The sequence below is a fragment of the Rhinolophus sinicus genome, linkage group LG03 (assembly GCF_036562045.2).
Source record: "Rhinolophus sinicus isolate RSC01 linkage group LG03, ASM3656204v1, whole genome shotgun sequence".
Lineage (NCBI taxonomy): Eukaryota > Metazoa > Chordata > Mammalia > Chiroptera > Rhinolophidae > Rhinolophus > Rhinolophus sinicus.
Genome location: NC_133753.1, coordinates 70,056,474 through 71,209,906, shown reverse-complemented (window position 1 = coordinate 71,209,906; position 1,153,433 = coordinate 70,056,474). Strand labels below are relative to the sequence as shown.

The 1,153,433-nt window shown below is 39.2% G+C and overlaps 22 protein-coding genes, 1 long non-coding RNA gene and 4 pseudogenes across 32 annotated transcripts; 15 read left to right on the top strand and 12 right to left on the bottom strand.

The window, feature by feature from the left end:
* The first annotated feature begins 23,343 nt into the window (after positions 1 to 23,343).
* LOC109439455 (olfactory receptor 4K2) lies at positions 23,344 to 31,723 on the top strand. The gene is made up of 2 exons (XM_019719769.2): positions 23,344 to 24,228; positions 31,631 to 31,723. The coding sequence occupies exons 1-2, from the start codon at positions 23,344 to 23,346 to the stop codon at positions 31,721 to 31,723; spliced, it is 978 nt and encodes a 325-aa protein (XP_019575328.2).
* Positions 31,724 to 40,253: 8,530 nt separating this feature from the next.
* Positions 40,254 to 41,213, top strand: LOC109439454 (olfactory receptor 4K2). Its single transcript, XM_019719768.2, has one exon. It carries the CDS (start codon positions 40,260 to 40,262, stop codon positions 41,211 to 41,213), a length of 954 nt encoding a protein of 317 aa, XP_019575327.2. The 5' UTR covers positions 40,254 to 40,259.
* Positions 41,214 to 58,819: 17,606 nt separating this feature from the next.
* On the top strand, positions 58,820 to 59,755 carry LOC109458878 (olfactory receptor 4K1). The gene has a single exon (XM_019752865.2). The coding sequence runs from the start codon at positions 58,820 to 58,822 to the stop codon at positions 59,753 to 59,755; it is 936 nt and encodes a 311-aa protein (XP_019608424.2).
* A 6,724-nt stretch (positions 59,756 to 66,479) lies between these two features.
* On the bottom strand, positions 66,480 to 67,412 carry LOC109458875 (olfactory receptor 4K14). Its single transcript, XM_019752862.2, has one exon. It carries the CDS (start codon positions 67,410 to 67,412, stop codon positions 66,480 to 66,482), a length of 933 nt encoding a protein of 310 aa, XP_019608421.2.
* Positions 67,413 to 82,112: 14,700 nt separating this feature from the next.
* On the top strand, positions 82,113 to 83,051 carry LOC109458876 (olfactory receptor 4L1). Its single transcript, XM_019752863.2, has one exon. The coding sequence runs from the start codon at positions 82,113 to 82,115 to the stop codon at positions 83,049 to 83,051; it is 939 nt and encodes a 312-aa protein (XP_019608422.2).
* A 12,530-nt stretch (positions 83,052 to 95,581) lies between these two features.
* On the top strand, positions 95,582 to 96,508 carry LOC109458877 (olfactory receptor 4N5). The gene has a single exon (XM_019752864.2). The coding sequence runs from the start codon at positions 95,582 to 95,584 to the stop codon at positions 96,506 to 96,508; it is 927 nt and encodes a 308-aa protein (XP_019608423.2).
* A 12,174-nt stretch (positions 96,509 to 108,682) lies between these two features.
* LOC109458873 (olfactory receptor 4F15) lies at positions 108,683 to 109,621 on the bottom strand. The gene is given in 1 exon segment (XM_019752860.2): positions 108,683 to 109,621. A coding segment is annotated over 1 exon segment (939 nt).
* A 27,687-nt stretch (positions 109,622 to 137,308) lies between these two features.
* On the top strand, positions 137,309 to 138,277 carry LOC109458874 (olfactory receptor 4F6). The gene has a single exon (XM_019752861.2). The coding sequence runs from the start codon at positions 137,339 to 137,341 to the stop codon at positions 138,275 to 138,277; it is 939 nt and encodes a 312-aa protein (XP_019608420.2). The 5' UTR covers positions 137,309 to 137,338.
* A 26,722-nt stretch (positions 138,278 to 164,999) lies between these two features.
* On the bottom strand, positions 165,000 to 165,947 carry LOC109458871 (olfactory receptor 4F15). The gene has a single exon (XM_019752857.2). The coding sequence runs from the start codon at positions 165,936 to 165,938 to the stop codon at positions 165,000 to 165,002; it is 939 nt and encodes a 312-aa protein (XP_019608416.1). The 5' UTR covers positions 165,939 to 165,947.
* Positions 165,948 to 183,614: 17,667 nt separating this feature from the next.
* On the bottom strand, positions 183,615 to 184,568 carry LOC109458872 (olfactory receptor 4F3/4F16/4F29). The gene has a single exon (XM_019752859.2). It carries the CDS (start codon positions 184,566 to 184,568, stop codon positions 183,615 to 183,617), a length of 954 nt encoding a protein of 317 aa, XP_019608418.2.
* Positions 184,569 to 194,092: 9,524 nt separating this feature from the next.
* Positions 194,093 to 195,034, bottom strand: LOC109458879 (olfactory receptor 4F15; annotated as a pseudogene).
* An 8,779-nt stretch (positions 195,035 to 203,813) lies between these two features.
* Positions 203,814 to 204,782, bottom strand: LOC109458870 (olfactory receptor 4F3/4F16/4F29). The gene has a single exon (XM_019752856.2). It carries the CDS (start codon positions 204,777 to 204,779, stop codon positions 203,814 to 203,816), a length of 966 nt encoding a protein of 321 aa, XP_019608415.1. The 5' UTR covers positions 204,780 to 204,782.
* Positions 204,783 to 221,039: 16,257 nt separating this feature from the next.
* On the bottom strand, positions 221,040 to 221,990 carry LOC109458869 (olfactory receptor 4F3/4F16/4F29). The gene has a single exon (XM_019752855.2). The coding sequence runs from the start codon at positions 221,988 to 221,990 to the stop codon at positions 221,040 to 221,042; it is 951 nt and encodes a 316-aa protein (XP_019608414.2).
* A 21,981-nt stretch (positions 221,991 to 243,971) lies between these two features.
* LOC109458868 (zinc finger protein 639) lies at positions 243,972 to 250,076 on the top strand (annotated as a pseudogene).
* On the top strand, positions 249,934 to 257,813 carry LPCAT4 (lysophosphatidylcholine acyltransferase 4). 2 transcript variants are annotated; one of them, XM_074327940.1, is made up of 14 exons: positions 249,934 to 250,249; positions 251,536 to 251,678; positions 252,014 to 252,234; positions 252,602 to 252,714; positions 252,837 to 252,897; positions 253,204 to 253,247; positions 253,439 to 253,473; positions 254,001 to 254,055; positions 254,179 to 254,261; positions 254,506 to 254,631; positions 254,986 to 255,118; positions 256,291 to 256,389; positions 256,717 to 256,873; positions 257,142 to 257,813. In XM_074327940.1, the coding sequence occupies exons 1-14, from the start codon at positions 250,136 to 250,138 to the stop codon at positions 257,294 to 257,296; spliced, it is 1,539 nt and encodes a 512-aa protein (XP_074184041.1). In that variant the 5' UTR covers positions 249,934 to 250,135; the 3' UTR covers positions 257,297 to 257,813. The 2 variants fall into 2 exon arrangements, with proteins under 2 accessions (XP_074184041.1, XP_019608437.2); XM_019752878.2 differs by having other exon boundaries at positions 253,189 to 253,247.
* Positions 257,814 to 258,238: 425 nt separating this feature from the next.
* Positions 258,239 to 270,271, bottom strand: NUTM1 (NUT midline carcinoma family member 1). Its single transcript, XM_019752877.2, has 8 exons — positions 270,169 to 270,271; positions 268,385 to 268,480; positions 265,965 to 266,670; positions 263,287 to 263,415; positions 262,035 to 262,174; positions 261,259 to 261,548; positions 260,866 to 260,982; positions 258,239 to 260,523 (listed from the first exon to the last, which is right to left on the bottom strand). Exons 2-8 carry the CDS (start codon positions 268,398 to 268,400, stop codon positions 258,565 to 258,567), a joined length of 3,357 nt encoding a protein of 1,118 aa, XP_019608436.2. The 5' UTR covers positions 268,401 to 268,480; positions 270,169 to 270,271; the 3' UTR covers positions 258,239 to 258,564.
* Positions 270,188 to 270,999, top strand: NOP10 (NOP10 ribonucleoprotein). The gene is made up of 2 exons (XM_019752879.2): positions 270,188 to 270,324; positions 270,624 to 270,999. The coding sequence occupies exons 1-2, from the start codon at positions 270,271 to 270,273 to the stop codon at positions 270,762 to 270,764; spliced, it is 195 nt and encodes a 64-aa protein (XP_019608438.1). The 5' UTR covers positions 270,188 to 270,270; the 3' UTR covers positions 270,765 to 270,999.
* A 3,122-nt stretch (positions 271,000 to 274,121) lies between these two features.
* Positions 274,122 to 358,401, top strand: SLC12A6 (solute carrier family 12 member 6). 3 transcript variants are annotated; one of them, XM_019752867.2, is made up of 25 exons: positions 274,122 to 275,755; positions 320,069 to 320,113; positions 333,345 to 333,439; positions 334,573 to 334,704; positions 335,702 to 335,848; positions 337,382 to 337,436; positions 337,933 to 338,063; positions 338,810 to 339,051; positions 341,016 to 341,230; positions 342,108 to 342,266; positions 342,446 to 342,544; positions 342,798 to 342,855; positions 344,739 to 344,913; positions 345,213 to 345,331; positions 346,510 to 346,608; positions 347,854 to 347,973; positions 348,743 to 348,847; positions 349,258 to 349,426; positions 350,872 to 351,067; positions 351,596 to 351,765; positions 352,293 to 352,424; positions 353,152 to 353,259; positions 353,468 to 353,652; positions 354,058 to 354,191; positions 355,354 to 358,401. In XM_019752867.2, exons 1-25 carry the CDS (start codon positions 275,485 to 275,487, stop codon positions 355,443 to 355,445), a joined length of 3,453 nt encoding a protein of 1,150 aa, XP_019608426.1. In that variant the 5' UTR covers positions 274,122 to 275,484; the 3' UTR covers positions 355,446 to 358,401. The 3 variants fall into 3 exon arrangements, with proteins under 3 accessions (XP_019608426.1, XP_019608427.1, XP_019608428.1); XM_019752869.2 differs by lacking the exon at positions 274,122 to 275,755 and adding an exon at positions 290,478 to 290,717; XM_019752868.2 differs by lacking the exon at positions 320,069 to 320,113.
* Positions 358,068 to 363,421, bottom strand: EMC4 (ER membrane protein complex subunit 4). Of its 3 annotated transcripts, XM_019752870.2 has the most exons (5): positions 363,228 to 363,418; positions 362,804 to 362,918; positions 359,351 to 359,504; positions 358,870 to 359,030; positions 358,068 to 358,648 (listed from the first exon to the last, which is right to left on the bottom strand). In XM_019752870.2, the coding sequence occupies exons 1-5, from the start codon at positions 363,311 to 363,313 to the stop codon at positions 358,613 to 358,615; spliced, it is 552 nt and encodes a 183-aa protein (XP_019608429.1). In that variant the 5' UTR covers positions 363,314 to 363,418; the 3' UTR covers positions 358,068 to 358,612. The 3 variants fall into 3 exon arrangements, with proteins under 3 accessions (XP_019608429.1, XP_019608430.2, XP_074184040.1); XM_019752871.2 differs by lacking the exon at positions 358,870 to 359,030 and having other exon boundaries at positions 363,228 to 363,421; XM_074327939.1 differs by lacking the exon at positions 363,228 to 363,418 and having other exon boundaries at positions 362,796 to 362,918.
* Positions 363,422 to 363,435: 14 nt separating this feature from the next.
* KATNBL1 (katanin regulatory subunit B1 like 1) lies at positions 363,436 to 441,844 on the top strand. 5 transcript variants are annotated; one of them, XM_074327938.1, is made up of 12 exons: positions 374,792 to 374,937; positions 380,778 to 380,937; positions 384,544 to 384,686; positions 399,826 to 399,956; positions 400,864 to 400,904; positions 402,192 to 402,471; positions 405,542 to 405,660; positions 406,373 to 406,423; positions 406,514 to 406,603; positions 406,944 to 407,033; positions 407,837 to 407,930; positions 413,609 to 415,064. In XM_074327938.1, exons 4-12 carry the CDS (start codon positions 399,840 to 399,842, stop codon positions 413,639 to 413,641), a joined length of 915 nt encoding a protein of 304 aa, XP_074184039.1. In that variant the 5' UTR covers positions 374,792 to 374,937; positions 380,778 to 380,937; positions 384,544 to 384,686; positions 399,826 to 399,839; the 3' UTR covers positions 413,642 to 415,064. The 5 variants fall into 5 exon arrangements, with proteins under 5 accessions (XP_019608442.1, XP_019608440.1, XP_074184038.1 ...); XM_019752883.2 differs by lacking the exons at positions 374,792 to 374,937; positions 380,778 to 380,937; positions 384,544 to 384,686 and adding exons at positions 363,436 to 363,504; positions 372,915 to 373,162; XM_074327937.1 differs by lacking the exons at positions 384,544 to 384,686; positions 413,609 to 415,064 and adding an exon at positions 441,242 to 441,844 and having other exon boundaries at positions 374,791 to 374,937.
* Positions 441,845 to 447,982: 6,138 nt separating this feature from the next.
* Positions 447,983 to 459,664, top strand: EMC7 (ER membrane protein complex subunit 7). Its single transcript, XM_019752884.2, has 5 exons — positions 447,983 to 448,284; positions 452,206 to 452,325; positions 455,835 to 455,973; positions 457,300 to 457,380; positions 459,200 to 459,664. Exons 1-5 carry the CDS (start codon positions 448,052 to 448,054, stop codon positions 459,350 to 459,352), a joined length of 726 nt encoding a protein of 241 aa, XP_019608443.2. The 5' UTR covers positions 447,983 to 448,051; the 3' UTR covers positions 459,353 to 459,664.
* A 3,257-nt stretch (positions 459,665 to 462,921) lies between these two features.
* LOC141570605 (uncharacterized) lies at positions 462,922 to 484,140 on the top strand. The gene is made up of 2 exons (XR_012494794.1): positions 462,922 to 466,305; positions 484,002 to 484,140. It is a non-coding gene; the product is annotated as an uncharacterized LOC141570605 (long non-coding RNA).
* CHRM5 (cholinergic receptor muscarinic 5) lies at positions 467,920 to 541,011 on the bottom strand. Its single transcript, XM_019752875.2, has 2 exons — positions 540,608 to 541,011; positions 467,920 to 475,623 (listed from the first exon to the last, which is right to left on the bottom strand). The coding sequence occupies exon 2, from the start codon at positions 475,541 to 475,543 to the stop codon at positions 473,945 to 473,947; it is 1,599 nt and encodes a 532-aa protein (XP_019608434.2). The 5' UTR covers positions 475,544 to 475,623; positions 540,608 to 541,011; the 3' UTR covers positions 467,920 to 473,944.
* AVEN (apoptosis and caspase activation inhibitor) lies at positions 489,043 to 631,604 on the top strand. Its single transcript, XM_019752876.2, has 7 exons — positions 489,043 to 489,049; positions 489,458 to 489,948; positions 520,998 to 521,172; positions 621,606 to 621,676; positions 627,155 to 627,250; positions 630,001 to 630,361; positions 631,118 to 631,604. Exons 1-7 carry the CDS (start codon positions 489,043 to 489,045, stop codon positions 631,231 to 631,233), a joined length of 1,317 nt encoding a protein of 438 aa, XP_019608435.2. The 3' UTR covers positions 631,234 to 631,604.
* Positions 525,911 to 527,166, bottom strand: LOC109458865 (lupus La protein; annotated as a pseudogene).
* A 7-nt stretch (positions 631,605 to 631,611) lies between the features above and the next one.
* Positions 631,612 to 1,109,414, bottom strand: RYR3 (ryanodine receptor 3). Its single transcript, XM_074327936.1, is given in 103 exon segments — positions 631,612 to 632,711; positions 633,563 to 633,614; positions 636,028 to 636,128; positions 636,567 to 636,631; positions 637,842 to 637,998; positions 639,271 to 639,405; positions 643,090 to 643,236; positions 643,557 to 643,617; positions 644,047 to 644,174; positions 644,646 to 644,688; positions 647,933 to 648,063; positions 650,954 to 651,154; positions 652,358 to 652,444; positions 653,398 to 653,569; positions 654,244 to 654,302; positions 656,209 to 657,539; positions 658,196 to 658,277; positions 660,029 to 660,133; positions 662,077 to 662,205; positions 663,507 to 663,595; positions 664,028 to 664,108; positions 664,533 to 664,550; positions 664,799 to 664,872; positions 667,016 to 667,092; positions 668,565 to 668,644; positions 668,795 to 668,894; positions 669,809 to 669,865; positions 670,853 to 670,904; positions 671,304 to 671,410; positions 673,048 to 673,144; positions 676,068 to 676,180; positions 676,647 to 676,778; positions 678,303 to 678,362; positions 678,658 to 678,828; positions 685,901 to 685,993; positions 686,100 to 686,187; positions 693,089 to 693,329; positions 695,499 to 695,819; positions 702,143 to 702,273; positions 709,766 to 709,847; positions 711,252 to 711,490; positions 713,359 to 713,419; positions 713,797 to 713,846; positions 716,514 to 716,635; positions 717,509 to 717,576; positions 718,122 to 718,237; positions 720,825 to 720,948; positions 721,063 to 721,138; positions 722,296 to 722,358; positions 722,544 to 722,690; positions 723,497 to 723,586; positions 727,217 to 727,295; positions 729,781 to 729,944; positions 731,157 to 731,297; positions 732,936 to 733,026; positions 736,527 to 736,747; positions 739,093 to 739,262; positions 747,248 to 747,368; positions 750,051 to 750,162; positions 751,455 to 751,635; positions 762,566 to 762,701; positions 765,643 to 765,746; positions 766,911 to 767,040; positions 768,576 to 768,690; positions 770,221 to 770,494; positions 786,174 to 786,311; positions 787,110 to 787,207; positions 788,191 to 788,396; positions 790,561 to 791,356; positions 792,803 to 793,029; positions 793,444 to 793,530; positions 799,661 to 799,826; positions 802,607 to 802,770; positions 804,350 to 804,386; positions 805,273 to 805,448; positions 807,092 to 807,300; positions 814,731 to 814,905; positions 815,490 to 815,695; positions 816,797 to 816,944; positions 818,318 to 818,477; positions 820,122 to 820,205; positions 821,387 to 821,490; positions 823,091 to 823,195; positions 826,892 to 827,108; positions 837,249 to 837,441; positions 846,707 to 846,948; positions 848,765 to 848,898; positions 854,628 to 854,746; positions 856,230 to 856,325; positions 858,380 to 858,515; positions 859,746 to 859,914; positions 869,182 to 869,303; positions 873,591 to 873,764; positions 884,822 to 884,978; positions 888,553 to 888,627; positions 893,404 to 893,497; positions 896,708 to 896,807; positions 898,118 to 898,230; positions 904,284 to 904,362; positions 906,625 to 906,699; positions 930,223 to 930,330; positions 961,955 to 962,074; positions 1,108,843 to 1,109,414. Coding segments are annotated over 103 exon segments (14,601 nt in total). The 5' UTR covers positions 1,108,894 to 1,109,414; the 3' UTR covers positions 631,612 to 632,615.
* LOC109458867 (ATP synthase F(0) complex subunit C2, mitochondrial) lies at positions 1,108,892 to 1,144,687 on the top strand (annotated as a pseudogene).
* The last annotated feature ends 8,746 nt before the right edge of the window (positions 1,144,688 to 1,153,433 follow it).

Here is a 1,153,433-nt window from a genome sequence, read left to right as displayed (position 1 = left end):
TTTTCTGCACAATTGTAGAGGTTTGCATGGAAATTGAATTGAGTGTTCCCTTCATACCACAGGTTAGTACAAGGGAGTATCCATGCATAAAAATTAAAATAAAAGGCTGTCAACTAAGAAATTGATATAAATGACAAAATGTTAATTCACTTAATACATAAAGAATGTTAATAAGTGAATATGAAATAGATACATACTTAGAAAGAAATATGGACAATTGAAATACTAGTCAATAACCAAAGGAAAAATGGAAAGTATTATAAACATCAAAATAACTTTATTCTCAAAAATCAACCATGAGAATAAAGACCATCTATTCTGGTCAGTTTGTAGAAGAATGTTGCTCATATATTATCACCAATAAGAAAAGCACAAAATAAAAATTTTACTTTTCTATGAGGCTATCAAAGAGTGGATGAAACAAGGAAGGCTTACCATATTGAACTCCAGAGAGAGAGAGACAGGCCTGTATAGTTGAGCAGAAATCTATCTGTGGGCAAGTATCTAGACTAGATCTAGGCAGATGGAGGGGTGATCTGCCATAGATTGAGATATTTTATAAGGATGAAAAAAAAAAACCAATGAACTTTTAATGATACATGGGATGTAGGCAGATTAGAATCTAAAAGAGGCTCCAAACACAAAAATAAATAGCTCACTTTTATAAATTTCTCCTCTACCCCCACAGACACCCATATCAATAATTTGCTCAGAAAAAGGGGCAGTGGAGTAAGAAAGGAAAATCAGAGGAAATTTTCACATTCTCAGACATTATTGTAGTGGTTGGATGTTGATGTCTACAGAGTTGAATCCTAAGGGAAACAAAACTGCCTGAAATGTGGCACAAACCCCTCCCAGCTGCAAATACCAACAAAATCAAAGGTATTTCTTTGGTGGCACTTGGCAGATGTTGGAGGTAAAACTAATCTGAGCTAAATTCAATACAATTAAAGATGATTCCAAGCCCCAGTTCAACTAGACCTTTGAAAAAATTTGAATGGTTAGATCCTCATTTTAATTTCTGGAAGGAGAAAAAGTGTTTAACTCTCTGAAAAACTAAGCAAAATAAAATTAAATATAATTCTTCATCCTCCACTAAATTTTTCAGAGTGTGAAGAATGTCATTTAAAAAACTGGAAGTTATGCCAAGAAAATAAGACAGAGAAGAATATCTCATAATTAATAGAAAAATATTGATAGACTATCAGTTGAAATATATGATGGAATTATCAGATTAACCATATGATGGAATTGTCAGACAAGGACTTTAGAAAACTATTATAAATATGTTTCATATGATAAATGGATAAGGAGATGAGGATTGTAGGAGAGAAGTGCAAACCCTAAATATAAATAGATATGCTGGAACTATAAAGAACAATATTTGAAATCAAAAGAAGTTTCTTAGATGAGCTGAACAGCATTTTGGACACTGGAAATAAAATGACTAATGACTGTGAAGATAAGTAATTTGAAATAATTCAAAGTAAAGGACAGAGTGAAAAAAATTTTAAAACACGAGTAGTGTTAGTACAATTTGGTGCAATATCAAATAGTTAAATATATATGTAACTGGGATTCCAGAAGAAGAGTACGGAGAGAATGGGACAAAAAACCTAAAGATAAAACTGCCAAGAATTTCCCAAATTTCATAAAATCATTAACCCGCATATCCAGGAAACTCCAAGCAGTAAATATACAAATAAGACCATGGTGTAACACGTGCTAATTGAATAGGAAAAAAAATGTGTGTAAATATGGAAAAACTCTATTTTTATATTTTCTTATTTACTTTAGAAGGTAATTAACTGCTTAAATAAAAACTAAAGTACTATTTGGCTTATAACTTATGTAGAAGTCAAATAGATAACAACAATAGCACAAAGGACTTAAAAGAGGATAAAAATTTATATTTTTGTAAAATACTTAACATACTTCATGAAGTATACTTGAATAATAACTTAAATTGACTGTGGTAAGTTAAAGATGAGTATTGTAATCACTAGAGTATCCACAAAAAATAATAGAAGGAGGTTTAGCGAAACAGCCTTTAAAGAGAAAACAACCATTTGGTGTAGGGCGAACCATTTCCTCAAAGGAAAGTGACCTAAATAGGACGTGAAAAGATGTATCATGAGCTTGGTACTTGTTGTTTATTCACCCTTACTCTGCTCAGCTAAAACAAAGATGAAGAACTTTTTGTTTTTCTATTGAAGATTATTAAAATAAAAAGTTAATTATGGATCAGAACAGTTAAATCCAACTTAATGTTGTTGTTTTTTTATATGTGGTTGCAATTTAAAGGCCTGAGAATCACAGGAGCTGATGGCATAAATTCCAGTTCAAGGGCCAGAGAAGAATGAGATGAAATGTTCCAGCTTAATCAGTGAACCAAGGAAGAAGGGGCAAATTCCTCCTTCCTCTGCCCTTTACAGGCCCTTAATAGATTGGATGATGCCACCCACATTGGGAAGGGCAATCTACTTTATTGAGTCCACCAATTCAAATACTAGTCTTATACCTACACTCTCACAGACACACTAGAAGTCAAGTATAATCTTGAGATCCCCATGGCCCGTTAAGTTGACACATAAAATTAACCATCACACATGGTATATCATTTTCCACCCTTAAACTGTGTCTTTATATTTAAAAACTGGCATCTTTTAAGCAGTATATACTTGGATCTTGCTTTTTTATACAATCTGAAAATCTCTTTTAATTGGCATGTTTGGTACATTTACATTTTACATAATTGTTCGTATGTAATTTTGTGTCCACAATTGGTATTTGTTTTCTATTTGTCCCATCTCTTCTTTGTTCCTTTGCACTCTCTTTCCTTCCTTCTTTTGGAATAGTTGAGTATTTTTTAATATTCCATTTTCTCCAAGAAGGATTATACCTTGAAATTCTTCATGTGCATTATTTTTATTCTCTGTGTATATGTCTTCATCTCCAGCAATATACTGAAAGGTACATATGCATTACTGACTGGGCCACATGCTTTCAGGGCCAGAACGATAGTGAAGCTAGCGTGGTGAGTATGGCACTTGCCTTGAGTGCAAAAATTTAAGGGACTGACCAAAAAACTTAGCAATAGAGATTAAATAATATTAATTTTAAAATTAATAATTTAAAATTTTTTAAATTATTAATTTACAAAAATAACTAATTTTAAAATTAATGATGTTAATTTTAAAATTAATTTTAAAAAGCCATATTGAAACCTGACGCAAAAGGAAACATTTGTCATGTTGATGTCTTTATTTTAAAAATCTGATATTTTGTTCATAATTTTTATATTAACTTTGAAGTGAAAAAATATTGCATTAAAATATTATTTATGTTGATTAAGATTTTTAGCACCCTGGTAAATTTTGCGCTTGAGATAAGTACCTCACTTGCCTCACCCACATCCTGGCCCTGCTTTAGATATGTATATATTCCCTTATAATTTAGCTACATATTTTTCTCTCTATTTTATTATAAGATATAAATAAACTTTTTCTTAACCTTCTATTTACATTTGACCAATAAATATGCTTTTAAATAGGGTTCTATTATCTCATTCACTGGTAGGGTTTTTGTATTAGAATTCAGAATTAACCCAGTGTGGCACATTTATCCCTTACACAATTCTGGCATTTTCCCTTGCCTAACTTGGTTGACATTCTAATAACTCCCTTTGGAAATATTCAGGAGTTTTGTGGTATTCTCAAATCTCCAAAGCACTTTCTCCATTGCATCATAGTTAGAGGAGATTTCAAGATCTAAGGTCCCCTATGTGAGAATAAATATTTGTGAACAATGACAAAAATGGTCAGTTCATGTTTCATCAGGATGAAAGGATGGCTACTTTCTGAGAGTTACATAACCTCTGGAGACTCCAATTTCCGGTGTGGGGGGGTATGTATTCATAAGAAGCAAAGAGAAGAAAGTAGAAAAAATATTGCCACTTTTCTACTGGTTCATCTGCTGTCTTGGAATGCAATGGAATAGAGGTCAGAGTTTCAGTAGGAATAGCCAGAGGCTCTGGTCTAAATATAGTGGAGTGGCACTCTCTACTCTCCCACAGTGGTGGACAAAAACTTTCGTTTTGTTACATAATTAAGTAAAATTATTAATAGCCTTCAGAGAGTTGATGTCTGGTGTTAAAACCAAGGAGCATACAAATGACAGATGTGTTTTATTTTTCTTATAAAGTACAGGTTAAAGGGAAAAAGGTGCATAAAGGGTAGGCTAAAGGCTCCAGAGAAAAGCTTAACAGATTTTATAATATTGCGGCCATACTCAACATGTTTGAGTTTCTTCTGTTGCTTATGGTTCTATTATTCATCAACATAGACTTTGACAGTTAGAGAGGAAGTTTTGAAACCGAGGAAACTTGATATACAAACAACTGACTGCATTGGCAATTTTATATCAGGGCTTTAATGCACCTCCACAATTGCTTCTCTCTATTAATTGCTCAGATGTATGCAGCTACCATTACCCAGGGTTTACCCTAAAGATATTGACATAGGATCCAGAGGGAAATGTGTCCATTCAACATTTATTTATTTATTTATTTATTTATTTATTCATTTATTAAATTTATTTTTTGACTACAGTTGACACACAATATTACATTAGTTTCAGGTGTACAGCATAGTGACTAGACATTTATATACCTTACAAAGTGGTCGCTCTATAAGACTAGTACCCATTTAACACTATACATAGTTATTACAATATTATTGACTATATTCCCTATGCTGTAACTTTACATCCCCATGACTATTTTTTTTAACTGGCAATTTGTACTTAATCCCTTTCACCTTTTTTACTCATCCCCTCAACGCCCCTCCCATCTGGCAACCATGTCCGTTTGTTCTCTGTATCTATGAGTTTCTGTCTGTTTTGTTTGTTCACTTATTTTGTTTTTTAGATTCAACATATAAGTTAAATCACATGATATTTGTCTTTCTCTGACTTATTTCACTTAGTATAATACCTTTTAGGTCCATCCATGTTGTTGCAAAAGGCAAGATTTCATTGTTTTTTTTATGGCTGAGTATATACCATTGTACGCGTACATATGTACCACTTCTTTATCCATTCGTCTATAGTAGATAATTAGATTGCTTCTTTATCTTGGCTATTGTCAATAATGCTACAATGAACATAGGGCTGCTCTCGTATATATCTTTTCAAATTAGTGTTTTGGATTTCTTCAGATAAATATCCAGAAGTGGAATTTCTGGGTCATAACGTAGTTCCATTTTTAATTTTTTGAGGAAACTCCACAATGTTTTCCATAGTGGCTGCACCAATTTGCAATCCCACTACCAGTGCATGAGGGTTCTCTTTTCCCCACATCCTCACCGATACTTGCTTGTTGATTTATTGATAATAGCCATGACAGGTGTAAGGTGATATCTCATTGAAGTTTTTATTTGCATTTCCCTGATGATTAGTGATGTAGAGCATCTTTTCATGTGTCAGCTTGCCATCTGTATGTCTTCTTTGGAGAAATGTCTAATACAGCTACCTCTTAACATCTAAATTTTTCAGATTTAACTTTAGTTTAAACATACTTGAACGAGTTACTTATTGTTACCATCATCACCTCATTTGATCCTCATCTATCACCCCTATTAAGTAGAAAGAGTCAACGCACATTTTTCTATTTGATTAATGAAAACTCAGACTTGTGAAAGCTAAGTGACTTTCCCAGGGTCATACAGTTAATGAATTGCTGAGCCAAGGCATTAGAATCAGATAAAACGATTCCAAACCAAGGATATTTCAAAAATTTGCTTTGAATACTTGCATTTTAAGGGAATTTAGAGGTAATTTACTCTAAATGTCCCATTTTATTGATGAGGGATTTTCCCGGCTGAAGATCTGCAAATTGGCTTAGTGCTTTATGTATCCATCATCAGCATCAGTATCAATTAAATATATGACCATGTTCTTCCAGTGTATGTAAAACTTGTTAATTTATGCTTAAATAGTTTACAAGCTTTAATCAATATGCTGAGAGACATTACACTCAATTTTTGGAAAATTTGTTGAATATATTAATTTCATTAGAATGATACCAATGATATTTACTTTCCTCAAAAAAAAGGGAAATCATCTCATTTTATTAGGTACATCTATGTGCAAAAAACATATATGAGGAAATGGGAAGTAATTAATGAGTGGTTACGGTTTGGTAAATTTCAAGAAGGATGCCATTTTAGAGAAAATGATTAGTACTGAAGAGAAAATTATACATTTTTATTTTGTAGACCAAATGTTTAGAATGGAAGATGGTGGGGAGCGCATACATTGCCATGTACGTGGGTCCTCCTTTGAGGTGAAGAACAAGGCCATGTCCACATGCACCACCCCATCATTGTTATATTTCTCATGCTTGGATCTGGCATCTTTATCTACATCACCCCTTCAGAGCCTTCCCAGATGACAAGGTGGTTTCTCTCTTCCACACAGTGATCTTTCCTTTGTTGAATCTTGTGATTTATACCCTTCGCAACTAAGAAGTAAAAGCTTCCACGAGAAGGCTGTTTAATAAGCACTTAGCCTCATAAAAGGGGGGGAGTAGAATATAAAAATCAAGCCTGGAGAATTTCATCTGAAATTAATTTATTCACTTCCAAAAAACGGCATTGATTGAGCATCTTCCATTTGTCAGGACTATTCTAGGCACTGGGAGAAAGAGTTATTAGTGAGACAGGTAAAGTCACTGCTCTCTTAAAGGGTACATCTGGTGGGAGTAGACAGCCATTAAGATAGAAAACAAATAATATGATTTCAGGAAGAGATATTGTCCTGAAAAAACTAAAAAGAAAAGCAAAATAATAGAGACAGTGTGAGGTGGGGGTAATCAGTTTCCTTTCAATCTTCAAGAAGGGCCTTCTTGAAGAGGTGATAGAATATTTTGGCTGATCTCTAGACAAACCGAAAGAGCCAACCATGCAAGCACCTGCAGGCAGAGCATTCCAGGCAGAGGGAAAAGGTAGTGCAAAAATCTGAAAACAGTAATGAACTAGGTATACTTGAGGAACACAACAAAGTTCAAATTGACTGGGATATAGTAAATGAATGTGAAACTGACTAAGAATTAAAGTTAGAGATACTGGTAGTGTCTCTACCAGTCTATGGTCTATGAAGTGAATATGGGTTTTGATTGTTTTGTAATTACAATAAGAAACCATTCTAACGTTTTAAGCAACAGAGTGATTACTCCAGTTTCAGAAATGACTTAGGTATGTACACCCAAGATTCTTGGCAAATATCAAAAGGTTGAAAAATATCATGAAGAGGGAAATATTATTATGCTTATAAGTATATTTTGAAAGAAAATTAAACTGCAGTTTCCCCCCCATAGACAGAGGAAGCGAAAAAAAATAAAATAAAAAGGCCTGGTCATTTTCATGTAAAAAGGTCATGGAAACATTTCATGTTCTTTTCTCCAGAACTTCATGATTATTTCTAGCAGATTTTTTTGACTTGTAGCTGTTTGTTGATCTTATCCCTGATTGATTTCACACTGAATATAAATTATAATAGTTGTTTGATGGACCAGTCAGGTGTCTGCTGCATTCTAGCTATTTGAAACACAAGATGATTTAATATAGACACTTATGTGCTTACAGAGCAGTTGAAAAACCTGGAAGAACTTACTATATAGTCTGGACATCCAGAGATGACTGCCAGAACAACACAGGAAACAGACTGTCAAGAGAGTTGTTTTGGCTACCACCTTTGCCATCTGTTTCAAAAATATTGCCACGCTAGCCGTAGAAGTAGGATCAAGATGACGATCCAGAACTACTGTGTACCCATCAGTTCTCTCCTAGCAAAACCAAGGCCTCTGCTGCTACCACCTAATGAGTGTATCCAAATCCGATTCTCTTAAGGCTATATTGAATGGGCAACATCTAAAATAAATCTCTGATCCAAAATGCAAGGGATTCATTTTTATATTTTATTTTTAAAAAATTAGTGTTTATGAACATAAATCATGTGCATGGTAAAAATATCCCGACTACAGAAAAAGTGTTTTTGGTTCTCAGATATCTCCTTTCCCATCCTCACTCTAAGCTTATCATCTTGTTTCCTATTTCACTGAGAAAATGGGCAGAAGAGAATTCCTCAGCTCCTGCCACTACATCTCCCCATACACCTGCATCTGGAGCCGTGTCCCTTTCCTCTCTCCTGAGACTGGCTGACCTGATAGTGCTCTGAAAAGGTTGGCGCTTCCATCTGTGCATCAGAATCCACCCCTCTTTTCTACTAAGAGCAATTACTCTGGTACTTCTCTTCCTCTCTTCTGCACCATTAACTTTTTCCCCCTATTGGATTTTGTCCCATAGCATATAACCACATTTTTTCATATTAAATCTCTGTCAACTTTCTTCCTCCACATATTATCTCATTTATCTCCTTCTCTTTATGGCAAAGCTCCACAAAAGTTGTTTATACTTAAACAAATGAATAGACTTTTAACAAATTAAAAGCAGTTTTAGTTTTATAGAAAAGTTAAGCAGAAAACACAGAGCTCCCCCTACACATACACACTTTCCCCTATTAGTATCTTGCATTAGTGTGGTACATTTGTTCCAATGATGAACTAACATTGATAGATTATTTTAAAATAAAGTCCATAATTTACATTAGAGTCCACACTTTGTGTACAGTTCTATGGAGTTTGTCAAAGGTATTTCATCTATCCACCATTACAATATCATACACACTAGTTTTACTGCTTTTAAAATCCCCTGTGTTCCACCTATTCATCTACCCTCAAGCCCCTGACAACCACCGAACTTTTTACTGTCTCTATAGTTTTGCCTTTTCCAGAATGTCATATGGTTGGAATTATACACTATGCAGCTGGCATGTTTATGCTCTCTGCTTCCAATTTCTTTCCTTTTCAACTCACCTAATCATGCCAATGAAACAGTTCTTGTCATTCATGATCACCAACGAATATCAATGATTCTTATTTAGGTCTCATCGTGTTTGATCTTTGAGCAGCATTTGATCTCTAAGCAGGTCTGCCTTCCCAAGACTCTCCACTTTCAGTCTTCCCTCCACCAAATCAGCTGTTCCCTTATTTCACTCTGAGAGTTTCTCCTTAGCTACCCAGCTCTCTTGGCTTTAAATTCCAACTATATGTTGATAATCTCTGTACATATCTTTCTCATGAACTCTAGGCTCCGATTCCCAGCAACGTATGTCAGTGCCACAGCTCTACTTTGATGTCATTGTGTGACCTTGTGCATAACTTCCCGGACTGACTCCTGATCTTCACCACACGCTTCTCCCCACCCCACAACCAATCTTAGTAAATTGTAATTCCAGTCTCCGGTCCAAAATTTTGGATTCATTTAAGAAATATTTTCTCTTATATCCTACATCCAATCTGTTAACAAGTCTGGATTAGCTCTGCCATCATAAAATTGCCAGATTAGATTATCTCTTCTTCAAATTCTACCATCAAAGCCCAAACCACCATCACCTCTGGCCTACATTATGGTTGGGGCCTCTTTACTGGTCTCAATTCTGTTCTTGTCCTGTTTTAGTTTATTCTCAGATAGCCATCCAGAATGATGTTGTTAAAATACAGTCACGTCATTTCCCTCCTCTTCTCAAAACCCTCAGTAACTTCCATCTTACTTAAAGTAAGGGCTAAAGCTTTCTTTGTTGTCTATAAAGGTCCATATGAGGTCAGACAATTAATTTCACGAATGCATCCTAGAAAAAGTGCTACATACCTCATTGCTGAATATCATTATTGTCACCTTCGAAGTACTCCCCTTGGGAAGCTATACACTGACACCAGTGCCTACTCCACCCTTCAAAGCAATTTTGGAACTCTTTCTCTGTAATGACCATTAGAACTCTCATAGTATTACCCTTGATGTCCTGAATGTCATCAAAATGTCTTCCTTTCAATATGTCCTTTTACGTAGGGTAAAGAAAGAAGTCATTGGGAGCCAGATCAGATGAATAGAGAGGGTGTTCCAATACAGTTGTTTGTTTACTGGCTAAAAACTCCCTCACAGACAGTGCCATGTGAGCGGGTACATTGTTGTGATGCAAGAGCCATGAATTGTTGCTGAAAAGTTCAGGATATTTTCGTCTAACTTTTTCACGCAGCCTTTTCAGCACTTCCAAATAGTAAACTTGGTTAACTGTTTGTCCAGTTGGTACAAATTCATAATGAATTATCCATCTGATATCAAAAAAGATTAGCAACATAGTTGCAACAAGTTTTCTAACTTAATTGCCAAACCTGATATAACCTTATTTATATGTCCCAACTTCTACCCCTTTCCTCTTCTTGACCTCTTATCCTTCTATATCCCCTCTCTCATTCTGTTCAGCCCTATTGACCTCTGATCCTAGAATATGCCAAGTTGCCTGTGCCCCTTCAAGGACTTTTGACTTGCTATTTCCTATGTCTGGAATGTCCTTTCCCAAGATATTGGCATGAGTCACTTCATAATCTCTTTCATTAAATGTCACCGTCCATGTGAGACCTTCTCTGACCACACTATTAAAATTTGCAATCCACTTCCACAATACTTCATATCCCCCTTCCCTACATTACTTTTGTCCATAGTATTCATCACCTATTAACATGACATATGTTCCACATACTTAATTTATTGCCTGCCTTTTTCCATTGTGGTATATAATACGAGGTCTGCCAATTAAGTTCGCGAACTTGCCACTGTGAGCTTACATTGGCAGCACTGTACAAACAGCTTGGTAAGGTTTCATAGCCTTGGTATGTATATCAGTGTCCCATGGCTGTGTTTGTGTCAATGTGTGGCAGTGTCTTGCTGAGTGGCATTCATTATTATTGTTGAGTGTTTTTGGGGGCCGTTGCTAGAATGTCTGAGCTTGAATTAGAGCTCGAACAAACACCAAATTTCTTGTTAAATTGGCAAGAGTGGATGTGAAATCAGAGACATGTTAGCCCAAGTTTATGGGGATAATGCCATAAAAGAAATGGCAATGTACAAATGGATTTAACGTTTTATTCTGAAGGAAGAGAACACATTACTGATGAAGAGGTCGATGGCCAGTAATGAGCAGAACTGATGAAAACATTGCAAAAGTTCATCGAATTGTGCATCAAAATCATCAACACCCTGTGAGAAGCATAGCAGACCAAACAAACATTGATAAAGAAACAGGAAAAACTTAACTGAAAATCTTGGCATGAGAAAGTTGTGTGCAAAAATGGTCCCGAAGGAAATCATTGATGAACAAAAGCAAAGGAGAGTCGAAGTTTGCCAAGACCTTTTGGAGAGGCGAGAGGATGTTTCGGGCATGTAACATGGGTGTACCAGTGTGACCCTGAAACAAAGTGTAAAAGTGCACAGTGGAAGTCAGCCAGTTCTCCACAACCAAAAAAGTTCCATCAGTCCAAAACAAGAGTCAAAATGATGTTGCTAACCTTTTTTGATATCAGAGGAATAATTCATTATGAATTTGTACCAACTGGACAAATGGTTAAACAAGTTTATTATTTGGAAGTGCTGAAAAGGCTGCATGAAAAAGTTAGACAACCTGAACTTTTCGCCAACAATTCATGGTTTTTGCATCACGTCAATGCACCAGCTCACACGGCACTGTCTGTGAGGGAGTTTTTAGCCAGTAAACAAATAACTGTATTGGAACACCCTCCCTACTCACCTGATCTGGCCCTCAATGGCTTCTTTCTTTACCCAAAGATAAAGGAAATATTGAAAGGAAGACATTTTGAAGACATTCAGGACATCAAGGGTAATACGATGACAGCTCTGATGGCCATTCCAGAAAAAGAGGTCCAAAATTGCTTTGAAGGGTGGACTAGGTGCTGGCATCAATGCATATCTTCTCAAGGGGAGTGCTTTGAAGATGACTCTAGTGATATTCAGCAATGAGGTATGTAGCACTTTTTCTAGGATGAGTTCGTGAACTCAATTGTCAGACCTCGTATATATCACATTGTGTGTTCACCACCCAGAGTCAGTTCTCCTTCCATCACCATATATTTTATCCCATTTACCCTCATCTACCATCCCCCTCTCCCCTTACCCTCTGGTAACCACTAAACTATTGTCTATGTCTATGAGTTTTTGTTTCTTTTTTTGTTTGTCTTGTTCCTTTGTTGCTTTCAGTTTTATATCCCACATATCAGTAAAATCACACGATTTCTTTTTGCCCATTTTAAATTGTGTTTGTTTTCTTATTGTTGAGTTTTAAGAGTTTCTCTATATATCTTGGGTTGAAGTTCTTTATTGAATAAATGTTTTGCAGATATTTAATCCTAGTCTGTGTCTTGTCTTTTTATTAACTTATTCACAGAACAGTAGTTTTTCAATTCAGTAAAATCATACTTACCATTTTTTTTCTTCATAGATCATGTTTTTGGTTCTAAGAACTTTAGTTTTGCACCTAAGAACTCATTGCCAAACATAAAGTCCCTTAAATTTCCTCCTATGTTTTTTCTAGAAGTTTCATAATTTTGCATTTTACATTTATACCTGTGATCCATCTGTTGCATAGACTATCCTTTCTTCACTTGCTCCTTTGTTGAAGATCATCGACTATATTTGTGTGGGTCTATTTTTAGGCTCTGTATCATGTTCCATGAATCCATGCATCTATTTTTTCATTAATATTATGTTGTCTTGATTTAAGCAGCTTCATAGTATGTTTTAAACTGGTTAGTGTGAGTCCTGTCATTTTGCTCTTTTTCAGGACTGTGTTGACTATTGCAGGATTTTTGCCTTTCCATATAAAGTGTGGAATTACTTTGTTGATATCTACAAAATCCTTCTTTCACTGTTAAGGACTCATGTGATTATATTGAGCCCACCAGGATAATCCTGGATTATCTCCGTATTCTAAGATTAGTTGATTAGTAATCTTAATTTTATCTGAAAACTCCCTTTTACTAATTAAGGTTATAATACTGTAAATATTATAATATTGTAAATTCTTACATTTTGGGAGTTTATATATTTTTAGTACTCTCAGTACCCTTACATTAATTTTTCAGTCATATCACATGCTTCTTTCATATTATTTAAATATTATGGTTTTATACATTTCTGCATAGTAAAAATATTATTTCTAATTTCTTTCTTTTTTTTTAAAAATTTCAGGACAGTGTAGATGCAAGACCACTGCACTGTACACCTGAAGCTGAAGCTGCATAATAATGAATGTCAACTATGGTTTATTTCGAATTTTTGTTTACTCTTACCTGATTGGTTTCTAGAAAACTTTTGAAAATTATTTTAAGTCATAAACTCACATAGAGTTCATTGGAATTTATGTGGTGAACAATATTGAGTTTCTCTATTCAATATCAGTATTTCAATTTATTCTTTTTTTTCCTTTTATAGAGTAACATAGTTTGTTGTCACATAGATACACCAGTTTTTACTCACATTATTCCCATTTTTATAACTCATTATTCATCTGAATAAGCTGTGTTTTTACTGTATACTTTAACATTGAATTGATATATAAGAAAGCCATTGATTTTGTTTGCTTATTTTGTAACTAGCCACTGTACTGAATTATCTGGTTTTGCTTTCTAAAAGTCTACTTCATAAGTTATCTTAAAGTAAAATTGATTTTGGTTGCTTTTGGTATGCAGGTTCTATGAATTTTAGCACATGTATCAATTCATGTGTCAGAGATACAGAACAGCTTCATAATGCCCCCCAAACTCCTTCATGCTCTCTCTTTCTGAATTATCTTGTATTTATGTTATTTTTCTGTTAACTCTCTTGCCTTTTTTATGGTAACTCTAGCAATAATGATATACACTTACATTTTGTTTTAAACCAGAGCAAGTACTTTAGATTTTTGGATTTACTAAATCTTTGTATTGTGTTGGTTGGTTATATTGTTGTTGTTTTATAACATTTTTTTATTAGTTTCAGGTGCACAAAACAATGTAATAGTTAAACATTTATCATTTATATCCCTCACACAGTTTCAACTCCCCTCCCCCATCCACTATCCATCTAACATCGCACACAACCATTACATTTCCACTGTCTCTACTCCTAATCCTGTACTCTGCTTCTTGTATATATATATATATATATATATATATATATATATATATATATATATATATATATATATATATAATTGTAGTTGACATTCATTATTGTTCAGCTTCAGCGTCAGGTGTACAGTGCAGTGATCAGGCATCTACATCATCCCTGAGGTGGTCTCCCTAATGTGACAAGTGTCCATCGGATAACCTACGAAATCTTTACAACATATTGATTACATTCCCCAAATTGACTTTCGCAACCCTGTGGCAATCTTGTGGTTACTGACTGTGCTTTCTAATCCCCTCACCTTCCCTCTTATCGCCACCCCCCCTCCCATCTAGCAACCCTCAGTTTTTCCTCTGTCTCTGAGACTGTTTCTGATTAGTTCACTCATTTATTCTTTTCTTTAGATTCCACATATAAGTGAGATCATATGGTATTTGTCTTTCTCTGTCTGACTTATTTCACTTAACATAATGTTCTCTAGGTCCATCCATGTTGTTGCATATGGTAAGATTTCTTTCTTCTTTATGGCTGCGTAATACTCCATTGTATAAATGTACCACAGCTTCTTAATCCAGTCATCTACCGATGGGCATTCCAGTTGTTTCCATGTCTTGGCTATTGTGTTTAGTGCTGCAAGAAACATAGCAGAGCATAAATTTTTTTGAATTAGTTTTGGATTTCTCCGGATAGATACCTAGGAGTGGAATTGCTGGATCATAAGGTAATTCCGTTTTCAGATTTTTGAGATACCTCCATACTGTTTTCCATAGTGGCTGCACCAATCTGCAATCCCAACAACAGTGCACAAGGGTTCCCTTTTCTCCACATCCTCACCAGCACTTGTTGTTTGTTGATTTATTGATGATAGCCATTTTGACTGGGGTGAGGTGATATCTCATGGTGGTTTTTATTTGCATTTCTCTAATGATTAGTGAGGTTGAGCATTTTTTCATATGTCTATTTGCCATCTGTATGTCCGTTTAGAAAAACATCCCTTCATGTCCTCTGCCCATTTTTTAATTGGGTTGTTTGTTTTTTTGGAGTGGAGTTGAGTGAGTTTTTTATAAATTTGTGATATTAACCCCTTATCGGATATATCATTGGCAAATATCTTCTCCCATTCAGTAGGATCCCTTTTTGTTTTATTGATGGTTCCCTTTGCTGTGAAAAATCTTTTAGGTTTGATGTAATCCCACATGTTTATTTTTTCTCTTACTTCCTTTGCGCAAGGGGATATATCAGTAAAAATCTTATTCCGGGTAATGTCTGTAAAGTTTCTTCCTATATCTTCTTGTAGGAATTTTATGGTTTCATATCTTACATTTAAGTCTTTAATCCATTTTGAATTTATTTTTGTATATGGTATAAGGACGTGGTCCAGCTTCATTTTTTTTTTGCATTTGTCTGTACAGATTTCCCAGCACCATTTATTGAATAGACTGTCTTTACCCCACTGTAAATTCTTGCTTCCATTGTCATAGATTAAATGACCATATAGGCATGGATTTATTTTTGGGCTCTCTATTCTGTTCCATTGGTCCATGTGTCTGTTTTTATGCCAGTACCATGCTGTTTTCATTACCGTAGCCTTGTAGTATAATTTGATGTCAGATATCATTATACCACCCACTTTGTTCTTATTTCTCAAGATTGCTGAGGCGATTCAGGGTCTTTTATGGTTCCATATAAATTTTAGGATTATATGTTCTATTTCTGTGAAAAACGTCGTTCGTAGTTTGATAGGAATTGCACTGAATCTGTATTTTGCCTTAGGCAGTATGGACATTTTAACTATAATAATTGTTCCTATCCATAAGCACGGTATATGTTTCCATCTATTTGTATCTTCTTTAATTTATCTCTTCAGTGTCTTATAATTTTCTGAGTACAGATCTTTTACTTCTTTGGTTAAATTTATTCCCAGGTGTTTTGTAGTCTTTGAACCAATTGTAAATGGGATTGTTTTCTTAATTTCTCCTTCCGATATTTTATTATTGGTATATACAAATGCAACTGATTTCCAAATATTAATTTTGTATCCTGCTACTTTACTAAATTCATTTATCAGCTCTAACAGTTTCTTGGTGGAGTCTTTAGGGTTCTCTGTATATAGTATCATGTATCTGCATATAATGACAATTTTACTTCCTCCTTACCAATTTGGATGCCTTTTATTTCTTTTTCTTGTCTGATTGCTGTGGCTAGAACTTCCAGCGCTGTGTTGAATAACAGTGGAGAAAGTGGACAACCTTGCCTTGTTCCTGATCTTAAGGGGAATGGTTTTAGCTTTTCCCCATTGAGTATGATGTTAGCTGTGGGTTTATCATATATGGCCTTTATTATGTTGAGATATGATCCCACTATTCCCACTTTTTTAAGGGTTTTTATCATAAATGGCTGCTGGATTTTGTCAAATACTTTTTCTGCATCTATTGATATGATCATGTGATTTTTATTTTTCATTTTGTTAATGTAGTGTATTACATTAATTGATTTGCAGATGTTGAACCACCCTTACATACCAGGAATGAATCTCACTTGATTATGGTGTATGATCTTTTCAATGTATTGCTGAATTCTGTTTGCTAATATTTTGTTGAGGATTTTTGCATCTATGTTCATTAGAGATATCGGCCTGTAGTTTTCTTTTTTCGTAGTGTCATTGTCTGATTTTGGGATCAGGGTGATAGTGACCTCATAAAAAGTGTTTGGGAGACTTCCCTCCTTCTGGATTTTGGAATAGCTTGAGGAGAATAGGTGATAATTCTTTTTTGAATGTTTCGTAAAATTCACCTGTAAAGCCATCTGGTCCAGGGCTTTTGTTTTTTGGGAGCTTGTTGATTACTGATACAATTTCCCTGGTGGTAATCAGTCTATTCAGGTTTTCCATTTCTTCTTGAGTTAGCCTTGGAAGGTTTTATGCTTCTAGAAAATTGTCCATTTCTTCCAGATTGTCTGATTTATTGGCATATAGTTAGTTGTTCATAGTAATTTCTTAAAATTTTTTGTATTTCTGTGGTATCTGTTGTCACGTCTCCTCTTTCATTTCTGATTTTGTTAATTTGGGTTCTCTCTTTTTTTTGATGAGTCTGGCTAAAGGTTTGTCGATTTTGTTTATCTTTTCTAAAAAACAACTCTTGGATTCATTGATCTTTTGTATTGTTTTTCTGGTTTCTATTTCATTTATTTCCACCCAGATCTTTATTATCTCCTTCCTTGTACTCCCTTTGGGCTTATTTTGTTGTTCTTTTTCCAGATCCCTTAAGTGTGAATATAAACTGTTGATTAGTGATTTTTCTTGTTTCTTTAGGTAAGCCTGCAATGCTATGAATTTCCCTCTTAGGAGTGCTTTCGCTGCATCCCATAGATTTTGGGTTGTCGTGCTTTCATTTTCATTTGTCTCGAGATATCTTTTGATTTCTTCCTTGATCTCATTGTTGACCCATTCATTATTTAGTAACATGTTATTCAGCCTCCATGAATGTGTGTGTCTTCCAGTTTTTTTTACCCTGTAGTTGATTTCTAATTTCATAGCACTGTGGTCAGAGAAGACAATTGATATGATTTCAATTTTCTTAAATTTATCAAGACTTGTTTTGTGGCCTAATATGTGGTCTATCTTGGAAAATGTTCCATGTGTGCTTGAGAAGAATGTGTATTCTACAGCTTTGGGGTGAAATGCTCTGAAAATATCGATTAAATCCAAGTGGTCCAATGTGTCACTTAAGGCCATTGTTTCCATATTGATTTTCTGTCTGGAAGACCTGTCCCTTGTTGTCAGAGGTGTGTTGAAGTCCGCTACTATGATAGTGTTACTGTTGATCTCTGTCTTTATGTCAGTCAATATCTGTTTTATGTATTTAGGTGCTCCTATGTTGGGTGCATAGATGTTTATTAGGGTTATGTCCTCTTGTCAGATCGATCCCTTTATTATTATATAGTGCCCATCTTTGTCTTTTAATATATTCTTCATTTTAAAGACTATTTTGTCAGATACAAGTATTGCAACTCCAGCTTTTTTCTCATTTCCATTTACTTACTCCAACCCTTCACTTTCAGCCTGTGTGTGTCTCTTGTATACAGCATATACAACAAGGGTCTTGCTTTCTTATCCACTCAGCCACCCTATGTCTTTTGATTGGAGCATTTAATCCATTTATGTTTAAAGTGATTATTGATAGGTACATAGTTATTGCCATTTTTTAAATGTGTAGTTAGATTATTTTCATCTTTCTTCTGTTTACAGAAGCCCTTTTAATATTTCCTGCAATGCTGGCTTGGTGGTAATAAATTCCTTTAGCTTATTCTTTTCTGGGAAGCTCTTTATCTCTCCTTCAATTTTAAATGATAGCCTTGCTGGATAAAGCAATCTAGGTTGTAGGCCTTTGTTTTCCATCACTTTGAGTATCTCCTGCCACTCCCTCCTGGCCTGCAATGTTTCTGTAGAAAAGTCATTTGATAGTCTTATAGGAGTTCCCTTGTATGTAACCCTCTGTCTTTCTCTTGCTGCTTTTAGGATTCTCTCTTTGTCTTTAACCTTTGCCATTTTAACTATAATGTGTCTTGGTGTGGACCTGTTTGGATTTATCCTGGTTGGAACTCTCTGCACTTCCTGGGCTTGTATGTCAGTTTCCTTCACCAGGTTAGGGAAGTTTATGGACATTATTACTTCAAATATGTTCTCGACCCCTTGCTCCCTCTCTTCACCTTCTGGTATTCCTATGATGCACATGTTGTTGCGCTTGATGTTATCCCAGAGGTCTCTTAAACCATCTTCATTGTTTTTTATTCTTTTTTCTTTTTGTTTTTCCATTTAGGTGATATCTGCTAACTTGTCTTCTAAGTCACTGATTCAATCCTCTGCTTCATCTAACCTGCTGGTAATTCCTTCAAGTGTGTTCTTTATTTCAGTTATTGTATTCTTTAGTTCTAACTGGTTGTTCATTATGATTTCTCTATCCTTCTTTATGTTGTCACTAAGTTCCTTAAACATTCTTATCATCAGTGTTCTGAACTCTATCTCTGATAGGTTGGTTACCTCTATTTCATTTGGTTCCATATCTGGAGGTTACTTCTGTTCTTTTATTTGGGACATGTTTCTTTGTGTCCCCATTTTGGCTGACTCTCTGTGTTTGCTTCGATGTATTAGGTAGATCCCCTAAGTTTTTGGTTTTTGCTGGGTTATCTTATGTAGTATGTGTCCTTTATATTTGACTTGCACCACTTCCTTCTTCTCCTGTGCGTGTGCTCCATAGGTGACTCTTGTGTTGTGTATATTGTCCTGTTAAAGTTGATCTTTAATTGCTTTTGGCTTGTTAGAGGTGGGCTTGACTCCTAGGCTGACTAGTTGTGAGACTTGGCTCTGCCCACAGTGGATATTCTGCTGCATGAGGGTTGACTGCTTAAATGAGGCTAGGATTTGTTTTTCATTATTCTTCTTCTTTTAAACCAGTTCCTTTCTTTTTCCTTAACAGATGAGAATTTAAAAAAAAAATTGGGTGGTGAATACACAATGTGATATATAGATGATGTATTACAGAATTGTACACTTGAAATCTATGTAAATTTACTAACCATTGTCACCCCAATAAACTTTAACTTAAAAAAAGAGAAAAAATTTAAAAACAAAGCTTCATGTTTTCTTATTTCAAAGCTGTAAAGAAACGTGGTCAGCTAGGGAAGATTTTCTTGGGCTCCATTGCTAGTCTTATGGAAATATAAGATAAGTATGATAATTGTAAAGAGTTCAAATCACTGAAATATTTGAGAAGAAAGTTGTGTTTGAAGAGCAAACCTGTACAGATAAGTGATTGGCCTTCAAGTAAATATGACAAAACTCAGTTATGGTTTCAGGTTGAGAATCCACATCTAGTATCTTCCTGGATTATGTGTCATGGACACTTCAAAAATAGTGTTAATAATTATAATCACCTCTGATATTCCTTGTACTATATTTTATTCAGCATTTTCTCTGTGCCAAGCATAATACTTAATGGTTTACATTTATTTGTATAATTTAATTCTTACACCATTAGTCTGGGGTACTTACACAGAAACTGTCTTCACTTCTTTTTTGGACTTTCCAACTTCCCCTTCCCCAGATTTCACCTACCTGTGGTGGCAATTATCATTACACCTATTAGCTTGTACTAATTTTGTAATTTAATATTTTTGAAGACTTTTATTAAAAATATAGCTAACATACAATATTATATTAGATTAAGGGGTCATAGTTGTTCAACATTCATATGCCTAAAGAAGTGATCACCATAAGTCCAGCAACCATTGGACACCGTACTATGCTACCACAATATTATTGACTATATTTTCCATGCTGTACATTATATCCCTATGACCTATTATTCTTTTTAATTAAAATTTATTGGGGTGACAATGGTTAGTAAAATTACAGGTTTCAAGTGTACAATCCTGTAATACATCATCTATATATCACATTTGTTTAATAACTGGAAATTTGGACCTCTTATTCTCCTTCACCTTTCTCCCCCTTTTTAATTTTTCAATTACAGTTGACATTCAATATTATTTTATATCAATTTCAGGTGTACAGCACAGTGGTTAGACATTTATATAATTTAAGAAGTGATCCCCTGATTAGTCTAGTACTCACCTGGCACTATACATACTTATTACCATATCATTGACTGTATTCCCCATGCTTTACTTCCCCATGACTATTTTGTAACTACCAATTTTAGCCTGTACAAATTTTTAATGTCCTGTAAAATACTTTAAAGCGTGATTCTTCCTTTACATGATTCTTTCAGTGAGCAAGAGTTTGCTGGTGACAAAGTGCCTTATCCTAAAAGAGTAACTTTTCAACTTTGGGGCATTGAACACTGGGGCAGAAAGGTGACATATTTCCATATTCAAGGGAGCAATTTTTTGCTCCTTAAATCACTGCTCAAAGCTCTCTTTCCCCTAAGTCAGTTCCAGTTGTGCCTTCTCTAATGAACACTATTTCATCATGAATGTGCATCTTCACTTTAAATAGTAAAGACACACCTTACAGTTCTTGTTGCAACTTTGGGAAAAGTCAGATCAGCGTTTTAATAACTCCCACTGCAAGCAGATTGTAGTGTCTAAACCATGAGCTCCTAAAATGTCACTGCTTTCAATACCAAGACTAGAGAAAATATATATCCGTACTCCAGACTTCTGATGCTTACTAAGGACCATGGTGATTTCAGTAGAAATGTGAATCTTTAAGAATACGGTGTTTTTGATTCCTGATGAATAACTGGTAGGTTAAAAGCTGGATATAATATAAGGGATCTTGAGAAGCAGTTGTAGTTTGTGTTCTTCAGGTAGCAATTTTTTTTTCATTTAATAATTGTATAAAGCAAAGAAAATAGAGGAGTGGTAAAGAAAAGACATATGTAATTTGAAGACATAAAGAAAAATGGTTCCATTAAATAGATATTAGAGAATCCCTTCTGGAGTTGACACGAGAAAAAAACTTGACAACTATTTATTCACTTACAATGAATACATAACATAGTTGTTATATATACTTGTAAATTAGGCATAATAGTTTCCATGTTCTCGTTAATAGTTACATTATTAAGTTAGGAAAATAGAAGAAATATTCAAATATGTGACAATTTTCAATGTATTTAGTATATTAAAGTGCTCAATTTTCATATGAAAAGAAGTAATTTAACTTCAAAAAAATGAAATTATTTTGGAAGCACACATCATTTTCTAAGTCCTTGAATTACTCAAACTAAGTTAGATAATTTTACTGCAATTATTATTGTTGTTATTTTTAATGAAATAAAACAAGCTGATTATTTTTTAACAGTATTCTTAAATTTGCATGTGAAACCTAGAGAGTTCTTGAATGTAACCCAACAAATAATCTTACTGCTTTATATAGACTATCTAATTTACTTCTCACAGGCAAAGAGGCTAAATCTTAGAGAGGCGACTGAGGTATCATCAAGATCACACAGCAGGTCAAGAACACCTTAACCCTCTTAACCACTTTGCCACAGTCCATTTTTAAGATTTCTGGAACATTGTTCTCTGACAAATTTTTAAAAATATTTATCAATATTAACAGAGCAATTTGAATATGTTAAAGTAAATGAGGATGGAGCCAGGTTTTCTTTCTTCGTGTGGGAAAACAGCAGGTCACTTAGATGAAAAACGTCATAGGAGATAGTTGTAGAACTTGGAATATGGTATAAATTGAAAAATGAGTCTGAGTCCTTAAAGTATCTTTCTTTTCTTCTTCCAATTGTTTCTTGTGTCACTTTGACATACCACCATCAATGTGGGTTTGTTTGTTTGCTTTGTTTTGTTTTGAGCATCTTATATTCTGATACTACAAGATACCCATCACTCATCTTGTATATTTCCTGGCCCAGTCCTGGAATCTATTTTTTTGCCCCCTAGTGTAAAAAAAAAACAAAACAAAAAACTGTGTTTGAGTAGCATGAGGAGAAATAAAGGAGGGATTTTTCTCTCTTGTTACAAAATATTTCTATGAGATTAAAAAGTAACAAAGTTAAGAATAACTCACAGGTTCCAGGTATACCTTTTGGTCATCAGTAGTTTCATGGAATTAGAAATTAATTCATAATTTATATATCAATAATAAAAAATAGTACTTATCAATACTGAAAAAACAATTGGAAAATGTCCAAGTCAAATGAGAATGGAACTGGATTTTTCTGTAACTAAGAAAATGGGAAGTTACTTAAATGAAAAGTCATTTATTACCCTTATAGGATACTAAATAGATGTTTTGATATCATTATGTTAAAGTGCTAGTTAAAGCCAGTCCTTAACAATGGTGATTTCAACATAATTGTATTTTTTTGGTTTTAATAGGAACCTTTGATATTTCAATCCTTATTTAAATTTTTATTTATCTGACTTATTAAGTAGAGTACACTACCTTAGCATAACCATCCTCTGTAAATAAGGATTATGTAACTCCTTAGTTAGTATTCAGAACAGGAATATTACTGTTGGGTGTAAAATGAATATAACTTCATATGTACTGATGCTGGTCAAAATCAAGACGTCCAAACTGAAGTGTTATTTGATAGCAATTGCTAAGTGGCTCCAAAAAGAAAAAACTTTACTGAGATAGTTATTAGTTGGATTTGTGGTAATCAATGTTCTAGTATATTATTAACTGATATCATAACACCTTCATATGTAATTATAGCATTCTCACACTTTCTAACCCTGTCATTTTGTTCCATTTTGTCATTAGAGCGAAGTCTGCAGATCCATGGAGGGCTTCAACCATTCCAGAGTGTCTGAATTTGTGTTGTTTGGACTTACTGATTCTCCTGAGCTCCAGATTTTCTTCTTTGTGATGTTTTCCATTTTCTATTTAATGACCATGTTTGGCAACTGCCTGATTTTGCTCACTGTCCTGTCCACCCCACACCTTCACTCCCCCATGTACTTCCTGCTCAGCAATCTGTCTCTCATTGACATGTGTCTGTCCTCCTTCGCCACTCCAAAAATGATCATGGACTTCTTTACTCAGCGCAAGACCATCTCCTTTGAGGGCTGCATTTCTCAGATCTTCTTTTTGCACCTCTTCACTGGAACGGAGATTGTACTGCTGATCTCCATGTCTTTTGACAGGTACATTGCCATATGCAAACCTCTCCATTATTCAACAATTATGAGCCAAAGAGTGTGTGTTGGGCTTGTGGTAACTTCTTGGACAGTGGGCTTCCTGCATACAATAAGCCAGTTAGCTTTTACTCTCTATTTACCCTTCTGTGGTCCCAATGTTGTAGATAGTTTCTTCTGTGACCTTCCTGTGGTCATCCAGCTGGCTTGTATAGATATATATGTTCTTGGAATCTTCATGATCTCAACCAGTGGAGTGATTGCTCTTATAAGTTTTCTGCTTTTGCTCACCTCCTACATCATTGTTCTTGTTGCTATCAAGGACCACTCCTCCTCAGGATCATCTAAGGCTTTTTCTACCTGCACTGCACATTTTATTGTCGTGTTAATGTTCTTTGGGCCCTGCATATTCATCTATGTGTGGCCTTTCACAAACTTCCTGGTGGACAAAGTTCTCTCTGTTTTCTATACCATCTTCACCCCCTTTCTGAATCCAATTATCTATACTTTGAGAAACCAAGAAATGAAGATAGCTGTGATGAAGAAACTAAGTAACCAATATTCAAATCTTGGGAAAACTACTCCAAGATATTCAGTGCAATGAATAAAGATTTCCTATCTGAGCTTTAGTATCAGATAGGAATATCTGCTCTTAGAGCAATAGAAAATTAAACTTAGAATCTGCCTTTCAAGTCATTTAGTCTAAATTCATGGGAAAAAAAAAAACCCAGGGTTGAGAGCTATGAAGAATGTTGCCTGAAAGTTAGTGCAGTGTTTGCAATCCTTTTGAGATTATGAATCCATTTGAAAATCTTTTGAAATCTATAGGTTATTTTCACAGAAAAATGCACATATCATCAAAATTGCGAACATAAACTCAGAGTTTCATAGACTCCGGAATCCTATAAACATATCTTAGATTAAGACTACTTACAGAAGCCTGAGATAAAATATTGTTCACTTGTCTTCTAATCCAAAACATTCCCACTCAGCTGCACAGTTTTGTGGTACTCTGATGGTATATATTTTTAGAACTTTAATTAAGAGTGTTGGGCATAACAGGTTTTTGTTCATAGCAGTAGAATATTTTTATGGATAAGTTGATACTGTGAAGAAATTCTTACAAATATTTTCAACAATCTTGATTCAGTGGTCCAATGAGTTCTGAGTCAACTTTTAATGAAGAAGAACAGTTTAGAAGATCTGAAATTTAACAATAATAGTTTCCTAATAGGTGTGCAGATTGTTATCACACTTGATAATTGATATAGCAAATAATTAATCAAATGAAAAATTTTAAAGTTTAAACCATAGAAAGTAAACTACTCAAATCTGATTGACTTTCAAAACATGGCTGAATATTATAGATATGATACATTCTTTTAATACTAAAACTAAATATTTGGAAAATTATTAACTATTAAATTTATGACAAGTTTTTCATTTCCAAATAAAATATTCTGAAATATTATTAGTCTTAGTATGAGTTTTTGGGTCTCATTTTCAAAATAGTATAACCTGTGGGAAGAAAAAATGAAAATAATTTAAGAAATATATATCATAATTCTCCCTAATTTGGTTTATTACTGATTATGTTAAATATATTTTTTTATTACATGGCAGTCTTTGGATAATGTTGTAAAAACTATGTATGGTGTCAGATGGGTACTAGGCCTATTGGGGGGACCACTTCATAAATTATATAAATGCCTAACCACTACACTTAACACCTGAAAGTAATATAAAAGAATATTGAATGTCAACTATAATTTAAAAAATATATGTATATATAATATATATTATGTATACTATATTATATATAGTATATATGTAATCTATACTATATATAATGTAATATATTATATATACATATATATTTAGCTATAGGATGTAAAATACACATTGGGAATATAGTCGATGGTATTGTAATAATTATGTTTGGTATCAGATTGGTAGTTGACCTGTTGGGGATATCACTTTGTGAGGGGTGTAAATATCTAATCATTATGCTGTTTTGTACACCTAAAACTAAATAATAATAATAATAATAACAATAGTCTTTGGAAATCAGTAGATTAATTGTTGTGACTATTTTATGTAAAGTGCACAGAATGGATTCTAAAAATGTCATTTCCTTTTTCCTTCCTACCCATGTAGACTTTCATCCAAAATGCATGTGATTTTTAAGTAGTATGCCTTTGAAGAATAATTTCATTCAAGTCAAACCACTAGCACACAAACTTTGATATTCTAGTTTAGGATGTCTTTAAGACTGTGATTTGTTAAGACGTGGCAGAAAAACAAACAGAACACTTTCTAGTTTTCCTTTGAAACATGGGAAGTGGAACACTACATTGGATTGCCTCATACTTTGATTTCTATGAATAGCAATACTGCTAGGCTGAATTAACTGAAGTACATGAAAAGAGTTCAGGAAACAATCTGTCATCATGGATTCAGTTTGTGAGTACTTTGAGGAAAAACACAAGCCCCTGCCTTGCAAAGACAGAAATGGCATTAATACATTCTAATATTTATCTTGGGCTTTATAGTCTCAACATGCTTCAGTACAAACAACCTCAGAATCAAATATATAATATCTGAAGTTAAATAATGTGCAGAAGTTTATGAAGAAATGTAGTGTTGCAGCTAGTTATAAAACCATATTTTTAATTTGAAATATTAGTTCATTTTTAGTTCTTTTGAAAATGTTTTTTTTTATTTTTTTTATTTATTTATTAAATTTATTGGGGTGACAATTGTTAGTAAAATTACATAGATTTCAGGTGTACAATTCTGTATTACATCATCTATAAATCCCATTGTGTGTTCATCACCCAGAGTCAAATGTATGTTTTTTATTTAAGTATAGTTGGTAGTACAATCTTATATTGGTTATATTAGTTTCAGGTGTACTATATAGTGATTTGACATTTTTATACCTTGCAATATAATCACCTCACTAATTCTAGTAATCATCGGTCATCATATAAACTTATCACAATATTATTGATTATATTCCCCTTCCCCTTTTGACCCATTCCCTACTCCTTCTCTTCTGGTAACCATCCCTTGGTCTCTATTTCTGAGTCTGTTTTTTGTTTGTTTTTAGATTCCACATGTAAGTGAACCATATAGGATTTGTCTTTCACTGCCGGATATTTTCACTTAACATAATACCCTTTAGATTCATGCATGTTATCCAAATGGCCAGATTTCATTTTCATTTTTTCATTGCTGCAAATATTCATATACACATACATATCACATTAAAAATTTTTTTTTTATTGGGGGACAATGTGTTTTTCCAGGACCCATTAGTTCCAAGTCAAGTCATTGTCTTCAATCTAGTCATGGAGGGCACAGCTCACTCAGCTCCAAGTCAAGTTGTTGTTTTCAATCTACTTTTGGAGGGTGCAGCTCCCTGGCCCATGTGGGAATCGAACCGGCGATTTGGGTGTTATGAGAGCACTGCACTCTAACCAACTGAGCCAACCGACCGCCCATATATCACATTTTTATGCATTCATCTATCGATGGACACCTAGGTTTCTTCCATATTGTAAAGAATGCTGCAATGAACATAGGGATGCATATATCTTTTGCAATTAGGGTTTTCATTTTCTTTGGATAAATACCCAGAAGTGGAATTGCTGGGCTGTATTGTATATCTATTTTTAGTTTTTTGAGGACTCTCCATACTGTTTTCTTCAAGGGTTGCACCAATTTGCAGTCCCACTAACAGTGCACAAGTGTTCCCTTTTCTCCTCATCCTCACCAACACGTTATTTGTTGACTTTTTGATAATAGCCATTCTGATTGTTGTGAGGTGGTATCTTGTTATGATTTTGATTTGCATTTCCCTGATGATTGGTGATGTTGTGCATCTTTTTGAATATCTGTTGGCCTTCTGTATGTCTTCTTTGGAGAAATGTGTTTTCATATTCTCTGCCCATTTTTCGATTGGATTGTTTATTATTTTTGTTATTAAGTTATATGAGTTTCTTACTGTGTGTCCCTGAAAATAAGACTGGGTCTTATGTTAATTTTTGCTCCAAAAGACACATTAGAGTTTATGTTAAGGGGATGTCATCATGAAAAATCATGCTAGGGCTTATTTTCTGGTTAGATCTTATTTTTGGGGAAACACAGTATATATTTTGTATATTAATTCTCTATTGGATATATCATTTTCGAATATATTCTTCTCTTCAATGGGTTGTATTTTTGTTTTGTTGAAGAAGCTTTTTAGTTTGATATAGTCCCATTTGTCTATTTTTGCTTTTGTTTCCCTTGCTCAAGGGGACATATTAAAAAATACATATTACTCAGACTAATGTCAAATAATTTTTACTTCCTTTCTTTTCTTCTAGGAGTTTTATGGTTTCAGGTCTTGCATTTAAGTTTTTAACCCATTTTGAGTTTATTCTTGTATATGTTATTAGCGAGTGGTTCAGGTTCATTTTTTTGCCTGTATCTGTCCAGTTTTCCCAACACCACTTGTAGAAGAGACTGTCATTACTCCAGTGTATATTTTCACCTCCTTTGTCATAAATTCGTTGACATTATAAGTGAAGATTTATTTATGGGTTCTCTATTCTGTTTTGTTGGTTTATGTGCCTGTTTTGATTATTACAGCCTTGTAGTATAGCTTGAGCTCAAGGAAAGTGATACTTCCAATTTTGTTCTTTCTCAAGATTGCTTTGGCTATTTGGGGTCTTTTGTCATATATAAATTTTAGGATTATTCGTTCATTTTTAATCAAATCATAAACTCTTCCTCCTTGCTTCAAAGTTAGTCAGACAAAAAAAAAATGTTAAGATGGAACTGTACTTTTGCCTTGCTCCCTTTCTTCAACAAATATTATAATTTTTGTTTTTAAATATAAACTAAGTTTCTAAAATTTCAATCTTTAGTTCAATAATTTGTTGAGCACCTACTCTATTTAAAGTGCTGGCTGGGTGTGGGAGATCCATTAAAGCACAAGATCTGTTTTTCTGTCTTTGAGGGACATATATTTAGCAATTAGATAGAATCAGTCTGTTGTAGATTGAATTACAGTCCCACCACTTTCTCGTGCAACCTTGAGCAAGTATTTTTAGTGTTTCTAAGTTGCAGTATCGTAACCTATAAAATGTGCACATAGTATTTAACCACTAGGGATGTTGTGAAAATTAAGCCAAAAAACATGTAACACAACTTACAGTACTTGGCACTCATTAAAAGTTAATGAATAGTAATAATATTATTGTTATTGTTGCTGTTGTGTTAAATATGTATAAAAGCATCGGGTTACTGAAATGGAAAATGGTGTGCTTGCTTGAACTTAAAGGACATGATCTTAAGATTGTAATAGGATCTGTCAATTTACCTAATATTAACTAATTTTGAAATGTTGTATTTGTGTCCCTTATTAATCTTTTGTGCATTTCTGTAGTTAATGCTGTCATTTGTATGCCTGTATTTTTCAAAAGAAGTATTACATTTTGGAGGTTTCTTACTCATTTTAAGTTAAAATCTATTCCAAGATTGTATGAAAGAGTGAAAATAATAAATACACAATGTTCAATAGGTCAGTGTCTTGTTTTATCACAATAATGTTTTAAAGTTACATAATTAAAAAGTGACCAAATATTATTTTCGTGTTTTGTCTCTCTTACCCATTTAAAATATAGTAGTGAAATGCTTTAAATTCTTATATAATTGGATTTATTAAAAATATTAACTGGGAAATGAATGGTGACAATTATGTATTCACTTTTTATTTGTTTATTTATATTAAATTTATTGGGGTGACACTGGTTAATAAAATTATATAGGTTTCAAGTGTACAATTCTATAATACATCTTCTATATATTGTGTTGTGTGTTCACCACCCAGAATCAGTTCTCCTTCCATCACCATATATTTCACCCTCTTTTACCTCCCTGCCTTACGCTCTGGTAACCACTAAACTATTTTCTGTGTCTATGAGTTTTTGCTTGTTCGTTTGTCTTGTTTGTTGCTTACAGTTTTATATCCCACATATTAGTGAAATCACGTGGTTCTCAACTTTTTCTGTCTTATTCCACTTAGCATGATAATCTCACGATCCACCCATGTTGTTGCAAATGGCTGAAATCTATTCATTTTATATAAACACGTTAATAGAAGTTTCAACTGTAGGCAGAAAAACATTCAAATTTATGAAAATATAAGAATTATTTATTTGGAGACATGGTAAAACTCTTGTACAGGAAATTATTAAAATTGGAACCATAAAAATAGCTTCAAGTCAGACATTTCATCTGGCTATGATATTCCTGAAGCTCTAGGATAAAGACCTAATCTCTACCTGGGCATTTCTGGTGGTAGAGCCCATTCCTAGGGAATCAGTTAAACCCAAACTGTGTCCTTATAACACACACTGATAACTAAACTTCCAAAGGGGTCTGTGGTATGTGCGTGTGTGTGTGTGTGTGTGTGTTTGTATGCATGTGCACACACGCACACACACACAACTGAGAACTCCTGGCGTAAGGATTGTGACTATCCCCATTGAAGCCAGATTGCCTGATCTGAATTCAGCTGTGCATCACTTACTATGCTTATGGTTTTGAGCAAGTTAATTAACCCCTCTATCCTAGTTTTTACATCATTCTTTTTTTTTAACTTTTCTTTTTTATTTGAATTTATTTTGAAAACTTTACCAAATCAGGATCATACCCAATTTTTGTTTTCGCTTTACATATTCTAGATTTTAGAAAAAATAAGTTTATTGGGGTGACATTGGTTAGTAAAATTATGTGTTTCAAATGTATGTTTCTATACTATGTCATCTATATATTGCACTGTCATCATTCTTTAAGCAGAGTTTGCAAGTCAACAGATTGCAATCTGCAAGTGTCGGCATTCCAAACATGTTTGTCTTTCCCTTAAAGGTTTATAAAGAAATCAAACTAATTAATAAAATTAGATAGTGGGGGATTTCACAAAAAAATAAAGCTTGATGGATTTTCTTAAAAGACAAAATAAACACAAACTTCCCAACATTGAGCCAGAATTCCAAGCTGTAGCTGAGTTTTTAGATTGGGCTAGTACCAGAGATCTCATCTCTGTTTTGCCTTGCACCAGACCACTCCATTCATGTGTATTACCCCAGTAGTTTGTGATCCTGAATTTAAAAACTTAAAATGTGTAATATGTCTTTTCCATCTCTATACGTATGACTGTCTTCCAGCTCTAACTCTCACTTTGATGTAACCACTCTTGCCCCCAACTATTGATGGCTCGCTCTTAACAAACAGCTCTTATTGAATCATCAGGGAACATTGATATTCCTACAAACTATTCCTATATGAAGATGTAAGTCAAATTAGGGTATAAAAATATGACATACTTCTGTCTTCTTTTCTTTAATGCCTCTCTCCTGTGTCCTGGTTCTCTTTCCTTGACTACATGCGAGTAGAAACCTGCTTTTAATCATTTGCATTTCACTATACATTGAAAAATTATGATAGCTCTTCCAAATGCATCTTTTTAAATTACATTTATTAGGGTGACATTGGGTTAATAAAATTATATAGGTTTTAAGGGTACAGTTCTATAATGCATCCTCTGTATATTGCACCAAGTGTATCTTTAACATAGGAGGATAGGATCAGCCTCTTGTTGGATTTGTTCAGTGTTAGTTAGTAGAGAAGAGATGACATTATTTTAAATAGGATTTTTCTGCCTTTGTCAAATAGATGGCACCTTATTCTCCTCTCTCAGGAAAGATAATCCAAGAAATGGATTTTGCCTCTTCTTACTTATCAGAAACTTGTCTGACCTTTAGAAAGAGAAATAATAAGACATTATCCTTACCCTTAAAGAAATTATACAAGATTATATATAATAAAAAAAGGTAATTACAGTGCAGTGTCATAAACTTCATGATGTAATTTTGCACACACTAATATGGAGACTTAGGAAAAGGCATGTCCTAACGTGGCTGCAGAGTCAGGGGCAGCATCTCAGAGGCAGTGCTGAATCTAAGACTTGAAAAGCCAAGTTGGGGGAAAGTACACTAGAGGGAAGGAACAGCATGGGCAAAAGCAGAGAATGATACAAATGCTTAGTGAACTCAGGAGTTTCATGTGGTTTACTATTTCTAGAGAACAAGGTGTTAAATCAGTAGTAGTGGTACACAAAAAAATCTGAAAACAGTTGTCCGTAAAGATGTGTGTGCTCCAATGTTCATTGCAGCTTTATTTACAGTGGCCAAGACATGTATACAGCCAAAGTGTCCGTCGACAGATGATCGGATAAAGAAGATACGGTATATATACACAATGGAATACTATTCTGCCATAAGAAAAGAAATAGTGCCATTTGTGACAACATGGGTGGATCTTCAGATTATTATGCTAAACAAAATAAGTCAGACAGAAAAAGTCGAGAACTATATGATTTCACTGATATGCGGTATATAAAACTGAAAACAACAAAAGAACAAGACAAATGAAGGAAAAAACTCATAGACACAGACAATAGTTTAGTGGTTACCAGAGGGTAAGTGGGGAGGAGGGTGGTAGATGAGGGTAAAGGGGATCAAATATATGGTGATAGAAAGAGAACTGACTCTGGGTGGTGAACACACAATGTGATATATAGATGATGTATTATAGAATTGTACACCGGAAATCTATGTGATTTTACTAACAATTGCCACCCCAATAAACTTTAATTTAAAAAAAATCAATAGTAGTGGAAACAGTGTCCTGAAAGAAAGTTTCCAGAGCATTGGATGCTAGATATAAATTGCAGAGATAGTAGCGAATCACTGAGTAACTGAGGATAGACGGTAAGCAACAGGCCAGCTTTTATCCAGCTCCTGTTTTGAGAACTTTCTACAGCTTTCTCAAGTGATTTGATGGAAGTTTTATCTGATTTATTTTTTTCTGTAGTGGATACAAGTATGCTAAGCATACAGTTTGCACTTTAAGACTACATTGGAGCTACAAGAGAACAACTTTCTCATTTCTTTTTGTCTCTTTCCATTCTCTCCTGTATAACCTTGAATATACATACTTAACCAGCATACTGAATCTTGGTGAGCTGACTTGCAACTGTTAGCCCAGCAGTTTCTGGAAATAGGGCTGCCTTTTGTTGCTTCTCTTCTTCTGCCAACATCTTGCACATTGAAACTATTTCCCAGAATCCTTTCTCCTCCCATACCCTAAAATGACCTTGTTGGCTTATTGATGTGCTCCCCTGATGGCATGTGGATGAATTTTTATTGGGGGATGACATAGTAGTTGGTGGAAGCCTTTATGTTAAGGTAACAAAGGTGACAGAGAATACCTGGGGGTGTGGGGAGGAGAAGGAAGGTTTACAGAAGAGACCTGGACATCCCTGGTGAGGCATGTACTACTCAGCACTTGTCTCTCCACGGGTGGAGTATTCTGATATGCTGCTGGTTTTGACTTTGCACATTCCCCTGTTCATGAAGATCATATATGTATTTATTCTCAAAGATTTATTACTAAAACCTTGTAATGTGACAAGCTCCATTTCTATGGATCACAGAAAACAGTACCAATGTGCTCATGGAATATGCAAAAACACATGATTACAATGTAACGTAGGACAGGAACCATCCGGATCCTGCTTACCGCCTCAGCCCCACTGTGCATCCCTCTCCCCCTTGAACAAGAATTTTCCTTTTCCTCCAGTGTGCTGGGCTCAGTTCTGTTGGGGACTTTGCACATGCTGTTTTACCGGCTTAAATTCTGATAGTGATACTACAATGTGTGTCATGGGGAGTAAAAGTGTGGCGTTTTTGTGTGCAACTGAAGTTGTTATTAGCTCAAAATAAACTGTTATAACAAAATAGACTGTTTTTTTTTCAAGCTTCGTGGTAACCTCAAAGAAAAAAAAAACCTATGCAGATACAAGAAAAGATGAAGAGAAAGGAATCAAAGCATAGCACTGCAAAGACTCATCAATCAAAGAGGAAGATGGCAAGCGAGGAAGAGAGTAACAAAACGACTCTACAGAACCACACTACTGACAGTTTCAGTTAGGCTAATAACTTGGAGGTGAAGGCATAGTATCATGAAATTAGGTTTATCTTTTACAGTGAACTGTTGGACTCGGTGTTAGGCTTCTCTATGGCAATGAGAATGAAAGATATGAGGCAGAAAGGGAGAAGACCCCATCAATGTAGGGCTTAGACTGGAGACAGCAATAGTCCTTTACTCAAGTTTCCTTAGGTTGGTGCTTATGCTAACTAGATTTTGCCTTTGGGGTGATTTCCCCATGTTGCTTTCCTAATACTTGGAACCTTATTTTAGAGCACATACTAATTTTCATATGATGGGACCCATGGCATTTATTTGGCTATATGCTAGCAATGTATGTGTTAGGATGCTAAACTGGAGCACAGAATTCATAGCCTGACATTAAAAATATGCAATATTTCTTACCCTGGTCAGCCAACCATGTGCTATTGATCAGAATGAAATACGAAAAACCCAACTTTGAAACTTAGTCTAATAAGATTGAGAAGGTAGGAGGACAGATTTAGAATATTCAGAGTCATAAATAAAGAAAAGGTTTTTAAATTATTTTTTCACTAACATTATTTCATTAGTAGATCTCCCCAGTTACTATTAAACACATTAGTAAATTGAACTGATTGCACTTCATCACAAGAAATATATTTAATAGTATACCTTTTCAACCCTACCAAAATCCAGTAACTTTTCAAACAATTTTAAACAAGTAACACAGTTGCAATTTACAGTTGTACAGTCAATATACAGACATAGAGACTACTGAGTCAATATATTAAGCTGCAATGAACTTTAATTTAAAAATAAATAAAAATATATATTAAGCTGTATATTGATTCCTTTAGATTTAAAGAAATATTTCCTCTCTCTCTTTCTCTCATATATATATATATATATATATATATATATATATATATATGGCTTCATATATATGAATATATGTATATATTGTATATATATCTCATACATGTATATATTTGTATATATGTGTGTGTGTGTATATATATATATATATATATATATATATATATATATATGTATATATTTAACACATTACTTGAAACTGAAGACTGGAGTGTTGTGGTAACTTCTCAAAACCCAGGATCTAGTAAGTGTCAGGGCTATGACTCAAACTAAAGTCTATTTGGCTCCAAACTGTATTCACTTTTCCCTTTGCCCTTCTGCAAAATGCTATAGTCCATGGATTCTCAGCTGAAAGAATGTGCATATACACAGATTCAATTTAGAGAACTGTGTCTATTGCTGTAAAGATTGAGATACTATACCTCTATCTTGCCATCCATCCATCCACTCATCCACTTATTCATCTATCTGCCCATCCATTTACCTAATGATTAATCTATCTTTCTATTCAACTCTTTACAATATATTTATTCATTACATATATACATCTATATATATATATTATATATATGTATGTATATTATGTATTATATATATAAAATCTGTCTTTATATAAACCCAGGCTAGCACAATATCATATAAACTTTGATAATGACAGACAATTGGATAATTATTTGTGCTTACAGGAGTTCACTGTTATGCTGTAATGCTGTAAACCTTTCTCCTATGTGTAGCTCTCAAAATGACAATGACCAAAATGCTCTTGAAGATAATCTAGACTTTGTTCAAGGGAGAGAGAGAGAGAGAGAGAGAGAGAGAACACTTTCTAGGCTAGACTCTGTCATTATATAGGTATATGAACTTGGGAAAGTCACTTTATTCCCTGGTTCTCAGTTTTATCATCTGTAAAATAACTAGATATTATTAGATGATTTTTATGTTCTAAAAACTCCAGTTATTAGCTATACCAAATATGTTGAAGGATCACACTTACATGGGTTCCTTAAGTCAAATACTGTGTTTAACCAGGGGAAAATGGCTCAGATCCCTTAGGACTTACTATATATAATATGGCTTTCGTTACAAAAATGATTCTCTAAACGTCATAGCACCAAAATAACTTGCTACTGCTTAGAAATAAACATATACCCATATTTGTAGGTGAATGACCTAGATTCTGCCTCTCATTAGCATGACATTGAAAAAGCTGCTGTGTCCTTGGTCTTAGTTTCATTTTCTATAGAATGGGACTATGGATGAGAATTATTGTACACAACTCTAGGATCCTTAGAATCTTTAATATAGATTACAAGAATATTTAATATAAGCTACAATAATTTTTCTGGAGTTTATTGTACTGCTTTAAAATTGTGAAATCTACTCTAGGGGACTTAAAGATTAAAGATAAATAAGCTGCATTCTTAATTTTATCAAAGATGGGTTGTAAAATTTTTTTCACATCATATTTATTTCATTTTTTAAATATTTATTGAATTTATTTGGGTGACACTGGATATTAAAATTATATAGGTTTTAAGTGTATAATTCTATAATACATCATCTGTATATTGCATTGTGTGTTCATCACCCAGAGTCAGTTCTCCTTCCATCACCATATATTTGATCCCTTTTACCCTCTTCTACCTACCCCCATCCCCATTTGCCCTCTGTTGTCTCTGTCTATGAGTTTTTGTTTCTTTGTTCGCCTTGTTCATTTGCTGCTTTCAGTTTTATATTTCACATATAAGTGAAGTCATATGGTTCTCAACTTTTTCTGTCTGACTTATTTTGTTTAGCACGATAATCTCAAGATCTATCCATGTTGTCACAAATGGCTGTATTTCATCTTTCTTATGGTCGTGTAATAATCTGTTGTATGTATGTACCACATCTTTTTATCCAGTCATCTGTTGAAGGATACTTTGGTTGTTTCCAGAAGTCCAATTTTTTCAAATTTTATTTTGTGACTCACATTTTATGTGTCCTAGCTAAAAATCAATCAATCCATCAATCAATCAATCATTGCTTAATCCAAGACCACATAGATTTTCCATTATACTTTCTTCTAGAAGTATTCAGCTTTAGGTCTTAGATTTTGAATCTATACACATTTTAAGTTGAATTGGTGTGAATTTGGACATTTTACTTCATTTTATATTCTCTGGAACAATTTTTGTACCATTAGGACTATTTGGTTTTTGAAGCTTTGTTAGAATTTCCCCGTGAGACCATCTGGGCATGAAGAATTTATGGATTTGTTCCTTGGTAACATCCTCTATTTCTTCTATGGTTTTTTTGAGCTTTATATCTCTATTGGAGCAATTTTGGTAAACTGTGATTTTCTTAAGAACATAGTTATTTCATCTAGAGTTTCAAAATTAGTTGCATAAAGTACTAAAGATCAGCTCTTTATAATTTTTAACGTTTCCTTTGTTTCACTAGTTGTTTCTCCTTTGTCAATTCTTATTTTGTGTTTTTGGTGGTTTTTTTCTCCCGTGACTAAGTTAGTTAGTGGAATAAAATTGGGCCCACTTCAAGGGGCAGTGGTGAATTTTTGGATCTAGGGCAGGAGTAGGAAGAGCAGTTCATAAATGACACTAATTCCTGAAATATACTTTATAAAGTTAAAAATTCATTCCAAAATTATATCTGGAATAATCTAACTCCAATTATGAAAGTAGTTGTGTGTTTTTATTACCACTAATTATAAATACAATGGTGAAAAATAAACTAATCAAGAATCTGATATCAACCAATAGAGAACTATCAAAGAAAAGTTGTATTTCTTTCATTTCAATTCAATTATTTCATATCTCTCATCTTCCTTCCTTCCTTCCTTCCTTTCTTTCTTTTTCAGTATTTTTTTCTGTCTTTTCTTTCATATAGTTTAAGGATATAAAGCCCAGGTATAGTTATTTTGGTCATTTATTTTGCTTGGTGTTCTGTGAGCTTTTTGGATTTGTAGTTTGGTATTTGGCATTAGGAAAAATAAGACATACCTAACTTTTCTTTATTTAGAATGTTTTCAAGGGGAGTGTCTGATTAATAGATACAGGCTTTCCTTTTGGGGTGATAAAAATATTCTGGAATTAGATGGTGGTAACATTTGCACAATGTTCTGAATGTACTAAATATCACTAATGGTAAATTTCACATTATGTGTATTTACCACAATAAAAAATAGTAAAAAGTGAAAAATATCCAAATACACATAAAAAAGAAAACGTGCCATCTTCTTCTCTGTTCTCACTCTCTGAGGTAAGAGAGTGAGATGTTTAACAGCATAGTCTGCTTTGTTATTGTTAGATACTACAAAATTAAGAACATATAATACACATTACTTATCAATTTTCTTTTGTTTGACAATACAATATGTACATATTTTTTAGGGCAGTATATTCAAATCAAACTATTTTTTACTACAGCTGCACTTTTTATTAATGTGTGGATATTCTGTAATTTATATTACGTCTTTACTGATAGGCCATCATATATTTTTTCTTATTATTCCCACAGTTTGCTCTGCTAAAATAAGTAACTTTGTAGATAGTTTCATGACACAGTGTTTTTTATTTCTATGAATTGATTCTTAAAAGAAAGATTTATTGGTCAAAGGACATTGAGAAAAAGTGTATTTTTAATTTTAGTAGTTAGTTTTAGGTTTTGGGGTTTGTTTTTAACAGCAATCCATATATTCATCAACAACAGAAGAGAATATCCCTTATTATTCTTTTAAATTTTGATCAATCTGATGGGCAAAAGTGGCATTGATTTTTATTATAATATGCAGTTCCTTGGCCATTAATGAGGTTAAATGTTTCTCATAGGTTATTAGGTACAATTTCTAGGAATTCTCTATTTAGTTTCTCTGGGTGGGTTTTGTGCTATTGAATCTTTTTTGTATCAATTTACAGGCATTCTTTACACATTAGAGATAGAAAACATTTTTGTCATATGTATTGCAATATTTCCTCACCTATTGTTTCCTTTTGATTTTGTGTATGATTTTTTTCCCTGCCAGGTCATCTTCATGACATTTCTCTTGCAAGAACACTTTCTTGATTAATTAAGCACATTATAAATTTTTCTTTATCTAAAATCCAGTTCACTCATTATCGCTGAGAATTGGTTGAACACTTGATTTATTTGGCTGAATTTTTTTAAGCAATTGTTTTGTTTATGTGTTCAATATCTCCAAAGAAACTATAAATTATTTGAAGCAGAAATGGATGTTTTTGGATTTTACAAGTATTCTCCCCTGCCTGCAGAACAAGAGTGCTTATTAAAATTTATTGAGTTGATAGTTCATGCTGCTTCTTAAATGATAGCTTTCCCAACTTTTGTTCCCTGAATCCCTCAGGTCCAGGTAAAAACAATCATTGTAAGTTCCCGTAAGTCTCTTGAAATATGTATCTTCCTGTTGTGAACCAAATAATACCATCTTTGTTGTTTAATAAATCCCACTGCAAGACTACTTCTTGGTCAATTCCCAAGTCCCTACCACATTCATTTTATCTACAGCTGCTAAACAATTAATGATTCAACTAGGTCATTTATTTATATTTGAAATTACCTCCTATATGCTCTCTGTCAGAGTCTACTTAATACTCTGAATTATCCAAAAGACTGATTCTACTATAGATCTGGTAAGCAAAAGTGTTTTACCAATAATTTCTATTGAAAGATTTTAAATGTCTGCCCTTCCTACTTCCATCTCCTAACCCCTATTCCATGGGGCTAAGATCAAAAAAATGATTTACACATGTTGGTATATATGAAGGGAGAATTCAGAGGGTGGGACTAAAGAGATTGATCTTTGAGCTCTTTCCCATAAAAATGATGTGATATATCCTTTCAGAGAGAAGGTTAATTTTTAAGTAATAGAATTATAAATATTTATAGGAGGAACAGACTTCTATTTTAACAAAAAAAAAGAAATTGAGAAGAAAAGAAGCTAAATGCCATTCCTTAGGCTGTATGGCTGGCTGTATTGTAGTAAACATGATAATAAATCATTTTTCTTCTACTGGATAAATATCAGCAAAACTAATTTTCTTTTTGTTTCTGATGGGTTTCAACCAGATAACTTTTATTGTGAATATGTTAATAAATCTTCTCTGGAAATGTATATGAGTTCTGCAACTGTTCATTGAAATCTTGCTATAATGTTGCTTAATAGCTCATGTCACTTATATGTGATATCATTTGTGTATATTCTTTCAGTAAGGTTATCCATATGGGTGAATTCTAAATGACTAAAGGGTGCAATACATCGTCCTTCCAGAGTTAGTGCTTACTTAATGTCAGCTATTATCTTTAGGATTATATAGACAGATGGATGGACAAATTTGTGGATAAGTAGATTTGTTCAGAATGACATAATTTCAGTTTGATTGCCTATTAATACCAGAAGGAAAGTGTTATTTTCAATATCTATGATGTACGTGGATTGCAGTATGATCTCTAATATCCTATAATTATCTTTCACACCAATATGCCAAATGAGGTTGGAAAGAATAGCAAAGATAAGTTTTCATAGATAAAACAAAGTCTATGAAAGTGAATTCTTAGAAAAATGGTGTTTTTTGCTTCAATAGAATTATTCTTTCACTTGCTTTTTCCTCCCTTAATACAGGATCCCATCTATCACTCAGGACAATGGATGTGGCCAATAAATCTACTGTTTCTGAATTTGTTTTGATGGGACTCTCTAATTCCTGGGAACTACAGATGTTTTTCTTCATAGTGTTTTCATTGTTTTATGCAGCAACAATTGTGGGTAATAGCCTCATAGCCATCACAGTTATAGCTGACTCTCACCTGCACTCACCTATGTATTTCTTGCTTACCAACCTTTCCATCATTGATATGTCTCTTGCTTCCTTTGCCACCCCCAAGATGATTACAGACTACCTCACTGGAAACAAAACCATCTCCTTTGCTGGTTGCATTACTCAGATATTTTTTCTACACCTTTTTACTGGTACGGAGATAATTTTACTTATGGTTATGTCCTTTGATAGGTATATTGCAATATGTAAGCCTCTCCGCTATGCTTCAATTATAAGTCCCCAGGTGTGCATTGCCCTCGTGGTGGCTTCCTGGGTTGTGGGAGTCATGCATTCAATGAGTCAGGTCATATTTGCTCTTACGTTACCATTCTGTGGTCCCAATGACATAGACAGCTTTTTCTGTGACCTTCCTGTGGTATTCCAGTTGGCTTGTGTGGAAACCTATGTCCTAGGTTTCTTTATGATCTCAACAAGTGGCATAATTGCTTTGTCCTGCTTTATTCTTTTATTCAGCTCTTATGTTGTCATCCTGGTTACTATCAAGAACCATTCTTCGAAAGGGTCATCTAAGGCCCTTTCTACCTGCACAGCTCATTTCATTGTTGTTTTCATGTTCTTTGGGCCCTGCATCTTTGTCTATATGTGGCCACTAAGCAGTTTTCTAGTGGACAAGATCCTGTCTGTGTTTTATATGATCTTTACTCCCATTATGAATCCAGTAATCTATACTTTGAGGAATCAAGAAGTGAAGACAGCCATGAGGAAACTGAAAAATAGGCTCCTAAATTCCAAGAAGGCAACTCCTTTGCATTATTTTTAGTTTTAACTTCTAGTTTTGACATTCTAAGCATTAAGTACCACCATTTTTGAGTACACAGCATTTGCTAGGCTCTCATTTCTGGAGTTCTTATAGCAAGTCGCAATGGTCAAAATTTGTAAAAATACAAGGTATGCTCATGTTAAAACTATTATCATGCATATGTTTGTATTATATTTTAAATTTCAGATGTTGACAGAAGCAATTTCGTCCAGAAGCAAAGAATATCTATAAAAATGCCAAGAGTGACTATTCTAGCTTGGAAACTTTATATTAATATTCTATTTATTAGACAAAGGAACAAAAATGAGAAGAGGAAGTACAGATTAAAGGAGAATTAGGAGATAGCATCAATACAACTTGCAACAGAGTTACTCAGAGAGTTGTCCCTAAAGTATGACAAATTAGTAAGATTTCTATATCTATAAGCCTTAGAAAGTCAGTACTGCTATCAGAGTAACCTATGACAGATAGGCAATGATTTCTACATACAACCCTGGATCATTCATACTTAACATTTAAACCAATTTGTGATCTCTTCTATTAAAGAAAACCCTGGATATACCGGAGGTGCCAAAAAAATGTATACAAGTGGACACTTTGGTCAACATTGCTCAAGCAGTATTTTGCCATAATCAGAAGTGTCTGGATGCTGATGGTAACCATTTTGAGCACCTCTTGTAATTGCAGAAGTCAAATGTGACTTGTATTTATCTTTTGTTATCGGTATATATTAAATATTACAATTTTAATAGTTGTTTTTTCTTAAAATGTGTATACATTCTTTTGGCACCCTCTATATTTCATTACAAATGTTGATGAGTTCCAAAGAAAATGCTGAAGTACCTAGAGAAATCTCCACCACTCACTTTTAGCTGGTAAGGGGAAAGAAATAAAGCTGTAACTCCTTCTGATAAGGCAGAATGAGTAAAGAGCCTGGAGAATTCAACAAATCAGACAATATTATGAAACAAGTTTTAAAGCAGTACAATTTGCTTCATACAGAAACTATGGCAGCTTAATGCCTGGGAAGTTGAACTAGAATTAAATTAAGAGATACAGTTTATGATAATATGTGAATTTATGGAAAGTCTATGCTTTCATTTAAAAGTATTATATTGCTTTACAATTTGGTTAAATTACTTTTTCCTTTTAGTATTTGGATGAAAAAATAAGAATTTTTTATTTATTGAATTTATTGGGGGTAACGTTTGTTAGTAAAATTATATAGGTTTCAAGTGTACATTTCTATCATACACTACCATATATTTGTTCCCGTTTTCCCTCTTCTACCCCCCCCCCCTTACCCTCTGGTACCCACTAAACTGTTGTCTGTGTCTACAAGTTTTTCTTTCTTTGTTTGTTTGTCTTGTTCCTTTGTTGCTTTCAGTTTTATATCCCACATATCAGTAAAGTCATATGGTTATTGACTTTTTCTGTCTGACTTATTTCGCTTAGCATAATAATCTCAAGATCCAATTTTGTGCTTAGTAATACACTGTCAATGTCCTAAGCATGTTTCTGTATACAAACAGGTGTCTTTTTTCACGTTTTAAAATAATACTGGGTTCAAGATTAGCTTTAAGATACACAAGGTATTACTACCACCTGCTGGTCTGTACTGCAATTGTAAGCATTGAAGTTCATGAGAAATAATTCTCCTGAATGCCTGCTTCACAAATCATCTACCTTAAATGATGGTAAAGAATTAACTGTTATTTGGAATTTACTAAATGATACTTATGAAATATGGGGTCCAGTATATTATCCACCTTGTATCCACAAGAGGAAAGATCTGTTTGCAATCATAGTATTTGATAAATATCAAATTGTTATTCTTTTATCGCGTTATTGAGTAGAGAAAACCAAGAATTATATATGCTCTAATTATCATTGATAAGGAAGAAGTTGAGAAAAGGAAATTCCTAACTTTTAATTTGAAGCCAAATGATAAGAAGAATGTGTTTTTTCTTCATCAGTGTGTGTGTGTTTTCTTCATTCATGTATTAAGCAAACAAGGGAACAATTTTACAGTTTAAAAGTTTGTGATACTGTATTTCAAAGCTAGTCATATTTGAAATTGTTGGATAAAATGTCTACAGTATTAACACAAAAACTAAAGCTGTTTATATTCTCAAAACGAGAGCATAATTCTGTTTGAAATAGTGATACAAATGGATCAATTTAGGTTGTGGTGTGAACTTTCTCTCTGTTTCAGTTACATGTGCAAATATGTTCGGGATCAAGAAACTCATTTATGTAGAAAATGTTTAGCTGGTGTATTAGAAATGCCCCCAAGTAATTTTTTCAACTAACGTATTTATTTGAACAGGAAATATTTTTTAAAAGAATTGTTTTTTGTAATATAAAACTGAGGAATCTTTTTAAAGGGATATCAGCAATCTTCAGTACTTGTATGGAGAATTCTAAAACTCAAGGACATTTATATGCCAAAACCCTCAAAGGTATAATTGATCAGCAGACAACTCTGTAAAGCAAGTCAATAATGAGATGAGTAGTTAGATTGACAGTAAGGCCCTGTAGCTGAGGATAAAAAGGCCCATAGGCAGCCTCTGGATGACTTCCATTTATAAAGGGAAGTACCCACTAGCTTCTCTGTTGGCTCATAATGGACAGTCAACATACAAGATATCGCTACATATTAAATAAACACCCAAATCTCAATTAGGAGCTATTGTATCACCATGTCATCTTAACATGCTGCTGATACTCTTTTACCAAGCATAATACAGTGACATGGCCATAGGCTCCTTAAACAGTGTAGTAAAGACCATGCCATTTGCCACCAGAGCATCCAAAGATAGAATAATATTTTGCAAAGCATGCTATATGAACAGAAACCAGCTAATACAAACATACCAGCTAATATAAACATGCCACGTCCAGAAAAGCTTTAAATGGTCTAAATTTCCAATTACACCATTGAAGGAGTATTGAGATATGGAGAATTTACGAGAAGACTATGTTGACAAGCAACTTCAGCTTCCTTTAGGTGTTTGAGGAACCATGAAGTGTGGCAATGCCAAACCTATGAGCTTCTAAAAGTTGTAAAAAACTGTCTTGTAAAATTAATTGATGTAGATGAAAAAAGCTATTAAAAATCAAGTGTAGATAAAAACAGAATATAAATTGTAACACATAGATGAAGGAATTCGGTAAATGTAATGGCAATAAAAAATATAAATGATGTGTACTTCCAAAAATGCTTGAGGAGAATTTCAAAATACTATACAGTGTAATGATAGTAGATTTACATTGAAGCCTAAGTTTCATACCTGCTCTTTTGCATAGGTTTCCTCCAAGGCTGTGGAATGGGCCCTAACAACCTTTTATTTATCTTTTTTTTCTTAAAGAAGTACCCTCAGAATCTATAAATTTTAGGTTCTGCAGAATTTCAACCCACCCTGAGTATAGGAGTAAAAGTCTTAGATTCAGGTATCTTTTTATCTGTGTTTAATTCCAGTTCTATCGTTTGTTCATGGTGTAAACTTGGGAAAATATTTAAAGTCTTAGTCTCAGTTTCTATGTCTGTAAAAGGAGATTATAATGATACGTATACCACAGAGTTCTTTAAGCATAAAGTTATCCATATAAAGTGTGTAATATATGTTCAGTAAATTTTAGTTGTTTTAATACCATTCTGACCAACTCCTCTGGATATCTTTGTTGAAGGGGTTTGGTAAGCTCCTGAGCTAACAATTGACTCATTTCATTTGAAAGGCAAATTTTTATTTTATAAATTTTGAATATTTGTTTCTGTATATATTTGCATAAAATTAGTGCATATAAGGATTAATTAGGAAAATTAAAAGTAACTTCTACTAGAAAACTACACTGATTCTTATATTAATTCAAGCTTCTAGAAACTTGTTTTTCTCACTTCTCATAGTTTCTATGAATCAAGAGAAATTCTAAATTATTGTTTTAATCAGTATGTGATCACTTCTTTACAAGTACTTATTAAATTGATTTATTAATTTTAGAATGGATTTTCACTAGTTTTTGTCAGAATAAAGATAATGATATTTGACGATCCATATTTTAAGGTGAAGACATAGGTAGATGCACAGATAAGTTAATAGTTAAGTTACTTAGATACCTAAGTACAATTTTATATGATATGAACATTGATAAGGGCCTGGAATAACGTGATTACTGGGCTCTGCTGCCAAACAAAGACATTCTTGGTAGATGCTATCATTTGAACATATTCAGACTTTTTATAAAAAGGTTTCCAAACTTTAAAAATTGTCAATGAAAAACTGTTTTTCAAATGAGCTTTTAGACAAAACAGTTAAAGCAAAGTTGACAAGAGAGCTGACATATTCATCTTCTCTCTCTGTGTATTCTCTGTTACAATTTCACATGGTGGTTTTTGGATGAATATATCAAGATTGAAAAAGAGAAAGGGACATATGATCTCACTTATATGCGGAATCTAAAGAAAAGAATAAGTGAATGAACTAATCAGAAACAGTTTTGGAAACATGGAGGAAAAACAGAGGGTTGCTAGAGGGGCGGGGGGGTGGGGATAAGGGGAAGGTGAGAGGTTTTGGGAACGTACAGAGGGATAGTGGATGGGGGGAGGGGGGTTCACACAGTGTGAGGGATATAAATGATAAACGTCTAAGTTTTGCTTTGTCTTGTGCACCTGAAACTAATTAAAAAAATAAATAAATAAATAAAAATAAAAAATAAAAAAAATTAATTAAAAAAAATAAATTAATTTAAAAAAAAAGAAAAAGAGAAAGGGAAACAGCTGTGAAAATCTAATTCACGTGAAATTCTTGCATGCACTCTGATTCCAGAGAAATCCACTGAATAATTTGAGAGTCTTGCAGTTTATATACTTCTATCATGATGACTAATTTTATAAAGATCAGGGTACTTTTTGTTGTAAATTATTTTTAATACTATTGATTATGTACCTGTAAGGTAAATATGTACAACTTATGCTGGAGTAAGAAGGATCAACATCCAAGTAAGATTGGAATTGTGACGTGGTTCGTGGGTTGATGTATTCTGTCTGTGAGGTTTCTGGTGTGACTTAATTAACATTTTATCTGTTTTATTTCTGATTTGTTATTGTTATTAAACAAACAAATCCCAGCATCTAGCATGTACTAAAATATCAGATTTGCATTTTAATTTTTCACTCCGGTAATTTACACTGCCAATATAGGGAGAAGATGTATACTTATTTACTTCTAACCAGTCCTGCATTATGCAGCAGAGAACTACCTGCCAGTTGAAAAGCAAATCTTAGGATGCTATGGGGCTTTATCAAAGACTGAGTTCCTGTTTTGATTACTGTAGCCTTGTAGTATAATTTGATGTCAGGTATCGTTATACCTCCCACTTTGTTCTTATTTCTCAAGATTGCTGAGGCTATCCGGGGCCTTTTATGGTTCCACATAAATTTTAGGATTATATGTTCTATTTCTGTGAAAAACATCGTTGGAAGTTTGATAGGAATTGCGTTGAATATGTATATTGTCTTAGGCAGTATGGATATTTTAACTATATTAATTCTTCCTATCCATGAACATGGGATGTGTTTCCATCTATTTGTATCTTCTTTCATTTCTTTCTTCAGTGTCTTATAATTTTCTGAGTACAGATCTTTTATTTCTTTTGTTAAATTTATTCCCAGGTATTTTATAGTCTTTGAAGCAATTGTAAGTGGGATTGCTTTTTTAATTTCTCCTTCTGATGTTTTATTATTGGTATATACAAATGCAACTGAGCCTACAGTAATCAAAACAGCATGGTACTGACATAAAAACATAGATCAATGGAACAGAATAGAGAGCCCAGAAATAAATCCATGCCTATATGGCCATTTAATCTATGACAATGGAAGCAAGAATTTACAGTGGAGTAAAGACAGTCTATTCAATAAATGGTGCTGGGAAACCTGGACAGACACATGCAAAAAAAATGAAGCTGGACCACCTCCTTACACCATATACAAAAATAAATTCAAAATGGATTAAAGACTTAAATGTAAGATCTGAAACCATAAAATTCCTAAAAGAAAATATGGGAAGAAACTTTACAGACATTACCCGGAGTAAGATTTTTACCAATATATCCCCGAGTGCAAAGGAAGTAAGAGAAAAAATAAACATGTGAGATTACATCAAACTAAAAAGATTTTTCACAGAAAAGGAAACCATCAATAAAACAAAAAGGGATCCTACTGAATGGGAAAAGATATTTGCCAAAGACATATCTGATAAGGGGTTAATATCACAAATTTATTTAAAAAACTCACTCAACTCCAAAAAAAAAACAAACAACCCAATTAAAAAATGTGCAGAGGACATGAAAAGACATTTTTCTAAAAAGGACATACAGATGGCAAACAGACATAAGAAAAAGTGCTCAACCTCATTAACCATCAGAGAAATGCAAATAAAAACCACAATGAGATACCACCTCACCCCAGTCAGAATGGCTATCATCAATAAATCAACAAACAACAAGTGCTGGTGAGGATGTAGAGAAAAGGGAACCCTTGTGCACTGTTGGTGAGATTGCAGATTGGTGCAGCCACTATGGGAAACAGTATGGAGGTATCTCAAAAATCTGAAAATGGAACTACCTTATGATCCAGCAATTCCACTCCTAGGTATCTATCCAGAGAAATCCAAAACTCTAATTTAAAAAAATTAATGCACTGCTATGTTTATTGCAGCACTATACACAACAGCCAAGACATGGAAACAACCAAAATGCCCATCAGAGGATGACTGGATTAAGATACTGTGGTACATTTATACAATGGAGTATTACACAGCCATAAAGAAGAAATAAATCTTACCATTTGCAGCAACATGAATGGACCTAGAGAACATTATGTTAAGTGAAATAAGTCAGACAGAGAAAGACAAATACCATATGATCTCACTTATATGTGGAATCTAAAGAAAATAATAAATTAATGAACTAATCAGAAACAGTCTCAGAGATATAGAGGAAAAACTGAAGGTTGCTAGATGTGAGGGGGGTGGGGATAAGGGAGAAGGTGAGGGGATTAGAAAGCACAGTCAATAACCACAATATTGCCACGGGGATACGAAAGTCAATTTGGGGAATGTAATCAATAATGTTGTAAAGATTTCGTAGGGTATCCGATGGACACTTGTCTCATTAGGGAGACCACGTCAGGGATGATGTAGATGCCTGATCACTGCACTGTACACCTAATGCTGAAGCTGAACAATAATGAATGTCAACTACAATTTTATATATATAATGTATATACTTACAAGAAGTGGAGTACAGCATTAGGAATAGAGACAGTGGAACTGTGATGGCTGTGTGCGATGTCAGAGGGATAGTGGATGGGGGAGGGAGGTTGACACAGTGTGAGGGATATAAATGATAAACATCTAAGTATTACTTTGTTTTGTGCATCTGAAACTAATAATAAAAAAAAGAAAAAGAAAAAAAAAAAAAAAGACTGAGTTCCTGGCCTTGGGTTATCAAGTAACTATGTAACTAGCACTGCTCATCATGAACTAAGTATTATCAAATTTAACAAGTAACGATTTCTAGCTGTCATTACAATAAGCCATCATGTACTGGAAGTGGTACATCTGGACCAGGCTGAAGCAGGTATAAAGGCGCAGGTAAGCAGTACAAACAGATAGTCCATATCCCCATACCACCTACTATTGTTGCATCAATACCTTTACTTCAGCTTAATGTTATGGCCACATGGGAGCCTTGCTATGGATAGCTCGATTCAATGTCATGGTGGAAGCCAAAAAAATGGGACTCCTGCTGCATTACAGCCCATGCAGATGACACTTATGGACACTGGTGAGGGAAAATTCTATTATTGGAAAGAGCCATAAACATTTCACTTAGTTATCAAATTTGGATGGAATATTGGTCATAAGTAAAAATAAATATGAATTTCTGGAAAGTGAAAAATGACTTTGCTGGTTTGTTAGTGGTCTTGAAAGATCAAAATTGGAATATCAGAGAAGAATGAGGATGGTCACAAAAGTGTTTGGATTTTTGTATCTCATATCAATGCCCAACTTAGACCAAAAGCATGGACTCCCTCTTATCAGGGTTGAGCTTGTAACTGGTACTTCTGCTCCTGAAGACTTGATCAGCAGAAGGGACTGATGCTGAGAACTTGATATGGTGCCATTCCCCAGAGAGACATTATCCATTCAGAGCAAGTCAATTACATCACACCCCTTCCTCTGTGCAGTGGGTAGTGATTAGTGATTGTCCTTATTGAAATTGACTCCTACTCCAGATATGGGTTTTCCTTCTCTGCCTGCAGTCCCTCTGCCAGGACTTTATGCCAGGGCTTACAGAGTGTTTGATTTATAGATATGGGATTCCATGAGGGTTGCCTCTGGATTTGCATCAAAATATTTATAGTGAGGAAGGTGTAACTAATGGATTTATAGTGAAGAGATGTGACAATAGGAACACCATCATGGCATCCACTTTTCTGGGAAGTTTCCAGACACAAAGAACTATGGAATGTCCTATTAAAGACTCAGCTAAGATGCTAGCATTGGGATTACACCCAACTTGGTTGAAATGGAGAACTCCAAGATGTAAAATATGCATTGAACCATGTAGTTCTGTGTTACCAATAGCTAAAATACACACATTCAGGAAATAGAAGATTGAGCCCTCTGTCCAAAATTCTCATTGACGCACTTGTGGAATTTGTACTTCCTGTCCCAGCAATTAGAGACTGTACTATGATTTTGCATATATTCTACTCATGTATATAGAACTTCTTGTTTCTATGGTTTGATATGTAATCCAGTTTTCAAAAGCGTTCAGCCAGGATCTCTTCAATTATTTCTTTAGCTTTGCTCTCTCTTCTGTGACTTCAATTATACATATATTAGTCTTTTTCATGGTGTTCCATATGTCTCTAATGCATGATTTTTCTTTCCCATTTTGCCAATTTAACTAACAATAAAAAAGCTTTATTTTTCAAATTTCTCTTTTTTGTTTGTTTTGTACTTCTTTAAATAAAATTGAAAATGCTTTATTAATCGAGCATTTTTTATCTTTTTTGAATTGAGAATATTGTTTTTTCTGCTTTAAATGTATTCAAACACATATGAAATGTGTATTTCTAATAAGACTGATTAGCAATGAATTTTTAATAATATGTTTCCCCTAAATCCACTCTAATTATTTTTTAAAGTTTATTTATTTTTATTTTTCAATTACATTTCACATACAACATTATATTAGTTTCAGGTATACAACATAGTGATTAGACAGTTAGATAACTTACAAGTGGTCACCCTGATAAATTTAGTATCTACCTGACACCATATATAGTTATGACAATATTATTGACTACATTCCCTATGTTGTACTTTACATCCCTGTGACTATTTTGTAAATTGCTAACTGGTACTTCTCCATCTTTTCTCACCCATTCCCCCAACCCTCCTTCCATCTGACAATCATCAATTTGTTCTCTTTACCTATGAGTTTGTTTCTGTTTTGTTTGTTCATTTATTTTGTTTTTCAGATTCCACATACAAATGAAACCATATGGCATTTGTCTTTCTCTGTCTGACTTACTTCACTTAGCATAATATGCTTTAGGTCCATCCGTGTTGTTGCAGATGGCAAGATTTCATTCTTTTTTATGGCCAAATAGTATTCCATTGTATATACTTTTTTAAAAAAAATCACTTTGTCTATCAATGGACACTTAGGATGCTTCCATATCTTGGCTATTGTAAATAATGCTGCAATGAACATAGCAGTGCATATGTCTTTTCAAATTAGTGTTTTGGATTTCTTTGGATAAATACCCAGAAAATGATTGTTCTACTTTCTATTTTTTGAGGAACCTCCATGTTGTTTTCCATGGTGGCTGCACCAAATTGCAATCCTAACAGTGCACGAGGATTCCCTTTTCTCCACATCCTCACCAACACTTGTTGTTTGTTGATTTATTGGGATAGTCATTCTGACAGGTTTGAGGTGACATCTTTTTGTGGTTTTAATTTGTATTTCCCTGATGATTAGTGGTGTTGAACATCTTTTCATATGTCTATTGGTCATCTGTATGTCCTCTTTGGAGAGATGTGTATTCAAGTCCTCTGCCTATTTTTTAAATTGGATTGTTTGTTTTTTTGGTGTTAAGTTATATGAGTTATTTCTGTATTTTGGATATTAACCCCTTATCATTTGGTGGCAAATATCTTCTTCCATTCAGTACATTACCTTTTCATTTTGTTGATGGTTTCCTTTACTGTGCAACTTTTTAGTTTGGTGTAGTCCCATTTGTTCATTTTTGCTTTTGTTTTCCTTGCAGAAAACATGTCCAAAAAAAATATTACTAAGAGTAATTAAAAAAGTTTACTGCCTATCTTTTCTTGTAGGAGTTTTATGGTTTGGGTCTTTTATTTAAGTCTTTAACTTATGTTCAGTTCATTCTTGCATATGGTGTAAGAAAGTGGTCTAGTTTCTTTGTTTTTGCATGTATCTGTCCAGTTTTTCCAACACCATTTATTGAAGAGACTGTTTTTACCCCGATTGTATATTCTTGCTTCGTTTGTCATAGATTAATTGACCACCTAGGTGTTGGTCATTTTGGGGCTCTCCATTCTGTTGTATTGATAAGTGTATGTTTTTATGCCAGTACCACTTTTTTTGTTTTTTGGTTTTTTTTAGTTTCAGGTGTCAAAGCAATGCAATAGACAGTTCACCCCTCACAAGGTGATAATCCCCTCTTCCCCAATCTATTGCCCCTCTGACATCGTATATATCTATTACAATTTCATTGACTCATTCCCTGTACTATATTCCATAACCCATGACTATATATATTAAAATATAGTTGACATATAATATTCAGCTTCAGCTTTAGGTGTACAGTGGAGTGGTCAAGCATCTATACCGTCCATGAAGTGGTCTCTCTAATAAGACATGTGCCCATTTGAGACCCAACAAAGTCTTTACAACATTATTGATTATATTCCCCAAACTGTCTTTCATATCCCCATGGCAATATTGTAGTTACCGATTTACCATTCTCTTTTGATTACTATAGCCTTGTCATATAGCTTGATATCAGGTAGCATGTTACCTGTAATTCTATTCTTCTTTCTCAAGATTCCTTTGGTTATTTGGGGTCCACATAAAGTTTAGGATTATTTGTTCTAGTTCTATGAAAAATACCATTGGTGTTTTCATGGGGATTACATTGAATCTGTGAATTACTTAGGGTAGTATGCACATTTTAACAATGTTAATTCTTCCTATCCATGAGCAAGGTATATCCTTGCATTTATTTGTGTTTTCTTCAATTTCTTTCTTCAGTATCTCATAATTTTTTGAATATAGGTTCTTTTACCTCCTTGGTTAAATTTATTCCTAGGTATTTTTTTTTTATGCAATTGTAAATGGAATTGTTTTCTTATTTTCTCTTGCTGATAGTTATCATTGGTGTAGAAAAATGTAACTGATTTCTGAATATTAATTTTGTCTCCTTTCATCTTACTAAATTTGTTTATTAGTTCTAATAGTTTTTTGGTGGAATCTTTATGGTTCTCTCTATAGAGTAACATGTCATCTGCCACCCTAATTATTTTGAACCTTTTTTAATCTGTAAGGTGAAGTGTTCTCGTTTTTGTTGTATAGTATTTCTGTTCCTTTGAACTACTTGTGTATGCCTTTGCTTATTTTTCTACTTCATTATTGAGATATCTTCATTTTCATTTCTAACAGTAGTTTGATTTATAAGGTATTAGTTTTTTATTGGTCAGAGGTTTGCACATATTTTCTGGTTTGGCATTTTTATTTAATGTTTAATGTGTTTTTTTCTTTGATATGCCAAATCTAAAAATATTATGCAGTAAATCAATCCTTAATGGCTTCAATGTCATGCTTTAAAAGAACTCTCTAACTCCAGGATCATAAAAAGTATTTCACCCATTTTTTTCTAGTACTCTTACAAATTTTTTAAATTAAATATATTGACCCACCTGAAACATATTATGCTATCAGAACCAGCATAAAGATAGAAATTCATATTTTCCCACCAATTCTACTTATTTGATAATCTGTATTTCCTTAAAATAAACAAGTCTACCATTACAAACTATAATATATATATATATATATATATATATATATATATATATATATTTGGTTTTACTACTGGATGCTTTCTGTCTCATTTACTGTTCTTTCTCTATATGTTTTTAAATATCAAAATATTTTAATTTTCAAGTTTCCCAATATATTTTATTTGATAGAGTTACTTCTGATTATTTTTCTCTTGAAAATATTTCCTGTCTATTTTCACACAATTGCTTTACCTAATAACCTTTATAGATGACATTAATAATGATTCTTTTTTTGCAAGCAAAAGAAACAATTCTGACCAACCTAAGCCTAAAGTAACTATTAGAAGCATTTTACATTACCTACATATTTGATGGTAAGTTTGGAGAAGCAGCCTCAGAAATGAACAAATATCATTAGAAGTTAGGCAGCATGAAACAAAAGAGAACATGTTTGTCTGGCAAAAACGACTGTTTATTGACACTGGGTCTTCCCTGAACCACTACTACTGAAATCCAACATTATGTTACTACTGTAATAGTTCTTTTAAACCATCCTTTACTCATTTTATATCTCCCTTAAGATTTAAAGTCCTGAGCAACATCATCCAATCATACATATAATATATGCCCACACTGTCTTCCAGGACTGGGGGGGAGCGTTACAGGTACCTTTGCTTCAACAAAAAAGGCTTACACATCTCATGACACAAACTCAGACTGTGAAGATGGAGATTCCCCCTAAACAAAAAAAAAAGATTTAAAATACTACAGTTATCAAACAGCTAACCCTCTAGATATAAATATATACCCAAGCATAATTTTGTCAATGTCTAATAATAATTCTGCTATTTTCTGAAGGAAGTTACGCTATATTTATATTATATTTGGAGTATAATTTAGAGTTTTATTTTTTGCAAAACTGAATCTAATTAATAAAAAATACATATCTCACTATATTTTCAGTCCTCTTTAATATGTTCATTATTTTAAAATTTTCATCCCATAAGACCTATATATTTATGATTAACTTATCCCAGATACTTTATATTTTATCTTATTTTGTTTCTATTGTGAATGGAAACTGTTCTTCCATTATATTTTCTTTGTAATTTATAAGGTTTTGCTCTTTAAAATGTATTATTTCTAATTTTTTGAAGACCACTTTTAATTGCAAATATTCATGATATAAAGGCATAGGGAATAAAAATTTTAAATAACTTTTTCTAAATTTAACATTATGTCTATAAGAAATATTAATATTTTCCATAGATTAATTAGACATTTAAAAAGTATATACAATATTATTGATTCAGCTTAAGTCCTTTTCATACAACTTTTGACCCTTTCCTTTATAGTATGCCTTCCTACACTGTTTAGAGTTTGTACTACTCCTCGGCATATTTTAAAACTTTTTTTTCATAAGTGTGTCTATACGTTTTTTTGGTTATAAAAATGTGCACATAATGTTAATGATTTTACCAATCTTTATTTTACCCCTTGACTTTATGTTTTCGATGTTAAACATATTCACATACAAAATATAATTTAATTATTTTAATCATGGAATGTATTTTATCACACTAAAATATTATGTTTCTTAACTTTCAGATTTATAGATACTTAGTTTCCCCCCACCCCTCCAGTATCTATCTCTTTCAATCAATGCTGCAATATGTGCCATTGGTATGTGACTATTTTACTAGGGGATATACATACACATACGTGGTAAGGAGTCTTGTTTTCAGTTTACTACTTTAAAGACTACCATTTAAGAATTACATCTACATCACAACACTTTGAAATCTAGAGAACTTATTCTATAAAATACAACTGATATATTTTGGGGGGAGAATACAAGATTTGTTACAGAGAAGAAATGAAAGCACCTTTAAATATTTGAGGAATGATTATGCCTAAGGGGGAATAAATTTGTTCTATTAAACTACAGGTAACAGAACCAGTTGAGCACCCTAACAATAGATTTCTCTGTCATGTGAAGTAGTGAGGTCCTTATGATTGGAGGTAAGCACCCTGAGGCTTTGATCATTTGTAAGCTTGTGTGATTATGTGTGTGTGATTGTTTTATTGACAGGAAGTTAGAGGTCAAAAAATTACCTTGCTGACTGGGAATTAATGAAAATGAAATAATTTTTTGCTTTCATATGTACCAACTAGTTGGTTAAAAAACTTTTTATTTTCTATTTCTATTTGTAAAATGTAATTACTCTCACCGCAGGATGACCTCAGATCTCTAAAGGGTGATTTCTCACTTCCCCAATGAAATCTTTTTCCTGGAATCAGGATGGAAGGCTTTATATTGCCTGACCTTTGGATACTGTATTTGTATGGTCACAGGCAAGAAGAGCAGAGCCCTCACTACCTTGAGCAGAAATTGAGGGGTTTGCACAGCTTAGTGCAGGGCCCAGGTAAAAATGCATCAAGAGGATATTGCAAATATTTTTGGTATGAAGGCACATAGCCATAAGTGGGAAGCTTAGAAACAGAAGGATATCAAATTTGGAGCAAACAAGGAAGAACTGAAGGACTGGAAAAAAGTATTAAAAGTGTAAGTGTTATACACACATTTGAACACATTGTTTGGACTGAACAAATAATTGGTAAATTGCCTTCTAGATGCAAAATTAGAAACCAGAAGATAGCAAAGGGAAAATTATTCTTTTCTCAGTCAAATCGGCAATGCCATCTGGAAGAGACAAATAGCTGTTCTCTTCTCTGTCTATATGACTCTCCCACTGCATTGGCTTAGCAAAACCCTGATGATAATAGGATCAGTATCTGATGAACAAAGGGAAGTATGCTGTAGCCATTATCTGTTCCTTCTCCGACCCTTTTATGCTTTCTGTTCAGAGACTACTTAGCCGTTTGTTAAACAAATATTTATTATTAAAATTTGCCTGGAATGAAGAAGGAGTAGCTAAACAAAGTAGAGTAATGTGCTGCTAGGTTTATTATAAGACAAAATAATGACAAGAAAAATCATGGCTGTTTATGGTTTGGGTGACTATCGACATACTTTTAGAGATGGATATTAACAAAACATCAATTTCCAAGTATCAAACTTGGTCTTATACCAGGAATAGAGAAATTCTCTTATGGTGTATTTTGTTATTTGAAAACACTTCTATCTCTGAGATACACTGACAATGAAAAAGTGAATGATTCATTAATAAAGAAGCTTCTGGATGCTCTGTGTATAGTCCAAGGATTTCTGAGTGACTTTTATAAATTACCTATGTTTCTGTAACATAACTGCCTCTGTACTTAGAATTTTAGAGATGAAAATAGCCTTGGAGATAATCTAGCTGTCTTCTAAGGTCAGTCACATGGCTAGTAAGTGGCAAATGTTATTTATCTTTACTAATGGGTACCTACCTTAATTATTAAGAATAAATAAGATGCAATATAATGTTGAACCCGGTCTGTTCAACTTAGATTAAGAAATCATTGAAAATTAGTGGGGAGAGAATTTTCTAGCTGTTTCCTATATTTTGAAAAATGAAGACTGACAAACCTTATCATTTATTACATATTGGAAAGATGGAATTGGTAGGAAATTTGGATATTTTCAGAAAATCATTTTTTCAAAGATAAGATAATCTGTAAAGAATGTATAATACCGTTAACTTTCTCTAACATGTTAAGCATTATGTTTCCTTCTCCTCCTCTTCCTCTTCCTTTTCTCTCTCTCTCTTTACCTCGCTCTCTTGCTCTCTCGCTCTCGCTCTCACTCTCTCCCTGCTCCTTTCTTTAATGTTATCCTACTAAGTTACCATAATATTTAGCAAGCTTTACACATGAATTCAATGCTATATGAAATCCCTCATAGAGTAAATTTTTTTTTTAATTAATATCTACCTCTTTAGGATCTTTTTTAGTCTTAGAAATGGGAATTTCTTTCCTTCCCAATGTTCATTTGCCTCCTCTCCTCTGTCCATGTAAATACATGATCAGACGTGCCAGGATTGGCCCGTCTTCCACATGGAGATGAGAGTCCTATGATGGACATTTGTCCTGAGGTCACTTCATGCCTCATTGATCTGTTTATATTCTTAAGTAACTTAAGTTTTGCATTCTTCTTAAAACTAAATATCATAACTCAAATGCAAAGATGGAAGCTCTTGAAAGGGTAGCATTTGTAAATAGTTTAAATATTTTTAATTGGTTAAATTATGGTTAACTGTAAATGTTTTGCTTTTAAATTTTGAAATATTTATTATATTAGTTATATCTAAATAACTTGGTCCTAATAAAACCCTGAGAATACAGGGTGCGTAACTTTAATCAGTATAAGGACAAATAAATACCTATCGTGTATTGCTGAGTACACAAGGCTAAAGCCAATAATGTTTCCAGAACCACTGGAGGTTGTAGGGTGTTTTTTTTCTGGAACCAAGTGGCCACATTGCACCCGATGTGTTAAGCAAAATGTCAAAAACCACTTAAGAGGCAATTTATACATTACTTAAGTTTTTTCATTTGAAAATCTATATGTGTTCAAAATGCACCATGTAAGAACTGTTTGTAAAAGGTATTACAGATTTTGATAAATCCAGGCATGTTAGGCATGTTTAGAAAGAGACAAAAGACAGAAGAAACTAAACTCACATTGGTGATTCATTCAAAATTGGTCCTCATGTGAAGCAAGTAAACTCTGATTAACTGATTATCTGTTTAAAGGATTTAAGAAATACTCTCAATCTTCAAATAAATTTCCAGAGTATCACCATTGCCTCTTCATTCCATAAAATGGCAAATTGCTTCTATTATGCTTCTAAAAACACCATCAAGCACTCTCTTATTCTCAATTTCAAGAATATTAACTGAGTCCACTTAGCCTTAAGTTCAAGGCTAATTGTATCCACCACTCCTAATCTACCGTTCTCAACCTCATTTTTATTGCGATTTAGCACACCCTCTCCTCTAGACAGGCCACTCAACTCACAGCTCCCTGAGTACATCTTTCATATTTTTTTCTTTGTATCTTTATCCTTATTCTCCCTTCCCGAAATAGCCGTTTCCTTCAGTTTTGGTTAGCAAGTTCCAAACTTTTAAAATTTTATTTATTTTTTTTAGTTCCAAACTTTTAAAAAGTTTTAGTTTAAAATAATATCTACTCCATGACACCTTACTTTATCACTTTGGCATAATTTTTTTCATCTTGTTAATATTTACAGTATTAATGTATCACTTATATTTGCTTGTTTCTGATTTTATATTTTTATTTTTAATATGTGTATCTTATGTTCCTAATTATGATAGGATCCATATCTAATCTTCTTTTTTTACATTTCTTCCAGTTTCCACAGTGACATAGGTGTTAAATATTACTAAATTGATTATTTATATGGTTTTATTAAATTAAATTGACTTTTAATTGAAAGCTTGTCATATTTCTTTTGTATGTATATTAGATATAGTGCCAATCATTGTGAATGATATTTTCCTGACTTTCTCTTATTTAGGTAACTGTACATTGGATACATGGCTCACACAAATGAATCAGTGGTGTCTGAGTTTGTGCTTCTGGGACTTTCTAATTCTTGGGAACTTCAGCTTTTCTTTTTCGCCATCTTCTCTATAGTGTACATGACGTCAGTGCTGGGCAACATCATGATTATTTTCATCATTTCCTCTGACTCCCATTTGAACTCACCTATGTACTTCCTGCTCAGTAACCTTTCTTTCATTGATATCTGCCAATCTAACTTTGCCACACCCAAGATGCTTGTGGACTTCTTTGTTGAGCACAAGACTATCTCCTTTGAGGGTTGCATGGCCCAGATATTCCTTCTTCATAGTTTTGTTGGGAGCGAGATGATGTTGCTTGTAGCTATGGCATATGACAGATTTATAGCCATCTGTAAGCCCCTACACTATAGCACAATTATGAATCAGAGACTATGTATAATCTTTGTGTTTATTTCCTGGGCTGTCGGTATTCTTCATTCTGTCAGCCACTTAGTTTTTACAGTGGATCTGCCATTCTGTGGCCCCAATGAGGTAGACAGCTTCTTTTGTGACCTTCCCCTGGTGATAGAGTTGGCTTGCATGGATACTTATGAAATGGAAATTATGACACTAACTAACAGTGGCCTGATATCACTGAGCTGTTTTCTGGCTTTAATTATTTCCTACACCATCATTTTGATCACTGTCCGGCGCCGGTCCTCTAGTGGGTCATCCAAAGCGCTTTTCACATTAACTGCCCACATCACAGTGGTAATTCTTTTCTTCGGGCCTTGCATTTATTTCTACATATGGCCTTTTAGCAGACTTCCTGTGGATAAGTTCCTTTCTGTGTTCTACACTGTTTGCACACCCCTGTTGAACCCCATCATCTACTCTCTGAGGAATGAAGATTTTAAATCAGCCATGCAAAAGTTGAGGAACCGTCATATGAGCTCCTGGAAAAACTAGGGATCACCACAAAGGAACGTAGTCCTGAATGAGAATAAAGAGCCTCCACTGAATCACAGCATCATGCCAATTATTTTTGCTAATGGTATGGCTTATTGAGTTATAGAATTGGGTTTTTGTCCTAAGTGCGAGGGAATTGTATAAAATCACGTCCTGGTTAATATTCAAATACAATTTTAACCAATTTTTCATTGCTTATAATTCAAAAGCACAATTTCTCTTTAAAATTTTAATAATTTAAAAAACATTTTGTAAAGAATAGAGATTCTAATCTTCATAAAATGTTATTTATGTTACTAAACTTGTGGTTCTCTTCAACTGAAGTGATATTTTTATACCTTGTAATCAAAATGTATAAGCAAATTGAATGTCTGATATCTTCATTCAACTTATTCATAACAAGATTTTCATATACTGACATTGTAGAGAAAATATTGTGTTTTAAAATATGGATTTTGCCTCATTAGTGCACATTTATTTTATCTTTTCCTTATGTATTGAATATTGGGATATTCATTGTTCATTTGGTTATATACAATTTTCTCTTTCTACTAGTATGTTCCAATAAAATTTTTCTGTGTTCTTCTATATTATTTGATATACATTTGTATTCATTAAAAACCTTTTCTAGATACTTTGTGCTATCAGCAGTATATTTTTCAAGTCTACTTATTTTTAAGTAGGATAAATTGATTATAATAGATTCTACATTATTCATAGAAAATTGCAAATGTTTTTAAAATTGTTTGCAAATATGGCCAGTATTGAATATTTAAGTTCAGATAAAAAGTTATTGCCATATATACCTAAAACATGCAAATGCACAAAGTGACAAAAAATTTTTTGCAACTGAAGATCAAATCTGAAATCTGTTTTTTCATATTTGTTGGAAAACAGAAGAAGGAAAGTAAAATTCATCTAACTCTAAGAATAAAAATAAAAAACTATTAATTCTTGTTTCATTTGCTAGTCAAAAGTTTTATTATGTACTTATTCCTGAGACTGGCATTATGAAAAAGTCCTCATAACAGATAGACTAAATGTATTCTAACATTGAAAAAAAAATTGCTTAACAGAAAATAGAAACCCTGCAATCTACTATGAAAACCTAAATGTTTATCAATGTAGACTCCTAAAATATTGTCATTTCTCAGGATTCAGTATTGTAAGTATATTTTAAGATATAAGTTAGTGGCTATGTGCATAGATATTAACTCTAAGTCCTAGTACAAGCTGAGTTTTAGATACAGACAGTCTTCTTGAACCATGCATGATACTACTTAGCTAAGATTTCTTGGAACTTAGACTTTTGGTTAACTTTATTTGTATAATGTCAAACATGACAATGACCTTTTATACTTGACTTTTATATATTTTTATACAATCCCAAAAACATTTCAAATATACAATAAACATTAAAGCAATCATGATATCGTTGCTAGCATTTTTTTCCCTTGTAACTCTGCTCTGCTGGTGAAAACAGAGAAGTGTTGATAGTACTCTTGAAAAATCAAGTCATTTCAGTGCTCTGATGCTCAGTAGTCTCATTCTGAGGGAGAGGAGGGGTAGGAGTGTAAGAGGGAAATGAAGGGGAGGGAGGGAGAGAAGAGGAGAAGAAGGAGGAAGGAAATGAGAATTTATGAGTGGCTATTTAATTTTGTCAGTTCTTCATAGTGCTAGCGATGCATTCTTCAACTTTCTAATTCTTCCTTTACCGTTGGTCCATTTGGGTTTTAGTGATCAGACATAGCCATAACCTGTCATATTAAGTTTGACAAAAAAAATCCAAAAGTCATGAAGTTAAAAAAAGTTAATAAATCTGACTACGTAGTTTTCCACATAGGTTTTGTTTTGTTTTAAAGCCTAAAATAAAGTCAAAAGAAAATCTAGGTGAAAAGCAGTATAATTATTTGGGTAATATATTTCATTTGGAAAGAGCTCTTTCAAGTCAATAAATAAATGCACAACAAGCCAGTAGAAAAATCAGCAAAGTATATGAATGGGCATATAGGTGTTATTAATGTAAAGCAAGTGACTCTTGAACATATGAATAAATGTTAAAATTAACATATAAGAAAATACAAGTACAGTGAGATTCCCTTGTTCACCTAGATTATTGACAAAGATCCAAAAGTCTGATAGTTTACTGTATTGATAAGGTTTTGATAAAACCTCAGATATTGTTATTAAATCTCTAAATTGGTACAATATATGAAGGAAATTTTTCAATATCATTAACATTTTAAAACCCTGAATTGGTAATTATACTTCTAGTGTTTTATCTTGCAGATATAGTCACACATATGTAAAACAAAATATATGCATAGTATTTACTGCAAACATTGCTTTTAAGAACAAACTATGGAAAAAATCTAAATATAAAAACCTAAATGTTTATCAGTGTAGACTCTCAAAATATATTATTGGTACATCCATAAAATAGAATGCTGTGCAGCTATGAAAAATAATTAGGAATCATCCGATGTTTTGATCAATTTACAAAGAAAAGAATTGTCCCAGATTAAGGGAGGGCTAGAGAACACTTAATCATGGAATTTCAGGGTAGGAAGTGTTGTTAGAGATAATTTAACACAGACTCCTCACTTTTCACTGAGAAAATTCAAGCCCAAAGAATATGATCTGCTGAAACATTTCAATGAATTAGTGACATAGGCAAGATTCATTTATACATCTCAGTTTTTCCTTCTACCAAGTTGCAGGGTTATAGAATTATAGACCTGTGTGTAGGTTGCTGTTTTAGTAGGTATTTCCCGAATATAGAGACTTTGATAGAAATGTTGAAGGTGAGGAGGTATTACTCGTATAATTATTAGAACCAGTGATTTTTCTAACTATAGTTAAGCTTTTCTGGAGAATAAATGTATTGTAATTTAACGATAGATTACCCTAGATATGGATGCTTTTGTATCTGCATAATAATTTAAAGATTTTTTCTTTCATAACACAATAAATTGATTTTTTATTTCATAGTCCAAACAAATGCACTCTCAATCACATCCTCTATATTGAGCAAAATAATGCTTTCTTTCTGATAACAGATTTAGAAAGAACCTAAACTAATAATGGTCACTTTTTGAGTGTCTTATAAGTGCCAAAGACTTTCAGTGTCAAATTTGACATTTTTCACAGCAGCATTTATGGTAGGTAACCTATCTTATCCCCATTTTATAGACGATGAAACTGAGTGGCTAAGAGAGAGTCAGTATTTTCATGACTGTTTGTCTAATAGCCATTTCCTATTCATTACAACACCACAAGTGAAAACAGGCTCAGAAGCTGAGACTTTGGTCTTTTCTCTTAATTTACTAAAGACTTACTCTGAGATCAACAAAATTGTAGCAGCAACTAGAAATCCGTAAGTCAGAAAAGGCCTCTAAAAAGCTAAGATAAATATCATAAAGTTTAACCATTAACTCCCATATTCTTTAGTCCAGAGAGTTAGGGATGGCTAGAATTTTCAGGTCAAAAAGCTGGGAAAAAAAGGATCAAATATATGGTGATGGAAGGAGAGCTGACTCTGGTTGGTGAACACACAATGTGATATTTAGATGATGTTCTACAAATTAATTTTTAAAAAGCAAACTAATAAGAAAAATGGGCAAAAATTCAATAAGGTATTTTACAAAAGAAGATATTCAAGTGCTCAATAGCTTATGAAAGTTTGCTTAATTTCATTAATAATGAGGGATATGAGCCTTGAAATTACAATGTGATACAAAGTATTACTGTCCTGGGTATTAATAAGAATGTGGAGCAACAGGAACTCTCATGCACTACTGCTGAGAGCATACATTTGGACAACCATTTTGGACAACTATTGGCCATATCTATAATAGTTGAATCTACACATACTCTATCACTCACTAATTCTACTAATTCTCTTCTAGTTGTATACCAACACATAAAACACAGATACTCACTAAAAGGCATGTACAGAAATGTTTACAGCAGTCCCATTTTAGTAGCACCATACTATACATAAGCCATATACCCACTAACAATAGAATGAACAAATAAATTGTAGTATATTAATAAAATCAAATGCTATATACCAAAGAAAATAAAAAAACTATAACTGTACACAAAAAATGTGTCAATATTGAGCAACAATCAGATAAAATTAATGCTTTATTATTCAATTTAAATAAATTTTAAAAATAGACAAACTTAATCAATTGTGTTAGAGGTCAGCATACTTGTTACTTTTCAGCCAATGCAGTCACTGGTAGAAAGATAAAACGGAAGGTGTATCTGGTGTGCTGGTAATATTTTTATCTTTTAAAAAGTATTTTATTTTATTTTTATTTATTAAATTTATTGGGGTGACATTGCTTAGTAAAATTATATAGGTTTCAAGTGCACATTTCTATCATACATCATCTATGTATTACATTGTGTGTTCACCACCCAGAGTCAGTTTCCTTCAACCACCATATATTTGACCTTTTTCCCCCTCTTTTACTACCCTCCCTCCCTCCTTAGCCTCTAGTAACCACTAAACTGTGGTCTGTGTCTGTAAGTTTTTGTTTGTGTGTCTTGTTCATGCTTTCAGTTTTATATCCCACATATGAGTGAAGCCATAAGGTTCTTGATGTTTTTCTGTCTGACTTATTTTGCTTAGCATGATAATCTCAAAATCCATCCACGTTGTCACCAATGGCAGTATTTCATCTTTCTTACGGCCAAGTAATATTCCATTGTGTATATATACCACATCTTCTTTAGCCAATCATCTATCGAAGGACACTTTGGTTGTTTCCATGTCTTGGCCACCATGAATAATACGGCAATGAACATCAGGGTACATATATCTTTATGGATAAATGTTTTCAGATTTTTGGGGGTAGATACCCTGGAGAGGGATTGCTGGGTCATATGGCAATTCTATTCTTAATATTTTGAGGAACCTCCATACTGTTTTCCATAGTGGTTATACCAATTTACATTCCCACCAGCAGTGTATGAGGGTCTCAATTACGTAGATTGTTTTTTTTGTTGTTGCTGAATTGTACAAGTTCTTTATATATTTTGGATATTAACCCTTTATCAAAGATGTTGTTTGCAAATATCTTCTCCCATTTGGTATGTTGCCTCTTTGTTTTGTTGATGCTTTCTTTTGCTCTGCAGAAGATTTTCAGTTTGATATAGTTCCATTTATTTATTTATCTATCTATCTATTTATTTATTTATTTATTTATTTATTTATTTTAAGGCTAGCTTCTTTTTCTTTTTTTTAAAGTTTATTGGGGTGACAATGGTTAGTAAAGTTACATAGGCTTCAAGTGTACAATTCTGTAACACATCATCTAATATATCACATTGTGTGTTCACCACCCAGAGTCAGTTCTTTTGCTTTTTCTTCTCTTGTCTGAAATAAAATTCATAAAATCCTCTCTGAATCCAAATCCACAAGCCTAGTACCTATCCTTTCTTCTATGCAATTTATTATTTCAGGTCTTGTGTTTAGGTCTTTGATTCATCTTGAATTAATTTGGATATATGGTGATAGATAGCAGTCTAGTTTTATTCTTTTGCATGTGTCTTTCCAATTCTCCCAGCACCATTTATTGAAGAGGATGTCTTTTCTCTATTGTATGTATTTGGCTCCTTTGTTGAAAATTATCTCCCTATATATGTGGGTTTATTTTTGGGTTTTCAGTTCTATTCCATTGGTCTGTGTGTCTGTTTTTCTGCCAATCTGATACCGTTTTGATTATTGCTGCTTTGTAGTATAAATTGAAGTTGGAGAATGTGATACCTCCAGCCTTGTTCATCCCTAGGATTGCTTTGGCTATTTGTGGTCTTTTGTGATTCCATACAAATCTGATGATTTTTTGTTCAACTTCCTTAAAAAATACCATTGGAATTTTTATAATGTTTATGATTATCTATTTAGGATCCAAAGGCATTTAAAAATGAAGTATAAGATCTGTGGTATTCAAACATACTTCCTGATAGATGATTCCACAAGGGACAGAATCAACTCAGTAAAATGCAGTGTTTGTTTAAAATGTACTCTGGGTGAAAATTTATTAATGTATTAATCCAATGTGTATGAAATAGTAACGCTATAGCTTATGCTTCTACCATGAAATATTTAGCTATAAAATATTTATTTTTTTCCATGTTAATTTAATATCACTGGCATGCATTTGTTTTTTAAATAAAAAGATTTAGTATAATGCATATTCACAAGAAATATACTTTTTAAATCAATAACATCTTGAAAGAGTGTTTTTTGTTTGTTTTTTCTCCTTTCAAAATCAGGACAAAGATTTACAGGACATTAGTTATGCTCAGGTTAGCTCCCCTGTGCCAAATGTCTCACATCTAAATGCCTACGAACTGACAGCCCTTACTGTGTTGGACTATAATTTAAAAATGGAAATTCATTTTTGATCAATTTTTAGATAAAATAAACTAGTAAGAGAAATCTGTTTTTTTAAAGAAATTCTTCCCAAAATGTATGTGTGAGTTGAATATATATAATAAAATTATATATATACATATATATATATATATATACAAACATTATATATGTCCATATATATAATTTTAGTTGAAATAAATTATTTCTCTATAATATAACACAATATAAATTATACCAATATGGTGATAGAATGAAATCTTTGAGCAGAGTCATATTAAATAAATGATACCTTCTGACTGTGTAAGGATATGTAGCACTGTGGAAAGCTGAAATTCAATGAAAAGTCACACGTTGGTTCCACAGTTTCTTCATAGATGCTTTCATCTCTTTATTTCTCAATGTGTAGATAAGGGGGTTCAAGAATGGAGTAAAAATGGTGTAAAACACAGAGAGGATCTTGTCTATGGAGAATCGACTGAAAGGCCACACATAGATGAAAATGCAGGGCCCAAAGAAGAGCGTGACAACCATGATATGTGCAGAGCAAGTAGAGAGTGCTTTGGCTACCCCACCAGCAGCATGCTGTCGGACAGTGATGAGGATAAGAGTGTAGGAGACCAAGAGGAGCAGAAAACAGCTCATGGAAAGCAACCCGCTGTCTGAGATCATAAGTATACCCAAGACATAGGTATCCATGCAGGCAAGCTTGATCACGAGAGGAAGGTCACAAAAGAAGCTCTCCACCTCATTGGGGCCACAATAAGGTAAATTCACAGTAAAGGCTACTTGACTGATGGAGTGTACAAAGCCAATGACCCATGAAACCAACACTAGCCTGATGCAAGTTTGCCAGTTCATCATGGTCATATAATGCAAGGGTTTGCATATGGCCACATATCTGTCATAAGCCATGGAAACCAGAAGTACCATCTCAGCCCCACCAATAAAGTGCAAGAAGAAGATTTGAGCCATACATCCTCCAAAGGAGATGAGCTTTCGATCACTAAGGAAGTCCCTGATCATCTTGGGGGTGGCAAATGAGACCAGCCATATGTCCAGGAAAGATAGATTCCCCAGCAGGAAGCACATGGGGGAAGAGTGCAAACAAGGGTCAGAAATTACAGTGACAACAATGATGACATTACCCAGCACAGTGGCCACATAGATCCCAGAAAAGAATATAAAGAAAAAATTTTGGAGATGCCGTGAAGTACAGAGTCCATGCAACACAAATTCTGACACCAAGGAATAATTCTGCAGGTCCATTATCTCAGATTTCAGATTTTGTTCCAAATCTACATAAAGAGATTTAAGTGTCAATTGCCAGGTACAAGAAAGTCATCAACTAAGTGTTATCTGAATATAATTTTTAATTTGTAAGAGATAATCTAAAATACAATACATGGAACATTAAAACCAAGTCCATACCAACATGAATATTTACTTTTTTCAGACTTCAGTGTTTCGTTAGAAGTAGTTGGATATCTGGGGAGACTCCAGAATAGGTGAGAGTTATGGGAACATTTTTTTTTCTCACTTCTCTAGTCTCTGTCCATGGGAAAATGTGTAACCAATCAAGTACAGAATGTGAACCAAAAGTCCTTAGGAGGGTTGAGAATATAAAGATTTTCTAAATGGTGTTATGTTCTCTCTATTTGTGCCAATATCATTGACCAATGGATGATTGTTTTTAAGTATCAGACCTAAAAATTTAAATTAAAGCTCAATTTAAAAAACAATGTCGTCGTGTAAAACAGACAATTGCATATACATTATCAGTCTCTCTCCTCCTTTCTCTCCATTTGCCCACACAAAAACACGACAAAATCTAGGAAAGGTATTTTGGTGTGTGGCTGTGTCTGCATATCTAAACACCAATCAATATAGCTTCTTCCTGATGCCAAGAGAAGTAGTAAATTTCATTCCTTGATGACAAAGTTAAAAGGAGAAAGATTGTTTTAAGCTAAAAAAAAAAAAGCATGTTCTGAGTATAAAACATATTTGGGATGATATATAAATATAATATAGCTCCCTAATAGTGAACTTAAGTTATGTATGTTGTTTAATAATCTGGTGGGAGTGGCATTATTGTGTTATATGTGAGCTATAAAATGGCATTTGTCATATTTTTTATTTCTACTAGGACTTCTCCAGGCAGTAGTCAGGCTATCTTCTTCCTTACTCACTTGCTTATTCACATATTCACTCATTCAGGCCATATCTATATAACACCAAGGCAGTTTTCCATCTCACTTAAGTCAGTATAAAAACCGATCAGTATAAAGGGAAATAAATCAATTAAACAAGGGTTTATATAATTTCTCTGATCTCACAATTTTTTATTATTGCTCTTGTCATTTATTTAATCAGTTGGTTTGAGATTAAAAAACCAATGATCTACTCATTTGTAGATTTGTTGTTTATAAGCTCACCACTTCTGAGAGGATTTTAGGGTGGCTTTCAATGAAAGAGATATTTTTCAGGACTTCTCAATAGGGAAAGAACATAAAATCTATGCAGTAATTTTGGCAGGAGTGCTTTCACAATTATTCATGAGTGACTGATAAATCCAGCATTTAATTTTAAAATGTAGCTCTGAGCCTCCAGAAGAAGTAGGATGGGATGCATAGGTTTCATTATTAGCTTATCATGAGAAATAAACTAGTACCTCACTCTCCTCTCTAAGAGGAAGATATTGTATAAACCTTTTTATAAGGGCATTGAGAAATATTCTTCATGAACAATTTCACAAAAGATGTAGTACTATCCTCCATGTGAGCTTTTATTGTGTTGAGACTTTATAAAACTGGAGAATATAACATGAAATAATGGTTTTGTAAGATTTTTATAGGGAACTAAATTAGCATACTTTAGATTTGAAATATTCTAATAATGTGAATACAATATGGTGATAGGTTTTTTTAAATCAATAGAAATAAATGTTTATTATATCTGTTTCAGTCCATTCAAAAAGCACCCACCACACCCAGGCTTTTGTCAGAATAGGACTCAAAATTCCTTTTGTTCATCTTGAGCTTTTATAAAAGCTTTGTATTAAAAGATATAATAGTAACGCTTTTTTGGTAATAGATGCTACCCCTCTTTGGACCAGGATTATGAATATGAAGTTAAACACCTCTGTGGATACAATGGATATAATCACAATCCAGGAACCTTTTGCAAGTTTAGTTATTATCCTGACACCCATCTTAGCATACGTATTACAGACTATAATGGCTGTACTTATACTGGTTTTTGTTCTCTTTATGACTATGAAAAATTTCAAATGTAAACGTAGAACAAAACTATGTTTAATTTAGTGTTTTATACAGATTAAGTGAATGGAAATTTGAAATAATCAAATGAAAACCTCAGGACACAAAAATAATAAAAAACATATAACTCGCTATTGAGTAAAAGATGTTCAAAGTGTAGATATTGGTGATGTTTGTACAACTCTGTAAATATACTAAAAAACATTGAATTGTACATTTAAAATGAGTGAACTTTAAGATATGTAAATTACATATCAATAAATCATTTTTAAAATGTATTTTAATGAAATAGAATAAAATAGACTTATATGAGCTGTAATTTCAAAGAACTCTGATTTGCAAAGGCGTTTTAAAGATTATTAAACAAATGTTGAATTTGCAATAAAAAAGAGGTTAATTTTGTATACCTACAAATACTACTTAAACAAATACAATAAAGATAAATTTAATTTTAACTGACAAGTTAATATCATTTACTTCAATAACTTATTGCACAGATCATAGAATAAATTAGTCTCTATTTGACTTGTATTTTCAGACACATACTCACTAACTACATAGCAAAATCTCTTTACTAACCTGGAGTTAAGATGCTCAGTGCTGACACTGCAGATCATTCAATTTGTATTTCAAATCTAATGTCCTTGAATAAAACCAGTGGAAACATGCATATTTTTATTCCAGGGAAGATTTAATCATCTCTTTCTCCTGCCTTTTAAAAAATAATTCAGGAAAAGCACCACTTTAACAAGCTAGAGAACTTCAAATTTGAGTCTTCCTTGAACTTCAGATATAAATATCTATATCCTTTCTGCTCTCAAATTAAGATGGGCCCTTAAAGATAGGCCATTCATGGCCAATTACCACAATTAAGGCTGGGGAGTAAACTGCATTCTAGTGGAAATTTTTGGTAATGAGTCATGTTCATTTCCCTAAGTGACAAAGGAAGAAAAATTTTAAAGACCTGTCAGATTATATAAACATACTTGAAATTATTTTAATAATTCAAGCAGAATATGTGTCATTATCCAGTTAATAGAGTATAAAATGTGCTTTTTCTTTTTTCATATACATAAATTATTTATTAAATTCATTGGAGTGACAATTGAGGTTAGCAAAATTATATAGATTTCATGTGTACGTTTCTATAATACATCATCTATATATCACATTGTGTGTTTGCTTTTTCTTTAAACAATCAAATTAACAAGTTACATTCTGAAAATATACCAACACTGCACATTGTTTAATGTAACTTTGATCAAGCATAACACTTTGCAGAAAGCTTATTTCTACCAGGAGCGTCAGGTTTATAGGTTTATATGTGCCAAGATATTTGCTTTCTCCAGATTCATATGGTCATGTATAATGAAATTTTCTGGTGTCTGGGTTACTTTGCACATCATTTATAATTGTCTACTTATTACCCACGATTAGTTGAAGTTAATTCAGGTCTTTTCTGCTAGTGGTCGTATGCTGATTAAAAATACCCTAGAATGTTCTGATGAATGATAATCACATTTCAATCCCATATTAGATATATAAGTACAACCCAATTTATAAGGGATTTTAATGCCAAGACATCATCTGAGGGTAGTAAAAAATCTCAAGTTTTACTTGGCATTAGATAATTGTGTTTCACTTAAAAGGAATCACAGAACCTTTCTAAGTTTCTGCTTCTCTATTTAAAACACACAGAATAATTGCTAAAGAAAGATTGCATAAGTATGCTATATGCATCAGTGTCATTTGTTTTTGATACAAAGTCATCATGTGGGTACAGATATATTATGTAAAGCCAAGAATTATAGAGAAGCTTGTGACAACCAACAGAAGTGAATACTTGATTTGGAGGTAGGGAAGGATTTACTAAATGTGATGATTAATTTTATGTGTCAACCTGGAGCTGTTTTTGGATGAGATTAACATTTAAATTGCTGAACTTTGACTAAAGCTGATTGCCCTCTATATCGTAGGTGGGCCTTATCTGATCAGGGTACGGCTTGAATAGAACAAAAAGACCAACGTTCCCAAGCAAGAAAAACATTCTCCAGTAGACTCCTTTGACTTCATCTGCACCATAAACTCTCCTGGGACTCAAGCCTGTCAGTCTAAACTGCAGATTCTGGACTTGTCAGCCTCCAAATCACATGAGACATTCCTTATAATCTCTCTCTCTCTCTTTCTGTGCAGCCCTAATTAATACACTAAAGTCAACAATAGAAGAATTCAGAAAGTGAAAAAATATATAGACAAAAATATTTTTAAAAAATACTTTAGAAAGCATCACATTAAAATTTAAATCCAGCTACAAACTGGTTAACTGTATTTCCAATGTTGTGACATGCAAAGTCACAACATTGTAGACTGCACTGTAGTTCTGTAGACTGTAACTGCTCAAAGCCTACTGGCCCAAGGGTCTGTGGGGACTGACATCCCGCCTATGCCTCAACCATCCAACAAACAATACATCCTGGCCAAGCCTGGATCTGCTAAAATGGAAGCACTTTTTTCCTAATCCATACAAAGTTCTATTATAGCCCTATGCTGATAAAGGCCTAAGATCCTCAATATAGAAAAAGTATTTACAAATCAATAAGAGAAGAAAACCTGAAGAGAAAAATGAGCAAAGAATATAAGAAAATTGTTTTTAAAAAGAAAGGAAATAACAGACCCATAAATATTTTAAAAATTACCTTAATAAACATCAAACAAATAAAAATTTACAATATATAATGTTATTCACATATCAAATTTAGAAAAAATGTATCAAATTCTTGGTCAGGTAGAATGAAAATGGATAATTTAATAATAAAAATAGCAATATAAATTTAAATAACTGACATATCTTGAGTGTTTCCTCTATGTCAATACTATTCTAAGTTGATTCTTTCAATTAATCATCACAGAAGCCTAGAGAAAGACACATCATTCTTACTTTACAAATGAGGGGACTGAGGCGTAAAGTGTTTAGTTAGGAACATGAATTTTCAGTAGCAGAGAAGAATTCATGGTGTTTTGTTAAGGACCAAAACAAGAGGACACCAAACTATACACATAGTATACGTTCTCAGGATGTACTAGTGAATAAAATAAATAAGAATTTCTTTCCTCATGGTACTTACATTCACACAGAAAACACAGACACATAAATACAAATGAATAATTTATGATAAAGGGTAAGGAAAAAAATCCAGCAGGGTAAGGGACATAGGGAATGCCTGAGATGGGGTTTTAGGTTGGGTTTTCTAAAATAAGATGTTAAGAATGGGCCCCAGCAATCCCTCTCCTGGGTATCTACCCAAAAAATCTGAAAACATTTAGAGATAAAAACACGTGTGCTCCAATGTTCATTGCAGCTTTGTTTACGGTGGCCAAGACATGGAAACAACCAAAATGTCCTTCGATAGATGAATGGATAAAGAAGTTGTGGTATATATACACCATGGAATACTATTCGGCAGTAAGAAAAGATGATATAGGAACATTTGTGACAACATGGATGGATCTTGAGAGAGTAATGCTGAGCGAAACAAGTCAGACAGAAAAAGCGGAGAACCATGTGATTTCACTGATATGTGGTATATAAACCAAAAACAACAAAAGAACAAGACAAACAAATGAGAAACAGAAACTCATAGACACAGACAATAGTTTAGTGGTTGCCAGAGGGTAAGGGGGGCGGGGGGTGGGGGATGGGAGATGAGGGTAAGGGGGATCGAATATATGGTGATGGAAGGAGAACTGACTCTGGGTGATGAACACACAATGGGATTTATAGATGATGTAATACAGAATTGTACACCTGAAATCTATGTAATTTTACTAACAATTGTCACCCCAATAAATTTAATTAAAAAAAATTAAAAAAAAAAAAAAAGAATGGGCCTCATTGAGGTGACTTTTAGTCAAAGGCTTAAAGGAGGAGATGGATTAGCCATGTGTATATCTGGGGAAAGGAAAATATAGGAAGAACAGTCAATAGAAAGGCAGTTAGGTGGGTGCTGCCTGATGTGGTCAAATAACTCCTGTGACTAAAGTGGCATAAAGTGAAAAGTAGTTGATGAGGTCACATAAATACTTGTGGGTGGTACGCAGATTATGTAGGTTTCTGTAACACATGATCGTTATCTTCTGAGTGAAATGGGGAGTAATTGGTGAGTTTTGAGTAGAGGAGTGGTAATATCTGACGTCTTTTAGAAAAGCTCTAACTGCTCTGTTGAAAAAGGCAAGAATGGAAACTAGGAGGCCAGACAAGTAGGAAGCTGACAATTTCAGGCCAATTGTGATGATGGCTCACACCAGGACCGTATACTACAAGTGAGTAGTAGTCAGGTTCTAGATATATTTTGAAATTAGGACCAAGAGGGTTTCCTGAAAATTGTCATGGATTGTGAGTGTCATAGAGGAGTCAAGCATGATTCCAAGTAGTGTAGCCTAAGAAACTAGAAGGATAAAGTTGCCATGAAATAAATCATAAACGCTATACTTGTAGATACTTGGGAGAAAAATCAAGAGGGTAATTTTGAACAGGTTAACTCTGAAATGCTAATTTTGAATCAAAATGGGGAAGCTGTATGGTCTCTTGGATATGTAAGTCTGGAGTTCAGGAGAGAAGTCTGGACAGTATATATAAATCTGGGACTTGCCCTAGTATAGCAGATTTTGTAAGTATCTTGCCCTTATCTTCGCAGCGTATAACATTTATTTACAAGTGTTCATTGAGTCCAAATGCCAGCACTTGCCATTCTTTACCAATTGGTTGAATCTGTTCTATCTTCATGTTAGGTAGGTAGAAAAAAAAGAGTCAGGGAATTAATGCCGCTGAAAGCAATCTTGAACCAATGCCAATCAATACCCCAGCTCCCTTTCTCCATAGGCTAGATAATTCTTAAATATATGTTTTATACTGTTTTCCAGAATTCCACAGTGGGATTGTTTCAGTTGCCTACAGTGGCACTGTTTATTGGCTTCTATTCCTCCTTTGTCTCACTTCTTCACTCCAACAGGAAACTACCAGATTTTCACAGACTCACTCTCCCCCAGTAAAACTGTTTGTATTCAAATCCTGATCTCACGGACTTCTGGATAAATGCAAACTAGCACAGTTATTATTAGAAGTGGTCCTATGGAACAAATGCTGAGATTGGGATTTTGAAATTGAATCACTCACAAAGCCAATGGCAACAGGCCCCATTGCTGGTGGTAAGTGATAACCTGTGGCATACAGTAATATCACAATTACCAAGACTTTTACCTGTGATGATTTAAGTTGATCTAGAGGTAGAGATTGTGCAATGATCTAGTCGGAATAAGAAAAATAAGACATTTATAGATGCTGTAATACAGAATTGTACACCTGAAATCTATGTAACTTTACTAACAATTGTCACCCCCATAAACTTTAATTTTTTAGAAAAGAAATGAAAAATAAGACATTGTTGCAAACCTCAATGAATAGCTTGGTTAGTGGCACTTCACAAAATGTAAACAAATATATGAACAAAAGATTAGACTTGGAATAGTGGTGCCCTGTAGCATGGATAATGGGTAAACAAAAAGGAGGTTATTAATTCTAACCAAGGGGATCAGGTTTAGGCAAAAGATAACATAGATAATTCTAATTATTAAGACTCATGTAAACAATTATGGCAGAGTTGACAATTCTACACATAACATGAACTCTTTGTCAGGTAAATCACAAAGTAAAAGAACAATGAGTAATCAGAACTGACAATAAGCTGGCTAAAAACATTCTAAATTATTAAGAAACATTACTTTATAATATAGATTTACTTCCATTATTAACAATGAACTTACCAATTTATAATGTACCTTGGTATATTAGCTAATGACTATGATTAGCACAACATTTAAAAAGTAAATACATAAAACAAAATAAATCTCTATAATTTTCTTTGTAATAGTAATAGTCACATGATAATCAATGGAAGGCTTCAAAATTTTCACTAAATGCAATAAAAAGTGTTTTTGAATGTTTTTTACTAACAGAAAAAGGACAAAAGTCACATTTCCATTGCGAAAATACTTGTTTCCTGCCACTGTAAAAATAGCTAAAATTAGCAATATGATAAATAAAACACATTCCGTATCAACAAATTATATTGAAAAGTATGTAGAAATCATTTCTGATTTGCAAGACAAGTGATAGAATAAATTATGTCTTGTGGGAAGAAGTTTTGCTTTATAGAGAGCATGGATGACTTTAATATTTGTATATCAAAAACTTTCATCAACTGTAATGACTCTTACAATAAAAATAATGTCTATGACAAAAATGAACATTAAGACATGGGTTAAGTGGTAAATTTGACTGGAATTAAATAAGGACTTAGTTGTAAGTGACAGGGATGTCAACCAATTTCAAATTGATTCATGAAATCTTTGTTGGCAAGTTATTAAAATAGATTTGAAGCCTGTGGTGCAAAGTACTATGTTTCCCCAAAAATAAGACCTATCCATACAATCAGCTCTAATGCGTCTTTTGGAGCAAAAATTAATATAAGACCTGGTCTTATATTACATTATATAAGACCTGATATTATAGTATATATATTATATTATATTACATTATATCATATCATATTATATTATATTAAAGAGCTGAAATTATATATTATACTATATTATATTATATATTCTTATATATATATTATAGACCGGGTCTTATATTAATTTTTGCTCCAAAAGTCTCATTAGAGTTGATTGTCTGGCTAGGTCTTATTTTCAGGGAAACATGGTACGCAGGATCATCCATAAGATTAATTTTTTAAAAGCCACACTTTTTAAAATAAGAATTTATTTTAATATTTTACAGTAAAAGTGATAATGCTTATGAAACTATTTTTTGCCATATAGAAAATCTCATACAGGGTACCTAAATAAAAAAAAAAAATATTACCCTTTTCATGAGCATAAAAGTGTTAGCTATTCCATTAATGTATAATATCACATTTTAAATTGTTTAATAAAATTTATTTTAACTTTATATTAAAAATTTCTACTTTCTGAATATGCTCATATTGTATATAATATATGCTTTTAGTAGTAAATTTATTGACATACATAGATCAATTTTTACATTGTAGAAATTGTCCAGAAAAGTTTGGAGATTATTAATTATATATAGAGATTATTAGTGAAATATAACAGTTTAGATTACTAATCTAAAAAAATTACCCACAAATTGCTAGATGGAATGTGAGAGGATAGCTTGGGAATAATGTGAGGGAAAGTAGGAGTCCATTAAATCAGATGTCTACACTTAGGATATCACGACCAATCAACCACACTCTCATGCTTATTTTAATCATGCTGGTGCTCAGGGACAACAATAGCATATCATAGGGCCACATACAAGTGTCATCGTCTCTCCTGGTCATGCTAGGGCAGCAGCCTCAGTGTTTTAACAACTCCCACTGAAATTTGGATTCCCAGAGCTCCAACAATCTGCCTCCAAAGTAGTTCATATCTTTATAAAAGAGGCAGAAAATAGCCTGCAAAATCTCAGAGAGTGAAAGGTAGATATTTAATATTAAACAATCCTGTGAACATATTGTTCCTCACATTGAGCCTGTAGAATAGGTAAGTGAAAATATTATAGAGAACTAATTCTTTAGAAGTTTTATATATACTGAAGATGATGTTTTAATTAATTTTGTGTTGGCTGGAAGGAAAAGGGTGTGGTTTTCAGACATCAGATCCTCTCTCACGGGGAGATCACACAAGTTTTTTGTTTTTTTATTAAAGTTTAGTGGGTTGACAATTGTTAGTAAAGTTACATAGTTTTCAGGTGTACAATTCTGCAATACATCATCTATATATCACATTGTGTGTTCACCACCCAGAGTTATTTCTCTTTCTATCACCATGTATTTGATCCCCCTTACCCTCATCAACTGCCCCACCGCCCCTACCCTCTGGTAACTGCTAAACTATTTCTACGTCTATGAGTTTTTGTTTCTTCATTTGTTTATCCTGTTCCTTTGTTGTTTTCAGTTTTATATACCACATATCAGTGAAATCATATGGTTCTTGACTTTTTCTGTCTGACTTATTTCGCTTAACATAATAATCTCAAGATCTATCCATGTTGTTGCAAATGGCACTATTTCATCTTGTCTTATGGCAGAATATTCCATTGTGTATATATATCACATCTTCTTTATCCATTCATCTATTGAAGGACACTTTGGTTGTTTCCATATCTTGGCCACTGTAAATAAAGCTGCAATGAACATCGGAGTACATATATCTTCACAGATAAATGTTTTCAGATTTTTTCGGTAGATACTCAGGAGAGGGATTGCTGGGTCATATGGTTAAAAAAGAAAAGTATAAGGCATGTGGAGCACCATACAAGTCCCAGGCTACCAACACACATTTCAAGATGAGAAGTAAAATTCTATGTTGTTTAAAAAAAAATGAAATTTTAAAACTAGATTAGATTGGATTTCCAGTATGTCATTAATTGTCTCGTAGTGAAATATATTTGAGTACAAGCAGTTAGATAGTACTAGAAAACTGTATTTAAAGACACAAATTAATGAAGATAATTTTGATTTAAGAATAAAAGCAAAATATATACAATGGTTTAAGCTTTACTGAATATAATTCACATACTATAAAATTCACTCATTTTTAAGTACACCTTTTAATGATTATTATTATATTTCTACAGTTATTCAACTATCAACACAATCTTTTTATTAAATTTATTGGGGTGAAATTGGTTAATAAAATTATATAGGTTTCAAGTGTACAATTCTGTAATACATCATCTATATATCACATTGTGTGTTCACCACTCAGAGTCAGCTCTCCTTCCGCCACCATATATTTGACTCCCTTTTCCCTCTTCTACCATCCCCTTCTCCTTCCTTGCCTTCTGGCAACTACTAAAGTGTTGTCTGTCTATGAGTTTTAGCTTGTTTGTTTGTCTCATTCGTTTGTTACTTTTTAAATCATTTTCATTGTCACAAAAAGAAAACTCATGTCCACTGGAACTGAGTCCCCAGCTCAGGGTGACCACAGATGTACTTTTTGTCTCTGAATTTGTGTTTCTAGATGCTTCATATAAACTTAGCATAATGTATTTGAGGTCCATCTGTACTTCAGCATAAGTATTTATAATTTTTGAAAAACATAAAATTGGTCAATTGAAATTGTTTTTCTTAAAATGCCTATGGTAAATACTTATTTGCATCAATTATTTTTATATTTAGTAATATGTATTGTATACACATGAGCAAAAGCAGAAATGTTCATATCCACCTACTTAAAACTAGTCTTGGCACATTCCTTTACTTAGAAATTTATATGGAGAATTCTCAGGATTGTAATCTTACAGGAATGACTCCAGTTCTATGCACACCCTCTCCGTGCTCATTCTGTGTCTGGCTAGGAGCTTATACATGTCCCAACTCACCTAATACTCACCACATCTCATTGGGGTGGTCCTGTCTCCAAGACTTGGGAAGAGTTACTTAATTATGTGGGTCTTGAGTTTTAATTTACTAAATAAAATGTGGAGAATAAATTATTACAAAGTTCCTTCCTAGCTCTAATATTATTATTACCCAAAATGCATCATAAATTAAGTAATTATAACATAATATGCAATTATTCAAGAGGAAGAAAATTTTCTTGACTACTAGAATTTTTGCTTAAGCTGTATGACAATTTCTTTCATTTACATTGCCTTTGTACACTCATGATATAAGAACAGGTATATTAAGTGTAGAACTAAAGAAATATTTTTAGAAATCTTGCTTGGGAAAGAAAAGAGAAGAATAAGAGAAACAAACTCCCAGAAGGTCATCAACATAAATGAATGCCAGGATTCCCTCTAAAATAAAATAAAAAGGCAAAATAAAAGTTTCTTAATCAATTTATACTTAATTGTAATAATTTCATATCCAAGTTTTTCTCTTGTTGTTGTATCATGGAGTATAAAATTCCATGTAGCAAAGGTATTTATTCCCAAATTACAGCTGGTATATTCATTCCATCTAATAATTATCAAACGTTGTCATTTTTCCAAAGTACGTCTAATTATTGCAATCACTGTCACAAAATTCTCAACAGCAAATTTCCTGCTCGCTCACATGATAATCATAAAATACCACCCTTCAAGGAAGGTGTGTTGTGGCGGCCGGCCTGTGCGTGCTGCTGCAGTCCCACGGCCCGTCATTCCACATCCATTCTGTGTACTCCTGAGGCTGACCCTACAGGAACCACATCATCTTCATCTTTATTTCCCCTAATTCATAGACATTATCTAGCTCTGAAGAATAGCTAAGATAGGAAAGCAATTGAGAGAATTAAGTTTGGACAGTAGTGATAGGATATTTGGCAAGAGCCTGAGTAGAAATGAAAACAAGGAGAGAATCTCAGGTCATTGGAGAAAAGAGAACAGACACTCTCTATGCATCTTCATATCTTAATTCAGTCCCTTTTCTAAATACACCACTCTTCTTATTCACTGCTCTGAATTCTTTTCTTCCTATAAATCCTCACACATTCTTTGAACCTGTCATTTTTGCTTACTGACTATGAGGATTGTTTTTACTTTTCAAGTGTTTTGAAGATAATAACAAGCAAGCCTAAAGCCATAAATGAAAGTGTCACTTGGAGTTGGTCTACATTCTTCTAAAATACTTACATGCTGCATACATCCTGTACTAAATTTAATATTTTCTTACATGGTTTATTGTTATTTTTTGTTTGATAATTATGTCGCTCTAGATCGTAAACTTTCTACACATAGGGCATTGATTAATACTGTAGAAAAATAGTGCAGTTAATTACAACATAAAGGGATTCCAACATACTTGTTAAATCAGATCTCCTAAGGAATTCACATTGAACATACAAATTGAATTAACACTTAATAAATCGACCATAAATATATATTCCTTTATATATATTCCTAAATATATAAATCGACCATAAATATATATTCCTTTTGGAGGCAATATGTATGGTGCATTATGGAGCCCAGATTCTGGTGTCAGACTGACTGGGCTTGATACCAACTTTGATCCTTCTTAGCTGTGTAACCATGAGTAAGTCATTAAATACTTCTATGCCATAGTTTCTTATAGGCAAAATGAGGATAATAACAATACTTGGGATTATGAGCATTAAATGTGCTAATGTGAAACATTTAGAACAGAGCTTAGCACATAGTAATTGTTACTAATCATTTTTTATCACACCAGATCCTATGAACAATGTCTAAAAAGCCAAGATGATTTAGTATGATATATTACAACCAAAGCAAAATCTGCATATTAGGATTGAATCATTTCCCTATTTATTTCTAAACCACCACATACATACATTTACACACAACATACATACACCTCACTGCGAGCAATGGTACTACAAGGATTAGAGAAAACAAGCTCAAAAAGATCTGAGGTTGAGCCCATATTTTTTGAAATTCTCAATACACTACACAACAGAAACTAAAAAGTAAAATTATTTTTTAAAGATTTTTATTAAAAAATAGCTAACATACAATATTATATTAGTTTCAGTTGCGCACCATAGTTATTCAACATTTATATACCTAAAGAAGTGATTACGCTGATAAGTCCATTAACCATTTGACACCACACCATGCCATCACAATATTATTGACTATTTTCCCTATGCTGTATGTGCATTACATCCTCATGACTTACTTATTTTATACCTGGAATTTTGAACCTTATTCCCCTTCACCTTTTTCCTCCTTTTAAAAATTTTTCAATTACAGTTGACATTCAATATTATTTTATATGAATTTCAGGTGTACAGCATAGTGGTTAGACAATTATATAATCTACAAAATGATCCTTCTGACTAGTTTAGTACCCACCTGGCACTACACATAGTTATTACCATAGATTGACTCTATTCCCTATGCTTTATTTCACATCTCCATGACTGATTTATAACTATCAATTTCTACTTCTAAATCCCTTCAACATTTTCACCCCAACTCCTAACCCCCTCCCAACTGGCAACCATCATCTTGTTCCCTGCATCTGTAAGTCTGTTTCTGTTTTGTTTGAAAAGCAAAATTATTTTTAATGAATTTGAAGACTCTCTTCAATGTATAAATTAGCCTCTAATCTTGTGTGTGTGTGCGTGTGTGTGTGCACTTGTTTGTTCATGTGTTTCAGAACCATAAAATGACCTTTGTAAATTCCTCAGAGATATAGGACAGTTTAACTCCCTCATCTTCCAAATCCTATTTTTCTTATATATTGTGATAACGTAATCTCCAAGAGTACAGAAAATAATAACAAAATAATAAAAAGGGAAACAAATACTACTTTAACTACTTACCTAATTTTTCTACATGAGCAAATTAGAGACAAAGTTAAGATCAATTCACAAAACAGTATTATGATAGAATAAAACAATAGAAAATAAAACTTCCACTCCTTCAAATGCTCTTTAATTACTGTATGAGTCTAATTATAAGAATATTGTTTCAAAGTAACATGACCCATAAAATAATCTCAAATTATAAACAATGATGTGCTGATATAGTTAAGATTATATGCTCTCATATCAACAACTATTATTCATTAAATAGAACTACATTGGTGTTAACTGTGCTTTTTTTTATTCCCTTTGTATAAAAGAAGTTTTGGGATTTTTCTGAGTTCAGTAAATGGATCTTAAGAATGGATCTGTAGTGACTGAGTTTATTTTACTAGGATTTTCTGGACAATGGAAACTTCAGATTTTCTTCTTTGTGACATTCTCCTTGGTCTACAGTGCTACTGTGTTGGGAAATATTCTCATTCTGGTCACGGTAACATTTAGCTCCATGCTTCGTTCTCCCATGTACTTCCTCCTTGGAAACCTCTCATTTTTAGACATGTGTCTCTCCAGTGTCACCACACCCAAGATGATCACAGACTTGCTCACTGAACACAAAACCATCTCCGTAGGAGGCTGCATGGCCCAGATGTTCTTTATGCACTTCTTTGGGGGTGCTGAGATGACTCTTTTGATCGCCATGGCCTTTGACAGATATGTAGCCATATGTAAGCCCCTGCACTACAGGACAATCATGAGCCGCAGGTTGCTGAATGGGCTTGTGATACTTTCATGGATAACTGGTGTTATACACACCACAAGCCAAATGGTATTAACAGTGGACTTGCCCTTCTGTGGTCCCAATGTCATAGACCACATATTTTGTGACCTTCCCCTTGTGATTAAGCTTGCTTGTATCGAAACATATACCTTGGAATTATTCATCATTTCTGACAGTGGGCTGCTGTCACTCATCTGTTTCATCCTCGTGCTTGTCTCCTACACGGTCATCCTGGTCACTGTACGGCAAAGATCATCAGCAGGGCTATCCAAGGCTCTGTCCACACTGTCCGCACACATCACTGTGGTCACCCTGTTCTTTGCACCTTGTATCTTTATCTATGCCTGGCCATTCAGTAGTTTTTCAGGCAATAAAATCTTTTCTGTATTTTATGCTGTGATCACACCCTTACTGAATCCTATTATTTACACACTGAGAAATCAGAAAATGCAAGGGGCCATGAGACAATTATGGTTCGTACATGTTGCCTCCACACAGAACTTTTAGATTTTAGCACTATATAATTAATACAACTTTCAAATACTAAGCTAACAGAATTTGAATAGATTATATATAATACATGGTTTCACTCTTATGTTAAAATCATAACCAGTGCAGAAAAAAATTAATAAAGTATTTTTAATTCATATAATGCTGTTATAGCCCATAATGAAAATTAGTGGCCTGTAGCCAAATTGACATATGAAGTCATTGAGTACTTTTACATAGACAATCAATATATATTTACTAGTGAAGAAATAAATATGAAAAACATGGTGAATACTATTAGAGATTATTTTAATAGATTTGGACTGTTAATGACATTTATAAACTTATGGTATCATTAAGTGAGGTACATCATGATTGAAATAATGTTAATAACAATAGGAAAAATATGATTGTAATCTGTTGAACCAATGAGACAAAAAATAAGAATAAATAATTAAATTTGACAGTATAGTGAATGTAAGATGCCAGAGTGAATGCATGATACCAGAGGGGGAAAAATACTGGAAGGACAATTTCAATAGAATTATAAAGAACAGCCTCGAAACCATATGCTGCCAGAAATATTATAAGTATGCAGAGTTGACTTTCAAACCTCCATAAATAAAAGTAGAAGCATACTTTTTGATTTTATGCAATATACCACGTAACTTTTTCTTTCCAAGTGCTTTATATAAAACTACAGTTAAATTTGCCTCTTTTAGGCTTGTAATCCTTACTTATAGATAAGGGTTACATATGTGTGTGTGTGTGTGTGTGTGTATATACATATACATATACATATACATATACATATACATATATATATATATATATATATATATATATATATATATATATATAATTTAGCAGTTATAAGCTAAATCTGATTAGCTTGTGAGTATTGAGGAGGGAAACAGTGTATGCTAAATTGGGAATCCCATATTCATTGTTAGTTAATCTTAAATATTGTCTCCCAATTTAAGGCAAAATATTTCTTGCATGCTCTAGGCAACAGCTTTGTAATTGATCCTAAACCACCACACAAATTCTTTCCTCCATTCAATGCATTCTCTACAAGCATCCAAGTGATGTCATTAAAATACAATTTAGTAACACAGAATAAACTGGGTGTCATAGAAAACCACAAAGAAGCTTAACCTCTTTATTTTAGCTCTTCTTCAGAAAAAATAAATATTATTGTTACCATTTCTTGAGCACCTACTATGTCTTGACAAGACTGCCAGTTTTGTAATGGAAATTATTATGCTGCTTTGAATTCTGTTGACAGAGAGATAAGATTTAGTATGGTATGAGTGTACAGATGAATTTTTGGATTCAATCGTTACGGTGTGAGCTGGAATTCAGACAGTCTAGCTTTGTCCAAATGTCAAAACTATAACATCTTGCACTGATATGTAGAAATGTTTGTATAAACTTTTGATATCTAAGAGTACATTCCTTGGATATCACAGTTATTTTGAGTACTGCCTAATTCTTATCAAGTAACAGATATTCCAGTGCAAGGTGATTTAGACTCCTCAGCCCAAAGAAGGGCATTTTCTAGCTATACTAAATAAAGTATAGACAAATCTGAAAAAACCACAGTTCTCAATGTTTCTTTCTTGAATAAAACTATTTTGTGGCATTAAGACTTAGGTTTGTATCCTTAACTGGTCTTCCAAAGCCTACATAAGATGGCCTGCCCTTGTAATCGTGCTCCAATCTACCCTTTCTCATTTGTTAGAAACACATTGACTTTCTTTCAAGTTCTCCAAAGTATCAGTATCTTTTTAACTTAGGACTATTTCCAGGCTGTTCCCTTCATCAGGATGATTTTCTATCACCTCTTCACCCAGCTAACTCTCTTTTAGAGTATAGGACCCAGATAAAATACTACATTTTAGAACACCTTTGTTATAGTCCTTGGCCAGTTTAGGTTTCTTTATTTTACTCATTTTCACCTTCTGCATAAATTATTGTAGTAATTATGTACTTGTGTAATTATAGGTTAATAACAGCTTTGTCTTTAGGCTATAAGTTCCATATATCTTTATTATCTGGCACACATATTGGTACACAGTAGTTTCTACATACTTATTGAAGGAATTTAATAAGATGAAATAACTATATTCTAGCAGAATATTACTCAATTGGACCTACAGCTAACAAATATGTGCCTCTATTGTGAGATACTATCTGTTAAAAAGATAAGAGTACATGATAGCATAAAGTGCTCATATATGTCAATAATTGAATTACAGATATTAGAGTCTTTTAATTAATTCAAGAGAATAAATACATGAAAAATTTAAGGCAAACGGAAGAGAAGAAAAAAGTTCAGAATATTTGCTGAAAGAAGTTATTTTAAACTCTATCTCTATGTAGTAAACAAAAAAGTCTCAGTCTTACATTATAGCACATCCTATTTTAAAGGAATCATCATCATTTATAAGGTGAAATATATATCCAGTGATGGATGAAATTATACTCCATTTGATAAAGCATTATGTAAGATTTTTGTGTCTAGTAATATAGCATACTCAAGAGTCTGAACCCCTCTGTTTACAAAACATCTTAAATTACTGGAATCACTTAAAACAACTTTTTAAGTCCATTAAAGATGTTAAAAGAAAGTAAAACATCATGGCTGAGGCCCAGTATGAAGTTTGAACTTCATTCCAGGAAGGTAAACCAGCACTGAACCATTGCCTACTCTGAGAACATCTACAGAATCCCATTGCCTAGAGATCCTACAAACCTGGGAGAGGAGTGCGGACTGGGCTTTGAGCCTGAACAGAGATGGAGATTCATGGGAGGCCATGCTGAGGGATCCAATTATGAATAAAAGAGAAAATCTAAAACAAAAATCTATCTCAAACTGTATTCTTGGTGAAGATGAAAATAAATGCTTTCCTAACAGGTTTTGGCTTGTCATCAGATTCTTTGTACATTCCATCACATCAAGGTGAGAATTTACTTTTTTAACTTGCTACTTAAGGGTGTAGGTTCAGGCATTTGGCAGAAGTAAACACAAATATTCACAAACTGAAAAAATGCTCCTTGAAAACACGCAACTCTGAACTCTCACATAAACGTTTTAAAAATAAAAACTTATAATAAAAAAAATCACAAGATAAACAAACAATAACCCAGCATAAATGAATCAGGAGAAAGTGAAGACAATGCACAGACGGAAGAGAATATTTAGAAATCATCTATCTGACAAGGGACTTAACTCATAAATAACTCTTACAATTCTAGAATAAAAAGGAAAATAACTCAATAAAAAAGGGGCAAAGGTTCTAAATAGAGGTTTCCAAAAAAGATATACAAATGGCCAATAAACACATAAAAAGATGCTCAACAGCATTAGTCACTAGGGAAATACAAATCAAAATCACAGTGAGATATCACTTCATACCCACTAGAATGAGTATAATAAAAAGACAGACAATAACAAGGAGCAACTGGAACCCTCATATATTACTGGTGGAAGGTAAATTGGTGCAGACTTTTTGGAGAGAATTTTAGCAGTTCCTCAAAATGTTAACTGTAGAATTACCAGGTGACCTACCAATTTCACTCCAAATATATACACAACAGAAATGAAAACACATGTCCACACAAGAATGGTTATAGCAGCTTTAATCATAATAGTCAAATAATTAAAACAACCCAAATGTTCATTAAGTAATTTGTTTTCAAAGAATTTACATTTGCTACAGATGGGTGGGAGCAGTTCTATGATAGGAGCACCATCTGTAAGGGAGAAATATTATTACTTTTGATTGGTTACAGGCAACAATTGTGAAAGTTCATGCATGTACAGAATGCAGTGCAATCCCGTGGTGGGCTACTAGGCAGCCTGGGTGTTGATTCAAAACTCCAACACATATTCAGGAATGTGAGCATTCTTTTGTCATCTGGCCCCCCAGCTATTAACTGTTCTCTTTCTCTTATTCTCCAGTGGCTGAAATTTAATTTAGAACATCTCAGAATTTGTTTCTTCTCAGTACGCTTCAAATATATGTTCAAAAGGGGGGGAAAATGTACATAAAAATTTACTTATATAGTCACAGTTTTGAAATTTACACAAGAAAGTAAGTTTCCTCTCTTGTAGCATTGGTTATGGATTTCTCTATGATGGGTAGATTTCTCACTGAATATAATATTTTACTTTTAAAAAGAATGTTTAACTATGAAGCATATTTCCTATGCAAAAATTAGATGTATGTTTAAAAGAGTATGGTTTTTTCCTATCACTGATCTCATCTTGTCTGAGTCATTTCTATGTTATTAAATTGCAATACTATTCATAGCTACTCCATCTAAAATCTTGAATTATTCCTGATTCCTCTTTTCAGACATATCTATCAGCAAGTCCAAATGTCTCTACCATCAAAATACATGTCAAGTTCTCTTTATTAGTTCTACTAGCACCTCCTTCTCCCACTCTCCCCCAGGCTAAGTTCCCAACACCACTTGTGCATGTTACTACAAAATCTCCAAACTGTTCCCCTTGTTTACACTTGCCTCCCTCAAATCCATTCTCCACACAGTAGCCAGAGTGACGTTCAGATTACAAAAGTCCCCATTATAATGACACACTTAGAACAATGATCAAAATGTCATATCCTGTGCAACATCTGCCTAGCTCTCTGATGTTGCTGGTACTTTTCCTCCATTTGCCCACCACCCTCTTCCCCACCATGGTCTCCTTTCTGTTCCTTAACACACCAGTTCATTCTTCTTCCATGGTCTTTGTTTTTGCTCTTCTTGTTGCCAGGATTGCCCTTCCCATGGTTACATTTTTGTAGTTATTCAGACCTCAGCTTAAATGTCACCTCCCCAGAAAGCACTTTTCTAATACTCAATCTAAAAGAATACCTTACTTGTCTCCATTCATTCTCCAGCATATCACTGTTACAGTTTCATTCTCTGACTTTTTTTTTCCCTATTTTCATTGCTCTTTGGCTGGCTCCCTCCACTAGAATGTCAAATCCCTCAGACCAAGAATCTTGGGTATCATAATCAGTGCTGAATTGCTCACCCACCTACACAATAAGCTTTCCAAATGAGACACTCAAAATGTTTTGTGAAATAAAAAAAATACATTTCCAACTTTTCAAATTGGGAACTGAGAAAATCTGTAACATAATCCCAAGAAACAACCATCATGGATGGAGCCAGGACTACAATCTTGTCTTTTAAGTTCTATTCTTATGGCATTTTCACCATTACTGGATGCCTTGTTTAATAAACTAGCACAGGTCAATCTGAGATACACTCATTAACACACACACATACACACACACACACACACACACACACACACACATACACACACTCCTTTTTAATGCTATTATGTTGCCAAGGATAAAAAAGATTTCTCAGCAGAGAGGAGAGGTCTGCTGTAGACTAGTAGTTAAGATTTCAGTATTACTTTTAGTCAGTTCTAAAGCATTGTAAATTCTGAGAAGTGAGATCCCTGGGAAGTCCATAATTATTATCAACTGGCCAAAAGATTCTCCAGATAATCCAAATAATTTCCAAATAATTATTTAAATATTTAAATATTATCTCCAGATAATTTCCTAAAGAAAACAGTTTATTTGGAAAAAGAAAAAGAAACAGAACCAAGGAGTGTGTGCACACTTGCTGGCCAGTCTTGGCCACCAGCCATCCTCATGGGAGGAAAAAAGGAGCCCAACATGGCTCCCCCCTTTATTTGCATCCCCCCCCCCCGCAGAAGTTACGATAGAGTTCAACAGGAAGTCAAGACTAGAGAGTTAACAAAGGGCCCAGCTCCACCCATAGTCCTCCCAGCTCTATCGTTAAGTATTTTAAGATGCCAGTTCACTTTTAACATTATATAAAAAACAAACACAAAATACAAAAGACTTTTCATTTCCAAAGGTCTCTCATATTTCCTTCCCCTCTCCTCTCTCTCTTCCCATTCCCCTTTTCTCCTTTCTCTGTATCTGTATGTGTGGTTTTGAGGTATGTGCATCTCTGTGGCTATAGTCTCTTCAACTTTTCTCTTATTTTTTTCCATGTGTGTCTTTCCATTTTCCCCCCTTTGTTCTCTCTTTTCCAATTATTTTATATTTCTTGCTTTCTGTCTTTCTGGGAATTTATCTTACAGATACACTTTCATACAAGCAAAATGACATATATTCAAAGTTATTTACTTGCAGCACAGATTTGTAGAAAAAAACTACAAATGACAGTTTCTCCATTTCTTGATCTCTTTCCTCCACTTTTCAACATCTCCCATGCCTCTCCATCTGAACAGGACATAGACTTGAATCAAAGTGTACTTGATTGCATATTGTGTTTCTTTTATAAATGTTGTTATTTTCATTTTAATGTGACTCAGATTTATCCCATCTTTCTTTTTAATGTATAACAAAATACTAAGTAAAATGGATTTTTTGTATGATTAAATATTTTTCTTTGTAATATTTTTTTAATTGAAAAAATAGAAAGGTCTTCATTTTGTTATAGCAGAACATAGGAACTACATGTTCAAAAAAAGTGAGTCGCTATGAAGATCACAACAGAGTAATTCTTCTTTTATTTGAGAGGGCACAGCACTAAAGGAACTAGTCTATAAAACACCAAGAAGTTCTCTAACTTAAGGATACTTATTCCTAAAAAATCTTTTTTGAGCATAATATATTCTCTCTCTACCTAGGTCTTCTGCCCAGAAATATGCAGATACTAACATACTTACCATTGACTTAACCTTACTACTTAACTACTTATTAACATCAATGCCTTCTCATCACTTACATGAATTGTTTAATAAGATCTAAAATAACCTCCCCAGGCTTAACTACTTTTGTTATGTTTACCAAATACATGTGCCATTCCATTATCACTGTTACTGATAAAATGTCAAATTCAAAATCTAACATGACCCAGTGGGTTCACATGTTTTGAATATTTAGTCCTTAAAATGTTTTTGTATTTTTCCTTTTCTAATTCTCGCTGACATTCTAATAATTAGCACTGGAAGTATTCTCTGCAGTCTTAAGGTTGCTGTAAAACCCCAAGGCATATTCCCTATTGCATCACAAATTAGTACAGTGAATTTCAGAATTATCAATATTCCACCATAAGAATATATATTTAAGAAAAAATCTGGAATAACCCATAATCTTCTTTTCATCAGAAGGAAGAGGATAACCAATTGTTTCAGAGTAGCATTGGACCCCTGACAAGATGAAATGTTGGGTCATTCTTTGTATTTAAAATTAAGAGGAAGAAGAAATTTTAAAAGAATCATACTATCTGTCTGGGACATCTGATGCCTTAAAATGAATGAGAATAGGACAATGCTGCAGAAACAGAGAAAGGGTAAGATTTAAACTCAGATATGTAAGATATATAGCATTTTCTGCCCAGTCCCTCAAATAGTCCTCCTATCACATCCTCCTGATGCTTAATATTATTTTAAAGAGGCTAAAACCTTAAATAGCATAATATAAAAAATGAAAATGCCAATAGCTTTGGAAGATTCATCATCTGGATTTAAATTTGGATATTATACATATAACTGATTTTTCCCCATGATAAGTCAGAAATAAAAAGGAGGAGGAAATCAGAAATCACAAGTCGGAAAGGGTAGGCTGAGTCTCAGAGAAAAACTTCACTGACTTCACAATGTTGCAAATCTTTTGGTTCACATACTCAGCTGGCATGAGTTTCTTCTCTTGCATACGGTCCTAGCATACACCAATATAAGGCTTAGAGTCAGGGATCTTAAAACAAGAAAGACTTACTTCACAAACCATACATGAGTTAAATCAGAAAAATTTGCATGGACCCTTCCTTGTACCTCCACACACTTTCACCCAGAAGTGACTCAGATTTAATGGTCACCACCAACCCCTGGGATTACTTCCAGGGCAATGACAAAAGATCTACTGACACAGTGTCTATGTATCATTTCTATTAGAATTTGTCCAATCATTGAATGTATTCTTCATTCAGTTTAAGTAGATATGAATTGACTGCTAATCATCTCATTTGAACTTTATATCAACCTGCAGAATAGAATGGATATATTATTTCTCCTTTATAGATTAAAAAAATCATATTTTAAAAGACTAAATAACTTGCTTAAGGTTATACAATTACTAAATTGCAGAAATAGTAACTTGAATAAGATAGAATAATTCCCAAACCAGGCTCTTTCTATAACATTCATGATATTGTTTAAAACCTTAGAATATTAATGGACAATAGAGATCTCCATCATATAATTTAACTGTCCCATTTATTTGATAAGTAATTGGCTGAAGGTTTGTGCTTGAATAAAGTTTTATATAATCCTCAACTTTAGCATCAATTAAATATTTTTGATGTTCTTCAACCTTATACACATTTTTCAAAATTTATAGAACTATGTAACAGTATACTTAATAACATAAAATATAGAATCAATACAGCACCAGAAACCACACTGTTATTTTCAGACTTTCATTAACTATATTCATCTCGGCAGGGGTGGTATTAAGGAGATTTATTTTAAAGCAGAAAGATAAGTCACTTCATTTTATCAGAATGAGTTATAAAGGACAAAATATGTGAGAGAATGTGAAATAACTGTGTGGTTGAGACTGAGCAAATTTCAAAGAGGATAATATTCAGGAGGAAGGCTTAGCACTGAAGAACAAGTTAAGCAATATCTATCTGTAGAAAACTTCATTGGAATGGAACACCTAGAAAGCACCTACAGTGTTCACTCCACTGGAATGAGAAAAACAGTCTATTGTCTCAGAATTAATGGAAAGACAGGCATTGAATATAATGAAGTAGAATACCTGTAGATAACAAAGTGAAAAATATTAAGACGGAAAGAATGTGGGCAAATGAGAGAAAGAAGAAAAAGAATGATAAGGAAGACAGCAATGGGGAAGGGAAACGATAAGGGAGAGAAATTGGAATCAAAATAAATGAACAAAAGAAGCTAAGTCAAAAGAACACGTAAGGTGATATGTAGATGATGTATTATAGAAATGTACACTTGAAACCTGTATAACTTTACAAACCATTGTCACCCCAACAAATTTAATTAAAAGAAAAAAGCCAGATACCCTTACATCAGTTGCACATATTTGAAATTCACTGGCTTGTGAAAAAAAAAAAGAAGAAGAAGAATTGAGAAAACGTTTCTGTAAATAGAATTAGTAGGAAGAGAATGGGAAAATACAAAAAATAAAAAAGTAAGGGGACACGAATGGGGAGAGATGAAATAATGAGATGCTGGGATGGTGATCAGGTCCCCAAACACGTGGCGTTAGGAGCTGGGCTGATAGGCATGCTCAGTGTTGCCAAATAGAACAAATGTTATTAACCAAATACGTGTTGTGTGTCTGCACTCTGCGAAAGGGGAGGGATATGGGCACCCTCTCTACCTGTGCAACTTTAGTGCCAAATGTGTCTTCATATCAATATAAGTGACAAGGAAGGTTAGAAATGAAAGCATTCAGGTTTCTACCTTAGCCTACACTGACAATACTTCTTTACCTTATCTTACTATGTAGAACAAAAAGCTTGTCCCTTTGAGAACTGTTGTTTTGGACTTCTTTTTTTTTTCCAGAACGTAGTTTGGTACAGAGTAATGTCCATCTGAGGCATATCTTTCTTCAGTCTCTGTGATGAGCACAATTTGAGAATCACCAGAACAGAAGATATGTAAATGTGAATAGGAGAAAAAAAGTGGATTAAAGACGTTAGTGGTATCGTATTCCATCCGTTACTAACAAGACATGGAATAGACATGGATGATAGAAAATAAAAGCAAAAGGAAAATGGAAGAAACTGTAACTCTCAAGAGTGCTTGCTGCCTGTGTCTGGAATTGTCAACCCAAAGAAGCATGAAATAACTGAGGACCTGGAATGCACCAAACATAAGAATAGGTAATGGGAGCTATTGATTTACTTCACTAAGAGCAGGTTTCTATAGAAACAGTGAGGAATGAATGTGGAGGTCAACAGGTAGGTGAGTGGGTAAAAGGCAGAAGGAAGCTCAGCTCCTAAACTAATTTGAAGATCACCAAAGATATTTTTTTCCTATTTCAATTTGCTTCAACTCACTATGTGTGTGTTTACACATGTGAATATGTATTTATATGCACAAATATGTGCCCATGTGTTATAAATTCCTGTTCCATAGTATTTGGCTGCTAGTTACAGATGTTACTAACCAAATAGAATAAATGTTTTGATGTTTCCTAATAGTGTGCCCTAAAACACCAGCGTATTGCTTAAATTTCCTATGAGTTCAGTATGGACTTTTTAAGTTTGATTTTTCTTTATTCTTTCCTTCTTTTCTCTCTTCCTAACTCCTCTTTCTAGGGATACTACCAATACTTTCTGTCGAATTTCAGTCTGGAATTTTTCCCTCTCCAGTCTTCCCTGCCACATTCAATAGCACTTAAAAAAAATTTTATTGAGATATAATCAACATATGATAAAACTTACCATTTAAAGTGTGTAATTCAATGGTTTTAAGTAAGAAATCTCATATGCATTAGCAGTCACTCCCAATCCTACCCCTAGTCCTAGGCAACCACTCTTCTATTTTCTGTCTCTATGGATTTGCCCTGTCTGGATATTATGCACACATTGAATTATACAATCTGTGGTCCTTTGCTACTGGCTTCATTCACATAGCATAACGTTTTTGAGGTTCATCCATGTTGTAGCACGTGTCAGTACTTCATTCCTTTTTTATTGCTAAATTGTATTACATTGTATCAATAACACTTTTGAAAAATAAGTATTGCATATAATTAAAAATCAAGGAAAATATTGTTATATGTTACATTATAGTATTTTGTTATAATTAGCAATCTTTAATTTTTTAAAGCACTCATTCCAACAGTCAAACATACACAGATATGACAATACCATATATGTGTGTTTATTTATAAAATGTTTCCACATTATAGTAATATAAAAATTTGAAAAAAAATCACAAATGTAAAAAGATTTTCATTTATAATAATATATAGAGAAGGTTCACTATTTTTATGCACCCTAACAAATTATCTTGTGAATCCTCTGGGGTGAACATACTCCCACTGAAGACCATTGTATAGCCTAAGCCTTAATTCTTAATGTCTCCAACATGAATAAAATTCATATTTAGACCAGATTATTGCCCAAAAAGGGGAAATATTTACATCAGCAATATTATGATTAATTATTTAAGTGCCTAAATAATAAATTAACACCAATTGATGAGACACTAATTAACAATTTCCTAATCAGTTTAAACTCAAGAATACACACATTTTTTCCTGTCACTCACTAATGAGAACAAAGAAAACCTATTGCAAATTTAAGAATCTTGACTGCAATTGTTTTCTTTTTCTCATCTGTCAGATGAGTAGATTAGACTATATGTTTTACATGGCCAGTTCCAGCCCTAGTATGCTTTGATTTTATTAGTTGAGATAATCCAAATATTTTATATATTCTCATAAATTCTATATCACATAAAAACATTTGTGGGAAGAATATCATTGGCTATCATTATGAGATCCAAGGAAGAATCAGATTATAAATATATGGTGAGTAAATAAGAATGGATTAGTAGTAATAAAGATTTCAGATGTAGCAATGGGATCCAACTAGGGGTATAACCAGGGTAATACCTATGAGTTAGGAGAAATGTAGGTCTCTTGAGATCCTGGTGGCCAGTTTGGAGGAAGGGTACACAAAGGTGCCAAAGCAGTACAAGGTGATGGGAACTAGTAGGCACAAATTGAGGAAACAAGGCATGTAGCTACAAGCCGGGCACTGGGTATTCTATAGGAACTGAAGGCAAGGAACACCTGCCAAACACTATGCTCTGTGGGAATGAAGAGAAGGGACTAAAACCCAGCAACTAATTTAAACATTAGAGACAGTGCCCCACCACTAACAATAGCAACAATGAAAATCAAATGAAACAAAAACTGACAATTTTGATAATGGTTTTGTTTTAATCAGGAAATTTCTAATATACTGTTTCCCCAAAAATAAGACCTAGCAGGACAATCAGCTCTAATGTGTCTTTTGGAGCAAAAATTAATATAAGACCCAGTATTATATTATATATATTATATTATATTATATTATATTATATTATATTATATTATATTATATTATATTATATTATATTATAGATCGGGTCTTATAATAAAATAAGACCAGGTCTTATATTAATTTTTGCTCCAAAAGACACATTAGAGCTGATTGCCCGGCTAGGTCTTATTTTCGGTACCTCTAACAAAGTAGCCCAGAGTCCTACAGGAGCACTTAAATGGGAAAAATAGGGTAGCTGTAAGAACAGTGTCGTATGGGAATTGGAAAATGAAGTGTAGAAAGATTAACTCAAAACATAGGATAGTTACGAGGTGTAAGTTGTTTTTAGCTAGGGAATGTTGGATGTGGCAAATGTTTTTATCCAGAGAAGAGCTATGGAACAGATAAAAAGGTGGTTATACAGATAATATTTTGCTCATTGTGATTCTGCAGACTGAGGAGTGATGGAGAGAGAAAACAACACAGTTGTGACAGAATTCATCCTCCTTGGTCTGACCCAGTCTCAAGATGCTCAACTCCTGGTCTTTGTGCTAGTCTTAATTTTCTACCTCATCATCCTCCCTGGAAATTTCCTCATCATTGTCACCATCAAATCAGACCCTGCCCTCACAGCCCCCCTGTACTTCTTTCTGGGCAACCTGGCCTTCCTGGATGCATCCTACTCCTTCATTGTGGCTCCCAGGATGCTGGTGGACTTCCTCTCTGAGAAGAAAGTGATCTCCTATAGAGACTGCATCACTCAGCTCTTTTTCTTGCACTTCCTTGGAGGTGGGGAAATGTTCCTTCTTGTTGTGATGGCCTTTGACCGCTACATCGCCATATGTCGTCCTTTGCACTATTCAACTGTCATGAACCTTAGAGCCTGCTATGCCCTGCTGTTGGCTGTGTGGCTTGGGGGCTTTGCTCATTCCATTGTACAGGTGGTCCTTATTCTCCACTTGCCCTTCTGTGGCCCAAACCAGCTGGATAACTTCTTCTGCGATGTGCCGCAGGTCATCAAGCTGGCCTGCACAGACACCTTTGTGGTGGAGCTTCTGATGGTCTCCAACAGTGGTCTGCTCACCCTCCTGTGCTTCCTGGGGCTTCTAGCCTCCTATTCAGTCATCGTCTGCCGTGTATGTGGGTCCTCCTCTGAGGGGAAGAACAAGGCTCTCTCCACATGCACCACACACATTATCATTGTGTTTCTCATGTTTGGACCTGCCATCTTCATCTACACTCGCCCCTTCAGAGCTTTCCCAGCTGACAAAGTGGTTTCTCTTTTTCACACAGTGATCTTTCCATTGATGAATCCTGTGATTTACACACTTCGCAACCAGGAGGTAAAAGCTTCCATGAGGAGATTATTGAGTCGGCACATGGTTTGCTGAACGGAATAGGAGAATGACAAAAGCAAGAAAGGAAAAGGGCCAGGTGGAATTAATTAAATTATTTATTCATTAATGCACTGAATCAGTCATTTAGCAAATACTGTATTTACTAACCCCTTCCAATTTTTAGGTACCATTCTTTTAGATGTATAAATGAGACAGGTAAGATTCCAGGCCTCCTGGAGTTACATTTAAAGAGATAGACAGGTTAAATTGAATTACTAAATTGAATTATTTAATTGAATAATTAAATTGAAAAAGAAAATACCATACTACCTGAAAAAGATATTGCCCTGAGGCAAATAAAAAATAACGTTATGGTAGAGTTTGACTAGGAGATAACAGTTACTTTATTTTTGATTGTTAGGCAAGATTTTGTTGAGTGGTGTTTAGCTGTTATCCAGATGACTTGAAAGAAATAATCATACAATTATCTGGGGATAGAAAATTTTAGGCAGAGAGGATGAGTAACACAAGGACACAAGATCTTATGGGCTTGGTATACTTGAAGACTATACAGCATAATGGGGTACCTGTAACATAGGTAATGAGTGGAAAAGTGGCAGGAATTGAAGTTGGATAGGTCGGTAGGGTCAAAATCTTGTGTTTTACGTGATGGCAAGTAGTTCAGTTATTCAAATTTCAAAGAGAGGCCATTAAACTTCATTAAGCAAGAATAACTAACATTTCCTTTGACTTAAGGCATGATACTAAAGATTCTGAATAAAGGACTATGTTAAAATATTATTAAATAGAAAAGTATCATGCTGTTAAGTACTTTTTATGGGCACTTAGAGACCTAGTTATTTTTTCCTAATTTGGTGGATGGAAAAAAAGAAAGCTGTTATATTCCATGGGAAACTGTCATGACACTATTTAACTTCATATTTTAAACTTTTTGAGAGTTTTGTGGTTATTCAAAATTGTCATTTTTTAAATCTTAGAGAAGAATTTTAATTCATTCAAAAATCTTTTTACACTAAATGTAATAATGACAGGTATTTGTGTGTCAGTAATTATTTGTCTATAGATAACTAAACCACTCTGGTTTTTTTTTTAAAATGGGGGTAAGATAAGGCATTAGGTGTTTACAAAGTCATGGAAAGGAGTGTAAGAGTAGCCTTTGATGTGGCAACTAGTAATAAATCCCAGAAAATTACCAACAAATTGGTGTATATATAGGGAATTTACTGTCTTTGTGGCATTTATGGAGCTAGGAAATACACAAATCATTTTTTTTAATGATTTTCTTTTTTTTAATTTATTTTTTTAATTTTTGGGGGTGACAATTGTTAGTAAAATTACATAGATTTCAGGTGTACAATTCTGTATTACATCATCTATAAATCCCATGTGTGTTCACCACCCAGAGTCAGTTCTCCTTCCATCACCATATATTTGATCCCCCTTATGCTCATCTCCCACCCCCATCCCCCTTACCCTCTGGTAACCACTAAACTATTGTCTGTGTCTATGAGTTTCTGTTTCTCATTTGTTTGTCTTGTTCTTTTGTTGTTTTTGGTTTATATACCACATATCAGTGAAATCACATGGTTCTCTGCTTTTTCTGTCTGACTTATTTCGCTCAGCATTACACTCTCAAGATCCATCCATGTTGTCACAAATGTTCCTATATCATCTTTTCTTACCGCCGAATAGTATTCCATTGTGTATATATACCACAACTTCTTTATCCATTCATCTATCGAAGGACATTTTGGTTGTTTCCATGTCTTGGCCACTGTAAACAAAGCTGCAATGAACATTGGAGCACACGTGTCTTTATGTATAAATGTTTTCAGAACAAATCATTTTTTGACTGCTGGTTCCAGGATCATAGCACTTGAAACATGGTTTATCATCAGGAAAATTCCAGAGCCACTCTAGTACTACTAGATATCCCCACACAAAACGGAAGCCTTATATTCTGTTGTCTCTATGCTCACTTCCATCATCTCTAAATTTAAGTTTTACATAAGTAAATCAGAAGTCCTGAGAATACATCAGGGTTCAGTTTTAATCTTGGACATCTATGGATGAACCATAGAGATAGAATTAGTCTTATGAAAGCTGCACATCAGCTTAAACCCAACAAAACACCGTTTGGATTAAAGCATGTTTCTCACGTTGACATTATTGATATTTGGGGCCATACAATTCATTGTTGTGGGGGTTTTTCCTGTATACTATATGTAGATTGCTCAGCAGCATTTCCACCTTCTATGTACTAGGTGCCAGTAGAATCTCCTCAGTGGTAACAACCAAAAGGATCCCTATATTTTGCCTAATATACTCTAGAGGGCAAATTTGCCCCAGCTGAGACACAGTGGATTAAGGGAATTAACCTACACTGTATTGATCTAGTAGTGAGATGGCTGAACCTTCTTTTGGGGAAGGCTACATAACTTAAAATTTTAAATTAAATATCCATAATTTAATAGAAAATCACTAGAAATACTAAAAGATAGAAATATGTTATCCAAAAATAAGAGCAAAAAGATAACTAAAGTATAAGCAGAAATTACCCAGACTATGAAAGTAAATAAAAATAACATTAAATTATAATGGCTAGTATGTTCAAAACAATAGAAGAACAGTAGTAAACAGGTTAAACAATAGAAAATTTGAACAGAGAATTGGAATCTATAAAAAGAATTAAAATGAAAATTCTAGAATTGAAAAAAATCTAAAATCAAAATTCATTAGATGAGTTTAAAATCCAAATAAATGTAGAAGACTAAAGAGTGAACTAGAATTTAAGTGAACATAAAACACTCAAATTGAAATGCAAATAGGCATAATGGAAAAAGACATTAGAGATATATGAGATAACAATGAAAATGTCTCACAGATTTGCAATTGAAGTCCACGTAGGATAGGGAAAAGGGAGAATGGGACAGATGCAATATTTGAAGAGATAATCACCAAGAACATTTACAAACTGATAAAAGACATCAATTCACATATTAAAAAACTCTGTGAACCACAAGAAGAATAAAGACCAATAAAAGACCCAAATCCATCAACATAAGAAAGATAAAAATAAAAGATAAAATCTTAGAAACATCTGGGGTGGGGAAACACATGTTGACTTGAAAGGAACAACTGCAGGACGGCAGCTTTTTTTAACACAGAAGTGTGGGAGCCAGAGGACAATGGCATGACATTTAATGTGCTGACAGAAAATAATACCAACCTAAAGCTCTATATGAGATTAAAACATATACTTTAAATGAAGGTAAAATAAAGACACTTTCAGAAAAAACAAAAATGGTGAATGTGTTGCCTAAGAAGTTGCACTAAATAAATATTAATAGCTGTTTTCCAGGTAAGAGAAAATAATCCTGGAGAGAAAGATTAATTTGAAAGAAAGAAAGAATAAAAAATAAGAACAAGTGGATTGTTAAATATGTTGATATATGTAAATAAGTATATACTTAATATTGACTGTAAAAAAATAGTAAGTCTTGTGGGGTTTGTCATATATGTATATATATACATATATGCACGATAATAGCAAAAAATAAAATATCATTTACATTTAATAAGATTACTATTGAGATGGTTGGATTAAAATTTGCTTTCTTGTGAAATATTTTATATTTATTTATTTTTCGCCATTCTTGCTGCTCTCTTTGGTTTAAGTGAAAAGGCAAGGCAATGGATTCTCTCCTAGAGCCTCTCCAGAAAAAAATGCAACTCAACCAACACTGTGAATTTAGCCCAGTGAGACTTGCATCAGACTTCTGACCTAACCAATTATAAAATGATAAATGTTTGCTATTTAAGTCACTAAGATTGTGGTAATTTTTCACAGCAATAGTAAATTAATATACCACTCTTTTGTTAAATAGTAACATTATTAACATAGCTTTTCTTTTTCTATCCTTTTGCTTTTAATCTATATGAGTTTTTATTTTTAATGGTAGGTTGTTGTCTGCAACATATATTTTATCTAATACAAAAATCTCTGTGTTTAATTAGGTTATTAGGCCTTTTACATATATCATGATTATGGATATGGTTTGGTGAAAACTGACATTCTTTCTATTTATATATGTTTTGTCTGTTTTTATCAATTTTGCCTTTTTTGGATACGTTAGTGTTATTTTATATTATTATTTATATTTATTATTTATTTAAACTTATTCATATTAATAACATTAGCTTGTTAGCTATATATTTTTCTTTTGTGATTGTTCTAGAGTTTTAAATACATACTTTATATTTTAACTTATCACAGTCTAACTTCTATGTTATATCTTTCCATATATAATATAACAAAGTTACAACAGTAAACTTCCATTGTATCAAATGATCTTGAGAATGTTCACACCTAGAAATCAACATATCAGACTAAGAAGTATTGATATGACACACTAAAGGGCACCACATATATTTGATGACATGTATTTGCCCAAAACATATTGCATAATCATTCTGTTCATTAATTTCACAGATGTTAACACATAACCATTTACTGTTCAAATTACTAGAGACAAATTAGAGAGCAAAATAAATATTCATGCCTTTGAGGATTTAGTAGGAAAAGACAGAAAATACTCAATATACGGTAATCAATAAACATAATAAATAAGCACATTCATTCTTCAAAGCTAATGATTGCAGTGGGAGAAAATAAAGAAATAGTAGAGCAAACTAAGAGTTATGGTGAGTACAGAGGGTCGGGCCAGTTGCAGTATTAAATTGAATGGTTGGTATAGGGAAAGAATTTTTAAGAATGTCATATTAAACAAAGACTTGAAGGAAATGAGGGAATTACACATAAGGACGACTGGGAGAATTAAATCCCAGTTAGAAGGACAACTGCTGCAAGGGTCATAAGGCAAGCACATGACTTGTACATTCAAGGAATATAAGATAAATAGAATAAAGTAAATGAAGCATAGAGCAGTAGTAAATTGGTCAAAGAAATAAAGAAGGACCAGGTCATGTAGGGCCTTATAGATATATACGAGGACTTTGACTTTAAATGGATCTCTTATAGGTATCCTCAAGCAGCATTTTAAATTTTCACTGTACTTGGCACTTGTGTGTGAGATACACACACACACACACACACACACACACACACGCGCGCGCACACACACGTACACTGTTTTCTTGGTATTCTTTGAATGAGTGGAACAAAGGCCAATAAGGCAACTGTCAATGGATCTCTTAGCACAATCCTGCATAATATTCTTTGGTCCACTCGTGTCTTCTACCTTATTTTTTTCTCCATCTTTCACAATATAGTGTCTAGGAGCACAGATTATCTGATTTAGGTTTGAATTCTACTTCTATCACGTAACAGCTTTGTGATATTAAGCAAGTTATTTGCACTCAACTAAAAGTAAAAATAAAATTAGTTTATAAGATAAATCACATGTGAATAAAATAAGATTATATATATTTGCTACTATTCTAAAATTCCACTTGTTTTCCATTTGTATGCATTTGAAGAAGATCTTAGATCTCATTTGTTATGAGGCTTCTCTGAGATGCAAATCCAAATTGTTCCCTCTTTAACTCTCTCACAGCACTGTATACATTTTATTCCACAGAAGTTATTTATAGCTTTCAATTGTTTGTTTATTTACTTAAGTATTTGTTTGATATCTTGTTCTCCCTCAAATTAAGTTCTAGTCTACGGTTTAGTCAATCTAGTATTCCATTAGTACACCACTGTCTTACACATTGCACGCAAATGACATAAACATTTGCTCTCAGTAACCTCAAAAATGTACATTTATGTTGATTTTTTCTCCTTCCCTCGCTCATCTCCTTTGGTCCCTCTCTACTACTTCCAGAGATCTCCTTCTCACATAAACTATTTACACACAGATTCTTAACTCAAGCTCCTCTTTGGAAGAAGGAAACTTAAATTAGACAGGAGCCCAGAGGTGGGAAAACCAAGGTGAAGTGCTGGTGGGAGAAAAAGCAATGTTTTATCACGCCTGAGAGAGAATGAGGGACCCATAGAAGCAACAACATTGGTCCCTTGGCCACGTAGCAGAGGCAAAGGCTGTCATTATTATGGATATTCCAGCTGGAAAAAAGCCAAGAGTGTATATCTGGTGTGATGAATGAACTAAATCTGGTACACTATTATCACTATTTTACAGATTATACATTCCTTTGCTTATCTGGGCTATTTTGCTTGGATACTGTCCAAGAATATACAAAAACAAGCACTGAATAAACAAAACAACACTATTATAAAACAAGGAATCCATTTTAGATACTAAAATATATGAGGCTCAGAGTTTGTAACTTGACTGAGTTCCCATACTTCATAACTAATAGAGCCAAGTTTCAGACTGTATCTGCCTGGGCTCTTCGGTTTACACCACTCACTGTCCTCTTCCATGCGCTGGGCTAAATGGGTTTTGCTATTTGAAATTACACTCCTTTACCCCAACATCTTTGCAGAATCTACCTATCATTCAAATTTGGTATATTCCATGCATGGCACTTTCACCAATCTGTCCTGTCCATGTTGATCCTTTAATCCTCTGAAGTTTGTAACCTTCAACTGTATACTAAATGTTGCTGTTCAGTGTTCTATTTATTAATCTTGACTTACCAACCTAATAGTACATTCTTTAAGGTAAAGGATCCGTGCGATATGTGTTTATATCTAGCAGTTCTTCTAAGACCTAGCGCTATATCAGCTTCTTCTTTGAGCAGGCTGCCAGAAGAAAGATGAGGAGCACCCAGCATCAAAGAAAACTTAGCTTTGAAAATGGCAGATTGAGGAAATCATACTGTCTACATCCCAAGGTTCCATAACTTCCTGGAAAGAAGTTGAATGTAGGGGTAAAAGAGTTTTTAGTAACACAGAAATTGTTATCTTTTAAGAGTCTAAGATCATCAAAATAGCACTGTTGAAAATGTGGGAAGAGGACTACATCCAATATTCCATCACTTAATTTTTCCCTCCTGATTTCCTTACACAACAATTTTTAGCTTACAGATGTCTTGCCTTTGTTTAAAATTATATCAATCAGGCTTAGGTTTTCTATCTTTTCTTCTCATGGTAATTGATTAGGGGCCTCATTTCCCAGAAGTTGCAGGAGTATATGAGCACAAATTTAAGGCCATTGAAATTCTCAATCTCCTTGATCATGAGAACATGGCAAGACCAAAAAAAACAAAAACAAACAAACAACAAATATGTTTGGTCTTTTTCAAATACTGGTGAAGAAAACAACTGAGACCCAGTTTAAGTTGCCTTAATAATGTCTAGTTTTCTTTCAAACAAGCAGTTGATATAAAAGAGAATGAAGCAAAAGAAAAGAATAAAGCTTTTAATTGCCTCCCTATTACCTTATGGAAGCCATCTGTAGTTAGGTGGTCAACACTAACTGAGAATTACGAGCAGTCTGCTAACCAGAAGTCTTCAGTGCCACTGGCCTATTACTGTTTACACTGTAAGTCTGGAAGAAGAGCCAGGCCAACCTATTCTTACAAAGGAAATTTCTCTTTGTGCAATAATTAATTAACTCCAAATTATAATTCTTATTTCATCAGTGGTCTTAGAGTAAGTAGCCCTTTCTAACATAACCACTATCCTGGTTTGAGCCATGGGTATTTACCATTCTTTCTCAACCAATTACTAACAACACCTATGGGATGTATATACTTTTTAAGTTGGCAACAACTCATTTCCATACATAATTACTTAAACTTTGCCTCTTTCCTCCACCTTGAACATTAATGAATAATATAAATCCCAGTAGGAATTGTTCAAGTTTTGATCTTATTGGATGGTGTGCATGTGTTTATTAACTCTCATATCTCAGCTTATGCTGTTGTGATTACTTTGCTTGGCAGTTACTCAAATTTTCATCATCATCTTCATGCACTGTAGCTGGCCACTGGCCAGGAAGCATTCCAGTACCTCCCTAGTCAGTTGTGAATATTGACACATGTCTCAGGATGATGATGTATGATTACAACAGTGCACCAGGAGTAACAGGCTCACATCAAGGACGATTCTTAAGTTCCGATAAGAATAAATCTTTTGCTACTATCTCTGGTGATGGTTGATGAGTGATTACAATACCTGCTAAGTGAGTTTATCAGTATAACCATGAGATACTGCTCTCATTCTCTATCGTGAAAATGGCAGTAACTATTAAATTGGGTCCATGACCAGAGAACATGTCCAGAGTCTCCCATCACTCAAGTCTAGTCAAATGTCTGTTTAGCAAAAGTTCTCTAACAATTAGAAGAGAAGGAAATGAACAACAAAAAGTCATCCTGCAGATATGCTGCATCATAGATACCCTTCCTTGATGAGGTTATGTGGACCCAGGGAATTGGGTAGCTTTTTCTGTGATACTCCATTGATGAAAAGCTAGCCTGCATGGACACCTATATTCTAGAAATGTTGATAAAATGCTAACAGTGGAGTACTGGCAACCATCTGCTTCATTATGTTGCTGATCTCTTGTTCTTACATTCTGTTTATTGTCAGCCTTCGCTCTAAGGATGGGCATCCAAGGCTCTCTCCACTTGCACTGCCCACATCGCAGTGGTGGTGTTATTCTTTGGACCTTGCATCATTATCTAGCTGTGGCCACTCAGCATCACCTCGGTAGTTTCTTGCTGTGTTTTATGTGGTCATCATGCCTCTCCTAAATCCAGCCATTTAAACTCTAAGAAACAAAGAGATTAAAACTGCCATTAAGAGACCATCATGTTAGCATATGGATTTCTATAGGTATTTCAGAGTCTTATATTATCAGAATGTCCACTGTAAGCTCCCTACATTAGCCACAACTGTCCTGTTACTTGGGACTGGGAAGCATTCCCCAATTCACATATGGAAATCATGTGTATTTCTAGATGTAAGTTTTGTGTCAACTCAATCATATTCCACAATTATATCATTAAATGAAAAATGATTTGGAATATGTGGCCAGTGTTTGTAACTATGATTTTGGTTGTGCCCAAGGAGGACTTGAAATTAGTAACAATGTTAATGTTACTTATTACTACTGGTGCTGCTATTTCAATACCCACCACTGCATCTTGAAATTTTCTATTATGCTAAGCATTTCCTTGAGAAAAACATTTCACATAGATCTTCTCTCAATTTTTGTCAATATGTCAGTACATTGAATATTGCTATCTTTGTTTTTACAAACGGATAAATTAGTCTCTCAGTTAACATTCTAGCTACCTACCTAACTGAAGAGGGAGTATAAAAGTAATCATTAAGCATTTCCTATCCCATCAGAGAAAAATTGAATCATAATTAGAATCTGCAGAGAGTGTCATTCCCTCACCTTCACGTTTTAGCCATTTCTGAAATAGTGTAATTGTCTTTAGAAGATATACATTAACTACAAAGATGGATGTATTAACAACCTTTGGAGATTTTGTTGCTTCTTTTTCTAATTATAAATGGGCTACGGGGGTTATTATCTATACCAATAAAAGCAGGGGGAAAGTGTTATGAAAGTGAGGCTGAAAGGTCTAATTTTAGAATAAACTATCCATTTAATTCACTGCAGTGTTCAGATGGCCTGCAAGCAACTAGATTATGTACAAAATTTGTGAATTATTCATTATTACATATAACAAAACTTTTAAGAATTCTTCCTTCACTGTACCTCAAAAAGATATACAAGTTTACATCTCTTATCTGAAATCCATGGAGCCACATAACTATAAATTTCATATTGCTTTTTAGAGATAACATGGTCCTGTGAACTTTGCAACATTCCCAATAGAGCAATAGAGTCTGAGGTATAAACCCTTAAATAAAATAATTACTATTTCTCTCTCTCTCTCTCTCTCTCTCTCTCTCTCTCTCTGTGTGTGTGTGTGTGTTCAGCCTGTTTTTAAGCCCACTGAAATTCATAATTTCACATATTTTCCTTTCAATTCTAAAATACCACTTGGTCTTTTCTTCACTATTCCATTTTTCTGTTGAAAATCTTCATTGTTTTTACCATGTTTCAACATTTTAATGTCTTTTTTAAATATATGAGTTATCTTACACTCTTGCTAATTTCAACAATTAAGCCATCTGTGGTTGGCTTTGATTAACTATTTTCCTCTTAATTATGAATCACATATTCCCGCTTCTTTGCATGTTTCATAATTATCTTATGTATTTTAGACATTGTGCACAAAAGATCATATAGCTCTGACATGATATATTCCTCCAGAAAATATTTACTCTTTCTTCTATGAGGCATAAAAGGTTAAGGCGTAATCACCCCAATGCAATCAAATACTGAGCCTATTTGAATTTAGATTGTAGTTTTGATAAGACTCAGTACACTTCTCGCTTGTACCTGCTCCTTGGACATATTTCTTCCAGGTTTTGATTATGATTCTAATGGATCTCTTTCTCCTCGGTCTGAAAGATTCCAGGTCATTCATTTTTGCCCTTCAGAATTTTTGAGTTTAGAACTTTAGTCTTCTTCTCCCTTTTGCTCGCTTCAGAAGTAAGGCAAATTGCTCAAACATAAATCTGCCTTTATATTTGTCCTTTTAATTTAATGTACCTAACAAGAATCCATTACAAATACAAATATTAGGCAATAAAACAATCATGAGAAAGAAAAATATAAAATATTACTGATTACATAATACAGAAAGAATTTTTTAATCACAAATACTGAAAATATGGAGTCCTTTCATAGTTTAGTAGTGATTTGGCTCAGTCTTCTAATTATCACAGTAAAATATAAGTTAAATTAGTTTCACAATTTCTACATATGGCATGTGCGTGCACACACACACACACACACACACACACACACACACACTTGGACCCATGTCTTGAGCAAGAAAAGAGTCAAACAAGTTACTAGAGAAAAATTGTTAGTAAACAATTCGGACAGAGTAGTTGTTGGATAATAATAGTAATATCAGCTATGAAATGATCAGATCAACATTTATTTGATGTTTAAAGAATTGATTGATTGAGGCATAGACACTGAGTGACAGTTTCAAAAATTATGAAATAAACAACAATATAAATTTCCCTGCCCTAGACCAACTGGAGATGACTTGAGTCGTTGGCATTGAGACAGGCAAGGGTAAGTGTAGTAGCCACAGGCCAAATACATGAAACAGGCTATCTCTGAAGCTCTCCCTCGTTTCCCTTCTACCTTATGACAATCTCCCCTTATTACACTACCTTATCTATCTTCTGTTTACTCCACTTATCCCACTCTGTTCCTTTTCCTTAAGATTCTTTTTCCTTTTCCTTAAGATTTTAAATCTTCTCTCACACATTCTTTTGTCTTTCAGAAAAAAATATAAATTTGATTATTCATATCCTAAATTTAAATCAGAGGAGAGTTGTGTATTTCATAGTTCCCTCAAAAGTTTGAGTATATTAGCTCTAAGTTAATTAATTAATTTATTTTTAAGATTTTATTGGGGAAGGGGAACAGGACTTTATTGGGGAACAGTGTGTACTTCCAGGCCTTTTTTCCAAGTCAAGTTGTTGTCCTTTCAATCTCAGTTGTGGAGGGTGCCATTCAGCTTCAAGTTGTTGTCCTTTCAGTCTTACTTGTGGAGGGCGCAGCTCAGCCCCAGGTCCAGTTGCCATTTCTAGTTGCAGGGGGCACAGCCCACCATCCCTTGCCAGAGTCGAACTGTCAATCCTGTGGTTGAGAGGACGCACTCCAACCAACTGAGCCATGCGGAAGCTCAGCAGCAGCTCAGCTCAAGGTGCCATGTTCAATCTTAGTTGCAGGGGGCGGAGTCCACCATCCCTAGTGGGACTCGAGGAGTTGAACCAGCAACCTTGTGGTTGAGAGCCCACTGGCCCAAGTGGGAATCGAACCGGCAGCCTTCGGAGTTAGGAGCATGGAGCTCTAACCGGCTGAGCCACCGGGCCAACCCTAAGTTAATTTATTTGAATCCAGCCAGTCTTATGTCTGAGGTCATACTTTCAGCAGATTCTAAGTCTATAATCTATGTTTTTTTCAGCAACTTCCCATAAACATTTTCTGGGACTTTAATTCAGATGCCAAACAACTTATTAAAATGAGTTAATGTGATTATTCAATGTAATTTCATAATCAATGATCTATTCTGATTATTATAAAATTGTGACTTTAGGAAAAACAGCCCCAAAGTTTTGTAATTATTTAAGCATTTGCATTACTTAAAGTTGTTTGAAACCTTGTGAGTTATTTAGGAGCTCTTTCTCAAATTCAGGAGTTGACTACTCAGTCTCCTCATTGCCATCTTCATATCCTTGTTCCTCAGTGTATAGATAATAGGATTCAGAATGGGTGTAATCATAACGTCCAAAAAGGCTAGAAACTTATCCACTGGCACTGTGGGAAATGGCCACATGTAAATGAAGATTCATGGTCCAAAAAACAAAACCACCACAGTGATGTGAGCAGACAGAGTAGACAGGGCCTTAGCCAAACCACCTGAAGAGCGTTTCCATACAGTGGCCAGGATGAAGACATAGGAGATAATCAACAAGAATAAGGTGACCATGGAAATGAACCCACTGTTGGCAGTAACCAGAAATTCCATTCTGTAGGTGTCTGTGCAAGCAAGTTTGATAAACCAAGGGAGGTCACAATAAAAGCTATCTATCTCATTAGGACCACAAAAAGGCAAATGGACAACAAAAGCTAACTGGGCCACTGAGTGAATGAGGCCTACAATCCAAGCACCAGAAAGAAACAAAATGCACACTTGTGGGCTCATTACAGTGAGGTAATGGAGGGGCTTACATATGGCCACATATCGGTCTAAGGCCATGGCAATGAGCAGCACCATCTCAGATCCACCCAGGATATGAAGGATGAATATCTGGGTGACACAGCCCTTGAAGGATATAGTTTTGTGCCCAGAGTACAAGTCAGAAATCATCTTAGGAACCGTTAAGGTAGAAAGACACAAATCAATAAATGAGAGGTTGGCTAAAAGGAAGTACATGGGGGAATGTAAATGAGGGTCAAAGGTCACTGTAAACATAACAAGGAGGTTTCCTAGAATAATTGTTACATAAAGCATTGTAGAGAAGGCAAGGAGAAAATGCTGCACTGTTCCATTGGTAGAAAGTCCCAGGAACACAAACTGAGACACTTCAGAGTAATTTGCTTTATTCATTATTTAGTGTTACCTGAAAGGAACACAAATAAAAATAATTATAAAGGAATACACCAGATGTTATTGTGTTTCAAATTCTGATATTAAAGAATATTCTTCACTCTCAGTCACAAAAGTTCTTTGAAAACTCACACAATAGTTTATCCATTTAACGAATATTCACTGAGCAGCTACCATGAAGCCTCCTATATACCCGCACTGTGCCACATTCTGGGATAAAACATACACCCTGTCTTTATGTAGTTTGTAGTCTAGTTGTGAAGCTAGACATTAAATAACTAATCATCTAACTAGGTGATTATAATGGTAGTAAGTTATTTGAAGAAAGGAACAAAGAGCTTTTGTGAACTATAAAAGCTCATAGCAGCGCCATCTGCCCTGGTCTGAAAGAAGATATTTGTGCTAAGATCTAAATGATGAGTAAGAGTTAAGTAAGTGAGAAAGGATAGGAAGAGTGATCTACCAAGGGGAAATGTGTGGGAAATATTCTAAAACATGAAGAAACAGAACAATTGGAATAAATAAAAAAAGACCAGTAAGGGTCCAATCAAGGTTGAATCATACATGGTATATAAAGAATTTGGTCTATATCTTAGAAGTAATAGAAAGCCATTGAGACAGACCAATGAAATAATCATATTGGTGCTTAAAAAGTTTACAGTAGTTGCAAAGTGAAGAATGTAATAGAGGGATTCAGAGAGAGAGCAATTAGGAGTCTATCAAAGGATCATATCAAATCAGTACAGAACGAATGAAATTTGTCAATAAATGGTGTTGACACAACTGACCAAACTTGGCAAAAATAAATTCAATTCCTTACCTTATATCAGTAACTGAATTTTTAGTGAATATTTAACTAAAAATAAAATAAACAAAATAGAAGAAAATATGGACTTATTTTAGATAATCCTTTGTATGAGAAGAATCTTTCTAAGCACATCCTAACATGTGCAAATCATGCAGAAAAAAACTGATACTTTCAGATTCAACATTTAAATCTTCTATATAAAATTTTTAAAAGAAAAAAATAAATGTTGGGAAAATAGTAGTTAAATATAATGATAAACCAAATTTAAAATGAACAAACACATAAAAACCTAGACAAATAAAAAATCTAAATAGTCAACATATAAAAAATAGTCAAACTCACTACTGGTCAAAGAAATGTAAATAAAACAATATGGAATTGCTATTTGTAGAAAACTATCAGAATTAAAAGTAAATAAATAATATGAATGAGGCTGTGAGAAAACAGACTCTTTTATACTCTGTAATTCAGACTACAAATTCATAGAATTTCTTCAGAACACAATTTCAAAATATATATCAAATATTTAAAAATTGCCATATAACTATAGACTCCCATTACAATAAATTTTTATTATGGTATACAAGTTAGCTAAAATATGAGCTATTGGGGCAAATGTTATATAATTATTTACAAAAAGGAAAAAATTAAAAATAACCTAAATTAAAATAATGAGGAATTAAGATACAACATAATAGTACATCCAACTGGGAAAGGCACTTAACCTTATATGTAAAAAATATCATGACTATGTTTATAATAAACCTTTAAAAAAAAGCATCTTATGAAAGAAAATGTATGCAAAAGACATTTTTAAAATTAATCCTAGAAAATAGAAATAAAGGATAAGCAACAGATTGCTCTTTGAGTGTATATATTTATCAGTTTGCACAATATGAAATTGGTATTTCAGTAGGTCACAAATAGTCAAATATCAATTTCATGAGTTCCAATAACATATTAATTTATTTTTTCTAAACTACTATACTTTTTCACAATCAAACATTATTGATGCTTATTCCACACCTGTATTGAATACATGGGTTCCCCACTGTTCCCCACTTGCACTGCCACCACCAAGCTTTCTTCCAGGTCCCACACCACTAACAACCATTCTTTCTCATGTCATCACCTCTCCCTAGGCCAAATCATTCCCAGGCTCCAGCTTGGGTGCCACCTGCACCACCTTGGCAGGAAAATAGCATATGCAAGTGGGAGCACCACAGACACTATATGTAGCCAAGAATAGACTTGGGAGCATCCAAGCCGTGCAGGAACAGGCATCCTGATGGTTATGGACATGGAGCAGGTATTGTAGCCAAAATGAAACCCTACAGGGGTGATGCTAGGAGCCCCCACCATATGGGCCCTGGATAGAGAATGTTATAGGCAATAAATGGAAAAAATAGAGCAGGATTTAATCAGAGAATGGGACAATCACTAAGATGAATGACAATGGATATGACTTGCAAGGAGCTGCCAGGTGTTTTTATATCTTGACCACAAAGTGTGTGGCTATTAAAAGATGCATATTCTGAAATGTAAAATGTACATGCAGAATAATCACAATTATAAAAGATAAAGAATTGTTTTAAAGACTCAGTGATAATAAAAGGAAATTACCAATCATTTTCACTAAGTAATGAAAATAAATGGGTGCTTTTGTTGTTTCTTCTCCTTTATTTTCCAAAATCCAGGATTTCTTAGTTTAATATCAGTTGACTTCAGTTGATAGAGTTCAGTAGGAGAAAAAAAAGTAATATTGTCATCAAGTAAGAGTATAGATGATTTATGCCAAAATATGTTAGTGTACTAACTCCAAAATAGGGAGTTTGATTAAAAAGAAAAACACTGACTCTGGGTGATGAACACACAATGGGATTTATAGATGATGTAATACAGAATTGTACACCTGAAATCTATGTAATTTTACTAACAATTGTCACCTCAATAAATTTAATTTAAAAAAAAAGAAAAACACACAAATATGTCACTTACAATTGAAAAAATGCAAATGACAAACTCATCTAAAGACATGCAATTATAAAGAAATGGCAATTTTAAAAAGCAGCTTTGGTTTATTTCAGCGTTTTTTCAAAAAAAATTTGATTGGGAAGACAGACAAAAAGAGAAAAAGAAAAGAGAGAGATTAATTCCATTGTGTTCAAAAGAATCTTTATGGTAGGAATTCTTATGCATTATTGGTGAGATTGGGAATTAGTAATATTTAATGGAATTCAAAACATTCAAATCTAAGCCATAACAAATGTCCCTGAGGCACCTAACCCTGAACAGAGGGTTAAATTCATGGACAAAGTATCATAACCAAAAAGAAATGCTACAGTTTAATTGCACAGCATTTATATATATATATATATATATATATATATATATATATATATATATATACACATATGTATATATATGTCCAGTACACTAGTATTCAATAGCAATAGCAAATAATTGTAAATAACCAAAATATAGTACAGAATTTTAAATCAAATTATTATGCAGCTACATCATAAAATACTATGCAGCTATTTAAAACAATGGTATAGATCAATATAACAGAGACCTAAAATGAAAAATAGTGCAGAATAGAATCAGTAGTACGATTCTGTGTGTATACACATCAAAACATCTTAAAGAACAAATGCCTAACTTTTAAGAATTATCAATATAGTCAAAGGTGATTGATTACACATGCTTTAACTTCCTAAAATCCTTATTTCTGCATTTTAGATGTCTTTTATAAAGCATCAACATTTGTTAATAAAAAATAGAAATTTTTGAATTTACAAGTGTGAAAATTCCAGATGTACAGAATGTTAAGTGAACAAATGAAACACAAATACAGAAAAAATGAAATAAAACTTTACAGGTAAGTAATCAACTCTTTTTATCAAAATCAAAACTATTAGTATAGCAAAAATTCTCATCAAGGGGTCCATTTTAAGGTACAACCTTTATATTTTTATACTATTTTTACCACCATCTTTTTCTGGAGGGGGGTGTGTGTGTGTGTGTGTGTAAGGATGGAGATTTTTAAAAAGAGGAAAAGGGAAAGAAGTAACAGAGACTAAATTTTAAAAATGGAGAAAAGAGAAATAGGCAATTTAGAGAGGAAAAGAAAAAGGAGAAGGCAGTCTCTGAGACTTACAATCCTGCTTAAACTCCTTCAATGAATTTCACTCCTTCACAAAGTTTAGACTCTTTCAAAGAGGTGATCTATCTATCCTCTGTCTATTCCTAGCCTCACATCTTGATTCTCCCCTATGCCCAAAGTATTCTCCAATTTTCTTGAACTACTTATATAACCCTGTTTTTTGTTTATGAATATTTGTTTGCTTGCTTGCTTGTTAAGACTGTACTGATAGATGTACACTTTTAATTCTGTTGACTACTTCTCACCTGTAATTCCTGCATCACTTCCGCAAGTACAGCTTCTTCTTTCTTCCAGCTGCAGGTGACCTTATTCCTTTATCGTCTCATACCATGTTGTATAAGCATAATGTTTATACTACTTTATGATTGATATTTGACCATCCTATATGTCATTCCTGCCACATCCATGAGTTCCCTAAGGACAGAGAGTATCTTGTTAAGAAATTCTGGCCCATGGTAAGTATTAAATAAATGTTTCTGAGTGCATGGATAGAGGGATGAATGGATGGATAATCTAAGGATAATAATTTCTTGGTATGTAATATATTATCCTATATTTTTGATCCTGTCCATAGAATGACCAGGTACATTGTCAATCAAAAAAAATTGTTTTAAGCATCTGGCAGGGTGAATGAATCCCTCACACTTCCCTTTCACTTGATCATAAGCCAATAAATTGAATCCAACCAAGTTTAAGGGAAAAGTTTAAGGTTCAAACGAAAAAAAAAGAATTGATAGAAGAGACTTCAGCTAGCACCATTTCCCACAAAATAACATGCAGAAGCAAGTTAGAAAACAGAGACCTACTAAGTGTGCAGCACTGTTCAAACCCACGGTGCTAAAGAAACTGCCTTCAGGGTCTACTGTCTAAATCCATGTCTTTGAGAGGCTAGGTTCATGCTGTTTCCTGAACATTGATGTTGACATTCCCTCCAGGAAACCCACTATCCAGGTGAGTTTATTATTTATTTATTGGCTAAATATTTATCTGACTAAATATTTATATCCTAATTTTACCTTAGGAAGCACACTACATTATGTTTCAGATTCCTCCACACAACTTTATTTGTCCATTCATCTCTGAACCCTATCCGTTCAGGGAACTTCCCAGACCTCGGATCCTAAAGCACTCCTCGCTGCAGCTCAGAGCTGCATTCCTTGCTTCTAATCAGTCTTCTGATTCTTATTAAAGGAAGCAGGAGCTGGAAGCGGCAGCAGCAGCAGAAGCTCTGAATGTTGTTGGCAATGTACCAGCCATGTCATGGTGATATTTCTCAGTCATCATCAACATACTAAGGACTTTCTTTTATCTTTTCAACTATCTCTAACCTGAACTGTGGATTTGTCTTCCATGTTCTCCTATTGATACCTACAATTTTCTCAGTGTATACCTCCTTGTAAATTATTTTTATTGTCAGCCATTTCTACCTGTGAAAAATTGCCTTTTTCCAATAAAAAATGAAACAGTCAAAAAGTAAACAGAATATTGTCACTGTCCAGCTATTTTATACTATTCATGAATTTCCTTCTAGTACTCTTGATTAGTTCAAAGCGATCAAAATGTTTATGAACACATGCACAACTTTTTGTCTTTCTCTAACTCCTTAGATGAGTCTTCCCTTCTTTATTATTCCTTATCTTTTTAATACAGGTTAGAAATAATTGAAATGAATATGACATTTTTCAACCTGCACTCCCCCTTAATTTCTAAAACTAATGTTGGCATGCTTATATTAATTGGTATTCATGGCATCTGACCAATAGAAACCGTCTCTTGGAAAAACTAAAACAAAAAATTTTTTTAAAACCACTTCCACAGAAAAAAAGCTTTGAAGTCATTGACAAATACATTCTTAGGGATTTTTATCTGATTGTTTGAATATTTGTAGAAGTATTTGTAAAGAGATTCCTTTTGAATAAATTCCCAATCACTAAAAACTCTGATCTACCCAATAATATACAAATGTTCATGACTTTGAAGAAATGTTATAAGAATGAAATAACTACTTATCAACATTTCTAATGCCAGTCCAATGCAAAAAAATCAAACTCTGAAAATTCTACAGTAAATATGCATGTTGGATTCATGTTTTGACCAGAGGAACCAGAGTTTCTCTTCACTCCTCTGATTAAGTCTGTCTAAAGCACGCTATCACAAAGGAACACAGTATGATCCTGGCAGTGAGGAAGCAGAATGACAGAAAGCCTCTCTCATTTTTGTTTTCTTCGCATTCCCCTACTGACTCCATTCTCAATGGCCCTGATTGCATCCAGCAAGATTCTGTGACCCACCAGACAAGTTTTATGCTTTCTATAAACCAATCCCTCCCTCTGTGAAAGTATAGATACTCCTCTAATAATTTTGAATGCACTGATTTGTTAACTTCAAATGACTTTCTCTATGCCTGAATAATGAAGCTTTTAAAGCACTGAAGTACAATTAACTAATCTAAAAAGTATATTTTATCAAGTGAGACTCATGTCGATAACACATTTTTATTTCCAGAGGAGTAGTCACTAAACTTGAAATGGCTGGTAGAATAATACCCCTCTTCATTCCATCCCATTCCTCTATTTGCTCATCCAACAGCATGAATACTGAAATATCTCTATCACCACACTTAGATTTTCCTTCAAGCATAATGTAATATATGAAGTCTGGAGTAGAAAATTCAGTACTCTGTGAAGTGCCCTTGAATAAATATCAATGACCAACAGAATTCATCCCAAAAGTATGAGATATGGAAGGAAAAATACAGCTCTGATCTTATGAGTTTTCAAAAACCAGCTAGGCATAGTCCAAAGCAGTGCACATAATAATCAACTATCCATATTATTCTAGTTCCTCCTGGAATATGCTATGATCCAGACACACAAAAAGTGTCTTCTCATAAATCAGAGCATAAACTGGACATACAGGACATCCCATGCAGCCTGAAACAAGTTTTAATTCTGCCCTGCTAAAAGTTAGCACCTAGGAGGTACTCAATAAATGTTTATTGAATTGATAGAGAGAAAAGCCATATAATTCTGAAATTTCAGCAGACTACCAATTTTAATTTTAGTTTATTCACTTACCTGATCACCTCCCCCAAAAAACTAGAAGAAGAAAGGGTATCAGCAAGCAGCATCTTCCGATAAGCCTGCATCATTTTAAAAATCTTTCCATTTTGATTCCCTGTTAGTATTATTGAGACATAGCTGGAGTGAGAGCTGCTCCAACACAAATGTTAGCTCTTAGTAACCACCAGATACTTTGGTGACTTAACAGTCCTCAATCCATTCATCTTGGGAATTCTACCTTCGAATCCCCATGGTCTGAAGAAAGATGGAATATTAGCAGTTTGGCACAAAGCAAAATTAAATTAAAGGAAAACAAGGAAATACTGGTATAACTAAGCACACCTGAGGAATCCTTTAAAGGAGAATCAGTATTTCCGGGCAGTAGAATGTCTGTAAGTCAAGTTTAAAACTAATATCAATGAACAGGGAATAACTATTAACAAATTAAATAAGCAGAGTTTAAAATTCTATGGTGGAGCATATTCACAATAAAAAGGCTTATGTGAGAAACTCCATGCTTGCATTCCCATTTTCATGAAGTTAAGTCTCAGGTAAAATAAGTAACTTGACCAATGCTGCCCTGTAGTTTGTGGAATCAAGACTCAAATCCACATCTGTCTAACTTCAGAAACCATAGAATTAACCACTACTATCTCCTACTATCTCCTTTTCATGTAATTGTTATAGCACATTAACAAGGTTTATGTGGTTTTTAAATTTCATAATCAATACGGCAAATATTTCACATCACAGTTATAACAAGGCAATGAGGTAAAAACATGAATATATACTTTTTACTTGATAGATTAAAAATGATAATTTACAGCACATGATTCATTTAACATTGGTAGCAGGACAGAGACAAGAACCCACATAACCCTGGGGTTCTGCCTCAATGCCACACATACTATATGCTTGGGATGCAGCTCAGAAAAGAAATCTAAACAAATACAAAACTCAGTCTCAAATGTCTTAATCACGGGCCTTCAAAGCTATAAGAATTCCTTTTAAACACATAGTTTCAACTGAAACAAATATGCAAACTTAAGTGTTGTGATTGAAGTTGATATTAATCATTTCCTGTTTACTAAATATTATGCCAAGTCCTTCATGAGCCTAATCCGGGGAGCTCAAAAATAGCTGAGAACTGCTGTGAGTTAATTGTTTAAAAATCTCACAGGTACAGAGAGGATACAAATTAAATGTGACTTTTAAAAAAATCATGCTTATACAAAGCAAATGACCAAATGAGTAATTAATAACAGAAATTAGTCCCTCAAAAAATAATTGAAATCTGTGTAAAAATATAATTAATTAAATTGTGATGAATGAAAGAACAGAGTATACATATATCAACTTTCGAGAAATTATTATTGTGGTTAGGGAATGAGCTTTCTGTTATTGGAAGAATTAAAGCAAAAATAAATAATCAATATGACAGAATTGCCATAGGATAAAATTATATTAGATAATTTCTGAAGTCTTTTCATTTAGAAAAGTTTATGAGTCATTATAACTTCCCCTTTTGAAGTCTAATTTGGAATACACATTAAATACTAAAGCAGTAGTTGAAAAGTAAAATAATATACTCATCTATTATTGTTGAGTATGTACAAAATACATGTCAACAATCACTGATTTAAATATTATTTGTCAAATTAACTGAATTGGCAGAGCCTTATAATCTGCGCATTCAACACTACAAGAAAAAAAGAAGTGGAAAATTTAGTGGATAAACCAATTATTTGATTTCCATGATATTAAACAGATGTTTTGCCTGAATGAATTAGTTGGTATCGGATTGTGAAAGAATCCCTAAACATAATACATAATGCATGCTTATGCCTTTTAGAGTGAGAAATGTTAAAGGATGATTACTACCAAATATCACTGTGGGAGTGGGAAACGTGGGTTCATTCTTTTAATCATTAATGTTTATTGACTACCTTCTGCTTGTTAACAAAAACAAAATGTTTTTGAGTGTTAAAATCTCATACCTGACTGTAGAAGAAAACTCTTTATGTGCCTTTATGATTTGAGGTCTTGACAATGTTGTCTGCTCAAAATTCTATTGCCTATTAAACTGAAAAGATGCCTGAAATTTCAATTGTAAAAGTAGCTTCTTTACATTATGATGTGAAGAATCCTGAGTTAAAATACAAATACATTACTTTAATGTATTTTTATATATTTATCTAGTTTATTCAACATTAACACACATATGGTAAAAGAATTTCAAGAAGTATGAGTATTAAATTCCCCTCTCCTTTCCCAACTTCCCAGAAGTAATCACCGTTAAACATTTTCTTTTGTGTCTTTTGAAAAGTTTTCTATGCATATATATCTCTTTTTTAAATACAAAAAGAATCTCACTATATAAACTGTAGAATTTATTTTAAGCAATTTTTCTAAAATCTAAGTCTTGTCAAGTTGGAAAACCAGGGAAGTGAGACACTAATCTCTAGAATTACTATAAAACACGATGTGAAACACTGCATGTTTGAACAGGCCTTCAAATCAGAGTGGGAACTGGACACAGGTATAAACAATTATTAAATGTAACGACTGAGAGATCCAAGATGGCAGAGTATATAAACACTGTGCCTGCTTCCTTTCATGAACACATTACAATTACAATTATAGAAAAATCAACCTGAAGAACCATCTGAAGTCTAGCCAAATAGAAGTCCTATAACTGAAAATATAAAGAAGCCACATCAAAACTGGTAGGCGGCACAGAGATGCAGAACAGGCCCCAAACCTCACTGTGGCAGATGAGAATCAGGAGGGATATCTCAGCCATGGAGATTTCCCCCCAAGGGATCCCAGCCTCCCACACCAGGCTCTCCATCCCAGAATACTGATGCCAGGAAGAGAAGCCCCACAATATCTGGCTGTGAAAAACAGTGGGGATTCCAACTGTTTGGGTGGGATGGAAAGCTGCAAGAAACCTAGACGTCCTCTTAAACAGCCCGTGCACAGACTTACTCATTCACAGGCACTCACCTTGGGCTCCAGTGGAGGGACGGTGACTTGAGGCGACTTGGAGACATACAGGGGGCAGACTGGTTTTCCCCGTGAAGGGTCCTTCTCCTGTGCAGCCAGCAGGCAGGCGCCATCTTTCCCATGTATGTTGAGCCCGCCCCCACAGGCCAAATCTGAATTTGATTGGCCTGGTGAGCTCTGTTGCTCCGCCCTGCTGACTCAGGTGGGACCCCTCCCCATCTAACTCACATACCACTAGAGGCACTTTCTTCACAAGCAAACAGCCCCTCCTACATTGCACCCTTTCTTGGGAAACTATTTGGAGTCCCTGGGCCCCAGGCAGGTGGCAATTAGCCTTGGTGTTCTGAGACTTTTGCTGAGTTGCGCCAGGTTCAGCCCTAGCACCAAAGCAGAGTCTACATTGACCACAACTCTTCCCACTCGAGTGACTCCCTGAGATCCTGCCTCACCCAACTTGTGTACCACACAAGGTGTATTTTTCCCACACAAGGCTTTGTCAGTAGCTGAACCGTAAAGGAACAGGCAGTTGGCCTCAGGCTTCTGGGTATTCTGGCATTTTGCAGAGTTACCCAGTCCTGGTACTGGAGGCAGCCATCCTTGGTTAGTAGGGTGGCCTCCCCCACGCAGTTCCAGGTTTAGTGCAGGCAGCGAACAACCTCAGATTGTTTTGTATATCCTACCAGGTATCCCCCCTGGCCAGTCACAGGCAGTGGCTGACCTGGGCCTGCACCGCAGCCCCTCCCAAGAGGCCCCAGAACCAACACACTTCAAAGTTGGCTTCAGACCATGGCAGAACACAGCCTAATTAGCCCCACAAGTGGCCCAGACAAAGGGTTGTCTCAACAGGCACCAGAGCCTGCTGGGGCAAATCCCACTCAGTGGGGTAAACCTCCCACACAGCAGCCCATAAGCTGTGGACATGGCCTAACCCCACAGCCAGTTAGCCTGAGGGTCAATCCCACCCACTGATGGGCCAATAGCAATCAAGATTCAACTATAACAGAAGAGCACACACAAGGAGCACCCAGCTCAGGTGACCAGGGAGACTCTGCCACTGGAGGGCCCCACAGGACACCTACTACATAAGGCTGAATAAAATTATATTGACACATTTACAATATCTTATTTCTAGTTTACTCCTATGAACAGAAGAAGAAAGTTGTGATTTCTTGGATCTGACCATACACCAATATCTAAAAATTAATGATAACATATCAATCTTTGTCTCTATGTCAATAAATTAAAAGGCTCCTGATAACAACATAACTGATCTAATAAAGATATATATATATATATATATATATATATATATATATATATATATATATATATATAATTGTAGTTATAGTTTTCAATTTCCTAAAGTATTGTAAAATAAGAAGTGCAAACTATCAAGAGATATTGCCCCAAATCAGATGATCATGGCAGCCTCACTCAGACATTCATGGAGACATATGATAGCTTCTTGGAATATTTTAAGAAAAAATTATCTCAGCTATGTTCACTGATATAAATCTTTAGTTTTAGGAGCCACCATTTATTCATAAGTGATTTGAAACCTGCATATAACTTCCTTTCATACCTCTCTATGGAAGGAGGATAACAACACTGCATCCTGATTGAGTTCTTGCTACACTATATAATTTGTACTGATAGACTACAAAATGAGATCCTACTGTCCATTTGGTTTCTAAACACATGAATTTCATTTAACTCATCTCAATTCAAAACAGTTCACTTCTAAGTGATCCATGTTTTAAAAAGAATCACAATGAAAAATCTTTAAAAACCATTTTGAACTGAATAATAATTAAAAAAAAAATACATACATAAGAACAAATGGAATGTGGGGATACTTGCAGGGATTTTATCATATATGTACATATTTTTTAAAAAGAAAGATGCATACCAATGATCCAACTATCCATCTCAAGAAAATTAATCTAAAGAAAGTAGAGGAATAAAATAATAAGAGCAAAAATTAGTAAAATTTTTAAAATGTTAAAATCCAAAGTATCAACAAAACCAAAGTTGATTACTTCACAAAACCAACAAAATTGACAATGCATTAGCAACACTGATCAAAAAGAGAAAAGGCACCAAAAACAACAAAAGAACAAGACAAACAAATGAGAAACAGAAACTCATAGACACAGATAATAGTTTAATGGTTACCAGAGGGTAAGGGGGGTGGGGGGTGGGAGATGAGGGTAAGGGGGATCAAATATATGGTGATGGAAGGAGAACTGACTCTGGGTGGTGAACACACAATGGGATTTATAGATGATGTAATACAGAATTGTACACCTGAAATCTATGTAATTTTACTAACAATTGTTACCCCAATAAATTTAAAAAATAAATTAAAAAGAAAAAAAAGAGAAAAGGCACAAATAACCAGTGCCAGGGAAAAAAAAGGAGACATCTCTACAGATGCTGCAGTCTAAAAATATTAAGATGATATTATGTACAACTTTATACAAATAAATTTTTAAATCACATGAAATGTGAAAATTCCTGTTAGAAAATAGCTACAATAAAGCAAGAATTTTTTTTCAGTTTTTTAAACATTGTTTTAGGTGTACAGTATAGTGGTTAGACAGTTATATAATTTAAGCAGTGATCTCTCAATTAGTCTAGTACCCACTGGGCACTATAAACAGATGTTTCGACATTATCGACTATATTCTCTGTGCTATACTTTACATCCCCATGATGATTTTGTAACTACCAATTTGAATTTCTTAACCCCTTCACTTTTTTCACCCAGCTCCCAAACTTCCTCCCTGGCAATCATCAGTTTGTTCTCTGTATCTATGAGTTTATTTCTATTTTGTTTGTTCATTTATTTTGTTCTTTCTTTATTTTTTTTTCCTGTGTCTTTTTTTTTAAATTTTATTTTATTAAATTTATTGGGGTGACAATTGTTAGTAAAATTACATAGATTTCAGGTGTACAATTCTGTATTACATCATCTATAAATCCCATTGTGTGTTCTTTAGATTCCACATATAAGTGAGATCATGACATTTATCTTTCTCAGTCTGACTTATTTCACTTAACATAATATCCTCTAGGTCCATCAATGTTGTCACAAATGGCAAGATTTCATTATTTTTTATTGCTGCATAATATTGCTATATATATATATATATACATATATATATATATATGTATATATTTCCATTATACATATTAAAAAGATGAGAGAAACACACACTCACATGGGCGTGGGCGGTCTAACAATTAAGTTCGCGAACTTCGTTGCAAAGATGTTGCTAACATTTTTATATCAGAGGGATTATTCATTATGAATTTGTACCAACTAGACAGTTAACCAAGTGTACTATTTGGAAGTGCTGAAAAGGCTGCATGAAAGTTAGATGACCTGAACTTTTCGCCAACGATTCATGGCTCTTGCATCATGACAATGCACCAGCTCACATGGCACTGTCTGTGAGGGAGTTCTTAGCCAGTAAACAAATAACTGTATTGGAACACCCTCCCTATTTACCTTATCTGCCCCCCAGTGACTTCTTTCTTTACCTGAAAACAAAGGAAATATTGAAAGGAAGACATTTTGATTACATTCAGGACATCACAGGTAATATGACGACAGCTCTTTTTCCAGAAAAAGAGTTCCAAAATTGCCTTGAAGGATGGACTAGGTGCAGGCATTGGGCATAGATTCCCAAGGGGAGTACTTTGAAGGTGGCTATAATGATATTCAGCAATGAGGTATATAGCACTTTTTCCAGGATGAGTTCGCGAACTTAATTGTCAGACCTTCATATGTTTTTTTTTTTTTTTTTTTTTTTTTTTTTTTTTTTTTTTTCGATTTGCTAGAATTTTATTTAGGATTTTTGCATCGGTATTCATTAGAGATATTGGTCTGTAGTTTTCTTTTTTTGTGCTGTCCTTACCAGGTTTTGGTATCAGGGTAATGTTGGCCTCATAAAATGAGTTAGGGAGTACTGTCTCTTCTTCAATTTTTTGGAAGAGTTTGTGCAGAATTGGTATTAGATCCTCTTTGAAGGTTTGGTAGAATTCACTAGTGAAGCCATCTGGTCCCGGACTTTTGCTTTTGGGAAGGTTTTGGATGACTGATTCAATTTTTACTGGTGATCGGTCTGTTTAGATTTTCCAGTTCTTCATGGTTCAGCCTTGGAAGGCTATATGTTTCTAAGAACTTGTCCATTTCTTCTAGGTTGTTGAATTTGGTGGCATATAGTCCTTCATAGTATTCTTGGATGATCCTTTGTATTTCTGTGGTGTCCGTGATAACTTCCCTTTTACTTTCTGATTTTGTTAATCAGTGTCTTCTCTTTTTTATCTTAGTAAGTCTAGCCAAGGGTTTGTCAATTTTGTTGAAAATTTCTACACTTCAAATTAAAAGCTTTATTGAACTTACACATAACTTTTTCATGTATTTGTTTCTACTGCTCTGTAAATAAAATCTGCTCAAATAAAAGAAAAGTAATGCTTGTGTTATTTTGTCCTGTGGTTTCCAGGAACCTTTCCAATAACATCTCTGGCTTCTGTATAAATAAATCAATAACATTTCTTTCTAATGCTTTGCTATTCACCTGGAAGGGAATTTCTTTTTTACTTAATCATTGCTAACTATACCCTCCATCAAATACTCTATGGGCTTCTGCAACACCACAGTAGTCTGGTTTTCCTCCTACCTCTTGGGAAATTCCTTCCCAGTATCAATTTCCTGAATTTCCATCATCTGCTCAACCACCAGACTGTGTTCCTCAGAATTCCATCTTTGCTCTGGTCTCACTCTATATTCTGTCCCTAGGTGGCATCCATTCCTATGGCTTTAATTACCATCTAAGAGTTAGGTGCTCTCAAAGCTAAGGTATTATTTTCTGAGTTCCTAATCCACAAATTGAACTGCCCACGTATTTGGATGTTTCACAGCCACCTCCCTCTCAACAAGCCTAAAACTCAACTAATCATCTTCTCCTCAAACCTGCTCTTTCAGAGTCCCCAGTCATAAAAAACGGCACAAATATTTACTCAGTTGATCAACCCAAACTCTTGGAGTAATAATGGACTCATCCTTTGCCCTGATCCCCAATATTCAATTAATCAGCAAGTCTTATTAATTTCACATTCTAAACACCCCTTATTTTCTTCTACAATATCACCATTCCTGTCTAAGGCTTCACACATCATTTTACAAATAGAATATTAAGTTACATATTCTTCCAACTTCAAATCTTGTTTGCCTTAATTCCTATTATCTACACTTCAGTAACAGAGAGTTTTAAAATATATAAATCTAAGCATGTGATTATTTTGCTTAAGACTCTTCACATACTGCTTGCCACTGCCCTTAAATTAAAATATAACTCCTTTTCAAGGCTTATCATGCCATCATGACCTGGTTCCCATCCCCCTCTCCAGCCTCACAGACAATCTCCTCTCTCCTTGCAATTCCAGAGCCAAATTTGTTTTCTTTTACTTGCCTGAAAACTCAAATTCTCTCATCTCTGAGGTTTTGCACTGGGTAATCATTCTGCCTGAAACATCTGACCTTCATGCTTTGCCTATTACCATGTATTCATTCTTCAAATCTGTTTCTACATCGTTTTACCAGAAAAGACTTCACAGAGCCTGGGTCCAGGAAAGTTCTTTCCATTGTATATTATTATAGCACTCCTATTACCACTTTGTAACATCAATCGCGCTCATAATTTCTTCTTCAGTGTATGTCTTCCTCATTACATTCTAAGTTCTAAGTGAGGAGGGACTGTGTCCTTCCTGTTTACAGCTATAGCATCAGTAACAACATTGTAGGAAATGCTCAATAAATATTTATCAGTAAAAATGATGGATCTTGAGATTATTATACGAAGTGAAAGAAGTCAGACAGAAAAAGTCGAGAACCATATGACTTCACTGATATGTGGGATATAAAACTGAAGGCAACAAAGGAACAAGACAAAGAAACAAAAACTCAGACACAGACAATAGTTTAGTCAACACCAGAGGGTAAGGGGGGAAAGGAGATGGTGGAAGAGGGTAAAAGGGGTCAAATACATGGTGATGGAAGAAGAACTTACTCTGGGTGGTGAACACATAATGTAATATATAGATGATGTATTTAAGTCCCCTAGTATAATTGTGTTTTGGTCAATTTCTCCCTTTAGTTCTGTTAGTAGTTGCTTGGTGTATTTCGGTGCTCCCTGATTGGGGGCATAAATATTGATGACTGTTATGTCTTCTTGTTGTACAGTCCCATTCACCATTATGAAATGTCCATCTCTGTCTCTTGTTATCTTTTTCACCTTGAAGTCTGTTTCATCTGATATCATTATGGCTACACCTGATTTTCTCTGGGTACCATTTGCTTGGAGTGTCAATTTCCACCCTTTCACTTTGAGTCTATGCTTGTCCTTGTAGCTGAGATGTGTCTCTTGGAGACAGCATATGGTTGGGTTTAGTTTTTTGATCCAATCTGCTACTCTGTGCCTTTTTATTGGTGAGTTCAGTCCATTTACATTTAGGGTGATTATTGATATGTGAGGATTTCCTGTCATTCTATCCTTAGTTTTCTGGTAAGGTTGTGTCTCCATTGTTTCTTTGCCTTTTGTTGTTGTCTATTATTTCTGTGTGGTGGTATTCTATGATGTTTCCCTCTGTTTCTTCTTTTATTTCAGTATATATTTCAATTCTGGATTTATTTTGAGTGGTTACCCTTAAGTTTATGTAAAAGAAAGTTTGATATTTAGAGTATTCCATTTTCTTCAGCACGCTTACTTTCTCCATTCCCATATTCGGTTCAGGCCTTTACTCTCCCCTTTTTGAGTTTTGTTTGCCACAAATTGTCCCTGTTGATGGTGGTCGAATAGCCTCCTTTAGTATTTCTTGTAGTGCAGGTCGTGTATTAGAAAATTCCCTCAGCTTCTGTATGTCTGGAAAGGTCTTTATTCCTCCTTCATATCTAAAGGATATCTTTGCTGGATATATTATTCTTGGCTCATGGTTTCTCTCTTTCAATAGTTTGAATATTTGGTTCCACTCCTCCTGGCTTGTAGAGTTTCTGCTGAAAAATCTGATGATAATCTAATGGGCTTTCCTTTGTAAGTTACCGTCTTCTTTTCCCTGGCTGCCTTGAGGATTCTTTCTTTGTCGTTGATTTTAGACAGCTTCAATACAATGTGCCTTGCAGAAGGTCTGTTGGGATTGAGGTAACTAGGTGTTCTATTTGCTTCTTGGATTCGAGGGTCCAGTTCTGTCCACAAATTTGGGAAGTTCTCATCGACAATTTGTTTGAATATATTCTCTGTTCCCTTCTCTCTTTCTTCTCCTTCTGGTATGCCCATTATTCTTATATTGCTCTTTCTGATGGAGTCAGAAAGTTCTTGTAGAGTTCTTTCATTTCTTTTAAGTCTCAAGTCTCTTTCTTCTTCAATTTGTGTCATTTCCAGGTTTCTATCTTCGATGTCACTGATTCTTTGCTCCATCTGGTCAACTCTACTACCTAAGCTGGTTATTTCATTCTTAATTTCTTCTATTGAGTTCTTAATCTCCAGAAATTCTATTTGGTTCTTTTTAAGATTTCAATCTCTTTCGTAAAATGCTCATGCTGTTCTTTGATTGAGTTTCTGAGTTCCTTTAACTGCCTATCTGTGTTTTCTTGTATCTCGTTGAGTTTTTCAGAACTGCAATCTTGAATTCTCTGTCATTTAAGTCACATATTTCTGTATCTTTAAGTGCCTTCTCTGGAGATTTTTCACTTTCTTTCTGAGCTATCTTGTTGCCTTGGTTATTCATGGCGATTACTGGTTTACTATTTCTCTTCCTAGACATCTACAGGAGTGACTTCTGCAACAGGTTGATAGAAAGCGGTCTTTCTTTTGTTTGCCAGTACTTGTTGGTAGAATGTTTTATTATTTCTCCAACTGCAACTTATTTTCTTCTCCCACACAGTAGTGCTATGTTTTCTCTGCACTATTCCAACTTCTCACACAATGGGGGATTCCCTGGGAGACGGGCTTCTCCTCTGTTAATAGTTCGTCTAGGTCACAGGCGCAGTGTCCCGGTGGGTATGCGGAGAGCTTTTGATGTTCAAAGCTCTTCCAGCTCCTGATTCAGAGCCCGTATATTTCAGCAGTTCTGTTTACTCCTGCAGGGATCCGCCCAGATAGGTGGGGTCAGGGGCGGGTGAGTTGTGAGAGGTGGCCCAGAGCAATGGCGGCGACCACCACCACAGCCGGTCCTGCTTCCACTGCTCTCTCCCTTTGCTGGAACTAGTTGGGCTGTGAATTTGTGTTTGCGGTCCACAGATCTCAAAACAGCAAATTTTCTGTTGTTTTGATCTGACACTGCTACTGTTTCGCTTCTAGCACCGGGCAGGTGGGGGCGGGGCGAGCTCTGGGAGGGGAGGGAGGGGGCGGCTAGTCTCAGTGCCTAAGGCTCCGTTCTCTTCTCGGCAGTGCGGGCTTAAACCACCGTTTTCAGCCTTTTTCCCTCAGTCTTTTCTCCGAGGTCTCTGCCGTGAGCGTTGGGTTCAGCCGTGTTATATGCTGTCCCCTCAGCCCTGTGGAGCCCTGGCGGAGCCCTAGCAGTCCGATCTCCCGTAGCTGCGGTAGTTCCGGGAAGCAGCGAGCGGCGCACTGAGCGAGGTCTGCGTCCTGCGCCCGCGCGGCTCCGTCTCCGCGCGCTTCTCCCTTTCCTCCTCCCTCCACTCGCGCGAATCTCCCACCTGTAGGTGATTTCAGTCGGTAGTGGGCCTCTTCGTGTTGCTTGTCTGCTGTGCAGGGAGTCCTTTGTGGAGTTTTTGTTGTTCGATTCTTTGTAAATTCCAGGGGAGCTTTACAGAGGCTCACCTCACTCCGCCATTTTTCCGGAAGACCTTCATATGTTAAGCCCTGAACTTAGACTTGACTTTATGTTGAGCTTTCTCAGTTTAGGATGCTGTTTTATTTTGTGTTTAGATTTGAGTGATTGTAGGTAGAAAAGAGAATTTCTTTAACACTATCAATACTTTAGATAAATATAGACCAGAGATTTTTGCGCTTTTCTCTGCCTCTCCATTATTCTAAAAAGGAAGACCCTTCAATATTCAATCATCATTGTATATTCTCAAAGGGGGGAAAAAGGCTTAGAAATAATAGCTTTTTCATAGGAGAATAATCACCCAACTCCTATTTTCCTCGAGTATGTTTTCCTGGTCAGGCAAAAGATCTACCTAACAGTTTATCTTTTTTGATAGTTTTAGATAAAGATAAAGCCAAAAATGATAAGGCATGTTCAATTTTATTGAAAATTTCTACACTTGAAATTAAAAGCTTTATTGAACTTACACATAACTTTTTCATGTATTTGTTTCTACTGCTCTGTAAATAAAATCTGCTCAAATAAAAGAAAAGTAATGCTTGTGTTATTTTGTCCTGTGGTTTCCAGGAACCTTTCCAATAACATCTCTGGCTTCTGTATAAATAAATCAATAACATTTCTTTCTAATGCTTTGCTATTCACCTGGAAGGGAATTTCTTTTTTACTTAATCATTGCTAACCATACCCTCCATCAAATACTCTATGGGCTTCTGCAACACCACAGTAGTCTGGTTTTCCTCCTACCTCTTGGGAAATTCCTTCCCAGTATCAATTTCCTGAATTTCCATCATCTGCTCAACCACCAGACTGTGTTCCTCAGAATTCCATCTTTGCTCTGGTCTCACTCTATATTCTGTCCCTAGGTGGCATCCATTCCTATGGCTTTAATTACCATCTAAGAGTTAGGTGCTCTCAAAGCTAAGGTATTATTTTCTGAGTTCCTAATCCACAAATTGAACTGCCCACGTATTTGGATGTTTCACAGCCACCTCCCTCTCAACAAGCCTAAAACTCAACTAATCATCTTCTCCTCAAACCTGCTCTTTCAGAGTCCCCAGTCATAAAAACGGCACAAATATTTACTCAGTTGATCAACCCAAACTCTTGGAGTAATAATGGACTCATCCTTTGCCCTGATCCCCAATATTCAATTAATCAGCAAGTCTTATTAATTTCACATTCTAAACACCCCTTATTTTCTTCTACAATATCACCATTCCTGTCTAAGGCTTCACACATCATTTTACAAATAGAATATTAAGTTACATATTCTTCCAACTTCAAATCTTGTTTGCCTTAATTCCTATTATCTACACTTCAGTAACAGAGAGTTTTAAAATATATAAATCTAAGCATGTGATTATTTTGCTTAAGACTCTTCACATACTACTTGCCACTGCCCTTAAATTAAAATATAACTCCTTTTCAAGGCTTATCATGCCATCATGACCTGGTTCCCATCCCCCTCTCCAGCCTCACAGACAATCTCCTCTCTCCTTGCAATTCCAGAGCCAAATTTGTTTTCTTTTACTTGCCTGAAAACTCAAATTCTCTCATCTCTGAGGTTTTGCACTGGGTAATCATTCTGCCTGAAACATCTGACCTTCATGCTTTGCCTATTACCATGTATTCATTCTTCAAATCTGTTTCTACATCGTTTTACCAGAAAAGACTTCACAGAGCCTGGGTCCAGGAAAGTTCTTTCCATTGTATATTATTATAGCACTCCTATTACCACTTTGTAACATCAATCGCTCATAATTTCTTCTTCAGTGTATGTCTTCCTCATTACATTCTAAGTTCTAAGTGAGGAGGGACTGTGTCCTTCCTGTTTACAGCTATAGCATCAGTAACAACATTGTAGGAAATGCTCAATAAATATTTATCAGTAAAAATGATGGATCTTGAGATTATTATACGAAGTGAAAGAAGTCAGACAGAAAAAGTCGAGAACCATATGACTTCACTGATATGTGGGATATAAAACTGAAGGCAACAAAGGAACAAGACAAAGAAACAAAAACTCAGACACAGACAATAGTTTAGTCAACACCAGAGGGTAAGGGGGGAAAGGAGATGGTGGAAGAGGGTAAAAGGGGTCAAATACATGGTGATGGAAGAAGAACTTACTCTGGGTGGTGAACACATAATGTAATATATAGATGATGTATTATAGAATTGTACACTTGAAACCTATGTGGTTTTGTTGACCATTGTCACCCAAAAAAATGTTAATAATAAATAAACAAATAAACCCAACAAAAAGTAAGAAATTAGCAATGGGTATAATTTATTGAATAGAATCTGAGCATTCTTTTTACATTCAATCAAAGGGATTAAAGAACTTCCCTTTTCTTTCTCCTTTTCTCTTCTCAATTAATTTTCCCTGCCTCTAATTAATTCTCTGTAATGAAATCTACTGATGGGTTCCTTTTGCAGGCTTGTGCCAATTCAAATCTTGAGCTAATCTCAGTTGAGGCAGCCTGAACATCACTGGTCTCAGCCCTCTCCGATATTCCTGGTCGCATGAATCCTACATTACAACTCCTGCTCCTCTGTTGGCCCAGGAGCCTTCTCCACTGTCAAACAAAACCATGATCCATGCCCCAGGACATAGGACTCAAATCACAGCACGCTCTGTGCCTACACTTGCCAACTCCCTGAGACTTTATTTCTGCCTCGATTCTCCTTCATTCATCTTAATATGCTGTTCTGCCTGGTACCCCAGTCTCCCAGTAGAACACATCAGGAGAGGGGCATACTGGCATGGTAGAATGACTTACGGGCTCCATACTGTTCGTTGTGTGGCAGAACAGCCCACTGGTGGGGGGAGTGGAGTTAAAGGAGAAATTTTCCTCTAATCTCAGAGCAGTTGTGCTTCTTCTAAGCAATAAGCAATTAAATTGTTTTACCTCATCGTATGTATACCACATTTCAAGTAACTGACCATGCATCCCTATTTGTTTTTTTAAATATTTCTGCCTGCATTATTCTCCAGTATTTATCCTTACTTATACATTTTTGGAATGTCACTATTTTTGAAAAATTAATTGGAGGCCAAACATCATTCTGCTGCTATTCTAGAAAATATGATTTTCCCTTGTTTCTGAACAAGAGATAAGGAAATACAGCTCTGAACAAATACAACTCAAAACAAAAATAGAGACTTGAAGCTTTAAGGACTCCATGATATCCTGGAGATCAGATTGTTTGTATCGCCACATCAAAGATAAATCCAGTCTTCTCCAGAGAGATCTACTAGGCTCATCTCATTAATTTGCTACAGGTCCTTTAAATGATTGTCTCCCTCTTAAATAAACAAGTTCCTGTTACAGACAACTCCAAATAACTTCCTACTCCAAATAACTTCCTACAGTTTTTTCTTTTATATTTGTACCTGTTTTTCCATGATTTCTTAAGAAATTGATCCAATAAAATATAAACTTGTCTTGTATCCAGGAAACTCACGAAGGATAAAGGTCAAACATATTCATCCCCAACGTTCAAGTTTGAGAGCACAGCTGGACATTCCCAGGTAAACATTTGCTATAATTGGTAACAGGAAACGATTTATTCTCCTGTTATCAGTGATAAGAATTATCTTAACATATGTGGGAGTTTAGATTTATTTCTTCAATTTTCATTCATGGTACTGTAGGTGAAGGTATGTCTGTCTACTCAGGATGTATTTTCACACCCTGATCTCAGTCATTCCATGTAATTCCTATGTCAAGATCACCCACCTCAAATAGGAATTATTTTATACTAACCAGCACATTACCTCAAAACCTTCCCTCTCTCCCTCTGTTTTATCACCAGGCAATTCTTTCAATATTTTTCTCTGGGGAAGTCAATGTGATTCAAAGATTTGGTCCTCAAGAGAAATTAATAATGGTCTGGGTATTGGTTGTCTCTATGGCAGCAGTGGGTCACTCTTTTGTGTAACTAATTATCTTCTTTCCCATTATGAAGAATCTTATATATAGCTTTGTCTTTCGGGGGGGGGGGGGGTGATTTTTTTACAGAAATGAAGACTAAGCTCTCTGAATTTCTCTTCTAAAAATGCACATCATATGACAGAACAGGAAGGTAGGAAAGATACTTTTAAATTACAAAACTGTCCCATGTCATGGGATGGTACAGAGAAGCTGGTGGCTAAAAGTCCTGAAACGGAAATGTTCAATGACTTGCCAGGGTGTTTGAAGAAATAGGAAAGGGATTGGGAAAAGTGGAATGGAAGACCAATTTTATTTTAAATGAATAAAGAACTCAAGGATGAATAGGGACCTTCCAATTAGGTTACAGTGAGCCTCTCAAATATAAATAATTCTTGCTTTTTTCATGACTTTCTCTATTAAACAGGTGCAGAGAACTATTGAGGAAGGCCATTGGGCTGGAAGCTAGGCTGACTTCTAGTTTTGATTCTGTGAATATATTGCTGTGAACACACTGGCTAGCCATTTCACCTCACTGGTTGTCTCTCTACCTGTAGATAGAATTAACTCTGAGGTAATCTCAAAATTCTTTCCCGCTTCTGTACAAACCTAAATTTTGATCATCTTTTTTGTTTAATATTTATCTACATTTTCTGTTTAAAAATATGTCTCCCCAGGCCCTGAATGACTGTTTAAATCTCTAATAAGAGAGATGGCAAACTCTATGGGAACCTGGCTTTTGAAGAAGTCCTGGGGGCTTCACAATGTCACCAGTGTTTCCTCAGAAGGCAGAGAAACCAAGTGTGTGGTGTTTCTCCAAACAAGTTCCTAAATCCAGATGTTTGTGACAGAAAGGGTGGGTGGGACTTTCTTCACTTGCCTAAGTGTGTGTGTGTGTGTGTGTTTGTGTGTGTGTGTGTGTGTGTATACTGGGTTATTAGAAAGTACAAGCTTGTGGAGAAGATATTATTAAATATTATTAAATTCATTTTCTCTATATATTTGGGAGGGCTACCTACTATTTTGTTTCTTATATAAATAACTAAGTACTTAATTCCAAAAAATTCATTCAACAAATGTTTCTTGAGCTTTTTCTAGGTGCAAGGCAGGTGATACAGGGTTGGACAAAGCAGAAAGGGTCTCCAAATCATGATTTTTAAAAATTTTACATTTATGAAAAGCTGTAAATATTAGAAGTGGGGTAAGTAAAATACTGTCTGGAAGCTAAAGGGATTTTTTAATCATTTACTTCCCAATATTTTAGAGATGACTCACCTAGCAGTTAGATGAACCACCATGTCCAACTACCCACTCCATTCTGCCAAACCCCACTGCCACATCCATTATTCATATGCTTAAAGTCTCCACTTTTCTTTATATCAGTGACTATTTTCGCTACAACTTTACTGTTACTTTTCACCCTTCCAATCAAAATATACCTACAGCAGTGAATGAAAACTCAAGTAAAATTCACGTTCATAGTGCACCAATGTGTGTTGGTTTAAACCACAACAGGCAACTTAAGCAAAGATGCCCAATGTTCCATCAATGCCTCTTTTCATCATCATTTTATCCTCCTCATTCCTCCTTTAGGATTCTTCTTCTTCTTTCTCCTGTTCCTCCTTTTATTCTCCTACTGTCTTTCCAATTCATCTTCATTCCTCCTCTGTCTTTAGGGCTTCCTTCCTGCCTATTCCTTAGACATGCTACTGAGTGCCTGTATCACACTGATTACACTCATAGTTCCACGTTTTGTACTGTGATTGTCTCATTTTAGAATGATTAAAGATTATAAATAGATTAAGTTACATGTTATAAATAGAATTTTTGAGACTTTAGGCTAATAGGTTCATGTATTGTGGGATTTTCCTCTTTAAAAAAACTCAATTATCACTCTAACTCCAATATATGCACCATTTCAGCAGTACTAACTTAATAGCAATAGGAATTTTCAAATCTGACAAATTAACTCAGCGACTTTAATTGCTTTTATAAAATGAAATACCCATTTTCATGATGAGAGTCCAAAGGTATTGGGTTTATATGTTTCATCTTCGTTTAATAGGTTAAAACAATTGATCTTACACAGTCAACATGATTATTCAGCTTCAACTTTATTTCTCCAAAGACACTGAATTGGACGGTGAGTTTAGGAAGTCAACAAACACTTTCTGCTTAGCAAATAAGACAGCATTACTATAAATCTTCCAGAGATGGCCTTATTAATTATAATGCTCACCAGATTAATTTCTCCTCCCAAATCCTTTGTCCTTACGGCCCTGTGACATGCATGATTTCAATATGGATGAGAAGTCCAGTGATAGTAGTATGAATGAACTGAAAATGGTAAAACATAGTTTTCAGAGAAAATGCTGGAAAGAGTATTCAGGAGAACATCTAGGTGACAGAAGGTAGAAGACGATGTAAAGATCTAGAGGCAACAAAAATAATTACATACTGTGAAATAAAAAAGGAATCAAATCTACTCATCTCCAGCTGCTATATTCTTCCCAAAGTATTATCTCTTCTAGTCCATTGCAATGTATTGCCTTTATTTATTTGACCATTTATTGTGTCTCTCAATATTTCCTTATAATTATCTCATGGTTATCAGAATTAATTCCAAATGATCAACCTTGATCAAAGTGAAGCAGGGGAAATGTTATGTCAGTTACCTGGATGAAATGCCCTAAGAAGTTTCAACTTCATAGTAGTTTTATACAAAGTCCAAGAAGTTTAATCAGGACTCTTTACTTATTTTGCTATATCCCCTCCTTAATAATTTCATATATGAATCAATTTCTGGCAGTTTATGAAAGTGGCTAATTGGATCAGAAAAGTACACATCCTTACTTCCTTAGTTTGCTTGTCTTCTAATAATTATGAGTCAGTCCTTGTTTTCAAACATTCTTAATAAACCATTCCTTCAACTCTCTGTACTCTTTTTTTAACTAAAAAAAATCTAATATAAATATAATATGCATATCAAAATGTATTTCAAAATCTAAAAGGAACCCAAAAAATATGAAAACATTTATGCATAAAGACACGTGTGCTCCAATGTTCATTGCAGCTTTATTTACAGTGGCCAACACATGGAAACAACCAAAATGTCCTTCGATAGATGAATGGATAAAGAAATTGTGGTATATGTACACAATGGAATACTATTCGGCGGTAAGAAAAGATGATATAGGAACATTTGTGACAACATGGATGGATCTTGAGATTATAATGCTAAGTGAAATAAGTCAGACAGAAAAAGCAGAGAGCCATATGATTTCACTGATATGTGGTATATAAACCAAAAACAACAAAAGAACAAGATAAACAAATGAGAAACAAAAACTCATAGACACAGACAACAGTTTAGTGGTTACCAGAGGGTAAGGGGGGTGGGGGGTGGTAGATGCGGGTAAAGGGGATCAAATATATGGCGATGGAAGGAGAACTGACTCTGGGTGGTGAACACACAATGGGATTTATAGATGATGTAATACAGAATTGTACACCTGAAATCTATGTAACTTTACTAACAATTGTCACCCCAATACACTTTAATTAAAAAAAAAAATCTAAAAGGAGATTTTTTTTAATGCTCTAAAATATCAAAGTCAACTACCTAATGGTAGTTTTAAATAGTTTAAAAATTTTGGACAGTGCAATTGATTAACTTTTATTGCACTTAATATTATAAAGAAAAATCTTTCTAATGCTATTATAAATCCTTCTATTAACATTTATTTTAATAACTGTATTACATTCCCTTATGTACATACATTATAATAAACTTCAACCTAAGGCTTGACATTTAAATTGTTCAAAGTTTTACCACTATAAAGTATGATGAACATTTTTGTGCCAAAAATTTTTTCTGTACAAACAGAATTTCATAAGGAGTATTATTGAACTAAATGGTGTGGATTCAAGATTCTTGATAAATTATTTCAAAATTTTTAAAACTATTTCAATCAGTCTATATTTCCTCCAGCAATGTATGATGGTGCCCAGTTCACTGAGACTTTGCCAGTGTTGATAATAATAGTTGTAAAAGTATTTTCTAATTTAATAGGAATATTATATTTTATCTTATTTCTTAGATTTCTAAGGAAGAAATACACACACACATACATATATAGATTATGTTTCTGAATTTTCTCTTCATTTACTTTGTCCATTTATCTATTAGGTCTTGGAGGTTTTATTGAACAGTTTGAACTCTTTTATATATATATATATATATATATATATATATATATATATATATATTATGAAGATATCAATCTTTAGTCTCTTACAGCATTTCAAATTCAAGTATGATTTATGTGTTGGTTTGGGGTAGAGTGTTTTTAAGCACATATAGTAATCAGCCTTCAATGGTGTTTTAACTGTTATTAGGCATTTTATACTCATTTCTAATTGTTATTTAATCTTATTTTCTTGATTATATTTTTTAAAGATTGTCTATTATTTATTTTTAAAAACCATTTTTATATGCTCATACACATTCTCCCAATTTTCTGGGATTTAATATTTATTTATTTTTGGTTTTAATATTTATTTTCTTTCACCTGAATTCTGAGTTTATTTTTTGCATTCTTTTCTAACTTCTTAAGTTGCCTGATTCATTCATGTATTTGAATAAATGAGAGCATTTACAACAATAGATTGCCTATGAGTGCAGCTTTGGTGATACTACAGGAATTTTTTTATACCCTGGGTTCCCATTATTTTATAAATAGTTTATTATCAATTAAATAAAACATTTGTTAATAACCAATTTTAAATTATCAACATTTAATACATTATTTTCAATACCTCAAAGTTGATTCCTTCTTTCTTTTCTTTCAGGTCACTTCAGAGTCTTCCCTTCTTTATGATTCAATGGACCAAATAAATGGCTCTGTGGTAACTGAGTTTGTGTTACTGGGACTTGCACAATCCTTGGGAATGCAGTTTTTTCTTTTTCTTTTCTTCTCTTTATTCTATGTGGGAATTATCCTGGGAAACCTCTTCATTGTGTTCACAGTAATTTTTGATTCTCACTTACACTTCCCCATGTATATTCTGTTGGCCAACCTATCACTCATTGACCTGGGCCTTTCATCTACCACAGTTCCTAGGATGATATCTGATCTTTTCAGTGACTGTAAAATCATTTCCTTCCACAATTGCATGATACAAATGTTCTTTATTCATGTCATGGGAGGGGTTGAAATGGTGCTGCTCATAGCCATGGCATATGACAGGTACACTGCAATCTGCAAGCCTCTCCACTATCTGACTATCATGAATCCCAAAGTGTGCATGCTTTTGGTAGTGGTTGCTTGGATCATTGGGGTGATTCATGCTGTGTCTCAGTTTCTTTTTGTCATCAATTTACCTTTCTGTGGCCCTAATAACATGGGGAGCTTTTATTGTGATTTTCCTAGGGTTATGAAACTTGCATGCATGGACACTTACAGACTAGAATTTGTGGTCACTGCCAACAGTGGCTTCATATCTGTGGGCACCTTCTTTTTCTTAATTGTGTCATACATCTTTATTCTGGTCACTGTCAGAAAACGTTCTTCAAACGATTTGTCCAAAGCCTTCTTCACTTTGTCAGCTCACGTCATGGTAGTGGTTTTGTTTTTTGTTCCATGCATGTTTCTCTATGTGTGGCCTTTCCCTACCAAGTCATTGGATAATTTTTTTTCCATTGTGGACTTTGTTGTTACTCCTATCTTAAACCCTGTCATCTACACTTTAAGGAACAGAGATATGAAAGCTGCAATGAGAAGACTGATTAGACAAGTTGTAAGTTCTAGGGAGATGGCATAACAGACTTCATTGATAAGAGCATAAGATTAATGTGTTGGACCAAAAGGGCCCTCATGATCACCATGAACACTACGGAATGTGTACAATTTCATTGTTGCTTTGGAAAACTTAGAAGTCCATAGGAAAAAAGGTATTGAATCAAAGAATTTCATTTTAAGATAGAGTTGCAACAATTTTTGTTAGTTATGAAAAATAGTGTTTTCTGTCCAACTCACAAACCTAAATTGTAGTTACCATCAATGACTACATTCAATTTTCATGTGGTTATTTTGTACCTATATATAAATAAAGATATGTACATATATATATGATTTCCCTTTATCAGTATGTTCTTACTGATAAAATGCATCACTGGAAACAAGTTAATATTTCTTATGGAAATTATGTGGATCCAATGGATAAAATATGAGTTTATATAAACCAGCAGACATTAAAATCAAGGAAGAAACAATTCTCATCCTAATTGTACTTTAAGTTAGATAAATAGAAAGGCAACTCTATATTAAAACTCTTAAGAATTATTTTCCGGTTTTGATTATTAATGGATTTCAGACAATGTTATTTTACAAATAGATTCTAATACTTTGCATTATGCAATATTTGTTCGTGTTCCATTTTTCTCAAGCAAGTTTCTGTTACATATGCAGGCTTCCTTAAAGCATCTCTTGATTTACTCCAAAAAGAGTATCTACAATTCTAAATATATTTGAATGGACTTATTACCTAAAGAAAGGTACCCACTCAGATCTCAGCTTATTTAATGTTGCTGTTCTTAAGCTAGGGTGCTTAGGACAAAGAAGATGATTGACATGTTTCAGGTAAAACCTGGAAAGTCTGGTGATCAAGGAACACAACTGAGAGATCACTTGGATGTATTTCAATGACTGATTGAATAAACACTAATTGTGGTGACACAGCTCATTTTAAACTTCTGCATAGTAATTAAACATGCCCAATGAAATGATAAATGATAAGAAGTGAGACTTTCTTATTATTGGTCAAAATATTTTTCCTATATTTTCTCCAAAATTGGTCATCAATGTTAAAAGCTATCACTTTTTTTATAATATCTAAGGCATTATTATTCATTGTCTTGTTAACCCATCTGTATTTTAATTTTACAACTTTATCTTATTTAATTGTTTTACTATGATTCTTAAAAATTTCACCTTTAGACTCAGTGAGGGAACAAAAATACCTAAGTGAACCAAGAGATTGTGACAATATCTCTTAACTCAAGAAGATTCTTTTGAGAATCTTCTTTTGAGACTGTAAGAGTTAATCTCAGTACTCAAAGTTCAGGCTAGTTATTTCCAGATCTCTTCACCCGCCTCTGGTCACTTTCATAAATGGCTGTTAATTAACCCAGTGATTTACTAAGGAGGACAATTGTTATACATTTTATTCGTTTGGAATTTTTATGTTTCAAGAGAATGTGCAAGTAAAAGAAAAATCTTCACTCTTATTTGTTCTGAAAATTGCTGTAGTATCTTCTAGTTATGAAAGAGGTTGATGGAATAATGAAAGTTAAATATATTAGCAGAACTAACCAATTTGTAGCATTTTATTGACAATGAGATGCTCCTATTAGTAAAAATAGATTTGGCTGTATCCAATTGTTTGTTTCTTCAGGAAAAATGGAAGGATCCTGTAAAGTCAGCATAAATACTTAGAAAAGTTACATGAATAATATTAGCAAGGATAACCCTTGTTGTGTTATACAGCTTAGTAAGTGTTATAACTGTCAAGTCTTTCTCCTGAATCTTCCAAGCTAATCTATTTTTCCTATTAGAGGGTCCTATTCCCCATATTCCCCAGAGCCAGACTTCTTACCCACCACTTTCCTTCCTTTGTGCAACCCCAGTGAAACCTGGCTTGGGACATTTCTTTCACATAAAGGTACAAATCATACTCAGAGTTGTAGGAATTTTTTGGAGAGCTTTTGATCCAGTGAACTCATTTTAAAAACAGGAAAACTAAATCCCAGAGATTTTTAATGACATGCCCAAGATTACACAATGAATTTGTGCTAGAACAAAAGTCTCCTGATTTTACTGTTTGAAACTTATAAAGAATTAAAGTGTTTTTCTTTAAAGAAAAGTAAAAGATGCGTAAGACACGTTAACAGTCTAATGGTTGGTTTTAAGCTTAATCTAGTGCATAGGGACAAATTTTCCTATTCAGTTGTAGCTGGCTCTTCATGGTTGTTACAACCAATGTGTAAGATTATGGAAAACTTCTTCAATAAACCTAAACTTAATGTTTAACTTAGAATTAATACAATTCTTCTAAAACTTCTTGAATCATTTTTGAAGAGTCAGAGATGAGCATTACAAAAACTATGGTGGTGAAGGGACCTCTATAACTGAGAATCCCGTATTATCCCTTTCTCCTCAGCAGCATATACTCAGAAAATGAGATGCCTTAACTAAGTGAATGATTAATTCCTTTTGGCAAAGAATGGCATGTCTGAATTCTTACTTGTTACTACAGTAGAAAATCTTTTTGCTGCAAATAAGAACCCTTTGGTCAACTGTCATCCTTGTATATTTCCTAAGGAAATATAACTGTCAAGTCAATTCTTCTATCTCAGTGAAATGAAATGGTTTCACATCAGTAAACATCTAAGGTCAACTCTAAATTGCATATGTTGATTCTAAAGAAACATCTCAACAAATCACTCATGTCAGAAATAATCTCACAATTGAAATCTCATTCTCCTGATTGTCAATGATTAGTATGATTATATGTATTACTATGACAAGCAAAAGGGAACTAAAACGAGTGTTCATGACTTTACTGTTAGACTTCTCTTTATACTTGAAAAAATTCAAGTTGCTAAATTTTTGTAAGACTGAAAAGTAATATGGAGCTTTAGTGTACAGGGCTAAGGAATGGGATTCAGGATAATGAAGAGAAAAGTATAATATCCAAGGGTTATGGAATAATTGTGATTAAGGAAGTAGTGAAAACAAATACTATTTATCATACTAAATATTAATGTCAACTTTTAAAGGTTTAAAAAAGAAACTTCTCTCATTATAGTTCTCCTCCTATCCCTATAACAACTCATAATCCATGAGCGCATTACCAGGAGTTACAGGAAGAATTATTCTGCCAACATAAAATTTGCCTTGTAGGCATTTTACACCCTTGGTATACAACAATAGCTCATAAGTAGTAAAAAGTATTTAGAGAGATTCAAGTATCTCAACGTATTGGCACAAAGTGTATCATTTCCATCCATCCATGTCATTTTCCATGGCTAGAATACACAGGCTTTGAAATAAAAAAGAGATGGGTTCAACTCTATTTACCCCTTACTAACCATGACTATGGGCACATTGTTAATTTTCCTAAGTTTCAGTTTTCACATGTGCAAAAGAAAGATAATAACACTTACACATATGGTTATTATGAGAGTTAATGAGATGATAGATGTAAATCAGATAAATGTTAGGTACTATTATAATTGTTCTATAAATTCTATATATCAACAAGCCAAAAGTGCTCAACCTTTATTTTATCCCAACATACTTGAGGGATATGACACATTGCAATCTTAACAGATGCTCCTTTGGGGGAAATTGTAGTTGTAAGTGGAAGTGTGTTTAGTTATGTGCAAGTGTGTACTCAATGTACACTCTACTATCCTAAGACATGCAAAAAATTAAGATAGAAATAGAGGAAAATATAGGTTGAAAAGAAGCTTGACAAGTGATTCTGATAAATAGCTCCTTTCTCCAGCAAGAATCACTGAACCAGGCTAAAATTGCAGATTAAATATTCTTAGTAGGAAAAGAAATGCTTTTCAAAGTGTGGCTTGAATTAACAGATAAGGAGAGTCATATGATAAGAGGGTTAAAATTATGTTTACTACCCCTCCACATAAAGAGAACAGAAACTCTATAAGTAGGTTAAGAACACATAAGAAAATTACTATATAACATGATTGTATCTCAAATCCATGAAAAGAGAAGGAACTATTATATAATGGTGGAATAACTGGATAGCAATATGAGAAAAGTATTGGAGCTACACCTCATGCCATATTCCCAGACAATTTCTAAATTAATTTCAGCATAAATAATTTTTTATTATACAAATATTAAAGAACACATGAGTTAATAATGTTTTTATAATCCATGAATATGATAAAGATTGATAATATTAATTACATGAAGTTAATTTTTTAAATGCATGATAAAATTATGAGAAATGTAAAAATGATAAATGAGAGACTAGGGGAAAGTATTTGCAACTCACATCACAAAGAATAATTGCTATAATATATAAAGAACTTTTTTTAAAAACCAACAAACATAGAAAAATAGGCAAAATATATGAATTTACAGTTGACATATAAGGAGATATAAATGATCCTTAAATACATGAAAACGTATGTAAGCTCTCTCATGTTAAGATATATGCAGAGTAAAACTAAGCTGAAATATCAGTTTTGACCTATAAGATATCAAATATCTGACTTTAATAATTCAGGTAAAGCTATACAGAAAGGAGCACTCATATGCATTGTTGATGAGAATACAAAATGGTATGATCCCTTAGCAATATCTACAAAAAGTGCCACACTACTAACTTTTGACCCAACAGTCCTAATTCTAACCGAAGAATTCATTTGCAAAAATGCAAAATAACTGCACAAGTTTATTTGTTGCACCATTGTTTTTAATAGCAAAAGAATGGAAAACACTCAATGACAGTAAGAACTGTGAAAATTATGTGCATAAATTATACATAAAAGAACATTAATCAACTATAAAAATGAATGAGGAATATCTCCAAATTCTACTCTAAAGGAATCTACTGGGTATAAGTTAAGTGAAAGCAGTAAGATGCAAATGAATGTCTCTAGGATGTTAGTTTTTGTATTAAAATGGTAATACATATATTAAATTTATATGTGTATATAATTTATAAATATATATTTTATAAATACTTATATAAATATACCTTAAATGGCAAACAAAGTTAAAAGATGTTTTCTTATGGAAAGAGGAGGAAACAGGTCAAGGTTCAGGCATAAACACTAGACTGACTCTGGGTGGTGAACATACAATGTGATATATAGATGATGTATTATAGAGTTGTACACTTGAAACTTATGTAGTTTTGTTGATAACTGTCACTCCAATAAATTTTAATAAAAGCACTAGACTTTTCTGAATAAATCTTATTTCATAGTCTTGACATTGAAGTCATGTAAATGTTTTTACCTAATTCAAAATAAAATTAAATTAGAAGAAAAATAGCAATCTCTAAAAATCAAGTTCAAACCAAAACAAGTGGTTTAATGGTATCTCTGTCCGTGTGTGTGTTAATTGTCTATAATATGGAAATAAGAAGGCCCTTTCTAACTATAATTCAGATTTTGCTTTTTGACTCAGGTGATTGTGATGGTTAATTTTATGTGACAACTTGCCTATGCCACGGTACCCAGGTACTTGGTCAAACATCAGTCTAGATGTTGCTCAGAAGGTATTTTATAGCTGAGAATAACATTTAAAAAAATAAATGAATTTAAATCAACATTTAAATACATTTTTAGTAAAGCAGACTATCATCTATAGTGTCAGTTGTCTTATCCAATCAATTGAAGGCCTTAAAACTGACTGACATCTCCCGAGGACGAGGAAATTCTGCCTGCACTCTGCCTTTGGACCCAAGTTGCAACCATCAATCCTTCCCTGGGTCTCCAGCCTGCCAGATTTTGTACTTGGCAGGCTCCTCAATTGTGAGAGCCAAGTCCCTAAAATAAACACACACAGACACAAAAGCACAGACATCTTATCAGTCTTTTTCTCTGAAGAATCCTGACTAATAGATAAATTTACCATATTTTATCTATTTTCTATTCCATTGATTTCTTCTCTTAACTAATATTTCTTTCCTTCTGTATATTTGAATTTAATTTGCTTGACTTTTTCTAGCTTCGTAAGTGAGAAACTTGGATAATTCATTTAAAATTATTTCTTTTCTAATTTCAAAGCAATAAATTTCTAAGTTATGCTTTACTTGCATAACAAATTGTGATATAATTTAGTTCAAAATACTTTCCAATCTCCCTTGCCAGTTCTTCCTTAAAAGTATTTAAAAACGTGACACTTAATTTTAATATTCTTGGGCTCTTCTACATATGTTATGGTGATGATTTCTAATTTAACTGCATCATGATCATTGAAGAAATACTTTGTTAAGGTTCAAATCTTGAAGATTTTTTAGATTAACTTTATAATCTATTTTAGTAAACATTACATGTGCTCTTAAAAGGAATATGTATTCTGCTGCTGTTGGGTATAGTATAATTGCCAACTAGGTCAAATTGATAGATATTATTGCTCAAATCACCTTTGTTTTTCTGAATTTTGTTTGGTTCTATCAATTACTAAAACAGAATTGTTAAACTATCTAATTATGATTGTGGTTCTGTCACATACGAAGGTCTGACAACTAAGTTCGCGAATTTGTTGCAACAATGTTGCTAACCTTTTTTTGATATCAGAGGGATTATTCATTATGAATTTGTAGCAACTGGACAAACAGTTAACCAAGGTTACTATTTGGAAGTGCTGAAAAGGCTGCATGAAAAAGTTAGATGACCTGAAATTTTCACCAACAATTCATGGTTCTTGCATCACAACAATGCACCTGCTCACACAGCACTGTCTGTGAGGGAGTTTTTAGCCAGTAAACAAATAACTGTGTTGGAACACCCTCCCTACTCACCTGATCTGGCCCCCAATGACTTCTTTCTTTACCCGAAGATAAAGGAAATATTGAAAGGAAGACATTTTGATGACATTCAAGACATCAAGGGTAGTACAATGACAGCTCTGATGGACACTCCAGAAAAAGAGTTCCAAAATTGCTTTGAAGGATGGACTAGGTGCTGGTGTTGGTATGTAGCTTCCGAAGGGGAGTAATTCGAAGGTGACCACAGTGATTTTCAGCAATGAGGTATGTAGCACTTTTTCTAGGCTGAGTTTATGAACTTAATTGTCCGACCTCATACGCACAAGAATTGATAACAGGTACTCCAACAAAATGTACAAGGTGTAAATTGGCATAGCCACTATGGAAAACAGACTGGAGGTTCCTCAAAAAATTAAGAATAGAATTACCATATGAGCCAGCAATCCCTCTTCTGGGTATCTACCCAAAAAATCTGAAAACATTTATCCATAAAGATATAAGTGCCCCTCTGTTCATTGCAGCATTATTCACAGTGCCCAAGACATGAAAACAACTAGTGTCCTTTCACAAATGATTGGATAAAGAAGATGTGGTACATATATGCAATGGAATATTACTTGGCCATAAGAAAGGATGAAATACTGCCATTTGTAACAATGTGGATGGATCTTGAGATTATTATGCTAAGCAAAATAAGCCAGACAAAAAAAGTCAAAACCATATGATTTCACTCATATGTGGGATATAAAATGGAAAGCAACAAACAAAAACTCATTGACACAAACAACAGTTTAGTGTTTACAGGGTAAGGGAGCGTAGGTATGGTAGTAAAGGGCAAAGAATGCCATATATGTAGTGATAGAAGAAGAACTGACTCTGGGTGGTGAAAACACAATGCAATATATAGAGGATGTATTGTAGAATTGTACAATTGAAACCTGTATAATTTTACTAACCAATGTCACCCCCACAAATATAATTTAAAATCAATTAAGCTATAAATTTGTTTTGTGTCCATTTCTGTATCATGTTTTATTTTGCAATTAAAAATAATAAATAAATAAAATTAAAGTCAAAGCATGGTGAACAAAAATGGCAGTACAAAACCTGCAACCTATAACCACTTTTGTCACTCTTCTCTGTAGGCCTACATTCAATTACCATTGATGGAAACCAATCTCATCAGTGCATGAATATTTTTAATACTGAAAGGCTCTGAACAGAGGAAAATGTGCTCCTCTGCCTCAGGGCATAAGGCAACTGCATCTTTAGGGAGTCAGAACAACTGAGAAAATTTCTGTGTGTTGCATAAATTCTCCCCTGTGCAAAGAGGTACACAAAATACTGCCATCATAAAGGCAGTTAATTAACAGCACTAATTGTGCTTGGGTAGTGACCAAGTGGAACTTCAGAGACTTGGTATTGCTAGCCAGAAATCAGTCTGCTATGGGAATTGTCTCCTAGAATCATTTTGGTTTTCCCAGGATAACAAAGGGGAAAAGAGGCTAATGGGTCACTTGGGGGTAGCATTTCTTTCTGTAAATCACCATTTACTTCCCCTACTAAGATTTTTTTTGACCATGAAGCCAAAAGACAGTCCTTGAATAACAAAGAAAATAGATAATAATTTAAATAACAGAGAGGGAAAATTGCATCAACAATTGAAGTATTACAATCTCCCTCAGCCTTCTTCTACAGTAAACTAAGAAGTTGGCAGATCAACCTTATTATATGTACACTAGCTTTGGGTCTAAGTTTGTAGTCACCCAAATAAAGCAAACTGTCACAGGCACTGTCAGCCATCTGAGCTAACATATTAAACACAGAATCATTGCTTAATGCCATAACATCATAAAATATGTTCAATCCAAAATTATACTCCTTCCATCTGGTCCAACACCCTTAGATACCATTCTCATACATATGATCCAGATTTCTGTTGATATAAATATGTAAAATCTTGCAATTCTTTTGGTATGTATTGCATCTTCTAATGCATCTCATTTGGTCCCTGACACATTGGAGCTTTCTGGGATGTGAGTCTGGTTATAGGACTAAGAGTAATGTGAAAAAATGGTAGCAGAAACTCAGGATTATCAGCAGTCCCCTGTACGGCGACCAGCTCAAGAGAGGTCATTACAGTTTCTTCAGATAATCAGAGACAAATCTCTTCAGATAAAGATGTTTCCAGCAGTAAAAAAGGATCAGAAAAATTCAGATAATTCAAGTTTCCTAGTTGTATTGGAATCTGCCAATATTCCCATTTTGATTTTCAAGGTTTTACCTCTTCCCAGTCAATCTCAGAACTTTAACACACAGTATGAGGCTGAGAACTCAATTTACCTTGTAATTCAGCCATCCACATATTAGAATTTTTACCCCCAGAAGACATAATCCAGCAGTTACAAAAGATAAAAGTTTATTTTAAGACAGTCATAGAGTCTTTCTGGTCTTTTACTTGATCTTGACATGGGAATTTGTACTGTCATGGTCTAGCTTTCATATCAGGGTAGTGCTGTCCTTGTAAAATGAGTTTGGGAGTATTCACTTCCCTTCAATATTTTTGGAAGAGTTTGAGAAGGATTGACATTAATTCTTCTTTAAATATTTTGTAGAAATTCCAGTGAAGCCATCTAATGCGGGGCGTTTCTTTGTTGGAAAGTTTTTGTTTATTTATTTATTTTATTTATTTTTTGATTACTAACTTAATCTTCTTACTCATTAGTGGTCTGTTCAGATTTTACATTTCTTTACAATTTAATCTTTGTAGGTCACATGTTTCTAAGACTTTGTCCATTTTTTCTAAGTTATCCGATCTGTTGGCATATAATTTTTCATAGCAATCATTATGATACTTTGTTTTCTGTTTTTACCATTTGTAATGTTTTCATTTATAATTTTATTTATTTCGGTCTTCTCTATTTATTAGTCTAGCAAAAGTTTTGTCCATTTTGTTTATTTTTTCAGCATACCAGCTCTTAAATTTTCTCAATCTTTTCTGTTGTTTTCTACTCTATATTTCATTTATTTTTACGCTAATTTTTGTTATTTCCTTTCTTCTGTTAGCTTTGGTCTTTGTATTTTTCTAGTTTCTTGAGGTGTAAAGTTAGGTTGTTAATTTGAGATCTTTTTTTAAGTTTATTGGGATGACAATTGTTAGTAAAGTTATATAGATTTCAGGTGTACAATTCTGTAATACATCATCTGTTCACCACCCCAAATCAGTTCTCTTTCCATCACCATATATTTGATCCCCTTTACCCTCACCTACCATCCACCTGCCCCCTTGCCCTCTGGTAACCACTAAACTATTGTCTGTGTTTATGAGTTTTTGTTTCTTCATTTGTTTGTTTTTTTCTTTTGTTGTTTTCAGTTTTATATACCACATATCAGTGAAATCATATGGTTTTCAACTTTTTCTGTCTGACTTATTTTGCTCAGCATAATAATCTCAAGATCCATCCATGTTGTATCTTATTTTTTCATAATGCAGTCATTTATTACTATAAACTTCCCTCTTAGAATTGCTTGTGTTGCATTCCATAAGTACTGGTATATTGTGTTTCTTTTTTCCATTTGCATTTTTGTAATTTATTATTTTATTTCCCTTTTGATTCATTGATTGTTCTATATGGTATTGTTTAATTTTCACATATTTGTGAATTTTCCAATTTTCCTTCAGTTATTGATTTCTAGTTTCATATTATTGTGGTCAGAAAATATTCTTGAAGTGATTTCAATCTTATCAAGTTTGTTAAGACTTGTTTTGGGGCTTTACATGTGATCTGTACTGTCTGTCCTTGAGAAGAATGTATTATTGTGCTACAGTTGGATGAAAATTTCTATATACGTCTTTTAGGTCCATTTGATCTATACTGTTGTTCAAATCCACTGTTTCTTTATTGACTTACATCTAATGATTTATCTATTGTTGAGAGTAAGGTATTGGATTCCCATACTATTATTGTATTGCTGTCTACTTCTTCCTTCTGTTCTGTCAATACATGCTTTGTACATTTGTGGTCTGATGTTGGGTGCATAAATATTTACAATTGTTATATCTTCTTAATTAATTGACCCCTTTATCATGATACAATGACTTTTTTGTCTTTTGTGACAATTTATTTTAAGTCTCCTTTGTCTAAGTTCCTGTGCTCTTTGGGTTACCATTTGCATGGACTATCATTTTCCATCCATTTACTTTCATTCTACATGTGTTCTTAAAGCTAAAGTGAGTCTCTTATAGGCGGCATATAATTGGATCATATTTTTTTATCCATTCAGTAATTAATTCTATATCTTTTAATTGGAAAATTTTAATCCTTTTACATTTAAAATAATTATAGGTAAGTGCAGACTTATTGGGGGTTTTTTGCTCATTGTTTTCTAACTGCTTTGTGTTTCCTTCATTCCTTTTATTCTCCCCCTGCTGTCTTCCTTTGTAATTTTTTTTTGTAGTGATATGCTTTAATTCCTTTCTCTTTATATGCTGAATATCTACTACAGGTTTTTTATTTGTGTTTACTATGAGGCTTTATTATAACACTTCTTATAATTATAACTGCCTATTTTAAGCTGATAACTTAATTTTGATCACAAACAAACATTTTACACTTTCACTTTTAGCTCCCCATCCACACATCACTTTATATTATTGATTTCATGATTTACATCTTTTGATTTTGTGGATATTAATGTGATTACTTTTATTACTTTTGTCTTTTAACTTTTTTCTTTATTTTTTCTTTTTAAAATTTTTTTTTTATTAGTTTCAGGTACACAAGACAAAGATGTCTTTTAACTTTTATTAAATGGTTGAAAGTGATTTATGCACCATCATTAAAATAGTAGCATATTATATATTGGGCTATATATTTACCTTTAATAGTGAGTTTTATACTTTAATTTTTTCATCCCATTAATTAGCATACTTTTGTTTCCATCTGAAGAACTCCCTTTCACATTTTTTATAAAGGGTGATGAACTCCCTCAACTTCTGTTTTTCTGGGAAAGTCTTCATCGCTCCACTTCTAAAGGACAGCTTTGCCAGGTATAGTATTCTTGTTTGGCAGTTTTTTCTCTTTCAGCACTTTGAATACATCATCCCACTCTCCTGGAACTGCAAGATTTCTTTTGAAAAATCCATTGACAGTTTTATGGTGGCTACTTTGTATAATATGAGTCACTTCTGTCTTGCTACTTTCAAAGTACTCTCTTTGTCTTTGACTTTTAATAATGTAGTTATAATGTGTCTGTATAAATCTCTTTAATTTCAACTTATTTAGAGTCCATTGGGCCTCATGATTCTGCATGTTGATTTTCTTCCCTAAATATGGGAAGTTTTTAGCCATTATTTCTTTAAAAGGCTTTATTTGCTTGATGGAGTCCCATACTTCCTGAGGCTTTAATCACTCTATTTCATTCTTTTATCTTTTTGCTCCTCTGACCATATAAATTCAAATAACCTGTCTTTAGGTTCATAGACTCTTTCTTTGGTCCAATCAAGTCTGCTTTTGAACCCCTCTAGTGAATTTTTTTAGTTCAGTTATTGGATTCTTCAGCTCCAGTATTTCTGTTTGGTTCTTTTTTCTATCATATCGATCTTCTTGTTGATACTCTCATTTTGTTCATATATTGTTTTCCTGATTTCATTTAGTTGCCTATCATGTTGTCCTGCAAGTCAAAGAGCTGTGTTTTTCATTTTTAAATAATTTTATTGGGGAATATTGGGGAACAGTGTGTTTCTCGAGGGCCCATCAGCTCCAAGTAGTTGTCCTTCAATCTACTTGTGGAGGGCGCAGCTCAGCTCCAAGTCCAGTTGCTGTTTTCAATCTTTAGTTGCAAGGGGGCACAGCCCACCATCCTATGCAGGGATTAAAACAGCAACCTTGTTGTTAAGAGCTCAGGTTTTAACCAACTGAGCCATCTGACTGCCCTTCTGGAAACTCATTGGCAGCTCATTGTCTTCAACCTAGTTGTGGAGGACATAACTCACTGGCCCATGTGGGAATCAAACCGGCAACCCTGTTGTTCAGAGCTCGCACTCTAACCAACTAAGCCATCCCCCTGTCCCTCAATGAGCTTTTTAAAGATAATTATTTTGAATTACTTGTCAGGCAATTTACAGATATCCATTTCTTTTTAATTAATTATTGGAGATTTGTTTTTCTTCTTGGATTGTATCATGTTTCATGATTCTTTATGCTCCTTGTAGATTTACTTTGTTGTCTGTGCATTTGAAGAAGCAGCTTCTTCCCCCAGTCTTTATGAACAGGTTTTGACTTGGAAAGACCATCACCAGTCAGCAGAGTTCAATATGAAACAACATAGAGGCCAGTCCCTCAGAGTGTGTGCTTTAAAGGCTGGGGACAAGGTCCTCTTCACTTCCTTTCATCCCTCCTGGAGGAAAAGTCTCAGTTTTGTGGTTTTTCCCCAGTGTCTCAGAACAGTACCAGCTGTAAGAGGATACCCATTCCTTTTCTTTATTGTTAGCTGACCCAGAAGACTGGGCTTTTCCAGTTTTTCGGCACTTAGTATGAGTGAGATAGAATATGGCTTCACAACAGGCACTCTGAATTTATGGGGATTAGGTCCCCTTTGCTTCCTTCTTGGAAAAAACAAATCCTCAGTTATGTTCTTATTCCCAATCTCACAGAGAAGTACCAGCTGTAAATGGAAGCCTTCTCCTTTCCCATGATCTCATCTATCCCAAGGGGCCAGGCTCTCCAGGTGATTCAGTGCTCAACACGAGGTGAGATTGGAACCTGCTGTCTTATGGGCCATAACACAAGTCTCCATAAATTTAAAAATATTTAAATAATACAAAGTAGATTATTGACTACAATGAAAATAAATTAGAATCAATTACAAAACGATATCTGGACATCTTCCATGGAAATAACTCATGTGTTAAAGAAATTAAGAGAAAAATTAGAAAGTATATTGAACTGAATGAATAGAAAACAAGATATATGAAAATTTGTGATGTAATTAGAGTAGTCCTTAAAGAGAAATAATAGAACTAAATGTCTGTATTAGAAAAGAAGAAAGATTTCAAATGAATGATTATCATTTCCATCTAAAGAAACTTTTTAAAAAGCAAATTAAAGACAAATAAAACAGAAGAATATAAATATAAACAATGAGAGCAGAAATTCTTGAAATAGAAAGCAGAAAAAAGAGAAAAATCAATGGAATGAAAACATGATTCTCTGAGAAAATCGAGAAAATTGAAAAACCTCTAGCCATGCTGATAAGATAAAAGACACAAACTACCAATACTCAGAATGAGAGAGAAGAAAATATTGCAGGCCTTAAAGATATTCTTAAAAATAATAAGGGAATATTGGAAACTACTTATTCCAATAAATTTGACAATGTAGATTAATGTATAAATTTCATGGAAGACAAAAACCACACACACACACACACACACAAAACAAAACCATCCAGTGGAATTATACCAATACTTCCACCTGAGAGATGGCCTGGTCCAAACTGACCATTATTCAGATGAAAAACCTGAGACTCGAAAATATTAATGGAATTGCTTATAGTCACACTAGTGCCAGAACGGGGGGACCAGAGCCCCGGTCTCTGTATTCCTGATCCAGAAATTACAGATCCTGTAGAAAATAACTGAAGAAGCAAGAGTGAAAAATCAAAATAAAAAATGTGATTTTTCTGAGTTAAAACTGACACCAAACAACAGCATGTATGCAAACTACCTATTATTTGCACTAAATTATTTTGCATGACAACTAAATAGAACCCAAAAAAGTGAACAATTAAATGTTAGAAGTAAACTGTACACAGAAATGAAATTATTCATTGCTGCCTTACGTTGAGTGTTCACTCTTCTTATTTTGGTGTTCATTGGAAGGACAAAACAGTGGTAAAATATTTGAAGGCATTTTTGTTATGGCACCATCATTTCTGCTTCTCTATATTTTACTCTCCTCAAAAGTCAATAAAAGTTCTCAATTATTTTATAAAGCTTTTCTTGACAGTTCCAGTTCTTAATGGTCAGAGGCTTTTTTTTCCCTAACTTCTGTATGTTACAAATTCAATAAATCATTAGAAAGACATAAACTGCACACATAATGGCTACAGTATAAAAGCAATATTCAATATATATCATATGAACAGTAGAGAAAATTATCTGTTGAATGTGTGAGAAAAACCAATAGAAGTTCAAACGAAGGACTAGTATTATCTAAAGAGGTCAAGGATTTCAGGTAGAGAATGAAATGAGATCTGTCCTTTTAAATAGCAGTGGTAAACACCTTGATCTGTAATTTGTAGACTCTTTTGCTATTAACATAATGCTTTAAATTTTTCATTTGTATATCACCCAAAGTTTAGAACTAGGTGTGGAAGTCAGTATATATTTTCAGAATGAAAGGTTGGTTAAAAACCCCTCCATACTTCAGAAGCCATGACTCCAGTGCTCTCCTCTCTCCATCATCTGTTCAGGTAGATTCCACATGCAAAGAGTTTGCTCATACTTTAATGTCATACCCAAAAAAAATTGTTGCCAAGACCAATGTCAAAGAACTTTGTTTCCCTCTGTTTTCTTTTAGTAGTTTTACAGTTTGTGATCTTACATTTAAGTTTTAATCCATTTTGGGTTAATTTTTGTGATGGTGTAAGATAAGAATCTAATTTCATTGTTTCTCCTTGGCTTCTTTTCCATGTAAATATACAGTTTTCCCAACACTATTTATTAAAGAGACTATGCTTTTCCTATTAAGTATTCTTTGCTCCCTGTCAAATACTAGCTGACTGTGTATGCGTGGGCTTATTTCTCGGCTCTTGATTCTGTTCTGTTGGTCAGTGTGTCTGTTTTATGTCAGTTCTATGCTATTTTGATTACATAGCTTTGTAATAAAGTTTGAAATAGAAAAATGTAATGTCTCCAGCTTTATTCTTCTTTCTCAGAATAGCTTTGGTTATTTAGGGGTCTTTTGTGGTTCCACAAAAACTTTAGGATTGTTTTTTTCTATTTCTGTGACGAATGCCATTGAAATTTTTATAGGGAATCCATTGAATCTGTAGATGGCTTTGGGTGATGTGCATATTTTTAAATATTTTCTTCCAATCCACAAACACAGAGTCTCTTTCCATTTATTTGTGTCTTCTTCAATTTCTTTCATCATTACCGTATATTTTTCAGTATTCAGATCTTTCACCTCCTTGGTTAAATTTATTTTTAAATATTTTATTCATTTTGATACTATTGTAAATGAGATTATTTTATTTCTTTTCAGATAGTTTGTTGTTAAGATATAGAAATGCAAGTGATTTTTGTATGTTGATTTTGTTTCCTGCTACTTTACTGAATTTGTTTATTAGTTCTAATACTTTTTTGGTGGAGTCTTTGGGATTTTATTTTTTTATTATTAATTAAAGTTTATTGGGGTGACAATTATTAGTAAAGTTACATAGGCTTCAGGTGTACAATTCTGTAATATATCATCTGTATATCACATTGTGTGTTCACTACCCAGAGTCAGTTTTCCTGCCATCACCATGTATTTGATCCGTTTTACCCTCATCTATGACCCCTCTCCTACCTTACCCTCCGATAACCACTAAACTGTTGTCTGTGTCTATTTATAAGATTAAATAATGTACAAACAGAAACAATTTAGTTATTTCTTTCCAATTAGGATGCTCTTTATTTCTTTTTTTTTGCCTAATTGCTCTGGTTAGGACTTCTAGTACTATATTGAACAGGAGTGGTAAGAGTGAGATTCCTTGTCTTATTCCTGATCTTAGAGAAAAAGTTTTCAAACTTTCACTATTGAGTATGATAGTCATTATGAATTTGGCATATGTGATTTTTATTATGTTCAGGTACATCCCTTCTATATCCAATTTGGTGAGAATATCATGAAAGGATGTTAAACTTTGTCAAATGCTTTTTCTGTATCTATTGAGATGATCATATGATTTTTATCTTTTATTTTATTAATGTGGTATATCACATTTATTGATTTACCTATGGGTATCAAATCATCACATTGTACCTTAAACTTATATATGTTACATATCAGTACTATCTCAATAAAACTGGAAAATACATATATAATCTGTTTTCTTAATTTTAAGTTCTATTTTACTGATGATTGTGAAAAGACTTATAAATGTAATCATTTAATGAGTTAACATGGCAACTATATTTTCAACAGAGAATTGCAGTTGTTCAATGAAGTTATACAAAATATATTTGTTATTAGAAGTACAATTTGTTCACTAAAGCTATAAAACTACTTACGACTACTCCTGTGATAAGAAAGCCCATTGCCATTAAGTTTTATAGATTTTCTTACTAGTCATAAGACTTTGGACTCTGAGTCTCCTATTCTCTTTGCAGCTCAACAAACTGCAATTCAATTCAATTCAAACACCAGAAAGCCTTTTTATTTCAGAATATGGTGTCTGCAACTCAGATAGCAGCTTTCAAAAGAGGACAATAGGACAGAATACTTTACCAGTGAATCATAGGTACACCAAAAACTTAAAGGTAGAATCTGTTCTTTGGGGTTTTCAGTGAGAGCTGCCAATTTCTAATTTGGGGTTTTCAGTGAGAGCAGCCAATTTCTAATTTGAGAGAGAGTCAATTTGTTTTGTTTTGTTCTTTTCTTTCCTGTAAATTTGCTGGAAATATTAATGAGATAAGGAAAAGGAAATTCATGTAATTACTGAGTAAGGACCCAAGGTCACGTAATGCTATGTAAAGCTGTACTTTTCCACTCATGAACTTTTATACAATCCTCAGTATCTAAACGCAGTTTTAGGAACTGAGAAAAGGAAATAAGAGCAATAAATTCTGAGGTGTAATAAATTCTTGGAAGCAAAACCAAATCACAAGAAATGGTCACACTGAACCATGTTGGTCACTCATGAAAAAAATCACAGAAATGGTGAAATGGACAAAAATCACCCCACTCTAATTTAACAAATGTTCTCTAAGCCATGCCTAATAAAAACCTCCACTAAAATTTGTTCAGGGAGTCACTACTGTAATAGTCTTAAAGCACTTGCTTTTGCTTCTAACTAGTCCCAATTTACATTCATTGGTGTGGTAAAATAAAAATTAAGAGACTGTAAAGGTGTTGAACGGAAATATTTTATTAAATCCAATCTAGCAACAGACTGAAAAATCAAAGATTGGTAGTTGGGAGAAAAAGTGGAGAAAAGGAGTAAGTTTGTTAATGCCAAAAGTCCACGATCTAACTCTGCCCCATCTGAGGGAAACAAAGTCTCTGACTTTTTGATTGGTTGGCAGTGTCCAGATGGATGGGATAAGTAAGCACTAACCCTCTGTGCTAGCTGTTGGTGGTATACTGCAGATGAGGTGCCAGAGTCTAGATTGTGTCACTCAGTCAGGTCTAAACAAGTGCCTGCAAGGCTAGTTTGCCAGGATAGAGAAGTTAAAAAATAATTTTCAGAAAGCTAAACTCATGATGCTCATATAAAATCATTAATTCATGAGGGAAATATAGTAAGATGTTAAAACCAGTTCAAATTGGGATTTGACTTACAGAGATGTATATTCTCTACTGGACCAAATGTATTTGCATTGCCATGAACAGAAATCATTTTCATTGCTCAAAAACATGTGCATTGTTATCAGTTTTCTACAATTCTATCTATAGGGTTTTAAATAGCCTAATCAAAGAATGTTCTACATTCCTGTAGAACAACATAATCCCAGAGGATCCCCTAAACAACGCCCAGCATTTCATTGAATGGGCACCCAATAATCTCTGTGCCAATTTCCAAATCATACTCAATTTTTCCTAACAGAAAATATTTCCCTGTTGCCTTGAGTAAGATCTGCTTAGACTGAGGTAGCAAAGCCAGTCTTTCCTCTAGTGCAGTCAAATGATGTTGAAAGGAGAGGAAAAATTCTTCTCTGAGGCTTCCATTGGCCAACTCAAGCTGCCTCACGGCGAAGAAATTGGTCTGCAAGAATACTGAAAGTACTGTCCCAAGGTGATTGGATTTGAGTGTGTTCTTCATGAAATAAAGTTGTAAATACTCAGTTGAATCCTAAGGCTGACACAGTGTGAAACAGGTTTCTCTATTTGACTCTGATATAAGAGATAAACAAAAGCATTGTCAACATGTTTTCTAGTGCTTTCACCTCAAACACTTCTTATACAAGCAGAAGTTGATTTTGAAGGGGAGGGAAAAGGTGGTCTCAGAAGATAAATGTTATAAAACATTTGTCAAGTCACAAATTCTTGAAAGGTGGACTTCTTTTGCTCCAAACATGGATACAATTATTCACAAAACAATCACATAAAATTGTCAGATTATCAAGAAAAAATAATCAAATCAAATTAAAAATCATTTAAAAACTACATATAGAGAGTACAAGAATCTTATCAAAAAACTGCAGAACAAATTATAAAAATGTATGTGGGAAAACAAAAGTTCCTGTATTTTTTTTCTTTCTTGCACTTTCTCTTACTAGAAGAAATAACTGAATTCTCTGTCTTTGAAGCTTGGTGTAGCCGTAGGAATAATTGTTTATAATAGCAATTTTCTCCCCTCTTCCTTTCCCACTAGCGCAGCGAATCACAGATAATAAATATCTTGCTTGAGGGTTATTCCTCCCATTTGTAACTAGTGACCTATAGGAAATTAAAACCCAGTAGGGGTACAGCTCAGTATACATGGCTGATACAGATAAAACACAAAAATGTGCTAAAAAGCCAAATAATATAGACAAACTTGTATTTAAATATTTTGAAAATATAGAAATAACTCACATGAGAGAGGACAAAAAGGGTAAAACTAAATTAGCAAATAAGTCATTATTTGGCTTCAAACCAGACAAGACTGATTTACAACATAAACTAACTTTCTCATTTTAGCTTTAAAATCAACAAAAATCCTCTTCTGGCAAAGGAAATTGGATAAATTCCAAGGCTATTGATGGGAAGTGGTAAGAATGGAGCTGAAAAATCTCTTTGGGGATTATATTTTTTCCTTTTTAGATGAGGACTATACCTTCAGGGAAAATACTAACTTATCTTTGAAAGATATTTACATGAATGCAACATAGCTGACTAGAATGTTTACATGAATTTGCCAGGTTTGTTTGTTTTTTTAAAAAGGCTGGATGACTTTTGTCATTCTAGGATAATGTATTTTGAGTATACTAGATATTAAAGTCCTTAAAACTAATTGAATTGCATTATCACAAATTGAGTTATTCATTTAAAATAATTAACTTGAGGGTTTTCAGTTTGTTGTATTAAAAGAAATAAAAATGTATTGAGTGCTAACTAATTTCAATAAAAGACAGAAGAACTCTTTTAACTCAAAAATGGACTCAAGATTTTTTCGTGTTAAGAAATCAAATAAAAATAAGAAACAAAGACTAATGTGCAGACACACACTAGGAGAAAGTGTCTAGCCTCCTTTCAATCTTGCTTTGAGGCTACTACCACTGTGGTTTCTGATCTGAGAGAATGAAGTAAATAGACACCCCCTGGCCTGCTATTTCTGCAGTAAAGATGAATTTTAAAATTCACATTACAAGTGTTAAAAATCTTCACATTTTAGAACTTTTTATAGTATTTTTGCTTATGACCAGAAACGAACAGTAGAATTTTTTTACATTCTCAGTTTAGGAATTTCCTAAATAAAATGTTCTAAAGCATTTATTAGTAAACATAAGGATTGTTATGCAGAAATATCCTACTCAAATAAAGAAATCTGCTATGATAATTAAACTGTATTGTTGACTTACTGCAGAAAGGGAGACCACCATTCCAAATTAGAGGAAGGGAGGTAATGCAGGCAAAGCGAGGTTCTGGGTGCAGAAAAAAGTGTTATGTGAATGACAAGATATTCCCTGGCTGTAGTTACACAATTGATGGAAATGGTTGTTTCGGTTCTCAGTCTTGCATAACTGATGACTACTCTGGCCAAACCAAAGGGTCAGAAAAAAAAGTAGTCTCATTCCTGATCTACATCATTGTCAGGATCTCTGATGCATTGTTGTCACAGAAACAATAGTTTGGAGTACAATTAGGGAATGATCTCCATGCTCCTTTTGTCAAATGATGAGTTAGTGAATCATGTCATATGACAGTGGTTGTATAACAGCATTTAAAACTTTGGAAATTACTTGCAGTTTCAATGCACAGAAATTCAGGAACATAATGATTAAGTATTACAGAATGTTTCAGTGACATAATTTAAAATTACTAACCTCAGGCTAAGGTAATGTGTCCCTGAATCTATTTACCTACTTTAGTGAGCCAGGTAAACCATCTTCTTCAATTTAGAGATTAATTGTTCTATCTGGCTCATATATTTACCCAAGTGTAGCAAAAAGTGCTGCAATAATACAGGCATAACTTACCTGGCTAGCTAATAGAAAATATAAAGCTATCTGTTTGTCTATTATCACATACCTAAAATGTTAATACTTATGTATTGAGTCTCAAGAGCTGTCAGAGTTATGTATAACTTTGGCTAAGGTTAATACAAATTTCTGATCACATTTTCCAATTTATAATCCCCGTATAGGAATCTCCATTTGGACAGTGCCAAAAAAAGTGAATCAGTGATTCCTTTGGGAAATTTCCAGGTTTTAGGTCAATTGCAAGTTTTTCTCGGGAGAATGAGAAAAAGATGGTCATACCTGTTGATGATAATACTGAGTGTAGTATTTGGCTACATCTGTTTGCAACAAAGTGGAGTCTTAACATCAGGTGATATTCTTAGATGCACAGATTGGCCTGTTGCTAACTCATAAGGAGAGAAACTGTGAGCAAGGGAAGTTCAAATATTTCTGAAAGTTTGGATAATTTCAACTTGAGAATTCCATTTGTCTTTTCTGCTAGAGGCCAGAAGGTTGGAGACGGTATGAATAACGGAGCTTTTGTGTAAGTGATAATACCTTGCAGAGCTCTTTAATGAGAGTTTCATGATTCCTCACGTGGGAAACATAAAACTGAGTAAAATTTTTCCAGTGTCAGAGCCATAGATCTGTAACAGAGTAAGACTTTGATCATTCTGAAAACAAGCGTACAAAAACAAAAATATATTCATATCCCATTGCAAGAACTAATAATAGGAAGTCAATTTGGAAGTATTCAAATGGGCTATGAGATTTTAGCTCCCACACTTGCCCAATTTTTAGCGGTTTACCAGGATTATATTGTTAGAAGACGGGCATATATTAAAGGTATTCTATGTGATTTTTCTAAAATTTTCCTGGCAGTATTCATTTAGAATTATAGTCAATTTATTCTTACAATGGTGGTTGAGTTCATGTAAAATCATAACAAGACTCTACTTAAAATCATCTTGGGCTACAAGACAGGGAATGCCAGAGATTATCTTTGTGTAATTTACATCTATATCATTTCCAATATTTTTTCTTTGATGTTCGAAACTAATTTTGACATTCTATAATGACTCCATCTTACTCCCAAGTTCTATTTGGAGACAGTAGCAAGTGGAAGCACCTTTGTAAGGGCCTTATAGTATTACTTCCTGCAATGGGACATTCTCATTTATACAAAAACTCCATTGTTCATACCATCTCCCGTCTTCTGGCTCAGTGGAAAAGAGAAATGTAATTCTCAAATTAAAATTAATCACACTTTCAAAACATTTGAACTTCCTTGGCTCATAGTCTTTCTCCTTATAAAGTAATTAATTGCAATGCTTTTTAATTTAACATGCTCCTTTAAATTTTACCTGGTGTGGAGACAATAAGGGAATTTGCAAATCCTTGATCAGAATGGATGAGGCTGGGCTCTAAAAATGTTAGCTCATACCAGCCTAAAGCATAATAATAATAAATACCATACATCAGAGACTCATACGTCCAGGTTACAAATAGTAATTTTAATTAAATGACTACTAAGAGATAAAAATAGAGGTGCCTAAACTACATCCACATCTAGGGATTTTCACAACATTCTTCTGTGACTTCTCCTTAATGTGCTTTTCCCCTTGACTTTGGAAGCCTATTAATCTAATCAATCAGTACCATGTAGATTTGTTCAGAACATAAGGTCAATTTGCCCTTTATTCCAAACTGTTGCTAAATCCACATGGAGGAAGTCTTTTTCTCATTTCATTTTTTTTCTCTCTTCCACTAACTTATGATGAAAATAGACTTTCTTTCTCCAAAGACCCAATTCACTAGGACTGCAAATTTCCAAAGTCAAGGGCAGCTTATAATATTTATATAGCATCTATCCAGAAGGCCTGGAACACTACTGTGCATACAGTAGACAGTTATCATTAAGAGGCACATAAACCAATTATATGAATTCTGCTATATTTTCCCATGTAAATATTATCATATTTGCCTACTTCATTAAAATGCTAAGAGAATTTTAACTTTCTTCTGCATGATTGGGTTTCAGTGCAATGTAGGACATTATTCGTGACAACTCCAGTTGGTCTCACTCGTATTTTCAACGATAACTACACACGGTTAAAACTGGACTCAACCAGTCCAAAGTGTATTTTCTTATGAATTATGCAGAGAATTAGCGATTCCCTTTGTAACCTCCATTTTTAAAGTGTACAGCAGTAGCATGTGAAAGCATCCTAGTATCTCCAATGGTAACAAACTCAGAGGTTGACCCAAACTCATTCAATGAATAAAGGATCTACAGACCACTAAGAAGATATACTTTCCTATCAGAGAGGATAACATGTATAATGATCTATAGGTTCACCAAAGACATACTAGGGAAAAGGCAATTTTTGAGACTAAAACTCATGGCTTAGAATTCTTTTAGAGGCCAAGTATGAAGGCAAATAATAACCACCAGGGATTATGATTTACATAGCCTAGCAAAATGCCTTTGTCAAGGTTCAACATCAAAAATCTGTGAAATGTACCAAAGTTTAAAATATGTTTCAAATGTATTTGACTATTTTAGTAGCTTCTTTCATTATTATATTATAACATTTATTATTAAAAATATTAAAATTACAGATAAATGCAAGAGGATAATAAAAGACCACTTATATCCCCCCAGGGAGAAATATCACTATTAACATGTTGGCTTATGTACATACATTATTTTAAAAACAGGTCAAATTTTAAATCTTGTTTTGTTATCTCTTTTTTCACTTACTACTCTGTCTTGAGCAACTTTCCATGTTAATTAATATTTAGTATATAATGGCTGAGCTCTATGCACATAATATAATTCTACTGTGTTCATAACATAATTTATTTCATTGGAAATTATTTTATCATCAATAAGGAATCGACATATTTATCATCAATATGGGGGCAGAGAATTGGCTCTAAATGAAGAAAGGTAAGCTAGGCCTGTCCAGTGATAAATAGTAAACAAATTTTGTAGGAAGAAAAATAATGTAATGGTTAAAAATCCAGCCTCTGAAACCAGACTGCCTAGATCTAAACTCAAATCTACCATTTACAAATATTAGACAAGTTATTTAACATCTCTGTTCCTCTACCTCCCAACTTGTAAAATGGGGTGATAATAATATCTGCTTCAAGGATTGCTATGAGGATTAAATGAGTTAATACAGGTAAAAAGCTAAGAGTAGTGCCTGGCACATAGTATGTACTTTGTAAATATTTACCATTATTATTTTTATCAATGACTGCAAAAGGAAGTAAACGATTAAATCTTCAGCTTGACAGGTGACACAAGGCAATGAAGGCACGTACCACAATACTGTGAAAAGATGATGGAGATACATCACAAGATATTTGTGTGGGGGTGGGGGAGTACAAAGTAGAAGGTAAGTTTAAAGTGCATTAGAAGATAAAACAAATTTTATTTTTAAGCTGATAGACTCCAAGCAAATGGTTACAATCCAGGAAAGGAACCCAGGCTAATTTTTTAATTGATAAAGCCTTTCAAATATCATCTCACTTAGTCATAACCATAAATCTGTGAGTTCTATTGCAGCCTTTGAAGAAACTGAAATTCAGAAAGTGACTTAGGTAAGATAACACAGCGTGTGAATTGGTGCTGTTAGAACCAGAATTTCTGAATTTTAACTGCAAATTTTGTGTGATGCTATACTGCACTTTATTTTAGACTCTTGTTTTAAAACAAAGATGTGATATTTGGGGAAATAGGCAGATCTGTATTTTATGCACCCTAAATCTGCCCTGCCTCCTGTTTTTGTAAATAAAGTTTTATTGGAACTCAGCAATGTATATTCATTTACGTGTTGTCTATGGCTATTTCAATACTTCTAGAGCAGAACTGAATGGTTGCAACAGAGATTACATAACCCACAAATCCAAAACTATTTACTATCTGGCCCTTTACAAAAAAGTTTGTCAACACCTCATCTACTTGATTGAAAAAGAAGTCGAGAACATTCTTCAACACATGGAACAAAGCATGAAAGCAAGATTTGTGAATTAGAATGTGTATGTAACCACAGATCCTAAAGATGATTGCTACATTTTACTCAACCAAAAGGTGAAATAAGAAAGCAGAACAGGAGAAAAAGGAGATGTGGGATACAAACAGATAATGAATTTTAACAAGTGTACCAATTACAGGGCAGTATAGCTTGAAAACAGTAATATGGTTCTCCTGAGAAACAAACTTATTTACATCATTATTTAATATGTGTGAAAGATATTATTGGCACGATTATTTGGGAACTGAAAAGTAAGGGTTAATATTATCTTGATTTTTATGCCTTTGACATAAAAGTCCCTCTTTCTTTTCAGGGAAGAACATCGCCCATTCTTCAGTGAGAACAAAATAGACTCAGCATGTGGTGGTGACGGTCCATGAACACTCAGTGATGTACAGCACAAAGACAATCCCAGTTCCAGTCTCCGATGACGATGTAAAAGGGTCCTAAACTCACCCTCTCCCACAAACATACAACAACTTCCTCTGAGAAAAACCTGAAACCTGCCTGAGTAACTCATACAGGTAGAGCCAAGGAGAGAAGGCCCACATCTAAGCAGGTAGGGGAGGCTGCATCACAATCGCACCGTACACCCCACAGCTGGCTCAGAGACCCACAGTCAGGAGGGAAATCAAAACAGGAGCTTCTCCTTGAGGTGCAAAGGGTTCAAACCCCACATCAGGCACCCCCAGCTTTTAAGACCCACACCTGAGAGACAAGCCCCTAAAACATCTAGCTTGAAAACCCACGGGGCTCATGTCCACGAGACCCTCAAGGCTATAACGATCTGAGAAATGGCTTTTCAAGGGCACGTGCACTGGAACTCACCTGCCCTTGGGCCCAGCGTGGCAGCAGTGATCAAGGGTTGTCCCGACTCGGTGTGAGAGAGGCTCCTTTGCTTTTTTGCTTGTCATAGAGCATTAGTCTGAGAGGCAGGCTTCAGGTCTGGCCACATGTCAGACGGACGTGCTCTCAGAACACAGGCAGGTGCCTGCCATCTTTGCGCTCTCTCTCAGTCTCACACAGCTCACAGTTATCGCCCAGACAGGCACTTGTATACTCGTCTGGAGCCCCGATTTTTGCAAAGGCCGCACAGAAGATGGCCTGGCACTGGTGGTCAGCGGGGCTTACGCTCATGGTCCTACAGGACTGTATATATTTGCCTACTTTTAAAGCTGCTACCTGAGGGTCTGAATCCCAATCATGGTGAATAAAGGTGCTTACTGAGATCTTTCCCTTTGGGACACTGACAGCTCCGGACACACCCTCAACTACTGGGAGCCATTAAAAATAAAACAAGCTGCTTGGAAATTACAGAGGTTTGAGAGAAAACCAAGAGCTAGGGTAGGGTCGAACAGTAAGGTTTATCTCTAAAATGAAGCAACTCCTTTAAGACTGGAGAGGTGGCTGTTTTACCTAATGCATGGAAGCCAACACAGAGTCAGCAAAATGAAGAAACAAAGGAATGTGTTTCAAACAAAAGAACAAGATAAGACCTCAGAGAAATGGTGCATTCTTCATGAGAAGTGGCTATGAGGGACAAAAAAATTGTAAATAGTCACTTGGAAATTTTGTGTTTCAATAAAGCCATTTATTGATTTTTTCTAAAACCTGTAAGCTTACTGAATACTCTCCTCATCGCCACTTTCATCTCTCTGTTCCTGAGCGTGTAAATGACTGGATTTAGAAACGGAGTTAAAACTGCATCAAATACGCCTAGAAATTTATCCAGATGTGTTGAAGAAGAGGGCCACATATAAAAAAAAATCAATGGACCAAAGAATAAAACCACGACAATAATATGAGCTGACAGTGTGGAAACAGCCTTGGATGAACCACCTGAGGAGTGTTTCTGTAGAGTGGCCATGATGAAGATGTAAGAGAGGATGAGCAAGGAGAAAGCACCCACGGAAATGAACCCACTATTAGCAGTGACCATGAACTCCAGTTTATAGGTATCTGTGCAAGCAAGTTTGATGAGCTGAGGTATGTCACAATAAAAGCTGTCTATTACATTAGGGCCACAGAAAGGCAAGTTTACCACAAATGCCAATTGGGCCAAAGAATGAATGAGACCAATGGTCCAGGCAACCACTAAAATCAAAATGCACATTCGTGGGCTCATGATAGTCAAGTAGTGGAGAGGCTTACATATGGCCACATATCTATCAAAGGCCATGGCAATGAGCAGCACCATCTCAGTGCCCCCAACAGCATGACTAAAGAAGATCTGAGCTATACAACCCCCAAAGGAGATGACCTTCCGCTTCCTGAAAAGATCACAAATCATCTTGGGTGCTGCAATGGAGCAAAATATCAGGTCAATTATGGAGAGATTGGCTAACAGAAAATACATGGGGGAATGTAAATAAGGATCGGAAGTCACAGTGACCACTATGAGGAGGTTTCCCATAATACTAAATACATAGAAGAGACAAGACAAGCAAAAAATAAGAAGCTGGATCTCCCAGGAACTGGAGAGTCCCAGGAACACAAACTCAGACACCACAGAGTAGTTGGCTCCATTCATTGGCTCATTTGGTAGGTGCACTCGCCTGTTACCTAAAGGAAGAAAATGACACTACTCAAATTAATACTATTATATTAATACCCTCTATGAAAAAGTATATAAATTTTGGAAGTCGAATATTACCTGAGCATTTCACAAAAATCAAATAACATCCTGTTGGCCACTATTGCTGTCATTACACATGAGGGTAACTAAGTTGTCAGGTGGTCTTGCTAGCACAAGGAACGGTGAGTGATCTAGTGGACTGGTAGCCATGGGTGCACCTGATGAAACCATAAACAAAGGGCATTCAATGTTAAATTTCTTTATCAGTATGATCAATGTTAGCTATCTTCTCCCTGGAGGAATAATAATCAATTTTATATACTAGATAGGCCAAAGAGGACTATTCTTTGACAAAGAGACTTATAAGATCCTGTGACTCTGATTTTTTATTCCTGAAGCCAGACATTACCCTTTTTATTTTATACTCCCCAAAATATGATTAATTCATTAATATCCAAATCAAATGGTAACTCATCTGCCTAACCTTCCTCATGACCTACCTATACATCCACATTTACTATTTAGAGTTGGTCACATGTCTTTTTCCTCCATATGATTGTAAACTGCTCAAGGTTATAAATCATCATGACTTTACATTTTTGTCCCCATATAGTACCTTGCAAATATTGGATAGTAAAAAAAAAGATTTTGAATAAATGAATGATTGGACTGAATTAGGTTCTATCTATTAATATTAACTCATTTCCTTCAAAAAACATTTATCAAGCACCTACTATGTACCAGGAAGTAGTCTAAGCACTAGGAATATAGCCAAGAACAAAATAGACAAAAGTCCCTATCCTCAGGCATTTACATTTTGGCAGAAAAAAGAGATGATTAAAAAAATAAATATTCAAAAAGATATATAGGGTTTCTGTCAATGATTTCACTATGGAGAAAAATTAAGCAAGAAAGGTGAATACAGTAGTATGGGTACTATTTTTATAAAATAGAATTGATGTGAAACTTCTTGCTGATAAGTTGACTGATCAGAAAGCTAAAGAAGGTGAATGAGCAAGCCATACATGTATTTGGGGGGCAATATTCCAGGCAGAGATAACAGCAAGAGTAAAAGCTCTGAGGTGTGAGCTGACTTGGTATGTTCAAAGAACTACAAGGAGACCAGAGAGGTCAACCATGAGTGTTTGGGGGATGGAGCAGGGGAAGTAGAGTGTATAGTAGGGCCTTATAAGCTGTAGGACTTTGGTTAGTATTCGAATGAGATAAGCAACTGGAGTTTAAACAGCGAAAGAACAAAATCTAGCCTACATTGTTAAAAGATCACTTCGAATGCTGCATCATTGAATACACGTTAGAGTCTCAAGGATAGAACCAGGGAGATTATTAGAAGCTATTGCAACAATCCAAGCAAGAGATGATGGTGTCTTAGATCAGATTGATAAAGATAGAGGTAATGAGAGGTGGTTATATACTGGATATACTGACATGATGCATGGTGAAATTTCCAGGGCTTATAAATAACCCTGGCCATTTAGAGATTATGAAATAGCGCATCTCATTTCAGAGTTTTCATATGAAAATAAAAATTATTAAAGGTACTAATAGAGTAAATATACATTTAGTCAACAAGTTTAATAAGGCCTCTAGAATAAGGAAGTATTTGAAGCTTTAAGAAGGGATAGTTTAGTGGTTACCAGAGGGTAAGGGGGGTGGGGGGTGGGAGATGAGGGTAAGGGGGATCAAATATATGGTGATGGAAGGAGAACTGACTCTGGGTGGTGAACACACAATGGGATTTATAGATGATGTAATACAGAATTGTACACCTGAAATCTATGTAATTTTACTAACAATTGTCACCCCAATAAATTTAAAAAATAAATTAAAAAAAAAAAAGAAGGGAGTCTGTGGGAAATAAAAAGGAGCGATCCCTTACACCTCAAGTAGAAAGACATGGAACTCACTAGCAAAATGATAGTACAGGCTACAAGGTTGCTATGACCCAGTAGGAATTTTTGAGTGAAGAGAACAAATGATTCTCTATTTAATTTTTTTAAAGCTAAGTCATGGACCTCTCGACACAATGTGACAAAGTTTTCAACCCAAAACACATCCAAAAATATAAAGAGCAAAATACTAGAGCTACAGAAAGGTCAGCTCCTACTTCCAGCCAGAGTAATCTCAACTCAGTTACTGTCAGTCCTGCATGTACCCAAAAGACAAAACGTGTCTCTGCTCTGGTTGGCTACACAGACCAATTTACCAAGGGCAGACCAAATTGCATTTGAACAAAGATTCAGATATAGCTCCTAGAGAATATATTAGCCACTCATACTACAACAGATAACCAATGGTACAGGGAAGTCATTCTTTTTTCTGTGTCATGTGCATTATTCTGCCAAGACATCTAGAACTGTGACAGAAGTCTGTGTGTACTCGACTGCACACCCCCAAAGATGAACATTGGAATATTACAGCTAAGTGTCAGTTGTACCTCTATTTAAGAAGTTTACTCTGCATCTCTAAAAAAAAGTGAGGCAGAGATAAAGTTAATCCTCCACAACCTCTCTTTTATAGGTATATAGCCAGGGTAAATTAAAAGTGACAAATATTTATCACTGAAAATAAAGAGCTAATAATTGTCAACACTATAGTAAAACTCTGCTGCAGTTGAAATCTACTGATTATCAGAAACCTCAACAAAAAGGAAATTACAAATTCCTCCCACTTCCACCCATGGCCAATAGGTAAAGAATTCCTATAATCAAAGTTTCATAGGACTGAATGAAGAGGAGGAAAGCATTTGAAGCAATATTCTAATGATTCCTCGAATTTTAGAATTAAAAATACATAAAGAACCATGACATTCCATCACCACTCTCCAAAACCTAAAGTAAGACATGCGTCAATCTAGAATTTAAGAAAAAACAATACTGGAGCATCAATAAATGAAATTATGTAAGCAAAGAAAGTATAACAATAAGAGGCCTATATTATGAGCAAATCAGTACAAACATCTCATACCTAGTTAAGATTTAATGGAATATTATTTATTTTAACCATTGCCAACCTCTGTTTGTTATATAAACTACTAAAGGGCTGTGCTTGAAAAACTACTAACATAGAAGTAATAATAACCTCAGTTAAAAGCCATCAAAATTTTTCATTAAAGCCCCCAAAAAAAACAATTTGGTGAGTTGATTACAAATTCCAATTCTTCACACCCTGATCTATACAATGGCTCATTTTTAATAGTTCAGTATTTAATAACTACTTTCTTAAAAAGAGCATTTATATTAAATATCTTTGCAAGTCATTTCAACAGAAACTGCATGGTAGAAAAACCAACATTAAACTCTAATTAGCTATCTGGCTGGACAGTTTATTTGAATGAGGATCTATCACATGGAATGCCAGAAGTCACTGTAGTACAAAAGAAGTCAATCATGAGTTATGATGAATAATTTCCTGAAATATATGATCTCCTTTCAGGATTGAACTAAGAATTATTTTGCAGAAGTATATTAGCAAAGATCAGAGGTGGGAGCAAAGACAGAATATATCCAAATATATCCCCAATATGTGCACCTTTATTATAAGACTTATAAAATGCAGGGAAATGTGCCCTTTACATGTCTCTCATTAAAACAGCATTCTTATCAAGGATATTTTATTTCCCTACAGGGTACATTTGACAATGTCTGGAAACATTTTTGGTTGTCACAACCAGGACAGGGGGTAGAGGAAGGAGCAGGGTTGTTACTGGCACTAGTAGGTGGAAGTCAGGGATACTGCTAAACATCTACAATGACCAGGATAACACTATAGCCCCCAACGACAAAGAATTACAACAGTGCCAAGGCTGAGAAGCCCTGCAGGGAAAAGTCAGTGTTTTATATTATTCTATTGTCCCAGGTTCCGGCACCACCCCCATCACATGGTATTAGTATGTGTTGGAGGGGTGAATGAGTAAGTGCCTCTACCTGGATGGATAGATGGATGGATGGATGGATGGATGGATGGATGGATGGATGGATGGATGGATGGATTAAAGGAGGGAAGGACGATGAACAAATGGACAGACAAAAGATGAATAAGAAAGGAGCAAAGGAAGAAAGATTTCTAAACAATTGCTAACTAGTCATTTTTAGAAACACGAGGAGCCAATAATAACCACACTTCATAAAAATGTAAATTTTGTGGAAGAATTCATTATTTCTACACACAAAAATGTTGGCTGTATATCTAATGTATTCCCTAATTTGGTAGGTAGCGTTAGAATTTTTCTTGGCACCCAAGCAATACATCTGGGAAATAGTATACTAATGTCCCCCCAATGGTTAGGTAATAAGAAATGACAAGTCTTTCACATCTTTGTGTAAATTATTTTTTCTGATCACTTTTTGAAAGCAGCAGCTAACCCAAATATAGGTGGTTAAGCAAATAGGAGTTTTGATAGTATAAAAAGCCAAATAGATTTGGAACATGAGGTACTGTCTAAGTATAATAAACCTACATGAGACACTTCAGAAGAAAGTATTGGACAAGGAAACAGGAAAAATGGGGAGTCTGGAATTGGGTTGGATAATCTATTAGGTTGGTGCCGAAGTAATTGCGATTTAAAAGGTTAAAAATAATTGCAAAAACCGCAATTACTTTTGCACCAACCTAATACAAAGGAAAAAAAGCAAAGGAAAGAACTGAGTACCAGAAGATATTAACATGTATATGCTTGTGTCCTCAGAGTTTCAAAAACAAACATTGTTCCTGGTTGAATACACAAAACTAGACGAAGGCATCCCAACTGCCCTGGAAAGTGTGATAGGAGCCAATTTTTGCTCTGAGAAAACTGAGTATGTTCTAAAAGAACACTGAATGTTTTGTTCTCCAGGACTTTCATCTACCACCATACTTTTCTCAATTAAAGATCATTAAAGTTACTCTTTAATATTAGCTCTAAACACCATCATTTCTTTTGTAGATTTACAAAATGGATTTAGTCAGTCTCCCAGAAGAGATTCTCATCCATTTTAAAGTTTACATTTGAAGAAAATAGAGAGAATTAGTGTCCTACTAATAAATCCACAGAAATAAACCAGTAAGTATGCAAGTAAATTTCTGGTCCAGCACATATAATAATACATCAGTAGCATATCTAAATCACAACTAAGACAAACTATCTGAAAATTGTGTATGTCTCTTGTTTGGTTAGTCCTATGTTTTATCAATTTCACAGTTCAAAACTTTTTCGCTGCTTCCAACTGAACTTTCTAGTTCTTTGTTTTAAGCCTGTATCTCCTTCTCTGTTGCTCTGTGAAAGTAAAATAAAGATGTTTTCAAGAACCCATTTAAATAAATCCTTATTGTACTTGAATTAAGTAACCAAATTAAGTTGTTCCTACCTTTCACTGTTCCTCTTACCATCAATTTTCATATGCATGGATTCCTAAATTTGTTACTGTCTCTGAACCTTATCTACATCTACTACTTGACATTGTGGTGGCCAAAATTAGAGATGGAGAAAACAACAACTATAGGTTATAGAACAAGGATTAATTCCCCTTTAATATCATTATAGCATTTTTTTTTAATATCACAGTCAAAAATGATGGCAGGTGTGTAATTAGACAAGCAGGTGGGGTCAGGTGCATTCTCAGGAAGAGTTTACCAGTTAATCCTTCTCCAAATTCTGTGTGCTTCATTTGATTTTAGTCCCCAAAAAATACCATGGAGAACTAGTCAAGTGGATTTCTTCCTTTTTAAAAAATTTTCTGTAAACACAGAAATAAAACAGAGTAGGTGGTCTTGACTTCTAATTTCTGTGGGTTATTAATTCCCTTCACTCCAATCAAAATGGTTAATGAAATAAAAAGTAAATAAATCCTTTTCTAAATTATCATTTGAACCCCTAAGTCCCTTCCTATGCTAATTACACTACATTGTACTGACGCTGACTCTCCTCCAAGCTTTTGTTTTACCCTGCAAACCTATGACACATTTCCTACCACCAAATAAAAGTCAGTCAGTTATTTGCATTTCTCCACAATCTATAGCCCCTCATATACTCCCTAAGGTGGAATGTGCCTTTCTCCCTACATTATAACCTATCTAACTACAATCAAAATTTTATTTGATGTTTGCAAATAGAGATTCTGCCGCTGAGACTATTTATTTTTCTGGAACTGAATTGAATATACCATGTCTATTTTTCTTTCCTGTTGTTATTTTGATTTTCCATCTTTCTACCTACCTGTTTCCAGTTGGTAACTGAGCTTCTGCTTGTAGCACTGCTATTATATAAAAAGCTGAAAGAATTTAAAAAGGTAATTAATTAACAGCACTGGAGAACAGTGACCAGATGCTGCTGCAGAAACCTGGATTTGCTAACTTAGCTCGTGTGGTCAGGGGAATTGTCCTTGGAACCCAGCTGGTTTGGTAAAAAAAAAAAAAACAGAAAGAAAAATCTTGTAATAAGTCACTGGAGAGGAAATAAGACAGAGACCAGCTGTTTTAAGAGCATCAACTTTGGCAATTTTACCTAACAATGCTGACTCACTCATTGGTAGTTTAAAATGAAATGGAATGCCTGGGGAGTGTAAAGACATTTAATCAAAACCATGTGGATTTTACCATAAATTTCAAAAAGCTTAAGCACACATAATGTTGAAGAGGCAAGGGAAGTTATTGAACTGCTTTCATATTAAAATGAAATGCCATGAAAGAGAGTAACAGAGTTGACTCTAGCTCATGTTGGGTGGTCAAGGTAACTGAGATCTGAAAGGGGGGGGGAGGGCATTGAGAATACTTCTAGCAGAAAGAACAGCAGACAAGGCCTGGTGCCTTTTTTACCTTTCAAAACATGCTCTCCTTTTCCAGAAGCTTCCCAGGATTAACCCCCAGTTCATATCAATTATTCTATATCTTTTTGGCACTTTCAGGAGCCCCATCCAGGCAAACCTAGCAAGAAAATATGCATAAAAATAAAATTAATAAAAGATTTACTTTTCATTTATAAAAGAATGATTCCCTTAAATATTCCCTTTTCAAATGGGACTCCCCCAGTACATACAAAACAATGTCCAGCAATGAGCAGACGGTTGAAAATCTCTGCTCTGAAAAACAGACACATAGACCAATGGAATAGAATTGAGAACCCAGAAATAAAACCACATAAATATGGACAGATAATTTTTGACAAAGAAGCAAAAAACATACAGTTGAGAAAAAAATACAGCCTTTCAATAAATGGTGCTGGCAGAATTGGAAAGCCACGTGCAAAAGGATGAAACTGGACTGCTACCTGTCACCAAAATTAATTCAAAATGGATCAAAGACTTAAGCATAAGACCTGAAACAATCAATCGCATAGAAGAAAACATAGGTATGAAACTGTGGGGACAGAGCCCCAGAGAGCAGTTTCCAGGCTCTCAGCCTCACGTGGAAGGGTGCTGGCTCGGGTAGTAGATGGCTGTCAGCTGTGGCTAATTGGCCATCAGCTGTAACCATTGAGCCATTGGCCACTAATATAACTGCCGCAGCTACATTGGGGAGTTGAGGAGAGTCAAGGGGAGTCAAGGAGGAGAGTCAGTCGGTTGGCAGAAAAGCGGACAGCAGGTCGCACGTCGTGTGAATCCAGCCTCCAGTGAGACTATAGTGGTATGACTCCCCTACCTATGGCTCCGTGGGTGTTCCTTTTTGGCCTCACCATATCCTGCGTTCTTATGTGGGGAGCGGGAGCAGAGACCCCACAGGCCGCCCTGCATGACAGAAACTTACAGACCTTGGGTTCAAAGAACATTTTATGAATTTGACTCCAAAGGCACAGGAAGTAAAAGCTAAAATAAATGAATGGGACTATATGAAACTTAAAAGCTTCTGCACAACAAAAGAAACCATCGATAAAATAAAGAGGCAACCAACTGAATGGGAGAAGATTTTTTGCAAACAGTGCCTCTGATAAGGGGTTAATATCCAAAATATACAAGGAACTCATGAAACTCAACAACAAAAAAACAAACAACCCAATTCAAAAATGGGCAGAGGACCTGAAGAGACATTCCTCCAAAGAGGACATACAAATGGCAAATAGACGTATGAAAAAATGCACAACATCACTAATCATCAGAGAAATGCAAATAAAAACCACAATGAGATATCACCTCACCCCAGTTAGAATGGCTATCATCAACAAGACAAATAGTAACAAGTGTTGGAGAGGCTGTGGAGAAAAAGGAACCCTCATACACTGTTGGTGGGAATGCAGACTGGTGCAGCTTCTATTACGAATAGAATTACATATGACCCAGCAATCCCTCTTCTGGGTATCTACCAAAAAAATCTGAAAACATTTATACATAAAGACAGGTGTGCTCCAGTGTTCATTGCAGCTTTATTTACGGTGGCTAAGACATGGAAACAAGCAAAATGTCCTTCGATAGATGAATGGATAAAGAAGTTGTGGTATATATACACAATGGAATACTATTCGGTGGTAAGAAAAGATGAAATGGGACCATTTGTGACAACATGGATGGATCTTGGGATTATAATGCTAAGTGAAATAAGTCAGACAGAAAAAGCAGAGAACCATATGATTTCACTGATATGTGGTATATAAACCAAAAACAACAAAAGAACAAGACAAACAAATGAGAAACAAAAACTCACAGACACAGACAATAGTTTAGTGGTTACCAGAGGGTAAGGGGGGTGGGGGGTGGGAGATGAGGGTAAGGGGGATCAAATATATGGTGATGGAAGGAGAACTGACTCTGGGTGGTGAACACACAATGGGATTTATAGATGATGTAATACAGAACTGTACACCCAAAATCTAAGTAACTTTCCTAAAAATTGTCACCCTGATAAACTTAAAAAAAAAAAAAAGAAAATCTCTGCTCTATCCTCTGCTCCTCTTTGTACTCCCATAGCACCTTGTGCATACTGTTATACTACATTACACTTACCTCGTGACACTGAAACCATTTCTCTTTCCATGTCCTATAGGACTGAAGCTCCTCACTGGCAGGAGCTTTTATATATATATAACTATATATGTTATATATATGTATATATATAGAGAGAGATATATATATATGTATCTATACATATATATATATATCATATATAGCTATATACATATATAGCCAAAAATATGTATACACATTTTAAGAAAGCAAAACTATTAAAATTGTAATAATATATGCTAGTAACAAAAGATGAATACAAGTCACATTTGACTTCTGCAATTACAAGAGGTGCCCAAAGTGGTTACCATCAGCATCCAGACACTTCTGATTATAGCTAACTACTGCTTGAGCAATATTGACCAAAGTGTCCACTTGTATTCATTTGTTTTGGCACCCCCGAAATATATATATATATATATATATATATATATATATATATATATATATATATATATATATCTCCAGTTCCTTGTACATTTTCTGGGACATAATAGATACTCAATAAATATTTGTTGAACTGAGCAAAACTGAGATATGAAGGATAAAATTAGACCAAAGCTAAAATATTAACTTTCTCAGGGTCTCCCCAAAGCCCATTCATGTCCATGACCCACAAACTTCCTTTCAAGTACCTATGAAGACAGAGAACATGAGCTTTAAGAAACAGAAGAAACAGGCCTATAATTAGTTAGCTCAGAAGTACATTATTCTTACCCCCAGAGTAGTCTGAAACAGAGCAATTTCAAACAATGTAATTATCTGTTTCATTTTAGCTGGGGAAAAAGTGTATAATCTATTAAAGTTAATAAAATCTTAATTTTTATTATGAACAAATTATTTATTTATTTATTTGTTAAATAACAGTTTTTCTCTTTTTGTCTTTTTTTTACTTTCAGGTGTACAAAACAATGTAATAGTTAGACATTTACACCCCTCACAAAGTGATAACCCTCATCCCCCAATCTATTACCCCTCTGACATCATATATAGCTGCTACAATTCCATTAACTCTATTCCCTATTCTGTGCTTCATATCCCATGACTATATATATGTATATATATGTAAAATTATAGTTGAAATTCAATATTATTCAGTTTTAGCTTAGCTTCAGAGGTATAGTGTAGTGGTCACGCATCTACACCATCCGTGAAGTGGTCTCCCTAATAAGACAAGTGCCCATCTGACACTCTACAAAATCAAAGAATAGATGAGAGTAAAGGGGATCAAATATATGGTGATGGAAAAAGAACTGACTCAGAGTGGTGAATACACAATGTGAGAAATAGATGATGTATTACAGAATTTTACATCTGAAATCTATGTAACTTTACTAACAATTGTCACCCCAATAAACTTAATTATGAATAAATAAATAAATAGATAGATAGATAAAATATTGGGGGGGGGAAGAATATACAAATAAATGGAAACACATACCATGCTCATGGATAGGAAGAATTAAAATAGTTAAGATGTCCGTACTACGTAAGACAATATATAGATTCAATGAAATTCCCATCAAACTACCAACGACATTTTTCACAGAAATAGAATACATAATCCTAAAATATATATGGAACCATAAAAGACACTGAGTGGCCACGGCAATCTTGAGAAATAAGAACAAAGTGGGAGGTATCATGCTACCTGACTTCAAATCCTACTACAAAGCTACAGTAATCAAAACAGTATGATACTGGCATAAAAACAGACACATAGATCAATGGAACAGAATAGAGAGCCTAGAAATAAATCCATTCCTATATAGTTATTTAATCTATGACAATGGAAGCAAGAACTTACATTGGGGTAAAGACAGTCTATTCGATAAATAGTGCTGGGAAAACTGGGCTGACATGTAAAAAAATGAAGCTGGACCACCTCCTTACACCATATATGAGAATCAATTCAAAATGGATTAAAGACTTAAATGTAAGATCCAAAAACATAAAACTCCTAGAAGAAAATATAGGAAGTAAATTTGTAGACATTACCCTGAGTATTATTTTTACTGATATGTCCCCTCAGGCAAGGGAAGTAAAAGAAAAAATAAACATGTGGGATTACATCAAACTAAAATGTTTTTTCACAGCAAACGAAACCATCAATAAAACAATAAGGCATCCTACATAATGGGAGATGATATTTGTCAATGATAAATAATTCTTAGTTATACAGAAAGCACATGAATCTATTCTCATTTTAAAAATTAGAGCATCACAAATTAAGCCAAAGACAGTATGATCATGACCTTAACCCAGAGCCCCTTCCCTCTTTTCTAGGAATAAACGTCATATAGTATATATTCTTCCAGACCTATTGAAAACTGTATATTTATATATGCTTATCCATGTAAATGCACATGTCTCTAGTTTATTTCTTTCCATTGTTTTACCCAGTTATTTCTGGGTATTAATCAAAGTCCAGACAGGAAGAGATGTCACATTCAAATGGGTGATCGAAGAAAGTTGATTGGAGGAATTATGTACAAAAGTTTGGGCAGGGTTACAAGTACCAACCAGAGACTGTAAAGAAACCCAGGGCTGGCAAGAGCAGTGAGCTCTTATCATCCGTGGGGATGACAAAGAAATAGGGTAAGAGTGATTTCTAGGGCCACAAATAAAAGCTGCATCTTTGGAAGAGGGTGACCCAACAGGAAGAGGAAAATAACACAACCTGCTTCTGCAGCTCATGACAGGCTTATAATGCCTCCTATAGTATAGCATGTCATCATCCCAAGATGTGGTGCCCCAATTAGCACTGTAACTGGACTTCTGCAGACCATTCCACTAATCCATCAAATCAGTCATTTGTAAGTTATGGATCACGGAGGTAGTAGACAGGTGAGTTTCATATATGCGTGAGTTCATTATTATACTTCATTCGTTGTAAAATGCGTCCCCTGGTCAGATGCAATGTTGTGCAGATAGCATGATAACCGATAAGGCATTCTAGAAATCCACAAATGACTGGGCTGACAAATATGTTGAGGTGTATTGCTCAGAGTTTGATCAGAGAAGTAGAACCAAACTGGGTGATTTAGAATAAGAGGTTTCTTATAGGGATTTGATTTTGTGCAATGATGGAAAATGTTAAGCAGTTGTGGGGACAGAGCCAGGAGTGCAGTTTCCAGGCTCTCGGCCTCACATTGAAAGGTGCTGGCTCAGGTAGTAAATGGCCATCAGCTATGATTGGATGACCATCAGCTGTGGCTAGTTGGCCGTCAGCTGTAACTAGTGAGCCATTGGCCGCTAATATAACTGCCGTGGCTACGCTAGCAGAAAATGCGGGCTAGCAAGAAGATGGTGGCTGAGCTAGCAAGCGGCGGAGAGAGGGTTGCAGATCGTGTGGCTCCTGTTTCTTGTTTCTCCAACCCAGCCGCCAGCGAGACTATAGTGGTATGACTCCCCTATCTATGGCTCCTTGGTGTTCCTTTTTGGCCTCACCATATCCTGTGTTTTTGTGTGGGGAGCGGGAGCTGAGACCCCACTGGACGCCTTGCATGACAAATGGTGCAGTGAGCAGGGTCCCCTGCATGACACATGGCACAGCAAGCAGGGTATGGTGCTGGCCAAAGCTCGCTGAAGGGCGGTGGAGCGGTTAGTACGTATGAACACTCAGTCTCAGGAGGACCAGGAGGAGCAGCTGCTGGAGAGCTGGACCCCTGTGGAGGAGTGGGAAGATGTGGATGGTTCCCCAACCAGCATAGGCCGAAGAAAGTGAAGGTCGTTGTGGCCCTGTGGGCAGGGAAGTACTTGCTGAGGCCCTCGCCCCCAGGTTTGGGAGGACTTGGAGCCCTTGCCCTGCCCTGCGGAGAGTGCACATGTCGTGACGCTAATGCGCAGCCCTGGTGGATGATTGTGGACTATGGGGAATGGGTTCCATCCCTAATTTAATGGACCGCTTGACTGTTTGCTTGGGAACCTGCGACCATGTAGTGGAACTGGCGGATGTTTGCTTTTGTGTCTTGACCAGCCGCGATCAAGAATATGTGAGAGGCCCTGGCTGTGCCCAGGAAGTCAGGCTGTGCCCAGAGAGAGTGGCAGTGCCCTGAGAAGCCCTGGCTGTGCCCAGAAAGCCCAGCTGTGCCCAGGAGAACTGGCTGTGTCCAGAGAGAGTGGCGGTGCCCTGAGAGCCCTGGCTGAGTCCAGGAAGTCTGGCTGTGCCCAGAAAGACTGGTGGTGCCCTGAGAAACCCTAGCTGTGTCCAGGAAGACTGGTGGTACCCTGAGGAACCCTGGCTGTGCCAAGAGAGCCTGGCTGTGTCCAGGATATTGCATTCACCTCCAGGCTCCTCGCACAGGGACCCTCGCAGAAGACGCTTGTCACATAGATTGGGAGGTGAGACCCTGTAGGGGTGGAGTGTGGGGACAGAGCCCCAGAGAGCAGTTTCCAGGCTCTCAGCCTCACGTAGAAAAGTGCTGGCTTGGGTAGTAGATGGCCGTCAGCTGTGGCTAGTTGGCTGTCAGCTGTAACCCTTGAGCCACTGGCCACTAATATAACTGCTGTGGCTACGCTAGCAAGCATGGATTGCAGCTAGCAAGTGAAGTTGGTTGGTTGGTTGGTTGATTGGCAGAGAAGCGGACAGCAGATTATGGCTACCAAGTGCGGTTAGCAAGCGGATTACATTGTGGATCATGTTGATCCTACTTCCTGTGTCTCGCCCGGTCACCAGCGAGACAGGGGTGCAGGAAGATCCCTCATTGGGGGTCTTCATTGGGCGGATATTTGCTTTTGTGTCTCAAACAGCCGCCATCAGAATGTGGTGGTATGACTCCCCTATCTGTGGCTCCGTTGTTGTGCCTTTTTGGCCTCACCATATCCTGCATTCTTGCGCGGGGAGCAGGAGCTGAAACCCTGCGTGACAGGTTGTTTTGTAGATTAGTTGTAATTTTGGTGTGGTTGTGAGAGAAGATAAACACAGTGTTTACCCACTGTGCCATCTTGGTTGTCTCACTGAAATCTTTGCTTTTACAAAAACAAATATTATTACAGATCTTCTTATATATACGTGCAATTTCTCTCAAAGGATATGTAATAAGAAGTGGAGTTTCTAGGAAATATTATGTGCACAGTTTCATTTTTAATATATACTGTTAAGTACTCCCATGACCCCATGGAAGTCCCATCATCACAATTGTTTAATTGGTCCACAGAAAGAATACTTTCAAATATTTAATCACATGAGATACTTACAAATTAGGGCAAAGGATAAATTACATTACCAGATGGACAGAGCTTATTGATGTCTTCCTTTCTGCTTGGTTGGTGGACTAATGATCAGTAACGAATGGAAATACCTGGTCAGAGGAGCACTGAGTGTCATCATTCTAGGGCTTGTAACTCTTATAAACCCAGGAACACCGCATCAACATGTGAGCCAATAAACCTACACTCTGCCACATCACTTGAACCTTGTTTCCAGATTCCAGGATTAGAATCTTTATGTCATAAAGCCAAGAAACTTTCCAGCCTTAGGTTTTACAAACTACATAGGATGTTCCATACAGCATCTGGGCTTTCAGCCCATTCTGTTCTTTGGCTATAAATCCCCATTTGATCTAATTGTACTGGGAATTGAGTTCTATACTGAGGTGTCCTACACCTGTTGCAATAGTTCCTAATTAAAATCAGTTTTTACCACTTATAAGTAAATGATCGTCAGGCTCTGTTTTTTCTTTGCATGTGTGTGTATGGTGGGCGGGAGGGGGGGCAAGTATTGTCAATGAAGTTGAACTTAGTTACTTTGGTTAAAGTCATAAAATGGGTGATTGAGACTGTAATAGAAGTAATCATAGTCAAAAAATTATGATTGACTACACAAGGTAATAGGATCTGGTTTTATTGAGAGGAAAAAAAGGGTAGAATTATCCCAAGATAAAATGTGTGGTTATTCCAGCATCTGAAAGAGGATAGTGAAAGATAAAACCAGTGGATATAAAAAGCTATATAAGGTTCAGGAAGCAAATGCTGTTTACCTTGGTTTTATATATATATAAATAAATTATATTTGTATTTGTATTTATTATATATATATATATATGAGTTTGAAAAGAAATAATGATACATGTTAATATCTTGGCAGTTTGCCCAGCTCAGTTTTGATGGGGTTCTTGTTGAGAACTTAGAAATGCTTTACCACAGAACACTATATTGAAGCAAGACTAAAATTTTATATAATCCCACTCATTTATTTTAGTTTTCACTTCCCTTGCATTTGAGGTCAAATTCATAAAATCCTCTTTGAACCCAAGGTCCATAAGTTTAGTACCTAAGGTTTCTTCTATGCAGTTTATTGTTTCATGTCTTATGTTTAGGTCTTTGATCCACTTTGAGTTAATTTTGGTACATGGTGACAGATTGCAATCTAGTTTCATTCTTTTGCACGTGGCTTTCCAGTTTTCCCAGCACCATTTATTGAAGAGGCTTTCTTTTCTCCATTGTATGTTTTTGGCTTCTTTGTCAAAAATTATCTGTCCATATTTATTTCTGGGTTTTCAATTCTACTCCATTGGTCTGTGTGTCTGTTTTTCTGCCAATCCCGTGCTGTTTTGATTATTGTTGCTCTGTAGTACAAGCTGAAGTCAGGGAGTGTGATACTCAGCATTATTCTTTTTGTTAGGATTGGTTTGGCTAATTGGAGTCTTTTGTGGTTCCCTACAAATCTGGTGATTTTTCTTCTATTTCTTTAAAAAATACCATTGGAGTTTTGATGGGGATTGCATTGAATCTATATATTGCTTTGGGTAATATGGCCATTTTAACTATGTTGATTCTTACAATCCATGAACATGAATGTCTTTCCAAGAAACCAGCAACAAAACAAAGAGGCAACCAACCGAATGGTAGAAGATGTTTGCAAACAATGTCTGCAATAAGGGGCTAATATCCAAAATATATAAGGAACTCACACAAATAAACAACAAAAAGACAAACAATCCAATTAAAAAAATGGGCAGAGGACATGAACAGAAACTTCTCCCAACAAGACATACAAACAGCTAACAGATATATGAAAAAATGGTCAACTTCACTAGCTATTAGGGAAATGCAAATCAAAACCACAATGAGATATCACCTCATACCTGTTAGAATGGCTATCATCAACAAGACAAATAATAACAAGTGTTGGAGAGGCTGTGGAGAAAAGGAACCCTCATACACTGTTGGTGGGAATGTAAATTGATACAGCTGCTCTGGAAAACAGTATGGAGGTTCCTCAAAAAATTAAGAATAGAATTCCCATATGATGCAGCAATCCCTCTCCTGGGTATCTACCCCAAAAATCTGAAAACATTTATCCGTAAAGATGTATGTAGTCTGATGTTCATTGCAGCATTATTTATGGTGTCCAAGACATGGAAACAACCAAAGTGTCCTTCGATAGATGATTGGATAAAGAAAATGTAATATATATATATGTATATGTATATGTATATGTATATCTATATCTATATCTATATCTATATCTATATCTATCTATATCTATATCTATATCTATATCTATATCTATATATATATATATGTATGTATGTATATACACAATAGAATACTATTCTGTGGTAAGAAAGATGAAATAGTACCATTTGTGACAACATGGATGGATCTTGAGATTATAATGCTAAGCGAAATAAGTCAGACAGAAATAGTCGAGAACCATATGACTTCACTCATATGTGAGTCTCAACAAAGGAACAAGATGAACAAGCAAAACTCAGAGCCACAGATAACAGTTTAGTGGTTACCAGAGAGTAAGGGGGGGGAGGAGGTAGTAGAAGACGATAAGGGGGGTCAAATGTATGGTGATGGAAGAACTGACTCTGGGAGGTGAACATATAATGCAATATATACATGATGTATTATAGAATTATACACTTGAAACCTATGTAGTTTTGTTGACCATTGTCACCCCAATAAATTTTAACTAAATAAAATACTGAACTTGGGTTTCTCTCTGTTAGAATAATATGAGAAATTTATCTTGATGTAATTATTCTCCTTTTGATTAATGGTAGTAAATATTATTCTTTACCTTCTGTGTAATCTTCTAAATTAGCAGAGATTTCTTTTAGCTTACAAAAATAACTTTTTGTGTCTTATGCTGACTTTATAGTCTCCATTATTTTAAAAATATAGTTAATTGCCTATAAAAGAGCTAAAGAGCCTTCTATTTATTTTAAATATATTTTCACTCTGATTAATAGGTAGCAATGCTACAACCACCCTTGTTCTCTACACTACTGTTACGGGTTGATTTGTGCCAACAAATAAATATGTTCAAATCCTAATGCCTAATGCCTATGAATGTGACCATATTTGGAAATAGGGTGTTTGCAGATATAGCCAATTTAAGATTAAGTTGTACTGAATTAGAATGGATTAGAAGACACTGATCAGCATCCTGATGGCCTTAAAAAAGCCTGCCCTCTTATGTGTTCCTAAAAATTACTTCATATAAATATTATTCCTTAGTAATTTAGGCTCAAGATTACTATAATCTCTGGTTTACAAATGCTTTATATGTAACTCTCTCATTTCAAAATTGAATGTCCCTCCCTTGTGAGTGAGAGACAGAATGGATTCAGTATCAGTGTGTATAATCAAATCAGTGTGTATAATCAAACAAGAGCTTCTCTCTGAGTTTGACCATCAATAATGAACATCATTAATCAATGAGGACTCCTCACAATACAGCCATCACTTAAGAGATCTTCCTGCAATTCACTAGCTGTCCACATACTCTCCTCATTGCCACCTTCATTTCTTGATTCCTGAATGTGTAAATGATCGCATTCAGGAAAGGAGTGAGAACTGCATCAAAGATTGCCAGAAACTTATCCAAGTGTGTGGAGGGAGATGGCCACACATAGACAAATATCAAAGGACCAAAGAACAGGACTACCACAGTGATGTGAGCTGACAGTGTGGACAGAGCCTTGGATGAACCATCTGAAGAGTATTTCTGAACAGTGAGAATGATGATGATATAGGAAATTATCAGTATGAAGAAGGAGCCAACAGAGATGAATCCACTGTTGGCTGTGACCATGAGCTCTAGTCGGTGGGTGTCTGTACAAGCAAGTTTGATGAACCGAGGAAGATCACAGTAAAAGCTGTCCAACACATTAGGACCACAAAAGGGTAAATTTACCACAAAAGCCAGTTGAACCATAGAGTGAATGAGGCCAGTCATCCAGGCAGCCACTAAAAAGAAGATGCACATTCTTGGGCTCATGATGGTCAGGTAGTGGAGAGGCTTACATATGGCAACATATCTATCAAAGGCCATGGAGATAAGCAGCACCACCTCCACACCACCAATAACATGGATAAAGAAGATTTGAGTGATGCAACCCCTAAAGGAGATGACTTTACGCTTTCTGAAAAGGTCATAAATCATCTTGGGGGAAGTGACAGAAGAAACTCCCAGGTCAATGAAGGAGAGATTGGCCAACAAAAAGTACATGGGGGAGTGTAAGTGAGGGTCAGAAGTCACCGTGAGCATAATGAGGGAGTTTCCCATTATGCTTGCCACATAAAATGTAGAGGAGACCACAAAGAGGAGAAATTGGATCTCCCAGGAATCAGTGAGTCCCAGGAACACAAACTCTGTCACTGCAGAGTGATTCGCTCCATCCATTGGCCTTGTCAACATTGCAACCTGAGAATGTAAATTATAATAATTATGTAATAAGTTAGGAGAGAGATCAAAGTTATGAAAGTCTTTCTCTAAACTGACCTGATATGCTCAGGGCCTCTGAAATGTTGTCACAGAGAAATTGGTAGCTTTCATATGGAGCTGTTCTCTACCACAAAGTTGTCTCTGCATTTAATACCCTCTGTTTCTTCCCAGAGTTCATCCCATGATATTACTCATGAGATACAAGATGTCAACATGAGTAACAGGAACTCAACTTCAAAGCTTTTGGTTTTTGCTTCAAAACAAATATCTGGCCCCAGTTACATAGAGCTAATCACTACTGCAATCCTTGCAAGCCTATAAACCTTCATCTGATGGACAGACACTTCTCCTCCCCAGTCCCCACCGCTGACGGTGTATTCATTTTAACTATTACTTAAATGTTTACCACATCTATGAAGTCTTGCTTTATTATTATAGTATTTATTGTTACTGGGATAACCACCAGGTTTTCTCTGCATTTAATACCCATCTACTTCCTCCCAGAGTAGATACTATGATGTTTTTCATGCGATACAGGATTGGTCAATGTGGGTAATAGGAATTCAACCCCAAATTATTTTGATTTTTGGTTCAAGACTAATATAGCCTGGCTCCAGTCACATAAAACTTTTGACCAATTCTCAACTATTCCATCCACTTGCAAGACCACAAGCTTTATTCTGGCAAACGGACCCTTCCTTCTGACTCCCTACCTCTGGAACATATTTATCTTCAAGTTTCGTTAACTTTGAACTTTATCCGTGAGGTCTGGCTTTATATTACCAGCATTTATTTTACTATCTCTTGTATTTTAGTAAACTGAGTGCAGTTTTTTTTTCAATTTTTTTTCTCTTTATTAAAATTTATTGGGGTGACATGGATTAGTAAAATTATGTAGGTTTCAAGTGTACATTTCTATAATACATCATCTATATATCACATTGTGTGTTCATCACCGAGAGTCAGTTCTCCTATCACCATATATTTAACCCCCTTTATCCTCTCCTACCACTCCCCCCTTATACTCTGGTAACCACAAAATTGTTGTCTGTGTCTATGAGTACAGTTTTAATTCACCAACCAGACTGTAAGCTTCTTGAAGGCAGACTTATTCATATTTGGATTCCCTGAAGCAATGAAAAAGTGGCCCACAGAGATGTACAGGTCCATGAATTTTCTCTTACCAGTTTGAATCATGTTAGGTGCATAAATTGAGAGTGTTTGGAAACTTCTCCAGCAATTTATATCACAGCAAAATCCAAGTTACGATTTTGTATTTACTGAAGTATCCGTCCATGAAGGATTGAGGCAAAAAAACTGGTTTTCACAAAAGATAATTTGAGAAGCACTCAACACATGATCTGAGAAGCTTAAAACTATGCAGGGAATCATGGTGTAGTGAAAAGCATTTTGTTCAAACTTCTGTGGAAGTACTTATTACATTAACTTATAATTTTAGTTTTATTTAGAGAAGAAACCATAGTACAGAGGAAAAAATATGGTCTTTGGATTCAGAAAACCAAGACCTATATTATGATTCAACCACTAACAAGATGATATTGGGCAAGTTATTTGACTTCTTGAATTTCAGCTTATCTATAAAATTGAAATTAATAATACTAACTTTGCAGAGTAGGTGGTAGGGATAAAAAAAATTAAAGTTTTGTAATCATGTATTTTGTATGTATGGATTAATATGTAAATATTTGGTAAACGTTCATTTTACTTCCCTTTCTTTCACTTGTTCATAATAGTGCTTATCACATGAGATAAATGAATAAAAAAGAAAATAAAATAGTATTGGTAAGCAGAGAGCATCAAAATCCCATATCTAAAAGACATTTCAATAACATATTATGATTAGATCCTTCTACATAATAATAGAAGATAATAACATTCATAGTCTTTAAGTGATCAAAATAAAAACCATCCTGTATAGATTATATACATTGGCTCTCAAAAAACACTATTTCTTTGTAGTACTTACTACAAATGTAATTCATTGATATTTTTGTTTGTTCTCTCTCCACATGTGACTGCAATGCCCATAAAATTAAGGAACATATCTGACTTGTTATCCAGTGTATCCCAAAACTTAGAATCACACCAGGTACATAATAAGGATATGTAAATATTTCAGGAAATAAATATATGCTAAAAAATAGAAGAGGATGTATTTGGATAATTAAAAATACGTGGAAATATGCCTAATTATATAATTAAGGAACATGGGTAAAGAGATTGCCCAGTTCCTAAGCAACAGAGAAAAATAGAAAATAGGGGATTATAAAAGTGAAGAAGAATTAAGGAAAAAGAAGAAATAAATGAGATTAAAAGGAAAACCTAAAAAGAATGAAGAAATTAGGAAAGTATATGTAATGACAGTAATGACAAAGAAAGGAAGAATAAAGTTTACCTTATTAAATAAAAGGTAGTTTACGAGGCATGGTTTGCATTATACACTTCAGAAATTCTATAATTGTAAACGAATTATAGTTTTATATCTTCAGGTGTCTTTTAAGTGCCAACACCCTTGGGAGAGTTTCTCAATAAGCCTTTATCACGCATGCACATATAGCTGTGAATTTATTTGCCTTTTGGCTCTCTAATCCCTACCAACTAGGTAAAAACCGGGAATTTTAGGAAAAGTGAATTTAAATCAGAAGGAGATATAAATATGGAAACTAGATATACTAAAAGTATGAAAATATATCCATTCAAATATCAGGGAATACAGAAACTTGAAAAGTTTGGGTCACCACAGTTTTAAAGTCACTTGAGACAGTCAGGATCCAAATCTCAGTCCAGAGCAAAAGTCATAGAGAGGTTTCTAGGTGGAAACACAAGGATATGATGTTTATTCACCTAAAAATCATCTGCCCATATGGAAAAAACTCCTGAATAATGATATTCTGAAATCATCTTCTCTTATAGATTGGCTATGCTTTTTAAATAACTTTTCTTGAACATTTAACTATATTCATAATTTTTTAACTAATTAAATATCCATGATGCAAGAGCAAGGTTTAATTCTTTGCCTTCTGTTTGATTAATCTTTTTCCTGATCCATATAGAATTGATTATTTCTCCAAACAGATTCCCAAACATTTGATCCTTTATAGATGAAGGAGATATTGGTAACCTCAGTCAAATAATACTCATCAAGTTCAAAGGGATCTACAGACAGCTGTTAGGTTTGAACAAGGTACTAATCTAAATTATTGTCCATATAAATGTCCTCCTCAATTTAAAAATATTACTGGTTTAACATCTCCCTCATCTCAAACTCTCTGTATTTTATCTTTCAAATTGTCTCAAAACCTTCCTTATACCCAAGTAAAATCCTGCCTTCTCTAATTTAAGACCTCTATTTTTACTTTTTCTAACTGTGGGAAAAATAAATAATTCTGTGTTCTTTTCAAAAAACCTTTTGTGTACATGAATGCAAAAATTAAGTCACCCCTTAGTCTTCTGTTTGTAAAATTCAACAAACTCAATACCTTTTACATTAACAATTAGAATCCCTTTCTCACTGACCCCCTTCCATCCAAAAAAATTCTCATTTGTCACCTTTCTTCATTCTACTTACTGCTTAGAGATAAAAGTAATACAAAACACTCTAATTCTAAACTACCTAACAGGCCAAGAAAACTAGTTCAATATCCTGGTTGTTTGTGGGTTGTTGTTGTATTTTAATTTTTCACATCATATTTTAAAGTGACATTACATTGGAAATTATTTATTCAGCTTTGGATTTTTTGGTCTCCATGTCTTTTATTTCTGTTCGGACGTCTATGATCTCCTTTTCCCTTTTGCAAATTTGACAAGTTCCTAATAAAATTTGCTTCCCTTTTCACAGATGATCAGTTTATCCTCATTTCTTTTGAAAAACCAACAGAAAGAAAAATCCAATTACACTTCATATATATATATATTTATGTGTGTGTGTCATCAATTTTTCTTGCCTGTTTATCAAGTGGCAGAGGGTGGAAATCATTCATTTAATCAGCACCAGGAATAGAGTGATTAATTGCACCCTATGCTGAATCCAAAATATTACAAAACTATTTGACTTTTTCTAATATCTTTGACATTCATTACTCTAGGTATAATGTGAGTCTAACTAAAAACCATGTCAGTTAACCTTTCCCAATATGTCAGTAAACTTTCACAATTATTCTTCTGTACTATTCAATTCCTTATCCTAGAAAATATCTACTTTGCTTTAGGATAGCACTCAAGCACTGAGGGTCTGGCTCATATTCATAGCAATTCCAAAGACAAAATTATATCTGGACTAAAGCCACTCTTTGCATTGTTAAATTTATTTCCATTTTTCCATTTTACCTGTATAAAGAGAACAGCATCTTCCAGGAGTCTAAGATTTCCCTGTGTTCTCCAACACAGAGTGTCATATAAAATCCTGCCATAAGAAGAAGTGAAGCTAATTACACTCAAGAGCACAGTGACCAAGTGATACTGCTAAAGCACAATAGCTTAGAAAGAGCTTATGGATCAAGGGACTTTGCCCCTAGAGAACTATTTGGTTTGACCAGAGAAACCAGAGGATCTAAAAGCTAATAATAAGACACCAGAGAGAAAGAGGGAAGCAAAAGTGGAATATCTTTGTTGAACAACGTTATGCTGTTTTGTGAGAAATGTTATAAATATTGGTAGCTACCCATTAGAACTAATCTCTGAAAATCGGTAAGTATTAATTCAAAAAATTAACTGTAATCATCTTGATCATCTCCCCAAATGCCAATGTGCATAATTTTAATATAGTTTAAATAGTCAAAAAATGTACACAAGACTTCATTTTTATAAAACTATATTCTGAGTAATTATGGATGTGCACAAAGATTTAGCCATGCAAAATTTCATTCCAGTGAATAGAGCTTAAAAATGAATTAAATGACTGAAATGTATATTGATGATAAATTAAAGAAATTATGATACATCCATACAGTCAAATTCCCTGAAGCCACTGAGAAGCAAGTTCAAACTCTATATAGTTAAAGACAACCATAACACACTGTTGAATGAAATTCTGGATAGCAAAATAGCATGCAAAGTAGTATGTTGCTGTGCATATAAATATATAGAGGGTGTCAAAAAATGTATACACATTTTAAGAAAGGAAAAAACTGTATTAAAATTGTAATACTCAATATATACCAATAACAAAAGATGAGTACAAGTCATACTTTTTTTGGCACCCCGGTATGTGTGTGTATGTGTGTGTCTGTATATATATATATATATACACACATATATACATATGTATATATGTGTATATACATATATATGTTTATATATGTGTGTATATATATATATATATATATATATATAAACTTTTTTCAATAACTACTACAGGCAGTGTATTGTTAGGTGAAAAAACAAGGATTTTTGGCTTTTACTTTTGTATACTTTATCAGCCAGGATCCTGCCAGGACAAAAAACATGGCATACTCAAATTAGACAACTGGAAAAGAGCTTACTTAGTAATGGCACACAGTCAGCTGGAAAAGGGTTGAGTGGAACTGGAGGGGCAAATGGAAGCTATTCTTTTCTCTCTGCATCCACTTTTGTCTTTTATACAAGAGACAAACAGGGCAGGAAAAACAATATTAGGATACAAGAAATCAAGCATTATAGAAGGATAATTAGCTATTATATCATTGCAGAGTGATTTAAACCCAAAATGTTAACTTCCACCAGTGTGCTTCATATGAATTACATAAAGAAAAAAGGGGCAAGACAATTAATATAAGACATAGCTATCATAATCCCAATTTGTATAGCTGATCATAAGGCCTATTTTGATAACAGAATTTCCCTCATTTCATCTTAGCTTCTATCAGTACTCAGGCTGGTCAACATACTACTAGTGGGATGAACAGAACTATTCCAATAGGTTATCAGTTTTGAGAAGACCCTTTGTTTAATGCAACGCCACTGATTTTCCATTGCCGAAAACTATTGGGCAATGGAGTACTGACAGTCACTCCAATAAAGCCCAAGTTCTGGGATTAATACTTCTTGTCCCTATTGTGGAATAGGAGCCAAATTTACCTCTGGTAATTGAGAACTGTCAACCCAACAAGCAGTATTTTCCTTAGACCCAAATAAGGGAATCCCCTGCCCTAGTCCCTACCCTACAGGAGACCCTAAATTGATCCCTTCCCAGTCATATGCCTTTCACCACAATGTGCCAATTTCAAGCAACCAAGGAGACTGTCCACCTGGAGCTTATGCCCATCCTCCTAGATCCAGTTCTGATCCCCAAAACCCAGGAATTTTTTTCCATATTTCTTTGGGAACTTCCCCAAGTCCACAAACCTGGCTTTCCAGATTTGGTATAGATATGTATAGCATATAATTATCAAATATATTTACCAACATAGAAGGATATACTGTACTCAAGATTTTGTTGCCTTGATTTATAACTTTCAGATGTGTGTGTGTGTGTGTGTGTGTGTGTGTGTGTGTGTGTAACTTATGGACCCTTGCCTCAGTTCCCACAAATGTCAGAGTCAGGTCCTTTCCTCTCTGCTGGTTCAGTGATATGAGGAGCCCAGAGTGGTCAAAGACCACCCTCAGCTGTGTTCCCTTTGGAAACATTTTTCACTGGGGCACTAGCCCTCTGAATCTCCTAAATCAAAATTCACAAAAATAATAGGAAGCATAAATTTCTCCAGCATATTTGGTCTTATTGTTAGAGTGACTTTTTCCACATTAGGTTCATATATTCCAGCTTTAACATAGATACATAGTCGGCCACTAGTTTAAGACATGCTCTGCATCAAATAGACAGCATCCTAAACTTGCAAGGTGTTCCCCTCCCACTTGGTATAAAAGCTGAGCATTCTCTAGGCCATTCCACTACTCTATCGAGCCAGTTGTTTCTGGGTGTTGGAGCACACGTAAGTCCAGTAAATGCCATGGGTGTAAGCTCCTGGTCACACTTCACTTCTATAAAACTATGTCAAATGCAGTATTGAATGTAACATCACAGCAACAGATAAGACAGTAAAGATATTCCATGAATCAATAAATGGTAGTGCTGGCAACACAGTGTGTGGGAAAGACAAAGCTGTTCTGTAAATAAATAAGTAAATAATGTACATTATATAAATATATTACATATATAAATATATTTATAGCTTATTTTATATCTTTATAGTAATATATATTTCAGACATTCACATATAATTGATATATATTTATAACATAATTTAAAAGTATTTATATTTATATATAAAATATATATTTATAAGATGTATTTATATATATAATATTTATCTCTATGAAGTGAGATTAGAGGTAGAGATCAATATCCCTGTACAGATAAGTATCTCCCCATTCCATAAAACAAGGGTTTATCTCTATTTCCTGTAACGAGGTAGACAGCTAGTTCTCTCAGAGCAGTGTGAGACACGGTACTATACAGGGTATTGTCCATTTACTTTTGGTTGTAGGCTTGGGCACTCGGAAGTGATGGCAGGCTGATCAGCCTTAGTGAGGGAAAATTAATGTTGTTGATTTTATGCAGAAATGTCTACTATGCTGCTATGGCCACTTTTAGTGCCAATTAAGCAGTTCTAGAACAGCTGGGAAAACAGGCTGACTGATATCCACAGGGGCAGGTCATTTTGTTCCAGTACAGTGAATAACTTCTAATGGGTTTTTATGTGGGCATGAATGTTGTCATTTTCTGTGTGTTAGACTGAGAAGTCCAGCTATAAACCTCTCCCCAGAACCCCAATGATTTTATCAGCTTATTCATTCTTGGGCCCTGAACAACTAAACAAATGAGAAGGCCTACCCACAAATTAGCAAGATTTGCGCCAAAAGCCGTCTTTCCTTCCAAAGGAAGTATACAACTAAAGGTATCCCCTGACATTCTTCCCATTAGAAGGGTTTTCCTTTACCACTATCCTTCAAGATAATCTCTGAGTAGAGTTTAATGCAATGACCATTTACTTACAGCTGATACCAGCATAACATGCATAACTATTCATAAACCAGGCTGTATTTTCTCCTCCATTTGGGGGTGATGGGGTCCCCATTTGTAGGGTAGACCAGGCCCATAAATAAGAATTGTTTTCAAGTAAATGAGTTATTCTAATATTATTTATTACCAGAGACTCATTATAGTGCAGGAGTTTAGATAACAGATTCTGGTTCCAAACTATAAGACTTTGAGTCCAGGCTTATTACTTAACAGACTTTGAGGACATTTATATCTTTGTGCTTCAGATCCCTCCTCTATGACATGGGGATAATGAGGGTATCTGCTTCATAAAATTCAGGGTAAAACACTTAGAACAATACCTAGACTTAGGCTGCACAATTTCTGGAAAAAGAAAACCTGTACACATATTTTATAAATATTTTATTTTTTATTTGTTGAAATATTTTAAATTTATTTTCATGGGAGAAACAACATTTTCAGCGTGACTTACTTAAGCAGAGTGCACAATTCATCAGTCATATTATTTCCCACACACAATTCAAGCTTACAAAATAGCATTTAATCAAAGGTCATTCTGAACACCACTGTAGACAAAAAAAACTACTATTAATTATGAATTTTAAACTCTTTTTTCATAATTAACACAATGGTTTAAAATTCTGCTTTGATAGGATCTGAATAATGAAATATATGGTAGTGGTGAAAATTAGGAAAGGATTTAAAAATAATAAAGAAGTGCTAAATGCTAATGACAATTTAGTAGGAAGAAGGAATACAACGAGAGGTATAAAGCTCTCTCTTTAAATAGACCTACAGGAAAAAGTTGAAAGATGAAATATTAGTAGAAACTGAAATTCAATATTGATTTGAAAGTGAAAGGGCACAGACCTAGCAACCAGAGGCATTGTTTCTGGTGCCTGGCCCTCTCTGGTGATTTCTGGCTGTGTGCCTTTGGGCAAATTGCAGTCACCCCTCAATTCCTGGGTTTTAGCATGTGCAACGAGGGGATTAGAACAAATGGTGGTGGTTATCCATTCTAGCTTTAAATTCAAAATTCTAACATAGGATTAACAATTTCCCATACTGACACAGGAGCCTAATAAGGAGGCAAAACATGTTAAAACTGGGGAAAGAAGAAGCAAACAGAATTAAAATCAAGATAGGTAGTAAATAGATTAAATATAATATAAATGCATATTCCATCTATCAATAGAATAATCTGTCCGATATAGGAAAAATATAAAATATTATTTTATCAATTACATGGCACTCTCTTAGACCATGTACAAGGACAAATCAAAGGACATATGATTTGGGTTTTCACACTTTGACATACAGAGTGTCAAAGAATAACATCATTTCTAATTTAATGATGAAATAGATAATATAATTGAATAGATATTAGATTTCTAGGCATATAACATGGCCTAAGTCTTGAGTATTTTTCTGAAATTGCATGTTTTCTCTGCAATGAGCATGATGGAGAATCTGTAGTTCTATGTCTTCAAAGCCAATTCGTTTATGAAATCTTCCTGTAATGTAGACGACGACTACAGTCTCTTTGTCGCCACTTTCATCTCTTTGTTCCTGAGTATATAGATGAATAGATTCAGAAACCAAGTGATAAATGCATCAAAAATAGCAAGATGTTTATCCAAGTGTGATATGTGCGAAGGCCATGTATAGAAAAACATCAGCAACCTAAAGAACAAAATCACCAAAGTGATAGGAGCTGACAAAGTCGGGAGGGCCTTGAATGAACCACCTGAAGAGTGTTTCCAAACAGTGAACAGAATGAAGATGTAGGTAATGACCAGCAAGACAAAGAATCCCACAGAAATGAGCCCATTATTGACAGTAACTATGAATCCAGTTCTTGGGCATTTATTCAGGCAAGTCTAAGGAGCCAGGGAAGGTCACAATAAAAACTGTCCAATACATTAGGGTCACAAAAGGCAAATCTACCAAAAATTAATTGAGCCAATGAACAGATAAAGCCAATGACCCAGGAAGTGACTAAAAAGTATAGACACATTCGTGGGCTCATATTGGTCAGGTAGTGGAGAGGCTGACATACGGCCGCATATCTGTCAAAGGCCATGGCAATGAGCAGCACCATCTCAGTGCCTCCAACATCATAACTGAAGGAGATCTGAGTACTATATCTGCAAAAGGAAATGGCTTTGTGCACCTTGAAAATATCATAAATCATTTCAGGGGCTGTGATCGAGCAAAAAAACATATCAATGACTTCGAGGTTAGCCAGGAGGAAATACATGGGGGAGTGCACACGAGTATCCAAGGTTACAGTGAACACAATGACAAGATTTCCCATCATGCTTGCCAAGTACAACAAAAAAGAGAAGACAAAAAGGAGAAGCTGAATCTCCCATGAATTGGTGACTCCCAGGAACACAAACTCTGATATTGTGGAGTGATTCATTCCATCCATTGCCTCAGACATCAGGATCAGTTTTCAAAAAGGAAGAAAGAAAATGGAAAAGAATGGCCTACACAAATATTAGCGTTCAAGAAATAAAGCCTCCAGTCCATGGAAGCAATCATAAGATTAACATCTCACACAGCCAAATAATCTTCATCACATTCACACTGGACTTCTACTTAGAGGAATCAGCTGGTTCCCAAATTACATTATGGTTTTCAAAACTACTGCTACTACTTTAATTCTATCTCTGAACCTGTTTCTCATCTGCTGTCTTCTAGTATTACATGGATATTTCCTATATCCTTCTGCTCAGTATGTTCTACTTCAATAACACATAAGTTCTCCTTCAAATACTTTTGACTATGACTTCTTATGAGTAATTATGATTTCAGCCATTCCTATGACCATCTAACAATTTTTCATGCACAGCGTACAGCTTCCAGAGTCTCTGTTCTGTTATTCATATTGCTCAATTAGATTTCAAAAGTTTTCTTCCTTTCAAGTTTCAAAAGTTCTGTCATTCTATTCTCCAACTCATAGAATCCAAATCTTAACGTCCAGCTCAAATGTGCCCCCATTTGTGAAATTTTCCAAATATGCCCACGTTTCTGTCCTCCCTCTGCACCATTAGCATTTATTTCACTCTGCCTCTCATGATTATATAAATTTCCATCTCTCCAATTAAAGTGTAGTTGGGTACAGGAAATACATCCGGTTCATATGTGTAACCCCCACCTCCATCACAATCACCAACAGTGACTAATACAACCAGTCATTTAATGAGTGCTTCACACTTGTTGAATGAAGGAAGCAAATAATAGTGATGAGTGAGTTATAGATATAAAAGTCAGAAAAAGTACTAAAGGATAGATGCCCATATGGAGAGGTAAAGACAAAATTACAGTTCTTTAGGGATAAAGAACTGTCAGAGATAAGCCATCGGTTCAATTTATTTCTGATTTAGTACAATATCCACATTTTATCAGTGCAATAATTATATAGGAAGCGGTATAGGAAGTGACCTGCTGATAATCACAAAGGTAATTGGTGGGAGAATTTATACTAGAATCAAAAACCCCTGACTCCCATTGAAAGCTTTTTTTGTTAAATAGCATTCAACCACAATAAAATGACAGGGATCCAGAATGAAGAGTGACCGCCAAGCTAGACATATTTAAAAACTACTGATTTGGAACTCTTATGCTAAATTTTCACCAAAAAGAGCCTAAGAAATAGAAAAGAGAGAATAAGATTACCACAAACAACTGTGTTTTCTAAAATGTAAAATACTGAATAAATGTGATGTGATTTTTAAAAGAAAAAAATTTTAATTTAAACTTTTTAAATTAACAATAAAAATGGCCAGCACAAGATCTACACAATTAAAAAAGAGAAATAAACATGAAAATAAATGGGAAGGAGAAAACTCCAGAAAAAATATTGCCACAGAGCAAATGAGAATCAGGACCAAATATTTCACCATGAATTTTTAAAACTTACAGAATTGATCAACTTTATAAAAAACACAGAGATTTAAAAGCTCAAAAAGATATACCAGAAAAGAGATTAAATATGAACAGACCTATCTCAAGAAAGAAATAGTAGAAAAAAATTGTTCATCACTAGTATTAAGGCAAAATTGGAAAGAGATCAGGGGAAAGCAGACACTGCTAAAACACAGTAAGAGAGCGATAAAAACGAGGATAAGAACCAAATGAGAGGAGATCCAAGATGGCAGAGCAAATAAACACTGTGCCTGCTTCCTTCCGTGAATGCATTAAAATTACAAATAAACTATAGAACAGTCAACCTGAAGAACCATTTGAAGTCTGGATGAACAAAAGTTTTATAACTAAGAATATAAAGAAGAAGCTACGTCAAAACTGGTAGGAGGGATGGAGACGTAGAACGGGCTAACCCCAAACCTCCATGTGGTGGTTGAGCCATATCAGCCACAGAGATTCCCCCTAGACAAGCAAGGGACTCCAGCCCCACACTGTCCTCCCCAGCTTCTCTGTTGGGAAGAGAAGCCCCCACAACATCTGGCTGTGAAAAACAGTGGGGATTCCAACAATCCGGTGGGATGGAAGGTGGCAGGAAACACAGGCATCCTCTTAAAACACCCGAGCACAGACTCTCTCACTCCCAGTCACTCACCTTGGGCTCCAGCAGAGGGACAGTAACTCGGGGGGTGTCAGAGACATATGAGGGCCAGACTGAGTTGTGTGTCTTCAGGATGAGGGCTGGAGAACAGTCAGCATTTTCCCTGTGAGAGGTCCTTCACCCATGCAGCTGGTGGGCTGGTGCCCTCTATCTTTTATTGAGCCCTTTCCCTATGCTTCCAGCCAAATCTGAATCTGATTGGTCTCGTGAGGTCTGAAGCTCTGCTCTGCTGATTCACTGGGACCCAACCCCACCCAATACTGTAGGCAATTTCTCCAGGAGCAGCTAGCCCCACCTGCATTGCACTATTTCTTGGAAAACTAACAGAGTACAACAGACACCAGGTGGGTGGCAACTGGCCTCAGTGTGCTCTGAGACTTTTGCTGAGCAGCTCCAGGCTCAGCACTGGCACCAAACCAGAATTTACATTAACCTGGAGACCACAGCTCTTCCCACTCTAGTGACTCCCTGAGATCCTGTCTCACCCAACTTCCATACCACATGAGCTTTATCAGTGGCTGAACCTAAAGGGAGCTAGCAGATGATATCAGGCCTCGGGGTGTCCTGGCACTTCGCAGAGCTACCCCAGTCCCATTACTGCTGGCAGACATCCTCAGTTCACAGCATGGACTCCAGGTTTAGCACAGGCAGTGAACAACTACAGATCACTTTGTAGTTCTTACCAGGTAGTTCCAGGTTGGTCACAGGCAGTTGGTGACCTGGACCTGCACTGGAGCCCCTCCCAAGAGGCCCCAGAACCAACATTCTTGGAGGTTGGCTTCAGACCACAGCAGAGCACCACCCAATTAGCCCCACAAGTGGCAATACAATGGGTGGGGCCAGAGCGCACTGGGGTGAATCCTACTCAGTGGGTTAAGCCCCTCACACAGCAGTCTGTAAGCTGTGCATGTGGCAAAACCCCACAGCCTATTAGCCCAAGGGTCAATCCCACCCACTGACATGCCAATAGCAACCAAGGCTCTACTATAACAGAAGGGCACACACAATCCATACAAGGGACACTCCTGAAGTGTCCAGTACAGCTGACCAGGAGACTGTGCCACTGGGCCACACAGAGTACCTACTACATAAAGCTAACAGGCCAAGACTGGGGGATGTAGTATATCTACCTAATACATAGAAATAAACAGAGAGGCAGCCAAAATGAGGAAACAAAGAAATGCATCCCAAATAAAAGAACAGGAGAATACTCCCAGAAAATAACTAAACAAAATGGAGGCAAGCAACCTACCGGATACAGAGTTCAAAACAATGATTATAAGGATGCTCAAGGAACTTAGTGAGAACTTCAATAAAGAGATAGCAAGCACAAAAAGGACATAGAAACCATACAAAAGAGCCAGTCAGAAGTGAAGAATACAATAACTGAAATGAAGAATGCACTAGAAGAAATTACCAGCAGACTAGATGAAGCAGAGGATTGAGTCAATGATTTGGAAGACAAGACAGCAGAAAACACCCAATCGGAACACCAAAAAGAAAAAAGAATCCAAAAAAATGAGTATAGTTTAAGAAACCTTTGGGACAACATCAAGCATAACAACATTCTCATCATAGAGATACCAGAAGGAGAAGAGAGAAAGCAAGAGATTGAGAACCTATTTGAAGAAATAATGACTGAAAAATTCCCTAACCTGGTGAAGGAAATAAATATACAAACCCAGACAGCACAGAGAGTCCCATATAAGATGAACCCAAACAGGCCCACACCAAGACACATTATTATTAGAATGACAAAGTTTAAAGACAAAGAGAGAATCCTAAAAGCAAGAGAAAGGCAACTATCAGGGAACTCCCTTATGACTTATAAGAGAACTCCCATAAGATTGTCAGCTGATTTCTCAACAGAAACTTTGCAGGCCAGAAGGGATTGACAAAAAATATTCAACGTGATGAAAACCAAGGACCTACAACCAAGGCTACTCTACCAAGAAAAGCTATCATTTAGAATTGAAGGACAAATAAAGAGCTTCACAGACAAGAAAAAGCTAAAGGAGTTCATCACCACCAAAACAGTATTACAAGGAATGTTACAGGGACTTCTTTAAATGGAAAAAAAAATAAAGATCAACATTACGAATAATAAAATGACAATAGCTACATATCTATCAACAATTACTTTCAATGTAAATAGATTAAAAGACATAAGAGGGCTAAATGGATAAGAAAACAAAACCCTTACATATGCTGCCTACAAGAGACTCACTTCAAATTGAAAGACACACACGGATGGAATGTAAAGGGATGGAAAAAGATATTTCATGAAAATGGAAATGAAAAATACTAAAAAACAAAAGCTGGCATGGCAATACTTATACCAGAAAAAATAGACTTTAAAACAAAGGCTGCAACAACAGAGGGAATGACCCAGTAATCCCCTTTCAGGGTATTTACCTGAAGAAACCCAAACACTACTTTGAGGGGATATGTGCATCCATATGTTCATTGCAGTATAGTTTACAATGGCCAAGATGTGGAGGCAGCCTGGGTCTCCATCGATGGATGAATAGATAAAGAGGAGGCGGTACATATGTATAATGGGATATTGCTCAGCCAGGGAAGGGAAGGGGTTGTCGCCATCTGCAATGGCATGGATAGATCTGGATGATATGGTACTGAATGGAGTGTCAGACAGAGAAAGACAGATGCAATGAGATTTTGCTTATATGTATGTGGAATCTAAAGAACAAAACAAACAAAACAGAAACAAACTCATAGATACAGAAAACATGATTTTCTTTTTTATAATTTTAATTTTTATTTTTAAATTAAAGTTTATTGGGGTGACAATGGTTAGTAAAGTTACATAGGTTTCAAATGTACAATTCTGTAATACATCATCTATATACATCACATTGTGTGTTCACCACCCAGAGTCAGGTTTCCTTCCATCACCACATATTTGATCCTTTTTATACTCATCTGCCATGCCCCTCCCCCTTACCCTCTGGTAACTGCTAAACTATTGTCTATGTCTATGAGTTTTTGTTTCTTTCTTTGTTTGTCTGGTTCCTTTGTTGTTTTTAGTTTTATATCCCACATATCAGTGAAATCATATAGTTCTCAACTTTTTCTGTCTGGGTTATTTCGCTTAGCATAATAATCTCAAGGTCCATCCATGTTGTCACCAATAGCATTATTTCATCTTTTCTTACAGCAGAATAGTGTTCCATTGTGTATATATACCACATCTTCTTTATCAAATCACCTATCGAAGGACACTTTGGTTGTTTCCATGTCTTGGCCACTGTAAATAAACCTGCAATGAACATCGGAGAACATATCTTTACAGATAAATGTTTTCAGATTTTTTGAGTAGATACCCAGGAGAGAGATTGTTGGCTCATATGGTAACTCTATTCTTAACTTTTTGAGGAACCTCCACACTGCCTTTCATAGCGGCTGCACCAATCTGCATTCTCACCAACGGTGTATGAGGGTTACTTCTCCACAGCCTCTCCAACACTTGTTATTATTTGTCTTGTTGATGATAGCCATTCTAACTGGCGTGAGGTGATATCTCATTGTGGTTTTTATTTGCATTTCTCTGATGATTAGTGATGTTGAGCATCTGTTTATATGTCTTTTGGCCATCTGTATGTTCTCTTTGGAGAAATGTCTATTCAGGTCCTCTGCCCATTTTTTAATTGGAATACAGAGAACATTTTGATAGTTGCCAGATAGCAGGTGGGTTGGGGATGATTGAAAAAAGGAGAAGGGATTAAGAAGTACAAATTTGTTGTTAAAAAGTAGTCATGGGAATGTAGGGTGTAGCATAAGGAATATAGTCATTAATACAGTCAATAATATTATTGGGTACTAGATTTGTTTGGGTGATAAATGGGAAGGGTTGGGGGCAGGACATAAAAAAATGAAGGGAGTAAGAAGTACTAACTGATAGTTACAAAGTAGTCATGGGGATGTAAAGTAAAGCATAGGCAATATACTCAGTAATATGGTAATACCTATGTATAGAGCCAGGTGAGTACTAGACTAGTCAGGGGTATCATTTCTTAGATTATACAAATGTCTAACCACTATGTTCTACACCTAAAATTAATAAAAAATAATATTGATGTCAACTGTAATTGAAAAATTAAAAAGGGGGAGAGAGGAGAAGAGGAGTAAGAGGTTCATATTTCCAGGTATAAAAAAATAAATCATGGGATATAATGTACAGCATGGGGAATATGGTCAATAATATTGTGATAGCGTAGTAGTGTCAGATGGTTGCTGGACTTACCACGGTGATCACTTCTTTAGGTATATAAATGTTGAATAACTGGTGTACACCTAAAACTAATATAAGGTATGTTAGCTATATTTTAATGAAAATCTTTAAAAAATTAAAAATGAACCAAATTAAATGGTAATGAATTCAAAGATTAAAAGATATAGGGAAAAGATGTAGATATAAAAGATTCAACATACACATAATCGAGGTCCCAAAGAGGAAAATATAATGGAACAAAACACATCTTTAAGGCTAACAATAAGAAGACTTTCCAGAAATAAAAGAAGATTTGACTTTCAGATTGAAAGAATAGCTCATCCAAAAAAAACAAAAACAGACAAAAAACTCTGAAACAAAGTGTTCTACACAAAATGTAACGTTTGACAAAATACAGCACGTTTTCTTGATGCAAACTCTTAGCAAACCAGGTGCCCTAAATTGTAAAAAGGTAGAAAGCTAGTAAGCTTTAAATTATAAACAAATCAAGGAAAATTTGTATACATACTGATTTGAATGAAAATGAAAACATTTAGATAACTGTCTAAATCTTTAAACAAAATCCTCTTCATTCGGGACCATTAGTAATATGAAACAAAAGCCTTAAGAATATGGTTACACTTTGCCCAGTAATTACATATCTAAGATTTTATTCTAAGAAAATAATCAGTAAAGTGCACAAAGTGCAAATGTCTAACCACTATGCTCTACACCTAAAATTAATTTAAAAAAATATTGATTGTCAACTGTAATTGAAAAATTAAAAAGGGGGAGAGAGGAGAAGGGGAGTAAGAGGTATTATAGCTTGCTTCCTGTCAGTAAAATTTTATGACAAACTCTATATACACCAAAGGAAAGCTGGTTTTAAAAACTGTGGTACAAACTTGCAGTTATAAAATAGATAAGTCCTGGGGATGTAATGTACGGCATGGTGACTATAATTAATACTGTATTTTATGTTTAAAAGTTGCTAAGAGAATAGATCTTAAAAGTTATCATAGGAAAAACATGTGTAACTGTGTAGTAGTGGATATTAACATGATTTTGTGGTGATCATTTCACAATATACACAAATATTGAATCATTATGTTGTAAACCTGAAACTAATATAATATATGTCAACTATATCTCAATTTAAAAAGTAGGATGACAAGATTTTTAATACATGAAGGCAAGAACTACAAAAGAGGAGTGACAACACATCTTTCGTCAAGCTTGTGAAGGTCTGATCTTTTACCTGAGGTTCACTGGCAAATCTGTGCAAGGGAGAAGGTAAAGACTTACATTCATTTCGGCTTTGAACATTATTCTTCCCATCCTTTACTAACAATCTATTGTTGCTGATGATCATTTGGATGCTCGTGGATGGCTGGCCAAGCTTCATAACAAGTTACCTAACCTACATGTGAATATAATAATGCTTTCACCCATTCATTTGGTACCTCAGAAAGAACAGTGAGACAGTCTTTGAATAGTTATTTATACTATTTTTGAACAGTATATTTATTTTTTAAAACAATTACATATACTATAGTTTATTACATGGAAAGTTTAATACACTTCTTCATTATAGCTTTATATCTCTTCATTTATACACAATTTTGTAATAAATTTTCTTTTGTAATGTCTACATTTCTTATTTGCTTTTTTAATTTGTTTATAAACCTAGTTCACATTTATTTATAAACCAGTGCCACCTCTTTTTGGCTTCAAAATATTAAATCTACTTATAATATTTTAATAGTCTCATAGTTTTCTTTGCCATATAAAAAAAAAGACTATTGTTTAGGAAGTAATTGGAGTAAAACATAATTACCATACACACCAAGTGGTGTAGGAATTTACATCTTCTCATCTCAGGCTTATCCCAAATTTCATCTTCCAATCCTAACTAAATCTAAAAAACTTAGTACTAACTAAATGAGTGTGGATGGGCAAATCCAGTTGGCAGAAGCCTCAAATTCTTAAAACTACCTAGGCAATTGTCTTCATTGTGTATATTCCTCCAGGTGTATAGACAATGAGAAACTCAGAAGGCATGAATATCAGTGCATATGTAGATTGAAAGAGGTCTTTGAGAATAATTACCAAAGATAAGAGTATACAACATTTTGTTTTAAAGGAAAATGTGCCCAGAATGTGAGATTTCTGCCTTCACAAAAGTTTTCAATAACAAACAAGAAGCACACTATATTCCAAGGCTGAATTTACTCCCCTCAATATTTTCAGGATCCTTAGAGCAAGGGTCCCTATGAAAAAGTGACCAGATCAAAACAGAGTCTTTGAGGAGAAATGTCACAGTGGATATTGAAATCAGTTACTAAACTGAAAGATTTGTGAAATTTGACTACAGAGATTAATTTCCAAAAATAATCAAGATCAATCTGAATTTCTTGGATTATGCATGAAGGAATGCTTCCTGAAACTTAAAACCTTACAAAGTAGTCTCTTCATTGCTACCTTCATCTCCTTATTTCTAAATGTATAGATAATAGGATTCATTAAAGGAGTGATAAGGGCATCAAAGATGGCTAAAAATTTATCTATGGGTAAGGTAGGGAATGGCCACACATAGACAATAATGCAAGGACCAAAGAAAAAGACCACCACAGTGATGTGAGCTGAGAGGGTAGAGAGGGCTTTGGATGAACCACCTGAGGAATGTTTTCGAACTGTGACCAGGATGAAGATGTAAGATACAATCAAAATAAAGAAGGTGCCCATGGAGATGAAACCACTGTTGGCAGTGACCAGAAACTCCAATCTATATGTGTCTGTACATGCAAGTTTGATGAACCGAGGAAAATCACAGTAGAAGCTATCCATTTTGTTGGGACCACAAAAGGGTAAGTGTACAACAAAAGCCAGTTGGGCCACAGAGTGAATGAATCCAATGGTCCAAGCAACAGCCAAAAGAGAAATGCACATTCTTAGGCTCATGATGGTCAGGTAGTAGAGGGGCTTACAGATAGCAATGTATCGGTCATAGGCCATGACTATAAGCAGCACCATCTCTGTACCCCCAACAGTGTGAATAAAGAACATCTGAGTTATGCACCCATTCAAGGAGATGACTTTATGTTTTCTGAAAAGGTCATAAACCATCTTTGGGGTTGCAATGTTGGAAACACCTGTGTCAATGAGGGAGAGATTTGCCAGCAAAAAGTACATCGGGGAATGCAAGTGATGGTCAAAGATGATTGTGAGCACAATGAGAAGGTTTCCTAGCATAGTGGCTATATAAAATATTGTGAAAAACAGAAAAAGAAGAATCTGAATCTCCCAGGAATTGGTGAGTCCCAGCAACAAAAATTCAGACACCACAGAGTAATTTCCTCCATCCATCAATTTTGTGTGCTAGGGTGACTCTGAAGTTACCTGAAAAGCATAAAAAAGAGGAAACAATTTTTAAGTTGAAAGGGAAGTCCTGGCTATGGAATTACACAAATGTCAAAAAGTAATCACCTTTGTCATTGTATACAGTTACTTCGAGTTCACGCAGTACAAGAATCGTAGAGCCAGCACCGGAAATTTTTCCACACATAGATGTTTGGTATCATTTAATCACGTGCCTCAAATCTAGTTTGCACTTTAGTGTATAATGAAGAAAAGAAAATGTAGGCAAAGGCACCTAAAAATTTAAGGAGGCGAACATCAGGAAATAGACTTATACTTCCTAATTTCCATGCTCAAATATGCCATAGAATGGCAATATGTGCAAAAAGGCACAGAGAACTGTCTGGAGATGTGTTCTATTTTATTCTTTTTAATGACTGCCTCGTATTTAGTGTCAGTAGACCATATTTTACTTACTAATTTCCCTATTATTAAGCATTTACCTTGATCCTAGTTTTTTGGACCCTACGGACAATACTGCAATAGCCTTATACATACATTCTTATGTATTAATGCTTTTCTTTCTGTGTCATGGATTCCCAGGAGTGGGATCACAAGGTCAAAGCACATATATTTTTAGTTTTAGTAGTTCTGCCTAATTGACTTCCCAAAAGGCTGTAAGAACACTTATTTCCACCAGACTAAATGTTAAGACTTTTTAAAATTGTTGCCAGTATATTGGGTGTAAAGTGATAGCTCATTGTTACTCTTATTTTCATCTCCCTGACAACCAATAAATTTGAACATGTATTCTTTTGCAGTTTGGATTTGCTCTTCTGTGAATTGCCTGTTCATGTCTTTTCTAATCTCCTACTGTGCTTTTTTAAATCAATTTGTAAGAGCTCTTTTTATATTATAGATATAGAGCTTAACTCAAGTTAAGTTCTTTTGCTATACTCAAGTTTTTAAGTGTTATATGATTAAATAGAGCTATTACTTATTTTATAGCTACTGGGTTTAGTCTTAGTTAAGACCACCCTTGCCCCTGGATCACGCATGTACACCCTTAGATTTTCTTCCAGTATTTTATTACTTTTTTGCATTTTATTTAGAACTGTGCTCTATTATTTTTGTATATTTTTTAAATATAAATCCACTTTTAATTTCTTCCAGGTGAATAAAATTGTAATGGCACTATGTGTTAAATGGCCCACTCTTGCCCTGCTAAATTTAACTACCATTTTTGCATTATGCTAAATTCCCAGATAGTTTGGGATCTGTTTCTGAATTCTTTATTCTGTTTCCACAGATATATTTGTCTATTTCTATAGAAATAACAGGGTATTTGACAAAAATAGCTTTATACTATGTCACTATATCTGATAAAGCAAGTCCTTCCTTCACTGTTCTTATTTTTCATACTTTCTTGGCACTTCTCGAGCATATATTATTCCATATAAACTTTAAGATCACTTGATCAAATCCCCCCAAAAAATTCCACTAGACTTCTAATTTGGATTGCGTTAAATTTACTAACTTTGAATGAAGTAGCATTGTTATGATGTGTCTCCCCATTCAAGAACATATCTATTGTTCAAACCTTGTTTCGTGGACTTTAATAAGATTTTGCCCTTTTTTTTATATATGTCCTATGCCTCTTTGTTTAAATTACTCTATACATTTTATAGTATTTTTTGGCATTATGAAAAGAATACCTTTTCTCATCTGCATTTCTAGATTCTTCTTGCTAGAATGGGAAATACTTATTTCTTTTTGCCTATTATACGTAGTCACCTTACTGCATTCTGTCTGTGTGTAATAGTTTTGTACTGAAATGTCTTGGGTTTTCTAGGTTCACAATAATGTCATCAGCAAAAAGAGATTAACTTTTTTCATGTTTAATTTTTGCTGGTTTAATTTAGACAGTATTCATTTCATCACCCCCCCTTATTAACACGAAGTCTTGCTATACTTTTCTATATTTTTCATAGTTCTTCACTCTATTTTAAAATAAGATGCCAACTATTTTGTCTACCAACATGTTTTACTTCCTTCCTGCTTTCCCTACATCAAATAAAATGAGATCTTCAAAATACATTTCTCCCCCTTTTTCTCACCTCCTCTCTCCATTTAAATTAAACCAGTTCCTTTTTATCTTTCTGGAACTTCTATTTGTCATGTTATACCTCCTGAATTTGTCCTCCCTATTTTGTTTCCCTTCATGATTTCCATCTCATTATCTTTATCCTATATATCCATTGCACCTAACCTTCAAGCCTCAAACTTGAATTTGAAGAATAACCATCCTCTGTTTAAACTCAGCTGAATTGATCAGTTCCAAGGAGTCTTGTTTATATTGCTCATGAATCCTTTTGCATGCTATTATTATTATTATTTATTGAAATTAGCATCTGCTGTATAAGTACTGATTGCACCACTGGATTAACCATTGTCACCCCAATAAATTAAAAAAACAATATTGAGTTTCTAAACTCATAAAAAAAATTAGCATCTGCTTCTTCCAGCAGCCCTGTATCCAACATCTGCCTAATATCATGTATACGTAATATGTGTTTTAAACATAGAAATTATAGTATCTGAGAGGAAGCTTCAGAAATCACCTATGTCAACCATCCAATTCCAAGATTCATTCAATATATCCAGTCTAATCTGATATTTTTTACTCCCTAATCTCTCCAGGGATGTAAATGCTATCTAATCTACAGTGTTAGGCTCCTTGTTGAATGTTTTTGGACTAATAACTTGACAATAGAAAAATGCCTAAAAATCTGTCAAACAAATATCATGGCATTGGGGTTTGAGGTAGACTGAAACTCTCAATAACAATGTTCTTATGTATTGCTTTGTGAGGAAGTGATTAAAGAAAAGCTGACATAAGAGTTTGATTTATTTTTTAAGGCTCCAGATTTAGAATTAATCTTATCCCAAATGCTTTCTTTCACAGTGAGCTGATTTTGAAGACAAGTGAAATTTTCTCTAAAAGATAACAAAGAACTAAAATTTAAAATAAAAATCCAATTAAGATGTATAAATTGCCAGTTATAAAAACAGTCACAAGGGTGTAAAGTACAGCCTTGTCAATAATATAGTCAATAATATTGTAATAACTATGTATGGTGTCAGATGGCTACTAGACTTATCCGGGGGGAATCACTTCATATGGTATATAAATGTCTGATCACTGTGTTGTACACTTGAAACTAATAAAATATTGTATGTCAACAGTAATTGAAAAATAAAAAACTATCGTCAACAAGACAAATAATAACGTGTTGGAGAGGCTGTGCAGAAGAAGGAGCCCTCACACACTGTTGGTGGGAATGCAGACTGGTGCAGCCGCTATGGAAGGCAGTGTGGAGGTTCCTCAAAAAATTACGAATAGAATTGCCATATGACTCAGCATTTCCTCTCCTGGGTATCTACCCAAAGAATCTGAAAACATTTATCCATAAAGATGTATGTACTCTGATGTTATTGCAGCATTATGTATGGTGGCCAAAACATAGAAACAACCGAAGTGTCCTTCGATAGATGATTGGATAAAGAAAATGTGATATACATACACAATGGAATACTACTCTGCCATAAGAAAAGATGAAATAATGCCATTGGCGACAACATGGATGGATCTTGAGATTATTATGCTAAGTGAAATAAATCAGACAGAAAAAGTTGAGAACCACATGACTTCATTCAAATGTGGGATATAAAACTGAAAATAACAAAGGAACAAGACAAACAAATGAAGAAACAAAAACTCATAGACACAGACAATAGTTTAGTGGTTACCAGAGGGTAAGGGGAGCAGGGGGTAGTACATGAGGGTAAAAGGGATCAAATATATGGTGATGGAAGGAGATGATGACTCTGGATGGTGAACACACAACATGACATCATGTTTCCTCGAAAATAAGACCTAGCCAGACCATCACCCCTAATGCATCTTTTGGAACAAAAATTAATATAATACCGGGTCTTAAATTAATTTTTGCTCCAAAAGACATATTAGAACTAGTGGTCCGGCTAGGTCTTATTTTTGGGGAAACACGGTATATAGCTGATGTGTTACAGAATTGTACACTTGAAACCTATGTAACTTTCTAACCATTGTCACCCCAATAAACTTTAACTTTTTAAAAAAGGACTCAAAGAGATTACATGAATGGCCCAATTTTGCATAGCTAAGTGTCAGTTTCAAACCCAATTCTTACAGTAGTATTAAAGATACAAGTGAATTTAAAAAATACCTGAAGAAAATGTTGAAATTTTAACAGTTGCTATCTTTCTATAAGGAGGCTATGGGTGATTTTTCTCTCCTCTTCACACTTTTACAAACATTTTATTTTGCACATGTATTTCTCTTTAAAGAAAACATATTAATTTAAAACATTAGATTAAAAAACAAGTTGACTTCAGAGTACAGGCTTTCTTCACTACACTACTCTGGAAGTCACTGACAACTTAAAGTCAAAAATAACTTCAAGGGCATGAGGAAGTAGATTTTACTACTAAGGTACTTAATAGAATTTCACAAAAGGCAAAGTGGGTCATTGGTGTCTACCACCCCATCTCCAGCTCTTTACTATCTCTTGTCATACTGCCTTCTACTCCTGCTCAATTATCTACTCCCCTCATACTGTCCTCTGGTTATCCAAAGACCTCAGCTATGTCATTCTTGCCCAGATATAGTCACTTCTAAATTCCTAGCCACCAGAATTATCCTTTCCAGACTCTTTCAAATTACACCATTTATGTACTGAGCCACTTCTACATGAGACGTTAGGAAGAAATCAATGCAGTTACCTGTGTTTATATAAATTCTTATAATATTTTAATTTTAGTTATATATGTCCCTAACTATGCCATGCTTCTAAACTATTCCAGGCTGCTATAACTCTCCCACTCTCAGCCTGCCCTCATTACACACCAGAAAGAAACATCAACAAATTGGCACTTAACTTCTGAAACAGTGCCTATACCTTACCTTAGCTTCCTATGGTGAAGTTTTCATATAAGAACTGTAGCTTACTGTAATCCACTGTCTTCTTCATCTGTGTTGAATCAAAAACAACACAGTTGAATCTTCTCTGAGCCCTAGAAATGACTCACACTCAAGAATGAAAATGTCATTAATCCTATTTGCAAAGAAAAGCAGTGAGAACCAGAAATCTCCCTTACCTGAGTTAGACCAAAAAGAATCTACTCGCCTCAGATGGGGGATCAATTTTCTCCAAATTTTGTAGGAAGATAGAAAGCTACCATTATATGAGATATATAATTTCTAAAGGAGAAAAATAAGAATTAGTTTGATGGATACTGAGAACCAAATAGCAGAAAATGGGAGTTTATAAAACACAGAAACTAAAAACATTACTTAGGAATTTATCTACCATGAAAAACTAAAAGGAAATACAGAGTAGGGGAATAGACGGGAATAAGAAATAGAAAAGATGAAAATATCATGCTGTTTCTTCCTCCTGGAGGATTTGCCCCCTATTCTGGGCCAAATCCCAGCCTTCATTCACAATCCAGTTTACTGTGGTCTCCTACAGAACCATCTTCCCCAATATTCTTAACAGCCAGAGCTCACTCATCTTGACACCCCTCTTCGTGCCTTGTTCAGAATATATATGTAGCAAATATGTCAAATAACAATTAAACTGTAGAATAAGTTAAGAATGGAAATAATTACTGGGCAATTTTTGGAGAGACACTGATGGATAGGGTGAATTAATGTCCCCAGTCTGCTAAACGATAAAACATTTGTTTTACATATGTTTTACATGATAGTAGTTGAAGTAGGAACATTTTTCTAGGTTCAGGGAAAAACAGCTTCACATTCTGACTGAGATTGTAACTTTTTCCAAAACAAAGAGCTTAATATTGTTTTTCTAAAGTAAAAAAGATTCTAATTAGCAACTTGAATATTGGTGACCAAATGATGGGGCTGAGTCTTGGGAATAGCCAGCCTTTCCTTGATTGGATTTTCTTGGGAATTATACCTCAGAGTCCACAGTGATTTCCACCCAGGGAATAAAAAGGACAAAAGTACAAAAGAAAGAAAAGTATCTTCAGGGTACCAGGTTTAGTGGTGGCTTAGACGAATGTACAGAAATATTTTGGCTTTAAAATGAGTCAATAGAAGTAACTGCCTGAGAAAATCCAACACTTTAGAATGTTTGAGATGCAGCTGGAAGGGGAAAGAGTATTACTCTACTCTAGTACTAACTAGAGATTTCATGGCAAAAATACTCTCTTCAAAGAGAACAAGGAGGTAACAGCAAATGAGAAACCACAAAATATAAAGTTATCTCTTACTTAAGCAATTTTGGCTTTATAGATGCTTTTCAGTCCCACAAGACCCAAAACCCAGGACCTTGACTATAGAAATTTTCCATCAGAGTGCTGTCAAGTTATAAAGTGTTAATTACTGGAGTATAAGAGAAATTGTTATGTCAGAAAGTTTTAAAACAAATACATGTTTTCCAGAAAAGCCTTCCTTGGCCACATTTAATAAAAAAAGTTCTTATATTTTTCTTTCATAATCCTATGATCCTTCTCTCTGCCTCTATTATTATCATCATTCTTCAGGTATTATTGCCTCATATTACTTACAAAGAATTACAATTGATCAGCTCCAAAACACTACCACACCCTGCTGTAACCTAATCTGTAAAGGCAAGCAAATAATGGTACACAATGCAGAACAAGTAGTCAATATTTAATAAATATTTGTTTTAAAATATGTTCAAACAACGTTTTCTGTTATCGTTTAGAATAATTTTCACAATCAATCAATGTATCCAAATGGTTCATCTGTCACAGACACAGCCTCTACCAATGAACAGCTGTTATAAGAATTCAATGAAGTAAAGCTCTTGTCTGAGCTCTCCATATTTGTAGAGAATATCAAAATGGACTTTAAAATCCATCTATGTGGCATCTATAAGACACATACTTAAAAATATAAAGATACAGAAAACGTGAACGTAAAATAATAAGAAAATTATATGCCAAAAAACCACACTCGCATGGCTATATTTATGTCAGACAACATAGTATGTTCAATCAAAAGACATTATTAGGGGCAGAAAGTGCTACTGCACTAAAAAAGGGTTCAATTCATCAGAAGTATTTTAAACTTGTATGAAATAATATAATAATTTTTAAATATATATAGCAAAAATTGATTAAATACAGCATTTTTCCAACACAATAGAAATCTTTAGTACATTTCTTATGCCATCTATTGGTCAAGTAGACAATAAAATAGCAATACTATGAATTTGAATAATTATGAACAATATTAACAATTGAATAAATAATTATGATCTAATTGAAATATGTGGAAGTCCATGCCCAACAATTAAAGAATACATAGTTTTTTCAAACACACATGGAGCAATTACAAAACTGACCAAGGAAGAGAATGTAAGTCTTACTATATTTCAAAGAATCAGTACCAGGTAGACTTGAATCTCTAACTACAACACTATCAAGTTATAAGTTTTAAAAGAGGTTTTTTCTAATTCTCATACATTTTCAAATTTTAAGCTTCTAAATAATATGTGTTTCAATGAATATTTGTGGAAATTTAAAAATACTTAGAACTAAACTTGTGGGGTATCAAAATCAACATGTACTTCAGTGGAAATGCATATATGAGAAAAGAAGAAAGTAAAAAAAAAAAATATCTAATTTTCCAACATAAGACATTAGAAATGAATACAATAAGTTCAGAGAAAATAGAATACAAAAGAGCAAAAATCAAAGATCCTGAAAATAAATATAAAATAAATAAGAACAACAAAACTAGAAGTTGGTTCTTTGAAAAGACTAATAACAAGACAATCCTCTTGTTAATTTGATCAAGTGAAACAAAATTATACATTTATATGTCCTCTTTGGAGAAAAGTCTGTTCAAGTCCTTTACCCATTTTTTAAATTCGATTATTTGGGGTTTTTTGCTATTGAGTTGTTTGAGTTTCTTATATATTTTGGAAATGAACCTCTTATCAGATATGTGTTTTGTAAATATTTTTTCCCATTCCATAGGTTGCCTTTTCTGTTGATTTTTTCCTTTGTTATGCCAAAGCTTTTTAGTTTGATGTAGTCCCACTTGCTTATTTTTGCTTTTGCTATCTGTGCTTTTGGTGCTATATCCAAGAAATCATTGCCAAGACCAATGTCAAGAAGATTTTCCCCCTATGTTTTTTCCTAGAAGTTTAATAGTTTCAGATTTACATTTAAGTCTTTATCCATTTTGAGTTGATATTTGTGTCTGGTGTAAGTTAGGGATCCAACTTCAATTTTTATGGTATGTTGACATTCAGTTTTCCCAGCACCATTTGTTAAAAAGACTATCCTTTCCCCAATGTGTGTTCTTGGCATTCTTATCAAAGACCAGTTGACCATATATACATGGATTTATTTCTGGGATCTCTATTCTGTTCCACTGATCTATATGTCTGTCTTTATGCCAGTACCATACTGTTTTAACCACTGTAGCTTTGTAATATAGTTTGAAATCTGGAAGTGTGATGCTTATAGCTTTGTTCTTCTTTCTTTTTTTTTTTTTTTTTTTTGAGTTTTTTTTTTTTTTTTTTTTTTTTTATTAAATTTATTGAGGTGACAGTTATTAGTAAAATTACATAGATTTCAGGTGTACAATTCTGTATTACATCATCTATAAATCCCGTTGTGTGTTCATCACCCAGAGTCAGTTCTCCTTCCATCACCATATATTCGATCCCCCTTACCCTCATCTCCCACCCCCCACCCCCCACCCCCCTTACCCTCTGGCAACCACCAAACCATTGTCTGTGTCTATGAGTTTCTGTTTCTCATTTGTTTGTCTTGTTCTTTTGTTGTTTTGGTTTATATACCACATATCAGTGAAATCACATGGTTCTCTGCTTTTTCTGTCTGACTTATTTCGCTCAGCATTACACTCTCAAGATCCATCCATGTTGTCACAAATGTTCCTATATCATCTTTTCTTACCACCGAATAGTATTCCATTGTGTATATATGCCACAACTTCTTCATCCATTCATCTATCGAAGGACATTTTGGTTGTTTCCATGTCTTGGCCACTGTAAACAAAGCTGGAATGAACATTGAGGCACACGTGTCTTTATCTCTAAATGTTTTCAGATTTTTTGGGTAGATACCCAGGAGAGGGATTGCTGGGTCATATGGCAATTCTATTCATAATTTTTTGAGGAACCTCCACACCGCCTTCCATAACGGCTGCACCAGTCTGCATTCCCACCAACAGTGTATGAGGGTTCCTTTTTCTCCACAGCCTCTCCAACATTTGTTACTATTTGTCTTGTTGATGATGGCCATTCTGACTGGGGTGAGGTGATATCTCATTGTGGTTTTGATTTGCATTTCTCTGATGATTAGTGATGTTGAGCATTTTTTCATATGTCTATTTGCCATTTGTATGTCCTCTTTGGAGAAATGTCTCTTCAAGTCCTCTGCCCATTTTTCAATTGGGTTGTTTGTTTTTTTGTTGTTGAGTTGCATGAGTTCCTTGTATATTCTGGATACTAGAGGCACTGTTTGCAAAAATCTTCTCCCATTCAGTTGGTGGCCTCTTTATTTTGTCAATGGTTTCTTTTGCTGTGCAGAAGCTTTTAAGTTTCATATAGTCCCATTTGTTTATTTTAGCTTTTACTTCCATTGCCTTTGGAGTCAAATTCATAAAATGCTCTTTGAACCCAAGGTCCATAAGTTTAGTACCTATGTTTCCTTCTATGCAGTTTATTGTGTCAGGTCTTATGCTTAAGTCTTTGATCCATTTTGAATTAATTTTGGTACATGGTGACAAATAGCAGTCCAGTTTCATTCTTTTGCACGTGGCTATCCAATTCTCCCAGCACCATTTATTGAAGAGGCTGTCTTTGCTCCATTGTATGTTTTTAGCTTCTTTGTCAAAAATTGTCTGTCCTTATTTATGTGGTTTTATTTCTGGGTTCTCAATTCTATTCCATTGGTCTACATGTCTGTTTTTCTGCCAATACCATGCTGTTTTGATTATTGTAGCCCTGTAGTACAAGCCAAAGTCAGGAAGTGTGATACCTCCATTATAGTTCTTTTTTCTTAAGATTGCTTTGGCTATTCGGGGTCTTTTGTGGTTCCAAACAAATCTGATGATTTTTTGTTCTATTTCTTTAAAATATGCCATTGGGATTTTGATGGGGATTGCATTGAATCTGTATATTGCTTTGGGTAATATGGCCATTTTAACTATGTTGATTCTTCCAATCCATGAGCACGGAATGTCTTTCCATTTCTTTGTGTCTTCTTCAATTTCTTTCAGAAAAGTCTTATAGTTTTCAGCATATAGGTCTTTCACATCCTTGGTTAAGTTTATTCCTAGGTATTTTATTCTTTTTGATGCAATTGTAAAAGGAATTGTTTTTTGTATTTCTTTTTCTGAGATTTCATTGTTGGTATATAGGAAGGCAATGGACTTTTGTGCGTTGATTTTGTAGCCAGCAACTTTACTGTATTCGTTGATTGTTTCTAATAGCTTTTTGGTGGAGTCTTTAGGGTTTTCTATATATAGCATCATGTCATCTGCAAAGAGTGATAATTTAACTTCTTCATTCCCAATTTGGATGCCTTTGATTTCTTTCTCTTGCCTGATTGCTCTGGCAAGGAGTTCACCGATGAACAAAAGCAGAGTCGAAGTTTGCCGAGACGTTTTGGAGAGGCAAGGTGATGTTTTGGGACATGGTATCACTGGTCATGAAACATGGGTGTATCAATACAACCCTGAAACAAGCATCAAAGTGCACAATGGAGGTCAGCCAATTTTCCACAACCAAAAAATTTCTGTCAGTCCAAATCAAGAGTCAAAATGATGTTGCTAACCTTTTTTTTATATCAGAGGAATTATTCATTATGAATTTGTACCAACTGGACAAACAGTTAACCAAATTTACTATTTGGAAGTGCTGAAAATGCTGTGTGAAAAAGTTACATGACCTGAACTTTTTGCCAACAATTCATGGCCATTGCATCACGACAATGCACCAGCTCACACGGCACCGTCTGTGAGGGAGTTTTTAGCCAGTAAACAAATGTTTTGGAACACCCTCCCTACTCACCTGATCTGGCCCCTAATGACTTCTTTCCTTACTTGAAGATAAAGGAAATGTTGAAAGGAAGACATTTTGATGACATTCGGGACATCAAGGGTAATATGATGACAGCACTGAAGGCCATTCCAGAAAAAGAGTTCCAAAATCGCTTTGAAGGGTGGACTAGGCACTGGCGGCAGTGCATAGCTTCCCAAAAGGAGTACTTCGAAGGTGATCATAATGATATTCAGCAATGAGTTATATAGCATTTTTTCTAGGATAAGTTTGTGAACTTAATTGTCATATCTCATACATGACATAGATATATTATTTTTTAAATAAAACAAAACTATTATAAAAAATCTTTATGGCACTGAATTTTAAAACTGAAATGATGGAACAGATAAATTGTTTAAAAATATATATTCAAATTTTTTCTTGAATGACTTCTGATAAATTATATATATTTTTGAAGAAGAGTGTATATAAACTTTGCCACCGTAAATAAAGCTGCAATGAACATTGGAGCACACTTGTCTTTATGTATAAATGTTTTCAGATTTTTTTGGGTAAATACCCAGGAGAGGGATTACTGGGTCATATGGTAATTCTATTCGTAATTGTTTGAGGAACCTCCACACTGCCTTCCATAGTGGCTGCACCAGTCTGCATTCCCACCAACAGTGTGTGAGGGTTCCTTTTTCTCCACAGTCTCTCCAACACTTGTTACTATTTGTCTTGTTGATGATAGCCATTCTAACTGGGGTGAGATGATATCTCATTGTGGTTTTTATTTGCATTTCTCTGATGATTAATGATGTTGAGCACTTTTTCATATGTCTATTTGCCATTTGTATGTCCTCTTTGGAGAAGTGTCTCGTCATGTCCTCTGCCCATTTTTCCGTTGAGTTGTTTGTTTTTTGTTGTTGAGTTGCATGAGTTCCTTGTATATTTTGGATATTAGCCCCTCATCGGAGGCACTGTTTGCAAAAGTCTTCTCCCATTCAGTTGGTTGCCTCTTTATTTTGTTGATGGTTTCTTTTGCTGTGCAGAAGCTTTTAAGTTTAATATAGTCGCATTCATTTATTTTAGCTTTTATTTCCCTTGCCTTTGGAATCAAATTCATAAAGTGTTCTTTGAACCCAAGGTCCATAAGTTTAGTACCTATGTTTTCTTCCATGCAGTTTATTGTTTCAGGTCTTATATTTAGGTTTTTGATCCATTTTGAATTAATTTTGGTACATGGTGACAGATCATGAAACAACTGAAATGTCCTTCGATAGATGAATGGATAAAGAAGTTGTGATATATATACACAATAGAATACTATTTGCCAGTAAGAAAAGATGGAATAGGACCATTTGTGACAACATGGATGGATCTTGAGAGTATAATGCTAAGCGAAATAAGTCAGACAGAAAAAGCAGAGAACCATATGATATCACTGATATGTGGTATATAAACCAAAAACAACAAAAGAACAAGACAAACAAATGAAGAAACAAAAACTCATAGACACACACAATAGTTTAGTGGTTACCAGAGGGTAAGGGGGGAAGGGATGGTAGAAGAGCGTAAAGGGGATCAAATATATGGTGATGGAAGGAGAACTGACTCTGGGTGGTGAACACACAATGGGATTTACAGATGATGTAATACAGAATTGTACACCTGAAATCTATGTAACTTTAGTAACAATTGTCACCCCCATAAACTTTAATTATAAAATAAAACTTTGCAAATGATCAAAGTTAAACAACATATTGTTTATGGACACATATTTCTTTAATAAAATTATTTTTCAAAAAACAAAAGAAGCATAATTTAAAAATCCAGAATAGTGATTACTTCTGGGTAGAAGGCAGGGTAATCGGATAGGAAATGGGAAAGTAAATGCAATGATAGCTGGGCTCATAGGTATTCACCTTATGCTTTTTAACTCAAATACATGTTACATATTTTGTAAATATGTAATATTTCAAAGAAAAAGTAGAAAATTTTTAATTATGTTATCAGTATATAACATTTGTTATCTTTTTTCTTCTTCTCTTTTTCAAATTAATTACATGTCCATTTTTTGCAAAGGTGGAGCAACTAGTGCTCTAATTCACTGCTGTTGATGGAATTTTAAATTGACCCAACCTTTTTAGAGGGCACGTTTGCAGTAGTAACTATGCCTTACGAATACATTTTGGCACAGCAACTTCATTTATATTAAGTGTCATTAAAAAGTAATCTAAGCTGTGTACATATAAGGAAGTATGTCCAGATCTTTCATAACAGAGCTCTTGATAACTAACTTAATTGAAAATAACTTAAATGTCAGCCATGAAGACATGACTTAAGTTATATGGCTATATCCATACAATAGATTACCACATAGCCACCAAGAACTACATGCTAGTGGTAGATTTGTCAGCATGAAAAAAGTTACATATCATATTGCTAAATGATTTACATATAATATTGTTAAATGGATTGTATAACAATGTGATCATATTTTGTACATTTTTAAAAGTATAAAGGAAAATCCTAAAAGAAATATAACAAAATTTTGACAGTTATATTTTAATGAAATTATTTTCAGTGATTTTTTTTTCATTGTGCTTACCTATATTTAACCTACAAACGTACTTTAGACTCCACCAGTTTGTTATCCTGAATAAGTTTATTTTAACATTTGTGCTAAATATACTAGATTTTCCCATTCCTTTCCATTTCTTGTGATTTGGAAGGCAAGAGTTGTTTATTTCCCTCTCTCAGCTTTTATTTACTGTTACCTTTTGGACAAAAACAAACAATTAGTGACTTTCCACTGTAAGCCAGCCATTCCTCTAAGTACAAAAAACAAAAAAATCATGTTTTTTGTCTTATGGATCTCTTTTTTCTCCTGGGGAAAGAAAAAAATAATTGACAAAACAATCTTTCAAATAGAGAGAAAATTATGAAGACATTAAACAAAGCATATGATAGAGAATGACTGGAGCAGAAAAGCAAGAGGGAACTTCTTTAGTTGGGAAGTCTTTTCTTGAAGTTAAAAAACCTGAAGCTAAAAAAATAAAAAATAAAAACCTGAAGCTTAAACCTGAATGATGAGAAGGAGACAGCCCTGAATGTACCCAGACAAATCACTCTGCCAATGGAAAGAAGGGCCAGTGTACAGGTCTCAGACCACGAGCTTGGTGTATTCAAATAACAGAAAGTCCAAAATGTTTAAGAAGAACGAGAAGGGGTCAATGGAGCTGGCAGGGCCAAATCTTTTTGGGGACACTGGTTAGGCAATGTCCTGGCTTTGGGGACACTGGTTAGGCAATGAAGTAGAGTAGATATCCATCCCGTCATGTGGTATCAACCTGCTCTTAGCCTCCAGAAATTTCCGTGAGCTTCTCTCCTGGGCATGTACTTACCTCAGAAGACTGGTCAGCGCGGGCTTGAGCCCCATTCCATAGCATTCACAAATTCACAAATCTCCTCTGCTCAAACCCTTTTGTTGAGCCTGCCCACCTTACCACCCACCTTAATTACCTGCAGTGATTTTTCGCCTCGTAGACCCATTGTCCCTTTTTACAATTATCGAGTGGTATAGTTCTAACACAATTTTCTAGTTTTTTCAACACAATTTTCTGGCATAGGCTTGAAAACATAGTAAGTATTCAATACCTTTTCTGATTAATAAAATTTTTATTTATATAAATTTTTATAACCTAGTCAGCTTGGTAACTTCTTCCAGTACATTAAAAAACGCCAAAGATAACCAAAACAACCTTGATAGAACTACTGCATAGCATATAAAAAGACAATTTGAAAATAAGAGAAAGAACATGTAGAAAATAAATTGTGGCATTTTGAAGTCTCTATATTTGAGGAATTTCATCATTTAAAATGTCCTAGTCTTGTTAGGAAAAGAGCAAGTTATTAATCAAGTTCTGATGAATGGAGTTAGAGAGGAATAATCTGTAGACAGTGTGGAAGAAGGTCATCAAAACTGAGGAGTGGTTTTAATGTTTTATTTCATTTTATTGAACAGGTGCTTATATAACACAATAGACCAAGAATTGGTTAATGCATTTTACAAATATTAATTCAGTCCATCCTTACACCTTATGAGGAAGTACCTTTAGCCATAAGGACCTGCCATTTTTGTAAGTCAAAAACAGTCAACTATCACAAATTTCAATGGTTCAACTTATCTCCATCTTATAGATGACAGAATTGAGGTATAAAGAGGTTGAGTAATTTGTGTTTTAGTAAAAAGCAAAGCTGAGATTTCAACTCAGGCTGTCTGGCTCAAGAGTCTGTGCTTATCACTATGTCACTGAAAAAAAAAGTTTATCTAATTGAGGAATTATTGCTGGTTTCAATATAATTAAGGCAAGGATTAGCACTAGCTGGGAAAGAAGTATTGAATAGGTCATTGTCATTGCCCATTACCTGGCCCCATTGTTCATATCCCCTGACAGTACAGCAACACAGCTTTTGAAATAATTGGAGTAATTATAAGGCTTAATTTAGTTACCACATGCACTAGCTGAAATGCTTAAGAATCCATAACCCAGTGATTTTTTTTTATTAAACAAATCAAAAGTAACTTAAAATAACTTGAATTCTTTGCTTTCATTTATTGAAGGGTAACATACTGAAGGGTAAGAAAGAGACTATATCTCTTTAAAATCCCCTTTTCATCTCTTATCTGTTTTCTTCACACAATACAGCTACTCCCACATATCTCACTAGAAATCTCAAAAAAAAAAAAAAAACTGTCCCTAATAACTGCAAATTTTATCATGATTGCAAAGTACTTTTCTTCAGATGCTACATCACAAAACCCAAAAATCAATCTGACAAGGGAGGATCCTCCTCTGAACAGAGTAGGAAAAGAGATAAAAAAGGCCAGTCCGGAATTCTCTTTATCCAGGAGGGGCAAGAAAATGTGGAACCAATCCCATATTAATACTTTTTTATTCCATCACATTGCATAAGAAAGAATACCATATCCTCCTTGGTAATGGCAGAAAACACATTAAGAAAATGCTGGACATTAGTAATTAAACTCATAGCTAAAGCATTTTTGGTGCTATATTTCCTTGGATTAATGTCTGTAGCATGGGCAGAAAATGTTAGAGGTGCTTGTCTTGCTTGATATCAAAATCACTTAAAACAGCTTCCTGAAGCTCAATACCTGACTGAATATTCGCTTCATTGCCACCTTCATCTCTTTGTTCCTAAAAGTGTAGATGACCGGGTTCAGAAATGGGGTGATAATTACATCAGAAATGGCAAGGAATTTATCCACTGGCACTGTGGGAAATGGCCACGTGTATACAAAAATACATGGACCAAAATATAAGACCACCACTGTGATGTGAGCTGACAGTGTAGAGAGGGCTTTGGACAAGCCACCTGAAGAATGTTGCCAAACAGTGACCAAAATGAAAATATAAGACATAACCAAAATGAAAAAAGTTCCCAGGGAGATGAAACCACTATTAGCAGTGACCATGAGCTCCAATCTGTAAGCGTCTGTGCAGGCAAGCCCAATAAATCGAAGAAGGTCACAATAAAATCTGTCCACTTCAGTGGGGCCACAGAAGGGTAAATTTACAACAAATACAAATTGGATCAATGAGTGGATGAGTCCAGTGGTCCAGGCAGCCACCAAGAGTAAAATACAAGTTCTGAAGTTCATGGTGGTCAGGTAGTGAAGAGGCCTACATATAGCAACATAACGGTCAAAGGCCATGGCGATGAGCAGAACCATCTCAGTTCCTCCAATAACATGAATGAAGAACATCTGAGCAATGCAGCCTTGGAAAGAGATTACTTTCCTCTCCTTGAAAAGATCAGAAATTATCTTAGGAACTGCAATAGAGGAAGTCCATATGTCAATCAAGGAGAGGTTGGCCAGCAGGAAGTACATGGGGGAGTGTAGATGGGAGTCAGAGATCAGTGTGAGTACATTGAGGAGGTTTCCCAAAATACCCATTACATAGAACACAGAGAAAACTAGAAACAGGACTAGTTGCATCTTCAAAGAACTGGTGAGTCCCACCAATACAATCTCAGACACCACCAAATGATTTTCTACCCCTATGGTTTCAGTCATTTGGGTTCCAAATTTGCCTAAAAGAACAGGAAAAATAAGAAATTGGAATTACTGGCTGTATCAGACAGGGTTTCTTTAGAGAAGCAGGACCACTAGGAGATCATGACAGTGACTTGACCTCACATAATCATGGAGGCTGATTCAGCAGTCTCTGTAAGTCTTTTGTTGCCTTTGCTTCTGATCCCATAGTTTGAAGTCCACCGGACAGGCAGTCAGAAAGAAAAGATGGATGTAAAATTGGGGGCAGGGGTGTGTGAGATAACAATAAACTGGAACCCACAAGCAAGAACTAAAGCTGCAATGACAGATAAAAACCAGTGTCAGTGCTCATTGCTTCTGACCTTGATGGTGTAGATGTGCTGCAGAAGCCAGGGCCCTTCACCACAGAGCTAATCACACAGCTGGCCTTCAAGTCAGAGAAACTAAAGAAGGATCCCAAAGAACTTTTGGCAGTTGCAGTCTGGTCACTGCCTCACACCAACAAAAAATGGCAACATATGTGAGCTACAAATATGGCTGCTGCTTCACTTCTTCCCTTGAAACATTGCAAAAGAATCTCTCTTGCAACCCATCCTAGTTGAAACATATAGAGAAAGGAATTCTGGAGGATGTAGCTCAATCTAGACAAATTGACACAATACAAAATCACCATACTGGCTATTTAAAAGAATGGTCAAATATTGAAAATTGACAATCACCTCTTTTCATTTGGTCAAACATGAACACACTGGCACTTAACTAGATTTTATAAAGACCTTAAATCCACTGATCCTAATCTCACTCCATCTCCCACCAACTTCCCTTGTCATTACTGACTGTTTAAAATATCACCATGGGTTCTCCTCTGACATCAGGGGGCCACTTCAAGTGAGAAATGTAAGAAGAATTTCAACAGAGTTTTGGGATGAAAGGAAAACAGAGTTCTATGTATTATATGGCAATAAATTGTTACATCTACTAGCCCACAGAGACTTCAAAATGCTAGTTTGGAGGCTGAACTTTCTCCCTGTACCAGGTATTCTGAGCTCTTTCTGGGATGAAGAACTAGTCTATGGACAATGTGGGCATCTCCATGATGGTTTAGAAGTTTATTAAATGAGACTTATATTAGGCCACCTTATAAATAATCCAAGTAGACTTTCACATATGAAGCAAATCACAAAGCTAATCGGATTTCTAATTCTTCATCCAAAACTAATCCTAAAATTTGTGAACGCTGATCTAAGTTTTAAGTTACCAGACGAGAGTACTCAGAAATTTATACAACTACTGAAATAAAAAAGAAAAATGTAGCTTGTTTTTTAGCCATTGGACATCCAGAAGTTTCCAGGGACCCCACAAAAATATTTTAATAACAGAATATATTTCTGTTCACCAACATGCCTAGTGGTAGAAGAAACTCCATAGATATTATTAGGTGGATAGTTGGATATTTGAACTGTTGGATGGATGGACGGATAAATGAATGTGGTATTTCACTTGGCCAGTTGGGATTTCTATGTTAACCCAAGATCATTTTCTCTCATCAAATGATTCTCCAATTTTGTTTCTCTTTCTAAAGAGACTTAGTCTCATTCTTTGAAATGTTATATTTGCTATGTGTTTATCATTCATTTCAGCATGTCTAACATACCTTCTGAAAAGTGTTTACTTAATTGCAACAAAAACATAATTGCAATAGGTTTCAGAACAAACATCAACAGATACATTCAAAACAGTATCTGCTATGGGTAGAAAAACATAAAGTAAGGTTCCTAATCACAAGTTATTTAAAATCTGAGGGAAAAGGTCAAAACAAACAGTAATACAAGTAGAACATATTAAGGGACAAATTTGTAGCCCAGAAATTCAAGCATCATGGACAATTGCACTGAAGTACTGATTCTTAGAGGGTAGAAACCCCTTCTGTAAATCCTATTCCAGTGGTCATCCACGCTCTCCATGAACAATTTCACTGATAGAAAACAATCTAGCTCCTGAAGCAATTTATTCTGTTGTTGGACATCAATAATTATTATGCTCTTCCATCTATTGAGAAGAAATCTGCTTTCTCTAACTTCTAACCATTGGTCGCAGTGCTGCCCTTTGAAGTTATACAGAATTAATCAAATCCATCTTCTAGATGCTAAATTTTCAAATATTTAAAGACAGCTTTCATATCGATCCAAAGACAATCTTTTGTGAGCCAAATACTTCTGTTCCTTTTTAGATGCATCAAATAATATTGCATCCAATTCACTTATAATCTTGGTAACCTTCCTCTAGACGAGTTAGTTTTTAAATGTGGTAAAACAAAAATGTAATATTGTAGACCCATTCCTCATTTTAATTATGGACACTTTACAGTTTTAGTGATAATTTTACATTAGCTTTAGAGTACACTCACAGAACTAACGGTCACAGACATAAAGCTTACAAGTTTGACACATGCTAGAAATTAGAAATATAGATGTCAGCATACACGTAAATAAAGCATGTGCATGTTTACCACTGCTTGTTCCTAACAAGATGCGTTCCAAAATCTAGTACATTAGAGAGATTCTTACACATAAAAATAATACATTGATCCCTACATTTGTGATTCTAAAAGAAACTTTTAGGTCTTAACATAATTTCAGGCAATAAGATTTGAGCCTTAAACAAATGTTTATTCAAGAGAAGAAGAGGGACACTTTCATTTCTGACAGTATAGCACATCTATCTAAACCAATCTCCCACTGAAAACTAAAAATGCTGGACAAAAGTTATCTTATTAAACATATCAATAAATGGCAAGAAAATAAAAACACTTGAGCTAAAAACTCATTAAAGGTGGGAGCTCAGTGAAATAAGCAGAGAACTGAAACAGATTTTTGCTTTTAACGCCATAAGCCAAATCAAGTGATTCTGAGTTCAGATTTTCAAGCCCTAGCAGGATGTAGGGATCAAAAACAAAAACCCAATGTCAACACCTGAAAATAAATTTTAAAAAAGGCCAAGGTCGATGACAGCCATTCTAACTGGTGTGAGGTGATATCTCATTGTGTTTTTTATTTGCATTTCTCTGATAATTAGGGATGTTGAGTATCTTTTCTTAAGTCTATTGGACATTTGTATGTCCACTTTGGAAAAATGTCTATTCAGGCCTTCTGCTCATTGTTTAATTGGATTGTTTGGTTTTTTGTTGTTGAGTTATATGAGTTCCTTATATATTTTGGATATTAGCCCCTTATCGGAGGCATTATTTGCAAAAATCTTCTCCCATTCAGTTGGTTGCCTCTTTATTTTATTGATGGTTTCTTTTGCTGTGCAGAAGCGTTTTAGTTTAATATAGTCCCATTTATTTATTTTAGCTTTTACTTCCCTTGCCTTTGAAGTCAAGTTCATAAAATCCTCTTTGAACCCAATGTCCATAAGTTTAGTACCTATGTTTTCTTCTATGCAGTTTATTGTTTCAGGGCTTATGTTTATGTCTTTGATCCATTTTGAATTAATTTTGGTACACTACAACAAGACAAATAATAACAAGTGTTGGAGAGGCTGTGGAGAAAAAGGAACCCTCATACACTGTTGGTAGAAATGCAGACTGGTACAGCCACAATGGAAGACAGTGTGGAGGTTCCTCAAAAAATTAAGAATAGAATTACTATATGACCTAGCAATCCCTCTCCTGGGTATCTACCCCAAAAATCTGAAAACATTTATCCGTGAAGATATATATGCTCCAATGTTCATTGTAGCTTTATTTACGGTAGCCAAGACATGGAAACAACCAAAGTGTCCTTCGATAGATGATTTGATAAAGAAGATGTGGTATATATACACAGTGAAATACTATTCTGCCATAAGAAAAGATGAAATAATGCCATTTGCAACAACATGGATGGATCTTGTGAGTTTTATGCTAAGCGAAGTAAGTCAGACAGAAAAAGTCGAGAACCATATGATTTCACTGATATGTGGAATATAAAACTGAAAACAACAAAGGAAAAGACAAACAAATGAAGATACAAAAAACTCATAGACACAGACAATACTTTAGTAGTTACCAGAGGGTAAGGGGGTGGGGGTAGTAGCAGGTGAGGGTAAAAGGGATCTAATATATGGTGATGGAAGGAAAACTGTCTCTGGGTGGTGAACACACAGTGTGATATATAGATGATGTATTACAGAACTGTACACCCGAAACCTATGTAACTTTACTAACAATTGTCACCCCAATAATGTCTAGTTTCCAAAAAAAAAGGCCATGGTCAAATTAAAGTGGAAATCTAATACAGAAGTCACCCCTATAAATGTGGGACTTCAAAATGTCTTTCCCTCGCGCGAGGGAAGTAAGAGAAAAAATAAACATGTGGGATTACATCAAACTAAAAAGTTTTTTCACAGCAAAGGAAACCATCAATAAAACAAAAAGAGATCCTACTGAATGGGAAAAGATATTTGCCAATGATATATCTGATAAGGGGTTAATATCACAAATTTATAAAAAAATCTCACTCAACTCAACTCCAAAAGAACAAACAACCCAATTAAAAAATGGGCAGAGGACATGAAGAGACATTTTTCTAAAAAGGACATATAGGTGGTAAACAGACATATGAAGAAATGCTCAACCTCACTAACCATCAGAGAAATGCAAATAAAAACCACAATGAGATACCACCTCACCCCAGTCAAGATGGCTATCATCAATAAATCAACAAACAACAAGTGCTGGTGAGGATGTGGAGAAAAGGAAACGCTTGTGCACTGTTGGTGGGAATGCAGATTGGTGCAGCCACTATGGAAAACAGTATGGAGGTATCTCAAAAATCTGAAAATGGAACTACCTTATGATCCAGCAATTCTACTCCTAGGTATCTATCCGGAGAAATCCAAAACTCCAATTCAAAAACCTTTATGCACTCCTATGTTTATTGCAGCACTATACACAATAGCCAAGACATGGAAACAACCACAATGCCCATCCGTAGATTACTGGATTAAGAAACTGTGGTATATTTATACAATGGAGTATTACGCAGCCATAAAGAAGAAAGAAATCTTACCATTTGCAACAACATGGAGGGACGTAGAGAACATTACGTTAAGTGAAATAAGTCAGACAGAGAAAGACAAATACCATATGATCTCACTTATATGTGGAATCTAAAGAAAAGAATAAGTGAATGAACTAATCAGAAACAGTTTTGGAGACATAGAAGAAAAACTGAGGGTTGCTAGATGGGCGGGAGGGTGGGGATAAGGAGGAAGGTGAGGGGTTTAGAAAATAGTCAGTAACCACAAGATGGCCATGGGGTTTTGAAAATTCATTTGGGGAACGTAATCAATAATGTAAAGATTTTGTAGGGTATCCGATGGACACGTGTCCCATTTGGGAGACCCCCTCAGGGATGATGTAGATGCCTGATCTCTGCACTGTACACCTGAAACTGAACAATAATGAATGCCAACTGTGATTTTATATATATACATGTATATATATGTATGTATATGTTTACAGGAAGTGGAGTACAGCATTAGGAATAGAGACAGTGGAAATGGAATGGCTCTGTGCGATGTCAGAGGGATAGTGGATGGGGGAGGGGGGTTCACACAGTGTGAGGGATATAAATGATAAACGTGTAAGTATTGCTTTGTCTTGTGCACCTGAAACTAATAAAATTAAAAAAAAAATTAATAGAAGACCGGTCTTCTATTAATTACATATATTATATTATATAAGACCGGGTCTTATATTATAGTAAAATAAGACCAGGTCTTCTATTAATTTTTGCTCCAAAAGACACATTAGAGCGGACTGTCTGGCTAGGTCTTATTTTTCAGGGAAACACGGTATTTATGTATTTATAACACCCTAATCTGTGACGAGGCATAGGCTCATTAAACTGCCAAAAACAGGCTGATGGTATAAAAAAAAAGTTAAGAAACCCTGATCTAGAGCAGGAGGATCAAGGCAGATTACTATAATACTTGGCCTGTGAGTTGCTTTGCTTTCTTTAGAGACTTGCCTAATTCTAATTGCTAACTCAGTGTAGTAAAATGAAATATTTTTGAGCCGTGGCTCTCCAGAATCTATCCATCTTTGGTGAAGTTTTAATAAAGATCAGGACCCCTCTCCCCCCAAAAGAATTATCTCCAAATAAGGCTGTGAAAACTTAAGATAACTTGGACTAAACTAAATAGAAGAGAAATATTCCCTTCGTGTTGGACAGATTTCTTCCTTACTTTTTAGATACTTGGACTGACAAAAGGGGAAGTTAGGACGAAAGACCCGTGGAATACAAGGTAAGGAGAATTAGGTTCAGGGTCCTAGCTCTGTCACCTGTGTTCTAAGTATTCATGTGTAAGTCATTTCACCTATCTGGACCTTAGCTCTCTTATATTTAAATTAAAAGGAAAGGGTAGAGAATTGGACTAGATAACCATTGACAGTCCCTTCCAGGTTTAATATTTTAAAAAATAATAAAAAATAAAAAAATAAACCTTCCAAAAGGTGGCAACTAACTGTTGGTACCTACTATTATGTACCAACCTGGAATTCAGCAATGAAAGAAGTAACTATGTCCCTGCCCTCATCAAGTCTATTGGTAGAGAGGAGAATGAACATCAAAAATGTAAACACGACTATATTCACACCATTAACTACTCAGTGAATTGATTGATTGTATGAGGTGTGAATACTTTTAATAGGCTACCTAATGTAATCTGGGCATTAGAGAAGGTTTCCCTGAGAAACTCATATATGCTGAGACCTGACTCAAGGAGATTTTCAGAACATGAGGAAGCATTTTTAAGTTTAAAAAATGTAGAAAAAAAGAGGAGAGAGGAAGAGAGAGGGAAATTATAATGAAAAGAACCCAAAGAACGTTGAAAAGGAAAGAAAACAATAAATGATAGAAGGGGTGACCAAGGTTTTCATAGTATCTAACTCAGGGTTAAAAATCTCAGAATTTAGCTAAATGTCAAAATTATGCTGAATACTAGTAATTACTAGATAATCTTCTATTCTGGTAGGTAAAGTTGTTAATAAACAGTTCAGGGTATAAATAACACACATTCTACTAAACCACAAAATAGCCAATTGTTTTGTCCAGAAAATTGTCACGTTGTCACCCTAGGTGTTCATTTACTTGGTAATGAAGTACACAAAGAACAAATTCCTCCTGTGTCTGAGATGATATCTCTCATCTGGCTCTTGTTACCAGAAAAAACGACAATGTGCAGCATTGTCTAAGCATATCTGCTTAGAATGATAGAGACTGGAGAGAGATTAACCTTGAATCACAAACAGTTCATGCCAACCTCCCTCATATATACTCGTACTCACAGACAATAAACAGCCTAGGAGAGATTATCTCCAAGACCCCCTATCTGACAACAGTAAACTTAACTCCTGGTTCACCTCTGTCTAGCCTGTGGCTAGAGGTGTCCTCTCCGGCTTTCTGGGTCAACATGGTATTTAAAGCCTCCCTTTGTTTCAAAATGTCTTCAAAAAAGAACAAATATCTAGATTAGGAACTTGAAACTTATACAAGACATTATACCCTTAGGAACTTCATTGTATTCTACATTTATCTACAGATAAATAACCAACCAAAAATAAACATCAAACCAGTGGAAACTTAGGAGGTTCTACAGTCTATAGCAATTTGAATATTTGTGTCAATGGAAGCAATTTCCACTGACACAATTTTGTGGCAAAATTAGCATATGATTGGATTGTCCTAGCCTTGATTAGATAACAGAACAATTGAGATGTTTAGTGTGTGATCTTTCAGGACATTCTCTGGTGGGTAAAAAATGAATACAGGTGTAAACATGGTCTCTTTATCTTGTTCTTTGAATGGTAAATCCGTTAACAGAAATATTTCTCTTGCCCCTTACATAATGAAGGAAAATCATTTCAATAATACCAATGAAGCCATGAATTGGCTGCAGAGTTGATGGACAGATTCACTATCTAAACACTAAATTGGAACAGTTAAGTAACAAAGCTGAATTGATTTCATAAACTATCTGGAATAGCCATTGAGCCTGAGTACAAACAAATTGAGCCTAGGAAGCAAATGAAAAAAAAAAATGAATGAATGAATGAATGAGCTGTTTCTTCCTATTGCCACACATCACTCATGCCTTCCTATTTCTCTCCTAAAAAAAGGACCTCAGCTACTCATTAGACCCTGTTAAGAGAGAGACAGTGTATATTGGTTTAGAGCAGGGGTGTCCAAACTGCGGCCCATGATCCATTGTTAATTGGCCCACAGCAAATTCCAAAAATATATTTAGTTTACTTAAATAAACCAGGTGAGGCAATACGTACTTCAACTCGAGTGAGTGGCCCGGCTGTTTGTGTATTTTACCGCATATGGCCCTTGGTGAAAAATATTGAAAAAAGTTTGGACACCCCTGGTTTAGAGCACTAATTCTAGGGTTAGCCAGTCTGGGTTTAAATCCTGACTCCATCACTAGTTGCATAAACTTAAACTTACTTTACCTCTCTATGCCTCAACTTCCTCATCTTTAAAGTAGAGAATACACTAGAGTCTACCTAATAAGACTGTTATGAGTCTGAAGTGAGGTAATATTGATAAAATGCTTAGAAAAGTACACGGCACATACAGTAAGTTCTATAAATGTATTCATTGAGTAGTTAAATGATAATAAATCCAAAAATACTATCTCTTTGACTTTATTATGTAGCCTTCTTATTTGTCTCTATAATTTTCAATTAGTTTGTCATAATAATCATCTTCAGCACTATTATTGTTGCTATTATTATTATTTATTATACAAATATGATCTTGGCCAAGCTAATTGCCTCATAATCAATTAGTCTCATCTGTGAGAAGTAAATATCATGACATGGAGATGCTATAGGATCTCAAGCCGAATTTTAGGCTTTTTCATAACAATAACAATCACAAATCAAGAAATAATAGGTCATGCTTACCATGTACTAACTAGAGGCCATTTCGATCAACTTATGAAATTCTTACAACTTTATGAGAAACCCTGTAACTTTCCATTTTTACACATGAGGCAGCTGAGTCACAAATAAGTTAAGCAATTTGCCCAACATCACATATCTGGTGAGTGTCTAGGTGCCAAGTCTGTCCCATCAACCCCACCTAGCTGCTGTAGTCTACAGCCCTCAAGGAGCAGAGCCAGGATGTGGACCCAAACTGACCGTCCTAGCCAGGCAATCAGCATAACTTTTTTTAATGTTAAACTGAGAGTTTAACAAAACTATCAAGACAAATCAAATCTTTGTCCAGGCATGGATGCTCACTATTTCACCAACTGCTCCATTCCATGTCTGCTCTGTTAGAAAAATCTTCCTTGTAATGATTTATCTGTGGGGGAACTGCCTGCCCATTGGCTTGGGGTCCATCTCTGCAAAGCTGCACAGAGTAAGCCTGCTCTCACATGGCAGCCCTTCCAACCCTTAACAGCAGTTTTCACAGTTTTCACATCTCCCCCGAGTGTTCCTTTTATCCTTTGGTTCCTTTAATTCAACAAAGGTAGTGCCCACTGAAGCAGTTGAGGGCAGCAATTCAGTGCATGAGTTTGGGAAACCTCCACTTAGTAGCTGGGAAATTTGAACACTTTCCTAAACCTACTAGGCTCAAATGCCTCATATGCAAAGCAAAGATAATAATATTATAATTTCTATATTATAAGACTGTTTATTAACTTAGATAACATGTACAAAGTGCTTAGCACTTGCCTGGCAATTGATAAGTGCTTAATAACTGTTTCTTGATCTCTTTATGCCTGGTGGATCTGTGTTATAGACTGACTGTTCCCCCAAAATTCAGATGTTGAAATCCTAATCCCAATGTGATGGTATTTGGAGGTGGAGACTTTGGGTCACATGGATGGAGCCCTCATGAATGGGATTAGTGCCCTTATAAGAAGAGGCCAGAAGGCTTTCTCACTCTCTTTCCACCCTATGAGGATATAATGAGAAGTCAGCAGTCTACAACCCAGAAGCGGGCCCTCACCAGATTTCAACCATGCTGACACCCTGATCTTGGCCTTCCAGCCCCAGAACTGTGAGAAATAAATTTATGTTGTTTAAAAGCACTCAGTCTATGGAACTTTATTATAGCAGCCTAAACAAAAACAATCTGGTTTCTAAATGAGATATTGCAAATACTGGCTTCTTGCTTAGAACTGTTGGGGAGATTGATTTTGATAGAGTGTGTCTGCCATCTACTGTAACTTTTGTGAATAACCAGCCAACAAGGCGCTTTTACCTAAGAAAAACTTGGACTAAAACCCCCATTAACACTAAGAACTAAGGGAAGTACTGCAAAGAAAACTGCTAGGGTTTGAGATGACCCCCAAATTATACCCCTTTTCTATTTCATGACCAATAAGAATAGAGACAATAAATAAGGTGATTGGAGGCCAAACATCACTTTTCGTTATTGATAAAGCTGATGTCACAGCATGTTGTATAGAGATATCAGAGCTACATAAGCTTCCAGTGCTGACCCCCAAATTAGACCCCCCAGGTACAAGCAGCGCTGAACCACCACAGACCTTCCCACATGGAAGCCTATCCTTAGAAAATTTAGTACCTGGAGAAACAGAGAAGAATGAATGCTTTGAGAACAGGAAGGAGAAAGAATGTCCACTTTCTCCCTCCAAACTCACCCATTAGATATGGTACAACATCCCCCTCCCCACAGCAAATGTATGTCCATCCACAAGGAAGGAAATGTCAGAAGGGAAAAAAGTGACCCTTCCACCTCCCATCCTACCACACCCCTGCCTTAAAAAAGTCAGGAAATTATAAATTGTTGAAAATGAATAAGTCGTATAAATAGTAGTAGCAGTAAGGACAAAGAACTGAATAAAATGAATTTTTTTCATTTTTCACCTCCTCAAACAACCAATAGGTAATAAAATGATAAAGCTCTTTGTTGTGAGAATTAGCTAACACAAATGAAGAACTTAAGCACACATCTGTTTCCACCTTTGCCCGCCTTGTGAAGTGAGTCTTTTAAAGAGTAGAACAGACTATGTCTCTTCTCCACCCAAAACCCTCCATTGGCTTCTGATTCTGCTCAGAGTAAAACCTAAGACTATGAAATGACTTACAAGGCCCTATGTGATTTGGATTTTCCCCATCACAGTTCCTACTATTCTCCTCCCATCACTCCATTGTTTGCCCATCCTCCAACATACCAGGCAACCTCCCTCCTCAGCGCCTTTTGCACTCACTCTTCTCCCAGTTAGCTTCATCCTTCACTCCCTCTCTCTTCACATGTCACCATCTCAGTGGGTCTTGCCTGATTAGAACTCCAATCACCACTACCCCAACTTACTCAGCATTCTTTATGCCCTATCCTTACTTCAATTTTCCCTTTAGCCTTTAGCACCATCTGGCACTATACTCATAGATATATTTTATGGGGGTTGTTTTGTCTGTGTCTCCCATCATACACACACACACACAACACACACACACACACACACTAACTTTTGAATGAAGCTCCAGGAGAACAAAAATTGGTTGACTGTGTTCATGGCTATAACCCCAGACTCTAGAACACATAGCAGAGCCCAAGTCTGTGGAATGCTTGACATAATAAATGAACATCTTGCCCAGTTTTCTAAAAGTCTACAGACTGTTTCTAAGTCTCCTGATGTGCTTATGGAAAAATGCAGGTTCTGAGGCCCACCCCAGACCTCCTGAATTAAAATCTGTAAGATTGAGCCAGAAAATGTTTATGCACCTACAAGCACACAAATGTTTGAGAACTACTGATCCAGCCCAACCCAGTCATTTTACAAGAAGGGTATAAAGGCCACAGCTACAGAGCTAGTTTGCAGAAAACAAGGACTATAACTGCAATTCCATGTTCTTTCTGTTGTAAATTATTATAATTTGTATCATCTAAAATAGTGTTAAGTTCTTGGAGAACTTAGAAAATGGCACTAGTCTTTGAGGTTCTTACAGAGCTACCATGCAACACTATTTAAAATATTTACTTCAGACAAATAGTTGCAAAATGAAAAAAAAAAAGTCTAAAGATTATGTACAATTTTCAGAAAATTATAAGGTTCAGCAGTGGAATTTTGTTTTATTCTTTTGACCCAAATTTTCCGCTAGTACATTTCCTTCCTATACTAAAGAGTAATAATTCATGTAAGTGATTTTTATTAAGGGCCACTAGGTACTCAGTTCTAGAGCAGCAGTAACAAAAGAGACACAGTCCCTGCCCTCATGGAGCAGACACTGGGGAAATAGTCAATAAACAAAAAGATAAGTATATAATTCAGAGATCAATAGTGCTATGAAAGAAAAATAAAACAAATTAATGAGATGGAAGGCAACAGGAGCAGGAGGGGTGCTATTTTATATTGGGGGTTCAGGAAGAGCTCTTTGGGGCATCTGAACAGAGACCTGGATGAAGAAAGGAAGACAAAGCAAGATCAAGTGTCCTGAGTCAGAAGCAAGCTTGTCGTGGGTCTTAGGTCAGGTGCTCCAGCAGCAGATTAAGATAAAAATTAGTATTCAAGTAATTTATTAAGAAAATTGTCCCAAGTGTTGGCGCGGGTATGGAGAAATGGACTGTGCACTGTGCGCTACTTTGGAGGAATGCACTGTGCACTGTTTTGGAGGAAATATAAACTGGTACAATCACTATGGCAAACAGTATGGAGGTTCCTGAAAAAAATAAAAATAAAACTACCGAATCATCCAGCAATGCCACTACTGAGTATTTATCTGAAGGAAATGAAATCACTAATTCAAAAATATGTCTGTACCCTATGTTCATAGCAGCATTACTTACAATATCCAAGACATGAAAACAACCTAAGTGTCCAGCAACATACGAATAGATAAAGAAAATGTGGTATGTATGTATACAATGGGATATTATGCAGCCGGAAAAAGAAAGCAATCTTGTCATTTGCAACAACACAGATAGACCTTGAGGGCATTATGCTAAGTGAAATAAGTCAGAGAAAAGACAAGTATTGTATTATCTCACTTGCCTATGGAATCTAAAAAACAAACTGAACTCATAGATACAGAGAATAGATTGGTGGTTGCCAATCTATTGGGGGGTCATGGAGAAATGTGTGAGGGTAGTCAAAAGGTATCAACTTCCAGTTATGAGACAAATAAGCCATAAGGATATAATGTACAGCATGATGGACTATAGTTAATAATATCACAATGTATATTTGAAAGTTGCTAAGAGAGTAGATCTTAAAAGTTCTCATCACAAGAAAAATATTTGTAACTGTGTGGTGATGGATGTTAACCAAATTTATGGTGATCATTTCACAAAGTATACAAATATCTAATCATTATGTTATAGATGTTAACTATACTATTGTGATCATTTTGTAATGTATACAACTATCAAATCATTATATTGTACACCCTAAACTAATATAATGTTAGATGTCAATTATACCTCAATTTAAAAAATCATTATGTTGTAAATCTAAAACTAATACAATATTATGTGTCAATTATATCTCAATTAAAACATTAATTTTTTTTAAATGGCTCATGGGAACAGTATTTCCTGAGTTATTACAAAGAAAGAGAAGAAAGAGAGAGAGAGAGAGAGAGAGAGAGAGAGAGAGAATTCTCCCAAGAGAAACTAGTAAAGGGAGTTGCGGAAGCAGGACAGGAAGGGGAGAAAGCCAAGAAAGGGTGCAATCTCAAACGAAGTTGAGGCCTCAGGGGACCTCTGGAATGCAGATTATTGCTCAGAGTTTAGAGTTCATCCTGACTAGAGTCAGAGGAGCTGGGCTTTCATATTTACGCAGCGGCTAAGAACTGGGAGAACTGGTGCAGGAGGAATGTAACCTCCGGGTCACTTCCTTTTGTCTTTGCCCGAGCAAAGCAACTCCAATACTGATTTCATTTCCTTTGGCTATAGACCAAGAAGTTAAACTAAGTGAAATAAGTCAGACACAGAAAGGTAAATACTGTTCGATCTCACTTATATGTGGAATCTTTAAAAATTGAATGCATAGAACCAGAGAATAGAACAGTGGTTGCCAGGGGTTGAGGGGTAGGGGAGATGGGGAGACGTTGGTAAAAGGGTACAAACTTTCACTTATAAAATGAATAAGTTCAACGAATGTAATGTACAGCCTGGTGACTATAGTTAACAGTACTGTATTGTATACTTGAAATTTGCTAAGAAAGTAGATATTCAGTGTTCTCACCAAAAAAAAAAAAAAAAAAAAGGCTAATTTTGTAAGGTGATGGACGTGTTAACTTGATTGTGGTAATCATTTCCCAATGTATACATCTATCAAATCATTACGCTGTACACCCTAAAAATATAGGATTTTTATTTGTCAATGATACCTTAATAAGGCTGAGCCGGAGGCTTGGGGGGAGCAGTTCTAATAGTCCAAGGCCCATCCTTCTAAGAGAGCTGCAGGTGCTTGCTTTAAAAAGTATGCAGAAATGTTTTACCAAGGGTCCAAGAGGATCTAGGCAGAGCACAAAAGGCTAAGAAGGGGAAATGGTTGGAAACAGGATTGTGATACTGGTTTCCAGTAGTCCAGAACACCATTCTATTCTTTTTTTCATTTAATAAACATTTACTGAACACCTATGTGCCAAATGTTGTGCCGACCCTGAGGATACACTGATGGATAATGGAGGACTGCGTTCTCTTGGCATCTATCATCTGACCATGAACAGAAACATTCAATCACTTTCAACAACTAGGGGACACAAAATAGGGGAACCATTACCAGTCTGGGAGTCAGAGAAAGCCTCCCTGAGGAAATAGTATCTAAGCTGAGGCTGAAGGGTAGACAGGATATAGTCAGGCACAGGCTGGTCGGGTGCAAGGTAAGTAGAGAGTGTGTCCGGAGATGGAACCACATGTTCAAAGGCCATGAGAATGTGGTGAGTTCAAGGAACAAATGGAAATCTGATATGACTAAGGCAGAAAGAGTGAGTAGCAAAAGGTGAAGTTGGGGATAAGAGCAAGCAGACTGAGGAGTAGCTAGTGGGCCAAGCTGAAAACAACATACTGCTATCCAAGGACAATGACAGGGTTTAAATAGGACTTGCTGGCTGATTGGATGTGAAAGTGGTGCTTGGTGATGCTGGATTTACAATACACATTTCTAAGAAAAACTAAGAATGTAAGAGGAAAAACAAATTTGGGGGAAACTGTTTTGCTGCTTCACTCTGTTTTTAAGTATTAGTATTTTTAATTAGTATTTTTAATTAGATGCTTATTTTGATATTTCAAAACATCTGAAATCTGAGTGCTATGTAAAGATCCCATTTTTGTTTCATATATGTATAATATGTATTTTTATATATATGAGAGAATAGGCACAAAATTAAAACAATGCGTCCCTCTAGAAAGTAGGACTGCAGAAGGTTTTCGCTTCTTACTTTGCACATTTCTGTATTGTTTAAATATTTATGAGCCTATATTTTCTAAATAATTATTAAAATGTTGCCTATAATGCTCAAAAAAAAGAGAAAAGGAAATAAAGGAATGACCTTTTTACAGATGAATGCTAGCTGGAAAATGTAGAAGAAATGACTGAATTAAGAAATCAACCTTTTGTCACCACAATGTGATAAATGATTCAGGTGGGAATCATCAATGGATGCCAAATTCATTAGGAGAGACTGATAAGAAATATAATGCCTATAGTAGATTTATTGTAAAGAATGGTCCCAGTTCTTCTCCCCCTGTAGCCATGCTTCTTGCAAAGAGACTTTGTAGCTCCCCGCAACAAGAAATGGAGTATATTTTCCTAAGAATCTCTGGTCTTGTGATTTGTTTTGACCTATGGAATGTGGAAGAAGTGACAGCGTGTCAGTTCCTAGTCTAGGCCTCACTTATTTCCACTTCCTCTCTTGGAATCCTACCATTATCATGAGACTAAACATAGACTAGCATGCTGAGGAGATTCGAGATGCCACAGGCAGCAGAGCCACCTAACCAATTCAGAACTGACCATAGATGCATGATGAAGTCCAGCTGAAAGCAGAACTGCCCTCTGAACTCAAATTGCCAACCCTCAGAATCACGAGCTAAATATGTCATTGTTTTAAGCCACTCAATATTGAAATGGTTTGTTATGCAGCAATAAGTAACTGATCTGAAACTACACAGATTAATTTCTAATTGCAAAGGTGAAAATATGTGGAGTGATCTGGTATTTACTACCTTAACCCTCACTAATAGTGGAACTTGACCTTATTGTTTCCTTAGGTAACGCAATAACAAATACACAACATGAACTATGATATATTCTTGCCAAATCCTTTAAACTGAATCTAGTGAAGCGTCTAAACCTCCAATGTACACAGGAAACACAGGGAAGAACAAAGCAAGGTATACGGCAGTATGAAGAAATAAACAAATCAAGAACCTGGGAATTTTACAAGATGCTTGGCCTGAACCTTTTAGAAAAGTAAAATGTATCATAAAAAATAAAAGCTAAAGTGACATTATAGTTCCGGAGGCTGAGAAGTCCAAGATCAAGTCACTGGTAGATTCAGTGTCTGCTGAAAGTCTGCATCCTGGATCACAGACAGCCATCTTCTCACTGTCCTCACGTGGTGGAAGGGACAGTGGAGTTCTCCCGAATTTCTTTTATAAGGACACTAATCCTATTCATGAGGGCTCTACCCTCATGACCTAATCACCTCCTAATCCCAAAGGCCCCACCTCCTAATACCATCATATTGTGGTGTGGTTTCAACATATGATTGTTGGAAGGGATACAAACTTTCAGTCTATAGCACCAGTCAACCCACAGAATCATGAAGAGTAATAAATAATTCTTGTTTGAAGCCACTAAGCTTTGGGATGAGATGTAACATGAAATAGATAACTGAAACACACAGATAATCTTCACAGAAACTCTATAAGGTAATTGCTATTATTATCCTCATCATAAGAAAACAAATGCTTAGTGAGTTTAAATAACTTGTCCAAAGTCACAGAGTTCAGAAGTGGTAAAACCAGAAATTAAAATCCATATTGGTTCTAGAGCCTAACTCCTAAGTATTACATCACAGTTTCTGATGGCTAATCTGCACCCTAAGATAAAAAATAAACTATATAATCCAGTTACAGAGTCAAAAAGATCTAGAAAAAATGTATTCAGAACATGAAGGAACAAATGCCTTCACTCAAACATTTTTGTCTCCAAACACTGTCTTCGGGTGACAAAAATGCTATAGGGCTTTTACTCAGAAAATATGTTGTCATAAACAGCCTTATTAGTATTCACCCCAGGAAATGCTAGAGTGCAAGGAAACACAGAGACTTTTACAAAAAATAACCACCCTCCCAGGGAGAGTAAAAGGAGGAAAGATATGAATTAGAACCAAGTACAAACACTAACATGTGGTCTCCCTGGGTTATCATGGTTCAGGAGGAAGAAGCCTTTGAAAAAAGATTAAAAATCAATAGCATAGGGAACAAAGTCAATGGAAGTGTAATAGATATATACAATGACAGAGGGGCAATAGATTGGGGAAGGGGAGTTATTACTTTGTGAGGGGTAAAATGTCTAACTATTACATTGGTTTGTACACCTGAAACTTAAAAAAAAAAAATCAATGTCAGAGAAGTTGTGCAACATCCCTAGACATTAGATGATGAGACAAGTAAAGAGTTAGCAGGAGCGGGCTTGTGAGCTGGCAGGATGGGACAGGCAAAGAGTTAACAGGAGCGAGCTTGTAAGCTGGCAGGAGCAAGCTTAAACTTAACTGCTTGGCTCTGACTCCCCTGGCTAGTACTGCACCTGCAGGCTGACAAGCACCTTACATCCATCAAAGGCAGAAACACAACAGTTCCCTATGGAAAACAGTTTGGAGGTATCTCAAAAACCTGAAAATGGAACTACCTTATGATCCAGCAAACCCACTCCTAGGTATCTATCCGGAGAAATCCAAAACTCCAATTCAAAAATCTTTATGCACTCCTATGTTTATTGCAGCACTATACACAATAGACAAGACCTGGAAACAACCGAAATGCCCATCAGTAGATGACTGGATTAAGAAACTGTGGTACATTTATATAATGGAGTATTACGCAGCCATAAAGAAGAAATCTTACCATTTGCAACAACATGGATGGACCTAGAGAACATTATGTTAAGTGAAATAAGTCAGAAAGAGAAAGACAAATACCATATGATCTCACTTATATGCGGAATCTAAAGAAAAGAATAAGTAAATGAACTAATCAGAGACAGTTTTGGAAACATGGAGGAAAAACTGAGGGTTGCTAGAGGGGCGGGAGGGTGGGGATAAGGGGAAGGTGAGAGGTTTTGAAAAATAGTCGGTAACCACAAGATGGTCATGGGGGTTTGAAAATTAATTTGGGGAACGTACAGAGGGATAGTGGATGGGGGGAGGGGGGTTCACACAGTGTGAGGGATATAAATGATAAACGTCTAAGTTTTGCTTTGTCTTGTGCACCTGAAACTAATAAAATAAAATAAAAGAAACACAACAGTTCCCAATTGCAATGGCAACTCCCTGTAAGCTGACATCCATCATAGACGGAAACAGGATAGTTCCTAGGAGAAGATAATTGTAATGACAGCCCCCTGCAAGCTGACAAGCACCCTACATACTGCATGGAAAAATATAAAACCTCAGCACTTATCTGTGCAGCTGTCTCCATCAGACTCTGCCCTGGCAAACTTTTTCCAGTATCTCTCTTACCCAAATGTCTCTGCAGCTGTCTCCATCAGACTGCCCTGGCAAACTTCTGCCAGTATCTCTCTTACCCCTCTGTCTCCTCAGCTCTCCCTCTCAGACTATCTTGGCAAAACTTCTGCTAGTTCCAAACCAAACTCTCTCTCTCTCTTTTCAACTTTCAATAAATCTTTTCTTACTCTTGTAGAGTCTCGTAAATGCTTTTACATTCTGTGAATGACCAGGGGTTAATTCTACACCAAAACATTAGAGAAATGCAAATTAAGATTAAAATGAGATATAACCACATACCTATTAGAACAGCTAAAATAAAAAATAGCGACAATGTCAAATGCTAGTGAGGATGTCGAGCAACTGGATCTCTCATACATTGCTTGTGCAAATGTAAAATGGACAGCTATCGTTTGGCAGTTTCTTATAAAGCTAATCATGCACTACCATACAACCCAGCAATCACATTTCTAAGCATTTATCCCAGAGAAGTGAAAATGTATGTCTACCCAAAAACTTGCACATGAATTTTCACAGCAGCTTTATTTGTAACAGCCAAAATCTGGAAACAACCAAACTGTCCTTCAGTGGACGAATGGTTCAATAAACTGTGGTACATCCACTGCATGGAATACTAATCAGCAATAAATAGGATCGAAATATCGAAACACACAACAACTTGGATGAATCTCAAGAGCATTATGCTAAGTGAAAAATGCCACCCTGAAATGTTTAAAAAAAAACAATAAAAGTCACACGCTGCATAACTCCACTAGTATAACATTCTCGTTGTGACAAACCCGCAGTGATGGAAAACAGATTAGATAGTGGTTGCCAGGGATGAAGGATTGTAGAGAGGAGAGGGGTTTGTGTGACTATAAAGAGTTAACGAAAGGGAGATCTTTGTGATAATGGAATGGTTTGAGGTCTTGATTGTGGTGGTAATTACCCTAATCTGCATGAGCTATAATGGCATAGAACTATATACACACAGTGCCAATTTTCTGCTTTTGATATTGCACTATAGTCATACAAGGTATAACCATTGGGGTAAACTGGGAGAAGGATACATGGGCCTCTGTGTACTATTTTTGAAACTTCTTATAAATTGATAATTATTTCAAAACTAAAAGGTTAAAAAAATTATAACATAAAATATACTTCAATAAAGTCAGTTTTAAAACTGAGAGGAAATCAAATAAATTAATCTCTTACTGAATGTAACATCTTGTTTATCCTTACTTCTATTTTCCCTGGTTCTAATTCTTTGATCTTGTTTATATTCTATCGTATGTGTTCTGATTGTAGCCAACAAAAGAACTTTGTGGAATACGGCATGAGTAAAACAGTAAATATTACTTTACATTTAACCAACAATTATGAAGCACTTACTTTCTGCCAGGCAATGTGCGAGGCACTATGGATATGACTACTACCTGAACTCGTGCTCAGGTTTGCCTCGACACATCCCACCACCTCCACCTCATGCTTTCCCCTCTCCATACACAGTCCCTAACCTAGTTCTCTCCCATACTTCATTGCTTGTTCTTGTATCTTTCATCAAAACTTAAATTGTATTTCTTAGAGGAAAAGAAGAAGGCAGGAAACAGAACCCTTTGGTCCCCACCAGAGAACATGAAAGCTCAGGACGAAGAAGTGGTAGAAGGGACTGGCTGCAGAGGCAGCCAACATAGACAGAGTGTGTGGAGAAGGGTGGGTGGAGGTGTGCCCCAAGTAAAGGAGTCCCATGAACTATTCTGTGGTGCCAGATTCAAGGCTGTTTATTCTGACCCACACCCACTCTGACAATGCAAATTCATACCATTATTCCCAGGAAGGATTCATGTAAATCTAACACCAAGACTGGAAAAAAAAATAGTTCAAACAATAGTGATATCTTCATAAATATGAAAGATATTTTTTTGTTAGTGGCATGGTATTCTGTAAAGATCACTGTGAATGCAGATCTCAGAGTAGTTACTCAGGTAGAGTGATCAATGACCATTATTCCACGCCCCTGGACATGGGTGATCATGGATGAACAGGCAATGTCCAAGAATCTACATCAGTTATTGCTTTTTTTTTTTTAATCTGAGACTCTCAAACACCAGAAAACATTTATTAAACACAGGCACATTCAGCACTGTGGTACACTCAGAACCACAGAAATGGAATCACCCCTTCTCCCATGCTCACATGTGCCCTTATGAAGTACAAGTAAGTTCCCTTTTAAAACTTTTTTTTCTTGTTCCAATCCTGTCTTGAACACTCTTGAATATGGTGAAGTTTGTGATTCTTTTTCCTCAATGTATAATCTCATCAAGGACATTCTTAGTGTACCTAGAATGAAGACACAGAACATGTACTGTCCCTACCAAAGAGCAGTCCAGCCCCCAAAAAGAACCTAACTTGGTATTAAATGAGCCTCTTACTTACTGAGATTTCAAAAATTTGTCAATATAATTCTTGACTGAAGAATAAGATGGCATGAGGAAGCTGGAATTCAAGTTCCACAACCACAATAGACTAAGTCCAACTCACCTATATATATATACTCCCAGCACTTAGCTTGGTGTCAGGTACATACCTGTTGCTCAATATTTTTTAATTAAATTGAAAACAGACAAGATGGCTTGTCAGAAGAATTCCCTCCTCACTTAAGGCACCTCTGAAACAAACAGAAATATACATCTGATCCCAAAAGTATGTGGGAAACAATCCTGATTTCAATTTCTCCACCATACACATAGACTACAAAATCTTTATCTCTATCCCAAGCCCCAGATCCACATTTTTAAAGACCTACTAGATGATGCCACCTGGATCTGGCTGGAGCCTCCCAATGAAAATGTTTAAATCAAGTCAACCCCCAAATCTTCCTAGTCTCCCAAGCTAGACCAGTGGTTCTATGAAACAAGTACCTAACAGATCATGGAGTCAGTAGGTTATCAAAGGTAGGGTGATGGAGTGGGTCAACCCCAGGTGCATGGGTAAGAGCATGCATTGTCTGTAGAGAATTTAAAAACAATAATAAACAGCCTGGTGGAGAGCCAAGGAACGCTAGGGCCAGAGCAGTGCTACCCCGTGGTGAGCCTGTGGCGGGGGTGGGGTGGTGGTGGTGGGGGGTGGGGGGGGTGGGGGTGGGGAGGGCAGTGCAGCCCCTCCACCCACACTCTGGCCCCTGCCGGGGTGGTGGGGTGGGGTCCCGGGGACCGGCATTTTTTACCATCTGTGAAAACTTCCCTGTAATTCATTTTCCTCTCTCATATTAAGAATAATACCAAATTGAAAAGATATGGATGAGTAGCCTAAAAAAAAAAAAAAAAAAAAAAAGGAAGATTTTACACCCTTCTGGTTATTCAGATTCCTTTGGTATAAACAGAATTGCACATGGATTCAACGGAATTTTTTTCTGATTGATACAGTGTCTGTTGTATGAGACAACCAGACTTAAAATATTTTGACAACAAAGATAATGATTTTGATACAGAGACATCAAATGACTTGCCAAAATTGAGATGGAACCAAGGCCAGAAACAGAAATCAGAACTCTCTGGTTCCCACTCCCACACTTAGAATTCTAGACCACACTGCCTTGCCTACAGAAAAATCTGCGGATACTGAAATTTGTAATGAAGAATGTGACTCACCTGAATCAGTCCACCAACAAACTCAAGAGGAGAGTCCTATAGAAGCTCACACCGCTGAAGATGTTCCGATTGCTGCAGAAGTGCCTGCAGTTTCTGAAGATTGTGATAGAGACAGAAAACAATACCTCTGAGTCTCCAAGACCAAACTAATGAAGAGCCACCTGCTAAACTGCGAGATTCTTGACAAGAGCCAAGCTTTGAATGCCCAGCAGAAATGGCCTTTACTAATAGCTGCGGTCTCTATAAATGTGAATTTAGCGAGTTCAACAGCAAACATCTTTCTGATGTAAAGCAGCATATGATCCTGAGGCATAAGCGTACTGATTCAAATTTGTGTCGCGTGTGCGAGGAAAAGTTTCTCTGCCATCCTGTTTCTGATCAAACACGCCCAACTGCATGAAGAGGATCCCTACGTTTGTCTATACTGTGGTTATAAGACAGTAATTTTTGACAACCCCAGCCAGCCCATTGCAGATACCCGTTTCAGTCATCACCTTTATTGGTGTGAGTAGTGCGATGCACGGTTCTCAAGCAGTGAACTCCACCTACATTTCCAGCAGCACAGCTGTGATGAACAGTACTTGTGTCAGCTCTGTGAACTTGAAACAAATGATCTGGAAGATTTGCATAGCCATGCGGTAAATGAACATGCATGTAAATTAATAGAGTGACAAGTGTAACAATGGAGAACAGGGGACAGTACAGCCTCTTGAGCAAAATTACCGTTGGCGAATGTAAAAACTTCTTTGTGTGCCAAGTATGTGGTTTTCAGAGTAGACTTCATACAGATGTTAACAGGCATGTTGCCATTGAACATACTAAAGTATTTCCTCGTGTTTGTGATGACTGTGGAAAATGCTTTTCAAGTATGCTAGAATATTGCAAATATTTAAATTCACATTTATGTGAAAGGATTTTTTAATGTCAATACTGTCAATACGCAACAGGATAAATTGAAGATCTTAAAATTCATCTAGACTTCAAGCATTCAGCTGACTTACCTCATAAATGTAGTGACTGCTTGATGAGGTTTGGAAAGGAAGGGAATTATTACGTTATCTTCCAATCCATGAGACAGTGTATTCTCTTTAACTTCCATAATGTTAATGTAAAATAATAAACATGACATTTTGGACAAATTAAATTAATAAAACTGCCTAACGATCAGTCAGCATTTAATTATCACTAGCAATGCACCAGCAATTCTGAACAATGTCAGCAATAAAACACTTCTCAAAAAAATATATACTATGGGTCCAAGTTTCAAACAATTGCTGTGGCTACTTTTGAGTTTGAAGAACATTTATTTAAGCTTCAAGTTGGACATTTTTATTACTTACCCTTTAATAAACTGTATTTTTCATGGAGTTTAACTCAAAGAACTCCCAGTTACACAACTGCCCTCAGACACAAGCAGACTCAGTAGCTATTCCCATTCATTTAGAGAGTAAGTTTGCATAGATCTGGAATCATTCCAGATTACTTCAGGTGTCCATCATGTCTCCAGCCCCTACAGGCCTACGTTTAAACAGTACATTCGAGATAAACAATGACAGCATACTGACCGTGTCTTAGCTCGGGCTGCCATAACAAAATACCATGGGTGGCTTGAGAAACTGAAATTTATTTTCTCACAGTTCTGGAGGCTGGAAATCTGAGGTCATGGTCCATTTATAGTGAGGGCTTTCTTCCTGGTTTACAGATGACAGCCTCTCACTGTGTCCTCATGTGTCAGAGACAGACGATGAGCTCTTTGGCCTCTTTTTATATGGGCCCTAATCCCATCATGAGGGCCCCCCTCCAACGGGTCCAATATGCTGTATAGTACTGCACGGAGTAATTCCAAAGAGTCTAGAAATCTGTATAAACACCAAATATTATCTACAAGTTGAATAAATAATAGAACGCACATTATACATGTAACCACACAATATGTGTGATTATACTGATGGATATGGAACTTCTACAGAACCCTGCCATATCTTAACTGACCTTGGCTTACTCTTTTCTAGAGGTAGGGACAAGCACAAATTATTTAGAATACTTCCAAGGTTTTGCACAGTATCACTCAACCTCCTTCCCCCACATGATTTCCTGCCATTCTCATCCCAGAAAACTGATCACATGGGTTCATTTATACCCTCATTAACTTTCTCCTGTCTGCCACTCAGTGCTATTTCTGTTTTGTTCCTCCACAATTTCTTCACAACTGCTTTTTCATCAAGATCTAATTCAAATGACCCTCTAGGAAAGTCTCTCTTGAGATAACATGATCTACTTAGTTGTTCCCTTCGTTATGCTTAAGAGCGTTTGTTTCTATCTGCATTTCAGTATCACTTATGTATTATAATTGTGTGAAATGGTTAAACAAACTCTGAACAAGAGAATTTTACTTTTACTCAGGAAAAATGAGGGCATTTCTCCATAACAGGGAAACGATCTTCCTCTTGGACCCTGAATCTGTTAGTGTCTGTAGTACACACCCTCCAAGGTGGCCTTATGATTCCTGTCTCCTTAGTATGCATTCCTTAGTAGAATTCCCTCCCCTTGAGTTCAGGGCAAATCGGTGACTTGCTTATGACAACAGAATATGACAATGTTGATCTCACTCACGATTATGTTGCATTAAATGGCAAAGGTGACTGGATTTTGTACATGCAGTTAAGGCCCCTCATCCTTAATTAGTTGACTTTGAGTTAATCAAAAGCAGTATTATCCTGAGTGGGCCTGACTTAATCAGGTGAGTCCTTCAAAAGAGTGTGTGGAGGTCACAGACTCTAAGCAGGCAGAGACTCTCTCTGGTGCTGGCTGCAGGAATCAAGCTACCATGAATTCTACAGCCTCAAGGAAATGAATTCTGCAAACAACTGAAGGAGCTTGGAAGCAGGTCCTTCCCTAGTCAAGCCAGGAGAAAAAAACATACGGCCCCTTGATTTCAGCCATGTGAGACCTGGAGCAGAGGGCCTAGCTAAGCTGTATCTGGACTTCTGACCTAGAGAAAATGTGATAATAAATAAAAGCATTTTAAGCTGCTAATTGTATGGCAATTTGTTACAAAGTAATAGAAAACTAATACAGTGGTTTTGCACATAAAGGAATCTCTGACTCAAACTGGCTTAACAAGCAAGGAAATTTATTTTCTCATATAACAGGAAATCCAGAAGTACTTCAGACTTCAAATTGGTTTGTGCAGCAGCTCAATTCAGTCATCAAAGATCCAGATTTTTCGCATCTCACCACTCTGCTATCCTAGTGGGTAGTTGATCCTTGGGGTAGTTGCAACATGGCTCCAGCAGTCACAGGTGTCGCATTCAGAAACATCCAGAGGATAAAAGAGAGTGTTAATTTATAAGGCATTCTCATGAAGAATGAGGAAACTTTTCCCAGAAGCTCCTCTGCAGATTTCCCTTCATGTCTCATTGTCCAGAGTCACACATCCATTTTATTACAAATCAGTTACTGACCAGGAGAAAAGGATTACCTCAGATGAGTTCCAACCCCAACCTGGCTGCCCCTGAGGCAAATAGGCATGGAGGCAGCTAGATACTGAAACGAAATCAGGATTCTGTTAAGGAAGAAAGGGGAGAAAATACCAACATGTCCACTATAAATCCCAATCAAAGAGTTACTCTACTAAGAAGACAAAAATGTATGAAACCTCTGGCCTATCAACACTGGCAGAATAAATTATGCTAGAGCCTCTAAATTACAAAAGGGCAAGTTGAACAGCAAAAACAAAGAAACAGTTCCTTTGTTAAATGGTTGCTTTGCTAATAGCAAGCACATTTGCAGAACATTTTAGCAAAAAGTTAATGAAGGCTTATTTAAAATATTAAACTTATCACAAAGACTGAGATTGCTCAGCAATCAGTGATAAAAAAAAATCTGAGATAAAGAAGTAACAACCTGGCAGAGAGTAGCAAGGAGCAAGAACATTACAAGGGACATGAAAAATAAACAAAACAGAAAAATAGAAATGCACACAAGATACACTGCCTAGGAGTTCTCATCATTTCCATAGAAAGAATTAGAAAGTAGTATCAAAACTTTCTCTGTATATCATCGATAGTATGTGGTTATCCATAAGTACACAGTAAGTTGCATATAATTATTACTCCATGGGTTTGAGTCCTAAGTTCAATAAATGCTACTGGTATGGTTTTAGATGATTTATATAAAATGTTAAAGGCATAGAAAAGCAAATTATGGGTCATTATGCATTTAATGAATTGTCTTAATTGAAATTACATAACTATTGAAAACTACCTTGGAAAATCCAAGATAATACAGAAACTTGCTCTCTCTTAAATAGTAGATAAAAGATGTACATGTATCTAATCAGCACATTGTACACCTTAAACTTATATGTCAACATCTCCATAACGCTGGAAATTATTTTTACTTATAGATAAAAGAGCTATGGAATCTTCTCTAAGACTCTTTAATAAAATCCTGAGTAGGATATCCTTTTATTTCTCTGAGAATGCTAACTGCTCTCTTCTTAAGAATATAAGCGGGAGTGTAAGTAGGTAAATTATGGGGCAAGGAAGGTCTAGATAGAAGTGGAGTGACTTCTGGCTTTTGCTTGATCCCCCTTTTAATAAAAAGATGAATGGTACCCGATGACCCAGCAGCCCATTGATCTGCCATTGTTCTCATTACCCTCACGAAATGATGATTGACATGGTTACAGATGAGAGAACTAAAACAAGGTGAACCAAAGGCAGCTTCTTTTCCACACGCAATGAGGTTCTTTCCACTTTTTTGTCAAGGGTATTATCTTTCTGATTGTGTTACTAGCTGTGGGTATCAAAGTCCACCCAATTCTCTGATCTTACCATCACCTGGCACAAACAAGGGCTTACCAGTTTATGAGTTCTCTAAGAGAGTTTGGAGTTTGGGGGTGAAGGGTATTTGTCTTCTCACTCACAGTGGAGAGAGGGAGACCGGCACAGAAAAGAGACACTAGAAGGAAAAGGAGGGCTACCTCTGGGGTCATCCCAGCTTTCCGGGTTCCCACTACTCTTTCCCGCGCCTGCCTTGTTGGACTTATGGGGGCCAGCATCTTGGGGGTTGCTGGTGCCTGGCGGATTCGCGTCCTCACACCAGAGCAGGGGGCCCTGCCTAGCGCTGGCGCATGCGGAGGTGAGGCACACCGCGGCCGCCAGAGGGCGCGAGCGTCTTGAGTCCTCGCGCGATGGCATCGCGGGGAACGGGAAGGATAGGTGGTCGTCCCGCGAGGAGGGGTGGCAGCGGGGAGAAAGGGACCCTGCCCTGCCTCCGAACTGCTGGCCTTCGCGCACGGTGCACCCGCCCTTCCATTTCCATCTGCCCGAGGGCCCCACTCCGATCTGCGCTCGTAGGGTGACCTCCACGCGTGAGCCCGGTCGGAGGGCGCTCTCCACCCAGCACCCACCTCGCGGCCCCAAAGCCGCTCCTAGCTGGTGGCTTGCAAGGAGGCGGCGGCGGGATCTTCAGAGAGGAACGCCCGGAGGGCCAGACCCGATAGCATCCCGCAGGCCTCAAAGCATCCGGCCGCTGCGGAACAATGGCTGGAGGGGCTGCGGGTGCGGCAGCAGGCGCGGAGGAGCTGGAGCTCCCGGGCACTGGAAGCCCCGCCCCTCGGCCGGCTCCCTGACAACGCGGGTCGGGCCGCGCCGCCTGCTCCCCGCCCCTCCGCGCCCCGCACCAGGCGGGGCCGGGGCCAGAGCGCTGCCGCCGCTTTGCTGCAGCCTGCAGCTGCTGCTCTGCTGAGCGAGGCTGGGGGCCGGGCTGAGGCCGGGGCGCCCTCCTTCCCACCTCCTCCCGCCGCTATGAGCCAGGGAAGTCCGGGGGACTGGCCCCCCCTCGAGCCCACCTCGGGACCCTCAGCACCCCCCAACCCCTTCGTGCATGAGTTACATCTCTCCCGCCTCCAGAAGGTTAAGGTAAGGTGTGGGAGGGGGCGTCGGGAGGACTTTGGGATAGGAAAAAGAGGTCGTTTAGAGTCCTAGCAAAGGTGGGGATGGGGCTCAAGGAAAGGAGATGGGTAAGAGGCTTGCGGAGCGGGAGTCGGGGGGTGCGCACGTGGGGGTGGCGGGGGTGGGGTGAGCTAGGAGTCCTGGAAAGGACGCGGCCTTGGGCGATAGACAAACTCCAAGGTGTGGAAGAATTGACTAGCTGAGGATGAAGGACTGCAGGGAATTCAGGGGTAGGGGAGATGGAGGATTCTGGGGAATGCGGATTACATCCTGCGGAGGCCGATGGGCTAGAAGGGAGTTAGAGACTACGGAAAGCCGGGGGTGGGGGCAGGGGCGTGCTGAATGCTTCTCGGAGGCTTTGAATTAGAGGAAACGGGCTTCTGGGCCCGGAGCCTGCGCCCCTGTGCCCTTCCAACGCCCCCTCTTTCCACTTCCCCCCCCACCCCGCACTGCAGCACCTCCTGGTGGGGGTGGGGGGGGAGGCTGAGAAGGGGGTTGGCTACAGGAAGTGCAGGGTCGCACCAACCTAGCGGAACTGATGAGTAGTGTGGGGAGTGTCCAAGGTTTCTGCAGCCATCACCTCCCCTGAGGCGACCTCCTGAGGCTTGGTTTGTTTACCTGCACTCTTCCCCTGGGCAGCCCATGGAGTCACCTGGCTCCTGGCAACCCCTACCCTGCGAAGTAGAGGCTGAGTTCTTCTCTCCCCCTTCCTCCTGTACTAGGGGAGTGCTTGGGCAGAACTACAGACTGGCCTGTGTCCTGAAAAGTGGACCTCTGTGTGTTCCAACCTTCCGCCTCCCAGGCCCAAAGTAGAAAGAACCGTGTACCAGGTTTCTGTTGGACCTAGGAGCTATTTATGGAACGGGACATGGAAGAGAAAGAAATATCTCTAGCCTACTCCACATCAAGCACTGTGCTGGGGCTTTTACATGGGTTATCACTAAATCTTCTTAACAGCCTTTCCAAATGCTAGATGCACTTATGACACTTGATTTTATAGGTGGGATGGAGACCAACTGAAAGATGGGAAAATGAGGCCCCTGATCTTACTAATCTTTTATTCTCTTGCCCTCCAACGAGGGGTATCTTCATCCCACCTTGGATTCCAACCCCCCTCCTATTCCCACATCACCTTGCACCTGATCTACAGTGGGTAGTGGCTCTCTGCTCCTGTGTCTATCCTTGCATGACGGGGGAAGGCTTGGAGGGAAGGTCTTCCAGCCATGAAGTGGCATTCTCTCCCACCTCTGCAGTTCTACTTCCTGGGGGCACTGCTGGCCCCCATCCGAGTGCTTCTGGCCTTTATCGTCCTCTTTCTCCTCTGGCCCTTTGCCTGGCTGCAAGTAGCTGGTCTGACTGAGGAGGAGCTTCAGGAGCCACTTACAGGATGGAGAAAGTAAGTGGGGGATCAGCCACTAGAAGCCCTGTTTCTCACTTCTCTTTCCTGCTGTTCATTCCGCTCCCTCTTTGAGAAGAATAGGAGGGAGGGTTCTGAAGCTCTGGGACCCAGCCTGGCGAGGTGAGGTGAGTCAGCCGGGCTCAGACCTGGTACCCAGGACCTTCGCACTAAGTGATGTGTCCTGATAGGTCCCAAAGTAGCCAGAGACTTCCACCTCTTGGCCAGAGTAATAGAGGGCAAAAGAGAGGTACCTGCTTTCCTGGGTGCCAAAGCCTGGGGGTGAGTGAAGGTCAGATTTGCCACCTCCACTGACGCTACACCTTGCTCTGCAGGACGGTGTGCCACAACGGAGTACTGGGCCTCAGCCGCCTGCTCTTTTTCCTTCTGGGCTTCCTCCGGATTCGTGTTCGGGGTCAGCGGGCCTCTCGCCTTCAAGCCCCTGTCCTTGTTGCCGCCCCCCACTCTACTTTCTTTGATCCCATTGTTCTGCTGCCCTGTGACCTGCCCAAGGTTGTCTCCCGAGCTGAGAACCTTTCTGTGCCTGTCATTGGAGGTGAGAGAGTGAAGGAGGGCTCAAGGGGAGAGATGACAACTCTGGGGAAAAAACGGGAATCAGATGGACACACTCTGGAGAGAACTGGCCTCAAGGTTGGGGAGGGGGAGAAGTTAGAAGAGATATTGACTGATGCACGTGAAATGCAAATGAACACCATTTGTGATGCTACCTCTTAGACTCTGAGGGCTGGGGCTTAGAGAGGGTGCTGGAGGGAGCTCTGGTCAGTTCCCTAACAGGACAACATACAGTAAAAGGAGGGTCCCCAGGACACAGATAACTGAGAAGCATCTGCTACTGTTGAGAACGGGGAGACTGCAGGTGTTAGTGCCCCTGAGTAGGAATCTTTATCCTCTCTGGACCGCAGCCCTTCTTCGCTTCAACCAAGCCATCCTCGTATCCCGGCATGACCCGGCTTCTCGGCGCAGAGTGGTGGAGGAGGTCCGAAGGCGGGCTACCTCAGGAGGCAAGTGGCCCCAGGTGGGTAAGAGTCTTACAACTCTCTTCTCACCTTTTATGTGCTCCTGAAGAGGCTTCACTTTCCTCTCTGCTCCCCTTCAGCCTACCCTTCCTCATCCTGGTCTCTTGGTTTTATTCCCCAGGTACTGTTCTTTCCTGAGGGCACCTGTTCCAACAAGAAGGCTTTGCTTAAATTCAAACCAGGTGAATAAAACGATAGTGGGTGGTAGGGCTGTAGGAAAAAGGAGCCTCAAATTTGGAGAAGGACTCTGGAATAACCCAAGAAGTGGAGGGATGGGGGAGGAATGAGAGACAGGGAACCAACCACCTAGCTGACGCTGAGAAGTCTCAAGAAGTCAGAGAGAAAATTATAAATGAAACGGAGCAAAGCCAGATCTCATGTGAGAACTGTCCCAGACTCCTACACTTCATGCCCTCTAGCTACCTCCATGTACTAACCTCTGCCTGGGGGGTGGGGGTGGAAATGGGATTTAGGAGCCTTCATTGCAGGGGTCCCTGTGCAGCCCATCCTCATCCGCTACCCCAACAGTCTGGTGAGTCTTAGTCCAAGAAGTGGGGAGGGGGAGAACGAATTCACCCTCATAGGTGAAACCTGTGAGCCATGATGGGATGTGCATGTGGGGGTGGGGCCAGGGCGGGGTCAGAGCCTCTGCTCAAAGAGGATTAGCCAGTTGCAGGGAAGAAAAGTAATGCCTTTCTCCGTTCACCTCTGTTTCTCCCATAGGATACTACCAGCTGGGCATGGAGAGGCCCTGGAGTGTGAGTTCTGGTGTTCCTGGTGTAAGGGTGGGGAGCAGGGTCCGTCAGAGAATTCCTGGCCCATCTTTCAATCTCCAGGCCAAGCAAACCTCTAGAGAAGGAGATGCTTGTTTCCCACTGTTTTCTGACCTCCCGGTGTGATCTGGAGTGCTTTCAGCTATCCCTCCTAATCATTCGTGCTGTGATCATAGCTCTTTTTAACTTATTTTCTTGTTTCTAAGTGATTTTCTCCAGTCGTCTCTGTTTGAGAACCTCCACCACCAGGCTTGCCTCTTGCCCTTTCCTGAATTACTCAAACCTCCTCTCACCTGCAGTTCTTCCTCTGACATATCCCTGCAACACTTCTCACTTTGTCTACCACCTTTCTGGCCCTTCCCTTTGTCTCCCAACTGTACATTTACCCAGCTCACTATATGGTTAGGATTGCATTTTTATATCAGTGGGTAGAAATTCTCCATTCCCCTGTTTGGGGTGGGAGGAGCCCATATTGAGAGATTGGTGAGCATCTGAGGTCTTTCTTTTCTTAGACTCAAGGTCCTCTGGCTCACAGCCGCTCAGCCCTGCAGCATCGTTGATGTGGAGGTATGACCCCTAGGGGTGGGGTGTGAGAATGGGCATCCACTAACCCCTGAAGCTTTGGGAAAAGAGGGTGGGGGTGGTCACCCCTAGCTTTGAGGTCCTGATGAGTGTGTCTGTGTGTTTCAGTTCCTCCCTGTGTATCACCCCAGCCCGGAGGAGAGCAGGGACCCCACCCTCTATGCCAACAATGTCCAGAGGGTTATGGCACAGTGAGTGTCCCACAAAGTGTTTCCTGGAGCAGATAAACAGGGCAAAGGGATCACAGGCCAGGGTGGAGGGCTGAGGTTTTGAGGCAAACTTGGGGAGTGGCAGTGGGAAGGGCTGTTAGACAGCTGAGACTGGGAGGAGATGGGGGTTAAAGGGACCCAATGTCCTCCCCCTAGTCAGCAGGTCAGTCCTCAAAAGAGTCTTCTGCCTCAATCCCCCTCCATTACATCCCTTTTCATCCTGTAGGGCCCTGGGCATTCCAGCCACCGAGTGTGAGTTTGTAGGGAGCTTGCCCGTGATTGTGGTGGGTCGGCTGAAGGTAGCGTTGGAGCCACAGCTCTGGGAACTGGGAAAGGTGCTTCGCAAGGCTGGGTAAGTGACTTTAAAATGAGGGTATGGGCAGTGTCGTGTATAGACAGAAAAAGAGTAAGAAGAAAAGGGAGAAATGGGAAGGACAAAGGAAAGTCTTAAAAAATAAAAGTGGGAAGATGGAGGGATTTTTTAAAAGATAATGGAGTAAAAGGAAGGAGGAAGAAAGAAGGATACGTAATAACCCAAGATAAAAGTAGGAATGGCTGTCCAGGGACTATGAGTCAGAGTACACCTTAGGAAAACACCAGATGTACCTGTGCTGGATAACTCTGAGGGCTGGGACCACAGTCCTGCTGGATGGTGTGCCCAGAAAGAAACTGAGTCAGCTCTCTGCCTTCAACAATTTCATTGTAGGCTGTCTCCTGGCTATGTGGACACTGGGGCAGAGCCAGGCCGGAGCCGAATGATCAGCCGGGAAGAGTTTGCCAGGCAGCTACAGCTCTCTGACCCACAGACCGTGGCTGGTGCCTTTAGCTTCTTCCAGAAGGTAAAGGAGCTGGGATGTAGAGCACAGGGTTCAGGATTTAAGGACGGTATCTGAGTGGCCACGTCAGTCTCATTGGATGGCCAGTTTGGAGTCTGCACTGGATATTCTAACAGCTATTGTCAGAGCTGTCTTCTGAGATCTGCTGGGGAATCTTTTTTTTTAATAGCGTATCCAGTGCATTGCAGAGCAATGTTTTAACAACTGTGGGAAGGAACAATGGAGAAATAATCAATCTGTGAGGTCCATAAATTTCTGAAACCACTTTAGAGTTTGGCAAAGATCATATGACCTTGTGGGACACTGCGAGAGTGTTTCAGAGAAGAGCCATGAAGGTCAGGTGGGAAGGTGGCATGGCGGGGATAGCACAGCTTAGATGGTTAAGAGTGTGAGACCCAGAAGCATTTGCAATACTTGGGCAAATGTTTTAAAATATCCCACAGCTTCTCTGGGGAATTCCTGAACTTTCTCAAGAATCTTGGCAAACTGTATATTCCTGGGACTTACAGGTTTTCTTGTCAAATTATAATATTGTCCCAGAACGTTCTTAATGTTTATGAACAACTACCAGTGGTTCCACGGAGCTCTTTTTGATCTAAGATGCAGACCATGGCTCTCAACATCCTCTGAAGGAACCGAGAGTGACCAGGTGTGTTGATTCCTTAGATTGGGACAGACTGTCCCTGAAAGGAGCTTCCCCACTTAGCAAACCCTGAATGCCGTGGACCCCATAGAGTTGTTGGGGAAGACCTTGGGCTTTTTGCAAGAAATTATTCCAGCGTCCCCCGTGTAGTCTGCTGGACCAGTTTTCCCACATAGGATGAGTCAGGAGAGAACCAGTTTTTCTAGCTTGGGGGCCAAGAATGCCCTCGATGGTATGTCAGAAACTTACTGGTAACTCCTGTATTTCCAAGGGATTCCCTGACGTTCCTAGGAGCTTTGTCACCAGGTCACTTGGAGGAATAGCTTGAGCAAAACCATGACCTGAGAGAATTATCAGGGATCCTGGAGAGTTTAGGACACAGTGTTCTGAGGGAAGCAGACACAGGAGAGAGAGACACACACACGCACCACACACCACCCCCCCTCTACTGAGAAGAGGAGCCAAAATCCAGACAGAAGAGAGGCTGCAGGGTTGGTCTGCGCATTGCCCTGGTTTCTCTTTTACCCTCCAGGATGCCAATGGTTTGGTGGACTTCCGAGATGTGGCCCTTGCATTGGCAGCTCTGGATGGGGGCAGGGACCTGGAGGAGCTAACTCTCCTGGCCTTTGAGGTATGAGGGAGTGGGTGGGGGGATATAGTGGCTATGCTCACCCCACCCAGGAGCCTGTGTGGTGCGCTGTTACCAGTAGCTTCTAGATAGTAGCTGCTTGCTATACACTCCAGTGTCACAAACTGCAAAGCCCCAGGTTCTCTATGTGAAGGCATAGCTGGAAACATGAAGAGGGCAGCAGCTCTGAAGTTAGAATTCTCCTACAGAAAGGACCCAGACCTGTGCTGTATATTCTTGGAAGAGGAGGAGCCCGTTACGCAGATCTGTGGGGCAGAGTGGGGCGACGGCATAGAGAGAGGGCTTAACTGGTGTACCTCTCTCTTTCAGCTCTTTGCCGAGGAGCAAGGAGAAGGGACCAGCCACCTACTGTACAGAGACGGCTTCAGCACCATCCTGCACCTGCTGCTGGGGTCACCCCGCCCTGCTGCTGCGACCTTGCATGCCGAGCTATGCCAGTCGGGACCCTGCCAAGGCCTCTCCCTCTGTGAGTCACTGCCTTCTCAGCCCACGTGGGCACTCAGGGTACCATCAGCACTGGGCTGGGAGGGGATATGACCTGGCGGCCAGTGCCGGAGATCAGAATATCTGAGAGGTAAGAATGGGAGGAACCGGCTGGGAAGGCAGAAAGAGCATAAACATAGACTGAGGAGTGAAGAGCGATGAGAGGGACAGGACATACCATTTCTCAGAAAAGAGCAGGGCCTCCTCTTGCTCTCCTTTTTACTTTTCCCATCTCGCTCTTACCTGTCCAGGTCAGTTCCAGGACTTCGCCCTCCGTGACCCGCTCCATGGGAAGCTTTTCAGCACCTACCTGCGCCCCTCCCAGCCACCAAATGCCTCATCCCCAGGCAGCACCGCTGCTCTGGCCAATGGGACTATGCACGCACCCAAGCAGAAAGGCGACTGAGCGCCTGGACCTCCCCAGCTCGCATCTGGCCCGCAGACTCAGGGCCGCTCCAGGGGTCGCCCCTGGGCCTCAAGTCCTCTCTGCTCCTGCTTGATTCTTTGTTATTGTTGTTTTTTTAAGTTGATTTTCATTTTTTGTTCGTTTGGTTTTTTTTGTAAGAAACTATTTTATATATAAATATAAATATATATCTATATCTATTTAAAAAAAAAAAGAAGCTCGGTCACATTGGTGGTATCCGTAGCTGGGAAGAAAAGCGGTTAATGGCTGACGGCTGCCCATTGGACAATCCTGAAGGTTCCCAAGGTCCGTACTCTTGTCCATGGATGAATCCTCTGCACTTGAGCTGGACAGGGAGCTTTCCTGCACAGAAATCGTGTGACTCTCATACCCTTCCCTCGTGTTATCATGCCCCATATACACACATTTTAACAGGCTTCCTCATGAACCTCTTTTCAGCCTATTCCCTCTTGTTCTGTCCTCATTAGAGATTAAAAAATAGCTAATTACCATTCCATATTTCATATCCTACTGAGATTGATGCCTCCTCTCAGACGAACCACACAGGAGGGTTTTTCTGCCATGGGGTGAGTTGAGGACATTGAAATCCCTCTGTCCAGCCTCTCTTCAAGGAAGAAGAAAGCAAGGCCCTCCTAAAGAAAGGTGCTATGTCTAGACACAATTATGGAAAATTAGACTTAGAAAATTAGATACCTATCCCAGAAATCTGACAGGTAAAAAACAGAGAGCATCTCGTAACATGTATAGGCTTTTAAAGGGAGACATAATGACAGGCTGTGCAGAGAAGCCCTCCCAACAGCCAAGTCCAGGCCTTTGATGAAAGGGGGAATGAAGTGCTCGCTGGGGACTTCTCTGTGCTGGGGCTTCTCAAGGAGCCTAGATGAGGCTGGAAAGGTGTCAATCTGTAGAATCCAGGGCCACCCCACCTCCTTTTCTTTACAGCATCCTACCCCACCTAAATGAGCACATTTGAGAGTATTTTCTAACAAAATCTTTATTCATTTTTTTCCCCATACAACTCTTTCCAAAGGTACTTCCTCCTCACCTCCCACCCAAGGCACCACTGCCAACCTGGCCTGTCTGACCTTCCTCCCCCACACTCACCACTTTTACAGAGTCACAAACCGGTTAAGAACAAGTCCCTGCTTGGTATGCGGCTGGGGTGAAACCCAGGAATGGGAGGGGAGGGAAGGGGAGTTGTGATACTTTAGGGACTGGCATGAGGGATAGGATGGTCCTGCTGTTCCCTACTGGTTACGATGTCGTTTCTTCCTTCTGCCCGTTACGAAACTGTCACGCCTTCTCTTAGGGGCCTGGGAGGGTCGAACTGCTCCCAGAACCAGAGTTTTCTCCCCAGAGACCTCAAGTTCAGTTCCCAGGTAGGCCCTCTTTTCAGCAGGGACTGGACCTCCAACTAGAGCTTGCTTCCTACACTTGGCAACGAGATATGGAGGTTGGCCGAGGCCTCTTGCCTCAGCAGAGAGGGAGTAGGATGCTCTCTGGACCTCCTGACCTGTAGAGGACAGGCCTGAGACAGGGTGAGGACTGAGAGCAGGACCCCTCGGTGACAGGCTCAGTTGGGAGGACAAGAGGTAGGCAAAGTTGGAGAGTTCCTCATCTTCCTCTCTCACCTCCTCCTTTGCTTTGGCCCCATCTGCTGAACTGCATGTTTCACTACCAGGAGAGGCTTCTTTCAGAACTAAGGCATCCCTGGTTCCCCATTGAGGGGAAGTGCTCCCCAGGCCCTGGGGAGATGTGGATCTGGGGGTCCCGTATGCATAAGATTCTTGATTCCCTGGTAAAGGAGAAAGGTCTTTAGGCTTGGGTAAATCAGTGTCCTCTCCTTGGGGGTCATAAGAATAAAAATTTGGTGGGCAGGTCTCCTCGCTGACCCCTAGCTGGAGGCCACAGTCATCTCTAACGTCTAGTATGTTGCTGTGGTCTGTGGTTTCCAACAGTGAGGACATGGAATTGCCACTCCCTGCCTCCTGGCTGGCCTCAGGGAAGAAGGAGGCACCCTGGGTCCCCTGGATAAGGATATTGCCTTGATAGGCAGGCAGGAGGGTTTCTTTGGAAACCACTGTGGAGCCACCAATACTGCTTTCTAGCGACAGAAGGCAACTGTCAGCCCACAGGTCACTGGGCTCCTGTATAGTCTCAGGGCTCTGTTCTCGATTTTCTTTAGGCCTCAAGGCTGAGCTATGGTTTCTCTTTTCTAGGGCAGCTGTGGCATCTATGCTTCCATAGGGATTTGCATTGCTCCCCACATCCCCAAGTGTTGTGGTTTCTCCAGGACCCAGAGAAATGTTGCTTCTGGAGCCCAGTACCTGGCAGCTTCCCTGGTGCTCAGGCACACATTCCCCATCATAGAAGTTCTCTGTGACCTCCTCAATTTGTAAGGGCAACTCCAAGCCTATGGCATCCATCTCACTGCCGAGCCAAAGTTCTGGACTGAGACAAGTACCATCCCCGTCCCCAGCTGCTCTAGAAGGGCTCTGCTCATAACTCTGAACCATGGGAGGACCTCTGTCATCTCCCCACATGACTCCTGAAGAGCCTTCCCGGGGCACTGCAAACAGCTCATTCCCTTGAGGCGGCACTTCAAGACCCGCTATCTGTTGTCCTGTCTGCAACCCCAGGACCTGCTTTTCTAACCTCTGTTCTTGCAGAGGAGCTGGCTCTGCAAGTCCAGCATCCAAACTGGGAACCATCTCAAGCTGGGGGCCTTCCTGCCAGCAAAGGGGCAGAGCCTCAGGAGTCCTGTCAGCCACTAGGGCATGCCCAGGGGACCCAGCACCTTCCAGGTCATTCTGATGTGAGGATATGTGGTTTGTAACCTTCCCAGGCCCTCTTCTCTTCGTACCTAAAGACCCTTGAGTTCCCTGTGGAGCTGCAAGTTCTAGCTGCAGGTCCCAGCTGCTGGGAGATGGCAGGGTGTTCCCATCCCTGTGCATTCCCTTCAGGCCATCTGGGGCCCATTCCTGCCCACCATGTGTTTCTTTTGCCCTCTTTTCTGAAGGAGCAGCCTTTCCAAGGTGAACGGGGCCCCCAGCCACCCGAAGACCAGGTAAGGGCCGAAGTCTCCCACCCCCATCTTCATCCTCCTCAGAAAAGGAAGGACTTGAGTCAGACTGAACTCCACTGCAACTTGGAGGTGCCTCGGCATCCTCTTCCTCCTCCAAGGCCAGGAGTCGCTTTTGGACCAGCTAGAAGGAGAATGGACAAATACTGTGCTACACATGATTGTCGGAGGGGTGACTGAGTGGGTGGTAAGGAGATGGTACTTGGGCAGGGCAGAGAATGCAAGCAAGTGGCTTAAATGACAAGACACCGTAGCTCTTCTTTTCCCTCTTCTTGGGCCTTATTCCCACGCTTTGAGCCCTTACAGTCCCCTTTTCCTGCATGTCCTCAGTCCTTTATCTACTTCTGCATGTAAAGCCCAATCCTAAAGCTGTTCATCTCTAGAAACTATACCATCCAACACAGTGTAGGGTTAGCTAACTTCATGCGAGCTTCTTGTTCTGATATTCTCTACCCCCCAAATTTACCTGGGCAAGACTGAGTCTTTCTTCTTGCTCCAGCTCCTCAATCAAGGCCAAAGGATCCCTCTGTTGTTCTGGGGACAGCAGATCTGCCAGAAATTGAGGGTGAATGACAGCTTCTACCTGGGGAGCAGAAGGAAAAGTGATGTGAGTCTGACAGGAGATAACCTGTGAGCCAAGAAGCTCTAGAGAAGCCATGATCCCCCCACCCCGCTCTCCCAGGTTGTTATAAACCATGACCAGCTACACACATTCACACACATGCGTATACACACACACATTTCTCAGTATGGAATAGAGCCTAGTTCCTACCTGCCTCAGGTAGAACCCTAGACCTTTGGTTCCCTGGAGTTCCCACCCCAGGATCTGCTAGAAACCAGACATCCAGACTCAGCCCACCTTGGAGACAAAGACCTCCTGAGAACACAGCTCATCAATGTAGCTCAGGAGGTCTGGATCTGGATGCATCCCTTCTTCCTCCTGTTGCTGCTCTTCTTCCTCTTCCTGTCTTCCATCTGACTCCCCAGTGACCAAGTGACTCCCCGTCAGCCCTTCCATGATGTCAGCATACTCTTTCACCACTTCTGGTGGGATCTCTTTGGGTGCCTCAGGAACTGGAGGCCTCTGGGTTTTGCGCCGCCGCCGGCGGGGGGCCCGTGCTTTGGAAGCTGCCTTCTTGGGAATGTACACTAAGGGAATATATGGAAAAGAGAAATGGAAAGTGGTACAGAGACTATAACTTCTGCCTCCCAACCCTAGGGGAGTACACTGAAATGGCTCCAGGCTGGACCAGGCCACCCTGAAAAGTACTAGCCATAGGAAAAGATTGAGGAGCTGGAGGGTCTAAGAGAGAATCCTTTATGTAGAATCTTGGAACCCCTGAAATTCCAAGAATCCCCTGATCCAGCCTCCATTTCTTAGACCAATGAGGTATTATAGGGTGCATTTATAATCTCAGTGAGAGAGTAGTTGGTTACTTGGCCAAAATCAATACCTAGTTTGGGACCAAGGGAAACGGAGAACCCAGCCTCCTATGTTTGTCCTGTCGGTACATCAAATGCCACTCACTGGAGGGAAAGTGACAGAAGCAAGGGCAATGCCTCCCCTAACCCGTGACTGCTTTCTGTATGCCTTCCCTTTGAGCCTAAGGCTCCTGTCAGAACTGGTAGACTTACCTGGCTGCTGACAAACCTCAGGGGCCAGGGGCCCTGGAGGATCAAGTTTCACAGGGGCTGCAGGAGGCAAGGCCTGGGACCTGTTCATCAGCTGTGTGTTCTGAATCTGCATCTCCTCCTCGGCCTCAAACTCCATGAACCTGCAGAAGGGGAGGAAGGCCTGAGCAGTGCTGAGACGAGATCCATCAGAAACCCAGAGACCAGGAAGGAGCTGCTCACAGTGGCCAAATAATAGTTCTGGGGAAACCTCACAAGGTCACCACATAGTCCCTTCACCTGCAGCTGTCATTTAGGAAAGCTTGTTAAGAAAATGAATAATCTAGTTTGTAAGCTTCTCCAGGACAGAGCCATGGCTTCTATTTTTTCATACCATATCTCACCCAGCATCACGGAGGGTATACAGCAACAATTAATACAGACTTGTTGAATTCATTTAGGGATCCCACAAGCAGGTTCCTCCTCAAGGCCTCATCTACCCCTGCTTACAACCATAAAAGGCTGAAATCTTGAAGCAGGGCCTGGGGATGCAATTCAAAGAAGTTCCCACCAGGAGGCAGTGCTGAGACCCAGGAGTCCTTAGACTAGGACTGGGCCCTGGAAGGGTAACTATAGAAGGTACAGGTCCAGAAGATCTGGTGGAGAAAGTGGAAGCTAAGCTTGGAGGAAAGGGTTCATTTTCCTCAGTTATTTTGTTAACAAAGGAGATTATCAGAGAGAAGGGGATATGAGCCAGGAGATCATGCTGGGCATCTAGAACCGTGGCTTCCCCTGACCAACCTCTTCAAGAACCAGCCCCTTCCTGGGATGATAGGGATAAACAATCTCTGTGCCACTATTTCCAGAGGAGGGGTGGTCCCAAGGTCTGCAGCCATAGCCACTTGCTCCCTGGTCAGTGAGATAGGAAAGAACCTGCCTAATGGAGCTTACCTCCTCATTGCTAGGTCCCTTCAGCATGGACTTTTATACCAATTGAGCTCCAATCCCGTCCTAAGAGCTGCAATATCAAGGCCCCTAGATAATTCAAGATCTGGAAAAGGGAGCGCTTCCAAGAGGATATAGGAACAGAAAAACTCTAGAGCCAAGGTGGTGAAAGAAGTAGCAATGATCAAGGAAACCCTATCCTAGTCTACACCCCTCTTCCTAGAATCCCTTTTAATAATCATCCACATAGCCAGACTCAAGCCTCTCTTACCTGCCCCCAACCCTCCCAACCACACAGCCCCTGTTGGGAGAATGAGAGTTTGTCACTCACTTTTCTGCCATCTCATAAAAGATCATCCGGTCAAAGTTGCTGGTGCGCTCCCACTCCTGCACAGCCCTTGGCAGTCCCTCTTCCAGGGTCATAGTGGGCTTCAGCCGGGCCAGGGAACGAAGCACTGGGCTGAAACCCACATTGAGTCAGTCACAGTCTACAAGTGTCCCCCCATCCACTTGTCCTGAAACTGTCCTAATACACACTCCCTGACCCTCTTCAGATCTAGTGGCCCTCACTCCATCACGTCCCACTTCTGGTTAGGCTTTCTGACTCCCAACTTCCCATCCATTGACCATCCTGGCCTTTCTTCCCACTGAAATTTACAAATCTCCCACAAAATCAAACAGCTGATTCTTCTCCCCATCTTTGGAAATTAACCACCCTTAATTCTCACAGTGCTGTCCTTAACATTAGGAAGAAAATATTCACATTATTAAGTTAATGGGTTTCATTGTAAAGTAGGCTTAACCCTGCCCACTAGGCTTTTTGCATTTTAAAAAAGGCACCCACTAACCCAAATGAATCTCTAATTAAAGGTTGTGTGTTTTTATTTGTTGATTTTTAAGTGCTTTTTGCCTCCAGGATATGCCTCCCAGACAGTCAAATATCAATACTCTGTAACTTCTTTTTGATTCATTTTTGCCTCCCTGACTTCCTGAGTCCCCAAGCTTTATTGTGCATAGGATCATCCATCTAAGCTTGTTATAAATATGAATTCCAGCGCCCGAGAATCCCAGGACTGATACCAGCTTCCCAGGTGACTGTTGCAGAGGGTCTGGACTGCACTTTGGAGGAGACCCTGCCCAAAGCCCCTAAGTGTAGAGAGCAGGAATAGGCCAAAACCAAAAGCAGTGCTGGCAGAAGTTAGAAATTCAGCCTTCCTGCCTCCAAGAGAGAATTCAGAGCTGTCTGGAGAAAGTAGGTAGTAGGTAAGATGATCTATACTTAATATTTTGTAAGTTCAGCCACTTACAAAAAAAAAGTATCAGTCATCTTCCATTATAAAATACATAAAAAATGATTTTCAAGTTGCAACAACAACAAAAAGTAATTCATAATTTCAATGCAATTCCAAACAAAATCCTGATAGAATTTCATGGCACTTGATTTTATATTCCTAAAATTAATATGGAAAACCTCTTAGTCTATCAATAAAAAAGTATTAAAGAAGAAAAAGAGTTCAGGGACCGGCCCGGTGGCTCAGGCAGTTAGAGCTCCATGTTCCTAACTCCGAAGGCTGCCGGTTCGATTCCCACATGGGCCAGTGGGCTCTCAACCACAAGGTTGCCAGTTCAATTCCTTGAATCCCACAAGGGATGGTGGGCTCCGCCCCATGCAACTAAGATTGAACATGGCACCTTGAGCTGAGATGCCGCTGAGCTCCCGGATGGCTCAGTTGGTTGGAGCACAGGCTCTCAACCACAAGGTTGCTGGTTCGACTCCCACAAAGGATGGTGGGCTGCGCCCCGTGCAACTAGCAATGGTGACTGGACCTGGTGCTGAGCTGTACCCTCCGCAACTAAGACTGAAAGGACAACAACTTGACTTGGAAAAAAGTTCTGGAAGTACACACTGTTCCCCAATAAAGTGCTGTTCCCTTTCCCCAATAAAATCTTAAAAAAAGAAAAAGAGTTCAGCAACTAGAGATAACAGAGTGTATGTTTTTTAAATTCAGTAAAATGTGTTATGCAGTGGTTTACACAAAATGTTGAGTGCAGTGACAGGGGCAACAGGTCTGTGTGGGAAGAAGAGAAAATTCCCCAGATGGCCAATGACTCTGTTTTATAAACACAAGAGAACCCATGACCCCGGGCTCCTTGGCTAAGCATCCACTCACTCTTCAGCAAGAGATTTTGGCCTTTTGAGTTTTTTCCTCTTCTAGATTGACTTTTTATAATAATATTAATAACAACAACAGCAGCAGGTACCATTTAGTGAAGCATTCTCTGTGCCAGGCACTCTGCTAAGCGCTTCACATACATTAACTCACTTCATCTTCTCAGCAATCCTGTGAGATACAAATAACTATCTGAGAAAACTGAGGGTAAAGATATGAAATGTTGAGCCTGGACCCCAAAACTAGAGAGTGGTGGAGCCTACGCCCTTCACCTCAGCAAGCTCTACCACCTCCCCATTTTGATTTGAATTTCCCTGAATAAAATAGGGAGCGGTAGAGGAGGTGACGCACAGAAGGTCCTTTGCCTGGCCCCACACCATCCTCTCCCACAGGAATGAGTCACACCTTATCCCGGCCCGTTTGAATGGCTCAACTCAATGTCCGAAGGTGTTAAAATAGAATGAGAGGACCTGGCACTTAGTGTCAAAGACCTAAGTTCCAATCACTGCTCCTCACTTTATGATAGGAAACCTCTCTGAGCTTCAGTCTTCTCATCTATAAATGAGGATTACCATAAAAATGCTTGCCTGAACTCACAGGGTTGTGAGCATCACTGGAGAGTGCACACCTGAAGGCTTGCTAAAAACTGAAAAGGCTTATCGTCGTCATCATCATCATCATCATCATCATCCTCATCCTTTTGGTACTCATAGCATCTCTCCATCACCCTCATGATCTGCCCTTGAATATTCCTACATAGCCTAACCTCTTTTCTCCATCCCAAAGCCCTCCTTATTGAAAAACCCTAGGATAATCAATCTCAGGTCTCCCCACTTACATAAGAAAGCAGGATAGAGCTTCTGCATCAGGACTCTGGGATAAGTGCATCCGGGCCAAGGCTTTGTAGCACTGCCAGCGTCGGAAGTTCTCATAAACACCCTTGGAGGTATAGGAGAGGTCACCCAGTGAGGGCTTGGATTGGGCGGCTGGCAGACCTCCTCCGGTTGCCCCATGTGGCCCAGGCCAAGCCTTTTCCGGGGACACAGGGAGAGCCAGTTGGGAAGCTGACGGTGGAGTCTGAGCAGGAAGGCCTAGGAGGCCCTCCTGGCTCACCCCAACAGCCTTAGTAGCCAGAAGGGTCTTCATGTTAGATGTTGTGACAAACTGAGGGGGAGGACCTTCGAGGCCCCCACAGGGAGCACCTGAAGCAATCCAACTGAGGGCAGTCTGAGTAAGGATCAAGTTGTGAGTTTGAGAGGCCTCAGCTGGCCCCCCTTCTGTCTTGACTTTGACAATGACTTTGCCAGCTGCAGCCCCACTGTGGCCAGGGCCCCCATCCTCTGTCACCAACATTGGGCTAGGGAAAGCGGAGAGTATCAAAGAGTTGCCTGGAGGGAAAGTTGAAGGCACGGGGGGCTGTGCAGGCAGCTCCCAGGGTGGTTGGTCTGGTGGGCCAGGAGCGGGTGGGGGAAAGGGACGTGCAGTGAAAGGAGATAGGGCGGTGCCAGGTATCATGGTCATATCTGGTCCAGGCAATGGAGATGCTGTTGAGACAAAGAAAAAGGGAGTGCAGTAGGAGAAAAGCAGACCAGAAGCTACATTATCAGAGTTGCACTTCAGTTACTGAAAAATCAGAGCTCTGAGTCTCAACAGGTGAGGAAGGGTATATATGGAGGGGGAACTTCTGTAGTTTGCAAGTGATTTTGATGTTCCTTACTCCCGGTTGAAAATCATTGCACTAGAGAAGTAGCAGTGACTCTTGGACCTATGAGCTCATACTCCATAACACATCCCACAGAGGATACAGGTACATCTGGAATATATAGTCATACAAATTCCAAACCCATTCAAACCACCTGAACCCTGCTCCCAGCTGGTCTGTGGTCCTTGCCACCACCCACAGAAGTGCTGTTCCCAGGAGAGGGTGTGTGGATCAGATGTTTGGTTCTCAGAAATTTTGTTATATAATAGCTAAGAATGACTAGAGATAAGGGCTGGGATATGGGCAAGGGGAGGGCTGTGTGGGGAGGGAGGTTTCCAGAGATTTAAGTAGCTAGTGGACACATTAAAATTTGGCATTGCAGACTATCTGTGGTCCTTCAGCTTGGATCCCCTATCAGAAATATAGGCTCCACCAAGAACAAGGCACTGACAATGAAGTCTGAAACAATACCTGCTAAGAAGGAGCTATGTGGGCTCTCGTCAGAGACCGAGGATAAATACATAAAATGTTACTTAATCAGGACATGTGTCTCCTAGGACTTTTTATAATAATAATAGATCATCTGCCTAATTTCATGCTACTCTCCTCCCCCTCTTATAAAGAATATTCCACTGGCAAACTAACAACACTCAGCTTCCGCTCCCTGACCTGAAAGAGACACGGAATATGAGCAAATGAATGTGTCATCTCGACCATAGAGCAGAGGGCCAGGGGTATTCCATGAAGCTCGGATACAATGAAATAGGTCTGAAGGCCTGAGCTTCACAAAAAAATAGAAAAACTGAGAGCTTCTCAGGGAAGCCCCAGCTCTCATTCTGGCTGGAGTGATCCACCTCCTCTAGCTCTGGGGGAATCAAGGAGAACTGCTCCCTGAACTGAAAGAGAAGCCACCTCTGGGGCTGGAAGGAGCCATGAGACTCCGAACAGAGGCACTTATAGTACCTTCCAGTCTAGCTGTCAGGAGGGCATTTCTCCACAGACTTGGCAACAGATGACCCCACTGAACAGTTTCTCCAGCTAAGGCCTCCACCCCACCCTGACCCCCCAATACATCGAGAGTGGCCCCAGCACAATTCTCTCAGGGGAAAATTCTAAAGCAAGCTCCAATTACCGAGAGAAGACCCAGAATCCTGGGCCTTCCCCTTGAACCCTCTCTGTGCCACACATACCACTGGCCCTGCCACACAAACACATGTTGAAGGGGGTCCCTCTTCCAGAGAAGCAAGTTGCTAACTGCCATCCCTTCTTTATACTCAGCATTTTCCTTTGAGGTACTTAGATCTGCATCCCAGAGAGCCCTCTTACTTCCCCAACCCCGTCTTTTTTTTTCCCAACCCCCAGTCTTCATGGCACAAACTTATTTCCCAGCCTCTTCAAGTGTCATTTTTTTTTTTTTTTTTTTTTGTAGCATCTATACTCTGACGTCCCTCTAGGTCTGTACAAAGAGCCCTATTGTCCCCAGGTAAAGTGTCAAATTTGAATCCCCAAGGATGTGGCAGGGGGTGGGGTACCCTCTGCATCACTTGCAGACTTACCTCCATCTGAAGTCATCCTCTCCGGTTTGGGCACTAGCTGTGGCTGTCTGGAAGCCTCCAGAATGAGACAGTCAGGTTGAGGACCCAGAGAGTAACCTGGCTCCAGTAGATACACAGGGATCCAAGGAGGGGAGGATAAAGATCAGATCAAAACAGAACTGGAATCTAGAACTCAAGGAATTCTGCAGTGGGGGAGGGGATAGGGGAATGTGGGGTTGGGGCAGGGAGATATTCGACAGCAGGCTCTGGTAAATTGGCAGTAACCAGGAATTCCCACCAAACCAGAGTTTGGCAACACAATTGTTGTCTACCTCTTTAGGGCAATTTGTAAATTTTCAGATTCCCAACATTATAGTTTTATTAATACATCTCCGTTCCCTACACAATTCTTCACCAGTATATTTAGTTTTGTGCCCTTAAATCCCACCCAGTTCTGTAACTGACTTCCTATTGATAGCAGGTTGTGGCAGACCCTTGATTTAATTCAATGTTTGCTGTATTTTCTGAACCAAATTCAGAACACACAGTCTGTGTACTTAAGGATCTGGAGAATGGAGTGCTTGAAATTAGAATTGTCTGGGAAGACCCAGGGTGTTTGGTTGCTGTATGCATATCATTTCCTTGGAAAGCTGTCCTGCAGTTCCCAAATAGTCCACCATCAACTCTGCAATCCACAGAAGGTTCAGCCTTAATCCTTGGTTGAAAAGCCCCCTTCTATCAAAGACAGGCATTCAACCTAAAAGTTCAAGACCAAAAAGTCCTTTTGTTTGTTAAATTATTTTTGTTTAAAATTTTTATTAAATAATTTTAATTTTTAAAATGGGAACTACATTAGCATGGGTCTAAAGTAAAACTATACAAAACAGTGTACAGCAAGTCTCCCTCTCCCACTCTTTTCTCCTGGAACCAAGTTCTTTGTTCCCAAAGAAACCAGTATTATGGTTCCTGTGAATCCTTGCAGAGATATTTTATGCACTGCAAGTAAATACGTATTATCATTACGTTTTACGTTTGTTTTTTTAAAAAATTTTCCAGGTTTCCTGGTTATAACATTAATGTATATTCCAATGTTTTGACATTATAAATAATACTGTAAAGGTCATCTTTGTAATGTTACCTGGGTTCCAGTTTTCATTTCTTTAAACTAGAGTCCTATAAAGAGAATTTCTATACGTTCTTTAAAACATTCGAAATAACCCCTAGAAGGTACATCTTATGCTATTATTAGCTACTCACCACTATAAGCGCTGAGCTTGTGGTAGAGAGACCTGAGTTTGAATCTTGATTCGATCACTAAAACATACTTCACCAGTTTCATAAAATAACTTCACGCTCTCTTTGCTGTGCAGAATATTAAATACCCATCATGCACTCTTTACCGCCAATATTTTGAAATAGGGCAGGAGAACCGGATAGAAAAAGAGGGGAGGGAAGAAAAACCTTCCCTCTTCCATAAGGTAAAGGGGCTCTGAATCCTGGAGCCCTTTGTTTCTCCACGCACTATAAATCCACTGCCCCTGATATGGGTGTGCATCTTGGGATAAAGACAGGATTCTATTCACTAATGTTCAACTCATATCCATCCCTATCCCCCTCTAACGCCTAGCAGTGTCTGGCACACAGTGGGCATCCTCCATGTGTTTCAGAAAGCCTACAAAGTTGCAACTGGGCACCAAAGTCTACAAGGTTGCAACTGGATTGCAACTGGGCCAAGTCCTGCACTAGTGCGCCCCCTTCTGCCCAGCTGGAAAAAGGCCTAAAATGAACTACATTTCCCGGCATACCTTGAGAGAGACACTTCCGGCTACACAGGAAGGAAGTTGGCAAACACGAGAGACTTAGACTGAGCTGCCGACGGAATTCGGGCTTCTGTCTTCATCGTGGTCATGTTTCTCCAGTATTACCTCAACGAACAGGGAGAGCGGGTCTACACCCTGAAGGTGAGAAAAGGAAACATGTAAATAGGCATGGCGAAAAATGTAGGTGGGAGGAGCGGTTGAGCCCAGCCGCGGAGTTGCCTAGCTGAGTGAGGGGAATTAGAAAGCCCGGGAGCCAGGCGTGGTAAGGTAGTCGCCGGAGTGTATGAGTGCTAGTTTTGACCGTCGCGTCTTCTGTCTTCCTTCGTATCATTTTCCGCGCGTCCCCCTCCCCATCCCAGCCTCCATCTCCTTTATGACGCCAGTGATAGAGTTTTCTCACCACACCTGTACTGAGATTATGTTCTCTCTTCCTGGAGCAGAAGTTTGACCCCATGGGACAACAGACCTGCTCGGCCCATCCTGCTCGGTTCTCCCCAGACGACAAATACTCTCGACACCGAATCACCATCAAGAAACGTTTCAAGGTGCTGATGACCCAGCAACCGCGCCCTGTCCTCTGAGGGTCCCTTAATTTCATGCCGCCTGCTACCCCTCTGAAACTTTCCGAACCCAAGCTCTGCAATCTGTGAGCCTTGATGCCTTGTTACCACCCTTTCTTTTTGGAATCTGGTGTCAAGATTACCTTTGATCATGCTGTGCGACGCAATCATGGTAGCATACACCTTAAAGGGAACAAGTTTGAATCTTCTTTTCGTATTTTGACATACTGTCTGGTTATTAAAATGATTTGAAAGAGCTCTTATTTTGTATGTTGTGGGAAGAAGGAAGTGGTTTAAAAAAACAAAAAAACGAAGAGAGATGAGAGGGAAGAGTACCCCAGGGGCACAACAATACTTGGAAGAAAATCTTAAGTCGTTGCTGTAGCAGGAGTAGTGCTGTATTAGTGACAGGAGGGTGTTGGGGAAGGGAAAGAAAGGTTGAGAAAGATTTACATAATTGTCAGCATTTACAGAAAAATACCCCCCGTTATGCAAGTAATTTCTTGCCCCTTGAAGTGACATTTTGACTTAAAATGGAAGAGTTGCTTGAAAATAATAGCAACCATATTGTAGAGGGAAGGCAGTGAATTGGAAGTCAGGAGACCAGGATTCGCTCCTCTCTGCATAACTTCAAGAAAGTCACTTAACCTATTTAGTCCCAATTTTTTCTTCATTTCTAAGTTCTCTTCCAACTCTGTAACAGATTGGGTTCAGTGACGGATATATATCCACAGTGTTGTTCCACCATTATGAATATGAATGCCTGTATGCATATTTACTGCTCCTCTGGAAATAGTCCTAGTCTTTTAATACTCTCCATCAAGGAATTGTCTTACATACACCTAACTTTATATTCTCTCTGGTAGCTAGCTGCTATGTGGAACTCTACGTGGATCTTAATTTAAAAGATGAGGTATAAGAGATTGAAGTGGAGATTTTGTTTTTCAAGCTACCGTTGGGGGTTAATAACAAAAGAAACCTGGGAGATTTTTAAGGATTTGAGCTTCTGTCAAAGAGCAAACATAAATTTTTAAGTCAATTGCTTTATATTAGAGGGATGATGAGGCAAAATATTGTATACTGGCTGGCATTCAAGAAATGCTAGCTTGCTTTTACCTCACCTTGCCAAGTTAATCTGCTCATGTCCCCAATCATGGCCCCAATGTCTCATTCATGGCTTTTGACATTGGATTTGAATGTTTGCTTAATGCCACAGATTTAAGAATTGCTTTGTGGAGATTGTGTTCTAATTTTACAATCTTCTTTTTCTATTGCATCAAGATTCTAGACTCCAGAAGCAGATGTAACTTTTATCAGCACAAATTTGATTTATCCAGACTGGCCCTGCAAAGGGATAGATATGTTTCTCTTGGAATCTGATGTCTGACCATCCCAGCAGAGAAGTTCAGTATAGTTGTTGACTGCTGAGAAAAAAAGAAAAATTATCTAAACTTGGGTCACAGTTAATAGAAGACATGATTTTCAAGTCAATTATTTACTTAAACATATGGGAATGGTGAAACAAAATATTTGTCTCCTGTCAATAATTTTTTATTTCTTAGCCTAGTCACTTACAGGTTCTTAGCATTGGATCTGAGGGATTTTAAAGACTTATCTTGCCCCATTAAGGGGATAATGATTGAAGAAATATTAAAAATTCTGCAAATGGCTAGAAAAAGGAGCTGCTGAGCAGATGTTTCCCGTCATTGTTGTCAGTTTTGACTCAAACTCATAAAAATTCAGAAGAAAAAGAAAAAGGATCTGCTCTTAAAAAAAAAAAAAAGTTTTTTAAGCACCAAAGTCAATTAATGAGATCTACTACCAGTGTTTTTTAATGTTGACAGTAATTCTGTCCTTATAATTTACTCCCCCTCCCCCAAAGAAAGATTAGCTTTGTTCCATGCTACATTCTGTGTAGACTGAAATGAGAAGACTTCAACATGGAAATATTCTGAATTGAATTTGAAAAAAAAGGCAAACTGTTTTGAATATACCAAGGATTTTTCCTTGATACCCTAGGTATTAACATTTGAGATGTGCTCAGAAATGGGAGACTTGTCTTAAGAGTTATACTATTAGGTATTAGGTAGTATATATAAGTTAGTGAAAATACTCTGTGGTATGAAGCAAAATTGGTTGTAGAAAGCCAGCATTTCTTTATAAGGGGAAAGTCAGATTTGAATGAACAGGCCTGCCTGAGAAAAAAACATCCCTCAGGGAGGTGAATTTCTTCATACCACAAGTTAGAAAACGGAGCCTTATTGAGTTCTTTAGGATGGAAACATTTCCTCCTGAAATTAATATCTCCACGCAATTACCATAAACTTACACTGTAATAAAAACAACAACAAACTGAGCCTGAATTAATAGGCACAAGCATTATAAAGCATCTAGCTTTGAGGGGGTTTACATTTTAAGTGGAGCTTATTTCTCATTTTGTTACGTGGATCTTTTTAACCAGACTGTGGACTTTGTGTGTCATTTGATAAAAGGGAATTTCCTGGCTCAGGTCTTAAACACAGTTCTGATTTTATTACTAAGGATGATGCTTAAAACATTTCTATTGGTGTAGAGGAAGGACACAGGCAAAGCCAGGGCCCAGATTGTTAAATTTAAATGTCATGATCAAAGCTATAGGAAATAACTTTCAAACGAAACATTGATGAGCCAAAATTCATTGAACATGTCTATTTGTGCATTAAATGAACATGGTAAGAAAAATACTCGGGTGGCAGTAGTACGGAAAACACTGGGAATGGAGTCAAGAGAAAGTATCTTCTCTAGGTCTAAAATTAAAGATATTTTCGTTAATGGAATTTTCAGTCTAACTAGAAAGTGAACATAGGATTTTTTCCCCCCAGCTTTATTGAGATAACAGTTGACAAAGTGGTACATATTTAAGGTGTACAACGTGATTTAATAGATATATACATTGTGAAAGACAGCATTTTTTTAAGGACCGGAAAAGGGGCAAAATGCATAAACTTGAGGATACAATGCTTTAGAAGAGACCTCTACATAAAAATTCCAATAAGTGTCATACCTAGATATATGGTATTGGGAGGTTTGTGATTTTTAAAGAAATTATGAATGGTATTTTCGGAGATGCTCTTATTAAAGAAGAGAGGGTTTTTGAGGTTCTGAGGCAAGGGGCATTGCCTACTCCCTGAGATGCCTCCAGAGTTGGTGCGAGACGGCTGAACCAAGAAGGAAAAGGATTTGTTTTCTTTAGTGTACGTATTAATAGCTCAGTCTTCCATACCCAACTACAATTCCCATCGTGCTCCGGTCCTCCCACGTTAGGCCCCGCCCCTCGCCCACCAGTCCCGCTGCGACTCAGGCGAGCGCATGCGTGCATCCGTCTCCGTCCTCTAGCGGGCGGCAGAGGCTGGGCGGGGCTCCCGGCGCTCACGGGACGGTGCCGCCCTCCGATCGCTACACCGCTTCTCTTCGGACCGTTAACCTCGAATGAGGAACAAGCCGGGAGGGAAGGGAGGGGCTGCGGCGGCGCGGGCAAAGCCCGCCGGGCCCGGGGCCGGGAACGGCGAGGTCACGTAACGGCTACTCTGGCGTCTGGCCAGGGAAGGGGCGCCCTCCCCGGCAGCCAGAGCCCGCCTGCGCTTGCTGCGGCTCGGAAACAGTTACCGGCTTGTAAACAACAGCTGCGCGCGCACCCCGCATCAGCTGGCGCTGGGATCCCGCACCTGCGAACTCCGTCCCTCAGCCGCGCCGCCCACTCCTAATCAGCCAGGGCAGCCCGCGAGGCCGTCTCCTCTTCTGCTAGGACCCGAAGGAAGAACCTCGAGGGGCTAACCAGTACCAGCGACCTGGTAGGGGAGAAAGCGTCTGCGGTCAAAGGGTTGACCGGTCCTGTCAAACGCAGGAGAAACCCAGAAAGCGGATCGTGGCTTCAGTGGAATAGCAACGACCTGCCACGACCCTGAGCTGCAGTCCGAGTTGTCGCGATCCGCTAGCCGCCTCCTCCCAGATCCCAGGGACCTTTCTGCCAGAAAACCAGGCGGGCGGGCCACCCCCGTAGACCTCTCCGAGGCAGGAATCTGCTCTGCCCCTGTATCCTCCTCTGCTCGCCCTTCTGTCCTCATTCTCCGTACATTAGTGTGGGATATTTTTCTCGTTATGCATGCGCACCTCTCCCACAAGATCCAAGTGGATTATCGGCCTCAAAAACCTCGGGTGGCTGTACACACACCTCCTCCCAGCCAGACCTGTGAGGTATTCACCTGATATACAACAGGTGGCCGGGTGTACACCGTTTCGCAATCTGATCTGGGCTATATTTGCATGATAAGGGTGGGCCTGCGCGCACTTTGCTCAACTAGAACCGTGGGACATTTACTAGATAAAGGACTAACTACCTCGGCCGAAACCAGGGGGTCGAGAGGAGAAAGGCGAACTCGTAAGACCATGGCACTGAGCCCGCGGCCCTGGATAAGGAGAGAGCTAGAAAGCTCTTCATTCTGAAGGAACAAAGTTACAGGAGATAGGCACCGTTTTGTTTTGTTTTTTGTTAAATATTTTTCAGCTACTGGTAGTGCACTCTCTAGGACACTGCTTGAATTCTGAATATAAGGATTCTTATTTGGGGCTGTTTGTGTGGTGTAAATCAAGATAATTAAGGTTTTTTTTAAGTTTTCTATTTTTGCGATCAAAAGCAGCTAGCGTAGGAGGAAAGATTTTGCGGGGTTTTTCTTTGCCCTTATAAAGGAAAAGAAAAAGAAAAATGCATCCTCCAGAAACCACCACCAAGATGGCTTCTGTTCGGTTCATGGTGACACCAACAAAGATCGATGATATTCCAGGGATGTCAGACACCAGCCCGGACCTCAGCTCCCGATCCAGTTCCCGGGTAAGATTTAGCTCCCGGGAAAGTGTGCCTGAAACAAGCCGTAGTGAGCCAATGAGTGAGATGTCTGGAGCCACCACTTCACTGGCCACTGTTGCACTGGATCCAGCCAGTGACAGGACTTCTAACCCCCAGGATGTTACAGAGGGTAAGTAGAAACACAGATGACAGGATACTTTTATTGCTGGCTTATTTATGGAGGATGACTGTCTCCTGGGAGATCATTTTTCTATTATACAATAATCATCAGGAACCAATGTACCTCTTTTTGAGATCCTTAGGAATCCTTTGGAAGAATGGTTAGCATAGTGGCTCTCTGCAGTAGTCGTTTGGCATGTGGGAATGTATGTGGCAAGAAGAAAAGTAGATGTATATTTTTACTTCCTCATTTTTGTCTCCTTAGAACTCAAATGAGTGTTTTGGTTAAGGATGAATGGCAAATAATTTAATAGTTTTTTGGCACAGAATCCTAAATTGTAAAATTTAGTGCAGAGCTAGCTTTGGGGCTCTAATTAGTACAGTCAGCTTTGAAGGCCACTTACAAGTAGTTATTGATGATATCTTAGTTACTGGCTTTTCTACAAAGACTTCAGATATTGATTGTATCACAAAATTCTTTTTAAAAATTTGTATTTTACGAAGAATGGTTCACGCAGCTAAGTTCACTCTGAGTGAGTCTGCGTAGATCTACTGTTCTATCCTGTTGAATGGAGAAATTCTAAAGAGGCTTTTAGGGCCTGTTTGCTACATGATATTTTCACTTTGAACTTTAAATGGTATGTGTTGAGTATTGAGCCTTTGTAGTCAGAAAGTAGCACACAAGTTGCTTCTGACTTAGATGGACCACTGCAAACTTTAATTTCCTGAACCAGTTTGTGTCAGCTGGCTTGGAAGTTTTCATTGGATTTACTAGGAAGAGGAGATGGAAGAGAGAGATAAATAAATTGGGGAGATCATAACATCTTTTGGACTCTAAAGTAGAAAAGTTTGAGAAATGCTGTACTGCTTTATATGTTTAGTTTTGCAGTCTTTATATTTGGTTCTGTTTTCTAACTAATGTAGATATATGTCTGCTAATGAAAATTCTCATAAGAATCTTTAAGACTCTTAAAATGATATTCTACCCAAATTCGAAAACCATAGCTTCAGCCACTGACTTTGTGAAAGCGATTTTCCGGTGTCAGGAAATATACTGTTCCTCCTAACCTAAAGGGCGCAGGAAACCAGAATGATTTTAGTTCCTTGTTTCTGTTTGTCTTTTTTAATGTCTGGAGACAAAGTAGATTTGGTAAAGTTTATAGTCCTCTAGAATTCACTTATCCTTGACTAAACATTTTTTTAGTGGAGGTATTATAGATTGGTTCCTGGACTTAACCAACTTTTTTTTTATTTTTATTTTTTTTTTACAATTTATTTATTTTGACATTCAATATTGTATATTAATTTAAGGTGTACGGTATAGTGGTTAGACATTTATATAAGTTAGGAAGTGGTCCCGACTAGACTAGTACCCAGGGAATTAACTATTTTCAATTTGACAAACTTTACACTGTGTACCACAGTGTGAAAATTACATTATGGAATGAAAATAATTTATCACTTTTTCCTCCAAATTGTAAATTGTAGTTTTAGTTTTTATCTATTATACTGTATTTAGGTTGTAAAAATACTGGGTAAAGACTGTGTTAATTTTTTTTACTGCTGTAATTGTCATTAGGTAATTTATAGTTAAGTATTGTTAGGCTTGTGACTTACATGTTACGGAATTGTATTTGTACTCTGTTTTTAAAAGTGGGCTTATTTCCATAATGTGGTAGCCTTGCAGAACAGGATCCTTGCCCAGGCCGCTATCTTACCTGTAAGCATTCTTTACAGTCCAGAGTGCTATCGTTTAATACTATAGGGGTAAAATAAAACGGGGGACATATCTAGGTGAAATATATGTTGTTTAGGTGGATACAGAAAGCTTGGCTCTCTAGCTAACACATTCCTTAATGTTTAAATACTCTCTGGTACTAGATGAAAGGGAAATTAACTATCCAGCCATTACATCACATTTTCCCCCCATACTCTCAGGAAACTAGTTTCCTACTTTCCCAATGAACTACTTTTTCTTTTAAAAAAATTCTTATGATGACTGGTATCCTGTGACATATTTTCCCCACCATTAGAGGGAACTGGTTAGAAAAATAATTATTTCATCTTTGGCCTCATAATATGCGGATGCCCTCGTTACACATAGATCTTCAAAAGAAAATCAAGGACATATGTTAATCTACATTTGTCTCTGGACTGGAGTTAGTAGAGGAAAACAGCTAATTCCTTTTCTACAGTTGAATCTATCCTTAAGCTCATAGTGTATTTCAGAATTGTGTTTGCTATTTTAATATTTAGAATTCTGTGATTTTTTTTTTGGGGGGGGGCTTTCTACATTTTTCTGTGATTGTGATATTGGTATGATTATCAATCCTTTCCCCACAAATCCCATGCCTCCCACATCTCTTACTGTAAAGAAGCTTATCACCTTAAGTTTCTGTTCTTGTTATATACCTTTTACTTACAATGTATAACCAAGTTGTATATGAAGTTTTAAATAATTATTTCTGTGTTTTATTTTTTTTCTACTGTTGGCGTTTTGAATAGATAATTGTATTTTTGCTATCAAAGTATTTATACTTCTTTCATTGTGTCAGAGTTTCATTAGAACTTACGGGTCTGTCCAGTTGGTAAATAAAATCAAGAGTCTTGGCACTGTACTTGCTTATGCATGAAGAATGTCTTAAAGATACAGACGGAACTGTTGAGAGTGGCTATCTCTGGAGAGTTTTGAAAATAGGGTGGAGAGTGGAATTTTCCTTTATTTAAACAATTCAGAAGGGCATATACAATTTTTTTTTTTATATTGAGAGTGTATCCTTTTATAATAAAAAAAATTTTTAAGAGGCATAGCATGTTTGGGAACCTCAGATGATCAAGAATGGAATTCTGGTCAAGCCTCATTTTAAAAAATGAGGAAACTAAGGCTTACAGAGACGATTATTTGTAGATCACAGAGTGGCAAAACCAAGACTGAAGTGCAGGCCTCCTGACTTTTCTATCCAGTGTTTTCCATTTATGTCATTTTGTCTCTGCTATGATGAACAGTTTTTACATTTGCCTCACAACCATTTGCTAATCTTAAATGAGTGTTAAAATCATAATACCAAAAAAGAGCAGGGAACATATTTTTATATGTCTTATACAGACTTTAATTCATTTCAACCCTTTACAATTCAATAAATGCTCCCTGAGGCTCTTATATGTGTGAGGCCCTCTCCTAGGAATTATAGGAAATAGGCAGGTAAGGTACAGTTTCCGCCTTTGGAGAGCTCATGGCATCGTGGTGAAAATGACAAGAACACTATCCATTCCTTCACCAAACATTTACTGAACATTTATGAGTCAGGCCCTGTTCTGGGTGTTAAGGATGTAGGACTGATGAAAAGAGCCCAATAACTGTTCTAAGGAAAGTTATGATCTAATAAAGAAAGGAAACAAATTTTCATATAAATTATAATGCTGTATGATAAATGCAACAGTAAAAATATACAGCAAAATAAAAAAAAAGATAAAAATGCAGCAAAGGAAATGATGAACTGAGGTAAAATGGAAATGCTAAGAGACTAGAGGACTTGATGAGGTAAAGTAGTTGTGAAAGGAGTGGAAGGATTCAAGTCTGATCAGACAGTTGAATGTTAGAGTTAATGGTTTCAGAGTGGGTTCCAGTGTTAACATGAGACAGCATACAACCTTTGGAGTGGGTTTCTGAAATGGAGTAGAAGTAAAAGCCAGTTGAGTCAAGGAGCTCTGACTATACCAACTTTGAGGCTGGCTATTACTAAGTTTTTATAGAAGGGTGCTAGGTGGTAAAAATGCAAAAATAGTTTAGGTAAGTCTTCCCTTCAAGGAGTCAAGTTCTCTGAAACCTTTTCTGATTCAACCCCATACCCAAATAGAATAGATTAGTTCTTTATGTCCCTATATCCCATATACAGACTATTAATTAGCAGCACCTATTTCACTTCATTTTGTTGTTTTGTTTACATATTATCTTTCCCAATTAGGCTGTAAGGTTCTTGAGGACAGGCAAACAAAGTTGTCTTTGTATTTTCAGCACCTGGAATGATGATGTCATACATATCTTGTACTCAGTAAATACATACTGAACCGAAAATCTCCTAGAGTGAAAAAAAAAGAGACAGAAATATAAACAGAAATTAAAAACATACTGTGGTAAAGGCAAATGAAATGTACCTACTAGAACAGTGATGCTTCAGTCAGCTGCATGTTGGAATGATCTAGAGATTGTTAAAAAAAATATTTTTGCCCATTCTCAGGGATTCGGATTTAATTGCATCAATAGTTTTTAAAAGTTCTGCAGTGTATTCTCATACACGGCCGGAGTTGAGGGACCATAGCTCAAAAAGGTAAAAGTGGTTAATCCCACATACATGGGAAGAACTTTCCCACCTGCACTGAGATTTGAAGGATGAGCAGAAGTTCACCAAGGGGCTAAGGCTCAGCAGAATTTTCCTTAAATGTCAGTAGTTCTTACACAGTGTTAATCTGTGCGTGGAACCATTACGTTACACAAGGACATTTCACTTCCTCGGCTGGTCCACTAATTCTATGTGTTATTGGTAGGTCTCATCAGTCTCTTATAGGCTTAAAGTAGAATAATGTTTGACCGAGAAACTTCAAAAGCTTTTTTTTTTTGCCTTAGGAACATGTTTCAAAGTACTGAGCACTTTTTTAATACTTTTCAAAAAAACTTCTGGTTTTTTGCCCCAAACCAAAATAAGTGAATTCCATTGTATTGCCGATCACAGGTAATTATTACCCTTCTTTTAAATATACCTTTCATGTTATATGGTTTTTGAATACTATCCATTTTACTTTGGCATTCTAATACTGAGCCAAAACATTGTATAAGGTAGTAAGACGGATAGTTTTATAAAAATAAGTGGATTTGATACCTTCTAAGTTCACCTGATAGCATCCTCTGATAGACTTTTTTTTTTTTTTAAAGGATTTTCAGTATAACTTGTCTGAAACATTTTGGTTATAAACCACAACTGTTTTCTCATCTTCTCTATACTCCATAGCCAATGATTAAACTGTATAATATGCTATTTTACACTACAAGAAGCAATCAACCAAATCCAGAATGTGGAAAATTTTATTGAATAACTAGATCCTATATAAATAAACAATAAACTATATTTTATTGAACAACAATAAATAAATGGCATGGAGAAGAGGAGTGATGGAAAGGGAGCGAAAGCTGTTACAGATAAAAAGCATATCAATCAACCAAATGCAATGTGTGAACTTTGGATCCTGATGTGAACAAAACAACTGTAAAAAGATACTTTGAGATAATCAGGGAAATGGGATCATATACTTGGTATTAAATGATATTAAGGAATTAATTGTGGATTTTCTTACGTATATTTATGACTTTGTAGTAATATAAAGCCCTCATCTATGGAGTTTCATATTGAAGTATTTTCAGATGAAATGAAATGTACTGCCCCCCAAAAAAGTTGAGGAGAGATAGACAAAACAAGATTGGTAAACGTTTATAATTTGTTGAATTGGAGAAAAAGGTACATGAGGATACATTTTACTGTTTTCTATGCTTTTTTGTATATTTGAAAATTTCTATAATAAAAACTTTTAAAAGGTTGAACTGCAGTCAAGGTGCTTAATAGAAAGTACTTTCTTTTATATAGTCTGTCATAGAATGCTCTAAATAATTTGATTAAATATCAGTGATTGGTAAAGTGATTGCTTCAGCTTCTTTTATCTTTAGTGGTCTCTTCTATGTCCTTACTAATTACACCAGGGGCCTCATTCTTTTCCTTAGTGGCATGTTTCTTGATTCCAGATTCTCATAAACTTTGCTTTGATATTACCTGTACTGGAATGGAAAAGAAGGAAGAAGACACTCTGGGGACCTGGGAGCTTCATAAAAGTCATGCTCTCCCTTTTTAACTCTTTCACTGCATTAATTGATTTCAAGTTTGTTTTTCAAAATGTGTCAGAAATCCACAAAAACCAAAAAGCTGATATTTTGACTATTTTATGCATTTAATAATAACAATTTGAGCTGCTTTGTATATAAATGACATTTTTATGTATAAAAATTTCCTATTATTCATTCTTGAAAAACACAAAAATATAGAAAAATGTGCATCTGGCGTTCCTAAATTTCCTTTCTGGAAGTTTCCATCCACAGTCAGCAGATGGAAATATTCATCTGGACATATCCGACCATCTCGGCAAAAGGGTTAAGGCTGTTAGAATAAGGGGAATGTTTCTATAGCTGACGTTTAAGGTAATCTATAATGAATGACCTAAGAACAATATGTTGTAAACTTTTGGATAGTGAACTCTTTTTTCCCCCTCTGCCTAACAAGTGCTTGTGGACTAGCAAGACCTTTGTACAAATTCTAAAAATGCATTCCTTCCAAGTTCACTGGTAAAGGCAAACTGGATTTCAGCCTCCAGACCCTGCCCTTTTGGCCTGACACAATCAGCACAGCTGCATTTGGTAGACTTGTAAAACTCAGAATAATGTAATTTACATGTCTTTAAGTTCTTTTTTTTTTTTAAGATTTTTTATTGGGGAAGGGGAACAGGACTTTATTGGGGAACAGGGTATACTTCTAGGACTTTTTTCCAAGTCAAGTTGTTGTCCTTTCAATCTTAGTTGTGGAGGGTTCTGTTCAGCTTCAAGTTGTTGTTCTTTTAGTCTTAGTTGTGGAGGGCGCAGCTCAGCTCCAGGTCCAGTTGCCGTTGCTAGTTGCAGGGGGCACAGCCCACCATCCCTTGCGGGAGTCGAACCAGCAACCTTGTGGTTGAGAGCCCACTGGCCCATGTGGGAATCAAACCGGCAGCCTTCGGAGTTAGGAGCACAGAGCTCTAATCGCCTGAGCCACAGGGCCGGCCCCCATGTCTTTAAGTTCTTGGTAATGTGTTTCTTAACAGTAGGTATGAAGGTTTGGAGAGCTATATTGTAGGAATTATGAAAGCATTTTATCTTGTGAATATGTAAAACAGTGTATTATTTTAATATATTAATGAAGTGTTATAAATAAATGGGAAAACAGTAAGATATAGTCCCATTAAAACCCAGTGATTAGTGCTTTGGTGTATTTTGTAGAATCCCAGCAATTAAATATCAAGATATGAGCACAAAAGTGCAGAACATACGGTATACACAGACACACACACACACGCACGGCACCTTGCTTTAACTATAGAAGTTCAATAGTTGATTAACAGATAATAGTGTTAGCATATTTGCTCAGTTCTAAGGTGTATATCATATTTTTAACATTTCTGATGTTTGAGTGCATTTTACTTTTGAAGAATTTTAAGCTATCGTTAAATCATTGGTGCAATTTACAGTAAACAAAATTTCAGAATCAAGTCAATACTGTAAAATAAATCAATCTGAGAGGCTATGCAAAACGTGGACGTTACCTTTGGATGTCTTAAATGGAAAAATGTAAGGGCTGAAGCGTTTTGTTTGTTTTTCCTTCTAAAATTGAAGTTTTTATAGTTGAAAAGCACAGAAATAGAAAATAAAAGCTGTATTAAGTTATAAGGAAATGACAGGTATGTTTAGGTCTGAATCCTAGTTTTAGTGGGTTTTTTTGTTATGTGTTTAAAATTTCCTGCTATTTTAGCTCAAAGCTGCGTTTCAGTCTTAAGTTTCCTTACTAAATTATCAGTGGCAACTTCTGCTTTGCATTTTTATTACTGCATTGCTAAGCCGTACTACATTTCTTATGACCTTGAGAAATTCGTGCAAGATATTCAATTGATAGCATCCATCTGTTTACAGTCAGAACCATTTGGTAGATAGCTTTAATTTTTGGCAAAGTGGCACCATAATTTCCTTCATTTTACCAGACAAGTCTGCTTTTACTTTGGGGTAAGGCTATTTATTTTTCATATTGCTAGTTTAAAAAAGAAAACACTAATAAGTTAAAAATTCTTGTATATGCATGTGCATTTTCAATTTGAGGAGCTATGACAAATTGAACAACTGAAATTCACTTTATTTTGAGAGCATTAGTATTTAAGCTTTTTTAATATCCAGAAATAATACTTATTTTCATAGCTCGCTAATTTATATCCTAAAATGAGTGTAAAAAAATGATGTTATGTTGATTTATTTTTTTCTGGTTTAGCAGTGTGCTAATTTCCAAATAAAATTTTAATAAGTAATTGGAAATAGAAAACATTCTTCCCTATTAGATGAAGTTAATTCTTTCCTTTCCTGAAAAATCATCTGTTTTGATATTTTTTCACTTTAAAAATAAAGTTATTTTCTTCTGAGCTAAGATGGGATTTCTTATCCAGGAGAAAACTAAAGCTGGTGTGGTTAAGTAAGCTGCCCAAGGGCATACAAGTAATAAACGAAGAATAGTGAATTGAACCCAGGTATGTGTGATTCTAATATCAGTGTTGTTATTACCCTTTCTCTACTAACAGTGGTTGGCTCTGTTGAAACATTTATTAAGCTGCAATTGTATAGTAGATTATAGGAAGCATAAAATAAATGCAATTTTTTTAATGTTCTGTGTATATATTTGCAATTATTTTGCCTGGTATTGGCATGAAAGGAAATGGGGGGTGGGTAATAAAATGACATGTTTCCTGAGTAACTTAAGGTTCTATGTTTCTAAAAGGAAATCTGGCCTAACAATGTGTGTTTCACGCCTTTACACTAATGATCTATCTATCTGCAGATACCTAGGGCAGTGTAGAGTGCTGAATTACACGAACAGCTATTGATTTAGTTACATTAGTCCATCTGTCCTAAAGTTAATGAATATTCATATTTTGACCGGAGTCTCAGTAGATCTATTTTAAAATGGGGTTTTGTTGCAGGGGGAGGAAGGAAGTAATAACTTATAAACACACTTTTTTATGTGAAAATTAACCAGGGAATTTTGTTTTGAATTGTGTTTTCATTTTCCTTTTTTTTTAAATTGTGGAATATTGGGGGACAGTGTGTTTCTCCAGGGCCCATCAGCTCCAAGTCATTGTCCTTCAATCTAGTTGTGGAAGGCGCAGCTCAACTCCAAGTCCAATCGCTGTTTTCAGTCTTTAGTTGCAAGGGGCGCAGCCCACCATCCCATGCGGGAATTGAACCGGCAACCCTTTCAATTTTTTTCTTCTCAAACACATCTCTCTCAGTAGGATGGATTATTGTTATAAAGATGTATGGAACAAAGAGCATGAAGGGTTTACAACAGGATAAAACGTAATCTTTATAGCTCAAAGTTTCTTATAAATTTACCTTGATCAAGAAAATTAGTTTGATCAAGAAAATTAAAATATAATGTAGTTAGTTTCCACTCATATTTAGTTGCTGGCTAGTCGTTGCAGTGGTTCAGTAAGAATGTCCACCCTAAATATTCTGACATAGTAACATACTCCATTAAAAGCAATTGCTTGGAAGTAGATTCCACTTTCTTTTCTAATAAACCAAATACTGTAAGCACAAAACTATTAATTGGTTATAATTTTAAAGGTTAAGTGTGACTAGATCTCAGTAGTGGACAAAGCACTCTGAGTGGTATGTTCAACCTACAGGAGTTCAGGAGAGCTTCATAAGGTTTGGATCTGTTTCCAAATCAGGATCCGTTGTTCTTTGCTCAGCACTCCCACTGAACTTGTGTGTGCACACGAGTGTGCACATGCTCACTTGAGGTACTTGCATAAAACCTTGTCTTACGATGTGTGTGTAAGAGAGAGATTGAGAATTCTGTGAAAAGGTATAGACAGATAAGATGAATTAAGTCTATATTGTGTGTGCTCATGAAATCTAGTCTGTTCTGTTTTATACGTTTCCAGCTTTTTAATAACATGCTGATACCTTTGATCAAGATTTAATTGCATTTTTTCATTTAAAAAAAGAATGTTTAAGTGAACATGTTACTAAAACCTCAGTATCATATCCACAAGAGTCTCCCCAGAATAAACAGAATGACATTTGGTAAAACTCATGTATTCAAAATGTATGTGGCTTTTTAATTTCAGGGATTTTGCTTACTGCTTGCTTATAGAAGTTTTCTTGTATCACAGATGCATTTTTATCATGAATGACTACATTCTTTTTCAGAATCATTTCAGCAATGAGATTGTGTGGTTTTAGATTATTTGGATAGCTTTTGTACAATGCAGTTCTCAGAGGAAGTACATAAATGATTTGCTCTAAAATTGAGTGATTTTTCATGATATATTGTAGTATAATAATGTATTACGATCTCAGAGAGAATCCTTAAGTTGAAAATAACTTCCCATTGACTTTCCCTTAATTGTTTCAGTCTTTTCACCAAATCTAACTTGTCTTTATTTAATAAATTAGTTGAATAAAACAAAGCACTAGTTACCATGAGTTGTTACCTAGCTATGATTAAAAATAAGTAATTGGGTAGTGTTTCATGGTAAATTTTACTTTCGAAATATTACCCAAAGTAGACCCATTCTTCTAAAGAATGCACATGCTTTTTTTAAAAAAAAAAAAATCAGACATAATATAGTCACAAATAAAGTGTTTTACTCAAATTAATTAGTAAAATAAAGCATATAATATTTGGCCTAGTGTATAATATGAGTACATAGGCCTAATGTATAATGGAGTAATGTCATTATAAAGCCCTTTTGCCCTACTCTGGCCTTAGATCGTACCTCTTGAAAAATACCATAGATTTTTGTAAAAATGTAAATATTTCAAACCTGTTTGATGACTCTCAAACAACATTCAACACTCTAAAATCAAAGTACTGGAAAAGCATTTATGTGACTGCCTAAATTTTATATAAAACAGAATTTGACCCATAAGTGGTGTGCTTTATACTTAGATCTTAGAGCTTTACATTTCAGTGAACTTAAGTTCAATGTATTTTTTTCCAGTGTTTTATTACGAAAATTTTCAAACATACAGAAAAGTTGAAAGAATCGTATGGTGTACACCAATATTCTTATCTTCCAGATGCTACAATTAACATTTTGCTACACTTGTTTTATTACATATTTATCTCTTTCATTGATTCATCTATTTTTGAAGCATTTCAAAGTAAGTTGTAGACATCGTTTTGCTTCACCCCTAAACACATCAGTATACATAGAATTAATGTGTAATATATAATTTATAATATGTAATATTTTTGAGATTCATCCGTGTTGTTGGATCTATCAGTAGTTCATTCCTGTTTCTTGTTGAGTAATAGTCTATTGCATGAATATACTACAGTTTCCTTATCCTACTGACAGACACTTGGGCTGTTTCCTGTTGGGCTGTTATGAATAAAGCTGCTATAAACATACTTGTTCAAAATTTTTTTTGAATTTATGCTTTTATTTCTCTTGGGTAAATACCTAGAAGAGGAATTGCTGGGTCATAGGGTAAATTGCTGGGTTACAGGGTAGATGTGTGTTTAAATGTATTAGAAACAGCCAGACCTTTTCCTAAAGTGGTGGTTACCATTTTACATTCCCACCAACATTTGCTCTACATCCTTGCCAACAGTTTTAATTGTGATTTTAATGTACATTTCCCTGATGGCCAGTAATGTTGAGCACTATTTCAAGTGTTTATTAGCCATTTGTGTAACTTCCTTTGTGAATTGTTTGTTTAAATCTTTTGCCCATTTTGTATTGAGTTTTGTCTTTTTATTATTGAGTTGTAAGGGATTTCTATATATTTTAGATACAAGTTCTTGTCAAATATTTGTTTTGTGAATATTTTCTCCCAGTCTATGACTTGCCTATTCATTTTCATAATGATGTCAGTTCATTGTATTGTTTTCATCGTTTTATTATGAAAACTTTCAAATACAGAAAGTTGAACGACTTTTGTAGTAAAAAATACACCCACCACCCAGTGTCTGTCATTAACATTTTATTATACTTGTCCTTTCACATGTCTATGCAGCTTATTTATGCATTTCAAGGTAAATTGAAGGCATTAGTTAACCTTCCCCAAATACTTCAAAACGCATGTTATTAATTAGAATTCAGTATTTGCAGGCAAACTCTTCATACAATGAAATACACACATTTTAAGTGAACATGGGCTGAGTATTGACAAATTCATACACCTGTGGAACTCTAAACTCTATCAAGATAAAGAATATTAGCATCATTCTGGAAAGTTCTCTCATACTTCATCCCAGTTAATCTCCACCTTCATCCCCCAGAGACAAACATCATTCTGGGTTTTTTTGGTACCATGGATTAGTTTTGCCTGTTCTAAAACCTCACATCACTGGATTCATATAGTATGTACTCTTTTGTTTAAGGCTTCTTTCACTTAGCATAATGTTTTTGAGATTCATCCTTATTGTTGCATGTACCACCAGTTCATTCCTTTTTTATGAGTCTAGCTGAATGGTAATTCTTTGTATGGATATATCGTAGTTTGTTTATCCTTTCTCCTATAGGTGTACACCTGGGTTTCCAGTTTTTGACTATTAGTAATAAACTGCTATGAACATTCTGTACGAGTCCTTTTGTGGAAATATGTTTTCATATTGGGGATGAATACCTAGGGGTGCAAGTGATAGGTTATAGGGGAAAGTACCAGACTCTCTCCCAAAGTAAGTGAACCAGTTTACCTCCCAGTAACAGGGTATGAACAGTTCCTTTTGTTCCACATTCTCACCAAATTTGGTGATGTCAGTCTTATCAATTTTAGACATCATGGTGGGTGTGTACTGATACTTCATTGTGGTCGTTTATTGTACTTTAAATAGCTATGTCTTACATCCCGCCCTCTCTATCTAACCACTCCCCATACACAGCACTCACACACCTCAGCTTTGCCACCCCTCCCCCAACTCTTTCTGTACTACTTGAACTTTTCCTCCAATTTTTAAATGCCCCTGTAAATTTTATCTACTGTTCACTCTAGGAGAGAACTATTTTGAAATTGCTGACCACTGTGGTACCAAAGCATCAATTTGGTAAATAAATTACTCCTATCATAGATTAACAGGAATTTGTTACCTTCCTACTTGTTTAGTTTGGGGAATTTTTTAGAGGAGAGAGGTGACAGCATAATATTTGTACATCAGCTTATATGCACAAGCTGTACACAGATTCATAAACACAAGTCATTGTTTCTGTCCATCAATTATAGATTAGCTGTAATTCAGCTCTTTATAAGATAAATATGAAAGGCAGGATCCTATTGGAAATATCCAGTGGCACTAAAGTATTAACAAATTTGGAACCCAGAATTAATATTGAAATCTTTGACAATTTGGTAGTGTTTTAAGTTCCTTTGAATAAATTAGTAGGCTAGCTAACTAAGTTGTAAATATGGAAGTCACTCAGGGCACTACCACACTTGATATAGTTGCTTTCAAGGGTAAAAACTAGTTAAAAAGACTTAACAGGTGACAAACTTTTCTCTTTCCCATATAGCAGTAATTCTCAACCTTGGCTGCCCATTAGAACCATGACAGGGTACGTGTGTGTGGGGGGGTGCTTTTATTATAAAAGTCTTGTTGCCCTGGCTGTACTCCAGAGCAGTTAAATCAGATGAGACCCAGGTCTTAGAATTGTTGAAATCTCTTGAGTCCAGTGTGCAGCCAGATCTACATAGGAACTCATAAAATAAAATTTTGGTGAGTGTGTGTGACTTTTTTCCCCATGAAACTTATGTGCTGCCTACCAACAAGGAGTTTTTAAGTTGGGCTTCACCATTTACAAACTGTGACTTTGGGCAAGTTCTTTAGCCTGATGATTAAATGAGATCATAATGGAAAGCTTCTAGTGAAGAGCACAAAGTAGGTCTTTGACAACTATTGGTTTCCTTCACGTTTAGAAGTGTTATGTATCATACTACCTGAGTAAAGGAGGATTATAAACCATCATTCCTTCTCTGTTAAATTTAGGGCAGTCTTGCTTGTCAGGTGTCAACTAACATCATTCCTTGTGTTACTTCATCAACTTGGAAATTAACACAGGGCTCAATTACTAAACTCCTCTCAGAGCAGAGATAGGGCCTCATACTGTATAAAGTCATCTACCGAGAACTTGATACAGTTACCTGATAAAGTAACTAAAATACCAAGAGTTAAGTATGTTCTTTAAAGTGTATGCACCTTTTAATCAGGGGTGTTCCTTGGATATTTTTTTTTCTTTAAAACACCATGTTTAAACTGGCCAATACAAAAAATTCTGAACTCTTCCCTTTAAAAATATTTTGCTCTTTTAAACAAACTTGGACTTTGGGGAAAGTTAATGTCTCTTCTTGGATGTCCTTGCATACACTACAGTGTCTAGAGCTATGCCTTGTATAAAATACGTAGGTGTTCATTAAATACTTTATGAATGAATATTCTCATCTGAAAAATAAAAAACTTTTATGACTATTTTCTTTGAAAGCAAACAACAGAAGCTTACAAATTGTGTTTCATTTCCTAAATTGAGGTAGTGCCAGTCTTTCTTTAAAGAGGAAAGTTTGTAAAATGAACTGTTCCCTAATCTTTCTGGTGTGTGAAATATGAGGGCAAAGGTTGAGATCATGCCTGCATAGGGGTGGAAATAACTTAAGTGAAGGAAACAAGTGGGTGGGTACACAGTGGGTTGCAGTTCATGAATCCTGCCCACTCTCCAGCTTTTGGCAGCTCTGGGAAAGCAGCCGAAACAGTTCTTGGGATTCTTGAGCTTAATAACCGTAAGCAAGGGGTGGAGTGCTAATCCTTTTAACTGAATGATAAACACTCTGGAAGGCGTGTCTTCCAGTGTTCCCCTCCCTCGGGTTGTAGATCACGTGAGCTGAAAGTATTTCCCGATTCCCAGCGTCGGTGTCCTGGAGGCAGTGAGCAGACTCTAAAAGGGGTACAGCAAGGAGTAGGCAGGCAGAGTAACCTGGAAGGAAGTTGAAATACAGAAAAAGCACAAGATTTCTAAAACAATGCCACACTTTACCGTGACTAAGGTAGAGGACACAGAGGAGGGGGCAGCCGCTTCTGTCTCCCAAGAGGAGACCAGCTTAGCAGAAATAAAAGCCCGGACTCAGCATTCAGATGAACCAGGTAAGGACTCAACTTGGGAGCTTTTGGAACCTATAGGGTTTTTCATGAAAGAAATGGTAACTAAAATATTCAAAAGACCTCCTTTAGGATGGAGAAAAAAGTATTGTGGTTAAAGTGTTTTTCAATCAAATGTTTCACTCCCTTGTATATCTGATAACTTCTCTTTTTTCACATTCTGGTTTGTTTTATCTCACAATGAGCTCTGTGTTCATTACCTACAGGTGAAATTGAATCTGTGGCAATGTATGAAAAGAGTTTTCAAGCAAAAAGAAAAGCACAGTAAAAGTCAATTTGTGCGGAATTTAGAATTCACCTTTTGCTCAGACAGTTTAAATTATATCTGGAAAAGTACATAAAGAGGGAGCATGGTTCAGTAATTTAGTACAGTGGACTTGGCACTTGAGACTTCTCAAGTTACTCAGTATTTTGCCTCAGTTTACCAGTTAAACAGTAATTTAATAGTGAATGATCTAAGACTTCTTTAATGAAAGAACAAAAGTACAATAGATCATTATAGTGACTAGCATAGCATCAGGTTTAATAAATTTGATGAATGTGATTATCCCTATTATTTTCTTTTAATGGTAACAGTTACACTTCCTGGGGGAATTGTGGTTTTAAATTTTTAAACATGCTGTTAAAATCTTAATTAATATTGTGGTATTAAATATAGTCATAGTTTGAAGCCCTTTATTTTTAAGTGTGTAAATTGTCAAAACTTTTCTAGTGTGTTAATAAAGGCTAAGGAAATAAATAATCTCTCAAATTCCTTTTAATTACATGATTCTAACTTTTTTCCTATAGCAAGGAACATCACAGTTCCTTGCTATAAGCAGCTGTTTGGTCTAGCCTCTTACCAAGCCTCCCTGGATTTTTAAGAATGTCTAAAGATAAGGACTATGAAAAACAAATTTCCTTTTGTTTATCTTTTTCTTCTAGTGAGAGAATTTACTAGGGGAAGATAAGAAAGAAGGTTTTATGGAAACTCTGTCTGCCAGGTTACTTTCATTTTGCTGAATAGTCAGGGTGATAAGAAGTTAAAAGTAAACTTAACCTACTTAGAACTTGAACCTGATTTTCCACAACTTTAGAGCAAAGAAATTAGGTTCTCTTTCAGGATTGTGTATTTGAAGCTGCACTTACTTTAGTTGCTTATGTTTGCTGCCCTTAGATTTTAATCCCTTTAGGCTTTTGTCTTTGCTGTCGTCTTCATGAATTTCACAAAATGCAAACAAGTCTATCTGTACCTCATTTCATTTCTCATGTTTATTTCTTCACTACCTCTATTTTATAATTTCATCTTTACTGGTTCCATAGTGTTTGAGGAAATCTGCTTTATTCAGATTAGAACAATGTTGAAATCATTTTATCTATTAGCAACCATCTAGAAAAGCCATAAAAATTTTTTATAGTGACCAACTTCGTAAAAAGTGATATTGTTAGGCATAATTTACTTTCTTCCATAGTAATTGTTTTGGACAAGGAAGAAGTGACAGATATAATCTAACTCGAATTTAATAGGCGTTTTATTTGGGCGTTTTCCACGACAGCCTAGAAAAGTGTCCACTTGAATGAACTGTTGTTTGGTAAGTGAACAACTGATGGGAATTTATTGCCTAAATTGTATTTTATCTTTATTGTAGGGTTAAATTAGAGGGGAATAAGAGGGGAAATGTATATGGGAAAAACCTAAAAGGTTTTTTCTTTTCTTTTTTTTTTTTTAAGAGTTGAATGTTCTTGAGGATAGATGGTATATTTGGAGTACTGTGTTTCCCCGAAAATAAGACCTACCTGGACAATCAGCTCTAATGCGTCTTTTGTAGCAAACATTAATATAAGACCCGGTCTTATTTTACTATAAGACCGGATATGATATGATATAATATAATATAATATATAATATAATATAATGTAATAATATAGACTGGGTCTTATATTAATTTTTGCTCCAAAAGATGCATTAGAGTTGATTGTCCAGCTAGGTCTTATTTTTGGGGAAGCATGATAGTTGCTTGGAAATGCAACTTGCTCTGAGTTAAAATCCTAGATTGTGGTTTTGTTGCAGGCACTTACAATCCTAGCCAGTTATGTGACCAGTCGCTTTTTTTCAATGAGTGTTTTTCCTTCATTAAAAAATACAGTGAGAAAAATATTTACTATCATATAAATTGAACATATTTAGAAAGCAGATCATCCTTTAAATAAATAAATTTTAAAATGTGTTTTTTTAAAATATGAGATTTGTTTAAGCTAGACAGGTAACTTGAAATAAAGTAGAAATACAAATGTAGATATAAACTAATTTTTAAAAGTACATTAATCCCTGCCGTGCTAGCAGCTAGAATGCCAGTCTAGTAGAACCCTGCTGAATTTTGGTTTCAAAAGGAAAAACAGAAACTCAGACTTTCTTGACTGTTTTCCTCCTTCCCAGTCCAGTTTCGGTGCCTTATCCTATGTTTTCTCAGCAACTTGTCTACAGAAATAGCACGTTACACTCTGTATTGCAATCCCCTATTTACTTCTCTCTCCCACAATAGACTGACAATAGGCTTCTTGAGGGTAGAGACCTTGTAGGATTATTTTTGTATCTCCAGATCCAGGTGAATTGCACGTAATGGGCAATTCAGTGACTAGATTTTGATCTCTACCTTTTTTTTATTCACCAAACACATGTTCAGTGCAAATATCATGCTAGGTGTTGTACTTTTTCTCCCAAAACTACAAAGGCATAGGAACTGTAAGTTCCCCATCAAAGGCAGCAAAATGGCTTTGGAGCCAGGGACCTGGCTTTGAATCCCAGTCCCTTCTAATTACTGTTTCCCCCAAAATTAGACCTAGTCTTAAATTAAAGTTTGCTCCAAAAGACGCATTAGGGCTTATGTTCAGGGGATGTCATCTTGAAAAATCATGCTAGGGCTTATTTTCCGTTTAGGTCTTATTTTCAGGGAAACATGGTATTACTAGTTAGGAGTAGTGATCATTTGTATTATTACTTGAGTGACTTCGGGCAAGTTATTTAACTTCTCAAAGCCTTTATTCATTGATAAAACAAAGATAATAACAGAGCCTACTTTACAGGGTGATTGTGTATTACATGGGAAAATGAATATAAAGCACTTAACACGTGTGACACAGCACTAAAAAATAAGAGCAACATTTCACTTTTTACATTGTGATCAGTGGTTTAGTAAGAGCAAAAAGAAACCACTTTGGATAACAGATGATGGAGAGAGTAATAATATTACCTGGAAAGGATCCTGGACAGGTATCTCAGAGGATGGGACACAACTGATTCTTGAAGGGAGGTCTAGAGAAGGAGATTACAGCAATAGGGACAATTAAGAAGTTATGACAGGAAGGCGTAGAGCTTGTGGGAAACAAGTTTAAGGTAGTTAGCACACTGGGCCTGCGGGAAAGAGAGCTAAGAGATGAGGCTACTGAATGAAGTGTCATCAATTTCATCCTCTTCCCTACTCTGGGGATAGTAGGTGTTTTTGCCTTTTTAGAGATAAACTGAGGCTGTTGACAGTAACTTGCCTCGGGCTACCTGGCGAGTAGTGGCAGAGCCAGCATTCAGATGTCTAAATTTTCTGTGCTTCCATCACACCATGATATTGAGTCCTAGGTTTTTAAGAATAAGAGAAAGTTATTTTATATCTTAATGAGCATGGGCCACAGGACTTTGATGTGAGCATTGTGAAACCTGATTTTTTAAAATAGGAACAATACAACAGAGTTTTACTGTTTAGTGCATTTATTTAATCAGGTATAAATGTTACATTTATTTACTTATTTAAATATGAAGTATTTCTATGAAGCAATTGTTCTAATTCTTCTCCCTCACTCCTCAGATCTTCTTATAGTGTGTGTGGGTTAGGATTTGATGGCTGGATTTACCTTCACTTGATACAAATAGCAGATTGGAAGATTTCTCCTTCCTTTGAAATAGGGTACTAAGGAAATTTTCAAAAACAGACCTGTAATAGAAAAGAAAGGAACCTTTACTGGTATTGAACAGCATCTCCAAACATTAACTCTCAAGTAATATGAATGGTATGAGAGCGATTTCATGTGAAACGGAATTTAAATTTTATTAAGAACTTGCAAGATGTTAGATTGTTGACTAAACCTTAGCTGTGCTTGTGACCCATGAAAGCTGATGTTCTAAAGACGGTGATATGACTACCTCCTTAAACTGACTCATATAAAAATAGGTTTAAATAGACAACGAAAGAGCTTCTCTGTATTGATAAAAAAAATCTTTAATGAAGATTTAAAAGCTTTATTTATTATTGTGGTCCTTTTAGCTATTCAAATGGGGTTTTTACCAACCCAACTAACAGAAATTCCTGTTTGCATGTTTTAAAAATCTCAGTATCAGAAGTTTATCTTTCAAGTTTTGATAAAGAATGTTTTTCTGCCGTCCTCCCTACCCTTAATATTCCATCATTGTCAGAAAGCCTAACACCCCTAGAAGTATTATAAGCCAGTAAACTTTAAAGAATATAGCATTTGTTGGTTTTGCCAGGTTGAAAGATGAAATAATTTTGCTTAATGTTATCAATATTATAGTAATGTTGAGCACCTACTATGTGCCAGGCACTTTACAAATATTGCCTTATTTAATCTTCACAACATACTGCAGTACGGTAACCATTATCACCATTTTAGAAATGAGGAAAATGAGGTGCCAAGATATTGTTTAAGCGGTAGGAGTGGAATTTAAGGTCGCTGAGACTCTAAGCCTTTTTTCCTTTCACCACCCCACACTGTCTTTACTTTAAACACTCACATAATTAGTTATGTTTTCTGAAGTAGGCTGTTCTATTGTTTCAGTAGTTAATAATTCTTAGGTTCTGTTTCTTTTGTCTTTATGGATTTCTCAAAATTAATTGAAAGTTACTTGTTATTTCCACCTTTTCTTACATTGGGTTGCTTTTTTATTTGGTGTAGAATATTTCCAAAGGTAGATTATTTTTTCAAATAATGCTAACAATTGAGAAATCTGAATAGGCAAGGAACTCGGCTTAGTCTGACAATCCTTTAGTAACTCTCCACTACGTAAATTGCTAGGGAGACACACTTATCAGTGAGATAGATTGAATAGGAGGCTTAAAGACTAAGGATTTTAAGTGATGAAAAAAGATGGTTAGATGGAGTAAGTGAAAGAATTGAATGTTATTATAACTTAAGAATAAATATACTACTGAAGTTATGAAAGATATATTTACTTTAGTGTATTAGAAAAAAATTGTAATATTTCAAGGATCTTATTACTTAGAATGAAGCTCGGTAAAGATTTAAGTCTGTTTAGAGAAAAATAGGTCTAGAACATAGACATGGTAAAGATTAAGTATGGTGCATAAATAACATTAATGATTTTGATCATTCCAAAACCTATATAGTGAGTTAGATCTCATTTCCTTTCCTGTGTGTGCTTTTTGCTGCAATATACCTTTCTGTGACGAGACTTCAATGGTTGTATTAGAAATGGCGAACCGATAGTAAGAGTACTTGTCAAAAGCTTTCTTCATACTTCCCCCACCACATTGCCTGTGTTCATATCTTTTTCTTCATTTGAACTGCCTCTTTCTGCTTTGTACTCCCTGCCTACCAAAAAAATTGCACAAACCCACATCACCTCAAGGCCAGACTAATATTCATTTTCCCCAAGATGATTTGCTTAATTTGTCTACCTCAACTTTGATCAGTGTCCATCGGCACTCACATGTACTTTGCAGTATGCCCTGAACTTGAAATGGCTTGGAAATTATATTTGTATCCCTTCAAATGTATTGTGACTTATATGGGGGTAAAGGATAGTATTTTAATAGTTTTTGGAAAGTTATATATATATAAATTTTTTTTTATTATGGAAAATTTCAAACTCACAAAAGTTCAGTGACTTTCTGTACATATCTCTTACCTGTTGGTGTTTTTCTTTATTTTTAGATGTTCTTTAGGGATATCAGTCAGCCTTTGTGATGTAAGTTGCAAATATTCTTCCCAGTGAATATTTATTTTATTATTGAAATATTATTATATTATTGAAATATTATTATATTATTGAGACATAATGGACATTAAGCCACACATATTTGAAGTGTACAGTTTGATGAGTTTTGAAGTATATATACACCCCTGAAACCATTATCATAAGATAATCATTTCCACCACTTCCAAAAGTCTCCTTGTACCCTTTTATTTTATTTATTTTTAAAGATTTTATTGGGGAAGGGGAACAGCACTTTGTTGGGGAATAGTGTGTACTTCCAGGATTTTTTCCAAGTCAAGTTGTTGACACTTTCAGTCTTAGTGCCATTGCTAGTTGCAGGGGGTGCAGCCCACCATCCCTTGCGGGAGTCAAACCGACAACCTTGTGGTTGAGAGGACGCGCTCCAACCAACTGAGCCATCCAGGAGCTCAGCAGCCCCTCAGCTCAAGGTGCTGTGTTCAATCTTAGTTGCAGGGGGCGTTGCCCACCATCCCTTGCGGGAGTGGAGGAATTGAACCGGCAACCTTGTGGTTGAGAGCCCACTGGCCCATGTGGGAATTGAACTGGCAGCCTTCGGAGTTAGGAGCACGGAGCTCCAACCGCCTGAGCCGCTGGGCTGGCCCTCCTTGTACCCTTTTATAATATGTTCACCTAATTCCCGGGTCCCTAGGCATCCACTCATCTGCTTTCTGTCACTATACATTAGTTTGCATTCCCTAGAATTTTATACGAATGGAATCATACAGTATGTACTCTCTTTTGTGTCTGACTGCTTTTATGCAACAGAATTGTTTTGAGATTTATCCATCTAGTCAATATCCTTTAAATCTGACTAACATTAAGATCTTCATTATTTTTCAGAGTTTAACATTTAAAGCAGTAGTTGATAATGGTACAAACCACAAGTGTTTGCACCTCGCAGAGGCTTTTTAAAATTTTGACTTACCTGCCAAGATTTGAATGTTTTTAGGATTAGTCTCTAAACAGGACTTATTTTTCAGAGAGAGTTCTGGGAAGGTGAAATCTTACTTTTTCTCTGTTCCTAATTCCAGCCTCTGTCTGCCTCTTGAGTCAAATACCACTGGATCCAGTGAACAGTTAGGTGCAAGTGAAGCCTGGGCTCTGTGGGAGCTCTGTCAGGGAGAGCGGCCGAGGACTTGTTTCTCGGGCTGGACAGGAGCCTGGGGGTGAGGATAAGAATGGCAGATCCAGGAAAGAGCTGGCTTGGTAGAGATCCATGGACTCCTGGGGGAAGGAGAAAGAGAAGGAGCCAGGGGACTGATAATCTCCCCATCCCTGAGGCTGGGAGATGTTAGGACACCTGAGAGCCCAGCGGCTTCCTCCATGGGGCTGGCGGTTTGCCTGCTGCGCTGCCCGCCTACGGGGTAGAGACTGCTTTGCCTTCCTAGTATCTTGAGACTCCTACCACCTGTGGTCCTTCAGCAACGAAACCTAAGCCCCTCTGAGGTAACAAAGAAAACAACCCATCTGGGAACGCCAGGCAACCACAAAGAGAAGAGTAACTTAGAATAAACAATGCAGTGGACCAGCTAAAGAGAAATGCCAGAGGAGACAATAGCTTGAATATGAAAATAATAAATAATAGGGGCATTTAGGAGGTTTAGTGAAGTATAAAAAAGACTTCATTGAGCAAAAATATGATTCCTCAGCTAAATACTTATTACCACATGACTTGTGATCTATGCATACACACTTTTTTTTTCTTTTTAACCATCTCCACTGAATTGTAAGCATCCTAAGAGCAGGAACTTTCTCTCTTGTAGACACTGCTGATACGTTGTCAGCATCCAATGCCAACAACGCTGTCTTGCACATAGTAAGCACCCAGTACATAATTATCCAATAAAAGAATGAATGTGATCACATATTGGCCTGGAAGATCAAGTGGAAGAAGTATTTCAAAGCACAGCGCGAGAAGTACAAAGAGACTGAGAAAAACAGAGAGAGAAAGAGACTTGGAGGATAGATTCAGGACACTTAACATGACTAATATAAGTTCCAAAAAAAGGGAAGAAATGGGGGAGAAAGAATAATTAAACAAATAGAAAAAAAGTTCCTGAGCTAAACCCTTAATGGTACAGAAGGAAGTTCCAGGGAAGATCAGTGATGAAAAACACACACCTAGAATTATTCTGGTAAAATTTTTGGATACCAAGGATTCATCTTGATGGCTTCCAGGTAGAACTTATTACCTCTAGAAAGTATCAGACTGGCATCAGAATTCCAGTCTACAGCACTGGACATTAGGAGACAGTGGGAGAGTATCCACAGATTACCAAGAGAAAAAGTGGCAATGTCATCCCCTACAAGGGGGAAATGCGTTACAAATATACCAAAATTTAGAGAGTATGTTACCCACTGAACCCCTCTGAGAATATTTTAGAAAGGTTTTTAATGAAATAAATGAACCAGAACAGCGATCACAAGATCAAAGGAACAGAAATAGTGGAAAAGGACAGACTCCCTGGGTATGTGTTACGCAGATGCTAAGTAAGGACTCTAACCCAAAGGGACATACTTCAGGGAACAATTCAATAATATTTATGATGTGAAAGTACTAATTAAGTCAAAGGAAAACCTCAAAATTGCGGGAGGAAAAAGAAGTGAAAGCTTTCCAAATGGACATGAGGAGAGGGAAAAGTGCCAGTAAGCACATGTAAAGCTGCTCAAAATCTTCAGTCATGAGGGAAATGCACATCAAAACTACAGTGAGAGACCACCTCACACCCACTAGGAAGGCTTTAATCAAAAAGATGGATAATAACGAGTGTTGGCAAAGATGTGGAAAAACTGAGACCCTCATACACTTCTGGTGAGAACATAAAATGGTACAACCACTTTGGAATACAGTTCGGCAGTTGCTCAAAAAGTTAGCTATAGAACTACCATATGACCCAGCAATTCTACTCCTAGGTATATACCTAAATGAAATGAGAATATATATCCACACAAAAACTTGTACAGGAATGTTCACAGCAGCATTATTCATAACAGCCAAAAAAGAAACAACGCAGACGTCCACTAACTGATGAATAGATTAATAAAATGTGTTATATTCATATAATAGAATATAAAAACAAATGAAGTACTGATATATGCTACAGTATGATTGCACCTTGAAAATATAATCTACAGAAAGTATATTAGTGGTTGCTTTGGACTGGGCAAGGTGGCAGAGTAAGGTGAAGATTGACTGCTAGTGGGTATAAATTGTAAAATTTGGTGACAATTGCACAACAATGTGAATATATGAAGAAACATTGAATTGAACACTAACGGTAAATTATATGGTATATAAATTATATCAGTAAAACTTTTTAAATAAAGGGACTAAGTACTGATAACATGCAACAATTTATATAAATCCTTAAGGCCTTATGCTGAATGAAAGAAGCCAGTCTCAAAAGGTTATGTACTGTTAAGATTCAATTTATTTTTTTAAATTATGGTAGATCATGACACATTTACTAACAATCAAAATGTGTTTGTGTGTGTGTGCACATACACATACTAAAAACGATGTTTTTAAAAATTTCAACATACACAATAGTTTCTGTTTTAACTTCTTTGTATGTTTGAAAATTTAGAAAAATGATAAATTCAGCTTGCATTGAGCAATTATTTAATCTTTGACCATGGCATGAAGTCAGTGCAAGCTCTGAAAATATCAGAAATGTTTATCATATCCTCTTAGTCCCCATTATGCAAAGCTTAGCTCCTTAATTCCTTAGCTCTTTAGCTTCTTAGAATTTGGGTGTTTGGGTCAATTCCTGCCCCTCATTGTTAAGGATGTAGTCTATATGGTTAGGCCTTATTCTTCCGAAACCATCTTTTAAAATGAAGGAAACATGAAATATGTTTTTCTACAGTGCATGAAGAATAATTTGAATCATCCACAAAGCCAAAGAAGGACGTAAGGTATCAACAATCTTCTTGAATGTTTGCAACAATCCCTAAATCCTTTATTCTGTTACTTTTTGGTGAAATTTTTCTAAAAGTTTTTCTGTTAACTGTGTTAAGTACTGCCCTCTCATCATTTATCCTTTTCTTGGCTGATCAGTTTGTGGATTTGGCCCAAGAAACTGTCTTGATATTATACTGTGGGCTTTATTAAATCTGCTTTCTGCTATTATGCTTGCTGTTGTCCAAGTGTACAGACTGACTCTTCATTAAAATCACAACTGTCTTCATTACAGATGAGTTCATCAACTTCTAGTAGCTGCTCCCATATATCTAGAAAGAGTTTTAACAAAATTATTCAAATGAGTTCAGAACATAATTTGTATCATATTCATTTTCTTTACGCAAATCTGAAGCGCCCAAAAGCAGCCTTCTAAGAACATTTCTCTTTCTTGGGACACTCTGCTAAACAGCACTAGTTTCCTCAAGGGCCTCTGTTAATCTAATGCTTATACTTAGCATATGCACCAGAATTTGAAGGATGTGGCAGATCTGCTTGTACCTCCTCGTGTCTTCTTTGACTGTTTTATGCCTGGAACCCAGTATTGTCCCCCAGTGCCATCCGTTCCACCTCCTCCAACATCAGACTGTCCTCCTCCCTGCACTACCAACGGCCTCTGCTGCAAGAAATGGGCTTGAGTGGCTTGTGTAAGACTCTGATGGCTGGTCCTGGTTCTTGATCCATTCAAGCTTCAGCTGCGTGCCTGCTGGCTGCTGTTGTCTGACCACCTTTTTGTTAAAGCAACTTAGGTGGATCAGAGGGAAGATTGCTAAATGAATTCTTATAAATTTCTTCAGGACTTGTGTATAGTGTTCTCTGCTCCCATGGTCATGTTTGGCATTGCATTTTCACTACTTCCTACCTTAATTAACTTTCTCATCCTTTTAGTGTCTAGATTCCTTGGGAGAAAATTGGCATGACAGCATTGCTGTCATAGTTCTTTCAATGATTTTTTTTTTCTCTGTTTCCTTCTATGGTTGTACTTCTGTTCTCTAGTATTTCTGGAACTTGATCTCAGCTCCTCTCTCTTTACATTGACTTTTAGGAAAGTGTATCCTTTTCGACTCTGTGTTTTAATGATGACTATAAAATTATTTCCATTGTTACCCTTTTATTGAAAGTACTCCTGAATTTCTATCTCTGGGTCTTTTTCTTTGAAATAACTTCACATTAGGCAATTAACAAACATGTATTGAATTTTTATAGCATGCACAACGCTTTGGTACAAAAAATTATTTTCACAGCAACATTTAAACAAAGTTCTTGCCCTCAAAGTTCTTATAATGGGCAGATAGGACACCCCCACACCCACCCCTTAACCCCAGCTTGTGACTAACTGGGTCTCCTCTCATTCTCCTTTTTAAAAAACTTTATTTATTTATTCATTTGTTTATTTAATTTTTCTCCTCTCATTCTTAATCTTGGCAGCTGTGTTGCTGGGGGTGAGGGGTAGGGAATGTAAGGAGATATCTCACGGCTGTGAGAATTGGTACCACCACAAATTCACCATTTTCAACCTTAACTTACTGTTAACATTATTCAAATTTTTTTCCGTGTGATCCTAGTTAACCTCTTTTATCTAAGTTTCTCACAAAACTTAAAATGCTTATTAAGCCCCCATTTCTTCAGTCCCTTATAGTCAGCATATGACTGAACTTCTACTCCACAGAGTAGACTGTATTTCCAAAACACCTCTTCCCAACTTCTTACCAACATCTGTATTGACAGCTATCCTTTACCTTGGTCTTTCCTCTTATTCAGTCCTCATCTGTACACCTGTGCTCTAGCGCCTTTCTTGCCTCCTCTCTCCTGTGTTTTTACTACTATATTGACTCCTTCTTCTCAATGTATTAAAATACACAGTCTGTTTTCCCCGACCTCTCCCTCTCTTTTCCTGTCTTTCACCAACTGCTGCCCGTTTTATCTCCCAAGTGTTTCTCAAATCTGTCCTCTTCTCCCATCCTCATTGCTGCTACATTAGTTCAGGTTACTCTCTTGTCACTTCTAGTCTAGGCTCCTAAAGCCTCCATTACATTAACTGCCAGAGGAATTTGTCTCAAATATAAATCTCATCCTTTTACTGCCCCATTTAAAACCCTGTGATGTGTCCCCATTGCCCACAGAATCAAATCTGTGCTGCTTAGCAGACCCTACATATGCCTCCATGGTCTAGAACACCCCAACTGCACAGGCTCTTTGTCGATTCCTCTGTCATACATACTGCACACCGGATATAACGGATGTTCTTGAATGTCTCTTGTTTCCACACACCGTATTTCCCTCAAAATAAGACTGGGTTTTATATTAATTTTTGCTCCAAAAGATGCATTAGGGCTTATTTTCAGAGGACATTATTTTTTTCATGTACAACAATCTACATTTATTCATGTACAACAGTCTGCATTTATTCATGTACAACAATCTACATTTATTCATTTATTCATGTAAAAAAATCTACATTTATTCAAGTACAGTCATGTCATCTTCTTCTGGAAGATCGGCATAACTCTCCAAACCCCGAATTCCAGCTTGAATTTCTTGCGACTCCATTTCCTGTAGAACCATTGGCCCCAATCTCTCATGTCCAGCAATGGAGCTCTCCTTAAATGAGCACTTCTTGTCCATGTAGCTGCTCATAGTGCATTGGCAACACGGCTGTCAGTGATCTTATCCCATGAATTCTTCACCCAAGTCACGACCTCTTGCAGGCTAGGCTTCACAAAGTTTCCACGCTGATTTCTCTCCATTCTATTTTCAGTGTAATCATTGATTTCCATGTGCAAATGGTCCTTGAATGGCTTGTTTATTCCAATATCAAGAGTCAAGAGATCCTGCAGGAATCATTATTTGATCTATTCTCTCTGCAAGGAAGTTCTTCATGTCTTTAGCGCTGTGAGTGCTGGCTGAATCTCAGACTTGCAGTCTCTTTGGCCACCTCATGAAACAAGTGGCAGCATTAAATTGACCAACTTCCTTATAACTGCTTGTGTGCACCAGGCTTTTTTGGTTTCAAGAACATAAATGCCTGAAACATATTCAACCTGATCTTTCTTGCCCTTAGTGATAATTAGAGGTGGGGCTTTCTTTCCATACCGACGAATTGCCAAAATACAGGTAACACGTGCACTTTGGTAACCAGTGGAGGGAATGTAGATTGACGAGGCATCCTCTGATCAATTGTCGTTTGAGATCTTTGGCCCATAAACGCTGCAGTTTCATCCATAGCAATCATGTTGGAGTGTTGGTATTTAGAAAAGTCGATGCCATCAACAAAGGACTTGAATGCAAGTGACGTTTAATAACTTCAGTATCTTCCAGCTTGAACAGTGTTGTCGATCTTACAGACAGTCATATCGCTGAAGGAAGCCGTCCAGCCAGTGTTGTGATGCTTTGAATTCTTCTGGGGATATTTCTAACTGTGGTGCCACTGCAAGGGCAAATGCTTGAATATCAGCCCTGAGCACAACCGAAGCCTTTGCACTCCTGTCAGCAATCCATTCACAGATGATGTCTTCCAGCTCAGGAAATAATGGTTGCCAACCTGATCCACACTTACGCTTCTTAGCATTTCCCTCGTCCACCTGTTGACTGCAGTTATCATACTCTGCTCATCATTTTCGGACCATTCGGAGATCCAACTTCTTCTCTCTGCAGAAAGCCGTTAAGATTCATGCCCTGGGAGTCCTCCATGATTCCTTTCTTGTACTTGACGGAATAGTTCGTTCTTTTTGCACTCATCTTGTCTGGGGGTCGAAATATTATTCCCTTTAAATCTACCATTAAATCAAGTGTTAATTGAAGACTTATGAGACAGGAGTGGCAACAAAAATGACAGTTAAGAGTGATGGTCCACACAAAAGCGACGAAAAAGTGCAGGCACCAAAATTCAGAAAACGTTTATTTCACACAAGTGCGTTAAGTACGTCCGTTACAAGACATGAGGTATTGAATTATAAAGATTCATATTAGACACAACCATGTCCATTCATTATCAAGTGGGCACGTTTTTCGTGTGTTGTGTCTGTACTCCGATTGGTCATTCGGCAATAAGTCTGGAGTTCATCTGTTTACATACGCATTTACCTCTTGTCCAGAGGCCCCGCTTGGGTATTTACAAATAATTATAATTTATATTATCATTTATTTTAAGTATGACTATCAATAATATTTATGTTTAATTATATATTAATATTATTTTATAATTCAATACATCCGTCGTGTGTTGCAACGGACATACGGACATACTAAATGTGTCCATCTGGCTGACGATCTTAACTGGGGCTTATTTTGGGGGTAGGGCTTATATTACAAGCATCCTGAAAAATCATGCTAGGGCTTATTTTCCCAGTTAGGTCTTATTTTGGGGGAAATACAGTACTTGTTCCATCTTCCTGGTATGTTCTTTAGTTACCAAACAAACACTCTTCCTTTAGGACTGAGCTCAAACGTCGTTCCTTCCTTAGTGGCTTCTCTGTTACAGTCTCTTTGTTTATATCTCTAATATAGTCCTGTAATCACCATGACATAATTACTTGTCTAACCCATATGTACTACAAAATACAAGCCCCTTAAGGATAGCTGCTATGTTCTATTCATTTTCGTGTATCCTCCAGTGCCCTCGCATATAGTTTGACATGTACAGGTTCTTAGTAAATATTTCTTGAGTTAATAGGTTAATTAATTAAAAGAAAGTACAAAGCAGCAGATACCCAACAGTTCAGAGGAAGATCAAATCTTAGAAAATTAAACTTCAGAGTAGGCCCGAGGAAAGAAGCACTTGAGTTGGGTCTTTGAAGGATGTAGTCAGGCAGATGGAGAAGAAAGACAAGGAAATTTTCGTTGAAAAATTGACATAAGCAAAGATGCATGGGTCTAGAATGAAGGCTCACAAAGCATTTCAGAGAGTGTTTCAGAGAGCTTTCATGACTAAGAACAGCAAACTGTAAGGTTAGGGGAGTAAACTAGTGTTACATTATAAAGGGACTTGAAAGCCAGGATGAGCTTTTTGGAGTTCGTCCTGTAAGTCAAGAGATCCAAACACGTAAGCTAGGATCTATTTATAGGTGTTTAAGCCATTACCCTCTGATACCCCCGCTGCGCCCAGCCAGAGAATTCACAGTAGGAATGGAGGCGGAGCCTGCAAGGCAGCCCTTCCCTTTCCTTGGAGGGACTTGAATTAGTACCTCACACATTATGTCAGGATATAAATAAAAAGTGAGAACATCTCTTTACAGAATGATTCGGGACTCCAGCAGTGTCACCTGGAGACTTTTGAAAGTATTTGTTTTTTTTTTTAAGCAATGAAGCAACCTGATAAAAGCAGATTTTAGGATTATTAATATGGAGGAAAATGCAGAATTGTTTGAAGATGGAAGAATTGGTGGCAGGGAGAATGATTGAACTATTTTAATGGCTCAAGCTAGAAAGGATGAGAATCTAAATGGTGGCAGCACAGTGGGAAAGAAGAGAGGGGTGTGGAAGCTAAAATCCACTGGGTTTGGTGAATGAGGGAAGGGGAAGAAACAAAAGTTGGAAACACATATGTTGACTGGTTCTGCTTCTCTTACCCACTTTTTTTGGTCAATGATAGTACTCTCTTCTCCTTTCGTGTCAATTAGGTTTATATTATAAGGTACACTGTATCTACTTACATACCAGGGGTACCAAAAAGTGTATACACATGATTTGTATTCATCTTTTGATATCTGTATATATTATTACAATTTTAATACAGTTTTTTCTTTTCTTAAAATGTGTATACATTTTTTTGATCCTCTGTATATATGGTATATATGATACAGACTAATATACCATTATGTATTAGGTATAACATATACCTAATATTATATACAGGTATATTAGTAGGTATATATTTCCTATTTTCCAAAACTTCTCCATTATTTATATCCTATTGTCAGTCTCTGACTGAAATGTCTCCTTATTGTTTCATAATTGTTTCTGTTTCTTTCCTCTGCAAATGTCTTGAGAACAAAGGGTCACTCTTTTGGTATCTGTAGTGCCTAGCACAGCACCTGACATATGGTAGGCATTTAGAGTATTGGTTGAATTAATGATAAATTTACATATTACTACTATTCTCGAGATCTCGCTAGAGATGTTTGTTACCATATGGGTAAACTGCAGTGGTCTAATAATGAGTAGGTCTGCTTGTCTCTAATAAATCCGGCATTCATTTCACTTTGTGTATTGCACTCATGTTTCCTTTCCTAAAGTACTGCTTTCATTTTCAGACTTCTATTTGGAGAATTTCAGTTGTTTTCCATCCCAGACATGTGCCATGTTTATTCCTCCCCTGTGTTTTCGAGCTCTTCCCGAAAGTTCTCCTCAAAGCTTACACTGCCTTGATGCATGTTGCTTCTCTCCTTTGGACCCTAGCGGCACTGATGGCTTTATACCACCGGCTATTGGCTATACCACCTTGGGCAAATCAGTTCAGCGTCCTCAGAGCTCGTTTCTTCTGGAACATGGGAATAAACTGTTCCTCACATGGTTGCTATGCATTTTAAGTATGATGATAGTAGGAAATTCTCCCTAAATTTAGTTATTTAGTGACTATTGGTATATTTTTTCCACTTTTACATATCATCTTTACATTTATTTAATTTTTTTTTTAATTTAGTGACTGCTTTTCTGGTTTCCTTTACAAAGGAAGCTGTCACTAAATGAAATGCCAGCATGCTTGCCATAAATAGAGTATAAAGTAAAAATAAATGTAATGCACACGATATTAATCTTGCTAGATACTGTTGCCAAGTGAAGGCTCTGAGCCTGTTAAAAAAATAGCATCAAATTTTGAAGCGATGTTAAAGATACACCAGCACAGACATAAAAAAAAGGTTATTTGATAAGGTGCTTTGACTTTCAGTTAACAGGGTTAATGGCAGGGGTGTAGGGAGAAGGCGGAATCACATCCTGCTCATCTAAAATCATAGTTAAATATCTACCAAGATGTTTAGAACAAAATGAATTTAATAAACTTGTTAAGATAAAAGTACAATATTTATGAATACTTGTATTCTTTTAGAAGTATGAAAATAACAAATAAAATAGTTTGGTTACTAAACTTTTTCAAATATCGTGTTTCCCGAAAATAAGACCTAATCGGAAATAAGCACTAACATGCTTTTTCAGGATGCTCGTAATGTAAAATAAGCCCTAATGAGTCTTTTGGAGAAAAAAATTAATGTAAGACCCGGTCTTATTTTCCGGGAAATATGGTAGGGCTTATTTTATATTACGAGCATCCTGAAAAATCATGCTAGAGCTTATTTTCCGGTTATTTTAAAAACAGAATCACTGTATTTACTCTTCTAGATTGATGATCTTTATCTCCTCCTAATTTCTCTACCCTGATAGCCCTGATTCTGTATTGGATTTCATAAACACATAGGTGTCCCTTTACCTTCTTCTCATGCCCTGTGGGGTTCAGGGGAGGGTGTCTTACTGGGGTAAGTAGTGTTTCTGAACTCTATGGTGCAGTAGACATAATATGGTCATCTGTGGTTCCTGTGTAGTTCTACACATTGGATATCTGTTTTGCTGATTTGTAGTTTAATTATTTTGTAAATGCTAGTTGTAATTTCTTTTTTTAAAGCAATTTGGTGTGTTTTTTTTTGTTTTTTAAATTTTTATTTATTTTTTAAAAGTGTTTTTCCAGGACCCATCAGCTCCAAGTCAAGTAGTTGTTTCAATCTAGTTGTGGAGGGCGCAGCTCACACTGGCCCATGTGGGGATCGAACTGGCAACCCTGGTGTTATGAGCATCATGCTCTAACCAACTGAGCTAACCGGCCACCCCCTAATTTCTTTAACCATAGTTATTTCATCCCTAGATAATTAAAAGTTATATTACTGATATTTATTCTTATACCTAAATTTTAAGAACTACCAGCATAATACAGAAAAATCAGAATCCAGGTCCAAGCCAGTCATTGAAATTTATACTCAGTATGCCTTGGCCAAACCATTGAGCCTGATTTAGCTTCTTTATATGTTTCCTACCAATATCGCAGGGTTATCATGAGAATCAAAGGAACTATGTAAAAACATTTTTAAAACTTTAAAATGTTATTAAATGTAAGATACTGTTGTAACCATTCTTTTTAGTTCCTTATGTTGCTTTGACTCAGATTATAAGCTTTTTAAAATTTAAGTTTATTGGGGGTAACAATAGTTAATAACACATCAGTTTTAGGTGCACAGTGCTACAATGCATCAGCTACATATTGCATTGTGCTCACTACCCTGTCTAAACTCCTTTTGTTACCATATGTTTGATCCTCTTTACCTTCATCCTCTCTGCATCTCCCTTTCCCTCTGATAACCACCATACTATTGTCTGTGTCTTTGACTTTGTTTTGTTTGTTTGTTGTTTTTTGCTGTATATCCCACATATGAGTGAAATCATATGGTTCTTGTTCTTTTCCATCTGACTTATTTTATTTAGCATGATACTCGCAAGATCCATCCATGTTGTTGCAAATAGCATATTTCATTCTTTTTATGGCCGAGTAGTATTCCATTGCATATATATACCACATCTTCTTTATCCAGTCATCTGTTAAAGGACACTTAGGTTGTTGCCATGTCTTGGCTATTGTGAATAATGCTGCCATGGGCGTAGGGGTACATACATCTTTATGGTTAAATGTTTTCAGACTTTTTTGGGAGATACCCAGAAGAGGGATTGCTGGGTCATATGGTAGCTCTATTCTTACTTTTTTGAGGAACTTCCTTACTGTTTTCCGTAGAGGCTGCACCATTTTACATTCCTACTAGCAGCGTATGAGGATCCCTTTCCCCCACAACCTCTCCAACATTTGTTATTTCTTGTCTTATTGATAGTAGCCATTCTAACAGATGTGAGATGTTATCTCATATCTTCAGGTTTGCACTGTATAGGTCCTACTACAGTCCTTTGTTAAGTTTATTCCTGGGTATTTTATCCTTTTTGTTAAAATTGCAAACGGGATTGTTTTCTTCTTTTCTCTATTTCATTGTTAGCATGTAGGAACGCAATAGATTTTTGTCCATTGATTTTGTAGCCTGCAACTTACTGTGTTTATAGTCTCTGATAGGCTTTTGGTGGGATCTTTAGGGTTTTCTATATATATGGAATCATGTCATCTGCAAATAGTGACTTCTTTATTCCCAGTTTGGATGCCTTTTATTTCTTTCTCTTGCCTGATTGTTCTGGCGAGGACTTCCAGGACTATGTTGAATAACAGTGGTGAAAGTGAGCATCCTTGTCTTGTTTCTGACCTTAGAGGAAAAGCTTTCAGTTTTTCACTGTGGAGTATGATATTAGCTGAGGATTTGTCATATATAGCCTTTTTTATGTTGAGATACTTTCCTTCTATACCCATTTTATTGAGTGTTTTAATCACAAATGAATGTTGTATCTTGCCAAATCCTTTTTTGTATCTATGGTTGTGATATGATTTTTATCTATTATGTTAATGTGGTGTATCACATTGGCTGATTTGCAAATGTTAAACCATCCTTGCATTCCTGGAATTAATCCCACATCCCACTTGATAGTGATGTATTGTCTTTTAATATATTGTTGTATTTGACTTGCTAATATTTTTTGGAGGATTTTTGCATCTATGTTCATCAGAGATAGTAGTTTTCTTTTTTTGCGTTGTCCTTGCCTGGTTTTGGTATCAAGGTATTGTTGGCCTCATAAAATGAGTTAGGAATTATTCCCTCTTCAATTTTTTGAAAGAATTTAAGAAGGATTGGTATTAAATCGTCTTTGAATGTTTGGTAGAATTCACCAGTGGAGACATCTGGTCCTGGACTGTTGTTTTTTTGGAAGTTTTTGATTGCTGTTTCGATTTCCTGACTGTTGATTAGTCTATATAGGTTTTCCAGTTCTTCATGGGTCAGTCTAGTAAGGTTATATATTTCTAACAATTTGTCCACTTCTTCTGGGTTGTTGAATTTGGTGGCATATAGCCTTTCATAGTATTCTTGTATAAACCTTTGTATTTCTCTGGTGTTTGTTGTTAACTTCTCTTTCCTTTCTGATTTTATTTATTTGAGTCTTTTCTTCTTTAGTGAATCTAGCCAGAGGTTTGCCAATTTAATTTATCTTTTTAAAGAACCAGCTCTTTGTTTAATTACTTCTGTTGTCTTCTTATTTTCTATTTTGTTTAATTCTGCTCTAATTTTTATCATTTCCTTCCTTCTGTTGACTCTGTGCTTTGTTTTTCTTCTTTTTTCTAGTTTTTTTTTTTTAAGTGAAATGTTATATTATTTGAGATTTTTCTTGATCCTTGAGATAGGCCAGTAATGATTAGACATCTTAGTAGTACTTTTGCTGCATTCCAAAAATTTTGATATGTCGTATTGTCATTTTCATTTGACTTGACTCTTCTTTTATTTCCACTTTGACCCAATAGTTGTTCCGTAGCATGTTGTTTAATCTCCACGTATTTGTGGTTTTCCCAGATATCTTCTTGTTTACAGTTTCATATCGTTGTGGTTGGAAACTATGACTGGTATGATTACAGTCTTCTTAAATGTATTAGTTTTGTTCCCTAACACATGGTCTGTCCTTGAGAAAAGTGTATATTCTGTCGTTTTGGGATGTAAAGCTCTGTAAATATGAATTATGTCCATTTGGGCTAATGTGTCATTTAAGGCCAATATTTCCTTATTGACTTTCTATTTGGTTTATCTATCTATTGCTGTCAATAGTGTATGTAGCTCCCCTACTATAATTGTATTTTTGTCAGTCTCTTCTTTTAGGTCTGTTAGTATTTGTTTTATATATTTTGGTATACCCAGGTTGGTACATAGGTATTGAAAAGTGTTGTGTCTTCTTGATGGTTTTACCCTTTATTATTATGAAATGACTATCTTTGTCTCATGTTACCTTTTTTATCTTGAAATCTATTTTGTCTGATATAAATATGACTACACCTGATTTTCTTTGGATGCTTGGAGTATCATCTTCCACCCCTTCATTTGGAATCTGTGTTTGTGTTTGCATCAGAGATGGGTCTCCTAAAGGTGACATATAGTTGTGTCTTGTTTTTAATCCGTCCTGCTACTCTGTGCCTTTTGATTGGTGAGATCACTTCGTTTACATTTAGGGTGATTATTGATATATGAGGACGTACTATGGCCATTTCATCTTTTGTTTTCTGATTGTTCTATAGTTTCATTGTTTTCTTTTCCCTTGTGTTTCTGTGTGCTCTTTTAGTTTGGTGGTGTTCTATGATTTTCTTTCCCCTCCATTTTCTCTTTTTCTTTGTTACGTGTCTCAGTTATAGATTTTTGTTTTGTGCTCACCATTAGGTTTATGCAACTAAAACTTTCATATGTACAATTGTTCTTTTTCTTCTGATTGCATCTTATCTCTGTTCATCTGTGCAAGTTCAGTCCTTTAACCTCTCCCATTTCATTTATGTTGGTTACAAATTATCCCTTTTTATGCTGTACATTCAGTTTCCAAATTGCAGAAGCTTTAGCAGCTAAGAAGAAATGTAAAGCATTGCTTTAAATGCTTTTGCCCCCTTTAACCTTTATGTTAAAATTAAATATTTAATGACATATTCTGCAAAAGAGTTGCAATTTCTGCTTCTGACTGTGTTTGTCATCTTACTCACAGTTTTATATCTTTTCCTTTATAGTTACTATTTAATGAGTACCTACCATCTGTAATCCTCACAATAATTTTCTGTAGTGTAGTAGTATTCCTGTTGTATACATAGTAAATTAAGGCTAAGAAATATTAGACCATTTTCCCAGCGTTACATAAATAGTGTATGGTAGAGCTAGGATGTCACCTGAACTTTATCTGCTTCCAAATACTGTATTCTCTTTTCACTATGCCTCGTGTGTTTGCTCCAGGACAGCTGCACAACTATCACAGTGGCCCTCTCTTTACCAGTTTCACTCATCATCACCGTTATTGCTCTTCTCCCAGTCTTCCCCAACTCAGTACATGGCATCTCTGTTCATGTAATTGCTCTAGAAAAAACTTTGACTCCTTTCTTTCTCTCCCACCCCATATTCCCTCCATCAGCATGCTAATCTTGTGAATACTTCCTTTGAGACATACCCAGCATCTGACCACCGCCAGTACTTCTGACTTCATCCAAACTACCATTATGTTTTCTTGGACGACAGCAAAAGCCTCCTGTTTCCTAATTCCTCTACTTCCCCATTTGCCTCCTGCAATCTACTTTCCAGACAACAGCGAGAGTGATCATGTTAAAACAAACCCAAACCTCTGAATGGTTTCCCAGCTCACTCAAAGTAAAATCAAAAGTCCTTACTATGTCCTCCAAAGGCACCACATGATCTGTGCCCCTTTCTCCCACCACACACATCCATCTCTTACCCCGTATCCTGTCATTTTTACCCCATTATTCTGTCTGGTAACTTGGCCTCCTTGCTATTCATTGGCAGTGCCAACACGTGCCTGCTTCAGGATCTTTGCATGATTCTCTCTGCCTAGAATGTTCTTCCTGCAGATGTTTGTTTGGCTAGAGGGCTCACTTGAAGTTTCTAGTTAGATGTCACATTGTCTGAGAGACCCTTTTAGACTCAGTATCTAAACTAGCACAGAAACCATCCCCTTCCCCCCATTCTCTCTATTCTTTTACTCTGCTTTTTTTGTTTGTTTTATAACTCTTATCACTCTTGACATATAATGTAGTACATTGTTTGTTTATTGTTTGTCTCTTCCCCACAAACATATGCTCTTTGACAGGGATTTTGTTGCTGCATTTCTAGTAATTAGAATAACATTTCATATGTAGAAGATGCTCAAAAATATTTATTGAATAAATGAATGAAAAAAACTACAAATTTTAGAGTAACATGGACATTACCTTTGCAGACTAACTCATGAGCTGTCTTTCCAGAAGATAGCATCACCTTCTCAATGTTTACCATCTTCATACAGTCATTATCATACCTTTCTAGGATTTCTGCAGTAGACTCCTAATTGGTTCCCTGTTTCTACTCTTACTCCCTCCACAGTCCATTCCCCAACCAACAGCCTGCGTCTTTTAAAAAGTTAACCAGACCTGTCATGCTACTTAAAACCTACCATTGTTTCACATCATTTTAAAAGTAAAATTCACACTTTTTACCATGGTCTGCAATACTACAACATGTATCTGTTATCTAATTTGCTGACCTATATTTTTAAACCACTTTCCTACTCACCGTGCTTTCGCCACATTAATGTTTCCCAAACATACCAAGTTTATTCCCATTTTAGGGCCTTTGCATAACTACTCTGCCCTGATCAGTCTTTTTCAAGATCCTCTCGTCTGTCTCCCTTACATGTAGGTCTCATCTGAAAGGTTATTTCCTCAGAAAGACCTTCACTGTCCACTCAATCCAAAATGGCCTTTCAATTCACTCTTCTTCATTTTGGCTTATGATAAGTGTTATAAAAGAAAATAATTGTGGTTATTCATTTTCTTTTATTCTTTATCTCACCAAATCTGCATGAGAACAGGAAATTTGTCTCTTATTTACTGCTGTATTCCTACCCCGTGGAACAATGCCTGGCACTTACCGGTTACTCAAATGTTTCAATGGATGGATGGTTGAAAGAAGCTTTGTGATAGTTGTGAGGCGCTTCATGAAACTACAGAATCTTGGGATCCTCCCATGAGATCGAGTCATTAGGGTTAGTTACGTGACCCAGGAATTTGTAGTTTAACAAATATTCCAGCTGGTTCTTTTGACTAGGCAAATTTGGAAAATACTGGTTTAATGGAAATATTGCTGAATGAATGAATGAGTAAACAGGATTGATGATTCAGGGAGTTATTTTAACCTTGCTATATTAATATGAATTAGTTGAACGTTTCTCAAAGTGTATACCATCTAACACTAATTACACAATGCGTTTGATGAAAAACAAGTTATCTCTTCTCATATACTCAGAAATGCCAAATATTATGTTCTTCTTTTGTAGATTAGTTAAGCAACAATTAGCATATTGAACGATCTGATAAATTGTACATTATAGAAATCTACTTGACTATTAAATAGATTTGTCAAAATTACGTACCATCCCTGCCCCAAACCATATCTCACCAAGTCCCTATTAATACACTATAGAAGGTGCACTGAGCAGTAGCACCGCACGTGAAGTTCAGTCCATGATTCAGTGCTGCTGCCACAGCTTATTCTCTCCATGGTTAGCTGTCTACACAGATCCCGGACGTGGGCACATAGTTTGAACTAAACTATAAATCCCAGCAGAAATTATCTTTTTTGGCCAGAAGTAGACTCTAAATGCCTTTAAGACTGGAAACATAAAGAACTAATGATTTATTAACTTTTTGTATGTTAAGATTTTGATACAACAGTAAATAAGAGACAAATTTCCTGTTCTCATGCAGATTTGGTGAGATAAAGAATAAAAGAAAATGAATAACCACAATTATTTTCTTTTATAACACTTATCATAATAGTTCCATCTTACTGCTTAATTTTACTTTGCCTTAAATTACCTGATATTTTTCAACCATTTATTTATTTAAACCCAGTTAATCACATGTTAATTTTTCCCCGTCTATCTAATTTAATTGCAGTAAGTTCAAAATCTATATGAAGAGCATAGGCTTTTCAGGTTTTACCTTATTTCAACTTGTTTTCTCTCTCAGGTTTGTCACTCAATGAAGACCTACCCATGTAGAGAGGCAGAATCTAATAAATATGAGTGTTAGAGTAATTGTCTTTGCTTTCATCTTTAATCATCTTTGCCTAAATCTGAGTCAAATGTTTTCTTATGATGATAGTGCTTCTTTGTTTTTTAAAATTCAGAGTCTATAAAATTAGAAATGTGTTAAGACTGGTGGTTTCAGGTACTTGGTATCCTGAAATAGTTTTTGTAGTATGTCTAGATAACCTAGACAGTCGCATAATAAGCTAATTGTCCTGAGGTATATGCGTGTGGTCATACTTACGTCTTCGTCTAAACAAGTAGTTTTCACTATTGTGTTAATGAAATGACTCATTCTATCTTTAATGAAAACAAACCTACACTGGGTTTTAGATGCAAGTTTTAGATACAGGCTTAGCTTTATTTGCTTCAAATTCACTACCAACGATAGTAGATGAAGTGATTATGAAAGAAAATTTAGAAAAAGACTATTGCTATGGACAAACTAGGGGAAATAATAAAGCTTTTTAGAAAAACTGTTTACAGAGGTAGTTTTGCAAGTGAGTACCACCTATTTTTCTCTCTCTGTCTGTTTTCTAAGGCACTTGACAAGAAACTGAATAAAATCTCTGTTCCTTACCATTTACACAGGATACGTTAAATCTGAGCAAGTGCCTTATGTGTAAAACTACTGTATCATTATTGTTAATGTGGAAATATTTTCGGTTCACTTTTTTGATTGCGAAAAGGTATGTTTTATTTTTTATTTGCACTACTATTTTAACTGGTAGAGTATCACAGGCTTTTGAGTATAGCCTGGTTATATTATGAACTAGGAGTAGCTTTATTATGACCACCAAAGAGTAAATGAGGTTACATTATTGGCACATTGTTCTTATTACAGGAAGTAATTTGGTTAAAATAAATGTCATTTTGCGTAACATTTAGGGACAACTCCCAGTCTCAGGCAAACTTGGGTGTGCCCTCACCCATGATAAAGGCAGAAACATGTTAAATGGGAGTGTTCGGATATAGGACAATAGAAAGATGCCCAGACATATCTCAACAATGTTGACTGCTCTACACAGTTTGGATTGCATACCCAGAAACACCCTTCAGCTTAAACCCATTTACCAATTATGATTTTTACAGGCATGCCTAGTTTCATTCTACTGGTTCACGAGCCATTTCACTCCTGGATTCGCCCTTATTTCAGCTTTTACATATAGTATTAATGAAGCATCTACAGGTCTTGGGGGTTAATATCCATCTTATCAAATAAGTAAAGACTGCTCCCCATCAATTAATTATATTAAATGAAAAACAAAAGTTTAAGTTGAACTTGGAACGAACTACACAAAAGACTTCTTTGTACTCATCTCAAAATGGGGTGTTCAAAGGAAGAGTCCTGGCTTGGCTCGTGAATGCATATTCATCACTTATGCCCAGCTCATAAGGCAAGGAAGTATACAGTACAGAAGGACGTAATTCTTTTTAAGAAAAAAAGTCATTCATATTCCCACCTCTAAATTCACACCTTCTCTGCCTGAGTAATGTGAGATGTTTTTCCATTTTTTATTCATAGATACATTCCCTAACAATTCCAGATAACTTGTTTTAGGCTCTTGTACTTTGTTTTAGAACAAGAATGTTAGAATTACAGAGTACTAGGAAGCATGAATATAGGTTCTCAAGACATCAAGACTATATCTCTAACCTTTCTCTTTGGCAGTAATGTGATGTGTCTTTGGCCATCTATCAACCCAGGTATTTGTCTTCTCAACTATAAATATTAAGATCCAAGGTTCTCAACTTTGTTCCTAGCAGACCTGAGCAATAAAGGCAGACATGACAGACAGTAGCTGGGAATCAAAATCTTGAGAAGGATATCGGTATGGTTTTAGGAAGGAAAACAGAAGATGCTGATAACACCTCTCTGAACTTTTCTTTTAGAATCACTAGAGTAGATCTAGATGACCAAAGTTCTTCTGGTTCTAAAATTCTGTTTCTTTCTCCACTCTTCTTTCATACCATTATACACCTGCTTCTCTAATGATGGGGCCTGAATTTTCCCCTTCTCCAGGCGGGGATGGTGTGGGGAGCGGGGGAGAGGAAGAACATCTAACATATTCACTACTATGGAACTGTTATTCCTGCTTTGTCTTTTATGCAAGAGCAATCCATATTTTTTTTAATCTTTTTTTTTTTATTGAGGTATAATTGACATAGAAACATTATGTTAGTTTCAGGTGTACAACATGATTTGATATTTATATATATTGTAAAATGATCACCACAGTAAGTCTATTTAACACCTGTCACCCTACATAGTTACAGAATTTTTTTTCTGATGATGAGATAAATCCAATTTTGTCATGGTGCTTGCTCTTTCAAAGGTATTGTTGAACTTAGTTTGCTAATACATATTTTGTTGAGGATTATTGCATCTATGTTCATCAGGGATATTACCCTGTGATTGATTTTCTTGTCTTGTGGTGTCCTTGTCTGATATCAGGGTAATGCTGGCCTTATAAAATGAGTTTGGAAGTATTCCCTCCACTTCTGTTTTTTGGAAGAGTTTGAGAAGCATTGGTGTTCATTCTTCTTTGAATGTTTAGTAGAATTCACTAGTGAACCGTATTGTTGATTTAGACAGGATATAAGATGAGTGTAAATTAAAACTGGAAATTCACGTGTTGGTATGTTGGGAAAATATGTTAGAATAGAAAACTGTGGAATTTCTCTTTTTCAAAACCAAATTAGGATGAAAATCTAAAAATATATCTTAAAATGTGCACATAGCATTTAACACTTCCTTGTCAGAATCAGGTTTCTACTTTATTTCCTCCTTGATTCGCGTATGTAGAGTATACTACATACTCTAGTACGTACTATACATCAGAAACCAGAATTTGTTAAGTATTTTCATTGGTTCTTTGTCTCTGTGATGCTTAAAGTGTTCAATTTAATTAAGTAAACATTTATATTTATAAACACCATAGAAGATATTATTTGAATTTTCTCTAAAACAGTAATTCTTAAATTTTTTTGGATCTTGGACCTCTTTGGCAGTCTGAAGCCTACAAATTCCTTTTCAGAATGTTTTTAAATGCTACAATAATACACATATAAATATATATGATTAAAAAGAACATTATTACACTAAAGTACAGTTATCAAAATATTACACTTGTAATCTAATGATATAAGTGCTTCTTTATCAATACATTGAATAAAACCTAGCAACCGTCCTAATAATTACCATAATTTCAGAGTAGTATTGAACCTAAAAGATACTGAGATATGTGCAGCAACTACAGTGTGACATGAAAATATCTGATATTTATTGTTGACAAAATTACAGGTACTTTTATTTAGTTTGTTGCCTACATTACATTTGGAGAAAATACTGAACTTCCATTAGAGGTTAGTAAAAATAAAGATGTAACTTCTTTTCCCATTTTTCACAGACCCCACCCCACCCCTGGTCTGAAATTTGTATTCCCAAACACATTCCAGGAAGCCAGATGTAATCCCCTGTATCTCAAGAGACTTAATTTTTTTAGGAAAGTAGAGGTGAATCTTTTCCTTATTTAGCCTTTAATGCTTTTAATCCTTTAAAATATGCAAGTGGTTGGTTGTGAAATAGTGATTGTCAGTATGTCTTGCATTAGGAACTTGACTTATGGCCACTAATTTTATGATAGATTACTGAACAAATAAAAGTTTATAAAATACAGTTTGTCATTTTTATCTTAAAGTCAATTCAGAACGTATCTGCTTTAGTTATGTCTTGATTTTGAGCTGCTATGGTCACATGTCATATGTTCCTTTGTCGTTGAAGAGAAAATGGAACTGTGTTGTAAGCCCTAAATCATCCTTTAACTTTATGAAACTGATATGGCTTGGTAAAATTTGTATGATTATCTTCTTTTAATTTATATTTTATTGTAGTAAAATATATAACACAAAATCTATCATTTTCACCATGTTTAAGAGCACAATTCATGGCATTAATTACATTCACAATGTTGTGTAACCATTTACCACTATTTCCAAAATTTTGCATCACCCCAAACAGAAATCTTGTACTCATTAAAAAATAACTTCTGATTTTCCACTCCCTCCCCCAGCCCCTGATAACTTCTAATCTACTTTGTCTTTTTGAAAATATGCCTTTTCCAGATATTTCATATAAATAGAATTATAAAATATTTGTTCTGCATCCAGCTTAGTTCACTTAGCGTAGTGTTTTCAAGGTTCATCCATGTTGTAGCATGTATCAGAACTTCATTCCTTTTTATGACTGAAAATATTCCATTGTAAGTATATCCCACATTTTGTTTTGTCAGTTCATTTTTTGAAGGACATTTGGATTGTTCCTGCATTGTGGCTATTGTGAATAATGCTGCTATAAACATTGCCATACAAGTGTCTGTTTGAGTCCCTGTTTTCATTTCTTTTGGATATATACCTAGGAGTGGAATTGCTGGGCTGTGGTAATTTTGTTGTTTAACTTTTCATGGAAGCAATGTGATTATTTTTTATAATAGTTCATTATATTTTTATTATCCTTTCATTAATGTTTCTTGAGCACTAAAAAATTTTCTTTGCTTATTTCCTTGGTTGACTTTTGTTGCTGGTTTTTAAGAAATTATTTGCTTTGGTCATTCATTTTTTTTCTTTTCTTTTCAATTGTTTGTTTTTCAGACCCGAGTCAGAACTCCATCACAGGGGAACACAGCCAGCTGTTAGGTATAGTATTACTGTGGGGATTGATTCTCTAAAGTTACCCTTTTCCCCACTTATACTAAAAGATATTACTCCGTCTCTCATTCTATTTTCTATCCCCTCCTTTTCTACTTTTCACTCAGCTTTTTTTCCTGCTCTTTCTATTCTGAACTTGGTAAGTTTTAGGAAAACTACTTCTGCAATTGATTGCTAAGACTCAGTCTAGTTACATTAAAAATAATTTTAATATAAGTGCCAAATCATCATGTTGTACATTTGAAACTAATATAATGTTGTTTGTCAATTATACCTCAAAAAATAAAAAAGGTAATTTTACATGGTGTGTGGTTTTAAAAGAATCTGTAAGGATTGGAGCTTGTTTTTTATGTAATTTTGAAAAGAAGATATAATACTCTATAATATCTTGGGCTTTGCAGCTACTTTTCCCTTCCTATTATTTTTATTGGTCTTATACTCACTTTCATTTTAATTACTGAAAGTACTTCATAAATAGTATGGCCTTAAGTGAGCCATAGAAATTGATATTCCTGTTTCTTATCTGTGAAATAAGTTATGGAAATGAATTGATTTTCTTTAGGTGTCACTTATTTAAATTTCAGTAAGCTTGTAATTTGACAAGAATTTCATGACATCTCAGAAGTGATACATTTTTAAACATAAAAATAAAACATACTCAGGTGAGGAATTCAGACAACAAAAAAATATATACTATAAAGAAAGTAAAAGCCCTCCAGAGTATCTTCTTCCCACCATCTCACCTCTAATCCCCTGAGGGACTGTTGACCCTTTCTTGGGAATTCTTCTAGAAATTTTTAATTACACATTTTCATATTGTATATGACTTTTTCTCCTTTTTCTGTCAGTTGAAATATACAACTGTTCTGTGACTTCCTTTTTTTCTACTTAACATTATCTTGGATACCTTCTATCAATACATAAAGATCTCCCTCATTTCTTTGTGGTAGAATAGTAATCTGTTGTATTCCTATGCTATAATTTTACTCAGCCACTTCCTTATTCATGAGCATTTAAGTTATTTATAGGTGTTTTACTGTTACAAATTATGTTGCGGTGAACATCTTGTACATATATCCTTGCGTTCTTATTGCCAGTATATTGGTAGAATTAATTCCTAACAGTGGAATTCTTTGCTTAAAGGGTGTGACCAGTTTCAAAAAGATACATAAATTTAAATTTCTACCAATAAGGAGTAAGGAGGCATACTCAGCTCCCTGTCACAAAAGTAGGTATTATCCAAAATGGGAAGGAAGAAGTCAAATTGTCACTTTTTGCAGATGACATTATTCTTTATATAGAAAACCCTAAAGACTCCACCAAAAATCTATTTGAAACAATAGACAATAAACAAATACAGTAAAGTTGCAGGATGCAAAATTAGTGTACAGAAATCCATAGCATTCCTATATACTAACAATGAAATTTCAGAAAAAGAAATAGAAAAAAACCCCCACGTAATTCCTTTTGCAATTGCAACAAAAAGAATAAAATACTCGGGAATAAATTTAACAAAGGAAGTGAAGGGAAGGACCTATACAGTGAAAACTACACTACATTATTTTAAAAAATTGAAGAAGGTACAGAGGGATAGTGGATGGGGGGAGGGGGGTTCACACAGTGTGAGGGATATAAATGATAAATGTCTAAGTTTTGCTTTGTCTTGTGCACCTGAAACTAATTAATAAAAAAAAAAAAAAAAAAAAAAATTGAAGAAGTCACAAAGAAATGGAAAGATATTCCATGTTCATGGATTAGAAGAATCAGCATAGTTGAAATGGCTGTATTACAGATTTAATGCAATCCCCATCAAAATCCCAATGGCATTTTTTTAAAGAAATAGAAAAAAAAATCATCAGATTTGTATAGAAGCAGAAACGACCCCGAATAGCCAAAGCAATCCTGAGAAAAAAGAGCAAAGCTGCAAGTATCACACTCCCTGACTTCAGGTTACATTCGTATACTACAAAGCAACCATAATCAAAACAGTATGGTATTGGCAGAAAAACAGACACACACCAATGGAACAGAATTGAGAGCCCAGAAAACAACCCATATATAAATGGACAAATAATTTTCGACTAAGGAGCCCAAAACCTACAATGGAAAAAAGAAATCCTCCTCAATAAATAGTGCTGGGAAAACGGAAAAGCCATGTGCAAAAGAATGAAACTAGACTCTTTGTCACCATATACCAAATTAACTCAAAGTGAATCAAAGACCTAAATATAATACCTGAAACAATAAAATATATCGAAGGAAACATAGGTACTAAACTTATGGACCTTGGACTGAGAGAGGGTTATAAAAATTAGACCTCAGAGGCAAGGGAAGTAAAAGCAAAAATAAATGAATGGGACTATATCAAACTAAAAAGCTTCTCCACAGCAAAAGAAACCATCAACAAAACAAAGAGTCAACCAACCTAATGGGAAAAGATATTTGCAAATCAAACAGTCCACTTAAAAAATGGGCAGAGGACCTGAACAGACACTTCTCCGAAGAAGACAAACAAATGGCCAACAGATACCATGTTTCCCCGAAAATAAGACCTAGACAGACCATTAGCTCTAATGCATCTTTTGGAGCAAAAATTAATATAAAACTCGGTCTTATTTTACTGTAATGTAAGACTGGGTCTTATATAATATATATAATATATTAATTTTTAATATATTAGGTCTTATATTAGTTTTTGTTCCAAAAGACACATTAGAGCTGATAGTCCAGCTAAGTCTTATTTTCGGGGAAATGGTGTATGAAAAGAAGCTTGACTTCACTAGCTGTCAGGGAAATGCAAATCAAAACCACAATGAGGGCAGCCAGTTAACTCAGTTGGTTAGAGAGCAGTGCTCATAACGCCAGGATCTCTGGTTCAGTTCCCACATGGGCCAGTGAGCCGTGCCCTCCACAAGTAGATCGAAAACAACAACTTGACTTGGAGCTGAGCTGCGTCCTCCACAACTAGATTGAAAAACTACGACTTGACTTGGAGCTGATGAGTCCTGGAAAAACCCTGTTCCCCAGTGGGAAAAAAACAACAAAAACCCACAATGAGATATCACCTCACACCTGTTGGAATGACTATTATTAACAAGAAAAACAAGTGTTGGAAAGGCTGTGGAGAAAAGGGAACCCACGCTCATACACGCTGGTGGGAATGTAAATTTGTATAGCTACTATGGAAAGCAGTAAGGAGGTTCCTCAAAAAATTAAGAATAGAATTACCATGTGACCCAGCAATCCCTCTTCTGGGTATCTACCTGAGAATTTTAAAAACATTTATTCATAAAAGTAACGAACCCCTATATGTTCATTGCAGCATTATTTACAGTGGTCAAGAAATGGAAACAAAGTGTCCTTCCATAGGTAATTGGATAAAGAAGATGTAGTAAATATACACGGAGTATTACTTGGCCAAAAGAAAAGATTAAATAGTGCCACTTGCAACAACATGGATGGATCTTGAGGTTATCATGCTAAGTGAAATAAGTCCGATGGAAAAGGGCAAGAACCATATAATTTCACTCATGTGGAATGAGCAACAAATGAACAAAGACAGGCAATAGTATGGTGGTTACAAGCGGGAAAAAGGGGTGGGGGGAAGGTAGAAAAGGGTAAAGGGGGTCAAATATATGGTGACAGAAGGAAAATTGACTTTGATTGGTGAACACACAATGCACTATACAGATGATATAGAATTGTACACTTGAAACCTATTTAATTTTATTAATCAGTCACCCCCAATAAATTTAGCAAAGTTTTTAAAAAAGTAGGTATTATCAATCATAATTTTTTTTCACCTAAATGGTAAAAAAATGTCATCTTAAGTTTGTACTTCTTTATAAGTGAGGTTAAGTACTTTTAAATATATTAACAGCCATTGTGTGTGTGTGTATCTTTTGATTTGAGTCTTATTTTGATTTGTACATTGCTGAACTTTTAGCTATTTGAATATGTGCAAAGCATCTGTAGAAAAATATAAGCTATCAAAAATTCTGAAGTAGGTAAAGTACTTGACTTGTTTGCTTTTATTAAAGATTCACAATATTAAGTAAAGAAATTGGAATACTCCTTTTCTGCTCTTTCAAGGTTAAGGACATAAGTTTCTGGTATTCTCATTCCTTTGAGTAAGTTTACATCCTGGAACAGTACCTGACGCCCGAAGTGTTTTAAATATATTTTTAAGGAAATGGTTTGACATATATATTAGGTTGGTGCAAAAGTAATTGCGGTTTAAAAAGTTAATAATTGCGAAAACCGCAATTACTTTTGCACCAACCTAGTAGCTAGCAATCTGATCACCGAGGTTTGAGCCTCATGGTATTGGGCTGTTACCGTCCTCGTTTTTACATTTTTATATTGGATAGTTTATTTAAACTGTTCAAAATTAGTCTTCTGAATATAAAAATGTTATATTTCGATCAGGAATGGTTAAGACTTCATCAGAAGGTTCGCCATACCATGAAAAAGTGTATTTTCCCCTAAACTATTAAGTTGTTTGTATCTCGGATATATGCTGACAGGTAGAGAAGCTGGAGAGTAGATCATCTGACCAGGAACATGTGTGTAATGGAGGTAGGGAAGGACTTAGCTAATGAGATGTACAGTTGGGGGAGGTGGTACTGTTCCAGTGTTACTCAGCTGGATGTTGTGTCCAATTAAGCACTTGTAGTGAAAGATAGCAGGCGAATTGTAGGCAAAAAGACATCGCATGTGATTGTGAAGGGAAGGTTCTCTTAGTCAGTATTAGACAAAAACCCTAATAGTATTTGCAAAAAGACTACTCCAGACATTAATTTCATTTGGCAGCCTACAATTGCATTCAATTTTAAACAAACCTGGCAATTTAGCCAGAGCCTTCTGGCCAGATCCTCAGGTAAGTTCATCTGCGATCCTGGGTTCTCTCTCTTAGGTTCATTGGGTCAGATTATGCTCTTTTTTTTTTCTCATGCTCTAATAACTGCCATCTTCTGTCTCCCATTTTAAGTATCTTTGTTTTAACTATAGCCTCAAAATCCTTAAAAGACTGATTTATTTTTTAAAATGTTTGCAAAAGAGTGAAAGATGATATTTTATTTTCTAATTATCTTATAGTTCCTCAGAAAAAGCATTGATAGCTTTAATTAAAATCTTGTCAGCTCTCTGATAAAAAACTCATGTAGGATCATTTTGCCTAGTAGGTGAAAAACTGGTTCAATTGCCTTGCCTATTGCATAGAATTTATAATAGCATTTTACAAACCTTCTAAATGTTTTTCTTTTCAAAAGGGCACAGCTATTTTAATGTTCCTGCTGTTCCCACTGACTCATCAGATCTCTTACAAAACTCAGGGTCATGCTGAGGAAATGTGTGAAAGGGTGAAACTGCTATTGTGATAAAGAATCAAGCTGTAGGCTTATGATTTATCATCTCTCTCTCTCTCTGCATAATTTTCAATTTAAAAAATTTTAGAAAGCAACATAGGAAATGAGCAGCAGGCCTTGGCATTTTAACAACCAGTTTTACCAAACATTCAAGGAAAAATAATTCTGCTTTTCTACAGTTTCTTTCAAGGAATAGAAACACAAGTAAACACTCCCCAACTCAATTGGAGGCTTGCATAACCTTGATACCAAAACTTAACAATGACAATATGAGTAAAATATAGGCCAGTTTTACTTACGAACACAGATACAAATATCCTGAACAAAATATTTGCAATCTGAATCAAGCAATATATTTTCAAAATTGCCTCTGTAATCAAGTTGGGCGTGTGCTAGAAAGACATGGTTGATTTACCATTAAAAAACAATTTATGTACTTCAGTGTATTAATAGATTAAAGGAGGAATATCATACAATCACCGTAATAGATGTAGGAAAAACATTTGATTTGTAACATATCCAATATTTAAATTCGTGGGTTCATAATGATACTTAAAAAAAACTGGTCACCTATGGAGAATTTTAGTGAACCAATTCATTATTCTGAGAATGGGTGAAGAGAGGGAAAGAATGAAGTGTTTAGCTTGCCTTTAACTATACCAGTGGATAACCAAATAGGATATTAGAAGAAGTGGCTCATTATAAAAGTATTTCAGCTAATAAATGAAAGAATAATAATATAATAGAATCAGAATTTCATCATTTTGTAACCCCTCATAAATCAATGGATCCAGGCATTAATCATCAATATAGTTGCTAGTATCTCAGAGTGAAAAACAAGCAGATGACATGTACTTCCTGATAGAAGATCAAAATACCACTATGAAGGAATTTTCCTCTGTCTCCCATCTAAAAATACTGAATGTGGTTAAACCTCTAGACCCAACCACCAATTTATAGGAAATAACAACAAAAACTTAAACACTAAACTACTGTCTGTCTATGAGTTTTTGTTTCTTTGTTTGTTGTGTTCCTTTGTTGCTTTCAGTTTTATATCCCACATATCAGTAAAATCATATGGCTCTCAACTTTTTCTGACTTATTTTTCTTAGCATAATAATCTCAGGATCCATCCATGTTACTGCAAATGGCACTATTTCATCTTTTCTTACGGCAGAATAGTATTCCATTGTGTATATATACCACATCTTTAACCATTGTCACCCCAATAAACTTTATCTTAAAAAGAAAAAGTTAAACCTCACATGGATGCCATCCTCAAAATTCAGACCATCAGAAACTACTGAACAAATGACACATTTCTTCAAATAAATTGCAAAGAAAAAGAGAAGGCTAAAGCTTAAGAGATACAGCAACCAATCATAATGTGTGTCTCTTATTTGGCTACTGATTCAAACTCAAAAATAAAAAATATAATTTATAACATTTGAGACAACCTTTCATTTTCACATAGTCGCATAATTCAAACCCAGTCCTGTGCCAAGGAAAATTAAGTACATTTACTTCTCTCCTGCCCAGCTCAGACCATCAAAAGGCCATTTAACAAGACCAGGAGGCTAAGGGAAAAATTTGAGATTTACTGTAGGCACACACTGCAGTGTAAGTGGTAACTGACAAAAGCAACATTATAGAAGTAATAGCACCACAACAGTAAAGTTTTTATAAAGAGCAAGACATTTGTTAACCATTTTTTTGTTTACAAAAAAATGTGTACCATAAAAAAATGGAAATCTGAAATCTTTAGTAGAACCAATGGTACTCCTATCAGTTTTCATTTGAATTGTGTAATGAAACGCCGGTGAGTTTCACAGTAATATCAGCATTATTTGGATAGGAAAATGAGAAAATGAGAAACATAATAGTGATCTGATAGGCCGTTTAATTCAAAGCATTACTGAGGCCAGTCTCAGTAGGTATCCTCCAAAGGAATCTTCTTGGTATCCTGAAACAGCCCTAGCACATATGGATTCAGTTCTTAGTTCCTGCAGAATAAGATTATTTGTTATTCAGAAATTCTAGAACTCCCATTCTATTTGAAGTTTCCTGGGGTCACAGTAGAGACCCAGACTTCCGAAGGCTGTACATGCTGTACTGCATGATTTCCCACCAAGATATTCAGACCGAGAATTGATCGATGCCTTTCTGTATAACCACTCCTGATTTTATGCCTGATTGATCCATGCCTTTCAGTTAACCACTCCTAATGAGAGCTGTTTGCCTTGCCTGATTGGCCAGGAGCTCTGTGGGACCCTCCCATTCCGCAGCACCACTGCAAGTAGACCTTGGGTAGGACAATCTTGGAGGCATCATTGGTCTTATAAATGTAGACAGAGTCTCCAAGGACATTCTTCTGCCTCTACAAAAGGAAGCAAGCGAGCAAATGGGAGTTGGACGAGAAATAGCCAGGAACAGAATTCTGAAAATTAAGGTGGCTGCACTTGAAACTTGAGAGTAAAGTGGTCCCAAACAGATGTGTCAGGACTGCAGCAATGGGAGCCAGAGCTGCTAGGAGGTGGATTGGACCAGTAGGCAGCAGGATGGGGCAGGAATGTTCTGAGGCCAGATTTTTATAGCAAGAATATTGTAAGGCTGTTAAACTGCGGGGAAATGGCATGCTGAAGCTGGGACTCCTGCTCCTGTAACCCTCAAGAGGGATGAAATGGTCCTGAGTCTGGGATACAAAACTATTAAAACAATAAAGGGTGCAATTAGGAAAGATGAGCATACTACTCAGAAATCAAAGACTGTAGAGAGAAGGAAAACAAACAGAACTTCTAAAAGAGAAATATATAATTATTGATATAAAAAAACGAAGAAATTAAACAGTAGATTAGAAACAGGTGAAAAGTGTTTGTGAACAAAAAGGAAACTATACCTAGACATACCTTAATGAAAGCTGCACCTAAGAAAAGATCTTGAAAGCAGCCACAGAGAAAAGACATGAAAGGAACAACAGAATGGCAGAAGTACTCTCCACAGCAAAACAGATAACAGTGTTTTAAAGTGTTTGCAAAAGTTTTAATATCCTAGAATTATGCTTATCAGGACACTCAGGAATAAGGGCAAAATACAGGCAATTGTAGGTATATAAAAGCTGAGGACATTTTTCACCACAAAACTTGCTCTAAACTAGTGGTTTTCAACTAGGGACAATTTTGCCCCCTAGGGGATATTTGGAAATATGTAGACCTTTTTTTATCTCGTTACTGGAAATGCTACTGGCACCTAGTGAGTAGAGACCAGGGAAGCCCTTAAACATCCCACAATGTACTGGACAGTTCCCCCAAGTAAATAATTATTTGATCTGACATTTCATAGTGCTGAGTTTGAGAAACCCTCCTTGAAAGGAATTCTAAAGAATGTACCTCAAGTAAAAGGAAAATGATCCCAAAAGACTAGTACTCTGAAAAGCAACAAACAATATTGAACAAATGACAAGGTAAACCTGGCCCTTGACCCAAGGCAATGTTGTCTTGCTGATATAATTTCAGTGTCTTACTTGTGGAGTAAAAAAAAAAAAAAATAGACTACTGGAAATATTGAACAATAATATGTAAGTCCAGAGGAGAGAGTTGGAACTGAAGTGTTTGAAAGTCTGTAAAAAAAAAAAAAAAAAATTGTGTTGTTTGGGAAGCTGACAAGCTATTGTTTAACTCACTTAGTTATTTTTTTTTTTAAAGTAAAATATGTGGTAAAATTTTAAGGATAGTTGCTAAAAGAATAGAAAGAATAGAAACTCTGAGAGGAAAAATGGAATAAGGGAAAAAAACAAACAAAAAATCCAGAAAGAGAAAATGAGAATGAATCATAGAGAAAGAAGGACAAAGAAATAAAAAGAAGGCATAATCTAATCCAAGTACTGCAAAGGTTGATCACTAAACTTGACAATTAAAAAGACAAGATTGTCAGATTTTTAAAAATATGGTTCTTGTTGTTTACAAGAGATTTACGTAAAACAGAAAAGGACATTTAACCAAAAGATAGCTAGTATAGTTACTATCTTTTTCCTTCTATTGTCTTGGGATTTATTCTGCTGTCTTTCTAGCTTCCTGAAATAGGTACATAGCTCATATAATTTTTATTTTTACTATACTAATGTACAATTTTAAGGCACTAACTTTCTTTTGAAGTGCTCCTTTTGCTGGATCCTACAAGTTTCAATAGGTGGTGCTTTCAGTGTCATTCAAATTTTTAAGTATTTTAGTCTTTATCCTTGAGTTGTTTGGCATTCTAAATAACTTGAGTTGTTTTATTTCTAAATTTGCAAGGAATTTAAAATTTATCTTTTAATAATTAAATTCCTACTTAATTGTTTTTATAGATCAAATTCACGGACATGAAATTTGTTCAGTGTTTAAGATCTAGTATGTAACTTTTTATAAACTTTCCATGTATGTTTGATTGAAATGAACATTCTCTAATTTTGGATACAGAACATTATGCCCATTAGATGAAGGTTATTCAGTGCGTTAGTCAAATCTCTTTACCCTTGCTTATTTTATCTGCTTTATCCATCATTTATTGAGAGAAGTATGTTAAATGCCTCCATGTGTAATGGTAGATTTATCAGGTTCTCACTATAGTTCTATCCATGTTTGCCTCAAATATTTTAAGGGATGCGTAGATGGATGGATGGGTGGGTGGATGGATGGGTGGGTGGATGGATGGATGGATGGATGCATGGATGGGTGGGTGGATGGATGGATGTTGTAAGCAGCCTCTTCGATTGGCTTTCTTCCTGGTAGTCATGCTCTTGTGTAATCCTCTCCCCTTTGAGTAAGGGCTGGACTTAATGACTTCTTCTAATTAATAGAATATGGCAAAAACGGTGTCACTTTCAAAATGAGATTACCAAAAGACCGTGACATCTCTCTTGCACTCTCTCTTTGGCTCTCTTTGATTACTTGCTTTGAGGGAATACAGCTACTGTGCTGTAAGCTGTCCTGTGGAGAGGCCCATGTTGCAAGGAACTAAAAGAGGCTTTTAGACAACAGCCTGAAAAGAACTGAATCCCACCAACAACAATGTGAATGAGCTTGGAAGTGGATATTTCCAAGGCCTTCGAATGAGACCAGCTCTGGCAGACACTTGATTGGTGGCTCATGGGAGACTGTGAAGTGGAGTGTCCACTAAGCTATGCCCATATTCCTAGCCCACACACACTGTGCGATACTGGTATTCCCCCTGCCTGAAATGCAGGCTCTTCCTGACCACCTTACACCAAGGATATGCTACAGCCGGCTCATACCAGCTTATGAGAGCCAATTGAGCTTTCTCCCAAAACCATGTTCATTGAGTTCACATTAGTAGTTTAAAATTGGGATGTGTGAGTATTTACACCATGGAAATTGGCAGATACTAGAAATCAGTATTTTTCTTTGTTTTTAAATTCTGGAGAACCTGCTTACCTGCGCTCCAGTGATCTTACCTGAAGTTGTCCTTCCCTTTCCTAGTGATAATCTATCTCAGTACCTATCTCATTGAACTTATTGCTTCTTGAAATGCCTTTTTTTGTTTTTTGTTTTTACTTAATATTCTGTCTTCTGTTACTTCGGTATACTCACAGTTATAGCAGCATCATTAATTGCCTGCCCACTGCTCTGTGCTCAGGGCCTAGAATAGTGCCCAGCATATCAATAAGAACTTAAATACTTGTTGAATTAATTGAATAAATGAATAACTCAAAAGTGATCATTTTAATCTGTGTCATTCTCTTTAGAATTTTCTGGAACCATTACAGAGGAAAATTACATTTTCCTTTCTTTTTATAACTTTTTATTATGGAAGTTTCCAAAGGTATAGAAAAGGAGACTATCATAATGAATGTCCATGAACCCATTACCCAGCTTCAATAATGTCTTCAAGCCCCCACCTAACTATTTTCCTGGAATATTATAAAGAAAATTCCAGACATCGTATGATTTTAGTTACCCTTAAAAAAATTAATAATCAGTCCATATTCAAATTTCTAATTGTTCCAAAATATCATTTTACATTTGATTTGTTTGAGTCAGGATTCTAACAAGTTTCATACCTTGCAATTGGTCGGTATATCGCTTAAGTCGCTTTTAATTTATAAGTTCACCTTTTTTATTTTATGCCATTTGTTTGTTGAAGAAATCAGATATTTCTCATGTAGAATTTGCCACATTCTGAAGTTGATGATTGCATTTTTGTGGTGGTGTTTAACACGTTCCTCCTGTTTTCTGTGAACTGGCCCTCAGATATAAAGGCTTGATTAGATTTAACTTCCATTGTTTTAGTCCAGATACATCAAAGGTTGCACAGTGTACTTTTCATTGTATTGCATTAGGAGATTGTGTTGTCCCACTTTTAGTGATGTTAAGATTGATCAGTGGGTTCCAGATCACCCTGATCCATCCATTATAAAGTTCTACCTCAGCTTTTCACCTTATCGTTTTAGCAACCATTGATGGTCATTGCCTAGATCCATTATTTCATTAGGGGTTGAAAACTGGGATTTTATTTTACAATGAAATTTTATTTAGCTAGTTACCCTGAAATACAGTTGGTATAGGAAAGGATGGATAACTGCTTGATTCTTTACATTTATTATTTTTCAGAGTTACATTTTTTTAGCAACTCTGAAACAGTGACTAGATTTTTAAAATATCATTTTAGATGTTTCATATATTTGCATTTCAATCCATTGCATTATTTATTTTTAGTGGTCATGTTATTCCACTTTTAGCCAGTGGGAACCCTTTCAGGTTGGCTCTTCTGTTCTTTGGCATGCATGACCCAGTTATTTTGATAGCATGTTGCCTATTTCCCAAGCTCAACTTATATTTATTTAAGCCTATAGAACTTTAATTTAAAAAAAATTTTATATTGGTATCTATTTCCTCAATATTTAAAAATCTTAGTTCTAAGAGGTGGCCGGATGGCTCAGTTGGGTAGAGCGCGAGCTCTCAACAACAAGGTTGCCGGTTAAATTCCTGCATGGGATGGTGGGCTGTGCCCCCTGCAACTAAAAACTGAAAACAGCGACTGGACTTGGAGCTGAGCTGCGCCCTCCACAACTGGATTGAAGGACAACAACTTGGAGCTGATGGGCCCTGGAAAACCACACTGCTCCCCAGCATTCCCCAATAAAATAAAATAAAAGAAAATCTTAGTTCTAAATGACATTTGCATGTTTTTTAAATTCTCTTTATTTCTCTTCCACCAGACAATTATAATTATATAACTTACACGATAAAGAATCAAAGTTAAGTAAGTGCTCAGATAACATAAACACTACTGTCTTAGGGAACCCAGTCTCTTTTTTCTTTATATCTGGTTCACCAAATTCTTGTGGGGTACGTCTTTTAACATAAAAAATATGTGGCAAGCGTTTGTATAAAAATAATACTTGGTGAAGTGACCTAATGTCATTTACAAAAGGCCAGACAGCCCTGGAGGCAGAGAGCTTTTACTGCCATTGTCAACAGCAACAGTGTGGAAAGTAGCCCAAGTCTAGCATAGTGTTGAGTAGTTAGTTACTCAGTAAGTATTCTGGGTTTTTTTCATCCTGTATTTCGGTGACTTTAAGAGAGCCTGCTAGGCTAGAATCCTAAGAGAATAGTGTTTCCAGAAGTCTTCATTGTTAAGAAAAGGAATGACCCATTTTTACTTCTTAGAGATTTGTTTTTGCTCTTGTTGGAGAGGGAGCCACATTCTCCAAGCGCTGCTGATTGAGTTCTGCCACGCTCCGATTAAAATTTGGATATGAAAATGGGTTCTATTGCTACAGAGACAACGTACAGTTGTTTTGTGCCAGTGCTTCTTCAATACCAGTGAAAAACTAACTTGTTTTACTTTTTTTCCAGATGATGGGCATAGGAAAGCTCGAAATGCGTATCTCAATAATTCCAATTATGAAGAAGGAGATGAATATTTTGATAAAAACTTGGCACTCTTTGAGGTAATATTTGGGAGGAAACTAGGGAAGAGACTTCAGGAACAGTTTTCAAGATACTGTTTTCTACCTCATTTAGTTTTAAAACAGTACAGGCTGGATAATCTAATAACTGTTATAATACTTATAACTTGTCATTGTAATTGATTTAATCTATATGATCTAATTATTGCTCATTAATGAGTAGACAAATCAAATTTCTATGAAGTAAAGAAGAGGAATGTTTACATTGCAGGCATATAGAGCACCTTGCTATCTAATTCAGTTGGGATTTCAATGTTTACTTTGTAATTATCTTCTAAGTATAAAGTAGTATATTCTTCAACTCTGTTTGGGAAAACTATCAATTACCTTCGAACTTACCTTCGAACTATTAACCAGAAGTCAGTGTAGTGGAACAGACTGCTAGATTTAGAGGAGCTGTATGTCTTAGTCAGTCTGGGCTCTGCAGCCTGGTTGTGGAAAGGAACCTAGTTTATTCCAGCACTGCCTTTGTTTGGCTTTGGATGTGAGTGCCACTTCTTTCATTGTGCCTTTTTTTAAAATTACTATTTTTTTTATTAGTTTCAAGTACACAAGACAAAGTAATACTTAGACGTTTATCATTTGTATCCCTCACACTGTGTGAACCCCCTCCCCCCATTGTGCCTATTTTTTAAATCACATTTTCTCTCAGCTTCCATCAAGTAAAGGTCTTCGGTGAATATTTAGTTCAGTCACAGAAGTTTTTCATTGATCTGTCCATTGTTGGTGCTATAAATAATAGCCATAAATGTTAGTCAAATGTTAGTAGCCTAAAGAAAGGGGGGGTATTATGGTTAAAGATCATATTATCAATGTTCTTCATGAGGTTACAACTGTCTGTAGGGCCAGTATGATTTTGTTTTTACTGTAAAGTTAAATTATTGGAAAGAATCATAAGGCTTTTCATTTAAGAATTTATAAGGATTCATGTACCCCTGATAAAGTGTGATATTTTAATGGGGAGGAATAAAGTCTCATTGATAAATTTTCTTAAAATGTTTACTTGTGAAATATTTTCTCACTTACTTTGCAATTTTCTGGTAGAGTGGTCATTTTGATCCTTATTTCTAGTGTGTTCTTCATCACTTATGTCTTCCATACTTCTGGTTTTATAGGAAGAAATGGACACCAGACCAAAGGTGTCTTCTCTCCTCAATCGCATGGCCAATTACACTAATCTGACTCAAGGAGCAAAGGAACATGAAGAGGCAGAGAACATCACTGAAGGGAAAAAGAAGCCCACCAAGGTGAGGCCTTAGAAAACCAGGATAAATAAAAAGAGCCCCTTATGTAAGAAAGGAGGAAATACCCTGGGCATCACTCTATGCTCAATAACTATTGAATGCTTGATAAGTGCCAGGCACTGTTCTGGGCACTGGGGTCATAGCAAAAACAGAACGTACAATGTCCCACTGTCATGCAATCTGAATTTTAGTGTGGCGACACAGTCCTTAAGATGTTTTAACTATATTAAAATATATAACATATTAAGTGTTGATAAATGCTCTAAGAAAAATAATAAGCAGGGTAAAGAGACTGGCCAGCAAGGAAGCCAGGGCTGAGGGTATTACTATGTTTTTGTCAGGGGAAGGCCTTCTGATAGGGTGATATTCAAGCAGAGACCTAACTAATATGAGGAAATGAGCCATGTGATAGCTGAGAGGAGAGCATTGCAGTGAGAGGGAACAGAACTTCAAAAGAAGAGTGTCCACGCCCATCTGCCAATGCTATCTCTTTGTTGTGAAGTTGTTGGGTTTTTCAAAGACCAAATATCAGGTTTTTTCTCAAAATGAAAATATGGAACAATATTACAAGTTACCTTTTTGGTTGATAAGGGGTAAAATGACTCTCAGATCTTTATTTTACCAACTATTATGAAGAATTTATACCAAATTCTGAAGATCAAGCCATTATTCTATTTTTAAATGAAAAGAGAAAGCTAAAAGCTTTGAACACTAGATAATTATAAGTTGTTAAGGTGTACTTAAAAGTTTATTTGTAGTCAGATGCCTATATAAAAACATGTAGGGACCTATGAAATGTAAAAATGTATAGCTCTAGGAATAATAAAAGCGATGGGGATAGACATTTGTAAGATGGAGATTTTATATGTGCCTCTGTTAAGACATTGCTTTGAGATTAATAAGGTAGCTTGGCAGCAAGTTTTTATGTAGAAGTAAAGAGACAAAGACATCTCTTTTAGATGACCATAATTTTTTCTTTTGTCAACATCTTTGTTTCCAGAGCCCCCAAATGGGTACCTTCATGGGTGTCTACCTCCCGTGTCTACAAAATATTTTTGGAGTGATACTGTTTCTGCGCCTTACATGGGTAGTGGGCACAGCTGGAGTTCTGCAGTCCTTTGCAATTGTCCTTATCTGCTGCTGTTGTGTAAGTCCTGACGTGTCTCCTGGAGATAACGTAGAACCTTGCGAGCACTCAAGAGTGTATGCACTTGACGTCTTTGGGAATGAAACAAAGAATACTTAGCTTCATTTCAACAGGAGAGATTATTTTGATATTAAAATTGAAAGGATTTTCATTATTTAGTGTCAGGATTTTCATTATTTAGTGTCAGTTATTCACTGTTTATATGTATAATGTAATGTACTAGAAGTTATAATGGAAAATGTCTACAGGAAGTAGAAAATACAGCCTACAAAGAATTCAGAATACACACATTTGAGCCTGATAGCACCAAAGTTGTGAACAGAAAAATGTGTTAGAAAATAGGATGTACTGCTCCAGTATTGTGTTGAAAAACAAAACTGATTGTTATTTGGGGGTGAAGAGTATTTGTTTTATTTGGAAGTCTCATCCGGTATCTCTTCACCGAAAATTCAGATGTTTTTTCCAGGTCTTCTCTCCACCATACTGAGAACATTTTGATCTTCCTGTAATTTAAAATTCTTTTTATCTATATTTCCCAACTACATATATGAATTTTTATAAGTTGACAGATTATTTTTTTAATTATTATTTTATTCAGCTATCAACTGACCTCTATTATTCTTTTTACTTTTTTTATTAAATTTATTGGGGTGATATTGGTTAGTTAAATTATATAGGTGTCAAGTGTATATTTCTATAACACCATCATCTGTCTATTGCATTGTGTGTTCACCACCCAGAGTCAGTTCTCAGTCCGTCACCATGTATTTGATACTCTCCATGTGCATTGTGCTCAGCTGAGTACAGAGCAGAGTAAGCAGTCACGGTCCATATCACTGACAACTTAAAATTATTGCTACCATCATTTTTATTTTCACTTTCTTAGTTTTGAAATTTTGGGGCCGTGTTCGGCTCCCTATTGCCTCTCACCATTGGCCTTGGTCAGCTACCAAGGCCAATCATGTCTCCCTCTGAAATCTCTTACATTCAGCCCTTTCTTTATATTTCCACTACTACCACTGCAGTCCTTAAACCTCTCACTGAACTACTATAATAGCCAACTAACAAGTCACTCTGCTTCCATCTACTCCCTATCTGCAGTCCGTTCTGTACTCTGCTACCAGCTAATGTTTTTAAAATACAGTTCTTAATGAGCTCAGAAGTCTTCAGTAGTTTCCTTCTGTACTGAATATCGTTCTTATTGTAGCCAGTCTTTAGTCAGCTTCTAGTCTGTTTTCCAAGTTGTTTTAACTAGGAGATCCAGGGAGATCAGTGGTTTTAACAGCACCTAACCTGCTCATTATGAGGCAGCGGCATTTTAACAGAACACTCCAGGTAGTAGTAGTGTGACTAATGTAAAGACTTGAACCACATCACCTCATTTCCATACCATTGGGTATGACAGACAACTCCCTCCATAAAAGTAGATAGAGGTAAATATTCGATAAGTGCTCTGAGGTCCATAAATGGGAAGGTAGTACAGGAATGTCCTTTTCATACAGTAACAATCTTCTCCCTTCCCTTTCTTTACAGACAATGTTGACTGCCATCTCCATGAGTGCCATTGCGACTAATGGGGTGGTGCCAGGTCAGTAGGCAGACTTCAGAGGACATCAGTGATTACTGTATGTTTATGCTGGAAAGCCAGAGGTGCACACTTCCCAGGAATAGAATGCTATTTAGTCTGTTGGCCATAGACACTAATACAATTTGACTTTTTAGAATACCTTCATTAAAAAATCTATTTTTAAAGCTAGAATCTTTAATTTCCATTGCATTGTTAGATTCTTTTACTTAGAATATATTTTATCGGGCTATCTCATGCCTGTAGTAAATATTCTCTGATATTTTTCTAATACTGGCAAATTGTGCTGCTTCCTGTAGAGCATTAGTTATGCAGTATATCCCACCATAAAGGTTTCATCTTTTACTTCCCACTAGCAAATCTTTTTATCACATTCAGCATTTTCAAAAACCTGAAACATTTATCTTTCATGCATATTTTTATTCTTTTTACTATTCGTTTACATTCCTCTTACTAATGTATTTTCTTTATCCTGACCACCTTCTGTTTTGTCTCTTAGCTGGAGGCTCATACTTTATGATTTCCCGAGCCCTGGGCCCAGAGTTTGGTGGGGCTGTCGGCCTCTGCTTTTATCTTGGTACCACATTTGCAGCAGCTATGTATATCCTTGGTGCCATTGAAATTTTTTTGGTGAGTAATGACTTAATTGTGTTTTACAGGGTGGACAATGCATAGATTTGGATTTATTTTGTGCTTTGATATCAAATCTTCTGAGAGATCAGGTATAGGTACAATCAAGTGATTGACTGTAATCAGGTAGCCTGTTACAGGCTACCTCGTTTGATTGCGCCTCACTGTCTCGCGTTTTGCAGACACATGTAGGCCTCCTAGTGTGACTGTGAGGCAGAAAGGTTGAGGGTATTTTTTGCCTGCCTGCTCCTTCCCCTCCATTCAATCACTACCACCCTACCACCTCAACCAAGAAGTTAAAAGTCTTCAAGCAAGACTTGTGCTAATGGGGAAAAAGTGAAATAAAGTTATCTTTTTTGATATCTTTATCCCAATGAAATAAAACCTTTTTTTTATTTTTGTATTTATTCACTGGGATATATTTTTTACTTTTTTAACTAATGAGAGCAGAAGTAGGACCCAAGAGAATTGTTACAATTATTTTATATAACCCTTTGGATAAGTTATTAATGTAGTCCTTGTTTTTCCATTTGGAAATATAGGTGGTCAGAGAATCATGTAGACTTTTAAAAAAATCAGTGATATCCCATTTCTGTAGGCATTCTAGGTCCTATGGAATTAGGCTAAGTCTCCAGCCATTTTCTGTCTCAGCTGTGCTTTCCTTTGTGAAGGCAAATGCAAACTACAACAGCCTTTTACTTGACTACTTTGAAATTACCTCATATTCTACTTCTTTTGCTTAACAGGTATATATTGTCCCCCGGGCTGCCATCTTTCGTAGTGATGATGCATTCAAGGAATCAGCAGCCATGCTAAACAACATGCGTGTCTATGGCACAGCCTTCTTGGTCCTCATGGTATTGGTGGTATTCATCGGCGTACGCTATGTGAACAAGTTTGCCTCACTCTTTCTGGCCTGTGTCATTGTGTCCATCTTGGCCATCTATGCTGGAGCCATTAAGTCGTCTTTTGCCCCTCCACACTTCCCGTACGTGTCTGTCTCTCTGATTAACCATTATTACTCAGTAGTCACTGACAATATCTGATGATGTGATCATTTCAAGTTAAAAGTTCAGTCTCTCTGAGATTTTCCTTTTGGATAAGCCCAGCTGGCATCTAGGCAGAAGCTTCCCAGTAAACCATGTCATGTTGATCGTCTTCCCTACGTTCCAAGCATAGAACTGGCAGCTGTAACTATCATTTGGGTATTGATATTACGGTTTTTCAAAACCCTCTGATAATGATTGTGCATATTTGAACTATTCGTGAAGGGCTTTGCAAACAGTATAGTTATTGTCAGCAACCTTATAAAGTATTTTTAAACGTTGGATTCATTTTATTATTGAAAAATCAAGAGAGTCAAAGGAAACCTAAACTCCAACCTAAATATTTGTAATTCATTAAATTTTTAATTCTGTTAGTACCATAGTGGACTTCCTACTCCTATAAAATAAAGGGAAATAAATGTCACATCATTTGCATTTCTATTTATCTGTGTGTAGATTATGTTTTATATCATGAGTAGTGCAGGTACCTTGAAGTATATTTTTTGAAGTAGTAATGGATTTGTACAGATGTGTAACCACTGGCTTACCTGTCTTCCATTTGACTAGTAGCCTAGGGACTGATTAATGCTTGGTGTAGGGATTGTCTTTGAAATGTCATCTGGATCATCCGGGGTTCAAGCTCATGAGTCCTGTGTTGATTTAACTCGATTACAGAAAAGTAGATTTTTCCAAGATGAAAGATCAGGTGCATAAGATGACTTGCCCCCAAGTTAATTAATGGCAGAGCACGAACACAAACCCTGTGATTTTTCTTACTCCCAGTCCAGTAAGTATTTCTTCTACTATGATAAATGATGTCAGCAATAGATTCCATCATAAATTTTTAGTCTGCTCATCTAGGGACTGCAGACTAGCTGAAGATCCATTTTAGTCATACAAATACTGAGGTTGCATTCTGGCTATATCTTAACTTGAAAAATTCCATTTTGTTCCCAGTTCTCTGTTGATGCTTCTTCTGTCTATTTTTTTTTTTTGGTGGATAAAAGGTCATGATGTGTGATATTTTCTTTAAAGTATTCCAGCAAAACAAGATTAAAAAAACTTAGAGGAGTACATGAAACAAGACTGGGAAATGTTGAGAGTTGTTGAAGCTGAGTATTGGGCCCATGGTTCATTATGTATGTATGCTATCATTTTGCAGATTTAAAAAGTTGCTTTGTTCTTCCTGAGAGGGATTTTAACTGTAGGTGGTATTATTCCTTTGTTCTTATTTATATCTCTGGGTTAAAGAAAAAGATAAAATCAGCAGTGAATATTTGTATTAGCCTTAAATACCCTCACTCCCACTGGGTCTAGGCTTAAATTCAAAAACAGTTTTCTCTTAGGCCACAGAAGTATGTGCTTTTTAATTCTAGCCAAGCTGTCTTCCTCCAAATAGCAGCTAGAAGGTTTGACCTTTAGCATAACATTTTCAAGGGGTTTGTTACAAACATAAGGCTTTTATGGGCCAAAAATAAAATTAGGGGAAATTATTTTCTTGTTAGAACAAAAGGAGTCTAGAATTCTTTTAGACCTAACAATTGGTTAATAACCTAGAAATTTTGGAAGATGAGTCAGCACAAATTCTGTCACTATCATTTACCATCTGTATGACCTCAGGCAGACTACTTGTATCTCCCTAAACGTCAGTTCCTCCATCCACAAAATAGAAATACTATATATGAGAGCACTGTAAGGATTAAATTGGCAGAAAATGTAAGGCACCATTTACAGAACTAGTTAATAACTATTTGTTTCTTTCCCATCCAAGACAGTAGAAGCTCTTAAAGATATTTTTTTCCTTTACTAACAGATTTATTATTTACTAACTTATTTCTAACCCATCTTCTTTTTAAAAAAATATTTTTCCTTTGCTTCATCTTTCTCCCTGTTTGTTTTTACTTAGGGTCTGCATGCTGGGTAACCGCACCCTTTCATCAAGACATATTGACATTTGCTCTAAGACCAAGGAAATGAACAACATGACAGTGCCATCAAAGTTATGGGGCTTCTTCTGTAACTCAAGTCAGTTTTTCAATGCCACCTGTGACGAATACTTTGTTCACAATAATGTCACTTCAATCCAGGGCATTCCTGGATTGGCTAGTGGTGTCATTACGGGTAAGTTAGGAGATTTCTGGACAAGGTTTTCCTTTTTCTCTTGAGTAAAATGGGCTCTACCATATTAGACTTTTCTATAGTCCATGAAGACTCACTGCAGGTCCCACTTCTCTTAAGCTCAGCACACAGCTCTTAAACCAACACTTTCTGCTTTTTTATTAGTGAATTTGTCCTTTTTCAGGACTCCCTGCAGTGTTTTCTGCTAAAAATTACCTCCCTTTGAGAGCAGAGCTGAGCAAATCACTTTTAACCTATGATAAGACAATAAAATAGTCTTTGTGTTATTGTGAAATTGCTAGTGTTCTTCCTGCAGTGACAGCTAGAATGGTGGTATTATATTTTAATGTCACCACGTCTGCATATGTGTTTTCCTAACTCAGCTAAATTTCTGAATCACTTTCCTTAAGTGACTTCTATTCTAACTGTTAGGTCCACAAATTTCTTTGCACGTAAGCAAGTTTACACTAAGGTGTTAGAAACAGCATTGATAAGTAAAAAAAAAAGCTTTGAAGGGCATTTAGCTTCAGACTACTTAAGTTTTACTAATTTGCATTAGTACACCTAACTGCATTTGTAAGTACCATAACATTCTGCCGAATTATATTTGAAAGGGCATTAGTTTTTATTTATGTGTGCTTATTGTACCATATGTGTGTGCATATATGTGTGCTCATGTAGAAACAGACATACCTTTAAAAACTATATATATATCTATATCTATCTATTTATATATATATACACATATTTATATACATATGTGTGTGTGTGTGTATATATATGTATATGGAGTTTGATTTAGAAGGTTGTTTAGGTAGAAAATTACTAATTATCTTCTTTCCATACTGCTGCTTATATCCCCCTTTTTTTCCCACTGCAGAGAATCTTTGGAGTAATTATCTACCAAAGGGAGAGATCCTTGAAAAGCCTTCAGCCAAATCTTCTGATGTTTTAGGGAGCTTAAATCATGAGTATGTCCTTGTTGACATAACCACCTCCTTCACTCTTCTGGTGGGGATCTTCTTTCCCTCTGTCACAGGTAAGCAGTTGGGCTATTGTTTATTGTAGAAGATATCAGACCCAAGGAGTGATTTTTCCCAAGAGACAGAATTATATTCCCAGGGTTCCTAGATTTGCCTTTAGTCTTTGGTGTCAGTGTGAATTTCAAAATGTCCAGGAACTCAACAAATTAATTTGTTGTTTTTTCCTTCTCTGCAGGTATCATGGCTGGATCAAACAGATCTGGAGATCTGAAAGATGCTCAAAAGTCTATTCCCATTGGCACTATCCTTGCCATTCTGACCACCTCCTTTGTCTGTATCCTTTTCATGGATCTAACCTGGGTCTTAGTCATAAGAATATCAAGTAGAATTAGGGTGATCAATATACCTGCTTTCTACAACCGTATTTCTCACCAGATAATCTACCCACCTCATTTTTAAAATTCAAGAAAGGATTTATAGAATTAGTGAATTTAACAACTCATTTACTGATAGAAAAAAATACTGAGTGATATTTCTGTCTCGTCTTAAAGGGGGAATGTCAGTTTCCTTAACTCTCAATATGGTAGATTTAAGTAATGTTGTCCTTTTTGGCGCATGTATTGAAGGCGTTGTTCTCAGAGACAAGTGAGTAGTTGGTTTCTTTGTGACAATTATGTGTCTGTCTTCCATTATGTCTGATCATTCCACATAGCCCCAAGACAGTTATAAACTCAAAACCCAACTTGAGGTATCTACTGTGACGTTACAATTAGAAAATAATGTGTGTAGTATATTTCCCAAAAAGGCTAGTGAGTAGTAAGACCCAGTATATTATAAATATGTGAAATGCAATGAATATAGCTTTTCAACATAGTAGTGAATTTGCATGAATAATAAGGACTTCTCTGTAACATTAAGAGCTGTTGGAAAACTAAGAGCAAAAGTAAAGGAAGGCAAGTAAAAATAACTAACTTTCAAGTATCTCTAGTATCTCCTTCATGATACATAAGTATGTATTTATTTGTTGGGCATTCTAAATAAAGCTTGAAACTTACTGTCTTTATTTCCTTCATGAAGGCTGCTGAGTGTTTTTCCTTTCATCTCACCTGTGCATATAAAATATATTTTTGCAAGAAATTCCTAGAAAAATCTTTCCCTGAAACCTGCTATATCTCTTCCCATTTCCCCATCTGGGGATTTAATAACCTTACCATTCACCCCTTTCTCAAAACAGAAACCTGCGTCTCATCGTAGACTTTTTCTATCAATTCCCTCATCCAGTTAGTTTCTAAGTCCTGTAAATTCTACCTTTCACCTTAATAGATCTCATTGTTTCCACTCTTCTTTATCCCTATCACTTTGTACAGGGCTTTAGGACCTTTTGCCTAGATTATTGTAATATTTACCCTTACAGTTTTACAACCTTCTAATCCTTCTTCCATGCTGCCACCAGAATGATTTTTCTAAGATGCAAAATTTGATTGTACAAACCTTCCTGCTTCAGAGCCTGCCAAAGCCCCTTAAGACCCATTACTTTGATCTGGTCCTGTCTACCTCTTTCTAATCCCATCTCCCACCATTCCCTTATAAACTTTCTATGCTCCAGCCATAACTTAAATGTGCCTGTTGTTTCAGATCTCCATCTATCCACATATTTGTTTGTGAGGTTTCTTTTGCTTAGAATGGGTTATAATGACTTATATTCATCTTCTAAGACTAGACTAAGTGTCTTCTATCCTGTGAAGCTTTCCCAGACTCATCTAAACATGACTGCTCCTCCCTTTGTTCAACCACTATATTGAACATACTTGATCATTGCGCTTACCATACCGTATTGCAGCTACTTGTTTTCATATCACTCACTCTAGTTTCAAGCTATCATTGAGTTTCTTGAGGACAGGAACCCTAATAATCCTCATGCCTCATTTTATGGCACTTCACTTAAATGCTCTTCACAGATACTGAGTTTTTGGTTTTTTTTGTTTTATAAATTGAAGGTTTATGGCAACCTTGCATCAACGACGTCTATCAGCGCCATTTTTCCAGTAGCATTTGCTCACTTTATGTCTCTGTGTCACATTTTAGTGATTCTCATAATATTTCAAACTTTTTCGTTATTACGTTTGTTATGGTAATCTGTGATCAATGATCTTTGATGTTGCTATTATAACTGTTTTGGGGCACCTCAAACCACACCCATACAAGACTGTGAACTTAATCAATAAATGTCGTGCGTGTGCTGATTGCTCCACTCACCAGCAGTTCCCCCGTCTCTCTCCCTCTCCTCAGTCCCCCTGTTCCAAGACACAACAATGTTGAAATTAGGCCAAATGATAACTCTGCAATGGCCTCTAAGTGTTCAAGTGAAAGGAAGTCACGTATCTCTCCCTTTTAATCAAAAGCTAGAAATAATTAAGCTTAGTGAGGAGGGCATGTTGAAAGGCAAGATAAGCCGAAAGGTAGGCCTCTTGCACCAAACAGACTTGTTATTTCCAGATTAAATTTCCCCACTCTTATTTCTCTCCCAGGTTTGGGGATGCTGTGAAAGGTAATCTGGTGGTGGGTACCTTATCTTGGCCGTCCCCATGGGTGATTGTCATTGGCTCCTTCTTCTCAACCTGTGGGGCTGGACTTCAGAGCCTCACAGGTGCACCGCGGCTCCTGCAGGCAATCGCCAAGGATAACATCATACCCTTCCTGAGGGTGAGTGACCCTTTCCTATGTCCTCTTCCTTTTTCCTTAGGTCTTAGGAGAAACCGTGGTCTTCATAGGCTTAAGAATTACTAGATCATATGTTATGAAGACATCTGAGCTTTTAGTATAAGACTCTCTAAATTTCTAGCATGAATTTATATGTGAGTTGGGTAAAGGTGTTTAAAACATGGCACCATTGTAACACTATTATCTTTCAGATGTCTGAAACTGTAGCACAGAGGAATCAGAGAGTACTGACTCAAACACTTCCCGCCCTTCTATGTCTAATATTTCCCTTCTATGTACAGGTTTTTGGTCACAGCAAAGCCAATGGGGAGCCTACTTGGGCTTTACTTCTGACTGCGGCCATTGCAGAGCTGGGAATCCTTATCGCCTCCCTGGATCTGGTGGCCCCAATTCTCTCCATGTAAGATCCAGTTACTGTCTTGCTTGTGTGATGTGTAGTACATGTTGCTTTTCATCAGGCATATAACAGTAGTGGTAACAACAGAGTGAGCCAAGTGCAGGTGTAACTTATCTAAATAATATAAATATTCCTGAGAAGTTTCGTTTAAGGCTAATTGTCATGGTTTCTTCCTACCTATATAACTTCAATTGTTCTTTGCCTTCATTTCTGATCATCAGCAAGAGGTGGTAGCTTTTACTACTACTGTAAGCTTTTATTCACTCAGCGGTGACTTACTAATGGCGCACTACCTACCTGGCAGTGGGCAGTGTGCTGGGAATACAAAGATGAGTGAGACACAGTCTTAAAGAAATGATGGTAGATGAAGAAAGCAGCGATCCCTGTGTGGGTGATGAATACTGGGGTAAAGATACATGCTGAGTGCTCTACGTGCCCTTAAGTGAAGCATCGAAATGTACTGAGACTCAAGAAAGGTGTTCTGGGGGATGTGACACTTGTATCTTGAAGGAGGAGTAGTTACTTGTTTGCTAAGCAAGAGGCAAGAGAGGGGTGAAAGATACTCCGGGCAGGAGAAGCGTGTGAACTAATTGAGGGAAGAAATAGTGCAGTGTGTCCAGAGAGCTGAAAGCTGTTTGGCTTTGACAGTGAAAGGTGCATGTTGGGGAGCAGCAGACCAGAGAAGTAGGGCGAGCCAGATCACACAGGACCTGGAACTTTTACCTGGAAGTAGGGGGTAATCCTTTGAGAACAAAATGATTATGTTTTAGAATGATCAATTTGATATAAAAGATAGATGAGAAGGAAGCTAAAATTGAGCTGGGAGTGCCAATTGGAAGCTTGTTTAATCTGGCAAAGAAGCAATGAGAGCTGAACTAAGGTGATAGTGGTAGAGATTTTTAAATATGTAGAATCCGTAGGGCTTGATAAGTGAATTGTGACAAGGATGAGTAACGAAAAAGAACATCTGGGTGAGGAGTGGTTGTATCATCGCTGAAAGGGGGCATAGGAGGGTGAGTAGGTCTGTAGGGAGGAGTTTGTTTCTCTACTTCCTAGTCTGAATCAAAGACTAGTGAGCTAGAACAAAGGCTTCAGTGCAGCAGAGGTCCCCAGTTATTTAAAATAGCCCTTGAAGAATCATTTTACAATAATAGTCATTCCTCTTTTTTTTAATCTGCCAGGTTTTTTCTCATGTGTTACCTCTTTGTGAACTTGGCTTGTGCCTTGCAAACATTACTTCGAACACCCAACTGGAGACCCCGGTTCCGCTACTACCACTGGTAAGTCTGATTTTTTTCTTCTTTTTTCCCTACATTTGGAGAGAGTCCATCATTGAACTTAGAAAACTAGGAGATTCTGGGTTCTTGATAGAATTTTTTTTTTGGCCAGCTCTTTCAACTTTCAATGCTCACCTGAATTCCCAACCTACCACCATGTTTTTTTTATATATTGCTTTCTAATAACTGATAGCACTTACTTGAGAATAAAGATCGAAACTGTGTGTAATAAATATTTCCATCCTGCGACATTCTCCAGGTTAAAACAAACTTCCCTTTGTATATCTCTTTTCCCTCTTAGCCAAGCACTGGACTTCATTACTTTTTGTCTTTGCTCTCATATTCTCATCAGTTTCATTCTCAAACCTCTTCCTTATGACAGTTTCATTTAGTAATTAAGAGTGTGAGCTTTGGATTCCGATGACCTAAGTCCAAATGTCAGCGCTGCTGTTTCCTAGCTTTGTAACCTTCCACAAAGCACATACCCACGAAAATGTCATCTTACTCATTTGTAAAATAGGACTAATACTATTACCTGTCTCATGGGCTTGTTTTGAGATCATCTGACATGCTTAGCACAGTGCCTGATACACGGTAAAGCTCTCAACGAAATGTCAACTACAGCTGCTGCTGTCGTGTTCAGGTCTCCCCGGTCTACAGGAGCCATCGTGTGTTTAGCTACCATTCCATCTCTTTCCCATTTCTTTTCTCTCATAACTAAAAGTTCTTTACTATGTCCTGTATGTAGCTGTTGTTACATTGCTCTTTCTTAACTTTCTCCTTGACCCTTTTCTGCCTCACTTATCAGCAGTGGGCATTGATATGACTTTATCTGGCAAAAGTTTAGATCTTCAACTGGTCCTAACACCTCCAATCCTCTTTCTAGCTTTAATTTTAGTTAAAAAAACTTTTTGTGTGTTACTGTTTTGCTTTTATTATTTTTCTCTTTCTCTTTACCCTATATATTCATTAGATCCTAATCCCCAGGTTAATAGCTCTCCTATTTATTTTTTGAAATGAATCATAGCACTAGGAAGTTCATTTCACAGAAGAACTTGAGTAAATATAGTTGTCTAACTCACTGATGTTGCATTTTTCAAAAGTTCTGTCTGCAGTAGATTGGATTTTTTTTCCCCCCAGAAAATATAACCCCTCACCACAGTTTAAGAAGCACCGCTAGCACAGGCTTCTTTTTTAGCTACTTAGAAAAACGTTTGTTTGTTTGTGTTTTTGTTTTTAATTTTCTAGGGCCCTGTCTTTCATGGGAATGAGTATCTGTCTGGCTCTGATGTTCATTTCTTCCTGGTATTATGCCATCGTAGCTATGGTAATAGCTGGTATGATCTACAAGTATATCGAGTACCAAGGGTAAGTCTGTAGATTTAACCTTGATCACTGCTAAAAGAATCAAAACTGCATAGTTTAGTTATAGCCAGCACAAGGAAAATTGCCTTAAGGGTCCAGATAACTTCCTTCATTTGTAACTCAATTCTGTACCCCTGATTCTCTTAATCATTTTACAGTCACAAGCTTTTGATAACAAGGGAAACCTGTTGAGAAAGTATGAATGGACCAATGAAAAAATAACTGAAGGACATATCCAAATAATAATAATGAGTATTAAAGTATAACGCAAATATAAATAGTTTTGCTTACTTCTTTAGTCAAGGGGTTGTCTCTGAAATGAAAAAAAAATTAGTCCTGAATAACTAAGTAACAACTAAGACTTGACTGACAACTTCCAAAAATTAGCAATAATAACACCCTGATCAGAAGATTACATTGAATTTTACTTTCTCCCATTATTTTCAAAATAATCTTTGGATCTGTATTAATTTCCTAATTCAAACTGCTATTTAACATTGTTGCTTTTGAATAGTTACATAGAAGGACAAGTGAGTGACCCTTCCAGCCTTTATTCTGAACTGTTGTAACAGTACGTAGTCTTGATGAACAGTAGTTTTGATCTGCTTATGAGTGAGTTTATGCTAGTAAAGAACGTAAAAATCAGTATGAATTTTAATCTTCTGCCTTGTGCATGTTAGTTTTAGATTCAGAAAAAAATACACTTTATATTTTGCTATTGAACTTGCTATGGTTTAAATCTGTCCCTGCTCTTTTCTCCTTTTCCTCCCAGAGCTGAGAAAGAATGGGGTGATGGTATCCGTGGGCTGTCCCTGAGTGCAGCCCGATTTGCTTTGCTTCGGCTGGAGGAAGGACCTCCACACACCAAAAACTGGAGGTAAAGAAATCAACAGAGCTTTAGTGGTGTTTGGCGCATAGTTAACAGAAACGTGTACTTCATTGATTATAGGATAAGGAAATCATGTGGCTCAAGACATTGGGGTAATCGACTTTTTTTGAACTGTCCCAAATCCTTGAGTCCTTTCTTCTTTTTTCTCCGTCATGTGATTTATGATCTAGATTTCTACCATGTTTATTCTTCTTTGAAGATTGATCAATTTGAAATAATACTGGAAAGATTCAAAATAATTCTATACTTCTTGTCCTATCATTTCCTCTAATCTCTTCCTTCTGTCAAATTACATATTTTATACAGATCTCCTGAGTTAAAGGGTAGAATTGTCATTGTATTCCCCTAATCCAAAGTGTTTTGTCCCTCCCACCCCACCCCCACCCATTTCTCTACAGGCCTCAGTTGCTTGTATTGCTGAAACTAGATGAAGACTTACACGTCAAGCATCCTCGCCTCCTCACCTTTGCTTCGCAGCTTAAAGCAGGAAAGGGTCTCACGATCGTGGGCTCCGTTATTGTGGGGAACTTCCTAGAGAACTATGGGGAAGCTTTAGCTGCTGAGCAGGTAAGAGTCAAGGCTATTGACTTAGTGGAATTTAGCTTAGGGTTTTGTGATGTTTAGTAGTAAGATCTCAGATATCTAAATCCCTTTCTTGAGTGATCTAGGCGATTTCTGTCTGCATGCTGACTTTCGAGTAGTCAAATTCTCCAAAATAATAAGATGAGCCGGAAGATAGTAATGTTTTCTTTCTTCCTGTTAAAAGCATTACTAAGCTATAAGATTTTAAGGCTAAGCAATATTTGCAAACAGACTCCAAACATTGAGTCAGCCCTGAGAGAAGTCAGGTAAACAAATCCATCCTTTGAAATATGGCAGTGGTTCTTCTCAATCTTTTGAAAAGGAATAATGAGTAATTTTTCTTCCTCTTTATTAATCTATGGTATCATGAGCAAGATTTCTTTGCTACTTCTGATTAGCTTGCTTAATATTAAAGTTGTCCCTGAAGAAGAAAGTAGTTTTTTTGTTTGTTTGTTTTATTTTTTAAGGAGGGCGCAGCTCACAGTGGCCCATGCAGGGATTGAACGGCAACCTTGGTGTTATTAGCACCACGCTCTAACCAGCTGTAGCACACCAGCCACCCCAAAGAAAGTAGTTTTTCACTCTAATATTTATTATACATGATAGAATTAATTCCTTGTTTGGAGAAATTTTCAATTACATTTCAAAATTTTCACTGGATCTCATTTTGGAATGTTTTGAAATGCTAAACCTAGAAATGCTGGGGGGGGAAGGAAACGGTCCAAAATGATGGTAAAAATAAATAAAAAGCACAGAGTTGAAAATCAAGAGACCTTCTTATTATCTTTGCTACATAACAGACTTAATCTGCCTTCAGGAAAGTCACGTCCATTTTCCACATCGTTATTCCCTTCACTTTCCACCAAGAGTAGAGTAAGCGAAATAGAATGTCATCCCCAAATTGGCTAGAATAAATAAAAGTAAATCAAATACAAATATTTTCAGTAATCACCACAAAAATTTCCAAAAGGATATGGAAATAGGAGAAACAAAAAAGAAAACATACCTGAGAAAATTCTAAAGTGAACCTGAATCATCAGATTGAATTTCTAGTCTTGTGAATCAGGGCCTGAGTGGGACTGAGGAAGGCAGGTGACCGTGGGCACACTCTCCCTGGCCAGTTAAGAAGGAATGTTGAATCTTCATTTTGTGAAGATTCATATTCTCGATTTTTTGTGTGCGTTACCAAGAAAGAAGAGCAGAATAGAGAAAAGGTAGAGGAACTACATGTAGACAACCACCTGTATACAAAATAAGCACTTAGAAAGTGAAAAAGACAAAAGATAATGAAATTTCATTGGGATAACTTTTTGTACTTTCCTATAGGAGATGTGGTCTTATGCAGAATTGGAAAGGGAATAAAATATGGAGGAATAATAGGTTAAAAGGTTCAGGATGAAACAATTCAGTGTTGAAATTCTGTCTTTCAGACCATAAAGCACCTAATGGAGGCAGAGAAGGTGAAAGGATTCTGCCAGCTGGTGGTGGCTGCCAAACTGAAAGAGGGCATTTCCCACCTCATCCAGTCATGTGGCCTTGGGGGCATGAAGCACAACACGGTGGTGATGGGATGGCCTAATGGCTGGCGCCAGAGTGAAGATGCTCGAGCTTGGAAGACTTTTATTGGTACAAAACACTTGTCATACCATCCTGGGGGCCCAAGTAGAGGATATACGTAGTTAAATCCCTGTTATCCTAACCCCATCCGCTAAGGGCATCTAAGTAACTACTAATAGTAATGACCTTATTGTGCTCAACCCCTCAGCTTTACATTATGTTCATGAAGTTTATATCTGTCAAAGTCCTATGTTAGGAATTATCTCTGAAAATGGCCACATTGACATTCTCACAGGAATTGGAAGGATTGTCCCTCAGCCTCAAAATCTCCCAAATTCACATATCCCCCCCTTAGTAGTGTAATAAACAGAACAGATCTAGTAATGCACATCCTGGTATTCAGTCTAATTCCATTAGCGCTTCAGATTTTTCTCAGTGATTTTTGCTACTTGATGAGGTATAACCTACTATGGGACTCCTTGCTCAAGGAAATGGAAGGGGATATTATCCCTGCTTTCCTGACATGGTGGGAAGCAAGGCAGTCCTAAGGATTCTTCTCTGCTTTTCCTGATGGCTTTTCTCTTTTCTTCTCCCTAGGCACAGTGCGAGTGACAACTGCTGCCCACCTGGCCCTGCTGGTGGCGAAGAACATCTCCTTCTTCCCCAGTAACGTGGAGCAGTTTTCTGAGGGCCACATTGACGTGTGGTGGATTGTGCACGACGGGGGGATGCTCATGCTGTTACCATTCCTGCTCAAACAGCACAAGGCACGATGGACATCTTGTTAAAAGTCCTTCTTCCTTATCTTCTGTCCTGTTTATTAGATAAATTCTTCTCTTTGATCATATAGTATTAGCACTTACAATCAGAAGAGTTGGGGATTATTCTTGGCTCTCACATGATCCGTGTCAGCCTTATGAGAAATAGTTTTTCTTTGTAATTCGTATCTCGAAATGAAATTTTGCAAACTAGTCAAGTTCCATATGAGCCCATATAGCCCCACATAGTCTGTATGCATGGCGTCATCAATATGCTCTCCGAACAAAGCCCCCTTAATGTAGCACATGCCATCTTTTCTTTTTGCCAGTTTTTTTCTTGTTAAGAACTCCTTAAGACAGTATTTCATGTGTTTCCTAGTCAAGCTTTTGCCCTTGTACACTAATGTAGCAAGTAAGAATAAATACCCTGATACTACAATAAGGTTGCTCTAGGCAAAAATGCCTTATGTTTTAGGAAATAACTCTCTTTTGCCTTCTTGCACCTAATTTTTCATTTACGTATGGTACTTGGTCAGGTGTGGCGAAAATGCAACATACGGATTTTCACAGTAGCCCAACTAGAGGACAACAGTATTCAGATGAAGAAGGACCTGGCCACCTTCCTGTATCACCTGCGCATTGAGGCAGAGGTGGAAGTGGTGGAGATGGTAAGAAAGCTGACTTTGAGAACAAAGACACCACTCTTCCCCTATCCTGTCTTCCTAGAACCTTTTCTGGTTTGGGAAATTCTTCAGCTGCAAATATGGATTAATCCCTTAGTTCCAACAAAACCGTAATATATTGATCTAAATAGAATGTGTATGTGGTATGTACCATGTTTCCCCAAAAATAAGACCTAGCTGGACATCAGCTCTAATGCGTCTTTTGGGGCAAAAATTAATATAAGACTGGGTCTGGGTCTTACATTAATTTTTGCTCCAAAAAACACATTAGAGCTGATTGTCTGGGTAGGTCTTATTTTCAGGGAAACCCGGTATTTGGTGTTTTTTTAAATTTTTGCTTTATTGTTTGTTTGTTATACAGCCCTATGTTTCTGCCAGATTCTTGTCGTTTAATATAATTTTAGTAAGTTTTAATTCTACATTCATGCTAACATCAGATAGCTTTCTTTTTTCGTAAACTGGCAGTATTAAAAAGAAAGACTGGAGGTTTCATTTTGTGTTTTAAGGAAACACATATGTAATGGTTAGATTTGATCCACAATCCATAGTATTGTGTTTATGTAGCTCAACTACTGAACAAAATAGGAGTGAAACATAAGCTGATATTGTGATACCTTCTCTGGTTTAATTTAGTGCGTAGAAATGAAAATGTATGGTTCATCCTTCTTTCTCCTTTGTGTTTATTGCCCACTCGGTGTGATTTATGTGGCAGCATGACAGTGACATATCAGCTTATACTTATGAACGTACTCTGATGATGGAGCAAAGGTCCCAGATGCTCCGGCACATGCGACTGTCCAAAACAGAGCGGGACAGAGAGGTGAGACCTTGCTGCATTAATCTAATCCTGCCCTATGAAGTCTGTCACTGAAAGGGATGATACTGTATTGTTCTCGTAATATGACAGAGTCTTTCCTTCTCACTTTATCAGTTATTCCATTATAATCACATTATTGTTTCAAAATAATTGAAAGATGAAGCATAAGAGAAAATTCGGTAGAGTCACAGCTACGTTGGGCCTTCCTCAGGCACAGCTGGTGAAAGACCGGAACTCAATGCTAAGATTGACCAGCATTGGCTCTGATGAGGATGAAGAGACAGAAACCTATCAGGAGAAGGTGCACATGACTTGGACGAAAGACAAGTATATGGCATCCCGGGGGCAAAAAGCCAAGTCAATGGAAGGATTCCAGGACCTGCTTAATATGCGTCCGTAAGTTTTCCAACTCACAAGCTCATCACATAACATAGTATCCTATTCAGTGCCACAGATGTGACTTTGCCTGGATTCATAGGATGGAATCCTGTGAATCCTGTTCTTCATTCCTGTCCAAGTCCAGCCGTCTCTCTGGTTTGCCTATGCACATCAGCTTAGTGCAATTAACAGTGCATACTAGCTAATCATCCTTCTTCTCTGTACTGTGTTCCTAGTGTAAAACAAGCATAGAATGGGAAAACTCAAGCTACTAATATTATACGGAAATCATTTTGTTTGTTACATTATGTATACTCAAAGCAAAAGAGCTCAGTATCTCAATTTTTTAAGGTCAACTCTATGCCTGGTTTTCTCTGTGCCTTAACCACCTGTTTCTCCCACTTCCTTCCCGCTCCCTCCCAGGGATCAGTCCAATGTGAGGCGAATGCATACAGCAGTGAAACTCAATGAGGTTATAGTCAACAAGTCCCATGAAGCAAAACTGGTTTTGTTGAATATGCCAGGGCCACCCCGAAACCCTGAGGGTGATGAAAACTGTATCCTTTCCTAGAGTGGCGCTACTAGTAGGGGGAATTCTTAGTTCGTGTCTTAGATGAGACCATGAGGTAACTATATAAATCATTGTCTACGCCCACATTTCCTTCTTGAGCAGGGAAGACTTTTAAAAGTCTTAGGCAAGGATTCTTACAAAACAGTGAGATTAATGTCCTTTTGGGGAGCTGGGGGTATAATTTGTTCTCTCTGAACACTAAAGAGACTTTTTATGTATGGTGTTTCCCTGAAAATAAGACCTAGCCGGAGCAAAATGCATCTTTTGGAGCAAAAATTAATATAAGACCTGTCTTATTTTAACTATAAGACTGGGTATAATACATAATACCTGGTTGTATTTTACTATAAGACTGGATATAATATAAGACTAAGTCTCATATTAGTTTTTGCTCCAAGAGACGCATTAGAGCTGATAGTCTGGCTAGGTCTTATTTTGGGGGAAACAGTGTAGTACGTTTGCAACATAACTTCTAATAGTATTTTAGAACCCTTTCTGACAGCCCTAGAAATGGAATACCTACATCTTTTCTCCTTTTCAGGCTCTACCCACTTGCAAAAGCCTCTTTCTTTTGGATGGAGTTAGGGGAGAAGCAGTTGAAGCGGAATCTCCTCTGAGAGAAAAACAAAAGAGATATAAAGGGTCTTTCTCATACTGATTACAGGATTGCTTTTATGGTTCCCCTTCAGCACTGCAGTGGCATAGACTGGCCCATTTCCACCAGTCCAATTAAGGAAAAGAGGTTAAAAGAAAAAAGGTGGTAGAAAAATATGACTTGAGCAGCTTCGCTTAGAAATTACTTGGGTTCTCTCTAGGAATCTTACAAGCTGCCCTGTTGTGGCCTTTTCTTCTTTTTTGGCTTATTTTGCTACATAATAACACATTACTTGTGGGTTTTCCCCCATTTAAAAAAAAAATTAAGGAAAAAATCTAACAAATGGGAAGTCTTTTATTATATATGCAAAGGGACTAGATCCCTGGATTACTTCACAAGGTTAAATTGAATCCAAAGTTCAATCTTCTAATTCTGCATGTATAATTAAAACAAGCATGTTGATTTTGCAGCTTTGTAATCAGATAAAGTGATTAACATACCAGGTAATTAAGTGTGCTCTTCTCCCTGTTTGTCTCCTTGACAAATTCTGAAGACATGGAGTTCCTAGAAGTGCTCACCGAGGGGCTGGAGCGCGTCCTCCTCGTCCGCGGTGGGGGCAGTGAAGTGATCACCATTTATTCATAATCTACTCCTTAATGACTCTGCTTGGCTTCATCTTTTCAAAAAGGCTTCCATCCTCATGGAAGTGCCGGCTCTTTACTACCACTCCCATCAACTAGAGGCCTGTGTTCTGTGCATAGCACACTGAACTCTTGACGAGCTGAGCCTCAAGTACTTGTGTGAAAAAGTACAAATAGATCTGCACTTTGCTCCTATATGATCTGCTATCCTTACAGAAGAAGCAAATATTCCCTCAGCATCAGACCAATGGTCAAGTCCTAAAGCCATGTCTATACCAGCTGAAGGCAATTAACAAGGGAAACCAGTCAAATGAATAGGCAGAAAGGATTAGAAATTCAACTGAAGACAAAAAGCAAGTATATATCCAGCATTAAAGATGAGTCTTAGAAGTCATGGTTCATTGATGACACCATGAAGTAAGTCAGAGAAACAGCCTCATCATACTAAGGAATTCATGGCCAGTATATGGGGATCTGACATTCTGGTGAAGATAACCTATAGCAAGCCAAGAAGAAAACCTTTCTAAGCTGTTTTCTTGAGTGTATTTACTGTTCTCCAGGACTCTAACTTTATATTAGGGTACTAATATGCAAAAACTGAAACATGGCTGCAGTCTCTACTTCTTCCTCCAAAACAAGCTTTTCCCCAAAATACCAGGTTTAAGTACACATACTGCGTTGGTGTATATTTCAGTTGTTTCTCAAAACCCACTCTGTGGTTAAGACTGTAATACAGGGAGTGTTACCATGGAAATTGTTTTTAAAAGTGGAGTAAAAGGTATTTTTTCCAGGTTCTTTTCAAATAACCAAACCAAGGAAACTCCAAAAGGTGGCTCTTGAGATTTACTGATAGTCTGGTTACCGACGTGACATGGGCAGATATACAAGCTGTTACCTACTAGAAATGATGATGCCATAGACGAGTAGGCTCACATTTCCTTCTCCCTTTTATGCCCTCTGGGGTAGTAGGCACGGGTCAACAACCAGAGGAACAGCAGGAAGACTAGCTAAAATCCTTTCCTAAAGGGTTTCTACTATCTTTCAGAGGGATCCACAATGAAATTGGAAGTTCGAGAGCCATATTCCTTCCGTAGTGCCAAAGGTATTGAGCTGCTGGTACTCTGCTTACCTACTTCACCGAGTGGCATACAATTGGCACTGGCCTGATTCAAGAAACTTTTTTCACTAAGAACCCTGTAGACTCATTTCTAAAGCCATAGTGAAGATCTGAGGCACTTACCTAAATGCCCAGACTTGAGAACTTTCAATTTTACTCTTCATTCTGACTGCAGAAAGTTGGCTTTAAACCAAGATTACCCAAGCCGAGTCTTCTGCTATTGCAATTTTGTTTTAGTTCTAAATGTGTCAAGGAAATACTTGTGCAAGCTTAACTTTATTTGCTGATTCACTGATCACATAACACCTGGCTTTCAAGCATAGGGAAATTACCCAGTGTGACTGAATGGTAATTTCAGATATGGGAAATCTTCCTTTCTTTCACAGGATACGTTATTTAGAGAAACTATCTTGCCTGTAGTCATGTCTGCTTTTGAGTCTTACTATATTAATGATAAATAGTGCCCCTCTTTTGATTACCCAACAGGTTATGGAGCAAGCTGACCTAGGTGCCAGGAGACCATTCATTTGACCCTTATAGAGGAGAAAACCCTTCAATGTGGCTTAAGAAACTGAGTCATTTCAATTTGTTCCCTTTGCTTTTTCCACCTCCAGGCCCAGTCAGGGTAACAAAGCAGACAGAATGTTTTTCATTCTGCTCCTTCCTGCAGAGGGTAGAAGTATTGTTTGAACTTGCATTGCAACACTCCATTGCTTAGTTGAGTCCAGCGGTAGTGGGACAGGTCCCCCAGGACCCAAGATATTAAACATCCATGCTCTCAAGGTTGGCCTGCCCAGGATTTCCTCTGCATATACACTCTGGCCAAAGTCATATATATATTTTTCCATATAGAAAAAATATGGGCAGAAATTAAAGTTAATTTTAAAAGAGCTTTTTGTGACTGGAGCTCCTTAAGAATCTCTTAAAGGGATAAAGGAATTGGTGGCTGGATAGTATATAGCCACTACTATAGCCTCTAAAACAGAAAATCACTGTTATGTGGGAAAATGGTTATTAGGCCAGATTTAAACTCTCTGTCTAGAGCATTTCATGTCTATATGCTGCTTATGTTGTTTGTCTGCAGTGTCTTGTCTCTTTTAATCACTGCAAATAAAGCAATACCGACAACTTGGTCTAAGAATGCACCTTAGGGGAAGGGATTTTGTTTCAAGAAGGAAGAGGAAGAAAAGATCTCCTCCTGTCTTTTGAGTAAGATCTAGCTTTTAAGTCTGAGCTATGACTTTACCAGGGCAGGTTATAACATACATTCTCCACTTGCTGGCCCTCTGCCTTCTATAGCTGTCTTAAAAGCTGAAGTTTGAAGTGCGATATCTGCTTGACAGGTACTAGGTTCCTCTTGGCAGGGGGAAGATCACTACTTTACATCTTCCATTGCCTCAGATTCCTGTGGCCCCAACGATTCCTCCAGTCCTCATTCCCCCTAAACATGTTAAAAGTCCATTATTGTGGATATTAAAGTAGTATTGTGGATATTACACTGTAAGCATATTTATGTGCTCTTTTTTTGTCTGCTTTATTTTTCTTTTCATCATGTATAATCAGAATCCAGCATTAGTTTCTCACATCTTCCACAAGTGTCTCCAACAGAATCTTTATGTCCCAGCTTGTGTTAAATAAAAGTGAAATACTAAGGAAAGTAGATTTAAGGGAAACTTGTACAACTTTTTTTAAGCATTATTCTCAGCCATTTAATTTATTGAAAGGAGATGCTGCTGTGGTTCTTGATTTAGCAGCAACCATTCTTTTGTTTACATAGTTATGGTTTTATTTGTTGTTTTGCTCTATACTGGAAACATAAATAAAGTTTTCTACATTATTTTCATTCAAGGGTTATGGTATAGTTTCTTTGTTTGTAGTGATATGCACATTGTCTTTCTAGGAGGTGTCTCCTCACCATGGAGAAAAGAGCGCTTCTGGTTCTTCTCAGCATGAGTGATAATATTAGGGGTAAATATTACTGAGGAGCCACTGGGCATAAAAGACATTGTAAATGAAATCCAAATACTTAGGCACCAGGGGCTTCTTTCTCAGGTTCACAAAAGCAGTCCTCCACCACTGAACTCCATTCTCTGAAACAAAGAGTAAACAGGTAAGTGGGAATGAGTAGTGAAATAATTTCCTGAATCAAGTACTATTTTGTTTTATCCTTAAAAAAATAACTGCCTAGTGGATCTTATTTCTTAAGAAATGAGCTCTGATACCAACTCTAATCCCCCACCATCAAATGGGTCAGCTCTTTATTTACTGTACATTACAACTGGCCCCAAATCTAACTGTTCTTTTGCCTTACCTCAGGGGGCTCAATGAAGGCTAACCAGTCTGATGCGTGTGTAGGCAATAGTCCCATGGACTGGCACTTATAAACAGCCAATGCCAAACCCATGAGGTTCCCAATGAGATACACCAAACCCTGAAGAAACTTCTGGCTTGAACTTTCTAGCATCTTGAAAGCTGTTGGGGGTAACAGAAAGCGTCAAAAACAAAACAACTTTTTTTGTTTCAACATGAATCAGGCCATATATTAAAATAGCATCAATAATAGAGACAGACCCCATAGTAAGATCACAAATAGGAAGATCATTAAAAGTGAACAAAAAACCATGATAAACAACTGTTTTCCCCACCATGTCAACACCACTACCATCACCCTACACAACCTCCCCCTATTACTAGCCAAGAGCCATGCCAAAGATTTCCAATATGGGTTTCGCCTAAGAATTTGCCTTTAATTCTTAAACTTTGGGAAGGGTTATTATTTCAGGAATACTTACTGGCTGAAATGGCCATAAGTGCCTGAATGGGTCGCCAAGCCATCATACACACCATCATAGTAGGGAAGATGGAGATAGTATTGCCTGCCATGTACATGATGAAGAGGTTCATCGGAATCTGTTTGAGGGGACCCAAGGCGATGTCCCAGCAGCGCTAAAACAAAGACAATTTTAACCTCCAATCATTACCCTCAGTCTCACATTTATTGTATCACTAATATTAAAGTCAAATGAACACAATTATCAATTCTGTGCTTCTGACTGAGCTGACGCCTCCATTCTACCACCTCTCACCTCCAGGTTGCCACAGGAAACTTGCTCTCCCACTAAAGATAAGGCATCCTCACCATGTATTTTGTTTTGCCCTATAGGTTTTCCTGATGTCATTTACCCCCATAATTTTAGCAACAGATAGATTTTCTCTGCTTTTTCCTTGTATTTCTGCATCTATCATTGTCCTATCTACAACTGAAGAAATAGATAAATCCACGTAGTGGGAGATTAGCACATCTCAATAACTAATAGAACAAACAAAACAAGATATAGAAGATTTGAATGACATTAACAAACTTAACCCAACTGACATATGTAGACACTTCACCCAACAGTTGCAGAATTCACATTCTTTTCAAACACACATGGGGCATTTACAAAAACTGACCACTTGCTGAGACTGAGCCATGAAGGAAATGTCAATAACTCTCAAATAACTCAAATTATACAAAACATATTCTTTGATTACCACACAATCAAGCTAGAAATCAATAACAAAAAGATAACTAGAAAGTCCCTATAAATTGGTATTAACAAATGTACTCTAAGTAATCCATGAATCAAAGACATTATAATGGAAAATATAAATATTGTTACCTGATAAAAACATATTAACACTTGTGGGACACAGCTAGAGCTTTGAAAAATTTATAACTTTAAATACATATTAGAAGACTGAAAATAAAGTAACCATCTACCGTGCTTCCCCAAAAATAAGACATAGCCAGACCATCAGCTCTAATGCGTCTTTTGGAGCAAAAATTAATATAAGACCTGGTCTTATTTTAATATAATACAAGACTGGGTATAATGTAATGTAATATAATAAACACTGGGTCATATTAATTTTTGCTCTGAAAGATGCATTAGAGCTGATGATCCGACTAGGTCTTATTTTCAGGGAAACATAGTATTTCAAGAAGTTAGAAAGAGAACCCCAAGGAAAGGAAAAGGAAGGAAATAAAAAGAGCAGAAATTAATGAAATTGTCTTTAAATCAACAAAGCCAAAGGTGTTTTTTTCAAAAGATTAATAAAACCATTACTGGTGAGCATGATAAGGAAAAAAGGACGGAAGATAAATATTCAACATCAGGAATGAAAAAAGGGGTATCTCTATAGGTCATAAAGATACTAACGTGATCATATTACGAATTTTAGGAAATTGATAAATTCCTAGCAAAAATACACCTTACCTAAATGGCAGAAGAAATTGGAAATATAAATAGTCCTGTAACTGTTTAAGAAACTGAATATATAATTAGGCCCAGGTGGTTTTCCTTGACAAATTCTAAATATTTAAGGAAAAAATAAAGCAAATCTTATACAAACTCAGAGAATGAAAATGAACATTCTACAACTCATTATATGGGGCCTCATAAATACCAAAACCTGGCTGGGGCATTACGAGACAAGTTTACAGACCAGTATCAGTCATGACCCTAATGCAAAAATCCTAAACAAAATATTAACAAAGCTAATCTAGCTATATAAAAATAATAATATACCACTATCCATTTGGGTTTACTCACATCAAAAAACAAATGGCCATACTTAAATAGTTCCCTAATGTGTCTTACATATATCATTTATTTGGAAGTTTAAATATCAAATTGTCATAACAGAATGGTTCTAAAAGAAGTATATTTTATGATAATCTACTTTTAAAATTGGGCCTTTTTAATCATTTTACTATCTTGTATTATGTTACAATTTGATGCCAAGATGAAAAATGATACTTATCAAGAAAAGAATTGAAATCAGCTCTCATTTTCATGTGACAATCGCCTGAATTTCATAAAACAGATCATTTGCTATTGAACAATATTAAGGCTGAGAGGAAAGAAAGTGCAGGCACTGTTCTAGGCACCTGAGAGAGAAAATCCTGCTCTCATGGAGCTCTGAAGAATGAACAGACAAAATAAGTAAACTATATCATATATATGAATGACATGGAGAAATATAAAATAGGAAAATAGAATAGTGAGTGCTATGAGGGTAGGCTTCACTAAGAAGGTAACATTTGAGAAACCTAAGGAGATGAGGGAACAAGTCATAAAGGTAGGTAGGGGAAGCGTATTCCAGGAAGAGGGAAGAACAAGTACAAAAAGCCTGAGGTGAGAGCTTGCCTGGCATATTGAAGGAGCAGCAAGGAGACCACAGTCTGACTAGACTGGAGTGAACAAAGGGGAAAGTGGTAGGAGATGAAAAAGACGTTACAAGAGGCTCGATCAATGTAGAGTTACGTAGAACATTGTAAAGACTTTGGCTTTTACCCTAAGTGAAATGAGCGACAAAGGTTTTGAGTAGGAATGATTAAAAGGATCATTCTGGCTGCTGTGCAAGGTGGTAGTGAGACCAGTTAGAAGTCTACCGCAGAGAGAGACACTAGGAATCTTTTGGGGATGAAGAAAATGTTCTCCTTCAAATTGGTTGGGGTTTCATGGTGGTATACCACAATCAAAGCTCATCAGATTGTACTCTTTAAGTCACTGGTTCTCAACTGAGGGCAATTTGCCTTCCCGGAGACATTTGGTAATATTGGAGACATTTTTGGTTACAACTGGGGAAGGGTACTTTTGGCATCTAATGGGTAGAGGCCAGGGTTGCTGCTAAACATCCTACGATGGGCACTACAGCCCCCACAACAAAGAATCACTCAGCCCAAAATATCAATAGTACTGAGGTTGAGAAACCATAATTTAAATGAATGCAGTTTATTGTACATAAACTATACTTCAAAAGGATTTCTTTTTCAGTCTATTGCAGAAATCTGGGTGAAGGATGGTAGTGGATTAGATCAGGATGATAGGTGAAGGTAAGAAGTAGTAAGATTCTGAATCTATTTTGAAGGTAAAGCAAACAGAATATCCTGATAGATTGGTTGTGTGGTATAAGGGAATTAGAGTAGAAAAGGATGACCTCAACTGAAAGGTTTTGCCACCGACTGATCATTTTCGAACTACTTTCTACTGTGTATGTTCTGAAAGTCTTTTTCCAATTATTCAGTATTTTTGGAGCTGATACATAAACTACTGTAACACTAATCTCAAGCATTTTAGCTACCAAATATTTGGGATAAGGGCCATCTGCAGTAAGGTATGCATATGCTGCCTGGGAGAGGAGAGGGTGCGTAGGTCAGAACTAGCCCAAAGACGACCTTGACATCTATACCTCTGTACCTTCTCCACCAGGATCCGGTCTGTCTCTTGTACGCTGGTATCAGGCACTTGCTTGTCCAAGTACCCAACTGGGTACAGCGAGTCTCCCTGGCCACCGCCCCGGTCACTTCGGCCCCTAAAGAACCAAACCAAGAAACTAAGGCTGCAGACTCCCACATTTCATAACCCACATTTCCTGTTCTTCTAATCATAGGAGTAAAGATCCTCAGATGCACCTACCCAGATTAGATCAAGCCCTCCTGTGGGTTCGTCAGACCCCTACCTAATGGGAGGACTGCAATAAGCATCCTTTGGACATAGAAATCTCCACGGCAGAGAAGCCGCTAGCTCCCCAGGAGTCGTCTTCGTACTACCCATCCTTTTCAGGTTCCATCGGGGGCAGTTCTGTGGGGAAGTCTCTATGAGCTACGCCCAGGGTCCTCACCTGCTGCCTCCTCCAGGCCCGCTCAGCTCAATGGCCCACTTGAAGCGCCGGCCTCGGTTGGCCACCAGGCTCCCCTGGGCCGTCATGGCAAAGGCTGCCTACCAAAGCAGTGAAGTTCCTCAGTCTAAGGCGTAGCCGAGCCTCAGGCCCCCAGGTGTCCGCGACTTCCGGTCTCACTCTGTCAGTCCACTTCCGGCGCGTGTGTGTAGACGTCACTTCCGCTCCGGAAATCGGGTGGCCGAGGGAAGACAGTTCTTGGAGCTACAGAGGCTGGGAGGTGAGAAAAGCAGACAGAACTTACGTCTTACAAAAGCGATCTCGCGCGCTCCCTTCTTTCTGAAGAGAGTTCTCTGACCTCCGAGGTGCGCTTTGTGGGGGAGAAGGAAAGGCCAGGCTGACTGCGTTAGGAGTTGAAGCCTAGAAAACCCTTTTGGACTCCTTCGCTCTCCCGGGAACACAAGATTCCAGTCTCGGTTTAAATCCTGGTTTCACCACGGATTGTGTGACCTTGAGAGAGTTATTTAGTAGCTTCCGAGTATTGACTGTCCACTGTATTCCAGGAGCTTTCTGTTTATTATTTCATTTAATTCTCACAGTAACTTGACGAGGTAGATCTATCCCGGTTCTGCACAAAAGCTAGAAGGCACTGTGGGCGTGGAAAGGCTCGTGGGCTCAAGGTTCGGTTGGCCTTTTGAATCCTGGCTTCATTTCTTGTGTGACCTTTGTTAAATTCTGTTTCAAACCTCTTCATATGTAAATGTTGGATAATCTTTCAAAGCTTGTTGTGAGGTTAAAAGTAGTGCTCGCCACAGAAGCATGATGTGGTTTTTTTAAATGTCATTAAATAATCTACATTATTCATAGTGATTGGATTTTGTATTCAGTTGTACAGCTAATCATAATTTAACCTATTATTGGATAGTTCAGTTGTTTCCTGTTTTATTTTCCCCTCTTATATCTAGCGTTGCTGCGAACATCTTTGCAGGTCTTATTTCCTTAAGTTAAATTCCTAGAAGTGCGATTGCTGGATCAAAGAGTATGCATATTTTTAAGGAATTTTCACTTAAAACACCGCTAGAAAAATTGTACCAATCTACATTCCACCAGCTACTATAAAATTATTTTTAAAAATTTAATTGTCAGTTTGAATATGGTACCGAATTATTTTAAAATTTGTATTTCTTTGACTCCACGTTATTTTGATGTGGGGTGAGGGAACAGGTTGGAGTGCTGTGACACTGGTTGGGAGGTAAGGTTGGAAAAGAGCCTCCTTAGTCAGCTAAAGATTTTAGACCCTTGAAGGTGATGGTGATCTGGAGACACTGAGGATTACCATCCCCACTTTGTTTTCTGATTTTAGAAATACGTGTTCATACAGGAGTGTGTGAATAAGGCAGGAGTGAAAAAGGCTTTTCCCCTTCCAATCCATTCTACAATGTATACCTATCTAATCATAGGAAGACTCAGCTTCTACATTGCTTTCCTGCTTCTTTCTACTTTCCTGCCTTCATCACATAATCTGATGAACCATCAGGTTTCATCTCAGGCTTCACAAGGGTCTTGGCCCTATTGGGGATTCCTCTGTCCTAATTTTTGCATAATTACACCTACTGAATTGCATTATTTGTTGACATCCTCTGAGAACTTCTCTCTACCACCCTCACCCTACCCTAAATTCCTTGAGGGTAGAAACTATATGTTAATTGTCTTTGATTCCACAGCCTATTATTGCCTTGCACATATAAAGTACTAAACAAATGTTTAGTGAATGTGAGTAAATTAATTGAAAGCACATACATAAAAGTGTTGCATCTACTATAATTACATTTACGTAAAAAACACCTAAAAATTAGAAGGGAAAGAATACGTTAAAAACGTTTATGTTGTGTTCTGGTAGTGATTTTCATGCAATTTCTCGCCTGATTTTCAAGTCATTCTTGTTATGCTTCTTTCATACATTTTAAAGGAACACTAAAATATGTTAGTCCTTTGAATCGTATATTCTTCCCCTTTTAAAGTACTCCCCTATTTCTTTAAAGCATTTTTAACTATAACCTGAATCAAAGTTGCTCTGGCTTCAATAGAGTATTCCAGATCTTTTATTCATTTATCCTAGGAATCCTCATAGTGTTATTTGCTAAAACACGTTCCAAAGAGCAGGAAGATTTGGGGACTGAGCTGAGGACGGGGTTCCAAGGTCAAATAAGTTCGAGAAATACTACACATTATATTCTGCACATATACCCCAGAGATTCTCAGTGCTATTAGTATAACATATTAAAACTATGAGAAATGATTGAGTAAAGAATTTCCTTTTGTTTCCCAATTTACCTGATTTAGAACCCCTCCCCCCCTTTTTTTCTTATCACTTCTGTTAAGGTCCAATGGAATCAGTGTTCCATAGAACACAATAGGGGCAGCTTGTGGTATGCATGCTAGAATTCAGGAGAAAGATGAAAGCATTCCATAAAACTGCTTGTTTTTAAGATTATTAGAATATCATTAGAAGTAATCCTTTATGGAAATGGAGTTGTAAGTTAGAATTCAACTTCCGAGGATTCAAGTTTTTGCACAAATTGTGTTTTGCAAGAAAAATAAAGGGAAGCCTAGATTCTCTAATCCTGACTCCAAATGAACCACTTGAGTCACTTTGAATTAGAAACTTTCTTGGCCTTACTGTCTTTGTCTATAATATAAGAGACATACTAGATGACTTCTAAGGGAACTTCTAGGTCTAAAATGTATTTTTTAAAAGAACACATTTTGCATATTATTCTTTCATAACAAAAAAGACTCAAATGATAAACACATAAAGGAGTAATGGAATTTTAGATTATTTAAGTTGTTCCTTCCATTCTTTTCCTAGTTCTCTGAGTTGTGTAGGAATCACTGGATTTAAAAATATATACATTTTTAAAAATGTAACTATGTATAGTGATGGGTGTTAACTAAACTAATTGTAAATACATAAGTCATGTTGTACACCTAAAACAAATACAATGTTATGTCAGTTAGCCATATTTTAAATAATAAAATTTAAAAATGGAAAATATAATTTTTAATGAAGTAACATTGATTAATAACATACAAGGTTCAGGTACACAACATTATAACTCGATATCTGCATGTACTATAGCATGCTCACCACCCAAAGTCTAGTTTCCATCCATCACCATACATTTGACCCCCTTTAACCATTTTGTCCTCTCTCCACCCCCCTTATAACATGACTTGATTCTAAACTTGAAAGCATAATGGTTCTCTGTCCTGGGTCCACAGGAGACTCACATGGGGAGCTTTTTAAAAGATACCTGGGCCACACCTCCAGAGACTCTAAGTCATTTGCTTAGGGTGGAACATGGGGGATCAGTATTTTTTATGGCTCTTGAGGTGATTCTGCTGTGCAGCAAGGAATGAGAAGCATTGACCTAGAGCATTTAATTGCTCAAAATAACAAGGTTTGAATGTACACAAAGTAGTTTTTGAGAGCCTCCCTGTATGCCTCCCACTAGACTAAACTTGAATTAGAAAGTAGTGGGAATACTGAACTTATAAATGTTAAACTTCCCTTACTTTGTGCCTTTGAGCAAATACGATTTTAATTAAACTGAGAAGTCACACCATCATTCCTTCCATAGGTTATACGAGTTATCTTGTTTGACTTTATAATTTGTGCCACCTACAGTTTTTGTATTTAAGCCCCTCACCCCTTTTTAGGAGTTAAGTTGATTACTTTTAATACTTCATGCCATTCTATTCAGAGCAGTTGCATTTGGATTGAAACATGAAGGAGGAAATTTTCACAGATTTACCGAACTATATCTCTCTAAAGGATAAAAGCTTTTCTAGATAATGTTTAAAGTTTTTAGTATATGCCATTAATAATGTCTCTATAATAATTCTATTTGGCTATCCTCACTGTTCCAAAAGGTTTTAAGCATTTTGGCAGCTTTAGTAAAATGGGCTTCCATTGCAAATCCCCAGTTATTTGTGTTATTTAACTCTACTTTTACTACCATATTTCCCTGAAAATAAGACCTAGCTGGACAATCAGCTCTAAAGCGTCTTTTGGAGCAAAAATGAATATAAGACCCCATCTTGTTTTACTATAATACGAGACCGGGTATAATATAATATATATAATATAAATTATAAGTAAGTACTGGGTCTTATATTAATTTTTCCTCCAAAAGACGCATTAGAGTTGATTGTCTGGCTAGGTCTTATTTTCGGGGAAACAGGGTATTGCCTTCAGAAAAGGACCACCTTACACTATTTTATTCATGATGCAATTTATTCCATGTCAGTAATAGGGTCTTAACAAAAGACAAATTCTCCTCCATTTCATCTGTTTGCATTTAGTGAAAAAAAATTTTTTTTTGTAAGAGCCTACCTTGCTAGTTATTGCTGGGTTTCTGAATCATTTCTATGTGGATTACAAATTTTTTCAATTTCTGGTTCATGGCTGTGCAGTGACACAAACTAGTATGGTGCTGGGAAATGTCGGTTAGTAATACCATTCTTCCTTAGCAATTAACTTTTTCATTTCAGAAGGATGGTTGTGCAATTCACATTTTAACAAATTCCCATTATAGCACTTCCCTCCAGCCCTTGTTTAGAATGCTGGAAGGATTGCCATTCCCACAGATCCCATTAAAGGATTAGAATGAACCATAGCATGAGTCATAATGATATATTATGATGGTATAACGTGTTTCTTCAAGTCTGGATACCCTGGATTCATTCTGGTGATTAATTTCAGCTATCTTGGAAGTGGACTAAACTCTCTACATCACGTATCTGAATGGCCAATCCTGGTCCTTTGGCATTTTCTCCTATGTGCTAATTTTAAAAAGCCTCAATTGATTCAGATATAAAGCACTGTTTTATAGCCTGAATTTTTTGGAAGGAGGGTTGTTATGGCCTGATTGTTTGTGTCCTCCCAAAATTCATATGTTGAAGCCCTAACTCCTAATGTGATGGTATTTGGAGATGGGGCCTTTGGGAGGTACTTAGGGTTCCTTGAGGTCATGAAGGTAGGGCTCTCATAATAGAATTACTGTCCTTATAAGAAGAGACAAGAGAGCTTGATCTCTCACTCAGCCAGTGAGGACACAGTGAGAAGGTGGCTATCTACAAATTAGGAAGAGTGCTCTCACCAGGAACCAAATCAGCCGAAACTTGATCTTGGACTTCCCAGTCTCCAGAACTGTCAGAAAATAAAATTCAGTTGTTTAAGCCACCCAGTCTGTGGTATTGTTATGGCAGCCCAAGCAAACTAATAGAAGGATGAAGTGGGATTCAGAAGAATTGAAGAAAAATAAGTACCTTTTGGTACTTGAAAGACAAAGTCATCCCTTAAAACATATACACAAATGTAGGGTTGTTTAATATGTAGGAGCTTATTTTATAAATAGAAACATACTAAACATTCCACTGATTTGTGTTTTTTTTGGTGTGTGTTTTTTTTTTTTCAGTTTATCTTGGATGTCTCCTATGCCTGTCATTCAGATCTACCTCATTCTTTTTAAAGGTTACAGAGTATACACAGCATGGATGTATAATAATTTATTTAACTAGTCCCCTATTGATGGGCATTTACGTTGTTCCCATCTGTCACTACTACAAAACGTGTTGCTGTGAACATCTCTGGGTACCTTGTCAGCACAGTTCTGTAGGAGAGTCATACAATTGGGATTGCTTACAGAGGTTATACAGTGTTGATGGGTTCAAATAGGCTCTGCAGAATGTGCTAATTTACTTTCTTTTTTTAAATTTTTTATTGGGGAATATTGGGGAACAGTGTGTTTCTCCAGAGCCCATCAGCTCCAAGTCATTGTCCTTCATTCTAGTTGTGGAGGGCGCAGCTCAGCTCCAAGTCCAGTTGCTGTTTTCAATCTTTAGTTGCATGGGGTGCAGCCCACCATCCCAAGCGGGAATAGAAACAGTAACCTTGTTAAGAGCTTGCACTCTAACCAACTGAGGCATCCAACTGCCCCCTAATTTCCATTTTTAAGGGTTAGCGGACTAAATTATTTCTTGTAGTAAATTGAATGATTTCTCCCAAAAATTCACATCCTTATTTGGAAATAGGGCCTTTGCAGATGTAATTAGTTAAGATAAGGTGGATTATGGTGGGTCCTAAATCCAATGACTGTTCTTATACGAAGAGGAGAGGACACACATACACAGGAAGAAGTTCATGTGACAATGGAGGCAGAGATTGGAGGGATGCAGCTACAAGCCAACAATTGCCAGAGCCACCAGAAGGTAGGACGAGGCAAGGAAGGATTCTTCCCTAGAGCCTGCGGAGACAGCATGGCCCTACCAATATCTTGGTCTTCTGGCCTCCGGAAGTAAGAGAGGCTACATTTCTGTTGTTTTGAGCCACCCAGTTGCGGGTACTTTGTTACAGCAGCCCTAGGAAAATAATACAAGTTTCTTTATAACAGAATTTCCATGCAAATGAATTAAATTAGCTTAAGTGGGAAATAATAACAAGTAATAAAAGCTGCCAAATCAAATCCTAAACTCTCAAAAATTTGCACAAAAAGTTTTATTTCCTAATTGCTATGATTGGTTCCTTTAATGCAGTGATTTTTAAAAATTTGTTTTATTATAAAAGAAGGGCATTTATTGTACAAAATGGAAAATACAGATAAGTAAAAAAAGATAACATCCTACCATGCAAAAAAAAAACACCAAAAATAATTTCCATAGATATATTTTTTTAATTTTTTATTGGGGAATAGTGTTTTTCTCTAGGGCCCATCAACTCCAAGTTGTCCTTCAATATAGTTGTAGAGGGCACAGCTCACTGGCCCTCTACTGGCTCCTGCTCTAACCAACTGAGCCATCCAGCCGCCCTGCATAGACATTTTAATTTCAACACTCCCAGACATTGTTTATTTATATTTAGACACTTAACAGGCTTTCATCCAGCCCCGGCCAAGATCATGATCATAATGCAATTGCAGATGTAATTAGTTAGCCCCACCCAGCCTGCAGCTGGAGCCATATCCCATTCCCCAGGACCCTGACTAGTCTTGCTACTCCTTTTAGACAAGTATAATAATTCTTTAGAATATTTGTGCTCTCCCCTTTAAAAGATTCGGAGTTCAGGTAAGTTTAAGCAGCACTACGTATTTCTTGCTTTTAGACATTCACAGTGTTAGTATTTTAAAGTCTGGGAAGTGCTACGGGAAAGAAATATTTGTTTAATCCAGCAGTTACCAAACTTCTGTGGCTAAGAAAGCCTTTTGTTTTCCTTTTTTCTCTTTTCTTCTTTTATCAACCTATCTACATCTTGCAGAACTGGTGTTCTGAAGGATGCAGCTAATTTGGGGTAGGAACTTGAGCCAGTGTAGGTTCAGACTCAATTTTGTTACTGCAAGCATGGTTTTGCCTCTGTGTTGAGCTCCAAAAAGTGGACCTCGGTGGTAATCAGTCTTCCTACTTCTCCCTTCTCTTGAGGCTGGGAGCCTGCTGTGTGCCTTCAAGTCCCCTTCCCAAAGATATCATCCTGCTTTTAATAATTGTTGCCCTGCCCATTTCATTTCCTTCCTGCCTTCCCCCGCCCTGGGACTCCGCTTCACCATCCCTGTTTGCTTTAAGAAGCCCCAGTAGTACTGAACCCCCTGGGCAACTACATGTTTAGACTTACTTTGTGTATGGTCCTACTTTCCAGATACCTTGTACTGATTGCCAAGCCCTCAGTACCTCCATGAGTCTGTCTCCCCAGCATTGCCCATCACCCCAAGCCCTCACACACCACCACCCCCCACCCCTCACCCCCGTAGCTGGTGCTGAATTTTACAGCTAAGGATAGTTTTTTCCAAGGCAGCAATCAACCATACTGTATACTCTGTCTTGGAAAAAATCGCTGAACAGATAAAGTTAGGGGTGGGGGGAGGTTTACAGAGAGACAATTACTGTGCTAGCTACTAGTGTAGTATTTTATATAGGTTATCATATTTCCCAACATCCCCTGAGAGGAGAGTAGTATTATCCCCATTGTGCAATTAAGGTAAAACCGGTGCAGAAAGGGCCCAAAGGCAGTGATCTAGTCTAATAGAGATGAGCCTTGCTCCAAAGCTAGTCTTTCCACGTTAACGTGCTGCCCCATACCATCTTCCACTTGGTGACAGTCTACCCTAATTGCAGGTAATCTACTTGAGGGAGAAAGGAAATGGTCTCTGAGGATTCAGGTTTGAAGATCTATAAATATCAAATATTGTCACCTGCTTCCCAGCTGAGCTGTCAAGAGTACAGAGCTGCATCAGAAAAAAACTGTCTTAACATCTTACCAGGGGAATCCCCTACCAGTAAACACCTCCCCCTGCAAATAAAACCCCGAACAAAACACAATGCTGCTTCTGTTGAAAAAGAATATATATATATATATATATATACACACACACACACACACACACACATATGGAATGAAACAGCTGTCCATGAAATAGTATTTGTGATAATACTATTAAAACTAGATTTAAATAAAACTGGGTTACATGACAATATACACTGTGAGCCCATTTTATATGTATGTTTATACACATGTATACAAATGCATAGAAAGATTCATCCACTTGTTAATAAGAGTAATCTCTGGTAGACTGGGGAGGGTTGGAAAGAGATTAATTACAAGGAGGTCTTTGGTATTTACATCTGTATTTATGTGGTTTTGTATTTATATACTTGTACGTTTTTGTATTTACTCATACATGTTTCTGTATCGTTTTTTTGTTTGTTTGTTTTACAACCAGCATGTATTTTTTAATAGTTAAAAAGACCAATAAACTTTTACATTTAGGAAGAAAAACACTGCTGCTTCTGCCACCAAGGAGGGCATCAGTACTGTGGTGGGGTTTGAAAAAATCATGACTCTTGTAAAGTAGCAGTGAGATGTGCTGATTTCCACTGCTGTTGCCTTATCAGAAACGTTCCCTACTGCTCTTACTTCCTTCCCCAGTCAGCACAGGAAGGTGGGGAAGGGAGGAGCAGAAAAAAAGAGATCAACTTCTCACTTTGACTGCCAAAATCAACTGCCTGGAATTTTCCATGGAATTATCTGGAGTTCTCTGAGGCTGAGCAGTGGATGTAGTGACTTATATTATAGAATGGATGAACTATTGCTATCTTTTAGGTCTCTTCAAGCATGTCCTCTATCAGGTCTGGCATCAGTCTGAGTTGATGAGAACAATATGCACCACAGTTAATGGTCTGGCTCCCTGAACCTCTGGCCTGCCTACCTAACACTTTCACACCTGAAGTTCTCGCCATCAATCCTCCCTCCTTCCCACTAGCCATCTTGCATCCTGGTGAGAGGTTAATCCTTCTAAAGTCCTGATTTAACTCTGTCACTTCCCTCCTCAATGCCTATGCCATTTGCTTGTTTGTCTCAACTGCCATTTTTATTATGTACATTTATAAACCACCTTTCTGTGCACAAAGACTGGCACAGGGATAATAAAAATATGTATGGGCTGTACCTTTTTTTATCCATTAAAAAAAAAACTTGACTGAGCTCCAAAGGAAAATAAACTCAACTTTATTGACTGAAAAGTGTCAATGAAGAAAATTTGCCTGCATTTTCATCACTAAAATGGTCTATATTTCAAAAGTAGCAATACAAAGGCATTTTTTTTTTAAATTTTCACCTTAAATTACGTTGACACTTGGCAGCCACATGAGATCTACGGGCCAGGGCCGCTCCTCACTGGGATAAACCTCAGAACCTGAGCATGGAGATGAATCTGCCTGAGACACTGTGCCCTGAGAAGCTCTAGAAATGAGACCATCAAGATTCTCGCCGGCCTTCAGACCACCGGAGGCCTTGTTTTAGCTGAGATCCTTCTATGTTGATACAGCAGATTTCCTGGGTCTTAGGACTCCGTTATTTGTCATACCTCATCATCCAGCTTCCCTCGAGAGTAAGTACTATGTCTTACACTCTTTTCGCCTTCTTCTGGTGAAGGCCCAGAACAATGCCTTTGCATAGTGGGTCATCAAGAAATTCCTGTTGATGATGATGGTGATAAATAGCATGAGAGAAAGTGACTTCACCCATGTGTGTTGAATTTTATTTTCTTTAAAACAGCATACCTACTTAGTGGAAGTCATCCTCGGAATATTCTAAGTTGCACACACCTAGAACCCAGGGCTCCTGATTCCTTCACTCACCCTGCTGGACTCTCTCAACATTCCTACCTGTTAGCAGGTGTGGCCCCACGCATAGGCATGTGCCTGCTTGCGCTTGGTATAATCTGAGAGGCTCTCAAAGGCATTGCTTATGCAAAACATATCCTAAAAATATTTCTCCCACAGACCCAAAGTAGTGCCCCAAAGTTTCACCATTACTTAATTTTTTGCCTTAAGGAAGAATCCTGTTACTACAGAGGAAAAATCCATTGTTATTTTCACCTAATGACATCTTAGCTCTGATTAGTTTATCTGCCTAGGCCTCCCATTGCTCTGAACTCCCATCGCATTTAGACCAGACCCTTTTATCATTGCACTCAGCACAGTGTATTGAAACAGCTCTTTCCCTGTTTGCCCAAGCCACTGTGAGCTCCTCAAGGCTATCTGTGGCACCTGGTACAATGTCAGCCTTGGACATAGTGGACCCTCAAAAATATTGCTGAACCGAACTTAACCAACCTGCTTCTTAAGCAAGCCCTGGAGAGTTCTAAAAGGAGTGCCTTAAAAAGTGAATCAAAGGATGTAGATTGTTGCAGTGAGGAAATGTTCCATCAAATGCACTACTTAATTGGTGATAGGTCCACCAAAGACAAACTTGCTCTTGTCACAATTTGGTTAATCTTGACCAGTGACTAACCTTTGAAGATGAATAGATTCTGTCTCCACTAAGATGAAGAGCATTACCCTCAGTAATTAAAAGCATGTCACGGACAGGCCCAAACCTAACCTCATACTCGAGTGTTCCCCATCCCAAAGAAACAGCCTGCCTCCTGGGGACAGGGTCTGCATCATACATATTTCTTGTGTTCTTAAGAGTCTGACAGAGTCTGGCAAAAATTAAGAACAAAAAGTAATAGCTAACAATTATATAATGCTTACCACGTACTAGGTACATTCCTCTAAGCATTGTACATGTATTAACTAATTTAATCCTCATAATGATGAGGCAGCTACTGATATCATCCCCATTTTACAGATGAGGGAACCAAAGCACACAGGAATTTATATGACTTGCCCAAGGTCACATAGCTCCAGAATCCATGCTTTTAAATACTTTGCCTTAGTGCATTTAAATAGGAGTGAATACATCACTTCCTGCACCATATTTTTATAGCAGATTGTTGGAACCTCCTGGTACACTTAAGGTACCGTCTTCCCTGCTAGACTGTCACAAGCGCAGGGTTTATTCTTTTACCATCATCAGTTCCTGGCTCAGTATTACAGCGCAGTAGCAAAACTATCGTGCGTGCCTGTGGCCACCAGGGGGCACTGTGGCCACACGTCCTCTTCCCTCTCCCTCCTGCGCGACCCGAGTGGGGCGGAGCCAGCGTTGGGAGGAGCCTGCGAATCGCTCAAGGGGGAGCAATCCCGGCGGGCCGCGCGCGCGGCCGCGTTTGAATGGCCCTGAGTGGGGCTCGGCCCGGGAGCCGAGGGACTCTCTAGGCTTCCGGGCGCGGTTCGTCAGCGCTAGGACTGAGCTGAGGCGCCGCGGTACCATGAGGCGCCGGTAAGTGACGGCCGGGCCTGTGCGAGCCCGGCGCCCGCCGCTGCCCTGTCGGGGGCAGGAATTTTCCTCGGGCCTGGCGGTGTCCTGGGCCCACCTTCAGGCCCCGCGGCGGCCTCGGCTCGGCTCGGCCGGGCCCTCCGCTGGGCTGCCGGGGTCGAGGGGCGGAGCGGCGGGGTCGTCGTCTCCCGGGTGAAACCCCCTGCCCCGTCGCGGCGAGGAGGGTGGGGGCTGCGGGCGCTGGAAGGCGTGAGCGGGCGCGAGGGGTCCGGGCCGGGAGAGGCGTGGACCGAACTTGCTGTCACTTATTTATCTTCGGGTGGAGCCGACATCTGCACCCCGGCGAGGGGGAAGGACGGAACGCGTGAGGCGATCTGTTTGAGGACAGGTTTTCCCGAGAGCCGCCTGGGCCCGGCCTTGGTATTTCCTTATTTTCTGACGGGTCCTTGGTTCCCTGACAGATAAGCTTTTGTTCAGCAGGACAAAAACTTGAGAACTGCATAAGAATTGCTGATTACAACTTTAAAAACCTCATTGTATTTTCTGAAAAGTTGTTCAGTTAACAGTACTGCGCTCTTAAATTGGCTTAAATATGGAGATAAAGAGTTGATTTGTTTTCTTGGGGCTTGTAAAGCTCCGTGAAAACAGAGATGTCTATGTCAATTTCTTTGCAGATTAAAAAAAAACACCTAGCAAATTCTGTAATAATGACCAGTTTAGCACTAGCAACAATTCTGAGAAACTGATCCACATAGTAGCTTAAACTTGTGTAAATAGCTTATCCTGCTTTTTGTAAAACCTGCTTCACAGTTGAATTAGAACTTGAGGCTTTTACTTGGCTGATAACTAGCATTGTAATAATAACAGTGGTTAATAATTATTTTGTGCTTTTTATATGCTAAGCACTGTTGTGAGAGCTTTGCTTTGGTACAGATACTATAATATTATCCCCATTTGACAAGGAGGAAACTGAGGCACAGAGCGGTAACATACAAGGTTACACAGCTAATATAATTGGGACCCAAGCAGGTTGGCTCCACACTTTTAACTGTTACTCTATTGCCTTTTTTATATGTGTTTCTTTTTAGTTCACAAAGCGCTATCATTTATTTTTCTTCTCTCAACTGGGGATATATGTGTAAGGTGTGTTTGTGTACACATACATTAAACACACTATAAAATCAAGTTGTCTTCTCTTGTTGACCATACTTTAAGTTTTGTGCACTGAGCAAAAAATTCACTGGGTATTTTAAGATAAATGGAGTTCATGAAGTGTGTGTTTGTGTTGTACTTTATAGTTTTAATTCCTTTGTATCCATTCCTGGAAATGCAGAGGACAGTTCAAAACCTTTATATTCCTTAAAATATACCATTATGTGTTAATGTTTTCATTCTGAAAACTTATTGAGTGTTTACAATGTACCTGGAATGATTATACTTAACTAATAGCTCCGTGACAAGAAATACGGTTCAAAAGCAAAATCATTTAATAAGAAAATGTCAGTTTACTCTATTTACAGCAGCACACTTAAATTCATTCATCAGTTATCAAGCTTCTGATTGCCTCTATGCCCAACACATTGTTAGGCCTAATGGCTATGCCACAGAAATGTGCCTGAGCAACAAACCTGACGGAGGTTAGTCTAGTTTGGGATATGAAATTAACAGATGAATAAACAAATATACACAAATGAGAGTCTTCATTAGTTCAGTGGGTGTATGTTGAGTGGAACTGAGTATATCAGTAAAGCTTCTGCAAAGAACTGAGAATTGAAAGATGGATATAGGCCATTGAATAGAAGTATGAATGGGGAATTTCAGTGAGGAAACTGTATTCAAAGACTTGGAATTGAGAATGAAAATGATTTTTCTAGAGAACACTAAGTCTGGTCTATTTAGAAAGTTCCTATTGGGAAAAATAAGATGTGGGCAAAACTATGAGGAGTGTTGTATAAGACATATGTCAAAGAAGTTTAGGTTTGATTGTATGTATAGGAGCAGACAGAGACATGATTTTGGAAGTTTTAAAACTTTTAAATGGATGGTTCTCTACTGGGGTTCTCAGTTTTGCCCCCAGGGGATATTTGGCAATGTCACATCTGGGGGTGGGAGATGCTACTGGCATCTAGTTGACAGAGGAGGCCAGGAGTGCTACGAAACATCCTACAATAGAGCAGCCCCTCCCTAAGAAATAATTGCCCCAAATGTCAGCGGTCCTGAGATTGAGAAACACTGTTTTGAGTTGATTGTTTGTATGGCCAGCTCTGCTTCCATGTACTGTAGATAAGTGTGAATGATGAATTTTAGGAGCATGAGTACAAGAGGTATTAAACTTGGGGAGAAGCTGGCTCAGAAACCTCAAGAAAGAGGCTGTTGTTGAGGTCCTGAGTTAGGGAGAGATGACTGTAAGGAGATAAGATGAGAGCGATGAGAATGGACAAATAGTGATAAAATGAGATAATTATTTAAATGACATTTCTCTAAGTTTGAAAATAGTGCATGTTCATTGTAGAAAATTTAGGAAATGTAGAGAAAGTGTGAAAAGAAACAAACGCAGTTATCAAACCCATCACACAAAGAACAACTGTTAACATTTCATGTAGTTGCTTCTTTCAAATCTTTTTTTATGCTAATAGTTATTTTCCTTTTTATAAAAGTAGGATTACGCATTTTTTCTCCCTGTGGCGGTTGGGTCTTTTTTTTTTGACTCAGCATATCCTGAGTAGTTCTCATTCTTTGAAAAACATTCTTTTTAATGTTCTGTGTTTGTTTTTTGTATGTATTCTTTTGACATTGGGAATTTTGCTTTGTATTCAAAAGAGAATTTGAAGGAAAAAATATTAGAATGATAACTGATTAACTATAGAAAACAGTGGAGTTAAATGTCTACTGTATCTCAGGTTTTAACTCTGGGAAGCTAAAAGAATGGTGGAGCTACTGAAACACATTGGGATTCTCAGAATACTTTTAATTTTAGGTATGTAAACTGCCATTCACAGAGACACATAATGAGCTTTTAATGAGGCTCTTTGATGCCTATCAGCTCGCATTCTTCTTAAAACTCCTATGTTTAATCTTACTTTGATTTTCTTCTTTTTTTTTAACTTTTTTTTTTTTTTGTACTAAGCTTATCTTTCAGTTTCTTCTTAGCAAGTCTTTCCTATTTTTCTTGGAAAGGTTTTTAAAGATATATTTTCTATTAGAATACTAAAAAAGGCTCAAGATTGTTGGTGATGGATCTTTGAGAGATTAAATGACTAGTTTGGGATTTTTAAATGTATTGATTGCTACAGTTTATAAGCAAGAGGTGAGTGTGAGTCTTTGTAGGGAGGAGATAATTTTTAAATTATCTTTAAAAATGCTTGTCCAGTAATGGGATACCTTATAACATCACAGTGGTCAATATTACATTGCTATTTTATCAATCATTATGCTTGATGATCTATACCAGTAAAGTTCATGCTTCTGGAAAATGTATTTAGGAAAGTAAACTTTTTTAAAAAAAAAAACCTTAAACCTAATACAAATGGTACTTTTACTGGGAACATACACTTTTCAAATTGCATAGGATGTAATTTGACATTGTTGGTCAAATGCTGTTTACTACTTTGTGCTCATCTCCAGGTATCTTCTCACTAATAGCTAGTATCTGTTAACTTTGGAGTTTTATATTTCCTATCTTTGTTCTTGGGACACAGTGAAGGTAGAGAAGGGAGAAAGGGTCTTCTGAAAGAGGCACCCCAGTGTGCCTCCCCTATAACCAACCACCTTTCTCTCCTTCAGTTTTACACACTGCCTGAATTCTTTTTGCCTTATGAACAAGTCATACAGGAGTCTACCACCTGTGTATGAATCATGACTGCCCATTCTAGCATTTCTTCTTCTCACCAGTATAATCTTTTTTTTTTTTAATTTTATTGGGGAATATTGGGGAACAGTGTGTTTCTCCAGGGCCTGTCAGCTCCAAGTCGTTGTCCTTCAATCTAGTTGTGGAGGACGCAGCTCAGCTCCAAGTCCAGATGCTGTTTTCAGTATTTAGTTGCAAGGGGCCCAGCCCACCATCCCTTGCAGGAATTGAACCATCAACCTTGTTGATGAGAGCTTGCGCTATAAACAACTGAGCCATCCGGCTGCCCTCCAGAGCTCAGTGGCAGCTCGCTGTCTTCAATCTAGTGGAGGGCGCCGCTCACTGGCCCATGTGGGAATCGAACTAGTGACCCTGTTCAGAGCTAATACTCCAACCAACTGAGCCATCCGGCCGCCCTCACTGGTATAATCTTAAAACAGGTAGCTAGATGTTCTCTGGGAAGGGCACTAACACTGGAGGAAGTCAGTTCTAAGCCTTGTTCTATTAGTCACTGAGTGTTCTTGGTCAAATCCTTTAATCTTATCTGTAAATTGAAATCATCTCCAAGGTCCTTTCCAACTGTAAGAGCCTATGAATCTGTGAAGTATTTACTTGTCAAGGGTAAAAGGCTCTAGGGAAACTATCAGTCTTTCACATCTTAGTTGAATTAATCATAGGTTATTTCTTCCAAAGACATTTGTAAAAGCTACTCCCATATAGTAGGATTCTAGAAGTTTTAGAATGAAATTTAAATGCTACTAGGCATACACTCCAGGAGGGCAGAAATGTTTGTTTTGTTCACTGATGTTTCCCTGTGCCTAGAATGGTAATTAGCCTGTCACATGTACTTAATATTTGTTGAATGAGTGAAGGAATGAGGTAATGGGTTGTTGCTGAGGGAAAGACAAGCTCCTTGGAGTACTACATAGACGCTCCAAGTACCTTGAAAGAACTCAGAATAAAAACCAATCTGATTACAACCCAGTTGTTCCTGCAACATAAAAATACCTCCTAGTGGTAGTAAATTGTCCACTGTTCACTTGGTTGCCTTTCAGAACTATTAAGTAATTACTACCTTGATCACCCCTCAAAAAATCTTACTTTGGTGCCAGCTTGACTATTCAGTGTGCTTTTTACTCTTATTTGCAAAAACCTATGCCCTTCCCATTCCCTATACCACTTAATATCACCACTAACAGTATGTTTAGTGTTGTAACAAAAATAAATGTAAATTTTGATCTTTCATTTATAGAAGATTCATGTCACAGCAATTGGAAACTAGTGCTCTTGGCCTTGTTCCAGTCATCCTAATTTTACAACTGCCATGTAAAATGACCTTCAAGAATAGTTTTTAATTGTATGAGTCCTATACAGAGCTTCTCAGTAAGTTTATTTTGTCTGCAAAATAAAGTCCAGATTTTTGACTACATTCAGGGACTTCTCTGCATTTCAGCCAATCTATCTTTCTAGTCTGTTTCCTCTACAGTGACCTGGACACAGTAAGTATTTAATTATTGAATAATTGGTATAGATAATAGTGAAACAAAAAGCACAGTTACGTATTCTCACCTACAAAGTATGTTTCCAGATAAGGAAAGGCTGGCAGACTATTTCTCAAGGAGACTGTGGAGCGTGGCAGTCATAATTTGGGTGAATTATTAATTTACTGAAAAATATCATCAGGGACAGGATCCTTAAAACTCCATTAAACAATTTTTTCTCTCCTTGTTGGTAGACCTATTTGGAAATTAAGTAATAATCAGAGGGAAATTAAGTATGTGTATTTAGTGGCATCAGTTGACGTCTTAGTGAGGCTGACTACATCATTCTGTGCCCACAGTATTGCTTGGATGGTTTATCAGCCTGGATGGGTTTGGTTATTTTGCAATAACAACTCCCAAATTTCAGTGGCTTATAATAACAAAGGTTTATTTCTCCTCAATTCGTGGTACATGTCAGTTGTCTGGAGGCTCTGTTCTATGTTCTCCTTGCTCAGGAATGTGGACAGATGGAACCTTAATCTCTGGACTGTTCTGGTTACTGTGATCTTGGGAAGGTAATAGGAATGAATCACACAAAGAGGCTCTTAAAGACTTTTGCTTACATTTCATTGGCCAGAACAAGTCACATGACCATGCATAACTTCAAGATGATGGGTAAGTATAAACCTATCATGTATCTCAAAGGAGAACTGGAATATCATGGCAGAGTTTTAATGTTTACCAACATTGGGCATTCTCCCATTGATATTTTTTAATATTTTGTTACTATTCTCTCCTGACTGACCATTATCTTTTACTGACCATATCTCTTTTGATATGGTCCTTCATTCATCAGCTGTTTATTAAGCACACATATGCCAGGCACTATTCTAGATACAGTGAACCTGGTTCCTGCTTTCATGGAGCTCATAGTCTAGTGGGAGGACACAGACAATAAGCAGATAAGCAAACTAATTTCACCTAATGATAAGTGCTATGGAGAGAAAACAACAACAACAAGGTACTGCTATAGAGATTGATTGGCGGTAAGGGTGGGGCTATTCTTGATTGGGTGGCAGGGAAATCCTCTTGGGTGGGTGACATTTGATATGACAAGCAGCAGCCCTGAGAGTATTGTATGTGTATGTACGTATATTTCCATTTCTGAATTTGAGGAGACAATTAGAAAGGATTAGAATATTTTTCCTCCCTGTGAATATTCCCAGAAAAATACCAGAATACTCTAACAGGGAGAGTAAGGGATATTCACCAGAACATGCTAAGATAATCGTCTATTTGGCTTAAGAAACTTAAGTTTCCTAAAGATTCAGAACGATTTAAGAAGAGCTGTATGTGAATGGGACTATATCAAACTAAAAAGCTTCTGCACAGCAAAAGAAACTGTCGACAAAGAGGCAACCAACCGAATGGAAAAAGATTTTTGCAAACAACGCCTCCAATAAGGGGCTAATATCCAAAATATATAAGGAATTCATACAACTCAACAACAAACAAACAATCGAATTAAAAAATGGGCAGAGGACCTGAATAGACATTTCTCCAAAGAGGACATACAGATGGCCAATAGACATATGAAAAAATGCTCAACATCACTAATCATTAGGAAATGCAGATGAAAACCACAATGAGATATCACCTCACCCCAGTCAGAATGGCTATCATCATCAAGACAAATAGGGACAAGTGTTGGAGACGCTGTGGAGAAAAAGGAACCCTTACACACTGTTGGTGGGAATGCAGCCTGGTGCAGCCGTTATGGAAGGCAGTGTGGAGGTTCCTCAAAAAATTACGAATGGAATTACCATATGACCCAGCAATCCCTCTCCTGGGTATTTACCCCAAAATCTGAAAACATCTGTAAAGATATATGTGCTTCAATGTTCATTGCAGCTGTATTTATGGTGGCCAAGACATGGAAACAACCGAAGTGTCCTTTAATAGATGATCGGATAAAGAGGATGTGGTATATATACACAATGGAATACTATTCTGCCGTAAGAAAAAATGAAATAGTGCCATTTGCAACAACATAGGTGGATCTTGAGATCATTATGCTAAGCGAAATAAGTCGGAAAAAATTGAGAGCCATATGATTTCACTGATATGTGGGATGTAAAATTGAAAGTAACAAAGGAACAAGACAAACAAAGAAACCAAAACTCATAAACACAGACAATAGTTGTTACCAGAGGGTAAGGGGGGATGGGGGGTGGTAGATGAGGGTAAACGGGATCAAATATTTGGTGATGGAAGGAGAACTGACTCTGGGTGATGAACACACAATGGGATTTATAGATGATGTAATACAGAATTGTACACCTGAAACCTATGTAACTTTACTAACCATTGTCAATCCAATAAGCTAAAAAAGAGCTGTATCATATACTATTAATACATTTTAATTTAGTTGAAACATAATACTTGCATTTAGATACACAATTCAGAAAGTCCAAGAGTGAAAAATCTTCCTCTCACCTCATCTCTCAGCTACACATGTCCTCTCTCTAGAAGTGACATTTGTCCCCAGTTTCTTGTGTATCTAGTGAATATATATGCAATCACTCACGTAGATTTTTTTTTTTGGAACAGGACTTTATTGGGGAACAGGGTGTACTTCCAGGACTTTTTTCCAAGTCAAGTTGTTGTCCTTTCAATCTTAGTTGTGGAGGGTTCTGTTCAGCTTCAAGTTGTTGTTCTTTCAGTCTTAGTTGTGGAGGGCGCAGCTCAGCTCCAGGTCCAGTTGCCGTTGCTAGTTGCGGGGGGCACAGCCCACCATCCCTTGCGGGAGTCGAACCGGCAACCTTGTGGTTGAGAGGACACGCTCCAACCAACTGAGCCATCTGAGAGCTCAGCGGCAGCTCAGCTCAAGGTGCCGTGTTCAATTATTTAGTTGCAGGGGGCGCTGCCCACCATCCCTTGCGGGATTCGAGGAATTGAACTGGCAACTTTGTGGTTGAGAGCCCGCGCTCCAACCAACAACTGAGCCATCCGGGAGGCAGCTCAGCTCAAGGTGCCGTGTTGTGTTCAATCTTAGTTGCAGGGGGCAGAGCCCACCATCCCTTGCGGGACTCGAGGAATTGAACTGGCAACCTTGTGGTTGAGAGCCCACTGGCCCATGAGGGAATCGAACCGGCAGCCTTTGGAGTTAGGAGCATGGAGTTCTAACCACCTGAGCCACCAGGCCGGCCCATGTAGACTTTTACGTATGGGATAGCATACTGTTCAGCACCTTGTCCACCTTTTTCCGGGCATAAAGTCACTGTAAAAGTTCAGTCTTTTGGTTCAAAACTACTGATAAAGTTGATTATAAACAACCACTTAGCTCTCAGAATTTGGTTAACTTTGTTTTTCCAGTTCCTTAATGTAGTATACTCAGTGGGTTTAGTTATTAAAACTGAGGAAGTGATGGTTGGAGTGGTATTAATAATTCCTGTGAAGCATCAATTTTGTAAATTTTATTCCAGGGTGACTTAGTCATAAGAAGGTTGGAATTCAGTTTGGGCTAATTGATTGAAATGACATATCATCATGTTGTACTCACTGAATCTCCCGAAATCTGTCTTTTCATGCTTGGCCTGCCTTCCTGAATTTAATGTTATTTCTCAAACCAGCTTTCCATGGAAAACTGAATTAAGAGAGGGTGGTATGATGAGTCATCATTCAGCCGATAAAAATAACCTCAGGGTTTATTCCAGGTACTAAGGGTTTTGAGTTGTTCTGAACATGGAATCAGATTAAGGGGGTTTAGTTTTATGATTTGAATATTTAATGATTATCAGGCTCTGTTACCTTGGTAAATTCATTTCCTCGATCGGAATAAACCTAGCAAGTGTACAAGAGAATCCAGGTAACTTGATGGAGCACCCTTTCCTTGGACAATGTATGAATAAGCATTTGTTTCTGTGCTCTTTTTTCATGTTGTTCACCTCCCCCCAGTTTATGCCCCATCTGACACATTCTTTCAAAATGTTAATTTTCAGTTAGATTAGAATCTAGAAGGGATTAAAAGGCTCCAAACAAAACTAGTTAACAGAATGTATCATTACTGGTGTAATAGTGTCTCAAATAGTTTATAAAAAGCACAGTTAACATACCATTCACTTTGTCATTTTTTGAGTACAAGTGTTTGCCTTCCTAACTCCCCTCCCAACCCCTTGCCCAAATCCACCTAAGAAAGAAATGTCTCACTGAGGCAATCATGTAATCTTTTTTTGAATCTGGCTTGACATTAAAGTATGTTTTCTTTTTTCTTTTTTCCAGTTCTAGTGATAAGTTGTACCTGCTCAACACTGGGTCACATGATCTGTTCAGCCCAACATTTGTTTTGAACACTTGTAATAGTTATGAAAATAAATTATACACTTTGATTAAAATTTATTGAAACACTCATTGAGAATCACTGGGTGAGTCCCACTGTACTAAAAACTGTTAGTCTCTAAAATGATTCTAAATATCTTTGTTTCATAGTTTAACTCATAAAGCAAATTTTTTTTCCTAAGCTCTTTAGCTAAATCAGAATCATCAGGGATATCGCCAGTCTTCATATGTTGTATTTTAATTGCTTGTTTGTGTTTCTCCCACCGTAAATGTGGTGATGGTGAGAATTTTACAACAGGAAAGGTTGGGAAGTTTAAGTGTATGAATAGAAACGAGGCAGGAAACTACTAGTTGCTATGATGTATCTGTATATAACACCAAGAATTCTACCTTAAAGTGATTCAGGTCACAGAATTTTATAATTTTACAATTATTTTGTGTTCTTTTACATAACTTAAGAATTTGTATTTCAAAGGCTTAAGAAACTTTATTTCCTATTAGTGTATTGTCCTCTTATGTTAAAAAGAAACTTAATCCTTTTATTTGAAATGTAAATTTTTTTTACTATACAAAGTTGTTACAGAAAAATAAGCTAAAGAAATGATTCATCCTTAATGCTGTAGAAAAATAAACAGGAAAAAAGATTCAACTGTAATACCGTGGTAACTTTTTAGAAAGAACATTTATCCTTTCAGTCTTTTTCCCCCTCATGCTACATGTGCACATACAAAGAAACATATAACAAATTTAGGAACTGGTAGTAGAATTTGCTGACATCACAAATCATGTTTTTTTAACACCAAAGGCAACTTGCTTCATTAAGTGATATATATGTATAACTTAATAATAGCTAATATTTACAGAGGGATTAACCATGTGACAGATATCGTGGTAAGTAGATTATTTAATCTTCATAACACTCTGAAAATAGGCGGTTAAGTAACTTACCTAAGATCACATAACTAGTAAATGCTTACAGCAGGACTGAAACCTAGGAAGTCGGACTCCAGGACTTGTGTTTCCCATTATAACATACTGCCTAGTCCTTACTATTTAATCATATGAGAAAAGACAACTTCATGTTAAATCTTTCAGAAGCAAACGAAAATGTGTTATTTATTCTGTCGTATTTTCAAAGGTGAAAAAATGATAATACAGAATCTTCATTTATCAAGAGTGCTAGTAATGGCCATTCTCACTTCTATTGGCAGGAGTCTGGATCTAGAGGGCAGCTGCCCATCTCTGCCACATTTACCAAGCTTACCTTGTTACCCAATTTAGTAAGTATAACAATTTAAGATGAAGGCAAGAGATTCAAAAACTTCCTATCAAATTCAGTGTAGGTTAGAAAGCTAAAGAGAAGTGAAGTAAAACTATAACCATTTAGGATTTTGCACTGATAATGCTTTGTATCATTAAGTTCTTGAGCCACTTTAAAGAAACCCAAAGTAGAAGTCATAGATGATGCAAATACATGATTTTTAGATTTTGAATGAAAATGTTTAAGGTAGATGTGTACATCTCTGTTTTAGAAAATGAATCCTCATTTGAAATGATTTTGTGACCAGCTACCACCCCATTCACATTATATGAAAGGGCTTTTACCGTATTCAAGAGCTCTATAATATTTTTTGACCTAGTAATGTGCTTATCCAAAGGAAATAATCAAATATGTACAAATATACGGATGTCCATCAAAGTATTTCTGTAATCTAAAAAATAAGCAGCATCCATGTGATAAACTATATTCATTTAAATCACTTTCAAAGAGTCTTTTTAATATGTAGGAAATGTAATGTTAATGACAAAATATAGCATATAAAACTAAACTGCATGAGAGAAAAAGCACCAGAATGTTATTGGTGGTTGAATTACAGTGATTTTTAATTTTAATTTAGTTTTAGATAAGTAATACTTGTAGGAAATGCAAATTGGGTGTACACGGAGTATAAGGTTTCTCTGCTGCTCCCTAGCTTTGCAGTTCACCTCTGTGGAAGCCTTCAGTGTTTGTTGGGCTATCCTAAAGTGAGAGACTTTTTATCCGTATTTATTTCTGATTGTTTTCTTTTATACAACACACTTCATTCGGCCCCCAAATCCAGGGCTATGGAGTGAGAGACAGAGGGACAGGACATAGTCTTCCTGCACACAACCATTTTTGTCTCCGTCTCTTCCCCCCACCTGACTTTCTACATTACTCTTGCAGAGACAAAGTTGACTGCATCTGCGGCCGTTAAAGGGAACACTAGTACCTCTAGCCCCAGAGCAAGGACAAGCCATTTTAACTAGATCATTGCAGATCATTGCTACACATAGAGCCCGTAAATAAGCTATCCTCATTCAAGTAGTCTAGTATCTTACCTATTTCATTTAACTTTTAATCATACAGGAAAGCAGAGCGGATGGTGTAATGAACATCCCAACTACCCAGCTTCAATAGTTACCAACATTTCTTCTTTCACTGATTTTTCCCTGCTCTGTGCAAACCCTAAATGTCATCTCTTTTCATCTGTATGATGTACCCTGTTTCCCTGGAAATAAGACCTAGCCGGACAATCAGCTCTAATGAGTCTTTTGGAGCGAAAATGAATATAAGACCCGGTCTTATATTGTATTATGTTATGTTATATTATATTATATTATATTATATTATTATATTATATATATTATATTATATTTATATTATATTATATTATATTATATTATATTATATTATATTATATTATATTATATTATATTACATTACATTACATTACATAAGACCCTGTCTTATAGTAAAATAAGACCGGGTCTTGTGTTCATTTTTGCTCCAAAAGACGTATTAGAGCTGATTGTCCAGCTAGGTCTTATTTTCGGGGAAACAGGGTATGTATCTCTAAAAGAGTTTTTTTTTTTTTAAAGACATTACCACAATACCATTCAATTAGAAATAATTAACAATGACTAATCATTCTTGACTCTCATACACTGCTGATGGGAATGCAAAATGATATAACAAGTTTGTCAGTTTTCTTAAAAAGTTAAACATATATCTACCATATGGCCCAGCCATTCCATTGTAAGTATTTACCCAAGAGAAATGAAATCTGTTCATACTAAGACTTGTACATGACTATTCATAACAGCTTAATTGGTTATAGCCCAAACTGGAAACAACCCAAATGTCCATCAGCAGGTGAATGGATAAACAAACTGTGATCTATCCACACAATAGGATACTGTTCTGCAATAAAAAGAAGTAGACAGTTGATACATGAAACAGCATGTTGAGTGAAAGAAACTGTTGCCCCTCCCCCTAAAAGGAGAGTGTATACTACACGATACCATTTATATAAAATTCTAGAAAATGCAAATTAATTTCTAGTGACAGAAAGCAGATTAAATGGTTGGGGAGGGATTACAAAGGGGCACAGGAAATATTTGGACGTAATGGATGGGTTCATTATCTTGATTATGGTCATTGTTTATTGGGTGTGTATATATGGCTGTATACATAAGTATACTTTGTGTACGGTTTATTATGTGTTAGTTTTACTTTAGAGTTGTAAGCATATCACTCCTTAATCACGTATCCAGCCAATATTCAAATTTTCCTGAGTCTTATACAACAGTTTTTTTTTTTTTAAACTAGTACCTAAGCAATATCCACACATTGTATTCAGTTGATACAGTCTCTTTTAATATGTAGGTTCCTCCTCTTACCATTATTATTTTTTTCTTACAAGTATATGTTGAGGAAACAGTTTTGTGTCCCAAAGAATTTCTATTTTTCTGGATTTTTCTAATTACATCCCCAATGGTAGTGTTTATTAGGTTCCTGTCTGTGTTCTGTATTTTCTTTCAACTGGTAGTTGGTAACGGGCAGTTGAGGCTTGATTATGTTCAGGTTAGATTTTTTTTGGCAAAAATACGTAGTAGTAATGTTATGTAGTATTTTCTGTTATATCACATTAGGAGACATATCATGTCTGGTTTCTCCTTTTTTGGGATGCTAAAGTTGCGTAGTGAGTGGTTTGGATGTTGTCAATCTGATCTAATCCTTTATGAAGTTCCCCATCTGCTCTGTATCTATTTTTGCTTTTTATTAATGCTTAAATTGAACTTCATTTCTGAAAAACTAAAAATATAGAAATAAGGAAAGTTCTAGATTCTAATTTTTGAGTACATAAGAGTTTTATTAATACTATGTTTGCTTAAATAGAGAGCTTGCCTTCATTTCATTTGTACAATTTCTGGTTTGTCTTCAGGACTCAGGTTTAGTGTGACCTGAGATACATTCCTGGATGCTTTGCAGCCTCAGATGCACTGCTGCTTTTTTAGCAACCTGTACTATCGAGTTCTCTTTTAGAGCACTTAATTGTTTTATATTTCTTGTCATTTTTCCTCCATTAGGCCATAAGCTTCTTGAGAAATAAGACATGTACTACTACTTTTTTTTTTTTCATTTATTTGTTTTTTATTTAATTTATTGGGGTAACATTGGTTAATAATATAATATAAAGTTCAGGTGTACAACTTTATAATTCGACATCTGTATACTATGATGTGTGCTCACCACCCAAAGCCTAGTCTTTCGTTACCATATATTTGATCCCCTTTACCCTCTTCATCCTGCTCCCACCCTTCCTTCCCCTCTGGTAACCACCAATCTGTTGTCTGTATCTATGAGGTTTTTTGTTTGTTTTGTTTAAGATAATGTACTTCTTATTCATCTCTTAAAACATAGTAGGTGGTCAGTAAATGCATGTTGAATTGAATACATATGCCTTCTTTCTGTTAATCATTTAAAAAATGAACCTAAAAATACTAGGACTTTGATTACGATGATATTCATTTGTTCACTGGAGGATATACCATATATATATATATATATATGATGTTTTGTATATACTTAAATTAACTAAGAGTTGTTGAATTGCCTTTTAGGTTGTATATGTAAAGGTATGAAATCAGTCCCTGCCCATGAAAAGTTTTGCAGTCTAGTTGGCAAGAAGAGACACACACACCTGGATCAGTTAGTGCTAAATGTCTGCTTACATTTAGGCCTTCAATTATTTATTAATTGTTAAAGTCTTAACTATGTGATGCTAACTAAGTGCCATAAAAAGGTGGTGAAAGAAGAGATCAGTGAAGATAGGAATCAAGAAATGCTTCAGAGAGGAAGATTTGATATCAATCATTATAGTCAAAAAGGTGTGATAAAATGGAAAAGAGGGAAAGGGACTTTTCGGGGAGAAGAAACCATTTATTTCCATAAAAATCAAGTATCAGGAGAGGCAGGAAGTATTAATAGCAAAAGCTTAGAAAATGAGATCTAATGTTATAAAATATGCTTTCTGTGTGTAAGGATGCTTACAGTGAGCTTAGTGCCTACCCTTTACCCTTTTTCCTTTTCTGAAAGCTTTAATGTGGTTAGTTTAAGTTTTTGCCATCTTCTCATAAACTGACTCCCTTGATCTCTCTGTGAAGTTCCAGTGTAGTGCTCTGCTTTCTCCTCCCCCCCTCCCCATGTGCCTACTACTTTGAAATCACTTTGATGACTTAAAACATTCTCTCCTTAAGTTTTAACAGTTTGGTAGTTAACTTATTTACCCCCCATGCTCTTTATTCTAGTTTCCTCCTGTATTCAACAACAGCAACAACAACAAAAACCCTAATTTACTGTCCGCATGTTTTCTTATTCTTTTGGAGTAAGTCAGGGTAAAAACACAAATATCTTTACTTTTATAGATGAGGAAAATGAGGCCCAGCTGTTTCCAAGGTCACATAGCTAGTTAAATGGGAAAGGTGAGTGTTTGAATATGGCTCTTTTTGACCTGATCTTTTAGCTACACCAGCTTTCAGGTTGGATGAGTCTTTAATTTTTCACCCAGGTAGTGAGTGGTGATACCTACTGCATAGTAAGCAGAAAGCTGTCCAGAGAGCTGGGAGAGGTAGGAGGAGCCTGAAGGCCTTTGCAGATAAAGGTTTTTAAACTCCCACTGGCCTCCAAGTGAGAGCACTCACCCCACCTCATTGCACACAAAGGGCACTGAGGGCATCTTACCGGTTGTCAGGGCCAGACGCAGCCCACATGGTTGAGTAGAACAAAGAGAGAGCCAGAAGAGCTGGCCTGAATCATCACCAGTCAAAACACATCAGTATTCCAGAGGCTTTGAGAAGCATTTCTGGAACCTCCAGGACTAAAGGGTAGACCAGTTGCTTGGAGGAAAAAAGAATGGATGTGGCCCCCGTGGAGCCATGTCACTTCTGTCAAGCGAGTGTCCAAGGAGCCTGTGAAAAGCCATGAATGACATGTTCTCTGCACCCCAATTTTTAAAAATTAGGTTACTGATGTATCATTTATATGAGTTTTGACATACACACAGTTGTGTGATCACTACCACAATCAAAATATAGAACACGTTCCTCACCACAAAAAGTTGCCTCTTATCCCTTTGTAGTCAGTTTCTGCCTTCCCTTAGGCTCTGGCAACCATTGATGCTTTTCTTTCCCCCTAAGTTTGCCTTTTCTTAATGCCCCAGAAATGAAGTTGTATGGTATTTAGCCTCTTGAGCCTGGCTTCCCTCATTTAGCATAACGTGTTTGAGATTTAGTCTCATATTGTCTACGTTATCAAGAATTAGTACATATGTGTATAAGTAATTTCTTTTTCTCCTGAGTAGTTGATAATTCTTAAAGAAAAAATTATTTAAAAATCAATCTAGAAAAGTAAACATTTTAAATAAGTTGGGGTGACTAGATATCTGAATTTGCTTGGAACAAATCTGGTTTATGTCTATTGACCCATCATAATTTTTAATATCTCGTTTCACTCTCAAATGTGTCCTGGTTTCGGTGATAAATTATATAGTCACTGTAAACTGAGTGTCAAGATATAGCCATAGTTTACTTGCTGTACAAAGTTGTCAAATTTGCCTTCCAAAATACCAGAATTGTGTGTGTATACTGTATATTATATAAATACTATGAGTGATAATAGCAATAACAACTTACATGTAACCTCATTTTGATCTTTACAACTATATTTCCGTTCTTCATTTGAGAAAACAGATTCAGAATAGAATAAATAACCAGCCAAAACTCACAAGCTAAAACCTGCATTGTCATCTATACATTCACCCTTAATCTTATTGAGAGGCAGTATCGTGTACTGGTTCATCTTGGAGGCAGTGGTGACAGAATACCTAGGTTCCAGTCCTGACTCTTAGACTTTATTGTTGTTTGACCTTGGGCAAATTGTAGAATCCTTCGGTGCCTCAGTTTCCTCACCTATAAAAAGAAGGCATAATATGATATATCTCCAATGCCTATGGCAAGCATGTGGTAAGCTTTTGATAAAGGCTAGCTATTATGTTTATTAATGATATTGTTATTTGATTAACACCAATGCAATGGAATATTCTTCCTTTAACAAAAACCTCCCGTCCTCCCCATATAAAAAAAATAGTAGTGTGTGTGTGTGTGTGTGTGTGTGTGTGTGTGTATGTTTGGGGGGGGGTTTGCTCTTTTTCACTTATAATTAAAAAGAAAATTATTAATCTCTGACAGTATGGTACCTGATTATGAAGGCCTTCGACATTTAGATAAATAGTTTAGTTTTGGTGTAGTAAATCAATCCCACAAATTATGTTCCTTGGAACATCTGCATCTTTCAAATTTTATGCGTATCTGGCAGAATAAAAAAAAGTAGGTTGGTGGCTAAGTTTGGGGGGTCAGAGTTAAATAAAATTATGCAAGCTTCTCAGAGCCTTTTTAGTGTATTTAATTAATTTCCAAGAAGTAGTTTAACATGCAGCATATTCAAACTTATTTGAACAGAGTAAAACATCCATTAAAATCTATGTGGATATCTAAACATAATTTGGGAAATTCTGTAGTAAACAGTAGGAAACTATTGAAGATTTGAGGATTTCGCCATGAACACTATAGGCACTGGTTGTAAAGGATGATTTATGGGGACCAGGAGCAGAGTGGTGGCAGGAAAACCAAATAATTCTTATGGTAATTTCCGCTTGAAATGATGGGGCTAGAGATCTGACAGTAGAAAAGGGAAGGTCAGAATGGATCCCTGAAGGAAGATTCAAGAAGACTTAGTGATTGGTTGGAAGGAAGGAGAGAGGAATCAAAATAACTCCCAGGTTTCTAGTCTGAGAGAAATTTGATACCAATCATTTAAAATGTGTTAAATAGGAAGGGCGGCTAGTTGATTTGACAGTGGAAGAGATGGGAGAGGTTTTAGATACACTGACTCGGATGGACCCAGCCATGGCAGATCAGGAGGCTGAAAACAAGTCAGGAAAGAATAGGTGTAGAGAAATAGCCAGTCATGAAAGAATGTTTTTCCAATTTTAGTTTAGAGAGAAAAGAGTTGTTGAAGGAAAAGGAACCAAAAGAGAGTAAGGGAACAAGGAGCGTCAGGATAGTGCTGTGTCATGTGAACAGAAAGGTGAAGGGGGTGGGGAGCAGTGAAATGAAGGAAAAGCTGAATGGTGGTGGAGGAGGAGCAGGCTGTGGAGTGGCGTGGCTGACCTCGGGGAGCTTCGTCAGTGCTGTGAAGCCTCCCTTATAGCTTCAAGTGACCTTGAAGATGCAGTTTTTTTCAGATGAGAGGGCAAAATAAAAGCAAGGTTATAAAGGGTTAAAGAGAAAATGGAAACTAAAAAGCACTCATTGTAGAAATTTGGCAGGAAAGAGAAGTAGAGAAAGAGTATAGGAGTTGATAGGGGAAACCTGAGTATGTTTGAAAGCAGAAGGGGAGGAATCAGTTCAAAGGGAGAAATCGAAGATATAAAAGTGTGTGTGGGAGCTAAGTCCCAAATGAGGTGAGAAGGCAAGAATTGAGAAAATTAGATGGAGTTGCCCTAATTTTGGAAAAGTTAAAATAAATTCTTCCTATGAAATGTTACCTCTGTGTATTGGCATTTACACCTTTTTCATACAAGGGAGTTAGAGAATTAAGTAGCTTTTTGTAAGTAAGGTAGTGACCTAATTAAGTTAAAATATTTATTTCTTCAAATTATGAAAATAATTCATGTTCATTGTAGAAAATAGAGGAACATATAAATGAAGAAAAAGAATCACCTGTAAATCCACCATCAATTAATAACTTCTGTTAATGTTTTGATAGAGCCCTTTCGAATGAATTGACTATATATATTTATATATAGGAAAACCAAGAGTATACTATACATTCAGTTTTCTGTCCTGCTTTTAAAAATACTATTAATTTTGAACTTCCCACTTCACAAAATATTCCTTGTAAATAGTGTTTTTAATATTCCATTGTAAGCACTGATCCCATTTAGATCAACCCTGGCCTTCTCAATTCCCTTTGTAGCTCCTTGTTTTTTAACCTGATTCAAATTCCATTATTGAACATAAGTGCTACAGATACCAAAGTAGCTGAATTTAGGAGGTAGGAATTAGTATCCCCAGGCCCTAAAGAGTGTCCCAGAAAAATCTCATCTTTACCTTCTGTTCCTCTCCCCTTCACTGAAATTCTTAAAGAAGAAAGTCCAGTTCATCCTTTCCTTTCAATTTTGTGTGTGTCAGCTGCCTCGTAAAGAAAGCTATGGTTTATCTTTAAGCCCTGTAAATCCCGTGTGGGGCCTTAAAAGAGACAAGCAGGGAAGGATGGGAAGTAGGCATCCCTTATAGTTTATGTTCATCTGTCCCTCTTTGGTCATCTCCTCAGAAAAATAATACTCTCATCTTATTTGGCTATTCAAGATTGAAAATGTTGACTCTAGTTGGGAATGAATTGGATTCAATTAATGAAAACAAAGATGTGGTAGAATGACTGTGGATTCTATGCCCTATACTCTGCCACTGACAAGCTAATTGTCTTTGGGCAAGCTTCTTGATGTCTCTGGATAAAAAAAAAATAGGCTGAAGCTTTAAATTCTAAAACCTCTTTATGTATTTTTATTATGAGATAGTGGTTATAAACTTTGAGCCTTAAGACTCTGGGCAAATACCATACACACCCTTTGTAATAGCAAGAGCAACTCTGTTGGTGGTGAAGAGAATCACCAAGAATATTAATTATTATAATTCTTTGTACACAACCATGCTTTGTTTTTCAAGAAGAGGAGTGAAACTGCCTAGCGAAATTGCAGAGTTAAATACAATACAAGTAATTGATATACTATAGTATAGTAACATAAAAAGAAAGCCTAAGTTAATTTGCTCTTGACCCATAACTTCAGTTGTTAGAGACAAAAGTCCAGACATGTTTCATTCCTGTATGATGAGCTTGTGTCCCTGGGAGAGGTAGGGAGTATCTAACACTTAGAGCTATTTAATCTGTTGATTTGGCAGCCATTGTAGTAAATTATATGAATAGATCCCGTTTCATCTTTCTGGCAGGAGATGGCTGCTATATAAAGGGAATTCATCCCTCCAGTTCCTTCTACATGCCGGTTTTTCTACCTTCTCAAGAAGATACCTATAGCAATTACTATACTGTCTTTAAGAAAATATACACTGTGTCCAATGTTCAAAATAGTTATAAGTAAAGTGACTATTTTGGTCTCTTCTCACTGCCTCCTAGCCCTTGCTTTATATTTGTTCTCTTTTATTCTTTTTTCATTAAAAGATTAGTCTTTCTATTTTCTATAATCCCTGTCTTCAATCACTCTTGATCCCATTTCGATTATTCCCTTTTTGTATATTATCAAATGGCACTTCGGAAATCAACAGTTGCTTTAAACTATCTGAGTAGCACTGTCATGTATTCTTGGAGGAAAAGGATACTCCTATATTATTGCCTAAGGAAGGTACTACCAAATGCATAAGGCATAAAGCAAAATGGAATTTGTAGTGTAAAAATCCTTTGTAATGAGACTTTACCCTTACAATTTTGATAATTTCCTTCACTTTTAAAGCTTTATTGAAATGTAATTTACATGCCATGAAATTCACCTGATTTAAATGTACAGTTTACTGATTATAATTATGTACAGAGTTGTGCAATTATCAACCCAATCAAATTTTGGAACATTTTCATTACCCTACCCTCTTCCAAAGAAGACTTGTGCCTATTTGCCACTCCCACCCCAGCCTTAGGCAACCATTTCTGTCTGTAGATTTTACTTTTATGTACATTTCGTATAAAGGGAATCGTACACTATGTGGTCTTTTGTGTTTGGCTCTTTTTACTTAGCATTATGTTCATACATATTGTAGCATGAATCAGTACTTCATACCGTTTTGTTGCTGAGTAGTATTCCAAATGGATATAACACATATTGTTTATTTACCAGTTGATAGACATTTGGGTCTATCACCTTTTTGGCTATTCTGAATAATGGGGTTATGAATATTTACATACAAGTCTTTCTGTGGACATAAACTTTCATTTCACATGAATAAATATGTAGGAGTGGAATTGCTAGATGATATGGTAAATCTACATTTAACATTTTAAGAAACTGCCAAACTATTTTCCAGAGCTCCTGTACCGTTTTCCATTCCCACAGTAATGTGTGAGTGTTCCAGTTTCTCCACATCTTTCTCAACACTTGTTATTGTCTGTTGTTTTTATTATAGCCATGCTAGTGGTTGTGAAGTGGTTTCTCATTGTGGTTTTGACTTCCATTTTTCTAATGATGTGAAGTCTTTCGCTATTTAAAAAAGGCGACATTGTGCTTTAAAAAAACTGTTTTAGCCTATGAAGAAATGAGTATTTTTCCCGTATAAAAGGGAGACAGACTATCAATAAATGTTCTCTTCTAAAGGAAAACTATTGAAATTCTATAGACTTAAAAATACACATGTGCACGTGTGTGTGTGTGTGTGTGTGTGTGTGTGTGTGTGTGTAAGTGTGTGTAATAAGCAGGGCTAATCTATGGATAAAGCATTCTGGAAAAGATACAGACTACTAGGAAGGGTTGAACTAAAGACAGAAGGTGAAAGCTGTTTCAACTAATTATCATTTTTATATGGTATAGAATGGAATCTTTACTAATTCATTCAACATGTACACATAGAGCACTTTCCATATGCCAGGCAGTGTTGTAAACCCTGGGAACACAACAGTGAACAAGCAGTCAAGTTCCCACCCGCCCTTCATGGAGCTTACATTCTAGTGGAGAAGACATATGATAAACAGACAAATATATATGTCTACTAGTGATAATTATCATCAAGAAAAATAGGGTAGGGTAAGGAGATAAGAGATGTGAAAGTAGGTTTCTGTTTTAGAGGGTGGCTCAGGGACAGTCACTCTGAGGAGGGGGTATTTGAGCAAGAACTTGAAAATGTTATAAGGAAGCAAGCAATAAGAATATATGAGGGGAAAGCATTCCTAAGGTACAGAGCTCAGCAGATACATAGCCTTCAAATGAGAAATTTTATAATTCATCCTCCACTGATCAAGATCAGGCAAATTTTGATCTAAATAAACATAAAATGTCTTTGGTACATTAGGGCAAGTTACTTAAGTTCTCAAAACCTGCATTTTTTTTTTTTTTATGGGGATTGTAATATCTGCATCAGAGATTGTACTGATGAATAAATGAGATACTCAGTATAAAGCATTGATAGTTCCATGTTAAGTGATAAAATAGTGGTAGCTATTATTTTATTGGAAATTATTGTCACATCACCCATTTTAAGCTTTCAAAATTAGTTTTCCAACTAGCATTCTTCAGTAATCTTTGTTTTTTGTATCTTTTAAATTTTGTAAAATCTTAAATCAGATATTACTGTTTTAGGAATGTCATAATTTTAATAAAATAGGACCATTACCTCAGCTTCAAACTATTGTGCTTTTGATTATCATTCTAAAATATTTATTTTTAAAGTATGAATGACATTAGAGACCTCTTTCTCTAATTACTTTTATTTCTCAAGATTCATTTTTGATAGAGGCAGATTTATTGGTGAATTGGATTCTAGAAAGTTGACTATTTTATAGATTGTTTAATAATCAGATTACATATTTTGACAAAAACAAGGGTCTACTCTAATAGTGATTAATTTCCAAGAGTCTTTGTTGTTTGTTTGTCTCATTTGTGTTTTATGGATGCAGTTCATATGTCTAGAGAATTTTTTTGAAAGTCAGGTTTATTGAGTTAAAATATACGTATAATGAAAATTCCCTTTGTATTGCACAGTTTTGACAGTTAGGTGACTACCACCATAATCAAGATATAAAACAGTTCTTTGGGGACTTTGACCATCACTGATGGTCAATATTTTTAGATGTGTATGTATGTCTGTGTGTTTCCCTCTGGGATTGATCTTCCACACTCTTTTCTGGAGTGTGTAAGCCTGGCTGCAAGCCTCTGTGCTGCAAGTGGTAGAAAGAAGGTTAGAGGTCTCAACATGTAGTAGTATGTAAATTTTCACTTGATATCCCTGTTTATAATATATTCCTCACCCTCATTTGTGCCTGGAGTTCCCCATCCCAAGGACTTTGTTTAAAATTTTCCGTACAATAAATCTCTAGTTTTTTACTGGAATAGGGAACGGGATCTAGGGTTCTAACTGTGTCTTTAATAGATATTCAATCATCGTGCTTGTTTTAAGACCACCTTTATCCCCATTTCTTGATGTCCTCAGTATTGCTAATGCCTGAACCTTTTGGGAATTCTGCTTTTTACATTTCCTCACAGCTGATTTAGGATTTGGCTTTCTCAGATCTGCTAAGTCATTTATCATTTCTGCTTTGCAATTTCCAAAAAGTTGTTGCCGTCACCTCCTCTTCCTTGTCCTTATGGGTTTTATGTCTTTAAAAACCCTTTGCTGTCATTGTAATAGGGTTTCAGAGAAGGGTAGAAGTAATTTCATGTGTTTAGTCTGCTATCTTTAAAAGTGTCCTTTTCTTTAAAAAAAAAAAAAAATGCTTACCTTGTGGACATGACTCTTTGTGATCTAGCTTCTGCCTGTATCTCTGGCCTCGTTTCTCACTGCTATAGACACTCCCAGCATAAGCTCCAGTCACATGCATTGACTTAGGGTATTGCCAAAGAAACTGTGTTGCTTCATGCCTTTCAGTTATGCACATGCTATTGGTCCGTTAAGACTCTCCTTAGTAAAACTTTGCTGACTCACATGGGTGTCCCCTGTCAGTGCTTATTGTATTACTGCAATTATTTATTTACTTTTTACAAAAGTCTCATCCTAGAGGTTTCTTTTCTTTTTTCTTTTTATTTTTTAAAATTTTTTTTTTAAATTGGGGCATATTGTAGAATAGTGTATTTTTCCAGGACCCATCAGCTCCATGTCAAGTCGTTCTCAATCTAGTTTTGGGGGACGCATCTCAGCTCCATGTCAAGTTGTTGTTTTCAGTCTAGTTTTGGAGGGCGCAGCTCACTGGCCCATGTGGGAATTGAACCAGTGACCTTGGTGTTATGAACACTGCTCCAACCACAGCCAAACAGCCGCCCACCATCGATTCAGCTCCAAGCTCAAGCCGTTGTTTCTCACTGGTCCATTTGGGAATCGAACCAGTGACCTTGGTGTTATGAGCACTGCGCTCTAATCACTGAGCTAACCAGTCACCCATCATCCGAAAGGTTTCTTAACCTGGGGGTATGGGTAGGAGGGCTGTCCATGGATAAGATATAATTTGAGGAATAGCGTAGTGGATTAGTTTTTCAAAGGTAGAGAAAAGGTTTGGAGAGCTAGCTTCAAGAATGAAACAAAAATGTAAGGATTTGGCATAAAACAAGTCAGATATATATATATATATATATATATATATATATATATATATATATATATATATAGAGAGAGAGAGAGAGAGAGAGAGAGAGAGAGAGTGTTTGATTTTGGTTCCTCTGGCTGCTTGTGGTTGTATATGTGATTTGGTTCCAAAACTTTAGGCTTCTGTACTTTTGGATGCCATAGATACCACTACTATACACAGACTTGATTTCATAAACTTTAAATTTAATATATGGCTAGTGATACAGAAAATAGGAGATTGACATGTTGTGTTGGCAAAAAAAAAAATTGCCATATTATTGTTACTGGTTGCAAGAAAAGAATGAGAACAGAAAGAAAAAGCTTTAATTTCCTGGAATGCCCTGCCTTATGCTTCCTCTGCAAGGTTTTTAAAAATATATAAATTAGAACCATGTGATCCTCAGCTTTACTCGTAAGCCTCTTACATAGCATGGACCTGCTGTTGTATTTTTATATGTATATTAAGGAAATAATCAGACTCTTTTGCTTTTTGTATTTTACATTTATTATTTTTATTTTGTTGTCTAGGTATTCAAGAGATTATGGCATCTGAAACCCACAATGTTAAAAAACGAAACTTTTGTAACAATATTGAGGATCATTCCATTGATCTTCCCAGAAAAAGAATATCTAATTTTACTAATAAGAACATGAAGGAGGTAAGTCCATGGTTTCTAGGTAATGGGTAAGACATGTTCAGGCTACGAATACCATAGCAATACCATAGACCGGGTGACTTACGAACAAAAATTTATTTCTCAGAGTTCTGCAGGCTGAGAAGTCCAAGATCAAGGTCCTAGCAGTTTTGGTGTCTGGGAAGACCCACTTCCTGGTGCATAGATGGCTATCTTCTCACTGTGTCTTCACATAGTGGAAGGGATGAGAGAGCTCCCTGGGTTCTCTTTCGTAAGAGCGCCAATTCCATTCATGAAGCTCTACTCATGATCCAGTCACCTCCCAAAAGCCCTAATACCATGACTTTGGGGTTTAGGATTTCAGCATAAGAATTTTGGGGAGACAATCTTTCAGTCCATCACAGAAGTTTAAACTGTTAGGTCTATGGATAGTTCTGGTTAAGTAGTTTAAACATTGGGAGGTACTAATTCTGTTTAACTTGCCAGAATTAAGTAGAATTAATGAAATACTGAAAACTTTATATTCTGAAAGCTCTAAAAGCTTTTTGGACAGTATACTGTTTTGGTATGATATAATTTTAATATTTTAGTTTAACATCCAAGAGGAATCTCTGGTGTTTTTTTGTTCACTATTGCAAGGCATATTAACACTGGTAAAATTTCTTTTAAACCATATTAGAATTCAACTTATTAAGCACCTATAAGTATGATATGTGACTAGTGGCATGGAAAATAGGGAGATAGATATGTCAAAAACACCTACATACAATGTTCTTGTAATGAATGATTGTGATAGAGCATTAGAAGAGAGAAAGCTTTAATTTGAAAAACTTAACTGTTGAATTTCAAATTTGTTGCTATCAATCACAGAGTTTACATTGCTTTGTTAAAGAACTTAAATATGCTGCAACTATCTACTTTTATTTTTCAGGTTAAGAAATCTCCAAAACAGTTGGCTGCTTACATAAATAGGTAAGAGCATCTTTAAAGTTTGTGAGAAACTGCAAATACTGAAAGCTGGGTAAGAGTAAAAATAGGGAAAAAAATAAGTATTCTCTTTTATTATAATAATATTTAACTTATTGTCAAACACTTCCTTTGTGCCACATCAGTATTATCTCTAATCCTTACAATAGTCCTACTGGATAGGTATTATTGTCCCCTAACAGTTGAGGAAAAAATTAAAGGTCAGAGAGGTTAAGTGATTTGTTCAGGGTTATACACCCAAAAAGTGGTAAAAATGGCATTGATTCTCAGATCTGCTGAACTTTCTATCAAACCTCTGGTTCTCAGGGGCATTTTCTACTAAACCATTGGTTCTCAAAGTGTGGTCTCAGGACCCTGGGGGCCCCTGAATCCCTTCCAGGGAGTTTTTCAGGTCAAAACTATATTTGTATCAATATTAAGACATTATTCACCTTCTTCAGTTTCATTCTCTTACAAGTCTACAGTAGCATTTTCCAGAGGCTACATGATATTTGATATCATAATAGATTGGAGAAGCAGATATGAGACTACAGCTGTCTTCTTGTTAAACTAGATATTAGAGATTTTGCAAAGATGTAAAACAATGCCGTTCTCTTCTGTGTGTGTGTGTGTGTGTGTGTATGTGTGTGTGTAAATATAGAAAACACAAGATTTTAGGGGTAAAATATTCTGTTAATATGTAACGAATCTATCACTTTTTAAGCGAATTTAACAAATTTTTTCAGTTTTAGCTTCTAATACAGTAAATATCAATAGATATTGCCCACATTAAAAAATTCTTTTGAGACCTCAAGAAATTTTAAGAGTGTAAAGCATTCTGAGGACAAAACATTTGAGAGCCACTATCCTAAACTACAAGATGTAATCTATTGTGGTTTGTCTTATTCAGACAAAATTAAATATACTTCAACTTAATCAAAATAAACTGTAAAACATTCAAGCATGTATAATTATTTGTTGTTTTGTTAGAATAAGTTTAAGTGACTAGAAATTGTTATAATTTTCTTATACCCAGAATGGCCTGTATTTTATTTTAAAAGCATCTAGTTATGCCTCTTTTCATTTTCACTTGGTATAAAGTATCCTTTTCATTGCTTTTCAATGGTTTGTAATTTCCCTCTTTGATCTATGATTTAAGATTTTAAAAATTCTATTTGTTTGTAATTTTAGTGGATTGTGATCACAAAATGTGGCCTATTCATTTTTGTTTAAAAACTTTTAAATGTTTTCATGTGGTTCTTTTTCATTTAAGAAAATCAATTATTTTTACAGAACAGTTGGACAAGCTGTGAAAAGCCCAGATAAACTACGTAAGGTGATCTATCACAGAAAGAAAGTTCATTATCCTTTTCTAAATCCTTGTTACAAAAAAAAACAGTCCCCTAGAAGTGGGGGCTGTGACATGGCAAATAAAGAAAATGAACTGGCTTGTGCAGGCCACCTGCCTGAAAAATTACACCATGATGGTCGAACATATTTGCTTAACTCCAGTGATTCTGGTTCTTCACAGACAGAAAGCCCATCATCAAAATATAGTGGTTTTTTTTCTGAGGTAAGTAATTTTATTCATGCTATAATATTGGGGTTTTGTTTTGTTTTTTTTCTATTGGGTATTTTTTTCTATTGGGTTTTTTTTTCTTTGCCATATTCTGCTAGCAGAAAAATTTGCCACCCATTGAATTCAGACTTATTTGAATAATTTTAACCCCCCTAAGACAGTTTTCCAGATTAACCAAATTTGAATCAGTAGTTTATTCCTTTTCTCTAAGTTAGTGATATCTGAGATGGGTCGACATGATTGACAAGCTGCTGTAAATACCCAGAATGGCAGGTAGGCCAGTTGAGATTTACGGAAGGGAAAAGAAATCTTACCTAAAAAGGGGACCACCAAAGCCAGTTATCCAGGCACATTTTGCTCGGCTCTCAAAATTGCTTAATAGAAGCTTTGTTTTGGCAAGTCTGCTAAGATGTGCTGCTCTTGTGATTCAGACAAAATAAGTTGTTTGAATAGGGTCAAGGGAATATTTAGGGGGGGTGATGAAAACATTCTAAAACTGGATTGTTGTGATGGTTGCACAACTCTATAAACTGATTAAAAATAATTGAATTACGTACTTTTAATGGGTGAGTTTGAGGGTATGTAAACTAAACTTCCAAAAAGTCACTTTTTATAAAAGTGGTCATTGAAGGAATGGTTTGATAAAATTTGTAAACACACATGAGTTTATAATTATTATTACATGTTTACTGTATATATTGTAGAAAATAAACCCAAAGCAAAAAAATTATCCATAAACTTGATGTTTAGAAATAACAGTATTAAATTTTTGATGTTTCCTTTCTCTTCATACTGTACATATAGTTTGATAACTTGATGTTTAATAAATTTAGATATTTTTTCATATGATTAAATAACGCTTCTAATGGTATTTTTAAATAGATACATAACATTACATTGTTTGTATGTACCTTAATTCCTTTAACTATGATTTGGTAAACTTCGTATTGTTTCTCTCTGGCATGACAACTTAAAAAGCGTTTTCTGTGGCATACAACCAGAAAAAAATTAAATTAAAATGGTCATAAGTGTGTGTAGGTGAATGAAGATGAGCATCATATTTAGGATAATGATTACAAGCAAATAAGATGACAGAAAGATAGAAAATAAAGTTATTAACTAAAAGCATAATGAAATGATGCAAAAAAAACCACAGTCTTTTTGTTAGTGAAAATATTCTCGTAAAAAATTAGATCCTGGACTAATAATAGAAAGTTAGCAATGCTAGGAGAAGCGAAGGAAGTGTGTATAGTATCTGAGAAAAGAGGAAGGAAGGAAAATTTGACTTAATAGTGAATTATGGATCCTGGAGATTAGGATGGTAACTAAACTTTAGTGTTAAAGAGAATCACTGTTATACTAATTCATTCACAAATATTTGAGGGTTCCTACTGTGTAATGAATTCTAAAATCTCTGAGGAAATAGATTGGTGGGTGAAAAACAGATATTGCCCCTACTTTCATGTAGTTGTAGAAGTGGTGAGGCCAACACTAATTAGATAATCATAAAAGCTGCACACCTTGAAGGAAAAGAACATATAACTATATAACCCAGAAATCTGTCCTGATTTCTGGACAGATTAACCCAGGTGGTTCTTCAGTTGAACTGAGGGAATAAACATATTGAGTGCAGATGTATTTTTTTTTTATTAGTTTCAGGTGCACAAGACAAAGCAAAACTTAGACGTTTATCATTTATATCCCTCACACTGTGTGAACCTCCCTGCAGATGTATTTTTTTAAAAGTTTCAGTTGTGTATTTGAATTAATTCCACAGTATGCGACATTTTTTCAAGGCCCTCTTTTTACTTTGCTCTCTGATTTTGACTATTATACTTTTCACAAATCTTTCTTAGCCTCACACTCAACTAATAGATTTATTGATTGCTCTTTTGTTGTTTTAGACCCTTTTTCTTGACTAGTGCCTCCTCTAAAAACCTATATTTAAAAAGGATACCATATTATTTTGTCAAAGTTCAAATATATGTAATCTTTGATCTAGCTGTTCCAGTTCTACAGTTAACCCTACAGAAGTATTTGTACCAGTGCACATATTTATATACACAAGATGTTCATTGCATAGTTTTAATAGGGAAAAACTAGAATCAATCTAAATAGATCATGGTACATAAAGACTGGATGGAGTATATGTAATTGTTTTTTAAAAATTATGTTGATCTATGTTTTGACATTGGAAAAAGTCTTCATAATACTTATATGTAAGTGAAAAAGCAAGGTTTTCAAAAATATAGATATTACAATATTTTAGTTTTACATGTACCTAATTTGTCCTTGTCTAGAAAGTGGTTTGGAAAGATACATACTAGTCTATTAATGGCAATTACTTCTGGGCGCTGATATTAGATGTTTTTGTGGGTAGGTAGAGAGTATTTACTTTTAATTTTATGCAGTTCTGCATTATTTAAACTTTTTACAACAGGAATATATTACTTTATAATATAGAAAAAATGAGTGAGTGAATGAATTTAAATACCGTGTTTCCCCGAAAATAAGACCTAGCCGGACAATCAGCTCTAATGCGTCTTTTGGAGCAAAAATGAATATAAGACCCAGTCTTAGTTTACTATAATATAAGGCTGCATCTAATATAATATGAGACCGGGTCTTATATTCATTTTTGCTCCAGAAGACGCATTAGAGCTGATTGAAACAGGGTGCTTGTCAGAGAACCGAATTTTTGTTGTTCCTTTCTCATGCTGTTCAGTAAGTAATGACTAGCCTATGTATTTACCTTTTATCTATATTATAAATTGAATCATAGGTTTATAGGTGAGCTAAAAATAATTTATTTCATAAGTTACTGAGATTTAAAAGAAAAATGATAGCAAATAAGAAAAAATTTTGGTGAAAAATAAATATGTCCTAAATTTATTCAGATCATTCATTTACTATGTTCAACAGCAATATTTTTTTGTATGGACTAGTAAAAAGAGTCACCTTTGTATAATTTTAAAATATGTGTATCAGAATAATTAAGTTGAAAAAATGGTTTTATGTTATGTTTCAATGTGCTTTTTAAGAAATTAAGATTACTGCCTTTCAGGTTTCTCAGGACCATGAAACGATGGCACAAGTTTTGTTCAGCAGGAATTTGAGATTGAATGTAGCTTTAACTTTCTGGAAAAAGAGAAGTATAACTGAACTTGTAGCTTATTTGGTGAGGTAAGTGTGAACTTTTATGCTTTTTGTTCAATAAAAGTAATTTCCAATGGGCTATCTAGAAATGCCTCCTCTTTTTTATGTTATTAGTGGCTAAAATTTTAAACTTCTTTGTTTAGCTTCAGTAGAGACAATATGGTTTAAATTACATTCATTACTAGTCTAAGAGGAACCAAAATACAGAAAACCATCTGTTCTGTCAGACTGAACAAAGCTGTTACCTTCTCTAAGATTCTTATCTATAAAATGAAGCGATACCAATATGGGAAAAGTAACCCTTTAAAAATCCCCTTTGAGTGAAAATGTTAAACATTACCTTCCTCACTGTATTGAAGTCCCTTCTCAGATGTTACCTTAATGAGGCCTTCCTTGACACCTTATCTAAAAGTACATATTTCTTCACTCCCTATATCTCTTTTTTGTTTTATTTTTCTCATAGCACTTACCATCATCAACATGCTCTGTATGTTTCACTTCTTTATTTGTTTATTGTCTGTCTCTGCTTTCTCCCCCAACCCTCAAAATACACTCACACACACATTAGAATGCAAGCCCTATCTCTGTTTACTTCTGCACCCCTAGCACCTGGCTCATCAGAGACACTGGGATTATTTGTTGAATGAATGGGTTTCTCAAAAGCAGTGTGAAGGTCATCGTATGAAAGTAAATGAGCAAATCAGCTTTCTGAGCAGTGCTATTCTTTTTGTACCCACAGGATAGAAGACCTTGGAGTGGTGGTGGATTGCCTTCCTGTGCTCACCAATAGGTAAAAAGAATATTTTTCAGAAAATAAATAAGTTTACAGAAGGACAAATTATGGCCTGTTCGTATTTTTTATACCTTACTATTTCTTTAGTTTACAGGAAGAAAAACAGTACATCTCACTTGGCTGCTGTGTAGACTTGTTGCCGCTAGTAAAATCACTACTTAAAAGCAAGTTTGAAGAGTAAGTGGTAATCTGCATTTCAATTCATTTCTCTCTTCCAGCATCCTTGATTTTGTGCCTCGTGAGTGCATAGTAGTAGACTGAGCTCCATGAGACATACAGGTTTTTATCTTCAAGTTGCTTATAGCCCAGTTAGGAAAAGAAGTGACCAGAGAACAATTACAAAAGCATCTATAAACAAGTTACAAAAAATACAGTTTTGTGAAAGTAGTGAAATAAGTTTTTTAAAGAGGGAAAGTGTGTGTGTGTGTGTGTGTGTGTTGAGTAGGGGAGAGTATCTTCTTTTGTAAAGGCTTCTTGGATGAAAACACTTGAATTTTGTAACAAAATGTCATTTCAGGTATATAATAGTTGGCTTAAACTGGCTTCAAGCAGTCATAAAAAGGTGGTGGTCAGAACTATCTTCCAAAACAGAAATTATAAATGATGGGTGAGTATACATTTAAAGATAACCTCATGCTACTAAAAAATTTTTCAGAAAAGCAGCTTGATTAAACTTGGTGATGTTTTTATTCCATGATCATCAGTATATAATATTCTCTTCATTTTCAGAGAAATATTAAATTAGGATACTGTCCATGTGAAAATTACACATGGAAGTTGAATTCCACAGACCAGTAAACCCCTGTATCTCTTTTAGGAGAGCCCTACTTTTCATTTTAGAAGGCAAAAGCACCGCAGTAGTTTAACCCTTGTGTCCATTATAATGAGTAAGGGAGAGAAAAGGAGATGGCCTTTAGTGGAGGAAGTGATGAGGCACAGGAATGGAGGCATCCTGCAGGGTCCTTTGGCTACCTAGGCATTAACCTGAGAATCCACTGTGGCTGATTACAATTCTAAAACCTATATTATAATCATAACAATTTGTGTATTGCCTCGATGTAAAAATGTGTGGGTATTCTACTAAATGAGCCAGATTATCATGAAGAAACAAAAACAACTCCCAACAATCTCCTTAAAGTTCATAGTTTTCTTTTTAGTCTCTCAAAATTTTACACTTCATATACAAGAACAGGTGTCCAAATGCTTCCAATGCCTCGTTTTCTTAGTTGAGTTAACAACTACGTAACCTTTAATTTCCATGATGGTATGTACTATTTTAAAGAGTTGCTTGATTTCAAATAGTGTAATTTTCTCTGATAAATACTTGAAAATTTTTAAATTTTTGATTAAAAATATTTACGAAAATCCATATTGTATATTTATATTCTAATTTTTCTTTTTTTCTCCTAGAAATATTCAGATTTTAAAAGAACAATTAAGTGGATTGTGGGAGCAAGAAAACCATCTTACTTTGGTTCCAGGATATACTGGTAATATAGCTAAGGTAATCTATATTTAAGCTTTAAAATTTAAGGTTAAAATCAATATTTAAGCTTAATTAAAATATAGAAATAATATTATACATTAATATAATACAATAGTATTGTACATTTTTAAATGACTTCTTCCACATCTTTAGGCAGAATACTTTAATACTCACAAGGTCTAAAGTCAATTTCATATTTGCAAATATCTTCTGGATACGAATGTGACTTTGGCAGGGAACACAAGAATTATTAGCCATTGAATATGTTTCAGATACAGCCACAAAAATAATGTGCTAGAGGTTATTTAATGACCTCGTTCCAATTAAATAAAAATATTTGAAAAAAAGTTAAAAATCCAGGTAAGGAAGGCATCCAAAAGACCAGTGACACGCAGGAAAGGAAGCAAGAGGTGAGGAATAACTGCTTACAGTTTGGGCTTTCATTATTTCTTACCTGGACCACTAGCCTCCTTTCTCTAGTGTTCCCGCCTTCAATGTATCCTTCATTGCACAATGATCTTCCCATAATGGAAATCTGATGATGATACTCTCCCTTTGGTCATATGGTTGCTAATCATCACCAACAGATACACTCCCAAGAGGGATGGGATGAGGCATGATGATGGGAAAGAGCTAGCCATAGCCACTGAATCAATGAGGTTCATATTTCTGGAGTCATTTTTACCTAATTAAAAATAACCTATGACACTTTTAAATAAAAAGTAAAGCAGATATATTATGGACTAGAATGTAAAGTGCATCAGAATTTAAAAAATAAAATAATGAGATTTGAAAGAAAAAAAAAAAAAGAGGTGAGGAATACAATTAAATGACTTGGGGGTATGATATTTTTACTTGGCTTTTGCTAATACCATGCTCTTTGGGAAAGTAAACTGTTCAAATCATAGTATGATTTGACATTGGTATTTATTGATTTTCTTGCCCCTTAAAGGAAAAGGTACATTACTAGCTTGGATATTAATATTAAAACTCCAGAAAACACTGGTATATAAAATACATGTAATTGCAGAAAAAAAACATCATTAAGAAATATTTCCATTCTTTTACTGAGCAAACTGCTATCATCAGTGTACTTTAGCCAGAAATATAAAACCATTCTTCGGTTTAAAAAAATACAATATTCTAAGTAAGAGCGTTTATGTTATGGACTAACGTGTAAAAATCTTCTGGGATACTTTCAAGAAAAGGAGCAAAATGGTATATCAACGAAGTGTGTTACCACTGTTTATAATTTTACTTTGTAGAATTCTTTTTGTTTTTAATTAAATTTATTGGCATGACAATGGTTAGTAAAATTACATAGGTTTCAAGTGTACAATTCTGTAATACATCATCTGTGTATCACATTGTGTGTTTGCCACCCACAGTCAGTTCTCCTTCCATCACCATATATTTGACCTCCTTTACCCTCTTCTACCATTGTCCCACTGTTACCCTCTGGTAACCACTAAACTGTTGTCTGTGTCTATCAGTTTTTCTTTCTTTCTTTATCTTATTCCTTTGTTGCATTCAGTTTTATATCCTACATATCAGTGAAGTCATATGATTCTTGACTTTTTCTGTCTGACTTACTTCGCTTAGCATAATCTCAAGATCCATCCATGTTGTCACAAATGACAGTATTTCATCTTTTCTTATGGCAGAGTAGTATTCCATTGTGTATATAAACCACAATCTTCTTTATCCAATCATCTATCGAAGGACACTGGTTGTTTCCATGTCTTGGCCACTGTAAATAAAGCTGCAGTGAACATTGGAGTACATATGTATACCTTTATAATAAATGTTTTCAGATTTCTTGGGCATATACCCAGGAGAAGGATTGCTGGGTCATATGGTAATTCTATTCTTAATTTTTTGAAGAACCTCCATACAGTTTTCCATAGTGGCTGCACCAATCTACACTCCTACCAACAGTGTATGAGGGTCCCTTTTTCTCCACAGCCTCTCCAACAGTTATTTGTCTAGCCATTCTAATAGGTGTGAGGTGATAGCTCATTGTGGTTTTGATCTTCATTTTCCTAATAGCTAGTGAAGTTGAGCAGTTTTTCATGTATCTGTTGGCCGTCAGTATGTCTTCTTGGGAGAAGTTTCTGTTCATGTCCTTTGCCCATTTTTTAATTGGATTGTTTGTCTTTTTGTTGTTGAGTTGTATGAGCTCCTTATATATTTTGGATATTAGCCCCTTATCAGAGGCGTTGTTTGAAGATATTTTCTCCCATTTGGTTGGTTGCCTCTTTGTTTTGTTGATGGTTTCTTTTGCTGTGCAGAAGCTTTTTATAGTTTGATATAGTCCCATTCATTTATTTTAGCTTTTATTTCCCTTGCCTTTGAGGTCAAATTCATAAAATCCTCTTTGAACCCAAGGTCCGTAAGTTTAGTACCTATGCTTTCTTCTGTACAGTTTATTGTTTCAGGTCTTATGTTTTGGTCTCTGATCCATTTTGAATTAATTTTGGTATATGGTGACAGATAGCAGTCTAGATTCATTCTTTTGCACGTGGCTTTCCAATTTTCCCAGCACCACTTATTTAAGAGGATTTCTTTTCTCCATTGTATGTTTTTGTCTCCTTTGTCAAAAATTATCTGTCGATATTTATGTGGGTTTATTTCTGGATTTTCAATTCTATTCCATTGGTCTGTGTGTCTGTTTTTCTGCCAATACCATACTATTTTAATTATTGTAGCCCTGTAGTACAAGCTGAAGTCAGGGAATGTGATACTTCCAGCATTGTTCTTTTTTCTTAGGATTGCTTTGGCTCTTCGGGGTCTTTTGTAGTTCCATACAAATCTGATGATTTTTTGTTCCATTTCTTTAAAAAATGCCATTGGGCTTTTGATGGGGATTGCATTAAATGTGTATATTGCTTTGGGTAATAGGGCCATTTATCTATGTTGATTCTTCTAGTCCATGAACCCGGAATGTTTTTCCGTTTCTTTGTGTCTTTGATTTCTTTTAAAAATGTCTTATAGTTTTCAGTGTATAGGTCCTTCACATCGTTGGTTAAGTTTATTCCTAGGTATTTTATTCTTTTTGTTGCAAATGTAAAAGGAATTGTTTTTTTTAATTTCTTTTTCTGAAATTTCATCATTAGTATATAGAAATGCAGTGGAGTTTTATACACTGATTTGTAGCCGGCAACTTCACTGTACCCGTTTATTGTTTCTGATAACTTTTTGGTGAAGTCTTCAAGGTTTTCTAAATAAAGAGTACTTTGTAGAATTCTTAACGATGAAGAAAATCTTATAAACAGAAATCAGTTTCTCAGAAGTGTTTTTCTGTTGTTGTATTTTTGATAATTGGGGTGGGGAAATAAAGTAAAAGCTGATAGAAAATGGAACTTTATTTATTTTCTTAATTAAATTAATTTTTTTATTAGTTTCAGGTACACAAAACAATGTAATAGTTAGACATTTATCGTTTATATCCCTCACTCTGTGTCAACCTCCCTCCCCCCATCCACTACCCCTCTGATATCGCACACAACCATTATATTTTCACTGTCTCTGGTCCTAATGCTGTACTCCGCTTCTTGTAGCTCTCTCTCTCTATATATATGTATAATTATAGTTGACATTCATTATTGTTCAACTTCAGCTTCAGGTGTACAGTGCAGTGATCAGGCATCTACATCATCCCTGAGGTGGTCTCTCTAATGAGTTAACTATCCATCGAATACCCTACAAAATCTTTACAACATTATTCATTGCATTCCCAAAATTGACTTTCGTTTCCCTGTGGCCATCTTGTGGTTACCAACTGTGCTTTCTAATCCCCTCACCTTCCCCCTTATCTCCACCACCCCCCTCCCATCTAGCAACCCTCAGTTTTTTCTTCTATGTCTCTGAGACTGTTTCTTTTTTTTTTTTAATTCTTCTGTTTTATTTCAGTTTTGTTTTTAAAGGTAGGTTGACTATTTTTTCACTTTAAAGGTGATATACGATTATTTATTATTTTTTTTAAATTAAAGTTTATTGGGGTGACAATTGTTAGTAAAATTACATAGATTTCATGTGTACAATTCTGTATTACATCATCTATAAATCGCATTGTGCGTTCACCACCCAGAGTCAGTTCTCCTTCCATCACCATGTATTTGATCCCCTTTACCCTCATCTACCACCCACCTCCCCCCTTACCCTCTGGTAACCACTAAACTATTGTCTGTGTCTATGAGTTTTTGTTTCTCATTTGTTTGACTTGTTCTTTTGTTGTTTTTGGTTTATATACCATATATCAGTGAAATCATATGGTTCTCTGCTTTTTCTGTCTGACTTATTTCGCTTAGCATTATAATCTCAAGATCCATTCATGTTGTCACAAATGTTCCTATATCATCTTTTCTTACTGCTGAATAGTATTCCATTGTGTATATATACGACATCTTCTTTATCCATTCATCTATCGAAGGACATTTTGGTTGTTTCCATGTCTTAGCCACCGTAAATAAAGCTGCAGTGAACATTGGCACACACTTGTCTTTATGTATAAATGTTTTCAGATTTTTTGGGTAGATACCCAGGAGAGGGATTGCTGGGTCATACGGTAATTCTATTCATAATTTTTTGAGAAACCTCCACACTGCCTTCCATAGTGACTGCACCAGTCTGCATTCCCACCAACAGTGTATGAGGGTTCCTTTTTCTCCACAGCCTCTCTAACACTTGTTACTATTTGTCTGAGACTGTTTCTGATTAGTTCAATCATTTATTCTTTTCTTTAGATTCCTTATATAAGTGAGATCATATGGTATTTGTCTTTTTCTGTCTGACTTATTTCACTTAACATAATGTTCTCTAGGTCCATCCATATTGTTGCAAATGGTAATATTTCCTTCTTCTTTATGGCTGCGTAATATTCCATTGTATAAATGTACCACAGTTTCTTAATCCAGTCGTCTTCTGATGGGCATTTTGGTTGTTTCTATGTCTTTGCTATTGTGTTTAGTACTGCAATAAACATAAGGGTGCATAAATTTTTTTGAATTAGAGTTTTGCATTTCTCCAGATAGATACCTAGGTGTGGAATTGCTGGCTCATAAGGTAGTTCCAGAAAATGGAACTTTTAGAACATACATGATATTTCACATTGTTCAGGAGTGGTCTTACATTCTTGGTAATAGAACTGAAAAATTACTGTTTCCTTGGAAATTTGTTTTCGATTTTAATTTTTTATAAAGAGAAGCTTTATAAACATGAAGCTGAGAACATGAGATTAAGATAAAGACAATATTGAGTGATTAAAAGTTCTACAAAGTTTCTTCAGCTATGATTAAACCTCTTTTACAATATTAAATCCTCAGTTGTAATTTTCTTGAGGGTAGGAATCAGAAAGAGAGGCTGTCATCAAACTGGCTTAGAGTTTATATAGTATTGAAGGAATGGCTGTGAACGATTTAATGATCTTGCCTGGCTATAAAAGCAGAGTTGCTTGATCATAGGAAGCAAACCATTTACTCAGCACTTAGCAAACATTTATTGAGCACATGCTCTGTGCCAGGCCTTGTGCTAAACAAATGCAGATTAAAAAGTTGAGTAAGACACATCTTTTACCCTCAAAAAGATTTAAAGGGAAACTAAGGTAAATCAAGTGACAAAAAGGGAGAAGAAAATGGGTTGTGTATATGTGTATTTACTGTACTAGCTAATAAAATGTTTTTGTTTTATTCTCTAAGGATGTAGATGCTTATTTATTACAGTTGCATTGAGAGACTTCACCTAGTAAAGAGCATTTGATTATTCAAAACATCCCTGGATTATATGATTTCCAAAATGTCTCATCAGAGAACTGTGAACTATGGAAGAAATCAAAACCTTTTTTTTAAACCACATAATGAAACCACTAATGAAGCCCTAACAATCTACTTCACATTGAAGTGGAAAAATACCGAGAGGAGCAGCTTCAACTTCAATGAGGTGAGAGTGCACTATGAAGATTGCTCACCTTTGCTGCGTTTGGGATTAAATGGTATTTGGTGACATTGTTTAAGAACTACTGGATCTTAATGCAATCCTGCATAAGAATATACTTTATACTGTGTGAGAAACATAAGACAACTTATCACTAGGAACCACAAAGACCAATCATCATTACTTTTTTTAAGATTGTGTTTTATAAGAAAACACTCAAATGTGTGCAGCTATTTTCTTATGTTGAAAAGACTTGGACAGTTTTAAAACATCATAACAAATAATCAATACTAAAAGTTTTTTGTGCATCCTGAAATACTGTGTATACAAAATGCCTTAATTAATAAGCCAATGTGTATGATACCAATGTCTGTTTTAAAAAAATTAAAACCAACCATGCTTCTGGCATGATAAAATCATGGACTCAAATCAGGGGTTTCCATTCATATAGAATGTTGTTAAAACTTACTCCACACCATCTTTAAAACTTGAGAATATTTTTAATATCTCTGATTTTTTTTGCCAGAATCATCATGTCATGTATGTATGTGTTATTCCTATATTAAAGAAAAGGTGAATATGTATTTGTATGAATGCTTTGCTGGAAATGTTCATGGAGTTGGCTAATTTATATTCACTTTCTATTGTATATAGATTTCTAATATTTTCAGTTCTGTATCATTTAAGCTTCCTTCATTTGAGTAAATTCACTAAATATTTCTATTTTTTGCTTTTTAAATTCTCATTTTATATGAATTCTAATTCTTTTTGACTACATATGTTTTAAAGAATTGCATACAATGATTTAGAAATGTTTACAGTTAGTGCTGACTTGTATTTTAAATTCCAACACTTTATATTACTACCTCCTCCAATGGTTGGTATGAAATGCCAGCAGACTATATGAGGTCTTTTTTTGTTTTAAATACCATTGTTTTAGTGTCAATGAACCCACTTCTGGAATGTCTTCACAGCTGTATATCTTAGCCTATCTTGAAAATGATTGAGATTTAAATACCACTGTTGGTTGGTACATCATCTCGTCTTTAATGAGCCCAAAAGGCATCTGAGCAAAGAAATTGTTAGTAATCAAATTTCTATGCAGTAATCCTTCAAGCACTTGAATGTCTTTAGTATTTACCCAATTAGCGACTACTGATGTGAGTCCTCAACAAGCATCTTTCTTGCTTTAAAAATATTAAAAATGTTACCTTTCACTGAGTTCTTCTTCTGTGTAACTATAGTTCATATAGCTATGTGTTATTTCTCACAGGGAACATCATTTGTAGTAATTGGCTATTTTCTTAAATCTTTAGAATAATTTCAGATTACTGCACTTCTCTGATTTGAGAATTGAGTTATTTAAGAAGTTGATTTTCAGGGGGTGGGAATTTGAATCGGAAACCTGCGTCATCCCTGTGAAACCTTAAGATGATGAACTATAACCTTTTTTTGTTCCTGTTCCTTTAGTTATCACTGTTTTATCTAACAGTTTGAACCAGTTAACTCAGAGCATGGTGCTAGTGAGGCTGTGGACAGGAGCTGGAGCCTTTTATAGATTCATTAACTTTACACACATACAAAACTTATTCATGGCTACAGATTGCACCTTCTCTTAGGCATCCATCTCACAAATTCAGTTCTTGGTCACAAGGAAGATGGTGTGTATAGCTTAGCATAAACCCTTCACCTCAAATAGATAGCTCAAATAATTGGTATATGTGATACTGTAGACTTTTAATCTAATATTTAAAATAATGTATTAAAAATAATATATCTAAAATACTGTGTCACTATAATTTTCTCTGAGTAAGATCATTGACTAAACAGTATCTTCTAAAAATCTAACTTTATAAATCAAACTTCAGTAAAAATTAAGTACAATACAAGTAGAACAGTAAGAAAAGGTGCTATCCTGTTAACACTGAGCCCTTGTGCCTAACTTCGAGTTTGTTGAAGGCGAGTAGATAACACTATTTTGTATACTCGGAGCATATAAGAAAGCAGAGTCTTTAGCTCACAAAGATTGTTCAGTAGCACACACTCCTAATTTCTGTCCTTGGCCTTTGCAGTTTGCCTTAGTACCTACCTCTTTCAGTTACTGAGTTATGACTAGTGTTAGGTGATTTTTAAGATTCTTGGATAAAGGATGTTAGATAAGTAAATATTGTTGAACACTTCTGTTGCTATGAGGCTCTTCTCATTCTATTTAATCAGAACAGTGTTGATCTCCAGAAAGAGCCAAAGAAAGTGTTTACAAAGTATTGTGGCTGTTGTATTGACCTAGATTAGAACAATTGCTGTCTGTCATTGCTCATTTGTTGCTGTACTGCTAAGCAGTATACAGAACGGAGGGCCTACCCAGGATCTCTATGCCTTACTACCTCTTCTACCTTCTTAGGTTTTCTGTCCTGGACTTTCTTTGCTAGCTTTGCAAGTCTAAGGCCAGGTAGTTTATTAAGGTGATAGAGGGTTATAACCAAGTAATTTGTTTCTACTAGGAATGAAGTGAATGGATTTTGTAATGTGTGATCATGATCAGAATAAGGGTTAAAAGTTAGGAAGCAGGAAGTATTAGATGGTTTTCAAAATGAATCTCTTGGTAATAAGTTAGAAGATAATTGACATAGATTATGTACATGAATCCTGAGATTGGAGAATTTGGATATAAATATCTATATCCACTTTGGTTAATCATTAATATCAGCACTGAAGTCTAAGGGGTACCTAGGAATTAAATCCTAATCCCCCTAAACATACTTGGTACATGTCACGTCCTAATCTTAAAAATCGTTGTGTGGGTTCAAGGCTATATTTCTGGCCTTTGGAATAGTGATTTCCTCAAACTTAGAACATTTCTGCAAATTATTGATATAATTAACATTAATGGATAACTAATTTGAGTAATGATCAGCTATTAAATATATTGATAATATAAATCATTTAAATATTTAGTTACTTAAATTAGTCAAGGAGTCTGAAAAGGCAAAACATAGTTCTTTTGTTAGTTATTCTCAGTTATCTTTCTTCCTATTTAAGAACAAGATGGTAATGTCAGTTGCCTTTGTTCAAAGGAAAAAAATAGAATCACAAGCAGCGGACGCAACTGCAGTGATCCATTTGGATGCACTACTTCTTATCTTTCAATACAGATTTTTATTGTCTGGATTTCTTCAGATGGAAATAGTATTTGTTGGACATTTGTAGGTAGGTATATACTCCTATGTTACTCTTTTTTCCTAAATTTCCAATTCTTCTAGCTGTGAAAATTGTCATAAAACTTTGTGACACACTATTTCCTCTCTTGTTTTATTCTGTAACAGGAATATAGAATAAAAAGTTCCTCCCTAAACACTGTATGCTTCTAATTTGTAATATAGATCAAGTGATTCAATAACAGCACCAAGTAGAGCAATAAAATACTGCATATCATATACCCAGTATACTGAGTATATTTTACAGTGCTGTACTTAAAATATTTCAGATATTGTAGTCATTATAATTTTCCCTGGGTCAGATTATTGACTTAACAGTATGCTAAAATCAAACCAGTAAAAATTAAGTATAAAACGGTGCAGCTGCCCCCTCCCCCCAGTCAAAAATCTGCATATAACTTGACTCTCCCAAAGCTTAACTAATAGCTAGGGTTTCCAGGTGGGAATTCCTGCCCGTTCTCAGGAATTTTTTTCGCTTTCCCGTTCCCGAATCCCAAGAAAAGTTGGTCGGGAAATCAGGAAAATTGGCTCCTTGAACCCAGTAATACCCACAATGGGAAATAAATGTACTACTCACAATGTGTCGTAGACATTTTCCCTATTTACCGCTAGGGTTTCCAGGCAGGAATTCTTGCCCGTGCTCTGGAATTTTTTTCGCTGTTCCATTCCCGAATCCCGAGAAAAGTTTGTCAGGAAATCGGGAAAATCGGCTCCTTGAACCCAGGTGGTTGGTAGTATTGGCCGTCACTTTGTGGAAATCATTCATCGAGGAGAACAGAAAACAGTTTCTATCTCGGGATTTGGGAACAGGAAAGCGAAAAAGAATTCCTGAGAATGGGTGGGAATTCCTGCCTGGAAACCCTACTAACAGCCTACTGTTGACCAGAAGCCTTACCAATACCCTAAATTAAATATATCTAGAATTGACCTAATTCTCCACCTCCACTCCCTTCCACCAACCCTACCAGCCCTCCTCCCCCGCCACACACATACAGGTACAAAAAGTCTGTTCTTGGTGGATCCTGGGTTTCCATTCTCATAGAATAGCCCCAATATCAGCAGTTATCAAGCCACAAACCTGTAAATCATCTTTGAATCATCTCCAAGTCACAAATCCTGTTGGTACACTCCCCACCCCAATTTCATCTTTCTACGTCTCTTCACCTCTCCTGCTATTATCTTAGTCTACATTATTCCAGCAGCCTCCTGACTCTGGCATTGGCCCTACATCCCTACAACCTACTCTCCATGCATGCTGCCCTAGAATAGTCTGTAAAGCCCGAATCTTACCATGTCACTCCTTAAGGACTCTTATCTTTGGAGAGTCTGAACAGTGCGATTTACAATCCCTCAACACCTCCTCCCCTTCCAATGCTCCGACTAGAATGAACTTGTTTCAGTTTCCAGAAAACATTACACTTTCTCTCCAAATGTTTCATTTGCCTGAACACTCTTCTCCCCCACGTTCACAATTACCACTTTCTTAGCCTCAGGTCTCAGCTTAAACACTGTTCCTCTGGAAAGCCTTCTCTGACAGCTGTTAGCAGTCTCTGCCGTAACTCTTATCTCAACCTTGTTCTCTTAACACTACTTATTAGTGTTTTGTAATTGTTATTACCTGTCTTCCCAGCTAGACTGACAGTTTCATGAGACCAGAGACTATGTGCTCTTGTGACACATCCCCAGTCCTTAGCACAAAACCTGGCAAGTAGTAGGCATTTAATTCTTATGAATAAATGCAAATGGTGTGACATCTTTGTGCATACATTGTATGAGGAAGTAATTTAGTAATGTGAAGCTACTTGTGATAGTGTAACAGCTAACAATGAGTAATTCTAGAATAAAAATACCCAGTTTTCTTCTCTCACTTTTTTGTTTTAGGAAATTGATTGATAAATGTTCATGCTACAACAAAATAAAACCTTAGCTAAAATGTGTTTGGTTCTTAGAGGTTGTTACATTTGTTTTTCTATGGTTTGATTTCTACTTTCCATACAAGATCTGTGAAAGTGAGGACTATACTAAATTACTAAAGTAGTTCATATTTATTTATGAAAGTAGAATAATACACAGAAAATGAAATACCCATAATCTCATCCACCTAGAGGAACAATTGTGTTTATCCTGCTATATTTTCTTCTATGTGTATGCATTTTTTAATACAAATGGATTTAATACAAATGGATTTATACAAAAAAGTTATATAAAACTTTTTTCCCTGTCAAACCTTCATATTCTGAGAAGTTACTGTTAATTTTCTTTGGAGATATTGGAAGAGGCCAAAAAATATTTATGAATTACTTTTGAAGCATCCTTGGTATAGGATTCTGTTTTCTTTGACCATTGCTAATCATTACTTTTTTTTTTTAATGTTAGGAAGAGGTCTTATAAGAGGAAATATAATTTTTGTATTTTGAAAAGAAAAATAGATTTGTTTAAATAATCCTAAGTATTTGGGAACAAAATTTCTATTTTTATACTGTGGTGTATTTCCTCTAGCCATCAAACATAATTTTCTATATAAACAGTAGTTCAGTCCTTATATATGAAACTGACATAATATTAAGCAATACATAAAAATTGAGTGAGTGTAGAACGAAGATTTGATTTTTAAGATTCAGCCCTATCCAAATAAATCAGTTCCTAATAACCTGATCACTCTTAAAACATTTTCTATGGAGGCTATTTATTCAGGTGCATATAACTGAATAAATTTCTCTTCTGCCTAAATAAGTGTTCTTTAGGTTCTATATATTTTTTTAAATACATTATTTTAATTTATTTTCACTACCCAGAAAGACCTCTTTTAAAGATTTTTTTATTAAAATACAGCTAACATACAATATATTAGTTCAGATGTACATCGTAGTTACTCAGCAGTACCCACCTACCTCTATACAGTGTTGTTACCACATTGTTGATTTTATTTCCTACGCTACAGAAATGATCACCATAAGTCCAGCAACCACCTGACACTGTACCATGGTATCTCAATATTATTGATCTTTCCCCCTTTTTTAAATTTTCAATTAGAATTGACATTCAATATTATTTTATATTAGTTTCAAGTGTACAGCATAGTGGTTAGACATTTATATAATTTAGGAGGTGATCCCCCTAACTAATACCACCTGGCACTACATAGTTTTTACTATGTTATTGATTACATTCCCTATATTTTACATCCCCATGATTATTTTGTAACTACCAATTTGTATTTCTTAATACCTTCACCTTTCTCACCTTGCCATCAACCCCTTCACCTCCTCCATCATCCTGATAGATCTAATACCTATCTTCTACCATATATAGTTATTACAGTATTATTGACTACAGTCCTTATACTATACCCTACATCCCTATGACTACTGTGTAACAACCAATTTTCACTTCTTAATCCTTTTCCCTTTTCACCCATCCCCAACCCCCTCCCATCTTAAAGAAATCCCTTGAAGATTCCTTGTAATACTGGTTTGGTGATGATGAACTCCTTTAGCTTTTTCTTGTCTGGGAAGCTGTTTATCTGTCCTTTAGTTCTAAATGATAGCTTTGCTGGGTAGAGTAATCTTGGTTGTAGGTCCTTGCTTTTCATCACTCTGAATATTTCCTGCCAGTCCCTTCTGGCCTGCAAAGGGTCTGTTGAGAAATCAGCTGCCAGTCCTGTGGGGGCTCCCTTGTAGGTAACTAACTGCTTTTCTCTTGCTGCTTTTAAGAGTCTCTCTTTGTCTTTAACCTTTGCCGTTTTAGTTATGATGTGTCTTGGTGTTGGCCTCTTTGGGTTCATTTTGTTTGGGACTCTGTGCTTCCTAGTCTTGTATATCTGTTTTCTTTGCCAGGTTAGGGACGTTTTTTGTCATTTCTTCAAATGGGTTTTCAATTCCTTGCTCTCGCTCTTCTTCTGGTACCCCCATAATGTGAACGTTGGGACACGTGACGTCTCAGAGGTCCCTTAAACTCCTCAATTTTTTGGATTCTTTTTGCTGTTCTGGTTGGGTTTTTTCTGCTATCTTATTTTCTATGTCACTGGTTCGATCCTCTGATTGATCTAATCTGTTGAATCCCTGTACTATACTCTTCATTTCCATTATTGTATTCTTTATTTCTAATTGGTTCTTCTTTATGTTTCCTATCTCCATTTTTATGTTTCCTATCTCTTTGTTAAAGTTCTTCCTGAGATCAGTGAGCATCCTTATAACTAGTGTTTGGAACTCTGCGTCTGATAGATTGTTTGTCTCCATTTTGTTTAGTTCTTTTTCTGGAGCTTTGTTCTATTCTTTTGTTTGTGACATGTTTCTTTGTCTTCCAATTTTGGCTGCCTCCCTGTGTTTGTTTCTATGTATTAGGTCGGGCTGCTATGTCTTCTGGTCTTAGTAGAGTGGCCTTATATAGTAGGTGTGCTTTGGGGCTCAGTGGCACAGTCTTTCTGGTCACCTGAGCCACATACTCCAGGTGTGTCCCTTGTGTGGGTTGTGTGTGCCCTTCTCTTGTAGTTGAGCTTTGGTAGATAATTGGGAGGGGCATCAATGGGAGGGACTAACCCTTGGGCTCACTGGTTGTGAGGACTGGCCTTGACTACAGTGGAAGAGTTGTTGTGCAGGGGCTGACCCTACAGAACAGGATCTGCCTCTGTAGGACTCTGGTGCCTGCCCAATCTGGTCCTTGGGTGGGTCATACTTGGAGGTGGCTGGGTGATACTTGGAGGTGGCTGGGTGATGCTACAGCTCAGTTTGAAGCTGGCCACTGGGGGCACCAGCCTCAGGACCACCTTGGAGGAGATCTGCTGTAGGTCAAGTTCAGCCACAGCCTGTACCCCATCCAGGGCCACCTGACAGGAGCCACAAAGAAATCTGGAGATGGCTGCCACCTGTGGCCTTGCTTGGATACACCTTGAGAGTCCAAGCCGTGAACCAAGGCCAACTGCCACTAGTGCTGAGCTTAGGGCTGCTCAGCCAGAGGTACAGGACACATTAAAGCCAGATGCTGCTTGTCTGAGTTCTGTGAACCTTTGAGAGATCCTAGGAAAGTCTGCAGCTTGAGCTAAGGCAAGCAGTTTGTACAAAAAAAGCCACTGAAAGCAGCCTGGGTGTGCCCGAAAGTTGGGCAGGGCAGGGTCTCGAATCGCTAGGGCGTGGTGAACGAGCAGCAGAGACTCAGATATGGCCACCTGTATCTGCAAGCCAGAAAGGGGGAGGGCTCAACAAAGAAACAATGGCTTTTGCCAGCTCCTCCATCCAGGAGAAAGATGCCTCTCCAGCCCCCATCCCAAGCCAGACAACTCAATTCCCCACCATATGTCCCTGCCGCCTTTCCAGCTGCTGGACCAGTGCTGGAGCTCAGAATGAGCTCAGTGATTCCATTGGTGGGTAAGTCTGCCAGTCCCTTTTAAGAGGAGTGCCTGGGAGTGCAGTCGCACTCAGTCTCACTTAGTCAAAAACTCCACTGGTTTTCACAACCAGAAATTGTGGGGACTTCTCTCCCTGGCACTGGACTCTTGGGCTGGGGTGGGGCTGGGATCTCTTGCTCCTTTGTGTGTGTGGGGGGGAACCTCCACAGCCAAAATATCCCTCCCAATCTGTAATGGTCACATGCAAGCGTGGGACCAACCTATTCTGCATCTCTGCCTCTCCTACCTGTCTCAAGGTTGCTTCTTCTTCATGTCTTTAGTGTAGAGCTTTGGTTCAGCAAAATTTTAGGTGATTCTTGATGATGGTTGTTTTGTAATTTCGTTGTAATTTTGATGTGGCTGTGAGAGAAGGTAAGCACGGCATTTCCCTACTGCACCATCTTGGTATTCTCCTGTATATTCTTAATTAAAAAGTAATCTGCATTCTGTCCTGGAGGAAATTTAATGCTAAAAATGGAGAAAAAATTAATTAATGCTGAATAGTAGCAACACAAGTAGGTAAAGCTAAATATATATATATATATATATATATATATATATGTATGTGTATATATTTGTGTGTACACACACATGCACACACACACATACACATATAGTGAATATTATCCTATGGGTAGGCTTAACCTACTATCCTAAGCTATAGTCAACCTTAAAGATTATTATATCTATGCAGAGTAAAGGGAGGGCGATTTTCTTACAAATGGGTGCACTATTATTGAATATCATTCTTCTATAATGTATTAGTTTTTTACACTATTAACTAGGCAAAATTCCTTAGTCTTCATCAATTCTAAGACTACATTTTATATAAGTTTGCTTTCACAAAGTACCATTTAAATGTTTTAAAGGACAACTATTAAACTTTATTCTTTACATAAGTTATTGGTGATTTAATCTAGTATAGTTTTGCTTTCTTTCACTCACACTTATTGAGCCAATTTACAGCAAATCAGAGCAATGTTAGTCCCCTTCTAGTTAAAGATTTTTAAATGCTCAAGTATTTTTTATTTTTTTAGTTTTTGTCATTTATGACCTTGTAAAATAAAGATAAAATTAGTTTTGAAAGGTGACTATCTAGCACTTGAAACAAAATAAATCTGTTAGGTTTTTAAGAATGATAGTATTGATTACAGGCCATTTATTGTTGCCTTCATCTAATAATTTATTCAATCAGTTCTGCTCTGTCTGAATCCATGTAATTAGATTAATACGTGTAATGACTTCATTCTACAAATCTTCAAAATATGAAATATCTAAAGTTTGTTTTAAAAGTTTCTGGTGATAATTAGAAATATACTTTGGTAAATTATGTAAACTAGTTATTTTCTGTAAATTTCATTAAATATTGACATATGTTTGCAATTAAATAATGTTAGCTATACTAATTATAATTATTGACATATGTTTGGTGTAATCTTCAAGAGTGTACCATGTTTCCCCGAAAACACTAAGCAAAAGTTAGTATAAGACCTGATATCATGTCATATTATATTATGTTATAGTATATTATATTTATTATAAAGACCCGGTATTATTTTAGTATAAGTATATACTATATAGTGTACTATAAGTACTATATGTGTACTTATAGTAAAATAAGACCGGGTCTTATATTAATTTTTGCTCCAAAAGACGCATTAGAGCTGATGGTCCATCTAGGTCTTATTTTCAGGGAAACATGGTAGCTAATGTTTGAGATAATATTACACCATATATCTTCTTAAGATTTTCTTGGACAAATGAGATATTTTTGTAATTAGAACTAAATGAAAAGAAATAATCTGGCTTTTTTTTTTCTGTTACCTTTATTAGGTTAGTGGGACCTAATCTTTGAAAATATAAACTGATATAGGAGGACTCAGTTATAAGTTTTGTGTTTAAATGACATAAAACTTAGGGCTTTTCTTTTAAATGTTAATTCAGCTGTTGACTAGTATGATATTTGAGGAACTGCAATATATCTTTGAAATCAAATACTTTAATTAAAAGATATTTATAAAATGTACACAGCTTCCATGAGCTGCTTGTAGCAGCTGGCACACCCCTCATTTATCATATCACATGTGGTGTGAGTTTCATGTCTGCTACTTTTATCTCTTGATCCATCTTTTCTTTTAAGAAAAAAGCAACAGCTGACTATATAGAAGGAAAAGCTTCCTCAAGTACATTCTACTAATATTTATTAGCGGTGATCTGAGTAAATTGTAACTCTGATAGTTTAGGAATATACATATACAACTATTATAAGCCAAACATTTAAAGATACTTAAGAAACGTATTTGATTCAACATTCAACAATTAAGTTGTTAACAACTGTTTATATAAAGAACACAGCTTCAAAATTAAAGTTGAATCTATGGAAATTTTTGTATTCAAATTAGATTAATAGAAATTTCTTCTATTAGTCATTCTGATTATACAGCTCCCTAAAAGTCATATAACAACTAAGTTTCCCAAAACATTTATTGGAAAATTAAAAAGGTGGTTTTACGTCCCAATGACTGGTAACAGGTATGATGGAGGCTATGTCTAAAGTTCTCTGTTTACTACATGTCATTGTTTCCGGATGCTAAACAGAGGCATTGAGCTACCAGATACCCAGTGAGTAATGAGGTCAACTGGTTGAGACAATGAGACTGTACATAATCAACAGATTACTTGCTATGTACTTATTGATGTTAAGCACAAAGGTTAGGCACAGTCCCTCTCCTCAAAAGAGTTCTTTTTTTTTCTTTTAATTCAGATGCCCCTTTATTTTTTTAAACTTATTTTTCAATTACAGTTGACATACCATATTATATTAGTTTCAAGTATACAACATGGTGATTAGACATTTATATACCTTATGAAGTGGCGACCTCATAAGTCTAATACCAATCTGACACCATATATAATTACTACAATGTTATTGACTATATTCCCTGTACTGTACTTTACATCCCCGTAGCTATTTTATCACTGGTAATTTGTACTTCTTAATCCCTTTCACCTTTCTCACTCATCCTCCCACCCTGGTCCCATCTGACAACAACCAGTTTGTTCTCTATATCTATGAATTTGTGTTTTGTTTGTTCATTTATTTTGTTTTTTTAGATTCCACATACAAGTATAACTGTATGGTATTTGTCTTTCTCTGTCTGACTTATTTCAATTAACGTAATATCCTCTAGGTTCATCCATGTTGTCACAGTGGCAAGGTTTCATTTTTTTATGGATGATTAATATTCTGTTCTATCTTTGTACCACATCTTCTTTACCCAGTTTTCTGTTGATGGACATTTAGGTTGTTTCCATATCTTGGTTATTATAATTAATACTTCAGTGAACATATGGACACATATATCTTTTAGAATTAGTGTTTTGGATTTCTTTGGATAAATACTCAGAAGTGGAATTGCTGCGTCATATGGTAGTTCTAGTTTTAATTTTTGGAGGAACCTCCAACTATTTTCCATAGTGGCTGCAACAATTTACTCAAAGAGTTGTTCTAAAATGCTAAATTCAATGAGATTCTAAAACCATACTATGGAAAAGACTTTGAAGGCTTAGTTCTTATGTATACTTTAGGAAGGCCCAGATCTAAGCAATTTCGTACTCAAATGAGTAGGGTAGTATATTGAACATTTTAAAGTTTTTTCTTAATGTAGTGCATGTTATGTTTTACTAGATGACTAGCTGCTTAGGAGTAAAGCTATTTACCTTGTGTTTATAGGTTCTGCAGACCTTTATAATCAAAACTCAATAATTAAGTTTAATAGGGCGTTTTGTATACTGTGGCCATCTCTGTTTACTTCGAAGTTAAATATATGATATCCATACTTACATATTAGTTCATTATCCACATGTCTTTTGAGAATAGTGTCATCAAGTGGATTAAGGTACAACTTTCAAGGACATTTTGTCTTGGATTCTTTCTATTCTTCCCTGCATATTATGACTTGTTTAATGGGTAGATGCTTGGAAATTGTCCTCCTAAAAACTCGACCCAGAAGAATTCTGGTTACACCATTTCCAAATCATCTTAAGTTTATTTTAATTTTTTTACAGCTTTACTGAGATATAATTGATATACAAAAACTGCATATATTTAATGCATAAAATTTAATGAGTCTGAACATATACATAGGTGTATACCTGTGATACAATCACCATAATCAAAGTAATAAACATATCCCTCACCTCAAAAATTTCCTTGTGTCCTTGTGTGTGTGTGTGTGTGTGTGTGTGTGTGTGTGTTAAGAACACTTACCATGAGATCTACCCTCTTACCAAAATTTTAAGTGTACAATACAGCATTATTCACAATAGCCAAGATAAGGAAACAACCCAAATAATCATCAACAGACAAAAGGGTTTTTTAAAAATGTGTTTTATGCATACAATGGAATATTATTCAGCTTTGAAAAAGAAGGAAATCCTACCATTTGTAACACAATGGACCTGGAAGACATTATACTAAGTGAAATAAGTCAGTCACCGAAGGACAAATACTACATGACTCCACTTAAATAAAGTATCTAAAATAGACTTACAGAAGCAGAAAATAGAATGGTGCTTGCCAGGGCATGAGTGGAGGAATGGAGAGTTTCTCAGTGGGTATAAAGTTACAGTTATACAAGATGAAGATATTCTAGAGATCCTCTGTGCAACATAGTGCCTGTAGTTAGCAATAATGACTATCTTGTTTAGCTATTAATACCTTTGGAAGCTGAGGTGAATGCTCCATCAAAGAAACTAATATAATTCAAATTTTTGCTAAAAATAATGTTGACTTTTTTCACCTTCCTTTATGATACATTGCTTTTAGATTTTCTTCTACATGCCATGTACATCCTTGTTTGTATTTAATTTAGATTATGAGTCGACTGGAATATATATGCCCTCCATGATTGTGTCATATTAAGAAAATGGCTGCTTGGCAAATTCTAAGTATCCATTTTCCACTTTTTTTTTCATGAATTGTTGCAGTAACACTTTCTAAATTGCTATTTTTGTTAAAATGTCCGTACTACTCAAAGCAATCTATAGATTAAATGCAATCCCTATAAAAATACCTATGGCAGTTTTCACAGAACTAGAACTAACAATCCTAAAATTTATATGGAACCATAAAAGACCCCAAAGAGCCACGGCAATCTTGAGAAAGAAGAACAAACTTGGAGGTATCACGTTACCTGGTATCAAACTATACTACAAGGCCATAGTAATCAGAACAGCATGGGACTGGCATACCAAGAGACACATAGATCAGTGGAACAGACTAGAAAGCCCAGAAACAAACCCACACCTATATGTCAATTAGTCTATGACAAAGTAGTCAAGAATGTACAAATGGGTAAAGACAATCTATGAAATAAAAGGTTGGGGAAACTGGACCACCTTCTTCTCCGATATACAAGAATAAACCCACGATGGATTAAAGACTTAAATGTAAGACTGAAAACCATGAAACTCCTAGAAGAAAACATAGGCAGTAAACTCTGACGTTGCTCTTAGTAATATTTTTTTGATATATACCCTCAGGCAAGGGGAAAACAAATAAACAAATGGGACCACATCAAACTAACAAGTTTTTGCATAGCAAAGAACCCCATCAACAAAATTAAAAGAAAACCTACTGAATAGGAGAAGATATTCACCAATAATACATCTAATAAAGGGTTATTATCCAAAATTTATAAAGAACTCATACAATGCAACACCAAAAAAACAAACAATCCAATTAAAAAATGGGCAGAGGACCTGAATAGACATTTCTCTAAAGAGAACATACAGATGACCAATAGACATATGAAAAGATGCTCAACACCACTAATCATCAGAGAAATGCAAATAAAACTACAATGAGATATCACCTCACACCTGTCAGAATGGCTATCATCAATTAATCAACAAACAAATGTTGGCGAGGATGTGGAGAAAAGGGAACCCTCGTGCACTGTTGGTGGGATTGCAGATTGGTGCAGCCACTATGGAAAACAGGTTCCTCAAAAAATTAAAAATAAACTACCTTGTGACTCAGCAATTCCACTTCTGGGAAGTTATCCGAAGAAATTCAAAACACTAATTTGTATATGCACCCCTATATGTTCACTGCAGCATTATTTACAATATCCAAGATATGGAAGCAACCCATGTGCCCATCAATAGATAACTGGGTAAAGAATATGTGGTACATATATACGGTGGAATATTACTCAGCCATAAGAGGAATGAAATCTTAACATTTGTGACAACATGGATGGACCTAGGGGGTATTATGCAAAGTGAAATAAGGCAGACAGAGTAAGACAAATACCATATGATCTCACATGTGGAATCTAAAGAACAAAATAAAAACAATAAAATAAAATAAATTGCTACTTTTGGCTCTTCAGGGAAAAGTCACATTTTAATTATAAGTAATAGCTAAAAACAAAACTGTAGATCTCCTTTGGGTTTGTGATGCCATCATCTTTTATAGGAAAAAAATTATGTAAAATCACAGCCTTTAAATACACTTACCCCTCATCTCCTTTTCCCTGAGATACTATCTTAGCTATAATATCTTTGCCTGGTGGAATTGGCGTTGTACAGTGGTTATGCAATGACTGCAGATTGCATTCCTAATGCACAAGATAAAGCCATAGGCCAATAGCACTCCCTGTGTTAGGGGTGTGGTTAGCCTAGAATAAATACATTCCCTGAACTATCTCAAATGAAATTGCTGAACTTTTAATTCCAGACAAAGTTGCTTATGTTCTGGGCAATTTGAGTTTTTCCTTTTATGGATTCAGAAAAAGCCGTTCCTTAGCACATGCAGAGTCTCAAGTATTGTGACAGAGGAGAAAGAGCACTGGACTAGGATCAGGAGACCCAGAGTTTTAAATACTTCAGAAAATTGAGGCTCAGAGAGATTATCAGATGAAGTGGGTTTTATTTACGTGCATTGAGAAGTCTGACTTCAGCTCAGCACCCCAAAATGATAATTAACTCTGGTTTGTGGTAAGTCCTCCACATACTATACAATTTCTGCTGTGACACCACCGAGGAAGAGTATCTTGACGACTTTAGCTTGGAAAGACAGATTAGGTAATATTTTATGTTAACAGAAACCTTTTTTATATTTCTGAAACCTGGGCCGGAAGCTGAGCTAAATCCTTAATGCTTAATAAGATTAGCTCATTCACTGTAGCCTAACCTGCCCATTTTTAAATATACTTTAGATAGTAAAGATCTGAATAAATATACAACGGCTAGTTGATTATAAGCTTTGAATTTCTGTATGGGAACATTCCACTTTATTTGGAAGAGTACTCAGTGAACAATTGATTACCTTCTAACAGGATTTGCGGAGTCACTTGATTGCATCTGTGATTCCTTCTGCACTTTTAGAGAATGTAAACATTTCTGTGAAGCACCAGCAATCATGTCCCCACAAGCACATTTTTGACTCCTACATTCAAATCTTGATTTCTACTCCTGAGCTCTTCTAGCATTTTATACCTATTTACCCAAGACAATTTGCCCAAGTCAGATTTATAAGAATCAGGTAATATTTTTTTTCTCCTCCCCCACCCCCTTATTTTTCTCCCAGGAGTCATTAGTGTTTGATTGCAGTTTTACATTAGTAATCATTTGACTTCTTGTTGATATTGTACATATGTTACTGCTCATCAAAAATCATGCTAACGAACACAAATATTTCACCCTTTTAGAAGCCTAATAGTCCTTGCTGTATTTGAAGGCCCTCAGAAGAAAAAGTTGCTGGAGATAATAATAGCTAACACTCTTAGGAAGTGACCAGAAGACTTTACATATATTAATTCATTTTGTCCTCCCCAAAACCGTATGGTACTATAATTGTCCTATAGGAAATGGAAGTACAGAGAATTTAACTGACCTGCCCAAGGTTACTTATCTCATAAGTGGCAAAGCAGGCACGCTGACTCTCAAACTTGTGATCTTAACCATTAAGCTATATTCCTCTCCGAGAATAGTAAGAGAAAGGAGGTAGGAAAGAGGAGTGGAGGCAATCTAATGACCTTCGAAAATGGAATTTAATTAAATAGGTATTACTATCGTCCTTGACACATACATGAATTTTATGATTCTTCAAAGAATCTTTTATTCTCTCAAGATATATGCCTAATATTTTTTCTTTTGTATTATACATATTAAACCTTATATAGATATTTTGATCAGTTTCTACTAAGTCTTACTTCTTGATAGCAATCATTTATCTATAAAATCTAAAATATATCTTAGGAGTTCATACCTGTTATATTTATATATACTTTTAATCATGTGTCTTTGCTACTACAGCACCATACAAACTCATTCCCATGGTGCTGTGCCTTTCCAGTTATAGGTGGAGCAAGAAATAAAAAGTCCTACTTAAAGTTATTTTTGCTAAATATAGCAAGAAATCAAAGGTGTTTCTGCTTGTATTTTTCCTTAACTGTGGAGGTTTTAGTAGATATTAAAACCTTTTTTGCATCAAAATTGGTAAGATCAGATCTAATCTGTGGCTAAATTATAACCCACCAATACCCTAGTGAAGATAAACAAAACTATTTAAGAAAATTGATGCTAAAATAACTCTAATAAGCCTGTGCCCTAAGTTAAAGAAGAGAAAAGAAACAATTATGCTATTATATCTAAAGTGATTTTTTTTGGTCTTTTTTTTTTTTTTTAATTTTATTTTATTAAATTTATTGGGGTGACAATTGTTAGTAAAATTACATAGATTTCAGGTGTACAATTCTGTATTACATCATCTATAAATCCCATTGTTTGTTCATCACCCAGAGTCAGTTCTCCTTCCATCACCATATATTCGATCCCCCTTACCCTCATCTTTCACCCCCCACCCCCCGCCCCCCTTACCCTCTGGCAACCACTAAACTATTGTCTGTGTCTATGAGTTTCTGTTTCTCATTTGTTTGTCTTGTTCTTTTGTTGTTTTTGGTTTATATACCACATATCAGTGAAATCACATGGTTCTCTGCTTTTTCTGTCTGACTTGTTTCGCTCAGCATTACTCTCTCAAGATCCATCCATGTTGTCACAAATGTTCCTATATCATCTTTTCTTACTGCCGAATAGTATTCCAAGTGATTTGTTTTTACTACAGTTTAATTAATTTGTCTCATTGTACATTCTTTGTATATGTGAAAGGTATTCATTATTCAAATATAACCATAGAGCAGAAAATATGTAAGAAGAGTAACACAGAAAGCCCTTTCCTCATTCATTATATTTGTAACTAGGACGCCCTGTAATAAGAGTCACAAAATGAAAATAAATCTCCTAATCTGAAGACAAAGTTAAGGGATGATACTGTCTTCCTTTCTAACCTTAAATTTCTAATTCCTTAAATTAGGAGCCTTGCATTCTGCCTACCTCCCGCCTATAGTATCCTTAAAATGAACAGGAGGCTAATTTTCCTGGGAAATGTATTGCCAAGAGTACGTTTCATGAGTGAGAGTCAGTTTCACAAAAATCTGCCTCCGTTGGTAATGGGAAGCTTCAGGATGAGGAACCAATGGTTCCATTTTCTGTCTCTTTCCCCAAAAGTGAATTTGGAGACTGAATTCTGAAGTTAAACCAACCCTTTTCAATCTTCAATTTCTTATCCTCTCATCTTTTCTTTGGACCCTACTTATTGGTAGGCTAGGTGTTAGGAATACGAAGATCAATCAGACTTGGCTCTCCCCTCAAGCACTTTCACCTTGAGCATAGTGTGTTAGGCTCAGTAGTGGAGGGAAATATAGGACTTAATGAGCTCACAAAGGAAGAACATCTAAACAGACTGTGGGAAAGGAGACCATAAAGAAAAGGTTCACAGGAAGTATCCCAAGTTGAAGGCAAATGAGTAGGAGTGATCAAGTTGAGCAAGGTAATTGGTGTATCTCACGGCCTTGTGGCATGAAGCAGAAGGTACACTGTGGAAGGTGACAGGAGAGTTTATATGAGGAGCAAGATAATAAGAGATTTTGTGAGCTGTGAGAATAATATTTCAAGTCCTTAAATTTCAGTTAATAGTTAATGATTCAAAACAACCAAATTTCATGCAAAGTTTATGTTTTAATTAGACAACTCATTCTGACAATAGCATGGAAAAGGAATTGCAGGGGGCTCAGTAAAAGAGGAATCTGTTAGAAGGCCATGGGGATGACCCAGGCCAGTAGGGGAGAGGCCCTGAAATACAGCAGAGGCAATGGGATAAGAATAATAGGATAAGAAAGAGGGTAAAGTGGACATTATAGTATTAGTGAATGATTGGTGTTCCAATTGTCCATTGCCCTAAAATTTATTGGCATTTCAGCAAGGTTGCAGACTACAAGATCAACATAGAAAAATCTATTATATTTCTATACAGTAGTGATGAGAAAATTGAAAATGAAATTAAAACTTCCATTTATATTAGCACCAAAAAAAAATACTTAGAAATAAACTTAACAAAAAATACTTTATACTCTGGAAACTTCAGAACATTATTGAAAAAAATTAAAGAAGACCTAGGTAAAAGGAAACACATCCCACATTAATGGTTTGGAACACATTAAGATAGCAGTACTCCCAAAATTGTTCTACAGATCCAATGTAAATACTGTCAAAATCCCAGCTGTCTTCACAGAAATTGATCAACTCATCCTAAAATTCATATGGAAATGAAAGGGAACTGGAAGAGCCAAAAAATTCTTGAGAAAGAGGAACAAAATTGGAGGGCTCACACTTCGTGATTTCCAAACTTACTATCAAGTTACAGTAATTAAGACAGGTGGTACTGGCATAAGAATAGACATATAGATCAATGGAATCGAATTGAGATTCTACAGACAAAACCCTCAGATTTATGGTCAATTGATTTTCCACAAAGGTGCCCAAACAAATGAGAAAAGAATAATCTTTTCAAGAAATGTTGCTGGGACAATCAGTTATCTACGTGCAAAAATGAATTTGGACTGCTCACACCATTCACAAAAATTAATTTAAAATGAACCAAAGATCTAATATAAGATTGAAAAACTATAAAACTCTTAGAAGAACGCACAGCTATAAATCATTGGCCTTAGATAGTCAATATTTTCTTAGATAGAACACCAAAAGTACAAACTGCAAAAGAAAAAAATCAAATACGTTGGATTTCATCAAAATCAAAAATTTTTGTGCTTCAAAGGACACTATCAAAAAAGTGAAAAGACAGCCCACCAAATGGGAGAAAATTTTTGTAAATCATATCTCTGAAAAGGGACTTACATCTAGAATATATTTAAAAATATATACAACTCAATAATCAAAAGACAACCCAATTAAAACATGGGGAAAGAATCTGAATAGACATTTCTCCAAAAAAAGGTTTATATGAGACATAAATACATGAAAAGTTGCTCAATATCATTAGCCATCAGGGAAATGCAAATTGAATTACAATGAAATACCGTTTCAAAATCACCAGGATGGCTATAATAAAAAAGATGGATAATGACAAGTGTTGGGAGGATGTGGAGAAATTGGAACCTTCATATACCGCTGGTGGGAATGTAAAATGGTGCAGCCATTTTGGAATACAGTCCAGTAATTCCTCAAACAGTTAAACAGAGTACCGTATGATCTGGCAGTTCTCCTAGTTGTACACCCCAGAGAAATGAAAACATATGCCCACAAAAACTCGTACATGAATGTCCACAGCAGCATAATTCATAAGAGCCAAAAAGTGTGTTATGGACTGAATGTTTGTGTCGTCTGTCCTCCAATTCATATGTTGAAATCCTAACCCCCAAAAGTGATGGTATTGGGGGTTAGGGTCATTGGAAGGTGATTAGGTCATAAAGGCGGAGCCATCATTAATGACATTAGTAGCAGCCTTATAAAAGAGACACTGGAGCGCTGTCTTGCCCCTTCTGCTCTTTGAGGACACAGTGAGAAGACAGTCGTCTGTGATCCAGGAAGCAGGCTGTCGCCAGACACCAAATCTGCCGGGGCCTTGATTTTGGACTTCCCAGGCTCCCAAGCTGTGAGATATAAATGTTTGTTGTTTAAACCACCCACTCTTATAGCAGCCTGAGTGGACTGAGACAAATGGTAAACAGCCCAAATGCCCACCAACTGCTAAATGGATAAATAACGGTATCATAAATGTGGTATATCCCATACACTGGAACATTATTTGATAATAAAAAAGAATGAAGTATTGAAATATGCTACGACATGGATGAACCTTGAAAACATTCTGCTAAGTGAATGAAGCCAGTCACAAATGAGCACGTTGTATGATCCCATTTATATGAAATGTCCAGAACAGTCAAAACGGTAGAGACAGAAAATAGATTATTGGTTCCTTAGGGATGGGGGTGGGGTGGGTGGGAGGATTGGGTAGTGACAGCTAAAGGGGAGACGCAGGGAGGGGTAATAAAAATGTTCTAAATTTGATTATGGTGATGAACTCACAATTTTATGAATATACTAAAAGCCATTGAATTATACACTTTAAGTGGTTGAATTATATGGCATATGAATTATATCTCAGTGAAACTGTTTTTTTCCTTAGTGGAGTAAAAAACAATTTTTTTTTTTCCCTCACAATTTTGGGAGTGAGTAATTTGGGCAGGGAAGAGCAGGAACAGCTCGTATCTACTCCACCATGACTGGATCCTAAGCAGGGGTGACTCGACTGGCTTGAGTTGTCTGGTATGGCTCAACTCTGCTCATAGGCATCGGTATGCAGGAACCAGCTTGCACCACCTTCTGGGAAGTTGTGCACATTCCAGCTCCACCTTCAGTGGCACGACCTGATAGTTGTAATTGGTTTGGGTGGGAGTACTGACACCACGTAAAGTGGAAAATACTACAAATCAGGATTTCCTGATTTGAATGTTAGAGCAAGGTACAAAGAAAAAAACGAAACAGAATAACTTCAGAAGCCTCTCTAAAAGAAACCTGCAGTCGTTTTGTGTTTTGTTGTGTCTGTTTGTGTTAAACGGAGATTTTAACATAAGGAATAAGCTAACACGAGTTTCTCCCTAAGATGGCAAAATGAAAATTAAGAATAGAACATTCTTCTGCTGAAGTCAGGCAGCCACCTGCCAGCCTTAGGTTTTCTCTGGGACTATCACCATGTGACCTGCTCTTTCAGAAATGTAAGGGATGGTGGCATAGGTTGGGAGGACCACAGAGCACAGGCATCTGTCATTTACCCTACAAGGACAGCAATTATAATTTCAAATATTTTAAACGTCAAGTTTTTGCAATAGGAGGGGCACATGAAATCAGCACAATTAGGGTTTTTTTGATAACACTTTCGTCCATGTCGAGGATGAAATCCTTTGGGTTGATCTGTGTAGAATTTCCTACTACTTGACTTTTCCTCTCTGTTTCAACACAACAGTTTGGGAGAGTATGAACCCGGAATTAAATTTTCAAGTGTGTTGTAGCCAACTGATTGTTATGCACATAAATGCAGAGATTTAAAACCATACCTTCACTGAAAAAAGACCCTGGTATAGGTATCTGCTGTGTGCAAGTGTTTGTGGGGCCTGTAAGGAGGTAAACACATGAGAAAAAAAAAAAAAGGAGCGAAATAAGTGGCAGAAAGCATGTAAAGGGAGGGATTGAGTGTTCTTGATGTCTTTCTTTTTGGTGGGTGTAGTTGGATAAAAGTTGATTACCTTAGTCTGAAGGAATGTGGGAAACATGGTCTCTGTACTCAAATTAGCAACTTCAGGCAGTACAGATCAGATACCAAATTTGTTCAGACAAATACTTTATAAGCTTACTGTGGGTTGAATGTCTTTACCTTTGTTTTCTAATTGAAATAGTTTTGTTACTGATGCCGACCAAACTGCTGTGTTCTTCCTATTTTACAGTTGGCTGGGATTGGACAGGCTTTGGAAAGATAAGGAAGGGGTGAAAGTATCAACACCTATAGCAGAAACAAAAAAGCCCAACCCTCTTCAATTTGGCCCACATCTGTCAGATGTAATCACTTCATCTCCCTACTGCTAGTGACCTAATTGGACCTTCCTTGCACCTTAATATCATTTTAGTCAAGTTAGAAAATAATACTGTAGGCTACTATTTTGGATGGTAATGTTTTAGGGACCTATTTAGCAGGTTGTCTTGGAAGCAGGCGTTTAACAGAATCACTGTCTTCTCCCTTATCTTTTGTAACAAATAACTCGAGGGATCTTTCCAACTGGCAAGAAGATCAAATCATTTTCTGATTTAAAATACTTCGGTAGTTGTCTGTTGCCTCAGGATAAAGTACCTTGGCTTACTGGGCCCTGATGTTCTTGGCTTTGCTTTCCTCTCCAGCCTCATCTCACACCACACACACACACACACACACACACACACACACACCACACACACACACACACACACCACACACACACACACACACACACACACACACACACACACACACACACACACACACCACACACACACACACACACACACACACACACACACACACACACACACACACACACACACACACACACACACACCCCACACACACACACCACACACACACATACCACACACACACACCACACGCACACGCACACACACACACACGCACACACACGGTGCCAGTGTATTCTTCAGCCAGTTTGCCTGACACACCCTACCCTGCAATTTCAATTCCAAGCTTTCAAACTCGCTCTTCCTTCTGCCAAGCATACTCCTCCCTCCCTCTCTGCCTTTTCCCTCCAACCCCTCTCCCCACGTCCTCCTAAAAGAACTCTTCCTTGAATCTTTGAGTCTTAGCTTGTTCTTCACATCCAATTTTGGTTTCTGTCAGGTGTGTGGGTACTCTGCCTCCCCCCTCATGGTACACGGTAATTGTATAATTGGCTATACTGCATTTTACCTGTTTACTTGTCAGTGGCTTCTTAGGTAAGATCAGTTTGTTCAACTCACCTTTGTCTCCTCAGCTCCCAGCTCCATGCCTCCTAAATAAGAAACATTCAATACAAATTGAATAAAGAAGTAAACAAAGAAACACAGGGCTACTGGGTGTTTTTACTAAACCAGACTATTCAGATAAGACCCAGGAGCCGGTACTTATCAGTCTTTCATTCATTCTTGGCTGTAGCCACCAAGTGGCACCTGTTTTTCTGGGAAGGGAAGAGTCATTCAGTAATAGAGCTCCTGTAACAGGACCTTGCCATGCTGTCACTGAGCACATCTGCAAACCCTCTGTTACTGCCATTGGGATTTGCTGCACCAGCACAGTACCCTCTACAGTTTCATTGTTTGATAGATGTGTGCTGATAATTATGATAAAACCCGGGGGACCAGCAGCTCATCAGCATCTCTACCTCTAGATGGGGCGTGAAGGTGGCTGTGCCCACCATATTGGTTTCTCCTCTGACCAGTTCCCAGGGAGGGATGAAGGTTGGGGGCTCAGCAACTCTATGGTCAGCACTGCCCAGCTCTGTTCAGGAACTTAGTTGTTAACTTCTGGGCCTTTTTCTGCCTCACCTCGCCTCCCACCATGAACCGATGCCAAATCCTAAAGTGTTTGGGAAATGAAAAGTTGTATTTATAGAAGAACATTAGGGACCTTTGAGAACCAGAGTTTGGTAAGTCTGGGAGAGGGGAATTGAATGGCTCTGTTGTAAATATAGTTGCTGACAATTCTTTGTCTGAAAATTGTTCATATTCATTTGAATTTAATGGATCAGAGCACACCAGCTAAAAGAACAATGATTAATGCTATTTGCTGATTTACTGTTATCACTTTGCTGTCTGTTTTCAAGACACGTGCCTCTTACTGTAAGACTAATTTTTGTCTTAGAAAAGCATTCTGGTTTTGAGGCAGAACTGTTGTCAGGGATACAAAATCAGCCTCCCAAATCTTGGATTTCCACAGTTTGTGCCTATTTTGTGGCCTAGAATTTGACACAGGTGGCCATTTCGGGCCATTAATTTCTTTCTGTAAAATGATTTCCCTGTGTAATTATAGGGGAAGTTTATTTCTAACTTCTAAATGACATAAACAAATGGAGAATGGAAGGGAATAGATAAAATTACTTAAAAAAATTAGATTGTAGTGTGTATAATGGAAACACATGTATGTTTCACCCTTCCCTGGACCAAATATATGGTCACAGAAAGCTCATTAAACTGATCCTATTTCTAATTCTTCATTAATTATAGCAAGGTCATGCTGAAATAATCTAGTGATTAGTCACCATAATAACAATAGTACTTCTATTTATTGAGTGCTTCCTCGTGCTTGGAGCTGTGCTACATGCCTCACTTACATTATCTCATTCAATTTTCACAACAACCTGGTGACATAAGTACTGTAATTCCTGCTTTTTCCACATGAGGAAACTGAGGCTCAGCAAAGTGAAGACATTCGGCCAAGATCTCACTATTAGTAATCGACATGGTCAAGATTCAAATCCTGGTTTGACTCCAAAGGCTGTGTGTATATTCTTAACCCCTACATGGTTTTAAGTGTTGAGTTGGATCTGGAGAGAAATTGGTTAGTATCCTGATACATGGACATTCTGCTTAAAAATAAAGCCCAGCATTTATATCACACTTTGTTTTTTTAAGAGCTTTACTAGACTACTTATTTAATGCAAATGCTTTCTCCTGAGATAGGTCAGCAGTTCTCAAACGTGGGGTGCATCAGAATCACGTGGGGAGATCGTAAACATGAAAATACCCAGGGCGCCATCCCAGACCCACTGAGTCAGAATCGCTGTGGGTGGGGACCATCTGATGTTTAATAAGCTTCCCAGGTGCTTCTAACACATAGAAGTTTGAGAATCACTGAGGTCTGTGAACGATAGGTGGGTGGTTTTGGGGAATGACATTCTCATGTTTGTAGATTTACTTAGGGCCTCACAGGAAATTTGAGAGTGGCTAAATTATAATGCAAAAATTCCAAACCATCATCCTGTCTAAATTTATAGAAATAATCAATTGGCAACATCTGTAGTATGACCGAACGTAATGGAACTGATTGTTATCTCATTTTTCTTTTTTCCTCTTGAAAAAATTGTTTATTAATGATAATAGCTATGTGGCACTCTGTTTGGTATGTGTTGAGTCTTTTTCATTTGGCATGTGTGAAATGATGGTTGTATTTCCTGTAACCACTATAAGAAGATCTAAAGGAGTTTCAAACAACTGTTCAGATTCCAACTACAGAATCACAAAATCCCAAGATGAAAGCCATCATGTACAGCCATATGTTACTTGAATTCTCCTTTATGGCATCTCCACTGAGTAGCTAAGTGGCCTATTTTTGCTAGACAGCTGGCACTCCATGGCAACAGTCTATTCTGACTTAGAAAGTTCTTCCCTATAGTAAGGTGAAATCCATTTCTCTAGAACTTCCATACGTTAGTCCTAGTTCTAACCCCTTAATCAGAACTTCTTACTCAAATCAGCCAAAACCTTTGCTTAAGATAATAACTCCTTGATTGCTATTTTCTGGAAGTTCACAGGATGCCTCGCTATTTAATGTAAGCTGTGGCCAGGTCATGTGTCAGGCTATTTTCTGTACAGATGAACTTAGAATTATATGACTTAGACTAAATTCATGATTCATATTGTTTTTTCTTTAAGAATTTTAGTAATTCTATATATAGAGATTTATTTGCGGTGTTCAAATACAGAGGCCCAAATGATAGAAAAAGGAATGTGATCTTATATTTTGTCAAAGCATTCTAAGTGTTCCATTTTACATTAATTTCATTAGAATGATGTCATACTAACCAGATGTAAAGTTTGAAACACTGTCTGCTTTCTCTGTGAGTTGTTCAGAACCATCTAAAAACCTGGTATTTGTTAACAGGTCTCTTTTAAATGAGAAATATAATGTACCTCACTTCCCATTATTCATTTGCTCCTTTGAAGCTTAAAAGGAAAAAGAACATTAGTGTCCTCACTGCCAAAGAACTTTGGGTTCTAATACTCCTTATTCAAGGTACACTATTCCTTTTCACCATCCTTTCTCACAGAATTTGATCTGGAACCCAAGAGAAAAACAGCAAATGCACACTAACCAGTGCTCCAGTTGTCACCAATGTTAACCTTGAATGCTGAATACAGTGAGAGTCAAATGCAGGCAGAAGCTAAGATAACGAGTCAGGTTATTGTTGGGAAGATATATTTTCCTGGTAGGACTTCCTTACTGTAGCTACTTTTGGGTGTAAGTTCCAAATTTTAGAGGACAAATGTTAGTTTACAACTGTGACCTTTCAGATAGGCCAGCCAGGGTGAAAGAAGTTGAACACACTGATCACACATGGAAATGACACTCTATACTAGCATAAAAGAAAATTTGAAGTTCAATTTGAAGGTCAGCTATGCATCCAAAATCCCTTCTCCAGTATCATTTTCCTTGGGCCAAAACGAGAGACCAGCATTCTTTTCAATCTCCCCTTATGCTTCCAGACTTTTGCCCTTCCATCATGGATCATCTTTCCTGAAATTACTGTGATCTCTTTTTGTCACTCAGCCAACCAATTCAAGATACTTTGCCACCATGTCTGTAGCATCAGGTTCTACCTAGACTCCTACCATCATTGATGACATCTCCAACATTCAAGTTGATTCCTCAAAATGTAAAACACAGTACAGAAAAAAAACCCACCATTTGTGAGTCACGAGTCACTTGTATTTATTTTATGAGAAGACTATGAACTTACAGACATGTTCTGACAACTGAAAAAACACTGTGGGAAATGATATATCTGCTTTACTATTAAAGGACCGAATGACATTTGAACTACAATAATACATGTCTTTTTTTTTTCTTCCAGGTTTCAGAATGAAGTTTAATGCTGTGTGCACGCACTCACGCGTCAGAGTTATTTTCAGAAACTATAGAAAGTCCTATGCTGTGGATCTCCTCCAGGTCCACGCTGAGGGCTCGGGCTGTTCGGGATGCAGCGGGCATCACCACCAGGCACCAGAGGGGTCAGAGGAGGGTCGGTTTAGTTGTCCTTAAACTTGCCGTTGATGTAGGGCACCCTGTGTACAATAAGCCGCCAGTCGGTGGCCCACGCCAGCCCCACGGGCCAACGGGGCCCAACATGCCCACTGTGAGATCCAGTTCTTGGCCAGTTCATGGTAGCGCTGGCTCAGGAAGCTGCTCAGCCTCGCTGCGCGGTCTGTAGCGCAGGGTGACCCTGGTTCCGCCCAGCCCGGACGCACTGCGCAAGTACCCAGAAGCCCCCAATAATATATGTCTTAATGTCTGCTTCTTGGAAGACTATGGCAAAAATATATCGATTTATATCACTAAACTTTCTAGGGTTAGCTCCCACATTAACAGATACAGTGCACCAACAGTGATTCATAATTAAAAAGTAGGAAGAGCAGCAATTGAAAATTATGACCAACTCACAACAGTGCTCATGCAGTGTTTCACCCAGCTTCCTGTCTGAAAACTGTAGGAATTCTAACTATCTGCCTCTGCTCATTAATTGTGGGAGCTTGGCAATCTGCCAAGTATTGTATGGCTGCCAGTCTTCCTCCTGGAATTCTGATTTACAGTCTTCACTAAACCAAGGCCAATTTATGTATTATGCACAGTAAGCACAGTTTCCAGGGCACAGGAGACTTTTAGGAGCCCACAAATATGTCTTAATTTCTTTTAAAATAAGACAATAAATAAAACAATAATGAATATACAATAATGAATCTGCCTGAATTATATTTGTCTTTTTACCAAGGCAGTCATAAAATAGATTTTAAAAACATTTTGTGGAGGAAGGGCTCTACAAAGGCAAGAGTGACTAAGGCCCCCTGAAATCATATAAGGCCCTGTGGGAAACTCTAATACTCCACTAATGTAGCTCATGAATACCAAATTCTAATAGCTCTTAGTAAGTCACAAAATATAGCATTTAGTGCTATATGAAACTCTGTGGAACTGCTTGTGTGTGATCATAAGAACTAAAGAAATAACTTGTATTTTGGCATCTGGACTGGAGGGTCCTCAGAGTCCACCCTTGAATAGAGGTCCGTACTTTGATGATCACCGCTCGCCACTCAAAGTGTCGTCCATGGGCTAACAGCATAAGGGAATTTGTTAGAAATGCAGAACCTTAGCTTCTACCTAAAACTTCTCCATCAGAATGTACATTTTTACAAAATCCTCAGATGGTATGATATGTATGCATGGGAAAATTGAGAAGCACTGTCATTTTTAGAAGAATCTATACCTAGGAATTGCTCTACATTCTGACAGAGTGCTTCTCCAAAAGTGATATGATTGAGAAAAAAAGAAACCCTTGATAAAAAATCTACCTATAAAAATATGAATAGTTTAGATCCCATAGAAGCAGAGGAATCTTTCAACAAACACGGAAAAGGTGCTCATAAAAAGATACTAAGAAAACTAATAATCTCTTAGAAGAAAACATAGGGAACTGCTTCATTACATTGGAATGGCAATGATTTCTTGGATATGACACCAAAAGCACAGGCAACAAAAGAAAAAATAGACAAAGTGGACCACATCAAAATTTAAAAACTTTTGTACATCAAAGGACACTATCAACAAACGAAAAGGCAACTCATGCAATGGGAGAAAATATTTGTAAAACATATATCTGATAAGAAGTTAATATTCAGAATATATAAAACTCTTATAAGTAAACAACAACAAAAACCAACTCTCTTAAAAAATGAGCAAAGGATTTGAATAGACATTTCTCCAAGGAAGATATTCAAATAGATAATAAGCACATGAATATACTCAAATATCACTAGTTGTTGTAGTCCCTTTGGGCCACTATAACAAAATAGTACAGACTAGATACCTTATAAACAAAAGAAATTTATTGCTCACAGTTCTGTAGACTGGGAAGTCCAAGATCAAGGCACTGGCATGGTTTTGTTCTGGTGAAAGAGACTGCTTCCTGGTTCATAGACGTCCATCTTCTCTTTGTGTTCTCATATGGTGGAAAAGACGAGAGACAGAAGAGACAAGGGGTCTCTTTTGTAAGAGCACTAATCCCATTCATGATGGCTCTACCCTCAGGACCTAATCACTCCCAAAGGCCCATCACATGCCATCACCTTTGGGAGTCAGGATTTCAACATATGAATTTTGACACAACATTCGGTCTAGAGCACTAGTCATGAGGGAAATACAAATCAAAACCACAATGTGATACTGCTTTTCACCCATTAGGATGGCTATTATAAAAACAAAAACAAAACAAAAAATAAACAAACAGAAAATAACTGTTGTGGGCGAGGATGTAGACACTGGAACTCCTGTGCATTGCCAGTGGGAATGTAAAATGGTGCGGCTGCTGCTGTGGACAACAGTACAGTGATTCCTCAAAAAATTAAATATAGAATTACCATATGATCCAGCAATCCCACTTCTAGGTATATACTCAAAAGAAGTGAAAGTGGGGATTTGAACATACTTGTATGCCCATGTTCATAGCAGCACTATTCACAGTAGCCAAAAGATGGAAGCAACTCAAATGTCCACCAACTGATGAATGGATAAAAAAAAAAAAGTGGTATATACATATGCATGGAGTGGAATATTATTCAGTCTTAAAAAGGATACTACATGATACTACAAAAGGACACATGATACTACAATAGAGATTAATTTTGAGGACATTATACTAAGTAAAATAAGCCAGTTAAAAAAAGACACATACTGTATGATTCGATTTATATGAGCTATCTAGAGTAGTCAAATTCATAGAAACTGAAGGTAGGAATGGTGGTTCCCAGTGGCTGTGGATGGGGAAATGGGGGTTAGTTTAATGGGTACAGAGTTTCAGTTTTGCAAGATGAAAAAGTTCTGGAAATTGGTTGCACAATTATGTGAATATACTTAATACTACTTAACTGGATACCTAACAATGGTTAAGATAGTAAATTTTATGTGTATTTTACCACAGTTTTTGAAAAATGACAGTAAGAGTCAAATCAAGGCATGAAAAAGATCCTGCTTTTAGACTTATTATGCACAGATGTAAATAGAGGGCTAATGCTTTATAAAGGCTGGTGTGTGAGAGAGTTGGCACAGGGATGGAGCAAGGAAGTCTTAGGGATGCCTTGTGTAAAGCTGAAGTTCAACTACTATTGTACATCTCAGGTTTTCTGACTGGTCTTGGAGCCAATCCTTTAGTCTCAGTCCTTGTGGTGCATTGAACATTCTTCTACTGTAGCCACAGGCCAGGGAGAAGCTGGGTCCACCGGGCCAGAAGAACCCCAAAGCACAAAGTGTAGTTAGTGTTACATAACTCCTTCGTTCTAACGCTTTGGCTTCTTATTCACTATTGTTCAAATACAGTAGCTAACAATATATTTTAATGCTCACAAAGTGCTTTTGCTAGAATATCCCGGGATGTTTAGAATTTTGTCTCTTATCAAAGACAATGGTTTCCTCTTCATGTTTACAAGTTGTTTGGCATAACTTCACACTTCTCCAATTTATTTTACTTAGGTTTTTTTTCCACAGAATTTGGTGGAGGGGATGAGAACTTAGAGTAAAATGAAGAAAGTGAAATTTTTCAATTGGAATTTATTTTTGCAGGACATTAAGGCAAGTGAGATGCCTCTGATACTCCCTTTGAGAACAATGGATAACACATTCCATTTCAGAACACTTCCATAGGGAACTTCAGAAAGCCAAACCCAGGCTCTTAGTGGATGACCCGCATTTTTAAATATTAAGGGAATTGGCTCCAGTTTACTTGAATGAAAAAGATTAGCTAATCGACTTGAAGTAAGTGCGAGTTGAAAACACCAAGAGCAAAAAATCACTTCAGATAAATAGCAGGGTATTTGGGGACTAGCTCAGCTGAAGTTTCCTAAGCATTCTGCCGGTATTATAGGCCCACCTCGTTTTATTGCGCTTTGCTTTATTGTGCCTCACAGATGTTGCATATATATATATATAGCAATTCTCTCTACCTGCAAAAAAAAATTGACTCGTTTTATTGTGATACTTGCTTTATTTTAATGGTCTGGAACCGACCCCGTAATATCCCCAAGGCATGCCTGTACTCTATTAAAGAAAAAAACACAACCCATTGATTTAATATAAGAGAAGTAGCCAAGGGTATTATCCTCATTACTTTGCAGTCACACCTAATGACCAGCTATCTCTTCTATGACAGCCAGCATATGAATAGTTTCAAAAGCACGGTGACACAGAGATGCTGACAAGCAGAATACTGAGATGGGTGTGGGGGTGGGGTGGTGGCTAACACCGTCATCAAAGATTGCTGCTTTAAATGATCATGAAAATTCTAGATAAGAACGGCGGCTGCTTATTGGCTGATTCAAATTGTAAGAGTTCAAAGTAAATTCTATTATATACTTTGAGCAATTTTAGCTGCTGCCTTTATTTTGAAAAATAGATTTATAGTTTTATAATTTACATTTATAAAAATATTGAAAAATCATAGAAAATAAAATAAATATTACTTGTGAAAGCCAGCGTTAACCTCTGTTGGTATAATCCAACATTTATGAAAATGCCTTGTCTGGTTTTTGAGCGCTCTGTCTCTATCCTTGTTCACCCTCTTGTGGCCGTGATAGGAAGAAGCCAAGAGCCAGGCAGCAAAAAAAAAAAAAAAGCAAGAAGCCTGGAGGATAATAAACTGATTACCTCTCACTTTAAAGATAGCTTCTATAATTGAGATAAGTAGGTATGCTTGAAGTCTATATGGGTCAGGACCATGGCAGGAAATAGATGAAAGACTTGAAAGGGTGATTGTGAATTATTCCTTCATTAAACTTGGGAGTATGGGCAGTGGCAATGGAAACTGAAAAGGATGTGCTATTGATACCTCCTATTGGCTGAACCCAACCGGAAGCATCCAGAGGGCAAAGGAACCAAGTTTTTGCAATCCTTCACAGTCCAGCCTTCCATGACACAAAGCAGAGTGAAGGGTAGAAAGTGGATCTGGCTTGGCAAACAGAGCAAGTCGAGTACAAAGTGTTTCTAAAATATTTCATTCCAATTATAGTTTCTTTTATAAGGCATGAGTCTAAGGGCTACATTCTGGAATAACTCTTGTATAAATTGGCATTGAATATCTATACAATTCTTATAGTCTACCTAAAAAACAAAAACAAAACAGATAACAGAATTTCACACTACCTGAAAACATTTCTGAGGTTTCTCTCCTCCATCTAATGACTATGGAGGTATAAGCCTGGCATTTGAGGAGTTCAAATCATTGGATACTTTGGTATTAGAGTGACAATAAGCTACAGGAAGAAAGAGAAAGGCAGAAATGAGGATTCAGAAAGCTCAGTTGCTGTTTGCTGCTTGTTCTCTTCCACCTTTTGCCCCACATAAGTAAACTTCCCAGCTCCTCTCTGGCAGTATTAAGACCAACACCAATTACTTATTACTCAAACTAAACATGTGTCTCAGACATCAGCAAATCAGTCACCTAAAGTATGTAAAAAAAATCAGAAAATTTGGGGATGAAGGTATTTTTATTTCAGCATATTTGTAAATTTTGTATCATTTTAGAAAAGTGAAATTTTATTTCATAGTTTAGCATAGTTTTGACGGTTGGTGGTGGGGAGCAATGTAGCACATGATAAACTTTTTACAGCAGATCGGCTCCTTCCAAAGATCAAATGTGAAGGAATGGCTACCTCAAAAGACTCAGGGAATGTACCCCTAAGAGGCAATTGCTGATGCTCAGGAGAGTAAGAGTATCTACCTATGCCAGGGGCTCAGAGCACTTGGCTCTTGTATCCCTCCGCTCCCCCCCCCCCCCCAATTTTTGTTACTCTCTCCTGGGAAGCTAACTCTAAGAGTTCACAGGGCAAAAACATGAGTTTCCTTTAATAATCTTCAATAGGGATTGGTAGTAGAGAGGATAATATTTAAGGCCAACAGAAACCTTGGGCAAATAATTTCCCTTTTTGTTATCAAGAAAATGAAAGTAGAGATCTCTGAAATCTTGGCTTAGCCTCCATGAGCAACACTGGCAGGTTACCACGGCCCCAACGTTGTTATGCTCACCATAAAGCATTCAAAACAGGACGGATGGTGTAGTGTCAGATAAATGTCCCCCAACTCTCCGTTTTCACCAGAGGCAACCCTTGGTAAATACTTTACGTCTTTTTCCAGCTATTTTGTTTGCAGAGATACTATCTCCTTTGAACACACAAACGGGGCGGAGGGGCTTTTCATCTCATACATCTGGGGGAATCTCTCAAGTTTTTTTAAACGCTCTGGATCTATTTCTCCCAAAGCCGGAGCCTCATTTGCAGACACTACTACAGAGCCTCGTCCCTCCCAATCTTATCATCATTTACTCGCTCAGGTCCCCTACTTCCGTGGTTGCCACAGCAACACGCACATCACTTTGGCTTAGCGGGCAGCCCGTATCACTTGACCGGCTCCTCAGACAGACGTCCAAACGCCAGCGCGGGGTACTTCCGCCTCATTTTCGGCTCGCAAGTCGATTGGCGGAAGATTCCTATACTCGGGTTTGAGCCAACCGCTCGCGCCAGAACCGGGCGCGCAGTGATGACGACACCAGCCGGCGGCGGCGGCGGTGCCTGGGAGACGGGGCGGGCTTCCGGAGCTGCCGGCGGATCCGCTGAGAGCTGCTGTCATGGCGGCTACTCTGTGGGGCTTCTTCTCCGCCCTTCTGCTGCTGTTAGCAGGGGATGCCCAGAGCTCGGAGGGGCCCGGGGCTTCTGCCGAGGGCTCGGGAGGGATTGGGGTGGGCATAGGAGATCGCTTCAAGATCGAAGGGCGTGCGGTTGTCCCAGGGGTGAAACCCCAGGACTGGATCTCGGCGGCCCGAGTGCTGGTAGACGGAGAAGAGCACGTCGGCTTCCTTAAGTGAGCATCTTGAGGGCAGCGAGAGAGCGGGTGGGATGGAAGGCCGAGGGGAATTGCTCCTAGGAGAGCTCGGTGTCAAGACCTGACGACGTCGTTGTCGGAGGGTGAAGGGGCGGGCGCCGCTAGCGGTCTGTGCGGGGAGACGTTGGGAGCAGTCGGACGCTTTCCCCTTCCCGCTCCCGTCCCTCAGAATGAGGAGAGCAGGTGCTCGCCCCAAGGCCGGAGCGGTGGGGTCAGTTATGTTAAACTCCATTTTGGCCCTGTGTGGGGACGACCACTCCTGGACCCTAGGGATGGGTGGACCCCTTATTTGTCTCTTGCTGAATTCTTCCCCTTGCATCTCTCTGGTTCCCCTAGAATCTGGCCACTTTTTGCATTCATTTCAGTCTTTTTTTGGTAGCTTGACGTTGTGTGGAAAGATGCTAGGCAAGTGGGAATTCTGAAAGCCCAAAGGGCTTCGAATGATGACTTAGACTGGGAGACTAATTACTGCTTCTAAAATTAATGCGCTCTGAATTCCCAAATCTAAGCTTTTTTTTTTTTTTTTTGCCTGGAAGTGGGGTTGTTCTTTTTTACACTTGAATTCATCGAGGGGTTTGCAACATCACACTTGACATTTATGTGAGACTAGAATTTTTCTACATTGTTTACATGCACCTGACCTTTCTAGCTATTAGTAGAAATGGGATTTCAGCCTATATTAAAAGACGTGTTGAACTTATTAGCACTCTTGTTTTGCGGCAGCGTGCTTTTCAGATGTCTGGGCACAATTATGAGTTGTTTTAAATCTTTCAATTGCTGCTTGGAAAGTGCAACTGCGAACTGAAAGAAAATATTCAGGCAAGAAAGTGTTTCTGTGGTGGACTTGTACACCAGTAGGTGGTATCTGAAAACAAGACAAATGTGGACATGTAATTCTAAATATGATTTGCAAATATTCAGATCACCCAAGTGCCTTTGACAGATGCTTTTAACAGATTAAAAGTGACAAAAATTATTTTACCATAATTACAACCATTATTTTAATGCTATTTGTCATTTAAAATCTGGCATTAGGACATTCTTTAGGATTTACCCTAATTAATGATGTTTTAATGATAAAGATCTCCTTTAACTGTGGGAAATTAGCCTGAATTGAACATTTGACCTCAATTTTCTTTTCTGCCATATACAATTCTTTTAAAAAGCATTTATTACTTTTATTTCAAAATAACATATAAGTAATATGTTTATTGAAGAAAATATAAATAAAAAAGTGGAGATAACAACCCCTAACATTTTATTGTATCTTTTACAGCCTTTTTTTGAATCACAAGTGTGCTTTATTATAAGGAAAATTTAAATGTAACCAACAATACTGAAAATAATGTAACTGGCATTTACAGCCTTGGTCAGAGTTCTTTATTAAACCGGCCTATATTTTTAATAGTAAAATACAATTTATAGTAGTTTGTAACCTGCTTTTTTCATTTAATATTTTGTGAGCAGCTTCTGTTACCATTTTATATTCTCCTATTTGTGTATAGAAAGGTTGATTAAGAATTAGTATGATGTGCTCGCTTCTGCAGCACATATACTAAGAATTAGTATGAGGAGCTTATGGTGGCAGACTTGTTGGAGAAGGATTAGGTAATTTGTCTTACACATGTTATGTATAACTAGCATGCAATTTTGACTTATATTTATGCTTATTGGATGTGACTTGGGATTTGGCTAATGGAAATGACAGTTCTTTTTTCATTTTATTATTTTTTTATTACATTATACAAAACAACATAATGATTAGACATTTACACCCCTCACAAAGTGATAACCCCCCACAAGTATACTACCACTCTGACATCGTACATAGCTGTTACAGTACCATTGACTATATTCCCTATATTGTACCTTACAACCTGTGACCATATATATATATGTGTGTGTGTATATATATATAATTACAGTTGACATTCAGTATTATTCTATTTCAGCTTCAGGTTTACAGTGCATGGAGATGAGAGTTTTGACTGAGGACTTCCCATGCCACTTATTGCTTTTATCACTGTGTATATAAACCGTAATTTATTTAATCAGTCCTCTGTTTTTGAGTATTTTAGGTAGTCTTCAGTTTTGTGACATAATGAGATTATGTACTATACTTTTTTTGAAGTTTTTATTATGAAAAATTACAGACACACTAAAATAAACAATAGCTTAGTGAATCCTTAGGTACCCATCACAATCTGCTGGTTTGTTTCATGTCTCCTCTGCACCTCGTTTGTTTTTTCTCTGGAATATTTAAAGATGATCCTAAACATAATATGATTTTACTTGTAAAAACAATCTTTTTGTGTCTCTAAAAGATAAAACCTTAAATAAGTAACACAATACCATTACTGATTCAACAAAATTAATGTTCCCCACTTATCTTAAAACACTTTTATGTAATTGTTCTTTCAAATCAGGATCCAACCTTTAATACTATACAAGGCCTACATTTTGTAGAGTACATATTTAAAGCCAAGTTTAAAAATTTTGTTATAAAAGTTTTGTGTTGTATTTCTAAAGTAAAATATGTATCTTAGGATGCACGATCTATTTCTTTTTTCTTTAGGCAATTACTTCCACTGTTATTTGTAACTTTGTTTTTCTCTGGACCCAGAAAAATGTTTTGAAATTCATTCAGTTAGGGTCCCATCAAGAAACAGAAGATACACTCAAATTAGAATGACTCAAGTATAGTTTAACGAAAGGGTTAAACAGTGTAGTCATGGTGTAGGGAAACAACCCTGGAGTTGTGCAGTTCCCTAGAGTTTACAACCTCAAGACTGTCATCACCTCTAACCCGAAGGGAGGAAGGGAAGTAAAGGTTACTAGAACCTAGAAGGGAAGAAGGGATTGCTTTGAGAGGAGCTGTGTCCCTTGATGCAGCCAGTCAGAGGTGGAATCTCAGTGAGAGAACTAGAAGGGAAATATGTTAAGCTCATTTTCTTCTTCCAGTGTGCAGAAAGGAGAAGGGTGGAGAGTGGATCTGAAGGGCAAATGAAAGACATCCAGTTCAGGAATAAGTTAACTCGGTGTTTACATTTCAGTTCTGTTTTAGTTTAGTGTGTTCTTGGAAGTAGCAAGGAACACCGCCTCTTACTTTTTAGTAAATACTGTAGATTTGGCAGGATCAGTTATTCCTTTTAACTGAAAGAGCCCAATGATTTAAGAAGCATTGTTTTAAAATATTACTAGAATTCGGGGAATTCTCTGATAAAGTTGGTTGTTTTAAAATCATTTGTTTTCCTGAAACAGAAACTTTTTCCTTAGAATGGCAGTTTCTCCTTATCAAAACCAATTAATTTTGATCTTGAACATAAAATTATCAGCTCTGGATGGGATGGTTTTCTAAGTCCAGAAGGTTTAGAAGAAATCGGTTAGGAAAAGGTAGATAGTTTTAACTATAAAAACAGAAAGAAAGAAAAACAATGAGGTGCATATTGAACTAGAAAAAAAGCTATTTTAGTTAAGAAATTGTTGGAGGGAGTTGGCAAAATTGGAACCAATCATATTGTAGTAATAATGTATATTGGTGTTTCCTTTGAATGAAGACATGGCTTCAAAATAAGAACTGTGCTTCTGTCACCTGTTATCTCTGTCCCACAGAAGGAACAGGAGTACGTTCTATGTAAGGGTTCTCTGCTATTGTGCAGTGTCTGAGGTATTTTCAGAACCTGTTCAGTATAATTATGAAAATTGAAGTGTGCGGCAACTCTTGCTAGTTTTGCGGGGTTTTTTTGTTTGTTTTTTGCTGATTACTCTGAATGTCATTCTTGGGGGAGTTGATTTGGGAGTTAACAGTTATTTTAAACATAAGAAACATAAAATGATTTAAAACAAGAAAATAATAAGCTGTTGATCAGAAGTGACTAAATATGTTTTTTATTTTTCCAGGACAGATGGGAGTTTTGTGGTTCATGATATACCTTCTGGATCATATGTAGTGGAAGTTATATCTCCTGCTTACAGGTTTGATCCCGTCCGAGTGGATATTACTTCAAAAGGAAAAATGAGGTGCGAGCAAATGATTCAATTTTTGCCAAACTTTAGCCTACTGAATACCTCATTATATATTCCTTTTAGAATTTATAATTAAGGTTGAAAAGTCTTTAATTTAAACTACAGGTATTCCTTAAAACATTTAAAACATTTATAAATTTCCATAGTTCTTCCTTTCCGAAGAATATTTAGATTGCAATAGAAATTTAGTATTTCTTGGGAAAACCATAGATCACATTGTGAGGATCATGATAAGAAAAAGAAAAAGAAAAGCACAGTATTAAAGGCTGGCAGACTAGGAAAAATTTTCAGAATTTCCAAGTACATGAACACATGCTTTGCAGTTGAGGTGAAAAGAATTTTGGACTAATTCAGGCCGTGCCACAAACCCATTGACAGATGGAACTAGTTGTGTAGGTGTCCACAGTGTTCAGATTCAGCCTTTTATTATAACTCCCAATTTATTTATTTTTTTATTGTCACCTGCTAATAGCGTTCTTTGTAGTCTAATCTGACCAGGAAGTATATGAAACAATTTTATTTATTTGTTTTTTTCTAGCTTTATTGAGGTATAATGAACAAATATGAAACCGTTTTAAATGGTAATGTATCTTCATTTGAGCTACCACAAAATTACACCATATTGTTGTAATAAAGCGTGGGTCCTGCAAAGGCAAAAATAATTTTGGGGTTAAAGGAGCTATATGTTATTATCGACCTTTTCAGTATGTGCCAAGCCTATTTAGGTTGATTTGTAGATGCTCCAAATAAAGCTGGTATAGAGATGTATTCAGTTAGTACCATAATAGGTACAGTTGAGTTAGTGTTTACTCCTAAGATGTTTTCCTTCTTTCTTTGCTTTTTTTTTTAACATTGGAAGTTTTCAAAGTATAATATGCAAATATGTTATAATTCAAATTAGCTCTAGGGTAACACACGGAGCTGTCTCATCCTTTATATCAGCTGCATATAAGTCTATTGATAGATTTGCCATCATCTTTATAACCAGCTCCTGATGGAGGGGTAGGGTTTTCTTTCTTCTCTTTTAGCACATATAGGGAACAGAGACAGTTATTCTGTAATGCTTTAAATTCTTAATATTATCATGAAACTAGTACCATGATGGCACTAAAAATATATTCTTTAGAAACACATTACTTTTCCCCTCTTTTTGAAGTTCAATTCTTGTCTTAGATTATTCTACTTTGTCTCAATTCTAATCATATTTCTTGCTGTTGGCTATTTAGAGCAAGGGTGAAGCTTGAATTGAAGGTAATACCTGGCAAATATGTTTATAAATATTCTTTGATGGAATAAGTGGATTGTTTCAAAGTAGATGAACCTCATTAGGTACTGACTTTCTCATGTCTTTTTAGAGGCATGAAGATTTAAAAAAATATACATAGGTAAAATTCTAGTATGTAAATCTTAAAGGATTTATCATGATTTTTTTTATGTATTTTGAATTGCAGTCTTTGAGTGGGGGTATGTAAATTACAGTATGCATTATATGTAAGTTAAAAAGTTTTTTTAATATTGAAAACACTGAATACTGGAGGGAATGAAAGTTGTTAAAAGGGTATTTAAAACGGTACCCTTGTCTATTTAAAACGGTAATTTATTTTTATTCTTTTTACTCTATTTCAATTTTGAATAAAGTAGTCTAAGAAAACAGAAATATTTTTCTAAGTATAAATTTTATTTGCTTTTTTACCTTGGGTAAAGAGTACTTCATGTTTTAGCATTTAAGGATTAGTTGCAGCAGTGGGATTCATATTCTCACATCCATTCCTGAGGATTGGATGCCTAAAGCATAGGTTAAAAAAACAACAACAAAAAACAAGGCCCTTATCATTTTAATAATTGGGGGTGGGACAGAGTAGAGAATAAAGTGGGATTCATATAAGATCTTAATATTCTTGACCAATGTTTTATAAGCATATTGGGTGAGTTAGTTTCAAATATATGTGGGACTTCTGTTTCTGACATTTTGGCAGAATGTAAAACCTTAGAAATGCTAGATAAAATTTGACAAACATTTCTTTTATAATGTATAGCTCCATAAAAACTGAGGCAGATCCCTAAGGGATAAGCTATAAACCACTTTCCCACCTGGAGGTTTTGATGTTCTCTATCCAAAAGGCTTAGGTTTTATTAGTGTGCAGGTAGGAGGCAAGCCTTGGACTTGCTTGGCACCTTAGACTTGGTTCCCCTTTTGACCCTTGGTACTAACACCCAAAAGACCAGACTCCCAGTCTGGCCCTTATTTTGGGGGGCGGGGAGGAGTGTCTCCTGCACATTGATAGTCATAATCCTACCTTCATTGAAATTCGGGGTTGAATGTATTACTTCCTGTGTGATTTGGAAACCTCCAAGCTTAGCAACTAATAAGATGGTCCTTGGTTATAACACTGGGCTCTTGGCAGAGACAAATTCGTAACCTCTCTGGAGGGAGATACTCTCTACCCAGGCACACACATAAATAAAGTTTACTTAACTTACAAAATACCCTAGAAAACAATATACATTGAGTTAGCAGATGAATCAAACCTCCAAGAACTTTTAGATATTAAAATTATTGGATATAGATTATAAAGTAGTTGAAGGTGTATTTAAAATGCTTAAAGTAATAAAATAACTTTCTGCCATAAGAAACAAAATACTACCAAAATAGACCGTAGATATTTGAAAAAATAATAGGCTTTCTACAATAACTGTAGGCATTGGGATACAAAACTCAATGAATGTGTTAAGCAACTGAACAGAGGTTTGATGAATTGAAGGATTAATCACAAAAGAATTAACCTAGAGTATTACATTGTAAAGGAATGGGTACTGTGAAAGTGAGAATTTAACAAGATGTGAAGTAAGAATGAAAAGGTCTAACACATGTCAAGTAGAATTTCCAGACGGAAGTGATAGAGAAAATAGAGAAGGCGGTTTTCAGAAAGTAAGCTGGTATATGTGTGAACATAGGTGAGAGTTTTGATTAAAATTAGTTGCATTTCTGTGAAAACAGTGTTACCTACAGCACTGTTGTGGGACTACCTTAAATCATAAATTTTTCCTGCAATATAGCCTTGAAAATTGGGTGCACCCTATAGTACATATCTCAGATAATCAAAAAAATCAAATCTGGCATTTTTAGTACATTTATAATAAAATAAATTCATTATTAAATAGAATCAAAGACTTTAAAGCTGGAAGGAGTCTAAAAGAACTTTTGATATAACCAAAGAAGTTGAGAACTTAGGTCTAACCCCACAAGCCCAGGTTGTAACAGCTACAGCTCGAAACTAGGTCTCTTGATTCCAAGTCTTGTGTTCTTTACATTTTGCTAAATATTTTAGTGATACAGATAATGCTACTTTTATCAGATTTTCAAGATAAAAAGTTTAGATACCAAGATATTTGGGAAAAGCTAAAGGTAATTTTAAGGCATTGCTAATATATTGTGAACAGTTCTTTTAACTAGTAATGTTTTTAGTAGGATTACTGATGCTTTTTTAATGTTGCTTTATCAGAGCAAGATATGTGAATTACATCAAAACGTCAGAAGTGGTCAGACTGCCCTATCCTCTCCAAATGAAATCTTCAGGTCCACCTTCTTACTTTATTAAAAGGGAATCATGGGGCTGGACAGACTTTCTGATGAACCCAATGGTATGTATCAGGCTATAGTAAAATATCTTCACTAATCTCTAATTTGCTTCCAGGCAGTTGAACACTTCTAACCCCTGCGAGATAGAAAGCTGAAGTCAGATTGTTCGATGAAGGAAAATTGTGAATAATTTGTGGATTTCAGGAAAATACTGGCTTGGTGACTATATAATGAAAAGAATATAGTGAGAATTGCATGGTAGATTTGACGTTGAAATGTGCAACAGAAATTGGATAAATACTTATTTATGATGAAATGTTTTAAAATTCAAATAGAGTAAGAATATGTCATAAATCATACATGGAGCTGTTTCCTCTTTCATACAACCTGCACTGATGAGTGTGCCATCACTTATTAGCCAGGCCCTATTCGTGGCATAAGTCAGGCTTTTTCTTTTTTTTTTTTTTTGAACTGTGTTGTGAGCAGAGAAGTTGTTCTGTTGTTCTGTGGTAATTTAAGTATTTGGTATTATGAAACTGATGTGATGCTAACCATGAATTAGAATACCAATAATAGAATACATTCTTTAGAAACAAATTGACTTTGTTTTTCTATTTTTGAAAGTTGGATTATGTTAGGATTGTCTAAGTTTTGATCATATTCCTTGCTGATAGCTATTTAGATCACAGAAAAGAATGTTTGGGGTAACACATGCTCTAGAGAGGAATAAATTAGTACCTAGAATCTCCTATCTGGGATAAAGAAGCAGGAAGGTAGAGTGGATGGGAGAAATCAGCAATGAGACTCCAAAACTTACCAAGGAATATCTTCCATGTTCTCATTTCTGAAATTACATGGAAACATATCTAGTACTATAAGCTTCTAGGTGTTTTTTTTTTTTTTGAAATTGATCTGCTAAAGTAGTTGCTTAGTACTATGTTGCAGGTTTAGAGGATGTACATTAACGAGAGGGGAAATACAGTGTTTCCTCCAAGAACTACAGTCATCTGGAAGGAGAAGCCCAGCTGGCCATCAGGATCACCAATCCCAGTGCCAGACTGCAGACTGAAGAAAGAGGATAGTTATGTTTGCAAGCTATTTGTGTTAAATAAGACTGTAAATGGCAAAAATGATAGGTGGCGCAAATATGGAGTGAGGTGTCTATAAAACCCAGACATGTATAGATAAGGCTCTTAGATTCTGCAACAGACAGACATCGAGGAGCACCTTGCTATCAACAGGGCTAGTTCAGTAGATTTGAGGTGGTTGCTGCTAGTTTTATTCTGTATACAACATTTAAATCTTTAATTTTATCACTGGTTGCTAAGTGCAGGTTTTGTTCTACTGTTAAGTGGGAAAAAACATTTTCTGAATTTTCCCCCCCACAGGTTATGATGATGGTTCTTCCGTTGTTGATATTTGTGCTTCTGCCGAAAGTGGTCAACACAAGTGATCCTGACATGAGGCGGGTAAGATGAATGCCCACCTGTGGATTTTTGAACCATATTCTGATGCCTGGTCTATCCAGTGTGGCTGGATGTCTTGGGTCTTTGCAGCTTTATCCTAATTCCCAAGCCAAATTCATCTAGAGGTTGTGTTAGGACAGTGTTATGTTTAATTAATTGTTTCCATTGGACCAGGTACATTCAGTTGATTCTGCTTGATAAAGACCAGGGTCTCTTCGCATAGCTAAAGCATTCTACTTAGTACTAGTCTCTTTGTGCCTCACTTGTTAAATAGTAATGCATAGTAATCCTGGTACACCTAACCCAAATATTTTAGAAAATGATAGCTTCTTATAATCTATCCTTACTTTATCAAACTCTTCAGAGTACACATTTAGTTTATGTGTTCAGACACACAAAAGACATTTGAATAGACCACGGGAGAAAAATAGAATAGAGGCTTTCAGACTCCACACCACAAAACTACTGGTTTGGGAAGGGGGAGAGGAGTTGTCAAGTAGCATGCTTCAAATTTAGTGCCGTTTTGTCTTTTTTAAATACTGGCTTTTATATAAGATTATCAGTTTTTAAAAACCATTGTCCATTCTCCCACCCAAAAGCCATCAACAAATATCTTCTGAGTGTTTCCATTTTATTTAATATATTGTATGTGTTGACATCTTATTCATTGCTGTAAAAACATGTAGTAATCAATTTCTAGGTTCTGGTTACTGGGGAATACACAAATGAATTGTTATGTCATCCCTGTCATTAACAAACTCATAACCCAGTTAAATGTAGGACATAGAGGATTTATTAAAAACTCTTCTTGCCACCAGAGGAGTGTGTGTGTGTGTGTGAGTGTGTGTGTGTGTGTGTGTGTGTTCAATGGGAAAAGAACATATGCATAAAATAAATAAAAATGTTTGCTGAGGTAGGAGACGATTGCTCATAAGTTCTATAAAAGGTAAGGCATTTTATTGCAAGCTGGAATGGCAAAAAAAGCTTCATGGAAAAAGAAAGCTTCATGATGTTTCAAAGTATTTTTCTCCCCCTTCTTCTGCCCCCACCCCAACTCCGGTTCAAGCCGTTGTTTCTCAGTCTAGTTGTGTAGGACACAGCTCCCTGGCCCATGCTGGTATTATGAGTCTATGCTCCCCCCCTCCCCCCAGCTAAGGCAGTCAGTTGGCTGCAGGCCATTCACATTAATTACATTAATGTTGTTGAAAGTGGAACAGTACTTTATAGATTGTTGGTCAATAAGGGTGATGAGAAAACTTCAAAACAGACTGCGCCAAATCCTTCCACAAGTCCTGTCCTTCCACTGACTTGTGTTGCTCGCTTTCGATGCTGTAAATGAGGTCACTCACATCATACAGCATAGACTAAGGGCCTTGGGAATCAAGTTTTGGAAATACTGCAGCTATCTTCCAAACTTGTCTGATACCTTGATATTCTGATTATATGCATCTAGAAAAACCATGAGTTTTAAAAAACACTCATTAAAACAATCAGAAAGCATTTTAATCAGAAAACAAAATAAGATGGCAAGAATATGATCCCATATATGCATTATCAGAGAAAATGCCCTTTATAAAAACAATCTGAATCAAACCCTAGGCAAGCATTTATTGGACATTTACTAAGGATTAAAATGCTTAGTGGTATAAAGGAGATAGGAAACGTGGTTTCTGAAGTGCTGTTGGGTAGGACATTGGATTGTTGCTCGAACCAGTGCCTTTTATTTGTTTTAGTCCTCTCCTTCCTTAGTGGAAATGTTAGTTGTTCAATGACTCAAAGGATCCCTGTGCCTTTCATATCATTGTGCTTTGTCTTCCTGCAGGAGATGGAGCAGTCAATGAATATGCTGAATTCCAACCATGAATTGCCTGATGTTTCTGAGTTCATGACAAGACTCTTCTCTTCAAAATCATCCGGCAAGTCTAGCAGCAGCAGCAGTAAAACAGGCAAAAGTGGGGCTGGCAAAAGGAGGTAGTTGGGTGGTCTGGAGCTGGCATTTGCACAGACACGGCAACACTGGGTGGCATCCAAGTCTTGAGGGAAAACCGTGTGAAGCAACTACTGTAAACTTGAGTCATCCTTAAAGTTGATCTCTTACAACCGTTGTGTGTGGTAACTTTAGTACATGTTCTGTACTTGGTACACAAGAAAACCCAGCTTTCATCCTTTGTCTGTATGAGGTCAATATTGATGTCACTGAATTAATTACAGTGTCCTATAGAAAATGACATTAATAAATTATATGAAGTACTATACATTATGTATATTAAAATGTCTTAATCCAGAAGTGAAATTATCTTGTCATTTTTTTCCATTTAATGTTTCTTTTATTCCAGACAGTTTTCTTCTATCTTTCATTATCTAAGGCTTGAAATTGACCCTTTCTGCTTAAAGAAGTGGTTGATGTTTTCAGAGCAGCATGCACCATGGTTTTTGTGTTAGCTAGACCTTTCAAAATTCTCAGCCCTGCTCTGCCATTTAACATACTCTGATTTTTGATCTAGGACCACATGTACCTGATGTAGTTTCAATTTTTATTATTATAGTTAGTTTCAGAGTATGGATATGTGAATAAGTATTATCAATTTTTAAATTCTGGTTACCGTCTGTGGCATTCATTATTGAGTGTCAGCTATGTGCTGTGATTCAGGGCAGGATACAGAGATAATGTCCAGTGCCTGTCCTCAGTGGAGCTTCCTGTTGGGAGGAGGCACAAGTAATGATGAGTGGATGGCCAGGGGAAGGACGTGCCGCAGCAGGAGGGCCCTCTAGAGTCTGAGGATGGAAAGTCAACCTTAGCGCTCCATGTCGGCATATTGGAAGTACAGCTCAGGTAGCTTTTAAATCCCCTCACTTCTCCCATCATTGATTCTCAGAGGTGTTGAATAGAAATGACTGTTTTCTAATCAGGAGTATCTCAAAAACTTCATTTCAGTAAGTTGCAAAAATTTCACGTCTTGTCGATGGTTTTAATTAAAGAGGAACTCTGAGGCTATAGTACTGCTTCTAGTAGATAGAGGGCGTCTATCCTTTCCTGTTTAAGAACTCCCGTCGCTTTCTTCAAGTTATTAAATCAGTAAAAGAAAACGAAAAAAGGATTGGTTCCAAACTCTTATTTTCTCTCTTGTAGTAGAGGTACGTAAGTTTTCTTTTAAAGAAATAAATTCCAATGCAGGACATTTTATTAACTATATCTGTGTTTGTATTATAACACCGAAGATACCAAACTGGTTACATTGATGGGTTAAGGTTGGTAAACTGGTTAATGTTAGAACTAGATCTTTTAAAATAGTCATTTATTGAAAAATGACTAAAATATTACAACACTAGTTGAGTGAAAGTTGTAATTTAAAGGTGTCATGATATAGTTAAGAGTCATAGTTGTATGACCAGAAGTCATCTTGAAAAATTTCAAAATCAAGATTGTCAAAATTTGCACATGGACTACCTAAGGACCAAGAAATTAGACAGCACTTTCAAGGAAATTACCATTTCATGTGTTGATTAAGAAACTGTGGCTATTTTACATCGATTCTAACACCATCTGAATATATATATATATATATATATATATATATATATATCCTTTATATTGAGGAATGTTATTACATCAATTGTGTATAAAAATCTTTGCATAGAACCTTCTTCAAATGCTTAGTGTGCTTACTGGTGCAGGAATGATTATATATTATTGGAGAATATTGGGTTCAGTGCAAAGAGTCCATTTAGCAGCTAACTTGCTTTGTGACTTTGGGCAAGTCACTTTCCCTTTTTGGACCATGTCTTGTTTATTGTGTTTCCAGCATTGAGCATGTAGGTACACGATAAGTGTTGGTTCAATGAGTAAATAAATGGTCCTCAAGTTTCCTCATCTGTAAATTGAAAGATTTAGATAAGACCTGTAAATTCCTTTTCAGATCTAAAATTCCATTATCATTTTTACCCAAGTCCCATTATTTCCTACCCATAAGAACCATATGTTCAGTGCCAACTTGTTCTTTTTTTACTTCCTTGGGTTCTTTCTGCTATTCCCCATTTGGAGACAATATTATTTTGCCTTTTCTTCAGGGCCTTTCTTAGATTCAGTCTACATATAGTATCTCGTTTAAAAGGCGAGTTTTGTGTTTAAAATTTTTTTACATCTACGGAGTTAAACCTGAGTAGTGACTGTCCAAAATAAATCTTTGTTATCCATTCTTGCCAGGAAGTCCTGAATGGATCCATAGCACCCAAGCTTTTTTTTTAATTAAATTTTTTTTATATTAGTTTCAGGTGTATATAGCACTGAAGTTTTAAGCAAGTTTTTAGGAGTCGAAACCTCAGGACTCACCCTGGATCTGGTTAACATTTTGAAAAGATTCAGGATTTTACCTACCCTGCCCAAGTAATAAAGTATCTTATTTTTCCCTTGTGTTTCCTCTTACAGGAGGGAAGAAGCAACTATTCAGCATACTTTTTAGTATTTGGAAGGGTTTCCAGATCCAAACAATGAATATCAATAATGATAAAGGAGAGCTTTTTATTTAAGAGGTCACTCAGACTTTCAGGAATTTTGGGGGCTTTTTAGTGCTCAAGAGAAAATAGTAAAACTTTTTATTAAATATCTTTAAAAAATTAAAACAAGTATTTTAATTTTTGTTTATTGCCTTCCAGGTCACATAGACATATTTTACATGTTTACAATCGTGTATGTACCATTTTGTATTTAAAGCCAACAAAAATTCTGCTAAGCACTAATCTCGGGGAACACAGTGGAAGCTAGTGGCTGAGTCCTCTAGTTCAGTTCAAGGAGTATGTTTAGACAGGGCCTAGTAGTTGTACTGTGCTCTTCTTTTAGCACTTCAAGTGTGATTATTATCATCATTATTTTTTAATTTGTAAATTATATGAGAATATCCAATTGGTAAAAGTGTATTATTCAGGAGAACTTGAAGATAGGTTTTGCAAAATGCAAGTGTTGCCTATAAACTATAAATATTTTAATATTCTTGAAAAAAAGATGATAAATTATTAACCCTTTTGTCACGATGGTCGATGGTCGGATATATCCGAATGAATATATCCAAATTTTTACACGTAAAAATAATGTCACTTATATACAAAGTAGCTCAAATTGTTATTAAATGCATAGAATAGTCAAAATGTCAACTTTTTGTTTTTTGTGGATTTCTGACACATTTTGAAAAGTAAAATTTACAATCAATACAGCAAAAGAGTCAAAAGAGCTATTTTAGAAAAAATCCTCCCCAAATCCCACCAAATATTAGCATATCTTTTTTCACACAGTAACACTAACTGTATTATGGGAGCATAGGGGAACCAAAGCCTTTCACAGTGGCTACAGTCTGGTTAGGACTGAGTCAGCCAGACAAGCAAAGCTGAGAAGAGGGAAGAATAAATTAAGGTCAAGTAGTAAACAAGAATGGGTTGAGCCATAAAAACTAGTTGTGCAGAGCATTTCCAATAGAAAACTTTTGACGGCATTTAATTCCACTAAAATTTCATAAATTAGTAATTATTAAAAATTCGTATCTACATCCTGATGTTATTTTGAAATCAATTTTCCATATATAAATGTAACTCATTTATTCTCACTTTTAGTGAGCTACATACATTTGGATTTTAAAAAGTATTTCTAAATAGTAAAAACATAAGATACTATTCAGAATTAAATGATCATGAAAATTTGGCATGAAGATTAAGAAATGGAATCATTCTAGAAGTGTGATGAGATGATTCATAAGGGATCATGAGAAGATAGTTGAGGAAAGCTTCCTTGCAATAACTGCTGTAATGGAATCTTTCCATTACACACAAGAAAGAAAGAAATACACCGTTTTGCATTTGTCTCTCCACAGGACTGGATGGACCAGCCTTTCCACCCACAGCTTGTGTGACCGAGGGTGGGACTTGAGCCAGTTAGTGGGGTGGTACTGGATCAGAGAAGGCAGTATGTTGAGCTGAGCCGCAGGTAAGCAGAATCAAAAGTGGAATCTACAAGTCTAATGAATCTGGCTACCAAAGAGTATAACAAATGCCACGTGGCGAACATGATGACCCCAGAGAGCTGGAGAGAGTAGCTGCCAAATAACCTTCCAGTTCCTTGGAGGCTCAGCTACTCTTCCTGTGGTGGATTCTGTGAAAGCCTCTTGCATCCCTTCCCCTACTATCTGCACCCTAACCCCTTACGTATCATCTGTTCTGACTAGATGAGTACTGTGTTCAGTCTTAGCCTGTAGAAGGATGCACAGAGAAGGGCTAGAGGAAAGCTGCCAGTGATTAATATTCATGTTTATCCAAATGATTAAATTGTATTCCCCAAATGATTCTATTGACCTCATGAGTGTATTAGATACAATTTAGGAAGGATTGAAGGGTCCAATTTTTGCAGTTTGGTAAAGAGAATGCTGAGGGGATTTCTCAACTGGTTGTTAATCCCTTTAAAGCAAACTTTGGTCAGCTGTGTACCACTCCATGAAGTCTGAGAAAGGAAATGGACTTGAATTGCAGCAGAAGGAATTACAGTTGACCCATGAACAACACGGGTTTGAACTGTGTGGGTCCGTTATACATGATTTTTCAGTTGACCTGTGCAGTTCAAGCCTGAGGTGTTCAAGGGTCAATTCCATGGTTAGGAATCTGTGTGTGCCCGAGGCCGACTAGTTATACATGAATTTTTGACTGCGCAGGAGGTGGGCACCCCAATCCCCAAGTTGTTCAAGGGTCAGCTGTAGTTGTGAAGAATTTCTTAGCATGGTAAACAAAATTGTGAAATGCCACTGATTATGAGATTTACTTTTCTTGAAAGTTCTTAAAAAATTGGGCAAAAAGTCATATCTTAGGATGGTTTGTATATGCACCTAACTGGCGGTCTCTCAAATTTTCTCCTATCCCCAAAAGTAAATGATTTTATTCTCAGAATGTGAAGAATGGTAGGATCAATAAGGTATCAGCGGAGGAGAAAATGAGATATAGTAACACAGTTGGACTGTGGGGAAGGGGAGAGGAAAATCTAAACACTGACAGGAAGAGATTTCCTTTCTTTAATGTACATCTGTTGAGTTGTTATCCAGTTTACCCCTTGTAACTGGTTCTTCCCTGAGGAATGGGTGCAACCGGAAGGAGTGTTCTCCCAACAGCTCTATTTGTGGAATGTGGCCCTGCTTTTATGGGCTTAGCTGATTGGTCCAGGGGGGCATCTAACCCAGGTTAGGCTGAAGGGTGTTCCTTGGGAATTTGAAATTTAAACTGAGGAGCTAGCAGAGTAGATTGCAACATATAAACTTACATGATGTTCATGCCTATATATTCTATCATGTAACCTATAAAAAAAGAGAAAACAGGTTCCAGAGAGAAAGTATAGAATGAAGCAGATGTACAGAGGAGCTGAAAGGGAAGATGAATTTTGAGAACTGTACCTTCATTCAAATCCTTTCCTGAGGTGGCTGTGTTTTCATCCTTGGGTTCCATGGAGCATTGCTCTATCCTATAGTATCATGTTTATCTGTTAAATTAGCTAGTAGGTTTCTGTCACTTGAATCCAAGTGGCGCATTTACACACTTTTCCAGAGATGATCAAAATGCTCTCTAACCCGCTGAGAGCCTCTTCCTTTTCCCTTTGTCACACAAAGTTGCTGTATTGTCTCCATATCCATCTTGAATGAATGGGTCCGAAGGAACTTTCTGACTTAAGGGAGAGGTTGGGTGAACACATGTCCTGGCTTCATCACTTACTAATTGTATGATCTTGGGAAACCTTGCTGAGCCTCAGTTTTATCATGTATACAACAGACCAAAAGCTTCATCTGGAAAATGGGGGAAATAACTTGTTTTATGAGAACTGTTCAGAACACTTTACGTGTATTATCTCATTTAATGTTAAGTCCTCAATTAATGTCTGTAATTATTAATAGTCTTACTTTTCAGATGAGGAAACAGGTTAAATTTTTCCCAAGCTCACCAGCTGGTAACGTAGAGCAAATCCTGTTCACTGCTTCCTGTAGTGCTTTTCTTGCACTAAAAAAACTGAACCTTCATATACCCGGGATCAACACAGCCATACGTCTATTCCAGCTTGTCCACCCTCTGCCTACCTTTATTGTCATGATCTAGGGACTTGCCTTGCCTCGCTCCTTCCAAGTACTCCTCAGAGAGAAGGGTGGTGTAGTCAAGAGAAGTTGACTTCCAAGAGAAAGCAGTTGTCCTAGGTTGCAGCGCCTGGAGCTTCAGACACTGTAAACAAAGATCTTTCTCAAAGGCAGGTGTGATGCGGCCACTCCCCTGTTACATCCCTCTATAGACTATGGACTTCAAGATAAATCTCCTGACCACAGTCCCTACAGACTCACTTCTTTCCCACATCTTGAATTTTTCGCATTTCCCCTCTATATGTGCACTCACTTCTGGGCCTTTTGGATTATTTCTTTCTCTCAACTCTAACCTCCCTCCTATCCTTTCCCTTGTCTACCTCTTATATCTTATTCAGGACTTACTGTAGAAATCACTTTCAACAAAAATCTTCCCGATGCCCCCAAGGCGTGGAGCTGAGCCTCTTGTCTCCCTTTCATGCCCGTACTTAGGCCATTCGAGCACTAATTTTATCGGATTACCTGTTTACATCTCTGATTTCCCTCTCTGGACCCTGAGCTCCTGGACCGTAAGCCACTAGAAATACAATCCTCCTGTACTCAAGGAAGGGTAGAAGGAATCTCAGTCTCTCCTATGAAACAGTTCTTGAGTAGCTGTCACATATAGCTTCATAATATATTGTTGCAATCCCAACTCAAATTATTAGACAGAGGTCAGAGACCCATAGTGAATTAAACTTCTGATTTTCAGGGAACCACAAGGCCATGCCAGGAAAAAAGAAAAAAGAAAAAAACCCCACAAAACCCAGGAACTTCGCCTTGCCGCCATCTCCTACCTCAGGTATGCATATACCTTCTTAGTAAAGAATGCATTTTGAAGCATCTGTCCTGTTTTATGTGCCAAGGGCTAATAGGTAGGACAACACAGTGATTAGTAAAATAGCATGAACTATGGCTTCAGAACTTAGAGTTTAGTGGGAGAAGTAGACAATCAACCAAACACGTAAATGTGTAATGAAAACCTTAATGGGTGCTCCAAGGAAAAGTCCAAAGTGCTATGAAACCTCATAACATGGAAACCTGGCTGAAAAGGTAGAGGGCAAATGTAGGACCACAACCCTGAGAAAATGAACAGGAAGGTAAGATGAAAGACTATCTAGGAATTAACTAGGCTGAGGCGAGAAGAAAGGATACGGGTGAGGAGCTTCCCCATGAGAGATGAGGTGGGAGGGAAGTCGGTTCTTGAAGAAACTGAAAGCACAGTACAGCGAGAGCACTCCCAGAAGAGGGAAGAGGACCTGGAGAGGTACAAGCCCCCTGGGTGCCTGAATCCACCTTACCTCCCCAAGAGCACACCTTGCTCCTCTCAGGACAAAATACAAGGGAAAGCACTGTGTGTGGCGTTCCGTGGTCACCTGGCCGTCTCGAGCATATTGTGGTATGAAAATCATTGCCGAAAAGCCTAGAATCTTTAGTAGAAATCTCAGGATCACGGAAACTCTGAGATAATATGTGCATTGGAAGAAAAACAAGCCTTGTCTTCCCTCTTGCCTTGCTCCCTGCCCACCTCTGGTCCAACCTCGTAGCTTTAAATCCTGTGGCTCAGCCGAGGTCTGTGGCATAAAGATGGCTTCTCTTTCCCTTCATCCTCTTTGGAGCTGGTGGTAATCGGTGGGAAGGTGGTTTCTGCTGTTCTTCAAGTACTCTCAGAGTGCTTTTAACTCCTGGTAGGCTCTCAGCCCTCCCACTCTGAACTAACTGCTCCTACCTTGAACTTGTGGCTCTTTTCTGTCTTCCCTGCTTCAAGTTGTATGTATGTAAATATGTTGTATGTATTGACTTTGAAAGTATCCTTGCAGGGTTCTATTGACACCTCCTCTAATTTCTACATTCCTACCTGACCTGTATCCTTGAGAGGGGTTTGGCTTGTGGAATAGGAAGGTTAGGCTACCTCCTGATAGGGCAAGACTACTTTCTGAAAGGCATAGCATCTTGGCATGTGGCCCAGGGACTTGGAACCAATGGGTAGAAAAGACCAGAGGCCTGTACTTCTAAATGGAATGTTGGATATAAGCCACATTTTGTCACTCTTCACTCACACTTTTTCTTCGCTCATGTAAGGGCTCTACCCTTTGCAGTTCAGACCTTGGTGCTAGTTTCCCCATCTGTGCCAAAGAGCAGGGACAAAAGAGGCCTGGAGAAGGGAAATGTTTGTGCTTGGGGAGGACGAGCACCGTCAGCCTTCACTGCAGTGATTCTCTGTATCATGGTTCTGTCCCTCATTCTGTTAGTCTCTGTACTTGGAGGGCAGGGACAGTGTCTTCTCTTTTGTGTACCTAAGGTTTCAACATAGGTCAATAATTATTTGCTGAGCAAATAAGTTATCAAACAAAGGAGTAATCAGGTTGTCTGGATGGTGGTTCTTGGATCTAAGAAGATGAAGGAAACAGGATGCAAAGGTTTGGGGCATTTGGAGGAGGTGACTGCAGTGACAAATAGAGAAAAGAAAGGAAAAATGATTCTGAGATTCTGAATAAAAATGAAACAAGGGTTACTGATTTTGAATAGAACTTATTCACTGTGGAGATAAAAAAAAACACCCGAGTGCTTTCATTAATAGTTTTAAGAAATTGGTCAGGATCAAGTTAATGGTCCATTCATCCTGGTTATAGATAGTTCATAGCCCAAGGTCTTTATTTTGTTCTATTCTGATATTTAAGCCCTCAGAGCCCCTGAGAGGTGATGCTTGGGAATTTAGGAAGGAAACTTTCCCTTGGAGAATTTCCAAGTTGCACCTTCAGAGAGCACACTGTCAAGCTAGGCTCCAGATGTGCGGGACTGAAGCCTCCAGAGGTGCTCCTTGCAAACATAGTAGGAGCTTTAAATCCTGCTCCCATTGCTTTAGTTTCTTGCATTTGCTCAGGCCAGGAGAGAAGAGGCAAACATGTATTTGGAAAATACTAGGTAACTGTCCTATGCCTGTCAAGACTTCCTCGTCCTGCCAGGTCTCTGTGACGGAGCTGAGGATGCTGCTGACCTTCTCAGTAGTGGCTCGGAAGTCCTTCCCATGTGACATTACACAGCGTTGGTCTACAGTCTGTTCATCTATGAAATTGGAAAGTGTTTTTCTTGCTTGGTTATTGTTATGGGTTGAATTGTGTCCCCCAAAATGATACATTGGAGTCCTAATCTCCAGTACCTCACAATGAGACCTTATTTAGAAATGGGATCCTTATGGAGGGAATTAAGTTAAAATGAGATCATTGGGGTGACCAAAGCCCATATGACGGGTGTCCTTATAAAAGGGGGACTTTTGGACGCAGACTCAGACATGCACAGAGGGAAGATGGCTATCACCAAACCGAGGAATAGTACTCGAGGCTCCCAGGAGCTAGGAGAGAGGCAGGCCTGGGACAGATCCTTCTCTAGCACCTTCGGAGGGAGAGGGCCCTGCAGACACTTGGATATTAGACTTCTGGCCTCTGGAATTGAGATAATACATTTCTGTTTTTCTAAACTACCCAGTTTGTGTCACTGTGTATGGCAGCCCTAGGAAACAAATAACAGTTATTTTACAACTTAGACTTTATATAAGTCTTAAAAAAAATCCCTCCAGGTAATGATTGGTTCTTCTCAAGTTCAGACTTGCAGAGGGCGGTAATCCCTGTAGACTAAGCTATACTGGGTGCTTCTAACAGAGATGAAGAAGGACAGAAGTAGTATGGATGGGAGCTCCCCGTGTTAATTGAAGCCTTATGATTTTCTGCTTTGGAAGAGCTTGAGTGACCAGTCTGCAAGACGTGAACATAAGGATTGCCGAACAGTACTTAGCAGCTCTGTGTATTTTAAAAAGTGTATGTCTAAACGTAGAAAAAAAGATTATAAGAATAGATGCTGAGATAGTTAGTAGAGGTTATCTCTGTGTGATAGAATTAATGGTAATTTTTTATTTGCTTATTTATTTTCCAAGCAAATATGTATTATTTTACTAATCGCCATACTGTGAAATATAGTGACTATAAAACAAAACCTAAAAAAACAAAACAAAAAAAACACACAAAACCTAGAATAGTTTTTGTTTCTGACTCCCCTGGATTGGCCCTACTCCTGGGTCCACAGGACCTGCCAAAAGATTTCAGCCACGGCAATCTGGTTTTTCAGGGAGAAGAGTGGTCCTGCCAGTCCCAGTTTAAATCTGTATGACCTTTTCCTCTGCTGTGTTGTTTTCCACTACAGTCTACTGTAAGATACAGTAGGGAAATTGGCTATAGTTAATACATCATGGTCAACAGCTTCATGAATTTTGACTGGAAGTGGCTAGTCCATAAGCTTATCTTTGGGTATATGTGGGACTACTAAAAATAAGGGCCACCTCCACTAGTGATATTGGGGATAAGTGGGTTGAGTATGAGCCGCTGTTTGTTGAAGGTCAGAGCGCCCATTCCTTTGCTAGGACACCACTGGGAATGTGTTTATGCAGGATCATTCTCTCTAGAAAATCATTGCCAGGAACTGGGAAATGAAACTCTTCGGAGAATTGGTCTTAGCAGGAGCCGAAGGGCATTCGTGAGGGCATCCGGTGGTAGGAGGCTTATTCAAGGGCCACATAAAATAAGATTAGGGCTTTTGGATAAGTAGGTTGCCATAAGCACACTAATATGGGTAAGTCTGGATGATGGTCAAGGCCAGTGAACAGAGCTGGGTCTTGGCTTGTTTGCTTTTTTTTTGCATACCAGTAATCGCAGATAAACTTAAGATGGTAGCCTCTCCCCCCCCCACACACACTTTAATTCATCAAGAGATGGGGGACAGTGCAGTTCTTTGGGAGGATAATTTACCCTGCTGGATGTGCCCTCTTTGATCTTATATGAATATTTAAATGTCAGCCTTCTGCTTATTATTGCTTAATGTCTCCAGAGTTGTTCAACTTGTTCTACCTGTGTCCTCATAAACAGAAGCAATGATTAAATGTAGGAATTTGACTATATCCCTTCAATTTTAAGACAACAAGAACTGCAAACAAATATTGGAACTTTACTAAAAAGTTGGTTTTTCACAATGACACGGGTGTTGCACTTCTGAAATTCTTCAAGCCTCGAGCAAATTGAGCAGATGAGCAAATGATGATTCTCACTGTTGGAGAAGGGAGATACAAATATGGAAAGGGAAGAATCCTGTGGTATAGGGTTGGGATCGCAGATGTCAGTATGAACTCACTGTTTTTAATCAGTAGACACATGCCTTTTCAGCAGTTGAAGAGGCAATGCTACTATTCTGTTTTGTTGTGGGGTCTGTACCAACTAAAAGCTGTGGTTTGAGGTCTGCCCAGCTCCCTTGTCCTGGACAGAAAGGGAAGTGTAGTCACAGGAATCTTATTATTTCATCTCAATTTGGTCATTGGTAACTTGAGAGCCAAGGGGAAAATCACAAAGGTAGCAAGAGGAACATGTATGTATACTGTGTATTAACTCCTTCCTTCTTAAAAGGCCAGGCCATGCAAGTGTGTGGGATCTCTACACAGATGGACCTATCAGGGTAACCTGAGACCATTTTCTTATTTGTATGTTTTACATTGGACTACTGTGTGGGTTAATTTCTTTAATATCCAGAATAATGCTCGGATGATACAGAAAAGCAGCCCAGCCTCCACAACCTTTGCTGTGATCCCAGTATTTACAGTAGACACCTGGATATTCGAATCCAGAGGTTAGGTACAGATTTCATGATTACAAAGAGCTGAACATCATTATTGCTCTCAAAGGACATTCACCAAGAGAGCAAAGCAGAGGCTGGGAATATTGACAAAATACTTTAACCAAAAACTGTACTGAAAACAGATTCCTCGACAAGCCATCAAATTCACAGCCAAGGAGAAACACAATGTGAGCGACGATGCAGCATTTACTACATAGCTAGTCAGCGCTGTACCTGGTTTACGATGGACAGCTTGGGAGACTGGGACAGCCAAGGTCTGAGATCCGAAGTCATCCCATGTCCCTAGATTTTGTAGTTGGATCTGTTCGTTCTGAGGACCCTACCAGAGGCCCTGTGCCAGTTTCCCCGAGTAGTTTGGGCATTTTTTTTTTTTTGGTCTATGTCAAAGGGCATAGGTAGTGTGCCAAACTAGTGGCTTCCCAAAGTCGATGATAAAGAAGGAAGCATAGGCCTCTCAACTAATTTCGCAAATGATGAACAAAAAGGCTCAGTCCCAGGCAACTGTGGAGTGTGAAAAGTATACCACCAACTTCCTGCCTGCGCCTCCCACCAGTTCTACATTCTTTTGTTTGAATTAGCTTGTTTCTCTTGGTGAACAGTGAATGCCCAATGTGGGATCAAAGTACTGTCTTGTCTCTTTTTCTTTTCTTTTTTTTTTCCCCCCGAAGTGCTATTCTCTTGGAGAGATTTTCATTTTCCTCAGGAATCAAAGCCTTAAACTAAGAGAACCAACTGTTTATGTAGAGCTGGTGGAGCGGGTTTGCTCAGGATTCACACCCTGTTGGCATCTTGTGGGCCTGGGAGTCTTTCCTGGAGAACTGAGCCAATCCATGACTAATCTCTACCAAATTCTTGGCAGGTGTGAACCTGCCCTTCACAAAGGCTTAGCAGCTACATTGCTTCCAAGATGTGTCACCCCAACAGCGAGTCCCTGTAGGGCTGGAAGAGCGGCTTGGGTTTCTATTGAAAGCCCTGAAGCCTTCTTGGGACTTCGTGGATGAGGCTGATTTGCTTTTCAGTGGTAGGTTGAAGGTCTCTGATATCAAGTACATACTTAATTCCCAGGACAACTAAACTAGTTGTTTTTACATCCCCTTAGCAAATGAGACTGAAAAAGAACTGGCCTGTATTAAGTGAAATGAAGTCTGGAGATTTTTTTAACACAACTGCAGATGGAATCAACTGCAGGTTAAATAAGGAACTTCTCTCTGGCAGGAGTGCTTCATCTTTAAACCCCCTCTTGTGTACTACACTGCTGCTTTCTTTGTGAATCTTTCATTAAGTGTATGCACTATTTTGTAGTTTCAATTTCTTGCATACTGGTTTAATTTTCAGGATTATCAAAGAAATATATTAGATTCGGTTTGTTTGCATACACAGAGATTTCAATTGAATTTGGTTTTTAATCCTGATATTCGAATGAATGTCACGTTGGGGACTTATTTTTATACATCATTGTGACCTACATTTTGTTTTTAAAGAATTTTCGTTTTTAATGCCCATAGCCAGCTTTACTGGACCTCAACTGTACTTGTCTGGACTTCTCATCTTTGACCATGAATTTGGAGAGGAATGAATAAGTAAGTCATTCCTGAGCCATGATTGCAGGATCTATAAAAAAAAAAAATAAGAAAACTTTTCTCCTGCTGTTCCCTCCGCTTTTGGCTGGAGGCTGCACAGTGACCGGCTTTTCTGCCTGGGTGTGAATTGGGGTATGCTGAAGGGCCCTGGAAGAAGGTCAAAAGCATGAAGTGAACTCAGATTTGTTTTCCGCATTTTGCCTCAGGTTTGCCTTGTGAAGGGATTAGAAGGTAAGACCTCTGAAAACAATTTCAGAGAACCATGATGGAGTAGGCTGGAGAAGGTCTTTACCCAGTGAAGGGCTGTTTTACAGCTAGTCTTCCTAAGAACAGAGCATGAACAAATGGGTTCAGGTGGACACAAAATAGAACACACAGTATTTGTTTAGATAAAAGGAAAACATTCCCACTGGTAAAAACTAGAATAACTGACTTCGGAGACTTGATCGTCTTTATTAGCAGAATAGAGGCCCCTCTATAGGACTGGGGGTGATCTGGTTGCAGTGTCTTTCCAGACCCAGGATTCTGCGAGGAAGGATGGTCCTGTGGGGACCAGCATGGTTTCAGTGGGTACCAGAAATCGGCATTGGTTGTGAAGGTGAAGAGCAAGAGCTTTGCTTAGATGTAGGGACAGGAAAACATACCACAGTACAGAACACACAACAGCTTTGTAATAAATACTTTGAAATAAATACTGATCAGCTTATAAAGATAGTCTTAGAAGCTGGTTGAATATCACTCTTGTTAACAGGTGACACTGACTTACATTCTTCTTGTTCTCAGTGGTACAAGACAACTTCTTAGACACATACGTATGGCACAAAACTCTCTGGCAGGTTTCCAACTTGTCCCTGCTGTTCCTCATAGAAGGTTAGCCAAGAGCTCCCTCAGTCATTGTTCATTGTGACCCAGCGTGCCGCCTCTTGTGAAGGGCCATGAGTCTGTTTCTTCAATGGCAAACTCCAGTGGCACCAGGTAACCTTAGTCACAGACAAGAATCATTCAATATGGCAGCAGTTGTGGCGGCTGTGACTCCTTCATTTTGGCCATGCTTTGAGCCTTCACAAAGTCCTCAGGCACTCAGAATGACAGATACCTGTTTTGAAAATAAACAAACCAGAGTCAGCTTGCCCATGCTCAGAGGAAGTTGACATGGTCTTTCTTTCGAGGGGACTTATTAGCTTTTCAGGGGAGCTTGCTGTTCCCCTGCCAGTACAACTTCTCTTCCACTTTTTTCTTTTTCCATCGGCAGAGAAGCAGCATCTTAAAGGTCTTCCTGAAAGTTTTGTTGCAGAGTGCATAGCAAATGGGGTTGACAGTGCTGTTTACATAGCACAACCAGTAGCCTAAGTGCCATAGGGTGACTGGGACACACTTGTCGCAGAAGGTGGAAACGAGGACCATGATGTTATAAGGGGTCCATGTGATAATGAAGGCCAAGAGAATGGCACTCAAGGTCTGGGCTGCTTTCCTCTCTTTGACAAGGACCATTCTCTTTCGTTTGGTCATTTGATGGCTGAGGGTGGGATCGAGGCCTTTCGTTGAAGGATCCTTAGACACTGGCGAGGAGCAGGGCATGATTTTCACCTTGTGACAGCCGTTGTTGGTCTCCTGGGTCCCATCAGCTTTTACCACCAATCGGAACTTATAGGCCACACATTTCTGACTCTTGGGTCTATGAGCAGCAGCTGGAGACAGGAAGTATTTTGGGGTATCATAGTCATTTTTTTCAGTTTGATCTTTTACAAAAGTTTCCTTGGTCTCTTCAGCATTGAATTCCTCCCTTGGGCTTTCCTTGGCCTGACTCTTGTAGACCACCTGGAAGACAGGGTCAGCGGTGGGCTTGTCCTCATCCTCTGAGGAAGGGTAGCTGCTACAGGGAGTGAGCTGCTCCGCTTTGTCCCACTCGGTGCTTGGGCCGGTGGCCTGGGATGGCTTCTCAGTGGTGGAGATGCTCCTGTGGGAGGATGACCAGGAAGCTTGGCTCCTTTCCCTGTGGGCCAGTGTGGGCCGAGAGCAGCTGAAGCAAGACCTGAGCAGAGCCTTGTGAGTTGGCTTTCTCTTCTCAGTTTCAGCCACAGAGTCAGAGCCCTGGAGGTCAGCAAGGTCCTTGGTCCGCTTCTCTGTTTCCCGGTAGATTCGGCAGTAGAGAATCGTCATGACAGAGACAGGAATGTAGAAGGCGGCAATGGCAGTGCCAAAAGTGATGGTGGGCTCAGAGAGGAACTGGATATGGCACTCATCTGGTGGTACCGTGCGTTCCCCAACGAAATACTGCCAGCACAGGATCGCTGGGGCCCAGAGGATGAAGGAGATCAGCCAGGCCAAGCCAATCATGATGCCGGCCCTCTTTGGGGTACGCTTGGCCCGATACGTCAGGGGTCTTGTGATAGAAAAGTAACGGTCGAAACTGATCACCAGAAGGTTCATGACCGAAGCGTTGCTGGCCACGTAGTCCAGTGCAAGCCAAAGGTCACAAGCCAGACTGCCGAGAGCCCAGCGTCCCATGAGGATGTAGGTCGTATAGAGGTTCATGGAGAAGACCCCAATGATGAGATCGGCACAGGCTAAGCTGAGCAGGTAATAGTTGTTAACTGTCTTCAGCTGGCTATTGACTTTGAAGGAGATCATGACTAAGACGTTGCCCACGACGGTGATCAGGCTTACCACAGCTGTCACAATGGCAATGGTAATGACTTCCCACAGCCCGTGGCGTTCCAAAGGCTGGTGGGTTACTGGGGTGCCATTGACAATGGTGGCATTGTGGTAAGAGTCTCCTTCCATCCTGGTGCAAGAATTTACATTAGGAGTAAATCAGGTTCTAGACTGTTCTCTGTTTTATCTCACCTCTTCTCAGACAGCATCTGGAAGAGAGGAAAATACATTAGCTTCACTCGCCAGCATGAATTTCTTTTCCACTCACTGTTTATAATTTCTAACAAAATAGTAAATGTGGTCCCACACATATTCAGCGCAAGATGCGGAAATCTCTAAAGTTTTGGTAACAATTTAATACCCCTTTGCTTTTTATGATTACTAATGCCTGAGAGTCTCTCTTGTTCGTGAGGATGCTGCCCTCTTGTGGTTCCCATAGGCAATTTTAAGAAAGGGCTGGGAAGGTGAGGAGGGCAAAGGAAAGAAAAGGCTTGGATTGTTGGGGAGTAGTAATAAGGGAAAGCAGATGTGATTAAGTTACCTTAGATTGCAATGGCCTTAAGGGCAGACACTTTTTAATCTGCTGATAAGAACCTAGTCTGTCATGCACTGGGGAAAAAGACAAGTTGTACCAACTTGATAGTCCAATTATTAAACATCGCTGAGCTTAATTATAAATTCAATTATTCAACATTATTGAGACACTGTTGTGAGCCAAGACTGTATTATGACACCTCTTCCTGACAATGCACAAACTCCCAGGATACCTGGTTTTCATTTAGAGGGTTTGAAACTTGCCTCAGCTGCTGAAGATGATGACCCTTCATTCTTGGACTATTTGCAATGTAATTGAAATATTTTAAATTATCTTTTTATCTGATTATAAAGAAATATGCTTCTTGTAAAAGTTCAAGCAATGTCAAAACGTATAATTTGGAAAACAAAAGTCTCCTCTAATTCTGTCTTGCTAACAGTACTCAATGCTAACAGTTTATTGTGTATTTTGACAGCTTTTCCCTATGCATACACTAACCAACATTTAAATACAGTTATTTTTAAATGGGCAGATTTTTAGTGTTTACACTGAATTTTTTTACTTAACAAATTATTATAGACTTCTTTTGTATCAGTGCATCTTTGGATCAAAGCTGTTTTTTTGCATTTTAATGATGGCACATTATTCCACTAAATGGATGTATTATAATTTACTTAATCAATCCCCTATTGAAAAATTCCAACTTCTAAAAATAAAAGGAAAGTTTTCTTTTCTAGATTAAAAATTTATGTACATGATTAAAAAAGTGTCGATGGATACCAAAGGGCAAATGGTAAAAGATATTATAAATTTACTTCCCACCTCTGACCCCCAAGCTCCCAATCCCCTTTTTCTACAGGTAACCACTTGTTACCATTTATCTTTCTTTCCAGAGAGCTAACATGTAAATACAATATTTATTTGATGGTATATGACAAATAGTATGTTAATTACAAAATTCCAGGCACCATGACATGATAGATAGCGAAGGGAGAAGAGTCTTTTTGATGACCCGCAAAGCGTGCAGCGTATCTGCTGGCCAGATTTGGCACTTCTTTGATGACATTAATTGATATAAAGATGACAAATTTGTGAAGGTTATAGATTTTCTTTGTTTTTTATTTTAAACTGTATTTCAAGAGTTTTTAAAATCTCAAACTCAATATGGAATTGATGATACTGTCTTGTGACAGAAACCAGATTCTCCCACCTTCCTCATTTGGCACCCTTGTGTTTCACATCCTAACTAATGCAGGCTGATTTACTCATGAAATATCCCTCTGAATGGTCCCTTTCCATTCCTGCTGCTGCCACCCTGGTCCAGTCTCCCATTACTTTAAACCAATAACTCCTTGGTGTTATCAACACCCAAAAGCTGGCAAAGTAAATCCCAAGGATGCCAGATCACTAGACAGAGACTCCCCAGCACCTGAAAAAAACCAAAGTTACTCTGTACCCTACAATTATCTGGGCAAGTGCCATCACAGATTCAGACCTAAGCTGTATAGTGTGAGAAGGGGCCTACAGAATTTCCTTCTTTCCTTCCTTTCTTCTTCCAATAAATATTTACTGACTGTCTGTTATGTGACACACTATAATGCTGGGGCCATTATGGAATAAGACACTAGAGGGGAGATAGATAAATATCTGGCTGTTGGTATTACATGCCGTAGGGGCATATGTGAAGGACGTCTAATGCAGTCCAGTGAGGGAAGGGGAAGCACATCCTGAGGAAAAAATTTCTAAGCCAAGACTTGAAGCAGAAATGGGCTTTAACTATGTAGGCGTGGGGTGAGGTGGGGTGGGGAGATGTTTCAGCCCCAGAGGGGAAGAGCTTGTTTGTAAGCCTGCAGGCAAAAAGAAGGCTTCAGAAGTGAGATGAGATTAGGGAGGTTAGAGATGGGTGCTGAAGGGACAGGAGCAGACTTGAGAGAAAACTCCTTTCTGGGAGAACAGTGTCAGCTATTTCCAGACTCCCCATCTGCTCTGAAGGTGGTCCCAACATCCAGGGTGTTGGGGGCATTAGTCTAGAGACATAATAAAACGAACTGGCTGCTTGCTGAGTTTTTCTGATCAAGTCTTCCAAATAAAAATAAATGGTGTTTTGGAAGGATTTAATTTTCCATTTAATTTCATTAGAAGGTAGTGAACAATTTATGAAAGGCTCTGGGAATTTGGGTGTGCGTGTTCGCCTGTGAATGCATGTGTATAAACTGGCTGCTTATCCTCTCTGACCTGATTCCTTATTTGCAAAAATAAGGAAATTGGACTATGGGATCTAAGACATCTTGTGGGGGCAGAGCCCCAGAAAGTAGTTTCCAGGCTCTCGGCCTCACATAGACAGGTGCCTGGCTCAGGTAGTAAATGGCCAACTGTGATTGCATGGCCATCAGCTGTGGCTAGGTGGCCATCAGCTGTAACCAGTGAGCCATTGGCCACTAATATAACTGCTGTGGCTACACCAGCAAGAGAAGGGAGAGAAAGAATGGGGCTAGCAAGAAGATGGTGGCTGGGCTGGCAAGTGTGGATGGCGGTTTGCGGACAGTGTGGATTCAGCCTCCAGTGAGAGTATAGTGCCGCCAGAGAGAATATAGTGGTATGACTCCCCTACCTATGGCTCCGTGGGTGTTCCTTTTTGGCCTCACCATGTCCTGCGTTCTTGTATGGGGAGCGGGAGCAGAGACCCCGCCTGGCACCCTGCACAACAAATGGCGCAGCGAGCAGGGTCTCCTGCATGACACATCTACATTTCTGATTTTGTGTTTTATGTAATGTGATGGTTAATTTTATGTGTTGACTCGACTAGGCTCTGGTACCCAGTTGCTTGGTCAAACCCATCAAGATCTTGCTATGAAGGTATTTTTTAGACATAAATAACATTTAAATCAGTAGCCTTCTAGTAAAGCAGATTACCCTCCATAATGGGGGTGAGCCTCATTCAATCAATTGAAGGTCATAAAGGAAACAACTGAGGTCCCCCAAGAGGAAGGAATTGTGCCTCCAGACTCAAGACTATGACTCCTGCTGGAATTTCTAGCCTGCTAGCCGACACCGCACATTCAGTCTTGCTAGCCTTCACAACTGTATGAAAACCAATTCCTTGAAAATGTCTTTCTCTATTTCTCTGTCTCACTCCCTCCGGTAAATGGAGTATACTCTTTGATAAATGGAAAAGAAGATGATTTATAGTGGCAACATCATCTCATAATCATACAACTGAACCTGGCGTCGGGCAGCTTCAGGGTCACAACCTAGTTCCATTACGTACTGTTTGGGCATGTTACTTCACCTGTCTAAATTTCAGACTTTTAAACGTTAAAGTGAGGATAATAAGAGTCCTTACCTTACAGGATTGTTCTAAGGATTAAATGAGATAATCCATGTTGTGTTTCTCACAATGCCTGACACGGGGAAATGTTCATTACGAAGCAGCCATCTGGCAAGAAGGACATCAAAATCACGCCTCCTGTTGTGGGAATAGGTCTGAGGCATGGTCCATTTTAGGACAAGGTGGGTTAACGTGATGAGGCAATACTTTTGCTACTCTGCTGGCTGTTGGAGAAGGCTTCCTGGTCTAATGATACCTTCCCTCCAGTTTGTGTAGCTGCTGTTCTACCTCTAGGGGCAGATCCAATTGTTCCCAACCAGTAAAGCAGAAGAAACTTGAAGACAGCCAAGGCTAACACAGCCTTCCGCAAAGTCTGCTCATTGGAATAGGACTACTTCAAGATGCTTGATGGAAAAAAATGGTTCCATGGTCAAGTAAGTTGAGAAAGATGCCATATATTATACATAAAGCTGTCAGAGATGCGGAAGATACCTTAGCCCAGGGAAGACTGAGAGATCCTGCAGTGAAGAACACTGTTCAATTTGGTTTAACCCAGAGGTGGCTTAGCGTGTCTGACCTTTCTCAGGAACATTCGTTAGTATCCTGTGGAATCCATGCATCACACTCAGTTTAGTAGGAAACATACTAAACTGAGAGCATGGAGATCTGAGTTCTCATTTTGGCTTAAATCTTGTGATTTGAGACAAATCTCTAGGCCTTAGTTTCCTCATATGACCTTCACATATAAAATTAAGAGATTGGAATTGATGATTTATCCTTTAAAATGCTTTCAACCTTTTCCTATAGACTCACAATGGAAAACATCAGATACTGTATTGCTTTTTAGACCTCAACTTTCCTCTATTGTCAGCTAGGGATATAGCAGTTATTTAGTGGCTCTGAAAGTGTAGTAAAAGCAGCTTTTGGCCAGTGTTGAGTCCTGTTTTCTCATCTGTTAAATAGTATACCAGTATCTCCTCTATGTACCTTCCAGAGTTGTTTCGAGGACCCTAAATAAGATAATGTAGGGAAACCACCAGGTCCTATTACAATGTCAGTTTGGGGTTGTAATTATTATAAAATGAACGGTTAGTCGAGAAACATGGATCACATCAAAGGCAGCTCATTAGACTCATCAGGAGCTTTAGAAAAGTACTAATGTTCCAGCCACAACCCCAGACCTGTGAACTCTGGATCGGTGTGGGAGGACTCGCGCGTCACGTGGTGTTGAAATTCCTCAGGTGATTCTCATGTGCAGCCAGGCTGCTCATGGTGCAGTCAATAGATGTGTAGTATGGCATTACCTAGGAGCATGTTAGACTAGAATCAGTGCTTCTGAAAATGTAACAGGCTAACACATTACATGGACGATCTTGTTAAATTGCAGGAGGTTGAGGCTTGCAAGACCACATTTCTCAAAAGCTCCCAGGGCTCTCTGCTGCTAATCCATGAGCCATACTTTAAACAACATGGCCGAGGATAATTTCTGAACTTCCTAGAAAGTTCAAGGGTGCTGTTGAAATTGGAGTTTTCCAACTGAAGTGTGCGGCGGTAACACGGGATCCCCCCGCCTTCCGAGGACATTTGAGTTTATTGTATTTCCCCTGTTTGAAATTAATCCAGATTTCCTTTCCAGCTTTGCTCCACTCTATTTGCTTTTTTCCCGCCGCCTCCTTTTTGAGAGACTACTTTCCCCTAATTACGGAGCTGCTGGAAATGGACAAATCTTTCTACAAAGGCATTTAGGACTTTAGAGTTAGATTCCACAGCTGAAGGATTGATTTCTTTTTGTGGGTGATAGTTGAGTGTGAAAACTGAGTTTCAGCAGTGTTGGTCAGGCATAATAGCCTTCCACAAAAAACTTTTTGAATCATTAAAATTTTTTGAGAGAAAGATTGTGTTTATGGAGGGGTAACTCTGATTGTTTTTTTGGGGTTATAGAGGCAAATGAAATATAAGTGGTTATCGGGGGGGGGGTGAGAATCCTTCCACGTTCTTATTATTACTCAAACTTTAAAATTTCCCATTTTCCACCATTGTTGAGACTGTTTACTTCTCCCGTGTCAGCATGAGCAGAGAGCAAACACTCCAGGTTTGCTTGTCACCGTTGAACAGAGGACAAAGAATCCCAGAATAATAGGAGTCTCCCTGTTCCCAACCTTGGCAGATTGCTTCTTGCTTCTTTGTTGTCAATAAATTACAAATGAAGCAAAACAACATACGAGGTCTGCCAATTAAATTTGCGAACTCATCCTAGAAAAAGTGCTACATACCTCATTGCTGAATATCACTACGGTCACCTTCGAAGTACTCCCCTTGGGAAGCTATGCACCGACGCCAGCGTCTAGTCCACCCTTCAAAGCAATTTTGGAACTCTTTTTCTGGAATGGCCATCAGAGCTGTCGTTGTATTACTCTTGATGTCCTGAATATCATCAAAATGTCTTCCTTTCAATATTTCCTTTATCTTCAGGTAAAGAAAGAAGTCACTGGGGGCCAGATCAGGTGAGTAGGGAGGGTGTTCCAATACAGTTATTTGATTACTGGATAAAAACTCCCTCACAGACAGTGCCGTGTGAGCTGGTGCATTATCATGATATAAGAGCCATGAATTGTTGGCGAAAAGTTCAGGTCATCCAACTTTTTCATGCAGCCTTTTCAGCACTTCCAAGTAGTAAACTTGGTTAATTGTTTGTCTAGTTGGTACAAATTCATAATGAATAAATCCCTCTGATATCAAAAAAAGTTCGCAACATCGTTGAAAACAAGTTTGCGAACTTAATTTTCAGACCTCGTATAAACCCGAAAAGGTGACACTGTGTACCAAATGAGTCCCCTTCCTTGTGGAGTGGCTTCCATTACTTTGAAGACTTTGCGTAAGATGAGTTTAGACCTTGCTTTTCTGAAATACCTTTTCTCTGAGAAGCTTTATGCCCCAACCTCTCTTTGTTACGCTTCACTGTTTCTATAGCAACCATAGAGGAAAACTTTAATAGCATCTATAATCCAATTCTATTAGGACTCTATCATAACCAGCTCATGTTGTTATGATGTAGAATATTCATGAGATACTCTTTCCCATCCTTCCTTTTCAGGGACAAATCAACAGAAGAAAGGCTTATTGTACATCTTAAACTTACACAATGTTATAGGTCAATTATTTCTCAAAGAAAAAAATATATAAAAAAGAAAGTAGGTTTAAACTCGTGGTAACATCGGGTTAGATATCAGTAAGAATTTCCAATGAAGGACTGTGTGAGTAAAGGAGGATCTGGACTTGCCTCTTCTGGTTTCTATTTTAAAGTCATGTCTACTAACCTTTTTTGATTGATAGTGTAGAAATACTGTCTAAAGATATATCGTGATTAAGAAATGACTTCTCAATGTTGAAGCAATAATATCTGGAGCAGAACTTTAGTGTGACACGTATTTTAAAACACGTCCTGTATTCACCACTGTGCTCTACGCCGTGGGGCATAGAAAAGAGTTATACAATCATTCTTGAACTGAAGGAGTTAATGTTTCACAGTTCTAAGAAAAAGAGGATATTAGAATTAAGTTGAGCCTTTACACTACATTTATTTGACAGAAAAGTCTATTACTGAGGACATGTACTGATTGTATTTTTATTGTAGGAAAGGAAAACAGAGGTGGGATGGCTTTACGTGACGGCATAAGCTGGAGCCACTCCATGCGTGCACTCTGTCACCTCAGGCCCAGAGCTGCCTGGGTTGGTCGCCTTCTGTTGGGGTCAGTCTTGTCTTATTATCCCAGAGTACTGGGAAAATACCATTTTATACATGTGCTATGGCATGAAACAGTCTGCAGAATACTGCCACAAATGGATTTATGCGTGTGTGAGAATCCGGAAGTCCAGGTGCTCTTGACTGTACTTTCCAAGTCTTCCCAACAGACTTCATGGCACGGTTGATATATTCACATTTGAATTCCCAAGGAGAGCATATTGTTCAGGAAGCGACAACAAGAGAACGTCAAGGAGCAGGGAGTGATCAACTGTATGAAATAAGGCTGATAAAACAAGAAAGATTAGGACTGAGACCTGACTATTGGGTTTAGTTGCGTGGAGGTTACAGTGAACCTTGAGAAGTCATTTTGGTGGGCACGAAAGCCTTGGGGCATGGATTAAAGAGCAAATGGGGGAATTGGCGACAGTGCTATAGATGACTCTTCTGAGGAGCTTTGCTATGAAAGGGAAATGGGGCAGAAACTGGATTAGGATGTGGGGTCAAGAATTTTCTTAAAAAGAAAGGCGGAAATATAGCATGTTTGTGTGCTAATGTGAATGACCCATTAGAAGGTAAAAACTGACGCATAGGAGAGAGTGGGGGCAGTTGCTGCCGAGGTGTCTGTCCTGAAGGAGGTGAACAGGGATAGGATCTAGTGCAAAAATAGACACACTGGCCTCACACTGGAGCAGAGACCCCTCTATAGTAACAAGGGAGGAGGCAGAGTACATGGATACAGATGTATAGATAGGTGGCGGGTTGTGGTAATGGCAGTAGTGGAAACTTTTTGATTGCTTCCATGTGAAATTGAAAGCAAGGTCAGCATCTGAAAGTGAGGGTGGAAGCAGAGAGAAGGGATCAAGTTGTGAATTCTCTGTTTAGGAGTTTGCTCTGTTATTTTTGGGAGTTCTCTGCCCCTGACCCCAGCTCTAGAGGCCAAAGACCATGGTGACCTGACAGACCCTCCTCATCTTTCCAGGTTCTAGGCTGGGGATTCTCGCTTGATAGACTAGATCCAGCCGAAGTCCCTTCCTGGAGCCTGTGAGTACTCCTCCACAGTGGCTGCAAGCTGTTCGAAAACATGTGGTGAATAAAAAGATACCTTTTTAGAAACCATACCAGTGTTTTCCAGTTTGCATTGTTCATATCCTAAGTGTCAAAAATCAACTGAACAGTAGAAAACCTGCCTGCCTACGAAGAGAAGAATCAGAAAGATGCATTTGTTCCACGAAAATTATATTTGCAAGGAGACAGTGCTTTTCTTTTTTAAAAAATTTATTTGTAAATATTTTATTCTTTTGATGCTATTATAAGTGGAATTGCTTTCTTTCTTTCTTTTTATTTTTAGAAGGAGGGCGCAGCTCACAGTGGCCGATGTGGGGATTGAACTGACACTACCAGCACCACACTCTAACCAACTGAGCTAACTGGCCACCCCTTTTTTTAAGTCCTATCATAACATCTACTTTCATCAAACAGTGAGAGCTTATAAGATCTGTGGTCTTGGACTAGGAATATAGGTTTTCTTGTGGTGTCTGAAGGCTCAAAAACTACCCTGAGACGGTGGTTCTCAAACTTGAGCATCAGAATCGCATGGTGGAGGGTTTGTTAAACCACTGATTGTTGGGCTTCATCCCGAGTTTCTGAGTCTGGGGTGAGGCCTGAGAATTTGCATTTCTAACAAGTTCCTAGGTGATGCTGTGTTGCTGGTATACATGTTGAGAACTATAGCCTAAAGGAGTTGGCTTCTGTTTCTTTTTTTTTTCAATTTGGTCACATATATGCAAAAAGTAGTTTATTTTCTTAAATAGCTACCTATGTAATTCAGCACTTTGTTTTGATATCTCATGAATACTAAGGGAAAACTGAATATTTTATTCATGCAATGTTTAAAATTAGGATTATGAAGTAAAAGCAATACCAGAAAATCATGCTTCCCTTTGTTATTTATCAAATCAAAAGGTTTCTGGTTTCTTGCAATACAGGAGGTACTTGTGTGGCATTTTCGTCTTTGCTGACACCTTTTCCATGCAGATCAAACTTAAATTAGGAAAGCATACTCACATCCTGGTTAAAAGAACCCCGCTAGTAATGTCCTCCAATTAGGAAGTGTTTTCAGAGGACCCCAGAATTCTCCGTATCCTAAACACTACTGGTTGAATTGAAAAAAACCTTGAATTAATAGATGGGAGAGGGGAGAGGAACGTAGTCCCTGGGCTACATTACTGGCATCTGGGGCTTCGACTTACAGAAACAGATTATGACACCAGATTGTCTGGGTATAAATCCCAGTTCTGTCACTTACTAACTTGAGCTAATTATTTAATTCCCTTGTGACTCCGTTTTCTTGAGATAGGAATAATAGTACTTACCTCAGAGGAATATTATGGAGATGAAATGAGTTAATATGAGTCAAGTGCTTCTTAGAATACTGAGAAGGCACAAAGTAAATGTTAGATATTTATTATCCATAAATCAATCTATCTATAAAACATATGTACCTTTCAACAGTATTGAGTCTTAAATGAACTGCTAAGTGAAAGTATCAAGCATAGTGAATATGCCCTAATGTAGCTGGCTTAATCTGATCTTTTTCACCTCATAATGAATAAAGTGCTTCCTTTAAGTGTAAAGGTGAGTACAGTACAATATTTTGAGACACATTCACATAACTTTTATTACAGCATATTGTTATAATTTATTTTGTTGTTAATATCTTACTGTGCCTTGTGTATAAAGTTTGCCACAGGCATGTATAGGAAAACCAGTACATATAGGGTTTGGTACTATCCCCAGTTCCAGGCATCCACTGGAGGTCTTGGAACATATCCTCTGTAGATAAGAGGGGATGACTGTAGTGGGTAGAGGCCAGGATGTTGTTAAACATCAATGCACAGGACAAGCTGCCACCTTAAAAAAATGATACATCTGTAAGCGAGCCAAAGTTGAGAAACCGATTTGCGTTGTCTGGCATGAGATTAGTATGTGGATGTTCATCTTGGTGAGAGGCCAAGTCGGTGATGTGTTGGTAAATATTTAATGACCTGTTTCCATCCCCACCGCCAACGAAGCCCTGATTTATAGATTATTTCCCAATTTCTGTGATGTCAAAGTTCCCACCATACTGTGGCCCATTTCAAACTACCTTTATGTCACTGACTGTAGAATTAGGAAAACATACCAAACCATTATCATTCCTGGACGCATAAGGGTTGGGGGGCGCAGGTTGTCTACTGGGTTCTTAAAAATAGTACTTGTATCTGTCTGTATCTCCTGCTTGCTCCTTTATGGTGTGCAGAGGAAAGGGTAAAATCATTGTTACTCTTCCCATCTTGCTGTTTAGTTTCTCTAGAGGTGGGATTACTGAATTTGAGTTTAGCACGGGGATGAATAACAATCCTGAATGCCATGGTGTCTTAAGTTCACAAGTAGAGTGTTGGGACAGGGCCAGAGAGCAGTTTCCAGGCTCTTGGCCTCCCATGGGAAAATACTGGCTTGGCTCGTAGCCCATGCATGCGCAGACCACCTGAACGAGAGCCTCCCTCCCTCGCCCCTTCTGTAACCAGATGGCTGTGAGCCACTTTGTTCAGGATGCTACAAAACTGCCGGGTGCAAGTGCGTATGTTGCCAATGCGGCTCCTACGTCCTGTGTCTTGCTGGGCCGCCAGCGAGACTGTGGTGCAGGAAGACCCCTGGTTGGGTATTGGCGGATGCTGCTTCCTGCATCTCCACTGGCGGCCTCGAGACTATAACTGTGGTATGAACCCTTTACCTACAGCTCCATTGCCTTTTTTCGGCCTCACTGAATCCAAGAAAACTGCCAGGAGTCAAACTCCTGCATTACATAGAGACAAGGAAAAAAAAGGGGAGGAAAATAGGGCCTGGAGGAATAAATAAAAAGGGAAAGGGTGGAGGAGAGTAAAGGGGAAAAAAACAGAAGAACTACGTTAAGTGTGAGAAGTGCCTGCTGACAAAAAATGTTAACTATTAAGACAAAGAAGCAATACAGACAAATGCAGATTACAGTTAAAAAATACTAGCATCCTGACAACCTCCCCTGACGCATCCTGTCCCCTAACCCTGTATTCCTTCTCTTGACTAATGGTGTCAACTATCTGGTCACTCAAGCAAGAAACCTGGGCATCACCCCAAACTTCTCACTCTGACTTCCCCACTTACAATTGGACACAAAGTCCTAGTCTCCCCTTTCTTATCTGCCTCCTTGACTCCCAACTTAATTCAGGCCCTAATTATTTGTGGCCTGGACTATTCCAGTGGTTTCCTAGAATGGCTCTGCCTAGAATTCTAATTCTCCTCCACAGAATAATTTTTTGAAAATATAGTGGTTAAGAGCAATAGACTCTGAAGCCAGACTGCCCTGGGTTCCAATGATTCCATTACTTACTAGTCGTGTAATTTTGGAAGTTAACACCTGTTTTAGATCATCTATAAAATAGGGACTACGCTAGTGCTACCACATAGGGCTGCTGTGAAGTTTAACTGAAGTGTGCTATATGGGAAGGACTTAGAATGGCATTTGGTGCATAGTACGTGCTCTGTGTGTTACTGTGTTTGTTTCCAGTTTATAATGCTTTTTCAGTGGTTCCCTCTGCCTGGAAATTTCTCCTACTCTCACTTATCAGCCAGGCAAACTCTGGCTCAGTCATCAAGTCTTGCCTCAAGAGTTTATTTCTCATGAAGTCTTGGGCAATGACTGTTTAGGCATAGTCTCATTTCTCCTTACCTCCTCCTCCCTTCCCCCCCCCCCCCCCTTCATCTTGAACCTCTCACTGCACTCAGCACACTATGGCAATCATCTGTTTACAGATTATGGAGTGAACTATTTGAAAGCAGGGACAATAGCGTTTTAAAAAAATCTTCAGGACATACCTAGCACTGTGCCTGACACATACCGTGTTTCCCTGAAAATAAGACCGGGTCTTATATTAAGTTGTGCTCCTAAAGATGCATTAGGGCTTATGTTCAGGGGATGTCATCCTGAAAAATCATGTTAGGGCTTATTTTCCGGTTAGGTCTTATTTTTAGGGAAACATGGTAGTAGACAACAGAAGCAATGAATACTGTTAACTATGTATGGGTATAAGAAAGTGCCAGGAAAAACTAGGAAAAAAGAAAACACTTGTTTTGCTATGCTGACATTTTAGCCCTTGTTTTTATTATTTTCATGTGGTTTTTATAATACAAAGTTAAAAATGGCTCCCACATATTGCCCTTCTTCCCCTTGGTTAAAAATATAGACTGGATCCATAAAATGGACTACTGCTTAGTAATGAAAAAGAAATTATTAAATCATGAAACATGGATGAGCCTCAAAAACTTTCTATTAGTAAGTGAGACACACTCCGATATTCATTGCAGCATTATTTACTGTGGCCAAGATATGGAAACAACCAAAGTGTCCTTCAATAGATGATTGGATAGAGATGTGGTATGTATACACAGTGGAATACTATTCTGTCATAAAAGATGAAATACTGACATTTGCGACAGCTTGGATGGATCTTGAGATTATGCTAAGTGAAATAAGTCAGACAGAAAAAGTCGAGAGCCATATGATTTCACTCATGTGGGTATAAAACCGAAGGCAACAAAGGAACAAGACAAGCAAATAAACAAAAGCTCATAGATACAGACTAGTTTAGTGGTTACCAGAGGGTAAGGGGGTAAAAGGGGATGGTAGAAGAGGGGGTCAAATATATGGTGATGGAAGAACTGACTTTGGGTGGTGAACACATAATAAAATATATAGATGTATTATAGAATTGTATTCTTGAAACCCAAGTAGTTTTGTTGACCATTGTCGCCCCAGTAAATTTTAATTAAAAAATAAGTGACACACACACACACAGACTGCAATGAGCCTACCTGAGTTAGGATGCCTGTTACAGCACTACCCAGCTGTGTTACAACTGCTTAACCTAAGGCTGTTTCCTCATCTGCAAAATAAGGATAACAGTACTACCTACCTGATACCGCTGTTAACAGAGTTAAACACTCATATGCTCAGTAAGTGTGAGCTAAAACAGTCATTTCTACAAACATTTTCAAGGACCTCAGAACCCATTCTGTCCATCTAATAGTTTTGCACTGTTCTCTATACCAGTTGCTTGCTGCAGTCCACACCCATCGCCTGAGACCCATCCTCCTCTTCTCCTCCTTGAACCCGTTCAGTATAATTTAAAAAATTATATTCAATCTTGAAAATCAGATTAAACAGAAAAATTAACTCGTTGGAAATCTCACCAGTTAACCACTGCTAACATTCAAGCACACACCTTTTTAGACTTTTTCTTATGCAAATACGCCATTTTTTAAAAAACGAGTTTATATTATACAAACTGTTTATACTTTATAACCTCTCCTTTTACTTACCACGGTCCCTCCCCCAGACCCACCCCTGCCCCCCTCTGCCAGCTTCCCCTAGTCAGCCTTTATCTGAACCCCAAGCCTCCCCTGAGGCCAGGTTCCCGCCCCACCAGCCAGAACCCGGGGCCGCCCCGCCCCCGCCGCGGGCGCCTACATTCCTCGGCCCCGCAGCCCGCGCTCGCTGTCACCGAGGGCCCGTCGCTCGCGGATCCTCCGTGAGACCCGTTTCCGGTGGGGCAAGGGCGTCGCCAAGGCGGCCCGGCGCCTGCTCGCTCAGCACCGCCGGCAGCGGCCCAATGCAGGCGCAGCGAGGAGCTCGGGGAGGCCACGGACACCGGCCGGGCCGCAACCGGCCTGGCGGGGATCGCGGCGGCGAGCGGACGGGAGCCACAGTGGCGGTGGCGAGAGGCGGCGGCGGGGACGAAGGCAGCCGCCGGGGCCGCGGTCGGGGTTTCCGCGGCGGCCGCGGAGGCCGAGGAGGCGCCCCACGAGGTGGCCGCCGGGAAACAGGAGGCCCGGGCGCCAAGGCCAGAGCGCCGGTAAGAGGCGATGGTTGGGGCCATGGCCCCGCGGAAGCGGGCTGGTGGGGTTCCAGCCGAGAGACAAGAGTCGCAAGAGGCGCGCGGGGCGGGGGCGGTGGCGGCGGCGGCGGCGGCGCCTGCGCGGGAGGAGCGGAGGGCGGCGAGGGCGCGCGCCGGGCGTGCACGTGGCGCGTCCCCGTGTGCGCCGCTTGTCTCCTCCCCGAAGGGCTGGCGCGGGGCTGTCAGGTCCGAGGGCTTCCCCAGCCTGCGCGAGGGGTCCTGGGCCCGTAATGGTTAAGAACCCAGGGATCGAGGCTGTGTGTCAAGGCAGCAAGCCTCGTGGGCACGTTGGGTCCGGGTGGGGTGTCAGTGGGATTGACCCTTGTGGGGTGGGGGTGCGGCCAGGGCTTGGTCATGGGCAGCCATACAATACCGGGAGACATTCCTGTGATTAGGAGAGAAGGGATTGTGTGTGTGTGTGTGTGTGTGTGTGTGTGTGTGTGTGTGTGTTGGTCTGTTGTGTTCACTGCCTGTCTGCCTGTGCAATGCCTGACACACCACACTGGGCGCGTAGTAAATGTTTATTGAATGAAAGAATGCCACGGTCGGACTGGACTCTAGTATTTGGGGGCGGGATCAGATACATAGTTTTCTCACTTAAAAAAAAATAGTGTAGTAGTTCTCTTTTGTTATATGTATGTGTAGAAATCAGGGGTCACTGGCCATCATCTTTCTGAATTTTCAATCTGTCAATGTTTCAGTAGTCAGGTTTTAATTTCAATAGCAATATGATTGATGCGTCTTCCTCACACGTTCATAAGGAAATTTAGAGATGGGAACAGGGAATGATATGGGCAAACTTAACTCCACTGATGTCTCAGCTAAAGGAGTTAGATTACTGCCTTTTTAGGAGCTGTTCTGCTGTTACTTTAACATTTGTAGTACACAACTGTCTTTATGTTTTGAATTCTCATGTGCGTAGATTAAACAATTCTTTTTTTTTTTCAATTGAGGCAAAATTTCCTATTACTGAAGTATTTACAATACCTTCAGGGCACAGTAGGTAAGACATCCCTAAAGATAGTTGTATACTGAAATATAGAGTTGGAAAAAAATCATAAACCTTAAGATTTTAAGTGTAACATATTTAACTTTGTTAGGATTAAGGTAGTAATAAGTAAAATTTGAGTGAGATATGAAGTTCGCATTATGGTCAGCTTATCAGGAAATGAGATGCAGATCAATCTAGTGTATGTTATATATCACATTTTGTCTTCGTAACAACATTTTTATATTCCGGGGGTGCCAAAAAAATGTATACACATTTTTAAGAAAGGAAAAAACTATTAAAATTGTAATACTGAATATATGCTGATAACAAAAGATGAATACAAGTCATGTGTATACATTTTTTTTGGCACCTCATTTTTTTGGCACCCCCGGTATTGTTATAATTTTAATACAATTATTTCCTCTCTTAAAGTGTATACCTTTTTTTCAGCACCCTCTGTATATATAACTTTATATATAACTTTATTACAGCCTTATTTAAAGCAAGTTAAGTTGTTTAAGCAACTTAATAACTTTATATATTATTTGATGTTTCATATATATATATATATATATATATATATATATATATATATATGAAACATCTTCATTTTTACAGTTTAACTGACTTGCCTTTAGCTATCAGCTAGTGGCAGAGCTGGGATTTACACCAAGCTGCCCTTGAATCCACTATGTTTTATCTATTACACTTTTGTGAAGCAATCACTGCTTTATTGAGAACAAAGTAGACACACCTGGGCTGCAGTCATCATGTTTTAATAGTAATTGTAGTAATGGTAACTTTGGTACTTACTAAAGTGTCTGGCACACAGGTCTTTAATAACAAGTGTCTCTAACTTGAAGTGAGTGAATGAAGGTTCTTTTCTGTCTTACTCATTGCTGTTGAACTATTATAAATTGAGTAACATCATGGTCTATCATTTAGAGAATGAATAACATTTTTTTTGGATTTATGCTAATATTGTAACCCATTCTATTAAAATTTTAGGATTTTGTCCTGTTTTTGGAATGGTCTTAATAAATCCATCTTATATTTTCTTTTAGGATTTTCTCACTTCACAGTTTGATTCAGTATGTCAGTGCAGGTGAATGTGTGGCACAGTGCCTGGGACATAAATAATGGCTGCAGCCACCACTGCTTCTACCACTGTTACCACCACCGTTGTATTTTCATGCAAAGCTGGATGAAGAGATGTTGGAAAGATTATTCATTCATTTTGGTTTGAGATGGTGACCTCTAGGTCCCCTTTCACTTTTCAGATCCAGAAGTACTGTTCGTATTTAGGCTTGCTAAGAATAACATTATTGGTGTCTAAAGAGTAAATGGGTCAAGATTGATTGAATACCTTTCTAAATATATGCCAAAATCATTATAAAAAAATTTTAATGATCTGTCAGCTGACAACTGGATTAGGCCCTCCATCATTTTTTTGGAAGCAAGGAATTGGAAATTACCTGATTTGCAAAAGGACTTTTTACTTGGTCCTTATAGTTGTACTTCCTCAACATCTGTAACTATATTTAAAATTACCATTTTGCTTGGGGGCTCAGGGAATGCACCACAGAGTGAAAATGGCTGAGAAGGAGTTGCCCTGTCCTTAAGTGCTAAGATACACTGCTTTTAGGAAAGAATATGGACACTGATTATCTGAAACTTGATTCCCTTAAAAGCATCCTTGCTCATATAGCTCTTGGAAAATCTTCATGAGCCCCCGGTTGTATGTGTACTCCATTTTGAAGACTGTTGACTGAGATCACATTACATATTACTTACTTTTTTTTTTTTAAAGTAAGATTGTTTATTGCATGTATTCATTCACCCAGAGGGTTTGTTTTTGTTTTTTTGGGGGGAAATTAAAAAATACGTAGGCGATTGATAGAATGAATTCCCTGTAGTACACTTAGTCCTACCTCTGTGTCCTTTTGCTATTAAGGACTGATACAAATTCATCGGATCCCTGTTTCTTTAGTACCAAGTCAAACTTATTTTAAGGGATAGTAAACACATTTTAATATTAATTAACCTAAGCAAAGTATAATTGGAATGCCAGGACTGTTACCAAAAATTCATATACAGAGGGTGCCAAAAAAATGTATATACATTTTAAGAAAGGAAAACTGTATTAAAATTGTAATACTCAATATATACCAATAACAAAAGATGAATACGTACAAGTCACGTTTGACTTCTGCAGTTACAAGAGGTGCTCAGAGTGGTTACCATCAGTGTCCAGACACTTCTGATGACGGAGAACTACTGCTTGAGCAATGTTGACCAAAGTGTCCACTTACATATTTTTTTGGCACCCCCAGTATATTCTTGGATTATCGGTGTTGTGATTCCCCCCATTTCTTTATTTAGCTGAGATTTTGTTAATGGATGTGTATTCTGTGAAATAATTAGTTACCATATTTAGATTTCTATAATCTCTGGTATAAAAGGATCATTAGCTGCATTTTGGGAAAATTTATATTATTTAGCCAGTATTCATTCTCAAAGTACATTCTCAAAATACTGCAGTGTGAATTTCATTTGAATAGAGGGTGTGGAATCCTTCATTCTATTGTGAATCTCAAGTTCACATCCAAGGAGTTGGATTCATGCTATTGAGGACTATGATATTTCACCCTCACGTTTTCCTTTTACTATAAGGCTGATAATAAAATAAAATATCTTCATTTAATAGTTGGGCTTATTAAAGCCTAGTCTTATATTACTGAAGAAGGCTTAACCCCTGTTCCAGATGCACAAACTTCAGGTCCTTCCAAAGAAGTTATGAGTTTTCTGGAAGCAAAGCTTGATAAAAAATGAGTATATTTCTAAAGACAATACTTGCTTTTCAATTTCCCTTACTGTTCTTCACCTCACGGCCAGATTGTGTTTTGGTTTGCTGCTTCTTTTTTTGTCAGTATGATTTTGTAGAACAATTCCTGTTAAATTTTAAAAAGTATTTCTTTCTTCTTAACAGCCACGAGAATCATGGTATTAATAGGTGACCAGAAGATGTTATTTGAAGAGCGCATATACTTTACATATACTGGAAAGAGAAATTAAGCAGACAGTTGATTTGTTTTTCATTTTTACAGTATGGAAGTGGACTGAAACTAGTTGGTTTTTAGACAGAATTGTCAGGGAGGAGGGCTCAGGTTTGCACCTCATCTGAGTTTTCCACTTGGGTTCCTGGTGGGCAGGGGAGGGGAAAAGTGCGGCTGAAGTGTGGGGATGAGTGTCCACTCTGGTGGGTGGCATCCTTGAAAGCCTGAGTGGAAGAATTATGGACAAATTGTAATTATTATTTCAAGGTAGTAGGTAATACAAGTTTACAGACAAATTAGTAACTAGTGTATAACTTCTCAAAACCTACTAAGTAGTCTGCTTTTCGCCTGTCTCTCTTCATTTTTTCTCTCATTTTTTTCCCCCAACCTCTGTTTTTTTCAGGGGGATACCACATGGTGAACAATAATGTGTGTTTTGGAGTCTAACAGACCAGTTAGAAGCTTGTCTGCAAACCCCAGATGATCATGTCAGTTTGGACAGTCTAGGCACCTGTCCTTTCTTCCGTTTCTCTCTCACATATACATGAGATATTCTTTTTTAAATAAAGAAATAAAGATTAGAAAAATCTTTATGAGGAAATGGTAGACATGATGTCCTGTTATCTCTAAACACTTCAGTATGCGTTTCCTAAATGCAAGGAAATCTCTTACATAACCATAGCACAATATCAGAATTAGAAAATTAGTGATACTATTATCTAACCTTATCGAGATTTTGTCCATCAACCCAGGGACATCATTTATTAGGCTTTGACTCTTGAGACAATGACAAATAGATGTAGGAGAATTAGAGGTTCGCTATGGCAGTTACTATGGCATCCTAACTAGTTTACTTCTGTTATGTTACTGTGGTTCAGTTCTCAGACGCCTGTTTCCTGCTTGTTTTTTCCCCCTCACCTGGGGAAAAAAGACTTCTCATCAGTTTTATGAGCTACCTGAAATTCTTTTAGTAAATCCCTTTTCTGCCCAAGTTAGCCAGAATTCTATAGTTTGCAACCCACACTCTACTGTTATAGTTTTTACACTTTCTATTTTTCAAAATCTTACTCATCTTCGCACACTGAGTTCACATGCCACTTTTCTGAGTGAAGCTTCTGGTTTTCCTCACTTAGTGATGTTGTACTTTATAAATATAGCACTTATTTTCATTCCTCATTTTATTATAGTTATTTACTTCTTGGGTATCTCCTTCATTAATTGTCAGCAACTTGAAGGCCTGTATATGGTACAGCACTGTGGTTTTTGAAGCGAGTTCAGTAAATGTTTGTTGAATGAGTTATAGCATGTAGAAGGTATTTAGAAGGTCAATGGAGCAAGCCAGAGAGAGTGTGTTTTTAGGCAGTGTCATGTTGGGAGTTCATGTCAGGAGGACCCTTTCTCTTTCATTTGCCTTTGTTATACTAGTTCGAGTACCCTTCTGTTGGTGGTTGAAAGCTCAGTAATTAAAAAGTTACTGCTCCCCCAATGGCCAGATTTATACAAGAGCTTTATTCACACTGGATTTTATATTCTCCTAGTTCTAAGTCTATTAAACTTTCCAATTGAATGCAAACGAGATTTTTTAAACTGTGAGACTGAAACATGAATTATACTATCCTGAGGTCTAGTATCTATAGTAAACGCCTTTTCACTATTTTGTTCACTTTTTATCTGTTTTAAACTTATTTGTTTTATATATTATTCAAGCTTGATTCTTATTTTGTCTATACTTTGGATCTCTTGCCACTTTTCACCTTTGCCATTCTTTGGGTCAATTATTAAATAGAAAATTTTTTGTTTTTTTTTGAGCTGATTGTATAATTCTGTGTTTTTTTTATTATGATATATGAAATGTTAGATTCCATAAGTAATTTTAGTGTTTATTTTTGTTTTTTAAACTATTTCTTAAGCTATTAGTGATAAATTGGCAGAGTAGATTTTTTAAAAATTTAAATAAGAATTTATTTAAAAATTGTGCTGTTTTATTCTATATTAGAATAATGGGATTGGAGAATATTTTTTCTAATCTAGCAGGGAAAAATTAAAGTATACCAGCATTTTAGTAGTCCTCCTTTATGCTGTAAAATTAGGTCGGGACCAACTCAGTACACAGCATTTCTTGTGCCTCATTTTTTTTTCCTCATGCATAATTTTTTGTTACACATCACTCTAGGAAAAAGATATTAGCGTCATAGGAACACCTTTAAAACATGGGGAACATAGACAAGTATCTAGTAATTAGAGACATTGACATTTTTAGCATAATGGTAAAATTCTAGGGTAATAATGGTAATGATATAAAGGCCCTTGATGATGGCTGACCTTATTCAGGTTGTGGCAGCCGGTAGTGTCTTTTCTGTAATATCTTGTGCCTTTATTTAAAAATTATTATTTTATTAATTTTGTTTCTTTTGATAAATGGAAATTATAGGTTCTTTATTTACTTCAAAGAAATGGTGGAAATGTAAACTAGGTTGCTTACAAATATTTAAAAACCTATGTTAATTTCCTTGGTGATAAATTTCCTGCTGAAACTACTGTGTTTTCCCAAAAATAAGACCTAACTGGACAATCAGCTCTAATGCATCTTTTGGAGCAAAAATTAATATAAGACCCGATCTTATTTTATTATAATATAAGACTGGATCTAATACAATATAATATAGTATAATGTAATATAATATAATATAATACTGGCTCTTATATAAGACTGGGTCTTATATTAACTTTTGCTCCAAAAGATGCATTAGAGCTGATTGTCTGGCGAGGTCTTATTTTTGGGGAAACATGGTATACAGAAAGTCTTCAAAGTGATGTTTTTAAAGAAGTGTTGATCATATTCAGTACTGGCTGTACTCAGGTACTCTTCTCTTGGTGGGAGTTGATACAATTCATAAATGAGGCAATTTGACATCAAAATTTAGCTGGTGGCCCAGCAAATCTGTACTTAGCAATTTATAGATAATATATGAACAAGTCAGCAAATATAAGTAGACGATTGTTCATTGCTGTGTTGTTTAAAATAAGCAAAATCTGGAAACAGCTTCCTAAAATCTCTGTTGAGAAGGACTGGTTCAATAAATAATGGTGTGTCTGTGCAGAGGGATACCATGCAGTTGTTAAAGAATGGGGGAGATATGGAAAATGTCCAATACTGAGGGAAACAGTTACTTCAGAAAAGTTGGTACAGTATCATTCCATTTGTGTGAGAAGAAGATATTCATCTGTATGCAGGGAATACTTCTGGAAGGCTGTCTGGGGATCATACGGTTACCTTTGGGGAGTAAGACTAGGAGACAAGGAGGATGAGAGAACTTTTCCTTCTTTTTTTATATCTTTCTGTAGTATTAGAATTGTTACTTTATTATCATGAGACATTGCTATGACTAAGGAAATAATAAAAGTTAAATGAACTCAAACTGTTTCTTTAGAGTAAGCCCTAAAAGAAATGCTCGCTTTTAAAAGATTATTAGAAGCTCCCTGTGAAAGATGCAAGCAGTATTAAATGTAGTTCTACAGATGAAAAAATAGCAATTGGGTGGAGTGAGGCCTTTTTAAGGATACAGCTAAGCAGTTGGTGGTGGGATTGATACTTGAACTTGAGGTTTCTGACTTCTAGGATGAAATTTGATTTTTTGTTTATGAATGATCAAAACAACTAATTTTGAGTAGTTTTTTTTCCCTCCTAGAACAATTACGTATTTTTTGTGCTTTCCTATCAAGCATATGTATCTTTCTAATGTAGCAAATGGTTAGGCTACACTGAGTTATCGTTCATCCTTTAAATCTGTTGACTTCAGCTTTTCTAGTTTATTTAATGCGTATCTCATTACTCTTTGAGATGGCAGCAGGTGGAGTAATAAACATGGAGATGGGGATTTAAGGTTTCTACTGAATGACTTAGGAATTGAGCCTCCTGCCCAGTGTCCTAAAGGGTGTGTGGCGTCACCATACTGTACTCCCCAGGCGGCAAAAGCCGTACTCCCATTTCCCAAATCCTAGTTCTTTAAACTTAAGGAGTTCTAAGTGGGCCACTGTGATATGTGACATTAAAAAGACTGGAAACATGTGCTTCCCATTTGCCTTCCCTTCTCAGTTGCTTTCTAAATTTGGGACATTTATAACAAGCAAGTATTAATTCATCCTCATTCTCTCTACCACTTATAAAACATTTAAATGTGAAAAGGCTTTAAGCAAGCGACTACTCAGTTTTAGAATGCCACTATTATAGTTTATAATCAATTAAATCATCCTGATAGGTTAAAAAAAATTAAGTATTGGATTCAGATGTGCTCTGTAAGGACGCATTCTGGAAGTGCGGGTTGCTGAAACATGACTGAAGTGGGGATGCTTCATTTCCCTCTACAAAAGTTCTGCTTAAAGGATTTTATTTTAAAAACAAGAAGTGAGTAGTAGAATTAACATCAGATGTGTAAGTGCTTTTCGGCCTAATCAAATAAATGGCAGTCGAGTCATCCATCAAATGAAAGTTGAACTAGGCCCTTGTCCATGTCCAAAACAACAATACAAGGCAGTTTCAGGCCACTCCCAGCCTTCATCTGTTGCACAGAATGTGTGTCTGTCTCCTCACAGCTGAAATGAAACCAGCCACCAAAGCACAATTTTAGCAGTGAACAGCAGATGGAGTCAGCAGTCCAACGTTTTTCCAAATGGGAGTAACGTTCATTTTGTACTAGTCATCCAGCAAACAACCATGGAATGCACGCAAAGCGGAGTATGTTCAAACCTTAGCTGACTAGGTTAAAACAACAAGAGCAGCAACAAAATCTTGATAGTGATTATAATTCTTTACTTCTCAATTTTGACTGCTTCCTAGATTGTTGATATTTCAAACTGGACTGGAAAATCTGAGAAACGATGTACACTCATCATTTTCTTTTGTGTTTCTCCTCCCCTTATTTTGTTAGAGTAGTACAATCTTACCCATAGAGGAAAAAAGAGTAAGAAGCAGAGAAATAAGTTACAGTAGAAAATTATCTTTTATAAGTGCGGTTTCTTTTCTTTTGGCTGTGTGGGCATGATCTCTGACTGATATCAGTGTGTATGTCATGGCCAAGGGTAATTCAGGCAAGGATAATTAGCGAATGTGTGAGTTTAATATGCCGTCTAATATTTTATCCTTAACATAGGTATTTCTAGGTGAAAATGTTGACTCAGAGCACACCTCAATCTAACAGTTAATTTTTAAATCTATGAGGATGATTTAATTGATTATAAACTAATGATGGCATTCTAAAACAGAGTAGTCTTTTAAAGGCCTTTCACATTTAAATGTTGTACAAGAGAGAAAGAATAAGAACGAATTAATACTTGTCTGCTACAGATGTCCCCTGTTTAGAAACTGACGTGTATTGTAAATTCCACATCTTGTATGTATTATCATATTTGTGAAATTTCAATAGTTTCATTTGTTACTGAGCATTAATGGCTTAGAGTCAAGGTAGAATTTACATCTACAGAATAAATTTTGTGGAATAAATTACAAACTTTGGGAGTTGTACTTTTCTTTTGTGTTATTAGCCTCCTCTGATATATTGACTTTCATTTCCACTACCTTCTTAATTTTCTGAACTGTAGACACTGAGTTTACAGTTGCAGTTTACATATATATAGTGATTTTTTGGTGCCATAGCCATCATTACCTCCCCACTTCCAAAGCTGGTATATCTTTAAATACATTTATTTTAAAAGAACAAATTAAACAGGCACCTTTCTTTTTTAGTGCAGGAACTGACTATACATTGTAGAAACACATACAATTGGCCCATTTTTTTCTGTATAACTCCACATGTATTAATGTATTAGTGAATATATAAGTTGAATATTAATATGCTATTTGGAAGCTTTTTATAGTCCTGGTTTCCTTTTTGTTTATGGTAATTTATATGACTTGATAGTTTTCCTTAATTGATATTCTCTGGCAAAATAGCTTCCCTTTTTTGTTTTCTGACCTAAGTCATGATTACTGATGGTGTTATGGACTGAATGTTTGTGTCCCCCCCAAATTCATATGTTGAAGCCCCAACACCCAGGTGACTGTATTTGATGATAGGGCCTTAAAGAGATGATTAAGGTTAAATGAAGTCATAAGGGTGGGGCCAAATCTAATGCAACTGGTGCCTTTATAAGAAGAGGAAGAGAGACCAGAGCACTCTCTCCTTGACACCTGAGGGCAGAGCGAGAAGGCCGCTGTCTACAAGCCAGGAAGTGGGTCTCCCCAGAAACTGAATCTGTTGGTACCTTGATCTCGGACTTGCCAGCCTCGAAAATTGTGAGAAATAAGTTTATGTTGTTTAAGCCACTCACTCAGTCTGTGGTCTTTTGTTACAGTAGTTCAAGGTGACTAGTACAGATGGCTAACTTACCACAAATATATATATATATATATATATTATTATTTTTTTTTTTTCAGTAGTGTAATGTGAGGACTTCAGATGAAGTAGAATAAGAAACTGAAAGGAATTTTAATGCTAAGGTCACCTGACTGTTGAAATGAATACTCCATCCTGCTTTTTGCTGTAGCTTACATATATCAGTTCTTTTAGTTCCTGACCTTTTAATTCTCTTTTTGTGATTGTTTACTTCACACAAAGGAATAACATCTTTTTGTTTTCCTTTAATTAGCATGTGGTAAAAATGCCACCTGATACTGGGTTAAAAGGACTCTGGAAGCAGGAGAGTGCTTTCTATAGGCAGTGTATTCGTGTTTTACTGTTGCTTTATTGTCATGTTAACAAATTGCCACAAACTTAGTGGCTTAAAACAGTACAAATTTATATTTTATAGTTCTGGAGTTTCCAGGTGGGTCTCACTGGGCTACAATCAAGTTGTTGGCAGGGTTTGATGCTCCAGGAAGGCTCCAGGGAGAATGTGTTTCCTTGCATTTCCAGCTCCTGGAGGCTGCCCACTTTCCCTGACTCCTGGCTCCTTCCTCTGTTTTCAAAGCTAGCAACATAGCATCTCTCTGACTTCTGTGGTAACATCTCGTTCCCTTTTTCTCTTTTTTGCCTCTCTTTTCCACTTGTAAGGATTCTTGTAATTACATTGGGCCCATCTGGATAATCCAGGGTAATCTCCCCACTTCAAGGTCAGTTTATTAGCAACCTTAATTCCCCTTTGCTGTGTAACTTAACATATACCCAGGCTCAGCGGATTAGGACACAGACATTTTGAGGGGCTATCATTCTGCCTATCACAGGCAGAAAGTGATATATGTAATAAGGTATAGAAAACTTTGTGTTGACAAGTACGGGAGTCCTTATCTTTCAGTCTATCTTTTCTGGTGGAATCATGCTCTCTGAGTGTTTCTCAACCGTGTAAATCCATGTCCTCTTGTGAAAAACAAAAATCTTGTCTATGGTCAATAGTAAACATTTTTTTCCTCTAAAATAGTCACCAACCCCCCGACAAGTGTCTTAAATACAGTTTGTCACACCTATATTTCGCCTGCGTCTGGGCCATTGTTTCAGACTTCTGGATTATTTTAGGCTCTGGGATATAGCATTCATACTTTTGTTCAGTTCAGACTTAAAAACATGTGTAGTGTTTGCTTTATTCTTATCACCAGCACCATTTCCCCTATAATAGTGATTATTTGATGTTGCTGCTGTTGTGAACTTATTTAGAGGTAAATATGCCTAACAAATATTTCATAAACTTGTCCATGTACTTAAGATGTAGGTAGAGTGTGGGTAGTGCTTGTTCAGAAAAAATCAAAGACTTACAGTCTTCACTGCTTAGTTGATTTAGAAGCTAATTTTCAGTCTCGTTGTATCAATCTGAAACAACTCGTAGCAATAGGCTAAGGTGATTGCATTTGTTGGCAGGTGATCTCAATTCATGTATTCTGCATATGTAGTTTTAAAAATAGATTTTACTTATTTTTGGGGAAACAGTAGGTAGATATGATATCTCATTCTTTTGTGAGATATGATAAGGTGTGAGATATGATAAGGTGTGTATCTGATAAGTTTTTAAACTTTTATTTATTTGTGTTTTTCCAGGACCCGTCAGCTCCAAGTCAAGTAGTTGTTTTAATCTAGTTGTGGAGGGTGGAGCTCACACTGGCCCATGTGGGGATTAAACCAGCAACCTTGTTGTTAAGAGCAATGTGCTCTAACTAGCTGCCCTTGTGTTTATATTTAAATAAATTTTTAACCTAAGAGCTACATAATGAAACATCATGAATGAAATGATAGATGTTTGAGATTAAGAAAAAATTCCAGAAAGAATACATTTAAAAGTGTGTGTGTGTATTTGAGGAAATCAGGAGTGATAGATAAAAATAATATTGAAGTTGGGCTTTGGGTACCTGGGGATTTAGTGTACTATGTTTGAAGATGTTTGTAATAAAAATACAAGTTAAAAAGCTAAGTATGGCCTTTCAATTTTCTCTTCTAGTGGAAAAGAAATAACTTTGGCATTTGAGAGTATTATTTATGGACTACAAATAGTATTATTTTTGAGGTGGATTAATTATGTTTCATTCATCTTTAAATTTGTGATTTGACTTTGTTTTGACTTCTTGGTCTGTTAATACTGAGTTTGAAGTGGGTTTGAACATTAATTAGGTTTAGCTCTGAGTTTGAAAGTAATTTTGTTGGTTGGGATTGAGAGTGAGAAAGATTGTTAGATTAAACCTTGTATTTTCATGTCTCCATAGGTCTGCCTTCCCATTATGTAGGCTAAAAATCCAAATTTCTCACCGTGCCCTATAAGGCCCTTTATGATCTGATGGTTGCTCACCTGTTAGACCTCATTACTTTGCTATTTCCTCCAAGTTCAATCCAGTGTAGCCATAATACTTGCTTTCTTCCTGATGCTTGAATGTGACACGGTTGTTCTCTCTCGAGGGCCTGTGCACGTGCTGCCTGGAACATTCTGCTTTCTACCCCCAGATCCTTGCATGGCTTGCTCCTGTATCCTTTCTGGTTAAGTGTTATCTCTGAAGAGGTTTCCCTGCCTATTCTATATAAAATAGTGCCCTCATCATTCTCGAAACCCTTACCCACAGTGTTTGTCACTACCCAAAATCACTGTGTTATGTATTTATGCAAACAGTATATATTTATTCATTTGTTTGCTGTTGGACTCCTCCAGTGGAACGTCAGCTCCACGAGGGAAGGGAGTTTGTCTTGTTCACTGCTGTGTTCCACACACATTACACAGTGCCTGGTGTAGCATCGGCGCTCAGTAGCTGTTTGTTATGTCACTGAATAATGGACTCTCTTTCAGACTGGTGTTACATCCAGGATTCTGGAAACATTCATGTTCATTTTTTGTTAGCAGGTTTATGCTTTTCCTATTACCACTAGAAGCAGTAAAGGGAAGGTAGGTTTAGCTCTACCTCTGAAACCAAACCCACTCTCAGGGCTCCTCCCTGGATACAGTCCTTGTGGGGACAGAGCCAGGAGTGCAGTTTCCAGGCTCTTGGCCTCACGTGGAAAGGTGCTGGCTCAGGTAGTAAATGGCCATCAACTGTGATTGGATGGCCATCAGCTGTGGCTAGTTGGCCATCAGCTGCAACCAGTGAGCCATTGGCCACTAATATAACTGCTGTGGCTACGCTAGCAGCAAATGGGGGCTAGCAAGAAGATGGTGGCTGGCAGGGTGGATTGCAGTTAGGACGGCAGGTTGCAGACAGTGTGGCTCCTGCTTCCTGTGTCTCCAACCCAGCTGCCAGCGAGACTAGTGGTATGACTCCCCTACCTATGGCTCTGTGGGTGTTCCTTTTTCGCCTCACCATGTCCTGCGTTCTTATGTGGGGAGCGGAACCAGAGACCTCACCTGACACCCCAGAAGAGACCCCGCAGGCCACCCTGCACGACAAATGGCGCAGCGAGCAGGGTCCCCCGCATCACAGTCCTCTATTTTGCCAACAATGGAAACAGCCAGAATGAGTTTCAATGTCTCTGCTAAAGAAAGAAGCATCTGTCAGAATTTCTAACACGCTTTTTTTTCTTTGGTGTCTTGAGCAGCCTGAACATGTGTAGATTAGTTTTCTTAGCCTCTGTCAACAAACTTGACAAGCAGCTGTTTACAATGAATAGTTAACCACCCGCTGGCATCGTTAGCGTGATTGGGAGGGAAGGCAAGAGAGAGAGGCTCACAGAGTGGGGACTAGAATAGGACAGTGTTCCTGAAGTCAGGAAGTTTGGTTTTTCTTTCCTGTCGCATTTTTTAACGGTATGAAATAAATGGTGACACCTAAGAGGAGGACAGAAATGTGCGCTGGCTGTCTTGGTTCCATAAGAATTAGTGATGGGTTTTCTCTGGCCCTGGCACTGCCATCAAGTGGAAGTGGAAATGGGCTGGCGCCTTGGCTCAGGTGTGCAGAAGCTTCATAATGTGAAGTGGTCAAGAGAGACGCTGCTTCAGCAAGTAATGGTGAAATTACCGGGCAGACAGGACCAAGATGAAAGGAGCCCACTACGACCTAACTCTCCTGCTGATTGCAGCTGAAGACTGTGGACAGATTGATTACTTGGGGACTCAGAAAAGCAAAGAAAAGCTGGCAAATTGAGAAGGGAGTGAAAACCCAAAGAAGCAATCTGTATGGGGGGGGGGGTCAGTGGGGTGAGTTTCTCATTGTTTTTGTTTTCTCCCTGGCCTGGAGGCTGGCTCGCCACAGAACTGCAGTGGTGGTACAGAAGTAGCTAAAATCCTAGAAAAATTCCATCTTTCTGGCCAGAAAACCAGCAAAATGCAAGTTGGAAAGTGCAGGGTTATCCCTCCCTTTTTGGAATCATGGGGGTGGGGCATGACCCCTTAAAGAGCCTGGGCAGGTGGTAGTGGCAGCAGCTAAAATATCTGTAGAAATCCTGTCATTCTGGCCAGCAGACCTGGGAACAGGGGCCCCTGCCATCCAAAGAGTGTGAGAGAATACTTCTTTTTGTTTCTTTCTCTTTCTCCGCTTTTTCTTTTGAGGGGCAATGTGGGCAGCTGGAACTTCAAGAGAAACCCCACCTTTGGGCCAGGTGATTGGGAGAGTCCTGGAGAGGAGAGAGCTGAAGGGGATCTTCTCATTGTGTGAACTGGCCTGAGCCCCGGGCTCGGTCTGAGCTGTGAGCAGGGGATACAGACCTGAGGCAGCAAAAGCCTATTGAGTACTGAGGTGATACTGGAACCATGGCCCACAAAAGATGAAACAAACTTGCTGTCTGAATCCAACCAGTTAAACAGACTACTTACCTAGGAAGATATGTTGATGGCAAATAGTACAAGATGTTGAACATCATTTGTTATTAGGGAAATCCAAATTAAAATCACACTGAGAAATCACTGTACGTATATTAGAATGGCTAAAAAAAACTTCCCCAAACCTGACAATACCAAATCTTGGCAGTGTCTTATCAAGTTAAACATACATGTATCACATGTCTCAGGAGTCCCGCTCTTAGGTTAATGTATTTACCCAAAAGAAATGGAAACTTATGTGTGTGAATGCTTATAATGGCTTTTTTCATAATTGCTAAAAGCCAGGAACAACCCAAAGATTCTTTGGTGAATGGATGTACAAACTCAGGTCCATCTATACCATGAACTGCAACTTAGGAATAAGAAGGAATGAACTACAGTTACAGCGACATGGACGGGTCTACTATGAATGTACAATGTGAAGTGAGAGAAGTCTGGAGGGGTGGACAGTTTTCAGGTGTTGGAAGTTTTCAGGTGATGGGACTGTTCTGTTTCTTGACTGTGATGGTGCGTGTTTCCCCAAAAATAAGACCTAGTCGGACAATCAGCTCTAATGTGTCTTTTGGAGCAAAAATTAATATAAGACCCGGTATTATTTTACTATAAGACCGGGTCTTATATAAGACTGGGTATAATATAATATAGTAAAATAAATACCGGGTCTTATATAATATAGGACCCGGTCTTATATAATATAATATATAATATAATATTAATTTTTGCTCCAAAAGACGCATTAGAGGTGATTGTCCTGCTAGGTGTTATTTTCAGGGAAGCACAGTGGTTACATAACTCCATTTGTCTAAACTCTTAGAACTTTGTATTTTGCTATATGTATTTTACTATATGATTTTTACCAGATTCTACAAAAGTAAGTATTCCAGACTGAGAGGACTATTGCTTTTCACTTGAAATACTTGGGTATTTAGTGGTTCATCACTCCTCTTCAGAGGTGAAAGAGAAAAAGAGCTTGTCCATTTGGCAGACTTGTAAATCTGTGATTTCTTTTTAAAAGCAAATTGTGTACTTCAGCCAAGAACATCCCTGCTCTGGATCAGGACTCTGTTCTTGTAGAATCTCACTCTTATGTTGTTTGTGTGGCTCCAGGACCATTAGATGTAAGACAGAGGAGTTTCCCTTTTTCACCTTGAATGCACCGAATTGCCATGGCTAAAGCCTGAAGACTGGTCTTGGGGATTGTGCAGGAGGAAGCAAGGTTTATCTTGCTGGTGATTGTGACACTTTCTTTGGGATAGCCCCTCTCTGTTTCCCAGGGTCCTCTTCCTGTCCCGTTTATTCTCTAGGGCTGTCTGAGACACCCCATCCAGAGTTACCTTAATGATGTATCGCACTCCAGACCTTCTCTTGTCAAAATTCTGATGACAGTGTGTTACTCTCAGGCAAGGACTTTACATTTCAAGTTACTTCTATTTAGTCAGTGTTGCCTCCCTAGAAATCCCTGGGGTGGGGGGGGGAGGACACTGTTTCGGGGCAGATGAACCTTTCTGTGCTAAGCACGTTACAGGAAGATGCAGCATTTCCCTTCTGCCAAAGCTAGAGTTCATGTCCTAACAGGCTTTAGCTTTTTCAAGTTTAATCCTCGATTACAATTTTAAATTCACAGGCCTCCTGTTGGAAGGAAGCAATACTAGGGTTTAATTTGTGCTTCTTCCACAAGAGTATTTGGACACTGTTGGTGGGGATCTAGAGAAGGTGGAATTAAGTGTTGCTTTAAATTTCTATGAAGCACACAGAGCCTTGCACTTGTAGAAAAGACAAGGCGCACATTATGTTAGTATTGCCAGCTCCAAGGGAATTTTAGTAACATACAGTCAGTCATTCAGGCCCCCAGGCTGGGGCCCAGCCTCAGGGCCCTTAGCTTGTGTGCTCTGTCTAATCCTCATCCTGGGATTTGCATTTTGTCCTTGTGGGTTGGGAGCTTTGAGAAAATCCACCTTTCTCTAATGCAAGGTAAAAAGCTTGCTTCCTTCCTCAGGCGTCTTTGCTGCCCTTTCTTTTAATTAAAGTTTTTTCCTCCCCAGTGTTGGAAGAGCTTCCTAAAGGTCACACTTGAAAACGGCTGCAGAAGGGAAATGCAGAGTATAGTATTCCGTCCTTTCACAGGGGGTGGGGTGGTGGGGTGGTGGGAGGTGGTGGTGGAGGGGGTTTTGTCTCTCGAATCTCTCTGCCTCTGAAAAGTACATTTTCTTTTTCTTAATTTTGGTTAAAGTAGTACGGCTTGGAAGGAAGACTTTATTGCTAATATGTAGCCATGATGTCAGATGCTGGCTGAGGAATGAGAGAATGCAGTTCAGCCAGAAAAGAAGAGCTTGCCAGCTGGGCACCTTTCAAATGTCATGCATTGTGTGGCAAAAGTAGATTTCAGGTTTAATGCATGCCCTTGTCTTCATTGCACACAATGCTGTCTTATTCCGTCTACAAAATATTTGCACTTGAAATCCCTAAATGTGGTTTTTGCAGTTGTTGTCGTTTGATTTCTATGGACTTGCAGGGAGCTCGCTGACAAGAGTGCTGTGAGCCTCCCGTCCTTTTCTCTTCATGTCGATGTTGTCATGTGTGAGTGCTCTTGAAGAGAAAAGATTTTGATGTACAAAACATCCAGCCAGCCCACAGAAGAAATGTTATGCATTTTCTACAATTGTATTCATCAGGGAAGAACTGAAGAGGAGGATAAATTCAAAAGAGGAGCTTTAAGTGGTAGAAAGCAAGAGAAGGTGGAAGCATACATCAAATTATTTCCTAATTGTCAGATAAAATAACATGTACAAAGACAGACTTTTCACATGATTGGTCTAGTGATTCCCTCTTCATCATTTGGTCAGCGTGTGTTTATGGGGGCTGTCCCACATGAAATGAGTGCTTAAAAGGAACAGAATTATGGCCCATTTGTTCTTTTCAAACAGCTTTTAAATTAAACAGCTTTAACTGGCTAGGGCTTGAATATGGCCCTTGTCTAAACACAGAACAACTGAAAAAGTTTTTGTGGAGGTATTATCTTGTATCTTCTGAAATTTGACCTTGTTAAACTTACAGCTTTTTGCTACAAGGAGAGTAAGAGTGTAATGTAGTCAAGGGACCCGAATGAGGTAATGTGTGGAGCTTTTTGAAGGCACATGGATTTCTAGCGGCATAGCTGTAGTTTACACCAGTCACCAATGGAAGCACAGTGAGAAATGCAGTCTGTTTGACTGACTTGTGAGGTGGTACGAGAAGTGTGTTCTACCAGATGGTGGCATTAATCCTTTAATTAACAAGACTAGGTTAAGATTTAGATTACACCTGTTTGGTCGAGTTTCCCTTTTTCACACTTTACCAGTTTGTCACCAGTTGACATCACCTTCTGTTTTAGTTTGCTCTGAGGTACTTCTGACAATTTTTGCAAATGCTCACTAACTCCCTTGTTGAATTGCGTCTTTTTCTTTATTGTCGTTGATTATGTTTGTCCCTCTTCCCCCAGTCGCTGGTCATATTTATTCTAACTGTAAGTGACTTCTTATTATTGAGCTATTCCCCAAAAGTGAACCTTGCCATTTTCAATGATTGTAATGAATGGTTGCAGGGAATAAGTTTTGGTCAGAGATTTGTTCTCTTGTGTGGTTGGTTCTTGGAGTGGGTACATGACCTACTGCAATTGTATTTCATCTGTGTATGTATAATTGATTATGTGTAAGGAAGATATGCCTATCTTCCAGGGCTCCTTGAAATTAAATAAGATAATTGAATGAGAACGAGTTTTGAACGATGCAAGATAGTGTCATTGATTTAGGGAGGGTGGTTTCACACATTAGAAGATGATTCTTGAATCATTAGTCTCTGGCTTGCTGCATTTCATCTGCACTTTAGACAGTCTCATTATTTTTCTCTACTGGTAGTCAGAAGTTTTGGGTAGAACTTTCACAAAGGCTTTAGAAACCAAGAGGCTAAAAACATTGGAGACAATGATGTATTTTACTGAGATTTTGCTCAGTAACAAGATTTATTTGCAAAAGCCCTGGATTTTATTCTTCCTCTGCTAAGACCTTGGTCAAGTCCTTTTCTGAAGCTGATTTCATCCCTGAAACCCTGGGGCTTAAACCAGATGGTCTACAAGGATGCTTTAAGAAAGAGAGAGGATTTTGTTTCAAGCAAATTTCTAATTTGCCTCCTTGGATTAATATTGTGGACCAAATTTGTAAAGGTATTGGTAAGGAGGTCTATTCTAAAGGTAGAAAAGGACATTATCTAGCAGTAAAACCTTTATTTTGAGGCATGGCAAAGAGTAGAGGACTTAATAAGAAACTCTAGAACTTATTGAACCTGCTGTTTGCATTGGATAAAGTACAACAGCCTACATAAGAACTGTATATGACATTACAATTCTTCTAAGTGTTTTTAGAATAAATAGTGGGCAGGTAACAAAGTTTTCAATCCTTTTGGAAGCTCTGAATAAGGCTTACTGAAATCACTTGCCTTGGTCATTGGCATCTTATTAGAATTGATGGCTACATAGTAACAGGGACATTGCTTGAAAAATCTGAAGTGATACATGTTTCAAAATAGTTGATGAGAAGGAACTTTTTTGAGGAAACTGCTTAACTGTATTGGAATGAGGATGAGGTCTCCAAGCTGTTTGGCACATAGTGGTGGTTACTTGGCTGTCTCATTTCGTAGGGAGAGTTGAGCACTCTGTTCTAGGCTTTCTGATGAATTGTTAACAAGTGGACTAAGTGGGTGAATCCAGGATGGATGGGGGCAGGTGAAAAGACATGTGGCAAATCATATTATTTTGGTAAGCCCAAGAGATGATTTAGAAGGCAGTGGCTTAGAACTTGGAATGTAAAGAAGAAACAAACCTTTTGTCTTTGTCAGTATATCTACCATGTTTCCCTGAAAATAAGACCTCGCCAGACAATCAGCCCTAATGCGTCTTTTGGAGCAAAAATTAATATAAGACCCGGTATTATATCCGGTATTATATTATACCTGGTCTTATTTTACTATAAGAATCCTTGAACATGTTTTTTTATTTTACTATAAGACCGGATCTTATATTAATTTTTACTCCAAAAGACGCATTAGAGCTGATTGTCCGGCTAGGTCTTATTTTCGGGGAAACATGGTATGCTGTTTTAAAATGGAGCAGCTCATCAGAGGAGGGAGTTCTCTTGGGTTTAGCTAACAGTGGGGTTCACAGGTTTGTTGGCCGGATCAAAAATCCCTGTTAGAAATATTTTATAAATGATTCAGGTTATGTTTTGCAGCTCAGGAGATATTGCTGAGATACTTTGACCAAAGTGTAGTATGAAGGAAAAGGGGACACTTGTGAGAGCAAAGAGACTGCCACATGCAAAGAATGAAGTAACAGGAAGGAGGTAAGTGACGCTGTGAGGTAGATAAATGCCCATCAGAGTCTGTCACAGTGGCTCTCTTTGTTAGAATGAGTTTACTACATAAGTTTAAAAAAATCTCCCGTGCCGATCTGCCGGTACTGTGAACTTCATTCTGACGAACAACCTAAGACATAAAAATTCCCTCCCGTTCTGTGCCCCCATCGGGGTCACTGTCAGATCAGGGGTATATTGTTTGAAGGAAAGGTAACAGCCTCTGAGCAGCTGGGAATGGAGAGGAGAGTAGTACTGCCCACATTCTTCATCCTGCTAACAACTGGTAATTACTTTTTCATGCCTCATTTTTATCAAACTCTCTGAAACAAAATAACACCTATGAGAAAGAGATAAGGACTTGGAGAAGGAAAGGGATGGAGTGACGAGGCCTATGAGCTGGCTCATTGAACAACTGCTTCCTGGGTTGGTTTACCTTTTTTTGTGTTCTCAGATTCTTTCCACCTCACTCCCCCCCCCCCCCCCCCCATGTAGTGATGTCTCTGAGCAGGATGGAGACTGGACAGCTGTTCTTTTTTATCCTTTGTCCCTGAAGCCCAAGGGGGGACTTACTAGTTATGTACCTAAATAGTGAAATTGTATCCTAATAAAACATTTGTGGGTGCTTTGTGGAATTTATTACAAAAATGCTGCTATCCTTATAGTATCTTTGTCCTTATAATAACAACACAGTATGGGATTTGACCATGATCTTTTGTTGTTCCTGATTTTCATGTGAAATCAGTTTTCCCCCACTTTTAAAAGGGAGACACTCTTAAGGATAGCTTTTCAGGTTTTATGGCTGTGGAGCACCTGTACTGTTATTTCAAAGTGTAAAAATATGGACCTCAACTCTGGTACGTCCCTGCCTCCTGCCCTCAACCATCCCCCAAATCTGTCCCTTCTTTTCTCTTTCTCTTTTTTTTGGGTCCCTGTTCTGCTCAATTTGGATTCTGTCCCCAGCAGTTTCTCTTTAGAGTGGAGTTTTGTCCTGCTAAGGAGCTTTGCCCAGTTACTTTTGGGAGTTCGTGGGCCCAGACTCACCCCTTCAGTCTTTTCTGTGAACTTGTACTCACTAGCTACGGGAGTGCCTAAGAGCCAACATTTTTAGTGACTGTTCTCAAAGGGCCTGCCAAACTGGAGAGTTTCTAGTGAGCACCTGTTGTTTATTTTAGGGACGCTCAGGTCTCTCAGATGCCCTGATGCTTCCTGTGTTTCCTCTCAAGCTGCTGGTACCACGCAGGTTTAGGGACTGTTGCTACCTGCTCGCATTTGGGGCTTGGTGGAGATACCTTGCCACCCAGGGTTTTTTCGGCTTTTTTTTTTTTTTTTGGCCACTTTGGTTTTTGTAGATGTTTCCCATGGAGTTTTGATTTTGCTATCCTTGAGCCTCTGCGTGGTTCTTTTGGGGGTGGAGGGATTTGGAAAGCCTAAAAAACTGCCGCTACTGCTTTGTCTTCCCAGAATCCTTGAACATATTTTTCCTTTTTCAAATTTCCCGTTGTTGACCTCCCTGGGTTTTGTTTTCAAGAGCTGTTACCTCTTGATTAGAAGCATGTTCTTTGCTAATTCTCTTTGAGCCTGGGAACCGCCTTCCAGCAGGAGATGGTGGCAGTTTCCTTCATAGACTAATCTCAGGCCATGTGTCCACGGCCAGTGCTGAATTATCCTGTTTCCTCAACCTGAAATGCCTTCCTCCTACTTCTCCCTGGCTCACAAGACTGGTCCTGAAGATGCCCTCCATTCCTCTTTCCTCCATCATTGGCTCTTTTTCTAGGATCCCATAACACCTTTTGAATGTTTTATTATAGCGCAGATCACACTGCTTTAAATGTATGTTTGCTTTTCTAATTTCCCCACAGGACTATGGGTTTTGAAGGGTAGGGACCTCCTCTTATTTGTTTTTGAATTCTCTATGCCTGACCTGGTACTTGGCACTTAGTCACTACTCAAGAAATGCATGTTGAAGGAATGTTGGCAATTGTGTAGTTAAGGAACAAAAGCAGTCCTCCTCGGATGTATTGTAGGATAGCCAGGAGGAAAGGTAAGTGCCATTTAAAGAAAGAAATGTGTCCTGAGAAGGAACTATAAAGGTGACTAGTTTCAAAACCTGGGGTGTGGTTGTGGCGGCCCTAGCCGAGTCATATCTACCGAGCCCATTTTGATTATAACCACTAAAAACGGTTGTGGGGAATTTAAGAAATTTAGAACAAGCAATGATAATGAATAAGGAATGGGACGTTTGTGCTAATGAACCAACTAATATGGTCAATTTGGGAAGAGAACACAATCACAGACCCGGGGGTAGCTGAGACTCGCCTAACGTGATTTCTCCATGATTTTGCTTGGATGGCTGAGGACTGGACCGGGGCTATCCAGATTCCTTCTGGTTCTATAAGTCTTTACTTGTTAATATCTCAGCCTCTGGTGACGTGAGGATTTGGGGAGCATCTCAAAGTTGGCCAGATAAACAACAGCTATTTAGTAGTCCGTGATTTTTTTTTTTTTTTTTTCTTTCATATTTTTCCCCCTCTGGAAAATGGACGGTGATGACAGTCAAACCTCAGTAACCAAGGAAACCAGTCCTGTGCTGATGGATAGAGAGAGGTGAAAATTTAACTGAGACAGAATCAAAAGAAAATCTGGCCATGTCCAGCAGTACACCCGTGTGGTGAAATTCCAGAAAGATGCAACAGGGGCAGAGGCACCTGAATTATCAGCGCCCCTTTAGGAAAAAGAGGAAACTGTCAGTGACTCGGGCCGGGGAAAGTATGTTTTGTACATTAAGCTTCCTCAGAAATGCTCAGAGTCAACATATGGCCTTCATGTAGAGGCTGATCATTTTTGTGTATATAAAACCCTCAAATTGGGGTGCTAGATGGGCGGGGGGAGGTGGGGATAAGAGGGAAGGTGAGGGGTTTAGAAAATAGTCGATAACCACAAGATGGCCACGGGGTTTTGAAAATTAATTTGGGGAACGTAATCAATAATGTAAAGATTTCGTAGGGTATCCAATGGACACTTGTCCCATTTGGGAGACCACCTCAGGGATGATGTAGATGCCTGATCTCTGCACTGTACACCTGAAGCTGAACAATAATGAATGCCAACTATAATTGTGTGTGTGTGTGTGTGTGTGTGTGTGTGTGTATGCATGTATATGGTCACAGGAAGCGGAGTACAGCATTAGGAATAGAGACAGTGGCAATGTAATGGCTCTGTGCGATGTCAGAGGGATAGTGGATGGGGGAGGGGGGTTCACACAGTGTGAGGGATAGAAATGATAAACGTCTAAGTATTGCTTTGTCTTGTGCACCTGAAACTAATACAATTAAAAAAAAAACACCCTCAAATTAAGTTAGTTAACAAAGGAAAGATTTTACTGGAATGCCTCTTAGTTGCATCTCTAGTTTTTGTGTCTCCATATTCAATAGCTCAACAGAGCAAACCATTCCCTTTTTTTCTTAGGTCATAACCACAGCAAGAATCAAATTGTCTTCATTGTAGTTCCATTTAGTGCCTCCTTCACCACAAAAATTGTTGACACTAATCTAATTCGTAGAATTTTACCTGGGAATTGGGACTTGCAAGCCTGATTGATTTGGTAGTTTTTAAAACCTGTTTTAGCCTGAATTCTTACATGAAGTTCACGTTGTAAAGCAGATAAAACGGACCTGATTCTATTGCTGCTCCTGTCCTCCTTTCCACAAGGACTCCATGTAAAAGGACTTCCCCAAAGTATAGTTTAAAACCTCCAATTAGTCCAATGAAAGTTACTGCAGTTTAATTTTCTCAACTACCCTTAAATCATGGGAGAATAAAACTCGCCAGGTCTTTACAGTTAGTCTAGCCTTGTGAGAGCTGCCAGCAAATGGTAATTACCTTTCTCTGCTGCCTATTTTTAGCCTCCTCTCTGAAACAGAATTACTCATGTGAGAAAGATATAAGGACTTGGAGAAATAAGATATAAGGATTCGGGATGAGTGAAGAGATCTGGGAGAAATGTCATTAAACAGCTGCTCTAAGGATTGGGTCACCATTTCCTCTGTTCTCAGATCCCTCTATCCCCTCTTCTCAGCCATATTCTGGTTACGAGGAAGGACAAGAAAGCAGGCTGTATACAATTCTCTGCTGGAGAAACAGTCGAATCAAATATAGCCTGTACCACTTTTTTTTTCTTATTCTTAATGGCCACAGTGTTTTGTATCTTGTTCTAGGTTCAATGGATAATACAAATATAAGCCATATATCTGTATAAGTACATTTACTAATTTTTTAAAATATGCTCTAATGCATATTTAATACACAATGACAAATGGAAGCATCCTCCTTAGTATACCTGTATTCTAGGTATATAGTATATATGTACATTTTTAATGAAAACTTTTATTGAAATTTAGCTTTTTGAAATAACACATACAATTACTTTTGCTAGAACACTTTTCTAATACCAAAGAGCTATCACTGAACTCTTTAATTATGATGGGTTATAAGTTTTTATATCGTTAAAAAGACAATTAAAAAAATGAAGCATCAGTTGCTGATTATGGTTTAAAGGGTTGTATATGATAAAAATGACCTTAAGAGGGTTATAAATATAAAAGTTGGCAATTAGACTATCAATTATATATTTTAAAGCTTGATAAACTTTTAAAATTTTAAAGTAGGGCAAATTAATATAATTTTCTAGCAATACACATTGTAACATTTTTGGTTGGATATATTTGACATTATTACTTGATTGCTGAAATTAGTTTCCAGTAACTTTCTGTTGGAGGGTTTCCTTAAATGTGTTCTCTCTCATATCTTTTTATCTCTTGTTCCCTTCTATGGTATAATTACATTTTGTGAGGAATATAGTATGTTGTTGAAAAATGTGTGATTGTTTTCAACCTCCTCATTAGATTAAAGCAGGAAAGTCTTTTCTACACCCCTTTACTCCAGGGGAAGGTAGAACCTTCAAAAGCTAGCTTCCTGAGTACACAAGGCCTTAAATAGGACCTGTTGTCTCATTGTTGTGTATTATTAGTCACTTCCCAAATTTTTTAAAAAATTTAGTTTATAAATTTATTGGGGTGACAATTGTTAGTAAAATTACATAGATTTCAGGTGTACAATTCTGTATCACTTCCCAAATTTTACTGGCTTATCTGAGAGCTCTTCATGATAAAGATAATCTTTAAATATTTTCTAGCAGACTGTTTCCTTTTTTGAAAGAAAAGGTAAGCAGATATCTTAAAAAGACCGTTGCCCAAACATACAGTTAGTTCATAGGCTGGCCAGTTCAATTCAGCAGAATGTAAATTAATGTAAATTATTGTGCATTAAATAGGACCACAGCTTCAGTGCATAAATCTTTTTATTGGTTCTGTTGTGCACATGGTACCTTTCATCTAGCTGTCCTATCCGTTATGGACAGTGGGGTGCTAAAGTCTGTTAGGGTTGTGCTATTTCTTGCTTCAAGTCTGTCAGTTTTTGCTGCATATTTTGTCAGGTTCTATTATTAGGAGCATATATTTATATATTTATAGTTATATCTTTCTGATACATTGACCCTTTTTGTCATTGTATAATGTCCTTCTTTTGTAACAGTTTTGCCTTAAGGTCTGTTTTTTCCGGATATTTGTGTAGCTACTCCAGCTCATTTTTGCATACTGTTTGCATAGAATATCCTTTTCCATCCTATGCTTCATTATATGCTATTTTAATCTTTGAATATAACATGCCTCCTGTAGATAACAAAGTTGGATTTTTAAAAAATCATTCTGTCAGTACCTGCCTTTTGATTGAATTGTTTATTCACATTTAATGTTATTAATATAGTTGAATATTTGCCATTTTACCTTTTGTCTTCCAGATGTCTCATGTATATTTTATTCCTCTAGACCTCCTTTACTGCTTTCATGGGCATGAAATTAATATTTTTAATGTAGCATTTTAATTTCTTTAATGACTTTTTTTACTTTTTGAGTAATTTCTTCAGTGGTTGCTCTGGGGCCTACTATATACATTTTAACAGAATATGCTTCAGATTTATACTTGTTTCCAGTGAGATAAACATTACTCCTATATATAGGTTATTCCCTTCCCCCCTTATGGTATTATTGTTATACATATTACATCTATATGTTACAAAACCAACAATACGTTGTTACAACTATTACTATGTAATTTTATCTTTTAAAGACTGAGAGAAGGAAGAAGAGTAAGTATATACTTACAGCTTTTGTTAGACTTCTTATTAACTACTTTTAGTTTTGTTCATTTGCTTCTGTATATTGTAGTTGCCATCTAGAGGCATTTCCTTAGTTCAGTGAAGTTTTGCTTCCACTTACCACCTTTGAGCTGTTATTGGCAAATGTATTGTTGGGCCTATAACATATGTAAATCTAATTATGCACATTGTTTTATACAATTGCTTTTAAAATCAGTTATGGGAGGAGAGGGTGTATCAGATACATGATTTGCAATTGTTTTCTCCTATTGTTTAGGTTGCCTTTTCATTTTATTGATGGTTTCCTTTGCTGTGCAGCGTTTTTTAGTTTGACGTAGTCCCACTTGTTTTTTGCTATTGTTGTCAAATCCAAAATGTCATCGCCAAAACTGATATCAAGGAGCTTACCAGCTTTGTTTTTTACCAGGACTTTTTTGGCTTTAGGTCTTACTTTCCTTACTTTTTAAAATTAATTTTGAGTTGATTTTTGTGTATGGCATAAGATAGGTGTCCAGTTTCATTCTTTTACATGTGTCAGTCCAGTTTTCCCAAAACTGTTTATTAAAAGACTGTCTTTTCCCCATTGTATATTCTTGGCTCTTTTGTAATAAATTGACTATATACAAAGGGTGCCAAAAAATGTATACACATTTTAAGAAAGGAAAAAATTATTAAAATTGTAATGCTCAATATATACCGGTAACAAAAGATGAATACAAATCACGTTTGGCTTCTGCAATTACAAGAGATGCTCAAAGTGGTTACCATCAGCATCCAGACACTTCTGATTATGGCGAACTACTGCTTGAGCAACGTTGACCAAAGTGTCCCCTTCTATACATTTTTTTGACACCCCCAGTATGTGTGAGTTTATTTCTGGGCTCTCCATTCTGTTCTATTGATTTATGTGTCATATTGTTTTGATTACTGTAGCTTTGCAATATAGTTTGATATCAGGAAGCATGATACCTCTAGCTTTGTTCTTCTTTCTCAAGATGCTTTGGCTATTTGGGCTCTTTGTGGTTCCATACAAATTATAAGATTGTTTGTTCTATTTCTGTGAAAAATGCCTTTGGAATTTTGATAGGGATTGCATTGACTCTGTAGATTACTTTGGGTAATGTGGACATTAACAATATTAATTATTCCAATCCATGAGCACAAAATATCTTTCTATCCGTACCTTCTTCAGTTTCTTTCATCAATATCTGATAGTTTTCAGTGTATGCAAGACGAATTTTGTAATGATGTTGTTAACATAATAATGATGTTTGTATATTTATAGTTTTCACATTTCTTTTATCAGTATTCTCTTATTCTGTTTTTCTCTTTATCTTGGGGCTTTGCATATTTTGTCTCATCTTTGCAAAATAAACCAAACATAAAGTCTTTTAGGAATTTTTAAGATACACCTTTCTCTTAAGTTACATCAACTTTCTTAATGCCCTCTTGTGATGGAGGCTAATGACAACTCTCCTTGTTTCTGCAGGTTGGTGGGGATAATGAGATCCTTGTTCAGTGATTTTTCTAAGTTGGAGATTAGTGAGTCATTCATCTGTGTGAAGCCAACCTATTCTAAACACTTTGTAAATATGAAATGGTGGTGATGGCAGGGCCATTAATTCTATCTAGGTCTCCTGCCTCCTATGTCAGCACTTGTTTCATTGAGTTAATAGTTGCTCAGGTGTTTCAGATTATAATCCTCTTTTACATCAAGCTAGTTACTTTGTCCAGTTTTACATTTTTGCTATATGTTATAGCTACGAGTATGTTCAGAAGTTTTGTACAACTGGAGAAGTCTCCCTGAATCCTGTTTACCCAGTGGGCCAACAAAAGAATATTGAGTTCTCCCACATTAAACCCTGCTAGTATTTTCAGCTCTAGTTCTAGCCCCCAAAATCTCATTCATTACAAAGCTATTTTCTTTAGAATGTTTCTGGTATTTGTTATATACATAGCAGATCTCATTCAGTCACATGTCTGTAACCTGCTAGCATCTTTTTGTTCTGAGAAACTTTTAGGAATGGCAGGAAACCTCTAGGTTTCAGGCAATCTTTGCAATGCTTAGATTATAAAGGAGATTGCTTTTGTGTGTGTGTGTGCTGTCAAGGTGGCTTATGATGATATTTGAGGGCTGAGAGTGATCTTGAAAGGTCAGTTACTCCAGCGTTTCATGAAAACTTATAAAATTTGGTTCAGGTATGATTAGTGGCTGGTGTTAAATCTGTTTGGACGGTTGATGGGGAACTAGAAATTTGTGGTGGACCAAAATAACACCACACAGACTAAGTCCTAGATGCAAGGGGGAAACATATCTGTCCAGTGGGTGGGTCACTCTTCCCCCAAGCTCATTGGTTTATCTTAGCGTTACTAATGTCGGCTCAGCCATGTATCATCTGTCATTTGATGAGATATAACGTAAGGTTCAGAGCACCATATATGATGTATTTTAGCCAAAAAGCTGTTACCTTTGACTCCATTGGCATTTAGATATTTTAAAATCTGATATTTCCTATAAACTAATCTATAAACAAATATTACAAGGAAGCAGCCAGACAGAAGATAATCTTTCTGTAATCCACCTGTACCGGTCTCTTCAATAAATCAATGTCACAAAAATAGAGTCAGACTTAAGGAGCAACAGTGAGATACAGTACATGGTCTTGAATAGGATCCTGGCTTGGACAAACCATCTGTAAAGGACATTTTTGGGGTCAGGGAAATTTGGAAATAGTCTGGATGTTACATGAAATAAATTTGCTGAAATGGAGAGGTGTAGAATATTGATAAGAGAAATCTGGTTACCAAAAAAAAACCACCAAAAAAAGTATATATAAATATATAAATAGAAAAAAATCTGGAAGTATATGCACTAAGGTGTCCTTAGTGGTACTTTCAGGTGATGTGAATACGGGAGTTTCATTTATTTTTTGCTTGTCTTTCCCTCATAATTTTTCTGCAATGCACATGCCCTGTTTATTAATAAAAACTTATTAAAAAAAAAGTCTATACTAAAGCATCCTGTACAGATGGGTTGCTTTAGTATATTTCACAAGTTTTTTTCTTGATAAGATTTCATGATTATAGGGATACTTTTTTGAACTGTGTCTTTAGATTCTACATGCCTCTCTTTTTTCCAAATTCAATTTTTTTATTTTGGAAGATATTAAACACATATAAAAGTAGATAGAATAATATAATGAATTTTCATGTGCCCATCATCTAGCTTCAGCAGTTACCAGTTATGCCCAGATTATTTTACCTCCACCCACCATTCCTCACCATCCATTATTCTGATGCAAATCCCACATGTTGTGTCTTTTCATCCATAAATAGTTCAATATTTATTTTTAACAGATAAAAACATGAAAAATAAACACAATACTGGTATCGTACCAAACAATAAATAAATAAAACAATATCCTTAATTATAGTCAAATATGCAGTCATTGTTCACATTTCTCCAATTGTCTCATAAGTAATTTTCTCTAGTTACATTGTTTGAATCACAGTACAAATAAGGTCCCAACATCACACCTGGCTATGTTCATTAAGCTCTATTAATCTATATGTTTCTTCTTCTCCTCTATTTTTTCCCCTGACCATTTATTTGCTGAAGGAACTTGGCCCGTTATCTTTTGTAATTTCTCACATTCTGCATTTTTCTTCATGCTCTCTTAACCTTTTAATGCCTAAGCCTGAATGCATCTGAGCAGGGTTCCCATTTAGAGCTCATAATATAACATATTGTTGGAGGGTGTTTACAAAATCTGTAAATTGAAAGAGTTGATTTCCATCCTAAAGTCCTTTGAGTTTAAGATTTACAGTCTTGGTTATTTCAATAAGAGGAAACAACTACTGAAATAGGACATACTGGGATAGACTTTAGCGATATCAGTTACACAAATTTTTAGGTAGGAACTCACCAGATTTCCTTTTCAAAGCTAAATGAAAACGTGACTCTGAAAGTATACTCTGGTATAATGGGATTATCTTGAAATATTATTTAATATCCTCAGAGAGCTTGGTCTGTAAATGTGCTCTTTGTTGTGATACCTAGGACTATTTTTTGGTTTTATTTTACTGCTAAGGCCACTAAGGTCTAGGTTTACATTGCCTGCTTATTGATTTTTCTCTAATGATTGCAGGTTGAAGATGACAGTGCTGCAGAGGCCCATGGAGAAGAGAATGAACAGGGAAATTATTCTAAAAGAAAGATAGTCTCTAACTGGGATCGATATCAAGATACTGAAAAAGGGGTCGATAAGGAAAGTGAAGAATCTCAGAGGGGGACGGATTTCAGTGTTCTTCTCAGCTCTGCAGGTATGAATTCCAATTGCTTGCACACTGGTTAGTGCCATAAAAGTTGCACAGATTGTTTTATTTACGCTTCTTTTTAAATTGCATTTTGGTAACTAGCAATTCATTGTTTGGCCTTTGGATTTTAAATCCAAGTAAAGGACACTGTGTGTAATGGTTTGCAAGGGGGAAAAAATGACATTAAGTAGAAGTCAAGGCTTCTATGTACTGATGTAGAGTGACTTCAGTTGTGGTTGAAATGAATAATAACCTTTATAGGAATGAAAAAGGCTGAACTCTGCCCCTCTCAATTGGGCAGTCTGAGAGACAGCAGTGTTTTCTTTGATTTCAGAGGAATCGATACTTATGTTTATACAAAGCTAAGAATTTCTAGAATATATGTTGTTTCCACCCCTTATTTTATAGCCAGGAATGTGCATATTAGTGGATATGCACACATTTAGAGACATATACACCAGAACACCAAAACTTTTCTGTTTTGCTTTTGGACAGTCTATCAATAAGGTGCAAAACTCATTCCTTCTACTGTGTTTCCCCGAAAATAAGACCTGGCCAGACAATCAGCTCTAATGCGTCTTTTGGAACAAAAGTCAATATAATACCTGGTCTTATTTTACTATTATATAAGACCAGGTCTCATATAATAACATAATGTAATGTAATATAAGATGGGGTCATATGTTAATATTTGCTCCAAAAGACTCATTAGAGCCGATTGTCCGGCTAGGTCTTATTTTCGGGGAAACACAGTATGACAAGCTGTTTAAGGTGGACTCCCATCCTGAGCAATGTGCAACAAGGTGAAGCTGGAGAGAAGTTACAGGAAGTAATGGAGCAGGGCTGATTGTATACATGGCTACACCCTATTGGGCGTGGCACAAGAATTTAAAAGATGGGTGGAGGACAGGCTAGTGGTTTTCAGGGGTGAGGGATGGGAAGGTGGGAAGTGGATGTGATTATAGGCAACATGGTGGAGGCTTGTCCTGATCGTTGTCTTGATTGTGGTGGTGGGTACACAAACCTATGCAAATGATAAAACTGTGGAGAACTTAAACACACATACACACACAAGTGAGCACAAATAAAACTGGGGAAGTCTGAATAAGATTGGTGGATTGTGTCAGTGTCAGTATGTCCATATCCTGGTTGTGATATTTTACTATAGATTTTTTGTTTTAAGTTAAAAAAAATTTTTTTTAAATTTTTTATTGGGGAATGTTGGGGAATAGTGTGTTTTTCCAGGGCCCATCAGCTCTAGGTCAAGTCGTTGTCCTTTCATCTAGTTGTGGAGGGTGCAGCTCAGCTCCAAGTCCAGTCGCCATTTTCAACCTTTAGTTGCAGGGGGCACAGCCCACCATCCCATGTGGGAATCGAACCGGCAACCTTGTTAAGAGCTCGCACTCAAGGCTTCCTCACCAGCAGTTCAGGGGCAGCTTGTTGTCTTTAATCGTAGTTGTGGAGGGCGCAGCTCACTGGCCCATGTGGGAATCGAACCAGGATCCCTGTTGTTAAGAGCTCACGCTCTAATCAATTGAGCCATCAGTCCGCCCCTGTACTACAGTTTTGCAAAATGTTATTATTGGGGGAAACTGGGCCAAACGTATGAGATTTCTCTGTATTATTTCTTACAACTGGATGTGAATCTGCAGTTCCCTCAATTAAAAAAAATTGCCAGGTTTAAAAAAATTTGAAGTATAAGGTGTGAGAAGCAGTGAAATAAAATGAAAATAATATTTTTAGACAGTTTGTTGTGAATTCCCTCTTCCCCCCCCAACTTTTATGTTGCTTTTGAGTTCTGCCTTTCTTTCTGTCTGCCTGTACTTTTGAGTACCTATCCCAGATTACAAAACAAAGTGATGAATTCTCTTCCAACCTAATAGTTGGAAAGAGACTAAGTGGAGCGACTATTAGAGTGTGAGTTACAAGAGCAGATTCAGTCTGGTGTCATTATGTTCTGTGTGACACACAGCGTAACCACCTCAGGCAGAGGTTTGCTGATGGCATCCACTCATTGACTGTTTAGGGACTGGTGACTCATCTTTTTGCCAGTCAGATGAGTATTCTCTTATTATCTGCATTTTGGCCAATTATGGGTTTAAAAGCACTTTTATTCAAGATAGAAGAGGTAAAATGTGTGCTGGCTAGCTTCATTTTTTATCAGCTCTTCTAAAAGATTTAGGGGGAAAATTGAAGTAGTGCAATAAAATTAACATGTGGGCTGTCTGTGGATTTAATTGAATCAATTGTGTAGTCAGTTACTAGGACAGTATCAGGCAATAAAAGATGCTGCATAAATGTTTGAAGGCAATGAATAATTCTAGTCTAACCCAGCAGTTAGGTGCACTGGCTTATGATTTTGTTTACTTTCCCTCAAGATCACAGTTGTTTTCTTATATTTTCTCCTAAAAGTTGAGTTTTTGTTTTGTTTTCTGAAATGCGTTAAATTTTATCGGTTACAACCATTTCTTTTTTTAAACCACTTTATTGAGGTATGATTGACATGTAGAAGGCTGTACATATTTAATGTGTACAACTTGATGAGTTTTGGGATAAGTGTACACCTGTGAAACCATCAAGGCCGTCGACGTATCCATCACCTCTCAAAGTTTCCTCGTGTGTGTGTGTGTGTGTGTGTGTGTGTGTTTTAAGACTAGTTAATATAAAATCTACCTTTGTAGCAAATTTTAAGTATACAATATGGCATTCCTAACTGTAGGTACTATGCTGTATAGTAGATCTCTGGAACTTATTTACCTGGCATAACTGAAACTTTTACATCCATTTGAAATTAGTGGAGTAAGTTGGCATAATTACTCTGCTTTGCATTTCAGTCTTCTAAAGAGCATGCAACCTTGTGATTCAGTTTTCTATTTTTCTTTGTTCGTATATATTATATTTACTAAGTACCAAAGTAACCAAATTAGAAATAACTTATCAACATTGAAAATGTTGATTTTTAATAGTGGACATTTAAATTCAGCTTAGGCTGTTACATTCTTTCCTTTGTCAGTGTGGTTTAATATAAGGAGCGCAGGCCTCTAGGTTGAACAGGTCTGGATTTGCATGCTGCTCTAGGATGTTTCTGTTTAACTTCAGGCAATACTATTTCTCTCAGTAGGAAATGCAAGAATAGAACGAAGTAACAGTGCTTGGTTCGATGATGTCCGTGTCTTATCTCAAATTTACCACTGATTTTAGTTCTGCTTCATATGTAACCAAGGTGCCTAGATTTAGTATTTATCTGAAATTTGTTGTTGAAAGCTTAATGAGCTGTATTCAGTAAAGTCAAATAAAGTGTAATTTGCCTTGAATGCTAGACATACAGCAATGGATTTGCCAACCATATCCTTTTCTGAGAAATTAGAAGTTCTTCTTGGGTAAAATATAACTGATTATTGAGTCTGTTTATTGAATAACCAGTAGTGGTGGTCTGAGTTTCTGAGCATTTAAAAAAGTTGGTGGACTTGGGTTAAGCCATAAAACAAAGTCTTTTCCCCTTTCCCAACTTTGCCACCTATAGTTGTTCACCTGTTTTTTTCCTCTATCTCAGTGTCTGCCACGTGCCATGAAGGATAGCTACTGTCGCTGCTACGTAATCAGAGTTAGAAAAATGTTTACAGTGTGAGCAGGAAGCACTGGAGCATTATTGAAGAAAACCATGTGCCTAATAAAAAATCTTTTATGTGCAAGTCTATAAGCTCTGTTTAAGTGGAACAAATAGAAATGATTAGGCCACAGTTTGGTCAGTATAGTTGTCTATGCCTGGTTTCATTTAAAGTTATTATATGTCTTCCTCAATGTAATTTTATAGAAAGTTAATTTTGGGGGGGAGATTTTAATTGTAATGACGTTTTTTTTTGGCCTCTGTATCCCTTTGCCAGAAATTAGTCTGAAAGGGAAAAGAAAGCCTATCACTCTAGCAGCCTATACTTTTTTTTTTTTTTTTTTTTTAAGATTTTATTGGGGAAGGGGAACAGGACTTTATTGGGGAACAGTGTGTACTTCCAGGGTTTTTTTTTCCCCCCAAGTCAAGTTGTTGTCCTTTCAATCTTAGTTGTGGAGGGCACAGCTCAGCTCCAGGTCCAGTTGCCGTTGCTAGTTGCAGGGGGCACAGCTCACCATCCCTTGGGGGAGTCGAACTGGCAACCTTGTGGTTGAGAAGACGCGCTCCAACCAACTGAGCCATCCGGGAGGCAGCTCAGCTCAAGGTGCCGTGTTCAATCTTAGTTGCAGGGGGCGGAGCCCACCATTCCTTGCTGGACTTGAGTAGTTGAACCAGCAGCCTTGTGGTTGAGAGCCTACTGGCCCATGTGGGAATCCAACCGGCAGTCTTCAGAGTTAGAGCTCCAACCACCTGAGCCACCGGATGGGCCCCAGCCTATACTTCTTATTAAACTTTGAACTTTTGCTTCTCGTGAAGCAGCAGGATAGTTATATTGCCCTGACTGATTCAGTTTATTTTTTTCTCTCTTCTTATATGGTATGGATTTTATTAGTTTTGTGAATATATTCTCAGATTACAAAGACAATTTAATGGAAGAAACTTCCTTTTCTATTTGGAATATTTACAATAATACAAACAGAACTATACATTAAAAAAAATCTTTATTTGGGTAACAACAACAAAAAACAGGTTAAACCACACAAAAATCTTTCCTTTCTTACAGGTGGACATTGAAATAGGCCTAATTTGCTTTTCTTTTTTTAAACCTCAAAAGATAAAAGCAACTTGTTTGCTAAACTACTGGTCTCCTGCACCGTTTTGTGTTTTCTGTTGTTTTGGTGCAGTTTCTTCTTTGTTTTTACTGGCCCAGCTCCATCATTTTCATCATGTTCATCATCACCGTTAACTTTCATTTTCTTGCCCTGAAATTGTACTTTTTCTTTAAGAGACCCAGCCTTGGCAGCTTTAATTCCTTTTCTTTTTCCTTTAAATCAGTGACCTTTTGATTTCTGTTTGTTTAGGGATTCTTGTTGATCCTCCGGTGATTTTTCTTTTTTTTTCAGTGCTGCTTTTCCTACCCCTTCTAGGACACCCATGTGTCTTCTTTGTTCTTTGATTATAGGTTACCATTAGTAGCTTCTTTGGCTTTCTCTAGTGCCTCTTTAGCCTTTTCTTTAAATAGAATCAGTCCCTCTTTTGCTCTTCTGATAAAGTCTATCCCGTTTTTTCCCCCCACAATTTGAGAAAAGGAAGTGTGGATCTTCTTGATAGGTCTGATCATCTAAGTCATCCCCAAATTTCAGCAACCATCCAATCTTTTCTTCTAGAGTTTTCCTTTCAGCATCTGTAATCTTTCTTTTTTTCTTCTTCTTGTTTAGCTCTTAATTTACCTTACACTTTATTTTGCTTTCTCCCCCCCCCTTTTTTTTGCAAAGTAATCTTCCTTGAAAAGTATTATTAGAAGGTATGTATCTTCATGCTTTTGGGCAGGTGTCTCTGTAAACTTTTTAGCAAATTCAGTACTATGAGATACTGCAAATATTGATCCCTTAAATGCTTTGTGTAATGTTTTTGTATTTGAATATTTTGTGCTTGACTTTTATCTTCTCATCTTTCTTTTATATCATCAAGGGTTGCACCAGTTGGGAAGCCTTTCATATAAATGGATCTGCTTTTACATAATTTTTTATACTCCTCAGTCATCAGACCTTTTGAACTCATCAGAGAGGTTTGCATGGAGAGCTTCTGATTTTAACTTTAACTTTATTTAATTCCACGAGTTTTGTCTTTGGTTTTTCTCAGTGCTTCTGTTAAAGTCTGTTAGGCAGTCCAACCTGTTGAATTTTATTATTATCTCCAGAGGCACTCAGCTGTCATCCAGTTTGATCTATTCCTTTAAAAATTTGTGTCATGGCAAAGTAAAGTCTAAAATAATACTTGATTTGATGACTGATTTTATTCCCTGAGTAGCCATTTTTTTCACTATCAACATTTTCTATTTTAACAAGTGAGGAAAGTGGTCGAATTACAGAATATCTTGCCTGTGGATTCATTTAATACTAAGTGACATTAAAGCCCAATTATTTTTTGAGCTTTTTACTTTCTAATGCTCTTTAGATTTTTTGGAAGAGTTGCAAAGATACAGAGAGTTCCCATGTACCTTTCACCTAGCTTCCCCTAATGTTAACATCTTACATAAACATAGTATGTTTATTAAAACTAAGAAATGACGATTGGCATACTATAGACTATTTGAATTTCCCCATTTTTTTCCCCATTGATGTCCTTTTTCTGTTCTAATTTAGGAGACCATATTGCATTTATTTATCTCCTTCGTCTCCTCTAATTTGTGATAGTTTCTTACTGTTTTCTGGACTCGACCAAACTTTTGAAGATTTGTGGTTAGGTATTTTGTAGAATGTTCTTCAGTTTCGGTTTTTCTCATGACTGGATTAGGCTATAGATTTTTGGGGAGAATACCACAGATAGGATATGCCTTTCTTGTTGGATCATATCAGTGGATACATGATACTAACATGACATGACTGATGATGTTAACTTTGGTCACTTGATTAACATGGTATCTGTAAGATGGTCACTTTCTCCAATGTAAAGTTACTTCCCATTCTCTTTTCACTAGAAGTGAGTGACCAAGTCCTACGCACGCCGAGAATATGGGAATTAAGCTTACCTAGTAGAGGGAGGAGTATCAAGGAATCTGTGGGCGTATATTAAAACAATGACAGTAAATAGTAAGTACTTGGAGGGGAATAATTTTGAGACTATCCAAAGACCGTGTTTCTCCTTAAAGGCTCAGGGGAACCAGTTCTCTGAGTGAGGCTGAGAATGGCCTCATATAAAAGGTCAAGCTATGATGACTAAATACTTGACCTTGTTGTTTGTTCAAGCTTTATTGCAGAGCTATCTATATTACTGTTGGTGCTGTTCTTGTGTTACTGACTCTTCTCTCAATTTCTCTGAAGAGTGGAGTCATTTATATTAACTGAATGGGGTTAATGAGGATACATTTGTGAAACAAGGTAAAACATCAATAATTGATTTTAATTTCTTCCTCATCAATCAGTTACAAAATACTTATTTTATCTCAGTGTTTGTGGCTACCAAGAAGCTACATATATGTATATATAAAATGTATGTATATTTATATGCGTGTGTACATATCTGTGTGTGTATATACACATATATGTTTAGCTACACTCCAAATGACTTGTATACACATGTCTAAAATCTATTGATCAGAAAAATCTTCATTTTTGTGCTTTTTTATGCAAGAGACAGTGATGGTGTCGTATGGAATTCAGAGGTGCAATCTTGTAAAAGTTATCCCAGTAGGAGATGATAGATGAGAAGAAGACATGTTTCAGTGACTCAGCAGTCATTTCAGCAAATGCCAACTACTTGGCTGATCTCCCTTAGAAGTTGGGATAATTCTAGGGTAATGATTATTGCTCCAGTGGTGCTGTCCAAATAGGGGCTGATCCGAAGAGAGAATGGGATTAATGTGTTTTTAGATTCATAAGGGAAAAATGTCATGACACTTTGATGTATGACATAAGCGTTTATTTCTTACTGCTATTCTCCGCAGCCCCATAATCTAAATGTATTTTTGTTTAGATATTTGAGCTTAGTAAGAGAAAATCTGGAGCAATAGTATTTGGTAGAGTGCTAGATATGGGTAAAGATTTCTAGCACTTAAAAAATTTGTGGGCCTGCCAGGAGCGCTGTGCTCCTAATGCTGATGTCCCGGTGAGCTGCCAACTGACCAGCAACCGACTGCCTCAGCTGGGGGCGGGGGGTAGGGGGGGGCATTGCTCATGGCTCATGGCTCATGGCTCATGGCTCATAATACCAGTATGGGCCAGGGAGCTGTGTCCTACACAACTAGATTGAGAAACAACGGCTTGAACTGGAGGGGGGGTGGGGGGAGAGGCGGAAGAAAGTGGGGGAAATTGTAAAGTCTTTAAAAAAACATATGATTAAGATATAGTGGTGGCGGTTTAATAGTAGTCAAATTGAATTTGACTGCTGAATTGCGATTTTGCCTCTTAACCATATGTTACTGCTTTGCTCTAGAACAGATTTTAGTAATAAGCTATTGTCAGAAATAATTTCTTTTTTTTTTTTTTTTTTTTACAGAGCTTAGCATTTCTAATTCTTGGGGTCGTCAGAGTAGGATTTTTGTGGGGAGGAGATGGAGGTTGGGAGAGAAGGTGGTCTTGCAGAAATTTCCAATGGAAGAGGCAGCATTGTTGTGATATGTATTGGGACCAACTTTTGAATTAGGTTGAATAGCAATAACTACCTTAGTTTGGGGTCGATGGGATGTAGATGAGGTGTACACATAAATAAATGTGTTAAAATTGTTCTTACTTATAGAGCACCTGGCTGGGTATTTGGTATATAACGTACAATATTTTATCTAACTTCATGATAACCCTGCAAGGTTGGTATTGGACCATCTTACAGATGAGGCATATTAAGCTCAAGGAAGCGAGATAACTCACCCATGTCACATAACTAGTATGTTGTAGAACTGCGGTATGACTTCCTCTCCGTCTCATTCTGAAACCCATTACTGTTCTGTATACTGAACTGTTGCCTTCTGCAGAATGCATACAGTTGGCTGTGCAGCAATGGGCCCTTTGGGTGGATTGCATGGAAAATGAGTCATTAAATGGTTTGGGAACAGTTATGTTTCCCTTCCTCCCTTTGTGGTAAACAAACAAAACAATAAAATGTTTGGCTACTTTAAAAACATTATATTTGTTGGATAGTTTGGTGCCTTCTGATCTGGTCATGACAATGGGAACATTACTCTCTTATTACTTCCTACTTGTTTCATTTGTACTGACAATTATGAAACAGTATGGATTTATTACAACTATCTGACTGGTATTATTATGACAGTTACTCAGGAACTCTAATATACTCAGGAGCTTTAATATGGAAATGAGTTTTTCTTCACTGCTGATAATTATTAACCCAAGCAAAAAGATAATTATGTGTTAAACTCTGTATGCTGTGTATGTGTAAATGAAATTCATCTGCTTCATATTAGGAAAATTGACAAGACATCACTATTGTTAATATTTTTCACATTACCTTTTGGATTTCTTATTTAGATATCTTCTCTCTGTAATTTTGCAAGAAAATCAAGTGGGATTGCTGCCAGCGCTTGACGGAGTCTTAGAAAAAGTTGTGATTTAGTATTCACACATAAACTCAGTTTAACCTAAGTAGACCAGTGAGCATTTTAAATTTATTTTAAAGGGAGAGAGCACTTATTTGCAAAGTATTCTGAATCCCATGTTAGTCTTTTTGAGTTTTGATTGGAAGCTCGAATGATGTCATTTTTAGGGTAGGCTAGATTTAAGTACATGAAAGCTATATTTTTTTCCTTTATATTTTGAAGTCAGAATGGTATTGCAAGTTAGTAATGCTTTAATTTGCATATGGTATAAATGTGATTTGGGAATTAGCTAAGATACTTGCCCATACTACTACGTAGAGCAGGAATTAAATTGGGGCTCTCTCTGTGTACAGCTAATAATGATAAATGGACCAAGTTGTGGGACAAGTTTTATTTTTAGACCTCCACTTCTTTTTTATCCTGTGGCACTCCATTTTCTTTCCCAAACTTGACTACCTGTTTTAATGCCCAAGGCTTTTATATACTCGTTTATGCTTTGCCTGCTATCAGGGTACCTCTCCCAGGAAACCCACACATGTGTGTTTAATATTCATACTTTATGTTCACATTGTATATGGTCATCAGACCACAACTGGAGAAATCAGAGGGAGTGTTGCTTGAGAGGCAGTCCATTTGGAATGTTCATGTGTGGGACTGTACTAGGACATCCTTATATAAGCAAAGCAACAGGTAAAGTGAAATCATTTTAGAGCTGGCTGCTCGGTGAGGTCTTGTCAAGTTAAGACATTCTCAGTGCACTGGTACTTACTTGAAAGCTATGCTGCTAACAAAAAGATATTAAATCCGGTCTGTATAGGAGTGTGCATGTCTGCCAGCTATACAGTATAATTTCTAAATAAGAGTTTGCTGCTCCTGATGGAACTTTAAAATAATGTAGCTCTGCATATTTGATTTTCATGGATCTCATCTCCACTCTGGCTGGTTGCTATAAGCCACACTAGTTTCCTATGGGATCATTAAAAAAACACACAAAATAGCACTAATCCCACCAGAATATCTTGTCTTCTTCCCTGGTATCCTTATGCTTTTTTCTCATTTAACACCCAAAATCATAGAGAAAAAGTGAGGTGTTTTTTTGTTTTGAAACCCAGAGAACAGAGAACTAAGAACGATCATTGCATAATGAACTCATAGCTAGAACAAGTTAGTGTTCACCTGAGTGCTTTCTTCTAATACCAATCTTAAATCGCTTGCATTGCTCCTGCTATGCCAGCAACTAGCAGCTGACATAAGAAAAATATACAGCCACGTCTAAGTTGCTTTTTTCTTGACCGCTTAAGGTCCCTACTGCTTCTCTGCACGTGCCCTTTAAGATTGTCAAGGTACTAAAATAGCTACTCTTAGTTGAGTGCCATTGGTGTGTTTGAACCTTTTGGTGGCTTTTCCCTCGTTCTTTATGGGGCATCACATAATTACACCCTGAAACAAAACAATTTTAATAGTATTTGGTCCAAATCTTTCACTTTTCAGGTGGGGAAACTGAGACTCTTATTAGCTGGGGTTTAACCTAAGGCCATATAGATATTTTTGGTAATGAATTGCTCAGGTAAGCATCTTTTCTGTAGGTTCATAATGTGGTCACTAAATCATAGCAATAGACAACCCATTAAATTGCATTTTTTATGAGAAGAGGAATTTGAGTTGATTCCTTTGGGGTTGTGTCCTTTGGGGTAAACTATAATCAGATTGGTTTATAGAGAGGAAGTAGAGATCATTTTCTCAGAGTTAAAAATTATGAATATTCTCAAGTGTATAGACTTTCCTGAACAAATTCCTATAGGATGAGAGAGAAACCTGGAGTACTATAAAAGCCAGAAGGTCCTATCTATTGCCTGTTTTTTGGTCTATCTTGTTCTACTATCTCTGCTCCCTACTTTTGCCTGACGTGGACATATATCTCTTTGCTCTATTTTCCATGTTTGTTTTTGTTAGACTTGGGATTCAGGGTAGAAATGAGTATTACTCACTGGTTCCTGTTTTTGTAATTTACATCCTTCTAATGTTTCTTGGGTGTAGGAACCCTGGGAAGGGCAAAAACTGAGGATAATTTCTGTTTTTCTCAGAACTTTCAGGGACCAATTTGTAGATTTAATTTTCATTTGGTATTTTTGTTTACAATTTTTAAATTTACTTTTTTTTTTTTTTTTAAATCCTTGAGAGACCTCCCCTGTCCACATTGATTCACCATAATCTAGGACCACAACATGTTCAGAAGGTGCTCAGGAAATAGTAATGATACAACAGTATCACTTTGTTCAGAATGGCCAGTCTGCATTGGGTCTCTGCCTAGAGAGGGATGTTCTTCTCTCATTGTTTACTGTGATCCTCAAATTTTTCTGGACTAATTTATTTGTGGTTTTAGTTATTTAATTTCTTTGTGGTTTTAAATAGGAGCAGTGAATTTTGAAATAGTCTTTCTGATTTAAGCCTGGCCATTGTAACAGGGAGTTTTAACTTTCCTGAAGGTCATATTATCAGAAACTTAGAATATACTAGAGAACCTGTGATTCTCCCTTTGTAGTAATAAAGGTTCAAGGTTCAAAATGTCACAGATGTAGACATAGGGATGCAATGAGGAGGCAAATATGCATGGACCGTCCTTTTTTCAAAGTGTCCTTGAGGGAAGGAGAGCATGTGAATTGTGTTCAATGAAGCCACTGGGTTGAGATACAAAAGCCTGACTCTCAAATGGTTCTCCTAGCCTCCTAATGAGAGAGACCATGAATGTATAAAATTGGAATTTATTGTGAAGTGCAGTATTTTATTGTGCTTGTGAATAAAGGCAAGGGGAGAGTAGGAGGAGGATTTGTTTGACTGTCTCATCTTCAGCATTTGTTGACGTGTTGATCTTTCTATGGTAGCGGAATATGAGAAACTGTGTCTTTCAAGGTCAGAGCATTGGATCACTCTGAATGGTTATCCTGAAGGCAAGCTTCCCTGTCTCACTAAGAAGTCCAGCCTTTGTGTTCCTTTTAAGTGGAGTTATTATTGTGGTTTTTATGTATTTTGTTTTTAAAAGGAAACTGTGTGAATTTTCTGTCGTTGGAGTGAGGAGATACATATTTTCAACCTTACTAGCTCTTTGGTACTGATGAGCCAAAAATGCAATTTGGTTTTTTTTTTACACACAAGATATTAACCTTACTATAACTAGTTTGTACCATTGTGACCATGAGTTTAGGTATCTCTTTTCTACATAAGAAATCGTGTTGACCCAATCAATTTAATAAAAAAAAAGAAAGAAAAAAAGAAATAACTGTTGAGAGTTGGTTTTCTACCCAAGGAACTCTGTAATGTTGATTATTTTACTTCTATCTATGATGTCACTACACCACAGGATGCTGATACAAGAGGAAGATAAAAGGAACTAGCCTATGATTCTGTTGTCTAGGACATTTATTTCAAAAGTTTAGCTGGGGATCTGAGATAGGCAAGTTACAATAAATGTGTTGTTTTTTTTTAAAGTCTTTGTCTTGGTATTTACATTTATTTAAAGTATTTGTAACAAAGATAGCTGTATAAAAGTGCCTTCTCTTGATACTTAAAAACCTTGATGAAGATGGATAAATTATAACTAGCTCTAAACATACTTAAGTATTGCCTACTGGAGTTTTTTTTCCCAGACCTATTTATGGAGGGGCCATAAAAAAAGTCTGATGCAAAGATGGCAAAAATTGATATTTATTGAAACTGGGTGGTTAGTATATAGTGGTGGTTATCTGTTTGAAGTAATTCATAATAAATAAAATATATGAAAATGAATAGAATCTCAAGAATATATTGCAAAAGATTTTAAAGCATCTTAAGGGGGAAAAAGACATTGGTCATTTGGGAGACTAGGTTCAAAATAGAAATCACTTGAGATTTTGGAATAATAGTTATGAGAATTCCTTAGTAACTAGAAGTAGTGCTGGAGATGATCAATGAATGGAAATGAATAAATTACATAATCATAATAAAATATTACATAATAAATTATGACATGACATAATTATGGCACCATAATTGAAACATGCTTTTTTGGGGGGTTGGAACATATTTCCTCTTTAAAAAAAAAAGGTTGCTTAAAACCAATATATCCTGCTAGATATAAATTTTAGTTATATTTATATGATTTGTAGTTTAAATACTTGAGCTGTATCTCTCTAAGTAAATTACAGAGCCCACAAACGTGGAATCAACTAAAGGCAACTAGAATGTTTGGCACAATGTTATAGGTGAAAGGATATTATAAAAGGGGCGTCTTGGTATTTCCAACAATTAATTCTGTTGATTTCACGTACTGAATTCTGACTCCTATTATGACAGATTTTCACTGTTTCATTTCCATGCCGTACTTCTTGATTGCAAATGATATAATTTTCTGAGGTTTTGTTAATTTTAGCTATTTCTGGGATATTCTAACTGAAATTACAGATGTTCAGTCTTTGTTTATCAACTTTTAATTTATTTGAATCCTAGATGGTGGTTGCTTGATCACTGTGGAAACAACAGAATAATTGAGCAGCCTTCTGCATGCCTAAGCAGCAGTGTTTTGCAACCTGTGCCCACTAGGGCTAGCAAAGACTATGGCTTCACATAACTTATTCCAGGAATTTTAGAGTATTTGGCAGTGTCTCCAATACATGTGTTAAAATGCAGAAGAATACCTTTGTGGACCCTCTAGATGGCAGAATAATTACAACGAATGGAGCCAGTCCAATGAGTGTGTGGAGGGGAGAGCAAGGAGAGATGGGGTGAGAAGGGGACCTGTTAGCTAACAGGGCTCTAGGTTTTCCATTTCAACCTGACCAGGCTAGATCTGCTTTTATACGCTTTATTTATTTTGATGTTTTATCTAAAATCTTGTTTGAAAGAATGTAACACAGCTAAAAAAATGGTGGGATATCAAGGTTCAAAAAATCTTGAGTTGTGCACACCAACATCAAACCCCGGATTTCTGTGAGGATTTAGTGAATGCATTCGTCCACATACCCTAAGCATCTCTAGAGACTATAGTTGACTCCATCCCAACACACAATGATGAATTTTAGAGTGAGGCTGGCCCACTTCACCACTCTTCTGACCTTACTTTCTGTCAGAGAGGATGAGGTGCAGCATAGCCTTTAGCCTTTGTCCCTACTTTGAAAGAGATCACTATTGTTGGCATAGATTTAACATAAATCTGATACTGTGGCTCTAAACTCAGAAAGGAGATTTGACTTAGATACTTGCATAGGCTTACCCCTCAGAGAGGGAAAGGGCATAGAATAAATAAATGTAAGATTTCTAAGTTTGTCACTTCACCACTCTCATCTTTTGAGTAGAAAGCAGATTGTAGTATTGCTTCAATTTCTTTTGCAAAATGCTTATCCAAATTCTCTTATAATCACTTTTTAATAGGGCCAGTTTAGATCCTTTTGGACTGTTGATGAAGTTCTAGATAACAATATGGTACGGCAAACGTGATTTCCACGTCAAATTTGCATATGAAACATGAGGTACTTGCACACCTCCTAATATCATATAATATACTTGACAAATACGATCTATTTGTAGCCATTATTTCAGTATGACTGTTCCAGAAAGTTCCCTACATTAGGACTTTTCTGTACTTGTCCTATTTGCTCATTACTCTCGAGTTGAATCGGAGGTAAAATATTTTAGGATCACTGTGCTTCTGCCTGCTTGATGAGATTGCATTTGAGAATGTAGCAGGATACATTTCCACATTCACTTAACACATCTATTGATTAACTAGTCCGTCCTGTGCTTACCTTGGGAATACAGAAATTAATGAGATGTGGGCCTCATTCTTGAGGCCCTCACCCATGAGGATGCAGAGTTTAGAAGACAAAGTAAGTCTATAAATAGATTTCCAATGCAATCTAGCAAAGCTTTATAAAAGAGGTGTTATCAGAGTGCTGTGGAAGTTCCTGGGCATGGAAAACCCTTCTGTAGGTATCACCACAGGTTACCCAGAAATTAGGTATGCAGAAGACTGTATCCTTGCCACACAGATGAAGGGAGACATGCAGCTATGAAGGATGAAATATTAGAGTAGCACCATGTTATGTACTACGAAGCCCGATTTAGATTTCATTATGCACCCACCAGCATATTTAGATTATTACACCAAGAAAATTCTGTAAACAGCTAAAGATTTTAATTGGTGTAACTGAACTAGAAACTGTCTTTGACTTTTGCTACTCAAAGAGCATGTTTATACATTCATGCAATGATAGTCAGTAAATAGGAAGCTCATGTATTTCTGAACAGTGTGACATCAAACTATGAGTCTATATTAGTGGTTATGTTTTCTGATTGGTCTGGATTCTTGAATTATTTCACTAATACCTCCAATACCATGTGAAAAATGGAGGATGGCAAGATCTTCAAACAACTGTTGAACAATCAAGTAACCAGTACATAGGACTGGAAAAATGCTTTAAAAATTCTCTCACATACCATTGTTTCAAGCAAACTGTGTAATTATGGGTAACAAGATTTCAGCTTGGCTTGTATTTATTCATGGAGTTAGTTTTTCACACATAATGTACATAGGCTCTGAGTCTAGGAGGGTAAGATACAAATGACTGATGTTTTGAATCGAGGCTATTGTGACTAATCAAAGAATAAACTGCACCTGTGTTCAACGTGGACGGATTGGCTGTTCTGCTTTGTCCTTTGCAGCTGGAGCTGCATAAAAGAGGAGAGATGGTCTATATATGTGTATGTTTGTAAGAGGAGCAGTCATTGTGTCTCTTTTGTTGCGCTCTAACTCCCAAATTACTTTTATTTTTTGTAAATTTGTGCTGAAGACGCTCATAGAACACAGTAGTTGGGCTTATTAGAGAGATTCCTCTCCTTTTTTGAATTCGTAGTCTTAAAAGGATGTTCACCAGTCCCCTCCCCACCTTCGTGTTACAATGCTACCATTTGTGCCACATACTAATTAATCTATATCATGGGATCACTTTATAATCTGTATTTAAGAGTCTCTTTCTCAGAGGAATTCTTTCTCATTTTGAGGGTACTGATAATTTTCTCAATTTCCTGCGTAGCATCAGTGTTTTTATTTGAACCAGAGTGAACTGTGCACTTGTTCCTCAGCCCTAGAGATTCCCCTTCCATTATTGTTGGGTTACTTGCTGGTATTTTCCTCACTCCCATTTTATCATCATCTGTGAATTATATTAACATGATGTTTAGACTGTCTTTTAAATTATTAATGAAGTAAAGTGTGAAAGGGTATTTTTATTTTTAGTAGTGGTGCTGTAAAAGTGACAAATGCAATGAAAGCATCTTTCTCTAATTCGGCTCCTGTCATTCGTCTATTTAGTGTCTCTCTGATATGACTTGAAATGATAGCTCTCACATCTCTTTTGCAGCTAGTTCCCACTGAAAGGATATAATCATCTGTTTGATATCACACCACTTCCCCAGCTACAGATTGTAATGTCAAAAACCAAAGATTATTCTCTCTCAGCAGGAAGAAGCTGGAGAGGAGATGAATCCCTATGATGAACCACGATCCTTATTCAGATTTGGTCACGTCATGAAAATAAATTAACCATAATAAGGGACAAATATACTGGATAGTTGAAATACCCTGTTGAATTAAGCTTGAAAAACTTTCCCATTATAATGGGATGAAAGAAATTTTTTCAAAATTTCTAAGGAAAAATTTGAAACTGACAATAATGCAGATATCAGTAAATATTTATCGATTTCAATATATTATGTAATGTCAGTCCCTTTAAATTAAATGTTAACACTTAAACATGTATTTTATGTATATTTCTAATTTTACATACAAAACTATTTCCTGCTATTTCAGACAAAGATGACATAAGAATCTAAAAGAAAGTCAACAAAGACACTAAAATGGTTTTACTTTATTTTCACCTATATACCAACTTTTATTTTGTCATGGTTTAAAAAAAAGTGTATAGCTTTTGGATGATTTAAATTACTAAGGATATACTAATGTCACTGCAAACATATTGTAGCCAAATTATTTGCTCCATTTTAATGAAGGAAACCAATGATACACAATCCTATTACTTATATAAAAGTATTATAAATGTGCATAAAATACATTTTAAATTATAGAAACAGTTGGGGAAGGCATTGAATGTTCAAAATCTTTTTAATTGTTAAATCAATCAACACAAGGGCAAAACTCCCATAAACCAAATCTTCAGCTACTAGCCTAAAATTCCTTATCCATTTATACCCATGAGATGCTAAAGTTGAAGCAATTTTCAGCTTTTTAACACATCATTGATAAAGTTAGCTAATTGATAAAATTAGCTAATATTTTTTATTCACTTGTTTACTAAAATAAAGAGGAAAATGTAGATTATTCCAAATTACTGGAGAGTTGATTTTTCTTGAAAGCTTCTGTTTAAACTTCAATAATCATTATTCAGAATGGATTATGACAGAGGAAAACCTTGATTTAGATAGGAAAGAAAATGAAGATTCATTGGGACTGATGCTGACCAGGGCTAAAGGGGAGGAGGGTGGTATCTGTTTGCCCATCCATTGTCATTACGAGATAAGTCATAGAAGCAAAGTCCCCACCCTGGTGGGATATCAGTCCCTGTGTACATTACGTTGAATAAATAAAATCCAGAAGACTTCAGGGAAAGAATTTTATACCTCCTTCAATTCTATTTATTGGAAGCAAATTGAACATAATATTATCAATCTCCTATTTTTGCCAAAGTTAAATCCTCTAATTATGAGTTGAAACTTTGATTAATATTTTCACTTACAAAATACATACAACTTTTCAAAGCCTGTCAGTTTGCAAAATATATCATAATAAGGAAGAAAGGAAAAAGGAGTCCGTAAGGGTTCAGGTAAGACTCAATGTAAGTAAAAATAATACTTCACTTTTAGTTAGGACTGGTATACAAAGTAGGTATTTTGAGATTTCTTAATAAGTAAATATTTTTCTCTGCAATGAATTGGCACGTGACACTGTCACTGCTTGTTTTTAAATTGCTGCTTTCCTGTGGTACTGGAAAATGGTGGGTGAATTTCTGTAATGACTTCAGATGCAAAAGACTTATGATATTTAAGGTTGTTTATAGACTTTTGAAAAGAGTGATGGGATCATGTAATTCACTCTATTAAAATTTGAAAAAAGGAAAGAATTCAGTGAAATGGAAGTGTATAATTTCAAATTTAACTTTTTTTTTTACACAAGTACTGAATAATTACTTCTGACAAATTTCCTTATATTGTCAGATCTCTATAGTTAGGTGTGATTTGCTTTTGTTTCCCTTGTCTCTTGTCTTCTGAGATAACAGAAATATATTGTTGTAAGGCTTCTCATAAAAATATTAAGCTTTACACTTTTCCTATTGACGTTATATGAAAACTAATATGGTTGAATTTTGGCTAAAAACCTATGTATGGAATTAAAATTCTGACAGTCCTTTCTGTATGTGTATATGTATATATAAAAGGATAGTCGCTCTAGAAGTCTCTTTATGGGGTGATTTCGAGGGAATTTCTAAAAGACACTGTAGTCTTCAGAATTTTTTGATGGCTTCAGTAGTTTTTTGCCTTTTACAGTTTGGACCATTGATCTGAGTTAAAGCTTTTGAGGTGTTAAAATACCAAGCATCTTTTTATTCTATTGTTCAATCAGAAAAATGTCCTCACTTAGACTGTTATGAAAACACCTCTAGTACCTTTAGGGTAAATTAACCCCATTCCACTGAAGTGTTAGATCCTGGTTTACTAGAGATTGTTTTTCTTTAGCATGAATGAGAGTGACATCACAGCTTGCTTTTTCTTGGTCACGATAAAAATCAGTCACTGAGCTTTGTTCTTTTGCGTTAATAGAAATAATATTAAAATGCATTAATTTTTCTGTTTTACGAACTACCCTGGGAAACAAGTTTCATTTGAATATGTTCGGTAAATAGCATCTGTGCATGGCTCTCCGCCCCATTCAGAGTTCCCTCCATGCATTTTTTTTCAAGCTATTAAACAAAACAAAATTGGGAGTTTAAAAATGAAGACAAAGATGGGACAAATCCAGTGAAAACTGAATTGGATTATTTGGGTGTTTTATTATCTCGTTAGGAATGATTAGTTTATATAGTATAAGTGAAAACAAGTGTTTACCTCAGAAGTCTTAAATCTGCATAAAGCTGAAGGAAGGACTGCATATAATTCCAATCTGCTGGCTCATTCACAGCATCAGCAGGTTTAGTTTCAGTAGTCAGGATATAAATTAATGTTATAAAATTCAATCTTACCTGGCAGTGGTTTGTTTGAAGCTCAGTAATTTGCACTCCGGTTGGAAATATTAAGCTTCGATACCTGAAATGCCTTCTCTACTTCCTGTCGTGTTTTCAGCACTGTAATTTCTTGCAGTGTCTCTATAGCTGTATTCCTGGTGATCCTATAGCATTAGTTAGGACAGCATGCAACAGATGAAGATTCCATTTGGATAGGATTATAGAAATAGAGGGTGAATTTTGCCTTTTTCTGGTACTAGCTGTTGATCTGACCACGGACAACTTGAGTATTCAGAACTTATTAAAAATTCATTGAATGTCTCAGCAATGAGAAATCCTGATTCTTCCGATAGATGTTTTACCTTCTGGAAAAGTTCTGTCCATGTTTCAGAATTACACAAGCTCCCGAATCAAGTTGCTTTAAGAAATTATCTGGACTAGAAGCATGGATGTTCTCTTGCACTCTCTTGCTTTCCTTGTTTTTCTTCCCTTTACCAACTTTTCAGTCCGTTAGCTTCCTTTCTGTAGAGGATGAAGGGATTTCTTCTTCTGTCCTCCTGGTGCTTCTGTAACATAGTTCTGGTACACTGTTATTGAATAGAGAGGGAAAAATCCCCAAAGAAGTACAGCTTTACAATATCTCCGGACAGTGAGCATACTTGGCATGAATGAAGAGCTGCTATGAGCTATTCAAATCAGACAGCACACTGATGGGATGACGCTTTCATACATAATAAACCCATTAATTACTTCTCCTGATGGACAGCAGTGTGCCCTGAAAGGGAAGAGGAAGGAGCGGATGAACACATTTGGTTTGATAGGTGCTCTCTGAGCAGCTTGTCATTGAGAAGTGAATCCAGGAAAAGCTGCAGCTCTGGAATGTGATCAGGTAGAAGGGGCTAGAGTTGTTTTGGCAGACAGTTAAAGTGACGTGTCTTGGGAGGAAAAAGAGAGCTGAGCACAGTTAGCTGGAATAAGGTTCCAAAATGCATTTGATAATTTTCATTTTCCTGTTAGTTCTTTTGGCTGGAAGAAAGTACTCTGTATTTTACCTATGCAGCATTTGCAGAAATGTTGCTGAGCTCTTTTCTGATGATGGTTTTTTCCTAAAGAGGGAAAATAATTTTTTAAAAAAATCTTTGAGATATAAAAGTATATTGTGAGTTTTAAAAAAATTGTAGAAGGAAAAAGGCTGCTTTTTATGAAATGCACACCTGTTTTTACAATCTTTTGGGCCCATGAATTTTGTTGCTTTGGAATAAAGCATTATGAGTCATCACCTGGTATAAAATTTTAGTAGGGTCTTCACTTTAAAATGTTCTTAAATTAGATGGACTTCTGAGTTGCTGTATAAAAGAATAGATCTAAAAATGTAAACTTCATAATTTTTGCACTTCATTTTTTAAATATCACAAGATATTTTTTCTACTTATCCATAAGGTCATTTTAGGAGTGTTTCTGGACAATAGAATGCTTATAAATGTTTTAAAAAGTTATTATGAAAAATTTCAAACTTATGCAAAACTATGGGAATATAATATATGGACTGCTATAAACCCGTTACCCAGATTCATTAATTACCAAGATTTTGCCAATATTAGCTTTATTTAGTTTTTTTTCTTAGCTGAAATATTTTAAAGTAAATCTCATTTCAACCCCACATACATGTATATTTAAAAAATATGGAAACTTTCCCATATGACCACTATGCTATTATCACACCTAACAATAACAGTAATTAAATTTAACAATTAACAGTGGGGTTAATTGTTAATAGTTCTTTGGGGTCATATAATATCCAGTCTATTTCAAATTTCTCATGCCTCAGAAACTGTCTCATTATAGTTTTTGTTTTTTTTTCCAAATTGGAATCTAGACAAAGTCTACACTTTATATTTAGTTTTTAGGCCTTAGAATTTTAAACATTGGCTTAGATGATCACATATGAGAAAGACGTAAAATTTAATTTCATAGTAGTCTTCTACACACATTTATAATATGACTGTCTACATGAGAGAACATATCTCTAGAATATTTTCTTGAACTTTTTTCCAGATAACATTATTCATGATATCAAAAAAGAATGTGATTTTATATGGTAACGGGTAGTCATTGGTTAGGTTCATGATTTTCTATAAGTTTTTCTTGACTTGTTCTGGAGTACATAGTTCAAGATTCCACCCCAAGATATTGAGGTTAACTTTTGGGCTGGGCAAATTCAATCAAATACATTCCAGAGCCAGTTCTACTTTATTGTTTGAAAACAGACCACCTTTTTTTCTTTTTTTTTTTTTTTAAAGATTTTATTGGGGAAGGGGAACAGGACTTTATTGGGGAACAGTGTGTATTTCCAGGCCTTTTTTCCAAGTTAAGTTGTTGTCCTTTCAATCTTAGTTGTGGAGGGTGCCGTTCAGCTTCAAGTTGTTGTCCTTTCAGTCTTAGTTGTGCAGGGCGCAGCTCAGCACCAGGTCCAGTTGCCGTTTTCTAGTTGCAGGGGGCGAAGCCCACCATCCCTTGCGGGACTCGAGTTGAACTGGCAACCTTGTGGTTGAGAGCCCACTGGCCCATGTGGGAATCCAACCTGCAGCCTTCAGAGTTAGGAGCACGGAGCTCTAACTGCCTGAGCCACCGGGCCAGCCCCCAAAAAAGACCATCTTGCTTGTTTACCTCATCAGAAGCAGAACACCCCTATAATAAATACTCCCAAGTTTTAATTTAAGCCAATGATTATTAAGTCATTTTTCAACATTGAAATGTGATTTAGAGTTCTGTGAAGATGTAAAAAAGAGAGAAGTAAAAATCAAATGGAACCATTGTGTTCGTGAAGACCAACAACTAATATAATTACACATAATTATATATCTATGTATTATATTAATCATTATATTTTTTCCCCAATAATATCAGGGTTTTTTTCCCTATGAGTTTTTTCCTATAAGATTGGAACTCCCAGCTCCTTTCTGAAAAAGCAGAGCATTTGGCTGTCTACTTAAGTTTTCCAAGAATGCAGTAACATGAGGTCCTGAAATAACTTGTGTGCTGTCCTCTCCCCTGTTGAAATTCATTCTCATGTAGATTCTCTCTGTTTCTTCCCCCAACCCCTTCCACCTTCCAAGTTGACTAGATGAATCAGATTGGGGGAGGTGAAATATGGGGAGCCATTAAAAGGGCATAGATGGAAATTCTACCCAGTCCCAAAGGCACTCCTGAGGACCATGCTCCCATTTCTGTGGAGGGGTAGCGAATACTGCCCTCCTGTCACGTGTCATGTATGGCATGAGTGGTAGCTTTGTGTAGCACTTTCTATGTTCTCACATTGTGTGTTCCGCCTTAAATCTTACTGAACAAGGAGTATACATATGTGTTTATTACCTACATATGTGCTTTATTGAAAGTTCAGTAAGTAGTTACTGTGACCATTTTATTCAGAAAAAACTGAATAGAAAAAGGTGAGCCAAAATGCTGCTTTTTCTAAGTTGTCTCTGTAATTTTTTTCAGCATGAGGTAGGTACTTTGCAAATGTCCAGGTTCTACTAGAGACCGTTGTATGGTTGGTGACAGAGTGGTTATAGAGGGAATTAGAATAATAGATTGTGACTGTATTTTGGTGCAAGTCCTCACTCTATTTCAAATTATTATCTCCCAGTGCACTAGCTATACTCTGAATTCATAGAAAAACATTGACCCAAGTACCTGTAGAGTTTGCAACCAAAAATAGGTGACTTCTGCCATTGTGAGAAACACTTTCTTCCAAGATTTTTTTCTTGGTATCCCTCACGTTGATCTTATTTTCAGAAAGCTACAGTTATTTTTACTTGCTATAGGTTGGACTTTATGCTTTGAAGGAAGGGGTTGTTTCTGTGAATAACATTGTTCAGCAATCTAATTGATCTAGTGGCTAGTTGGGTGGATGGCTTGTCCGCCTACCCACACCCTCCCATATGAGGAGAGGAGAGAAAGTCTGAGGGAAATGGAGTTTGTGTTCTCTTTGATGCGTATAGTAGAGCACAATTTTCTATTGTTCAGATGTTTCAACTCCTGTCTCCGTTTGTGCAACTCCCATTAGTCTCATATTTAATTTAAACTCGCCCGTTTCCACTATAAAGTTGACCATATAGCTTCAGAAGTTTCATAGGCTGTATAGATTTTTAAAGAACTTTATGTATGATAAGATAAATGATTTTTCCCCCCACAAAGTTCTGTCTTGTAAGAACATTTCGTCTATATGCTCACAGCTGTTTTTGAGTCTTTGCAAAATTATAACTTCTTTTATAAATAAAAAATAAAAAATAGTCCCCTCTTTATGTTCTTTAGTTCTTAAGTGAGTAGAGTTTGTGGTTAAGGATTTCTTCTGTGGCAACTACTTATTTTTAGGGCATTTTAAATATTCATATTCTCAATTAAGTGTGATGATTTTTCAGTTAATATACCAAGAAAAATGTTGCCTTTAAGAGAGTATTGTAGAATCATGAAAGCGCTTTATAAAATACATATGCTTCTTTGTTGCTCTTGTTAAAGACATCAAATCTTTGTTGGCTTACTTGGGTCATTCTAGATAATTTGAGCTCATTAATTGTAGTAATTAAGAAATACATGATTCCTTACTAGGTACGTAACACTACTCTAGGTTCTTTGAAAGTATAATGCATCTACTTTTCATAGTTTTAAGGAGAGACTATCATTTATATTTTATAAAGGAGGAAAGTGAGATACAAGGAGGTTAAATAACTTGCTCAAGTTGACCTGGCTAGTAAGACCTTGAACTGTGGTATGAATCGAGTAGGATTCCCTACTGAAAAAAAAGATCATGGAGACTTGTTCTTTAAATGTGAGACTCAGTATAATTTTGAGAATGATGTCTTTCCAGTATAACCAACACTCAACCAAACTGAGATCTGCACTTTCTCTGAGATTGCAGGTGATTGGCAGATGACCCTACGAGCTGACTCTTTGAGAAGACAGTGAATTTAACATAGAAGGACTGCTTTCCTCCTAGCTTCCGTGCTTAGAATTTACAAAGGGGTGATTTATTTTTTCTATCTAAAATTGTTCATTTTATACTTTTATAGTTCCTCAGATAGCAATATATTTTAGAATACTAGTCATTTATGTTAAATTAAAAAAAATTTAAGTGTGGTGCTATGAGAGGATTATGAACTAGATTTGTTGTACTTTGCAATAAAATTTAGGCAACAAGTGCTTCCTTCATATGTATCACATTCAGATAAAGACTGCATTTTTGTCTTATTTGGACTTGTTTTATGTTTCATTTTTAAACTTCTTTAGCTCATTACTCTATCATAGCACTCACTTGTTTCCCTGATCTCTGGCCTTAACCTGTGTCCTGGTGTTTGGCCCTTTCCAACCTGCCCTTCTTCAGATTTTGACTTCTCAGTGAAGGGCAGACTTCCACTAGAGGTCTCCAGACCACACTTTAGAAAGCTTTGATTTTATGGGCACACCCTACTGAGGGGAATAGATCAACATTCTCCAGGAGATCAGTTACCAACATTTCTCCTTAAATATTTATTAAGTTCTTTTATGTTCCAGGCCCTAGACTATGCTATGTCCTGGGGGTAGGTTAAAAAAAACAACGGTAAGGTCTTTGCCCCAAAAAATCCTGCAGTCTAATGGAGTCACTAAGGTGTGAGCGCATGGCCATCTCACATACTTTGAGATCCCAATTACTCGCTTTATCGCAGCTCCATTAACACTCTTGAACTTTTCTGTAGCTCGTTATCTACAGTGAGGCCACTGCTGCTTTCGTGATGAGCCTGATACTGCACCTTCATCAGGCTGGCAAGGAGCCGTTCTCTAGGGCAAGTAAGGTTATTTGGCTAGACGCTGGGTTTTGCTTTCTGATGCTCTTCTCAGCAGCTCTAGGCATCTAATCTTTAGCGAAGCACTGCAAACGAATCAGCCTCTTCCAGTGCTGGGGAGCAAGGCAGACCCTACCACGTCGGACCTTTCATTTCCACTTTGTTTTGTATGAGAGAAATTTTTAAAGAAAGGGTCTATGCCCCAGTTGCATTTTTTGTATGTTAAGGTTGTTTCAATAGAGAAGTAGTAACATGCTTGTGCACTTATTCTGAGGGATCCATGAAAAATACCAGCACAGCGCCTGAGACATAGAGGGCAAGTGCTCAGTGAATGTCAGCAGTTGTCACTGTTATTGTGGAACTTAATTTAATTTTAGTGCTGGAAGGGACTTCAGAGATAATTCAGTCCAACCAGTCCCTTTATACACTGAGTTGTAGTGTTCTTTTTCTTTTTTTAATCTAGACTGTATAACTGGAGTTATCGTGAGTGGTATCTATTCCATATTGGGAAGGCCTAAATTTTGACTCAGTTATTATCAGCTTAATGATTACACAACTTGATAAGAATGTTTATGTGGATAAATATTTTGAACTAAATGGCAGTTTTGAATTTTAAAAGAAGTTAAGGGTGAAACTGAGAAAGCATTAAACAAAATATTTCAACATAAACAGTGATGATATAGAAAGGCTGGCAGTTTGTTAGTCTGTAATAAAAGTTCCAGCGGGAATTCTGAAAATAATAGATTAGTGACCTTCTGGATGCTAGATCTGTTTTCAAAAGCGTAGGATCCTTGAATACTTAGGTGAACAATTATTGAAGGAAAGGGAGCTTGGTTTCAGAAATAAATAACTATATAGATGAATAGAAGCAAGTGGGTTATATTTTAGATTAAAAAAAATTTTGACAAAGTTTATACCTTAAAGTTGTCAAAAAATAATAAATTTAGAGCCACTTTAAAATGGAGCCAGAGCTGCCATGCCAGAGGAACTGCTTTGCACATCTTATAACGCAAATCTTTGGAATGTTAAAACAGGGCAAAACAACCTTTGAACTGACACTAAAGCAACATTATACCCCAAAGAACTGTTGCAAAGATTACAAGAAAGCAAATGTTATGACTACTGGAATGAAAATTAAAAACAATGTTTAGAATTAACATCACTATGTTATATTATCTGTACCAATAGAAATGCCATCCTTCTGCTACAACTGTTGTGAGGCAATTCTTATAAATATCTATTGCCTTTGTCTCCTAATCGGAACACTATTTGGGCTTCTGTCTGAACCAGTGGGTCCCCAATAGCTACTCTTGATCTCAAATAAATGCTTGTTGCCTCTCACTGTGAAAGGAATTTTTATTCTGAGGTTAACAAAGTCTATTTAAAACCTTTGTTAAATAGCTAAATATATAAATAACCCTGGGGACCTTTTAGTGAATGGGTGATTCCCTGAGCCAGCAAGAGAACTATAGGAATAGACATCAGTTCTTAGAATGGAGGAGTTTCGGGGACCCGTTAGTAGTAGAGACAATTTTCATTTAACTTTTTTAAAGAGATTTTTTTTTAATTAAAGTATTCGTACATTAGTTTCAGGTGTGCACCGTAGTTATTCAACATTTATGTACCTAAAGAAGTGATCACCATGGTAAGTCCAGTAACCATCTGACACTGTACTATGCTATCACAATATTATTGACTATATTCCCCATGCTGTACATTACATCCCCATACTTATTTGTTTCATACCTGGAAATTTGAACCTCTTATCCCCTTTCACCTTTTATTTAACATTTTTATAAATTACTTGAGAGAGAGAGGTCAGAGGAAAGCCCCCAGATTAGGGAGTAATATATAAAGCCATTAGGATAAATTCTAGGGTAGAGTTCTATGAGTGAGAAATGGTAGATTCATTTTAGGGTGGGCATGAAAAAGTGAAAATAATAACTGTGTGAAGATATTCAGTAAAATGAGAGAGAAGTTACAGGAAGGTTTTAAGCAGGGACACGCCTTAAACATTATTTGCTGTTTTTAAAAGATCTCTCTGAATCTTGTGTGGCATGGTAAGAAATTAAGAAATTGGTAGACCAGTAAGGAGATTGCTGTGATGATCTAAGCAAAGTATGACAGTTTTTATCTTAGTCCACAGACTGGGTGGCTTAATCAACAGGCATTTGTTTCTCACAGGCCTGGAGGCTAGGAAGTCTCAATTCAGGGTGCCAGCATGGTTGGGTTCTGGTGAAGGCCCTCTTCCTGCCTTGCAGATGGCTGCCTTCGTGCTGTGTCCTCACATGGCAGAGAGGAAGCTCTCCTTTCTCTTCCTTTTCTTATAAGGGTGCTAATCACATCATGGGGGATCCATTCTCATGGCTTCATCTGGACCCAAGTGCCTCCCAAAGACCCCACCTCCTAATATCACGCGATGGTGGTGGTGGTGGTAGTGGTGGTGGGGGAGGTTAGGGCTTCAATATACCGTGTTTCCCCGAAAATAAGACTAGCTGGACAATCAGCTCTAATGCGTCTTTGGGAGCAAAAATTAATATAGACCCAATCTTATATATATAATATATTATATTATGTATTATATTATATCCAGTCTTAAGTAAAATAAGACCGAGTCTTACATTAATTTTTGCTCCAAAAGATGCAATAGAGCTGATTGTCCAGCTAGGTCTTATTTTCGGGGAAACACGGTATGAATTGTAGGGGCACACAGACGTTCAGTCCTTAACAGTTCCTTAGACTAAGGTAATAACAGAAAAGGAAAGAAGTAGATAGATTAAAGGAGTGTTTTGGAGCATGGGAGGTAGAACTTGCTGATGAATTGTGTGTCTGCGGATGATGGAGAGTGAAGTGTTGAGAATGACTCTAGTGTCTGGAGTAACTGGATGGAGATGCTATTTGCTGAAATCAGAGAAGCTGGGTTAGGAGCAGCTTTGGGAAGGGGACAATCAAGAGAGAATATTGAACAAAATGGGCTGTGGATCTGGTAATTGTTTCCTCCTCAAATACTTGAGGCAAGTGAAAGAATACTGTCGTATATGAGAATCAGCGTACTCCTGTATCTTATCCTTGCAAATTGGCCTTTTTCTGTGTTTTAAATGATGGTTCTTAAACTGTTTTTCTCTTCCACTATTTACATACAACACATACTCATCGTAATCTCTCTCCTTGCAGGTGAGGTGTTCCAGGGTGATAGGAAACGAGTTGATAAATCAATCTTCCTGTATGGGGTGTGGCTTGAGAAAAAAATACTCTAGGAATGTATGTGGTATACTCCTCCATGCCCCAACCTGGTTGAGAAAAATTTCTTTAAAGACTTTGAGATGTTCAAATTCTTTAATTAAAAAAAATTTCTTGGGGAGGCTAGATGGCTCAGTTGGAGTTGGTTAGAGCGCGAGCTCTGAACAACAGGGTTGTTGGCTACTGGACGTGGAGCTGAGCTGCGCCCTCCACAACTAGACTGAAGGACGATTTGGAGCTGATGGGACCTGGAGAAACACACTGTCCCCCAATATTCCCCAATAAAAAAAAAAAACAATTCTTGGTCACGCTGCCTCATAGGCAGGAAGGGCTCTTCTCAGATGGTCCCGATGCCTCATTTTCTGGATGAGAATGCTGAGCGTCTGCGAGGTTGGCATTTCCCCAAGGATGCAGATCTTACAACGGGTTAATAAGGAGATGTGGTATAACAGTAGAACCCTAAGCAATGGAATCCCAGCCTCTAGTTCGTTCCATGAGACAAACTTTACTTCTTAATTTTTCTCATAAGATAAATTCTTAAGAATAATAAGAGTAATGAAATGTTTGACAGAATATGTTTGATAAGGTAAAAAATTGTTATATCGCTCTGTAGAGAGATTTCATATTCATTAGTTGATAGAATTGATATGTTAGTCCTCAGTTGAACAGTTTAGTACCTAAAATACCTGCATTGTTCTAGGATGTATGAAGGTGACCAAGGAGAAATTCTGTGCCCAAGCAGCTGACATGAAGAGAGGAAGACAGGCATATAAGTGAATAATGTTGTTCTTAGTGTGATAGTTACTAAAGTAGTTATGGGAGAGGAGATAAAATGGAGCTGGTCGGCAGGGGGAATAGCTGGTTTCATACTGAGAGATAAAGGGGTTCCTAGAGGAGGGATGTTAAGCTGCATTGGGATGAGACATTGGCTCGGTGCTCTTTGAACCCCTCCAGTAGAGTCAATTTTAAGAAGCCCATTTTATTATTTTTTGTTTATTTCAAAACACTAGCAAGAGACTTACTGTGTGCTAAGTGAAGAATGTAGTTTGAGATTATATGTAAAACATCTTAATACTTCTAATGGGAGTGGCAATAAAATCTGCTACACACAGACTCTGTCTTCCTCTTCTTTACCCAAGTATTCTAGTTGCCATAACAACCTGATGAGGGTAGTGCATTTGCGACTGTGGTTGAGGTTGTGTCAGCAGTTCCATTATAAGCTGCAGTTTTTAGGATTTTAAAATTCAATGTCATTTTCACTGATATGACATATAGAATTCCGTCGATATATTGATTTCATTTTCCAGTATAGCTGAATATCCAAAAGTCATTCTCCGTTCCCCTTATGTTGTAAAAGTGCATATGTTCAGTGTCCAAGATTCTGCTTTTGATTGTAAATATTTTATTGGTATAAGAAACCTCCACATCTGATCAAGTTCTCTTATAATGAGAGAATTGAGGCTCCTAAGGGTTAGATGACTTGCCTGAGGGCAAATAGTTCAGCAGGAATTTAGTAGTTAGCACATTCTCACACTGACACTGTCAGCGCAGCAGTATCTTGTGCTTTGTGATCTCTTTGATCTTTGGTTAAATCTCACAAGGACATGCCTTCGATTTATTTAAATATGTGTCTCTGTATATTTAATATATATCTTTTCTCGTATTTTCTTGTCACACACAGTCTGGATGATGGAAATTTGTTTATATGTCTGTTCATTCTCCACTAAACTAACTGCGCTTCTCAAGGCCAGACAGCGTGCTTTACCCATTTCTCCAGCATTTGCTGGGAAGGACCATCTCAGCCTCTTTTTTTTTTTGCTCTGACTCGTTTACCTGGCTTCTGATCTTTGTTGCTTATTCCTAGTTCTTATACCTAATTACCTGTTATTGGTGTGTTGTAGTTTGACTCTTAGCACTCTGCTTTCTCAGGAGAGCATGAGAGGAGGAGATGGGGAAAGAGGAGGTGGTGAGGGAGAAGAAGGGTATTCTAGGCGGAGGGAGATGCACATGAAAAAGTCTGGGAACTCCAGAGAGCTCGGGACTTTGAGGGCTATCTCTTGGACTAAACTATAGGGAATGGTGAGAGCTACCGTGTTTCCCTGAAAATAACACCAGGTCTTTTATTAATTTTTGCTCCAAAAGGCACATTAGGGCTTATGTTCAGGGGATGTCATCCTGAAAAATCATGCTAGGGCTTATTTTGCGGTTAGGTCTTATTTTCGGGGCAACACAGTAGGTTAGAGATATAAAGGAGCCTGAAGATAGATTTGTATTGGGCTTCCTGCTAAGGAATTTGAACATTGTCTAGTAGGTAATAGGAACCTATTGAACGGTAATAAGTAGGGGAGTGATATGAGATTACCTAAAACTACTAGATGTGAATATTGAAATTGCATGAAAAAAAGTGAGGCGTAGATAGATATACACTCTCTGAAGTAGGAAAATGTGAACACAGAGAAGGGAGCAATTCTGCCTGGGGTATGAAGATAGGGAACGTCTACAAAAGAGGTGATGTTTCATCTGGATTTTAATGGGTAGCTGGGATTACGTCAGGCAGGGAAGGGGGAGAGATGGCATTTGAGAGATGATTTGCAGCTTGAACGAAGGATAAGGCAAGAACGTGCTTGGCATATTGGGAAAGTCTCCACGGTGCCGATGGTGGTACAATGTAAGGTCCGAGGGGCCGGTGGCTTGAGATGAGACTGGATATATTGGGCTGTGACCAGGTGGCTACAGGTTTTTGATGCCTCACTAGCGAGTGTAGACTTTATGTTCTGGATATATAGAAGGAAGCTATGGACTTTTAAAAAGCAGCAAGAAGACTTTGAGCTGACAGAGAAATAGCTCTGGCTATTTAGAGACTGAATCAGACAAGGAGGAAAATATGTGTTGTGCTACTAAATCAGGTAAAAAATGAAGGTGTCTTGAAATAGGGTGCTGGGACTAGAAAGATTAGAAATCGAGGGTAGGAGATGAAATGGGGAGACACTTCAGAGGTAAATTGACCAGATGTGGTAATTGACTGCAAAGAGTAACGGAGTAGAAGAGGGAATTTTTTCATTCAAGCTTCAAGGTGGATTGTGTTGCCTTTTACCAGGGTAAGGAAAACAGTAGGAGGTAGATTTCGGTTAAAGATAATATTTAACGAAGGATATCCCAAGTTTTAAAAATTGGGGTATAATTTACTTTATAAAATACTCAGATCCTAAGCAAACATTTTGATGAGCTTTGACAATTGTGTACACCTGTCTAATCACTGCTACAAACCAGATGTAGAAAAGGGGTTCTCAACCTTTAGTGAACCTGGGAAATACCTAGATGGCTTGTTAGAGCACAGACTGCTGCACCCACCCCCAGGGTTGCAGATTCACCAGGTCCGGGCATGGATTTGAGGTGACATTTCTAACAATTCCCAGGAGCTGCCGGTCCAGGGACAGCAAATCCTGAACTTTTCGAAATTGCTGAACATTGCCATCACTTCAGAAATGCTTTTCTCCTCTTCCCCCCTCCTCCCCAGGGAACCATGGTTTGATATCTGTCACCGTTATTTTGCATGACATACAAGTGGAATTATACAGTATGTATTCTTTTATGTCTGGCTTTTTTCACACGATATAATGATTTTGAGGTTCACCCATGTTGTTGTATGTAGTTTATTTCTCTTTATTGTTGAATTCTATCATATGAAGATAGCACAAGTTGTCAGTTCTCCTGTTCATAGACATTTGATTTAGTTCCAATTTGGGGCTATTATGAATAAAACTTTTGTGGACATTTATGTACAAGTCTTTCTGTGGCCTTGTTTTTTGTTTCTCTTGGGTAAATCCTGGGATTGGAAATGCTGGGTCATAGGGTTGATTTATATGCCATTTGCTAAGAAATTGCAAAATCATTTTTCATCGTGGTTATAAATGTAACTAGTTAAATTGTGATTAAATGTGCGTGGACTCTGGTGAGGTTGCTGGATGTTGACTAGACAAAGACTTTTGTCAAAGAAGAAAGGCTGGGGGGACAGTAAAGCTTGGCAGAATTACCATTTGGGACATACACAGTTAATCAGCAATGATGCATCTCTTCTCCAAACCCTAAGAGAATTTAAATCTATGTTTGGTCTTAACAAACGTAGATCACTATTTATTCAAAGAATATTAAACGGTTACTGTGCTAATCGCATAAGAGTACATGTGTCCCCATACCTGCCCTGAGGAGCTCACAGAGTAAATTCTTGTATTTTAAGAGGGTGTAAGACAATGCCTTAAATCTAAACTGGTCTTAATTCTAGTTTATCTGAATGTCATTATCCCAGAAATCCTAAGCACCAGGCAATCATGACATAAGCTAAGAACCTCCTATAAAACTCCAAAGCATTTCAAATTATTGGGAAAAAGATGGATTTGTCAATCAATGATGTTGGTCCAAGTAGTGGAGTCACCAACAGGGAAAAAAGTGGGATTCAAACCTGATAAAGCATAATAGGATAAAGTCGATATGGGTCATTTAATGTAAAATAAAACTCATAGAAGTATTAGAACAGATCGCTGACAAATTATTTTCTAATGTCAGAACGAGGAAGGTCTTTCTAAATAGCACACAAAATCCAGAAACCATAAAAGAAAACTCTGTTAAATTTGATTATATAAAAATTCAGAATTTCTGCATGGCAAAAAACATAACCAAAGCTAAAAGACAAATGATTATGTGCATGGAGATAGGGTTTGATGGGGAGGATAGTAATTTATATTATAGAGAACCGATTCTCAATGTATTTAATGAGTTTTAAAAATCTTATTAAAGGTGGACAGAGGCTTTAAGCAGACCGTTCACAGAAAATGAGATGCAAATGGTTATTAAACATGTGATAAGATGCTCAGCCCACTTATGATAAGAGAAATGCAAATTAAAATTAAACTGAAATACGTATCGTCAGCTATCAGACTGACAGAGATCAGAAAGTTTGACGAGACACCATGTTGGCAAAGGAGGGTCTGGGTAGTGTTGGAGAATGGTGTTCGGGGTGAGGGAATAATAGCAGGGGCAGAGAGGCAGAGGCTGCAAAAGTAGGGTCAGCAAATTGGAACCGGGCAGGGGAAGTAGGGATGAGCATGTTGACACTTGCTAGGAATGACAGCAGCAAACTCCAGTGTCAGGGGAGAAGGCGGAAACGAGACACCTCAAAAGCAATAATTAAAAATATTCATGGCTGTAGAGGCAAACAACCCTCCAGGTACCAGTAGTCCAAGAGTGTCACTTTATAATGATTGATCAGGGGCACCACAGAAGGTTACATTAGCCCAGCATTTTCCATTTAAGAAAGCATAAAGATAGATTTTTAAATGAAATTTAGCACACTCAATAAATGATCATTTAAAGATAGCTTTTTTCCAGTTATCTCAATTTAATTTTTAGAGTGTACTTTGTATTTGAAGACGATAAATAAATGAAACACATGGCAACTGTTTTAGTTGCTTATTGCTATTCTTAGCTTCTCTTATGTGTATTATGTCACATCACTGACTGTTTAGGACAATAGTGGCCACCCCTGTCTCTCTTTGGTTGCCAAAGAATAGGTAACATAATTTACTAACTGGGAGACAGATGAACTATAGTGCTTGGTTTTGAAAAAGGAGGTAATGTGTGTAATTTAACAGAACGGTGCTTTTATTTTTAATTCCCATTCTCTTCCCTCCCCCATGTTTCTTATCCTCTTTTTATTGCTTCTGCTTCATTGCTCATCTTATTCTCAACATTCTAAAATTCATGATGCTCTGTTAAATGAAGTTCCTATCACTCTTCATGACTAGTTTAGTATTGAAGGCAAAGGTTAGATCAGATAACTACGTGAGATGCCTTTTGGCCTAGGATGTCATTCTCTGTGGTTCCTATGATTTTAAGCATTGCACATTGTGGATTATGCCTTCAGATTTTGTAAGTATTAGGGGCAAGTAGGGCACACGTATTTAATGAGATTCTCGTCTGCTTACATTTCTAACAAAGAGTGCAATTATATGCTCAAACCAAAAAGTTAACTTAATTTATATTTTCCTTTTCACTCACATTTTGGTTGCCATCTAGACTTTTAAAAAATATGTAATCCTATGCCCAAGTATATTTCAGTCTTCCCTTTGAGTTACTAAGACAAAAGCTTAAGCAAAAATAAACCTAATAGAGCACTTAGAATGCTGATCGGCATAGACCCTGTAGGGTTTTCTGATGGGCAAGACTGTAGGTGCTGTTTTTTTTTTTTGTTTTTTTTTTAAGACAATACTGTGATGTTAAATAATCAGTATTCTCTATGGGATCTGAAAGGTAAGTCTATCATTTTGTATCAGATTCTTGGGCAGGGAGTCACGGTCCGAGATGTCTTAGACTCTTTCCAATGCAAAGCTGTAGGAAAGATAACTGGTAATTGTCAGTGGTCCTTTCTGGGCTTGTCTAAGTGGGAAATCTAGTGATGGAGACATGGTGACATTGATAACTCAGGTGTTAATTCATCTCAGTTAAGAGTTGAGTTTGTGAGACTAGAAGTGGATGGAAAACTCTTGTTTAATAATACTGGGACACTCGGGAATCGGTGTGTCCTTTCAGTGTTTTGTTTTCCTCTTTAGCCGTGTAGATAAAGGTCATGTCACACTTGGTGTTATGTGTATCTAGCTGTCTTCTTATGGTGCCACGTTAGGCACTGAAATACTGTTCTTGGCGGATTGACCAATTTTGTGTCTATATTGTTTTTCTCAGTTGGACGGTTTCATTTCCGTATCTGGTTCAACCATCTCAGAAAATTAGGTAAAATTGAGTTGTTATACAAAAACCTAATGCATGTTTAATTTCTTTTTCCATTTATGCTGTTTGGAGGACTATTCTTTTAAAAAAGTTAATACTGTTTCATTATTAATACAATTTCATATCTTTTCAAAGTTTCATTGTAAATTTTTTGCCATTGAATGTGTTGCTGTCTGACTCAGAAAGAGAAGAAATACTGAAATTGCAGTGAATGAGACTTAATTTCTCGTTTCCCTTTAACCAACAAAACGACAGATGCTACAGATAATGGACAGGCATCTATGTAGACAGGCAAAGTAGGATAAATTGAGGCGTCCTCTTCTAATGGCTCAGGGACTAGGTTGCAAGGTATGTTGCCGTCTTCTCAGTACTTTGCTGTTTCCAACTCTCTCCATCTGTATCCCTAAAACCCAGAATGATTTTTTTTTCTTTTTTGATGTGGAAAACAGAACTTATTTTTCTAATTGAAGATAATATTAATCCCCCTCTTCTTGTTGTTTGTGAGCTGCTGTTATCTATACAGCCACCTTGGTACAGACTCTCATTTCTAAAGCGAGGGAGGTAGACAGAATTTGGTTCTAAAATACATCTTTTGTTACTTCAGCCACGTACACCCTGGGTTATCTAGAGATCTTGCTATTGAAATTGAATAGATTTTTGAGCTCTAGAGCTGTTTACTTGGATGGAGGCAGTGGATTGTGTGTGGTAGGTATTTAGGAGATTAATGTTTGGCATTGGTTTTACCCAGCTTTATAGGTGGAATTGAGAATGGTTTCTCTGAAGAATAGAAGCATCCTTCTTAGTTAAGATACATTTTTGCTTTGAAGTCCATCTATGAAATCTTCCTCCTGTGCTATCGTGGTCTTCCCTAAATAATTTTTTCTTGTAATTGTTTTATATTCGTTGTGTGTATGATACTTTACTAATGGACATGGTCTTAGAACTTAAGAAGTAGCCCTTATCTCCATTTTCTTCTACCTTATTTGTTTGCTAGTGCCTTCTTAATTGGGAGAAGACAAATAACAAAATTTTCCTTATTCCTCTTGTGGAGGCTAGAGATGCTTGCTATAAAGTATTTAGCATTTGAGGTCATCCTGGCTCATTTGGCTAAAGGAATATCTTGTAACTTTTTCTAGCCTTTGAGATTGGATGAACTGGATGCCGTGGAGGGTAACTATAATGAACTATAAGAACTATAACTTTTATTATTTAGTTAAATGTTCAAAATAAATTTCATTTGTAAGAAATATAAACAGAATTATCTTAATATTACACATGTATTTTTAAAATACAAATAATTTGTAGTAACTTTTGGCTACCAAGTTATTGTTTATTCTAGAAACATCTATTGAGCAACACTGTATGTGTGGACACTGTTCTAGGAGCTTGGGGAGGTCGGTGGGGGTACAAAGAGGAACAAGACTTGGTTCCTGTCTTTGAGGAGTTTTCAGGCTAGTGGAGTGGATGGGTGTGTAAGTATATGACCAACACCTGATAGAGGTACCTAGAACGTACATGAGAACAAAAAAGGAAGTGCGTATTCATGAGGAAATGTGTACAGAGACGTACTCCTAGGGAGTGTCAATATGTAAGTGATGTGCAGAGGAAGAGTTCCGGGGAGAGGGGGCTAGAGACTAGAAGGAAGTTTCTGGTGGAAAGGAAAAAGGTTTACAGGAGGCAATGTAGCTTGTTTTAAGAAGTTTGTTGAAGAGGTAGAGTTTGAGGGAGAGAGACAAGTCTAAGGAAGGGGTGCGCATGGATTGTAGAATATTTAAAACATCTCAAAGTGATTGGACTTGTTGGTGAGTTGAGGAGAAAAAGCCATAAAGCATGAGATTGAAATGAAAGAAAAAGGGGTAACAATCTGTTGATCTAAGTCTGAAAGGAAGTAGGAGAGCATATATAATATAAATAATTAACACCACAGATCATTTTGTTTTGTTTCTATCTCCACGCCACTTCTCCTAGAACCCTAAAGAGCAATCAGTGTTATGCTCACCACAAACTGGAAATACAGTAGACATAAAATCAGTAGAAGAGTTCTTGACAAGGGTCCACTGTTACATTCAGTAGAAGCTAGGTGAATTCAGAAAGAGAGTGAATTAGAAATTGCATAGAGGTTACAGAATTATTGAGGTTATGTGAGAAAATGTGCTGAAGGAGATGGATTCAGAGCTTCTAGTTGAGAATCTATGTCTCTTCAGATAGATTGGAGAGGAAATTTGTTTCATATGTATCTGGAGCTATTTGGGTAAAATGTCTCCTGCCTTCAAGAAAACAGGTTTGATGAGAATGGAAGAGTATGGGTTCGAGAATAATGAGATGAGAGACCCCCTGTGGAGGAAAAGGGAAATTAATGCAGGGGTTCGAAGGCTTGTTCAGACCATATTTAATTTTTGGTTCGGAGAATAATGGCAGTAAGTGTTAAATCAACATGGTCAAAGTAAATTGTTAAGAAACTGTTTTAGGAACACTGTGAAGCAAGTGGAGCCCAGGAGACCAAACAGTACTTGCCTCCCTCCCCTATGGAGGCCGTAATAAAGGTTTGGTGCTGAAGACACCAGACATCTCAGGATCTTACCAGTCTCCTGCCTCCTCTCTCACAAGTTCACCCTCATTTAACGATAAGCAAACTACTTATAGTTTCCTAAACATACCACACTCTCTACCTTCCTTTACCATTGTTTCATCTGATTTCCCCTCTACCCCAGTCAACTTTTCCCTTTTCCTTAAACACTGTCCCGAGTCTTCATTTCCTTCCTGAAACTTTTCTTGATGCCCCAGTGCAGTCACCGATCCTTCCTTTCTGTGTCCTTTCTCTGCCTTGGACCCGTGTTCTCAAAACGGTTGTAATGGCTTGTTTGGGTGTCTGTCTCCTGTACAACTTTTGAGCTCCTTGAGGGCAGGCAGTGCGTTTCACCTTTGAGATCCCAGCACCTAGCAGGATGCTTGCCATATACTCAGACATCAATAAATGTTTATTGAAATGAGTTGAATTGTCATATTTAAGCAACCTTCAAATACCATACTTTATTTTAGATGCAGTCTTTGGATCTCTAGCTCCTGCCACAGGATCCATGAGTACAGTGATGGCTTTGTTTTTCTGACATTTTCAGTGCCTTTAGCTATTTATTGAATGGTACTAAAAGTGTTACTTAAAAGTATTGCTATTTCCTTTATTGCTATGCCTCCTGCATCAACAGCATCTTTAAAATATTAATGTTCTTTAACACTTAGGTATTTAAATTTTACTTTTTAAATATGCAAATATATTTATTAGTTTAGTGATGCTTGACCAGTTTTTACAGCAAATATGACAGCTGCTATAGACAAATAAGAGACATTATTTGATATTCTTATATGTATATTGGATAGTTTTAGAAATTGCCTGGTCTCATGTTAATATCTAATTGTATATATACTTGAGTATGTTTACATGTATAGTTTAAAAAGATTTCTTTTGGTCGTTCTCAAAAATGAAAAACCTTTAAAATGGTTGGAATTGTTCATGTATTTTCTACCTGATAGAAACTCATTATTGCAATATTTCCCATCCATACAGACATAGCATAGCTATCATTTTTGTTCCAAATGATTGTTTTCAAGGAGTCTGAGTGATTATACTTCACGGTTAAATTACTTATTGAATTATGTAGTCCCCAAATGCATTTACATATCACATATTTCTGTTTTCCTTATATTTTGTTGTCAATCTCTTGTGACGCTTTTTCACTTTTCCTGTTCTGTTAGTTGGGGTACATTGCTCAGTTTTCAAAACCTTGGAGTACCCCAGCTGTTTGGCTTTTCCCTTCCTCACACAGGGAACAATCATTGTTTTTTTGGTCCATATCAGTCTCCCAACTGATGCACGTGTCTGGCTACCAGCATTTTCTGTAGTGGTTTCTTGGAGTTAGGTGGGAAAAGAAGCTAGAGGGCTGGCAGGCTGGATCTTGAGTTTGTCACCTTTACTTAATCTTCCTGTTTTCCACGGAGCCCCTCCACCGCACCCACCAGGTACGCCTAGCGCAGAATCCAGAGTTCCCCCAATTTCTTGGTTCTAACTTAATCTGCACATCAGAACCACCTTTGGAGATTTTGAAAATACAACCAGCCACACCCAGTACCAATCAAAATTCAGATCAGAAACTCTGGGGTGGGCCTCACCTAAGGTTTTGAAAGCTCTCCAGGCAATTCCAGTGTGCAGCCCGGGAGGGGAGTTGTTGCTTCAGTGGATCCTTCTGTCATCTGGCCCGTCACTCCATCTCAGGCACCCTCTGCCCCTGCATCTTCTTCTACCCCACCACACAGCTGCCCTGCTGTTCGCCCACTGAATTTGCTTCTACTTCAAGGTCTGTGCACCCATCCCCTGTGTCTGGAATGCTCTTTCTCTGGATACCAGCACGGCTCACTTCTCCTTTCTTTCAGATTGGTGCTCTGTAGTGAGAACCACACCAGACTCCCTGTCCCCTGCCCTGCTTCTTCTTGCTCCATAGCAGCTGTCACCTGAATCTGCCACAGATTCACTTGCTCGCTTCTCTCTCTATTAGAACGGAAGCTACAGGGAGGCAGGGCCTTAGCTTTGTTCCTTCAGAGATTGCTGGGCATCTAGGCCTGAGCCTGGCACAGAGTAGTTGCTTGCTATCCGCTGAACGAATTTCTCTGAACGAATTTCTCTGGAGAAGTTTTTCTGCTGGCGTTGGAGGGAGGGTGGGTTATGTGATTGTGTCGTGTTGGGCAGGAGATCTGAGGAGTCTAACTGCTCATTGTAAGTTTTTTTTTTTTTTTCAGCCATCCTTTCCCTTTGCAGCCATCCTGCACCCATACATTCAGAGATAACCTGTGCTTCCCTTCTTAGGCCTCTCATCTGGGCTCTCTTCTGAGGTTCACATGACTGAGGTTTGCAAGGTCAATTACTTCCCCAAATTTGGCTGCTGTCATCTCTTCTCTTTGTCCTTATGGATTTAGGCTTTAAAAAAAAAGTCTAACAGTTATTTAAGTGAGAGTTCAGAAGGGAGTAGAGGTGACATTGGTGTTCAGTCCACTCTCTCTAACCAGAAGTTGGGCCCTTTATTAATTTCTGCTTCATTCACTTACAGATTAATCTCTTCCATGAATTTGACTATCAACTCTGCCAGGCACTATGAATAAGATATACTGTTCCTGTTCTCACTGAGGTTGTCCTAAGGGTTAGTAAGTGGTGAATTGGGATGAGAATGATGAGTTCTTTCCACTGTTCTTGCAACATTTCTGTAAGTTTGAAATTATTTTAAAATAAAGGTTTTAAAAAAACGTGCCATGCAGGGACTAAATCGTAAAGAGCCTCCTCTCATGTCGTGTCAGAGATCCTGAAGGCTTTGCGAATCATTGATGGTTTTAAGCAGAGGTGTGCCATGATAAGCTTTGGAATTTAGAAAGATTGTAAGAGTGTAAACTAGGATAGGTTTGACGCGTGTGAGATTGGAGGAAGGGAGAGCAGGTAGGAGGCTTGTGCAGTAATCCAGAAATGATGAAGGCCTACGATGAGGCACTGAGGATGGAGGAAAGCAGCTTGTTCCATAATGCCCTTTTTATCAGATTACCTTAGAGGTAAAGTGGTTTCTGTGGTAACGTAACCCACCAGTACACCTTTATTAAGGAAAGTCAGCTTGTTCTTATGGACTAAGTCTCTTGTGGTTGTACCAAGACGAAGTACTTAGGATTGATGACAAAATTGACACTGCAGTATACAAGAGACCTACTGGAAAGTCACATGGATGATGACCACTCAGGGACCACTCTGTGCGCTGTCATGAGACGTTGCCCAGAACTGAATGCAATTGGTCTGATAGGTAAAGTGTTGGAATTTGTACATAATACATTTCTTTATACTTATCTCACGTGTGAATTTTATATTACATTGGGTTGCACATTTCTATTTCATTGGGCAGCTTTTGCTCACTCCCGTTGCTATGGAGAGTCTCTCCCTGCTATGCTAGGCTAACACATCCCTTAAGGATTCTCTATATATCTGCTTTACTGGAAGGACCTTTCTGTCATTTTTATTTCAAGTGTTTCTCTTTTAATGAAATAACTTTTGGCTAATTGAGTGTTTCAAAATTTATATTGGCTTCTGCCCCACATGTGGCTATTGTTCTTTTGCTTACTGTTAAGGGAACTTTGTGTAGAGAAACTACAGCCCAGAGAAATCCCACTTTTCACCTCCAACAAAGCAGGTAATTGAGGAGAGCTGCAGGTCAATTCATTGCACAATAAGTTCCCAGCACTGAGCTAGGTGCAGTGGGTTTCTGTGATCTGCTCAGGGGCAGAGGTCATGGCCTTATTAATCATTATATTCCCTTGCCATTACCACAGTGTAGTTGCTTGCTAAGTGTTGAACTGAGCAGAGGATGTGAGAGAAGTAGAAGGTTTTGTGCTGTGAGCCACATTCAGGGCTGTGTGGGACTTTGAGGCAACTTCATTCAGTAGGTGTCTGTGCTGAGTAAATATGGTAACATCAGTTTGACTTGAAGATTTGGGACAACTGAAGTGATTAAAAACACTTTTTAAAAATTGTGGTAAAAAAACATAAAATTTATCATCTTAATCGTTTTTAAGTAGTGTTAATCGTTCAGTAGTGTTACGTATTTTCACATTGTTGTGAAACAGATCTCTAGAACTTTTTATCTTGCAAATCTCAAACTTTATTTTTTTTTAAAATTAATTTCAGGTATATAAAACAACATGATAGTTAGACATTTCACCCCTCACAAAGTGATAACCCCCTCCCCCAATCTACTACCCCCTGACATCTTATATAGCTGTTACAATTCCATTGACTCTATTCCCTATGCTGTACTCCACATCCTGTGACTATGTGTGTGTATATATGTATGTATATATCTATATCTATATCATCTATATCTATATCTATAATTATTGTTGACATTCAATATTATTCAGCTTCAGCTTCAGGTGTACACTCCAGTGGTACACTACAGGTGTACACTACACCATTCATGAAGCAGTCTCCCTAATAAGACAAGTGTCCATTGGATGCCCTACAAAATATTTACAACATTATCAGCAAATCTGAAACTTTATATTCATTAAACAACAACTTTCCTTTTCCCCCTTCCTCCAGCCCCTGGTCTCCACCATTCTGCTTTCTGTTTCTGTGAATTTGACTACTTTAGATACCTTATATAATTGGAATCATTTAGCATCTGTCTTTTTGCAACTGACTTATTTCACTTAGCATAATGTCCTCAAGGTTCATTCAGGTTGTAGCATGTGACAGAATTTCCTTCCTTCTGAAGGCTGAGTAATATTCCATTGTGTGTACATATCACATTTTATTTATCCATCCGTCAGTAGACATTTGGGTTCCTTCCACCTTTTGACTGTTGTGAATTGTGCTGCTATGAACATGGGTATCAAATTGAGACTCTGCTTTCAACTCTTCTGGATATATATACCCAGAAGTGGGGTTGCTGGATCATGTGGTAATTATACTTTTAATTTTTTGAGGGACCTCCATATTGTTTTCAGTAGTGGTCACAACATTTTGCAATCCCACTACCAGAGCACAAGGGTTCTAATTTCTCCACATTCTCTCCAATGCTACAACATTTCTATTTTTATTTTAAAACAAATGTATACTATGGTGTTGAATCTTACATTTCAAATGAATTTTAAATGTAAGATGCCTTCATCAAACAGATGACTTCAAATAAATTTTGATTCTGCGGTAGATCCTCTAACAAAAGGAGTACTTTGGTGGAAACATCAGAGAAGTCCCAAGTAATAAAAGAAATCCTCAGGGTACTCTGGTTGAGAAGAATTCATACACATACGTGAAAATAAAGAACATCGCAAAACAGCATGTCACAAATTACAACTTCATCTCTAAACACTGGTACCATAAGCAGTTAGTAGCAGAGTGAAGACTTCCTGAAAGTGATACACTGAATGGGAGCTTGAAGGAGGATGGTAAAGTGAATTGAGAGCAAGAAGAGTATGTATGAATGTAAAGAAAAAACGTGATCTTATAATTATACAATCATAGAATTTGATACTGCGAGCTAATGTTCAGTGCTCTTTCTTCTTCATATTTATGAATAGCTGTAATTGGATGTAGTAACTGAGTTTATTTAAGGAGTACAGGTTCAATATTTTTGTTGTGATTTTCATCAAGATCTGGACAGTAAGTCTTCAAATGCTATGATGATTTGTGTCAAAAAATCTCTAGAGTAGATTTAAAATACTAATTTGTAAACAACATTTTGTTAGCTAATCTACTAGGACCAAGATTTTTTTTTTCCTTTCCCATCTATTTAAAAAAATATTTTATTAAATTTATTGCGGTGGCATTAGTTAATAAAATTATATAGGTTTCAAGTGTACATTTCTATAACACATCATCTATCTAAGAATGTACAGGGGGTCATGGTGATGGAAAGAGTCAGTCTCTTTCCATCACCATATATATGACCCCCTGTACATTCTTCTACCATTCCCCTTACCCTCTGGTAACCCCTAAACTGTTGTTTGTGTCTATAAGTTTTTGTTTGTCTTGTTCGTTTGTTGCTTTCAGTTTTATATGCCACACATGAGTGAAATTATATGGTTCTCAACTCCGTCTGACTTATTTTCCTTAGGATGATAATCTCAAAATTCATCCATGTGTTCACAAATGGCAGTATTTCATCTTTTCTTATGGCCAAGTAATATTCCACTATACATATGTACCACCTCTTCTTTATTCAATCATCTATCAAAGGACACTTTAGTTGTTTCCATGTCTTGAACACCGTGAATAATATTGCGATCTTTATGGATAAATGTTTTCAGATTTTTGGGGTAGATACCCGGAAGAGAGATTGCTAGGTTGTATGATAATTCTATTCTTAATTTTTCTTTCAGGAACCTCCATACTGTTTTCCATAGTGGCTGTAGTAATTTACATTCCCATCAGCAATGTGTGAGGGTTCCTTTTTCTCCACAACCTCTCCAACCCTTGTTACTACTTGTCTTGTTAATAATAGCCATTCTAACAGGTGTGAGGTGGTGGTATCTTATTGTAGTTTTGATTTGCATTTCTCTAATAGCTAGTGAAGTTGAGCATTTTTTCATATATTGGCCGTTTGTATGTCTTCTTGGGAAAAGTGTCTGTTCAGGTCCTCTGCCCATTTTTTAATTAGATTGTTTTTGTTGTTGTTATTGAGTTGTACAAGTTCTTTCTATATTTTGGATATTAGCCTCTTATCGGAAGTGTTGTTGGCAAATACCTTCTCCCATTCGGTTGGTTGCCTGTTTGTTTTGTTGATGGTTTCTTTTGCTGTGCAGAAGCTTTTTAGTTTGATATAGTCCCATTCATTTATTTTTGCTTTTACTTCCCTCGCCTTTGAGGTCAAATTCAGAAAATCCTCTCTGAACCCAAGGTTTATAAGTTTAGTACTTATGCTTTCTTCTATGCAATTTATTGTTTCAGGTCCTATATTTAGGTCTTTGATTCATTTTGAGTTAATTTTGGTGTATGGTGACAGATAGCTGTCTGGTTTCATTCTTTTGCATGTGGCTTTCCAGTTTTCCCAGCACTATTTATTGAAGAGGCTTTCTTTTTCTCCATTGTATGTTTTTGGCTCCTTTGTCAAAAATTGGATTATCTTATTATATATAATAAATCCATATATATGAGGTCAGATAATTAAGTTTGCGAACTCACCCTAGAAAAAGTGCTACATACCTCATTGTTGAATATCACTATGGTTACCTTTGAAGTACTCCCCTTGGGAAGCTATGCACTGATGCCAGTGCCTAGTCTACCCTTGAAAGTAATTTTGGTACTCTTTTTCTGGAATGGTGATCAGAGCTGTCATTGTATTATCCTGATGTCATTAAAATGTCTTCCTTTCAATGTTTCCTTTATCTTTGGGTAAAGACAGAAGTCACTCGGGGCCAGATCAGGTGAGTAGGGAGGGTGTTCCAGTACAGTTTCTTGTTTACTGGCTCAAAACTCCCACATGGTAACTGCTGTGTGAGCTGGTGCATTGCCGTGATGCAAGAGCCATGAATTGTTGGCAAAAAGTTCAGGTCGTCTAACTTTTTCACACAACCTTTTCAACACTTTCAAATAGTAAACTCGGTTAACTGTTTGTCCATTTGGTACAAGTTCATAATGAATAATCCCTCTGATATATCAAAAAAAGTTAGCAACATGGTTGCAACAAGTTTGTGAACTTAATTGTTAGACCTTATATGTGGATTTATTTCTGAGTTCTCAATTCTATTCCATTGGTCTGTGTGTCTATTTTTCTGCCAATACCATGCTGTTTAGATTATTGTTGCTTTGTATTTAAATTGAAGTCGGAGTGTGATAACCCTGGCCTTGTTTTTTGTCCTCAGGATTGCTTTGGCTATTCAGGATCTTTTGTGATTACATGCAAATCTGATGATTTTTTGTTCTATTTCTTGAAAAAATGCCATTGGCGTTTTAATGGGGATTTCATTAAATCTGTATATAGCGTTAGGTAATATGGTCATTTTAACCATGTTTATTCTTCCATTCCATGAACACGGAATATCTCTCCATTCCTTTGCATCTTCTTCAATTTCTTTTAACAATATCTCACAGTTTTCAGTGTATAGGTCCTTCACATCCTTTGTTAAGTTTATGCCTAGGTATTTCATTCTTTTTGTTGCAATTGAACATGAATTTTTTATATTTTTTTGAAGTTTCATTGTTAATATATAGGAATGCAATGGATTTTTGTACATTGATTTTGTATCCTGCAACTTTACCGTGTTTGTTTATTATTTTTAATAGCTTTTTGGTGGATTCTTTAGGGTTTTCTATATAAAGAATCATGTCGCCTGCAAAAAGTGACAGTTTTACTTCTTCATTCTCAACTTGGATGGCTGTTATTTCCTTCTCTTGCCTGATTACTTTCCCTAGGACTTCCAGTACTATGTTGAATAACAGTGGTGAAAGGGCATCTGTGTCTTGTACCTGATCGTGGAGGACTAGCTTTCAGTTTTTCACCATTAAGTGCATTAGCTGAGGGCTTGTCGTATATGGCCTTTATTATGTTGAGGTACTTTCCTTCTATACCCATTTTATTAAGGGTTTCAGTCATAGATGGATGTTGTATCTTATAAAATGCTTTTTCTGCATCTATTGATATGATCATATGATTTTTATTCTTTATATGGTTTATGTGGTGTATCACACTGATCAATTTGCATATCCATCCTTGCACCCCTAGAATGAACCCCACTTGATCATGATGAGTAATCTTTTTAACGTATTACTGTGTTTGATTTGCTAGTATTTTGTTTAGGATTTTTACATCTCTATTCATCAGAGATATTGGTCTGTAGTTTTCTTTTTTGTGTGTTATCCTTATCAGGTTTTGGTGTCAGGGTAATATGTTGGCCTCATAAAATGAGTTACAAAGTATTTCCTCTTCTTCAATTTTTTGGAAGAGTTTGAGGAGGACAGGTGTTAGATCCTCTTTGAATGTTTGTGAAGCCATCTATCTGTTCCTGGAAGTTTTACTTTGAGGGAGGTTTTGGATGATTGTTTCAGTTTCATCAGTGTTGTTTTGTCTATTTAGATTTTCCAGTTTTTCATGATTCCATTTAGGAAGGTAATAGAAGGTAATATATTTTTCAGAACTTGTCCATTTCTGCTAGGTTATTGATTTTGGTGGCATATAGTCTCTTCATAGTATTCTTGTCTGATCCTTTGTATTTCTGTGGAAACTGTTGTAACTTGTCCTCTTTCCTTTCTGATTTTTTTTTTTTTTTTTTTTTTTTACCTTCTTCTCTCTACCCCCTTCACCCTCCCCCTCTGGTTCAAGCCTTTATTTCTCAGTCTAGTTGTGTAGGACACAGCTCCCTGGCCCATGCTGGTATTATGAGCCTTGTGTTCCCTGCCGGCTGAGGCAGTCGGTAGCTGGTAATCGGTGGGCCGCTCACAGCAGCTCACAGCAGCCGGCGGCAGCTCATGCCAACATCAGGCTGCTTATGGCAGCACAGATCCAGGGAGAGCTGTTGTTCACAATCTTAGCTGTAGAGGGAGCAGCTCATTGGCCCATGGGGAATCGAACTGGTGACCTTGGCATTAGGAGCACCGTGCTCCAATCCCCGCCCAGCGCCGGCCCTCCAGTTTCACTCATGATGAGCAAATACAGAGCGGTGCACTCCGTTTGAAAATAGGCATTTAAATTGCTTTTAAATAGGTGTTATGTTCACTAATGATTGTGATTGCCACCAAACGGGATGCTTCGAAGAGTGTAATTTTTCCTTCTAACCATAGATTTGTCCTTGTGTGGTGTGTCTGCTCACTGCTGTGTAGCAACTGACCATTTTAAAAAATGACTTCAGTTTGTTTATTCATGTGATGAGTGTACACAAGTCCTTTTTTGAGGGTTTACAATTCTGCAGCAATCCTTCTCGCTAACAAGGAAAACAAAGGTGTCCAACTTGGTTTCACAACAGTTTATTATTGAAATGTCCCTAGCTACAGCCTGTAGCACATGGGACCCAGCCTTATGTTGAAAAGGAGAATAAATAATGAGGAGAACCTGGGGCAGAGAACGTTTGGCATCCTTGGGTCACTTTACCTTTGATTAAATGTTATCTGCTTTTATTCTGGGGAAAATTACCAAGAGATGTTTGGCACTGTGGCCAATTAAAAAAAAAAAAGGAAATAAATTATTTCTGACAATAGCTCATTACAAAAATCTGTTCTAGACCAAAGCAGTAACATATGGTTAAGAGGCCAAATCACAGTTCAGCAGTCAAATTCAATTTGACTACTATTAAACCGCCACTGCTATATCTTGATCATGTTTTTTTTAAAGACTTTACAATTTTTTTTAATTTAATTTTTTCCCTCCTTTCTTCTGTCCTTCCCCACTCACTCCGATTCAAGCCGTTGTTTCTCAGTCTAGTTGTGTAGGACACAACCCACGGCAGCTGTCACATGCAGGTGTGGGACCAGCCTATTCTGCGTCTCCACCCTTCCTACCAGTTTTGAGGTGGCTTCTTCGGTATGTTCTTAGTTTTAGGACTTCTGTTCAGCTAGTGTTCAGGTGGTTCTCAGTGATGGTTATTCTGTAGTTTAGTTGTAATTATTTTGATGTGGTTGTGAGAGGAGGCAAGCATATTGTTTACCTCTTCTGCCATCTTGACTGGAAAATCAAGAGGGATTTCTTTAGCAATGAAAATTCTTTTTCTCAAACCAATCTTTTACCACTATGGGTTTGTTCCGTCTTTTTGCTGATGCTGATTTTTAATTTCAAACATGTTTGATAAGTGGAATGTAAGCCGTTTTATATATATCTTAATAACTTGTACTTCAAATCTTCAGCGCAAATAGAAATGACTTATTAACTGACTTGGTGATTTTTTTTTTTTTTTTTTTTTTAATTCAAGTAACATTTTGAAAGAGGCTTCACTATTTTCTCTTACAAATACTTTTAGGACCTTTTCTGACATTGAGGGAGTTTAAAGTTAAAAGTTATGTTTAAAGTTACGTGTAGTCATAAAAAGTATGTTGGCCATACACATTTAACAAAATTGCACATTTATTGTGTTTGGTCTCCTTGAATTTTCTTTAGAAAAGAGAAATCATCTGTTATAAGTAAGTTTGGATCTTTGAGGTTATTTTGGAGGTAACTCTTCCCCTTAGATGCCTTAACCCTAAAGGATGTAGTGTTTTGACTAAGTATTTTGTTGTAATGAAATTCTTTTTGATTCCTTTTGGCTTTTAAAAATTTCTCATTGAGACCTTCCTCACAGCCAGTGTTAATGTATGATGTAGTCATGCTAGGAAGCGACCGAATCATGGGCAGCAGCTCATCAGTACTATAAAGATAACTGGGGAATGGGACAAATCTGTCCGGAAAAAAATAGTCATTTTAGCAGACTGACCCTTACAGTTTGAAAACAAAATTCACTTTCCATTCTATATTCTAGACTTTCCAGGTTTACAGCCATTTGATAAAGATGTGGATTGAATGTTTTGTTGTACCATGGTGATGACTGGTTTCTTATGTGGTAGCTCCCCAGCTTGGAATGATTATTGAAATACTGAACCCTTTTGTTATCGGCCGCTTTATAATTGTCATATATCCTGACCTAGGGTTCCTCGGCATGAAGCTGGACAGAACACTTAGGTCTAACCATGTTCCCTTAGAGCTTCAGCATAGTTTCTTTTTGGAAAAAAAAAAAAATTTTTTTTAAAGTCACTTAGTCTGATGGTTACGTGCTGACTGAAATAACTGAAAAATAAACCCATACAAATGATCCTATAAATAGAACTCAATATTTAAATTTCAGTTTTTGAAAGCTGTCTTTTTTTTTTTTAAATAAAGAAGGATAATGGTTTATGATTCAGACTATAGACAATATACTCATTGTAAATACTGTACATGTCATTGGTAGTCATTCTGAAAGAAAAACACCTACAGGAAGTTGTAACTTCTGTATTTTCTAAGGAGTGAGCGGTATAATGTAAGTAAAATATAGGATCTGCCTACAGAAGAAAAGGGTATGTTTAAAAATCATGAAGTCATGACAGTCATGGTTATCATGATTATGAAATCAGCCCTTAGTGTTTCCTAAATGATAAGAGATTACTTTTCATTCAGAATTTCATATTTACTGGGATAATCTTAATTTTGGTTCCCCAGTGACTATTCCCATAGCATTTTACATTTAGCAAGAAAGTATTTATAGGCTGTTTTATGTGAAAGGAAGAGGGACTATTTTACTCAAAATCTTTGTGAAAAGAGTTATGGATTATAATTTATGCATATTTTATTCATGCTAACTTTCTTTTGTAGAAAGACTCTTTGTGTGTAGGACCTAACTTTTACTTGGCTTCAACTGGACTTGAAATTAGTATTTAGTTAATAAACTGTCTTCAAGGATTACTAAAGTGGTTCTTGGTCGCAGATGGACCCAAAATAGTGCTAGTGCCATGCTTTACTTCCTTGTCTCAAGTGGCTAGGTGTCAAGATGTTATCCTGAATCAGATCTTTATTCCCCTAATAAAATCTTTTCAACTTTTAGACATAGTTCTGCTCACTCCTAAAAGATAAGGAAAACCACAGACAAAGGGACAGAGAAAGATAGCAGAAGATTATTTATTAAATGATGGAAAGTATTTGTTAATTATTTCTCTTGTCTTGGGGATTTATTGTGTCATGTTAGGACAATTTCCTAATCTGTTCCTCAAGATGCTGGTGCATTTATAGAACTCCTTTGGTAGGTCTCAAACAAGCAATTGATTTGCAAGCACTTAGGAAGAAAGGACTGGTTGGGTTTTTTTTAGCAGCAGTTATGCCAATTATAACTGAGTGTACTTGTTTTCATCAATCTGTAATGATATACTTTTAATTCATTTCCCTAGTAGTTTAATGCCTTATGTTCCTATTTGTTCTGAATAATTTTCCCTTCTTAGATATGTGAAGATTAAACTGATCTGCTTCACTGTGTATTGAGGGACACTGTGTTTCCCATTTATTCCCTGCTGCTAATCTTTAGCAGTAAGATTAAATTGACATTTGTTAGCGGGTGCTTTGATCTATCTTTGAAAAGGGTAGTAAAGAGTAATTAGTCACAGTGATGCCTTATTTTTTCATTTTTGTGTGCAAATTTAAGTTGCTTGCTGAAACAGATTCTAATTTTGTAATGGTGGTGGAGAATTCTTGCTTTAGTTTCATGGTTTGTTTAAACAATTAAAAAAGCCGATGAATCCTTGAGCATTTGCAAATTTAGCAGCTTTGTAACCTACTAGCCTTCTTTCCTTTGGTAGCTTACAAGACTGGCAACAGCATTAGTCCCACACAGTGTTTTTTTCTTTCTTTCCTTTGACCCATGGGTTGGCCCCAGTCCTGTCAGTCGAAAGACAGCCTGCAGCCAGCTTTGACTGCTTGAAATCATCACTCAAAATGTGAAGTCAGGACATTGGCAGTATGACCATAGACTTCCTGGGTGACTGGGATTAACATTTCTGTGCCTTGGTGACTAACAGTCCACACAATGACCTGGGAGGAACTAAAATGTGTGTGGGGAGCAGAATGCGTCAAAGAACAACTACGACACATCGGTGCTAAGGTGATAAAACATGCACACTTTATATGTTAGACATAATTGATTTTTCTGGGTCAGGCATCTCATTCTCTACCTCTCTGGTTCTAAAGCGCCATGAAGAGCCCATTTTTTCTCCCCCAGTCAGTCGCTTCTTGGCAGGTGATCTGCTTGTTTTACTGGCCCCTATCATTCAACTTCACACTCCTGTACTGTTTATTAGTCCTCAAAATGTGTTCTTCAGCCTAGATTTGCTGGCTGCAGGACTCCCTACCTCGGAGTCTTTCAGGGTCACCTTCCCTGCCTCAGGTGGGTCTCCCACTTTCACCTTGCTGGACTCATTTCTGTTGTAAAATCTCATTTAGGAACATCTCTCTTAAGTTTCCTTCATAATATGAGCCGTAAGATGTCAGAGCTTTCAAGTTTTCTTGTGTAGAGACTAAATTTAAATTGACAACACTCAGCAACCAACCAGTTTGTTCTTGCCTTTGTTGTAGTGGCTTATGGTGAGGTTTATGGAACATTTTTAAATAGTAGTACCACTGCGTTATTGAACAGAGAACTTCCATTTTGACTAAACATTGAAGAGAACTGAATCTGCTGGCTGGATCCTGGGCAGTGCAGATACAAAACATTTACATCATTGCAGAAAGTTTTACTGGACAACGCTGCTCTGGAGAGTTGTGTTAGATCTATAGCCTCTAACTTTCCCTTCTACTTTCTGTAGAGTTGCCCATCTAACCTGAAATCTCACACCTGTTGGGAATTTCTCTCAAAATTTGTAGCATACTTTCATGACCACTAAAGCTTTTCTGCATTTTCACTCGGCTCTTTTCTTCCACCTGGGAGCACCTCCTGCTTCGCCCCTCTTTCTTCTTGCTAAATTCGACCTCTTTTCAACTTATTTATGCTCAGTATGTGCTGCTTTATTATACTGAGCAGCTTTTTATTACTTTTTGGAGAGTGGGGCCAGACCAAACCTGCTACTCTGCGTGCCCTGTATGCTTTAGGCATTCAGTAAATGGTTAGTAAAGATGTAGATACTCTATATTACGGGTTAACAAATAACCACCCAAGTGCCAAATCTGGCCAATTGCCTGCTTTTATAAATAACGTTTCATTGGAACACAGCCATACCCATTTATTTACTTATTGCCTATGGGTGCTTTTGCACTATAACAGTGAGTTGAGTAGTTGCAAGAGAGACTATGTGAACCATGAAGCCTAAAATATTTACTGTTTGGACTTTTACCAAATAAGTTTGCCAATCTGCTTGACTTTTGTAACATGGCAGGCTCTCACAATTGCATGTCTTAGAATTTGGAAGTCATAGAATAAATCAATTAATATGCCAAGATGAAGTAACTGTGATTATTTTTCATGAATGCTTCTGCTTGACTATTATTGTAAGGTTACATATAATTATTATTAACATTATAGAAGTTAAACACATGTTTTCAGTGATAGAATAAATACCCAAGTACTTATTCCTTCAATTGGTAAAACAGTGTTTGACTGTCTTATTCTTTTTTTTCCTGCCTAATGAGATTGTTTTATTTAAATGGAACAAAGAATAGTAATTACCAAGCTTGTATTTTATTCTTTTTAGCTTATCCCTTTTTAATGTAGTTTGCCTTCATCTTGTAAAAAAAATTCTAATTATAAAATACAATTTGCATCCTTAAAATCTGTGTTCTTAGGTTAACTCAGAAAGCATAAGATTTATTTTAAATTGATATTTATTGAATATATATATGATACTGATGAAAATACCTGGAAAGCAAGTATAAATTCAACATTCATTCACTTATTCATTGCTAACAAAACTTTCAATGAGTTTTGTATGGGAAATTGTGAATATCTAAGGATTTGGTCACAGAACAAAACAATGACAGCAACAACAACAAAAGAAGAAACTTTAAAGTATCAGAAGTAAAGCAGAAAACACATTTCTTGAAATAAGCTGTTCAGAAGAGGTCTTCGAGATAATAGAGAATAAGATTGTTAAATCAGATCCACAAAATCAGATCTTACCCTGCATCAGGCTTTATTAGTAATTTACTAATAAATAGTAATTTACATGACACAATTTACATAATTTACATGACACAATTTATTTTTCAAGGGGTTATATTCTATAAATTCAAAGATTCCAGACTTGTTAACCATAAATAATCCTAGACAGATTAGATACATCCTGCTAAAATGATTGCATTGATAAGAATTCTTTGTTATTGTTGTTAAGGTAGGAAAAATAAAAGCCATCATATTTCTTTAAATGTCCTAAAATAAAAGTCAGTTTGAAAGAGGTCAGGTGTTGTGCGGGGCAGCCTGAAGGATCTCTGGTCGCGCTCCCCACATAAGAACGCAGGATATGGTGAGGCCAAAAAGGAACACCCACGGAGCCATAGATAGGGGAGTCATACCACTATATTCTCTCTGGCAGCCAGGCGAGACACACGCAGTAGTAGCCACATGATCCGCAGTCCTCCATTCACTTCTCTGCCTGACAAACAACCAACCAATCAATGCAGCCCCGCAGTTACATCAGTAGCCAATTGGCCAACCGGTTACAGCTGACGGCCAACTAGTCACAGTTGATGGTCATTCACTACCCGAGCCAGCACCTCCCCACAGGAGGCCGAGAGCCTGGAAACTGCTCTCTGGGACTCTGTCCCCACATCAGATTACTTGGCGAAGCTAGTTATACCTTCAAGAGATGTCAACTATATTTGAAGATGAGTTCTGATGCCAGAGGAATTCATGCTACCTAAATATAAGACACACTATCAGGGCACACTGATTTCCAAAGCCAAATTTTCTATAATGGAGATTCTGTCTGGCTAGGACAAGTTTTCTCACCATCAAGCTATCCGAGCTCAGGGGGCTTAACAAGGTGGCAACAAGGGAAAGTGCTGATGCTGGCGTAGGTCTTGAAACAATAACCACTTCTATAGTAGTATAAGTTCAAAGTAAGACACTTGAGACTTTTTATTTTTTATTTTTTTATTTGGAAAAGAAAGACCTAGTATAGAGAGAGATAAATAGGAGAAGGAAATAGACATGTAGATAATGGAATCCATATTCACTTAATAAGGGGAACTGGTAAGAAGTAGGGGAAGTGGGATCTACCTCAGTGCTTATAGTCATCACCTTGTAGGCTTTTAAGTATTCAACACTAATAACTATAAATGCAGAACACGGTTAGCAGGGTGAGAGATGAGGAGAGCTGTTTAGGTGTTATCAGATGAACTAATTCTGCAGGATTCCTCTGACTAGTCTTTTAAGAGCCAGCTTTTAAAACCACGACTGTTAGGAATAGAGATGGCTGTCAACTAGTGAGATTGAATGTTATTTGCATATACTTATCAAAGGAATACAGATTAAAATAGTTAAAAGTAAGTTACCATTTCATTATAAAATGAACAAATATGAATGAGAAGGTAATGTTTAATATTGTTGAAGGTATAGTGGCACTCTGATTATGTAGTTAATGGCATATAAAATTGATAGAACATTTAGGGAAAGCATTATAGCAATGTTTCCTGATATAAAAAAAGTTCTCTCTTCCAATAGCTTTATTATTCTGAATCTCTCAAAATGAAGTAGAGGATCAGATAAAGATTTATGAGTGAGAAAATTAATGGAATCATCATTTACAATGAAAAATGGGAAATCACCTAAATTTCCATGAACAATTGGAATGGTTAAATTGTGTGATTACCATAAAAGGAAATATTATACAGCCATTAAGTTTGGGTCATAGAAGAATATATGGTGACTTTGGACACATTTGTCATTTAATATTGATTTTAGATGGTATACTTAAAATGTGTACAATTTGGATAAAACTGTAAACACAGAACAGACTGGATGAAAATAAAATGAGGGGATATCGGTATGGGTGAATAGCAAGTAATTTTAGGTTTCTGTAAATATTTTATGGACATTTTTGAAAAAAATTCTTTTTTTTACTTTTATAATTAGAAAAACATATGAAAACATGAACAGCTATTCTGTCCTGTAATCTGTGCTTCCCTCGTAGGGCTCTCTCAGGGCCTACCGTCAGTGTACGCTAACAAAGGCCATGGTTTCTCAGCACTGAGTCCAGCCTGGCACAAAATAGGTGTTCTGAACATGTTCTTTGATTTGAAATTAATCTCTAGGGAGGTTGGACCTAATTACTTTGCCTCTCTCTGTCAGTAGCCTAAAGAGAGTAAGAACCTTGTAGAGTATCACTTTTGGTTTTTAAAACTAAAATTCAATGGGAAGAATTATGGTCACAATAAGTGGTTGAAGCTAGACTTTGTAGAAAAGCATTCAAAAAATTATCAAGGGCAAACATAAATTTAGCAATCGAAAATTGAAAAACGAGGAAGTATATTTAGAAAATTCATCATCAAACATTTATCGAGTACCTTTTACGTACTCACCACTGTGCTAGAGATCCACAGATGAATCACAGGTAGCCCTTGCCCTCAGATTCACAGTCTAGTGAGTCAGATGGACACACACACAAGTGAGTCATCAGGGAGCCAGGTGGTAAGTCCGGTAGCAGAGCAGTGTCCAGACTGTTGTGGTCATCAGAAGAGGGTTACTCATTCTGGCCATTGTGAGCAAAAGAAACCCTTTCTGGAAGGGTATGATGAAGGCAGAAAATGGTTAATTTTAAAATGTGTAGGAGTGAGCTAGATGACGAAGAATAAGGGACAGTCATTGCAGAGGGAAGGAACAGCAAAAGCCAGCTCATGGAGGAGAGACACAGCCCAGTACATTGGAGGTCGGAGGGGGGATGTGCCTGTCACTAGAGTGGATGGTGGCAGGTAGGTAGTGGTCGGGGTCAGGCTGAAGTGTCAGGCAGGGAGCAGATAACAGTGCCCTCTGTGGTGTCCCAAAGATCCTACGTCGTGGCGTTTCAGGGGTTTTAAGCAAAGAGTGACAATGAGATTTGCAAATTAGGAAGACTTTTTGGTGAAATAGATGGCACGTGGCTTAGAGGTACAAGTCTAAAGGCAGGAAGAGCAAGCAGTTAATGACTGTTGCAGGAGTGGACCCAAAACGTGGAGGAGACTGCAGGGATGAGGACAGAGATCAGTAGTAGGACGGATAACAGTAGGAAAGAAAACTCTAGTATGTCCGTTTTCACACCAGTTTGTGAAACATTTTTCTTCCTGCATCTGGATATAACACAGGCACATAGAAAACAATCGCCGTAAGGAGCTTATGAAGACTTTGACATCACTAATGTTAATTATCTTTATGTGGTAGGAATTCGGGAACCAATGCCGTTTTTCTTTGTGTTTTTCAAGTATTCTGCTTTGAACACGGATTGCTTTTACCACAAGAAAAGGAGCATACCTTTTAAACATAGTAACAGAGAGAGAAAAGAGAGTGCTGGGGTTAAGATATCCATTAGATTTAGGGATGAGACTGCTATAAAAAGGAATGCCATCAGGTATGGACAAAAAAAAAAAAAAGACAACGTGAAGTAAGCCAGTCACAGAGACAAATATTGTATGATCCCAATTATAAGTGATAGCTAGAGTCGTACAACTCAGGAAAACAGAAAGTAGAACGGTGTTTACCAGGGCCCCGGGGTGGGGGTGGGGGTGGGGAGGAGGAGATGGATGGGGAGTTGTTGTTCAGTGGGAACAGAGTTTCAGTTTTGTAAGAGAAAAAAGTTCTGGAGATGATCGCACAACACTGTGAATATGCTTAACACTACTGACCGGTACATTTAGAAGTGATTAAAATCATAAATTTAATGCTATGTGTACTTTACAATTTAACAAAATGTAGGGCAAATCCACATGTCCTGCTTCTCTCTAGTACCCGCTGGCATATGAAGCAGGTATATCAGGAACCCAGGGGTAGCGTGGGCTGGGCCAGCGTGGAAGGCAGTGAGGACTGCCAGGGAGAGTAAACTCATATGGTCCGTTAGTTCTGAGGCAGGGAATGGGTAGGGAAGGAATAAGAGGTTGGGAAGGGCTCTTACAGAGCGGGTACATTGGGAAGATGCCAGAGACGAGAGGTTGTAATCAGAGAACAGGAAATGGAAGTTCAAATGTATTCAGTGGAAGTGACACTGACCTACATTCATTAGAAATCCAATTCTGCTGTTAGATGGGAAACGCCTTAGAGTTTGCTTGGAATTATTCTTATTTGTACGTTGTAATGTAATAGTTGAGGGAATGAGACTAAATATCTAACTATGCTCAACAAAATTCTTTTATCAGTTGAAGAATGTGTGTATATCGAGTCTCACATATTTGGAAGTAGCATCCCACACATCATTGAAAGTGCCTTTTGCTTGCCTGTCTTTTCCTCCTGTGGTCTTACTCTGAGCCACAGATTGTAAGGCATCGCCAAGTAGGTCTCAGCATTCCTATGGTCCATTCCCAAACCCTTCTTGTTTTCTAAGTGGAATTGCTATTCCACTGAGGTTTAGGAAAAATATTATAGATTTTGACTCGACCTTGTAGAATCTGATTTAACTGCTTCTGGTTAGAGGACCTGGGCATTTCTATTTTAAACAGCCTTCTTGGGTGTTCCTGATACACACCAAAGTTGCACAACTACTATTGGAGAAATACCAACTTCGTCTTTCTTTTTTTTTAATTTTATTTTATTTTATTAAATTTATTGGGGTGACAATTGTTAGTAAAATTACATAGGTTTCAGGTGTACAATTCTGTATTACATCATCTATAAATCCCATTGTGTGTTCATCACCCAGAGTCAGTTCTCCTTCCATCACCATATATTCGATCTCCCTTACCCTCATCTCCTAAGGTTAGAATGACCGTACTATATTTCCATTTGGTGCATGACTGATAGTACCGTTATCCAATGTTTTTAGGCCTAATTGATGTTTGCAGTAGAGTCTGGAATTTATTTTTCTCTTTTCCTAAGAAAATTTACGTCAGCAAGATACTAATCTGGATCTTTTCTTAAAAATGCAAACAAAAGCGAGGCATGTGCTTTCATGTGTTTGATGATGAGAAGCCAACAGCATCGACCTCCATTAAAAAAGGTAGATTAATTTTCTCCGCAGTGAGGACGTTCTTAGTCATTTTGAAACCATGTAATTTATAAGAAAAAGTTCAATTATATAAACGATGCTGTAATTTAAAAGACTGGGAAGGCATAACATGCTTCATTAAATTTTATAAAATACTCTGTTTTTCTTTGACACAAATTATAGTAATGTTCAACTTGTGTTGTCTAAATTATTTAATAAACAACATTTGGAAAAAGGTTGCTAGATTTAGATCATCAGTTTGATTTTAAAAGTACATACGTGGACCTAAATGAACTTAAATTTGATGGTTAGAGCTAGGGAATACATGTATGTGTGTGTATGTACATACATATACTGACGTATACATATGCATGAGAGTGCACACATGTGCATGTATATATCTCTACATACACATGTTTTTGGTAACCTTGAGTTCACACCAGTACTTTGAGTTCCAATCTGTCCCCACCAGGGTTCTTTATAGTCTTTCTCTCTTCCATATTTGTATGTTCCTTCTCTCACAAGAAGAACTCAGGCACTCTAACTATGCTCAACAAAATTCTTTCATGAATTGAAGAATGTGTGTATATCGAGTCTCACATATTTGGAAGTAGCATCCCATGCATGGAAAATGCCTTTTGCTTGCCTGTCTTTTCCTCCTTCACTTATTTGCTCAATCCTGTAATTTATCTAGAATAGTCTCCAAACTGCTTCTCCCATTTACCATTACAAAAAAACAAACCTACTAAAGAGAATTCAGGATTTATTTGCTGTTTTACCCCACAGTTCAGAGTATACAGTCAAATATGGTGTTTATGAATTTCTTGAATTAGTTCTTTCTCTATCCCACCCTCCTTCAGTGTGGTCAGGATATTCGCTTGAAATACAAAGGAGTTTGTTTCATTTTTAGGTGTTTCCTCCCCTACTCACGCTTACTGATTTAATTATATGTGAAACATTGCCATATTCCAGAAGTTAAAACGGTACAAGACACACCCAGAGAAGTTTTGCTCCCTCCTCTCTCTCTTCCACTCTGCTGCCTCCACCTCCTGTAGGGTTACTTCCTTCACTGTTTTCTAGCGTATCCTTCTTATGTTTCATTTTGCAAGGATAGGCATGCATGTTTTCTGATTTTCTCCTTCCTTCTCACATACTGTGTCCAGAATAGGCACGGCTGTAGAGACAGAAAGCGTGGTTGCCTAGGGATGTAGGGGGCAAATGAAGAGTGACGGCTCATGGGGACAGGGTTTCTTTCTGGGATGATGAAAATGTTCTAAAATTGTGGTAATGGCGCACAGAACTCGAAAGGTACTAAAAACCATTCAGTTCACTTTAAATGGTGAGTTGTATGGTATGTGAATTATATCTCAATGAAGATGTTACTTTTTAAAAACTATAGCATGTTATTTTTACGTAGTACTCTTTTTGTACTTTGCTTCCGCGCGTATTTTACACTCAACTATCTTCTGGAAATCACGTCACATCAGTTCATAGAGATCTCTGCTCTTTTTAATGGTTGCTTAGTACTCTGTTGTGTGGATATAAAACAGTTTATTCTCCTGTCGTTGGACATTTAGGTGGCTTTCAGGCTTCTTTAATCATAAGTTGTACTGCAATCAATAGCTATGTGCACCTATACTCACACTGCTGGAGGGTTATCTTCAGGGTGCATTTCTAGAAATGGGATTGCTGGGTCATAGGGCAAAGGCATATGTAGTTATTAAATATGACAGTTGTCCTCCATAGAGGTTCCATTTTGCATTCCCACCAGCAATGAATGAGTGCGTCTCCCCATAACCGTACCAACAGTCATTATCAAGCTTTTCAATTTTTGCTGGTATGATTGCTGGAAAATAATATTTCATTTTGGTTCAGGTTTGCATTTCTCTAATTGTGGATTAAGTTGAATATCTTTTCATATCTTAAGGGCCATTTTGTATCTTTTTGTGAATTATCTTTTCATGGGTTTTTTTGCCTTTATTTTTCTGTAGGATTTTTATTCTTGTTCTGCCATTTTAAAAACCTCTTTGCATATTAGAGGTATTAATCCTTTATCTCTGTTGTATGTTGCAAATATTTTCTCCAAAAGTTTTTATTTTTATGTAGCCAAATTATCTTTTTTTTCACATCTGGATTTTATTTTATTTTTCCAATTTTTAAAAATTAGTTTCAGGTGTACAAACACAACATAATGATTAAACGTTTACACTCCTCACAAACTGATAACCCAACAAGTCTGTTACCCATCTGACACTGTACACAGCTATTACAATACTATTGACTATGTTGCTTATGCCCATGGTAGCACACAGCTGTACTTTATATCCTGTGACCACACACACACACACACACACACACACACACACACACACACAGGGTGCCAAAAAAATGTATACACATTTTAAGAAAGGAAAAAACTATTAAAATTACACTGATGGTAACCACTTTGAGCATGTTTTGTAATTGCATGACTTGTATTCATCTTTTGTTATTGATATATGTAGAGAATTACAATTTTAATAAAGTTTTTTCCTTTCTTAAAATGTGTATACGTTTTTTGGCCCCCTCTGTGTTTATGTGTGAGTGTGTGTGTATAATTATTGTTGACATTCAGTATTACTCCACATCAGCTTCTAGGTGTATAGCGCAGTGGCCAGGCATCTACGCAATCTGTGAAGTGATTCCCCTGCGAAGTCCAGTGCCCATCTGACACCCTACATAATCTTTACAACATTATTGATTATATTCCCCATACTGTATTTCACATCCCCTTGACTATTTTATTACTACCAATTTGTACCTTCTACGTAATCCCTTTACATTTCCCCCATCCCCAAAACTCCCATCTAGCAACCATCAGTTTTTTTCTCTGTATTTCTGAGTATATTTCTGTTTTGTTTGCTCATTTATTCTGTTCTTTAGATTCCACATATAAGTGAGGTCATGTGTATTTGTCTTTCTCCGTCTGACTTATTTCACTTAGCATAATATTCTCTAGGTCCATCCATGTTGTTGCAAATGGTAAGATTTCTTTCTTTTTTATAGTAGAGTAATACTCCATTGTATAAATGTACCACAATTTCTTTATACAATCATCTATTGATGGGCCTTTCAGTTGTTTCCATATTTTGGCTATTGTGAATAGTGCTGCAGTAAACATAGGGGTACATATATTTTTTCAAATTAGTGTTTTGGAGTTCTTTAGAAAAATATCCAGGAGTAGAACTGCTGGGTCATAAGGTAGTTCTATTTTTAATTTTTTGAGGAACCTTCATACTGTTTTCCAGAGTGGCTGCACCCATTTGCAATCCCACCAACAGTGCGCGAGGTTTCCCTTTTCTCCACAGCCTCTCCAACACTTGTTGTTTGTTGATTTATTGATGATAGCCATTCTGACCAGGGAGAGGTGATATCTCACTGTGGTTTTTATTTGCATTTCTCTGGTGATTAGTGACATTGAGCATCTTTTCATGTGTTTATTGCCCATCTCTATGTCCTCTTTAGAGAAATGTCTCTTCGTGTCCTCTGCCCATTTTTTAATTGGACTGTTTTTTTTTTTTCAATTTTTGTGTTGAGTTGTATGAGTTTTTTAAATAAATTTTGGCTATTAACCCCTTATCAGGTGTATCATTGGCAAATATCTTCTATTCAGTAGGATGTCTTTTTGTTTAGTTGATGGTTTCCTTTGCTGTGAAAAAACTAATTAGTTTGATGTAGTCCCATTTGTTTATTTTTTCTTTTGTTTCCCTTTCCCGAAGGGATATATCAGTAAAAATATTACTATGGGTAATGTCTGAGAATTATCTTCTTGTTTTCTTCTAGGAGTTTTATGGTTTTGGGTCTTATATTCACATCTGGGTTTTAAATTATAGCTAGAAAGTTTTTCCCCATATTCATGTTAAAGAGGAATTCACCTATATTTTCTTCTAGTACTTGTTCCATATTTTACATTTAGATCTCTGAAGCATTTGGAATTTATTCTTCTGTATAGTTTGAGGAATAGATCTAATTTTATCTTTTTCTAAATAGCTATCCAGTGTACAAATTCTGTTTATTAAAAAGGCTGTCTTTGCCTCTGTGGTTTGAGATATATCTCTAACATATGGTAGATATGGGTCTATTTCTGGACTTTCTATTCCACTGGCATCTCTGTATGTGTGTGCCATATGCTGTTTTTTGTTTGTTTGTTTGTAAAGTTAACTCTACCTTTAATCAGATAATCCGCATAAAGAACACAATGCCTGGCAATTGAGTCACCTCTGAATAAATATTAGCTGCTATCGTCATCATCATTTCCACTGTCTCCATTCGTAAAGCTTCATCATGAACTCTGCCGCCCATCTCACGTCACATGTATTTTGGCCAAATAGGTTAGCAAAAGTCGTGTGATTCTATACCCTTTTCCTTTACTATCTTAAGCATGTTTCCATTTTAACCCTAGCTTTACCACCCATCATTGTTTTAACGAGGATTTATCAAGCATCCCCTGGGTGCTGGGCCCACATTACTTACCCTGCAAGTGTAACTGAGCCTTGCATCATGGGCACATGGAGCGCTCAGAAAGTCCTAGATGATTAAATCAATGGGGTGTGGGGTGCTCTTCAACTTTGCTCTGAAGAGTTCCTCTTCCAGTATGCCCTTTTTCTGACGTTAGTCGTCAGATCTGTCTGGTTACTCGTGGCCAGGCCAAGAGCAGCTTCATTGGCCTGAATCCTAGGCCAGCGCTCTGACCACTTTCTGCAGCTTGCCATGCACTGTTTTAGTCAGAGAGGCCTGCCAATGTGTTTTCATAGTTCTCGTGGTTCTTCCTTTTCAGTGCGTTCCTGGCTGTTCCTGTGTGTTTATTTTCACATTCAATCTTTATAAAGAATGACTATAAAGCTACTGTAAAAGAACTCATTGCTATCTTGGGGTGGATTTCATTAAATTTATGCATTAATTTCGGGAGAACTGACATTTCATTCCCATTCCACAGATTTAAGGATAATTTAATTCACCTCCTCCCCACTCTTTGTGCTGTTGTTCACTTCTACATGTGCTATGTTGTTATTTTTGCTTTAAACATCAGTTGTCTTTGTAGGAAATTAAGGGAGAAGAAAAATGTGCTTTTATGTGTCCAGCACTCTGCATTGATTTCTGTAGATCTGAGTTTCTGTCAAGTACCCTCGGATGACGTTATATTCTTACCAAGAGCAAGGAGAGTATCGTTTCATTTGTCAGGTCTCTGTTGGTGTTCTAGAAATGGTGGGAGAGAGCATTCTTGCCTTTTATGGGAAAAGCACTCAATATACTAAGACTAGTTATATTCTTGGTCTAAATATTAAGATTAATTATATTCTTGCCTCATTGGGCTGGTTTTCGGTTTTACAGGAAGTGTATAAACTTTACTGACTTACATAATGTGTATATGAGAGAGTTACCCCTGCGGTAGATCTCATTCCAGGTTCGTTGCGTTTGCCACTCAGCATAGTGCTAGCCACCCCACCATGAGGCACAGGAAATACTGCAAGGTAATTTTAATATTAGATATAGCAAAACATAATTAGAAATGTAAATCTGCTGAGAACCCCTTATGTTCTGTAATGTGCTGTACAGTCCCAAATTAATGATGTTTTGGTTGTCTCTATTATCTTCTTCATTAATGGAACAACTGTAGTGTTGACTATTTGAAAATTAGTATTATTTGGAACCTGTGTGTATATTTCTTTAAAACCAGTCAGTTTAGAAGTTTAACATTCGATTTCAGCCTTTTTTTTCAAAAAGAAGCCATGGCTGCTGTGTTTCAGTTAAAGCCTCTTTATATTATTCTTTTTCCTATTATGTTTTTTACCGATAATCTTTAAACTGTATATCCAGTCTATAAATAAGTATTTGATTGATTTTATTAATGAAGTTTAGAAAGTTCTTGTCAAATATGGGTTTTAGTCACTGGCCTATAGGGACCCAGTATTTTCCTTTTGCCATCCGTGGAAGTATAGCACACAGGCGTGTCATATGTCACTAGTTGGTTGTGATGACTGATTTGTTCAATTAGTAGCAAAATACAAGCTTATCCCTTAGAAGATACCATGAGAGAACTAAGATCAGAACAGCCAAGAATTTCAAATGAGCAGAACTTCAACTAAGGTGCCGTCTCTGGGAGGATTGAGGTTACATCTTGATGGAAATCTGTGCTTGGTGATGTTTAATATTGTACTTGTGCCCTTATACCAAGAGTTGTCCTTAATATTATAGACAATAAGTTTGTGAGGAATCTCACTTAGATGCCCATGTTTAAATAACTTTTCTATGAATATGTTACCTTTCTCCATTTTTTTAATGAAAAGTATTCATAATCCTAATTTTAATAACTCCTGTTCCATAAATGATAACTTTTTAATGCTAAGTGAAAACTGTGTGTCATGTTATGTAGGGTATCTTCCAACTATGCTGTGTTACCTTTGTAAAGTGGTGAACAGGGAGAGGCCATGTAGGGGGCACTAGTCTTTATTATACCACTTCTGAAAGACATGTGTTTTTATTTAACAATAGCTCTATGAAGTAGATAGTATTAAATCTTATTTTACAGAGGAGAAACTTAAGATATATTAATTAACTTCACTAAGGTCAGAGAGCTAATGAGTTATGGAGCTGAGGTTTAAACACAGGTTCTCTGATTTCTGTTACCTCATGGTGGTTCCAATGATTCACAGATAATTTACACAATGCAGAGAATATATAGGTGACACAAATCTTTCTTGAAGACTAGATAGAGTTTCTTCCCTTCCCTCTCATCAAATTCAGTTATTGGGAGATCCCACATAAAAATAGTGAACTGACTCGCGTTTTATCCCCCCTCGCCCACTGTGTTCTCCCTGTCTCCGAAAGTTCTCAGGTACAATTGAGCTAACATCTCTCTCTAGGTATACAACTGAGAAAAAAGCAAAGGAACCGTGTAAGTCACTAGCTATTACAATTGAGTAATGGGAAGTGTGCTAAGATGATTCTTTTTTTTCCCACCTGTCTCCCATCCCTCCTCCCCCCTCTTCCGTTGAAGCCATTGTTTCTCAGTCTAGTTGTGTAGGACACAGCTCCCTGGCCCATGCTGGTATTATGAGCCTTTTAAATGTAATTTATGCTTTTAGCAAAGAGTTATTCTCCCATTTGGTCTTGCTGTGCTGAATAAAATGTATATCCTTTTTTCCAGACATTGCATTACTTCTAAGTCACTTTGAATGGAAGGTGTATAGGCTGTGTGAAAGGCTATGTAAAATATTTTATCACGTAAGTGTATCTCATCAAAAAGAAAAGGAAGCCAAGTACAGGTGAAAATAGCTAGCGATGCTGTTGATTCTGTTGTGCATTGTTGTGCATTTTCTCCTCCTTTGTTCCCCATGATGCATCGGCTTGGGCTTTTGTCTGCTGCCTTCATGGTGACACCTGGTTGGTGGAACAAGTTTTAACCCTGTAGTTTACTTGACCTCCATAGGGTGCTGGCACAAAGGTGGTTTTGATACTGGGTGTGATGAGAAAAAGCAGCAGGGCTGGCGTTTGTCCAGAGAAGAATAAGGAACATTTATTTAATATTTATAAATATGTATTTTTGAGAGAAGATTTTAATGAATTGGGTTCAGTGCAGCTTCATTTTGGGAACTGTTTTAGCTTCTCCTTTCTAATTCAACGTTGAGTCACAGTGACTCATTGGTTTAAAGTTGCTTTTCTCCCAAAGAGCGCAAAGCACTTAAACAGGGAATATTTATGATCATGATGTCTGCTCAGAAGTGGGCAACGGGGAACTGAAGTGACAACTAGTCAGTCGCAGCGGTGGGACTGGTGTGTCTCCTGCTTCTCGTCAGAGCTGCCTTCGTTATTGACTAGGCTTCAGGAAGCCCCCATTTCTCTTCAGGTGTGTCCCTACAGGAATAAATGCCCTGGTCCTTCTGCAAAATGTTCCTGCTCTTCCAGCCTCACCAGCATGTCCCGTTAGATAGATGTCCTGGCATAACGAGTAAGGCTCCCTTGGGGGGAGTTGGGTATTTTATGAGGTGCATTCTCTCTCCCTGTCACTTTTAAAAACCTCAGAGCAGTAGCCCCGCTCATGCTCTGTGAAAGGAAGCCTGGGCCCCACATCTCTGTGGCCCTGGGCTCGTTGAATGTACCCGAATACTGCAGGCGGAAGTCCGGCCCCAGTTACTTCCACCCACTTGTAGCCTCTGTCCTACAGAGCCAGGCACTGTGCCTTGTAGGTGTTGGATGTATAGTAAATGTGTTGGCTTTGTGTTATTTTCATTTCTCTTTTGTTCTTTCTTGCTGGTGATTTCTAAATCAACACCTTGATAGACGTCCGGCAAAGTTCACAGCCACCGCACAGCTTCCTTCCCACCTCGTCTGTTTTAACACTCCCACTAGCTCCCTATTGACACATCTCACAGAAAGGAAAGGAATATGTGCCTTCCACATATGCCAAGGGGGACGCCTAACACAGACATATTTTAACAGGCAGCACCTTGCTTACTGAGCAAATGTTTCTAATGCTTAAGAAAAAAAAAGTCCTAGGTAAATGCAAAGTTGTGATGTTTATACTTTTATCCTGATAGATTCAGTCATTTCAGTCCTTCCAAAGATGTTTTGATTTGAAACATTTGAAAATGAAATACTTAGATGATTTTTTAACTGGTGGCTTGATGGGGATAGGAATACAGCTGACACTTGTAGCATCTAACCAAAAATTCTTTTACTTCTAAGACTAAGTTGCTAATTCCAAGGGAGAGAGTGTTCTGCCAGTGCCTTTGCACACGGCAGTTTTGTGTTTTACACAAGCAACATCATTGTTAAGGGAAGACGAGAGTTCTGCTTTCTTGTTGAAACCTTGAACTGATAACATTCAGTACATATCCGCATTACTCTTTGTGCTTTAATGTAGTGTAAAATCACTGTATAGTCACAAATGGGCAAATAGTTCATTCACATGAGAGCTCTTATTGTTTATTTTTATTTTTCCTGCACATTTTACGTTTGTCTTGTTCTCTGAATTGCCAGCCTTTAACTTAGCTTTCTTCCCTCTCCAAGGTAGTTGGCACGAAATGTCATCTTTGTTCCTGGGTGTGGAAATAAAGATGTTTCTGCTTATATGGCTCCCCAAGAAACCTGGGTTTCTACAAATTGGCATGTTAAAATAATGGGGCTCAATGGAAAAATAGGGGTAGGAGATGGCCAGTTGGAACCTATGTAACTTTGTAACCAGATCACTGACAAACTCAAGTGTCAAAAAACAAACAAACAAACAAAAGAACTGGTATTTAGGGAGATAATTTGAGGGACAGTCCGGGCAGGCAGCTTAGAGCAGTGGAAGGCTGCTGCAGGGAATATTAAAAATGTGTAAAAACACTTTATTTTCTGAAGCAGCTTCACAACTCATCAAGAATTATGTGAGGGAAACTAATCATACTTCAAATCTCCAGTTTTGTTACTCCAGACGCACATGACTGCTGCCGTCTTGGATGGTTTCTCTTTTCCCCGCCCAGCAGCAGTCCACTGCACAAACCAAGACTCAGCCCTCCTGTAGTTTTGTCCATTAACTGGATTATTTGTCTTTTTAAAAAATTGATTTGTACATAGTAGCCAGAAGGAGGAAACAGCCTAAACGCTCATCGATGGGTGAATGGGTAAACAATATGTGGTATGTACATACAGTGGAACATTATTCAGCCTTAAAAAGGAAGGAAATTCTGTCACAAGCTACAACATGGATGAACCTTGAGGACATTATGCTAAGTGAAATAAGCCCGTCACAAAAGGACACATACTGTATGATTCCATGCATATGAGGTATCTAGAGTTATCAAATTCATAGAGACAAGGAGTAGAATGGTGGTTTTCAGGGGCTGGGGAAGGGAGGGGAGGGTGTTTTGTTTAACGGGTACGGAGTTTCAGTGTGGGAAGATAAAAAAGTCCTGGAGATGGGTGATTTTGGTGGTTGTATAACAACGTGAATGTACTTACTACTACTGAACTATACACTTAAGAATGATTGAAATGGTAATTTTTATGTTAGGTCTATTTTATTTACCACAAATATTTTAAAAATTTGATTTTTAAAGTGTACATTGTAGTAGATGAAGAATAGTCTTTTAATGTAGGTTGCAAATATTTCTTCTACATTATCATTTGTCTTTTGACTTCATAGTTTTTGGCTATACAGACACTTTACATTTTATGGAGTTATATGAGTTTTGTATTGTGTTTATAAAGGTCTTTTTCTCCGTCAACATTATAAAATATAGTAAGATTTACCCATGTTTTCTTCTAGCACTTTCACCTTTTTTTATGTTTAAAGCTTTGCTCCATATGTTGTTTATTTGGGTGTTGGGAATTTCATTGTTTAGGATAGTGCTGCAGGGGTATTTCTAATGCTTTATTATTTTTAAGGATGATTAAGACTTCAGGGAAACAATCTTTGCTCTCTGTTTGATTCTTACAAACTGATATATTTTAACTTGTGTACAGTTGTCACAGTGATGAGGTGATGGGAATGAAAGACACATAGCCACATGAAATCTCTGTCTCCAAGGCAACTACTTGATAAATTATGAGGAATTTTACAACATGCTGTCCTAAACAAAATCACATTTCCTACCTTCTTGATGAGCTGTCTTGGCAAAGAAAAAATTTTTTTTCCAAGTAAAGTTGTTGTCCTTTCAACCTTAGTTGTGGAGGGTACCGTTCAACTTCAAGTTGTTGTCCTTTCAGTCTTAGTTGTGGAGGGCACAGCTCAGTTCCAGGTCCAGTTGCCGTTGCTAGTTTCAGGGGGCGCAGCCCACCATCCCTTGCGGGAGTCGAACCGGCAACCATATGGTTGAGAGGACACCCTCCAACCAACTGAGCCATCCGGGAGCTCAGCGGCAGCTCAGCTCAAGGTGCCCTGTTCAATCTTAGTTGCAGAGGGCAGAGCCCACCATCCCTTGCGGGACTCGAGGAGTTGAACCGGCAACCTTGTGGTTGAGAGCCCACTGGCCCATGTGGGAATCGAACCGGCAGCCTTCGGAGTTAGGTGCACGGAGCTCCAACCACCTGAGCCACTGGGCCGGCCCCTGGCAAAAAAATTTTTAATGTTTGAAAAACATGGAGCCAGAGGTTTGACAATGTCCTTTAAGAAACATCATCTCATTTGAAAAGCATAATTCAGTTTGGAAGCAAAATAACTGACCTTAGTACCCTAGGCTTTCCTCTGAGATGCGCTTTAAAATTCCCAGAGCATGTAATAATATCTGGCCCTTGGTGGCTGCTCTTGGGACACAGCCACGTTTGAGTGTGGAAGAAAGTGACAGCCCCCAGTGCCATCACTTGAAGTCCTGGCTACATGGATGGTTAACTTAGTGCCTGGTATGTGTCAGCAGAGAACTGGAGTTGGGCAAGCAGGGGCATATCCTGGTGGCATCTGGAATATTATAATACGAGACCAGTGGTGCTCCGGATGCCAAGTTGGGGAGACATTCCATGTTCATAATCAACTTTCTTTTCGTTCTTGGTTTGGTGGAAGAAAGTGATGGACCACTGGACGATCACCTAGAAAAACCTGGGTCTGCTTCCTGCTCTACCACTAACTAGTTATTTGTCATAGGAAAGTCAGTAAACCAATTCGGGCCTCATTTCTTCTGTCTGTAAAATGAGGCAGTTGAATCTGATAATCTAAAGCCCCTCAGATCTCTCTCTTATTCCGTGTAAAGCATTGGAGCAGGGGGCTTCTACCTCCTGGTGGTGCACGTTCCGTGTCCTTTTCAGTGTGTGCCTTCCCTGCCTCTCACCCTCCCCTCCCCCCCACCTATCTCACACACACAGGAGAGCAGACACACACATGCCTCTGACTCCAGCTGTGATCAAGAAGGCCAGGCAGGGAAACTTGGACCTCTTCTAAGGTAGTTGAGTAGCTTTCAGCTCGACCTTACTCGTTTTCTTTTGTTAGGGGAATTGCATTAAAAAAATAGGATTTAACAACTTAATATGAATACATGCCTTCATGGATGTATGAACAGTAATTTGTGTACAACAGGTGCTTAGAAAATCTAGAAATACAAGAAAGACAGTATACTAGAAATATGGGAGAGAGAGTGTGCTAACGGTGCACTAAATATAAAGAAGCTGTTGTTTCACTGGAGTCCATACATTTGTTTGGATTGGGCGTAAGAATGAATGTTACTTTCCTTTTCCCTAGTTTGGAAGAAAGAATTGCTGGAGATTGCTTTGAATTTGACTTTAAGGGGATGGGTAGATTGTGAGGGTAGGACTATAAAAGTTTATTTAGCAGTCAGATAGCAGGGAAGGTGTTTTATACATATTATTTCTCATCCTGGAAATAGCCCGACTGAGTTAGCGTTATTATCCTCATTTTTCCAAAGAGAAAATTGAGTCCCAGAGAGGTTAAGGCCCCCAAGGTTTCACAGCAAGTAAGCAATAAAAAGCAGTTCTGTCTTTCATATATACTGTGCCATCTGTTTTTCATTCTTGTAGAATCAGTGACGGCCTATACAATGCAAAGTATTAATAGGACATATATTTTTCCCGAATATGTCTCCTTACACAGGATCCCGTCAGTAAGTTGAGGAAACATAGTTAATGCGATTATATAATGCCAAAAATATGTAAAATTACGTAGACCCAGGTATTGTATCAATCAAGGTCTTAATTGTAAGCACCAGAAACTGACTTAAGCTAATTTGAGAGCAGAAATTTATTAAGAATGTATTGTATGGCTCATAGCCTCTCTGGAAGGGTCCGAGCACCAGGCGGCGAGGCTAGAAGGCCAGGAACAGGGCCTCAAATTATTTTGCAGAGCTGATCAGGTGACAGCTTGCTGCTACTACTGCTGCACAAAGGGACACTGCCACTCGTACCATCAGCACCTGTGTCATCAACACTGGACACTGCTCTGTCCTAACAGGAACCCGTGGTGGTTGCTACCACCCAACACTAACAGTGGATGCTGCATGGTCTCTTACTCTTGTCATTAATTTTTGATTCAAATGCTAGGGATGAGTATTTATGATCAACATGGCCTTGCTTGTGTGCCTGTGTCCTAGAGCAAGAGAAGTGAAAAGGGAGTATCTGGCATTTTCTGCTTTGATAATAGGAGGAGGACCCTGTTTCATAAGGAAGGGGATTCAAATCTGGTGGCCCAAAGGATGAGAAATGACTCCAATAGGCGATCGTCGCTTTAGGAATTCTGGGAGGTTGTTGAGGGCAAATTGATCATCAAACTATAGGAGAGACTGCTAAAGGTAAACACATAAGATTAAGGCAGACATCAGTTAATCTTACTTGAAGTATAAAAGCAAGCACAATCTGGGGTTCAAAGAAAGTAAAGCGATATTAACTGGTGAATGGATGAAGAAAATGTTATGTTTAAACAATGGAATATTTAGCAATGAAAGAAGTGAAGTACTAATACATATTATAACTGGATGAACCTTGATGACATTATGCTAAGTGAACAAAGCCAGTCACAAAGGACCACATTGTCACGTCCTGCATGACCAGAGTTGTGGGGAGCGAGGAGGGCAGCGCAGGGTTAAGAAAAGACAGCAGCCATGAATAGAGTTGAAATGTGGAGGCCAAGGGACCGGCAGCCTCAAGGTCTGGGCTGTGGCACCTGGTTGGGCCTGCGCAATAACTTTTATTAGTTAGGTGGGGAAGCAAAGGAGATAAAACTTGTCAATCTCAAGATCTGTGAATCCCACACATCATAATACAAAACCGATTTGAGTCAATCACCCTTGCCTGCAGACAGCTGGACCGTAAGTCTCAACTTCCCCAAGGGACAAAGCCTACATGCATATGCTTAGATGGAGAGTGCATCATTGAATCACTTCCCTTGCAGGTTTTGGGAAGGAATGCAGCCACAGAGGCTGCGGCTTTCCTTAGCATGAGGAAGATGGGGGTCTGTGCCCACCTCTGTGCACCCCGTGGGTTCTCCTGTTGGTCCCCACGTGACTGCGTCTGGCTTGAGTTGTTCCTTCCATGAGGAATCTTACTCGTCATTGACTGTCCAGTCATCTTTCTGGGACCAAACCGGGAGGCATAAGGTGCAAACACAAAGGTTTAGCAAAGTCCCTGAAAGGATCCATCTTACAGACTCTCCTTTCTTTGGGGGCAGGTAGAAGGAAACAACACAGTTAAGCTGTTGCGTGGTGAGGTTAAACTGCTGCGTGGTGACACCACATGTTGTTTGATTTTATTTATATGAAATCTCCAGACTAGGCAGATCCATCAAAACAAAAAGTAGATTAGTGGTTGCTTAGGGTCTTAGGGGGGTAGGGATGAAATAGGGAATGACTGCTGTAGGTACAGGTTTCTTTTGGGATGATGTGGTGATGGTCACACAACTGTGCAAATATACACACTTATGACTTTTTGACTTTACAATGGTGTGAAAGCAATATGCCTAAAAATTAAATTTATTATAAAAGTAGCTTTGTGTTAGATGGTTTTGCCCAACTGTAGGTTACTGAAAGTGTTCTGCGTACTTTTAAGGTAGGCTAGGCTAAGCTATGATGCTTGGTAAGTCAGGTGTGTTAAATGCAATTTTGACTTATAGTATTTTTAATTTATGATGGGTTTATTGGGATACCACCTCATTGTTAGCCGAGGAGCGTCTGCACTAAAAAACATTGAAATGTACAGTTTAAGTGGGTGAATTATATGGTATATGAATTATAGCTCAATAAAGCTATTATTAAAGAAAAAAAAGCAAGGGAAGTGGGAAGATTTAGGAAACAATGCTCTCAGTTGTGGTCAGAAAAAGATTCGTATTTGGTTTTGAAATACAGTATGAGGGGCAGCACTCAGGCTTATTGGTCTCACCACTTCCTTCGTTCTAGCCCTGACCCAGGAAATCCATGTGGGAAGTATCTCATGGTTATTGCTGAGGGAAAAATGAAGAGTTAGAAATAGAATCTGGTTTAAACTTGTAACCTGTAGCTGAATGTCAAGTTTTAGACCTTAAGGACATTATATTGTGGTTGAAGAGACACATGACACCAAAATGATACTTTAATTGACTGACTATGCAATCAGATTTTTTTTGTGTTTAAAACTAAAACAAAAATGTTTTTCTGAAACTCGATCCATTTTTTCACACTAGAGTTATAATCTGATAGTTGAGAACATTTAGACGTAATGTAGCTTTGTGGGAGAGGTGACTTCTAGATCCCAAAGGGTTTCAAGGACTCATTTCCATAGAGCAATTACAATTGCATCATCCCAGAAAAGGGCTTAGAGAGAAGAAAAAGGGGAGGGGTGGAGGGAGAAGTTTCTTAAATACAGACATAGATGCTAGGAGAAGAATACGTGCAATAATAGTGACCTTGACATTATAACTGTGATTTTCAGCAGAATTGCTGTTAATTAGATTCTATATTTTGTGTATTTGTATGTAAAAAATAACCTAACTATAGTTCGAGGATCATCAGTTTTATAACCTTAAAGAATGAATTGTTTTGCACTCTGGGAACACTCTTTTGGAGAGAAGAATTACCTAAGAGATTAGTTTCTCTACAAATTAGAAATCTTTCTGAAATTTTGTACTGTAGGTTGCAAGTTAATAGAAAAGTCTTTTACTTAAGCAAATAAATATAAAAGCTTTTGAATTAATGTTGCATTTTCAAGAGGGAACTATTTCAGCAGAATGAAATAGATTACACATAGGAGTAAAGTATTTGGGGTCCTCCCGCTGTTTCTCGTTCTGATATTATACATTAACTGGATCAGTAGGGAAAATTCACATTTTGGTCATCATTAATTGCAACCTGGGTCATGTGAGCAGTCTGAAGAACTACATTTGAAAAGTCCCCTGTCATATTATATAAGCCTCTTCGCTGTGTTATCTGGGCAAGCATGCGAAGAGATCACTGTTTTTACCACTGTTACTACCCACAGTGGTCCCAAAACATCTACCGTATGAAATGCAGGCTCCTTATTTAGGCATTTGACCACCCGCTACCTGGACCTGGTTCCCACCTACCTTCCCAGTGTATCATACTTAAGAGCTAATGCTTTCAACACATTGGACTGCTTCCTGCTTACCATCCTTTCCTGCCTCTGTCTTCTAACATTTCTTGTCTTGACTTGGAATATCCTACACTTCTCCCTCATATCTCTTGGCCAAAATCATGTTCTCTCCAGGACCACTTCAAGTACAGTTTTTTAAATACCGTGAAGCCCTTTCATAAGCCCCTAGAGCTTCTGAACCATAGCACTTTCTACATCTTTTTGCGTTGTTTTAGTTTTGCCTTGTTTCATAGCTATTTGTGTGTATGTTAGGGGCTGAGTTAGTTTCCTTCAAAAGATAATGTTCGAGCCTTAATTATCCCCCAGTACTTGGGAATATGGTCTTATTTGGAAATAAGGTCTTTACCAGAATAATCAAGTTAAGATGAGGTCATGCTGGATTAGGGTGGGCCCTAATCCAAAGACTGCTGCCTTAAAGGAAGAGGGAAATGTGGACACAGAGACACAGAGGAGAGACACAGGGGGACAAGGCCATGTGCCCACAGAGGCAGAGACTGGAGTGATGCAGCTACATAGTAGGAGCCCCAAGGATTGCCAGCAACGCCTGAAGCTGGAAGAGGCAGGAAGGATCCGCTCCGAGAGCCTTCCGAGAGCACCTGGCCCTGCCAATACCTTACTATACTAACATTTTTAGCCTCCAAAACGGTGAGAGAATAAATTTCTGTTGTTTTAAGACATCCAGTTTGTGGTACTTTGTTATGGCAGCTCTAGGAAACGAATACCGTGTGTTTATCTAATCTCTACTGCTGCTCCCTTCCCCCCACCATTCTGCTGTAAATTGGCTAAGAATTTGACCTATAATTTACTCGTCATTATCTCCTCAGCATTGACAGATTCATTCAGCAGTTCATGTTCTGGAGGTATAATTTATGTACGGTTTAATTCACCCTTTTTAGGCATACAGTTTTTGCAGGTGTGCACACCACCACAATATCACGACAGAACATTTCCATCAACCCAAAAAGGTTCCTTGTGTCACACTTCAATCCTCTCCCTACCCCTGGCCTTTGACAACCACTGGTTTGTGGACTGTGTCATTTTCAGAATGTCATATAAATGGAATTATATAACATGTAGCCTTTTGTGTCTGGCTTCTTTCACATTGCATAATGCATTGAGGTTCATCTGTGTTGTTACATGTATCAGCATGTTCCTTTTTGTTGCTCATGCAGCTAGTTCTTATCCAGTGTTGTTCTGTGCTAGCTATTGTGCTACTGCTCTGCAGATACGGTAATGAATAAGCTGAGCACCATACTTACCCTCCTGGGGTTTATGGATCAGACAGGTACCAAATGAAAGAATATCATAAGTGCTTTAATGGGGGTGAAAGTGCAGAGTCTCATGGGAGCACAGAGGAGGAACATTTAACTTCGATTGGAAGGATCATGGAAGGTGTCCCAGAAGAATTGATATTGAACTTGAGACCTGAGGATGAGAGATTAAACTCCAGACAGGTGATGGGAAGGATGAATGCAGGCTTCTACCAGCTCATGAGAGCTGATTATTACAAATTCAGGAACTCTGCAAGTTGGTTGTTAAACCATTGTCAGCTTGAAATTGGCCATGGTGGGAGTATTTATGCCACGGATATTGTTCAACACATCAAATCAGGACTTTTTTCCCCAGATACTTTTCCTGCATACCACACTGGATGGACAAACAAGGGAGATAATTAACAGTGAGAGCAAGAAAGGGCGTGGTGTTTTTGAAGAACTGAAATAAATTCAGTAGAGCTGAAGTATAGAATTTTGTGGGGAGCGCTGAGGGCTGAAGAATCAGGTGGGGACCAGGTTGTATTGGGGGATGTAAGCCATGTTAACAAGCCATTGTGTCCTTTTCTGCTAATTTTAATATCTTGGTCAGTTCTGGCTTGGTTTCAGTTGATTGATTATTCTCCTCACTAGAGAAAATCATTCTCCTGCTTCTTTGCATGCCAGGTAATTTTCGGTTGCATGTCAGAAATTGTGAATTTTACATTCTTGGGTGTTTCATAATCTTGTAGTCCTATAAATCTTAGGTGGTTTTGTTCTGGGATGAAATTAAGTTTTACTTGGGAACAGTTTGATCCTGTCAATAGTGTGATCCTTTCGGGTCTTACTTTTAAGATTCCTTGGTTGGGACCAGAGCAATGTTTAGCGTGCAGTTTACTCTTCCTACTACTGCAGCGAGACCACTCTACCTGACGCCCAGCAATTCTAAGATTTTCTAGTCTGCCAGGTGGGAACAAGCACTGCTCGCGGCCCTGTTTAGGGTACTAGGTACTGTTTCCTGTAATCCTTTGGGGTTTTTCTGTGGCCTTGGGCAGTTCCTCACATTTATGAAGTGATCAGAGTTTGCTGAAAACGTGAGGGGGACCCTCCCTAGATCTTGACTTCTCTTTCTCTGAAGCTCCTTCTTATCTTGAATTATCTCCTGAAGATTATTTACCTTGATTTCCCTGGATTCTTGGTTCCATCTTCTCAGCTCAGGGAATCTGCTGAATTCTGCCTGGTTTCCCCCAGATTTTTTGGTTGTTTCAGGAGGGAGGATAAGTTGGGTTCCTGGTACTCCATCTTGGCTGGGAATAGATATTAAACTCTATCTAAAATCAGGGAAGGGAATTATATATTTCAGGAGAGCAGGGAGTTTGTTTAACCTTCTGAATCTCCAGCTTCTAGTCTGACACATGGTAGGCACTTAGTAAATATTTGTGTAAAAGTAGATGAACACATTGCAAGTGGACTTGCAAATTGGATTCAGTAGATCAACAGAGCAACATACAAAATTAGTATCAAAGTATATTTTATCCTTGGGCCCAGTAATTCCAGTTTGCAAAATATATGTTAAGAATTAATGCCCCAAAGCGTTAGTGTTATTTTGCAGTGCGAACCTTGAAGAATCAGCTGTAGGGAAGGAACATGCATTTGTCAGATGTGGGATTTTTTTCCCTAATGGGGAAAGACCCTGTCACTCGAACTATGCGTGCTCTTTCACAGTTAGTTAGATTTTGGTATTAGCTGCCAGTGGAAGGAAAGTGATGTCAGTTGTTTGCCTGCTCTCTTCTCTGAGTGGAAACTTACCATCAAAGAGCAGTGAGATCTTGAGAAAGGCCTGTCAACGCTTTTGTTTCTGTAGCCACATTATCCAGAGCAGGCGCCTTCTGGATGTACAACTGGGTTCAGTGGCCTTCTTCCCAGTCTTCCATTTTTAGGAGCAGGTGAAGAGATATTTAAAATTCTCGGCATCGGGCTCGTTCTTTCTTCCCACGCTTTTGTGTTTGAGAAACCTTGAGAAGGAACTTGGTATCATCGAGGGGTCACCGTGATCACACTCTCCTCCAGCTGCTTCTCTGCCTGATGGCACCCTGGGTGCGGCCACAGAGCTGATGGGAGGTGCTGCATCCGCAGAGGAAGGAGCCTGGGGTGCACGCTCCCTCCTGCTGCTCCTGTCGTCAGCTGCATCTCCCGTCCTTTTCATTTGCCTTGTGGTAGTGGCCACAGTTTGTATTCAGGAAAGATAAAGCACAAAAAGAACAAAAGTAAGTTACTGAAGAATTTGTATTTGTTGCGGAAAAAAAAAAATGGTTTAAAAGCAGTGAATCCTCAGGAAAAAAACTACTTTCTAATACAAGCAAGGCTGGTGTTTTGTATGAATCTCTTCCTAGATATTGAAGTTTCCCTGGGGATGAATTTCTAAAACTTGCTTTAATACGGCAGTATTTTGAAACCATGTTTTCTAGTAAATATTTTAGGACATGTTTCCTTTTTATTATGATTGTTCTTCCAACTTTATTAAGAAATAGTTGACAACTATTATTGTGTATGTTTAAAGTATACAATGTAATGATTTCACAGACATTGTGGAAGGATTACCAAGATCAAGATACTTAACACATCTATCACCGCACATAGTTAACTGCTTTCGTTTATTGGTGGTGAGAATACTTCAGATCTACTCTCAGCAAGTTTCAAACACACAGTACAATACAATATAATTATCTATAGTTACCATGCTGTACATTAAATCCTCAGAACTTATTCTTCTTAGAACTGAAAGTTTGTATCCTCTGACCTACGTCTCCCCATTTCCACCCCCTTCCCAGGCCCTGGCAACCACCATTCTACTCTGCTCCTGTGAACTTTCTGTTTTAGATTCTACATATAAGTGAGATCATGCAGCATTTGTATTTCTCTGTCTGGCTTATTTCATGCAGCATAGTGCCCTCCAGTTGTATCCATGTTGTTGCAAATGACAAGATTTCCTTCTCTTTTATAGCTGAATATTCCTCTGTGTGTGTGTGTGTACCTTGGCTATTGTGAAAAAAGCTGCAGTGAACATGGGTGGCAGATCTCTTCAAGATCCTGATTCCATTTCCTTTGGATATGTACCCAGAAGTGGGATTGCTGGATCACATGCTAGTTCTATTTTTAATTTTTTAAGGGTACATATCTGTTTTCCATAATGTCTGTACCATTTCCCATTTCACCAACAGTGTATAAGTGTTCCCTTTCTCCACATACTCACTAGCATTTGTTATCTCTTTTTGAGGATAGTTATCCTAACATGTATGAGGTAATCTCGTGGTTTTGATTTGCATTTCCCTGCTGATCAGTGATGTTGACTCTTTTTCATGTACCTATTGGCTATTTGTATGTCTTCTTTGGGAAAATGTCTATTCAGGTCCTTTGCCCATTTTAAATTGGATTAGTCCCTTTTCTGCAATTGAGTTATATGGTTTTTTAAAATGCATTTTGAATATTAACCCCTTTTATGGTTTGCAAAATTTTTCTTCCATTCTGTAGCTTGCCTTTTCAATTTATTGATGGTTTCCTTTGCTGTGCAGAAGTTCTTTAGTTTGATGTAGTCCCACTTGTTTATTTTAGCTTTTATTGCCTGTGCTTTGGTGTCTTATTCAAGAAATTATTGCCAAGACCAATGTCAAGGAGCTTTTTTTCTGTTTCCTTCTAGGAGTTTTATAGTTTCTGGTGTTACATTTAAGTCTTTAATCCATTTCGACTTAATTTTTGTGAGTAGTGAAGGTAGGGGTACAGTTTAATTCTTTTGCATGTGGATATCCGGTTTTCCCAACATCATTTATTGAAAAGCTATCCTTTCCCCATTGTGTTCTTGGTGCCCTTGTCAAAACTTAGTTGGCTATAGGACTTCTTCCCTTTTTAGTGATCATATTTATAGCTCGTTGGCTAATAAATTTGTGCCATTTCGTTCATTTGCCTTGGATTGTGTTAATTGTTAGAATATTTTCATTTTGAGATCCATCCTTCGGGTTTGAGAGCAGTTGAAGATCTTTCTATCTTCCCACATGTTCTTAATTAAGGTCCTTTATTTACCAGAAAGTTCTGATTGCAAATATAACTCTGTATTTTATGTTTCTGCTGTATATTTTTGACAGGTGTCATGAAAATAACATGTTTAATATTTTTACTTATTGTTTTATTCCCTGTCCCCTTTATGTCACTTAGGCCACTTATTCTTTGATTTGTACATCACTCATTTTCTTCTTCATTCTTGCATACATAGACTCATGCGTTATTCATAGAGTAAACTAGTATTCGCTAACTGCCTACTGTGTGCCGTAAACTGTGCTAGTCCCAGGAGTACGTGGTAATGAAAAGAATGGGCTCTGATAATTAAAATACTCGAGATGATTGCTTTAGTGAAAGTACATGTAAAATGCCCAAATGATCTTGGCTTTGTGTGGAGCCAGGTGGCGTGGATACCCCACAGAAACCAAATCACTGCGTACTTCCGTCAAACCAGTGAACAAATCATTTGCACGACCCCTTTTCTCTCAAGGAAGTAGAAAAACACTCACAGGATCAGGGAGCAGAAGTGTAGACACTGTCACGGCACATCAGCACCACCAGTAAGATCAGTGTGGCACGCAGTGAAGGGAACGTGGGTTGACACCTGTGGCAAATGGGTTTTGTGTGAAGTTTGGTGTTGCACAACGCTGGGGTTGTAGCCGCCTCGCTGTGCCCCCACCCCATTGGGGGGAAGCACGTTTGCTTACACATCATTTTCACAGCCTGGCTTTGTGGACCCTCCCACCCCTATCAAATTGTACCCCAGATTTTCTATATGTGTATGTGGGGTAAAGGAGCTATAGCTGCTTGGTAAGTCTCAAAGGTCATGACCCGAAGAAGGTGAACACCACCATTTGCACGTTATTTGCTTTAATTTTTCACAGGAAGGCAAAACAAAAACTTAAAATTCAGATTACACGGTGTATCATTTTCCCTTTTAAATCATAGCTCAGTAGAATAATACTTTAGTGTTTTTCAAAAATAAAAATAAAACTTAATGGGATGAGAAGACAAATTGGATGCTTATTTTTTTATTTTCCATACAGAAATATATTTTATACCCATTGGGTGAATAGGGTGAAGAAGAGGCAGAAAAACATTATTTAGGATTTATACTGGTGTGTGAAAGGGTGGCTCCAAGGGACACCATGAACGTTTTAATGAGCCTAATATTATTTTATAGTCCTTAGCTGAGCTCGTAGTGTGTGCAAAAATGAACAATAAAATCAAAACAGACTTCACAAGTCATACTGAGAGGACAATAAAAGCCAGAAGTCTGCTGGATACTAACAGAAAAGGTTTCATTGTACTGGCTTAGATTAAAAGGCCATTATTATTGGGATAATGGGATCTTAAAGCTTTTGAATTTAATATATTTACTATTTGAAGTCTTTGTAGAGCAATAGTCAAAAAAGGCCCATTTTTATAGTTTTGTGAATAGAATAGATTCTTGATGTTTCTATTTAGAACTCTGGATAATGTTCAAAATACATGGTAATTAACTATTTTCTGAAAGGTATATTTTCAAGTATATATAAATTAAAAGAATAATCTTTTTTGACTATCTGTAAGTGCATCTTACTTGAGTTACCAAAATAGGAAAAAGTAGAATTGCAAAAGTATTTTCTATAGATAATATCTTAAACTCCCCTAGATTAAAGGCATATAATAGAAAGGCCAGCTTGGCTTATAAAGTACATTTACACATAGTCTTTCAGTCTCCACACAATCCTGTAATGACCCATAGCATTAGCTGCTCTGGACTCTACTTCTCCTCAGATGTGCTAAGCATCTCAAGGCCTTTGCATGTTTCCTCCTCCTCTTGGTGCTCTTCCCCCAGAAATCTGTATGCTCCCTGCCTTCCTGCCTTCTCCGCAGACTCTTACCCTCAGAGAGGCCTTCCCTGAGCATTCCTAGTGCACAAGCAGACCTCCCCCCACCCTCCCGTCCCAGCTGTTCTTACCTGCTATGTTTCTCTGCGTGGCGCTGACCACCACTTGACACGTGACATATTTACCTGTGTAGATAGAATTTAAGCTCCAAGAGGGCACAGACTCCGTTTTATTCACCTGCATCTGAGACAGTGTACATATAATACGTGCGCAATGAATACTGAATCAATGTATAAAGGGATGAATGAGTTTTTACAGATGAAAAAATGAAGTTATTATCGTAAAGCGGAGCTAGAACCTAGTTCTCCCAACTCTAAATACGTCTTTTTGCTATCATATGGTTTAGTTTCCTCTTCAAGGTTGTACTGAAAAGTGCTAACATAGCAAGCCTGAGACGGCTGATCCACAGAAAGTCCTGTTTGCAAGGTTTCCCCTGAGCTGGTGTGTGGGAACTCGGAATTTGGCAGGATTCTCACCATTCCCAGGACTGATCAGAGTGGCTCACTGTACCTAAATTGTTTGTACAAACAATACAGTGTATGCGGGACACCTGCTTTCCTTCTGGGTATCTGGAATTTTGGAACAGCTAGTGCCTATGCGATCAGCCCCTCAAAAGAACCCTGGGTACCACGTCTCTCTCTAATGAGGCTCCCTGGTAGACCATATTTTACGTGTACTGTCCTATCTCCATTCCCGGAGGAATTAAGCACAGCCGCTGTGACTCCACTAGGAGAGGACTTGGGGAGCTTGTGCCTCTGGGCTTTGCCCCGTGTACCTTTTCCTTCACCTGATCTTGCTTTGTGTTCTTTTGCTGTAATAAATCATAGCCATGAGTACAACCGTATGTTGAGTCTGATGAGTCCCCCTAGCAGATCACTGAACTTGGGGGTGATCATGGGGACCCTGACATAAAGGTGTTCCTTGGCTTCCTCTTTTGACTTGTCAGTGCATCACAAACACCCTTCCATGTTAGTCATACAGACCTGTCCTCATTCTTGTCAATGGCTGTGTCGTGTTCTGTATTAGGAATATGCTGTGAGTTACTTAACTATTCTCCTATTAATGAACATTTAGGATGTTTCTAGTCTTTCATTTTTATAAATAATGCTTGTACACATACACTGAGTTCTAAAAGTATATTCGCTTTGGTCAATTTTGAGAGGTACTGCCCAGTTATCTTTCCAAACAGGCTATTCTAATGTATGTTTCCAATAATACTATGTTAATGAGCCAGCTCTCCACATTCTTCCTAACCCTGGATGTATCATTCTTTAAAATTTTCATGTTTCATGTTATCTCTTATTGTTTAAATTTGAATTTTCTGACAACTAGCAAGTTTGAGCATCTTTTCCTGTTATCTTAATTTGTCTAATCTTGTCTTTTGTCCTCAATTCTATTCTATTGAGTGTCTTTTCTGAGTTGACTTTTAGGTGCTCTTGGTATATTAAGGATATTAACTCTTTGTCTTTATGTTGGTAATTTTTAAATATGTTTTTCTAATCTTTGTAGCATCTTTCACTTAACAGAAATTTTCAAGTTCAGGTAGTAAAATCTGTTCATCTTTTCCTTTATTGATTTTCTGAGTGTCCTGATGCCTTGCTTTGAAAAGTCCCTGTTCTAAGATAATAAAATTATTCCCTTCTGGTTTGTCTTAGTATTGTCGTTTTTTACATTTATATTTTAAATTTATCTGAAATTGTGTGTAGTAAAAAATGTGAAAACCTAATGTAAGTTTTCTTCCATAGGGATAACAAATTGCCCCACCCATTGGCTGTTATATTCTTTCCCCACTGATTTGAAATGTCATCTTCATCACATACTACGTTGTATGCCAGGGTTTCTGTCTGAAGTGTGGACTCTATTTTCCTATTCCTCTGCCAGGGCTATACTGTTTAACGACTCTATAGTCTGGCATTTTTATTTGGTAGGGAGGGCTTATTCTTCCTTGTTATTTAAAACAATTTAGAAAAGTCTTGTTTGTTCTTATGTGTTTACTCCTGAAGATGAAACAGAGAATAGTTGATAAATACCCCCCGACCCAAAATTAGGATTGTGATTAGAATTACATTGAATATAAATATTTATTTGGGGAGAATTGACATTTTTACGGTTGTGAGATTTCATCCAGGAATGTTATATTTTTCCATTTATACCTTTTCCTTATCTTTCATTACTCCTTCCTCAAATTTTATGCTCTAGTAACACTAAACTGCATGCAGGTACCCACAATATCTGCACCTTCTCACTTGCTGATTTCGGCTTTGCCTTTAATTGCAATCTCCTAGCTTTTTGCCTGGCCAACTCCTTGTCATTCTTTAGGTCAGGCATCACCTCTTCTAGGAACCTTTGTCTGACAGTGCCCCAACCTGAGTTATTTATCCCCTGGACAACCCCCCCCCACACACACTATGCTCCCATAAGACGTGTGTTCATCATTGTATGTTCTGTAAGTGCTTATTTATATAACAGTGAACTCATCACGGGCCCATATAATTTCATACTTCCAGCACTTAATACAGTCTGATTGTTAGTATATTTTTGTTAAATGAGTAAACAAGAATCCTTCCTTAAAGTTTTACCATTTTCTTCATATAGGTCTTAACATTTCATAAGTTTTTGTTTTGCTGCCGTGAAGGGGTTCTCTCGGCCCCCAACCATTGTCTACTGTCTACTTGTTTATTGATAGCATGTGGAAAAGTCATTGATTTTTTCCCCCCATTTATCTGTAATCAGCCCTCTACTGAATTTCTCTAGTGTTTCAGGTAGATTCCCTTGTCTGGCGTTAAATACTTGATATTATAGCTTGGGAAGAGGTAGCTGGAAGTGACTTAGATAAGTTTTAAAAAATTCTGTACTTAAAAAATGCTTTCCTATTAAAGGAAGATGAGGTATGTTATTATAGAAGATATTTTAATTTTCCTGTGTATTAAATCAATTAAGTATTATCTAAGTAAGAAGTAAACTAAATTCAGATTTTGTTACCTTATACTATGTGAGGTTCCCCCTCACCACCAGCAAATGTGAGCCAAATGATCAAGTACCGTTAAAAACACATAGTTGTGAGGCAAATTTGGTTACTAATGAGTTATACAGATGAACAAGGTGAACACGAGGTTGATTTGGTCATTGGAACATCCTGACACACTGATAGGTGAATTTTGCGATTGTCTTTCCCTCTTACTCCAGAATAAATTTTTTTGTGATGAAAAATTATGTACTGCTATTTGGTGTAGAATTATTTCTAAGTAAAAGAAATTTAATATTCAGTGTTTATGATTTTCCTTTTATCTTAATAAAGGAACAATTTATAATGGGATTTTTGAAATTCGTTTCAGGTGTACAAAACCATGTAATAGTTAGACATTTACATCCTTCACAAAGTGATAACCCCCTCCCCCATTCTTCTACCCTTCGACATATATATCTGTTACAATTCCATTGGCTCTATTCCCTATGCTGTACTCCACATCCTGTGACAACATATATATATTAAATTATAGTTGACATTCATTGTTATTGAGCTTCAGCTTCAGGTGTACACTGCAGTGGTCAGGCATCTATACTGTCCATGAAGTGGTCTCCCTAATAAGACAAGTGTCCATCTGACACCCTACAAAATCTTTACAACACTATTGATTGTATTCCCCAAACTGTGTTTTGTATCCCTGTGGCAATCAAGAGTTATAGAGAAAAACTGAGGGTTGCTAGATGGGAGGGAGTGGAGATGAGGGAGAAGGTGAGGAATTTTTTTTTAACATCAAACTCTGAAAAATACTTCGACTGCCTTAGAACAATGGCAGTTCTTTCTATAGTCCTCATAATTTAGGCTAGCACTTGATGTTTGGCAATAGATTACTGGTTTTTAGAAGGCAGTTAATTTCTCAGGTAAATTTCAACCTTAATCATCTTAATTCACTTTCATTCAAGATTACGGGTGAAATTTTTTATAGTAAAAAGCAAATGTGAGCTTTCAAACAGTCAATCACAACATGCAGCTGTTACTCTTTCTATAGTGCCATGGCAAAAGGATTTTTTCTTTGCTATGATTACTTTCCAAAACTGGTACAGGGAACTCAGCCAGAGTCTTAGATGAATTAAGTGACATTTTTGGGAGAGACTTGGCATGACTTGGTTTTGGGGGGGAGTGTCACAGAATATCTTAGGACGGAGCAGTGTCATAGTTTCTACATACTGTTTGCTTGGTGATTTTGTTAACAGCAACTAAATACTAGTAAACATTTGCTCCCTGCCAGTGACTGTGTTAGAGCAGTGTATGTGCATAGCTCATTTACTCCTCACAATACTACAAAGCTAGGAACTGTTATTGTCCCCATTTGACAGAAAGGAAATGGAGGCCCAGGAAGTTCAAGCAACTTTCTTAAAGACATACAGCTACTAAACAGTGGGGCCAGGATTCAAACTCAGATCGTCTGACTTCAGAGCCTGATCATTCAACCACTGTAAAAGCACAAGTGTGTTCTTGTACTTTGATTTGCCAAAATAAATATCCCTACATTAAAACCCCAATGTTTCTCCAGTGGCTCACTTTACTTCTTTCCTCTCTTTCTCCCCTCTCCTCCTTTTTGGAAAATTAGATCTGAGGATCTGATTAGGTATCCTTCAGACTGGTCTCATTTTCCCCTTGGCACCCTTATTATGTTTGAGAAAACCCAGGTTTTCACCTTTAAAAGGGTCATTGAATAGTCACTGACATAGTATAGTGTCACTGAATCTGGCAGGTAAACCTTTGTTATTTCTTTAAAGCATTATAAAATAAAAAATGGACCTTAAAATCTTAGATGTATACTTTGTGAATTTCCATTTATATCCATGTGGTACATGTCCAGTTACCACATCCCTTGTCAGGAGTTGTTGGCATTATATGATTACTGGATGTGGCACTATTGAGTCAGATGCGACTGATGCTAGCAGTGTTCATGAAAGACCTGTCTAAGGCTGAAAATTTGTTCTGATGCCTGTGGATTCTTGCCTGGTACTGGGTGGCAGCATCAGTTGAGAGTGAGCTCTGGGATTTGATTCGTAGTCTTGGGACAGAGCATACATGTCATCTTGGATCTTGCTTGTCCAAGATCATGTGGCCTTTCGTCACACACACACACACACACACACACACACACACACACACACACACACGAGGTTCATAGTCCTTGATGAGTATTGCTGCTTAGAGAACTTCAGGAAGTCTAAATATGAGATCTCTCCCTTTACATCAATGGCCCTCGACATAATGCTGATCTCTGTCATTTTATCTTGGTATCCACTTCATGGCCATTTTTCCTTCACGTAAATGGCTAGTATATATTTTGATGTAGTTTATGAGTATTCGTTGCTTATGAGTAAGTACAGCACTATGAAGCCAGTCTACTTTGGTCTTCATCCCATCTGATCACAGGCCCCGCATCCAACCCAAGAAAAGGGAAAAATTAACCATGTTTATATGAGTTATCAGAAAAATTTAAAGTTAAAAGTAATAACATGTGTAAACTACATAATCAGTCTTTCTCTAGAGACACTAAGTTATCTTGGAGTACTTTACATCTATAAATAGAATTATCAGTTTTTGAATGTCACAACTGTTTAAAAAAAAGAAAAAAGAATCTACTTCCCATTTGGTCGGAGGATGGACCTCTCCAGAAAAGAAACCAAAGGAAAGCAATGCCAGAACTTATTACATTTAAACAGTTTTAAATATAGTATATTGGGTTTAGAAACATTGACATTTCAAGTAGCTATTTTTTCCTCATTCCCCACCAGAAAAGAGAAAACCTTAGCATCCTCTTCTGAAAAGTGGTGATGAAAATTGAAATTTTATTTTGTAACAAAATACCACTTTACAGTTCAATTATAATTCTGACATAAAGACTGCTTTAGCAACCTTACATCTTCACAATGACAGCTTAATATGTATCATTCACTAAAATGTAAGTTGAGGACACAAAAGAATGCTTTGTACGGTTCATTGGAAATATACCTGTGGAGTAGTAGGTGTTTTAGGGTCCCCTCCCTTAGTGCTGGGAGCCCTGGATGAGTGGGAGAAAAGAAGGCTGTCCATTTGCCGTATTCAGCAAAAAAAATGAATGGACCTTGTAGACACTGGATTGTGTGGTGGACCTGTGTGTGGTGGGAACATAGACTGTTTCTTTTCCTTCAGCTTGTGAACTCTGCAGGGGCAAGAGTCCTGCCATTCCATAGCCCCACCAAGCAGCCAGCACAGAGCATGCGCTGAAGAACCTCAGAAGTCTTATAATTCCCCGTGTAGAAATCTCAATTTAATGCACCATTTTTTTGAAATTTGCTAGAACAGAATTCTTCTGGTTTTACCCCAGGCATGAATCTGCTTCTCTTTGTATTCCAGTTCTAAATTACCAAGATGGAAAAGTAGCATGGAAGGGGACTGTTATCTCTTCCACTTGCTACTCCTTTTCCTTGGAAAACAAAATGGGTTCAAAACTGGATACAAGTGTACAACCATTTCCTTGGGTGATCGTGATCTAATCTGTTCTCATCTGAAAAAATTTGTCAATTAGTGTCCTCGATTTTGTATGATGTCATCATTGATGAAGGTTGTGCATTATCATCAATCACTTCACTTTTTAAAAAACTTTATTATAATTTAAGCTTATTTTCATTTCACTGCTAAGTGATATTACTGATGAGCAACTTTAGGAGCTACTCATTTCCTAAAAATTTCAGGCAAACAGTAGGTCTGGGATACTTTCCTCCTCTCCAGATAACTCTTAAAGCTAATATTATACTTTTATCTAAAATTGGATTCTGTCCCTATACATTTCCATTAATTTTCTCTGATTTAAAAAGCATTCATCCAAAAAATTGAATTTCGATCTGATCAAGCCTCTACTTCTAACTACCAGCTTATAGGAAACACTAGAAATAACAGATTAGACAATAAGAGAGTACAAATCAGCAAAATCCAGGAAGTGAAAAAAACCAACAGGTTAAATGATCTGGTTTCCTCAACAAATAAACTATGACTACTAAAGAGATATAAGAGGCACATCAACTAAATGCATTGTGGAGAATTTATTTTGGATTATGATTTGAATACACCAACTATAAAAAACAAACAATCCTCCCTATGCCCAAGAGAAACCTAAAACATGTTATGGGGATATTTAAATATCTGCATATTTGATAATATTTATTTTTTAATTACTGCATTTTTTACATATGATAATGTAGTATTAAAAAGAGACCTTATACTTTAGAAGTATATACCAATTTTTTTTTTCTAAAGCATACTATTTGCTTTACAGAAGCTCCAGATGGGATTAAATTTGCAGAGGTGAGTGCTTAAAACAAATTAGGACCTTAACTTGCTGAATTCTGCCCAATGACGTCTCCTAGAAACACAGTAAACATGAAATGGAACAAAGCTTTTTAAATTATGTCAAAAATTGTGGCTAAAACTTGTCACATGGAATTTGGTAAACAGATTCCACTGGCACATTGCCTCACCAAAGTTTCTCATATAGTGGTGGCAAAAAGATTGAGAAGATAATTCTTCCTTTAAAATAAAAACAAACCCAACATGTATTACCCTCCCACTACTCCTAAAACATCAGAGATACTCCAATGATTTAGAGGTGGTACTCTGAAAGTTCACTTGGGAAAACTCTACTCTGAGCTTCGAAACCTTGAAAAAAAAATGTGCTGCTTTTACAATACCCATGAAAAGCAACATATTTATTTTGAGTCTACAATAAAACACAAACATCATTATCAAATTGAAAACACTTGAGAGTTAGCATCCAACCAACAGATGTTTATAGGAAATCCACTGATAGAGATAATCCATTTAACAAAAAGCGTATTCTGAAAGTTTTAAGTAAAGCTTTTGGAAATTCAGTCACATTTTAAATATGTCAAGGAATCTCAGTATCTAAATGAATCTGCTCATGAATCCTTTGGTAAAATCAGAAAGCTATTGTTCAGTTTATCAAGTTACTGTCTTATAACTTTGTTTTTGTATATTAGAATTTCTTAAAACTCCCCACTTTTTGTCCTTTAGATGTGAAACTTTAGAATGGAAACTAGATAAAAGAAACTTTAGATAAAAGAAAGCTAAGCTGATATTTGTGGATCTACATAGTTCTGGAAATATAGGCCTTTTATAAAACTGTTCACATGACCATGCACTTAATATTATGGCTGACCTATAGAACTGGATATTTTGGAGCAGGTTACCTGTGGCAAGTCAGTACTATGTTGGCAGTAAATGAGGTAATGTTTAGTTTTCGACTTTCTCTTACATGCGGTAGAAATCAAGTATATGTTATAAATGTCTCTAAAAGGAAAAATATATAATATTAAAATAATTTCTTCTGACTGTGAACCACTCGTTGATTTTTCCAAAACTTGATACTGTACATTCTTAGTGTTATTAGGTATGTATGTAATGTCTATAGTTTTTTAACTGAAAGTTTTAAATATTTCATTTGGTCAGGGCTCTTTAAGCTCATTTTCATTTGCTTTGTTTCAACTAACTGTAGTTATTTTATTTATTCCTGTATTGACATTCTAAGCCTGCTGTAGTGACATGTACATTAATAATGAATCAAATATTTGTTAAAAAAAAAAAAAAAAAAAAGCCAAGCCCACGCTAAGGCATCTGTAACTAAGGAGAATCAACATCCTGACATCTGACTTTCTCAAACAGATCTACCAAATAGAAGGCAACTTGTGCCTTTCCAATAAAAGCAATACATATCATTCATATAAATAATGCTGGGACCGAAAAGGTGCTCATTAAAATGTGTTTGGTAATAACAAATGCTGATTCTTCCAAATGTGCTGTTTGCATTTCTGCTTCATTGTACTGCACTTAACCATTGAACACTTGTAGCATCAAAATATATACTAGCCATCTAGGTGAAGAAAAAAAGAACCATGAGGTGGATACCAAAGTAAAATGGCAGACCTGGAAAGGCTGGAAGTTAAATGTGGTCAAAACATAGGCCAAGGTTCTATTTAGGGGTTGGATCAGGAAAGGTGCAATAACTGTGGTCTTAACAGCTAAAGTCTAGGAGACATGGCTCAGTAGCCAACACCAGACACTGGGGTTTTCATCTGTGGGCAACTCTGACTAGAAGCGGAGAACCAGGAGGCTGAATGGGAACTCTCTGCTAATTTTGAAAGAGGCGACAGGGATCCATCATGTTATTGGGTAAGGTGTATGCTTCTCCCTAATTCCATCCTGTCTCTCACTGCGTTTCCTTTCCCATCTACCACTGACCGACCTGAAGTTCTGTTGCTTTCCAGATCAGCAACTCTGGATATTCATCAGGGAAGTGGCATGTTCTTAGGCATGGAGGTTTTTCTATGCCCAGACTTTTTTGTAGTGGTCCCATGGGATTTTTCCCTGAGCTAATTACCAGTCAGGATAGCTTCCTACATTCCATAACTTCATACTTGGATATCAAGAATGGCTTGGGAGCATGGCATATAGCCCCAGTAACATTTTTTTAAAAGAACTATCCATTAACCTATGCAGACAAAAAGAACTTTTGAATCTTTTGCCCTCTATCTTTTGAAGGTGACAATTTGACAGGCCCCGCTATTTTATTTTTCACTGTTTTATGTGGTCTTGTTTAAGCTGTAAACTGTTTGGGGATGGTCATCACTTGAGAATTAGCGTGTGTTTGGGCACTCATGTCCAATGTGTCTAACAGATAAGAAGTAGGCCTAGCTGAGTTTCACTAAGCCTGGCGATTATTGCGGAATACTGTGTTACGCAGTGAAAGTTGATAACTGAAGAGCTGAGTGGCATAAAGAATCTGACCCAGATTTCTCTTCAGTCTCGTCTTGCCTCTTCACCCCTCACCGTACTTGAGCCATACTGGCCCTCCCTCTGCTCCTGGAGTCGCCAAACTCCCTTCTAGCTTGAGACCTCTGCTCGTGCGGTTCTTCTAGGGACACACTGCCTACCAAGCTCATTCTAGGCAGACTCAAGAGCTAGAATTAAGAGTTTCACAAAGAAAAGCAAGGGTCTGGGACTTGCAATTCATCAAAACAAACTTCCTCAGGTTCTGTGTTGCCGGCGTGAGTTGCCCTAAATGAAGTATAATGACTCATGGTTTCCTCTCTTTAGCTTGGGTACCACCGGTGCTTGCTAGCGACGCTCAGTTGGAGTGCTTATAAGCAGTGAATTCTATTAGGAAAATCCTTATGTGATTTTCAAAAGAGGCTTCACAGAATCTTAGGAATGAGAGGAGAAGCTGAAGGAAGAGCTGTCAGCAGTGAAAGGTGTGGCTATGAGTTTGCGTTTTATACTAAGACGGTGTGAATTATCAGGTGATTTCAGTGAACTGAGCTGAGGTGCAGTAAGAAAAGAGTCAGATAAGTAAAAAATAATAGGTAAGACTTGTAAATTATTTTATTTATGAGAATCTGGCATACATTTAGCCAGTAACAACAGATTGAAAGCACACCCATATTCCTGATAGAAAGGGGTTCAGGCATTTTCTTTAGACACCCCCACAGTACTCTCTGAGGGCATGGTTTGAGCAATTTTTTTCATTATGGGATTATAGTATTTGGAGATTTTAATTGTTTAACATTAACCTTGATGCAGAACTTTTAATTGCAAGAAGAAAATTGGGCAGATTAAGGTGGAAAATACCATTTTTGAGAGACATAAGCAGCAATAGGGGTAGACTGACTTTCAAAAGTACTCAGTGTAGAAAAGAAAATCAAATGATAAGGAGGAATGGATGGCAGGCCAGGAAATTCAGGCAAAGTTTGATTCTGCTGGGAGACCAAGGTGCTGAATTTCACAGTGATTTTTGGAAAGGAGAGAGTCATTGCATTAGTAGGACTCTGCTTTGTCTGTACTACTGTGCACCTGAGCATCGTCCTACAGATACCAGGCTATTTTTCAGATAATGGTGGTTTGGCATTGATATAGCTTTACTTTCTCATCTGCTGCTTCTGGAAGTGAATTGTAAATCATTGCGAGATTGCTGATGGGGTTAGAGGGCAGTCCACTTCCGGTATTAGACCTGGAAGCTTTGATTATTTGTATGGTCGTTTTCACCAACTGGGGTAACCAACAAAGTCAATGTTTTGGGTGTCAGATAGGTTATAAATAAAATACAAAGAAGCTATTAGGTAGGCTAAATATTTTTTAAATGTAAATTAGCACCGTGAATGTATCATTATGTCTGGATGTATGTATAAAACAAGAAAGAGTGAATGCAATCCCCTCTAAAGCTTTGGGGAAGACATTTAAATTTCCTTTAAATCTTATGTTTTTCTATTTCTTGTAGTTTCCTCCTGTCTTGTTCAACTCAGAATCTAAGAGCAGGGAGAACAGGGACTGTGTTCTCTGTTTATATTATTAGCACCCAGTGTTTGGCACAGAGTTGTGCTGAAATACTGGGGCTGCCAAAAAAATGTATGCAAGTGGACACTTTAGTCAACGTTGCTCAAGTAGTAGGTCGCCGTAATCGGAAGTGTCTGGACACTGGTGGTAACCACTTTGAGCACCTCTTGTCATTGCAGAAGTCAAACGTGACTTGTATTCATTGTTTTTACATTTGTAATCGTTTTTTCCTTTCTTAAAATGTGTATACATTTTTTTGGCACCCTCTGTATGTATGAAAGAAAGAAAAAAATTGGTAAGTGGATTGTTATTCTTAAAGTCATTATTGTTTAACTTCATATTATGCCCATTTTCTATGAGAAAGGTACTAAACAGTATTTATTTTGGTAAAAATGTCTTGTGTTGTGTTGGAAACTAGAATTTTATCCCACACTTACCTCATATCAGAATTGGAAAAAAAAACTTGAAAGGCATGTATTTTCTGAAATAAATTTTAATTACAATTTGAGAAGTTTGGATGTTACAAGTAACTCATTAAAATACTTGGAGAGAATTCATACTTCAGTGAGCGCAGTCACTACACTTGAAGCTGACCCTTATTAACTTAAGTAGGACCTTCTCATAATTTGTCACAGAGAGTTGTTGCTTACCCACCCCATATTTATTCTCCTCGAACTCCTGATTCTTAGCTGAGCACATGGCCACATGAGAAGAAATTAAATATCTTGCATTCCTGTGGCTTGGTGAAATGACCTGGTACAGTTCTGGCCAAAAGAGAAATAAGTGGAAATGTTCTATGGTAGTTTGTGGGAAAACTGCACAGACAGATGGTGCATGCCTTTTGCCCCTTTTTCTTCATCTCTTCTTCCATCTTGCTGTCTGGAATTTTGATGGGGTGTCAGGAGCTCTGGTGTCATCTCGGACCAGGACAAGTTCAGTCTACAGGACAAGAAGGGCCTCCATAGGAATGGCAGAGCAATGAACCGGAAGGAGCCTGGACCACCATACTAGGCTTTGACCACCTAAGTCTCGATTTCAGTTAGTTGACAGAGATATAATCTTTTATCTTGCTTAAGATATAATTTTTCAGGTCTACGTTACATGCAGCCAGGAATAGGAGCTAATCCTAACTGACACACTATTTTACTTCAGACCAACTCTACAGTTTTATGACTTCATTATCCATCCGAGGATTGATCTTATATTCTCATTTATTCACCCTAATGACCTACTCTCATCTTGCACTTCTGTGCCAGGGTTTGATGTTGGCCTTGTTTCTGAAAGTAATTGATTTGAGAAATTTTACCAGATTGTGTATGGTGGCACCGGGTTAACAGAATATTCACCAATTATTCTGGGGAAAACAGCTAAATTCTAAATTCCAGAATGTCAGCATCATCCATCTCTCATAAAGGCTAGAATGCTTTTATGGTACCTGAGTGTGTCTGTCTTTTCCTTCTATATAGTCCCCTGGGGAATTACATAGGAGCAACTTTTTAGGGGCATTGGGAAGATAGGCCCATCCTATTATGTAGTGATACATGTGGATATTTGATGTTCAGGGACTTTGGGGGCCCCACACCTGGTGAGAAAGTTAATTATAAGTCACTGTTGAGCAGCAGGATAGATTTTTCTTACCTCTCTTGTTCTTTGGCTCAACCTAACTTTTTTTGTTCATCACTGTAGTGGCTTGTGTAGTCTTCCTTACAAAGTGTTAGTTGTTGCTTCGTTTTAGGGTAAATATGCAAGTGCTTGATGTAGAAAGGATCATCCATGGAAGCGAGAAATTGGCGGTGGCAAGGATTTTTTTGTGTCCTGTCGGCTGAACTGTGGATCATCTCTGCGTGATCTGTGTCAGCCAGTGGACTTAGGATTCACCCTGACCTTCCACATATGCCATCTCTCATAGATGAGGATAGAGAAGTTTAGAGAGAAGACAGGATATGGTTCATTTTCTATAGTAGCCATTGTGGTGACTACTGGGCATATTCTTTTTTTATGAAGATTGTGAAGTTGTCAATCTATAGAGTTTGTCTGTGATTTCCCAGAGACTTGTTGACCTGGGTGAGGGCATCTTCTAAGGATTGTGGGGGAGATAAAGGAAGTTGATCATTATAAAGAAGAGCCAGGAAAATGGAGCTTAAAATGAAATACTCATCCGGAACTAGTGATACATTGATTTCTAAAAGGACTCACCACAAAGGTCTGGGCCAATTTAATGAGAAAGAGATCCAAATACCTAGGATGGATGTCAGTTATAGGAATTGCCACCAAATTATTGGAACTGGCTATTATGAGGTTTGGACACATTTTCTACCTTTTATACTTACTCATCATATGCACCTAAAATCTGTATTGTCAAAACTAAAGTCTTTGCCCAGATAAAGATTATTCCTCGTAACCTGAACTTCCACTGGAGAGCTTTGGTTGTTAAGGGCTTTTGCTTGGCTGCAAGTTCTCTTTTGCTGATGGGGCTGAGGAGGTAAACTTAAAATTCAAAGCTATGTTATCTCTGACTAGATGGAAAGCTTTTAGGAAGCATAGTACTGTGGCATTCTAACAAGTTTATAGTGTCCACTTTGTCACTAATCATAAGACATGTGTTCAACCAGTTTGAGAATTTAGGCAGAGTGAGAATCCTGGGTATTAAAAATATAGTGACAGAGGTGGTATATTTATTTCTCTGACAGTATCATTATTAGACTACCTAGGATTCTATAAAAACACTCATTTTTAAAAGTATTATGGTTGTTATTTAAAGGAACCTCTGAAGTGATCTTTTCCTAAAATGAGGACTTCTTTATTTTTGAGTTTAGATTCTCATATCTTCAAACAGTGTCAACGTATCAAGTGTTACATACCCAATGTCATAAAGTATTTATTGAGTATCTGGTTTTGTCCTAGGGAATTCAGATAGTTGAGAATCCTAGTGGAGACAGTGGAAAGCGCTTTATTAGTTATAGCTATAGTAAAAAATGCCAGGAACCAAGAGTTCTTGGTGTCCAGGCATTAACTCTCTATGTGGCCTTGGTCAGTTCATTGAGCCTCTTCAGACCCAAGGTTCGTCACTGTTCTATAAAGTGAGACTTAGCACGAAGGGCATCTGCGGTTCCAGCTTTGAGATCTATGGATGTTTTATGTTGAACGCCTCCTGAATGGTCCCGGCCCTCAAGAGTCTTCAGCTTTTTTCTAGATTTCCTTCTGTTAGGTTCAGTTCCAAAAGTAAAATGTACTTGTTTACAAAGGAAGATACACCTGGAAAATGTATTATGCAGAAATAAAAAGTCTCCAGTCCTACCCTCTGAGAGATAATCTTTTTAAAAATAGGTATATAATGATCTCCACTTATTTCTGTGCATATGTTAGTATTTTTGTGATTTATATTTTGTGTGTATATATGTATATCTACATATCTTATTTATATTGTACTAAAACTTGACTTTTTTTATGTAACAGTTGAGTAATGGGTATCTTTACATGTCAATACATATAAAGCTACCTTATTTTTAAAATGGCCTCATAGGATGTCACTAACTGAATATTTGAGGTACACCAAATACACATTTTGACCAAATGGGCAAGTGCTAAATCATATTTAGCTGAAGCTAAAGCAAAATATTACTGTCATAGAATGGATGACCAGAATACACGAAAAAAATTGGAAATTTCAATAAAATGATTAGAATTCTATTATAAAAGTTTTTAGTAGCCAGATTTAATTTGGATAACATGCAAGCATTCTCATTTCTCACCACTGTCTGGTGTTAGATTCTTCCCGCGGTCACTATACTATATAGATTTGTGATACTAAATAAATGATGGCTTTCAGCTGAGGTGGGTATAGCAAGGTGTTGTTTGACCCGCTCAGCCAGAATAGAGGACTGCTGATGGGAATGCTTCCTCTTAGCAATTAAAGGTGTCCTCTCTAATAGTAACTAGGGAAAGACCAGGTAATCAACTGGGTAAAGACTTATCTCCTCATGAACCCCTACACTTGGAGATTTGTGTGATGATCAGGGAGTTTCATGGAGGAATCCCAGAAATTGAAGCATTATGCACATTTTGAAACAGCCTTTCTTTCTGAATATTTTCAAAAGCATACTTAAGATTGCTGCCATCCCATAATCTAACTTTCTAACATTTTTGCAGCTTTACACAATTAGTTGATTGAAAAAAATCTGTCATAAATATTGGCTCTAGAAATGTGACATTAGAGCAATGCAGTTGCCTTTCAAGATATAAGAAAATTGTTTCAATATCACCTATATCTCAGCTTATATTGCAGGCACACCAGCCTCAGCATTGTGGCTGGAATAGAATGAGACGCCTAAGACACTCTTCAGTTCACCACGTTTGTTCCATTGTCAACAACAGCTGCTGTCACTGTTCTTTACTCGTTTCCATTTTATACTTCTTCAGTCGGGTTCACTGTGTTAGGGTGAGACCAGGAACTATTTCAGCAAGTGCGTAAGCAGGAGCAGAATTGAAAGTACTGTTATCACAATGTATTGTGTTATTTAAGGGCTGCGCATGTCCAAATGTCTGATGTGCAAGATACGGGGGGTAGCACATTTGGTAATACCACCATCATTGTTGTGTGTGTCTTGATATATTTTAGGAAGAAGAATTTTGGTAACTTACTGTCCAGAAGCCCTCTTGGTGCTAGAATTCATTTCAACAAGTGTGAACACTCTTTCATCTTCAATGAGAAGGTTAGGGGGTTGACTTTCCATAGTCGTCATTTTAACAAGCTTATTTTTCAAAATTGGCCTCTATATGCTTTATTCATTAGGGCTTTTAAATTGTGTTGTTTTAAAGTTTGATTACTGTAAACAAGATGTGTTTTAGGTATTTAATTTTCTCAACTATTTTTTCTTTTCTTTGTATTTTTTTGTGTGTATAACTTTATTTTGTGTGAATCAAAGGTGACTTTATGGATGTCACTGATTTTTAGTTTTCCCTAATCTTGATATTTTTACATTGCAAAATCACAAAATCCAAGTCTGATAACGTCAATATCTTAACCTCTGTGGATCTTTTTTTCCCTTTAGTTTTCTGTTATCTGGGTCTTATCTCTTAATATGCCTGATGGTTTTTTAATGAATTTTGGACACTGTGTATAAAAAATAATAGAGATAATTTTTGGCTATTGATAATGTCATTTCCTCCAAATAGGATTTACTTTTGCTTCTTGTAGGCAGAATCAAAGATTGAGCTGATTCACAGCTATGCTTCAGACTTGTGAGGGCTGACCTGTTCCTACCTCATCCCTACTTGTAAGACATAGTCATCAGGGGTCCCCCGAGAGCCCTGATTGTCTGACACATCCTCATCCATGGGCTCTGAACTCCATTTTGTCTGCCCGGTGCCCTAAGGCTAGCCAGCTATAGCCCTCTGCAGTTTCTGAACCTCCCTGGTTGTTACTTTATACATAGTTTTTCAGTCTCTCAGCCTGGCCTTTGGAAATTAACAAATGCCTCAAAGGGAAAAGCAGCTCTAAATGTTAGACTTAACTCTCTGCACTTCTCTTCTCTCTGGAACCTTTGTTCCCACTGCTGTGGTAACTCTCTAATGTCTTCAGACAGATAGATTCTTTTTTGGCCTAGTGTTCCTAGTTCTCTGCAAGGGATTAGTTTGCAATAAGCTATTTAGCCATTGTTGGCCTCTTACCTGTATTTGAAAGTGAATATTCAGATATTAAAAATAAATACATATATCATGCCTTCTTTGCATTACTGTTATCTTATGCTGATTATATATTGTAGTAATCTGTGCAATCATAGGATCATTTAGAGTATAGAAAGTTCAGGAATGCCCAAAATAATACTGAATAAGGCATTCAGCTATTTGGTCAAGTTTTAAAAAGCCTACCAGATTGATTTTTAATTTATTCATTTATTATTTCGTATATATGTTAGCTGCTCACATTTCTTATTCTTGGCTCTTTTCCTGTTTCTCTGTTAGATGGTTTTCTTCTGGTTGATTTGCAAAAGGTCTTTGTAAGAGAGATTAACTCTTGGCTAATATGTGCTACAAATGTTTATCACCAGTGAATATGGTTTGTATGACTGTTATATTTTAGGATGTATTGAGGTTTTAGTGGCCTTTCTATAGTACTTTTAAAAAATTAATGTTGCACAGATACTTATAAAGTACACACATAGAATCACAATACATACATGCACGCATACACATACCTACATCCACATACAAGACATTATTAATTATGCAGATCCTTTGTAAGTTTTGAGGGATCAAATTGATTTGTCAATGACTAAGAGTAGTGCTGTAATCCTTTTTTTGTGATAAAGAGTGTCGTTCTTGGTCCTGTTTGCCTTGAATTTGATCTTGTCAAACATTAATGTTGTATGATTCTTGTGTTTTGGAATTGGCAGGGGTGGTATAGGTTTTATCTTTAAATTTATCTTTGTCTCTTTAATTTTGAATTCTTCACTTCTTTTCTCCCTCTTTTAATTTAGAAGTAAAGAACAAATTCTGTGCTTAAATCACCTGAGAAATATCAGAAGAAGGAAGTGGGCTGTACCTGAGCTCTTGAAGTATAAATTGGATATGCTTAGGTAGAAGTGTAGGTCTGACAGACCAGAGGGAAGGATTAAAAAAGAAATGAGGATAGTATGGAATAATAAGTATATTTGGAATATGAAAAAGGCTGACTCTGGAGCAGAAAGTCTGAAGAAATAGGAAATAAATGTAGGTTGATGAGGTAGGATGCTGAAAGCTACGGCAGAGAAATAATTCTTCATTTATAAATTAGCTGCTCCTAATGCAAATAATCAGATACGTACACATTTACAAAATGTGTTGAAGCTTGTTATACAGGATTGTCTTTCATGCTGTTTTATGTTGATCTTTCTGGTTCATTTTCCTTTATTCTAAGAGCTCAGAACAGTACACTCTGATTCACATGAACTAATCTAATGCACATTCTTTGAGTTTTATTGTGCATTTGACATTCTAACCAGGTGATTTTTGGAGTGATGGTTGAGGTTCGTAATCCCACCTCCAAGAGATGTTTTAAGTCTGTCATTATTGTGGATCAGCCTAGAACTGCTTTCCTTCAGTTCTGTTCCTCCTTTTCTGCTGTGCCCATCGCCCAAATCATAAATTTACGTTTCCTAACATACATTCGGCAAATGAAATGAAAATATGCTAACTATGGGTAGAAGGCTATGTCTGCTGGCCTGGACTGCTTAATTGTCTCCCAAGGAGCACGTAGGATGGTGGCTTACTGAGCGCTGAATGAAACAATGAAGGCAGTTGCCAACTGTTTTTTCAGGTGCCCACCACGCACAGACCGGTATATTGATGTGGGAGCCAGGACCTCCTGCTGAAGGATGCCACTGAATTCGGGATGGTTAGCTCTTCAGAAACGACGCTTTTATTCCAAAAGGAGAATATGGAGAAATGGGTGTATTTCTGTGGCTTTTGCACAAAATTGTATGTTTTTCTACTCCTAGGGGACTCCTTCTCACAGTTCCGGTTTGCAGAAGAGAAAGAGTGGTACAGTGAAGCTTCATGTCCAAAGCAGGTGAGATGAAGGCTTCTCTTGAATGTGGGTTGGTTTTTCTCAAGACTGAAGACTAACACCTTTTATATTGTTGTTCAAATAGAGTGTCAATGTGGAAAAGAGTTTAGTAATTCATGTTACCTAAATTGTTCAGAAAATTTTCAGGGAGCTTAAATTACACAGGTCCTTGAAGCTAGAGGTCTGTGTGAATTGCTCGTATAGACTGGGTTGCAAGGTAGAAAGTTTATAGTCACGATTTGGAGTGGATTACTTTGCCATTTGGCTGGCTTTCTTTTTCCCTTTCTGTGAAAACTCCCTTTAGGGTTGACAATTAATTTTTCCTCCCATTCTGCTTTTGGTATTGAGAAAATCCTTAACTTTATAGCTTTAAATAAGCAGATGAAATGAAAATATGCTATTTCTATTCCAGAATTAAGAGAAGAAAGCTATAAAATAAGAACAAATACCATAGAAGTCTTTCAATGAGTCCATAAAACCCAAATGTTTTATGTGCTTTGTATTCATGCCGTATCTTCTTCCCAAGGAGTTTTGATTCTTTCCAAGCAGGACTTCACTAATCCTTTCCATGAGAGATGACAGGTATTCTCACCCCTTTAAAATGCACAGAATTATTGGTGGCTTGTCATATGTCTCCAATTCCAGGGCTAGAGCATACTGTCTGATACAATGATTAGATGATCTGCTCACAGCCGCAGACGCAAAGGCCAAAGGGAAGGCCTCCTCCTTATTCTGCTACCAGCTCAGCGCCCACACTGTAAACGGCTCATTTTATCTCTGGGCTGGTGTTTTGTTTAATTATGAGGGACGTTGACTTATCATACCGGCAGAGGGGGGGATGTTACTGGTGAAATGACTGCCTGTCACTTTACAAGAGTATGATTATAATATACAAAAAGTTGGGAATTAAAAATATTTGTCTTTGCTTGAGTCTATTCGGGCATATGTCCAAGGTACAGTGTACAATTCTAGGACAAGTTGAAAACGTAAACCGAGATCATTGAGGAATATGGTAAAAGTCAAACAACTTACATTTCAACTCCTTTTGAGCCATGTTGGCTATCAGACTATTTCACTTATGCTGAGCATTTTCAATGATTCTAAGGTTCTTCATTCATCAAAACACTGAGCACCTGTTATTCACTAGATATTTCAGTAGGTGCTGCTTATTGAAAGATGAATAAGGCAGAGACCATGCTTGTTCAACACACAAGGCACCTTAAATTAGCACAGTGGCTGACACATAGCTGATCAGTAAATATTTACATAATAAATGGGAAAGAATACAGCAATCAAATAAGTGGTGTAGTAAATGAATGAACGCAATTCTGTGGGCGACAGCTATTATGGGCTGGAAGTGATTGAGAGCAGTGCCCTGGGAAAAAGGGCCTTGGTGGATGAGTGTGATTTTGGTAGGTCCTGTCCTGGGAGGACGAGACCTGAAGGGCCAGGCTGTGCTCAGCTGGGGAGTGTGGCCGGAGTGTAGTTTTCCCAGAGGAGGAGGCTTCAGGCTTCAGTCTGGGCCGGTCGGTACCAGCAGTTTGGTGTTTATTTTCTCCTGGGGGCAGTTGAGCCTGTGGGTGAGAGCATAGACTTTGGAGAGACAAACCTGAGTGGGAATCCTGGTTCTACAACGTGGGCTAACTTCTTTCCTTTTCTTGTTTTCTTATCTGTAGCATGGAACTAACAATAAAATATAAACTTGGAATTGTAACGAGGATTAAATTTCATAATAAATAGAAGCCCTATAGTGCAGTTCCCGACACACAGAAAACAGTCAAAACTAGCTCTTATGACTACTGTTATTAACAGAAGTTTTGTTTAGCACGAAAATGCAAGTGGCTAGATTTGACATCAGCAATATTGGGAAGCAGGGACTGGGAGATGAGAGGTTGGAGGAAGGGAGGATATTATGTTGGGCAGAGTCGGGGGCCTGGCAGTGTGGGGCAGTGAGGGTGGGGAGGGGGCTCCAGAAAGATGGGACTTTGGCAGAGGACGAGGTAGCGAGTGTCACTGACCAGATATGAGACATTAGGACAAGAAAGATTTGTAGTGGGGCTAAGCTTTCCAGCTTGATGACTAGGTGAGTGGTGATGCCACTAAATGCAGCAAAAGAAGAGTGGAAAGAAGGCAAGTTTGATTTTGAACATTTTGAGTTGAGGTACTGGTAGGATCCATCCAAAACTGAATTCATTGCTTCCCCATCAGAACTGTCCTGTGTCAACACTCTTTCTTCTCACTTGAAAGAGAAAAAGACAGGAATTTATATATATATATATATATATATATATATATATATATATATATATATATATATATATATATATATATGCCTACATATTGTATTTATACATATATGTATATCATATATAAATATGTATAATTTCCCGTATGCTCTCCCGTCCCCATTGCAACCAGTGGCACAAGACAATGAAGAGAGAGGAAAAAGTAGGAGTTGGAGTTCAATGGTGGGACGTGTTGGTCCTCACAGGGCATCCTGACGGGAGCGGACCCCCACCATCGCTTTGACTTGCCGTCATTTCTTTGTGGTTTACATGCAGGGTGAAGGGGCCGCTGCCTGGCAGTCAGGGTCTCCGCTTTAGCCATGTAGGTTCACGTTACTATAGGGGGGTTGGTCCCTTCGATTCATGACTGAGATTTTCACATCTTTCCTTTGGATGGTGTGGGGCCATGTGATGGGGAAAGGGTGGGAGGAAAACTTCAGGTGAAAGAATAGATCTATTATTTTTTTCAATCACCTGAAACTTTGTTCATTCCATTTTTCATTTTTGTTGACATAGTGACTTATTTGTTCAGTAGAGCTTCCTTGAGCAACTGCTGGGAGAGATACAGTAGTTCCCGACTGCCAGGCTCCTAAAGGTCTAGCCTCCCAGGCCCACCCCCAAGAGTCCAGTTCTGAGTGAGGCCTGAGAAGCTGTATGTTGACAAGCTTCCCAGCTTTTCCCAAAGTGTTGCCTGATTTGAGCACTTCTGTAAAGTGTACACAAGTGGTTCCGGAGTCCCAAATGAATATGGACAGTGAGTTCTATGGCTCCTGAGAAGGTGGAATGGTCTGATTGAAGGCTACATGTTTTAGCTGCAAAGTGGAGTTTCTAGCAGGTTCTCTTCTCACCAAATAGTGTACCTTTAAATAGACACTGAGACTCAGAGTCTAATTAGGTTCCTGGACAGAGAAGAACCTTCCAGATTACAGATTCTCACTACCCAGAGTTCTGTGCACTCTGATGGCACAGAAGTCGGGTGGAGGGGCTTTGTTCCAAGAGGAACAAGGCTGGCTTCCCTCTGCCAGCCTCAGCGTGTACAGGAGAGAGTGCCACGGTGTGCTGGTGTCTGTCAGGCTGTGTCCTCTGACTGCCGGTGACCGTCAGAGTTGACAGGTGGCTGTGGGGACTGGGCACTCCAGGCAGAAACAACCTATCGATTATTTTAAAACATATAGCAAAAAGCTGATTCATGGTTATTATTCCAATTGAACCTATGTTAAAATTCATGCTTTATTATAAGCAATTCACTTCAGCTCACTTTATATCTAAGGCCTTTCGCTTTAGCCCTTTAGGAGGCAAACTAGTGACGAAAAAAGCAAAGTTTTCTTACAAAGTGGCATTTGAGGGCAGATTCTAGGCTCTGGGACTCCTGCAAGGAGATGAGGAGCCATCACCGTGGTGGCTTGAAGTGTCTTGTCAGCAGTGCAATGTCCGCTGGGACTTGGGTGATGGAAGGGAATTAGAAATGGGGGCAAGGGGACACTGCAGTCGCAGACACAGCCGAATGGCTGTCATTTGGAAGGTGGCTCAGAAGCACAGCCTGGCCCTTCCCCATGTCTTTGTGCGATCTCACAAACTTCGTTGTGTATGATGTACCTTGTAGTCATGTTGCACATGATGCAAAAAAGGGCCGAGGAAGTTTGGACACTTAGCCAGACCCCAGCGTGTCTCCACAGCCCTCCTCCAGAGACCTAAGAGAGCCACAGGTGTAGGGTCGTGGCCGTCGCAGAAGGAAATCCTTACTCTTTTATTGGCTGAAAGGAAGGTGTCTACATGTGTGACTTTGCAGACTTACCTTGGCCATGGGCAGCGTGAGATTTCTAGATTGTGATGTGGGACTTGCCCATGTGTGAAGTATCCAGGATCACACCTTTCTCATGGTTGAGAGGGTTTCTCTAAACTTGAAAACAAAGACTTAGACCTGCTGGTCTTGATCATGGCACTTAAGGTGCTGAGGGCAGAACCAAGGAAAAGACTGAACACTTACTGAATTTTCCACTTTCTTATCAAGGCTTTGTTACCCTCCATCCTGCTCCCTAAATACTATATATTTTTAGATTTAAAAGGCCAGACATGGCCTTTTTCCAGGCCACATCTGGTGTGGCCAGCATTGCTTACCTAAGAGCTAGCTAGCTATCTCTGGAAAATTTAAGAAAGGCCGTTGAAAAGCCACATTGTTTCTTTTGATCCCCATGTAGTACGTCTGTGGGGAGTAGGGGTTAGAATGGGTCTCAGTTTAGTTTCAGGGCTCTTCTTGAGTCCACCAGGAATGACTGACTGCCTCCAGTCATAAGCTCATCTGCCCGAGACATTCCTTCAGGGGAATCAGGATTAGACGTGATGAGCCCTGGGTTTTCTTCTAATTTGAAGTCGGTGATTACAGACTAAGACGTGGTTCTAGCTGGGCCTGTGACCGCCCTTGGTAGACGAGGAGGTCAGTGATGTTTGCCTCTAATGGGAGCTCATTGTGACCCCCTTTTAGTTTGTTCCTTCTCTTGGGTGGCCAGGGCGCCTAGACGCAGCTGTTCTACTAGTAGTAAGCCATGTGATAATCTGGAAGGTTTTTTCATACTGTCAGTTGGTGAGGTCATTGCATGGAGATGACTTGACTTCTGCAAGTGGGAAGGGAGTCAAGGGGAGCTTTTAGTGTTGGGCTCAGAGCGCTGCTGCCTGGATGGTAAGTTTCCGTCCGTCCTCTGCTTTCTGGTTGGAGGAGGCGCATGTGTGCACCTCGCGGGCTCCTATGGCTGTGCCTCTCAGCCCCACCTCACCTCCCAGACAGCTCCTTCGTCCTCGCCCGGAGACCGGCCATCTGAATGTGAGGGAGGTGTCCACTTAGGTTTCACTGCGTGCTTATCCTTCTTTCAGTTTTGGGGGTCGTTTTCAGGTTCCTGATGTGGGGGTGACTACTGCTCTGCTGCTGCCCTGAGAGCATGAGCTGCGGCTCAAGAAGGTGCTTTTGGTTTTGCTCATCTTAATGTGGAAATGACAGAAATTATAACCACATCAAGTGTGGTTTACAGTCTTACTCCCAGCTAAAAATAACTCCAGGGGAATGATTTATTTAGTTACTTTCTATCGTCTTCTGCTTTTCTTTCTAAAAGGACATATATAATCATCACTTGATATTGTAGATCATTTGTACACATATCTTATTTATTTATTTATTTATTTATTTATTTATTTATTTAAATAGAATTCAGCATTTTACGTGGACTGTGAGTCATTGGTTCAAGCCCTTCAAGAACTGCCTCTCTCACTGCGACTCAATGTTGCTGCCGAATTGGTCCAGGTAAAAACCCTCATGGCATCTTCAAGCTGGTATGGATTAGGGCAAGAGAAGAAAAATAGTGAAAAATAACCCTTTGCCGGATGTCTCAGACCCAGCTTTTTCTTTCGTAACGCTGACGATTTTGTACCAGGTAGCATTTTGTAAAGTTTTAAGGGAGTATGAAATGATTTTTTTAAGTTTTTTTTTATTTTTTTTTTTACCCATTTTATATTTGAAACATTGTAAAGAATTAGATGTAGTGGAAACGAATGGAATGTAAAAGTATAAAGTCAGGCTGGTATTTTACTCAAAGTATTTATGTGAGGCAGGAAGGACGCAGTGGTTGAGGAGACAGACATGGTTCCTGCCCTTCTGGAGCTTCATCTAGTGGGAAAGATGGGTATTAGTGACCTTATCATACAAATGTGTAAGCTGTGATGACGTCTGGGAAGGAGAGTGACAGTGGGCTATGAGAACATGATATAGTGAATCTGATCTACTTTGGTGTGATTGGAATGGCTTTCCTGAGGAAGTGACGGATAAGCTGAGATGCAAAGAACATGAGTTGGAATTTAAAGAAGCGTGACCCACTCAGGTCTGCGTTAACACTACCACAGACAATGACCACAGTAAGAGCAAGCGGGCTGTAGAATGGACTGTGGGATGGTGTGGGTGTGTTTATTGGAAATCTGCACGTGCAAGAAGAGAGCAGCTGAGGAGAAGCATATTAAGAGGCCGTTGCACGGGCCCAGGTGAAGAAGACTGCAGCTTGGAGGAGGGTGATGATGGCAGAGCACTGGACTCTACCAAGAGGTGCTTCGAAAGAAAAATGAACAGGACTTGGTGAAAGACTGGAAACGGAGAGCGAGCAGGCAAAGAATGACTACAGGTTTTCCAGTTTGTGCAACTCGGTGGTAGGTAGCACTAGGAAGGGTGAGGTTTGGACATTATGGATTTGAGCCTCTGAGATATCAAAGTGAAAATACTACTCAAATGGATATAGAAATTTATAGTTCAGAACGAAAGGCTAGAAATAGACATTTGGGAGATAGTATAAGATGGCAATTGATGAATTGACCTAGGAGGCCCAAGGACTTGTACCACAAGGAACTGAAAATGTAATTGTGGCTAGATTGAGTTTTTTTTTAAAAAAGTGACATCCTGGGCAATACTAATTTTAAACAGAATCCTAGCAACAAAAATGATCAACTTCGTTCTTCAGTTGAATGTGATGCTAAGTTTGAGTATAGCCAGGAATTAGTTACCCACCCAATTGTTGTTTCTGCTGCACTTTCTAGTCTCAGATTCAGGGCAGCAAGTAGAATTCAGGGCTGGAGGACAGCTCGGGGTAGGACAGAGAAGTAGAGAGCGTGGCCTTTGCCTCCGATGGGAAATCACCTGGGGCTTCCATAGGTGTTTGGGATTGTCTTAGTGACGGGGCCACTGCTGTGTTTCCTGTTGGCTGTCCAGAGGTGTGCAAGGTTCTGACAAGCTCGTTTTGGTGGAACACATCCAAGGAACCATTGAGATGAAGGTGACGTGGGCCCCAGGACTCAGAGGAGAAACAGAAGGCGTGGGGAACGTTTTAAAATGCAGGATGTTCTGTCGGTGGCAGGTCTTAGAGTAAAGGTATACAATAATTGCAGTAGCTTTGAAAACCTGGCTAAACTCTTTTAAAATCCACCCCACCCCCTCCTACATGGTAGAGCAGCTATTCTCAACTGTGTTTGCACATTAGAATCCCGTGAGGTAAAAAACAAAACCAATGCCACACGCCTGGAAACTAAATGATTCCAAGATGAAAGTAGAGGGCCACCTCCCAGCTTTGCCCTGCACACTGACAGTGATGGATGAATGTTTCAGTGTGTGTGTAAAGTCATGCTGTCTTAAAAGCCCTGAAGAGTCACTAGCAAACTGTATCTGCTCAGGATGCTTAACTGTACAAATAGGGGCCAATGCCCCCAAAAGAACTGGACTCTGACCTTGTCCGTGCAGGTCACCCCGGCCTACCCCCCAGAATAGGGGTTCTTAGCCTTGGCTCTACGTTATAATCACCTGGGGAGTTTTAAACTTTCATTAAATTATAGATACAGAAAAGTACACATATAAGTATTTATAACCATGGAATCAGCATCCTGATGAAGAATCAGTATTGCCAGGGCCCCAGAATCCACCCCTTTGCTGAGTCACTATTTCCCTCAAATCACTATCCTGACCTCTCATAGTAAGGATCAGTTTTGCCTGTTTTTGCCTTTTTACACACGTAATCCAACAGTATGTTTTCTTCTGTGTCTGGAATTTTTTATCCAGATGTTACTGAGACTCATCCTTTCTTCTTGAATCGGCCTCTTACCCTTTGTATTAGTGCTGTCTTTGTATCTGTACAGTGAACAGATCTGCTAGTTACTTCCCAGTGCCGTGTACAGATGTTTCAGTCTCATCCCAGATTTAAGTGGCCATTCAGATAGACTGATGGTACTGTCGGTTCTCAGGCCTGAGAGGAGACACAGCCCTTTCTATCTCAGCTCTGAGTGGGTTAGCACACAGCTGGAGTGGGGAGAGTGGGAGGCACAGCCCTACTACGTTTCAGTGAGGTCTCCCACATTTACCCAAAACAGGGCCAGCCCCACACTAGACACCCTTTGTAAATGTCCTGTCTGAATTGAGTTCTCCACTCCACCAAGTTTGATGGCTTCCCAAGCTTTAGTTTCTACTTAAGCACGTACAGCAGGACTCACATTTTGAACTCAGCCATTCTGCTTCTCTTTCAGAGTGCCCTTCCTTTAGAGGTTCCTCAGCTGAAGCCAAAGAGAAATGAGGAAGGCAAGGGGCTAGGGATGCAGTTAAAAGGGCCCCTGGGGCCTGGAGGCAGGGGGTCCATCTCTGAGCTGAAATCTGCTGCTGCTCGCTGCCCCATGGACCTGGGTAACACTGGCCCAAGACCGGGTCCTTCAAAGAGTTCTCAGAAACCTGCTTCCCCCCTGCCGTCAGCAGCAGACCACCTGGAAGAAGAATTAGATCTGCTGCTTAATTTAGATGCGCCTGTAAAAGTGGCAGATAACGTCTTACCAGACCAGACACTGCAGAACCTGGAATCCGAGAAAGGTGGGGAGGTGGCCCAAGAAGAAGAAGGTATGATTTTCATTTTATTCCCCATTCATCTTGATTCTAGTGTTCTGTGAGAAAATGGGGTCACATCCGTACACGTTTCCGTCAGTGTCTGCCATCGATCTGGCATTATCTACTGACATCTATTTCTGTGCTCACATCTCTGCTTTCGCCCTGAGCTGACCTTTCTGACAACATTCCAAATCTCACTCGATGTACCAGGCTTCAGGAGCTGCTGTCTGATTACAAAATTCAACCTGGGGATGGGAGTTGAACTTGTGCCATAAAAAGGCATTAAGATACTCGTAGCCCTCAGCTGTGCAGCAGGAGACTGAACAGGCCAGTTAACCAGCTTGCTTATTTTTTACGAAAGAACACCACTTCCTCATTTGTGCATGTTCTGTGAGCTCGGGGCCCATCTGACAGGGAGCGGCCCAGGGCCACGGCCTCAGCCATATGCTGCATTCCAGAACCTTTGATGCCTTTCCAGGATTGCTACAATCGTAAAAAGAAAACAGCTGTGTCTTAAAAAAACAAAAAACTAGTGAACTATGAGATTCAACTTCAGAATAAATAGAAGAGCAAATTTCCACCCAATTTATTAATTTGTGTAAATATTATTGTATCTTCTTAAGGACTAGCAACAATAGAATATTTCCCCTTGTTGTGAGCAACGTAATAATTATGGCTGAATTATATCATGGAACGAACCCCAGGGAAACTTTAACCCTTAATTTTGGGACTAATGTGAAGTAGTTAACATTACTTTTACTTCCCTAGTTCTCGCAAAACCATCTGTGACGGAAGAAAAGAACATGGAATTGGAGCAACCAAGTACATCAAAAAATGTTACCGAGGAAGAGCTTGAGGACTGGTTGGACAGCATGATTTCCTAACCAAAAGAAAAAAAACAAAAGAAAAAAGAAAGAAAAAAAAAGAAAATGTGCCTGCAATGAATGTGAGCTGCCTTGTAAGGGTGGGCCCGCTGTCCTCCAAGCACAGCTGATTGACAAGCATGTGTGTCCCGGCCTGCTTACCGCAGAGAGCCTACCTCTATGTTTGTCAGCATCCCAATAGTACATGTAAGAGGCTCATTGCATTTGTTCTCGGGCCTGGTAACCTAGCTTCAGGGCAGGGGGCATTATGGCTGACACTCGTTTCCAGTCTCCTTCCTCTCAGTGTTCACAGCAGAGCAAGTGCTGCTGCTGCAGAGAACAGGCGCCAGCAACAGGCATGCATTTGGCCACAATAAACAAAGGCTGCTCTATGGAGTTTTTCCCTTTCTTGTCTCATGTCCCTTTTCCCAGCAGCCACAGTATGGCTGTAGACTCATCCAGAAGTGGTGCATTACAAGAGGCCAGACCACGGTGGGTATGTATGTATTACTTTATTGCAGTGGGCACTTCATCTTAGTTAAGGAGAGTCACCTAAACACAGCAGCTCCACTACTTATAAGGGACCGTAAAGCATTACTCAATTTGGCATAAGATTGAGATTTTTCTGACTTTTCAGTACAGTACTTTTCTTCAAATAACAGCAGTTGACAAGCTGTTACTGAAAAAAATAATTGTATTAATAACCTTCAAGTGCAGTTTCTTAAAGGAAGACAGAAGATCAACACAACTAATTAATGGAAATGTCCATCGGTAACATAAACATAAAAAACTTGCATAGCTATATCTAAAGAGGTTTTAAGGCACTTAATCGATATTTCAGTGTCGACAAAGTGTTGGTTTGTGTTTTTCTATTTCTTTAACTGCTTAAAGCTTTTCAAGGTGAATCTGGATACATTCACTAGCAAGTACCATGGGAAAAAATTAGACTGCAGTTACAATGTTTTTTTCTTTTTTTTTGTAGTTCAGACCATGAGTCACTAGTGGATACTATCATGTGATAGTCAAGTGTTTAGAATTTCATGTGTTATGCATCCAAGTCTTCCTACTTCTAGTCCTTTCCTCGGTGATGCCATCCCAACAAACGAGTTACATTAGAACTGAAAACCTTGAAGGCATTCAGCTGGAGATTCCTTGATTATCTTTTGTCATCCCTGTTTTTCTTTTAACATTTTGACAGGTTATCTCCCACAGGCTATGTCCATGAGGCACAAAAAGCCCAATCAATTCAAAAATATCACAGATTTGTAACAAACGCTTTCTTGTTTTAAAGGGAGGCATTTAGAAAATGTCACTTTTCAAAAATGTTGCAGAAGTATAAAAGAAGGATTTTGATTTCACGGTAAGTTGACGGTTCCGAGCTGTGGCGTTCCTTTCATTGCGATCTAGCCCAGCTGATCCTCATACTGCTTCCGAAAGCAGTCACCAGCGGGGAAGAAATCCCAGCACCTTTCCTGGTACATTTTCCAGACGTAAGACTCCTGAAAGAACGGGGACAAAAGGGACTTCTTTTTAAATCACAGTAAGCTAAAAACCCGTTTGTTTTTGCTCTGTATGTATCCCTGGAGGAGTATGGATGTGGATTTATATGAGGCCCAACTGGCATGTTCTTTCTTGCTCTATTCCCAGCCTATGTTGGGAGCAAGAAGTTGTTTCTCCCCCTGTCCCTCAAACTCAGTGATCACCACTAAAAATACCTAAAAGCTTTATCAGTAGGCCGATTCCATGTCATTTGTAATTGGTAGAGGAATGCATGAAGAGGGGACACTGAGTGCTGGCTTAGGCAGATGCCTGGAGCGCTAAAGCCAGATGTGAAGGAGACCACGTGCCTCTCTCTCTAATGTTGGAGCTGTCACGTTTTCCTACAAATCCAGTGATGTTTGAATATTTGATAACCTGCCTCTTCCTCCTTCGTTCTCTTGTTCATACCTAGTCATAGAATCCCTTTCCCACAGACCTTCCTTCATACTCGCACAGCATTTTACCGCCTCTCCTGCTCTTTGTTATCGCCCCCACTCGGCTTCACCTTGACTTTTTCTCTATGACGTTCTCCCCACCTCCAGTTATTCGGCTCTGAAGCGGTAACCATAAAGGTTCAGAAAATGTCAGTGTTGGGCAGGATAACCAGGAGGTTTTTTGGAATAGACTGGAGTTGCCTTAGAATTTTGGCTTCTTCCGTCACAAAGAGAGAGATAAGTAATGCAGAAAGCAGTGGGAGAACGCATGTGACAGCCCAGGGGGGTCATCTCTGTTTCAGGTGGCTTAAGCTCTACCGATTCTCGAGCCTTAGGGAAAGGAGGCTCTAACACGGGGGCACGATTCTTCTCCTCACCTGACCCGTGTGCTCTGTTTCGTCTTTGTTAATCAAATACATCAGGAAGAACCTGGAACAAGGACAAAAGGTATAATAAATGAGAAAAAGATAGTGCTAGACACTGCAGGTAGGAAACCTAAGTTCATTTACTCAATCAGATGAACTGGAGAGAGGGTTCCAATATGTTGTTTGGCATCATGCCGTCTACCAGGCCTTTTCAAAGCGGGGAAATGTGACATAATGATACAAACCATCACTTTCTAATCATACACATTAGTCTCAAAATTAGCCTTTTTGTGAGGAGAGCTCCTTTATTACTGTCCCCAAACTCTGAGCTAAGATCACTTGTGAGGAAGCATTTTGGCTACTCCTTTATTATTTACAAATATGCTACTCTAAAACGATCAACTGGTAACTACGACTCCTACCCTGTAATTTTCAGTAGGCTGATTTATGAGAATGCAGAATTGAAATGGCGTGTGTGTCTTGAGGACAGGTCGTGGAATTTTTGGAAAGTACTTAGTCTCCTAAGTTGCTCTGATTCTTCCAGAAGTATAGTTTTCTTTTTATTATAGACAACTGAGAAATGCCAGCGTGGTTTTACTTGCTCTGCGATGTGTCTAAGGTTTGAGTCTGTTTGTCTGGAACACACAAGTGTCCCGGGAGGCTGGGGCTGAGTTCTCAGCTTGCATTACATGACCTCAGAGACGGCGTCCAAAGGAACCAGTCTAATGCCCTTTAGGAAAAGGACTGTGAGGCTGTTGCTGAGAAAGAGAAAGTAGAAATACCACCCTTCTAAGGTTGGGGAGAGCCTGTGGCCCAGATTTGGAGTTCTCTTGAGGTATTGTTAGGTTTACAGCTTCAGACTGTGGCCCACAGCAGAGGCTATAAATACATTCCTTTCCTTCCTCCCTTTTCCTTTATCAGACGAAGAAGGAAGGCAGGGCCAATATCTTACCTTGTTTGAGACTCAGGCATGTAGGCCATTGTGATTCTTTTCCTAGCACCATTTTTGGGGGAGAGTTTCAAACAGGAATAAAATGGGTTCTCTCCCCTAGAGCTCACTACTAGAGAGGCAGAACACAGGCCATTATAATACAGAGCGCTGAGGGACGATGTGGAAAGGGGGCCCAACCCAGATAATGTAACACCTTTCACTCTTCTCTGTTCACTGGTCCTGGCACATGGCCATGTGCTCACCTTTTACACCGTGTTTCCCCGAAAATAAGCCCCAGTTAAGATCATCAGCCAGACGGACGCATTTAGTATGTTATGACGATGTTCCAAAAGAAGATGTCATGACTGTATTTGAATAAATGTAGATTGTTGTCCATGAAAAAATAAGACATCCCCTGAAAATACATCCTAACGCATCTTTTGGAGTAAAATTAATATAAGACCCGGTCTTATTTTCGGGGAAACATGGTAGAAGGACATTCACCTCGGTCCCCTCCCCCTCCATGAAGATGCAAACTCTTAGTGAACAATGGTGACTACTCTGGACTTGAGGAAAGGGATGCTAAGTTACTTAAGAACTTACAAACTTGTGTTTTTGTCCTAAACTAGCAAAAAAAGATGTGTCTTTGCTACTTTTCTTTGGCAATGTAGACACAGGGAAGGGCTAGTGCAGGGGGCAGAGCGCAGCAGTGTTTTTCCCTTTCTTGAAGATGATCCCTTCTGGAATCTGAATGCTCAGGTAGTCTCTATTCTCTATAAATTCTGTAAGTTACAAGTTTCTCAGGCAGTCATGGCACACAGTAGGCAACGAATAACTTGTTCTCGAGGGAATGCTTTACCTTTGAAATATTTATTGCCTACTGGGTGCCAGGCGTTCAGTGCTGGGATAGAGCAGGATGGAAACACCTCCCCAAATCTCCCACGCTCACAGAGCCCGTGTATTATATTACTAGGAGAGGACGGACATGGTGAGGCCTGAAAATTGATCACAGAATCCAACATGCAGGTCACGGGCCACCCTGACGAGCAAATGTGAGGTGGGAAGCCTGACTGGACTGGGTGCAAAGGAGACAGGGAAGAGAAAAATTAGGGACAGTGAGCACGGCCACCAAGTTTTGCTGGAAGGGAAACAAAAAGCAGGGCAGTAGCTGGAAGTGAAAGTGGGGCCACAGACGTTTTCTTTGTTTAGGATTGAAAAAAAATAAATGTATGGTGATAGGAAAACTCCAGTGGAGAATGAAAAACTGCTGGAGTCAGGTGACCTTGAGAAGGGATGGGCTCTAACCTCAGGCTGAGGGACGGACCTTTGCTTGGAGCAGGCATGGTCCCCAACACACATGTAAGACAACGTAGGACCAAGATAGGGGCTCGGGGGGACTCCTGGAAGTTCTTTCCTAATTGCCTGTACTTTTCAGAGAAATAGGAGGAAATGGCATCTGCAGAGACTGAACTAAGTGGCGTCACTGTTGATTTTGCTCCACCTCGCCTTCCCCTGCCCATCACCTCTGTCGACCGAGAGTACTCACAAGTAGTTGGCTAAGTTGTGCTCTTGTAATGTATGTGTTTCAAAACCGTGAGGAGTCGTGTCGAAGTAATCATTGCCGATCCCACAGATGAAACATTTAGTCTAGAAAAGCAACAGGCAGTAAAAGCCTTAGCAGGCGTGGCATTACCCGGAGGTGGAAAAAGGGTCATGATCTGTTTGAATTGAGACACTGAAAAATATTTCTCAGGTGCTTCAGACTATTGGTTGTCTACTCAATAGTACCACACAACCAGCGCCTAGCTAGCTGAGGATGCTTGAGCCTGCCAAGCCTGGGGCATGGTGGGGCGGCAGGGGGTACAGCCAGGGAGGGGTGTGGAATAGTGCAGAACAGAGGGCAGAGCAGAAGACATGCCCAGAGCTGGTAGACAGGCACCTAGAAGAAGACAAGTGTGGAAAACAAACTTTTTTGGTCCTTTTGCCTAGGACTGGCCCAAAGGAATAGCAGAACCTATTATTTAAAACTTCCAATTGTCGTGAGATACAAAAACAGAGTTGGAGTGAACAGTCAGAAGAACATACCTCCATGTCTTCTCTCACTTGTTCCTGCTGGTCTCTCAGCTCTCCAAAAGCATCGATAATAAGACCTGGAATTTTAAACACAAAGAGAGATGTGTTTTAAATCATCGGTTCAGGGAAGAGGAATGATAGAGAAAATGGCAGAGGCGACTTTGTTTTGTAAAAGAGTAAATCATCAAGCAGAACTATTTAATGACAACAAAATCAGAAAATATACTTGTGTTTTCAAATGCTGCATCCCGCCTAACCATTTCTCATTGTTTCTTTCACTCCACCTTTTTGCAACATGGCTGCCAACTGCTCACTCCTAGAAACAGTTTCCTGTCTAGTGCCAACCCCACCCCTTCTGTTTTGCTCACCGTTGGTTTTCTGTCTTCCTTATGGGCTCTCCCTCTTCTAGCCCCTTCGGCCTTGATGAGTCTCAGGGTTCTTCCTCAGTTTCTTTGCTTCTCTTTCTGGGACATCTCTACACCCCATCTTTGACCACTGCCACCACGATGGGTCCCATTTCTATTGTTTTATTTTTTGTTTGTTTATATTATGTCTATGCTATTTCATTCCTGACTTGTCCCTTGGAAGACCTATTATAGTTAACTGCTTATGAGCCCTCATCACCTGCATGTCTCACAGATCAGGCAACTTGCATGACTCAAACTAAATGCATCATCTTCCTCTAACTCCCGATAAGCTACGAGTAACTATCAGTACCCCTGCCCCAGAAGCAGAGAAAACCTGTCACACGCTCACAGCTCCTCTCTATGCTCCTTCCCCATCCCATTGCTTGGGAGGAAAATGAGGAGGGCAGGACGCATGAGGTCTGGGGCAAGACTAGATCTGCTTCGATCAGAGGAGATTGAAGCAGAATGAGAAGGAAATGATCAATTCAGAGTGGGGAATGGTCAGGAAGGGGTCTTCTGTAAGGATTCTCAAGTTTCTTATACAGGCATACCATGGAGACGTTGTGGGTTTGGTTCCAGAGCACCGCAATAAAGCAAGTTGTATTCTTTTTGCTGGTGTAGGCTCTTGACTTCAATTTGTAAAAAAAATGCAATGTCAGGGAGGCGCAGTAAAACACGGTACGCCTGTGTCTGCCTGGGTGAATCTTTTGACTGTGTATATAGCCAAGGCCTCATATGTAGTAGATGCAATTAATATCTGTTGAATTAACAAGTAAAGGAATGCACAAACCTCCATCTAAAACAATTTACCACCCTGCATCTACAGCCTAAGAGAACTGGATTAAGCCCTGTTCATACTTAACGTAACAGGCAACCCTACCTTGAATGATGGCCAGCAAGATGACAATGACAAAGAAAAAAAAGGTGATATCAAAGACAATGCGGTACATTTCATAAGGATCCCCAGCAGGGTCTTCAATTTCATCGCCGATGCCGCCTCCCGCTCTCACGCCCACGTACATGTGGAACAGGTAACACTAGAGCAGAAAAGTAATAGCAAGTCAGGTCGAAGTCGCAGAGTGGTGTTTGCTTTTAGCCAGATGGTCCGATCATTCAGGTACTGACAGCCCCGAGGCAGGAGACGGGCGCTCTTCAATGATGCCAGTTCCTGCTGCCAGCTGGTCCCCACTACACCCTCTGGGCATCTCATGCCCACCAAGAGGGAAAAAGTGTTACATTTAGCCTTTGAATGATGGTTTTTGCTCATTAAAAATAATTTTTTTTGAACTATTTGCTACATACGAGAGAATCCACTTAAGGTGTGTAAGTTAAAAGACTTTTAAGCCCTGATGAGTATGGCACATATGCCAGATATTAGTTTTCCTTCATTTAATTTTAAGAGTGCTAGCCTGGACTTCTGTACAGCTACAGCCTCCTGGAAAAGGCCCCACCTACTTCTGCAGTCTCCTTACACCTGGGAGGGCTGGGATTCCTGCGACAGACAAGAGCTTTCTCCTTCCGTGCTCCATGTGCGACCCAGGGCTGGGCACTGGCTCACGGGCCAGGCTGCCCACAGTCTCTCTGGCCTGGATGGTCAGGTGGGAGGAAAAGGCAGCCTTATGAGTGGTAAGTCAAAAGCCTGGGCAGCATGGAGATGGGTGCTGGTCATACTGGTGCTCTGGTAACTGTTGCTGTCACAGGAGGGCACTGCCCCAAGAAGCACAGGAGAGTTTTTAGACAAGAAGTCTTACCCATTTTCTAGAGAAGTGATCAGAGGACTGGGCAGTGCACTGGCACCTACCCCTGGCATCTGGTCACCAGAGATTTTCTGGAGATGCTCCGGCTGCTCTGCTTGCTCACCCGGAGTTGTGCCCATCGTCCCCACTAGGGGCCTTCCTGACGAGAATGCCCCTGACCCCATCCTACTGCTGTGACATTCTTCAGCTGAAAGAACCCCCGTCGGCTTGCTGAAATAAACAGCGCCAGATTCATGGGACTTTGCTCCAGCTCACAGAGACACGGAATCCAAAGCTTGCCTTCCAGGAAGTTCAGAGGCAGGTCCATTCACAGTGAGACACAGGGAATTCACATCTTGGCTACAAACAAATGTAGATGCAGGATGCCCTGCTCTGCCCTGTGGTGTGCTTCTCACTCCACCCAGCCTTAGGTGAGTGCCCATGAGACCCATATTTATCGCTCCCATCTTTCCAGAACACTTCTCGCCTTTGGATGAGACATCTGTATGTCTCAACCTTTCCTATAACCCAACCACCCGCAGCCCTGCTTTCCCAGGGAGGCCGGGCTCTCACCGTCATCATGTCATCACACTTCATATCGGGCTCGTCGTCATCTTCACTTTTGTTGTAGAACTTGCGAAAGAAGTTGAAAGCCACCACGGTGTACAGATAAACCACCACGGCCAGGAGACCAACAGTCAAAACCAGCTGGGAGGGGAGAGAGAGGAAAAGGAGGTGGGTCTTCTCTACCTTAAAAGGTTCAAGGGCAACTCCAAGAAAACAGAGAGGAAAGGTGAGGCTGAGCCAGGGAAAAAGGGGAAATGGGTGGGGGTGGCAATGAAAGCAATCATACTGCAGGTGAGGAAGGAAAGGGGACCGTAGATAGAAACAGGCTATTGGGAGAACAGAGTAATGATGGGGTGTTACGGACTAATTGTGTCCCCCTCCCCCAATTCACATGTTGAAGTCCTTACTCCCACTACCTCAGAATGTGACTGAATTTGCAGACAGGGCCTTTAAAGAGGTAACCACAAAAACGAGGCTGTTAGGGTGGGCCCTAATCCAATCTAACTGGTGTTCCTTGTAAGAAGAGGAGATGAGGGCACAGAAAGAGAGGGAGCACATAGCTGCATGCATGGAGGCATGATAAGTGAAAAAGCAGCAGAGGGCGGCCAAGTGCGAGCCCAGGAGAGACGCCTCAGGGGAAGCCAAGCCTGCCCACACCTTCGTCTTGGACTCCAGCCTCCAGAACTGAGGAAATAAATTTCTGTTGTTTTAAGCCACCCAGGCTGTGGTATTTTGTTATGACAGCCTGAGCAGACTAATACCTGGGGTATCAAGTTGGGCCTATGCAAATTACCAAGGGATTTCAGGATTGAATAGTGAAAGTGTCAGGAGTAGGGTCCCTTGTTTTTTACAGTGAGAGCAGTGACCTGAGGTTTCACGATGCCGCTTCTACTCTAATGCTGCTTCTCAAGAAACTAAAGGTTCTTTGGAGTGGTAGATGTCCCTACATTACATCATTTCATAAATAACCAAAAACTAGATAACTGTCACAGCTTTGAAGTTACTATAAGAATTATTTATGATGGTTGAGCAAAGTGACATTTTTCATAACCAAGAAGTCTGCTTAGGATCTTTGTAGGGGTCACAGGGCATGTGTACTCCCCAGCTTTAGGAGGTACCATAAATGAGGAGTACACAGGGCCTGCTCACCTGGCTTACTGGAGGGAGGAGGTGCTGAGCTGGAGCTGTGACGATCAATAAGATCTCGGCCTTCGGGACGGCCGGATGGCTCAGTTAGTTAGAGCGCCAGCTCTTAACAAGGTTGCTGGTTTGATTCCCACATGGGATAGTGGGCTGTGCCCTGCACAGCTAGATTGAAAACAATGGTTTGAGCTTGGAGCTTAGCCACCGGTGGGTGGCCGGTTGGCTCAGTGGCAGGTTCAAGTCCCACATGGACCAGTGAGCTGCACCCTCTATAACTAAATTGAAAACAACGACTTGACATGGAGCGGATATGTCCTGGAAAAACACACTGTTCCCCAATATTCCCCAATTAAAAAAAAAAGTTTTGGAAAAACTCTGCCTTCAAGATGCTACACATAAGCGGGTGGGTATGAGTGCTAAGGTAAGTAGCAGAAGAGGCAGATTCAGCGGCTTCCTGAACGATGAATAGGACCTTACCTAACCTCAGATGGCAGACCTCACAGAACCAGCTGGTTTTAGAAAAACAGAACCTTTGCACCAAGGAAGAAATGGGCTATTTCTGCCATTTAGCAGTTGTATGTTCTTGGGTGAAACAGCCCTTCTGAGCCTCTGTTCTCATCTGTCAGATGAGCATAACAGCTACCTTACAAAGTAGTGGTGAGCTTGTCACAGTACCTGGCACGAGCTGGGCACATTTCTTTTATAATCTTTCCAGAGTTCATTCAGCAAGGCCATAGAAAAATGTCATTGTTTAAACTTTCCATTTAAGGTACAATTTTGTATAATGCCTTTAAGCCAAATCAATAAAAACGGAAGTTTCAATATGAGTTAAGGGGAAGAAAATAATTCTCCAAGAACAGTATAGGACTGGCCTTCCACAGATCACACTTTGGGAGACATCACCTTCAGAGGATAAAACTTTCCAAGACACGCATGTAAAAATACACAGCACCCTTTCTCCTAGGAACCCGTGAGGAAGCGTTAACACTCTAAGCAAACATCTGTGTCACAAGTTCTGTTATTACCTCCCCATACGTCAGTGCCTTACATGTAACAGCAAATTTCTGTCGCTCGCTTTCCTCTATTTTTACCACGAACCAAAACAAGCACCACTGACTGCTGCTACTACCAGAAGCCTAGGAGAAATAAACCTGATGTTCTAGCACCTTTCACTTTAGAACAATTAAATGTTAGCTTGATTTTTCTTCTACTTGGAATCTTCATGTATTTTTTAAGGCGTACAACCTGCCGATTTAATATACGTATACACTAATATGATGAGTGAAGTCAAGTTAACTAACATGTCCATCACCTCATACAGTTACCGTTCTTTTCTGTGTGTGGTGAGAACACCTGAAAGTGCTAAGAGAGTAGATCTTAAGTATATGATACAGTATTTTTAACTATAATCACCATGCTTTGCATTAGATCCCCAGAATTTATTCATCTTATAAGTGAAAGTTTGTACCCTGACCAACACTCCCCGTTTCCCCCACCCTCCATCCCTGGCAACTACAATTCTATGGTTCTGAGTTAAACTTTTTTAGATTCCACATGTAAGTGAGATCACACAGTATCTGTCTTTCTGTGTCTGGCTTATTTCACTTAGCATAATGTCCTCAAGGTCCATCCATGTGGTTACAAATGGCAGGATTTCCTTTTTATGGCTAAGTGATATTCTATCATATATATACCACATTTTCTTTATAAGTTCTTCCATTGATGGACACTTAGGTTGTTTCCATATCTTGGCTATTGTGAATAATGCTGCAGGGAACATGGGAGTGTAGATATATTTCTTCAACGTGCTGATTTCATTCCCGGAAGTGGGATTTCTGGATCATATGGTAGTTCTATATTTAATTTTGTGAGGAACCTCCACACTTTTCCATAATAGCTGTACCAAGCTGGGCACATTTTCACTTCTTTTCTCCCTCTCCTATGCAAATTTTAGAGATGTGAGGGAACATATCTCATTCGTGGAATTGCACTTAATGTGGAATGAAATGCTAAGGGGTTTGCATGTGTTGACAGAAGGAGCCATTAGAGGATTTTAATCAAGGGATGTACCCTAACAATACTGTAGAAGATGGACTGGATATTGATGAGACTGAATATAGCGCTGGCTATATAGATATATATTTTCACTTATATCTGTATATAGATGTACAACTATATGTCAACTTGCCAACTTTCTGTATATAGACACACATATACACATATATCTGCACACATATATAGTGTGTGCGTGTGTGTGTACATGTCTAAATCATTGGTTGCTAGTGGAAGCATATATGAGAAGCACCTGGGGAGGTTTCTAGCTACATATGACCACTAGCTCACCCCCAATGAGTGTATTAGATCCATGGGGGAAGGGGTTGATCTACAAACGGTCTCCAAAGTGATCTGACATGCCCATCACCTCCTCCCTTCCTCCTCTTCCCTGGCTGATCTAAATGTTAGGGGTGGCTGGATCAAGGTCTTATGCCTCTTAAATGACGGCTATAATTTTCTTTTTACTTGGCTGCAGTTTTATTAAAACAATCACTATCAGTTCAAGTGTTTGGCCAAGAAAGGGGTATTTTACACTATGGCACATACCTTCCTGTCATACATTAGTTGTCCTTCCTGTGTTGGTGGCTACTTTCCTATCCATATCTGCACTAATGTGATCCCCAGTACCTGTTTGCCGTTGTGAGTTACAGAGGACAGAATAGTCCGCAGCGTCTTGAAGCCCATAGCGATATCCAGCAGATGAGCAGCAAAGAAGAAGTTGTTGTAGTGACCCAGGATCGACATGGTTGTGTACCAGGCAAGGTAGAGGAAGGACTGTGGGAACAGAAGGATGGGAGCAGCTCTTCAGGCACGGGTGCCTCCTGATATGCTCCCTGAACACTGCTTCTCATCTTTGGGGACAGATGAGGACTCGGGTGTTTAGGTGCTGTGAACGGGCCTAAGAATTGCCAAGTGAAACCCCATCTGTCTTACACGACTGCACAAGAGAGATGTGTCCCCAGCACCGTTCACACTGGCTTGGAAGTATTCCCTGAACCTCTCTGGGTGTCTTCCCTCGCTTGCTTCCCTGTGGCATTGAATGACATCCCTGAACCCAGGGCACAGAATTTTTTTTTTTTAGATGCCATACTTACATTGTCAGTAAAAACCACTCCCAGCTTCCAGATATGGTACTTCATGTCGATGGAACTTAGCCTAAAGGGGGACAAATAATTTAAAAACATAAATACCAGGATTTAGTTACGTGTTTAGTAAAGGGGGGTGGAAATTAAGTTTGTCTTTCTTCTCTCAGGTTTAATAATCTAAATATAGCTCTGAACGTTACCAAGTTGTATGCATGTGTTTCTCATGAGACAGAATGGTTGAATCACACACTCTGAAATTTTAATTAGTCTTTCTCTTTCAGCTCTGTCAGGCCTAAAAGCTGATAGGTCCTTAAATTTTTTAAAGCAGTGCTGCCCTCCCAATATGTTAGACCCTAGAAGAAATACCTAAGTCAGACCCGAGCCTGGGAAATCAAAGAATATGACTGAAATTTCCCCCCTCTAAGCACATTTATAAGGGCTGGAAAATCAAAGGATCTACTTTTGCCAGATTTGGAATTTTAACTCCTAAGCTCTGTACCATGACACCAGAGAAGCCGCCTCTGCTTTGGTCTCTTCGACTGGGCTAAAGTCAAGGGCGTTTTTGTCCAAACCCAGGAGTTCAGCAATGCGTTCAGCTCCATACAGATCTCCATACTTGTTAATCACCTAAAGCAGAGAGGATGACAGGGTGAGCTTGGGCCACACGTCGCCGTCCTCGTTTTCAGTAGCCCCATGTCCTCAGAGCTTCGCTACACTCTGGGCTCTGCCAAGGGGCTGATAAAATCATGACTCAAAATGCAACATGAAAATAAAGAGAAAAAAAAAGAACCCCCAAAGAAAACAAATGATAAAGGGAATGATAAACTGCTTTTCAGGCTGATATCTTCTCGGAGGCGAGAAAAAGCCTGGTATGCAGAAAACAATGATTGTGTTAAGCTGTGTAAGGCGGATGAGTATAGGAAGGAAGCCAAAAACCTACACGTGTTCACATAAAACTCCTCCTGTGACTTACTGTTCTCGAGAGTCCATCATAACAGTAACATCAAATTTATTCATGTTTGTATACGGAAAACTTAAAAAAAAATCTATTACGTTTCTTTGATGGTGATGGAACTGACTCCCGCTGCCAGGGCATACCTTTCTCTTTACAAACTTGTCCCAGTAGTTGTTAGGAAAAGATCTGAAAAAGAAAATGAAAAAGCAAGGATCTTAGCATCAAGACAAGACATCAAGAAACGTTGCAGTTTGAGTGTCTGGATCTGTGTGCGATCCCTTTGGTTTTTGTCCTGGCTCATTGAAGACAAGACTTGTTTCAAGTTCAGAGTCACCACAGGACTAACTGATTTAAAGTTTCACTACTTTGTACTGACTTCTGAAACTCTTGGAAAGCCACGCTGCATTTTCTACCTCAAAATTATGGTGAAGAGCCAGGAATTGTGATGACAGGATTAGACAGAAGACCTGTCTACTGATCCCAGTGTAGCTAGAAACAGAACCCTGTAGGAAATGCATGCATTTAACCTTCATTCACTGAGGACCTCGTTTGTGTCAGTAACTGGGGTAGGTGTTGGGGACACAGGGGTACAATGTGTAGACAAGGTCCCTAACTCTATGAAGTTTCCAGTCTGGGAATCACCTTTAATTGCTACAGGGTTTTTCTTAACCGGAGTGCTCTTCCACCAATTCTCCATCCCCATACAACTCCTGTGGGGCCTGATTTCCTCAGGGAATTACATCCCTGTCTCCTTTGGAGGTGCTTCCCTATATCATTACCTCCTTAACCCACCCTCCCACAGAGGAAACTTCTTTCTTCTGCCTGGTATTATAGCTTTTACCAGCTCCATTGCGAGTAGTTTCCTATTGTTAAAGTCAAGAAAGAACTGTCACTTCCAGGTATACTAGCAAAAACCATTGAAAATATTTTGCTCCTCTCCAGAATGATCGACCCTTCCTGGGAGGGGTCCTTGTGAGGCTGGATTGCAGCCAAGGAGCCTCTGGCCCTTGGTACATGCATTCTCACTTCCGTTTTCCTTTATTGGAGGTATTCTTGTTGGATCTGAAACACACAGTCCCCTATTTTAGAAACTTCCCAAGTTGGTGGTGAGGGAAGTGGGGGCCTCCCTCTATTCATGAACCTCTCAAAAGAATAACCCTTAGCAAAGGCCATCCCTCCCCAACAGAGTGTCAATCTTTAAAAAAAAAAATGTTTTTTATAATTAAAGCAGTTTCTTTGTCTTAAACATCTAAACGCCACTTAAAAGCAAGAACAAAAGCTGGCTTTATAGAGTAAACTGCTAGTAGATTTTATCTCTGGGGGATGGACATAATTATTTTTATTTTCTTCTTCTTTGCTACTTGCTTTTTTTCATGTATTCCATTTAGTATCTAAAATAAACAAAACAAATAAAAATCAAGCCAGGCTTCCTTGGTCCACACTGACATCTCCTTTCTCTCAAATCCTTTATACAAACGGTCCATTACATACAACTCAGCCTTGGTCACATTTTGTGGTAGGTGGAAAATCCATAAGTGGTGGAGGCCACTGACCAGAGGCTCTGGGCAAGACCCCTTTTGCAGCTGATCTTACTTTGGTCTGAGTGTTTTTGTCCCTTGACTAGGGCTGGAAGCTCCTTAGAGGTAGAGACCATCTTTTTACTTGGTAATATTCCTTAAAGTTGTAGGGGGTAGACAAAAGGAACTTCAGCAGGGAAATGCATAAATAAATGATACCCTATATACGAATGGTCAAGAAAAATAACATAAGATGCTCAGCCTTTTTAGAAATCAGGGAAATGTACAATGAGATGCCACCGCATCTACACCTAGCAGACTAGCAGACCTAACTGACGACAGCAAGTGCTGACAGGGACGCTCACACAGTGCTGGCTGGAAGGCAGAGTGCGACAGACAGAGGCATATCCTACCATTCAGCAAGTTTTTCTCCTGGGTTTCTACTCTAGATAAACTCTGTTAAGTGTGCATGAGTTATAAAAATGCTCATCGTAGCACTGTTTTTCAGTAGCCAGAAACTGAAAACACTTGAAATATCCATTGTCAGGAAAATGGATAAATACACCATAATAGACTCATATAATGAGTTTTGAAAATGTTTGGAAACAATTCAGTTTTGAAAATGACAAAATCATGGCTACACAAATCAACATAGGTGAATTCTCAAACATAGTGTTGAATAAACGCTTCAAATGAAAGTACAATACATATAATTCCATTTATATAAAAATAGTCGAAACAGTATCTAGGGACACATACCTAAGCGGTAAAACTATAAACTAAAGCAAAAGAATGAACATCTCTGAAATCAGGAGAGTAGGTGGCTGGGGGTTGAGGAGATCGGACCAAGGAGGATGACACCTGGGACTTTGAAGCTTTCAGCGATGTTCCATTGTTTAATTTTTGTAGTTCGTTTTATTATTATACTTTAAAATATATGTGTACATTTTAAATCTTCTATATATATATTTAACAATACAAAAATAATATTGAAAAAGAAAGCTCTCCGTGATATGTAGTTAACAGAAAACAACAGGTTATAAAGTACTACGTGTACTATGATGTCATTACTGTGAAAAAAATGAAAAGTTCATTTATTAAAACTTTTTTAAACAGCTATTTATTTATGCATTTTCCTATGCATGGACATTTAAGCCAGTTCAAATAAAAAATTTTAGTAAATATCCTTGTTGGGACATTTTAGTGTTCTTGTCTCATTACCTCCTTAGGATAAATTTCTGGAAACAACTGCCTTTTTAATGGGATTGTTAGGCTCTGTCACCTTGTGCCACAGACACAAGCATTACTGATAATTGCAGAAAGTTGATCAAAGAACGAAATTATTTAATAATATCCCCCAAATTTATGTACTCTAATGACAAAGGGTCAGAAACAAGGCTCAGTAGTTTTCCTTATTTGAAGAGTTTGGTAGAGACAGGCTTTTCACTTGCATGCTCACTTTTTACCCCTGATGATAGAGTCTTCCCTTTCTAGAGACTATTTTTGAAAAGCTTTGTTGAGCTTTTGTAGAGCGGCCTCTCTGTTTGCCTGACCGACCACCTTTGGAGAAGGAGCAATTTTCTTCCCCCAAGGGTCAGGATTCTTATTTCCAGACGTGCCTATTTTAATTGGCACAGCTAAGAGTTTCAATGCGGTCACCTTTGTTTACCTATCTAGCCCTATTTCTTTTCTTTCAGAAAATCAATTTGTCTCGCTACTCGCATTTTCACCATTGTGAATACACCAGCGTTAGAATACACTTTTGCTAAGGGTAATGGCCGTTTTTGAAATACGGAAAGGGGATGACTAAGAGCTTGATGTCTACCATGTGCCAGGCACTGGGCCAAGCATCAATATTCCCAGCCTGTAGGAGGCGCTATTCTCATCCTTCTATTACTGCAGACGATGCTTACGGTGTGTTGATTACCAGGCGGTCCCACTGCCCCTTGATGTCATCTTCAGACGGCTGTTCGGTGATATACAGGCCATCAAACTCCAGCTTCCTGGCAATTTCTTTTTCCCTTTTGAATACCACCAAAGGGACCTAGGAGTAGGGAGACACTGGTTACTCAGAGAAGGCTTTCTAATGAAAGCACCTTTTCCCAAGCATTTCTTAGAAATCGGCCTTCCACCTTCAGGGCAGCAGTATCTTTGAGGTAGGATTCTTAGAGTACCTAATTGTGGGCCCAAAGTCAAATAAATCACTTCTCACTCCTTTAGCTAATACACCTCCGTCTCTAAAGTTGATCTGATTTGAGCCACCCTTTAAGGTTTGGGTTAAACAGCTGTTATGAATGCAAACTGGACTGCTTGACCCATCCTCGTGAGAAGTCTATATTTAGATGAGTCCCTTGGCCAAATGTGTTAGGTCTCCTATGACTCCTAGGCTGGTGTTAAACTCAGAAATGACAATAAACTATTCTAGTATTGATTGGTCAGCCACAGGAATACCATGAAATGTTTGAACCGTCTCAATGGCTGGGGTCATAGTCACTCAGGGCTTTGACGTTTGGTTAATGAAACATGGTTTGGTAGGAAGAATGCGGGGACTCACTGGGCTCTGTTCACAGTCTTTCAGTATTGAGGTGGTCTTTTTGAGATTCTTGTCCAGAATTTCTGCCAGGTAGAAGTACACTTATTTGTCCTCAACTATCACTCCCTGTTCTATGTCTGATTTTAGACTAGATGTGGTGGCATGGCTGTAACAACCTACTGCCAAAGAGGTACCCAGAAAAGGATGGGGAAAAAATCCACTTGCCCCAACTATCACCAGACACACACGCACACACACACACACACACACGGACACACTTTAAATACGGGACAGAGTTAGTGAGGTCAGAGGATACTATTGAAATCCCAGAAGAATGGCCAGAGCTCCTCTCGCCAGAAAAGCTTAACTCAGACAGAACCAGAGCATCTCATTCAGCTGGGAAGCCACTGGTTAGAACCTTCGTCTCCAAACTGTTTCTTCCAATGACTGTTTCTCAAAACTCATGATATATATCCATATGCCCCACACTGCCCCTTTATTTCCAAGACAAAAAGACAACATTTGATCATGATTTGAAAAGAGTTGCCCCTTGCTCTTTTTAAACCAAGGAAACAACACTGAGGAAGTAAAAGACGAACGACGGGAAGGTGGCAAAGGCTAACAGCAGGCATTGCACACCGTGAGGGTCCATGATTGGTGGCCGTTATTGGATGATGTGGGAGGGGAAGCAAAGACAAAGCTATGCTAACTTGTGCTGTATTTTGAAATTACTCAATAACAATAATAATATCAAACTGGAGAGCAGTACTGATCTCTGGGATTCAAAGCATTCCCCTTCAATCTTGTAGGAGTGTGTATAGCCTTGTAAGTAGGACTGGTACATTTTTATCCGCTAGTGTTTCTCTTTCCCTTTCTCGACGTCAGCGGTATACCTGCACCCCATCCAACAAGATGAATTCTATGATGCTGACCTAAGGAACAGAAGCCAACGCACTCTAGTGTTACTATGTCTCGTGTTCTGAGTACTTGTACATGTGGTAATGCATTTAATACTCCCAGCAACTGTTAGGGGTTGGTGGTGTTATGATAATACTCATTTGTACAGATGAGGAAGCAGAGGAATGGCAAGGTTAAGTGGCAGAGCTGTGAGTCCAACCCAGGTCTCCGGCTCCATGTCCGTGGTTCTATCGTGACAGTGGGGTCCTCAGTGTGGTTTAGGACATGTGTTTCCTCCAGCAGGGTAACTGGATTTCCCACGTGATACCACAGTTCACTGGGAGAAGTGAGGGCCACAAGTGTAGGAAGATATTTCCTGGACTCTTCCCCAGGAGAAGACGGCTTGGTGAACAGCCAAGGAGACTTCCTACTAAAGAGATGTAAGTAAGAAAAAAGGTAATGACAAAAAAAAAAAAAAAAGGTATAGTAGAAAAAGAACTGGACTTAGCACACCAAAAACAGAACGACTGGAGCCTGCATGACTGTCAGTGGTGTCTGACGATGGCCCTGATAAACAGGGTCTCCTGGCAAGCATGTCCTGTGTCACCCTCCTCACTCCCTGTGCAACAATGGATGTGGGCTGGCCCTACGACTTGCCTAAACCAACAGAATGCAGTAGAAATGGCACTGTGCCAGTTCTGGCCTACGCCTTAAGAAGGGCTTAGCAGCTTTCACTGTTGTGCTCCATGTGCAAGAAGTCCAGTTACCTCGCTGGAGAGAGAACATGGAGAAGCCACATGCAAAGGCCGATGGCCTGAGTCTACATGTAAAGGCCCCTCTGCCCCGGCTGAGCCCATCCTGCCAGCCATTCCGTCACCACCAGGCCAGGCACGAGTGTGTGTCACTGTGGGCATCCTGGCCCAGCTGAGCTCCCGGATGATTGCTGGTGCAGCCACCCTCACACGGAGAGAGGAACTGCTCAAACGTGCCCAGCCAGCCCACAGAATCAGAAATAACATTGTCATTTTAAGCCACTAAGTTTTGGGGTGATTTGTTACGCACCAACAGGTAACTTTGAAACAGTAACTCATCAATAAGTTTTCTTCTGATATCTCGAATCATTAACATCGAATCAGTTTTGAAAGGTGGAAAGCATTTTTATAAAAATTCCAACATAATTTGGAAGACCAGAAGAACCTCTCATCACCATCGCGATGTGGGCCTCGGCCCAATGACTGATTCTATGAAGTTCAGGATGCGGTGCCTAAAACGGGACTAGTGTGTGAATACAGATCCCTGGGGCCGTGTTAAATTGTAGACTCAGATTTGCAAGGCCTGGGGTAGGGCCCAGGGTTCTACAGGTCTAACCGGCTCCTACGTGATGCCGCTGCTCCACGGACCTTAGTCTGTCAGCAAAGATTCAGCGAACAAAGGGCTGGCTGGGCTCAAAAATGGAGCTTCTTCCCAAGGAGTCAGGTTAGATGCAGAGTGGCCAGCGACTCACCTTCAGGCAGTAATAGCCCACCACACAGACGAAGGAGATGACGGTGTGGATAATGACCAGCGCCCGCAGCGTCGGGGCCATGTACCCAGTGCTCTCCTGCAGGACAAAGAACACCACTGCTTCTTCCTCTTCCTCGTCATTAAAGGACTGCCACAGGTTTGCAACGTCCTCTGTCTCCTCTTCTAAAGGGTCTTCAGTGACCTGGCCCAAGACACACACTCTCTTATTAACGTCAGAAAGAGCTTCTGCCACTGGGCTTTCCCCACACACTTTATATTGCTAGTTAATGCTGTGCAAACAGTGGTGACTCAGCGTCACTTGCTGAGTGAATGAGGCTTTGTGGGTAACTTATTCCTAGGAGCCCCCAGTATCTCTAGTAATTGGAAACAAAAATTTTAAGAGACAAAACCTAGCTCTTGAGAAAAAGCAAAAAAAATTAAAAATTAGGGAAGTTATACTCCATGTGCTATGAGCTCTGTGCCTCAGGAGGTCATTTCTGAAATGCCGTGGCCTGGGAGGAGGTTAGGGCACAAATGTGCACACGCACAGGTTCACGCACGCACCGAACATTTTCCTTTCTGAGATGCCATTAACCTTCATGGCTTCAACTGCCATTCTCACATGGGTGACTCCCAAGTCTACACCTGGGAGGCTTTCATCTGCAGCTCTCCCTCTCTGCTGGGTATCTCCACCTGGATGCTGCCGGCACTCACTTCAACTTCAACATGTGCAAAACCAAGTCTTGTCACACCCTCCTGCAGACTTCTGTGTTTCTTCTACAGGCAAGAGCCATTGGTTCATCGAGGGGAAGTTTGATGTGGGTAAAAGCATGCTTTATACAAATCAGATTGCTGGTTTTAAATAGGAAGGGAGGGAGGCCAGAGAGACTAAAGTCTATGTCAAGAATCCAGGACCTATCATTCCTTCATTCCACGTGTGTCTACAGTATACAAGACCCACTTACCAATGCTCAAAATCTTTATCTTGATTAGTCTCTTTTCCCATATCCAGAAACCAACTCCTGTTAATTCTTCCTTAGTAATCATTCTAACATATGGGCCAACTATGATGACCCTCTGTTATTCCTCAAGGAAAGAACTGTATTTATTACACATTTTGGAATACCTTACAGTTCCTCATATAGGGTCTAGAACATAGTAGGTGCCCAACAAATATTTGTAGAATTTATTAAGTCAGGAATAGAACAAGCCTGAACTATTGAAATTGTGCCTCAGTTGGCTTGCCTTGCAAGAGGTCTATTCTTCCCATTGCTAAAGACAGTGTCCTTTTCAGAAGCCAGCTTCTTAGAAATTTCTTTAGATACCAGAATTTTTGCTCTAATTTCTATTATAAATCTTTTTTTAAGTATATAGTATATTTAGCAAATAATGTCTGAAGTATCACCTTGTAAAAGAGCAGGATGAAGTTGATAGCGAAGGCTACAAACAGAGCAAGGAACCTCAGGTTGTAGAAATTCCTGGCCAGGTAGTGCTGAAAAGGAAAGGACAGACAGAAGTGGAAGAGCTTTGCAAGGGCAAGAACTTCCCTCTCTCACATAGATCTCTTCTGCTTAGAAGTTCACACAGGACTAGTTCCCACTCTTTGGTAACCTCTTCTAGGATAATCCTGGCCTTCCTGTGACTCATTTTGGGGAGGAACCAGAAATGGTGGTAGCGGTGGTGGTGTGTGTGTGTGTGTGTGACTCCACGCAGAAAGTAGTCTATTTGGAAATTCTGAGTGATCTAGGCTCACAAAAGATCCCTGCAGATCCCACCCTGCATGCAGCCAGCCTGTGTGGCCCAGAGTCCATGTCCCTTTGTAAGTCACAGCCCCAGAACCTCTGCCTCTCCCCTCTCAGGGAGCACCATTCCCATCCTCACTGCCATTTTCCTGGAAAAGTCAGCACTTGAGGCCAGGAATGGGAGCTCTTGGAGAAAGCTCTCAATCTCTCTGTGTAGGGGGCTCTCAGCAGTGGTGCTCGGGAAGGTGATGTCTGGGCCATCAGCACCGGTATCTCAGTGGGCAGTTTGTCAGAGACACATCATCACAAGCGGTGCTGAGGGCTCATTACATGTGGGTGACAAAGCCTTAGAGGACTAGTGTGAGAACATAACCTCACACAGGCATATTCGTTCTGCATGCCAAATGATCCACTACTTCTGAACTTTGGACTGGGATCGGCTAAGTCCCCACATAACAGACAGGACCAGCTAGAAAGAGGAGTTCCCACTCTCTTGGAGAGAGCACAGGTCAGAGAGCTGGAGCGTGTGGCCTTTTCCAGGTGATGCTCTTTTTCTTTTCCTCCAACACAATAGGAACAGGCAGATAAACCAGGAGAGGAAAAGGAAGAATGAGAATGTGAGGAAGCTTAGCTAACCACATGGTGAAACAAAATCAGTGGCCACTTTGCTGAGGTCTGCCCGGGGCCAGGATGAAGTACTTACCAGTAACTTGGTCTGATAGATTTCCAGCCCTTTAAAGAAATTGGCTGTGAAGGCTTCGGGCTTCTCAACTTTCTGGCCACGCCGTTGCTTCTTCTTTTTGGTCACTTCCGCCCACAGGGCCTTGGCTTGCTCTTCTTCTCTGGCTCTATCCTCCTTCTCTCCATCTTCCACGCTGCAGGAACAAGAAACCCACTCAGCACGGAGGGCAGAGGGAGGCCTGGTCCAGAGAGGGAGACTGAATTAAAGGGAAATCTTGTAATTCCTCCCCCAGGGGCGGGACCCTCAGGTCTTTATCACCCCACAGCGCCTGGATGTCAACTTTGTATTTAAGGAGTGGTGTCCACTTTGATGGCCACGGTCATAGGTGTACATCAGTTAATAAATAAGTTTGTAGTCTTCTTCTAAACTTCAGCTGGACAATGTTTTCCCTTCAGAAAAGTTGTCCTTTATTTTTTAAGACTTCATTCGAATTAGCAATAGCACCGTTCTTCTAAGTTTGTGGTAGAAATTAAATGAGATATTGTATTAGCACAAGGCCCAGCATGTAATAGGTATTGAATATCATCATCAACAACATATGCAGCTGTGAAATGTGGGTGTTTGATAATTTGTTTGACCAGAGAGTGAAATTCTGACCTACTAGTGGGGATATAAAGTTAACAAGTTTAATAGAATGTGTTTATTAGACAGCTGGTGTTAAAGGAAATATATCCAGGGCTTGCACAGTATCTATTTCTTGTATTAATAGAAATCAAGTTTTTAATTTACCATAGCAATAGAATAGTGGGTGCCCTCAAGAACTGCCTACTGTAGGATTCTGAGTACACAAAGCTACCAAGAACTTACTCCGCCTTCTCAGGTTCTACTTTTCCTTCTGATTCATGAGCTGCTTTCATCTCTGCTGCCTAGACAAAAATAACAGTCAGTCAAGTTTTCCTCAAATCAGTGAGTTCATGGTGATGGGCCACATTGTTGGCCATTTTCATCTCCTTGGTCAGAAATCCCAATGGCTTTCTCTCTTCATGCTTCTGCTTTTCTCAGGATCATGGGACGTTAAGTGTCCTGCTACATATCAAGCCACTCTGGAGAGACGCCAAGACACAGATTTCTAACTTGAAAACCTCACTGCCCCGTTATGATTCAACTCAGAGAGAAAACTTGTGCTAGGACACTCAGGGCCCTTGGCAGTGGTCCTGCTGCCCCAAGGGTCAGGGAGAGATGGGACACGGATCGTACCTGGTCCAATCCAGAACCTGCTCCCATCAGACAGGACACCTGCCTCATCTTCAGTCCTCTTACCACCACCCCAGTCCCTCTGGCTGATGACCGCTGCACTTGGAATTCAATTCAGGCTCCTTACCAAGGTCTACAAAGCCTACATGATCATGGCCTTTCACTCCCTTCTCCTCTTGTACCACTTGATTTGGTAATTCCTACACCTCAACACTTGGACCTCATTTCCTTTCTTGGGAACTTCCAAATCCTCCCCTGCACCAGGACCTTCACACTAGCCCCATCCTCTGCCTGGAGAATGACAGCCCTGGCTTTCCACGTGTCTGCCATCCTTCAGGACTTGGTTCAGATGACACCTTTTCAGAGGCCTCCTGGACCACCTTATATACGGTGGGGCCCACATTCACTCTGTAACACATGTCCTTGTTCACTTATTTGTCATAAGTGGTAATTATCTTATGTATTTTTTGTCTTCTTCCATTAGAAGTTAAGTTCTGTTAAAGCAAAGTGTCTCTCCTGTTAACCAATGTATTCCCATATCCTAGGAACACAGCCTGGCTTGTAGCAGGCCTTGAATGAGTCCCTATTATTTGTCAAACTCTGTCCATACCCTACATCAGGGAGCAAAACAGAGTAAATCAATTAATATTGTAAGAATGCCTATGATTCTGATGCTTCCTTTCCTGACTCTCCAAACCACGTGAGAGTTCTCTCCTGTACATTGCCTTAGCACTTGGCATTTTTCCCTCCTAACATTCTTCACACTTATACTGACTTAGCCAATGTCTATCTTTTCCACTAAATTACAGGAACAACACATTTCTCATTCACCACTGTATTCTCAGAGCCCAAATCAGTGACTAGCACATATTAACTAGTCAATACACATTAATGTAATGAATGAACAAAAGTTTTCTTTGGGCTCTGATCTCTTGGCACTTCTCTCCATACTCTCTTTAATGCTAGAATGATGCTATGAGTTGGATGCTGCAAGAGAGGAAAACACCGAGGGCTGACCAACAACCACAACCAAAGGGCTCTAAATTACTGTTATCTCATTCCCTTAATGTAGTTGACTGACTCAAAGTCCAAATTTCATAGTGGGTGCATCACAAGAATGAAAATATCCCAAGCACAATAAAACTCACTGGGACGCTGTGCAAAATCATAGGGTATCATCTGGACCTTTGGGGACACTGTAGAAGTATTGTCTCACAAGGAAAGTCTCCTACGCTATACCTGGTTTTCGATGCTTTCAGCTCACTCAATGAACTTGTCTACCACGAGAACTAACCTTATAACAAAAGTGGGGAAGCAAGGTGAGCATCACAGACCATCATGGTTGAACTCTACAATGTAAACCAAAGACCACGCAGCAGTTACATACAGACAACCATTTAAGTCTCATTCTCTCCAGACATGGCAAAGCTGGAATTAAAAGATCAGGGTAATCATAGGAGAGCTGGTGTCTAATACACTGTTGGCTCTTAGGGAATTGGTGTCAGTACTGATTGCAAGATCTAATGACAAGTTTTTTTCTGGGCATAAAAAAAGATGACGGAAACAAATTCTGCTTACCTGTGCTTTCCTTTTCTTCCGTACAGTACTCTCTAGTGTAGGGGGTTCATCCTTGCCAATAATCTCCGAGAGGTCACCCAAACCCACTTCGGGCCCATGCTTTAAGCCACCTTCTTTCTTTGCGTGGAATCCAAAAAGATCTGACATAATATCTGCATCTCCCTTCTCACCCTTTATGAAGTGCACTAGTTCAGTGGTGACACCTGGCTCAGTCACTTCTGCCCTCTCAGCCTCCATAGCATCATCATGGATACCAAATTGGGTTGGGTCAGGCATGTCCCCCAGGATTTTGGTCACCCTGATGTTCTTTGCTCCTTCTACCAGGCCCCCTCCAAACACCGTGCTCCAGAGGATCTGAAAAATTCCTCCCAAGATGGTGAAGAACAATTGGAATAGCCCCACGAACAACATCCAGAAGAAAGAGAGTAACACCTTCACCAGCTCCTTCACAGTCATCTTTTTCACCTTCCTGTATTGCTTCCTGAGGTTCTTCAGAGTCGCCCTCTTTAGAAAGTTGGCAACATTTCTCTTCACTGAGGCACAGGCCATGGCAAACGCAGAGGCAGACTCAAAAGACTTATTACCCTCCTCTTCACCCTCAATTTCCAACGTGTAAGAAGAATCTTCATCTTCCTCCTCCTCCTCTTCTGGCCTGTCGGTTGAGTCAGACTCAGAGATCTGAGACGCTAACTGCATTTCAAAGATGGTGTCCTCACAGAAGTTCACAAACAGTTCCATTTTTTCTTGCTCCCCACCTTCATTGACAACATCAAAGATGAACTGTCGCTTAGATTCCTTCACTTGGGGCTTTTCCCATTGGGTTCGACTGGATTCACTGATCTCAAAATAAACACGCTCAATTTTCTTGGCCCCACCCATAATCTCAATGCGACCTAGGTATGGTTCGAAGTAATTTAGCACGCTTTCTGCTGGGTCCAACAGACACTTAAGGCGAGAATCATTAGGCATATGCTCGGAGAGATTTGTCAGTAACACTGCCACGTTAAACCCTATGTCCTTGGCCGGCTCATGGAACCGGTCTACAAAATCAATGTAGTTAAACATGTCATTCTCATCAGCTTCTGCACACGAAAGGAGAAAGTCAATCTCTGACTGTGTGTACTGTTTTTGCCCTTCCATGGCCTTCTGGAATTCTTTTTTGGAGATAATCCCTTTACCATCTGGGTCATATTCTTTGAAGGTGTCTGAGCTGGTTAAGTCTTTAAGTTTCAAGAACATGTCAAAGAATTTCAAGATCATTTCTACATTGGTAGATGACTCTACCAGTGTGTCAACCATCTGCTTGCCAATAGTTCCATTTACCACATTCCCTGTGAGGCAGGTTCAAAAAGACATATAAATACATCAATAAACCCAAGCCATTGTGTTACTGGTCAGGTAGCTATTTTTAGAAGACTTATATGCCAAATCAGTCAGCTCTTTCCTGACTGTGATGATTTGGAAATGGGCAGGAGGGAGCAGCAGGCCATAAAGACTACACCACTACGAGCCAAGGGGGAAAGAAACAAAGGGAAGAAGGAGACGGCTACACCAGTGCCTTTTATCTAGCCTGGGGCCTGGGAAGTGGTTTTGTTATCAGATTATTGGGGACGTGTAGGGATAAGTGGTACTCCTTTTATCCCCTTAGACCTAGGAGGGTGCCCAACTAGATGGCTGGCATACACACTGGCAGCCAGATGTACTGAAAAGCAATGGGGAGAGGGAGAGGATAGGGAAGAGCAAAGCTTGGAGGTTTTCCCCAGTTCATTCTGGCTTTCCTATTGACATAAAATGAGTTGGTTTCAGGCTTTGTCCATCAGACCATGTGCCCCTCACTCATTTTTTTGTTGCTGAAAATTTGGCTTTCTAACCAATGTCATATGGCATCACCAATGACCTGCCAGAAGGATAATCTGTGTGGTTAGTACGGTTAGTGCTCGGACCAATTACAGTTGTGTGAATGCCTAGTTATACCAAATAGCCCAACCTTCCAGGAGGGACAGAAGCATCACCACCATGTCCTGAAGGAGATCCAAGAGTTCCTTCAGCAGCTCGATCTGACTGGAATCCTAGAACAGAAACAGGAGATACCCCTGAGCTATCTGATCCCTTCGCGATGTACAGGGCAGTGAGCAAGAAGAGCCTGCTCTGGAAAGGTTAGGTGAAGGCTGCATCATCTTGGGAATGAGCTCCCTTCTCACTGCGAATGTGGACGTCGTACCATCCGCTGTTTGCAGCATTGGGAGGCTCACTGTAGCAGGGTTCGGCCAACAGCTCTCCTTTACATTTTTCCTTTTTATTAGCACAATGTGGCAGATATAACACTTGTTGTCCAAAACTACTGAACAACCCAATCCACCAAAGAGCCTATAGGTATCACTAATAGCTTATGTTATCTTTTATACCAGAGCAATACAAGTGAGCTTTTGGGGAATATTATTGCAATCCAATTAAGGTATCAAGATTATAATCACCAAGTGGGTTCTCCTTTTTTTTCTAATGGATTAATTTAGGTTCTGGATTAATTTAGGTTCTCCTGATTCTAGCTGGTGGTGATCTGGGTGCCACTGGTCCCTGAAAATGGTATAAAATTGAGGCTATACCTCTGGGTGGTTTTGATACTAGTCTGTTTGGTTTTAATTTCAGCCTTGCAGACAGGGCATTGCCAAGTTAGCACTGTATTTAGACCCTACGTCACAGAAGGCAGACAATCCTTGGAAGATCCGAGGTGGGCAATCTGAAGATGGATTACAAAATGCATCTGGACCACACTTCTTTTACAGATTCCCTCACAAAGACATAGTTGTTTGTCTAACCCTTTACATTTCAGAGGGGTTTCACCCACCTTTGGTGTGTGTCATAGCTATACACAAAGTAGAAGTATAGAATATTAAAGCTGGAAGAGACCTCAGAGATCATCTATTCTGAGTCCCAATATTTCACAGATGATGAAACAAAAAACCAGAAAAGGGAAATGACTTCCTGAAAGTCACCCGTGAGGAGGTGGCGGGACCAGGCTCTCATCTCTGGAGCCTCTACACCACACGACTGCCCAGGCTGGGCTGACACAAGAGTCAGCCAGCTGACGTATTGCCCCCAATTAGCAGCCCTCCCAAGAACTCTCTCCTCCCATAAGGCCAGAGTCAAAAGGGGAAAAATGAAAGGGTTAAATAGCACATTCCAGAGGAGAGGAGGCAGATGTGACAGCCTTGAAAATTTTAGGTACACATTATTTAAATTAATGCTGCAAATGTTATTCTAATCAGCCTGAGACATCCTGAAGCTCTCCCTCACGTGTTGCCATGGAGAGAGGCAATCAACTACTACATACACTACATTTATTTGTTCATAATAAATGCTCTGAGCGATTCTGATTCATCTTGCCAGAGAGATGGGGAGTGAGAAGGAAGGGCAGAGATGGGGAGGGAAGGGGAAGCGAAGGTACGAGAGAAAGGATTCGTAAATTAAAGCGATAGGCAGACACTTGACAGATCAAACAGGGCTGGGTAGATTGTTATAAACTGACAAAGCACTGACAAGGCAGCAAAAGGGATTAGCATTATAAAAAGCAAATGTTGAGGCAATTATGAAAAGGGTAGGTTGGTAGGACACGAGGAAGGTAGCTGCATCCATGCAAAAGCCTGTCTGGGGGCATTCATTTCTGTCTCCCATTTAGACCCATGGTTGTAAAAATGAGACCTAATCTGCATGGTTTTTCCAGTCATTTCTTCAGACAGCCATATCCACAATGGGAATACCAAGGAGTGGGGAGTGACTTAGCATTTCACACCAACGGCTCATTGGGAACAGGCCACAGTACCTGCGAGAGTTTCATCTGCATGTTAGCAAACACGTGGAGGAAGCCGACCACTGCGTCCCACAGCCTGCTGTGAGCCAGGCTCTGCTGGTTCCCAATGCAGGGACCCTGTGGAGAGGTGGACGTCCTTATTTCACTTACACATCCCCAACTGCTCTGAAACGTGCCCTAGGAAGGGCATTTGACACCAGCTTACGTGAACAGATAGCTCCTTCCAAAAGCCACATACTTTGTGTTCAATATTTCCCAAGATATTACCCCCTCCCTCATCAGAGGACCCTATGTCTAGCAAAAGCCACTCGGAATTTCACAGGCTGGTGATTTCCAGAGATTTTTCATTCAGCCTCAGACTGTACTTTTCAAATCAAATCTGACACCGAAGAACATCATTTAAAGAATGAAATGCTCTGGTTGAAACAGAGGTGAAGGGCACCCCTACCCACTCTCATCCACACCGTGGCTACGAGGGGTTCTGAGGAACTCAAGCGTTCCATGGAGCCCAATGTGAAAACCCACTATTACCCGGCAAAGCTACATGTAAAATGCTATGACCACATGGCTATCTACTCAAGTAAAGAAACTCTGAATAATATTCCTAGTGTTCAACTGCTTTTAGAATTTTCTTATCATTAACCTGAACGTCAGGTATAATATGATCTCTATGTTTTCTGAAAGCCAGACACAGAGGGATGACAATTACCAGTTTGCATTTTCCATGTAAATAACCGTGCCTGTTTTCGAAGATCATTACTGAACCAGTATTTCTTATCCTAAACACTTCATTACAGTGCATGTGTCTACCCTTTAATCAGGCCCCCAATCACTCTTTGATAAGGAGTTTCAGAAAAGAACACGGATGCTATCTCCAGTCCTAGAAGAGGATTGGCAGGATTCCCAGGGAAGAGGAGAGCAGGACAGACAGTGGCTAAATCACACAAGCCTGTTTAAAAACCACTGTTCGTGTACATTTGCTGTCTGATTCCTAGAAAACTCCAGATTCCGTTTGGAACAAAACCATTGTTGAAAGAAACTCACATTCACCTAAAATAAGCTCTTTTACTTTTTGGTTAAAGTGCTCCATGGGAAATTCTGAAGATTAGGATGGGTTCTGCAGAGAGCAAATCAGATGCTTGTCAAAGCTGTTCAATGACCTTCCCAGGTATTTCACATTCTGTGACACTTCCGATGACCTGTTCCTAGGTTTATCTCCCCATGTTCTTAGACTCCTTGGATCAATCTATCCCTTAAAACCTCCTTTTCAAGTTAATAGTCTTAGTTTTGTGTTTATTCTAATAAGAATATAAGATCTTAGTGTGCCAGCTGGTTCACCATATGGGTCTTTAAAAAATTTATATAACGTAACTGTGACATGGCTACTGATTTTATAGCAAATTATGCCTGAATACATCCTCTATTCCTTTTCATGGTAGCTGGACCACTGTAGGCAATGAACAGAGAATGCTGTGAACGGAAAAAGAATGTTCTAAGATCCTGACATTCGACCTAAAATTCACTTGTAGATTTAACCGCCATTGCACATAGTTTATGAGCTTCTGGAGTTATCTTTTCCATAGAGTTAATTTCTGACATATTAGTAGGATCTCATGAATTGTTTTTCATGTCAGGGCTCAAAGTAACATAATTTATCCCTTTATTCCTTCATTCTATTAGTCATTTCTGTACTCCTCTCTCCACTCTTATTGAACGCCTATGATGTGCTAGACATTGTGCTAGAAATGAAGGATTTTAAATTGAATAAGAAGCTTTCCATCTGCAGAAAAATTTCAGTCTGGGGGGGAAAGCAAAACGTAACTAGAGAAATGAAAATAAAGTGTGATAACGCTATGAACAGGTCACAGTGGGGGACCATAAACCATAGCTTCTCACGGAGTGTAGGTACTATTGGTTCCTATTTACAGATAAGAAATATTGTCAGCAATAGGGCTGGAGGCACAGTCCACAAGTGCATCCAAATATTCTCTAAGGAATTTAGAATATGGGAGTGTCAACAGGTTCTCTTTGTTTTCAAGCACGTACTCTGTTGCACATACCTGGATGTATTCTGTAAGAGAATTGAAAATCTGCTTGGTGACCACCAGAGCTTTGGAGAAATTGTGCTGTCCAGATTCATCAATGATGTCCTTCCCTGAATAATACCAGTAGAAATCACTGATTGATTCCTAAGGACAAACAAGTAGAATTTAGTATTTCTCAGGCTTCGGTCTGTGTAGTTAAACTCAATGTTAGGGAAGAATACAAGAGAGTCCTACGTCTCCATGACCTCTTTGCCATGCCTAGTGAGCCAGTCACGCTCTCCCGGCTAAACTCAGAAGACATACACTATGTGCAAAGCCCTACAAGGGCACCCTGTTTGGGTCCTGGTGTCTCCTGCAGGACAGAACGCTGCCCTGAGCCCTCCCTTCCCAGGACTCTGTGAGGAAGCAGAGCTAGTGGGTCCCTAGCATCTTTGAAGTACAGATATCCCTCCGCAGGCAAGAACAGATAGGCGAGAGGACAGCGTTCAGCGGGGCCTCGGTGACTACGATATAGGACAATTTATTCACAATGAAAAAGGGACATTAAAGATAATTATGATCGTCAACCAAATAATCATCATAACAGCAACAACGTAATAGTAACACTGTAAGCGCCAGACATTGTTCTGAGCACATTACACATATTAAACCTCTCAATCTTTACTGCCAACCCTATGAGACGGGTCCTACCCATTTTATAGATGAGAAAACTGGAACACAGGGAGGTTAAACAGATTGATTGTCCCAGGTCCCAAGCTGGTAAGTGGTAGAACCAGGATGAAGAATCAGCAAAGAGAAAAGAGGATCCTCTCTCATGTTTGATGTTTTCTTGATAGTCCTCTCTCATTTTCTTGATATTATTTGTATTTTCCTTCAAACAATTAAAGCAAGTGACTTCTCAACACTAAGAATTTGTAGACTTGTTTTATTCCCACCACTTTCTGGGACTCTTTCTCCTAGTGAATAATCTGTTCTCACTCCCAGGTTGTTTTATAGCCGTGGGGCATTGCGGCTAGGTTTTCACTGGGGAAAGTAAACCAGCATTTATATTAGATGATGTGGCATTTAACCACTCTCCCCACTTCAGTCTTCAAACATCTAAAACACTGTTTTGGTACAGTAGATCCTCAAATAACTTTGTTTTGTTTGATGTTGTTTGCTTATAACATTGATGAGATGTCCTAAGACCTTAGCTCTTGCTTATATCAATTAGCGTATGGTAAAATTGGTTTCATTACACATCGATTTACTTGCAGTCACAGAACCTACTGACATTAACTCAGGACTTACTGCATTTGACTTCCCATAAGTGTGTGTGCACAGATTACAATACCTCCCCTACCGGGGCTTGACTGTATCCTGGGCCCTTCCGGCCCCTGTGAAACTGACTGTTTTCAGCTTTTGGAAGTACCTTTGAGACGTGCCACCATTCAGGGCCCACACACCTGAAGACGCAGAAGGTAGTCCACGGTGCTGATGATGACATTCACGGTGGTGGTGTTGCCCATCTGAGTCCGCAGGAAGTTCTGAAAGTCTGACAACACCAGGGCTGGGTCAGATCCTGTGCCGTCATGCCTAGTGAGCCAGTCACGCTCTCCCGGCTAAACTCAGAAGACGTGCACTATGTGCAAAGCCCTACAAGGGCACCCTGTTTGGGTCCTGGTGTCTCCTGCAGGACAGACCGCTGCCCTGAGCCCTCCCTTCCCAGTGTCAACAGAAACTGGACCGAGGGACTTGACAGAAAGGGTTGGGTGCTTCGTTTCACCATGTGAAGATTCTGGAAGCAGTATAGCTTTGGTGGTACTAAATAACATTAGCCTTGGGTTGAAGGTCACTTTGCATAGGGCTTCTTCTTGAGAATGAATGAACTGTTGTCCTTGAGTTAGAACTTGGTTGTACTGAATGTGGCAGCCTGAACTGAATCACAGTTTTGCACCTGAATGATAAATCAATCTGTTCCACTTACCACTGTTATGTCCTTCACAAAGTAACTGTAGGAATCTAAAGAGATCTCGTGTAAACTCGTCATTCTGTAGTACTTTTTCACCTTGAAAACAGAGAACACTGGTGAGCATCTGTTTGCTTCCTAACCTGGAATGCTTGCCCATGCAAACGAATGCAAAAACACTAACGGAGCTGTCCCAGAATGGCTTGGAAGGGGAACTTTGGATGAATGCTGATAAACCCGATTAACTCAGAACTGAGGCTGCAGGACATAATGACCAACAAAGCTAAAATATTCAGCCCCAGATGTAACTGTAAGGAAAACAACCAGCCTAGTGGCAGTAATGTTTCACAGTCCATAATCCATGCTCTATGAATGGAAGACTCTTCTTTAATTAAGCATCAAACTGCTGAGTTAAACTTGACATGCAGCCACCAAGCCTAAAATGTGTTGGAGTCGAGGCAATTAAATTGGGTCCCTTCAGATGCACACATGGTAGGAACTCAGGCCAGAAACTCAAACTTACCACGCTCACGAACAATGACTGGTGATAAGAGAAAAACAGAATACAAAGTAAGAAAACCATAAACACTATGATAAACTGTCTTTAGCTAAGGCTGGCGCTATGAACACATCCAGACTGGACGCTGGCTTTATCAAAGCTACTGATGAAAATATTTTGCTGAAATGGAGCAAGTCCTTGCAGAGTAAGAAGTAAACAGGGGCTCTAACCAGAAATAGTTAAGACTATAATCAGGGAGAGAGTGGCCTTCACATTCATTAGTTACTTACGTGTTCCTTCCTCGGTAACCATCCCCAGGCCTTCAGCTTTATTCTGCCTCTCAAATGCATTCAAATCAAGGACACTTGTAATAGACAAAAGAAAGCAAGGGTGAGGGCTACACACACTGAGCAAATGGATTTCCAACGTCAATGTACCTATTGACTAAGAATATCCTGTCCTTGTATTATCATAAATGCACTAATACATCACAGTGTGTTTGAGAGTCCAGCGGTTCCCTGGGTTTGTGCCAGGCATTGAGGCCCAAGGATACCAGGAGCTCACAGACCTTGTCACACACGGGGAGGATCAGAAATACTTATGGTGACTACCATTGTTTGTCCAGTTTGAGTCCTTGCTTATGGACGAAGATTTAGAAAGGCTTCCTAAATAAAGAAGGAATAATTTGTTCCTAAGACTTTTCAAGGGCAAGTTTGCTTTAAACTACACTAAGTAATGTTTACCTCCCACATTTGCCGACTTTCTCTGAGAATCACAAGGAATTGTTGCTTTTAGTGCTTAGGATAAATACTGATGGTGAGAGCTACAAACTTCCAGAATTTGAAGGGCCGTACCTTAGGATTCCTGGATCATTCAGGAGGTGAGATTAATCTTTCTAGAGGCAATGGTGTCCCTAGGTGTGCCTGAACCTATGACAAGTTGGCGTTCATTTTTGTCCCCACTTTCCTCAACCTTCTCAGTCACAGCTACCATCAAATCCTACTTAGTCAGGAGCCCCCAGTACAACCACAAAACTTAGTAATGAGGACACTGTATGATTTTATTTCCAGTTGGGGCTCATTCTACTTCTCTAACAGACTCTAATTCCTTCCCCAGTTGGAAGGTTTCACAGAATATAAGAACATAGGTCTCATAAGAATATTGCTCTTAGGGAAGCTTTTGGTTGAATCCATTAAGATTCTGCAAACCCCTGCCTTCCTTTTACCATTGGGCAAAGGGAATGACCGTCAGATAGGAAAGACATTAGGGAAAAATCCAGCACTTCTTTCCCCCTTTTAGGAGTCACAAACGCTCTATAATTTAGATGAATTTTAATAAGAAAACTGAAAATTCCTGTTGCCATCTTGTTGGTTCTTCCCAGATTCTGCTGTAAAAAGGGTTTCTTCAATAACATAAAACTATCCTTCCATTTTGGTTTTGCTGTCAAGGGAGGATACTATGGAAATAGGACTTCTGGACATAGCTTCTTTGAAGCAGCACCTCTGATTCAAGAGACAATCCGTTTCTCCATTCAAAACACCCATTTCAAATGTTTTATTTTCTCCAGTGCATAAATATTTTACAAATATGTATTATTTTTATAATCAGCAAAAAAACAACAACAACAACCCATTAAAATGTCTTAAAACTTGTTAGAACTCAGTTGGCCTCTAAGGTTATGTCACCTATCCCTCCATTATAAATGAATTTCACATGCGCTAGATAATTATAACTTTGATTTCTTTCAGAATGAGTTGCAGACTGTTCAAAATACATGTGGATCTTAGAGAATCATTTGACACTTTTCTTAGAAAGATTTCTAGCTCATTTCTTAAATGAGCAAGTATGGTAACCTTTTGACTTTTGGTTCCATATTGCTCGTTTGTCAGAGGGTTCAGCCACCAGGGGAGGCTTTCCCAACCTAGTAATATGAATGAAAAGTTTAATGCTTTGTTTTTTAGGCTATGTGAAAACGTTCCCATGTTAGGATGTAGCGCTGTCAAAATGGATGTGTCAAAATATGTACCCACCAAAATACCTCTTCAGGCTCAAAGACTAGTTAGGATAAAGATGAAGAAAGTGCCTACGGGGTCTAATGAAAACGTAGCCTTGAGTCCCAGTGAAGTCTCCTATTCTTTTTAATTCTTTTCTGGTTTGACTTTTATGAGCATATATGTTTAGGAGAAACTCAGAGTTCTGAGGATAACAACACAATAACAAAGGAAGTGAGGGCAATTACAAGGCCAAACGGGTGTGTGTGTTGTGTGTGTGTGTGTGTGTGTGTGTGTGTGTGTGTGTGTGTGTGTCTCTAACAGAGATCACATGTTCCCCTCTGAACACTATTTGAGTATCATCTCGAAGGCTGGAAGGACCACACCTAGCCTCTTTGCTTTCTCAATACTTCCATGATAAGCCAGTTTATTCTGTAGCCCTCCCCATCCCATTTCCGTGTCCCTTGAATACCGAAGAGTTTTAAACAATGCCGTGGGTGGTTTTCCCTTATTTACCTGCAAGACTGCATAAGACCAGAAAGGCTTTGAAAGAATCCAGCATCCTTTTTCTCCTTTAGGTAATCTAACATTTTCTGCAAAGGAGACACATTTGAAAAGGAAAAGCATTGGACACTACGCCACAAGCACCAACCCTCCTATTGTAATGGAGAAGCGGCAAGTCCTAGCCATGTAGGCACGCTGAGTCCGATCCAGGGCTGTGGGCTGTGACCTTGGGTAAGCAGGTGACCCTGTGACCCACTTGTGGACTTAAACCTGCCATGTGTCTGAGCCCCACCCTCTACTTACAGAACCAGAATCATTTAGGGTGGATATTTTATTTAACAAAGGCCCATGGGTATTTCTGTTAGGGCAGTATGGTAGATCTTTGATATTCATACATTTAGTGTTTGACGTCGCTCCTATCTGGGAACAAGCGCCCAGAGCACAATCTAGTTGCTGAGGTATAATCTGAACAGCTCATGTCATGAGTTTGACACACTGAACAGGAGCTCAGCCAGTAACGAGCCTTGCTGAGAGCTCAGTATCTCTTTCACAGTCAGACTTTGTTTCCTCTGTTCTCTGTTACTGGGAAGGCAGGAACTTTGCCTGGCATAATAAAAATTCTGTCTGTCAAAAAAAAAAAAAAAAAAAAAAGGCCCTGCAAGAAAATCAACTGATGGTGTCGTGGTAGAAGAGAACAGAAAGTGAGGGGTGTCTTAGAAAATAGTAGTACTTAATGAGAAATTTGTTTGGGATGAATCAAAGACTGGGAAAAATTATATTCATTATGGTAGTTAAGAATTTGGAGATTCTCATAGGCCCTGGGATATGACCCTCACAAATGCCAAGAGTCTATGAAATGTCACTTTCCTGTGCACACAGATGCTTTTAGCTAGAGCCCAGAGTGCCCAGGAAACACCGGTATTTTCCTGTCTGCTGCAGCCAGTTCCGACTCAGATTGTTGCATGAATTCCATGTGCCAGGCACTCCGCTCTATGCTTCTGTGTGCTGTCTCATTTAATGCATGATGGCAGGGGTTTTATTTGCATTACTCACTGCTATGCTCTCCACCGCCAGAACAGAGCCTGGCCGTACGCATAGTCAGCAATCACTAAACAGTGGTGAATGAAGAAATGAGTGAACAAATGAATGCACAAATAATAGGTGTGTGGGATTATGAATCTTCCCGGATCAGGCTCTTTGTTACAATAAGGCAGCTACTTAAGTGAAAAGGTTGAAATAAAAATTTAAGGCTTAGAAAACTTCCTCTACAGCATATTTATGCAAAAAAAATCATTTAATGATGAAAAAAATGAAATGTTTTCCTCTTCAAACCCTGGGTAAACCCTCTTGATTAAGTACACATTTGTCTGTCGACGCCCAGCCTGGTTTTATCTGTGCTCCCAGCTACTCTGATATAATTGGCCACGAAGGACAAACACCAGTCAAGGTGATTCTGAGTGGCCCCCTCTGCAGCAGAGTCCACACCTCTTCCCAAAAGTGTGACAGATGTCAAGTGGGAATACCCCGGAAGTCTGCACCACCTCCCGTGAGCCCCTATTACCTGTTGCACACCCGCGTTGCCTCCATTCAGGATGGCGATCCCCAGCTTCAGAGTCTCCACCACCATGGGGCTCATCTCACCTGCCGTGGTGAAGATTCGATTGAATCACCAAGGAAACAGAGGGTAAATCACACCTGGGCTTTAGCAGGACTCTGTCATAATGACTTCAGGTTGCAGTGTGACATCTGTGTGGTAGTTACAGGGGCCTGTTCAGAAACCACGGAACCCACCTTTGCTGGCGCTTATCATCTGAAGGACCATCTCTGCGGCTCCACGCTCATGCAGCCGAGCTTGCTGATAGAGGGTTTTCTGCTTTTCCATTTCTTTCTCCTGGAAAAAACACACAGGAAAAGATGTCGATGCTCAGGGAATTCACGGTGGTGAGGTACGTTGAGAGAGATCATCTTTACTTGCCGAAGGAAGGCAACACACATAAAGCAGATCTCTGAAGTTTATTTTCTGACACTACCCAGCTTTCCAAAAGTGGCTGCCCATAATGCACTCATAGTTTGATGAGGAATTTTCCACTTTTTGTACTGAGACTCCATTCCCCTTTTATACTGTAATGATAGGAAGTGATCCCAGGTTCAAAGGTGTTTCTTTCCAATGTTCTGTCACACAAGGAAACCTGCTGAGGAGTCAACAGGAGTCTGTCTGTCTGAAGCTAGAGAACACCCTAGACTTCCAGACTTCTCAGACCACAGTTAACAGGGACTCTGCCGGATATGGGATACTAGAATGTCAAGGCTTTCCAGAACTGTAAGGATAGTCCTTTACTTCTACTGTGGCATACTTGATCAGTACAAGAGTACAAATCAACTCATAGTTTTATCTTGGGAGATTGAATGACCTGCACTGCCTCAGAATAAAAATAGCTATTATCACATTTGCAGAATAGTAGTGCAAAAACCACCCTGTGTCTCCATGGCCTTGCAGTGTCATTTTGGAGTGTCTGAATTTGCCATTCTATGGCCCCTGTTACTATCATACTTGGTAGATGTAGAAACTTTCCCAGAAGAACAAACACAATGGGGTGGTTTGCTGACTGACTGGCTGCCTGCTTCCATTGTCAGGCAGACAACAGAACCACGGGTAAGGGTGTGTTTCACCCAGCCAGACATGTGTGTCTGCCACCAGATACACATGGCAGAACCACATGTCTCACGTCAGCAACCACCAGTGAAGGTCCTACACGTGGTTGGCTTTGGAGGGTGGCCCTGTCTTCAATCTTTCTGAAAACTTACTTCAAATGTTTTTTCCTTGTCTTCCTCTTCTTCGTCGTCTTCCCCACTCTGACAACTCTGGGTTCCATGGTGCAGGGAAAGGACGAGACAGACAATCCACTTAAAGGTGAACTTAATAAACAAGACTGTACGGGGCCAGGGCAGGGGATGGGATGCAATGCACAGGCACCTAGGGACCTCAGCACTTTGTGAAACCAAGAACACTTTGGCCACTGCAGGGTAGCATTCTACTCTAAGTGCCACCTTTGCAGCTACCAAGGGGTTTGGAAACGAGAAACGGGAACACCGAGCTCACAGTCACAGGGACTTATCTGGTTCGAGCACAGGCCTGAACTCTTTGACCTAATAAAGTTCTGCTGGAAATTGAGAGATAGGAGTTCAGGGAGCTGTCCCTTTCTAAACAAGAATCAGCTTGGCAAGAAGACCAGAGACATTTGGGGATATGAGTCCCCAAGTGCCCCTTTCCCATCATGACCCTGTGGTGTACCTGGTAAAGGAACAGGTGCCCCTGTACCCTAATGTATTCCCTTTCCCGCCTGACATGACGTTTACCCACTTAAGAAGGAGCAGTCCCCTTAAGCACTCAGCATTCCAGAGGCCACCATCCTTCTACGTGACACAGAAACAACATTTCTGGTCACTCTCCCTCTTCCAGAACACTAGGACCTCCCTCTAGTTTCTAAGCCTCCTTCCAAATGTACTGAACTTCCTTCACCTACACTTGTGTTTGAGCTATTGGACATGATCTGAAAATTGAGTGGAAGCGCAAGGGCCATCTGTGGGCCTAAGCCCTTTCGCTGGCTTAGAACGGCCACGTGAAGCTGGCCACTAGCAACCAATGATCCTGCAAAACCTCGAGGTTTTCTTAGAGGAGGGTAGAGTGGTTTACTAATGTCACTCATATGGCACATGAACTGTGCCCTGCCGGGAGCCCACGTCATGCATGAATCCCAGGCCTGTTGCTCAACATGACAGTTTCTGTGTGTCCGAAGAGGTCTAAGGGAAGACAAAGGCTGAGATAACGGGCAGAAAACCTGGATGTACCTTGGCCATCATGCTGGAATAGGAGGTGTACAGAGGGTCATCTTCCAATTTGCTGGAAAGAATGGAGAAAATATTTAGCGGGCTACCTTCAGGACCCAGCGGGAGAGACTAAGAGCCACCGCAATCTTAAATTACAGGTACTAGTGAGGTAATAAGAGCTTCCTTCTCCCATCCCGGTTCTTAGACACCATTCTGAAAGTCTGCACCAGCACTGGCTTCACTCAGAATCCAGGGCTGAAGGTTTCAGGCTGCTTGATCTACAGACGCAGTGTCTGGCCTGACGAGGCGAGGGCGGCTGCCCATGGAGTGCCCCTGGATGTTCCTGGGTGGCCAGCAAGAAGGCAGCTCAGAGGTGGCACCCTGTCTCCAGACATTGCCCTCAGTGAGAGAGAGACGTGGGGGCGACCGTGCCTGGGGCCTGGGAAAAGCAGGGGGCCCCGATGGTGCTGACCTCCTCTCCGTGAGCGCATTGCGGCTGAAATGGAGAATGATCTGGTGAAGCGGGTCTGGTTGCTTTTCCGTCTCCTCCTCCTCCTCCTCTTCCACCTTGGGGGGTTTCTACACAAACCAATGCAGAGAGGTTTTAGGTACGGATTTCCACATGTGCCGCACAACTGCATGCGAACAGAGAGAAGGTAAAGCGCAAAGCAGGGAGAGCATCAGACTAAAAGCACAGAGAGAAACCACTATGTCGTGTATTTATTTCAGGACAGAAGCCCTAAGGATGCAAGTTTGGGGATATAAATGTGTAGAGATATATACATATATATATTTTCAGCCAATCAAAGAAACATTCCCATTTGGGGTTAAAATAAAATGAAAGGAAAAGCCAAAGCCTGAGGAGCTCCAGCCCCCCATCAGCAGAAGTCTCATGCAAGCTCTGGGCACCCGAGTTCAGGAGGGACGCCCTGGAGAGTGACCCGAGAACCCGGATCTCTCGGCCAACACCTGAAATGTCTCTTGGAGAAGGGGGCTGGAACTTGGGGTGGGGCAAGAGTGACACAATACTGGGGCCACTTGGGGGCTGATACTATTTTAGACTCCACCTAGCTAAACATTTCTCTTTCCTAACCCCACTCCTGATTTAAAAACTCTTGTTCCTGCAAGATGCCATCCGGGAGCTGCCAGCCTTGCAGCTTCTCCTCTTATTGAATCTTTTCTCTATCTCCTTTTGCAGAAAGGCAAATAGCATCTGATGTGAGAGGTAACAGTGAGTTTTCTAGTACAGCCAGCAGGGTACACTATATTCAGTCAACAGGTGAGAACTGCATAGGTTGTGTGAATGGTTCAGAAGAAGGGGAGGGCTGCAAGGATGCTCACTGTCAACTTCACACTCATCAAGAGACTGGGAAAAACCAACGAAATGTCTTTGTCGCTCACAGGAATATATGAAAAGAATGGAGGGTATAAAGACAAATGGAATAAAAATGGGGGAGAAAGGACTAAAGGAAAAAAGATGGATAGAGGAAAAGAAACGGGGAGAAAGGGAAAGATAGAAAAAGAAACAAATATAGGGAAGAGTGAATATGAGAAACACAGGGCGAGACTAATCAAAACAGTAAGGGATAAAAGACAGTGAGAGAGAGAGAGAGAGAGAGAGAGAGAGAGAGAGAGAGAGAATAAGAAAGAAAAAACCAAAAACAACCATGTGTTGTTGGCCACAGGAAAGGAGGCTTTCTTTTCTTTCTGAACCAGGAGGAGTGAGGCACTGTGGTGCCATTTTAAGTAGTTTCGAGCATGCAGTCTGTTAGAGACAGGGCACATGACAAGTTTTCTCAAGGGCCAAATACAGAAATGTGAGATACAGGAAGGAGATTTTAATGTGCCTTCCCCAAAGCAGACTTACTGGCTAGAAATGCAGGGCCTCAGCTAGAGCGGGTGGCCTCCTGCAACCAATGGTGCTCAAAACTTAACTCAGCATGAACTTTCCACGGCATGGCTGTGTGTCCCAAGAAGTGTTAGCTGTTAATGATGATGATGAGGATGATAAGAGTACTAGCGCCTCCAAGTGAAATTCATCCTCTGGCTCTTAGGACCATTCGCAGGGCTTCCCCTGATACTTTATACCGTTAGTTCCTTTCAAACTTATAAGCTCGATTCTTTGTGAATCTTTAACTGTTATAAATGCACACACAGGAATACAAAAATCAAACTCATTCACACCCATATCTGCTCCCAGTTGAGTCAGTACTTACAGCCAAATCCTGTACTAGTTTCTCTTCAAAGGAATATTCCTCTGTTTCTATCCAAAATCTCTGATAGCCATGGAGGAAGAGGTTAATAGAGCGGTGCCTGAGCGGAAGGGGTGAGAGTGAGGTCAAGAGGGATCCATGGGACATCTTATTTTTTAGTCTGGGCGATTAACGGTTAGTAAGCAGGACAGACTTTTGTACAATTCTCATCTTCTGATTGGTCAGGGGAGGCTTCATTTCAAAGGGAAGCATTTGTTTCAAAGAAACCAGAACCCTCTACCATGGTGCTTCCTGAATGTCTGGAACACCTTCTGAGTGAACTACCAGTGGTTAGTGGAAGACCTGTAGCGGAAGGTAACAGTGGTTAGAAGGGAACCTACTCTGGTCTTACAGGGTCTTTATCACATTTCCTCTCTAACGTGAAATAATTCACTCGGCCAAGGAACAGTCCAGAAGTATTTGCTTAATATGGTACTTGGTTTTTCCTTTTGGCCAATCACCTCTCCGGCTGCTGGAGACTGGGTTAAGGTACCCTGGAAAATCCTGCTAATGGTGAGTGGGTTAGTCTCAGATAAACTGAAAAGAGCAAAGTGTGGCTTCTTTATAGGGGCCTCCAAGGGACCACACCTACAAGGTGCTCCAGCTTCTACTTCAGAAGGCAAAGCTTGGGTGAGTGGCACTCATTAGCATAACACCTGTGTGTGTCCTGGATTCTAGCTGTGGCCCTGCTCTCTGGGAATACTGAGTAACTGGCATAGGCCACTCACTCCCTATAAGCATTGATTTTGGGGAGTATTAGCCACTGAAATAGCAGTTAATTGGTTATCAAATGTGAGGAGAGGAGTGAGGAGGGAAGCAGAGAAAAGAAAGATGAAGGTCAAGACCACAGCAATCAAGACCTGGTCATGGTTTCAGGAAGAATATAGATAGCCCTTGCCATCTTTCTTCAAAATCTGACCAATCAGAGTCATTTCAAAAAATTGTACAAATCTGTGTTTTTATGGTAATGTTAAATCATGGTCAAGAAAGGAGGAATGTGCAGAGAATGAGCAGGTCTCTCCACAGGTTACATTACCATTAAAATGGGTATAAGCCTGTCATACTGAGTTTTTTCATTAACCTTTTCCAGCCAAACCCGTTGAAAGGTGCTCAGGAAGAAATTGCTAATTTTGTGTCTGGAGAAAAGCATACAGGTTTTCTTTTAAAAACCAACATCAGAGAAACAGTTTCTGCATCATAAAATAAATCCCTCTAGCCCTTTAGTTTGGAAGACTCCATGCAGTTTAGGTCATCACAAGATGGAGGAGAGGTGTGGCCTCTGCCATCAGCTCCTTAGATCGTTTTTGTTTTGGAGTTATGAAATTTCCTTACAGTCCTCCATGCTAGGGAGCAGTCCAGGGCAAGCCCCCAAAACAGCAGGGTTAGGGATGTGAGTGGCCACGTTTCATCAAGGGCATAGTGAATTCCTGGACTGAGGATTTACCCACACGGGTGAACTGCTGAAGGAACAACCGAAATATGAAAGGATGGTATTAACATTTTCAGTGGATTTAGAAAAAAAAAAAAAGCTTGTTTTTGAGAGATGCAGTCTGCCTAGCTGGTCCTGGAGACATGTGCGTAGAGCCGAGCCCTTCTGGAAGCCAAATTAGCAAAACATCAGGCATAAATCTACCAGGGGAAAGTGAATGCCTTCTGATGTTTCACCACTTCTGGAAAACAGACAGAAATCCTATCTATGCATTTTTGCTTTTTCTACCAGGCTATGAATTTTGCTTTTTTTTTTTTCCAGTTTCGCTTTTTTTTTTTGACTTCGGCAACCTTCATGCCCACAACAGCTTGATTTAACTTTTCAGCTTTTTATTAATGAATTCTGCTTGATTCTGTGGTGCCTGATCCCCTTCCAAAGACACTCCTCTGTTTTCTCGAGAAACCTGTAGAAGCAGGTATGTGTCTCAGAGGCCTTGATTCTCCACCATCTTCAAAGATCTTCACTAGGAAATCTCAGTTAGTGAGTCGGCTCACGACAGGGTTACAGGATACTCTGGACAAATGATGGCCAAGATGCACAATTTGATGAAAGCAAAATGTCAAGCACAGGAATAGTCCTTTATCTGATATTCCAAAAAACAAAAACAAAAACAAAACAAAAACCCTCTACAAACCCACATTTATTTGCAGTGGTTCAGAATGTACTTGTCCCAGTCGGTTTATTTTTCCTGACCGAATTGACTTGAAAGCTGATGACGCAGAGGCTGATACTCAGTCACCAGCTTTGTTTGTGGATTGCGGATCTGACCTCTGCAATCGTCTGAGGATGGGAATGCTGTCACATCACCGATGACATTGAGTCAGTCCCAGGGGTCAATGCTGGCCCAGTCTGCACTGATACTCTGCCCTATGATGACACAGCACGTGTGTTCACACACATTCCAGAAAAGCCTTCACATATTTTTGACTTCAGAGTATGGACCAAACAGCCCTACAAAGGTCTCATGCCCATGACGAGCCTCTTGGGACAGTGCCCTTTCTTTACCTTGAAGGCAAATACACTGTGCTAAAGGATTCTCAAGTTACATTTCTGTACCTGCTGAGGGTAATTTTGGTGCCATCCAAGTACCTGAACAGAGAAATATTGTTTGAGCTGTTGATGGAATTTAGGGTAAAGTATTTTAGAAAACAGTTCCCTTTTTCCAGGGCACCTTTACATTCTCAAAGAATCCCACACAGGTGAAACCAGAGAATTTCCTTATGCTTATGTAGCTGACATCACAGTGCAAACCAGTGAGCTGAGGCAGGAATGGGGCACTAGGGAATCTCATCTGCTTTCAGTTTTTATGCTTACCTTGATCGCCTTAGCAGACCATTATACTATATGCAGACTGTAATAGCTCCATGGGTGAAGGATTCCAATTTCTACCTCTCGGATCATGTGTGTCAGGGCCAGAAGAGAACACATTCTGTGGGAGGATACCTTAATTCCCATCACTGGCTCACAAGCCAGAAGCAAATGACAGAATACTTGCCTGGGCAGGTTGTAGAGAGGGGCCATCCTGAAACAGGCCACCACTGCCCGTTTCCGCTGCTTTGACAACAGTTTGTGCCAAACTGCCTTCTTGGACCTCAAAGGCTGCTCCACCTGAGAAGAAATCACATGGGTAGGTACACATTAGGGTGACTGGGAGAAAGGAGGTAATCACCAGCACCCCGGACTTCTCAATGCTGGAGGAATGTTCACTTCCCAACTGTAGTCAGCAAAGGTACCCAGCAGTAGATGATTCAGTTTGTGGAGGTCTTAGGATTTTTTTCTTCTCCCAACTGTTTTTGGCTGTTTATTGCTTAATAGCAGGTTCACAAATGGGTAGGGGAATTCAACGGGTCATGTGAGCTAATGGTAAAAATTTGTAAAACACTGGGAGGGGAAAATATTGAGGCGTCTGCTACCATGAATCACCCAGATGACACGTGGGTATCAGCTGGGATGAAGCTTGCTCCTTGTTTTCTGTCTTCCAAGGGCACTCTTAGGTAAGGCCTGAGTGTAGAGCGGAGTTCTGTATCCTCCAGGGTAGCTGGCTTGCTCAGTCCTCAGGGCAGATGCTCCTTACCTGCTCCAGGTGGAAGACAGCTGCTGAAATTCTCTGCACACGCTCCACTGTCTTTTCTGGATTGGAAGGTTCTTCACTCTTCAACACATCCTTGTAGAGATTCAATTGCCACTTTACAGCTGGGTCATCAGACTGAAAATTGAAGCACACATATGAAATGAGCAGTATCCAGTATCTCTTGTACTGAAAAAGCCTTTTACTCCTAGCATGGTTCCATCGCAATCAGGACTCTCCCCTATTATTGCCTGTCTCTTATTCTCTCTATTATCTTCTTCTGGAACACTGTAGATGCTATGTAGGAACTTCTCATTCTAGCCCACACATCCCTGAATTCTTCTGTTGCATTTTCCACCCCTTCTTTCTCTGTGCTGCATTCTAATTTCCTTAAAGCATCTTTCAAACCACAAATTCTCTTTTCAGCTGTGTCTAGCCTGTGTTTTTTTTTAACCCATAAATTGGATTTTGAATTTCAATGGCTATTTTTTATTTTTTAACTATGATGTCTTTTTCAATAACATCATCCCTCTTTACAAAAAATAATGTCCAAGTCTTGATTTATGAATTCTATCACTACCTTTATCTCTAAATATTTTAACCATACTTATTTTTAAATTTCTTTCTGCAGTTCCTTAGGCTTGAATTCTTCCTTTTGTTGCATTTTCTGACTCTCTGGTAGTGATAGATTTCATTTCACACTTTGTACTTTTTAAATATGAGCTTGTCTTCAGGGGGGTTATATTTATTGGAGAATACATCTCAGCCTGTATTCTAGGGGGGGAAAACCTCCAAGTGGTCATCAGTGTTTGTCTTTCCAGGAGATTCATGTGTTTCACTGGTTCGAGGCTAATTTTATATAAGTTTCTTGCTCTGCATTTATGTACAACATGAATAATTAGGTCCTATCCTGTTTTCCCTTAAAGTTATTGGAAACCCCAGCCCCTGCAATACATATCTGGTCCAGAGAACTCTTATGAGTTTTCCCAACTGCATCAATTTCTCCTCAGTACCATGATTTAGTGTGTCTTCTTTTTTCTGGCACTTGGGATTTCTTTTTACTGCCTTTTCTGTAGTATATTTTTTCTACCATTCCTATATGTTTGGGATGGAAACAAGAGGCTATTTGTGTCAGCCGAGACCTCCATCTTGGGGCATAATGTATCTGCGGAAAGAGCAGTTCAGAGTTGCAGGCCTGGAAAAATATCAAACAGCCTTTAAAAGGAAAATTGGTCATTTTGAAAAAAAATTATTATTATACTAACTCAGGTACAAAGTTATTTTGTTTTCAAATCGCTTAGAGTAGGAGGTGCCAAAACTTCTCCCAGGTGTCCTTTTCACGGTTTAACAAGCGTCAGTCAGTAAATTCTGAGGCCTAAGGTAACCCCCTGATATGCCTGGATGTTAGTTCACACAGCGGGAGGTGGGAAGACATGCCTTACTGGATACCTCTTTGCATCCTTTTCGTAACAGCAATGGAAAAAACAAAAAATTAAGGTAAAAAAAACCGACAAAATTAAGAACAGAGAGCTAGTGCTACCAATTTAACACAAGTACTCTGAGACTGTTTTTAGGACACATTTTAGAAAACTGAGTGAATTAAGCAGGAGGACACCCTGCCGCCAGCAGGAAGCCTGTGTGAGCTCTCTTACTGCTGCTCACCTTTTCCTGCAAGTGCAAGTTATTCCGCAGATGTTCCCTCACCTCTTCATCTGTGTCCCTCTGTGGAAAGAGATGTTAAATTTTATTGCTAGAGGTTACTGTGGAAATGTAAAGTAGGGTACAAGGATGTATGGACAGCCAATGGCCAGTTTTGACAGAACCTTTATTGAAAAAAACAAAAGAGAGACTAGAGACTGTCCCAAAGCACTGCTAGCTCCCACACCAGCTTTAAAGATGAGGGCGTCTCGCCTCTGCGCACGTTGATTTCATTTCACCTGGCCCCACCCGCCACCCCAAGGAGGGCTGGGCACCTATCTTCACCTTACGTGCTCTGCAAAGCAGACGGGGGACTCACATAGCTGTAGCGTGATTTTGCGAGGGAGATCAACTCCTGATCGCCTGGGGTGCACATATTCAAACCAATGGGCAGCATTTTCTTGAGTGCAGCCACGATGAGGGAGGTCTGGATGGAGTACAAGTCTCCCCTCCGCTTCGTCTTCTTGCGCTCCTGGTCCTGCCCTCCGGACTAGGAGATGGGGTGGAAATAAACAGAGGGGCTTAGTGAGTCTGAAAGGAACTGCCTCACCTCCCAGGCCGCCTGCCTCCTTGTGGCCCTGTCAATACAGGTCAGGCCTGACTACATTTCAAAGGACAGTAAAAGGAGTGTGATAAACAAAGACAACCAGGTGGCCTTAAAAAATCCCCGCGCCCTCCTCTTGTGCGCATGCTCACAGAACCACGGGACCAGACACACACCCTGGACACCTAGAGTCTTTGCTCATTCACTTCCGGACCGAATGAGCAAATAAACTGGCGTTTTCCCAAAAAGAATGATTTAATCACCGACAAAATGACCCCAGAAAAGAACTGAGAATCCTGAGGCTGGGGTGTCAATAAACATGTGAAAGAGCAGCTAGCTTAGAACAGTTCTGTTTCCGGGCTGACACTGGTTTTTTGGAGCACCGGCCTGACACCCAGCCTCTACCCTAAGGCAACGCAAATTCTCCCAGGAAAAGAGAAATAGATCACCATGTAGGGTTGCTCTGAGACCTGACCCGGGGAAGTTGGGAGGGACTGGAACTCCCCAAGTCCCTGAGAATCCGCCCCCCTTTTGCTTACACTTTCTCATCCCTTGTAGGGAGAATTCATTCCGAGAAGAGTCCAATGCCCTGGGCTGAGGCAACCAACCAAGAGCCCTCAGCATCTTTAAGACATGGTGAGGATGGGGGTCTGGGTCAGGGGAGGGGATTTCAAGGAGACAAGGCACTGCAGTGACCTAATTCTCATGATGTCAGACTCTGAAAGAGCAAAGCTGCCCACATGGTACCTCACTCACAGGACTCTGTCTCAGCTGAATGGGCACTCGCAGGAAGTGTGGGAGGGCTAGGTAACCAGAAGCAGAAAATGCAGTCAGGGAAAGAGAACTGGCACTCACTAAATTGCTTCAGGAGGTGCCCATGGAACGCTTGCAGCAATGAAGTGGCAGCACTGCAGTTTACTATGAACCACCAGGCTCTAGGAGCAGCCGGGAGGCCAGATGCTTCCCCTGGAACTGGCATGTAAGACCAGGACCCTGGGCTGCAGCAGAATTCATTTGATAAGGGATTGGCTTTCTGAGAGAAGAGGAGGGTCAGAATTAACACTGCCTTGGGACTGAGCTCTTTAATTACTTTCCAAAGTGTGAGAGACGTTCATAATTATTAACGGACGCTCTTAAAAGGGCTGTGATTTCTTTTACCCAGCTTGTGGGGGCTGCACCATCAGAGAAACCACAGCAAAGGCCCTGACCAGCAAAATCCAGTCTAGCCAAACACTGCCAGGGAATTCTACTGGTTGCAGTGGCACCATGACCGGTGCTCCAAAATAGCAGGATAGACCCAGGGCAGTGGTGGGAGGGGGCAGTGAGAAATGTGGGAGCAGGGGTTAGGAGGGGAGGAGATGACGGTGAGAGGCAGTGGCTTCTTGTGTTCCAGAGCAAAGCAGAAAACTGGCTCACACAAAGGCCACAAGAATTCTGTCATTTCCTGAGCATTTGCAAGCTTCCTTACATGTTCTACCTCAGGTGTAGAATTCTAAAGGTTGTGCCTAAGGCACAACTCATTTATAGTCTAAATTACCCTTGAAAATGCTTCAGATCATTCATAAAGGATATAACCCAGTTTTACGTATATAAACTATGAGATACCCTGTACATATAAATGTAAAAGTTAAACAACAACATGCAATATACAATCCAGTAAATATGCAAAATGTAACAACGTGGATTTGATGGACAACTTAAATAATTTTGTGCTCCCTCTTTCTTTTATTTGGCCAATCTCATGTTCTTCTAATTACAAATGCTGCATATATGATGTGACTCCAATGTACCTACGACTTAAAACATTTCTAATCTTCCCAACAACTCTGAGCTAGGAACAAGTCAGTTTTATAAATAAGAACATAATACTCAGAAAAGTTAAGTGATTTTTCTAAGGTCACACAACAACTAAGCATCTGAGCCAACATCCAGACCCAAGGCTACCTGGCTGTGGCTCCATTTTCCTTTTATGAGAGCTACATGTGACCTGGTTCCTGCACACCCCCTTTCTCTGCCACATACCTTGGGACAATGGCAGCAGGCACACATTAATGAAGAGATAGAGAAGTATTTCCAAGTAATAACCTGTGTGGGTCACTGGAAAATCGTCTCAGGGTTTATTCCACCATAGGCACATTTTATGCAAAAACTCATGGTTATCTGCTCATTTCAAATCCTGGGGTTAGTCCTTGGAAAACTCCCTTTGAATCATGGGAACCTTGTACAAGAGGCAGAAATGTATAGTGTGAAAGGCTGGGACCACTGACAGCAAAGAGGACTGTGACGCTGCCTGGCACAGCAGAGGAGTGTCTCGGGTTCTCCAGCCTTGTCTGTGTCCCTCTCTCTGTACGTGTGCTGGCTGCAGAGTGGGCAGCTGGGGAAGGGAGCAGAGGTGGCAAGGAGACCTCGGTGAGGGCGAGGCGTGGCTGGCTTCCCCGGCTTCCCCATTCCAAGGGTGGGTAGGCCTACATTCACTTTTTGACAGGCAGTTGTCTTCCCTGAAGCAGGCCTGGGGGGCTTCCAGGTGGGAAATCCATTCTGTACCACCCCCATGGTGATCACAGTGCAGAGGGGGGCCAGAGCCTGGCACCTCTAATACTAGAACAGAAAAGACACGTCATGCATTTGACCTGTACCTTTACTTGCATGGCCTGTGTGGAAAGACAAAAGAAAAGAAACAAGGAGAAGAGTTAGTATAAGCAGGGTCCCAAGGCATTAAGGTACCACATGTTAGTCAGAGCTTCTTAGCCCCCGTTTCTCAGCCAACACAACAGAAATTCAATCATTCTGGAAGCCAGTTGAACATGGTATGAAGAGTGAATGGGAGGTTAGGATGGAGGTTAATTTGGTCATAAGGAGTTACACCCAGACCAAGCAATGCACCCCTGGGCCGAGGTCATCTCAGAGACCAGACTTCCGGAGTGGTCTGAAGACCAGTCAGACCCAGGTGATCTTCAGATCTGACCACCATATGAATGTTTTAGTACTAAAGTCTTTCCCCTCCATCCTCCCTCGTTTCACCTGGGTGGGATGCAGACCATCTGCCATGTAACCAAAGATCCCAATTTTCTTCTTTCCACCCACAACATTATCACCTCCAGCTGATTTGTGATTACAAAAATATATAAATGTCTAATCGCTATGTTGTTGTACATCTGAAACTAATATTGTATATTAACTATAATTGAAAAATTAATTAAGAAAAAAAGGGAGGAAAGATCTGAGCTAAGGGACAATGGGTGTGTTTTTGCTAAAAGGTTTGCTAAAAAAAACACACTTCAGGAATATCCAAGATGATACAGGTTTCCCCTACAGCCTGAAGGATGGAGCGTCTCCCTTCTTGTGCTGTGACCTTAAATGTACGTTAGGGCAAAGGCTACTACACACTACAGGTTCTGATTTTATTCTTTCCTCACATCTTGCTAAGATTAGTGAACTCAGTGCATTTTCATTAATGTTGGAAGTGCTTTTTTTTAAAAAAATTTTGCCTGAAACTTTTTCTTTTCTAAACAGAAATTTAAGCATTCCTGTATCTTCAAAATCATTTTATTTCCCCCAGTAGTTTATGATCAAACAGATGATTTTATGTGTGAACTTAAGGAAAAAAACATAGGCTTTTAAGGGATGAGGGAGGCGAAGAGGGAGAGGGGGCAGAAAGAGAGAGAGGGAGAGGGAAAGGCGAGAGGGAAGGGAGGAAAGGAGAGGGAAACAGAGAGAGCACTAGAGGTGCACCAGTGCAAGAGCAAAGGGAATAAAAATAAATGTTAAAAAAAGGTGGGGTGGTCGGTCAGGAGAGAAAGAGGAGGAGAGGGGAGGGAAGGAGACAGAAGAGTGAGTAATAGGGGAGAGATTGGAGTAAGAGGAAAATTCACACATGTAATTCTGAGTACCTTTAAAAAACTCAAAGACATCATCTAAACTCTTCCCTGTCCTTTTTCAGTCTCTGAGCTCACTCATGGGTTGGAGAGGCTTTAAACAACGAACCACTCTAATATTTCCTGCACCACAACTCTTTCATTATTTATAATATTGGTCAAGGAGCTGGCAATTCTTGGGCTAAATACATTCTAACTTACCATTGCCCTCTGAGGAAGCTGCTGCCATTTTTCCAGAAAACAAAACAAGTTCAAAAACAAAAAACAAAACAAAACACATGCTCAGCTTAGTTATGTTTAGCTCAACATATATTTGCAAGCTGGTGCTATATGAACAAAATATACAATGAGTTCTCCAAAAAAATATGCTTTAGCTGCCAGAAAAATAACAACATTTTCAAACATGTTCAGTTAAACAAGAATGAACAGTGTGATCCACTGTGTGTGTGTGTGTGTGTGTGTGTGTGTGTGTGTCTATGTGTATATTTTTTTCTGCTACCTTTCCATTAGCAATGGCAAGTGCAGTGTGTGTAGCCATGCACTCCAGTACACACATCTCTGCAATGGCTGCCATATGCACTGAGGTCAGTTCCATTTATACAACACCAGAATTCAATTAAGAGTGGAGATAAAAGCAAGCACAAGTGACAGGTGACTATTCCTGTCACATAGTAGAGAGAACCTCTAATTTCAGGGAGGCAAAGGGAAAGGAGATTCCATTGATAATAAGAAAGACTAGGCCCTCCCTGGCCTCTCAATCTGCAGTTACACATCCAAAAATTACCAGAAATGGCTATGTTGCTGTTTTGGAAGAATGGCATCTCTCTGTCTGAAACAATGCACTGCACTTATGTAACATTATTTCATCTGAGAGATACAGTTTGAAACAGAACATCCTAGAGGAGGCAGGTAGTAAGCCCAACCCCATTCTACAGATTGGTAAATCAGGGCCCAGAAGCGGTAAGTAAATGATGTCAAGGCCATACCTCCAGTTAACAGTTGAGCCAAGGGTAGAACTTAGCTGCCTTAGTCTCCAGTTGTATTTACTACTACGCTTTGACTCTCAACTGAGGCAACAGGAACAATATAGATATTTGTTACCCTGAGGAGCATGGCAAATATTATTTCACATCTAGGGAGTAGCCTCATGTACATTACACTGTAACTGTGACCTTACCCTGTGAGGCTCAGAAAAAATTAGCATACAATGTCAATGGAAATGAAATGAATGCATTTGCTCCTGTAGACTAACCTTATCAACAGGGGAGATGCAAAAATTCTGTACATGACCATCCACTGACAAGACAAACATACCCTTTTCCTCATTCAGTGATGTGAATGAACATAATTTGAGGTTAGTTTGTTAGTAGGCTGGCTTTGAAATGTCATTTTTTTTGTCACCTCATTTTTTCCAAGTGCAAACCCAAGGACCCTGAATATCCAGGGTTGAGACTCGTCACCAGAGGGTTGAGATGTCTTTGCCATTTCTGCTCCTCTGGGATTTGAATCCTTATATTAGAGTCATTCCCATTGCTTTGCTGCCATCCGCTGACAATGACAATGAATGAATGCTAGCTGGTTCAGTCATGAGCCAATGGATCTACTCCAAGTTGAAGGTAGCACAGAATCTGCCCAGGATTTATTCAGGTGGACGGGACCAAAGGGGAGCCTGTGATGGCTGTAAGAAGACCCTTCAGAGGGAACTTAAGATAAATGTCCAGGGAGCAGGAGTCTGAAAAATCCTACCTTACATACCTCACATGAACAGTAGATGTGTTTGCTAAAAGTTGAATGCAAAATGGATTTTGGAAAATCAAATGAAAGTTATCTAAAGCACAAAAGGATCCACCATAAGTAAGGTTCCTTTGCAGCAAAGACTCCTCTTGAATGTGAATAGATACTCCTGATCGCCCCCCTTTGTATGTGCACAATTTTATTTATCAATCTTTATAAAGCAGTGTATACCATACTCTACACTTTAAGAGTCCATTTTTGGGTGCTGGAAGGAGTGTTCGTGTCAACATAGCTAAAGGCGGGAAGGGCTCCAGAGTTCAGAATGAGTGCAGCTGACCAGAGCTGGCCACATGTGCTGAACCTAGAGTGCTGATTTCTGGTGTCATAGCAGCCCCTTGTCTGCAGGTCCACATTACAGGTCTTCCATCCTAAATGGTTATTTGCAAAAACGCCCAGGGGGCTTCACTGCAAATATGACTGCCATCTTTCCTGAGCGGTCCCCGTGGACACCCCACGTGCGAATTCCTCAAAGGCAACACTGTACCAGCAATGAGACGCACGTCTCAGGTACACATGTCACTTATACTTGACATATATAGTCAACCCTCATTGAGGCACACTTCTCAAGAGAACCAAAACAAGGGTAAACTGTACAGCTGGTAAGAAAACATCACATTTAAGGAAGCCTTGCTTCTGTGTGCACCCCTGAAAGAGTGCGTCTGAGTATTCGCTCCAATCAAAATAGCTAATCTCACTGTGCAGAGCTGAGCCAGGAGGAGCTGGGAGGCCAGTTCTCCCTCCTGCATTCCTGCTGCATGCCTCTCTCTAGGTGTATTTTCCCCACACAGATGTCCAGTATGCCCTTTTTCAAACATTTCCTGTGGGAAGATGGGCAAATGTTTGAGTTTCTGAATGCAATCACATGGAAAATAAACAGAAGGCATGAAGAGGTCAGTATAGCTGAAATAAAGCATCTATCTAATGGATGTTCGAGATAGGAGGAAAACAAGTAGACTGCTAATGAAATCTTCAAAGCAAGGTAATTTCCTCATAGCCAATCAAAAGGTGACTCCAGCCACATGTATTTTTGTAGCTCTACTACATGGGAAGTAGTACCATTTTAAAACTATTGACAGTAGCTTTGGTTTTGGAGACCTCTCAAATGCCTTAGGCAAGTCTTGACACATAAACTTTTTGACATACAAGCAGCTATTTATTCATAAAATGTTTATGACCATGCTTATTTGAGGGCAATGTCTTCCAAGTCATTCTCAAAGCAACAGCAGTAGAGACTGTTGGTTTTGGTGGTTTGACCTAAATGCAGCGTGGAGCTAATCCCTTCATACATCCAAAATACATAGCTTAGGTCAAGGATGAAGAGTCTTTGGAATTGATTTCTAAGGACTTACTTTTGACATCTTGCTTTTGCTGTCTCCAGTTAAAAATGCCAAATTATTAATTTCATTCTGAATCACAAAATTTTGCTCTTCCCTCTTGAAGTTCTAAGTGGGGGTGGGGAGAATAAAAAAGCAAACATTACCAGACAGTTTTCCAAGGTCTGTACGTTTCATAGCCATCTCTAAATCCAGGGCCCACTTGTGTGCTTACGTGAGATTTACACCACAGGATGAAGACCTCTGCCACCATGCGGAAGAGCTGGTCAGAATCAGCATCCGGGCTTTTGAGCCAGTTAGATCTGAGTTGAAAAGTAGATGAAATTCAGTAATGATTAAAATAGTCACACTCACTGAATATTGGATGCACATATTTATCCAGATAAGACTGTACTCCCATGAGAAGGCAATCATCAGATAGACTAAAGATCAATACATTCCTTCCATGCTTAGATATAGGCATGTAATTGTAGATATTTTTGAAGGACCTACAATAATCATTTCCATGTTACCAAAGCATTTAAGGATTATCTTAGCAAATAGATGCCACAAATCAACATTTCAAAATTGTCGAAGGTAGGTTTTTTCTTCTTTAAATTGATGAAGTGATTACGGTTTACACTCTAAGTTTTGGGGAAAGCATTCTTTAGTACATAAGGCAGGCAAAACTAGTTAAGTCTTGGTCACTATGACATCTAATTTTGTCATTGTGAAGCCTCTGACATGCTAAACACTCTATAAACAGTTCAGGCATCACCCTTTCTCCTTAAAAGCCAGTTTTAAGAATGAAATTTATAAGACAATATGTTTTTCACTGTTAATTGAAGTGCCTGGGCAGAGATAAAACATGGTTTTGAAATTCCCTATAAATGGGCATTTCCCACTTTTTTTTTTTTTTTTAAACCAGGCTAGGGTAATGAACTTCACAGTGATAGCAAGAAGGCTAAATTGTAGTAGAATTCAGTCAATTTCTAAGTTATTTTGCCCCTAAGTATCTTACACAGTTGCATTAAATATTTTGAAAGGGCTGGGAGAGTTGGCATTTTCAAATATCTGCATAGAGTCACATAGTAGAAATTAAATGGTCTACTGACTTTCTTAAGTTAAAGAATACTTTGGCTCTCATGGATGGTCTGAAAAACCCTATGTCCCTTGGTGTGTGCTATCATGGGCAATAGCTATCAAAAGCCAGTTCCCTAAACCCCAGGACATCAGACTGAATTGCCCAGAGCAGCCTGTACCTTTTGCCCATTCATGGAGAGCACCAGGCAAAGAGGAAAGATGAAGACTCATGAGGCCAAGACTACTTTCGGATCCCTTTCTCATCTCCCGAGTTCCTTACTGCCCTGAGTTCCAGCCTCAGGGATGTTCTTATCTAATCGTTCTTGGTTTCTCCCTCAACTAGTCTTTCCTTTATATGGCAGACACTACAGGTTGTTTACCCAATACTCATTCTCCACTCTTCCTTGGGAACAAAATCCCATTTTACTCAGGGTGGCATTGCACCCTGCTGAAGATCACATTACCCAACTTCCGTTGAAGAATCTCCAGGTAACTAAGCTCTGATCAATGAGATGGAAGTGGAAGGTGTTGGATGGGCCTTCAGGAATAGCTCTCTAAAAACATAACTGAAGGTGTCCTTTTGCCTTCTTCTTGCTACTTTCCTGCTTCCTGTCTGGAATGACAATATGATGGCTCAAACTCTAATTGGCATTTTGCACCATAAAGTAACTTTGAAGACGGAAGCCAATGAATGTTAAGGATGGAAAGACAAAGGAATAAGGGTCTCTAAAGAGCAGCAACCATACTGGTCCTGGACTGGATATCTTTGGACTGCTTTTATGTGTGAGACTTAACTTCTAATTTGTTTAAGCCACTGTGATCAGGTATGCAATACTAGAAGCCAGATGCAATCCAAACTTGAGGCTTGAGGTTGGTATTTCTTTTTGATTGCTCTCATATTGATTTTTTAGGAGCACTTATTCAGGGTCCAGTGTCAAGTTTTATCAGAACTGCCAGCTGTTCATTGTTTAGTGTTTTGGTTTAAATGAGCTTTATACGTTTGCACATGCCGAGTGGGAAGAGGCAGGGGTCATACCCTACCCTACGCAGGACAAGTACAGCCACAGGGAGTGCGCGTAGCAGGAGCAATGAAAACAATCTTGGTAAACATTTCCTCACAGAAGAAACAGGATTTTGATCTCTTTGCCTTCGTATGGGAAGGCAGTTTCAGCTGAATGAATTTTGTTTTCATCACTCTTCTAAGAGACACATCTTTACTTTTTACCTCTAGTGAAGTCCTTTTTTCAGGTTCAGAGTTGTGAGTGTGCATGAAGAATATCTCATTAAACGTCTTTGCCCAGGTACACAGACTCTCTGCACCTCTCATTGGTAAGATGGTATTTTCAGGAAACTAGAAGACCCTGAATTTATCTCTTCTCTTTGCCCATAGCTTTTCTACCACCAAATAATGTAACCAGGCTTATCTCCTCTCTGCTCCCAGTCTTCCATAGAATTCATGATCTCTCTCAACACTCAAACACTTAATCCTTTTAGAGGTACTTAAGGGATCTGTGAGTTTCTTTTATCACTTGTACTACATGCTGCCAAAAGGCAGCTGGAAAATGCAAAGCTGTAGGGAAGAAGGTTGGGTTTAGAGGGAATGATCATTGGGGTGATGGCTGACGCAACCCAAGTGGGTGAAATTACTGAGCATATTAACAGAGAAACGAAGTGCAATAATAAAATCTTGGATGATGGCAAGAGTAAGGAGAGTTAGACTTCCATTTCAAAAAGACAAGTTAGCAGGTTCTGAAAGAAAGTAAAGCCATGCTCCTATGTTCACGGTCAAGTTGACTGACTCAGAGGGAAGAGCTTCTGTCAGCCTTGTTCCTGAGCCTCCTGTAGAGGACACAGCTACAGGCTGTCACCAAACAGGATTTGGTCAGATTCCCTTCAACAGATTGAGAGATGGGTTTTTACCAAAATCACACTATTTAAAGTTGCTCATTTCTATGTTCTGAGCATTTCTGATTTCCAGATAGGAGGCTGAGAAGTCACTGCATCTTACAGAGAGATTTTTTTGAACCTATGTTAACTTCTATCTCCTGGCGTGAGGAGATGGAGAGCTGTGTTGCCCTGCTCTGACAGCACCACATCGGAGCTCCTGCTCATTCTGGGTCAGCGTCAGGCTGAACACTGACCAATGGAAACTACTCTACATAGTGAAGAGTGCTCTAGATAGTGAAGAAATTTGACAGGGCTGAAGGAAGTACAAAAGTTTAATATGAGGAGGAAAACGTGAAGGAGGACAGGACAAGATGTTGTCCTTTGATATTTAAAGAGTTGCCACAAGAGAAATTGGAGTCGTTTTATGTGGCTCTAAAGAGCAAAATCAGAGCCGGTGGTAGAAGTTACAGTTTGAGCTCAAAATGGTTCAAACTGTCTGGAACTAGAACGGGAGTTGCACATACGGGAGAGCTGTACTGGTCGTCTGTAACTGTGGGAGATAATCAGAGGCAGGAAATGCACTGCTAGGAAAAAGGAAGGGGATATTTATTCATCCAGTTAGAGGAAAGAGGAAGTGACCTCTAATATTCCTGTCAAATCCAAAATCCCGTAATTCCAAGCCAGCCAATTCTTTTGGGTGAAGAAAGGCCTTGAGGAAGGTAAAGGCTCACACATAGGAAGGAAGCATTTCTAAGCATTAAGGCTCAGATGGCCATAATGTTTCCTGGTGTTCAGGGAAAAATGGATTGCAAAGTGGGGATGAATGAATTAATGATGACCTCAAAGACTCTCTGACATTGCCATTTTTAGCAACTGTCAAACACTGTGAAGGAGGAACACACTCTATCTTGAGTCTCGATCATCAATAGTGACAAACGCCATTAAAGAGCTATTCTCGGAGCAACCTTACTCTACTCTCATTTTTGTCTTCACGTCAAACTCTCACAAATTCCTTCTCTAAACTGTTAACATACTTAGGTTATTGGAAGTGACTAAAATGATGACTCTCAAAACAGGATTTCTTTTGAGACAGTGAGTAAAATTTCCCATAGGAAGGTAAGGGATTATAGATATAGATACACACATATATAGTGTGTGTAAGGTGTTTATTTGGGAATGCGAAATATAACCACTTGTAAGTAAATTATTTTAAATAGTAAGCACAATTTACCTTACAAAGTAAATGCTAAAAGTGGGCATATCTAGACCTATTTCCTGCCCATGACAGAATGGTATATCACTCAAAATGCTAGCAATGTTCTCCCAAATATTCCTGGCTCCTTTCAACATCTACAATGGGATATTTTTTAAATTTTACTTTATTTTAGAGAAAGCATGTTTATTGTTTTGATTTGCTAAAACAAAATATTCCATCAAATTACCCAGGAAAATCCAGGTAGCAGAAATATATAACACTGTCCATTCCTTCAAGAGGTCTCAAATAGGTTATAGGGGGATATTTTAAAATTAAACTTTCCCAAATTTATATTTTAGGCCTTTAAGCTTTAAGAGGGTGTGGTATAATAGAAACACCTATTTGATCTTTGACCTCCCCTGGGACCAACCATCTTTTGTTCCTTTTCCTGTTCATGGTCATTAGTCTCCCATGCCCTCATTTCTGTCATTCAGCTTAAATTCCATGGTCAGTCTTTATAATTCCCCTCTTACCTACACTCCCCAACCCAGTTTTCTTTGTCATACTCACTTTGTAAAACCCCAGCCCTGGTTAAATCCAACTCTCTTCCTATTCTGGGCCTGAACCCAGCAGCTGAATTCGCTGGAGACAAAGACAACCTGCTGACCAGTCTCACTTTAAACTCAGGACCACAGATCTCAAGTGGGGCCCTTACCGCTGCCAGGCAATCACGCTACACTTCCCTTGTCCATCTGCTCTCCCACTCCCCCTGGCCACTGTCTCGTACCTTGTCCTTACTCCTCAGACCTCCAAGCAGCATCTCCCCATCCTCAGTCTCAGCTGATGATCTTGCTTCCTAGTACTTCACCAGGAAGGGAAGCAATCACAAAAGGATTCCTACAGGCTCCCATCCATCCATCCATAGATATGGGTATAGATATATGGTGTATATGTATGTATGTATGTATCCACCAGCATTAGCATCCGCTCCCTGCCCTCCTGCCTGCTGCTGAGATGAACTACCTGAGGCTCACCTTTTGCCTGCTCAAGGACATTGCTTTAGGAATTCTCACTCTCACGCCTACACGATCAGCTTCTCCTCTACTGCATCATCCTCATTAACAAAGAAATAAGTGATAAGTCTCCCATCTTAAAAAAATCTTCTCTCCAGCTAGCATCCCATTCTGTTTCTCTTTACATTAAAACCCCTTAAACAAGTTGTCTGGATTGCTGTCTCCAAGGCCTTTCCTCCCATTCTCTTCTACCCCACTCCAAAGAGGCTTCCATCTCCATTGCGCCATTGAAACTGCTCTTGTCAATGTCACCAATAACCTTCATTTATCATTCTTTCCTCCTGGAAACGCTTTGTGAAGTTGGCACCCAGGACACAACATTCTGTTGTTTTCCTCCTGTCTCACTGGTTGCTCCTTCTCAGTCTCAGTCACTGGTTCCTACCCTCCTGCCAACCTCTTAACGTTGGAAAGAACAAGCCGCAGTCCTCGGAACTCTTCTCTCCCCCTGAATCCTGTATTTATCTCATCCAGTCTCATGGTTCTAAAGACTACATGTCAGTATGTTGATGATTCCTAGATTCCTACGTCTACCCCAGACCTCTCTCCTGAACTCTGGACTCATATTCAACTGCCCACTCAACATTTTCATTTCTATATTGATTAGGTAACTCAAATGTCTTATGTCCAAAAGTGATGTCCTGATCTTCCCCGAAAGAACTTCTGTACCCACAATCTTCCCCAACTCAGTGGATGAAAACTGCATCCTTCCATTTGCCCAGAATCATCTTTGACTTGACTTTCCTCTTCTCTCATTCCCAATCTGGAAGTCCCAAGAGATGTACCTTCAAAATAGACCTGGAATCTGGTATCTTCTGTCAACATTCACCGTTACCATCCTGGCCCCAGCCACCATCAACACTTTTTTTCTTTTTAATCACGGTAAAGTACATAGAACATAAAATTTGCCTTTACTGATATTCAGTACATTCACAGTGTTGGGCAACCACTGTCACTATCTATTTCTAGAGCACTTTCAGGACTCCGAAAGGAAAGCCCAATCTCATTAAGCAGCTGCTCTGCTGCCCACCCCCCACCCTCAGCCCTGGTGACCACTACTAGTCGGCTCTGTCTCCACGGCACCGTCAGCTCTTGACTAGATCATTGTGGACCTCCCAACTTGTCTCCTCACCTCCTTATTTGCCTTTATCTGTCATCACAGTGTTCGAAAAGTGAATCAGGTCACATCAAAGATTAGCTCAAAACCTCCACCAACTTCTCATTTCCCTCAGAGGAAAAGCCAGAGGCCTTCACAGTGGCCTCCAGGGCCCTGTGTTCTTGGCCCCATGTTGTCTCTCTGACATCTGCGCTCACCCCAGCCCTCACTCTTCCCCAGCTACACTGGTCTCCTTGTGATCCCTCGAACATACCAAACGTGCTCCTTCCTCAGGCTTGCACCCTATGTTCCCTCTTCCTGGAACACCCTTCCCCAGACCTGCAGAGTTCCCGACCTCATCTTATCAGCTGACAACTATGACTCCACCCCATCCTGGCACTCGTAATGCCCCTTACTCTGCTTTGTACAATTTACTTTTATAAATACGTAAGTAAATATATAAGTAGGTGAATTATATATAAGCCTTATTTTATTTATGGTCTGCATGCCTCATTCCCCTGCCAGAAGGAAAACTCCCTAGGCCAGACATCTGTCTGTTTTATTCACGCCTATCCCCCAGCGCCTAGAACAGTGCCTGACACAGTCGGTAAAATCTGTTGAATGAACGTGGGATGGAAGAGCAGAAGGGCAGAGTGGGCTGCTGCTGCCCTTACCTGACCAACTCTCTCTCACCTATGGTAGCCTTGGAGGATGGAAGGGGCGGCCATGCCGTGGACCATATGGACTCACTGGTCAAGGAAAGCACTACCCAAAGGTCCCACACTAGGGATTATTGGGGGACGTGGCAGATGGGACCTCCCTCTCTCACCTCTGACACAACCCAACACCATCTTTCCATCCTGAGGACAGGCTTCCGCAGGTCTCCTCCGTACCTGTTGTTGTCCACGTAGCGGATCAGCATGGGGTAGAAGGCGTAGAGGTCTCGGCACAGGACTGCGAACTCATCCAGGATGAGGAGCTCTGCCTCCTGAGTGTCCCCTTTGCTGTCAGCTCTCAGCTGCTCCTCCTCCTGCACAGTCTTGACAGCCTTCTTCTTCAGCTTCTCCAGAGTTGGGATGAAGTGGCTTCTCAGCAGGTCAGGCCTGGCCTTGCTGATGATGGGCTGAGCGTACACTGCATGTGCAAACAAAGGGCCTCCCCCTCATTTCACATATTATGACAATTGATACAAGGAAAGGAGTGGTGCCAAAAGCTGAGGCTGTGCAGACCCCTCACGTCGGGTTGGCCCCTGCTCCTTGCTCCCTTCCTTAACCTTCACTTGGGACTTCTCTCTCATGAAGCCACAGTCGGGGAATTGGAGCTACAGGAGAAGGTCCCCAATTCCTGTTCTGCTCCTCCAGGTCACGGAGAGCCCCTGACACCCCTAAAATCCTCATGCATGCATGACATTTGCCATACCTCTTAGCTCTGCGGAATGACTATCTTGTATCATTTTATATGTACGTTTGCACTGGTTTTGTCTCACTGGCTAGATTGTCAATTTATTGCAAGAAGCCTTTTGTTCACACCAACCAGCTCTGTGCTGAGTCAGCAGTAGGCACTCAACACTTTGCTTTCTAGTTATTTTACAGAAAAACCTGTTGTTAAAAGTACACGAACCCAATCACATATCTCACCCCCAACAGTCTACATCCTAGCACTTTTTCTGTGTAATCTCATTTTGCCTTACTCTTTACTTTTATAAAAAAGACTGCTGGAAAGAGAAGGTAAATGCTGAGATGCACTGACCAAGAAGTGGTAACTTAGTGCCATCGTGGCTTGCATTTCACACCCCGATCCTCACGAAGGGCACCTCTGATTTTTTTTTTAACTTTTATTTATTTTAAGTGTATTTTTCCAAGACCCATCAGCTCTAAGTCAAGTAGTTGGTTCAATCTAGTTGTGGAGGGCGCAGCTCACAGTGGCCCATGTGGGAATCGAACTGGCAACCTTGTTGTTAAGAGCACAGCACTCTAACCAACTGAGCTAACTGGCTGCCCCGGGCACCTCTGCTTTTGACCTGTAATCCGAATGGCTGTTCCATATGTCGGTGATTTGGGGTTGCTATTTAAGTTTAACTTTGTTTAGGCACCAGGAGTTAAGTGGCCTGACTGGGATCTGGATTTACCTGTGGAATAAAAGGCCAGTTCCCATCAGTGCCCCTCATGCTGTGACATCTTTCCTCTCTGCACCTCCAGGGAGCTAAGAGAACTGATCCTTTGATCTTCCTTCCCTTAACCCAGATTTACAAATTAGAACTCCTCAACAAATTGCCTTGGGGTTAACAATATCCTTGGGCTAATAGGTAAGAAAGGAACAGTATCTTTATCATGTTCACAAGGGCCTATCTATGTATCATCTAGCAGCCATCAGTGCCCAGAATATTTATAATTTTGATCTCAGTTCATTTCTGGGAAAGGAAGAAGGTAGGAACTTTTCTTCCTTGGTCTTACAGAGAAACATGACTCATTTGTTCAGGAAGGGAAATCCCTCGAGTTGTGCTGATAGCACCCTTTGGCCCAGCCACTGTGCGTCACGTGTGGTCCATCCAGGAGACGATACTGGTGCAGCTATTATGGTGGAGTCCTCTATCTAAACAGTAGGTCCATCAATTGCAATGACTTTGCCTTAGCTTTTATCTCCTCAGCCTCTACTTTTACACAGAGGACACTAAATATTCATGGTTTCCTGACTGTGGAAATAATGGTTATTCATTTTCCAAGCCTTTCCTCTTTTGAAGTTGCTTCAGGAACACAAAATCAGCTAACAACATCCATTAAGAGCCTACTGCATGCAATGAGTTCCAGAGAAATATAACAACCCCTAGGACCCCTCCAAAAATACCTCACGAAGTGATACTATTGTGAACCTAAGTTAGAGAGTGTAAGAAAGCATAAAATGAAATACAGATGCTAAGAACTTACAGTAGAGCCCAGATGAGAGTGAGTTTTCTACATGTGGAGAATACACAGGATCACTTACCAGGAAAGTATGGGCAATTATTACTGTAAGAGCAAATGGGATTCTTAAGTACCAAAGGCAAATATAGCAACGATTGTCTGAGTTAGTTAGAGTTTATCAAGAAGGGCTTCCTGGATGTCTGAGGGGCCGGGAAAGCTGGGGCGTGGGAGCAGGAGCATTTGCTCCCAGAAGCTCTACAGGGGAATAAGTGGATACATTTTACTGTTAAGTAACTAAGGAGTGTAGAGGGAAATAGTGTAAAGATCGACTAAGAGGTGAAAAGAGAATCTAGGCTTCTTGGTCCCTGAGCCAGGGCCACGGGAGAAAAGGCGTCTATGGTACCTGCAATGCGCTTCATCCAGGAGGCCTCGTCGATGCCCAGGTTGTTGTTGATGATTTTCAGAATGTTGCCCAAGATGACACTGAGGTGTTCAGAGGTGACCTTGGTGCACCAGGGCCCTGTGCTGGGCGGCAGGTGCTCGGGCCCTCGCTCCCACCAGTAGGACAGGTAGTTGCAGAGCATGGGCAAGATCACCTCGATGATGTGGGGCATCTCCGTGTACCGGGCCCCCGACTCGGCCAGGTCGTTGATTTCCTTCATCAGGCCTTCCAGCTGGGGGAGGTCAGGACACATCTCGTCCACTGTGTCTGGCATCCCCAGAACTGACCAAGAGGAAGAATAAAGGGACAGTAATTCAAAAGCACCCATGATGCGACTTCTTACCCTGTCCCGCCCTTCCTTTGGTCTTTCCACGTAAGTTCCCACCCCAGAGCGTCGCATGAGTGAGCACTGGACGTGGAGGAGCTTCTGTCTTCAGCCGTCTGCGGCAGACTGCAGCCTCCAGAGGCTGGGCTCTCCTCCCAGCTGTCACACTCAGGGTGCAACACTTAAACGTAAGGTGAAAGGAGCACAACAGAGGCATGGCTGAGAGATATTTCATAAGACTTCTCTGTGATAAAGCCAGTCTGTGCGCTTCTCCCTCTTGGCCTGAGTGCGTGCCCTGCAGGCACGGCAGTACTAGGAGGAGAAAGGCAACTCATCGGTGTTCAGTTGCCAGCTTGTGGTTCAATCACCTGGATTATATCTGTACTGTTTAGAAAAGAAAAACCTCTCTCATCACATATTCTTTCAGCTGGACCAGAGACAACAATACTTTCCATCCAATTGAAATCTGGGGGGAAAAACATCGCATATGTGTCAATGTTTGCATTTACAACAGAAGTTACTGTTGACCTGAGGTGACCTGTGCCCAGACTCCCTGTCAATCACTTATGCCTTTTTGTCTCTGCAGGCTTATGTGCAAGGCGTAGTGAGTGAGCCCATCTTGTCCTCAGACTGAGTGACTGAGGTCATTTCACTGAACAAGGACAGAGAGGATGACGCGGCAATAGACAGAGTTCAACATTGAAGGTTGTCAGATACAAGAATAGCAAACAGAAGAAGCCAGGGGCTAGCTGTCCTGTTCTCCTTAAGGTTAAGGACACTTTTTTCACTCAAGTCAGGAGGAGAGACCAGAAGTGTCCTGAGGTTCTGATGGTTAAGAAGATAACAAGGGCTCTGAGCAGAAAGAAGCACAAGCCCAAAGCTCTGAGCTGCACCCATTGATCTCACTGCCCCCCACCCACCCCAGAGTCCACCTGGGTCCAGGAGGCCGACTCCACCCAAAGGCCAAACTTCTCCCACTGGTGCCAAAGCACCAGGCACCACAGCCAAAGGAAAATATGGAGCATTCTTCCAGAATATCAGTTCCACTAGAAGATCTGAGGAAATTATTTCTGATACTAAAAGTAAAATGTAAAGTTCCTATGAATTTCAAAGGATAAAGCAGAAGACTTCAAATAGATTTTATGCTTAGTGAAGTCAGTTATGTCTGCAGGCCCTTTGACATTGGGGTTACAGCTGGCTTGACGTCTCCTTCAGATTTTAGGTCCATAGGAATCGAAGGGTTAATGAAAAAGAGGCCACAGCAAATTCTTCGGCCATTAGAAATATTGGCCAATTGAAAGGGTCTGTTTTGATTTCTCTCATGATTGTACTGCCTGGAGCAGAGATACAGAATGATCCTGGCTACCTTGGAGACAATGAGTCTGTAGCGAGACAAGTGGTTCTACTGGATGGCAGGTTGCAACACGAGGGCCGGGAGGAGCTCCCTGCTGTGGAGCAGCCCCCTGAGGTCCTAACACCCTCTCCCTACTGATGACTTTCTGTTATTATTGTGACCCTTTGGCGACTAGAAGGCTAGAGAGCGCTCTTCCTTGGAAGTCAGGAATAGACCAATGTCCTTTAAAATTTAGACAATTTGAAAGGATTCATAGCATAAAAGCCAAAGAACACTGAACTCCCATGATTTACAGCAGAAGGGAATTATACAGGTCAGACCTGGTGCCCCACCAATGCTGGTCATGCGCCCAGAACAAGTCTAGCCTGTACCTTGCAGCAAAGTAACAACAATCATGGGTGGCATCAATATGGGGGCCTGGGGGGACTCTTCCAACAAAATAATTTTACACAAACAGTATCAGATTGGTAGAGACAGAGAAGTCAGACTTTCTACCTTCAAGCTCTGCATACAGAACAATGCCAACCACCACAGATACAACTGAAGTTTACAATTGTTTGCTGTACAATAAATGGGAAGGCTTGGGGGTATCTGTGTGTGTGTGTGTGTGTGTGTGTGTGTGTGTGTGTGTCTGTGTGTTCAAATGTCACACAGACAATACATCATCATGGAAACTTTTTTTTCCTACCTAAGAAAAACACAGAGTGGCTACTGAGGTTGTTGCACTGGAGTCATTATATTGACTTTTAAAAGTTATTTGTATATAATTGGTCTTTGAGTGGAAGAAACATTTATGATTCAGATGGTATTTTGTTCTTCTAATGCTATGTAAGAAAACCACAGAATAAATGCTGCAGAGTTACCTCCCTGAAATACAGCCTCAGCTGGGTCTTATCAGAATCAGACATAAGACTGTTCCGGGGCATTCTTAGAACATACTGTCCTTTCGTCTTTTAGATCAATGGCTCTCAAAGCGAAGTAGTGGCAGAATCACCTGGAAACTTGTTAGGACCTTCTAAATCTGGACCTACTGAATTAGAAATTCTAGCAGCTCAGGTAGGACTCAATCTTTATTCTAACAAGATTTCCGAGTGATTCTGATGTATGCTAGAGTTTGAGAACCACTGAGTTAGATTTTAAAGTTGTATTTTCTTCACCGAGCAGTTCTTCCCTCAGGAAGATGATGCCAGAGAGCACTGCCTCTTTGCAGTAAAGGCAGAGAGCTTACTGGGAACTGGCCCTCCTTTCTCTCGGGTGATTATTCTAGGAGGGGTTTTGAAGGTAAACTGGCTACTGACTAGGATGTTTTGGCCAACCTAATTACTCTGATTATTAGACCACTGTCACACATCACCAAAGATTTTATCTAGTTTTGAATGACTGACATATACCAGCATTGAACCTTTTCTAGCCATATATGAATAATTTTCAGATGAGTCAGAAAATGCTGCAGGATCTTATAGGATTGAAGAGTTACTAAACGGAGTTATTGCTGGCAAAACACTAACTGTCAATTAATAGAGATGTCTAATTGACTGAAGCCTCCATAAATCAGTTCATATTGTATTTCCAAACCAAAGACTCACATCACTTGTCACTCTATACATCCCTGCCTCTCTGTGATCCCTTTGGCCATCCACTTTGTGTAATGAATGCAGTCTACCTTCTTAGAGTCCACTGAGCCATCAGCCATTCTCTGGCTCCAGGCTAACCTGGTTATCCCAGAATACATATTCATGGACACTTTACTTTTCAAGAGCCATACACATGATCAGAATTCATTCTTTGTTGATTAACTGAATGATGCAAAACATGGGCTCAGGGCACTTGGGCACTGAGCCCCACAGCATGTCACTGATGAATGAAGAACTATGTCGTCTCTCATCACAGCCTTGTCTTTTTTCTTCCTTTCGAGAATGCAAGGATGGATACTTATTTTTTCTATTTATGAGTATGTCTTATTAAATCGATGTGAAGGAATGTAAAATAAAAAGGAACATTTTTCACATAGTCCTTGAGAAGGGGAACAATGGGATAGTCATTCCCCTCTCCAACAAAGGCAAGCTAGGGTTTCCTCCGTCTGTCTTTGTCGAGTTCTCGTTTTGCCTACTGCTAGACCTCTATGAGCCCAAGAGCAGAGGAGGCCGCTCTCATTCCCAAGCTGCTCTACACATTGTGATACAGAGACAGTATTTCTTGAATCACAGTTGGAGCAGAATGAATATATAAACATCCAGCACTGTCATGACTGGGCCCATGTCCCTTTGGAGATGGGGAGTAACACTTGGGCTGGCATTTGACTTCAGATGTCACAGCCCTTTCTCAAAGCTTGTTTGGATGCTCAGCTCCCACTCAGCTGCAAAATGTGACTCATTTGGAATCATGAGAGGGTGGGAAAAAAGCAAGGTTGGAAATATATTTTTGCTAGTCCAAGAAAGAGGAGAAAGGTTGAGATGAGGCTGAGAAGTCGGGGAATCAATTTAGAGATTGCATATGAAACTTTGGAAAGTGGAGGCATCTCAGCAAAGTTTGTCTGAATTAGCTCTGAGAACACTAGTCTCTACTATATTCTAGCTCGGGAAAAGAATTTTATGAAGCGGACTTGTCTAAATTATCCTAGTGATCACTTCTGGGGACAATGTGCGTCTTTTATCTGAAGTAACAAAAGCAAATGGAAATAAGCTTAGCACTCTGCATTCTTAGCTGGAAAGCACGGTAACAGCATGTAACATTAATATAGGGAAGAAGCATGAGGACTATTTTTACAGAAAAAGAAACTAAGAGGTTGGATTCCCAGTCTGCTGCCTACATGCCGCAAGACACAGAACTCAGGCAGATGTTAACCAATGATACAGAGCAATCCTTCCGGAAGACTAGAGATTCCATTAGAACCATCCCTGTAGTGAAGACCCCGGAAAGAAAACGCAGGTTGTGCTTTACAAGAGTTAAAAACAAACTTGCCCTTATTCTTCTTGCAGCTTACTGAAGTTAAAGATAAAGTCACCATTGTTCTTCTCTCCTCCTTCCCCCCATATACCAGTGAATTTTCTATAGAAGCAGAGAACACATATAACCTTAGCCTGGGGGTTGGAGGAAGTCTCTCTTCCACTAGCGATTAGAGACCACCACTCCGTCTATGGAGTGGCCTTTGTTTTCTTAGTTACTCTCTGCTAAATAAACTTACTTTTTCTTTAAACTCTAGATCAGCTCATGTTTGAATTCTATCCTACGCTAAGCCAAGGACCCTCTTTTCCTGTAATAGCGTGAACCCTTATGCTCTCAGAATTCTCTCCCTTAGGATCTCACAACAGTTTGAAAAGGGCGCTTGAACTAAATGGAATTGCAGTGCAGTCTAGTCCTCTACTGGTATGCCCTATTCATATTTTTAAGGAAATACTGGTTCTGAATAGGATGGTTCTGGTTTGAAACAGTTTACTATGTTTTTACGATTTTTTTCTTAATATTGATTAGACCACGGTGTGGAAAGTTTTGCTTCGTGTTACATCAAATCACTGTAGTTGAGTCCAAGCTTTATTCAAGGTTCCTGCTTGAAGCTCATCTAGTCTACTGCCCTTCAGTAGGATCACAATTCATCCACATATGAGGACTTCCACCCTCCAGAAGCAGGCTTACCACCTGCCTTGGATTCCAGTTCTAAGGCATTCTAGAATATGGGAGGGAAACCTTTTCTGTAAAGGGCCAGACAGTAAATATTTGACGAGCTGCAGCCAGACAGTCTTTGCCACTACTACTCAGCTCTGCAGTGGGAGGGCTGCAACACGTGCCACTCCAAAATAGGCCTCTTTGGCATTAAGGATTATTTTGAGCTGATTATTTTTAAGAAACTGCACAATGAGAAGCTCTGGAAAAAAGAGAAGAAGTTACCCTTTTGTAAGGGAAACATACATTTAGAAAAGAAATTTACATTAGAATGGGGCGGGGTGGGGAACTACCCAGAAGAGAGCTATTACCAAACATAACTTTTTCATCTGAAAGACATCTGCACGGCAGGACAACCTTTGTCTATAAACCTTTCTTCTGTCCTTCCTGTGATTGCCTTCCTTCCCTTTGAAGCCCCAGACTCCCACCCCTTTCCTTAGCTCAGGATAGTGCACAAGGCTCAATCCGCTGGCCACCTGAGTCTCATACCTTTGAGGGGTTTCTGGATGCATGTGTGTATGTGATTAAAATAGTTTCAGTTATCTCCTGTTAATCTGTCTTTTCTACAGGGGAGTTTTAGTCAAGAACAATGACTTTCCCTCCGCAACACAGTGCTAAAGCAGCCACAGACAACATGTCAACAAGTGGGTGTGGCCAAGTTCCAGTAAGACGTTATTTACCAAAACAGGCAGTGCGCCCGACTTGCCTCATGGTCATAATTTGCCTAGAATTTAGTGCATCGATGCTCTGGTTAAATTTTGTTTCTTGCATGATGTCAGTTCCCTGCGGTGTTTTTCTACGCTTTGCTTTCCCATGAAGATGGAGAACATGTGGTCATCATCCTTGGAAACAGTGTCTCCTTGGACTTGAAGAGTAAAATTAGGTTATTCGTGCAGATGTGCCCCTTCTGTTGACACTGTGGAGAGGAGCTGTGAACAAGTCGTCACATCTCCAGGTGCAGGAGGAGGACTGAGATCCAGGCAGACAAGAGAACCTGAGGTTTTCGGATGGAAGGGATTTAGAAATCAACTATGTTGTCTCCTCATTTTATATGGGAAGAAACCAAAGTCTAACGATAATAAAGGACTTGCCCATACCCAATATTCCAGTAAGAAGGACACATGCAACACAGGCCCAGCTCTGGCCTCCCTCTCAGACCGTAAACCATTAGTATGCAGGGCTGCTGCTCCCTGCCTGTGTGGCCTTCTTTCCTGGCTGCTCTCCTCTCTGCACGTGGGTTGATGACCTCTGTGGGAAGATACTTACTAGATCTCTCTCTGGGGGTTTTGGTGTTGAAGACCGAGAGTGGATTGTAACGGTTAAGGGTGGGCTCCAGGAACGCCACCGGGATGGCAGCTGCCAGTGAAGCCAGACATTCTCCAAGGGCAGGACGTTGTCTAGAAACAAAGAAGTGCATTTAGAAGTGGCAGGCCAGGCTCCTCTCCCAGGATGTCTCAGACGACTTACCCTTAAATTACTCCACTGGACATCCTTGGGCACGGGGCTCAGCAAGGTTGCATGCACTTGCACCCCCCCCCCCCCCCAATTTTTCACTGAACACTAACCAATGGTTTGCGATGGTCTCATTACTTGGAAGCTAGTTCTTAACTGGCTAAGGTGATGTAATACATTATGTAGATTTGTTCCTCGCTTCCAGTGTGTCTGAGAGCAAGTTTTTCTGGCATCCAAATTGAATTTGATCCTCCTTGTTCTCAAAATGTTTTGAAATCCTGTGTGTAATTTCTCTGTATCTATTCCCTGCGATGGATGGAGGCTGTGTTCACCAGTGGGAACAGTAGATAATGGGCCAAAAGCATCAATTAGACACCAAACAAAAGACCTGTCTTGCAATAGAAACAACAGGCTTTAAAGCACATTACTTGATTTAGAAGAAAGACCTCTGACACCTATTATTTCTCTCTCTTACTTTCACAAATATTTGAGTGTCCACTATATATTGAGCTCTGGGTTTTAAGTCTTTCTGTAAGACAAGCAACCGAACAAAACCAAATGCTTGGGACTCCTAGATGAGATTTCTAGGTCTCCACTTGGGAGGATTTGTGCTCTCTTGGGGGGATAACCAAGTCTACAAGCATACGTGATAGGAGCCAGCTACTGATGCCCAAAGTGGAGCTAGTTCTGAAATAACACTGTCCCCTTCCAGACCTGGGCTTAGCCCGGAAGTTGTACTGCCCAACCCAGCAGGTCCTTTCTGCTAGTGAGACAACGCAGTGACAGTGCTGGCTTGAGGGCGCTGGATGGGGGCTGATATCTGTTGTTTTCTGATGAACAAGAGACCAGAACCATCTACTTTTCACCCATCAATATCTTCTGTCCACCATCTACTGGCATCCAATCATGGACAGGTTACACACCTGTCTGTGAGTTACATATGTGATGTCAGTTCCCAAATAAGGGGAAAATTTTCTTCAAAGAAATACTGTGAGTCCTTTGTTAGACCAGGGTATGAAGATAATTAGTGGGAAATGTAGACAATAGGCCTACAATTAAGAATTGGCAGGGTTTACAGTGTTCGAGCCCATCTTGCTTGCCTCCCTCTGTGACTGATCAACTCAAACTGAACTCTGACGCTGTGCATACGAAGCCCACTAGCAGGATCCCTGGACGCCGAGGGTATCAGGCTGCATCTCTGGGGATGTTACAGAACCATCATGGAGAAAACTGGCAGCCAGAGAGGGTGCACTTGGGGCCAAGAGTAAATGATTACCAAACTACTGCAATTCTGTGGAAACAGAAAGGCATTCCACCCTCAGGATTCCGCCCTCTGCTCGCACCAAAGCCTGCACCCAAGACTGTATTAATTGCCCTTCACTATGACCGCAGCCAACACATCCGCCAGCACAGAGCAGCCAGAAGGTCAAAACCGTAGGGTCTCTGGAGGTGGATAACAAGCATTTACTCTACGGTGGCGGGTGAGTAGGGGAGCCATTGTTTCCTGAGGAGTCAGGGAGCAGGGATATGGAGACTACAGAGACCAGGGTTACTCTCTGGGAAGCTTTGGCAGTGGTTGCTTCACTCTGAGCAGACCCCAGGAATGTCCGGTTTCCCTCACCGTGCACGCCTTCTCCCCACTTTTCTCCCCCATGACTTCCCTTCTTTGCGAAGCTCAAGGTGGTGGAAAGGCCTAAGAAGAGGGTATCGTTTTAACTTCAGACCTGAATGACCAACACCCTCAGTGACAGTTGAGGAGAGTGAGGGCCTGTGTATGTCACTACCACAGGCTGGTTTGTTGGGTCAAGTCCAACAGCCACAGCGGCCACTGAGGAGAAATACCGCATTTCTTCTCAGTCTTGCCTTTTGAGGAGGAGCAGGAAATAAGGAGTTAAATTGTGAAGGGAAAAGAAATGCCATAGGGAGAGCATCGATTGAAAAAAAAAAATCTGGGTGACAATCAGGGAGGACAAGGGGCAATCTCAAATGTAAGCAGATTTCAGTTGGCCCAGGGAGGTGAACCTGTGAAACGGTGGGTCCTGTGTTGTTTCGGTGCTAATAGACCTCTTATTCCTCTTTCCCTTGCTCTCATGAAATTGAAGTCATGATCTCATGACATGGGATTTCTAGAAAGTTAGTCTGATACAAAGGCAGTCCTTGGGACCAAAGGTAGTTCTCCAGTGCTGCACTGATGCGAGTCCCTGTTCTCCCCGATACTAATTACTGAGAATCCCGAGTCTCTACAAGCTCATGACAGGGCATTTTTGAGTCTGGAGCGCACAATGGTGCTAATTAGCCACTGGGCCAATAGGGATAAAAACAACAATTCTCATGGCCTCTCTCTTTAACGTACTGTAAAAGCAAAGCCCTGTAGTCTGCCAATTAATGCTCCTGGCTGTGAAATACCAGAGTGAATGACCTTGGCCTCCAGGCCCTAGAGAGATTGAGCTGGACAAAAGCCTGTTGTTATAATGCTTCTCTGGTCATTAGTGCTGCCCAGGGGGCAGTGTGGGTGTGGCTCACTCCCAGCAATGGCTACAGAAGCAGCCCCACAGTGACCAAAGGATCTTGTTGAAGACTTTATCACTGGATATGGAAACTCTTTCTTCTTCCCCCCTCAGTTCGTACTGCCTAGTACAGACTCCCCCCCCCCCACCCCATATAATAGCACTTGGTCAATGGTGACAGATTGAAGAAACTTCAATTTGTACTTCAGTTTTGGTTCAATTTGTCTTTCAGTTTGTTACTTCCTAAGTCATTCTTTGAATTTTATTTCATGGATCGGGGGCTCCTATTTCACAAATGTCTATTGCCAGGGACATAGGCAGAGGCAAACTCATCGTCGTAATAATTATGCCTTGCACACATCTGGAGCTTTGCAATTTTGAAAGTTCCTTCACCTATATTCCAGAGAGTGCTAAGAGAGGTAACAACATGTAGCAGAAGGCCAGAGAGGGTGGGCTGGGCATGATTCTAGAAAGCAATTCTAGTAATCTCAGGGGTTTAGGGAAAGTGTGAAATGTTCTATCAGAAACAATTGGTCAAAGGGGACAGGGCAGGAAGAAATAAATCTCTGTAAAGTGTGAAGGGGAAAACACAGTTTTCATTTGAAATAAAATGGAGATTCAATGCTCAATGTAATCAATTTCCAAACTTAGCTTTCTTGACCAACCCCCATCAAATGCTCTATCAATTAATCAAAGTATTTTCATATTAAAGAATGTGAATATTCTCCATGGTTAAATGCATAAAAGCCTTTATTCTTCTCTGAAATTTTGTATCTGAAAACTCCACTTGTTAGTGACCTTCTCAGTATTGTCTCTATTAAAAAATATTCTAAAAGAGAGGACTCTAGAATGTTTCAATGACTTTTTCCGCCTACAGTCAACCCAATCACTGAGGTGTCTGTGGTCTTTTCTATTCATAGTGCACACTCAAGCTATAGCTCGAAACCAAAGATTTAGTGGTTCCCTGGCAACCCTACAGACATTCATTAATCAAAGAAACTTCAGTAAAAGGTGGTAGAGAAACCATGGGTTTTACTGTAATTTCCTTCCTAAAACCCACAAGAACTGGGGGGAAAATTGTAAGAAATTTGGATCTATGCTGAAATTAGAAACCGTGATAACTTCAAACCACAAAGTATGAACCAAATCAAGTGACAAAGCTGAAAGTGACACACACTTTCCGGATCTAGAGCAGAGTGTAGAAATTTCTGAAAGTAAATATGGAGATTTTTGAGGAGCCCAGAATATGAGGTTTTGCTTGAAACAATGAGGATTAAGGTGTGAGTAGGCCCTGTGAGAACATTTGGACATGTGTATGGGGCCCAGGTTTCACATTGCAAGCGGCAGACAGGACCAGAGTAGGTGTACGTGCCATCTGCCATGATTCTGACCTGCACTCCTAGCCTGGAGAAACCACTGGAGGTAAGGTGGAATGGAAGAGAAAGAAGTGACCTGTTTTGTAGCTGCTGACCCAGGTCCTCTAAATTAGAGAACGAACATACATTAACTCACTAAGCAAAAGTCCTGTGACTATAGGATGCACTAAAGAATTTCATCAACTTTTCACCTGGGCCAGCTGCCTACTTTTGTGGAGGACACAAAGCTAAGGGTGGATGCACTCCTAGGGCTAAAGGCACTGCTGATTTAGTGAGAAAGAGTTCTGAGTCAGCTTCTTAGATATGAAGTTGTCTGATGTTTCATCCCTGTATAGTGTCCTCCACTTGAATACACACACGTGCACACACAGAGTCATACATGCATGCATGCTACTTTCCATTCTTGAGAAATAGGAGAGAAACATACCATGTTTCCCTGAAAATAAGACCTGGTCTAATCTAATCTAATCTAATCTAATCTAATCTAATCTAATCTAATCTAATCTAACCGGTATTATATTAATTTTTGCTCCAAAAGATGCATTAGAGCTGATTGTCCGGCTAGGTCTTATTTTCAGGGAAACACAGTAACTCAGAGGACAAATTATCTAGGAAACAAACGAACAAACAAACCAGAAGCACTCTCTATACAGTCACAGATAATAAAACAAAAACGGTAACATGGAGAAAATTTGAGAAAAAGAATACAAGCACAAAACAGAAAAGAAGAATTAGCTAAAAGTGATTAGAGAGAAAAATGAGAGATGTAGAAGATTAAGGAAAAAGCCAATAAATATACATCATTTCCCTCTCTGAACCAACAGATTGAAAAAAAAAGAAACCTCAACAACTGTACCATAAAACAAAGATTCGTTAAATAAAGGAAGACCCAATTCTGAAGACTGAGGGTACGCGTTGTTTTGAAAAGAAGCCAAGGGAACTGATATAGAAAAACAACCCTGGGACATAGTATAGCGATGTTAATGAACTTTAAGACCAAAGAAAGAATCCAGTGAACAGCCAGCTTCCCCCTTCCTACTATAAAGTCATGTGAAAATGGAATAAATCACCTGGTCAATGGTATATACGTTGTCAGAATACAAAGAAACAAAGTCTATCTGCTTCTGAGGGAAGAAAATTATGACCCAAGGATTTTGTACTGTGGAAAATGTTCAGATATAAAATCAAGGGATGATATTCCAAAATATGCAAAGACTTAAGAGTGAGAGCACTTATAGAAAGAAATACTTAGTGATGAATCTGGTCAACTAAGAGATAAATAAAAATAAAAATTTTGGAATGGGAAGGTCAGCATTCCAAAGAATTGGCTATATACTAAATCATGTAAACAACTCAGAGAATACTGGTTCTAGAATAGAATGTAAATATTTTAAGAAATTATAAAGCAAAAAAGGAAAGGTTAAGTAGCTAGGAATATAAGTATACTAAATTTGCTTATTCTTAAGTAGAGAATTAATGATTATTTTATCTAAATAATGAATTTTAAAATATGAGTTTTATGATAAAGAAATGCAGTTTTTAGCTTCATCCAACAAGACAATGTTACAAAGCAATATTATGATACCACATGTGTAAAAATGCAAAGGTATAGAAAACACTTGGAATGAAACAAACCAAATGGTTACTAGTGGCTTCTTTTGGGAATTAGATCCAGGTGTGTGTATGTGTGTGTGTGTGTGTATGGTGGGGGGAGTGTGGTCTGGGACTAAGAAAACAGTAGACTTTGAACTTTACATACTTCTGTACTGTTTGAATTTTTTTTATAATAAGTATATCTTACTTTCCCAATACAAAAGAAAGAAAATAAGCAAATAAAAGTCATTAATAGTGGCAGCATCACAACTCTAGGATTTAAAACTTTCAGTTCCTTCGTTGCTTCATTAACCATCAGAGAGGCAATAGGGACAATCTTGATCTAGGTGCTTCTTTCAACCTTGGCTGCTACCACAGAGGTAAGACACTGGCACCAGTATTCACAGTGCTATGGAGAGCAGACAGGCAATAAAACTGGAATGAATATATGAATAAAGTATAAAAAGGCATATGAAGAGCAATCTTTTTCTGGTCTGACATTTCAGAGTTGACCTTTCTTTGGCTTTTTCCTTTCTTTCGTTTTTTTTTAGCAAGAGAATAATGCATAAGTTTGGAAAAAATATACAAAGAAACATACACATACAGAAAGATGTATGCATATACATACATATAAACTGAGACAACAAGATATTGAGAAAATATTCACAAATGCTTAATGGAAGAAATGAGTTAAAGACACCTTCCCTAAGTGAAATTCAGTATTAAATTAAAAACATTTTATTAATTCTCTTGTCGATTTGGTATAAAATACGATTGAAAGTTTTGTCTGCCTGGTTCCTATTCCTAAATGACAAAGCTATTTATCCATATGTTATCTAAAATAATAAGGAAAGCTATGTAACTATAAGGAATTAAAATCATAATCAAAACACATTAGTCATTAGTTCCTGTACTAATTTCTTGAATGCTGGAAGCTATTTGGAAGCTGTGATCATGAAGACAGACATTTCATCAACATTTTTTGGTTACTAGTACATAACTTCAACTCATTAGTTCTTTAGTTCTTGAAGGAAGGAGCCAAAATCTGTTTTTGCTTTATTGAGAACTGCCATTAGAATTTATGCATGTTTTGATGTGAAACAGGACTTATTGTTGGTTTGTTTGATAAAAGCATAAACGGAGGAGGCACGCGGGACATAGATGCCAAGGGATGTTAAGCAATTTTAAGCACAGATCCAATTCTTTCCAGTCTCCTCATTTGGAAGGGCAAAAAAAAGGGGGAAATAAAGTCTTCCAAGGATAAGACTAAGTCCAGAGTTTGGTTAATACTGTGTTTATCCTTCTGATCTTCCCCGTGGATTTAAACAGAACAGCACAACACATGGCATTCGATAGTGAAAAGCGAGGGGTCACCAAAGGCCCCCATAGCTCCAGGCGGATTAGAGAACAAATGCGGAACCCAAGCACCTCTGCAAATCAGCTTGTGCAGATTCAAGATTCCCGAATGGCATTTCTGCTACAAAGTGTGGCCTTGTTTACAACTATAGCTGATCTGACAGCTGAGAATGGTCAAGGTCCGCGGTTGTATCACGCAGAATCTCATTAAACACTAAAGCAACTGCCTCATGTTCCTTGAGCTTCTCAGTTAGCTTTCATCATAAGAACACTGGAAGCTACATGGAAACTGCGGTTCTGAAGAAACAAACATTTATTTCTTCGACATTTTTTGGCCACGAGCACGTGATTTAGCTGGGCTATATTGCTCCTCCTGCCACATACATTCGCCAGATATCTCCACAGGAGTCATAAATCTCAACAGCCTCATTATACTTCCTAATATTGCCGTACATATTTCATAACCTAGGTTCAAGATCGCCATCCCATTTCAGTGAGCATTTTGATGTTGTTGGATTGAAAAGATGCTATTACTAAGTGTTTAAAGACTGCAAGGAACATTTTTCTGAGCCTGAATGTGTTAGCCTCTTCTATTCACTAATTACCTTTCAACATAGATGTTCTTTCCCGTCCCAAGGGAGTAGAGGCTGAACAGTATGTGGTAGCATGAAATCTGCACGTCACCCACTGAAAAGAACAAAAAGGAGCCGTCATTACCGTGTAGCCATCCCAACGCTCCACCTCCCTCACACGGAAAGGGTCCACCAGCAGAAAACAATGTGTTGGCATCACCCAAGAACCAAAGATATTTCTCCTTTTCCTTCTCTTTTTAATGAATATAGCCCCTTACTACCCAGATGCTGGTTGCTGAACAGGGAGAGAAAACCCTGGCAGGAAAATATCCTCCATTGAGCCATCCCATTTCCTCTGTGGGGCTTATGATGTAGATCTCAGGGAAAGGAATCATTTGACCAATGAGTTCTTCCATATGGGATTCCCCCCCTCCTCCCACCACCACCACCACCACCAACAGAGGGAGACACTGTAGTCAAATTTTATCCAGAGCAATATTTTCTTCCTTTGAAAGGAAGAATGCAAGAAATCTCAAGTTTCTTTCTTCATTTCTTAGGAAGATATGTACAATGTCTCTACCTCTTCAGAGACAGAGCAAAATTCCTCATGTCCACCTGTTGCAAGTACTCTGATGGATGTTTTCCCAAAGGCAGTTCAATCAGATCATGATTTTGCCATGATTCCTAAGGGAAAGGCATGCTCTGCTCAGGAACGCCCAGAGTTTAATCTGTAGTCCACATGCCTCTGTTAATGTCTGGAACTGATAACAATGCTGGGACTAATTTAGCACAATGAGAGCTAATTTCATTTATTTTTCAATAAGCAGGTACATTGTTTCCATGACATGAAATAATAAGCTTGGATGTTCCCCCATTTCACCCCCCCCACCCCAGCCCCATGGAAATAACCGATTTTCAGTTGTTCAGCAATATGGGAGAGACAGCTTTAGCTATTGACAACTGGTTAAATTACATTAAACCACATGCCAACATTTAAAGTGTGCATCTGAAGCTTGGTGGCAGAATATTTGCACAAGGAGGCTGTACATGTACTTAATGCAAATTAAAATAAAACCGACCAACTATGACCTGCTGAAGACTCAGATAAGGAAATGTTAGTAGCTTTCCCCTGCTCTTGGCATTGAATGAATAAGTTAGGGCTTCTTACCAGAAAAACTGGTGTCTGTAAAACCCTGGCAACAAACCTACATCTCCTGCTGGATTGATTACTCAGAAAACCTTTTCAAATTGAGTGGGGACGCCATGACTGGGAGCTAAACTAGTGGGTGGAAGATTCTGGTCCTGAATAATAGTGGGAAGAGATGAAACGTTAGATACTCAAATCTGGGGATTTCTTCCCCTCCAACTCTACTACTTGATTTTTAAATCTAAGAAGAAAAAAGCGTGGAATAATTCTCTCTCTACTCTGCCCTCAAGGGCCACCTCCATGAATGAGCCACACACTTCCTGTCTGTGGTCACGTGCATATAAATCCATGCCACACAGCAGTCTGACTCACGGAGTAAATCCATCCCGAACTGATGCTGAGCAACGTGCTCAAAGATGGACGTCAGGATGGGGAGCAGCGCCACTGTGGTGTAGTTAATGTTCTGAGAAACACCTTTAATCTGCGTTCTGGAATGGGTGAACTTCCCGAGCTTCAGGTTTTCGGAAGTCTTCTCTAAGTCTTCTGCAGCATTTTCAAAGAAAGCTCGTAACCCAGCCTTCACCAGCTCTGAGCCTGACTTCATGACAGTCCTGTAAGCAATCAATGTTCAAAACCAGAAGCACATGCCGAACCTTTGGCCAACCAACCCCCTTCTTGAAACTGGTGACTTGCTCTGCAACCTGGGCAGACTTTTGACACTCTGGTCACCCGATGATACTGTGTCAGGAGAGACGGAGGGAGCGGTGAGCGTCCAGGAAGAAACCTGGATCACACAGTCCCAAAGGGGGCTGGCGACTGGATGGTGGGCTCAATTTGAGGGAATCTGTGCTCAAGGCTTCAGGAAATGTAGAGGACGATTTAGAATAAAACCGATATTGGTCACCTGCTACGTGTATCACCTTGTGGCTGGCTACATACTTCTGTAAATATTTAATTAAAAGGAGGGTGAGGGGAGTTTTTCTTGTAGCTCATCATAGGATAAGCAACTTTCATAAGGCTTAGGTAGAAATACTAGCTCTCCTATGATGCAGGACCTCTTAGAGAGAGAGATCAAAGAAATAAATCAACTGAAGCTTAGATTTCTGTCAGCTTGCAGGGATGTCTTAGCTTGGAGAAGGGGAAGGGAGAGGGACAATCAGCGCCTTTCAAAACAGACAACTTAGACCACTGAAAAAACCAAGTGGGCATGGAGATTCGCTATGGGTCTCTGAGGCTTTCCGTCAAAACTATTTTATAAAACTTAGAATTGGAACAAAGCCTTCAAGTCATATTTTCCATATTTCTACATCTTATTCACAAGATTATGATAGGCTTGTTCCAAGGACAGTTGCTTTTTATCTGCAGCATTTTCATGACCATCATCCAACCAACCAGAAGAATACAAACAAGGAAATAAAGTCAGTGAGGTTTGCTTCTATCCTGTAAGTATCCCTGAGCTACCTACCATCTTCCTAACTTTCTAGTCACTGCTTTTCTCAGGAATGATGATCAAACACACCGACCTACATTTTTAAAAAAAGTGAACTCTGTCAAGGCATCCCACATGTTTCTGGGAGAAAAGATCCCTTGTCCCAATTGCAAGGGATTTCAATTGGGAAGCTTTGGTCTGATGCTGCAAACTTTGTGCTGTCCTAGTATCTCTACAACGTGATTGTTTCTCCCCTAAATCTGAAAATCCCCTTTAATTACCCTTAACTTTTTTTTTTGGTAACTATTCTTTGTGGTGGATTTTCATCTTTTCGCCCCTCTTTTAGGTTGGGGCCAGTTTTCTACATTGGGTTTTGCGATGTGTGTCTTCCTTCCTACTTTGACAAGGATACAACATAATGTGTAAAGAAAGCTCCCTGTCAATCCTTTTCACTGCTCCTCTCTTTTATCTCATCAAATATGTTTATATTACCAGAATTATATATATGTTATATATATACACACACGATTTCTGTTCCTGTTCAGCCATCTTGCCTACCAGACCCCCAGGCCATGAGCTCAAACCGAACTTTGTCTCTGATTATTTGGTAATCACATCTCCCTGCTTTTCTTTCCTCGGCGGCCATCTGACTTCAGCGTGCTATGGTTCCCCTGTCCCAGGATGATGCTAGGGCCTCGACACCCGTCCCGCAGCTCTTCCTTTTTTTGTGGAGAATTAGGTACAAAGTGACACTTTGCCACATTATATATTTTTTCTTCTGAAAGACGAATTTCTCAGTAAAAGAAGACAAGAATTGATCAAATGCTCAGCTTTTAGTGTTCAGGATATGCCACGATGGTGGTCTCCACCATGTGAACTGGAAACCGAGAGTGCCAACGCCAGGGTAAGATTAATCTTTCCCTGTGTCCCCTCTCTCTCCAGCTCCTACAGAGCTGTGACACGTCATCTCTTCAGTACAATAATAAGTGAGAAGAGACGGCTGGAGAGGGAATCTTGAGAAAGTACTGGAAAAAAACTGGGCAGGCTTACCTTGTGTCAAGCGTCTGAGCTAAGATGTGAAGACAGCTCACCATTGTAATAGAATCACTTCCTAGAATCAAAAATATCACCTGTGACTCCCCACACCATTCAGCCTTTCTTTCATATGCAATCTTCTCAATATGCACAAACCACCCACCCAGAAAGTGCCATGTTCAGAGACAAGGCATTTATCTCTGGCCTCACACATCTGCTTCATGATGGATGTTGGAGGCAGAGCTTAAAACATTCATTGGGGTGGAAAATCTGAGCTGTTAAAGGGATGGAGAGGTCATTTATCATACTTCAGACCAATTTTCTGTGGCGAATTTAGGTGACACCTACGTCCCAAGGCTCAGGCTGTCTGCAGGAGCCGCAGACAAGGGCAAAACGCGAGTTCAGGATAATTACAGGGGGGGTGCAGCCTTTAGTAAACCTCTTTTCACTCACCAAAGAGGGAGATTCTGTGTCGCACAAGAGCAGCAAGTTTGCAGAATAGGCTAAAGCAGAAAAGAACGTGAGTCCAAAAGGTACAGAGATTCAAAGACTAATGTGTTCCTCGCTCCACCCCCGACCCCCATGCTGTAAAACAGAGAGCACAGTATGGCGCTCTGGGAAGGTGCAGTGCTCCTTTTCAGGAATCCTCTGGACCACACTAGGAAAACGTGGTTCCCACTGTCTCATGGGAGAATCACGAAAGGGACCTTGCAGGCAGCTCCAACCTTACAGAAAACAATCCTTCTGCAACAGTTACAGTATTTTGCAGTGAGCCAGTTGTTGCAAACCATCTCTTGCTAGTACTCTATGTGCTGAAATGTTCATTTGTATGACATGCAGGAGTAAACGAGCATTCTGGAAGGAAGCATCATTTTTCCATTGTTGCAGTGAGATGCCAAACCGTTTTGTAGCTTTCACTGGGGGTGTGAGGCCTTAGTTGGGAGGTGGGCAGGAAGGTGGGACTGGAAGTAAGTTAATGGTTTAGGTATGGGCACTACTGTGTTGAGACAAAAACCATGGTAAGAAATTGCTTTTCTCCGGGCTTGACCCGGTTGCTGTCCTAGCCATGTCCACAGAAGCGAGGAAAGCCCATCTGCTATGCTTTTGTGCTTTCTGACCCTACTCCATACTTCCCACCCATATTTTCTGCCATTTACTGTTTTCTTCTCCACAGCATCTAATAGAGGCCCTGTGCAGTTATCAAAGAGCCCATAAATGTTTCTGATGGGCCCTAGGTTTTAGGCCTAGGGGCTGAGAAGCGCAGTTATTTCTGGTGAAATGCTTCAAAGTGGAAACATGCTCTTTAGAAATACAAAATGACCTTTTCTAGCTAAAGCACATGGTTGAGAAGAACCATGAACTTAGGGGCTCCTCTTGCTATCAGACCTGCTATCTGAGGTACGCCAAGGCCAGGGCCTGAAATTTCCAAAGGTCCCTTCTTGTGCCTCATGGGGACCCTGTTTTAAGTAGAAGCACCATCCTTAGCCCAGAGTAGTGAGGGGCCAGGCTCTCCGGGCACCTCCCTCCCATCTCAGAATTTGAAGGTGATACTTTAAAGGGATCCCGGGGGGAAGAGTCTGGGAAGCACTGGTGAATGGCATTCCATACAGAAGAGATGGGGCAAGGGTGAGGGGTGCAAACAAGAGGGGTCTGGAAATGTGAGCACATTCAGTACAGACACGACTGCTTCTGTGGGAGGGCAGTGAGCGCATGGATGGATCTGAAAGCTGTTTGCAAGGCTGATCAGCTCCGGGTTCTATTCCAGCCCTTACAAATGGTGCCTGGCTGAACAAATGTTACATTTCCATGAATTCATAATAATGTAAAAAAAAAAAAAGAAAAAAAAAAGATGAAGAAAACAGACACACCTGCCCTCTGTTGGATTATCTGAATATCTCACTTTGTTCCCCCATTCCCTAACATCTTACAGAATGCACACTGGTGCATCCTGAAAATATTTACGGACTCTGTAGTCAGTAACTAATTCTAAGTGTATCTCATCTTGATAGCATGGGTTTCTCCTATCTGAATAACTGAGGTTACAGTGCAGGGAAAATGGCACTTGATCTGGGTAGAGAGAACTGGACTTTCCCTCTTGCCCTCACTTACTCCCTGGGTCACTTTAGGCACTGCAGTGAACCTGATCAAACCTCAGTTTCCTCATCTGCAAAACAGAGATCATAATATGCAGGAAGTTTTCTTAGAATTTAAAGCATTGTGATAATTCACAATGATACACAAGCAGGCAACAACTCTCACATACGAAAAATTGAGCTCACTGCTTAGCCATGTTGACTTTCATAGATATTAGATTTAATAGATATTTAATAGATTTAATAGATATTTAATAGATAGTCAATCCTAAGATTGAATATCCTCCCAAAGATGGTGATGTTTGACAGCTGGGCCCTTAGTAAGTATAATGTGCACAGTCCACCATCAGTGGATGCTAGGGAAAGAATTGATAGTCTGCTTTCACAACAGTCCTCAGTTCTTTGCCATTTCGAAGTCTAACCCCTTCCTTGCCATTCATACATCATACATCAAAGAGAGAACCTGAGGCATGGTGGCCTCCGTCTCTTAGTCTGATCGGACAGCATGCCCTTTGTTCTTATCTCTGCTGAGGCACCCACAGGCCATGCCCAGTAGCATGAGAAGAGAGGCTGGTGCTTTTGATGAAAAATTTTTTCCTATTAGGAATTCAAATTGTATTATGTCACTCTAGATTTCAAATCTCAAATCATCCACACCAGAACTTGTAAGATCTGATTCTGTTTTAAAAGATTTTAATCTTAAAAAGCCTGATGAGAATGGGATTGAAAACAGTGTTACTCTGTTTCTTCTCAATGTTGTATGTTTGCGTTTCTCAAGTTTCCGAATTACCTTTGTCTTTTTTCTAAATTTCAGTGTAGGAGTTGACCTGAGTATATAAAATTTCCCCAGGCCCTACTGAAACCTCCAAATGGTGCACTTCTTTCGGTTGCCAAATTAATACACAGATAAGTATGAATTATATTACTGTCAAAACCAAGGCGATAATCAAAACCTCTGAGGTACCAATCACCAGGTTACAGTTCATTTCTCCAAAAGACTCACCATTTAGTTCCCAGGAATCTGGGGTTTTACATAAATCACATCAGCGCTATGACCTCTTTCTTTTGTAGACTCACCTGGCCACCATTTCTTTCTCTTTATGGGAGGCATACCCGCTGCTGCTAAGGGGCTTCAGAGGGGATGACAGGAAGAAGAGACGGTGATTGGTGAAGTACTGGTCAACCAGTGGGAGAAGAACCTGGAAAATCCACCAGAAATTAAGCTAGCCAAAGCCCTTTGCTTGGTTCCTTTGAAAAAGTTCATTCTTAATGAGCAAAAAGCCTCTGAACACTGGTTCTGGAATTTCCAAAAAACTCTACCCAGTGAATCTCAGGTTCCAACACATTCTCCTCTTCCATGTCTGAAACTGGAGGCCTTGGGGATATGTGAAAGGACAGGGCCACCGACTAAGGGCCCAAAGAAAAATGAGTACAGACCCGAGCCAGCACTTCCAGGGGAGTTCTGAGGGACACCTGCCCTGAGATGTGGCTTCTTGGGCACAGCATCGAACAGGTCTGGCCTAGCACTAGTAGCCTTGCATATTCTGTCTCTGCTTCTCAGAGGACGGTACCCCCATGCCTCACATGCAATTAGTTCTCTGAGTAGGGTTGTATGGCAGACTGTTTACTGGCAACCAAATTCATTCTTTCCTTCTTTCTCTTAGCAATAGAAATCCCCATGCTTTAGCTGCGCACAAGGTCACCCAGCTAGAGAATGCGTTACCCAGTCTCCTTTGCATCAGCTTGCCCTGCCCCTTCCTTCCTCCCTTTCCCACAGATATGGTACAGGTAAACCTGTCTGGACCACACTGACACAGACTACACCTTAGGAGATGGTGGAGCATCAGAGAAGAACATGGGTCCCTGGGTGATGGTGTGGAGCAGAGCAGGCTGCCTGCCTCTTGGACCGTCCACCTGCCTCCGGACTATTCCACAGCAGAGAAATACATGTCTGCCCTGACTGAAGCCATTACAATTTTGGATATCTTTGTTAGGCCAGCTTAACTTGTACCCAAAACTGTACAGATCCTAAGGAGAAAGTGATTTGGTTAAGTACAGAGAGTCAAACTTACTTTGGCAAAGAATTTGATCTCCTGGTCATGGGGAGACTTTTCAGTTTTCCCACTGCTGACAATGGCTTCTGCAAAGATACAAGTAACATAAAGTTGGCCGGAGTTAAAAAAACCAAAAACCAAACAGTCATAGATAGAATTTTAGAAACAGAGCAGCTCTTCTAAGGGCCATGAAAAGGTCATTTGATTTTACAAAGTATCTTATATTTTACAAAATACTTTACAGCTGTGCTGGTTAGTTATTTCTTGTGTCAATTCTCTAAACTGTTTCACTACCTTTTTTCTCTACTTTATGGATGAGAAAGGAGCTTAGGAGAGGTTAAGTCATATGCCCATGGTCACAAAGCAAAACAAAGGGAAAATTAAAATAGGATGAGTTATATGAAAAATGACAAATGGTTCAATCAAACCCAATAGGGAAACCAAGGATGAAACTGATTTTTTAAGTGTGGGGAGGGGGACATCTCAGCCACTGTTTCCTCCCCAGAACTATATGTCTAAATGAATCATGACCAGATGCAGAATGAAAGCATCATTCCTTGACAACAAAATATCAAATTCTTTGATATTATGAGAAGCATACATGTTTGTGATATTTCACAATGATACTTACCCAAATGGGCAATAAACTCTTGAGCAGAATCAACATATTTCAGGATCTTCTTCAAAAATTTATAGGCAAACCTCTTTTCCATGGAGGAGGCATCCAGTTCCATATCCTTCATACCTCTAGGTTGGAAACCGGTAAGCCCCAGGAAGTAACAGAGATAACTACGTGACTTCGGTGCACCAGCAATCCTACCTGTGCCGACTTAATTTTCCAAATGTTAATGGTTATTCTGGCTCAGTGACCTGACTCATCATTTGACTGATTTCCTCTTGCACTTGGAACCTGCTTCTGTGAGCACGGTATACATGTACTACAATAATCCCTGAAAAGATTTTTCAAAAAGATCTTTATCATTCACTGAACAAATATTAAGCTGGGGAGAAATCAGAGAAGCAAGCGAGAACCCCTGCCCTCATGGAACTTACATGCTAGCTATAGACAACACAAACAATATATAAAACAAAAACTACGTGGGATGCTGGAAGTTAAGTTTTTGAAGAAAAATAGAAGCAAGATGAAAGGGCCCAGAAGTGCCTCTGAAGTGGGGGAGAGAAGACTGTAATGTTAAATAATCAGTGTTGCTCTCATTGGGAGGAGGACATCGGAATAAAGGCTTGAGGGAGGTGAGGAGGTGAGCCGCATGGACATCTGGGGAAAGAGCTTTCCGGATACAGGGAGTGGAGGTGTAACGGTCCTGAGGCGGAAACATGCATGACGAACTGAAGGAATATGGTCGAGGCCAGTGTGGATGGCATGGAAGTGAGCAGGCAGTCGAGGGTGGGGGAGGGTGGGGAGGGGGTGGGGTGGGGTGGGCAGTGGAGTAAATCGCTAGGACCCTGTGTGCCATCCTTCGAATTTAGCTTTTGCTCTGAGATGGGAAGCTATTGAAAGTTTTGAATAAAGGAATGACATGATATGACGTACACTGCAGCAGAATTACTCTAGTTGCTAGGATAGAAAGTTGGCTGTGGGGACAAGGGTTGTGACCGGGTACCTCGGTAGGAGGGTCTTTCAGGAATGAAGGTGACAGTACCAAGCAGATGAGAAGTGGTCAGATTCTGAGTAGCTTCAGGGAAGAATCTCCCCAGTGGGAGAGATTCATTAGGAAATCAAGATTTCCTGAAGGATTGGATGTCAGTTGGGAGAAACAGAGGAGTCAAGGTTTTGGGCTTGAGCACCGGGAAGAAAGGGCTGTCACTGAATGATGGGGAAGCTGAGGGTGGAGCAGGTCTATGGCGTGGGTAGCAGGAAACTAGGAGATCTCCTTGGTGACAGGGTCCCCGTCCTGCTCGGCACACCCAGTGCCCCCACAGGCTCTGGCACATGGTAAATGACCACTATGTTGGCTAAATTCAACTCTCTTTCTCCTTCTCCCCTCCTATTTCCTTGATTTTCTGTTTCGTTACAGTAAAGAAGAATGTTCCATTTCTGTGAGCAAGTCATTTATCAGCAAATCACAGTACGCCTTGGTCTTGGTGTTAAGAACAAGATTAAAACGACGATGGGAGCCTTTCTCAGTTTCCCGGGAGGCTGCCTCCTGCTGCCTGACCTTTGCTGCTCTACAAAATGACAAATACGTTTTGCTATCTTTTCGTGTGAGGTACAACAGAAATATTTGTATAGATTTTTATTTGGGTTCGTGCCATTCAATGGCAAAAATTCTATAGGAAACGAAAAGAAGCAAACAGCACCTGGCTCAGCAAACATTGGTTTTAGGAGGAATGGCTCCATCAGAAGAGGGACACCGCTAGCCTGTTTCTCATTCTACAAGGGACACACACAGCAAGCGGGATCCTATGTAGCACAGCCCACCACCAGCATTTGACCGGTGAGAAAATTGGTTCTATTTTTAAGATGTAAGCAGCCAAGGACATTCTCCTCGAAGACATTCCCCTACATAATTCTGATAAACCTAAGGGTGAGATAAAACGTCGTTGGGGACCATGACTCATTCAGTCTCCCCAGTGGAGCTGCGTCTTCATAAGAATCATTTAGTTTCCTTCGTTCACAGAGTCTGTTTCTGTCAGTTATGCTTACTATACTGTTATTATGCAATTTAATTACACACCATATAAAACAACAAAATGAAAAGTGCAAAGGGAACTGATGATTCTATGAGAACTAAGGCGCGTATTTTGCAAAGACTTCCAATCGCAAATTTCCAAACCCATCGTTTTTTGGAGTAGGTATGGGTGATAAAACTGGAAAAAGATAGGGGAAGAAAAAAAAAGTCATTGAGAAGAATACTCAGTTAAGGCACTTACATTGTTTTGTTTGTTCCTTAATTCTCACTACTCTTTAAGAAAGCCCAAATTCCAAAGCTTTGGGGATGCAATATGGATGTGGTTTATAATTCCAACTGGCAGGACAACATATGAAGAAAAGGCGTGGGCTTACAGCACAAGATTTGTGAATGAATGCATGTTTATGCTTCAAGTTAAAATCAAATGTTCCAGGTCTGTGTGTATAATTTGTCACGACTCAATGCTGTAACTGATTTTGAAAAATTGCTACCGACCAGTCCTGTTTATGTCAGAAAAGAGGGCTTCATCCTCCAAAGTAAACATTTTCTTATTTCAAAAGGCCCAACCGCTGTCCTTACTCTTATGTGCTATGTAGGCCGGTGAGCAACTACCTGGAGAGGGGAGACTACACCCACAAAAGCCCAGCTTTTCTCCCGCTAACATCACCTGGAAGATGACTTACCTAGAAACCACAATGCCATTCACCTGGAGGAATTTAAACAGGTCTTGTGCCTTCTCTCGGTCTCTAAACTTTTCCTTGGCAGTCAAGGTGTCATATGGTACCAAAAGAGGGTGACTGCCACCACCTGGGGCCAGGAAAGCAAGAGGTGACAAAATATTTGGCTCTTCCTTTGCATTTCTGGGGAAATACACCAGCCCCCCGGCTCACCTTCTGGGAAGATGCTGGGAACCAGACTTACCTTTGCTCTCTAGCTCCAGCTTCTTCTTCTTGGCCCAGATATTATGATAGTTCTCAGCTACCGCCTCCACCATTCCCTGTGTCCCAACGAGGAGGCAATAGTCAGAGAGGAAGCAAGAAAACCGGTTTCAGATCTGCCAGGCTATTTCAGGCAACCTTGGGAACAGAGGACCAGCAAATGCTAACAGCACATTGCTGAGTGTCTCTCATCATTAATTAGTCTGTGCTTATGCACCTCATTAGTTTTGTATCTTCCCACACACAGAAAACAATTTCGAATTCTGTCCTTCCCTTGTAACTTATTATCCTGGCAGTTTGATGCATTTATGAGAAACACACATTTCCATTTGAAAGTGCAATCTGGTGGCACTTCATTTGTCATAGGAGCTCAGTATCTTACTCCTGACCTGAGATTAGGGAACTGGAAGTGGGGGTGAAGGAAAAGTCTAGAATCCCTGAAAGCCTTTAGCATAGCAAATGAAAAATAATCACATCTTGGGGAAAACCACTGCAAACAAAATTCCTCAGATAGAATTTATCTTTATAAGGTTCATAAAACAGTGACCTGGAATGAAGGGTGTACTTTGGGAAGAAACGTTCTCTAAGGTCCAAAGGGTTGGTAAGATGGACTCTCCAAGTAGTAACAGTGCCTGGCTGGGGTCCGTCTAGGCCACCAGTGTGTGCGAGAGGAAGGAATGGGAGGTAGACGCTTAGGGCTTTTAATTGCATCCTCTTGGTGGTATGTCCCCAAATCCTGCAACGACTGCTTGTCTGCACCGTTCTGGAGAACTCGAGTGAATCCCAACCAGCTATGCAAGTGTCCTTATCATTGGGGGGACCTACTGGGACCAGGAAAGCACCCCAACCCAGGGGTTTTTCACAGATTTTCTCCTGTTATTAGTTCTGTTTTGGGTTTTGCTATAGTAATGTGTTATTATGATGTCCCTGCTAGAGGTACAAAGCCTCACATTCTTAGATGATTGGTTAATTCTGCTGAGACTTTCCCTGTCAGCTCTGTGCAGCGTGGCCCTCTTCAGTTTGACATTTTAGTGGTGATATGTTCTTGGCATTCTTTTCTTATTCTCTCTCTCTCTCTCGCACATGCTCTCTCTCTCTTGCGCATGCTCTCTCTCTCTCTTTTTTTTTTAAAGAAAACTCTTTGGAGGGTAACATAGCCTGCACGTGAGGGGTTTTAGAAAGCAAGTTACACTGTTCTGAAAGTATCAACACTGACCTGGAGCTCCCTGGAGAGCACCACGTTGGAGAGGTCCAGGGGGGCTGGGCTGTAGCTGTTGCCCTAGGAAAGCAAAGGCAGAATCACTGGGGTTGCCATTATTTTTCTCATTCTTAACAGCATCCTGACATCAGCTGCCAAAGATGGATACTGAAAGAACCCCAGGGCTCATCACCTCTGAAACCCCAGGGAGAGCTTTCCCAGATTCTCCATGGCTTCTACTGGCCCAGTGTCGGCCTTCGTCATACCTGGCTGGCCTGGGACATGCTTCGAAGCTTCTCACTTTCCCGCTGTTGAACTAGGGCTTCTCCCTCTTTGGTCCTCTCCACAGTCCAGCCCATAGCTAACATGGTTTTCAGGGACTCTCTGGCCGGCCAGCGATAAATTTCCTTCTCCTAGAAGGAAATTTGAGCAGAAGAGGTTTGCAGAGCTTGCCCCGACACCCTGCCAGGCCTGTCTCTCTGTGGAAGCTGGATCTCACAGTGGATGGGGTGCTACCTGCCTTCAGCATCCTCTCACAAGGTCAGAAGACCCTCTGCAGCGCCCTAGCTGAAACACGTGATCAGTCTTTCTGATGTTTTTAAACACAGGGCCCCACAGTCTCCTGCCTCCAGAGGGAATGTCCCAGACATTATCCAGTTTGTGGGTAAAGAGGAGCAAGCACAGAGTGACTCCTTTTGTTCCAGGAGCCGTTTAAGAGAGGATTTGCCAAAACACGTCTGCACGAAGCTCTCCCTTGAGCTTGGGAAATAGAATTCCTTAGACTTAGAATTCTCTGTAGAGCTATGCACAATTTGAAAGATGGTCAATATGCACACAAAGAGACACATGCCATCCTTTACTTGTGACACTAGGCCTAAAGCTTACAAAGAACTCATTGATCGCAAGATAGGAATTCAGAGTTGAGTTGAAGTAAATTTCTTAATTAAAAAAAACCCAGGAGACCTATCCTTAGTTCCTTGGGGATGCTCTTCTCTGCTCCCTTTATCTTCCATGACTGGAAATCATTTCTTTCTGAGTTTTCTCCAGCAATTCTCCTCTCCCCGCACCTCAACAATCTAAAAAAAAGCTCTTCCTAGTTCAGTTGCAAGTGAACTGCAAATGCATTTTGGCCCAGCCTCTAAGTGCTGACTGGTGCTTCTTTATCCAAAGGCAAGGCAACCAGCTCGGCCACTCAGGGTTACCAAGGCCTGTTCCTTACCTTCTCCGTTAACGTCTTGAAAGGTCTAATCAATGGATGTGTCTTCACATTTTCATCCAGGGAAATCCCATATTTCCATCCATTCTGACTCTGTAGAAATGTTCTCAGTTCAAATATCCTCAGCACCCAAACAGCCCTGCTACTGACCTATCTCTCTGCTGCTATTTTCACTGAACGAATGGAATAATGGAATGTGACAGAGCTTGGAAATGCACCCCCCTGCCCCCCCAAAAAAGTCTAATTAATCCTTTAAGGCCATCAGGCTCTCTGCCCCCTGAATTTTGAACTCTGCTCCTTTGTTTCTTCTTGTTTTAATTGCTGTCCCCTCCACTTACTTGCTTGTGTGTCAGGCTCACTACAGACAGCAGGATGTTTCAAAAGACACGAGAACAATGCTTCGCAGGTCAGTGTGTCCCATTCACAGGCAGGCACAGAAGTCAAGGCTAAAGGCAACTGAGGACAGGACCCCCCGCCCACTGCATGGAGGGGGCTGATTTGGTTTGTATCCCTTGCCCGCCAACCCCACAGCAACACTGGAGCAATGCATGTTTCCTCAAGTCACAGAAGTTGAAGAATTTCAAAAGCCATTCAGCAAACATTGTCTGAATGCATACTACAGTAGGTACCAGACTCTGTCCTAGGCTTTGTGGATACAGAGATAAGTAAGACTCCCTGATTTCTGTAACGTCACAGCTCAAAGGCACCTGGTTGCTCTTTCAATCTCTGCCTCTGCCCATTTGTTAATGTGTATTTTTCTCAAGTTTCTGTCCCTTCTCATGGGGTACTTTCTCCCTGGGTAACCTAATCTAGGCCCATGGTCCATAAGAGGACTAATCTCAAATCAGTATTTCCAGCCCAGATCTCTCTCCTAATTTCCAAACTTACTGAAGCTCTGCTTGGAGGTTTCTATAGGTACCTCTCAACATGTCTGACCCAGAACCTGCACTTTCCTTTTCTAAGTGGCCCTTCCTTCTTGGGTCCCCTCTATCTCAGTGAATGGCACCAGCTTCTATTCACTTTCTAAGTCAGAAATGTGGGAATCTTCCTTGACAGTCCCTTCTCCTCTGCACCTTCTCACCTGTGTTCAACCTCCCACACCTATTCATTTGTCTGCCTCTCCCCAGCTGCCCTGCTCCTCGGGTCCCCACCAGCTGTCACCTGGATTACTGCAACAGTTTCCTACATGGTCTCGTAGCCACCAGTCTTGCCATCTTTCTCTGACTCCATTTTGTACACCACTGCCAGATGATATTTATAAAATCACCCCAGTCAGGGCACTCCACTGCTTTAACATTTTCTGACTCCCAGCTGCCATCATGGTAAAATGCAAACTCCACAGCGAAAATCTTGTTGACCTCTCTACACTTATCTCTCCATTGCTTCCCTGCCCTACTCCATGGTCCTGCCATGTTGAACTCTGGTTCCCTAAAGTCCCCAAACGGTCTCTTGCTTCTGTGGGTCTGCACCTGCGGTTCCCATGGCCTGCAATGCACTCGTCTCTCTGTGCCCGAACAGAGACCCATCCTTTATCACATACGGTAGATGTCCCACCTCGAGGAAGTGAGCTTGGACCCCCAATACTGGATCAGACACGCCTCCTATGTGCTCTAAGCCTGCACTCAAGCTCATTGCAGCCATGAACACCTTGTACCACCACGGCTAGTTTATTTTGTTTCTCCCACGGGACTGTAAGGCTCTTGAGGACAAGGAAAACACTCTTCTTGTTAGCTAATCAACGCCCACTTGGCAATGGCGAGCAAACATATTTCCTTGAAAACATGAAACTTACAGTTTAGTGGAAGAGAGAGATTAATCAAATACCACAGCAATGAATGGATAGCTGATAACTGGCACAAATGTATAAGTATTATAAATAGAACTACATAATATTGCTATAAAAATACTAAGACAGAAAAGAGCGAGGTGCTAAGAGAGCCTGTATCTGAGAAATCTGGGAAGGAGCCACCCTAGGAATACACACTTGGATGGATATTTAAAGGCTGAGTTGGTGAATGCTGTGTGTACATGTGTGAGTGCAGAGGGGCACCTGGCTCACACAGATGGTTTCAGGCACATGTAGGGTGTGCATATATGTGCATGTGTTTGTGTGTGGGGGGCAGGTAAAGGGAAGCAATGTGGCTGGAGGGCAGAGGGTGAAGGGAGAGATGAGGCTAGAGATGGCAGCAGAGGCCAGACTCGGCAGTGCCCATCAGGCCACGTTAAGGATTTTGATCTTCATATTAAAAATACTTAGAAGCTCTTAAGGGATATTAACAAGGAGAAGGGGCTATATGGGAGACCAGTGGTAGGATATGACCAAATTTGCATCCTGAAACTATCGCTTGCCTTCAGCATGAAGACGGGTGAAAATACACGTGGGCAGACTAGTTAGGAGGTCTGGGCAAAAGATGACTGCAGCCTGAACTAAAGCCATGGCATAGGGATAAAGAGAACTATTCAAATCCAAGAGAGACTACGGAGGTAACATCCCCATGGCTTAGTGATGGACTGGACATTGCTATGAAGTGATGGGGGGTGTCACTTCCCCCTATTTCACAGGCTGGCCAAATGGCATATGTAAAGCGTGGTGAGAAAATACAGATGCTTTTGTGCAAGGGTCAGCAAACTGCAGCCCTTGGGCCCAATCCAGCCGACCATCTGCTTTATAACTACAGTTTTACTGGAACACAGGCCAGCTCTATCCTTTCTGCACTGTGTGTGGCTGCTTTTGTTCTACAAGGGCAGAGATGAGGAGTTGCAATGGAGGCTGCTTGGCCCACAAAGCCTCAAATGCCTACTATCTGGCCCTTTACAGAAAACTTCTGTCAACCCCTGCTCTCGAATTGTGAGGTATTAGCTCATTCCGCAGTTACAATGATTGCCGTGATCCTCAGCCCCCAATAGGGACCACAAAAGAATAAGAGCTGAGCCCAGACCGATACAGAGGCTGAGCCAGTGGTACAAGGTGTCCCCTCTCCAGGGCACACTGCTTAGAGGTGATTTCTGTGGCCTTGCTGTGGATGTGGTGCACACCTGTTCCATGGTGTAAGCCGCAGCTGAGCAATGGCTCCAGTCCTTAAATGGCTGCCCACAGGAATCCTGGATGTCTTTGGCACATTCCTCCCACTCTGCCTGCCAGCAGTAAAGGGCTGACAGAGCAATTAAACTTATTAAGCAGGCTGACCTCATGTGGTGAGGAATTTTAAACACCAGATGGACAGGCTTAGTATTAATAAGGGAGTGTCTAGGACGTCTACCGCTGCCCGTCATCGGAAGACGTGTGTCCTCCCTCCCTAGAATAAAGTCCAACTTCCTGGCAAAATGCAAAAGTTAATGCTTTCAATTTCATTTTTCCTTTAAAAAACATCAAAGAAAAGTATTAATAAAAGCCTCCTCCTGCACTGCATTAAGCGTTTATGTCAAACACACGCAAGCACATGCTTGGGAGGAAACTTCAGCAAATGTAATGTTGAGAAAGAAGTTAACACTCCTATAATCGATCATTTTCTTGAGAAATACAAAAAAGCAGCACCACCAGCTGCTGCCGCCTATATCTCTGACCTCCACCAACCCTGGGAAATTGCTGCTCAGAAATAATGAATGCTCTCGGCATGGCCAGTCTGTCACTTAGGAATCAGGCAGATTTCCAGGATTGGACTCTTTAATGTTCTGGGGCTGTTTTTTCCCCCTGACAATTGTCAGTTGGATGCTAATCCCTACCTTGTCACAGGCCCATTTATCATGTGAGTGCTCAGCATACTTGGTGACGATGTACTCCAATTTTTCAGGCAAGGAGAAACTGAAATGAGGAGGGAAAAAACAAATGACAACCCACCCAAACACTTCAGCCAGATGTGCTGAAAAGATGGACAGAGCCAACAACAATCAACTGTTTCAGAAGTTGGATTTGATCAACCAGCTAACCCAAAGCTGAAGCTGGTCTCCAGACACAGTGAGCTTCCTGGGCTGAAGGTGTGGCCCATCCGGCTGGGTCACAGACACACCCATGTCTAATCGGGGGTGTCTCTGCAGGGAGCTCTGTTGCACACATAGCCTCCCTCCAGCTGCTCTGGGTTCTTGTGACTCCTGAGGAAGCACTTTGGCTCCTGGGCCAGACCTGTTCAGGTTATGCAGTGAGAATCCCTTCATCCAAAGACACTGGCCTGTCATCTTATAGCTCCAATTTGAGAATGGCAGGGATGGGTAGAGGATTAAATGTTACAAAATAGTGATTGTCTACCTTTTTGGGTTCAGTGATTCCTATTTAAATCCTAGAATTTTGGAAGTATAGTAGGCACCTGTGGTTTCTGTTAGCCCAGCGGCTTTTGCCCCTTCTGCTGGTCAGAGTGCCTCCCTTTCTGTAGGGACGGAGTCCCAGAGAGCAGTTTCCAGGCTCTCGACCTCACGTGGAAAGGTGCTGGCTCTGGGAGTAGATGGCCATCAGCTGTAACTAGTTGGCCATCAGCTGTACCAGTTAGCCATTAGCCACCAATATAACTGCCGTGGCTATACTAGAAAGCATGGATTGCAGCTAGCAAGTGAGGTTAGCAAGCAGATTGTGGATTGTGGATCATGTCTCTCCCGGCCGCCAGTGAGACTGGGGTGCAGAAAGACTCCTTGTTAGGGTACTGGCGGATGTTTGCTTTTGTGTCATGATGAGCCACCATCGAGAATATAGTGGTATGACTCCCCTGTCTATGGCTCTGTTCCTTTTCAACCACACCATATTCTGTGTCCACCTGCCGAGAGCAGGACCAGAGACCCTGCATTACACTTTTCCTGTAAGGAACAAGTCTTGCATTGTGTAGTCTTATGTGAATTGCCTCTGAGAAGGAGCATCTGACCTGGCCATTCTGACTCATTCTCCCAGGAAGTTGAATCTTGTGTTGGGTGAGACCATGACAGCAGACTCTTCAAAGAGATTCATCTCATGGGGACACCTGAACATTGTCCTTTGGCCATTCTGCCTTGGCTCCTGTCCTTGCCGAGGTTGAGTTACTCAGCCTATCACTAGGTTTTGATAATGACCCCTTTTGCAAAGAGGCCTTTTCTACCTACATTAGCCAGAGTCAGTCTCTATTACTCACATTACTCGAAGAACCACACTGGTGTCAGAAGTATACGTAGATAAAACCGAACTCCCAAGGCAGCATGGAACCACTCACCATTACCACACAACGGCTAGAGTACACAGCCTTGCCTCCTATGTTTACAAAAGCATCCAAGTTATTCCACCACTTGTCCTTTGGCACACTTCCACTCTCACAGGGTGAACGTGTCCAAAGCCGATACCTGCTTCATCTTTGGCTCCCGCTGGATGTTTACCATGCCTCTTACCTCTTCCTTACCACAGGTTCAATTCTGTTTGGAATATTCAATCCATTCAGCTAAAGGCTCCGTCTGATGGAATGTGTACTTAATTTTCCCAAAGACGAATTTTACACAGTATCAAAGCTGACAGCCCCTGGGAAGGGCTCAGGCTATGGCTCTCATTTGAGGACTACTGCCACAAAACACAAGTCCGAGGGGCTCATATAGGATGTCTTACTTTCCCTGCTCATTCTAAAGACGTTTTGGAGCTCTTCATTTAAAATGCACCTGGAGATAAAGACTATATGTCTCACGACATATTATCATAACTGGAGCAGAACTGCCATTAGCCCATTGAGGATATGTTTTATCCATGACCTAATCATCACCAGTGAGGAATGCTGGCCAATCCGACGGTGAAATTAGAGGTGCTATTGTGGGGTTATTCCAAAGTTCCAGCATCCCTTGGCGTGGCAAAGAGCAGGTCCAGTCTCTCAGGTAAGGACCCCATACTGTTCTGCCATCATATCCTCAGGCCTTGCCGGAGTTCAGCCGAATATTATTTATGGAGCTGTTTTGATGTTATTAGAACTGTAAAGGCCTAATTCACAAAGACTGAAGATTTTGCCAAAAAACCCATTAATAAATTAATCACCTCATTTGTCACGGTGGTCCTGCAATGCCTCAGGTGACATTTATTTGTGGAGAGCACCCATCTCTTACATTAAATCAATTCCACCCTCCAAAAAAAGCCTGGAATATAATACTACAGTATATAATCAGACATGGGTGGATTAATCCTTCAGGAATGGAGGCAGTCCAGTGCCTGATGTGACTTGTAGTGTCAAGGGCAGTGACGAGCAGTATTGGTGGAGGGAAGGAAGGGACACTTAAATTTCTTGCTACCTTGTGTGAGAGAAATACTGGCCACTGGGTGAAATACAGGACCAGCTAAGAGATGATTCTGGACTCACTTCATGGTGTTGATAGGTTTGGGGTCAAAGTTGCCGTCTGCATCCACTGAAATCTGTTTCTCCAACGTGGCCGAGATTCTGGTATCTAGATAATCTGGTGGCAATGCCCCAGCTATAGCACTGAGACAAGGCAGGGCCATTCGGAAAAGATCTGGGTCATACTTCTGTGAGGAAAAGCAAAGACCATGTTAGTACAGAAACCAGAACCACGGCCACCCCACAGAACCATTCACCAATTAGCTGAACCAAAAAAATGCATTCACTTGTCGAGGTTAACCAATGTGGGGAACATGTGAGCCCTTTAACACATTCTGGTGGAAACTGAGGGACCCCTGGAGGATGACATGATAGTCTGTAAAGTCTTTGCATTAAGTTGAAAAACATTCAATCAAGGTTTAAATCAATCTCCTAAATAGTTAATTTCAAGAATAGCTAAGGGTTAAATTGGTTCTCACTAGGCCAGAAATGTCTGTAAACTTATCTGCTATGGATGCTTATAGAAACTGACCCAACCTGTGACTGGAGAGGGTATAAGAAACTTTGCCAGGCCCCTCATATGTTGATATCATCAGCAGACTGCTCAATATCACATCCATTCTCTCTTGAATCTGGCCAGGAAGGAATTTCAGTCAACTAACATGGGGTTAGGGACAGTTTTTGATCTGCTTATACTAGACCAAAGGAATACAGGAATAATGACAATTTAAATGCAGGTGAGTAAGCTATACATATGCCCTAGGCTTCTATAAGAAAACCAGACCTACTCGTTTTCAACCTTTAAAGCTGATGACCTCAAAAATCTAAACAAACTGGGTTAGGGGAAGTGAAGGCAAGTCTGAGAGTTGGGGCTGTATTTCAATCAGACGGTCCATGAAGGCTCTGGGTTCAAGGGCCATCAGTTCTCCCTCAACCTCCTCCTCAAACAGGTGGCTGTGAAGAATCTCCCCGACGGTGGCTTAAAGTCTTCCGGAAATCCCACATCCCAACATCAGAGATGCCAGGACTTGTGCTCTAGGCATGACCCTGATAAAGGCTAGCTCACAGGGGTCATACAATGTCAGGAAGAAAGGAATGGCGGCAGGGGAAGCCATCAAGACTGAAACCAGGAAATAGTTTTGTAATTTACTGTGGTTGTCGCTCTGCCCTGTATTAGCTTTGTGCGTCTGGCAAGTTACTCCACTGCTCTGAGACTTTTCCTCACCTGTAAAATGAGGATCAGAGTAGTTCCTATTTAAGGGAGTTGGAGTAAGGATGAATATAATATACCTGTGAGGTAGTTAGCACAGTTCCAGCACATGGTAAAGGCTGACCAGAGGTTAGCTATCATTATCTGTAGGTGCTTGGGTCACTTTTTGTTCAAGAAACACTGCCATTACCTTATGGGAGAGGGAGTCAAAAATCCCCCAGAAGAGCTTCTCTGTCAGGTGCAGTTCTTCCCCTACAGCGAGACCGTAGCTCCCCCACCCTGAAGGCAGACAGTAATACTTCCAGCATTGTTCATAGTGATTCGTCAGAAGCTGGGTCGTTCCGAGCAGGATTCCACCAGGGGGGTGGGGTAGACAAGGTCCACAGGCACCAGCAACACACAGGGAAGAATAAAACATCATGCGAGTGAAACCAACAATAGAAACAGTTAGGATGTCTACAGAGAGGACCTCACATACCAGTAGGAATGGTCTGCTTTCCTGCCTAATGGGCTCCAGCCGGAACTGAATCTACCTAATTAATTCTTGTGCCTCCTAATGTGCCCCTAGCAGTTATTAGAAAATGGAGAGAAACTATTTCTACTCCAAATGAGAAAATGCTGCCCTCCGAGAGTTGTCACAGTGTGCTGTTGCAGCCAGTTGGGGTAGGGGAAGCATTTCTTCTGAGACCTTTGCATATAAATCTGGAAGATCCTGGGTAATGCTGATATGTGGAGGGGATGGCGGGTAGCATATTGTGGGGCTGAAGATTTTGTCTACATTGATTACTGCCCATGGCTTCCTTTCCTTTCTCTTGAGCCTTCTGATGGCCCAGCCATGCTACAGCAGTTCCACTTATGGCCAGTAGAGGGTAGAAGTGAACAGCCAATGGTCCCATCCCAGCAGGTGGGATCCATATCTAAGAAAAAGCCCTGCTGATGTAACAGGTAAAAAAAAAAGTGAGCTTATTGAGGACTATCTATGATGCCTCTTCAGGAACCAGAATCCAGCTCACAGAACAGGCCTGCCAAGGAAGCAACACCTGTGAACACTGGTTTTTAGCTACAGTACCTTGTAAGATTAGAACTGGGACCTTTAGGGCTAGAGAGACAAATGAGCCCTTGGAGGGCTGTGGAATCTCTGACAACATACAAGCTGTTTTCTGACTGGTATATAGAAAGAGGATTGAACTAAAGGCTTCTGGGAATTCTGTTTATCCCAGTAAAATGCTTCTTCAAATCCTTGCTTGGACTATTTCTGAAAAGAAGGAAAAATTCTGTTAAAATCACTAGGCAGAATTTTCAGGTGTGGCTGGCCATGGCTGACACTTTTGAATATGCAAATATATCCGGTGCTTCAGAGGTAAAAGACTGAAAAAAAGAAACACTGCCCTCTTGTGTGGGCAGCTGATTCTCGTGCCTTCCCACGCAGGCCCACCTGCTTGCAGTGCTAGTGATAAAATGTTTGTAATTTATGAGAAAATCAGGAAGGAAGCAACAAAAAACCAGAGGGCTCTGTGGCCTTCCTTTTCATTAATGAAGTAAACAAAATAAAACAAAAACAAAAAAGAAGATCTGATACAGAAGGAAAAAAAAGCATAAAACAGTATGAAATAGAAAAGGGACATTTTAGTTTCTGTACTTAGGTGAATAATCACAGGGCTGTCAAAGCTTTTAGAAAGTGAAAATGTTCTGAAAACCTAATTAGGGTAGGAAGGCACAAAATCCAAGTCCCCTCACTAGCCTCTGCTAAAAAACAAATAGGTGGGGGATAAGCAATTAAAGCAAATTGGAGCAGCTAATGAATCCAGAGAATCTACTCTCTTCAACCTGGACACTCAAGGAGTTTGATTTTGTGTAGGTCTTAACCCGTTTAACATGCAATTTTCTCCCCAAATTGTGAAGACATCACATTTTGCAGGCAAACTTCCTGTGTCATGGACTGCATTTGTCTAACAACAGACAGGTTTACCTTAAGAGGCATTTTGCAGTACTCGTTGAGTTGGGGTACATCAAAAACAAGACGTCGTAGGAGCTGCTGTAACATGGAAGGCCTCAAGTGACTGCAGTATGGAAGAAGAAAAACAGAAGGAAGAAATGAAACAAACAAACAAACAAAACAAAAACAATGAAACCCAATTGGAACGAAATAAGAAAGAAACACTCAGCAATCACCATAAGTTAGAGCTAAGCCTCAAAGTAATTAGCTCCTAAAATACAAGATCTTGGGTAAACCACAGTCAATTATAAAACACTTTAAAAACTGAATATAGTTAAAATACTGAAAGAGGGACACATGGCTAATGAATTGAGGTATCTAAGGTTAAATTCTAGTCCCTATGTGACAATATATTTTAAGGTCTATGCACATTCAAAATATTGCCACTGATTGTGTGTTAAGAATGTAACAGAGAGAAGGGGCAGGGGCTTTATAGCATCTCTAAGGACTGACCTTCCCCTTGAACTCTGCAAAGGGAGATGCTAGTGTTGACCAGCTGCATAGGTGGAATCTGAGGCCACCTACTGGTGTGATCTGAAGGGAACTTTTAAGGTCCCCTGAGTTACTATCTGACCCTTGAAATTCTCATTATTGGAACCATTTCTTGGGTTAAAAAAAAACTCCTGTAAAAGGCAAGTGCACTAATTAGAGAACGATGTATACAATCATCGAAGTGTTCATGGCCTTATTTGGTGCAAGTAAATTCTGTGATAGAAAAGGGAGAAATAAGCAACATTGATTTAGCCTCTGTTTTTAGATTGCCAAACTTTTAAAATCTTTATTTTTATGATTAAAAAATTTTTAGTTATAGTTGACATACAATATTATATTAATTTCAGGTGTACAACATAGTGGTTAGACATTGATGTACCTTTCGAAGTGATCCCCAGTAAGTCTAGTATCCACCTGACACCATACATAGTAATTACAGTATTATTGACTATATTCCCTGCGCTGTACTTTACATCCTCATGACTGTGTTTATAACTGGCAATTTGTACTTCTTAATCCCTTTCACCTTTTTTGCCCATCCCTTCAAACTCCCCATCTGGCGACCATCAGTTTGTTCTCTGTGTTTGAGTTTGTTTCTGCTTTGTTTGTTCGTTTATTTTGGTTTTTAGATTCCACATTTAAGTGAGACCATATGGCATTTGCCTTTCTCTGACTTAGTTCACTTAGCAAAATACCCTCTAGGTCCATCCATGTTGTTGCAAATTAGATTGCCAGACTTTTTAAAAACCTAGTGGAACCTCTGGATTCTCTCCAGAGAAAAGTGCACATATGCAACACACACAATTTGGCATGTAAGTTCAGTTCATGAACCCCTGAATTCCTCCACAGATGCCTAAGGAGCCATGGAGTCAAAGCTTGTACGTTTGAGGTTAAGCTTATATGTTTGAGGAAAGCCAGGAAAGAAAGCCTTGGAGGCATCTACAATGAGGAGGATGGACATCAATGGAGACAGACAACAAATCTTAACTGTTTCACACTTTTCCTAGGGCTGGTCTTGTGATTAAAAGTCCTGGAGTGAAAAGGGTCCGTCAACACATACAGCAAGAAAAGTGGCCTTGTTGCTAACTCTAATCATTGTAATGGAAAATTCCTCAACTTTTCACACTGTTGCTTAGCTTACTAATAGTATCACCTAAGACTGACTAAATTGAATAAAATCCAGGTATAAAATAAATCTCTAACTCTATTAATTCCTGACTTATTAAAACTAAATAATGACATACCTAGTTAAGTACTAGTTTGTCTGCTATATCTAGACCTCATACGGGCCAAGAGGAGTGTGGCAGCTCCCATGAGTGTAGTAACAGGGATGTTAGCTACATTTTTGTTTTGATGTAAAAATTCTAATTTCCCCAAGGTCTGATTCCTTAAAAGCATTTGCAGCTAATACCTGTCTGTCACACCAACATGACTTTATTACTAGGAAATAGCTTATGTTGGGAGACAGGGCTCTTTGATTGGTCTGGTTCCTAAGAGACCTGCTGAGTTCACATCTAGCAAAAGGCAGAATAAGATATGCAAAAGGTATTGATGCAGTTACCAGCCAATCTCAGAATCGATGCAGATAGGAAGGATTTCTTTTTGCATAAACTCATTATTTATTTCCTTGCCACCGTTGAGAAGAAAAGTAGAGAAACGTATGCACAAGTAATGGGGCCATTACTCTTCCTTCTGAAGTGGCAGAGTGGAAACCCTCGGGACTCCATCGATTCCTAGGGGCCTGCAAGTGCATCTACCCAACTTTGTCTCTCTTTCGAGACCAAAAAATTCTAATGAACTCAATTCTCTGCCAGCTATAATAATCTTGGAATGAATGACTTTGGTAGAGATCTCAGAAAGAAGCCCCTTTTATGGGGCCTTGATGGCAGCCCCCCTCCCTCCCACCCTCCACTCCACATGCCAGGCAAATAGTGTGGTACAATGACACAGCTTGTCTCCTGTGTCATTATTCAACAATAGTTGAAGCCTTCAGGCTTTAGACGATAGAAAGACAGCAGATACAGCTTAATTTTAAATGTAAAAGACCGTTGCTATATTTTAAATACGAGTGTAAGATAGCCTTTTAGCTTGATGTTCTAAAAGGACCAATCAATTGCTTATTTTCTAGGGAGCCCTAGCCCCTCAGTACATAGTCATCACTTGTGTGATTAGGACACAACTTATATATTTGATAAGAATCGAGATCACATCCTGCTGGTCGCTGAAGGAGATGCTGGTGGGTCCTGTCTCCAGGACAACCAAAAGCAGAGGTTCTCAATCTTGGCTGCATTATGAAATCACCTTCAAGAGATAGAGGCCTGGGTCGCTTCCCAAAAGGTTCCATTTTGGAGGCTGAGGTGTGGCCGGGGCACTGGGGTATTAACTTAGTTGCTCCCCAGATGATTCTAATATGCAGCCGAGGTGGTAAACCACTGGCTGAAAGCAGGAGACCCTGGTCCTGGACCAGCTGCTGAGAGCTGCTATTGAGAGAGCATTTCTTCCTTTGACCCTGCCAGACCTGACATAGTTTCCTGAGGAGCCAAGGCTCTTGGGGTGACTTTACCCCCTGTCCTTGGTTGGCTCTGAGGCCTAACTGCTGTGGTGATAACTACTGCCCGTACTTCCCCACTGGGATTGGAGATTCCTTCTTCTCTTTGCTTCCATTCTGTGAGGTCTAGAGGTGGTTGCTTTGTGTCACACTCTGTGGCCTTGGCGTAAAGGTCCACTCATGTCAAGGGGAAAAACCTGCTTCTGACTCTACCATAGGAACTAAAACTTTAGTTCTTAATCTGAATGCTTCAGGCCTGAAAGACAGTCTCACGTCCTGGTGCACCAACCCTAAGGGCTAGAGCCTGAGCTGTACCCCATATTCCCCCACAGATATCAGAAAGAGCCTGCAGCAAATAGGGGGACCGAGCACATCCTAAGAGGAGATGTTTGGGGGAGGGCTGGTGTATGGCAAAGGCCTGGAAGCTTCCTTAGACTGGGTGCACCAGTTTTCAGATTACACAATGAAATGCAGCTGGCATGGATGCATATGCAGAGGTGAAGAACATGGAGGGGGGTACTTACTTGCAAATGGCAAGCAAACATTCTTCTATGGTGTCCCTCTGCGCTTTGGTGAGGGAGCGTCCCTTGGAAAGCCTGTATATCGTCTGCAGTGTAGAATCGATCAAGGAGGTATAGTGTTCTGTTCCGGCAAAGAGAGGAGCGCATCGCGTGAGGAGCGGGAGCACAGCAGAGCATATGTACCTATTCAGCGCCAGCACAGCCTCTGTGGTGCTTAGGGAAACCTAGGAAAGGGCACGGGGGCACTGGTTAATCTTTCTGGGAAGGAGAGCAAAGCTTACCCATGTACGGAGCTTCCATGAGCTCACACATATCCGTGTTTCACAGCAACAGGGCAAACAACTTTGTACCTTCTCAGCAGACCAATTTCTTTTTCTCATTTTAAATGAAAAAAAAAAAAAAAAAAAAATCAGGTTAAAAGAAAAAATGAACCAAAAAGCAAAGGCTGGCTGGTCCTAACTCATTTCAAATGATCCACAAATATCCATTCCTCTAAAAAAAAACAACCAAAAAATCTAAACCCTTATTAAAAATCAGCTGATGGCCAGTCTAACCCGACATCCTTGAATCTGCAAAGTCCAACTGTCAAGAGACTACATTATTATTCCGGTTTTAGCTCTCTTTTCTCACCTGATGGACACTTGCAAGTTGTCCTCGTGTCATTTGAGATTAGTAAATGGTTTAGGCCAATTAAATTCTCAAACACACTGGTTTTGTGAGTTTTACAGAAAGTGGAGCTCTGACTTCCATCACTTAGTTTATGAGCATCATGAGCTACTGACAATCTGATAAACAACACGAGGGCAGACCTCACTACAGGGAACCTAACTCTGCATAGGAAAAAGTACACAAGCAAACCTAGGACCTTCTCTAAAACTGCTGTAATTCTCACTCACAATGTTCATGCAGACAGGCTAGAGTCAAGGAAGGCCCCCTTAGTGACACTAAACATAGCCAAAGCATATTAATTACCATCTCTAAGAACTGCAAAACTTAAAAGAAACTTTGAGATTCCCAGAGATGAAATATTATTTTCTGTGGTTATCAAAGTAATTATATCTGTAACATAGTTTCTATAACTTATGATTTGGTAAACTGCTTTCTCTTAACTGCATACATTTCTGAGTGTTCTTGTTAATTATCAAAAGTCTGTCTTCTAGAAACTTGAGTAATCATACTGAAAGACATAGTTAATCGTTCACATTTATCACCGTAACAGAGTTGTTAAAATGAGGAAGCACAAGAGCTTTGAGTCCAGTGGCTTAACAGTTTTCAATAGAGAATGCACAAACATATGTGTGTTGAGGAACTGATTATAAAACTTCTACTGTTGTTAATGGTGCTTTGAACAAGCATGTGATTTGGACACCAAATGCTAGAATAGCATTTCCTGTTTATCTGATCTATAAAAAGTTGAAAGCTTTGATCAGGAACCTAGGGAATGTCCCACAATTTAAAAAAATTATTTTTTCATCAAGGAATTTATAGAAAAGCTGAAAACAAAATTAGCTGTGGAAGCATTGTTTTAATTGTCCAAAAGGATCACATACCCCTAACGCCTTCATGGATATACCATTTCTTAATCCCAAGCCACAGACAGGGATGGAGTTCTTATTCAGATCGGGGCTGGTACTGCTTTCCATTTTTAGGTAAGCCCATCACTTCTGAGTAACCATTCAAATGGATCCGTTGCAGGTAAGGTATTGGCTGGCTGACACCCATCACAGAGCTCAGGATGCTATCTCCGCTGGACACTAGGTGGCGCCTTTAAGAAACTTTTTGACTGATCCAGAGGATATGCCTCTGGCTCTTTCAAAACAACCATATGCTGGTAAAATGCTTTTGGAATTAAGCTGATTTAATTTGTCTTTTCTCCTTGGACCCAGTACTCCTGGTGCACGGTTTTTCTGTTTCATCAGGACTCGGGGCATCAGGCATCTATGCTCTTTAACTCATGGGGCCTCCTGTCTTGATGTCTATTGATGTTGGATTATTCTACCTTACACTTGACTTCCAAACTTGGATTTGCCCTTGGCCTCTTGTCATGCCCTGAGCTTAGACTAGTCTTCCTGATGGTCAGTGCATTAAACTTACGAGCGAGAGTGGAAAGATTATTTCCAGACTATAATGCTGCCAGCCAGCTGATTTTATGAGTCACAGAGCCATAGTTCTCACGTGAGGGTGATTTTGTCCCGCAGGAAACATTTGGTGAAACCCAGAATTGGTTTGGGGGGTGGTGTTGCTGGCATCTAGTAGATAGAGGCCAGCGATGCTGCTAAACATCCTACAATGCACAGCATGGCCCCTCACAACAAGTAGTGCCCAAGTTGAGAGACTTTTGAAATGAGAGCTGGATTGAAAATCTGAGGTCAAGTTTACCTGCATCTACTCGTAAGTTTCTGGTCCAATAAATTAAGACCTTCCATTTCTGGGTGCCTCTGTTTTCTCACTCTTTAAAGCACGTTACTAATATGTAATTAGTGAGTAGGTAGAAAATATTCACTTCTAAATCCAATGTTACTAATTTACAATGGTAGGAAACATGTTTGTTCTTATTTTAGTCACTTACTGTATCTAGAGAGGCTGAGGCTCTTAAGTCCGGTAAAAATCCGACCTCCAGCAAGTGGAGCAGGAAAGTTTGATCCTTAATGCCATATACACGGTCCAGGAAGAGCACCATGGGTGCCTTGTGGTCAGGGCAGAAGTTGGCTGCCATGTCTGGCTCGCTCACCGACCCGTCTGAAAGACACACAGAGAATGTACTTTCTCTATCTTTTCTATCTTCACAGTCTCAAAGGCGACAAAGAGTTTGTCTATGTCTCGTTCTCCTAACAAGCCATAGGAATTTTGGAAATCATATAATATTGTGCTGGGTCCAGCTTACACTGGCTTGGAAGAGCTGATTGCTAAAATTTTGGGAACTTTTGTGAGCCAGTTGTTAGACATGGCCATTATTAAAATTTAAAATTTACAATTAAGTACATTATATGTTGAAAGGTAATAAGTACTCAAAATTCATTACTTCTTAATTATTTTACTATAAACTATATACTCTTGAGGTTGTTTACATCTATTGTATTTGCATGTTGGAAAGGCAATATAATGGTGTGCTGTGTGTCTTCTTCTCTTTCCAACTCTGTGCTCAGTGACGTTATGTTGGTAGCTTGAAATTAACCATAGTAAGAATATTTATACCACACTAATGGGCAAATGCCAGGAATCAGGGCCTGGTTTCCTGCTTTGTTGATTGAAGACATAAGAGAGAGAAAATGTAAGGCAGAATAAACTTAAAAGCATGTCATGTCCATAGCCATTATATCATAAACAGCACAAAACTGAGGAAATAGTCTTCTAGTATTTTGAAATTATTATCTGATTTAGTTGAAATTTAGATCAAATTATCCAATAATTCTAACTTTATATTAATAAAGAGGTTCAAAGATGAAGTGGGGAATAATACGAAGAAAATAAAAATTGCCTGACTTGGAGAATAAAGACAGAATTTTGAAAAAGGATACAAAAGAAAAATAGTCTTCTTCCTACTATTTTGTTAACATCAAAAAATGAGGAAAGACAGCCCCCTAAATGACAAAGCCATACTCAGAGCATATTTAAATACCGTACTTCATAAGGTACCCTGAGATCTGCAGAGATTTTGTACTATCCAGCCCAGAACCTTATTTAACCCAGCGATTAGTGTAAGACTTTGGGAAAGCAAGGAGGGAAGAAGGGACCTTTACGACTGGAAGCGGCCTGCCTTTCCTCTCCTTAGCACCAGGGGGAACTGGATCTGAACAGCCAAGGCTGGATAAACCTCTCAGACACACCTGGTGTTCTGAGGAACAGTATTTTTAATATTAATAAGAGTTTTGTGCTCAAAAAGTTTGGGAAACATTGAGTTCAACATTTATTTTCTTTACCACGTTTTCTCAGAAGCTCTATCATCTTAATAATTATGAAGTTATACATATGTGATATTTTTGAGAGTGGCATGGCCAAGATTGAGGTATAGGAGACCCCAGTTTCCGTCCCCCACAAAGATCAACAATTACACAGCTATCTGTGAACAAAAAAAGCACTGGGAGAGATCAGGAGGCCACTTAAGGAACTTCAGCTACACAGCGGAACAAAACACCTGAGAATAACCACACAAAAAAGGAAGGAAGAACAGCTTCATTATGCCTGCATCATCCCCTGCCCCAGGCTGGCACAGCTAGGTACCAAGAGGGAATGCCTCAGCTAGAAAGAGTTCCCTCCATTGGCAAAGGAAGAGTGGGGTGAGTGACCAGCTTCTCCAGCCTTTTAGGGCCCCACATGAAGGAGCTGCTTTGGTTCCACCCATCCAGACACTAGCAAAGCTGAGATGTCTGAAGGTGGCGAAGGTCAAGAAAGAAGGCCAGAGGCTACCTGTATCAGTCACACAGCGGGAGCCAATGTGGTTCCCAGTGAGCTGCTCTGCAGAGGATCTCAGTAGCTTTTGCCACTGATGAAACCAACAGCCAGCACAGCTACCATGAAACCCTGGCAGATTTCACAGGTTTTCATGTTTGCAAATGTCCAGCTGCCTGTGTCTCTCTCCATTCCCATCCCCCTTTACTGCCGGAACCCAGGATTTGCAGTCGCAGCCAGCTCTGGCCTCTGCAGCTGTGTGAGTTCAAGACACCAGCCTAGACCCTGAAGTTGATACCCACTGACGTGTGTGCATTCGGGAATAGACTATCATCACCAGTCCCTACTGCCACACACACAACCTTGGTGAGACCCTGCAGCCAGGGGAGTGCATACCGACAGGCAGGGCCCCCATAGCTGCTTGTGGGCTCAGCTCTGGCCCTATTTCCTGCCAATGGTCCACACTGCTGGGCTCACCAGTAGCTAGCATCTTCAGTGGTGAACATGCACCCCACTGGCCACAGTCTTGCCACTGGCCTCCACTTCTGTGTATAGGGTGAAACTCAGAAGCCGCAGGAACAGATGCTAACAGCCAGGGTCCCTGAAGCTACTAGTGCACCCATAGGTGGCCCTGGTCCTTGCCGCTGGTCCTGGCCATTGTCATTATGTGTGTGTCTGTAATTGGCCTGGGTCACTACACAGGTACCTGCAGCTAGTCTCTGCAGCTGAGTCTGTGTATACCAGGCCCACCACCACTGCCTGCCCTGGTCCCTAGTCGCTAGACCTGGAAGCACAGCTAAGGACCCCAACAGCTCTTGCAGCCACTGTGCACTCCTGACACTCTTGCAAAAGACTACGCAGTTGTCAATATTGTGGATCCCAGTGGCCTGAGTTGACAATACATCACCCCTCACCCCTGGACCCAAAGCTGCCACAAACCCCTGCAGGTGGCACCTTGCTTCACTAGACGTGGGGTGACTACATAATCCAATGTGCCCCATTCACATGTAAAGGTGTTTCCTTGTGAAAGTCAATCCATAACGTCTGGACTAAACGACTGCTTCTTCAAATGTGCAGATACCTATGCAAGGCTGCATGTATCACAAAGAATAAGGAAACATAACATCACAAAAGAAACATAATTTCTAGTAACTGATCCTAAAGAAATAAAGTTACATGAATTGCCCAACAATTCCAAATAATCATTCTAAAGATGCTCAGAGAGTTACAAGAGAACACAGAAAAGCAATTTAATGAAATCAGGAAAAAATATGAGAACAAAATCAGAAGTTCAACAAAGAGATAAAAATTTTAAAAACATAAAAACAAACAAATGGAAGTTTTGGAGCTGAAGAATGCAATGATTGAATTGAAGAATTCAATAGGGACTTCAACAATATACTGAACCAAGCAGAAGAATCAGTAAATTCAAAAAAAGATCACTTGACATTATCTAGCAAGAGGAGTAAAAAGAAAAAAGAATGAAAAGGAAAGAAGAAAGACTATGGGCCTAATGGGACACCATTAAGAGAAACAATCTATACATCACTGGAGTCCCAGAGGAGAAGAGAAGGAAAAGAGTTAGAAAGCTTACTTAAATAAATAAAGGCTGAGAACTTCCCAAACCTGGGGATATAGCTGGACATCCAAGTTCATGAAGGTAATAATAGGTCATGTCAAAATTTCAATCCCAAATGATCTTCTCCAAGATACATTATTATAAAACTGTCTAAAATCAAAGACAAAGAAAGAATTTTAAAAGCAGCAAGAGAAAAAAATTTTCATACAAAGGAACCTCCCACCCTCCCAGGGCTATCAGTAGACGTCTAAGCAGAAACCTTGCAGGCCAGGAGAGAGTAGGATGATGCATTCAAAGTGAAGAAAGAAAAAACTGCCAAACAAGAATACTTTAACCAACAAAGTTGTCTCTCAGAAATGAAGGCTAGAGAAATACTTTCCCAAACAAACAAAAGCTCCGGGAAATCATCACCACTAGACCTGCCTTACAAGATAAGCTGAAAGGAGTTCTTCAAGCTGAAATAAAAGGATGCTAATTAATAACATGAAAATATACAACATACTGATAAAGGTAAGTACACAGTCAGATCTAGAATACTCTAAGATGATAAAGAAAATAACAAAGATCAAGGCAGAAATAAATGAAATAGAGAATAGGAAAACCGTAAAAATGATAAACAAAACTAAAAGCTAATTTTTTGAAAAGATAAAGTTTACAAACCTTTAGCTAGACTTACCAAGGAAAAAAGAGAGACAATTTAAGTAAAATTATAAATGAAAGATGGTATAACTGATATCACACAAATACAAATGATTATAAGAGATTACTATGAAAAACTATATGTCAACAAATTGGACAACCAAGAAGAAATAGTTAAATTCCTAGTAACATACAACCTACTAAGAATGAACCATGAAAAAGTAAAAAAATCTGAGCAGACCAATAATGAGTAGGAGATTAAATCAGTAATCAAAAACCTCCCAACATGAAAAGCCTAGAACTAGATGAATTCATGAGTAAATTCCACCAAATATTTAAAGAGGAATTCATAACAATCCTTCCCAAAGTTCCAAAATTGAAGAGGGAACACTCCCAATCTCATTTTATGGGGCCAGCAATACCCTGATACCAGAGCCAGATAAGGATACTACAAGAAAAGAAAACTACAGGCCAATGTTCCTGATGACTATTCAATTGATCCTTCAGCAATGTAGGTGTTAGGAGTGCCCAGTTCCCCACGAATTCAAAATCCACACATAACTTTTGATTTCCCCCAAACTTAACTACAGTTGTCCCCTGGTATCTGTAGGGGATTGGTTCCAGGATCCCCCACAGATACCAAAATCTGCATATACTCAACTGCTTTATATAAAATGGTATAAAGCAATACTTACAGTCAGCCCTACCCATCCACAGATTTCCAACTGCGTATCAAAAATACTGTCTTTGATCTACAATTGGTTGAATCCATGGATGCAAAACCAATAGAAACAGAGGGCTAATTATATATTTATTGGAAAAAATCCATGCGTAAATGAACCCAGACAGTTCAAACCCATGTTGTTCAAAGGTCAACTGTACACGCAAAATTGCTTAGCAAAATACTAGCATACCAAATTCAACAACACATTAAAAGGATCATGCACCATGATCAAGTAGGATTCATCCCTGGAATGCGAGGATGGTTCAACATACACAAGTCTATAAATGTGATATATCACACCAATAGAATGAAAGACAAAAATCACATGATCATTTAAACAGTTACCAAAAAAGCATCTAACAAAATTCAACATCCTTTCATGATGAAAACTCTCAACAAGTTGGGTATAGAAAAAAAACATACTTCAACATATTAAAGACCATATAGACAAACCTACAACTAATATTCTCAATGTTGAAAAATGGAAAACTTTCCCTCTAAGATCAGGGTCAAGACAAGGGTGCCTACTATTACCATTCCTATTCAACATAGTACTAGAAATCCTAGTCAGTGCAATTAGGTAAGAAAAAGAAATAAAAGTCATCCAAATTCAAAAAGAAAAAGTAAAATTAGCTCTGTTTGATGATGACATGATCTTGTATATAAGAAATCCTAAAGTCTCCACCAAAAATTGTTACAACTAATAAGCAAATTCAGTAAAGTTTCAGGATTCAAAATCAACATACAAAAATCAGTTGTGTTTCTATACACTAACAATGAATTACATAAAAAAGAAATAAAGAAAACAACCCTATTTCCAAAAGTATCAAAACCAATAAAATATCTAGAAATAAATTTAACAAAGGAAGTGAAATATTTATACAGCCAAAACTGTAAGATGCTGATGAAAGAAACTGAAGAAAACATGAATGGAAAGAAAACCTGTGTTCATGGACCTGACAAGTTAATATTGTTTAAATGTCCATACTACCCAAAGCCATCTATAGAGTCAATGCAATCCCTACAAAATTCCAATATCGTTTTTAACAGAAATAGAAAAACAATTCTAAAATTTGTATGGTATCACAAAAGATCCTGAATAGGCAAACCACTCTTGTGAAAGAACAAAGTTGGAGGCATCACACTTCCTGATTTCAAACTATATTACAAAGCTAGAGTAATCAAAACAGTATAGTACTGGAATAAAAACAGACACATGGATCAATGGAACAGAATTGAGAGCCCAGAAATAAACCCACATATATCCAGTCAAATAATATTTGACAAGGAAGCCAAGAATACTCAAAGGACAAAGGATAGTATCTTCAATAAATGGTGGTGGAAAAACTGATATTCATATGCAAAAGAATGAAATGAACCCTTATACCATTCACAAAAATTAACTCAATAGAAGTTAAGGAAACATAAGACCTAAAACAGAAAACTCCTAGAAGAAAACATTGGGTAAGCTCCTTGACGTTGGTCTTGGCAATGATTTTTTGGATATGATGTAAGCACAGCAAAAATTGACATGTGGGACTACATCAAACTTATGCAAAAATGCTTCTGCATAACAAAGGAAACAATCAACAAAACAAAGGCAACTTATGGAATAGGAGAAAATATTTGCATACCATGTATCTGACAAGGAGATAATATCCAAAATATATATGGAACTCAAACAACTCAACAGCGAAAAAGCAAATAATCTAATTAAAAGATAGGCAAAGGACCTGAATAGATATTTTCCAAAAAAGACAGAAAAATGACCAACAAGTACACAATATGGTGCTCAACATCACTAATCATCAGGAAATGCAAATCAAAATCATAAGGAGATCACCTCACACCTGTCAGAATGACTATTATAAAAAAGACAAACGATAACAAATGCTGGTGAGGAGCAAGAGAAAAGGAAACTTTCGTGCATTATTGGTGGGACTGCAAACTGGGTGCAGCCACTGTGGAAAACAGTATGGAGGTTCCTCTAAAAATTAAAAGCAGATATGACCCAGCAATTCCACTTCTGGGTATATATCTGAAGGAAATGAAATTACTATCTGGAAGAGATATCTGCACTGCTGTGCTCATTGTGGCATTATTCACAATAGCCAAGACATGGAAACAGTCTAAGTGTCTGCTGATTAATGAATAGATAAAAGAAATGTGATACACACACACTATGGAACATTATTCAGCCATAAAAAAGAAGGAAATCTTGCAAAAATATGGATGGAACTTGAGGGCATTATGCTAAATGAAATACGTCAGACAGAGAAAGACAAATACTGTCATCTCACTTATATGTGGAACCTAAAAACATTGAACTTATAGAAACAGAGAGTAGATTGGTGATTACCAGGGGCTGGGAGAGGTGGGAGAAATGGGGAGCTGTTGGTCAGAGAGTACAAACTTTCAGGTGTAAGAAGTTCTGTGGATCTAATGTGTGGCATGATGACGACAGTTAACAATACTGTATTATATACTTGAAAGTTGCTGGCAGAGTAGAACTTAAATGTTCTCAGCATAAGAAGAACAACAAAAATGGTAATTATGTGAAGAACGTGTTAACTAACGTTAATGTATTAAACATTTTGCAATATATGTGCGTATTGAATCATCACATTGTATACCTTAAACTTACATAAATGTTCTATATCAGTTATATCTCAGTAAAGCTAGAAAAAATGTGACACATTGCATAGCATTTCCAAACTTATTTGACTCCAAACCCCTTGTGCACCAATTAATATCGTCTCCAAAAATGTTCCACAGAACACCAATTCGGGAAACACTGTAACAGTCAGAGTCGTGCTATCTTTTCAATTCCTCCATCTGCCTCAATGAAACTGCCTGGATAGCAGGTGGAGTGACATGGAGAAACTGAATGTAGAGGTTTTGCAAAGTTAACATTGACTGATGCCAAATGTCACAAGTGGCATTGGGGGAAAGACTGTGTATGATCCACGGCCACAAGGCACACAGGACTGCGGCAGAAGGGAGCCTGTGTCCGGCCCTACCTGTCTGTTGCCCCAGCTGGCTGCACAATCTGGGGGACATAGCGGCGCAGGAGAAGGCAGGCCATGGTGAGAGCGTCCACTGGTCCCATCCCATTAGCCTCCTTCCAGAGCTTAGATTGTTCGGAGGACTGTGAGGTCTGGACAGTCCGTATCGATGGGACGTGGGGGATGGGAGTCTGTGACACGGGAGCAGACGAGAGAGCAGCTGGAGCCAGGAGGAGAGAACTCTTCACCAGAAAAAGGACAAGACCTGCCCCTTGCTGCCTGCCTGCCATACCAGCCTGGAAGGAGCATGTGCTGGTGGACAGAGTCCCGACCCTGAGAGAGTGGCCCCTGGGGAGACTGCAGCTCAGCCTTCAGCTGCTTCTCTTACCTTTATTCAGGGAGGGCAGTTTCAAGGGGATGCTGATGATCCCAACCAAGTCCTCGGTGGGGACGAGGGAGCGCAGGATCGACCTGATCCGGATGGCTTCCCCCTTGCCTGCCTGGATAAGCTGCAACGCAGGGGAGGAGAATAAGGTCAAGGAAGCACCCACACCCCCACTCCACCCCACCTCCAGATCTCTGGCGATGAAATGGTTCTCTTTAAGGGGTGGGTACACTCCTAAATTTCCCTAATTGCCATAGACACTTAGGGCCATGGGGAAAGAGAGGAGCTTTCTCTTGATTTGCTCGAAGTGGTGCTACCAAGGGAATAATTCTGGCCAAGGAGGTCATTCGATTCCTTTGCTGTGATTACAATGGTCATGCAGTCATGGTGTCACGTCTTGGCAGCATATGTGAAGCCTGTTGGTGATTCTCAGTGTGACTGCAATTCTGGGAGCTCTCAGTGGCCATGACAGAAGGCTTGACGATGTAGCTGTGATTCCAGGATCGAGAATTCTGCTAAATGTAGCAAGATTTATGAATCTCAGTTTCCTAAAAGTTTGATTAATGCTGGGACCGGGGTAGGCAAGAGGGATGTAGAGAATGTCTTGGAGAATTTGAGCATCTCGGTGGAGTTATTCTGGGATGCATAACGTGATCCCTATAGCTATGAATGGGCCAACCTGTGGGTGTACATCTTCCCACATGTGGGCACAGCAGGTATGCTTCTGGGCACAGGCCCTTAGCCACTAGCTCAGGATCGAATGTACCCCCAGGACAGCTGAATGGCATGCTGGGACATGATGCTCGGAGGCCCCAGGAAAAGAATGCCTGTGCATTCACCCTAGCTGTCACCTCTCATTCCCGTGGGTAGAGGGTCAGTGATGATGGCATTGCCCCTCTCACCTCCACTCACAGAGCAGGCGTCCAGGGGTGGGGTTCTGAAAAGGGTGTGTGTGTGTGTGTGTGTGTGTGTGTGTGATGTGTGACATGTGATGTGTGACATGTGATATGTTGGACCCGAGGGGCAGTAAGGAAGACACTCCTTCCCAGATGGGGCTCTGATGGCTTAGCTATCCCATGCTGCTATCTTCCTGAGGGGAAGCAAACTGTGCAACTTGCTTTCTGCAGTGATGGCAGGTGATCAGGGGAATGGATTCCCCTCCTCCCAAGGGTGTGGAACACCCTGGCTCCCTTTCAAGCTTCCTTCATTTGCTTAAAGGTGCAGAACTAGAAAAATGGACCTATGCAGGTAAGGCTGGTTGTTCACAGTTGGAACTAGAATTCTAAGTATTCTGATATCTTACCAAGATTTAGACTTTCTTATATCTGTAGTGCTTTTGATCTAGATTCTTCCATATTGGAATAGTTTCCCTAAACACTTGTCAATGCATTTGAAAACAGGCTAGATTGTGTATTAGGAAAGACTATGACATACTGGAAGAAAGATAAGAGTAGATGCTTTAACTACAGGTCGTGACCAATCAGTGGGTTGTAAAATCAAGTTAGTGGGTTGTGACTAGCACTAAAGAGCATGAAATAGATTAGTATAGAATAGAAAAAAAATTAGAGTGCAATGTCTGTAGTAAGGGTAAATTTTGTTTCTGGTATACGAGGTGGCAAAGTAAATGATATTTCTTACCATGGTCAAAACAAATTGTTTTGGTCAAAGAGTTTGAAAGCCACTATTTTAATGGCTTTTACATTAGAATTAAAAAATACAACACACCCACTATTAACTTTCAGTGACCAAATACACCACCTCATCAGCATCAGATACCACTGTTCATATCAGCTCAATCTGCATTGCAGGTGCTTTTGGGAGACGCTCTGGAATAATCCAAATGCAGTGAGCACTGCAGAGCGAGGCCGGCAGGTGCCAGAGCCCTGAATGAGCAAATCAAGCCGTTTTTAAAAAAAGAATTACCAAATATTTTTTCTTTTAATTTAAAAGCCTGTCTTTTCTGTTTTCCTGCAAAAAACAGTTATTTCCTTTCACTTACGATGTGAAGCCTTATGTGAAATAAGGTCACTCACAGCTCCCAGCAGAGGAGAAAAAGGGAAGAGGAAGAACACAACTTTTCAGGTCAATACTGGAAGTCTGAGAAGATATCCCATAAAAATACACTCATTCTTTTCAGTATGGCTGCAAAGCTTCCCACTGGGAAATAACCAAAACACGAACATTGGGAAGAAACTGGTATCTAACGCCATGGTCATCAAGAAAAAAGGATTTTCCATGTGGAGTAGCCTGATGGCCATAACCAAGTTGGTCACATTTTGACAAAATTGAGGCATAGGGGTCACAATTTTGGGTGGACTTTGACACAGAATATGTGCCCAACTGGTGCCACAGAGAAATCACATAATACAGGGATTTGCCTAGGAGTTATTCCTTAGCCCTACTTCAGGCACATCAGGAGAAGGCAGGGTTCCTTGGAAAAGACAATAATGTTGGGAAACATTGAAGACAGAAGGAGAACAGGAAGGCCAGATACGAGGTGGATGCTTTCGTAAAAGACGCCATAGGCAGGACTCTGCAGGAGCTGAGTGGGCCTCGTGCACATCACTCACTCAGAAGGTCTCCGGGAATTGGAGCCAACTCAACAACACGTAACACACACACACATTCCTTAGAAAGCGGTGGCATCAGGTATCAGATACGGAAGCAACTTTACATGTTAGCTAAAAGGAACTGAGAGAAAGGCGTCAGCCAATGCCAGAGACAGAAGAAGAAATTACATTCGGGAGATTGAAGTGCTTTTGGCTCACGCCCCTCAAAGTTGCTCTCTGGGAACGCTATCACTTACGTGCATTTCAGGAGCACAGCGGCCCAGGAGATCTATAAGGGCCGAATAAAATGACATGATTGCATTGCCCATGTGCACGATCTCTTCTTCATCTTCACTGTCCTCCGTGCTGCTGAGAAAGAACCAACACAGGGAGGTGTGAGAAAGCCTGGCAAGGGTGGCCACGTTATTACACACGAGCTGCTTGATTTGAAAATACTTACTCTGCTCGTCCTGGGCATCATGCGTCCCTCCCCTTGGATCCCTGCCCTCTCTCCAGAAGTCAACCAGGTGACTTTAGTCACTAAGTTCAAAGGACCTAAGTATTTGTCCATACATTCCTAGGGGCTCATGACCATTAAGGCACAAGTTCTGACATCAGCTGATCATTTAGACCATATACACTCGTGGAAAGATACCGCAATCCTCACAACTCCTACCAACTGTTCACTCCCCTTTCCTTCCTGAATATACATGGAAGGCACATTGGACAAGGAGTCAGGAGGGCTAAGACCATGTCCTGGCTCAGTTGCTAACAAGCTGTACGACCCTGGGCCTCAGTATTTTTCTTATGTTACATGAGGAAGTTGGGACAGCTTATGTTTTAGGTTCTTTCTAGCTCTACTACATCACCTGCCAGGACAAATAAAGAAACACACACACACACACACACACACACACACACAAAACCCCAAACTAAAGAAAACCAAAACCCCAAAACAAACAAAAAAGCCAACCAGCTGGAGAGTTACCTCTGTTGAGTTATACCCATTATCTAGATTCTGGGGTCTAGTCTAAGGCTGTGATAAAAGAAAGGGAAATGGTCATAAGACATAACGAAAGGAAAGGCACAAGGCAATCCACTAATTCACCAACTATCGCCTTAACTTTTCAACACCAAGATTAGTAATGCTGTGATTTTTCATATCCTGCAGCTCTTTTTAACCTTCAAAACACTTTCCGAAGAGGAAGTGGAGAGTACTACCGCTTTTTATAATAAAAGTGAGGTATGAGATGAGACACCAAGGTTTAAGATGCTGAAGGGAACAGGCTGGAGTTAGCCAGTTACCATGACCTTGCTGGTCCGGGTCTTTTAGCCTCTATACAGCTTCTTCCTGAGGCATGTTGTAGGGGGCGCAATGCTGCTAAAAGAGCTTGCCAGCTTCTGGATTTTGCCAAGTCGTCTAACTGGAGTAGGGGAACTGAAAGGGGGTGAAGGTGATGTTGATTGCTAGGCTTACAGGGAGAGTCAAGACAACAACGTACTTGACAAAGTGATTGAAAATGTTTTCAGCACAACTGTGAAGTACCCGTGCCTTCTCTGTCAGGGGGAAGTTATTGACAATTCTTGAACAGTCCATGTACTGACAATATTTGGGAGCTCGCCCATCACATCCGTGCCAGAAGGCCATTTCATTCACTTACACTTCTCTCTTGTATCCCTGAGAGGGGAGGTCGAGGGCTGGGTTCTCAGAGATCTTAATGGCACCCTGCATGGCTGCCAGCAGCCCGTTCCCGCCTTCACCCCGCAGGGCCGGCCCGAAGCACTCGGGGCGTCTGATGAGCAGCTTGACCACGACACTAGCATTCTCTTCGACACTTTCACCTAAGAAAAAGAGGCATTACTTCCTTCTCATGGGAAAGGATGACCCCAGAATTTATTTCTAATTGATGAGGCTGGGAGAATAGCGCTTGACTCAGCTGGTCACTCACTCTTGAGATTAGGAGGTAACACTAACGGAGACAGAGGTGAGCTTTGCTAATTTGGGTCAGAATCTGTTTAGTTGAAGTATGATGACTAACCCATATAAATCAGAATCTTATTTCTCAGTTCAGGCATTTGTGCTGTTCATATTATTTAACGATATTTAGGTCCTCCAAGGGCAAAAAATACACTACCAAGTCTTCCACTGATCATTGGTTAATTCACAGGTGACTTAGAGAATAAAATACTTTATTTCTTTATTAACTCCCTGAGGGGGAGCTTAAAAGATATTTCCTTCCTTCTTGGAGAGGAGGAAGAATGGTAACTCAAGCCTCAATTCACCTCTGGAGAAGTGACACCTTAGCTCCTGAGCTGTATTCTCATAGTCTAATACCTTCTCCAGAACAATCAGGCTTGTGTGGATGGACCTCAGAGCATTTCTGAAATCATTTCTCCAGATGAAAACCTACTTGGTAAAGCTGTCTTAGTTATTCCTAAAATAGCTCTGTGGGAAGCTAAATATTGGAGAATTGCATTCTCCTGGTATTTCCCTTTGGAAGAACCATAGACAACTAAGACAGGATCTCATTTCCTGAGAAATGAAGTGATTAAGCAGTGGAACTGTCACCTGCAGAGAGAGACAGCCAATGCCTCTCAGAGCTAATACTCAGAGTCAAACGCAGTTTTACAGCTGTTCAATCAACTCCATAAAACACACCTTCTGTCTCAGATGAAAGCTGAATTTGTGTCTGAGAATTTATCTCTCGACCAAGACTCAAAGATAGGACTATTTTGATGTTGCACATTGGATGAAGCCTGAAGAAAAACTCTTCCATAAAATCATTAGATATTTCTTGGGGGACTGAACTCTATAATAGAGGTTGCACTTGTATTAGAGATATACTGTTGTATTCATTACTTATGTTGGCATAAAAAGCTACCTCAAGTCTTCGCAGGCTAAAACGATACTTATTATCTCACAGTTTCTGTAGGTCAGGAATTTGGGAGTGACTAAGCTAGGTGGTCCTGGCTGGGGACCTCCCTTGAAACTGCAGCCAAAATGTTGACAAGGCAGTCTTCTGAAGGCTTGACTGGATGTGGAGTATCAGCTTCCACACTCACGTGGCTGTTGGCAGGAGGTCTCTGTTCCTCACCATGTAGACCTCCCTATAGGGCTGCTTGGGGGTTCTCGTGGCACGGCATCTGGATTCCCACAGAGCAAATGCTCCAAGAGAGGGACTAAGGCGGAAGCTGCAATGCCTTTTACAATTCTGTCACATAGCATCACTTCGCCCAGATCCTATTCATTAGAAGGGATTAACTGTGTCCAGTTCACACTCAACAGAAGAATGAGACTCCACCTTTAGGAGGGAGGAGCACTGATGAATTTATAGACATATTTTAAAACCATCACAGGAGTTTAAGTTCTGTTTAATAAAAATGTTAATGAAATCGACTTAGAAGTGTTGCGAGTAGAGCATTAGAATTGGAACCCAGAAAACCTGGTTTTTCAGTCCAGCTTTTTAGCAAATCGCTGTGTAAGTATGCACACTGAATAATCTCACTGGGCTTCATTTGCCCTGTTAAGATAGATATTCATGGCTCTTCTAGTGTTAGAGTGTGTATATTGGTCTAACCCATATGCAGAGATTTCTCCCGTCAGGTCTGGAGGTTCAGAGGAGCTGAGCTTGCTATCCAAATGCTTAAAACTTGTGCTCATCTCTCACCAAACTCATACTTGAACACATTCGATTTGTCTCACAGCCCTGGAGAGCCTACCATATATTACAGCCATCGTCCTGGTCTAGAGGTTGGCCCCCTGATACCCTTTTTAAATCACGTGGCCGTTTGCACTGCAGGTAAAATTCAAGATTGTAAACATATACCTCTTTAAGTTTTAGAATCGTGTACTTGATTCAGAAGAATTTTTATTAAACTGAATTTAAACAGCCCATCAGTATGCCTTCGCTGCTTTATAGTTCAATCCTTCAAGACTACAGTTTTTGTAAAGAAGGCTTTCTTCAAGTTTCATCTAATATATAACATCAAAAAAGAACTTGTTTTTATTAAACCAAAATCCATGTTAGGAAAATTCTCAGGAGATGGTAAGAGGGTAAAATAAATCACAATAATGGTACAGTAGAAAGAACTGATGAAAAGAGAAACCAACAAGAGGCTGAATGATGCTGTGTAGTTTGTAGAAGAGCTCAGACAAAGTGCCGATGCCAAGCCCTACGGCCATGCTTTCCTATAAGCTGATCCCAACACTTATACCTGACAGAGGTTAATCACAGGAGGGATACTTAAAGCAAAACACCAGGAGAATCAACATGTTTGCAAGCAAATCTCCTTAGTTATAAACTCATAGTTAACTGCTTTCAAATATTTTTGGCCCCCCAAACTTATCATGTAGCACATATACCCACCCTCCTATTTCTCATTTTTCATTTTGAGGATAATGAAGCTAAAACTTTGACATTTTAAGTGTTAAAAAAAAACCTGTTAATCAGCTTATTTAAATATTGTGCTCTGATTCTTTCAGTTCTCAGGATGGAAACTCTCGTGGGTCAGCCAGTCTTTACCAGCATGCTGAATTCAACTTAGCTCTTCCCACAGTCATCGGCGTCATGGAGTTTGATGGGACATGGGCCACAGTATGCAATAGAATTGGAAAACCAGACTATGAGTTCTATACTGATGATGCTATTGAAATTTATTTGCCACATTAGCCTTATTTTATCTGAATCTCAGGTCTTCAGATCTCAGCTAATTAAGTTGGCTCCACCAACTAACCCAGAAGCCATTCCTTGATTACTGATTTGTGGGGGATTACAGAGGGCACCCTGCAAGAGGAAGGAACTGAGGTACAATCACTGCTGTCAATTAGAGAGGGGACCATGAAAATAATTTCCAAAGGCTTCACAAGGTACAGGGAATGGCATGATTAGAAGAGAGAGAACATTCTCCTCTTAATTACCTGTAGCTCAGCAGGCTGCACTGTCAACCAAATCCACTGTAGGGAAGCTGAATGTTGACCCTGAGGGCATTTTTCAAGGGGGAGAGAGATCTGAGGTAAATTACTTTTGCCCAAGGGCTTACAACAATGCTTTTGCTTGAGTTCCAAAATGAATAATGAACTTAATAACAGTGTGAATGTTCACAGCACCTTTCCTCAAAGGCTCTCAACACTGTCTTCACATTACTATCTTCTTTTCCACATTCCTGAGAAGTCTGAAGGAAATGGAATGACTCAGCCCCATTTTACCCTGAAGCTGTCATTTTCACCACAGGGACTATTAGTAGGGATGAAATGATTTTACTTTCAGTCCATTGCTTTTCTTTGTCTATTCTAACTACAGTCCATGTTTTAAGGTCCTTTGCCTGGAATGCTCTTTTCCTTCCCCTTCCCTTGACATAAACCTTTGACCTAGGTAACTCCACTTCATCCTTTTGAACGAGCTTCAACTTAGAAGCCCCAGAAGAACCTGGTCCTCTCAAACACATTGTCCTTTTCCTTGAAGCGTTTGAGCACAAGTATAAGTAATGAATTGCTTGTATCTGTGTGTCGGTTTTTTTCACTAGGCTGTATATTTAATAAGAACAGGGCCTTATGTCTGAATTATCTAACCCTGTATGCTCAAGCATCTTGTTAACATCTGGCATATAACAGGCATTCAAAATATTTTCTGAATAAAGAAATGGACTCCATTGAGGCTCAATAGATGCGTGAAATGATTGGATGGAAAGCTGAGGGTGACTATCCATCACTACATTACTGGACCAATTGTTAGCCTCTGTTTGCAAAAGACTAATTTCTCAGATGTCAATTAGTTCTAAGGAAATGAACATATTCCCAGGCCACTCCTAGTGCAACAGGGAGAGCACTGGGAGCCCACCATGAATGAGTCTACAGATACTCTCGTTTAGTTAAGTTAGAGAATTACAAGGCAGAGGTGATGGCCAGGACTCAATACCTCTTTTTGGGTAAGAGCCCAACTTAACATGGTGGTAGCCAACCAGTATAAACAAGTTATTGCAAGAGGTCAGGACATAGGATCTCCTCCTTAGTGCCTTCTAGCCTGGGAAGGGAACTGAGGATATGTCGATAAACTACCGTGACAGCACAGAGAACATTCCAGGGATTGTTTGCCCATTTGCTCATTAATTCAACCATTCATTGAGCCCATATTACATGTTAGTCACTGATCCAGGAACAGAGGACAAGTAGTGAAGAAGACAGTCAAGCCTGGACTCCAGAATGAGACAAGTGAACAGAGCCACCCTAAACAGATCCACAGACCTGCAGCAGAGTTCCCCAGCCAACTTGCTGCTAAGTAAGCAAGAAATAACGCTTGTGAGTCTATGCCACTGAGATTATGAAGTTATTTTTTGTGCAGCAGAGGCTGACTGATATAGGGCTGAGAATATAAGCAAGGAAACCAGTCCTATGCAACTGTAGTCACCCAAGTGAAAGATAATGACATCTTGGTGTAGGATGTGGCTGGCCAGTGGAGATGGACAGAAGTAGATGAATTTCAGAAACCTTCTAGACATTGAATCAACAGAATTTTTGATGGCTTGAATGTAGTGATAAGGAAAAAGGTTGAATCAAGGATGCCACCTAAGATTTGATTTGAATATCTGCAAAGTTGGTTGTGCTCGTAAGGGAGAGGGGGATCCTCAAGAAGTACAGGTTTGGGGTAGATCATTAAAATTCAGCCACAAGATGTACAAAATTTGAGATGCCTGGTTCAACCTGCCAAGTGGAAATATCAAGTAGGCCACTGGATACACAAGTCTGGGGCTTAGGGAAGAGGAAAAGGATGGAAGTGTACATTTGGGGGATGATAAGCATATAGGTGGAATTGGAAACCAAGGGACTAAATGAAAATCTTTCAGGGTGGACTGACACAGTCCCCCAAGCATTTTGGAGACCAGTATTGAATATCAGAATCATTTTACAATTATGTCCATGGATCTAGAATTTTGGGGTCTATGGTTTTTTTCATGAATATGTGAAATAAAACTTGGGTGATACTGATGCCTGGAATCAGAATGGAGGTGCTTAGATAGAATAGAGCCCACCTATTAAATATAGGCATTCTTATCGATAAAAATCAATTTGTGATGAGCGCTAGGCTCATAATACTGCCATTTTGTGTGAATAATGTTGATGAAGCAGGTTTTGCCATGCTTTAAAATCCAGCTAAAATCCGCAATTTTATTTATGTATCAGACTTCATTGTCTTTCCTCTTCAATAAAATGACTCATAAGGAATCCACATATATATGAGTTTTGGACACTTGAGCTCACTGCCAAGAAGCTCAGTCAGCACTGCTGCTGGGACCCAACAGGGAGCCATAGAGAAGAACTGATGAACAATTTACTGAGCATGAAAAGAACAGGGCCAAACGTCCTTTCACTTAGGCGGATTTACGAATTTTGGTGCTCTGAGCATTGGTTTGCCATTGGCTTCTTTGAGTAATTTATTTTCTATTACTTGTGTTGTTTTGACTATTTACTTCTGGGCTTTGATGCTGTTTCACTTTGAGATTTTACAGATGGAGATTTTACCGATTTCCTTGCCTTTGTCTCTATAACCCTTTACCTGACCCCACTGACTGATTTCCTTCCCCTTCTCAGGCATAGAAATTCAAGAAGGTCCAGTGGGAGAATGAAGAAGGTGCGGAAGAATAGATCACACATGCCTTATAATCCGTGAGAAGGTATAACACGGATGTTAAGTACCCAACTCCCACTAGCCATATTTCAAATGCATCTCACATTCTACCTTCTGCTCTCACCACCCTAATCTGAAGTGTCTTCTGAGTATAACACTGCAATGTTGTTCATAACTGTCTTAAACCGTTATTTAAATCTTATAACATTGGTTTTTTCGAAAGTTTGCTGAACTTTCCAATTGTATTGTACATTTGAGAACTATCCCGTCTTCAGTACCAATCACACTGAAGAATGATTATTGTATCTTTTCTGATTCTAAAAACATGAATACATGAACAGAAATAAACAAGCGGATTCTTTTAAGCATCTTTACTGACTATGCCCTTCAAAGCTAACGTGCTGCTTTGTTCTCTTGACCCTAAAATAATTTTTCCTGCTTTACTGTGATATAATTGACATATCCTAAAAGATTTATGTCTCTCAGCTCAAAGGCCCATCAGTAGGCTCGCCCCACATTACTGCTAATTTATGCCCATTTCTTTCTTCAACGTGTTATTCAACACTTGCCTTCTTACCCAGGCATTGTTAGATTCACTCTACCAGATTCCAATAAGAACCATCATTTCTGGCATGCCAACAGTCACAGGTGTCAATATGGAGGTAGGTGTGGTTGATGACAGAATTTTCAGTAATTATTCCTTGCATGTTTCTGTTAATTCTACTTAGTTTTGCTCTGTCTCCTGCTTTAATTTGTAAGTGACTTCAGGGTAGTCCTTCTAGAGCCTGTCTCTTGTCACTGCTCACAGCTTCTCATATGTGCTTTACATGTCGTAGGATGGATGCCTAAGTGATGGTCCCTGATGAGAAATCTTCCTGGAGAAATTCTGCAAAGCTAGGAGATAGTGTGTTCTTTACAACCAAGTTTGCAGCCTGAGGAAGATGTCACTGAAACACTCCAAAGACTCAAAGGGAATACAGAATAGCTTTTCCCCTTCTTCTTGTGGTTTGGTAAGAAATCTTTTCCTTCTTGGAATCTACATTAGGAAGGGATTAATCAGATGCCCAGAAATATCTGTGTCTAAACTGATTATAGGATTTACAACTGCTGGGTAAATAGGAGCTTCTCAACTTCATTACTCTCAGAGTTAAACACACCCCAAGGCTACCAGCAAGTTAATAAAAATAAAGTGGAGAAAATTATATGCTTTAAGAAGTTCTTTTAAAGACAAATCTTGTTTAAGAAGATTTAATACAAACATTAAGAAAGACTAGTAAAATGTTAGAAATAAATTTCCAGTTTTATTATTTTGATAGAGCCAGAGCTTTTGATTAGGGTTTTTAAAAAGTGTTTAAAAAAACATTAGCACTGAACAGTAATGCAATAATGCCAAAGCTTTTGACAAACTCAAAGGAGAAAATGCTGTTTCTCCTTGTTTATCAGGGAGACAGTGCGATCAAGACAATATTGCATAATGGTTTGACTAATGTTTGGCCTCTGGAGCCGAACTTCTCTAGTTCAAATCCTTGCTTTAAATCCTATGAGCCGTGTGATTCTGGGCAAGGTAGTTTCTCTGTAAAACGAGGAAGATAAGTGTCCCTATTTCATTGTATTTTTGTGTTATGTAAGTAAGTAAATACATTTAAAAATGTTTTGAACAGTGACTGGCATGTGGTTCATGCTCAGTAAGTGTGAGCAGTTATCGTCATGACCACTATCCTTACCGCCCGCTCTCATCAACTCCATCACCACTCACTACCACCTCCCACAGTCATCCCTACAACCCACTATGATCATCCACCACCCAACTATAATGTCCCAACATCCATCACTATGACTACTGCCGCCATTGCTCATCACTCCCCACACCTCACTATTACCACTCCTACCATCATTACCCACCACCCAACTCAATCACCCCCAAAACCCGCTATGACAACTACTCAACCATCATACCCCAGTATCATCTCTAACCACCCCCACTATCACTCACCATCACCCCCCATCACCATCCATCACCCCTATCCTTACTCACATCATCATCAGCCACCAGGACCATCCCCATCACCCACCACAATCACCCATAACACCTTCATCCTTCACGGCTGAGCAGAGGCCACAAAAGTGGCCAGGAAGTCCTTTGCGATCACCTCTTAGACATGAAGACTTAGAAAGGGCTTTCAGATTTCGAGGAATCTAGCTATTAGAGTCTTCCTATTTCAGATGACCTACTACTCTTGTAAGGCTCATGAACAATGACCACTAACACAACTGCAGGCAGACCGTGTTTCTGGTACTGTGCTAGTCTAAGTTTTCGACAGATTATTTCATTTAAGCCTCGCAACAACTGTGAGGTATGTGCTACTGTCAGCATTATTTTACATATATTGAAAAAACTGAGACTAGGAAAGTTTTAGTAACTGCCTATATTCACAAAGTTAGTAAGCGATAGAGCTGTACTTGAACCCAAGATACCCCATCCTCCAGCCCAAATTCTTGCCCAGCGCGCTGCTGTACTTGAGCCCTTTTCCTCATTCTTTAGGTGTTATTTGTTAAGGTGATTCTAACATTTTCTTTCTCACACTCTCCGTCTCTCTTGTTCATGCTCTTCCCCGTGCCAGTCTACTCCCACCATTTCAATTACAGATGATCTGCGTATCTACTCAGTCCCAATCTGCTGACTGATCTCTATCCTATCACCCCAATTAAGGGCATCTCGGTTTGGGGGCCACACCCTGCAAAATCAACATGGCTTGAACCAAACCAACTGTATGATCGTCTATATCAAACAATTTCTCCTTCTCACATCCTTAGTTCTTTTCTCTCTACCCTTAGTTCTCTAAGCTTCAATGTGACTTCTGTTTCTTTCTCTCAACATACTCAGGCCCAGCCACCATAATCATCATCAACACCTAGATCTATAAATTCTGCCTCCTGAATTTCCTTCAGATGCATCTCCTCCATGCCACTCCTACGACCACTATTATAATTCAGAAACTCGTTATCCTGAAATGGGCACAGAAGTTCCCAGGGGTTCCCCTCAGCCTCTCCTCTGTTAAAAAGATTCCCCAGCTCTCTGCACATTGAATCAAGACTCAACTTCACAGCTTGGCATTTGGATCTCCTACCTACCTTTTAAACCTCATCTGTCACCACTGTCATTCACGTATCTGTCATGTGGACCCACAGACCACTGTGTTTCCTGAGTACAGCACGAGTTAGCTCAGGGCACTGCTCATTCTGCTGCCCCACTGAATCAACTCTCCTGCATCTTTGCATCTGGAAATTGGACCAAGGTCATCTCTCACATCACTTCCTCCACGAAGCTTTTTCTGATCTTCTCTCCAGGATGTGAGTTTCTCCTCACGAAGCCGTCCAGCACCCTGTCCCCACCTTACTCCACTTATAATGACCTCTGTCCATGTCTTGCTCCCCTTACTAGACTGTGAATTCTTTGAAAGCAGAAGCTAACATCCTTTGCCCAAACCAAACGTGGTCTTTATTTTACAGAGACACAATAAACAATAAATTAAAATGCATGTGTACCTTCTGATTGGCCAACTTGCTAGAGCTTGTTGCATCATGAAATAATACTATAGACAATATGTTAAAAGGGCATAAAAGACCCTGAAAGCAAAGGGGACAGACTAAACATTTTGTTAGAAAGTTAAGTGTGGTCATACACAACCAGCCTAAGAGATCTAGACAGGAGCATAGCAGTAGATTCCTTCACCTGCATAACCCACGTGGCAGTCCCATTGAATGACTCACAAAGCTCTTGACGCTGACTGCAAAGGTGAGCAAGATGAATAAACTGGTACTGACTTGATTTGGTTTGTGCCATACAGTACATTTACATCATTTGGTGAGCTTTATGAATCTTTAAAATCCACTTTACAAAAAAATTTCTCTACTACCATAGTAACTCTGCATTAATTTTGGACATGTGATTATTTGGATAGGAAGTGGAACAGACTATTAAAGGATACCTTGAAAGTGGCCTCAAAGGCAATGGAGTTTAGCAATGCTGGTGACGAAAAGATAGGGACAGTGAAGAACATACACAGAGAAGCAGAAGACAGGTAATTAAGAACCGGGCTGGGTGAGACCAAGGGAAACAACACACAGGCATCTCAAAGTCTGGGACCCAGGCAGGAAAAGGAAAAAACCAGGATGATGAAAATCATTCAAATATTAAAAACAGAGTATATTACAGTGTAGAAAAGTAAGCAAGAGGTATGGGGGACATAAGAAACGCAGATGGAAATATAATGATCACTTCATGTCAATACATTTTGAGGTAAATTCTCATACTTAGACCAACTGCCCTGATTGCTTATTAGCTGCAATACCTTTTTTGCAAATTAATTTGTTTGAACACATCACTAGACGTGGGAGGCACTAACATGTAGCATGCAATGCCTTTTTGAATTCACTTGACCAGCCCAGCTGGATTTGTTAGCCTGGAACTTCAAACTGGGGAAGGCGGAAAGATCATAACTATAATGTAAATACAAGTGAATTAGTATTTTAACAGAATCTTAGGAGACAAGTTACATTTTCAAGAAAGTATATTCAGCACATTATACTAGGACAACTACAGAATTTGTAGATTTGGAATTCACTCTAAACGGGAGGTGACTTGTATTAAGAAGAATAATATTTAGGATTGCTATAACATTTTTTTTTGAGGGAGTTTAGTTACCTTTTATAACTATTCAGTTATTCTTGATTTTTATTCATTCATTCCTTCATTCATTCATTCACCCCTCCCTCCCTCCTTCCTTCCCTCCCTCCAATGGTCCAAGTATCTGGAGGCACAGCTGCATTTAACGCTGTGAAATAGGTGAGATAAAGATATTAATAAGCTCCCTCTTTTACCGACAGGAGAAGAGGTCCCGAGAGGCGATCAGCCCAAGCCTATGCAGTGAGTTTCTTGCCGAATCTGTCCCTAGAGCTCAGTGCTCTGTTCACTGGACACCACTCTTGGTCCTTGTCTGGCCTGATTCTCCCTGAGATTTTTCTACCAGCTGCCACCTGCCTGCAGAATTGGTCATATTTATGGACAGGAAGCAATGTAAAGGGTGCCCTTTTCCTTGTATGTACCCACGATTATGCCATCTTAGGTCTGGAGGGCATGGAGCACTCACTGTTCACGAAGACAGCAAACCTCAGGAAGGACAGGTAGCGCTCTCCTTCAATGGGGTTCCAGCCGACATCAGGGTACCCTTTGGCCAGAAGCATGGGGCAGCTCTGTAGGCCACAGCCTGCCAAATAGGTCACCACCTGCCAAGAACAGTACAAAAGTAAGCACCCAAGTTTTTTTTTTTTTTTTTTTTTTAACAAGATAGCTGTAAAGCCTGCAAAATTCTGGGACCCAAAGGGCTTTCATTTCCCTAGAAGCTAGAGAGAGTCCAAGACTTTTAAAGTACATAACTTAATAGATTTGGAGCCAGAACCTCAAATTCATTTTTGTTTCCAAGTCATCAACAAGACCGATGATCACGGCTATGTAGGAATGTACATTTGCTATCAGTTGTCTGGTTTTCCTAGTTCTGGTAAGACGGAGCTGCCATTTAAAAATAGGCCTGCCTAGGCTGTGTCTGGGGAGGTAATGGTGGATGTAGGCTGGCCATGTTCATTTGGTCATGGTATTTCAAGACCAAATATTCAGTCACTGGTTGACTCTTGGTGGGCCCTTGGCTACTCAGGGGTCCGTACTCAAGTTCTACAACGACAGTTGTCCAAAGTGAAAAGTCAGGATGTTAAGGTTGGGGTGACTAATGAAGAGGTCACGGCCAGTTAAGGACTAGCATTGGTAGTGTTCTCTTTGCTTCCAGGTTACCAGACACTTGCCACAAGAGCTCAGCTCTGTGATCGTGTGAAAGATATTAGAATCTGCCTATGCTTCAGAAGGTGTCAAGGCAAAAGCCTGGTAAATATAGATTGTTGCTTGAAATACAGTTGTTATTTAAATTAACTCTTTGATATGTATACTGGGGAATAGGAGAATCCATGAGGCTGCAAAAGACTCATAATCAGGAATGGTGTCTTTTCATTTTTTAATCCCCAGGGCCTGGTGCATATTAGGTGCTCAATAAATGTTTGTCAAATGAATCATGTATTTGCTGATGTTAAATACTCGAAGTCATTTTGCAAGAATAATGAATCTAAGTCAAAACTTAGTAATAAACTAGCGTCACACTTTTTCCTTCTTAAACCAGTAAGGATACTATTCTGTTTGAAGTTTAGATTTGATGTGGCCTTTAAAATGGCAGGAAAAACATTAATAAAGGCAGGGATTACGCAGAGTTTTCAGGGTTACAGGTACAGAGCATTTCACTAGATACTAAAATAAGTACCCATGAGTATGTGTTGTGTGGGGGGGTGGGGGGCAGGTGGGGTTGTTGTTCAATATTAAAGGTTCTAATTTCCATTGTGATCAACAGAAGGGAGGAACAGAAGCATTTACTGGTCCTTTCCCTTTCTCTTAAGGAACCAAACTTGGGTGATTTCCTGACACTGGTCTGAATAAAGTCTGTGCACTAGATTGAGCTGTCAGAACCACTTGAAAAGGGGGCTGCGAACCTCCTCATCCCCCTTCACATGTTTCCCTGAGCCCCCGATTTTCCCCTCTCCTAGCCCCTGGCCTCCACTTGTCATACTTGCATCTTCCAAGGAACACTCGGGGTCTTTGTGGAGCAGCGTCATTTGGAAAGATGAACTGCAACTGAGGAGGGGTGCTGAGTACTAAGTCTTGTGTCACTATCTGGTTGTAAGAGAACCATGGCCACTCTTATATACAGGCATCAGTTGTCATCTCACCACCGAGAACACTGTGTTATTGATTTCTGTTTAAATGCATGGATAATAGAGTTTAACTGAAGTCTGTCCCACGAATAGCAGAGCACAGGAATATACACGGCATCTGTGAAACAGCTTTGTTACAATATACTGCTGGTGGCATAGCATTTGAGTCTGTGTGTGTATGGGGAGGCCGACTTGTTTCTGTTCCAATCAGTTCTTCTCACTGAAACCAGGTCGTGATTTCTAAAATGCAAATCATTTTGTGTTACTCCTCTGCTTACATCCCTCCAATGGTTTTTATTGCTCTTGGCTTGACAGTGAGGTCCTGTAACGGAACAGCTAAGAGCACGGCCTCTGGGGCCAAACTCGTGAATCCTGGCTCTGACACTTACAAACCCCACGACACTGAAGATGTTACCTAATCTCTCCGTGTCTCAATTTGCTCTCCTATCACTGAGGGCAATAACAAAAAGGCGTGTTCTGAGGGTCACGCGGGTTAATTCAGAGTGGGGCCTGGTGCACGGTGATTCTGTAGGAATCTGTAGGCATATGCACTTCCATTATTAATAGTAATGGTAGCACAACATCCAATTCCTTACAAATCCTCATTTCTCACACTTCCCCCAAGCACTCTGTGCTCTAGTCGTACGCAGATTTCTGGTTCTCAAGCACACCTTGCTCTCCTCTCTGAATCTCAAATATTCCCTGCATGCGCTTCCCAGCAATGGGGCCGAGTAGCTTCTGCTCACCCCTCAGCTTCTGGCTTTTCTCCGTGACCTTCCCGACCCCAGGCCAGCATTCGGGGCTTCTCTCCCAGGCGCGCTGAAACCCACGACACACTGGGTGACCTTGGACTTGTCCTCCTCCCCCACACTAGAACGCTCTTCTCCACCCTCAGAAAGTGCACTGTTACTCTGTCAGCCATCCGGTCAAGGACACAGTCCCACGATGGGTTGGGGAGAGGCCAGGTGCATCAGCCCCCGCTCATCACCACCACCCAGACTGTAGTTTATAGGCCTAGTGTGGGCAGCTCAGTTTTGGCTCATTTGTGCATGGACAGGACATGTGTGGGCATTCTTTACCTGTATACTGGTCATACAGTTTTCTGTCTTGCCTCATTCTTTAGAATGTGAACTTATACATTTGATGGCCCAGAACTTATTAGGAACCACAAGTGTGTCCGGTAGCGTTCCATGTAGACCCGCGAAGCTTAGCCTCCACATACACAAATGTCCACGTACCCATGGGAGACGCTCTGGTTCTAACTATCGCATGGCTGCCAGTTACTCACATCCTATCCCATTTACACCCTGTGTGGAAGAGGTTCTGATGGGAGCTCAGCCTTTGCTCTCCATTTGCTTGGTTTGGTGGCACCATAGGCAGGAAAGAGTAGGCACATGGCCTCTCCAGGGTCAGTTACCTTCTCGAGGTCTGGTTCTTCTAAGCCCAGCGCTAACTCATTGTTGTCCATCACGGAGGAAGCTGCCACATCCAGCGGAGTGGATCCCCTCATCGATGGGGAGGCTGAGGAAAGAGGTAAGTAAGGAGTGAGAACGGGGCAGAGAGACCATTTCTCTCTGAGCTGAGATGGCAGTGCACACAATTGGCCAGAAGAGGGCAGCAAACACACTAAACCTGTGTCACATCGCTGGTCTCTGAGGGGACTGCCCGAACAATTTAAGAACAGTTCTATTTGTTATCCTTCCTCTCCACACTCATTACTGATTGTGAATATGAGTTAAGTTTGAACATCAGTTCACAGGATCAGCTGGGAACACGTATTTTCAAGTGCTTTTCTAACATGAAACTTCTTGTGGCCCCCATTTGATCATCACTTCAAAGCCTCAGCTGTCACTTGAACAACTAAACTAAAAGGACTCGCCCATTTCTGGGGGCACCACTTAGAATTTAAAAATAGCCTCAAACAGCGTTAGCTCATACAGTGATCAGATCCAATGTTGTCTTTGGTTCTCCTTGTCTAGTTCTTAGGCTAGAATTAAGAAAAACTTCAGGTGGCCTTTTGCAAAAAGGTTGGTAGCCTGAGGTTGCATTTGATAAACAAGAAACCTGAGATTTCAGATTTCACGTGCACAGATGAGTGTATTTGCGTCTTCCACAAGCTCATTTGGGTTACATTCAGAAAAGTGAGTAAGGCATACGTGTTGTGTTGCTTTTCTAGTGGTGGTGATAGATTTACACTGTTTATCCACAGTTGATCTTGGCCAGTCTAGTCTGCCTTACATCTATGGAAAGCCCTGGCTGGTTGGCTGATGGACAAGCATGCAACCTGCAGCCAGCCTGCCAGAAAGAGATTGGATCCATGACCTTGGTCTCTTTAGCAATGATTCCTGGTCAGCTGAGTGGGCCGGGAGAACTATATCCCCACACTATATCTTCAATTTCAAACAGTATTTTATGAACCATGAGCCCATGGTCCCAAGAGAGAGGAGGTAAAATTTTGTGACTCTAGCAACACAAATCTGTCATCAGTGCTCTCTGGTAGCAACATCTCTACTTAGGTTGGAGACCTGGTATAATTATTTCTCTTGTTTATAGATCAGACAGGGGTCATTTTTATATTTAAAAATCCCACAGCATGCATTTGGCTTCTTTCCTTTTATATCCTAAGTGGTCAATAGGGGGAGTGTCACCTCTGAACCCAAATATGGAAGTTATAACATGACATACCTAGGCCAACACTGCTGTTCTCCAGCAGATAACTTAGATGCTCAAACATGGCCTTCTGATTTTGCCGGCTAATTCGACAGAAATAGCAAAGGAAGCGGCAACAGCTAGCAACCATCTTTGGAAAGGCGATCTGGAGGGAGAAGGTGGAAGTGTCAAGGAAAAGAATCGATCATGAGGTTTTTCTGAAAAGTCTGACTTCAAAGAATTGAAGTCTTGTAAGCTGCCAACAGTTTGAAAAATATATTTCCTCCTTACTTCCAGTTTGTTCCAAGACGTATTCACAAGAGAGATAGCGCATGTATACCTAAGAAGGGGCTTCCCAAAATACTGTGAGCAAATTATAGTTCCTGAAATATCTTCCTTCCCGAGGACATAGACGTCAAACAAGAATCCAAGTCATCCTCAGATGTCACGTGAAACTGCACAACCCTGCACCACACTAGTGTTTCTAACTAGGAGAATGGTCAGAACTCTGATGGAAAATGTCAGAAGGGAAAGGGGTGATCGGCGACGAGACCCGGCAGTATTCCAAACCTGAGTCCCCTGGGTAAGGGCTGGGGCCTACCGTTGTGGAAACCTCAAGAGCATCAAGCTCTCGGACTGGGAGCCTCCCCCAATCCCTTCTATCCTTGATAATTGCTCTCCTGTGGGCTCTGACAGCATTTGTGATCTGCTTCATACCAATTAGCACTGAGATGCCATCTTGTATTACTGTTTTCTGTGTTTGGCTTCTCTGCTTAACAAAGTAATTAGCATCTCCAGGGCCTGGCCATGTCTTATTTTGGATCCAATAGTGCTCAGTAAATGGTGTCGGTGTTCACCTTGCTCGGGATCTTAGAAAGCCCTCGATTTCCTGTTAGAATCATGGTGGGTGCTTGAAGAAGTAAAGTTCTGAAACCTAGAGTCTGTGTGCCTGCTGAGGCATCCAGACATTTGCTCAGGGATCTTCTGGAGAGAGTCCACTTTCCCAAGAGATCAGAAGAAATCAAGGGAGGGAGAATGTGAGCTTGGCTTCTGTTCTTCCTTCACACCCCCGCTTGTCAATACTGGTGGCAATGCTTTCCTAGGACCCAGGCACTCTGGAATTTCCAATATGTGAGAACATACCCCATCTACTGCCTTCACAAACTATCTGATTCTGAGGACAACCCCACACAAGTTGGGCCCTGTCCCCACTCCTTTTCCCTTGCTTGTGGGAGCTCCCCTTGACAGCAGGCACCTTGTGGGGGGCAGGGGGCTTGCAAAGACATCATCAGGAGCTTGGCTCACAGAGGAAACACGCGCACTCCTGAGGGAACACTGCCAGGATCATTATTAAGATCTTGTTTTCTTTTAAAACAGCCTTCTCCTGAGGCAGCACAAAACACACCAGGCTCCTGTGTGGAACCCAGAGGAATTTCAACTGGGAAGGAGCAGGATTGCAGAGTCCGGTAAATGCAGCCCAGTGAAATAAGACAGAAAGACCCCGAGCTTCTCGCACTGGCTGGATGCCACTCAGCAGCCTCATCCCACCTCTCCGCCCCTTCCTGGCATTGTGCACGTCCCTCCGCCTCCCTGGGAAGAGTGGCTGAGGCAATGGACACCAGCCATATGGCTGTGAACAATTCACCTCCGGAGTTGCTGCCCAGGGGCCAAGTTCTGGCTAAGTTCTCCTTGTAGCATTACCTGAGATTTCTCTGCTCCTAACACGTTCACCATCACCTCCATCACTGTCTCGTGCATTCCGAGGACTCTCATGAGGTTCGGGTGCTGGTAAAACACCTTGTTGTTCATTATGTCTCTAGGGTAAGGATCGGAGAGAGACTTTAGCATTTTTTTATTTCAAGGCTATGGAAATTCTGGGCTGAGAACACACAATGCACACACGTGCTAAGGGTGAAGTGATATAAATTGGACAGGCTGAAAGGATAATAAGAAGGCACTAGGTCATGTGGAACAGACGTGGAGCACCTTTTTCAGCTGGTAGGAATATTCTGGGCTCTTTCATTTCTACTAAGTACTTGCTTTCTGTCTTGGAAACATTTTAATGACATTAAACGGTTGGCCCTTGGTCCTGTTACTTGCAATAGTTTTAAGGCCGCCCAAATCACTGGAGTTCTCTTCCTCCAGGTACTCAGGGTCTTCTATTTTTTTTTTTTTTCGTCTCTTGCCTTCTATCTCTGTCTCTGTGTACTTCCATTTTCTTAGCGATAAAGCTGTACCCATTTCTTATGACAGTTGTACATTCGGTACCAATGATGTTTTGAGACAGCAGTCCTCAGAAACCAATGAAATCACCAACAAAATGAAAAAAGAAGTATGTTTTTAAGTCATTCAATACAAACTAAAGTTGCAGGCAAATCCACCGACCGAAGCAGCCCATGAGCTGGCTGCATGAAGGCTGGCAGTGTGCTCACTCTCTGCCCACCCCTACCACTCCCCTGCCCCCGAGTGTTGCAGCTGCCAAGAGGAGATGCCACCAGCTTTCATTGCTGCTATGTCTACTGCAAGGGCTGAGGGGGAAGCTAATTCAGTCACTTTTTTCTCTTCCCATAAAAATCTCTTTATTTCTATTATAAGATTCCCCTATGGAAATGGAGGAATGTGTGCAGCCCCCACCAACCTGGGTATCCTCACGGTCCCTGTTCTGGGCCTTGGTGATAGATGCTCATTTAATTTGCTGGCCCAAGGGCTGAATACTCGGCAGCAGGAAGGCTGCTGTTGTAGTTTTTTATTTTAATTAGGTAAAACTGTGGGCTGCTCAATGAACCTTTGGGGTCTCGGTTTTCCCATCTGCAAAATGGAAGTGCTACAATATCTAATTAAAAGAAATCTTTTTGACAATACGGCTTCTAAGGAAGAGACACAAGCTATTGTTATGGGTAAAGGTGCCTCAGTGTTGACAGAAATGACACTCTAGGATAGTGCTGAGAAAAGGGAAGGAGTGGGTAGTAATTTTTCAGAGGGAAATTCAGAAGATTTCCAGTAGAAAGCAGGAGTGCTCAAAGGGGTTCTCTCTTGTTGGGGTGAACACACTGTCCCTTGCTCCGGATTTTTTCATTGCCTTCCTGAGGCTATTTCGTCAGATTCAAGCTAAATAACTGTTTTTCTCCAAGACTCCTCCCTACTTCTTCTGGTAATGTCCCTTTACCCTGATTAGCAGGTACGGTCTCTCGGGTTATCAAAGGTGACCGATGTGGCAAGGGTGTGCCCACAGGAGGGACACACAGAGACTGTACATGATGGGATTGTGGAACACCCACTCAGCAGGGTGAGCCCGTTTTCCCACTGGAAGCCTCCCGACAGCCTTGCACGTAGCTGGGTGACCTACCCCAGCCCGTTGATCATGAGCAGCTCCTCTTCCTTGCCCATCCTGACGCTGAGCAGGCAGCGTATCTGGCCCAGGGCAGCCAGCAGGCTGATGGTGTCGCCCACAGACGCCTGGCTGATGGTGTAGGTCTTCCGCAGTGCCTGCAGCAGCTCCCCGATGCTGTCGTACTGCCTCCGGAGGAGGCTGAACATCATCCGGACGAGTTCCGCATCCTGGATCTGGTCCTCTTGGGCCCAGCGGATCATCGTCTGTGAGATGAGTTCCTTCAGTGTCGCTAGAAGGACAACAGGAAGGACCAGTATGGTGGCCGTCCTGGTTCAGGGAGAGCTGTGTAGCTCAGCTACTTCATTCAATGATAAGACACATCATTGGTTGGTCAAGGCTGAAAAAGTTCTTTTTTTAAGGCTGGGGGATGGCATGCAGACAAGTAGAATACGTTATCAGAAGACATAGATGTGAGCCATAGTACAGGAAAAGAATAGGAGGTGGAGTGAGGTGCACCGCGAACACTCTGGTAGGGCCAAAGGCTTTGCAGTGGGACACCTGACCCTCAGGCATTGAACTGCGCTGTCTGGGTCTCTGGCAGGACTCAGCTGGCACTGCACCAGGGACTATCTTTGCAAGCTCTGAGAGGAAAAGCAGTAAGACTTTGAATTCAGAATTTCTCAGGGCTCCTACTGGCTGCACAGAAATACCACCGGCTGTATAAGTAAAGATCACTCGTGGGACTCAAACCAGCTGTGGGACTTTCAGAGGTTAGACTCAATGGCCCTGAAAAGTACTGGCAGTGGTGTGGGAGGAGAGAGACCTGAGCAGGAGGACAGAGCAGAAGGTACCCTGCCAGGCCAGCCAGGAAGGCACTTCTCACCCCAGATCATGCTGCACGCAGTTCCAGAAGGTGCCATGACAGAGGTGAGAAATGCTGCTTTTAAATTATAATTGCATCCACGTCTGGCTCTGCCTATCACCTTCCTGTAAGGTATGGATAGTGCTGGGATCCTTAATTCAGACCTGTGATAAAGGCAGAGCTCAGGGGACAATGAAGGTCCTACAGTCCATCAGAGAAAGGACTGGGAATGAACTCAGATGGGTGCTTTCGGTCATTGGTGCCATCTCTAATAATTGAGTCTTCTACCTCCATATACTACATGTGGCACATGCCTGCTCTACATTCAGTCCTGGCTCGTCATAAGGACATAAAGTAGAGCCCCAGAAGAGATCTAGATATAGAGGATTCATTTGACTTACTGCTGTGTCTATCAACCCCGTGGGTATTTTAGGTTCAGAAGGGAGACATTAGCCAAAGAAGGCAGAGAGAAGCACCATTAAAAAATGTTCCTAAGAGATCTCGCTACGCAGGGATTGCTGACTAATAGCTATTAGGTTAGATAATATGTTAACCCTGCAGGGGAAAAGTTATTTATGGGCTGGACTGAGTTCCTCTCAGGGACCTGTCTCCTCAGCAGCCAAATGTAGAAGTTCCCATTTTTCCTAGTTTCTATTCACAGTAAAGAATGAAAGAAAGACAAAAACGTAGACATTCTTGGACCCAATGTAAGCCTTTCTAGTCCTGTAAGTACAATTCCCTCTTTAGCCTATATTTTGGCTGAAAAAAATTAGTTCTCACCACGAACAAGCAAATTCTCTGCAGAGTTTATACACATCATTACAGTCTTTGCCAAGCATGAATGGCAATAGTCAGAATTGTTAATCAGCTCAAAGTCTATCTTCCTTTTAACGGGGAATTGTACAGAGTCATGATGAAATCAAGGGAGTGTTAGCTTTTCCTTAACCTGACTTTCAGATGAATTCAGGATTTGGGTGAGCTGTTAGCCTCACAATGACTTAAACATCCAAATCAACATTTATAGTCTAGACAGTGGAACATTTACAGTCAAACATCTCACTTGAGAGCAAATGGGAAAGAACACAGCCCTATAGCCGGAAAGGATGGAGCTGGAAACACCCCACAGGTTCTTTGTCCAGACTAGCCTTCAAGGTAAGAAGAAGAGAATGAGATAAATAAATATGTGTGTGACCAAGCGAAAGCTTATTAAAAAAAAAAATGTGACCCCCAAGATCATGACAGAAAAAGCAAGATCCATCATCGTTGTGTTATGGATGCAATTTGGTGGAAGGCATGACATTTAAGGCCATTCTTATTGATCAGGGTTTCTAAATATGAGACTGAGGTCTAGAAAGTGAGAGAAAGAATGAGAAAGAAATGAGAAGAAAATTGTGGGGAGAGGGAAGAAACATTCTCAAGAGCCCTAAAAAGCACATTGTTTTGTGGCCTGACATATGCTAGAGATGTAGCACCCACCAAGCAAACCTAGACTGAACTGAGAAAAATGAAGCTTTACCTCTGACAGCCACGCTACTGGAAATTCCTCAGGTTTTAATTAGCTTCCATGAAACAGTGGCAGAGCAGCATAAAGGTACCAGATTCAAGAAGTTAAAAAAACACATGTTCTAGAAGGCAGGAGTCTCTGTGGATATCCTGTGCATCCGATGATTAAAATAATTAATGCTTATAACCATGTCTGGCACATATTGGGGGCTTTGTAAGGGTTAACTACTATATTATCTATAACAATAGTTATAAAAAGTATGGTCCACAGACACTTGGGGTCCCTAAGATCCTTTAGGCAGTTCTCAAGGCCAAATGTATTTTCATAATAATGCTAAGATGTTATTTGTCTTTTTCATTGTGTTGGTAGCTGCACTAATGGTGCAAAAGCAACAGCTGGTAAAGCTGCTGGTGTCTTAGCATGGATCATGTCAGAAGTGCCTACCTCTGCTCGTCACTGCCACATCCCCAGGAAAACGCCCAGTTTCACATAAGAATGTTCTCAAGGAAATATAAACATTATTCATTTTATTAATAATAAACTCGAGTATACACCGTTTGAATATCCTGCATGACAAAATGGGAACTATGCTTAAAGCACTGCTGTTGTATGTCAAAGGACAGTGGTTTTCTTGAGGGAAAGCATTCGTGTGATTGAGCTGTGAGCTAAACTGCTGCTTGTTTCACGGAATAACATTTTTAATTCAAAGAACCACAGACAAACTATGGTTAAGCAGTCTTGGGTAACTGACAGGTGTTTTCTTAAAAATGAAGGAAGAAAGCCTGTCACTTCAAGGAAAACAGTCGATAGCATCTGTTGCCATAATATAATTTGAGTTTTCAAGTGAAAACTAGAATTTTGGAAAAAGTTTATCTGCCACCATGAGTTTGACAGCCTCCCAATACTTAAAGACTTTTCTTATTAAATTGTTGATATTAACAAATGTGATTTTAAAAACATTTTATAATTAAAGGTGTCAACATCTGGAAGCTCTGCAATAACTTCGTGAAACAGTAATTTCCGAATGACCAAATGCAGGATGTTACAAAAACATTCATAAGTAAAATGATCCATTCAACATGCAAGATACACCAATGGATTTTTATATAACCAGGTTCAAAAAAATTTCTTTGGTATGTTTCAGATTCCACATGGCAATTAACTTTTGAGAAACCACTATTTGTTGAGTTTTTAGGTAGTATTAAAGAAAAATTTCCACAATTATCTGAAAAAGCTATTAAAATACTCCTATTTCTAACTATTACATATATCTGTTTGAGGTCAACTTTCTTCCTATCCTTTAACCAGGTCTAAGAATCCAGCTATCATCTATTAAGTCAGACATAAGAGATTTATAAAAATGCAAAACAGTATCACTCTCCTCATCCTTTTTTTGTATTGAAGAATTTAGTTATTTTTTTTTTATAAAAGTACGTTATTTATATAACATGTAATGGGTTATTATTTTTGAATAAATAATTGTTCAAAAATTTGTTTTAAATTCGAATTCAGTAATACTGATAGATATAATCCACATAAACTAAAACTTACTGGGGTCTTTGATAGTTTTTAAGAGTGTCAAAGTTTGGGAACCACAGATCTATCTAAAAGAGCCTAAACTGAGGTAATGACCATGATTGAAAGGCAAAGCTTTTCCTCCAGCTAAGATGAAATTCTGTTCCATTAGGCTGTGTGGTCCTAATCAAGTAGTTGAGACCCGAACCTTGAAAGCTGCAGCTGAGGAAGCTTTCTATGTTTGTTTCCAGATGGGAGGTAGACCAAATGTGAGTATCAGAAATGTAATACATCTCACATTGAGAAATAAGGAGAAGATTAAAGAATCACTATTTGGAAAATTGAATCCTGGCAGTCAGCCAGGGTCCCGGTCATTATTCATTCATTGCCACAGTACTTCCCACCAACCTGAAGGGCCCTACATGTTTCCCTCTTCAATTTGGGTTTAAGATCAATCATCTTCAGAGCAAGGGAGGAGTAGCATATCTTCTACATAGAGGCTGGGTGGCCTTGTTTAGCCTTCTCTGCAGCTAGTACAGTTGGGCACAGACAGAAAAGGTACACTGCAGGCTGGAGGGGGGATACTTAATTCTTTGCCCCTGACATTGGCTGACTCTTCAGCAACGACTTTACTCTCATTCAAACTGGAAACCAGGATTGTCAACTACAGAGGGCTTTACTCTGGAGTCAAAGCCTCAGGACAGATCTCATTTCCAAGTTTCTACCTGTCCTCATCTTACTAGTTGAGTTATGAGGTGTGATGACAAAATATAGTGAATGTTTAAAATAAATTATTATAGTAAAAGATACATTGCCATTAATCCCCCTCAAAATACTACCCCCTGCTTTGAACAAACTTATCCCATCATTTTTGCCACTTTCTGAAGCAGTTCTGGAAGTCCTCTTTCATGAGTGTCTTTAGTTGCGCTGTCATGGCTGCCTCAATGTCCTAAATTGATTCAAAACGTTTTCCTTTCATGGTCATTCTGACTTTGGGGAAGAGCCAGAAGTCTCATGGTGCCAGATCCGGTGAATAAGGTGAATGTGGATACACCGTAATGTTTTTATTTAACAGAAATTGCCTTATACCAGAAGCTATATGTGACATGGAGCGTTGTCATGATGGAGGATGAAACCATTTACTCATTTCATGTTAATGCATTTTTCATGATCCATGATTTACGGGACACTTTAAAACACACCTTTTCTCAACTGTAGCGCACACCCAGCTGACTACACCGAACTTGTCACACTGTTACAGTTACTGTTTGACATGCCGCTTCCCATATTGAAGATCCCTGCCTTTTCATTGAATGGCACTTGGCAGCAGCATTCATTGAAGTTTTTGATCACAATGGAAAGGCTCTGTGTCACACATCGCTTCTGGCATATGGCAATTTCTGTCAAATAAAACCATTACAGTGTGTCCTCATCCACCTTATTCACCGGATCTGGCACTGTGTGACTTTTGGCTCTTCCCCAAAGTCAAAATGACCATGAAAGGTAAACGTTTTGAATCTATTCAGGCAGGACATCAAGGCAGCCATGATAGTGCAACCAAAGGAACTCACAAAAGAGGACTTCCAGAACTGCTTCAGAAAGTGGCATGAACAATGGGATAAGTGTGTTCAAAGTGAGCAGGAGTACTTTGAGGGAGATTAATGGTAATGTGTCTTTTACTGCAATACATTTTCTTTTTAATTTAAACATTCACCATATTTTGGTTATCATACTTCATACGTCCAGTTGTGTCCCTCCTAAATAGTTTACTAATCAAACATTGTTTTCTGTTAAGTGTCCAATATTGGGTTAAGTACCCTAAACTATTTCAAGACACAATTATTATGCACAGCAGCCTAGTTGGGGAAACTAAATATATATATATATATATATATATATATATATATATATATATATATATATATATATATATATATATATAGAGAGAGAGAGAGAGAGAGAGAGAGAGAGAGAGCATTTAATGAGAAATAGTGTAAAAACTAAGGGGTAAAACTGCATTTTCCAAGATATTTAGCAAATACGACAATTCATTAGAAGGTACAACATCTACAGTAATACATTCAAAAGAAATTGAGAAAATAAATGGTAAGATCTTCCTTTCTCATTTTCCCCCCAATGGGTCATTTATCTAAAGTTCTTTATTTCTAGACTAGGTCCACATTACATGGAGACTAAAGAAGCAGGGAAGGAAAAGCTCTATCATGAAGTTAAGGGGATGAATGAACTGATCTGATGGAAAAGACTACTCTTGGCTACGACTAACTTGGAATGCCGTTTTCCTTTAAGAGATGGCTCACACAAGTAGTCCCTGTAGTAAATACTTTTATTTTTTTCTGGTATCAGTGAGGGAATGCTGACATTTGGGTAGGAATTTCAACAGCAAAATGAGTCAGCCAGTTCGCAAGATAAATTTAAACCTCTTCTTTAACCAAAGAAAGACAGATATATTAAGAACAGTTACAACTAAACAACAATTTCATTTCTGTTACTTTTCTAAGTTCATCTTTGGAAATGCTACCCTTTAATCACTAAAAAAGAGAAAAGAAAAGAAAAAAACAACACAAAAACATTTAGGAAGCATGACTCCTAAAGGGGGACAGACTCCAAGAGAAAGAAAAGGGTTAGGTGGAGAGCTTAAATCTACCATTTGCCATAATGTATGTTCTCTCTCTCTCTCTCTCTCTCTCTCTCTCTCTCCCTCTCCCTCTCCCTCTCCCTCTCTCTCATTCCTAAATACTCCACTTAAGAGCCTCTACCAAATGTAATGAAGTTGCTTCCGCAATTTTTGCTGCAACTCTAGGATTTCTATTCCCTGATTTCTCTGTTTCATGAAGGCCTTGTCAAGTGCACGAGATGGTTCAGCTCATGTGATTTTTGAAAAGCTATAGTGTTCTTTTCCAAAAGGAAAAATAAATATGTGTAACCAAACACTTCTTTTCTGCTGAGATACAAAATTAATCCTAGGAAACAGAATGCCTTAGGGAAGCTAGTCATGTGGTTTCTTTGACAATTATAAATGGCTTCATTTATGAAATTATTAACATTCTAGCTCACTCCACTTTTGCAATTTGTGTAATTAGGGAGAGTCACATTTAGGCAATTATATCAAATATATGATCTAGAAACGGCATTTTAAATGATTGTCCAGGTTAACTCAGCATGGAAATATTTCTAAGGCGTTGTATTATTTAGGAAGACTTGATGCCTGAAAGGTATTTTAGAAGAAAAATAGCTACTTCACTACATGATTTCTGGACCAGTCAGACACATTCCACATAAGAAGAATAGAGTATCTTTAAATTAGACCTAGCCTTAATATAATCAGTTTGGGAGCCTAGGTATTATTTATTAAGTTGTTTACTTTCTTCCATTTGCTGTTTTGTAACCTGCTATTAGACTTCAGGACCCACCATTCTGTGAACCCTACAAGAAAATTCTCTAGAGTCACCCACAATATTTGGTGTAATTCTTTTTTAAATGGTCAAATTACCAGCGTTGCAGTGCCAACAATAATAAGAGAAAGGTCATTTGTTCTCATGGTGTCGGTTTAAACTTTTAGGTTCCAAGGGTCTGGAAAGAATCTTTTCTTTTTATCTCTAAATTTAGATCAGAGTCCAAGTGGCCATCATGCAATGAAGTGCGTACTTATTATCAAAGAGCAGATGTTGGCCGCTGGCAAAGCAAATCCCTGTAGTTTGCAGATTGCAAACCTATGCTGGTGTTACATTTCTGCGTGTGCTCTTAAATCTGGGTCAGTTTGGAGGAAAAAGTCTTTTGATTACATCACGGAGAGGGAGTAAACAAAACTGCACTGTACCTAGCTTGAACTTGGAAAGCAATTTACATGCTCACACTTACAATTGGAAAAGAAAAATGATTATGTGCACCTAAGCTATGTACACTTATTTTTAAATTCTAGATGATTAAAAAGTCAGCTTGTGGTATGCTGTGAATGCTCTGGAGGCATTAACAGGTGGTAGATCATTTTCAAGTGAAAAGAACAAGTGTATTTTGACCTCTGTTTTCTTCCTCCATGAATAATGGCTCCCTAAAGAAGTTCACCTTCTACTTCTCCGAACCTGTGAATACCAAGAAAACTGATATGGCAAAAGGTACTCTGCAGATGTGATTAAGGACCACGAGTGGGGGAGACTGTCCTGGATTATCCGGGTGGACTCAATGTAGTCACAAGGGGCCTTACAAGAGGGAGACAGGAGGGTCAAGGGCAGAGAAGGACATGTGATGACAGGAGCAGAGGTAGGAATGATACCATTGCTGGAAGGGGCGCTTGCCAAAGAATGCAGGAAGCCTTTATAAGCTGGGAAAGGCAAGAAATGGATTCTCCCCTAGAGCCTCCAGAAGGAATGCAATGCTACTAACCCATTCATTTTAGATTTGCGACCTCTAGTACGGGGTGATAAGAAATTTGTGTTGTTTTAAAGCCAGTAAGTTTGTGATAACTTTTATAGCAGCAATAGGAAACTAACGTACTTCCACTGATAGCAAGTCTTGGGTTATCTGAGTCCTTTCCCAAAGTTACCCATCAGTCACTGCGGGGTCTCAGGGAGCAAGCTACTAAGAAAGCACACACAGAAGGAGGGACCTGCAAGAAATCCAGTTCTAAGTTTTTGCTGAGGCAACTGAAGTGACAGAGTGCTGACACAACTGAGGTCTGCCTGGATCTAGCCCAGAGCTTCTGTCAAGCCAGAACATCAAAAGTAGAAAGCGCCTACTGCAGAACTGCAATGGCCAATTAGATAATGTACACAGAGCACAGACAGCATATTCTGTAGTTTCCGGGACACAGCTCTTTGGCCTCTACTCTCCCTATGAACATCAATGGTTAGAAACGTCTACATTTCAATGTTAACTGTTGAGTATATGAAAGATGCTGACAATGATAACCATCACGGCATAATGAATATTCCTGACCACATATCCAGCATCCATTTGTCCTTTCTTCCTTCTGAACAGAACCCTGATTTTGTAGCGATATCTGCCTCTCTACTTCATGGCCCATGACCCTCGGTGAAAGCTGGTGCAACCCCACTGTAAAGGGGGCTCCGTTGACTTAAGTTAGCATTTTATTTTCTAGTCATGCTCATGGGTTCATGCGTTGACCTGTGATCAAGTTCTCCAATCAAAGGTGATCTCAGGATCCTTACTTCATGAATACCAGGGCAGGAGAAATGTTTGCACTTTCCCCTTAGACCCTGTTGTGCGTGGATGTGAGGCCTAGACCTGTAGCCGCCATCTTGCTACCAGCCTGAAGGCGAAGCTGGAACACGGAGCAAGGAGACTTTGGGGAGAGTGAGCAGAGGTGTGGGATCAACTCAAGCTGGTACTGGTTCCATCTCTAAACTTTCAGGTACACCAGTCAATAAAGTTCCTTACCAGCTAGTCTACCTGAGTTGGGTTTATTTTTCTTTCTTTTTTGCTGAAAGCATCAGAAATGACAAATGTGGAGATGAAGTTCTTATGATCCATACTTTGTATATTCACTTCAAAAGTTGAGAGGTATATAAACAGCTAAGGACTAGAACATAAAACTGAGCATCATTATATCGAATCCTCGCCTAACATCACAATTAGTAAACAAGAGAGCTAGGATTCAAACTGCCATGGCTGGAATTTAAATCCATCTACTTTATCATCTGAGAGCTGCTTACTTTCAAAGGTTTCATAAAATTCAGAAAAACAGTTATCTTTATTAACACTTTAAATTTATATGATACTGTCTAGATGCTCTCTTAATAAACTATGAAATGGGTTCAGGAATAAATCCTGAAATTCATTGACTCTGAGCTGGGCCAATGATTCACTTTCCTTGAGTCTCGATTTCTTCACCAATAAAATGAAATTAGTAATATTAAATTCATGTTGAAGAAAATGAATGTAGGATGGTGCGGTGACAAGGGTGCTGGGTCCTTTGTTCCAGCTCTGGCTGTGTGACCTTGGTAAAGCTGATTCGCCTCCCTGCGTCTCTATCCACTTCTATGAAGTTAAGTCACTTGTGGCTTAATATTCTAGGATTCTATGTCTATTCGACTCACTGAGCTCTTGGAAAAGTTGTACTAATTTATTAAAATAGCAAATGAATGCCTATGGCTTCCTTGGGTTAAATTGATGAGCACCAAGAAATTTACTACCACATTTTAATGCCAACCGGCCCTATCGTGACATTACCCAGCTTGCTTTTACGAACGGTAAAAGCTGAGATTGAGAAATTACATCTTAAAATTCCAGTGGTTACTGATCATGGTAAGTGGTAAGTGGCCATTATCAAAGCATCACCACACACCACGAATCACTTACATTGAGGAGATGAGCTGTGGTGACTCCTGGCTGAGGAAGGACGCTTCTTATATCGGGTAGGATGGCACAACAGCCTGTCGATTTAGCTGGGGAGACTTATTGGGGAAGGTCCCAAGCCTTCTGTGTCCCAGAGCTTCCTCTGGTCTGAAAATCTGGTCTGCATTACAAAGTGGCCGAATACCTACTATTTATTAGCACAGGAGGTCAGGGAGAAAGTGAAATCCACTGACTTCAAGGAGACTTGGAAACTTCACCACGCTACTTTCTCTGCTTTCCTGGGGCCTCAGGGGCTTCTCTGGCCCAGGCCAAGCAATAGGTATGTACCACCTGCCTCATTTCACTAAAACAAGGATGCTGTCAGAATCACTGAGAACAAGGTTACAGGCTCTGAAGACCTGAAAAGAAAAGCCTGTGAAAACAACAAGGACCATTGTTCCTACATGACAAGAAAGAAGCTCTGTTTACAACATGCCCTCAGGGCCCAATGAACAGGCACTGGCTGTCAGGCCCCCAGAGGCGTGTGCAGAGACCACTGGGCCCAGCAAATTGCTGAACATCTGAGCAGGCACCCAGCTCTCACTCATCCCAGCTCTGTATTTAATTTTTGGATGTATACACTTGTTTCCTTCTCTACTGGCTTCCTTGGCTGGGGAATAAGGGTAAAAGTTCAAGCTGCTTGCTAGAACATTCTACTTCTTATTACAATAATAGTAGCCACTGTTTACTAAGAGCTTCCTATGTGTCAGACCCTGTGCTAAACACTGCATCTGAACGATCATTTAACCCTCACGACCACCAGGTAAGAACAGAAAAAACCAACATGGCAGGAACTGAGTTTCCTCAGCAATGATGGTCATTGCTAGACTAATCCTCACTTTAGTTAGAAACACTTCAATTTACTAAAAAACCAAGGTTCCTGTCAATAGGTGAGGTCTGCTGAGACAACACAGGGGGTGAGGGCTGTACAGAAGAAGGAGCATGGAGATGGAGCCTTCTATCTCGATCTGGAACCGGCGTGGACCCCACAAATCGCCCCAGTCAGCCTGGCCTGGCTGCGCTTGAGCTTGGCTCTCAGAACAAGCCGCGTATGGAGAGTTATATGGCAGTTGGATATTTCTGCTAAATCTGTTTCTAAGTCTCCCTCCCTCAGTGTTTTCTACCCTGGCCAGAGCTTCCCTACCTGGGAGGATGGAGACAAGTGTGGAAGCAAAGTGTTCCCCCTCCCAGGACTGTTTCTATAGCCACTGGATGCCCCCTCACTGTCAGAAGCACCCTTGCAGACCCCCGGCAAAATGATGCTTTGGTGTTTGCTGCGGATTCTGCCAGCTCATCTTCACAGGCCCCTGGGGTCTCATCCATCATATGGAGATAATTAGCCTGTTGTTTTTGAAATCAATCAACCAGCCTCACAATCACTTTCTCAAAAATGTTCAGGTGATTAAATGACCGATGATGACAACAGGAAAAAGGGCAGAGAGAAAACAGATGATGTGGCTGATGTGTTAGGGAGGGATGGCCTTGAGATGAAGATGGAACAGAAATGGGACAGCAAAGGGCTCAGGGGACTGAGGTCTCTGTCTTCACTTTGCTGGGAAAGTAATCGAACTGCTTTTATTTTAGTTTCTGTGCTTATTCAGTATGCAGAATAAAGTGATTATGACGCAAGCTGCTGGCCCTGCGTCCTCAATCTCTATGCCTCGCCGTCCTCTCCCTCCACCCCTGCAGCTCCCTCCCAGCTGGCGCTGCACAGTATTTTGAAAGAGCAGGGGCCCTGGCCGTGGAGCTGGATTCCAGACTTGCTCTCTTTCTTCCTTACTGCAAGAACGTTGTCCACATTATTTTGCTTCTCTCAGACTTAGCTGCCTGGTATGCAAAATGGGAACCTGGCTGTCCCTGTGTCTGCCTGTTTGCTGTGAGGATAAAATCAGATGAGGGAATATGAAGCATCTAGCACAGTACCTGGTACAAAGCAGGTGCCCAGTAAACGTTAGGTTTCCTCTCCCCTGACAACCAAGCTTTCTTCTGCATCACTAAAACACAGGCTACCAAAGGGCAGGCCTGACCTTGGCTTGTTCAATAGATGCAGGATACCTGTTATACAACTATTGCTGAGGGGCGCTGGCCTGGGAGCCCGTGCATCCTCAGGATGAGTTCTGATCCCTGCTTCGCCATCCGTGAGGGGGAATCTCCTCATGCCTCAGAGTCTCCATTTCCTCCTCTCCACACTAGGATGAATGTTGCCTGTTTTGTCTGCCATGCAGGGATATCCAGGTGAAAGAGACAGGGGTGAAAAACCTTCTTGCAACTTTTAAGGAGCTAAATAAAAGTAAGGCTCTACCCCTCCCCTTTATATCTGCTAATGCAATTGCCACCTTGTAAGGATCCATAAAGACCATCTATAATACCCTCCTCTTCCTCACATTTCTAATTGGTTGCCTACCTTTATAATGTGTCTGACCCCTAGACTTCATGTTTTGCTGTTACACCCGTATTTGTTTTTTATTGCTGCTGTGACAAATCGCCACAAGCTTAGTGACAAAAAAATAAAACAAAACAAAAAATCCCCACAAATTACTGTCTTATGGTTCCATAGATCAGAAGTCTGACCCATTTCTGCGCTCACCAAGTCTAGTTGTCAGGGGAGAGAAAAATCTCACGTTTATTGAGGACCTATTTTGTGCCAGGTAGGGTGATAGATGCTTCTGGAGGAATAACTCAGTGACTACACATTTATAGTCAAGGAAACTCTGCTTAAACTGTAGTGTGTGAGAAATACAGGCCTAGAACCAACAGGCAAAAGATTTTCTAAGGAATTTGCTGGATGGGATATGAAATCAAAGTGTGACCGAGAATGGTGGGCTGGGCTGCTACTACAAGATTTTAGCTTCATTATCATATAATCTTGTGATGAGATTGTAACAGCTTTCATCCTCAGTAGGGCTTGAGTTAGTTTAAGCAAATCCCTGCAACACGGAGCCAGCTAGCAGGATTCTCAGGAGGATACTGTGGCTTCCTGTTTCCTAGGAAAGTTGAGGCTTCCCCACAGGTCATCTGGTCAACACCAATTGCTCATAAAGAATGAACACTTTCAAGAATGCAACACCTTGAAATTGAAAACTCTTTGGCTTGGATGACTTTTCTGATGTAAAAATTTTGACTTCTGTTGGGTTCAGATTTCCTACATACAACAATAAGTCAAGTAGTGAGTTGCCTCACAGACATAGTAAGTACGATAAAAAGATGATGGTTTTAAAAAACCATTTTGTATGTAATATTTACACTGGGGGCTCCTGGTATATATGCTGATAAATTCTTTGGCAAGTTTCATGAAACAATGGAAAAAATGTGGAATCAGTCAGGTGACCTGAATCAAATCGCAGCTTTACTCGTCTTGATTACCTTGGTCTGGTGACATTCAGTCACTTAAAAATTTTTCTGGAACCCGGTAAGTGTGGAAACAATAAATGAAAGTATCCCTTAATTCTTCTGAGTCCTATTTCCTTCAACTACACAATGGAAGAGTAAAAAAAGCAGTCAACTAATACAGCTATTGCTCAGTGTCTGTGCAGGATTCGTTCCAGAACGCCCATCCTTAGATGCCCAACTCCCTTTTATAAAATGGCATAGTATTTGCATATAACCTATGCCATCCTCCTGTATTCTTTAAATCATCTCTTGATTATTTATTATATCTAATACAATGTATATGTTATGCAAATAGTTATTGAACTGTATTGTTTAGGGAATGGAACAATGACAAGAAAAAAGTCTGTACATGTTCAGTTACAGGCAACATCTTACGTCAAATTGCATAGTATGTGTCAGCAATACTGTAACTTGAAAAAAAATATTTTTGACCCACAGTTGGTTGAAACCACAGAAGTGGAACCCAAAGATACAGAGGGCTGACTGTTTATAAGAAGTATTTAGTAAATTGTTAATTCACTATAGCATGTTATTTTCTATATTTTTAATATTTCATTACATGCAAAGGTAAGAGAAATCAGATAAGCAATAACATGGAAAAAGTCGCCAATATTTTCAGGGATTTTTGACCCCTTTTTTGCAACTGGCTATCTATTCAGAAACACTGTCTCCATTTGATCAAGTTAAAAACAATTTTGGGGGTGTGGCAGTTAAACCATTCCTAAGATTTTTCTCTTACGATGCTGGCCTGAGTCTCTGGAACATGTGGCAGGGAACCCATATGCTGACAACCACACATGCCTGACCACCTTCTGTTTCTAATTCTGGGACTCCAGGAGAGAAGACTTACAACACAAAGCTTGAACCTCTCATAACTTTGCTGGTGGAAGGGAAGCAGCATGGGATGAAGACATGGCATCTCACCCAGGGTTGGCCTCTCAGACTTGCATGTTCTAGCAGAAGAGACAGAATGTGGTCATTCTGCCTGAGGCCTGTGGCAGCAGTGCGAAAGCCTGCAATGCTTGGAGCCTGGGCACCATTTTAAAGTTAGGGAGACTTCACAGAGCCAGGTGATTTCATCTGACTGACTCCATTTACCTCACATGAAATGGTCACCCTGGAGGACACCTAGTCGTGACATATTCTATTAGAAACATCCACTTTCAAAATAGACTCTCAGCAGGTAATACGGGTCAGCTCGGTCTATTTCTAGTTCTGCTTTGGCAGGAATCACAAAGGGAATCGGAATTCACTTTTTTGTGCCTTTAGAATCCTGGTGGCACATCCTCACCAAATACCCACCCTACTCTTTCCATGGTGACCGATGGGACTGATCAAAAGTCACTAGTGCAGCTGCTGCCAAGTACCCTACACCCCTTTTCCAGAGGCTTCAACACTTTTGTTGATAAATGGTGAGGATGCGTTCTCTTCAGAGAGACTCTGACAAAGATAGAAGGTCAATATAAAGGGCAATAAGATGTATGAACCCCAGGGTAGTGTTTTCAGACAAACCAATCATATCTTGACAGTCTATTGCTCTAGTCTATGATTTGAAAGCATATTCTAAGATGGATAGGAACAGGGAACAAGATAAAAGGCGACTATATTAAACCTGGGAACTTCCTTCTTCTTTAGACAAATGAAATATTTGCAGACTCTGATACCATAAAGCAGAGTGATTATATATAATATATATATATGCAGACAATCTTCCTCTTGAAATGTTAATGGTTTATAGACAATAAACTGCCCTGTAGAAGAAATTATGATCTTGTTTCCACATGTCAAATTGTAGGAGTCACCTATACTGTAAGGATTACAGAAATGAATTTGAACAAGGTTTGGCATTGTTGCAAAAGGTCAAAGTCTTCCAGGATGCTACATTTTGAAAATCGCAGCCAAAAAACCAAAAACAACCACCTTCAACCCTCACATCCTGTTTCCTTTACTTCCCTTTTATGATTTTATTTCCACAGGAGACAACTGTCAATGTTCAGGAACCACAAGCAAAACTGTCAGAAGCAACAATGGTTAGGAGAGGAAGATTATGGGAACATAAAAGAAAAAAGAACAGAAATCTGTTTCTGGGCATTTTAAACTAGTTTTCAGAAGACTCTGAAAGCAAATTCCTTAAATCAGAAGAAAAGCATAGCCCCAAATATACAGGAAATATCACCAATTATAACAGAATGCCCGGATGCATCCTTCAAGCTAAGCAGGCCATCTCTATTTGATGGCGTTTGTTAGAAAGCCAATTTCCTTAGTCAAGTCTTAGAAGAGCAGCCTGTTGGGGGAGTATTACGATTGAAAGGCACTGGCACTTACTAGGGCATCTCTCTTCCTCCTCTGTTGGCTTCTCCTTCTCTGGCTTGGGAGGGCCTTTGATTTTATACACCAAGGCACAGAGTTTTCCAGTCCAGGAAGTGTCCTCTTCCTCCTCTTCCTCTTCCTCCAGGGGAACCCCTAGCAAATCACAGAACAGAGTGAAAATCTCAAATAGTATATGAAACCATCGTATGATTGAAAGAACCTGAAAACTCTGCTTCCCACTCTTCTGGAACTTTAAGTATTTACCTATATGATGTCTTTTGGCAAATTTTTTAAAAACATGGTTTCTAGTATACAAGAACATCAAGCAATTTCAATCCCAAGACTTAACTCTTTCTAATCTATACCCCCAAAGGGCTCTGGAGTCTCTAGAAAGAGTTAACATTCAGTTATTTCAAATGAAAATACCATCTATTATCCAATATATTACTCCATCCACTGAGGTACAAGTAGCACAAATGCTAAGAGCCACTTAACCCCAGCAGACATGGATCAGAGTAGGGACTGCTGGCTCAGAGTCCTTAAGGGCAGGAGTTACAATACCATGTCACTGCAGAAGCTGCAAAGCAGAAAGAATCCGAATTTTGGCTCAGCTGGGCGTAGAGTCCCAACTACCTAATGTTAAGTAAATTGGGTGAAGTCTATGTAAGGATCAGTTATTTGCTTTCCTTCTTCATAGAACCTGTTCCTTCTCATACCTCAGCAAAGTCTCTTCTGGGTGGAAAGAATTTCAGTCACGAATTATGCCAGGATTATTTCCTATATCTGCTCTGATCTAAGTGGTTTGGATAGAATCATTTCTTGAATAATTAGTCTTCTAATTTTAAAATAGAAAAATAATGTCCCAGTCCAGGCCCCACTTCCCTCACTAGTTTCTAATGAAGGAATCAGGAACAGGCTTGTCTTGGATAAAGCTGCATCCCGGAAGCATACCACAGTGAGTAAGAAGGTCCTCATGGAAGTCATACAGCTCTTCTCGGATCGCGTCTGGGCAGGGGCAGTATCATTCAAGTGAATCTTTTAAAAGCCAAGCTATGTGGTCCATTTTTAAGCCAATATAAATATGTATGTTCTACAAAATAGGTTAGGAAAGTAATTGGACCAAGTTGTGCCATGAATATAAAAAGGTGGTAGTCACATCGGCAACAATTTATGAACAGGCTGCTTGTATTATGAAATGTAGATAAGATCCAAAGATCTGGTTTCAGAGACAGGAAATGAATTTCTTCACTGAAAGATCTCTCTTCTCTTTTGAACACCCAGGGAGCTGTGGCCAAGCAGCCTGCAGGATATACGCGAGCAGCTGAACAGTGGGACAAATGGAAACTCTTATTCTACAAGATTCCCCTCTCTCATTTGCAAGTTTCTCACCAGCATTTTGAGTTTCTTTAAAGCAGCCTTCTCATCTGGGCAAGGCTGACAACAAGATGGGGTATTGCAAAGAACAAAGACAACACCTTACAGAAAGGGATTCACTTATTCAGTCCCACTCATGGGACAGGGGGCCTTCATGGGGCTGGGGGGCTTTGTGAGGGCCTCAGTCACTGGGCAAGGAAGTTTAGGCCCTTAAATGAGTAAGACTGTGCACCTACTCTTATACGCTGGGAAACGGTGACCATATTTTGTTGATCTGAAAGAGAGTAGTGACTTCTGGAAGGATTGGACAGAAATTTTTCTAACTGGTGGATCCTTGCTGGGGTACAAGTTGGGTCCTGACAGTGATCTGGTCTTTGACTTCGTGATAGGGACATAGGTGTGAGCGAGTGAGGGGAAGGAGGAAACCCTGCCCCATGTGAAGTTTTGTTTGGAAGGATATGTTCCTATTCAAAAAGTAATTGGCAGGCGCTCCTCAGATGTCAGTAGCATAGGACTAGGCTTGACTCCTGGTGTTTTGCTCGGTGTTTCATCTCCTACAGCTCTCGGGGCTGCTCCACGCACATGAAACTCTCACGTGCCCTCTTCCGTAGGGTTCAAGTTCTCCCATAGGAATGGGATGGAGACTCAGAAAGGGGTTCTCACCTGCTCCTGTGGGGGTGAGCGGAACTCCTTGGTCTTCCGGGCAGTTAGAGCGGCAGACATGTTCAGGGCCTGCATGAGCTCATTGTAGCGGAACTTCTGATTTGCCTGGAGCTTCGAGACATAAATGTCGCCAAATGCCACAATGGCCTCCACTCGGTGCTGCAGCTCACAGTCACAGAAGTAGCTGAGGAGCTCACACATCTGGAACAAAAGTGCACATAAATGCTAATATAATCATACTTTATGTGAACTGGTGAATCACCTAGCATCCCCATTTTACAGATGGTAACACTGAGACTTAGGCGATTTAAGCAACTTGTTCGGTGTCACATGGAGGATATAGAGCTATTACTTGAATCCAAGCTGGCCTGAATCCAGAGACCAGCTCTTCACTACTAGGGCCAGGAGGACAACAGGGAAATAAGCTCACTGAAGACAGAGTAAATCTGCCTGCAGAGAGAGAGAGAACAGCATTTCTCAGAGAGTGTCCTCCCAGGGCTCTAAGCTCAGTACAGAAACCATCACCGAATTGCACTGTGAGCACTGCTCCTTCCTGACATCTTCCAGCTTCCACTGTTTCTGTTTATCAGCACTGTTCTTCTGTGATTAGATCTTTAGGATTGTCATTACTAATCTTATCACTATTAGACTACTAATAAGAAAAACAATAGCCATGACTTATTGAGCAGTAGGTGCCAGACATTCTGCCAGGCACTTGCCATACTTTATCTCCTTTAATCCTCACTGCATTCCTGATATTTTTATTAAAGTTCTATTAACCCACCTCCACTTAACCCTCATGGGATACAGACTCTCTCTAGTCAGTCTGGGCGATGGAGGACTCTCACCTAGCTGCACAGGCTCTGCACACCTCTGCTCCCGCCAGGTGAACGAGGACGCAGAGCATATGCATCATACTTGTGATTATAATTACAACATTTAACTTAAAATTATATGAGCCTTGCTGGGCTTATCATGGTGATCACTTCTTTAGGTACATGACTGTGGAATAACTATGGTGCACACCTGAAACTAAAATAATATTGTATGTTACCTATATTTTAATAAAATTATTAAAAATGAATAAATTTCCAAAGAGAAAAAAACAATTATATGAGCCAATGAAATAGGAAAACTAAGTTGAATGAATAGGGGACATCTGTGAAAGGCAAGTTTAAAAAAAAAATGCTAAAAATTGGGTGTGAGGCAATAAATTGTGGGAAATCATAAAAATCTAGAAGCATTCTGCACTCAGCTTTCCAATTACCTCTAAATGTGCAATCTACTTTAAAGATCCCCAAATGGCAATTGTAGATGGTGCATGACAGGTGTCATCTATGTGCAAGAGAAGGCTATGTGCCAGGCAGAGACTCACATTAGCCCTATATTAGAATAGCACATATGTATTTTAATACAAGGTTTAAGGTATATATGTAAAATTTGTTATGCTACTCTTCTATATTCAATGTTTTGATTAACTGACCACCTACCAATCCAATCACATTGGATAAGAGAGCTTCAACTGCAGATTATTGTAGTACATTTTATAAAACATTTTCATACTACATTTTATAAAAATGCATTTTAATCTTGTGGTTTACTATAGTGTCATTTACATCTCACAAATCATAAAGCTAAGGTTCTCATGGCTGTTGACTGGGCAAGTTTATATTGGTAGGTAAGGGGCAGAGGAGAGAAACTGAAATCCAGAGATGCCTGAGCCAGGCTCACTCTGTGAGGCAGACTGTTCTACTCTACTCATTTTCACTTCTCTTTTCTCAGTGCCCAGAAGACTAAAGTTATTGTCTTCAGTGCGTCCCTGACGCTAGCTTACATCTGCTAAGAGTGTGTTTTAGGAAGCGTTGAGGTTTCCTAGGTGATGCCCAGGGGGCAGCTCTCCATGAGCCTGACCTTTTCCTTAGCTCAAATGGCAGTTTCTTTGAATGCTAGTGGAACATCAGCTTGGTGATCAGAGCAGGTAATAAATGAGAGCGGGTGATGAGTGTGGTCACTCGATGAGCCAGTGCCTTTGATGTACTCCACGGCCAAAGGCTCCTTGCCCTCTCTAGACAGGATCTCACAAATGAACCCTTTAGTCCCAAAGGGTAAAAGATAAGACCAGGGCAAATCCATCGCTGGTACCCGAAAAACAATTCTAAAGCACAGGCCTCACTGATGAGGGTTGGCATCTTTGTTTTGCCTTGGGGAGACTTAGGGAGTACATTCCGTATCAGAAATGAGCATGACCGATGGGTACGCTGAGCATCTCTGCTACCCTCCAGGTTCAGGCCAGTGTCCGCAGTCCCAGCCTCATCACTGGCTGTACTGTCTCCCTCCTCAGCTCTTTCCAAGGTCCCCAAGTTACCTGCAGCTTGACAGGCTCCGGTAATCGGGTCTGTAACAAGCCTTTGACTGGAGCCTCCTTGCTGGCTTTTTCCCCAGCCTCCACTGCCTTCTCCTCTATCTGAGTCACTTCCTCCTTCTCTGCTCCCTCTTCGGTCTCCCCACTGTGCTCTCCAAACACAGAGGGGTCGATCAGGAGGAGGATCTGCCGAACGTCATCATCATCAAACACCCCCATGACCAGCAGGGTTCCAATGAGCTTCAGCACAGGCACAAACTGGAACTCCACAGACCCCCCAACAGGGTCCCGGATGTGAGCCCCACTGCACTGCACAGCCTCTCTCAGCATGCTCAGTGCCTTCATCTTGAGACTCTCCAAGGGGATCTCGGGGCTCTGCTTCTGGTGCTCCTCACTGGTCCTGACAACGCAAGGGGTGGAGAACCTGAACCCTGGCTTGAGGCATGTTCTCAGGCCGACAGCAGGCAGCCCATGCCTCTTGGACTTGTCTGGGTACAGGCGGATTTTCCTGGTGGTGCTGGTAATGGGGATGATATATTCATTCTTCATCATCCGCTTTCTCTCCTTAGCGTTGGCCAGATGGATGCTGATGAGCAGGTCATAGAAACCAGACCGAAGCAGGCCGGGGAGGTACTTGTTATCAATGGCATAGAAGAGCTGGGAGAGGTCCACATGGCTGCACAGGGCATAGGCTACTCGGCTGTTCCCCAGGGCACACACAGCGCTGTAGAGTCTCAGCGTGTGGTAGTGGAACTGCAGGAGGTCCTCCTGCTCACAGAGCTCCAGGATATCCACACACCTGACAATGAATGACACAAGCAATCAACCACTCCACAGGGAGAAAAGTGTGCCAGAATTCAGCAGAGTTTTGCTCTATGAATCCCCAGGGATTTCACCCAACACCATGAAGAAAGACAGGGTTTAGAAGGATGGAGGCGTCTCTGCCCCACTCTCCCTTATAGGTCATTATTCCTCTCCCAGTTCTGGTCCACGTCCCAGTTCCTGATAACCCACCATGTTTAACTTGAAGGGTCTCAAAAGTTTGTAAGACTTAAAAAAGATCCTAGCTTACTAAACATTAAAGTCTTCCTTATTAGGGAAAAACCCCAAATCTCAACACTGAAAAACTTTAAGGTATATGACAGAGGTGACTTGGTCCTTTCACTTGTAGGCTCAAGGGGACCCCCTGTTTCCTGACAGAAGAGGCCCTCAGAAGATGGAGATGAAGCCCTCCATCACTCTACCTTTTACATCACCTGTACAACCTCCAATCTCCCATCATTCATGGGGCTTCCCTTCCCCTGAAAACAAACACACTGCACTCTTGTCCAGAGAGGGAACACAATCAATTCACTTTCTCCTCCCTGACTTTAGAGGTCTGTTTGCCTGTGTGTTGTTCCCTCGTTTGTGGGGGCCTAGGGTGTGGGATCTGATCTTTACTTAGATTTTCCACTTTGTCTTGCTCCTCCCCCTGGATCTGGAGACCCTTTGCAATTAGCTTCCATGGCTCTCCTATTGCTGTCCAGGACCCAATAGAATATCTAAAAGGGAACTATGCGGGGATCAAATACCTCTACCCTCTATTACTTTATTTTTTTAGTCCAAGAGCTCAAGGGGTAATATCCATAAAAATAGAACTTACTTCATACTACACACAGAAACTGTGCTAGATTTTTACCTACACAACCTCATTTTTCCCCCCGCTCCCAGCAATCCTTGGGGTGGGCATTTATCCCACTGTATCCATGAGGAGACTGAGGCGTGGAGTGCGTGAAGTTAACTTACCCAAAGCCAAGTAGCCAGAAAATGACATAGTCAGGGTTGAACCCAGGCCATGATCCAGAGGGCTTCTTAATGAGGGGAGGCCAGGAGCCTGATTCTTTGTTCTCTAAGCAAGCGAGATATGCCCCATTCGTCCCCTTCTTGCCATCAATAAACATATATTTTAAGTCACAGTAGGGTTTTTAATTAAAGGCATGGCAGTGTTCCTGAATGCAGGCACATGGAGCTACAGTGAAGGCCCTGAGGCAGGCAAATCCCCTTGAATATCCTGCTGTTTCTGAGTAAATACCGGAAGTGGGGAAGGGAAAGGAGACACATTGAGGCTTTGGGGAAATCGACAGTCATCCTGGGACTCAGCAGGGCCCTTGGCCAGTGAGGATGGTGTTCCTTCCCTTCTGGGCTTGCTGGACCCTGCCTCACTGCCTCCCGGGCCTGCCCCGTCCTCTGCGGGCCCCTCCACTACCTGTTCTCCTCGGGGATGTGGAGTGCCATCATCTGCAGGGGCTCCAGGCACTGCACCACCCAGCCGTGGCGCTCGCTCACACGCTCGGTCTCCACCTTCAGGAAGCTGCTGGGCATGCGGCTCCAGAGCACGGGCTGGATGGTTTGGACGTCCAGCCGCGGGGGACACTGTGGGACTGGGTTCTTTTCCTCACTCTTAAATATGGCCGCCGACAGGGGCATTGCATTCTGGGGCAAGGCAGAGAGGCATTCGAGAGGAGAGCACACATGCAAGACATTCTGTGGCTGGATAATGTGCCTGGCCCATGATGATCAACAGGATTAGTGTAAATTCAAGAGAGACAAATGTATCCAGGGACCTGCAAGGACTTTACCAGCATTAATTAAGACCTTTTCTAACAGTTTATATGAGCTTTAACGAATTATTTCAGTACCCAACAGGAGTAGAAGGGGAAAATGAGAACCTATGTTCTGTCATATGAATTTCACAGTCAAGTGTAGGAGTCTGGGGGTGGGGGTGGGGGTGGGATGAGAAGTGAGGGAGTGACAGATTCCCCTGTTTTCTGAGTCCTGAGATTTCCCCCCTAATGGTCAGTATGTCTTCTCTTATCATAGCCATTAGATGAGGGGACAGATAAATACCTTCAGCTTCCCAAGTTCAAACTGAAACAAAGACGTGCTCGTAGGCTGCAGGAAGACTGCCGGAAACACTTTTGTATTGGGTTCTACCTGGAAACCAAAACAAATTGAGAGGTTTGCCCCAAATTATAAAATCACAGGTGGCTACGTCATTGGGTGTTTTAATGAATGCTCTCACTCTAACTTAAGCTGCAAGAGGACAGTTCACTGGCTGGTCATTCTCCCCTGCTCAGAAATTCTCAGACACCTGGTCCCTACTGGCAGGTATTGTCACTGCTCCTCATGTCCCACACTCTCTCCCTCTCCCTGCTTGGGGCTGCACCATTTCACAGCATTTCATTCTCTCGTTCATGGAACTGAAGCCAACAGCTTTCTCCAGTGCTCAGGAGGACAGTCACAGATGGGAGCCACTAACTTGCCAGCAAAGGCAATGCCTGGGCACGGAACAATGAGATGTACTGGCTCTTCAGAGAGCAGGAGACACCTGCCCAGAGGAGGTGATATTAATAATTAAAGATGGGGTGGTGACTTCAGTATTATTTCTGAAGGTGAATAGACATTGGTCAGGCAAGCACAGGAGGCCTTTTATAGCAGGGCTTCTCAGCCCTGGGACTATGGATGCTTTGGGCTGGGTCTTTCCTATGTGGGCTGTCCATTGCAAGATATTTTCAGCATCCCTGGCCTCTACCTACTAGATGTCATGAGTGCTATCCACCCCCACTCCAGTCATGATAATCAAAAATTTCTTCAGAGATTGCCCAAGTCCCTGGAAGAAGAAATCATCCGCACACTTAAGACTTGCTGCTGTGCAGGCAGGGGCCTTGAGGTGCTTCCCTAGAATAACAGGAAGAGGCTGCCTCCAGAGCCTGTCTCCTCTCTCAAACCTCTCCTTTCATTTGGTTCCTCTGGACTTGTCTCCACCCCCTTCTCTCTCTTTATGATTCTAGCTCTTACAGTAAATGGTGTGGATTCACTGACGGTCTTTTAGCTGCCACTTAGATGAGGCATGTGGATTTATTTATTTATGACATTGGGGCTCCATTTATCATTTGCTAACTTTGATGGCGGGCTGTTGATCAGACTTGGAGGGCCATGGAGGAAGGAATTCAGTTAATTCCACCAACTGACGTACTCTGCCTTTAAGCAAATTCAGACATTAGGAAATTCTTGCAACTCTCCCGACTCACCAAATTAGGGGATATTGGGTGTTGTGGACCTACCCTAAGGTGCCCCACCTCCTCCGTGAGTCACCCCGTCATCTAATCTCCTCCCCTAGAGCCTGTCTTGTTTCTAGCAAACATAATACGGCAAAAGTGAAAGGACTGTCATTCCCTTGATTAGGTCACATTATATCAGACTCCATCTCAGCAGACTGGAAAGAAAGATTCTCCCGTTGGCCGTGGAGAAGTAAACTCCATGTTGTGAGAGGAACATGTGAGAAGGAATGCCAGGGAATCTCACGAGGCTGCAGCCAGAAAGACATGGAGCCTCAGTTCTACGAATGCAAGCAACTGGATTCTGTCAACAGCCACGTGAGCTTGGAAAAGGACCCGCAGCTCCGGAAAAGAACAAAGCCAGGCTGACCCCTTGATGGCAGCCTTGTGATATCTTGAGTAGAGGACGCTGCCAAGCTGTGCCCTGACTCCTGACCCGTGGAAACTATGATACAATAAATGAATGCAGTTTTAGGTCACTACGTTTATGGTAATTTGTTATGTGGTAATAGAATATGAATCCAGTGAATTTTCTTTTTGTCAGGGTATTTGTTACAGGCTTCCTTTACATAACGAACTGCTTCGATGCATTTAGAGATACGATTTCTAAAAACACACATTTTAAGGGCTGCAACTTAAAAGAAGCAGGGAAGACTGCTTACACCCCAGCCTTGTATCCGGCACACGGTCATTCCAGCACACTGCAGTGGGCTCAGAGTTCAGGGGCAAACGTTTACTTCATCCCCAGTGCTTCAGGTATCCATGGATGATAAGAGTGGATAAGTGTCTGTAAAACCAAAGTATAGGGACAGGATGGCTAGAACTGCCTCGCTATGTCTGAAAGAAGCTTTGTTACGGATGTTTCACAAACGATTATTTAGTGCCTGTCATACAACTGCTTTGTGCCAGGCTTTGGGTTTACAGTGGTGAGAGCTATACATAGGACATTCTGATCTGATGCTGGTGGGACTTTGGCCGTAAGGTGGCTAAAATCCACCTGGGCTGGCCCTAGATTTCTCAAATACCCACTGAGTGGCATCTAGGACATCGCGAAAACCTCAAGTCATCACACTTTGATGCAAGGGGAGCTCTGGAGGCTGAGGAAATTGCACCTGGACCAGCTCATGAGTCTGTGCTCACAGGGAGAGAGAGGTGTATTCAGCTGAAAGTTCCCTGTGCTGCCCTAAATCATAGTGGTACAGAGTGCTACTGGCTGAAGAGGGTGGCCCATTTTCAGGTTCCTCAGGACCGGATCCTGCAAACTTCATAAACTACCCAGCCAAATGCCAAGGCCCTCCTCGAAACTCCCTGCAAAGAGGACGTGCTCTGAAAGCCTTTAGGATGCCCTGGGGTAGGTGTATTTCTATCCTGCAGAGTACAACCGCATCACGATGAACTGAGGAACTTTTTCTTCAGTCACTATAATAGAAAGATAACACAAGTGTGGGCTCATGATGGGTATACATAAGGTTAAAAATGGTGACTGGGTAAGTAGAATCCTGGATGCCCTCATGACTCCTGGGGTTATTTCTGTGATCATGTACGTTACATGGCAGAAGGAACTGTGCAGAGGTAAGAAAGGCTACTAACCAGTTGACCATAAGATAGAGATTATCCTTGTGGGCTTAATCTAGTCACATGCACACTTAAAAGGTAGGTGTTTTCTCCTTCTCGGGGCAGAAGGGAAAGTCAGTGAATTCAAATCATGACAAGAGTTGGATATGCCCTTGGGGCTTTGAAGATGGAAGCGGCCATGTGAGAGGGAATGTGGGTACCTCTGGGAGCAGAGAGTGGCCCTGACTGATGGCCAGCAAGGAAACAAGGACCTCAGACCTCAGTCTCCAACCACAACAGGACCCTGCCAACAATGTGAAAGAACTTGGAGTGGATTCCCTGCAGAGTCTCAGATAGAGGCAGCTCAGCCCAGCCAACACCCTGATTTTGGCCTTGTGAGAACCTAAGCAGAAAACCCAGTCAAATCTGCAGAACTGCGAAACAATAAACGGATGCTTTTTAAGGCTGCTAATTTTGTGGTAACTTGTTAGGCAGCAACTAAAAAACGAATATAGTGGCTTCATAGCTGAGTTGGGCAGTTTGACAACAAATACTTAGCAAACACTCACTAGGTGTTTCACCTACAGGGGATACAGCAGTGAACGTGAGAGAAGGCCTCTGCCCTCAAGGACTTTATACGCTGGATGGGGAACTTACAGTTTAATGGAATGAGCAGTGAGCCCAGATTTGGGGCTGCTGTGAAGTCCCAGATATTTTTCCGTTTGTGTTTAAGGTACATTTTATCACTGGCTGATCCAGACATTCTATTTCTAATTATGTGTGAAGATCAGGGTATACTAACTGGCATGAACTGAAAACTAACCCCTTTGTAAATCTGAATCTTACAGCCGGCCAACTTCTCAGAGCAGTGTGTCTGGGCTGTCAATTACCGAGGAATAGTATGTCTTGAACATACATTTTATTTCTAATTTCACCCGTGATTACATTACAAGGGACAGAAAAAGGTATTCAAATTACATAGCAGTATTTAATGGGGAACTCAAAAAATATTGTTGGAGAGAATCCTTCTCTCATTATTTTGGTTACTGGTCCTATCTGAATAGAAAGCCAGTGTATAAATATTGCTGCTCTGCTCCTCTCGAGATAATTGAAAAATGAAAATGGCTATCGCTGCAGAATAATAATTATCCCACTGCTGGGGGACCAGATGTACAGCTGGACACTTTAGCGTCTCGCCTGACGCCTGGAATGAAAAGGGGGTTGGCTGGGTGTGAGCCTCCCCAGGGCTCTGGTGCAGAGAGGCCTGGCACACGCTCTGCACTCACAGACACATTCCTCTGTGGGAGGCAGGAAGCCGAAGGGAGAAATCAGGATTTATATGCATGGAGTAGAGGCAGGTGTCCCGGGGGTATGTGCCAACATGCAGCTCAGAGAAAACAAGTGACTATCCCAATGTCACCCAGAAACTACTGTGAAAGATAGAATGAAAATGGCAGCAGTGCCCTGCTCTTTGTTGTAACATCTCGTGAATTTCTCTTCCCTGAGGCAGGCCAGGCACTGCTGCTATGAATGCCATGGGTTATTTATTTATTTAGGGACCTTTGAAGCCCAACTAGCCTTAAAAGTTGTTAGATGCCTCAGAGCTCTCTGCAGCTCAGGGAGGACCCCTCAGTCAAGCTCATTTCAGAAGTTAATGGGAAAAAAGCTAATGGATTCTGAAGGACAGCAGTAATGGATATAAGCATTCTCAGGGGGCTGGGGGGAAGGTAGAATCTTGAGCAAGTATTAGAAGGATATCTTACGTTCGGCCTCAATGTTGGTTTCGAAAAGGCCTCTTTTCTGGGAACAGCTGGTGGGGCCCCAGCTGCTGGACCAAGCCTGCTGCGTGGGTTGATGATTCCACTTTTTGCCAGGAGGAGAAGGAGGTACTGGAGAGGAGGCAGCTGCCTCATACCAGCAGGCTGTCCCCGGGCCCCCAAAAGGGATCGGTCTCTCTGTTCTTGGTCACCAAACATTTCAGATTTGGGGCAACTCCTCTATCTCTCCCCTCCAGATGCCATCTCTCCAACCACAGGCCAGACAAATGGCTGCCAGGCGGCTTTTCAGCCTGGAGGCTGTGACCTGGGGCTAGCTCTAGAATTTAGGGTTTCATCCATTTACATAGCAGGATGCTTTTTATCTGCTGTAGCTAGCTAAGCTTCCTTCACTACTGCGTACCATTGTCCTGGGTCAGCAACCTTCCCTGAGTTCCTCATGCCCTGTCAATACCTCCCTACCTTTCTAAATGACTTTCTCACCACTCATCATAAAGCCTCACACTAGTCTGTCCATTGTTCCTCAAACATAATACTGTATGCTTCCCTATTTCCTTAGTGCTTCCTGTGCCATTCTTTCAACCTAGTATACTCCCCTCTCTCCAAGTGGACAAATTCTTTTTCTCTTTCTCCAACTTCAAAATCAAGATTTCTCCACCATGAACACTTTTCAGACCAGTCTCAATGGAGGAGAGCTCTTCCCTCTCTGAACTTGGATAACACTATCTGTCCACACATACGTGAGACTCTCCACTCTACCCTTGGAGTGTCAAGATTTAATACAGAAATTAAACTCCTTATTTTAGCTTTTCCCAGGTATGCTTGGTAGAAGTCTAGGCTGATAGAACACTAGTAACTGTTAAAGTTAAAAAAAAAAAAAGGCAAACAAAAAAGTATTTTTTTGGTTAAATAACTTGAGAAGTGCCTGGTTAGACAGGTTTCTTTCTAAAGTATTTCTCAAAGTTGATGTTTATTGCAAAACTTCAAAAGGAGGATAGAATATGTGGCAATTTCCCAAGCCTACCTGGCCATCAAAGACGAAGATCCTGCTTAAAGGAAATCAGGCTTCTCGTGCTTAATGACAGGTAAACTGACATGTGTACAACTGATGGTTTTCCTGAGTAGTTCTAGCAGAATTCACAGTCAACGAAGTAGGGAAACATTATTTATGTAAACGCATATTTATATAAATCCATAGGGAATGAGAATCACCTTTTGCAAAGGGAATACTCCCTGGCAAATTAATCAGTTTTTATGGGTCTATATTTTGAGCATCGATGTTCCTTAAAATGGAGAGTACCTCTGTGCACCTTTTAAACTTTACATCTTCTATAGCGCAGGTAACATAAAAGTTGCACAAGAACCATTTATGGAATAAATGAATAACCTTTTTAGAGCCCACCACGGAAAAACTCCTTATCTTCTAGAAAGAGGACCAGTATATCTGATCAACCAATAAATATGACATCCGCCCCTCTCCCATTTTTTCTCATTCTGTACTGAAATGAAGCCACTTTGCTCTTTTGTTTGTTTGTTTCCTGAGATGGTTTATGGGCCCCATGGGCTCATCCCCTGCATGCTCTGGTGGGGATGCTGAGTTTGGAGAAGAATGAGGAGCAGAGCCCTAGGCACCCAGGCCAGGGACGTCATTGTCTCGGCCCTAGAAGCCACCTGTACCTGGTAGCAGGTGCCAAGTTCTCTCCCATTGGCCGAGAACGACAGCATGCCCATCGCCAGATCCACGAGGCAGCCGATCTCCAGGTCCACATTGCTGCGACTTGATCGTTGGGAAGTGGCCACAATGTCCCCACCCCAGACCATGTAGCAGTTGCTGCGCTTTACACTAGGAGCCAAAGAGATGAAAGGCACAGAATCAGATTTGGGACAGATTTGGGGCAGTTTGCAATCAGGACTCTGGGAGGAAATACCCCAGGCTTTCCAGTTTGCCCCCAATCACTTTTTCTCTTAAATGAATTCATTCAGCTTCAACCCAGTTTCCTCAGGCATGAACAACTCAGTTTAGGGATTTGGCAATCAATTGGGCTACTTCGGTCCAAAAAGTGTTACGTTCAGGTATCTGTTTCTAGGCTCCACGTCAGTTCACCCCTCTGAAACAGATAATGGGGACGGTAGTATTCCCACCTTAGAGATGGGAAATGGACGCACAGAGAGGGTGACCACCAAAGGCGGACTCAGGCATGTGGTATAAGAGGCAGAAACAAAAATCTGTGTTCAGAGTACTAGTCCAGTGTCAGGACAAAAAGTCTATAAGACACTTGGAAACTCAAAGCCACATTCCTTAGGATGGCAGGCCTGGGCCGGGGCAGACTTGCAAAGTAGGTGGAGTTGTCTCTGATGGCCTCCCACCTCCCCGACCTACAGTATCCTGCCCTTCCCAGCTCCCTGGAGCCGGCCCCCCTACATTTTTCACTAACTACCAGCTTGGGTGCCTTTCTCAGCTGGCTGTCTACCAACCCTCAGAATGTAAACTCTAGCACAGGTGCCATTATTTAGATTTAAAAGTCAACTATAATAACCCCAAAGCCTTTAAGGCTCCAAAGCCTGATACCTTCATTGTATGGTTGTAAATCCTGGGTGGGCTTTAGAGAAGTGGCACCACGAACCAGGTGATCCCTGAACCCCTTGCGAGGGTTGTGGGCAGGGAGCAGTCAATTGGGTCTCCTCCTAAGTCAGGCCCTGGGGCGTGCCCTCTGAGGCACCCAGGCGCTTGAAGGACTATGAAGTGATCTGTCTCAGGTTAAATGAGAGAGGGACTTTACCTGATACTAGAGCAGCCCCTTTAGACATCGTAAGGTCCATCTAATTTGACCTTGGAAAACCAAGGGTTGATAAGAATTCTCCAAGGTTCTTTCCTGCTCTAGAAATCTATCGCTTTTCCCTGTGACTGGAAATCCCCTTTGTAAACATATTCACTTCCTGTCCTCCCCTCCCGTCTGGGGCCCCCTCAGGCTGATGCCTCAGTGTGAGTCTCCCCAGGCAGGGCCAGCACAAGCGGCTCCTTGCAGAGTGCTAGCCGTTGCTAGCTTTCCATAAAGGTTAAACGGCAGCCATGTTCCTACTGCTGTTTAGTGATTAGAGTACTAAGTACACTGATGTCTACTATGCAATTCAATTAATAATGTAGTAAAGCTGTAGGAGTGTGAAGTGTACACGCCTACACTTTGGTCGTATTTTAAAGGGCCCCAAACTGAAATGCCTGAAAATCAATCCTGTATTTATTTCTTATTATATGAGAAAAAGAAGTAAGAATTACTGAGCACCTACTATGTACTGAGTCTTATTTTAGGTGCCAATTGTGTCAGTTAATTTTCACAATAAATGCTGTCACTGAGGCTCAGATAAATCAAATAATCTGTCTGGCATGGCATAGCCAGCAAACTGGAGCAATCAATCCAGTGGGGATGGGCACGTCTGCCTTTTGTTTTTCTGGTTAAAGAGGAAAGTCTGGAGTGGTCAACTACTTTCACATACTTTGCTTTCCAACCTAAACCAGATGTTGTTTATAGCATCTACTCTGGGTCTCATAACGTGACAGACATGCAGTAACAGTGATAATAGCAGTTAATGTTTATTGAGCGCATGGGTTGAGGCACTGTTCTAGGTATTTTTGTGTATGATCTCATTTAATCCTCGTAACACTCTATGAAACTGGAACTATTTTTCTCATTTTATAGATGAGGAAATTGAGCCCCGGGAGGTTAAGTGACTGGTCCAAAGTCACGTCTCTACTAAGTATTGGAACCCAGTTTAAAATCCTGGCAGTGTGCTTCCAACGTCTGTGCTCTTAACCACCTGCCCACAGTGGTCCCCCTGACATAGCAATTTACCTGACCCCTGGCCTTTGATGAGCCAGTAGCATCTAAAGGGCACTGATTACAAAAACATTCCTGAACTTATAGGGATAAAGGTCATCTTGAGACACAACTTATTATATCTCTACACATATCTGCATGGGGAAAGAGTCTATTAAATGTCAGGTGGAAATAAGGCATGGTCTTCTGGGTCACCTCTGGGGCACAGCTGGCCAATAATTCTTTCTCTGGTGGCAGCACCAATGGACTGGGGGGAGGGCATGGGTACGCCTAAATGTGCTTTCCCTAAAGTTCCCTAACTTCTATTCAGTGGTTATTATTCATGAATTTGTAATGTCTCTTTCATGTTCTTCATGCTTTCAGCCATGACAAACTCTTGGGATATGGAGTTTTGACTTGATCGGTTGCTGTGTGATGTGGTACATCTTTTTTTTCTTCTGAAGTGACTACTTTCAAGCACCCAGGGGTCTTTCTCTGTCTTATTTGGAAGTTGTAAAAATTAGGGCTTGCCAGGAAATCACGGAGAAGAGTCTGACATGGAGTCCAGACCTCCCAATTGTCCATTTATATCTCCAATCCCTGGGTTGTGTTTTATGTATGTGATGAAATTGCTATTTTCTCTAATAACACTTCTCTTGTCATAGTATCCCCTGACCCTACACTGTTTACTTAAGGATTTTTAAGCCTGTGCTTCACTTTCCCTTTTTAACAGATGCTGGATGTTTCCTTCTTTGGGGGTGTGGGGATTAGAGAGAAAAAGACTGCTTACGGGAGTGAGAAGCCCCCTTACCTTTCATGGACACGTCCTCTTTCATCCCCCAGAGTAACAGTCACCGTACAGTTTTTACTCAGGTCAAACTTTTCACTGTATAAGTGATAGTCAGGAGTCACCCATCCAACCCAGACACAGGAGGGGTCCTGTCCAGCAAAGATGCGGATTGCGTAGTAGCATTGCTGAAAAGAGACCACAGAGGAGTGAGTGGCCCCCAGTTAGGGGGCGCATGCTCAGGAGGAAGAAATAATGCTGCAGCCCACTTGGGCCTTTCTTCTTAAAAAGCACACGTGGTTCTAGAGGTATATTGCATTGCGCTCTAGACTTGGAGGAAGGGCTGACTAGAGACTTTGGCTTCCTTATTTTTCGCTTTACCGTTGTGCTTTAGCATCCAGAGAAACTACCACCCTTTTCTCAGAAAGTGCTGCTGATGGAATAAACAGTAGTTTCTTAGAATGACCTGCACAGAACCCTAACCCTCTCCTGGGCCTCAGGGCAGACCTGGGCTGCTGTGGAGAGCTGGGCACTGTCTTGGCCCCCAGAGAGAGAAAGTCGAGGCTCCGAGAACCCCCGCTACACTTTCCACTTCTCCAGGAAAGTCCAGGATACTCTTTTTGAAAGTCTTGAAAAAGATGCTGCGAAAGAAAGCCTATATTGTGGCCAAACATGATTTGTATGGTCACCAGGCTCAACGACAAAGTGTTGAGAATTACAGCAGTTTTTGGCAGGTATCGTAACAGTTGTGAAATGTATCCCTATGTTATAATACTAACTAAAGCATTAAGGTAAGTGATTGCTTCATTATTTTCTTTATAAAACTGAGCACATTTATTCTTAATGAAATGACTTTCATTTGTAGTTGGTCATATATATATATTTGATTGAAAGATAAAAGGGTTAGCCAGACAAAATGGGGTTTGAAACTTGGCACTGGCAGCTATTAATCGTGTGGCCTTGGACAAGTCACATGTCCTCTCTGTGCCTCAGAGGGCATGAGATCGTCTGTGTCACGGGGTTGCTGTGGGAACTGAGTGGGAAGCTGACGCAATGGGCCTCGCGCAATGTCCTGCACATTCTGATTGTGTGACCACTGCTGCAAGATCTCTTTCCTGATGGCAGCTAACCTATGAACTCGGGATTGCAGGATAATTTTATAGAAGGAGCGATACGCATGTCTTCTCAAGAATGTTTTTTTTTTGGGCAGGGGGGGTCAGGTGTAAAAAGAAGAACATGAAAGAAGCAAAAAGAAGTTAGCAAGTGTTGTTTTCGGACACTGTCTAGCTATAGAAAAGGGACCAAAAGCAACCTCCATCTTCTGGGCTGGCTCCCTGGCTCCCTCTTCTCATTTGATTGCTTTCAACATTATTCCTGGCACTGCTCAGAGAGAGGGAGAGTTGACTTATGGAAATTCACATAAAGAAGCAAACAGATGGATTAAATTAAGATCCCACCCTCTCCAAATGATGTTCATTTTAATCAGAAAGGCAGTGCCGGGTCCCTGGTGGCAAACGGGCAAAAGTACACAGCGATACCCAATGAGACACTCTAGGTAGAGCTTCTGCTTTGTACTGAATATCTGTTGTTTCTCCCCCATTTGAGAAATGCTGTAGACGAGTTTTGGAAGCATCAAGATGGATATTAAAAGACACAGTAATTGGCAATTAAAGAGGATCTCTAGATAGGTCTTTGCTGTAAGGGGCATATAACCAAGCACTGCAAAGACTCAAATAATTAAAATCATAACTGAGCACATTTACTTACTGTTGTTGTTTGAGAGAGGATTTCGTGCATCTGTTTCCTGGGGGGAAGATAATCCATGTTTTAGTTGTTAAGCTGTAGAGAGAATCCCACAATTCTGACAGGCAATTGATCTACCTTTAACAATAGAGGCAAGTTTAGGAAACTATTTTCAATACGTGAGTGATTCCAGCTGGTCTTGGGATTTGTTCCTCTGTAAACTGCTACCACCAGCCAGGGCTAGGACTTCTAACTCTTGTCCCGCAGCCCAAGTGGAAAGTTCGAGCTGGGGGAGGCTGGGGAGTTGTAATAACATAGGCAGGGATACCTCTGGATACATTCTCCCATTCTCTCAGGCAGCTTTGCTTGTTTAAAGCTTGAGAGATAGTGAAACTCTAGAGGAAACCTGGACCAGACAGCTCCAGACAGGCAGACGTACATTAATGATTACAAAAAGACATTAAAGGAAAGAAAGACAGCAAGGAATATATCCCTTATCAGGAAGGAAGAAGCCACCTTACTCAAGAGTCACACAGTTGCTGGGTTGGACATCAGACATACTTATGCCAAGAAAGGCAGCATTTGCCTCCAGAAGCTTCAAATTTCACACAAAGGCAACAACAATTGCATCTCCTCCTTTTACTCCAAAAACAGTAATTGTAGGTTGCAAGGAAGCTAGGGATTCAGAGGGCTCAAGAAGAGTAGAAACTTTTCCACGAGATGTCACCCTGTTTGGCCTGGTTGGTCCCCTAACTATGCACTGCACAGACACACATGCACGAGCATGCACACGTGGGTGTACACATTCATCCTCATTTCTTTGCCTGGCTGGAAGCAGAGAGAACCCTACCCTCTGAGTTCTAGTTGTGCTGAGGTAGAGTAAGAAACAGACAGATGGAAAGCCAACTTTACAGCAGACACAATGAACACCTCTGTCTCGCCCTCACCTTTTCTGGAAAGCGTCACTGTCCAGACAGGAGCTGTGGCTGAAGGAAGAGTGGCACTCGACGGGCATGCTCAGGCGGCAGTAGATCATGTTGGCATTGCTATTCTGTGTGCCAAACGTCTTGTGGGTCACCTTGAGGCATGGAGGGCTGTCCATGGTGCCATCGATCCTCACGACCTGGAAACACCATGGGTCCTTACCTGACACCTGAGGGCCTGACCTTGACCCTGATCATCCTTCCCTCAGTGACATTACATATGTCAAGGCTTTTTTGCGACCTATAAAAGTTGTCGCCAGTGATGACCAAACCATTGTTATCATCACTTGGACTCTGCCCTATGGAAAATAACAGATCTACCTCTGGCTAGAGAAATTAGAAGTGGAAAGACATGTACACTGGGTTTTCAGCAATGTCAACGGTAGAGAACAAGTAGGTGCAAGACAGGGGGGAGTATCTGGATGACATAGCATGGTGTCCACTGAGGCTGACCTTTGAGGTCTGGGGGCAAGTGGCCAAAGAAGAGAATCCTTCCAAAGACTTCCCTTGTCAGCAGGCATGAGAATATCTATGGGGGAGGGAGCCAGAAAGTCCAAAGTTCAAAAGAGAAATCACAGCTACCTTGGGGGGCTGTGTCTCCCACCAGTGCATTTCCTATCTTTGCCACAGCCACAGCCTGACTGCTGAGGCTTCCCGAGGCCCCTTCAAGTACTGGGGAGATTCCCAGTGGCAGGGCACAAGCATTACAGGGAAAGTGGTTGGAGGAAGAAAAATCAAAACTGGATTTTTAAAGTGTGTGTGGGGGGAAGAAGAAGTCAACCGAAACTTATAATAATAATGTGCGTATGATCTAAGCATTTCTCTCTGCATTCTGGAGGCTAGTTTTTATCCTGGGGTCTGAGTATGCTTAAATATTTTTGTGTGGTTTGTAGATTTTTCTAAGTGGAGGGTCTCGAGATTCCATCAGTTTGTCAAAGGGGTTCATGATCTCCCAAAGTTTATGAGCCAGCTTTCTAAAGTCATGGTCAGACAGGGGTCAGAAATACAAGTCTCTATTGTGTCAGACTGTGGGGGAAAGCGGGGGTATTAAGAGTTGATGTTTGTTGAGTTTAGATTGGAAGGTGAGTTAAGGGAACTTATAGTCAGGTGGAAGGAAGCCATTGAATCTAATGCTTCAATGGAGTTGGTTTGTCTGACTTTCCATTAGCCTCCCTTCCCCCCCTAATACACACCGCACAAAAACCACGGTGGGCACGGGCAAAACAGAGGCAAGTAGATGTAGAACCAGAACCCAAATCAGGCTCCTTATAAGCTTTGGCTCCACTCAGCTCCCCCTGCAAGATGGAAGCCATCACAACGAACTATGACACCTCAGCTTAAAATGTTGGAAATGGTTCTGTAGAAATTAAACCGGGCCTAAAAGACATCAAAATCTGAGCATAGAAGAATCCTGTCTAGGACATATCATCTGAAGTATAGGTACTGAACTTTCTTAGGGAAACAACACTTAAGGTCTCTGAATATTATATTACTATGACAATATCGGGACAGGACCGTATGGAGAAGACACAGTGGCCCACAGGCTTGGGGGCTGATCAGCAAGGTGGTATCTGAAAGGTGGCTGCCATTTGTAAGATGCCACTAAGCTGCCCCAATTAAGATGTCTGCAACTGCAGCTCTGTGGGCCAGTGGGGAGGTGGCTGGGAAGCAGCCAGAGCCTGACGTCGGCAGGCAGCTGAGTGATGACAGGAGCATTAGTGGCTGATTAGTGCCTTGGCCTACCTGCGCTGCCAGGGCCACCCATGACGCCGTGTAAGGTTACCTCTATATGCGGGTGATCCTTTGGCACATTGACAAACGTTGGCAGGCGCTTGCTGAACCACATGGCAACGTCTCGGTTCATGTTGACAGCAAAAGGCTCAAAGCCCTCTTGGAGGCCGCACATGGTATAAAACTTGAAGGTACTGGCATCCATCCCGAGATTCATGCGGCCGATCTGAGACAGTCCCAGAGAGCAGATGGGCACAAAGCCTGCAGAATGGGGAAAGACAGCCCTGCCTCAGCCCGCAGCGCCATCCGGGAAGCTGCAAGAAAGCCAAATCTCTGCTTCCATAACAGCTTTGAGTCCCGGTCGGAAAGATGGGACTCCATCCTTCATCTTTCTTCCTGGCACATGAACTCAACAACAGGAGCCATGTGGAGGCTGTGGCTGTACTTGATGTATGAGAAAGAAAAGGAGCTTCGTTCAAAAGGATCTGGGGAAAAAAACAATCACCCAGCCAAGATTATTCTTAAGCTGTAAATAATCATCAGTTGGAAAAGTAAAACCAGTAAGAGAAAAAGTGAAATTCTTCATCTGCGCCTCAGTTCAAACTGCTACTGGGCCCTGGGAAATTTTAAATCCTGCCCAAAACAACAAGAAGCCTAAGAATGACTTGGTGCAAATTGCCTAACTTTTCTAGGTCTCAGCATCTTCCCCAGGGAAATAAGAGCTCTAATGTGTCTTCCTATTTTGAGAGGATGATTTTTAAGAAGCTTTAAATGCTAACACTATGACTGACTGTTTAGAAAATACCATTTACAAATGCCCCTCCTCCGAGCTCACCTACTGTTCTGTTAAACAGGAAGACGCGTTTTGAGCAGGTGCCATCAGACAGGCCTCACCTCCCTCCTACAGTTCGTCTCTGCCATCTTGCTTCTGTAGCCTCATCATATTAAAAAAAAACTGCCATGCAGAACAGACTGAAGCAGATTTTCAAATTGTTTGGTGTTTTTCTTTGTGGGCTATTTATAAATCCTAATTGTGGACCAACAAATCAGCAGAGCCGGGAAAGCACCAATTATCCGGGATTTGGGAGGGTGTAGGAGGCTGGGAGGCTCAGAGCACTTGGAAGGGGAGGAAGGGCTCCAAGGCCAGTACCTAAAGCAGAGGTCGGCACCCCAACAGAGAAACCTCGTGTCACTCCTAGGACAGGAGTGTTTATTTAAGGGGTAATTTAAAGGCCGATTTTGGGATAATTGACCTTTAACAGTAAGAGTTTCGTTCATAGAGACCAGAGACAAAACCACTGCTCCCTAGCGCCAGTGCTTATATAGTGCCATCTAGGCCACAAAGTTTCTATGTAAGCAAGTCACGAAAGTGAAAAGAATCCCTCACAAGCTGCAGTGGTTGCTTTCAGAAGCAATGAACTCATTTGGGACACTGTAATACCGTTGAATGTAATTTCTAACTAAGAGAGCGTCAGTGCAGTCCTAGCAGAATGAGAGCGCTGTCTAGAAAGGGAGCCGCTCTCAGAGCCACTCAGTCCTTAGTAGATGGGTGGCCATGGCCACGGCCCTCAGGAAGGCCGAGCAGACAAGCATCTATTCATGCAACCTCCTGAGCACGGCTGTGCTTGTGGCATTTTTGCACTAGGGACTCTGATATGTGAAATCACCTCCTTTCTATAGACACAGGTTTTCACAAATAAGGAACCTTTGGAAATCTGACTCCCGTGTGAAATTAGGATTGCTTTTTGGCCAATTTCTTGAGTCCCCTTTGGGGCAGAAGGCTCTGCTATGTACTTGGAGATGTGACGCAAGGAGAGGAAACTGTCCTGATTCCAAGGAGCTTATAGATATGAAAACGACAAATGGAATACAGAAGAGTGAATGCTGAGCTGTAAAACATTTCAAGACAGTATTTTGGTTTGTGCTAGGGGGTGGCAGGTGAGCCAATCAGATCACTACCACTGTGGTAGTTTTATCTTGGCGCCATGATCAGAAGCTCTCCAGCCCCGATGTGGGCAGAGACAGGAGATTTTAAGAAAATCTCTCTCTTTTCTTCTCTATTAACTTGAGTGGTGGAAAGAGTGAGCAGCAGGTGTAAAAGCCTCAGTGGAGAAACATGGATGAGGACTTTTGAGTAACTCAGGTCATATGAATAACTTCCTAGTCACAGACCTACTGACAATGTAAGATACACGCAGAAGGGGAAAAAAGGTAGTATTTGCATGGAGCCTTTTTTTCTCAGGGATTTGGGATCTGCCTCATTCCTAAGCTATCAGCACAAGGGACAGCACTTTACTGAGGATAAAACGGAGGAGCTAATAGACTTCATCAAGGTCATGAGAAGGGCAAGTGACAAATTGGAGCAAGATTCCACGCCCTCTGACTCATAGACCAGCTGCCAGTCAGTGTGCAAGGGCGTGTGTGTGTGTGTGTGTGTGTGTATGTGCTACAGTGGATGATGCCACAGATTTAAACAGCAGTCATGCCCCAGGGCAGAGGGCCACACTCATTCTAAAGTGCTGTCCCTACAGGGTAGAAGCCCTCTCTCTACAGGGGAGAGCTGAACACTGCATGAGAAGTCATGGATGTAACAGCAACAAGAGGGGAAGAGTGTCAGGGACTTCCACGGGCTAACTGGGTACAGCTGGGACAGCTCTGTAAAACAGTGGCAGAGAAGCTCAATCCAAATCTTAAGTCAGAAAAGAGAAAACCCAAATAGGACTGAGAGCAAAGGTAAGTCCTCATAAGGCACTAGCACTTTTGTCCTGGGGAATACTTGATAACTGGATACAATTCATCAGCTCCTTATACCTGGCCTTCGAGGGGCTCCAGCTAACGATTTCTCCATTTCTAAAACTTCTTTACTTGAGGCATTAAAACTTCATCTAACTTTACAACTCTGTATAATAGATAAGGGATAACAATGACGGTAAAGTACAATGGCTAATATTTATCAAGTACTTTATAGTATCAGAAACTGGGCTTAGGGCTCTATAGATTCGCCTCATTATTATTCCCATTTTACAGCTGAGGAAACTGAGGCTTGGCAAGTTGAAAACTTGCTCAAGGTCTCTCACCTAGTACGCTGCAGAGCCAGCATGTGAACAAGGAAGCCTGAGGAGCAGTCTAGAGCAAGCACTGGGGACTGAGGCCAGGATACCTGCTTTCTAATTCTTATTCACAGTGACTTGCTCGAATTCTTCCTTCTTCACGTTTCAAACGATTTTCCTGAGTGTCATGTAGTTGACCAGCTTGCCTCTAGATCAGGCAGCTGGAGACCCATGACTGTAAGACCTATGACCAAGACTCCAGGACACTTAGAGGAAAAGGGCTACCTGTCACAATTGGCCACATGGCTCCTGGAAGTTGATCAGGATAAAAAGTTCCATTTGGTAAGGCCACATGGCAGTACTGTGAGCACTGACGCTCAGAAATAAGGATTTACACTTTGCACACAACCCCATTAACCCATAGCTGCAAATGAGACTCGAGAAGGAAGAAGACAGAAAAATAAAGGGAAACAGAAATATCCCTTCCCTATATGCAGCCTAAGAGACGCAATTCTGCAGACATTTTTGAAGAGGTTTGTGGAGAAAATCTGCAAATGGCATTTACCTGGAACCAAGATATGCATAGAGTTGTTGATCCAGGACGGTAATGGCAAGAACAAATGCACTTACATCCTGTCAGGGACCCCAGGTTCTGATAAACTTGGTATCACCAGGCCTCATACCGATTTCGTGATGAGGAAGGGGAATATCCAGGAGGTCACCTTTTCAGGAGCTTGGAAAGAAACCAGTTCTCTAGAAAATCCAAACCATGGGTCTATTTTCAATCCATTTCAAACTGAAGAAAAACATGTGAGCAACTCACAACTATGTAATGGAAGCACAGATCTTGGAGAGAGGTGGTCAGGTGACTGCCTGGGGGTTTCTGACAATCACAATCCAGCAGCATGTATTTAACCCATTAATTTTCATTGCCTGCTAAGCCTCACAAAGGTAGAGTTCAGAGATAGAACTGAGATCATCACAAGTCTTGCAGAAAACACAGGAAACAAGAGGCATGTTTCCCCTGCTATAGCCACTTTCTGAAGCATAACACCCATCTGGAGAAAGAATGACAGGGGGACCCTTGGTACCAGTGTGTTTGCGTGCAGATGGTCGTGGCACTTCCTGGAAAGTTTCATCTGCTGCCTACAGAAGAGCTGCCAGCAGAGCTGGGGGAGCTGTTAAACTCTAACAGGCCAATGGCAGGAAGAGTCCAGGAGTCTGCCCGTGCAGACACCAAAGCCGTGGTAGGAGCAGAATGTCCCTCAGGGGAGTGCCTGGCGGAGAGGCAGCACAGGACACTGGTACTCCAGCCTCCTCCAGACATCACATTCGGAAGTCTCTGGCGGGATGCACAGGATTTTACCTTCCTTTCCTTTAACTGGAATAAAAAAGAAGACTAATAGCAAAGGTTCTATCGTGGACACTTCTGAGCTTCTTGATACCTTTAGGTGACAATAGTGAGAGGTGTAATGGTCCAGACCAGGCACTGGGATTGGGAACAATGATTAGAAATCATTGAATGATTAGAATGATTAGAAAAATTCTAATGAGACAGATAAGAGTATTTTGTCTATGATACAGAAGAGGAGAGAGATAATGTATGAATAACCCAGAGAGAAAAACAGCCATGAATTTTAATGCCTGCCCCATTCCTTCTCTCAAAGGACTAAAAACTTCCCACAGCACAACTCCCACTGGGATAATGGCCTGCATCAAACCTGGGAAGCTGGAGACTAGAGCGCAAACACATAGGGGATTTTGCTTTATGGGGGCTACAGTGCACAACATGTTTTCTTTTCAACAGATACTCTTCCTAACAGCTCAAGGCAAGAATTGCTGCCTCTTTCCACTTTCCACAGTGAACAGAGAAATGCTACATGGTTGGTTATCCCAGGCCTCTGGGCTACAGTTATTTTTAAAAAAATGGCATGTACTTCCCTTCAGCTGCCTTCCTGAGCCATCACAGAACTGAAAGAGCTTCCTACTTATCCTGTCTCTGTTACTAAAGTGCGATATGATACTACAGTATAATGTGCTCGCATAATACAGAAAAATTCTGCTATAAAACAGCTTCCTTGTATAGACTTTGTTATTCTGAAGGTCAAATCATGTCCCTGTACATGAAAAGTGTCTGAGGCATCTCTTCCATTACAATAGAGATAATCTTTAAAAGCAGAGTTATCCTAAAATGTTCCTCTGCTTTATAGCATTCCTCTGCTCAAACCCTACAACAGCTTCTCCCCCCATCCCAAGTCTTAGAGAGTGAAGTCCAAGGGAGCTTGGCCTACATTAGACAAGAAAAGTATCTTGAATGAAAAGGCTGAGTCTTTGTATTCGAGGCTGTAAACTCCATCTTGTCTATCTTTCCAGCTTCGTCTTCCATAAATTCCACATGCAAATTTTCCAATCGGTTCCAGCCTTTCTTGCAGTTTCCTGATTCCACAGCAACATTCTAGTTACATCCTCTGAGGGGAATACCCTTCTGAGGAGCAGACATTTCAGATTCTCCATTTAACATTCAGTGCCAATCCCAGTCTCATAGGCTTTTAATTCTGTATTTGTCCTTTGCCATTTCTAACCCACTGCATTACATTATTAGTTACATTTTCATATTTTCATTTTATTTATTTTTCCAACCAGAAAATGCACTCTTTAATACAGCTACTACTTGCAGTCATATATCCCTACGAACCAGCAGAGTCTCTTGTCTGAGTGCCGCTTCTGATTCAGTAGGTCTGGTGGAGCTGATAGCCTGCATTTCTAATGAGCAGACCACACTTTGAGTAGCAAGGCTTTGGACTTTGCCAAGTCCTCATCATTCTGCCCAACGACAAGATTCTTCTCTCTTCCTTAGACTGAGACAAAGCCTCACAGGTAGGTAACCTCCCTGGTTCATGTGCAGGACAGCCAGGAAAAAGTCTCCGGCTTTGGACTCCTACCATACGGAGCTCGTTTCCTTGGAAAGAGGCTGAATCTTCCAGTTTTTCATTTTCTTTTGTGCCTCAAGAAGAGAGCACTGCCTGTAGTGGGGGCTCGGTAAATGCCTGTTTCCTGAGAGCAGTGTCAGAAGATGGATTATCTACACTGCCCTCACGTCCACCTATACATTTGCTCTCCTTTGCCGGTGAACAGGGCCACAAACCTTGCTTTCTGCTGGCAATATCTTTCCCACATGTTTCCCCAAATAGGATTCTCTCTTTAAAACTCTGGTTTTAAACCTTTTCAGAAGGCATTAAAATATGACCCCATTTGGTTTTAGTTATCCTGTCTGTCTAGGAAAATACACTGACTTGCACCCTTTCTATTTCCCCAAATATGCAACTCTCAGAAAAATTGTTAAAGCTCTTTTAGGGTACATTTGGAAATGCATGTTTCAGATAATAGGTATCTGTAAAACGTGTGAAAGTGATTTATAAAGCTAAAAATATTCTGTAAAAAGGGAATATTTATATTATTATATATACAGATTTCTGTATATCTGCTGCTCTTTTGCCTATGTCGTTTTATCTCTTTTTTAGATTTCTAGGCAGGGACTATTTCTTTTTGTAAAGCCTGAGAGACTTGGAGCTATCAGGAGCCCCACTCATTTATAGAGAGGGAATGAGATGCAAAGATGTTAAATCAAGTCCACCCAAGGTGGCACAGGTTAGGCGGGGCGGAGGTGGGCGGAGAGCCAGGTCTTGCAGAGCAGGAGACGCAGACCAGCTTCTTTCCCTATAAACCACCCTGCCTCCTCGTCTGTAACGAAGCCACAGTGGGTGGCACAGCACAAAGCTCAGCAGTGTGTGCACAGTGGGTACTAAGTCATTGCCACAGAAGTTTACATCTGAGAAGCATGTCGGAACTCATGCAGCTTAATCCTCTTCTTCTCCGGTACAGATGAAGGCAGTGAAGCCAGAGAAGTCAAGCCAAGACTCTCTGGGGGCCCCACGGCTTGTTAGGAGCGAGTCGGCTCATTCACCGTCCAGGGCTCCTTCTCTTACATGCCAACAACCTTTGTGCACAATGTGGTTCTGTGGACAGGAAACGAGAAGCGCCCACTGCTCCCTTATGGAGCCGGAAGCACTGCCCTGATTGCGGTCTACTCATGGCCAGTAATAAGCACAACTCTGCTTGGGTTTCACAGCGTGCGTGAATTTCAAAATAAATTGTATTTCATTCAAGCAAACAGCTAAGTCTAACTTTTGTGTTTCACTGGTTCTCATCAAAGCAACAAGTTCAAGGACACAAACGTGCAGACTGACTTCAATTCAAATCAGAATAAAAGGATAATTCTTTAATTCACCAACTTTTCTATTCTGCCAGGGATGTTAGTTCTTATGCAATTAGCATTTCCTTTGTAATACTAGGAAACCTGGGGAACCTTAAACTGCCAAAGTGCAGGACAGGGAATCAGAGGAGAACTTCTTAATCAATTTATCTGGAAGTTCAGAACTTATATTTATGCTGTACATACCAACGATCCCTATTATTTGTCTTGATTTCTTCAAAAATGATAGTTAAGGGCTAGTCTTCACCAAAGGCCTGGGCAAAGGACAGTGTACCCTAAATAAGGAAGTAGACAAACTCACCCAGCTCTCCTTGGATTTTCCTCCGACTCATGGAGTTGAAATGGGGGAAGGCGGTAGGTGGACTTACCGCTCTCAATTTCGTAATCAGCGAAGGCAAGCTCAGAGCCTTTATTGGTGATCAGCAGCTCCCCGTTCAGTGTGAAGATCATTGAAGCGTCATCCAGGTTAATCATACATCCAACCACATCTCCTGGCTGCCAGGTACGTCCAAAATACCCACTCCCTTGATGCCAACACTGGCCCTAGGAAACAAGACCCCAGGGCTTAGAGAACTGGAAGTCCTAGAAGCCCCCGGACTGCTGGAGAAATGACCAAAGAGCAATTTCTCCTAAATGGTAATGGTAGCTGGTTGCTACAGGGCACTCATCTCTCTACCAAGCACAAGTCACAAGGTGACATGATCTAACTTCTAGATGAATGAAATTGGGATACAGAAGGCTCATCAGAAAAGGTGGCCCAAGTCTCCTAATACCTAGTTAGCTATGACAGCAAGCAGGACTCCCTCTAGGGCAAAGTGGTAAGACTTCTCCAGATACTGGCTGTATCGTGTTCTGTGAACCTCCTTCGGAGTGGAGGCAATGGGCTTAAGTGCAATGGCAGATACGCAAGTGACTACAGAAAGTACTTGGGTGTACAGTCCTCCCCTTCACCAGAGCAAAGTGACAATCACGAGGTAATGATCATTCGGTGATGTAAATTAGCCAGTGGTGACGGCCACTCACTTGGAAGCCCGAGACCCAGACACTCAGTACTCCCAACTTCCGGGGAAATGTTTAGAGGAAAAAAACAAACGGACTGAGGATGTGTGGACACTGTCGAGACTCACCCTGCTGCCTTCAAACACAAAGGCTTGGTCGTCGGCCCCCAGCTCGATGTCAGGCCGACAACCTGGCCTGGCCCAGCCGACACGCATATCGCCTTCGGTCACCACCTCAAACTCAAAATACCACTTTCCAGATCTTACTGCATAAGACCGCTCTACCCGGAAAAATCGAATCTTGTCTATGCTGACTTTCTCCATAGCTGGGTCAGCTATTGAGAGAAGGAAAGGGAGTAGAGAGTGCAGGAGGGAAAGAGAGCACACAGAACTTTAATAATTAGGTAGCATTCCTCAATAGAATTTGACGACAAAGATTGATAGATAGATCTCCCATTATCTAATATGACATTCTGTTCACCATATAATAATCATCATTTTCATCATCATATAACAACAATACAAGCTACCATTCACTGAGTAATTACTTTGTAGTAGATCCTTTAGAGACGATACCGTGTTTCTCTGAAAATAAGACCTAGCCGGACAATCAGTTCTAATGCGTCTTTGTGTCTTTTGGAGCAAAAATGAATATAAGACCCAGTATTATATTATATTAGATTAGATTAGATTATACCTGGTCTTACATTATAGTACAATAAGACTGGGTCTTATATTCATTTTTGCTCCAAAAGACGCATTAGAGCTGATTGTCCAGTTAGGTCTTATTTTCGGGGAAACACGGTATCTCAGTTTTTCCTAGCAACAATCCTATGAGGTTGGTAATATTGTCTTTATTTTACAGATGAAGAATTGAGGCTCAGAGAGGTTGAATCACTTGTTTGAGGTCACAGAGCCAATAAACCAAGGAGAGCAGGATTTGTCGTACTCTAGCTCCATCCAATTAACCACTTGTAATACTAACCCAGCTGGGGTATGGGATAGCAATGACATACTCATCAATTATAAACTGGTGATTTTAATCAGTGTTAGCATTTTATTTAAGGATGAGATTACCTAGTCCAAAAGTAAGCTAATGATATTCACATGTTTGGAAAATACAAGAAATGAAGGTAACTTGGTTTTGTGACCAAATAAGCTGAAAAGCTCAGCTACCCTGGACGATAACTTATTCCCTGCAAGACTGGGTTATAGAAATGCTTGTCACAGGTACATCCGTCAATGAGACAGTGTTTTATTATCAAACACAGTTCTCCTCACCTGCCCCCCGATTCCTAAAAAGACACCATTTAGTTTAGTGCTATTCAGCACTAATATACTTTTTAATGGTGCAAGTCAGACCTACCCCATGTTAGCATTTCCTCAGAAGAGGACCTGTTTAGTACGTTGGGGCCAGAACACTCTCCACTGCTTACCTAGTTCTTGGTCTGATGGCTCGATGTTATAGCCATAACCCACAAATGTCCGAACAGCTTCACGAAGACTGTCCCTGTTGGACTTCTTGGTACGCTCATCCAGTAGTGCATATGGCACCAGACGGGGATTTCTTTTGTTCTTCAAATCCTATGTGAAGCCAGAGAAAAGAGGTTCTGAGAAAAGACACTTTGCATTTACAAACAGCTTGTCCCACTCACACAGTCCTGGGAACAGTCCGGCTTCCTCATTGGAGTCTACTAGCTCTTGCCCCAGGGCCCTGATATTGAGCAATGTACATACCTGTTTACTACTTCTCTTCAGGAGTAAATGGGTATAAATGGAAAATTTGTACTATATGTTCAAAGCTAGCATTAGAAAACACATTTTAATACTGCCAGCCTATGAATCAAATGAAGTACATAAAATTGGTTGGAAACCTCCATTCCCAAGGCAAGGCAGATGGAGATTCATGTAACAAACCCCTATGGAAGATGATGCCACAATTTAAGCTTAACACAGACACATCATAGAGAAACATCAGAAAAGGTGGCAGAGCGATAGTGGGTCCATTTCATTGCGGTTGGCACATATTTGCATTAGAGTCCTCCTGAGTTCCTTAGGGAGGACTAAGAAAGCAATTGTGACAATTGCAGTGATAAGTCATTGTACATAAATATGCCTGACATGCTGTTTGAACCCCCCACTCTCCTCCCTACCATGGTTTCTGTCGTTGTGGTCTTCTTGGATCCGACACACGTAGGTTCAGAGGCTAAGGTATGAAAGAAAATGTGTGCACCCAGCTACCCCTGAACTTCCCTGACAATAACCCTGGTACTTATCAAGAGGAGGGAAGCATTTCAAGAAGAGAGGTGTGTCAGATGGCTTGGAGCTGAACCCTGGCTCCAAACTCCACCTAATTCCTTGCTGTGCTCTGGCTCTTAGGTTGCCTCCTGCTCAACCTAAGAATCTTGGCTGCACAGGAATCTTGGCCTGATGGGCTGAAGTAAGGGGGCACTGACTTCTTGGAAGGCTGGTTTGCCTCTCTCCTGGGCTAGCATCCTTGCTTTTCAGTCTTTGGGGTAGATACTTGGGACTATCTCAGAAATACTGCTAAGCTGTGACGCTGATTTGTGCGAGCCTTACCCTGGCCTTGGAGAGTGGCATGAAAACTCATCTCTCCACAAGGCATGCAGCAAGACAGGGAGGAAATGCAAGCAGATGCAGCCAGTGGGCACACACACAGGGCAACACGATTACAAGTGAACCAGGCTAACAGTGAAAAGGTAAGCCTACCCTTTTTCTGCAAAATTGGAATTGTTCCTGAGGTTTATGCGATTGTGACCTTTATGAATGTTGTCCAGTCCCACGAGTCTATAAATAATGTATGTGCTGAGGCAGGAGGGACAGATTGCAAGGACAACCTCCACCTTCCAATCTAACACCCACCAAAGAAAAATGGCGTGGTGACAGATGATCACATCTTCTAACTTTTCCAGCAGGCCTGACCCAGCACTTCTCACCTGTTGAATGCCATAGGTCCATCCTTGTTTTATTCTGTCCTTTGCCCAAACATTATGTGCATTTTCTGCCAGTTTATCCACTAAAATTTCCTGAGGAGGTAACAGCTTCACATCAGACAAATCCAAAGGGGCTGGCTTATAGCCATTGGACATCATGTAGCTACAAGTAAATGGAAAAAAAAAGGATTTTGAACAGATCTGTATGCCTCCCCTATTGCAGATTTTATACCAATAGCACATGGTAAGAACACTATGAAAATGAGGCTACAGTTGGTCACAGGTTGCAGAATGGATAGCTCAGTTCTGTTTGAAGTCCGTGGATGATGCCTCTTACCTGCCTACCATCCTTTTCACCAATGTGTGTGACAGATTCAAAGGAGACTGTTGGAGAAAGTGGATGGTCAGTGTAAATCCATCCTTATTTCTAAGAAAACACTTACATGCCCTACAAATAATGGGCACACTTAGTAAGCTATCACATTACCACAGGCGCCTTCATTCCATTGTAAAAGACAAAAAGGTTCTAATCATATTGGCAAGGACAGGACATTGAGCCAAATGGTTTCTTATAAATGAGCAGAGAATTACTGTTCAGTCTTAGAAAGTTACACCGTTACTTTGGGAATTAAAAGAAAAAATCATGGCATTAGTGAATTTGTGACCTTCACTTGACTTGAGTGTGTCCAGTCCAGGAGTCAGAGCCTCAACTGTTTTTCATTTGGTCGATATTGTGAAGATGGGAAAACGTTCAGTACGAGCACAGGAGGATGCACTGTGTGAATGGAGAGGAGCAGGGCACACAATGGAGTGACTCTCAGGAGAGCAGAAGTCATGGCCATGTGGCAACATGAGTCCAGAGGCCATGGCTCCAGGGCCACTAAGTGCCCAGACCAGGGCTAGAAATTAAATGTGATGACTTGTAGACTAAGGCTCACTCTGTCCAGGAACCTCAAAGCTGAGTGAGATTCAGGGTCGACTGTAGGCAGAAGATATTGCCCCTCAGGCACCTTCTCGGGATGCCTGTCCTTGGGCAGCGCCAATAGGCATTAACTGCGGAGCACTGACTCCTGCAGCTTGGCCAACAGGGGTACCTCCCACTGCTGCCTCTCAGCTGTGCTGCACTCAGCCGCTGAGAGTGGAGCTTGGAAGCTCAGGAGTTTAACAGGGAAGGAGGAGAAGAGAAGCACGCGATTAACATTGGCACTGCCGTGGCTCATAACTAATTATGACACTTGTGTGAATGTGTGTGTCCCAATGGCTGGCTCATGTGAGCGACAGTGTGCACGTGAGCCAGGGGACGCTCCAGTGAGAATGTATCTGAATGTACCGGCACATGGGACTCTGTGAATGTACGGGTGACAGAAAGAGTCATTCGCGTGCAGATTTAGGGGGGCCAAATCACATCTTGGCAGAGACAACCATTCCCACAACGGAGTTACAAGGCTGGCCCAATACCAGACGAGAGAATCTTTGCTGTGACTACCAACCATTGTCAAGCTCCTGGGCCAACTGCTATTTTTACAGACCAAAGAGAGTGCATCCATCTGAGAGAGCCGCATCTTTTGGCTCAAAACTAACGACAGTATTGTAGGTCGGGACAGAGGGGGAGCCTGCGAACACTTGCCGTCAGCAGGCTTCTGTCTGGGGGCCTCTGTGCAGTCTCAGTGGCCGAAGGAGCCATCCTGAGCTGGTGCTAGCAAGCAGCTGGGGCTGCCACCTGCCTTCGTGCATGGGCTCCCATTCTCCCAGTTTAAAAATTCAAACTGAAGCATTCAAGTCTTGAACCATTAAATAAATCACTTACTTTTTGGACAGTTTGACCTTCTTGAGAGACTCTTCAGCAGCTAGATTAACATGAGCAATGTGGCACCCCAAGGCCAGGAGGGTCCTGTGACGTAACAGAGGGAAAGGAAAGGGTCAGTTGCAAGGCAAAGGACAGCAAGAACCCTACCCCGCATCTGAGCTGATAAAAGCCGACAACAGTCATTCATTTAGACCATCGGGCCACCACACTTTTTCTGTAAAGGGACAGAATGGAAATGTTTATGCTTCGTGGACCATATGCCTTTCACAACTACGGAGCTCTGCCATTATAGAGTGAAAGCAGCCAAACACAACATGCAAACCAATGAGCTTGGCTCTGTTACAGTAAAACTTTATTTACAAAAATAGGTGGCTGGTCAGATTGGCCCATGAGCGATAGTTTGCCAGCTCCAGATTTAGACGATAGCAAGCATAAAAATATATAAAAAAGAAGCTCATTAATAGCCCCACTTAGGGACATTTTTGAATTTGCATTAGGATTGTATCCTGCTTCTCTGATTCCAGGGAACAGAGAGGATCCTCACAGCACATCCACAGGTCAGCAAGTATTTACTGTGTGCTCCCTGGATGCACAGCTGCTTGACATTGTGAGATATCACAGCCGCACCCTCAAGAGGCTTAAGGGGCATTGAAGACATCACTTGTGTGAGCCTGAGACAGGGCCTCGTGAGATAGCATCGTCATGCCAACAAAACCGCAGTGTTTACATGTTCTACGCTGACAACCAGAGAACAGAAATACAACACAGAGAGAACAGGCAACAAGCACAAAAGGAACTCAAGATGGGAGATAGCAACTTGGGCTAAAATAATTATAGTCCGAATTAGGCTTTTAACCTTGGGTGGGGGTCACAGAAAAACTAAAAGCTGTTTCTAAATTGAATTTGAGTGAATCAAACTGTGTTTTCCCACTGATTTTTAGAATGCTTTATCTTTGGTTCTTGATTTAACCTGAACTACAGGAGGCAGTGGATCCTTGGATTCTACGTTTCTCTTCTGTTTTTCTGCCTCCATTTCCCCTGTGCCTGGCAACAAGCAAACAGCCTCTAAAGAAATATATGTGCTAAATAACAATCAATGGGGGAAGTGTTATTCACTACGCCAAATTCTTTTGTGGCATGAGTAATCACCCTCTAATTTATCAGAATGAATCATGTTTTCCAGGCAAGAGACATCTTTGCAGTTTAGTTACAAGGCATTAAATCATCCACGCATTCGTCCAAATTCAACTCAATTAAACACTCACTTTAAGGTTTCAGTTGACATTTGTAGGTTATAATTCTTCTCAGTTTCGGGCAGCTTTGAAAACTCCACAAGGCAGGGGTGTTGTCTTTTATTGTCATCCCGTATCTAGGTGACAACATAAAGAGTGTAATTTAAGTATGACAGCTGGCACTGCTGCAGAAAACAGGAAAGGACACACTTTGAATCATAGCCCAGACGATCTAGATCAAGCAAGACAAAGACAGCCATTTGCTGATAGGCAAATAGATGATCTTCTCTCTAGTAAGTGATACATACAGTCCCCAAGTTGCCAGTGGCTGGTGCTTCTGTGGATTTGTTTCTAGTCAGGTGCCTGCATTCAGAACATACTTTCCCAGAGAAGCAGTTTTACACGTGGTAGCTGCTCCTGCCTGCCTCAAATTCATGGAACCATAATGCTACTGAATGGTAGTATTTTCCAGAACATAAAGGACTACGGAATCTGGATCAATGCTGTCCACGAGAAATACTAAGTCTACCACACATGTAAACCACATTGGCCATTTCAGAGTTTCTAGTAGCCATATTAGGAAAGCAAAAAGAAAGGTGAAATGAATTTGAACAGTGTTATTTTATTTAACCTAATATAACAAAAACATTACCATTGTAGTGATTAATACAAGACATAATTTATTAGACATTTTATACTATTTTTTATAGTAAGTCTTCAAAATCTGGTGTGCACATCTCAATTCAGACCAGTCACATTTCAAGTACTCAGTAATCACCTGTGGCTCATGGCTGCTGTACTAGACAGCACAGATCCAGACATTCATTCATTCATTCAACAAATATTTGCTGAGTATCTACTATGTGGTAGGCACTGAGCTACACATTAGGAGTTCAGAGGTGAGCTGGAATAGCTTCGGCCTCAGGAAGTACACAGGCTAATGGGGCAGGGAACAATAATAAATGAACCATAGAAATAAAGGTAAAATTGCAATTGTGCTTAGTTCTCTAAAGGAGAGGTTGGTGGTGTTATAAGAGCATACAACAGAGAGGTGGTCAGATTTAAAGAGAGTATTTCATGGTAGCTCTGTCAATACAGACGTGTTAGAGTGCAGGAACCCTATAGTAACTAAGCTGGACCGTGCATAATTTGTGAGGGTCATAGGAGGCTTCAGGACTCACCTATCCTTCTGCCTTCGGATATGACCTTACACAAATCACAGAACAAAGTCAATTTACAGCCTCTCTGAAAACCGCTTTCTAGTGAAGGAGATTCCTTAACCTCCCCTGAGTGTCCATTAATCTTAGTGATACATCCGAAAAATCATGTTAAACAAATTCTGATTCAAAACAAGACATCAGCCTCTTTTCACGAGCCATGCAGTGAGGACAGCTGTTTCTGAAAGGAAAGAGGGCCATGAGGGTTTTAAAGCAGGGGCTGAGGAACGACCACCCTCAATATTCCCTGAACAAAGGAAACCAGTATATGGAAGTAAGAAGAGACTAAATTGATTCCTGGGTCTGTCTGTGCAGAGCTGGTCTTCTTGGCATGCCTGACTGCACTAGAACAACAACCGAGCAAGCCTGCTGTGAATACAGTGGAAGCTGGACAGGTGGCAGTCAGAAGGTGTGACTTTTGGCTCATAAGGTTCCCCTCCTCATTCAAGTCTTTGCAGAACTGTTCCAGGGAACAAGGCAACCCAACCCTCCACCTCGGCCTGGCCATTGGAACACATACCTTGCCAAAAGTCCAGCCAAGCTCTATTTTATTCATTCCCCAAAGCTCGTGGATGTTTTCAGCCAGTCTGTCTCGGATCTTCTCTAGGTGAGATGGCAAAACAACCTAAAAGGAAAAGGAACAAGTGGGAAGTCAGAACCACAAGAGCCAATTGTACTGCAATCTATCATAAAATCTATATGGATCAGGTGCCTGATTGAATTCACTACACATCACCCAGGAGGAGCTGCTTGCAGAGATTCTCTCCTCTCTTGACTTCCTCGCTGCCTGCCCTCTCAGTCTTCTTTGCAGATATGCATGTTGCATGTTCTTCACATGTGAATGCTTCCCGGGGCCTATCCCCCCCTCTTTCCATGTCCTCTCCTTGGGAGATCTCATCCATCCATAGATGGTCACTCCAAAGTAAGTATATCTCCAGCTGTGGTCTCTCCTGAAGTTCAGACCCATGGTTCCAACTGCCTATAGGATTTTCCCACCAAAGTGAACTCAATGTGTTATTCAATGATGAATTCATTATCTTTCCTTTAAAGTCTTTCTCTCTTTCTATTTTTCTTTTCTTTTTTTTGTTGAATGGCCCCATCATTGCTTCAAACATGGAAGTCATCCTAGTGCCTTCCCTTTTGGTGTTACCCCCCACACCCCCCGTCTAATCAATCACAAAATCTATCATGTTACTTTCCTAAGCATCTTTCTGAAGGATCTCTGCCTCTACATCACTAACCTCATTTTCTCTCTGGACCGTTGCAAGAGCCGCACAATCGGTCTCCCCAATGCCCCACCAATCTATCCTCCACACTGTGGCCAGAGTGACAAATCTATAAAAACAAAACCACATTGGAACTCTCTCCTCCTGAGTGTCCCAAAGTGTTCCTTGATACTCCTAAGACACAGACTAGATGTATTACCCAAGCATACAATACCCTTCTTCAGATCTCTCATCACAAACGTATCCTTTCCAAGCTTCTTAAAAATCCTTCCAAAAAGTCACAGATTTCCACAGTTCTTTGCCCTTCCATATGTAACCTTTACCTTATTAATAGCTCCCACGACACACATAATATGTTCACATACATGCACCCCTCCATGCCACGTGGCAAATGACAAAGACTCCCTTTGACCAGACTTTACTTAGGCGCTTCTGAATCCTTTTTTGACTAGGCTCTGTCCTTGGCCTTGCCCTCAAGACCCCAGTTTTAGCCATAATCCTGCTAAATCAGTTTAGCGAGAATCCACCACCCTTGATATCTGATCACCTTCCATGTCTGATCAAATCTCCTCATACCCTACCTTCCCCCAGGTGACAGCAGATCCCTCTGGCCTGCCTCCGGCTAGAATCCTGTTAGGTCAGTTTAGCAAGAATCCATCCCAGCCCCTGATGTTCTCCCCTTGGTGATTTTCCATCACTGACCTCCACCCCCACGCCACCCCCCAATCTGCTCCTTGGTTAGAAATCCCCACTTGTTCTTGCATTTAGAATTGATCCCAGCTCTATACTGGAGTTCCCTTTTCCCTATTGCAATAGCTCCAAAGTAACATTTGTTTTTACTGCATTACTGGCTGTCCAGCTCTGTTTAAAAACAAACACCCTCAATAGTTAGCCTAAATTTAGCTTAGATGTCACCACCTCTAGGAAGTCTTCCTCAGTTATGTTCAGGGAGAATGTCTCTTTGTTTTCCTGGTACTTTGCTCATATCGCTCCACAGAGGTCACAAACCGGGAGCCCAAGTTAACTACTACAAGAGTAAAACAAATTACAACCGTATTTGGATTTTATTGGTTAACTAAGATAATCTGTTAAACTAAGTGCTCCTTAGTTGATCACAGTCTGAAATTAGATTTGCATGTCAGAGGAACCAGTGAAAGGAAACAATGTGGAAAGGGGCTGGCACAAATAACCCCAATTACAATTTCAGGGAGCTCAGTTGGTGACTAGTGGGACAGAGTAACACTTGCTTGATAACTGCCTCCTGGGTGTCTGGGGGCTGGGCTGCTCAGAGCTGGGCTCCTTTCTCTCCAGCACAGCCAGGGGCACGGGGTGAGGGTATGGAGGGGAGGTTAAGCACTGAGCACTGTTAGCGTGTAAGCACAGAGCTCCAGTGAGCGATACCTAATGTACAAACTGGTGATATGCTCCAGGCAGCATGGAGTTGATTCTGTATGAGCATCTGATTTTTAAAACTCCTCCTTGGACAATAATTTCCCAGCATATTATAGATTCTAAAATATTACAAGGTCTCATTCAAGATAATACATTGTACTTTTCCAGTGAGAACTTCCCCAGTATTTGATTTTTCCAGCAACACTTCCCTAGCTCCAGCATCCACATCAGTTTAGCTTTGGGTCCAGACAGCTACATTCTTTTGGCTTGCGGATTTATCGCCACTCTTCGATTTCCAAATATTCAGTTCTGCATGTTTAGAAACTCTTGTCACTCTTTGCTCAAGCCTTCCTTTCGTCCCTCATCAAAACTTCCCTTCATCTTTGGAACTCTCTTAGAGGCCCCTTTCTCCCGGGAAGCCTCTTCTGAGCGACGTATACTTTTATGATGACTCAGTGGGGAAGGCAGCGCAAAGAAGCAGGAATCACGCTTCTGCTCATGCTCTCTCCTTGCTTGGACCCTAGAAGCCGGTGTCCATGAAAAAGCTAATTGAATTCTTTGCCCCTCCGGCTTCTTAACTAGAGTACACAGGAAACAGATGACCGATTCCTAGGATGACCTCTGGCTCACAAACTCCTCCCCAGTTTCTATCGAAATTCTCAGCTCCAACTACTTTCCAGGGGCTGTACTAGGCTCTATGAGGCAGGCAGAGAAATGCTGCAGTTTCTATTCCACGGGACTTCACCAGCATGAACTGCAGGAGGTAAGAAGTAAATTCATGAACATGCACACACAGTTCAATGTAACATAATATTCGCAAATACGAATATTGTGGCAAAATACATGCTCGAGACCACCTACAGGCTAAAGGACTCGTATTCCTATCAACTATGAACCCAAGTGCCTCAGAGACAAGGTCGCTTTTCCTTTATTTCTCTAACATCTTGAATAACAATTTGAGTAGCACTAGTGTGTAGAAAATACTGAAAGCTGTTGTATGTCCCTCATTATAACCACGTGAACGTGTCTCTCCCAAAATGAAGACTCTGGAAAGGGGAAAAAAATGTTCATTTATCAGCACTTTCAAAGTCCTCCTCGCTGTCCCATTTCTTTCTGTTTTACTTCTAACTCTTTTCAGAAATGCTCCTTCCCCTCCAGTCCCACGGGACTAGTCATTATCACCTGTACCCAGTTCTTATTTTTACTTCTCAGCTCTTATTGATCTCATTCCGGTTACTTCAACCCTGGCTGCCCATCCCCAGGTAGGCCTATTAAGGTCCTGATTGAATTCTCGCCTCTCTAACACAGACTTCTAGAAACATAATAGCCCAAAGGGCATTCCTAGCATTTACTTGTGCATACTTTTCACTCTGCATTTATGACACTTAGACTTTAAAAAGAACACATTTGCTCCTTGCCTCTTCAACTTGGTTATGAATTCCCAGAGAGTATTGAGATCTTGCTGCCTATGCTTCACAGAGCCTAGGACAATGCCTTGCATGTAGCAAGTACTCAACTTGTTCATTGGCTGAGAAATCCCTACAGAGCTCAATCTACACATATGGTGGAAACATGAAGAATAGCGATTGTTCGTATTACATGACAATTTTACAGAATGTATAGTAAGAATGGTACAAGGACAAAGCAGAAAGAAGGCTGTAGCCCTATTGCTTCAAGGCCTCCTGCTGGCAGCTTGAACCTACCTGACTGGTGTCTATGGGGCACGGGATGAAAGAGGCTTGGGAGAGGAACTGGGTGGTACCCAACAGATCTCTGATGCCTTCAGCATCGCGTTTATATTCTTTGACAGGCTCCAATCTCATCTTTTCTTTGGGAAGTAAGGCTTCATAGCAAGGGGCGTAGCCCGAGGGAGGCAGAAACTTGAATTCTCCATGACGTCCACCCATCAGGAAACGTATTCTGTGCCATTTGGAGAGACCAGGAAGAGAGAGGTTACAAAAATATCCTAGTCCACGTAGGTGAAAATTCAAGATCAGTTCTCACCACTCCAAAATCATTTTGTTGGGAAGTGACAATTTAGATTCAGCACAGCAAACATTCTAAAGTAGGCAACAAAGCAGTGGAGAGAGAATCAAGTATCAGTGTATGATCCTCAGTGGACTCACCTCAGCTAAGTTCTTACAAGCTAATTTGAATGTTAATATCACTACATGTAAAAAAAAAATGGTCCTTACTCTAGTAAGTAAATCATTCCTCTAGATATGATTACTAGAGTATTAAAAAGAATAACAGTGATGATGATAGCATTATTCTCTGAAAATATCACTGGAATTATAGCATGAGAACTTTAAGTCTTTTTATTTGAGGGAGATTACTCACACACCAATTAAAGAAAACATGATATAACGATGTGAGGGAAATTGGAACTTCTTATTTTAAGACGCAGGCAAAAGATTAAGTAACACCAGAGTATTAACACACAAATGGTTTACAAGCCAAGAGACATGAATAGAAATGATACTCTCCAGAGGCTGCAGTTCCTCAAAGTAGCCATATGAGGGCGACCCTGAGGAAGCAGCAGCAGGTGGCCACCACCCTAAGGGGCCAAACGGGGGCAAAGTGTTTGCTCTCTACCGGCTCAGTACCTTTCTCAGGGGTACTACTGACCTACTGGCCCCCACCCTGGCCCACTTCAGCAGTGCCCGCAGGGACCTCCCAAAGAAGGAAAGGACAGTTGGGGGCTCATAGTAATGGCCCGCACTAATTACCGATGCACTGAAGTCTTTCAATACTTTAATTTAGCATTCTGGCTGAATGTGAGCCCCATCTCTATAGGTTAGGTTAAGATTAGGGTTAGACCCCCAAGCTCCCCCTGCAAGAAGGACAGAGCGCAAGTGAACTATTTCAAAGTGATACTTCATGTGCTCCTACGTCTGTAACTAGAAATATCGCTTTTGCAAAATCAACTGCAACCACATTAAACTGATGAGGAAATATGACTGAAGTTTTACGTAATTAAAACATGCTAAGATATGCAGCCCAGCAGGGTCAACAATTTCACACAGAAAAAAAATCAGTACATACTTGTACACACAATACCTGCACACAACTTTGAACAACTATTTACTGAGCCCATATGACTTGCGATGGCCTCTGCTCTAAGGATTCAGCAATGAACAAAGCATACAGCAGGCATCCAAGTAGACAAATAGGCCTAATTACTGATTGGGAGGCATTTGATGAGGGACTAAAGAGGGAGATGTAAAATAACTCAGGGAAGGGGGTCGCTCCTGTATTGGAGACAAGGAAGGCCTCTCTGAGGAGGAGAGGTGTGAGTTAACCCTGTGAGGGAGAAGGTGAAGCCAATGAGTTCAAAATCTGGAGGAGGAGCATTCTAGGCAGAAGAACGACACATGCAAAGGCCCTGAGGTAGGGAAGAGTTTGGGTGGAGGGTGGTGTGATGAGAACACGAGAACCAAGGGGCAGGAGATGAGGCTGGACCCTTCCAGGGCTAGGTCAGGCAGGGTCTGTGAGCCATGGCAAGGAGTTGGGATTTTCTTCCAGGTGGAAAGCTTCTGAGAGATTTTAAGGAGAAGAAATGTCATATTCTTCACGTTGTTCTATGTAGACAGGCCTGACAACTAATGAGGAAGCACTTGGAGGCACCTGACACCCATCTGGTCACAGTGAGAGATGAGGGTGGGTTGGATCAAGGTGATGATGGCTAAGGTGGGAAACAGCAGCCAGATCCCACTTGTGTTTTGGAATTAGGAATGTTAGGAATTGCTGATAGAGTGAGCATGTGTGTGGAGGGCGATGAGGTATGTGGAGGAAGGATTACGATCTAGCAAAGTTCTCACAGCAACACTCTCCACCAAACCTCACTTCCTTTAACTGAAATACCATGTTTCCCCGAAAATAAGACCTAACCGGAAAATAAGCCCTAGCACCCCCTGAACGTAAGCCCTAATGCATTTTTTGGAGCAAAAATTAATGTAAGACCCGGTTTTATTTTCGGGGAAACATAGTATTTTGGTAGGGTAGCTTTGCAAGAGAGTTTCAGTGTTGGCTGAGTAATTATGATTGTGGAAATGCCTAATTATGAAAATAGAAAATAAAAATCTTCTCAACTGAGAGCTATTAAGGTTTTTTTCCCCCTCCCAATACAACTTCTTTATCCAAAGAGCATTTTATAAAATGCTGTTTTGAAATTAATTATAGAAATCATATGAAACCTCCCACTTTCCCGTTTTAAAGAACTAAACAACAATGATATACAATTAGAACCACAATAATCTCTTGTGAATGTTCCTGCATAAAATGCTCTGTAATAAGGCATAATCTATGTATATTAAAATATGGACAATGACATTACAACAAAATTGAATCATTGGCCTGCAATGTTACTAATTTAGTGAAACTTCAGGAAATAATGACTAAGCCTTGAAATTATTTGCTGAGAATTTCCCCATTCAACTGCAATATAACAGATTGTGTTACTGACATGTTGAAACTATGGGATAAAACTGGATCTTTTTGAGCAAAGAATGTGCGTGGGACGTTTTTTCCCCCTTCCTCTTCTGGTTGAACATCCTTCCTGGGAGAAGCTGAACTCGGAGCTTGTACAGCAAATGTAGTCTTTGTTCCTCACTAGTGTATGGCTTCCAAGAACAAGCCTACGAGGACTTCTAGACTTCATTATTCATGAGCTCTCCTGCCAGTTCTGTTTAGTTTCAAAATTTCTCTTACGTTTTAAAATCTGCTGTCATCTCTGGACAGATAACGAATCAAGAAAGGTAGAGTTCCATGTAGCACTTAAGGAGAACGACGCTTTCTGTTTTTATATTCAGTTATTAAAAGGAGAATGATAGTTTGGTTATAAATCTTAATCTTATCTCCTCTAATGGCCACACACACTGTAAAACAATGATGTAACATAGCCAGTAATCCATGCTGACTGCTGACTGAGGCATCATCGTCAAAGGCCTTATGCTGTGCTTCAGTGGGCAGAAGGAACAGTGCTGGGTTGCTTCCAAAGCTCTGCCAGACAGGAGCCCTGCTTCCCAGCAGCTGATGCCACGCACACCCACTGCCCATGGCTCCTCCCCTCACTGCCCACGAGCAGCTGCCCAGAGACTGTGGTAAGGGCTCCAACAAACCACCACCAGCATTGGAGGTCCTGCTCGTAGTCCATTCTGGGAGAGCCAAACCGACCAGGTCAAAGGAGAGAACTAGGGAGAAAATATAAGTTTGCAGGGAACATCAAAAGAAAGAAATAAAAAATCTGAAATCCACTTTAGTTGAGGATATTAAAATGGGCTCCCCTCTGTCTTGGAGTTTTGAGCAGAATTCCCAAAGGTGGATAATTCAGTGAAGGCCAACATTTTCAGACTGAAGTGAGGTGCTGGGTCAACTATGGAGGAGCTACCAAAAACTGTGAAAGCAGTTCTGTCAGCTTTAGCCCACCACACACCTCCACGAGGATAAGGAAGGTCAAGACATCATGTGGAGAGAACTGGCAGGGAGACAGGGAGTGGGAAGGTTCTCCTACCTGAAGTCAAAGAATGCAAGCTTCAAGGAACTATTCAGAGCAGAGATGAGAAACCCATAGGCCGAGGGAGGTGAAAGGCCTATGCAGGGAGAGGGGGAATGCAGAGAGAGGTGTGTGGTCAGCTAGGGGAGCAACCAGCACAGGTGGTCACGCTGGTGTCCAAGGAACTGCAGTCAGAGACTCCTAGTCTGAGGCTCTCCAAAAACAAACAAACAAAGAAACAAACAAACAAACACAAACAAACAAACAAAAAACTACAGAAGAGCCCCAGAAGAGAAAGAGGCAACCATTACACAAAGAGGCAGCAATTATGCAACTCCTACACAAAGATCTAATGCCACAAGACAGCTTCGCCAACTCCATAGAATGGGCCTTTCCAACAGTTGTCTCACCCCCTGGACTCCACTCTCGAGGCATCTGAGACAGGAGCTGGCTAACTGGGGCGAAGCTCCGCCAACAGGGACAAGAAACCAGCCTCAAAGCTGTAGGCTGAAGTGGGGCAAGGCTCAAACATCAACTGGATACAAATCTGGAGTTTTTATATTCAAATAGATGGAACTTTTAAATTACTGACAAGATTGCTCTTGTTCTTATTCTTAACAGGAGTAAGAACGGCTACGGAACCTGCCCAAGAATTTACCCAGAAGTCCAGAGCATGCATTTGAAGGAGTAGAAGGAGAAACCACAAAGTTACACCTACCTAGTCTGCTCCTTTCAACAAATCCGTTATCTAGTACAGTACTAGCCTTTTAAATCTTTTGCCTCATTCATAAATGGGAAATTTCCAAATAGAATATAATGCTCTCTCCTCTAGCTGTATTCTGCCCTGCTCCTCGGGTTCCACTGAATCTCCCAGCACCATAAAAAAAGGTTCAATTTAAACAAAAAATTAAGAATTGAGTTCCTTAACATTAGTTCGTTATCCTCAGATTTTGCTCTATATTGATGGAGTTTAAAAATCAATTTCATTATTCAATTTAATCTCTTTCACTAAAGCACTTGTAATCATCTTCTGGGGTTCTTCCTATAACTCAGACATTCCACCAGCTCTCAAAGAAGGTATTTTTTTTTTGCTTCTTAAAACGATTACAGTGAGCAGCTGTGTCTTTAGATACCCCCACTTCAGAGTGAGCAACAACTTCAGGAATAGTCACCTGGGAGTAGTGAAGTTTTGGGATGTGCAGAGGAAATTTCTATTTACTTGACTAATATTTTGAAAACAGAGCAAATTGTACTGAAACATCCTCGCTAGCACTTTCAGTTTCATCTTTTGAAATATATGCATTTTTGCTTGCCCGTTTGCCGAAGAGATGAGAATACCTAGCGCAAATTCCTAGATTTGAAAGACTGACCCATGAATAAAAAAAGTACAGTAAAATCAAAGCTTTACTATGCTCAGAATGGATGACTAGGTTCCTTTATTCAAACCTTATTAGCAAACATGTGAAGTCACTTTAGTCTTAGTTACTAGATGTCTCATTACTCTTATCTGCTATTGAGTTACCCACCTCCCCACCAGAGAGTTGGGATGGTGTCCCAAAGAACAAAAAGATACAGGCTGTGGTTAAGAAGACAAAGAATTAGCAAGCTTTTGCTGACCTGAATGTAACTTATAAGTCATGATTCATAATTGCGTCTTTAGCCCATATTGCTAAGATGGGAGAAGAATCTGAGTTATGTACGATCCCACATTCGTATTCTTTCTGGCCAGTGTTTGATGAAAGCTCAGGGCAATCCAGTCAGTGCTCATCATGTTCTTCACAGAAGTAGATTTATCTCAGCAATAATTTCCACAGCATCGACCACAGCAAGCTGGAAATAGCAAAGCTGTTGGTTCCCTGAATTTTAGCCAAGCCTGGTGGATACTAACAGAAAACAAACACCAACCGCAAACACCAACGATCCTTGGATATTGTTGTTTTTATAAATTAGAATGGGCTGGTAAAAGAGATATGTAAGATGAGAAAATAACCTATGGGGAAGTTCAACTATAGCTATAACATATATTCTACTACAGTGACTAATTCATCAATTTTCTGCAAACCAAAATGTAGCACCCAAATTTCACTAAATATTGCAGCTTCTGTGTAATGTTCTCCATGTGGTCCATGCCATAATGCCATTTTGCAGGGTGAGACCACCTTTCACGAAGAACTTCCTGGCTCCTGAGTAACTCAACCTTTTGGGTGGCCTCCAAGGTACATATGCCTCATCCAAAATTCTGTCGCAAAAGGGATAGGGCTGTTACATCAAAGCCCTGCTACATTAATCATACCGGTCATAAATCACAGTGAGAAGGAAACTGAGAAAGCATATTCATAATAGTTAGAAGAGAGTACATATTGATTTGTGGATTTTGTTAGTAATTACTCATGCTGCCTTTGACTTCACTGCGGGTAAATCTAATTGGAAAAGATTTCTGCTCTTTGATGACTGCTGGCAGGCATATCCTAATCAGGTGTTATTAACAACATAGTTTGTAATTATAAAATAACTGTGGGGTTGCAACGTCAAGACTACAACCTCAGTAAGTAGGAGGAAATCGGGCTGTAAAAGAGAAATCTAATTCAGAGGCCATACAGAAGTTAAAAATGAGAACATTTCTAAATGCTCCTATGACAGAGGAATCTTTCTCTCGATGGGCATAACCTTGTACCTTGCTGGGAAGGACATTATAGACCAGGCAAAGATTCTACTATATTGGGTTTAAACAATAATTTCTTTTCAATTTTATTATTACACACATTTATTTTCAATAAGATACTTTAATTAACTTGGAATTAGGTTTCTCGTTTCCCTTTCTAGTTTTTTTGCACAACTGAACTAAAGTAGTAGACAGAGGAACTGCTAGGTTTTGGCACCAAATCATATTTGACCAGTTGATGTAAGAGTAAGTATTGGTTTATCAATCCCATTTACTCCTAAGGGAAAAGAAACAAACTGGTTACTCTCCAACATGGAACCAGCACTGACTGACCAATGACATCCTGTGACAGACCGGACGTACTTTAATCAAGTCTTATTTCTCAAGTATGCAGGCCAACTGCAATTCCATCTCTCCTCAGATCATATCCTGTTCTGAGAACCAAAGACAGGGACATCTCAGAGGTGATATTTTCCTGACAGAGAGGAGGCTTGAGAGACATCAAGCTTCCGGCACCAAGCTCTCAGGTTTGCTGGTTCAGTTGCGCTAAGCAAGAATCTCTCACATCTATGGTGTTAACTTTTCGAGTTAACACATGTGGACAGTTCAGTTTCTTAAATTCTCTCAGCAGTTGTGCCTTAGAAATGGGTTAGACATCTCATTTTTATTATCTTGGAACTTTGCTTCTCTTTCTCCCATGCACTGAGAAGGCTGCATGATCTGTTGACCTAGAGACAAGATGCTAGAAACATCCTCCACATGTGGATGCATTTCAGTCACCTATTTCTTCATTTGCTACCTGCAGTTCTTTCCAAGAGAAGATTTGAGAAAAATCCCCACCCAAACCACCAAGACAACAAAACAAAACAAAAAACCCCACACACTCAAAAGTCCTACCTCACAGCTCTGAGGAAGATTGGATGGATGAGTTAATGATTAAAAATCATTATGCAACTTGCAAGATTGGATGTACTATTCTCTAAACACATAATACTCAGAAAAGCCCATTAGGAAGCAGACTGGAAAAGACCTCTCTTCAGAGATTTGACTTCTAGCTAAGTACTTTTCTCAGATGAGAAGTAAAATCCAGTGAGCAGGATGTGGTCAAAACAAACAAGGAAGGGAAAGGCACTGATTCTGGGTGGCAAAGGCCATTAACTATCCAGGCAAATGTGGTCCTGGGAACTGGCTGCTCAGAGTGAGCAGTTTCTCCAGAAGAAAGGCCTTAAGTCATCAGGTGGATGACCCAAATGCTGTTACATTGTGTTTCGATTTTTATTCATTGTCTTTATTCCCAGGGAATGGAGTGGGGAAGATGGACAACTGGGCTTACTCTGGTTTCCCACCCTGATTGCCAGAGAGACGGTCTTTGTTTCAATCAGTTTTCTCTGTGCTTATAACACCTCTGTCTTTCTATAATTCTTGTTTTCTACATACTCCTTGTGGATATCAACGAGGAATATGTTACACCACACTTAAAAAGGGAGAATTGGGATGAAATTCTCATGGAAATATCCTCTTAACAGAGAAACACAGGTAAAGAACTGCCAACTCTTTAGAATATAGTCCAGGGGGGCTGATGTAAAATTCTCTGGCATGAATTTGTGATGAGTAGATTTGCAACCCTAGTAAAGTTTTACAGTGGTGGTTCTCCATTTCTTACAAGACTCTCCAACAACGATGTTTAATTTCAATATGCTATATCCACCTATGTGAGTATGCTTATAAATATGCATGTGTGGATTTGTGTATATGGATGTGTATGCTGTGTCACGATGCACGTTTGCAAACATCAATTACTGTGTGCTATGTATGTTTGCATATCTGTGTCAAATTCTAAAGGTCGAATATCATTTACAAAGGATGATTCTTTGTTCCTAAATAGTTTATTTAAACAGAACTTTTATCCTCTATTAGAAAATATGGGACATGTCTTGGTTTATCCATCTACTGAGGTACTGAGGCCTATTGCAGTGGTGTCTCTCTGGAAATCTCTTGGATGTTTGGAGCTCCGAGGTCATTTCTTTGTGGTCCCAGCTCTAAGCCCTGCTCTCCACAACTCTCCTCCTTTTCAGGCTCTGTCCAATGGTTTCCATGGAAACCAGAGAGATCCTAACTGTGTTGAATGTCGTTTCCCACTCCATTGACTGTGATCTCTTTAATGGGCAGAGATTAAGAATGGCTAAGAAAGTTTTGGAAAAGGCGAGTTATAATAAGGTCTTGCCTTGTAGATGTTAAAATGTACTGTCAGATTAAAATAGTTAATATAGTTAATACAGCATCCAACTGATATAAGGAAAGACGACAGAGCAGTAAATGCAAGAAAAACAGCATGCAGAGTAGAAGCCCAATTTAAGGTAAAAATATTGAGATGCATAAATAAAAAGGCAATATGATTATCTCTGGGTGGTACGATTATAAGTTCTTGTTATTTTCTTTGACTTGCATTACTTTGGTAAAAGGGAAAAAAATAGAAAAAACCTAAGTACAAAAAGGTAAATCACAAACAGAAATACATTTAAAACCAATAATAGTTCAAACCTTAATATATTAAAACAAATTGACCCAAAAAATTAATACCAGAAAGGAAGAAAACACAAAATTTACAAAAAATATTGGTTTAAAATAATATGTAAAAACAGTAAGCCTAAAAAAATGCTTAACTACATCTGTAGTCAAATAGAAAATTAAAACTTTAAGATGTAATTTCCTCAAATTAGCACAGATGAAAAATAACTAATAATAGTAAAAGTTCATGAGTACCCAATCAGTTGTGTATTCCCATTCACAATGAGAGTGGAAGCCAAAATCCTTTATCTGAAATTTTTGGAGTTGTGTTTCAGACATCAGAATTCTTTAGATTTTAAAAAAGAAAGAAGGTACATATAATATATATTAAATAGACACTCCAGTCAGGGGTTGTATTCCATAATCAAACTCATTAATATTTCTACAGTTAAACACGTAAATATTCACAAGAAGTGGAATAAGTAAAAGACTAAAAATAGCCTCATTTCTGTTCATGGCAGTTTTAACACAAAATGAGTTTAGGTCAGATTTTGTGATGAAATAAATTATGCAAGAATTTATATTTCTCAGAGCTTTTGAGGTTTCAGAATTATCAATAATGAGTTCTGAACTGTTCATACAATCTTACTGAAAATCTATTCGGCCGTGTAATTTTAAACTTAAACTTTAAAAAGTTCGTATCTTTCGACCTACTTTTATGAGGAACTAAACAGCAATGCAGACAAAAAGTTATGCTGAAGGATAACTTTTTCATAGTAATTTATAACAAAATGGAATCAGCATGCCAGTCTAACAACAAAGTAATGGCTATATTATGGGAAGGCCAAATAAAAGGATACGATATGGCCATTTGAATCATTTGGAGGAGGATACTTAATGACTCAGGAAAAGACTTACTACCTGTTCCTGAATGAAAAATAATTGAGACATAAAACTTCTTATTTAGTGTGATATCAATTAAAAAAGAAATATATATATTTGTAGAATAAAAGACTTGAAGAAAATACACCAAAATACCAATAGAGATTATAACTAAATGTTGGGATCATGGGTGATATTTATTGTCTTATTGATAACTGTATCTTTCAAATTTTTTATAATGAGCATGTAATACTTTTTGTAATTATTGATGTTATTTTCTACACAGGACTTATTATCTAAAGATATTATGTAACCACTGGCAGGAGGTATGTGCTCAACAAGTCTGTACGGAGTGAATGACCCTGCCCTGCTCTCCGCTTTTCACCATCACTTTCTTGGTGGAGTTGGGCTGATGGCGCTGAAGCCCTGAGGGGATAATCACAGTCCCTAGCTCATGGGAGTGGTGGGGGTTGGGGTCACGGCTACTCTCCATGAGATCACAGCCATAACTTACTTGACACCTGCTGAAAAGCTCACCACAGGGAAGAAGAGCCCATCTGTGCTGAAGTTCTCAAACATCCCCTGCACAGGCTGCCCGTTGATGCGGAAAGAGATGCTGGGTACTCCGAGGTCGAGGCAACAGCTAACTACGTCGTCCGATTTCAGGAGGTGCTGGTTGATGGAGGCCACGGCTCTGGGAATGCGGCCTAGTGAGCAAAGAACAACAAGAAGGAATGTGGGCCTGTGGAAGAAATGCTCACAGTCCACCAGTGGGAGGTGAGACGTATGAGGGCACACAGGAGGTCTGGACAGGCTACTACCTTTGAAATGCAACTGCGCTTTCTGAAACTGTGTGAGAGGAGCAATGAGAAATGATTTGCTAAGATGGTGAGCGGGCCGTCTGAGACGACATGAGTCTCAGAGGAAACTCGCAAGCTGTCAGAAATGAGAACAAACAAGAATTCGACCTGTTTAAAGTGCGCCCAGATTCTGGCCTGGTGTTTAAAATAACGGACAGACTGCCTTTGCTCTCTTCTGTTTCCTCTCCATGATGTTCTGGCAGGCTTACCTACTGTTAGCCTAGTAATTAGTTTCTGAAGTTACGGAAACAAAAACAATAATAATCGCATTTCTTGTGGCTTACAATGTGTTAGGCACTCTTCTAACCAATCTACACGGAATAAATTCATTCAGAACTCACAACAACCTGACAACATTATTTTCATTTGCTAGATGAGGAAACTTGAGTCCACAAAGGTAAGTGACTTGCCCAAGGTTACAGAGTTTGTAAGTGACGGAACCAAGACTCAAGGCCAGGGGGTCTGGTTCTAGATATGCCCCTTAACTGTTACGCGCTATTACCTCTTGTGTGGTATATAGCACATCAGTCATTCACTTCATCAAAAGCATAGGAATAATAATGGTACCTTACAAACCATGCTTGATAGCATCAATGTACCCATTTTACAGATGTAGAAACTGAACCTCTAGTAAAATCACAGGTTCAGGTTCATGTAGCAGGTAAAGATTTGCAATTTGAATTCAGCCCTCTATGACTTCAAGACCCGTTCCACGCCCACTCTGTGCCATCTTATTACAGCACAATTGAAAGGACAAAGCAGGACTCGTCTGAATCATTTGGAGCCTTGAAAACCCTCACAGGGGTAGAGATGTGGCCACGTGAGCACTGGATGCAGGAGCCGTCACCGTAAAGAACAGCAAGGCCATCTAGGTATTAAACTTTGCAGCAGCAGTTTGCTTGTTTGTCTTAAAGAATTTTATTACTTAAGATAGGCAGGGAAACACATAGTCACTTATACTCTGTATTGGTGACCTCTTTCGCTATTGTTGCATATCTCCTTCATAAGATGGTTTGTCATTTCCTGATATAACATAAAATAGTGAAAAAATCACCTCTCTCTTTTCTATGTCACACCATTCCATTCTGAAATTTCTAAAACTAAATTATCATAACTACACCCCCACCCCCTAACAGGTTTACAGTTCTACTGGGAAGAGAGTAATGAAGAGGCAAAAGTTAGGTATTAACATGGGGTTTCAGGAAAAAAAAATTAATATATCTTGTTCCTTGATTATAGAAATAATACACATTCATTATAAATGTTCATTATACTCATATATATATAGAGAAAGTATGAACAAGGAAAAAATGTTACTCAATAGTAAATAGTTCTCTTTCATACACACACACACACACACACACACACACACACTTTTAATCCAAACAGGGATAGGATTTAATAACTTGATTTTTAAACTTACCATATTATGAACATTTTATTGTATAATGAAATGTCATTAGAAACTGGATTTTAATGACTTTATGCCATGAAAAGTTAATTTTAAAAAAAAACCCTTATGATGGGTGAGTTGTTTATAAATTTTGTACATATATCTATTCTATTCCAGCTTAGAATTATTTAAAGTATTTATTATTTAATGTTTTCAGTGGTTACTGCTATTCTAGTAATAGTTTCTAAATGAAATAGTGGATTTTAAAATAGTGAAAATTACTACACTCTCAATAATGATAATAATTAATAATAATAATAATAATAATAATAAATTTAGATGCCCCCTTCTGGTGATTGACAAAACCATATTGTATTAACTCCCCACTCCTGCCCCCAGCATGCTTCCGCAAACAGTAATGAGGCTCAACACTGCCAGACACTGTGTTTGGGGCTGGAATCAAAGACAGAAGACCTAGTTCCTGCCCTTAAGAAGTCCATAGTCTGGTGGGAAACAAACATTCAAATAAAGAATCACAATTCAGTATAAGTATTGGAATGAAGGAGATGCTTTCTAGAGGTAGAGGATAGCAAGTTGGCTTGGGAGTATGGGACAAGTTGACTTGAAGAATGAAAGTTTCCCTAGATAAACGAGAAAGAAAAGAGCATTCCAGACAGAAGGAACAGCTTATGCAAAAGGAGTGTATGACATACACTAAGCTCTCAATTAACATGGTTGATAGGTTTTTGGAAATTCCAACTTCAAATAAAATGACATATAAGGAAGCCAATTTTATTATAGGCTAACTGATACAAATAAGAGTTAAGTTTCTATGGCATATTTCTGATCACAAAAACATCACCAAACTTCTAAATAAAGACCCAACACACTTCCAATATTAAACACTGAAATAAATGTGAGCTATACATACATTTATGAAAGATTAATAAAAACAAGTAAGACGATGATTTTCCAACTGGCTTATTCCAGTGTGGGGTTGCAGGTGGCCAGAGCTTCCTCCGGAAGCTCAGGGAGAAAGGTGGGATCCACCTTGGTCAGGACACCCTTCCCTTGCAAGGCGCCCTCACACTCACACCCATACTCCCTCAGATGGGACAATTTAGGCATGTCAGTTCACCTAATGCGCACAACTTTAGGATATGGACAGAAACTGGAGTGCCCGGAGAAAACCCACACAGACGTGGAGAGAATGTGTAAACTGAACACAGACAGTGGCCCCAGCCGAGAACCAATTTTTTTTTCTCATCAACACTATGATAAAGTGATGTTGAACCAAACAATGTTATTTGAAGACCTGCCGTGTAGGCAAATGCTCGATTGGTGAGGCAGGAATGTGGGGACTGATGTGGGCTTCATGACAAGACGCAGTGAGGAAGTAAAGCTGGACCAGAACACAGAACCTGGATTCTCGGCAATGCAACAGCACACAACACACTCAACGCATGTTGGCAAATCAGCCTGCAGTGGCCCCAGACTCGGGTTTTATAACTGTATACCTTGTTTCATTACGAAGAATGAGGAGCAAGTTCCTCATTGGAGAACCTACAGTCAACCTTATTTAAAACAGAACAAATCTAAGCCAAACTTGAAGAGTGTGTGGGTTTGACACATTTCCAATTTCTCCGTTTGAGGAGACTGAGTACTTTCAGCTCCTTTTATGGAGTTTAGGCATCCCAGATTCCAGCGTCTTTTTTTCCTTACCATATGCAAGTCTGTTATGAAAGGAACCTGTGATATTAAAGCTCAGTAAATCTTGTATTGTCTCACTCTTAAGATTGCTCATTTTCCCATTAAACACCAATCCTTCCTGCTTCAATTGTTTCTTTGTCAATTAGTTTAAGTTCTGGAAAATATCGCTGCAATCAAAATCACAGATTTCTGTGAATTTGAGAAAATGAGAAACTAACTGAAACCCTAGGTTGGACAACTACCTTTAAAAGTATCCAGATCCTTACAAATACCAATTAGAAGGACCTGTACCTTTCTGAGATCATATCAACTTGATAAAACTAACAGTGCTGAATTGTAAGCCCAGGGCCCTCCCTCCTACACTTCAGGGCTCACCGTGGGCTTCTACACCAGTCCAAGCCTTGGCCCATAAAGATGAAGAGCAGTTTTCGTGGGCGATGCTCTCCATCGATAGCCATGCCTCGATGCCATCAGAGGCTGAGCTCCGAGCTTTATTTCTTTAGCCTTCAATAGGCCATACTGGCCAAGCGTCTTTCTGAGAAACAATGGCTGGAAGAATCTCTTCTGTCTGGCCTTGCTTTCTTGGTTGAAAACAACCACCAGGAAGAGCAATTGAGTCCTTGTGGTAAATGACACTGCCTTGTACCTCTTTTTTCCTAAGAGACTGGGTGCCAAGGAGAAGTTGCTATTGGAACACTTGCTAAGATCATCCACAAGCAAACTAAAATCATAATATGAACCTATTGTTAAAACATATGCAGTAGAGACCACAGAGTTGAGACCAACATTATCTGGAAACTAAAGGCAGACTGTTGATAATCCCTGGATAGGAAGCATACTCTTAGCAAGCACTTAGGGCAATGTAATGGGATGGCTCTTTGAATAAAATAGAGTCCATTTCATATAATACTCATGTGATAAAAGGTCGTCTGATAAAGTATATCTAGTTTTAAAATACGAATAGTGTGAAGATTCTGAAACTAGAAAATTAGGGAATTGCGAGATTGCTTTTGAATAGGCTGCTTTATAAATCCATTGTCATCTATAGGAAGTAACCGCTACTCCTGTGAGGGCTTTCAAGGCTCTAAACGGTTTGGAAAGTCCTGTAGCTCACATTTCAATAAAATACGTGTCCTTCCAGTTGCTCTGTAATGAGATGGCATGGGGGGTAGGGTTGGGAAGTGGTTTTGAAGACACGAGGGCTGAGTTCAAATCACAAGTCTTTATCTGCTACAAGAAACTAGACCTGTGATCTTACTAAAAAATCAGCTTCTACATCTGTAAAATGGGTACAGTGATGTCCACATGATACTGTCAATAACTGTTTGTAAGGTACCACTATTATTCCCAAGCTTTTGATGAAATGAATGACTAATGTCCTGTATACCACTCAAGAGGCAGTAACGTGTACCAGTTAAGAGATGTTTTTAGAACTAAATTCCCTGGGCTTGAGTCCTGGCTCTGTCAGTTACTAATGGTGTGACCTTGGGCAATTCACTTACTCAAGTTTCCTCATTTGTCAAATAAAAATAATAATGTGTGAACTTTGAATAAATCATTCCATGTAAAGTGATTAGAAGAGTGCCTGAGACATTGTAAGCTAAAATAGATGCTATTATTATTGTATTTGCAACTCCAGAAACTTTATTACTAGGCTAATAGTAGATAAGCTTGCCAGAACATTATAGGAATATTATGTCTCTTGTAATATTAGGAAAAAAACCAATATGGAGAACATAGTATTGAGTCCAGGAAGTGATTTGAAAAATCACTTATTGAGTTATTGAAATCAATAAGTCCCTTTATTGAAAAATAGTGCTCAAAAATAGTCACTTTCAAATATGTTTAAAAATCAGCTTCTGATCCCTTTCAAACAACTGACAGAAATGGGATGCTCTAGCAAGGAAAAGCAAAGTTGCTGCAGAAAGTGTTTCAAAGTCACCTGAACTGCTTTTCAAGATATTAGGGACTCTGAGTCATCCTAGAGACCCCCATTGAGACAGGAGGGGGAGTCCCATGGCTAGTCAGAGGAAACCTCCCCTGACTTAGAGGCTCGGGCCCATCTAACGGCCTCTGGAAGCTCGGAAAGGCCTTTCCCAGCCTAGCATTTTAAGATCAAGGAAACAGCTTTTTCATTGGCTGCACATCTTCAAAATTAGTCAAGAATATTTTACCATGGGAGCTAGTCTATTCTGATGAGTAATGTAGGCAACTGGAAAGACTGATGCTCAGCATTTCCATCACCCCAGGCACCGCAGAGCTTGGCATTATAACAAACACAAATACTTAGGCCTCTGGAAAGAGAGAGGAGCCAAACACGTAAAGATGCTGACGTCCTACAGACCTCGGAGCCTCTCCACACAGCAGTGGGGCTGAAAAGGTCAGAGTCACAGTGGGGTGTGTTTCGATAGACATAGCAATACCCTGGGATCCATCTTAGGAGGGAGACAGGTAAAGACCCTCTTATACAAATTTGACTATAGAGATAAATTATCTTCATGAGTCAGAAGCCATAACAAATCAGGAGGCACAAGTTTACTCCATTCATTCGCTTCCTGTATCACTGATCTCTTGGGAAGGTAAATGCCTCTGCTTATGCCCATTTTGCAAGGGAAAAAGTTGTTAAAAGGGAAGAATAGGTGTGATTTCTCCCATGGAAATGCTCCGTAGCCAGTAACATAATATAGGCTGCCCTGCTCTCCAATCACCTCCAACTTCAGATCTGAAAGGCTGCATGAAGGCCATGTCTGGAGAGGGAAAGTGATGCCATGACAAGAAAAGAGCCCTTCTTCCAAAAGGAAAATCACAGTGGCTGAGCTGACTCAGGATTCTGTAGAGAAGGTTGGGCAGGGTCGAGAAGGGGGATGTTTCTGCAGCTGATGTTTGAAAGTGAATTCATAGGCTTTGGTGGTTAAACAGACCTATGAAGGCTACGCTCCTGCTATACAGCAAAAGCTCACTGATGCTCTTAGGATGTCACTTCGAAACTTCATTTCCCACCTAGCATGAGACTTGGGTTATCCCCTTAGGATGGGGCTACTCTCATGGTCGCGAGTGAGGTACCCAGAACTCTGGACTTCGTCTATGATTTTAGTGGACTTCATGGACAATGAGGGAAGAGAAAATCATGTTTACTGGGTATCAAGTGTGTGTCAAGAACTTCGTGTCCCTTATCGCATTTAAATTTTATAAGAGCTATAGAGCATATCTTCATTTTATCTGAGGAAAACAAGTAATCCTGAGAGGTTAAGTAATCTTCCCAATGTTAAAACACCTGTAAAGTGGAGGAGCGGGGATTCGAACCCAGGCATAACTCAAAAGCCATGATGTTTCTTCTTGGTTCTTTCCAATTACAAATGTTAGGGACCCTGCAATTCTTCCCAACGACTACCACATCTGTGCTTTAATAAGCACATTAAAGACCAGTTCAAGGCAGTGGCTTAATTTATGCACAGAGATAAGTTTAAAGTTAATGGACCAGGGCATTTATATCTCAAGGAAAGGAAAAAAAACTGTCACAACCAGTTTCCAATCTCTCTCTCAAGCCACCCTCCATTCTCTCTTACAACGGGTAAGCTGGAGTGTCACTCTCATTTCATTTCATCAGATAATTGCCCTTTCATCAGATAGTCTGAAATTCACTGCTGCCCTGGTGGGAGTCATTAAGGGAAATCTTATTTCTTCAGCTGGAGCACATGCTGACATAGTTACCTGCATTGTCTTGTGCAAGATATATGTTCCCTGGGTGCTGGTTGGAGAATTCAGAATAAGGCCCAGATCCAAGGGAGCTGTGTGTTTCAGTGAGCATGAAAGCTATAAATCTTACAGTCACTGGCTTCTCCCCTGAATACACAGGTGTGACATTCTATTACTAAGTGTGGGTAATGTAGAGACAGTCAGCTTTGGAAAAGCTGAGTCCCAAGCCTCCTTCGCCTGAGTGCAGTCATAAGAGCCACTGTTAGTGACAATTGGTGTGGGCTTGGCACAGTCACCGTCCTGGCCTTCAGAGCAGGCAGCACAAGAGGGGTGAGGGGGGCACTGCCAACACCTGTGCACTGTGCACTCCCGGAATGACAGACAATTAGACGGATGTTCAGATCCTGAAATGCACAGACAGCAACCCTTTCTGGATGCATGATGAGTGGCTTCTCTGCCTCCTGACAGATTGGTGCATTCATTCTGCAATTTTCACAAAAGGACATGCTAAGTGCCCCATGCAGTGCTGCAAAGTCTGGAAAAGATTGAGGAATATTTTTTTTCTTTGAGGATGGTTAATTAATCTTTGAAATGAGAGTTCCATTTGTTTCATCCAAGGGCCCGGGTGTGCTTCATATTTCCTTAACCAGTCCCCACATGGAGTTCTCTTCAGGTGTGGACTGGGACCCAGAAAATAATCTTGCGATATAGTGATAAGATGGCAGGAGATGAGCAGCAATCAGCACACAGTGGGGTAAAAATCTTCTCAGGTAAATCCCTTTCATTCCTTTACAGATTTAATCCTACCAGATTCAGGAGGTGCGGATGTGAGCACGGCAACTCTTTCTTCTCAAATCGCTTCCCGAGAGACAACTTTCTGAGAACCTTATAACATCTGATGATAACCTAAGCTAAAGGTTACTACTGTACAGCCACAGATTTGGTGGCCCCCATGATGGGATTCTGAGAAGATCCACCCCTGTCCTCCTTGAAGACAGAACAAGGGAACATTAAATTGTGAGGATAAGAGAACAACAAGATTTGCACTTACTCTAACCCATCATCCTGCCATTTTGCATCTGCTTTTGTTTGTACCACGCTGTCCTTTGGACACACAAAACATGGTCAGAGACTTTCTTTTTCTTCCCTCAAATGACCCCAGGACCAATAAGTATGTAACTAAGTTTACACCATTTCTAAAAGTTTTAAAATGTTTCAAATGACACGCGCGCACACACACACACACACACACACACACCCATACTGACCAATTAAAAATAAAGACCAACTGCAAGAAGCATGTCATCAGGGCTTGAGCTAACAGCTTTAGCCTGAAAGCTAAGGGAAGAAGGAAAACGTGAGGGCTTCCCAGTTACAAACGAAAAATATACAGTTTTGTCTTTTAGAAACAAAGTTTTCCCTCGTATTGGATTTAAGGGAAAATGTGTGTCATGGTTCCTTATGCAAGAGGCACGCAGCACAATGCTTATATAAGGGATTTCTATATGGGACACAATGTCTCCAATTGCAGTTTTGTAAAAGATGCAGGTAAGACATGCTGTGGACAGCAAGGGTAGAGCTCTGATTCTGGGATGAAAGCATGAGTGTTCTTGCATTTTCACCTAGGCAGAAGCCAAGCCATTCCCCAGGCACAAGCATGGTCATGCTTAGGGGAAAACATTAATGTGCATGTTAGAAAAGGAAGCTTTGGATTCTTTTTAAGAGACTAGCACCTATTATGTGTCAGGTACAGATCCAGACATTTTATAGTGTATCATGAAGCAACATGCTGCACTGACAAGATGATGGACTTGTAGTCCGGTCCAGGTCCTTTCCAGAATGACTGTGAATAAATTCCTTAACTATTTTTGGGCCTCAGTTTCCACATATGTAACATGAGGTCAGTATCATCTATCTTAAGGGGCCATTGTAAAGATAAAAATGAGAGAAAAAAATGTTCAAAAGGTATATTGCTCACTGTCCAGTAAATAAATGAAATAAATGCTGAGTCTCTTTCTCCTTCCCTGTTTGCCCATATAGTCCTGAAATCCCATGTGATTAGGATTGTACAGATATAGACACTGAATTTGAGAAAAGTGATCTGTACTAGATGATGCCGCTGGTCGTGTCAGTGCCATGGTTTAAAATCAGGACAATCTCCTTTCAATCTGACGTTCTTCTCACCTAACCATCTATTTAGTTGAGACTCTTAAATCTATTATCATTTAAAGAGAAAGGAACCATTTCCACTAGAACAATTCAAGCCTCAATCATCCCTGGTAAAAGGGGCCAAAGCCTTGGCAAGGTACTCACCTGACCAAAGGTGAAGTCCATCAAAACCATAGGAGTAGAGGTCATCACCAACGCCATTTCCTCCCCACCCTTCTCCGCCTCCGGGGTATGGAGCATAGCCTGAGGAAGAGGCCCAGCCCACCCGCAGGTGTGTGGGCTCTGCCGTTAGGAAGGGGTCCACCTGGTCGATAATAAGCTCGAAGTACCACTTCTTGTACTGCGCTGAGCCCTCAGCAACTCCCAGGAAGATATTCGGCCGGATACTGAAATTAAACAAGGGACAGGTGGCCTTTATCGACTCTTAAGAACTGAGAAAGCAAATTGAACCAGACCATGAGGCACTGGCCCAGTGAAACCCCATTGCAAGAGCAATTTTGTGTTTTTCATATTGTTCTAAAGAATGATAAGCTTTAAGCCTCCAACATTTGATCAAGTTCTTAGTGGGAGGTGTCAGGACAACATTAATTCCACTGTAAAATATAAAATTTCTCTCTGTATTTAAATGTTCCATTCAAGGCAACCAACATTTACTGAGTGGCAACCATAGATAAAGATGTTGAAAACGTCATGTAGAATTGCATGCTTACAAACCCTTCTTTCTTATTGCAAGTGAAAGAAATGACTTACTCAAGTTCTAGCTTCTGGTAAATTGGTTTAATCACCCCAATTTTCATATCAGCAGCTTTGTCACCCAAGCATTATTAATAACAATGGCCTCTTAAAAGCATTAAGAAGTCCCATTAGAAATAAGCCAGTTAGAGAAGACAAATAATGCATGGTATCACTTATTTGTGGAACCTCTCCCCCCAAAAAAAGTTCAACTCATAGAAACAGAGTAGAAAAGTGGTTGCCAGGGACTGGGAGGGGGGAATTGTTGGAAATAGAGAGACATTGCTAAAAGGGTACAATCTTTCAGTTATAAAATGGATAAGGTCTGAGGAAGAATCTAATGTTAAACCCTGGTGACTATACTTGGTAACCCTATATTGCATAATTGAAATTTGCTAAGAGAGTAGAACTTAAATGTCCCCCTGCAAAAAAAAGAAAAAGAAAAAAAGAAAAACAGAAAGAAGAAAGGAAAAAGGTAAACAATTAGTGAGGTGATGACTATCTTAATGAACTTTTTGGGGAGAATTCTTTCATAATGTGTATGCGTATCAAATCATCACATTATACACTTCAAACATCTTACCATATTGTTGGTCAATTTTACTTCAATAAAGCTGAAAAAAATAAAAGTCAACCTAAATGACAGAAAAAGGTATGAAAGAAGAAGTCACTCTTAGGCAACTTTGTCAAGGGCTGGAGGTTTTAATGTATCCAACAAAAGGGTTAAGAGCTCGTGACGAAACACTTGGAGTTTTTCTGAGACATCTACGGTTTCGGTTGGGGGCGATGTCCCAGTATGGGTTGGCAGGGAAAAATCAGGCTGGTATTAAGAAGAAGAAAGTCTGTATGGATGGCTCAGGTCTTCTGACTGCTCTACCCTTCAGAGGGGGAGGTTCTTCTTTCACTATTGTAAATTAGGAAGTGGGTCTAGGTGGAAAGTTGCTGAAGAACCTTAGGCCGGCTGAGTCCAGGCCCAGTGAGTTCACGACTCACATGCGACTGCATGAATGGGACAGCAGCCTAGGGTTCTGCCTGGGCCTGCCCTTTTCACACTGACCTTCACAGATATTCCTGGGTAGGTGGCCATGTGCCAGAGGATATAAGAAACCACAGTATCAACATGGGACATCATTCTATAAGAGATTTTTAAAGAAAAAAGTTGGTATATCAAAATAAAAATGAGTATGTTATGAAGAAGGTACAAGATCTGCATTAATGTTTAAAATAAAACACGGTAAATTTTTCAGCCTACGGGTGAGACATGTACTCCACTATTGGCCGTTTCAGGAGAAAGGGTTGAGAAACTCTGCTGAAAGGGTTGGAGTACAAACACACATTTTCCTGCTCTCATCTTATGTGTTCAAATCATCATGGAAATGATGGGTGGGTGGCTTTGGAGTTTAGATCAGCCCTCTTCCTTCCCTGTCTGGAGACAAGACGGCCGTTTCGGCATAACGGTGGTGGCCTTACCTTGTCACGTCGTTAATCAGCCGTGTCTGCAGGAGCAGGTTTCTCCGGGGGAGCAAATTGTCACAGATCAGATTCTGGTTGGCTCTCACTGCGACTCCATTGCAGAGACAGAGGGAGCACAGCACATCCAGAACCTGCAGCAGGGGACACCCCCAAACCTCAGGCTCTCCAGAGGGGAACTGTAGGCATGACTTGACTGACAGGATACATGAAGCAGGCCTGGTACAGGGTCAGGGCTAGGTGACAGGTGGGAGGACCCGCTCAGCATCAATGAAGCCTCACCTCCATCACCAGGCATGAGAGAGTGATGCCCCAGAGCATTCTGCCTCTTAGGGAAATGAGGCTGGGCTTCCTTCCAGCCCTCTGCCCTAATCATGTGCTCCTTTCATCCATACTGTGCAGGTCACCTGTGGTTACTGTTTTTCAAAGTGGGTAAGAGTCTGGGCTCTGAAGACGAACTGCCTAGATTAATAGCCCACCCAGGGACAAAACTAGGATGAGGGGAGGCGCCTAGCATACAAAATCCAGGCATCATTCCCTCTCGTTGTAGTACGAGAGCAGGGGTATGGGCTGGAAAGCTTCCCACTGACCACAAACTGAAGCCCATGCTCCCACTGAGCCTGGATAGCCCTCTGCACCACCATCCGCAGGCACTCGTGCCTTCACAGAAGGCACTCGATTGCCATTTGGCTTAGGTCCCTCGCATGTGGCAGGCTTGGGAGCCTCATGTGGGTGGGGTAGAGGTGATACCATGTTTCCCCGAAAATAAGAACAGATCTTATATTAATTTTTGCTCCAAAAGACGGATTAGGGCTTATGTTCAGGGAATGTCATCCTGAAAAATCATGCTAGGGCTTATTTTCCGGTGAGGTCTTATTTTCGGGGGAAACACGGTAGGAGGGCAGATTCCGGTCTGTGGGTCTCTCGCTGTGATATTATCAAAACTCATTAAGATACCCTTAGGTTCCTAAAAATCTGTATTCAAAAACATTTCACCTGTTCTCCTTCTCCCCTCTAGAGTGAGGGCAAACCTGCAAGAGCACAGGTGGCCCCTGAATCGATGAGACCAGCCACCAAGCCTGTCCTGTTCCTTTTTGTTTCCCAGCTGCCTGGGAAGTGGGAATAGCCCCAGGTGCCTCCACCATATGCTGGCCTCTCATACACCCTGTCTCTTTGTGCAGCAAGCATCCTCTTTCATTCATATTTTGTGCTGCTATTGTGGCTGGGCCAGGCACTGCTGTTCCCTCTTTCCCCAACAGGGAGGAATGTGCGAACAGCAGAGTATAAGTAACAGCCAGGACTGTAGCAGGCTGCACCCACGGGGAGGGGGTGGCTGCATTTCAGTCTTTCCAAGTAGCCATTGCAGTCTCAATGCTTAGTGGGGTTGGATGGCTGCAGGTTGTTGGTGGCATCTGTATCCATAATTCTCCCAAACCAATTTTCTACCTGACTTTCCCAATGTCAATTTTGTTTCACATACATACATAGCACATTTATGGGACAACCAGAAACGAATCCCAAAGGCGGTTTTATGAACTCTTCCCATCAGCATTGCATGAATCATACGGGCAGTGGAACTGGAAATCCAGAGGATAATTTCTTACTCTAAGAAAAGTGCCACAGACGACCAGGACATTAAATACTTATCCAGCCTATTACGTGTTTTCATCTGTTTTGCCTTGGAGTGACAGCCACAGAGCCGTGCTGTCACAGCCTGAGGAAGAACAGAGCTTAATCCACATATAATAAGACTCACAAATAGAAAAAGGGCTCTGTGAAAAGCATACAGCCTAACAGAGTGGTGCCTCACCTATAAATAAATGGTGCCATAAAGAACTGTGGCTGACATTGCTTAGGCTGTGTTTTAGAAGGCATATCTTTGGGTGAAATGGGGAAAGGGGACACAGCTCCTTTTCTAACAAGTTTAAATGGGTTCTATTAAAAGTGAAAGACGTGTAGAGAGCCCCAGGCCACCATGGGAGTACAGGCGCTGTGCCTGTAGGTCATCTGTACTTCCTCATGGAGAGGGAACATCTCAGCAACCTCTGGCACGTGTGGCTTGTTGTGGTAGGTACTGCTGAGTGGCCACCAGACTCCATTTCCTTCGCATCCTGAGCACACAAGCGCCTCCGTTCCCCGGCCTCCCCAGCAGTGATGTGAGGTCATGTGACTGAGTTCTGGCCAATGAAAAGTGGGCACTTTGCGTTAGTGATGTACTGGTCCCTAAAAACCCACACAGTCTTCCATGCACTGTCTCTTCTCCCAGCTGGATGTAGAGACCTAAGGAAGGATGACAAATCCCAAGGGTCTCCTTACTCCAAGTGTGATCCAGCAGCCCTGGCATCACCGAGAAGCTTGCCAGAAATACCAAAGCTCAGACATCACCCTTCCTTCCCTAGGCTTACCACATCAGAGACTTCATTTTAACATGATCCCCAGGAGATTCATAAGCCCATTAAGCCTATCAAGCCCTGTCTTAGGGGGTGGGGGAGCTGCTGGATGGAAGGAACCCATGTTTCTGAATGACCAGAGAATGGAGCCCTCCCACTGATAGGTCTCAGACTGAGACGAGGCCTGTGTGTGTGTGTGTGTGTGTGTGTGTATCTAGATCTATATATGTACATGAGCTTCCATCCGTGCAAGGTGAGATGGGAGTGTATTTTGGCTCTACTAATTCATTCCTTTTACTCATTTATTACACCTTCAACAAATGTATACTAAATGCCTGCCGTGTTTAACATGTGAGCTTGGCATTATGGAGATTACAAAGAGGATCCCTGCTGAGAAGGAACTTAGAGTCTGTGAGAGAAATGTGTGTGGAAACATAACTACAATAAAAGGCAGAGTGGAAGCATCACAGAACAGAGTGCAAGTTGTACAAGGATCGACGAGAAGAGACTATGTCCAACTGGAATAAGAAAAAGCTTCATAGACAAAGTGGCATTTGAACTAAGTTGGGAAGATAGAATTTTGATGTGTCTTGGAAAAGTAGGAGGTGAGGAGATGTTGAGGGATTGAGAGGCAGAGTGCATTCAGAAAATCTGGAGTGGGCAGTGGACCCCACTCCTGCCAGAAATATTTCTCATTGCAAAGATTGTGTTTCTCTCTAACCTGTTGACCTCAAATGTGATCATGCTTTAAGATGAGTGGCAATCCTTTCCATGGCGGGGACAGAGCTAGCACCTGAAAACTCTTAGAGAGGTAGGCGAATATAATAATTGCTATTATCATAAATACTCTCCATTCCAAGCCTGTGATTGCAGGAAGCATGGTACAGAAAGGGGTTGCTCAATCCCATGAGATGTACAAACATTTTTAAAAAGAAAAATGTCATGACCCTGAAGACCACCTTCATGGATGCTCAAACGCCAGTCTTAGAAGCATGAACTTCTCATATGAAAATGCCCTCTAATTGTGAATTCTTCACTGCAAAGAGTTTTGTACTTAGATAACTATAAAAATAACACAAAAAGAAACATATTCTCACAGAACACGTGGACCCTGAAGAACACTGTCACAGACTTCAGGCTGAGACCCCTGCAAGGAACACTGGAGTTGGAGTTAGGAGACCTCGATTCTGGTCCTAGTCTATCACTAGCCCTGTGGCCTCTGGAAGTGGCTTAACATCGCAAAGCCATGTCCCAGCCTTGTTTCTGCCTCTGTCAAGTGGAAATAATATTAGGTTGGTGCAAATGTAATTGTGGTTTAAAAGGTTAAGAATACTTGCAAAAACCGCAGTTACTTTTGCATCAACCTAAGAACAATGCTACTTCGTGGCATCGTAACAAGGACTAAAGAAAATACATGTGAACGCTGAGGACAGTACCTGGAATTTGTCAAATGGAAAATAAATGTGAGCCATCATCGTCCTCATTACTGTCAGTATCGGTGGAGGAGTTGGGAGGTGCTTTGTGGCTCTCAACTTCTGTATATATTTAGTCACTGTCTTCATGGAAGACTGAGTGAATGGGTCAGAGACACCTGAAAACCTAGGACTGGAGAAAAAGAGCAGCCTGGATAGAAAAACATCACCTTGGCATTTTCCAAGCAAAGATAAAGTGTTGCACTGGAAGTCTGGCCTGCCCTCAGCACATTCTTTGCAAATACCCCTGCTGAAGATCTGAGACCGGGCTTCTTTTTGAAAATAAAAGTTATCCAATCTAAGGGAGGAGGAACTGCATTCATGGCAAGTCAGCCTTCATCCAAAAATCTATCAAAAGACAAAAAGGGGACCTCCTTGAGGAGACTCTCTATGTACTAAGACCACATTGCCTGAATGTTGACAACACTGCCAGAATTTCTCAGTGTCTTGGCTCTCGAAGGTAAAAGAGTACTCTGCTAGCGCACTCAGGTAACATATCAGGCTAGGTATCGATTCCTAGCAAACTACTGAACTTATTAGGCCTCAGTTTTCTTAACAGCAGAATGGGCAGAATGTAATCAACTTGCCTCCAAGCAACAACCATTAAATGCTTTATGGCTAAAAGATGCCCGACAAAGCTGGTTATTAAGTGCAGGATGTGGTGTGATCATAAAGAAACCCTGGGACAACGACGTAACAGCAGCTTTCCACTTGACACCTGCATGTAGCTCATGGCTCAGGCCATGTGTTACTTGGGTACTTATCAATTATTCTCCTTACACTTTGCAGATGGGAAGAAACATGTTGGAACATACAGACGCTGCATTGAAGCTGGAGCCTCATGCCTGCTTTTGATTTACTACATTTGGGAAAGCAATTACAGAGACCACATATTTCTTTCTATCGTTTGCCAAGCAATTTCACGATGCTGAGGACCATGAATTTTTTGCTTCCTAAGGGTGATACATATCATCTAAGTGAGCAATACTGCAGAGGCTCATTCTCCTGGATGCCCTGAGATGTGTCTCAAATGCGCAGTGCCCCAAACCATGGGGAGCAGAGAGGGACAGTGATCAAGTTGAGTTCTCTCCACTCTGCAGAAGCCCAACTGCTGTCTCTCATGTCCAGTCATACCCTCTGTTCTTGAAATACACTCCCTCAGCCTTTGAGTACTTGCCTAATTAGTCCGTGCAGCACTCTCATGTATGAAGGGCAGATGTTGAAGGGTCAGGATAAGACATATTTTAATAGACTTCTCCCAAAGATCATGGTGTCTTTCAAAACATAATTCCATAAAAAGAGAGATGTTAGAGCTGTAAGCGACCTCAAGAAATTGATACAGCAGGTGGAAACCTTAGGAAGTGAATTGTAGTCATCTCCATTTTAGAGATGAAATAACTGAGACCCAAAGTCACACAGCTTTTTTGCATGAAAGGAAGAGACACACAGCTTCAGTCCTCTTCCTGGCTTATGCAGATTCATTTGCTTTACTTGGTTTGACTCATGGTGAATCTAATTTCATTTAATAATGTGACTTTCTGCACTATTTTTATCTGAGTTCTGTATGTCTCCTTTCTACACAATTTTTATCTGATGTTTGTATACCTTCTCTATATGGCTTGGTGTTTACTGTTTCATTACTACTCTCCCAGACCCTATGATGGGAGTGGATCCTGCAGCTGGCCTTGCATGGCTTCCAGCCCAGCATCTCACACAATCAGCTATGTGCTGAGGGCTAATGATGTGATCAAGACTTGGGAAAGTGGTGGAAATAAAGGGAGACCATCCAAGATCCAGTGTGACTGGCTTCCAGTGTGTTCCTAGACAAGGAAGGTCTTTCAGAACTTCGATTTCCCAAGGTTTTGTTTGTTTGTTTTTTATCAAAGCCAAGAAAGAGAGCAGTCAGCACACTCCCCCTAACACACAATGGTTGCTAAGTGGCAGGAAGGGAAAAGACAGGTAAAGTCAATCACCATCTGGGTTCTTTTTTTTCATACTCACCTTGTGATTCCGCCCGTGCTTATCCAATAGGGAGATGATGGACTTGATGTGGCCCTCTGCTATCAGATTTAAGGCTTCTGGGCTTTCAATCAGGATGCAGTGCAAAACTTCCAAGATACCTGCAAGAATGCCACAAAAGTCATCGGGACATTAAATAACCTGCCAAATTGACCATAAGTTAGAAAGCTGAGAATGACAAGACCATTCTCAGGGGACAGAATATTATCAATTCTCTGAATCTGTTAAATATTTCCAGCCAGAAAAAAGATGCAGTCATCACTGGTAAACCTTAGGAGCCTCTGGGGCCAAGCTATCTGTAATTGGAGGTGCGTTTTATTCAGCACTAACCCCATTTCCCTCTTCCTGGACAAAGACACGATCTTTCTGTGTCAAAATAGAGAGAAGCAGCTATAAAATGGAATTCTTACGTTGACTGAACCATGCACTATTTAATTTAAAAATAGACAGAAAAGTAGATGCCCTGTACTATAAATTCTACAGGTCATTCAGGTTATTTTGACAATATTTAGAGTGTTCCTCATAAAAAGTATATCTAGGAATCGTCTCGGAATTTATTTTTATTTTAGATGCCCTGGAGTAGCAAATAAATTGTAAGCCCACTAAATAAAGACTATTTGGCTTTGCGCCCTTTTCTAGGCACGCTGGATGGTTTTCTGTATTAAGTGAAGGCTTAAGGAAAACTAATGGATGCCCTTGCAGCCTGGCTTCTATAAGGGTCACACCATGATGAAAATGCAGAAGTAGTTGGCCAATATTTTCATTGGTTTCATTGAGAAAGTTCCTCTTCATTCTGTTTTTTCAAGGTTTTCATAAATTACCCTGAAGGTAGCCTGGGCCAAAGGAGCTGTTACTGAAGAAAACAGAGGCTTAGGAAGACATGAGTAGGTGGACGGTGTAGGTGGATGGTCCTGGCGAAACCTTCCCTGGGCCTGTCTTGTCCAAGCTCCTGACAATGGAGATAATGGAGATAATGGAAAAAAGCATCAAAACCTTTCAGCTTGCCAGAGTGGGGCTGACACCTGTCATGTTCACTCATCTCCAAGGAAGCCAACTGATGAGCCTCATGGCATGGTCACTTGGTCACTTAACAACGGTGACTACTCTCTTGGCTCAAATTCCCTGTGAGTCATGAAGGGCTCTAGATATGATGTCAAGGGTGACTCAGGAGGTGGGAGGATCATCCTTTCCTCTGATTCCATAGTCATCCTTCAGTCTTGCTTCTCACCCAAAGTGTGAGCTGGACCACGTCCAGAGAGGGTTTGGAAACCCAGAGAAAGAGAGTCCAAGTAGAAGAAGTAGGAGACCACGACCCTGAGTGGGAGGCGATTAAAGGACCCAGGGGATGAAGATGAAAGCACAAAGTGAAAAACGAGAGGAGAGACTCTTGAAGTCTGGTGAGAGTTGTTAAATAGCTCTAACCTCAGGGGTGCCAGGAAGACTTGGCACCATTTTGTTGTCGTTGCTGAAGTCATTATTTGCAATTCAGTGGAGAAAAGAAGTGTTCAGAGATTCACCCTTGTTTTCTTTTTCACAGAAAGAAAAGAAGGCCACCTTGTCCACTGGTTTCCTGTCAATGCTTACCTGAGGAAGATTCTAGTCTGTCCAATTTGCTGATTAGCCAATCCAGGTTGTTGGAGAATTGAGTGCAATTGTTTCTATTTCCACGAATGAGGGCAGCTGCAAACAAGGAAACGTTTGATCATGTAGGTTAAAGGATACAAGGGTGATTGGCGTAAGAACTCGGGAAGCTGTTAAATATACTTCATATACTTTGCAACTAAAAGGAACTGAATGGCAACCTTCCCCTCCCTAGCCCTTTGACACAATCCTGTTTCTATATTTAGAAAACTAAAAATCTAGCATTCACTCAAATATTTCCAGAGCATCTGCTATGTGCCAGGCACCTGTCTAGTTGCAGGGGAAAGAGAAGTGGGAACAGGACAGCAGAATTCTCACATTCGTGAAGTAGGAGAAAGAAACAATAAACACACAAATTAATAAAATTCCTTCAAATAGTGATAAACAAGAAAATAATATTTGCTTGATTAGTGGCTTAAGAACTCAATTCTTTGCAATGTCTTCTTAAACCACACTGGAAATTCATTTCTCAGTGCTAAAGGAAGGCACCCAAATGAACACAGCTGGAAAGGTTGGTTAAACTAATAGGTAAGTAACAATTAAACACGAAACTCCAAAATATCTCAAACCCATCAGTCTACGGCAGGGGTTCCCTAAGTCTGCTCCCCTGGACCAGAATGTCCATGTCAGCTGAGAATGTTAGAAATGAAAATTCTCTGGCCTTATCCCAGATCTAATGAATGAGAAACTCTGGGGATGGGACCCATCATCTGTGTTTTAACCAGCCCTCCAGTTGATTCTGATGCCTGCTCATGTTTGAGAACCACTGGCAGATGATATTGCTAAGGGAAGGAGAGAATATGCTGTCATTCGATTTTCATCCATCCAGACCAAGAAATAACCTTCCCTCCACAGGCCAACGTGACAGATGCAACTTTGGAGCAAGTCCATGTAAACTGGTCAGTCCCAATTACCGTACTCTTCACGTTGCAGATTTTGAAAGATGGGGGTTTAAAAGATGCTTATAAGGTATTTGGATAAGGAACAGTTTGCTTCCGGACCCCTGCTTTGCACTTACCCAGTTAGTGGAGGGCAGAATTTGGTCTGAGCTGCTAAACTGCTTTTCAGGTCAGCTTAATCTTAGGGAGTCGGTCTGCCTGGGATCAAGCCTGAGTTCCTACCACTTGCAACGTGTGTGACCCTGAGCATGTCTGAGCATCAGTTTCTTCATCAATAAAAAGGGGATAAGAGTAGTCCCTATACCTCAAAGTGCTGCTCTGAGGATCAAAAAGAGATGTTCCACTGCTTGGCATACAGAGCTTAGTAAATGTGAGCTATTATTGTTATAATAATTACTACTGAGTCTGAGCTATATAATTACAAAACATTAGGGTCACACAGTACAGGGGCAGTCCAGTCAGTCTAACTCTTGACATTGAGAATGGGTCCAGCCTGATTTCTCTGGGCTCCTCTCTGGCCTGCTGAACTTTTTATGGATTTCCTCTAATGGGACATAGGCTTCAGAGCAAAGCCCTACAATGCTGCATCGTCACCATGCCTGAGCCACCACTGGTGGCCACCTTACTGTCCACCATTGTCCTCCCATGGCCTGGCTCTCTGCGCCCATGTGGTGGCATTGGTTATAGCAAGCACCAGGACATCACCATACGCTCAGTGTCGTGAGAAGAACGGTTGGGTGCTGGATCATCCTTCTTTACCACCTTCTTTCCTCCACCACAATAAAATAAGCAGGAGTTATGACTGACCAATAAACGGACAGTGGGAGGACACAGTTTCAGAAAGTAGCCACCCTTAAAGTGGGCGTATCAGAAGTCTAGAACTTGAGGGCGCCATACACATGTTTCAGTTTTCAGTTCCCTCATGTTAAAGATGAGGAATTGAGATTCAGAGAGTGGTAAGTGTTTCACAGGTAGTGTTGGCAACACTGAGCACCATCTGCTTCCACTTATTGCTGACTTCTTGCTCTAAGTTTGGAAAGTACAATAAGTTACTGAAGTTAACTGAATGAATGGCTAGGTTAGCAAAAGGCTTCCGAAAAATGAGGCTAGATGACCATCCTGGTTTGTGAAGTGGAGATCCCATAGAGACCACCTTTGGAAATCTTCCCAGGAAGAGGCTGTGTGGATACTTACCCAGCAATTTGTACAGGAGGTTCAGGATTTCTTTCCAGGCCATGCCATTCTCTTCCCTGGCAATTCCTGCAAAGTGTGCTACGCTGTTGTAGATATTTAAGCGATCAATGCAATTTAACACAAGGGCCAACATTCCCTGTGAAGGCAAGTCGGGGGAAAAAGGAAAAATTCCTGATGAAGAAAGCAGATCCCTTTTGTTCTTTCCCCTCCCATATCATTCACTTTTTAAGACTGATCATGCTAACATGCAAATAGATCTTTAGGTTTTGTGTTTTACCTCCTAAGAACAAAATATGCATTTTTATGTCTCGGATACCTAAATAGCATCAGTTTGGGAGTGAGTCAGCAGTCTCCTCTGACAGGCTTGCCCCCACGTGTTTACCTCAAACCAAGGACATACTGAGGAAGAGGGAGCGGAAATGAGTCTCACAAATGCCTGCTCTGTGCGGGGTGTGAAATGACTGACTCACCCAGAAACAGCCCTGGATATAGTCCCTATTCTTCTCTTAAATCTCAAACAAGTTCAAGTAATTCCATTCAGATACAGAAGAAAACCTTGCTTGCTTTCTCCCTCTCACCCCCACAAAAAAAGTGGGATTTAGGGACAATAAGACAAAAAGAGTACTTTTAATCACAGTTTCATCTAAATTACAATACTATGCCACCCAGTAAAAACATCTGTGCCTAGCTATTCTTAAAGCAACGTAGTTCCAGTAGCCTGTAAGGAATAATGTCCCCAGCGCCAGCCTGCTCAGATCAGAACTCAGCTGGGATGGGTCTATATCTCATGTCACTAACTTCGGAAATTCCCAAGGGACAGGACCTAGGATGGAGCCAGAACGAGGGCCCCGTGCGTTCCAAGGTAGTGTTTCCTGCATGTCCAACCTCATCCCTAGGGACCCAGATTTCACCTAAGACCTAGTATCACCTGCAGCTTTAAAAGCAGCTCCTTCGTTATTTCTGATGTGGTGGCACCGGGCATTTATATTTTTCAAACAGGTGTCCTAGGTAATTCTGACACCTTCCAAAACTTGGGAATCACAGCCAGTGCCACGGTCTAATAGCTGAGATGTATTGAAAATGGATTTTGAATACACATGTGGCACGGAAGCTTTCAAATACAACCTGGTTAGAATGTGCCACTGTACACAGTGACCACACACACTGCCAGTGTCACCAGAGGCGGCTGACAGTGAAGGTCAGCTTCCAGTTCGTCTTTTTCTTCCTGGCCTCCTCGCTTTCTTGTTCTCTGTCATTTCATACACATGTGCAGGCATGGAGACAAGGCTAATGGCGCCTGGGATATATAGGGGTATTTCAGCTCAGGACAAAAAGAGAATCTCAATTTCTAATCATTTGGACTTACCTCTTCCTTGAAAAGATTCTGTCTGTTTTTGAGTGAGCGGAGCTTGTTCTGCTTGTCTTCATGCTGCATCTCTTCCTCTGGGGGCTGGAAGTAGGTGATCAAGTCCTGTAGGGTCTGCAGGACCTCTTCTATTGGCAGGGTGACGGGGGCAGCTGTGCGATTGTTTCCACTAAAAAACACAAGGTGGACACGGCTAGGGCACCAGGCCTCCAGTGGGGACCCTGACAAGTACCCACCAGATCCTGGTTCCCACTCGCCCCACACCGGGCACAATGCACTGCTCCTGGGGTGGTCTTTGTATGAAAGACCACAAATCGATGTTGGCCAACTAATGGAGCAACAGAAGGCCATTGATCTGATTTGATTTTAAAGCCATTTCATAAATAAAGAGGAGTGACCCCTGGCTGTCTGCCACACTTTCCCCTTTTTAATAAAAAACACTTTTTAAAAATAATAAACTTATTAACCCATAATTCTTTTGTATTATTACATGTTCTTCTTGAAATAGGTTAAACATAAGGCTGGGAGGGTTTCTGTCACTGGCCTGCCCCTCCACCTATATCTTTGTCTTCTGTCTCGCTCCATGTGTCTTTTTGATACCTCAGCATGTGTTTTTCTCTTTAAGTTTCTATGGTGTGCAGACACACACTTGTTTCCCCATCCCAAATGTGGATGTCTTTCTCCTTCACTCTCCTGTCTCTTTCTCCTTCCTTTGTGTGCTCTCCCTCTGTATCTCCCTTCCTCTTTCTCAGCACCCCCCATCTGTCCACATCCTTCTCTCTGTCTCAATGTCTCCTTCTGTGCACCTCCTGCCGTCTCTCGCTCTCTCTGTCGTGTTCCTCCTTATCCTGAATGGGTCTCTGTCTCACTGACTCTGTCATAATTTCCCCCCAAATCTTGGAATTAATCCTGTGAACACAGAGAGATCAAAAACCTCCACAGATGGCAAAACGAGCCTTCATTTTCCCGTTGCCTTGAGGATAAAGGCTAAGAAGAGGAAGGGGAAAACGAACCCAGCCGCTGTGGAACTGAATCATTGGCCTGGGGGACTGAGAATAAGCTGAATGTGTAAATAATATCAAGGCTTTCCTTGGATCAATTTCTAATGAGTTTTCCTTTGCATTTACGGGGTATCTGGTTATATATTAAACTGGACACATGTTAAGAAAAGATTGTTATCTAAGCCTAAAGCAAAGGCTGAACATGTCCTAAAAACACTCAGTTTATGAGGTGGCAATAATTCCAAATCTGCGTAAATGCATGCCAAGTGCATACAATGAGGGCAGGCAAGTCCTTCTCACTAGTGTGTACTTTGACCCATGGTAGGTGCTCGGGAAATGTTTGTTAATAACTAGCTGAGATATTCTTGGACACAAAGAGGGTGGCAAAGAGAGTGCCCTGAGGCCATGAGGTGACAATTTGGGACTACAGAACCCAATCAGAAATGACTTCCAAATGTTAGATTCAGTGAAGGGATGAATACATTTTCCTCAATATTTTTGGTTTAGTTGCAGAGTTTGTGTCTCTCTCTCTTTCTCTCTCCCTCTCCCTCCGTCCTGAGTTTACTGGAGACATTGATGCCAGTTAAGTACACAGTGTTTCTTCGTGTGTTAAAATGAAAAGTGAAAAGGAGAGGTTTGTTGGCATTTTTTGTGGCTTGAAAGGACAACGACATAGAGGGTTGGGAAACCCAGGGTACAGTCCCTGCATTAACCACAGGATATCTGGAGTGCCTTTGAGCCGCCGGTCGTTTACTTTTACACCTGGAAAATAGGAAAGGTACACTCTTTGATCGACAGGGTCCTTCTGGGTCTAATTTTGTTGTTGTTGTTGTTCTGTGTGTTTTCACTTCTGGGTCACTTCATCTTGCCCCCGGAAAAAACATCAGTATAACAGTCCTCCACTAGACTGAGGTAAATGCCTCTCTTCCTTCAAAATAGAACACATCCCACGTGCTTGGTGCTGGAGACAGTAGTGAAAATAGACATGACCTCTGAATGGCTTCATGGTGCTCACATTCCACTTGAGAATCTTAGAGAGGAGACCCCGAGGGACAGGAACAAGATAATATCGCAATTCAGAACTAACTGCAATCGGAACCTATCTCGTCCCAACCTTTCCCACTCCCTACAGCCACTGTCCCACTACATTCCCAACCTTTGCCAAGGATTTCTTTTGTTCAATTCAAGTAAGACCTCTGGTGATGCTGAATATTTACCACACCATCGCCATAAAACCACTATTTATATTGTTTGCCCCCTAAGGTGAAACTCAGAGGTCAGATGGCAAGCATCTTCTCCTCAGTAGGATTTCTGAAACCCCCTCATCTCTTGCATTGTTCATCTGTTGTATTGGCTAGCTCCCAGCAACTGTACAGAGTATGAAACAGCACATGCAAACATTAACTTTTTCTTCTTCACTGTTTTTTCTTGCCCTTTCCCTACTCATTTAACTTTAATTTGCTCTCCCAGGAGGCCACCCTCTTCTTCTGGTTTCCATTTGTACACAGTATGCACTGTTGGTTTCTCAAAAGAGATGGGAGGGGAGGATGTATTTCCAAATTATTATTTTTTTTTACCTTTCCCTTCCCAGCTCTTGCAAAATTCAAGTACTATGGCTTTTGTAGCCCCTACCTTTGCTGCACTGGGTTTTCATTATTCCTCCTTTCTTCTAAAACATCCTGGTGGCTGGGAGAATCAAGAATTTCTCCATTGAGGGTGGAACTTCCAGAATGGCTGAATGAGGAGTTCAGCAAATCTCTCCCATAAAATAATGATAAAATTGGACAAAATCATCCAAAATGACGTTGTGGGACTTTGGAAATTGACCAAAGGCATACAACAAATTGAGAGGTATGCATTAAAAAAAATATGAAGCCTGGTAAGAACAGTGGGAGTCTATGGTGTTTCGGGGGGAGGCTGTTCCCATGCCCTCCCCCAGCTTCTTAGCAAAGTTTAAACAGGGTGCGGAAGACCATGTGCGAGGCTGCTCAGGAAGGACCAGAAAGGGACCTGGCTATCTACTTATCTCTGGCTGAATATCAGGCCTTCCTTGTGAAACAGAAAGTAAAATCTTGGACAGATTTAAAACTGCCTGAACTTGAACATGTTATCCAACACACCTGGGTAGCACACTTGCCTTCTAAGCAATACTAAGGGAAATCCTTCAGGCTGAAAGAAAATGACACCAAACAGTAACTAGAATCAACATGAAGAAATAGAGAGCACTGATAAAGGAAATTATGTAGGTAAATATAGCAGACAGAGTATAAGTATATGTATTATTTCTCTTTTGTTTCTGTAACTCTTTAAAAAAACAAATGCATAAGATGATAATTATAAAACTGTATTGCTGGACTTATAACACTTGAAGATGTAATATACTTAATATCTCAAAGGAGCAGGGAAATAATAAAACAATATTGGAGCAAAGTTGCTTTATTTTACTTGTTAAGTTTGTATTAATTTCTTTCAAGTTAAATACATACTGAGTTCCCTAGAGTATCCCCTAGGAACACAACTCAAAAAAGTAGTTAAGAAAAACTCAACAAAGGAATTAAAATGATACACTAGAAAATATTTAACACAAAAGAAGGCAATAGGAAGGAACAGAGGAACAAAAAGGACATGAGACATAAAAGACAAATAGCAGAATTTCAGACATAAATCCAACCATTTGAATGATTACATTATCTATAAATAGATTACACACACCAATAAAAGGAAAAGATTGTCAAACTACATCAAAAAAATCCAGTGTATGGTATCTATAAGACATACTTTGTAGTTTCAAAGACACAAATAGGTTGAAAGTAAAAAGAGTAATCCAAATGGTAACCATAATCTGCACGCAGACATTTGGAGTGGCTCTAAAAACATACTTTAAGACAAAAAATGTTCATAGAGAAAAAAGGGAGACATTTTATAATTATAAAAGGGTCAATTTATCAGGGAGATACCTATTATAAACATACAAGCACCCCAAAACAGAGCTCAAAACATGTGAAGCAAAAATTGACAGAGTTAGGCGAGAAATAGGCAACTTAATAATAACAGAGATTTCAATACCTATTCTCAATCAGTTAATGTAATGAACTATATTAATAAAGGAGAAAACCACATGTTAATCTCCATAGACAAAGAAAAAGAATTTGACACAATCTAACACTCATTCAACAACAACAACAATAATAATAATACTAAAATCTCTCAACACACCAGGAATAGAAGAGAACTTCCTCAGCCTGATAAAGGGCATCTATAACAATCCCATAACTAACACCATATTTAATAGTCAAAGAATGAATGTTTTCCTGCTAAGATACGGAACAAGACAAAGATGTCTGTTCTCTCTACTTTTATTCCGTATTGTAGTACATGTAGCCAGTACAATCATAAAAAGTTAAACATCCCCAAATGTCCACTGATGGATGAATGGATAAACAAAATGTGGTGTTTAGATACAATGTAATAATATTCAACCTTGAAAAGGAATTAAATTCTGGCACATGCTACAATATAAATGAAACCTGAAGATATTTTTATTAAGTTAAATAAGCCAGACACAAAAATACAAATATTCTATGATTTCACTTATACGTGGTACCTAAAATAGTTAAATTCATAGAAATTGAATGTCAAAGGGTGGTTACCAGGGGCTGGAGGGAGGGGAGAAGAGGGAGTTATTGTTCAATTGATATGGAATTTCAGTTTTTGATCATGTGAAAGTTCTGGAGCTGGAGAGTGGTGGTGGTTGCACAACAATTTGAATGCACTTAATGTCACTGAATTGTACACTTAAAAATGGTTAAAATGGTAAATTTTATGTTATGTATATTTTACCGCAAAAATATTACAAAGTTAAACAAATTCACATATGACTCAGTAATTCCACTCCTGGGTATTCACCCAAGAGAAATGAAAACATACACTAATATCCATAGAATTACAGAGAATAACCAAAAATAGAAACAACCCACTGTTCCTCGATTGACAAATACACAGAATGTGAAGTGTGTGTGTGTTTGTATCTGTCTTTCTCTATAGAGATATCTACATGTATAGATCTCTCTTCTGTGTAGACACACACACACAATCATACATATAAACATACATTTATGTGTGTATATGTGTATCTGTACCAATATCTGGTAGACATACATGAAGAATACCCTTAAGCAATGAAAAGGAACTGAACACCATTATGAGCTGTAACAGGGATACACCTTAAAAATATAATATTAAGTAAAAAGGCCCAATTCAAAGGACATATATTGTATGATTTAATTTATCAATTTAATGTATTAAGACCGTAGATAACTAGTTGTCTGCCTAAGGTTGGGGTGGCAACTAGTATAAACTGCAATGGGTATAAGGAATTGTTTTGGGGTGATGGAAATGTTTGGAACTGAATTGTGGTGACAGTTGTACAGTTCTTTAAATTTATTGAAATTCACGGTTTCGTACACTCAAAAGGATAAATTTTATGATATGTAAATTATTACCCGATAAAGCTGTTTAAAAAGAATTTTCTCATTTTCAGGCATTTAACTCCTACTTACTTTTTTAAAATAACAGCTTTGTTGAAACATAATTCACATATCTATATACAATAATCTATTTAAAGGGTACAATTCAATGGTTTAATGGTTTTTAGTATATTTACAGAGTTGTGCAATCATTACCTCAATCAATTTAGAACTTTTTCATCAGCTTCCCCCCAAAATTTCACACTCATTAATAGTCACTCCCCTTTTCCCTGCTTATACACAACCACAAACCTTCTCTCTTTCTCTATAGATTTGCCTATTTTGGACATTTCCTATAAATGGGATTATACAATGTGATCATTTGTGACTGGCTTTTTTTCACTTAAAACAATGTTTTCAAAGATCATCCATGTTGTAGTATGTATCAGAACTCCATTCCTTTTTATGGACAAATCATATCGCATTATTTGAATATGGCACATTTTATTTATCCATTCATCAGTTGAATGTTTGGGTTGTTTCCACCTTTCGGTTATTATGAATAATGCTACTTTGAACATCAGTGGACAACTTTATGCGTGGACCTATGTTTCGTATCTCTTGGGCATACACCTAGGAGTGAAATTGCTGGGTCATATAGTAACTCTATGTTTAATGTTTTGAGGAATTTCCATACTATATTCCAAAGTGGCTGTGACAGTTTATATTCCCACCAGCATTGCATTAGGGTTCTACTTTCTCCACATCCTGTCCCACATTCTTATTAATAGTTTTTTTGATTATAGCCATCCTTGTGGGAATAAAGCGCTGTTATCTCACTGTAGTTTTGATTTGCAATTTCCTGATGGCTAATGGTGCTGAACATCTTTTCATATGCTTATCGGCCACTTGTATATCTTCTTCCGAGAGATGTCTATTCAGATCCTTTGCTCATTTTTTAAATTGGTCCATTTGTCTTTTTAATGTTGAGTTGTGACTGTACTTCATTCTAGATACAAGTCCCTTATCAGATATATGATTTGCAAATATCCTCTCCCATTATGTGGGTTTTTTTTTTTTTTTTTTTACTTTCTTGATGGTGCCCTTTGCAGCAAAAAAAGTTTTCAATTTTGATGAAGTCCAATTTATTTACTTTTTCTTTTGTTGCTTTTATTTTTGGTATCATATTGAAGAAACCACTACCTAATCCAAGGTTATTAAAGTTTAAGCCTATGTTTTCTTTACCAGGTTTCATTGTTATAGGTCTTATAATTAGTCTTTGATTCATTTTGAATGAATTTTTGTATATGTGTGAGGTAAGGGCCACTGTCTTTTAAGAAAGATATAGGGGCATAGGTTGAAAGAATAGGGGGGCAGATAAATAAACTGTCCACCTCTAAAATGATGCTTCTAGTAACAGTCTAGACTACATGAAAAACTCATGTTTGTATGTAGCTATCTTTTTCTGCCTCTATCAAGCCTTTCATTCTTATAACTTTTCTTTGAAGAAGAAGGGCATGTCTGGATGTAATGAGGCACAGAAAGGAAGAAATACTTTGCTCAGGAATCACAGGAAACCAGTGGCAGAGCCAAAAGCAGACACAGGATGGTTGACTTGCTTCAGTTCCATCCCCTGGCAGACATATTTCTATTGCTACTTTCTCCAATTTAGTAACAGAACCCCTAATTTGTGCTGGGTACATAAGCCAACCAACCAGAGATTATATTTCTCAGCCTCCTCACACCTAGGTGTGGCCGTGTGACTAAATTTTAGCCAATAGAATTCTAGATAAAATGATCCACTTCTGGATCATAGCTCTTAAGAAAGAAATTGTTGTCCTCTACTTTCTCTTTCTTCCCCCTTTTGCAGGACAGATCTCAGACTTGGTACCAATAGGCTATTCTTTATCATGTAGATAAAGAAAACATAGCAGGACAGTGGTTATCAACTGTGGCTGAATATTAGAATCACCTGGGGAGCTTTAATTAAAAGCTGGTGTTTGTGAATTCAAAAAGATACATGCAGTCCTATGTTCATTGCAGTGTTATTTACAATTGCCAAGATATGGGTGTCCATCAATAGATGAATAGATAAAGAAGATGTGGTACATATATACAATGGACTACTACTCAGCCATAAAAAATGAAATCTTGCCATTTGCGATAACATAGAAGGAACTAGAGCAGGGGTATCAAAACTGAGGCCCATGGGCCAACTGCGGTCCACAATCCATTGTTAATTGGCCTGCAGCAAATTCCAAAAATATATTTAGTTTACTTAAATAAACCAGGTGAGGTAATATGTACTTCACCTCGAGTGAGTGGCCCGGCTGTTTGTGTATTTTACCGCATATGGCCCTTGGTAAAAATCATTGAAAAAAGTTTGGACACCCCTGCACTAGAGAGTATTATGCTAAGTAAAATAAGTTAGACTGAGAAAGACAAATGCCATATGATTTCACTTACATGTGGAATCTAAAGAACAAATGAATAAACAAAACAGAACAAACTCATAAATACAGAGAACTAATGGGTGGCTGAGGGGATGGCCAAAAAAGGTGAAAGGGACTAAGAAATACAAATGGTCATTTATAAAAATCATCACGGGGATGTCAAGTACAGCATAGGGAATATAATCAGTAATATTGTAATAACTATGTATGGTGTCAGGTGGGTATTAGACTTATCAGGGTGATCACTAAGTTATACTAATGTCTGATCACTATATTATACACCTGAAACTATATAACATTGTATGTCAACTATAATGGAAAAATAACGTTTAGAAAAAAAATCTTAAAAAAACACGCTGGGGTTCAGATTTCACCCCAGGGATTTTAACGTAATTGGTTTGAGGTGCCACCTGGGTATCAGGGTATTAATAACTCCCAAGATGAATCTAACATGGGCCAAAATTAAGACCTCTCTATTCCAGGGCAGCGGCTTGTAAACTTAGCATGTATCAGCACCAACTGGAAGGCTTATTAATACATGATTTTCTGGGGTGCCATTCCCAGGTGTCTGATTCAGTAGGTTTGTGGGAAAACTGGAGAATTTGTATTTCACAACTATAAAAACCTGTATGAGATCTCAAAGCAGCAACACAGAAGGAACGTAAGCCCCAGTGGCCAGAGTATTTTCATTAAAATATTCATTTACCCTATAATTTTACTTTAAAGAAAAAGAAAAGTTTATCCCGAACTGCAATAGCAACTTAGCTTATATCTTAACTAACTCACATTCCTTGGCTTATAGTGTTTCAACAAGAAGAAAAGTAAAAAAACAAACTTTTTTTTCTCATTTCATGCAAATTCCCATAAGAAATTTACACCCTCTTGGCTTTGGAGACATTTTCCCACAAGAGAAGGATGGCTTGGAACATTGCACTGTTTACAACAGAATCCATTCCTCATGCTAATTGGTGAACACAAACCACAGAGTTTGGTTCTGGCAGCATGGCTAAGGCTGGGGGGTGGTGTTTATGATACAAGCAGGCAGTTCAGTTACTTTAAGTCTCAGCCATAGTTGGGTAACTCAAGGCTTCCAGTGCAAATCAACTTAGATGCAAGCTGATTCTGAGTGATGTGGAAAGCCTTTCTCAATAGCAGAGAGGGAGTGGATCTGTTTCTTTTCTCTCCTACCCTCCCTTCCCATCTTCACACTACTACAAAAGGGACTTAAAGCACTCCAGCTGTCTTCACTTAATTTTCCTGAGACGACCTCGGGTGTTCATGACACCAAGCTGAATAACCAATGGGGCTTGACCATTTGTTGGGCAGAGAGAGAGGGTAGTAGGAGGTCACCATGTGGGAAATAGATTTCAGTCCCAAGCCCTCTCCGATGAAACTCTTTGCTGGTGTTTAATTATTTTCTGAAAACACTCACAGTATTAAAAAGGGATGGGTAGGTGGGATTGCAAGGCCACAGAGTAGAAACTGCCAGGTACAGCAAGGGAAGGAACTCACGTACCTTACAAACTGGCTGAATAAGGCTGTTGTGTTCCGGATGATCCGAGCAGCCTGGGACTCCTCACGCTGGCATCTCTGCAGTGTTAATCCGTCATCCATGTGGCCTTCCTGATGGAGTATGACCTACAGAGCAAGCACACCAGGTCCAGGTTACACGTGACTCCACAGCTGGGCAGACAACATGTCTTATAGTTTCCCCCAACCCTGGCACACCTCCTCCGTGACCAAGTTCCCCTGGGTCCATTCTGAAAATGGGACATTAACAAAGTTATTTTGCCCATATGCCCTATTACTGACATATGAATCATTCTTGAAACATGATGCTTTGATGAAAATAAAATTTTATGTGCCACCGTGGTATGAATTACAATAAATTCCTTGGGACTAGATGGCCAATTCGAAAGGGTGAAAACATACTTTATAATAGATTTTTCTCTCAAAGTGAACACAAAACCTTACTCTTGGCGATGAAAACAGTCATTTTGTTAGAGCCTTTGCCTTCAGAGATAAATTGAGGAAGAGAAAGACACGTTAAAGCAAAACCCTCTACTGGGATCAGACGTGGATTTCTCTCCTTAAGAACAGCCACACGGGGTTAACTTACTGTAAAAGTGGGGAAGCAGCTGAACACGATTGCTTCTTAAGGGGGCTAGGAAGAAGGTTTGAAAACCTTCAGGTATCAGCAACCTGAGTTCTACTCCTGCTATGCGCTTCCCCTGTGTGACCTTGTGCAAATTACTTAACCTCTCTTTGCTTCAACTACACCATTGACAAATGGACTTAGAGGGTTGTTTGGAAGATTAGATGATTTGCATGTAAATCACTTAGCATGTTTCCTAGAATACAAGAGATACCCAATGAATGTTATAAGAAGCAGTATTTTATTGATCTCTGATCAATTATTTGGAAGCTAAGCATATGAGGACTGACAATTAAGTTCGTGAACTTGTTGCAATAATGTTGCTAACCTTTTTTTGATATCAGAGGGGTTATTCATTATGAATTTGTAACAAATGGAAAAACAGTTAACCAAGTTTACTGTTTGAAAGTGCTGAAAAAGCTGCATGAAGAAGTTAGACAACCTGAACTTTTTGCTAACCATTCATGGCTCTTACATCATGACAATGCACCAGCTCACACGGCACTGTCTGTGAGGTAGTTTTTAGCCAGTAAACAAATAACTGTATTGGAACATCCTCCCTAGTCACCTGATCTGGCCCCCAATGACTTCTTTCTTTACCCAAAGATAAAGGAAATATTGAAAGGGAGACATTTGGATGACATTCAGGACATCAAGGGTAATATGACGACAACTCTGAGGGCCAGTCCAGAAAAAGAGTTCCAAAACTGCTTTGAAGGGTGGACTAGGTGTTGGCGTCGGTGCATAGCTTCCCAAGGGGAGTACTTTGAAGGTGACCGTAGTGATATTCAGCAATGAGGTATGTAGCACTTTTTCTGAGCTCGCGAACTTAATTGTCGAAACTCATACTTATTGATCACCTTTTTGGGCGGAGCTAGCAGCTTTTGGTATAGAGGTCAGTAATTTTTCCCTCCAAAGAGTCAAATATGCGCAGATGTTAACTGGGATGGTTTGACTCTAGTGTAAGTCAGGGTCAAATCTTGATTCAAGTACCCGGCATGGCTTCCTCTTGATGTGAGTAAATTAAAAAAGACCATTTGTAGGTTCTGGGTGATTGGGGAGGGGGCTGATGGTCAGTCTATATCAAATAAATAAGGCATATGGCTTCACAAAATATTTTTAAAATAAGGATTTTTGGTCTTTCTCATTTTTAGCACAAAGAAACAACTTATTTTCCTTTCCATGTGAAAATCTCTTTGTTATTATTTATTATTATTACTATTACTATTATTATTATTTTCTTCTGAAGGTATGTTCTGATATAATGAATCCACACAGGAAGTAGAATACTGGCTTGCAAAAACATATATTCATTTTTGAAAAAAGACTTTGCATCCCATCTGTACACGACAGCTTAAACGTCCCAAAGGATGCCCTTACCATTGGAGTCACCATTTCAAAATGTTACTTAGCCACGACATTCCAGCAACTGGTTAACAATGTTGCATTTAGGTTGGGCAATACTTTGCCAGTAGGTTTACTTTGATCTTAGCCCCAGCTTTCTGGTTCCTCAAGACCAAAATCCTTAGGTTTTGCTTGTACTGACAACATATTCAAACTGGCCAGCCAAATAAGAAAGTAATGAGAAATGGGGGGAGATGCAGCTGATGGAATATTGTTATGTGCCCTGCTGATCGCTGCAGACAGGTTTCTAAGGTCCTGCTTCTCTTGGAGGAATTACATAGCCCAATAGCCGAGAGCGGAAGCCCGAGGTATGAATAGAAAGAGGGCACGTCCTTTAGGGTGAGTTACCGCTCATCAGGTTTTTCATTGCATCTGTTCTTCATTGGTTTTTCTAGGTTCCTGGTTTGTTTCATAAAATACTTAACACAGACTTGGGCATCCTTTGTAGTTTTAGAGGAGAACTTAACCTGCTCCTCACGAAACGGAGAAGGGCAGCCCTATTAAGGGCAACACATTTATACAGAGTTTCGGAAAGCACCCTCCAAATTCAAATGCCCATTCCACCAGTTAAATGGATCTAGGGATGATGGTCCTGGAACAGAAAAGCAGGGACAGGCACCATAAATCAACATCACAAACTGGGGTCTCCACTAGTAGACAGGATCTTTTGAGTATGTCCCCTCCCATCCAGAGTTATAGCCGAGGTCCACAAATTTCACTCTCTTTAAATGTCATCAATACCTTAGTAGGTGTGAAAAGTTGTGAAGGCTCCACATGGTATTATTATAATCTATAGAGGATTTAACTTTCTTCTGATAGGCTGGTAGGGTAAATGATGGCTTGGCATTTATTTTCAATCTGCCCTTATTTCCAGGATACAGTACTTACTCGTGGGGTAGAGCCCCTTTGGGATTTATTGAAAGCCTACTGTGTTTTCAAGAGTCGTTCCAACTTGAGGGGCTCTGACCCCCAACCTTTGTCTCCTTAGTACTGTCATACTGTTCATGTCTCTGCTTCTCTCTTCTCCCTCACAGGTGCCATTATCTGTTTGCTATCTTAGCGTCACACCCCATCCATGGTCAGCTGAAGATTCCATTCACGGGAAATTGCATATAGAATTTCAGGTTCAGGTTTCTACGGCTCCCTTCACTCTGGAATCTTGGCCCCTCGAGTTGCAGGAACTTTGGCTGACCTTACTCTAATGTGTCTCTCTAGCCCAATCAAGCTAACACAAGACCCTATTCCTTGGTGCTACACTCAGTAAATACGCTGAGGGGAAAGTGGTAACAAAGATGCAACTCATTTTAGTGCACTTACATTCTATGTGGGATTTATAGCGTTCATGTCCTGGGTGCCCTGGTTGCTGAAACCTTCAAATGATTATTTTGTTTTGTTTTGTTTTTGTATTTTATCCAGTCTTTGTTTGCAGAGGAAGCATTGGGCTCATACAAGCTAGTCTGTGTGGCCTCTTATTTTTTCTATTTTCTATCTCTTCTTCATAATTTTAGTTTCCCTTTTCTGGATGTTTTCCTGGTATGTTTTACTTTAATAGTATTGCCCTTATGGTTCGCTCCCAACCTTCTTTCTTACAATCACCAGCATTCTGGGAATCTTCACCATCTCCACATTAGGCCGATATACCCAAACTCCAATGTACAATGCCTCCTAGAACCTCATTTTGGGACTCGTTCACTACCCAAACTTGTGTTTTGCAAGGGTTCTTCAAGGAGAAAAAAAAAAAAAAAAAAAAAAAGCTCCATGCCCTTGGCATCTATTTTCTTGGTTCTTAAGAAAAGAAACACTCTTATGGCAATATCTTTGCTGGTAAAATTTATTCTGGTAAAAAGATGCTGTGTGTATCTAAGCCAGTTTCCCATTGTAGCAGGCTGCTAGAGACCACTCAAATCTGGATACATTCTCTGTGGAGACAGCAACATTCCACAATCTCTCATTTTTCTGCATGTCGGTTCCTGTGGGCTTGCTGCCATGCGATTTGCTTTTTCTCTGTAGATATTCTATTTAGTTTGTATTATGAAAACTGCACAGTAACTCAATTATCCACAGAAATGGAGGGAGCAATGATGTGGTTAATCCCCAAATACCACAGCACCAAGTTATTTAGTGCAGGTTTTAGAGTCCACTGAACAAATTCTACCCCCTCCTCACAAATTTGCCACCTACTGAACTTTTGTTTTGCATTGAATATGAGGTCAAAGTAACCACATTTGGCTGTACAATCTGTCAGACAGAAAAACTCTTTAGAATAGTAACCGAACATACATCACATCCATCCAATTCTGAGGATCACCTGCCCCGTTGCTTCCAACTGTATACAACAGTTCTGGACAGGCTTTCTGACCCCTCACCTTTCTCTTCAGAGGTCCAAGGCGGGATGTCTTGGCATCCTGTGCTTTGTAGGTCACCCACAGACCACTGGCTATGTGCTGGACAAAGCAGACAGAATCTCCATACTTGATTTCTGGAACTCCCATGCCATCTATATCTCGCTTGTGATTAGAATCCAATTTCTCCTTGATTTCCTATTTCACAGAAAATGAAACAAACCAAACATAGGCATGTCTGATCAAACAGAAACATAACATATAAAACAAATCACCTATACTGAATTTGTAAGCCAAGGAATTGATTACCAAAATACTCATGATGCATCTGTCCAAGCCAAGATTTCTGAAAGGTTTGCTTCCCTTACCTGTTAATTGTAAAATCAATGCATTTCAAGTTTCGGTTACTTTAGTGATATTTAAATCTATGGCAAAAATTGGAAGCTGGTAGATTTCTGTTTCTGATTTTGTAGAATTCTTCATTATATTTTCTATTTTCCTTGTCCTGACTTAGATACCTGAAATAACTAACACTGTAATGGCCAATTAACTTATTTTCAGCAAGTTGTACCTGCCATAAATTTATTGGTTATCTTATATAACTGATCTGGCTCAGGGGTTTTAAATAAATCTTTAAAATATCTTTTATAGAAGTCAGCAGAGAAACTGACTGAGCTGGTAGGGGCTACTGTGCCTTAAGTCTAATGTAGTAACCGGCATATTAGTCTCTTATGGCTGCCTCAGTTGTGTGTTGCAGTTAAAGGGTTTCATTCTTTAATTGACACTGTTTCACTAAACTTATTCTCGAGTATGGAAAAAAAGGAGTCATGGGCAGTAGGAGTCCCCTTGGTGAAAACCTGAGGTGCCTATCACAGGGTGAGTCCGGAAGTAGACCCGCGGTGCACGGTAACTCTGTCCCTTTGTCATCAATCAGGGCCTCTCAATGGTTCTACCCAATTTCCATTTCTTCTCCGCATCTTGTATTAAGTTGCTCATTTGTAAAAGCCATTAGCTAGGCAGCATTTTGAATATTTTATAGAATAAAAAATGTAGATGTTGTTCCCTCTGCTTGTGACAACTTTTATTCTTAATGATGGAACAAGAGTAGCACACATACTGAGCTGCTTCCCATGGATAAGGCAGCGTTCTGTTATTTGCGCGTATTAACTGCTCATAGCAGTCTCTGTTGGGGCTACAAATATTATCCCAGTTATACAGAGGAGAAAATAAAGGTACAGAAAAATAAGTAATTTGCCCAAAGTACTCACTCAGTAGTGAAAGAGCCAAGATTTAAACCCGGAAGTCCAGCTCTCCACTGCTCAAATTCCTACTCACCCTGCAATACCCTGTTCAGGTGTCACCTTCTCTGTGAAGGCAGTTAGTCCTCTTGCTGCATTTCCCCAGCACAGTCTCATTCCTCTACTGAACAATGAGCAACTCAAATTGCAAATGTGCTTGTTTATCTGACACTCTCCTTTCGCCAGACTATAAAAAAATCAAGGGATTCTTTGTGTCACACACCCATGGAGTCTCCTGCATTATAACTTTTCTCTCCACCTTTCTTTCTTCTACGTCTCTGCTAAATGTTACTTAAGGAAATCTCGCCCTATTTGGAAACCAAAAGAGCTCCTAATTATGGTTACACACTAAGAGCAGAACTGGGGGTACTGTGTCTTTAAAGAAAGGCAAATCCAAAGTTTGGGAGTGAAATTAGACATAGAAAAATAAAAGGCCATTTCCACCTAAGAGTCACGTAATGTAGTCTCCTTAGAAAAGAATTCCATTTATTTCCTCATTCTTCTCTAACGAATTTGCTTTCCTACCAACATTAACCGACAAAATAAATATGATTTATCTTTTTAAAAAAAGAATCAAGGGCAGGGGCCGAATTTAAGTTAATTTTGGATTCCTAATACAGTCTTTCCAGCACCTATCAATTGCTTAATAAACATATATTAAAGAAATATATATATGTGTGTGTGTGTGTGTGTGTGTATACACACACACACACACACACATATATATGTAATTTTTTCTTTCAAATACATTTTGAATTTTAGTTCTTATTTCTTTTTCTTCAAACTTTCATAAAAGCAAAATGAGTTATTTTGCACACATTTGATCATTTTGAGCAATGTTAACACTTTACTGGAAATTCTTATTTAAAATGTATGTTGAAACATCGACTGGATTGTTAAATATGACTTATTTTTCAAGGTGAACATTTCCAAAAGAAACTATTTCTGGTTTTATAACAAAAGCCAGTGGGAAAATAGAATTTGTTATATTAGGATGTTTTTTAATAGGCAAGTGGTTAAGAATGCATTTGTTCTACAAGATAATATATATTTGCCTTTCATTTCAGAAATATCCATAATTCTGTAGACATTCAGACCAGTAACAGACTTAAATATGTCAAAGTTTTCATCTCCAGCCTGTTCTCTAACTGTAGGCAATGCAGCAAAATAAAAATAATATACACTACAACAGTTAAATATAAATAATTATGGTAATTATGAAGAGCTCACAATTAGAATATTGCATGTTCCCAAATTATCAATGATGATGGTCATTTCATTTATTTTTTTCACTTTTCATTGATTTAAAAATGACTTCGCCGAAAGAAAATAAATTCTAGGGTCGGTTTTTCTAGAGTCTCTGACATAAATGGATCATTACTGTTTACAGATGGAGTGTCTCTCTGTGTCTTTGCTTTTACAAAATAGCATCAACACCCAAGGTTCTATGGTAACCACTGTAGTGGCTGCTTCTAATTAGAAAGAACAGGAGCAACAAAAACAAAATCTAAGACATACAAACTGACACCAAAGCCCAGTCAACCTAAATCTAAACAACAACAACGATATATTATCACGAAAATGAGAGTGCTGTATGATAGAGAAGCCTGATTTGGCTGAAAGCAGGTTGGTGATCTCCCTCTGATTTGAGCATCAACTAATACTTTCCTCTCTGTTTACACTTCAAGATAGCCCCAAATGTATCCGCTCGACTGCTGGAAATGGAACCTTTCTAAAGGATAGAGCTAATCCAATCACTCCCTTTCAATAACTGCCTCGTTCATACAGAATATAATTCTTATTTCTGAAGTTCTCATACACCATATCCTTTAACCAAATTGGATTATGTTCCTTTGATATATCAAGTGTTCCCTTCCTCTCGGTCTTTACTGACATGATGCTTTCTGCTTGGAATTCCTCTGCCTCATATCTGCATCTTTACATCTTATCCATCAAGTCTTCTGAAATCCACCTTTGCTTTTTCTCTAATCTTATGACATTTTCCTTCACCCCTCTCAAGGTTCTGCAATATGAATCCTTTGCTGATATACTTCCTGTCCCCTGCAGGTTGAAAACTCTCCAAGTGCGAGACTGGTATTTCCTTGTCTTTGTATCCCAAACAATGCTCTGCTTAAAATAAGGTGCAAATAATATATTTTTGTTTTATTGGTCTGTGGGCATCAATTTGTCTGTTTACCTGCACAATATTCCCTACGTTAGATGACATGCTAATTCCAAAAAGGAACAGGTTACTTGTCCTAATATGTGTTGAAGTGTAGTATAGAAACACAAAAGACCCCGAATAGCCAAAGGAATCCTAAGAAAAAAGAATAATGCAGGAAGTATCACACTCCGTGACTTCAGTTTGTACTACAGAGCAACAATACTCAAAACAGTATGGTATTGGCAGAAAAACAGACACATAGACCAATGGAATAGAATTGAAAACCAAGAAATAAACTCACATAAATATGGACAGATAATTTTTGACAAAGGAGACAAAGACATACTACAGAGAAAAGAAAGCCTCTTCAATAAATGGTGCTGGAAGAATTGGAAAGTCACATGCAAAAGAATGAAACTAGACTGCTATCTGTCACCATGTACCAAAATTAACACAAAATGGATCAAAGACCTAAACATAAGACCTGAAACAATAAACTGCATAGAAGAAAACATAGGTACTAAACTTATGGACCTTGGGTTCAAAGAGCATTTTATGAACTTGACTCCAAAGGCAATGGAAGTAAAAGCTAAAATAAATGAATGCGATTAAAGCAAACTGAAAATCTTCTGCACAGCAAAAGAAACCATTAACAAGATAAAGAGGCAACCAACTGAAAGGGAGAAGATATCTGCAAACAAGTCCTCTGATAAGGGGCTAATATCCAAAATACATAAGGAACTCATACAACTCAACAACCAAAAAACAAACAATTCAATTGAAAAAACGGGCAGAGGACCTGAACAGACATTTCTCCAAAGAGAACATACAGATGGCCAATAGACATATGAAAAGATGCTCAATATCACTAATCATCAGGGAAATGCAAATAAAAACCACAATGAGATATCACCTCACACCAGTTAGAATGGCTATAATCAACAAGATAAATAATAAGTGTTGGAGAGGCTGTGGAGAAAAAGGAACCCTCATACACTGTTGGTGGGAATGCAGATTGGTGCAGCTGTTATGAAAGGCAGTGTGGAGGTTCCTTAAAAAATTAAGAATACAATTACCATATGACCCAGCAATCCCTTTCCTAGGTATTTCCCCAAAAACCCAAAAGCATTTATCTATAAAGATATATGTGCTCTGATGTTCACTGCCGCTTTATTTATGGTGGCAAAGACATGGAAACAACCAGTGTCCTTCGACAGATGATTGGATAAAGAAGATGTGGTATATATACACAATGGAATACTGTTCGGAGGTAAGAAAAGATGAAATACTGTCATTTGCGACAACATGGATGGATCTTGAGATTATTATGCCAAGCGAAATAAGTCAGACAGAAAAAGTTGAAAACCATGTGATAGACACAGACAATAGATTAGTGGTTACCAGAGGGTAAGGGGGGAGGAGGGTGGCAGATGAGGGTAAAGGGGATCCAATATATGGTGATGGAAGGAGAACTGACTCTGGGTGGTGAACACACAATGTGATATATAAGATGATATATTACAAAATTGTACTTGAAACCTATGTAACTTTACTGACTGTTGTCATCCCAATACACTTTAATTAAAAGAAAAAAAAGAAAAGAAGCAAGGGGAGATGGGTGAGTTATCAGCTATAGCATTAGTATCTACGTAGCATGATATCTGGACAGAGTAGGTCCTAATTCATGTTTACTAATTAGAGTTCGATTTGTTGTTATTTGACACAAGTAAACTATCTGTGCCCACAGAGGACAAGGAAGTTTCTTTTCAATAGACTGTAAGCACACAAAAATATTTCATAAGAAAAATAGATGTGGAAAGATGGGGCCCATTTATGGATGCCAGAGTAAGTCATCAGGAAAGCCCTAGGTAGCCCACTCTTTCCTAGGTATCTCTGGAGAAACTTGAAAAATCACCTTTGGATTCACTTCCTCACCAATATAGTCGCCTTCTGAATTCATGACCTTGAATATGAGGTCTTAAAAAAAAAATCACACATTGCAAGACACTGCTGGAGCTTGGGTAGCTGCAAAGCCTCTGCCATTTATAGTGTGCTGAGACAGGAAGGACCTCTGCCATTTATAGTGTGCTGAGAAAGTGGATTTGTCTGCCTCATTAGGGAATTCCTGAGTAGAAGTCACTGGACCGGGCTCTTTCCACCATCTTCCTCATTTAATCCCCACACCATCATCTTTAGGTAGGCATTTCATGGACAAGGGAACAGATTCCCAGATAATCTTCCTGGTCTCTTTGAATCCTCACAACAATCTCTCAAGACATACTTCTTCACCCCCATTTTTTGTATAACAAAGGACATTAAAGCTGAACAACAAATGACAGAGCCAGGATTCTACTTCCAAGTCCATGGTTTTCCTTGACTGCTTATGTGAATAACAAAGACGGCTTTATTAGAATAATAAAGACTTGGGAAATGATCAATTCAAATTTTAAAAATTCTTTGTAGATTTATTAAAATGAAACTGCAGGAAGTGATGCTATCTCTAGACGACTGAATCTTAAGTTACATGTTTTCTCCTCTCTCCCACCCTCCTTTGCTCCATACCCTCTCTTTCCACAACTGATAACTTGGTGAGGAAATAGAGCGAGGAGACTGGCACAAACAGCACTTTGTCAGCACCAATCTTTTCATAGAGGGATGGACCATGAGGCCAGCTGCCATCTTGTTCTGGGCCACTGAGGTTAAAGGGCACATGAGGATACAGTCTGAGCATCTGTGCACACACAGAGAGCAGTGGGCACTTCCCAATAGAAGGCAGGGAAGTCATGTTTGGCCAAGAACATAGCACTTAGCACATAGGAGATATTCGATAAATGTTGACAAAACGGAGTTTAATGTTTATATACAACGAGGAAACATTTCCTCTAATGGGGAACAGTGATAGCTCTATCGCCTTATGCGACAAAATAAGCAACATTTGGATTCTATTTCAGTCATTCAAGACTTATGTTATATTCATTCACTATAGATAAAAAATAAATGGCTACATGTTACAAGGCTTGCTTTGAGGGTAATTCACTCTTCTCTGAAATGAATTCAGTGTTGTAAACTGATGTTGAGACATGACATCTAAATAGACAGTATTGCTATGCCAGAGTAAATATTAAATCACATTATCTGACAATCCTTGGGGAATGGCCTTGCAATGTCAAGACCATAGGAAGATGATGTGAAATTAAATTCATAGTTTGACTTAGATGTTTAAAATAAAATATCTCTCTCCTTGAATGTTTACAGGGATAGTGTTACGATCCAAAATCATTACACAATAACAGAACACTTTTATAAAGATGATGGGGGTAAAAATGAAATGGATTTCACTCTGTATTTAGTGAATGACCACATTTATATATCCTGTCAATAAGCAAATTTCAAACATACTACCTGCTACACACTGTGCTAGGTGCCAGGGTGCAAAATAAGGGGAGAGGTATGTGTGGTTCTTGTCAGCCAGGGGCTCCCTGTCAAACTAGTGATGGCTATAATGAAATCACGGACAGGGGCCTACTGGAGGATAGTGGAAGAGCTTTCCTCCTGTAAGGGGCATTTGACACTTGTCTGGAAGGATAAGAAGGAGTTCAGTAATGGTGGTGTGTGGAGGGGTAAAAGGTGTTCTACCAGGTCAGACAATCGAGTTCGCGAACTCATCCTAGAAAAAGTGCTACATACCTCACTGCTGAATATCACTATGGTCACCTTCGAAGTACTCCCCTTGGGAAGCTATGCATTGATGCCAGCGCCTAGTCCACCCTTCAAAGCAATTCTGGAACTCTTTTTCTGAAATGGCCATAGAACTGATGTCATTATTGCCCGTGATGTCCTGAATGTCAACAAAATGTCTTCTTTTCAATATTTCCTTTATCTTCGGGTAAAGAAAGACGTCACTGGGGGCCAGATCAGGTGAGTAGGGAGGATGTTCCAATACAGTTATTTGTTTACTGGCTAAAAACTCCCTCACAGACAGTGTCCTGTGAGCTGGTACATTGTGGTGATGCAAGAGCCATGAATTGTTTGTGAAAAGTTCATCTAACTTCTTTATGCAGACTTTTTAGCACTTCCAAAGAGTAAACTTGGTTAACTGTTTTTCCAGTTGTTATAAATTCATAATGAATAATCCCTCTGCTACCAAAAATGTTATCAACATTGTTGCAACTAGTTCACGAACTTAAATGTCTGACCTCGTATGTATAGGTTTAACAGTGAGAAATGAATAACATGTTTGAAGACTGATAATTAATATGCTAGAGCTCAAGCAAACAGTGAGTAAGTGGTGACCGATATGATAGAAGGGCAGGAAGGGGTCAGATAGTAATCTTCTATGACAAACTTCCAGTGAGTAGCAGCTAGATTAAGAACTGTGTTCAAGGTCTCACAGAGAATAGATGAGACTCAAGGCCAGATCTAGGTGACCTGGATGTCACACTCTCTCTTATACCACACCCCTTCCAGAGTACAGGAATAACATAAGATGCTATAGTTTAGAGGCAACAATTCTTTCCAGACCTCCAGTTTGATTTCGATCATCTCGCTAAAAGACGGGGGAAAAATCTTGACCAGGATCACATTCTGCTCGTCATTCTGCATGTTTCCCACAGCTTGCTCCAAGACCTCCGTTTGGTTCGCTCTGAGCCAGGCCAGGCCAATGACTGCAGCACATGTTTGGCCTCGGCCATCTTCCGTTAAGGCTCAGTCACAACCCTGTTTTAGCTGCGTACAAGGTTCCCCTGCCATCTTCTTCCTAAGCACCGTTGGCTAAGGATGTGAACACTCACTGGCAGCGGTTCCATGGCCCCTGACTTAGTAGTCATAGTTGTCAAAGCCTAATGCAACCTGCCAGGAAACATGGAGCGGGAAGCCCATTGTTGCCAAATGAGTCAGCTAGTCCAGTGTCCTCCCTGAACACATGAGCCTAAACAGTGCTCCTCGGGGAGACTCTTTGCTGTTTCCTAGATTCTCCAACATAGAGAGAGGCTCAGATGAATACCCTACCCAACCTCGTTCACAAAGGCACAAACAAACACACAATCTCCACCTCCCAGCACGCTTGCTGAGTCTCCCTGACCCCCTGCACCTCCACCGAGATCCAGAACTTCTATCTCAGACCATGGTGTGCTGTCTGCTCTATCACATAACACCTAGAACAGGCAAGAACGGGCAAGATGTCTCCATGCCCTCACCCTGTTGAAAAATGTAGCCATAGCTTCTGTCTGCTGGGGAACTCACTATTCCCCAGTGAGGGGAAGCGTGTTGGAGAGCCCATTTAAGGAGAAGAGCCTGTACTAAGTGAGGCAAAACTACATTTACTAAGGAAGAATCTGGAGTCCCAGAGAAATCAAGGCATCTCTAGCATTCTTTCCCAAGAGCTCTTTGTTGGGCATTGCAGAACTGCATTCCCCACACGTTGTTTTTGCAGTTTCACAGTTAAGATGCCAAACGGCCTGCTCACACAATGTCCCAAGGGAGCCCTGATCTCTTGTGGGAACACAGCCATATCTTGGCCTGTCACAGAGCCTAGGTCCTTTTACTTTCAGTTTCTTTCAAATTAATGAAGGTAGCTGGGATGCATACTGCTGCACTGAGTTATTTAAAACTTCCGACATAGTGACTTCAATGAAATGTAACCACATTGCCAAGGACATAGGACAATGCGACTCCTGAGTGACTTTTACATCCAGCTCCGCTATGCTGGCAGCCCCATGATACCTTGATGACTTTCAGCCATCAGCTGCTGCATAGAAATGGAGGGACTTGGGATGATAAGAATGGGCTTTTTTTGAGGGTAAAATGTGCCCACAGGCCAGAAGTGATGCCAAGTGGAAGGAGTGTTATGAGGACTCTCTATGCTGCTCTGAGCTTTTCCCGCTTTCTCCAGAGACCGGCGCACAGTCTGAGCCATGCTTCACAAGGCTGAGCCAAGAAAGAAATGGAATGGAAGAGTCCCTTTGGAATAAAATCCTGCCAGCTGCCTGGAGGGCCGCCTGATTGTCTGCTGTCATAAGAGGAGTCCCTTTTGGAAATGGTAAAGAGCTCAGTGTCATGGTTCTGTCCCAGGGCAGGACACCTAGAATGGTCTGAGGAAGCCAGCGTAGAGCTTCCTACGGGGTAGAGCTCAAATACGGAAAAGACCAAGCTGCCATTCCTAGGAAGGCATTTACTCGGTCATCAGCCACGATGAGTCTTTTCTTGTTTTCCATTTCCTCCTCTCCCCACACCTGCTCTCCCACTGCAGCAATCCCAGTATCAAGTTGTCTCTCAGAGAAAAACGTGATCTTGCTTGCCTCTGTTCTTAGGACGTTTCCGTTTCTTTCGTGGATTCTTTTCGCAAGTTGCACTGCCCTAAACCACCTCCTGGAGGCCACAGTGTTTTATTATGTGACATCGATTTGAATTTTAAATCTTTCTTGTGCAGGGAATCTTAAAAAATAAAAGGGAGAGGAGCACGAGGGAGATGCACTCGGAAAACCAAACCAGGAAGAAGTCAAGGCTCCAACGTGCCGCTGGGAGAGAAGCAGCACGTAAAAGTGATGTCTGAGGGGAACTTAGGGGAGGACGCTGCCACCTTTCAATGTTTAAAATATGCTGTGGGGAAAATCTAACTTTGATATAGGCAATTTGGTGGAGAAACATGTATATGCCAAAGAAATGTGCTGCCTAAAAAGAATGAAGGACTGTAAAAGGAGTGGGGAGAAAGGAGTCAGAGCCGCCTGCACAAAAACGGGCAGTGCTGAAAGGTCCTCTGATTCAAACAGTAGAGATGCCCCATAGAAAATTCAGCATCAGCTTCACACGGAGTCCTATGTGAATAGAATCATCAACAACCCTTTACTGAAATTGTGTTGAGAACACAAATCAAGATCTATTTCTGGAAAAGCGCAAAGAGGAAGGAAGCCATAGAGGAAACTCCCAAAGGAGATGTTGTGCTGTCCTCTCAGGAGGTGCCAACTCCCTGACAGCCAGGCACATATCTGAGTGGAGCCTTTCTTATGCATGGATGATCTTTCTAGAAGAACCATGAAGCGACAGAGCACCCCACTGTGCGTCAGAAGTTAGCTCAGCATGCAGTCCCGACCATCCGATTAGATCCAGCTCTGACTTATGAGGAGTCAAAACCTGGCTGAATGTTAAAGATCAGGGTTTAAAAAAATAGCTGTCCATATACATGTCAAATGGCAAAACTACACATTTGGAGTTAACCTAACGAAAACAGGATTGTGAGTGAAGGTTGGGGATGGATAGGTGAGAACTAAGGGATCTGGAAAGAACAGGTGACCTAGGAAAAGGATGAGGAAGGTAACTGTATAATACAAATAACTACAAGAAGATGTCATATCCAGAATTATGCCTTCTTTGCATCTTTCTGAAAGAAATCACTTCCTGATTCAAACAAATGTAGCACTGACACCTCCTGTTTCCATGATGCTTTATAGGCATCAAGCATATGACTTAAAAGTCTTGAAAACAACTTAGAATGTATTAAACAACAACAACATTTTCCATTAGCCTCTGAGCAACAATGTCCAGTCCTGTGATCCTTTTTTTTTCCCTAGAGCTTCCCATTCTCCTTCAAAGTCTCTCTTAAGACATCATCCTTCATCTAATGTATACATTCCTGTATGAACTCAATTCAAAAGATACAAGAAGAAAGTGATTATTGTAGGTCCAATTTCCAGTTCCATTTTGCTCCAGCCTGTTTTCTTTTCAGTCATAGTTCTACCTGGAGGTTTTAGAGCTTTTGCTTTTAGGACAAGGTCAAAGTCCACCTCATCAGACCTTACCTTTGATGCCCTGAAAGAGAAGGCGGTGGACTTGGTGTCTGACTTTCCCCGGTCTTGCAGTATAAGGCCTTGGTCCTCTGTCAAGGCCAGGTAATGGCCAGTGGTGAGATGCCGCAGTCGGAAAGCCTGGCCCCATCTTATGTTACTGCCACTCCAGCTGCACATAGGAAACAGACAAGAAATTCATTTACATGAAAATAAGTCCTTTTCAATATTTATCCTGTGCTTGCTGACACATGGTAGAAGACTTATAATTTTCTGTGTTTCATCCCCGAAAGGAAAAAGCACCAGTCTCCTGGTTTGCTCTAGGATTTCCTGTCTGCTTACAACTCAGCATGGTACTTTCTTATGAGCTCCCTCAAGAATACCAATAAGGAACATGATCCCGGGGGCAGGGCAATGGTTAATGTAATTGGAAGTCTTAAGCTTCCAATTTTTCCTTCACTCTACTGAATTGTCTTAATGTAAAAAGAAAAACAAATCAAAAACCTACAAAAAGAATGGGAAGCTTGCTTTTTAAGGGGAACTTGTTTCTGGGAAAGCAAATCCTTTCCAAATGTGCTATCTGAACTCAAACATTTTACTACCACAAAGAGAAATTTACTATCATCAAGAGAAATAGTAAAAATATTTGTGCAGCTTGCACTTGCCAGAAACAGGCAAAACAAAACAAAACAAAACAAAAAAACAAAGAAAACAAGTCACCTCTCTTCCTGTAAGCATCCTATGGTGACCTCTGAAAATGGTTCGCCAGAGAACCCTACAAAATCATATAAATCGAGAGGTTCAAATCTTTGTGTTCATTTTAAGAACACTCGTGAAACTGCCCAGGCCATCAAGGGTAAGCACACCTGAAAAGCCACCCGGTATCTAAAGGATGTCACTTTACAAAAGCAATGTGTGCCATTCCGTCGTTACAATGGTGGAGCTGGGAGGTGTGCCCAGGCCGAACAGTGTGGTTGGACCCATGGTCGGTGGCCCAAAATGAGTGCTGCACATATTTAAAAATGCAGAGTAATGCTGAGCTTAAGGGTTTAGATGTAGATTCTCTGGTCACTGAGCACAACCAGGTGAGCAAAGTTCCCAGGATGAGGCACAGAACTTACAGAGCCTACGGGCAGATCAACCCACACATGAGCTCCCCCTGCCACCGTGAGATGATCCTGAGAAAAAGCAGATTGTTATTGTTCCTAAACTAGAAGAGGAGGTTGCAGAGAAGAAAAAAGATCTCCCAGAAGAAACTGAAGAAACAAAAACTTATGGCCCGGGAGTAAATTCAGCATCAAATTGATGCTAATAAAAGTTAAACAAACAAACAAACAAATAAAAACAAGCCAAATAGGGGCTGGCCTGGTGGCTCAGGCGGTTAGGGCTCCATGCTCCTAACTCCGAAGGCTGCCGGTTTGATTCCCACATGGGCCAGTGGGCTCTCAACCACAAGGTTGCCAGTTCGATTCCTCGACTTCAGCAAGGGATGGTGGGCTCTGCCCCCTGCAACTAAGATTCAACACGGCACCTTGAGCTGAGCTGCCGCTGAGCTCCCGGATGGCTCAGTTGGTTGGAGCGCGTCCTCTCAACCACAAAGTTGCCGGTTTGACTCCCACAAGGGATGGTGGGCTGCGCCCCCTGCAACTAGCATTATGAGACACAAATAAATAAGAAACCCAATGCTCAGTTAAATTACCCTTTACCATGCTTTCAGTTATCAAGAGCTTCAAAAGCAAATATTAAAAATGTACAAATAAATACCCATAAATAAAACTCTGTGGGCAAAGATTTTTTTTAATTAAAAGATATCCATGGGGACCGAACCGGTGGCTCAGGCAGTTAGATCTCCATGCTCCTAACTCCGAAGGCTGCCAGTTCGATTCCCACATGGGCCAGTGGGCTCTCAACCACAAGATTGCTGGTTCAATTCCTCGAGTCCCGCAAGGGATGGTGGGCTCCGCCACCTGCAACCAAGACTGAACTCCGCACCTTGAGCTGAGCTGCCGCTGAGCTCCTGGATGGCTCAGTTGGTTGGAGTGCATCCTCTCAACCACAAGGTTGCCTGTTCGACTCCCACAAGGGATGGTGGGCTGAACCCCCTGCAACTAGAAAACAGCAACTGGACCTGGAGCTGAGCTGCGCCCTCCACAACTAAGATTGAAAGGACAACAACTTGACTTGGAAAAAAGGCCTGGAAGTACACACTGTTCCCCAGTAAAGTCCTGTTCCTCTTCCCCAATAAAATCTTTAAAACAAAAACAAAAACAAGCAAACCAAAAAACACACAAGCCAAATAAATAAGTAAGTAAATAAATAAATAAATGTTGTGATGTTACAAGGCAATAAATTCTATGGCAAAAAGTAAAGCAGGATAAGATGATTATGAGAAGGGAGAGCTCATGTAGAATGCCAACGTTTTTACGGTCCTACATCAGAAGGTCGGCATTCAACAAGTTATGATAAATGTCAGGGAGAAATTATCCACTGAATAACCTGTAATGCATTTACCTTTTATGTTTGAATTAAACATTTAAGAGATATATGTGCCAAATTTTAAAATAACTCTTCTTTTGATTCAACTCTTTGGAGAACCAATGAATCCAAAGTACGTCATTAAAAGGCTTAAATTCTTCATGTTTAGGATGCTAGGTAACTAGAACTATATACACATATTTATTTTGACTTTTATACAATAAAAGTCCATTAAGCAAGAACACAGCCTAATATCCTGAGAATAATAGTATGATTTTTAACAAGGTTGGAAAAAGAATATAAATGCTCCAAGCCAGCTAACAAGCGGGTGCTCCTAAAACCAGCATTCTTTAAACCAGCAGTCTCCAGAGTTTCTCAGAAAAAATTTAAATGTACATGTGTGTCTGTAAGAGCAGTTGTAATATTTTTCTCCTGATCTCTAATGGATAATTTTGAGAAGCCCCTCGGGGAATACACCCTTCACGAGAGAGACTTTTACTTTGAACATGTGTTCAGGGAGAGACAGAGCAGAAAGCCAGAGAGAAAGGCAGAGACGGAAAACTAAGATGGTCACACTTGACACTTCTCTCTCATCCTAAGCCATTTAACTCTATCCTAACTTGAATCCCTCTCAGCAAAATAAAGGTCCAGAGCTTAACTGCATCCCCTATTTAGTAGTTTGATGTTGAGAGACCACCTGTTTTTACTCAAGCATATGGCTCCCAAGTCTCAGCCTCCTGCTCCATCCATGCAGGTACAGCACTGCTTCTGACAAGTTCTAGTAAATACTGGTTCTTCATACCTGTGTTTCCAATGATGTTTTAGTCTTTCCTACCTCATGCCATCAAAAGCACCACTCTGTCATTTTAGCTAACTGTCCACTGGAGCCAACAAAGCTACTGAGAAGGAAAAGGCTTACCTGGGTTCTAGAGAATCTGTTTAAGACAACAAATGTGAGAAGAACAGTGATGGCTTTTAGTAGCTACGTCTGAACTTGCCCTTTTTAACCCACCCACTGCCAAGGGCTGGGTTCAGGGCAGCAGAGCTCTCTGGCTTCAGAATCAAAACAGAGGTCTTAGAAATTGTGTGTGTGTGTGTGTGTGTGTGTGTTTCTTTAAAAACAAAGTTACAGACATTTCAGAATTTAGCTATGTGCCAAGGAACTTTTGAGAGTTTGCCAGGTGCTAGGGAACAAATGAAATATTTAAGAGAATGGATGGCAATAGGAAAGAAAACAATTTTGAAAAAGAGCACCACCCTGACCCTCCTACCTTATCCGAAGGGGTTCCACTCTCCACAGAGATCTGGCTCGCGTCCCAGCTCCCCCAGCTTCATAGAATATCCTCCTGTGTGAGTAGAGGTCAAGATTAGCTCCTGTGTGTGTGTGACACGGATCAGCACCAGGCAGCGGACAGCTCCCTGCGGAGGCTGCTCAGATGCCCGTTTTCCTAAGCCCTCCAGGAGTCAGCAAAGCGAAAAGGAAGAGTCAAAGCGAGCCACACTTACCCCTTTTCTCTTACAAGGGAAAAACGTGCCAAAGGTGAGGGAACTGCTTGCCATGTACATGTCATGGTGACTCACAGATCATCAGGTATAAAATGAAAAGGATCCTCTCCATATCCACATCAGGAGTCCAAACAGCCCCGTCACACAGGGTCAAACCAGACACTGACTGCTCCAATTCTCTCAGACTAAGTGCCTCGATGGTTTACAGCTTTTAAAATGCATTTGTACTGTTCAGACATATATGCAGTACAGTGTGATTTCATTTCCACGGTTCTAGGAAGCTTGGAGTAAGAAGCTTTATGTTCAGGGGCTCAGTAGTGTGCATGACTGTTTTACTGTACTGTCATCTCCTTGCCTGAAATAAGGATAATCTCTTAATGTGTTTTTAAATAAATAAAATGTTTAGTTTGGAATAATTTGAGATTTACAAACATGTTGCAAAGGTAGCACAGAGAGCTTCCACATAGTCTCACTCAGTTTTCCCTAACGCTATCATCTTACATTACAATGGCACAGTTGTCAAAACTAAGAAACCGACATCAGTATAGCATTACCAGCTAAACTCAAGACTTTATTTGGATTTTACCAGTTTTTCCAGTTTTCTTTTTCCTGTTCCAGGATACCACAAGGCATTTAGCTGCCATGTCTCCCCTGTTTCCTCTGGTCTGTTATAATTTCTTATAGCTCCTTTTTCCCCCACGACTGACAGTTCTAAAGAGTACTGGTCAGGTATTCTGTAAAATGCCCCTTGACTTGGGTTTGCCTGATGTTTATCTGATGATTAGCAAAGTCTGTTTTTTAAATCCATATAATAGTGTCCAACCTACCTATATCACAGATTGTGAGGAATTAAATGAACTATTCTAGTCTAAGAGTATGTCTCATGAACAGTGATCCCTGAATTACCTGATATTCTGAATCCAGACACTTTTTCAGAATCTTCAGACCTTCAATCAAGACTGATTATTTCACTGCATTTAAATTCACTAATTTAAGTTGTTCCCCTACCATAGAGGATTTGTACATATCACAATGGAATTACTCAGGCCCCAGCAGAACCTTGATCTAGATTTTTGAGATAATTGGTGAAGAGGAAATGTGTAATTATTTTTTTTCTCTGAATAAGTATAATTATGAGGTAGCTGAAATATGGGCTTGGGAGTAAGGCAGACTTGATTTGAACCTGTTAGCTGTGTGATCTTGGTCAAGTCCCTTAAATTCTCTGTGCCTCAGTTTCCTCATCTGTAAAGTCCATCTAATGAGGGTACGCAAATCACAGAATAGTTGTGAGACTTCAATGTGTTTTCTAAAAGTAATTAACAATCACAAAGATGCACCCAGATGTGCAAAATACAATGTATCCTATATTAATCCAAATTTTGTTTAAATACAGATGTTTGTAAACATGCATAGAAAAATACATTGAATGGCACAGAAATGCAATGAAAAACCATAATAATAGCAGTTACCTCTGGGTGGTGGGATTATAGAAGACATTCTAAATATTTTCAAATGTTCACATTATTGGGAACTATGTAGTAAATATTAGGAAAGAAATCCCACATTGCTTTAGAGCTCACACACCCAAGGTGTCTCTGTGCCAGGCCCAGAATAGTAATGATACTGCACTAACCTCCTAGCCATGCAGAAAAATGTGCTGAGATTTTCACTAATGCTTCTCGCTCCTCAGTGAGGGCTGGAGGGATCTCTAGGGTGGAGAGACTCACCCTAAGTGGCAGGATTAGAGAACTCTCTCCCTCTGATATCTGAAGAATTCTGGAAGGTTAGTCCTTCCCACTTAGGAAATGCAGTGGTTTGCTCTGTTCATTCTCACAAGGTTACAGAAGTTGAAACAACCTGTTCCCGTTCTCTCAAATAATCACCCTAGGAGAATAGTCGAGTGGGTGGTGAGCTGAGGCACTTTTGAAAGGCTGGCTGACAGCTTAGCCTTGACTTCAATAGGTTAAGTGACTTATCCCTGGGTGCTTGACAAGCTAGAGGCAGAGCCGAGGTTCAGAGCTCAGGATGCTAGGTTATTGACTTTGGGTTTGCACCCTAGACAGTCAGCTTTTCTATCTAGCATCACTGCTCTCAGGCTTTAGAAACAGAAACTCATAGACACAGACAATAGTTTAGTGGTTGCCAGAGGGTAACGGGGGCGGGGGGTGGGGGGTGGGAGATGAGGGTAAGGGGGATCGAATATATGGTGATGGAAAGAGAACTGACTCTGGGTGGTGAACACACAATGGGATTTATAGATGATGTAATACAGAATTGTACACCTGAAATCTATGTAATTTTACTAACAATTGTCACCCCAATAAATTTAATTTAAAAAAAAAAAAAAAAAAAGAAAGAGTAGCAATGATTTCTTCCTGAAAGTCAGCCCCATTATAGTGGAATCATTTGCATGGGCTATTTTAGTGTGTTCTCTATTTCCTATTCCTTTGTGCTCTCCCAGTTTCAGTATTCCTGGCCATCCTTTCCAGTTCTGAGCATTTACCTGATGATACAAGACAGCGATAAGCCTTATCATTCACCTTATCTAGACATCAAATAACGCCAAGGCACCCTGCTTTAAGAGACCAATTGACACAAAAATTCAAGTTCCAGTATAGTGAATAGCTGCTTATTCACCCCTTCATGATGCCTTACAAAGGAAAGGATTAAACATTCTTATTTTTAACTCTGATTTTCTTCCCCCCCGCCCCAAATACAAATCAGATCTCATGGGATCCTCCTCAGCTAAGGGAAGACTACCTTCAGTCTTATTTCAATGATGGCATGCAAGCCTGCTTCATGGTACCCATTTTGGGAATTGCTTTCTATCTGTTTCACTCTCCCCAGTACTTCTGTTCAAATACTTGTCCAGCATTTCCTTTTAGTCAGGATCTTGTTGAATCATTCAACAGGAAAGCCCACCAAATGACAAGCCTCTCCAAGCAGTGTAGTTTCTGCCCTGGCTGCTTCTAATATGACTCTAAATTTAATGACAGGTGTGGGTGGGTGGGGATGGGGTGGTGTAAAAAGGCCCTACACAAGGTTAGTATTTCATTTTCTCCAAATTTCTGTCCTTAAAGAAGAATAGGAATGGGAAGAAGGAATTAGTGAGTTTTGATATGTTCCATCTTATATGTAGAGAACTCTGCCAAAGTCACTCCTAAAAAACTCAATTCTTTATCCCCCTGCAAACTTTCCCCTGACACTAAAAAGATACTAAAAAGGAAGCATGTAGTAGGCTTTTGCATAATTTCACTGTTAGAAAAAGGAAAAGAAAATCACAACTGAATAGGATCACATAACATTATTTAGAGTAAGGAATCCTTAATTCTAAGGAAAGCCAGGTTTTCCTAACTTCCCTAGTCAGACATAACGGTCAACCATTGGACCAGTGGCAGGGAAGCAGTGAGTGAAGTAATCAGCCACTTGCCATAGGTCTGTTCTTTGTGTCCTAGACACTGCTCTGGGTCACATCTCATTCCCATGAAGGATATTTAGAGGACAGAACAAGTGGGAAAAGACTCAGAATAAGGGATACATATTGCTAATGGATAGTTTCTCAGTTGTGCAATTATTTGTTCAAGCTCATTGTTCCTGGGAGTCCTTCAGTACATCAAATAAGGAACCAGCCCTGGATGGAGAGTCAGCAGCTCTGGCTTTTAGGCTCCCATCTGAAATCAGCCCATGTGCAACTCTGGGTAGGAGCTGACTTAGATTTTCTAAATTGTGTGGATGTGGTCCCATGTTTCTGATATAGTAGAAGAAACCATTAACAAGGTGCTCATAGGCATGGCACAAACACAATGTATTCCCTCCAGGAAATCAGACTCACTGTTGTCCCAAATTCAGTCTAATTTGGATCTAAGATTTTTACAAATATATATAAGATTTCTATCGCTGTAAGGGCCAAGCTTTTTTATGCTCTGTTCCTTTGATGACAGACAGAATACTAAAGCACACTTCAGTATGAATTTAAGACTTATATTAATATCTTCCATCTTCTGGTTTTGAATTTCTGAAAAACATTCACTGAGGGGTCAACTAGAGGACCAAAGAAAGCAGCACCCTCTAAATGTTGACCTTGGCACTATCCCCTGTGCTAAATCCAGCTCCAGTTGGATACTGCCATTGGGCTTTTCCAGTCCTATTTGGTGATAAGCAAAAGGAAATCACCAGACTCCACCTTAACTACCAAGCACATGAAAGGGGAATAATAGAGGGGATTTGCCTGTGAAGAGCCTAGTGGATAATTTGTGTAAGTGCACAGACCTACTACAATGATTAGCTTGATTTCCATCACCAAAATGGTGCTTCAGTCTACAATTAATGCTACCTGAAACTCCTCAGACACAGGAGCAACCAAAGAAAATGAAGAGATTTGGAGAGCATTACAGACTCACTTGCTAAAGAAGCAGCACGTGTATATAGCGATTCCTGTGAGCCAACTCTAGAGTCCTGCCATTCCTGTTTATAAACTGCAACCCATGGCTGGAGTGGGGTTTGCCATTGGCCACCACTTACAGAATTCATCTGTGGCCACCTCCAAATGCAAACTCTTTAGTCTGTATCACCTGAGACTGGAGATATGTAGGAGAAGGATGAAGCTATGGGCTTACCTGTACTGGGAATCATTCTGGTCTGTAGATGGTATCGTCAAACACTCATCGTGACCATGGAAAAGACGTACTACATGCCCACCAAGTAGGTATCCTATAAGAGAATTAGATTCTACCATGAACTGATGGCAAGGTTAATAAAGAGAATACCATGTTTAAAAGGGGAAATTCGTGCAGGTATGAGTCAATTATGAAAAACACCAAGAGAGAAGTATTTGGGAAATTATAGATTCCATGAATTCAGGCCTCAGGCAGAAAAGACAAGAATATGAAAAAATAATTCTAACATTGAAAGTTAAATAGAGTTTCAGAAATGAGCATGTCCAACATCAAAAGATAAGGTGAAAACAGTGTCAATTCATATCATTAAAAACCAAAAGTAAAATTAAGTTGCTACTGCATGGAGGTTCCTCAAAAAATTAAACATGGAACTACCTTATGACCCAACAATTCCACTTCTGAGTATTTATCCGAAGAAATTCAAAACACTAATTCAAAAAGATATATGTACCCCTATGTTCACTGCAGAGTTATTTACAACAGCCAAGATATGGAAGCAACCTACGTATCCATCAATGATTGGATAAAGATGTGGTACATTTATACCATGGAGTTTTACTCTGCCATAAAAAATAATGAAATCTTACCATTTGCAACAGCATGGATGAACCTAGAGGATATTATGCTAAGTCAAATAAGTCAAAAAGACAAATATCATATAATCTCTTTTATATGTGGAATCTAAAGAAAAAATAAACAAAGAAAACAGAAACAGACTCATAGATACTGATGGTTGCCAGATGGCAGGGGGTTGGGGGGGGGCTGAGTGGAAAAAAAAAGAAGATAAGGATTTTCCAAATGCTTATGATGCAAATACATCTGACACCAGAATCCTAGATAAGTTCTTACAATCTCACTGTGTGTACTTTGTGGCAAAATCCAAATCAGATTGCAATCATGCCAAGAACGAAAGTGCTGGGAAGGGGGCTAGCAAACTGTTATTAAGAGTTGTCTTAGGAGAAGCTAGCTTTAAAATGCATTTGACAAACACAGATCAAACCTGGGCACTATTCCCACAGCATCAAGGGAAAGGCAGAAAGACGTTCCAGTACTCCTAAGTGGACAAACATAGATGCCATTATCAGTAAGCTCTTAGCTTTTAGAATAAGGAAAGGAATCTCAATAGCCATAGAATTCAAAGATAGATAGGAAACAATAAGATTCCAGGACATGACGACCAACTAAGTTGTCATAAATTCTGAGCCTTAATTCAAAGAGCATAGTAGCAGGAGGGGGACCAGTCTGAGCTTCACCTTGCATAAAAACATGGTGTTTTTTTTTTATCCCATTGCATTAAAAAAATTCTCTGGTCTATTCTTTTCTCAGGGAACATGTGGACTTAATATGCTCAATGTCTGTGTTAAGATTTTTTTTAAATTACATAATTAGATCACTTTAGGGGCTGTCAAACTATTTCAGGTGTTGGTTGAAAACAATAGGAATGAGAAGTCATGCCAGGGAAGAAAAGGGTGCTATCAGTGTATCTTGTGCAGGGACAGTCTGATATGCCCTCGTTCATTTATTTTTTCATCCAGGTAAGGCAAGTTTTTCTTAAACTTCCCCCAAATGTTCAGAAGACTTTTTCCAATTTCCCTCTTACTGTACTAATATTTCCAGTTGCATCTTGGTTTTTTTTTCCCATTCAAGTAATTCATGACATACTGCAGGGCAATTCTTAACAGCCAATTTATTTAGGAAATTGGAACCCTCCACGATCATACTCTTGATTAAACTCTCTCGCATCTCATGATGGTGAGGTCACGCTCCAGTTCAAGTTCATCACTTACAGTGCTCAGGCTCTTCCAATCGATATTCTGTTCACACAGAGAAAACTACCAAGTGCTGGGGCATCACAGCGTTTCTTAATTGAAATATATCAGGGCAACAGTCAGGAAAGAAGGGTCATAGTGAGGATCACTTACGCTCTCAAGGGCTAAAGTGGGTTTCTCACCAGTGGGTGCTGAAAGGCCGTTGCCGACAGGGCTCATGACTCAAGTGATGAGCTGCCGGGTTATATTACAAGGGCCCTCAACACTTCCATAAGGATCTTTCTGACCTAATTTGCAAACACGTCTTAAGGAATCTCCACAAGCCCTCTGTTGGGACTGGGAAATAATTTTATTCCTACAGTGACAACGAAAAATTTAACATGGAAAAGATTCAGTTATAATTTCCTCGGGAAAGATGTAAACCCAGATTTAATTTCTCATAGAAAGGGAAGGATGGACAGTAGACATCATTAGGTAGTAACCTACCTGATGATTGTAGGTTAATTTTGTCATCAAAGAAGAGGCCTAAACATATCCTGCCCTTTTAAAGCCTTTCACGAATTGCCAAAAGACTTAAAAATCTGTTGTTTCTTGATTATTCAGTTTACTTATGATACCTTCTGAAACTGGGGTATCACCTTGACACTCTCAGTTTGCCATTTCCAAATATCATATCACAGGATGGCATTCCCAGTTTGAACCCACTAGGCTTGGGATTAAAAATAGGCTTACACCCTGTGATATGAGTATTTAAAAATGTTTTTGATCCTGCTACAAAGCGCTAGAATGTAATGCAATGACCCACAGGTCACTGACATTTGATTATTCTGCTTAGTTGTGATCGTACCCCTGAGTAAGCTAAGGCCAGTATATTTATTACATAACTTGAAAGGTGCACTGACTTTGCCTGGCTCCAAGAAATAGGATACGTCAAACACACTCTGATGAGCTTACTTAGAGGGAAAAATAAAATACTAAGAATATCTCACTTATTATTTTTAAGTGGTTTTCTATAAGTAGAAACAAACGGCAAAACGTATGTTAGTATAGAGAAAATCCTTCTCCCTCCTATATGGAGAGATACATTGGAGAGAAACATTAACAATATCACCTTCTTGGCAAATAATCTCCTCAAAATGGCAAAATGGAAGTTGCTGTACCCTTATAACTAGTAACCATAAATAAAAATGGAAAGTCAGTGGGTGAGGCAAAGTGCATATTCCAGGTCTAAATGCATGTAGTGCTAAAGTAATAGTAAGCACTAAAGGATTAAAAGTAATTCCAGGAATGCTCATGTAATCAGAAATCAGGACAGAAAATAATGCACACCAACATCAGAGAAAGGATGAACTAAAATCATGCTAACCGCGTATGAAGACATGCTGGTGGGAGCTGGGAAGCAGCAGAACATGTCAAGGTATACAGCACACGACAGACTGGCAGGCTGGGGGCTGCATGCATATAAAAAAGCACACCTTCTTCGATGCCACTTCCTGAGCACGTAGGATGTACATTCCAGAGTGTTTGCATAAAGGAGGCATCCACTTGTATGTTAGCATTTGATACTGAGAGATGCTGTGGCAGAAACAGAAATGAGACAGCCTTTCCATCACTTGGCCGGTTCTGACGGAAGCAGCTTACCTAGAACTTCGAGGACTGAATTAAACAGCCGTACTGTCGTCTGGCTCTTTTCACATGGCTCTGGGAGATTTCTCCACCCAATCTAATAGAGGCTTCAACGGGGGACACTTTATTCAGGGAAGAGGAAGTATTTAGCTACAGAGGTGACAGACAAATGTTGACTTCATCTTCTCAGGTGGATCCCTGATTCAACAGGAAATTATGAAATGTCTATCCTTGGTAGGAAAAAGGAACTCACAAGTGGGAAAAATTACTCCGGACTTCAGCCTAGGCAATGTAAAATCTGTCAACAGGATTGGTGCTAAGAAGCTTAAAAACTTAGCCCTGACAGTTCTGATCTTCAGGCATTACACACACACACACACACACTCACACACACCAACCAAAGGCTTGGTGTCAGTGATGCTTGCATAGTTACTCATTCATCCCCAGGTACAAAATCTCACCTGCATCTTCCCACCACTACCGTGTTTCCCTGAAAATAAAAGCGGGTCTTATATTAATTTTTGCTCCAGAAGACGCATTAGGGTTTATGTTCAGGGGATGTCATCCTGAAAAACCATGCTAGGGTTTATTTTCCAGTTAGGTCTTATTTTCGGGGAAACATGGTATGACATCCCACATGCTGAAACATTTAAAATGTTCTATCTCCTATGTAAGTTTATTTTCCTATGTGCCATTCTTTCGGGCTTGTTCCTCACTGGACAAGAGCTAAACAATGTGATGAATTCACAGTAGTGGTAGCTAATGTGTAAATAGTTGGCTTTCTCTGGAAGAACCTATGGCATTTTAGGAGAGTTTGTTGGGCATACTGTGTTTCCCTGAAAATAAGACAGCCAGACAGTCAGCTCTAATGCGTCTTTTGGAGTAAAAATTAATATAAGACCCAGTATTATATTATATTATATTATATTATATTATATTATATTATATTATATTATATTATATATTATATTATACCCGGTCTTATAGTAAAATAAGACTGGATCTTATATTAACTTTTGCTCTAAAGGACACATTAGAACTAATTGTCCGGCTTAGTCTTATTTTTGGGGAAACATGGTAGTACCTTAATCTGAAAGGGTAACTCACAGTTAAATTCCAGGCCCCATGACCACCTGGCAGGGTAAAGGATTTAATCACCGCTTAAGGACACTGTCCTATGCATCCTGTCAGCCTTGGCCAACCACTCCTAATGGGAAATATTCTGAAAATGAAAGATGCCTGTGTTAGGAGGTACTTACAAGGTATCTTTCAGAGGACACACTGACGAGGATGAGGTCATCTCCAATTCGAACTTTTTCTCCCTCAGACCGCTGTTTGGAAGCAGGATGTATGGTCCACCAACAGGCTTCTCCTACATGAAATCTCCTTGAGTTAGTCATTGCACCATAGAAGCCAGTGTCCCTTATTCACCTTCCTTCTGATGATAATCTCTCTCTCTCTCTCCCTCCCTCCCTCCCCCCCCCACACACGTGCAAACGTCCACACATACTCTAGACCTCAATTTCTATTTAACTATAAGCGTTCTAATTAGCTCCACATCTGCTCTTGTCTCTGTGTATTATTTTCATTTTCTCTCGAGACAGAAAGACAATATTGGGAAAGACTATTGTAGGCAGCAAAATATAAAAACCTTTGAGTATTTTTAATACATATAGAAAAAATGTTTTCTTCACAGACACAAATCTTTAAGAATTGACTTCACTGGTTGACTGACCACTTATAGACTTTTATCTTTGCCTCCAACCCCTGAAATTCTACTAAAACACCAGTACTTCTACTAAAAATAATCAGAGATTTTTCACAAGGCCTAAATCCACAAAGACTAAGACAGCAGGTGTGAAATTGACAGTAATGAAGTGAATTTGACATCTTGGAAAAAGGAAAGCAGATAGGTGCTTTTAGCCAAGAAAAAGCTAAAACTCAAGGCTTTGGGTAAGAGAATGGAGGAGAAGCCTCTCTCAAGAAGTCAGGCCATTCCTGCTGCGTATTTCCTGTAAAGTCTTTGGAACTGGAGTTAACAGTTACTTGTGATGGTAACAGTAGAGGATGGGGTTGAAAACAGGAGGACTGGCTGAGAGTTTTAAAGGAACATTTAACCCTCTGCATCCTTTTCTCTGTCTTGTATCATCAGATAGGTAACTCTTCCTCTTCCATCCTACAGAAGATTAGAAGTTAAATCCATGGGATGAAAAACCATCAGAGGTCTGGTTTTGGAAACACCAGGCACTGTCAAACAAGGAAGGAAAGAGTATTGTTGAAAATAGACAATAACTCATATTCGACATCCTGATTTGTAAAACCCAAGCTCCCTTTTCTTTGCTTCCTTCCCTCAGCTTCCAAAATGCCAGCTGCGATATTGAACCTCCCTCCTCACTCCCCCCCCCCCCCCCCCAGTTTGAGGATTATTCTTTAGGGAAGCCACATACCCAAGTTAAAAGATACTGCTGTTTGGGTGTCTCCAATGAAATGCCTAGGTCTCTGCCAGATTGCGTGAAAGTGAGGTTTAGCAGACAGGCAAGCCATAGCCACACACACAGAGCTTCTAGCCTTGATCTAAACCTGAATGAAGACAAAGGATCACCTGACATCTGAAGAAAGTCTAACATAAATAACAGGAACAAAACAAAAACAGGAGGAAGGGCCTTTGAGAAAACAAAGATTACAGATCCAAAGAAAAAATTTTAAGAGATCATAATTCATCATCTCAGAGATAAGAAAAAGTTACAGTCATGAAGCAGCTGTAAAAGTATCCATAAAAGATTCCTTCAGAGAAAAAGAAAAACTCTTTGATCCTGAAAAAGAGAGAAAGAAAAGAGAGAGTTATAGCATCAAGTTGAAAAATTTCCCAAAAAAGAAGAATGAAAAAAAAAAGTTTAGAAATAGAAGCAAAAAGAAAATTAGAAAACCAATCTAGAGACTTTCCTGGAAGCAAGAACAGAAAAAGGGAGGAAATTAACAAAGAAAGAATGTTAAAGTTTTCCCAATGCTAAAAGACAATCATTTTCAGATTGAAAATCCCTACAGAGTGTCTGGCACAGTGGAGAAGAGAGATTCACACCAGGACCCATTCCCGTGAGACTTAGAACAGAAAGGATCCATGTCCAGACGTACCACTGTGGAATTACAGACATCGGGGAAAAACAGATCTAAGTAGCTCTCAGAAAAATATGAAAAGGTCACGCACAAAGGATCAGGAATCAGAGTACAGATATCTCAACAGCCAAACCATAAGCTAGGAGAAAACAGAAGAGGAGAAAATAGAAGAAAATCTTAGGCTTGCTGAGAAAAAAAAAAAGTTTTCGAACGTAGAATACTGTGACTTAATTGTGAAGATGGAATTAAGAAACTTTCCCATGAATCCTTTCTGTAAAAGCTACTGAAGTGAGGTGTAAAACCAAGAAGGGAGAAAAACATGAGCTCTAGGAAACATAGAATCTAGGAAAGCGGTAAAGGGAATTTCCTGGATGATGGTGGATGTTTCTGAGAAGATGAAACTGCTAGAACAGCTAATGTGATTGAATCTAATCAGGGGAAAGTTTCAGAGTTTAGAGATGAATAAATGTTTAGGTCACAGAAAATAAAACAAACAAGGCAATTCTTAACTACTGGAAAACTCAAAAGTAATACAGTAAAGTGAACTGATCATTGTATTTCATGAGTCTCATTTGCAAATAAAAGTCATAGTTATACCAATGTAAGTAGTTAATATTGATTTGGTAGTTACATAAAATATAGATGTAAATATATTGGGAGGGTGGAAAGAGAAGACAGGGAAGAATGGGGACCATAAGCGCTAAACTTTTATTATTCACTTAGGACCAGCAAGATAATACCTAATATGGAAAGAATAACTAAAGACCAGTATACTATATTATTCATAAACAAGTGGCAAACAATACTAGAGCAGCTGACAGGAGATGCCCCAGAGAGAGGCAGCCATCTAGAACAGCGAAGGGCAGGGCAGGAGACTGATCTTTTCAACAAGCCTAGGAACACTATTTCTTTAAACTATGTACAGGCATTATTTTGACTAAATATTGATGATTATTTTGCTTAAATTTTGATTACATTAAAATTTTCATGACAAGACATCTGAAGGGGGAAAAGGTATTTAAATGCATTATGTACTCTGGACCACCAAGGCATTTGGGATAAAGTGGGTCCTAAAGAGGCACACGGGGAACCTACTTGTTCTCCTTCTCTCTACTGGGAACAGCACTGTTACCAGAATCAACAGAATGTGGACCAGTTGATGACCTTAAAACCCATAATAGCGCTATCAGTGTTTTTATTTTTTTCATATTTCTTTCCTCCTAAGTCTAATTCTAAAGCTATGTCTGCATGCTAAAAACGACACCACCACCACAAAATACCTTTAAAGGGAGAAAAGAAAGAACTCAGTAACCAAAATCAAGGCAAAATGATCACCGGTTCTGTTAAGTAAATCAAACCATTTATTATCCACTATGCAGGGGGAATTCCAGAATTGTTCAAGAAACTGCCTCCAAACTTCTCCTCACATTCTCCTAGAGATTCAACTCAGCTATTGAGCCTTTCGCTTGTTTTCAACTCAGAAAGAAGTTTCTGACCTGAGCGTGCACTGATAGAATGACCTGGTAGGAAAACAGAATGCTACTCCGTTGGCTTCTGAGTGAATCTCCTGAAGTAAGAAGACCCATTCCAGGCAATACTGAAACTTATCTGAGCTATACATGCATTCTCCTTCTCCCTCACGAACACCAAGTTAGCCTTCTTTAAGGAGAATATGAAATGGGTTGGGGGTGAGGGAGGTAAAATAAATTATTTTAGGCTTTAGGTTTTCATGAACACCTGGTCAACTCTTGCTACCTTTCTTCTGCCAGAGTCAGCTTCTGATCAGCCAAGTTGAACTTGGGTTGGCTCATGTGTTTCTCTAGTCTGTCAGCAGAATTCATACCAAATGTGATTTTTAGGTATTTAGAAAAGAGCGCTGGAAAGAGTAACATTCTCTGCTGTAATTTTCCCTCTGTTTTTCCTGGAGGTTCTAATAATTAAATGAAACATATTTCCTGAACGCATGACTAGACAGTGGTATTTCTCAATTTCTCCCCAACTCTCAAAAAGTCTAAAGTCATTTTATTGATGCAAATAGAATGACCACATATGACTTTTCTGATTATGTGCTCCAAGACAGACGGCTGGTTTATATTTAGAGGCCAATTTACAGAGAGTGTGGTACTTCACTCATTTCGTAATTTTCAGAAAATGTTGACAACAACTTAAAGTGATATTTTAAGAATAACGCTTTAGCTGAAAACAAAGCAACCTCAAATCAAATTTAACTGTAATCTTATTGTAGGAGAAAAAAAAAAACCATAGTGGGCAGCGGCAGATCTGCCTTTGTACAAAGAAGGGGAGGAGAGAAAGGGTTTCTCCTCAGGCATTCTCAGACACCACTGCACATGCTGCAGAAACAGCAGGTACATATGGTTTAAACTGCAGAGTTCTTTCTCCACATCCTCTGTAAAATCAGCCAATGTGGATCATTCCCGTATGAACTGACACAGTTTTAGAACATCCACACGGACTTCTGTCCTTCTATGGCTACCCAACAATGAAATCTCCTATTCTGGGGAAAATGTTAAGACATTAAAGACTGCATCCAAGTTAGACTCTTCCTGCAGTAAGACCTAGGCTGTTTTCCCTTCCCTGCCCTCACTTTGCTCCTGCCCCCTTTCCAAGCCTGGGGCTCCAGCTTTAGAGCAGGGTCCACCCAACACCCTTCCAGTAAAATGATCATTTGGCTTGAGTTAACATGAACACGTTTCTGCTGTGTGCCACCAAGAAACCTGACCAATGCATAGCCCAACCTCTAAACTGAGCGGAGATTCCATATGGAATGCCCTTGACAGATGGTCAGATTGCCTATGAATAGTTCCAGGCACGGGGAGCACCCTATATCCTAAGGCCACCTGTTCCTCTGCTGGATAATTGCAGAGATGACAAAGTGGTGTCCTTCACTGAGGTGAAATGTTTATGTCCTTTCAACTTCTACTCACTGATTCATTGGTCTTTGGAATAACCAACAGCAAATCGGTCCCTTCTTTGAGACTGTAACTATAAATAGAACTATATGTGAGTATAACTATGTATAGAACTATAGTTATCTTGAGTGTCAATATTTTTGATTACACTAAAAAAAGTATATGATATATAGCACTGGTGGTAAAAGACAACAAATGACATTAAATCATATGTGAGAACTGTATTTTCTTTTTACGAGTATTACTCTTTTAAGCCTTCTAATTCTATCAGAGAAAGTTTTAAGGTTGGAGCTTGTGTATCATTTACACTTTTCTAACATTTGCCAACATCTCTTCAGTTATTTAATTTCATGGGTTTCTTTTACTTTTATGGCAAGCAATACCAGTTTTCGACTTATAGCAATGTTATATACTCTGTCTCTAAAATTTTAAGTATGAAAGTAAGTAAATTTAAAGAAAAATATAAAGTAAATGAGAGTAAAGGCAATGCATTGGAAGGGCAAAAACCATGGCGGTGGATGTCACCGACGAACACTGGAAACGCTGCTTTAGAAACAGCTGGTTCACTGAGAATAAAATGGGGCTACTCCTCTATGTCTCTGAGAAGGTAAAAGGATTGAAAAATACAAATTAGTAACCACAATATTGCCACGGGGAGGTGAAAGACAGTTTGGGGAATATAATCAATAATGTGAAGATTTTGTGGGGTATCAAATGGGTACACGTCTTATTAGGGAGACCACTTCATGGATGGTGTAGGTGTCTGACCACTGTGCTGCACACCTGAAGCTGAATACTATTGAATGTGTATGTATATATATATAGTCACAGGATGTGGAGTATAGCTTAAGAAACATAATCAATGGAATTGTAACAGCTATATACGATGTCAGAGGAGTAGTAGATTGGGGGATAGGGGTTATCACTTTTTGAGGAGTGTAAATGTCTAACTATTACATTGTTTTGTACATTTGAAACTAATTTAAAAAAATAGGTAAAAAAAAAATTGGGACTACTCCTTTGAGCTAGTCACTATGCTTCATTAATGTCAGCACTTATTATGCTATCTTTGTTTGCTTAGCAGTTAAGCATGACCATTGGTTATATCAGGAATAAGTTCTCTACTTACTTTCAGTACTTAACCCTAAAAAACTATTTTTCTTTGAGACTGGCAGACTGCGGTTAAAGCATTATGTTCTCTTATTCTTAGTTTCTGTTTCCATCATACATTCTTTCTTTATCATTCTCCAAAAGTTTTTCAGACCTATTTCTTGACCCCACTGATTAGTTGGTTCGGAATCCCCAACGAATCACATATTCAGGGTCCTTCTCAAAAGTCCTTCTCCCAAGACCCCATTGAGATCTGGGAATGTTGACTCACCTGAGGCATGTTCCCGTAGACCTACGTCAAAGGCAAGTTTATCTGTCTGCGATCTTGATGTAGTCAAACATGTTAGATACTGTGAAACAAGAGCAGATGCTGGTGAAGTCATACTCTTCTGTCCGTTCTTGGCATCTCACCACCCTTTGGCTTCCAGTTGTCAATGTCAACATTGAGTGACTGGGACGAGGACTTATCTTGTTCATCATTATAATGGTTGGGAATATACTTTTATAATATACTTAAAACCTCAAAGATGTTCTTACCTGACAACCCAGTGACTTAACTTATGGGGCTGTATGTTATAGAAATAAGTTTGAAATATTAAATATGCTTTAGTTCAAAGATACTCTGAGAAAGTTTTAAATTGGGAACAATATAAATGGAACATAAATGACCAATAATAACGGAAGGCTTGATAAACTTCGGTACATCATTTTATGGAATATTACGTTACCTTTAATTGTGTTTATCAAGAGTGGGTTAGAGCATGGAATACAAAATAGTTTGTTTGTGTAGTTAACATGTATGCAAAATTTAAATGCCTAGCAACCCGGCTAAAAGAAATTACACCAAACTGATAACAGAAGTTATCTTTGGACAGGGGGGGAAGACCCTGATGATGCCTCCATTTCTGTTTATTCTATTTTTCAAATTTTCTATGAGCTTTAAAACTTCTCAAATAATATGTTTTTTTCCAATTATAAAAATACATGTGTATGCAAAACTTAACAATGATTTTTAAAACAGCATAATAAAGAAGAATAAGAAGAAAAAAAACCCCATGGCTTGTTCTCTGTCTCCTCTAGTGACAGGCACAGCCGCTGACCTTGGAATTATTCTGGGAGGCAGATATGCACTTGGAACGTGCTTTCTGGGTTATATTCCTTGTTCTCTGCAGCAGGAAAATGGAAAATCATTGCATTGTACGGAGTCATATCACACAGGCTTTATCCTCAGTGCTGCTCCTAAAAGGAGCTAGCCAATATAGAGTTTATGTTAACTGTGACGGGACTCTTTGGGGGTGGGGAGGCGTGGGACAGTAAATCTAATGATAAACAATGTAAGCTTTCATATCTCTACCACAGTGTTAGCCTGAGTTTTCAAGGCCAGGAGAAGCGTGCTGTCTGAGGCTTTGTGTATTCTATTTTGGTAGAAACAAAGAGATACTAAGGTTTCACTACACTATGGATAAGCACCAGATTCTGAAAGACAAATGATTGCCCCTCAGTTCTGAGACCGGCAGGGTACAAAGTCTCCCCACGCTAAACGTCCCTCCCCATCTCCTCCTCGGATAATCTTCCATTTGGTCATTTTTGTTCTCTGTCCTTTGTCATGACGGACTACAACAGATGAATGTTCATGCTGAAAAGGTCAACATCTTACCAGCACTCAGGAGAAGAAATGCTGCAATAAATAAATAATTTACGAGGCAGCCACGGCTCCCGCTGCCAATTTGATAGCTCAGGCTTTGAGACGAACTTTGCAGCACGCTGCAGGTGTCAGTGTGTGAAAACAAAGTCTTGAATGAATGGAACAGTTTTCCACTAGTGCCAGAGAAAGAAGGCAAACCTTCCTTACACTGACAGCAAGTGAGGAGGATACGTGTAGCGACTGGAAGTAAATGTCACTAGAGTCGGCATATATTTTAGTTGATTGCGATCACAGTATTCTCCTTAATTCTCCCTGCCACAGATCTGCAATACCTGCATTTTACACATTTATTTAAAACTTGAAAAAAGCTTTTCAAGTGACACTGAGTTATCATCATTTGGGTTAATGCTGGTTCTAGATCTCTAATTAGTTATAGTCTGGCTCAGCTTTCTCCTGCCTCTGGATTGACATAATAGAATACCTTCAAATTCTTCCAGGACTGAAAACAACAGGTACCATCCCATTTCCTTTAGCTAGTAAAAGAGGAGAAATTTCACCAAAAAATCCCATTTGATTGATGTTTTTCTTCTCTCCTGCTTATCCTTGTGTATTCAAGAAATCAGTTATCCCATAGTTTATTTGATCATCAACTCAACAAATCTTTATTGAGCATCTAGTATGTCAAGGTACTGCACTTGGTGGGATTAGGTTTCAAATTTTAAAAAAAGGAGCGAGAGACATGGTCCCTTTCCTCATGGAGTGGGGAAGAGAGTGGTCAGACATTATGCAAATGCAAACACATCTGCAAATGGAGGTAAGTTATAAGAAGGAAATGCTAAGACAATAATGTGCTATAATTATTTACATTCCGTATTACTCCCGCTGTTAACTTGACCTAGACCTTGTTGGTTTCCTGTACTTGCTCCCCTCTCCATCTTCCCCCTCCTCCTTGAATGGATGTGCTTACCATTCCACTGAAAGAGTGCCGTAGGAGAATCGCATGGCCATACAGCAGGGTCCTGTGGCCACCCCCTTGCGCTGCCTGTGGGAAAGGAGGAAAAATGTCAGGCTGGGCTGGGCCAGCTGTGTCTTCTCTGAGAGCCAAGCAGCACAAGAATTCTAGAAGACAAACTACCAAGAAAAGACGTATTGCAAAGCTCCCAAGGAATTCATTCTAAAAGCGAGTGGCCAGCCTATGGGAGGTGGTAGACTCATGACCACAGCCATGCAACATCCTGGGAGAGAGTGCTGGGAGAGGGCCAAACCTCTTCCCCCAAATGGCCCCTGCCTGGGATCAGCAGAAACCCAGGGCTGTTCTATCAGAGAAGCATGGAAATGAGATAGGTACTGCTTACCTTCCTTTGAAACTTCTCAGGAGCATTCAGAGGAAGAGAGAGAAACAAATGTGTTGTAACTACAGCCTAGCAATGGAAAGGCAGCTGGGGCAGGCATCTGATCAATTCTGCCTTGCAGTCTTTTCCCTTCAAAACTCTGTCTTATGCCTTCTGCCCACTCACTTAAATGAGTCCTATTTATCCAGCTCTCACCAATGAGAAAGGGCTCTGAAATCGGGACTTTAAAAGGGCGTTATGCAGAAATAGATAATTCAGTCAAGTGACTACTTTAAGTACCTTTACATCCTCATTGGGCAGCTCCACTTTGGTCATTCACTCAGTGGCAGCCCAACCAGGAGAGGGACACACACGACAAGAGATGCCCACCATAAAGCCACTGATGTCTGCTTCCTACTTTTTCCCTTAGTCTGATTCACGTATCACTTATCACGTATCACGTATCATCTTAACTGAACAGTCCATGATATGAGACAAAACTATTATTTATTCTAATTATAGGTGAGTAGGTAACATGGAAAACTAAAATCTACAGAAAACTCTAGAAGTTTTTTGGCATTGACATTTTCAACCTTTTACCTAAATCTCTCCCTGTCACGTTAACCTGCCCTCAGAGACTGAATTTTTTTGACCACACACCCCTTGTAGGAAAAAATATTAGCACACAGGCCCCCATCCCCAAACACACACAAAAAGAGAATCCAAAGCCTGAGATTAAAATTAATCATAAAGAAACATTCTAACATTTTCCTTCTGTATGCCAAGGGCACCTTTTATGTATGTATCTTATTCAGAGCTACGGACCCACATCCCAAGGGGCTGGTCTGAGGCGCTGCCCTTCTCCTGTGTTTGCCCTCCATCACAACCATGAGCAATGAATTAAGAGAATCCCTCCATCAAGGAGATGATTTTTTATGTCATACAACGAGCCTAGAGAAAAGAAAAAAGAGAAACGTGGCATCATGTTAAAAAAGAAAGCTGATAATTATATACAACTGTGGCTGTGCTTTTTCCACAGCTATGGAGGTACTTAAGTGCTCTCCAGACTTTAATACTATGAAAGAATTAAACGTTCTTCACAATATTTCTGAATTTCTTGAAATCATTTGAACTAACTATAGTTGCTATATTTACAAATGTGTCAACAGCTTACATTAAAATTAGCCATACTAAATAATTTTCACATCTCGTCAGTCTAGCTGAAGTTTTCCCTGTACATTTGTGTTATTACAAGTGAATTGATAGCTTGCGAAGGCTTATGTTGTAGGTGTATGCTCCCAAATTAGTCCTATGTCTCAAACTGAACTACAGACTAAATTATATCTCCTGGTGTTGACCATGGGTCACCCTTTCGTTTCTATCAATGCTGTGAATAATCATAAGTAAACAGTCAAGAGTTGCTGACCCCAAAAAGTGGCACTGAAGAGCCTGTGCTCTCCCCCTTCTCTGGCACTACTGGAAAGATCTGGCCCTCGTGTCCTTTACGATGGTGACAACAGGAAAGCAGCACGACTTCAGTACCCCACTGGGACTGAGTGGGACATCACTGTGCAGAACCCTGGTGGAGTCACAGCAAAACTCGTTCCTCTGCTACTGCAGTGGTGCTCAGAAGCCAGTGTGTATCAGCTGGTTACAACACAGGCTGCTGACCCCCCTCCACGGTGTTTGTGTCACTAGGCTTGCAGGGGACCCTGACAACCTGCATTTCTAACAAGTTCCAGGGGAAATGACACCGATGTTGCCGGTCCAGCAACCACATTTTGAGAACGGCTGCTTTAAGGAATGATCAAGCTTCAGCGCTACAAGGGCAAGGAGCTCTTTCTGCAGAAGCTTTGAGAATCATCACGCTGGCGAGAGCTACCGTTGGGCACATCCTATGAATCAGGTGCTTTCCATCCCATCATGGCTCATTCTCATAACTTTTTGAGGTAGAAATGGCTTCCCCCCATTTCAGATGTGAGGAATTTGGAGCTCAAAGTGGGTATCTCGCTGCATGTCAGACAGCTGAATGGGGTGGTGCTGGGAATTGAACTCCGCGTTAACTCCAGAACTGGAGCTCATTTCACGCTACTTTTCATAATATATTCATTAGCCTACTGCATACAGAACCACTGTACAAAGCACCAAAGAATAGGACACAAAGATATTTTCTCAGCTCCTTAATGAAGGGGAATTGATATAGCTGGTATTAAATGAGCTCTAATTATCACGGCAGGCACAGAGCTACACTAAGTGTTGTACATGAATCAACTCATTTTATCTTCGTAATTAGTCCTATGAAGTAACTATGGTAATTATCTCCATTTTACAGCCAACACAAACTGAGGCTTAAAGAGATTAAGTCATTTACTTAAAGTCATCCAGGTTCCAAGTGCAGCATTGGGATTTAACAAAGACGAGGGACTTAACCATATGTTATACTGGCTCCTGTGTCATCTCGTGGGGGAGATAAGACTTGTGTATCAAAACATGTTACAGATAGAAATGATATTTCTGTTAAAAGAGTTGCAGACACAACGCACTGGAATAGACCAGGAGGGTAAAGAGGGCGTTAAGGAATAGCCTTATCGAAAAGGTAGGCCGTAACAGTCTGCCAGGACTGCTGACATGTAACGATTGCAGAAAGAGGAACCCACTTGGGGGAAGACCTGGAGGTGGAAAGTATGATGTGCATGTGGGGACTAGCAGATATTTCAGTGATTAGTGTTGGGGTCCATGAATGGGACCAGCCGGCCGTAAGTCAGGACACAGGTGCAGGGAAGACAGATGATGAAGGGCTATGACTCTTCCACAGCTAAGGGGACACTGGTGTAGGTGTTGGAAAGGAGAGTGTCACTATCACAACAGTCTTAGGAAGATAACCCTATTGCAAAATGGTGGGGAAACTGGATGTCTCAAACCCTAGAGGCAGAAAAGGTTATTCTCTCAGTTTCCACGACAACATAAGAAGAGCGTGTATACCAAAAATCTTGGCATCATCCTTTACTCCGTTCTCCCTCTCAAACTCCACAGTCAATCCAAAGCCCCCCTGGTGCCTCCTTCTAAATATATTCTGTATCCCATTACTCAGCACCCTGCTGTTACCAGTCTAGTCCATCCTACTGCCCCGCCTCACCTGGACTATGAAAACAGCTCCTAACTGTATTTCTTCCTGTGCCCTCCCCCTTTTGTAGTCTGAGTTAACACAGCAGCCAGAGCTGTCTTTTTGAGACTGTCAATGTCAATCACATCATGGTGCTTTCTTGCTTGACCACGCCCACCCCCATGACTTCTTTTCATACTCAGAGGTACCGTCCTCATCATGGCCTCTAAGGCTCTGCAATCGGGAGTTGGCAAATTTTCTCCATAAAAGACCAGGTAGTCAATATTTTAGGCTTGGCAGGATGCATGTGGTCTCTGTTACAGTCTTCTTTATTTTAAACAACGTTTTCAAAATGTAAAAGCCATTTTTACCCTACAGGGCTATATAATAAAACACGCCATCGGCTGGACTTGGTCTGCTGGTTGTCCTTGCAAATCCCTGCCCTACTGATCTGATTCCCTTCTATCTCTCCGCCTCCATTATTTACCAGGAGCATGCTCCCCATCGCTCCCTCTGCTCCAGCCACATGGGCTCTCCTCTATTCATCAGACAAGCACGCTTCCTCTGCAGGGCCTCTGCACATGCGTTCCCCTCTGCCCGGGATGCTCTTCCTTCAATATTCTCACAGCTCATCCCCACCCTTTTATGAGGGCTGTGCTCAGATCTCATTAGAGAAATCTTCTCTTATCACGACTTCTAAAAGAACAATCACCTTTACTCTACCACATTTTTCTGCTTTATTGTTCTCATGGCATTCATTATTAGCTGATATGAATTTATATGTTGTTTTTGATGTGTCTTTACCCTCCCTCCCCCTAGAGCATGAGCGCCAGGGGTTTCTGTTGTGTTCTCTGCCACATCAACATCCCTTTTATCAGTGCCTGGCAAATAAGAGGCACTCATTTTCATATTTCATATTCACATGTCCCGAATGAATGAGGAATCATGGGAGAACATGGTCCTTTTGTCTCCCTTTCACAAATGTGAAAAAAGAAACTTTCCCATGGTCATCTTGTAAGCAGTGAGCTTGGATTTGAATTTGGGTCTAACTACAAATTCTACTAACCCTTTTTACTATTTGATGCTAATTCTAGAATAACATTCCAGGAAAGATGGGATGTGTTAAACAGAAGACTGCACAGATCAGTTCACGAGGGGGTATCCAGACCTCAAGACCATGAGACTTTACTGGGATGGCATTTGTGTCCCTGCCACAAGCGACCTTGGCTGTCACAACTGGCAGCAGGAGAATATACAGAACCACTTCACAGGACGGCGTGGGGCAGGGTAAATCTGGTGGTGTGTCCTGATGCCATGTCCAGAGGGAAAATGTTCCACTACATCATTAATTCAATCTTGCCTGTAATTTCAAAGTTCTGTCACTGATATTTCTTTTGGTGGTTCCCAGGGGACACTGCCTCACAGTAAGACAATCCTGATATAGTAGCAAAGGAAGGGGCACTACTCTGTTTCTCTTCAGACATACGTAAGTGTTTCAAGACTATGAGATCTCTAAACCACCCTCTTTTATAATCTGGAACCCCAAATTCCACATTGGGGGTCCCAGGCTCTAGGAAGGCTCCTTGTTGAATTTATCCTTGTTGAATTTATCCGTGAATCCATGAAAGTTTCACGGGCCACCTTCCTGGGAGGACTTGTAGGGCATGTCGTCATTTTCTGGATATGTGCTTTCATTCTCCTTTCCCTCCCTACCCCATTTCTGTTCTACTCCTTTAGGTTATCAAAAAAAGAAGCCTTTCTAGAAGGTCACAGAGCAACATTTCTTGAACATGTTGGAGGCCATTTCCATTGCCCAGGATGTTTAGTTTGACACAAGTGACAACTAAATAATAATGACGCCATATAAGAAAAGACAACAATAACACCTAATAATAGAAACAAAAACAAGTAACCCAGTATTTTCAGTTAGAATACATAATGAAAGATTCTATTTGCCACTGCTAGAAAGTATCACATTTTTAGGAATTTACTTAATGAGCTAACCCTTCAAAATGAAACCATAAACCTTTATTCTATAAAATCAAATTTGATTTGGTGAAATGGAAAGGTGTACTTTATTACAGAATGAGAATACTAGTATTATTTATAAATGATTATTCTTCTAAACTTAACTTACAGATTTAATGCAGTTGTAATAAAAATTCCAATAGGGTATTTTGGAATTCAACAAAATTAATCTGGAAATGTAAACAGTAAGAAGTGTTTATTCTAAAAAGGAACCAAATTTCAGTAAATGGAGCAAAATTAATTCATTCTGATAATACTTCAAAAAGATTGTGGCACAATATAAGCAGTCCACAAACAAATGTGAAACGTAGCATATGATAAAGCAGATTTTTAGTACAATGGGTGGAAGGCAAGATTATTGAGCAAACATCTCTATGATATGTGGATAGCAAATCAGAAAAGCATTCAGTAAGATCTACAGGAAATATAAAAGCTAGATTCTGAATGAATAATAGAGTTAGATATTTCAGTTTAAAATTAAATTCTAAAACAACTATCATGTAATAAATAGTCCACATTCCTTTACAGAACTAATACTTATCCATGCTTTGAAGTGACAGATGAACTCAAGAAAACAAAAGACAGATTGTGCCAAGATTACTAAACTTCAGAACAATGGAAACACCAACATTTAATAGACTACAGATATTCTTTGTATTACTTTGACAAAAGGGTTGACATCTCACTGAAATGTAGGGGGAAGAAACCCAATAATCATCAAATAAAGAAATAGGCAAAGGATATGAATAAGTGATTCATATCAGGAATAAAACTAAAACATATGGAAGAGATTTTATCTCTTTCAGTAATGAAAGGAATGACAATTAAAGCAACTTTGATATCATTTTACATCAACTAAACTTGCAAAAAATGTGTGTGTGGGGGGAACCCTAATGCTGTCAGAGTTGCAAGTTAGCCAGTGCGATCTAATATAAGATGGCACTGAGTAAAACTCTTGTAAAGCAATATTGTAATTATAAAAGAGTCGTAAGAAGTACCTAATCTTACTTTAGTAATTCTACTTCTGGGAATAATTTAAAAGAAGTAAAAAAAAAATGTGCACACTGCTGTGATAAGAAAATTATAATGGGGACCAACAAAAAACCTGGAAAAAACCTAAACATCATCTAGTGACTCACGCGCCTTCTTCAGGAGGTTCCATCTTGCAACCATTAGACAATTACAAAGGCTAATGGAAATACACACAGAAGATGTTTGATATACACCACTGTGAAGAAGGCAGAAAGCAAAATGCCTCCAATGATTTTGTATATGCAAGAATGACAGATGCAAGAATGATAAGAAAACCTATACAAATGAAATAGCCATTTGGCTGGACTTTTCCAAAGTTTTAACACTATCGTCACATGATCATGTCAACAAAAAGTGTGTGCGTGGAGGCAACAACATGCTGTGTGTATTTATGGGAGTGGGGTGCTATGAAAGTGAGACTAGTCATTAAAACTTCAGTTGTGCAAGGTGTCAATCATTTGTTAGAATCCTCAGTAAATGACTTCACCTGCCTGAAAGATGGCTGGCAATGCGTATCTTGCGTGTCTGCTTTTACGCAGTGAATCCAGAATCCAGCCCTATGCTGGTGTTGAATGGTAACCTTTATCCAAGAGGTAGCTTTTATCCAGGACACCTCTGATCCCATCCTAGTTCCCTGAGGCCCAGCTCTGGACTCCATAGGGAAAAAATCTCTTGCCGCAGGGGGTCATTCCTGCTTGGATCCCAAACGTTCTGGCTCTTCTGAGTGACCTTTGCATACCTTTCATCTTGGATCCCATCCTTGTTCCTGGATACTTGGTTTCTACACTATTCCATGCTTCTCAAGGCTGCCTCCTTCAGATGTCAGACTCTAGCTCTAGTTTCTCCTGATGCTACAGCCCAACACCCCCCTCTGGCTAAATTCAGGATGCCACGCTCAGGCACCCCACTTTTCTAGGAGGGGTAAACAGATGGGACTCCCCAGCTCAAATGGCACTGGAGGAACTTATGGAACATTTTCTAAGCAACGGTGGATTGTAAACTCATAGTAACAGGGACACTTTTCCCTCTTTAATGATCATTCAAGTGGCACACTGGAACTTAGAAAGTGTCATCCAGGGATGGGTGGGAGGGCGCATGCACAGGTTAGCTGGACTTGTGATCTGGAAACAGAACCAGGCAGTATGACAACAGAAATCCGGTAAGCACATTCTAGCCATTCTAATTCCCTTACGACATGGGAAATTCTGACGAGCCCAACTCAGGACACTACATCCTTATCTTCAGCACCTTTTCCAGATCAGATACCCTACTCTTCAGCTAGGCCATTGCCAAGTTCGGCTTTTCCTGGGCTCTCCACCTTGGGATATAAAAATGCTATGCAAGTACAAGGCATCATTCTTTAAATTTGACACCTCAACTTTCCACTTGCAATGGGATGGTTAATATGGATCTAAATCTCTTATTCAGAAATGCCTGAGCCATCGGCTACAGAAACCCACGCCATTGGGATGGGACCTCATGAAGAAGTTCCCCTGTAAGAAACCCTTCAAGTGAGTTTCAGGCAACCCAACCACGACAGTAGAGGCCCTTAAGATAAACGCATGTTAAAAAAAAAATAAAAAAATTGAGGCTGCGTTCTTGGAATCCCTCACAGGCCTCTTGGGATATTGTCAAAAGCTGAAATCACAAAATAGAATTTTAATAAAGTTCAGAAAAAAAGAGGAAGGTGTGGCATCTGACACCCTACTTCCCCAAATTCAGTGATCATGGCAGTGTCCCCAGTTGCCTGACTGAAAAGAAGGCCCACATATCAGAGGCTGTGAAGTACAGTAGGACCCCAAGGAGAAAGGCTGAACCTGGTGGGCAGAGGGCCCATGGCAGTCACTGCTCCCTCTACTGCCATGCTCTGGCTGCAAGGTCAGCAGGGTGACCATGACTCAGGGAAGGAGCCCCCACCTCTCATCCCCTCAGCACTGCCCACGCCCCACCACTGCCTATCACAGGATCAAAGCAGGGAATGCTCCACAAGCGGTACCCAAAGACAAAGGATCTTCTCCTTTCTTTCTTTCATTTTTTAAAGCAGGGAACTATAAACCAAACAATCCATCCCCCATTCACCTACCACCAAAGGCCAAATTTACCATTCCCACAGTTTGTAATTCACTGAATTCAGCCAACAAACCCTCTTGGAAGCATCCAGGAATTCTTTTTCCTGGGTGAGAAGATTCTGTCCATCTCATTTATGTTCATGTCATTAATTTCACAGCCACCTAGAAGTATTTCAGGACAATAGGATGCAAGGCCAGACAGAGCCTGATTTAAGACACTGGAAGTTCTGGGCCCTGAGCATCATCTTTAGCAAGAACCTGCATAGCACGAAGGTGTTCACTCCCAGGAAAATGCCCGCATGGCTTGTTGTTTGCACAGATTTGGTCCACGGGGTAAATAAAACCTGAGAGATGGCTCAGATGAATTAGGGATCATAGCAGAGCCCCTGTGGTGACCCTGAGTTCATTATTTCCTGTGAATACGCAAAGCCATGAGAAGCAAAAGACCCTGGATGGTGCAGACCTTAACCTTGAACACATAACTGAAGACAACTGAGGAATCTCCTGCGTTTAAAGTCTTGAAAAATAAGAGTTTTTGATCTATGAGAATGGCAGACTTACGCAACCATTTTCCCTCCCCTCTTTCCCAATGCACAGTGTTTGGGGAATGAATTAAATGACTTTTGCAGGTTCCCCACTAGGCCTGGAATTTTACAAACACTGATTCTGAAATAGGAGGATAAGTGTTCTCCATTGACGGAGAAGAGGTGGCTATTGGGATGCCTTCAAATTGAACACAGGGTCATTCTAGATGCATCTGTGCTTTTCTTTGAACAGAGATGCCACAGGGAAACCCGGCAGCCAGAATGGCAGCTCTAACACATGTTTTTTATTACAGTGTCTTTTAAGAGAGCAAGTTGGCAGGAGATATTTGTCAGGGTATTAATGACATTTAGATTGATGAGAAGTATACTTTGAGAAGAGGTGAATTATTTTCTTCTCTGAATTAATTTCCCCCCTTTCTCCCACAGCTAACAGCGTTCTAAGAAACTGACATTGCCAAATTCATTTTTTACATAAAAGGACCCTGTCAGCCAGATTTGTTTTCCAGTCACTGCTCTAGTTTTTATTTGGACCAGCCATACTTATCAGGACTCTGATGACACGGTGGACCCGTGGCCACAGAGTGTCAATCATTTTCTTTCACCGAAGGTAAAAATATAATGAACAATTCCTACAAAGAGTTTGAAAGGTCTGAGTACCTTGATCTGAAAACTCAGACATTGCCTCTAATTTATGATGTCTCTAGGAAAAAAATTCACTGTTCACCCTGGGGATAGTAAAATAGGAGAAAGTTTTAAAAACAAAATCACTGTTAAGTCCTATTGGGTGCAAACATGTTTACCCATGTGGGCTATAAAGAAGATGAACTCGATTACATTTTGTTGTTTGATCTGCCTCCCTCTCTCCTGTACTCCTTAACCTATTTTTTCTCTCTGGATGTCCTTTATCAACACAACTTCTATTTGCTTCCATCCTCTAACCCCCTTTGCACGGTTCCCAATCATGATCTTGCTGGATAGTGTCTGTGTTCCCTGCCCTTAAGGGGACACTTCAGCACTGTGTACTCCTACTTACAACATTCTACTTTTCTCTCTGTCTGCAAGGTTACTGTCTCTTAGAATTGTTATGAATCATCTAACACGTGGGCAGTGCTATTCACACGGCTGCTTTAAAAAGCCTACCTCTCTGAGCCAGGGCAGCTATAAAAATTCCTGGTAGCTTATTACCGTCTAGTAATTAATATGTATCTATCGCTGTTTATGCAGCTTGAGAAATAAGGAAGATCTTCCTTAACACATTAGAAAACTGTGCCGTGAAACCAGAGGATGGAAAGGACATACTCCATAGTGCCTATAAATAAATAGGCACTCCATAAGTGCTTTTGAAATAAAGAAAGGACAGCACAATGTAACTGCTGACCACAGAAAGTGTGTTCCCATAAAGAGTAAAAAAGTTTAATAAGTGTTCATACTTAAGTAAGGCAGGAAAACAGAAGTGAGGCTAGAAGTATACTGGAGTTATTGTGAACTTTAAATTCATATTCTTCATAAAAATAAGGTCTCTATTACTAACAGCTTTACGTAATCTCTCTTTTGGTATCATGCGAATATCTCCTCCCCCCAGTCACAGGAGGGTCAATGCACTGTACATCCCTGTCACCAGAGTTTGGCCTCTGACATTACTCTCCATGAAGTGGACCCAGGGATATTTGAAGAGATGTTCAATTTCATATCTGTGACAGAAACATTAAGATGGGCCTGGGCTGCCTTGTTGCTGCAAGGAAGTAAGGATGGTCTCCAAGACATCAGCAGTAATTCCAAAGAGGCTAACGTCCTTCCTTCTGACCAAGCAGAGGGGTTCTGAGCATCACAGAGAAAATGATGACTGTATTTTGGAATACGTTGGGTATCTAAAGAGAGATGTGAGTCTAAGATGATACCAAAGCAGGAATGGGGTGACACAGTATGTGAAAAGGTCATTGTAATGACACATGAGTTTCCAATAGTCTTAAAGCAGTGATTCTTAGTTCAAATTATCATAGTCCTATATTGACGTTATTTTTTAAACACTAGATTATTAAATAAGGACATAAATTAGGAAGGCTATTTAGAAGGTGAAAGAACACTGGTCATGGGCTTGGATCTTGCCACCAATTTTGATAACATGGTAACTCAGGTTGTCCGTTAATGGTGAACTACCATGGGGATCGCTTTAAAAAAAAAATCAATTATGAAAAATTGTAGGAGCTCGATCTGGGACAGAACGCTAGGTGACGTCTCACGGGATGCAAACTGGACTGCCTGGATCCAGGTGGCCCTAGCTTCAGTGAGGCTGGGGACACGAGGAGTGAGGTGTTGTCTCAGCCTCCCCTCTGATTTGTCAGGGAAAGCTGGATTCAGCCACGGACTCCTTTCCCAGACCAAATGAGTACGTTTAAAATAGATCTTATAGATATTCAAGTCTTTGATTTGGAGGTATACACATATGTATGCATGTTAAAAACAGGATCTGGGGCTGGGTATACCTGTGCTTTGTGCTAGAACCTGAGGATAAAGTAGCCCTTATTGGATAGGTCATGGGTGAATGTTGAATATGGAAATCTCAATTATGCTGGCACATTTCGCAAGATACAGCAATTGGGACATTACTCTTCAAAAGAAGGGATCAGAGCTGCTGAGATTTTTTTTTAACATAGTTTAATACAAGAAACTAAAATAGAGGCTGTTTTTCTTCTATTAGAAGTATATTTTAGTAGCAGAGCACCATAGGGGAAAAAGAAATGAAATAAAAAGGATCAACACAAATAGATTCCTTTTATATTGGGGGATAAGTTTGGAAAGACAACTAAGTGTGGGGAAATATTGAGCGATATTTATTATTCACAAGAAAGAAAAATGCCAAGGTTTATTAATAGGATTAAAATTAAATATATATGTGTGTGTGTGTGTGTGTGTGTGTGTGTGTATATATATATATATATAGTATATATATATGTATATTTTAAGTGCACAAGTCAATGAGTCCACAGGGACAGACAGACGGGGGGAGGAATGGCAGAGCTGAGGAGAATTTTTCATTCCTGCAAGCACAGAAAAATCAGGTGAGACAAGAATTCAGTTGGAACCGGACCTATTAGCACCAGCATTCAGCATGTTAACTTATCACTTCTGGTTGCCTTGGGAACAGCTCAATCTAATAAGAAGACTGGAAATAAAGTAAATAGTGTTAGAGGTGAAGCAATTATGGCCTAGGTAGCTCCACCTGGGAGAGACACCGTAAAGAGTTTAAACGGGATTTGTGCCACAGGAAAAGACTGAGGCTATGAGACAAGGAATTGGAGTTGCATAGACAGGTAACTTGAGGCTGCATTCTTGAGCAAGCCTGGGAAGTTCTATTGTTTCTCCCACCGAAATCAGTGTAGCTAATAAATTACGGACGTCTATCCCTTTTGCCTGCACATCCAAGTAGCTGCCCAGAGGAACAATGAACTGGGAAGCAGCAGTTGCTCATTCTCCTGGTGACCAGGGTCAATTGTCTGGGGTCAGAGGACCGCGGGTCCTACTGCTTAGACTGCTCCCCAGGTCCTTAGCGTTACCCTGGGGGTGAGGCCCGCAGGGGAGGGGTGGGGGAGTAAAACTGGGAGTGGACACCGTCACAGAGTTTACAGCCCTGAGAGGAGACGAGATTCTGAAATGCTAGCGTCTTGTTAAATAGTCACACTCCATTTTCCCCACTACTGGAACTCTCTGGACTAAACTGGTGTAGAAACATGTAACTGGACTCATTTAAAGGCTGAGAGAAAAAATGTGATTTTGAGATATTATACTATGTAAGGTCATTATTTCCCAAATTTGTATAAATCCTAATGTTGGATCAGGGTTTGCCAACAGTTCCTTTACCAAGCTGGCATGAGAAAATCCCCGTGGGGGCAGGGCATAAAGTCCCCAGGGTTGTATCATGGGCAGACAGTTCTACAGATGTGCTTTGGGGCAAAGCACATCTGTCGCTGTGTCCCAAACGGGAAGTGCAGAGTGCTGCACTGAGTTTTACAGAATCAGCACCATAGCTCTCTCTGCTTGACTGGTTAAGGAGGCCTCAGTAATTACAATTCAGTTACTTGTACCCACTCATAAGATAAAATCTGGAAATTTTTGTACCTCAGCAGCAGTTCTGAAAATTTCGAATACCAAGTCACAAACTTTAGGGAAAAACACACACCAAAAAAAAAAACAACCAAAACCCACCTAAAGACGTACTCATTATTAAAAACAAAACAAACAAAAAGTAATGCATTCAACTTACCTATCTAATATCTCACCAAAGACATGAAAACAGGTATTTTCAGGAGTGCTCACACCATGGGTTTCCATCAACCCCGCCTCAGCCAGACTCAGTGGAGGCAGGAGCGGAGCGGGAGCACCTTCTCAAGCACATTCCTACTCTGTTCCTCAGCAGAAATCCCGTGCCGGCTGCACTGACACTGGGACAGCTTTGTGTTCCTTCTTTAGAACAACATCCCAGTTCTCGTGCCCACCGCCCACATCCTATAAAAGCCTAAGACCTGCAGGAAAATGGGCGCGGGAGCCCCGCTTCATGTCATTTATGAGATGGCAGCAGGTGGTTCTTATTAACGTGCTGGTTCCACTTTTCTCTCTGCCACAAAAACAGGAGGAGGCACAACTGGCACCTAGAGACTCAGAGAGAGATTCGATCACCAAGAAAGACGTGAATAATTACAACAAACCAGAGTGCTGACTTGTATCTGAGTTTCATAAAAAAATTTTTATTTTATTTTTTTTAAAGCAACAGTTTTTAAACCAAACCATGTGTCTGGTATTTGGGTAAAACTACTTAAAACATGGAGTCCACACGGCCCCAAACAGGCCTCAGGGGCCAACAAGTTCAAGAACTGGTGCAATTTCAATAACAGGAACAAAACTGATGATCAACATAGTTGCCAATTTTACCTTCTTCTCAAAAAGGGCATTAAAAAAAACATGAAAGAAGGCTGTTACCTACACTGTCACTATAATTTCTGAAAAGAAAATAACCTAACTTTATTACTATTATATGATAAAACTACCAAAAATGGCAATCACAGAAAAAAGGGAGATCTTTCCATTTATAAAGTTTGCTCAGTGAAATAATTCCTAAATTGTTTTTATTTTCCTTATTTCCCTGATGACTTAGGAATCCTTCCCCAAGGACAGATACTGGGCCTGGGACAGCGTCCTAAGAGCTGTGGGAGCCACTTGTGTAATTCCGAGCCCACATTTTGTAGATGGGCAGGACAAGGCCTAGAGAGTGGCAATGCTCAGGCCAGAATGCCCAGCCCTCACTGGTCCAGCACTTTCTTCCCTCCCATCCGGGGAAGCAGCTTGGGACTGGGGAACAGGCTTCTTCCCCTCGCCCACCTCAGTACCAGCCTAAGAATCAGCCATAGGACACCAGGTAAAAACCAAAAGCATTCTCTGGTAGCCTTCCCCCTCTTCCTCTGCAGGGGGCTATTCTAAGCAGGAGGCCTTCTTACCCCACAGACCCCTAAATCTTCTGGTTCTTATTCTTGCTTTCTCTCTATTTATGTCACTTGGTCATTCCAGGTCCTTCCATTCTAAAGCCAGACGGTAGTTATCATAGAGTTGTGGTCTGGCTACAGGGTTTTTACTCCAGTGAAGAGTAGAATGCCAGTGGAGATCAGGGTTTCTCTGGCACCAAGTTCATTTTTCTTTACCAGAATATCCAAATAGGTGCTTTCATTAAACTTTCATGAAATGGAGATAAGTTGGCATTTTTTTCCTAAGTTCATTCAATTTTCCCTACAAATATGCAATTTAAATTCTGGTAGCTATTAAAAGTAAATTATATGATCAAAAGAAAAGTCTAATAAACAAACTGAAAAGTTTCTATTCTCCCAGGATTTCTTGAATTCCAAATGGACTTCCTTTGTTAAAAACAAAAGATTTCCCCTAAATCCAAATATCTTACGATTTAGGATAATATATTTCTAAAAATGCAGCTGAAATCCATTTTTACAACCCATATCTGCCCCTGCTCCCCAGCTGAAGTTATTTTTTCTAAAAAAATTCAGCAAAATCTCTCATCAAAATATGCCCCCTAGAACTATTTACCTACTTAGTATCTACTGGGGAAAGCACAGACGCCCCAATCCCTCCTCACAACTCTAAGATACTTTAATAAAAATTCAAGTATTCACATTTTTTTGGTAACTAAAATGTAAAACAAAATGAAACAACAAAAACAAACATACAAAAAAACCCCATTTTTGTAGAGCCATGGGGAAAACAACTCAAGCTTTCTAAGATGACTGACGTCATTATGACATAATTACACTAACAGAGCATGTGATGTTCACAGCAAGAATGAAAAGAACTTCAGGGTTTGTGTAATGTTAGTGAAGCTCTACACTATCACATTTGTCAAACAACACCAGAATCACACAGCCATATTGATTTTGAACATGAGGCAATGACTTCAGAATGAAAAAAAATCCACCAAAGAAAAGGCAATTCCACAAAAGCTGAAGCATTATATTCAGAAAGCAGGGGAACCTGATACAGTCTTGAGGTTTAAAAAAAAATTTGTGGCTTCTTTTCACTTGAAGATGCTTCTACTCAGGAAATGAAGAAATGCAAAAAGCTATGTAAACTTAATAGTTTTATTAAGGTTATTCTTCACTGTTGAAATTAACATTTGATTCTTTGGCTGGTTCACTTTGGGGATGTTGCCTGAGAAACGGAAAATATCAAACTAGCTTTTTCCATTTTTATTATGAATTCCAGCCTCACGGAAGAGCAGAGCTGGAGTTGCATAATATTAAGCTCTGGGAGACGTTGGAAGCACTGAGAGCTTGGATTCAGGCAAAGCCACACACTCGTCATCTGACCAAGTGGAAACCTACGGCCACAGGCCACCTAGACCATATTCAGACAAAAAAAGACTTTTACAACAATTTTCAATGTCCGAAAGGAAAAAAAAAAGAAATTACCGGCAAGCTATTCTCCTAATTGCAGAGCAGCGGTTCAACATAAGCTTCTTGGCAATGGATTTCTAAGTGTGCAACCATCTCTAATTCCATAAGATTGACGTGTATGGGGCAGTGGTGTTGTCTTAAACTGAAGAGGCACAAAGGATGGAAATTGCCCTGAACACTTACAAGTGAAAGGCCCAGTTTATTCAAATACAGCTGGAGTCAGTTGTCCATGCAAAGTACACGTACATTAAAAGAGTGAATAACATACATATTCCGAGAGGTCACTGAACTAGCAAAATCAGAAACAAAACAGTCAAGGGATATTTTAGTGACTGCAAGTCTTGCTGAAAACTTTCAAGGAAGTTGAGGAATTTATTAATACTACACAGAAAAAGAACTTAATGAGAATAAATACAGTGGATTTCCTACCTGGTGTTTTATTTTAGCTAGAAGCTAGCAGTGGCATTAGATGCAAAAGTTTGTTTCTTTTTTTTTCCCCCCAGTACAGTGCTGATGTCATCAAGAAACTTGCAAGCCACCAATGTGCTAGAGTCTAAATTTGTCGGTAGCACTTTTTCTTAATTATATTTATGCAAGAAAGTCCATGCAAAGGAAATGGTCAGTACCTACATCAGGCAATTTGGGATTTCTTTTTCTTAGAAATACTGCAGTCAATGGGATTTTCCTTATATCGAAGAGGTGCTTTCCTATCACAAAGTATGGTCTTCCAGATGGCATATTAGATATTGATTAAGTATCATGTTATCAAAAGGCCAGTTCAAAATAAAACATGAGGTATTTGCATACATTTTTAATAAGTATCAACTTATCAGAGGAACATTAAAATCCATTATAACAGGTTAAAATCCTAAAACCACAGCACAGCATAGAAGGAAATGTAAGGAAGGGAAAAACAGGGGCAAGAGAAGAGACGTATGTTTAATGACAATTTGGTCTGTGAAAAAACACACTAAAAACCTTAGTTTGGAGGCCTCTCATTATTTAATTTCTGAAAATAATGTCTGGCTCTTTGAAGAAAAATTCTGTAACACTACAGAATACATCCTATATTCTTTCACGAGAAAATTTATAGAGGATTCATGTCTCAAAACAATTAGAATTAAATAGTCATCACTCAGTGCTTTAGGGTTGCTCTCCTAGATGGAGTTCGGAAAATTCTCTTTGCACACACCAAGACAGAAAAAGAATAAACACACTGATTCATTCTACCTAAAATTATGGGAGCCAGGGTCTCAAGAATAATGGCTAATACGAACAGGCTAACATTTCCATAGCTAAGCGGTGATCGGCTATCGTCAGTGGGACACTCCAGAGGAAGTGGGGACATGTTTCCATTTTCACTTGGTGCAATGCGAACTTCACAGGAGAAAGTACATTTGCATGGAAGTCATGTCCTCATTTAAAGATGGTGACACCAAAGCCCAGAGGGGGAAAAGCTTTGCCCACAGTCAAATTTCCAGTTGGTGAAAGTGCTAGGACTAAACCTAAACATCCTGACCCGCAGCTTTGTCACAGAACAGCCTGTCTCCCACGAGCAAATCTGCAAGGTGAACTTGAACACAGGACAGCTTTTGAAGGGTAGTTTTTGACATAGAACTGCCTTAAGCTTTTCCTTTTTAAGAGCTTGTAAAACAAACTTGGTTGTTATATTGTAAATACAAAAATGTTATTTTTGTAGCAGGTGTAGATGACCAGCCATAGCTTAAAAAAAGAAAGGGAAGCATCCAATATCAGAATGATATTTTTCTCCCTTTCAAAAGAAAAAGCAGCATCAAGTAAGTTAATACCGTGGCATCCAGCTCTCACCGACTAGGCAGTATGGGGGGTAATCCCCCCCGGGGATGAGCAAACAACCTGCTGGGTGCTGGCACTGGGTGGGGAAGTCCCGAGTGGGGCACCAGGGAGGTACACGGAGAGTTTGGTGCAGTGGCTTTCTACCAACTGGTGCAAAGGAAGTTCAGACTTGAACACCTAATGGGGTGACTTTGCTGCATCCTGGCTACCTTGGCATTAAAGCACATATTAGCAGGTTCTGGAACTTAACGTCACGGTACACGCAGACGTGACTGGGTACTTTTTCTCCAAAGGAAATCTTATGTCCTATTCTAAAAGTAATTGGTGCCTACTGTTAGACTTGAATCACTCAATGATTTCTCTTTTAAAAAAATGTAGTCTTTAAAAAAACTCAACAGGGATGAGGTTTATTTAGAATTATGTACATAGTTTCTCCATCAGTTTTGTTCCTTCTCCACACACATACCAAAATAAGTTCTCATGCGAGCCCTTTTTGGACAGTTTTGAAGGGAAGGCAGAAACCTAGGTTAAGAGGCTAAATCTGGATGATGGGGGTGTCCCTTCTCTTCCATCACATAGAACTGACAGTGGGAGCTCAAGGCCCCAGGAATAGAGGGAGGGATCCGAACAGCCTTCTGCATTCCCGATGAGTTAGCACAAGGCTCTAAATCTGGGCAGGCCAGAGTTCAAACTTTAGACAAAGCCTCTAATCCCCCTCATCATCATCTGTTTCGATTTGTTCATTACCTAACAATGTCAGGGTCGATGTGTCTTTAGCAAATTCATTTTTAATGGTGTTAAAGTCACCTTTTCTGTGACTTGATAAGATGGATGAATGTCCTGAACTTATTTCACTGCAAAGTATCTCATGACATGTCCTTGAAGGACCTCTACATGAATACAGTGTATATGACTCACTGACCATTTACAAGGTCACATGACGCCAGGAGACAAACCCTACCTTCTCCAAAGGCATGGCACAAGCCCATCGTCCTCAGGCATAACAAATGTGCCACACCGTACGTGTACATTTCTCTAACAACTGTGCTGTGTCGAATGTTCCCCACCTTCAACACAGGGGCAAATCAAAGGAACCCAAAGCTCTTTTTAGGGTTTATGGGACTTTCACAGAAATACAGGGAATTGAAGAACCACCTCTCAGCAAGGATATCTGTGAGCAAGATTCTTGCAGAAATAACATCTTTCCAGGTTACATTTCCCAGTCAAGTTTAGAAGGCAGATTATGTTTTACCAGTCTAGATATTTTAGCATCTTAAGTCAAACGTGATCCTATGGGTTCATGATATTACATAAAGTGTAACGTAAATGTGACAGCCATAACATTAATTAGTTTTACACGTATATTTAATTTCATTTTTTTAGTGATAAAAGTCTGACAATGATTAAGCCTACTGATACAGAAAACCAGAGCCCTTATCAGTGAGAATGCAGCTGGTAATTGTGTTAATCAAGGCCTTTCTTTTTTTAGCAGCAGTATGCCCATTCATGTAAAAACCCATTTGTAGTTATACAGCTCGAGATTTAATATGCACCTGGCCATACAGCATGGACATCTCCTTCCTTTGAGGCATCTGTAAATGCCTGAAGGATCTGTGACAGGTTGAAGTGGACCAGAGAAGAAAAGAGGAACCAATATTCATTTCTGCCCCTCCAGGCACTTGTAGGCACTTATTGAATTCTCACCCAAACAGATGAGGTAGGTTGCATTCTGAAGGTATGAAAAGTAGGGTACAGAAAGAAGAAATAATTTGCCCCACAGGTCACCTGGTCTGGTATATCCTGGACTGAAAACACATCTGCCAGACTCCAAAGACTGACCTTTTTTCACTACAAATGCTGCTTGCTCTCTATTCAAAGTTATTTATATGGGATAATGGGGATTGAGAGCTCAGCGGGAGATGGTGACATCTCCTTTAGCCCCATGTCCTGCTGAAGGTGGCTGGGTATACCACATACTGTAAGTCCAATCAATCAAAAATATAAAGCTACTTCAATATTTGCAAGCAGGGATTTTACTTCAAACTTCAGCCATTTAATTGGCCACAGTACCAAGCATCTATCTCTTGGCAATTTCCCCCAGAATAAAGCAGATAACGTTGAATCCGAGGTAAAGTGACCCAAGGATGCATTTAGCTAGGCTGGACTCTGCGGGACCCCAAAAGTTCTCTGTCCCCAGGTTCTCGTCATTATTTATTCTCCTTTTCAACATAAGGCTGGGTCGCACATTTCAATAATAAACTCTCTGTTGTGAAACTAAGCTGTTTTCCTTGTTAGCGAGAAGGATTGCTGTGGAATTGTAAACCCTCAAAAAAGGACTTGTGTACACTCATCACGTGAATAAACAAACTGAAGTCATTTTTAAAAAATGTTCAGTTGCTGCACAGCAGTGAGCAGACACACCACACAAGGACAAATTTATGGCTAGAAGGAAAAATTACACTCTTTAAAGCATCCCGTTTGGGGGCAGTCACGATCATTAGTGACCATAATACCTATTTAAAAGCAGTAAATGCCTATTTTCAAACGGAATGGACTGGCATACAAAGGAGGCATCATCCCATTCAAACATACACAGGCTCTCCAGAGAATCATTATGGTCTGTCATTTTAACTCGCTTCCTTTATTTTTCCTCTTTTTCTTCTTTCTTCCCTGCTGAATACTATCATCTAAAATCAAATTAAGTACTAATAGTAAATGTGCAGAGCAATCAGTTCAGAAAGGCAAAACAATGAAACTCAAGAGGTTGTATAAAAATATTATTTCTTTTCTCTCTTTTTTTTTTTTTTTTTTTTTTTAAGGAGGGCGCAGCTCACAGTGGTCCATGCAGGGATAGAATTGGCAACCTTGGTGTTATTAGCACCACGCTCTAACCAACTGAGCTAACCGGCCATCCCTAAAAAACATTATTTCTTATGATAAAGATGGAGAGCCCAGATGGAATTGTGAGAGAGGGTTATATGTAGTAAGTGAAACTGCTGTTTAGGTAACTAATTTATGGAGTCACCAATTCATAATAAAATCTTACTAATTTAAATTGGTCCCAATCTCACAGATGTGACTAATTTACTGTCCCATCTGTACTCCAGCTCTCTTTTCTAGTCCCTTCCTTCTAGCTCTAAGGTCTCTAGTTAATAATCATAATAACAAATGTATCAAGATGGGAAATAATTATTAGATTTCTCTTTTCTTCGTTTGGCAAAATAGCACAAAAAGGCAATATTGCACAGGAAATTTCAGAGTCTGGCCCAATATTGTGATTGTTGTTATCCAAAGAATATTTAATAATAAAAATGTCATGGATCATTTATTTGGGACTTAAGCCTTCAAAGAGAATGGATCCCCAATAAGATTTAATGGTTTGTTTTTAAAATATTATAAATTAAAGATGGTCCCTGAAATAAATAACTGTAACTTGTGATTTAACATGGCTGGTAATTAAGGGAGGTCTTATTCTATGTTCCAAAATAAAGTATTCAGTCTTAAGTTGGTCTTTGCATTCTATTTATAAAATGAATTATTATTTATTCTTTTTAAAGACAAACCAAGTTAAGGCTATTACTTAAGTTCTTAGCAACAAAGAACAGCAAGGATTTTAACCAGAACTTTTGAATGTACTTTGTCATCTACAGACTCCTTGAACCACTCAAGCTAAACGATAAAGAAAAAAGTCCTTTGAAATGCACTTTTTGAACAAAACAGAATGCCCAAGAGATAATTCTCCAGTTAACGTAACTTCTGTCTTCCCAATTTCTACCTGACGGCCATAAGTAGGCAGGGTCTAGCTGATCTTGGTTGACATTGAAAGTGATATTCCAAATCAACCTGGTCTCTCTCACCAAAGACATCTGTAAATGATGAGTTCTTAGTTTTGGAAAAAGAGTGAGCAATTAAAAATAAATTTGTTCCACTGAACTGGAAAGGTTTGAGGGTGTGTGCCTACGGAGGAAAGCATGGGGTACTGAGGTCCATGCCAGGGGGGAGTGGACACAGCCTTCAGTGAACACCAAAAGAACAAAAACTCACCGGTGTTAATGCTCTACGGAAGAAAACAAAGCTATTCTCAGTTGGCTGACAAAGTCTTTTATTCTAATCTAAAAGAGTGAAGAATGACAAATGTTGGTATTAAGGACCCTAGAAAATGAATTAAATATCCTAATTTTATAGATGAGAACACACTGGCCTCAAGAGATTAGAAGACTTTTATGAGTTCCCATAAAGAGTTAGAAGATGGCCTAAATATAAACATTGGTTCTGTCGAGCCCATGGTCATTGCCTCTTCTACCATCAATGAAACACTTCTTTATTATGTATGAGTTCATCAGAGTCAAGTTAAGAATAATCTGTGATAGGTATAGCACATAGTTCCTACCCGCATGTAGTGTACTCTCCAATACAAGATGCAAAAAATTAGACTTGCAGAACAGAATTAGACTTGAGTACAGAATAGAAATTATTTACTGACTTTTGCTCAAGCAAGGGCACCAAACCCAGACTTGCAGGGTCAGCAAGGCTTCTCAGCAGATCTAATATCTAAACTGGCTCCTTGAAGGAGAAGTAGAGATTACCTTACCTAAGGGAAGAGAGGAGTACAAAGCAGTTCTAAATGGAGGGTTAGCTAACACACATGATCAGAGACAAAAGAGAACTGTCCTGTTTGAGGAAGTGAAAGGAATTCAGTGTGGTTGGGGCACTGAGTGCCTGGGGGGATGTGGGGAGAGATGGGGCAGGAAAGGTGAGCAGGGCTCACCAAATCCTGAAGGGCGTTATGTCTAGTTAAGGAATTTGGAATTTTTCTCAAGGTAATAGATGACAAAGGGTTTTAAAACAGTTCAGTATAATGACTGGATCTGAATTTTATCTGAATTTTTCTCTGAATTTTGTCACCGCTGAGTGAACAAAAAATGGTGGTGGGGGGCTAATACCGAAGGAATCAAAGCAGTTAGTAGGCTGCAGCAGTAACCTGGTAGAGGACAGTCATCTAATGCAGTGCTTATGGGAGATGGAAAGAGGTGTTTATATTTGAGATATTCAGGCTATAGAATTAAAATACTTGATGATAAATGGCTTTAGGTAGATGTGGGTCATTAAGGAAAGAGAGAGTCGAAAATTTTTCTGAAGTCTCTGGCCAAAGAACTTTTGACACAGGAGATATGGTACATCATCCCTCAGCTGAATACTTAGGGACGATTTTACTGACAATAGAAACACAAGACAGCTCTGTATTTGCTCATCATGAGTGAAACTGGAGTTCTGGGCACATGTCAAAGACTGAATTCTACAGTAAATCCTTTCCAAACTGTTGTAATCTGGTTGTGCTCCACTGGGGCAATCACAAATCTCTAATGAGACTTTCCCAAGAAAAAAGGACCTGCCTAACCGGCATCTTCCATCTCTCGGCCCTCTCAGACTCCCCATATTTCCTGGTGGTTTATGGGTTAGGAAAGAGGAGTAGGGAAGGTGGTGGAAGTTGGTTAATCCAAAGGAAGCAGAATTAGAATTGCTAAATAAGAGTTAGAATTAAACGCAGGGTGAAAGAGTTACTATCTTTATACGGGGTCATCTCAGGGACCTGAAGGTTTTGCAGTTCCAAGCCGGAGGGACAACACGAAGTGTGTACTTTAGGGCTGTGGTGTGTCCTAGTCCCCACCTAGGTCATGATTCAGGTACTCACCCCTTCGCTGCCATTTTCTCCCGTACAGGCGAGCATTTCCTGCAGCGCTCTGACAGACAGGGACTGTTCCAGCACAAAATTGCAGACGCAGAGATCTGGCGGAACGTACTGTGGAAATAAAACCAGAATGAGGAGACCTACTCATATCAGTGGGGGGTCAGTCACGCAATAACATCTCAAGGACAAAGAGCCTAGACTCAAAATGACAGCTACATGAACACATAAATGAGGTTATAAACGGTAGATTTATTCAAGTTAAGATGACTTTCAAGTTGGATTCTAAAGGATGAGAAAAAAATCCCCAAGTTGCAAGAGAACAGGGACCAAGATGTCAGGATCATTTGAGTGAGGGCTGGTGGCCCATTTAAAAGAGAAGGTAGGAAGGATAGGCTGACCTACACAGGTGGCTGGGTGGGACCAAAGGAAGAAAGCCACTGGGATCGCATCACCAATAATCCGTAAGAGGTCAGTGGACAGACCAGAGCATGGCTCTAGACAACGGTGACCAGAACAAGAAATCCATTTACTTGTTAAAAAAACCTGGATACCACAGTGTAAAACGAGGCAATAAAAGAAACTAAGAGCTATATTAGTGCTAAACAAAGAAATGTCTAGAACTATAAGAATTGATGACCCCTACAACAATCATTCTAATTATGTGCTCAGGTAATATTATGATATTCAATGCCCGTTCTGGAACATTTGTCAACAACAGTTAAAGACAGCCTTCTCTGCATACTGACTCGTAATAGCTAACGCTCGTTAAGTACTTTCTCTACCAGGCACTGTTTTAAGTGCTTTGCATATACCATGTTTCCCTGAAAATAAGACTGGGTCTTACATTAAGGCTTTGCTCCAAAAGATGCATTAGGGCTTATGTTCAGGGGATGTCATCCTGAAAAATCATGCTTGGGCTTATTTTCCGGTTAGGTCTTATTTTGGGGGAAACACGGTATTAATTCATTTAATCCTCACAACATCCCTATAATGTAAGGAATGATTGATATTCTAGCCAAGGAACCCAAAGCATAGAGAAGTTGGGTCACCTGCCCAAGGTCACGGATTATACTTGGCTGAGTTTCAAATCCAGGCAGTCTGTCTCCGAAGTCCACATACTTAAATGCACACTGTTTCTGCTGTTGATAAAATATTAAAGATATTTTCCACAATTAAAATATTTTTAATCAGCAACTATTTAAGTGTTACATTGATGTAAAACACAGTGCTTGGCACTGAGAAAGATACAAAGACACACAAACCAAAAATCATTGCTCTAGGAGTTTACAATCCAGTTTCACGATACACCGTTTTTTGGGGGACCAAAGCTTGTCATCAATCTTGTTGCATACCAAGCCTTTGTTTCCCACATATTGGCAGAACATTGACACCAGGAAAATAACAGGATGAGGAATGAGGGACAGAAGCCGCCAACAGCTGTGTCTAACACTCGGAGCTGGGTGAAGCTGTTTCTATGGAGCTCCAATTTAACAGCTAAAGCACGCCTGCTCCTAAGGCACCGACATCCTCTTCGGCATCAACGTCATCATTTTTAACATACAGATGATGGCACTGGCGATCTTTAAGCTCCCTTTAATTTCCAAGTGTTTGTACGTTCTTCATTCTCCATCCCCAACCTCAATGGCCTCAAAAATAAAATGTCTCGCTTGCTGGACCTGCCTACTATTTCCCTTCATTAAAGTTTTAAGACCCCATAAGCTAAGAATGGACAATCCTATTGCAAAGGTTACTGGCCTGTGGGTGACTCACATTTTAAGTACTTTCTACTTAAATAACTTTTCTACTCATGATCTCTACTGTCAGAAATTCTGAAAAAACCGAGTCCTCCCAGAATTCTGGTATTACAGGAAGTTGCCCAGTTCTCTTTATGAAAATGATGTAACCAAGGAGAAACTAACATGAGGAGACAACAGCCTTTATTTTTTTGCTTTGTTTTCAAAGTCTATTCTTGCTGCAGGTAATTAACTCATTTGTCTGGGACTTGAGTGAAGACAGCTGGTGATGCAGGACCAAGCTTCATATCCAGGGGGAAAAAAAATTACATATATATATATATATATATTTTAAATTCCTTGGGGTGACACTGGTTAATAAAATTATATAGGTTTCAAGTGTACAATGCTACAATACATCATCTATACATTGCATTGTGTGCTCACCACCCAGAGTCAGTTCTCCTTCCATCACCATATGTTTAACCCTCTTTATTCTCTTCTAAAATTCCCCCTCCCCCCCTTACCCTCTAGTACCTACTAAACTATTGTCTGTGTCTATGAGTTTTTGCTTGTTGGTTTGTTGTTTTCAGTGTTACATCCCATGTATAAGTGAAGTCATATGGTGCTTAGACTTTTTCTGTCTGACTGATTTTGCTGAGCATAATAATGTCAAGATCCAGCCATGTTGTCACAAATGGCAATATTTCATCTTTTCTTATGGCAGAGTATTCTAATGTATATATATACCACATCTTTTTTATCCAATCATTTATCTAAGGACATTTTGGTTGTTTCCATGTCTTGGCCACTATGAATAATACTGAAAAGGACATAGGGGTACCTTCGAGGTATGACAATTAAGTTCATGAACTCATCCTAGAAAAAGTGCTACATACCTCATTGCTGAATATCACTACGGTCACCTTCGAAGTACTCCCCTTGGGAAGCTATGCACCGATGTCAGCACCTAGTCCACCCTTCAAAGCAATTTTGGAACTCATTTTCTGAAATGGCCATAGAGCTGTCATTGTATTACCCTTGATGTCCTGAATGCCATTAAAATGTCTTCCTTTCAATATTTCCTTTATCTTCGGGTAAAGAAAGAAGTCACTGGGGGCCAGATCAGGTGAGTAGGGAAGGTGTTCCAATACAGTTATTTGTTTACTGGCTAAAAACTCCCTCACAGACAGTGCTGTGTGAGCTGGTGCATTGTCGTGATGCAAGAGCCATGAATTGTTGGTGAAAAGTTCAGGTCGTCTAACTTTTTGACGCAGCCTTTTCAGCACTTCCAAATAGTAAACTTGGTTAACTGTTTGTCTAATTGTTACAAATTCATAATGAATAATCCCTCTGATATCAAAAAAGCAACATCGTTGCAACAAGTTTGTGAACTTAATTGTCCGACCTCATATATCTTTATGGATACATTTCAAACTTGTGGGGTAGATACCCAGGAGAGGGATTCCTGGGTCATATGGTAGCTCTATTCTTAATTTTTTTAGGAACTTCCATACTGTTTTCCATAGTGGCTACACCAATTTACATTCCCACCAGCAGTGTATGAGGGTTCATTTTCTCCACCACCTCTCCAACACTTGTTATTACTTGTCCTGTTGATAACAGGTGTGAGGTGGTATCTCATTGTGGTTTTGATTTGCATTTCCCTGATAGCTACTGAAATTGGGCATTTTTTCATGTATCTGTTAGCCATTTATTTGTCTTCTTGGGAGAAGTGTCTGTTCAGGTACTCTGATCAGTTTTTAACTGGATTATTTTTTTGTTGTTGTTGTTGAATTGTATGAGTTCTTTATATATTTTGGATATTAGCCCTTTATCAGAGGTGTTGTTTGCAAGTATCTTCTCCCATTCAGTTCGTTGCCTCTTTGTTTCGCTGATGGTTTCTTTTCACTGTGCAGAAGCTTTTTAGTGGGATATAGTCCCAGTCATTCCTTTTAGCTTTTACTTCCCGTCTTTGAGGTCAAATTCATAAAATCCTCTGTAAGATCAAGGTCCATAAGTTCAATACCTATGTTTTCTTCTATGTATTTTATTATTTCAGGTCTTGTAGTTACTATATTTCCCTGAAAATAAGACCTAGCTGGACAATCAGCTCTAATGGTCTTTTGGAGCAAAAATTAATATAAGACCCAATCTTATAGTAAAATAAGACCGGGTCTTATATTAATTTTTGCTCCAAAAGGCGCATTAGAGCTGATTGTCTGGGTAGGTCTTATTTTTGGGGAAACATGGCAAGTCTGGCATTCTTTTTGAGTTAATTTTGGTGTATGGTGGCAGATAGCAGTCTGGTTTCTTATTTTGCACATGGCTTTCCAATTTTTCCAGCACCATTTATTGAAAAGGCTTTTTCTCCATTGTATATTTTCTGCTCCTTTGCCGAAAATGATTTGCCCATATCATGTGGGTTTATTTCTGGGTTCTCAATTCTGTTTCATTGGTCTTGATGTCTGTTATTCTGCCAGTACCATGATGCTTTGATTATTGTTGCTTTGTAGTACAAACGGAAGTCAGGAAGTGTGATACCTCCAGCGTTGTTCTTTTTTCTTAGGATTGCTTTGGCTATTTGAGGTCTTTTGTGATTCCATAAAATCTGATGATTTTTTGTTCTATTTGTTTAAAAAATGCCATTGGGATTCTGATGGGATTGCATTAAATCTCAGTATTGTTTTGGGCAATATGGCCCATTTTAACTATGCTGATTCTTCCAATCTATGAACATGGAATATCTTTCCATTTCTTTGTGTTTTCAATTTCTTTTAATAATGTTTTCCAGTTCTCAGTGTATAGATTCTTCACATCCTTTATTAAGTTTATTCCTAGGTATTTTATTCTTTTAGTTGCAATTGAAAAAAGGAATTGTTTTTTCTAATTCTTTTTCTGAAATTTCATTTTCAGTATATAGGAACACAATGGATTTTTGTACATTGATTTTCTATCCTGCAACTTTACCGTATTTGTTTATTGTTTCTAATAGTTTTTTTGTGGATTGTTTAGGGTTTTTCTATATAAAGAATTATGTTGTCTGTAACAAGTGACAATTTGGACAGATGGGGTAAAGAGAATGAGGAAGTCACCTTTAGAACCTGGAGCAGTCTCCATAGGAAGTGTTTTTAGAGCACATATAGCATGTAGGTTACAAGTAGCATACAATAATATGATAAAGCATTTCCCTAAAGACCTTAGGCCATAGACATATATCATACGTTGTCTCGCAAAATATGATGCTATCTCAGATTTTGCAGAGGTGTTTCCCACCACTTCTTAGTCTACCTAGATCTCACGTCACCAGAATAGGAAACCAAAAAAGCCTGGGTCTGAGTGTTTTCTTCCTCCACTTCACTAGAGCATGTGATTTGGAGATTTTATATTCAGCAATGTCTGCATTATGGTTGTTTTTTTCTACTCCAGAATGGCTGCAGTAAAGGGTGCCTTTTGGCTAATCAAATGATTTCAACATTCATGCTCACTTTTACAGAAATCATGTTTAGTTTACTATCTTTAAGACAGAAACTTTCACAGTTCCAAGTGTTCAAGATCCTGCCCTTCCATGAGACTGTGTGATGCGTAGTCAGCTTTCACTCCTCCCTGTGTCTGGTTGGCTTGAACAGAAGACAGGAGCTCTCCCTCGACACTGCCCTCACCCATCCTGATGGAGGACCACTGACAACAGGGACACCAGGCATGAGCTTTTCCCTCCAGCTATGAAAAGTCTCAAGGTCATGATGGTCATGATGTAATTACTGGTACAAATGTGTACATTTAAACATGGGATAGTGAGCAGGGGGAGCAAGAATCTCATATGGGAGCACTGGGTCTGCCACTCATTTGCATAGTTTCCTTATAGTTTAGTTCTTCTACCTGTAGAGTGTGGTCCCTGCCTGGACTTTCTATGCTTGGGGAGAAGGGCATATCACTTCAACTGCATGCAGAAAAAACATATGGGCAGTGGCAAGGGAGGGAACAGGGCAACAGGGATATCTGGAGAAAAACAAAATGCAACTAGCAATTTGTGACATCAATGGAGTACAGAGCACAGAGCCATCTGACCTGCTATGCCAGCTGCCATCCTTAATTAAACTCCACACCAACCTGAGCTCCCTCCTCCACGTTCCCCAAGAATGAGCAAAGGCCACTCTTCCATCACAGCTAATTTGTTTTCAGTGTGAGAGTCCCCAGGAGGCCAGCTCATTGTCTCCATGCTCTGGAGCCGGTGCCTCAGTCACTCTGCCTGGAAGGCACGGGGCATGTGTTTGATGATTCTCAGCACGGAGAGAACTGCTCTGTTGACATCTGTTCTGAAGTCGCTCCTCATCACTCTCCCCAGCCCCGTCTTTAGCTTAGAGAAGCACCATGTGCATTTCCAAATGTCCTACAGAAAACCTTGAAAAGCCAAGGCTCTGGGAAAGCCAGGAACTAGGTATTCATTTAACTCCACTATATAAAGAACAGTGGAAGGAAAGACCTTTCATGTTCCATAAGTATATGTAACATCTTCCTCACTGCAATGAAATTATTTTTCTGGGACTTATTAAATCCAAGATGGTGGTAATCTGATACTTCTATTACTGGATTCATTTAGCATTTTTCTACCTAGCATCCCACAATAAGCACCCAGGGCTGTACTGGTCAAGCCATCAGGGAAATGGAGAGGGAAGTTAATTACAAGGAAGGGGATTGATATCCCTCTATTACACTGTTAACCACAGTCTGTTTTGTCTTAGACAGTTCTTCACGCAATGTAGTCTGTTTCACTAGACTGTGGGTATCTTGAAAACTCTATGTCTTAGTCTACTTTTGGTATCCCCAATACGTAGAACAGCAAGTGCCAAACTCAAGTCTTCTTGAACTGATTCTCTGTGTCCTAGAACACTATCTGAGAATATACGGCTGATGGTAGCTGTGGTTGCAGAAAGATTGCACTGAGCACTCACCTGCCTGGCTATGTCCTTTCCCCAAATCTCCTGCTTATGATTCAAGAGACCCTTCTTTTCTCATTATCATGGGTCTTGTCCCGCTTCTCTGTCAATCCCTGTGGCTCTCACCCAACCATGCCTGAGTGATACATCGTGTAAGTGCATCAGTGGCACTTAATTAAAAGCAATATAGGGTATATTGGTTAAGAGTTAACTCTATAGTGCAGGACTGCCTGAGATCCTATCTGTTTAACTAGTTATTAGCTGAATGAAGTTAGGCAGGTAACTTAGTCTCTTTGTGCCTGTTTCCTCATGTGTAAAATAAAGATTTGATAGCACCTATTTCTCAGAATAAACTACATTTTTTATGTTTAAAGAGTTCAAAACAGAGTCTGGTGCATAGTAAATACTCATGAATGTCAGATTTTATCCCACACAGAGCAGTAAAATCAAAACATCAATAACTCACTTAAATTTTCATTATATATCTAATATTTTTGAAATTCTTATTTTGTGTAAGGATAGGCAAAATCCCTGCCTTTCAGAGTTGTATGGTCTAGTGGAATGTTGGGGAAGCAAATGGTCAATTTCCAAGCTATGATTCAATATGACAAGAGGTGAGGAGTGAGAACACATATAAAGAAGCACACAGAGTTGAACATAGCTGGGGTGGAGGGAGGGAGATCAGGAGGAGGAAAGGGAAGGAAGCAAGCAAAGGGAGGTGACAAGTGAGGTTGAGAAGAAGTAGGTGTTCAATTGAGAAGAGTCTAGAGTCTCCTTGTCAAGGAGCTTGGACTTTATCTTTAGAGCAATGGGGCACCATTAAAAGAAGCTATGCAGGAAGTGACGTAACCAAATTTGCATCTTTGAAAGATCATGTAGGTCCAGTGTGAAGGGGGTTAGACCCAGGCAGAGAAACAAATCAGGACCTTGTTGCAATCAACTAGTTAAGAGGTGACAATGGCATGAATTAAAGTAATGGCAGTGGAGATGAATATAAAGGAATGAATTTGAAATGTCTTGAGAAGTCAGGAGGGATAAGACCTGGTGATTAACTGGACATGGGAGAAGATGAGGAAGGAGTGGAAGATGATCAGTGTTTCTACTGGATGGGAAACAGTGCAAAAAAGATAGGGTTCATCAGGAAAAAGCCACACTAAATGTCAGAAGGAACACAGAGACAGTAATTACACTTGGCAAATTGTCCACTGGAATCTCCTATTCAGGCCAACAAAATGATGATGGGAGAGTGGGGAAGTCTCTGTGACTACGTTTGGGTATCCCTGCAGAAGTCAGCGAGGTAGGCTCATCCGGGAGAAGAAGAAGAATCTGAGAGAATGACACATATTCACCATAAAAGGAGAATTCGTGGAGACCTAGCAACCAATGCCAGCTCAATTAACCTCACTTTCTTTTCCCCTGTCCATCAAGCTGTCAGCCTGTATTTAGAGAACAATATGCATTCAGTACTATACTAATGTCTGTGGGGAACAAAAGAGAACAGTAAGACATGTTTTCTATCCTTTAAGGAATTTTTAACCTATTTGAAGAGATAGCTTTTCTGTACATGAGACTTTAGGAAACAATGCAAAAGAGTTGATTCGATGCTGAATTGAGGTGTATGAATTATACATCCTACAGGACCCAGATTCCTCTCAAGGATGTTATGACTAGGAAAGGCCAGCCTTGGCCTGAACATGATTTATGTGGGCAGGGAGTTCCTGGCACAGAGCCAGAACTTGGATTTTTGTTTAATGAATGAACAAGATGCAATAGTTACTCTTTCCATTTTCTTGGGTGCATCTTCCCTTTTGTTTAAAATTCAATTAGTTGAAACAGCATTACAGAACCGCTTTCCTTACTTTTCTTTGCTTTTTCACCCAACTCCCCAAAGAAAAAGGTCAAGTGTTAAGTCTGTAAAGAAAATGTGCAAAGGAAAGAGAAAGTAGTGGATAAGTCCTGCTTACTAATTTTTCTATCTATACCTCCCACTCCAGTCCCAGGACTGAGCAGGTAGATGAATGCCATTGATGTTGTATCATACTTGTGGGCTGATGGGTATACATGGACTCAGCCCTACTGCCATGGTAGGCTGCAGTCTTACTTGCAAGGTGAATTTCTAATGTCAATCACCTGGGGGAAAGGAAGTGACTATGAGAAGAGAGGCCAGAGCTAAGGAAGCAGAACTGACGTAGCTGGGAGAAGGGAATCTCACATTCTTGAATCCACATTATGGAGAGTCAACACAGCCTGTGGGGTATTCTTGGACAGTGGATGTTACAGAAGCATCCAAACAATGACAGGCCTGAAGGTAGGAAATAAGGTCCTTGGCAGGTCATCCTTTCATCTGGGGTTTCATGTAAATAGGGACAAGAGCAGTGAGCATGTTAATTGTGTAAGAATCTGAAAATTGAAGCCAGAATGTTGGAACACCTTGGCTCTTCCATCTTTACTGTTCTTGTGCTAATCCTTAGTGATTAACCAAAAAAAGAAAAAAAAAAAGAAGAAAACTAATTTGAAGTTCTAGCCTGTTTTGGTTGGATTATGTACAGTGAGGAAGAAATTTTGGTCTACAGGTGAGCCGAAACATTAAACAGAGTGAAGTGCTCCCCTGTGACCAACAAGATGGGAACGGGGGTAATTAAACAGGAGAACCACAAGACAGCAGCAAAACTCAGGGGGCAAAGCTGGGTGTCCTTGACTAGCCAACCCTCACCAACAGGTTACCTCTATTCAGGGCTAAGCCTTGAAACTTCTGAATTTTATTAAGGAAGGCAATATTGTAATTGTCCCACCTTCATGCTCTATTATTAATGCTGCTTGAGACTGCCTAATCTGGGAAGAAATATGGCTGGTGTTCATTCTCATGGCTCTCGATTTCAAGTTGGGTGTACAAAGGGAACTTGTTTTTCCAAGGTCACTATGTCTGCTGGTAACAGGCAGAGAGGGACTCAGTCTCCAGGGGCCGGATTTCTCCATGCATTGTGTTTGTTCCATTTCATCTCACTGCCCCAAACAGGACTGATAACCATTTCCCTATGATGGCTCGGTATAATCCAACTCAGAGACCATGGATGAGAAGACTTTCCATTTCCAAGCACTCGGGGGCAGAAAACCATTCTCTCCTCCAGACAACGTTCCAGGTCAAACAGGCCCCCTTGTGTACAGTGTGGCGTTGGCTAAGATCCATTTCCTATGGCAGAGCACCAGGAGAGCCAGAGATGGCCCATGTAATTGGTATTTCAGGAGCTTTAAGAACTTGATAGACATTATCTCATCCACCTACAGCAGACATGAGCTCATTTACAGACTTCCTATCTATTACTGATAATACATAATTATTTGTATTGTGTTTATACTTCAATGGCTGAGCACCTCCTTAACCAAACTAATACCCACATCCCATCCCAACCAGGGTTTATTTAAGTATTTACACAGTTAAATGTTTTTTAAACCTACCACTTCCACCTCTGCTAAAGTGTTGCTAGATTATAATGAAGGAAGTTATATAGTGAATGTTTAAATCTCAAGCTGTTGCCCAGTCTCTGGATTTCTACTAAAATAGATGATGGCTTTAAAACCATTTTAGAGGTGGCTCAACCGAGATGCCAAGGAATTAGGTAAAACTTATATGGGCACATGGAGAAACAATAGAATCCATATACACATTTGAAATGTATCTATTTACCTATCCATATAATTGTACCAGGTATTGTGCTAAACACTTTTTAAATATTATCTCATTTGACCCTTACCTCAACCCTGCTAGGGAAGAGATTATAGCCATTTTACAGATGAGAAAACAGAGACTCAGAAAGCTTGAAACACTTCTCTAGAATCACATGCTCTGAATAGCATTTAAATCCTGAATTTCAATCTCAACTCTTTCTGACTCATACTGCGTCAATATGCCTGCAGAGAAGGTTCCTGGCCCCATAACAAGGCTGCAGAATTCTCATCCTACTAGGCTATGTCCTCTCCCAACTCATACTTTAATAAAAACTTAAGGACTTTATATTAGGTTCTTGACTATTTCAGAAAGAGTTCTGTATTTTGGAATGGTCACTGGGAGTGCAAAGACGGCAGACTCAAGTTAGTGCGATTATCAGGGATCAAGAGCTTTATAAAAATAGAGATTTCTATCAGGTGAGATCATTTCTATCCTTTTATGCACTTCTAAAATTTGAGGTTGACGTACCATGTAAGCTTTCCCTTCTAAAAAGCAATTTGACTCTGGGTATGATGGGGCAAGTGTCTGCCAAGGACTTACATGTGTAGATTTTAAACATGTGTATATCCAGATTTTAACTATTTTGAGGGAAATGACTTTACCTATCTGTGTTCAGAGCTGTCATCATGGAAAAGGTTCAAATGTATACAACCTTGCCTCAGTTTTTTATTTTTTAATATTTTTCTATAGGAAAGGATAGAGGGTCTTTCTGAAAATATATATGGAAACTATTCAAAAGAGGTGAACTCCAATTTTCGCTTGGACTTAGCTAACAAAAGCCATTATAGGTAAACAGTAAAGTACAGAAAATCGAAACTTATAGTTGGAAAACATTCTTTTTTGGGGAGAAGAGGAAGAAGATGTCAATATCTTTTAAAAGAATCAAGTAAAAAGGTCCCTTCTGAGGCCAGAGGAATCAACCACAGGGATGTGATGCTCTCAGCATGAGCAGTCTCTCAGCAGTTGCTTTAAAAAAAAAAAAAAAAAAAAAAAAAACTAAACGTATTGGGATGACATTGGTTAATAAAATTATACAGGTTTCAAGTATACATTTCTATAATACATCATCTGTAAATTGCATTGTGTGATCCCCACCCAGAGTCGAATCTCCTTCAGTCACCATATAGTTGACCCACTTGACCCTTTCCTACCTCCTCCCTAACACCCCTTCCCTCTGGTAACCATCATACTGTTGCATCATAGAGCAAGGAGACTTACTAAGCAGAAATACAGCTACGAACAGAGAGATTACAGCATCAGATGCTATGCTGGTCTGAGGTGTACTCCAAGATAAGAGCCAGTATTCAGAAGGAAAGGGATGGATGAAAGGAGTTGATGACGCACAGGAAGAGGGGGAGGTTATCAAGTCGTAGAAAAGTGTTGGTATTTAAAAAAAATAAAATAAAAGGCCTCTATTAGGGAATTAAATATTTACTTAAGAGGAACACTTGCGGAAACATTTTCTATATAAGTAAGGGATGTACCACTGCCACTTAGAAGCAGGAAATCCAAATTGCAGGACAAATTGTCCTTTGGCAAAAGTCTTGCTGAGAAACGCCAACCCAAAATGGTAAAGAACTAGAAACACCGACAATCACTGTTCCTTTGCCCCATCTCTTAAATGCCCAGATACTGTCTGTTTAATTAACACTGATCAACAGATCCATTACAGTGTAGCCCCTCCTAGAGAGAATGTTTATTTATACAACTGAGAGCAACATTTGCAACATCAATAATCCTTTTAATGATGCTCAGAGATTACTCACAAGCTTTTTGTGGAAGCATTAATGCGGTAACACGGTGGGGCTCAAGAATCTCCTGGGTAAGACTGCTAACATTTCAAATTCCTGGGACCCTTCTCCAGATGGGTACTTTAAAAGAATATTCCAGATGATTCTAAAATAGGAGGTCTCTGAACCCTCTTTAGGAGACATTGCAGGGCAACTGGACCAAACAAAGAAAATCAGTTCCATGGAGAGTAACTGATTCTTACTCTAGAGCTTTCATTAAAGAGTTCATTAAGATGTAAGAATCTCTCTCAAATGAGTAGTCCACTAATTTGAAATGCACACAATTGTTGTTTTTATGACCTTGACTGATATGACCCCAACCAAAAATAACACTAAGGCGCCCCAGAAACCTATTTTCTGCCAGGCATCCATTATTTCTGGCAAATTAAAAACAATGAATCCCTCAAAAAATATGAAAATATTTATCCATAAAGATATATGTACCCTAACCATAAAGATATATGTTTACTAACAATTGTCACCCAATAAATTTTAATTAAAAAAAGAGAGATATGTACCCTGATGTTCACTGCAGCATTACTTACAATGGCCAAGACATGGAAACAAACAAAGTGCCCTTCGATAGATGATTGAATAAAGAAGATGTGGTATATATACACAGTGGAATACTACTCGGCCATAAGAAAAGACGAAATACTGCTATTTGCAACATGAATGGATCTGTAAATTATTATGCTAAGCGAAATAAGTCAGACAGAAAAAGTCAAGAACTCTATGACTTCATTCATATATGGGATATAAAGCAACAAAGGAACAAGACAAACAAAGAAACAAAACTCACAGACAAGTTTAGTGGTTACCAGAGGGTAAAGAGGCAGGGAGGTAGAAGAGGGAAAAGGGGATCAAATATATGGTGATGGAATGAGAACTGACTCTGGGTGGTGAACACATGATACTATATCTAGATGTATTATAGAAATGTACACTTGAAACTTACATACTTTTACTAGCCATGTCACCCCCATAAATTTAATAAAAAATAAATACAAATGGAAAGAAAAAAAGAAGAAGAAGAAGTTACCAAGAACCTGGCAAAAATTAGTGCTGCGAAGCATGTGTTCTGTAAAATAAGGAAGAAGGGGCAGCCAAAAAAAAAAAAAAAGAGACAAAACTCTGGGCAGCTGGCTTGTCAAACTGCCTGCTGGGAAAAAGAGTAACTAACAGGCTGGATGGTAGATTTGGTTCTTAATTGAGCCAAGCTTTTCTCCCTGCCTGGTATGGTCAGCTTGTTAAATAACAAAGGTGCCCAAAGGTGGAAACTTGGAACACTTGTACCTGGAAAAATAAGCTATACAGAGGGGCAACAAATAATACCTACTGTTTCTGGGCAGAGAAAAATGAAATAATGCCTCTTGACATGGTCCTAAAAATATGGCCATAAACAAATCTCTAGCTTAACGAGTAGCACAGGCAATACAACAAGCTCTGTGGATAAGTAATGGGACCCCCAAATCCCCGGTTTTCAATGGGAGTTGCTCTGAGAAACTGTGAAGTTGTTATTCTGAAGAGCTTGTGTATTAGAAAAACAGCAGAGATGGGGCAAGAGGAAAAGCAGCATGTCAGAAGGCAATGAAATCAGCAGTGGTCCATGTTCATGGATAAGGCAGGGGTATAGTATCAGCTAGGGGGAGAGCACAGGATCCAGGATGGCAGAGTGAGAGGAGGAGTGGTGGGCAGAGATATCAAGAGACGAGGTAGAAGCTGACTGGGGTGGGCCGGTAGGAAAGTCTAGTCTCAATGTTGATGTTTGAGTTTTGAGCTTGGTTTACTTTAGTTGTGGTGGAAGGAACTCTGATCAGCATGTATCTCCCACATACTCCTTTCTATCTCACTTACTCTCTCCTCCCTGTTCACTGATGATGTGGTTGTTAGAGAATTTGGAAACCATGGTGAGGCTTTTCTGTGTTTCCAAGGCAGTGGCATCCAGCAGCTGCAGGATGGGCGAATGTGTGACTCTTGGCCTTTTCATTGCATAACAGGAAGGGGAAGATGGAGGAAAGCTTATGAGGCACCCACGAGAGCTGAGCAAAGGCCAAGCTGGAACTGAAGGCTGACAGAGAGAACAGAGACATTGGGTGCCCAAAGGCGGTACTGTCCCCTTCGGTGCAACTGTCATCTGCATCACTTCTTTGGGAGAACCTCCAGTGTACTGGGTCCTCTGTGACTGCAGCACCAGTTCCATGAGGCTCATAGACTCAGGATGTGACGTGAGCACACAGCTCAGAGCGACAAAGAGCAAGGACAACAGCCTGGCCTCCAAACGGTTTAATATTTTTTCCCAAGTATCTCCTTCCCACGGTCAGATTGAATCCAACTTCGACAGTGGAAATGCAGTGTTTATTTATTGCCCCCATATGGAATTCTTGCTTTGATAGAAATAAGCATATCACTATAAAATAAGTTCTGGATTTTTGAAAAAATGGGGGCAGGAATACATGATAGAGAGGTTCACAAAATTTGCACTTTTGAAAGTCTTTGTGGAAATAAATAACAGGTGTAAATATTTTTCTCCAATATGAAAAAGTCCTCCTAGAGAACTATACCCCATCCCCTCCAACTGCCTCACAATGTCTGAGCTAAACTTTCACCACTAGATGTTTACATTTGCAAAGATTAGTATTACATGCCTCCTTGCAAATGGGGGCATGTTGTACTCATCACAACTATTTTAAAATATCTACATAAAGCAGAGATGTAGCACTGCTTAAAACATTCACTTAATAATAAGCACTGCTTCAGTGGCGTGGTAATAGAGAGACCCATCCCCTCCTGAGGCTGTATCGTCTTCAATAGCATTGCCCTTACCAGGAAGCACGCTCAGTATGGAGGATGGCCAATCATGAAAACACTCCCTGATCTGTGGAGATCTGTTGGATACCACTCTGTTCAAACCTTCTCCCACTGAAGTCACTGATACCTTTCACTCAGGGCATGAGTCAGCTGTGATCGACACAACAAAACCATTAAGAGACTCAGTCTCTTCCTACTTGAATTGAGCCTACCACTCAGCGTCTGGTGAAGCTGGCCAGGAAATACCATGTCAAGTATTTCCCGTGTTCAACCATCCAAGTTCACATGACTGGGCCTTCACCTGAATTCCTTTCTTCAGCTCTGCTTAGAAACTAACCCAGGTTTTGAGGTTCCCCATCCACGATGAGGTCAGGGCATAGTGTTACAGGATAGATTATGACCTTTCCTTTCCTCTCCCCTCCTGGATAACCAGGAGTTAACTTGGTTAACTATGCATGAGTTCACTTGGCACCATGAGAGAAAATGAACACATTGATAGAAACTGATGGAGAAACGCCATACCTCAGGAAGGAAAGTCCTTGCTTTTGGTGACTTTAGCAAAGGCTGTCAGATCCTATGAAGATGAATGCTTCACATTAGCCACTTTCTCTCCAGCGGCATTTGTCCTTATGGTCTCATTGAACAAGATGGAGGGGAAAGCCATGTTTGGTTTCCTATTAAACTTACACATTTTGGGAAAGAAGCAAGTTCATTCACTACTATAGCAATTGAAAACTTTCCATGGCATTCCGTGGGTAAGTGAAAGTGATGCTAATGAAGACAAGGGTGGAGCTTTGCTTCCTTTTGTGACGACTTCTGCACACCCAAACTGGCTAGCTACTTTGTCATTACTCAGTCAGACAAGGAAACACGTGTGTAAGGCCGATGACTACAAATTCAGCCCCGACACAACTTCTGAAAGTGTGTCTGAGAGCTGCCTGCAGAAGAATCATGCAGGAGTTTGTTTCAAGAAATGAAGCCAGATTTCTGGCCCCACCCAAGGCATGGATGGGGATTAAAGGATATGCTCGGTCAAGTCTGAGAACCACTGGCCTTCTAGGTAAGCTCTATGCCGCACGCCTTCCAGCCCATGCTGGCAGGTGTATCCACTTTAAGGAAAAAGCATTCTGGACATAATTTACCTGGGAAATCAAGTAGTGAGCAAAACCACAGTGCTCAATTTCCAACTTGAAGGGGGATCACAGGAGGGTGTGGAAACTTTCTCACGAACATCAGAAAGTTCTCATCTTTGTTGGCTGTATTTTTCACCAAAAAAGGAATATCCTGTAGCTATTTACAACAGAGGTTGATAACATTAGACTTTCTTGTGTTCACTGAGTCTCAGAGCTTGAATTCTAAAATCTCTCATCTTTAGGTAAAAGAAGTGAAATTGTTTGAACCTAGATTCCACAGGTTATCAGGGTAATAATTCAAATTTCAAATCTCCAGTGACTGCTATTGGGATGGAAGAGGTAGGGTAGAGATCAATTATTCCACCCTCTGTGCTGTGAAGCAGAAGTGTAGCTGAGCTATCCTGAACACGTGATATGCTGTTCCATTTTGAAGTAGAAATATCTTGGGATGTACAGTGAAGTGCTAAAGTAGCAATTGAGGCAGACTTCCTTAATGAAAGTGCTCCAGTAAGAAACGAATCATTGGGTCAAGGGTTTTTTTGTTTTGTTTTGTTTTTAATTTTGTCAACCACTCCATAGCTGAGGAACAGCGGTACGACAGGGAGGCTTACAAACAGCTTTCTTGTACAAGATGTGCTCATCTTCTGCAGGCTTTGGATAAAGGTCAGCTGAGTTTAGGTGAAATGGAAGAAACATGATTTGAAAATGTCCAAAGAGAGAAAGCAGCTAAATCCTGGAATGACAGCATTAGGAACACTTTGTAATCATTCTCTGAAATCATTTGGATGGAGGAAAAAAAAATTAGTCCTCTACCGTGTTTTGAAATATTTAAAATCACCTATTTGCTGCACATCGGGAAATCAAGAACAGACAAGATATTGTTTATAAATAATTCATAAAATGTTTCCGTTCATATAGTTTGTTCAGGTCACTTTTTAAAAAGAATAAAATAACTGAATGAAATACTGAAAAGGAGAAATAAAGTTGTCAACTGAAATGTCTGAAAATCTTAGCTTCTAAAAAAAATTATAAGCATTTCCTTTACAAAACTGTTGTTATGTGTGGATAGGCAAGTCAGACCTGAGAGGCAATTTAGCATAACGATTTATTGCAAGTTAGAGGGAGAACAAAATCAGATCTCTTGAATCATTATCCAGTGTGTTCTTTGTAAACAATAGTTTGATCTCTGAATTATGACTATTTACATAACTTCAAAAGATCACATAAAAGGTCATAACCGTGCCTTAAGTTTCATCCGTAGGTTTTAAGATACTCAGGAGGAATAAAAATGAGAGGTGACATGGTTTTGGTCCTTAAGATTCAAGTTCTGAAACAAAGGCAATGCAGCATTTTTCTTCCATGGAAAAGCAACAACTGGAAAAGAGATGCTCTCCTAATCACAGGGAAAAAGGGCAAATCTTTGTGATCTAATTAGCAAGTTCAGGAGTTGGTGGAGGAAGAAAAAATACTGCTAACAGAGACAAAAATAGCAGCTATTAGGTCTGAAGAGCAAAGCACTACGCCTGCAGAGGAGGAGGGTGTGAATACTACCTACTCATGATTCACCTGGGGCCATTTGCCTGCTGTGAGCAAGTAAATGACAAGGGAACAGGGGAGCGATGGTGCCTCTTCACTCACTGAATAAATTCTTTGTGAAGATTCCCACCATGAAGGTACAGACTGTCTTTAAATAAAAAGAGGGGACTGATACTGCCTCAAGCAGATAAGTTGTCATGACAGTATTAAATAACTCAAGCAGGAAGGAGGGCAATATAGATGAGGAGAGATCACGGGGTTAAAAGGCTGGACTTTACATTTTCTCTTTAACTAGGTCCTCGGATCCAGCAAATGACAAATGCATTAATAAACTTGACTTGTGATGCACTTGACTTTTATGCTATTTCTTTAGATATTTGTTTCCCTTCTCATCTCTTGACTGCTAGAAATAACAGAGCATGAGGCTCAATGTGGATATAGAAATGGGAATACAACGTGTGGAAAGAAAACAGTTTAACTGCTAATTGGGAAGAAACGGAATGTGCAGCCATGTTTTTCAGAATCTGAGCAGTAGGATTTGTGTTCCAACCCTTCAGTTTGATCAATTCATATACAGACCAACATAAAATGAGCCTTTTTGTCATGTTTGCACAAAACAGTAATAATCGCTGGCCCAGTTTGAACAATAACCCATTGCTGCTCCATGCACAGAGGCTATCCTGGTCCCCAGGACACCACCAGAGGGTCAACCCACCACACATGAGGGACTGTACAGAACACTTTCAGCCACCTCGGGTCACCCCCACATGTTGGACAGCAAGGCCTGAACTTGCAAACAGGTACTCCGGCAGCTAAGAGAAAAAGAATGTCTGGTCCAACAGAATGACCACCCAGCCTCCACTTTCTGCATGCCACTGCATGGCCACCATCCTCGGGAAAACTGTAGGACTAAATCCACAAATGCTGGTACCTTTGTTTTCTTTAGACAACTAACAATGTGTAAATTCTCTGCTGTTTCATTTGTCCTCTTTTGTAATCTCATTTCTGTAATGCACTCACCCTGCAGTCTCCTGACCCATCCCTGCCCCTGTCCAAATCTGCCGGAACACCTACTCCACCATCAACGCTCTCCATCATCCACCCCCTGCCTTCTCCCTGAAAACTGCTTGAACAGATGAAACCTGGCTCCTCCCAAAGAACCCTGCTTCCCTTAGGGAATCTCCCAGCTACAGGACGCTCATTTTCTCACACCTCAGGTAGCTTGGCCTCCTCCTCCCACCCAGAAGTATTTCAAGATCATCTCTCTTCCACAAGTTAGCTCCTTTCTTTAAGTTTCCTATACCTGGTAACATCACCTTCCACTCCCTCTCTTTGTGCTGTGTATTTCCATGACCTTCCCACCTTCATTGAAATCTCTGGCTCCTTTTTATTTCTGCTCTCGGTGATTTGAATATTCACATTGTTATTTGTTGCACTATATGCCCCCCACCTGCCCCAAATATATGTTGAAGTCTTAACCCTGGTACCTGAATATGACCTTATTTAGAAATAGGGTCTTCACAGATGTAATCAAGTCAAGATGAGGTCATTAGGGTAGAGCCTAATTTAATATAACCGATCTCCTTATTAGGAGAGAAAACTACCACGTGAAGACAGAGAAAAAGGGCCATGTGGAGATGGCAAAGAGATTGGGGTTATGCTGCCACAAACCAAGGAACACCAGGGGCCACCAAAAACTGAAATGAATGGACAAGGAGAGATCCTCCCCTACAGGTTCTGGAAGGAACATGGCTCTGCCAACACCTTGATTGCACGTTCCACCATGCAGAACTGTAATAGAATATGCTTCTGTTGTGTGAAGCCACCTAGTTTGTGGGAATTCATTACAGGTTCTGTAGGAAAGTAATGGGCTGTATGAATGACTAACCTATCGTGCTATGGCCTCTCAGTTATTTTACTTCCTCTTTATCAGTGATATTCTACTCTCCAGTTCAGCCACTCTTTCACAGTCATACACTGAGGACGATTTTCAGCCAAAATGCTCTACTCTGAAAACTCTGACACACTCCACTGTCTACCCATCCACTCATCTTCTAGCTTGTTTGCTCATTCGACTACTCTCATCACTATTTTTACATGCTTATACCTTGTCACCACCAGTCCCCTCCTAACTTTAGTTCTCTCCCCATTCAGTTTATGTTCCAAGATTTCATGGTCCAATCTCCTAAACAATCTTATCCCTTTATTGGTTATCACACTCGCCTGGCAACATTTTGACCCTGATTGTATTTAACTATCCACTTTCTTCATGCCTGTGCTGGGACTGTGAGGGCTGCTGCAGAAAACGGGACATTCAGAAAATTGGTAGCACTAAAAATTCATGGTTACCAACCTCAACTGGTTCTCAATGCTGGGCCTTTATACAGCTCAACAATTCTACACTATTCTCAAGGCAGCTCGCTCCCCAAAGCTTTCTGCACAAAACCTGCAGGTCTTCTCCCATCCTTGCCTTCTTCCTCCTATTCAATGGAATGTGAGTTCCTCCTTTACTTATCTTCCTCATCTCTGTTCTTAATACCAATCCTTTCCTCTATATTAGCAATTTTCACTCTAAACCATCTCTTCCCTCATCTGTATCTCTTTCTTTTCTTTCCCCACTTGTACATTCCCATCAACATTTAAACATGCTTAAGTCTTTCCTGCCACAAAAATCCTTCCATCCTCAGACCCTCTGCAGCTATCCCTCTCACTTCCAGAGACGTCTGCACTGGTTGTCTTTATCTTCTTACTTTCCTCTTACTCTCCACGTCCACTAAATTGGCTTCGGCCCTCATTATCCCATTGAAAGAGCTCTCACCAAGGTTGCCATTGGCCTCAATCTCACTACATCTAATAGACACATTCCATCCTATTACTTGACCTCCAAGTGACATTCTACGCTACTGACTATGCTCCTTCTGGACACTCTTCCCTTTCTCTCTGTGGCTTCTATGACATCACACATGTTTCTATTTCCCCTCTGATCTCTCTTCCTCCACTAATTTTTAAATATTGACATCTTCTAGGCCCTCCTCTCTTCTTAATCCATATTTCCCCCACTCATTCGTATAGCACGATTAATATCCTTAAGCCAACAGCTTCTCCACCCCAACCTCTTTCTCTAAACTCCTGATCCATATATCCAAATGTCTATCAAAATTTCCTCTTAGATGCCTTCCAGGCCTTTTGATTCACTATGTCCATAATTCAGTTCACAAGCATCACCACCACCCTCTGTTGTAACTTATTCCTTCTTCAAAATACCCTATTTTACTAAATAATATGCATTCTACAGCAGCTAAAGCTCATAACTCTAGAGTCGCACTTGACTTCTCCTATCTTAATCCCTTCATCATCCGATGCATTCCATTAACTGTGCTAAATTAAATTTAATTCCAGTCCATTCATCTTCTCTTACATATGAGGAACCTATGCAGTTTCTACAAGTTCATGTTTTCTTCAGACAATAAGCCCCTGTTTGTGTTCATCTCCCATCCTTGCCATTTCAAATCTGTACGCTCAACTCCTCTTTTTTCTGTTGCATGTTCCCAAGCTGCACTCAATTTAATCCCTTCATTAATAGTGCCATCTATTATTTCTCTTTCACAACCTCAATATCTCCTCGAGACCCTCCTACCTCTCTTCCTAGAAATATGCTTGTGTCTCTCATCATCAAAAGCCCTTTATAACTGAAATTCTGCTTCAAAATTTTCTCTTCTTCCTTTTATCACTTAACTCCTTCAAAGAGTAGTGAACACTCACTGATGAGGTTCTGGTTCAGGTAATGATGGGGATGCTTACAACAGAATAACCCTTCTGATAATAATAATTACCAACTCCAGAAAAATATTTTGAAAAATAACTGTTTGAAGGCAGTGAGGACCAACCAAAAGCTGAGGAACTATGACTCTTGAAAGATGAGAAGCCAACTAGGTGATAACCACACTTAATTAAATTTCCCGAGAGCATTCCTCTATTCATGGGGTCCATGGCGGACAGATCTCAAGAAAAAAAATAAACAAAAACAAAACTTCTGTGGAGTCAGAGGCCTGAGTTTAGGGCTGTCAGCATGTCTAGAAATTATAGGGGAGAAGGCTGAAAAGAAGGGAACCACTACAGATAATGAAAACCTCAAATCAGCATACAAATTCCCCTCGAATTTTTAGCGAACTCACCAGTTGTAAAGGGCAACATTCCAGATACCCAATAGACACCAATAGCTGGAATGCTAAAAATGAGCAAAAATTTCAGCAGCTACCAGTTCTGGAATGTCAGAATTTGGTGTTCAAATCTTGCTATCTAGAGGGGGTTAGGAAGCACTACAGGATTTTCATTAAAACCCAGGAAGGCTATATCCCCAGACCAATGACTATACCTTAGAACTAAAGGCAAAACCATTATAGAATAGACCAAGCTGCTAGAACAAAATACAATATTCTTCAGGAGAAGATAAAACAAACCAGAATAACTATAAAGTATCACCTCCAAGGTTCAGTATACAATTGCTAGATATTCAAATAAATAGAAAAACGTGACTTATAAGCACGAGAAAAAGTAGTCATTATATCAGACTCACAGACAATTCAAATATTTGTATTCATAGTAAAAAAGTTAAAACTATTATAAATGTGTTAACGGATTTTTCTGAAAAAAAAAAAAGGAAATAATGGGAGAAGAGAATAAGAATTTGAGAATATGTAAAAGCTTAGGAATAAACTAGTAGAAATTTTGTAAGGTAAAAATATAATATCTGAGTCAATGGAGGGAGTTAATAGTACATTTACGTTAAAGAAAATCAGTAAACATAAAAATAAGTCAATAGGAATTATTCAAACTAAAGAAAAAAGAGAAAAATAGTTGAAGAAAAAATGACATTTTAATGACCTATGAAACAATATAAAATAGTTTAATATATCAGTAATTGAGGTTCTAGAAGGAGAGAATAAATGTGGCAGATAAAATACTTTAAGAGATGTGGCCCCAAAATTTCTAAACTTGATAAAAAAAGAAGTACTAAAAACCAAGAGATCCATAAAATTCAGCAACATCCAAGATAGGTAAAGTCAAGGAAAATTACCCTGAAAAATATCGTTTAAACTGCTGAGAATAAAAGATAAAGCAAAAATTCTTAATACCTTCCAGAGAAAAAGCCTTATGTGCAGAGAAACAAGAAGACAACAGCTAATTCTCACTAACCTTCCCCCCGCAAATAAAACAAACGAAAAAACCCCACAAGGCTGAAAGACAACAAAATACCACCTTTAAAGTGCTGAAAGAAAAAAAAGTCAAACCAGGATTTTATATAGACAAAATATCCTTCAAAAATAAAGAAAAAATAAGGACATTCTCAGTGAAACAAAATCTGGGAGAATTAGTCTCAAGTAGACCTGCACTACAAGAAATACTAAAGGATATGATTCAGACTGAAGGAAAATGCTGCCAGATGGAAATCTAGATACACAGGAAAGAATGAAAAGCACTGAAGATGGTAAACATGTGGATATTATGAAAAACTATTTTTCCTTTTCTTAATTTTTAAGAGACAATTGACTCTTTGAAACAAAAATAATAAAGTACTGCACGTTAGATAACATCGAAATAAAATACATGCCGTTACAGCACAAAGGATATAAGGAAAGTAGTATAATATCACTTCAAGGGAGATTGTGTTAAGGATTTATATTGTAATACCTAAAGAAATTACTAAAAAAAATTACTAAAATTACTAAATACAAAGAAGTAGAACTATAAAGCCAACAGAGGAGATAAAATGGAATACTTAAAAAATATTTGACTTAAAGAAGGCAGGAAAGGAAAAACAGAGGAACAAAAACCAGAGGGACAAACAAAAAATAACAAGAAGGTGGACTAAAACCCAACAGCATCAATTATTACAATAAATGCAAATGGACTGAACACTCCAATAAAACATCAGAGGTTAATGAGGGCAAAAAAGCAACACCTAACTATATGCTGTTTACAAGGGACATACTTTAAATATAAAGATAAACAACATCTTAAATATAAGACATAAATGAACTGAAAACAAAAAGATGAAAGAAGACATACCACACAAATAGTAACTTTAGAAAGCTGTGGCTATGTTAACATCCATCAACGTATACTATAAGACTGAGGATAAATAGGGACATTTGATGATGACAAAAGAATCAATTCATCAAGAAAACACACAAAAAAATCTTATTAGCTCAAAAATTATATAAGCTCAAATATATAAACTCAGATTATATAAGCTCAAAACAGAGCTTTAAAATGCATGGAATGAAACTGATAGAGCTAAAGGGATTTATAGGTAAATTTTCAATCATACTTAACACCTCTCTCTCAGTAACTGATAGAACAAGTAGGTATAACTCCCTAAGGATATATAAGATTTCAATAGCACTATCAACCATCTCGACAGTCATAAAAACTACATTCAACAACTACAGAATAGTTTTGGATTTTTTTTTTAAGTACACATGGAACATTCACCCAGATAGACCATATGCTGTACCATAAAATAAGACTCAATAAATTGCAAAGGAATGAAATCATTCAGAGTGTGTTCTTTCACCATATTAAAGTTAAATTAGAAATCAATAACAAAAATCTACATCTCACTGATTCACTTTATTTTTTGAAAACCATTCACTCACTGCTTAACCCTTTTCATCGAACTTACTCTCTCTGATTCTCCTTTTCATTTCACTTTTAAAGGTCACAAACGTCCTCCTGATCTTCAAATCAGGCTTTAAACTATTTAATTCATGAATTCAGTACATGGGAAACGTAACTGAAGTCAAGCAACAGTTCCTGAGTTCCCGAGGCCCTAACATCTATCTGGCCCTCTGCTGGTGACAATAAAGGCTATTGCTTAAATATTAATAGTACTTTGGGTGTGTCAGGCACTGGCGTAAATACTTTACAGTTGGCCCTTGAATAACACAGGTTTGAACTAGGTACATGCATATTTTTCTCAATAAATATATTGGAAGTTTTTGGAGATTTGCAACAATTTGAAAAAACTTGCAGATCAACCTTATGATTTTCCTGGCGTTTTCTTTTCTTTAGCTTACTTTATTGCAAGAATATAGTATATAATACATATACATACAAAATATTTACCAGTTGACTATGTTATCGGTAAGGTTCCCAGTCGACAGTAAAGTTTTTGAGGGAGTCAAAAGTTATATGTGGATTTTTGACTCTATGGGGGTAAGGGGCCAGCGCCCTTAACCCTCAAGTTGCTCAAGGGTCAACTGTACAATTATGAATTCTTGTAATTGAATCTTCATAATGATCCTATGGGATGGGTACTTCAGTGCAGATGTTTTGACTCCCTGTTTACAGTATTTCCATGCCTTATATTCCAATAGAGGCATTTAGTAATCTGCATTATACCCTTTTATAAACTACTCTCTGGAAAATATATGATAATTTCATTTATACCACAGAAAATTAGCTATAACATTTTAACACTGCTTTCTGTTCTCTCTCAGAGCATTTGCATTGTAATTGTTTAAGCAACATACATGTTTTTAACTTTGGAATGTCAGGCATTCAGAGGACAGATGAGGGAAGGTTGTGAAAGGAGGTATGGAGATAAGCCCAAGGATTCTTAAAATCTAATCACATGGAGAAATATGTCTTCTTTATCCTTAAGTAAGTTGGATCCATGATAGTTTTATTGCTGAGTATTATAGACATTAGACAGGAATTCAAGTTTGGAATGAATAATCAAAAAGTCACTTAACTAAACTCTGGTCCCCTTCTCTGTAAATGAGCACAGTGTTTGCTTTACAGGGTTGTAAAAATTACGCAAGAGGATGTATTAGGTTGGTACAAAAGTAACTGTAATTTTTGCAATTTTTAACCTTTTAAACCATAATTACTTTTGCACCAACTTAATAAGAACCCACTGTTGTACATCGCATACTGCACATATGTCCGATAAATGTGAAAAAAAAAAAAGTTCAAAATTTCAACTTGTAAGTCTCTTTATATTACATGACCAGGGAGTGTTTTGAAATAAGTTTTATACTAGTTTGGCTTTTACTAAGATCTCAAGTCCATAGAAAATAATACACACTAAAACATCCATCAGAAGCTCAAAGGAGAGTATACAACCTCAGGCTAAGCCTCTGTCTCTGCAAATTTGTACAGGCTTAGTTTTTTAGGAGTGAATAGTAAATAAATCTATTTCCGTGCAAAAGATAATAATAATAGAAAATAGATTATTTTTAGCCTAAAATACTATCTTAATTTATGTCATCTACATAATGATGTTTGAACAATCACAGATGTTTAATACTGGGTCTCAAGAGCCTATACAACTGTTCAGAAACCACAGCAGACTATTTTTCATTTTCAGAAGAGGAGGTGAAAACAACAGGAATGAAATTTCCCTTGGAAATTTTCAGTTTGAAAATTGGATTTGAAACTGTAATTTTTACTTCGAATAAACAATAATCAGTAAGACAAAGGGTTCCCCAAAAGAGGGGCAGAACTTCATTCCGTGATACCTGGAACCAGACTTTACACGTGCCCTTGACTTTTGAAGGGCACTAGGGTAGGAATCTTGGTCTGTTGAACTGATTTTAAACAAAATGTTCCTACATTCTTCCTACTTTTTGATGATGACCTATAATTAAAGAGATAGAAGTCAGGATTTGGAAAGGTACTGGGCTTCCACAAACATCTAACAGGGCTACAGTAGTTAAAGAGCTGTTATCAGTGAAGATTACTGTGGGATACAGGCTTACGAAATTCTTTTCTCCTCCTGCATGAGAATTTGACCTTCAGTTAGCTGCTCAGTTTTGTTTTGGGGACAGCCTGATAAAATCGATACGTTAATTATGATGTTAGTGAGCACTGCTTATGGCAAAAATGAACCCTGATGAGTATCCTGCATCTGGACTGGAAAGACTACCGACACCTGACAGGAAGCCATATCTTTGCAATTCCCAAGTGTGGAGACTTGTAGCTGCAGTGGTCCTTTGTGGGGAGCCCCAAAGCTATGACTGTAGAGCTGTTAAAAGAGACATTGGCTCCTGTGGGACACGAGGCTTTTAAGTCAGGGTGACTATTACACCTGCCTGACGTGGACCTCATCTCTTTGCATCTGACCCGTCATCTGGGGTGGGGGATTCAGAAGCCAACCCCTGCACCACTATAAGGATTCCTGCAGGACTGCCTGACACCTCCCAGCAGCCAAGCCACGGTTCCCATCCTACTGAGCAGACTGTGCCACGTGGTCGATGAGAGTCATGAGTCTGGATGTTAAGGGGAACTCAAGATGCCTGATGGGCACTGCAGATACAAAACAGACGATACACACATATGCGAGGCAGGACAACTAAGTTCGCGAACTCACCCTAGAAAAAGTGCTACATACCTCACTGCTGAATATCATTACGATCACCTTTGAAGTGCTCCCCTTGGGAAGCTATGCACCTATGCCAGTGCCTAGTCCACCCTTCAAAGCAATTTTGGAACTCTTTTTCTGGAATGGCCATTAGACCTCTTGTTGTATTGCCCTTGATGTCCTGAATGTCATCATAATGTCTTCCTTTCAATATTTCCTTTATCTTCGGGTAAACAAAGAATTCATTGGTGGTCAGATCAGGTGAGTAGGGAGGGTGTTCCAATAGTTGTTTACTGGCCAAAAACGCCCTCACAGACAGTGCCCTGGGAGCTGGTGCATTGTCGTGATGCAAGAGCCATGAACTGTTGACAAAAAGTTCAGGTCTTCTAACTTTTTCTTGCAGCCTTTTCAGCACTTCCAAATAATAAAGTTGGTTAACTGTTTGTCCAGTTGGTACAAATTCGTAATGAGTAATCCCTCTGATATCACAAAAGGTTAGCAACATCGTTGCAACAAGTTCGTGAACTTAATTGTCAGACCTCGTACGTGTATATACATGTGTATAATACATATGTGTATTATATATGTGTATAATATATATGTGTCATATATATGTGTATGATATATGTGTATAATATGTGTTTTATATATATGTGTGTATATATATGTGTGTATATATATATGTATGTATATATATTTATGTGTGTGTGTGTGTGTGTGTATATATATATATATATATATATATATATATATATATATATATAGAACTAGAGGAAAATTAGAAAAGTTGTAAATTATGGTTCCTGGGAACACACTTTCTACTTAAAAATGACAATAAATATATGCTGCTATTATAAATAAAGACACAATGTTTCTTCTCCATGTTTCCTGGTCCCTGGTTGTAATTCTGAGTCTTTCAGACAAAACACGATGCCTTTCAATTCCTGGAGCTGTGCTTAGTTGAAAGGGATGCTGAATAATGGTGCTTCCATCAGCTAATATCTGCAGTTTCAGGAGACCTTCAAAGAAGGGTAGGCCATGGCATGCAGGAACCAAAGTCCTAAGAGCTCTCCAAAGTTGTAAAGAGTACCCCTGTCTACAGCAAGTGTTGATAGTCTTATACTTTTGCTTCTTATTCTTCTACCCTCACTTCAATATGACTTCCTTTCCTCAGGGCTTGTACACTAAAAATATATTTTGAGTACCTTATGTCATATCTTCTTTCTCTAAGGTCTGTCCTCTCCTTAGAGTGCATCTCAATTCTATCTCTGTGTCTCATCTAGCTTGAAATACACTTGATAAGGAAACTCCAAAGGCACCGTTTGGCTCTATAGCTGCCTGGTAAGAGTGGTATTTGATGCCTGTGCCTCATGTCCAGTTCCAGGCTTGGGAATACATCTTCTTACTCCCTTGCATGATTTATGTTAGCTTCGAAGAATCTAAGAACAGCACAACTAGCTGTGAAATTGGATAGTAGAAAATTTGGTGAAATATTTAGTGAAAAGTGAGGGGACAGGCCAGAAGGGATGTGTGCATAGCTATAGCTGACTGCAGGAAATGCTGAAGCCACAGAAAATGGGTTCATCTAGCAGTCTGCTCCCAGGAATGGCAACAGGAAATTTTGAATACCTACCCTAGCCTTTCTTTGAAGTTGACACTGTTTCTCTGTGAAGAGCTCTTCTGGTGCGCTTTCCTCATACTACGCAGGAAAGAGACATATGCTCATGAAATGATAGTGGGCACACCACCTGTATCCTTTTGGGAAAGCAGTTGAATGCGCTTTATGCTCCTACAAAGATGGCACCAAGAGCGAAGAAGGAAGCCCCTGCCCTCCCAAAGCTGAAGCCAAAGCAAAGGCTTTGAAGGCAAAGAAAGCAGTCCTGAAGGGCGTCCACAGCCACAAAAAAAGAAAAAGAAAAAGATCTGGATGTCACCCACCTTCCGAATGCCCAAGACACTGCGCTCCCAAGGCAGCCCAGATATCCTGGGAAGGGCGCCCCCAGGAAAAACAAGCTTCACCACTGTGCCATCAGCGCGTTCCCCCTGACTACCCAGTCAGCCATGAAGATGATAGAAGACAACATACGCTTGTGTTCATTGTGGATGTCAAGGCCAAAACAAGCACCAGATCAAACAGGCTGGGAAGAAGCTCTATGACATTGACACAGCCAAAGTCAACACCCTCATCAGGCCTGCTGATGAAAAGAAGGCACTTGTTCGACTGGCTCCTGACTATGATGCTTTAGATATTGCCAACAAAATTGGGATCATCTAAACTGTGTCCAGCTGGCTAATTCCAAACATAAAAATTTTTCACTGTAAATTAAAAAAATACCCTTCATATTCCTAACACCATTACTTCTACTCCTGAACATTTACTCCAGGAAGCAAAAGTCCACCAACAGAACCACATATATGAAATTTTTTAATAACCATGACCGATTATTTTTATAACTCGGGGATACAAAGCATTCTTAAGTTATGATATATAGTTGTTTTTGATCTGTTTTAGGTGATCTAGTTTAGGTAAGATTAAATCATCATGGCCCATGGTTATATAGCGTTTACAATGTGCTAGGCAACTGACAAGTGCTATGCACTTCACATGTATTAACTCATTTAATACTATGACAATCTAGGTAGTAAAGGTGAGGTACCTTGCTCAAGCTTCTGGCTTAGCAGGTGAGTGGTGGATACAGGATTCAAACTCTGACAGTCTGGCCCCAGAGCCTGTGCCCTAAATCACTGTCGCATGTCCCACTCAATGAATGACTAGAAAATTGTACCACTGGTTTCTAATTCAGGTCAACACTCTTTCTACTGCACCAGGCTACACGTCATCTTGCAGATGAGAAAACTGAAGACGAGGCTGAGTGACTTGCTCATGGCCACATGACAAGCTAATGGTTGAGAATTAACTTCTTGACTTCTAATCTAATGATCTTCCTATTAACCCAGACTGCTGGGAATGAAAAGAAAAATACCCAGCGAAGAACAAAAGCAAATGAGAAAGGACCTCAGGGAAATCAAGTCTAAGACCTTTAAAAAGATAAAAGCCTTCCTTGTCTCTTTGCCCTGCCATTTATTTTAATGTGACTCTGTCCTACTGGTACTGGCCCTATGTGCCACTGACGGATGTTTGTACTCATGGATCAGTGCCTTACATGAGAGGGTGAGTGATGAGAGGAGAGGGCCTTCCGGGAGATGCGGCCATCACATGGTGTGTGCACATATGGTGTTCTAGGATTGCATCAAACTCTGCATGTGTGTTTTGTGGTGGGATGCTCATGCAGCGAAATGACATGCCAATCAGCTGGTCCCATTGGAAAATGTTTTCTGATTGATTAACAAAAAGGTTCTGTGAGAAAAATTGAGCTTGGAGGGTGTAATGGTTAGTTATGTGTTATCTTGGCTCGATTACAGTACTCAGTTGTTTAATCAAATAACAATCTAGGTTTTGATGTGAAGATACTTTGTAGATGTTATTAACATCTACAATCAGTTGACTTTAAAGATGATGACACCTTCGATAATATGGTGGGCCTCACCCAATCAGTTGAAGGCCTTAAGAATAAAAACTGAGGGGGGGGGGAATCTGCCTCAAGATACCATTACCTCCTCCCTGAACTTCCAGCTGATCTGACCTACAGATTTCAGACATACCAGCCCCTGTAACTGCATGAACGAATTCCTTAAAATAAATAAACATGAATCTATCCATCCATCCGCCCGCCTGCCCTCCCATCTCTATCTATCAAGAGGGAGAGATCCTATTCATTGTGTTTCTCTGGAGAACTCTGACTGATACAAGCATCTTGCCGGACTGCTAAGAACTTTGAGAAGGCTGAGCACACAGATCCACTTGACATACAGATCATGAAAAGCAGAAACCGTCCGATAATGAAGGAAGAAAAGTTTGGCTGAAGAGATATGCCATTCCATGTCATCACATAGGCAGAGACCGTGCAAATATTCCTCTCTATCCCCAGGTCACAGCAGGCAGATAGTTCCAATAACCTCAGCACAGTTGGAACTCAAAACGGTGTGCTCGCTGTGAAATAAGCCCAAGCACATGAGTCCCGGAGCAATAAATGACAGCTGGGCATTAAGGACATGCACTCAGATTTCTAGGAATGAACAATAAGAAAAGGTGCTCTGAGAGTATTAAAAGAACCTTCTGCATGAAGGCTGGCCGTGACCTCCATGCTGGCCCTGTGTCCTGGTGAACACTGACAGGCAAGCCCCTCTACCTCTTCACACGGCTCTGGGTTCCCTGGGCTGGGGAGAATGATGTTTTAAATCTGATCTGCTTCCTATTTTAAAACTAAGTAGATCCTCCTTGTTTTTTTTTTGTTTTTTGTTTTTTTTTTAAATGAACAAACAAAACAGAAACCAACTCATAGATACAGAGAACAGATCAGTGGTCACCAGAGGGGAAGGGGGCTGGGGGCTGGACAAAAGGGGTGAAAAGGGTCAGTTGGACAGTGATGGAGAGAAACTCAACTTTTGGAGGTGCCACTTGGCAGTGTACATAGATGTCGAATTATAATGTTGTTCGCCTGAAACTCATATAATAAAAATAAATATATCCTTCCAGATTGCTCTCTCATCACCTTCCTCACCATCATCCAGCAGCCCCGTCCCCTAAATGACTGTTTGGGAGGCCGAGGGGGACAGGGCAGGGCAGGCAATCCATCTCACCTTGGCTTCTGACGTGGGTTCCAGGAAGCACAGGCGATTCCCAAGCCCTTCGGCTGCCAGGCAGAACTTCCTCTGTTCCTTGTGGACGTTCGCAATGCATTGGAGAACCACTTCATCTTCCTGCCAGGGAAACAGAGACACAAATGTGAGCAGCCAGGGCCTGCCTCCACATGCAGAACCAGGTCCCGGAGTCACCTTGCTGTACCTTTACCGGGTACGCAGAGAGGCACGTGCTTTTGAATATTATACAGATAAAGGAGACATTTTTATTCACACGCCTGTACGCATATTCACGTGACATGACAGAGCTCCTCCCTGGAGGTAGAGTCTGAATATGGGGCTCCTGGGAACAAGTATATGGCGTGGACACACTGCATACACGTACGGCATGGGCCTCACTTCAGAGATGTATGCAATGCACACAACCCAAGTGAGCAGGTAATGATAACACTGAATGAACATGAAAGCAAACCTAAGCAATCTCTCCAGATATGAAATAAAACAATAAGGTGTGATTGAGGGAACAGAGAATACAACAGATCACAGGGAGGCGGGAGGCGTGGAAAGAAAGACCATTTAGGGTTGGGGAGTGGAGGAGGCAAGAGCCATGTTTTGTCCGGGGAGGGGTATATGTAGCACATTTATCAGCGACGACAGAAGGAACCCGGAGGGTAACAGGAGATGAGTTTTAGACACATGGGAAAGGAAGATGGAAAGACACCCAGAGGATTCAGATCGGAAGGAAGAGTTGGAAGTGAAGTAGAAGAGTCATTCTGAATTCCCAAGGAGGGGGAAGCTGTCCTATGCATCATCCCCAAAAGCAGCCTCCTAACATTTCAGAGACTTTGTTGGAATGACAATCCTCTTGTTGATAGTACAGATACGAGGCTGATTTCCATTTACACTAATATGCTCACCTCTGGCACAACCCTGCCTGAGGCTGGGAGGAGAACACCTTCCTCACCAACTCCTCCCTTCTTGCTCCTCCAGTCTCTCAGTACATGCCCTCTATCCACCATCACTTGACTCTGGGCTTCAAACACCAGAAAGATTTCCAGGTGCATTTAAGTTCAAGGAGAAGAGCCAGTTGGGCTTCCTCCTTAGCAATCACTCTCCTGCTCCCGTCTGATGCCCATGTCCCCTGGTGTTAGTGTTTGTCCCAGAAACAACACTGGGTAGATTAAATACAAATGCGGTTTTTCTTAAATGGTGTCTGCAGTGTACCTAGCCATATGGAAAAATAAAACCCTTCCACCCGGTGGGAAGTTTAAACAATTCAGTAGCAACAGACTCCACCCAAGATGTCTGCCGCTGCCCTGAGATTGGTCAGCGGCTACAGGGAAATGTAAGAAGCCACCAATCACAGACAGAAAAAGAAGACTGAGAGGAAGAAGAAAAGCTCCACACTTTTACTAGCATTGAAATGTCACTGTTCACCATTAAATTGAGTTAGTAATAAATTCCAAAGGCTCTGCTTAGAGTAAAGTCAGAATTCATGGTCTTCATTAGAATTGAGACCGACGGAAACTCCAGAATAGCACTGCTTTCAAAACATGAGCTCAGCTAAATCTCTGAATGGAATGAAGTTTTTCCCCAGGTGGAGTCTCCACCGGATCCTGTAGGGGCACAGGCAGGGTTGGGGGGCACTCCCAGTTATCAGAATGAGTGAGGGGTGCTACATAACATTGCAAAACCAGGGCCTCACAAGTTAAACGGACTGTATGGCAAGAGGCAGGCTTCCAAACATAATTTTTCGGTCCCAACTGTCAAGAGGACCCCCTATTGAGAAATATGAAATGTCTTCCACCTACATAGAATTCACCAGTGAAAAACAGGTATTTGGAAATCATGGGAGAATGATTATGAACCAGACTTTTCATGATCTGGTGAAAGTCAAAAAAGTTTTCCATGTTTGTCTTGGAGTCTCTTTCCATGATCGCATTTCCCAGCCCTTACCCCCGAAAGGTGCCCAGGGCTTGACCTTGCACTAGCTGCCTCAGAGTCTCTGTCTTCTGAAATTTTCCTGTCCTATAATTCACCTCCTCATGACCTAGGCTGCCAATCAACTAATGCCATAAATGAACCGCCCCTTGCCCAATAACCACATGCTGAAGGGCAGCCCAGCACAAGCGCTTTCCTAGGCCAGCACTCTGAGTGACACACAGAAGGGTGTGGGACTCGGAGCCAGATTTACCCTCTCCAGACACTTGCACTTTTTTCCACCTGCTGTCTGGAACTGTATGCTCCATGCTGACCTGGCTGCAGACACCACCTGGAGTGGCAGCTTGTACCTGCCTTCACTCCAGACAGCAGCTATGATCTCCACAAACCTTCAACAGACAGACATCTGGAGCCTTCGACTGCTTGACACTGAAATCTTTGCACTGAAGTTCCATATGGAATCATGAGATGAGTTAATTCAACCCGTCTCATTACTTCTCACTCCCTAGTAAAACACAGAACACAAGCTCCTCCAGTTACCAGCCCTACCTCGTTTGCTCATTCCTGTATTGATGTGCTTTTTCTTCCCTCCTTATCTCTTTTCCTTCCTCTCTTTGCTTTAAATCAAGCCTGGGAATTCCAGAGAATACCATTTCCAAGGGAGCCCCTTTAATTGGAGGTTGCAAACGCTGCCACATTTAGTATCTCCTCTCCCCACAAGCTCGCGTTCTCCCCACGTATTCCAGTGCCATATTCAGACTATTCCTCTTTTACTCTGGTGCAAAAACTCTTATATTTTGAGCTAGGTGACAGTCAATCTCCACATTTTCTTTGGCAGCTTATCAACAGCCTAGATACATCTCCCACCCCTTATCTGACATTTAATGACAATCAAAAAATCTGATAAAAATTTTGGTGTGACTTGAACACACATTTATTGACCACCTGCTAATGACAAAGCATTCTGCCAGGATACTACTGAGTACACCAGGTTTTATAAGATCTGTAAATAGGGTGAGAATGGAGCTGATGGCTGAAAGGCCAGCTCATGGCCTTTCTCCACTCCACTTTTGCCATCATCTTGAGCAACTTCAAGGCTTATGTGGAATGTGGACAAGCTATTCAAAGCAAACACCTTGACCTAATTACTTCCACTCTACTATGGTAACACACTATCACGAACATTGTCTAGAACAATTCTAATTCTAAATTCCCAAACTAGACCATCTTACTCTGTGAACCCAATCTTCACTTTCTTGCTTTCTCATTCTCTTTCTATCGATATTCTCGCTCTCCATCAAGACTACCAGTTCCTTCATGGGGATGTAAAGTACAGCATTGGGAATACAGTCAATAATATTATAATAACTATGGATGGTATCAGATGGGTATAAGACTTATTGGGGGATCACTTTGTAAGGTATATAAATGTCTAATCACTATTTTGTACACCTAAAACTAATAAAAAAACATTGTATATTAACCGTAATTGAAAATTGTTAAAAATATATATAAAAAAATAATTTCAATTTGGGGGCGCCAAGGGACTGTCTTCATGTCAGAAGTCATTAAAAAAAAAAAAAAAAAAAAAAAAGATTTCCAGTTCCTAGAAGGCACTGCCATCTCCATTATTTCCTAGAGAAAATAACATAACTGAGGTTTTATTCCACTAAAAATTTATGTCTTTTTTTATAATCCATTTTTAGCTCATTTGAACAAGACCATAAAATTTTCCTTTTTTTATAGGGCTCACAGCAGATTCAACTCAGTCAATATCAAATAACCACACTTCCCATCAACATGAAAAGAGAGACAAACTAAAGAGAAGAAAGTGCTAGGTTGGAAGGCACAATAATCAGTAATGGTCAGATCTTTGAGATCTGTCTTCTTCCGTCCTTAACAGTGAGGCATGCGAATTGCTTAAGTCCCCAGGAAATAATATCTGTAAGATCACAAAGGCTTTCTACCTGCCTGACTTTTAAAGCACCCCCCACCCAGCTGAGTTCTCTCCTCCAACTCTAGGCTGCTCTCTCCTTCATTCCTATTACCTTACTGTCCAGCCTCCATAAAATGCTCCCTCGTGAACCCCCCCATTCCTTTATTCAACATTGTAGTCTCCTAGTTTTCCTGCATTTATGATGGAGCCTTGTCATGTTCTCTGTCTCCTGCCGTCTGTAAATATAAGATTGCCCAAGGGTAGGGTTTGGTTCTTTTTCTTTAGCAATCTCATCCATTCTTGAGGCTTCCAGTTGTATTCTCAGAAGTTGTTATGCCATCTTCACCTCCAACCTGGTGGTACTCCAGGGTTCCAGACCTCCACCTAGTCCTAATTTTATCCATAGACTTCTCAACACCTCAACACGCCCCAAATGCACCAAAAGGCTTCCTTTTCAATCTGCTTTTATGGTCCCGAGGTTTGTTAATGACACAGCCAACCTCTTGGCAACACAGGCTCAGAAATCATCATCTCCTGTCTCTGAGTCTTCACCCCCCTCATCCTATAGCAAATGGGCCAGAGGAAGGAGAGACTGGAGGTCTAGAGACCAAGACCAGGGGGTTACAGCACCAGAGTATTATTCCTCTGGTCTGTTACCAGAGGCCCAGCTCTGACCTTATCATTTGCGTGCTGAAAATCCACAATGGCTCTCCCGCCACTGTCTACATAACAAATACAAATTTCTTAAGCTAGCATCAGAGCACCTTCACTTCCCAGCCTATTTCCCCATCTTCCCTGCAGAGTTCCTGGGCCTCCTCCACCTCCATGCATTTACTCATGCTGTCTCTCATTCTAAAGCTGCCCCGATTTGCCCTATTTTTCCATATTCATGTATTACCTCTCTTCCAAAACTTATCTCAAATACCACATTCTTTAATGAAGCCCAAGTAATCTCCCTTCTCCCTGAACTTTCATAGCACTATCACCATACTTTTGCACGATGGTTATTTATAGGCATGCCTTACCCCCACCATATTACATAATTTGAAAAGGCTACCACTTACTGACCTCTGCCTGACAGGCACTGTACTTTATGTACAATAACCCCTTTAAGCTTCATATCAGCACTATGATGTAGGTGCTATTGTTATGACCATGGGACAAATGAGGAGCCCCTGTAGAGAACAGTTAAGTAATTTGCCTAAGGTCGCATGGTGGCAAGGGGGACAGCTGGGATGCTGTCCAGGTCGTCTGTATCCATGCTCTCTCCCCCACTCCTCTCAGCTGCCTTTGGACCCCTTGAAGGCAGAGTCCACATCTGGTTCACGTTTCCACCAGTCAGAGTCCTCACTAGCGTGGTGCCTTAGGCATGTTACATACCCAACTGTCATTTAGTGAATGGGTGGGGTTTTACCTGGTAACCTGAGTTAATTATAAACTCTGGTAGCACAGGAAACTGCTTCCTCATCCAAGTCGGGAACGTAATGTGTTTGATAAACACATGTTGACAGATTGGGACATGGAATCAAATGAAAAAAAGAGATTTCTGTACTCTGAGCCATATAACAATAGTTTTTGTAGAAAGGGTCACTGTTTTACTGACAAGTCAGAACTGAATTAAAAAAAGAAAGAAAGGACAGATGTTGACATAAAAAAATAATGAGTAATAAGCAATAATGAGGCTTTGGGGTCCATTTCAAAAGTTTCTAGTTTCTGTTGCTTAATTATTATTATTGATAATAATATCAACTATACATTCTATACCAGACACTGCTGAGATTTCCCCCTAGATTATTTAATTTAACATTCACGACAATACAACTATCATCAGAATGAGGAAACCAAACCTCAGAGGAATTAGGCAATTTTAATGAATGAATATTTAATGAACAGACATTATGTGCCACTACAGCATTTCAGTATAATCCTTACAAATACCTTATAAGGTTGGTATTAATATACTCTATTTGTAGATAAAGAGATTGAGGCACAGAGAGATTAATTAGCTTGCCTAGCACCACACAGCATGTAAGTAATAGATCCTGACCTTGAACCTATGACTATCTGAACCTACGCCAGTCCTCTGTACCATGGCACTAAACTGTCTCTCTTAGCCCAAGAGACTGCCCTTAACGACAGGTCTGAATTCATGTCTTCCTGACTCTAGGGCCCATGGTGATGGTGTCAATAAAAACAGATAGCTCCCAGTCCCTCACACAGCCATACAACACTGAAAAGTAATCAAATCACAGAGCACAATGCCAAAGAGAACAGCCAGAGAGCTGAAAATCCTATAAAACAATTTTTTTTTCCTGTTTCCAATGACTACAACATTGGAAGTAGTGAACATCATCCCAAAACTTGTAGCAGAGAGGGAAAAATGATTAAAATCCAAGGTATATCATATGTCAGCATCCCTCCACGCTATGTAGTTCATAAGCGCTAGCTATTCCTGTCATAGGTTCAGCTTGTGGTGGTGTTGAGTGATTGTCCTGGAACGAGAATATATAGCCTTTGGCTCCCTTTGCTTAGATTTCATATTATTATCACAGATCATGTCTGACAAAATGAAGTTCTTTCTATACTCCTCCTTCAGCTAAAGAATTTTTAACTTGAAAATGAATGGGGCTTGCCTATTCTATCCCTGATACTTCTTTCTTAAACCCTGACCCACAGTCCAAGGGCTGGAATGACCATGTTTACCACCGCTGAGTTGATGACTGGGGCACCTTGGTTCTCCCTCTTCTCTCTGGGTCATTTGCAAAGAACTCTTTGGAACAAAACAAAATGGCTGACAGCCCTATTTAAAGTAGATCATTAGGCAGCTGGTGACAGCCCTATAGTTAGATCTACACATCACCAATGACAAGAAGCTTGTGAGCAGGGAGTACGTGGAACAGAATGCAGGCCAGCAGATTTCATGGTCCATGTTTAAGTGCAGATATTACTGCAGAGGAAAATCTATAACCATTTATTGCTGTAAAAAGGAAGATGTGTCCTAGCCACTCATCTTGAACCTCAGGCACTATTTTAGGGAATTGATACAGTTAGAGCTATACCACACTAAATATATGTAATGACAAGGGTGAGAGCGCTCATTCTAAGGCTTTACCCAAAAGGAAACAAGCTAGCAAAACAAAACAAATACATTGGTACAGACAAGACAATAGTGGCTTCTAGAGGGGAAAGAGGGTAGGGGGAAGGCCAAGTGAATAAAGGCGGTTAAATATATGGTAACAGGAGGAAACTAAATTTAGGGTGGGGAGCACGAACTAGAACACACAGATGACAAATTGAAATCCTGTACACCTGAAAATTATATACTGTTATTAACCAATGTTACTCCAATAAATTTAACTAAAAACAAACAAATAAATAAATAAATAAGTGGGCTTTTGAGATGACGAGACCATCCACAGATATTTCCCAAGGATTAATGACACTGGTGATCTAAATAGCAATCATTTTGGCTATTTGCTTCCTTAGACTCTAAGCTCCATGGGGGCAGGAACCACTCATTTCCCTATAAATCTTCAGTGCCTAACATTGAGTAGAAAAGCACAAATATCCGTGAATTTAATGACGGAACTGTGTATTTTGAAAACGACTAATAAAATTAACACAAATGCTTATGCATCAAAATTGCGCAATAAAGATCCTTTTGCATTTTCTTACTCATAGGATCTGGGATGTCAACATGGAAATAGCTGGGATTATATAAAGGGATCTATGATAACCTGTTTGCTTTCACAATGGCCCTATGAGACATACAAATATTCTTGCACTCATTTTTAAAATTATGAAGCTAAAGGTTCTAGACTGAGGAGGAGGCTGACTAGTGCATGGTCCAACCCTCAAAAGCTGGCATTGTGCGGTGTCCCTGGGACATCTCCAGGGTTTTGCAATTGCTGTTGTCAGTTTCGGTGTTAGCATTATGATACCTTTGGAACTCATTGTTTTTAAGTCTGTCCAAAACCAGGGATGGCTCCTACTTCTGGTTCCTTACTACTCATTGACTGTTGTAAAATTCAGTAAGATGGAAATTTCAGGATCCCGAGAGACAAAGTTGATATCATTTATCCTTCCTTCCTTCTTTAAATACTTTCTTATTTGGCTGTAGGGTACACTTGCTTTTGCTTTTTCCTACTACATAATGGCAGCTCCTTCTCAGTCTCCTTGGCGGGCATATTGCCGTCTTGTCTTCTCTAATGCTGGACTCGTGGTCCAGAACTATTCCTCAGAGTTCTCTTCTTACCTGTACAGCCCTCCTTGGTGAGTTCCTTTGGTTTCACGGCTTTGAAAACCACATGTATATTAATGACGCCCACATTTGTAAATTTGAATACACTTCTCCTGAGCTCCAGACTTCTATCTCCAATTGCGTATTCATCAGCTCTACTTGGATGTCCAATAGGCATCTCTAGCTTACTGTGTCCAACATCTGACTCCCCATCTCTCCCAAGTATGTTTCTCCTGTAGCCCTTTCTGTCTCAGGACATGGCAACTCCATTCTTCAAGTTGCTCACAACTTTTTTTCCTCTTATCTCACATCCACAACAAATGCTACTCATTCTACCTTCAAATACAGCCAAGTGGCCCACCTTGCCTCATCCCCACCACCGCCGCCTGGCTCATGCCGCCATCTCTTGTCATGATTATTGCAATCACCCCTGAACTTGTTTCCCACTCACATTTCTTCCCTACACAGGAGTCAGAGGGAGGCTTTTAAAATCTAACTGAATTCATGTCTCTCCACTGCTCAAAACTCTCCAGTGGCTTTCTGTCTTACTCAGGACAAAGGCGAATTCTTCCTGTGGGCTATGAAGTTCTAAAAGTAGGCCCTCCTGCCTACAATTTCTCTTCTATCAGTCTTTTACTTGCTTAGTTTCAGCTGCACTGGCCTCTTTCTAGGAGCTTAAATTTTTGAAGCATGACCCTCCCTCAAACCCTTTGCCCACAATGCTCTTCTCCCAGATACCTGCAGGGCTCCCTCTCTCACTTCCTTTAGGCATTTGCTCAGTGTCACCTTATTAAAGAGGCCGTCCCTGATTGCCCAATATAAAATAACAACCCCATTCCCACTGCACTTCCCACCTTTCCTTCTTTTCCAACTGGCATTTACCACCTAAGAATATATACTTCTTATCACTCTGCTCCTTCAAGAGAACGTAACCCTCATGGATACTGGTTTGCTCACCAGTGTATTCCCAGTGCCTGGCATATGACAGGCACTCAAGTTGTCACTGAATGACAGACTAGTCATTTTATTTCCTATTAAATACAGTGCCTACAATAAGTTATGAATTCATTAAGCTTTTTTATTCCTTTGCAGGAAGTGACCAAACAGTCCTCAGTCTCAGCTAGAATTCTTGGGAACTTATGCTGGGCACTGACAAACAAAAGAGGCACCTGCAGCCTGTAGGGCACCATTTCTGCTCCAGCAACCAGAAGGAGTGTTCTGTTCCCTCTGAATAACTTTCCCCAGTGCCAAGAAGGCAGAGTTTGGGGCTTGATTATAAGATCTACTCAGCCTCCCCCACGTCTTTGTCCCTTTGGAACTTGCAGGGAAGAGGGCAAAGGGATAAGGCTTTCCCTAAATTGCTGAGGGAGAGAACCAGGCATTAGGGTTTACATAGGCAATTAATTCCCTCTCCTATAGAACATGTCACTATCCGACATGGAATAATGCAGTGACCTATGACATATTCTCCTAGAAATAATGGTCAATTTGTTAACATTTTCTATTCTCATAGGATGGAAGAATAATGACCTAGTTGGTACCAAAGAATTTCAGGCCCCATAAGTTTTTTTTTCTTAAAAAAAAAAAAAATCCTGCATTTCTTCCAGCTCCTACAAAAAGGTTTTCTACAATACTGTAATGTTTGTATTTGGAATATGTCTCTCCCACCCAATGAGAACACGCCAGGTGAGTGATCAGACATACGTGTATGCACATACCACTTTGGTTTCTTTCTCCTTTAAGCACATTAGCCAGGGTGAAGGATGAATGAGGGAAAAAATGGGACTACTAAAGCAAATTACAATGTTCATATCTAACCTAAGAGGCAGCAAAGGTCAATAATACAGTTATGGAAGGAAAATCTGGGTCTCTGGATCTAACATTGCTTTGAACCTAATTTTAAAAAAGGAGAGGTGACCAGGACACTTCAACTTCCCAAGTTCATATGACAAATGCTGATAAGTTCGCACTGTGTCTCCATCTCGATGCAATTGAAATCACTGTGACCCCAGAAAGACACAAAGAGCATCCGATTCTGATTCTGATTCCACGATAGCACTACTGAGAGACCTTGGTGAATTGTGCATTGAATCCTGCATTTTTATGTTATTAGATCTATTCTTTATCTGTAAGTCAACTTCCTTTGCTTTTATCAATGATTCTGGGATCTTTGGCTTCTGAGTTGAGGCATGACTCCTTCCCTGGGCCATGCAATACACCCGTGACAGCCCACCCACTTTTAGCCAGGTTTCTAACAGTATCTATGCTCAGGGGAGTGGCACACCTGCTTTTGTTTTGGGGAATGAACTAAGTATTGAGATTCTTTCTACTTGTATAAGGCAGTGCCTCAGACTGAGTACTTTCTGGAATTTTCTCTTTTAAGATTTGTAGAAAAAGTAACCAAAACTGAAATACCCAACATGTAGAACACACTCAACTACTCTGTATATGTGCATAATCACTCCAATTGACTGACATATGTTGTAAAATCTGAAGGCAAGAACAAAGCATCCAGCCATTTCCATGCAAAATCTAATAGCTAAGGAACACTGTGTCTTTCTAAAAAAGGATGTTTGATGAATTTAGTAAATTGTAATGAAATGTATGGGCTGATATTTAGATGGGTCTTTGTAAACAGGTCACTTAAAGGCAAAAGAAGTGTTTTCATAATTTAATGGTACGCAAAGCCCTATGAACTGTCCAACACTAGTTTAAAAAAAAAAATTCATCCATTTCTCCCAGCTCCATTCAGAACTAAGCCACACATTCATTTAATAAATATCTGTGTGCCTACTGACGTGCCAGACTCAGTCTGACGGCCTGGGCGAACGTACAGTTGTGAACAAGGCAGGCGGGGCACCTGCCCTCCAGGGGCTTCCTATCTCGTTGAACACATGGGCTCACACTGGCTTTAGACTGCAGTGGTTTGCAGAGCTATGACTATTGCAGGACCAGAAGAATCTGAGCTGTAGAGAAACACACAGGGATGTTTGAGCTATTGCTCGTTTCTGTCTGACACCTTTTCAGTTCCGGGAAGAGCTCCTGTGTATATGTTTCTATCAGAGAACTGCCCCCTCTGTATTGTAACTCTTGGATTTCCTGTCTAAACGCCCTCTTACCAGAATTCTTCTACTTAGTAGGCAAGGATTATAGCCTGCTCATCCAGCTTGTGTGTCTTGTACCCCTAATGCCTACCATCCGGCAAACGTTATAAATGTTTGTTGAATAAAAAGAATGAAGGTTAGTAGGAGAAACAGTGGATCAGGAAGGCGGGTCAAATCTGAGAGAAAAACTGTAGACCAAGAGAATGCAAACGTCAGGAATCAAAACCAGCCACATCAGGGATGCTAAGGCACACCTAGGGAAGAGACAGATGACCCCTGAAAGCCAAGCCTGTTTCTGCTGATAGGAATTCTCACACATCCTCCTATCTCAGGACTCAGGGTTTAGTTCTCAGAGTCTAACATGGGCTTAAATGTCAGCTGTTGTGTGCAGCAACTTTCCATACTTGAGGATTTCAATTCAGCAAAGCTCTATCTATCAGAACACCATGAATAAACAGCACTAAGGGAAGCCATGTGCCAGCAGGCAATTCAAATATAAGGAGATCCCACCAGGCACCGGGTGAAACACTTTTTATTCATAACATCCTCAAAATCTCATCTAGTTATCAGTATGCCCATTATCGGGGCCCAGAGCAAGCCACCCCATGTGGCATATTGATTATTTGGAATTAAAATCACCTGAGAAGCAGCGGGAGCAGGAAGAGTGATCAGACTCTCCTCTGTCTCTCTAAATGCAGGAAATAAATCTCCATGACAGGTGGCCTCCCTGCTCCTAACGGCTGGTAGACAACCTAACCACAAGAGGTAAAAGATAGATCCAGAGTCAAAAAGCCTGTGTAAACAAACCTTGTCATACCTTTACTGATTTTACTATTACTTCCGAAGCACAAACCTTGCTTAGATTCCTTTCTGATGTGCACTATTTTTGTCCTCTCAATTTCTCACAAATTCATTGTTTGTCTAAAATAGTAGTAAAGGGTACCTGGTTCAAGCATTTCTTTGAGGCTTATTATATGATCTCAGCATCTTATGATGATTTTCCCATATGCATTTTCTCCTGTTGATCTAGTCTTGTGTCAATTTTTTTCATTTTATTATTAGTCCAGCTGTGTGTGGGGGGGATTCCCCCCTTCTGCAATAGTTTTGGTGAGCCTGTCAGAACTCCCCCGCTGGAAAGCTGCATTTTCTGAGACTGAGATGACTGCAGCTAAGAGCTCGAGCAGGCAAACAGGTAAGCTTTCCTTACCTTCTTCAGCCCCCAAAGATCTCTATCTGCTGGCTCTGTTAAAAAAAAATAAAAAATTGTCTCTTTCTAAATTTACATGAGCCAGAAGACAATATTGGTGAAAACTAGTTTCTTGGGCAAAAAAAACTCTGGTAAAGATCTGAGTTGAGTACTATTGTTTTCTCTTGGTCCCCTTCGTCCCAGAGACGTCACTGTGTCCTGGTATCTCCGCCAGGTGAAAGATGCATCTGCACCAGGCAGCAGCCTAACAGACTGTGAATCTGAGCGTAGAGAATTGAAACAAACAAACAAACAAAAAAAACCTTATTCTGTTAGAGGGATAGGGAGAGAACACGTGATTCCCAGCTATTTAAAAAATGCCCCCCCACCCCGCTCCCCCATCCCCTTCTTAGGCTAACTCTGGGAATAAACTTTTTGGCTTTGTGAGCACTGAATCCTTTTCATTCTTATGGGCTGCCTCTTGTGTCTTTGGTTAAGCCATAAAAGGATTATTGGTTTGAGTTGCTATTATGATTAATAGATCATACATACTTCTGAGTGGCCAGACAATAGATCCTTTGAATTGGAAAGAAAAAAAAAAAATGTGAGAGGTCTCATACTGATGACATGGTGAGCCATTAAGGCTCCCTTAATAAAATGGAAGGACAGAAATTATTAGGCTTGTGCAAAAGCACTTGTGGTTTAAAAGGTTAAAAAAAATTTGCAAAAACCACAATTAATTTTGCACCAACCTAATAGAACAAAAATCAAAGTCCACTCACTCATACCCCTTCCTATTTGCCTTCAGACATTTGCAGAGGTTGTAAAAAATCAGGACATTGAAAGTATAATTGTCTAGCACTTAAGAAGGAAAAGGGGAAAAAATGATGTAACAGCTAGACGTAAAGACTTCCTAATAAGACGAAACAGAAATTAGACTTAAACAACAAAAACCCAACGTATACTCCTTAAACACACGCACGGAAAATGAAAAAGCTGCCCCATACCATTCCATAGATATGACACTGGGTGTAGGCTCAGCTATGCTAAGTGACTGCAAGGAGTCTGATGGCTATTTCTTTTGTCCATCCATTATTCGTTAATTTATTCAGCATTCCTTTAAGTGCCTGCTATAACCATGCACTGCTAGGTCCCCAGAATACAAAAATCCATCACAGCCAGTTAAGTGCCAGTTGAAATCCAGTTCTGTGTGATGCCAAAACCCGCGTTCTTCCCACTATACGAAGGCTCCTTGGTGAAGAAAGCATCTCAGTAGCGTTAGTCCCCACTCCCATTTAGGATGCTGCTTTTCAATTTCTCAGCTTATTTGGGCTGGTGCTGGGAGGGGGGGTACTTTGGCCAGAAGACTCTAATTGAAGAGGGGCTGCCTTTTTCTTAAATAAAAGATAAATATCCAATTGTCTGTCAATGTTATGTCAAGTGAGAACACAACTTCAAACCCCTGGGCCATTCACTCGACCCCCCACCCCCACCCCATTATGACAACACTGCTGCCCCCAAGCCCTGACATAAAAAATCCCTGACCAACCACTACATTCTATGAACAGGCTCAGAAAATGCGAGTATCCTCCTGCAGGAAAAAGTCCTCAGGGCTCTTCTTGGCCAAACCAAAATCTAATAAGAAACCAATAAAATTAAAAGCACATGAGATGGGGTTAGTCAATTCATGTAAGCCCGATTGCTGGATTCCTTTTGTTATAAAGACTAGAATTTACTCACTATCCTGATGAAAAAAAATCTCCATGTTGCCTATTTTTTATTTTTTATAAATACAGTAACATCTGGCTCTGAATCCTTACTTGCAGGAATTTCAATCTCAGTCACATTTGGGGAAGCTTTTCCCTCCCTACAGCTGCATATAATCCCAGGAGATTTATGGACTGTATTCCATGAAACTTGGAGCAAAGCAGCTGGTCTTCAGTCAATCAAGATTGCTGCCAAGATGTCCACTGTCCAAGTCTGTGTGGTTCATCTGATGCCAGTTGCCCACTGCTTGCTCACTGCTCTTAGCCACAGAGGCCGTTGACCGTAAAGTCCTGCGCTTCAGGTACAGCGCCCAGGCTGCCAGCATCTTGGCTCTCAGAGGACCCCCGCCTCCCAGGCAGAGTACAGGGACAAGGCTGCAGGTCTCTGGGACCTGTTAAGCCCCCAGACCCTTCCCTCCATCCTCTGAAGCAAGGCTTTCCTAGGACTGGCCACCTAACCTCGCCCTGGGCAAGCCTCAGGGCCCACTCCCCACTAGGATCACCCACATTTTCACCTCTGAGACACTTTGGGACGTAGAAGTCTCAGCTCCACCCCAGGGTGAAAGAAGCCCCAGAGCTCCAAGACACAAAGCCCTGCTTGTCTTGGTGAGAAAGCAAAGGAAGAGATAATTCATTTGTAGTCTAGGTTTTTCCCCTGAAATTTTCTCACATGGATGAGTTGATAAGAAAAACACAAATAAATAAACCTGGCTCTGTTATAAAGCAGTGGGGCTCAGCCCCATGTGAACAGGAGAATCATCTGGAGCACGTTTAACATACACTGATGTCAGGGGCCCTACCCCAGTCCAACGGAACAGGAATCTGTGGGGAAGGGTTCTGGGTGCAGGTTTGTTAGGTCTCCCCAGGTGACAGAGGCACAATGTGGACAGAGAGCTCCTCTACAGACTCAGGTCAGAGGTAATAGCTGGGGAAACAAGAGGAGGCTGGCAGGTATTCTGATATAGGTATGGAATCACAAGGAAAATTAAGTGAGATTTAGATGTGTTAAATGGAAAATGGTGGGGAAAAGATCAGGTATTGGGCCCCGATGTCCTTTTAATGAAGGACCCAAAGGCTAGGTCACTGTTGACCCAAGACCCTCCAATCCCCAAAAGCTACCGTGTGCGGGCCCTTCGTTAAGTGTATTCCTCTGGAACACAGCCTGATTCTCTTATTTTTTTCTCTAGGCCTTAATAATGCTGCTTCATGAGACTTCGTCCCCTGAGTACAGGGACTAGGAAGACGATTTGTTAGCTGTAAGTAAAGCAGCGGGAGAAACTCATTATCTCACAAACTCTTCCAAAACTAGGGGACCATAAATTAGCAATGGACTGAGAAGTTTAAAACAGAAAACTAGCCAACCAACCAGCAAGTGCTTGCAGAATGTTCTCAGCGGACCTGGCACTACCTGTCATACTTGAGGTTTCTTCCTCTCCTTTCCCCAGCCCACTCCCAACCCCTCCTGGGCAAGTGTAGACGACTTTCTGGTAACTTCCAAGGAGAGCAAGTAAAACTATTTTGAATGAATAACACTCTTTATAATCCCTAAAGAAACTGAAGTGCTTTAAAGCTGGGGTTAATTGAGCCTCAGAATGTATAAGGGAACTGTTTGTTCACAGTTGCACAGTGGTACATTTTGGAAGAAAAATCAAGGTCTCTCCATCTCTCTACATTAACACTTTTCCTTCTCAGTGACAGGAATCGGAATACTTAAACAATGTTCCAGAGTTAATGTCTCCATCTTACTTTTTCTTAGGCACAGATTTTTACCTGGAAATAGGAAAAGCAATTTCAGTCTTCTTTTAAAAAAATGTGGGGAATATATACAATTGATATCACACATGTTGAATAATTTGTGTGCCTGAGAAGTAAATGTACTCCAAGCTTTTGAAATCATAGCTCATCTATAGGTACCTATCCATGTGTTGAACACAGCTGAATTCTAGTCACTAGGAAATATTCATGGTCCCAGGGAGTGAGAGCTTTCCTTTAATAATCTTAGGTTGCAAATCCCTGAATGAGTTTAGAACTAAGCATCAATATTTTCTCCTTGTATATAAAGCAGATCAATGAAACAGAGAGGCCTCTACTTTATCCTAGAGGGCAACTAATTATAGCTCTGATGATTTCTGACTCAACCTTGACCAACTGAAACAGTACAGAGCTGACCACACCAGTAACAGCTCCAAAACACTATTCATCTCTACCAGCAAAATCCAAAGAAAGCGCTCATGACCTCACTTCTTCTGCATTGCCCTTATCAGGTTCTCCTGTGCAAACATACCTCCAAACCAAGACAAGGGAAGGAAAATGGTCTATGTGGAACCATAGAATATTTAGAAGAGGAGCAACTCAGGAGTCATTAAATTCAAACCTCTTGAGAGTTCACCCATACAAATATCAAGGGATTCACATGGAAAGCACCAAAAGGTCCATGCAGACCAACCGAAGCATAAAACCAGCTGCAAGCTGTAATGCTGTTTTGCACACGTCTCTTTCTAATTACACACTTGCTGTCATGTGCTTGCCTGCTCTGCCTACAGTGTCCATTAACTAGTTAATCCTCTTCTTGGCTTTCTGCAAGATCAATTCTTTGGGCTGGCTGTATCAGAAAGGAAATTATTCATCTGCAAGTATGGAAAGGATTGATATACAGAAGATGGTAACCATCTGTTATCCGCTGAGGTCAGGAAAAGACAGGATAGCCCTAAAAATATAGCAGAAGAAGTTGAAATGAGATATGAGAAAGGACTTAGTGAAAGTGAGGGTTAAACACTACCATAAATTATCAAGATTGGATTACAGTTCTTTACAAATGGATTACAGAACTCTTCTTCTCTGGGATCTTTTTAAAGCATCTTGTGGTTGAAATTCTGCTGTGAGAACACATTCTATGAAAACAGTCATTTAAAAAAGATTACTTTGGGTCAATTGACTCAATTTTAGAGTCTCGATACCCATGCTCCATGAATGCATAAACCGTGCTTACTTCTCCCTCCACTCTGTTTAGCATGGCATTATGTGCAAATATATAGGCAATGAAGTATTTTTGCTGCTCGTTGTTATAACAAGGTAAACTGTTTTGCCTAGATTTTTTTTTTTTTTTCCTAAAACCAATATCCAGAGACCAGGATCCTGGGGTCTGTCCCTTGTGGCACTGTAACAAAGCCTTATCCATTTGTTCAATGATGTGTGATATAATCTCTGCTCCTGCAGCCAATTGCTTTCACTTTAGGTCACCAGCAACTTCCAATTTGTCATACCTGGGGACATTTTCTGACTCTGTCTTTCTTGACCTCTCTACGTGCTGATGGGCACTGCAGATCTCTTCGTTTTTCTGGAGCCGGTCTTCTCTTCTGGCTTCTAAAGCAATGTACTCCTCTCCCAGTTGTCTTCCCATCTTCTCACCTCTCATTCAGCCTCTCTCAGACTTGACAGTTGGGAGTTCTCAGGCCCCTGCTCCACTCAGACTATTTACTGAGTGATTCCACCCAAGAGACTGGCTTTGACTCACACCTTCACCGATGACCCCTCGGTCTCTCTTCTTTGAGCCCCAGACCCGAGTGTTGGGATGAAGGCTGCTGGTCCTCTGCATTTGGATGTCCCTGACACACTGTGAGTCAGCTCATCTAAAAGTCATCCATTATCTTTCCTTTCTCAGACTTCTTCCCTCCGCATGCCCCGTGTGGGTGACAAGTATCATTATTCACGCACACACCCACGGCAGAAGCCTGGAAGTCATCCACAACACCTCTCTTTCGTAGCCAATTAGAATTTCCTTCTCTTCTCCTCTCCTGCCCAGCCCACTGCCCTTGTCCTTGCCTTAGTTTGGGCCCCGAGGGTGACCACAGCAGCTTCCTTCCTGAGCTTTGCCTTCCTTTTCCGTCTTCATTAACCCTCCATGCTCCTGACAGAGTGGTACCCCCAGAAGACAAATGTGACCATTTCACTTCAGCTCTTAAAACTCTTCAGTGGTTGGCCCATAACTTGCAGATTTTGTGGAGGGAGTTCAAGTTCTTCCTCCTCTGGCTCCTGCTCTCATCTCCACAGCCTCATGGCCTACCCCTCTCCCCTCAGCCCTCATCCAAATGCTAAACTTCAGCCCTCTGTAGCTACTTGCTGAAGCGTCACGCTTTTCTCTCACCTCTGAACCTCTACATATGCCATTCTTTTGGTCTAGAATGTCTGTCTCTGTCACACTCCTCATCTTCTAAGACTTAGACACATCATCTAACCTGGCACGGCCCACCATGTGCTTCCACGGCACTCCCTGCATACTTCTGGCTTTGTATTTATCACCATGTACTCTAACCACAGTTTTGTTTGCCTCCCTCTACTGGCTATAACATCCCTGGAGATGGGGACCATATCTGATTCATCTGTGTGCCTAGAACAAGGCCTTACCTGGAGAAACTGCGAAGTAAATACCCAATGAAAGGATGTCTGAGTTTATCTAGCTGTCCCAGGGTCTTAAGTTTAAATTCAGCCATATTACACCAATATAGTCACAGTTTAATTTCTAGTTTTTCTTGGCTAGGCCAGGCTGCTGGGTGGGAAAAGAGGTGGAAACAAAAGGCCAACATTGCATGCAATGGAGTAACAGATTGGTTTAAACAAAGTCTTCTAAGCAAACGCCTCACTGCCTTCTTGGGCCCGCTACTTTGATTTCAGCGTGCTCAGCAACAGTGCTGCTTAGCCTCAGTCTTCTCTGTACCGAAGCTCCTTGATGTCAGGAGCCATGTTTTTCAGTACTCTAGTATCTTCACAGGACTTTGTCAAGTGAACCCCCACCTCAGAAAGAACTGAAGGAAAAGGCCAGGGGGATATCCTCCAGCCTGAAGCCAAATTCCCACTACGCCAGTTGTTCAGGTTTTGAGTTACTGCCAATTATCAGGGGTAATTCCGTCTCCCAAGCCTCAGCCTGACAAGAATCCAGCAACAACTAGTTCAAATGAGTCACTCCTTTACCTATGAACCCTCAGAAAGGATCCAATGAAAAGGGGAGGCTACGTCTGACTCACTGTTCCTCTCCCACTGAGTCAAAGGGTTAATTTGTGCAGTCTGAGCGCCTTTGTTTGTGTGTATGTTAGCCATATGTTTGCCCCTCTGAAACTAATACTTCCTTTAGCAATAACATCCTCATTTCTTTCTCTGTAAAGAGTCACGAACTAACATCTTTGTGGACTATTGCAAAAACAGAAAGACAATGTATAACCAGCTGCTCATTTTCCAAGTACAATACGGTTTGTGATATAATGGCAGTCAACATTTGCATAGAGATGCACATTTTTAGGGTGGCTAAATTGTCTCTCTTTATATTGTACCAGTTGGTCCTTTTCACACTAAACCTATGGAATGTCGTACGTCCCACTCTAGATTTCTGCTTTTTTATGGACAAGCAATCACCATGCAGAACTTTCTCACCCAGGCAATCACAAAAGCAGATGCTGTCTCTTTCTGCCACGTGTAATGTCAGATGTTTTATGGGGGAGATTTCTCTAGAGGAGGAAGAGATAAAAGGCCCAAATAGCTAAAGGTAACCACGAACAAAGCTGGAAAAAGCTTGTGGAATCAGCTGTGTCTGGGCCAAGATCAAAGGTAAATGGATATAGAATGCCTAAAAGACATCTAAATAATAGTTAAGGTTTTTTTCCCTCTACAAATCTTGCTTTAAGATGGCACTTACCCTTGTCAACTTTCTTCAGTTTAAATTGACAAATGGATGTTTTAGTAAAGGTCTTAGGATAGTCAGAGCTTAGAGATACAACTTGTTGCTTCACTATATTCCCCTTTGAAGCTGTAACCTACCATTCAAGTCACTGCCCCTAAGAAGAAAATCCCAGTTTCGGTAGCAGCAAACCTCGCTGGAGTCTTTGTAAAGAGGAAAGAAGACACAGCCAGAATGCTGGCCTTGGGACTCCAGAGAGATTATCTGACAAGTTACACATTCAGAGAGATAAAACCTCCACTGGCACTAACACATTGCTGCAGGTTTTAATGTAATTATGGTGAAAGCATTATGATGTTTTTTAAATGTCTGTCTTGTGCATTGATTGATTTTGCTACTTCAGTTTTCATATAAAATCCATTACAGCAGAGTGGTCGAGAGGACCAGTCTCTGAAATCAGAGTGGCTGGGTTGGCATCTTACCTCTGAATCTAGCCATGTGGCCTAGGGCATATCTTATTAACTGCATGCCTCATTTTTTTTTTCTGGTTGTGAAATGGAAATAATTTCTTCATGCATTGTTTGAGATTAAATGAGTTAGTAAATATAAAATTCCTCAAACAGTACTTGCATATAACAAGAACTCAATGGATAATGGTATTTTGTTCATATTGCTATTATGATTTTATTCAAGAAGTCCTTTAAGAATACCCACCATTCAATGGCCTATGTCTCCTTATAGCAATAGAAAACTCTGATCTTCACAGATATAGCACTGACGTCTCTAAAGTTACAACCATGATTTAGCAGGAGAAAATGGTCTATATTTTGTTGTTGTTGCTTTTCTGACAACTCAGGTGCCACTTGAAACCTAGACAATCTAAAATACTCCCAACAGATTACTGATCTAAATCCACAATAACAGCCCTGTGTTTTGAAGTTGGAAGTTAAGGGAGAAACATCTTATTTCTGTCCTGCAATGAACTGTCAACACTCTGGTTGATCAGTGAGACTGATCCTAACGACCAGAAACAACTTGTCCCACTCCCCGTCAGCCCCCTCTCCGACTCCATCACTAAGTTTGCTGACTTACTCCAAATAAAGGTTGGATCTTTCCCATTCTTTGAAGCCAATTTTGATTCTAGGAAAGCAGAAAATAAACATGTCCTGGCCCGTATGTTTTCATCCAACTCTCAAGTTCTAGTTTGGGTGCCAGAGCACAGAGCCCTTCCCTGTCCTTCAACCTAGGGCCCTAGACAGTCTATGTGGTGATTTCACAGAAGTACCAAAATGAAACTCCAAAGTGCCCGGTTTGAGTGCTCATTGGCTGACTCGCTGGCCACATGGCGTGGGGTACGTCCTTACTTCTATGACCCTTATTTATAAAGTGAAAATGATAATGCCTCAGCCAAAGGCTCTTGTGATAAGTGACACAATTGTGCATGACGAGGCATTCTGCAAACTGTGAAACACGGTATGATGATAACAACTATTAATCAGCCAAATTCTTAGCCTTTATTTTTCAGTCTCCCAATTTCCCTATGGCCCTAATGTCCTTGCTACGTAACCCCTAGCTCCTGTCTGGATTTGACCTCTGGCCTCTAGGTCTTCAGGGCTCTCTGCCACCCAGGACACTGCAGATGCCACAGATGACTTAATAATCCTGGAGTTCATGTAACCTGCTTCTCTGCCTCATTAATCTGATGTGCAGTATAATTTTCCCCAGGTTTTTTGTTTGTTTGCGGCCAGTCTTTCCTGATAATCCTGACAACTTCTAATAAAGTTATGCAGCCAGTGGGCCTTCTTTTCCATTCAGTTTCTATATTTGAGACTCTACTAGGCAAATGGGAACTGCTACTATCCTGAAAGGTATGCAGGTGGGAAGGGAGGGAGAGGAGAACAGGATGCAGGTTTGAGTAGCGGTACTGACTGCCAGCCATTGCTATCCACTGGAGAAAAGGAGGAAGCCACCCTTTACTGAGTGCCAGTTCTGTGAGGCACTGTATCAACAGTACCTCATGAAATACTGACAACAATCTCACAAGCATTTTAAAGGTGAGAAAACTAATAGGGCTCAGAGTATATGTCATCTATCCAAAGCCACACAGCGGTAGGGATGAAATGAGAAAATGGGTCTGCTGGAATGGATCAAGAGGAAAGTCAACTCCTCTTTACCCCTGCCAATTTCAGGTTGTTTCAGCCATTTCAACAAGTTTCCAGTAAGGGCTACAGGGCATCTTCTTTTCCTGTTGCTTTCAGAGATCACTGCAAACCCCAGAAGGTATGGGAATCTGCACTCGAATTTCTAAGCTGGATGTCACCATGTATGTCTCCTACCTCGGAGCGGTGAGAAGCTACCAAAGAAGGAGACGTGCAGTGCTGTTCTGCTTCCTGTGGCTCAAAGCACATGTTCTGGAAACCTTGTCTTTCCTGGTTTCTGCATGTGTGTGTGAATTGGGCATGACCAAGACAGTGCTTCTGCAAAGATAAGGACCCCGGCAGGCTCCGGTGTCTGAATAAAGGTTACATATTAGTCCATAAACTGACACTGTGTTCAAATAAAAGAACAAAAACAACCATGGAGTGCAGAGGTCTGGGCAGTAATAGGCAACTGCTCCACAGTTTCGCATCAGCCTCTCTGGTCTTTGTAAACTGCTTGGGGAAACATGTGACTTAGGGCAGCCTGCGATGAGGGCAGGAGATGGCGGAGTCTTGCTGCTGCAAAGCTACAGCACGCATGGCTTGGGGTTTGGTGTATCCGGTCCCTCCCCTCTCTGCCTCCAAGTCTTAGGAATCAATTATGTGTTACAAACTCATCATCAGACTCTTAGCCAGTAGACTCAAGATCTAATTATTTAGCAGAAAGTTTCCTTTGTGCAGAAGGCCATTGCAGAGTCTCAGATTCTTGGTCAGACACCTGAGTCCTCTAACCCCTACTTAGGTCAAGCCACGCAGGGTAAATGATGCCCTGGCTTTCTTCCATTGGAGGACTGAACCTGCTAAGGGGACAACAAAATAGCTCGCTGCTGCGGCCTCATCTTCTCTGTAGGTCTCAATGCTTCAGTCACAGTGAGGGCTGGGCCAAGAGGACAGAAAGGAAAGAGAACTTGTAGATGCTTTACTCAGTAAGGATGGCTAGGACAGCCCCTAAGCACAAATTTAAAATAGGTTTAAATTTTCTTTTGTGTATTTTCGTACCTTATACAGAACCTATTCCACCCACTTCCCTCTCTGATTGCCCTTTGTCTGTCTCCTCCCAAAATGTCTGTGTCTTTATGCTTCCCTCTGGCTGAATCCTTTCATGCCAGCATGGACAGCCGGTCTTCCGAACAAAGAGACCCACGCTCGCAAGTTGCTGACCTACTCCTGCACACCTTGTCAAAACTTCCATGCTCTTGATGTTATCACGCAACGCAATCTGATTAAACTTTAGGGAACTGTCAGGATTCTTCCATTTTTATTATGATATTTGTGATATTTTTATATTCAGTATGGCACTACACATGGCATTGTTACATTTTAAAATATATTGCTGAGAAAGCATATCTACAGAGGGTGCCAAAAAAATGTATACACATTTTTAAGAAAGGAAAACTGTATTAAAATGGTGATACTCAATATATATCGATAACAAAAGATAAATACAACTCACACTTGACTTCTGCAATTACAAGAGGCTCTCAAAGTGGTTACCATAAGCATCCAGACACTTCTGATGATGGTGAACTACTGGTTGAGCAATGTGGACCGAAGTGTCCACCTGTATACATTTTTTTGGCATCCCCCGTATTTCTGTAACATATTTAAAATCCTGTCCAGTAGACAGCCTCTCAGATGGCCTCGTGATTCTCACCTCCTGGGATTCACACCCTCATGGAATCCCTGGCCCTTGAGTATGACTAGACCTAGTAACTTCCTTCAGATAAAAACAACATAGATAGAAATGGTGTGACATCACGTCCAAGGATAGGTTACAAAGAGACTGTGGCTTCCATGTTGTATGTGCTCTCTTGCTCTCTCTGGTGGATGACAGCTGCCACATGGAGAGGTCCATGTGGTCAGGAACTGCTAACTCTGGCCAACAGCCAGCAAGGATGACAGGCGGGTACCAGCCAGGTGTGTCTGCTTAGAAGTGGGTCCTCCCCATGTCAAACACTGAGATGAACACTGACATGATGACAGCCCCTGGTAACACCTTGATTCAACCTGTGTAAGACCTCAGCTTACAGGACCCAGCTAAGTCACATTCAGATTCCTGATGCACAGAAACAGGGAGATCATAAATGTTTGTTGTTCAAAGCCCCTGAGTTTGGAGGTAATTTGTTATACAACAACAGCCAACACATTACCCTGCACATCGGATGTTCTGAGCACTGCAAGTCTCCCCAGGACACTCTTCACAGACCCTTGAGTCAAAATACCTGACATTTGTACCACCACTTCCCTTTCTGAACCTGTGCAAGGGGCAGGTAATTCATCACCACATTCTCTCCCCACACTCCAGGCAGCCACTTCCAATCAATCAGAATGGGCCACCAAGACAAAGCCATTTGTCCTCAGGAGCTGACTACATGAAAAAAGTGCTATCACATGTCACCTAATGGGGCCCACAATCAGCTTCCTGTGGCCTTAGTTCCCTTACTCGCTGATTTTCTTCAGGAGTCCAACTACTCGGAAAGAGTAAAACTATAGAAAGAATTGATTTCCGGATAAATCTCACCTTTGCTCCATCAGCAAAAGGCCCCTCATTAATTTGTCACCATCTGTAGAGACTCCAGCACATGATCGGTATTTTATGTACATTCCCTTATTTTATTAGTGTTCGGCCACCTTCAAATCTCACTTTAAAGGCTTTTCCTTTGTTCCCTTCCTGAGAAATACTTACTCATTTCTCTGGAAGTCTAACAGGCTCCTCTGGTCAGGGTGTTTTACAACTCACATAGAAACATGAATAAAATATTGGCCTCCATAAGTCTTTTCTCATTCAACCAGTGCCTCTTTTCAATGGTATTTGGGTTGCCTCAGAGTAAAGGGTCTCCTATTTAGTCTTATCCTACTCTTAGTCCCAATTAAACATAATTTGGACCTGGAAAAACGAGGGGAGGAAAAAGCCACTACAGAACTCAACCCTTTCCTTCTAAATGAGTTGTCGGGATAGGAAAATGCCTCCATGTTCTCTTGTAGTTAGCAGCTAGGCAGACTTCTGCTTTCCTGAGGGGCTGCCAATAGTTGGGGAACCCCTCAATGGGAGACTCAACCCCCTCAAGGCCTTGGGCACCAAGACAAAGTGGGCAGCAGGAACCTGAAACCAGCTTACTATGAGACACAACCTCTTCACAGGGCTAGCTTTGCACTATTTAACTTCACTGCCAAAGACATGCAAGTTGAAACCATAGTGCAGGAACATTTTATATGTATTAAATTAGTAATTTTTCAAATAATATATTTTTATTATTATCCTAGCTCTGCTACTTTCTAATTTGGGGACTTGGAGAAAATTACTTAATTCACTGAGCCTCCATTTCTACATGCTCAAATTGAGATTTAATAGAGTGTAAAACATGGCGAGTGCATACTAAATGGTACTTATTAGGATTATCATCCACTGAAGCAAATGACCAACTAAAAGCCGTGACCTAAGTTTTACAGCCATGCTGAACAAGAGAACTTTCTGTGATGATTAAAATGTTTTATAGTCTGTGCTGTTTAATATGGTACTTACTAGTCACTCTATTGAGAACTTGAAATGTGGTTAGCATTAAGTGAGGAACTAAATTTTAAATTTTTTAAATTTACCTTTATATAGCTACATATGGCCAGTGGCTACCACATGGGACAATGCATCTTTAGAGGAATATCTCATCCAAAAGTAAGCATAGCAGTCTCACGTCCATCCCACAGGCAGCACTAGGAGATTACTTGCACTGACCAGAAAGTGCTGCAAAATATAAAGTTGACCTCTTAAGTAGTTTAAGAGTCCAGGCTTGCTCAGAAGAACGTACTTTGTAAATGGGCATGGAAGAGAGGGAAGTTCTTTTCTGGCAAAGACTGTGCATCTGACCTACCATTAATAGGGGGTTCAATTCCAGCTGTTCTGAAGAATCTGGTCATTTTGTACTCAGTGATCATTATCATCTAGTCACCTTAATGGCTACTGGCTGGATGAAGTCAGGGGGTTCTCTGTGTGAAGCTGAGGAGAACATGGGAGTTTAGAGTAATCAGAATCAAGTTCTAAGCAATGAACAATAGATTATTGCCACTATGTGAAATTTAAGTTGTCTCCGATTCTCTAATAAACCTGCACATATTTCACCTACCTGTTTACTAAGCACTTATTATAATACTATGCCAGGCTAAACACTAGAATATAAAGTTAAGATAATTCTTGACCTCATTTCTCTCATTCTAATCAAAGTTAGAGGTGCAAGTAAAGAATTGTTGTACAGGGTAAGAAGTACAATATGGTGGCATAAAAGGGTCTGTCATCAACTGCTTTAGTTGGAGTCAGTGTAGGAGGCAGCTGAGCAAAGTAGTGAGGGCGTTGTGGAACTTGCCTCCTCCACAGTGTGTAAGGGAAGGAAGGGTGCTCCTGGCAGAGAAGAGGCATGTACAGAGCCTGACACCTTTCAGCAGCTTCAACAGCTCTTGATGGACACTGATGGGGCACATCTGGGTGGAACATGGAAAGTAAGTGGGGGTTAGAACACAAAAGGCTATCCTAAGGAGTTGTGATGTTATCTCTTAGCAAATGGGAAACTGCTGAAGGATATCAAATAGGATAGCAACATGGAGATTGTGTGTTAGATCATTCTGAATGTTGTGTGGGAGATGGACTGGGCAGAGGGCAGGACTGGAGAATGGGGATGAGTTAGAAGACATCTGTATTAGTGCAGGAGAGGGGTGAGGGTGTGGGCGGAGGGCAAGGAACAGCAATGGGGAATCAACAATGGTTAACAATACTGAGGCACTAAAAGAAAGGCTGCGAGTCTCTATACTAGAATGAGTTGTGTGGGAAGAGAGGTTTTAAATCACATCGAAATACTGTTATGGGTTTACCGGTGTTCTCTCAAATTCATATGTTGAAGTCCTAAGCCCCAGTATTTCAGAATGTGACTGTATTTGGACATAAGTCTTTTAAAAGGGTAGTTAAGCTTAAAAGGGGTCATTACGCTGGCCCCCAATCCAATATGACTGGACTCCCTGTAAGAAGAAGAGATTAGGAACAAATCAGCACAGAAGGAAGCCATGTGAAGACACCGAATAAAGACAGCCATTTATCAGCTTAACAATAACCCACACCCTTCGGACCAACTAAGACAGCCATTTATAAGCCAAGGAGAGAGGCCTCCTAAGAAACCAACCCTGCTGAGCCCTTGATCTTAGACTTCTAGCCTCCAAACTGTGAAAAAATCAATTTCTTTCTTAATCCACTCAGTCTGTAGTACTTCATATATTAAACCTATTTGTATGCCAATTTTCACTCATATACAGAGGTGTTGGCATTTGTTCTCAAGCTTCCGTGTCTGGGAAAGAAGAGCTTAGCGTTCTTGTGTCTTCGACATTAAAAGAAAACATTTTACACCCTTCTCTTTTGCCCGGTCCTCATGGGAACACTAATTTGAGCAAGAGAATCAGGAAAACAGAAGTTAGTGAGGCCAATGGTCATTAAAGGCATTTTCTCCGGGTTCTTAATTTCCATTCTTAAATTTTCTCATATAGAAAATAGATATTAGGAGTGGGAACATTCGTAAAAAATCACCTCTACTATCCTCAGGACTCAACTCTGGACAATGACAACAAAACCACTCCTGAGAGTTCATGTAAAGACTTCAGAAAAGCAAGTCTATCACATTTCCTGTGAAGGTGACTCACGGGCTCAGAACCTTTAGAATCTCAGCTGGTCCTCAGTATCCAAATTAAAACACTTTCTACTGTTATTTATGACTGCTTAGAAATCACATTAATTCTCCTTGATAAAAATGTCCAAATCCAGCATCCCAGTATAGAATAAGGATCAATTAAGTTGACTTTTAACTTTCATCAAAACAATACTCATTGAATTCTCCCCTTGAATTTCTTCTCTGAGTCTCAAAAGGCTTTTCACATATATGTATGTGTGCATATTTATTTTTGTGGCAAAATGAGATAAGGAGAGACAGGAAACGACATTCACTATGCGAAACTGAAATACTGAGAGACAGGCTCTCTGTTCTCCATAACGTAAGGCTGTTTACTAAACCTGAGGCCGGCCGTGCTTCCGCCATATTCCCTAGAGGAGACCGCGATCAGAAAAAATGAGCTAAATCTCTCTACGTAGATGGCTAGTAAGCATCAATGAAAATATACCAAAAATAGATCTTTTAATTTTCTCTCCTTCATCCTCAATGCTGAAAATACCACCATTCACCCAGTTGTTCAAACCTCCAATCTAAGATTTATTCTCGATTCCACCTCTCCCTTATTCCCCCTCCAATATCCAATCCCTCAGCCATTCCCATCACTGCCACCTCCAAAGCATATCCTCTCTTTCCATTTCACAGCACTCTCACTGCTGACTCTCCAGCCCAAGCTCTCACCACTTCTGCTCTGACCACGGCTACCGCTTCTTACCTCACCTTTCTGCTTCACTCTTCTCTCCAATCTAGTCATCTTAGCAGTCAAATGGAATCTTCTCAAAACATGAAAGATCACCCCACTCCTCTGCTAAACACCCCTCAATAGTCCCACTTTTTCTTCAGATAAATCCAAACAGCTTTTGTCTGGCAAAGGCCAGCACAAGCTGCCGTCACCTCCACCTCAGCTGCCATCATGCTCCCTCATGTCACCGGCACTGACACTGGCCTTATTTCAGTGCCTTGAATCGGACAAGCCCTTTCCCTCTCAGGGCTTCTGAACCTTCCTTTCTTTCTGCCTGCAATGCTGTTTTGCTAGCTTTTGTGTGTGGCTGGCTACTCACCCCTCAGGTCTACACCTCAAATTAACTGCTGACAGAGTCCTTGGTCTTTACTCTCTTTCACATCACTGCTAATACACACACACACACACACACACACACACACACACACACACACACACAGAGGATGCAAGAAAATGTATATACATTTTAAGAAAGGAAAAAACTATTGAAATTGTTATATTCAATATATTCTGATAACAAAAGATGAATACAAGTTACATTTGACTTCTGCAATTACAAGAGGTGCCCAAAGTGGTTACCATCAGCGTCCAGACACTTCTGATTACCGCGAACTACTGCTTGAGCAACATTGACTAAAGTGACCACTTCTATAAGTTTTTTGGCACCCCCAGTGTGTGTGTGTGTGTGTGTGTGTGTGCGCGTGCGTACACGCGAGCACATGCATGTGTATTTATATTCAGAGCACCTGCCACAATCCGTATTTATTCACATGCTTTCTCATCTGTCTCTTCCTCACTAGACTGTAAGCTCCCCGCGGGCAGGGAGATTCTGTATTCTTTGTCCCTCTGCCTCCACCATGTGCTATGCCCATGGCCAGTGCCTGGTAAACTGCCACTTAACAAATGTGACCTCAGAGTAGGGGCCGTGGAGGTTTCACACTGAACCCAGCATAATGAGGCACTTTTTGCCTATTGCTCTGAAACTGGAATTAGCAAAATACTTTTAAACTTTCTATTTTTCACAAGACAAGTTAAAATGCAAGTCAGCTTAATGTGAAGAGTAGCTGCTGCTAAGAAAACTTCCTACTCTAACAAGTTTCCTACTCACAGAGCCTAATAACTGTGTCACTTCCCTGTCTGTACTAAGCCTGCAAGATCCTACTGGTCCCAGCTTTCAGCATGGACGCCATTGGCAGCCCAGGACATAATGCAAAGTCCCACCAAATTTTTATTATTGTGAGACCCAACTTAGTTTTTCTAAATTTTTAATTTCAAAAAAATGCTAAGCACAAAGCCCTCAAATGCTTCCCAGGCACACGGGGCACCTAGCAATTACCACTCCAATAAAACCTACAGGGTGTGAGATAATAATTTCATGCTAAGGCTGCCTCCTCCAGGGATTGTGCTGTGTTAGGATGGAACAGATTTTCAGGCTGTCTTACATGGAACCCCAGAACAATTGTCAACAGATAGGCTGAAATCACCAAAGGTAACAGGAGCTCGATGAAAGGAGAAAACAAGAGGGAATTTGCAGGAAAATGCAGTAAAGAGCGTCCCCTGCTGTGTGAGTGTAGCTGCAGCACGGCCAGTGAGTTCCTGAGTGGACGAGCAAGGTGGGCATGTTTATTCTGTGTCTGCTCCATCAATCCCAGACTGGAGGGTCCCTGCGTGTTGCAAAACAATAAAGGACTTGATAACCTGACAATGACTACTCTGAACAACACCAAACCTTCTTTCCCATCGTAAGTAAGCAACACTTTTGATGTGATATTGTCATGTTATTAGGGGATGTTTGCTAATTTCTCAGGAAAAAAAGGGTTAATCTTTTTTTAAATGGATTACAACTTTTGCCTTATTAAACAGCCTATATTAAACATAATTTAGTCCACCGTCAACGACGTGGGCTCATCGTAATCAAGTTAAGTAATTAGGTTTTGCCTTTAATGTGTCTGTAGCCTATCTTAACACTCAGGGCACTGCCGTTTGAATTCTCCTGACTTCCAGGATTTGGTTCATTTTCTAGTTGTCAATTAGAAATGCTTTGCTTTTGTTTACACAGTTGTAGTTTCCTCCTTTCTCCCAACTTCTAATGTGCTGTGGTCTGGAAATCCTAATTACTAAAACAACTATTCTAAATTAAGAACAAATGCACACTAATTACGGCCCTTTTCCATGAATAAATACATGCACTCAATGTTTTGGCTTTGTGGCATCTATTTTGGCTGTTCAGAGGCCTTTGCTTATTATTTGATTACCAAATATATTTTAAATGTTCACAGATACTGGGTAAGTGACCTCCAGATAAATGAAGTACTGCTATGGTTGAAATTTCTGTCTAAAACCTATTTGGTTTGAGGAAACGAAATAAATATGACATTTCCAAGCCATGTGTAATCTGCTGATGTCATCAGTAGTTCTAACCTGTGTTGCTAATTTTCTGTTATCAGCACCACCGTGGTTGAATGTCACTTCTTTGCCAACTCACTCCCTTCTTTAGTTCTGCCAATAGCCTCATAGAAAACCATTTCACATTGATATCCTCAAATCTAATTTTTCTTTGAAATTAAAAAAAAAATTAGAAGCAAAGTAAGAAGGCATTAAATACATTTAAAAATTTAAAACAACCTAATATTAAGCCAAATTAAAAAAAATGTACATAAATGCTCAAAAGTAAGTTGTATAAAAAATTCTAACTTGGTTCCCAGAGAATATAAAAATGAAATGGCACGAAACAATGGAATTAAATCACACTGGAAATGTCAAGTGCTTGGCTGATATTGTTTTCACAACTATCTTTTAGCTGTGTTTCCACTCTTGGACAGAAAAAAAAAAGGTAACATTACATTGATTACTTTAATCCTTATAGTCAACTTTCCCATAACAAGTGTAGGGAACAGATACCCATAATACCAAGTTGAGAAATCAAACATTTTCTATTTTGTAGGGACATTCTCAGAAGTCACTCACTGACACTAACCCCAGTTTCTGGCTTAGACCTCTCTCTGGTTTAATCTTACAGTCAACAGCCTGTGTGGTCGAGATAGTGAAACTTGGAGATTTCTATGGATACTCCCTAAAGTAGTAACTGAGAATTTGCTGAATGATATTCCAATGCTATGTTCAAAAACTACTTTCTTTCTGTACAATTAATTTCTCTTCTCTCTCCTGCTCTCAATAAATTAGTAATTCAGTTTCCAGCAAGAGGTTCTCTGTGGAATCCAATGTGGTGGCCATGTAAGGATCTAGGACAGGTATTTCATGCTGAATAGCAGTAAGGTTCTTAGGACATTTGTAGAAATAAAGTAGAACTAAAAATTCAAATGTTTAAAGCAGAGCATTCAGTTAAAAGCAGAGGTCTTTTAAGCAATGCAATTCTAGGGCATGAGCATTTTGTAAATTCTATGATCACAGAAAATATTTGGGAGGGTTGGTTTGATCAAGTGGCTGAGAGCATGGGCTCGGGAATAAGAATATCTTATACTGGCTGTGTGATCAGGAGAAAATTACTTATCCCCCTTTGCCTCAGTTTCCTCACTTAAAATTTGGATAATAATAGCACCTACTGAAGAGGTTATTATGCAAATTAAATCACCTAATACATTTAAAGGACTTACAACAATTCCTGGAAAATTCTAAGTGCTATTTAAGTATTGGTTAAAAGTACCTTTTATACAAAGGTGATCTCTACAAATGGGTGTTTGGTCAAAGTGGCATTCATGCCGTGGCTGAAATGGATGGTCAGAAAGCCAGAACAATTTGGCACATAGAGGGGAAAAAGAAACTTGATGTGCAATTTCCTTTTGGTATTCTCAACTCTAACTGAGACCAGATTGCAATAAATGAATTTCTGTGAACAGTAGCATAATTTAATCCACAACACTCAGCCTTGGTTGCAGGCTGCCCAGAATGATGGCAGATCTTTCTCATTGAAGTGACCCTGAAGATGTAGCTGTCAGAGCACAAAGTGCTGGATAATGACGAATGGATAGAAACCATTCGGCTGTGCTGTGCATGCAGCTAGGGTAAGAAACCACTGCTGTACAAGGGCAAGGGACTTGAGAAGTCACTGTTATTACAACAAGAACAAGCCAATGGGTCTGGCTTGCTCCTGAATCCAGAGCTCTAAGCACTCCTGTGGCTGCGCTGCCCTTCTTTCCCTTTTGCCCCCTATGTACTTGGTAAACGCATCATTTACTAAAATGCTCTCACTGTGTCCATTTCAGTATTTCTTAAGGTGAACTTCCAGGACCACATGTTTAAAAAACCACGTTTGAGGTCTTTAACCAAGTTGAAAGATTCTTTAAGGGTAGAGCCTGGAATTTTAGAATGTGGAAGAAGAAACCCAAAAGAGCCACAGAGATGCTAGACTGGAGAGTCACTTTGATACGTGTGCACTTTAAAGGTGGCAGTGTTGACATTTGGGATCAGACAATCGTTTGTTATTAGGGCTGCCCTGTGCACTGTATGTTGTTCAGCAGTATCCCTTGCCTCTACCCACCAGATGCCGGTAGCACCACCAACAGCTGTGTTGTTGACAACTAAAAACATCCCCAGACATTGCCAAATGTCCCCAGGTGGCGGGGGAGGGGGCGGAGGCGGAGGAAATCAGCCCTGGATTAAAACCAGTGAGCTAGTCTAACCTTAAACACATGTGGGGCCGCCGCTCAGAGAACTGCCTCAGTGAAGCTGTGAGCCTCACATCTTTACCTACGTGCTTCCTTGTTTAAATGGGTGCAAGGCAGTGCTCCATATACCAAGTCCCATATTTATTTGTATTTCCCATAATACCTTGCATGAGGTTGGACTCAATTATTAAGAGTTATAATTTGACAATTTAAAGGGACTTGGTTTTGAGCTACCTATTTCTCATTGCTCTAACATCAAACCAGACCAAAAGAGAGTTAAACCAAGGGTCAAACCCCTGCTTCCACAGACCTGCCCTCTGATGCTTGGTTACTCTAACTATGGTGTAAGGGAATTAATCCTAGTTCATTTAGTGGTTTCAAATATCCATTCTTGTGTAATTATAACACACAAAAGGCCACCTGTTTACGATAAGGAAAGGACAAGCAGTTATGTTTATGGATGACAAGGGACAATGGAATAATACGACCATATCTATCATTTTTGTATGCTTGCTTCCTGTATGTCAGCCAATGAGCTAAATGCTTCTTCTGAATTTTTTTAATTAATCCTCTCAATAACCCCATGATGATGGTAATATTATCATCCCCACTTCATTTATAAGGAAAGACTTAATGAGATTGAATAACTTGTCCATGATCACACAACCATTTTATAGTTGTAGTCAATTTAGTCTTAAAACATTTTGAATAAGGATTATAAATAGGGAATGTTCCATAACTCATTTTATGAGATTAAAACCACATACAGAGAATAGGAAAGAAGACAAAAACTACTCTCACTTGTGAGTATAAATTTACAGAACGACAAAATAATGGCAAGCTGAATCCAATAGAGTAAGACAAAGGTATATCATAATCTAATTGAGCATACTCCAGGGATTTTAAGATTGAGTACATAAATAACCTTCTGATCTTGCACCAATCATATTAATGGAAAAAAGCAGGAAAAAATATGATGATCTTAATAGATGCAAAAAAAAAAAAAAGCATCAGAATATATATTCACAAAACAACAGCAACAAAAGAAAGAAAGAAAGAAAGAAAGAAAGAAAGAAAGAAAGAAAGAAAGAAAGAAAGAAAGAAAGAAAAGAAAAGAAAGAAAGAAAAAACCCGAGCAAACTAAGAAGTAAAGGTAATTTATGTTTAAGTCACATTCAATGATAAAACACTGGAAGAAATCTTTTTAAAGATTAAAGCAAGTATATCCACTACCATTAGTACTGCTCAACATTGTACTGTGCAATACGGCAAAAGGAAAAAACCTGCCATTATTTACAGTATGTATAATTTCTTGCATAGAAATCCCAAATTAATCCAAAGACAAAAAGAAATACTAAGAGTTTTACAAGGCGCTGGTTCTAAGATCAACATCCATAAAAGCCAATATCCTAGCAGTGAAGAATTACAAAACAAAGTTTAAAAAATAACCAGATTTAAATTATCAACAGCAATCACAAATAAATGAGGAAAATATATTAATAAAAGGTTATAGGGCTTATATATATATTTTTTAACATTTTGAACTTCAAGCTAATACTACTCCTCATCTCTTGGCCCACAAATCAATATTAGAGCATTCAATTTCCTTCCTGCTTCAATTCCACAAAACTGACAGGCAAAACATTCTAATGTGTTTGATGTGTATCCATCCCTTTGTATGAGTTCTTGTAAGGTGTAGATTACTGTTTTATGTGCATGTATATTTATCTGACATAAATGGTGATGTGCTACTTATTCCATTCTTTCTTTTAGTATCATTGTTTTAAATTATCAATTTCAGGAGAAAATCATAACTTTCATTGAAATTAAAGAAGACCTCAATAAATGGACCATGATCAAAGACATAAAAAGATATTATAAAGATGTCAACTATCCTCAAATTAATCTATGAATTCATCACAATGAAACAACAACAAAAACAGTGTGTTTGTTTAACTTAACAAGTGAATTCTAAAAATTATGTAGAAGATAAAAGGAGCCAGAATAATGAAGACACTTGAAAGAATAGTAGGGAATAAGGAAAGGAGATTGCCCTACTACATAACACACTTTTAAAGTTAATAGTGAGTGAGATAATGTTGTGTTGGGCCCAAAATAAGAATATAGACCAATGGAAAAGTATAGCTCAGAAACAGGCCACTGTCGCAAATACTCACTGAATTCTTAACATTGTTTATTAGTATTTAGAGAAAAATCTCTATGTAGCAAACCCTAAACAGAAGCAAGAGAATGACAAATACAAAATTTTGGTCCGAGGTTACCGCTGGAAAGGCAGGGAAGATGTAATTAGGGAGAGACATGTAGTTATTGATAATGTCTTGTTGCTTTAGCTGAATAGTAAGTACATGAGTGTTCACACTATCATTATTCTTTGTAACTTACATCTAGATACTATATATTTTTACATGCATGAAATAGTTCATCAAGTTGCCAGGATTCCACATCAAACTATTTTCAAAAATGTTGCCATAGAATTGGTCAATGTTGTTCTGTATTATAGAGGAGAGGTCGATTTAGAGACATGGACATACAGGGAGGAATAAATGAATTCAACTGGGTTCTAAAACCTTCTGGAGGAAGTATACTTTGAAATCTTTAAATGTGCAGATGGCACAAAGTTCTTGCAGCTAATAATAACTTCTGAAGCTGTGACTGGCAAACAATCAGTGAACAAATAACTGGTGTATTTCACTGTGGGCAAGCACAAGACAACATTTCTACTGAAAATATAATCCACATTCTACCATTTGCTAATGAGTTGTCTCTCTGGCACAAGTGAGAAAAGAGGACTTGATGACATCATAAACTATTTTTAAAGACAGTGACCTCATGTGCTATTGCCTAAAAAAAAAAAAAAAAAATGGCCAACAAAATGTCACCTACCATAAAAAAAGATACAAAATATCCTATGATTTGGAGAACAAGGGTCCTTCTGCATTTGGTACATTGTGTGCAGTTCAAGTTGTTGCACTTGAAGAAAAACATAACAGATCTGGAGAAGATTCAAAAAGATTAAGTATAGGGATCAAGAGGATGAGGTTTTGTCCAAGGAAGTCACACTAAAATACAAGAGTAAGCCAATCTGTAAAATGAGATTGGAAAAGAAATGTAACTGAAATGTATCAATTTATCCAAAGAGGAAGCCACCATAAATTGAAAGCCTGAAATGTACTAGCTACTAAGACAGGTGCTTTCTCATACACATTAATTTTATTTTTAAAATACTATACTTTTTTACAGAGTAATCATGTGAAACTCACTAGTCCAAAAGATGCTGCCGAATCAATATTTAAGTAGGCTACTTCTCATTTTATCTTTTCTTACCCTTGTTCATACTTCTACCACTGCATTCATTTACTTACACATTAATCTTCTGTAGTGTCCTTTAAACTCTTTGAGAGTATCATTACTTCTTTCTCATCTTTTATGTCCAGCATATGGTACCTGACAAGTTTTGAGCACTTAACATGTACTTATTAAATGAAATGATGAATGACCAAAACAGCTTTAGTTCAATCTAAAGGTACACTAATGGTCTAATAATGGAATAAAGGGTTTTGGGGACATGCCTAACCTTTGATGCTAATGTCTACAAAAAGAAATTCTCACAAGGATGCTCTTCTGTAACAATGGATTTCCTGTGGAAGATAGCAAGCTGAGCTGTCTTGCGTCCAACCCCAAGTGGCAGTTTTATGCTCTACACACACTAACAGAAAATACATACATGACTATATACAGCATAAAATACATCTCTATACAGCAGATAGCAATGATTTGGAAAATCCCATTGCATCTTCCTCCAGAATGTTTACATGAGTCAAAGACTGATGGAAAGGTCAATATAGGTTTCAGGCAAAGGACAAACCAGGTTAAAGGGTTGATCGTTAAACTAATTTGATACAGCAAACATGATGGGCATTATTTCCAGGGCTGTAAGACTACATTAATTTAGGCCAAAGAGTTGGAGTCTACTGATTTTTCTATTCTCACTTCATATAAGCCAGACATTGAGAAACAAATTAATTCAATGTGGAACTATCAGGATTAGAAACAGCTTCACATCTAGTAGAATACAGGTGGCTCCCGTGGTAAAAAATTGATGGATATGATGGTTGACTCTATTTGAAGACTAGTTTCATAGTCACCTAAAAACTAGACTTAAATGCAGCATTGCTGCAAAGCTCAGGAGTGGGAATCTGAAGTGACAGGAACTTTCAGAGCCCAGAGGGAAGGAAAAGTGTCGGAACAGCAATTTTTCTCAAACAAATGATGCAGATACAGGATGAGGGGTGGCAGGTTAAATGTAGCTGTGCTGTTTTCAGAACTAAGTTGGTGTAGTTCAATAATATCCTTTCTACTCCCAAGATATCAAACTATTCCTTTTAACTTAGAGCAGACACTTAGCTTTTTTCCTGCTCTACTAGTTACCTTTTTACATGGGCACCTATGATTTTTACAAGTTCCTACTTGTGACACTCATCTTGGCTTTCTCTAAAAAACTCTTTTAGCCATGTAGAAAATATAAATTTATTCTCATCTGAAACTGCATAATTAATACTTGTGAGGTACCTAAAAGTTAAACAAGAGCCACCTGCTACATTAGCATTTTGCAAGCAGCCAAATCTGAGGTAAGGCCGAGGAAAGCAATATGAGTGAGGGTAACCCATTGACTTAGCATTAGAAATAATTCCTATCTCCAATAAGTCATTTGTTGCCTCAAATACGAGTATGTTGACAGACCACTTGATGATGCAAAGACCTCCCCTTGCCCCACAAACTCCCTAGTCCCATTACAAAAGGGACAATGCTCTTCTTTTTGTTTTAAGTTTTAAATTAGATCAGTAATACATGAACACATATTTAATTAAGCCTTCTTGGAGTCTCAGAAAAAGCTAAATTCCAGACATACCTATGCACACATATGCATACACTCATATCTGTGTGTGACTGTACGTAAAGGCAGAAACTCTATGGTACCTCATAAAACAAATATATATGTCAACATTTTTTCCTTACTCAGTGCATCTTGGCGATTCCTCTGTGTTGAGTTGGGACAGAGCTAGCTCACTGCTTTTAACTGCTTCATAGTTTCTCATGGTTTGGAAATACTTCTGTTCTTTGTCAGTACACACTTTCATGCTTAGTTCTTGCAAGATATACTGAAATAGAAATGCTGGGTTGAATACAACTTTCCAATTCATCCTCTAAAGTGGTGGGATCAATTCATAGTCCCACCAGCAAAGTGTCAGTTACCCCACATTCTCACCTATTCTTAATATTGTCAATAATTTTATTTAGGGCACTTTACTTTGACCCACTCTTTTTTAGACCCGTGTTTATTCATTTTTTCTGGGCAGGGATAGGGAAAACGGGCCTAAAAAAATGGAGAGGTAAGAAAGCAATTTAGACACTCTTCTGAGGTTGCCAGCAGTTCATGAGATTATTAGCAGTCGCATCTCACAAAACAACAACACACACCTCCTCTTTCCTAGTTCTTCCTTATGTTGGCTGGAAATCTCACTCACTCACTTGCACACATGCCCCTCTCATTTTAGTCCAACCTAGGAATACAGCCAGAGGGCCCTGTGCACTCTGGAGGACCTCTGACTGAAAGTATCATAAAACACAAAAAACAGCTTTATCCCATGGCTGTTACTTCCATTTCCCGAAGAAACACTGATAATGACCCATATTTGAAAAGAAATCTTGTTTGTGTCACACAATATTTAACAGACCTCTGCCTTTCCAAAAGCCAACTGTCAGAGCCAACCCTTTCACTTTAAGCAGCTTCCTAAATTCATTGGATTTTTGAGATTTTCCTATGCATATTTAAGAAGTTCTCAATAAATCCATTTAAGCAAAATGTACAAAGAAGTACCTTAAAATAGTGTTTTGAGAGATGATGCAGAGAAGTGTTGGGGAAGCATTCAGAGTTTTGAGGAGTTTTTCCTTGTCTTCAAAATGCTTCATTAAAACCACAATAAAAACATTAGTGACATCCATGGCACATCTTAACCAGTACATTAGAGCACCATTATAAGCTCAAATTTGATAATCAAGGTCAGCCTCCCAGAAGCTACGTAAGAGTAAGAAAGAGTGGAATCCTACAGCACTGCATACTTGCAACTTATTATCTCACTTTTTAAAACCTTCCTCAGAAGAGGCTGACTTTATTGTTGCAAGGGAGGTAGTTTATAAGAAAACAAATTAGCTCTCTTTGAGCTATAGGAGGAGGCTTAGTGACTCTTCCACTTTGCTAATGTAGGATACACATTGGGTTGAAAAAATGTTTCCTTGGCTTCCTCAAAAATTTCCACATCAACCCCTAATAATGGAGTAGAAAGAAAATTATAACTACTCTGGGGTACCTGGTGGCATAACTCTTACACTTAAGACATATTGAATGAGTAACCTCCTAGGCCTCCTGCATCATCTGTTTCAACAACTATTTCAAGGGAATAGGAGAAAACACAAAGGGGTCAGTGGTAGAAAAGGCGAAACAAACTCCAGCAGTATCTCATCCCTAAACATGAATTATCATTTCTTTCCCAAGATATCAAAGCCACTGGCCACTTTGACAGATAGAAGACAAGGTTCTTGTGGAGATGCTGCCTTATAATTCTCAGGTTTCAACAGTAAAGAATGTTCCTAGCTTAAAGGAACAGAAATCACCAGATATTCCAATCACACTCAGGTATGAGGTCGCAGTATCTCAGATATTTGTAAAAATTTTAGCCCAGGACCAGATGGTTTCACTGGTGAATTCTACCAAACATATAAAGAAGAATGAATACAAATACTTCTCCAAATCTTCCAAATTGTTGTAGTGGAGGGTACACTTCCAAACTCAGTTTACAAGGCCAGCATTACCTGGATACCAAAATCAGATAAAGACACTAAAAGAAAATTATAGGCCAATATCCATGAAGAAGAATAATGCAAAAATCCTCAACAAAATATTAGCAAACCAAATCCAATAAAGGATCATACACCATGATAAAGTGGGACTAATTCCAAGAACACAAGGATGGTTCAACATCCACAAATCAATATGATCACCACATAAACAAAATGAAAGATAAGAAACATGATTATTTCAATAGATGCAGAAAAGCACTTGACAAAATTCAAGATCCATTCATGATAACAATGCTCAACAAAGTGGGTACAGAGGGAATGTACCTTAACATAATGACAAGCCCACAGCTAATATACAATGGTGAAGAGCTGAAAGCTTTTCCTCTAAAATCAGACCAAGACAAGGATGCCCACTCTTACCACTTTTATTCAACATAGCATTCAAAGTCCTAGCCAGAGCAATTAGGCAAGAAAAATAAAATACTTCAAAATGAGAAAGAAAGAAGTAAAACTGTCTTTCTTTGCAGATGATATTTTATATATAGCAAATCGTAAAGACTCTAAGATACTATTATAACAAATTCAGTAAAGTTGCTGAACACAAAATCAATATATAAAAATCTGTTGTGTTTCTATACACTAATTGCAAACTATCAAAGAGAAATTTAGAAAACAATCCCATTTACAATTATATCAAAAATAATAAAATACCTAGGAATAAATTTTTCAGATGCTTTTTGCTATTTTTCAATTACAGTTGACATACAGTATTATATTAGTTTCAGGTATAAAATGTAATAATTAGACATTTATGTAACTTTATGAACTGATCATCCCAATAAGTATAGTACCCATTTGACACCATACATAGTTATTACAATATTATTGACTGTATTCCCTATGCTGTACTTTACATCCCCATTACATACCAAGGAATAAATTTAACCAAGGAGGTGAAAGACCTGTACATTAAAGAGTGTAAGATATTGATTGAAGAAACTGAAGTAGATACAAATGAATGGAAAGCTATTCCATGCTCATGGATTGGAAAAATTAATATTGTTAAAATGTCTAAAATACCCAAAGTAATCTACAGATTCAATGCAATCCATATGAAAATACTAGTAGCATTTTTATGGAAATAGATCAAACAAGCTTAAAACTTGTATGGAACCACAGAAGACCCAAAATAGCCAAAGTGATCTTTAGAAAGAAGAACATAGTTGGAGGCATCATGCTCCCTGATTTCAAACTATACTACGAGGCTATAGTAATCAAAACAGTATGGTACTGTCGTAAAAACAGACATCAAGATCAATGGAACAGGAGAGAGAGCCCAGAAATAAACCTACACACATATGGTCAATTAATTCATAACAAAGACACCAAGATTATACAATGGGGAAAGGACAGTCTCTTCAATAAATGTTTTTGGAAAAACTGGACAGCCACATGAAAAAGAACGAAACTGGACCTCTGTCTACACCATCCACAAACATTAACTCAAAATGGGTTAAAGACTTGAGCATAATACCTGAAATCATAAAATTCCTAGAAGAAAACACAGGCAATAAGCTCCCTGACATGAGTCTTGGCAATGATTTTTTTGGGATTTGACATCAAAAGCAAAAACAACAATAAACAAGTGAACCTAGATCATACTAAAAAGCTTCTGTACAGCAAAGGTAACTTTCAACAAAATGAAAAGGCAATCTACTCAATAGGAGAAACTATTTGCAATTTATTGATCTGACAAAGGGTTAATATCCAGAATATGTAAAGAACACATACAACTCCACAGCAAAAAAAAAATCTGATTTAAAAATGGACAGAGAATATAAATAGACATTTTTTCAGAGATGACATACAGATGGCCAAGAGGTACATAAAAATATGCTCAAAATCACTAATTTTCAGAAAGATGCAAATAAAAACCACAGTGAGATAACACCTCACCCTTGTAAAATGGCTATTATTAAAAAAAAAAAAAAAAGTGTGGGTGAGCATACGGAGAAAAAGGAACCCTTGTGCACTGCTGGTGGAAATGTAAATTGGTATGGCCACTATGGTAAACAGGATGGAGGTTCCTCAAAAACTTAAAAACAGAACTACCACATGATCCAGCAATTCCTTTTCTGAGGATTTCTCCAAAGAAAATGAAAACACTAACTCAAAAAGATATCTGCACCTCATGTTCACTGCAGCATTATTTATAATAGCAAAGGTCTGGAAACAACCTAGGTGGCTGTTGATAAATGAACAGATAAAGAAATGTGATATGTGTGTGTATGTGTGTCTGTGCATACACACACACATATATATATATATATATATATATATACACATACAGATATATGTACGTGTACACACACATACGTATACACACACACATACACACACACTGGAATGTTTAGCCATAAAAAGAATGAAATTTGCCAGTTGCAGTAACACGAGGGCATTATGCTAAGTGAAATAAGTCGGACAAAGACAAATACCACATGCTTTCACTTATATGTGGCATATAAAAAAATGAAAAACATTAATTCAGATATAGAGAACACACTGGTGGCTGCCAGAATTGGGGGTGGGGGATGGGCAAAATGGGAGAAGCTGGTCAAAGGGTACCAACTTCCAGATATAAAACGAATATCATAGCGATGCATGGTAACTATAGTTAATAACACTGTATTGTACATATGAAAGCTGCTGAGAGTAGATCTTAAAAGTTCCCATCATAAGAGATAAAAAATTTGTAATTATGTGTGGAGATGGATGTTAGACTTATTGTGGTGGTCATTTTGCAATATATGTATTTATTGAATCATTATGTTGTACAGCTGAAACTAATATGTTATATATCTAAATTATATCTCAATTTAAAATCTTTAGTGAAAATCCTAAAATAGTATCCTATAGAATCATACTAACAATGTTGGCTTTTTTTCATTAAAATGTTTCCTCTAAACTACAACTCATTATTTATTATTCACTTTAAAAAAATCAAGTCACAGAAAAAATTGTCTGAATTAATTGCGTCTATGTGAATGCTAGAAAAGAATAATGAATTTAATAATCGTAGAACTGGAACGGATCTGAGTTTTCCTACTCACCTTCCTCTTCAAAGAAAGAAAAGAAAAAACAAAAAAACCTTAAGAAACTTAGATTAAGGTTTTGCTTCCAAATGGGCATTTTATTTTGCCTTAAATGGATGTAGGAAGACCCAGAACCAGGGGTCTGAGATATTTTGTTTTTCATTTGTTCCATATAGAAGAGTTTGTTTATCCGAAATATCTGGGTGAGGATTATTAAAATCTATAAAGTAAGAGCTTAATATCTGCACAAAGACAATCTTCATAAAGGAAATTAAGGGAGAGAAAATGAAAGCGTTCCTGGAGCAGAGCTTGTTAAACCTGAGATAGTGCCTGTCATTGTTAATTACATGTTAAGTGTCACTGTGTCATTTGATACAGTATTTAGCTGATTCACTTTAATGCAACACAAGAGATGAAGAGATGAAGACAGAAGTAGGAAAAGAAGGAAATGTACTGTAGTTTTATCTGTATGATGAACAATATGTTTTACCTAAAATTCTAGATTGTTCAGGAGTATCCGGGTGGCCTACTACTACCACCGTGTTTCCCCAAAAATAAGACCTAGTCGGACCATCAGCTCTAATGTGTCTTTTGGAGCAAAAATTAACATAAGACCCACTCTTATTTTACTGTAATGTAAGACCCAATATAATATAATATAATATAATATAATATAATATAATATAATAAAATAAAATAAAATAAAATAAATATAATAAATATAATATAATAAATATAATATAATAAATATAATATAATATAATAAATATAATATAATATAATATAATATAATATAATATAATATAAGCTCCAAAAGACGCATTAGAGCTGATTGTCTGGCTAGGTCTTATTTTCGGGAAAACAGGGTACAAGCCAAGGACAAAGACGTGGGTCTGAGGTAAGGCCCTCAAGGCACTTACTCTACAAAATATAGTGGACAATACGTGACAGCGATAGAAAAAGGGGAAGAGGTGAGGTCAGAGAGATTTCTTTGGCTGGAAAGAGTGATTTTCAAAAGGCTTCACCAACACAGCATTTCCAGTCTACTCGAGACCTGCCCCCTTTGCTATTTATTTTCCTTGAAGCAGAGCTCCTCTCCAGAATAAGACTTCCTAGCAGGGACAAAGGAAGGGAATGCGTGGCTATGATACCTCTTTAATGCTAGACTCCAGTTTCATGTTTTAAATATTAATGAATCTGGGCCTATTTACTCCCTTTCCACCTGTGGCTCTTGTTTTGAAGTCTCTGATTGGCGACTGGTCGTGCTTAGTGACAGACAGCCTCACTAAGGAACTTTCAGTGACACACTACCATACCACATCCAGTTTCAGAAAATAAAATCCAGGTTGTGTTTTAAGTCATCGTCCCAAAATGTATTTTTCAAGGAAGAAAGAACACTAGTCACAAATATGCACTGAAGAGAACACTCATAATCACACAAAATTATAGCTATGGGCAGAGATCGCTATTACTACCAATCATCACAGTTTGAATCTTTGTTGATCCTTAACCAGAAATGTCTTATGACCGCGGCTCTGTGAAAACGAGACTGGGGCTGAATTCAAGAAAGAGTAGAACACTACGTTTTGACACTACTTTACTTTTATAATGAACATCCACTGCTTCACATACACATATACTTACTCACTTCAGTGCTTTGCTGTGTATTGTCCTCCAGACCCTCGCATCCATCCATCAGAGCCACTGTCTATCCAGTTACCATGGGACCTGGCAAATAATTGTTGAGTGTGGTGGAATGGGAAAAAAATGAAGCCTGAGAATTCTAGGATCTGGTGTCCAACCCTGGTTCTGCCACCAATCAGCTGCTGATTTACTTAAACTTTATGAGTCTCAGTTTTATCCTTGTTAAATGTGGGTTATAATAAAACATTAGAGGATTATTGGGAAGGTTGAATACAATTAAATGTATGTAAAAGCTTTAATAAACCATGTAACTCTTGTGTACTATTTGTACCTACTAAACTGCCTTTAAAAACATTCCACTCTTACCACCAAAAGGACAGCAAGGTGCCATTTTCAGGGGCAACATTTTTAATAAGTAGGTAAAAAATGGTGGAATAGTGAGTGACTGTAGCTTGCTATCTTTCAAACTCAGGAACAAAAGCCCAAGGCTGGATCCAACATGACCTTAAACCTGGAAGCAAAGCTAAAGCACATAAGGAACCACAGTGGATGCCTACAATCCCCATTTCTTAAATACAAACAAAAATTTCAAATAAGTGATTTCAGAGTTTTGAAATCACAGTATTTCCAAGTGTTAATTTGGATCCCAATATTTACTTTATTATTCTCTTTTGTCTTAACTGTCAAGAAGCTCAGAACTAAGTTTTAGGTCTAGTTTTAAAAAGAATGTTTAGCCTATGCTGTTTGCTAGAACTTTTCTCTTGACTCACACCTCCTCCCCCCACCCCCCTTCATTAATGTCTTTTCAAAAGAATGTTACTAAATTTGTAACTTTTATTATTAAGACAATGCGAGTCAGGAAGGCAGGTTATAAAGAATGAATGAATGAATGAATGATTGAGTCTCAACCTAGTAGAACCTCAGACAAAACAGTTGGCATCAGAAAACTCACTGTAGACCAGGGTTATTTTGCTGAGTGTTTATTTCTGAATTGCTACCTATTGTGAGCTCCCTCTTGACTTTAAACATACTGTGTTTTTCCGAAAATAAGACCTACCTGGACAATCAGCTTCTAATGCATCTTTTGGAGCAAAAATTAATATAAGACCCGGTCTTATTTCACTATAATGTAAGACTGAATCTTATTTAACATAAGACCAGGTCTTATATTAACTTTTACTCCAAAAGACACATTAGAGCTGATTGTCCGGCTAAGTCTTATTTTCGGGGAAACATGGTAGGAGGATTTCTCTTGTCTATTTTCAGATTTCACGAGAAATTCAGGAGCTAAGTCAGGACTGCAAGTGGCCCCACCTCCCACCAGAAGGATGAACTATTTGGGAAAGTACAATGATGCCACGAGGAGTCAGAATTTCCCAAGGCTTCTCTAGGAAATAGTAGGGACTACAATTTCTCCTACAAGATTTTACCTTCCTCAAAGCCACAGGGTGAGTAAGAACATTTATCTTCAGAAGCCTCATTAACAGTAATGTCTATGCAATTCTATGTCTCCCTTAGGGCGGCTATTAAGTGACTCACACAAACTGGGTATTCAATAAAGTTGTTGAATAAATAAAACACTGTCAAGGTCAATAGCCGCAAATAGGATTTGTCCATTGTTCCCTTTTAAGGATTCTGTCCTGATGACCATATGGCCACATGAAAAGACAGGTAAGTTTTAGGACACAGAAACTCTGCCACAATCCGGACCAACCATGTCAAGCTAGACAACAGGGGAAGGAAGTAGGGCTGGTTTCTGTAAATAACTTGTGTAGGTGAAATAATTCCCATATTCACATCTTGATCAAACCTTTACAGTGTGCGTGATATAAACTGGATATGATAAATGAGAGAAATCAGAGGAGTCCAATGCAATAACACCCATGTGACAACAGATGATCACTGTGACAGATCAGTGAGCCCTGACCCAGCCCTGTATGCCAAGTAGGGCTTCACAGAGAAGACGTCTTGCTAAAGACTTGAGAGTGAAGGACTCATTCCTTATATGAGGCTCAATCAGGCAGAGGAAAGAACGTGGCCTCAGCTCTGGTCACATGAATGCACTGGCCAGCACTGGCCAGTGGCTCAGAGGGCTGAGGAGAAGGGCTGAGATAGCAAACGAGACTAGCAACCTAGGCTATGAAGGGCCTTGTAGGTACTGCCACACAGTTTGAACTCTGTTTTGAGCAGGTAGAAATCCAAAGTAATCCTAGTAGACAAGTTCTATAATCAGGTTTTGAGAAAGGTAAGTGTGCAGACTGTGTAACAGGCCTCAAATGAACAATTACTGCCCAGGCTGTATATGCCGATCAAAGTACCCAGGGCTCTCATCATGCACTGTCCTCACAACAAGCCAATCAAGTGACATGATTGTTTTCCCATCTGTAGGCAAGGGCACAGGCGTTAATGTCATTAAATGACTTGTCCAAGGTGTCACAGCTAGTAGCGGCAGAGTTGGGACTCAGACCAGGGTCTGATTCTAACACTTGTACTCATAGAAGAAGAAGGAGAGGCAATCATAGAGAGAAAGAGCAGCAGGCAGGCCACGGCCCTAGTCCAGGCAGAGACAAGGAGGGTCTGAAGCAGGGCAAGGAAAGTAGCACTTGTGTAGCCAGACATTCTGTGACAGCCAGGAGCTGCAGTTTTAACAAATTGATCCTGAATGCTTTAGAGGGTATTTCAGAGCAAAGGATTTTCTGTTAAACGTCCCCCACCCCCCAAAAAACAGAAACAACAAAAAAACTTGAAAGAATGCTCCAACTACAAGCTTAGACTTGGAAACACTGTGAGTCTATAATCAAACATCACCTTCTATAGCAAAAACACGAACACTAATCTTAGGAGGCAAACATCTTCAACGCTTGGTATTGCTCACTAGAAAACATCTCCACACTTGTGGGCACAAAACTACAATGAGATTTTACTTCACACCCACTAGGATAGATATAATAGTAACACAAAACAATCAAAATAACAAAAAAAGAAAACTAAGTGTTGGCGAGTATGCGAAGAAATTAGAACCCTTGTACATTGCCAGTCAGAATGTAAAATGGTACAGATACTGTGGAAAACATTTTGGTGATTCCTCAAACAGTCAAACATGGGATTATCATACGACTTAGTGATTCCACTTCTGGGTATACAACCAAAAGAACTAAAAGCAGAGATTCAAACAGATACATGTAGGCCAATGTTCACTGTGGCATTTTCACAATCGCCAAAAGGTAGAAACAACCCAAGTGCCTACCAACAGGTAAATGGGTTAATGTAACAGGATCTATTCATACAATGGAATATTATTCAGTTATAAAAAAGAATGGCATTCTGATACATGCTACAACGGACTCGTAATGAAACCTTGGAAAAATTCTGCTAAGTGAAAGAAGCCAAACAAAGAAGGATAAATATTGTGTGATTCAACTTCCAAGAGCTATCTAGAAAAGGCAAATTCATAGACACAGAAGTAGATTAGAGGTTACCAGGGGATTCGAAGGAATGGGGAGTTACTGCTTAATGGTCACAAAGTCTTTATTTGGGATGATGGAAAAGTTTTAGAAATTGATAGTGGCAAAGGTTACACAACATTTTGAAAGTACTTAATGCCACTGAATTGTACACTTAAAAGTGGTTCAAACAGAAAATTCTATGTTATATATATTACCATGATAAAAAAATTTCCCCATCCCCAAAAGGAAAAAAACCAAACAAAACCAAAACGAATGTGCAGAGTTGTCTCAACCACTGCCAGAGGGAATAAATGCAATTTTTCCTGTCTGTAGACCTATGTCATACTTGGCCCCCATGCTAGGGAAGAATGACAATATATGGAAGTGAACCTAGAACTAGGTGCCTTCAAAGTGTGCTATTCAAAATAATTAAGTGGCTTCCTACAACCTATGGGCTAATATTTAAACTATTTCACAAGGGGATACAAGGCCTTTCCTGCTCTGGCTCCCACTTACCTGTCCAAGTCCAAGCTCATCTCCCACGTTGCCTCTGCTGTCTATGCCTTTATAATGAAGAGTGCCAGGACATGCCAGGTTCTCTCATGCCTCTGTTTGCCCATGCTCTTCCATGTGCACGTAAACAGCTCACTCCTATTCCCACCCCTCACTTTTATCATCTAGCAAATGCCTAATCGATCAGGTTGTGGTTCCCTGAAGCCTTCCCCAAGACTCGAGGCTCTTTACCGATGGTCCATTGCCTCTATTTATTGATACCTATGTATAGCAGTTACAATATTCCAATTGCTTATTAGCATGTCTTTATTCTACTGGACCATGATTTTTGTTGAAAACAGTAATATGCCACTTCATTTCTCTCTGCAGGGACTAGTATTCCATAAGTGGTTCTTTAATAGGCAGGCAAGATAGTAAGCCCAGCACTCAGCCAGGGAGTGAAGACTCTGATCCCCCAAATTCTAAGGAGCAGTTAGTTACTGGTGTTTCCTCCATGTCCTTCAATGGACACCAAATTTCATGAGGAATGCCAGGTACTAAGTAAAACCTAAAACAATCAAAGTCAGAAAAGCTGGAAAGAATCACCCACACCTGTGGGGCTATAAGGAATCCAGACAGTTTGGAACCTGAGGAAGTTTTCTGAGAAGGCAAATGAGAAGCAATGTATTGAAAACGTGCTCCATATGAAATAGAATTGTTCAGTTATAAAGATGCACTGAAGCTGCATCGCAACAAAGAGAAACAACCTGAAGATGAAGAATAAGTATGTTAGGAATCATCCAATACTACCAACTTCCAATAAGTAATTTCATTATTTTTGTCACTAAACATGTCTGTTCCCAAGCAGAAAACCTTCCACATTGCACATGACTAAAGTAAACCTCCTTTAAAAATCCACCCATTTCCTTTGTTCTGCTTCTAAATACATCTGATCACCGGGTTACTCTGAAATTCTACCTAACAGATGGGACTGATACAAATAAGGGGTTTTCCAGTCTCAGAAAGATAGGTTTCTAAGTAAAAACTGATACTCTAATAAACTCTGATAGGTTTATCAGCATGATTAGGGCCTAATCAGCCCTATATGAGTGGAATTAAAAGTGAGCATTTGGGTCTTTAGATCTGAGAATTCCAACGCTAGGAATGACATTGTTCCAGGTTTACAGCCCTTCTTTATGGCTGGAAGGGGGTTTATATGAAGTGTGAATGGAAAAGGGGCCACATATTAAACCTGACAAGCTCAGGGGTCTGAAAATAACCATATAAGATGGCGTAAACATAAAAAATTCCATAACTAAGTGGGCCATGGTGGGAAGTCACATCGTTAGCCAAAAACTTCCTTCATATAGTTAATCTGTGCCTTTAAGTGGGCCTGTCTATTGTCTTTTTGCACCTACCCTGTTTCCCTGAAAATGACATCTAGACGGACAATCAGCTCTAATGCATCTTTTGGAGCAAAAATTAATATAAGACCCGGCCTTATATTATATTAGGTTATATAAGACCCAGTCTTATAGCAAAATAAGACCCATTCTTATATTATGTTATATAAGACCCAGTCTTATATTATAGTAAACTAAGACCAGGTCTTATATTAATTTTTGCTCCAAAAGACGCATTAGAGTTGATTGTCTGGCTAGGTCTTATTTTAGGGGAAACATGGTAAGATGACATCTTTGGAATGTCAGTAATCCCTTTTTCTGGACCAGAGCAGAAAAGGACAGAATCCCTCATTATTATTCTTGTCCTTTGATTAACGTCTCTATGTGAACTATTATCTTATCTTGTACCCACCTATGTGAAAGAAGTACCTGTCTCTCCAATTACTTTTATCCAATCCCAGAGGTTTCCCCACTTTGCTTTCTCCCACCTCCTTAATCTATCACCAGTGGACTTCATGTAATCCTCCTCTTTTGATTCTATGTATAAAATAAGCTGCAAACCACCATTTCGCGGAGCATTTTCTCAATCCATTGAGATTTTGCTTCCCAGCAATTGTCGTCAGTTTGGCTCAAATAAACTCTTACAAGCTTTCTCTTAGGCTGGATGTTTTTCGTCCACAGAAGCAAGACCTCTTCCCAGTCACTTCCTTTCTTCCTCCTCTCCGACAGACTGCCTAGTTGTTATGCCCCCTAGATGTCCCTCTTTTCATTATTTAGTTAACTCCAGCTCAATTTTTGTTTATCTAAACGACTCCCCTTTACACCATTATTTCATTTGGAAAACTCATTCTACTTCCCTAATAGCAAGCTTTAAAGTAAACATTTGACCACTTACAACTTAAAGTCTACTAAGTACCCATGACCTGATTAGACAGCAGCCAGCATGGAAGATGTGAGTTTTGTACTATGCCCCTGAGCTACTCTGCTCTTGCTAACAAGCCTAGTTTTACCAGCATGCTGGATCCTCTACAGAGCAGAGAATTAAACACGAATGCCAAAATCCCACTCTTCTGCTTCTTCAGAGCTTCTTAGTATCAGTAAGCCAAGGAAAAGCCTGAGACATGGCTCCATCCTGGCAGCCTGGGCCCCTACCCAGCCCTCGGAAATGACCAGGGCCCTGGGTCCTCTCTCATGGAGGTAAAACCTGACATGGCAGCAGCTGCCTTGCTGGTCTTCAGAGGCATTCCGAAAAGAAACAAGCCGGACTTGAGTCCCCAGTGGCCTATCTGACAAGTTTACCTAAAGATCTTGCCACATTTCGTCAGAAACTCATAGAGGCTTTAAAGGTGCTCATTTCGGAAGGACATGGCCTGGCCTCCACCTAAGGCTCACACCTGCCCCTCAGCAAATCCAATTCGTAAGTCCTCACTCACGTGCTCCCCATCTCTCACACCGGACGGCTGGACACATGTTGCAGCTGATGCCACAGCAAGAAAAGATGGCACAGTCCACAGGCCAGGTGTAGGCCTTGGTTTCAATTCTGGCTCCCTGACTTAAACCCAGGTGTGAGCCTGTGGTTGTTATTCACTCCTCTGAGCCTCTGCGTTCCCAGTTTAATACACTGCACATAAACCCTTTCCATTTGAAAAGCTGCCCCCCCCCAAACAAAATAATAGTACTACTAAGAACTGATCATTATAAACATAAAGGCCCAAAACTTAAACTTTACTAATTCCTAAGATGGATTCATGAGCCTGGCTCTCCCAAATATGCTGCCCATGTAAGCTGCTCTCACTACTGGCTGGGTTGTATTTTCCTTGCATTGCTTCCATTTTAACTTACCCGTTTTAACTCCCCAGGGGTTTGGCAGAATTGAAGCAACAAGAAGACAGCAGCCCAGCAGGATCCCTGGGAGACTGAGGGCTGAGACCAAGCCCTTGGAAGCAATATTGGCAAAAAAACACTCAACTTAAGTCAAAAGATTTTAAATTGGCACTTTTGCAAGAATAAGTTCTGTTTATTTTGTGGTTAAATAAAAAATAAAAAAGATAACACTGTTCACTCAGGAGTGATGTGAAAAATGATGGTAATCCAAAGCCTCGGATGCCTCCAAGTCCTTTTATGTTGTGGCTGCTTTGTGCTTATTATACCAAAGAAAACACTTTTCACAGTCCTGTGGTTTTGAAATGAGATGTCCTTCTCATGTGGGTCTGTTGTTTTTAACTTACTGAATTGTAAGCATAAACTCTAGACACTAGCAATTCTGTGAAATGTCATGGGTTCAGCCTGATTACTGACGGACTTCAAGAGAAGCAGGTGAAAGTCGACACCACCCAGCATTAACCCTACTCCTCGCCCGTAATTAAGTGCTTGATTTACTGAAGCTCTTTTCTTTAGAGGACAGCTTTATCGGGATACAATTCACATACCATATAAGTCACGCTTTCACAGAGTGCAATTCAGTGGTTTCAGTATATTCACAGAAAGTATGAAATTTTCACTACCATCTAGTTTTAAAACATTTTCATCACCTCAGTCTCCTACCCTTACATGGCACACACCTTGCGGTTCTCATAGGGCCTCCTCATTCTGCTTTCCACTGGCGTCTGGGTAATCCCATCTCCTCCTAAGGCCTTGCTTCCCCTGCCAAAGATTCAGATCTTTATCTCCTACCTAAATCTCTCAAAAGGGCTTCGAGTCCATACATCCAAATTCATGCGCATCTCTTCTTGAATTTCTTACAAATAATTAAAAGTTAAAAGTATCTAAGAGTGAGCCTGTTGTCTCCTACCACCCCTCAAAGTCACTACCACCTCCTCCAGTGTTCCTTACCTCCCCGTTTGCCTGGTTCCAGAACCAGAAACCCAGACATCTTCCTCAAGTCCTCCCTCCTTTGTCTCTTTCTCCACATCCAGTCATCACCAAGCTGCTCCAAGTCTCTCCCAAACCATCCACATGGCTGCCATTCTCACTGCCATTCTCCTACTCCAGGCCTGACTTTTAATCTGGAGTGTGAACAGACTCCAAACTGGTCTCTGCCTTTAGCCTTGTCTCCTTCTAACCTATCATTAGAGCCAAAGGGACCAATTCAAAATAGCCCTGATTGGATAAACTCCCCTGCATAGGGCCTGTCATGCAGGAGACCCTGCTCGCTGCCTCATTTGTCGTGCGGGGCCTCTGGTCCCGCTCCCCACAAGAGAATGCAGGATATGGTGAGGCCAAAAAGGAACACCCACGGAGCCATAGATAGGGGAGTCATACCACTATGGTCTTGCTGGCAGCTGGGTTGGTGTCATGCGGGAGACCCTGCTCGCTGCGCCATTTGTCGTGCGGGGTCTCTGCTCCCGCTCCCCACATAAGAACGCAGGATATGGTGAGGCCAAAAAGGAACACCCACGGAGCCATAGGTAGGGGAGTCATACCACTATATTCTCTCTGGTGGCACTATACTCTCACTGGAGGCTGGATCCACACTGTCCGCAAACCACCATCCACGCTTGCCAGCCCAGCCGCCATCTTCTTGCTAGCCCCCATCCTCTCTCTTTCTGCTAGCCTAGCCACAGCAGTTATATTAGTGGCCAATGGCTCACTGGTTACAGCTGACGGCCAACTAGCCACAGCTGATGGCCATGCAATCACAGTTGATGGCCATTTACTACCTGAGCCAGCACCTTTCTATGTGAGGCCGAGAGCCTGGAAACTGCTTTCTGGGGCTCTGTCCCCACAGTTGGAGACACAGGAAACAGGAGCCACACAATTCTCAACCCTCATTGTTCCGCTTGCAGGCTCAGCCACCATCTTCTTGCTAGCCCCCATTTTCTGCTAGCGTGGCCACAGCAGTTATATTAGTGGCCAATGGCTCACTGGTTACAGCTGACGGCCAAGTAGTCACAGCTGATGGCCATCCAATCACAGTTGATGGCCATTTACTACCTGAGCCAGCACCTTTCTATGTGAGGCCGAGAGCCTGGAAACTGCTTTCTGGGGCTCTGTCCCCACAGGGCCCTTGCGAGTATCCGACAGAGCCTGCAAAGCCTTATAAAGTGCGCTCTGCCTCTTTCTCCAGTCTCCTCAGCACCATTCTCAACTCTAAATTTCAGCTTTAAGTTTCTCCCCCAACTCACTAGGATTCTTCTTACCTCCAGATTTGTGTCCTGGATAGAATGAATAGCGAGAGAATCCCTTTCAATCTCTCTAAAAGCTTTACACTGGTTGACCTGGCTAACCTATCAGGTCTCACTCATCACCTTTTCAAGGCAATTCTCCCTATCTAAGCACTACTCCTAAGAAATGGTTAGAGGCTCCTCTTTTCTGTTCCCGCGACACCTTGTACTGCTGTGACCATAGCATTTTTCATACAGTTGGACTCATCTGTTTACTTCTGTCTCTCACTAGACTGTGAGCTCTGTGAGAGCAGGCGCCATTATCTTTTGTTCCCACGTACCCTGTCTCGAGTATATTGCTTGGCACAACGCGGGCGGCTTACAAACGTTTCTAGAATGACAACTTACCATTTGCAACATACAGGCAAGGGGCATAGTGGGATGCCATTTTTACCAATGGTGGGTGCTGATCCAGAATATTTTTGCTTTTTAAAAATTCTTGCATCTGGGCATATTTATCCTGGGGCTTATCAGAAGCCAATAGATTCCGTTCTTATAAGGTAGGCAAACAATTAGGCACACAACGCAAACACCGGTTCAAATTTTAATTCTTTTTTCTCTCTAAAGGGAAGGACAAGAACATGCTGCATATTCAGAGGGCTGATTCTAGTGTCCCACCTGTCTCTGACCTGCTTTAGCTGAAATTGGTTATTTTGTGCTTTAACGTCCTCATGTGCAAAATGAGGACAATAAACCCTACTTATCAGGGTGTTGCAAGAACAAATAAGAAGAGAAATGAAGGTACCTGAACTCTGAAAGGAACAGCTTACAAGAAAGCCAACAGATTTGCCTTGCTCTTATACGCAGTTATACAAATATTAGCGAAATTTAAATAGCCACACAAGTAACATTACGTACAAGAACGTATTAAGGTTTTGTGGGGGTATTTACACAGGGTCCAGGTCTTGAGATTCCCCCAGATCACCGGAACACCCTTCCCCCTGACACTCTGATTCTTCTGCCTCTGGGCTGCTCAGCTGCAGGTACAGAGGAAACCCATGAAATTTTCTTTTTCAGGACTGTTGGATGAGCAACACATTTTTTCCCTGTTTCCACCCTCTATGCAACTCAAATACTTGAAAACAAGGCTGGATTCTCCAAAGGAGAAAGTGTGATTAGGGTAGCACGTTAAGGATTGCTGTGAAAGTCACCTATTGTCTGATAAATTCATAATTATAGGTTGCATCTCCGTTCCCTTAGAGTCATCATAACAGCCTCTTAGCTTTTAATTCTGTTGGTGGAGAGGAAGACTTTAAATCATTTAGGAGGCCAGCTGTGTTGTACTCAGCTGCAAAATCCGAAAGTTCTCAAGTGTGCTTGGCACATACTCTGAGCTGAAGCACTCACTGCATATGCAGGCAAAATGTCCTTGTACTGCAGACGCCCAAGGAAGCGACTGGAGATGTTACACATAGGCAGTCCACCGACACCCGCGCCCTCACTGCTGAAAACACACTCGATCACTTTTTCCTTCTGCTTCACATCTTGCCAATAGGCACCGATTCGACTTAGAACCACACCACCACAGAATTTCAGAATTAAAAGAGCCTTAGCAATAATCAGATCTAATGCCTAAGAATTTTTAGAGATTAAAAAAAAAATGAAGATCACTTTGTAAGTTATATAAATGTCGAACCACTTTGCTGTACACCTGAAACGAATATAATATTGAATGTTAACTGTAATTGGAAAAATAAGACTAAAAAACAAAAAATGAAGCCCAGAAAATCCATTTCACATGGTCACACTCTCAGGTAAAGGTTCTATTTCCATTAAGTTTGATAGAGCCCTTCACCAGAAGGATACTTTATTTCCTTATATCTTTTCAAACTAAAGTCCAAGGGAAAGCACAGAGATTTAAAAAGCGGGGTGAGGTGGGGGAGAGGAGCTCAGTGTTATGCTTACCAACAGTAGAGTCTAATATCCAACTGACGGTTTTGTGGCATAGACACCACTTCCAACAGCCGATACTAACTTCCATTGAAATGGATTCCCTGCCCCTTCCAGGAAAGTCAACAGCAAGCAGAAACAGAACTGACACCTCTAAGATGCTTGTTGCAAGTTGAAGAATTTTAAGTCTGTTGGGCACGTAACCAAAAGAGAGAGAACTGAGGGTTTCGGGAATCTCAGGATGTCAGAGCAACTTTTTCAAATTTGACTTCTCTCCTTTACCTAATTCTTGATTCCCAGCCTGTGCCCCTGTCTCCTGAGGAAACTTTCTCCACTAATTATCCCCTTGCTCTTATACGAGGTTGGACAATTAAATTTGCGACCTTTGTTGTGAGGATGTTGCTAACCTTTTTTGACATCAGAGGGATTATTCATTATGAATCTGTACCAACTGGACAAATAATTAACCAAGTTTACTATTTGGAAGTGCTGAAAAGACTGCATGAAAAAAGTTAGACGACCTGAACTTTTTGCCAACAATTCATGGCTCTTGCATCACCACAATGCACCAGCTCACACAGCACTGTCTGTGAGGAAGTTTTTGGCCAGTAAACAAATAACTGTATTGGAACACCCTACTCACCTGATCTGGCACCCAATGACTTCTTTCTTTACCAAAGATAAAGGAAATATTGAAGGGAAGACATTTTGATGACATTCAGGACATCAAGGGTAATATGACGACAGCTCTGATGGCCATTCCAGAAAAAGTTCGAAAATTGCTTTGAAGGGTGGACTAGACACTGGCATAAGTGCATTACTTCCCAAGGGGAGTACATCAAAGGTGACCGTAGTGATATTTAGCAATGAGGTTTGGAGCACTTTTTCTAGGATGAGTTCGTGAACTTAATTGTCAGACCTTATACATCTACTCTATCTACTCAGGGTCCTACCCACCTGCCCACCAAAGCTTAAGCTTCCTTCATCACGAAGCACATAGCAGGATGGCTGTGTACCTCTTGTCCTCCTGCAACTAAGACTACACACCTTTCGGTCTTTTCCTGCACTTTCAAGCTTTTGGAATTAAAGAGTCATCTATCCTCATGGCTGCCTCTTTCTTAGCTCCGTCTACATCCCAAATCACTGCGTTCTGGCTTCTGGCCCCGCCATGCTAGCAGACTGCCCTGATTCCTCAAAGCAACTCAACTTCTAAATCTTGTTTTCTATACCATCTAAATATTGTGCGAATATGTCACTTTGTCTTCATTCCTATTCCCAGTGTCTCAAGTCAAGGCCCTCATAGCTCTTGACAATGGCCTGAGGGCTTCTGTTTTTGCCTTTCCCACTTACTCAGTGATACTGATTCCAGAGCGAGTTGTCTTAAGATACAAATCTGATGTCACCTTCTGTTCAAAAACCTTTCATGACATATCATTGTAGTCTAGCTTATTCCATAGAATAAAAGTCCAGTTTCTCCAACTATCTCTCTGGGATCATCTTCCTCTACTTGATCTGGCCACACTGAACTCTTGCTAGAATGCACTCTGTCCAGCTCTTTCATGTCATGCTGTCTTCCTTTACGCTGTTCTCGCTATGTGCAATATGCTCTTCTGATTTTCTCCTCCTGTTCTATTTCCACTTTTTCTTTAATATCTGCTAGGCTGCAGCAAAGTAATTGCGTTTTAAAAGGTTAAAAATAATGGCAAAAACCACAATTACTTTTGCACCAACCTAATAGCTCAGTGCCAACTCCTCTCACCCGCCGGCTGCAGTGACCATTCCCTCTGTGCCCTACAGCACTTCTCTCTTGCAACACTTAACACACTGCACTGTAATTACTATTTCTAAAAGAAGATTATCTCATCGCTCAAACAGCATGGCTCTTCCACTAGCAATGAACAGTTCTCTACCTTGGTTTCAAAGTTCTTTCATGCCCTTTTAGAAATCACATGTGCTATACCACCTCTGTCTAATGTCCATCCTTTGAGAAGGTTGCTAATATGTGATGAACTCTTGCCCAAGACATAAATCTTTTGAGAATCATCTACGTTAGTGAGAAGAATTTTTTGGACAATACAGATGTGTTTTGACCAAGTTTCCTAGGAAATACAAGTTATCTTTCTTTCCTTAAAGGGCAAAACAAGCCTCCCCTCCCACCCCAAAGCACAAATGCCAGAATTTAAGAAGTTGCAAAGTGCCTCATTTTTGTTTTCTTCAAAAGAGAAGAGTCATTTCATCTATGAAAATAAATCCTTGATACTTTAAAAATTCATATAACTATCAAGATGGTACACTAGCTTCTCAGACCCAGAGACGGGCAGACCATTCCTAGCCTCAAAAAGAGCACAGGAATAAAAAGATGGAACAACTGGCCTAGGGAATCTTATTTTCTTGAACAGAATCCTTTTCTCTTAATCAAGAGTCAACCCCAGCTGCCTTCCCCCAGGAAGACTGGCTGTGCTTCCCCCTTTCCCTAACACAAACGCACACAAACTTGGTTTTCTCCATTTAACAAGCAAATGTGTTTGCAAACAGGAAACTGCCGAAGTGGGAGGGTGTGAAACATGCAAACCGGAGGACAGTTCTGAAAAGGCAACTGGAGCAGGAGCTTGATTTAGCCACACTGCTCAGCTCCGGAGTTCCAACCAAGCTCATGCCCCCACAGTCCCATCCTCCTGAGCCCTGGTGACAAACTCTAGGCCCCAAAGGGAAACCATGGGGCTTTCCTCTCCTTTCCTCAGAGGGCAGGAAGATCTCTGCCAACAAACACTGACCTGACGGTTGGTTAGGGTGGCTACAAAGTGATCCTACTGCTGACAACCAAGTTATTTAATGGAAACACACACCACCGCCTACTGTCGCTCCTAAAACCTTAAAGAGCTGGGGTTTCGGCTGTTAGCTTGCTCCCCTTGGGGGAGTGGCATCAAAGCCCAGATCCAGCTTGGGAACATACCTCTGGCACTTGGAAGAGGTCAACAACAAGTCAAGTGCCCAGAACAATATGCGGCCTTCCCAGCCTCAGACCTAAGGGGCTATTAAATGGAAAAGCTGCATTACTTCACCAGAAACTACTGACTATGTCTGAAAGAGGAATGGGTCTATTGCATCTTATTGATCATATTTATAATCTATATGCCTAAGTAGCTATTCTAAGTAACTTAGAAACTATTCACTAAGGAGCCTTGTGAATGGCAAGAGCAGGGGTAGCTGACACACAACAAACATAAATTTGATACTGCATTCACAGTAATACAAAATTTCTTGACAGACAACTGTGACAAATTCTTCCTTGGGGGTTAATTTGGCCCTAAAGTGTCTTCATGGAGCTGATTACTACACCAAACATCCAAAAGATGAAAAAGACAGACCAGACATTTGCAAACTATCAAACAGTTTTCCCCTATTTCTCGATGTTTATTGCCGAGGTGACGCGACCAGCATGGTACTTGAAAAGCCATCACTGTACAGCCAAAGGGAAGAGACCTGCTCAGAAACACAACTATCTAACAAAGACACAGCCTCTCAGAAAGCATGAAACCTCGGACGCTCTCATGATCTTCTGTGTGAGTAGTAAGGGAGATTAACTTTTAAGGTACAGTTGATACTGTGGTAAGTTTTGCGATTCAGATTTTGGCAGCTATGCCATAATAGTAAATAACTTAAAAAATAATTTTGAAGACAGAGCATGCCCAGGGAAGAGGTGGTGCTGCTTAATTAGTGTGCATGTCTGCTTTGTAAACCAACCTTGTATTTTATTCCTTCTCATGCCCACAGACACCCCTCTCACTATGTACATTTGAATAAAACGTGTAGATTCATTTGCTTCTATCCTTGTCATTACAAATGTCTGTCTTCATAATTCTTAAAGACACAAAACCCATTTGCCTGCATCATTTAATGCCCCAAAGATGCCAGCGTGAAGGCCATGTGTTGTGTAGAGACAAGAACAATATATTATTTAAGTTTAGCCTGGATGTCTCATAACTTTTCTCGGGGGCTCAGAAAGACAGCTTCAGCACTAGGGAATCAGACTTTCAAACAGCCAGAGGAAGGAAAAACCCAGGTATAGGGGGCTGAGAAGTGGCGTGCCAGCAACAAGTCAGCTTCTAAGCCATGGGTGGATGGTGGCAATGGTATCCCGCTGGGCCCTCCCACCACTGCTGTGCTGTGGGGCGCAGGGGGTGAGGAGAGGAGGGACAGGTAGAAGGGACGCCACTCCAAAGCCGAAAAGAATTTACAGCGGAGTACAAACTGCTCTGAGGGATCTTGACATCTCAATTCCAACTCTCTCCAACAATTAAATGAACATAAGGCAACCAGGTACACACAGACTGCTCCTTGCTTCCTGGGTAGTTGGCTTCCTTCACCTGACTAGCCTTTCTTCTTGAATCCATTATAAATGGCTGGTCCTGTGTTTGAATAATGAGGATGAACTTTAGTGACAAAAAGTTTGTCTAAACTTGTAACAAATCACTTTCAACATCTTGACATGTAGTGAATAATTGATTTCCACTATGGCAGCTACCTGCCTGTTCATTTCAATTCATCCCAAATGATTCCAAATTAGGGAGCCTGGGCCTGTCATGTCAAGTGGTCTGAAAAAGCAAAGTATCATTTAAAAATACATGAGGAGCAATAATGCCACTGAGTCTGATGAGCTAATAGACCAGGCCAAATTATCTGCTCAATCAGTGCTGTGACATGTATTCCCCAGACGGCTGGAATGTATGAGCCTCTTGGTACATACCGTTCCTCTCACTGTCATTTATCACTGTGCACAAAATCCCAGATTGTGCTTATGCAGGGGGATGCACAATTTTTCCATGTCCAATACCAAACAATGAAAAAAAAGGAAACAGAATCTCTTTTAACCTGACCTCTACATTTTTGGGGTTTACACCTGCATTGGACTACTCTAAACCAGGGACATAATGTGAATTCCAGAATCACTGGACCCTGGTTCTTTCAGGACTCTGTCAGGTAAACATCCTCCTCTAATCCAGGCCTTTTTCGTCTATAACGTAAATCTTGATTCTCTCCAAGAGGTGAGTCTCAATTCAGCTATTTTTTTTCAGGCATAGCTGGAACTCCAGAAGTGAGAAATTCCTGATACTGTCGCTTGTATATATCTCTGGCCACAATGGAATAAAAGGACCAGATTTATGCTCCCACCTGAAACAACAGGGGGGGAAAAAAGAAGATACTATTTATGAAATGACGATTTTCAAGATACTGGCTAACAGTTAATAAGAGACGGTGAGCCCTACAACTGCCCCAGCTTTCTGCCTGTGGGGATTCTAGGCTGGGCTGTGGGGAGAGGAGATCCACGGGGAGCCTGAGTGAAGGAGACAGAGCTAAGAACCTGGACAGACCAAAGCAGCTAGTGTTCCCAGAACAGAGTGCCAGAGAGAGAGGACTCTAGGTAGTGTCCCGAAACAAGAAAGCCTGTCCTGTATTTCTAAGCAAAATGCAGTCAACTAGGCCATTGGCCAAGCCAACTGGATAATGATATTCTCTGCCTGCCAGTACATGAAGACAGAAAGGCCACGGGTTAGCAATCAAAAAGTGAAGCCCTGCTGCATTATGAAAAAGTGATGCTTACGTTATTTTTTTTGTGTTTTTTTTTTTTACCCCCATCTGGAGACACATGCACAGAGTATGGATTTCCGTCAAATCTGTGAGGAGCACATTTCTAGGCACAGGTAACTGAGTAAGGAGATGACTATAAATATTAAAGATCTATTTCTTCCAATCTACAGAAACAACAATTGAGCTTCAGAACAGAAATACTACAATTTTCTCTTCTGGCCCGTAGGGTTGCCAGATAAACTATAGGATGATATGCATCATTTGGAAATACTTTTATGCTTCAAAGTTATTTGTTGTTTATCTGAAATTCAAGTTTAACTGGGTGTCTTTTTTTTTTTTTCTCTCAGTCTGGCAAACCTACTCTCACGCAATGCTATACAGAATACCACTACTAGATTTGACTCTTCTGAATGAGGGAAAAGGGGATGGAAAGAATGCACATGTTGCAGGAACGACTGAGAGGACAACTATACATAACACGTGGCTAATCTGGAATCCAGTGGCCACATGGGGAGTAAATGCCTTTGTCTAGATTTTACACTCCTGTTTTCTATAGACCCCACCATTGTCTCTTTAGTCATGTCTTCCACTACTGCGGATCAAGGTTTCTACTCAGCTAGTATGAAGCTATGTGAATCCCATTCAACTCCATCTAATCACACAAAATCAAAGTTACCAAACTCAGGTCTTAGTACCAGCATGAAATGGCATGTCATCTCTACATTGCCTTCCCATCTCCCTCAGCGTACAAGCCAAGGTCCTCACAGTGGCTCCAAGGCCCCTAGTGATCTGGCTCCCATGACCTCCTCTGCTGTTTCTTCGTCACTCCAAGCATGACCTGCCTCAGGACCATGCACTTCTTGTTCCTTCTGCCTGAAACTCTCTCGCAGGTATCTCTAAGGCTCACTCTCTCTCTTCCATCAGGACCAGTGAGGGCCTTACCTCCCCCAATATACAGCCTACCTGTCACTCTGTTTAACTTCTCTTCTGACATACATATTTACTTGCTTATTTATTTATTGTCACTTTCTCTCCTGTCCTAGAATAAATACTCCATCAGGGCAGGAACTTTGCTTTGCTCACTGATGTATCCTCAGAACCTAGACTTGAACATGGCATGTGTTTGGAATTCAATAAACATTTGTTGAAGGAATCAATGGCCTGGCCTAAGGTGGTTCTCCACTCTTCAACTAGCATGCCCTCATCTGATGTCTAACTTTCAGCTATGTCCAAACTGATTCTTCAGAACACAGGGCTGGAGACTGTAGCCTGGAGCAGGTTAGGTGGTTGCCTACATGGCATTATTCGAGGAGTCGCAGGTCAGGGCTGCCTGATCCCCAAATAGAGAACTTCTCTTTGCTATTTCATGATAATTCTTACCCCTTGGCTCTTAAAAGCTTGTCTTTGAAAACATCTCTACTCTCAATGTTCTTGGGATGATCATTTGGTCCACACTTTCACCGTCAGGCTGATTGAACAGATCACAGATGTTTTACTGAAGTGGGGTAAGGTCAGAGGTGGAGGAAAAATAGAGGATTTCTGAGAGCAGACCTGGAACACCCAAAGGCCCAGCTGTCTGGCCAAAGGGAGCTAGCCTATTTGTTACCAGTTGATGCACTCCTTGACACTCCTTCGTCCCTAACCACCCATCTCAATCAGAGAAGGTAGAACGAGAAGAAAGCATTTCATTGGCATCCCATGGGACTCCTATTTCCATATATCCATGACAAAGCACAGAAAGTGCTCTAATCAAACACTGGGATACTTTTTCTGCCCCAACCCCCTACACTAGACACACTTTCCAGACTCAGGGGTGAGCTGGTAACTCAGGCTGCAACATCATTCCTGGTCTGCTGCTTGGTTCAAGGGTAGGCATGACCTAAGTAGGGCCATTGAAGGTCCTTGACAAATTTAGCATGGCTGACGGAGAAGAGAGTGACACATTCTTTTCTTCAGGATACACAGCAGTGAGGATTCTGTGGGTCTGGAGCCACTACGGCCTCTTTCTCCCATGGAGAGAACCTGCCTGAAGATGGAGCAGAGGACAGCAAGAGGCAACCAAGGGAAGTAGAGCAAAGCCCTGATGACATCATCTAAGTCCTCAGATCAACTGGGTCTGAAGCCAACAGCTCTGCTTGTACTAACCAGTTATATGAGCAAGTAAGTTTCCCACTTTGCAAGCTGATTTGAGTTGGGATTCTGACACTTGCAACTGAATGAGCATTGTTAATATATATCATTACTACCTACAGGCCTTACCTGCTTGTATCAGAGAGGCATCAGTCTAATCTGACCACTATGCTTTCTACCAGAGAAGCTATTTACCGAGCACATAATATATACAGGCTGAAAGAATACACCAGAGAGTGTTCATGGGTCTCCAGATTTGCTCAACCCTATTTCTCCCTACTATGAAAGCCAAGATAAACCCCTCATGGCCCCAAAATCACCTCTGGCCTAGAATCTTAGCCAAATAACTCAGTGAAAAGGCCTAGCAACATCCCTAGAGAGTGGACACAAGACAGTTTATAAGGTCACATCTTACCTGGGTAAGCTCCAAGCCACATACTTAATGCATTGTGTCAGGAGAGTGGTTTACAGCCTCCGTCTCTGATGCTAGGACTGTGGCCTTAAAAACTGAAAATCAGGCATGACTGCTTGTCTAGATTGCTAAGCAACCTCCCATATTAAAAACACCCACCCAAGAAGACCAAAGTTTTATTTTGTTGTTCGACAAAAAAAAAAAAGTCATCACCTTTGACTCAGAGAACATGTTATGTATTTACACTGTTTCCATAAACATTATCTCACTGGGGCAACCTAAAAGTAAGGGTTATCATTCCTATCTTCCAAATGAGACAACCAAGGTTTTCCATGGTTGCCATGTGCCCAAGGTCACAGAGCCAGTTAGTGACAGAACCAGGACTTAAACTCGGGTCACCTGACTTAAGGATTCACGCTCTTTTCATTCTGCTTCCAAGTTTCCCCAGGAGATAGTCCCTAGAATACTTGACTTCTGATATCAAAAACAAACAAAAAATACCAGATTTTAAACTTAAGTGTTATATGTATAAAGGTATATGCTCTATCTCAAAAGAACAAAAATCAGTCTGCAGCTTTCAAAAATCAATTCAACTAGTGCGAGTCTACTTATACTTTTATTATGAACTTATTACGAACTTATTATTTTTCATTTGCCTTAAGACTTTGTTATAATGGTTAATGCTTTTCAGTTTTTCATAATTTGCTTGGTTTGTACACTTTTTACAGTGACTCATGCCTAGTGTTTTCCAATTTTGACAGTTAAAAGTAATGAACAATAAATAGTCATTCTTCATTTAAAAATCATAACTAGGTTCCAATTTTGTTGATACGTTAACTGTGCCAAATGAATTAGCGATTTCAATGATTGTTGTGCATAAACAACCAGCCGGCTAAAGAAAATGGACTAGCCCAATAAACATGAGCTTTGAGATCAGATAAACTTAGTTTCAGGTCACAGCTGCCCCGTCTGTGTGACCTTGGCCCAGTTACTTAGCAGGTTTGAGGCCCTTTTTTTTTTTAATTGGCTAAGAAGGGATAGATATTTAGAATGCAGTTGTTGTGAAGATTATCGCACATGAAGATGTAAATGTTCAATAAAAGTGAGTTCCTTCCTTTTCAAGATCACCAATATGTTTCATCATTTACAGTCAACAGTATAAGCTAAAAAACAACAGCACAAGCAATATTCTGATTTTACATCCTGTCATCATTTCTACTAATGAAAGGCTCCACTCCAGATGCAAGCAAAATGTCCTTGTGCCTCCCAATCACCGAGAGGGAGAGGGAACACTTCTGAAAGAGCAGGAACATGTGGCCTGCTATTATACGTGAGAAATAGCCATACGAAACAACTGTTTATCTCGGAGTTGACAAGACATCCCATATGCTTTTTGGTAATTGTATTTATTTTTTACAACTCCTCTGAAATTGTGGCTGGCTAAGAGTCTGTCTTCCAGCTTTAATCTGGAAACTATCCAAGATTTAAAGGACAAATGCAGTCAAATCCAACTGAGAGTAAAGATCTTTTGAAGAAATTGGAGAAACCAGTGAATTGGATTATGCACAAATTCCACTTATTAACCATGTAAATTCAGCACTATATGTCACAGATACACAGAAATACTTAAATATAATCACTAGCAGTGAAGCTGATGGGAGACAAAATTATGACTATTAACTTCACTGAAAAAAAGAAAAATGATTCATTTTATGTTTTTTAAAATTACATTAATTTAGGTCAATGCATCCTCATACATATTTACTGAGAGTTTTGTTATAGAATTATTCTGTAGTGAAATTTACAACTTGAGCTAGAAGAATCTTCAAAGATTTCATCAAACCTGTTAGTACTGAAGAGACTCACATCTTCATTTCTTGTGTATGTGTATGTATATTTAAATAGTAAGGATATTTATATTTAATATGTATCAGGCATATACATTATTGGGTGAAATGTATTGTTAATACTTTAAAGGCATTTCAATTTATCCGTTTGATTACTAAAAACACCTGACACCAACAATAGAAAAAACAAATCCCAGCATTTCTCAGTATATTTTTCAGAGTTAGCTTCATGGCTTAAAGCATGTATCTTACTTAGAGTTTAGATTTGCTTCTCTTCACAAACCCAAATACTTTACTAACTAAATATATTGGCTCAAAGTTTTTAAAAAAGGAAACGCATTATCACAAACAGGTTTAATTTGCTACCTATGCATGGTTAAAGAGTATATACCAACATAAAGTTAAGACATGCTAAAGACGTCTGTCTTCAGATACAGGGTTTCAAAACACTTTATAGAGTCCTGGTTCAAAAATAAAGTCTTCAAGATTTTTCATGTCCAAATCAGCTGTTGCCGCCACTCATTCATTCCTACACGGCTTCATAATAGACGCAAACGAAAATAAAATACCAAAGCAAAATGCCATTACCTAATTCTGTCTGTAGTCGTTTGATGGTGGATGGGTCATGCATGGCAGGGTTGTGGCTGAGGCAGGCAGTGCCACCCATATCCATCTGTGGTTTGCTGACTGCCCGCGTCTCTGCAGCTGACACCACGGTCAACCTAATTAGTCTCGGGCCTATCAGGCATATGATTTCATAACAACAAATAACACCAAGTCCTACTGAGACTTGACAAAACACAAACTTGATATCCTAGCAGTGAATCTTCAGAGTCCTTGAGTAGTCCCTGGAGCCCTCCTGCCTAAGCGCAGTTCTGACTGACATGCGCTTAGTCTGTGCGGGATTTACACTGAAGGGGTCATCTTTGATGCTGGTGGCCTAATTTAGCAGAGCTGTTTAATATCCAGCCTAATATTAACCAAAGCAACAACAGCCTAACTGTCTATATTTTCACCATAAATCGGGCTTGATCGTTGAGGTCCTGGCTAAGCTGATAAAGGATATTTATCCTGACACTGTGACTCTACACAATTATGACAAATCACCAAGCACCCAGTTAGCGCTTTTCACATACTTGATGCAACTGGTTTATGAAAACATTTTGGGAATAAAAATCAAATCAGGAATCCTAAATTCCATTGTCATTTACTAATCAGACTACTTCAGCGGTACTGTTCATCACCCTTCCTCATCTATAAAATGGAAACCATTAATCTCCCTGTTCTACCAGGAAGGCACTTCTGAATGAAATCAACCACAGATGCAGGTATGAATGTATTAGTGTCTTTCCTTTCCATCGTTTTTTTCCTGTCTGATAGTCCTACATTGTACAGAAATATCTATGACCAAGAAAATGTTCTTGAAAGACAACCTTTAAACTGATTTCTATTTCCTTTTTCTGAAACCAACCTCTCCCTAAACCCCTTTAACCATTTCTGCAGAACTTAGTCGTAGCTGCTTCACTGTTCCATCCACTCCTTCTAATAATCGTGAGGAAGAACCTCATTTTTCTCAGAGCATACCGCCCTGATTAAGGGCGCTTTGAGCTTTGTATGTTATCTTTCTTAAAAATGTCATTGTTGAAATTAATATGCATGCACTTAGAAAATTTGAAAGCACAAAGGATAAAAATAAAAAGAACGAAAATTAAATCACCAAAGTCCCCCACCCAGATTTAATCACTGTTAACATCTTGGTGGATAGCCTTCAAATTATTTAGATACAGATTAGAGAGAGAAGGAGAGAGATCATAATAATTGATTCCAAGATTCTATCACATATAAGATTTATCATATAATAAGAACTTTGTTGGGGTGGGGCACACATGATAAGATGTGTCCTTATTTCAAAAATATTCAACTATTAAAAAATGTGTTTAGTCTTAAGGACAAACATTTCTTAGTCTTAAAGAAATGTTAACAATCTTTTTTCCACATGGCATCACACTGAACATACTGTTTTGTAATCCATTTCCTCAAGTAAAATATTGTGAACATTTTTCCATGTAAAAAAATTATTCTACGGGTCAGAAATTCTACACCATTTTAATGGCTATATAGTATTCAGCTGGGGAGAAGAACAGAGCTGAATATAATCCCTGGAAGGTCTGCTGCAGGATTTTACCAGGTGACTTAAAATTATGCAATATACATGGAAAACAGACACTTCAGACAACAAGAAAATTACACTCATCCTCACCAAGGCTATTATTGCAAGGATAAAATTAACACTTTTTGAAAGAGATTTGAGAAGTTTAAAGTACTCTATAAATGTAATACATAGAGTACTTTCCTAAGTGTCCATTGATGGATAAATGGATAAAGAAATTGTGATACACACACACACACACACACACACACACACACACACAAAATGAAATATTATTCAACCATAAAAAGAAAGAAATCTTGCAATTTGCGACAACACAGATGGACTTTGAGGGCATTATGCTAAATAAAACAAATCAGAGAAAGACAAATAGTGTATGATCTCTCTTATATGTAGAATCTTAAAAAAATAGATAACAAATTGGTGGTTACAAGAGGCGGGGGTGGAGTGTGGGAGAAACGAGTGAACTCTTTTTTTTTTTTTTAAGTTCAAATGAATTGAATATATTTTTTAAAAGTATTATATAAATGTAATTTAGTACTTCCATCATCTTAAGGAAGGCATCTGGGGTTTCTTAACTCTATTATCCTTCAGGATGGTCGTTCCTACAAGGCAGTACGATTGATAAGACCTCAGAAGAGCCACACAGAAGAGATTGCCCAATGAGATTCTCCAGGGACACACCTCTCCCATGGTACAGAGAAGAACAGCCTTAGTTCCTATTTGGCGCAGGGTTGCCAATGCCTTTAACATGTCCTAGTCACCAGGAAAATCTCTCCTACAGAACCAACAGTTGTTTCAGAGTGACCATGTCACAGTGGTGGCAAAGGCATGCTGCTGGCCTTGCAAATCATATTTAAAATGTACCTGCCCAGGTTGCCTTGGCTTTAGTGAGTATGATTGATCCAAACAGTAGCTCAGAGATCAGAGGTAAGAAAAGGGTATAAAAAATTTACAACGGAAGGTTCAGAGAGTATTTTTTTTGTTCAGATCATAGCTTGAATGTGTTGAATTATGAATTGGAGGAGAGGGGAGAAAGGGAAAGAGTGATAATATTAGCAGTAGCACTCCCCAGTGGAGGGCAACTCAGGCACCTTGCTATGGAAGCCGACTTTTTTTAAGACTGAAAAATCGAGCACTCTTCCTCCACAACCTTACAAAATTGCCCTGTTTCTTTACCTTGTTCTGTACAGCTCCTTATGAAGGAAGACACTCTATGAAGATGTTAAACTAGTGATAGAACTCAGCCCTCTGCAGCCTTCACAGACCTCTAAGCAGGAAAATCACTCAGGCCTCACCTACTTTCCCCCAGCACATGAATATAAAGAGCACTCAATTATCTTCATCATTGGGGGTGGGCTTGAAAGGAAATGTTGCGAAAGGGCAGCCTATGGGATGAGTGGGAGGAAGGATTTCACTTCTTTGCCTTGGTGGTAGGCGAATTGCATTAGTCATTCAATTTATTACCCACATCAGAACCCTTTCAAGAATGCAAAGGTGTGCTAAAAATAATTACAAGGCAATAACATAAGCTAGGATGGTCCCAGTTTACTTCCGGTTACCTTACTGTTAGGACAAGCACTTTTGTACTTGGGTCTCACAAACACAATTCTGAGTGGAAGAATTCAGACACAAAACAATACATCCACAATTCCATTTAAGTAAATTTCAAAACATGTAAAACTTATCTATGGTGTTACAAGTCAGGTTAGCATTTTCCTGGGGCAATGGAGGTGAGATGGGGAGGGGAAGAACATGAGAGGCACTTGGGGGGGGTTCTTATAATATTCAATTTCTTGACTGGGGTGGTGTATGGACTTTGTGGTAATTTATCGTACTATTAGGATATGTGCATTTTGCTGTTTGTCCTTCAATTTTAGAAGTTGATTAAAAAGGAAGCATTACCATTTGATTGTTTTTACATGTGTGTGTATATACACACACTCATCTCTATATCTTCAGCTATAGCTATAATGATAGATATAGATATATCTTTCTTTCAGGTTTACTTTATTATCAGCTGCTGTGTCACTTTGCTCACTGCCTGTGGGGTTGGGAAGCTACAAGTAAAGATGTGCCGCACAAACAATTCAGGCTATCTTTTTTAATATAGGGAAAGAGGGCTTGGCTTTGGAGCCACTAATTTATTAAACTGTAACAGTGCAGCCCTTAAAAGTACTATAAATGTTGTCCTTAAATTGATTAACAAGCAAATACAAATTATGTCACATAAGTCTCACTATAATGTAACTCTATTTCTCTGGTGGAGAAATAGAGACTTAGAAAGAGCAGGGCACTTGACAAAGGTGACACCAGGATTTATTTGGCCATAGGTATGATGGATTCTAAAGCCTGTGCTCTTAACCATGATGTCTCATAATTCTGAATTTACATCTAACGCTACAGTTTGGAGAAACTAGACATTCAATCTGGAGAACCAAAAAATGTCAGCACAATCTGGGAAGTCCATTCTTAGCATACTGTGGGCAGGTGACAATTCCCATCGGCACCCAGGTACCCTGGCCATCAGAAACACCCACATCCTGCCAGGTGAGTGAGCCCCTCCAGCCGGGACCTCACTTTCCTTGGACCTAAGCCACTGGGTCAAGTCTGCCCCTGTGGGTCCACACCACCCATCACCCCCTCAGCTCGCGATCCCTGCCACAGTTTCTGGGGCTTCACAGGGCTCCTAACGTCACCACCTCACTCTTACAGGAGGTAACCAAAGCCCCGCCTGCCTCGGTGAGTATAGTATGAGACAAATTCCTCTCCCTCAAAATCATGTGCACAGAGAAATCTTTTGTTTTATACACAGTGAAACTATTCTAGAAGGTCTTCAAATGGTAAATGGATCAATCAGGATAGCACATTTAGTACTACCCAAATTTTCAGTGTTAACGCCTTTGACTCTGAGCCCCAGTGTTCTGACTGCGAGGTTACCAAGCACCGTTCAGAGTTCTTGAGAATAAAGATACTACAAAGTCACAAAATTCCTCTCACTTTAGTTACAACGAGGTACAGATGCTGTGGATGAATGGCCACCTTGAGAGTTTCTAAGAACAAAAGCTATCAACACTGTTTTGACCCGTGACATTACAGGATCTATATAACTGAAAAAAATAGTTTCAAGAAAGGTAGTTCCCTCAATCGTGTCTGTAAACATCGTGTGTTTGCCATACATTTTATTTAAAGCTATTTGAAATTTATAAGGGATCATTCTTTTAAGAAGCCCTGAGCTGAATATTTTATCTTGATAGAACACTAGAGAAAGAGTTGAAATAGATTATACTATTATATAGATATACCAAAAGCCTGGTATATCAAATGTAATATCATAAAAATTAAATTTATTATTTTTCCTTCTCTAAGATGTATAAGCCCCAATTTTGTGGCAGATATTATTCCTTGCTTATTACAACAGTATTAATAAAATATATCTGGTTTAGTTTCTTGACCAAGGAAATAAAGAGGTTGGTTTGTGGTATTTGGCATGTAAGCATTACTCATCTGGGTTTCAAAGTCTATAAAGGGGACTGAGGGAGGAAGGTGCCTCTCTGAGAGTTCTTTCCTATGGAATGAGGTATCTATGGGTGAAAGGCAAAAATCTCCCAGGACTCTGGACCCAGGTCATTTGTTATCTCACTGATACCAGGGAGGCCTGATACAAGGCCTAGATCCCTCATACATGCTACCGTATGTATGTGCTGTGTTTCCCCGAAAATAAGATCTAGCCAGACCATCAGCTCTAATGCGTCCTTTGGAGTAAAAATTAATATAAGACCTGGTCTTATTTTACTATAAGACAGGGTATAATACAATATAAAATATAATACAATACAATATACCCGATCTTATATTAATTTTTGCTACAAAAGATGCATTAGAACTGATGGTCCGGCTAGATCTTATTTTGGGGGAAACATGGTAGAACTGAAGGACAGAGAGACAGGGGTGGGGGTTGGAGGCTAAAGAGACCCAAAGGCATAGAAAGAGGTGGCTTCTGACAGAGATTGGAAATGGCAGCCCCAGACAGAAGTTTTTGTCTGCCTGAAATAGAGTTTTAAAAACATGAATTTGTGGTCAACATATAAAATTGGGAGACTTCATATAATATTCTGTATTTACAGTTTGTCTTGAAACTCTTTGGTCTCTTGAGGTGACAACCACAACTGCCCCCACTGGGCATGGGTCAAATATGCCCCTCACAGACATATCAGTCAACCATACAACATGGAAGGAGTTGAAAGGTCCTCCACTGCCGACCCACTCAGACTGGATATATTTTCCAAGTTTTCATCTAAATGAGAACAGTCCCCAAAGGGCCTGTGCAGTGCTCTTTTAGTGAGGTGTATCATTCTGGGACAGAATTAAGTCCAGCTTTCAGAATTACTCAAGTGGGCCAACAACTGAATACGAGGTCACTTCAGACAATACCTACATCCCTTCAGGCACTGGAGAAAAGACATAAATTCAAAATGTCTGTGTCCTTGAATGAAAACACAGGTGGATGGAGTCTCCCACCCACTCACTTGGGCCAGACATCCACAGGGGACAGACACAGCGGGACAGATAAGAACTCAATTTCAAGGCGAGCGGTCCCCAAGATAAATCACTTAGCTAACCAGACAAGACTTAACAAGAAGGATCCTTAGAGTGAACCACGTCAATGTTCGTCACCGCATGAAGCAGCCGGATATGATTTCTAGGATGTCTGACAAACAAGGCTCCAGCTACAGGGGAAGGACTTAGCAGAGCTCCTGCATATGTCACTGACTGCCTGTCAGTCATGGGTCTGGCACGGACTCTATCACCAGCTCAAATTTTATGTTCAGCCTGTCTCTCTGCTTTGCCTGTCAGTTATCTGAGAGCCTAGCCTGACATGCCAAAATGCCCAGTGTTGAACTACTTTTGTGTATTGCATTATTTAGCAGTTGCTGGAGATAAAAATGGAATCCATCCAGGGTCCTTTTAAGTTTCATTTTGAAAGAAACTATCATAAACACAGTGCTCCAGGAGCTACCGGAAAGGAAGAAGAAAGCATAAGAACATCATCTCTGCATTAGAAGTATCTCTCAGAAGCAGTTCACTGCTGGAGGGACCGGCTCAGGCTAGATCCCCACTTTTGTGACTAATATGAAAAGATACATCTCTTTGTGTGCACAGCTAGGACAGGGACACTAGCTTCTCACAATTGGACCCGAAAGCCTCCTTCTCCATGCATTTTAGCAACATTTCTTGTTTGTCCTCTAAAAATTATCGTGATACCACAATCCTTGGAGAATACATGTTATTTTCTAGTCCAGTGGTTCTCAAAGCTTGGGGAGCTTGCAAAATCCCAAATGCCAAAGTTGCACCCAAGTATCATATCAATTAAACCAGAAACTCTGAGATGGCATCAGTATTTCTTAAAATTCCTCACGACGAGTGGTATACTGTATACCAGTCTGGCTCTCCCTCCCTTTCAAATTTCAAATTTATTGCCATTCATCTCTCAGAATTGGCTTTTCAAAATTAATTTCCCTTCTTCTTGTTATTGTCCTCACTGGTTACTATATTATTTGGAAATTAGCTTGACTTAATAAAAAACAGAATCAGCACGTCTTTGGTTAGTGGAAGCCCCAGAGATTCAAAGATGAGCTTTTCTATGCGGCATCATTTCAGAATCAAATTAGTTTGTGTCTTCAGCCAAGAATCTCATTCAATGAAGGAAAGGATTCTTCCACTGAAATTACAGTTCTCTTCACAGGATAGCACTCCAACAAGATACTAAGGGGAAAGTCAGCTCAGCAGCCAAAGTGACAACTTGTGACTCAACGAGATAGAAAAAAAACTCAACAAGATTTAAAAAAAAAAAAGGGGTGGGGAGAACCCCCCAAACCAGGGTGCCTCATATCCCACTACCTGCCCCAGGCCCCAAAACAAAAGATTTGTAATCTGGGTCAACGTAAACTGCATGGAAATTTAGAAGTTAAAATGTGAATCATTTCTCTCTCTGACCACCAGACTCAGATTACAACATGCTCTGATATTGATTTCCCATCTCTTTTGGGCTCTGCAGAAAATATTTTAAACAATGTTAACTTCAAGTGGAAAGTCTATGTCCCATAATGCCTTGTTTCCTTGCCCACTGTCTCAGCCACCATGCCAATACAAAGGGCTATTCTACTCTAGAAAGGAGACACTGCCATGGTGTTAAGTGTGTGGCCTTCCACATTCCCGAATATGGAAAATGAGGATAATAGCACAACTAATTTCCCAAGGTTGCTGGGAGAATGGAGAGATAGCTGTGCCACCTGGGGTTGCACAAAGGCACAAACTTTGGAATCTGCCACTTACTAGTTGACTGACCTTCAGAAAACTGCTTAATTTGGGTCTCAGTTTCATCTGAAAAGGGGACTGCAACATCTACCTCATGGGGCTGCTAGATGCGTTAAGAGATACCATACTGTAAAACCCCTAACATTGTACCTGGCACACAGTCCTGGCTTAGTAGCTGCTAGTTTTCTCTCCCTGGGGTAGTTCGGGAAAGCCAACAGGAAAGCCTATGTTGTGCTCCAAAGATCCAAGATTGGGAGTTTGCCTGGTTTGGAATTCAAGATTATCATCCTGTACCAGCGTCCCACAGTGGCTCTCAGAACTTCCCAAACTGGCAATCTGCCAAGCCTAAAAACCATTTGCAGGGTTCCTAAGCCTGAGTCCTACCAAACACCCCATAAATTTTTCACATCTTGCTCCTTAATCATAATGGGTTTGAGTGGGCTCATTTTTATGGTTCTCAAAATATGTAACCGCTTCCCTCACTATAATGGTAATTTTTTTTTTTCTATTTCCTCCATTTTTTAATGTGTGGTTCCTTCTTCCTTTCTTCTTAGAAATGGCTTGGAGAATGTTGCATTTTCACACCTGTTATGTAAGTTTTCAGCATGTCCTGTGGTCTTTGTAACAACCTCGCTGTAGAAATAAAACCACTGCACTGAGGGGAAGGTCTGTAGGTAAGGAGAAAATTCTCTTAATACAGAGGATGCCAAAAAAATGTATACACATTGTAAGAAAGAAAAAAACTGTATTAAAATTACGCTGATGGTAACCATTTTGAGCAACTCTTATTTTTTGCAGAAGTAATTGCAGAAGTGGAATGTGAACTTGTATTCATCTTTTGTTATCGGTACATATTGAATATTACAATTTTAATACAGGTTTTTACTCTCTTAAAATGTCGATACATTTATTTTTTTGGCACCCTCTGTATTTGTGCTGAAGTTCTGAAAACAAGTAATGATTATGGGACAATACTCCGCAGTTCCACTTCAGTCCTGGGATGTTTCAGTTCCTTGTTTAAGTCAGGTCAGCTATCAGACAGATTCTACCTGTTAACACCCACCCAGCAGAATTGTTTCCTAAACTTGTTTAAACAATTACAAAACAACATACTCAAAGACAAGATGCTGTCCATAGTATCCCTCTTGATAGAGGTAGCTCCACGTGACAGAGGTGAGATGGTACCAGCCACTCATTCAAGGCCCTTAGAAGAGCCTGTTTTCAGTTCCCAACTCTATACCTAACGTGACCTTCGCTATTGCCACAATTATATATCTGTAGTGTGCCAGCTGCTCATGCAATTCACTGCCATTGCACACTACAATATGCTTAAGCAATAATAACTGTATATATATAAAGGTTTTTTTTTCCCTTTCATTTTCAACATATAATACAATTATAAGTTCTCTTTGCTTCAATCCCAGTTGGGGTTCTGACTATAGCAGATGCTGTTGGTGATTCGCTTGTATCCTCTCAACACCATTCCAGTAGGGGCTGAGGTCTTACAAGCATTTTCTACTCCTTGCCTAAGGGACTTGTCTAGTTACAGGAGCCCGCAAACCTTCAAGTGGAACAGGCTGGAAGTATCAGGGAGTTAATGATCCAGGGAGTAGCCTTCAAACAAGATAAAAGGGAATTAGTGAATAAATAGCCAATTCCTCACCCCTCAGTTGAATAAAAAAACAAGTCTACACAGTCTCCCAAGCCTGGAGCAGGACTGAGTCCCAGCTGCCCACAGGGGTGACCTCTATCTACTAATCCTGTGTTGGATACCTTCCCTTCCCTGCCTCACTTACCTCTCCTATCAACACTTCCTTGTATCATCTTCCAAATAAATTATGTGTACTCCAATCTCATCTCAGGATACGCTCATGAGTCAGTATAATCTAAGACACTGACACATGCAAGGAGACCAAAAAGGTTTACCATTGCAACAAGACAGACTTCCTTCATTCCTCTTTTCAACAGATTTTTTTTTAAGGCTTACCATTATGCCTGATCCTAAGGCTGCAAGATTTAACAAGACACCATCCTTTTCTCATTAAAGTTGTAGTCCAACAGGGGAGACAGACATCAAACAAGTACAGATTTAACTGATGCGTGCTGTGAGGACTACGTGCAGAACACAACCAGAGTGTATAAGGAGACTCATCTATGTTGGGGAGAAGAGTTCCCTTAGGAAGCAGTTTTTAGCCAAAGACTAAAGGATAGGTAGGAGTGAGCAAGGTAAAGAGTGGGTAGAATATGTGATATATAGATGATGTATTACAGAATTGTATGTATGAAACCTATGTACTTTACTAACTATTGTCACCCCAATAAACTTCAATTAAAAAAAATTAAGAGTGGGTGGAATACTATCCCACACAGAGGAAACAGCATGAATAGAAGCCTGAGGCTTAAGGAGGCAGCTTGCAGAGAGAAGACAAATGGGTTAGAGCATTCTGGAAGAGCCCTCACTCTATTCCAATCCCTTGTGAATGATCAAATTCGGCAAACGATCCTAGAAACTGCAAGGACTATTTCATTTCATTTCATTTGGGAGTTAAAATAATCATGTGTTGAGGTTTTATTTTATCATGCTCTTCCTAGCATGTCCCACTATTTTAGATTCCCGGAACTAAGCAGGGGCAGCATAATCCTATTTGTGCAAATAGTCTTAGGCAGAATGGACCACTCATGTCTTAGAAAATGAGACAAGTGGCAAATTCCGACATGCCAGCCAAGGGCCCGCTTTGCAGGCAGGCCCTTCTAAAGAAGGCCTCAGGCCTGCTATGCTAACTTTTCTCTGCATGGTTACGAACCCCTGCAAAGGAGAAGTTGTGAAATCAAATGGACCAAACTTTTTCCTATTTTCAGTATCATAAGATCAACAGATTAAAAATAAGCAATTTAGTAGAACATGCTATAGGAATTTTCTTCTGCAGCAATTTGGACCTGAGTGGTTTGGGAAAGTCAGTGGTAACTAGCTCAGGTGAGATTTAGGCACCCATAGGTATACAGGTATTAAAGCCAGTCTTGGCCAAGCCAGAATAACAGACCAACCAAAACCTCTTATTTTGCAAGTCTTGAATAGACAGTACAACTAGGCTATACTTAATGATGGCTTTCATTTGAAAAACACATTAAATACTGAGACCATCTCTTTTCCTGTCTCCCAACAGCAAGACTCTGCTTGGAATAAAAATGCAGATTTCCAGTAAAGAAGCCAACTCATCCAGTGACATAAAATCCATTTACCACAAACATAAACCACAATTTCAGCAATAATTTACATATCTGAAATTGGAGAAATTGGAAACTGATCAGCATACCCTAAATAAATGGTCCTCTTCACTGTAACTCTTTTATAGGCAAAGTGACCTTTCTTAGTGCTAAGGCAGCGTATTTATAGGATGCTATTTTCTCATGTAATTCACTGTCACATTACATTTTCATAAATATTCCTGAAAGGTGAAACAGCTGCATAGAATAATAACCCATAAATTCAAAGCTGTAGCCTTGAACAAGCAATGTAAAAACATTAAGAAAATTTTACAAAGAGAATTATTCAGAATTTCACACAAAATGCCTATTTTATGTGCAGATTACCTATTGGTCTCTGTTCATATGCATATATACTGTATGGGGTTATGACTTTAGTTATTATCTATTAATTATTACTTTTAGTTTCTTTATTCTTTTTCTTTGTAATTTGATATCATCCGTACCTCTATTTCTTCTGTCTACGTATAGGTTCCCACTCTGTGAGAATGAAGAGTTATGGGTTCCCTTATCCTCCCCTTCTTTTTCCCTCCCCAACTTCCAATTCTGAACTTCTGCTGCTCATACGTATGCTTTCATATGTAAGATTGATACCTGTTACATGGGGTTCTGTAGCCATGACTATCTTCCATATGCTTTGTCTATAATTCTGAAAGTTGAAATTAATAAACATTATCTATGGAATGATGACACTATAAATATTGTTCACTTTTAGAGCTAAGTTGTACAATGTGATTATACCTCCTTTCTGTACAGCTTTTTATTTTTCCTGGAGTTTCTAGTTGCATTTGCTTTCCCTCTTGCAATGCTTTTCTGCATCACATCCTTATATTATCTAAAGAATTGAAGGTAGCAATGTATCTGTAGAATCTCTTTCCCCTACCTATCCCTACTCTCTGATACCTCCCTCCTAAAACACTTTTTTCTCCTGCTCCAATCATGACTAATTGCTACCAATCAGTCAGTACAATCCCACTATCATCCTAGGTTTCTCCTTCATTACACTCCTGGGTTGAAATTTTTATTTCCATAATTCCACATTCCCTTTTTCTTTTCTTTTCATTTTTTTTTTCTTTCCTCCTCTTAGAACTAATCTGAAAATATCTGTATTCTGCCTTTGCACTTGCCAGATAGTTTTTCTGGACACAGAAATCTAAATTGAAAATAATTTTCAATCAAAAACTTGAGATTTTAAGTCTATTAAAATATTGCATCCCTTGTTGCTATGATTGTTTCTTTGTGGATGGCCTGCTTTTGTTTGTTTTATTTTCATTCTAAGAAGCTCATAAAAGCTTTCGTCTATCCCACATATTCAGAACTTGCAGAAACAGTGTGATCGTGTTTTATACATCTGTGCTGGACACTTAGTGAATTCTTTCACTCTGGCCCTTCAATTTTAGGAAATTATCTGAAAATACTTCTTTGATAATTTTCTTTTTCTCTGGTCTTCCTGGATTTATCCTCTCTAACTTACCTTTCTGTCACGTTTTCCATCATTGTAGCTCTTTATTCTACTTTGTAAGAAGTTGTCTCAATATTACCTTCCACACTTTCAATTTTTTAAAAAATTTCAACAGTCATATTTTAAATGTTTTGTTGTTTGCTCCATTTTTTTAGAGCATCTTGTTTTATGGATGCAGTATCTATTCACATTTGTATTTCTATAAGTCCATTTTTTCTGTGTAGTCATCTTTTTTCTTTTTTTCATTTTTCAGACTTTCTTCAAATATCTGGTGATCCTTAGTTATTCAAATATAAGAATCAATCAATTAAAAGCTTACAGGCACTTCATCCCATCAGGATGGCTACTATTAAAGAAACAGAAAATAAGTATTGGCAAGGAAATGGAGAAATTGGAACCCTTGTGCATTGTTGATGGGAATGTAAAATGGTGCAACTGCCTTGGAAAAGGAAATGTGTTTCCTCAAAAAATTAAAAAATAGAATTATCATATGATCCAACTATTCCACTTCTGGATATATACTCCAAAAATTGAAAGCAGGTGTCTCAAAGAGTTATCTGTACATTCGCATTTATGGCAGCATTACTCACATTAGCCAAAAAGTGGAAGCAACCCAGGTGTCCATCAGCAGATGAATGGATGAACAAAATGTGGTATATACATACAGGGAAGTATTATTAGTCAATGTTGAAAAAGGAAGGAATCCTGACATGCTACAACATGAATGAACCTTGAGACATTAAGCTAAGTACAACAAGCCAGTCACAAAGACAATACTGTATGATTCTACTTGTATAAGGTACTATATAATCAAATTCATAGAAACAGAAGGTAAAATAGTGGTTTCCAGAGGCTGAGTAGAGGGGAAAATGAGGATTGTTGCTTAATGAGCATAGTCTTAATTTTGCAAGATGAAAAAGTTCCAGAGAGAGTCACACAACAATGTGGATATGTTTAATAATACTGAATTGTACATTTAAAAATAGTTAAGATGGTTTAAAAAAAATAATACTGACAGGGAGCTGTAGCAGAAGCATTGGGATCCTTCCCATTACTTCCCAGTAATTATCACTTCAGCCCATGGTGGCATTATTTCCATTAGATTTGAATGTTCCAGTTCATGGCAATTTCATCAATCTTGGATGTGATAATGCTCATTATTAACATTGTATATTCATATACATATTTTTCTCTAGGAGAATGGGCTCTCTGACACCTTTGAAGTTGTTCTATATTTGGAAACGGTCATTAATTATGATGAAACTGAAGCTTCAAGGAATAAAAGGACAGTTAGTTGAAGAAACCACTTAGAACTCAGGAGTTCTGTTTCATAATTCACATCTTCTGGAAAGATATAAAGCAAGTCAAGCAGGTGGTGTTGAAAGGAAAAAAATTTAGGCTATCTGGATAAAATTAAATGCTGCCAACTTACAAAAAAAAAAAAAAACTGACATAGAAGGTAAAGCGATTTTTCTAAAGAGTTCAGCCTTCTTAAATCCATAAATTCTCTTTTCCTGAAAAAAAAAATATTGTTTCTGTTTTTAAAAAGTAGACATATTTAGAGAAAAAAAGGGTATTGGTGTCAGCATATTTCTTGAAAATTCTTGATGTAGAGGCAAGTCATTCCTGACCCAAATCAGTAATAACATAAAAGATGAATGTTTAGCTTTGTCATTCAGATTTTAAACTCACTCTAAGGGTTGTTGTTTTTTTTTTGTTTTCTTGTGTTTTTTGTTTGTTTGTTTGTTTGTTTAATGTAGGAAGATACACAGGCACTTTTTAATTTCAGGGTCTCTTCACTATACATATAAAAGCAGTAGTGGAGGCAGCTACAGAACCAAATGACTAGAATCATACAGCTCATCATTCAGCTAAAAATAATCAGTCCAGCTTAAGTATCCTGGCATTTACAGGGATGAAAAAGAAAATTTCCATTATCACTATTGTTAGCCAGAGGAACATATTTCTCCATCTTCTACACGGAAATCTCAGAAAAACCCAAAAAATTACCATTGAGCACAAAGGGATAGCACCTGGCTCTAATTCAATTCTGCCAAGAGGCCCAGAAGTAATCAATAAACACTTATTAACGAATCAAGCAGCAGCTCTCTTCTCTGAGTGAAATGGCAAGTGTTGTACAAATCCAGAAAATAAACAACCCTTAATATAGATGAAAAGGTTGGGGGATAAAAATAAAAGCAGAGCAACTGGTCTTACATCAAATTTCCCAGGAAACAGTTTAGCTTTCTTCTTTCTATACTTTGTGGGGACCATCTAAGTGTGGAGACAAAACATTGAGGCTAATGTATTACAGTTATATTTCACTATTCCTTCCATAGTTACCCTTCACCTTTAAATGCTTATGATATAGCATTTAGAAATTCCAAACTACCCCTAATCAACCTTTACCAAACCATTAGTCAAAACAAATGCAAAGTACTCAGTTTATGTCCCAAATACTGAATTACGATCAAAGGAGCAAAGGAATTCATTCAGATAATTCAGGCCAAACCCACCCTGACACCCAAGGCCTGCATTATTTCATAAACTCCTTCCTCCACTTTTTCAAATGCCTAGAGCGAGGCAGATGATCTAGGTTGCTGGGCCCTCTGAAGGTTCATAAGAGAACATCAGCAGTCAAGCCATGTCTCTTCAGTCTGGATCCAAAAACTGTATCTTACATATTCACAAGGACAAGATTCCTAAAGAGAGACCTAGATTTAAGACCTAAAAGGCACAACTTACTTCCCTTATCAAACAAGGGCAGAGCGCACAGAGCAAATGTTGCTTGTTTTTTTCTGCCTTCATGCTCCCACTGACTAGAGACTCACTAGACCCTTGTCGTTGGATGGACAAGAATTAGGTGCTGTGAATGCTATGAAAATGCTGGGTGTTAACCCATGTTATTGGGTATGAAATCAAGGACATTTTTGGAAGACACCAACAAGGACCACTCATCCTCTTAGTTAAAGAATACTAAGTGCCCAACAGAGGCACCTCAAATGTGACATATCCCAAACTGTGACATATCTCAAAATTGCAGCCATTTGGGGGAGAGGGGGCTTCTTCCTATGTGCCCTCTCTAGTGACAGCAACACCAGATAGCCAGTTGCTAAAACAACACAAACCTAACAGTCATGCTACATTCTCCCCTGCTCTTATTTATATCCTGATGCTCTGACATGCTCTTACTGTGTTTCCCCAAAAATAAGACCTAGCTGGCCCATCAGCTCTAATGCATCTTTTGGAACAAAAATATAAGACCTGGTATTATTTTATTATATTATATTATATTATATTATATTATATTATATTATATTATATTATATTATATTATATTATATTATATTATAAAGACCTGGTCTTATATTAAAAGACTGGGTCTTATATTAATTTTTGCTCCAAAAAACGCATTAGAGCTGATGGTCCAGCTAGGTCTTATTTTCAGGGGAAACACGGTAGGATACATTAGCCTGTAACGTTTTCTTTGTTCTTCTTTGTCTGGCCAATGTTCACGAATCTTTTAAAAGCACTCAAACTTTATTCTAATTTTTGCTGCCCTGCCTCCCCTTTCTGAACTGCCTTGATTCCTGCGCTACAGTATATTCCATGAACTCTGGAAATAATTATACCTACCACTGCCCAGTACTCAAGACACAAGATAGATGAAGGCAGGCATATAACTAAGTGAAAGAATACAGATTTACAGGATTGAAAAGATGGGAGGAGGCCTACAGGAACCTGAATAAAAATTGCCATCACACTCTGTGACATTGCCATGTTCACCAGCAGCAAACCAAGCTTCTGCACTGGAGGGTGCTGCAGGGGGCGCGCAGTAGGACGTCCTCACGGGGACAACATGGCACCCTGGGGTTAAGTAAGCCATGAATACTGCAGGTGTCACGGGAAGCCTACTGAGTGAGAGACCGGAGATCTGGGGCTGTCAGGAATGATTGCAAGAATAGAGTTGAGCCTCGAAAAGAAGAATCAGACAGAGAAACTCTCAAGGTAGGACGAACACTATGAGCAAACACCTATTATGTTGGCGAAGGCAAGGTTTGTTGAGGGGAGCAGGAAGGCGGAAAGAGGGCTGAACCAAGATTTTGACGACTGGTGGTCCAGGCCTGGTTCCTTCATGATTTCATTCAATAAATACAAGTATTTATTGAATCCACAACTGTTCTGTGCACTAGTGTCACAACAGTAAACAAAATAAAAATCCCTGACCTCGTGGGGCTTTTATTTCAGGGGTTCTGATGCTAATTCCCAGTGTAACCTTGAACAAATCACTTTACTGTACATCTGCCTTCTTATTCATAACGTATGGGCCTTGGGCATTTCTACGGTCACTTCCCTCTCCAATATTCTAAGATTAATAGGAAGAGGTTGGAAATGTTTGTGGAACCAGATGATGATGCGCTGAGCAAGCTGGACTCCTTAATCTGGTCAGAACAGAGCCTTTGTTAATCTGTATATGGGGACACTTTTAAGATTTAGGAGGTTTAGGGATATTGGTATGAAAAAACAAAGACAGAAGAGAGAACTCAGGAGGTTATAAACAATTTAGGAGATAACTGATCCTTACAAGGTGATAAGTCCTCAGACATATGTCCTAAGAGTCAAAATCATGAGCGAACAGCACCAATTTGATAAATTATGAATAAGTTGCTTCTTCCTAAAAATATTGGCTCTATTAAATAGCCAGCTATGAAGGTCTCATAGCTATGATACTAACCAAGACTGGCAGAACTGGGGAGGGCTTTGCAGGCTGAAGGCAATTTTGGATCTCTGTATAAGACTGGGCTTAAGTGTACACGTGTCGCTTCATGAGCTCCAAAGGACTGGCGTGCATGCCAGAGGAATACCGTACAGCCTGTACCGGCTGTGAAACGCAATGCAGAGTATGGCTTGACAATGTGTTTAGCTATGACTGCCTATATTGTGTAAGATGATTGGAGCCCAAGTAACATGAGTTGTCTCTCCTGGTGTCCTGAAAATAAATACAGCATGTGCAATTTGCTATCTTTAGCCCTCTCCCTAGAAAATTCTAGAGTGCTCATCACCCCTAGTAGTTAATCGCTCAGCTATCTCCAGTTCAGCCTTCCGTTGGATAAAAGAACTTTAGAAGCCACTCAAAGATAAATGTCCCCTGCCAGAAATTGCCTTAAAATAGAATGTTGTAAGGATTTCTCTGGTGTGAGTAATAGGCACTGACTTAAGGACCCCCATCCTGAGTTCTACCTCCTGCCTCCAGGAGCAGGCTCAGTTCCTTTGCTAAGCCTGGGGTGCTGGGAGCTTCTTTATGTAAGGTCCTCAGGGAGAGAAGTCACCCGTGTAGAAATCAGAGCAGAAATCAATGACTCAGTCTCAGTTCTATTCTTCCTGACATATGGATTCCATTGTTCGCTTCCAAATGGGTGAAATACAAACTGAAGAGTGATTAAATCTAGGGTGGCAGGATAATTCAGGTCAAAGTCAAGTGGACTTTACTAACAGAATAATGACAAAAGACATTTTTTGCCAGACATCAAACCAAGCCAAATTCCATTTTTCAGTCTGTTCTGTCCCAATCCCCCCAACACGGTCCTTCAGTTTCACTCCTTTGAAACTAACAAGGAATAGCCACGTGATTAGTCATCATTTACTAAGTGTCCTGTTCACTCTTATTTCAGAATGTGATATCAGCAACCTTTCAAATTCTTGAAAGCCAGTGCTGTACAATATCATGGATAAACATTTCCCTACTTTTCTGTGATTACCAAGCAGTAGCCAGAACTGCTGGTACTCAGTCTTTTCCTGACCAGAGACTATCAGAATTTGCTGTCTTTTACCATCTCCATTTTATATGCGTATGGAGATCGACATGCAGAGGGGTGAAGTAATTTATTTATAGCCACTCAGGAAGAAGAAAAGAATACGTTTAGCACACCAGACAAGTCTTTCAATTGGATTAAATGTATTACTAAAACATTTTTTCAATCTACTTCATGTTCTGATAATAACTTCTGAAAAGCCAAATGCTCAGGGTATCAACACTTTTGTAGTTTATTCCATAAAGAAGCACTAGATCCTCTGCCCTCACTTGCTTCTTTTAAACAACTTGGGTTTCACTGGCTGTCACTGCAAACCAGCTAATCAACAACCACTTTCACCTCTGTCAAAGTTGAAGAGTAAGCCTCAAAACACCTATAATCCAAGATATGTGGGACCAGAAATCCTTTCAAAATTCTGCTATGTATGGCTTCTGCCCATCTGACAACATTTCTTCCAGAAATGTCTTAAAAATTTAAAGCGGTATAAGGCTCAGAGACAGAAGGAACACAGAGCTGCTTCGGTTCTGATGTTCTGATCCCTCCGAGTTCTCAGGATCTGTGGAATAGTCCTGAATAGAAGGGGGAGGAGCTGGGCTGGGCTGTGTCCCCTGGACCTTAACTATTTCAAGTAATGCCTGTGGCTATACATAGTAACTAGTACTTACTAAATACTTATTCTATGCCAAGCACTGTGCTGGGGGTGGGCTATACTAATTCTTTTGGGGGAGGGGGAAGGGTACTCAATTACTTTATTTGGAGAAATAATGCAAATGAAAGAACATAAGCAGATGAGCTGGTGCAACTCACAGAAAAGGGAAAGGTAACCCCAACGTGCACGTACTGCTTTGGGGACCAGGGAGAGCACTGCTGTGGCCACCGGAAGCCGGCCAAAGGCTTAGTTCTCATCCCTGTCTCCCAGGGTGTGCTTGCCAAAGAGATACTCTGCTGTGCCAGATTCGGGAGCCCCTATCTTGCCAAGTTGGTAATTCTTTGATGGATTTCACCTGCTCATTCAGGTAATATGTCTCAATGAAGTCACACAAACGGGGGTCATTTTTGTCAGTGGCCAATTTGTACATTTGCAGTACTGACTGATTCACACTTTTTCTCAAGTGTCATCAGTGAGGGTCTGGGGGAAGTCAGAGGGCACTGTGAGGAAGTTGTGGATCGGCCGGGGTGGGGGACAAGCACCAGTTCCAGGACAAGCACTGCTGAAGTAGGAAACTGCAGCAACTCTGGGCAAAGACTGTGTATATACTAATCCTTTAAATTCTCACAGCAACCCTTTAGGTATTCTTATCCATTGCATTTTCCAGATAAACAATCTGAGGTATCAGGAAATGCATGTGACCTCCTCAAGGTCACCCATGTAGTAAGGGGTAGAGGGAGGTTTGAACCTGGAGGAATCTAGCTCTAGAGCTCATGCATTTAACAGCTTTGTTATAAAGCCTCCCACAATGAAGGTTACCAAACTCTAACTTGCCTCCAGTCCCACTTCTTCCCAGGCTTACCTGTGGTAGAGACAGTGCTTATGTTTAACAAAGACTACATTTCTCGGCTGTGGGGACAGAGTCCCAGAGAGCAGTCTCCAGGCTCTTGGCCTCACGTGGAAAGGTGCTGGCTTGGGCAGTAGATGGCCATCAGCTGTGACTAGTTGGCCATCAGCTGTTACTGGTTAGCCATTAGCCACTAATATAACTGTCATGGCTAAGCTAGCAAGTGGCATACTGTAGTGAGCACGGCAGACTGCAGCTAGCAAGTGGGGTCGGTTGGCAGAGAAATGGACGGCAGGTTTCAGATTGTGTGGCTCCTCTTTCCTGTGTCTCCAACCCAGCCACCAGCGAGAATACACTGGTCTGACTCCCCTATCTACGGCTCCATTGGTGTTCCTTTTTGGCCTCACCATATCCTGCGTTCTTGTGCGGGAAGCGGGAGCTGAGACCCCGTATGACACCCTGCATGACATTGGCCTCCCTTGCAGTTAGATTGGGTCATGTGGCTGGGTTCTGGACAGGTAGATATGAATGAAAATGAGGTGAGTATATCTAAGCTGGACGCTTTAAAAATGTCCTGTGCAGTCCTTCAGCTCCCTCTTCCCCATCCATAGAGCCTTGGAGGGCACAAATTCCAGGTGGCTTAGTTATAAGATGGAAGCAGCTGAGGTGTTCCAGGCATTGTTTGGAGAAGAGCTGCCCAGAGGGCCACTCAGCTCACACCAGTTCCGGGACAAGCACTGTTGGTGCTCTGAGGAAGCCACTAAGATTCCAAAACTGGTTTGTAACTCTGGCATAACCTAGTCAATTCTGAGCAATTTAATTTCAAACCATGCAATTTACTTCAGGTTTTAATTATTTGGCCCCTTTATTGTCTACATCTGCCTAAATGAACCTGCAAAATCCATGCTGCCTTCCATGCTTCCCTAAGCTAACAAGTTACCCTCCTGACAAAAAAAGAGTTCTGCTGTTTCTGCTAGATTTCTTTCAAAACATTGCCTCATGTAAGGATAAACAGATCAATGAAACAGAACAGAGAATCTAAAAATAGATCCACACATATATGGTCAATTGATTTTCAACAAAGGAACCAAGGAATCCAATAGGGAATGTCTTTTCAACAAATGGTAATGGAACAACTAGATGTCTATATATAAAAAAAACCAAACCTCAACCCCTAACTCACTCCATACACAGAAGTAAATTTGAGGTGGATTATAGACATAAATGTAAAAGGATCATAAAACTTCTAGAAGAAAACACAGGAGATAACATGACATTTGAGTCAGAGAACATTTCTTAGACAGGTGTAGTAGATGCTGTGGGGTACCACCCAAGTCGGACCAAGACCCTCATTCCCCCAGACGCAGGTGATGGCTGTTGAGCTCATAGCTGAGATTGTCTCCAGAAGTTTCCCCAGCAAAAGGGACCTGCCTCAACCACAGTTACATTCTGTCCCTAGGGGAAGCCCTCATTCAATGACTGATCAAACTCAGGATATAAAGACATGCCCCCTTGCCCCAATCTGAGACAACTTTGAAGGACTATCCCATGAAACATGAAACATGCATACAAGAAGACTTACTCGTCAATGTCTGTATTAGCCTTATTCATGACAGTCCCAAACTGGAAACCCAAATGTCCAGAGGAGAATAAACAAATTGTGGGATATTCACACAAGGGAATACTACTCAGCAATAAAAAAGGAACAAACTTCTAATATACTCAATTTCGTGGATGATCTTAAAAACATTAGGTTGAGCTAAAGAAGCCAAACACACAAAAATACACATGGTACAATTCCATTTATATGAAACACCAGATGAGGTAAAACTATGATACTAGAAATTAGAAAGTGGTTGTCTTTGGAGTGGGGAGAGGGAAGTTGCTTGAAAACAAACCTTCTGGGTTGATAGAAATGTTTTATATTCTAATCAGGATGGTGGTTACACAGGTGTACGCAATTGTCAAAAGTCATCAAACTCTACACTCAAGATCTGTGCATTTTCCTGTATGAAGATTAATCTTAAAAAATGTTTGTCTGGCAATTGGGCTTGCTCTCTCACCCCCATATGTGGGCAGGGTTCTCTATCATAGTTTAAATCCACCCACCTCAGTGGATTTAAAGAGTGGCTCACACTATGGAAAACAGTATGGAGGTATCTCAAAAATCTGAAAATGGAACTACCTAGTGACCCAGCAATTCCACTCCTATGTATCTATCTGGAGAAATCCAAAACTCTAATTCAAAAAAATGTATGCACCACTATGTTTATTGCAGCACTATACACAATAGCCAAGACATGGAAACAACCAAAATGCCCATCGGTAGACGACTAGATTAAGGAAATGTGGTACATTTATACAATGGAGTATTACATAACCATAAAGAAGAATGAAATCTTACCATTTGCAACAATATGGATGGACCTAGAGAACATTATGTTAAGTGAAATAAGTCAGACAGAGAAAGACAAATACCATATGATCTCACTTGTATGTGGAATCTAAAGAAAAGAATAAATGAATGAACTAATCAGAAACAGTCTCAGAGACACAGAAGAAAAACTGAGGGTTGCTAGATGGGAGGGTGAGGTAGGGATAAGGGAGAAGGTGAGGGGATTAGAAAGCACAATAAGTAACTACAAGATTGCCGTGGGTATACAAAAGTCAATTTAGGGAATGTAATCAATAATGTTGTAAAGATTTTGTAGGTTATCCGATGGACACTTGTCTCATTACGGAGACCACCTCAAGAATGTAGATGCCTGATCACTGCACTGTACACCTGAAGCTGAAGCTGAACAATAATGAATGTCAACTACAATTATATATATATATAATATATATATATATATTATATATATAATATATATACATATTATACATATAGTATATATATACGTATTGTATATATAATATATATATACATATATGGTTACAAGAAGTGGAGTACAGCATTAGGAATAAAGGCAGTGGAAATGTAATGGCTGTGTGTGATGTCAGAGGGGTAGTAGATGGGGGGAGGGGGTTGTCACTGTGTGAGGGATATAAATGATAAACGTTTAACTATTACATTGTTTTGTACACCTGAAACTAATTTTAAAAATGTTAAATAAATAAATAAATACTGGCTCATAACACGACTCCCATGTTTGAGTCTGAATCCTTGAAAGTTCCCTATATGGCTTCACTTGGGACTCTGCGCCTCTCCTTTCATTCTCTTCTGCATTTTATTCATATCTAGCTGAATTTCCCTCTTTTGGGAGATTTAAGGTTCTTTGAGGACTGTAACAACTCCCTTCTCCACATATGCTCCATCTCTGAATTCACATTGCCAGACTCACTCTTTTACCAGCTTTAAGAATCAACCTCTCCTCCATCCCCAGAACAACGCAGACTTAATAACAATAACAGCAGCATAACAATAATTGCCATTTCCGGAGTGCTTATTATGGGTCAAGCAGTGTTCTAAATGCTTTGTTTACTCTCAGTCACTTTAGGCTGCTGTAACAGAATACCATGGACTAGGTAGTTTACAAACAACAAAAACTTCTTTCTTACAGTTCTGGAGGCTGGAATGTCCCAAATCAAGGTGCAGGCAAATTTGGTTTAGGATGAGAGCCTGCTTCCTGGTTCACAGACGGCACGTCTTTCTTGCTATAACCTCTCACGGCAGAAAGGGGAAAGCGCTTGGTTCTCTTTTATAATAGTGCTAATCCCAATCATGATGGCTCCACCCTCATGACCTAATTACCTCTTAAGGGCCCCACCTCCTAATACCATTACATTGGGGATTAGGCTTCAATTTACGAATTTTGGTGGAATACAAATATTCAGTCTAGAACATATACATTATCTCACTTAAAAACAGGGCAACACCTTAAGGTAGGTATTTTTAATCTCCATTTTACAAATGAAAAATTTGAGATTTAAAGAAACTCTACAACTTATCCATATTGATTAAGCCAATCTATCTGACTCCATAAGCTGGGTCCTCTCTACTAGACACTGTTTGCTTCTATGTTTAATAAAATACCTGTTGCTTTAATAAAATATTTTATAAATGCAATGATTATGATAAATATCCAAGATAGTTTTTAAAAATAAATAACAGAATTTTTGTTGTTATTTAGAAACAAAGGGCATCAAGTTACAGCTCCAATTTAAGCCAGGTAAAACTCACCTGGACCATGGCCATGGAGCAGCTGAATACAGCTGCTGAAAATCTTGGAAGGTTCTGGGAGACTTCCAAAATGCCCCAACACATGCTATCACAATTACGTTCTATTCAGTGAGTGTTCAGTGCAATATATTTCACCGGCTCTCAATTATAACGTTACTTCATTACCTTTCAGAGCACAAATTTGCTGTCGATTTTTTAAAACCCCAGTGAGATTCAATTCAGGTCACCAGACACAACTTCAAACTGTCCAAAAAGGGTATGTTTGATCTGGCAGGTTGATAAATCTTTCTTGATGCCACAAAGTGTGGATATTTCCCACTTCGCTTTGTGAGGCGCGTGAGAGATGAGCTTAAAACTAGTTACATGTCAGTCAGCTGGGGAGGCAGCCACGGTTATTACTTGATTATTTGGATGCTAAGGATCCAGGATCTAAAATTTAGGGTTTTTTTCTTTAATTTCTTTTGTTGTTGTTGTTGTTGTTACTCATCTTCGTCTTTCTAGTTACCTATCTTATCAACGTTTCACTACTGATTAGTTGCTCCACTAGAGATTTGACAAACTAAATAGAAAGATACCAATTAAACCAGCCAATTTTGTCTTCCGACAGAATCCCTGACTGAAGTCATTGTGAGGAAGGTGGTTTAAACCGTCGGGTAAAATAAGATTTCTTTATCTGTACATTTCAATTACCCTTTCTAGTTGCTGGTCTCTTAGTCTCTATTCTTACCCCAACATATTAAAATTTGGTTTTTAACTTCCCTTTCATCTGTCTTGTATTTCACAAAATATCATAAATACTGGCAGCTGTTGGGGGGAAGGCATGAGTCACATCTTAAACACTTTGTATTTGGACTTAGAAACAGATATCGTGTAGGACCAAATCCCTCTCTGTGAAATGGCTGTTTGCTTAATCCCCTTGAGAGGTACATTGTATTTTAAAGGTTGCAATGTCAGAACTCTTGGCTATTTTTAAAGGAAACATTATGTTTTTCAGTCCCACATACCATTTAAGCTGCTTATGAATTAAGCTATTAGGGCACTTTGGAACATCCTCTGCTCTGAGAGTGACAGCCCATCCCTGTTGCTGTAGCGTCCCATACCTCACAGGGGTGGGGAGCATTATTTTCAAGAACACAATTCCCTGTCTCACTCTCCATGCCAACCCTGGAGACCAACTGCATCTTCACGTAACCACGGCAACTGTGAAGCTGTGTACTGCCTTTTTTTCCTCCTTGTTCACTACTTCCAACAGCCCTCAGTTTAATCATTTTGGAGCTATTCAAGGGCATCCAATTTAATTGTTGTGGGTTTGCAGCAGAACGAAGCTCTGTGGTGCCTTTTACTAAGATGGTATGCAATTTAAAACACAGCAGAATATAAAACGCAAGTCATCTCCTGGAAACTTATCCTGGACAAAAAGCAAAGCCAAACAAAACATCAAGTGGCTGCTACATCAGTATCTGACAAATGGCGAGCAATATACTATATGATGAGATTCAACTCAGCAGTGTATCATGAACACGGTTATTTACCCTAAAAATAGGGAGATCATCTACTACATCATGAATCATTTGTTAGATCTTGTAACAACCTTATGAAATAGGTATTACTCAGTTGAATTTACAGACACAGAAATAAGGGTCAAAGAAGTTAAATAACTTGTTGAAAGTCTGTCATCTGGTGGGTGAACTAGGAATAAATGCAGCACATGATCTGGATGTTCTCTGGGATTTCTATACAGATGGTGGAAAAAGAAAGCAAAAACAAGTAGGGATTCTAAGAACACCATATGATGATGTATTCCTCGGGGAGCGGTTGATGAACTAGGACGCCCCAGGTTAGCCACCTGCTGATGCTTATTGGTGAATTCAAGAGAGATCAGGAAGGAGAAGACTCGATCAGCATAAACCCACCATTCCTGGAAAACTAATTCAAAGTGAAAGGCCACTCAGTCAATTCACTGATAGGAAGGAGTAATGGCAAAGAGACATATGGAAAAATATGAAATGGTGTTGAGGCAGGATAAGTCACCTAGGAAACTGACAACCCACTCAGAATACAATGTGAGGAGCCTCCCTGGTTATACAAGTAACAAGTGACTGTATCCCGCCCCTGCAGTTAGAGAAGTACAACAACCTGTGTCATCCAGCTAGGTTAACCCCCTTGACCAGGACCTGACCTTTAGCTAATTATAATGTCATTATACTAATCTCATTTGCATTGAGTTTACTGTGACTCCCAGCATGCACCTGGTGCCATGACAGTTCCGGGGGAACCAAATAAGGAAGAAAGAGCAGGGAAAGTGAGGATCCCATTACTGGGAGGAAACTGACAAGCCTGGTCAATCGGATGTTACCAAAACCTGCCCCCAGTAGGTATAAATACCCCTGGTCAGGACTTCCTCTGCTCGCCTCAATCTCTGAGTTTGCCCACACTTTCCTCTCAAGTGTATACTTTCCTTTCAATGAACTCCCTGTGCTTTCCAGCATCTGTCTTGCTCTTGAATTCTTTCTCCTGTGAAGACAAAAACCTGGTCACTGCTGCTCCAGGTTGAGTCCTCTCTTGGATATCCCCATGAGCTTCTGGCGACGTGTCTACTATTGACAATGGCGTCCCCTCAGAATTCATATGGAAGCCCTACCCCCAATGTAATGGATGGTATGCATATTAGGAGGCGGGCCTTTGGGAAGGAAGTAGGTCTGGAGAAATTAATGAGGGTGGGGCTATCACGGTGGTATTAGTGCCCTTATCATGATGGGATTAGCGTCTTTATAATTAGTGCCCTTATAATGAAAACTCTTCTCTCAAATTCTTTCTTTCTCTCTCCCCATCATGTGAAGACACACTGGGAAGATGGCTGGCCACAAGTCAAAATGAGGGCTCTCACCAGAAACCCACCTTGCTGGCACCCCAATTTCAGACTCCAGCCTCCAGAACATGTGCAAAAAAAATATCTGTTTTTTGAAGCCACCCAGTTTCTGGAATTTTGTTATGGCAGCCTGAGCAGACTGAGACAATGTCCCTGCCTGCAAAGGACGGGTAATCCAGATTGGGTACCAATGTCAACAGAGAGAAAATGAGCGATGTGAGGGTGTCTATTGTTATGCTAGGGTGTCTTATGATTTTGGAGAAGGCAAACTGTAACTCAGATTGGAGTCATAAGGAAGGCTGATGAGGAGGTAAAACTTGAGCAGAATTTTGAATTGTGGGAGGAGACAAAAAGGGGAGGGCCTTACAAGTGGAAGGCCAGCAAAAGGCATAGTGAGAGGAGGAGAGAGGGAAAGGACGTGCCTCAGCTATGCCCTGGGTCACCAATGGATGGGGAGAATCAGGATACACACAATGCAAGGCCAGGCTCTTCATAATGAGGCTAGGACCTTCGAGCTGTTTAATCTTTGTGTGCAGGGAAGAGCCGACACAGCTTTGTGAGCAGAACAGTGCCACTATTAAAGGCCGAGTCTCCTCATCTACTTGGGAACAGCAATGGTACCTTCCCAGGCCTGCTGTGAGCACTGACCGGAAACCCTCATATGGGGCAGTTAGCACAGTGCCCGGCACCCGGTTAGCTTCAGTGAGTGTCACGTATCATTTGCACAGCAGTTTCAGGAAGGCAAATGCCTCGGTGGCTAGGGTGAGTAAGCTTCGACTGTCGCCTTCCAGGCCTCAACTTCTTGGCAGAAATGCACAGTAAACAAACTGGCGGGTTCTCTGGAAGGCCCTGGCAGAGCCAGCCTTCAGTGCTGGCTCAGCTCCCCAGCCCTCTGCAAGCTCCGCACCTCCCCAGCGGGCCCTGGACTCATGGGCAGCAGTCTAGAACCGGGGCCATGCTAGTCAAAGCTTGCAAAGCATCGGGGACTGCTGCACTTCTAGCTGGGTGCTGCCCTACTTGGAGAATCGGTCAGTGGTTCCCAGAAAAAAAAGTCCTCCTGCTAGACGTCAGTCTGTCCCTAGCTCCCAGCTCTCTTGGTCCCTGATGTCTTGTCTTCTGAGAAGCAACTAACACCAAGTGGCAGAAGGAGCTCCAGACTGAGGCCAAGGCCCTGCAATGCCACGTTCCCGCTGAGCGACCCTTTGTCCCTCAGACCCTTTAACTCTCTGCCTGTTCCCTCATTCATAAAACAAGCTAATATACCTCTTCAAAGAGCTGCTGCAAGATCGCATGAGATTACTCCGTATGGATGCTTTTGCTAAACGTAAGTTACGAAGTAAATATTAAATAAAATATAACTGTCCTGGGCTCATTTATTTATTGATCAAGTACTTACTGAGCACCCTCTATGTACCAGGAACTGTTCTTCCAGCTGGGGGTGGGGGGTGTGAAGTAGGGTACAAAACAAACCCAAATCCCTGCCTGCCCCAAGGTGCTTACGGTCCAGGGCCTAAGTCTCCCTAGGACGTAGATGATGGACAGTGTGGCTGCACCCACCTCTAACAGCTATTGCTCTGGTTATGAGTTATCTTCATTTCCAGTGTCTTAGGTCTCTCTTCTCTGCCTGTCTAAAGTTGCTTTAAACCTGACTTTGCCTGGGTTCCAGGTTTCTCTGCAGTTCTTCTGAATATTTTACTTGACTTTCTCCACCTGGCGCACAGCCTTGCTTGTCTTGCCTCCAAGCTGCCAACATCCTGGCATAATAATTCCCATAAAATGCCCAGCTGGAAAATGGAAAAATGGGTACATATCACAACAGCAATAAGTTTATTTTGTATCTGGGCCACAATAGTGATTACCTACGTGAAAGATGAGAAACCACAGCCAAGAACTGAGAATCAGCACCCTTGATGGCCAGCTGTGTCTATTCTGTAAGCAGCACAACTTGCCAGCTGCTTTTCTCAGCACATCTGGCGTTAGAGTTCTAGCCTTTGGTGTTCTGAGCCAATGAGAGCACCTAGGGAATTATCACTGGTGATTTTCTGACATCATGATTACAGGATTCAAAATAACTCATCAGTAGCAGGGTGAGAGGTGGAGGTGGTGCAGACCAGGTAAAAACCATGTCACAGGGCGCAGAGTGAAAGGCTCTACCCACTCAAATATGCTCAGATGGGAACAACAGCCTTTTTAAAAAGTGTCTCAGTGCCTGGTTTTAATAGCAGCAGGTAGAAGGAAAAGCCTTCAGCTCCTAAGACATACTTCCAAGTCAAACCAATTTGGTTGCCATGGTACCAAAGATCCTACAGGGGAAAAAAGATGCATTTTCAAACACTTGTTTGAAATATTCAAATAAGTGGCAGTGTGATGGCTGAAAGTGTCACGAGGTTCCTTTCATTCAAGTGAACAAACATACATTGACGAGAACTTCCTATGTGCCAGGCACATTATATTAGGAGTGGTACGGACGCTGGGGTGAGTAAGACGCTGTCGATGCTCTAAGCCTTTGACCCCAAGGAGTTTATAATGAAGTTTGCAAAGAAACATTTCACGAAGAGAACTAAAACCTAAGGCAGAATGTGATAGCTACTAAAGGAAAGGTACAAAATATAGTCATTTATTTATTTATTCATTCAAAGGACATTTGCATCCTGGGTAGGCAGTGATAAGAAAACAAAAACAAAAACAAAAGAGGATTCCTTCTCCTACTAGGGCAGGGGGAGACCTGAGCGGTAGATGAGAGAGATAAATGATGGCGAAGATGATAGATAGATAGATAGATAGATAGATAGATAGATAGATAGATAGATAGATAGATAGATAGATAAAGAAATTACAAACTGATCCTTGTCATGAAGGTGACAGACAGGATCCTATGATAAATGTGCTCCTTGAGCAGGGAGGTGAGAAATTATTACAGCTGGAAAGAGAAGGGTAGGCTTCGTGGAGGCAGTAAGTGAGCTTGCCCACGGATGATGAGTGGGTTTTAACAAACAGGGAGTAGTAAGGGGTAGTGTTGCCCCTAGTAGTATTGGGTAGTAAAGGCGTGTGGCCTTCAGCAAATGACTTAACATTTTGGTGTTTCAGTTTCCTTCTCTGCAAACTGGGACTTACAGAGTTATTTTAAAGAGTAAATGATTTCATACAATCCAAATGGGTAAAGTAGTATCTGGCACCTAGCAGTGCACGTTACCTACCACCGAGCAGAGGAGTTGCTCCAGGTAAAGCCCTTCTGACAGTGCTGGTGCAAAGCAAGAGCTCCCTCAGGCCCTCCCTCAAGCCTTGGGAAACGTCCCTGATGATGACCGAAAAGCCCCATTGTTTTGAGGTAAATTGAGGAAGGGAAAGCTTTCAGGACAACTACACTACATTCCTTCAGATTTCAATCTTCTCTTCTAGAGCCTGCTGTAAGTTTGGACCTTACGGCTTGCAAGTCAGATGTCAAGGCCCTCAGCCCCACAGCAGATGGAAGCTTCTTCCCATTGCTCTCCCTGCTGAAGGAGCTGATCCTCTGCTGAGGACAGACTGCCGTGGAGGCTGCAGGTGAAGAGACTGCATTCCATGAGGTAGAACAGGAGACGACTCACGGCATTTCTCTTGGAAGCGATGTGTCTCATTGGGATGATACACCCAGTTTTTATTGAACATGATTCCTGAATTGAGCACCACTAGCATGGACCAGGAGGCAGTTATCCATCTCATCACTTCCTGCAGGTGCAGCTTCAACAGCCTCAGGTAGGCCCCAGAGGCAAAGCCGGGAGTAGATGTGGCCTACACAGACCATTGTGAAAGCTGTACCTTGCTGCCCCTCTCAGCTACGAGCCCTGCTGACTTTAAAAGGAGAGCTGCAAAGCAATTAGCCAGGCCTCATGACAAGGAACCAGCCGGGGAAAGAATAGCACGCTTACAGCAAGGAGACAAACCTCTCGTTCTCAAGCTGCAAAACCAGGCTATGACCCAGAATCTAGTCTAACTTATATATTTGGACGAGCTGAGGTAATTCAAACTCGGCAGGGGTTTGTTTGTTCCTTATACTGGGTCCTTACATCTTTGTGTCATTGGCAGCGAGGCCAGTTTTTCCAAATGGGATGATTAGGCAGAAAGTTAAAGGGCTTTTGCAATTTACTGGCAGAATAATGAAATAGAAATAAAATTCGATTTCAGTTTAAGCCTCTCTTGCATCTTTCCACCTATACTGCTAATAATACCTATATTCTTTCATTATGGAAAATATGTGTCAGCTAAGCGAGGGGAAGGACAACTTCTGATGTCAAAGACTGCTTGTGGCAGAGAAGCCATATGACTCAATTATTTCAGTCAGTTACTTCTGTCAGCCTCGATTTGCACGTCTGCAAAATGGTGAGCTGAACTGGGAGATTTCCTGGGTTCCTTGCAGCACAGTGTCTGGAAACTTAGGGGAATGTGTTGTCACTACACCAACCAACTCTGCTACTGGGTATAGTTTTAGGGATCCAGAAGCAGCTCAGAAACTTATTATACTATATTTAGGTATGAAGAAAGGGCTTAGCTGTTTTGTTTTTAAATCAGAGTATACACAAGCATTGTTTAGCTCCTTAAGAACTGGGGCTCACAGAGTTATTTTATAAGCCCTTTCCTGGCACCTATATTACCCAACCAACAATTGCACTCATTAGAAATGGTCCTCACCAGGCCGAGCGAAGCCTGGGCAGAATTCTAGGGTGTCGTTTCTCTTTGTTCTCATCAGACAGCTATCTGTGTACATGTGCTTAAGACTGGAAAAGCTCTTTTTGTGATGAAATGTCCTATTGTTCTGGTTTTCCTATGAATTCTATCGGACTCCCCCACCATTTAAATGGCCATTTGTATAGGAATGTCTAGGCCCTGCCCCGCCCTAGAAACATCAATTTGAACAACTATCCATGCGTGAAGATACCTTCACAAGATCAAAGAGTTGCGGGTGACGAATTATAGCACCTGGGTGAAGTGAAAAAAATATGAAGAAACACATTGAGGAGGTAGAAAGGGGTTTAACATTACCCCCATCACCTTGCCCCCAACTCCAGGCAGTGCTGAGAGACACCTTCCCTGTAGGAGAGTGAAGTGTGTGCCCGATTTCACTTTAGACCCCTGCACCACCAGCCTTCGCCAGCATCAGGCCAGCTCTTGCCACCCAAAGTGGCTCCCAGTGTGCTGCCTCAAACCCAGGTACCCAGCACATCCCAGCACTGGCCAGATCCTAGGATTCAGGTGGTTCCTGCAGTCCCAGGCTCCCAATCAGCTCCCGGAAACCCAGGCTCCAGGCGAGTACCCACAAACCCAGGCTCCAGCTGGGCTCAGTACCAAGTCAACCACTGAGGCCCCAAGTTCCTGCCAAGCTGGCCACCCTCAAACATTAGCTCCCATGAAACCAAGCTCCCAGCCTGTCCCAATACCAGGCCCACCCCAGTGGTCCCCAGCTCCTGTTTGGCCCCTGTGGCCCCAAGACCCAGGTCTACCTGTGAAGACTGCAGACTCAAATGCCAGGCCTGCCCCAGTGACCCCGGGATCCAGGACTATCCCCATGGACCCGGGTGCAGGTTGGTCTCTGTGTACCCAAGCACCAGGCCTGCCCACCTGGGGCCCCAGGGATAAAACCTGCTCACCCAAGGACTCCAGCAAATTCTTTAAAAAACTGATGAGAAAGTAACATTCCCAAATTCATTTTTTGAGGCTAGTATGATCCTGACACCACAGCCAGATAAGGACCTACAAGAAAAGAAAACTACAGGCCAATATCTTTGATGAATAAGATGCAAAAATTCTCGTAAAAATACTGTCAAACCCAATTCAATAGCCATTAAAAGGATTATACATCATAATCAAGTGGAATTTGCGCCTGTGATGCAAGGAGGATTCAACATACACAAATCAATAAATGTGATACACCACATTAGCAGAATAAAAGATGAAAATGATATGATCAACTCAATAGATGCAAAAAAAGCATTTGAAAAAATTCAACATCCTTTCATGATAAACCCTCTCAACAAATTAGATGAAAAAAGCATTTACATGAAAAACCTGCAGCTAACATTATACTCAAAGCTTTCCTGCTAAGATCAGGAACAAGACAAGAATACCAACTCTCATCCGTCCTATTCACGTACTACAGGAAGCCCCCGCCAGAGAAATTAGGCAGGAAGAAGAACATAAGGCATTGAAATCAGAAAAGAAGTACAACTGCCTCTGTTTGCAGATGATGTCATCTTTTATATAGAAAATTCTAAGGACTCTATCAAAAAAAAAACTGTTAAAACTAATAAATGAATTCAGTAAAGATACAGGACACAAAACCAACATACCAAACTCAGTTGTGTTTCTATACACTAACAACAACAAACTATCTGAAAAAGAAATAAACAATCCCATTCACAATAGCATCAAAAACAATAAAATACTTAGGAATAAATGTAACCAAGGAGGTGAAAGATCTGTACACTAAACACTGTAAGTCAATGTTCATGGATCAGAAGAATTAATATTGTTAAAATGTCCCTACTGCCCAAGCCATCTACAGATTAAACGCAATCCCTGCCAAAATTACAATGGCATATTTCACAAAGATAGAAAAACAATCCTAAAATTCATATGGGACCACAAAAGACCCCAAATAGACAAAGCAATCCTGAGAAAAAAGAACAAAGCTGGAAGCATCACAATTCTTGATTTCAAACTATACTGCAAAGCTGTAGTAATCCAAATAGCATGGCTCTGGCATGAAAACAGTCACATCAATCAATGATACAGAATAGAGAACTCAGGGAGGTGGGGGGAGGGGACAGGGTGGAACTCATGCATATAAGATCAACTAGTATTTGACAAGGGAGCAGAGAACTCTCAACGGGGACAGGGTAGTCTTGTCAATAAATAGTGTCGGGAAAACTGTATGTTCACATGCAAAAGAATGAAATCAAATCCCTACCTTACACCACTCACAAAAATTAACTAGAAATGCATTAAAGACTTAAATGGAAGTACTGAAACCATAAAACTTCTAGAAGAAAACATAGGGAAAAAGCTCCTTCACAATTCTTGGCATGATTTTTTTGGATATGGCATCAAAGCACAATCAACAAAAGCAAAAATCAATAAGTGGGATTACATCAAGCTAAAAAGCTTCGGCACAGCAAAAGAAATAATCAGCAGAAGAAAAAGGCTGGGAGAAATAAAATAAAAAGAATGAGAGAAAATATTTGCAAACCATCTATCTGATAAGGGGTTAATACCCAAAACATATAAAGAACTCACACAACTCAATAGCAAAACATTCCTTAGTTATTTTTTTTCTTTATACTCTGTGAACATTTTTCAGAAATGCAATGTGACGGATTTAACATCTGGCAATAAACTGCATATTTTCTGATTTAATGACATAACCACTAGGTGGTATCACAGCCTTTAGCTGCTGAAAATAATTTACTTACAAAATAAAAGTAATGTTTTGTTATTTATTTTTCACAATTCTTAAATCATCTGCAGTGTCTTCAGCAGCATTCCAATGAATGAATGAATGAAACGTTATATTCCCAGTGCTAGAATGACCTCTCTGATACCAAATTTACCCAATGTCACCCAGACATCCTTGCATCCGTCTAGAGATAAGGTGGCTTGTTTCCCCTCTGATAGATACTCCATTTTATCTTAGCTGTTAGAAAACACTTCCTTTTGATGGGCTCAAATTCATCTCCCTTATTTTCCACTTATCGGTCAAAGGGTTCCCCATGTGGGCCATGTATAGCAAGTTTCTCACATATAGCACAATTTTCTCATACTTTGAGTAAAGCCATTTACTGTGTCTCCAGTCTCCATACTCCCATAGGTCCAATGCTTCCTTCTAGCTCATAGAGCACAGGTAGCTCAACATCTCTGTCATTTTCCTAGCAACCCCCTCCTCTAATTTACCTTTATCTCATTGCAGCCCATGTTCACATTAGCTCTCCATCAGGCATACCACACTGTTGATTCAGATTGCATTTTCTGCCAATTTAAAACCCCTAAGACTTGTTCACAGGTACCATTGCTGCTGGTTCTCTTAGGTTTTTGAAACTAAGTGCAGGGCCCTACATTAATTCCTTATTAAAATTCCTCTTCTTAGATGAGGCCCATCATTCCTAACTGTCAAGATCTTTCTTTTTTTATTTTTTATTCTGACATCCAATATATCAGCTCTTCCTAAAAACTTCATGACATCTGCAAATTGAAAAACATGTCTTTTTTAACTTTTCCTAATTCATTGAAAAAATTGTTTTCGTTCCAGCAAGTAATAGATGATCAGTGTCCTTTAATTATGGGTGTTAGTTACCAAGCACAATTCTGACATCACTCAGTGCATATTTCTTAATTTGGTTCACAACAGACCTAATTAAGTGCTTTATGAACTGCAGATATATATGTAAAACACTACACCAGTCTTAACAAATTAAGGTCAACTACTCTGATATGACTTATTTTTGGTGAACTAAACTGGCTCCTACTGAGCTAAACCACTGATAGCTTTTCTGATTTTCACAAACTACCCTCTTCATAATATATATTGTACTAGAGTATTACCTGGAATTGATAGAACTCATTATCCTAGAGTCTTTACAATCCACTTCTTCCCATTTTAAATCTGAAAACTCACATCTTCTCCCGCAAGTCCTGAACACTTTATTGTTTTTTACAGTCTCTTAAAGATTCTGTCAGAAATTCAATGATCTTATTGACAGCTTCTTGGTCCCATGGGATATAATGCACCGAGGCCAGAAGACATGAGCTCTGAATTACCTGTTATTAGTTAATGTTCATTCTCCCAATCGTAAGACAAAGATAAGCACCGTGACCTCAAGATGCATCCAGCCTGTCTCTTGTTCCTCTTTCTGCACCAACCTAATTAAAAGTGGTTTTTAGTGTTGCCATTATTTTTCACCAGCATCAGCTGATCTGAACCCTCAGCCCTCCGGGAACTGCTCTCACACATTGCTGCTGCTTTGTCATACTATTTTTGGTTACATGTCTTTCTGTCCATCTTTGGTATGTGTCCTCTTTGCCTCTGAGCTGTTGAGGAAGCTCTCTGGGTATTCATAATACAACTGCAAATAATCTTAGGAATAATTAGGAATATATATACATATATATTTAATCTTCTGTTAGTCTCTGCTGAGATCATTTGCAAGTGGCTGAGCTACTTTTTGAGACCTTCCTAACATTACTGAGCCCTCTTCCCTGTTAGAATTAGATGTCATGGAATCACATCTACTGTTTTTTCTGACACTTCTGAAGCGTGCTTTGCTCAAGTCTTCTTTAAGTCTTTTCTGATGAGGTCCAAGGATAGAATCACTTTCTTCTAGGGCCCCTTTCTTCTCCAGCTCATCAATTTGGGTCTTCCTTGTTGGAAATAACTCTGTCTTGTCACTTCTTCTACACCTTAGGCGATGGATTTTACAGCAAAGCATGCTGATGCCTTGTCTGGCACTCTGTTTTTCAGCTAAATGAGTCTGCCTAAACAGGCCCAAATATTTGAAGTCTCCCACCATTATTCTAGCTTGCATGTCTCCCACTCCTGTGCCCATGTTTTTACAAGCTGCTAACAAAAATCATGATCTGGTGAAAAGAAGAATTTAGAGGAACGGTACAGATGGGGAACAGAGGGATCCTTCAAAGGGGTGTTCAGGAGGTGTGCATGGAAGCCAGCAATTTTGCTTAATCATGGTTTTAAGGTAATCCTAGAGCCGCTTTGCTCCATATGAAACAGTAACAAGAGGGGACAGATTCAGTTAACCACTTAGGGACATGGTTTAGTGCTTCACTGTCCAACAGAAACATAATGTAAATCACACATGTAATAAAAATTTTCTAGTAGCCAAGTATTTTTAAAATGTAGAAAGAGACAGGTGAAAATGATTTAATAATATTTGACCCAATATAGCCCCAATATTGTTACTTCAGCATGTAATCAATATACAAAGTTACTGATATATATATTTTTATACTAAATTTTAAAAGCCGGTATATGGTTCCCACTTACCACACATCTCAATTCAGATGCTAAATTTACATCACAAATACTTCATCTGTATTTCGATTTCATAAAACATAAAGGTGAAAAAACAGATTCTTATATCCAAGTGGCTCCAAACATACTTAAAATGTTTTCCAATAGCTGGATCCAGTATCAGTTTTCAATTTCAATGAAAACCAAATAAAATTTAAAATTCCACTCCTCAGTGACAACAGCCACGTTTCAAGTGCTCAGTAGCCACATGTAGCCACATCAGACAGCATGATCTAGATACAGCAAGTTTTCAGTATGGTGACCAAATCATTTAACACATATTTCTTAAGCTCAACACATGAGACATTTTTAAGCTCACATTCCATGATTGAGAAAATGTAAGTTGACAAAAGGAATTGCAGTGCATTTAGTAATTCCTGTAAATAATTTCATTTTACTCGTCATGGTAATACCTATACATACCTGAAAAAAAATACCAATAAAAATATGTCAAGGGACTGTATCTTTTTAGCCAGCACACACTTCTTCACTCACATGTGGATTTGAAACCCACCATAGTGACTCCTGCCATACCTCAGGAGGACTCATACCACAAGCTAGAATCCACTGTCCAAAGGATCCCCTGCTCCCCAAAACTGAGCTTTAGAAATTCGTACCGGTTAAAATATCAGAGAGCTCTTGAGCCATTATCAGTCTTTAACATACTCATGGAAATTGGTTATCAAATGTCAGCAAGCAAACAACAACACAGAACCAAGACGTTATAATTGGAATGACGGAGGGGGCATGAGAGAGAGAATTTGGAGCTGAGGCCACATAGCCTGAGTCAGCCTCTCTACAAAACAAGAAGAGAGGTGAAAAGGAAGGCAGGACCTACATAAGCTACTTGATTTCTTTTTACTGCCTAAGGCTGACTGATAACCCCTGGCACCCTTGTGATGTTCAACCCGTGTGCATAGAGATGCCACCATATGCAGGTCACTGTATTGGGGAAAGGACAGTTAGGACAGGGTGAGGATACAAAGAAGTAGATAAATCACAGTCTTGTCCGAAAGCCACTGCCCTTATTATCTAACAGGGGACAGAAGACCCAAGCTTAACTGATTCTACCACAAGGTAGAAAGTGTAGGTAGCTTGAGGGAAGTCAGATAAACTATTAGGTAACCCCCTGAGATTCTACAGGACGGAACTATTAATACTGTCCAGGAAGGAGGGGGAAACTTTGGGGGAGGGCTGACTTTAGTGTTTTGTCTTGTGCACTGAAGGATGGTCATGGTGTATGATGTTTTAGGAAAGGGCTTTGTAAGCATGAAGTCTCGTGTGAGAAGGCACATGGGAAAACATGTTAAGGAACACTGAGCAATTCAGCTCACTGAAAACACTCTGTGGGTGAAAGAGAAAGCTAAAATTGACGAGGAAGGCCAAGGCTGGCCTTCGCTGCCAGGCTGGGAGTTGGGCCCTATTAGTGTGTTTCCCCGAAAATAAGACCTCGCCGGGCAATCAGCTCTAATGCGTCTTTTGGAGCAAAAATTAATATAAGACCCAGTATTATATTATATTGTATTATATTAGACCTGGTATTATATTATATATTTATTATATTATATTATAATATAATATAAGACCTGGTCTTATACTATAGTAAAATAAGACTGGGTCTTATATTAATTTTTGCTCCAAAAGACGTACTAGAGCTGATTGTCCGGCTAGATCTTATTTTCGGTGAAACAGGCTAAGTAAAACACTGGGATCCATAAAGGCATTTGAACAGAAGGTATAAACATATGTATGTATTTATACAAAGCAAGTTTATACTCATGAAATAATGATGATAATGATGATGATGATAACTGATATTTATTAAGTAATTATGTGTGCCAGACCCTCTTCTCAGTGTTTTACACGCATTATCTCATTTAATTCTCCAACAACCCTATTATGGAGAGGAGAAGGGGAAACATTAAGCTGTTCCTTTTGGAACACAGAGAGGCAAAAGAGAACAGAAGACAAAAATACCAAACAATAAATGCAGTAACACAAGCCAACAGGGAGTTCTTATTTACAAGGGCTGCAGAGCATTTGGTACAAAAATTAAGAGGTGACACACTGCAGGAGGCAGGAGTGATGCGTTATAAGTAGCAGAAGATTAACCTGTAGGTTCCCTCCCCGTGGGATACCATCAAGATGATCGGAACAGGGTGAGGCCTGGCGATGCATGGATGGCTGGTGGCTAAGCCCAGTCCCTGCTCTGTCTCCAAGAGCAGAGCTGGTCTCCAATCAGTTACCTTCCCGGGGCTCCCACGGAACCCTGCTCACAGAGGATGATGCTGGGCTTCAATCACTCTTTCTCTAAGTATGGATGCCGGACAGCAAGCATGCAGATCATCTGAGAATTGCTAAAATGCAGATTCCTAGGCTCCATTCCAGACTGATTCACTCCAAGTTGCGAGGTTCTGGGAATCTGTGTTTTTAATACACCACCAGGTTATTCCTCACATACTAGGAACTGGGTACCACAGGCTAATCCACTGGCCAAGTCACTCCTAGTCCAGAGGGGAAAACCACAAAATAAAGGGGCTCCCCAAGGCTGGAGAGCTGTTAACTTCACAGTGAAGCAAGTCTTCTGCTGCTTATTTAGCCCATGTTTTACATTCATGATGCTGCCTGAGACCCGGGCACCTGCAAACCTGGCAGTTTACTTTTCTCTACTGTGGCTACTCATCAAAGGTATAATACAGAAACCCCTGAAATTTGTTCTTCCTCATCCTCTTCCGTGAAGTCACATCTATTGATACCACCACGTAATTCCCACACTGCTAGACGGGAGAAAGCCCCGTGTGGACAGGTAGTTTTAATCCTGTTTTTGCAAAAACCGCCCTGGTGTATATTTGCTCATCATCCTTTCAGTTTGACTGTGGATGGTCAAGGGAGTCTATCCGTTGTAATCATTCTGTGTCACATGTTGGGCAAGTCTCCCAGGGCAGGAAGACAAAGCCATCTTTACCACATAGGAAAACTCAGATCTGGTGTGTATTTCTCACCATATACATGGAAGGTGCAGTAGCAAAGCCACACCAGCCCAGCTCGGGACCTGCGTCCAGGCCCATGAGCAATGCTGGCAGGCTGCGTGCAGCTGAGACGCCTCCAGTCAGCCGGGATGATGCCACATGCTCCAGTTAGAATAGGAGTTGCTGCTGCCACTTTCCCCTGAATATCACTGCTCTGTGCTCAGAGGAGAACGCTACGGGAGAAGAGCAGGAAGGGGAGCAGAGAGAGAGAATGGAATCAAGGAGAAATGTGGGTGCCCAACCTCTGCTCAACCCCAATCTACTATTCTGTCCAAATGCAGAGAGCTGGCTGCTCTGAGACCTGGGTGAGACTCCTTAGCTGCCTTGGGCTATAGCAACCTTCAGGGAAAGATGCAAATCTCAGGCACTCTGGAGTTGAACCAGCCAGCTGCAAACCCAGCTCCCACGCTCCCTGGCTGTGTGTTCTTGGGAAGGTCACTTGTCCCCTCTAAGGCTCCAATTCCCTATTTGTAAAATTCATTCACATATATGTTAAGCCACTCCTGGGTATCTGCTAGAGAGAAATGAAAACAAATAGCCTCAAGAAGACTTGCACATAAATGTTCATAACAGCTGTATTTATCATAGGCAAAGACAATAAACCCAGATATCCATCAGCAGGTGAACTGATAAACTGTGGTGCACCATATAACGCAATACTACTCAGTACTAAAAAGGAATGAACTACTGGTACCTGTAATAACATAGGTGAATCTATGTATTTTATATATATATATATGGCTTAGAAAAGAAGCCAGACATGAAAGAGTACATACCATAGGATTCTATTTATATAAAATTCTAGAAAAGACAAACATAATCTATAATGCTATAAAGCAGATTGGCAATTGACTGGGGCAAAGGGGTGGGCAGTGGGTAGGGATTTACTACATAAGGCCAGGAAGAAACCTTTTAGGGAACTGTTCTAGCTCATGATTGTTGTAGTAGTCTCACAGGTTTATCCACTTGCCAATACTCATCAAAGTGTTCATTTAAATGGGTGCATTTGATTTTACTTAAATACCACCTCAAGGAAATGTATTTATATATAGCACTACCGTGTGCCAGGTACTATTCTAGCTGTTGGGATACAACAATGAACAAAACAAAGTTCCTGCCCTCATGAAGCTTATTTTCTAAAGAGGGAAGACAGATAATTGATGCATAAAAATAGATTCAATTTGTAGTGCTACATACCATAAATAAAATAAAGCAAGGTAATGGACAGAGGTGCAATTTGCTATAGAGGCTCAGAGAAGGTCCCTCTGAAGAAACCACATTTGAGTAGAAACTCCAATGGGGAGAGAGAGAGAGAGAGAGAGAGAGAGAGAGAGAGAGAGAGAGAGGAAGAAGAAGAAGAAAGAGGAGGAAAAGAGGAAGATGGGGGAAGAGCATCGCATCCCAAGTACTGGGGAGAGGAAGTACAAAGGCCCTGAGGCAGAGCTGTGTCTGGGATGATGACTGAGAAACCATTATGGATGAAGCCAAGTGAGTAAAGTGGAGAGTGGAGCGGTAAAGACCTGATCCTACAGGGGCTTTGAAGATTGTGTAAGGAGTTCAGAATGAAGTACATTGGAAATTAAGTGGAGGCTTTTGTTTGTTGTGCCTTTTTATAATGAGAAGAAAAACGATTTGATACCTGATTTATGTTTTAAAAGCATCCTGCTGGTTCCTATGTGTAGAAGAGATGGAAGTGAGTAAAGACGGAAGCAAGTTATGAGGTTACCATAGTCCCCAAGCAAGAGGTGATGGTGACCTGGACTAGGGTGTAACCGTGAAGATGGTAGAAGGTATTCAGAGCAAATTTGGGGAGTACAGAGTATCTACCTTCTAGGGTGGCTCTGAGGAAAAACTGAAAAGTGCTTCACATACTCTAAGCGCCGGAAATAATGCGTAGAATAGTACTTAGAGTATTTTAAAGTGTGCTTACAATATGCTATGGCCCTGAAAAATGCTTCGAATAGCACCTGGCACACATTTCAGGACTCAGCCATGTGAGCTAGGATTGTCACTCCTCTCTGGGAGAAGAACAGTCGTCATCCCTCAGGAGAAGGCAGAGCTTCACGTTTTTTGGCCAAAGGGTTATCAGCGGGCATCACCTATGCAAGTTGAATTACTGCTAAGGTGCTAGGGACTGTGAGAGAAGGAAAATTTAACAAAGTGTTAAAATTAACACAATTCCTGTTTTTCCCTACGTATATATTTAACTGTTACCCTTGTGTCTATAGTCATTACAAGGAAATTAGGTCAAAACTCTTGTGAATATTAGACTTGAGCAGGAATTGAGGGCCACAGCTCCATCTTGGTCCTGGACTGAATCATGTCAAGTCACCATGTCTCTGTAGCCCTTTTACACATTAGCACGACAAAGGCTTTTATTTGCGGAGACAGGATGAAATTTGATGCATTTCAGCCTTGTCTAAATCCCTCTCTTTATGGGTCAGCGAGAGATACTGTCAAACAAATTTCAAGCAAGCCAAATGGAGGCCAAGAGATTTTGCCAGGGGGGAAACCCTGGGCATGCTTCCCTTATTACTGCTAGAGGCTGAGACCACAGGTGGGCAGTAGTGCCCAGCACTAGGGCCACACCTGTGCCCTGTCCAGCACTTCCTGGGGGCCCTGTAGCTTGACCAACACTGATAATTCTGGACAAGTCCAAGAAGTCCCATTAGCATCCTCATTTTACCAAGGAGGAAAGCAAGGCTCAGAACAGATGAATGAGTTGGCAACGGTCACTCAGCCAGGAATTGGGACCCAGCCTGACTCCATACTTTCCATTACTCGAATCTGCCAGCACAGAAGGAAATTATCAGAGGGAGAGTCCCTCTGCAGCAGCAATGTAGTCATTTGCCCCTGGCAATTTCAAATATCACTTACTAGTTATATTGGTGTAAAGAGAGCTTGGACGTAGTTCTCCTTTGAGTGAAGTTTTCTCATCTGGCCCGATACAATTTTGGCATTCATGGGAAATACTTCTCATTTAAAAGATCCAAAACATGATCAGGTTCAAGAGTGATGACAGGAGTGGGAGGATACCCTGTACATTTGTTTTTAAATGGTAACTAAAAATTAGTGAAAAGAGAGATTATTTAATGAAGCATTCATAAATGAATTCCAAAATTTCCAGCATACTTATAAAGACTATTGCTCAGTTTAAACAGGAATTATACAATAACACAAAGGACAAAAATGTAGCAAATTGGGAAATCTGGATGGGTTAGCCTGGAGAACCAGATTCTGATTTTAAAACTTGAAGGTTTTTGAACATCAGAGAAGTTCTGAAATATAGGAGGGCCTTGGGGTCCTGACAGATTAGGGTGATATGGAGTGACTTGTGTGTCACTAAGGGATGAGAGTGATACACAGGTCATGCTCTAATTTGCATAGCCTTACCTTGTTTCCTGGTCCAATGTGTCAATTAAATTTTCTAAAACAAGCTAAGTCCCTAAAGGGGCAGTGTGTTTTTGTTGTTGTTTGTTTGTTTGTTTTTAGGAACTCTTTCTCAGATCATTCAAGAATAGAGATGAAGTTATTTTGGAGAAGTCCAGTGGAACCTAAATAATCTAGGTCTGGTAAGTGGCAGAAAAGTAGCTCTAGGTCCTTTCAAATGTTTAGACTTCTGTTTGCTGCAAACACCGCACATATCTGGCCGGTACCAGGTCACATGGTGAGAAAGCAAAGGCAGAGGCAGCAAACAGACAGGTAAAGGCACGCAGGATAGGGGAGGGAAGTATGGCACACCACACCTTCCACTTCCTAGACACTTCCAGAAGAGTCAAAGAACAAGTCACGAGCCACAAAGAATCATTCCTTTCCAAAGAAGCTCCGAGGCTAGATTATCTGATAATCAATGACTTTGCTGAACTATGGCCCCCAAAGTCCTATTTGTCCGTGCTATAAACTATTACTATCTACCACTTATTAGATGCTTACTATAAGCCAAGTTAGAGGGAAGTTAAATACTGCATTGGTCCCTGCAGAGCAAACCTCAATCTCGTCCTACTGAACAACTTCCTTAAGACTCGGAAGAAATTTTTGCTTCCCAGCTGTCAGCGCTTGAGTGAAGGCTTGTGAGTATCACTTAAGATGTATTTAATACTTCAGCGTGCAACTCCAGGGACCTCTTCCCCCATCGTTACCTATCCAGGTTTATATACCCTCTTGATCTTAGCCTGAGTCCCTGGCCTCCATCCTGTCTCTTAACCTCCTCGGAGCCTCTTCAAAAGGGCCGCCTGGCTTCTGATTTCCACCTCACTCCCAGGATCCTCCGAGGTCACCTTGACCCATGTTTGTGGTCATCCCTGCCTGACCCCTGGCTTCAGCCTAGGGCCTCAGCAGTTAAAGCTGGGCCTAGAGCCCTGATCTTGCTTGTGTAGAGGGGAGCTCTCTGCCAGTGTTGACAGATAATCACAGATATCGGCATATGGAATTACAAAGGAAGCATATGGTGCTATTATTAAATTCATTTCCAAAGTGAATCTTCCTGCAGTCAAGGCTGGGCTAGAGCTGATAATCTAATCCAAGATGACACCTCTTAAACACAGATTGGGTTTACAGAGTATTAATATTTTTATCATTTATTCCATCAATTCCGGTGGACGACTGCATAGACTTAAATTTCAGAAATCACCAAATCACCAGATTTTAACAGAAACATTTTCAGATTTGCTAATAGTAAGTCCCCAGAAAGACCCTAGTGCTTCTTATATAACAAATACAACTAAAGACTCCTTACATAAGCTTATAACAATAGCTTCTGTAAATTATTTTTGATGAACTGTGACTTATCATAACAATCCATTATTCTAATTATAGTTTTGGAGTTAACAGCTTTTGTTGTTGGACAGACTAACTGTGATGTTTACTGAAGTTAATGAATCCATAAGCCCATAAAAGTAATATTTTATTTGGTTACATTCTTTCAAGTGAGTAAAATGAGCTGATCTCTCCTTTTCCCTACGTAATTTTAGGCAATAAATTCAGCTGATTTTTGCTTCCACTTCTACTTCTCACTTTTACCTATAAATAGCTCACCTGTGGCAATTCCATGTCCACCTGTCTTTTCTAGATCCTTTGTCTCTAGCTCTGTTGAATATCAGAATGGTGAGAAACAGGCCCTAACCAGTCTCAACAACTGGTTCTCATTAATGGAAAAAACAGATGGGAAATTCCCATTTGGCCCCATCTTCCTAAATATTTAGCTTCTATGGGTTTTAAATCCACTACTAACTCATTATATAAACTTATTGCTAGTAATAAATGGTAGTATTTATTGGATGCTTATATGTGCCAGCCACTGTCCCAATAAACCATCTACATACAGATGAGGGAGCAGAAGGAAGAAAACTTGAGTAACTGGTCCCAGCAAGTGGCAGGGCTTACCCATCACAACACTAAGCTGCTTCTCAATTGTCATTGGGCCAACTTCTTGCCTGGTTATTCTGTGCCAGGGGCTATGCTAAGGAGTTTTGTACAAATTCTTTTAAAAATCTTATTTAATCCTCAAAATAAACTATGATGTTTACATAATCATTTACATTTTATTGAAGAAGAAACCAAGATTCAGCTAGATCAAGTGATTCAACATTTTCCCATCCATAATTGTAGTTATTTTGATATGTTCTGAACGATCAGTGTTTCTTCCATCTGTGTCATGGCATCTGTCCAAAGGGAAAGGTTCACAACTTCAAATTCAGACTTCTAAGCCTACCTCTAAAGTGGCAGCTAGTGACCAGGGGTCAGTTCCATGTGGGACCCAGCCCCACCTACTTTGTTTTACTCACTTGTTTATAATAATAATAATAATAACAACTAAACTTTTAATAACAAATTACAAAGCCTGTCAAAATACTTTATTGCTATCTTTATAATAGTGTTGTAAAGCAGGAATGGTAGTTATTCTGCCTTAGAGATAAAGGATTTAGGCTTAGTTGAGGCTACATAGCTTGCCAGAGGTCAAGCATCTAGAAATGAGATTATAACACGGACTTTCCCACTTCAAATTCTGGTCTCTTTCCAATAAACCATGCTGCTGTACTTAGATTGAACCTCATTATATGTATGCCTCCCAGATCTATACTGAAAGGCCTTATCTATCTCCCAAATTCAGGTGTAACTCTGCTATCTATCTGTGGGACATCTCTAGCTGACTGTCCTAGCTGAAGGTCTTATACTTTTGTTTCTCTCACAGTATCTACAACAGGATCCTGCATGAAGTGGGCACTTCATAACAATTTTTGAATAAATCAATAAAGAATTTTAAACAATAAAAGGGATAAAGTCCAAGAACTGAGCTAAGTGGTGTGGCAGGGACCTGGACAGTACAGGGGCTGGGAGGTGCCAAGCTCTCTTCCTGGGCACTCCAGGTGAGTATCACTGGCATCAGTGCCGACCAGGGGTGAGAGGCAGCCATTTCCTCTGGAGCTCGAGTGACAAAGGGCCACTACGGAGCTAGCTGCACTGGGAGCAACCTCAGCCAGGGAGACCTAAACATTCTGATGTCTTATGACTGGATTACAGGTTGGTTCTTTAAGATTCCACGAGGACATGTGGCAGAAGAGAAGTCCGAAGATAAACAATTCATGGCTTTGATTGTCTTATGGTGTCCGCGGTAGTAGCATATCCATCTCTAATGCTTACCAGCAATGTGAGTCTGCACAAATATCTAAAGTTTCCAAGCCTCTATTTCCTCATCTGTTCAATGGGGATAACAATATGCACTGCATAGGGCTGGTAGTATACTGCTAAATGAGGTATTGCATGATGCTAAATAAATATTAACCATTATTATAAGCGTGAGTCTTATTCTTCTTGCCATTAAATGGCTGCAAGTTAGAAACCTTCATAATTAAATATTGAAAACACAATCTTCCCTAATCCCATGCTTCATTTGGAAGATATAAGGATGACAAACCTGCCCAAAGCAACTAATGACATGATTGATCTTGGCTTTCAGGATACATAGTGAATGCTGCTGGAAGGAGGGTCTAACATAGACTGGCCAATGAAATGCAACTACTTTACTTGTGAATTACTAAGAAAATTGAGGGTCAGAAAAAAGGGCATGCTTCTAGACCAGGCTTGATAAACTATTCCCTGAAAGAAAGATCTACTTATTTTATGAAGAGTACATGTGACAGCTAGTGAGAAACTACTCCCTACCCTCCCTCCTATACCATAACTTCATGCCATGCTCAGAAACTGATTAAATCAATTATAGAGGTTTGCAAAGCAGATGAAAGGACTGGCATTCTTCAATAATAAGAAGTCAAGAGCTGCATTATGAAGTGATACTTGACTCTTAGCAGTTTTTCTGTTTTGTAAAGATGTTCTCATTTACAGGTTTTGAAAAGACTCTTGGTATTTTCCCGTGGGTAGGTTCCAGGCTTCAGGTGTAGCATTAGTCAAAATGATTGTATTTAATGTGTGTAGTTTGCAGAAAGAAAAGCAAATAGGAGGCAAAGCTACAACAGAAGTGGGGGAAGTGCAGACCAGATTCTACAGACAGAATTGGGGTGAATGCGAGCTAACAAATGGGCATCTTACTACATGGTTCCTTTACAAGTGGTTTCTTGGCAGGTGCTTCAAAGAGGCTGAATTTAACAGCTGCAGGATTGAATGTGTTTCTAAGGGACTCTTATCAAGGCCACCTGTATCTGAGAAAATGAAACGTTATGCATTTATTTTAGGTAATAACAATAAATACTCATTAAAATTTGCATTTGCCAACTTCTTTTGCTATAGAACTCAAACCATTTGCCAGAGTCACAAAAATGACCTCAAGAGGTCATGTCTACCTTTCCTTTGATTCTGGGCAGTCTTATGAATTGATGTCCAGTCTGCTCTTCAAATATCTTTCAAAGGGGAGGAGTCACAGGACTCCATTTCTCAGAGCTATACAGTTAGAAAATTATTTTATAGAAGCTAAATGTCCCCTACCAGTAAAGAACTCTCTTTACATAGATGTCATAAGGATGGGATGCATTATTCTTATAGAGAATGTCTTCTTCTGAAGTTTCTGCCCTGGCCCTGGCAGAAAATACATACCAAGATCGCCATTAAACCTTCCATTAATTGGAGGAAAATTGCTCTGCTGAAGTATTTCATAGAATCACAAAAACCTAGAACTTTAGAGCTAAAAAGAACCTTCCTGATTTGTGAATCTAATCCCTGATTTCAAGAGTAATCCCCCACTACTGTGACTTGTGTTAAAACTGGGACAATCTTGAGCAAACCCGCCAGTAGTTGTCTTATTCCCCAATCATGTTCAATCTATCACCAAGTCTACTTAGCTTTAACTCCCTTCGATTCTGATGCCTTCTCTCCAAATCCACTGCTGTCACCCAGTTCAAACTATTCTCTAGCTTTGCCTATCACCATCACTCCCTCAGGTGTTTCCACCTCCACTCTTGTCTGCCTAACATCTCTTCTGCATACACCATCAAGAGTAATCTCTTCAAAAACGAGATCAAATCACATCAATATCCTCCTTCAAAACTTTCCATTGCTTCCCTTGGCAAATAGAATAACTTAGAAATATCTTACTAAGGCAAAAATCGTACTCGGCTGTACATTACAATTTTCTTCATAGCCATTTTAGGTTGTTCTTATTGAAGTTCAAACTAAAAAAAAAAAAAATAGCACATTCATATACCTAAGAGGAGTGAAGGAGATGAAACAACACTGGGTTTGCTGCTCGAAACCTTTCTACTTGGTATAACAAATGTCAGAAGAAGACTTCACAGAATAGGTTTTCCATTCTATTGGAAAGCATCTCCAAAGCTTGGCATGCTTTCCAATAGCATGGCAAGCACATTGCAAAGGAGACCTAATGGTAGGCCACAGGAAGATTTCAAAGCCTAGGGTAACTATAAAGACTAACAGAAAAGCAAATGGGTCCACAAAGTCCTCATATGTTAAGTGAGGCACTTGGAATTGCTTGCACATATTTTCTAGAAATGGTCCAGTCACAGCTTAACACTGACTCTCTAAATGACCACAGTGAGTGAAAAGAGGTGGGGATGGGCTTTGGCTTGAAAACCTCATTGTAGTAGCTAATGTTGAACTTCAGTGAAAGCAATCAAATGGTTTGACACTCAAGCTTTTGTTTGTGAATGACATCTCATACATTAGCTTAAAGAGTATCAGATCCAAAGTAACTGAGGTACAGAAAAATGCCACTGTTTTTTTAAAGCCAATCTAGAGCAGAGCCAGAACTAAGCACCAAATCTCACAGGTTTCTGTGCACCTGCCTCCCCATTGTTTCAACCTAGTTAAGTGAAAATCTAGAAAAATGGTTTTCATGATAGGAAGGGGAGGAAGACAGCACTGGCTATATTGGAACAACTGATCTTGTCTACCCACAGAAGGCTAAAGCCTTAAAGCTACTGTTTGAGAGTGAAGAAAATGATAATAAAATTAACAACACATGAAAGACACTGTTAGGAGGATGAAAAGAGAAGCCATAGAATGGAAGAATATATGTGTAAAACATATCTGGTAAAGGACATGTATCCAAAGTATATATATTAAAAGAAACAAAACCTGAAAATTCAACAATAAGAAAACAAACAATCCAATTGAAAAATGGATAAATGATCTGTATAGTCACCTAAGGAAGATATACAGATGGCAAAAGGCATATGAAAAGATGCCCAACATTTGTCATTAGGGAATTGTAAATTAAAACAATAATGAGATGTCACTACACACCTATTAGAATGGCTAAATCCAGAAAACTGACATACCATTTGCTGGCAAGGATGCTCGGCGACATGAAGACTCATTCATTGCTGCTGGAAATGCAAAATGGTAAGGCCACTTTGGAAGATAGTTTGTAGTTTCTTATAAAGTAGACATTATCTTAGCATACATTTCAGCATTCACGCTCCTAGGTATGTATCCAATTGAGCTGAAACCTTACGTCTACACAAAGACCTACACATGAATATTATTTTGAGTAGCTTTCATCATAATTACTAAAATTGGAAACAACCAAGATGTCCTTCAATAGGCAAGTGGATAAACAAACTGTGATACATTCATCCAATTGAATATTATTCAGAAAAAAATGAGCTATCAAGCCAGAAAGACATGGAGGAATCTTAAGTGCCTACTGCTAAGCAAGAGAAGCCAGTGTGGAAAGGCTACACACTGTATGATTCTAACTACATGACCTTCTGGAAAAGGAAGAACTATAGAGAATGAGAGAAGATCAGTGACTGTCAGGGGCTCAGGGAAAGGAGGAGAAGGATGAAGCACAGGGAATTTTTAGGGTGATGAAACTATTTTGTGAGATACTGTAATGGTGGGTACATGGGTATCTGTCAAAACTCAGAACTTTACAGTACACCAATTTTTAAAAAATCCTTTAGGAGATCAGACAAACTCAGAAAAGAATGAAGATAATGATAAGAGAGTCTAATTGTATTATAAATATATGAAACAACTTCACTGAAGGGAGAGGGGAAGAGATGCTAACCTAAGTAACTTTGTACATGAATGAAGTCTGTAAGACTAACGACAAAATCAACTGCATGCTGTCCAGCACTCCTGTGGACTTAGCTGTTTTCCACAGGGTTATGGGTAAACAGTTCTGACACTGCTATACACGTAGGCTGGAACTGAACAATAAAGTTAATGGATTGCAGATGGTGGGAGGCAAGTTTCTCACTGTGGGAGTGGAAATTACAGATAAGCAAGGGAGAAGCCTAGAATGATCCATGTGGTAATGTATTAGATTTGGAGACATCAATAAGCACTCATGTTTAACTTAATATAGATATGGATTATTATATACAGAATATTTACAGACATATGCGCATAAAAAGTTTAGTAAGCACACATATATTTCTGTCAGTTGAAAGAACCTAAAGTAAGCAAAATGCCAGTAACAGCATGTGCATCTAGCACCTGGAACTCGGTTTCTAATACCATTCTCCAATGAAAGGACAAATGGTTAACTCTAGGACTGTGGCAGGAAACACACAAGATGAACCTAGAACATGTTCAGGTGCCAGAAAGTAAGGAAGCGCTCAAAATAAAAAAGATGGATGGAGATGTATGAAAGGGATACAGGAGCCAACTGAAAAAGCTCCCAATGACCAAAGCTGGAACAATCTGAACAAACAAAATAAAGTGATATTGGATTATAACTCAAAGTGTAAAATAAATATCCATGATTTCATACTGATACAAATAAATGACCAAATAAATTAATGAAAGGGGAGAAGAGACACATCTCCTATGCAGAAGACCTCCAAATAATTTATGTGGATGCTCCACTCTCAGGGAAGTGGAGTATAACTCCCCAGTCCTTAAGTGCGGGCTACACAGAGACTTCTTTCTTCCAAAGAGGAGTGTGGGAAAGGGGTGGAAAACAACCTTACTGTGGAGAACGCTGACAAACATTACGTCAGCCAAGTGATCAAGGTCAGCACCAAGAGTCGTAAGTCATGTTGATAGTATGTGCCTTTGATATGTGACGAAAATGAAAATTTGCCTCCGTGATTTTCCTCCCCAAAGCCCAGAACTCCAGCCTCAGCATGAGACAAACATCAGACAAGTTCCAACAGAGGGACATTCTACCGTATAGCTGATGAGTATGCCTCAAAACGGTCAAGGTCATGAAAAACAAGGAAAGTCGCAGAAACTCCCAGCCTAGAGGAGCCCAGGGAGACATAACTAAATGTAATGTGGTATAATGGATGAGATCCTGGAACAGAATGAGGACGTTAGTTAAAAACAGGAAATTGGAATAAACTATGGATATGAGTTAATCATAATACGTCAACATCACTTCATTAACTGTAACAAATGGACCAGACTGATGTAAGATGCTAATCAGAGGGGAACTGAGGCAGGAAGCGGGAGGAAGTAACATGGGAACTCTGTACTATCGGCTCAGTATTTCTTATAAATCTAAAACTGTTCTGAAAAATAAATCTTATTAATAAAAGAAATCAGCATTACCAATTTGTATGCTAATGTGCTGTTTTTTAGGACCTTCACAAATAAAGCTGGCTGTCTGCTGCTCTTTCTGGAGTCTTAGCAAGAGAGGGTCACAGGAGAACCATGCCTACCAGTTTTTCTGATATCAACAGGATTTCTAATTATGACAAGATACCCTCCAAAATGGGGCATTTTGAAAAATTTTGAACTTCTAAAGCAGTTAAATACATGTCAATTCTTATTAGGTTGGTGCAAAAGTAATGGCGGTTTAAAAGATTAAATATAATTGCGAAAACCGCAATTACTTTTGCACCAACCTAATACATTTGGATATCAATATTTGAAATATGTCCCTGGATATAGCTTTTTCAATTAGCAGGTGAAGCCACATATAAACCACTGTACTGCCCTCCGAAATCGTTCTAGGGTTCCTGGTATAGCTCCATGGGTTACTGCCATACTTTGGTGAACGTTTTATTTGACGATTCAGGTACATAATTAAGGGAAGTGGGTTTCCCCCCTTCATTTCAGTAGTACTGTTTTGAAACCACTGAAGTCAGGAAAGTCAGTATGTAGGAACAATAGGATGTCATAGTGTTGTCTGTAGAGAAATTGCAATTTCCTTTTTCTCAATACGTTTTTATGACCAATTCCCCATTAGCTATGTCTCCCTCATCCCACCCCTCCACCCCACACTTGGTATTTCTCTTATATTCCAAGAATCACTTGCCACTTTTATCTTAAAAACTGAAAGGTCAGTATCCGTTAGAATTTGGTATGGTATTGTTGTTCTAGAAATAGAAAAGAAATGTAAATGATAGTTTAAAATTATAATACATCCCTTCTGTGGAATGCTACACAACCTTTTTAAAGTAAATATACTAACATGAAAAAGTATCTAAGTACAAAAAAGATGTAAACCAAGTAAACATAACTTGATTTTTATAAAAAAAATGACATGTTAATATATTCACCACACTCCAAACTGCTTTGTGGAAGGAGGGTATGATAAAGGATTTTCACTTTCATGTAATGTTCAAACTTTTATAAACAGAGTACACCCATTTCATAATTTGAAAATTTTTCAATATTAAAAAAATGTCTGTATATTTCCTTTTCAATATCCTGTGGCCCGATGCAATGAGGTGCTGGTAACTCAGGGGAGAGCTGTGCACCCTTCCCTTTGAAATCTCGCCAGGACCCAGGTTGGGCCCATGCATGGCAGAGAATGAAGTCTGAGACCTTCTTAGTCCTAAGCTACCCACACCTTCTCCTGTGCTCAGTCCATATCTAACACTATTATAAAAGCATTTATAGAAGACTTTCCAGGAACCATTAAGACTTTTGAGCTGTAAAGAACCTTAGAGGCCATCTCACTCAACTGTCCACTCACTGAAGAAATGCTGTGTTGAATCCTCACCTGGTTATCCAGAGGCTGGCTGGATACAGGGACTGTGCTATATCATGACAGACATATTATCAGGAGTTTTTCGGTATTTCAAAAAAAAATAAATTCTAAGTGCTGCTTAAAATTATAAATGTTCAATGGCATCCTAAATAGTCATTTTAATGCTGTGCCTAGCACCATGCATGGCATGGAGCAGACACTTGATCAATATTAATTGAATGTACAGAATAGGTAGGCTTACATTCAGCTCTGTAATTCTTTTTATTTATTTATTTATTTATTTTTTATTTTTTATTTTTTTAATTAAATTTATTGGGGTGGGAGGTGAGGGTAAGGGGGATCGAATATATGGTGATGGAAGGAGAACTGACTCTGGGTGGTGAACACACAATGGGATTTATAGATGATGTAATACAGAATTGTACACCTGAAATCTATGTAATTTTACTAACAGCTCTGTAATTCTTTTATCTGAGTTTGCATCATATATTTGGGCTACTATATCACTCAGTTACTTCATACTGAATTACAAAACAGCAATGGATTAGAAACCAAGAAACATGAGTTCTGTTGCTGGTTATGCTATTTATTGGCTTTGCAAATTTGGGGAAGTAATTTCACATTTTTGAACACTTCTTTCCTACCAGTAAAATGTGGGGAGGATTGGGAATGCGGATTTCAGCAATAAAATGCGGAAAATAAGGTATAGCATCAGGACTACTGCCATCCTACATGAGTATTCAGGCCTAAGCCCAGGACTTTTCAATTATGCTTATTAAATATGACCTTTATGTTTTGCTCTCTTATTTTGTATATTAAGTTACATTCCCTACTCCCACAACTTCAGCTTTCTAACGGCTGGAGGTTTGATAACCCGATTGAAAATAGAATGAACTGAACGTAGATCTTATTGCCTAAAGAAACCATCCTCAAAATGTTTATATTATTATACTCATCAAAAGACTTTAACACAGTTAGAGGTGAGTGGAAACATTTGAGAAACATTTTGAAGGTGGTGGCTTTAAGAGCCACCCAGAAAAAAACAATCTACCTGAGGGAAAAAACAACAACACATTTTTTTTTTCTGTATGAATTAGCTGATTCCAAAACTTCTTATGGGGGAAAAGAAGTATTTTGTCCACTAAGAATTAATATATAAAAACAAGCAAATGGAGAACTGAAAGCTTTATTAGGAAATACCAGAGTGGATACAGCCATAGTAGGACCTAATTTTCCTAAGTTTAGCCTTAATTTGGCAAGTGGTCAGTACTGGGAAATATTTCCTAGGAAGAAATGACTTTTCATGGCTCAACTCAATGTTACTAAAACACATTTGTTCAACCATTTGGCCGATTAGGGTACGAGGTACAAGCTGTTGAATAACATCAACAGAGGAATTTGCTTTTTCAGTGCAGGTTTACAAGGATGGGTTGAAACCTCACCTTCAAGGAAGGAAGAGAGTTTTCACTCTTTGGCTGATGTAGACAGTAGCCTCTCATTACTCTGCAGTAAAACTGCTTTGTAAAAAGGAACAACAAAAATTCCTACAAGTGAATATATGTTTTTGAATTTCAGCTTGCGACAGCATTTCAGGACTTCCTCTGGCAGAAAATTGTCTGAATCTTAAAATAAGCTTGCTAGAAGCTGCCATCTTTGGAAATCTTCTTAACCTTTCTCCATTACACTAATCACTACTCTAAAGCCAGAAGATATCAAGAATTACTACTGTATAGGACAAATGCAAATACCCAGCCAGCTTTCTGAATCACTAAGTAGTGTCTGCAACTGGGCCAGATAATCAGAAACCGAAGCGAAAGGTTGCTTCCATTCCCAGGGCGGGACAACTTCCACTTTGTTCTTAACTTACTTCATCTGAAAAAATGGAATCAAAACAATGGGGACTGAGTATAATACTAATGGCAAACTGTTTTGAAAATAACAAGCTGTGCGGACAAGAAATAACACTAAAGAAAACAAAATGTTTTTTCACTGATAACAACAATCTCTTTTCCTGATACAGTGAAAAATTAAGTAAGCATGATCACAAATTGCTCTGAAAATGGAAAAGGCTGGAAACTTCAAAAGACAGTGAAATGAGGGCATCTGGGAAGTTAAACAGGGGGTGGGGAGAAGCACAACATCGTGACAAAATAACCCAACAGGAATTCTCTTGTGAGATTTAGCAGTATGTACCACAAAGAAGAGACTACACAGAGAAACACAAAGGGAGGTGTTTGTTATACTGCAAAAGAGAAAATGGATAAAAGATAAAGGATTTTTTAAATTTAATTTTGCATTTGACACAGAAGGGCAGATTAGGGAAACGGGGAGCTTGTGGGGGAGCAAAGAGCCACCCCCATGCTTTTAAGGAACGAAGAACGTTCAGAGGACCCGTGGGAACAGATTCTCTCTACTTACACCATGACGCTCCATGCATCAGCTCATGGGCTGCTTTTTTGTTTTTGTTTTTATAGTAAGGAGGTGAGAAGGTAATAAAATCATGCTCCCTGATGCCAATTTCTCATTTCCATGATCAAAAAGAGCTTTGCTGTGGATGTTCATATTTGTCTTAATTAATTGCAGCAAGACAGAACATTAAAAACCACCAACTCTGGTTTTTGCAAAGCCTTCTACTTCGTCCCTTTAGAGTCCCATGAGATAAGGCATTGTACCTAGAGACTTTGTCACAGATCGCAATTTTTCCTCCAACATTACCTTTGAGGAGGGATCTAGGGGACAGAGTTTGAACAGAACTCTGAGTTGTGCATATGAATAAGAAATTCCCTTGGAAATGTTTGTGAGTTTAAGTCTCCGAGTATGGCTGGGAAATTTATAGTTTGATTACAATAGCAATGTAAACCAGAAATCTGAGACATAGATTCAGGTAGTGGAACAAATTTTTTTTTTAAATGAAAATCATGCAGTTTTGAAGAGAGGCATCTTGTTTCTGATTTTGAATTTGGGGCAAGGAAGAAGGATTCTGAAAGAGGACACTGACTGATACAAACTGGCTTTAAATAGAACAAACAAGATCATTAGAAATATTGTGGACATGGAACTAGAGACTGGCTTTCCTTGAAAATGATTTTTTAAACTATTGCAGATTATGGAAATTCCACCTATTATATATTTTCAGTCCTTAGTCAGTGGATATCAAGCCATCAAGCAGATATTGAAACTAAGACTGGCATCAAGGACTGAGATCTTAGTTTAAGAAATTAATACCAAATCCCAATGCAGCTGAGAAGAAGGAACATGTCTTAACTTTCAACAGGCAAAAAAAAATTTCTTTTACGAGTATAACTTTCATCATCTTGAATTTTATTCCCAATTCGTAAAATGTGAGTTTTGAGGTCACGACATAAATTGTCAGTTCTCTAAAGCCCACACTATGGAAATTTGCAGATGGCGGGGGCCAGAAGTCAGGGAGGCTCCCAGCAGGAGCACTCAGGTAACATATGCCGCCTTCCTAAATGCTGAAGTAATCCACCCACCACAGATGCGGGGCAGACCTGCTACTCAACCGGAACGCACAAATCTTGCCCACCCATCCATTCCCATGTTGATTCTCTTACTCCCCTGCTGAATCATTTCAGCTAAGTAGGTGTAGAGCACCTGGGTTGGCCAGGTGAGTCATTAGACCTAAATTCTGGTTTCGGCCCTGCCACTAATTTGCTGTGTGGCTTGGATAGGTCATCCTTGGAACCTCACTTGCCTCCTCTGGAAAAAATATAAATCTGGTCTAGAAATGACTTACAATCTCTTTGAACTCTAACATCTTTTGATTTTTTTTAATCCTTTTTGGACAGAAGGCAGTGACAGGCATCCTATGTGTCCCCCAGTCTGCGCTTCAGCCACACCCCATCACCTCCATAAGCTGAGCAGCAGCTCACCTCCCTAGTCCTGAACCCAGCACCTCCTTCACCCCTCTGGGTCTGTAGGTAGCAGTCCCAACTCCCTCTGGAAAATACTTCTGTGTGTGTGTGTTTGTGTGTGTGTGTGTGCAATGTCATATATGATATAACAACAACCCTTGTGTTCCCTCCTCCAACATAAGAATAAGAAACAATATTACCAATCTTAGGAAGCCCTCTCCTCCCACTTCCCCCCTGTCCATCTGCCAGAGATAACAGCTGCCATTAATTTGCAGGTTTTTCAGTCACTTGCTTTCCTTTGTTGTTTTACTACATGTATATATACCCATAAATAACATATTGCTTAGCTTTTCTTGTTATAAGAAAAACCAAGTGTTTATAGTTTTTGAGGACTTGCTCTTTTCACTATTATATTCCTACATTGTTGCAGGTAACTGTAGATAATTCATTAACATGTAGATAAGTATATATACTAGAACATACATGTATGGTATGAATACTTTTTCCCATTCTTTTGCTGATGGGTGTATGAGTTATTATTAAACACTAGGAACATGCTTGGACACATGTTCATGTCCATGTGCATGAGTTAAGAGACTTTATCTAAGAAAACTACCAAGCCATGGGGTTTGCGTATAACCAACTCTACCATCTTGTCAGGTAGCGCCATGTTCTTTCCCAAAGTGGCTGCACTAATTGACAGTCAAGATGTATTATCTTTATCATCTATTGATAAATTCAGTCTGATGATACTCTGTTTAGGATTTTGGATCTATGTTAAAAGTGAACTTGGTAATTTTCCTTTCTTAAATAATCATTGATACAGAAACTAATAAAAAATTGGTATAAAAAATAATAATCATTGACTGATTTGGGTTTAAAGGCTGTGCTGGCTTCATACATCAATCTGGGAGTGTTTCTTCTCTTTATATTCTTTTAAAAGGCTTTGCAAGGTATCAGGTGCTGGATCTTTTGCGGCTATTATAGAATTGCCTATTAAATTACCTAAACCCTGTGTTTTGGAAGGAAATTTTAAGAAATATGTTGATTCATTTTATTTAACAGGTTTTAGGAGCATTCCAATTTTCTGCTTCTTCTTGAATCAGTTTTGAAAATTTATGCTATTTTAGGAATTTGATCTAACACCTAAGTTTTCAACATTATTGGCATAAAGTGGTTCATAATATTCTCTCATCTTTTAAATTCCTGCTGCATCGCAGATTTAACATTATTCCTAATATTGTTTACTCATGCCTTTTCTAGTTTACATCAGTCTTTCCAGAATTTGAGAAGCATTATTAGTCTTTGTATTGCAACACAAACCTTATGTGTCACATTCTTCTTTTTCTCTCTTGCACGGAGCCCACCTATTCTGAATCACTCCTCCACTGTCAAACTTGGACGAAAAATCACACAGCAGAGTGAGTGTGCTGACAGGCAACATGCTGCTCCATTTGAGAGTTCACTATGCTTTTTGCTACTCTTCTTACCATTCTCACACCCTGGGCTTGGACCTCCCAAATAAAAGTAGCGGGTTTGTTTCAAGACCCCTAGGGGCCTGAAATGGCAGATAGTACCGAACCCTACATAGACTATTTTTTCCTATACATCCATACCTATGACAAAGTTTGATTTATAAATGAGGCACATAAGAGATTAACGGCAATATCCAACAATGAAATAGAACAATGATAACAACATACTGTAATAAAAGTTATGTTAATGTGGTTTCTCTCTGCCTCTCTCTCTCTCTTTCTCTGATAACCTATCTGATAACCGAGATGGCTCCTCAGTGACTAATGGGGAGGTAGCACATACAGCGTGGATATGCTGGACAAAATGATGATTCACATCCCAGGAGGGATGGACCAGGACAGCAAGAGATTTCATCACGTTCCTCAGAATGGCATGCAATTTAAAACTTATGAATTGTTTATTCCTGGAATTTTCCATTTAACATTTTCGGACTGTGGTTGTCCACAGGTATATGAAACTGTGAGAAGCAAAACCTTAGATAATGGTGGGGACTACTATATTAGAAACCTCAATCATTACCTAAGGTTCTGGTTTCTGGGGCACCCAGGCTAAGGCAGTCTTTTAAAATAAGCAGATTTTGGCTTTGTTTCATGGGTCTTCCTTTTTATTTATTTCTGTTCTTGTCTTTATCATTTCCTTACTCTAGGTTTATTCTATTGTTCCTTTTTTGTTTTCTTTTTGTAAGTTCTTAGGATAGGTGATTAATTCATTCATTACAGCCATTCTCTTTTTCCAATGTCAGCTTTTAAGGCAGAGGTCTGCAAACCAAGAGTGGTGGCTAAAACTGCCCCCTGTTTTTGTAAAGTTTTATTGGAACACAGCCACGTTCATTGTCATATTGTCCACTGCTGCTTTTGTACTAGAAGAGCAAAGTTGAGTAACTGAAATAGAGTTGTGACAACAGTACATAGTGATATTTACTATCTACTCTGTTACAGAAAAAGTTTGCTAACCTCTACATTTTTACAGGCTAATTTAGAAATTTTAACTTGAATATTTAACTTAAAGTCTAAAATTAATATCTTTACCTTCATATATCAATAAAAGGACCTAAGAATTCTTTATAATCAATGACTTCTTTCCTTGTTTATATGCTCTTATTGTTCGGAATTTTGAATATACATTGATTAATTTAATCCCAAAATTTATTTATTGCTACTATTTCAATATAGACTTGCTTACCATTTTTATTTGTTTACTTCTTTTATTTTGTTTTCCTTACCATTTCCTATTTCTTCTCAGACCCTCTTTCTGGAATCATTTTTATTCCTCATAAAGTACATTTGTAATGAAGTACAGTTGGTAGCAAACTTTCCTAGGTTTGTTTTATAGGTGAATGTTTTTATTTAATCTTTACTCTTAAAAGATCATTTCACTGAATGTCTTATTTTCAGCACTTAATATATAAATATATATTGTAAGTATATGCTCTTTGTCACAGTAGAATTATTTAATTATACATTTATTAGAAGAATTATATAAATATTATATTGAATATATAAATATATATTATGTGTATATTTCTTGTCGCAGCAGAATAACTAGAAGCATTGTCATCACTAAGTGAATCATGGAAACTAAAGGTCTATTTCTAAATAGTTAAACTATTAAGAGTCTGTTTTGTTTTCTAGCTAAGAGTCTATTTCTAATTTGCTACAAAAAATTACTTAATTAAACCAGACTATGCTTCAATACATCTTCCTAAAATGTGGAATTAGCTAGTGATCTACTTTATAAGAAGACCAGCAAATTAAACAGCTATAAGATAATAGGTGGAATGAGTTTAAGGGCAGGTTATTTTGCCTTCTTAACTATGTGACTGTTCCCTAAGGTGGTAGACATCAGTACCGTTTTTAAGTTATTTGACAGAGAATCAATCAATTTTTAAAAGATGATTCTTCTCAAAGGTCCAAAATACAGGTCTTGAAAAAGGTCTTGAAAAAAGTGGTTAACTCTAATGTATGAACATGTGCACAGTAAGATGGAGGCACATCATCACATGGACCAGCCTCCAATGTGGCTCACATCTTAGCGGAAGCCACCATCTCACCTGGACCACTGCAGTCACTTTCCAACAGCTCTCCCAGCTCCCATTCCTTTCCTACTACACAGAAGCCAGAGCTCTTAACCATGTCACTCCCTTGTTAAAACCTCCCAAAGGCTTCTCATCAGACCAACATCTCAACTCCCTACTTTTTAAAGACAGTTGAACACAGTGGTCAAGGGTGGAGACCCTGGAGCCAGAGCCAGACCACCTGGCTCTGTCACATACAGATCGTGTGACTTGGACAAGTTTCTTAACCTCTGAGTCTTAGTTTCCTTGTGAGTAAGATGGAAATACTAACAATGCCTACCTACATTATAAGGTTGATGTGAGGGCTCAATGAGTTAATACATAAATAATTTAGAATAGTAACCCCCACATGATATATTAAATTGCCTTAGAAGACCCTGTTAGATCTAACAGTATTTGTTAATCTTTAATACCCTAGCTCAAGTTAATTTAGAGAGACTGTTTACCTCTAACCTCATCTTCCCCTTGCTCATTCCACACCAGCCTCTCCAGCCTTAGGGCCTCTGACCTGTTCTTTCTCTCTCTTCTATGTTCTCTGACTTCCCTCTCATACCATTCGGAACTCGACTAAAACGTACCTTCTTATTATTTTGCCTTAAATAACCACCAGACCTCCATAAACTGTTACTCTCTAGTCCTTGATTATGTATTACTTTCATCATAACTGTTAGCTCTCTATGAAATTATATTTACTCATTGTTTTTGTGCTCATTGTCTCCCTAACTGCAGCATAGGCTTCATGAGGGCAGGAATTCACCATGTCATGTTTACTATCACATCCCTAGGGCCTATTGCAGGAACTCAAAAAATTCTTGTTAAATACTAGAATAAATGAAATGCTTACTAGAGCATATAGTTCTTCATAAATAAAATGTCAGTTACTACAATTGGGAGATAATATTAGACCTGGAACTGAACTTAAAAATGATCTAGCCCCGTTCATATTGGAGATGAATGAGCAATAGCCCAAGTTTGCCAAACTACTGACAGAACGAAGACTACAAATGTTAAACGGGTGGGTATTTTTTAAAGAGAAAATCCTGTGAAAACTAATAGTTCACTGGTTTTTAGTTCAAAGTTTAATTCTGTGCAACTATATCCATAAGACTGATTCCCTGGGGCTAGGTTGGTTCTGAGCAGCCATTCTTACTGCTGCTACACGCCATGCCGTCCTGCTACTAGCATGCTGAAAATTCCAGTTATTAATCCACTTACATGAGTCAAAGCATTGGAAACTGGTTTTAAAATAAAATTATCTGGGTATAGTCTTTGTTACCCTCGCTCAAGTTAATTTGTAGAAACAGTAACAAGATACCAAATAGAACTATTATGTGAAGGAAGACTGGGCAGGTAGACTCTGCAAAGAAGAGTAGGAAACGTTAGCGCACAGAAGAGCGAGACTATGAGCATCACCCACCCTGCACTTCCCATATGTGGGTAGGAAGGTACAGTCAGTCAGTGGGAGGAAAGCTGGTAGCAAAAAATGGCATTCTAGCAACTGTTCCTGTGAGACTGTTTCAGAAAGGGAGATACAAGGACAGGGAAAATGAAAACAGAGAAACTCCTCTTTTAGCTTTATTTAATGTAAATTTATTTATGGGGATAAATGGAAGGCATGAAGAAGGAGCAGAGGTAGGTTTGGTTGGTGAATGGGAGACTATAGCCCATAAAAGGGTGTACCTGAATAATTTAGGGACAAAGGAAGTGTCACCCTGAAATGAAGTCAACAAGCATCACCACCTTGAGATAAGTTATTTATGAGAGTGACTGGTCAGGATGGTGCCTCCATAGAATGTAACACAAAAACTGACCACCCTGACTGAGGCCCAGAATGCCTCACGCCTCTGTAAGAAAATTGCCCTGAATGACCCTCAGGGTCTTTATATTTAGATCGAGGATCACTTCCTTTTGTCCATTTGAACTGCCATCTTCATTTAGCAACTGTCACCTTCCTAACCCCCCCAACTTTTGGCTCTATTACTTGGATTCTGATAAATAGCTCCTTCTTGGCATTAAATAATCTCAGACTAGTATTTCTCTGTGCAATGGACTGTGGAGTCTCCTGCAGATGGGTGCCATTTTGTGGGCTGCTTATACTGGGCAGAGACCTGTCTTGTGGTCAGGCATTGAATGAAAAATAGACTACCATTTGTCAAACTGTAAGAAACAGATAATGTTGTAATGGCAAAAAGTTTTGTTCTTAAGAAAATTGAGAATTTTAAGAAGTGGAGAGTAAGCATTTACTAGTGTGGCTCCAGCTTCTAGTATGTAATATGTGCTCTAATTCTGACCAATTGCACCAAAGTACAATACCTCTCCACACACTAAAATGAGTGAGCCTGCTACAAATATATTTTCAGACACATCAGTTTCCTTCACCATCAATTCTTCATTCATCAGTTTAATGAACTTTAAAACCCTACATAGATAATAGGTTTGAGCCAAGTAATTTCTCCTGGTAAACTTGAAGCCTGACTTTCTAATTTTTATATAAATCTTTTGGAACTTTTATTAGCATCACTCATATCCTTCAGCCAGTGGCTTCCCTGAGACATAAAATTTTCAGTTTCTTAGAGGAGACAAAGTTAAATATTTGATGTTGCCCCACTCACGGAAACCCTGCTTAGAACTACATACCAGCTCCGACCTACATATAAAATAGAGAAAAAAAATTTACCAGCCCATGTGTTTGACATATTCTCTAGAAACTTTCTCTAAGTCAAGAGGGAGGATGTGGGCTTTAGCAAGAAGAGGAGGCAGGAGACAGTCCCTAAGCCTGCAGCCCAGACATGGTGGACACCACAGAAGGTTGATAAGCAGAGGAGAACTGCTGCTGCTCTGACTTTCCATCTCTTTTACTGGAGCTCAGTTGGCTTACATTAGTATTCCAGGTAGGGATACTCCTAGTCCTTGTAACTCATGTTCATTTCCAGAGAAAGACTGCAAAAAGAGAGCTAGAAATGAGTAAACAGAGAAGCAGCTGATAAAAAAGTTGGTGTGTGGGGAGGAGGCGATATAAAAAAGTGAGCAAGGGATGAAGGAAAAGAGAATACATAAGCATGAGAAGGATGAAGAGAAAGAAAGTCTTACAGGTTTAGCTGCATATAAATGAATGCTAAGTCTGGGTTTATTAAAAAGCTGCAAAAATGATTCTGGCATTTGAGGGGCAATATTAGATCCACAAACCAAAGTCCGAGATAACAATTGCACCAACTGTAACATCTGGGAAGGAAGGCTGCAGATCAATCTTCACTACAACCTGAGAAATATGTGCACTCATACGGGCATATATGTAATGTCCCTAAAACTATAATGAAGCTCTTGCTGAAAACAAAGAGAGTATTATCTGGGGCACTCATGTTAATGATCCCATGTAGATTAGTAACAGAGAAGGGTCCCATCTGAAACAGTAGCACAGGACCTTAACTGAAGAATGAGATCTGAGAAGCAATAACTGAAGATCTGATGGAAGAAAGACGCTAGGATGAACGGCCCTCTTAATTAAGCATTCTTACAAGGGAACAATGTTGAAAAGCACTCCAGGAAGATAAAGATGTTTGATCACAGCCCACACAGGGGCATCAATGACATAGGTGGACCTAGGGGTAGAATTTAGTTGGAACATGAGGTATCAGATTTGAAAGAAACTTATGCTTCCTCCTGTTTTCTCCGTTTGGTTTTATTAGCTTGTTCTATAAATGTTTATTCAGCACATGCAATTGGCGTGTGGTGCTGGCCACTGGGGAGATATCAGAAACAACAACAAAAATCTGAAGTTTCTGACTTAATTTCAGACTTGTGCATACACACACACACACACACACACACACACACACACACACACCCCTTTTAAACTATGGAAAAAGAGTCATTCCCATTAGAAGTTCCCATTGTCTAATTCAGAATGGGACCTGCAATTTCTGAAAATAGAGTCCCTTTCTATAAGTAACTAGGTAAGAACATACATTTGGGGGTTCTAAAGCAACACTTGGTGACTACCTAGTCTAAGCAAAGAGATCGTGTAGGAACATTGAATAAAAAGAATCATTCATGAAATCACTGAGCCATTGTATACGTGAATCTGAGCACTGACAAGAACTGTAAGGGATCAAACTGACTAAGCAAAGAAGACCTCGCCTCCAGGGAACGGTTCAGTCTTATGGAGAAAGGGAGAGTTGTGTACCATAAGACAGAGTTTGCACAACATGATCAAGTACCAGATTAATTAGTCCAGACAGCTATAATTAACAATTACTTTCCAGTCATATTCCTCACTAAACTTTTAGCAAAATTTTAAGCAAAGCATCCAAATGCGTTGATTTGAATTTTGATCTCCTAGTTTTCCTTACTATTAGATGTGAACAAATGGGGGGGTGGGGGTCACCAAACGGCTAGAGATATAGAGTCTGTTGGAGAACAGGTTGCATCACACGACCCCTAGTGGCTTTAGAGGGCGTGTGCCCCACGGGCTAAGGATGGCCTCTGGTAGAAGTGCAGGAGCCAAAGTGTAACAGTCTGGTGTAAGAGGGGCACTGCTGGTACTTACACTTTCAACAGCCAGAGTCCTCAATAAGGCCTTTAGCAGGGCTACAGCCCTTCGGTACTAGTCAGTTTCTATTTTCTAGATGTTCTTGAAGTTCCTACTTCGTTTTCTGTCATCTTAAACCCCTTGGCCCAAGCCAAGGTCAATCATGTTCTGAGGCTATAGAGTAGTTCTCACCCCATGAAGTAGTTTAGATGCAACATGTGACTCTTTTTTTCAATTCCATCCCAGGGGCAAGGCCAGATCCCTGTTAGCAGAGGTTCTTTCTTACTAACAGTCTCAGATATCTCAAGTCTAGTCTTTACAGATGCAGTTACTCAAGGGAGCAATATTTGTCCTTAAAAGGCCAACTAGAGTCTCAAAGCATCAGATATCCAACTATGAATTGAAGAAACCAATATAAAAACCACACTTACATAATCCATATCTATATTCCTACTTTACCAAAATCATGCAGTACTAAATTAACATAAGCATATCCTTTTGAAATCTTTAGCATTAACTGAATTTATGTTACCTAGTTCTTCATTACCTAAAGAATGGAGGCCAGATCATCCTGATTTGCTTCCAACATAGCTTTCCAGTCCCATCTCCCAACAGTTTTCCATGTATCCCTTATGCTCTAGTCTTTACAGGTCCCTGAACACGTCATATACTTTCACAACGTTGGGATTTACTTTTTGATGATCCTTCTGCCCAAAATATAACTTTTAAGCCCATTTTTCATTAATCAACAGCTTATAGAACTCACCCAGTTCTAATATTCCTCTTTAAATTTTCCCTGACTCCCTAATCAAAATTAACTATTCCTTCTAGAATGCATAACTTTTGCCTTTATTTGTCCTACTTTATTCTTCATCCTACTTTATTCTTAGTTCTTTAGATGTCTAACTCTCCTACTATAAGATCTTTGAGAACAGGATTATATATTTTACTCAACTTTAAATCTCCTAGCACATGCCTTTCACATAGTAAGTGCTCAACAAATACTGGCTGGTTGGCTGACTCAATAACACATAGCATCCCAGCTTCCCTACACAAAAATTAACAGAAGATTGCCAAGGGTTTTTACCTAGATCCATACTGTAATACTAAAGCATGAAAGTAATAATAATAATAAATATCTTATAAACCTTTTATAAAGGTATTAGTTCTTATCTAGGTTAGTAGACATGGAAAACAGCACCTCAACAGACTCTTATGAGAGACAAAGAGGAAACTCGTCACAGTCCTACTCAGAATCCTGCAGGAGAAAATCTCAGAAGAAGGTTTGAAGAACCTTTAGGTCCTAAAGGAGGAATGGAACTAGGGAGAAAGAGGGATAATATAAAAGTAAAAGACAAGCTAAGCAACATGAAAGTAGTAAAGTACAATTCAAAGCCAAACGAAAATCAACCTGAATTATTGAATAATTTGAACTGTTAATAAAATGGCTTCCCTTCATGTCTGAATGATGGCTAAGTTCTGCTCCAAAACTGCATCTTCACCTACCGGTGGTGGAGGCCGGCATCTGCTGTCTATAGCACTCAAGAATCTCACGGAAAGAAAGACGCCATCTAGAATGGTTTCTGTTTTATGTATGGTACAGACTAGAGATTTTGAAAACACACAGAAATCTTTTCCAAGGTAAACTGACATCAAAACAACTGAGTTTCTCAAATACAGATCAGTTTGCAAACACCTAAAACACAAAAACTACAAAAATATCAATAGTCATCAAACTGATAGCAATGATATATAGAGCAAATGCTTTATATGGAATTGCCCCCAACCCATTTTCTATTTCCATAAGGACCTAGAACTGTCCCATCAGTGTGTTTAGTGCTGAGAGTTGGGCACACAAATATGTGACACCAGAGCCATCCTCATTTCTCAGTTTTCATAAGCTGACGTCATATAATCCCTGAGGTCAGAAACTGAGACATTAGTCCCCGTATCCCCAAGCTTGGATGATTCTGTGGTTGGGGTTTTATCTTCATGGAAACAAACATTTCACTTACATCAGTCTCCTCAACCATAAGGGCACAGAAAGGGGAACTTAGGTAGAGAGAACTCAGTGAGGTAGGGATGTGGGCTGGAAGGCCAGCATGTGAGGATTTATTCATTCAGTCAACGATTTACAGACACCTACTGTGTGCCAAGCACTATCCTTAGTACTGAGAATACAGCAAAGAAAAAAAAGACAATTCTGGCCGTTGGGTGGTAGGAGACACAAACAGGACAATAAAATATAGAGTGTTAGATGATGGGTAAGTGCCAAAGATGAAGAAACGCATGCAGTGCAGAAAGAGAAATTTCACATTAGAATCACTCCTCTATTAATGGAAAATATTGAGTCCCATCTCACATACTGGCATCTACAAAATAAGATTGGGGTGAAAATGACAGTAGTGATGCTCGGCCTCTTTGTTCCTTGTCCTTATCCTTTAGGTGCCATCTTTATTTTTTTAAATGTACCCTCTCTTCTTTCTATTTGTCTAGGAGATTCAGGGTTCTATACTATAGCATTGAACCAGCCTGTGCCCTAGTGACCATTCCTCATCTTTCAGCCCAAATGCCACATTACCAGATCAAGAATTTATTCCTAGATAATCTGACAGCCCAAAATGGGGTATAGCAATACCTAAGTTCACTCTCTCACTCCAGACAAATACGTTTGCCTTGGAGATAATGCCTTAACCCAAAGGAGTATACTGAATGTCAGGAATTCCATGCACCTTGTCACATGATGACAGAGAGTCTGGGACAGAGGGGTGACATCCTCCCCAAGGATATATTACACCTAATGTGGGCTAGAGAGAGGTTAACTCTCAATCTCTCACTCTGAAACCCCAATAAATCTACTTTTTAATGTTCATTTGATTTGGGGAGTTTAGACTAGTTCTGGGAGCCTAGCTTAATGAGCTATTTGCCTTCTTATGTGTATTCTGGAAGCCTCAGTGAGACATGAACATGAGTGACATGCACTTAGCACAGCTAGAGACCAGAGCAAAGCCCCAGGATCAGTCAGCGTACTTGTCATCACCGACAAACAGCTGGGAGTCACGCATAGGTCCCTGTTGTTCGTTAAAAGCATGATTTGGGACTGCAACCTTCATGCATTCAGAAAATCAAGCATGAACTCATGTACACCCACAAGTTTTCACTTGGCTAAGGCTTCTAGGGAGCAGGTGGAAGAGATATGTAAGTTTTCTGCCAATTAATTGAGTTTGAAATTATAGTAAATAAACATTTTCAGTGCATCTTCTACCTCCCAACCCCCACCTCCCAAACACCCCCATATCACTGAAAAGCAGCTGCTTCAGGGTCCCAGGTATCTTGCAGAAGCTCAGGCTGAGCATGGGCATTGCAAAGGGAATCCCCAGCCACTGGGGAGTAGATTCTACCATTAAAATATGATATTATATCACATCATATATTGTAGCACAGAAGAGAAAATATGCATAGTATGAGCTAGATACTGTGCTCATTACAGCTCTACAAACATTACCACATTTAATTATGTCGACAGTAACAGGAAAAGTTATTAATGTCCCCATTTTAGAGATGAAGGAACTGTCAGTTTCTCGCAGATTGCAAATGACAAATCCCAAATTCACACCCAAGTCTGTTTTACCTTTAGCTCTTAACTACTCTCTTATTAGAGACTACATGTGATAATGGTATTGACACTGATGGCCATGAAAATGGGGATCTGAAAATAGGATGTAGCATCAGAGAAACCATCGACTTTCAATGGAAGGAAAAAAAAGATTAGTCTGGGTAGGAAAAATTTATACTAATTATAGTCATTTATATGCATTGTATACAATTATGCCTAATTATGAGCCAATAAAATAACATTTATGTACCAAAATAAATATGTCAAAATAACTTTGATCTAAAATTGATTTGACTAGAATAGTGAGTTCTATACATATGTAATCAGACTTCACTGTTGCCCAGATTCTTATATGCATGTGTGACATTTTCACAGCATTTCGTACGTTATAAAGTGTGCTTTCTGGGGACACCCTTAGTACCAGATATTATCAGCTGTTGGGGGGAAAGAGGCAGCTAATAGTAATAAAATAGGGACTTGCTCTGGAGAATCTTGGGGTACGATTGTTTCATCCTGACCCCTCCTGGTGAATTAGTTATGGTTTGCACCATTCTATAAATTAGGAAACTGAGGCTAAAATAGATGAAATAACTCAACCATATAGTTTAGTTTTCTATGCACAACTAAAACAGTGAAACTTCTTGCTAACTAGTGAAACACCAAAATTTAGCACCAAAGAAATCTCCTTTTTTCTTTAATGAAATCAAAAGCCCACCTATTCTCTATCATTTGGAGGAAATCTCACATTAATTTTTCAAACACAATTTTCCATCTACTTAGCCCAATTAAGCTTTCAGTTTTGGGGACCAGCTTTATGAGTGAATATGAAAAGCCAATTAAAGTGATACAACCGAATCAAAACCAAGGCACCATTAGCCAGCCGATATGCCTAGACTTAACTATTCACTTGTCACTCCTCAAGGAGCAGAGTATGCTAACTATGTAAACATCTATGCTCAACCAAGGAAGGGACAATTGTTAGCAGGGATCAAAAAGCCAACATTATCCAGCTTAATTCCATGGAAAGCAGAGAGGAAAAAAAGATGAGAATACTGTTCGATAGAGAGGAGGGGGTAAGAATCAGAGGCTTGGACCCTCAGAGGAGAGGGCATTAAAGTATGCACCAAGGATCATACTTTAGATTCATGCTTCATATCTGCAGACATGAGATCTGAAAGGTGCATAGCCAGACTTGTACAGTGGGATGACCTTGTGTTGCTGAAAATACAGCAAATTCCCAGTAAGAGAAATTTCCATATTTAAAACAGAGGTTAAAATAAAAAAATAAAAAAAGACAAACAGACAATGGGTGACTCGTGTTTACGATTGTCCAAATCATGTTGCCCATCCATCAGGGTGGGTAATCAAAAATTGCCAGAGGAAAAGTTAATTGGCACCAAGAGGCTTTGCAAAGTGGACCCTCTGAGAACTAACCTATCAATCTGTGCTCTTGAGGCCAGGTACATTCTAGACTCATTTCCACTCACAAAGCCTGGTCACATTATAGTTAAGCAGAACGTTGGGAACCAGGAACACAGAATAATCACAGGGTATTGTCCCTTTGTACTTGTCATCTATAAAATGAATGTGCAATGACATTTGGAGTAGCTAGTGTGACTAATGTCAATGTTTACACTGTTTGTTGAGAGAATATTAATAGCTAATACATATTTATTGGGGACTTACTCTATGTTGGGCTCTCTTCTGAGCACCTTACTTGGATGAACTCATTTAATCCTCACAGCAACCCTTTGAGACAAGCACTGCTCTCATTTAACACATGAGAAAACAAGCAGAGAAGTTAAAAAATTTCCCCAAGTTCACATATTTTAAAAAGACAATTTTTGTACCATAGAAATATGAAAAAGTTAAATTAAATGTTATAAATTCATCTGAAGTGACTGATGTCCTTGCTACCTCAAAACAAGACGAGGCTCCCTCTTGACCCTCAGCCAGTGGAGTAATCGAACGCTAAGATGTCATTTTCATCCGTGTGACACTCCCGGTAACTTGTTCAGGACCAGGCACAGAGAAGTTGGTCAATACATGAATATGCGGCTTACTTTAAATGTCATGATATCTATATCCATACGACAATTTTAAAGGCTGTATAAAAGACAGCACAATTTGAATTCATTTTGACGATCAAGTCTATCATTTATTAAGCCTATTAATCTGTCTGCCTGCCAATCTCTTTTATACACTGTGATAAATGATACATTGTCTTTTATGTTGACATTTTCATCCAAGGACCTTGATGTGTATTGTAAGCCTGATCCTACTCAGAAAAATATTCATGCATTCTAGGGAGCGCATTCACTCAAACAATCTGAGGCTTCATCCAAGCCTGCAAACTGGCAGGCAGCTCAGAATCCTGCTGCAGATGTGTTTTGCTTGGCTGGCAGTGTTTAAGACTCTTTTTTTTTTTTTTTAATGTGTAGATCAGGTCTGCCTCTCTTTGCGTACACACACACACACACACACACACACACACAGCCCAATTCACACATTTCGTTACCTGCCTGGCTCCAAAAGTGTTTAAGTTTGTGAGCTCTCTCTGATCTATAGGTACCTAGGGATTTGGAATCGACTGACTTGAACACCCCCGGGCCCCTGGAGTTTATAATATATGGCTCATGCTATTAGGTTGATAGGAACCTTTTCAGGCAATCGGGCAACTCAACAACTTTTATACCAAGCTACTCCCTCCATATATACACGTCTAGTTCTCCTGGAAGAGACCTCAGTGTCCCTTTACTCCTATTTTCGAGCCATCTCTGAGATGTAATCATCATGACCATGTCTTTCTAAATGGATGAACTAAAACCCAGAGAAGGGATGACAGTCTTACAGGAATCTGGCAATGAAAATGCCACCAAATAGAGCAATTACTTTAGCTCTGAGTTTACCCACTTGACTGGTATGTTCTCTGGTGTGTTTTTCATTGTAAAATGCTGCTTGCAAAGAAATAAGATTTGTTCAAGACACCACAATGACATAGTCTTGGACTCCTTGTTTTTAGCCTGGACAGAGGAGAGGGTGGCTTGGAGGTGAACCACTGCTGAAGTTAAGCATTACAGCGATGTGTCCTAATGACAGACATGAAGGGGTCGCACCCTCTTCCACCTGCCCTATTTCCACTTGACCTCTTGGACTCAGCTTTAAGTTGAATGCGGAGTTGTGGTCAACTGGATCTCTCTTACTGCCCTAGTATTATTTAGTCTGGCTCTGCTCCACGGTTTAGAGTGCAGCCGTTGCAATCAATACTTCTTACACTGTGGACATTTATGCGCCATTGATGGAGAATTTTCCATTTCTTCCTGTAGTCCCACTGACTTAGCTCTCTCTCCTCAGGCCCATTAGAGAACTCAACTGTGAAATTATCAGAGAGCAAGTGTCAGGCCCTGTCACTGGTGTGTTGAGAAGCCTGTACCTTCCAGTGAGAGCCTTTCCTATTTGCTGTGTTGGGAGATATACAAATCTCCTTGGCATTCTCTCTCTCTCTCTCTCTCTCTCTCTCTCTCTCTTTCTGTGGGAACTGTTCTAAGCTGGTTTCAGGAACTCTGGAGCATTTGCTTAGGATAATGATGCCTAACGCAATAAAAAATATAACTGATAGTGGAGTTTTCTATTTCAGGAAGGCGGCACCTTAGTTGTCACTTTGACATAGAGTCACCTCACATCTTATAAAAATCTGAGACTTTCTTTTTTCTAATTGTTGTCTCTGATTCTGAATTATCTAAAATAAAGTATTCATGAGCACCAGTCCTGGCTGCAAATAGTGCTCTTCTTGGTGCCGCGATGAGGTTGGCCACTTTCTCCTACGTAGCTCAAAGATTCTTCTCCTCTGATCAAAGGTCACAAGTAGAGAAAAATGGAGTCTGTCTGGCACCACCCCCAGAACACAGACTTCTCTGCCCCGTTGCTTCTTCTGCCTGCTCAGGGTTCTCTAAGAACCAGTGCAGAGCTCACTTAGGTTTGTCCTCTCAGGAGTGCTCCCAAGTGCTGTTATCTGTCACCAATTCAATTTCTATTCCCTCAGGAACTGGTTCAGCTCAGCTGTTAATGATGCTAATCATTAATGGTACCCACTGAGATAACAATTTTGCATTTCAGTATTTTGGTAGAAGGAATTTCTGGAATCAGTGCCTTATCCCAAAGGAAGACCAAGGAGAAAGGTAGCTTCTGTACATGGGTCACACTGACATCAATACCATCCCAGATTTTTATTCTTACACTTTCCTTAAAGCTATGCTGCCTTGCTCATCTACTGATTGGTTCCCGTAGCATAACATGACATATACACTGAACTCAGTAGAGAAACTGATGATGTCCTGTAAGACTTTGATGTCCACAGGACATCAAGATCCTGCACAGACAACAGAAGCTCTGTCTCCAGAGCTCTCTCCTGCCTTCTTGGCACTCATAAAGTAAGCAGCAACAAGCAGCTGTCACTCCAGAAGGATGGCTTATGTTGAATGAAATTTCTGAATCTCTTTGTAATTTGATTTTAGTATATAATGTTTGCTCACCTTCTTTTTGGGCACGAGTCCAATAAAAATAAGACCTCCTCAAGTAGACAAGACCGAAAACCGATGAGAAATTCACTGTCTAAGGAGGTGGAAGGTGAAAGAAAAAGAAAACAACAACAACAACAACAACACAGGAAAATCGGGTCTGGTACCTCACTGTCCCCTACCTGTAAGGCTGTGCCCCACCTAAAGGACAATAACCCAACATCTTCCTGTGGAGTCAGCAATGTGCTGAGCTAGAGAAGGGAGGGCGTGCATGTGAGGAGAGGAGGCACAGATCTTTTATTTTTGAATACTGCATCATCAGTCTAGGAGCTGATCTGAACTTTGTATTCTAACAATCAGGAATCAGAAATGACACAAGGAGGGGAAAAAATAATCTTGGCACCTTACGAGGCCCAGCCCTGTAGCAGGATTAGCGCTAAGGTGCCAGAACTTTTTCTTCCCTCTCTCTGAATTTAAGAGGTGCTATGATGGCAAAACTCACTGAAGCAAAAGAAACTGCAGTGGCTGGAAATGTCTTTGTCCCTAAAATACCCCATGGACTTCCAAATGAGAAGATGGCAGAGAGGACACACACCAGCCTGAAGCCCTGAAGACTGGACTTGGCTCCTTGGGGAGAAGTCGTATCTTGCAGCCTCAGCATTGGCTGGGCTCCCACCACCAAAGCATCTGCTTCATCGAAGTGCAGCCAACAGGAACTTTTCAAAGGCCATGATTCCCCAAACAGACGTAACTGAAGCAGCAAAATCCCTGGGAGGAAAAGCAGGGTTGGTTTACAGGAGAGCTGGCCCCAATGCTTTGACGGAAAGGAAGAATGGGCTCATAAAAGAAATGGGAGGGAGGCAATGGGAGGGATAGCTTTGAAAGAAAGAGACACAGGATTCAATAAGAAAAGGTGGTCCTATGGGAAATAATAGCTTCAGTAATTTTCTGAGAAGACAAAAAATAACTCTGAATGTTTTATTTCATGGCTGAAATACTGTGGGCCTACCTGGCTTTTTGAGGGTTATGGCACCAACTGACCTGCCTTCTCAATCAAGTCTGTTAGTAATGTTTGAGAAAAGCTGGTAGTTGCTTTAGTCAAGTAATTTCCCAGATAGATACACTGGGGTTGGACTGACATTGGAAATGGTCTAACAATTCTGGGATGAGGGCGAGGACCTGTAGCAGAGAACATATGAGAGAAACGGACAATGTGATGCTTTTTCAACAACAAGATTCAGTCACAAACAGAGTTGATTTCCCAGTGCAGGAGAAACAGGATAATACCCTATGAAGCACACCCACTTCTCTCATTCGGGGTGTTGTTAGAATTACTGTTGCTTCTAACTGCACTTCTGTGAAGCTGTTAAAGCAGGTGCTATCTCATACAGTGGGGGAAATAAAACCTCCATTTTCTTAAGTGACTCATTCAAGGTCATGGTGAACTAGGGCTAGAAATAAGAATCCCTGCTTCGAAGTTCAATTTTTTTAATCACATCATTCCACTCCTACTGGATGAATCTTGTATTATGGGTACCTTAAAGACAGAGCTGATTTAAAAGGATTTATATGGATGTGGCATTATGGGAAACGAACTAAAAAGTACTGGCTTCTGAAGACGTGGGACCTCCTTGGCCTATACAAGAGATTGGTACAAATCACTCAGGAGGATTCCAAGTTAATCAGAAATGATGGAACTGGTAGCTTCTAAACTAAAAACTCTGTAAGTAGTAAGGTAAAGGACAAGCCAAGTTGTGAAATAAAATGTCCTTCCCAGAAACAAGTGAAAACAAATGATCACAAAACAGGCAAAAGAGGCAAATAAACAGACATAATTTAAATACAAGTCCTTCAAATATAATCATCAGAGTATTTGGCTCTCCAGATAAATTCCTCTCACCCTTTCTTCTTTAACATTTTGTATCCTCAGATCAACCCTAAGAAACCTGAAAAATATTTTTTCTCTCTAAATCAATATTGAAAATGGAAGAAAGAATTGTTAAAAAACGTATTTCCCTGAAATGTCCTCGTCCTGCTAACAATCATATTAGCACACTGTATTTCCCCTAAAATAAAACCTAGCTGGACAATCAGCTAAAATGCACCTTTTGGAGCAAAAATTAATATAAGACCCGGTATTATATTATACCCAATCTTATAGTAAAATAAGACTGGGTCTTATATTAATTTTTGCTCCAAAAGACACATTAGAGCTGATTGTCTGGCTAGGTCTTATTTTCGGGGAAACACGGTAAGAAAAAAGATGCACAGATATCAGACACACCTCTTGAACTACAGACCTGTTCTTAGTCTCATTGCTCTTACACTGGGCTACAACACATTCCTAATCTTTCCAAGTTCACAGTCACCATCATCACCTCCTTCCCCTGGAACTCAGCAGCTTCAAATCCCTCAGGACCTCCCTGGTCAGGGTCAGTCAGTGCCTCCGAGGCATGAGCCACAACCCCTGACCCCTCCACAGGGCTGAGGTGGCCTTTCTGACACAAGTTAATTTCTTTGTGAGAAGGATCTAGCTTGCTTTTCACATCCACCCAGGGCCTCTCCCTGGAAAGAAGGGGATATTGGGTGCCCAGCCAGAGTGTGGAAATAGTCTTGAGTTTTGTCATTTTAACCATTAAACCTAATTCAGTAGGACAGTCCAGTCCAGCTCTCCAACAACATACACCTGGGCCTATGGGGTCTGCAGTCTAGCATTCCCTCCATTATTACTCACTGTCACCCTGAGCCACTGTGCCTGAAGGAAGAAGTCACTCATGCCCACCTCCTCCCCCTCCCTCCTTGAGGAAAAGCTACCAAAAGCACGACACTGGCATCACGCAGCTGTTATGCAAGTAGACTGCGGATGGAAGACACAAACCTATAAACCACCAAGTGAAAGTTCACTGTCATCCCAACCTGGGACAAGGTGCTCTGGAAGGACATGAACTCACATTAGGGCCACAGCTCAAATCAGGGGTTTGTCCTAGTCACCCTGTGGGGAGGAACCCAAAACAATGGGGGTGGTCGTGACTCTGAGCCCAAGTGCCTTCTCTTGGGCCTTGAGAGCTGCGAATTTAGTATGAAGGAGGACAACTTTCTATAAGGAGGGCTACATTAGGCATCTGTGACCAGTCTTTAATTGCAATTAATAGAAACGAATGTCTATGTCACTTTGAGTTCTGTTTCAATTAACTTTGTGATGGAAAGGGGTTTGGCAAGGAGAAGGCTGTGAGATTTTGAAAACAATAAGCTGAGGCTTGGAGGTTTTTCTTTCTTTTTTAATGGATACTATCGTCTAAGGGGAAAAGTTGGGGGGGAGAAAACATCTTCTGCCTGGCACTTTCAAAGCATGATGCAGTGCCAGCTGCTCCACCAACTGTCTGGAGATAAGGTAATTGTCAACTCTTCTCACCATAACTTCTTGCTTTCAAATCAGCAGCTAGCGGGTTTATCTGCTTCTGGAGCAGCTTCAAAGCCACGTCAGTGACACTGGCTACGTCAGCACGAGCAATCAGAAGGGAGGCTGATGTCACTGCCAGCAGCAGTGGGAGGGAACATTTTAGCCTTAAAGAAAATTCTTAGGTCTGTCTGACTGACTCTCTCTCACTGACTTCCATGACCGCCAGTGATTTCAGAAAGCCAGAAGAGGACATGTTTTCCACAGCCGTTTTAAGGTTTGCGGTACAGGAACATTTAGTTAACATGAGATACTTCCACCTCCAAACCCCTTGTGTAGAGCCTGCCCCCTACCTAGAAAAGGGAGGGTCCCAAATGTATCAGAGGATGCCACCCAGGAGAACACCACCACCTCGCAACTGTCTAGAGCCCCATTACACACACCTATAGTCATTACTGTGGTAATTCTGGCCCATTTCATGGCATCAAGAGTTCCAGCGGCTTTTATTTTTGTCAGTATCATAATACACAGGACACCGTAACCACCAACCCGATGAGGAGCCTCGACACAATGCTAGTCTGTGGTCTATTTTTTTAAAAGTGCATTCCAAAGCCTCTGCTCTCTGGAGTGGCAATCCTCTAAAGTTCATGGTTGCAAAGATAGGATTCTATTTCATCATCAAATATCAACCACCTTCTGGTCCAGAACAAGGTTAAGGGGAGGAGGCATCACATGATGAACGTGGTCAAAATGCTTTAAAAGATACTGTTTGGGGAAAGAAAGAAACCCTAAAGTAAAGGTAGGTGAGGAAGTTCAAACTGAAATAACTTCTCAAACCCGGGCATATGCAAAGGTGAGAACATTTCTCTGCTAGGACAGCCCCATGATTCCGGACTGCCATAAAAGCAGCAAGATAAGGTCAAAATTTTGTGCCGATCAAAACTTATGGTGATTAAGTTCGAAGAAATAATTTTGTTCTATTCATGGATATTGAGGGAGAGTGTCAGAGTTCAGAAAGCAGCAGTTGTCATTTCAGGGTGTTCTTAAGACGATGTCCTCTGGAGCAATGCTCAGTGCCAGTTTCTGGTGGTAATTTAAAATTATGTGATGACAATTCTCAGTGACTTGTGGGACAAGCATGGCCAAGTCACTTGATTTCCTGTTTCATCACCTATTCCTCAGTTTCATCACCTATTTTTCTGCCAATAATCCCATTTCTCCCCAATAAATCAAAGATGAAAAAGTTAAGCTGCTTTACAGTGTGACAGAGGACCACACTTAAAAAATACTTCAGGTGATTACTAGAAGGAAAAGAATCAATAATGTCACATTTGGAGTCACTCGCCCCATGATTACTTTCAGGTCTCCCTCAAAGCCATAACTGATATGCACTACCTCTGCAACAGGAGTTACTAACATTGGTCCTTGAACCCCTCAGGGGGCCATGGATGGGCTTTCATATCTGGGGCAGGATGCCCACGAAACAGAAAACTTAAGAACCACTTCTCTACAATGAGCCTTAGTGATGGGTATACCAAGAAATAGTTATACTGCCTGGTAGAGAATGTAAGTCAGGGAAGGTGGCAACAGAAGCAAAGCGACACTCATAGGATAGGGGGATCTCAAGAAAACCACCATGTTGACTTGACCATCTGGGTCATATATTCAACACTGACCCTATCGGTCGGAGGGAATTTCTTCAATCAACAATGCCTGGAAGATCATTAACAATAAGCAGAAGAAAGGATTGATTGAGGAGGGCACAAAGCAAGGAGTACCTGAGCTGCCACCCATCCAATACACCTGTTGGAAAGACAGCCTAGGAATTCCTCAGGGCTTTGTGGGAACAGGCTTCTTGACAAGAAAAGGGCTCTGAACAGTGGCAATTGTGTGGCTGTTTTGTGTGCACTGTGAGAGAGGAGGATGGGGTCTGGATATGCAGATCAGATGGCTAGTTCAGTATCAGAAGGGTGGTGGGTCCTACCATATCTCCCAAATGAGAAGGAAGTCCAGCGATGACAGTGGAACCATGTTTGGAAGAGAAAGGGAATGAAGTAAGGAAGCACTTCAAGAAGGAGAAGGAATGGTCTGAAAAAAGATGGACAAGAGCTAAATTGTGATCTTCAGAGACTAGGTCAGAGGGGACACAAATAGAAGAAGAGTGGGAGAGGAAGAATTTCATTCTAATTCCTGTGAGCTAAAAGGTGCATATAAAAGGATCTACCACTTGTAGAGCAAATTACAGTTTACAAAACATTATGACATTCACTATCTCATTTAATCCTTATCACGCTTGTGTTTCTCCATTTTACACAAGAGAAAATTGAGGCTAGGAAGGGCAGAATATGCAATTTTCTCAAGGTCACCTGGCTGAAACCAGAGCTGGGATGCACCCCAATGCCTCCCACCCATCCTGGTTGTCGTCCACCTTGAAGGGCTTTTCATTAACTCCTAAAGGACAAGGTTGATGTGGCTACAACAGACTTCCTCCTCCCCGTGCCACTTCCCCTAAAATCTGGGGCAGAGCAGCGCCCTCCGGTGCCAGGGAGGGGACCTGAGTGACGCGGAGCCACAAACTGGGGTTTCCCTGACCTGCGGGGCTTGAAGGAGCCGGCAGCAGAAACCACTGCTCTTAAACGGGGGCAGCCAAGCAACGCTCCAGCAGCAGTTGCCGCCTTGGGGCTTAACGTCCGAGGGGCAACGCTGGGTGAATTCCGAGCGATCCCAGGACTGGGATGGAGCGCCTGCGCCCGCTTCTAGCGCTGGGCTCACCACGCTCACCCCTGCCCCGCTGGTTCCTTCTGGCTGTTCCCCAGTGCACCCGGGCGCCTCTGAGGCAGTTAGCTGGGGTGGAGTGTTGGGGGTGACAAAGCGGCCGACTCTGGGTTCAGATCTTCCACTTCTTATCCTACGGGTCAGGGCAACCACGAGCCAGCCTTGGCTGAAAGTTTGGGCATCAAAGGTTTCAGATCAAGTAGCAAGTTGCCAGGAGAGCGGTAGAGGTGGAGGTGGAGGTCTGGGGTGGGGACGGCGGTAGGGAAAGAAGGGACAGGCAGGAAAAGAAGCCGGTTGCCACGCAGCCCCTCGTGTCCACGCGGATGTGTGGTTGGTCCGCCTCCGCAGCCCACGGGTGCAGAGAACCCGCTGGGTACCAGGCACCGCGGAGCAGCGCAGCCCCTTCTCGCCCGGTCCCGCGCTCCTCCCCACCTGCCCACCGCCTCGCCCCGCCGCGGAGACTCACAGTCCGCAGGAACTGAATCTCGTCCTCGCCGCCGTCTCCCCCTTCGGCCATGACTTCCGAGGCGTCGGCGCTGCCCCAGCCTCCGGCGCCTCTGCTTTTCCCCGCAGCCGCTCAGCGTGCGCTGGCTACTGCTGCGCTCTCTCTCCTCCTCTTCCTTTTTCCTCCTCCTCTTCGGGCTTCCAGCTCAGCCTCAGCAGCACCGAGCTAATCCCCAACCATATAGGGAGCTGGGCTAACACTCCACTGCACTGCAGAGCGCCAACCAAGCAACCCGCCTACCCCTCTCACCTCTCGCCCCAGCCAAGTGCGCGGCGGCCACGGGCTCAGCGGAGAGCCCGTGCGCGCAGCCGGCTAGAATGCACGGGGAACCTGGGCAGGGGCGGGTGGACCTTCCCTCTCCGCACCGCACCGCACCGCGCCGCGCCGCGCCGCACCGCACACTCAGGGGAGGCCCTCACCCCGCGGCGACCAGAGGGTGCCTCCTACCCTGCTCGGATCCACAAACAAAGGCCAGTTGCTTAGCTCCAGCGCCCTGAGACTGAGCACCAACCTTCTTGCTTTGCCCACTTTACGTGTGTGTGTTGAACTCGAACGCCTTGCTCCCACCCGAGTACCTTGGAAGGCTGAGGGGTGTGCCTGTGGCCTTCTGAGTGGCAGGGAGGAAAAGGTGCAATGAGGGTGTTTGTCCATTTATAACAAACTTTACAACTCCCTGGATAGCCCTTTCTTCACCTTGAAAGAGCCCCTTCCCCTTCAAAATCCAATCAGTACATTTCATCAAAGCCCTCGATTGCCCACTGTTGCTGGACAGACTAACTTCTCTCTCTACCTCAGAAAGCTTCCGGGGCTCCCCATTCCATCCGCAATGCGGAGGTCAGGTGGCATCAGAACACTTTCTCTCTGCTACCCCTCATCTCCTAAACTTATTCTGAATTTCAGGGTGCCAGCCCTGTAGACTCCATAAAGGGAAAGAGGGGAGTATGTAGAGTGGGACCCCTTCCACCTCCTTGGGCTGCAGACATCCCACTTAGCCTTAGGTCCTTTTCCAGAGTTGAAGGCTGTCTGAGCCATTATTGCTAAAGCTGAGGACAGAGGGTGCCCCCTTCTGTCTGCTGGCCAGGAAGCTCCAGGGCAAGAGAAGCATTCAAAAGAAGGGGCATTATGAGGAGATGGAGACCTAGGATGAAGAATAACCCAGAAGATGTATGAAGAGTATCCCAGAAGGCAATTCTGGGCTGATGGTGGCAGAGGACATTGGAAACACCAACCAAGTTCACAACTTCTCTCTTGGTTCTGCCTTAAGACCTCTTTCCTAAGCTCCAGTCCCACATTTCCTACTGGACATCAGAAATGCAAAAATAATGTGTGTGTTTTTCTTAGATTGTACCCAAACTGCTTCCTTCTAGAGGCTGCATCTTGGTCCTAGTGCCTCTTCTGAGGCCTGCCTACATGTGTCAAACCATCTGCACACTGTGACCCTCCACATATTGGAGCGCATCTGTCATGCTCACCTCTGTGACCCACCATCCAAATCTTTCCTCCTGGCTGAAGAGTCCTGTTCCCCTCACCATCCCCTGTAGCGCAGTTTTCAGCACCTACATCCTCTTTGATGGGCTTATTATAAGCATTTCCAGTTTTACTTCTTCCTCCTACATTGTAGTACTCTCCTCCCTTGCTCCCTTCTTTTGGACAGTCTGTACATGCAGCCCAACATTGGATAGGCTATGAAGCAGCACCAGTGCAATTTACTATATTTGCATTTAACTACAATTTCTAGTTGTTGTTTTTTTCTCTCCCACATGAACCACCGAAGTCAAGTCTTCCCCATTTGGGTCATGTCCAAGTACTTCAGTACCAGCTTAAAAAAAAAAATTATCCCTATTATAATTTATTTTATTAGTTTTGTCTATGTATGATCCTTTAAGATATTTTTGGATCTACAATGTCCCATCCAAAGTGCTAATTATCACTAAATTATGATATGACATACCTTTGGTATATACCACTAGACAGCTTCTTGGATTAACTTTCATACTTTTGTTTAAGATTATTTAATAGGTAAGTAATCTACCTAAATCTATTATTTTGCAGCCCAACTTTCTCCTTGTTCATGAGGAGACCACAGATGCCTTTTTCACATACTTTCCTGAAATCAAGATACGTGAGCTGAGATACCACCTGCGTTGTCAGTCAGGTAGCCCCACCCCTGGGAAAGGAGTGCTGCAGCACCATTAGGAACCCCAGCTGGATTCTTCATGACCTCTGCATTCCTTCAGTGTGCTTCAAAGAGAGCTAATTACCCAGTGGAAGATTTATTCTGGGGCTCAGCCTATAGTTTCTCAGTCTATAGTTTGGGGAAAGTAAAACATTTACCACTGTGTGAAATCCTCTTCCATTTTCTAAAATTTCCCCAAAATTCATCAATAATGATGCTGTAATCAGGTGTTCAAATTACTTGACCACCTTAGTATTTAATTCATCCAGGTCTGAAGATATAACATTGAATATGACAGCCAAAGTCCTTATCCTCAGGAATAGTTGAAAGAAAAGTGGGAAGAAAGGAAACTAAGATAAGATAGATAGACATCGGGCTCTGATATATGTTTTGTTATTAGTTATCCCCTTAAGTCTGGGAGATTATAAAACTAAGATTAAGTTATTTGTCTAAATTTATACATCTGGTTGGTGGCAGCGCTGGCGTTCAGACTTGGATTGTCTGACTTCAAGCCTAATACTTTCCCGTACTTTTTACACTACACCACATTACTTTTAGGACAGCAAAGTGGGAAAATGTCAGATTCAAAACTGAGTCTTTCCCAAAACCAGTCATTCCTTGTAGAGTGCTAGAAAACTGGGACCTTAGGTCTTAGAGGATAAAGCAGCTACTATAGTCTCATTGGGAAAAACAAAAACAAAACAAAAAACAAGTCTCTAAGATTTCTAAACCCCTAGAGAAAGCCATCAGCTATTACCAGGACTTCGGTGAGGTGCCCACAGAGCAACAAAACAGCTTTGGGTTGCTCAAGTTGTTTAAAACTAGCCCTAAAAAATGGCAGCCTTTGAACGTTGGGGTGCTATGCAGTCAATGCCAATAGCGGCTGGAAAGCACATAAAACAACCCTATGCCTAGGGGGCCACGTTAGAATTTTTTTCATTTTTGTCTTTTCAGCACTGCTGTACCTTTTACATATATAATTTTTAAAGGCCTGACAAAATCTGAAGGCTGATTATTGAAGCAAAATTTATGTATTTATTTTCCCCTCTGACAGCTTCTCCAATGAAGTATTGGTCCTTAGTATTTTCTCACATAACCAGGCCTCTTCTATGTGGTTTATCAGCAAGATTGATACAGCTTTAAAGTACTGATGAAAAATGGCTGCCGTCATATAATTCAGTATCTCATTTGCTGTTTTATTATTCATGGTGGCCAATTGCCCAAGTGGTGTTAATGAGGGCAGGGTTGTGCATTTAATTCTAGGAGGGCCCGTGAGCTTCATTCTATTTGCTGGCCCAAGACCCTGGTCCCTTCGCTGTGGACAAGAGCCTCATAAATCTTTGCTGGTTTAGCCTTAGGGAAGGCTGGCCCAAGCCTGGTAACTAAGACCTACCGGGCTTAGAGACACAGAAGCTAAAGGACACATTTGATAAAGGTACCCTTCACCAGATTACTGAAGATATGTTAAACTCTACACAACACTGAATCTGTCTTCAATATCCATTTCAGCCTCACCTCTCAACTGCAGGAGTCATCCATTTGCTGAAAATAGATTTTTGTTGTTCATTGTGTCCATGGCTCTGCCTTGACTCACTTTCTGCCTAGGGAAAGTATAAAAGGCAATGAAAAAATAACTGTAGAGGTGAGGGGGATGACCTCTGCTAGTTGCCATCTTTCTTGATACATTACCATATCCATAAGTGCTGTCCATATATTGACTAAAGATTTATTTATTTTTCCATTAGCCAAGAGAGAGGAAAAAAACACCTTTCTGTGCTTTTTCTTCAGTTGTTTAAATTGTGAAGCTTTTTTACTGGGGATAAGGCAAGAGGTATTGTCACCAGTTAAGGTATTGAACAGAAATTATTCCTAAATAGACACCTGCTTTTGATTTGGTGCCAATTGGAAGGATGGCATACACTTCTGTAAGAAGACTTTTTTGCTAATGTTAAGAAATGTTTATCATTAATTTCCAAGATCTTTGCAATGAGCTACTAAGTCAATGTATTGTTCCTTTGGTCCAAGGAATTAGAAGCATACCAAAAAGCCATGACTTGAATTCCTTTCTTCCTTAGGGAGAGGACAGGTTCAGGAAAATATTTTTATCTTTCTGATGAATTTTTCTGTTTTAATTCTCTCATAAAAGCTATAGACTTCACAACCATTTAACGGGCAAGGATCCACACTTAAGGATACCTCTTGTAGCTGAACACTTGGGAATGTCTTTTTTTTCCCGACACCTTAAAATTGGAAGATTACATAACAAGGTCAGAGTTAACATGCCATTCTGGTGCAGGGCTCCTGAAACTAACCCCCTGAAAAAGGGGGCTCTGTCCCAGAGGGTTTTTGACTGTGAGTCTTAGCAGAGATGGAGGCAGGCTGGACACACGTGCGGAAGCCTGGGAGGTGCATCCTCCCTCCATGTATCATCTATTGAGCTGATTCCTCTTCAGGGCATCTCCAGCTGGAACAGTGTGTTAGAACAACAGATGAAGCCACCAAAAGTCTCATAGCTCATTTGCATTTGCTATGATCAACCAGATCAACCCCTGTTTAACCTCAAACTTGTAGTGTGGATATTGTGTAGCACAAACTTTGACTTTGGGATATGACTGCCCGATAAGACTACAATTCAAGGATTATATGACCCTGAGCAAGTGATTCAAACTCTCAGAGCCTATTTCATCTTCTGGAAAATGGCGATGAAAATATCTACTTCTCAAGGTAATTTTAAGGATTAAATAATTTAGTAATCAGAAAATGCTTAGCAGAGTGTCCTGTAAAAGTGCTAAGGATAAGATGCTGAGCTATCTCTTGCAAATCAGTCCCTCTCCTCCTCCTTTGTATTGGTTTTCAATGCCTGCTCTTCCAGTCTGTTTTTCCTGCCTCTCTTAAAGTTCCATTCTCATTTATCTTTTCTTGAGGTCTTTACTCACACGCACACAAAAAGACAACATGTCGTTTGATTTCAGGAAATAATTTCGTGCCCCAATAAGCAAAACATTCTGGGAAGATCTCATGCCTTGTAAGTTAATGGTGAACACCAATGCCACTTTTCAGTGTTTGTTTCCTAGGTAGTTTTGGTCTGAGCTATATTGTGTCCACATTTTTAATGAGAAAGGTATTCTGTTGCATATTGAAATTCATGGCTTCAGACCCCTCAGGTTTTCCCTAGGGCTTTATGAGATTGAGATCTAGCAGTTTATGAAACTACACTTAATCAGGTACGTCTCACACTAAACTCAATGCCTTTGATTTCTAATTTCTGCATTTTACTTCTTCCTGCAGTTCAGTGGCACAGATTTATTGAGGCTGCTGCCAACGTCAATTCCCTCTGACCTGCTACAGTTTTAATAGTTCCTGCAGAAGTAGGCAGGCACACAGTGGGAAGGAGATGAATGGAGTTTTGTGTCATTTATTTCAGTTGCCAGGGTAAGACCTACATTTCAGTAGGTAAAAATATAGGTAAATAACTTCATTCTGGTTCTAGGGTAATGTTTCTACGGCCAACCCCTGGGTTCAATTTGTTTCTACAGCCTCTTCTGAGCAGATCTCATTTCCAGTATCTTCAAGCTGGTGAAATGATTCAAGAAATTTATCAAAGCAAATCTTTTTTTGTCTCTTCTTTACAAGGATGCACATTTTTCTGTTGGCATTCAGAGCTCCAGTGTCCTGGGATGTGAGTTCTGCTTTTGAAATTACTTCCCAGTGTCACTGTTGCTGACAAGTATGAGTCTGGCAGGATGCTCCCAGACTCTAACTAAGAGTTGGGGAGACAGACAGTGTTGCTAGGAGACTCCTGTTGCTCTCATCTGAGATCCAAATAACAGTCAGAGCTTTAAAACTCTACCCACAACATTCAATCTAGAATTGAAGAGGAAATAGGCATGCTAGCCCAGTGGGTCCATAAACTTGTAAAAATCTAGAGAAAATTTTCAGCAGTACCATAAGGTTGCCAACTTTTTAGGTTGCTATTTAAGCACATTAAAAATCCAACTGCTGATGCCTATTATTTTATGAAAGAACATTTTAGTGTAACAGTAGAAGGGACAAATCTTAGAATTAAAAATATATAAATCTGCCTTTATGAATAATTCACTACACAATTTCTCTCTTTCTTCCTCTCTCTCTTCTTCCTTCTTTTCCTTTACTGCAAAGGAAATGAAAGCATCTTCAGAGACCAGCACTGGTTTGGGAATCATCACGAAGGTCAACCTCCTCATTCTAAGATGAGGAAACTCTGAGGTTGAACTGGATTGAAAGCTGGGACTAGAGCCCAGATATCCTGGCTCCTTGTCTAGTATTTATTTTCTCTGCCTTCTTTGTAATGGAATTCAGGGTAATGGCCCAGAAGTACAGGAAGAACCTGGAGTGTCTTCTTAATCATCAAATACAATTATTTTGTCTTCTATAAAGTTGTGAGTTTAAGTGAATTTGCTGTGGTCTAATTCTTTTAAACAATACATTTGTGGGAATTCTCCACTGGCTCGCTAGAGTACTGGTTCCCTCAGGGATTACTTACTAGTCTTTAGAACTAACAACAACAAACAAACCAAATACAGAGAGTTAAGGTTGAGGTCAATCTTAAAGATTCCTCACTTAAACATTAAAACAGTATGTTGAGGAGGTTTTGGGATTGGTGGAGCCCATACACTGGGTGGTTCTAGAATAGCCTTCACAAAAGCAAAGGACTGATTTATTAAATTGCATGACTTACATACCACTTTTCACACCTTCCATACCTTCCCTCTTCTTAATTTCTACCTCAGCATTCTAGTCATAGGCCTCAAAGTTTAAGAGAGACATCCTAAGGAAGACATTTTAATTTTGGGCCTCGTTCCCTAACTTGACTCTTGCAGTACTACTTGGCCCTGTTGATTAGTTACTATTTCTTGGAACTACTCTCCATCCTTGGGGTCCATATCATGGCACTATTCTGCGCCTCCTTCTATGCCTCTTTTGATGACTCCTTTTCTTCACCACAACATCAGACATAGTCATTCCCTAAGATTCCATCCTTGAATCTCTTTCATTCTCTGTAAACTCAAGTCTTATCCTCTTCTATGACTTCAGCCACCACCACCACCTTTATGCCCAGATCTTTATTACCAGTTCTTCCAAGTTCCAAACTCATTTTTCTAACTACATACTGAATATTTCCAACTGCATGCATCACCATTTCTTCAAACACAACATGACTAAAACAGAATTCATTCCATAAGTAAGGCCCGCCCCCCAACTCTCCTTTTTCCACACCAACTGGCTTCTCCTTCCTCCCAACATCTCTATCTCTATTATTAGTCTCACCGTCCTTGGAGGAACAATTACTAGAGCGAAGGCCTTCTTCCTCCACTGACACTGGCAAGGGAACTAGTAGAAATAATGAGTCAAGATATTAGGACATGCTGCTTCTCCCTGTTCTACCACCCCTGCTTGGCTTCCATAACAGAGTTTGGTGTGTAAGAAATAAAAGTAATGCCTCCAGGAAAGACTTACTTTCAAACTACACACCAAGGTCACCTAGACTTAAAAAATTTTAAAGCAAAGGCAAGATCCGGGAGTTAATGTGAGAAAAAGAGCTTTGCCAAGGACTTCTGGAGAAGGCTGTGATTGTTATGCAATGGGCAGGGTATCTACCTGGATCAACAAATTTCAAAGTCCCTTCATTATGGGAAGTTATACTTTGAATCCTGGTATCAACATACATTAGCTTTGTGAACTCAGGTAAGACACCTAAACTTGTTTTGCCTCAATTTCTCTGTTTGCAAAGCAAAAGTCAAAGGAAATCATTGAATAGGGTGGTTAAAGAATACAAGTAGTCAATATCTATAAAGCTATTAGAACCTTGGTTGGTAATGAACAGATGCTAAGTTAATGAGACAAGGATTTGGGAGATGATCCCAGGAAATACCTGTAAGTGAGGAAATGAGACAGAGAGGGAAAAGAAGTCAGTAAGGAGTGAGTTATTAAACCAGTTCCCACTGTGAAGAAGTGGAGCCTAATTTCATTGAGGAACTCTTGGAGTCAGTGAGAAACACCCATTTCAGAGTCAACCCCCAGAAGGACAAGAAAGCTAGGGTATTTATATACTATCTCCAGTCAGTCAGTGTTAACGGCTGTTCTTAGGGTGGTGAATTCTTTGGCACTACCACCTACTCTGGCTGCCAGAAAGAGCCCTTAGGAAGTTGAAAACTGAGCTGGCAAGTACCCTATAATGGTAGGGACCAAAAAGATACACGAGGACATTGTCTACCAGCATGCTCAATAAATATGCTATTGTCATCATCACCACTGAAGTCCAAAGGGAAAACAGGTGAAAAACAGGCTCTTCTGGCTGAAACTGGTAGGCAAGTGTGGGGGTGATGAGCCCAAGATTTGGCTGAGAGCCCAGTTCTCTCATCCCAGGTGACATATCTCAGTCACCTCTACAGACTCAGAGATCCACAGAGCAGTTCATGGAACACAATTTGTGGTGCCTACCATTGGGAGTGATTTGAAAAAGGTAAAAATCTGCTCCCTTTGAGGAAAGAACTGGAACTTAATTTCAGAAACACTGTATAAACATAGTACAGTAAGCAATGTAGCAATGGAAGTTAGGACTTGCGATTTGTCCAGTGGGTAGAGCTGAAGTTGTTTGGAGGGGTGAGATTGCCACTGGCTGCTGGCGGTCAGAATGGGCTGCATTGAGTCAATGGGATTAAGTTCAGCCCTATAGGATGATTAGTTTTTGATCAGGAAAAACAGAGGCAGGGAAGCATTTGCAGGAGTAAAGAATACACTGATTGGGCCCAACGGTTCCCCTGATCTAGAAATTGGCTGTCATTGTTGAAGGCCAGGGAGCTGGGACAGGTGCTTAACACAATCCCTTGGTTCTCCTGTAATACGCAAAGTGCTTTATTCTAGTGGCAATGTCATTCTCCTCAAACCACCATTTGCAGAGGCAGATTGGGCTTTCAGTCTCTCTCTCCAACACTGAACAGACCTTCCATCTTAAATATTACCTCTCATATCATAATAACAGCTATCAACAACATGTGATGTAGGCATTTTTATCACCATTTTATAGATGAGGAGATTGAGAGTAAGGGTAAAGAATCCCCCTAAAGTTTCACAGCTAAATTTGGATTTGCACCCTAGTGTATCTGATCTCAAAGCCAGACCAAGTCACCTGGATTTGATGCTTCCAGTTCAAACAAAGAGAAGGAAAAGAACTCTTAGTTACTTTAAATTTGGGATAGTCAAATTAGATCCTACGATTGATCCAAAGCACTTGTATTTATAGATTTACTCTTCCTCAGTATCAGCACAGCTATGGGATTTCTTCTAAGGCTACATCCATTACAGCAACTGCTGCATGCTTATGGAAAACAAATTGGGAAGGGACAAAAGAGAATAGATTGACATCCATTTGAGTGACAGCTTCCTGGCCTTGGTCAACAGATGGTGCATTTGTGACATTCTTGGATCTCTAGGAATGGAAGAATTCCTTGAGATCTGAGTTTAGCCCCATTTCTGCAAATTGCAAAACACATACAGCAAGTACTTAACATTCCATCTGTTAACAATTTGTTTAAAAAACTCAAACGTACTCCTTACCTGAAGCTTCCTTTCACTGTAACAGATGTGTTGAAGACTCCATCATTCAGATATTGGTTCATTCATTCATTCATTCGTAATAAGACAGCTGAGAAAAGTAGAAAGGGTAAAATATTATCCTTCGTTTGTAGGTAAGGGAAGGACATGACTGATAATGACCCTTTCATTTGGTCTTTCACTTTTGCAGACATTCCCCTCCTTCTGACCCAGTCAGCATTCCCAGTGGAAAAAGCTCTGCATGATTCTGGAGTAGATCACAGGCTCTGTTTAAGTGACGGCTCGCCAATCCCTGAGGCCAGAGGTCTTCTCCATTTTTTCAGCAGGTAATTCCATGACTGGGCACTGAAAATCCTTAGGTAAAACTGCACCACAGTGAAGGAAATGAAATATGAAAAGACAGCAGTGGAAGACATTTCCCAAATACTTCAGAAATATTTTAGGATATTCTGGGCTGAGCAAGACACTGGGCTCTCGGGGAAACCACTTGTGTATGTGGACATGCCATTTCAAATTTAGAACTGCACGAAGCTAGCAGGAGCTTGAGAAATGAATGTTGAAAACTGAAGGCTAACTCCCTAAGGGGCAGCAATTAGTCTTAATTGCCAGGCATTGTGTTTCTCTAGAAGTATATGTACAGTGATTCTTCCCTAAACTTTTAATGACAATGATGGTAATAATAGTAGTAGTAGCAATAGCAAGCTAACATTTACTATGCATTTACTGCATGCCAGGCACTGTTTGTTATATAATTAGTTTGGTGCAAAAGTAATTGCAGTTTAAAAGGTTAAAAATAATCGTAAAAACCGCAATTACTTTTGCACCAACCTAATAGTATCTATGCCGGGAGTGCCAAAAAAAATGTATACACAGGACTTGTATTCATCTTTTGTTATCGGTATATATTACAATTTTAATACAGTTTTTTCCTTTCTCAAAATGTGTATACATTTTTTGGCATATATATACACACGCATGCATATATCATTTAGTTATAATACGTATCCCTGTGCAGACAGTGCTATTATTATTGCCTACATTTTAACATGATTTAGCTGAGGCATAGAATTCAAATCACTTGCCTGAAGTCACATAGCTAATAAGTGGTGGGATTTAAATTCAGGCAGTCTGTATTAGTTATCTGTTGCTATATAACAAATTACCCCCAAACTTAGTGACTTTAATGAATACTTATTATCTCTGTGGGTTAGGAGTCTGAGTGCAGTTTAGCTGGGTCTTCTGACTCAGTCTCACAGGCTGCATTCAAAGTGTCAGTAAGGACTGGTCATATCAAGGCCTGACTGGGGAAAGATCTCCTTCCAACATCTCTCATGTGCCTACTGACAGGATTCAGTTCTTTGTGAACTGTTGCTCTGTGGGCCTGAGCTCCTCTCTGACTGTTGGCCAAAGGCTGCCTTCAGTTCCTTGCTACATGGGCCTCCCCACAGGGAAGCTTGCAACATGACAGTTTGCTTCATTAGAACAAGTAAGCAAGGAGAGAGAGAGAGAGAGAGAGAGAGAGAGAGAGAGAGAGAGAGAGAGAAAGAGAGAGAGAGAGAGAGAGAGTCACAATCTTTTGAAACCTAATCTCAGAAGTGACAACCCATCACTCTGCCATATTCTATTCATTAAAAGTGATTCACTAGGTCCCACCCACACTCCAAAAGAGCAGATAACACAAAAGTCTTGACTACCAGAGGACAGGATCACTGGGGGCCACCTTAAAGGATGCCTCCCACACAGCCTGACCATAGAGCCTAAGGCCCTGACCAGGAGAGGGGAGAGGTCACACATTTCCCTATGTTTCAATTCAGAAGAACCAAACCTGCCGTGTCTCCCCGAAAATAAGACCTAGCCAGACCATCAGTTCTAATGCATCTTTTGGAGCAAAAATTAATATAAGACCTGGTATTATATTATATTATATTATATTATATTATATTATATTATATTATATTATATTATATTATATGTGGTCTTACAGTATATTATATAAGACCCGGTCTTATATCATATTATTATATTATATTATATTATACCCGGTCTTATATTAATTTTTGCTCCAAAAGACGCATTAGAGCTGATGGTCCAGCTAGGTCTTATTTTCGGGGAAACACGGTATTTCAACAAAGGGTGTAGGGATGGGGAAATTCTAGCCCAAGGGCCAGCTCCAGCCAGGATCTAAAGTTAGTAAGTTTCAGGTCACTTGCGCCTCAAGAATTGTATTTCCCTCCCTGGCAGTGACAGCCATGACATTTAGTTCAAAGTAAGGAAAATGAAGAGTTGTGAATAATGATTATTTCCCTAATTCCTACTTTAAAGTTAGTGATGGGAGCATTTTAACTCAAGAACAGTCACTCTTCCCTCTTCTTCTCTCTTCCTGTTCTTTGTATTTCCCTCTATAATTTTGTTTGTATATATGTACATCTCTGTGGCAATTTCTCTGCTTTTATTCTGTGTCTCTGTCTCCTCCATTCCACTCCCACCTGAGCAGCTTTCTCCTCCTATCTTCTTCTTGCTTTCTATTTTTCTTTATTCTTCATCTTTCTTAGTCTTTAGGTTGCTTTTAAATTTTAATTTCTAAAACTTTTTTTTAAATATTTTTATTGGGGAAGGGGAACAATGTGTATTTCCAGGACTTTACTGGGGAACAGTGTGTTTTTTTTCCCAGGACCCATCAGCTCCAAGTCAAGTGGTTGTTCTTCAATCTTAGTTGTGTAGGGCGCAGCTCAGCTCCAAGTCATCACCATTTTTGTTTTTTGTTTCTTTTCTCAACCTAGTTGTGGGGGGTGCAGCCCACCATTCCGTGGTTGAAAGGGCAACCCTGTTGCTCAGAGCTCGTGCTCTAACCAACTGCGCCATCTGGCTGCCCTAAAAAGTTTTTAAGAATAAAGAAGTTGATCAAACAAACTCACTAAACAGTGGTGTGATGGTCCATTTTATGTGTCAACTTGTCCAGGCCATAGTACTCAGTTATTTCATCAAATACTAATCCAGGTTTTGCTGTGAAGATATTTCATAGATATGATTATGATGTACAATCAGTTGACTTTAGCTAAAGGAGATTATCCCGGTTAATCTGAGTGGTCCTGATCCAATCAGCTGAAATTAAGATTTCCTTGCAGAAAAAGAAATTTTGCCTGTGGACTATGATATCAGCTCCTGCCCCAGACTTTCCAGCTTTCTTGTCCTGACAACTTGCTATATGAACTTGGACTTGCCTAGCCCACAATCTCATATGTCCAGTTCTTTCAATAAATTGGTAAATATATATATGTATACATGTGTATATGTATATATAATGTATTAATATATATGTGGATATATGTCTAGATCTAGGTTTAGCAGGAGCTTGGTAAGTTAATGTTGAAAATTTAGGGTTAACTACCTAAGGGGCAGTAATTAGTCTTAATTACCTTGTGGTGACATTGTGATTCAAGATCTAGTTCCAGATAAACAAACAAACAAAATAATAAATAAATAATCTAGTGATTCTGTTTTTCTGGTGGAAGGCTGAATGACAGGTGGGAATGTCCAATAGCTCTGATAGTGGCTGGGAAAGAGGCACACTTTCATTTGAAAAGAAGAATTGAATAACTCCAAGAAATGAGTATTCAGAGGTACTTTTTTTTTTCCAGATGAGAATTCTAGATGTCCTTCAAGTTATGCCATGCTGGTTACCTCAATTTTGGACTGAATCAGTCCTTGATAATATCCTCTTCAGACTTTTTCAGCCATTCTCTGTCCCATCAACACTTACCTGTCATGTTTTCCATTCGCCAGGGAACCACTTGCTAATAAATTTTTCTGTTTTTTTCACATTTGTGCTCATCGCTCTGAGTCTTGCACGGTTATGCCACTTAATATAGGTTTATTTAAAAGATGACTGATAAATTTACATTTAAATAGAAGCATTCAATGTCTTAACCCAAAGATAGGACTAATGATTAGGGCAGGAGCATCTTTTCATACTTCTCAAATCCTATCACATGGCTAACTGCATAATTGGCCACTGATAGTCATATTACACTTCTGTACCGCTTCCAACATGCAATCCTGGGCATCCATCAGGCCATGCAAGCTGTCTGTGCCCAAGCTCTACATGAAGATCACTGTGTGATCTCAAAGTGTGGTCCGAGGCCCCTTAGAAGTCGCCAAAACCCTTTCAAAGGGTCTCTTAGATCCTCCTTTTCCAGCTACATAGCTGTGTGAAGCTGTATTTTCTTCATATCCTTCAGTCAAAACAATATATCCCCACAGATTATAAACGAAGAAGCAGATATGAGAATTATGCTCTTTTATTAAGTCATTCATTAAAGATATTTGGAAGAAAGCAAAACGATGCCATTTTTTCTCAATGGAAAATGCAGTTATTTTTCATAAAATGCTATATGTAATGCGTTTATTGTTATTTTTAAATGAATTAATAACTATTAAAAATTGTATCTGCTTTAATCTCAAATATGATAAATGTCATTAGATGTAACATACATAAACGAAAGCTCTTTATGTCCTCCATAATTTTTAAGCTTGAAAAACTGTTGCTATAAATCACTGGTTATATTTCTGCTGTACCAGGAAGTGCTGTGTACCCCTAGTAGTGACTGGCTGGCTCCAGCAATTAGGAGCAATTTAGAGTGACATGGAGCCACGAGTCTGTCCCTTTGCTCATGTCCAAATCTACATCAGAGGCCATGTTTCATATTCCTTCTCTATGTCCTATAGTGCCCAGCAGGATCGTGAGCACACAATACATGCACACGTACATGTACTCTATGATTTTTGTTGATCTTCAATTGTGTAAAATGTATGAATTTAGAATGAGATCTTTGCCATATGGCTCAAGAAGTTTAATGTTAACCTCAAGGGCTAAAACCTAAGCAGTTTGGGGGACCCACCCTCCTTCAGCTTATTGCAGCTGCCATGTGAGTCCAGGGTTGGGGGATACAGACAGAAGAGAGGTCCAGTCTGCACTCAAGAAGCCAGAACTGGTCTCTCCAGCCTGCAGCCTTTCCTCAGTTCATAGCATCACCAAGTCCAGGAGATTTTGAAGTTTGCCTTTGGCTAGAGAAACTGGTAAGACATGATGCCTATTTTTACAGCATGGGCTCTTAGATGAACTATAGATGAGTGATGGGTGATATAAAACCCAAGGCATACTGCTTGCTTACATGCTCCATTCTGGTACAGTTTTTAAGTCCAGAGTATAGTATGGTTTCAAGTGCTGAGTCAAACCTGTGAGATCTTGAGCAAATATCTACCACTCAATCAGCCTCAGTTTCTCTATTTGTAAAATAGGAATAATAGTAAAACTACCTGAAAAGGTTGTCGTGAAAATTAAATGATATATGCCAAGTGTCTAGTACAGGTAGCTAGCACAGCAAAAACATGTTTACTACTATTACTGCTACTATAACTATATCGCTAATATTTCTTGTGTTAGGAAGAGTAGAGGGGCTGGAAAATAAATTTGCTGTTCTTATTTGGTAGTTAATATTTAATATGCTAAGCACTAGAGAGACTAATTGTTTCTCACAGTGCTTGCTGAGAATGGAAAAGGAAACAACACATCTTATCTTGCTTCTTTTTTCATCCGAATCGAAAGCCCAAAGTTTGAGGAAAGGAGGAGCAGGGAGAGGAGGAGGAGAAGGAAAGTGAGGAGAAGGAGGAGGAGGAGGAGGAGGAGGAGGAGGAGGAGGAGGAGGAGGAGGAGGAGGAGGAGGAGGAGAATGACGCTGACAACCACGAAAGCCACTCATTCACTAAAGAGAACATGCTTCCACTTTGGCTTCCTGCTGTGTTTGAATTTGCAACGATTCCCTGCAATCCAGTGGGATCCTATTTGCATTTAACAGGAGCTTCTGCTGGAGCGGAAAGGACACAGCATTGACCAGACAGAATGTTTGTTTGGTCCTGGGGCTGGTGGTTAAGTCTCAGGGCAGAGTTGGTTTTCAGGTCTGGAGCCAGGAAAACATAGTCCTTAATGCCCACATATTTGCAATGTGACACAGGGCTTGGAACCCCGTCACGCAGATTGCAGTGGCCATCTGATTTGTTTCCCAAGAAAGACTGTCTTCATGAGATATTATTAGTGATGAATGCAGTGAGTGATGGGCACCTGAGGACAGCAGTACCTAACTTCAAAGGCTCCTCCTCTCTCAGTCCCCAGCAAGCTGGGCTGCGAGGCAGCCTGCCCAGAAAAGATCTTTCAGCAGGGAGGTGATCGTGACTTGCAGGGTACCTGAATTTGAGAATCAAAGGGCTGATTTCAGGCAATAATCTGATGCTTGTAGGAGACCCAGGGAAGAGAAGGGTACTGTTTTCACGTTCTGCTGAAGAACTAGAAATCAGTATGATTTCAAACTGAATGGCTCTTGTGTGTGTTTGAATTAAAACCAAAGTAAACAAGAAAACACCCACCACCTACCTCACCAATGATGTACTTGGCTCCACCAGAGGCAAACTAATGCAGGGGGTTTGGGACGAGAGAGTCCTGACAATGAAATCAAACAACCTACTTGTTTTAGAAGAGGGCACCAAAAAAATAGGAAAGTTGGAAAGTATGGTGTTTCCCCAAAAATAAGACCTAGCCAGACAATCAGCTCTAATGTGTCTTTTGAAGCAAAAATTAATATAAGATGCGGTCTTATTTTATATTATATTATATAAGACCCAATCTTATAGTAAAATAAGACTGGGTATCATATCATGTCATATCATATCATATCATAAAGACCCAGTCTTATAGTAAAATAAGACTGGGTCTTATATTAATTTTTGCTCCAAAAGACACATTAGAGCTGATTGTCTGGCTAGGTCTTATTTTCAGAGAAACAGGGTAGCAATGCTAAGCAATGTCTGAAAAGAAGCTAAAAAAGTGCATATTATAATATTTCACTAGAAAAGTAAAAGACCAAGGAAAGGACATAACAAAACTTTCTGTATGTTTAACAAGCTGTTTCCATTACCAGTGGACAAAGGAGTGGGGAGTGGGTTTCTAATCCACGGTTAGGAATTTGGCTTAGACCATGAGAACTCTGCTGCTTTAGGAACAGTGGGAAGGGAAACAGGGAACATAATGGAACAAATGTCTCAGTGATTCTTTAAAACAGGAAGGGGTCCCTATATGTTTCAAACGCCTTTCTATCTTAGGCAATGAGTTGAAATATTATAATGTATTATTTTCTACATAACCTTTTGACCTAAAGAAATAGTTCCATTATTATCTCAGACAGCAAGGAAGCAATAGCAGGATTTAAAAAATAACCAAGGCAATAAATAAAAATATCAAGTAGCCAAGAATAAATATGTCCTTAGTGAATGAATTTTTTGAGGGGTGGGGTTGGGGGTGGGAGACGAAGAAGTACGAATAGGAAAAAGTAGGAGATTGTGGACATGTGTAGGCTTATTTTAATTTTCCAAGTATATGTCCTTTTTTGTAATGTTCCCTCCTCAACGATTTGGGGCTCACTCACATTCTAAGTCGCCCTTCCTGAGAGTCACACATCCGCGTAATGAGATTAGGTCGCCCTCTGGTGGCACGGAGCTAATCTAGCTTCTGATAAAGCTTTTGTATCCCCTGCTGTCCCTCCGTTTATTCAATACTTTGGTAAATAGCGTTTTCGTATGCAGCAAATACAAACACAAAATTTTTGCAGAATGAAGAAACAATGAACATCTAACTATAATTTCTGTTTAATTTCTTGTAAACAATTCAGAAAGCAATTTGGGATCTTGAAGAACCTAAGTGATGTTCATTGTAATATTATATTAAAAGAGGTGTCATCAATAGGGATTCTGTGGTACTGAGATTGATAGAATGTCTGATAGATAAGCATTCACTGTTAGATGGCAAATAAAACACTGGACAACCTTCATAAACCTACTTGACATGAAACTGAAAAGAAAAAAAGACCAACAATTATAGAAAATATCCAGGAGATAAGAAAAAATTTTAATAACTGAATTTCAATAATTGTCCAAGCAACACGCTTGATCAACAAACAGGATTCTAATCCTGATACTGTTGCTATCTATTTCTGCGTTGTTGGATTTCACTAGCTACTCCAATAGTCTTGAAATAAATTTCCTATTTTTTTCTTAAAATACCTCAAATATTACTTGCAATCCAAATATTAACTAAATTAATATTAACTCAACATTAATACTTTCCAGGAGACTGCAGTCAGCATAGACCAAATAATATGTGCTACACATTATAAAGACAATTAAAAACAATATATGCCTGAGGAAATTTTTCTATATTTAGAAGACACTGGGAAATGTGACAGAAGTAAGCGCTAAGTTGACATGTATGGACAGAGCTATAAGGAGAGAGCCTGACATTTAATCTCAAGCTCAGATTTTGGAGAAAGATGCTGTGATAACTCCAGCTTTGGTCTGAGGGCAACTGAGGTTTATATAACTACAGATATAAATAAGGTAAATAGGATGGAACTAGGTGCTGGGGCAAATAACTCAATAGATGTCTACCACAAGGGCAAACTTATATTAGTCTAAAAAAAGTGAATAATCTCTTGCTTTGACCCTTGGTAAGTATGTCTTTATGCTGCTGCTGCTGTTGTTAACAATTAATAAGGAAGTGGATACTTTTTATTTATTTCATTGAATTTAGGTAGTAAAACTCAAGCTATATTGTTCAGTTAGTGTATTCTAACACATGTCACAAAATGGTTTTATGACCCTGTAAAGATTCATTTCGAGGAATATAGCACAGTAAATAATAATAATAATAATAATAATAATAATAATAATAAACTCTTAGGTAAAAATGCATCTGAGCCTGAAATGTCTGCTATAAAACTCCATAATTTGAAAAAAAAGTCAATTTTAATAGACAGGAGCAAAGATCATTGATAAAATACTCTTTTACTATGTTTTTGCCTAACAGTTCTGTTGCCAGTGTCTTACATTAGCTATTTCCTCTAACATGCAGGGAGTAGGATTGGTAGTTTATATTAATTCTATTAATAAAGGGATTTCTCAAGGTCACAAAAAAACTCCTGGAAGAGTCCACATAGTTCTTGTTTGATCCATCTATCCATTTATCCATCCACCCATACATTGATTCATCAGATACCTATTGAACAAATCTGTATATTAGGTATGTACTTTTATAAGGGTAGCAAAGGTGAATAAGATAAAATATATTGCTGTAGTCAAGGAGCTTGCAATATAGTGGGACCGATCAGACGATTATATGTAAAAATAAAGAAAATAGGCTGAAATGGGTTCTTTTAAAATTCATAGGATTAAAATTTTAGAAGCTAAAGGGACCTTAGAAATTATGCAGTTCAACTTCTCTCATAGTGCACACTCTATAGAATATTTGGTATCCAGGGTCATTTCTTAACACTCTTAAAATACATATTAAGAGTGTTGAGAAATGTCCCAGGAGAGATGTGTGTGTGTGTGTGTGTGTGTACATACATAGGGTGCCAAAAAATGTATACACATTTTAAGAAATAAAAATATTAAAATTGTAATACAATGAATGACGCTTGCATTCATTTGATTAGCGCCATCTTTGGAGTGAACGTCATACTACACATTGCTATGAAGTTCAATTCAACTTCGAAGGTTAATATATAGATAACATCACTTAAAATGTGTATACATTTTTTGACACCCCCGGTGTGTGTGTGTGTGTGTGTGTGTGTGTGTGTATAAGTATAAATATATAATGAAAACAGCCCATTTTGCATTTGAATGGTTTTCACTGAGAATACATTCTTCCTGATATTAAGCAAATAAAATTTTCACTTAATTGAATCTTTATTTCGAAAGCTATGCTGACAATTTCCAAAAAGTTTTTTTTCTATGATAGGTATTCTAACAAAGAACTCATCTCCCCCGAGGCTGTCTTTGTCCCAGGAGAGGGCCTGACAATCGTTCTGCATTCTGGTTTGCCTCCTCTGGAGGAACTAAATTTGTGTTGTCCTTAATGTGATGCCTGAAAGGGATCTGATCTGTTTCAAGTGTAATGGGTCTACTTCATCTCATGGTATTTGTTATACTTCTAATGAATTATACAAAAGTATGTGCTTCTGTAGTATCTGTGGGACACTTATGACGTGTACTGTACTTGAAGCCAACTAAAGCCCCGCTGCTGCAGCCATTATCCTGGCCAGGGGAAGAGGGTGTGCTGTGGGAGGGCAGAGGGGGAGAGGGAGAGCTGAGCAAGGAAATGCCTCTTTGGCTAGCTAGCTAGGTCTCAAGAACAGAATCTGGGCCTGTGGACAGAGGAGTGTCCTGGGCTTGGGGGCCCAGGGTAAGGAGAAAATAAAAAAGGGAGTCCTAATGAGGGGAGGCCAGAAAGCAACGAAAAGTTAGAAATGTAACACCTAAGGAGCAAGTCAAGCTAAAAATAAAGATACATAGTGAAATAGCTTCCCTAAGGAACAAACAGGATGAAAAGCAGGTTTCAGAGGTGGAATCCAGAAAGGTAACTTGAAACAACTTTAGTTCTCCCAGGGGTAAGCCCAGAGAAGAGGAAGCTCTCCACAGGACCAAGCCTGTTCCATTCCAGCGCCTTCACTTAGCTACCATTTACTACTGTGTTTCCCCGAAAATAAGACCTAGCCAGACCATCAGCTCTAATGCGTCTTTTGGAGCAAAAATTAATATAAGACCCGGTCTCATTTTACTATAATATAAGACCGGGTCTATAATATAATATCATATCATATCATATCATATCATATCATATCATATCATATCATATCATATCATATCATATCATATATAATATCATAGCCAATCTTATATTAATTTTTGCTCCAAAAGACTCATTAGAGCTGATGGTCTGTCTAGGTCTTATTTTCGGGGAAACACGGTATGTGCCATGCCCTAAGCTAAGCACTGTGTATAAATGATGAAGAAAGACCTATGCCCAGATGTCAGAGTTCTCACAGTCTCCTTTGGGAGATGGACACAGGCCATCTACCTACCTCATAATGTGGCCATTACAATGACGGCAAAACACACAGAAAAGGAGCTAGAATTCTGAGGGAGGTGATTGTCTGAGTCTTATATGATGAAGAGGAGTCGGGCACATGAAAGGATTAAGGAAGGACTTTCTAGATGGAAGAGAAAAGTCAAATGAAGGCCCAGGAATGAGAAACAGCATGATGCGAACAGAAGCCACTTGTAGTTCTCTCTTGCTGGATTGTCAAGTGTAAATCACTGTAAATCAGATTTTTCCTTTCCTGTTCTAGAGAGTTACATTTAGAGCCTAAGTAAAGGTCTTTACAGTTATTAACTTTAACATTGATATTTGTTTTTCTCTTTCATAGTAGTCTTAGAATATTCTCAAAGTATCAAAGGTCTATCTATATTCACTATTTCTCCAGGTTACAGATCATCTGAAAATTTGATGAACATTCTTTCTCTAGCTTCCTTCTAGTCCTTGATTAAAACAAACAAACAGTTGAACGGCGTCAAGTCCAGAGCCCTTTAGTATTCTCTAGAGATGTCCTGCCAAATTGACATTGACCCAGCAATCAACAGCCCACACATATGGCTGTTTAATTAGCTAATGCTCTGCAGTAATGGGAGATAGTATGGTGACCTACAGCCAGGAATGGCAGGTTAGGATCCCTTGGAAAGGATCCAGATATAAAAGTGCACCAGCCAAAGAGGAGGCCAGGCATCAGAAGATAGATCCACATGTCACTGCTGGAGGGAACCCAGTCCAACAGGCAGCAGCCAGTATCTTGAAATTATGGTAACAGAAAACAAGCAAGTGGCCAACTGGGGAAGGTAGAGAATGAGGATTATGTAACCTAGTGGGCTTATTCCAAAAGGTGAGTGGGGCAGAGTGAGAGGGCAGATCCAAGAAATACTGGGGGGCATTATGCATCTGGAAAACAGTCTATGATCTAGAAGAACCCCAGGTGTTAGTCAAGTTCATGGGCAGGACTCCAATTCCCGGGGGAAGATATAGTAAGATCAAAGCATAGTCCAGAAGGTTAAAAGAAGACCAAGAATGTAAAAAAGATTAGTACTAGGGCACAGAAAGCCAATAAGTACTGGATCTCGTTATCAAAACACCAAGTGAGACTTGGTTTCAGAAGCAAGAAAGCAGACTAGAAATGCACCGTGGAGTCAGAGCTGGACTGGTCACAAGTGTGTGACCTAGTCTAGACTGCCTGATAATCTCTTGTCTGGAGACTGAGTAAGGCTGGGATCAGTGACCCCAGGTTTAGGGAGGGCTCTCGAGGCCAGAAATCAGTATGCCAATAGTAACAAACAGCTCGTATTCTATACCTGGTCAACATTGCAGAACTTGGTCATATGCCTTGCTCAGATGGAGATGCCTCTATTTTCCCTGAGCCTTCAGTCTTACAGTCTTATCACAAAAGGGAATGAAATCCTGCTGATGCAGCTTGCCTTCACTTTGGGAAGCTTGCTCCTAGGAGTTACTGCTTGCTTATTTTAAGTGCTCATATATTTGTGTTTCATAACCCATCTTAATTTTGCTGGGAATCAACATAAAACCCTAAACAAAGCCAAGAAACTTTCAATAAAGGGTGAGTATGATTCTATGGTTGAGGAGTAAATAAATACGAGTCATTTCAGGTGGTATTTGCATTCATTCTTGAAAGATGAAGAGTAGTAGGTATCAATTGGTAGAATGGGAGTAGAGAGAATGATTCAGTGTGAAGGCACATCTTAAGAATAGTCAGTTATGGGGGCGGGAATCACTTTGTAAGTTATATAAATGGCTAAACATTATGCTGTACACCTGAACCTAATATTGAATGTCAACTGTAAATGAAAAATAAAAAAAAATAAAGAAAGAAAAACAGTCAAAGATGATAGTCAATTATTTAGTCCAATCTAACAAGGATATAAAAAGTTGGACTGGAGAGAGGAATAGAATCAGATACTTAAGGACAGAGAATATGAACCTTGTTGGGGATATAATGAGCAGAAAGTGAAGGTATTTTCCTGGCCAGAGTGGAGCTTTAAAAAGAGTGATGTAAATAGTGAGAACGCATCAAACCAACTGCAAATCAGAGGCACTCTATAAAATTACTAGCCTGTACTCTTGAAAGTATTAATACCATGAAAGATAGACTGAGAAACTATTTCAAAGTAAAGGAAAATAATAAACATTATTATTAGGATTGTTATTTTTCAGCCATATTATTAGGATGTTATTAGGATTGGGTTTTTTTTAGCTATAAGGATATTATTGGATTAATTAGCAAAATATGAATAAGGTTCATATATTAGAAAACACTTTTAGGTCAATGTAATTCCTGATTTTGATATTTGCACTGTGATTATGTATGAGAATATTCTTCTTTTCCAGAAATGTACACTGTAGCATTTAGGAGTCAAATGACATACCTGCAACTGTCAAATTGTTCAGAAATATAGATATACACACACACGTACATCAGTCATATGTGTATATATGTCAACTACACATATATGGGGTCTATCTATCTATCTATCTATCTATCTATCTATTGAATAAAAGAGCAAATGTGATAAGATGTTAATATTTGAGGAATCTGGGTGAAAGATATTCTGGAATTCTTTGTGCTTTTCTTGAAACTCTTCTGTAGAACTAAAATTACATCAAAATAAAAGCTGAAAGAAAAAATAATGTAGTGATGGAGTGTAGTGTAGTGATTGATTCGGTGGCTCTCAAAAGGCTAGTGCAGTTGTCCAGGTAAGAGGTGGTCAGTGCCAGGTGATGGCAGGAACAGAGAGAAGGGAAAAGAAGCATTCCACGAGAAATTCCACAACTTAACAGATAAGATATAAGAGCTCCGATGACTTGGAGTTTTCAAGTCAGATTGCCAGAGAGAATGTCATCACCTTTACAGCTAGAAACATTTACTTAGTGATCATTGTGGGGACAGAGCCCCAGAAAGCAGTTTCCAGGCTCTCGGCCTCACATAGACAGGTGCTGGCTCAGGTAGTAAATGGCCATCAACTGTGATTGGATGGCCACCAGCTGTGGCTAGTTGGCCGTCAGCTGTAACCAGTGAGCCGTTGGCCACTAATATAACTGCTGTGGCTACGCTAGCAGAAAAATGGGGGCTAGCAAGAAGATGGCGGCTGGGCTGGCAAGTGCATATTGCAGTTAGGATGGCGGTTTGCAGACAGTGTGGATCCAGCTTGTCGTGCGGGAGACCCTGCTCGCTGCGCCATTTGTCGTGCGCAGAGGCCTTCTCGCCGTGCCATCCTTCAGGCGGGGCGGCCTGCAGGGTCTCTGCTCCCGCTCCCCACACAAGAACGCAGGACATGGTGAGGCCGAAAGGAACACCCACGGAGCCATAGGTAGGGGAGTCATACCACTATGGTCTCACTGGAGGCTGGGCCCACCGGACGCGTGACCTGCTGTCCGCCTTTCCCCCAACCGACCGACCGACGACTCTCCTCCACTCTCTCCTCTTCCGCTCTCCTCGGCCCTCCGTAGCCGCAGCAGTTATACCAGCGGCCAATTGGCTAACCGGCCACAGCCTACGGCCAATCAGCCACAGCCGACGGCCATTCACCACCCGAGCCAGCACCCCTTCATGTGAGGCCGAGAGCCTGTAAACTACTCTCTGGGGCTCTGTCCCCACACAGCTTCTAGTGAGACTATAGTGCGCCAGCGAGAATATAGTGGTATGACTCCCCCATCTATGGCTCCGTGCGTGTTCCTTTTTGGCCTCACCATATCCTGCGTTCTTACGTGGGGAGGGGGACCAGAGACCCCGCCTGGCACCCTGCACTACAATCATGGTAGAAAATTACTGATGAGATTTCAAAATTATAAAACTATAATTCTAGAAAAGAGGCCTGAATGAAATAACATGGACAGAGTAGAATCACTGAACACTAAATAGATAAGTTGAACATTTTTATTGTTGTTAAAGTATCTGATTACATTTAACTGTGGTCCGGCTGGTGAATTTTCCTTTGTACAACCAGCAAGAAAAGAATTTCATCCATCCCCAGTGAAGACAAAAAGAGGGCTGAATGCTTAAAGTGGAAAAAGCAAGCCCCACAATTGTGAGATAAACTTTCCAAACCCAGGGCAGGTGCTGGGCTGGGCCAAATATCCCTCTCGGAAACACAGTCCTCTCCTGGAGCTTTGCATTTCTGCCCAACTCTGTGACTTGATCAGGTTACTCATATGACCAAGCTAAGTAACAGAAGCCGCTGATGGACAGAGCTTCCTGGTACCCTCTTGACTACATGTTCATATCCTGAAGTGTTAAGCTTCCACCCTCTTTGATTTTCCCAACAAGTTTCTTCTCAACTATTGTTGTAGAGTGTACGATTTGTTTGTGATTCTTTCTTCTTGCCCTTGTTTATCAAGTGGACTTCCCCACACATTGACTCTGGGCTGGGCCACATGGAGCAAACGACAGGTGCAAGTTGTGAACAGAAACATCACCTGTTTCTGCTTTCCCTCTTGTCCTCCCATTCTCTGCCAGAACCACATACCCCAACTAATGGCTGCTTTTTCAGCCTCCTTCATGTGGAACCAAACCCTGGACCCAAATCGAGACAAACCCAGCCAAGTCCAGGCAAGCCAAGCAGAGCCACAGTGACATAACAGACATATGATGGAGAATTAAAGGTTTGCTGTTGCAACCACTGAGTTTTGTGGGTTTGTTTGTTTTTTCGGGGGGGTTGGGGGGGTTGCCACATAGCATAATCACAACAAAAAGTGATGAGCACCTAACTACCAGTGTCTCATCTGTTTGGTTTGCAGCTATTCACCCACCCTTTGGGTCTGATGCTTATGAAGCTGTCTTCCGAACTGAGCTCTGGTTCTTCTCCCCTCCCTGGCCTCCCCCTATAAGCCACCCTCACTCTGTGGATCATATGGTTTCTAGTCACCCCACCTCCACCTCTGATCATCATGGCTTTACCCTGCCACTTTCCTCCCTACTGGATATCTACAGGCCCGCAGGAGAGAAAATAAACATGAGGTGACTGGGCTGTATTCAGAACACAGAGGATTTTACCAATGTGAAAGTCAGTAATTTAGGAAGCTTTCCTCCTTAGAACACAACTGTGATGGAGTGAAAAATGATTGTGGATAGTGACAATCATAAGTGCTCCCAAAGTCACTCCCAAGAGCAGCAATGTATTACCCACAGGAGAGTTCCTCACTCCAAAACTGTATGCTTTTTACACTGCGTGCACTTTTAACAAACATGGTCACATGGTTTTCAAGGCCACACCTGGGTGAAGAAAGAGAGGAGTGCTATAAGCAGGAACATCAACATCAGTGATAAGGGACAGCTGACATTCTGATGGGAAAAGAGATTAAAAGCTATTAAAATGGGACATAAGAAAAAACAAAAAGCTCCGTGGCAAGTATCCCTCTACGCCATGGGACATCTCTGTGGTACAGTAGATCAAAGCAATTGTTGGGATTTTCATTTAAGTCAGCATTTAGCTATTTGAGTATAATTGTCTTATGGGGGGAAAAAAGGTTCCAAGTTAGTGCTAAGTCTCAATGTACAGCTAAGCTTGTTAGGAATGCTGTCAGTAAAACATATCAGACATAAAAGTCTGTTCAGTCGAACGCCTACTAAGGGACAAGAACTACAAGTTTTATTACTGGATTTAAATGGGTGGGGGCAGGATGGGTTGCAGTAAACAATTGTGAACACAAAAGCAGCAAGCACTCCGTGGTTTCATTCAGTACAGGAAACTGAGTTATTATCGCCTTTCATGAGTTTGCATGTACCATTCCCTCTACTATAATATCTCACCCCACACTTCCACCCCTTGCTTTCCTCTCTGGACAACTCCTTCTCGTCCTTCCATTCTTAGCCTAGAAACCCTTCTCTGGGAGGCTTTCTCTGACTGCCTCCTCTTCCCCACTTTGGTTTTAGAATGCCCCCTCGGTGCTGCCAGGGGGCGCTGTATGCTCTCCAGCCATGCATGGCCATAAGGGCTCCAAGTCCTACTCGTCTGTTTAGAGGTGGGCATCCTTACTGCAGTCTAACTCCTTGAAGGCAGGCACCATGCCTGTCTGGTGCACCACTGGTTCCTTCATGCCTGACAACTGGCAAATTCCCAGTATGTAGTAATTAAATGAATAATGCTCCCGCCCAGGTGGCTATCCAACACCAAGACAACCGTTGATAATAACAAAATGAAAATACTCATTGTGTATTAGTCCAACAAGAAGAATACTTTTAGTAAAGTACAGGTTATACATTATTAGTTGAAAAAATAATTTTTGTGAATGTTCTCTTCTGGTCATTAAATTAATATAGGTATGTTCTAGTAGGGCTAATATTTGACCATTAAAGATTATATTTAGAACTTTGTAGCTCTTAAGTGAGCTATACTTTGCAAATAAAATGCAAGTCGTTTCCTATTGGACTCCAAATTATTGGAGTCCAACTACCAGTGAAAACCAGGCGAGCCCCACCCATTGTGCAGCTTAGGAACTGCACAGACACAGACAGGCATTTCGCTCCTCTCTCCTGAGCTCATCTCTGGGGTCCTCACTTGCACACAGATCCCACTCCTTCCCTGCCCACTGTTTGAGCCTTTGCATCTTCTACTACAGTAAATATTTAACAGTCAGTGTGACAATTTGATCCTTCAGTCAAGCTGGTAAGGAAAAACCAAAACCTAAGGCTAAACAGGGAAAGGCAAGGGAAGTTACGAGAGAGCCTCGTAAAGCAAACCCAGACAAGGAGGCGACACTCTTTTGGCACAATAGGCTCTAAAAGTTAGGTGGGAGATTAGCTCCCACAGTGAGGTGTGCCTTTTCCTTTCTTTTAAAAAGATTATATCAAGATAAGAAGAAAAATATGGTGAGTTAGTGCCTGGAGTCAGATCTCCTCAGTGGTATTTCCGCCCTGTTCTACCCTCAGAACCTAAAGCTCCTGCCTCTCTCTGCTCAGCTCTTGAATCTTCAGCACAGTGAATGGTATCATGGTAACAGCTTGAGAGTTTCAGAAGAGGTTGGGGACCTCCCTCCCAAGAATATACCAAGACATCAATGAATAGGAAGGAAGGAATCCTCCATCACTGGATCTGGAAAAATAGGGGACGGTTAGTGGATATCTGTTGTTGATCCCACAATACCAATTTCATTGAAGATAACTAGTTTAATTTTACCTTTGTAATTCCATCACCCGTGCCAGCATTTGGCTAAGAATAAGCTGCTGACAGAATCCTGCTAATGAGACTCAGGAGAAATCTGCAGAGGGCTTTGGGGTAACACAGGAAGAATTAGTCTCGTTTCCTCAAGACATTATTATGCCTGCATGTGACCCTTGGAGCTGCGTCAGCCGTCTTCTTCCAGTCTGAGAGTTGAGATGACACTGTGATAACAGACCAGAGCGATGGAACAAAACCGATGGAACAAAACCAGGCCTTGGTAGCATTGTTGAGCCACTGAATTAAACAAGCCTGAAGCCTCTGCACTTCAGTTATGGAAGATCACATATTATCATTTCATCACTAAATGTTGGGGAAGAGACAGAGGTCCAGGAGAGTGATTCACTGCAGGGTGAGAGGAACGTCCACCGAGCATAACCTTAAAGGGTGGGCAGTAAACCCTGAGCTCATGGGCAGGACGTGGGGTGACAGGTAGACGGGCCATGCAGCCCTTTGCCTCCCTAAGCATAGATTGCAAGCAAAGCAAAACTGAAAGAAAAAAAAAAAGCTTTCCTTGGGGTTTCATGTGTGTTTTCTCAGCCAATATAGCAGAGTAACAAATAACACAGGCTACATACTCATACGTACAAAGAAGATCTAGTTAATTTTCTATAAGCCTCCACCCTCACTAGGTATCAGAGAACCTTGCTAATTAACTTGCTTTTTAAAGTTTCTGTCTCTTAGGGTTTAAACAACCTCCTTTTAGTTAAGCAATTAGATTATTCAAAGTTCAGTTTCCTAGTGGGGCTGGTATAATTCATATATTTTGGATGACTTGGTCTCTTGGGTAAATTCTCTTCAGGGTGGTGCTCTAACCCTCCTCTCTTTCTTAAGAAGTGCACAAGGCATCTTACTGGGTTCCTGCAGTGGGTATCCTCTGGGGGCTTGCTGGTCTCCACTCGTCTGATCTAGTACGGTTCATCTGCTCTGCATTCTTCACTGCTAATCATGGTGGTATGGCCGGCCCTCTCAGGTCATGTCCTGGGACCCATCCCTGGAGCTGTGGTCCCAGCCACTTGCCCCTTCATGACGACCCCTCTTATAAGAGGCTCTTTATCCTACTGCCCTTGCTCCCCGAGCACTTTCTATCCCTTCAGCAGGGCATGTGGTACCTCTGCAGCAAGATGAAGCTAGTGGGGAGCCAGGAGCACTACCCCAGGCTCACCTGTCCAGTCAGCTGACTCTGCTCCATCACTCTGACACCAGGTTGGGCATGGAGCCAAACAGAGGGCCAGGTCTCCCCAGGAAGCCTGCAGCCTCCTTCAGGCTTCTCTCAGGAAAGCAGCCCTGAGCCCCAGGATTGTGGATGCCTCAATACCTACCTCAATGTCCCCACACTCCCACGAAAGACTTGGGCTCCAGAAGAGGACAAAATCCCTCCAGACTTACCATCAATTCCTTTGTTCTTTTCAACAACCTGTAGGTGTTCAAAAGTTCTGGCTTATCACTTTCCATCTTATCTCACAGGTCTTCTCCCACCTAAGACTATTTGATCAGGACACCAGGCATGTGTGAATGAAAAAGGGCCTATGCGATAAACCTGACAAACTCAGGGGGCCACATGGCAGGCCCTACCAACTCAGTGACCAAAAGTAACCACACAGGATGATCTGATTACAGATTCCTAACTGGGCAGGTCATGGTGGGTAGGTAGTCACATCCCAGGCCTATAACTTCCTTAGCAAAGGTGAGTCTTTACCTTAAGTGAGCTCTGGCCATTCTTCTTATGCATCTAGGATAACACACTATCTTTGAAATGTCAGACTAATTTTCTTTTCCTACCCCTCAAAGGCACAACCACTGGTGCCAGAGCACAAAACCACCAGAGCATGGGAACACAGAACCCCTCCTTTATTATCTTGTTCCCTGCATACCATCTCTATTTACTATAAATGTTCAATGTTAACTATTCTGCACTCACCAATGTAAAAGAAGTGTGTGTTTCTCATTTTGCTTTTTATCCAATCCTAGGCATTTCTTCATTTTGCCTTCTCCTTTCTTTCATGTAACTTCCTTACGTTTTCTCCTTTGATTCAAAACGTACAAAATAAGCTGCAAAACTGCCATTCTCTAGATTATTATTTTTTAATCTGTTGAGATCTTGCTTCTGGGCATGTTCTCAAGTTTTGGCTCAAATAAACTCTTACAAAACATTTCTATAGGTTTGGACATTCTTTCATCAACACATTGATCTGTGAAAGAAGGGAGATTTGCTATATAGACATCCCTTTATTATCTCCATAAAGCTTTCCTTTTAAGACTTTTGAATTTACTAAATTGCTTAAACAAACAAAAAAACTCTCTGATTTGAAATAAAAATGATCTCTTTTTTTCTATGCAGTATCCACCTTTTTCTCATGTGACACAATGAGCCTCAAGATTGTTTAGAGGTAGGAGACCACAGAATATTGGACTTAAAGAAAAAGTGACAACAAATCAATTATATCTCTGTTTAGAGAAAGTTCTATAATTATATATATAGTAAATATAATTATATTATATGCATACAGAGTGTGCCAAAAACGTGTATACATTTTAAGAAAGGAAAAAACTGTATTAAAATTGTAATACTCAATATATACTGATAACAAAAGATGAATACAAGACATGTGTATACATTTTTTTGGCACCCTCCCACCCCCCGTATGTTTAGCCACGCTCAATAGTAGGGAATGAATGCAGACCCTTCAGAGGGGCATCCCTCCAGCTACCCAATAAAACAGAGTGCACTGCCCATTCTCTTCTTCCCTCTGTAGCCTCATGGCCAAGATTAAAAAAAAATGCAGGTTATCTGGGCTTTTTGATCACCTATAAATCCTTTCTCAACAATTTGATGAACAGTTAAAATTGGTCTTGCAAATTTTTGTTTATCTCCATTTTTACATTAAGGAATTAAACTGAAAATGCTACAAGATAATCTTTGAATAAATATAATTTAAATGAAGAAGGTTCTGTAAACTTGTCTAATTAAATCTCAAATTAAACTTAGAAAATAAGGAAGGCCACATTTGTTGGGGAATTGCAATGAGATAGATCCAGTATCAAAATCACCATAGCAACAGCAAACTACACACTGAACCTGAGATACATCTTTGGCCCAGGAGAGAGTATAGTCATAGAAAGAGAGGGAAAAGTCACCTACTGTTTCAGTACAGAAAGCAAAATCAGCATTCAAAAAATGTTTATGCTAATTTCTGAGTCTATCCCTTAACTGGGGTCTTTCCTTTTGTTTTTCTACTGCAAGACATAACCAGAAATACATTTTATTTTCTGTGATGTACTCTGATCTATTCTGTTCTGTCCTAGTCTGTTTTACTGTTTTGTTTTTTAATGCTGGTAGTGACCCATTATATTGATGCCATGACGTCTAGTGGATTATGATCTATAGCTTGAAAAATACATACTGCCTTTAAAAATGGTTCTCAAAACGTGATCCAAAGACACACACCCCCACACACACATACATACATACATATCATATCATAACCTCCTGGAGTTCTTATTTGAAAATGCAGATTATGAGGCTTTTATTTCTTTCCTGGATTCTGAAAGTGAATACATTTGCCTATGGTAAAATGTCTGCTAATATCTGTTCTCATTCTGGGATGCTCAGAAACCATGGGTTCCAAGGAGTAAGGATGGGCCAAAGATAGAAGCCCGAGCTTAGTGCTAAAGGAGGCTTAACAGGCACTAGCTCCAAGGGGCCATGGGGAAGTGCAGGACAAACAGGCCAGAGGTAAGTGAGTGACAAGAACAGAGGAAAGCAGACAAGGGGAGGTGGCTGAGCCTTGCTGGATTAGCAAATGCGTAACACAGCAGTCCAGCAAAGTCCAGTTAGGACCACTCTCTGTGGGTGCTGGTCTAAAGCAGAGAGTCCGACAGTGGGGCCTGAAATTTCAATTTAAAGAAGCTCCCCAGGAGATTTTTATGCAAATAAAATTGTTGAGTCATTATCAGGCATAAATCCTGTCACTCACTCTCCAAGGAGAAAATTAAAATTTGCAGCTGCAGGCATGAAATAAATGTTTAACATGCAGCTATCCACCAAAGTGAGATTTATTTACCTCACTGTCATTGTCAGGCACACTTGCTTCTTTCAGTGGACCCTCCCTCCTACTCCCTGCCATAGTTTCAACAAAGTATTTGTTTTTCTGCAAGAGCCCCTGTAATTGGTTACCGTTATTAACGAAAATTCAGATCTGCTTCTCGCTACCAGATGACTCAGGGCCACACAAGGACATATGAGGGCAAACACATTAGACGAAAATAGGATTTTTGAATGGGATAGCTTTGAGTATAGGTTGTTCTCAGCTAGGATCTGCAAAAAATGCCATCATCTTAAAAACCAATCCCAGAAAGCTAGTATTTTCATTTTTAATGAAGAAAATGTAATCATCAGGCAGATGCCTGCTCATGTTGGGGAGCGCACCCTCTCCCTATAGGCAATTTTCCTAGGACACTAAATTATCAGAACGTTGCTCGGTGATCATGACATTATAACAAGTGAAACTACTCATAGTCAGGAGAACCTAACACCCATTGATGTTGGGATGGATGCATTTTGCCCCCTCTCTAGGAATACAACTGCCCCCAGGTCCGCAGGCCCCAGGCCTGGGGTGGGGCACTTCCTATCTGGACATTTGGGAGACACACTGCTGGCATAAGAATCTCTACATCTAATTTTTCGTTCTCATTTTGCAAAACAAAGTTTTCAAACCCTTTTCTTCTAGTTGTGTATTAAAGAAAACTGAGACAAACAAAACACACAAAATAAAAACTACCCTCCTAGAGAAAACTACTGTTAACAACCTGGTGATTCTCCCAGACTCTTCTGTTTTTTATCAGTTGTTGTTCTGATCTTTTCTGAGCACAGTAGCTCCTGCCTCCTACCCCCATCCCCAACCAGGCATATGTCCTAGTTCTGGGTGAGAAATTGGGGACAGGGTAGAGGGGGCAAGCAGAGCTCACAATTCAGCATCTTCTCATGGGCAGAATTCAGATGTGCTATGATGGCAAGGTTGGAGGTTAGTTGGTGTAGGGAAGGGCCAGTTTGTGTTGGGCCTTGTTTTTAGGCCACTCTAATGACTTTAACTTTTACTCTAAGTGAAATGGGAAGCCCCTGGGTGTGGGAAATAGGAGAGTGACATATCCTGATTTCCTTTTAACAAGACCCCTCTGGCTGCTGTGTTGAGAGCAGACTGTTGGGAGCCCAGAATAGATGGGAACCTATTGTACTATGTTTCCCCGAAAATAAGACCTAGCCGGACCATCAACTCTAATGCATCTTTTGGAGCAAAAATTAATATAAGACCCGGACTATTCTATTCCATTCCATTCCATTCCATTCCATTCCATTCCATTCCATTCCATTCCATTCCATTCCATTCCATTCTATTCTAGAAGATCCAGTCTTTTATTATAGTAAAATAAAACCAAGTCTTATATTAATTTTTGCTCCAAAAGATGCATTAGAGCTGACTGTCTGGCTAGGTCTTATTTTCGGGGAAACACGGTAATGCTCCAGGGGAAAGATGCTGGTGGCGTGGACTGAGGCAGTAGTAATGGGAATTGTGAGAAGTGAGTGGCAAGGTTTGGATATGTTTTAAAGATAGCACTATCAGGACTTGCTGACAGATTGGAAATGGGGTTCAAAGAAAGAGGGGACTCAAGGCTGACAGGGCAACCAGAAAGATAAAGTTGCCGTTTCCTGTGACAAGAAAAACCATGGGAGAAGTAGGTTATGGGAGGAAAATCAGGTGTTTAGTTTAGACATGATAAGTTTGAGGTGCCTATTAGACATAACAGAGGCGATAACTGTCCTTTAGGCATATATTTGAGAATCATCAGCATTTAAAATGGAAGATCATCTAGGGAGAAAGTAGGAAGAAAAGTAAAAAGGTCTAAAGACTATCCCTGGGTCACACCACTACTTAGAGATCAGGGAAATGAAGAAAAACCAGGAGATGAAACTGGGCATGAGAACCCAGTGAGGTAGGAGGAAAACTAGGAGTGGGAGGAAAACTAGAAATGAAGGAGGCAGGAAGGGTCAACTGTGTCAAATACTGTGACAGCCAAGGGAGACCATTAGGGTTGGCAGTGTGGAAAGTATTAATAGCTCCAACAAGAGCAGTTTCAGTGGAGTGATGGGGTGATGAAAGCTTAGTGCTGGTGGTTTCAAGATAGTATGTGAGAAGAAGAATGGCAAACAGACTAGGCAATTCTTTCTGCAAGTTTTGCTCTAAAGGGAAAGGAAGAATGAGTGGATTAAAGAAAAGTACCCTTGCTCTAAGTGTTTCTTATTAACTAACTCATTAATCCTCACAATAGCCCTATAAAGTGGGAACTAGTCTCCTCATTTATAAATAAGGAAAAAGGCCAATGAAATAGATATGCCCAGTAAAGCAAGACCTCATGAGAGCAGGCTTCACTAGCCAACAGTGAAAGCAAGGAGTATGTGGTTAATAGACCTGCTTCAGATCTTGAAATTTGGTTCTTGTGGATCCTTATGATTTACTTTTTTCCACTTAATTCAATGGCTGAGGCTCCATTCCATATAATAAAGAGTCTAATTAGCATAGTATAATTAAAATCACTCTCTCTGGTGGTCAGATTGTATGGTATGAGACAGGAGTTCCATTTACATCGAACAGGTCATTTCTGAGCCCTCCTGCCTCTTGGTTTGAATTTGGTTAGACTTCCCACAAGCTAGCATACTTCTATGTCTAGCTCAAGAGCTGTTTTATTACTCAGGGTCACTGCACAAAAGCATTGCATGAGAATGACAAAAATGGTCTCTCAAAGACAAGGACCTTTCCTAAGGAATAAAAGAGGCTATTTTAATCAAATTAAAAGAAATTGAAATATTTAGCATTTCAGTCTTTCAAGGTGATCATGTTTGCATGAACCACGTCTCTGATTCTAAACTGAGAAAAGGTTTCTGTCTACAACTCAATTTACCAATTAATAAACATATTTTTTACTGTTACTATTCATTACTTTTCCTTGATCCCAGAGTTACAATTTTATTTTGATGTGTCAGTACAAATGGTGACAGCTGATTGTGTTGCCATTCAGTCTAGTTCCAAATACTTTAATCAAAAATATGTGTAACCACGCATATCTGCCAAGTATTAAACTAAAATAATTTTCTAACATGTTCCCCCATTTCAAGTAGCAATTATGACTTTGGCCTGTCTTTATCAGAAAGGAAATATCTACTTTTCTGTTTTTAAAGGAATACATGAGGAAAGATAGTACTTTATGGCTTAAAGCAGTCTAAAATCTGAAGATTCTGGTTGTGAGACATCCACCCAAATCAATCTGAATTAGATTTAGAAAAGGTTTTTTCTGCTTTGCCAAAGTACATTAAAAAATAAATAAATAGATAAATTATAGCTCTTTCTGTCTTGTCTGCCCTGGGAGCCTATCTCCTGCCACAGTCCCTCTTCCTCTGAAAATCTGCGCCTGCACCAACTTTGTCTCCGCCCCCTCCTTGGTCAGAGCTCCTCCCAGGGCTCCGCCCACCACTGTCTGCTGTGGTGCCAAAACGACCATAGATACTGACAAATGAGAGCCTCAGCAGCTTGGTAGCCCCACATACTCTGACCTCACTTATTACTAGTCGCAGCTTCCAAACCAGTTCCATTTCAAGGGACAACACAGCAGCCAAGTTCATTGGGGCTGGGGCTGCCACAGTAGGGATGGCTGGCTCCGGGGCTGGAACTGGGACTGTTTGGGAGCCTCGTCATTGGTTATGCCAGGAACCCTTCTCTGAAACAACAGCTCTTCTATGCCATTCTGGGCTTTGCCCTCTCAGAGGCAGTAGGGCTCTTTTGCCTGCTGATGGCCTTTCTCATTCTCTTCAACCTGTGAAGGATCCGTCCCCACCTCCCATAGTTCTGTTCCTGTGTCTGGTCTGCCATGTATGTTCCTTTTCCTATACCTCCCCAGCCTGGGGTCAGTAGTTGGCTCAGGGTTTGACAGAGGAGACAAATAAATACTGATTAATAATAATAAAAAATTATAGAAACCCTATTCACTGTCAAAAAAAAAAAAAAAAAGACAGCATTCACCTCAGTTATTCAGTATAATGATGTAAAGACACAAGCAAAAAAAACACACGTATTTAATGGAAGTCATTGTTGTACCAATAGTTTTATTGTATGACATTTATCAACAGCAAGATGGTGTATCCACTACCCAAACATTCAACTAATTTGCTTTGAGGATTTAGCTAAAAGGAGAAATTGAAAGTGAAAACCCCTTTTCACTTATTTATACAACAAATATTTATTGAATACCTACTATATGTCAGTCAGTGTACTAGTAACTTGAGAAGACAAAATGAGGGTGAATGTGTGTTTAGAGGGTATATAGTACACTCAGACAGAAATAGGCTTTGTTAAGGGAAAATTCTATAAGGAAAAATGCTTACCTGGTGGATGCATTCTGAACACCAGAATATTGATTACCTTCGTAATTTTTGGCTAGGTTGATTTGATTCAGGTTACTATCTATGATAATACTTGAGATATTATTTCTAATTATTGTAAAGTTAATCAAAGGATTCAGAATGACTGAACTGACATTGCTAAGCAAGAACAATAGTTTACCATTCGGTCAACTTAAGTATAGCTAAATGATAGATCTATAAGGAGATCGAAATAGAATAAATAAAAATGCTGTAACCTGGTGTTTGGGTATTAACTTCTAACCCATCCTTACTACAAATTAGTGAATTAGTTCTCTTCACTTCCAGACTCTTTTTCTTCTCACTCAGATTCTGGGAGTGATTTCTGCTCCATCCTGGTCTGGCCTTAAATGGCTGCTTCTTTGTATCAAGGTCCTTGTTGCCAATTTTAGAGAATTCTGTTTCTTGATTTGAAAATGTAAGGGTTCAAAATGGGATCAAATATGTGGTGATGGAAGGAGAACTGACTCTGGGAGGTAAACACACAATGTGATATATAGATTATGTATTGCAGAATTATACACTTGAGACCTGTATAACTCTACTAACCATTGTCACCCCAATAAAGTTTAATTTTTAAAAATGTATAGGTTCAGATATTATATAACATAGTCACCATTAATTTTCTCAGGACATTTGCTTTGTAAAGTAAGCTTGGCAAAATGCTTGCCAATATATATACTCATTAACTGGGAATAGTTTTTTGATTTGCATATAGCTGCTGTTTTCTGTCTCTATTCTGAATGTTACCAAAGCCTCTGCAGGAAAAATAGCATATGCATTGTACTGGAGTTGGAAAAGAATTCTCCCACTGCACAGAAATTACAGGTGCCACTTTCTTCTTTCATCTCTTAACCTTTAAGACACCCTTCTATTTAGACACCATCAAAATTCTAGGAACTCGTGTTCTAACAGGGGTTATACATTTATAATAGAGGTAGATACAAAATGCTGTGAGATTTAAAAAGATGGGCCAATTAATTGCTTGAGGTGTTGGGGGTTTACAGAAGGCTTAACAGAGGAGCTAAACCTTGAGAAAATACTTTGGTGTTTGTCAGGGAAGGAAATGCCGGGGACTTTCAGATAAAGAGGAAACAGGGTAAGCTTTCATGACATTTAATTCAGCAATTATTTTTAAGGAATCATAATCTAGTTTACTCTGGTTCTACTACCAAAGATGAGGGCCAACCCTGGAAAATGATGAGGAGACTGCTCTTCAAATTCATATATATACTTTATGTATCCCACAAAGATCAGCTCTCCTGAAAAGCTACACATCAAAATGTATCTGTCCTGCGTCCTCCTTTACTCAGAGCATTTGCTTTAGCTTTCCAAGGCAATGATTCTTTATTTCAAAAAGTCCAAGATAAAATCCTTAATAACTGACCATAACTGATTCAGCACTCTTTCCAGAAATAATAATATTTTAAAAGGTTGATCCTAAATCCCAAAAGGTTTCCTACAAATAAATGAATACTTGGAATTTGTGGAATTTTAGTAGATTGGTGGGGATATATTTTAGGCAGTAACATCTGTTAGAATAGTGTGGAGAGGACTATGTTAAATATGATCTCTTCTTTGAGAAATCAGATGTTATTATTGTTTCTTAGCCACGGTAATCTCTGTTCCACTTGTCATTACATTTTCCCCATTTCATGATGAACTGATTTCATTGGAAGCTGGAATATTTTTTTTAAGCCTTAATTTGCTTTTAAAACTAGGAAGAGGAATGGCAATTAAAAAAAAAGTGCCAAGAAACATTTTTACTCATTTAGATGAACAAGACTATATTAAAAGAGTGTTTTTCTTTTATAATGAGGCTTAAAAAATGGTAACTTACCTAATTTTAAAAAAATTTCTATGAAAAGCCTTTCATCACTGTCCTGGTTCCCCCCAATCCTGCCTGGTAAGTGAAAATGTAGTGGAAATACATTAATTACATTTTCTAATAAGATTCTGTAGCTATTGGCCCTCAACTCTAGGGAAACCTAATTACAGCTTATCAACTACAATTAAGTCTTCCAACTATTCCCTAGATGTACTTGAGAAAAGTAAAAAGAGTTGCTAATAAATTTTAGAAAAGAATGAAAGCTCTTTCTATGTCTGTTCAGGGGCCACTATCAACCTGTGGGAGAAAATCCTAACCCAAATTTGGGATGTCTATCATAGAGTAGATCTTATTTTCCTAGGACAATCTCTGGATTTAAATCCTTTGTGGAGCGATTCTTGTGGAGTTGGGCTGGTCTTAGGCACAATAGCTATTGTTGCCTTTGTTAACTTTGGAACTATGCTGTAGAGGGTTCACATTTTCCAGTGCCCCAGTTTCAAGTACCTGGCGTTAAGCCCTCACGGTGAGGTAGAGAGTGGATGGAAGACAGTCACTACAAACCAGAGAAGCAGGACAAAGCTGAGATGTGGTCTTCAGTGTGAAAGCCTAGGGTAGAGGGCAGGAGGTTGAATGGCTAATCCAGCAAAGCTCCCTGGAGCAATGCTGTGAGCCTGGGATGCCAGTCAGTGTTTAAGCTTTAGCCTTTCAGGTGTGACTGCTGTCTCTTGCTTATGAGGTCCAGTAGATGTAGGAAGCCCGCTGTTAAACTTCTGATCAGATCCTTTCAGTTGTATTGTCCTTGAACTGGAACGCTGTTTTTTTGTTTTTTTTTATCTGAAAGGATTCTAAGCATCTCACTCTTGGTTTTTGGCCTCTTCCTCATGTGACACCTGAAAGTTAGACAGCATTGTAACTAAACTACAGCTATTATTTACAGCTATGTAACAATAAACCACACTCAAAGCTTAGATGGTAAAATAGTTACAGTATTTTCTTTTTCTCCTCAAAGACCTATAATTTGGGCAGGGTCCAATAGAAATAGCTACTTTCTTCTCCATAATGTTTCTGGAGCTGTTCCACTCGGGGCTGGAGGACTGACCTTCAAGATTTCTCACTCACATGGCTGGAAAGTTAGCAGTGACTGTCGCCAAGATGCTCAGCCAGGCCTATGGGCCTGATGTTTTTCATGGGCTGCTTGAGCTACTTTAAAGTATGGCGGCTGGATTCTGAGGGAATCAGGCAGAAGCTGAGCGACCTTTTCTAACCTGGCTTCAGAAGGCAGTCAGGGTCACTTCTACTGCATTCTACTTTTGGAAACAGTCAGAAGTTCAGCCCAATTCAAGAAGGAAGGCGCCAGGACTTCTCACTTGATAAAGGAATAATCAGGTCCTAGAAAGAGCTAATGATATGTTCATTTATTTGGAAAATGTAATCTGCCACTGAGATGGACTCGGTTCATAAGGCTCTGTGTTCTCTCTATTCAAGTCCTCCCAACATTCAGTTTCCTGATTCCCCCGTGGAACCTCCTGAATATACTACAGCCCTCACCAAACCTTTATTTATATGCCAACTGCCTAATGAAAACTTAATGGCTGAATTTACTCTTTTAAAATTAATTTTAAATTAGCTTGTAGACTAGCCACATCTTTAAAATTAAGCATTGTGGGATAATTTCACAGGTCCTTTGAGCACTAAGATTCTCTCTCTCTGAGTATCTTTCTTAGTATTAAGAAGAGTATATATTATGTCCCATGAGGTACATTCTAGGCAACTGGCTTATACTTTTCAAATATCAATGTCATGAAAGACAAGAGAAGGCAGAAGGACTGTTTCCATATGAAAGGGGACTAAAGAGACATGCCAAGTAAAGGCAATGTGCAATCCTGCGTGGGATCCTAGATATAGGAAACATGCTATAAAGATCACTATTGGCACAATGGACAAAACTCAAACACCATAAAAACAATAGGCAGTATGCAAATGTGCATTGAATTTAAATGAATTTAATTTTAAATACTTGGATTCTAATACTTAGAGTGACATGATTGACAGCACACAATCATAAAACTCAACAGTTGTTCATATTCCAAATAAATACCTAGTAAGGCACGGTCAGGTTAGGCAAATAAATGGAAAATATTTAACCAAATATTCTCCCTCAAATAGTGAGGCAACTTTTAGTGACTCTAGCTGCAACTAAGCTCAGGGTTTCCCTGCCTCATGGAGCCTCCCGCCCCTGCAGGCAGTAGCAAAATAAAGAGATTCATCTGCGTTAGCACTGACCGCTCACCTCACTCCTGCCCCGTCCTCACAGACTCCCTTCCAGTAGGACTTTGCCCACGTCTTGTCTGTTCCATTGGGTCGGCTCTTTCGTCTGCCCTGTTCTAAAGTTGCACAGGTCCCTCTTAATTAAAAGTCCCCTCCTTTACTCCAGACAGTCTGCGTTTGTTGGATCCCACACTATGGGGGGACCCTTATGATTCCTAAACGCTCATTGTCCTGTTTCTCTAAGTGTAGTCATTAGATTCAAAGAATTCAGATTCCCACCCCCCCTACTGCCAAATAGCAAGCAATTCCAATCTTTGTCTTGTGTCTGTCATAAATATCAAGTAAAATTTAATTAAGAGAGTCCTACTTATTTTATGACTGACGTGGCTCTTGTATTTACCATTCCGTCCTCCACAACTTCCTTGCTCACCACCTGGCCCTCAGACTGATTTGCCCATTATACCACCTCCCAGTCTCTTCCTACCTAGTCCACTTTTTCTCTCCCTCCCTTTGTCGCTGCTCTTTATTATGAAGCTTAATTTGGCTTCTTTCCTTCTTTTCCCACCTCCTGTCATCTGGAGCTGCTCTGGGAGCAATAAACAAAGAGAAGATGAACTAGCAAATACAAGATTCACTTTTCTGAGTGGGAGGAGAGAGACTGGAAACATTGATAATATAATCTTTTTTTTTTTAACTCCCATAAGAAAAGGTAATTGTAAAACGCCTCATAAAAAGCATGAATGAATGTTTCCACCATAAACAAGGTGCAAAGAAGATCATGTTTCTTTTTATTTCTTTATCAAGTCAAGTCTGTTTCTGAGCCCACCTTGTCAAGATCAATGAGACGCCCAATATCCACATGTTTCGGTGACTTCCTCCCCTCCTCATTTCCACCCCACCGCCTTGTGTTGTACCAGGATCCCTATACAGGCTGCTGCGAGGCCTGAAGAGCCGCCATGGCTGCTCTGGCCACATCCACCCAGCCCAGTCCCTCCATGCCAGATCCAGGCGAGCCGGCCCCAGCGACCCTCACTGGTGCTTCAGAGACCCTGTCACTTAGTGTTTGGCCGCCACGGGCATTGCCTAGGCTTCTGCTATGTCCAGTCTTGTTTCTGGAGCACTGGGAGCAAAAGGGCCGCAGTTCGTGCCACTCACAGAACCTGAAAACCAGGTGTTACGCATGCCTCCAGACATCGGTCCATTCATGCCAATTACCTAGTTCAGTATAAGCCAATAGGGAGTGACGGGGACTGTGCTGAACTGAAGAGTGAATATTCCATCTAAATAGCATCCAATGCCATGAAATTTGTTTTCTAGAGGAACTGAGATTCAAGATTTTCACGTGAAATCATCTGTTTCAAGGTTGTTACCAATGAGCTAAAAAAAATTATAAACATGAGCGGGTCGAGCCTAACATGGCCATGATCAGTGAGAGCCCCACCTCCTCACTGGTTTCTTGTGAACTCGGAGCCCCAGAACCAAGTCCCCCTTTTTGGAGATGGGCCTCTTCCTACTTCTGCTTAAAACCACACCTGCTTACACTTGAAACCTATATAATTTCACTAACCAATGTCACCCCAATAAATTTAATAAATACATACATACATAAGTAAAACAAACCACGCCGGCCATTACTTTCCCATCTTAGGAGATCCACAGTGATTGTTTCAACAGGCTTAGATCACACTTGGACTAGGGAAGAAAGTCTGTTTGGGGGTTGCCTTTTGTGGAAGGGCCATTTCTCTTCCTTTCAGCTGTGAACTGTGCATGTCTCTCCTTCACCCCCCACACCTCTCAGGGGTGAGGGAACTCAGATATTTAAAAAGAAAACCAAAACCCAAGTGGCTTTGCTCTGTATGTTTTATGGTGAAATACAAAATAAATGTAGTATAAAACCACATGTGTAGTGTTTAAGTAATAATAATTAGCCAACACTCATGTACCTCAGCCAAAAACAAAATATACTCCAGAAGTCTGCTGTACTCTATCCTGATCTCATCCCCTCACTCCTCCAGAATATTAACGCTATTATAAATTTTGTGATCATTATTCCCTTGTTTCTCTTAATAGATTTATTACCTACATATATACTCTAAATACATTGTTTAGTTTCATCTGCTTGGAACTCTGTATGTCTCAAATTAGAACGCACTCATTCTTCCGTGGTCTGCCTCTTTGGTCAACATTATATTTAGGGAATTCATCCATGTTATTGAGTATAACTGACAATTATTTCTTCTGCTGCATATCACAAATTATTTCTCCATTCTACTGTTGATGGACACTTGGGCTTCTTCCAGTGTTTCTGCTGTTAACAAGCCTGTGTAAATATTATTGTCATTCTATCCTGGGGTACGTGTGCAAGAGTTTTCTAGGGTATGTTGTATAGTCGGATTACCGGCTTGTAGGATGGGTACATGTTCTACTTTGCCATTTACAGTTTTCCAAAAACTGTTGTCCAAAAAGTGGTTGTTTCCTCCAAACTGTTTTACATGGCTGTGTACACCCCACTGACCGTGTGTAAGATTCTTGTGTCTGTGCATGTTATCAGACCATCCCTAACATTGTCTACCTGAAATTTTCTTTATTTTTTTTTCCAGTAAATCCAGCTAATATAAAAGGCAGGACACCAGCAAAGTTTTCAACAACACACTCTACTATAGGTGACCTTACAGAGGAGAAATCAGATTTTAGAGTTTTCAAGAATCCAATGTTGTCATTATTTTGACCATAAATGATCACAGTGTCCTAGAAATAATCCAGGGACTCTTGGGGTATAGATCCTTCCCAGGTATTAAGAATATCACGAGAAAAGTTTTTTGTGTTTTTTTTTTACCATGATGGGTTGGAAGGAATATATAGTGAGGGTGCCAAAAAGATGTATGTAAGTGGACACTTTGGTCAGCGTTGCTCAAGCAGTAGTTTGTCGTCATCAGAAGTATCTGGACGCTGATGGTAACCACTTTGAGCATCTCTTGTAATTGCAGAAGTCAAACATGACTTGTATTCATCTTTTGTTATCGGAATATATTGAGTATTACAATTTTAATACAGTTTCCTTTCTCAAAATGTATATACATTTTTTGGCACCATATATATATTTATATATTTTTGGCACTATACATATATATATATTTGGTATAAAGGCATTCATTATCTTTTTATCCTGGTATTATTATAAACTTCGATTATAAACTGTGCAATTCCACTGTTACCTTGTGAACAACTCTCTCTCTTAATGATGTAAAAAAATCTTTATTTTATTCTACTAGTTTAGATTGACAACTTAGTCTTAATGTTATGAAAAGTTATACAAAATGCAAATTAAGTGGATCTCTTCTAAATCTCAAAAGATTTATTTTTTTCATATATTTGCATGCAAAACGAGGAATGCAAGGTCTTTAATACACATTAAATCTACATTTTTGACCTTCTTCCAAATATACAATTCAATCTAAAAACTAACTCTCTTTAATCAGAAAACAGAGTTAATTCCTGACACTGCAACAATTTGTCTTGCCATGATGTGATAATGTGATATTTGTAGAGAACTAAAATAGCATGATACAAATCCTTCAGACTTGTGGGATTTCTAACAAAAAGGTTAAAACTGCATTCTGCAGTCATGCAAATTAGCATAGACTTCCTCTATAGCCTCTGGTACTGGAACAAAACAGGAGCAGTTCTCAATAAAACTAAGCTGTTGAGAATAAAAAGTCAGAACTCAAGACAGTAAATAGGAGCCATCAATTCTTTGTTTCCCTGAGCTGCTGAAGCTTAGAGCTCCCTGATGCATCATTACACGTGTACTGCTAGATGTAGGGAGGGCCATGGGAAGTCCAAATAACTGATTGTTTAGACTTATTTTGTTTTACAAAAACTGAGGTGTTAAAAAGGACTTTGTCATCTTGACATATATAATATCATTCTATTTGCTGGAGTGACATGAATGGAACTGTATCAAGAAGGCAAATGGGCATGTATTCACAGCAAATGGTTCACTCATGCGTTACGCACTGGCACTGTACAGAGATAAACCAAGGAAAAAGAAC

Coding starts and splice junctions, on each gene's coding strand:
- LOC109458869 (XM_019752855.2), bottom strand. CDS start 221,990: ATGACTGAAACCATAGGGGTAGAAAATCATTTGGTGGTGTCTGAGATT.
- LOC109458872 (XM_019752859.2), bottom strand. CDS start 184,568: ATGTTGACAAGGCCAATGGATGGAGCGAATCACTCTGCAGTGACAGAG.
- LOC109458871 (XM_019752857.2), bottom strand. CDS start 165,938: ATGAATGGAGCCAACTACTCTGTGGTGTCTGAGTTTGTGTTCCTGGGA.
- KATNBL1 (XM_019752880.2), top strand. CDS start 380,847: ATGAATCACACAAAGAGGCTCTTAAAGACTTTTGCTTACATTTCATTG. Junction 402,472..405,541: donor ATAGTGGTTTTTTTTCTGAG/GTAAGTAATTTT, acceptor ACTGCCTTTCAG/GTTTCTCAGGACCATGAAAC. Junction 407,034..407,836: donor ACAGAAATTATAAATGATGG/GTGAGTATACAT, acceptor TTTTTCTCCTAG/AAATATTCAGATTTTAAAAG.
- EMC4 (XM_019752870.2), bottom strand. CDS start 363,313: ATGACGGCCCAGGGGAGCCTGGTGGCCAACCGAGGCCGGCGCTTCAAG. Junction 359,031..359,350: donor ACTTATGGCCATTTCAGCCA/GTAAGTATTCCT, acceptor TACCCCCAACAG/CTTTCAAGATGCTAGAAAGT. Junction 358,649..358,869: donor CCTTCATTGAGCCCCCTGAG/GTAAGGCAAAAG, acceptor TCTTTGTTTCAG/AGAATGGAGTTCAGTGGTGG.
- LOC109439454 (XM_019719768.2), top strand. CDS start 40,260: ATGGATGTGGCCAATAAATCTACTGTTTCTGAATTTGTTTTGATGGGA.
- EMC7 (XM_019752884.2), top strand. CDS start 448,052: ATGGCGGCTACTCTGTGGGGCTTCTTCTCCGCCCTTCTGCTGCTGTTA. Junction 448,285..452,205: donor GAGCACGTCGGCTTCCTTAA/GTGAGCATCTTG, acceptor TTATTTTTCCAG/GACAGATGGGAGTTTTGTGG. Junction 455,974..457,299: donor ACTTTCTGATGAACCCAATG/GTATGTATCAGG, acceptor TCCCCCCCACAG/GTTATGATGATGGTTCTTCC.
- NOP10 (XM_019752879.2), top strand. CDS start 270,271: ATGTTTCTCCAGTATTACCTCAACGAACAGGGAGAGCGGGTCTACACC. Junction 270,325..270,623: donor AGCGGGTCTACACCCTGAAG/GTGAGAAAAGGA, acceptor TTCCTGGAGCAG/AAGTTTGACCCCATGGGACA.
- SLC12A6 (XM_019752867.2), top strand. CDS start 275,485: ATGCATCCTCCAGAAACCACCACCAAGATGGCTTCTGTTCGGTTCATG. Junction 342,267..342,445: donor CTTCTTTCCCTCTGTCACAG/GTAAGCAGTTGG, acceptor CCTTCTCTGCAG/GTATCATGGCTGGATCAAAC. Junction 354,192..355,353: donor CCCTGAGGGTGATGAAAACT/GTATCCTTTCCT, acceptor CAAATTCTGAAG/ACATGGAGTTCCTAGAAGTG.
- LPCAT4 (XM_019752878.2), top strand. CDS start 250,136: ATGAGCCAGGGAAGTCCGGGGGACTGGCCCCCCCTCGAGCCCACCTCG. Junction 252,715..252,836: donor CAGGAGGCAAGTGGCCCCAG/GTGGGTAAGAGT, acceptor TTTATTCCCCAG/GTACTGTTCTTTCCTGAGGG. Junction 256,874..257,141: donor CTGCCAAGGCCTCTCCCTCT/GTGAGTCACTGC, acceptor TTACCTGTCCAG/GTCAGTTCCAGGACTTCGCC.
- LOC109458878 (XM_019752865.2), top strand. CDS start 58,820: ATGGCTCACACAAATGAATCAGTGGTGTCTGAGTTTGTGCTTCTGGGA.
- NUTM1 (XM_019752877.2), bottom strand. Junction 261,549..262,034: donor TGAGGTTTGTCAGCAGCCAG/GTAAGTCTACCA, acceptor ATATTCCCTTAG/TGTACATTCCCAAGAAGGCA. Junction 260,983..261,258: donor AGGAGGTCTTTGTCTCCAAG/GTGGGCTGAGTC, acceptor TCTGCTCCCCAG/GTAGAAGCTGTCATTCACCC.
- LOC109458876 (XM_019752863.2), top strand. CDS start 82,113: ATGGATCTTAAGAATGGATCTGTAGTGACTGAGTTTATTTTACTAGGA.
- LOC109458877 (XM_019752864.2), top strand. CDS start 95,582: ATGGAGAGAGAAAACAACACAGTTGTGACAGAATTCATCCTCCTTGGT.
- LOC109458874 (XM_019752861.2), top strand. CDS start 137,339: ATGGACCAAATAAATGGCTCTGTGGTAACTGAGTTTGTGTTACTGGGA.
- CHRM5 (XM_019752875.2), bottom strand. CDS start 475,543: ATGGAAGGAGACTCTTACCACAATGCCACCATTGTCAATGGCACCCCA.
- LOC109458875 (XM_019752862.2), bottom strand. CDS start 67,412: ATGGACCTGCAGAATTATTCCTTGGTGTCAGAATTTGTGTTGCATGGA.
- AVEN (XM_019752876.2), top strand. Junction 521,173..621,605: donor TGTTCTTCTCAGCTCTGCAG/GTATGAATTCCA, acceptor TTCTACTCCTAG/GGGACTCCTTCTCACAGTTC. Junction 627,251..630,000: donor TTGCTGCCGAATTGGTCCAG/GTAAAAACCCTC, acceptor CTTCTCTTTCAG/AGTGCCCTTCCTTTAGAGGT.
- LOC109458870 (XM_019752856.2), bottom strand. CDS start 204,779: ATGGATGGAGGAAATTACTCTGTGGTGTCTGAATTTTTGTTGCTGGGA.
- LOC109439455 (XM_019719769.2), top strand. CDS start 23,344: ATGGAGGGCTTCAACCATTCCAGAGTGTCTGAATTTGTGTTGTTTGGA. Junction 24,229..31,630: donor TGAGAAACCAAGAAATGAAG/ATAGCTGTGATG, acceptor GTAATTTTGCAC/ACACTAATATGGAGACTTAG.